At 37.8% G+C, this 1,153,433-nt stretch overlaps 6 protein-coding genes and 2 long non-coding RNA genes across 15 annotated transcripts in view; 6 read left to right on the top strand and 2 right to left on the bottom strand.

Moving 5' to 3' along the window:
• The window catches only part of TENM2 (teneurin transmembrane protein 2), a 970,061-nt gene extending 757,629 nt beyond the window's left edge, over positions 1–212,432 (top strand). The window contains exons 10-32 of the mRNA XM_058167878.1: positions 5,594–5,799; positions 14,527–14,722; positions 17,330–17,431; positions 26,768–26,962; positions 48,300–48,500; positions 49,376–49,561; positions 109,615–109,761; positions 133,080–133,290; positions 143,015–143,134; positions 147,117–147,378; positions 148,897–149,164; positions 154,739–154,882; positions 157,244–157,493; positions 162,604–162,624; positions 168,208–168,440; positions 170,649–170,803; positions 171,270–172,144; positions 177,898–178,073; positions 184,563–184,798; positions 202,398–202,694; positions 203,832–205,446; positions 209,685–209,815; positions 210,630–212,432. Coding sequence (XP_058023861.1) covers positions 5,594–5,799; positions 14,527–14,722; positions 17,330–17,431; positions 26,768–26,962; positions 48,300–48,500; positions 49,376–49,561; positions 109,615–109,761; positions 133,080–133,290; positions 143,015–143,134; positions 147,117–147,378; positions 148,897–149,164; positions 154,739–154,882; positions 157,244–157,493; positions 162,604–162,624; positions 168,208–168,440; positions 170,649–170,803; positions 171,270–172,144; positions 177,898–178,073; positions 184,563–184,798; positions 202,398–202,694; positions 203,832–205,446; positions 209,685–209,815; positions 210,630–211,391 — 6,989 coding nt within the window. The 3' untranslated portion in view covers positions 211,392–212,432. The remainder of the gene's footprint in view (positions 1–5,593; positions 5,800–14,526; positions 14,723–17,329; positions 17,432–26,767; positions 26,963–48,299; positions 48,501–49,375; positions 49,562–109,614; positions 109,762–133,079; positions 133,291–143,014; positions 143,135–147,116; positions 147,379–148,896; positions 149,165–154,738; positions 154,883–157,243; positions 157,494–162,603; positions 162,625–168,207; positions 168,441–170,648; positions 170,804–171,269; positions 172,145–177,897; positions 178,074–184,562; positions 184,799–202,397; positions 202,695–203,831; positions 205,447–209,684; positions 209,816–210,629) is intronic.
• A 19,631-nt stretch (positions 212,433–232,063) lies between these two features.
• Positions 232,064–235,960, top strand: LOC131190540 (uncharacterized protein K02A2.6-like). Its single transcript, XM_058167877.1, has 3 exons — positions 232,064–233,955; positions 234,544–235,500; positions 235,603–235,960. Exons 1-3 carry the CDS (start codon positions 232,064–232,066, stop codon positions 235,958–235,960), a joined length of 3,207 nt encoding a protein of 1,068 aa, XP_058023860.1.
• Positions 235,961–252,477: 16,517 nt separating this feature from the next.
• WWC1 (WW and C2 domain containing 1) lies at positions 252,478–370,622 on the top strand. Of its 3 annotated transcripts, none has more exons than XM_058170626.1 (23): positions 252,478–253,175; positions 317,064–317,173; positions 327,810–328,013; positions 328,957–329,033; positions 331,189–331,268; positions 333,909–334,038; positions 334,444–334,590; positions 334,803–334,876; positions 338,394–338,636; positions 343,654–343,743; positions 344,415–344,950; positions 348,887–348,995; positions 350,497–350,577; positions 351,522–351,608; positions 352,858–353,050; positions 355,100–355,252; positions 355,410–355,504; positions 357,673–357,823; positions 359,616–359,780; positions 364,688–364,780; positions 365,369–365,599; positions 367,245–367,366; positions 368,186–370,622. In XM_058170626.1, exons 1-23 carry the CDS (start codon positions 253,057–253,059, stop codon positions 368,250–368,252), a joined length of 3,357 nt encoding a protein of 1,118 aa, XP_058026609.1. In that variant the 5' UTR covers positions 252,478–253,056; the 3' UTR covers positions 368,253–370,622. The 3 variants fall into 3 exon arrangements, with proteins under 3 accessions (XP_058026609.1, XP_058026610.1, XP_058026611.1); XM_058170627.1 differs by having other exon boundaries at positions 253,155–253,286; XM_058170628.1 differs by lacking the exon at positions 252,478–253,175 and adding an exon at positions 253,199–253,308.
• A 2,623-nt stretch (positions 370,623–373,245) lies between these two features.
• On the top strand, positions 373,246–397,983 carry RARS1 (arginyl-tRNA synthetase 1). 3 transcript variants are annotated; one of them, XM_058170633.1, is made up of 15 exons: positions 373,246–373,370; positions 375,522–375,656; positions 378,478–378,672; positions 383,510–383,621; positions 383,985–384,085; positions 385,403–385,524; positions 385,783–385,903; positions 387,697–387,826; positions 388,766–388,870; positions 390,644–390,822; positions 391,243–391,352; positions 393,821–393,926; positions 394,755–394,927; positions 396,642–396,889; positions 397,780–397,983. In XM_058170633.1, the coding sequence occupies exons 1-15, from the start codon at positions 373,326–373,328 to the stop codon at positions 397,887–397,889; spliced, it is 1,992 nt and encodes a 663-aa protein (XP_058026616.1). In that variant the 5' UTR covers positions 373,246–373,325; the 3' UTR covers positions 397,890–397,983. The 3 variants fall into 3 exon arrangements, with proteins under 3 accessions (XP_058026616.1, XP_058026619.1, XP_058026617.1); XM_058170636.1 differs by lacking the exon at positions 373,246–373,370 and adding an exon at positions 373,474–373,688; XM_058170634.1 differs by lacking the exon at positions 373,246–373,370 and adding an exon at positions 373,746–375,102.
• A 1,742-nt stretch (positions 397,984–399,725) lies between these two features.
• Positions 399,726–513,210, bottom strand: LOC131191957 (rho GTPase-activating protein 7-like). 4 transcript variants are annotated; one of them, XM_058170629.1, is made up of 14 exons: positions 512,944–513,210; positions 431,397–431,468; positions 429,539–429,620; positions 420,104–420,167; positions 416,960–418,326; positions 416,181–416,351; positions 414,286–414,445; positions 412,854–413,052; positions 411,678–411,894; positions 408,037–408,151; positions 405,855–406,070; positions 405,021–405,238; positions 401,307–401,483; positions 399,726–400,887 (listed from the first exon to the last, which is right to left on the bottom strand). In XM_058170629.1, exons 1-14 carry the CDS (start codon positions 513,056–513,058, stop codon positions 400,785–400,787), a joined length of 3,276 nt encoding a protein of 1,091 aa, XP_058026612.1. In that variant the 5' UTR covers positions 513,059–513,210; the 3' UTR covers positions 399,726–400,784. The 4 variants fall into 4 exon arrangements, with proteins under 4 accessions (XP_058026612.1, XP_058026613.1, XP_058026615.1 ...); XM_058170630.1 differs by lacking the exon at positions 512,944–513,210 and adding an exon at positions 438,255–438,525; XM_058170632.1 differs by lacking the exon at positions 512,944–513,210 and adding an exon at positions 437,275–437,293.
• LOC131191960 (uncharacterized) lies at positions 438,569–468,116 on the top strand. Its single transcript, XR_009153613.1, has 3 exons — positions 438,569–438,705; positions 456,186–456,301; positions 467,607–468,116. It is a non-coding gene; the product is annotated as an uncharacterized LOC131191960 (long non-coding RNA).
• Positions 480,464–509,713, top strand: LOC131191961 (uncharacterized). Its single transcript, XR_009153614.1, has 3 exons — positions 480,464–484,873; positions 508,934–509,030; positions 509,484–509,713. It is a non-coding gene; the product is annotated as an uncharacterized LOC131191961 (long non-coding RNA).
• Positions 513,211–563,552: 50,342 nt separating the features above from the next.
• SLIT3 (slit guidance ligand 3) lies at positions 563,553–1,133,665 on the bottom strand. The gene is made up of 37 exons (XM_058174175.1): positions 1,132,834–1,133,665; positions 1,090,710–1,090,781; positions 1,086,304–1,086,375; positions 1,061,891–1,061,962; positions 849,527–849,598; positions 804,479–804,550; positions 778,965–779,036; positions 765,817–765,980; positions 762,844–762,985; positions 755,038–755,109; positions 751,410–751,481; positions 744,692–744,763; positions 731,510–731,653; positions 726,708–726,871; positions 713,538–713,688; positions 712,881–712,955; positions 698,677–698,820; positions 697,576–697,719; positions 693,811–693,974; positions 690,373–690,505; positions 686,718–686,757; positions 663,618–663,649; positions 662,627–662,698; positions 662,390–662,461; positions 658,993–659,064; positions 649,691–649,854; positions 648,231–648,355; positions 645,196–645,293; positions 628,026–628,165; positions 615,807–615,900; positions 610,536–610,673; positions 591,937–592,177; positions 585,117–585,247; positions 571,838–571,992; positions 570,821–571,106; positions 570,503–570,711; positions 563,553–566,927 (listed from the first exon to the last, which is right to left on the bottom strand). Exons 1-37 carry the CDS (start codon positions 1,133,019–1,133,021, stop codon positions 566,689–566,691), a joined length of 4,569 nt encoding a protein of 1,522 aa, XP_058030158.1. The 5' UTR covers positions 1,133,022–1,133,665; the 3' UTR covers positions 563,553–566,688.
• Positions 1,133,666–1,153,433: the final 19,768 nt, after the last annotated feature.

The raw sequence follows: 1,153,433 nt of genomic DNA, 5'->3' as shown, positions 1-1,153,433 counted from the left end.
TGGCAGATTAGTTTAAGGGAATCCCTAACATCTCTCTTCCTGGATAGTTGGTTGTGACAGAACCAAGAAGGAAAAAGACATCTACTATTGGTGGCTGAGAAACAGAAAATGAATGGTATGATCAAAGTCATTACCTGAATATTTGCAGAATGTTGGTGTTCCTTCCAGAAAACAATCTCATGTGTGTGTGTGTGTGTGTGTGTGCACCAGCAAGTACATGCTTGTCAACAGTGCCTAGAAAAAAAAAATGACTGGAGCATTAAGTGCCATTCCCTTCAGCTCATAAAGGAGCTGAACATTTATTAGCTCAAACAAGCCACTATAAAATCAGCTGACAGAGAAAGCAGTTCTCTGTAAGTGAGAGAATATAATGTGCAAACCTAATGGTAAGAATGACAATTAGAAAAACATAGTCAGCATTGCTGAAACCTGAGATGGTGATAGACCATACATATACTCAGTTTTCAGAGAAAAGGAACCAAGAAACAGGAGGATGAATTCTGGAGTCATTCTGCCATACATTCTCTCCCCCCCCCTGCCCCCACCAAGTGGAGTAGAAATCATACCAGCATAAATTGTATTGCTTTGACATTGTTCCCTTAATATTCATCCAGAGTGGGCCTCTGCGGTGCTGCTGTGTGTATAACTCCCACCACACAGTACTGTAAGGTAATAATTGAAAACTCAAATAAAAATGAATTTTTATTTCCACTCAATATCAACTATTGGGAAAGTTGCCACCACTCCCCTAATAGATCATATGTTGTGGCAGTCCTTGTTCTTTCTGGGTGCTCTGTCTAATCGATTTTTCACCATTATTTGATATCTTTTGATAATTTGTGCAGCCCAGATGCAGCCACAAGATAAGCATTGTTGGGGATCCAACAAGAAAATAGCTCTGTGTGTGTGCGTGCGTTTGTGTGTGTGTTTGCGAGAGAGAGAGAGAGAGAGAGAGAGAGAGAGAGAGAGAGGGAGGGAGAGAGAGAGAGGATTTTTTTTTCCAAGGCAAGACTACTCTATAGGTTAGGGGTCTCCAACCTTGGCAACTTTAAGACTTGTGGACTTCAACTCCCAGAGTTCCTCAGCCAGCCGAGAAACTCTGGGAGTTGAAGTTCCCGGAACTCTGGGAGTTGAAGTCCACAAGTCTTAAAGCTGTCAAGGTTGGAGACCCCTGCTATAGGTAGCTAGGTCAGTATTTTCTTTGAAATGTGAATAAATTAACTCCTTCACAGTTAATTCATAATTGCATAATAGCTCAGACACCAGCAATGAGATAACAGAGTTGTCCCAAAGGAGATCTGCCAATCCAATTTTAGATGTCCATACTTCTGTATAATGTTTGAACGAGTGGCATGCAGGTAAAATTAAACATCCAGATAATATCCTGAAGTGGATATGAAGAAGTGAAGTAAATTTTAATATCTGAACATTGTATTTGTGTGGGTTACCAAGATGGGTAGATCTTAATTAACTGGGAAGGAATGCCGAAGGACTTTTAATATGAAAGGGAGATTCCATAGTCAATAGAATGTAGTCCTTAGGAAACTGTGTCCCTAAAAAAAACAAAAAACCCTGCCCTTCTAGTCCATTTTTCAAGTCACAAATGGTGAGAGGCTAAGAAGTGAAACGTCCACAGTAAACTTTCAACTACAAAATCTTTTCCAGGTAATTTTGAGGGCGATAAACCTGAAGGATTTCCAAGGAGGTATAGCAAAGGAAAAACTGAAGTGAACCCCTGCTACATAACCAGAGTTACTTTGCATCTGTAATTCGTTAAATAGTTCAGTCAATTGATTAGTTAACTATAGAAGCGTTCCTAGCAAGTAAAAATATTATGGAAATTAGGTAAGTTGGCTTTACTGAGATACAGAGGCGTGATGCTCAGCGCTTAAAGAAACTGAGCTTATCAGCTGGAAAGCTGGCAGCCCAGGTTTGAGACCAAACACTGCATGATGGGGTGAGCTCCCATTCCTGCCAACCACCAGTTTGAAAGCATGCAAATGCGAGTAGATAAATAGGTACCACTTTGGAGGGAAAGTAATCCATGCCTCTTGGCGTATAGTCATGTTGGCCACATGACCACAGAAAGTATCTGTGGGCAATGCTGGCTCCCTCAGCTAAGAAACAAAGCACTGCCCTTTAGAGTTGGACACAACTGGACAGGGGAAACCTTTACCTTTACTGAGATACTAAGTTTGATATGAACTGAGTATCTGATATTGAATACATATATATAGTATATTATTCTATTTTATTCTGTCTTTACCATTTCTGCATTATAGAAGGTACCAGATTGTATTGTTTGGTTTCTTGTTGTCTACAAGATAGTGTGCTTGGGAGAAAAATAATAAATAAATAGAGAGGCCCATTATTCATTGTTTCATTTTGAATTTCCATTTTATACTTCTGGAGTAGTTACACAGGCATGTTGTTTGATATTGCATTTATTCCATTTGTAGCCACTGTACTCTACTGTTTTTCCCCCTTCCTTTTCTTTTGTGCTCTGATGTTACTAAAGACCCATTAACCTAGAAAATTAAAAAAGACACAGCTTATTAAAAACATATTCAAAGATTAAGAATGTTCAGCCAAAGCATTCTCTTGCCATATAAAGACTTTGGCAGTACGGTATGTTTAAATGGCTTTTCATTGCATGGAAGTATAAGTCTCAAGAGCAGAGGCAATTTGTAACTTAAACTGGAAACTTGTTGCAGTGATAATTGCACTTAAAGAAAATGGATGAAGAGGATATATTTTGGTACTTGGATTATTCACACTTCCTGCCACATAATTATAAAACTGTTGCATATCAAAGAAGATTTTTGCTAAACATTATGAAAGACTTGGGCAAATTGATTTACTTCCTAAGAAGTTAGCACTAATTTAATGTGTATTCTTATATGGATGAAAGTACATGTAAATCATACTCATGATCATGTCAGTATAAGACTTAGTCCAAATTAAACATTTGCATTCATATAGATTTTTAGAAACATTCCCATCAGTATGCATTGGAAGAGTAAACAGTTTGTACATTTTATAGTTTTTAAGGCAATTAAAACTTAAACTGAAGGAAACTGATGGTAAAATACATAATTGATTCTAGTTAACACTCAAAAAATGGCTAATGCTAGGAACATGAACTGGGAACAGTGTCAAAGACAATGCTTAGCACAGAATCTACGATCTGGTCTGTTAATCTTAAATATACTGGTCTGATGGATGATAGTTTGAGTAATTATGAATGCTAACTAGCATCCATTAGCAATTACCAACCTATTTGCCTCGGGAGACCTCATGTACCCATCTGCACCCTTACATCTTTCCCAAAGTTAAAACATGAATTGAAAGTTTTGGTAGATAGCTCACCATGAGCTCTAGATGGTCAGAATGCTAAGTGGCAATTAATAACTTCATTGTTATTGCCTTCCAACTATGATAAAAGCCAGAAATCTAATTTGGATGTTGTTTCTAATATTTGTAAGTTGTTTTTGCAACTAAAAAAAACATTGTAGATGCATGACATTAAGTAATTTGGATACTTCATGTATTGGTAAAGATGGTTCAGCTGTCTTAAAATCAGACAGAGGGGAGAGAGAGAGAGAGAGAGAGAGAGAGAGAGAGAGAGAGAGAGCTCTGTCTATGTCTCCTATCATGTCTTCTTGGCAACTTCCCTACATCTGGAATATAGAATATAAACAGTAACAGCACTTAGATTTATATACCACTCCAGAGTGCTTTACTCTCTGAATAGTTTATGTCAGCATATTGCCCCCAACAATCTAGGTTCTCATTTTATTGACCTCGGAAGGCTGGAAGACTGAAGGCTCAATCAGCCTTGAGCCCATCAGGATTGAACTCCTTGCAGTGGGCAGAATTAGGTTGCAATAATGCATTCTAACCACTGTGCCACCACAGCTCCTCCTGTATTATAAAATAATACAAGTAAATAAAGTGAAATATCTTTAATATACAACATATAAATAATTAAACCAATATTATAAGGCATACATTATTCATGAAGCCAATAGAAATAAGATCACATTGCATTTATCTTGGTCCCAGAGGAAAGACTACAAATATGCAAGATATTTGTATACCATAGTAACAGATTGGCCTGCTGCTATCTTAGGAATTGGGATGACTGTGGTGAGAATGCAAGCTAAGAAAATAAAGGAGAACAAATGGGAATGTGTCTGAATTGTATTTGTGTGAATAAGAAAGACAAAATGTATTTGGGCCCTGATTGTTGTCCCTATAATACTTCATATAATGTCTTGGTATAGTCCTCCACAATATGTGATCTTCCTCTTAAATTTTTGTGATATCTGGATATCTTCATCTGATCATTAGTTAAGAGATTATGGAATCTTAGAAAAGAAGATGCACATAGCACTCACATCTGGTAGGCACAGCTTCTCGTAATCCAAGATGTTATTTAGGTGTCTGTATACAATACAGTAATTTGTAGCGTGTTCAAAGAAAGTCAAGTAATTTCTTTGATCCCACAATCCATCTGATCTGTTTTCTTTCATTGCTAATTCTTTAACCCTATCAAGCCTTCTGTTTTCTCTCCACTTGTATCACATGCCCAAAGTAAGTTTCTTTATTTGATCCAAGACTGAATGGTTGTTCTTCAGTTCAGTAGCAACCCATAGATCTATAATTCATTTTTCTTCTTCTCAGATTTGTATTAATGTCAAGGTTTCATAATTGCTTATGACTCTTCTTGCAGTACGTTCAAGTCATGCAGTTAAACAGATTGGCAGAAAGTAAAAGTTACACACAAATGCATAAAAGAATGTGTAATTATTGGGGTCCTTTTTGGCTTTCAAAAAGTAAAAATCTAGGAATTCAATGAAATATAAGTATCAAATGTTCTGTTTTTGTTTTAATGTTTCTGTAGTATAGTTTAATGATAGTTTTACTATACATCAGCCAAAGACATTGTCTAGGGAACATTATTAGCCAAAAGATTTCAACTAAAAATATGATAAAATATAATAAACCCAATATAATAAACAATACATTTAGTTTTTTAATATTTAGTTTCTTAATATTTGGTAGAAGAAAATTTCCTTTCACCTGTATTCATTTCTTTTTATATTTTGATTGCTTACACACTTGCTTGATATTTGACACAGGATGAATACAAGTCATTGAAAATATTCCTTTACTTTCCCTTGTGGATTTATTTTCATATTCTGTTCACATTAGAATGGTGAAAAGAGGGCAAGGAACTTTTAATGTGCTTGGCTGGCTCTTCGCTCTTATTATGTTTGATCAGTAAAGAGCAGCCCTGGAAATAAAAATGGGAGAGAAGCTGTATGCAAGATTTTAAATGCCCCAGGGAACAAGTTTATAGCTTTTTAAGAAGAAGATTGTCATTCTTACATTGATAAAATTCTACTAGAAGCAGTTTGCTTTCATTGTTACTTTTTAAGCATCGGTTGGTAAATTTAGCCATAATAACTACTATGTGCTTTGCATTGACGTATAGGTTTGCCACCCAGTTTCATCTTAAGTAGGAGTGCTAAAAATAAATCTATTTGATTCTGACTGTCCTGTGGTTTTATTGGCTCTTGTCTTCCAGGACCATGGGCCACTAGAAACAATAGCATTGACAGTGGGGAGGCAGAGGTCGGACGGAGGGTCACTCAAGAAGTGCCACAAGGAGTATTCTGGCGAGCACAAATTCACATTGCACAGCCACAGTTCCTGAAATTCAATATCTCTTTAGGGAAGGATGCGCTTTTTGCTGTCTATATAAGAAGAGGACTTCCACCATCCCATGTACAGGTATTGTACTAAGATGCTTAAAAGACCAAAAGAAGAAGATAATGATGATGATGAAAAAAAATGGGAATTGTTTTGTAACTGAGAATTTATCTGAGAATTTGTGTTACTTGTCCTATGTTTAGCAAAGATTCTATGAATTTCCACGCCTCCATTACATTGAGGGCCATTTCTAGGACTGAAAACATCCTCATGTAGTAATATCACAATAACTTCTTTCTCTATTAGCTTTCTCCCATTTGGTGTCCTTCAGATCTTTTGGAACATTGGGTAGGACAATAAGGCCTAGAATTCCCATGCTTGTCTGGTAATTGCTATCCCACAACAACTGGTAGGTGCTGAGTTGGAGAAGAGACCTAACTGGAAAGTGAAAAGGAAGGGGGAAAATACCAGTGAAGAAAGAAGCCTCTCATAATATTTATTTCTGGTTTAAGGGGGCTTTTGTGAAATATGTGAGGCATTATCTACAACCTGCTTTGCCATATGTACATTTGTAATCATATTCTTACAGATACAAGTTTAAATTTGGGAGGATGTTCTAAATTTGGAGAGAAAATTACCAGATTATCACCCAATTCTATCCTATTAGCCCAGTTAAAATGCAAAGGTACATAACATAAATTCTACCTGGGATTTGATTTTATTCCTGTATTTGGTATTCGAATGCACAAATCGTTGCTTAAGTTTACCCCTAATTATAGTCTTGCGCTGCAGGAATCCACAACCCTGGCTTTTCCCAAACAAAACAATCTTTCTTTTATCCTGGCTTCGGTTAATAATATTCACCTATTTCAATAAGCCCAGAAAATATGCACTAGCTTTCTGAGCGGCTATAAACCTTAACAACAGGATAACGCTACGTGGCAGCATCTATTGATTACTTAATGTGCTGCTAGGAACAGCCTATTCTATTCCAGAATAAAAGCAGCATTAAATGCTTTTCTATATGACTTGCGAGATTTATATTCATAATCTGGAATTGACATTAGGTAGCGTCCTAAAGTTAAAAATGAAAATGCCATGTTCCCACAGTTTAAAATTTTGATTTGGCAAAGGAATGTAAAGCTTGACAGTTCCTCACTGATTAATGCAGATAAGCCAAAGCTAGTTAAAGTCCTTTGAGGGAACAAGTCAATAATCAGAAAATTAGGTACATGATTAACCTGAGAATATGAAGACACACTTCCTGTCTGAAAACCCTAATGATTTTGACGCTTCTCCGTAACTCTTTAGCAAATATTTCAAGTGCCTAGTCAGTCAAATTGATGGAGCTGGGGGCCTGTTTAGGAAGATTTCTGTAGATAGGGAATGATGTATCAAAGGGATAGCAACCCTTCAGAAATGCTACCTTGAGTGACATATTAAAAGCTAAAAAAAAAAAAGTTTGATAGCTCTGTGAGTTACGGTATTCTCTGGTGGTAAAATACCTAACATGCTTCAGTAAATTACTCTTAAGCTTGTTCCTCTTTTTATCTTTTGAACTGAAAATTAGTTGAATGTTTAGATGCCTGAGGACTCTATCTCTATTATACATTCATGTCCAAGCAAAGACGAGTATGTTCATCAACAAAATAGTCCAAATGAAAAGAGTAGAAAATCTGATAAAAATTAATACAAAAATATATTAGTAGTGCCTAGTCAATGTAATATCCTTAATCTGCCTTTACTATGTAATGTTACACGCAAGGTGATGGAACTACTGTAGAGTACATCTTTGCCAAAGTAAACTACTCTTTCTATTATCCTAATTATGAGTAAAGGTTAAGGGAGAAAAGGGTGAACCAAATGTGTTCATTTGTTTTATAAACTTATTGAGATTTTAGTATATCAGTTTAACTCTAAATTAAACTCAGTTTCATTGACATTTTCAGTGCAATCGCTTGTCATATGACAGAGTTTTAACTTCCATAATGCAAAACAAATATTAAACATAAACTTGTTTAGATTGTCATATTAAGTGTCAAATGACTGGTGGATGGGCACGTCAGTATATAACCTTCAGATCAGATATTTATGAATATCTGATTTATTTAAAATTACTTGGCAGAAATTTATATTGTTTACAGGAATGAGCTCCCTTAAAAGTGAAACATGTTCCCATTGTAAACTTAAATACAGGAAGTAAAAAGAACTTACATATTGTTATTTTGATTTAACTAGTCTGCCTTGTAACTCCAAAAAATACTGGACTATACATTGTAAAATTCCTACTTCTCACGGAAGTAGTACAACACATCTGGAATGGGTGAACTAAATACGTCCTCCATTTACAGCAGAGCAAATTTATAAAGTTAAAACAGTATGTTTATCATTAAAGAGAAGAAAGACAATTTTCCTATGAATCTTTGCATAATAGAAGAACGAAGAGTATTGTCAAAAGAGAAAATAGGATATGTTCAGAGGTGATGTATGCTTTTACTAAACAAAAACAAAAATTATAACTATTCTTTAGAGATGTGACATACCTTCAAAAAAAGCAACAACAACAACAAATTATATTTTATCTGTCCTCTCATCTTAAAAGTTTAAAAGTTTACCTAGGAGTCGCAATACCTCAAAATTAAATATATTTCACTGCATCTTCAAAAGTTTGAGATGCCTGTTAGTAACCTGAATTATCTTAAAATGCTACATCGCATTCTACATATTTATAAATTACTGTTTGACACCAATTCCACAAATGTCCGAGAAATTAAATAGCAGTACAGCCTATTAAGTGTAGCATGAAGAAGACATAAACATAGAAAATACAAAACCCAATAACTTATAGATGAATTATTCATCCCTTAATCAAAACATGGGGGATGCAGCTTCAGCTTGAGAGTCTGAGAACTCTAGGTTTGATTATACTTGCTTCTATGATAAGACCAACAGGTTCTAGACACATGGCAGTGATATAAATAGCCATAGAAGTAGTTACTGATTACTCTCTCCATCTTCTTTCCCCTTTTATCCTATTCTCCCCACCACCAATGAAGCAAGATACATTTTAGGAACAAGTCAAAGGTATAAAATAAAGGGAAATGGAGTTTTTAATATCTCAGGTGTATCGACATATTTTTATAATCAAATAAAAGCAATTGAGAAATTTAACTAGGTATATTTATCTCGTCTAGAAAACATGATAACTTACCTTATCTAACACACACACACACACACACACACACACACACACACACACACACAGGGGCTCCCTTCATGAGCATTACTACAAGCTAGATGAAAGGAAGTCTAACGACAAAAAAACTCTTAAGGCTTAACAACTCAGTAACTGCATTAGAGATGTTTACATAGTGTTGAATTATGTACTGAAAACTTTTATCAATTTATAAAGAACTTTGAATTTGGAGTAAACTTGGAATTTTGTTTGGTTGGAAAGAAAATACCACTTAAAATTTTGAGAGTACAGATAGATGATAGATAGATGATAGGTAGATAGACAGATAGACAGACAGACACACACACACATTTTAAAAAGTCCTTCCAAAATAATGGAAGAAACTTCATCAATTTAAATCAATTTCTAAATCTAATTTCATCATCTAGCAGCTTCATATATAATTTTATCTTTTTGTTTCCAGCACATGGATGACAGATATACTTTTACTGAAGAGTTGTAGGAAATTGAATAAAAAGGAAATAAAGTCAGCCTCCCCAAGTCAGATTTGAAAGAAACTTCCTTTTTGAATTTAAGATATAAGAACTGATTAGCAATATATTCAAATATCTATTCTCCATGTCAGTAGAGCATATAGCTTGTTTCTGATTTCAGAGATGAAGTTACAGTCTTTCACTGTGTGGTCCACATCTCTCACTTTTATCCATTTATGCCTGGCTTTAGGGGGAAAGTGACATTTTCTCCAAGAACGTTTTGTAAAAATAGTTCATTATAAAATGCATTTTATCAGAACTTCAATAGAATAGAACAGAGAAACATAAAGTAATGAGCCAGCCAGACAGGTGGTGAAGCAAACTCAGACCTTGAATTCTGTCTGTAACTGGTTTACTTTAACAATAAAGACAAAACACCTTTTTATTGAATTCATTAGCTAAAGTTTATACATCACCTCGAGGGATAAAAATTCAGCTCATCCCTACTTTTTGATGTTGTTATTCTCCTTTCCTATAATAAATAAAGCAACTGAAAGTTCTAAATATTTTCACTTTGCATTGGATACATTGCAAGACTTTTTTTATGTTCAATAAACTAGTGCATTCATTAGTATAATATTTGAAGAAGAAATACAAAAAAAGCACATAAGGTAGAAAGAGAGCTTGGAGTTTACTTAGAGGGTATCTAGTTTTCATGTAAGGTTCATATATGGAGCATGCATTATAACTGCCAATGGATTAACCATTCTGGGTTAGCCTATCCAATGATTTGTTTCCTATGTTTGAGCCTAGCAATAAAGCAGTTTTTATGCTGAACTGCTTACCAATATATAAAGGTAAAGGTTTCCCTGGAAGTCGTGTCCATAGTGCTCATCTCTTTTTTTGGCCAAGGGAACTAATGTTGTTCAAAGACAATTTCCATGGTTATATGGCCAGCATGGCAATATGCCAAAGACACACAGAATGCTGTTACCTTGTCACCAAAGTGATACCTATTAATCTACTTGTATTTGCATGCTTTCAAACTACCAGGTGGACAGGAGCTGGGGCAAGTAATGGGAGCTCACCCTGTTGCACAAAGTTCGGGTCTCGAACCTGGAATGTCAGCTCTCCAGCTGACAAGCTCAGCATCTTTAACCACTGGGCCATCACCACCCCTACCCAAATATATAACGCCATGGAAATCTTGTTTAAACCTTTTGTAACTTTTGTCTAAGGCAAATCTATGAAGAATTTCTCTACTAATCAAGTCAAGAAGAAGCACTCTCTTTCTAAATATACTGGGTATTTTCTATTTGTAATTATTTTTAGTGTTCTTTTTCATCCTTCTGTATTTTTTTCATACCAGAAAAAATTGGCTACAGAAAGATAAAGCTACTCTCGAACGGATGAGACCCTGTATTTTTCAGGGTGGATTCAAAAACTGGTAGTAGGCTGATATCCATTCAGAGGCAAAGCAAGTATTCAACTTCTTATAAACTCCAACCTTTATCAGGTATTAAGCATTATAAAAACAAAGTATGACAAATAAAATAAAAGTAGGGCCTGGTACATTTATTACCACAAATTAGTAGAGAAACAGTTAAGTCTGTAAATTCACATTTATTTTGGGGTATATATGTTTCCTAATGTATACCTGTTTCCCAGTTTTTTCTATGTGAATTTTTCACTAATACATTTACATTAATTTTCTTTTTTTTTTAACCTGAGAATTGCATTGCAAAATTTGGAAAAATGCACATTTTCGGGGATTCTGATTCACAGAACAGTGTCAGATCTAGATGACATAAAATTTCTCCCAGATGAAATTCCTCATCCATGTTCTTTTTTTTTATAAGTAATTTTTATTACAGTTATTTCCTTTACATAACTCTAATACATAATCAACAGACTGTGTCATTTTTATATGCTTTGGATTAACATTCCATACAATATATACATTATGTACATTCAATATCTAATCCTAAATAGCCTTATGTATATTTCCAATTTTTATTTCTACTATCTATCCAGGTATACCATTTCCTCAACCATTTTCAATTGAGGTACATAAAATAAAGGAAAAGACTTATTACTGACCAATACAAAAAAAATGTCAGTTGAACCCTGAACCCCTGATATCTAATGTAAAACCTCTGAATTTTGAGATTCACTTATAAAATGGGATGAGATCATATCTTCAGGACCACATACAGTTATGTGTCCAATCTAAAGCCATTTCTTACCGTATTTTCTATATTGGAGAAAAAGAAACATACTCCACATGTCTATTTCATTCAGCATCTGAAATTTAATGGTTAGACAGCCATTATAAAATATATTTTTCTTTACTCTTAAATGTTGACATTCATTGTGATACTTCACCACAGTTGTATAAAAATGTCTGAGAACTGGACCATATTAATAATGGGAATAATACTGTTTGAAAAGGAACATTAATTTTTCAAAAAGAACCCATATCCCTCTTTCATGTTGTCATCATATTTAATGCAAATATAAGATGCATGAATTTTTATTTCTAGTTCTTAATACTGAGCATGATCAATATCTTCCATTATCTCACTTCAGTTTGCAAAGTCATTCCCCACGTTCACTGGTTTGGAATCATTTGAGATTGGGAGCCAACCTCTTCACTATTCATGTTGGCTAACCATCCATTTGCTTAGTGCCTGTTGGGAATAATAGGAAGGAAATAAAAGCTGTGGATTAGACATCTCAGTGTGAAAAAGATAAAAAATGCACAGGGCATTTTGTCAGCAGTTCTCCTGTTCCTGGGGTTCTGCGCACATATGAATTAAGCAGTCTTTTTCGATAAGTCAGCTCTAATGAGTTGTCTTTTTAGCAGCGGTATAGTTGAAAGTGCAGTGCACCGAAAGCTTCCTGCATCTTTTTGGACACAATTGCTGCCGTGGGGTAAGACCAGGTCCCTGTAGCTTCAGCCAGTTCAAATCATTTTAGCACCTCTGTATGTTCCTCCTTCGATCTGGCCAACTGCTGAGCCTGCCTGCTATCTGAGGGACAGAATCAGTATCACATGCAGAAGACCAGAAGAGTCTATCAACACTATCCAAGCAGAGCAGCATGCTATCTGTGAAAAATGTCAAGTTTTATTCCTACATTGTTCCATGTTGACCCTCAATACACAAACCACCTAAAGAGCAATAAACTCTGAGAGACAGGGGAGCAGGAGCCTTCCAAATATGTTATCCCAATCAAGAAATATTGCAAAAGTATATGTCTATGCCTTTAACCCCTTCCTTTCCACCTGACAGATATGTTTAAATAACATCTGTGGTTCTATTAAAGCCGTGCTGCAATGAGAAAGTTCATGTGCTTTTTGCGAATAGCATATATTTATGAATGTATTGATTGTGTGTCCAGTAGTAAATGCTATTACTCTATTTGCAAAAATTAATGCACAGAGAAGTAATAAACAGATGTGATGTAGACATGTCCCATTTTCAATGCGGTAGAGGAAGGGCATGTGATGCTATATTGAACTATATCTACTTTCCATAAAAATGTCTTGCTACCTAGACTGGAATGCAATTTTCTGCTCATAGGATTTTTTTCACTGAATATACTGAATATAAGTCATCTGCATTTAAAATTGTTTTTTAGATTAATGGGATAGATAACTTGGAAAAATAATTACTGGCCAGATGGTAAAAAAACCTGTCATTTTAAAGTGTGAATGTACATATGCAAATCTTTCATTTGGACTGAATTGGCTGGAATGCTGGGGATTGTTTTTCTCCCATAAGAATCTTACTTGATTTTCATTCTTGACACAATTGGCTATTTAAGCACATTATACTAATTGTATAAATCAGTATGGAAACCTTAGGTTTAGGTCTAAAACTAAGCACTATATATTTAATAATCAGGTATAGTTAAGAAACTATATGAAACTAACGTAAAAATAAGAGATCTTTGCTCTTCAGAAAACAGGCTATGCTTGGTTAATGCAATAATTCCTGTTGCTCTTTTATTAAGTTCCTTTTTACATGTATTGAACAGCATTAATCAGTGACTGGATATATAATCTAAATTTCTATAACCAGTTGTTGCATCAGATTTGTTTTGGGCACATATGCCTACCTGCTTGCCTTCATTGATGGAAGGATATAGTTCCTTTGCTCTATTTTGATTGAGGGAACTGGATATACCTAGTCCTAACAAAGAGACGCGGTGGCTCAGTAGCTAAAACACTGAGCTTGTCGATCGAAAGGTAGGCAGTTCAGCTGTTTGAATCCCTAGTGCTGCATAACTGGGTGAGCTCCCATTACTTGTCCCATCTTCTGCCAACCTAGCAGTTCAAAAGCATGTAAAAACTGCAAGTAGAAAAATAGAGACCAACTTTGGTGGGAAGGTAAAAGCATTCGTGTCCCTTTGGCATTTAGTCATGATGGCCACATGACCACGGAGATGTCTTTGGACAGTGGTGGCTCTTCAGCTTTGAAACAGAGATGCCCCCTACAGGAATGTCTAGCACATATGTGCGAGGGGAACCTTTACCTTTATTAAAGAGAAGACCCAGGGGTGACATGATAGCAGCCTTCCAATATTTGAGGGGCTACCACAAAGAAGAAAGGATTGACCTACTTTCCAAAGCACCTGAGGGAGGGACAAGAAGTAATGGATGGAAGCTTATCAAAGAGAGATCCAACCTAGAATTAAAGAGAAATTTCCTGACAGTGAAACCAATTAATCAGTGAAACAGCTTGCCATGAGAAGTTGTGGGGTTCCATCATCGGAGGTTTTTAAGAAGAGATTGGACAGCTATTGGTCTGAAATGGTATAGAGTCTCCTGATTGGGCAGGGGATTGGACTAGGTGAACTTCAAGTTCTCTTCCAATTTTGTTGTTCTGTATTCTGTACAACTAGTGTAGGATTTCTGGGCAATATGAGTAGGAAAGGGAAAGAGACCAAGTTACTGGGTTTAAACCCTGTGAAGATTTAGTCCTTCAGCAATGCCGCCTGTTCTAACAAAACAAAACAAAATCTAAAGCATCATATTTTTTTCCACTGCAAATAAGCACTCTAATACATTTGTGTCATACTTTATGCAATGTAAGTATAGCAAGTATATTTTCTTTCCTTTCATCTCTCCCGTAGTATGATTTTATGGAACGTTTAGATGGGAAAGAGAAATGGAGTGTCGTGGAGTCTCCTCGTGAGCGTCGAAGTATCCAGACACTAGTTCAGAATGAAGCTGTATTTGTTCAGTATTTGGACGTGGGGCTGTGGCACCTTGCTTTTTACAATGATGGCAAAGATAAAGAAGTGGTTTCATTCAGTACTGTCATATTGGGTAAGTATGCCGTGGCTGTGCTCTCTTGGCTATAAAACATGATTAAATTCTGTGTGCTACCATTCAAACATATCTTACTCAACCTTGGTGGGACTTCATTTCAAATAGGCATAGTGATTTTGCTAACCTCTAGCTGGACTTCAGCTCTGATAAGCTCAGATTTGTGATATTAAATACGTTCTCCCTTAGCTTTTAAACTCTTTAATATTGGCAATATCTAGAAAAATATTGTATAGCATTAACCAATTTCATTTTAATCTTTTATACCATTGGACAGCTTGATCTAGTGGTTAAGGCACCAGGCTAGAAACTGGGAGATTATGACTTCAGTTCCACTTTAGGCATGTGGGCATGTGGGCTGGTCATTTTCTCTCAGCCCAATCCACATCACAGAGTTGTTGTGGGGAAAATAGGAGGGAAAAAGAACATTAGGTATTATTTAGAACTAGTATAACTTATAAAAAAAATGAAAGGTACAATAAAAATAAAAAATAAACAGAATAAAATACAATAATAAAATAAAATGCCTATGTTGCTAGCAATTCATAGAGTTTTCTTTTTTAAAATATTGCATTAATGTAAACCACCTTGAGTTAGAATAATCAAGAGATAGGATAGTATAAGAATTGTATACCCATGTAAATCGTACATCTTGAAATATATACAATCCAGCCCTTGTCGCAATACTTTCACATATTCAGAGAATCAGCAATCTGCTAGAAATGCAAAATTTTAAAATTGCAACATTTCCTTCCGTGGAGCTATATTGGAAAGTGTTGTCAGGAACAGAGTCACAGTTTATGAGCAAGTCCAAAGTAATAGGTATAATAGTTAGGTAGACTTCTTGATGGCACAATGATAGTAATTGCCTGAAAAGGAAGAAAAGTACAGTATTTATTCAGTTCAGAGATTCTTCAGAGACACATATCCATTACCTTCACCATCAAGCCATATAGAGATTTGAAATACTGAGCAATATTAAATAAAAGAACAAATGTCAAAAGATGTTATTCTTCAGCTAAATACATATAAAAATACAGAAATACTGTTCTGTATCTATGAGAACTAGAAAATGTTTATAATTTTATAAATTAATTAACTTAGTTTTTTCCTTCCATTATCATTTTTTATTATTAATATAAAAATCCTGATAATTATTGTGAGTCACTCTGAGCAAAAACTGTGGTATTCTTTTCCTTTTCCTTTTCCTTCTATATCCATGTTTGTGTGTTTCTAGACATTCATTCCTAAAACATATAATTTTCAGTATTCATATTTCATTTTTTTAAATTATTATTATTGCTCCCTCCTAAAAGAACATGGTCTCAAGTCTGTAACACCAAGTTGGCAGGAGAAAAAGGCATAAAAATTAGTTTCAGTACAATAATCACTGGAATTCTTACAGAACAGCTTCATTAGCTTTTCTGAACTAAATGTACTTATGAGAACTTTTGTGCCCTTAGAAGTCTAATAGTGTAGCTTGTTGCCCATTTGAAAGAAGCCTGACATTGCCTGGGCGTGAAGTGTGAGGCCACAGAATCTCTCTTTTTTTTAATAGGGGGCCTGATCTGTGCCAAACAAATAGATGGTGCAAAATATTCATGTATATATAAATATAGATATAGATTAGATATAGATATAAAAGAAAAAGAAGGTGTCTGAGAAACATTAAACCACAAAAGTTATTTTTGAATAGTGAAAGGTTTCAAAGATGCCAGTATTTCATCAGAGCTTGGTTTCCTCAGAAAGAAAACATTGGACCTTTCCATTAGGTCTGAGATACACAGTTTGATGCACCAGCTATGCATAAGAGGAAGCATTAGCACTCCAACAGATTTCTGTTCCTTTTCAGGTGTTAAAGGATGTCAAAGCTTATAGAGAGACATTTACCGTAGCTCTCTGACTTTTCTCAGCATATTGATTTTCTTTGCCACACATATATCGGTGAAGATGCACAGACAAAATAAAAGCAAAAGTATTAATAACACAGACCGATGCTGCAGTGATTGTGGTTGTTTCCAGTGCAGAGATTATAGAAAACATGGTTAAAAGCTGCCACTTTGGCATGTTTTGTTCATGGGGAATTATTGTCCGGCTATAAGTAATTACTACATGGAAAAGCTACATACAATATAAAAAGAAATCACACCATATATAGGAGACTCCCTTCTGAGTCATAATACACAATTGCAGTCACTTACCAAAATACAATGACTCATTCTAATCATTAGTACAAGAGACCCCTAACTGTGAATGTGCGATTTGGACTCATTATATAACAGAGGGGACCTCTCTGCCTCTGCATTTCCTCAAATGGAAAATAGGGCTGCTAAATGCCTTCAAGTGCAGTAACTTCTTTTTTTTTCCTTTTCCCCACAGAGAGGAAATAGCTACTCGACCAAAAAAGAAAAAAGCAAAACAGACAAAGTCTTTAGTAATATTTAGAAAATGTACTCTTAAGAAGTGTTAAGGTTTTCTTCTTTGTTCGGGCCATTTCTAATTATTGTGAAGTGACTTTCAAATGTTGACATTTCATTAAAGGCATGAAGATCAAAAGCAATGTTACCTGGAGAAATAACTGACAAATCAGTGATGTCTGTTTTTCAGATTCTGTACAGGACTGTCCACGCAATTGTCATGGGAATGGCGAATGCGTATCCGGAATCTGTCATTGTTTTCCTGGCTACCATGGACCAGACTGTGCAAAAGGTAGCGATTAGCTTGCTTTTCACATGTTACTTACTCTACAGTTTATTCTAAATCATAGGAAAAATATTTCATAGCAATTATGTGATTTTCAAAGAATTTACACAATCCCAGTTTCCCATGGGTAGGATTTTTTATAATTAATTTCATTTTTTTTATTCCAAATCTATCTGGATCCTCAGTCAATTTTTAACTTTCTGGAATAAGAACTTTAGACCAGCAGTCACCAACTGGTGGTCCGCGAGAAAGTTTTGGCGGTCTGTGGAGAAATCTTCGTATTTTTGCCAGTGTACCCTGGTGGAGGAGCTGTGGTGCAAGTGGGCCAAAGCAGCAATTGCAATGGCTGGAAGCTGCGAAAGCGAAGCACTACTTGCACTTGTGCAGCATCGGTATTCCGCCTCGGTATATCTGCACAGCCAGTGATGCAAAGCAGCCCTTGTCTCCTGCCGCATGGGATTCAGAGCGGTAAATGGCGACTGATCTGGGGAACAGCCTGATTTTGCTCTCTATTGCAGATGCCAGATTGGCCCCCTGCAAGCTCTTGTCTCTTGAGGAGCGCTCACTGAAGCGGCACAGGAAACTTTGGCTGGGCTCCTCAAGAGACGAGAGCTTGCAGAGGGCTGATGTGGCATCCGCAATGGAGAGCAAAATCCAGCTACTCCCCTGACCAGACACTGTTTACCGCTCTGAGTCTCAAGCGGCAGGAGATGAGGGCTGCTTTGCTCCACCAGCTGGCGCAAATATACCGAAGCAGAATGCTGATGCTGTGCAAAATGAAATAGAGAAAAAGAGACAGAATGAAAGTGAGAGAATAATAAAGAGAATGAGAGAGAGAGAATCAGAGTGAGAAAGAGAATCAGAATGAGAGAGAATTAGAGACAGAGAAAGAGACAGAGAATCTGAGAGAGTGAGAGAGAGAATGAGAGAGAATCAGAATGAGAGAGTGAGAGAGAGAATGAGAGAGAATCAGAATGAGAGAGAATCAGAGAGAGAGAGAATCGGAATGAGAGAGAGAGTGGGGGAGAGTGAGAAAGAGTGGGAGAGAGAGAGAGAAAGAGGGGGAGAGAGAAAGAGAGATGAGAGAGAATGAGAATGAGAGAGAATGAGTGGGAGAGAGAGAAAGAGAGAGGGAGGAGAGAAAGAGAGAGAATGAGTGGGAGAGAAAGAGAGAGGGGGAGAGAAAGAGAGAAAGAGAAAGAGAGAGGAGGGAGAGTGACTGAAGGACCCCATCCCATCACTGGGAGTCCAGGTGCTTCAGCAAGTGGCACGCTGGATTTGTATTAGTGGTCCACGGGATTTAAAATTATGAACTTGATGGTCCTTGAGGTCCAAAAGGTTGGGGACCCCTGCTCTAGAAACCCTTTGATGTTTATTCTTCCAAGTCCTTAAAATCGTCTTTAAAACTTCTTTCTTTAAGAAGTAAAGTCATTGGTGGATTCAATAAAAACTGGCAGCTCCAAAGGGTCTTGATATTTACAAAGCAGTAAAAAGTAACTACAATATTGATTAAGGAATGAGGCTTGGTTGAGCTTTTGGTGCATTTTGTGTTATGACTGTGAGCTTAGATTGTATCCCTTGTCTCCCAGTCGCTCAACTCATAAGCCACCTGCAAAGTCTGCTTCTTGCAGTCTGCTTATAAGGAGCAGCTGTCCAGAGCGCACATGGAGTTTGTCGAGTACATATTAGATAATATATATAAGTATAAGCATGAATTGAATACATAAAATGAATACAATTAAAGAGAACATTAGGACATTAGTTTCTGGAGAGATTTCTCCAGCCAGGATCCAGCCACTGATCTCCACTTTAAACACCATCCCTTTCATCAGGGACATTAATATGGCACTCACCAGAAATCTTTCTTCGTTGCATGGAGCACAGTAAAAATGTTGGCCTGGATTTCTCCTGTCCATCATCCTCATTTAATTGAATGCACTGTAATAACATTCAGAGAAAGTTTTATTGTACTGCTTTCCAGGTCTTGACTTACAACCGTTTGTTCAGTGACCAAAGTTATGTCAATTTTGAACAAGCAATTTGTGCCTGAAATTAGGGCCACTGCAACACTCCCATGTTCAAAATTGCACTTTCCCAAAAGTGCTTTTTTCAAAAAACAACTGGACTTTCCGGTTTTTCTTTGAAGACGTTTCGCTTCTCATCCAAGAAAGCTCTGAGAGAGCTGAAAAAGCTTCTTGGATGAGAAGGGAAAAGTCTTCAAAGAAAAACTGGAAAGTTCAGTTGCCTCTTGAAAAAAGCACCTTTGGGACAACCATGACCTGGATGACTGAGAATCTCTATAGACATTTGCACTTACGACTGCAGTGGTGTTGCAGTTCCCTCTCACATCTGTCTCCCCTACCTACAGTGTAGTATATCCTTTGAGCTCCCTGTACTTCTTAGTTCCTGACAATGTAACTGAATTTCACTGTCTTTTTCCTCCTCCTGCTGATCAAATATGTCTGCCATGATGTTTTATGAGCCAGCAGTTGGCCACGGGAGGCTTTCTTCCTGAGGCCACACACTGTGGTTTTCTTTCAATACTTAGAGAAGATGGTCCCACATGATTTCCTCATTAAGAGCCAGGGCAGGCATGTTACATTAGCAGAGGGAGAAAAAAAGACAGTGATGATCAGATTGCACAGCATTGGGGCAGCACAGAGCCTCCCGGTGCAGAGTGACAAGGGCAACTGAATGGGATCTGGGTGACTACAGATTTTCACTGAACTACTGGACCCGGCTGAACTTCATGTTGCGTAGGACTTCTGCAAAGCACTTTCGAAGGTACTTCAAGGTACGAAGTCTACTTCTTCACAGAAACCCTTCACACTGACAAAAAATAAAATAAAATTGTGCCACACTATTGGAGCTTCCTAGGCAGTGGTGGGTTTCTACTGGTTCGGGTGAACCAGTAATGGTGGCGGCGGGAGGCTCTGCCCACCTGCCCAGACGCCCTTATGGACACTCTGCACATGCGCAGAGGTGCCATGCACCAGCTCACAGTTCCGAACCAGTAGCGAAGGTAAGTGGAACCCACTACTGTTCCTAGGTAACCCTTCATAGTGCAAAGCCCATCCCTTTGCAGATGCCCTTCACAGAAGCCCTTTCCACCATGAAAAAGGCCCTTTTCACTGTGCTGTTGGGATACTTTAGGAAGCTTTTTGCATCACAAAACTGCCTCTTTGCATTGTGCTGCTGGGTCAGGGTGGGGCTGGGCTTTGTATGCAAAGGGCTTTCCAGGAAACCCCAGCATAGCCCAGCAGAACAATACAAAGGACCTTCTTGTTACATCATAGCCCAGAGCTGAGGCAAGCCAAGAAACTATTATGTGCCATGTTACTGAGTCAGGCTAAGGCAGCTGAGGCTACCAGGGCTATCTATGGGAAAAACAGACAAAGATAAAAGATTCAGACTGAAGAATCACATCATTCTGTTTAACCAGTGCACCTCACTTCTAAATTGTGGTATACTAAAAACAACTGTACGATACAGAAGCCTTATTTCTGGAAGTTTACATTTCCCATGTTTCATGATATCTTCCATACCAGATACTCAAGAAGTAAGAGAAAAAGATTGCATATATCTTAAGGTTATAACTCAATCATAATTGCCAAACAACAATCAAAAATTAATGCTGTCACTTTGCTAACTTCATCCATAAGAAAATGGTGGCTACTCTGTAACATTTTGATTTAAGCCAACCAAAGAGAAACTGATAAGCATTCAGGAATAGTAGACATTCATTTTATAAGTAATGATACTCCGCACAAGATCACAACTTCTCTTCTTGGTTGATACCATTGTAAGTAACTGAGTTGTCCAAATTTGCCTCCCATATCACTTGTGTCAGAAGATCCAAAGAAAAAGATGGCCTTCAGGGCTGGCAACTTGCTTTTGTCCTATCTGTACTGGAAGGTTTATGTTCAATGAACCGCCTTCTATCATTTAAAAAAAATATTCAGGGCAGCTTAAGCGCTTATTGATTGGGAATTTTTGTAATGCTCAAAATGGAGGCATCCTCATATCTCTACAGGTATTTAAAATGAATTGAATTAATCATAGGCTTAAAAGTCTCTGGTGATCTTTGTTAACTTCTTTGGGTTTAATTAAAACATCTGTGCACTTTTAATTTATCGATTCATCCAACTCATATGTCATGATTTTTAAGACACCCCAGCACGCTCTGCATCATTTTTAACCCAATTTCCACTTAGCTAAAGCAATTAAATTCACCCTGGATTAATTAAAGCATCCATACTTTAGTGCTTAAGTCAGCGTGTGCTGCTTTCCCCTCATGGTTTTTGAATATTAGGGATTTGACACACCTGATGAGTTTTTTGTCCTATGATTCTCTGCCTTGCCTGCTAACATGTAGTTTGATAGCACAGGAGAGTAAACTTTTCAGATACTACATTTCTAGCTTAACTCTCATTAGAATGATGAGATCTTTGAACCTTTGTTCCCAAAATCAGGGATGTAGGATAATATACAGTACATCCAGTGGTGGGATTCAGCCAGTTCGCACCACTTCAGGAGAACCAGTTGTTAACTTTCTGAGCAGTTTGCTGAACTGGCTGTTGGAAGAAATCGTTAGGGCAGAGAACCGGTTGTTAAAATATTTGAATCCCACCACTGAGCACATCATTCTGCAGAATATATTGATGGATAGCAAAAACAAAGAAGTATTATTACAAGAGATAAGGGAACTCACAGTTCAATGTTAAATATTTATTTAGGAATTTGTATAATGCCTCAATAAATAAGACAAAAAACTACTGAATAATTAGAGAAGTTCTACAATGCACCAATTACCTAAAGACATAATGGGTTCCCCTCCATTAGATGTATTCAGCTGGCAGCTAGTCATTCATTCCCTGGTTGCTTTATACTGAACTTTACACTGAGAAATAGTATTATATTCAGTGACCTAAATGGTTTCATCCAGTGTTTTGATTTTCTGGTTCTTGTGTTTTCTCTCTACTTAGTTCATCTTTGTCACATGAGGTCCAACTACAGCCATTTCAGGATCAGGTGGAGAAGCTTGGTTTGGGAAACTATACTAATGTCCTAATTAGATTGTCAGCATTGTATTTCTTTATGACTGTTCTTTAAGATGATTTGAAAGATTCAACCATGCCAAATGTGCTTGTCATTTATGTTGGTTAAACTATATTGTATTCATTTGAATGCCCTATTTGCCCCCATATAAACTTCAGCAATCTTAGTAGCCAATTATTTGAGATAGGTCTGTATTTTACTTTAAGAAGTTTGTGGAGGTTTAATTCCACACACCCTTATCTATAGCCAATTTGGGGTGATGGTTAAGACATCAGGCTAGAAACTGGGAGTGAGAGTTCTAGTCCTGCTTTAGGTAGCCTTGAGCCAATCACTCTCTGTCAGCCCTAGGAAGCAGGCAATGGCAAATCATTTCTGAAATCTTTGCAAGAAAAAAGCAGGAACTTGCTTCAGTTGCCTGAGTCAAGACTGATTTGAATCAGAATCAAAAACAAAAATAACCCTTCTTATAGAAAATAGTTTAAAAGATAAAGGACCTTTTTCTTTAAAAAAAAAAATCTCAATACTGGATTATTGTCTTTTTCCAAGTAAAGCTGGTAGCAGTTTTGCAATAATTCTGACATCAGGTAAACCTTCTCTATTTGCCTAAATACTTTAATTAAAGTAAGTCTATTAGCTGTGTTGCTCTCTAGTGGCAATTACGACACTGTTGTTTATTGCCTTATTATTTGTCATTCTATTTGGCTTTTTTGGCTGTTAATTATTCACGTATTGCACATATACTGGTATAAAGAGCAAGTTAGACAGACAGTCTCTTCAAAAGAACTTGACGTAAAAGATCATCATCTTTCAAGGAATTTGTCTTTGTAAGGCCTAAGCAAAGAAAGAATATACTGTACTTTAAGCTCTGTTATGCTGCATACTGTGATTAGATGTCAAAATCTTAAGAAAATGCAATATCAAAGTAGAAATAATAGAGATTAGGAAACACTATTTTATATTTCTCTCCTTAGAGAAAACATATCCAATATCATACCACCAGCAGTTTAATTCCTATTAAAGGAATGATCTAGTCTGACTTATTGGAGATTGGGAATTAATTACCCTCTTGAGGAGGGATTCTCAAGGTATGGTCTAACCTGAATTATTGCAGATGCAGAATTAATTATCCTCTTGAGGAGGGATTCTCAGGGGGTCAGCTTGAAGAGTACAGACAATAGATTTATTGCATGTCAGTCCATACTGTCCTTCCCAGTGGTCTGTAGAATAATGAACTTCTTCCTTCATAGTCCTTTTTTTTTTATTATTGAAAAAGTTTTTTAAAAAAACAAAGACATTTCCCCCCCTTTTTTCCCCCCTCCCTCCCAGAAAACCCCCTTCGCCCCTCCCTTCCCCCGGCTTCCCGGGTCAATCACAAGGTAAAGTTATACATAAACCAAACATAGAATAAAATTTTCCCTTCCAATCCAATTAACCTCATCCAAAGCTTTTCGTCTCCCAACCCCCTCCCCATTACAGAAAATAACTTTCTAATTATTCAAAGGCAATCTGATATTTCTTAATCTGATATCCGTTTTGTAGATAATCATTCCATTTTTTCCATTCAATTAAATATCTTTCCTGCGTATTGTCTTTTAAAAAAGCTGAGAGTTTAGCCATCTCAGCCAAATTAATGACTTTCAGTATCCATTCTTCTATTGTAGGTACCTCTTCCTTCTTCCAGTATTGTCCAATCAACAGTCTTGCTGCTGTTATTAAATTCAGAATCAGTTTAGTCTCAATCCCTGTACAATCCGTTATAATTCCCAAAAGGAAAAATTGTGGCAGGAACTTTATCTTCTTCTTCAGTACATTTTGAATAATCCACCAAATTCTTATCCAAAAGGCCTTAATTTTCTTGCAAGTCCACCAAATATGAAAATATGTAGCCATCACAATCACACCTCCAACATTTCGCTTGGATATTAGGATACATACATGATAATTTTTGGGATCTAAGTGCCATCTATAAAACATCTTATAAAAATTTTCCTTAAATTCTGTGCTTGTGTAAACTTAACATTTCTAACCCAGATTTTCTCCCATGTTTCCAACATTATTGGTTCCTGAATATTCTGTGCCCATTTTATCATACAGTCCTTTACCAAATCCTTTTCCGAATCTATTTCAAGCAACACATTATACAATCTCTTTATATGCTCCTGGGTCTGATTTCTAATTTGCTTTATTAAATTTTCCTCCCTTTGCATTATACCAATTTTTTGATCTTCTTTCCATCTAGCACTTATTTGCCCATATTGAAACCAAGTATAATTCCTCCCTTCTTCATTTAATACCTGTAATGATTTTAATTGCAATCTACCTCCTTCAGCATACAAAAGTTCTTTATAAGTAATCATTTCCTGTTTCTGTTCTATATTTATATTCTCTATTGCATGTCTAGGGCTCGCCCATATAGGAATCTTGTAATCTAATTTATAAGAATATTTTTTCCAGACCCGCAAAAGAGCACTTCTCAACACATGATTCTTAAAAGCCCTATCCACTTTTTTTTTCATAAAATAAATAAATAAATTGAATATAGAAGGTTATGACTTGTTATATGGATGGCATGCATAGTCCTTTAGTTCCAAGATAGGAGCATGACAATTTGCATCCCAGTAATAACTAGAGCCCATCTTCCCATCCCATACATATGTTTAGACTTTTTTGTGCAAAAGTAGCAATTTATAGACATTTATTTATCCTGCTTGACCTTTGCCTAGTTGGACAGGACTAGTTGGCTGTTCTTACAGTACAGCAACTGCTAACCAAATAGATTCCTAACAGGAAATGTAATAGTGGTGTTGTGTTCTGATGTCACCATTTTTTTAATCAGAGGAGGTTTTTTGTAAAAAAAACCTAATAATATAATTGGTTGTCTATTTTTTTAAAAAAGATTATTTATGTCTGAATGGTAAGTGCCAGGAAAAGTACTATATTGGAAGTTTGTGTTACAAGCATAAACCAGATAAATCTATTAATGCTTTCCATTCTATCCAGTCATTTTTTTTTCATTCCATACATGTATTTAGGCAATCATAGAAATATATCACACAGAATAACTTAGTATTATTCTTTATTCAAATTATAACCTTTCTTCTTAAATAATCTAGATCTGAGATTTTTTTAGTGGTCTCCCTCCCAAATACCTAGCTAATTTAGTTTTTGGAGATTAACCAAGGATATACTTCATGATAATTATATTGTAGAAAACATTTTGGTTTAATAGTTAAGGCACCAGAATCTGTGTCTCTCGCCTTAGGCACAAAAAAAGCTACATTACTTTGGGCTAGTTACATTCTCTTAGTCCTAGGAAATAGGCAAGAGCAAACCACTTCTGAAATCTTTCCTGAAAAATGCAGGGATTTGTCCAGACATTCACCAGGAATTAACACTGATTTGAAGACACAAAATAATTAATAACATATAAGCAGGCTCAACCATATTTGAATGGAAATGAAAAATGGGCTGTATGGTATAATAATTGTGAACTGTCTAACATTCCAGCTAGTTCCATTTAAAAAGAAAAAGCATCATTTCAAGAGCCATAATCCATAAAGACCCATATGCCTGGGCAAAGCTGGGTTTTTAAGGACTTGACTTGAGATGGTTTTTAAATCATGGAAGCTACATTAAAGTTTCTCTGAGCAATATTTAAGGTTATGACAAGAAAGTCTGTAAATGAAGCTTTGCTTGTTTTATTCTAATTTGTCAAGGTGTGACTCACTGTACTATGGCATCTTCTAACATTATTTTGCCTTAGAATTTGCTCGATCTTTAGGGACTATTTATGTTGATATTGTTGACATTTAAAATAATATTTATACTTAATGCTGTAACATCAAAATTACTTAGGAAAATTTGTCTGCAAGGATAATGCTGTGATTTTCAATAATCATATGTTTTATATAATTTTCAATAACCATATATTGTTTTAGATAGTGATTTGTTAATGTAATTGATTTCAAATGATCAATTATGGACACTGTGAAAATGGTTGCATTTATTGAAATAATTCTGGCACTATAAAAGTTTGATTCAAATCCAACAGTGGAGATTTTCTTTTTATCAAGATGAAGATGCTTCAGCAAAAATATTTTGCATCTCTAGGAACCTAAAGCCTAAATTATCTCAAATGGTAATTCAGAACAGCATGTATTGCTTTTTTTTTTTTAATTCAAACACCTTTTAAAGCCTGTTTCTTGCTAGTAAAGTCAGCATACCCTTACACAAGTTGGATATTGACCTGCTGTTTTGTTTCCTTTTTTCCATTCAATTATCCAGCTGCGTGTCCAGTTCTCTGCAGTGGCAATGGACAATACACCAAAGGAGCCTGTTTGTGCTACAGTGGCTGGAAAGGGCCAGAGTGTGACATACCCATCAGCCAGTGTATTGATCCGTCATGCGGAGGCCATGGTTCTTGCATTGAAGGGAACTGTGTTTGCTCTGTAGGATACAAAGGCGAAAACTGTGAGGAAGGTAAATGCTACTATACAAACTACATTTGTTCACCTTGTATTGAGTAAAGAGGGTGAGAGGACAAAAGGAAAAATTCCATAATGCTCTGATACACAACTACTATAATAGTCTTGGAGCAGAAGCTCAGGAATTCAGCATCGTCTGTGCTACCGGTTGGTGTGATTTGTATTTATATGCTTCTTTCTTTCTATGTACTTTAGGATCCTAATAATTTGAGCCATTGCAAAATAACACACCACAGGTAAACCTGAGTGATTCTTTTGTTGTGGGGTCTGGATCTATCTTTTCTTTTCTTTGGGGGTATGGATTTTATTGACTGAGCATTTTTAAAGTGCAAAATGCAGAACAAAACAAATAAAAAAGATGGTATACAAAATGGCATAATTGGAAACCTATAAAAGCAAACACTTCAGTCATAATTAATTCAGAAAAAGAGGAGCCAGATTTGAAAGACTACAGGTATCCATGTCACTTAGAGGCCCCATGTAGAGTAAATTATTCTTGTTACACGCAATCACATTGAATTAAAGGAAAGTAAATGGTACACAGAAAGGAAGACAATTTAATGAATTCTAAAAAGCACTTTGTATTGAACATTTAAGTAGCTAAAGTTTTCTGCAAAAGGAGTGGTGGGGGAGGGGGGTGTTTTTGCCAGGAACAGGAGAACAACAAGTTTTAACTAAATTGAAGTGACCAAATATGGCTAGGAATAGGATATTTTGTATGATTTCACTTAATTAATTTTTGTCCCTTGTAATGCTTAAAATGGAAAGCCCTCCAGAAGAAGACAGTTATTAGAAGCCAGCATCAGTTTGCCAAATACAGATCATGCCAGAAAAACTTTATTTAGTCACTTTGACAAAGGGATTAAATTAATGGATAAAGGAAATGCTGTGAACATAGCTTAATTAGACTTCAGTAAGGCATTTCACAAAGCAGACCATAGTCTACTTCTTGGTAAGACAATGTGGAATAGACAATATCACCACTAGACAGATTTGTAACTGGCTGACCAACAGCACTTAATGGCTAGCCCAAAATGGAACTTGGAGGAAACCATGCAGTGGGTTACTACAAGGTTCTGACTTAGGCCCAGTACGCTTCAACATCTTCAAAAATGACTTAGATGAGTGGATAGAAAGAGGACTCATCAAATTTTCAGACACAGAGTTGGCCAGTATACCTAACAATTTAGAAGATAGATTTATTTTTTTATTTTATTTTCTTTTATTCAATTTTTATACCGAACTTCTCCCGAAGGACTCAGGGCGGTGTACAGCCAAGTAAAAAATCACAGTATAAATATTAAAATATTAAATTAAAACAAACATATTATAAGGTGGCCAAATTTAAAACCATTTAAAACATTAAAATATAAATAACCCCAATAAAATTTTAGGCCAGTCCCGCTTGAATAAATAGGTGCGTTTTCAGCTCACGGCGATTTGAGATTCAGAAGGATCTTGACAGACTTCAGCACTGGGCTAAAACTGAAAATGATTGAAAACAACCTAAAACTGTTTTCAAAAATAAAGATTATTTATGAAGAGGTGCAGAACTGAAATTACATATCCTAAAATCATTGATATACCCCAAAAATGTATAATTCTTTTTACCAAAATGTGCATTTTTGCTATAGTCTAAATGTCTGGTTATGATTGCTATTTTAGACCTTGATTTAACAAGTAAATAATAGATTATTAAATCTCCCACAACTGCACCAGGAGACAAAAGCCTGTGTCTTTTTCCTTTCTCTATTTCTATGGAGAAAATTTTGCAAATATACATTAATATAATCCATTCTGGAATCCTTTTCAAAATAACAGTATTTTAGGAGAGTCTCAATATGTGCATTTAGTTCAGGAAAACCTAGTCAAATATTTATGCCTTAAAGAGTCCTTAATTCCAGTGCTTTATTCATTGTGTTTAAGAAATAATTATAAAATTAATACAAATTTTCCTTTGGAAAATTTCTAAAGTAGTTGTTGAAAAGAAATTCTAAAGAAAAAAATTGTTCCATAGCTTTTTGGACTTTATAGTATGCAAAAATTATACCCCAGGACAATATTCTTTGATCAGCAGTTTCATGATACTGGCATTTCCCTCTTCCCATAAATCTGTGCACGGATTCACTGTCATGTACATGTGTGTATTTGGGTGTGTGGTATAAATATATCAACACACATTGGACCTGATACCGTCCTGGTCAAATACATATGTCCTTCAAAAAAAAGAGAGCAGGGTCTGGACACAACTATTAATTAAAACTAATTTCCAGTAAAATAGGGAAATAAATTGATTCTTATCTGTATATACCACCCAATATCTGTTACACACACACACACACACTTCTTTTACAATAAAATCAGGGGTGAAGTGCTCCTGGTTCGGACCGGATCAGCTGATCTGGTAGCGATGGCGGCAGATGTTCAGAGTACCAGTAGCAAAAATCCCTGGGCCCCCACACCCACGTCCACCCAATGCCCGGTTTCTCGCTTCCCCGCTTGCTGCTTCTTTTAAAAAATGCTTTTAAAAGGTTCTGATGGTCACAGCTGAGCTGCCTGATCATCAGAGCCTTTTTTTTACTTTTAAAAGCATTTTTTTGGGTAACCTAATTGGCTGAATAGGTTGTAAAAATATGCTTTTAAAATGTTAAAAAAAGGCTCTGATGATCCACAGCTGAGCCGCGCGATTGTCAGAGCCTTTTTTTTCACTTTTAAAAGCATTTTTTTACAATCTATTTGGCTGAATAGGTTGTAAAAAAATGCTTTTAAAGTAAAAAAAAAGATCATGCGCCACAGCTGATCATACACAAACACATTTGTGCGCTGTTCTACTTACCTCATGCCTCCTTTTGGCATGCACTGCGTGCGCGCGCACCTTGCATTTGGTGCATGGTGTGCACTGCTAGCGAACCAGTAGTAAATTGGTTCAAATTTCACCACCTGTATAAAATATATAAAAATGCACTGCAAACCTTTCCTCCTATTTCCAGTAGAAAAGAAGAAAAAATGAAAATGAAAATGGATATAAGATATAAAGAAAGAGAAGCTGTCTATGGATAGGAAAGAAAAAGGGGAGACCAAAAATGAATAGAGTTGAGGCAGGGAAGGGATAATTTTAAAAGTGAAGCTCTATATAGGAATTTCAAAAAGGGTTAAGGATAAATTTCCTTTCCCAGAACTAGCTAATCTTCAAAGGCACTCCCATATGTTCTTTTTGTTATATACTGTATATATATTATTTTTTTCAATGAATGTAAGATAGATGCCTCCTCAATTCACCAAAATTATTTGGGGAAACAAACTTGTCCTCATAGGAAAAACGCAGTATATAAACATCACATTTATGATTATCTTTTAGCTTTTCTTTACAAACCTATTTCATCCTGTTTTTAACCTCAAACTAGTTTTCATCTCCAAGTTCTTTCCTCAAGAAAAGAAATACTGTAAACTGTAACAGGTTTATTATCTTTATAGGTAGTGCAATTCCTTTGTACAGAATAATAAGAATGCTATTCTTATTAAAGTCCCTCTGTGACTGCTCAAGTCTGACCTCTATATATTTGGCTGCTCAGAAAGAATGAACAAATGATTTAATCAGGAGCAAGAAAAGATAAGGAATTAGAAAGATCAATGGATTTTAGAAACCATGTATTTCTAACATGGTTTCATATTAGTGTTGTGACCCAGGCCCAAGTAGGTAGTAATAAACTTAGTCCGTGGAAAAACAAACTTTATTCAAACAGCTGGGAATTACTTCATTCCCAGCATCATTCAACTCAAAGTAAAACAAATGTCTCACAACACAAATTCCTCAGTTATCTCACAAACCTTAGTCCAATTAGGCAAACTGCCAAAGGCCCTTCCTGGTAAACGTCCAGAAGCCACAAAAACAAAGACGTAGACGAAGCAGAAGACGAAGCAGAAGACACAGCTACAACAATGTTTTCCGGCAAAGCTGAAACACCAGTGCTGGTCTGTTATAAGCCTTATGAGTGGAGCCAATCATCTCTTGGCCCTACTCCTGAGTTGTCCTCTCTGCTTGAGCTGCTCTTGCCTTCTGGCAGCTCTTCTCATGCGTGCATTAGCAACAGACTCCTCCTGTTCCTCTGCCTCACTACTATCAGTCTCTGGAGGCTCTGGAGTCCGCACCTCACTTCCCAATGGCCCTGGCCTCACCTCAGTCTTATCACTGTCCGACTCAGTTGCCAGCTCCGTAGGCTGCTGACAGACCACAATACTTAGAAAAAAATATAGAACATTCAGAAAAATGACAAGAAAGGTTAACGTAGCCTTTTCCATGCATCATTTAATAAACCAGAATTCCATAACATTGGCACTGTCTCTTCAAAATAATTTTCATTTTGTTGGGACTGTGCAAAATTCTTTAGGAGATACTAGGTTAGGTGTATATAAAATAAATTCTTAGGCATTTGTTTATTAGTTTAAAACGTTTATTTCATGTAACAATAACAACAACAGCAAAACAAATAAACATATCTGATTTTTTATTAAAGAGTTAAAAAAATCTTCTCTATCGATTTGCGCTTTTAAAAAGAATGGACTGAGGTTGATTCATATGCTACTTTCTAGCTATGAAATGGAATTGGATACTGTAGGTCAGCACTTTTTTTTCTGTTAGCTTTTTATTTCAGATATTCATCATAGTCATATTGTTCAAACAATTTACCTGAAATGGCCATGGCACTGAAATCGATATATGTGATACACAAATTTTTGCTGCATACACTGTTGCTCTATTAAAATTGCACACAACCCACCCACCCCCGAAATAGCTAACTTGTCAAGCTTCATTTAGTGCAATTTGGGGTAGAAATTGAGTAAAATTAACAAATTAGGTTAGTTTAATAGTATTTTTGTTGTTGAGTTTATAGCTGTGCAATTTTTCAAAGGTATTTAACTTTCTAAGTATAATTCTTAGCCCAAGGGAATTTTGCATAACATGGTATTGGAAAAATGCCTTGACCTTTTTTGTCCTTGTGTGATTGAATATATGTATTCTACCTTTAAGACCGTTTTTCTTAAGGTGGAAAAGTGAGAATGTCATAACTATGGAAACGCTGTTACTAGGTTTGAGCTAATAACTTAGGCCCCAAAGATCTCATGTATTCTGAATCTCACATTGTTGATTTTCTATATACTGTATGCTAAATCATTTTAAGATCATAGACTTCAAAAAGAAATACGTTCTTATGCAAGTTGTTTTTTTCATTCTGTGAAACATCATAGTGTGATTGGCCATTCACATATTTATTAATCCAAATCAAAGATCTTTGCATGGGGTTGGCTTTTCTCATAATATCAAAGTATTCCAAAAATTATTTATTTTTTAAAAGATACACTAGGCTTGATCTCATCTGGGTTATCTCTTTGTGGACAATACCTATGTTAGCTGCTGACCAGTAGGAAAGTGATGGCTAACCTATTCTGGACTGAGAACCCAAAGCATGCGCAAATGTGTGAATATGCCCGAACCCCCAAAATGCAATGCGCACATACGCCCCACCCCACGCATGTGCACGCAGCCCCTACATGCGTCCATGCATGTGTGCATGGCCCCGCACATGTGGCCCACCCCCGCGCATGCACAGCAGATTCCTGAAGACCAGCTGGCCAGCAGGAGTAGTGCGTGCATGCACAGCGGAGCTGAACTGGGGCAACAGCTTGTGTGCCATCAGAGAGGGTGCTGTGTGCCACCTATGACATGTGTGTCGTAGGTTTTTCCGTCACGGCAATATGGCTCAGTTTCATTATTAGAGTACACTTTCGCATAAGTATGCTTCATACTAGATGTTCTGTATTGCGCCTTTTAACAGCAGTTGAATCCACAGGCTAGCACTTGTTGATTATATACTGAATTCAATTTTATAGATATCATGCCCTGAGAGTTCCTAACTTGCAGCAAGGGTGGTCACAGAGAATTTTTCTAAATGCTGTCATCCTTTTCAATCAAGACAAAAATCAATCATGCAATGCCCCCTACTGGTCAGTACCTATTATAACTCCTAAAGCTATATGAGCCCCCCCCCTTCCCAATTTAAGAGCAGAAGCTCTTGAGAACTCTGAGGCCCAGACCAATGGAAATCAGAAAACACTTTATTATAAGAAAAATAATTATTAATTATTATAAAATATTAATAAATATTATTAATAATAATATTAAATTTTGTTTGCTTCATAATGTTATCCCGACTCAATGCTGCCTAATGTGCCCTTTGCCCAGATTTAACACACCATGGAAGAAATTGTAAAATAAACTCCTTTCTATTGAAGAACGGACACAGCAAAAATATTTCAAGTTTATGGATAGGTTAATCACATTTTTTTGTAACTGTCATTTCAATAGTACCAGAGCCTAATTCCCAATAATATGCTTCCCTTTTTAACAATCTACTTCTTGTTCGAACAACACATTTTTAACTACGGTATGTGCAAAACTTTTCCTGTTTGTGCATTATACCTTATCCCATAATATACATCAGGTTACAATTTAGCAAGCTAAAGAGCTTATGCCTTGTCCTATGCCTGAACTTTAATTAGACTTTAATTGGACTTTTTTGGGGGGGATTTGGGTCTTCTCTACCAATAAGACTAACTTATAAAGATTTAAATAGCAATTGAGGGCACACAAACAAAAATAAAGGAATTAAGTGTGTGGTAATGCCAAAAGAGACAATGCAATCCTGAGCTATATCAACAAAAGTCCAGATCATGGGAGGTGATCGTTTTACTCTGTGATGCATTGGTTACACCGCACCTGGAACACACATCCAATTTCATCGTCAGATCTTTATTATGGTAAAAAATTAGCAAATTTTGTCAAATTTTGCTGGATGCTGAGGAACTAGAAAGAGCACAAAGAACAACAAAAATGCTGAGGGGCTATATCTTATGAAGAATTGTTAAAATAACTGGGTAAGTTTAGACTAAAGAAAAGAAATCTAAAGGGAGATGTGATGTGTGTCTTTCATTACTTCTTGAACAATTGTCACAAAGAAGAGGGGTGGATTTATTCTCTGTTGTGCATCATAGTAAGAAAAGAAGCAGTTACCAGAAACATTCAGAGAGAGATCCAAACTCGAAATAAAAATATCCTTACTAGGATTGCTATTAAGCAGTGGAACAGTTCCTGTAATCGTGGGAGTTCTATCATAGGAGATTTTCAAGCAGAGGGTTAGGGTGTGTTTTTTTAATGACCTTGTAATTCCTTGCATTGGGGTGCAGTCAGGGTTACTGAATGGAGCTGAGTGTTTACTGGCCAGATGCCCTTCCTGATATCTACATGGAACTTACAACAGGTATTTTCTCTTTGCGCTCAGACAGAAAAATATATACTATTATCTAGAGGGAGGGAGGGAGGGAGGGAGAGAGGGAGAAAGGAAGGAAGGAAGGAAGGAAGGAAGGAAGGAAGGAAGGAAGGAAGGAAGGAAGGAAGGAAGGAAGGAAGGAATTAATTCTGGTACTCTTCCAGCTTCCCACAAAGAAACTCAATGGAACAGCCATCAGAAAGTTGCTCCTACTTTTATCAATAGTCATTCTGTTTCTGTTTAGGTTATTATTATTAGTGTATGGCATTGTTACATTAGCCAGGAGATCACAATGTTATTGCAGAGTAGTAGTTTGGCTCAGGGGTGAAATGCTCCCCATTTGGACTGGCTTGGCTGATCCAGTAGCGATGATGGCTGGTGGTTCAGAGAACCAGTAGCAATCATCTCTGGTGCCCCCCCCCACCCGGTGGCCCGCTCAACAGGTGTACTGGGGCCGCCTTGCTTGGCACCTCCATGCACTGCACTTGGAAGGGGCCGCCGCCGCCACCAGTCTCATTGCCACCGCTTTCAGCCCCCTCTCTCCCCGCCTGTCTACAGACGTCCACCTGCTCTCCTGGAGCATTGCCACACCATCGCCGTTCACTTTCTTCCTTCTCCTGCCATGAAACGAAAGGTGGCAATGGTGCTTTGGGAGGGCAGGTGAACATATTCATTATAGTTGTCAGCTGCAGACGTCTGCCTGCCCTCCTGAAGTACCACCATGGTGAACAAAATAACCCCATTGCACCGCGCCTCCTCCTGCAGCCAAATGGGCCCAGCCATGAATGCCCTTTCCTCAAATGGGTTGTGCATGGAGCGCTTGGGGAGTGAGCAAGCAAGAGTGCTCTCCAACCTCTGTTTTTCTATATGTGTGTGAGGGAGGGAGGAAGGGAGCAATCTAAAGCCGAGGCACCCAAACTTCTGGCAGCAGTAGGGGCAGCTTCTGAGCAGTCCTGAGTCAGCCATCTCCACCTGAGTCTTTTTCCAGTGGCCAGCCTGGTGAGGAAACACATGACCTCGGCTTTGCACTTGAGGAAGTGAGTGAGAGTGGTGTGGCAGCAGCTTCTCTGCTCAGCCCTGACAAGCTATGCATCCATGGTGCCCGCACCAGCATCCTGAGAGAAACAGAGAAGATCATTGCTTGCAAGCAGACAACCTGAGGTAGCAAGCATACGCCATGCCGTGGGAAAAATGAGAGGCCCTGTAGTCCCGCAGAGCCTGCTGCTGCTTGAGTGGGGTGGGGGGGGGAGGAGAACAGCGAGATTCAGGGAGTAGGTCAGGTGGAACTGGCTGACTCAGGGCTGCTCAGAAGCTGCCCCCACCACTGCCAGAAGTTTGGGTGCCTCGGCTTCAGATCATTCCCTCCCTCCCTCACACACACACACACACACACACACACACAAACAGAGGTTGGAGAGCTCTCTTATTCACTCTCTCTTCAAGCGCCCCATGCACAGCCCATTTGAAAAAAGGGCATGGACGTTTGGGCGCGTTTGGCTGCAGGAGGAGACTCAGGTGGAAAACGGCTTTTTCTGCAGCATCCGCTGCCGCTCTTGGGATCGCCCTGCAAGAGGGAGGCTCTGCCTTTGCAGAAATAGCGGATTGGTGGGAGGAGTATGTGTGGCCCTCTGGGATGGAGAGCAGAGAGAAGAGAAGGCTCCGTGGTTCACTTGGGCAGTCAAGCCAGAGGGAAACTCAAAGCGTTGGGGCTTCAGAAAGGCAGAATGTGCCTCAGAATGTGCAGCTCCTGGCTCTAGCAGTGAGTGATGTGAGTGATGTCAAGTTGGCCATGCCCACCTGGTCACATGACCACCAAGCCATGACCACCAAGCCACACCCACAGAACCAGTAGCAAAAAAAAAAAAAAAGATTTCATCTCTGGTTTGGCTGCCAATTTTTACCAGTTCTGCTGTAAGACATGCTTACGTGCTTCCCATGTTGGTTGATGACCTCTGGAGGGCCAGGGACAGGGGTTATTCCTCTGCCCTGGTCCTATTAGATCTCTCAGTGGCTTTTGATACCATCGACCATGGTATCCTGCTGCACCGGTTAGGGAGTTTGGGAGTGGGAGGCACCGTTTATCGATGGTTCTCCTCCTATCTCTCTGACCGGTCGCAGACGGTGTTGGCAGGGGGGCAGAGATCGACCGCGAGGCCCCTCACATGTGGGGTGCCGCAGGGGTCGATTCTCTCGCCTCTCCTGTTCAACATCTATATGAAGTCGCTGGGTGAGATCATCAGTGGCTTTGGGGTGAGGTACCAACTGTACGCTGACGACACGCAGCTGTACTTTTCCACCCCAGGCCATCCCAACGAAGCTATTGAAGTGCTGTCCCGGTGTCTGGAAGCTGTACGGGTCTGGATGGGGAGAAACAGGCTCAAACTCAATCCCTCCAAGACGGAGTGGCTGTGGATGCCGGTACCCCGGCTGCAGCCGCAGCTGAGTGTTGGGGGCGAATCACTGGCCCCAGTGGAAAGGGTGCGCAACTTGGGCATCCTCCTGGATGGGCGGTTGTCTTTCGAAGATCATTTGACGACCGTCGCCAGGAGAGCTTTTAACCAGGTTAAACCAGGTTCGCCAGTTGCACCCCTTCCTTGACCGGGATGCCTTATGCACGGTCACTCATGCTCTTGTTACCTCTCGCTTGGATTACTGCAATGCTCTCTACATGGGGCTCCCCTTGAAGAGCACCCGGAGGCTTCAGTTAGTTCAGAATGCAGCTGCGCGGGTGATAGTGGGAGCCGCAGGTGACTACCTTTAAAGCGCTCCATGGCTTAGGGCCAGGGTACTTACGGGACCGCCTGCTGTTACCGAATGCCTCCCACCGACCTGTACGCTCGGACAGAGAGGGACTCCTTAGGGTGCCGTCAGCCAAGCAATGTCGGCTGGCGGCCCCCAGGGGGAGGGCCTTCTCTGTGGGGGCTCCCACCCTTTGGAACGAACTTCCCCCTGGACTTTGTCAACTGTCGGACCTTCGGACTTTCCGCCACGAGCTGAAGACCTATTTGTTTATTCGTGCAGGACTGGCATAGGATTTTAAAAGTTTTAATGTTTTAATATTTCATAATTTTATGGGGTTTTATCATTTTAATGTTTTAATTCGGCCATCTGTGTAATAAGTTTTTTAAGTCATTGTTTTATGTGTATATTGTTGTCGTTTTTATCTTGGCTGTAAACTGCCCTGAGTCCCTCGGGAGAAGGGCGGTATAAAAATTTAATAAATAAATAAAATAAATAAATAAAAGTACATCTTTGGAGGGCAAGGTGGCTTCGCACCAGAAAAAAAGTATGCTCTTCCTGCAGTGTCATCCTAGCCCCCCTCCTTTCCCGGATCTATCTTGCAAAAAGGCACTGCAGCCGAAAAAGTTCAAAGTTGGCAGGAATCAGACTGCCTGCATGAAGCACCAACTTGCCTCCCCACCAAAGTGGCCCCTATTTATCTACTTGCATAGAACATGCTTTCAAACTGTTAGGTGGACAGAAGCAGAGGTGACTGAGGGAGTTCATCCCAACATGCAGTGCTAGAATTTGAAGTGGTAGAGCAGAAACCATCTCCAACGATACTAAGCCACTGAGCCAGTGGTGGGTTTCAAAAAAAATTACTACTGGTTCTGTGGGTGTGGCTTGGTGGGTGTGGCATGGCTTGGTGGGTGTGGCTTGGTCGGCATGGCAGGGGAAGGTTACTGCAAAATCCCCATTTCCTCCCAATCAGCTGGGACTCGGGAGGCAGAGAATAGATGGGAGTCAGAATTTTTACTACCGGTTCTCCAGAACTGGTCAGAACCTGCTGAATCCCACCTCTGCATTGAGCCTTCACACTCTTTTCTGTTTATCTAAGGAAATATATCTGAAACAGTAACCCAACAGGCCACAGATTGTCTATGTTTTTTAAGTATTTAGGAGAATCCATTCTCAGAATAGTTTATAACCAGTTTTACACTTTTGGACCATACTTAAGAAAGGCAGATTTATTTTTTTGTGACTAAGTGACTAACAAACAGGAAGCAGCAGGTGAAGCTAAGCAAGATCACATCAAATACCTGTACAATTAGCACAGGGGCCCCCCAAGGCTGTGTGCTCTCCCCACTTCTCTTCTCTCTGTATACCAATGACTGCATCTCCAACGATCCATCTGTTAAGCTACTGAAGTTCGCAGATGACACAACAGTGATTGGTCTCATTCGAGACAATGACAAATCCGCATATAGATGAGAGGTCAAACGACTAGCCTTGTGGTGCAACCAAAACAATCTGGAACTGAACACACTCGAAACCGTAGAAATGGTGGTAAACTTTAGGAGAAACCCTTCCATACTTCCACCTCTCACAATACTAGACAACACAGTATCAACAGTAGAAAACTTCAAATTTCTAGGTTCTATCATATCGCAAAATCTAAAATGGACAGCTAACATCAAAAACATCATTAAAACAGGACAAAAGAATGTTCTTTCTGCACCAATTCAGTAAGCTCAAACTGCCCAAGGAGCTGCTGATTCAGTTCTATAGAGGAATTATTGAGTCTGTCATTTGCACCTCTATAACTGTCTGGTTCGGTTCTGCAACCCAACAAGAAAAACACAGACTTCAGAGGATAATTAGAACTGCAGAAAAAACAATTGCTACCAACCTGCCTTCCATTGAGGACCTGTATACTGCACGAATCAAGAAGAGGGCCGTGAAAATATTTACAGACTCCTCGCATCCTGGACATAAACTGTTTCAACTCCTACCCTCAAAACGACGCTATAGAGCACTGCACACCAGAACAACTAGACACAAGAACAGTTTTTTCCCGAAGGCCATCACTCTGCTAAACAAATAATTCCATCAACACTGTCAAACTATTTACTGAATCTGCACTACTATTAATCTTCTCATAGTTCCCATCACCAATCTCTTTTCACTTATGACTGTATGACTATAACTTGTTGCTGGCAATCCTTATGATTTATATTGATATATTGACCATCAATTGTGTTGTAAATGTTGTACCTTGATGAACGTATCTTTTCTTTTATGTACACTGAGAGCATATGCACCAAGACAAATTCCTTGTGTGTCCAATCACACTTGGCCAATAAAAATTCTATTCTATTCTATTCTATTGTACTTGTGGTTGTTTGTCCATTTTATCTTATATGATTACAGGATAAATTTGAATGTGTCATCTTGAGCTTTGGAGAAAGAAGAGAGATTTATTTATTCATTTATTTATTTAGAACATTTATTTTGCCGACTATTCAGACATGGTGACTCGAGGCGGCTCACAGGACATAAAGATATAAAGCTAATTAAATAAATAAGTAAATATCATGCTTAAGGTCAGGGCTGGTTAATAACTGTACCATCTAGAATTGTGTCTGATATGATTGCCTGGGAACAATCAATTATTAAATTGATTAATGGAAGAAAAATACATTTCTGCATGCTTTGAAAAGTACTTGAAAGTGCTACAAACCCCCTAGAAGCACAGTACCTCTCTACTGTACATTAAATCAATCCAACTGCTGCCTGAGTTGGAAGTAGTTAAAAATTGTATTACTGTAGTGAGTGAACTCCTTAAAGCAACCACAACTCTTTTTCAGTTGTGCAGAGAAGTGTGAAGAAAGGTAATAGACAGGTGCTCTTCTCATACAAAGTCCTAAGGACATCTTCCAAATCATTTTCAATCCATGTAAAGCCCTAGCGAAAAGCAGTACAATATTTAATGAAGTTTTTGTTTGAAGTCCAGGTAGGTAATGTTCAACAAACCAATAAAGCAAGATTTTTTTTAATAGAAATAACAACCCAAAATATTTAGAACAACTGGAAAGTAAATAAGAACAAACAAAACATTTCATATCTTCAATAGCTTGTTTTTAGCTGAAAGGTTTGGGGCATGGAACTGACTGCTGAGAAAGAGATATTAAGAAATCCTTTGTTTAATAGTTAGTAAAACTAGAGGTATTTTTTTCTCAATTGTAAAATCTGGATAACCAGGTGTACGAAGGAAGGAAGGGTTTTTGCATACCAATTATAACAATCTGAAACAGATTGAAAAAATATGCTTGATTATGTTTGAAAATTTGATTCTTATTTTTCTTTCTTACTGATATAGAAAACAGAACACAGATTCATAGGACTGGAGGGGACCTTGGAGATCTTCTAGTTCAACCTGCTGCTCAAGGCAGGAAATTTTATGCAGTCTTGGTCAAATGGCTGCCCAGTCTATTTTTGAAAACCTTCAGTGACAAAGCACCCACAATTCCAGGAGCAAGCAATCCCACTGATTAGTTGTTCTTACTGTCAGGAAAATTTCTTCTTACTTCTAGGTTGGATGATTTAATGAGCTTTAATGAGCTTCCACCCCATACTTCTTGTGCTTTGGAGTGCTTTGGAGAATAAGTCAACCTCCTCTTCTCTATGACAGCCCCTCAAATACTGGAAGACAGTGATCATGTCCCCCAAAACCTTTGCTTCAAAAGCTTAGATATACATAGCTCTCGATTATTCATCAATATGATTGAGCCTCCAGACTCTTTATCATCTTTGTTGTTCTCTCTGCACACTTTCTAGAATCTCAGCATCTCTTCTGTATCATGGTGACCAGAACTACACCCTATCTTCCATCCAAAATGCACTCAAAACAATTAACAATATAATGGGATAAATCCAAAATCTTTAAGATATGACATTTTTTAAATAGCCATTGAATAAAATAAAATACATACATGGACAATAATATAATGGCACTTGCTAGATCAAAATCAAATTCAGCAAGAAATCAGCTCAAGCAGCAATTCTCTCACTATTTGAATAAATATTCCTTGCTAGCAAGCATAGAGGTAGGACAGGTGAGTTTAACCTGACCTCCCTGAAAACAGAAACTCAGAATCTTATCATAATCCCCACGTTCTTGCTATGTATGTCCTTTTCTGACAAAACCAAACTTTGTTTCCCTGATAATTGGTACAGTTGTTTCAGTATTTTGCACATCTATTGAGTCTTAACTGCTTTGGTATACGAGTTATGGTTTCGGGTAACTATTTAGAAGTGGCTCTTTCAGAAGGGACCTTTAGAAGCGACCATTAACAGGAAGATTTGAGTCTTTTTTCCCTTCAAGGAGAAGTTGTGCATCATATGCTTTTATTAGTATGCCAGTCATATTGGGTTGTTGTTTATTATATCAGATTGTACTTTTCATTTTAACCTTTTTACTGTATCTGGAGTTTTTTAAACCATTCAGAGTAACATTTGACTGGAATGACAGATAAGTCTTAGTAAATAAGTAAAAGTGTGTATGTATACACACACACATACCATTTATTCTAGTCTCTAAGCCACACAGCATTATTCTGTATGTGTTAACATAGAAGTGCTGGGATTTTAACTATTTCTCCTGCAGATTTCAAGAGTTCAAAGAGTATTTAATCTCTGCTTGCGGCTTTCCTATTTGATAACTGGTTTATTGCCAGTTGAACCTTACTTTTCTAGTGGAATTTCTTCCTGAATACATCTCTTTACACATTTTTCTGTCATTTTATAATCCTGTTTGGAAAAGGTTTCAATATACTCTTTCCAAAAATGTTAGACCTACTTATTTATTTAGTTAGTGTCATCATTCATCTCACAGCTTTGACTCTACTAGCCGACAAACATAAAAATAATTAAAATAGTTCAAACACAATTCAAAGAAAATATTAAGTACAAATAGCAGCCAAGAAACATTATGATCTGTCAGGGTCAACATAGCCAGAAAAAGGGACTCTTGTCATACTTTGCATACTTGCAGGCATATTAGCAGGTCTTCAGATTCTTTTGAAAGACCAATAGGCTAACACCTAATCTCAGAGAGGAGAATCAGCGGTGTGTTTCACATACTCTTACCACCGGTTCGCCGTGCACTTACAAGCTCATTGTGCTCATGCACGCGCCTTCTGTGCATACGCCTGGCCTTCTGCACATGCACTTTGCTTATACGCACGCCTTCCGCATATGCGCTCGGCCTCAAAAACATGGCTAGATAGGACGACATTACACCGGGGCAAGTGGGCAGGCCCACCCACAGTCGCCACTACCAGTTCGCCTTAACCGATCCAAACCGGCTGAATACTACCTCTGAGGAGAATGTTCCAGAAGTCAGGCACTACACCAGGAAATTTAAATCAATACATTTATAATTTTTATTATAAAAATATTTTACATTTGAAATAGAATCTGTGGCACAGTCACATTTTAGTGTATGTTTTCCTATATCTTACAGTGTGTCTGCTTTCTTTTTCTTGTTAATTATCCATTTGTGGACACTCATTCATAATCACCCACTGATAATAACTAGCTCTTTTTTTCATGTTGTATTTAGTATCACTTGCAATTTGTTACAGAGGTTTACAGTGTCTTCCTCCTGAATGTGTGCAGGAGATACATATGCTACTATAACATGACATTTGTAAAAGACAGAAAATTTTCACTTATTCAGGTATAGCAGAACAAATACTCTGTGTTTTTTGAGTTTCAGTGGCAATCAATTCCTGCAGATGACTCTTGCCCTGATCGTCTGAGTTCAGAATAAGAAGGGCCAAGTCTATCTATAAAATAAATAAAAACTTAGAAAGACAGGTCTCTGACAGGCATCCATATTCTTTGATAACACTAGGAGCCTCTTTTTTGCAATCTTAGTTCATAAGAGAACCAGAAGAATGAGAAGGTCAAGCTTTCTGTTTGTGGCACTGATCTCATTTGGAAAGCTTCAGTGGCACTAGGATTAAAATTTTATTCCTGCTTGCCTGAGAGTAATCTTCTAATATTTAAGAAATGTTGGTTCTGTGAAGGAAAGTATCAGTCTTTAGAAATATTATAGCAGAATGGCATGTTATTCAAGTTGTAATAAGGGATTAGCACAATTAGGGGGCTGGAATTGTATTAGTAGGTATAATCAAAATTAGAGGAAGATAAAAAATTATAGATCACAACTCTTTCTAAGAAAATGCCTCCCTCCTCCCTTTCTCTCTCCCTCTCCTTCCCAAACACAAATCCACACATGCAAAAAAATTTCTCCATTCCTCCACTTCTGGTCAGGAGAGGAATTAAATAGATAATATTTTAATAAATTTAAATCAGCATAATCTATTGAAGTATACTTCTGAGTTCTAAGGGGATTAACTGAAGAAATTGAAAGCCATTAGCAATTTTTTTATGGTTTTTGGAAGTCAGATGAAGAGAAGTAGAAAACAAAGAGAAGGTTCAAATTTACAACAGATGTTTTTATGATATTGGAGGAAAATAAGATAATTATTAGAAACCAACAAGCAGAGAAGATTAAGCTTGTTGTGCTAAATAAATTTATCATAAACTACTTGAACTCACTGCAACAAAATGCACTTAACCTAATATATTTCCTCCTTCAATCCAAGGGTGATGTCTAATGTCAATTAAAGAATCATGGCCTCCACTTTTCCTCTTTTAACTAAATAGTAATATATAATTAAGTGGCATAGATAGTAATCAGTATTTAGAGTCCTCTTCAGAAATGTTTAGTTTAGAATTTAATAGTTTATTATTTCAAATAATGTAAAATATAATATATAAATATTGATATTGACATTGAATGGTTGTATATGACATAATTTAAAGTAGTGATTAGAGTCATAGTCATTCTGAACACATTCTGAACAAACAAACAAACACACACACGCGCACACACACCCCTCCAGCTGTCAGTTCAGACAGGTTTTAATTCATTCTTTATAATGATAAAATTGGGATAAAATAAAATTTATTTATTTTTATTTATTTACCATCTGATTCCACGAAATATGGAGAATTCATAAGAAAGCAGAAAAATTATAAAGCAATAAAATAAACGCAGAAATGAAAGAAGATAATCCAGAAAACCAAAAGGGCAATCCCGATAGTCACAAAACACACACACACACACACACACTCCTTATATGGGGCTACATCCATTCTAGTCAAAGACCTGGCAGAAGAACATGTCTTCAAGGCCTTTTGAAATGACAAAAATGTGGGAACTACATGGTTCTCAAGGAGAACCACAGACCAAATAGCAGGCATTACAACAGATAATTGTAATGCCACTTCTAGGGTTCCAAAAGAATCAGAGGAACGTAGAATATGCCTTCCTTGTTGGATGAAAGCAGCTGGCCAAATGCTACAGAAGCTAAACTATATGACCCTATATGACCCTATACCACATTAGGCATAATTACCACATTGAGTCATACACAAAATAAAATGGACCACCAGTGCAGATTGGCATACCAAACTTCTGGGTGACCTTCAAGGGCTGGCCTCATGTAAGAGTGTTGACAGTAGTCAAACCAGAAGATTATCCATGCTAATCTGGATTGGATTATAACTAGTTATTTCCATTTTATTACCAAAGTTATACTCCATCCTGTAAACGGGGGTGTAAATTAATTTTGCCACCATAATTTGATGAGAGGTAATTGTAGATTTATTCATGTTAATGTCCAAGAAAAAAAAATAAACTTATTTAAAGGTGTGTAAAAATGGCAGGTTCATCTTCTGCTTTAATTTTACAGTAAAAAGATCTCTTGCAAGTACAATTGTGTGGTCACTTGTACTGTTCCACCTTTATAGTACATCCTGAAATGGTCGTTTGACTCTTCTTAGAGAGCAATAGACTACTTTATCTGTGAAGTATATCTGGGATACCAAATTATTTTTTTCCCTAGTTTCTAATGTAATTTCTGATTACATAATGAGGGTGGTATTCAAAGGGGGAATAACAAAGAATAGAATTGGGACAAAACTAATTTTAATAAGCATGCAGTAAAAGTAATTTGTTAGCAAGGAGAATGTGATCAAGAAAGTGATTCCTTCTTGGGAATAAGGGAGAGAGGGCAGTCAAATAATTTTCATAGCTTGAAAAGCAACAAAATGGGACATTATTAAGATAGAAATTCTATGATATTCTAAAAAACAAATAATTTGAGTTAAAATTACTTTGGTCTTCTGGCCAAAGCCTCAATGTCTTTTCTCCTTGCTTTTTCCTCGCATCTTATTTTGTCTAGATCAGAGATCTCCAAACTTGGCAACCTTAAGACTTGTGGACTTCAACTCCCAGAATGCCTCAGCCAGCTTATTGAATTTGAAATCCACAAGTCTTAGAATTGCCAAGTTTGGGGACCCATAGCGTAGAGCAGGGCTGTCAAACTCCCAGCACATGGACTGGATGTGTCACGCACTGGCCACACTGACGCCTGGTTTAGCAAAAGGGGGGAAAGTCCCAATACATCACATAATGTCACCATGATGATGTGAGTTTGATACCCCTGGCCTAGAGAAAAATGGTATTAAGGAAACAAGAGGACATTGTGTTAGATTCATTTCTTCACCTTTAAGAGCAGAATGGGAATGAGCCAACCAGTGATGATAAATTAATAACATCTGGAAGACTTATACTTTCATTTCTGGATTGGAATGAGATAGTTTATTCTTCACTAACAAAGTCATTAATTTATATCTGCAAAAACTATGAATAGTCAATAAAAGTTTGATTCACTTAACAACTGTAGCAAGAAAGGTCGTAAAATGGGGCAAACTCACTTAACAAATGTTTCACTTTGCAACATAAATGTAGGGCTCAATTGTAGTCGTAACTCGAGGACTACCTGTACTTGTTCCAGATGACATAATACAAATGTTAGTTTGCTTCTGTTTCTGTTTCTTATGATCAGTCAGAGAAGTGAACAGTTTTTCCAGTGAAACTTCATCTATTTTTTCATCCAGTTATTTGACACTAGAAATGAATGTTCCAAACCACCAAAAGCTAGGTTTTTTTTACTCAAAATATAGAGACTAGTCCAGTGTACTAAATATCCTACTTTTTAAGAATATTTAATCTGTTGAAAGCATTTATAAATTAAGCTCAGCAAAACACAGCAAATTATATTCTTTTGTCATTCAAGATGCTGGGAAGGCATTTTAAACCCCAAGTGTGTCTGCAGTTTTCTTTTCATCATCTGCTTCATGGAACCATTAAAGCATTGTTTTTTTCTGAGTGCTTTGTGATTTAATGTGCCTATACATCCAGTTCAAAGCATTCAGAACAGATCCTGTGAAGAGGGAATCATGGTTGCACTTCACCAGTATCACTGCAGGGGAGACCTTCAGACCATGTTGCATTTAATACGAACTTCTTAAGGGATTTTTGTGCTTTATTCAGCCAAATGCTATCAAAGCCTCTTTCAGATATTCAAAGATAGGCTTGGCTTTCAGAGCCTTGCTTGTTCATTTTAAATACAGGTAGTCCTCAACTTACAACAACGGTTCATTTAGTGACTGTTCAAAGTTACAGCATCACAGGAAAAAAAGTGACTTATGATCATTTTTCATGACCATTGCAGCATCCCCATGGTCACGTGATCCAAATTCCGACAGTTGGTAACTGACTCATATTTATGACTGTTGTAGTGTCCCAGAGTCATGTGATCCCTTTTTACGTCCTTCTGACAAGCAAAGTCAACGGGGAAACTGGATTCCCTTAACAATCGTGTTACTAACTTAACAACTGCAAAGATTCACTTAACGACTGTGGCAAGAAGGTTGTAAAATTCACGTAACAAGCCTCAGAAACTTTGGGCTCAAACTTGGTGGTTGTACGTCGAGGTCTACCTGTACCTGAAAATTTGTCTGCTTGTCTTTCAATTTACAAGGCATTTTGCAGATTTATTCATTAAGCTAGGCTCTCAAGATGCAGTGAACTAAATCCTATAATTTCCAATTGGACATTCAGGTTGAGAATTATGAAAACCGAAATCCAACATGATAGGAAGTCACTGCATTGATGGAACTAATGAAGCTAAAGCTGCTATGTGGGGAAAAATATGCTCATGCAACATTATTAAATGGACAATTAAATAAGTACCATTCAGTATCGGTGAGGGGTGGCGGTGGTAGAAAGGTTATAGGTAGAAAGGTCACTCACAAACCTCCTTCATCTTTAATTCTTATTTAAAAATGTAACTGTTTTCACAGCTGTTTTCTGATGCCACCATTGTTTTCTAGTTGCAGCAAGTGTCTCCAAGTATAGTACTGAAAAAAGCTAAATAAAAGGGATGAGGAATGGCTGCTTGGCACTGTTTTATGCCAGATATGTTGACGGAATGCTTGACAGATGGAAGCAAAGGATACTGTACAGTGGAAAGCATGAGAAGAAAAAGAAAGGGCATAAGCAACTCCATTATTTGTCAATTAGCTTCAGGGATAAAGAGCAGGCAGTGGTGATCCTGCCTGGAGAACTGCTCTTACTATATGCGTTTCTATTGTAATTGACATGTTGAATTGTGTTATTATACACATTTTGTGCTCCTCTTTGGCCTTTGTAACTAAAGTGAAAGGGAGTCATAAATCACTCCAAGATTTTTTTTAAAGTAGTACCCTGCTTGAATTTACATTAGAAGGAAGTTATTTACAAAGTTTATATAGGCAAGATTCATGTTTAGTGAAAGATTTCTCAGGTTTTGGCCTTCAGTTGACTAGGGAAAGACAATGAGAACACAAACTTCCTTGCCTCCTTTCATCAAACTTCGAAAGCCTAAATACCTAAAATACAAAGAATGTCATAGCAGCTAAGTAACATTTTTCTTTTTATGTTTGCGTCATTGTGAAGTTTGCAGGATTATTGACAAATTGTTTTAAGACTCCCAGTGTTTGGTATCTATTTGGAATATATATTCTTCTTCTTTGGTCTCAAAACCGTATTACTATTTTGTTTTGATAATTCCTTCCCCTATCCTCCCCACCCCCTTTTTTTTAACACTACCTGGTTCTTGAAATTTCTTCATAGCAAGTTGGATGACCTTTTTATGTTTTCAGATTCCCAGAAAATCCTAACAAACAACGGAGCAAGCTTGCTGCAGTCCATTTCAACAGCAGGGAACCTGCTGAGCACAGATCCATTAACTGATGTCAGTTCAGACTGTGTGTTCAGTGCCCTGACCTTTTTCACTGACTTTGTTTTGTTTTGCTTTGTTTCAGTTGATTGCTTGGATCCATCCTGTTCCAACCATGGTGTCTGTGTAAATGGAGAATGTCTCTGTAGCCCAGGCTGGGGAGGTTTAAATTGTGAACTTCCACGTGCCCAGTGTCCAGATCAGTGCAGTGGGCATGGCACATATCTCACTGACACAGGCCTCTGTAACTGTGATCCCAACTGGATGGGTCCTGACTGCTCCGTTGGTAAGAAGAAGAAAAAAACATTTAGTTTTAGAATATTTATTCTTGATACCCAATAGACTGTGTGGTCTCTGGGTACTTACTCGAGATAATTCACATCATCTAAATTCAACTGTTGTATTAAGAATTAGAATTCTAATGTAAATTCAGATATCCCAAATCCTGTATGCAACGTACAATGTAGGAACGATAAAGAGTTTGATCTTTTATTACAGTGATTTTGAGCATTTAATGTTCAAACTATCCTTTATCCTGTTTTCAAACTATCCTTTATCCTGTTTTCAAACTATCCTTTATCCTGTTTTCAAACTATCCTTTATCCTTGGCAGCACTGCCTGAATTCTGAAATGCTGTGTAACTGACAATTTACCCATGGTTAATCGAATCAATATAAAAAAAGATTTATCTTCCAATGTTTTGATTTGTCACTCCTTATATTTTTTATAATCCTGTTTTATGATAGTGTTCAAGATGTGTGTTTCTGAAACTTTCAGTTCACGATAACATCTACCATAATGATTATTCAAAATTGCGCTCACCTTTGGAAATACTAAAGGCAATGGAATACACGTATGTCAGAAATTTTAATTTGTGGTCTCTTTTTGGTTGACGTTCTCAACAAAATGCCAACTGCTTGGATGCAATATAATAACAGATTTAATATCTCATTTGCAGAAGTTTCTATCATGCGTTGCTTGCTTATAGCAATGAAAGTACACAACCACTCAGAGCTGTTGGGAGTCAGACAATAAGCAAATTAAATTAAGAAAAATAATAATCATTCCTGTGTTCAAAATGCTATTGGTTTTCATGACAATACTGGGTAACAAGCAATACTGTGCAATTTCCATCTCTCTCTTTGTCTTATTCTTTTCCAGAAGTATGTGCTGTAGACTGTGGCACACATGGTGTATGCATTGGCGGAGCATGTCGCTGCGAAGAGGGCTGGACAGGGATAGCCTGTGACCAACGTGTTTGCCATCCCCGCTGCACAGAACATGGGACTTGTAAAGATGGAAAATGTGAATGCAGAGAGGGCTGGAATGGGGAGCACTGCACCATTGGTAGGCAAACGACAGCCACCGAAACAGGCACATATTGCTTTCTTTTCATAACTTGTAGAAACATAGTTACAATTGTGTATGGCAACCGGCTGTCCCTTTATGGACTCATCTGCTTCCAGTCTTTAATTCTGAACATTAAAGCGGAGATTATATATATATTTTTATAGTTGATAACAAGTTAAAACTTTCAAACATATAAATTACCCTCCTTCATATTCCATCCGGTATAGAAGGGGTATCCTACTAATGAGATTGTTCCACTCAATTTAACTGAGAGTTTATTTTAACCATTGCCTCCTCTTTCCCTTAGCTAGCCCATTTTCTGAACTACCTCTTTATTAAATATTTCCTTCTGAGTGCATCACCACAATAGCCATCAAGAGCAGGGGTCAAGTTGAGAGGGAATTGCCCCCCTGTTGTTACAGGAATAGTTCCCTAGTATTTCCATGTGTTGTGCTGTGTCAGTGGTCATGGCGTTTGCCTATAGGCTGACACAGCATGGGAGGGCTGAAGCAGTGCTACAGCACGATGGCCTACCCTTCTCTAACAGCAGGCCACTCAGCACAGCTTTGGCATCATGCAGAGTGTCAGGCCTAAGAACAATTGCATTGCTTTTGTTATATGTCAACCTAGAAAGTAATAACAAATACATATTGTTTTAGATCTGTTGGACTATTTTGAATTTTAAACACAAATTACGAAAGTCTCACTTCAATGTGCAGATTGTTCCTGGAGAACCCAAATAATTGCTGATAATAATTTCAGTCTATTGTGTAGCATCCTAATTCAAGCCTTTTTCTTGACCTTCAGCTTTAGTCTTTAACTTGGAAGGAAAAGAACCCTCTGTATGGAATTTGAAGGAATTGGAATTCCCCCAACTTGAGGGCTGTTTCCCCATGTCATTTCCATTTTCTTATCTAGGTGTACCCAATCTAGATTGCGAAACTCTGGTCAGTAAATAGATGCTAGCAAAGAATTAAATTTCCCAGCATTTTTTTTTATATAATAGCTAGTGGCCATCTAAACTGTAGCAATCCAGATGGAGTAGTTTTATCAAAATTCCCTTTAAAAAAACAAACAAACCTGGTAGAGCATTAAAAAGCCAAAATAAGAATTGAAATTATAATGGCAACTGGAGACTCTAAAAGGACCACCCGGTTGCCAGTTAATTGTTTTTCTTTTGAAACAAAATGTGCTTGTCAGACTTGTGTCTTTTATTATTATTTAGGTGTCTCAGTCTCTTTGGGTAGCTAAACCTTTTGGGAAAGACACTTAAATTGGAATACATGTCTGTCTTCAACATATTTCAAGGTAATTCTGAGGTTTATAGCATATAGCTTACTTGCTACTGAAACCAGTTTTTATACTTGATACAGGCTGGTTTCTTGATCTGCAAGGTCTCTTTTTAATCCATGGGATCAGATTTGAGGACCACTTTAAGTTTATTTGAGCTTTGTATCTAATCAACCATTGTTCCTAAAAGGTTTATCTTGTTCTTCTAACTTGTGAAAATGTCTATGTTTTTAAAAGTGTTTTTCTGTATTTGTTTGTGATTTTATGGTATTAGGTAGCAATCCTATACATGCTTATTTGGGAATAAGCCCCACTGAATTCAGTGGCATTTATTTTTTTGTAACCATGTATATGACTGCACTGTTAATTGGACATTACTGTGCACCCAAAAATTGATATATTTTGATCTGATTACTCAAATGATTCTATGTGACTTTTAGCCCAAATATAAAAATATTTAATTTATTTTTGACAGGGGAGTAAAACATGAGGAGCTTTTGAAGTGTTAAGAATCTGCATTAGTGTCTCGGGGATCTGTGTTGAGACTGGTGTTTTTTTTAATTTGTTCATAAATTATCTGCACATGGATAACTAGTGTACCAGCCAGGACTATGGATGACACTAAACTGTTCAGGATGCTTGAAACAAAAATTGATTGTGAAGGTCTCCAGAAGGATCTCTTTAATTGAGTGGATGGCCTATGAAAGGGCATTGAGGGGATGGTCAAAATGAAATTTAGGTAAGTGTAAATTGATACAGGGAAACAAAAAGCCTTATTTTCATTTACACTGGGATGAGCCTTTTTACAGCTCATATCAAAAAAAGATACTAAGCCACAGTGAATAGCTCAATAAAATTATCTACCCAATGAATAAAAGCTGAAAATAAGACCTATCCCATGCTATCCTATCCTATCTAATGCTCAGACCATTAGAATCTATTGACTGTCACGTTGAGTGTCGAGATTAAATATTTAGCTGGTAGGAACAGGAAGAGACAGTCTACATTTCTTTTCTGCTCCTCAAATGTATGCCAAAAGCCTGATTTCCAGAAGAATAAGGATCTACAGGGGAGCGGAAATCATTTAATTTTGCCTTATGTTGATGGAATTTTACCAACTGTGCTTGGGTTCAACTGAGCATCCGTGAAAGCCAACAGTAATAAATACACAATGTGAAAAGAACATCTAGGAAGAAATCAATTCCCATATTCTATGTTTTGAAACAGTACCCAGTCAACGATATGGAATATTTGATTAATACCGTTATTTATTTATTTATTTATTTAGATTTTTATACCGCCCTTCTCCCTAGGGACTCAGGGCGGTCATACTTGTTTCCAGCAAAAAGAATGTTAAAATTATGCTTTCATATCTTTGGCCTTCTCCTCCACAGTTGACCATACTATGACTGTTCACCATTAAATTTCTCAACTACTATGCAAAGCATCATAACCTGTTATGGTAGATAGTGTTTTGAACAGATCAGAATAAAACACATTCTTTGTAGACATTTTAAAATTATACTGGGTTTCTCTTGTGGGGAGGGCCTTTATACTTCATCAAGACTATTGTTTGCAGTTTTTTTTCTATATGCTATATCTATGCCTGTGCCCAGTAGACCAGCAGGTTCACTCATAGCACCGCTGGATAGTTTTGTCCTATTAGATTGCTCTTTGTATCGAAGACTTTTTTCTCCCCCTAACTGCTTTTCTTAAAGTAATGGCAATAATAGCAATAAAAGCAGAAACAATTTCTGGAAGAGATGGAATAGGATTTGAAGATTAAAAAAAAAAGAGGAAAAGCGCTGCCTCTGACAAAGGCAGCAATTCAGCAAAAATGGCTGGTGGCAATGAGGGAGCATCAAAAACCTTCAGTTCCCTATTTCTAAACTTTTCAATCCAATCTAGAAGAAAGTGAGAAAATCAGCATGAGTCGATAAAAATAGAAATGTGACTTCTACTAAAACAATAGAAACCAAGTTGTTTATTTATTAGATTTATAGGGCTGCCTAATAATCATTTAAACCTGCTTGATAGAGGTAATGTTGTAGTTTCCTTTGTATTGGAAAACATATGAGGTGTAGAATGTGTTTCACCTATGCTGAAACACAATTATCTTGAGTGGAAGGCTGGCCATAATATTAATCAATAAGATGGCTATTGCAGACAACAGATGCTAGGAGGCAGAGATGGCAAGGCAATGTCAAGCATCATAGCTTGTGCCATGTGGTCTACTTTGTATTCTATAGATGTAGTAGACAATGCTGTCCTAATGCAAGCTCTGAAGTAATGGTCAACTGCTATAATTTTGCTAGTGGAAACTGAATACAGAGCCACAATTTTCCCTTTGTCTTAAGTGATAAAGTGTCTTTGCTGGCATCTGTTCACATAGGCTTAGGATAGAGAATAGCCGTTGCAAACGGATGCCACGGCCATCAAGGCTTTCATATAACTGAAAAATACATTTTGATTCCATGTATAGAGATTAGAAAAACTTGTTTCGTTTCCACTGTGATTGATTCGTGGAAGTGCCAAGGGTCTATTTCTCTGTGAAATAATTGTACTTCTGCTAGTAAAAACCAGCTGTCCATAAAGCTTCATGTGGCCTATTGAGTTCAGGATAAGTTTGAGCATATGTTGCTAGTATAATAATTAGGTTGCTTGGGCAACCCCAAACTGGGATTTTCTGAATTTTTAGGTGAGATGTATCAGTCACCCGCTGTATGAATGCTCAATAATACTATGGCATATTGAAACCTCTGAGTCTTTGAATTGATTCTACTAAGTCTTTGTCAAATCCACTGTCCAAATCTTCATTGTCTCAATGAAGTGATGAGTGATACTGACTAATGTAATGTGGTTAGGCAGCCATGTAGATAATAAGAGCATAGGTATCTTATTTTACATTTCATTAGCATTACAATAATCTAGCAATTTCAACAGGTAACTGTTCTTGGGCAGGTACAGCCCAACTGCCATTGTCATTGCTTTAGTAAATTCCCCATTGGAGCTTTACTACAGTTAAATTCCTATATTCTCTTGTGCATGGGCTGCACCAGGTTGTAATATTCTGTCATATTTGGTTTTGTGATATTAGTTTAAGATGAAGGGCAGTTAAAAATACTTCAAATAAATCAATATTTCCTCTGGTTTTGGTACTCAAAACACAGAGAGAGAGGGGGAGAGAGAAAGAAAAAAGAAAAGAGAAAAAGAGATGGATGGAAGAAGAAAAATAGAATAGTAAAAGGACAAATCAGCAGGAATTTAAAATAGAAGATAATTTAGACAGCTAAGACAGATAATTTAAATCACCAGTAGATGCAGACCATTTGCAAAATAATGGTAGTGGCATTCTGGCTCTACCAAACTAAGAGATATATGTAGAATAATAAAAAGACTTATCCTCATCTATGTTGAAACTTTTTAAAAAATGGTATGTAATCAAGCTATTGCAAGTGATATAGTGGGCCTTGCACCAATGTTCCTTAGGAAATAAGTCAAAGTTGGCAATCAACTCTATAGCAATCTTCCCATGTTGGTATTTATTTTGTAATTATATTAATATATATTAATATGTATTTCTCATTATTGTGATCTAAAATTTCAGAAGGATGAGAATAATTGTTGCACCAATTAGTATTTAAGCCATCTTAAAGACACACACACACACACACACACACACACACACACACACACACACACAAGTTCATTCAGTGTGAGTAGTTTAATAATTGAATATTTTCAAACCCTGATTCTTTAAAGAGTAACTTAAATCCTTAAACCTACCGAATGAAGCATCCTTCATTTTCTCCAACTTCTGTCTGCTCTGGAGGGAAAATCTTTTTATCAGCTTGTATGATAAACATAATTAATGATATGCAGGCTTTACAAAGAGTAAAAATGAATGCTGTTTCAGGAGATGGTATAACACATTCCAATATGAATATCAATTTTCTTTCACATTCCTTAGTGTGTGCTTCTAGTCACGATTAGAAATTGCTATAGCATACTGTAAGTCTCCCCCCTCCTTCCCTTCCACCATCAGGATGGAATATATATGACCTTATTTCTTTTCTAGTCCACTTTGAAAAGGCAATAAATTTATTTTTCAGTCATACAGCTTGAATTTCATCCAGGACTTCAAAGACGTGCATCCTGCAGATATCTGTAAATGACTTTCTGACCTAAATCAGAGTATTTCTTTCCTTTGGTGGAATTTCTACATGAACTATATTGATTCTGTTGCCAATTCCAGAATCTGTATAACCCTTGCCCCCCAAAAAAGGAGGGGGTAAGGTTTTGCTCAAGCTGCTTATCTAGCTATTGAAAGGACAGCTCTAGTTTGGTGTTCTGAAGTGTATTCACTGCAACAGCCAACCATTAATGTTTCAACAATGTCATTTTCTGTGTTATTTTATACCTGTGGTGTCAAGCACCTGTTTCAGTGAGTTGAGCGAATTGCATGATATTGTCGGAGACAAAATGACAGAGGTATTTTAACTGTGGAAATTAAATCTGCTGTTAGACTGTCCGATGCTATTAAATCACATCAGAAGTTCGGAGCTTTAAAGCTTGTTCCCAATAAACCTTTTAAATATTCCGGTATTTTGTGTAAAAATATTTTCTGTAAGAATTTAATATCATACAATTCTATAAATATTTTAATGTCAACCAAGTAATAATTATTCCTCAGTGAAAAATCTGGAATAGGCATACTACAGGAATATACATAAGCAGGAGTCAGACTGAATGCTTTTTCCTAAGAAATGAAAAATGAGAAAAGATACTAATCTGAACTATAAAAAGGACCCAAACCTTCTTTGTGTGTATATGTGTGCTGTCTGGCACATTTTCTTCTAATATTAGTGCAGGTTATCTGCTCTGCCTCATGTTTATTTCAGTGGTTCTGTTACTGGCAATGCAGTCTATTCATTTATCACTGAAGTCAAAGTCACAGAATGAGTGGCATAATTGTTCATCAAATAATGATTCCTATAACCAGCCTGGGCTGAAGCAGTAACAGAGACCCCCTCCCATCTCCAAAAGCCCTAGCTTCTAGAACTTCCCCAAATTGAGTATGTTATTGGCAATAGCACTTACCTCTTTACAGTGCTTTACAGCCCTCTCTAAACAGTTTACAGAGTCAGCATATTTCCCCCAACAATCTGGATCCTCATTTTACCAACCTCGGAAGGATGGAAGGCTGAGTCACCTTGAGCTGGTGAGATTCAAGCTGTCAAACTACTGGCAGTCGGCAATCATTAGAATTAACCTACAGTACTGCATTCTAACCACTGTGCCACCATAGCTCTTAACTTAATTTTATCACAATATTTAGTTTTGAGTTCTCCTGTTCTGACCTAGCTTCCCAAGAGAATGAAGCAGACTCATTGTCCCGACAAAAACCCCTTTTTATTAAGTTACTGTGAATTCATCTCATTCACATCCAGCAAAGTCTTTCAAGGGAGAATTTACAGTCACAGACCTTATGTGGCTTGGAGAGCTGCCAGGTCGATATCTTCAAAACTTGGCAAGAAATCTCTGAGAGTCACGAACCAATTAAGTGAACTAATTGTCTCCTGCAAACTACACTCCCTTTTTGCTCCTCTTTTATTCCCTCGGGGGGGGCACCCACCTGTGGCCTTACTCCCCAGTCGACCCTTGTTCTTTAGCTGTTCCCTTCGTCTGGCAACTCTGTGCATGTGCACACTGAGAACAGGCTCCAGCTCTATGTCTGCCTCACTGATGTCTGACTCTGAAGACAACTGATAACTGGCATACAGCCCTGGCCCCCTCTTTGCCTCCGACACAGAGCCCTCATCAGAGCCTTCCCCAGGCTCCAGAATTGACCCATGTTCCTCCCAACCTCCTCACTGACCAAATCTGCTGCGAGTTCTGCTGGCAGGCCATAACATCTCCCTGCAACAGTTAGTAAAACTTTGAGGGAAGTGACCTATGATGATCCTATTAGTCTATCCAAGTTCCCTGTATTGCAATTCCTTAGCTAAAATGGGTATGAATAAAGATTTTTGAATTGCACTGGAATTCTGCTGCCTACTCTCAATGCTTCTCCCATCAAATCTCGGTTCTTAAGCTAAGGTATAAGCTCTTAGATAGGAGCTAAGAATTCCACAGCTTTTTATATTGATTGCTTCATTTTTACTAGTCTTTTGGGTGGTCTTTCTGGGCATATGTTCGCTCTAATAATTGTTTCATTTAACAGAAAAATATGTGCACATCATAGACCCATGTTGTCACAGACTGTGGACTCAAAAGGACAAGGCTTTACTTCAGATTTCATTCCTATGATAAAGTTTCCAAAGTGGTCTGAGCATTGTACTGTGTGTAACTTTCATCATCACATAATTACATTAATATCATAAATTAATCTAAATAGCATAAAGTACAGGTGGTCTCCATTTAATGGTCTCATTCAGTGATCTTTTAAACTTACAGTACTGAATACACTGTAAGTGGAAGTTAGACCAGTTTTAAGTTCCTGAGTTCTGGCTACCACAATGCCAATGTTCCCTCCAAGATTCTAATAATAGAGTCATTGGAGAAGCCAGCAGGAAGTCAAAAGTCTTGGTCACATGAAGTCCTCACTTACAACCTGGACAATCCTCCCTTAACAATGGCAACTGGAACTGCCATCACTAAGCAGCACGTTCCTGTGACATCATGCTTTATGATGCATCATTTAGCAACATCAGTTCTGGTCCCAGTTGCAGGACTGAGAACTAGCTGTATTAATTGCACAAAGGAAATATATTAAGTCAGTTTGGATTTAACAGAGATTTGGATGTAACAATTCTACTCAATTGTCTGTGGAGATTCTCAGTCATCCAGATCATGGTTGTCCCAAAGGTGCTTTTTCAGAAAACAACTGGACTTTCTTGTTTTTCTTTTGTAGATGTTTTGCTTCTCATCCAAGAAGCTTCTTCAGCTCTGACAGGATAGATAATCCTTCCATTCCCCACTATCCTGTCAGAGCTGAAGAAGTTTCTTGGATGTGAAGCAAAATATCTTCAAAACTTGGCAAGAAATCTCTGAGAGTCACGAACCAATTAAGTGAACTAATTGTCTCCTGCAAACTACACTCCCTTTTTGCTCCTCTTTTATTCCCTCGGGGGGGGCACCCACCTGTGGCCTTACTCCCAGTCACCCTTGTTCTTTAGCTGTTTATTCCCTGGCAACTCTGTGCATGTGCACACTGAGAACAGGCTCCAGCTCTATGTTTGCCTCACTGATGTCTGACTCTGAAGACAACTGATAACTGGCATACGGCCCTGGCCCCCTCTTTGCCTCCGACACAGAGCCCTCATCAGAGCCTTCCCCAGACTCCAGAATTGACCCATGTTCCTCCCAACCTCCTCACTGACCAAATCTGCTGTGAGTTCTGCTGGCAGGCCATAACATCTCCCTGCAACAGTTAGTAAAACTTTGAGGGAAGTGACCTATGATGATCCTATTAGTCTATCCAAGTTCCCTGTATTGCAATTCCTTAGCTAAAATGGGTATGAATAAAGATTTTTGAATTGCAGGCCTAGCTGTTGCAAGCTGATTGGTTGGCTGTGTTGCTACATATTGATTGGTTAATGGAGTTTTTTGAACTGCTGGCCTAGCTGTTGCAAGCTGATTGGTTGGCTGTTTGGTTAATTGGTTAATGGGGTTGATGTTTGTGTGGGAAGTAGCATTTTGGGCCCTGGTCTGGTTCCGAATTCGAGGTCTTATTATGTGTTGATTTTTGTGTGGGAAGTAGCATTTTGGGCTCTGGTCTGGTTCCGAGTTCGAGATCCTGTCATGTGTTGGGGTCAATTTTTGTAGCTGGGATTCGTTTCTCGACTAGTGCTAGTTTCCAGATGTTTGGTAAGTGGGAGGTATCGTCAAGTTTATTCATGTTATGGGGGTGTTTTTGAATTGCAGGCCTAGCTGTTGCAAGCTGATTGGTTGGCTGTTTGGTTAATTGGTTAATGGGGTTGATGTTTGTGTGGGAAGTAGCATTTTGGGCCCTGGTCTGGTTCCGAATTCGAGGTCTTATTATGTGTTGATTTTTGTGTGGGAAGTAGCATTTTGGGCTCTGGTCTGGTTCCGAGTTCGAGATCCTGTCATGTGTTGGTGTCAATTTTTGTAGCTGGGATTCGTTTCTCGACTAGTGCTAGTTTCCAGATGTTTGGTAAGTGGGAGGTATCGGCAGGTTTATTTATGTTATGGGGGTGTTTTTCTATTTCTATGCCTTCCATAATTATTCTCTTGTGATAGTGTTCAGTTTTGGAGATTAATTTGGTTCCTTCAAAATCAATGTCATGTCCTATGCTTTAAGGTGTTGGAAAAGAGATGACGTTTTTTCTTCTTTTCTGACTGCAATCTTGTGTTCTGCTATGCATACATTTATTCTCCTATTAGTTTGTCCAATGTATGTTGCTGGGCAGATTTTGCAAGGTATTTCATAGACTCCTTGGTTCTCTAGCTGGATCTTGTCTTTGGGGTTTCTTAAGACAAGACAAGACCCGAACATACCAAAACCTGCATACATATACCCGTGAAAACCTACGAAATCAAATAAATCTCTCTCTCTCTCTCTCTCTCTCTCTCTCTCTCTCTCTCTATCTATCTATCTATATATATATATATATATATATGTTTGTTTTCTGAGGTTTTCACGGGTGTTTGTATATAGGTCTTTGGTTGTTCGGGTTTTCGTCTTGGCGACTTCGTCGAAACGTCGCCAAGACACTTCCAATTTTACACGGGAGAAAACCCGAACAACCAAAGACCTATATATATATATATATATATATATATATATATATATAAGCATGAAGCTGAAGCATGAAGATGACGAATGAGACTTTGTCGAAACTTCGCCAAGACACTTCTAATTTTACACGGGAGAAAACCCGAACAACCAAAGACATATATATATATATATATATATATATATATATATATATATATATACACACACACACATATATACACATATATACACATATATACACATATATACATACATACATACATACACACACATATATATGTTTTCTGAGGTTTTTGTGGGTGTTTGTATGTAGGTCTTTGGTTATTCGGGTTTTCTCCCGTGTAAAATTGGAGGTGTCTTAGCGACATTTCGATGAAGTCTCTGAAGATGACAAATGAGATTTTGTTGAAACATCACCAAGACACTTCAAATTTTACGCGGGAGAAAACCCGAATAACCAAAGACCTACATATACATACATACATATATATATATATAAATTGTTGGGAGGCAGAGGCCAAAGGGTGGGGGCCAGCGGGTTGGCAGGGTTACATCCGGTGTATAAGACGCACCCAAATTCCTCTTTTGTGGGGGGGGGAATTGTGTCTTATACTCTGAAAAATATGGTATATATTATGTCTTATACTCCGAAAAATACGGTGTGTATATATGAAAAACAATATGATTTATTTCTCAGAAAGACTGAGTTTTTAAAAAGCAAGGAAGAATAGAAAATAACCTTTCCACTTGTTTAGAACTTTCTCTTTTCTTTCTTTCTTTCTTTCTTTTTTTGGAAAGCTAGTGATTGCTTGATTTGTAATATCAAAATACAGACTTACATGAAGTGATTGCTTCAGCCTTTTCTACAGGGATGCCCCCAAGGATGGATTTTTAAAATGCTATTTTTAGCATTTGCAAATTCAAAATGTGCAAATGCAGAAAAAGTAAGTCCCATAAAACCAAAGGGACATCAGGGCAGATGACAAAACATTCCTTTGTTTTCACCACTGAGAATTCTGGAAAGGGGTATTTAGTTCTTTCAACACATTGCCATCAACTTTTCAGCACATTGTGAGTATCCGCCAAAGAGACATCTTTGCTTTTCCCTTTAATGAAAAAGGGCAGAATGTGTGTTTAGGATTTTCTAATCCTATTCCCTTCTGGGAGCCAATAAAGAAATTAGCATCATATAGTGCAAAGCCTTATGGCAGCAGGCAGAATGCTTGCTTATCATTCAGTTTTAAAGCAGGGATTTATTTATTTATTTATTTTAAACAGTGTGCATCATGGTTTGGGTTTGATTTGTTTTAATTTTATTTTATTTTTTTTACTTTCCTGCATGTGTTACATTAAATTTTATTCCTTGGAAAAAATGAATTAGAACACAAGACAACAGAAATGCAGCTTTATTCTGATAAGCCATATTCCCTGCTGATCTGGTTTCAAAGACATTTAGTAATGGTAGCAGAGTGCAGATAATATAATAAGAGCAAATCTTTTGTTTTCTGTTCCCTGTAAATTCTGAAATGCAGCATTGATTTCAGACTACATTTTTGTTTATATCTGCTTTTAAGAGTTACACCAGCATGGGGAAAACAAATGAAATGTGTTGCTGCTTTCTTTGTTCTGTTAGAAATTGATTTTTTTTAAAAAGTGGGGCAGAGGGAAAAACAAAGGTGTTCATTGAATTGCTTAATGGACATCATAGGAGGAAATGCAATTGCTTTTGCTTCTTACTAATTGATTCTTCATTTAGAATACCAATCTACATATTTTTGATCATCACTGAAGAAGAGAATATATGTAGCTCAGGACTGAATTGTGGAAACCTTGGTGTTCTCTGAGCTTGGTTGTTTGCTTGCACATATTTCATTAGCCTATTAGATAATGCCATCATTACTAGTGAGTGTGCAATGTGCTTGTCCTATCAATATGGCAGGAATATTTTCTCATTGATGGCTCTTTGATTAAGGTATTATTTTCTGCTTGATTGTTTGTCAGTTGTTAATCCCTGCTTCTCTGGGTGTTGGTTTCTGGAGCCACTATGTAGGAAAGACAAGCAGAAGACTAGCATGAACACCAACCAGCAGTTAAAAAATATTTTGAAAATTCATTAATCTCATAACACATGGACAGACTCGACCATAGTTTCAGCTCGGAAATTGTGTGAGCATCCTAGAATAAACTGGCATGGCTGGGTGACGTCGGCGTTGGCGGCCCTGACATCGGTCGTTGATGGAAGATGACCCTTGGACATTGGCAGCGGAGTTCCCCCCAGGTGGAGCCGAGATGGAGCCCATGGAGTCCATGAAATTGGAGGACTCGCCCTTTCCTCCCCCCCCGACCACCCTTGGATTGTCCATAGAACATCGTCGAGCCTCAGTTTGTTGCCATCGGCAGCCAAATTAATGGCTGCAATTTTCAAGGCTCGATGGGGACGGGGGTGCGGTGCTGAGTGATTGAACAAGGCGGTGACTATTTCATCTACCGCCTGAGACTGAGACTGAGACTGAGACTGAAATGGATGTCCATTGACTTTTCCCACTCGGAGATATCCTGACCGTCCAGGATGGGTCTGCTTGCCGTGTTTTTTCATCATGCGGACATTTTCAGCGGCTGACCTTCTTGCCCTACGAGATTCCCCTCTCTCGTGGGTTTGGCCCTCTACGTTATCGAGGGCCCATCTTGAGGACGGGTTTTGGAACCCCGAGAGATGGCATGCCAAGAATAGGAGACTTAGGGGATTTTTAATTAACTGTTTTAACCGATTTTTTAAGGGGAGTTTTAATGGGAATTTTACGGGGAGGGTGGAAATTGACGGGCTTGGGGGGGGAGGGAGGGTGGGTGTTGGGGGAAACCCGTCGGGGAGGGTATGTCCAGTCCCAGCGCGTGCTCACGACACTATTTCAGTTGGTCCGAAGACAGGGGGGAGGGGTTTGTACAGAGCAGAGAGTGTTATTCCATCTGTACGGTAAGTGGGAGGGGCAGATATGGCGGAGGCAGGGGGCCGTATCGTCCTTTGGGAGCACGTGTTCGATGTTTAAAAGCGATCACGTGCTCCGGCCCCCCAGTCCTCACTCGTTCCCCGGATGGTCAAGACCCTCAGAGCTTGGGTCTTCGGCTGATGCTCTGCAATGCCCGGTCCGTGGTCAACAAGGCTCCCCTGATTTGTGACCTTATTCAGAGGGAGTCCGGACTTTATGGGCATTATGGAGACCTGGTTGGGCACAGAAGGGGGTGTACCCCTGGTTGAGCTGTGCCCTCCGGGTTTCCGTGCATTCCATCAGCCGAGGGCCCAAGGTAGGGGTGGGGGGGTGGCGGTTGTGATCAAAGAAAGTCTGGAGCCGAGGGAGTCCAGTGTTCCTCAGATAGCTGGCTGTGAATCCCTCCTTGTGAAGTGGGGCCATCGGAATCAGATGGGGCTGTTGATCACGTACCTGGCTCCTTGCTGCGTGACTACAGCCCTACCTGAGCTACTAGAGGTGCTTGCTGGCGTGGCGGTTGAGATTCCCAGACTTCTAGTCTTGGGGGATTTCAACTTGCTATCGGCCGGCTTGTCATCAACGGTGGTTCAGGAGTTCCAGGCCTCCATGACGGCCTTGGACCTGATTCAAGTAACTGATGGCCCTACACACATTGGGGGAGGCACGCTAGACTTGATTTTTATCTCTGGTCAGTGGGTTAATGATCTGGATTTAGGAGATGTAGTGAAAGAACCAGTGTCATGGTCAGATCATTTCCTTCTTCGCCTAGACTTTCGGACCACCGCTCACCACCGCAGGGAGACGGAGCCAACACGTTGGTTCCGTCCCAGGCGCCTGATGGACCCAGAGAGGTTCCTGACGGAGCTTGGGCCGTTCCCTGAGGATCTTGCCCACGGCACGACTGAAGAACTGGTTGCGGCTTGGGAACAGGCCATGGCTGGGGCTTTGGACTGTGTCGTGCCTTTGCGGCCTCTGACCCAGCGTAGATCTCAATTGGCTCCCTGGTTCTCCGAGGAGCTAAGAGAGATGAAACGCCGGAGAAGACGCCTAGAGAGTACCTGGAGGTCCAGCCGTTCCGAGGCTGATCGGACACTAGTTAGGTCTTTTTCAAAGACCTACCTAGTGGCAATGAGGGAGGCGAAACGTTCCTACCTTTCCACCCTCATTGCATCGGCAGATAACCACCCGGCCGCCCTGTTTCGGGTGACCCGTTCCCTCCTTCATCAGGAGGGACGGGATGACCCCCTACAGGGATGGGCTGAGGAGTTTAACGGTTATCTATACGATAAAATCGTTCAGCTTCGGGATAGCTTGGACCAAGATTGCGATGATCCAACCGAGATGGCGGAGACACGTCTTGTTGAGGTTATTTGGGATGAGTTTGATTCTGTGGCTCTCGAGGACGTGGACAGGTTGCTGGGGAGGTTGCATGCAACTACATGTTTACTGGACCCGTGTCCTTCCTGGCTAGTGCTGGCTGCTCAGGAAGTGACACGAGGCTGGCTCCAGGGGATTATAAATGCTTCTTTGGTTGAAGGGGTTTTCCCCGCCGCCTTGAAAGAGGCGGTGGTGAGACCTCTCCTGAAGAAGCCTTCCCTGGACCCAGCTATTTTGGGAAACTACCGTCCAGTCTCCAACCTTCGCTTTGTGGCGAAGGTTGTAGAGAGTGTGGTTGCATGGCAGCTCCCCCGGCACCTGGAGGAAGCTGTCTATCTAGACCTGTTCCAGTCCAGCTTCCGACCCGGTTACAGCACGGAGACGGCTTTGATCGCGTTGGTGGATGACCTCTGGAGGGCCAGGGACAGGGGTTGTTCCTCTGCCTTGGTCCTATTAGATCTCTCAGCGGCTTTTGATACCATCGACCATGGTATCTTGCTGCGCTGGTTGGAGGGATTGGGAGTGGGAGACACCGTTTATCGGTGGTTCTCCTCCTATCTCTCTGACCGGTCGCAGACGGTGTTGAAAGGGGGGCAGAGGTCGTCCGCGAGGCGCCTCACTTGTGGGGTGCCTCAAGGATTTATTTATTTATTTATTAAATTTTTATACCTCCCTTCTCCCGAAGGACTCAGGGCGGTGTACAGCCAGAAATAAAATACAGATATATACAATTAAAAGAAATTAAAATATAGCAATTACTAAACGGCTGATAGTTAAAAATGAATTTAAAATTTAAAATATTAATAGTGCATAGTGCTGAGAAGAAAAAACTCAAACTATACAAAAGATCAATTACAATGTAAAAATGCATAAGATTACATAAAGAATAGCACATCTGTATTTTATATAAACTAAAATAGCAATACTATCCCCAAGAGATTTCTGAGCAAGATCCATGGCAGAAGAAGAATGTAGAATGTAGAATGTAGAATGTAGAATGTAGAATGTAGAATGTAGAATGTAGAATGTAGAATGTAGAATGTAGAATGTAGAATGTAGAAGGATGAAACAAAAAAAAAAAGAGAGAGAATAATAATATAACTCTTTTAAAAATATGTAGAAAGAAAAACATCTATTTGGCCTGAGAGGTTTTTAGCTGTTATCCCTTTCAGAGCCTGTAAGAAGAGGTCCTGTTAGGGCGTCTCTCTCTCACCATGTGTTCTTCCCTGCTGTAATTTACTCATTGTTTGACTTCTGCCTATAATACGTGTATGTATAGTATATATTCTTTTGTAGGTAAATCCACTATTTATTACAAACCTCTGCTTGCTCTTATTGCTCCTGGATTGTCTCATGTAGTAAAGCTGTGCACACTCTGAAAAGTCTTCTATTATTTCTTTACTGTGTTTCTCCAACTTATAAACTTTTACAGTTTATTTTGTATAGCTTTGTAAACAGTCTAGGACAGGGTTGTCAAACTTGCATCATCATGATGATGTCACATGACATATCAGGACTTTTTTCTCCTTTGCTAAACCGGGCAGGGATGGGGCCAGCACGTAATGCATCTGGCCCATGGGCTGCAAGTTTGATACCCCTGGTTTAGGATTTTCTAATCCTATTCTCTGGGAGCCAATAAAGAAATTAGCATCATATAGTGCAAAGCCTTATGGCAGCAGGCAGAATGCTTGCTTATCATTCAGTTTTAAAGCAGGGATTTATTTATTTATTTATTTATTTATTTTATTAAATTTTTATACCGCCCTTCTCCCGAAGGACTCAGGGCGGTGTACAGCCAGAAATAAAATACAGATATATACAATTAAAAGAAATTAAAATATAGCAATTACTAAACGGCTGATAGTTAAAAATGAATTTAAAATTTAAAATATTAATAGTGCATAGTGCTGAGAAGAAAAAACTCAAACTATACAAAAGATCAATTACAATGTAAAAATGCATAAGATTACATAAAGAATAGCACATCTGTATTTTATATAAACTAAAATAGCAATACTATCCCCAAGAGATTTCTGAGCAAGATCCATGGCAGAAGAAGAATGTAGAATGTAGAAGGATGAAAAAAAAAAAAAGAGAGAGAGAGAATAATATAACTCTTTTAAAAATATGTAGAAAGAAAAACATCTATTTGGCCTGAGAGGTTTTTAGCTGTTATCCCTTTCAGAGCCTGTAAGAAGAGGCCCTGTTAGGGCGTCTCTCTCTCACCATGTGTTCTTCCCTGCTGTAATTTACTCATTGTTTGACTTCTGCCTATAATACGTGTATGTATAGTATATATTCTTTTGTAGGTAAAACCACTATTTATTACAAACCTCTGCTTGCTCTTATTGCTCCTGGATTGTCTCATGTAGTAAAGCTGTGCACACTCTGACAGTCTTCTATTATTTCTTTACTGTGTTTCTCCAACTTATAAACTTTTACAGTTTATTTTGTATAGCTTTGTAAACAGTCTAGGACAGGGTTGTCAAACTTGCATCATCATGGTGATGTCACATGACATATCAGGACTTTTTTCTCCTTTGCTAAACCGGGCAGGGATGGGGCCAGCACGTAATGCATCTGGCCCATGGGCTGCAAGTTTGATACCCCTGGTTTAGGATTTTGGAGGCTTGAAATTTTCATATTATTGTATTTTGCCTCTGTCTGGGATTCTAAACATAGTTGGTGGATAACCAGCAGTAGTTCTTAAACAAGCTTGGTTTTAACCAATGTAATAATATTGTTTCATATATTGTCCTAAAACAGCAAACCCCAATCTTTCTGGCTCCAGAGATAGGCGGGTGGTAAAGGGAAAGGGATGATTTTGTGTACGCAATCTAATCCAGCACATGCGCAAATGAAGCTTTGTCTGCCTACCGATCACTTAAGTGGCCCAGTTCCCAATGAGCTGTGGACCGGTACCAGTACCGGTCTATGGATTTGGAGTTGGGGACCCCTGTCCTAAAGGAGAACATTGGGAATTATATACAAAACTCCCTGTGAACATCTGTGATAATTTTGCATCCAAAAGTTATTAGGTTGCAATATTGCAGTTAGCTGAAAAGCCAGTTTTCAGATAAGCCTGATTCAGAGACTATCTAGAAACTGTCAAGGGGAAAAATCATTTAAAATGTGGCAACTTTTTAGTAAGATAGAAAAATAAATAATCAGCTATTTATTTTCATTGGAATTTAATTTATCTTTGTTCTATCTCTAAACAGCTCATATCTTCTTTCTCTGTGTTTAAACTTTGATTCTCTTGGTCCCTCATGGAACTTTTCATACTTGAATGAATTGATAAATTGATAAAAAAAATCAATTGTTTGTTTAAAAGGGCAAAAATAAATTTTGCTTGGTTGTAAAAATGGTTTATTAAATAAACAGGAAGTAAAAATATTTACAAATATTAATCTTTTGAAGATTAATATTTACAAATATTAATCTTTTGTACACATGTTGACAATCCACAATATAGATATTGATAATCTTTATAATTGTTTAACTATATAACAAGCATTATAAAGAAGTTTGTTAGAAACTATTGGCTAAGTAAAATCCCTATGCATTCAGATCTTTTATAGTATAAACTACAAAAAATCCTTTCCATTGTTCAGCTGATTTTATTCTTTCTGTATTTGTATTAGACTCAAAATTCACAATCATAACCAATATTTTGGACATAAATGCACACAGAATAACAAAGTGTACATGTACCATGTCCATGAAGCACACAGTCTATATTTCTTTATGTAAAGCAGCAAAAGAAATAGTGGAAATAATTCTATGAAAGCACATTTAAAATTTTCATTTTATGTGTTGAATTCTGCCAGATTAATCTATTGGAAGAAATATCCATTTGGTTCAGTTCCAAGACAGGAGAAAGGCATTGGAGACAAAATGGAGTCTGGAGACTGATTGGAAAGATGGTTTAATGATGAACAGAACCACCAAGCACATGGGTTCTGGGCAGCTGAACACATGGATTTGAGAATGGGTGGCTTTTATACCTTCTCTTGGGCTTTGCACTTGAACTTCCTGTTCGTGTGCAAGAACATGTATTCTATTGGCTGTTGTAGCTGGCTCTAGGTTGTCTGAGCTAAGTTTGGTTGAAGTTTGGAGGATGATGCAATGTCCTTAGGAGATTGTGCAATGTGGTGAGCTCTGCTGCTAGATGGTAGTGAGTTAATATTATTATGTCCTGAAGGATCATGTCTTAATCCCATCACCCTGGAACTGAAGGTCTTTTGTTTTGTAGATAGTCTGGCCCAATCTTTCTCAATGGGCCCAAAATATCTGCTGCGGGAAGGGAGCTGGGGCTCTGAGTTTCTGTCTCCTTTAAGATTTTTCTTTTAGGGAAATATTTTATCCTGCCATTTTTAATATTTCTCAAAATATTTCATTCTACTAGGGGGTAGGGGGTAGGAGGGGGTAGGTGCTAACTTTCTATAAACTGATTATATATACATGATCTGAAAATAAAACCCATGTAAGAAAACTTTGCCTGAAATTTGTTTCCAAGTATTTTGTTGTGCCCCAGTATACCTGAATTTGTTTATGAGACTAAATCTTTCTAGGCACCTTTAATATAAAATGAGGGTGCTTTTCTCTCTCTCACACACACACATTTTCATCCCTCCCATGGCGATGAAAAAATTCTGACAAAGAAGTGCATCCAATTGCTCCTGACTCTGTTTTTGATCCTCCAAGCATTTCAAAGTCCTGGTTTTTTACAAGCATTCATTCTCACACTGGAAGATTGTGAGAAGGTAGAGTAGGAATGAAAACATCTTTGTTCACAATTAATAAAGAATTTATTGTTCACAATAAAAAATCAATTGTTTGTTTAAAAGGGCAAAAATAAATTTTGCTTGGTTGTAAAAATGGTTTATTAAATAAACAGGAAGTAAAAATATTTACAAATATTAATCTTTTGAAGATTAATATTTACAAATATTAATCTTTTGTACACATGTTGACAATCCACAATATAGATATTGATAATCTTTATAATTGTTTAACTATATAACAAGCATTATAAAGAAGTTTGTTAGAAACTATTGGCTAAGTAAAATCCCTATGCATTCAGATCTTTTATAGTATAAACTACAAAAAATCCTTTCCATTGTTCAGCTGATTTTATTCTTTCTGTATTTGTATTAGACTCAAAATTCACAATCATAACCAATATTTTGGACATAAATGCACACAGAATAACAAAGTGTACATGTACCATGTCCATGAAGCACACAGTCTATATTTCTTTATGTAAAGCAGCAAAAGAAATAGTGGAAATAATTCTATGAAAGCACATTTAAAAATTTTCATTTTATGTGTTGAATTCTGCCAGATTAATCTATTGGAAGAAATATCCATTTGGTTCAGTTCCAAGACAGGAGAAAGGCATTGGAGACAAAATGGAGTCTGGAGACTGATTGGAAAGATGGTTTAATGATGAACAGAACCACCAAGCACATGGGTTCTGGGCAGCTGAACACATGGATTTGAGAATGGGTGGCTTTTATACCTTCTCTTGGGCTTTGCACTTGAACTTCCTGTTCGTGTGCAAGAACATGTATTCTATTGGCTGTTGTAGCTGGCTCTAGGTTGTCTGAGCTAAGTTTGGTTGAAGTTTGGACGATGATGCAATGTCCTTAGGAGATTGTGCAATGTGGTGAGCTCTGCTGCTAGATGGTAGTGAGTTAATATTATTATGTCCTGAAGGATCATGTCTTAATCCCATCACCCTGGAACTGAAGGTCTTTTGTTTTGTAGATAGTCTGGCCCAATCTTTCTCAATGGGCCCAAAATATCTGCTGCGGGGAGGGAGCTGGGGCTCTGAGTTTCTGTCTCCTTTAAGATTTTTCTTTTAGGGAAATATTTTATCCTGCCATTTTTAATATTTCTCAAAATATTTCATTCTACTAGGGGGTAGGGGGTAGGAGTGGGTAGGTGCTAACTTTCTATAAACTGATTATATATACATGATCTGAAAATAAAACCCATGTAAGAAAACTTTGCCTGAAATTTGTTTCCAAGTATTTTGTTGTGCCCCAGTATACCTGAATTTGTTTATGAGACTAAATCTTTCTAGGCACCTTTAATATAAAATGAGGGTGCTTTTCTCTCTCTCACACACACACATTTTCATCCCTCCCATGGCGATGAAAAAATTCTGACAAAGAAGTGCATCCAATTGCTCCTGACTCTGTTTTTGATCCTCCAAGCATTTCAAAGTCCTGGTTTTTTACAAGCATTCATTCTCACACTGGAAGATTGTGAGAAGGTAGAGTAGGAATGAAAACATCTTTGTTCACAATTAATAAAGAATTTATTGTTCACAATAAAAAATCAAGGTTGAAGTTATCATGCTATATTCAATAGCTGTCCTCTTTCATAATGAATGAATAAGTCAGACTTGTCTGATTTACATATTACCCCAAACCACAAATCATGGTTTATAATCGTTTGGATTCCCATAACAGAGTAAAGCAAGAAAATATTATTATGGTTAAGCATGATATGTAAAGTCACATGCAACCAAAGTCTATGGGAAATCAGCAAAACTTTTAGTCCCCAAATATTTTGCAAACATTTTTGATACCCTTAGAGACCTATTCTCCACATCTCGTGAAATCTTGTGAGATACCGCAAAGTTTGTTTAAGTATCTTACAAGGTTTAGGTCCATTGCTTGGGAAATGTTGAATGTCTTGATATCTTCCATATTCATTTTTAAAAATGTTATTTCATTTGGCTGGGTGATGTGAATTTTTTTTTGCTGCAGAATTCTGTGATCAATTCCTGTCTTCATTATTACAATGTAACTCCCCTGTCTATCAAGAGAATAGGCTTCTCTTTAAATAAGTGTTTTATACTTTATAGAACAATTATCATTTACTATGAATGTGAGAAAACAACATCTCATCTAGATGAGGTGGTGGCAGGTACATCATTCATATATTCATATTCATTCATATATATATATATATATAGGTCTTTGGTTGTTCGGGTTTTCTCCCGTGTAAAATTGGAAATGTCTTGGCAACGTTTCGACGAAGTCTCATTCGTCATCTTCAGGTTTCAGCTTCGTGCTTCTGGGAGCAATGTGTGATCGCAGCTGTTTCTTCCTTTTAACAGCTGCGATTCGTCATCTTCAGGCTTCAGCTTCAGGCTTCTGGGAGCATTGCTCCCAGAAGCACGAAGCTGAAGCCTGAAGATGACGAATGAGACTTCGTCGAAACGTCGCCAAGACACTTCCAATTTTACGCGGGAGAAAACTCGAATAACCAAAGACCGACCTACCTACCTACCTACCTACCTACCTACCTACCTACCTACCTACATACATACATACATACATACATACATACATATATATATATATATATATATATATATATATATATATATATATATAAAATATTAATTTTAATTTGCAGATCCTACACTTAGCAGTGGGTTGGACTCCATGATATGCTAAGGTTGCTTCTAACTCTATGATTTATGGATTATTTTAAAGGAGCCTTTTAGGAATAACAGATATTGTAATGCAATACCCTATCCCCATGATACAAAGAAAAATAAGGAAGCAATTGATTTCACAGTTTGTTTTGTACATGAGTAATAGAACAGAACTGCCTAGGATTAGCTACTTCTCATAAAGGTCTGCTGGGTTTTAGACAATTTTTTTAGGTAGGGTAGATTTTTGTGTCCAGTCACAGTACAATTAATAAGGCCCAGGTGTACCCTGAGATTGAAAATAAAGGTAGAATTGAAGCCTAGGATAGATTTAAAAGATTATGAGAACTTTACAGAAACTTCTCACATCAAAGAATGTAATATTCATTTATTGTTACCTATGATTTTTATTTATTTATTGCATTTATAATAATGATAAAACATTGTTGAGGATTTTAATAACCCAGAATTCATTAGAAAAGCTGTGTTTTTATTTTGAATATAAATCAGCAACTCACCAGTTCACATTTGGCCCTTGCAGTCCAGATTCATATCCCCTAATCATTCCCATACAGAAGCACTTTTACCCACTCTGAGAGGTGGGTTCCTGGATATCCCAAGTCTTGGTTGAAGAGCTGAACCTCTCAATCTTGTCTGTTTGCTAGCTTTTCACTATGGAATCTTGAGTTGTCACGAGTTCTTTACGATGATGCCTGAAGCTAGGCAGCAACTATAACAAGAACATCCCGTGTACAGATCAATGGGTTCTTCATGGGATGTAAAGCTACCTCTTAGACAATCCAGGCAGCAAAGTAGGATAACAACAGTGAAATCCCTGGTTCTGTAAGTGTGACTTTATTCCCTCTAGGTTAATGTGTAAGACAATTAGCAAAAGAGTCATTCGATAAATGAAACAAAGTTTCATTTATACGTCTCCGAGCTTGGTCCAACTTGCGCATGCTGCTTCAAAAGGTTGTAACCTGGATGGTTGGCAGCCCAATGCTTGTACTAATTCTCATGCTTTGTAGAAGAGCAGATCTGATTAGCTCAGGTAGCTAAAACACCCAGACATTATGAACTTTAATGTATCCAGTATGAGTGATTTGTGTATTATAAACACATCCTTTTGATTTTAGATGCCATTAATGTTTTGCCCTAAAATCAAAATAAAATATATTAGTCAAGGCGCTAGCATGAGAGCAAGAAAATACAACAAGCCTGAGCTTCTTAATAACCTTGCACTCCATTATTATGAAAAAAGCAATGGCAGAGCACTGTGCTACAAATACTTATCCTTAATATGTTTGTTTCAAAGTTCTACAAATCCTTGGAATATGATTTAGTGTTACAACCGATTCCTTCATTGTGAGAAATCATGCCATTAATATAAAAAGGTAAAATACTTCAGATGTAAAACTAGTTCTCCGAATAGCTGAGTTTGTGCCTGCATTTCTCAGGTAGATTAAGGCAGCCTTTTTTCAAAAGACATGTGGCCATCTTTGAATCAGTGATTGCTCTTCGTTAGGAGTCCTTTGAGAACTGGAATGCAACACACTGCCAAACGAAAACAGGGGGAACAATACTGTTAAGGGTAATCTGGGTTCACAACCAAGGCTGTGGACTGTTGAGCAGAGTACCCTACGCATGAAAATGATTGAGACTGGTTGTATACAATAACAGTCACTTGCAGACAAACTGGGATTTGATATTCCTTTACTTTTACGGAAAAGGCAAAGTCATAGTCCAAAAACAATCCAGGTCATACACATATAAAATCAGTCAGTCAGGAATGTTACAAATATCAAGTTTTCTTACCAACATAGACTTGCACAACAAACAAGGTCTTCTTTCAGTTCGGCAAAACACAGTTCAATACACAACAGTCAGTATCTTGAGGAATCAGTAACTAGCCATGATCAAGCAACGATCACAAAGCTCAAATATACAGCTGCAGCATGTCATCAGGTTACAATGCTGTAGTGTTCCTGTAGATTCCCCACAAGCCATAATTTAGTAGTCCTTTTATACATTGGCTACAGAGCTCAACCAATCAGGATGCTTGCATGATGCAGCAGCACAGCCTTAAAGCAATATCGTACCTTTCTTACTGCAAACATACATAGTTAGTTTATATATTGCCTGGCCAACTAGTTAGGCAAATAACAATTCCCTGACAATACAATATCCTTGTTACAACAAAGCTGCATCCTAGTCTTTCTCTATGTTGGAAAAGCAGTAGCACACACCTGTCTCTATTCAGAAAGAGATAGGAGTGGTTGCTCCATGCCTCACATTTTGGAAGACAAAACCCATGACTATGCTTTCTCATCTCAGAGAAAGATACAGATGTTCTGCTTCTTTTTTTTTCTAAGCACAGAAAATGGGGTGCACCGAGATAAGGGGTTTGGAGGAAAAGACTCTATCTGAAGTGGGCTTGTGGACTACTGTTAGTCTATTGAATGTGAATGTTGTGCCTACTTAATAGCTTTTAGTAAATGTGTCTATTTATTAGCAGTTTGGTTGCAAAACATTTATGACACTGCATGTAGTACTTTCAACTACCAGTTCCTCATTGCCCAGGAATGCAGTTAGTTTCAGACAAATTTGTCTCACAGTTTATTTGCTGTGCAGTGTAAAAACCTTCATTTGTTCAAAACAGTTTATCATTTATCTGGTTTGGGGGCAATGAGCTTGCATTTTCTTTTTTTCTTTTTTGCTCATTGAACAGCACATTTGCCACAGTCATAACAACTCTAAGTACTCAACCAGCATCCAAGATGAAAGAGTTAGGGATGATGTTCACCATCAGACTGGAACTTTTTTCCTCAGCTTTGGGAATGGGAAGGTTGATTTGTATCATTTGATTAATGAACTGCCTCCATCTCTTCAAGTCTTCTCTTGAGCTGAGAAAGGGAAATGTCAATTGGTACCAATCGTGGGATGCAAGACCACTTCATATCCTTCTTTCCATCATCTCTCTAAATAGCCCTATAATCAGATATTTCAGTCTACTCCTCCTACAGCAGTATTCTGTTTAGACTGAATGTCCCCATTGTGGTGGGGCAGAGATGAACAAAGAACTGAGGGGGCGGGAAGTGTGTCCAGAATAAGCAAGGAAGAGGTATGTTTTCAACATGGAGCAGGAGAGATGTGAGAAAAAGGTGACAGAATTGATCTGGCCACCAAATACAGTAAAGGATTCTTTCCGGATATGATGTTCACTAGAGTCCCTATAAGAAGCCATTGCTCCAGATATTCTTGTGGAGAATAGAATAGAATAGAATAGAATAGAATAGAATAGAATAGAATAGAATGGAATGGAATGGAATGGAATGGAATGGAATAGAATAGATTTTTTTTATTGGCCAAGTGTGATTGGACACACAAGGAATTTGTCTTGGTGCATATGCTCTCAGTGTACATTCATCTTGTGGAGAGACTGAATGAGTAGGAAACAAAATTCTTTTTATTCTAAAGGCAGAAATTATTTATTTATAGCTACTTTCCATTTACTATAGTGAAATAATACATTCTAATACTTTTTAATGGAATGTTCTCTCTTAGTTGTACTGCAGTACTACTTTTCCTCTGTTTTTTCTCCTTGCATGTCCATTTTTCCCCAAGATACAAGACAGCCAAGAAAAAAAAAATTGACTGCCATTCTTCTGACTTTTAGCAGGGAAAGTTGCATGTGATGTAGGTCCAACATAAAACTGGTAACCTAGTTTACATTTTCTGTGTCTCACTGAAAACCATTATGTAAAATATATGATGGGCCCCTCCATTAAGGATCAGGGAAGATTATAACTTTCAATGGAATGAAAGTGAATGGTAATGCTAATGGTAATGCAGATGTAAATGGTGTGGTTGGGGAAATGTTGAGGTGTGGGTGTGGTTTTCTTATGGAGTAGTTGTGTGACTTCATTGATGTGCATATGAAGACTGTGCCTGATAATTGGAAAAATGCTGTTGTTGCTCCTTTATATAAAGAGAAAGATAGCAAGAATCAATGCAAAACTACACAGAGATTAGTTTGTTAAACATCCACAGGAAGACATATGCCAGAATTCTGATTAAAAAGGATGTAAAAGTTAGAAAATTGGAAAGGGCAGTGCTGCTTTATGCCGGAGAAGAGACGAGCAAAACCAGAGCTCCTTTTGTGCACATTGCTGAGAAAGGTCTGAATGTTAGAAAAGACATTTATTGTATGCTTTGTGATTTAGAGAAAGCTTGTAAAGTGAATAAATTTGAATGATGGAATGTTCTGCATTGATATGGAGTTGAAGGTTGATTGTTGAATGTGATAAAAGTGGTTTATGATGGAAGCAAGAATATGTGAAAATAAATTGAATGCTTAGCAAATTATTCAATACTAAGCCACTGAATACTAAACAAGACAAGAATGTAGGATGTCTCCTTGATTGCTTAAAGCTTATATGCTTAAGATAATATTAGAGTTGTATTGCTTGGGATTATGATTGTGCATGTACCATTGTATACTGAAGGTGGACTGTTGGTTGAGAACCCAAACAATTTTCAAGGAGTTCTAGAGAGTATGATGCATTGAGAAACATACCGAGTAGAAGTCGCACCCAAGTATAAAATGCACCTTAATTTTTGGGCAGGAAAATAAGAAAAAAGCTGATTGGCAGGTGGACCGGCCTCCCGGAATACCCCTAATCAGCTGTTCCAGAGATGAATTTTAGCAACAGTTTCCTTGGTTGTGAGCTCAGTGCCTTGGGGTTTGTTTGTTTTTTGTTGTTGTTGTTTTTCTGCCTCTGAAACTTCTGAAACTCTGTTTCAGAAAAAAACTTTTTTTTAATACTCCTGAAAGCCTCTGAAACAGCTTCAGAAAAAAAGTCTCTGAAGCTCTGTTTGGGGCTTTTTTTCTGAAGCTCTGTTGGGGCTTTTTTTCTGAAGCTCCGTTTGGGAGCTTCTTTTCTGAAGCTTAGTTTCTGATGCTTTTTTCAGCCTCTGAAACCTCTGTTTGAGAAGCAGGGCGGGGCTATATTCGGAGTATAAGATGCACCCAGATTTTCACCCTCTTTTTTGGGTCTTATACTCTGAAAAATATGGGTAGGTCTAAAAATATTTCAAACTATCAAGCTAGAGTAAATGGGCCAAAGAAATGCAAATTATACAAAATGATAAACAAAAACCCTTAAAACACGTAGTTGTGTATCTAGGTAGAATGCTTACTAAAGATGGGGAAATGGATGGAAAAAATTTAACTGTTTAAATTTTGGAAGTAAAGTAGTAAATATGTGGCATATTGTACAGAATGAATGTTTGTTGAAAGAAATAAAAAAAAATCAGTACGTGTAACAGCATGTTTCAGTCTGCTTCATTTCATGGGAGTGAGAATTGAGCATGTTAAGAGAAACCATAATGTAAGTTGAATGTCATGGAAATTGATGCTTGTGGGAAAATGATAAGAGTTAATGCTAAGAATGGATGAATGTTCAATGGATGTGGACTGAATATACAAGTGAGCATATTGACATATAAAATATATTGTCATATTTTGGTCATAGGGTGTGAATGAATTAAATTTAATTGCAAAACAAATATAAGAAAGAGGAATAGAAAGGTGAAGGCTAAGAAAATATTGGGTTGATGGAACAAAAGAGGGGAGATGTTTAAAGAACAAAAGGTAATTTACTGTATGGAGTAGTTTATAGATGTGATGGAAACAAGAATGATTTGGAATGGTAGAAAAGTATGGAGAGGTAGAATGAATAGTGTTGGCATAAACTAAATTTAGCTCAACACTGTTTTCTTTAATTCATACCTTTAATTTATTTGGTCTACTATTTATAGTTTTTTTCCTGCATTTTGTATTGCATTGCTTACCTAAAATACTTTATGTATGTGTGCATGTACTCTCAAGCTTTTCAAGTTTTCTTAAATGCTAGAGAGCAGAAGGAATACAACTAAAAGAAAGAGATGCTCTTATTTCATTAGAAATGAGCAGATACAATCCATGGAAATTATTGATTATTCAATCCTATTGCAAAAAACCAGCTGTGCATCTCTTTTTTTAAAAGTAACATTTTGTGTTTACTCAGATTTGTATATGCCTTGCAGAGCAGTAATGAGTCTATACAAGGGTTTTGAAAGGAGGGTTTATACATTGTGCTAGAAAGTGCCCCTTGAAGCATTAGTTCACCCATCACTGGAAAGGTTGGTATGCTGTTGTCTGTGCTTTCCCAGATTGTTCCTGCATACAATCATATCTGTAGCCACTTTGCTTTGCTCATATCCCAGCAAAAGAATTTTAGTTGCAGACATCCTACAAAAGCCCCAAAAGCAGAAATACCAATTCTTCCCTTTTTGTTTCATGTTGAATTATAATGCCGGATAAACCCTTTGAGCAGTGCCCCTACCAACACGAGAAGGGTTTGTGACCCAATATGTTCTTATCTGCAATTGCACTGAATTATTCTGGTACATATTATTCACTGCTTTTGCTACCACCTTATTGCATTGCTCAATTAGCCAAGGAACAATTGCAAGCCTGCCAGCAAGTTGCTGTCTCTAGATTCCAAATTGTTAATATTTGACATCCAATGAAAAGCACTCTTATGAATGAAGCAGGAAGATTCAAAGCTGGAAAAATGAAGCTGGAGCTTAGCCCAGTTTCAGTCAGAAAAGAGGGAACAGTGGTTGTTTGTGCCTATTTTTGAGACTTTTTTCCCCCGACTGACAACTTCTATCCCACTGGGAGGAAATAATGAGTCCAGCTCCAAGATATGTCTAACGGCTGGGAACTCTTTGGCTCTTGTGGATCTATAACCTTTCTTCATCTGTCTGTATCGTGCCTCCCAGTTGGCTCACATTTTGCCTTTATTGCTGTTGAAGCTCCAAAATTTCTGCAGGAGCTCCAAGTTTAATATAGTTCCCCAGGGACCAAGGGATTACATCCTTAAACATTTTAAGAAACATCTCAATGTTAAGACTTGAATACTGAGATGGTCAGCAGCTTCACAAAAAGCACAGATGGCTTTTGTGGCTTGGAAGTGTCTTTTTATTTCCTGAGGCTAAAGTATCAACTGTAACCCCATATGGTAGGAGTAGCTTTGCTTCAGTCATCCATGCTCCAGTTACATTTGGTTACAAGACCTTTGACAATGGTATGAAAAATCTAGGAAAAAAAGATATCTAGATTGCCTACTGGAAATAGTGGCAGATACAATAATCCATTCCTGCCCCTTTTTTCTCCCTGGCTGACAGTCCATTTCCTCATCCAATTGAAAGAGCATGAATTGATCTTTAAAACACTGAACTGTTTTATGTGAAGCAGCCCTTCCTCCTGCACTTTCACACCATTTTCTTAGGCTCTTCTCTGGATGTGCCTGTCTAATGTATGACAAGTGGCTATTAAATGAAGCTTAGTGAATGGGGAGAGATCCCATCCAAGATCTCTCCCCATTCACAAGCACAAAAGAATTACAGGAAAACATACAATTATACCTACACTAATCAATATTTACTAGAGGATGGTGCTGGCATGTTGAAGGGCGTGGGAAAGGTGGCCAGAAATGATGTATCCTACTTTGGCAAACTTTTGTCCCTATTGTTTTGTGTACTTCTTTCGGGGACACGACCCTTCCATCTCCCCCCCCCCATCCCCTTTTGGTTGTGAGAAAGGCTAGTATCCTGGCTTTTTTAGCCATTTCATTTTTTTTAAATGATTTCATTAACCAGCTGACCGATCCACTTATGCAACTGACTAGACTATTTTTGATTAAAGGCTTATAAATGGAAGAGCAGTTGAAAGGACTGGTGTTTATATTTCCATGGCTGGCCTGGCACAAATTTCCCTTCCTGGTGATTATAGTTCCCAGCAGCCTTAAATTTTCAGTTCTGTCCACACAATGTTCTTAGTTTAGTTTACAGTTCTAACACTGATCCCCAAAGCTAAATGCTTTCCACCAATTTACCACTGGTTGTCCAAATCCAGATGTCCATTTAGACGGCAGCAAGAGAAACAAAAATTCTAATCTTTGCTGCTAGCCCATAGAAAGGAAATTCAATTGGTTGATGGTATGATCGGAGCAGTGGAGGATGGGGTGGAAAAACAGAAAACATAGTGTCCAGAATGAGCAGACATTTTTACGTTATTTATTTATTAGACTTTTTAAAACCCACCTTTATTACATTGCCACCCAAGTCAGAGAAAATGCCTATTATTCCTTCCTCCTCCTATTTCCCCACAGCCACAACTGTAAAAGGTTTTTTAGACTGAGACAGAGAGAGTGATGGGCCCAAAGTCACCTGGCTGGCTTTATTTTTATTTATTTATTTATTTATTTTGTCACACAGAATGTATAAGCATAAGCACGAAATAACTATACAATACATAAGCATACATATAAGTATGAGTATGTAATAACTATATTAATTGGATATAATGAAAGGAAACAATAGGACAGGAACGGTAGGCACGTTTGTGCTCTTATGCACGCCCCTTAGACCTCTTAGGAATGGGGTGAGGTCAATGGTAGATAGTTTTTGGTTGAAGCTTTGGGGATTTTGGGAAGAGACTATAGAGTCAGGTAATGTATTCCAAGCATTAACAACTCTGTTACTGAAATCATATTTTCTGCAATCAAGATTGGAGTGGTTAACATTAAGCTTAAATCTATTGTGTGCTCGTGTATTGTTACAACTGAAGCTGAAGTAGTCTTTGACAGGAAGGACATTGTAATAGATGATTCTATGAGTTAAACTCAGGTCATGTTAAACTTTCATGGCTAAGGCAGGGTTAGAACTCACAGTCTGGATTTTCAGGGCACCACCTGAACCATTACCCCAGAAGGCTTTTCATGTGTTAATGAGGTTAGTGGGGCTGGAATTTCAGGCAAACATACAACTAATTGTGGCCTTTAAAGTGTTTCATGTTAAAATTGAATGGACAGCAGAGCAACAAACTCCCATTCCATGTGTGTGGAAAGAGCATGCTGTGGGAGGGGGGTATTGTAAAACATCTGTGCGAATGTGGGCTGAGTAAAGCTTGCATGATACATTACAATTTTCCTTTTTAATTTTTTTTCTCCTTGCCTTCAACTCTCAATTAGTTTGTTAACATTTATCTACATAATAAAAGCTTTACAACCTCTTCCAGAAACAGGCAACAGTACCTTCATTCTAACAGGAAATCTTGCCTGTCTCACATTCTAGTCACTCCACTAAGCTGCATAAAGACTAGAAAGCTAAGAGAGGAGGCTTTTCATTCTCTTCAGTAAAAGTGCAGTGGACAAAAAAAGCTTACCAAACAGGGTCTCCTAGGAGGGTGGGATAGAGAAATTATGGGATAGACTTTAAGAACCCCAAATGAGGGAGCCAAGGAGACTGATTCACTGCTTTGCTATGCTCCATTGCTCAATGTCTTCTTTCAGTAGTGGTGCTTTGATAGGATAGCAACATAATAGAAAGAGAGATAGAGATAGAGATAGAAATGGGGATAGACTAGACTAGACTAGACTAGACTAGACTAGACTAGACTAGACTAGACTAGAATAGAATAGAATAGAATAGAATAGAATAGAATAGAATAGAATAGAATAGAATAGAATAGAATAGAATTGGAGGGAGTTGGACTAGAAGTTTGAGGACTTCTAGTCCAACCCCCTGGTCGAGCAGGAGACCCTATATCATTTCAAACAAATGGCTGTCCAGTTTCTCTTTGAAAGCCAGTGATAGAGTATCCACAACTTCTGAAGGCAAGCTATTCCATGGGTTAATTGCTCTCACCATTAGGAAATTTCTCCTTAATTCCAGGTTGCGTCTCTCCTTGGTTAGCTTCCAACCGTTGTTTCTTGTCTAGCCTCTTTGTAATATTTTAGTTACAATAATGTTTAGAATCCAGGTGTTGCAACCAGTCAATCTAAGTTTTAGTAGATAGAAAGAATAGACTTGGATTGTGTCAGAACTTTGATGGAGAGATCCAAGAAGACTGTCATCATTAGTTTATGCAGTACCTACTTTCACAGTTCATTTTATAAGCAAATCGGCAGTTGAACAATTGTACGTATTATGCTGATAATACTATCTGTTCAATTATGTCCAATTGTTGGGCATTCTATGGACCAGCTCTCTCTACATTTTCTGATCTTGTATAGCTTCTTTCAGCTGTTTTATGTTCTGGCTGGTGTCAGCTTTGATGGTGTCCAGCCACTATGTTTTTGGCGGCCCTACTTCCTTTTACTGATGACCGTTCTAATTGCCTTTTCCAGTGAGTTTGATCACATGAAATCATTGGGAAAAAATAAGGCAGAACTTTATTATTTTGCAGTCCAATGATATGTCTTATTTTTTTAGGCTATATGACTTGCTTGTTTGTCACCTTTCTATCCAAGGAATATGCAGGAGCCTTCTCCAACATCATTGCTTAAATAAGTGAGTTTATGCTTGTATGCTAGTTATTTCACAGTTCATCTTTAGCAACCATATGTAGCTTTGGCAAACACAATAGTGTGGACTAATCTACATTTAGTGCCAGGCTAATGATCTTGCTTTCCATGCTCATCATTGCTGTGCAACCCAGTGTCGAATTTCCACGCTCATCATTGCTGTACAACCCAGTGTTTGATAAGATCTGTTCTTAACAGAACTTAATTATAAGAAACAACAGCATGGAGATATTAGAAAAAGATGACTAAACATGGAGAAACAAAGAGAAGCAATGTGACACTCTTTTAGTTGCTAGGATCCCTGAACAATAACAGAGAAAAATACCAGGTGGCCTTTTCCATAGCATGCATCTGTAGGATTCTGCTCAGAGTTCAAAGAAAACATCCAACTCTTTCATCCTTTCAACATATTCAAATGGTGTTAGGTCCCTAGATACAGAGTTTACAGCTTATCTTACATTTGAAATGTATTTCTTTACAGCAGCTTACAATCACTAGGAATGTAGTTTATTCACACGCAGAGATAGACTGCAAACATTTTAGCAAAATTAAGCTTTTCTAATGCCCCCAAATAAGCAAATACATAAAATCAATACTACCCAGAGTATCATTTATATTATCACCACCACCTTGGCCCTCCTCAATATGAAAATAATCTTCAATTGAATTCATATTCCACTGTAGCATGTTTTGCTATATTTGAAGAGATGGTCTTTGAGCATTAGGAATAGTTTATAACAGCATGGTGGTTTCAGTTTATTTTCTTCTAGAATTAATCTGTATAGTTCTTGCAATTCTATAGTGCAATAATGTTTGGTTGGGGAACCTAGGAGATTGTGATTGTTAGTTGTTAGTTACTAGGAGGCTGTGACTGTTAGTTGTGCATTAGGCATGAAAGCCAGGTGAATAACTTTGGGCCAGTTACTCTGTCTCAGCCCAACCCATCTCACAAGGTTGTTGTGTGGAAAATAGGAGAAGGAAGAAGTATTGTGTATATTACAGTGGTAAAATCCTACCGGTTCACACTGGTTTGGCTGAACCGGTAGTGATAAAACCGGTAGTAAAAAAAAAGCTACCAGTTGGTTCGAACCAATAATTCTGACAATCAGCTGTGCCACGCAATTTATATTCACTAGAAAGCAGGAAATCCTACTTTCTAGCGAATCTAAATAGCGTGGCACAACTATTCCTGCCCCTCACTGTTCTATTTACCTTGTTAAGCGTCCTTTTTCCTCGTGAAGCAACACACAGCATGTGTTTGGCATGCACTGTGCATGCACAGACAGCGAACCGATGGCAAATCACAGAGGATTTCAACACTGGTGTGTTTGCTACCATGAATTGTTTATAAATTCAGTAAAAAAATATTAAATATTTTGATCTCTAAATATTTTTTCCAAGGGAAGACTTTAACGGGGAGACCAAAAACCTCTCCAACATTTTATGGAGCGTCACAGGCACTCTATAAGGGAATAACCATCGAATCAGATAACTGTGTAGCTAAGAACAAAGATAAAAATAAAGTTTAAACCTTTTTCCCACAGCAAAGTTTGAAGGGATTTTTTAAAATGTATAGAATTCAAACATACATACAGCTATACAGAACAGCTATATCTTTGCTTGAAAATATAAAAAGAGAAAAAAGGGGGAAGGAAAGATCACTGATTGAAGAAGGAGCATAGCAGAAAGAGAATAACAGTTCACGGTAGCATGTATTCTTGCATTGCTGATTCAGAGTGTTGGAAGTAGGATTTTTCTTGAGAAAAAGAGAGAAATTGAATCTTTTAAAAAATATCACTTTAGCATTTGGGAAATCAATAAGCTGTCATAAAGATTGTTTTAATTGTGAGTAATGAAGGGGAGTAGGGAAGGAAATGCTTTAGCATTATGTTCTAGATAGAAAGAAAAAAACATCTTATCAATAATTCTACAAAAGGTTTCACTGAGATGTTTGATTTAGCAGCAGCAACAGGATGTGACAAAGTGAGTTGAAAATTCCAGTTATCAAGATTAAATTCATTCCTTTGTCACTCACAAGCAGAAAATAAAATAATAGTGTATATGTGTTTGATGCAGGGGTGAAATCTAAAAATTTTCCCTACTGGTTCTGTGGGTGTGGCTTAATTGGTGGGCGTGGCTTGGTGGTCAGATGGCTGGGTGGGCGTGGCCAATAACAATAAATAATAAAAATAATAAACAAAGTATAAAAAAAACAATAAGAGGTACCAAAAACCAACTTTCACACTTTACACACACACACACACACACACACACACAACACAACTGACTCACACACAATGTAAAAGCAGCTGCACTTCACACTTCACATAGCCACAAAAAGCTCAAAAACCAACTTTCACACTGTACACACACACAACACAACACAACTGACTCACACACAATGTAAAAGCAGCTGCACTTCACACTTCACATAGCCACAAAAAGCTCAAAAACCAACTTTCACACTGTACACACACACAACTAACACACACACACACACACAATATGCTACATACAGCTTTCTGAGATTTTGTGTGTTTGTGTAGTTAGCATGAAACACTACAGAAACACACCAAATCTCAGAAAGCTGCACAAATATTTTATTTTATTATTTTATTTTATTTTATTTTATTTTATTGTGGACTTCAAATCCCAGAGTTCCTCAGCCAGCCAGTTGATCACTGAGGAAATAGATTAGCTGAGCGATTGATTCTGTCTAGCTGAAACTGAAACTGCTTTCGGGCTGTGGCCATGTGTTCATCAGTAATCAGATAAATGCCTTAGAATCTCTACTGTTACTTGTAGGAAAACATGTTTTCTACAAGTAAGAGTACAAGTAAGGTTTTGCTGTTTTTTACTTTTAAAGGCCTGTTTTGGCTGAAGCAAAACCGGCTTTTAAAAGTAAAAAAAAAACCTCTGCAGATGGTGCGGCTCAGCAGAGGTGGGGGGGCGGGGCCAGGGATTTTTGCTACCGGTCCTCCGAACCAGCAGCCACCATCGCTGCCATATCGCGCGATCCCGTGTGTATGTAGATACATATGTACATGGTAATAGTGGATACATCCTTCCTTCCTTCCTTCCTTCCTTCCTTCCATCCATCCATCCATCCATCCATCCATCCACTTGTTGACTACTTCTTAAGCTATATCTGAAATTCAAATTTTTGCAAATATAAATTGTAAGGATAGAAAGTATTAAGATGGAGTGGAGAGTGTCATACCTGAATTTTAATAATCAGAAATCCCAAACTGGAACAGAGCCTCAACTTTCAACTATAAGCTATCATTACCCAAACTGTATCAGAGCTTGTTTACAATTCCCATGCTTTGGATGGAGGCATTTGCAATAATACAAAAAAGCAATATAGCCCAAGGAACTGATTATGTTTAGCTGTTCCTTTGTAAACATCTGTGATCAACATTCAAATTGTCAAAGACAGATCTGGCACAATACATGACATCAAAGGATAGGTTAGGAGGTGTGACATTCCATTCTGTATAGTGGTGAATTTCCAAATAGGATTTTTGTTACGGATGAAACTAAAAAGGTGGCAGGATGATTGAATTATTTGAGTGCCAGAAATTTGCATCAATTAATTCAGTATTTAAATTCAGTAACTTCAATAATTTCTGTTAAGTTCGGGCAATGAAGAGGCAGGAGACGATACAAGTGACAACAGCTCTTTAGTTTATTGTGATCACAGCAAAAACCAACAGGCAAAAACCCCTCTTTAAATAGTAATTTGGCTGAGGCATCAGCCAATCAGCAACGTGCATTTTTCCGCTCAAATTTCCCTCCTAAAATTCAAATACATTACACTCCTCCCCTCCCAGAACACATTTTACCATATTTACATAATATTTGCATGTTATTTCTCCACGTAGACAGGGCGTCTCCTAACTCTTTCTGACCTGCGTAATTCATTCCCTGGGAGTGAGTCGAGCTGGTCGGAGGGACTGTTTGTTCCTCCCAGCTCCTCCTCTGGGCCCTCTGGCCCTGGATTATTTGCAGAGTCGTCCCTGCTGTCCTTTGGAGGAACCGGTTGGCGTCGCTGGACTTCTTCAGACTCAACTAAGTCCTCCGATCGCCTCAGGGTTGAGCTAGCTATTGGTTCAAGTATTTGGTAGTCAGGGTCTGGCTGTTTGGTTTCTGGATCGTTTTGTATTCTTTTTCATAATTGATCTATGTGGTGTCTCCACACTCTGCCATCCCCCATGTCCACTAAGTATGACTTTGGGCCCGTCACTCCTACAATTGTTCCCCTTAGCCATGCTGGCCCCTCACTATAGTTATGTGCCCATACCGGGTCACCTGTTATCATTGTTCTGGTTTTTCCCTTTGTGCTTTGGTACCCATCAGGGAGTATGTTGGGTTTAACCGATCTAGGGGGCACCGGAGTCTTCTACCCATTAATAACTCCGATGGGCTGCGGCCGGTGGTCACACAGGGAGTTCTATGTTGGACTGCCAGGAAGTATCAATTTTGGATTGCCAATCTCCTGGGCTAATTCTAGATAGCGCTTCCTTGGCACTGCATACGAAATGTTCTGCAAGTCCGTTCGTCGCCGGGTGGAAAGGTGCCGAGAGGACATGTCGGATGCCCTCTCCTGCCAAGTACCCCTCAAACTGGGTGGCCGTGAATTGTGGGCCGTTATCGTACACTAGAGTGTCGGGCAACCCGTGTGTCACAAAAAGATGCCTCAAGACTGTGATTACGGCTTCCGCTGTTGTGGTTTTCATGAGTAAAATTTCTAACCACTTCGAGTAGGCATCTACCACAATTAAGAAGGTCTGCCCATGGAACGGCCCAGCAAAATCTATGTGGATCCTGGACCAAGGACCCTGGGGTTTCTCCCATTCCCTGATGGGGGCTGTTGGGGGTAGTGGCCTTGATTTCTGACAAGCTTGGCATTTCCCTACCCGGTCGCTAATGTCTTTATCCATTTGTGGCCACCACACATAACTTCTCGCTAGGCTTTTCATCCTCACAATCCCTGGGTGGCCACATGCAATAGCTCCAACACATGCCCTCGTAGTTTCTCCGGAATAACCACTCTATCCCCCATAACAGACAACCCCCTTGTACCGACAGTTCCGAACACTTCTTTGTAAACTCTTTGAAATGATCCCCCGGTGAAGCAGGCCATCTCCTCTGCACCCAACCGATCACAGTTCTCACAATAATATCTTTGTAAGATGCCCTAGTCACTTCCGTGGATGTGATTCGGCCAGAGTCCAAAGAGTCAATTAACAAGACAGGCGTCCCTGGGGTTGAGTCTTCAATAGTCTCTGGCAACGGGCATCTACTTAAAGCATCCGCATGTCCCAAATCCTTGCCCAGTCGGTGAGACAGTTGGTACGAATATGCTGCCAGGAAAATAGTCCAACGGGTCAGCCTGGGTGATAATGCAACTGGTGTTGGACGGTCCCCCACCAAGAGTCCCAATAAAGGTCTGTGGTCTGTGACTAGTTCAAATTGCCGCCCAAACAGGTACTCATGGAATTTTTTAACCCCAGAGACTATAGCCAGGGCTTCCCGGTCTAATTGGCTATAGTTTCTTTCCGCTGCAGACATCGTGCAGGAAAAATATGCAATAGGGGCTTCTGAACCGTTTGGTAACCTGTGGCTGAGGACAGCCCCTACCCCGTAGGGTGATGCATCACAAACTAGTACTAGTGGCAACGTCCCATTGTACTGAATTAAAAGGCTATCGCTGGACAAAAGATTCTTAACGCCTTCAAACGCCTTAGCCTCAACCCTGCCCCAAGTCCAAACAGATTTTTTCGCTAGCAGTTTATGTAGCGGTTCGGCTACCATTGCCTTATTTTTTAAAAATAACGCATAGAAGTTTACAAGCCCCAAAAATGCTTGTAATTCTGTTTTGTTTTTTGGGGTTGGAGCCTTTCTAATGGCTCGCACTTTGCTCTCAGTTGGGTGGATGCCTTCCTTATCTATCCGGTAACCCAAGAATTCTACAGATTCAACTCCTATCTGGCATTTGTTGAGTTTAACCTTAAGCCCCGCAGACCTGAAAATGCCCAAAACCTTCCACAATTTGACCCCTAATTCTTCCAAGTTTTCTGCTGATACCAGTACATTGTCAAAATATGGAACTACTCCCGGTAGACCTTGTAGGAGCCGTTCCATTAGGTTTTGGAATAACCCGGGGGCTACACTAACTCCGAACTGAAGTCAAGTGCATTTAAAGGCGCCCCGGTGTGTGACAATCGTCTGTGCTTTGGCCATTTCGTTGTCAACTGGTAGCTGTTGGTATGCTTGAGCCAGGTCTAGTTTGGCAAAAACCTGTCCCTGTCCTAACGAGTGCAACAAATGTTGGACTATGGGGACGGGATAAGCACTCTTCTGCAATGCCCTGTTAAGCGTTGCCTAATAGTCAGCACAAATCCGGACCGATCCGTCCAGTTTGACTGGCGTCACTATCGGTGTCTCCCATTTTGCATGGTCGACGGGGACTAGTATTCCCTGGTTTACTAGTTTGTCTAATTCCCTGTCTATCTTGGGTTTGAGAGCGAACGGAACTCTCCTAGCTTTTAATCTAATGGGAGCTACCTGGGGGTCTAAACTGAATGATATGGGGGTCCCCACGTACTTGCCCAGGCTGACTTGAAAAACGTCCTCCAATTCCTTCAACAATTCGTCCTTCAGGTTGACTCCATTGCTGTGGATCCCGGTTATGCCCATTTCTAGGGCTCGAAACCAGTCCAGTCCCAGTAAGCTGGGCAGGTTTCTGTCAACGATGGTGATCGGCAGGGTTTTCTTGAATTGTCCATATCTTACTCTGACCATTGTGGCTCCTTTAACAGGGATCCGGTTTCCCTGGTAGTCTTGCACTCTCAGCTTTTGGGGTTGCAGCTGTCGTTTCGTGACTTCTGGCAGGTCCCGTGCGATCGTGTCCCAGGACATAATCGTGATTGATGAGCCGGTATCCACCTCCATTTTACACTGCACTCCTTCGATGTATAGTGAATATTTTCTTTTCTAGTCGTGTCAATGCGTGGCCCACTTGCACAGTGGTGTGATTCGACTTCGCACCTTTTTTGAACTGGCCAATCCCTGGCCGCTTCGCTGAACCGGCGCCCTGTTGATTGGCCGGTTTGAATTTTTGACGGGAAGGTTGGGAGGCTCGACAGGCCTGAGCTATGTGTCCTTTCTTTTCACACCACCGACAAATTGCATCTTTGAACCTGCAATTCTGTCGTTGGTGTTGGCCTCCGCAACTCACGCACTCATCCCGGTCGCCTCTCTCCGGCCTCTCGGTGTGGAAAACCTCTTCCTCTTCTTCACCGTCCGATTCGGCCTGGATTTCTTCGCTGTGGACTGGTGTTGCTTTCACCGCAGCATTCGGCGTGTTCGGCTTTTGTAAGGTTTCCGCTGCTTTGGTGGACATCTCGTGTGCCCTGGCCTCATCCAGGGGTATCGCCAGGGTTAGGTTGCTTTTCGACAGCAGACTCCTCTGTAGTTGGATGTCCCTGACCCCACAAATGAGTTGTTCTAATAAAGTGTCCTCCAAGTCTCTATACTCACAGTGGGTTGCGGCTTTACTTAATGCGGCCATGTACACGCTTATCAATTCGCCCTCTCGCTGAACACCTTTGCCTCAACTCGAACCGTTGTACAAACTTTGATGGCACCGGCGCGTAGTGTGCTCATAGCGTCGTCTGTAGCGTTTGCCATGGCACCGACTGTACAGGCGTTGGTTCCGACAGCAATTCGGCAGTATCGAAGACTTCTGGCCCACAGTAGCTCAGGAAGTAAGCGCGCTTCCGATTATCCGATACTCCTTGCAGTTCGTTAGCTTCGAGGAAACACTCGAAACGAGCCATGTACGACCCCCATTTCTCCTTGGCTGGGTCGAATGGCGCTGGCAGCGTATAGCTAGACATCGCTATGTATCCGCTCTTGATACTGGCTGGGGTTGAAACTAAGTTGCTCCTTCAGCTTTTTTTCCTGTCTCACTGCCTTCAATATCCTACCTTCGTCGCCAATGTTAAGTTCGGGCAATGAAGAGGCAGGAGACGATACAAGTGACAATAGCTCTTTAGTTTATTGTGATCCCAGCAAAAACCAACAGGCAAAACCCCCTCTTTAAATAGTAATTTGGCTGAGGCATCAGCCAATCAGCAACGTGCATTTTCCCGCTCAAATTTCCCTCCTAAAATTCAAATACATTACAATTTCAATAGCGAAATATGTAGCAAGTATGAGACGGACCTTCCTAATATGTCATTGTTGTTAGGATTAATCATAACTATTGATTGATTTTACCAGGCTGCTATTTCAGTGCTGCTTTAGCACATATTTCATTACTGTATTTCCAACATAAAGATTTGCTGCGGTTATGCCTATCTCCGATATGAAGTTTCCTGGTTCTTATAAACTCTGGATATAGTCTGCATAATGATCAAAATGCCTACTTTTATTTCATGCTATTCTGTGCCTGTAGATAGCTATTCCAGCTGTGACTGGCCTTGCTGTAACAAAACTCGGTGTGTGAGAATGAGCACCTGTAGATTCAAGACTCTGCTTTGCATCACAATGTCAGTACTGTTTCAATCTGCAGATTTTATTTCAATTTTTCAAGAAGATTTCCGCCGTTACTAAATGTTCATAGGCACTATTATGTATATTTAGGAACCTTTTTAGAAATAGGGATTTGGATACAGACAGAAGTGTTGCATACAAAAATTGGGCGCATATTTAAATGATTTAACTTCTCAAAAAGGATTGCATGAGTATCTGGAATTTGTCTAAAAGTACTTTTTGGAGAAAGAAAAGCTTCAGTGTTAATTGACACCCTGGCCAGTGTCTTCACTTCTACCATCCTGCAGAAGATATTGAAACATAGCCAGCCAGACAAACAGGTTTAAAAACAGCTTCTACCCATGGGCTGTCATACTCTTAAACACAATCACAATCACTCCACGGACATACAGAAATGTATGACTAGTCTTTTTTTCCCAATTACTTGTATAGGGATTATTCTCTATACTATTTATGTTGTTTTGTATTTTATTTTATTTTTTTTATTTTTTTATAATTTAATTTCTATACCGCCCTTCTCCTGAAGGACTCAGGGCGGTTTACAGCCATATTAAAACACAATAATACAAAATATAAATAACAGATTTAAAATTTAAAATGAAATATTTAATAGGCCAATTCACTAAAACGGTCCTAGACCAATAAAACTCTTTAAAATTTAAAATTATAATAAATTAATTAATTAAAATGCACTTAGGCTAGTCCCGCACGATTGAATAATAAAGTCTTCAATTCCTGCTTGAAGGTTCGGAGGTCGGGGAGTTGGCGTAACCCCGGAGGTAACTCGTTCCAAAGGGCCGGTGCTGCCACAGAGAAGGCTCTCCCCCTGGGGGCCACCAACCAACATTGTTTGGCTGATGGCACCTGGAGCAGGCCCACTCTGTGGGAGCGCACAGGTCGTTGGGAGGCTATCAGTGGCAGAAGGTGGTCTCATAGATAACCCGGTCCTAAGCCATGGAGTGCTTTGAAGGTAGTCACTAGCACCTTGAATTGCACCCGGAAGGCTACCGGCAACCAGTGCAGGCCACGCAGGATAGGTATTATATGGGAGCAACGTGGTGCTCCCTCTATTACCCACGCAGCCGCATTCTGGACTAGCTGGAGCCTCCTGGTGCTCTTCAAGGGGAGCCCCATGTAGAGAGCATTGCAATAGTCCAGGCGAGAAGTGACGAGGGCATGAGTGACCGTGCGTAAGGAGTCCCGGTCAAGGAAGGGGCACAACTGGTGAATCAGGCAAACCTGATAAAATGCTCCCCTGGCGATGGCCGTCAAATGTTCTTCTAGGGACAGCCGATCGTCCAGGAGAACGCCCAAGTTGCACACTCTTCCCCTGGGGGCCAAAACTTCACCCCCAACAGTCAGCAAAGGTGTAAGCTGACTATACCGGGACACCGGAACCCACAGCAACTCTGTCTTGGTGGGGTTGAGTTGAAGCCTGTTCCTCCCCATCCAGACCCGCACGGCCTCAAGACACCGGTCCATCACCTCGATAGCTTCGTTGGGGTGGTTCGGGGTGGAAATGTACAGCTGTGTATCATCAGCGTACAGATGATAATCCATCCCGAAACCACGGATAATCTCACCCAGCGGCTTCATGTAGATGTTGAACAGAAGAGGCGAGAGAACCGACCCCTGTGGCACTCCACAAGTGAGGCACCTAGAAGTCAATCTCTGCCCCCCTGCCAACACCGTCTGCGAACAAGCAGAGAGATAGGAGGAGAACCACCGATAAACAGTGCCTCCCACCCCCAATCCCGCCAACCGCCGCAGCAGGATACCATGGTCGATGGTATCAAAGGCCGCCGAGAGATCTAAAAGGACCAGGACCGAGGAACATCCCCTGTCTCTGGCCCTCCAGAGGTCATCCACCAACGCGACCAAAGCCATCTCAGTGCTGTATCCAGGCCTGAAGCCGGACTGGACAGATTCCTCCAGGTATTGGGGTAGCTGATATGCCACCACACTCTCAACAACCTTCGCCAAAAAGTGAAGGCTGGAGACTGGACGATAGTTCGCCAATACAGCTGGGTCCAGGGAAGGCTTCTTGAGGAGGGGCCTCACCACTGCCTCTTTCAAGGCAGTGGGGAAAATGCCCCCCAACAAAGAAGCATTGGTAACTCCCAGGAGCCAGCCTCGTGTCACCTCCCATGTGGCCAGTACCAACCAGGAGGGACACTGGTCCAATAAACATGTGGTGGGATTCAGCCTAGCCAACAACCTGTCCATGTCATCAGGGGTCACAGGGTCAAACTCAGCCCAGGTAATACCCACAATTTTCTGTTATGGATTGCACCAGAGAGGCTAAACCAATTTCATTGGCTATATGATGTACGATGACAATAAAAGCTATACTATAGTATACTAATTGACAAAGCTTGTCCTGTTACCTATCCTGCTATATATGTATTTATACATATATAATATGTAGGAGGTTTGTTTTGTTTTGTTGCATTTAAAAAAGATCCAAAGTTCTACTCCCTAATTTGTATTTGGAGTCTCTTATCAAGCCTCTATTTATCCTTCATTAATACAGTTTTGAAAGGAGGATTAAAAAACCCTCACACTTGCAGAATAACTACTTTTGATGTAAATAATTAGAGCACATTGTTATCTAGGTGCTTGCGTTTATGCTTTATGATATTTTTAATGAAACCCTGTGTGTATGTGTATGTGTGTCTGTACATTCTTTGTATAGTCACAAATGGAATGAACTTCGCTTGTGGTGCGATGTTTCCTAGCAACTTCATGCCTGTTATACTTTTCCTTTCTCTATTATTCGCACTAAAAGCAAAGTCATGTCCATTAATTCCCAACTGTAGTGAAAACTTCTCACAGATTTTGTTCATGTTTTCATCTTGCTCAGATGTTCTTGGGGAAGGGGAGACTTAGACTACTGTGATTTGTTGATCACTCTACAATTTCCCTTGAAGAAGAAGACCCAGAGTTCACAATTAATATATTTTTGCATTTAAAAGAAATGGGAATGTTACAGTGTGATATGTCCCTCGATAGTATATTATTTTGGTTGTTCAAACATCAGACATGACACACCAAGAGGTAAAATAAAATGTCTTCGAGACATATTTTAGGCAATGCAACTGCTTGTTTCTTTTACTGTCTATGTAGTGCAAATGCATCTTTTTCTTATTTCAAGACTGTCCATTTTACGAGCATCAGAAGAACATTATAGAGCTTGTTAGTACATGGCATTTCTTGACAATTACAGCTAACCTTTGACATGCTAGTGGCAAACAAATTCTTATATCTGAACTTCTCAATGTTGGCAACTACATAGAGCCAAAGGCTGGTGGTGAAAGGAAACTGAATAGCTTGTATATTTCACAGAGAAGTGGCTGAGATTGAAAATCATAGTTCAGGAATGTGAGTTTCCCTAAAATTGAATCCAATTTTCTCCTGCCTAGAGCAATACATGCCATTGTTCTGCTTTACACCTAAAATATTGAATCTGGACACCACACTTTAGGGAAAACATTAACAACTGGATCATATTTAGAAAGAAATAAAACAAATGTAGAGTAGCTGGAAGCAGTGTTTAATCTAGAAAAGAGAAGACTGCAGGGAAATATAATCTGAAGGTATGCATAAGACATACCTAAAGGTATGCAGAAGTTCAGTGTTGCCCCAGAGGACAGGACAAGGAGATCTTGTTTGCTTAGGCATTCCCAGGATGCGTTAACAGAAGGATAGAGTCAAGAACATGTGAAGTGTTGGTATCGCTTTATAAGGTCTTATAAGAGCACATTTGGAATATTGCATCCAGTTTTGGTTGCCACAATATAAAAAAAGATGTTGAGACTCTGGAAACAATGCAGAGAAGAGCAACAATGATTATTAGAGGGCTGAAGGCTAAAAAATATGAAGAAAAGTTGCAGGAATTGGGTATGTCTAGTCTAGTGAAAAGAAGGACTAGGGGTGACATGGTAGTTGTGTTCCAATATTCGAGGGGCTGCGACAAAAAAGATGGGTCAACCTATTTTACAAAGCACCAGAAGGCAGGACAAAAAGCAATAGCTGTAAACTAATCAAGGAGAGAACCAACCTAGAACTAAGGAGAAATTTTCTGACAATGAGAACAATTAACCAGTAGAATGGGCTACCTTCAGAAGTTGTGGGTGCTCCATCATTGGAGGTTTTTAAGAAGAGACTGAACAGCCATTTGTCCAGAATGGTATAGGGTTTCCTACTTAAGCAGGGCGTTGAACTAGAAGACTTCCAAGGCACTGTCCAACTCCATTATTCTGTTATCTCAGTTGGAAATAAAAAGACATTTCCTAATGGTAGGAGCTAATTGAACAGAGCATTTCAGGAACTGGTGGACTCTTGGTTTGAAGCATTTAAACAACAGGCTGGATGGCTGTCAGCTAGAAATATTGTATTAGATTTCTGAATTGGGTTTATATGATATTCAAGGTTCCTTCCCACCATTGTATTTATATGATTCCATGTTCTCTTATGAAAAAAAATATGAAGATATATTATTAATGGTTTACTGATTTTCTAAGATCCTGGGACCCTTCCTCAGAAGCTGAATGTCATAATGACAGATAAATTTAGATTCCTGGTGATTCCTGGTGACTTTCAGAACTAGTCCCTGAGGTTTTCTTGGCAAGATTTCAGAAGGGGTTTGCCATTGCCTCTTTCTTGAAGCTGAAAGAGAGTTACTGGTCCCAGCTTATCCACCTTGGATAAACCTATCCTTAGGTTTTGTGCCTAAAATAGGATTAGAACTCAGTCTCCTGGGTTTTTTTGCCTGTACCTTAACCACTGGCTCTTACATGTCTTATATACAAACATAAATTTTGCTGACATATTTAAGAAGATTATAAAGACATAAGAAACTTGCTGGATGAGGCAAAGGCCTAATCTTAAACATGTTTTCACGGTGACCAATTTGATGGCTTTAGGTTGCTTGTAAGCAAGAGATAGGAACATTTATGTGTGTTCACCCTTTAATTTATATTTGAAAGAATGCTGCCCCCAATAAGGATAGCCCTAAGTATCATCACCAGTAGTTCTTTTAAAGACATCATCATATCCTATGGCAATTAATTTCCCAGGTTAAAATGTATCATATTAATCATTCATCAAGTTTAAAGAAATTCTTCTGGAGCTCTTTACAAGTCTTGTAGGTTTTACCAGCATGAACAGTTTGATATTCTCCGCAAACCTGGAAACCTTACAGTAGGTTTCAAATTTTTTTACTATCAGTTCTGTGGGTGTGTCTTGGTGGGTGTGGCAGGGGAAGGATACTGTAAAATCTTCATTCCCACCCCACTCCGGGGGAAGGATACTGCAAAATCCCCATTTCCTCCTGATCAGCTGGGACTTGGGAGGCAGAGAATAGATGGGGGCGGGACCAGTCAGAATTTTTACTACTGGTTCTCCGAACTGGTCAGAACCTGCTGAAACCCACCTCTGCTTACAGCCATACCCTATGTTAAGATATTTGACTGAAGTACATTTTTAAAAAATAAATCTCAACATTGTCTATGAGGGACTTTGCTTCTTACTTATTTCTATTAAGTAAATTGTCCATGTTTTCCTAGTTTTTGCCACAGTATCTTTTTTAACCAGTTAGCACTCCATAAAAGGATAGGCCTTTTTTTCTATGACCACTAAGTTAATTCAAAATCTTTGATGGGAAACTTTCTCTTTCTTCTGGAAATCCAAGCAAACTATCCTTACAAAGTCACCTCCATTCATGTGTCTATTGACATTCTGAAATAATATATATAGAAGATTGTTGAGGCAGGATTATTTTTACAGAATCCATGCTGATTTTCCTTCAGCAAAGGATTATTCTTCTATGGGCTTATATTTGCTTCAGCTATCATTTCTAGACATTTGCCCAGAACATTGTTAAGCTGAGACACCTATAATTATTCACATCTCCCCTGGATATATTCTGAAACTGGTGTCACACTGGCTAGCTTACAATCATTTGGTAACCAGTCTGATGTGAGGGAGAAATGACTGTTTTGGGGAGGGGCTCATATGTGAGCAATTTTATAATTAAGTTCTTTGTGGTACCTCAGATCAATGATCTCAGGATCAGTAATAAATGACCAGCTATTCTTCCCTGATATCCTAGAATATTTTGTCATGTTACCTCAACTTATTTTAATTGTTCCCATTCTCTTTCCGGGAAATGTGATGCAGATTCAGGTTCTTGTCCTACAACTTATGTTGGCTAGATAGCTGGGGGAAAAATAATTCTGTTTACTTACAGATTCTCAAATTTATTTCAGTGTCCCATTCATTCTTCCTTGAAAAGCCTTTTCATTCTTGTTCTTTTTAATTAAACATAACAATTATTGGGACATGGAGCTATCAGAATAGAATAGAATGACAGCCTTGGAAGGGACCTTGGAGGTCTTCTAATCCAACCCTTGCTCAGTGTTGGAGCATTCACAACTTCTGGAGACAAGTTGTTCCACTGATTGTTCTGTTGTTGAAGTTGTGAATGCTCCAACACTGGAAATTTTTAAGAACAACCATTTGTCTGAAATGGTATCAGGTTTTTTATTTTAATACTTTTATTGTTTAATAGCAAAAGACAAAAAAATAAGATTAAAAAAATGAAAAATGCTAAATATAGATTAAAAGCATTATAAAAAATCTTTCCAGTAACATTTCTTCCTTTCCTTCTATCTGTGTCCCCAACTACTGAGCACAATTTATATATTGGTTCTTTAGTATGGACATTAAAGATTGTTGCTGGTCTCTGTTTAAATCCTAGAAACCCAATTCCAGATGTCTAAAAATGGTTTGCTGAATATTGTGTTATATTTAAGGGAGCTGTTCCTGCTTGAATTTGGTTAAACTTCTATTAATGTCAATTTTGCCATTGCAAGCATTCTCCAATTTTAGTCCCCCAATCTGATACTGTCAGCAAGATTTCTCTTTTCCAGTGTCAGACTGAGTTTGTTCTTGCAGCTTTCAGCATATATATGAGCAAATTGTAATATTTTTCATTTCTGTTTTCTGGAATTATACCTGATAAAAATATCTACAAAACTGTTTGAATTTTATTTTTAAGATTTTTAAAGATTTGATGTACATCTGATGGACTTGTGAGATTTTCTTTTTTTAGCATAACACTACATATGATAAAATCCTTCTTTTTGTGGGGTTTCCAACATTTGTTGTCATATACTTCATTTATCATGACAAATTTTTACAGTTATGTGATGATGATGATATTCATTTAATCATATTCGACTCTTGGCAATTTTCTGGGCCAGCCCTCTCCACATCTTTCAATTTTGCTCTGTTTCTTTGAGTCTTTCTATTGTCCAGCTGGTGTCAGCTTCGATGGTATCCAGTAACCATGTTTTTTGGTGATCTGGTTTCCCTTTAAAGCAATTATGTTTGGAAGAATTAGCGGATCTTCCAAACATAATTGCTTTCTCCAGTAAACAGAGTTATGTACCATCTGTAAAAAAGTTCAAACCAATTTCCCTTTAAGTTGTAACTTGGTGGGAATGCTACAGATTTTTCTCCCATAATTCTTTAGTTGATCCTCTATTATTGCTTCTTTGAAGTTTTGCACTCATTTTATCACATAAATTTTCAATTGTTCTCTTTCCATATCATATCATGGTGATTATTTGTAAATATGTCCAAATTCGACCTTGATTTTGTGCAAGTGTTTCAAATTCTGATACCTTTATCAAAGTCTTTCCTTTTTTTAAAGATTGGTTTCTATTTTTCTGATTTTGGAAGCTACATTAATTTTTTTTTACATTGTTGTCTTTTTCAGAGAATAAATGCTTTGTTACTGTCTTAGGTTTTTTTCCCCATTAATTTTATATCCAGAAATTGTTCACTTGCATCAGCTACCACATAGAGATTTTTGGTTCTGTGATTGTTATTAGTGATCTGTCATCTGTCACAGTATGTCATATTGCATTGCACTCCTGAAATTTATCCCAATTAATTGTTTCTCTTTTTGGATCCTGTTTGCTAGAACTTCCAAAGTACAAATACTAAAGAAAGAGAAACTGCTATCCTTCTGCCTTACATATTAAAAAGGTTTCAGGGAGTGTTCAGTTTGCTGTAATCTTTGCTGTTTGAATTTGTAAATTTTTCTTAGCATTTATTTTATAGAATAGAATAGATTTTTTATTGGCCAAGTGTGATTGGACACACAAGGAATTTGTCTTGGTGCATATGCTCTCAGTGCGCATAAAAGAAAAGATACCTTCATCAAGGTTCAACACTTACTAGACTTAATGATAGTCATAGGGTACACATTTATCAATGATACAGCACTTAATGATAGTCATAGGCTACAAATAAGCAATCAGGAAACAATCAATATCAGTATAAACCGTAAGGATACCAGCAACAAAGTTACAGTCATAAGTGGAAGGAGATGGGTGATGGGAACAATGAGAAGATTAATAGTAGTGCAGATTTAATAAATACTTTGACAGTCTTGAATTATTTGTTTTGCAGAGTGATGCTGTTCAGGAAGAAAGTGTTCTTGTGTCTAGTTGTTCTGGTGTGCAGTGCTCTATAGCGTCTTTTTGAGGGTAGGAGTTGAAACAGTTTATGTCCAGGATGTGAGGGATCTGTAAATATTTTCACAGCCCTCTTTTTGATTTGTGCAGTATACAGGTCCTCAGTAGAAGGCAGGTTGGTAGCAATTATTTTTTCTGCAGTTCTAATTATCCTCTGAAGTCTGTGTCTGTCTTGTTCAGTTGCAGAACCAAACCAGGTGCAGATGACAGACTCAATAATTCCTCTGTAGAACTGTATCAGCAGCTCCTTGGGCAGTTTGATCTTTCTGAGTTGGCACAGAAAGAACATTCTTTGTTGTCCTTTTTCGATGACGTTTTTGATGTTAGCTGTCCATTTTAGACCTTGCAATATGCTAGAACCTAGAAATTTAAAGGTTTCTATTGTGTTGTCTAGTATTGTGAGAGGTGGAAGTATGGAACCTCCCGTCAGTATGCGGATTTATCTAGAACTTCCATGAGAAATAACCATTTCAAGAGCTTTTCAATATCTAACAATATGATTGCTACCTTTTTTCTTAATGTGGGTATACACGCACACACACACACACACACACACACACACAGATATATAAATATGCTGTTATGTATCTATCATCTGTCTTTCTATCTATCATCTATCTATCTATTTATCTATCTATCTATCATCTATCATCTATTAACCTATCTGATCTGTGTGTATATATTTCAGGAGCACAATATGTTAGTTTAGCTAATATGGGGTACATATCTTGCAATCATCACTCAATAAAATAATTGACGCATAACTAAGCATTCTTCAGTTCTTCCTGTTTTTTGTAAAAGTTAAATATGATTCTTTTCATGTCTTTGATATTGTTTTTGTTTGAATTAAAAATAATCATCTTGAATAATGATTTTGCTTGTTCCTTCTTTAACTTTTTGTAACATTGGGCCATCAAGCCATCTCTTCCTTGCCCCTTTCCACTCTTGATTTTCTTTATTGCTTATTTGAAATCTTGAGTACTATAGATTTATTTAGTATTTGTCTATGTTCTTTAGAGACTTCTATAAGTTCTGAGTATTTGACATATGTATGGCACACCTTCATAACTAATATCTGGGATGCAAAATCAATAAATCAGAAAAAAAGGTGAAAGAATACACCACCAAAATGGCTGATTAAATTGCAAAACAATATCTTCACGCTTAACTCAGATGCAAGTAATCTAGAACAAATTATAAAAATATGAAGAAAAAATGCTGAAAAACAAGACCACCAAACAATACCTGATCAAAAAACATTGCACAGAAACAAGGAAGATCAATGAAGCACTAAAAATAATATAGTAGCAAACAGCAAGCCAAGAAAATCAATATAGTAGCAAATAACCAAGCCAAGAAGATCAGCAAATACAAAGCTCAAATTTCAACTATAAGCAGAATCTCCAGTTTCAATCGAATCAGAAACATTTTACCAATCGATCAATGGAGAGACTGCAAGGAACCAGTCAAGTTCTTTGTCAGTTTTACTTGACAAAGAAGAAATAAATAATCAAGTGCCTAAAGATAGCAACTGTTAGTAGAAACATCAGAAGCTTTGAAGACACCGTTTTCAGATTGTTGTGATAGCTGGGAGAGGTTATCATCCAGAGAGAAAGTGTTCAGGAAGACTCAATATCGCCCCTACTATTTGTCATTGCACTGGTATCTCTGTCAGCAATCCTGAACAAAACATGCCATCACTCTCAAACATCAAAAACATCTTCCAGGTTATACAACCTTCTTTACATGAATGATTTGAAGCTGTATGGAAAAATACCACCTTAAAGTGAATCACTGCTCAATATTGTTTGTGTATAAAGCCAAGATATTACAATGGAATTTGGACTGGACAAATGTATCATGCTCACCATTAAACAGGAAAAAGTAGTAAAACCTGAAGTAATCAAGATGCTCTATGGAAATAATATCAAGAATCTGGATGAAGAAGATCACTGCAAATATTTGGACACCATACAAGCTGACAACGTTTAGCACACTGATCTCAAGAAGAAGTGTAGTAATGAATACCTCTTAAAGTCCAAATTCAATGGAGGAAAAATCATCAAGGCAATTAATACCTAGGCAATTCCAGTCAGTAAACACATACATGGAATAGTGGATTGGGCTCAAGCAGAAATAGAACCCTGGTTAGGAAGACCAGAAAAATAATGACAATCAATCATGCCTTCAACCATACAGCAACATTGATGGACTGCATAACTGCAAAACACACCAGATTCAACTCTGGTTGAAAAGAAAATGTAAATAATTGGTGTGGCAATAGCAGGAAGTAGTAGAATAGAAGACAAAAACTTGAAGAAGTTTGGTACAAAATGTAAGTAGAACTGTTAGGAAATAGTAACCATAATGCTGGTATAATATACTTGCAAATGGGAATACAGAACTGAGGAATGTATAGAAGGGTTAACCAAGTACAGAAAGTTGCTTGCTCATCTTTTAGGATAGCCCAGAATCCTGTAAAGGTTAAAAAGATTTCCTTCAGAAAACAGAAAACAAATAGAGAACAAAAGGGAACACAAATTGGGGTAGAAAAGCTGAAAAGTGAAGAGAGAGAATTTGAGGAATGTATCTCCCTCCTAGAGGAAACAATACAAAGCATTTTAAATATTTATGTTTGAAGCAGAAAGCAGCCAAAGTTGGGATGTTAGAATTTAAGGACTGGGGTGACCCTGCTCTGAAATTTGTGGTATTTTTCTTAATTCCTAGGCCTACAGGCCACAAATTAAAATCATGGCCAGGGGATGCTTGGTTTCTCCTAGACCATTTTCTTTTTGTCATTTAGTACATACACAAACCACCACACAAAAGAGAGAGAGAGAGAGAGAGAGAGAGAGATATGTAGTTTTGGAAAAGCAGCTTCCAATACTTGATGTTTCCAACTCTCAATCTCACTCACCCCTCAGCTTTTCTTTTATCTTCGGCAGAAGAGTTTAAGATATCTTTGGATTAAGAAATCCAAGCATTGGGTTATCGTTTATAGATGTTACAATGGCAGTTAGTTTCCTGTACTATACATTATATGACGATTATTGAACCACTTTGCCCAATGGTTCCCATGTGAAAAAGGAGGGGAGGGAGAATGTATCTGACTTCAACAGTATCAGCAGTATTTTTGATAAGACAAGTGTTTCTCTTAAAAAAGAAAAATGTTACTGAAGATCAAGTCCGGAATGGAAAGCACTTGCAAAACAGATTCTGCTCAGTTCATGCAGCTGGTAGATTTGAATTTCAATTACTAACCACCATTTGTTACCTAGGAATAAGTTGCATGTTTTAACTAGCTGCTTCTGTAAATTCCAGAATTCCAGTGATTCATAGAAAAGCTGATCAAGAGAATGTTTGTTGTAAGTAGTTGACTTTGAACATTTTGGATTTATGTAACAAGTCTGTAGTATCACATTTGAATTCTTTTTCTCACCCGCCAAATGAAAGTTATAAACCGATCCATTAGATGAGACCAAAAGGCATATTTTAAATTGACATATTCCAATGTGAGAACAATTACAATAAATAATCATGGGGAAAAAATGGAGGATGTGACAGCTGATCTAAAAACAGAGATGGAAGATATGAGAACAGACTTAAAAAAATAATTTATGAACATTGCAAAGAGTACTGACTGCAGTTGGATGTGATATTAATTATAAGTTTCTTTTAATTCTGTTAGCTTGCTGTTGTCATTCATTGCTTTGAAAAGATTAAACAAAGCAATTTGCTTCCTCAGTTTCTGACTGGTTTCTGTATTGCTACTCTGCTTTTCAGTATACTAAATCTCTTTGGAATATCATAATTTTATCATATCAACTGATTGCTTACTGGGGAGCAACAGCAGAAGCAGGCAAAAAATATTATTAATGCTACAATTAGCATGCCTATAAGGAATATCCACTTGATGGGGGAAGGGGTGGGTGAAAATAAAATAAAGATAATATTCCTGACCAAAGTGATACTCTTTTGTATATGCAATGTTGTCACATACAAAAGGGACAAGGTTTGTGTCACACAACTATCACCACCATCTTAATGTTTTGGGATCTCCCTGCAGTTTGGCTCTCCCTGGCCTTCCCTATACTATAAGTCATCCCCTTAAGTCTTAAAACTTTTCCCAACACAGAAAAAAGAAAAATAGTTTGACACAAGGGCATACTTGTAGAATTGATTTTCTATTATTTTTTTTAATGAAGTAGAAGGAAAGGCAGAGTCTGGGGACAGAGTCAAGAGAGGAATCGGCCTGGAGTCATTACATTCAGACAAGCAATCTATGTCCATCCCAAACCCCCACCCTTTCAAATGCCGTTAGCTCTTATCTAGCATCAATTTAGTGCTGACTGTTAGTTGACTAGATTCTTGCGTATAGGCTTAAGCAGTGAATCAGCTTATCTGGAACTTAATGTGTGGGCCTGATTCTTCATGCCTGATATTACCCTCTCTTTTTGTACTGCATCAATGGCAGGTTCATTTTCAAAGGAGTGATCAGAGGGACAGTACGGATACAATACCAACATTAGCTCTTCATTATTATTATTATTGCCTTGCTCCAAAAGTGTTTTATTGATATCTAGGGTTGAAATATGTCTCTCCACCAGTATCTGCTGCTATGATCATCACCGATCATACTTCTAGTACTTATCTGCTATAGGCCAGTACCTACATCTAATAAAGCCAATAAATACTGTATATCTGTAAATAATATTAAATTTCCCTATTTCATACAGAAAAAAGAAATGAAAGGAGATGTGAAAAATCAGAGCAGTACTAAAAGGCTAAATAAGCAAATACATGCAAAACTCAAAACTATAGTACTTAGGGTTATCTTCAAAAATAATTCATAGAAAGTGTTTTGAGTCACGGGCTACAGGGAAAATATGAGATTATGTTCCCAGTGAAAAGATGGGCAATAGCAGATCAGAGCATCTTCATGTTCCTGAACTCATCCAGAATTGTTGAATGGTTGATTTACCATTTAGAATGTACAGGCTCTCTGTAACTGTTAATTTTCCAGAAGGAAAATATCAGTGGTACCTGATACTTTTTGTTATTATTTATTTATTTAATTTATTTGCTGTGCATCTCACTGCAAGGCGATTCTGGGCAGCTTACAATAGATAGATAGATAGATAGATAGATAGATAGATAGATAGATAGATAGATAGATAGATAGATAGATAGATACATACATACATACATACATACATACATACATACATAGATAAATAGATGATAGACAGACAGATAGACAAAATCAAATTAAAATACAAGTTATAACTAAATAGGGAAGAAGGGAAAAGAATATACAGGGGAGGTGAGGAACTGCTATTAATTTTCCATGTTCAGTGTGATATTTCTTCCATTGGAGCCCCAGGCCAACTGGCAGTACCAGGACTTCAGGGTCTTAAAGAAGGTCAAGAAGGTGGGCGCCAATCTCATCTGAGGGGTCAAAATGTTCCAAAAAGCTGGGACCATTTCACAGGAACATGTAGCTCTAGGTTCATAAATATTGAGGGCAATGCTTTCAACAAAGCATTTTTAAACATAGTCTCCTTTGATCTCTAAGGTGTTCTATAAAGATTCACAGCCTCTTTTTCAATTCCTCTCTCAATTATTAACCCCACTTTACATTGAGAGGCAAATAAAGTTCCCTTACCGAAGTCTCATTTCAGACTGATATTACTGCTAATATAGTAAAATTTTCAGTCAGATTGCTAACCATCAGCAGATTTAATGTGATCCTACTGAATAAGTTTCCAATCAAGAAGTGTTTCTGCTGTCAAAGAGATCCATAAGAGTATGGGATTATGACTTTTGATGGACATTTATGTACACATTCATAAAGTGACCTTTGTTGAGTAGAATCAACATTCTCATCATGAGGTAATGGGTTTCTTTTTAATGTCAATGCCTCTAACTAGTAAATGGGTTTGAGGTTCATTGCCTCGTTATGATGTAGCAGAAAGCATTAGCAAATGGCACATATGGGAGACTAATATGCTGGCAACCAAGCAGGAATCCTGAGATGGTATTCCAGCTTTTTATTATGTCTCTCATGGAATGATCATAGATCATTCTCAAAGCTGCACAAAATGTATTGTTTGTGAAGAGTTTCATTAGAAACAAATACGCACAACCAGAACAAGTAGAAAATGTCCCCATCAACCAATTATACAAATATTATTATTTTTGACATATAAATGATAATAGAAATAGGACTTATAAGGCCTAAGAAATTACTTTTTTAAAAAATTTTCACAAAAAATGGAGAGATCAATCCCAGTCCTTGTCCTCAAGCTGATCTCCTGGATAAAAAGCCTGGCTTGGAGTCAGGAATAATGCCATAACAAAATCACTGTGAGACCACTTCACCTGTACAAGTTGGGGAAATTTAGTTGTTAGTCTACATGTCCACTTGTTGATGATGCAAACTTTGGAATAAGCGTGCTAATAAGCGGTGGACTTAGATCTTAAATGCATCATCTCTTATTAGCAACTGGCTATCTGTTTAGGATGATTCTATACATAATCATTGGTTATTTTTTTCAATGGGCATCAGATTTTAAATTTCATTCTTGAGAATATGGATAGCTTGGATATGAGGGCGGGAGAGACACTTTCTCAGTCATCAGCACTAAATGATAGCAGCTTTAATTTCCATGTTCATGCAGAGTTGGTGGAAGGTTCCCACCTCTTAAATATTACAGCAGTTGTTCCACATTCTGCATTTGTTGAGTGTCCTTGGAGCTGATGATTGGGCAGCAAAGCAAAGAAATAAACAAACAAGATTTTCTTGCGGAGTTTCCTCAGCCATAGGTTGTTTGAATGGGCGGTAGAGAAGTTTCTCTGTACAAAGCAGTAAAGAAAATAAAGTGCCATTAAAAACAATATCTTTGGGAAGATTTTTAAACTTCTACAGAGTTTGCCTCAAGTGTGATCAGAATAACAGAATAACAGTAGAATAATAGAAACAGCAGATTTGGAAAGAACCTTCCAACTCTTCTGGTCCAAACTCCTGCTCAAGCAGGTGACCCTTTACCACGTTAGACACATGGGTGTCCAATCTGTTTTGTTTAAACTCTCCAGTGTTGGAGCACCCACAACTTCTGGAGGCAAGCCATTCCACTGATTAATTGCTGTCAGGAAGTTTCTCCTTAGTTCTAGGTTGGATCTCTCCTTGATAAGTCTCCATCTTTAGAACAGTTAGAACAATTAACCAGTTGAACAACTTGCCTGCAGAAGTTGTGAATGTTCCAATGCTGGAAATTTTTAAGAAAATGTTGGATGGCCATTTGTCTGAAATGGTGTAGGGTTTCCTGCCTGGCCAGGGGGTTGGACTAGAAGACCTCCAAGGTCCCTTCCAACTCTGTTGTTGTTGTTGTTGTTGTTGTTATCTTGTCCTGCCTTCAGGTGCTTTGGGGAATAGGTTGACCCCCTTCTTCTTTGGGACAGTTCCTTAGATATTGAAAGACTGCTGTCATGCCACCTTTTAATCCTTCTCTTCCTTAAAATAGACATATCCAGTTCCTGCATGTGTTCTTCATGTGGGATGTTTTTAACCTTTTTAAAGAAGAATACAATAATACAAAGGATAATGGGAGATGATAGTTACAGAAGTTTACTACACTGTTTATGTCATGGGATGCAAACACATAATCCTGCAAGGAATAACCACTGGTTTCAGGAAAATAAAAGTTCAAGAAACATCTAATCATGAAATATTTTGCCCAGAAAAAAAAAAGTGTTCTTGTAGTCAGCAGTGTTTTCAAAAAAGAACTCCCAGAAATATTTCCATCTGAAGGAACAGATATCCTTTACTTTTACTCCTACTGCGATTGCAAGATAGTCATTTGTAACTTTTGTGTGTGCAAAGGTAAAATATTTGCCACCAATGTATTCGTTGTTTTGAAGGGGAAGCCTTTTAAAACTGCTATTAGACTTAATTAGATCCCTTTATTCTGCTTGAGTCTAGCAATAGCTCTGAAATGAAGCATTTCATTTCAGCAAGAAAGGCCTTCTCATGGAGAAATAGATTGGGAAATAATATACGTTGGAAAGCAGAATGCAATGGGAGGGGTGGTTTTTAGAGAAAAACTCTGTAGGAATCAGATAGACTTGAACACTTTAATTGTGTGACTGCTCCCCTTTCTTATTCTTCTCTTTCCCTATTTCTTTTAATGAATAAGATGATTAGTTCTTTTATCTCTTGAGACCATTTACCTTCAGGATGCTGACTGCCATTGCTGTTTTATCCATGGATATTTGAATTAAATGTATAGTCAGAACGGCATTAATCATTTTATTTTTATTTATTTTTTTAAAAATCAGTTACTATGTTAAGCCAATACTATGTGAGCCATGGTGATGCAGTAGTTAGAGTGCAGTACTGCAGGATACTTCTGCTGATCACTGGGTGCCAGAAGTTTGGTAGATCGAATCTCACCAGCCTCAAGGTTGAATCAGCCTTCCATCCAGTTAGAACAATTAATCAGTGGAACAACTTGCCTGTAGAAGTTGTAAATGCTCCAACACTGGAAATTTTTAAGAAAATGTTGGATGACCATTTGTCTGAAATGGTGTAGGGTTTCCTGCCTGGGCAGGGGGTTGGACTAGAAGACCTCCAAAGTCCCTTCCAACTCAGTTGTTGTTGTTGTTGTTGTTGTTGTTGTTGTTATTATCCTTCCGAGGTGGGTAAAATGAGGACCCAGATTATTGGGGGAAATATGATGACTCTGTAAACCACTTAGAGAGGGCTATAAAGCACTGTGAAGCGGTATATAAGTCTAAGTGCTATTGCATTTATTAAGTTAGTAACATGATTAAGTGAATCTGGCTTCCCTATTGAGTTTGCTTGTCAGAAAGTCACAAAAGGTGATCATGTGACCTCATGACACTGCAACAGTCACAAATATGAGTCAGTTGCCAAGCACCTGAATTTTGATCATGTGATGGTGGGGGATGCTGCAATGGTTGTGAGTATGAAAAATGGTTATAACCTCACTTCTTTCAGTGCTGTTGTAACTTCAAATGGTCATTAAATGAACTGTTGTAAGTCGAGGACTACATGTAGGCATTGTGGTGAAATGTTTACTGTATTTGGGGCTGTAGAAATCCAGATAACTACTACAACATGGACAACTCTTGATCATATAGATTTCTACCCAGAAAATAATGCAATGAGCATAAAGATTATGTGGGAAATTTTACTTCTAATCTGTGAATGACATTTGAGCAAATGGATTGTTTTATCCTTCATTGTTTTGATATGAACATGATTATTTCTGAATGATCAGAAAAAGCTATCTTTTGCTCTTGGTAGTGCTTTATAGCATATTCTCTGAAAATTAAGTATCTGTAAACTTAAATCCAGTTTAATGTAATTAGTGATGATAAATAACCATTACCTACATAATGAAATCTGCATTTGAGAAAGTAAGACAGGGCTTGTTTCATGTTTTCTACCATATCCTTTAGAAAATACAAATTTATGCTCAGATCTATTTATATTGCAAGGAGTTTATTTTTGTAAATGTATATAGTTATTTGAAATAACAAGAACGTTCATGCATTGTAGCACTTTTTATTTAAATTACTGCTATTCACTATTAATTTATGCAGTGACATACAGTAGTTGCTCAAAACCATAAATCCATGAGGAAGTTCCATCATATTTATAAAGAAATAGCAAGATGTTGTGTAACTAGTTATTTAAAGATAATGGAAACAAAGTATAGGTATTTGAATAAATCATACTCTCATATTGAACGCCTTTAAAAATCCATATACTATTAAAACTCCCAGGCCTCTTTATCTGTAACCTTTAATTCGGTGAAATGGTGCATCACAGGACAATAGTTTTTGAACCAACCTCAGGGTCCCCAATCCCTGGTCCATGGACTGGCACAGGTCCACAGCACAACAGTAACCAGGCCACGCAAACAAGTAAAGCCCCTGGGATACAGGCAGCATCCGAAGCTACACCCCCTCAGGTCTGCAGAAAAAGCTCTCTCCATGGAACCGGTCCCTGGTGCCCAAAAGTTGGGGGCCACTGAGCTAAATTACAGAATGTGTCCAAAACCTGGGACCCATGACTCCTGTGGGATTGAAGTTTTCACAAATTTGTGGTCACTTCAATGCTGCATCACCCGCTGAGGGTTCAGTATATCAGGGTCATCCAATCTTTCTGAAAGCTGGGTGGACCAGCCTGTCTGGTCTCTGAAGATCAGTTAGACCAGTCCCACTCTAGCTTTGAAGGTCAAGTCAAGTTTTGCCATCAGCCACCAGAGAACAGTGAGCAATGCTCTAAATGGCAAGAAGTCACGTCCATTCCCACTGTTATTTTGCTTATGGTTATTTTGTTTCTTTGTTTAAGTAAGTAAATATCTCTGAGCTGCTGACCCAATGGATCACAGGCTGTCTAGTAGATTTTTCTTGTTGACAAGAAAGACTACATATAATTTTCACACACTTTCTTTTGCCCTCTACTTAGTCAACTTCAAATAAGGGATGTCCTTTAGAGCAACAAACCCACTTGACATAGTCTTTAGCTTTTTTTGGGGTGTACAGTAATGTTGTCTAATGTGCCTACAGCATAGAATATTTGTGCAAATCAATATTACTTGAACTTATCTTCTTCGTTTCTTCAACCAGATGGCTGCCCTGATTTGTGCAATGGCAATGGGAGATGCACACTCGGTCAGAACAGCTGGCAGTGTGTCTGCCAGACCGGCTGGAGAGGGCCTGGATGCAATGTTGCTATGGAAACCTCCTGTGCTGATAACAAGGATAATGAGGGAGGTGAGCAAAAGTCTTCCAATTCCCAGCCTTGAAAGAACAGAGGGTTATGTGCAGTTTCATCATGAGTCATTTTACGAGTGAAAGACCCCCCTCTCCTACTATTGTCAAGTGTTGTTGTTACATTTCCATTGAAGCAAATGAGATGGATAAAGTAGTACTCTTGTGAGCAAAATAATATGACCTGAATGACTTATTTTAAATATAGGGCTTGATTCATTTCTGGCAAAGCTTAGATTTGGAGGCTAGAATTCTCACTAGGCATTTGTGTGGTTTAGAATTTCAAGTCTCAGTGCTCCTTCAGATATACCCTCTGTGTGACTTATACTTGCAAAAATACCAGCATACATTGTAGATTATTCAAGCAAAGGCACAGATGATTAAGCAGGAAACTTTCCAAGGTATTGTTAACTGCCAGCTATGGGCAAATACAAGAGAATTCTGGACAAAGGTAATACTTGTATTTTATCAACTTAAATTCACAAAGCAGAAAGTGCTAAATGGAACGGAATAGTGGAATTCATTTTATTGGCTGTGATACAAGAACTTATTCGTGGAGGGTTTTTTTTTATTAAAAAGCGTGTTAATTAATAAAACAGAGTTCTGTCTCAGTATTGATATATATTGTCCTAAAGACATTATATACTGGAAGAAATTTTAGCCAGTGATAAGTTGTAAATGATTTTAGTATAAAGTATACCTCTGACTTTAAATGCTATAGCTATTTGTTTTTACACATTTACCAGTCACACATTTTTATGTATTATATTTTTTCAATCTATATATGTGTGTGTGTGTTTTCCTTCCACATGCATTTTTATCCATCATACACTGTTTCCAAGGATTTAGCTCCAGATATATTGAATAATATTTGAACAACTCATTTTTTATTAATAATTTAACAGTCAACCAACAACCTTTCAACATTTAAAGCTTATTGTCACAAGTTGTTTATTTGAGTGTTTCAGGCATTCTTTGGCATGTTGACCCTAGGGACCCGTTCATGTGGGGGTTCAGCATTAGAGTGAAAATAGAACCAGATGATTGGATTGACATGATATCAACAGCACTGGAAAACTGAAGTGCCTTTTTTTCCTAATCAGCTGTAATATAGTTAAACTTTCTGCAAATAATTGTGGGGTGAGTTAGAAGTGAATTGTTGTGTTTTTGAGATTTGCTGAGAAGTAAACAAAAGTAAATAATATTTTGGTATGTTGTTTTAGAGAAAGCTAAATAACCTGAATTATAAAATTCACCTGACAAGGTGGCAATACATAGGCAACCCTAGTTGATCACACACATACCAAAACAAGTTAAGCAAGAACACCAAGAATGTAAGTAAGCCAAAACTATATATTCCTAGGCATGGAAATCATTGCAAATCCCCAGAAAAAGCAACTAGTAGCTATATCAGACAGAAACAAATTAGAAAAATGCTGGAGGCAGACAACCACTTTAATGATGATGGTAAAGTATCATTTCATACGGTGCAAGGAAAGAAATTATAAATGACTCCTATATTTTACCAAGGAAATAGCATGGATAGATAATATCAAGTAATGAAGCATTCTGAAGTCTATATGGTTGCTAAAAGTTGACACAGAGTTGATGGCACACAATCAATCAATCACTGTAAAAACAGAAAAAGAAAGATGCAAACAAGTGAAGCTGGCAAAAAAAATATTTTAAATACTGTACCATTGTGAGCTTTAACAATGTATTTTTACTACATTCTGGCTTTTTATGGATATCATCATTGATGATGGTAGAAATTGTCCAAAACATCTGAAGGACAAGATTGATTTTATTCACAAATACTGTGAGATAAAGTTCATTTGTATAGTAGGAATCCATTCAGTGCTTTTTTTTAATAATATTTTTGCATTGTGGATATATTCTAAAAATAGGTGCAATGCCTCTAAGCAAACGACAGAGATACGAAATGAAGAAAGCACTGAGAATGTTTTTTTTTTCCTGATTTCTCATAAACAGAATGAAATGGCATGCACACTTCCATTTAAATTCATATATATATATATATATATATATATATATATATATATATATATATATATATATATATATATATATATATATATATATATTTGTTTTCTGAGGTTTTCACGGTGTTTGTATATAGGTCTTTGGTTGTTCGGGTTTTCTCCGTGTAAAATTGGAAGTGTCTTGGCGACGTTTCGAAGTCTCATTCGTCATCTTCAGGCTTCAGCTTCGTGCTTCTGGGAGCAATGTGTGATCGCAGCTGTTTCTTCCTTTTAACTGCTAGTGGGGGTTTGAACTGATTGGGTGGGAGCTTGGCTGTGCTCTGATTGGATGGGGTTTTTTCTGTGCTCTGATTGGCTGGGGGTGTGTCCTGTGTTGGTGGGGGCTTGGTTGTGCTCAGTCTAATCTGTGCTGCAGGGGGATTTGAGCTGGTGAGCTGCACTGCTGCTGTTTGGCTTCGTGGTCGTGCTACATCTTCGTAGTGGGTGTCAGTCTGCTGCATGTATGGATTGGAGGGGTTTGAAGTGGCTAATGTTGCAGCTGCGGTCTGGCTTCTGGTCCTTGGTCGTGCTTCCTGATCAGTGTGGGTTTGGGTGTGCTTTCTGGGTGGATGTGTGGTGGTGACATCCTGTGTGGACCTCGTGAGTGTGGGTCTGGTGTCATTCCTCGTGTTAGGGACACGTTTGTCAATAAGGGCAGGTTTCCAAATGGCTGGTAGGCGGAGGTATCATCTCGTTTGTTCATGCTGTGTGGGCGTTTATCTCGATGGCTTCTCTGATTATTCTGTTGTTAAAGTGTTCAGTTTTGGCGATAGTTCTGGTCTTTTTAAAGTCAATATCGTGTCCTGTGACTTTAAAGTGTTGGACCAGGAAGAAGTTGGTTCCTCTTTTGAATGAGTTCTTGTGTTCTTCAATGCGTGCACTTATTCTTCTGTTGGTTTGTCCAATGTATGTGGTGGGGCAGGCGGTGCATGGGATTTCATATACTCCTTGATTTTCTAACTCAATTTTGTCTTTGGGGTTTCTTAGGATGGTGGATATTTTTGGTTTGTGCAGAATGCTGTCTTGATGTTATGTTTGTGGAGGATCTTGCTGATTCTGTCTGTGGTGCCTTTTATATATGGGAGGAGGGCTGTGCCATTTTCTTGCTCTCTGTCTTGGGTTTTAGTGGGGGTTCTTTTGGATTAGTTTGGTAATCTTATTTCTCTGGAATCCATTGGATGTTAGTACGTTTGTGAGAGTGTGTAGTTCGGTTTTAGGTGTTGTTCATCAGCTAAGCATTTTGTTCTAGAGATGAGTGTCTTGGCTACGGAGTTGATCTGTGCTGGGTGGTGGTGTGAGAGTGCATGCAGATAGCGGTTTGTGTGTGTTTTCTTCTGGTAGATGGTGTGTCCTAGGGAGCCATTGGGTTTCTTGTAGACTAAGACATCTAGGAAGGAAGTTGGTTGTTAACTTCTGTTTCCATGGTGAACTGTATTTTGGGGTGTAGGCTATTGAGGTGTGTGAGGAAGTTTTCAAGTTTTTCTTTCCGTGTGGCCAGATTATGAAGGTGTCGTCTACGTATCTGAGCCAGAGTTTGGGTTTGTGATCAGATTTTTCTAGTGCTTGGGTTTCAAAGTGTTCCATGTAGAGGTTGGCAATGACAGGTGAGAGGGTGATCCCATGGGTGCGCCTTCTATTTGTTTGTATTTTGTCCGTTATAGATGAAGTATGTGTTGATAGGCAGTGGTTGGTCAGATCTAGTATGTGCTTGGGGGTTATATTTGTTTTGGATAGCTGTCAAGGCTTCTTTGATTGGCACTTGGGTGAAGAGGATATGACATCAAAGCTCACGAGTAGGTCGCTGGGCTGTAAGTTTTGTTTCTTTATGATCTCTATGAACTGGAATGAGTTTTTACGTGAGGCGATGGATTCTGCATAGGGCTGTAGTTGTTTGGCAGAAATTTGGCTAGGTTTTGTAGAGGTGAGCCTATGGAGCTGACTATGGGTCTGAGTGGGGTTCCTTCTTTGTGTATCTTGGGAGGCCGAGAGCTTAGGGCATCTGGATGATTTCTCTGGGAATGATTCTTTGTTGGATTTCTTCGCTGATGGGGAGGCTTTTATTTTGGATCTAGTGGTTTTTCTAGGTAGGTGGTGGGGTCTGTTTTAGGGGCTTGTATGCAGGGTCTTGGAGTAGGTTGGTTAATTTGGTTTGGTAGTCAGATGTGTTCATAACCACCGTGGCGTTGCCCTTGTCTGCTGGTAGGATTATTATGCTGGTATCTTTTTTCAGGTTAAGTAGTGCTGTCTGTTCCTCTTTGGGTAAGTTGCTTTTGGGTGGCTTGCTGCTGCAGAGGATGTTGGTGATTTCGAGTCTGATTTTGTTAGCGTCATCGGGGTTGATTTTGGTCAGGCTGGTTTCAACTCCGCATATAATGGTCTCAGTGGGGATGTATTTGGGAGTGACTGCAAAGTTGAATCCTTTGGAAAGGACATCGGTTTCAGCTTTGGTGAGGATCCTATCTGAGATGTTATGCACTGTTTGTTTCATGTGTTGCTGTGAGGGTGGAGGGTTTGTTTCTGGCGTTCTTGTAGTCTTCGGAGTTTGTTGGTGTGTGTCTGTCTTGAGGGTGGTCTGTGTTTCGCCTCCAGACGGCAAGTTGTTTTGGATTTGTCCCAAAGTGCCGGGTGCATCTTGTTGCTGAGTTTGAGGTGAAGTGTGAGGAGATCTTTGTTGATTTGATCTAGGAGGAATCTTTTGTGTGAAGTTCATTTCTGATTAAGGCCAATTCTGTTCTTTTTAGGATGCGTTTGGTGGCTGCAGAGTTGGAGTGGAATTTCAATTGGAAGCATTTGGGGATTAAATTTTCATCGGCAGTTTCAGAGGAATGCGAGGTCACATAAAATGGAAGCTCTTTGGACTTCTAGTTTTTCATAGGTCCTGGTCAGATGGTGGATTTCCTCCCCGTAGAGGTGCAATATTTGTTTTCTGAGGTTTTCACGGGTGTTTGTATATAGGTCTTTGGTTGTTCGGGTTTTCTCCCGTGTAAAATTGGAAGTGTCTTGGCGACGTTTCGACGAAGATCCTAGATCAAATCAACAAAGATCTCCTCACACTTCACCTCAAACTCAGCAACAAGATGCACCCGGCACTTTGGGACAAATCCAAACAACTTGCCGTCTGGAGAGCCGAAACACAGACCACCCTCAAGACAGACACGCACACCAACAAACTCCGAAGACTACAAGAACGCCAGAAACAAACCCCTCCACCCTCACAGCAACACATGAAACGAACAGTGCATAACATCTCAGATAGGATCCTCACCAAAGCTGAAACCGATGTCCTTTCCAAAGGATTCAACTTTGCAGTCACTCCCAAATACATCCCCACTGAGACCATTATATGCGGAGTTGAAACCAGCCTGACCAAAATCAACCCCGATGACGCTAACAAAATCAGACTCGAAATCACCAACATCCTCTGCAGCAGCAAGCCACCCAAAAGCAACTTACCCAAAGAGGAACAGACAGCACTACTTAACCTGAAAAGATACCAGCATAATAATCCTACCAGCAGACAAGGGCAACGCCACGGTGGTTATGAACACATCTGACTACCAAACCAAATTAACCAACCTACTCCAAGACCCTGCATACAAGCCCCAAAACAGACCCCACCACCTACCTAGAAAACCACTAGATCCAAAATAAAAGCCTCCCCATCAGCGAAGAAATCCAACAAAGAATCATTCCCAGAGAGAAATCATCCAGATGCCCTAAGCTCTACGGCCTCCCAAGATACACAAAGAAGGAACCCCCACTCAGACCCATAGTCAGCTCCATAGGCTCACCTCTACAAAACCTAGCCAAATTTCTCGCCAAACAACTACAGCCCTATGCAGAATCCATCACTCACACGTAAAAACTCATTCCAGTTCATAGAGATCATAAAGAAACAAAACTTACAGCCCAGCGACCTACTCGTGAGCTTTGATGTCATATCCTCTTCACCCAAGTGCCAATCAAAGAAGCCTTGACAGCTATCCAAAACAAATATAACCCCCAAGCACATACTAGATCTGACCAACCACTGCCTATCCAACACATACTTCATCTATAACGGACAAAAATACAAACAAATAGAAGGCGCACCCATGGGATCACCCTCTCACCTGTCATTGCCAACCTCTACATGGAACACTTTGAAACCCAAGCACTAGAAAAATCTGATCACAAACCCAAACTCTGGCTCAGATACGTAGACGACACCTTCATAATCTGGCCACACGGGAAAGAAAACTTGAAAACTTCCTCACACACCTCAATAGCCTACACCCCAAAATACAGTTCACCATGGAAACAGAAGTTAACAACCAACTTCCTTCCTAGATGTCTTAGTCTACAAGAAACCCAATGGCTCCCTAGGACACACCATCTACCAGAAGAAAACACACACAAACCGCTATCTGCATGCACTCTCACACCACCACCCAGCACAGATCAACTCAGAGCCAAGACACTCATCTCTAGAACAAAATGCTTAGCTGACGAACAACACCTAAAACCGAACTACACACTCTCACAAACGTACTAACATCCAATGGATTCCAGAGAAATAAGATTACCAAACTAATCCAAAAGAACCCCCACTAAAACCCAAGACAGAGAGCAAGAAAATGGCACAGCCCTCCTCCCATATATAAAAGGCACCACAGACAGAATCAGCAAGATCCTCCACAAACATAACATCAAGACAGCATTCTGCACAAACCAAAAATATCCACCATCCTAAGAAACCCCAAAGACAAAATTGAGTTAGAAAATCAAGGAGTATATGAAATCCCATGCACCGCCTGCCCCACCACATACATTGGACAAACCAACAGAAGAATAAGTGCACGATTGAAGAACACAAGAACTCATTCAAAAAGAGGAACTAACTTCTTCCCTGGTCCAACACTTTAAAGTCACAGGACACGATATTGACTTTAAAAAGACCAGAACTATCGCCAAAACTGAACACTTTAACAACAGAATAATCAGAGAAGCCATCGTGATAGAAAAACGCCCACACAGCATGAACAAACGAGATGATACCTCCCGCCTACCAGCCATTTGGAAACCTGCCTTATTGACAAACGTGTCCCTAACACGAGGAATGACACCAGACCCACACTCACGAGGTCCACACAGGATGTCACCACCACACATCCACCCAGAAAGCACACCCAAACCCACACTGATCAGGAAGCACGACCAAGGACCAGAAGCCAGACCGCAGCTGCAACATTAGCCACTTCAAACCCCTCCAATCCATACATGCAGCAGACTGACACCCACTACGAAGATGTAGCACACCACCAACACGAAGCCAAACAGCAGCAGTGCAGCTCACCAGCTCAAATCCCCTGCAGCACAGATTAGACTGAGCACAACCAAGCCCCCACCAACACAGGACACACCCCAGCCAATCAGAGCACAGAAAACCCCATCCAATCAGAGCACAGCCAAGCTCCCACCCAATCAGTTCAAACCCCACTAGCAGTTAAAAGGAAGAAACAGCTGCATCACACATTGCTCCCAGAAGCACGGTTGAAGCCTGAAGATGACGAATGAGACTTCGTCGAAACGTCGCCAAGACACTTCCAATTTTACACGGGAGAAAACCCGAACAACCAAAGACCTATATATATATATATATATATATATATATATATATATAAAGTCTTTTATGAAAGATTACATGAGGAATTTCTGTCAGAATCACCAACCAAATACCAGTCATGAAAAAGAACAATTCTGCTACGCTAAAAATTAAGAAATTGCAAGAAAAGTCCATGTTGTGTTCTCAGTTGCTACTTTACAATTTTTGAACTTCTTTTCTTGGAAGCTCATTTTCAGTTATATCCACAAATTTGTTTGAGCTACTTTAGTGTAGCAGTTAGTGTGAAAGGAATCAATTATTGTACATTTAAAAAGTACAGGCCCTTTTTATAATACATTATAAAGTATTCTTAAAGGATAGGGTAGGGTAGGGTAGGAAAGGACAGGACAGGACATGATAGGCCTAAAGGATAACAGGTCACACAGGAAACGTTTAAATAAACAAAGAGGTTTTTTTAAAAAAAGTTTCAATTCTTTTTCCTGTGCAAAATATTATTTTTGACTCCTATTGAATCAGTTCATTCTAAATCTAATGATATTGCTTCAGAAATGGGGTCATAGGAATCTTCCAACTTCTTATAGCAGAATTCTTACTTCTCCATTACTGTTAACTTTCTTTGACACCCCGTCAGTGCTGAATTAGAGTTTTTGCAACTCAACACTCAATCTTTAAACTATTTATTTATTTATTTATTTATTTGTTTCTTTATTTATTTATTATTTTATTTTGTCACTCAATATATGTAAGCATAAGCATGAAATAACTATACAATATATAAGCATATATATAAGTACGAGTATGTAATAACTATATTAATTGGATATAACAAAAGGAAACAATAGGACAGGAACGGAAGGCACGCTTGTGCTCTTATGCATGCCCCTTACAGACCTCTTAGAAATGGGGTGAAGTCAATAGTAGACAGTTTTTGGTTGAACTTCTCCTTGTTCCTTGATCCAGGCAAATGCTGTGATAACATATTTACAAATCTTCCTCTGAGTTAAAAACTTTTTAAATAGCTGTACAATAGGATATCCTTGACCACAAATTCTCCATAATTCTATGGCTGTTTGCAATTATATGATGTGAAAACACTGATGTTATTACACTTTTAAGAGAAAACATTTTTGGAATTAAAGAACTGTTTACTATGTTTTCATTCTTCCCTTAAAGCATACTGATTTCTGTATTTGTGGTCCATTATGTTTTTATGGTCAACCACTATAATCTTACAGGAAGAAAAATTCTAAGGAAGTCTGAGGAAAAATGACCAACTAGATGAAACATTTTGGATATAATGCTAGGGCTAAATTAATGCGGGAATTGATTAATTTTTAAAACATTTATTCTATCATAGTATGTTTGGAATTATGATCCCCCTGTTTGTATCAGAGGCACTGTTGTAAGGCACTTCCAGGTTGAAAGATTTACCCAGTGACATTATTGTTGCCCAGGCTCTTTTCATGTCCCCAGGAGCTCAAGTGAATGGTGGGAGCTTATCCCACCATGCAGCACTACTGGGTTCTCAAATGCAGGATTGCTAATCTCCATCACAGCATCCTAACCATGTGAGCCACTGCTCTCCATGGAATTATGATAGGTTTGGATCATAATCATAGGAAAAAAACCAGACCAAATAGAATCCCTAATCCATTCTACAGAGTGTCTTTATTTTCTGCTTAAAAATAAAATACCAATCAATAAAATTCTTGTATGACTAGGAAAAAAGTTCTTCATTGTCAAATATGTAATGTTTATTTTTCTTATCTTAGAACAGGGGTGTCCAACCTTGGCAATTTTTAAAGACTTGTGGACTTCAACTCCCAGAATTCCTTAGCCAGCTTTGCTTTGCTGAGGAATTCTGGGAGTTGAAGTCCACAAGTCTTAAAGTTGCCAAGGTTGGAGACCCCTGTCTTAAGACATCAGTAAATTGTTTCATAACTTACTGATTTTTATACATAGATATGCATACACAATGTGCATGCATGTATTTAAAGGGAAAGCTTTTCTAAAATATTTTTTTACCAAAGAATTTTCCTAATTAAAAAAAAGGTTTTCCAGATGCTAGCTCTTTATTAAAGATTCATTCAAAGGTGTGGGTATAATTATTTTTAAAAATGTTTGAAATCCATTAATTTACTCTATGCAGAATCCTTTTAAAGTTTAATCCCCTTTTAATCAAGTTCTCAGTAAATAATTGTTACGTGTATTTGATGGAGATTAAGGCTAGTTTATTTATAATTATATGACAAATTTTACACGTGATTAAAATCTATAAATTTCATAAGATGGCGCATGCAATTAAAACATCATAGACTTTATTTAGTGAGTTAAAAGTATTTGGAAACAAGATTTACTGACACATCAGAGGTTTGAAGTTATTTTTAAGTATTCTTTTTCTCAATTTCTACTATTAGAAGTAATGACTGAACTACTTGCATGACTTGGGCTTATCTACAAATATATAAGCCTCAATCTATTACTTAGCCCTATTTTTATTTGATTCAATTATGATCCTTCCCAGCATTAATAAACATATATATGTTTTCGTAGGTTTTCATGGGTATAGATATGTATGTATATATGTGTATATATGTGTATATATATATGTATATATATGTATGTGTGTGTGTGTATGTATACACACACACACACACACACACACACATATATATATATATAGGTCTTGGCATATTCGGATCTTTTCCCGTGTAAGGTTGAGAGTATCTTGGCGACATTTCGATGAGGTCTCACTCATCATCTTCATATATATGGGGTAAACTTTATATTTGGAATAGTGATAGGAGAAAAATAACAAAGCATTCTGCCAAATTTGTCTCAAATCATACTCCAGAATACCATTTTATCATTCAATATTTCAGTTTATAAATCAAATTTATAAACTGGTTATCTACGGGCCAGGTTATCTACGGGACCGCCTACTGCTACCGAATGCCTCCCACCGACCCGTGCGCTCTCACAGAGAGGGACTCCTCAGGGTGCCATCGGCCAGGCAATGTCGGCTGGCGACCCCCAGGGGACGGGCCTTCTCTGTGGGGGCCCCTACCCTCTGGAATGACCTCCCCACAGGACTCCGCCAACTGCCTGACCTTCGCACCTTTCGCCGCGAGCTGAAGACCTATTTGTTCACTTGCGCAGGACTGGCATAGGATTTTAGATTTATATGGTTTTTAATTTTATATGGGTTTTATTATTCTAAATTTTTTAATCTTGGCCAATTGAATAAGTTTTTTAATTGTATTTTAATAGTATTTATATTGTAATATTATTGTTTATTTTATCTGGCTGTGAACCGCCCTGAGTCCTTCGGGAGAAGGGCGGTATAAAAATCTAAATAATAAATAAATAAAATAAATTGTCTGAAGTAATATATAAGTAATCCAAATAAGATTTTAGGAAAAGAACTAAAATTATGATCCAATGACTCTTGTTATTTTATCTGGCTGTGAACCGCCCTGAGTCCTTCGGGAGAAGGGCGGTATAAAAATCTAAATAATAAATAAATAAAATAAATTGTCTGAAGTAATATATAAGTAATCCAAATAAGATTTTAGGAAAAGAACTAAAATTATGATCCAATGACTCTTGTTATTCTCTAGGAACTAAAGATGTACCATATTTCTATTTCTGCTCCTTTCACTAGACTATTTAAAATATTTATATGCCTATAGTTTTACTGCATTATTGTCTTCCCAAAGAAATCCCAAACTAACTTTAAAACCATTAAGAGGATATTTAATTTATTAATTAAATCTTAAAGCCAAAACTCTGAAAACAAATAGATAGGGATAAATCTACAGAGATAGCTTCTCTGTAAAGGGTTTTTTGTTTGTTTGTTTGTTTAAAGAGATATTATTTTGCCTTGACATTCCAGCTAGTGAGAAGCTGGGAAAGATTTTTTGGTGAGGTAAAATATCACCACTAATCGGGCTCCTGAATTATTGTAGTGGAGATTTCTAGATATATAAATGTGCTACCTTAACCATGTTTCATTAGCATAACACCATATTTTTACAGAATATGTCAGTCTTTGGCACCTTTTATCATTACCGTTGTATAACAAGTGTCCTTAACGTCACATCAGAGCAGTAGAAGAAAATAAAAATCAAATCCTGTTGCTTCAATTTTGCCAAAAGTGGGGCATCTTACCTAATGCAATACTAAGTGGGGAATGATTAGAAACTGTTTTCCAGAGATTTTCCAGTTCTCCTAGGAAATTTGACAGATTGATTTTCTGTAGTTGATTTACCAGGGAAAGGAGGAATAGAATCTAACCTTCCCAACATCGTCTGACATGATTCAAGAGATGATATTCCACATTCTCTTCAGAACTCTTATTTATATCATTTCTTACCTTTTACTCAAGCCAGCAAGAGCAGCAATTAGCTACAGATAGATGCTTTAGTCTCCAAAGCACTTAGGTAGAAAGTGGACTTCCTTTTCCATTGGGTATATACTCCATTACTGTTTTCCCATGAACTATAAAAGAATACCAAGCAAAATTTCTGCATTTTTTTTTCCCTTAACAGTTGTCATTCAATTTGAGGAAAGGGCAATTTGCATTATAAAACGTTTCAGAGAGTGGAATATAGCAAGAATGGAGCGTGTGCAAAAATCTTGTATTTCACTGTACTCTCTCCAGCAGATTGCAACCTTTCTGGCTTTTATGCATTGTGCTTTCTTAGTAGCAATGCTATTGTTGCCACTAATGGAAACTTCTTTGCTTAAGATATTGTTGGAGAAATTCTGCTTCTGCTAAAAGAAATTGGACAGAAAATCTTGTCCACTCAATTTTTCCCCTATACATTTTAAAAGGTCTTTTGTGCCTAACACCTGTAGGAACACTGTAAATTAAATGAGTTGAAGTTAACATTAGTCCCAAAATGTTGGTCATAGGTATGTTAGTTTGGTGGCATCTATAATTATTTTTGCTTTTTTTTAAGATTTACAATTTTATTTATTTCCTTATTTATTATTTCTTTATTTATTAAATTTATGTGCCACCCATCTTCTCCAGAAATGACTCTGCGTGGCTTATTAAAATTGCTACACATTAAACTAATAAAAAAAGCCCAGTAATAAATACTGTTAAAAAATGGGGAGGAAGGGAATACAAAGTACACAGGGAGAAGTGAGATCTTTCCTAATCCAACAGCCGCCTCCAGAAATGACATCTCTATTGGGGTCCAGGCCAGCTGGCAGAGCCTGCTCTATATTAGGCCTATATTAATTTTGGTTATATGGGTAGCCCTCGACTTACAACCACAACTCAAAATTTCTGGATTAAGTGAGGCATTTGTTAAATGATTTTATGACCTTTCTTGCCACAATTGTTAAGTCAATCATGCAGTTGTTAAGTTAGTAACGCAGTTGTTAAGTGAATCTGGCTTCCCCATTGACTTTTCTTATCAAAAAATCGCAAAAGGGGATCACATGACTCCAGGACACTGCAACCATCATAAATGTGAGTCAGTTGTCAAGCATCTGAATCAGTGGTGGGTTGCTCCCGGTTCTGTCTAGTTCTTATGAACGGGTAATAAAAGCGGTGGAAGGCTCTGCCACCCGGCCAGACATCATAATTGATGATCTGCGCATGTGCAAAGGCACACACACTCCCATTGTGAACCGATAGTAAAGGTAAGTAGAACCCACCCCGATCTGAATATAAATAATGTGACCATGAGGATACTACAGTGGTCATAAATGAGAAAAATTTATTTATTTATTTATTTATTTATTATTCATATTTGTATACCGCCCTATCTCCCGAAGGACTTGTCATAAGTTACTTTTTTCAGTGCCGTTATAACTTCTTATGGTCACTAAGAGAACTGTTGTAAATCAAAAATTACCTGTATTTTATAATCTATATTAGGTTATGATCTGGAGAATATGGCAAACTGTACTTTTTTTGTCTTAATCCAAATGCTGGTTGCTTGTTATACTGTAGATGAATCTCTAATGACCATGCTGATTTCCTTGTTCTCTTCCAACTTATTTCATAAATTAAGAATACGAATTAATGTTCTTCCATTGTAAATATCTTCTTATACAAAATAAGAGGAAATCAGAGGAAATATAAGCAAATCTAATCAGTACAATACTGAACCTCATAAACTGGATACAGTGTCGACGCATCAGGCATTTGGTGGGCTTCTCATGAAGGCTGCTAACGAACGACAGACTCATGGACTTCTCGGGGTGAGAGCCTGGAGAAAGTCTGGGATGAGAAGCCCAGAGCAAATTCCAGAGCCCCCTTTTATTGTGTATAGGTAAAAATGGGTGGTTACAAAAGGTAAGCAGGGGAGGTTACATATTAGCATATATTCAACATGTGAACACGTGACTGCAAGCACATCCACAAGCCTATGATTTTGGGAGAAAGCTCGTGATTCTTGGGAGGAGTTTTGCCATGAGGTGGCTCTTTGTTCTCTGCTTTTTGCCTACGTGGTACAGCAAACAGAAATACATCTTGAAACATCCTGACTCTACATACTAATAAATCTCATATAATTCTGGAGCACAGGGGATATGATCCTGGAGCATATGATCCTGGAGCATATGATCCTGGAGCATATGATCCTGGAGCATATGATCCTGGAGCATATGATCCTGGAGCACAGGGGAGCTGCCAGAGGACTGGAAAAGAGCTGATGTAGTTCCCATCTTCAAAAAAGGAAAAAAAACAGATCCAGGAAACTACAGACCTATCAGTCTGACCTCAATACCGGGGAAGATTCTGGAAAAGATAATCAAGCAACGAATCACCGAACACCTAGAAGCAAACAAAGTAATAACCAAAAGCCAACATGGGTTTGTCAAAAACAGATCATGCCAGACTAATCTTATCGCATTCTTTGACAAAATGACAAAATTAGTAGACCAGAGGAATGCTGTTGATATAATTTACTTGGACTTCAGTAAAGCATTTGATAAAGTAGACCATAACCTACTACTAGATAAAGTAGAAAAATGTGGGTTAGACAGCACCACCACCAGATGGATTCGTAACTGGCTGACCAACCGCACTCAACGTGTAGTCCTCAACGGAACTACATCCACATGGAAGGAAGTATGCAGTGGAGTACCCCAAGGCTCTGTTTTAGGCCCAGTACTCTTCAACATCTTCATCAATGACTTGGACGAGGGGATAGATGGGGAACTCATCAAATTTGCAGATGACACCAAGCTGGCAGGAATAGCCAACACTCCAGAAGATAGGCTGAAGTTACAGAAAGATCTTGACAGACTTGAACATTGGGCGCTATCTAACAAAATGAAATTCAACAGTGAAAAAGTAAGGTTCTACATTTAGGCCAACAAAACAAAATGCACCAGTACCGTATATGTGGTACCTTGCTCAATAGTAGTACCTGTGAGAGGGATCTTGGAGTCCTAGTGGATAACCATCTAGATATGAGCCAGCAGTGTGCAGCAGCTGTTAAAAAAGCCAACACAGTTCTGGGCTGCATAAACAGAGGGATAGAATCAAGATCACGTGAAGTGCTAGTACCACTTTATAATGCCTTGGTAAGGCCACACTTGGAATATTGCATCCAGTTTTGGTCGCCACGATATAAAAGATGTTGAGACTCTAGAAAGAGTGCAGAGAAGAGAAACAAAGATGTTTATGGGACTGGAGGATAAAACATATGAAGAAGGGTTGCAGGAACTGGGTATGTCTAGTTTAACAAAAAGAAGGACTAGGGGAGACATGATAGCAGTGTTCCAATATCTCAGGGGCTGCCACAGAGAAGTGGGAGTCGGGCTGTTCTCCAGAGCACCTGAGGGTAGAACAAGAAGCAATGGGTGGAAACTGATCAAGGAAAGAAGCAACTTAGAACTAAGGAGAAATTTCCTGACAGTTAGAACAATTAATAAGTGGAACAACTTGCCTTCAGAAGTTGTGAATGCTCCAACACTGGAAATTTTTAAGAAAATGTTGGATAACCATCTGACTGAGATGGTGTAGGGTTTCCTGCCTGGGCAGGGGGTTGGACTAGAAGGCCTCCAAGGTCCCTTCCAACTCTGATGTTATGTTATGTTATGTTATGTTAATTGTGTGTAGGAGCAATTTCTTTGAAGCTCTGTGAAGTGAGCCTTATCAGAGAAGGAATGTTCTGTGGCTATCACAAAAGTGTTGATACATTTCATACCATCGTAGAGGCCTGCAACCTTGATGTTGCTGAACAAACAAGTTTCTGCTTATTTTTTTTGTACGTGATAAAATTAGCCAAAGTTACTTATGCTTGATCTTTGCACATAAGCAATCTCACAAAGGTTGCTCATGCTTATATTTGCACATAAGTAATTTCATATGCAATTTCATAAAGGAGTTCATATGGCTTATATTGCAACAATACAGTTAACTTTTTGTTCAGACTACTATAGCAAAATAAGACAAATAATATTTCTATGTCTTTAAATAAAGGTTTTTTTGCTTTGCAAAGATTTTGCAAAGTAACATGTTTTCTGAGCAGAATATTTGATCTGTTTGCTTAAGAATGTATTTTAGTTTTTTAAAACAAAATCATCTTTTAAAAAAAGAGAGAAAGAGAAATAGCAGATCTTGCCCTCCTGCAATAATTATTTGGACCGGCTTTGCTTTTATAGAATGGTGAATCCTGTGATTTGATATTTCATCAGGCTTGTGGCATTTAAGATAATGCAAGTATTTCGGAGCACAAAAGCAAATCATGTAATTTAGCTTGCCTCATCAAGCTCTGCCACAGCAGGAGTTCCTAATTCAGCTCAGACAAAAGATTTATAAGGTTCTAAGTACAAATACCCACAATACCTCAGGAGGAGGGAAAAAGGCTCCCTGAGCAAACAACAATGGACCTGATGCTTGAAGTCATTTTTAAAATTGCTACCATAATAAACAATTGAAATCTGTTATTGATAGTTTTAAATATATAAAAATATGAGTAGCATATGCAGCAAATCTGGTTCATATTGGAAGTCACTAAATCATGAACTTGTTTTTCTAACTTGGGGAAAATATTCTGCACAATTAGTAATAATGGCTTTGCATTTTCAATCTTCACAAGTTTGTTACCAACATTCATTTTATTGATTTTGGCAATGACTTTTTGAGTGAAAAACTGCAACCAGAATTTATCAAAATTGGCCTAGAAGATGCCCCTAGGCCCCTAGGCAAGCAGTGATATGTACATTTTTTTTTCACAATGGACCAATGTTCTGAATTAAATGTAGGTGTTTTAATTCATTTTTAAACAAACAAAACAGATGTTTCTTTCCTACGCTGACATATAGAGAATATAAGGCAGTTCTGGTGCCTCTCCAAACTTGGCGATATTAAACCACTCAAAAGGCTTATAAAGCTGTGTGCTTGAGATTAAATGAGGATTAAGTATGTGCATTTAGGATACTTTCTATGTAGATAATATGCATACATGAATGTTGTAATATACTTAATGATAAATTCATTCAGTGAAAATGTTCCTGTGTATTTGTTTTTGCTTTGTTTTTAATTTTCCTTTGCTAAACTCTGACTGTAAAGGAAATTGAATGAAACATATGAGTGAATGAAAAACATGAGTGATTGAATGTATGTAAAATACACATAAAGTCAACTGATCTTCCCTGCCTCATGCTTAAGTGTTAGCTTTCATTGCCTGTTCAACAGAGCATTTCTTTGACAGGCAGCTTCAAGTGACAGATGCTGCTCCCTTTGGACTGAAAGTTTATGTCAATCATCAATACTAGTGATGCTCATATTTTTGCTGTATATTCCCTGAAATGAGAAGGCCAGGAAGAACCATTGTTGATTTGCCTGTACTGTAACATGTCACCTCCATCACCAGCAATTTATCTCTTAGTTGTTTGTAACTGACTCTTTATTAATTTGCAGTTAATTTGGGCTTGGCATTGTTAGTTTGATCTATCAAAACTAAAGAAGGGATTCTATATATTTCTGGATCTCTTGCTACATAAGCAGTATTATTTCAGAAAGACTATTTTAGAACCACTGTAGAATAGCCATTTATAAGATGGACAATTTACATTCTATTAATAAACAATATTCATTTCAATATTTTGGTACTCTCAGACATGTATATGCTGGAATTGTGCAAGAAGAAAATAATCACAATGCTATGTATATATTATAAATCCAGCTAAGAGTAACTAGACCATAGAAGAAAACAATAACAATGCAGAGACAATTAAAACAATTTCATTATAAGCATTAAATTACAAAAGATGCAGCAAATCTTTGATTTCTGGGAAGAATATCATACTAGAGAAAGTCTGTCTGGTTGATACCAACTGAATTTCCAAGTGTGTCTTCAAAAGAAGATCAAAAATTCAAGATGGCAAGCGTAACTCTGTAATCAGACTTCTATTCCTTTCTTTGCCCATTGCTTATGAAGCAGGGACTGAACTTTGATCAGAGAGTTATAGCTAATGCTCTATATGTCTGTGTCTATGTCTATGTCTGTCTGTCTGTCTATATCTGAGTAAATGCTCCATGACATTCTGCCAATTAGTTCGTTTTGGCTCTTTCTTCAAACAGCTAAAAGAACCATAACCAGGACCTTTCCTACAAAGCTTAGCCTATGCCCTATCTTGTCATATTGTTGAAATTCCCAGATTGAACCTATCTTTTGTACTTGTACCTATCTTTTTAGAGGAATAACAAATCAGAGACCATGTTCTAATGTAATACTAAACTTATTACCAATTGCCTGTTTGCTTTCCCTATGCCCAGATGAATGGTAAAAGAACAATTGGACATTATTTACTGCCACTTTTCTTAGACAAAAATAAGTTATTAGAACTTGACTTACTATATTAGATTTTTTATTGAATACACTGAGAAGCTATTAGTGATATCCATAGTACCACCCTAAAAATGTTTTGTGTTGGTGAGATTTTCTATAGATCGCTTTGAAGAATATTGTAATCCATACCATCTATCTGAAACCCAGTTTCTATTATAGAATATAATATATTCTATTATATCCTATCCAATATTTTAAATATTATCTATCTATCTATCTATCTATCTATCTATCTATCTATCTATCTATCTATCTATCTATCTATCTATCTCCAAGCTGGGTTGCATAACAAGCACAATATATAAGTAACATTTCCTTTGCCTACAATGCAAAGCTTGTATCTGAGTAACATATAAATGTCAATATTGTATCCTTAGACACTGGATAGTTGTTACCAACTTTAACAATATGAGCTGGTTGAATTTTTTTAATTCATGCATATACATCCAGAATCCAATAACCATTTTCAGGGGGAGGGGGAAGTGAGGCAAAGGGATAATTAGAAACTATGCTACAACACAAACTTTGCCTTGTAAAGTACCTGTACTTATGGGAAGTACGTTACAAATATGAACTGATGGACATCCTTTAACATGGACACCATTGAGAAATACATTTAAATTTATGTGCTTGAAGAGTATGTTTTTAGAAGGACACAGATATAAATGTCTTGTTTGGATTAAAGCACTGAATATTTATTTTAATTATGGTACTACAGTTGATCCACTGGAAGGAAGTATGCATATAGTTAATTTAGACTGAAATTAAATAACACAATAAATAAAATTTTGGTGTGTCACTCTTTGCTTTCTGCCATCATAAAATGGTAACCATGGTTAACTTCTCCAGAGTTCTTAAGAAAGCAGCCAAAATAAGAATTATAAAGCACTTTATAACCTAAGGCAACCATATCATTCTCTTGGCAACACTAAGAAGTGATTTACCATTCCTTTTTTCCAAGATCCAGATTCTTTGCACTTCCATTCTCAAAAACTATTTTTATATATATTTAGCTTGTAAATGCTTGATACATAATGATTTTGTAACATTTGGCTTGATCCTAATATTTTTGTTTTTATCTTGTCTCATATCTGAGCTTGATGAAGTTCTCCTTAAACTGTATGTTATACTATATGTATTTATGTATACAGAAAACATAAATGAATTACTTTAAAAAGACACTTTGACTTATTATATGGATTGCTCTTATTTTAAATATTAATGTATGCTGATTTTACTTCACAGGTTCTAAGCTTCATTAATATTTATTAAAATGCACTATAATTGAATTTTATTCAAAAATGATGTAAGAGTTTGATAACTACCCTCAGATTTAGGAGTCAACTAACAATATTTTTATTCAACATAAGATCAGTAAATTAAATGTGTCGATTCTCCCTTAAGCTCATTATTATGTACTGAAGATCATTCTCTGAAATGTGTGCTATCGCTTCAGTAAAAAAAGATTACTTAAATTTCATTGTTCATGAGCAATTCAACCATAATATAGGTGTATCTAAAGTGTCAGCTACAAATGTTTGTGATGATGTGTGTGTAATTGATGGGTCTGTGAGTAACATAGGTAATTCTGTGCCACATTTCAACTGCTATTTGAAGAGCCACCCGATGCATCTATGTTTATGTGGGAAGTTCCACTGAGTTTAATACCCTGTTTCCCCAAAAATAAGCCTTCCAAAATAAGCTTTTGAGCGCATGTGCTAAAATAAGCCCTGCCCTGAAAATAAGCACTCCCCAAAAATATTTAACCACATGCCCAACCGGTCCCCGCCATTTCCTCTGGTTGGTTGCCACACAAACAACACGAGGTGAGGATGTGAGGCCAGAGGGGGAGAAGGGAGGGGGAACATGCCCCGTACACCCCACATGTCCTTACCTAACAGCCACTCCCACAACCCTAGCCACCACGCCCCTTCTGTCATGCTAATGGCCACCACAAAAGCCATTAGCGAAGAACAGGGAGGCGACGGCAGCAATGGGACATCCGATCGCAGTGGCATAGGCGGGCCAACGGCATGGTGCAGAGTCCCGGGAAGCATGGCTGGAAGCGCATGCACAGCCTCAGGGCTAAACAGCTGACAAGCGGCTGTGTCAGCATCAGCCATGAGGTGACCACACTCATCGTCTCCTGCACTTCAGAAATAATAAGACCTCCCCGAAAATAAGACCAAGCATTTATTTTGGGAGTTAAAACCAAAATATCAAAATAAGACCCTGTCTTATTTTCGGGGAAACACAGTAAAGTTTATTCCACAACACAGCTTACTAGATCCAGTGCTTTGGGATTTAGGGGGCGTTCCACTTCTACAATTCTCAACAAGCATGTCTGGGATTCTTGAGAATAATCTGGAGGACATTCTATTAGGAAAGGCATTATTAGTAATAAGTTTAGGATTTCAAATACGTTGATATCTTAGATTAAATATTACTGCCAGAATTAAAATATGTTGTAGAAATATTTTTTCAAAACAACAACCACCACTTGGGAAAATAATGCTTCTTTGTTTTCAGATTTTTTTTCCATCTGCACTTTAACACTGTGTCTTTTTTCCCTGATTGAAGAAGATATCTAATTTTGTGCTTAACTCAAAAATTTACATGCTGAAAAACAATGGTAGGCTTTGTAAATTAATTAATATTAGCAAGCACTGCAACAGGAAAGAAATGTAAAAGTATTGCAGTTTCATAAAGATTCTTGCTGCAGACTTAACTATAGAACCTAAAAGTTGTGTGTGTGTGTGTTTCCATTCAGTCTCCAGGTAGTGATATAGGTTTCTCACCAGTATTGAATGGAGAAATGTCTAGCCATCTGGAGTCCTGAACTGGCCCTTCAGAACAGTTTGATTGCCTTCTTGATTGTTTGCGAGATAACTCTAAGATTGGCAGTGACAGGGTAATTTACTGAAGATTGCAATGTCAGACTATATCCAAGGGGGCTTGCTGGCATGAAGATGTTATTCTCATGACTGACAGGCCACTGGGAGTTTGGTATGCCAATTTAAAGTTCATGGTGTTGTCCAAAGTGTATAGATGCTTCAGACCATAATCATGCAGTTTGATGAGGTCATTATAGGCATAACATACTCTCACCCCTATAACAGCCAAAGCAAAGAAGTATTCATAGCTAAAGTAAACACAAATTTGTAGAAAAGAGTAATTTGCTGCATCTTACGTTTGGATCCCTTAATATATTGACAGGCTTCTCTTTTTCTCCCACCTGCACGTACAAACAAGAAACAATTTTCAATGAATAATTACAAGCACCAGAAATAACAGGTTGTTGTGGAAGAAGTGTTCAAGTTTTAATAGGAAAACCATCTTCAGTTATTATAGGAGTCCAATTTCTTTCTCACATTGATTGTATAAAATGAGTGGAATCTGAGAAACTATTCTACCTCCAAGATGAAAAAGGACTTCCAGATTAGTGAGGTTCACAAGTCACTGACCTTGAAATTAGAAAAGAAATCTTAAGTTCAAATAGCAAAATAACTTAGTAGTATATGAAATGAAAACTGTGAGTGCTATCAATGCTGTTTTCTTTTTTTAAAGTCTCAAAATGATCATGTGCGAGTCTTTGCTTATGGGAACATAGCATAAATCTTCAAAATAGCTAATCAGATTCATAGCTGATAAGACCCAAACATTCATCATCTATTTTTTTTAGGAAAAGCTCACTCCATCACAAAGACATATGGTAGATAATAATTTGTTAAATTTTCTGGATTAAGTATATTAAAATCTTTCAGATATGTTCCAGGGGAAGCAGGTTTGAACAACCTTGTTCCCGTTGAAGTTTTTAGTCATAGAGATCTATCAGGAAAAGCCAGCTAATCTTTCCCTGGCTGCCACAGATAACAAATGTGGAGAAAAAAATAGATTATTAAAAGTTATATATAAACAGAGAGATGATACTTAAAACCAGATTTTATCTGTGGCAGTCATGCACCAAAGTAACTTGCATTGAAAAAAATATGTTATTAAAGAATCAAAGTAGAGTCATTTTTATTAAAAAATAGTTAATGGGCAATCTATATTAACAAATATTTATTCTAGAGGAATTTCTATGAAAAAGCTGTGCCTTGTAAGAGATTTTCTCTCTCACACACACACAACATTCCGTTCATAGGAAATTATGATGTGGTGGTGCAATGGTTAGAATGCAGTATTGCAGGATAACTCTGCCGACTGCCAGCAGTTTGATCCTGACTGACTCAAGGTTGACTCAATTTTCCATCCTTCCGAGGTTCGTAAAAAGTGGACTCAGTTTGTTGGGGACAATATGCTGACTATGTAAACTGCTTAGAGAGGGCTGTAAGATACCTTGAAGCAGTATATAAGACTAAGTGCTGTTGCTATTATAATATTATATTCTAGGAAACATTATAAATGCAAATTACAGTTGTTGTTATTCTATAAAATTGAAATATTCTTGGAATATTCTATAGATTGGAATATTCTACTGCCCTACTAATATGAGTAGTGAAATGAGCAGAATTTTAGTTTAATCCGCACATCCCAATCCTGGAGACTCACAAAAAGCTAATTTGGGCCTTTAGCAAAGCTGAAAAAGTCCATTCCAAAATTGAGAACCATTCTTCACATACCTTTATGACTTTTTTTGGCATTTGATGTACTGATCCTAAAAGCAGTAACAGAGATAATTTGGTATACTAAAGTTACCACGTTGATGAAAATACTTGGGTATATCTAAAGTTAAATTTCCTGAGATTAACAATGTTATTGTTCATTTTGTAAGGAAACAATGGTGAGCTATAAGCAGTGGTGCATTTAAAAGACTGGGGAAAATAGCTTATGTGTTCTTCCTTGCAGATGGCCTCATTGATTGTCTGGATCCAGATTGCTGCCTCCAGTCGACTTGTCAGAATAGCCTTCTCTGTCGTGGCTCACGTGATCCCCTAGACATTATACAACAGAGTCACTCTGGTTCAGAGGCTGTAAAGTCATTCTATGATCGAATTAAGCTCTTAGTGGGAAAAGACAGCACTCATATAATCCCAGGAGAAAACCCCTTCAATAGCAGGTAATAACCAAATATACGAGTTTGTAAAGGCATAGAACCTTTTGGCAGAGGTTTTAATCGTGGTTTAACATGAAATGCAGCTTTCGCTCGTGAGATTCTTTTCTATCTCATGCTAAAATCTCATTCTGGACTTTTTGTCATGAGTTTTTTTTTAATGCTGCCTTTATGTCAGCATGCTGGCTTTGCATACTGACTCCATATGGATAAGGACTAGCATTGGATTTACTGCATGCAGGAAGCTTGGAGAGAAAAAGAATCCCAGCTTTATAATGAGAAAAATATGATGATACTAATGAGAGTTCAATATGTTCTGGCTTTCAGAAAGAATAAGCCTATGTTTTATGTCTCGTGATTATTCTAAATACGAAAACACAGCATTGATATAATGTTTTAGAAGTTTTTTTTATTATTTTCGGATATTGACCCTGTTCATCCTTTAGTTACATTAAAACTGTTTTATAAGCTATAAATACTACCTGCATTTTTAAAATAATTAACATTTCTTGCACTTAATCAATCAAAATATCATGAAAGCTAAATATCAATTGATTGGAAATGGAAGTCCTAGATAGATTTATCTAGGACTAGATTGATCAGATAGATTGATCTAGGACTTTCACATATCCCAAATCTGGTAAGAGGTGACAGCTCTGGTTTTTACAAGAGTTTTGCTGAAAGGAAACACAACTGATAGTGTGAGCTTGGAGACAGGGCAGTGTTAAAAACTTACTGGGAAACTCCTCCCAAAGGTTTCCCAGCAAAGGATAATTACAATAAATTTCCATCATTCAGGCTAAAACTGAAATAACCCAGTCTGTTCTGGCCTGCTTGCCTTCCTTCCTTCCTTCCTTCCTTCCTTCCTTTTTCTTTCTTTTCTACTTTTCTCCCTTTAGGTTAGCTAGGAAAAAATAGAAATGAAGATACTTGGGATCTTCCAAAACCCAAGGAGTAGTAGTGCTAGAAAATTTTAATGAAAAATTCCATTATTCAACCAATGAATCCAAACCTGTAGACCATATACACAGAATTCCAAATACTCTACAATCGATACAATAAGCCTGGCTAATGTTATTTATTCCTTAACTCTTTGCTCAAACTCTTTGATTTGGTACATGTTCAGAGTTCATTATATAGAGAACATAGTTGGAGAGGTTGGTTGCCCCAAAGGTACTTTTTCAAGAAGCAACTGGACTTTCTGGTTTTTCTTTGAAGACATTTCACTTCTCAATCAAGCAGCTTCTTTAGCTCTGAGCTGAAGGGTGGTATAGCTTTCATGCCAGATACATACATATTCATTCTGATTAGAAAATATTTTTTTAAAAAATATATGTTTTCATTACAAAAGACATCCCACCACTTTCTAATTTACAGTCAATAGATTAGATTAGATTTAGATTTATTGAATTTTTATACCGCCCTTCTCCCGAAGGACTCAGGGCGGTTCACAGCCAAAATAAGACAACAATTATATACACAATAAAACAATAGTTAAAAAACTTATTAGATATAAGGCCAAAATTAAAACCATTTAAAACCGTAAAAAACCCATAAAATTTATATCAAGTATTAAAAGCTATTAAAATTTCTATGCCAGTCCTGCGCGAATAAACAAATAAGTCTTCAACTTGCGGTGAAAGGTCCAAAGGTCAGGCAGTTGACGAAGTCCTGGGGAAAGTTCATTCCAGAGGGTGGGAGCCCCCACAGAGAAGGCCCTTCTCCTGGGAGCCGCCAGCCGACATTGCTTGGCGGATGGCACCCTGAGGAGTCCCTCTCTGTGCGAGCGCATGGGTCGGTGGGAGGTATTCGGTAGCAGTAGGCAGTCCCGTAGGTACCCCGGCCCTAAGCCATGGAGCGCTTTAAAGGTAGTAACCAAAACCTTGAAGTGCACCCGAAAGACCACAGGTAGCCAGTGCAGCCTGCGCAGGAGTGGTGTTACATGGGAGCCACGAGCGGCTCCCTCTATCACCCGCGCAGCTGCATTCTGAACCAACTGGAGCCTCCGGGTGCTCTTCAAGGGGAGCCCCATGTAGAGAGCATTGCAGTAATCCAAGCGAGTGGTAACAAGAGCATGAGTGACCGTGCATAGGGCATCCCGATCAAGGAAGGGGCGCAACTGGCGAATCAGGCGAACCTGATAAAAAGCTCTCCTGGAGACAGTCGTCAAGTGATCTTCAAAAGACAACCGCCCATCCAGGAGGATGCCCAAGTTGCGCACCCTCTCCACCGGGGCCAATGATTCGCCCCCTGTACCGGGGTGCCAGCATCCACAGCCACTCTGTCTTGGAGGGATTGAGCTTGAGCCTGTTTCTCCCCATCCAGCCCCGTACGTCTTCCAGACAGTACTTCGACAGCTTCGTTGGGGTAGCCTGGGGTGGAAAAGTACAGCTGCATATCATCCGCGTACAGTTGGTACCTCACCCCAAAGCCATTGATGATCTCACCCAGCGGCTTCATATAGATGAACAGGAGAGACAAGAGAATCGACTTCTGCGGCACCCCCACACATGAGGCGCCTCGCGGTCGATCTCTGCCCCCCTGCCAACACCGTCTGCGACCGGACAGAGAGATAGGAGGAGAACCACCAATAAACAGTGCTTCCCACTCCCAAACTCCCCAACCGGTGCAGCAGGATACCATGGTCGATGGTATCAAAAGCCGCTGAGAGGTCTAATAGGACCAGGGCAGAGGAATAACCCTGTCCCTGTCCCTCCAGAGATCATCAACCAACGCGACCAAAGCCGTCTCTGTACTGTATCCGGGCCGAAAGCCGGACTGGAACGGGTCTAGATAGACAGTTTCATCCAGGTATTAGGGTAATTGATGTGCCACCACCCTATCTACAACCTTCGCCACAAAGCGAAGGTTGGAGACCGGACGATAATTTCCCAAAACAGCTGGGTCCAGGGAAGGCTTCTTGAGGAGGGGTCTCACCACCATCTCTTTCAAGGCGGCAAGGAAAACCCCTTCCAACAGAGAAGTATTAATAATCCCCCGGAGCCAGCCTCATGTCACCTCCTGCGTGGCCAGCACCAGCCAGGAGGGGCAGGGGTCCAGTAAACATGTGGTGGCATTCAACCTCCCCAACAACCTGTCCATGTCCTCGGGAGTCACAGGGTCAAATCCATCCCAAACAGTCTCAACAAAACGAATCTCCGACCTCTCACCTGGATCTACCCAATTTTGATCCAACCCATCCCAAAGCTGAACGATTTTATCGTATAGATAACCACTAAACTCCTCGGCACGGCCCTATAAGGCGTCCTCCCACACCTCCTGTTGAAGGAGGGAAAGGGTCACCTGAAACAGGGTGGCCGGGCAGTTATCTGCCAACGCAATGAGGGAGGAAACGTAAGAACGCTTCATTTCCCTCAATGCCACTAGGTAGGTCCTACTATAAGACCTAACTAGTGTCCGGTCAGCTTCGGAACGGCTGGCTCTCCAGGCACTCTCTAGGTGTCTTCTCCGGCATTTCATCTTCCTCAGCTCCTCGGAGAACCAAGGAGATGGTTGAGATCTATGCCGGGTTAGAGGCCGCAAAGGCACGACATGGTCTAGAGCCCCAGCCGCGGCCAGTTCCCAAGCTGCGACTAGTTCTTCAGCCATGCTGTGGGCCAGATCCTCAGGGAACGGCCCAAGCTCCGTCAGGAACCTCTCCGGGTTCCATCAGGGACGGAGCCTGGGATGGAACCAACGTATTGGTCCCGTCTCCCTGTGGTGTTGAGTGGTGGTCCGAAAGTCCAGACGAAGGAGAAAATGATCTGACCATGACAAAGGCTCGGTCACTAAATCTCCTAAATCCAGATCATTTAGCCACTGTCCAGAGATAAAAATCAGATCCAGTGTGCCTCCCCCAATGTGAGTAGGGCCATCAACTATTTGCGTCAGGTCCAAGGCTGTCATGGAGGCCTTGAACTCCCAGGCCGCCGTTGATGACAAGTTGAAGTCCCCCATGACCATAAGTCTGGGGGTCTCAACCACCACCCCGGCAAGCACCTCCAACAGCTTGGGCAGGGCTGTAGTCATGCAGCAAGGAGCCAGGTACGTGATCAACAAGCCCATCTGAACCCTATGACCCCACTTCACAAAGAGGGATTCACAGCTGGCTATCTGAGGTACAGTGGTCTCCCTCAGTTCTAGACTTTCCTTAATAACAACCGCCACCCTCCCCCCCTACCTTGGGCCCTCGGTTGATGGAATGCTCGGAAACCCGGTGGGCACATTTCAACAAGGGGCACCCCCCCTTCCGTGCCCAACCAGGTCTCCGTAATGCCCATAAGGTCCGCGGACCCCCCCTGTATAAGATCACAAATTAGGGGGGCTTTGTTAACCACGGACCGTGCATTGCATAGCATCAACCGAAGGCCCAAGCTCTGAGGGTCCTGGCCGCATGGGGAACGGGAGAAGTCTGTGTCTATATTTCAGTCTTCTAAGATTTATTCTATTTTATTTGCCCATATTTTATCTGCCTTACTATTCTTCCTAAGCTCTAACTCCTGTTCTATCTATTCTACCTTCAGGTTTAGTTTAATTCTATCAATTCTATTCTCAATCCTACACACCATCATCTACTCCTTTGCTGTCCTTATTGTTGGGATGGTGTCTGTTGTCAATTAGACCATCATGGTCCTGAAACCTCTCTGATTTTGCTTATTATCACCACTGGTGTCACATTCTGTGGTGCTGACTCTTGCTTCACCTGGATCTATGGTGACACTTTTGGACTGGCTGTTCTGCTGTTGTCACTCTGAGCCACTTGATACAACTGATCCCCTCTGATTTACTCTGCTTTGATCCTTTCTTTGCACCTGATGTTAGGTCAGACTGTATTGACTGATAATATAGTATAGTATAGTATACTATAATATATAATAACCAATCCCAGTTTTCTTAATTTGCCTCATACTGCTGGGACCCAAATTCTACAGGCCTTATAAGGCACATGTCTTGCATAGCATAGCATAGCATAGCATAGCATAGCATAGCATAGCATAGCATAGCATAGCATAGCATAGCATAGCATAGCATAGCATTCATTATTGGCCAAGTGTGATTGGACACACAAGGAATTTGTCTTTGGTGCATACACTCTCAGTGTACATAAAAGAAATAAATGATAAATCATGATTCTTGGTCCTGCTGCTTCTCTCTCCCTCACTTGTCTTTCTCCCACTGTTGAGCTCTTTTTCTCTTCAACTAGGTTTCTGTAACTAGCTGTTGGTTTTATGACTGTCTATAGACTTTGGCAGACTGCAGTTGCAGCTACCATCACCCCAATCTTTCAGACCCCTCTTGAGACTCTTCTGCTAAGCCTCATTAATTTTCCTTACCCTGGCTACTTGGCACTTCACATGTAAGGAGACTAACCATTTTCCTCTTCCTTCCTTTTTCTTTTGGCTTGATATCCCTTTGGATCTTCTCAACACCTGCCAAAATATTTTTCCCTCCTCTTCACTTCTACAGAGGACTTCTTCAGTAATCCTGCTCAGCATATGCTTACAAGCACAAATTTACATGCTGCCAGCTGCAAGTTTCTGCCTCCCATAGCAACTCTGAACTGATCTTCCTCCCTCCCTCCCTCCCTCCCTTCCTTTCCTTCTTCTCCACATTTCCAACTTTTTTCACTTCTTTTATGTCATTTCTTTAATTTTTCTTCTTTTGTTTCTGACACTTTGAAATCCATCCTCACTCTTCAAGTTCAGTTAATTAGCTCCATATCTTAAAGAAACTTCATTTCTTTTTTTTTCTTTCTTTCCTTTCTTTTCTTTTTTTTCCTTTTTTTTTTACAGAGAATGGTTCTCTTTTCTTTTGGATAGGACTTAAGATGAGCCTTAATATTTCAGGGGAATGGAAGTGAGAAGAAATGGTGCATTTTTTCTTTCATAGTTGTCTTCTCATTCTAGTCCGCTTTGCTCCTATTTTCTCTAAACCTCCCCCTCCCTTTTTTTTTTTTTTGTCTGGAGCAACCAGCTCAGAAGACTATTTGCCAAAGTCAGGTATTTCTAGGTCTAACAAAGAACCCAGAAATCATTCAGAAGCTATCCCTATGTTTCCTAAAGAGACTTATTGGAATGATAGATGTGCAGACTTGTTTTCACCAGCTGTTTTACCCCCAAAAAATTTTTTTACCATTTTGTGAAAGGGAACTTAAGGGGAAAAACAAAAAGTAAAATTTTATTGTAACTATTTAGCTTGAGGTCAACTTACCTACTCAAGATGCCCTAGGAGGCATCACTGTGCTCTACCAAAGACAAAAGAGTTCCCATAATGCAATTTGGCAAGATATGAAGAACATAATTTCTTGTTTGAACATTATTATTATATTATTACTCTGATGACAGTGATTATCTATTATAGATTTGATCAAAAGAGTGGCTTTTGCCATCCAGGTGCCGACAGGATGCATAAACATGCATGGCTCATACATAAATATTCTGTGTCACATGATATGTCTTTTAAAATTAAGAATTGAAACTATTTTATAATATGGCTAGAATAGTTTGCCACACATTCTGTCCATGTTCTTAGCTAATGAGAATCAATCTATATTCAGCAAAAAACCCTTAGTACTCAATAATATAATATTCATAGCTGCTTTCATAGCTGTCTTTTTACACACACACACACACACACACACATACACACACACACACACACACAATCAAAAAGTGTCTGATCACTCAATCCACTACAGCACAATTAACACAAGATGCTTGGATAACACTGTCACACTTCAGAAATCTTACAAATGAACAACAGACTATTACAACCACATGGTATCATCATTGCAAGCAAACCAACTAAAGGTAGTCCAAGAGGAAAAAGTAATTTACAACATACAGTGTAAGGACTGCAACAGCCACTATGTTGCAGAGCACATCCATGAATGCCAACTAGTAGTCAGAAGAAACAAGGAAAACTCCTTAATCTCACAACACATAGACAGACTCAACCATAATTTTAACTGGGAAATGATAAGCATCCTAGACCTAGACCATGATAAATTTTAAAAAATAGAGAATTCCTGAAAGGTTGGCAATCAGGCACATCAGACATCAAATAGATAATAGAGATATATCACATTTACATACCATTCAAAGGAGACAATTTAAAAATATAAGAAAGAAACAAAAAGATACAACACATTCTCTCTAGCTAACAACAGCAAGCAGGGATTAACACCAGGCAAACAATCAAGCAGAAAGCAATACCCTAATCAAGAAACTACCAGGGAGAAAACCACACCCCTATCAAAACTGTCAGTGCGATGTATTATACAAAATCTTAGGGCAAACCCCACACTCACGAGCACTGATGATGTTACCTAATCAGGTTTAAAACATCTGCAAGCAAATGACCAAGCTCAGAGAGCATGAAGGACTCCACAGTTCAGAGAGAATACTGAGATATTTATATTCTCTTTTGTTGACATATAATCATAGCTGGCAGATTATGAGGAAATAGTATTTGATTTATCAAAAATGCAAATACAAACTATTGACACAAGTTCCATCAGTTTCAGCTATGGATATTCCAAAGTAGATTGGTTTAGAGTTGCAGCCTATTTGTGCAATTCTTTGAATGCATATTAAACATAAGCACTGCTGTGTTCAATGGAGCTTGGTTCCTAATAAACATGCTCTAGAATGCCATGTACAGTTAATATATGCATATACGTGTGTGTATGCACACACACACACACACACACACACACACACAAGCAGTGGTAATCAACCTGGTCCCTACCGCCCACTAGTGGGCGTTCCAGCTTTCATGGTGGGTGGTAGGGGTTTTGTCAAATTGTCAAATTATAAATTTTATAAAGTTACTTCCCTACTTTATAAATCACCATTATTGTGGAACCAGTGGGCGGTTAGAAAATTTTACTACTAACAGAGATACAAAAGTGAGCGGTAGGTATAAAAAGGTTGACTACCCCTGCACTAAAGTATATATGAAAATGTTTATTTTTCAAATTTGAACTAAATACAAGAGCAGTATTGCCTGCATTGGAAGGTAATAAGAGGATAAAAATCTCAAGTTTTAATATATTTGCTAACATATGGTATATTATAGTGTTTGTACTCTTAACATTTTAAATGCCTACTATTTTGAACCATGTTGTTGTCCCTCAGTAAAAACTGATTATATGATATTTCAGTAGATGGTTTTAAATTATTTACCTACTTTTCTCTAAATAAATTATGGGTTTTTTTTGTTCAACATCAAGTATATGTAACTATTATATTATTCTAATATAAAGTAATATAGAGCCAGTAATTCTAATGGTTCCGTTTAGAGGGAACAGTTCATCAGAAACTCTGAGTAGGGTGATATCTTGATCATCCATCTACCCTAAGAAAATTAAATTTAAAGACTTAAATAATCTGTCCAGAGAAAATGTATATATTTCAGGGGTTCCTCACACAAATTTCCTTTTGAGTAAGAGTTTTGTATGTGTGTGAGTGTGTTATTTACTTCCCCTTGTATTTTTTTTGCATAGAGTCCATAAGTTTTTTGGAATGATCAGAAGAATCTGATCTACCAGCAGGGTCCAATTCAATAATAGATATGTTTTTTATAGCCCTATGGAACAAGTTGAAAACCTAAGGGCAAACAGTTGGTTCTTTTTTTAGAAAAAAACACTCATTAAATATGATGACAAAATTTTATGGACTGTGAACTGCCTTATTCTTTGAAAGGTAATTGATGTTTGTGGAGTGAATGATCCTAGCAGAGCATGTAGATAATATTAGCAAAGACATTAATCCAGATAACCAAATCATTAATTCAGTGTGCTCTAAACTAAATTTCTTTAGGTTTATTTTATTTTCCACAAGAGGAACCTGAACAATACATGTCACATTATACAGTTAGGATAATTTTTGAAGAGAAGGCTTTTAGCCTACAGTAGCTGTAATACATGAAACCTAGCTTCATAGAGTGAAGAAGGATAAGTAAAGGAGAGAGAAATCCACAGCTGGACTTCAGACAGCATCTCTCTTCATCTCAGTCAAGAATGTAGCCATTGATTTGAAATGATTGAATCCTTGAGTTATTTTTCATGGGAATCTGAATGTAGTATTAATAAATAAACTAGGAGAGACATGATAGCAGTTTTCCAATATTTGAGGGTCTCCTATAAAGATAAAAGGGGCTTTGGTACTTTTCCAAAGCATCAAAAGACAAGATAAGAAACAATGGATAGAAACTAACTAAGGAGAGAAACAACCTAGAACTAAGGAGAAGTTTACTAATAGCGAACAAGCTTGCCTTCAGAAGAAGCGTCCCATCACTGCAGGCTTTCAAAACAAGACTGGACAACCACGTCTGAAATGGGACAGGGTTTCCTGCTTAGACTAAAAGACCTCCAAGGTCCCTTCCAATTCTATTATTCTACCTTCTATATTCTAAATGATATTCTATAAAGACCCCTTTGTGTTTAGTGTTCGAAAAAAAGAGGCAATCCTCCTTAAAGCCCAGTATTTATATCTGAGAAATGAAGGGATTGGTATTCAAATAAAGGTATATACAGCTCTAAAGCCCATCTACATTTGGGAAGTAATCAACTCCTGTTTCATTTAGCAGCTATAGCTTTTAACAAGCAAACTTATTTTAAGTCAAGAATGAAGTTTTTTTTATGTCAGAAGAAACTCACCTAGCTGTGATAATTTTCCTCCCCAAAGTATTACTTGAGTACTGGCATTGAATTATATTTCTTTTCCAGCCTGGTATCTCTGATAAGGGGCCAAGTGGTGACTACAGATGGAACCCCACTTGTTGGAGTCAATGTGTCATTTGTCAAGTATCCAAAATATGGCTATACCATCACTCGCCAGGATGGCACGTAAGTTGACTCACTTCATTCACGAACTACTTTGTATAGTAATAGCTTTGCAGATTAACAGATGGTGCTATCTAGTGAAACCATGTGGTATCATGCATAGAATTCCTACTAGGGTAAAGGGCTATCAAGAAAGCAGAAAGTAATTTTTCACACGGTGTTTTGAAGACTAGCTGAAAGTAAATTTGAAAGGATTGACTTCTGAAAATAATGTGATAGCAGTTGGGCTTCTCACACAAGCTGTATTATATCTATAAAAACATTTGTGGGCTACAGTAGTATCCAGCTGAGACCCAGAAACATTTAATTTTGAGATTCAAGGCAGACTAACGCTCATCTGGGGGTGGGGGGAAGACTCATAAAACAGTTCAATTTCTTAGTTTCCCAATTGTCCCATTCCTTTCTAAAAATCAGCTCTATTTAGAGTTTCTTGAGGCAAAACATATTAAAAGGGTATAATTGAATAAACTTAGACAATTCCCTGCTGTGTCCTGCTTCTCTGTTCATCATTCAATTTGAAAGGCACATAGATTTAGCTCCAATAAAAATAGGATGTGTCATGCTTTATCTAATTTATTGAATGTAGCAATAAAATGATATAACTACATGAAATAATGCATTGCAGCTATTTGCTGCAGTACATGTGAACTATAGTGTATAAAAGTCATTGGACTACTGATCTGTAACAGGGCCATTGTTGGATGCTGGGGTCATTGTTTCAGTGCTGAGCTTTCGAACATCTTAGCAATAATGGAGATTCAGGGCTTTTGTGTGATTCATTATAAATTTACTAATATTGTTTGCTCAAAGCTGTCATTCAGTTTTGCCACATGGCATGGAGGCATTTGTGATGGTTTTAATGGCTGCTTATAGCACTTCTATGTTGGAAATCACACATCATACAGTGCTTTATGATATATCATGGCCACATTTGCATTAACAACAGATCTTGGTTCACAGCAGAGGTCTTAATCGCAAACTTCCCTGAATCAAGAAAATGAGTGTGTTAACTTTTTTATGGATGCTTGGAGGAAAAAGATATTGTATTACAGATGATACCAGCTCTAAATCTCCTGCGATCAGGAAGACTAGAATTAAAGAGAAGGCCCTGAGCCATATCATTTAACAAATTAATTTAATATAGTTCAAGAAAGTACCCAAGAGAAACAAAAACCTTGTTGCACTTTTGGAACCTAATGAGCTGTATTCATTTTTTCCTATTTCTGCCTTTAGAGCAAGAAATGACTTGTGCTACGGCTTTTTTGTTATTGTTGTTGCTTGTTTGATTTAGGAACTGGACAGAATAAGACATAATGTGGTTTCTTTCAATTTGGCTTTGCCTGCTTGTGAAGTCTTAGTATGTTTATAGTTTCAAAGCCCTTGTTTATATTATAGCATGTGGTGGAAAATCAGTTGGTAGGGTTTTATTCAAAAACAGTAATTAAGCAAATCATAGTTGGGCATAATACTTGATGTTATCTCTTAGTTTTGGTGCAGGTGAAAAGGGTTGTGGTCAAAAATGTAAAATGAGAGGATTATTCAAAAGGTGCAAGGCTTGCATTGTGCCCCACTATAGTCATTTTGCTCTTTTTGTTCCAGCCCCATCCAGTTGCTGTAAGGGCTCAGTTTTCTCACACATGTCTTCACTCCTATGAGTCTCAAAACTACAATACTGATGGCTTTGTTAGAACGAAAAACTGAATACTTTATATTAAACAGTAAATAGTAAACAGAAACAATTTTTCCAGTTCTGGTGCTAATTCAACAATGTGTCCATTTTGAAATTTTAAGATTTTTCTTCCCATCGCCATAAACTTTGCTATTAGTTTATGGCGATGGGATATAGGGTATAGGAATAGGATAGTTCTATTGCTGATGGTTTTAAATCACAACAGGTTTAGCTAATTTTAGATCTGATATTGGTTTGTTAGTCCTGTGCTTTGTAGCATTTGAAATCTATGTTTGCACTCATAATTTGAACCATTACAAAATCAGTTACTTTTGCACTGTGAAAGGAATGTAGGAATTCATTTTTAGGGTACTAATCTATCCTGCTACATATTAGGCTACAGACTTTAATTAGTAGTTAGTGAGTTAGTGAGTGAATGAGTAAGTGAGTGGTTAGTTAGTTAGTTAGTTAGTTAGTTAGATGTCCCTTTGACTCAGTGTTGATTCTTGGCAACTGCTTGGACCTATGGAATTTTTGTCCAGGTTTCAGGAGTAGTTTGCCATTGCCTCCTTGACAGGGGTGAAATGCTCCCAGTTTGGACCAGATTGCCCAATCCTGTAGCGATGGCAGCACGTGATTCGGAGAACCGGTAGCAAAAATCCCTGCCCCCCACATTCCCAGCTGAGCCATGCGATCATCAGAGGCTTTTTTTTTACTTTTAAAAGCATTTTTTCTTTGGCTGAAGAGGTTGTAAAAAAATGCTTTTAAAAGGTTCTGGCGATCAGGCAACTCAGTTGGGATCATCAGAACCCTTTAAAAGCATTTTTTCTACAACCTCTTTGGCTGAAGAGGTTGTAGAAAAAATGCTTTTAAAAGTAAAAAAAAAGTTGGCCACGCCCACCCAGTCACATTACACCACCACCACCAAGCTACACCCACAGAACCAGTAGTAACAAATTTTACATTTCACCCCTGGTCCTTGATAAAACTGAGAGAGAGTGTTTGGCCCAAGATTATGCCAGTGCTTCATGTCCAAGGTAGAATTAAAAGTCATGATTTCCTGGTTTGTAGGTTTGTCTTGCCCAGTACCTTAAGAACTAAATTGGTTTTCTTCATGGTTTGTATACACTATAATAGACAATATGCAATGGGACAAGCTTTTCTAATGATGCTCATCTGGTTTTTGACACAGCGGATGAGTAAATAGGATCACAATGATCTGTCATACCTCTATCTATATAATGATTGGGATCTGTTGCCTTTCATTTTCCCCAAAAAACTAAATATGGATATATTTAAATGGATATATTTAAATGCTGTTCACTTTCTGATGGATACAATGGTTTTTATCTTGACAGCTATCCTTTGAGAATTGTCATACCTTCTGCTCTCTCTCCTCCCCATTCTTTGGCATCTCATGCCAATAATGTTGGGAAATTGTTAAATTATTTTCCGAATGCCATGATGGACTGGATGTAGATTTATCGATTGAGACTATGAACTGCTTATCAGTAAGAAAACTACTGGGGTCATCACCTATTATAGAAGCTATTCTGTCTTTTTAGCTAAAGACAGATGTTCTAGACCTAGTAGAACCTTTTCCTGCTCTTAACTTATAAGATTCTTTCACTCCATTCTAGAAAAAGCAGAACAGATTTCTTTAATCAATATCTTAATCACTTCTGAGAACATTTGTACCGTTCTATCGTAGGGCTGCCTTAAAAGGTCTTTTGGAAACTAATCTAAATTGCAGCAGCACAATTGTTTTGTAGAATACACGCTACAGTCACTCTACAGAATACATACATAGGCTCTAGTGATTGCCAACTGATTTCTGAGCTCAGTAGAATTGCTGCACAGTACTTAGGGAGGGGGAATTTGTGGGCTTTCCATTATTGTTGAACTACATCGTCAAGTATGTCTAGCCAAAAGACACACTGGTGAGCAATACTGAAACTGGGATCAGAAACTTTTTATGAGTCATAAAGTCATATGAGTCCATCTTTGATATAAACTTTTAAATACTTTGGCAACAGAATATTTGAGTGGCTTCTTCATGTTTTGTTTTTATTCTATTGGACTCTGGAGGGATCTTTACATTTGAGGTCCAATGATTTTAATTTTTTTCTGCTTTGTTGCTATGATTTTTGGGGAATTGGGTATAGCTAATTCTGTCCTACTAAAGTAATACAGTAGAATGTAATGTAAGAAATTGTATAATAAATTGTATTGGGTGTGGTTCTCTCTCCAGTTTTATTGACTAGTTTGGGTCTTTGATCTAGAATTATTCATGATGTAGACTCCAACTTTTTCTAGGTTTGATTTGATTGCAAATGGAGGAGCATCCCTAACTCTTCATTTTGAAAGAGCCCCATTCATGAGTCAAGAGAAGACAGTGTGGCTACCATGGAATAGCTTCTATGCAATGGATACTCTCACTATGAAAACTGAAGAGAACTCTATTCCCAGCTGTGACTTAAGTGGTTTTATCAGACCTGATCCTGTTATAATTTCATCACCACTTTCCACCTTTTTCAGTGATGCCCCTGGTCGAAATTCAATTGTTCCAGAAACCCAGGTATCAAACATAGATACTGAAAAAGAAAAAAAGTTACAATAAGTTTATTATCATTATTTTCTAATAACAGCCCTATAACAACTATATTGATTTCATTCACATTTTATAATACCAGTTATCTTGAATATTTATATTGGCCTTTTCTTCATAAATATAAAACAGAAGCAGATATTTCCATAAAAGCAGAATGTATTGGTATATGGCTATGATGTGTTTGGCAATATTCATTAATATTTACTTTGGGTATATTCTTTGTCACAAACGCCTATATAAATTCAGTTGCATTTGTTCATTCTTTGAACTTGGAAAAGTACAGTTCTGCTTAGACATTTTTCATGAATGTTATATTTATGTGCTGAATTGGGAACCAAGCTTTTCAAAATCCAAGCCTTAAGCACATTAATAAAGGCCACAAAAGTATTTCTCACAAATTTCAGAGAGTCTTGAAGCATTTTAGTAGAATATATGTCTTTGACTTGTACGTATTGTTCATGACAAACCCTGAATCCCTAGCATCAGGTTCCTAATCCAGCACTTGCTTCTTCCAGATATAAATGTAGAAATTAATCATCAGAAATGTGCCTGTGTAAAAGAACAAACCTATTTGATGGTGATGGATGTATTGTGCTAAGCTTTTCTTGTTCATTCTGTGTACCAAATTCTTCTGAAAACTTTAAATCTTATCCAGTTTCCTCTCTAGATTATAAAAGCCCATTGAGCAGGTCAAGATAGGCATAAGGCCAGCAGGCAAATTGCCTCTTGCCGCAATCACATAGAAAAAGAGTTGATTCTAGAATTTAAAGAGCAGATACACAAAGTGCTGAACCTTCCTCCCCCAAATGGCTTTGCCTCCCCAGGCACCTTCTCCTCAGCCAAGATGCAATACTAGAAGTGAACTTCTAGGAGAGCTATGGAGAAGAGCTATGGGAAGAGGTAAGGAGTAAGCATGGGGAGAGTTCAGTTCCTCTCACCTACATGTCTCTTTTAATCTAAACAAAAACCTGGTACATATCCCCATCTCCATTCTTGCTCTGCATGAAATTGTCACGGATTCAAGTTTGAGCAAGCATCCTACTTGGCATGTTTGCAAAAAAACATCATACATGCAACTGAAGCATGTGGCATACCCAGGTGATAAGGGGGCGTTCAATTCATCTTCATTGCTACTGTTATTCTGCTTTTCCCATCCCCTCCCCTTAGGCATCCTTGCTACTTTAAGATGACTGTCAGCGGTAGTTGTAACTTCGTAGCATTACAGCTTCTTGCATACAACGAGCAATCAGATTTGTGATTCTTACTGATGCTTTTGCCAACAGTGGGGATTTTTAAAAGAAGCAGTAACAGTGGCCAAATTTTTACTAATCCAGAAGTCCTATCCTAAGTCTTACCATTGCAGGAAGGCAAGCTAAAATTTCTTAGCGTATTTTACTTTAACCTACAAGTACAACCCATGAGCTGAACCAAATAAATCTCTTCCATACCACACTCATTTAATATGAACTCTCTTTCCTTACTTAGGTTCTTCATGAAGAAATTGAGATTCCAGGTGCCAACATAAAGCTCTGCTATCTGAGTTCCCGTACTGCTGGATACAGATCCTTGCTTAAAATCACCATGACACAATCTCTTGTGCCTCTGAACTTAATTAAAGTTCATCTCATGGTAGCAGTGGAAGGGCATCTTTTCCAAAAGTCATTCCAAGCATCTCCCAATTTGGCATATACTTTCATTTGGGATAAAACAGATGCCTATGGCCAGAAAGTTTACGGGCTCTCGGATGCTGTAGGTATGATCACTAGATTCAAATCATGTAACTTTTAAGTGCTGGCTTTCAACAACTGCTCTTAAATTAAAGAAAAATCTGTGATCTGTACTGACAATAGAAAATACAGTACCTGTAGATAGCTTCATTATTCCACAGTAGCAGTAATTTTTCCAGCTGTCATTTATTTTGTTTATTGATTAGACAATATTTATAAACTTTCTAAATCCCAAAGTAAAATGGGCATTATGCAAATAACATTTTTTAAAAAACACAATGTTACAGTAAAAATACTCTAATCAAAATACATGTGATAGATTCCCTCAGTAAAAATAGTTAGTATTGAAGGCTCATTGAAATAACACAAGTATTATTGGTTAATAATATCTAACAGATATTGCATGTAACATTCAGTTATATCTGGGAGTACCCAATATAATACCTATGGGCACCAGTGTGCCTGCTATTATTTTGCTTTATGAACATTAATCTTCCTGTTATATCTGGCTCTGTGTGTATGTATGTGGGTGTATGTGCTTCCTTCAGTCATGTATGTTTTTCAGAGATTGTCTATAGGTCACCCAATTGGCTTTGTGCCTAAGGGAGGACAAGAACTCATGATCTCCTGGTTTTTAGGTTGATACACAGAAGAGAGACAGAAAGACAGACAGATAGAGACAGACAGAAAGAGAAAGAAAGAAGAAAGTGGTGAGAAATAGAAAACAAGAACACTACAAAATCAAGAGCATATTGTCAACTTCATTTTGCAGGAATTTCTCTGGGCCACAAATTAGTTCCACAAGCTTTCATAAAAATGATGATTGAACAAATTATCGGGATAAAAAAAAATCTATCCATTTATTTAAGCTATTGGTAAAAAAGGAAGAAGAATAGAAAGAGTGATATGATGCATCTGTTGTTGAAGTTAGAGAGAGTGGCAGGAAACATTCTCTTCTAGTCTTATTGGTTAAGTTACTCATCACAATCATTCTGTGAACTGAAACACTTTCCGTTAATTTTTTTTTTTAAAAAATTGCCTATGACATGTTTTCATAATTCAGAAAGAGACTCCAGTCTAGTAAGATTGTTGAGTCCTGTTACATCAGTGTTAAATCTGGAACACAGAAATCAAAACCTTCTTTATTGATATCCACATTTTTTTCTTCCCTTTTATATCCCAAGAAAAGTAGACAAGTTTGTGTGTGTGTGTGTGTGTTGACAGGAGGCAGTAAGATTCTAGGAAAATTGAAAAAGGGGCAGGGGTATGTTTCTGCAATGCTTTGCTCTTGCATTTTTAGTTTCTAATTGAATCTAGCAAGAGAAGGTATCATCGCAAAACATTTTATACAAAATAGGAATTTTATACAAAATAGGAATAGAGCCATGGGTGAAGTTCACCGTGAATCATGAAATGTGACTTCTGGAATAAACTCAAACATTCATTAGCACTCCCAGTGACTTTTTTCCAGTAATTTATTAACCTTAGTGACAAATATTACATATTAGGGGCCAAGACTAAACAATTGTTTAGGCAATAAAAGCCTGATTTACAGAGTTTTCCCAAGCTTTTCAGCAAGGAGAAGTAAAATCATTCAAATGACATTTTGATATAATTGATCATTTCTCACAGGGAGCTCATATCATCCTTTATGTTTTCTGTGGGGTAAAAGATAAGGGAGTTTTACCACTCTTCCATTTAACTGAATTATGAAGTGGTAATCTATCAATATCTTTAAGGACTGTTAGGGGAACTTGAGAATCCTTCAGGAAATGATCAAGGCGTATCTTCAGACCTGTTGCTTACTTTTAACTGCAGTCTCAGTGGAAGTATCATCGGTGCATGCATACTGTATGTATATATAAGATGACAAGAGCAGATCCTCAAAACAGATAAGCCTTTGATAAGATAGGATATGATGCCTTAAAACTTCAAGATCAGATGCGGAGGTGCTCTTCAGTCACTTCACCAGTACAGCCCTATCTACATCTATACTTTCAAGCCAAATTCTTGTGTTAAACAGATTTGGTTATCAATTGGGCATTTAGGACACAGTTTATTGGAGACTCACATATCTATGCCAGACAACTTGGCATATGGGATTATCCCGTTTCTGGGATACGATAGATGGTGCTTAGAGAAAGCTACTGAATTTTATTATAATACAAGTAACCTTCCTAGCTAAATGATGCATTGTAGTCAGAGCTCTTCAGTCTTCTTTTTTATCCACTCCTTATCCTAATTAACTGATGAAGTATATTTCTAGGCAGCCAGATTCATGAAATGTATGTATGGCTGTTTACTTATTTACTGTATATACTGCCTTAATCCAATTGGACTCTAGGTCCAATAAAATGTAGTATCATTGCTAGAAAAAGATTACAGTTACACAAGATATATAATAAACCTAATTTCTATATTAATAGGTCTTATCCAGAAACATTCTGGATGTCACTTTGGAAAACCAAATCTTTACAGCTTTCCAGAAGGCCACAGGAGTAGTTACTCCTATTGTATTTCCTGATAGGCCAGGACCTTAAGCAAAAGTTCTCCAGCTGTCTGGTTTTGGCAAAAATGATCAGAGAAAGATAATCTTTCAAAGTAACCTCAAGCCATTAAGGGTCTTCAAGGTGGTAAACAGGACCTGAATTGCATAATAGTCTGTAGTCTAACAAAGTAACATTAGAGCTGAATGTTAAACATGGTTGCTGCATTTTGGAACAGCTGAGTGATCATCAAGGGCAGCCTCATGTAGAGTGAATCACAGTCATAGAATTGAGAAAGCATAAGAACATGAGTTCTTATCTGAGCAAAAGTTTATCCCGTTCTGGGATAAAAGGTTGAGAGGATGCTCTCCTGGGAACAGCCTTCACTTTTTTCTCTGGCAGGACCCCCAGATTACAAGCCTAACCTCTCAGTGGAAGCACAATATCATTGCAAATTACATGGGATGTAGCATTGGAAGGAGTAGGTTTCTGAATTAGCAATTATCAATCTTGTTAGAGTTAGAAGTACAAGTAAATATCATCAGCATAGTGATGTTATCTTACTATGAAAAAGCAGATGTCATCTCTGGAGGAAGCTTGAATGTGACCCCATATCCATATCTAGTCATACTTACTTCTTGTTTTCCAACAACATTGTTTGATGTGTTCCTTCACCTACTTGATTTTCTAAAAATCTTCAGAAAATCAAGTTGCTGGTTGGGATCAGTGGGCAGGGAAAGGCCATTCAGAAGGAATCCTGTCGTAGTTTAACAGAATTACAGAGTTGGAAGGGATCTTGGAGGTCTTCTAGTCCAACTGCCTGCTCAAGCAAGAAACCCTTATCATTTCAGATAAATCTTTCCTTAAAAACCTCCAGTAGTGGAGCATCCACAATTTCTGGAGGCAAGTCATTCCACTGATTAACTGTTAGGATATTTTTCCTTAGTTCTAGGTTGGTGTCCTGGCTGAATTCTAGAGGGCAATGAGACATTTAACATAATTCCACTAGATTGCTATGTCATTTTTTAAGTATCAGCTGGAAAGCTTCTAGATCCATCAGATGTCAGAATAGGCATCTTACCTGGACTATCCTACCTTGGAGGTTAGGGAACCAGTTAACCCCATCATCACTAGAAAAGTATTGGTACATGGCAAAAATAAATCACTCATAGATGTCTTCCAGGAGCCAATCATGTTTCATCTGTTCTGAAATGAAGCAGATCTACTGTGTGGCCAACAAAGTGGTCTGGCTCAAAAATGACCCAGAAAAAATTTCAGATTGTTACGACAGCCATGGCAATTATTTTGTACTAACAATATGGGTAAATTCATAACTATCTTTGGACAATAGACTTTGGACAGTTGGATAATACAATAGCAACCCCCCAACCCCTCTGTTTCCCATGCTTGTTCTTTGGACATAATTTCACAAATATGGCCTCATATCTGGTCATCTGGTGCAACAGAGTTCTTTACAACAACCAGGCACTTCTGGTACATAACTGCCACAGTATTTCCCCTATCCTAGCATCAGGACTGATGTCAGCAACAAAACCCCATTTGATAAATTTCAGCAAGAGGGAACCCTTCCCCTCTCTTCCAGCCAGCTCTCTGAGACTACATTCATGGGAAACAAATCTTGAATTCAAAAGTATTGTGCCTGTATTTGGTTTGCTTATCAGACCAGTTTTCTGGTTCTTGATAGGGGCACAACTTTGCAATATTTCTTCCTATGGACTGTCTCACCTGCCATACTTTCTCCTTATCATTATTATCATCCTGCCTCCATGTCCACCCCCTTATCTACCTAGCCCACAACTCCCAATCATCCTAATTGCCACCAAGAGCTGTTCCCCTTAATTTATCCAGTCCCCTATAGATCTCCTTAGCAGGTCAGATGGCAGTAAGGTAGCCTCTCCTGTGGTCTCATTCCAGGGATGCACCTTCCTTTTCAGTTTTCTAACATTCACTCAAATAAACAGTAGTTCTACTTACTTTTTCTTTTCACTTTCATTGCTCTGTTTTTTCCCCCCACTATATGGTCCATTTTAAATAGAGTCAGTTTCATTAGACCTCCTACATAGGCAGCTGTCTGACAAAAAACAGGCTATCTGATATAGTTACTATCTCCTCCATCCTGATATACATTATAACTTCTGCTCCATTTTCTATCCCTCCTCCATTCATTCTGATTTTAACTGTTGTTCTTTATTTCTTTATTGACTTTTCCTTGATCTTTACCTCCTTCTCTGTCCACCTAGTGACTCAAATAGTATATATAAAAGCTGTTTCAGCCATTTTACCAGTATACCTTCATCTCCTCCTTGGAGGTCTGGCTGAGCAATTTTCTGACCATAAACCTTACCACCCTGTGGGCCCTCTTTGTCTTTGGACACAGCATTATTAGCCCTCTGAGCCCTAACTTGCCCAGCCTTCCAGTCTGCCCAAGTCATCCAGGGCTGGAGGTGAAGATGAATCTGGAACTTTCTGGTGCTAATTCAATACTTTATTCAGAGTAACACCCACGTGCTAATCCATGTGCCAAGACATTGCCTGTTGGTTTCTGCAGTATGTAATAATATATGCCAACTTTATGAGAATCAGTGCACTTTATGGTGAATAATAAATAGGCTGTCTTCAAATTGAAATGAGAAAGCCATAAATTTGGTAAGAACAATAATCTATAGTTTAATATTTTCCAAGATCTCCATTTGATAAAACTCTATGGAAAATGGGATAACAGGTAAATGCATTTTTAATGTATTTCCAGAGTTTTATTCTGTACTTTTTTCCATGAACACAAAAGTACAGTATTGAATTTAGATACATATTTTCAGTGCTGGAAGCTGCCAGGTAATTAAAAATAGAATCTGGGCTGTCCTTATCATGCCCCTCTTCCCTTTATTAAATCAATCATTTCCTGCAACTTTAAAGCTCTGTACAGCTCTTCTGAGTATACGTCAAGTTAAATATCAGGGTCAAATGAAGTCAAATATCTAAATTTAATAACGTAGAATAAAATAAAATAGCTTGGGAAGTGTACTTCATAGTATATGGCAAGTCATTCACATACAATGGTTATTAATATAAAATATATCTATATATATATTTCAGTGTCTGTGGGCTTTGAGTATGAGACCTGTCCCAGCCTGATTTTATGGGAGAAAAGGACTGCTCTACTGCAAGGCTTTGAACTTGACCCTTCAAATCTAGGTGGTTGGTCTTTGGATAAGCATCATGTGCTTAATATAAAAAGTGGTAAGTTTATTGATATTCATTTATGGGGTTTTTTGTAAGTTTTACATTGAGTGGGAATCTGTTCCCTAAAGATGTTGGTGAACAATTCTCAGGAGCTTAGTCAACATGATTAATGTTGCAGGATACAAAGAATAGAATCTGATGGATACCAAACAATAAGAAGGCCCTGTAGGGCCAAAAATATTTTAATATTTAAAATGTATGAAGAAACATTGTGGTTTTAGTGATATTCTGAAAAGCACTGTTTGTGTTGAGACATTAGCTGCATGCATACAGATTGCTTAATCTTACAGTACTAAATTAATTCATTTTGTGCACAAATCCACAATTCCTTTTGTGGATTTTTACAATGCATTGAACTGGAAATGAACCATGTGGATTGAGCCTGTATAAGAGACTAAGCCTCAAAAATGAAACTAAACTTAAAATTAGCAAATGTTAGCATGTTATGTGAATGTCATTGCTAGGTGTTTGCTGGTCTAATTAACTGTGTTAAGTGAATACAGATATTGTATTAAGCCAGGGATGGGCCCTTGTATCCATTTCTGATCATAACTGACCAACAATTGGTGTCAGTTTTCTTTAGGTTTGAGGTGGGAGACAAGCAAACAATGACTACAAATCCACATAAGCAAAGATTTATGGGAAGGACTCCCTTGACCTTTGTTTCATTCATTCATGCATAAATAAATATGATTTTGTGTATAGGAATTGCTAAGATATAAACATAATTTATGTATTAAGAATCTCAGGTAACAGAATAACAGTCAGAAATGACAATTTTTGTATGTATGTTAATTAACTCACATACACATGTACACATTATAACAGTGAAAGCAGTTGAGAAAAGGATATTTGAAAGTTGGATCTAAGGCATTATTGAAATTTCATCATCAGAGGATACATTTATATATAAGGCTTAGATTTTAAGGAATGTTTTGCTATATTCTTGTAAATCATTCATATCCTGCAAGGCACAGCAAATATTTTTAAAAATAAATGAATGAATACAATTATTATTTTTCTTTAAACTAAATTATTTGACTTATCTTCCACAGTTTATTTCACATATCCACATTTTTGTTCAACTTATAAAACACACTGAACTTTAAACTCACAAAAAATTCAGTTGACTGAAAGTTGACTATCACCTTTCTCTGAAAAATTCAAATTTAAATTGCCAGTGTCAAATATGAAACACATTTTTAAAGTAATCCATTATTTAATGTCTGTTTGGCATATTCTCTCACTTCCTCTTTTCGAGAAAGGTTGAAAATTTTTCTCTGAACTCATTCACTTGAAAGAACAAAGATGCTGATCAGTTCCCAGGGCTTCAATATATTCACCACACCTGTTCTGGAAAAAAAGAAGAGAAAAATTCCCAACAATTATACCCTTGCCAAACATTCAAAGTTGATTTTAGCATCTCAGGGTGTTAATGATCTTGGGTTTTCAGGGTTGAATTCATTAAAAACCTCATGCTATTCCAAGTGGTGCATATCTTAATAGAAATTAGAATGGGAAAGATCTAAGGAAAACTATTAAATTGTCTATTTTATTGTGAGCATTACTGATTTCAATAAAGAACATATCTCTTTTTCCCTGTGTTAGACAAAGAGTTACCATATTCAGAAAATGAATTAGATATTACATAATTAATATTAGTCTCAAGAGATAATGCCCCCACTTTAATGCTATACTTACTTCCAGCATTGTCTGTCAAATCTGGATGACACTAGGTTGGCGAAGGATAGAGTGACTTGTTAAAGTTAGAAAAATAAAAAACAGTGGCTAACAGAAACCAATGAGCCATGTCAGTGATGGCGAACCTATGGCACATGTGCCATAAGTGGCACACAGAGCCATCTCTCTGTGTGACGCCAGCCATCATCCATTGCTCTTCCGGGTTCCGGCATGCACATGCGCCATCTTCATGTGTGCAGGAGCACCGGAAACTGGAAGAGCAACGGAGAGATGGTTCTGCATGCCACTTCCGGTTGAGCTTTCAATTTCCGGCACATGCATGCATGCCAGCCAGTTGGTCTTCGCAGAAATCAGAAGACCAGGTGACCAGCGCACATGCGTATGCCAGAAACGGAAGCTCAGTATGCGCGTGCTAGGGAACTGCTGTTCCGGTTTCCAGCACTACCGTGCATGCGTGCTGGGGGAGCTACTCTTCCAGTTTCTGGCACTCTCCCCCTGCACGCTTCTGTTTTGGTACGCCAACACTGAGCTATGTCTTTACAATTTGAACCATGTACTAAAACTCTGAAGACAGATAAATTCCAATCAAAGGATTTGGTAATGAAATCATCCCATGAATAAAAATTAAATGCAATGTGCTTTTCTGCACGTTGTTAGGTATTCTACACAAAGGTAGTGGAGAGAATCAGTTTCTAACTCAACAACCAGCAGTAATTACCAGCATTATGGGAAATGGTCGTCGTCGAAGTATCTCCTGTCCAAGTTGCAATGGACTTGCAGAAGGAAACAAACTTCTTGCCCCTGTTGCACTTGCAGTAGGAATTGATGGGAGCCTGTTCGTTGGGGATTTCAACTACATTCGACGCATCTTTCCCTCAAGGAACGTCACAAGCATTTTGGAATTAAGGTAATGCCACTGCTAAAAGCACCACTATAAAAGCTTTCCTAAGTGATTTTCTTTATAGCTTTCTAGACTTGTAGCTCTCAGCACAATCCGCTGTTCACAACTGATAGGTGAACATGACTGATGGATCAAAACTGGCATAAAGTTGCATTTTTTCCCTCTTCCTTTGAAGATTATAATGGGAATTCAAGCAGTCCATGAATTGTGCAATTCACCATTAAAGAATCAGAATGGCCAGTGATGGTTAAGCATTATCATAAAAGAATCTTCCTCATCTTTGGAAAGCTGGGAATATGGGTGGAAGTTAACTTTTTTTTTTTTTAAAGGGACTGAAGAAATTGGACATAGCAGCAATAGGAGGGAGGAGTTAAATTAGGAGAGGAGAAAAATAAATTAGGAAGCAAAGACTGTTAAATCAGTTAAGATGATCAGAAAAGAGAAAAGAAAAAAGAAAAGAACTGGGTCAGAATTGGGAGGAAGGAAATTGGCAGTGGGAATGGTAAAGTAAGAAGAAGAATACAAAGGAATATTGCAGGACAAAAGGAAGGAAAAGGACAAAGGAGAAGGGTGGATGAAAGTATGTATGAATGGAATGGTAATAAAACAAATGAAGAGAATAAAAAATAACAAATGCTAAAATAGCCAATGTATATAGTCCAGCATTGTATATACACATTGGCCAATCAAATGGCTTTGGAAATCAATAAGCAGATTATGAAGATTGTAGCTCATACTTGTTTCTATTCCCAAGTAGATCCTAAACCTCTCATCATTCAGCTTAAATGGTTAATCCTGGGTTATAGGATGAGAATGGGAGAAAAAAACAATATTCACATATTCTGTGTGTAATTTCATATACCTTTATCATACAATCTTTTTTAAGTTAAAAGGCCACAACATTTAATTTTTTTCCCTTAAAGTGGAGTCTTCTAACCTTGAGACATACTGATTTCTCATTTTGTCCCTTTTTGATTCAACATTATGGATTTTGAGAGGCAATGAACAGAATTGCAAATGTTGGTCAGCTTCATATTTGCATTTATTTTTATGGCATGGATGGGCAATTCGTAGTCCCCCTATATCCATTTTCCAAGTCCCTAGAATACACAGGATAACATTTTTGAATTCATTTTTTCCCCTTTTTATGTTTTGGGCAGAGCTTTAAAGGACAATTTGGATACCTAAAAAATGTCTTAAACTGATCCATCCTAAAGAAAAGAGGATCTGAAAATTTCAGTCTTCTAAACTCTGGTGTTTCGTCATACTTTCACAGCCCTCATTTTCAAAGCAGTTTCACATTGGGATGACACTTTCATTAAGCTGTCCACCACCAATTTAAATCTTCTGATAATAGCAATAGCACTTGGACTTATATACCATTTCACAGTGCTTTACAGCCCTCTCTAAGAGGTTTACAGAGTCAGCAGATTGTCCCCAACAATCTGGGTCCTCATTTTACCCACCTCGGAAGGATGGAAGGCTGAGTCAACCTTGAGCAGGTGAGACTCGAACTGCTAAACTGCAAGCAGCCAGCAGTCAACAGAAGTAGACTGCAGTACTGCATTCTAATCACTGCGTCACCAAGGACAATTACACTTGTGATATTGTGATATTTCTACTTCAATGGCATATTATAATTGATTTTGTTGACCCATATTTACCTTTTTAAGTAAAAGCTGAGATCTCTCTTCTGATTTCTAGATTATTTATGAATATGAGATAGAATACAATTTTTATTTCATTGTTGTTAATTCTTATATGTTGCTTTACTATTTCTAGCTTGCAACTTCAAAACTGGAGTCACAGACTCCATGTATATAATGGTTAAAACTGCTCACACGATACCTATCTTAGAATCCATTGTCCTAAACCATACAAACTGCTGAAAACCAGAGCTATGTGTAATATTAATTATTTTGCTAATTCTAATAGATTAATAATTATTTAAAGGAAGAAATCTTTTTCTTGATTATACAAAACAAGAAGTGAACTTTTGTCCATTAGTTTCTCAAGATTTTTTTAAAGTGAATCCATTAGAATATGTTTTACAATATTGTCTAGCATTGATTAGATCCATGGCAAATGGACACTGATTGGTGGAATTCTGAACAAATTCAGTATAATGTAATGTTTGCTGCCTTCTCAAGCATCCTATGAGTCATAGTTTTTCAATTAATGGAAATGAAACAAAGAATGGATCCCATATAGACTAATATAGACTAGGGGTGTTCAGGAACATGAGATAGGTTAGAATAATTCAGAGGTGATTGGTGTTCTCTGAACTTGCAGACCTTACCCAGCAAGACATCATCAGTACAAGTTACCTGCCTGTTTATATGCAATAACTTGCCCTGCCAATTTTGTCGGGGATGTGAGTTCTTATTTAAATCCACTTTGTTTTGATTTTAGAGTTACACAAAGCATTTTTCTAATACTTAATCATACTGAATAGTATGGTACCAATTTTGCAGCTATGACAAAAAGTGGGGGAGGGGGAGAGATGTGATAATACAGTATTTAATGGGTGGAGTGGAAGAAAGAAAAGAGTACTGGGTTTAATAATGAGCACACTATATTTCAGCTGTAGATCATTTTTTTCTTCTCTTGAGATACTATTTGACTAAATTCTCTGTATTGCATTACCCTAGCTGACCTGATGTAGTGAATTATTTCTTTTATTAAAAAAAATACATAATTTTTCAGGGAAGAATGGCTATATGCAAAATAGATATCATTCATTTTAATCAACCTTCCTCTATGAACAAAAGTCCACATTCTGCCTAAACATTTATCACAGATGTTTCCCATTATAAGAACTAATATTGCTGCAAATTTCTATGCATTTTACATGAATACAAAAACAGGACACTTAAAATAACAAGATAAGGCATAACAAAGTGTTCCAAATCCATAAGTGATATGGATATGTGATATTGTGATATTAATCCAAATCAATATAAGTGAAATTATAATTTAATCTATTTTCTCTGTAAACAAAAGGTATTATTGCAGTGTGCATCATTTTCCCAAATTTTCATTTGGATCAAGCATTCAGAATGTCATAATCTGAAATTCACTGGGGCACCAAATTGAGTTACATTCCCGCTATAGGCTTGAATTGAATTATCAGTGCCAAATGGAGTTGGAGCGATTTCTTTTTAATTTTTCAGATTTGACAGTTTTGAGGAAATAAAAGGATAAGAGAGAGAGAAAGATTTTGACGTTGACGTTTACAGATACAAAATAGAATTATAGGAAAAATTAACAGATAGTAGTCATAAATGGCTCTCAGTCCTATCAGTTAAATGGGACATCCATGTTCAGAGAGGAAGTGTTGCAAGCTGAATGTAAGTTTCTGGGTGAAGACTGGAGGAATTTGGTAGTTGAACACTGTGAGAAACTAGAGGTTAAATGAGAATTACCTTCAATTATGATCCAATAAATGATTCATTCAAATTATGTTCCAGTGCAATAAAAAGGCATGATTTAGCTTCTGAAGTTTGTGAAATATCGCAAAAAGCAGAAGATACCCAGTATACCTACACACGCTAGCTTTAAAGCTGAAGGACCCAACACATTGTAAAAGGAAGTTGATTTATTCAGGAAAGTTGTATTAATGCTGGTCTTTCATATCCATAAATTTATATTAATAGATTATTCAACTGGGGTTGATTAAAAGAAAAGAAGGACCATGTTTATGGCCTAAAATCTATTAAGGAGATAATATGCAGAAATCATTATCCCAGTCCCCTTTGTGAATGCATAGATTGTATCCATAATTTTGTTAATTATAAACTAATTAGAGTTGTAGAATAATAATAATAAATTGATTTCTAGGAACCATAATAGCTTTTGTGGGATCCATCAAACCTTCTATCAGGCTATCTTATTTAGGCACTAGACTAGGAAAGATTGTGGAAAGAACATACGGTACTTTGATTTCAACATAGCATTTAGGAGATCTCCCAGAATACTTTGGTTGGTGGAATTGTAAAATGTGGATCAAGTGCTTGTACTTTTACATGAATCAACAGTTGATTAAGCAATGAATGTTCATTAACATGTCTGCGTTAGCATGGATAGATATTTCCCTCCCCCACCCCTCCCCCAGGAACTTGTAGTAGACCTTGTCCTGGATTAGGGCAACAAAACTGCAAATAAAGTGAAGCTAGAAATTGTAGGCTGCAACACGGAAGGTAGAATGAAGATTTAAAAGGATCTCTAAACTATGCCAAAATTAGGTTAGATTCATCATTTGAGATAAATATTGTCAAGATAGGAGAGACTGGTTTGGGAATTATAGATATAAAAATTATGTGTATCTTAACATATCTCACACTGAATAAGAAATGGCAATCAGTGCAGCTTTCAGAAAAGAAATGGAAAAATCTTAGATTGCAGTAACAGGAGCCCAGTGTTTAGTAATAATCCTGTATTCAGTATTAGTCTAATTGCATTTAGAGTACTGCAACCTATTTCATCTACCCTGTTTCCCTGAAAATAAGACCTCCGTGGATAATAGACCCAATCGGGCTTTTGAGCACATGCGCTAAAATAAGTCCCCCCCCCCTTGAAAATAAGCCCTCTCCAAAAATTAACACCCCCACTAAATATTAAAATGCATGTGCAGCTGGTCCCCACCATTTCCTCTGGTTAGGGTGAGGGAGACAGAGCTGGAAATCAGGTAAGACAGCAAGGAGCCCCATCTTGCTCCATGCGCTCCATGCGCCCCAAAATAATAAGAACTCCCCAAAAATAAGGCCATCTGGGGTTCAAAAAATATAAGACAGGGTCTTATTTTGGGGAAAACATGGTACTACATTGTAAATTAAGAAGAATATGAAAAAAATTTGAAGAAGGGACAAAAGGGACTATTGTATTCTTACAGTATAAATCTTAAGGGTCCGTCCCAGCAGATGCAGGGACAGCAACACTTGCTATATGGCTTCATGCCTGAATAAGCCAAAATTAATGTTGGGAACAGATTTCTTTTTTCCATCTTGTAGAATAAGACAATATGCAATGTTTGCTACATGGTCTCTTCTTCAGCTAACTGTTCTCTCTTTCTCCCCCCCCTTCCCCCTTGTTTCTTTTCTGTTTTCTTTCTGTAAAGAAATAAAGAATTTAAACATAGGTAAGCCAAGTTTGCAATCCTATTATCATTTGCTATAGCTTGCTTGCTCCATTTTGTTTGCTTTTTGTGTTGTGCTTTTTTGTGTAACATTCTGTTTTTAATGCATCAGGTATATAGCAACATTAATGTGCTAATTTTGTGTTAGAAACATGGTAAGCAGTAGTAGTTATAGAAATGCAATAAAAAAAGCAACCAGAGAATTATCTAATGGAATGAGAATATAATGAACTCCAAGTCAACTTCAATATGACCATTCTGTCTGTGTAGTGTCTAATTCACTTAAATGGTTGAGGAAAACTCGAGCAGTGGCTCTTGTAAATGCTGAAAAGGATTTAGAGAACCACTAATGGACTAGAAATGGGTCAAAAACTCATTTCCAATTCATTAAAGGATTTTTTCCCTCCAGATTTATTCTCCCATTCTATCTCACCCTTTAACTCAATATTATTAGGGTACTTTGAACAGATTATATCCAATCACCAACCTCATTAGTTATTTTGAAGTGAGTTTAAATTCCTTTGCAAAAGGTTTGATTCCTTTTGCTGTTCACGTTTGAATGCATGGTTTTGCTCATCCACCCTGCACCCTTGGACATTGTCCTAGAAGTATGTGAAAAATCATAAAAGACAATCAGGCACTTACTTGCTAGTAAAGTGCAATTAAAGATCTGCCTGATTTTTTATGTGCATTACATGCAAAAAATGCACAATACACATTGAAAATGGGCAGAGCTTTGATTGCATTATTGTGGGCATCATCTTGATTTACTTTCTCATACCCCAGGACCTCTCTTTTAATGACAAAATCAGCAAAAGATGTGGGGTTGTTGTTTTGTGTTGTTTTTTTTGCGTTTTTACAACTTCATTCACAAGGGTATCATCCAATCTGAATATCATCAAATCCCAGTTTGCAACGATGCCTAATGTAATTGGCCAGAAAATCTTTTATTGTGGAGCTGGCTTTATTTATCTCACTCTGCTTCCTGAAGAAATCTACTTAACAAGAAATAATTTAATTTTCTGTCTTTGTTCTGCTGTCTTTTAAAAACTCTCTTGGCTTTTAAAGGAGTTTGCCCTGTGTCACCTAGGGCTGGCATCTGCAGAGATCTTATTTAAAATACTCATTCCATCTGCCTGTTAGCCCAGGGATGTTTGTGCAGGAGTATCTCCATTTAGTCCAGTTGTCTATTTGAATAGCTGAAGCTGACATTTCTAAATTTGCAGGTGGTTCACTTGCTCCACACCTTGAACACCTGTCAAAATAGTTTTATTATAAAAAGCCTCTAATATCTCAAGACACTCAATGACCCTATGAAATAAGGCAGAAAAGATTTCAGCAAAACAATAGCTTAGCTTTGTGTCAGATCTGAAGGACTTGTTATTGCCATATAGAGAATTAACACTGCAGGCTTCCATAAATAGTATTTTAGGATTGATTTGTTATGAAGGCAAAAAAGAAAAGATTTGCCACAAAACTAAACTATTGTGTGCTTGGCAGAAATGTACGAGTTTACAGGATAGCTGCAGATTACAGAATGCTAATCTTACAAGAGAACAGGAACAAGGCAATCATGCTTTCATTAAACCTTAGAGACTAATTAGTCCATACTGTACAATGCCTTCTGGAAGATGAAAATATTATGAAAGCCTTCTCTGCAGTAATGCTGTGCCTATAAAGAAGAATACTTGTAGATCAGGGTTGAAATGTGAGGTCCTTGGTGCTCTCTGATCTTGGTTGTTTTCTTGCAGAGGTTTCATTACCCAAACTAGGTAACATCATCAGCTAGCACTGATGATAATGCAAGAAAACAATCAAGCTCAGAGAGCCCCAAGCAGCTCACAATGCTATACCTCCTTGAATAGAAGTGGGTTTGAGCACCAATGCTGGAGAACCGGTAGCGGACATTTTGAATAGTTTGGAGAAGCAGTAAATACCCTCTCTGACTGGCCCGCCCCCATCTATTCTCTGCCTCCCAAGTCCCAGTTGATCGGGAGGAAATGGGAATTTTGCAGTAACCTTCCCCTGGAGTGGGGAGGGAATGGAGATTTTACAGTATCCTTCCCCTGCCATGCCCACCAAGCCACACCATGCCACACCCACCAAGCCACACCCCCAGAACCAGTAGTAAAAAAAATTGAATCCCACCACTGTGACCTTGAACCTTGGGGATGGTGGATGACAGCTAAAACTTGATTGCTGTACCAATGCTGAAGTTGATCACAATATTATGAAACATAAGGAACACATGGAAAGAAAACAAAAGCATTTGATATCAAAGGGTCTATATTGAATAAGTTTTACTTACTGAATAGATCCCCTGTGCTTTATGAACCATTGTAAGATCACTATATCCTCCACTGAAAGTAGCTAGGGCTGTTCTGTGCATTCCTTATTGAACACAGAGACATTCATACTCTTTTAATGAGTCCCCTGCTCTTTATACAAATTAAATGACATTATAATTGAGATAAAATCTAAACAAGGTTCTCCAGATCATAACTTCTAATTACCTACCTTGAAATAAATATAAAGTGGAAAGTATTAATGAACACATACAAAGCTCATTTCTGTTGTGATGAAAAAACTACTTGTGATACTGGACTAAAGCTTCTATCTTGAAGGCTGTAGGCAAGACCCACCCAATGAACTGATTGAAGAGCAAGTAAAAGTGTAACCAGCTTAGACACATGCAACTGGCTGTAGCAACTACATATTTACCTACAGGCCTTACCTGCAATGCAGGCAACATTCAAAAAAATCGTACAAGAACACACATATCACGACAGGAATGAGCAGAGATAGTCCATGTGCTAACATATAGTACCTTCTCAAGTACAGGTAGTCCTCAACTTATAACAGCAATTGAACTAGAATTTCCATTGCTAAGCAATGCGATCGTAAGACATAACCCCATCCCTTAACAAGGGCAATCTCGAATTGCTGGTTGCCATTGTTGACTGAATCCCATAGTTGTTAGGTGAAGCAGCCTCCTGCTGGCTTCCCATAACCAAAGTCTATGACGAAGCCAGGAGGAAATTGAAAGTCTCAGGCCAACAGGCAAGTCAATGGCTACTCCTGGGATAAGGCAAGGGGATACATAATAATACAGGAGATGGTCAGGGAGAGTGTGAGTGGGTGCAAAGGCATGCACTAGAGCAGGGGTGTCCAAACTTGGCCCCTTGAAGAGTGGTGGACTTCAACTCCCAGAATTCCCCAGCCAGCATGAGCTATAAATATGAGCAAGTTGCTGGCTGGGGAATTCTGGGAGTTGAAGTCCACCACTCTTCAAAGGGCCAAGTTTGGACATCCCTGCACTAGAGGCATGGTGAGGGACAGGAAGGGTGCATGAGGGGATGGAAGGATGCAATGGGGTACATGAGAGGCATGACATGGGTTGAAAAAGGAGTACTAGGTAATGTGCAAGAAGCGTGGTACAGGTTGGTATTGTGAGGAGATGTGCAAGAGGCATGGCACAGTTTTGGAAGTGTGCAGAAGAGGTGCATGTGTGTGTGTGTGAGTAGTTGGCACAGCTTGAATACAAAGGGGCTAAGAAATAGTATGCAAGTGGGAAAAATTTGCCCCAGTGACTTGGTCTCTTCCCTGAAGGACAACAAAAGTGGCAATGGTGATCATGTGATCAAGGGGCTTTGCAACTGGTCATAAGTGCAAACCAGCTGCCAAACACCCAAATTGTGATCACATGACTGGGGGGGGCATGTCCTAGGATGGCTAGAACTCCAAGGAGCCATCATTTATTCAGTGTTATTGTAATTTTAAATGATCATAGGTCAAGGACTACCTGAACTATATCTCTGGAGACATCAAAGGCTGCTTTGGCTTAACCACCACTTCACACTGTCAGCCAAATATGGATATGTGGCTGATTTTAGCAATTTTCCTAACCCATAAGTTCCAGCTGCCTTATTTCAAACAAGCAGTAACTAAGATAAAACACAGCGGAAATTATTTCACTATGGATTTTTATATTGTGAGAAAATTGTTTTCTGGGCAATCAGTAATAATAGCAAAGCCATTCCCTCATATTTTAAATGCATGTTACTCCTTTTCTCAAAGGGAAATGTGAAGCACTTCAAAGCTTAGGCTTTGAAGAGAAAACCTTCGAAGAGGGAACCTGTTTAGAACATCTTGATTTTATTTTAATAACAAAGACTGTTTTGCCCTACTTCAGCTTTAACCTTGAAAGTGACTAATCTTATGACAGTTGTTACTATTTTGGAATACTAAATGTAGGTGTTATACTTCTAATCATCCCAGGCTACCCACCACACTATTAAAACTCTTTCTAAAAAAGCTCTTTTTATTAAGAGGAAAGGATGTGTGCAATTAAAAATTATGAGTCTACCTATTTTTTATAGAGAATCAGAGCTGCTAAGACTACACTCTGTTATTTGGCAATGTAGGAAAATGGGATAAAGATTTTACAAGCCAGCACAGATGCTGTAAAAAAATTTTTTTTAAAGAATAACAGCCTCCTGTCAAAAGCAATTTAAAATTCGGGTCTCATGTATTTTTGCGTTTGTGGTTACATTATTTCTTAAAGCATTGTTCCAAAATAAAACGTTTATGCTCTGTATAATAAATGGATTTTCATGGATGGAAAAAAGGAAATCCATAAACGGAAATTCATGAGAATCATATATGTTTCCAGTGCCCTTGTTACTGAGATGTAAATCAGTCTATTCCAGTTTTGGAGATGTGGGGGAAGTAGAATGATGTAATGCTCAAAGAAAGATTGATTAAAAGCCAAGGTGGATTTGTGTTGTAATTGACAGGAACCTCTTAGTGAGCTAAGCTGTTAAGAACTGAATCTAACATTTACACTCCAAAATTACCTCAGAAGTAAATTTCACTGAGTTCATATTACTCAGATATTGGTGTACTCAGTCTCATATTGGTGTAAACAGGACTACAGAAATAATTTGAGATAAAACATGCCACCAACATTCACTTAAGTAAAATAAAGCTAGAGGGTTATGTAAAAGCCCCTGCCAGCTTTATTTATTTACCACTTTTCCATCTGCCCATCATCCAAGGAATTCAAAGTGATGGCTAATGAGTGGCATTATTGTCCCTCAGATTTGCGCAATCACAGTCCTGCAATTGGAGAGGCTGTGAATGAAGACATTTCTTCAGGATGTCATGTCACTTTAGAGCAGAGGTTATCTCACACCCAAATCTAAACTCTACCCATTCTAGCCAAACTGAAAGGAAGTGTGAATTGGGGTTGCCAGACCTCATGGTATTCTATGAAACCAGCACAAGTAGAGACCTAGCAGATGCTTTGGCACAGCATGCCAAGCTTGCTTAACTGGGTTAGCTTTTGTAATGCTTAGTGTGTTGTGTGAAGTCAGTTAATTGGGTTAGTGTATTGCGTGAATCCAGAAAAAGGAACTAGGTTAAGCATGTTATATGAGGGCAGATTTTCTGTGTATATGGGGTTGCTTTTAGACAAATTCATGCTTCTGGACTGAAACTGATTAATATATGTCTGCTCAATGATCTCTCTGTACACCAGACCTTCTGAAGCTATCATTTTTTTTTCTTTCTCTCTTTCTCCTCAAGTAACAATCCTGCCCACAAGTACTACCTAGCCGTGGATCCTGTTTCGGGCTCTCTTTATGTTTCGGATACCAACAGTCGTCGTATTTACAAAGTCAAAAGCCTTCCTGGTGCAAAAGACCTGGCTGGTAATTCAGAAGTGGTCGCAGGGACAGGGGAGCAATGCCTGCCTTTTGATGAGGCCAGATGTGGTGATGGAGGGAAAGCAGTAGATGCAACATTAATGAGCCCTCGAGGTAAGGGGCATCACAGGCAGCACCTGCTGTTCTGTAGCAAATGGCTGGCTTGGGTAGGATAACCCAGAAATAAAACATTTACTCCAGACATTGTCTATTGGCCCTAGGATTGCAGTCCTTTGGAATTAATGAAAACACTAGAAGAACTGTAAAGAAATATTGAATAAAATAAATTGCTACCTAATGGCCATGTATAAAGTCTAACTTCCAAATTGAATGAGTAAATGATTCTGACTTATTATATTGAAAATGATGTTATGGTGAGCTTTCCTTAATTGTTCAAACTAAACGTTGTTCCTAGTTCCAAACATATACTTAAATGTTTTAGGCCAAGAATCTTTTTGGATCAAGTTGAGCGTATTGGTAATTTCAAAAACGTATCATGGATGCTCTCACCAAACAATCATTTACCAAACTTAGCAAAAGTTGTTTATCGTACTCTTTGTCACTTCCTCTTTATCTTTTCCCCAATCTCAGGCAGGTGAGCATATTTGCAAACAAAACACTGAGCTGCACACACAAACCATATTTATTTTTGTTCTGACCTAGCCTTCCTGAGACAGTAAAAAGCACACAATTAGTCCCCAAAACCCTCTTTTTAGTTCAACAGCTGTGAATTCTGTTCATTCACAGCCCGTGATGAGTCACAAATAGTTTGTAAAGTGTCCGACAGAAGTCTGCCACAGTCCTTCGGGATAAGATTGATAAGCACCCACCTCTATCTCCCTTGACACGCTGCCAAAGACCTAATTGGCAATTAGCTTTGAAAGACCATACGCAGCACAGAGTCAAAACGGAGCTTCAGAATTTAAACCAGCCAGCATGAACAAAGTTGCTTCCTGCAAAGGCTCACTTGCCTTTGCTCCTCCTTTAAGCCTTACTCCCAAGTCATCCCTTTTGTCTTAACTGCTCTTGCCTTCTGGCAGCTCTGCGCCAGAAGGGAACAGGCTCCCCCTGTTCTTCTGCCTCGCTGATGCCTCGCTGATGTCAGACTCTGGAGGCTCTGGAGTCAGCACATATCTCCCAGATGACCCAGATGACCCTGGCCCCATCTCCGCCTCCAACGTAGAGCCCTTGTCCGAGCTTTCCCCAGACTGCAGGACTGGACCCTGTTCCTCCCCAGCCTCCTCACTGTCCAACTCTGCTGCCACATCTGCAGGCTGCCGGCAGACCACAGCAATTTTTTAAGAATACCCACAGGGCTTCCACAAAGCCCAGAAGGCTTCTTGGAAAGAAAAGTAATGCTGGAAATGTGTGTTTTTCTTTGCAGCATGTCATCTTTATTTTTATTTATTTTTATTATTTTTCTTTATTTTTAATAAAGAAAAAAGAGATAAAAACAATAGATAAAGTTGGGTGGCACAGGGAGCTTGGTAAATACCAAGGAAGATAAAAAGTCTCAGATACTAGGCAACATTACTAAGTGTTTGCTTGGAATATCACTTTTTGTTGCAGAGTAGCAACAGTGTATGACATCAGTAGTTGAAACAGATAAAAGATAAAGAGGTGCAGAAGAAAGGGATGACATAACTTATTTGGACCTGAATGTCTGGACTCAATTAGTGACAGATAAGTTTTAGAAGTTTGAAGATTTTTTTCTTCTTCAAATGCATGGGTGCACGTATTTCCTTAACATAAATATAATTTATTTATCAATTTTCAAAATCATCCCTTTATAACATTTGTCAATGCTTTATGTGTAAAACTGACAATGCAAGCACACATTTCTGAGATAAAATCTGAAAAAGTGCCTTTTGTACAGGGAACAGTGGCAAGAAATCTGAAGAACTTTAAGGTGGCATGGTAACAAATGACATAGGAAGTGAGATTTTCTGCACTTTATACGAAAGCTTTATTCCTAGATATCCACATTATATTTTATTTAAATGCAGTCTGTACTGTAAAAAAAATAAAAGAATGTTAGGAAAGGTTAGGAATTAACCTTTTTTTAAATACAAGGAAAAAAGAAAACAAGTCAAATTGTATTAGGATTATAATGGGAATGAATTTATAAAAATTAAAAATTAGAAAAATTATAATGGACTTTAATGAGAAATACTCTTTTAATTGGCCAAAACTGAATTTGAAAGCACAAAACATCAAAAGGATAAATTAACAGGGGAATGGTCGATATATAATAATATATGATAGATAATGATATATACAGTATAATCTAATCTTGTTTTTGCTTTTGTTTCATGTTGGCAGGTATTGCAGTGGATAAATATGGCCTTATGTATTTTGTTGATGCAACAATGATCAGGAAAGTTGATCAGAATGGTATCATATCAACTCTGCTGGGCTCTAATGACCTAACTGCTGTTCGGCCACTGAGCTGTGATTCCAGCATGGATGTCACCCAGGTAGAATGTTATTTGCTTCTGATAATAAAACAGATGGATAAATGTCTTGTGGTTATCTCCAAGATACACTAGAAGTTTCAACCTGCTGGGAGAAAAAGTTATTGCTGATTATACAACATATAATATTTAACATAATTAGCAACACAAAAAAGCCAAGCCTTCTTTTTAGAAGCTTCTATATATCTACAACAGGAAAAAAAAAAGAACTGTGATACAGTAATGTGGTTTAATTAGCTTTGGTTATCCTTTATCTGGAAAGAGGGCAATTAATCCTTTATATAAGCATCCAGAGAGCTGACTGCATGTAGGTTTAATGAATACTGAAAAGAATATTGTCTAAGGCAATTCCATACAGCTTTGATCCTTGACTGACTCCATTAAAACTGGCCAATTATTTGCTGTTCCACGCAAACCTTTGTTCATCCGAAGTTTTTAAAGCAATTGTAATGTGTTGGTTATTCTATAGGTGCGACTGGAATGGCCAACTGATCTGGCTGTCAATCCAATGGATAACTCACTGTATGTTTTGGAAAATAATGTCATCTTGCGAATCACTGAGAACCATCAGGTTAGCATCATTGCTGGTCGTCCAATGCACTGTCAGGTTCCTGGGATAGACTACTCTCTTAGTAAACTGGCCATTCATTCTGCTTTGGAGTCAGCCAGTGCCATCGCCATCTCACACGCTGGTATTCTTTACATCAGTGAGACAGATGAAAAAAAAATTAACCGCCTTCGTCAGGTCACCACGAATGGTGAGATTTGCCTTCTGGCTGGGGCAGCCTCAGACTGTGACTGCAAAAACGACGTCAACTGTAATTGCTATGCTGGGGATGATGCTTATGCTACTGATGCCATCTTAAACACTCCATCCTCCTTAGCTGTGGCACCAGATGGTACGATTTACATAGCAGATCTTGGAAACATACGCATCAGAGCCGTCAGCAAAAATAAACCAGTCCTCAATGCTTTCAACCAATATGAAATTGCTTCACCAAGAGAGCAGGAGCTGTACATCTTCAACATTGATGGCATCCATCAATATACTCTCAGTCTTGTCACGGGAGAATATCTATATAATTTCACCTATAGTGTTGATAACGATGTGACTGAATTGGTTGATAACAATGGCAACTCTTTAAAAATTAGGCGGGATACAAATGGAGCTGCACGCCATTTTTTAATGCCTGACAATCAAATTGTGACTCTTGCTGTCAGCTCCAATGGTGGTCTTAAAGGAGTGTCAAGCCAGACCTTGGAACTTGGATTAATGACCTATCATGGAAGCAGTGGTCTCCTGGCAACAAAAAGTGATGAAACGGGATGGACAACCTTTTATGAGTAAGGCTGTTTTTAGAATAATCTATAGTGCATATTCATTGTCTATCTGAGTAATCATCTGTCTTCATAAGGAATAAGTTAATACATTTTTTTCCCATGCAGGATGTCTCAGATAAGGTAGGTCTAAGCAAGTTGAGTGGTCTCCAAAGGGAGCCTGAGCACTCACTTTTGCATGCATTTGTTTAGTCTTATTGTATCAGTATGGGTTTTCATATAGCTTGAATCGTTTTATGCAAAAATAAAATTTGACAGAGTCAAAGACGGAGCCAAAGAATAGAGAAAACATTGGTAAGAGAACATTGAATGAATTAACCAGTGCTCTGGTCAATCATGGGGAAAAATAATACCATTATAGTTCATTTACATCTTTTTTATCTATATTAAGAATGCAGTAATATATTCTTATAAGAAATAATGCATATAGAACAATTTGATGTAATAGTTAGGACACCAGGAGACTATGAATTCTAGTCCTGCCTTAGGCATGAAAGCTATCTGAGTGACCTTGGGCCAATCAGTCTTTCTCAACCTAAGTCAGCTCTCAGGGCTGTTACTGCAGCAAAATTAGGATGAGGAAGTCGTATTGGATATGTTTACTGCCTTGAGTTATTTATAAAAAATAATAAAGGTGGAATAATGTTTGTTTTTTTTTAAAAAAAGGCACCACATAGTCTTTATTATTGAACCCAGAGAAAAACAATTTTGAAGTAATTTTGAAGATAGAGCTTTGTAAAAGTGGGTGTAATTTTGAAATGCCTAAAGAATTTATTGGTGCCCAGTACTAGTAGGACAAAACTTTGTTAACCTTGTCTGTCAGGATAGAGGATATTTATTTGCCCTATTTATACTGCCTAATAGACTGTGGCTACACCCCAGTAATCTTCCTTCCCACAGGGATATCAATATTACAGTTACTTTTGGAATTCCGGTAACAAATCTTGCCCTTCAAATGTCAGGATAGTGGGATTATGTTCTATACAAGCAGATAAACCATTGATAAAATTTACCGATTGCTTGTTTCTGCAAATAGTGAGGAAATCGCATCCTAAAACATATATTTTAAAAAATCTATGTGATATACTGTTTCCAGAGAATCCAAAAATTGCACTTACTTCGGGAATTAGGTTAGAAAGAAAATGCTTTTCTATATAATTGCAAGAGATTAAAGTGTTGTGCATTTTTGAAAAAAAATAACCTACACAAGCAAAGCAGTTTTTTTTAATTGGCATTCTGCAAATATGGATGATGAAAACTACTAATTTTCAAAAAGATAATTTCATAGATATAAATGGATAAAATATTAACATATACATCTAAGCTAGTTGTCTATCTTTCACATAGAGTTTGCATTCAAAAATAAAATAACTACTTATAAGAAAGCATGCAAACTTTGTATGCTAAGAATAAGCTACATTACCTAACTCTATTGCTAAAAGTTTAGCCCCACACTGTCCAAAGTGGAATACTTTTTTAGGAACACATTTGCTATAGATGAATATTTGCATGTTAGGAAATTGTCCATTGTAATGGACAATCAAGATAGTGCCTCAGATCTATTCACAAGAAGCTTGCTATTTCACGTGAGCATTTGTACACTTGGTTCCTCACAATGTTCCAGTCTGAATCTAATGCTAAATTACTGAATTTAGAGGGGGGGGGGTGTCGGGAGATCATCAGTTTCTTCTCCCCTCTTCTCCTTGGGTACAGCCACCCTAAGATTAGCAGCTTCAGATTCTTAGTTTATCATTAGATCAGCTTTCAATTATATTTGAACCAAACCAAAAGCTTAAAAAAGCCAAGATTTTTTTAATAAATCAATGATTTATTTATTTTTTCTACTTTTGACCAGTTTCTTTCAAAAAATGATGATTTAAACTAACTACAGATTCAGGTATCACTAAAATGCAGTCAGTGCAACACAGGAGGCAGAAACAACAGCGAAGTAAAAGGAAAACTGTGTAGACTTAGTTTGACAATTCTGATCATAATTATAGTTGTTTTACATGAGACTAAAACAATCTGTGTACATAATAACAATTACACAAGAAACTTGCATCTAAGGGCCTTTCTCTGTTACTGACTTATCTAGCCATACCTGACCGGCAGCTATACTGGTCAATGACTGAAATAAAGATTTGATTTGACAACTGGCACAATGCTGCTACATCTAACTCTTCAGTTAGACAACAGCTGAATGGCAGCTGATGAGATTCAGAGGCGGGGAAGAGTGTGTACATCAGCCAATAAGCATAGATCCCTTCCATTACTGGACACCTGCTTTTTCAATCACATCATATGAAGTAAAATGGAAGAGATTATGTAAACCTTGTGGTGGCTGTTAAATGCACTGATATTAGGTTAAAGAAGGAAACACTGTTTAAATATTAGTACAGCTAAAGATGACAGATATTCCCCTCACTCATGGACCAGATATGAAATTCAAATAGCCTCATGAAGACATGGAAGAAAAAAGTTGCATTGCTTGGTACAAGTGGGTTCAAATAGGCAGACCTACAATATGAGAATTACACTTTTCAGAAGAAATGCCTGTTGCAAATACGTCCTGTGTACATTTATTATTTCCACACCCTCACCCCAAGTCATGCTTTTCGATGAACCGAAAGAAGCGTTTCTTCATTTTGACTATTAATGGCTTCTTGGTTTTTTAATGTATGATTCTCATACCAAACAAACGTAATTTGAGAGCATAAATAATCATATGTCTGGTTTTGCTGATTGAAAGATCTATTCATTTTTGGTTATTTTGATGAAATTTGTCACTGAAGAAGTTCAGCAGTGCCATCTGCAGGTCAGTTTGTAAAATTATAGTAAACAGGTGCAGACCTTTCTTAAATCTTACTGATAAAAGTTGCAATATGGCTTTCAAGAGTAGTAAATGGGTGACCACATCCCATTAGTCCTGGTTTGCAAGACTAACTTACAATGTATTTGTAACATTCTTCATCCAATATAGCATGAAGTACTGTTTTGAACAGTAAAGGAGAAGAAAAAAGAATGGGTTGATTAAAGTTTTCTTTATTTTAGTTTTTGGAGGGTATTTTTTTTAAGCTTCATTAGTTTATTTATTTGTTTGTTTGTTTGTTTACTTATTCATTTACTTACTTATTTACCCTGTTTCCCCCAAAATAAGACATCTCCTGATAATAAGCCCAATCAGGCTTTTGAATGCATGGCAATAAAGCCAAGCACTTATTTCAGGGTTCAAAAAATTATAAGACAGGGTCTTATTTACTGGGAAACATGGTATTTATTATAAAATTTATCTAACCATCCATTTCCCCAAGATGGAAGATAAAGTGTTTTTTAATGACTAGCCAAGGTTTATAATTAAAGTAATAGTTAAGTAGCAGATCATGCAGAATAATGGTAAATGGTGTGTGTGTGTGTGTGTGTGTGTGTGTGTGTGTGTGACTTTCAAAAGACACACAATTTGTTAACCTGCAGAATAAGGTGCCAATGAGAGGAATGGATGGAGTTCGAGATTATTTTGGAAATGTTGAAAAAAGTAAATTTTCTTGAGGGAAACTATGCAGGAAAGAATGGTGTAGAGCCTTCCTTATCTGTTTTCACCCTGGAACAGAAGCAAACCAATATGCCATTACTCCTGGTGCAGAAATTCTGCCAAGTCCTATGCGATTTTTCATTCTGAAATGACTATTGGCTGATCCCACTAGCGTAGACAACTCATGAATCTTTACTACTGTAAACATAGCAAGTCTCTGAATAAAACATAGACAAGCATAATACACATTAGAAACACTCAAAGCAATAATCATCACATATTTTAGAAATAAACATAATATACTGACTGTGACTATCCCATAAGATTCCCTCCTTTAGTAATATACCTTAATTTTGGCATTTTAATAGTTCTCTGATGTTTCGTGGCTGCTGATTCTCCCATGCACTCATCAGATCCCAGGAAATGTCCTGCTCCATCATACTAACTGTGTGCAATAAATGTTTTACAGCTGCCTCCTGCCTCAATCCATTGGATAATTAAGTCATATTGTCAAGCTTCTGTTGCAAACTAGTCAAGACATTCTTTTTCCAGCGGATGGCAAGAATTTTTTTTCAGGACATTTGATCCTCCCATATGATATTCAGTCTGTTGCTTCCTTTTCTTTCTCGACAATTCTCTATCTCCACATAACTCAATGGGCTTACACAATGGTATAATTTGCCACTATCTATTATTAGTATGCCATTAATATTTCACTGTTTCCCTTATTTTTTCTTCCTTCTTTTCAAAGCTTTATACATATATACAGACAGACAGACAGACAGACCCAAAATTGCTAAATTAAAAAGAAATATCAAAAAGATTTATTTCTCCTGCCAAGTGAGGAATTGCTAGTATTCTGTCAAAAATAGCAAATATAGTAGAACTTCTTGATCTGATATACAAAAATCTCAATGTTCCAAAGGTGCTTTTTCAAGAGGCAACTGGACTTTCTGGTTTTTCTTTGAAGACATTTCACTTCTCATCCAAGAAGCTTCGTCAGCTCTGACTGGGGAATGGAAGGATGTATACTTCTTGCAGACAGCTGGTCACTTACATTCTTTTACCAAGTTGTTCAGGACACCTGAGGATTTATCTGTGTTGACTCACTAAAAGAATGCAAATGACCAGCTGTCTGCAAGGAGTATAAATCCTTCCATTCCCCACCATCCAATCAGAGCTGAAGAAGCTTCTTGGATGAGAAGCGAAACATTTTCAAAGAAAAAACAGAAAGTCTAGTTGCTTCTTGAAAAAGCACCTTTGGGTGCTTTTGACCTGGATGACTGAGACTCTCTATAGACAAAAATCTCAATGGCCAGTACATGATAGCAGAGTTGTGTTTTTCTGTATTGCCGTTTACTACCTAGTGGTCATCTGGAATTTTTTGGTACCAGTTTTTGTCACCCTATTATTTACCCCTGCATGTCAAATAATTGTTCTTATCTGAGCTTATGTCTCAAGTCACTTTATTGGTTCCATACATTTCCCACATAACACTGAATCCTAGTGAGAAAAATGACCAGGTATAATATTACAGCATTTTATTTAATGTGACTATTATTTAGCTTTCTAATGGTATAGCCTTTAGAGGGCCTCTGGAGCTATTGGATGGATCAGTAGGTCCTTAGGCAGAGGAGTGTTCTCCTTCCATCATTTATAAGGTATTGACAGCAAAAACTGGGCACTCTAAAGGCAGCTTTGGATTATCTGTTTTGTCGGGATGGTTTTGGCTCTGTCTGCCTAGTTGAATTGCTTGTGAAATAATTGAACCTATTTGCAAGATGGATATACTGTCTGAAATACTGAAGGCCTATGTTTAAAAGAAGAAAGGAATGAATATCTGGTATGGGGAAGATTGCTGTATTTATTTTGAGATGTAAAAAGAAGAAATAATAGAAGAATGGGAGATATGATTACATTCTGTAAATATATCAGAAGGGTTCAATAATAATTTTCCAGGGATGATTACGTGGAAAAAAGAAATTCCCAAAGGTATACTGTTTCCAGTAAATCATCCTTTTGATCATACATCGTATTTTCTTTGGTATGTGAACTTAACAGTATATTCCCTAAAAATCTGTAATTATTTAATACTAAAAATTATTCCAATTATTTGTCTTTGGTTAATAGATTTGTTTCATAATCTGTTTAACATTTCTTTTAAGCCCAGGTAGTGCATGTCTGATTTAGCTCAGATTCAGCCACTTAAATGAGATTTTTCTTTTTTCAGTTATGACCATGAAGGACGCCTTACCAATGTAACTCGCCCTACTGGTGTAGTAACCAGCCTTCATCGTGAAATGGAAAAGTCTATTACTATAGATATTGAAAATTCCAACCGTGATGATGATGTCACAGTAATTACCAATCTTTCCTCTGTGGAGGCTTCCTACACAGTTGTTCAAGGTACAGAAATACACTTCCCAAAGACTTTACACAGTTGTGTGAGTAACAATAATGGCAAAAGATAATATAACCAACAACCAGTGGGGAAAATGTTTATGTAGCTTTTGGTCTGCTTAAAAATTTGATAACACCAGCTTTAATTTAATATTAATTCAAAGATCATCACTATTTCTTGATTCAGAAGACTCCCCTTCATTCCTGCCATCTTTTTCTGGATAGGTTGGCAATAGGTGTTCAGTGTCAGTACAAATGTATTTATTTTATTTTTTATTTATTTATTTATTTTGTCATAAGGGTATATATAAGCATAAGCATGAAATAACTATATGACATATAAGCATATATATAAATATAAGCATGAAATAATTATACGAGTTGGATACAATCAAGGGGAACATTAGGACAGGAAAAATAGGCACGTTGGTGTTCTTATGCACGCCCCTTACAAACCTCTTAGGAATGGGGTGAGGTCAATAGTAGATAGTCTTTGGTTAAAGCTTTGGGGATTTTGGGAAGAGACCACAGAGTCAGGTAGTGCATTCTTGGCATTAACAACTCTGTTACTGAAGTCATATTTTCTGCAATCAAGATTGGAGCGGTTCACATTAAACTTAAATCTATTGTGTGCTCGTGTATTGTTGTGATTGAAGCTGAAGTAGTCTTCAACAGGAAGGACATTGTAACAGATGATTCTATGAGTTAAGCTCAGGTCATGCCGAAGGCGGCGGAGTTCTAAATTTTCTAAACCCAGGATTTCAAGTCTGGTGGCATAAGGTATTTTGTTGTAATCAGAGGAGTGGAAAACTCTTCTTGTAAAATATTTCTGGACACGCTCAATTGTATTAATGTCCGAAATGAGGTGTGGGTTCCAGACAGGCGAGCTGTATTCAAGAATTGGTCTTGCAAATGTTTTGTATGCTCTGGTTAGTAGTGTAATATTTCTGGAGAAGAAGCTATGCAAGATTAAGTTTACAACTCTTAGAGCCTTTTTTGGGATGTAGTTGCAGTGGGCTTTGGCACTTAAATCATTGTCCTCCTTTGGCAGGAAAAGCCAAACACAAGTAAAGGAAGCAAACAAACATATGGTTCTATTTCACTTCATTTTTTTTCCTAGGAAGAACTGTCTCTCTCTAAATACAACCAATTTTGCTTTATATGTTTAATGTGCAGCACGTTTTGCAGCTGTAAAAGTAAGGCACATATTTTTTATAGTTACTTCATCCATTTGAAGGTAAGTATAAGGTTGTCCCCAGTCGTGGGATTCAAATAATTTAACAACTGATTCTCTGCCTTAATGATTTCTTCCAACAACCAGTTCACCAAACTGCTCAGAAAGTTAACTACTTTCTACTTTTTTAGTTAACTGCTCAGAAAGTTAACTAAAGTTCGAAGTGGTGCGAACTGGCTGAATCCCACCACTGATTGTCTCCTATACTCATTGTCAGAAATGGATAAATCAAATAAACAGGAATTGTTGTTCACTTGGGGCCCTTCTTCTGGAAGCAATCTTTAAAGGCCCTCTGATCTTGATAGCAGAGAAATAGCTTACAACAGTTTTTTTTAAACTGTCTAGCTTCTGTTAAACTGTTAAACTTTAACTTCTAGCTTCTATGACAAAACCATTTTAACTGTTTTATTTTAGGCAATCCCAAATACTAAACAATGGAAGTAATTAAAGAATTACAGAGCCAACAAAACCAACATTATTTTTCATATTGTCAGGTTCTAGTTTCACCAACTGAAAGTAATCTGAAGTTCTCCATCCAAGTGCACGAATATTAAAAATCAATGAGTTCTATTATAATCTCCATCTATATAATATTCCATAATCTTTGAAATACAGAATCCTGTTTTTTCTAGTGTCTCAGTGGTTTTATTTCTTTGAAGGAGAGATTGCAGTTTCATCCTCTATTCTATTAATAATTTACTTGCCTATTATTTGTTAAGTCTGCTGAAAAATTATTCCAGCTAAGACTGTTATTTGAGGAAATAGTCCACTTTTTCATTAAAATGTATCAATATCCTGATGATATCCTAAAAGAACTGGGTGACACAGTGCTGTTCAGTATAACTAAATGGGAAATATATTCTGTTCATTTCAATTGCTAAATTAGTTTGTGAAGTTCCACATTTCCATGTGGGCCCTGGCTGATGTCTCTTGTTTGACAAATCAACATATCACTACTATATGACAAATGACAGACTCCTTTTGTGTTGCACCTTTATGCTTGGCTTCGCTTGACTGCTTTCCTGTCTAAAACAAATCTTGTATAGATTATCTTCCTTTCAACAGCAAATGCCTTTTCAACATTTAACATAAAATTCTCCGAAGACTAAGGGAGACTAAATGTACATAGTGTGTCTGAAATTTAATACAGATTTCAGAGGATTCTTTTCATGAGAATAAACAATAACATCTCCAATTGGTCATCAGACAAAACATCTTTTGATAGAAATGCTCTTTTTCTTCTTCCAAAAATCCTACTCATATAGTTTTATGTATCCAGACAAAAAAATATTTAGGACAGAAGAATTAGAGAGTCTTAAAATGAAATCAAAATTACATTAACCTTAATTACTTTGGGCCAAATACAAGTTGCCAAAATTTGAGAAAGCATTGCATGGGAAAATTATGCTCTTGTACAATTGCCACACATTATACATTGTTTTCTTACTCATAATTAGAGATCCGTGACAACATTTGTCCTTTAACCCTCCAAATGCAGAAAACTCTAATATTTTGCAATCAAATAAGCTTCTTGCCTCATTTTAGGGTTTCCTCAGGTTACATTTCTGTCTGTGATTCTAGTAAAACATAAGATCAGTCTCCAGCCTGATTTTAACAGCTATCAAAAGATTCATGATTTCCGGGGTTACTTGCCTGCTGTGTACTATCTTGCTTTTCTCCATGTCCTATTCCTATTCAAGTTCTACTTGTAACATGATACAAAATAGAGATTTGTTACTTCCAGTATAGAATTTCTAGAATTATCTTTGAAACAGAAAGTCTGTTCAATGCCCTTTTTTTTACAATTGAACTATATCATTACCTAGAGTTATATATTTAAGATGGATATGTACAGAATACACATTTTCTAAACCAACCATCCAGTGGTGAGATTCAGCCAGTTCACACCACTTCGGGAGAACTGGTTGTTAACTTTCTGAGCAGTTTGGCAAACTGGTTGTTGGAAGAAATCATTAGGGGAGAGAACTGGTTGTTAAATTACTTGAATCCCACCACTGCAACCATCACAATTTTTTCATATAGAGAGTTATCTAAAGTTAGGTTAAAGATATCCACAGACGTTTTTCATTGGTTAATAAAAATATTTCACCTATTTCAAGCTTTGTGTGGCTGCATCAATGCAAACAAATCATATCAATTATCCACTCAGTATACTCAAGTTACAGGTGAAGTTCTTGATTGTGTATGCTGTGCATCTTGTCTAGTTCTGAATCAGTTAGACAATTGTACAGGTGATTGAGGTTCCTGAATCTCTTTTTAATCCATTTACTTAATGGATATTAATCCATATTAATCATTAAAAAGCTACCGTTATATTAACCAATGTGCTTGCCTGTAAAATAAACTACTTTATTGTGCTAGGAACTATTTTAATGACTTTATTCTCACTAGTGAAAACTTCAAGATAACTATTATGATTTTGTAGAAAGATATTTACTTAGTTATTTACACATTTATATCCCATCGCAAATGGAAGATTTGTTGCGGCTTTCACAATATGAAAAGTTCATTAGAACATACACAGTATCCTGAACCTAAAAAAAATCATCTATTAATAGATCATTTCAACAAGAGTCACAAGGACAAAATACCTCTAATACTCTCAGAACCTAAAGAACTGGTTCATAATTGGGTCTTTATGCAGCATTGCATTATTCCATTTTTTAGTTTCCAGAATCCTTTTTTTAATCAACATCTGTATGTATAAAAATATTAGATATCAAAGTACATTTTCTGGAATAGGAAAGAATGGGATTCACCTTCTTTAAGAAACAACTCACATTTTCAAAGAATAACTTTCTTACATACATATTTCTCTATCTGACTCATTCCGTGGTTTATTGTACGAATTCTTTCTAAATCAGGTCAATCTACAATGCGTACCAAAAACATCAGGTGTTTATTATACAAACAGGGCAAAGTTCTCCATCCCAGTGTGTGAATATTAAATATCACTCCTTGAAAGGTTTATCCTTCATATGGCTTTGTGAAAAACTTTAAGCAGTTCTTCTCAGTGAAAAGATTTTCAACAAGAAAATCCTATGTATCTCACTTCATAACCTCAGTGTACTGAATCCTGAACTACATTTGTTATGTACATATTTAAAGGTTCTATTATCCCTTTGCAAGGTTACTTGTCTGGTTTGCATCTTCAGTTACAATCTCTGTTATTCCCTTATTGATTTGTTTTGAACTGATTCCTTAAAATTGTTAGAAAGTTGTTATTTCCTATGATAGTTGCTCAACAGTCCTGAAGAGGTATGAATACAAAACCATTTACAACCAAAGCTGCATGTGATTTGCATTATTTATCATTTAAGATAGTCTTTTAATTATTATTAATTCAGTTAGGAGAACTGAAAACCATGTAATTTAAGCACATGCTGCCAAGATGAGCTAGAATAAAGGTTTGTGGGTTTTTTTTGTAAAAAGAAAATCTTCTTAGCCCTGTTGAGCTAAAATGATGAGAATTTAAATTCATTATATGAAGTTAACAAATTAAGAAGGATAAATTTGTATTCATGTAAATACATGAATACATGAATTCATGTATTCATTTTTTACTTGGCTGTGAACCGCCCTGAGTCCTTCGGGAGAAGGGCGGTATACAAATTTAAATAATAAATAAATAAATAAATAAATAGTTGAGGCTATTACAATATGCATCAAAGGACCCTATTTGCTTATTTGCTTTCTTCAGAGCAAGCTATAATTATAGGGAGCAGATTTCATCCAAAAATGCTATTTGCTATTGCTAGTAAAGTCTTTCGTCTGCAAACTCTGCATGCAAAATCTGATGCTGTCTTCAGTAAAACTATACTTCAAAAATGTTTGCCTAGCAATTGTTCATATATGTGCTTTTACAAGGATCAGGAAAAGGACAACTACCTAAAAGAACACTAGACTTAACTTTTTATCTGTTTATCTTTATGATCAGACAACTCCTTCTAAAGGTGTCTTGGAATCTCTATTCTTAAAAATTCCCAAGGTATGGTTGGTACAGACATAGAAACCAAATGACAGCTAGATAATGACCAAAAAAATCACTTGTATTCTGTTTCTTCTCTGTATTAACTCTTTGCCTAGGCCCATTTTTCTGGCAATGTTTGCTCAAGAGACACTTGCCAAGAGAAGCATCTTAGTTGTTCTGTTTGGAGGTAATTAAATTTCTCAACTTAAGAAGAAAAGTTTAAATGTAATCACTGGCAGAGTTCTGCAAAGAAGATAATGGAAACCTTAAAGAAATTATTCAATGCTGCCTATGCAGTATGATACTGTTAACTAAGCTAAAATGAAAAGAATTTTGTGGACGATTGTTTTAAAATTTAAAATAGTGTCATTAAAAATAAATATTGCCGTGGGACAATAACCTTCTCACAAACCAGGGACTATTTTCCAGGGTTATGATTTTTTATTTCTCTCTAGCAGATGATTAATTAGATAGATATTTTCTTTATTACAAAACGATAGTGGTTCTTCGGTGGCAGCTGCTCACTCTGCTGTCTACCGTCTTGCGGGAGAGATTCCTTTTTATTATTCCGAAAACTAGATCAGCCCGTCAAGAATATAACAATCATAAATATCAAGTTTTATTTTTGCAACTTCTGCCAGTCAATAAAAAGCCAGATGTCAAGCTGGCTAGTAATGTTTCTTTAAGGCAGAATGAAAAGTGACACTCATACAAAAGATTGACTCTGGCAGCTCATTCTGTGTGAGCATCATGCCTTAAGTACTGAAACCTAATCTATAACTGAGCTATATATCTGTTAAGGGAGCACTGAAGGCAGTATAGAAAGAATAGAGATGAATCTGTCTTTTCTCTAAAAAAAAAGCTGCAGCCACTTATTTTGATATTTTCAGATTGAATAGATTTCTTGCTGACCCTATACTTCAATTAAATCACTTGCCGCAAACTTTCTCTCAAATTATACATGTATTCACAAACACTAGTGAGGTTTGCAAAATAATAATTATAATAATCAATTGATATTTGATTTACCGTTAAGGAGCAAACAGAAAATATAATTCTAATAACCTGAAATACGTCTTCAGGCTTCAAATATTTTGTAGCATTTCTCTCTACATAAATCAATAATATTGTAAATATCTTACCTTACCTAAACATAAATAGTAATTGTAGGAATATGTCATTTGACCGCTGTAAAAAGATCACACACAAAATTGCTAGTTAGGTAAAACATTTATTTGTATGACTTATGGAATATTTCTTTTTTTCTCAGATCAAGTGAGAAACAGCTATCAGCTCTGCAGTAATGGCACCCTGCGAGTAATGTATGCAAATGGGATGAGTATTAGTTTCCATAGTGAACCACACGTCCTAGCTGGTACTGTGACCCCAGCAATAGGACGATGCAATATTTCACTGCCAATGGAAAATGGCTTAAATTCAATAGAATGGCGTCTCAGAAAGGAACAAATTAAAGGAAAAGTTACGGTGTTCGGAAGAAAGCTCAGGGTAAGCCCTATAACCAATTTGTTTCTCAAATTACTGTGTTCAAGTACAGGTTTCGGCTTTTTCAAAATCTGAAAGCATGTCAGATATTATTCATTCAGAAAACCAGACAACCTCTCTGAAACATCAGAATATGAATGAGCAGATCCAAGCCTTCCACGACAGAGAATCCATGATCATATTTTAGACCAAATATATACAAGGGGGAGAAGATAGAATATTCATGCTTCCTGCTCTTACCTCACACATCACCTTGTAAAATATCCCTTTCTTTCCTATTCGTCCTAATGGACTATAGTAGTACAATGGAACCTGGCTGGAAAAAGAAAACCTCTTACTGAGGGGAAAAGATGGGCCAGTGGCTCACCTGCCCTTTGAGTCATGGTTATTACAAGTAGTAAAAATAAATAACATAAATCATTCTTTAAATGCTGTTGTGGAACTCCTTCATTTCCCCCAGCATGGGAAATATATGCTTTAAAGAATTCTGAAAAAATAGACTTATACAGATGTATGTAAAATATTTCTGTGCTATTTTTCAGCTATACTGACTTCCAAAGCACTTTCACAATTGTGAAAGGATACAGTATCAATAAAAATAAAATTAGTGTAACAAAGGAAGACATCTATCAGTCAAATCTCTGAAAAAGTTGAATTTTGAAAAGTGTTCACTCTAAGACCCTATCCTAAAAGATATCCAGACTCCAAGTCAACTTTTGACATCTGGCAGTCTTGCTGCCTTCATAGCAGACAGCCAATAAAACTGTTGCATCTTTGGTTAGCTAGTGTAACAATTCCTATTTGCATGTTCACTGTTTGGATGCTCATTTTACCTTTTCTTACGACCGGTAGCTAATTACAGTTTTCAGTATGTGAGCTCTTGCTTAATGGTTGGGATGTGAAAGAAAAGTCAAAGAAACACCGTGTCACTTGGCTGGTGATCCATACTGGTTCAATGATCCAGATATCGGTTCAATGATCAATATAAATCCACAGGATCTATATTGGGACAATGTCTGAATTCCCAAAGAAAAGAAATTGGACAAAGAAAATGATTTGGCTGTGGTATATGATAGTGGAGTAACCAAGATCTAAAGCAAAGGCATGACTTTGAAAGCTGATTGTGCATTAGAGTTGGAGCAATGAAAATAAAAGCAGGAGTAAAATTGGATTGCCAAACTATTTCGGTAATGTTGTAAATAACAAATGAAGAGTGGCTCTCATTCAAGCAGGTATATATTTATATCTATATTCTCTGTGTATCTGTCCTCTCCAAAGAGATCCAATAGTCAGAGGTGGAGTAAGAATAAAATGTGGCAACAGATCTCTCCGTCACTTACCAGTGTAGAATTCAAAGCATCATATATGTTGCTTTTCAAATTTCACTGAGTGATGCCCAGCATTGACTTTAAAAAAAAAAAAAAAAGCAACCATTCCAGTTTTCCCAAGTTGTGTTTTCTGAGCAATATTTGTATGCTTCATTCTTAAGATACATTTCAAGGTATATTCCAAAAGGCTGTTTTATGTTTACTGGAGCACAAGAAGGCTTTTGGTAGTAAATAATCTCATTATTGTTTGTTTTTGTGTTGTCTGACTCCAAACCGACTCTAGGTGACATACAATATAAAGAAAATAGGATAAAATTTATAGGCCTCGACTTAATACCACAATTGAGCCCAAAATTTGTGTTGTTAAGTGAGATGTTTATTAAGAGAGTTTTGCCCCATTTTATGACCTTACTTGCCACATTTGTTAAGTGAATCACTGTAGTTGTTAACTTAGTAACATGATTGCTAAGTGAATCCTCGCTTCCCCATTGACTATGCTTGTCAGAAGGTGGCAAAAGGGGATCACATAACCCCAGGACACAGCAACCATGCTAAATATGAGTCAGTTGCCAAGCATGTGAATTTTGATAATGTGACCATGGTTTGATAGTGTGAAAATGGTCGTAAGTCACTTTTTTCAGTGCCGTTGTAACTTTGAACTTTGCCGCTGTCACTAAATGAACTGTTGTTGAGCACTACCTATACAATAAGATAGGTGGTCCCTCAGATATGAGGGATGCTATGTAGTATTCTCTAGGTGATGATCAGCACCTTGAATTGCACCCAGAAGCATCCTGGTTTGTTTACGAGGCAGTGGAATCAAATAGGCTACCAAAGCAAACAAATCAATCAAAATAGAGCTGGAAGGGACCTTCCAGGTTTTCTAGTCCAAGCCCCTGCTCAGACAGGAATCCCTATGCCATTTCAGACAAGTGACTGTCTAGTCTTTTCTTAAAAACCTCCAGTGATGATGCACCCAAAATTTCTGATAGCAAGCTGTTTCACTGATTAATTGTTCTCATTGTTAGGAAATTTTTCCTTGGTGTTAGGTTGTTTCTCTCCTTGATTAGCTTGTTTCTTATCCTGCCCTCTGTTTTTTTGGGAAAATAAGTTTATCCTCTCCTCTTTGTAGCAACCTTTCAAATACTGGACTACGACTATCATGTTCCCCCTAGTCCTTCTTTTCTCTAGACTAGCCAAACTCAAATCCTGCAACTGTTCTTGTTTTTGTCTCTAGGTCTTTAATCATCTTAGTTGTTGTTGTTGTTGTTGTTGTTTTTGCACTTTTTCCAAAGTCTCAACATCTTTTTTTTTTATGGTAATGTAATGGCCAAAACTGGATGCAGTGTTCTAGGTGTGGCCTTACTAAGACTTTATAAAGCGTCTCTAATACTTCATGTGATTTTGATTCTATGCCTCTGTTTATACAAGCAAGGATTGTATTAGCTTTTTTGGCTGCTGCCGCAACTTCTGGCTAATATTTAAGTGATCATCCACTAGGACTCCAAGGTCCCCCTCACAATCACAACTGGTTCAAACCTGTTTTTGAGCCAGGTTTTGCCTAATCTGTACTTGTACCTTTGGTTTTTCCTGCCTTAGTGTAAAACTTTGCTTTTCTGCACATTAAATTTCATTTTGTTGGATAGGACCCATTGTTCAAGTTTGGCCTTTTTGGATCCTGAGCTTGTTTTCTGGGGTGTTAGCTATTACCGCCACTTAGTGTCATCTGCAAATTTGATGAGTTCCCCTTCTATTCCCTCATCTAAGTCATTTATATTGAATAGTACTGGGTCTACCACCAGTAGACTTTGATCACTCAGAAACTTTAATTGGTTCAGAATGTAGCAGGGTGGGAAGTGGTAGACCCAGTACTCTTCTTTGACAGAAGCAGGTAACTTTAAGAAGAAAATGAAAAATGAGTACAGTTTATTGCAAGGGAACCACTTGTAAGATTGGTGCTCAAAAGATCATCTCTCTGAGAGTGAGAATGAAAATTTACCTCTGGGTTTACTGTAAAACTATGCCAACTTTGTCCAAGACTGTCATTTTTATATATGATGGCAACACTATAGTAAAAATACAATCTTTATCAAGCAATGTATTAGGGAAGTTGAAAAAAATAAACACTTCACCTTCTCTGATTTTCTATACTGCTGTCATCCCCACTTTCTGAAATTAGTAATTAACAGTACATATTGAGATAATTAGCAGCAAGGGACGTGAATAACTTTATAAAGTCCAGAATCTAATAGAATGAGTTGTCTGTGAATAACTATAATCTGCACTTCTGATATTTGAGCAAACTAGAAGACCAATGTATAATTTAATATGGATATAAATCAGGGATAAAATCCAGCAAGTTCTGACAGGTTCTGGAGAGCCAGTAGTGGAAATTTTGAGTAGTTCAGCAAACTGGCAAATACCACCTCTGGCCGGCCGTGAATGATCAAAGAAGAGTACTGGGTCTACCACTTCCCACTCTGCTACATTCTGGACCAATTAAAGTTTCTGAGTGATCTTCAAAGTCAACCTTATGTAATGCAATAGTTAAGGTACGACATAATGAGGGTAAATTTGGAGGACTGTCCAGTCCAGGAAGGGATACAATTCATGGGCACATGAAATGGAGCTGTGCAAAAACCTTATGTGCATGTTCAGTCATGGCTAAATTGAAGGTCATATAGAACCTTGTAGACGTAGAAGTGAAACTATGATGACATTTGGGATTCAATCATAAATGTCTTCATTTCAAGCATATAAGTGATTGGTGTAAAATGCTATACTTGAGAAGCTAATTATTAATAGAAGCCACTTATGCTGTTTTTTTTTTCATGCATGAAATCAGCTATTCTCAAATAACAAGTGAAAGCCTTAAATAAATGTCTGTGGTCCTGGCACAAAATAGTAAAATCTTAATAGAGTTACTTGCAGTAATTAGCAAAGTTAAATGTATTTGTCTTACAGCTGATTTCTTCCTAGTCTTAAGGTTTTCAATTTTTCTCTTTCTTTTCTTTCTCTTTTTTCTTTTTTTTCTCTTTTTTTCCCCCTTTGCACATGCAAAACCAACTAAACTTTATCTTTCAACACCTCAGCATTTAATTGTTTTGTGTTAGTTCCTATAACAGAAATCACACATCCATTTAGCTCTTTTAAGTGAAAATCACTGTAAGATTATAACAGGTTGAGTGGACTAAAAGTACAATTTGAAAACAAGAGGGAAAGCAATGAATGTGTTTGCATCTAATTTCTGTTAATTCAGATTTGTTTATGTAAAAAAGTGGATGAAATGAAGGGAAATGCAATGAGATCCCAGTACATGAGAAGATGGGAATTGTAATACCATTCTCACATGCACATCTGCACCAAACCCTAAATGGAAAATGCTGATGAGATCTTATAAATAAATATCTTATAAACGTCTTATAAATACCATAAAATTTTGAGGAGATTAATGCTAACTAATAAATTAAAGCAGAATTTGAAAAATTCCATGCTTAAAAAATAGCATTTGCTTATTTTAATTTTTGTCAGGTTTTTAATGGATAAATTAGATTGGATGTGAAATAATTAAATAAGCATACAGGTTCACAAAATTTCCAGAATTAAAAATATGAATTCTCAAGCTTCCTGTAGTTTTAGTCTTTTGAATTGGAAGTTTTTGCTCCTGAATCTTGATGTACAGAATTTTTAGAGAGTAAGAGAAAACAAGCATACTTTCAAAAGCATTTATATCACTGGTGAAATCCAAAATTTTTTACTACTGGTTCTGTGCATGTGGCTGGGTGGACATGGTGTGGTGTGACTTGGTGGGCCTGCTTCATGTGCAAGGATACTGCAAAATCTCCATTCCCACCCCAGTCTGGGGCCAGCCAGAGATGGTATTTGCCAGTTTGATGAACTACTCAAAGTTTCCGCTACCGGTTCTCCAGAACCTGTCAGAACCTGCTGGATTTTACCCCTGATTTATATCCATATTAAATTATACATTGGTCATCTAGTTTGCTCAAGTATCAGAAGTGCAGATTATAGTTATTCACAGACAACTCATTGGATTAGATTCTAGACTTTATAAAGTTATTCCCGTCCCTTGCTGCTAATTATCTCAAAATGTATTGTTAATTAACAATAAAATTTTGATATAAATTTCAGAAAGTGGAGATGACAGCAGTATAGAAAATCAGAGAAGGTGAAATGTTTATTTTTTTTCAACTTCCCTAATACATTGCTTGATAAAGACTGAATTTTTACTATAGTGTTGCCATCATATATAAAAATGACATTCTTGGACAAAGTTGGCATAGTTTTACAGTCAAACTAGAGGTAAATTTTCATTCTCACCTTCAGAGAGATGATCCTTTGAGCACCAACCTTACAAGTGGTTCCCTTGCAATAAACTGTATTCATTTTTCATTTTCTTCTTAAAGTTACCTGCTTCTGTCAAATACCTTTCCTTTGAATTTCTTAGCAGTAGGAAAACAGATAGCTAAGCTTCTAATTACTATTGATCAAATACAGGTAATCCTTGATTTACAACAGTTCGTTTAGTGACCATTCAAAGTTACAACAGCACTGAAAAAAGTGACTTATGACCATTTTTCACACTTATAACTGTGGCCGCATCCCCATTATCATGTGATCCCCTCTTGTGACCTTCTGACAAGCAAAGCCAACGGGGAAGCTAGATTCACTTAACAACCATGTCACTAACTTAACCACTGCAGTGATTCACCTAACAACTGGGGCAAGAAAGGTCGTAAAATGGGGCAACTTTCACTTAACAAATATTTCACTTAGCAACATAAGTTTGGGGCTCTATTGTGGTCGTAAGTCAAGGACTACCTTTATTAGTCAATCTCTTGCTTTTCTTGTCCGTGTTCTATACCAGTGATGGCTAACCTTTTCCAGACTGAATGCCCAAAAAGGGCACCTGAACCCCCAAAATGCAATGTGTGCGTGGCCCCCTGCATGCACTGCACCCCTGTGCATGCACATGTGGCCCTGGGTATGCACCCCGCGCATGTACACGTGCCCCCCACATGCATGCACACCCCCTGCATACACACCGCCCCCTGCACATATGAAGCAGAGACCCAAAGACCAGCTGGCTGGCAGGAGGTGTGCACACATGCGCAGCAGAGTTGAACTGGGGCGATGGTTCGTGTGCCATCAGAGAGGGTGCTGCATGCCACCTCTGGCACGCGTGCCATAGGTTCGCCATCACGATTCTATACCCAAAACAAAATGCAACCTTGGCAATAGAGTGATGAAGTAAGCAGTAAAGTGAATAGGAATTTATTCTAGATGCATACAGACGGGGCAATAGTGGAGCATTGAATATGTGGAATAAACAAAATCCAATATCTAACCTTCCATTGATATAATAGTATTTATATACTAAGTTACAAATAAGAGCAAATAGATTTACAGAATTATGCCTGAGAGTCTAGCATTGTCAAATATGGGCATTTTGTTATGCTTTATGTTGCCTAATCAGGTGTTAAAAGTGACAGCTGCAAAGACATATACCAGGGAAAAGCAGTTCATACACAGGGGTGGTGCTTGAGAAAAAGGACAATTAGTGACAGAGTTTGCCTTATGTGGGCTTCAGTGGGGAAGAACAAAGGTAATCCTTTCCTGTCAAACTGTCTGAAGGAAACACTAGCAGGGATGTGGCTAAAAGGAAATGGCAAACTGGGTTTTCTTTCCCTGCTATTATGAGTGAGAAAAAAAATTAAGCATCCAACTTCTCGGCTTCAGGGTTCACATCAGAATCTTTGGGTTGAATAAGACAGCGTAAGTAAGGTTAAATTTAGTGCAGGGGGGTCAAACTGATGGTCCGCAGGCCGGATGCATCACGCGCAGGCTACGCCCATCCCAGCTCCATGAAGGGGAAAAATGTCACGGTACGTCATGTGACGGCAATGTGACGCGTTGAGTTTGACACCCGTGATTTAGTGGATTGGGGTCCTGATGTCTTATTTCTGAGAAAATGAAATGAAGACAAGGATGATTTTTTTTTTTAAAAAAAGTACTTCTTTGCAGTACACAGTTGACATGTAGAACTGATTTCCAAATCTTTTAGAACTGAATTCCAAAACCCTTGTTTGAAAGGCCGTTACAAAGAATTATGGAATGACTCTATTAAATTCTGTGGGTTCCGTAATAATTGAGGCTCCACAGATGTTCACACATAACGTTTATTTTTAACTCACAGAGACCAGCAACAACACAAGAACAGCACCTGCTGTTGACAGCTCTTTTATACTCGGCTGTCAAAGCGGGAGCCAATCAGAACAGAACAAGAAACCATCTCCACCACTAGGGGCCGCCACTGCCGGTGCAGGACATAACACTTCTTTCCCCCTAGCTTGCACAATCGTAATCCTGGAGATACGCTGGGCGCCGCTTGATTCGGCTGGACCTTCGTGGCTCCGTTGTAGCCATGGTCACTGGCTGGCCCAACTCCTCAGCCTCTTCTGTGGGGGACTTCTCCGGCCCAGGGACCCCTAGCCCCTCCACCGGCAGAGCAGACAGGGCTTCCTCTCGGTTATCAGGTACAGGGGCTGGGCGTCTTATTCCCTTGGAGCTTAGCTCCTCTGCCCGGGATGATTGGGTTGGGCTACCTCCTGGCTCTTCCTGAGTGCCCCACTCTGGCAGCTGCCAGTCCCCGACCTGACGCCGGGCCCTGAGCTGGTCACAATGTCTGCGCCACTCTCTACCCTCATCCAACTCGACCCTGTATGAGCACGGGCCGGTGATTCCCACGATCTTTCCTGGGAACCATAGGGGGTGGCCGCTGTAATTCCGGGCATACACCGCCTCCCCCAAATCAAATCTCCTGTTTGCCCCCATGGAGTCCAATGGCTGACTAGGTGAGTATTGGGGGTGCAATCTATCAAGTGTGGTCCTCAAACGCCTGCCCATGAGTAACTCTGCTGGGCTCTTATTCGTAAGTGGAATGCTGCCCCAGGAGGTACTCATCCAACCTCTCCTGCCAGCCCCCTGGGCCCGACCTGGCCGATGCCTCTTTCACTGACCGGACTGCTTGTTCTGCCCGGCCATTACTGGCTGGATGAAACGGGGAAATGAGAGCATGGCGTATTCCTAGGCCCGCTAAGAACGACTCAAACTGGGCGGACGTTAGCTGTGGCCCGTTGTCCGAGACCACAAGGTCGGGCAACCCATGGGTTACAAACAACTGTCGCAAGTTCTAATGACGGCTTCTGAAGTGGTGGAATGCATTAGTGCGATTTCTACCCACTTCGAGAAAGCATCAACGACCACTAAGAATACTTGCCCCTGGTACGGCCCCGCAAAATCTATATGGACCAAGGACCCCTAGGCTCCTCCCGCTCTCTAGGGGGAGACTTAGGTGGCAGCAGTCTTGTCTCCTGACACCGGTGACAGGCCGACACACAGGCCTCTATGTCTTTATCTAGTCCTGGCCACCACAGGTAGCTCCTACCCAGGGCCTTCATCCTAACAATGCCCGGGTGACCCCGGTGAAGTGTCCCTAGAATGGACTGTCGGGGGGGGGCAGAACTACAACCCTATGCCCCCAGAGGAGGCAACCCTGTTGGGTAGAGAGCTCGTGCTGCCTTCGCTTATAAGGCTGCAATTCAGGGCTGACAGGACCCTGGAGCCATCCACGGAGAACCCAATCAAGAACTTTTGAGATGACTCTGTCCAAGCCAGACATTCTAGCAATGTCATAAGCAGTAACGGGAAAGGAGGAACTGTCAATCAGAAAAACATGGGATGCTGGAGCCGGGTCTTCCACCTTGGTCATCAATGGGCAACGGCTCAGCGCGTCAGCATGGCCCAAATGTTTCCCAGGCCTATAGACCAGGGAATAGGAATAAGCCACCAGGAACACTGACCATCTGGTCATTCTTGGTGATAGTACTTGCGGAGTCTGTCTGTCCCTGGCCAAAAGCCCCAACAGCGGCTTGTGATCGGTAACAAGTTCAAACGGGCGACCGTAGAGATAGTCATGGAACCGCTTGACCCCCGCGACCAACACCAATGCTTCTTTATCCAACTGCGAGTAGTTGCGTTCCGCGGCGGCCAAGGTTCGAGAAAAGAATGCAATCGGGGTTTCCGACCCGTTGGGCAGCCGATGACTCAACACAGTGCCGACCCCATACTGAGATGCATCGCAGGAGAGAACAAGTGGCAGGTTTTCGTTGAACTGTGTAAGAACTGCGTTAGACACCAAGAGTTGCTTGACAGCCTGGAAAGCAGCAGCAGCATTTGCACTCCAAACCCAAGGGGACCTGCTATCCAACAGGCAGTAGAGAGGCTCTGCAACCGAAGCCTTGTGTGGCAGAAAGATTGCATAAAAGTTTAAGAGCCCCAGGAATGCCTGTAACTCTGACTTGCTGCGGGGTGTCGGCGCATCAAGGATTGCCTTGCTCTTGGCCGTAGTGGGGTGTAAACCTGACCTATCCACTAGGAACCCTAGGAATTCTACCTGGGGCACAGCAACTACACACTTGCTTTTCTTAACTTTGAGCCCCACATCCCTGAACTTAACTAGCACCTGGCGTAGTCTGGACATCAGTTCTGGATTGCTTGCTGCCGAAACCAACACGTTGTCGAAATACGGCACTACCCCGGGTATTCCGTGGAGTAGGCGTTCCATGAGGCATTGGAACAACCCCGGGGCCACACTGACGCCAAATTGGAGGCAGCGGCACTTGAACGCCCCTCGGTGAGTGACAATCATCTGTGTTGCCACTGTGGACTCATCCACAGGCAATTGTTGGTATGCCAACAATTGTGCTAAGTCAGGCCTCGTGAAGATGGATCCTTGCCCCAAGGAGTGCAGCAGATGCTGCACCACTGGCACTGGATATGCATGGGCTTGTAATGCTCGATTAATGGTTGCCCTATAGTCTGCGCAGATCTGGATTGAACCATCCGCCTTAATGGGAGTCACAATGGGGGTCTCCCATTGGGCATAATCTACTGGTTCTAAAACGCCCTGGGCAATGAGTTTGTCCAATTCTGCATCCACCCTAGGCTTCAGGGCAAATGGCACCCGGCGCGGTTTTAATCTGCGCGGCATCACCCTAGGGTCTAAGTTAAATGAAACAGGCATTCCGGTATATTTTCCCAACTGGCCATCGAACACAGTGGGAAATTCTCTGACCAGTGTATCCAGCTGACTAGCTCCAATCGAGTTAACACCCTGAATAGTCAAACCCAGGGCTTCGAACCAATTAAGCCCCAGAAGACTAGGCAATGAGCCATCTACAACTACCAGTGATAGGCGGCCTACAAATTTCTTGAATTGTACCCTGAATTTCCCACTACCCACAATGGGAATTGGCCGTCCCTGATAGTCTTTTAATAACAGCGCACAAGGCTTCTGACGCTTCTTAGCGATAGTAGGCACCAGACGCTTTATCATGCTCCAGGAGACAATGGAAGTTGCAGATCCGGTATCAACTTCCATCAGGCATGGCCGCCCTTCGATCAGGACGGAAATTCGGATTTTCTGCTGGACTGGTTCCTCAGATCGCCACCTGATCCCTGTTCCTCCCATCTCATCACGGAAAATGGCATAGCAGTCATCCTGCGGCCTCCTGGATCTCAGGTGAGGTCGTCTTCCAAGAGAAGGGCCGGCTGACGGACCCTTTTGTGGAACCCTCTCAGGCTGGACCAATTGGCAAACCTGGGCAATATGGCCCCGTCGGCCGCAATAGCGGCAAATTGCGTCTTTGAAATTACAGGCGGCTCGCATATGATTTCCCCCACACCCAAAACAGCCAGTCAGAGGGAGGCTATCTCCCGCATGAGTATTTGGTTTCTTAACCTCTTTAAGGCGATGGACAGCGTCTTCCTCCTCCTCCTCCTCATATAGTGGATCAGCTTCGCTGAAATGAATTGTTGCTCCTTTCGCTATCTGCGGGCTCTGCCCTCAAGGCATATCAGCTAATGAGAGGATGGCCAGCTCTGAGGCACATGCCTCATCTAATGTCATCTGAAATGTGAGGTCCTGCTTAGCGATGAGACGCCGCTTGAGATGTTCATCCCGGACACCGCTGACGAGCTGGTCCAAAAGTTAATTATCCAGATCAACAAATTCACAATGGCGCGCCACTTTCCGTAAAGCGGCTACATACTGGTTTATCGATTCCCCCTCAGCCTGATCCCTATGGTAAAACAGCTGCCGCCGGGCGATTCTGGAGGGTGTCGGGGCGTAATATCTTTTTAATTTAGCCATGAAGTCATCCCAAGTCCCTGCATGAATTGACTGGGGGGCCATCAATGTCATGGTTGTCTCGAACATTTCTGCCCCACAGAAACCCAGGAAATAAGCACGCTTCCTTTCACTAGATAGATTTGTATACTCATTGGCAATAAGAAAGCATTCAAAACAGGCTACAAACGCCTCCCACGATTCGGTCACTGGGTTAAAAGGCACAAAGTTCTGAGGCGATGCCATGGTTTGCTCTGTAGGACAGCGATCTGAATAGCTCTGAGGAGAAATTCACACTTTGGCTCGCTCAGCAGCTCAGCAACTCACGTACTTTCCTCAGTCCTCGTCGCCAGTATTATATTCTGTGGGTTCCGTAATAATTGAGGCTCCACAGATGTTCACACATAGCGTTTATTTTTAACTCACAGAGACCAGCAACAACACAAGAACAGCGCGCCTGCTTTGACAGCCCTTTTATACTTGGCTGTCAAAGCGGGAGCCAATCAGAACAGAACAAGAAACCATCTCCACCACTAGGGGACGCCACTGCCGGTGCAGGACATAACAGACTCACAGTGTTTGTTTGCTATGATTGAAGGTCAATTTTCGAGGAAAGCCAGCTTCACTGTAAGAAGGTGGCTATACTTCATGGCACTTAGTTTGATGAACTAATTTTTATTTTTCTGCAGTGTTTGTGAGCTGTGAAAATCCACTAGCAAGAAGAAAGAAACAGTAAGGAATTGGTGATTTCGTGGTTTGGTTAAAATGCAGACCTATAAGATGGATTAACTGCATTTTTTTAAAGGGTCCACACTTCAATTTCAGCTTCTTGTTTTTCATATAATATATTACATGAACCTAACCAATTATTATTTATTCAGCAAACTCTGGTTAACCAATCCATAACTTAATGCTACCTGTGAAACAGTTCATAGTGTGTCTTTGCTGAGGATTCCCCTTCAGTGTTTATGTTATTTTGCCTGCTTTGCTAAACCATATAAACCATATAAAGTTCTGCTTCTCATTCATTATAAAAACCATAATTAAGCCTGCTGAATAGAGCTATGCTATAATGTTATTATGTAGACAAGAATTAATATCTATTAGCAAAAATAAATTATCCCAAAATAAATACTGTGTACGTTTGTTTTCTGCAAGCCTCCATGAAGTTGTCTCTCTTTTGTGTATATGAATAATGTTTAATAAAAGCCTCAGTAAAACACTCTTAGGACCTGCCTATTGTGCCTTGCACAAATAAGAAAGATTAGCGTATAGATAATAACCCTCCCCAAAAGAGAAACAAAGTGGCTTATTAGATCAATTTAAGTCATGGTATTTATAATAGTGTGATGTGTATTCCCAAAGAGAATGGATTTCATGTAATTAATAAGAAATGACCACATTACAGTTGTTTCAAGAAGCATGAAGACTAAAACACTCAGTATCAAAATAGGATTTTTTTTCCTTCGAGAACATAAAGCATTTTTATTCTCTTTATTTCTGTAGAATACCCTCTGAGAGAAAAATGCAACTGGAAATAATAGTAAAAACTTCCATTGCACACTTTTTAAAATATTCCTCCTTGCATAATTGCATAAATTAATCAGACAAGAGAATGAATCTGCCTTGTGGACAAATAAGCCGGAGCTTAATTTAATTAAGCTATTTCTTTCAACATTCACATGAAAAATGATAGAACAGGTACAAGATTACCTATAGATGTATCATTGAGAACAGTTAAAGATATCAATGGTGATACAAGTTAACTTTCGTTGAACGTTTAAAGAAAGCAATGAGTCCCAGTGTAGGGCCAATAGATTCCTTCACAACTATTACAAGCGATCTGACTAAGAAAATATAATATCATATACTCCATAAATGTAATATGATTTATCACAATCCCACACTAATATGAAGTGAGGTCTTTTATCAATAATGCCAATATAAATAGGCTAATATTCAATTCCTTTTGCAAAAGTACATCAGGGAACAGCTGCTCTGAAAATTATTTTTGTTCTTCAGTTATTAGATTACATACCAAATGCAAGAAGTTTCAAGACAATTCCTTGTGGGAACACTGACATCTGGGATAAGAACATTTCTTTTCAAAGATAATTTACTTTAGAGACATTTAGCTTAATTTCTCTAAGTAGTAAAAATGAGAATGAAGAAAATGAAAGATAATTAAAAATTAATTCTTTACAAATCCTGATACATGTAATTGATTCATTCTGTAACTGAATTTCTTCAAAGTGTCTCAGGGTGAGAACTGGGCTCATTTTTGCTGTGAAACTAATTCAGAATCACCTTCAAGTTCTAAAAATAAGGCTTATGATCTATTTTCGTGCATTTTGATATACTTTTTAAATTTTTATATGAGAAACAATTTTCAGGTCCTTTCAGCCAAACCTGCTATAATATATAAGCTGAAGAAAACGTTCCCAGAACGTGAAGAATACTTTAGTCACAGGTGTCAAAAGAAATCTAATTTAAAGATTTCTACTTTATTAATGTCTCATTCACAAATAGATGTCGTGGAAAGTTGGAAAATACAGGATTGACCTGGATTCCTTGGTCTGTCACAAATAAATGCAGCTATGTCTCTTCTACATTAGAACACTAGCTGCAAGGCATGCTAAATTCAAGATTAGTATGATTCTGTGTTCTGACTTTTTAACAATCCTAAAATCACCATTTATTTTAAATCAGGATTCTTTGGGATGAGCTCAATTCCTAATGGCCTTAGGAATATATTCCCATTTCATTTTTGTAAAGAATTCCATTGCATTCTCCTAATATTTTATTTACACTTTCTACTCTAACCTGCAACCCTTACATTCCCTTGAGATGTCACACTTAAGCTCTAATCAAGGAGAATTCTATAGCTTCCCAGACTAGATATGATTGTTCAGGTGCTGCTACCTGCTGGCCATCTTTTTACATGCATACTGTATTTTATTTTTTTAAAAAGTTATCTCTGAAGAATCACTGCTTCATTCATGTACAAGAAAAAAAAAAGACTCACATCTGTTTGGAATAGAAACAATTAATTAATCCAATTCAAATATGACAAATATGAGCATCAGTTGGTGCACACTCTGTGTGTGCCCACCTTTAAGTCAATCTTGACTCCTGCCTTTCTTGGTAAGATTTGGAAAGTGCCTCCTTCATAAGGCTGAGAGAGTGACTGATTATCTAAGCAGAAGCCTAAGGCTCAAAGGCCACTCAGTTTCTAGCCTTATATATTAACCACTATACAAAATTGGCTTTTGGCACACTGGGGGCGGGGGTGCTATTCATTTACTTTCGTTACCAGTCCACAAATGTGAACGTGCACCTGTCCATGCATGTGCACACGGCCTTCCGTGCATGTGCTTTGCTGGCACACACGCCTTCTGCTCAAAAACATGCCTAAATAGGATGGCATAGAGCCAGGGTGAGCAGGTCTACCCGCGACTTCCGCTACCGGTTCGGGTGAACCGGTCTGAACTGGCTGAATACCAACTCTGACTAGGGGCATACTTTTGGTTTTGTTTTAGATGTATTTGTGTGCTGCTTCTAACATGTGAAGATGATAATTTCCTAATAGTCACTAGCAGGGCATCCTGGTGAACATGTCATTTTTTAAAATGTTTTATAGGGTTTTTTTTTTATGTAGTGGAAAAGTTAGGTGGTAAATTGACAAGGATTAGTGTAGATTTAATTTGTTTTGTAAATAGTTGATCTGCCAAAAAAAGAATTAAGGATTGGGAAGAGTTGCGGTGATCTTAAGGTGTGATATCCTATGTTAATTTTTTGGTTGAGATTTTTTAAAAAACGGTCCATCCCAAGTAAGCAGGATGAACATATTTTCAGCAATTAAAGTGCTCACATTAAGATTCAAGGAAGATTTCTACCAATTAACAGGCAGTAGCGAATAAAACTAGCACTCTAGATAGAGGTTAGGTGCAAGACAATTAATAAAAGGCAGTTCAGGAAGGAGAACCTTATTTGTTTGCTTGCTTGTACGGTTTAGAAGCTGCCAGACTCCTAATGACTCTGGATGGCTTACAATTTAAAAAATAGAAAGAGTAAAATAAAAGAGAGAAATCCTGAGTACCCAAAGACAAGACACCAGGAGAAAAAAATTTAATAGGGTCTCATTCTTTACCCTGCCCAAGATCTGGGAGAATAGCCAAGTCTTCAATAGCTTCGTGAATATCATGAGGGTGGGAGCTACCTGGATCTTTTGGGAGGATAGTATTACTGAGGGCAAATCTTCTATTTATATTTATATAGATATGTTTTATGAATTGTTATATTCCAATTATATAAAAGTTTTTGATTAATATTTAATTCTCTTATCATACTATGAAATCACTTGTTTCAGATGCATTTGTGGATGGAAGTGTAAGGAGGAAAATTCAGATCAGATATGCATTATATACAGTCCCCAGAATCCAGAAACTATAGATTTGGAATTAATATGGTAAACAATAGCTACAATATAAATGTAAATTCAGTACCATGTTGCCTGACGTTCTCCAAATAATGTTTAGAATCAGGATGTTCACCATTTAAATAATTTCTTTTAAAATGCTGAAGACTTCATGTAACAGTGGTTTCAACAGCTGTACTTCATTAAACAAGTCAGGCAGCAAAAAATAATCTTTTAAAAATAGATCTCTTTGGTCATGGATAAAAGTATTCAAATTAATTCAAATATGAAAGCAATGTCATATTTGAATGGAGAGAACCTCATTACTTTCCATAGGAAATGGAACTACTCATTAAAATAGAAAATCGTGGACTTAATTTTTTTTAAAAAAAATATTTAATAACTTGGTAGCATCCATAGAGGAAGCCAAGCTTGTTACGATATGTACAGAATCATCACAGATAGAATTGGTGAGGAAATTATTCCCCAGACTATTAATTCACTAGAAAATATACATCTGTTCAATATGACACATGACACTTCAAGTTGGATATGTTTTTCTCTTGGGTTTCACTTGTGAAACATCTAATTTTAGCTCTCACCTTCCCTACAAAGAGATAAGTTCTACCAATCCTCTTTCTTCAGCACCTAAAGCTTGAAATATTTAGTTCTAAAAAATTCCAAATTAGAATTCACTTCCATTATCTCTGGTTTTAAATAACTGGCTATTTAAGAGCAAGCTAGAAAATGCATTCTGAAAAAGCCCTAACCATTCATTGAGGTGGTTATGAAGTTCTTTTCTTTTGTATATTGTCAGCTAATTGCCTTTACTCACTAGTTTCTTCTATAGTTGGATCCAGTTCTTCTGAAAAACTCATTGTTGAGAATTCAATTCTATTTAAATCTTTGAGGGGTTTTTCCCTGCCTGGGTCAGAAAAAATGGCTTATTGGTTTGGAAAGTTAAGATATCATTTATTAATATGTGTACCATAATGCATATTTTCAAAAAATCAGCAACCTTACTAGGATGAAATTTTTAAGTTGTCTTTTTCAAATGATTCACCCACCTTAGTTTAAAATCAGCAGTTAAGGCTTTTCACATAGATTATTAATTCAGCAAAAAAAGTTTTATTCATCCCGATTGCTGGCTGTTTATTCTGTATTTGTATTATGTTCTAATATTTCCGTGGCCTGACTTTACTCAATGTTTTTAAACTTTACTGTACTGAGTGAAAGATTTCTCTTTAAGTAGATATGTTAGTTTATATTAATAAATTTACTAGTTCTTACCCTTATGTTAAGAACTGTATTCTCATATTTGCAAATTCTTTTGCAAATTGAATACAAATTATTCTGCATTAATTGCTTGCTTTGTTGCATTGTACAGTATATTGTATAATTAAAGTTACTGGGAACTGAATACAGTGGGACTTACTTCTGAGATTTGTTTTAAAAAATGGCACTCTTGCAAGAAAGAATTCGTTTGGGGCAAAGACTAATAGTAGATGCACATTTCAGTATGTGACTGAATTTTTTTACAGGGAAAAAAAAATCTGCAGGTTTCTGCAGAACTTAAGCAAACCTACCAAATGCTTCTTCTGTGATTACAACGTAGTAGTATATTAATGTTAATCATTTTGCTTTAATTAGGTCCATGGAAGAAATCTGCTATCGATCGATTATGATCGGAATATTCGTACAGAGAAAATATACGATGATCACCGGAAGTTTACACTCCGTATTATTTATGATCAGCTTGGACGTCCTTTCCTCTGGCTGCCCAGCAGTGGACTTGCTGCTGTGAATGTCTCTTATTTTTCAAATGGACGGTTGGCTGGGCTTCAGCGTGGTGCCATGAGTGAAAGAACTGAGATCGACAAGCAAGGCAGGATTATTGCACGCATGTTTGCTGATGGAAAAGTGTGGAGTTATACATACTTAGAAAAAGTAGGTAATTGTTGGTATGGCCTCTAGTCCTGCATTAACTGAAGTCTGGGATTTACTGACGCTGGCATATGTATCTATACATCAAATAATTCAAAAATCATAACTGAGGTGCCTTTGTGTTTTAAGAACTTAAGCAATGTATTCATTCCCGAATGCTAGATATAAGCTAATGCTAGCACACACAACTACTGATTAATGCACTGTATCTTTAATCTTAGGACTAGATTTAAATAACAGACCTTGTGCCCATCCTGTTTTTTTAAACTTACTTGTTTCTCCTTCAGCCCCTGTTTTTTTGCCTGGTTCTGGAGAACTGGGCTGCACATTTATTTGGTCTGTGTTTGGTGGAAAAAACTAACAACAACAACCCAGAATTGTTTAATTATAGATTATTTTAGATAGATATGCAGGCAGACATCATTAAATAATTACATAAGCTGAAACACTGTAATTGAAAACCTTGAAATACAAATTCTTTGATTCTGTTTTAAAATGAAGTGAGGTCAGCTCTTGGAAGAACCAGCTTCCTTTTAAGAACTGCAAGAAATCCCATTTTAAGAATATTTTGCCACAATCAGATTTTTTGTGTGTGCCAACAGATAGTAACTGTTACATATGAGCTTTACTAATTAAATGTTAATGGGGTGACACATTGAGTGATCAAACTTTTCAGGTTCTATGTGTGCCTTTGCCATGAATTGCAAAAAATATCTTTATGGTTAAAAAAAATCCATAGTAAATTCAAAGCACTGTTAAAGGTGTGCTTAATATTGTGGCATTCTTTAGTGTAATATCAGCATAGCCTACAGCATAGCATAGTGCCTCCATATGATAATCCGAATTTGTGAAAATGAAGTCAATATGGGGTTTAACATTTCTTTACAAGCCTAATGGCATAAATAGAACAGAATGCACTGTTATTTATTTTACAATTGTGTATCAATTTGGGGGGGGAGGGTTGTCCTGCTAAATAAATTAATAGCTATATGCATTAAAATGTTTATAGCAGCAGTAGCTGTAACTGTCATGTATAAGAAGGAATTCTTAATGGTTTGTGTTGTATTGTGATACCCATCTGATATATTTTTGATATAAAAAAAACCCCAAACATAAAATATGACTTTGTTTTTTCAATAGTCTATGGTGCTCCTCCTTCAAAGTCAGCGGCAGTACATCTTTGAATATGACTCTTCGGATCGGCTGCATGCTGTCACTATGCCAAGTATAGCTCGACACAGCATGAGCACTCATACCTCAATCGGCTATATTCGAAATATTTATAACCCACCTGAAAGTAATGCTTCAGTGATTTTTGATTACAGCGATGATGGAAGGATTTTGAAAACATCTTTTTTAGGAACTGGTCGGCAAGTTTTCTACAAATACGGGAAGTTATCCAAGTTGTCGGAGATTGCGTATGACAGCACAGCAGTGACTTTTGGATATGATGAAACTACTGGAGTCCTGAAGATGGTTAACCTACAGAGCGGGGGCTTTTCTTGCACCATCCGCTATCGTAAAATTGGTCCTCTGGTTGACAAACAGATTTACAGATTCTCTGAAGAAGGTATGGTCAATGCTAGGTTTGATTATACCTATCATGATAATAGTTTTCGAATAGCTAGCATCAAGCCTATAATAAGTGAGATCCCTCTTCCGGTTGATCTCTATCGTTATGATGAGATCTCAGGCAAAGTAGAGCACTTTGGCAAATTTGGGGTAATCTATTATGATATAAATCAAATAATCACTACGGCTGTAATGACACTGAGCAAACATTTTGATACACACGGACGGATTAAAGAAGTTCAGTATGAAATGTTCCGATCACTCATGTACTGGATGACAGTGCAATATGACAGTATGGGAAGGGTAACTAAGAGAGAATTAAAGCTTGGGCCTTATGCCAATACAACTAAATATACATATGATTATGATGGAGATGGGCAGCTCCAGAGTGTGGCAGTCAATGACAGACCAAACTGGCGTTACAGTTATGATCTAAATGGCAACTTGCATCTCTTGAATCCTGGGAACAGTATCCGATTGATGCCACTGCGCTATGATCTAAGAGATAGAATTACGCGACTAGGTGATATGCAGTATAAGATTGATGATGATGGTTTTTTGTGTCAAAGAGGTTCTGACACATTTGAGTACAATTCCAAGGGCCTCTTAACAAGAGCTTATAATAAAGCAAATGGATGGAGTGTTCAATACCGTTACGATGGATTAGGAAGACGAGCCTCTTACAAAACTAACCTGGGACATCACCTTCAATATTTTTATGCTGATCTTCACAACCCAACTAGGATAACACATGTGTATAACCACTCAAATTCAGAAATTACCTCTCTGTACTATGATCTGCAAGGTCATCTTTTTGCAATGGAAAGCAGCAGTGGAGAAGAATATTATGTTGCCTCGGATAATACGGGTACACCATTGGCAGTTTTCAGTATCAACGGTCTAATGATCAAGCAACTGCAATACACAGCCTATGGGGAGATCTATCACGATTCTAATCCTGACTTCCAAATAGTCATTGGATTTCATGGAGGGCTATATGATCCCTTAACAAAACTGGTCCACTTTACTCAAAGAGATTATGATGTTTTGGCTGGACGTTGGACCTCTCCTGATTATACAATGTGGAAAAATGTTGGTAAGGAACCTGCCCCATTCAACTTGTATATGTTCAAGAGCAACAATCCTCTCAGCAATGAACTGGATTTAAAGAACTATGTGACAGGTGAGAAATAATTAATAGTCTGGAAATCTAAGGAACGTTGTAAAAAAAAGTGTAAGAATGCTATTTTGCTCTTAGGAAACTCTTTTAATATCAAGTACAGACTCAAAATTCTTCATTTTGAGCAGGATAGGAAGAAGATTGCACTGGTTAATGAACCAACTCCTATGGTTTTGAACAATGGTAATGTAATCATGCATACAGTCCTGTGGGTTTAAGATCAGCTAGAAACAGCTGGACTTAAGCACACATGATATGCAACAAGTTAATCCATGTAATAACTGTTTTTGGATTGAGCAGAAGAATCACACTTCGTGTAGGGGAATTAACTTTAGCAATGTAAAATGCTAAAAGTTAGATTTTATAAACCTACTTTGCACCAATTTACACATGCAATCCCATTGCTTCTTCTGTTACAGTATATATAGCCATTTAATTCAGGGGGGATTTAGCAATGCTTTGAGATAAATCATAGGCTAAGGATACAGTTCAATGTTTGTCAGTCAGTGGTTTGTATTAGTCATAGGTTGTAGTGTTCTAGGTAAGAGTTTATTTTCTTTCCCCGATTGAGAAAGAAGAGAGCAGGGAAAGTGGTCAGAGCTGACACAGTGTTTAACAGAAGGTGCAGAAGCAAAAGGAAATCTTGTTGTCTGGGAAGCTCAAAGATTTGAATTCAATAACAAAAGTAAAATAAAATGATGTGTTGCATTACTTAGCTCTCTATTATTTGAACATTTATTTATTTATTTTGAGTTCGGATTTAGACTGTTTGAAAATAATTGTGGGTAATTTCCAGTTTAGTTTTTAATCACAAACTAAAATCAAAATCAAATCTCTAAAGCCAAATCACAGCAAGCAAGCATACTATTCAGTTCAGCTAGCAAAAGTATAGTTTGATATTTATTTATTAAACATCAGTAAACATCGAAACATTGACTGGCAAAGCAGAACAAAAGGCAGGCATAGCAGGAACAGAAAGAGGAACAACAGGCAAGAGGGGAAAAAGGACAAAGGACTTAATATCAACCATCTGTATTATCTATATTTCTATTAAAAAGCACAAAACTTTCCAGGACCGCTGGAAACAATACTGCATAATTAGCATGGAGAGTCTCAAAGGAAAAGCCTTTGCTCATTTCAGCCGTAGCCCCTTTTATGTACATAGAAGCAGAATAAAGTAAGACAACGATTGAAGCCTCCTTTATTCTGCACTATGAAGAAAAATAATTTGGTTGGATGTAGATGATGTATCCAACGAGAGGAACATGTTCCCATTTCAGTGGTCTTCAAATTACCATAACTGATAAATAATAACATACAGAAGTCCTGTAAGCATATATGCCCTCTCAGTAAAAATTATATATATATGAGTTTTTATGTTACTATGTTGTTAGGATTCCAAATCCTTGTTAGAGTGGTTGTTGGGACTTTATTTGCAAACAAAATGATGAAAGAAAGAGAAACTAACTAGGCTTCTAACCAGTCACTAATAGAGTGACTGTAATGGGAATGAAGTTTATCCACATCCTAAAGCAGAACAGGCATCAAATCAAGCAGGTAAGAATCAGTATTGGTAGGGGAAAGAGTGCTTTTGATCTGCATTGAAACTCACTCAAGGCCAGTGTAGCTATTGTGTAGACCAGAAATCCTTTTAGGTATGGTCATTTCCCTACCCAAAAACTGGTTAACAGAGTTGGGAGGAACCTTAGAGGTCTTCTAGTCCAGCCCCCTGCTGAAGCAGGAAACCCTATACTATTTCAGACGAATGTTGTCCAATCTCTTCTTAAAAACCTCCAGTGTTGCAACATCCATAAATTCTGGAAGCAGGTCATTTCACTGATTAACTGTCAGAAAATTTCTCCTAAGATCTAGATTGGTTCTCTCCTTGATTCATTTTCATCCATTGCTTCTTGTTTTCAGGAGCTTTGGAGAATAGGTTGCCCCCTGGTTGCAGCCCCTTAGATATTGAAACACTGCTATTATATCACCCCTAGTCCTTCTTTTCATTAAACTAGACATTCCCAATTCTTGCAGCTGTTCTTTGTATGTTTTAACCTCCCGTCCCCTAATCATAGTTAAACAAGTTTAAAATGGGCTAATTTTGTTTTACAAGCTCACATCTGAGATCTCACATATTTTCATCCAAAATCTTGCAAGAGTGAATAATTTATTGAAATCGTTTCCATTTTAATTATTTATAAATAGATACTCTTTTACTTTAATATGAGTACATATGGACACTAATTTCCAAATGCCAGCTGTCATGTCAAAATGAGGAAGGCTTTCTTAAAATGTAAAATAATGTTTCTTTCCACATGTCGCGTAAATATTCTACTCTGTTGGTATTAATTTGCCACTTAGTGCTAAGTTATTTATGAGTGCCTCCAAAGAAAAGAAATTAACAGCTAGTCAATAAAACCTTTTTCAGAACAGAATGTGGTACATATCATATATTTTTTTAAGAAAAAGAAATATTCCCATTCATCCAGCTAACTGTAATTTACAAAAACTTTAAATGTTAGGCAAAATGAATTATATTTCAAGAAAGTTAAAACATAAATTATTGGAGTCGGGGAAATCTTTAATATCATCCACGATGATTACATTCTCATACTTATATATATGCTTATATCCTGTATAGTTATTTCATGCTTACGCTTACATATACTGTGTCACTAAATAAATAAATAAATAAAGAAATAAAGAAATAAATAAATAAATAAATAAATAAATAAATAAATAAATAAATAAATAAATAAATAAATGTCAAGGATATAATCTTCTAAGAGAGGATAGATGGATGATGAATTGACAGCAAGTCCTGGCATATTAACTCAGAGATAGACAGACAGACAGATAGATGATAGATAGATAGATATCACAAAAGCCTTTGAATCAAATTCTACCAGCATATAATGAGGCAGCTGCAATAGAAATATTGTGTAAAAATGGCTGGAATGAAAAGGATTAAAAAAAAATCTGTCCAACAAATGTTTTAAACTGATGCTTTCCCCTGAGGAACAAACCACACTTAACATCCATTTTGACCATCTTGGCAGAAAATTATGGCAACTGAAGGCCCAAACATCCAGAGAGAATCAGGCTGGGATAGTTAGTTGGTGAACATGTTTTCCTAACTAATAGTTTTCCATAAAATTACTGTTTCCTTGACCCCAAATTATTAATCTTGCCTTATTGCTTTTTCTTCTCCTTTTGCCATGGCCTTCCATACCCAGTCCCTGGTGACACCTGAGATCCTTTTACCGAGAAAGGAAATTCTTCCTTTCCTTATGCAAAGTAGAAGGTGAATCCTGGAACAGATTGTGCTATTCTCCTTCTTTCCTTTTATTTCCTATTACAATAATTCTAATAGGAAATAATTCTAATAGGAAATAAAAGGAGAGAAGGAGAATAGCACAGTCTGTTTCAAGATTCATGTTCTAATTTGCATAAGGAAAGGAAGAATTTCCTTTCCTCATGCAAAGCTAAACTTCATAGCTAAACTTTAAAAAAAATTGAAAGGTAGTACAGGTAGTCCTCAACTGACAACAGTTCATTTAGTGTCCGTTCAAAATTACAATGGCACAGAAAAAAAGTGACCCGTGACCATTTTTCACACTTACAATGGATTGCAGCATCACCAAAGTCACATGATCAAAATTCAGACACTTGGTAACTGACTCATATTTATGATGGGTGCAATATCATGAACTTCTGACAATCAAAGCCAATAGGAAGCCAGCTTCATTTAACAACAATCTTCCTAATTTAATAACTGCAGTGATTCACTTAACAACTGTGGCAATTGCAGCCATAAAATGGGGCAAAACTCAGTTAACAAACATTTCACTTAGCAACAGAAATTGTGGTCGTAAGTCGAGGACTACCTGTACTGTACCATAGATACTAGGGTGTGATAAATAATGTTTCAGATATTTATTGGTGGGGGTGATAGCTATAGCATATTTTTTCTTTCCTTCATGATGATTTTCTAGTTAAAAAGCATTCTAAGCATTTTACTTGCCAAAACTCAGAAAAGCTTCTCCTACGAATGCTCTTGCTTCTTTGTAGCAATGATGCAATATCTATCATTTGACTTTGTGGAACACTTTTATTATCCAAATTGTCATGAAAAATGCTTCATATCCTATCCTGGCTTTAAAAAGTAGGCCCGGATACAATGCTAGTACTGTGTACCAGCCATCTTCACCTTTCCTAAATATGCTTATTTTAATTCTTAGATGTGAAAAGCTGGCTAGTGATGTTTGGCTTTCAACTCAGCAACATTATACCTGGTTTCCCAAGAGCAAAAATGTACTTCGTACCACCTTCTTATGAATTGTCGGAAGCACAGGCATGCGAACATGGTCAGGTAAGCAGTGATTTTCTGTAGCTACACACTTTTAGCCTTACATTTTGGGGTTGCAATCTAGGAGTGCTTAGCAATTTTCATAGGGATTTTTTAAATTTTGTAGAATTTAAAGACATTTCAAGATATGTTAACAAATGTACTCTAACCACTGCATCGTGTGGCGCAGTGGTTAGAGTGCAGTACTGCAAGCTACTTCTGCTGACTGCTGGCTGCCTGCAATTTGGCAGTTTGAACCTCACCAGGCTCAAAGATGACTCAGCCTTCCATCCTTCCGAAGTCAATAAAATGAGGACCCAGATTGTTGGGGGCAATATGGGTGACTCTGTAAACCACTTAGAGAGGGCTGTAAAGGCACTGTGAAGCGGTATATAAGTGCTATTGCTATCTTGTAATCCATTCCTTAATATCAAGAGAATTAGAAGAATGCACTGATTGTGCCAATGCTTTTTGTGAAAGGGATATTTGAATGCTTTGCTTGGCCCTGTTGTTTTGTAAAGTTAACAATAACAAGCACAGCTGATAAGAGTAAAACTAGTGAAACACTGATGCCTTGGATTGAATCAGCTGGATAGATTTTTATTGTAACTTTTGTTTAGAATTCCAGCATTATATCTTTTCATATTTACATTTGAAATATTACCTTAGCTATGATTAAAGAGCTACTCTCCCAATTAATTGCTCCTATAGCATTTCACAACTTAATAGCAGACAATGTTTGTATCTTTATATCAGAACACTAAGAGGCAATAACAATGCTGCAGAATCATCATGTCTGTATTTATCAATAATGTCTTTTCCATCTTTTTTTTTTTAGTTAATTACCGGCGTACAGCAAACCACAGAGAGGCACAACCAAGCCTTCATGGCCCTTGAGGGACAAGTCATATCAAAAAAATTACATGCCACTCGTAGAGAGAAAGCAGGTCACTGGTTTGCAACCACTACTCCGATTATAGGTAAGGGGATCATGTTTGCTGTGAAGGAAGGCAAGGTAACCACTGGCATTTCAAGCACTGCAACGGAGGACAGCCGAAAAATTGCTTCAGTGCTTAATAATGCTTACTACTTGGACAAAATGCACTATAGCATTGAGGGAAAAGACACCCATTATTTCGTCAAGATTGGCTCCTCTGATGGTGATCTTGTCACCCTGGCCATGACAAGTGGACGCAAAGTATTGGATAGCGGAGTCAATGTTACAGTGTCCCAGCCAACTCTCTTAATCAATGGAAGGACTCGAAGGTTTACCAACGTTGAATTCCAATATTCTACCTTATTGATTAACATACGTTATGGTCTGACCCCAGACACTCTGGATGAAGAAAAGGCTAGAGTTCTGGACCAAGCTCGGCAGCGGGCTTTGGGGTCAGCCTGGGCCAAAGAGCAACAGAAGGCACGGGATGGCAAAGAGGGGAGCCGCCTGTGGACTGAAGGAGAGAAGCAGCAGCTTTTGAGCACAGGGAGAGTCCAAGGGTATGAAGGATACTATGTGCTCCCAGTAGAGCAGTATCCAGAGCTGGCAGACAGTAGCAGCAACATCCAGTTCTTAAGACAGAATGAAATGGGAAAGAGGTAACCAATTAATCTGCTGTCATCCTTGCCCGGATGAATCAGTAGTTACAACTGTTATCTCCTCTCCTAAGGAGATGAAGATCATCGGGGGCACTCGGCTGAGCTGCTTTGGGATAAGGAGTGGCAAGAGAGCTCACATTTTTTGAGTCAAATGCTGCTGTTCAAGGGATTAAGAACTACATCCTGAAGTGGACTAAAGCCAGACTGAACACTTTTAAGTCACTTAAGTTCAAAAGTACCCCATAAATATTACCCACTTGTTGTGGGTCTAAAGAAAAATAATAATAATAATTTCACAACAAAACAAAAAAAAGATTGAAAAAGAAGGCCTCATCTTATATTACCTCACTCCATTCACATGTGAGCAAATCTTCAAGAAATCCAAGAGGGCCACTCACCATCCACTAAGTCAGCTGATGAGAAACATTCTTCAGGCTGCTTGTTTGATAAAACATTCTCGAGGTTTTTCATTTAAAAGCAAAATACAGGTTCATTTAATACATGACTTCTGGGGTGATTGGTGTGTAGCAACTGGAAGAAAGGAGAACAGGAGCAACAGAGCACTGGAAATAGGAACAGAAATATATTAAGGAATATAAAACTGAACTTGCACTCTGACCCTGCTTTTGTCTGGCCTAAGGTTAACTTATTCAAAGAGGGCAGAGTGTAAAGTTCAATTTGAAATTGTGGCTATAAATCACTACTGATAAATTTCATACTCTGTTTGTCTTTGAAGATTCCATTGTGGACAGTAACACAGTTGCAGGGTGTAGTCTGTTTAGATTCAGTAGTTTGTTGGTCAGTTCTGGTAGAGCTGTGGGCATTGTGTTAACACTGTTGCAAATGGGCACCAATTCAGATCACCCTGTACATACATCAGCCAGAAGGCACAATCACTGTTTCAGATTTTAAAAAGAAAAAAATATTAGTGTGTTTGTTTGGTCAAGAAACTGAGACAATCACATTATGGTCACTAAGAAAAAGGAAAAAAAATAAAAATAAAAAAACGAGTCTAATAAGAACTTTGGTACAAAACTTTTTTGTATTATACATGTATGAATTGTTCATTGAGTTTTTATATTAATTTTAATTTGCTGCTAAGCAAAGAATAGAGACAGGCAAAGATAATTTATGGCAAAGTGTTTAAATTGTTTATACATAAATAAAGTCTCTAAAACCCCTGTAAATTTAATGTCTTCTGTTTTAGAAGCAAACGAGAAGCATAATAGAAAAAAAAAATCTGTAATATGATGAGAATTACATTAAAATGCTGAGCATTGCATAGATGCAATAGAGAACAATGCATGGCAGCTATAGGGAAAATTGGGACCATAAGTTATTTTAATTAAAAATAATCGTTTCATTTAATTAAAATGATTTTCCACACCTATGGCAAAATGATTTTAAAAGACCATTGGCAATTAAGAATAAGAACATTAGAACAACATTGTACAACAGAGAGTTATCATGTGCCATATGTGTCTGTGTACACACACACACACACAAAAAAAATGCACACACATTAAGGTCATTAATTTCAACCCTTTAGTCAGTGCAAGAATTCAAATTAAAGCAGATTACTATCTGATCTCTATCTGATGCATTCTATGAAAGAAAGCCCAACTCACTTCTAAATAATTGCTTTGACTATAGAACTACTAAGTTCTACAGAACGTTAATATACAATATGGAATCTGCCTTTTTATAACATTGAACAATTATTCCATTTCTGACATCTTGCAATTATAGACAACAAGTCTTGACTTTTTTCTGCATGGCATCTTTTCAGATTCTTGAAGAGTGCTATATCACCCCATAAACTTTCCCAGTTCCTTCCATATCTCTTGGTTGCTACTACATTGATCATCCCCATCACCTTCTCTAAACCTATTGCAATCCCCTCTGAATTGTACTTAAAAATGTGGTTCCTAGAACAGATAGAATAATTAAGATGGTGCCTGTCTAATGTAGAATTAAATTCAAATATTACTCATCATTTAAAAACTAATTCTTAAAATTGTGCTTTAATGAACACATTTCTTTTCTCCATACAGTAGAAACAAAAACAGTGAACTCTTTAACTCACAGATGAATGCTGATGAATTACTTCATATAAAGAAGCATGCAAGCAAATTGGAAATGATACTGCTTAGAGCCCTTTAAATTGACTTCAAATTTCAGTTCTGTTATGCTAAGATGTGGGATTTCAGAATGCACCTACCCAAATACTAAGCAACCATTCCATTGCCTTGGTTGCATTTCCTTTAAATGCAGTATCATTGCAAGCATAGAGTGTCAAGCCATCTGTCAAACACTGTTACTCATTGGTAACCCAAATGGGGGAGATAAGTAAAACTATGCCATTTCTGCTTACAGACAGTCCTTGCCTTACAACCATTCATTCAGTGACTGTTCAAAGTTACAATGATGCTGAATGAATGGTGGTTCTGACTCAGAGTTACAACAGATCGAGCACCCTCATGGTCATATGATCTTGATCTGAGCACCGGTCAACCTATTTGCAGTTACAGCTGCTAAGCACCCTGCGTATGATTGCTATTTGCAACCTTCCTTTCTGAGTTCACTGGCTGGCAGGGAAGGTCATTGGGGTCACTGGGGTTTTTTCCACCTACACACTCTTTCCCAGCTCCTCTGTGCTTACACCTTGCTAGCCATTCACATATCCTCATGCACAATCCCCAATTTATGCCATACCCCTGCACACCCTCTCCAATCCACATGGCACCTCTTGCACACTGCCTTGCATTCCCACACCCCGCCTTGACCAACATAGCTCCTCTTGTGCACCCCACACATCCCCACATGACTTCCTAACCCAGGCGGCATTTCTCATGCACCCTTGTATGCCGCATGAATCCTCCCCAATCTATGTGGCACCTCTTGCACACACCCTAACCCAACCTGTGTGATGCCTCAGGTGCACTGCCTTGCACCAGTGTGAACACGCCCAACCTACATGGTACCTCTTTCACATAGTGATGCACTGCTGCACTCTCCCAGACCTGCACAGCACCACTGCACACCCTTTCTGTCCCACAAAGCACTTCTCATTGCTATGTACCCCTGCACATCCACATCAAAAACCATAAAGTCCTCTGTGTAATAGATCCCTTTTCTGACTTATAGGGTGCCTCTCACACACTGCTGAACACCCCTATGTCTCATCCCCAATCCCTCCACACCCCGCATACCCTCTCCTTCCTCCACCTCACAGCAGCCATTTACCTGCCTGCCTGGAATTTGCAACTTCCTGCCATTTCCCCACTGATTTTGGTAATGGGAAGCTAAGCATAAATTTGCCTTGCCCAACTTCCATTGGATTCAGTTAATAACAACTGAGACTGCAAGGATTGCTGTTGCTAAGTGATAAAATTGTGCATTATGACTGTACAATTCAATTAGCAATGGAAATTTCAAACCCTTGTGGTTGTAAATTGAGGACTATCTGTACCTGAAGTTCATTTCTGAAAGCAGCAAAGAATGAGAGACTTCTGAGCTTGCTACTGGTATACCAATATGAACCAGTCAAATAAAGGTACTTCATGACTTACAATAGTTTGTTTAATGACCATTCGAAATTAAAACGGCAGTGAAAAAGTGAGTTATGAACGTTTTTCACACTTACTGTATGACTATTGCAGGATCCCCATCATTGTGATCAAAATTCAGACATTTGGACATCATAACTCATATTTATGGCGGTTGCAGTGTCCTGAAGTCATGTGATCATCTTTTGCGACCTTCTGACAACAAAGCGGAGCAACCAGATTTGCTTAACTGCTGGGTTACTAATTTAACAAATGCAATAATTCACTTAACAACCATAGCAAGAAATGTTGTAAAATGGGGCAAAACTCAAAAAAAAAGTGAGATAACAAATATCTCACTTAACAACAGAAATGTTGGGCTCAATTGGTGTCTTAAATCGAGGACAACCTGGTAACAGTGCTTGCTTCCTGCAAAATAGCAATGTTTCTTATCAGATTGGAGCAGAGTACTACAAGTCAGTGAAACACACACTGGAGCAGGATGGGTGTGTGCACTTCACCGCCTCAAAATTGCTTACGAATTGTTCTCAGCAGGATCACACTTCATGCTGATGTTTGGTTCAGGTGCCACCAATAACTTATATGCTGTATAAGTAAGAATAAGGGAGGCAGCTGGTTGCAAAGCTCTTCAGAAAAAAGAGTTGTGAAAATAGTATGAACATTTTATTTCACAAATAAGTAGCACACTAATAACAAAAAAGAGAACCAGTATTTCTCAGTTTTCTTGCTTTAAATAAACACTTATCCAGACAAAAATTCATGCAGGTTCAATTACTACCTTTACAGTCTGTCTGTTATACACTATTTCATGCTTTGGAATGGAGCAATTTAGTAAGTTTTGATGGGAGTTTTTTGTGTCATACAGAATAATGTTGACTTGAGAATGGAACTGATGTGGAGCCTATATTGTATAATAATTTTTCCCCATTGCAAGCAAAACATCATAAATCCTGGTCAACCTATCTACTTACAATAGTCAATATTATCAAACATCACATATGAACATGGAAGAAGGCAGAGAAAAGCAAAGCGTAGAACTATCCTAAATTCCATTAACATTAACACCAAAATTGAGTCCTTCAAATCAAGTTTATTCTCGTTTACTTGATAAAAAAATGTAAATGGTTTAACCATTGCCTATGTCAAACCATTAATCTCAAATGTGTAGGAAAATGGGCTTTAAAAGCAGGTGTCTAATAAAAGCAATAGGCAACATGTAGTGGGAAAGTGCACGTTGTTAAAATAATGAAACAAAAACCAAATCTCTAAATGTCCATAGAAAACCAATGTTTTGTGTGTGTCCATATCTCGGGAGTGGATGGGGAGTGGAGAGGTAGTCTAACATGCAAAAAATGTTGTATCTGATACAGAAGTATTGAAAAAAAAGTAGTTGTGCCACTTGGGAGATAATACCAATGCTTGCTGATAGGTTTGCTGTTGCTCTTTAAAATCATGAATCAGTCTGAATAGCATGATGTTCTTAGTGATTCTGGAATGCTAGAAAAATTACCCATGTTCTTAACACCAGGTTTTTGACATCAGAGTACAGTATGCCCCTCTATATTTACTACATGTTTGCTTTGTGCTAATATATAATTACACAAGCATTACACGAAGGTTTGGAAACAGAACAAAAGTTATCAAAACACAAGATCATTATTCCTCTTAAGCTTTGTCCAAATGAGGTCACTGCAATCAACGAATCCCATTTCAGATAAAAACAAGGTCATTTGATAAGTGACATTGGCCAGTCACTCTCCTTCAACCCAGGAAAGCAAAATCTATTTTGAAAAATATTACCATGAAAACTGCAGGGACTTATTCAGGCAGTCACCAGGAATCAAAACTAACAAAAGTACACAGAGAGAGAGAGAGAGAAATAAAAATGCTTTTCAATGTGCTGTAGAAATATTTTTTGAGTTTATAATTATTACTAGATAATTAATTTAGACATGCTAATACATATGCTAAATTAGGTTTGTTGCCAGTAGTTCTTTTGCATTTCTAATTAACTTGACGTTTGTACTCTACAGCTAGAGATTGAAAAGGAAATGTCAGTATTTAACCGTGAAACCACAGGGTGGCAGTCTTGTCAAAATCTTCAGAGAGAAAGCACCACCACATCTGAATCTAGAGTAGGGATCATTTTTCATTCATGGGATGTCAACGAAATATTCATATATTTATAAATTCTAGAGTTGAGTATAACAATGAGACAAAGCTATTTTAAAAAAGGCTTAATCCATATAAAATTTTGCACTTTTCTTCTTCTTCTGGTCTTTTAAAGAAAAAAAATGCAGAATCTATACATTACTCTACTCTCTCTTAGAGTTCAGCAAAGAAAATCAATAAGCACAATATCTAACCCATTTACAAATATAGCAGAATTAGATCAGGGTCCCCAAACTTGGCAGCTTTAAGACTTGTGGACTTCAACTCCCAGAATTCTCTAGCCAGCTATGCTAAATTAGATTTGTTGCCAGTAGTTCTTTTGCATTTCTAATTAACTTGATGTCCAGCTATGCTGGCTGGAGAATTCTGGGAGTTGAAGTCCAGAAGTCTTAAAGCTGCCAAGTTTGATGACCTCTGAATTAGATCAACTGATAATTTGTGAAATATGTTACTAGTTGATCCACTCCAAGAATATATAAGTAATTTTAAACAATTTCTCAAAATTTATATTCGCTTTGATCTCCAATTATAGATATTTGTTACATTTAATAGTCCATTCATTTCCACCAAAGTATATATAAGAAGCACTTTATAACATCTTACAGGACTGAAGTATTGATTTTAAAATTAACTATAATAGATTACAGCTGTAACATGCACTACAATGCATCAAAACTCTCAGTCACTTGATATTACGGAGTTCAGATGATGATGATTATGATGATGAATCTGCATATAGCTTCACATTCTAAGACTTGTGAAAACGTAATAATCCAAGGGCTAATCAAGGACCTAAAATAATTAATGTAATGCCTAAAAATATAGGCAGTTCCAAGCAAGCCTTCTGGGTGCATTTATGTGTGGGGGAGGGGAGGGGAGAGATTGGTAAAATTAGGGTAAATTCAAAGTATTTCATGTTTAACCAGATGTTTAGACTGGATTTGGCATTTTTTATCTCCCTATCAAATCCTTCCCAAGGATCTGGGGTAGGCAGTTCTCTAGGCAGATGTTGTTTGATGATTTTAAAGGCGTTGTTGCAGTATGTAGTTGTTCTAAGGAATTATTATTATTTCTTTAATTATTTAAATTTGTTGGTCATCCAAAATGCTTCAAAGATTCTTCCCTTCATGAAATTTGTGAATTTTGTAATGGCAGTTGTGAAATAGTTATCATTTCTAACTCAGGGGGTTTGTCATACTTACCTAAACAGTTGAAATTTTATTTACAGTGAAGTTTCATTAAAAAGATCTCCAGGCTGAACAAAACAAAGAGAATTCCAGGCGCTATCAGTATTGGGGTGCTTTTGCAAAAGAAGCACATTAATGTCTATCTTTATGCTGTGTGTTTTATGTTTCAAAGAAGTTTTCTAAAGATCACTTAATCAAAGTACCACAGCTATGATAGTCTGCTGAAAGGTTTCACCTCATATGCTTTCCAATCCTATACTCTGTATAATCCCTATTATGGTATGAGAGAAAGTGGGAGATCTCATAGCCTGTGATACTTTTCTGGTAATTAAAAGGTCAAAAATCAAACTAAGTTCAATAATTCTACCAATTGGTATAGAGGGGTGATAGCTAAATGATTCACTTTTTTTTCTTTTTGTAGGTAAATAAACCAATCTCATAAGACAGGTACAAAATCAAACATTACTAAATAAAGAAAAAAATTTTTTTTCAATAAAATTGGTTACAAGGTTTCCCAGATCCCAGTCAGTTATTAATAGCAATAGCAATAGAACTTAGAGTTATATACCGCTTTACAGTGCTTTACAGCCCTCTCTAAGTGGTTTACAGAGTCAGCATATTTCCCCCAACAATCTGGGTCCTCATTTTACCCACCTCGGAAGGATGGAAGGCTGAGTCAACCTTGAGCCTGGTGAGATTTGAACTGCCAAATTGTAGTCAGCTGGCAGTCAGAAGAAGTAGGCTGCAGTACTGCACTCTAATTAATAGGTGAATAAGAAGAAAATCCAAGATATAATGATCTGGACAGGCCACAAATGGCACCTGATCTGCAACAAATGCAGAGTTCTCTCATAATCTCTAGATGGATACTGGAGAGAGTTATAATTATTATTATGGCTTGTTGCACAGTCAGACTAGATTTGGCATTTTTATCCACCTATCAAGTTTTTCCCAAGGACCTGGGATAGCTGTTGATGTTTGAAGGTGTTAGAGGCATCTTTGCTTTCTTTTGTCACAGTCATTCTATTTCTATTTGTAGGCCTTTCTTAGTTATCTAAGGCAGTGATCACCAACTTTTGCAGCTTGGCAGTGCAGTGGTGGGGGAAGGGGAACTGAACTGCACTAGCAGTGGTCTGCCGCTCATGTAAGTTGAGCTGCATATGCATGTGCATGCTAGCCCAGCACTCATGTGTCCTGGTTCTGAATAGGCCACGGTCCCGTAGGGGGCTACGGCCTGAGGATGGGGACCCCTAATCGAAGATGCTTTGTTCTTTTCCAGTTCTTTCTCTTCTACTCTGTTGTCTGCAGGCACTGCCATGTCCACTACCCTGACTTTTTTGTCTTACTGACCTAAAGCAGGAGTGTCAAACTCAAGGCCGGCGGGCCAAATCTGGACTGCGGGGTGCTTAGATCTGACCCGTGGGGCCACCCTGGAAACAGTGAAGGACTGGTCCACAGTCCCTCTGTCACCAAAAACAGAGCTCAGGAGGGCCACGCGCAGTGGCCCTTTTCATTGGCAGAGGGCTGCAGGAGGCTGTCACAGCCAAAAACGGACACCCCTCAGCTCCATTTTCACTGGTAGATTGCTCGCAAAACAAACTACTAGCAAAAGTGGATCCCTCCAGCCCTCCTAAGCCACCACAGGTGCCCCTGATACAAGTGAAGTCGATCTGGCCACACCCACCATGGCCATGCCCCCTGAGGTCAAACGCAACACTGACGCAGCCCTCAATGAAATTGAGTTTGACATCCCTGACCTAAAGCATCTTTACTACATGGGGATGTGAACTGACTAGTATGCTAGGCTGGAGGCAGTTTATATTCGTAACAAAATAAGAAAATAAGAGCCGTAGTGGCACAGTCGTTAGAATGCATTACTACAAGTCAACAAACCGTAAATTATCTTTCTTTCATGCAAACCGTATTTCTTTTATTAATTTTTGACATACAAATATCTTACCTGTGTAATTTGCATTTTCTATAGTCAATAGATTGGAGAAGATAATGCATTGTATTACAAGTTAAAACTATTTTAAAATATGTGTCTGTCTGTAATCAGTACTTATAAGGAACGAAATATTGTTTTAGCCATTTAATTGCAATTTCTTTATTAGCCACTAGCATCAATAGAACACAACATAGGTAGTAGCTGAGAGTTGAATTACGGACTCCTTGGTGATCTCTGAGCTTGGCTGTTTGCTTGCAAACCATGCTGAAGATGTTATCTTGTCAGGCAATGAAATGCCTGCAAGCAAACAACCAAGCTCAGAGACCATCAAGGACTTCTTAGCTATAATACATTATTTATGGAAGGAAAATATTTTATTTAATCTTTTCTCTGTTGGTCAATCTGCAAAGCCAGATAAGAACAGCAAAGCAGCTTGGAAGAAAACAACAGCAAACCACTTCTGTAGTGCTGCCAAGAAGACTGAACTGAAGTCAAGCTTGACTTGAAGACATCTTTAGATTTGATCTAATTTAAAAATCTGTAGGAAGAGATGGTAATCCAGAAATGATAAAGAACTCGTCCTCTAAGGTTGCTTGTTTCTATGGTTCCTGAGCTTCCTCGTTCAGCTTCCAGACAGAAAGGTCCCCAAAGCATTTCCACATATTAATTAAATTGTCTGAAAATTACATAGAGTTGTGGGGGATATATGTACTGTATATGTGCAATAGAACACGTAAATTGGAGGAAATCCACACTTTTACAGAAGTGCTTTTTTATTCTAGACTTTTTTTGGATTCAAGATTGAGGTTTTTAGTCAAATTTAAACCATCCAGCTAGGCTTACGTATGTGGCTTACTCACTCACACATTCACAAATAGAGGATATGAGATACTGACAGATAAATTGTCATTGCTGTACATGGATATTTAATGCAATACCCATGTTCTCCTAATTAAAAATATTGACAAAGTGTCCTAAAGTGTAAAAAAGAAACCCAACTGACAAAAATTTCTGAGCAAATAGAATGAACCTGCAAACAGTACAAATAAAGGCAAATCAAAGATCATTTTAGGAAAATAAAATAACACATTCCTACAAAGGGATTTTTAAAGAAACTATTAAAGACTATCAATTCCAAGACAGAGAAAGATAGAACAGTATCTAAGATGGTAAAACCCAAAGTAAGATAGGTTTGTTGTTATAGTGAGAAAACAAAAGACAATCTGACTATGGCAATTTACAAGATTATAAAGGATTGCTTATGTAATTAAACAAAACATGATTCAATCTATTTTTTTTTCTCAGACGTTTTCATTTCATTTTTAGGAAGCATTTTGTCTCATGTTAATTGTCAGAATAATTTTATTTATTTATTATTCAAATGTATATGGCTACCCATATAATAGAAAGTGACTTTTATCATAATGATTATCATCTTAGAACTAACTTGGAAGGGGAGATTCAAATGTATATTTATTCAAATGTATATGGCTACCCATATAATAGAACGTGACTTTTATCATAATGATTATCATCTTAGAACTAACTTGGAAGGGGAGATTATTGAAAACAATCTACATTTATTCATCTGTCAATATACAAAGGCCTAACTGGAATATGAACCCTATACACAAACACAAATTTAAATTACCAAGGCAATTGACGTGCACAGACTGTGTCAACATTTCCCCACAACCAGTTCCAAAATATTTATTTCAGGTCTAATCAGATATTAAACAGCTTTAATATGGCATTTCGATAAAAATATTTTAAAAAGGAAAAAAAGAGAATAAAATTACATACTATAAGATGTCAATAAATATCAGGCTCATAAACTTTCCCGTCTGGTCCTTCATCCAATAATACAGTGATCAGATTAGAAAGTTTTGCTTCTACCCTGCAAGTAACTGCTTTGCTGTTATATCTGAACTTGGACAAAACCAGTTTGATCTATGGTTTAGAGAAATCCATTCAGACAACCACTTTATTATTTTAATTGACACTCTGATTCAGGGCACTTGCACAGCTTTGGCTTCAATTCATCAAATTATTGTAGTCATTCAATAGCATCATATGAGTATCCTCAGTCTTCAGCTCCATCCATTAGAAATCCCATCTAATCAGTAATCTTCCATTTTAAAAATATCAAGACTCTCCTTATTTCACTTTGTTTCTATCAGTGTTGCATAGCTGATCTTGACTGGTCTCTAAAAAGCTAAGCAAGAGCGGCATTTGGTTAGTATTGGAATAGGAGGCCAGAGATTAGGATAGACTGGGAAGCTGAAAACGTACTGGAAGAAAACAGCTGGCACATTCAGTGCCAAGAAAATAAAATGGAATATCCATTTAATCAGCAGGAGTTGACCTTGACCCAAGAGAAACTTGAATTTTTCATGTACTATCAATGCCTTTGCCAAAAACACAATTCACAGAGAAGCCTTCACAGACAATTTTGACTGATCTTTATGTCTCTGTAATTGTGAAATAGAACAGATTCACTCTATCATTAAAGTACATGTCCTCATGAAGCTATCTTAGTCTCATCCGCAGAGCATTGTGGATGAAGCTTACTTTAATTTTTAACCTGCTCTGGGTTAAAAGTAGTATCTTTCCCCTTTTCCCAAGGAAATACTTAGGAGTCTTGCAATAGAGGGGACTTCATCCATTATGCTGATGATGAAGCTGTTAAGGGATGGGATTGCTTTAGAATGTTACAGGTTTGCCCCTTCCGATCTGCAGAAATGACCAGTTGCCTGGCTTCTGTGGATACTGCTGCCCTCTCTGTGTTGAAGATGAGAGCTAAAAAGCCTGTTTAAACAAATGGAGGCCGAGTCAAGAAAATGCCAGGATTTGTGGTGGAGGATGAGAGGTTTATGAGCCATTGTGTTGGCCTCCCAGTCTCCTTTAGACTGCTAAAATTCCTGGATCCCAAAATTAACGGCTTTAATATGTCTTCAGGTTTTTCTTGGGAAAACTTTACTTGTGGAGATGAAGCAGTATCAAAAGAATTTCTATAGTGTTGTCAAAGAGACATCACACCCTTTCCATTGCTGCAGGAGACAATAATTTCCTGAAGAGAATGGGATTCCTATGCAAATTTACAGCTTCTCTTCTCATTTTATAGTTGATTTCATCAAATCATTCACTCTGTATAAAGCTACACAAATGAGATAGATGATAGATAGATGATAGATGAAGCGAGAAAGGGGGAGATAGAGGGGAGAGAAAGGGAGAGCGACGGGCAGGGAGAGGGAAACGGTACCTATAATAATGTAAATCTTTTTGGGGTTTAATTCTTTTTGTAAAGTGACCAAGAGTTGATTGCCATTGTCCCTCAGCAGAACTAAGGGACAGGATGAGGATCTATCCATGATGGCGAACCTATGGCACACGTACCAGAAGTGGCACGCAGCACCCTCTCTGATAGCACATGAACCGTTGCCCCAGTTCAGCTCTGCTGTGCATGTGCGCACACCTCCTGCCAGCCAGCTGGTCTTCAGGACTCTGCCGTGCATGCGTGGGGGGGCAGGGCATGTGGGGGGGGCATGTGCACATGTGTGGGGGACACGTTCAGGGGCCCACACACACATGCATGGGGGCATGGGGTGCATATGCAGGTTTCGCATACGCATTGCATTTGGGGGGTTCAGGCGCGCGCTTTGGGCACTCAGTCCAGAAAAGGTTAGCCATCAATGAGCTAGGGGAGAAAATGGCAGAAGAAGTGGAGAGTCCATCCACCAAGCTTTGTCTACAACTTCCACCATCAGAATTTAGAGTGAGACTGTGAAGGTGAGACAGGGCACAGGTATGGTGACTGAGCAAGAGAGCAGCTGAGCCTAAGAGAGCAAGCAAGATAATGAAACTGAGTAGAGAGCAAATAAGCATATGAGGGAGGAAAAAACCCAGTGGGAACAAGTGTGAGAGAAAGGACAAATGCAAATGAAAAGGTAAGTAATCAAGAGAAACCAAATTATCATCTCCTGGAAAAGAAGAGGAACTCCCTTCCTTGTTCTCTGAAAGGCTATCTCCATCATACAGATCTGAGAAATGATAAAACACATAAATCAAAACTTCCTTTTTTTCCTTTGCTCCAGCTCCACCCCACATAAGAGAATGTAATTGATCAATACAGAATAAACTCCTTAACTTCTCACTAAAGCTTCAGAAAGACAATCACTCAGAAATCTTGTTTCTGAAGCAGCCATCAGGGTAATAGAAATTATGCCAGAGTATTTTTATGGCTACTTCGGGAATGCAGATGACTAAGCTCCTTTAGTATCACACAAAAGAAGATACGGCTTCTCTATGTATGATAACTACATTTTATCATATGTACTTTTTCTATTTTCAACTCCAAATGAAATATAGTTAGCATGAAGACTGAAACTAAAATTGTGCTCTTTTGAAACTGGTTATTTTATATTACATACCATTTTGTTTTTCATTGCTTCCGCATCTTTAAATTGCAGCTTTATAGAACAATAATGGCGCTTTCCACATTATGAAGAACTTGACAGAGTGATTTCCACAAACCCCAATTTAATTGAAAAGGAATCTGGGAGTAGGCTAAGACAATTTTCCTCCACTTAAGAGTCATTTAATGTCTAGCTGAAACAAAGCACTTGGCACAAGTCGTTTTTGATGAATGTGTAACATTGCAAAATTTTGTACAACTACAGTCTCTCTCTTTGTTATCCAAGTATGGAAGACAGAACAAGAGGTCACAAAGTGAAAAATAGAAGATGCTTGTTATTGGGTTTGTTTCCTACTTTCTTCCAGGAACTCAAGGTAACATATCCAGAAAATACCTTCCTCCATTTTTCCCACAAGAATCCTGCGCAATGCAGATTGGACTGAGAGTCCAACTCAAAGTCCAAAGTCACCCAGCTTTTATAGCCGAGGGTGCACTTGAACCTAGATTTCTCCAGTCATAGTCCTATCTGTTAATCATTAAACCCCACACTGCTAATAAAAATGATAAAACAGATAAATTTATCTCCAGATATGAATGCTGGAATGAGATTATCTCATTGTCTTTTTCCATATTAAACCACTACTGCATATATTTGATCAATTGCAATTTAAGCAGCAGTAAGTATAGAAGACCATTCATTTACTATAGATAGCCCTTGAGTTATTATTATTATTATTATTATTTATTATATTTGTATACCGCCCATCTCCCGAAGGACTCAGGGCGGTTCACAGTCAAAAACAACAGAAAAACATATAATACATAAAAAGCTAAAAGAATAGACAGTTAAATTCAATTGATGCTCTAACTTTTAAATACAAATTTAAAACCTCATTTAAACCCTTTTTTTTAAAATCCCAAGTTTAAAACTACGTTCAAGCTAGTCCTGCTCTTCGAAACAGCAGCGTCTTCAGCTCACGGCGGAAGGACTTGAGATCGGGGAGTTGACGAAGCCCCAGAGGAAGCTCGTTCCAGAGGGTAGGGGCCCCCACAGAGAAGGCCCTCCCCCTAGAGGTCGCCAGCCGACATTGTTTAGCTGACGGTATCCGGAGGAGGCCCTCTGTGAGAGCGCACTGGTCGGTGAGAGGCTAATGGTGGCAGTAGGCGGTCCCGTAAATATCCCGGTCCTAGGCCATGGAGCGTTTTAAAGGTGATAACAAGTACCTTGAAGTGAACCCGGAAGACCACTGGGAGCCAGTGCAGATTACGCAGGAGGGGTGTCACATGGGAGCCAAAGGTGCTCCTCTATCACCCGCAGCCGCATTCTGGACCAGTTGGAGTCTCCGGGTACCCTTCAAGGGAGCCCCATGTAGAGAGCATTACAGTAGTCCAGGCGGGATGTAACCAGGGCATGAGCAACCGTGCATAAGGCAGCCCGATCCAGAAAGGCGTAACTGGCGTATCAGGCGAACCTGATGAAAAGCTCCCCTGGTGACGGCTATCATATGATCTTCAAAAGACAGCCGTGCATCCAGGAGGACGCCCAGATGACGAGCCCTTTCCGTGGGGGCCAATAGTTCGCCCCCAATAGTCAGTGATGGAATTAGTTGACTGTACCGGGCCGCCGCATCCACAGCCACTCGGTCTTGGTGGGATTAAGTCTGAGTCTGTTCCTCCCCATCCAAACCCGTACGGCCTCCAGGCACTGGGACATCATTTCAACAGCCTCGTTGGGGTGGTTAGGGGTGGAAATATAGAGCTGGGTATCATCAGCGTATAGATGACAACTCACCCCAAAACCACGGATGATCTCACCCAGCGGCTTCATATAGATGTTGAACAGAAGAGGCGAGAGAACCGAGCCCTGAGGCACCCCACATAAGAGGCGCCCTGGGGTGGATCTCTGTCCCCCCGTCAACACCGTCTGCGACCGGTCGGAGAGGTAGGAGGAGAACCACCGATGAACAGTGCCCCTCACTCCAAGTCCCCGAGTCGGCGCAGCAGGATACCATGATCGATGGTATCAAAAGCCGCTGAGAGATCTAATAGGACCAAGACAGAGGAATAACCTCTGTCCCGAGCCCTCAAGAGATCATCAACCAATGCGACCAAGGCTGTTTCCGTGCTGTGACCAGGCCGGAAACCGGACTGGAATGGATCAAGATAGACATTTTCATCCAGGTACTGGGGCAACTGTCGTGCAACCACACTCTCGACAACCTTGCCACAAAGCGAAGGTTGGAGACCGACGATAATTTGATAAACTAGCTGGGTCAAGGAAGGCTTCTTGAGGAGGGCCTCACCACCGCCTCTTTCAAGGCGGCAGGGAAAACACCCTCCATCAAAGAAGCGTTCACAATTTTCTGGAGCCAGCCTCGTGTCACCTCCCGGGTGGCCAAAACTAACCAGGAGGGACACGGGTCCAATAAACATGTGGTCGCATTCAATCTCCCCATTAACCTGTCCATGTCCTCAGGAGTCACAGGATCAAACTCATCCCAGATAATAACATCAAGACCTGCCTCCTCCACCCCGTCTGGATCCACCCAGTCTGTGTCCAACCCCTCCCGAATTTGAGCGATTTTATCAAACAGATATTGTCCAAATTCCTCAGCTCGACCCTTTAAGGGTTCCTCTACCGCTCGCTGATGGAGGAGCGAGCGGGACACCCTAAACAGGGCGGCTGGGCGGTTATCTGCTGATGCAATGAGGTTGGAAAAATACTCCCGTTTTGCCAGCCTCATCGCCACTAGATAGGTCTGAATTTGAGACCTAACTAGTGTCCAGTCAGATTCGAGCGGCTGACCCTCCAGATACTCTCTAGGCGTCTTTTCCGCGCTTCATTTCCCTCAGCCCTCGGAGTACCAAGGCTAAACGAGATCGGCACCAGGTCAGAGGCCGCAAAGGCACAACTCGGTCTAGAGCGCCAGCCGCCGCCCGATCCCAGCCGGCGACCAGAGCTTCAGCCGAGTCGTGGGCTAAATCCTCAGGGAATAGCCCAGGCTCCGCCTGGGACCCTTCAGGGTCCATCAGGCGCCTGGGTCGGAACCAGCGAGTCGGTTCTGTCTCCTAGCGGTGGGGGTCAGCGGTTCGAAAGTCTAGTTGAAGGAGCGAATGATCTGACCATGACAAGGGTTTGATAACTAACTCCCCTAATTCCAGATCAATCAACCACTGTCCAGAGACAAAAATCAAATCCAGAGTGTTCCCCCCGATGTGAGTGGGGTCGTTCACTAATTGGGTCAGGTTCAAGGCCGTCATGGAAGCCATGAACTCCCGAGCTGATGTGGATGCTATCCCCACCGACGGCAAATTGAAATCACCCATGACCATAAGCCTGGGGATCTCCACTGCCATCCCGGTGATCATCTCCAACAGCTCAGGCAGGGTTTCTGTCACGTAGCAAGGAGCTAGGTACGTGATCAGTAAACCCACCTGAACCCCACGGCCCCACTTCACAAGGAGGGACTCACATCCGGTTATCTGTGGTACAGTGATCTCCCTCGGCTCAAGACCCTCGTTGATAATAACCGCCACTCCCCCACCCCTACCCTGGGCCCTGGCCTGATGGAATGCACGGAAACCCGGTGGGCACATCTCTATCAGGGGAACCCCCCCTTCCGTGCCCAACCAGGTCTCCGAAATGCCAATCAAGTCCGCACCCCCCTCCTGTATAAGATCGGAGATGAGGGGGGCTTTATTTATAACGGACCTGGCATTGCATAACATCAGGCGAAGGTCCAGCTTCTGAGGATTTAAGCCACTCGGGGAACGGGAAACTGTCGGGGGACCGGAGTGCGCAATCGCTCGTAGATAGCGTGGACGCACTCCCTGAACTCGATATGGGCCCCCGCGTCCGCCATACCTGCCCCTCCCACCTACCGTGCAGATATAGTTATCCCCAAGACCATGAGCTCTAGCCTCTTCTTCCACCTCAGAATCAATGATGTTTATGCCGTGAGCCGGCACAGGATCTAGCAATGGCTCAGATAGGTATCCCCCTGAACCTAACCCGCGTCCCACCTTCCCTTGGATAACGTATATAAGAATTTATTATAACACTTAGTTAAAAAACCCCTAAGCCTCCTCTTAGAGGCATGCCACCTCTCGGGATTCCAAAATCCGTCATCAAGGTAGGCCTCGATAAAGTGGAAGGCCATGTCCGAGAGGGGACACTCGCAGCTCAAGCAGCTGCCATCCCGAGTACATTTCGGAGTTTATAGAGGGTGGCAGATGGTAAAAGTCTTAATCTGGCCAATCAGATGGTCACAATAAGTTCCGGACAAAAGATGGAATTTAAAGCTCCTCCGGTAAAGCAATGCTATCTGATGACAAACGAACGTAAGATGATAGGACCCCATCGCCGCCGTTGTCATAACCAGAACAACGTCGGTCTCCGATCGGGCCCCCATCATAACGTCACAATCGTCTTTAACCGGGTTCGGTCATTCAGACTCTTCCAGATGAGGGTCAACTCCGTTGATGTATTAAATTGAGCAGGCACAACTGGCGCCTGAGTGCCCTGCCTCCCCGTCAGCCAGTTCTTCTCGGCTGAGATGGTCTCTGAGGGAGAGGGAAGCTCAACCAAAAACGCTGCCGCTGCGTTATGACAGCAATTGGAACCAGAATTTCTGTCACTAAGCATGGGATCATAAAGCGTGCAACGTCAAATGATGGCATTGCTTAGCAACAGCAATTCCAGCAGTCCCAGTTTCCATCATTAAGCTAGAATTGTGGGTTGTTAAGTGAGGGGATTTCATATGACTATGTCTTGCAACTTCCTCTCAACGAAGTCACTTAGGAAGCAGGATGGAAGTTGCAAGCCCTGGGCAGCTTGCAAACAAACTGGAGTGCGATTGAGTATTATAGAGGGTGGAGGGGTTATGCTGCATTGAGTGCATGTGGGTTGGGGAAGGGGTGCTGTGCACTATGCAGGTGTGAGCAGGTTGAGAAGGCATACAGTAGCATATCACACAAGTGGGTGCAAGCTGGAGAGAAACAGCACTGCAGTGCAAGTGCACTACAGAATATAAGCGCCCTGGGATTTTAAAACTTTAACTGCTATGTCACAATATATCAGAGTGTTCTAGTTTCATAGTATGTTTTAGGCCAGGGGTATCCAAACCTGGCCACTTGAAGAGTGATGGACTCCCAGAATTCCCCAGCCAGCATGAGCTATAAATATGACCAAGTTGCTGGCTGGGGAATTCTGGGAGTTGAAGTCCACCACTCTTCAAGGGGCCAAGTTTGGACATCCCTGTTTTAGGCAGCTCCAAGAAGCACATTTTGGAAATGTGTCTTTGTTTCCACTCAACGTGAGGAATATAACTGCTTGGGTGCTGATGTTTGAATCCATATTTTTATTTATGGATTTTCAAGATTACATACTAAACATGATCTCAGATGCTACTTCCCATGTAATATTTCACCATAAAATGGATTGTTTGCTTAGGGCTTATTGTGATGTGTAAGCCTACTCATTTTGGCACAGCATTCCATTTAAAACAAGCCACCATGACCTCTTTAACAAACCAAAGTTAAAAGTCTCAGCTTAGCAAACAACAGACTTCTACCTAGTACATAAGAGTGTGATAGAGAGGAATTTCTTCCATCTTCTGTGACAGACCTAAGTGTAAAGTGACAGGAATCTACTGCAGGTGTACAAAGTTCTAAAGATTACAAATATGATGTAGAACAAACAGACTACTGAGTTACTTTTAATCACCAGCCCAGCCCTGTACCACTTAAATTCTACATGACTCATGCCCTTAGAGCAGGTGCCTGCTGACACACATTCCAGAGGGAGAGTACACTTACAAGGTTGTATTTGCACAGTAATTAGCAGGTATGCAATATTCATCAGTAAGCAACTTTAAATAAAAAAAGGGGGGGTGTTAAGAGTTATTTTGATTGGGTTCCTGTATGACAAATGCTATATTATACCCCCCGTATTTGTTTGCTGCTAAGCAGCACAAAATACAGAATGAAACAGCAGGGGTAGAAACTAGCGTTGCCAAAGTTAGAAGACAACATGCATTCCTTTCTGCTGACATAAATGGTAACCCACAAAGAACCAAAGATTGGTTAACCAAAGAAACCCAATGGCCTGGTTTATGCTACCTGTTTATCTACATATACGCTAGCCAAGCACATTTTAATTCACTATGTTGCGTGAATCTTGCTAATTTGTGGCCTTACTTTAAACTAGATTGAAGTCAAAAAGGGCAATCAAGCATGCAGAAGAACGGAAAAAATGAGGACAATAATTAGCACGATTTAGGGACATTATTACTCTGCCAACACCATCCTGTAGTATCTAATTTGCTAAGCCAGTTCAACAATATGCCTGATTTTCATGTTGGTCCCTTGTTCATAATGAAACAGATGCAGGTTGTTTCCTGAAGAGGCAGAAAAAGGTGATTTGTATTTAAGTCTGAGTTTGGTTTTAACCGTCCAGCCAAAAAGAGAATCAGTCAAATCTAGGATCTGCTACCCTGTGTCAGCTCCAGCATGCAGGCCGGCCAGCCCAGATCTGCCATTCGGAGAGGAGGCAGCCACTGCTCTCCCTGGCTGTCCTGGAACGTCCTGGATGACTGGCCAGGAAGGGTCCTCCTGTAAAGGCTGACTGGCAGCGAAGGAAGAGGAGGGCCAGTCTTCCTTAAAAACTTACTGACAGCAAAGTAGAAGGAAAAGAAAGGCTTAACTTAAGGCAGATGCTGGCTTCTTCCCAAGTATTGTCTCCTGCTCATTTTAGGGTCACGTGGGAGGGAGTTGTGCGTGTGAGTGGGTGGGGAGTGCTTATAGTTTAAAAAGTGGTGGGGAGCATGGGCGGTTAGTCCTAACAAGAAGTTCCTTTTGCAATTGTCAATGCATGCCAAAAAAGAAGTAAAGCAGGCAGCAACAAACCAGGTTTGTGTTTGGCTGTGTTTCTTTTTCTTTTGTTTGCAACCTGACACCCTATTTCCCCCAGAATAAGACATCCCCTAATAGTAAGCCCAAGCGCTTATTTCAGGGTTCAAAAAAAAAAAAAAAGACACGGTCTTATTTTCGGGTAAACATGGTAAATGTGTTGTGTCCTGCGTATCAGCCAATCCGAGCACCGCTCAGTCTGATTGGCTGAGACGCAAGCAACAGAAGAAGCGGGAAGCCGGGAGCGTTGTGATTGGCTCCCCATCTGACAGTTCGCAGTTGCTGAGGAAGAACACGTTCGTTCCTGTCAGAGTTAGTTCTGTTCGTTGTGTTGGAGCACGGTTCGTGCCTGTTGGAGAGTTTGCTAACATTAAAGAATAGTTGTTGATTCAACGCGCCTCCGTGTTTATTGAACTCAACACTGGCGACGAGGGTTTGTGGATTTCCGAGCCATCGTGTAGCTACTTCGTTCTCATCATGTCGACCCTGATGCCCACCTTTGCTCCGTTCGTCCCCTCCACTGACTCATGGGATGCCTACTTAGAGAGATTCAATTGTTTCCTGCAGGCAAACGACTTATCGGACATCTCCAGCGCTCGGAAGCATGGCTATTTCTTAAGCTCTTGTGGCAGCGAAGTTTTCAACGTCGCTCGATCACTTGCAGCGCCTCAACCGCTATGTGAATTGTCCTGGGAGGTTTTGCTTGATAAACTCCGAGGGCACTATGCTCCTGCGCCCTCCCGTATCGTCCGCCGCCACGCTTTTCGCTGTTGTTTCCAATCTGATTCTGCTACGATTAATGACTTCATATCCTCCCTGAGGACTGCTGCTTTACACTGCGAGTTCCTGGACCTCGAAAACATGTTGTTAGACCAATTCGTCTACGGGGTCAAGGACTTAAAGCTCCAACGCCGCCTCCTTGCTCGGAAGGACTTGACTTTCCAACTGGCCATGGATGAAGCGAGAGCAGCCGAAATGGCCGAAAAGTCCGCTGCAGAGCTTCACCGGTTCCGACCGGGAACGGTGAACGAGAGCGGTCCAGTTTCTATCCATTTTGGAGACGCCGCCCAAGGAAGCTCGTCGGGAGAAGAAGCTGAGGTGAGCCGCCTCAACCTTACATCTAAACGGGCAAGCCTCCCTGAGAGTAAGCGTTCCCAACCTCGATGCCTTGGCTGTGGCGGTGAGCACGCGAGGGAGGACTGCAAGTTCAAGTCCGCTGTTTGTCGCCGTTGCGGAAAGCGCGGCCACCTGGCCAGGGTTTGCCGGGCTACTCTGCCGGTCCAGGATGTCGGCCGCAGTCCGGTTCGATGGCGGGGACAAGTCAAGACGCTTGCTCCCCGCCAAAGAGAGTATGCCACTGTGGCCCATTTTGAAGATGATGTCCCTGTCAGCTACGCAGCTTCCGCGTCATCGTCCGACAAGATCTATGTCACCGTCAACTTGGAGGGGGCGCCGTGCACTATGGAGGTGGACACGGGGTCGTCCCGGTCACTTATCGCTTGGTCTACACTGCAGCGACTTCTACCTGGTGTCTCCAAGGCCAGCCTGAAACCCTGCGCTGTCACATTGAGGGACTACCAGGGGGGGGCTATTCCTACTGTGGGGGTTGGCAAATTCCGGGTGGCATATCATGGCTTCAATGACCACCTCCCACTAATTGTTGTTAAGGGCGACCGGCCTTGCCTTTTGGGGCTCGACTGGTTCACCGCCTTGGGCCTGCACATCGCCGGGGTCCACAACACACGCCTGGATGTCACCTCCATGCTGGCTGCTGAATTCGCAGATGTTTTTGATGAGAGCCTGGGTAAATATCGGGGGTCCCCCATTTCCCTGAACTTAGATCCCCAGGTGGCGCCCATACGGCTCAAACCAAGACGGGTTCCCCTGGCGTTGAGACCGAAGGTGGATGAGCAGCTTGACCGCTTAATAGCCCAAGGGGTTTTAATTCCGATAGATCACGCGAAATGGGAAACCCCTATTGTCATTCCCCTTAAGCCGGATGGATCCGTGAGGATCTGTGCCGACTACAAGGGGACTATTAATAAGGCCCTGCAGGCAAATCCTTACCCGGTGCCGGTAGTCCAGCACCTCCTCCACTCCCTGGGAAAGGGCCGCATCTTTGCTAAATTGGACATGGCCCAGGCTTATCAACAGCTCCCGGTGGATGACGAAACGGCATTGGCCCAAACGATCGTCACCCACCGGGGAGCTTTTAAATGCACGAGACTTCAATTCGGGGTCAGTGTAGCGCCAGGAATATTCCAGGGTATCATGGAACGCCTGCTCCATGAGATTCCGGGGGTGGTCCCTTACTTTGATGACGTAATTGTCTCGGCCAGGGATATGTCAGAGCTTGTCACCAAAGTAAGGGCGGTGCTAAACCGTTTCCGTCAGGCGGGGTTGAGACTGAAGAGAGAAAAGTGCAAAATTGGAGTCCCACGGGTGGAATTCCTGGGGTTTTTGGTGGATGCCCATGGCATCCACCCCACTCCCTCCAAGGTAGCTGCAATCCAAAACGCCCCAACCCCCACCTGCAAAGCAGAGCTCCAGGCGTTCCTGGGGCTTCTTAACTTCTATGCGGTGTTTCTGCCTAACAAAGCAACTGTGGCAGAACCGCTACACCGTTTATTAGACGCAGACGCACCCTGGGTATGGGACCGAGCCGCGGCGACAGCTTTTGCCGCTGTCAAACGCCTCCTCACCTCGTCCGCTGTCTTGGTACAGTATGACGAGACCTTGCCTCTCTCACTAACAGGCGACGCTTCGCCTTGTGGTATTGGCGCTGTCCTCAGCCATGTCCTCCCCAATGGGATTGAAGCCCCCATAGCTTTCTACTCGCGCACCCTATCCCCAGCTGAACGAAATTATAGTCAGCTGGATAGGGAGGCCCTCGCCTTGGTAGCGGGAGTTAAGCGATTCCACGACTACCTCTATGGTCGCTGTTTCTCCGTGGTCACTGACCATAAGCCCCTTCTAGGCTTACTGGCCGGTGACCGACCCACCCCCCAAATTCTCTCCCCGAGAATGTCTCGGTGGGCCGAATTTCTAGCAGCCTATTCGTACCGTTTGGTACATAGGCCGGGAAAAGAAATTGGCCATGCCGATGCCCTCAGTCGCTGTCCACTCCCCGCCCACGTTAGGGATCCGGCCCCCTCGATGCCCATTCTTCTGATTGAGGAATCAGATTGCCCGGTAGCGGCTTCCGACATATGCTGGGAGTCTGGAAAGGACCCCGTAATGTCCCAAGTCATTGACTGGGTTCGGAGGGGTTGGCCCCAGGGGACAGTGGCCCCTGAATTCCTACCATACGTCCGCAGACGCGGCGAACTGTCCACCCAGTCAGGATGCCTGCTCTGGGGACATAGGGTGGTAGTTCCCCCCACTCTACGGCCCCAAATATTGTCATGTCTCCATGTGGCCCACCCTGGTATCGGGCGCATGAAAGCCCTGGGGCGAAGCTATGTTTGGTGGCCAAATTTAGACCAAGAGATAGAATCCTGGGTGGGACGGTGTCACCCTTGTCAATCCTCCCGAGCAGCGCCCCCTGCCGCGCCAGTCCGGGACTGGGAGACACCGAGGGGCCCTTGGGCACGGATCCACGCGGATCTCGCTGGCCCTTTCCAGGGACGGACCTTCCTCGTAGTGGTCGACGCGTACTCCAAGTGGGTAGAATTAGTCCTGACGCCGTCGACCACTGCTGACTCTATCATCAAGGTCCTAGACAAGTTATTTTCCACCCATGGGTTGCCTGATGTTCTAGTTACTGACAACGACCCTCAATTTTTTGCAGCTGCCTTCCAGCTGTTTTTAGCCAGGCTTGGCATCCGCCACGCCCCCACGGCTCCGTTCCACCCAGCGGCTAACGGCCTTGCAGAACGGGCCGTGCGATCGGCAAAAGACGCTTTGGGCCATCTGGGGGGGGCTGATTGGCAACAGAAAATCAATCAATATTTGTTAGCCCAGCATAGCACTCCGTGCAGTGTAACTAAACTAACCCCGGCTGAGCTGTTAATGGGACGCCGTCTGCGTACCGTCCTGGACAGGTTGCACCCCACGTACGGTTCCGACAGGGTCCCTGCCCACGAGGGTCGGGTCCGTAGTTTCGGTATTGAGGACTTAGTATATGCACAAAATTTTGGGGATGTTCCGCAATGGCTACCCGGACACATAATACAATTGTCTGGGCCCTATTCTTATAGGGTCCTCCTTGAGGATGGGCGAATCTGGCGGCGCCACATTAACCAATTAAGGCGTCGCCTGCCCACCGGTGAAGACGACCTCCAGCGTTCAACTCTTCACCAAGACGCCCGTCTCAACCCGGAAGAACCGACACCCGGGCAGACCCCGGACGCCACCGGAGTAACCCAACAATGACAACATCGATACGAAGCGGCGCAAGACCCTCCTACTCCTGCCACCCCTTTAAACACTCCACCCGGGCCGCCGGCGAGCCGGAGCCAACCGATCACACTCAACAACGATCACTCGCAATTCTACGCATTTCCATCTCATACGCGGCCCGAAGCGCTCTCGTCAGTTCCCCTACCTGCTCTTCCGGAAGTTCCGGTCATCGAGCCCTCCGCCGTTGCTCATGCTGTTCCTCGAGTGGCCGCGCCCCTGCCATCCTCGGCCACTCCGAACCCCGAACTCCGCCGCTCAGGGCGGAGCCGACGCCGCCCCGCTTATTTGGCCGACTACGACTGCGCAATCCGGGGGGTGAGGGGTGTTGTGTCCTGCGTATCAGCCAATCCGAGCACCGCTCAGTCTGATTGGCTGAGACGCAAGCAACAGAAGAAGCGGGAAGCCGGGAGCGTTGTGATTGGCTCCCCATCTGACAGTTCGCAGTTGCTGAGGAAGAACACGTTCGTTCCTGTCAGAGTTAGTTCTGTTCGTTGTGTTGGAGCACGGTTCGTGCCTGTTGGAGAGTTTGCTAACATTAAAGAATAGTTGTTGATTCAACGCGCCTCCGTGTTTATTGAACTCAACAAAATGACTTACAAATAAACTAACCAGGACAAATGAGGGAAAGGATTGAAAGAACTGCCAATTAGCAAATGAGCTTATTCACGCATGTTAAGCCATAAACTGCCCATTATTATTACTATTACGCATATCATGAACATAAACAGTGATTTCTTAAGTTTTGCTCTTCGTGTAAGTTGGTGTAGGAAATAGGAAATATATATTCAACCAAAACTCTTCATTACCACTTTCATTAAAAGCTAAAAAGAAGAATAAGATAAGAAAGATATAAATTTTAATGATTTCATACTTCCAAAGAGTATTATATTTACCATAGAGTGTTGAAGCTTAAATGAACATTGGGCTAAAACCCGGGAGACTTTCAATTCTAGTGCTTCCTTGGGCATAAAGCCAGGTGGTTGACCTTGGGCTACTAACTGACTCTCAGCCCTAGAAAGAAGGGCAAACCACATATGAAAAACCTTGCCAAGAAAACTGCAAGGACTTATCTAGGCAGTCTCTGCGAATAAGGCAGGATTGAATGAAAGAGGAAAAAAAGAATTTATATAGCTGCCATTTCACATTTATGTCTCTGCGTGTCTTACAATTAAAACATAAATAGTACCATATGTATGTATGTGTATGTGTGTGTACGTGTATATGTGTGTGTGTGTGTGTGAGAGAGAGAGAGAGAGAGAGAGAGAGAGAGAGAGAGAGTATGTTCCAGTGTAACTATATAATGCCTCAATCAATTTCAACCAAATTTGGTACAGAGATGATTTACTCTCTGGAAAAAATTACTGTGGGGGTAAGACACCCCTAACACCCCTTGGTGTGTGTGTGTCGGTGTGTGCGTGTGTGCGCGTGTTCCAGCATAACTCTGAAATGAAAAAGAATGAATTTTATCTATAGTGTCAAATCACAGTACTTTTGAGAGTGATAGTGTGCATTTTGGATTCAAGCTCTGTTAAGGTTAGTAGTATGGAACCGAACCGGACCTCCGAACCTTTCATCGCGAGCTTAAGACACACTTATTCATCTGCGCAGGACTGGATTAGGATTAGTTTTTAAATTTGTGGGTTTTTTAATGGCTTTTTATCATTTATTCTAAATTTTTAATCTCGGCCAATTGAATAAGTTTTTTAATTGTATTTTAATAGTATTTATATTGTAATATTATTGTTTATTTTATCTGGCTGTGAACCGCCCTGAGTCCTTCGGGAGAAGGGCGGTATACAAATTTAAATAATAAATAAATAAATAAATAAATAAGATACAGCCTGTTGTGCCTTAAAATGGCTTCTACTGTACAACACAGTGGAGTTGCCATTGTAACAGGTTCACAGTACTCCACAAGGGGGCTCCCTTTGGTAAGGGGGATTGATCCTTAAAAAAAAAAAAAACCTAGGCCCATGATGGCAAACCTATGGCACGTGTTGTTGTGACCCAGGCCCAAATAGATAGTAATAAACTTAGTCCGTGGAAAAACAAACAAACTTTATTTGAACAGCTGGGAAATACTTCATTCCCAGCATCGTTCAACTCAAAGTAAAACAAATGCCTCCCAACACAAATTCCTCAGTTATCTCGCAAACCTTGGTCCAATTAGGCAAACTGCCAAAGGCCCTTCCTGGCAAATGCCCAGAAGCCACAAAAACAAAGACGTAGATGAACCAGAAGACAAAGCAGAAGACACAGCTACAACGTTGTTTTCCAGCAAAGCTCAAACGCCAGTGCTGGTCTGTTTTAAGCCTTATGGGAGGGGCCAATAATCTCTTGGCCTATTCCCAAGTTGTCTTCTCTGCTTGAGCTGCTCTTGCCTTTGGCAGCTCTTCTCATGTGTGCATTAGGAACAGGCTCCTCCTGTTCCTCTGCCTCACTACTATCAGCCTCTGGAGACTTGGGAAGTGAGGTCCGCCCCTCACTTCCTGATGGCCCTGGCCTCACCTCAGCCTCATTGCTATCCAACTCCGTTGCCAGCTCCATGGGCTGCTGACGGACCACAACACATGTAGCCATATCGGTAGGCACACAAGCTCAGCTTCAGCATGCATGTGCACTCCAGCCAGCTGATTTTCAGGCCTTTTGGCCCCACCAGAAGTAGAGAAACAGGCTGTTTCCTGCCTCCAGAGGGCCCCTCTGGAGGCCCTTTTTTGCTCTCCCCAGGTTTCAGAGCCTTTCTAGGAACCTGGGGAGGGTAAAAACAGCCTTCCCCACCTCCTCCCAGAGTCCCTCCAGTCTGGAAATGGCCCATTTGTCAACTTCCGGTGGGACCATTTCCGGTCTCCAGAGGGCCTTCAGGGGGAGGCCATTTTTGCCCACACCAGACTCCTAGAAAGGCTCTGGAGCCTGGGAAGAGAAAGAAATGGACCTACAAGGCCCACCGGGCCATCACATGCCAGGAGCGGGAGGAGCAGGAGGGGTCACAAGCGCATACGCAGGGTGCATAGAAATATGGGTATGGGCATGCATGCCCGCAACACCCCTCCATGCTCCCCCCACTCCTGGCATGCGATGGCAAAAAGGTTAGCCATCACTGCCCTAGGCCCTCAGCTTCAAGCAAAGAGGGAAAAATTTTGGGAGAGGTGCCTGCTAATGCAGATAATCACCTCAAAGGCAGGATTGGGATAAATAAATACCCGGGCAACGCCGGATTATCAGCTGGTTAAAAAAAAAACACAGCCATACAAACAGTGCAGATGTACTTTGCTGCCCTCTAGCAACTATTTGGATTTCTGCAGCTCAGTTATCTTCAAAAAGGTCTTTCTGATTCTTTTTAAGCCTGGGGAAAAAATCTTTCTCCTTTTGCAGAGGAACATTCACTCAAGGGAGAGCCCAGCTAAATATTTTAAGTAGTTCAGTTTAGGGTTAGGGATTAAAATCCTATTTACAAGAACAAAGCCATAGCAGAGTACAACACACATGGTAGATCCTTCTGTATTTCACAAACAGAAATAAGCACCTTGTCTCCTGGAATATCCTCTTTTCTCATAAATGATTGTCTTTTCTATCTCTTTTTTTCTACTCCATTCTCCCCTATGCATTGCTGAAATCTGCCGATATAGGCGGCTTTAATTTGCTCTGTGGTGCTCTGTTTGCTAACATCATTTAATATGCAAAAAGAACTTCACTGCTGTTAGAATGTAAAATAATGTAAAATAATCTGCCTTGTATTCTGTAATAAACCCTGGAGCATACCATTCAAAAGCAGAAAAAGCCAGAAGACTCAGAGAGGCAGCCAAAACAGAAATTGTAATGGAAATATGCTGAGAATCCTTTCATTCCCTTGAACAAATGAACAGCAAACAAAGTGTTACACATTCTTATCAGCAGGTCTTTTCAAAAATTATACAGTTTCTAAGGAGACAAACACATTATACTCGGTTCAGGCTCGCTAACTCCAGTAGAACTTGTGACAGACAAGCCTTAGTATGAGGAAACTTAAGCTAGCTGGGGATGCTACAGTCTCTTAAAATCAACAAGGACACTGAGTTAAATTACAGTTATATAGTCCTTTTAAGATTTCAAAGTTTAAAAAAAAATTAGAATATATTTGTAATTACTTTTGTAATAGTTGCCCAAATATGAACAAGGGCCTGTTATGTTTGCTGATTCAGTTCAGTACTGGGTAAACACACTCAATCATTGTTTCATTTGTTATGGTAGGCTAACTATAATGTGGTTAAACCATAAACTATGGGTTACTATGAGTTATTGTTGAATGATGTACAAAGTCAGATACTCAACCCAAATACACAAAGAATCCTTGAGGTTAATGCAATACAAACCCTAATTCCGTTGCTTTCATAATTACTTTTAGAATGCAGAATAGAAATATCTGAAAGGCATTTCATGGACAGAAGCAGATGAGCAGATGTGTGTATAATATGTCCCATACAGTGAAGGGCAAAACTGTAATTTTGGGAAGACTTGGAGATTTTTTTGGTCCCTTTGAGTCAGTGCTGACTCCAGGAAACTGCCTGTAGGTCTCTATAGATTTCTCAACAAAGTTTTTGGGAAATGTCATTTTGCCATCCTAGGCTGAGAGTGACTAGAACACACAATTTCCTGAGATAATGGCATGTGACAAAGACCTTGAGAAATGAGGAAGAGAGATGCTGTCCAGAGAATACTCAAATAATAGCGGGCATAGCCCACAACTCTATAATGGGCAGAGAAGGGTGCTCAGAATGGATCCTCCATTAACTTCTCCAGCATGGTCACATGGGAATACAGGAGCATTGGTGGAACCGCAATTTGTTGTGCTGCTGCAGGCTGAGGAAAATTCTGTCCCTGCTGTTGCATTAGTTTTTATCATGGCATTCTGTAAATTGGTCATCTGTACATCTGTTTGTTGCTGGTGTTGCACAACACTGCTGCCAGCTCAGTAGATAGCAGCCCCCCCCCTAAAATTCTTCTCTTTGAGAGGATGAGACTTGCAAGACTGGTCAGCCACACATTAACAGAATCTTTGTAGTCTGAAAGTGCAATTTCCCCCCATCTCTTTTACAGGTGAGAAGTTAGTGGGTTTCTAGCCGAGTGCCAACACAGGTATACAAAACAGATCCCCCTCCCATTTTGGGGGCATGTTACTAATAAATATTTGAAGTACTGCATCCCAATCATATCAGCCCTATCAGGTTTAGCAGAAAGGTCATGTTGCAGGTCCAATCCAAAAAGAAATGTCATCTGACAAGATCCAGGAGCAGAGTCAGTAGACCCTTTTCTGCTATGGCAGCATCAGTCTCCTTGAAGTTAGATTGGCTTTGATCTTGCTGGCCTTCAGGAAGAGTCTGAAACCATGGCTTTGCCATCTGGCCTGTGGATCCAGTAATATACATATGAAGTCTGTGTACTAGTGCACCAGCTGGTGTGTCAACTGGGAAAGCAAGAATGGAAAACACAGACGAAAAAGCTACGCCATTGTTTTGATTTGAAGATTATTAAGCCACCCCTACATCTTCTGATGTGAGGAGATCATGAAATTCACCGACAGAGGCAGAGAAGGGCCAGTCCAGATTTTTGTGGTCTTATCCAAGCTCTATTCTAGAAACTGCAGCTCCTGGGTCATAAGTATGTAATAACTTGCTTCCTGAAATCTGAATTGGTGCCATTTGAAATACAAGATTTACACTGGATAATGCATTCATTTTTATTGTCGTGATAAGTCCTAGACAGGAAAGTTTAAAGCTTTTCCAGGTCTTGTTTTATTTCTTTCCATAATTCATTGTAATTGTTTTGAAATATATCTTTATTGCACCTTCTCAGGTAAAGTCTTAAATATTTAACTGGATCTTTTGTTATTCCACAAATAAGCTTTTTTTTCATAAAATATTCTTCAGCAGTTAAATGCCTTGGTATTATCTTTGTTTTATTTTTGTTGATTTTTTGTATGGAGAAAAGCACACAAAATCTTTGATTACTTTCATTAACTGTTGCATAGACCTTTCTGGTTGCATAATTATTAGTACTACATTGTCAGCACAACATATCATCTTGCATTCCTGTCCTTGAATTTTGATCCCTATTATCTGTTTATCTTTTCAGATCTTGTTGGCCAAAACTTCCAGGGCAATTTCAAATAACAAAGTAGACAGTGGAAACCCCTGCCTTCTGCCTTTGTTGATATGTGTGTTTATGTATTTCTCTCTTTTTTCCCCTCCTTAACAAAAAATAATAACTTGTTTGCTCAACCACAAATCCACTGCAAGCAACCCCTCAGTTACAACAAATATAAGCTTAACGTACATACATAAAATAAAACCAAGTGAGCAGCAATATGTAAACATGCAACTACTATTCTTAGAAAAGTAGTTTAAAAAGACTGCATTGGCAGTTGTTAAAAAAAAAAGAATGGGGTAATCCTAAACCCAGCTGACTTGCTGCTCACAAGGTTTTGCTTCAAAAGGCAGAATGAAACCAGAATAGAAATGAGATAACTTCAATGTCTCTTGATTAGGGCAGACCCTGACAAAATCTTCCATGTTCCTGCAAAACAAAGATCTTCCTTTGCTAGATTCTCTATATGTCATTGCCTAAGTCTTAAAAGAGCCCCTCTGATAAATTAAAATATAAAATATATGCAACCAAATAAAAATTGAATGCACCAATTACCACACCAAGCAAAAAGAAGACCTTCTGCGCACAAATTCCAATCGTGCTTTTTATAATTTTGTGAACAATAAACTTAAAGAAACAAGATCAATCCCACCACTAAAAGAATCTAACGGCAAAGAAAATAATGATGAAACAGTTAAAGCAAACCACTTTAACACATTCTTTGGCTCAGTCTTTGTTAACAGTAATGGCTCATACCCGACATTCCTCAACCGCACCAACAACGACCGAACACATATAGATTTCACTGAAGAAAATGTTGAAAAAGCTCTTCGCAAACTGAAACCATCCCTATCTAGAGGACCTGATGGACTATGTGCATACTTCTTAAAAAAGCTTTCCACTAATATAGCAGAACCCCTAAGCATAATCTTTGGAAAAGCCTTCACGACCAGTTCCCTTCCCAAACTTTGGTCACTAGTCACGGTCATCCCTGTCTTCAAAAAAGGAGACCCCAGCTTAGTTGAAAATTTCAGATCAATCTCTCTATGCTGCGTCACCTGTAAAGTTATGGAATCTATCATCGACCAATCCATTATCCTCCACCTAGAAACAAACAATCTACTCTCTAATAAACAATTTGGTTTCAGAAAAAAATTATCATGTAACTTACAACTTCTTCACTGCAAAAACATATGGACTACAAATCTTGATCAAGGCAAAGCAATAGATGCAATTTACATAGACTTCTGTAAAGCTTTTGACTCAGTGGTACATGACAAACTTCTCCTAAAACTAAAATCCTACGGCATCTCCGGACCCCTCCACAATTGGATAACAGCGTTCCTATCAAACAGACAAGAAGTGTTAAGATACAGCCTGTTGTGCCTTAAAATGGCTTCTACTGTACAACACAGTGGAGTTGCCATTGTAACAGGTTCACAGTACTCCACAAGGGGGCTCCCTTTGGTAAGGGGGATTGATCCTTAAAAAAAAACAAAAACCTAGGCCCATGATGGCAAACCTATGGCACGTGTTGTTGTGACCCAGGCCCAAATAGATAGTAATAAACTTAGTCCGTGGAAAAATAAACAAACTTTATTTGAACAGCTGGGAAATACTTCATTCCCAGCATCGTTCAACTCAAAGTAAAACAAATGCCTCCCAACACAAATTCCTCAGTTATCTCGCAAACCTTGGTCCAATTAGGCAAACTGCCAAAGGCCCTTCCTGGCAAATGCCCAGAAGCCACAAAAATCCTACGGCATCTCCGGACCCCTCCACAATTGGATAACAGCGTTCCTGTCAAACAGACAAGAAGTGTTAATATACAGCCTGTTGTGCCTTAAAATGGCTTCTACTGTACAACACAGTGGAGTTGCCATTGTAACAGGTTCACAGTACTCCACAAGGGGGCTCCCTTTGGTAAGGGGGATTGATCCTTAAAAAAAACAAAAAACCTAGGCCCATGATGGCAAACCTATGGCACGTGTTGTTGTGACCCAATTGGATAACAGCATTCCTGTCAAACAGACAAGAAGTGGTCAAAATAGGCAGTGTCCTATCAAATCCTGTTCCTGTCAATAGCGGCGTTCCCCAAGGCAGTGTTCTTGGACCAACACTCTTCATATTATACATTAATGATCTCTGTGACCATATTAAATGTAATTGTGTTCTTTTCGCTGACAATGTCAAACTATTTAACACTACCAACAATATGGCTACCCTTCAAAAAGACCTTGACTTTGTGTCAGAATGGTCAAAAACTTGGCAACTCCAAATCTCAACCAGCAAATGCTCTGTCTTACACATTGGAAAAAAGAATCTAAACACTAAATACAAACTTGATGGACATTACCTTACAGATGACCCCCACCCTGTTAAAGACCTTGGAGTTTTCCTATCCAATGATCTAAGTGCCAAAACCCACTGCAACTACATCGCAAAAAAGGCACATGTTACAACACTTTAAGAGTTGTAAACCTAATCTTACGTAGCTTCTTCTCCAGAAACACTACACTACTAACCAGAGCTTATAAAATATTTGCTAGACCAATTCTTGAATATAGCTCGCCTGTCTGGAACCCATACCACATTTCAGACATCAATACAATTGAACGTGTCCAGAAATATTTTACAAGAAGAGTTCTCCACTCCTCTGAATACAACAAAATACCTTATGCCACCAGACTTGAAATCTTGGGTTTAGAAAACTTAGAACTCCGCCGCCTTCGACAGGACCTGTGTTTAACTCATAGAATCATCTATTGCTATGTCCTTCCTGTTGAAGACTACTTCAGCTTCAATCACAACAATACAAAAGCAAACAATAGATTTAAACTTAATATTAACCGCTTCAATCTTGATTGCAGAAAATATGACTTCTGTAACAGAGTTATTAATACTTGGAACACACTACCTGACTCTGTGGTCTCTTCTCAAAATCCCCAAAGCTTTAACCAAAAACTGCCTACTATTGACCTCACCCCATTCCTAAGAGGTCTGTAAGGGACCTGCATAAGAGCACAAACGTGCCTACCATTCCTGTCCTATTATTTCCTTTCATTATATCCAATTAATATAGTTATTACATACTTATGCTTATATATATGCTTATATATTATATAGTTATTTTCATGCTTATGTTTATATATACGGTTGTGATAAAATAAATAAATAAATAAATAAATAAATAAATAAATAAATAAATAAAAACTGAGGTTTGGGTTAAATATCTCCTTTTACTTATGGCTTGGATCAAGGTGTGTGGGTTTTTTACCTTTGAGGTAATTTTTGACCCATGGCAACTACCTGGTTTTGGCAAAGTTTAGATGAAGCAGTTTGCTATTGCATGCCTCCAAAGGCTGAAAGAGAGGAATTTTCCCAAAGTTACCCAATTGGCTTGGTGCCTAAAGCAGTACTGGAATTCATGGTCTCCTGGTTTCTAGCCTTAATCACTATGCTCAATTGGCTCTCTTATTAAGTATCCTCTATTATTTATAGATGAATATTCCTGCCATGATGGCTTGAGAAAATGAGACAGCACTATCTTGGAAGAAATAGTTGAGTTTTCATAAAACAATGAGTTTTATAAGTTGGGTTTTCATTAAACAATGACTAATAGTGAAATAGTGAATTAGTTTTGAGCATAGTTAAGACAGGATGCTGGTTATGTTACTAGAAGGTCTTTAAACATGAGGTTCTTGGAGGGGTGGAAAATATTATGTACTAACCTACATAAAATCTGCTATTGTATTTTTTTATTAATATTTGGAAACTATAGAAATGAAAAATGGCCGCTCCAATTCAATGACATAGGTCACTGTTTTCTGCCATCTGTGCCATGATTACAGGCAGAATTACAGTGTCAAGTTTCTAGGAATTCACTTCAAGTTCCCTGTTTGGAAAGTAAATAACACTCCCTTTCACACAAGAAAAAAATTATACCTGTGAATCATCTATCTTCTCTTTATTTATTATTCTCTTTATTCTTTATAACCAAGAATCACATGTCTATTACTTCATAACACAAATATATTTGAAAGCATCAAAATTAAAAATGGTGGCTGAATCTGGTACATTAAGTAATTAATTTAATACTTCAGTTCCCATTAATTAATTTTAGAATTATGCGGTGAAAGGCCCTCAGGCAGCCTGGCTGATGCATTTATTAATGGGATCTATTCCAGAAATCCTTTATGAATTAGTTTTTAGGAATCTAATATTAGTATTAAAATGATAGCAGGAAGTTGAAATATTTTCAGTTTTAACAGAGCATTCTTTAAGCTTATTTTTTAATATTAAAAGAAATCAACTATTAGGAGGAATATGTAGAGATAATTACAGAATAGAAATTTGGGTATCTCTTCTAAAAAAAACCTTTGTTCACTGAAATAACCATTCATAGCTTTAAATAAGGGGGATACAATCTAGGAGAGGGATTTTAACTCTTGATATTCTCTGGGAAGATGAACCCAAGCACTGAACTATACAACACAACTCTCCTTCCTGATTTTGCCTATTGAATGGACTTAGCTATGATTGGTACGGACTATTGCAATATGCAGCATGTTCCACTTAACATCAGTCTTGAGGCTACTTGGAACCTACAGATGGTCCAGAATGCAGCAGCAATGATGCTGAAAGATGCCTATGTAGGATCTCTGCTTCATAAGCTGGTGAAAGCTTCCAGGTGAAACTCAAGGTTCTGGTTACAGTTTATGAAGCCCTTCATGATATAGGACCAGGCTGTTTGAGGGACTATATCTTTAGTTTCTGCCCATCTGTTACAGAGGGCAATGTTTCAGTTCCTATTAATTAATGTCAGATAGAAGGCTTTCTCTATTGATATGAATCATTGCTTAGCAAGTTGTATAAGCCCAGTAATAATATAACAATCATTGCGACTATAGGGAAAATGCTATTTCTCATCCTAAACATATTTAATGGCTTTCTTGGCCTTCTACTTCCCCATATGTGGGAAGGATATTTTGATGCACCATTATGATTGGTGCTGGAATTGTGCAGTTGCCATGGTATCGAGTATGTGCTGCAGTATCTTATTTTTTTATTTATTTTTTTATTTTATTATTTATTTATTATTTAAATTTATATACCGCCCTATCTCCCAAAGGACTCAGGGCGGTTCACAGGCATATAAAACATCGATACACAAAATTAAAATAATCTTTAAAAAACTTATTCCAATGCCCTATCATTAAAAATAGAAATATAAATATTAAAATCAATTTAAAACCCCTATAAAATTTAAAATCTAAGCCAGTCCTGCACAGATGAATAAATGTGTCTTGAGCTCGCGACGGAAGGTTCAAGGTCCGAAGTTGACGGAGTCCTGGGGAGCTCGTTCCAGAGGCGGGAGCCCCACAGAGAAGGCCCTCCCCCTGGGCGCGGCCAGACGCCACTGCCTAGCTGACGGCACCCTGAGGAGTCCCTCCCTGTGAGAGCGCACGGGTCGGTGAGAGGTATCTGGTCGCAGTAGGCGGTCCCGTAGATAACCCGGCCCTATGCCATGGAGCGCTTTAAAGGTGGTCACCAAAACCTTGAAGCGCACCCGGAAGGCCACAGGTAGCCAGTGCAGCCTGCGCAGGATGGGTGTTATGCGGGAGCCACGAGGGGCTCCATCTATCACCCGCAGCCGCATTCTGGACTAACTGTAGCCTCGGATGCCCTTCAAGGGGAGCCCCATGTAGAGAGCGTTGCAGTAATCCAGGCGAGACGTCACGAGGCGTGAGTGACCGTGCATAGGGCCTCCCGGTCCAGAAAGGCGCAACTGGCGCACCAGGCGAACCTGGTAGAACGCTCTCCTGGAGCGGCCGTCAAATGATCTTCTAGAGACAGCCGTTCATCCAGGAGGGCGCTAAGTTGCGCACCCTCTCCATCGGGGCCAGTGACTCGCCACCGATGGTCAGCCGCGGTTAGCTGACTGTGCGGGATGCGGCATCCACAGCCACTCTGTCTTGGAGGATTGAGCTTGAGCCTGTTTCTCCCCATCCAGACCCGTCGGCCTCCAGACACCGGGACAGCACTTGATAACCGTTGGGGTGGTCCGGTGTGAAAAGTACAGCTGGGTGTCATCCGCATACAGCTGGTACTTCACACGAAACCACTGATGATCTCACCCAGCGGCTTCATGTAGATGTTAAACAGAAGGCGAGAGAATCGACCCTGCGGCACCCCCCAAGTGAGGCGCCTCGGGGCCGACCTCTGCCCCCCTGTCAACACCGACTGCGACCGGTCGGAGAGATAGGAGGAGAACCACCGATAAACGGTGCCTCCCACTCCCAATCCTTCCAATCGGCGCAGCAGGATACCATGGTCGATGGTATCGAAAGCCGCTGAGAGGTCTAATAGGACCAGGGCAGAGGAACAACCCCTATCCTGGCCCTCCAGAGATCATCCACCAACGCGACCAAAGCCGTCTCCGTGCTGTAACCGGGTCGGAAACCGGACTGGAGCAGGTCTAGATAGACAGTTTCATCCAGGTGCAAGGAAACTGATATGCCACCATACTCTCTACAACCTTCGCCGCGAGCGGGTTGGAGACCGGACGATAATTACCTAAAACAGCGGGTCAGGAAGGCTTCTTGAGGAGGGCCTCACCACCGCCTCTTTCAAGGCGGCCGGAAAGACTCCTCCACCAAAGAAGCGCTCGTAATCGCCTGGAGCCAGCCTCGTGTCACCTCCTGCGTGGCCAGCACCAACCAGGAGGGGCACGGGTCCAGTAAACATGTGGTGGCATTCAGCCTCCCAACAACCTGTCCATGTCCTCGGGGCGACAGGGTCAAACTCATCCCATACAATGTCACCAAGACCACCCTCAGCCGTCTCACCCGTATCACGCAATCTTGGTCCAAACCATCCCGAAGCTGAGCGATTTTATCGTATAGATAACCGTTAAACTCCTCAGCACGTCCCTGCAGCGGGTCATCCCGCTCCCCTGATGTAGGAGGGAGCGGGTCACCCAAACAGGGCGGCTGGGCGGTTATCTGCCGATGCAATGAGGGAGGAGGCGAGGTACGCCTCGCTTCCTCATTGCCACTAGGTAAGCCCTAGTATAGGACTTCACTAGTGTCCGATCAGCTTCTGAACGGCTAGACCTCCAGGAACTCTCTAGGCGTCTTCTCCGGCGCTTCATCCCTCTCAGCTCCTCGGAGAACCAAGGGGCTGGTTGGGACCTGCGCTGGGTCAGAGGCCGCAAAGGCACGACCCGGTCTAAGGCCCCCGCCGCGGCCCGTTCCCAGGCCGCAACAAGTTCCTCAGCCGAGCCGTGTGCCAGACCCTCAGGAAATGGCCCAAGCTCCGTCCGGAACCCCTCCGGGTCCATCAGGCGCCTGGGACGGAACCAACGTGTCGGCTCCGTCTCCCTGCGGTGGTGAATGGCGGTCAGAAAGTCCTTTTGAAGTTCTTTTTGTATTTACTCTGTATTATACTCTGCATTTATAGCTGATCTTAGGCAATTTGAAAGCTGTCCTAAAGCGTGCTCAGTTTTCCCCCCATTTTTGTTCCACTGAACCTCCACATCACTGTAAATGTTTAGTCTGAAGATCTGGAAAAAAACAAACAAATATAAAGTATAAAGTTATCTTTTATGTATGAATTCACAGAGACTTTCCCATCTCTGGCAACTCATATAACAGCTGCTCTTTTTCTGGGAAAGCTCTGTTATGTTCAGTTGGTGGTATAATTATTTTCCTTGGGAAAAGGGGTATTATCTTTTCTGTCAATGTCCATTCTTTCTCTGCAGTGATCAAGGGCTCTGCCATTACAATGCTTATCACTGGAACCTCATTTAGATTAAATAATGATTATAACTTGGTTTGTATAGACAAACATGGATCTGTTCATTTAAACTCAAAAGTCCAAGTTCACAGCAAGTTTTATTTTTAAAATATATAAAAAATGCTATCTAAATGTTATCATGTTAGAATTATGTGATGTCTACTCCCAATTTTTTGGTCATAGATTACAAACATAGATTGTTACCTAAGAATCTGATACATGTTTTCTCAGAAGTAAAACCCACTGATTTCTAAGAAAGCACATGTAAATCAAAATGTAGTATATATTTTAAAATAGTGTTATTCTGTCATCTTATAAATACTATATTGACATATACCAAACAATTGACTTGCCAAACTTAGTGTTCCTGCTCTTATATGATTATCAACCTTTTTTTGGGCAGTTTAAAACAAGTTGGGCACTTGGTGCCAATTTGGCTGTGCATTGAGTTTAAATATAGCTAGATGGCAGCACTTAACTTATTCGGCTGATCTCCAGAAGTTTCATAGGGTTGGATAAGGTTAAGCACTTTTTATTTTTATTTTTATTTATTTATTTATTTGTCACAACAGTATATAAAAGCATAAGCAGGAAATAACTATATGATATATAAGCATATATATATAAGCATAAGCATGAAATAACTATACAAATTGGATACAATCAAAGGGAACATTAGGACAGGAACAGTAGGCACGCTGGTGCTCTTATGCACGCCCCTTACAGACCTCTTAGGAATGGGGTGAGGTCAATAGTAGATAGTCTTTGGTTAAAGCTTTGGGGATTTTGGGAAGAGACCACAGAGTCAGGTAGTGCATTCCAGGCATTAACAACTCTGTTACAGAAGTCATATTTTCTACAATCAAGATTGGAGCGGTTCACATTAAGCTTAAATCTATTGTGCACTCGTGTATTGTTGCAATTGAAGCTGAAGTAGTCTTCAATAGGAAGGACATTGTAACAGATGATTCTATGAGTTAAACTCAGGTCGAAGGCAGCGGAGTTCTAAATTTTCTAAACCCAGGATTTCAAGTCTGGTGGCATATGGTATTTTGTTGTAATCAGAGGAGTGGAGAGCTCTCTTTGTAAAATATTTCTGGACACGCTCAATTATATTAAATGAGGTGTGGGCTCCAGACAGGTGAGCTGTATTCAAGAATTGGTCTAGCAAATGTTTTAAATGCTCTGGTTAGTAGTGTAATCTTTCTGGAGAAGAAGCTACGCAAGATTAAGTTTACAACTCTTAAAGCCTTGTTTGCGATGTAGTTGCAGTGGGCTTTGGCACTTAGATCATTGGATATGAAAACTCCAAGGTCTTTAACGGGGTGAGAGTCATCTACAAGGTAATATCCATCGAGCTTGTATTTAGTGTTCTGATTCTTTTTTCCAATGTGTAAGACAGAGCATTTGCTGGTTGAGATTTGGAGTTGCCAAATTTTTGACCATTCTGACACAAAGTCAAGGTCTTTTTGAAGGGTAGCCATATTGTTTATAGTGTTAAATAGTTTAACATCATCAGCAAAGAGAATACAATTACTTATAATATGGTCACAGAGGTTGTTAATGTATAATATGAAGAGTGTTGGTCTAGGAAATTGAAAAACATCTTGGAGGAAGATGATGGCAAGCCATCTTTAGATTATTTTTAAGAAGATGACATGGATCTCTCCATGAAGTCACCATCAGCTATTGGTTTTTCCCCATTTATACAAGCCATAGTGCTTGTATATTATCAAGTTATCCACAGACTGCCCTTGATAATGATGGAAATAAGGTTCCACCTGGCTTAGAGATACACTCTCCACGTTTACTAGGTAACTCGAATGTTTTTCGTTTCTACTTTTCTTCCAATTTTTTTTTTAAAAAGATCGATTTTCGTTTTCTTTCTTATCTACATATTCTTTCTCACGTAGAAAAGACAGAAGAGTTAAGGAACTGCTATTTTGGTTCAATGGGGGAGGGGAGAAACCCTCTTATTTGTGGGGGGGGGGGAAGCTTTCCTGTAAAATTTTCGTTCGGCCGATTTTGAATTCTCAACCTTGGCTCTCCCGAATCGGTTCGGCACCAGCCAACACCATCGCCTTCGCTTAACACAAATCGTTGGCAAGCTGTCCTCAGAAAGGGAGCCCCGCATTGCATCTTCTATTCAGATTTTGTCTCCAGCCCTTCCCTTTTCTCTCTCAGGGCTTGATGATCTCAAGCCCTGCCGTCTTGACAAAGCAATTACCTGCACCTGGATTCAGGGGGACGCGCGAGCTTCTCCTCCGAAAAACCTTGAACCAATTCCCCGAACCCTCCCATTTGCTAACCAGAGGTGATCGCACGTGGGAATCCACCCACCGGCCGCTCTCAGGTTCGCTTCTCTTAACTTTTCCCCCCTTCCCCGCCTCAAACAGGAGGAGGCGCTCGTCTCCGACTACGGTCGCGTTTACGGTAATAGCTGCCGCTAGATTTTTTTTTTTTTAAGAAAAAAAAGTTGAGGCGGCTCTACTATTACCTGTATTACAGTAGCACCGGCACAGGGGAGGAGTGAAGGAAGCAACCTAGGAGACGAGCGGTGAGAGGAGGAGGAGGAGCAACAGCCGCGGGCGGAGCGGCGCTGCAAGACTCTCTGGCGAGGAGCGCTCGGCGCCTTGGCTAGCTGGCGGCCCTACTTTCCCTGGAAGCAAAAGCCCGGGAAAAAGAAGTGGGCTCGACCTCTCTAGGGACCAGGCTAAGCGGCAGCAACAGCCACGCCTCTTTTCGGGAGCGGGTGGTGGTCTCCCGCTGAAGAGAGAAGGTGGGGGGAGAGGGGAAGGAGAAAAAAAAAAGCCGACGCCGGTTCGCTTATCAGAGGAGGAGGAGGAGGAGGGACGGACGGCGGCCAGCCCGGGCTGTCGCGTGTTGCCTGCAACGTTCGACAAAAACTCTCTTCTCCCCCGCACGCGCCGCTCCTTCCTCCTAGCTCCCTGCGCCGGCTGAGGATGCGAGGCTCCCGCCCGGTCGGCTCCTTCACTCCCGTTTCCCTGCTCGCCGCCGCGACCCCTTGTCCCAGCCCGCCGTGCCAGCTGCTGGGCTGGGCGGGGGGTTGCTGAACTCTCTCTTTGCATGGGGTGGCCTCCGCCTCCGGCCTCTGCCCGTCTCTCCGCTGCTTGCGCCTGCCGCCGGGAAAGATGCCCCGGCAGGAGCTGCCTTTGCCCGAAGGCTGGGAGGAAGCTCGCGACTACGACGGCAAAGTCTATTACATCGACCACGCTACCAAAACCACCAGCTGGGTCGACCCGCGGGACAGGTGAGGAAGGACGGGACTCGGAGGAGGCCGAGCCAGGCGGCCCGGGGTGGAGCCTGCCGCTCTAAGGGCGACAGGTGCCTGGAGCAGCCTGTGCCCTGGTGGGGATAAGAGGTGAAGAACTTGGCCGCGGAAAGTACGTGTGCATCTGGAAACGCGTGTGTGTATTTGTCCGCTTGTCCCGCCCCCCACCTTCCTTCTTCCTGGCAGGTCAGGACGGTTTGAGAGCGATCACGTATCTTTTCTTTTATGTACACTGAGGGCATATGCACCAAGACAAATTCCTTGTGTGTCCAATCACACTTGGCCAATAAAAAATAAAAATTCTATTAGTATCTGTGTTCTAATAGATAGTAGTATTGTGGTCATAAGTCTAGCTCTAGACTTACGACCACAATTGAGCCCAAAATTTTTGTTATTAAACATTTCTTAAATGAGTTAGGACCTTTCCCGCCAGTTGTTAAATGAATCATTGCCCTTGATGTTAGTAACCTGGTTGTTAAGTGAATCTGGCTCTCCCCCTTCCCCCCCAAAAAAAAGGTTGCAACAGGGTAATCGCATGACCTTGGGACCCAGCAGTGGTCATATGTATGAACCAGCTGCCAAAGCGACTGAATTTTGATCACAGGACCGTGGGAATGCTGTAACAATTGTAAGTGTGGAAAACTGTCACAAGTCACTTTTTTTCTGTGCCGTTGGAACTTTGAATGGTCACTAAATGAACTGTTGTAAGTCAAAGACAGAATATTACCTAGCAATATTGGTAAAAGAAAGCACTTTCTGAGTTTATGCATATGCTTCGTTCTTGGCTTCAGTAAACATACATCAACTGGACAAGGGAGGGTCTGGGGAACATGGACATTATTCATGTTAAGGCAAAAGCCAGACCATTTACTAACTGGGAAACTTCCAGAGACTCCATCCTATTCAAGTGTTTTTAGGACAAGGATCAGATCTTTCATTTGTGGTCTTATTGGTGTGTATTTTAATTGTTGGGTATCCTGCATATGATCCATCGCTGTCATTCTAAACCCAAGTTGGAGGGGGGCTTTAATTTTTTCACTAATTTTTATGTTTAAATGTCCTCTGCACTTCAGGCTTTCCTCATCCCATTCCTTACTTTTTTCAATTCCAAGAAGTAGGGTAGAGTCAGACTGTTCATTCCATTCCCTTTAGCAGAGTTTCATGTCTAAACAGAGATTTGAACTATGCATTGCCAAGATCTAACCTGCTTCCTGAAACCATCCAGAGATATCTTAAATATGCTGACCCACATGGTTGATACATTTAAATGGCATTGGTGGAATGCTTACACAGACAAAGGGCATCATGTCAAAGTTCAGGTGGAAAGCCTGTGTAATTTGAACATGGAAGCTGCCATCCGCTTGCCACACAGCCTCTTTTGTTACTTTTTTGAATGATTCATTACGTTTTTGATCTGGTGGGAAATACCTAAGGTGGGGAGGGGAGTGTTTTGGAGTGCAAATGCTCAATATAAATCCAGTATTCTAATCCCACTTTATAGTACAGTATTTGCTCAGGACTCAGGGAGATCTGCGAATGGATTCCACTGTCAACTTCCTTGGCTGCATTTCTTTTTTCTGTTATGATTACACCACATGCTTAGAATTCAGCAAAGGTATGAAATTGAAATGATCCATTATGTAATCTATCTTATTTCCTGGAGCCCTACTTCACTGATATATTGGTAGCTGTTCAGGCAGTATCCTTAAAATCATTGACTCCTTTCTTTATTTCATATGGTGAATCCTGAAATTTGAATTGGCTCCCAGATACTTATGCAAATCAAAGGCTAACTGGAATGGTGCTAGTCAGGACTAGCTTCCTCCTCCATTTTTCAGACTTGTCAGAACACAGAATTGCACCTGCTGAACTAAAGGTGTGTCTTAGGAAACTGGTGGTGGAATTAAACAGGTGCATAAAACTTGTTTGACTCCCCAGTTATACTTGAGGCAACTCAGTTTATTTTTTGAAAAAGCTGTTTTTTTAAGTAGCTACATTTGTACATCTTAAATAAATACATTTGGTATTTAACTAAAATAACTACAATAGATTATTCTTCTTTAGACACTGTTGTTAAAAGCAGAGCAGCATTATTTCTGTAGAAGTATTTAAACTACCTTGAATTTCACTGCTTGCTATACAGATTAAAAGATGTAAATTTTCATTATACCAGTGCTTCTTTTTCTGTGCTTCTTGGTAGGGTGAGTGGGGTATGTATTTGCCCCTCTTGTCTTATTAATGATGTGGGATATATTTTATTAAAATGTTTTATTCAAAATAATAAGATGCTTTTGTGTTAGATTATATCTTAACACAAAGCATCTTTAGCTAAAAAATTGGAATTTGATCCAGAGCAACTTTTGAATTAACAGAAACGTTGATCTTTAAATATAGAAAAATGTATGTGTATATTGTGTGTATATTGATACTCAAGTGTAGATTAAGTATTTGTGCAACATTTGTTGCTTCCTTCCCCACCAAATATATGATAAAATAGAATAATTTTTATTCTTTCTCTGATATGACTTACCACATCTAGATTTTGTATAAATGGGAAGAGGGTTTAATAATTTTTCACATCTTACATAAAGGCTATGTGAAAGATAATGGACAAACTTCTAGATTTCATGGCTTCTTTGCAACAATCTGGAAATCCAGCAAGCTGAACAAGGTGTGAAATGGTGGCTCAGGGATAATATTAATTGCTAATATTTTCTGTGCCATTCACTGATATGACCTGTGTATTCAGATAAAAAAGGGTTCTTTAGAACAGCCTTACTCATGTTGTTTGTATTAAACAACCAGATGACAGTTATTAGTAATGAAAAATGATCTACTAGTAAAACTACTTCCTGTTCAAACTTCTGTTAAGTTGTTGCCAGACTAAAATGAAGGCACCCAAGGTATAGCATAATGCTGATGTGACTACAATTAAAGAATAATGTTTTTAAAAGAAAGTATTGAATTCTAAATGTCCGATTTAATAATACTATCTGTAATGTATTGTGTTAGATTTCTAGTGTTTAGTTCTGCAAATTCCTGGTCTAGCCAGAAATCTCGAGGTTACTTAAAGTTTGTTGCATCTCTGATTTTGATATAGTACAATTATTACTTTACTATGTTCTGTGGTATCCTTCATGATGATAATTTTTGGGTTTCAACATCATAGCCCTTCACTTCCCTTTTCTGAGAATTTTTTCAATAATGAATAAAAATCTGAATCTTGGATTGCAGAACATTTATTTATTTATTTATTTATTTATTTAATCACATTTTTATACCACCCTATCTCCCAAGCGACTCAGGGTGGTTTACAGCCTATTAAAAACACAAATACACAAATATAAATACAGAATAAAACACTAATTAAAAAACTTATTAAATAAGGCCGAATTAAAATTTATAATTAAAATAATAAAACCCCATTAAAACTACATTAAATTAAAATCCTAGCCCAGTCCTGCGCAAATAAATAGATGTGTCTTAAGCTCGTGGCGAAAGGTTCAAAGGTCAGGAAGTTGACGGAGTCCCAGGGGAAGTTCATTCCAGAGGGTTGGGGCCCCCACAGAGAAGGCCCTTCCCCTGGGTGTCGCCAGTCGGCACTGCCTGGTGGACGGCACCCCAAGGAGTCCCTCCCTGTGAGAGCGCACGGGTTGGTGGGAGGCAGTCGGTGGCAGCAGACGGTCCCGTAAGTAGCCCGGCCCTAAGCCATGGAGCGCTTTGAAGATGGTTACCAAAACCTTGAAGCGCACCCAGAAAGCCACAGGTAGCCAGTGCAGTCTGCGCAGGAGAGGTGTCACATGGGAGCCATGAGGGGCTCCCTCTATCACCCGCGCAGCCGCATTCTGGACTAACTGGAGCCTCCGGGTGCTCCTCAAGGGAAGCCCCATGTAGAGAGCATTGTAGTAATCCAGGCGAGATGTCACGGGAGCATGAACATATTTCAACCAGACCCAGAGACTGACAATTGACACTCCTAGATGGTAAGATCACAATGTAGGTAATTTGGTTGCCCCATGTTTCTGACTTACAGTATTATAAACATGAAAGCAAAAAGTCAATAGAGAGAAAGGATGTTGCTTTGTGTGTGTTTTACAGATAAAGTATTAGAAATGTAGGTTACAGTAATTCCAGAAAATATCTGGGATAGAACTAAGATGTTATCAAATATTTTATGTGATTCTCCCTTTACTATATTGCAGTTTTAGAAGATGAACTAAAACACATTGATTCAGACATAGTCATGTTTACTTTAAAATTAATGCTATGCTGTTCACATTTTGTGAGGAATAAGAATTTAGTATTAGAAGGACATATTAAATTCTAAAAACCTGTTAAATCAACATTGTTAAGAAAATATCCATATCATAATATAATGGAAAAGGTGGTTTTGAGAAAACATGGTTGATCGAAGTCATTCAGTGAGTTCATTGAAGGGTTTAACTAGAGTCCTAAGCACTACATTTCTGCTTACATAGAGACAGTGCATTAAATTGCAGAAGCATAATATTGTTGTCTGATATATTGAGTGTGCTATATATTTAACACAGGGATTTGTGTTGTGAGCAGAGAGCCATGCTAACACTTGTTTCCTTTATACCTTTTGGGAGAAAAATGTGAAATATTAGAGTGCAGAAAGAAGTCCAGATTGCTAAAAATGCTTGCTTTGTGTGGTTTGGGGATTATGAAGTCATCACATATATTGCATCACATATTATGATGACTTCATAATCCCCAAATGCTAAATGTGTTTAAAAGATAAGTAAGTAGACTTTGGGTAAAAACCGTAACTTGCTGCTTGCTTTTATGATTCTGTTCTGTATGGACATAGTTCTTTAACATCAGATCAATGAACTATCTAGCATGGAACATCCAGTAGAGTGGTATTTCAGTATTTCATATTTCAGATAGAATTTTCCTGTTTTAGATTCATATGCTTATTCTAGAATGTGAAACACTTAAAACTTTTTTGAGAAAATTAAGCTGTAGAGTAGAAATACACAAACTATGGCACTGGGCCATAGCTACATTGCATTCCCATGGCTACTTCCATTGTCCAAGGGGCATATTGTTTCCAGGATCAGAATTTTGCTCCATAACTGACATGTTTGAGTAAGTATACATAAAAGTACATAAAAGATCTAGCTTTCTTTAAGCACTGAACCTGGAAAAAGTATATTCTCTGTAGGTGGAACGATGTACCATTTTCACGAAGTTAAGGGTATCAGGATTCCTTTTTTTGGCTATTAACTACTGAAACAATTTTTTCTAGCTGTGTTTGAAAACACTTGTCTAACTGTTTTAGCAGTATTTCCAAATCTATGTGATAATTCCTACTAGGCTTTTTGTGATCTTGACAACAGTATCCTTTCAATGGGGAAGCAGGGATTCGAATTGTAACAATCAAAATCCAGGTTTTCTTTAAAAAGTGAAAATTTTGTAGTGCATTCAGCCTCTCTTCCAACTTAATATTCTCTAGATGTTTTGGATTCCAGTTCCCATTATTTCTGACTATTCTGGCTTGTACTTCAAAATATCTGGAGAGCATTAGGATCGAAAGTAGAGGCTATAGATCTTTGGTAAATCTACCACTGTGCCGCGGTAGCACAGTGGTTAGAGTGCAGTACTGCAGGCTACTTCTGCTGATCACCGGCTGCCAACAGTTTGGCAGATCGAATCTCACCAGGCTCAAGGTTGACTCAACCTTCCATCCTTCCGAGGTGGATAAAATGAGGACCCAGATTGTTTGGGGCCATATACTGACTATAAACCTCTCTTAGAGAGGGCTGTAAAGCACTATAATATAGTCTAAGTGCTATTGTTATTTTAAGTCTAAGGATGAAAAGTTACAAGCATGGCGCTGTCTTGTGGCTCTCTTTGTTTTAAATTTACAATAACTACAGGTTATTTTCTGGTACAGTAACCAGAGACTGCCCTGAGAAGCAAACTGTGGGAACATTGTCTGCTTAGAGACTAGTTGGCAGTCAAATATAGTAAGCTTAAAGCAAGGCACAAATTGGTACACATAGGTGTGTTTAATAGTAAACCAAGCCTGTGGCTGTTGTATCATCCAACTAGGCTCAATATATACATCATATGTGACACATTGTTCTACCAGTGTTAGAACCATTTCTTTGCAAGCATTTTTTTAAAAAGATTCCTGACTTCTTATACCAAATTAGTTTAGCAGATATTTATAGAAGATTATTGTTATATATCAACATTTGACAATCCCAGTGTTCATATTATTTACCAGTCAGATTACTCTGAGATATCATGGATATATTTGTGGGAAGAATTTTAAATCAAACCCTTATCTTGAATTTAGTAGATGAAGAACTAAAACTTGTAAGGATTTCTAAAACATGTCTCAGTTTTCCTTACATTTTTTTTTTACTTTTTTACTTTTAAAAACTGGCCAAGGTTTTTTGAGGGTAAGGAAGAAAGGTGACAAGGATGGAAAATTCATCAAAATTTGCCCTTATTAGCAAGGTCCCTGAAACTCCAAACCCTCTATTGAACCTTTAGATCGGTTTGAGTAATTATCAGGGATAATAGAGTTGAGGTGGAATTACCAGCAGGGAAATATGACTTTTTTGGAGGTAAATATCCAGTAAAAGTGTTGCATTCAGTCTCTGTATGAAGTTGTATTCAATGTCACATTTTTAATATTACTTACTTAAAAGCCATACTTCAAAAAAAATGTGCAAACCATAGATGTAATATAAACTGAATCATGTTCTTCATATGTTCATATTAAAAATGGCTTTCTTCACATTTCAAGATTGTCAAAAGTTTTTGCATATGTATTTAGTCTGTCTTCTTTTTATGGACAAATGAGTTTGCAAACCATCTTATAGGCTTGAGTGCATGTGAGTCTGTTTAGTGACTGAGGTGAACATTGTTTTGTTGGTGGTTAGCTATAATTTAATCTGGCCTTCACAGAAGGCTGGAGAAGTTGCCATCCCTGCTTAGTGCGCCTCTGAGGGAAAAGATTCACATGAGTGCAGTTGGCTGCCTTTGCTTCGTTACCAATCAAGAAAGGGCAACAGATTGGGAAGGTCTGCAGCTGCATAAGCTCCAATTCTGCCAAAAAGAATAATGAGAGTAGTCAAGAAAAGGAACAAAAGCTGAGGAGAGATGCCCTACATCTCTGAGATTTTTTCTTTACACTCTGGGTTTTCATTTGCAAATCAGCACTATTCTGTTTGTTGTTTGTGCTTCTCACTGAACTCCCCCCCTCTCCCCATGAATCTCTTTCTTTGGAAATGTTCATTTTATTTAGCCAAATTTAATTGCATACCACTGAAGCATCATTTAACAGCTAGATTTTTATTTTTATTTTAGTTTTAGTTTTAAGTGATGTATATAACTGCAGTTTGGTAACTCTACATAAAACTCATACCCAATGTATGTATGTATGTATGTATGTATGTATGTATGTACACACACACACACACACACACACACACACACATTTCAAATTAGGTGGCTGGAACAGGAAAAAAAGTGCTTTAGTGAAAGTGTGCTTTTCTTTGAAACTAATTATGGGTGTTAATATATAAAAACATTATTATTCCTTAACGTTAAGGTAATAATATATATATATATTGTCCTTAGTTACAACATGTAATATTCATGGTTTCAGAATTCAGCTCCCCTTTGGTTTCAATTTGCTAATCATTATTTGATTTTACAAGAGCGAGGATTATTTCATTGCACAATACATAATGCAACAAGGTATGTACAATAACATTGTTTTGATAGTTTTACCTATGACAAGCTCCCAAAGAAAAATGCTGAAAGCAGCATCTTAAATCTTAGGTTGAGGTGGGTGGGTGAGTAAATTGGATTTTCCACCATATGTTGACCAATAGAATAATTTGTCTTTTTAGGCTTTTATTTAAAGTTTTTTTAAAACCTGAACTTGATTTACCTTGCCTTAACGTTTAAAAAATGTAGATGTCTTTCATTGTACTAAGAGGTAGATGCTGTATATAAACATGGAGTCAACCTCCCTCTCGCAGTGATGATGTTAGCTAGTTGGGTAATGAAACCTCTGTAAGCAAGCAAGTAAGCTTAGGGAGCACTTAGAGCTTCACAGTTCCAACCCTGAGTTACATATATTGTCTTCTATTGGATCTAAGTGTGCTACTCATTGTGCTACTATCATTCTGGGTGCCCCATTATCCATTAAATTATAAATTTTGATATGAAGTAGAAAGTAGGGACACAGTGGCTCAGTGGCTAAGATGCTGAGCTTGTCGATCAAAAGGTCGGCAGTTCAGTGGTTCGAATCCCTAGTGCCGTGTAATGGGGTGAGCTCTTGTTACTTGTCCCAGCTTCTGCCAACCTAGCAGTTCGAAAGCATGTAAAAAATGTAAGTAGAAAAATAGAAACCACCTTTGGTGGGATGGTAACAGCATTCCAGCCTCCTTTGGCGTTTAGTCATGCCGGCCACATGACCACGGAGACCTCTTCGGACAGCGCTGGCTCTTCAGCTTTGAAACGGAGATGAGTACCGCCCCCTAGAGTCAGGAACAACTAGCACATATGTGCGAGGGCAACCTTTACCTTTAGAAAGTATTGGCAAATATTATTTTTGCCATTTTAAAATACTTAGCTTTTCAATCACGTTAGTGTCAAACCCACTCTGCAAGTAGGCATCATGATCTGAAATTATGTTCAGAAAGGCAAGCAGAGAGCATGAGAAACAGGCTTAAAGAATGTGCGACATAATGGGATAAGGAGACATGAAGAGTTTTTGAAGAGGCAAATAGATGAACATACTGTGTTAGAAAATATCTAATAAAATAATAATTGTGGGAATAACACCTAGTGTTATAATGACTGCATCCTCTGCCCCAAACAGGCACTTTCAATAGTATTTAGTCAAAAACTTTGAATGATAAACTTTATATTTTTGTATTGACACTTGGCACGTGAAGTCATTCTATCATGACATACAGCCAGGTATTACTTGTACAAAATGATATCTTTCATAATACATAATCACTTATTCTTTTATAACTTGATTTATCCTATAAATTATAAGTTATAATTTATAATAATTTATAACTGCTTTATTCTATATTTTCCAATCATAGTATTTTCCTTATTTTTATTTCCTTCTATTTCCTATTTTTTTATTGTTGATCCCATTTATTTGTTGATCCCATTTATTTGTTGATCCCATTTATTTGTGCATACCACTACTCATAAAATCAATTGGAGCAACATAAAAAAAACAGGAAAAGATAACTGTAAAATAACAATACATTTTAAAAAGTCAGCTGATATAAAGATATTTTTTATATCTTATGATATAAAGATATTTATGATATAAAGATATTCAGAGTCTTCTAAAACTCTGAGATGGGTGGCATATACATTTAATTAAATAAATACATAAAATAGGAAGAAGATATATTAACAGTAGGCAGGATTAAAAGAAAACTTTTAAGCATTAATCTGTTTTCACAAATGTCCTTTCTCAGTCTTATAGCCACCAATATATGTTGTTTGGAACAGCAAAGAGTCAGGCATCATATTCATGTATGTTCTCTTGTCCCTAACTTTTGGTTAGGGCAATGATGGGAGCAAAGGATATTGAAATACAAGTGGAGTGGGTTATAGTTTGCATAGGTTTGTAAGATGGAAAATGTTCCACTCTCCTGTTACAAAAAGTTGGCAATTGCAAAGCTGTCTTTGAACTGGTTTCTAAGTAACATGCTTACTTTGTCCAAAACTCTGCAAATTGGAGAAGGGAATGCTTCCTATAAACTGCCCATTCACCAAATTGTATGAATTATAATGCATCCCAGGCTTCTTGAGTTAGTTCATTTCACAGCAGTGAAACATGTTATTCCTTAAAGTTTAGTACAACAAACATTCCTCCGTTCAGGGTACATAATGCACATGTATTTCCTTTACGAAAGAATGCAAACCTGTCTGTCCACATTTTATTATTGTATTATACTTCTCACCCACCCAACCAATACATTGCTGGAATTCAATATGGTTATTGTTTGAAAATCCAGAGTATTTCTTGGGACCTTTATCAGAGTGAGAATGATTTTAGTATTTATATTCCTTGAATTATTTCTGTTTCTCAGTTAACCCTATGTATATTTGTTCTTTTTCTATTACACAGATACTATGGCAAAATTTTTACTACCGGTTCTGTGGGTGTGGCTTGGTGGGCATGGCATGGCTTGGTGGGCATGGCTTGGTGGGCGTGGCAGGGGAAGGATACTGTAAAATCTCCATTACCACCCCACTCCAGGGAAAGGATACTGTAAAATCTCCATTCCCTTCCCAATCCAGGGGAAGGTTACGGCAAAATCCCCATTTCCTCCTGATCAGCTGGGACTTGGGAGGCAGAGAATAAATGGAGGCAGGGGCAGTCAGAATTTTTACTACTGGTTTTCCGAACTATTCAAAATTTCCGCTACCAGTTCTCTAGAAATAGTCAGAGCCTGCTGAAACCCACCTCTGCAATTGTTACAGCAAAAATGTAAACACCTTCCTTTGTGAGGAATTAGATGAATTGCAAGTATTTTATGAAAAAACATCGATTTTGAGATACAAGATATTTTTTTAAACTTTTCAGACTTTTGATAAAGACCAAGTGAGGTGACTGAAATCAATTCTATATTGTTGCTTTTTCATTGTAGTAGTATACATTAATGTAAGTCCATGGGTTTATGTCTGTTTCATGAAGAAGTTGTTATTTATAAAATATAATGACACAGGGGGAAAAAAGTTCATTAAAGCGTCTGATTTTGTTGCATTGTACTCTAAAGCTATGAAATACTTTGGATTATCACAGGTCTTAAAGTACATGTTTTTTTCAGACATCAGTGCCAGGCTGATGTTATTGTTATAAGATGTTGCTGTGTAAACATGACTTAAAAGACATACCACTTTAAAGACTTGATGCATGTCCAATAAAGAATTCTATTCTATTCTGTTCTATCCTATCCTATCCTATTCTATGCTTGCCTTTGTACGAGATCTTGCCTAAATATCTTAAAAATTCTTTAAACATATTCTAACTTATTTTTGGAGTTCTATAATTTTTAAACATTAAACATCATGCTAATAAGGTGGAAGTCACTTTAAAAAATGTAAACAAATTGTCTTTCATTGTTTTCTGAAATGATACGCAAGAAATCCCTACTTACCAGCTGCAATTGGCATTGGCAACTTGGTTGCTCAGTGACACAGTCATAAAGTGAAAAGTAATGTAACAGTGCCCATCTTAACAAGAGCAGTTCTGCAATTGTTAAGTGAATTGCCATGGGTCATTAAGTGTGATGTCACATGACTGACTTGTCACTTCCTGCCAGTTTTTCCTTTGACTTTGCTTGTCGGAAGCTGGCTGTGAAGTTTGCTAATGACAATCACATGACTGTGGGACTCTTGTGATCATTATAAATGTGCCAGTAAACTAGTTGCCAAGATCCTGAAATGTAATCATGTAACTGTGTAATCACATAATACACTACAACTTTGACAATTGTTCACACATTTCTCTTAAACAGTTAATGAATAAGCAGTCAGTAAGTGAAAATTATTTGTATATCAGGATATATTGTTTAGGTTTAAAAAAATCATGTAATTAGTAAATTATCTAACATTTATAGAATATATTTTGGTGGCTTAATGATCAAGATGTGCCCCCTCCCCCCAAAACCGTAAAAAGATTAAACTTTGAAGTTGCAACCATTATAAACTCAGTGTTCTATGGGCCTCCATGAAGCAGTTCCTCAGAAAGCGTTATATAGGCAGAAAACAAAACAACCTGTAGGGAGAAATCAATTTTTTATTGATTCCCACCCCCCACAAACACACATAGTTTATGAACAGAGTATTGGCCATATCATATCTTATACAACTTAACATATCCAAATACATTTTACTTAGTTACAATTTCTGCCAAAATATTCTTTTTTCATATTTTAATCATGTCTTAATATTTCTATGCTCATTTATATAAGCCACATCTTCTTTTGCCCTCAAGTTCTAATTTCTCCACTTTTAGAATAGAATTTATTGGCCAAATGTGATTGGACACACAAGGAATTTGTTTTGGTGCATATGCTCTCAGTGTACATAAAAGAAAAGAAAAAGAAAAAGAAAGAAAAAAAGAAAAAAATACCTTCATCAAAGGTACAACATTTACAACACAAATGATGGTCATAGGTTGCAATTTAGTGATAGCAACAAAAAGTTACAGTCATACAGTCATAAGTGGAAAGAGATTGATGATGAAAACGATGAGAAGATTAATAGTAGATTTAGTAAATAGTTTGACATTGTTGAGGGAATTATTTGTTTAGCAGAGTGATGGCCTTCGGGAAAAAACTGTTCTTGTGTCTAGTTGTTCTGGTTTGCAGTGCTCTATAGTGTCGTTTTGATGGTAGGAGTTGAAACAGTTTATGTCCAGGATGTGAGGGATCTGTAAATATTTTCACAGCCCTCTTCTTGATTCGTGCAGTATACAGGTCTTCAGTGGAAGGCAGGTTGGTAGCAATTATTTTTTCTGCAGTTCTAATTATCCTCTGAAGTCTGTGTCTTTCTTGTTGGGTTGCAGAACCAAACCAGACAGTTATATAACTTATATATATATATGTTATATATATTTACTAATATATATTCTCTTTTACTATTTTTTTTAGCTAATTCAGTTTTTATCCTGATATATTCAAACATGTTTGGGATTGTTTTTCTTCCATTTCATCTTTTTCGTTTTACAGCAAACTTCCTTCTCTTTCTCATTCCTCCCCCTCCCTTCTTTTATCCTTCCTACTTTCTTCTCTCCTCTCCTACTCCTTCTCTACTTCCCCTTCCTTTCTCCCCCTCCTCGATTCTTCCTCCCTATCTAACCTTCTCTCCTACTCTTATTTGCCCTCCCTTTCTTCCTCTCCACTTCTCTTTCTTCTTTCCCTCTCTCTCCTTCTCCCTTTCTTCTATCTGTCTCCTTCTTATCTCTCCCTATTGCTGTATTCATTTTCATTTCAATATTTTCCACTATGGTGTCCAGACAACCCCTATTTTCCCATCTATTGAGTATATTTCTCAAAGTTCCCCTCATATATTTTAATTATTAACATTGTCTTTCATCTTTTTCAATTTTTACCTTACAGCCTTTTAATTAATACAACCTTCCACCTCTTGTTTTCTTTATATTCTTATTCCCAGTTCAATAATTATTTTTCTCTTTCATTAGGATACAACATTTACTAACATTTCAATTTTGTTCCATTTTACATCTCACTTTCAATTGTTTTCACCTATAAACCATTCTTTCACATTTCATCTGCTGGACTATTTTTCTTAAACAGTATACTTCTTCCTTTTTTACTTCTTTTCAATTTTATATCTTGATTTCAATTAATTTATTTGTTGTTATCTATATTTAAAATATATTTCTTTACCATCCATTATAATTCTCTCCAATTCCATGCATCCTCAGACAGTAAAACATATATCCCATTATATCTTTCACATTTCATCTACTTCTACATTTATATTAAACAGTATATTTCTTCTTTTTGCTTCTTACATACACTTCATTGTGTATGTTTCTTACTTCCTTTACAATAATCTATATATTTCTTCTAATTTACTTCTTACATAAAATTTCTACAACTATTTTAATTTCTTTTCTGCTATTCATTTTCTTCCTTTTAACCATTTTATTTAGGTCTCTCCAAAATTCCATTTCTTAATATTTTCCTCCCTTTCTTCTATCTCTCTCCTTCTTCTTATCTCTCCCTATTGCTGTATTCATTTTCATTTCAATATTTTCCACTATGGTGTCCAGACAACCTTATTTTCCCATCTATTGAGTATATTTCTCAAAGTTCCCCTCATATATTTTAATTATTAACATTGTCTTTCATCTTTTTCAATTTTTACCTTACAGCCTTTTAATTAATACAACCTTCCACCTCTTGTTTTCTTTATATTCTTATTTCCAGTTCAATAATTATTTTTCTCTTTCATTAGGATACAACATTTACTAACATTTCAATTTTGTTCCATTTTACATCTCACTTTCAATTGTTTTCACCTATAAACCATTCTTTCACATTTCATCTGCTGGACTATTTTTCTTAAACAGTATACTTCTTCCTTTTTTACTTCTTTTCAATTTTATATCTTGATTTCAATTAATTTATTTGTTGTTATCTATATTTAAAATATATTTCTTTACCATCCATTATAATTCTCTCCAATTCCATGCATCCTCAGACAGTAAAACATATATTCCATTATATCTTTCACATTTCATCTACTTCTACATTTATATTAAACAATATATTACTTCTTTTTTGCTTCTTACATACACTTCATTGTGTATGTTTCTTACTTCCCTTTTACAATAACCTATATATTTCTTCTAATTTACTTCTTACATAAAATTTCTACAATTATTTTAATTTCTTTTCTGCTATTCATTTTTCTTCCCCTTTTAACCATTTTATTTAGGTCTCTCCAAAATTCCATTTCTTAATATTTTCCTCCCTTTTTCCTATTCTCTTATCTGCTTCTGTTCCTCTTTCTTGTATCTTTCTTTCCACCTCCTTTCTCTAATTTTTACTCTTTTAATTTTCCCCCTCAATCTTTTCCCATTTCCTTCTTTTCTCCGTTATGGTGGAGAGAGCAGTCAGAGTGGGTGGAGCTCCTCTGTTCAGATTGGATAACTGAGTCTGTTGAAGCTGAAAGTCCCGCCCCTTGCTGCTGGGAACCCCAGATTTTGACTCAGTTGTTCAGCCTGGACGGTTGCGTTGTGGATTTCTCCCTGCCTGACTTGCAGGATACATACTTGTGAGTAACATTTTTCTTATTTTTTCTCCGCTGGCTGCAGAAGTGATTATTACTTCTGCTTCAATCCTGTTGAGCTGCAGGCGTTCCAGGATATTTTTGGTGGGTTTTTAGCGCCCCCGAAGCCAGCAGGGATTGGATGAGTGGAGTTATTCACTCCCAGTATCGCTAGCAGCTTCTAGCACTGCCGAGGGCTTGCTGGGCGGTATAGAAATTGTTTGGATTAGTTTGTCGCCCGGCTTTAATTATGATCGCTGAGGAGTTTGGTTTCCGCTCCCACAGGGTAGCCTGCAATTTACCCAGCCCTCCGTCTCCTATTTCACGCGATCTGATTTTTCCCGCCCAAAACAGTTTAAATGGATCACTTATTGCAGCTGCGGAAGGAGACGCTTAGAGCTTAGTGCTCACTCCGCCCCTCCCCTATCCAAACTCCGGCGGCCATTTTGAGCACATTTGGAGTGAGTCTTCAGAAGATTAGTCCTGAAGTTTACATTAGGCGGAGTTAGGGGCTAATTTGGGCGTGGAGCTTTGTGCTCTCATTATTTCAGCTGCAGTTCTCCTCCAGTTCGGACTTTAATAGTCAGTTTCTCCCTCTCTCTATTGGCGGCTGCCATTTTGAATTAAAAAAAAAAAAAAGAGGAGAAGTGATTCTTTGGCCTTATTGAGGTCTAGAAACTTAATATTTCATCATGCCTAAGGCCTTGGCACAATCTAACAAACGCCAGGGGTCTCCATTGCCGGAGGAGCAAGGTCCATCAGGAGGGGTCTCTCCCAAGGCCCCTATTGCAAAGTGCAGCCGTGTTTCCAAGCAGAAAACCAAGGCCCCACCTACTTCAGGCCGCAGTAAGTCGTCTAAAGCATCTCTGAGGGATGAGCAGAGAAGAGATGAAGCAATACAGAGAATATGTAGTAGGGCAGTCTCTAATTTACCCTCTTCTTCAATGGCCAATCCAGAACCCAGTACTTCTGCTGGGTCTTTTATTCTAGAGGGTATTATTTCTACCTCCCCTGGTCAAGCTTCCTTACAATGTTGCCCAGTGGATATTCCTACAGACGCATTATGGGGGGGATCCCTTCCTCCAGTTTCTCATACAGTTGATGCACCAGTTATTGAGTCTCCTGAGGAGTTTTCTCAGATAGTTCCTTCTATTGCAACCCACGTTGTTGGTCAGGGGGCAGAGCCTCTTTTGCCTGTTTCGCCACATATTCAGGCAATCATTGAACAGACGATTCAAAGGACCCTTTTATCGGGCATGCAGATATCTGAGAGGGCTTCCTTGTCCCATTCAAGGCTATCAGTGAGGGAGGAGGATCCTGAAGAGGAGGAAATGCAGTCACAGCTGGGTACAGTCTCGCCTACCCACTCAGTAACTAGCCATCCTCTTTTTGGAGGGATTAGAAAGGAGATCCTGACCTGTCTGAAGATGAAGGGTTATTACCTGACCAGCCGGCATTTACTGGTCTTTTTCCTCCTAGTCTTTTTAAGTCCTTGCTTTTCAAGGCAAAGAATGTGGCTCAATTGAGTTCTTCCTCGGATCAACCTGTGGCATCATCCTCCAAGGGTGCATCTGACATTCTTTTTTCTGAACCTGACCGAGTTCGGATTCTATTCCAGCACCCCACTTTTCATGGACGTAATCAAACGCCAGTGGACAGCCCCTGGTTCTTCTACGGTTCCTTCCTCAGCAGACAAAGCGTTTCTTCAATGTGGACCCCAAATTAGCTTCAGCTCTACAGACACCCACTGTAGATGGTCCAGTTGCAGCTCTGGCATCTTCCTCATCCATTCCGGGCCAGCCTGAAGAGAACCTTCGTCCAGAGGATAGACGGGTGGAGCAAGTCCTGCAGAGAGCTCATCTAGGTGCAGCTTGGGCAATCCGGTCGGCTTCTTCAGCATCTTTCTTTAATAGGTCCACCTTGTTGTGGCTCAGACAATTACAGGATAAACTTCCAGCAGAGGATACTCGTATCCACCAGGACCTGAATAAGATAATTGCAGCTGTTCAATTTTCGGCGGATGCCACTTTACATGCCATACGTTTTGTTTCCAAATCCATGGCTTCAGCTTTGACGGCTTGACGCTTACTATGGCTTAGACATTGGCAGGCGGATGCCCGCCACAAATGGAGGCTGGCATCGGCTCCCTTCACAGGGGAGCTACTTTTTGGTGCTGCGTTGGACCCTCTATTGGTCGAGACTAAAGACAAAAGAATGATATTACCTTCAGTCTATCGCAGAGGGGAAGCCAGATTTACTCCCTTTTCTCGTCAATCTTCCTTTCGAGGTTCTGAATGGGGGGCTGGTTCTTCCAAGTTCCAGGGGTCCTGGGCTCCTAGACAAAGAGGAGGTCATGATAGAGTTTCACGGGGTAGGCCCTTTCCTTCCAAGCGGCCCTTTCGTGGAGGAGGAAGTCGTCCATTCCGGCGTCATCGATAGGTGCATTGCTAGTCCTCCCATAGGGGGCAGGTTAGCCCATTTTGTGGATCAATGGGAGTTCACTACTTCTGATAATTGGGTTAAGAATACAATTCGATACGGTTTGTCTCTGGAATTTGTTTCCTTTCCAAAAGATTTTTTCATTCGCTGTCCGGTATCTAGGAACAGGGATAAACGGGTCCATATGGCGGCAGCAGTTAAGCATTTAATGGAGATTAGGGCTATTCAACCAGTTCCCGTAAGGCAAAGGGGACATGGGTTTTATTCTCTTTTGTTCCTAGTTCCCAAATCTTCGGGGGGCTGGAGGCCCATTTTAGACCTCAAGAGACTAAATCGTTTTATTGTTTATCATAAGTTTAAAATGCACTCTCTTCGTTCGATTCTAGATGGCGTTCGGAAGGGCGACTTCCTCACTTCCATAGACCTCACTGAAGCTTATCTTCATATCCCTATTTTCCCGGATCATAGGAAGTTTCTCCGGTTTTGTTATAAGGGGGTTCACTATCAATATAGGGCACTGCCCTTTGGGTTGTCTTCTGCCCCGAAGGTTTTTCACCAAGATCTTGGCTGCTATGGCAGCTCATCTTAGGTCCATACCTATTCGACTTTATTGTTATTTGGATGATATTTTAATTTTATCATCGTCAGAGTCAATGGCCAGAAGGGATTTACAGATTGTAGTTCAGACTCTTTCTTTACATGGCTTCTCTATTAATATAGAGAAAAGTCATTTGACCCCCTCAACCTGTTTACTTCACTTAGGAGCAAATATTGATTCCATATTAGGTAGAGTCTCTTTATCTCAGGAGAGACAGAGTAGTTTAAGATCTTTAGCTGGTTCTTTAATAAAGGAAAGCAGAGTTTCCTTGCTGTCATTATCCCAACTCCTGGGAAAGATGATTTCAACCATTTCCATCGTTCCATGGGCGAGATTTCATACTAGAGACCTCCAGTGGTTCCTGTTGCCATTCCAAAGAGCGGGCACAGGCAATTCCACTTCCAAAGTCCTACTGCCCAAGGAGGTTCTTCTGGTGGTTGTCATCGGCGATTTCCAAGGGATCTCCTTTGCACGAGCCTCATCGTTTGGTGGTAACTACGGATGCCAGTCTTTTCGGTTGGGGTGCACACCTCAAATCGCTGCTGGCTCAAGGGAGCTGGTCCATCACTGAACGCCGTTTTCCTATCAACCGGCTAGAGCTACGGGCTATTTATCTAGCTCTTTGTTTTTTCCAGAACCATCTATCAGGCAAGCATGTACTGGTGCTCACGGACAATATCACAGCCAAGGCTCATGTCAACCGACAAGGGGGCACCAGATCCAAGTCCTTGATGAAGGAAGCAAGGACCCTATTCCTGTGGGCAGAACGGAATCTTCTGTCCTTGACTGCAGAACACATCTCAGGGGTGTCCAATATTCAGGCAGACTGGCTCAGTCGTCAAGTCATCGACCAGGCGGAGTGGCATCTGCATCCAGATCTGTTCAACAACCTCGCATCGATTTGGCACTCCAGTGGTGGACATGTTCGCAACACGGCAGAACACGCAGCTTCCTCGTTTCTTTGCCAGGTTTCCAGATCATCTAGCAGAGGGAGTCGATGCTCTTCGCAGTCCATGGCCAGAGGGGTTACTCTACGCGTTCCCGCCTCTCTCAATCATCCCGAGAGTGGTCCGTCGGATTCTGGAGGAACAGGCAGAGGTCATCTTAATCGCCCCTCACTGGCCTCGGAGGTCTTGGTTCGCAGATCTCAAGTCGCTGTCAGTGGCTCTCCCCTGGAGGATTCCTCCCAGCAGAGTGTCGTTATCTCAAGGGGCTCTGGTTCATCCAGATCCTCTATGGCTCCAGTTGACCGCCTGGCGCTTGAGCGGGGCGCCATGAGAAGAGACAATATGTCTGCCACGCTTATCCGGACTATGTTAGCGTCACGGAGGCCTTCCACTGAGCGCATTTACTCAGCCTCTTGGCGGGCTTTTTGTTCCTGGTGTCAAAGGCGGGGTTTCTCCACTCCGGGTTTCCATTTTGCATATATTGGAATTTTGCAGGAAGGGTTAGACAAGGGTTAGCTCCCAACACACTTCGTAGACAGGTAGCAGCTATTTCCACGGTTTTATCCTGTGATCCACTGACTTCCTTGTCTCAACATCCTTCTATCAGGAGGTTTTCAAAGGGCCAAAATTTATGTCCTCCGTGGTCCACAGATATCCCACTTGGGATCTTTCGCTGGTCTTAAATTCCCTAACAGGGCCTCCTTATGAGCCATTGAGGTCTACCTCTCTGAGGCTATTAACTTGTAAGGTTGCCTTTTTGGTGGCTATCACCTCTGCCAGAAGGATTTCAGAATTAGCTGCCCTCTCTGTCCGCAGTGATCTTTGTGTTTTCCATCCGGATCGAGTAGTGCTCCGTTTGGATCCTTCATTCATTCCTAAAGTAAATTCAGTTTTCCATCGCATGCAGGAACTTAATTTGCCTAATTTTTGCCCTCACCCAGTTCACGGGTTAGAGCGCTGGCATACTTTAGATGTTCAAGAGCTTTGAGAATTTACATTAAGAGAACAGCAGAGTTAAGGAGAACAGAGTCCTTGTTTGTGTCTTTCCTTCCTGTTTCTTTAGGGCGTAAGGTGATATCGTCCACTATAGGCAGATAGATTAGGCATACGATAGCTAAGGCTTACGAGATGAGATCCCTGCCTAGGCCCCCGTGTTTAACAGCGCATTCCACTTGCAGTGCAGCTACCTCAGCGGCCTGGTCTACTCAGGCATCCTTGCCAGAGATATGCAGGGCAGCCACCTGGTCGTCGCCCTCGCCGTTTATTAGACACTTCAGAGTGGAAAAGTATGCTTCGGCTGAAGCTGCCTTTGGCCGTAGGGTGCTGCAGCAGGTACTTGTATCTGAGGTTGAATCTGTCCAGACCAATCCCTCCCGTAGTTAGGGACACTAGGCTTTGGTATGTCCCACTCTGACTACTGTCTCCACCATAACGGAGAAGGGGCATTGGTACTTACCTGAGACACACCTTCTAGTTCAGTGGAGACAGCAGTCAGCCCCTCCCTATTTCGGTCTGGATCCTCTTTTGTTTGTTTGTTTTGGATAATAAAATTTGTTTCTCTATTTTCCACGACGCATTGAGTCTGGTTTTTCTCGCCTTCATCAAAATCTGGGGTTCCCAGCAGCAAGGGGCGGGACTTTCAGCTTCAACAGACTCAGTTATCCAATCTGAACAGAGGAGCTCCACCCACTCTGACTGCTGTCTCCACTGAACTAGAAGGTACGTCTCAGGTAAGTACCAACGCCCCTTCTCTTCTTTTTTGAGATATACTTCCCCCTATCCATTTTTATTCTATCACTGTCAATCCCAGTGTAATCATCCATGTTTTTATCCTCAATTATTTCCTTTTCAGCATTGTGTTCTTGTTCCTCTTGCTTCTCCCTCATAATTTCTTCATCCTTTTCTTTTACATTTTAACCATTCCTCCGCTTCTTTATTTCCCTTAAACGATTTTCGCACTGTTCGAAGCATCTCCCTTAATTCCTCATATACATCCTTCCAACTCTCCATGTTCTCAACTTAAGGAGAAATGATTTTTAAGTTTATTATTTTAACTTATATATAGTTCAAATTCAAGTCCATATAATGTCTCTTTTTTTTCTTTTTTCTTTTCAAATAATGTCCAGTTCAGATGTTCCTTTAAACCGTTCCAATTTGAATCTTTGTTCTTTCCACTCCTTTTTTGAGGTCGTACTGCAGCTGTTTAAATAAACACTCCTCCGGTCATTTCCCACGGTAGTCTAAGTAATGCGATGCTTTCTTTCCTCCAGCAGATGTCTCCCCCAGCAACAAAATGTCACTTGTTAATCCACAAAGATAATTACTTCCTCTTCCTCAGTTAAATCCTTTTGTTAGTAAAAGATGTTTTTCCTCAATTTTCTTTTCCTTTTATTATTTTTAATTTCTTCCAGGTCCAATTTTAAATCCAGATGTAAAGTTTTCCTTTTAGGGCTTTAATCTTAAAGTTCCTCTTTGCTTTTTGTTTTCCTTTACTTTAAATTTCCTCATGCCAATTAGCCACTAATTTCAAGTTGGAACTTCTTTTAAGCTTTAAAAGTTTTTCTTCTTACCTGTGAGTTGGCCAATCACTCACCCAGTAACAGTACTCTGTTCAATCACTGCTTCTGCTCAAGTCTTTTGTGTGGCCTTCCTGGCTTTTGACAGCTCCTAATGGCTGTCTTCCTGCACCGCTGGGTCGGAGGCTAATGCTGGTGCTCCAGGGAACTTGCAACTTCCCTGTTCACACCGGCCTGTGCCTCCCTTCTTCGCTGTCTATACAGGACAGCTATGATCCATTAAGGATCCCCAAATCGGCTGAGATATTGGTGTTTTCCCCGGAGCACCGGGATCCATGCCGTACCACTGCAACGCTGGCCACCAGTGGTGGGATTCAAGTAATTTAACAACTGGTTCTCTCCCCTAATGAACAGCTGGGTGGGCGTGGCCATGGTGGGCATGGCTAGGGGTGTGACAGGCAGCATTCAGCCTCCTGCACCCCCCAGGAGCAAAAATGGGACACGGGGGCATGCTGCATCCCCCAGGCACCCCATTTTGGGCCTAGGAGGCTTCCCTGAAGTCTCCCTGCACTTACCTGGGAGCCAAAATGGGATGTGTAAGAACTCCTGAAAGGGAAGGGAAGGGACAGAGCCAGTCATCAATTTAACTACCAGTATGCCTGAACCAGCCCAAACCGGCTGAATCCCACCACTGGAGAAAATGTACTTCATATGCTACATCAAAATAAAATATTGGAGCCTGTGCCATATTTTTGTAAGCCATAGATCTTGTGTGGCATAAATACCACTTTATGGTTGCAAAGAAAGGGAAAGGCAGATTGGTCTTGCATACATAGATGGCTAGGAAAATGCATAAAAAATATTTTCTTGGTGGTCGAAAGACTGGAGAGATCCTTCAAAGTAAAAATGGCTTTGATCAGTATCTCATTGTTAACAAAGTCCAAAACATATACTCAAGCATTTTCAAATTTTGCTTATATGGTTAAAGGAAAAGGACATCAGGAGGTTTCTGAAAGCTTTCTTTTTTTATCTTATCACAATCAGCTGCATATTAACTGGATCAAAATTTCATCCTCGTACTGTAAAAATGTTTATTTTACACATGCACATACTTATTTTTTATGCAGGTCTTTAATGGAACATAATTAGACTTACATACTTCTAAATAATAGTCATGGCTTCCTTCCTTCCTTCCTTCTTTCCTTCCTTCCTTCCTTCCTTCCTTCCTTCCTTCCTTCCTCATTGGTGATTTTGTTAGATACGCAACATTAGGAACAACCTTGGATTTGAGTAGAAGTACCAATTAATGGTAGGTATCGGCAGCCAAATAAAACATTTTTGCATTTAACACCCACATAAGGCCTTAAGGCTGAATAATGCTGGAAAAACTGGCTTCACGGTATTTTGTTCCCAGGTGCAAAGTTGATTCCCACCTGGTGGTATTTAAGTTTTAATATTTTTATTGTAAAGGAAGCCATCATTTTTAGAAGAAGTACTTGATTTAATGCAGTAATAGGAATAAATATAAAAAGTTTTTCAACAGTTTTCTTTATATTGTATTAAGTGATATATTCTTTTTTTATAATAATCTAATTAAAAATTACAATTACAGTAGAACTAATACAAAATAAAAAATAAAAAAATAGATGCCAAAAAGAAAAATAGAAAAAAGAAAAAACAAATAAGTCTATAAAGAAATATATTAAACATGACTTCCCTGTTCATCATAGCAGGTATAAATAATTTTAATAATTTATCACCTCCTAAAATACAAAAAAAATGATCTCTTTTTCCCAAAACCCAACTCTTTATCTATAAGCAAATCCTTAAATCCCTTGTCATTTCATTCCAATGTCAGCAAAAAACTATTAAGATAACATATCTATTTTAACCTTGATCAAATAAACCAACCTTATATTCCTTCCTTTTACTTACTTATTTATTTATTTATTTATTTATTTGTCATAACAATATAACAATATATATATACAAGCGTTGCATAAAGGGTTATATAATATATGAACGTATATATGAGGAGAAACGAGGTACTAAAAACATATATATACATAGGGGAAGAAACAGTAGGACAGGAACGGTAGGCACGTTTGTGCTCTTATGCACGCCCCTTAGAGTCCTCTTAGGAAAGTGGTGAGGTCAACCGTGGACAGTTTTTGAGTAAAGCCTTTGGGGTTATGAGAAGAAACCACAGAGTCAGGTAATGCATTCCAAGTATATACAATTCTGTTACAGAAATCGTGTTTTCTGCAATCTAAACTGGAGCGGTTGACATTGAGTTTAAATCTGTTGGTAGCTCTTGTGATATTGTTATTGAAACTAAAAAAGTCATTGACAGGAAGGACATTACAACGGATGATTTTATATGCTAAACCCAGATCTTGTCGAAGGCGACGAAGTTCCAAGTTTTCTAGACCCAAGATATCAAGTCTGGTGGAATAAGGTATTTTATTAGTTTCGGAGGAGTGGAGAATTCTTCTCGTAAAATACCTTTGGACACGCTCAAGTGTGTTGATGTCAGATATATGGTATGGGTTCCAGACAGGAGAGCAGTAATAAAGAATTGGCCTAACAAATGTTTTATATGCTCTGGTCAGTAGCGTGGTGTTTTTTGAAAAGAAGCTACGTAAAATTAAGTTAACAACTCTTAGAGCCTTCTTAGCTATATAGTTGCAGTGGGCTTTGGAACTTAAATCGTTAGATATAAAAACTCCAAGGTCTTTGACAGGGTGGGGGTCATCTGCGAGGCAATGTCCATCAAGCATGTACTTTGTGATTGGGTTCTTTCTTCCAATATGCAAGACTGAGCATTTACTGGTTGAGATTTGTAGTTGCCAAATTTTAGACTTTTAACAGTCTTGATCTGTGGTATCTCCAAACAGTGACATAGAACTTGATTTCACTTTCTTAATGTGTTATTTGTATATACCTTTCAATTATTAAGGCATCAACCTGTTTCTTTTGTATGTTCATTGTAGCTTTTCTATGTCATTTTTTTGCAGCCTCTCATTTTTAAATCTACTTTCAAATCAATCTCAGTCTTGTCACGTATATTCCTCTTCCATAACATCTTTTAAACACAATCTAGCTATAGAGGCAGACATGCTAACTTCTGGATCCATTGTTTGAAAACATCCACTAATGTGTTCAATGTTAATATATCTTGCTTCAATCTGTAATTGTAAGTCGAGTTACATATCTGATATTTGCCTATAATTGTAATTAGGGTCCAATTTTTAAAGTCTTATTATTTAAAAAAAAATCAAAACAAAGGCCTTTTTCCATGGGAAGGATTCTTATAATTCATTCCAAAATATTATTTCAAGTTTATCTGCAATCTTTATCCTTTTATAAGCTTTAATCACCTTTTGCTGTTCCATATACACAAATTGTATTTAAACTTTTACTAAGGATTGAAGGAAACTCACCCAGTGGGATAAAAGTTATCAATCTAAAGGTTCCTAATAGCTAAACAGCAGTTTACAAGAAATTTCCATAAGTGATTAGAAAATGAAGTATGTGAACCCAGTGTCCTTTCAAAGGGCCAAGTACAGTGTGAAGGAGATGGCTATTACCTCATTTCCAAGTACTCTAAATCCACCAGAGACAACTGCCTTGCAGTCTCCTCATGAGGAGCCTGAAGCATTTGGGTGATTTCAAGTCTTCTCCTTGACTGGAGAGAAATAATGAAGGGCTGGTCTACTTCATTCCACCACGATCATCAGCACATTTTTTTTCTTTGCACAGACATGTTCGGTCTTCCATTTCTTCCCTGGAAGTTCTAAATGAAACATTCAATATAGCTCTATAATTATTCATAACAGTACAAACCAGCAGTGATATGTGCACTAAGGTATTAAGAACATAAGACATACCTTGCCGAATTAGACCCTTGGTTCCTCTAGTCCAGGTGTGTCAGACATCACGTAATGTCTTTGGACTTTTCCCCATTCATTAAACTGGGCGTGGGTCTGGCCAGCGTGTGACACATCCAGCCCGTGGGCTGGGAGTTTGAAGCCCTGCTCTAGTCCAATAGTCTGTTCCCTCAGTAGCCAAACAATTGAACAAAGAAGCCAACTTGTCTCCCAGTAGGAGTTGTCCCACTGCCATCAATAGCTAATAGCCATTGATCTCCATGACTTCCATGAATTAGCCCAACTCATTTTTGAAGACAGCCAACAACCACATCTTGTGGTAGCAAATTAAAAAAAAGAGATAAAGTTGTTTGCAATGAATCAAAGGGATCTTATATAACTGATTTATAATGATAATAAAGGAATGTTATATAGAGTAATCTATAAATAACTTGTTTCATCAAAAGATAATATTTAAAATTAATTAAACCTAACCAGAAATTAAACCTAATCTAAAAGGGACGCGGTGGCTCAGGGGCTAGGATGTTGAGCTTGTCAATCGAAAGGTCGGCAGCTCAGCGGTTCGAATCCCTAGTGCTGCCATGTAACGGGGTGAGCTCCTGTTACTTGTCCCAGCTTCTGCCAACCTAGCAGTTTCGAAAGCACATAAAAAATGCAAGTAGAAAAAATAGGGACCACCTTGGTGGGAAGGTAACAGCGTTCCGTGCATCTTTGGTGTTGAGTCATGCCGGCCACATGACCACACTTTGGACAGCGCTGGCTCTTCGGCTTTGAAACGGAGATGAGCACCGCCCCCTAAAGTCGGCAACGACTAGCACATATGGGGAACCTTTACCTTTAACCTGAAAGCATAGATTCGTCATAAAATCTCTAAATATGCTTACATCTGTAGAACATTGTATAAATTAATTGTAGTGGGCTGCTAACATATTGCCTGCTCTCTCATATAAACAACCATTAGTTGATATATTACTGCTAATCAATCAAAAGGAATTCAATGATTTTCTAATAGAAACCCATATTATAAAAGATACCCATATATCTTCTCTGACATCACAATTAAAGTTTCCAAAAGACAATGTTGAATTTAGCCAAAGAGGGACTACAATAGTGGCCAAAATTGTGGAAATCTTTTGGGAAAAATGTATTTTCTAAAACTAGCTAATAATACCACTTTTCTTTGGAGTAGTACCATAAAATTATATATCAATGGAAAGATAATTTAATCAATAATGTAATGCAATAATGTTTATGAAGGATTTGCTATTAGAATAGAAATTACAGTATAAAGAAGAAAAGTGAAACACATAGAAAAAATGAGATATACAAAAATTATCACGTCAGATAGTACTTAGTTGGGCAAACTTTAGCATGAATTACAGCCTTACAAGTCTTCCCATGGAGTGTCTTTTAGTTCTGCAGCAGTTATAATGTGAAACCAAGATTGAATGATTGCTTCTGTTAACTGGGTTTTATTGCTGGGTCGCTTCTGACTAACAAGTTTCTTTAGTTGGCTCCATAGATTTTCAATTGGGTTGAGGTCTGGGCTATTCCTAGGCCATTCCATGAATATGATTATCTTAAAACTCCCCCCAAAAAAGTGGTGTTATTAGCCATCAAACATCAAAAATACACTTTTCCCAAAAGGTTTCCACAATTTTGGCTACTGTATGTTTTCTGGTGCAAATTATCAAAGTTTCTCCTCCTAGCTATATTGCCTCTTTGTTCATTTATATCCAACTTTAGAGTAAAGTCTTAATATTTTTTTGCAATTCTCTATAGGATAGTGAAGTTCATTCAGATATTAATAAAAATGATTCGTTTTACATTTAAAAATGTGTCAAGGTTGATAGAATGGAAGTAAAATAAAGAACTTCTTAGAGAGAAGCCCATCATCGGTGAGTGTTCCTGGACTCTGCTTAAAAGAATAGCCTAAACCATTGGATGTGAGGTCAAAGTGACATTCTTCATGGTTAAATATTAGTTATTTATGACTACAAGTAACTGTATGGAATGCAAAAAATGTTTGAGTTGCTATTTGGCAACAGGTATGCTATTGTTCTTTGACCCTTAAGTGCTAGAAACATAACATTGTGTTCACTGTTGGTGATCCTACTGTTTATTCATTAGAATGTTAAATTTGTCTTCTGCATCTGTACCAATAACTTCTTTAATTTGGAAAAGAACAGTGATAAACAAAGATGGAGGAATAAAATAGCCTATAGTACATTATTTTCAACATCCTTGTAATTTTCAATTGTCACGATAGGAACAGGAACTAGAGATGGAATGATTTTTTCCCACAAAATACGCTAGTAGGGTTATTCTTAATTTCATTTTCTCTAAATCCAGTGACAAACGGAGGGTATAATCTATGGCTACTCCAAGTTGATGTGCCTGATTGAAAGGAATCCAGCTCCCTTAGAACTATTTCTGAGGCACCTGTTTGGAGTGATGCTGTAATTGAATATTTCTTGCCTGCAGAGATGGACTTTACCTGATCTTCAGCAATGGATGTGCATCTTTATTGGCAGAACCCTTTGCTACTGGAAAAGAAACATTTTTACCACATTCTAACAACTTTCAGGCAGTTTCAGAGATTGTCACTGCTCTCCTCCTGCATAAATTGAGAATTAACTTTCAATTAAATGTTTAGTACAATAGCTCTCTAGGCAACTTTTTCTTGTCTATTTTAGATTTAAGGCAATTTCTATTTATTGAGTCAAATATCTGGAAACATCTCTCTTTGTATAAGTTGTCTTTTCAAAGATAATTCAATGTGGCATGCTTATTAAATGTTCAATATCGGTGGTTCTCCTCCTATCTCTCCGACCGGTCGCAGACGGTGTTGACAGGGGGGCAGAGGTCGTCCTCGAGGTGCCTCACTTGTGGGGTACCTCAGGGGTCGATTCTCTCGCCTACCTTATTCAACATCTATATGAAGCCACTGGGTGAGGTCATCAGTGGTTTTGGAGTGAGTTATCATCTGTACGCGGATGATACCCAGCTGTACTTTTCCACCCCGGACCACCCCAACGAAGCGGTCGAAGTGTTGTCCCGGTGCCTGGAAGCTGTACGGGTCTGGATGGGGAGAAACAGACTCAAGCTCAATCCCGCCAAGACGGAGTGGCTGTGGATGCCGGCACCCCGGTACAGTCAGCTGCATCCGCAGGTGACTGTTGGGGGCGAGTTAGTGGCCCCAAAGGAGGTGGTTCGCAACTTGGGCATCCTCCTGGATGGACGGCTGTCCTTTGATGAACATCTGGCGGCCGTCTCCAGGGGGGCCTTTTACCAAGTTCGCTTGGTCCGCCAGTTGCGTCCCTTCCTTGACCGGGATGCCTTATGCACAGTCACTCACGCTCTGGTTACGTCTCGGCTGGATTACTGCAATGCTCTCTACATGGCGCTGCCCTTGAGGTGCACCCGGAGGCTGCAGTTAGTCCAGAATGCAGCTGCCCGAGTAGTAATGGGAGCCGCTCGTGGCTCCCACGTAACACCACTGCTCCGCAGTCTGCACTGGCTTCCTGTGGTCTTTCGGGTGCGCTTCAAGATTCTGGTTACCACCTTTAAAGCGCTCCATGGCTTAGGACCTGGGTACTTACGAGACCGCCTGCTGCTACCCTATGCCTCCCACCGACCCCTACGCTCTCATAGGGTCTCCTCAGGGTGCCGTCCGCCAAACAATGTCGGCTGGCGGCCCCCAGGAGTAGGGCCTTCTCTGTGGGAGCATCGACGCTCTGGAATGAACTCCCCCCTGGTCTACGTCAAGTGCCTGATCTTCGGACCTTCCGTCGTGAGCTAAAAACATATTTATTCATTCAAGCGGGACTGGCATAAATGGATTGATTTTAAATTGGGTTTTAGTAGTATTTTAAATTTTAAATTTTAAATTCATTTTAATTCTGAGCCATTTAGTAATTTTATATTTTAAATCCGTTTTAATTGTATATATTTTGTATTTTACTCTGGCTGTACACCGCCCTGAGTCCTCCGGGAGAAGGGCGGTATAAAAATTTAATAAATAAATAAATAAATAAATATATTCCAGAAAAAGTTTAAAGTCCTCTTAGATAGGGTTTTTTTTGGTTACATAAATTTATTTTTTCAGTAAATAGATAATGTAAGCAACTGCAGAGCATTGAAAAATATAAAAATATACCATATTTTTCAGAGTATAAGACGCACCTTTTTTCCCCAAAAAAGAGAGTGAAAATCTGGATGCGTCTTATATTCTGAATGTAGCCCTGCCCAGCTTCTCAAACTGAGGTTTCAGAGACTGAAAAAAGCATCAGAAACGAAGCCCCCAAACAGAGCTTCAGAGGCTTTTTTTCTGAAGCTCTGTTTCGGAGGCTTTCAGAGGCAGAAAAAAGTTTTTCTGAAATGGAGTTTCAGAGGCAGAAAAAAAAGCAAGGCAGAGCTCACAACCAAGGAACCTACTGCTAAAATTCACCTCTGGGAACAGCTGATTGGGGTTATTCTGGGAGGCCAATCCACCTGCCAATCAGCTTTTTTCTTATTTTCCTCCCCAAAAACTAAATACACTAATCTAATAATAACAATGCTAAATCTAGATATGGTAACGAATAGTCTGCCACCTCAATTAAAGAAGTAATGTTAATGAAGAACTTAGGCTTGATCTGATTTGGCTCTAATTGACCATTCTGTATTTTTTATTTTTGCCATTGTTGGCATCTTGCATTTCAGGAAGGATGCTGTACTTGCAACATTTGGTATTTGTATCATGCACGTTTTGCTACAGCAAGCTTCACTTGCACTGACGGGTCTAGTCAAAACATTATGAGGGATACTTTTGTGATTGAGAAGAAAGACTTCATAGTAACATGGAGTGTTTTCACAGCTTCAAATGGGGTGTCATGTCCTCAAAAGGTTACATTCCCAGGCTGGTTTGGAGAATACTGATACAACCAGAATAGTGTGTACTTTTTAAAATATGTTGATTGGCCCATACATGCATTTTTTGTTAAGCACTAGTCCACCAGGATGTTTGCTTTTGAAGAATAAACATCAGAACTCTTATACTAGGTATAACTAAAGTATGTTGGCAGCTAAGCCCTTAAAAATGACATCACTTAATCTACTGGTTTTTGAGTTGCACTAAAGACTTTAAAAATCAATTATAAGGTGTTTTTTTTAATTCACATTGTCCTAATTCAAAGAACAAGCGGAATCCTACAGAGTTATTTCAGAGGTGATCATAGATTAGTATGTATAAATAATATTTCACTCTGCCGGAAATAGTCTGTTATAATTCATAGAATAGTACCTTTGGTTGATGGTGCATGCAATTACTAATGCTACTGCTATAAATAATACTTCAGCCATTCTAAAAAGAAGCATGCAAAATACCTTATATATATAAGGGATGTGTTTTTCAAAATTGCTATTTGATTCATGTACGGTGCTGCTTCTAGATGTGCTAAGTACTATACAGCAAATCAGGTGTTTTACTGACTTGGGTTTTTGAGTTGTACTATAAATCAGGGATGATGCTTCAAGATAGTAGATAGATAGATAGATAGATAGATAGATAGATAGATAGATAGATAGATAGGGATGGATGGATGGATGGATGGATGGATGGATGGATGGATTATATATAGATTTAGATAGTTTAAAACAATAAGCAATATGCTTTAAAAATAGTGACACTATTCTATAGATCATGGAAGCTACGATGTAAATAATAAAAGCAGTATTGAGAATAAAATTGTTCTTTAAATATATTTAAAACATTATATGCTTTTGTTTAATTGTTCAATCTAAAAACTTAAAAACTAGCAGTAATGCAGTCATTTTTCTGATAATTTTGCCATATGATTAATCACTGGTTAGATAAAATTATACCCAATTCCTAGTGAGATACTGCTGAATCTGTGCATACAAACCTCATGAAAAACAGGGTTGATTGCATAGAGGACCTCTGTGTTTCCATTCTGTAAGGATACAAAATCAGACAAGTAGTTTATGACTCCATTGAGAATTGGGGCAGAAAATCCACAATATACTATAGGATTTCTGAATGTTGATTGGCTAACAAGTTAGGTAGGCTGATAAATATATCATCAGTGAATGCCAGATAAAAGGCTCTTCGTGGCTGTTGCTGCTACCATAGTGACTACAGGCTTCCCTCTCTGTGAAAGCAAAATCTCTGGGGATTTTAGATCAGATTATGCCTGAATGGAAGTAAGACTAGATGCTTCTCTACTAGTGTATTTTTAGTTTCATTCAAGGTTGTCAGGGTTTAGTTACGATGTGCAAATGCATCTCTAATATTGCTGGTCACTGGGTTTCATTTTTTATATTGTTCAAACCTGCTAGGCTTGTTATGCTGAGGCATAAAAGAGAGCTGGGATGACTTTAAGTTTAGTGCCTTGACTTTGTTTCTTTCTAGAAGCCTGGCATCTACCATTCAGAGCCTGTGCAAAACAAAAGAAGTGAGGCGGGTGGGGGGGGGGGACAGGAAAGATGCTTTTGAATTGAGTTCAACTCCTGTTCCATGCAGTTTTCTTGGCAGGATGATAGAAATAGCTTGCCACTGTCTTTGGGGGATTTGCTTTTAATTCCCACTTTAGTTAACAGCCCTGAAATTCCTTACTAATCTTCTATCCAAGTACTACCAGGATGAACTCAAAGCATACTTTAAAAATTATAGAATAAGAAGCCTTTGAAAACATGCACAGATGTGTATTTGTGATTTATAAGTCCTTTCATTTAAAAATCAATTCTTCTAAATTCTTCTTCTTTTGCAACAGCCTAATTTACAAGAAAGAAGACATTTAATTATTGTCACAGAAAATAGGTGTCATTTGCAGATCTACTGCAAATTGCAAATGCATTATATAAACAGCACTATTTAATCTGTTCTATATCCCCCAAACCCCCACCACACCCAGCCAATCTGCTGTCAGTGTTGAATTAGATTCTGGTAACACTTTAGTTAGCTACTATTCAGGGAGTCAGGGAAGCATTACTGAAACTACTCTTCAGGCAGCAAAACCATAAAGATTGCAAAATGAAGTGGAATGGAATTGGAGTTTTCTAATTTCTGATTCAGAGGATTCTTACTGTAGATTTGTTCATCTTTGACACCTAAAAAGCAGATTTATATAAATTAATTTATTAATTTATTACAGAAAACAACATTTATGTTATAATATTTATTACCTTTACAGATTTAAATGAAAACACATTATGTTATAGAGTGGGGCAAAAGCCCTTATAAGATTTAATGTTTGCCCCACCTTTTTTGAAAAAAAATCTTGCACACTGAAGAATAGAAATCAGAGAAGCTTAGGCTAAAACCCCATTTCATATGTAAATGCCTGTTCCATTTACGATATAATGCATTTGTTGTTCTGTTTTGTTCAGTGATCAAGCTGAAATAATGTTATGAGCAATGCTCTTGAGACCACTGTACCTCATTAAAATATATTTGCAAATTGCCTGTGGCAAGAATTCCAGTCCATCTCAACAATAAACTATACAATCCTTGAGATTAACATATTTATTTATGGGGTACAATTTTGGTAAAACAAGCTGTGGTCCATAAAAACACGATACAATAAACCTCCTTTGTATGATGGAATTATTGCACCTCTCCTTTTCCTAGATATTAGCAATCAGTGCTAATCCCACAAGCATTTTGCTTATTTTGTAACATCAGTGCTTGGGATGGAGGCTTGATAATCAGGTGCCATATTCTAAAAGGACTCTTGTTTTATATAGTATTGGCTCAGTGGAATGTGACAGGCTGATCCAGTTTCCAAGATACATGGGGAGTGAAAATGTAAACAAGAGTCCATGGCTACATTCTTGGGATTTCACTTCAGCTAAGAGGAAGGAGGAAAATAAGTGTTCGAGAGTTTAGTTCAAGAAAAAAGGTGTTGCGGTTGAGTACACTCTTTCTTTAGAAAATACCGGTGAAATAGAATACATCTAGATAAATAATTTATTGTTTTAACACGTAGTATAGATACACAGGGTTTATATCAAGATGTTTCCATGGAGAAATCATTTCTCTCTTCCTATTTCTGAGGAAGCAGCTTTTCTTAGAATAAGTTGATGGTTTAACTGTTGTTCTTGGTAGTAAGAAGGAACAATACAGAAAGGTCATTACTATTTTAAAGGTCATAGGTCATAGCCTATTTTAAAATTGGTATTCTCAAAAGAAGTGATTTAATAAGTGACATTTTATTTAAAGTGCTAAGTTATAGTTACCTACCGGTAATAACATGGGCAGACAATAACACAAGTCAATCAGAAAAACTATAAAAGCAAGTATTTCTATCTCCGGAGAGTCAATCAGTTGGTATATGGTACACTACTATTCAGTGACATGTGAATTTTGAACGCTCTTGTCACAGTTGACATCTCGGTCCAAATTAGATTTCAAATATCTCAGATAGCATATTTCTATATCAAGTAAAATAGAATCTTTGAAAAAGATACAGGTTGGATCCAGATTAATCCTTTGAAAGAAAGCGGGTTGATCTTGAGCCAGTCATTTTCTCTCAGCCCTAGGAAGGACGCAATGGCAAATCACTTCTGAAAAAAAATGCCAAGAAAACTGCAGCAAACAGTCTCCCAGAATTGGACACAACTGAACAGAAGGAAAAAAGTGCTTCATCTTAATGTAGTTAGAACTGATAACAGGTAAAGGGCAACTCCCTCACCCCCAAAAAAACCCCTCATGTTATAGACAGTGTACGTATAAGGTAACCTTATAGCAGCACAATACTGAAACTATATACAAAAAAAATTGAGACAAGTTGAACATGATTTTAGTTATATTTTTCAGATTGTGACAGCGAAACTATCCATATCATCCCCTTATTCTGTCATTAGAAAAGGAGGTGGGCGGTGTTGGATCAGCACAGTTTGCAAATATATGTGATGAAATCCACTTAGATTAGGATGTTGGGCAGCAAATTACAAATTGGAGGCATGCTATGTTTCAATATAATTTCATGGCTTGTCCTTGTATACTTAAAAAAAATAAAGCTGAAATTGAAAGGTGTAAGCCAGATATCAATAGTTTTCAAAAATTTCTGTCATTCTATCAAGCAAGGCAAATATCTGGACAAGGAAATATAAACTTTAAGTTTTCTTCTTCATTTCAGCAGGTTTGTAACACTACCTATTTGAACATAAGCAATACAACAAATATATGTTTATTTTATTCTGATAAAAAGGACCTGGAAGCATTAACTATTTGAGTAAATACTTCAACAAGAATGAGTGAAACTTTGTTTTGTTACTATGCTTTTTGTATGCAGATATGATTGAGATTTAAAAATTCATCATACTATCAATTAAATTACATGGGGGTGAGAGATAATGGTGAGAGATAAGCGATGTTAGGTGTCCTCTTGGTTCTGTGTGCATATGTGTGTGTGTGTTTGTTTTTTAGGAATTATTACCTGGATGGAAGTAGTTCAGGCTGTTTAGGCTAGAGGCTCAAGAGACTTAAAGGAAGGTTGGACTATAATGAAGAGTAGCATACTCAAGGACAGTAGCGTTTGTGATTTTTCTCCATTCATCATCCTTTCCTTGTTTGGTGGCTTGCTTGCTTGTTTCCAGCATTTCCCAGATTTTTTGACCTTTTGTATCATCTTGCCTTGTTGGCTGCATTGTATCATTTTGTCATAGGCTGGGCAAAGATCTTTTTGTCTGAGGAGTCAGTTTTGGACTCAGCTTTTGGAAGACCAGCTGTTGGTGTTGCTAAGGACTGAACTGCTACTGGACGCTGAGGGCAGGCTGTCCTGGGAATGTCAGGGACACCTCTATCAGAAATAGGCATTTTTGCTGGGGACTCTGCTGATACATACCTTTGTTGCTACTTGCTCCATTACTACTTACTTCCTTTGTGGGATACTGGGGCTTTGGCATATGGGTGGTGCTGGGCTAGTGACTGTGTGTGATAGAGATAGTAGAATGACAGGCTACTGTGTACTCCCTCCCCCTGTGCAGGACACCTTGCCCACCCTCTGGGTAGTCCCAAGAAGGTAGGAAAGAAGAAAAAATGTGGCTCTATTTGCCTCCATCTGTTTTATTATTTATTCATTTAAAATATTTATATAGCTCCCCTCCCCCATCTTATAACCAACTGTGGGCAGCTCCAATCAAAAGTAAAAACAATATAAAAACCATCATAAAACTATATAAACACATTAAAAACTGGGCATCAAACAGCAGTGAAATCCCCCCGGTTCTATCCAGCTCGCCGAACCAGTAACACTGATGGCGGGAGGCTCCACCCACCTGCCAGGACGTCATTACGTCTCATTTTTTTACCATCTGCACATGCGCAGAAGGTTCTGCACATGTGCAGAAGAGGTGCACGCGTGTGTTCCTGTTTCCAAACCGGTAGCAAAGGTAAATGGATTTCACCGCTGGCACCAAGTCATATAGTCTCTTACTTCAGCACTTGGGGGAAGAGCCAGTCTTCAAAGCTTTACAGAAGGCTAGGAGGGTAGAGGCCTGCTGAATTTCAGGGAACAAAGTATCCCATGGAGTGGCGCTGCCATGAAAAAAGCACTTGCTCTCATCAGGTGGCAATATCTAGCGGAAGGGGAAAGGAGTGTGCCCATCCTTTCTGTTAGACCTTTTAGGACAGGTAAATGATCTTAGGGAAAGATAATGTGGATAACGTTCCGCAGATAACTTAGCCCTATGCCATGTAGGGATTTAAAAGTTTTCACTACCACCTGGAAAGAAATTGGAAGCTAGTGCAGTTTGTGCAACAGAGATGTCACATGGACAAACCTAGAGTGGGCCTAGCAAAGAGAGTTCCTCTTTTGCAAATGTGTTCATCTTGAGTATGGCATTAGCTAGGAGATGATTTTTTATTTATTTATTTATTTATAATTTAATTTTTATACCGCCCTTCTCCCGAAGGACTCAGGGCGGTGTACAGCCATCTTAAAATACAGCGAATAAATAACAAATTTAAAAAGAATTTAAAAACAAATATTTAACAAGGCAATCAACTAAAACGGTCTTAGACCGACTTAAAACCCCTTAAAATTACAATTAAAATACACTGGTTGTAATCTGGGAATTCCTTATGATCTTCAGGGGCACTCAGCTCTGGGTTTCGGAATGTGAGACCCTGGTCATTAAGTTGGGCTCTAGGCATCAGTTGGGGCTGTTACTGCTATACTAGCCTCCCTGCTGATAGCAACTTAAAGTGGACAGAGTCCTTACGACTGTGAGGTTAGCCACCTGATCTTTCAATCCATATCCTTCTTGGCTTGTGAAAGTGGCTCGGAGGATGTCTTGTAAGTGGTTTTGGCAGTGGTTAATTCTTCTACTGTATGCCACTCAGTCACGTCTCATGTGGTGAATGGTTAGATAAATTAAATAAATAAATTAAATAAATAAATAAATTGATCTTTAGAGCAACTAATTCACAAGTATACTCTCTTTTGGTAATTGAACAATTGTCAAATTTTTTGAGAGATCAGTATTTCTTCTCCGATAATGCTCCCCACTTTGTTCCATCATTCTTTTTAAAATGCATAATCTTTTAGAAATGCAAACTGGCTATTAACTTGTTCATTTACTGTATATGAACATCGAGTCTTTTATACACACACACAAACACAGAGACAGACACAGACACACAGACACACCTACACACCCACACCCACACACTTTTGAGCCTTCTATAACTGACACTTTCCAGTTATGTTGGGACTAAATTCACAGCCATAGCTGACACTCTGATTTGGAAACATTATTCTATTTTTTAATCACATATGTGAAATATATTAATTTGTGATAACATTTAGCACTTTCTTCCATCTTATATGCTATAACAACTGCTTTAAAATAATGTATCAGTTCTAATTTAATGTAAACATAGCTAATAATTTTTCTTTTTAGAGTTTACACATGGAGAAAAAGTAAAAACAATATAAAAACCATCATAAAACTATATAAACACATTAAAAACTGGGCATCAAACAGCAGTGAAATCCCCCCGGTTCTATCCAGCTCGCCGAACCAGTAACACTGATGGCGGGAGGCTCCACCCACCTGCCAGGACGTCATTACGTCTCATTTTTTTACCATCTGCACATGCGCAGAAGGTTCTGCACATGTGCAGAAGAGGTGCACGCGTGTGTTCCTGTTTCCAAACCGGTAGCAAAGGTAAGTGGATTTCACCGCTGGCACCAAGTCATATAGTCTCTTACTTCAGCACTTGGGGGAAGAGCCAGTCTTCAAAGCTTTACAGAAGGCTAGGAGGGTAGAGGCCTGCTGAATTTCAGGGAACAAAGTATCCCATGGAGTGGCGCTGCCATGAAAAAAGCACTTGCTCTAATCAGGTGGCAATATCTAGCGGAAGGGGAAAGGAGTGTGCCCATCCTTTCTGTTAGACCTTTTAGGACAGGTAAATGATCTTAGGGAAAGATAATGTGGATAACGTTCTGCAGATAACTTAGCCCCATGCCATGTAGGGATTTAAAAGTTTTCACTACCACCTGGAAAGAAATTGGAAGCTAGTGCAGTTTGTGCAACAGAGATGTCACATGGACAAACCTAGAGTGGGCCTAGCAAAGAGAGTTCCTCTTTTGCAAATGTGTTCATCTTGAGTATGGCATTAGCTAGGAGGTGATTTTTTATTTATTTATTTATTTATAATTTAATTTTTATACCGCCCTTCTCCCGAAGGACTCAGGGCGGTGTACAGCCATCTTAAAATACAGCGAATAAATAACAAATTTAAAAAGAATTTAAAAACAAATATTTAACAAGGCAATCAACTAAAACGGTCTTAGACCGACTTAAAACCCCTTAAAATTACAATTAAAATACACTGGTTGTAATCTGGGAATTCCTTATGATCTTCAGGGGCACTCAGCTCTGGGTTTCGGAATGTGAGACCCTGGTCATTAAGTTGGGCTCTAGGCATCAGTTGGGGCTGTTACTGCTATACTAGCCTCCCTGCTGATAGCAACTTAAAGTGGACAGAGTCCTTACGACTGTGAGGTTAGCCACCTGATCTTTCAATCCATATCCTTCTTGGCTTGTGAAAGTGGCTCGGAGGATGTCTTGTAAGTGGTTTTGGCAGTGGTTAATTCTTCTACTGTATGCCACTCAGTCACGTCTCATGTGGTGAATGGTTAGATAAATTAAATAAATAAATTAAATAAATAAATAAATTGATCTTTAGAGCAACTAATTCACAAGTATACTCTCTTTTGGGTAATTGAACAATTGTCAAATTTTTTGAGAGATCAGTATTTCTTCTCCGATAATGCTCCCCACTTTGTTCCATCATTCTTTTTAAAATGCATAATCTTTTAGAAATGCAAACTGGCTATTAACTTGTTCATTTACTGTATATGAACATCGAGTCTTTTATACACACACACAAACACAGAGACAGACACAGACACACAGACACACCCACACCCACACCCACACACTTTTGAGCCTTCTATAACTGACACTTTCCAGTTATGTTGGGACTAAATTCACAGCCATAGCTGACACTCTGATTTGGAAACATTATTCTATTTTTTTAATCACATATGTTAAATATATTAATTTGTGATAACATTTAGCACTTTCTTCCATCTTATATGCTATAACAGCTGCTTTAAAATAATGTATCAGTTCTAATTTAATGTAAACATAGCTAATAATTTTTCTTTTTAGAGTTTACACATGGAGAAAAAGTAAAACCATACTTCTTTGTTTAAATTTACTATATTGTCAACCTAATGAGTATCTGAAAAAAACCATACAGTAAACAATTAAATAATTAAATATTGATGAATAAAGTAGTAAGGCAGAAATGCTTAAAGCAAATGAATATTTGCAAATATTTTTAAGTTGATAGGACATTTTGACTTTTTAGAGCACATTATGACTGTGAGCTCCCGTTATTAGTCCCAGCTTTTGCCAACCTAGCAGTTTCGAAAGCACATAAAAATGGATGTAGAAAAAATAGGGACCACCTTTGGTGGGAAGGTAACAGCGTTCCGTGTGCCTTTGATGTTGAGTCATGCCGGCCACATGACCACGGAGACGTCTTCAGACAGCGCTGGCTCTTTGGCTTTGAAACGCAGATGAACACCGCCCCTAGAGTCAGCAACGACTAGCACATAAGTGCGAGGGGAACCTTTACCTTTACTTTTTTATGACTCCTAATGATAGTTCCTGGTTGTGACAGTTTCTTTTGAGGAACTTGATAAGGAGTGTAGGTTTTTTCCTTCTCTATTACAAAGCAACATTTACTATGTGAAAATAACAATTCATGATTCTGTGCCATCTAGATGATGTTTATTCATAGACATGGTTTCTTCATGACAATCAGTCAATAACCTGGTCCTTCAGATCTTCCAATGGTGCATCCATTGCCACTGCACCAAAGATGCTTGTTCAGGAGACAACTGGACTTCCTTGTTTTTTTCTTTGATGATGTTTCGCTTCTCATCCAAGAAGCTTCTTCAGCTCTGACTGGATGGTAGAGAATGGAAGGATTTATATTCCTTGCAGAAATCCTTCCATTCTCCATCATCCAGTCAGAGTTGAAGAAGCAAACTTTCTTCAAAGAGAAAACTAGAAAGTCCAGTTGCTTCCTGAAAAAGTACCTTTGGGACAACCATGACCTGGATGACTGAGAAACCTTATAGACTCATTGCCACTGCCATTAAGTACATACATTTTGCTATTGATCATCTTCTCTTTCTTTCCACATCTCCTGCCATTATAGCCATCTCCAAAAGTTATATCTTCACAAAATGTATTTAAAGTGTGGTTACTTAAGTCTAGTCATTTGTTTTTCAGGTTAGAACTCTGGATCAGTTTGCTTATTTTCTTGGCTGTATATAGCTTTCTCAGGAGTCTTCTCTAACACCAAATTGCAAAAAGTGTCAATACTTTTTCTTTCTGCTTTTTCAAGATCCAATTTTCACTTCCATAGAGAAACCTAGTGTCATGGGAAATGCTATTATTGGTGCTGTTTTCATCTTTGTATGTATAGACATCATAGCATCTGAATACCTTTTCTGGGGCCTTCATGAATGATCTACCACAGAGGCCCCCAATCTTTTGGGCACCAGAGACCAGTTTCATGAAGACAGTTTTTTCCGTGGGCCAGAGGGGGCACGGTTTCATGTGCTGCCTGCATCCTGCAGATGGGGCTTCAGTTGTTTGCACAGTCTGGTTTCTGACATGCCACAGATTGAGGGCTGGGGACCCCTGCTCTAACAAGTTTTAATCTACCGCATATTGCTTGTCCTTTACTATTTATTTTTCTTCTTCTATTCAGTCATTGATTCTTGCTGATTGATCAGACAAGTCATTACAGTTTTCTGGCAAGGTTTTTCAGAAGTAGTTTGCCGCTCTCTCCTTCCCACAGCAGAGACAAAGTGACTAGCCCAAGTCATCCCAATGGCTTTCTGCACCCAAAATTTTCACCTCCAGTCACCTGCATGCTGTAATGTAGTAAACTATTGTTGTCCAGATGTTTCCTTCTATATTATATACACTCTTCCTCTGGTCTCCTGCACAACTGCAACATATGCACCAAAGCCTCATATTTTAAAGACAGAGCACAGGAGTGATTCAGCTACCCTTACTGCCTTAAAGTCTGGGAAGGAAGAAATCACACTGACTGTTGTGAGCATCTCATTCCACAACCATGCAAAAAATTAGAAGATATATCCTTTTGTAATATATCAATTTACCAGAATGCTACTTGCCACCCCCACTAGTTTCAACTCCCACGGGAGGCATTTTACACTTTTGTGGATGATTGCCATATTCATACCTGTGTTTTCTTCTTATGCAAATGCTTGGATAGGTAGAAATACTTCTAACCACACAGCTACAGATATATGTTTAACGACGATTCAGTGCTTGCCCTTGAAGTGACAGCTAACTTCGAGGGTTATTTTAAAAATTACAGAGAGTCAGAAGTGCAAGGTGTGCTGAACACCACCATACATAAACACATTGGAATTCAAGGTGACACATTGGAGGCCTCTGGACTAAGAAATGATACCTCTGGGAGTTGACATGATAAAGCCTTTCTTTGCTGAGAGAGTGGAAAAACAAGAATGTAACTAACTTGGCTTAAGAATTTTGAAGAAGCCCCAGCTTAATTTTATACTGAAATAATAGAAATTTTAAAACTTTAGGAATGGAGTAGCAAATCCAGTGTCCTATTGTTGAGGCTTGTGGTTTTTTTGTTAATACAAAAGAGATACGGGCATGCTGAGGTAAATCTGAACTATCTTTTTGGTATAAATAAACACATTTTCCTTCATGATCAAAGATTACCTAAACATTCAAGATGAATTTGGCCTGCTTATTGTGTTATAATCTTGGCAGGTAGGAAATTTGGGTGACAATATGACATCTTAAAGCTGTTTGCCCTGATAGGTTACACTTATCAGGAAAAACAGCTTTTAAGCATCCTGCACTTGGAAATCAATTCTTCTGTTTAGGATTTACATATTAGGTACATGTCACATATATTATATGCAAACTGGATGCAGATAAATGGTCTGTATAATTGGATGAACTGTAAATCTTGTGATCACAATTCTATTGTTAGATAATAAATGAAGACCTTAGTCATAATTTATGCTCTTTTGGCTCACTGTGTATTATGGCCTTCTGGGCTTTTGGCTTTTGATAGCTACTGCTTTGTAGTGAGAAAGCTGAATGCATTGATAATGCCTTGAATGTGAGAAATGGTTTCCCTTCAGCCAGATTTTTTGTATGACTGGAAGTCATAATAAGTGCTGTTTTGTCTCAATATAGCAAAGATGTTTGGAAACACTTTGTAAGGAAAAAAATCATTACCGACTGATAGATATCTGCCCATTTTAATGAAATATGTAAATATTAAATATAAGTAATATATCATCATCATTTTAGCCATTGTCTACCCACTGCAGGATGAAGGCCTCTTTTGCATGGTTCCAACTAATACAGTCTTGAGCTTTCTTTAGCCAATTGGGCCCATAACACTTGCTGATGTGGTCAATCCATCTTGTTTTAGGTCTCTTTCATGAATGCTTTTCTAAAGTGGGATCCATTCTATGACTGCCTTGATCCACCTGCCATCAGTTCTTCTTGCTCTGCAACCAGCCCATTTCCATGTCAATTCTTTTACTTTCTTGATGATACCTTATACTTTTGTTTGTTCTCTAATCCATGTGCAGATGTTTCTACCTTGTCTTGTCTGTCTTGAAATCTTGTCTTGTAATGTATTTCTCAGATAATACACATTGCCTGAGAAACCTTAAAAGAAGACGCATCAATCTGGCTTGTGTGGTATGCTTAATACTATTTGCACATAATAACCTTGATGTAAAATATTTCTAACTTAAACCAATTTTAAGCAATCCAAGTTGGTTGAAAATATAAGTGGACACTCCTGTTTATGCTGCTTGTAGTTTGTCAAAAGAATAAAAAACGCAAGTTAATTTCTAAAGAGCTATACCACAGGTGTCAAACTCGCCGCATCACGTTGCCATCAGGTGACGTTTCGTGACGTTTTTCCACCTTCACGGACCTGGGGTGGGTGTGGCCTGTGTGTGATGCATCTGGCCTGTGGCCACCAGTTTGACACCCCTGATACACTATGGATTAGCTTTATATGAAAAAATAGAGTATGTTATAGAACACAAGGATCTTTGCTCTCAAAAACTCCTGATTTGTGTCTTCTAGGAAAATATAATAATTTTTTTGAAGGAGCATATATTTGTTCATATCATATAAGCAGGACTTAAATCTTATTCCTAAGAAGTGGCTTAGGGGTCTATGATGGGGACCATCAAAGGTTATATAAGCTATGTTGGTATAATAATTTCACAGATGGCATGGTTATTTTAAAATTATTGTTGAATTGTATCAAGCAAATATGACTAAATGTTTCGTTGTGATTCTTAAAAAGAGAATTTAAGAGGACATCTTTTATATTATGAATTCAGTAGTGATATTTAGCAGATGATTGTTTGAATAATAAGAAATCTTATTTGGGATCATAATATTACATTAATTTATTTTATATTTTAGACTTTGACTATGATATGTTAATCAGATTTAAGCAGTTTTATAATATATATAATCTGTTCCCTCTATCTATTGCAGGAAAATTTCATTTACTGTAAGGAATTTGAAGATGTTTCACAACCAGTTATATTAATGACATGTCTGTGCAAGAAAAGTTTATTTAGGATTTATCACTTATGCTGTTATAAAATAATGATATTCCGTGTGTTTCATTGTAGATTTTCTCTGGGATAAAGAACTGTGACTGCTTTAGGGGTTAAGCAGTGAAAGAGTCATTGAGAAATACTTTAAAGCAGTTTCAAATTTCTCTGGAGATCTTTTCAAGTTAGTCAGGAAGAAAATAGATTCACATATTATTCCCTAGATATGAATGGTAGAATAATATGAATGGAACTGAAATCTCACTTGCATTCTGCTTATCTGAAGAGATAAACTACAGCTAGTCAGCATATAGTTTACACACTTAGATAATATATGAACAATATCCACCTTTATAGCTACCTAAGACTTTATTGTCAAGTGCTTCCTCTTTCTGGGAACGGACAGTTTGCATCTCTATTTTCTGGCTTGTTTAGATTTACTAATGTCTATATCAGTGATGGCTAACCTTTTTGCCATCGCATCCCAGGATGGAGGTGGGGTGGGGGAAGGTTTATGCGTGTGTCCACACCCATAATTCTATGCACCCCGCCCTGCGCATGCGTGCGCAACTCCCCTCCCCCTGCTTCGGACACGCGATGGCCTGGTAGGCCCGTTTTTCTTTCTTACCTGGCTCCAGATCCTCTTTATGCATCTAGGGAAGGCCTTCCCCAGGCCCTCCGGAGGCCCGAAACGGCCTCTTTCCCAACTTCCCAACTTTGCATCTCTAGGAGTCTCTGGAGGCTGGGGACAGCAAAAAACATCACTTCCTGTCCAATTGGAAGTTTGGAAATGGGCTGTTTTGGGCCTCCAGAGGGCCTGGGGAAGGCTAGTTTCGCCTTTCCTAGATGCATAGAATGAATGTGGAGCCAAGTGAGAAAGAAAAACGGGCCTTCCCCACCCACCTCAGGCCCTCCGAAGGCAGGAAACAGCCTGTTTCCCTACTTCTGGTGGGGCAAGAAGGCCCGAAAATCAGCTGGCTGGCATGCACATGCATGCTGAAGCTGATCTGGCATGCCCACTGATATGGCTGTGTGTGCCACCTGTAGCACGCATGCCATAGGTTCGCCATCATGGGTCTAAATATTTCTTTGACATGTCAGTAATATAGTTATTCAGAATAAAAAAGATATTTCAAATTCTAGAAGTTATATAGCTTCTCTGCATTAGTTTTGTTGCTAATCATTAGGGTACTGCAGCTTCTTAACAACAGCAAGGAAAATTATGTGTCGTTTCCCCACCCCCAGCTTCCATAACACATCACTATGATTCTTGATTCCAGAGGGGTTTTTTTTCTATTCTGGGGAAAGGAAAATCTCTCTTTCTCTCAAAGTATAGCCAGAGAATTAATTTTCCAGAGTATTCCATGAGGAGGTTCTTATTACATGCAAAGGATTGCATATCTGAAAATGAAAAAGGACATAGGGATACATGTAGCTTCCTCTTTGTGTCTGGAACATTCCTATTTCTTCTGTCCAACATTTGAGAATTATTTTGGGGGGAAATCTCCCATAGTATGAGTCCCTCCCCCAGTGATGAAGTGAGCATTACATTCCATTCCTAGCTACATACTGTATACTGTCAGAAGTTTATTTTTACTTTTGTGCTACACTCTGGTAATGTCTTGATACTGTTGGGTGGAAAGTATACAAACTTGAGTGTATATCTCCCAGCATTTAAGACGTGTACTATTTCTTTCAATTATTGACAGTACTGCTGGAACAAATACACAAAATCTTACTGTATATTGAAATAGAGACATCAGCAAATCCAAATCACATATTTACAGCTAACTGCCCTAAAATTTATTTTGAATGGAAAATCATAGTTACCATACTTCTTCTATTGGTGCCTGTGTAGTGTCTTCAAGTCAGTCTTCACTCCTGTCAACTACCTGGACAAGTTTTCTCAGCAACATAGCCACCTATAGTCACAAAGTGAGATGGTATATGTTTGTGGTGTGTGTGTGTTATCTATATGATACACATCTAATACGCACACACATACACATATATATAATATACTAGCTGAATACCCATGCTCCACTATGAAACTATGTGATCGGGCTTGATAAATCAACACTTAGAGGTTGAAAATTAATTAGTTACGATCGGCCTCTCCTCTCCCTTTCTCTCCCTCAGCCTTGCCCCACAGAAACCTCCCCTATCCTATCCCCTTCTCTTCCTCAGCCTTGCCCCACAGAAGCCTATCCTATCCTATTCTATCCCATCCCATCCCCCTTCTCTCCCTCAAGCTTTCCCCACAGAAGCTCCCTATCCTATTCCCTGCTCGCTGCTGTGCAACTCCTCTCTGCTTGTGTTTGGCATTTAGAACAGATTTCTTTTCAGGCGTGGTGAGAGTAGAACTCCTTAGTATCAGAGAGCTGTATGGAAACTGAAATAGTATTTGCTGTGTGAGCAAGAAGGAGACAGGAAGGAGTCTGGCCGTGACTTAGCTCAACTGTTCTGTAATAAAGCTGCTTGCTGCTGTGAAAGTAAAACTGAAACTGAAACTCCTTTCCTCTGCTTTTGTTTTGCATTTGGAACAGATTTCTTTTCAGTTGGGGAGGGGGAGTAGAACTCCTTAGCATCAGACCATGTTAATTATAATATAAGAAATACTAATGCTCTGAATGGTTATTTCGAAAAATCCTTTCTTAGTGAGCACCTCAAAGCTAAGAGGAACATATGTGGCAAATTTTAAGTTTGTAGGCTTTACAATTCTGGAGATTTTGTGATGATGTGTGAGTGATATTTTGTGTAGGTAGGTAGGTAGGTAGGTAGGTAGGTAGGTAGGTAGATAGATAGATAGATAGATAGATAGATAGATAGATAGATAGATAGATAGATAGATAGATAGATAGATAGATAGATACGGAATGAATAAATAAATAGACAAACATTTTCAAAGTAGTCTCTGTTGCTTCATTTTTAAGATGGGAAGAAAGTCACTAGACCTTAGGTTTATCTGTTCCTAGTACAATGCCTTAACCACTCAACCAAATAGGTTCTCCATTGATACAGAAAAATAATTTGCATTGTGCAGACTGCATGATTGAACGATGGATCTTGTTTGGAACATAATGTGGATAAAAATATGAAAGGGTACTTCAACAAGGTGAAGACTATAGTTATTTGTAACTGAATTAAACAACTCTACACTTGAGAAAGTAATAGAAGTGGATATAAAATATTGTTGGTCATGTTTTAATAGAAGTCAAGGCTTCAAATCTTTGCACAATTACTAAGAAGCCAATACCACTAATTCCAAAGGACTAAATTCCATAAACAGGGCACAAACAATATTGTCTCAGATCTCTGGTCAATGTACATTTGCTTCTTTTAAGCTTGTAACTTTGCATTGCAGTACATAAGTAAATAAATGGACTGCATTGATTAATACACAGAATTCTGCTAAAATTGATTTTGAAAACAAAATTGATAGAAATGCTTATATGCTTTTACTATTTCAGATTTTCTCAGAATGTTCTAGAAGCCTCAATTTTCTTGTAAGGAGTAATTTGTCTATCACCTTTACAAATGTGTAATGACCCAGATTTTTTTCTCCAAAAGGGAAATGCTCTTTTCTAACTGGAAGCATTCAAATGTTTTTTCACCAATCTGTGTTTAGAAACTCCCCAGAGCTCAGAAATACTGTATGTAAACAAAAGAAGCATTTTGTTACATTAGCAAATAGCATTCTGATGGCCTTTTCTATATGATTTACTGTTTTAGAACTATGAGTAAGTCAAATAGAATGTAAAAAATTACCTATGGCTGATTCAGAGCTGGCTCACATATACATATTAATCCATGACTGAAGCTTAAAATAATGATTTGCATGTATGAGTTGTTAATCATAGATCAAATCTTTCTATACTGAAACCTTGATTTTTTTTTCAGAGCTCAGTTTTTCAAGGTTTGCACACAGTAGATAACATTTTGTCACAGTATACATTTTGTTACAGAATATAATCACACTAATATATAACTTTCAACTTTTACAGTTACATTAATCTTTCTCCATGTGTTGTGCATTTTAGTTTCCCAGTTCATTTTCATTACTGTTTCCTGAACCTGTTAAGTCAAAATACAGCATGCAGACATACTCAAGAAATGATCAGCCCAGTTAAAAATAATGCGGAACCATCAGTTTCTATGCTTTGAAATTATACTTCATCTAAAATGGGATTTACACTTTTTGCTCCATAATCAGCAAAGTAGTCCACTACTATTCTAATATTTTTTTTAAATAAGTACTATTACCAAGTCGGGTATCTCTAATTACATACCTATACATTTGATATTTGTTTCTTAACTGCAGAACACTGCAGTCTGTAAAAATTGTTTTTCGATTAAGATCTTTTGGATTTTTTCTTCTTCTAGGTACTATGTTTTCCCCAAAATAAGACCCTGTCTTCTATTTTTTTGAACCCTGAAATAAGCACTTGGCCTTATTGCCATGCGCTCAGAAGCCCGATTGGGTGTATTATCAGGGGATGTCTTATTTTGGGGGAAACAGAGTATTAGCTATACAGACCAATTTTCTTTTGCAAATATGCATTTTGCATTTCTTTTCAGCTTCTCCTAAATCATTAATAAAAATATGGAAGAGTAGAATGTCCAGGAATGATCCTTGTGCCAACTCACTCAAAACTTTTCTAATGTTTGTTAAGAAACCAGTAATGAATAGTCTGTACAAACAATTTTTAAACTAGTTATGCATTCACTTAATTGGTAGGCACCACAACCCACAAGCTTTCTTATCAGAAAACGATGAGTTATTTTATCCCATGCTTTGCTGAAATTAGAATACCTACAGTACAATAACCTTGCAGTCTATTATATAAGTTACTGCAACAAAAAATGGAATATGGCTTGGCAGGCAAGATTTGTTCTTGATAAATGAGCACTGATTTCTGGTAGTCACATTTTTTTTCAAAGGACTTACAGAGTAATCTTTTAATAATCTGAAGGTCACTGATCCCCCTTTTCTGTATCTTCATTCATTCTCCAGGACTTCTCACATAATTTGTAAAATTTTTCTCAAAGCATCAGCAGGTATTTTCAGTACTGTAGCATGCAATTCATTTGAACTTAAAAATTCAAGGTAAGTAAATTCCCTGACAGAGATTTTTTAGGATTGAATGAATATCAATTTAGCCTCATCTTGCGTTCTTCTGCAACATTCACCTGGCCCTTCACCTATTAAAGACATATATATATAGAGAGAAATACGGTGACGCGGTGGCTCAGTGGCTAAAACACTGAGCTTATTGATTGAAAGTTCAGCTGTTCAAATCCCTAGTGCTATGTAATGTGGTGAGCTCCCATTACTTGTCCCAGCTTCTGCCAACCTAGCAGTTCAAAAGCATGTAAAAATATGCAAGTAGAAAAATAGGGACCATATTTAGTGGGAAGGTAACAGAGCGCCTTTGGCGTTTAGTCGTGCTGGCCACATGACCACAGAGACTTCTTCGGACAGCGCTGGCTCTTCGGCTTTGAAATGGAGATGAACACCACCCCCTAGAGTCAGGAATGACTAGCACATATGTGTGAGGGGAACCTTTACCTTTTACCTTATAGAGAAATAGGGATAGAAATATAATGGTGGGGCAGGATACTGAATGTGTTCATCTCTCCCATAAATGTTAAATCAAATGAGTTAACAATGGACATTTATTTATTTCAAAAGTGAAGCTCAGTGTTCTGTCTCCTCCTGGCCTCAGCCACGCGAGCTGGCTAAACGAGCCAGTAATTGAGTTCACGGCTGCTATCAGTCCTGGCAGGGAATCTGCAGCTGCCTGCCAAAGTCTCCCTTTTATCTTGGGGTTGCCAGGCAACCAGGAAGTCAGCAGTCCAGGCCGAATATTCAGCTCAATTCTCCAAGAATCAAAGAGTTCAGCTCACTTCTCCACGAATCAAATAGTTCAGCTCAATTTTTGCTCGTCACGGAGCAGAAGAGCAGCCAGGGCTGCTTTTATACTCTGCGGGATGTGGTTCCGTGACTCAGCACTTCCTAGGCCTGCCCCACCCCTGCTTCTGTTGTTCCCGCCTCTTCTGCCTACAAAACCTAGGGTCCAGCCAGGCCTAATTGCCATCAGCCAGGTCTGGAGGCGTGGCCTGGGGGGGAAGAGTCAGGGGACGGAGGCCTTGTTATCTCCTCCATCTGGCCTGCCTCTGGCTCCACCTGGCCTACTGGTGGGACTTTCTTTTTTGTATTCAAGACTGAATTGGGAAGGAAAAGAATCAGTTGTTAAGCATGTGTGAAGGTTAACTACCGTGTAAGAAATCTCCTTTATTGCAGCCGGTAACCTTCCCCTGGTATTACAGTAGTCTGTGTTTTTAGTAGTCCTGTTCAATCATGGGGGCTAAAGCATTTCATTTCTAACTGCTCCAGTGCCTGGACTGGAAGATAAATACACAGTTCATGTTCCAGAAATGAGGTATGAAGCCTCATAGATGAAGTGTCTGATACAAATAATCTGTGATGGTTTTATTTCACCTTTAGTACTAACAATAAACCTAATCCTTGCCTTCAGCGGGCATTTAAGTACAGCTGGATTGATAGTTTCACAGAAAAATGTCTAAAAGAGAGTTTTTCCCTTTGGGCGAACAGCAAGCAACCATGAAAATCACATAAGGTGTAGTGAAAAAATGGGATATCAGATGGGGGATATTAGGGGGATTTACCTCCTATTTTTTTCACTGAATGAGGGTAGGCAAGGATATTAGCATTGATAATAGTAATAATAATAATAGCATTAAGGCTCCCCTCCAGCAACATAGAATGTATTTAAACTTATGGCCATATAAACATACTGACCTCTAACTGTAGTTTAGGGCTACAGTTAGTTACAGTTAACTATTTATTGGTATATGTTATTCTAGAACAAGCTATAAAACTTAATGTAAATGAAGGTTTGTTTATGCATGTAAGCTGTTAGCTTTTGCTTTTATAATGAAGACTACACAGACCAAGAATACTTGATCTTTGTGTGATATTCAGATTATGTTACTGTATAATTAAGTGCAAGGTAATAACACAATTAAACCAGAATTCATTGTGGAGTTATAAATCAGAGTGGCAAATTACCATAATCCTGTACTTGAACATCACATGAAGTTGTTTCTTCTTGCTTTGTTAACTGGATGTTATGAAAGAAGAAACAGAAAAATATCAAAAAGAAATTGATTTTCGGTAAGCTAAATTTTTTAGCCTTGGATGTCTGAATTCAGAAAGTGTTTGTTATGATATATGAATCCAGAGAATTATGGCCTGCAGTCACAAATACTGTCTCCAAGCATAATAAAAACTGTGCTATCTTTAATTTCTTTATGTCATGGGTGTAAAACTCAATCACATCACATGACATTTTGCATTGTTTTTTTTTCCTTTGTGGAGTGTGGGCCTGTGTGTGATGCATTTGGCCCACAAGTCACCAGTTTGACTGGCCTGCTTTATGTTCTCACTTTTCTAATGCCAAGATTAGATTTTTTTGTGTGCATGTGAAAAATACTGTTAATTTGAAAATGTAAATTATGTAACATTAAAGAGTTTTTGATCTATTCTCAATAAAATTTTATGGTATATCAATAGCAATAGCACTTAGACTTATACACCTCTTCATATTGCTTCACAGCCCTCTCGAAGTGATTTGCAGAGTTAGCATATTGCCCCCAACAATTTAGGTAGGTCCTCATTTTACCAATCTCGGAAAGATGAAAGACTGAATCAAGTTGGAGAGAATCAAACTGCTGGCAGTCGGCAGAATTAGTCTGCAATATTGCATTCTAACCACTGTGCCACCACGGCTGTGATAACACAGATGAGTATGACATTAGGACACTAATATCTATATCCTTCTCACTTACTTAGCATTAAAGAAATGTTTGCAATTCATCTAAAAGGAACAATTCATTTCAGCACATCTAGCACAAATTATATCGATAGAAATAAAGGATTATACTAGATTATACACCTTTGTATTTACAAAACTATTTACAAAGGAATACTATGTGTTCTAATTTGAACTGAAAATATTTTTAAAAACTTTTTTGTATTAATAGGATTCTAAGTTTTAATCAATATGATCAGTACTCTGTTAAAATTATAACTAAATAATTGGAGGAACTTTTTCATTAATGATTACAGAGATTTAGTTTAGAGAAGCAAGTTTTGTTCTAATTGATACAATAACAAGCTGTTGAATGGAATATGGCAAAGATAGTTGCTATTTGTGATATTCAAAGTTTTATTTTGAATAATACATAGATGTAATTACTTAAATAGGTGTTATGGAATTTGAAAATGTTAATTTATAACCATATTTAACTCTCAGTAACACTTATATTACTGGAGAAGGAAATGGCAACCCAATCCAGTATCTTTGCCATGCAAACCCCATGGACAGTACAAAAAGGAAAAAAGATATGACTTGAGCCCCTCAAGTAGGAAGGTGTCCAACATGCTACTGGGAAGAACAGAGGGCTAGTACTACTAGTGCCAGAAAGAATGAAGCGACTGGGCCAAAGCCGAAAGGACGCTCAGCTGTGGATGTATCTAGTGGTGAAAGGAAAGTTTGATGCTATAAAGATTTTTTCTCCATAGGAACCTGGAATGTAAGATCCATGAATCAAGGTAAGCTGGACATGGTCAAACAAGAGATGACCAGACTGAACATCAACATCTTAGGAATCAGCAAACTAAAATGGACAGGAATGGGTGAATTTAATTCAAATGACCATCAGGTATACTACTGCGGGCAAGAATCCCTCAGAAGAAATGGAGTAGCCTTCATAATCAATAAAAGAGTAGGAAAAGCAATACTGGGATACAATCCCCAAAATGACAGAATGATCTCCGTTCGAATCCAAGGCAAATCATTCACTATCACAGTAGTTCAAGTCTATGCCCCAACCACTGGTGCTAAAGAGGATGAAATTGATCGGTTCTGTGAAGCCCTACAGCACCTTATAGAATTAACACCAAAAAATGATGTCCTTATCATCATGGGGGATTGGAATGCTAAAGTAGGAAGCCAAAAGATAACTGGAGTAACAGGCAAGTTTGGCCTTGGAGTACAAAATGAAGCAGGGCACAGGCTGCTAGAATTCTGTCAAGACAATACGATGGTCATAGCAAACACTCTTTTCCAACAACCCAAGAGACGACTCTACACATGGACATCACCAGACGGTCAACACAGAAATCAGATTGACTATGTGCTCAGCAGCCAAAAATGGAGAAGCTCTATACAGTCAGTAAAACAAGACCAGGAGCTGACTGTGGCTCAGATCATGAGCTTCTCCTTGCAAAATTTAGGCTTAAATTGAAGAAAGTAGGGAAAAGCCCCAGGCCACTCGGGTATGAACTAAATCATATCCCTGATGAATATACAGTAAAGGTGACAAATAGATTTAAGAAATTAGATCTCATAGACAGAGTGCCTGAAGATCTATGGATGGAGGTTCGCAATATTGTACGAGGTAGCAACTAAAACCATCCCAAAGAAAAAGAAAGGCAAGAAAGCAAAATGGCTGTCTGAGGAAGCTTTGCAAATAGCTGAGGAAAGAAGGGAAGCAAAAGGCAAGGGAGAAAGAGAAAGATACACCCAGTTGAATGCAGAATTCCAGAGAATAGCTAGAAGAGATAAGAATACATTCTTAAATGAACAGTGCAAAGAAATAGAAGAAAACAATAGAATAGGGAGGACCAGAGATCTCTTCAAGAAAATTAGAGATATGAAGGGAACGTTTCATGCGAAGATGAGCATGATAAAGGACCAGAATGGCAGGGACCTAACAGAGGCAGAAGAGATTAAGAAGACGTAGCAAAATTACACAGAAGAATGATACAAGAACAAGCTTAACATCCCTGATAACCACGATGGGATAGTCACTGACCTTGAGCCAGACATCCTAGAATGTGAAGTCAAATGGGCCTTAGGAAATCTGAGCAATAACAAAGGTAGTGGAGGAGACAGTATTCCAGCTGAGCTATTCAAAATCTTAAAAGACAATGCAGTAAAAGTGCTACACTCAATTGTCAGCAAATTTGGAAAACTCAGCAGTGGCCACAGGATTGGAAAAAGTCAGTTTACATTCCAATTCCAAAGAAAGGCAATGCCAAAGATTGTTCAAACTATCGCACCATTGCACTCATTTCACATGCTAGTAAGGTTATGCTTAAAATCCTACGAGCTAGGCTCCAGCAGTATGTGGATCAACAACTACCAGAAGTACAGGCAGGATTTCCAAGAGGCAGAGGAACTAGAGATCAAATTGCCAACATACGCTGGATAATGGAGAAAGCTAAGGAGTTCCAGAAAAATATCTACTTCTGCTTCATTGACTATGCTAAAGCCTTTGATTGTGTGGATCACAACAAATTGTGGCAAGTTCTTAAAGAGATGGGTGTACCAGACCAACTTATTTGTCTCTTGAGAAACCTGTATGCGGTCAAGAAGCAACAGTGAGAACTGGACATGGAACCACTGATTGGTTCAAAATTGGGAAAGGAGTCCGGCAAGGCTGTATACTGTCGCCCAGCCTATTTAACGTCTATGCAGAGCACATCATGAGAAAGGTGGGGCTGGATGAATCAAAAATTGGAATCAAGATTGCTGGGAGAATATCAACAACCTCAGATATGCAGATGATACCACTCTAATGGCAGAAAGCGAAGAGGAACTAAAAAGCCTCTTGATGCGGGTGAAGGAGGAGAGTGCAAAAGTTGGCTTGAAAGTCAACATTAAGAAAAGTAAGATCATGGCATCTGGCCCTCTCAATTCCTGGCAGATAGATGGGGAAGAAATGGAGGTAGTGACAGATTTTATTTTCCTGGGCTCCAAGATCACCGCAGATGGGGATTGCAGCCAAGAAATTAAAAGACGCTTGCTCCTGGGGAGAAAAGCTATGGCAAATCTAGACAGCGTACTAAAATGCAGAGACATCACCCTGCCAACTAAAGTCTTATAGTCAGGGCTACAGTTTTCCCAGTTGCAATGTATGCTGTGAAAGTTGGACCATAAGAAAGGCTGAGCTCCAAAGAATTGAGGCGTTTGAACTCTGGTAATGGAGAAGACTCCTGCGAGTCCCTTGGACTGCAAGGCAAATAAACAAGTCAGTTCTAGAGGAGATCAACCCTGACTGCTCTTTAGAAGGCCAGATCCTGAAGATGAAACTGAAATACTTTGGCCACCTAATGAGAAAGAAGGACTCACTGGAGAAGAGCCTAATGCTGGGAAAGATTGAGGGCAAAAGAAGAATGGGACGACAGAGAATGAGGTGGCTGGATAGAATCACTGAAGCAGTAGGGATGCTTCTACCAGAGGATGGTAGAGGATAGGAAGGCCTGGAGGAACATCATCCATGGGGTCACGTTGGGTCGGACACGACTTCGCAACTAACAACAACAACACTTATGTTTAACAAATGAAAATGCAAATATATCTTTTGTTTATCCAATTTATTATTTGACACAAGTTTTATGCAAAGAGGATATTACTTACTAATGGTAATTTCCAGCAAGTTAATATATGCAATGTCTCTAACTGTTGAGCTCTTCTGTTGATACCTTGGTATAAAATCTGTTAACCCTTAGGTTGTAGTCTGTATTACAATGTTTATGGCTGAGGAGCCATGATTTTTTTTATTTATTTATCGAATTTATATAGTTGTCCATCTTGCCAAAAATGGCTTAACCATGCTGAACTTGAAGATAGTTATATTTATTAATAGATGTTTCTTTATAATATAGATTTATATGACATATACTGTGGGCGACTAACAATAAATATAGCAATATATTGATTCAAACTAATGAAATCAGACATGCTGCATGGTATAAAACCCAATAGATACCAATCACCACCAAAAAATAAGGTTGCCTATTATTTAGGCCCAATGCTTGGGGGTAATTCCAGGTTTTTACCACCTTACAAAAAGCCTACAAATAGGAAAAATCTGAACCTCACCAAGTATGATTTCCATGGGGGATGCACTTCAATGGAAAATGTATCTACTACTTGATTTTAAATTTTAAATGTTCTCAAATGAAATGTATCGTACTATTGTTACTGCAGCATTGAATTTACTGTTAAGAATAATTCTATAGTTTCTCAAATTAAAGGCCTTTGCCCTAGTACTTTTAATATATTCATATAATACCCCTATTAGTGGGGTATTGTGATCAGTGCTAATTGTTTTGCATGTTTTGGTTTCGTGTGTTGTGTACATCTAGCCACTGCCAACATTACAAAATCAAACATAGGGACAGGATTATTTCAATGTATGGTGTATTGAACATTAGCAACTAAGTACAAGAAAAAAATGTATCAAAACATTGTATTACAATTTGCCTAAGCAGAATTTCAAGCAAAACTGTGAAGAAATTACACTTTTTTATGTTGTGCAAAAGACTATGCATTCATAAAACCACCCAGGAAAGATAACCCTTAATACTGCTGTGAAGCAAGTGCTTGTGATTTCTTAATATGTCATGATGAGATATAAAGATGTATGTAGATAGTTATGACATCTAAAATTAGCATATTCTAAAATTACAAAAAACTACTTGTAAGTTTTGTACTTGTACTTGTAAGGAGTGGTCATAATGCACAAAGTAATATATACCTCATCATATAGAAACTTGCAGAAGTTTTTGAAAACTTTGGATACACTAGACTAGTCATTGGTAAATACTACTTTAGCTATTGTTAGCTCCATGCTCCCAAAATTCATCTTGCAAAATCAGAAAAGCAAAATAAAAAAAAAGTCAAAAGTAATCTGGTCCTGAAATAATTGTTATTTACCAATTTCTGGATGAATATCTCCCATTCTTTTCTGAACGAAAACCAGCCAAATGTCCCTTGGAAGCCTCTTAAAATTGAGCACTAAGCATTAAGAAAGCCCTACTCTGGGCCACCAAATAAGAGACAGCCCCCTCCCAAGCATCAACAGCAGGGCCTCTTCAGCTGATCTTAATGCACAAGTCTTATAATGATCTTTTAAGAACTTGAGTAATAAGCTGTTTATGGTTTAGAAACTACAGTAATATATTGTAATTGTATTTGCAGTAGCTCACAAGCAGTCAGAGCAGTGTTTTAGGGATAACATGGCATTAAATGGTCCTATTTAAGTATTCCACATTGCATTCTGCTTCTTGACATCTTCAAAGGTAGCCTCATGGAGAATGGACTGAAGTAACCCATCAGAGTGATTATTTGTTATAGATCATTGAGACTATGCTTTGATCCACATATGGTCATAATGGAGAGACCCATCATTTTAAAATTCATGTCCATATAACTTGAGGTAGCAAAACTTCTAAGCCAAAAGATTGCCCATCTCTATCCCCTTTATTATAGAGGAGTGGGCATAATAATTTGATTTAGCGATCAGATAATAATAACAGAAGAAAAGCAAGCTAGCTACTGATGCTTCATCTGATTTCCAGGATTTACTGAGATATAATTTCGTAGTGGTCCTGAGCCTTAAAAAACAGAACAATCCGAGCCAAAACATATTTGTTGACTTATCTACCCTTGTGGTTTATAAACAAACCATGCAAATGAATTTGTACCAAACACTAAGCTACAATTGCAATTAGTAAGCAACAATAAGAAAATGTTACTTTATTCGTTTACACATACAGGTGGTTCTTGGTTAATTATAGCAATTGGGACTGAAATTGCTGCTGCTGAGTGATGTGGTGTGATATCACATGCCCTATGTAGCAACAGCATTTCTGGCAATCCTTGTTGCTGTCATTAAGCGACGATTGTGGGGTTATTAACCAAGAACTTCATGTTTCTGACTTCTTGCCAGCTTCCCTATTGACTTTGCTTGTGGGAGTCCAGGGAATGTTGGAAATCATTATCACATGATCTTGAGGCTGCTGCAATGGTTTGAACTCTGAGGGCTGGTTAGAAGTGATTAAATTTGTCTTTAAAATAGGTTTTATAAATCATCTTCTCTCATGACAAGTTTCTCAGGTTAGACTTTGTTCCAAGCTATAGTTAGGCAAATCAGGTGAAGAAAAGAGTTGGAAGTTTCAACAAGTTCCCTGTTGCACATATCTGTAATGTAAGATCTGAATTTCACCAACGGGAAAGTATTGTATGTACATGTCTATAGCATAAACAAACCCACATAAATTAAGATTTGTATGCTGTGTAGAAACAGAATATAAGGTTCTTGCATGCCTAAATAGTTAATTAAAATAAATTGGTTGCAATGCGCACCTATTGAAGCTCTTGCTTGTCTGCATAATGAGCTATATTTTAAACTATCTTATATCATTTTGTAGAAATACTTGTTAAAAGTATAGGATGAACTAAATTCCCTTATTTAAGATTGTATATATTTATTTTTTTACTCTTAGATTGTTTTGTTTTATTTCAATCTTTGCTAATCAACACTTCAAAGACGTTGGCTTTGACTGTTTTTCACAATTCGCTTTTTTGTTGCTTCATAGCTTCTAACTATAACCGTGACAGCTAATGACAATATAGCACTCTTCTTCATATTTGGGGCGAGTATTCTAAAGAAGGTATTTAATAATGAAGAGATCCTTATCTGCCCCAAAATAGTCTTGTCTACATCTATGATAAAACCTTACGTACTTTGTAGCTCCCCTCCCCTGTAAACTGTAGTTGAAACCATCATATGATCAATCATTTTGGCTTTTTACTTTAAACTTGCATCAACATACTCTGCCAGTTAACTTTCCTTGAGCCAGTCATTCTCTCTTAGCCCCAGGAAATAAGCTCTAGGGCTTATTTTTTTAGAAACACAATTTCAGGGTGATCAGCCCAGCTGGGCATCCCGCTCCCCATCGCACGCACAATAAGTAGAAAGCATGTGGGGACTAACAGTATCTGCCTGCAGTTGCAGCCTGCCGGTCCCTCGGTCGGCACACTCTGGGGCTGTAGAACCCCCGCAGCACATGTGAGTTGGGCTTACATTAGGCACACACTTTAAAAATCATGCTAGGGCTTATTTTAGGGATAGGTCTTATTTTTTTGGGAAACGCTATTAAATTATGAGGTATGGATGCAAACATGGCTATAAATTTCAGAGAATTCACAGTTTAATTTAGCATCTGGGTATTGGAGACAGCAGTAAATCAATGGTATCAGTTCTTAGATGATCAAGAGCATTTGTGCTAACATACACTCCACTATTTGTATCTTATATTTCTCCTGGATCTTTCAACATATTTTTTTTTTTAGAATCAATAACTATGTGTCACTCTGGTAACTCCATCCTCTGTTCTTTGAGAAGTTAACTAAGATTGTCCCCAGATCAGGATCTCTGTGAACATAGTATTTTGTTGGTGTTATCTTTTTTAATCATACAATACTATTTTACAATATTGTTTTAGCTTAGGATAAAAGTTGGAGGCAAATGATGCATTGTCTGTTTGGCTATGAAAAAGCTAGATATATTAAATAGATCAAGCTTTATCTTCTAGAATTTTATTGTCCCTTTTTCTAGATGTGAATGTTGATGATTCCAAAGGCCATAATACTTACTCTCTGGAAAAGATCTAGAAGAAGGTTACTAGGAGTTAATGCTATACTTTCTTGCATCTCATGATTATACATGATACATGATAATGATAATACATGATTTTACATGATTTTGGCCTGGGAAAAAATATGGAAGATTTGGTTGTGTTTTATAAATAGAACTTGAAATAACAGGCAATTGGAAAGATGACCCTAACATCTTTTCTAATTTTCTGATTCTGTTATTTAGACCAAATAGCAATGTGGTGGTATAGGTGAGCACTACAGTATCCAGGATTTTTTTTTTAAAGTAACAGTGGTTGATCAATCCAAAGTTGAACAAACTACATCTGGGCTGAGAATCTCCTTATCATTGTAATTGCATATCCCTGGTAAGAGTTCCTATGTGGTACAAATGTTTAAAATCATATTTTTGTTCAAATCACAATTTACAAAATATGCACTTGTTTCATATTTATTTTGGCTTGACTGTATTTATATTTATATTCAGCTGTACAAAATCTCATTTGCTAGGATTATGAATACATTTTTAAATATATGCACATAAAATAGATTGTGTGTTTTTGTCATAGTAAAAACTGTTGTAGTTTTGCTTCTGAAAATCACATTTACCAAAAATATATGAGTCTTTTTTAACTGTTTGTTTAAAATCATGATTATATGGCTTATAAATAAGTTAGCATTTCATTTATTAAATTATTTATGGTATGCAGTGTAAAGTATATAAGTCACACAGGCATATATATAATTCATTATATAAATTTTACATGGAAGAAAACAATGCAAGTGAAGTGCACATGGGAGTGACAGTGCAATAGTTATCATGTCTGTGCTGCATATTGGGAAAAGTGCAATAAAAATACTCCAAGAACAGTTATACTGTTTGATTTATGATGTATTGTGGAAGAGAAGGGGAAAGAGAAGATAAAGGAAAAGAAATTGGTGCTGACTAAATTGGTCAGTGACTTAATGGGAAGGACTGAAATGGTTAAACGAAACATGATTCTGAGTATTTTTTAACTGAGAAAGCACAGTGAGTCATTGAAAGCTGCCGCAGAAATGCAGTCTGTCTTGGTGGTATTCTTAAGAGTTGTTTGATGCAAGTCAATTCATCATAGGTAAACAGAATCTAAAGAAAGCTTTGCAATTTCTATTATATGTAAATGAGAGATAAAGCTTAGTTTTAAAATCTTGATTAACAACAATTATCTTAATTAAAAATTTTTTTGAAAAAATCCTCAACTGAGGGATGAAAAAATGCAAAAATCCACAGATAACAATATAACAATCAAGATAAATCAAAGGCTCAATTATATTCTAAAGAAAGACACAACCATATAAATAAGTTACTATGATAGCAAAATCTCATAAAGTAACTTAAAATTATGTTATTGATATCCTTCCTGGAAAAGAAGAATATTTTAAAAAACTAAGCAGATACTTTTTGGCAAATTTTGGTATTTTATTAGGATCACAACCTGTTCCCATGAATTCTTTGCTGATTAGACTTGATGGATAACAAAACATTAACTCAGCAATAAACTCCATTTTTATGTCCCTGAAAACCCTTAATCTGGAGTAGAGTTGGGGAGATGGAGCTGTGCATTTACTGGCTGGATGCCTTTCCTGACATTATCCAGAGTTTGCAGCAGATATTTTTTCTTTGGGACCTAGGAAACATTTCCCACTATCTAGGATTGAACTCTCAACCTTTTGTGTAGGAGGCAAGAGTCTTCACCATTAGGCCACCATACCACTCAAACAGTAACTCAGTAATATAAATATAAAATATATATTTTAAGAAGTGGTTGTACTATTTTTGATTAAAAAAACCCCATAGAGACCACCTATAGTCTTGGGAAATATGAAAGTAAGACAGTGTCCCCATGGGCCACTCATTTAGGAGCTGTTGCATCAATATTTTTCTCACAAATCATCTGTTGATTTGAATTTATCTGTATGGTGATAAATCATAGACTGAATAATGAGAAAAGAACAGATGAGTTTTAATAAGGAGAACAGAGGATAAAATGATGTTGAAGAGGAAGGAAGATAAAGTGTAGTTGGCTTGGAGATCAAGTCTAATATCTGCATAGCTTAGGTGAGAGGAAAATTGGTATGCTCTGTAAACAGACCATGCCAAACCAATTTTATTTAATTCTTTGACAGAGTGACTAAATTAGTAGACCAGCAAAATGCTGTGGACATAGTATACTTAGACCTCAGCAAGGGCATTCAACAAAGTAGACCACAACCTATTTCTTAGTAAATGTGGGAGATCCATCCACCAGATGGATTTGTAACTGGCTAACAAATCATACTCAATGAGTTGCCCTTAATGATACTACATCTACATGGAGGGAAGTAAGCAGTGGGGTGCCATAGGGTTCTGCTTAGACCCAGTAATATTCAATATCTTCATAAATGTTAGGTGAGGGAATAAAAGGGGAACTCATCAAATTTGCAGATGACACTAAACTGGCAGGAATAGCCAACAACCCAGAAGACAGGATTCGAAAAGATCTTGACAGAGCTGAACATTGGGCCCTATCCAACAACATGAAATTTAATGTAGAGAAAAGCAAGGTTTTACACTTAAGCAGGAAAAACCAAGGGTACAAGTACAGATTTGGCAAAACCTGGCTCAAAAACAGTACCTGTACAGGGACCTTGGAGTCCTAGTGGACAATCATTTAAACATGAGCCAACAGTATGTGACAGCAGCCAAAAAAGCTAATACAATCCTTAATTTTATAAACAAAGGCATAGAATCAGGATTGCATGATGTGTTAGTATCATTTTATAAAGCCTTAATAAGACCACACCTGAAATATTGCATCACATTGCAAAAAAATGTTGAGACTTTGGAAAAATGCAAAGAAGAGCAACTAAGATGATTAAAGGCCTGGAGACAAAAATTATGAAGAATAGTTGCAGGAATTGGGTATGGCCAGCCTATGGAAGAGAAGGACTAGGGAGACATGATAGCAGTATTCTAGTATTTGAGGGGCTGCCACAAAGAAGAAGGGGGTCAACTTATTTTCCAAAGCATACGTAGGCAGGACAAGAAACGATGGAAACAAATCAAGGAACGAAGCAAATGGGCCATTTCTGGCCTCTGGAGGTCCTCCAGGGGTGTGTGGAAGGTCATTTTTGCCCTCCCCAAGCTCCTAGAAAGGCTCTGGAGGCTGGGGAGAGAGAAAAATGGGCCTTCCCACCACCCCCAGAGGCCCTCCGGAGGCAGGAAACAGCCTGTTTCTCTACTTCTGGTGGGCCCTGAATGCCAAAAATCAGTTGGCCGGCACGCGCATGCGCGCTGGAGCTGAGCTTGTGTGCTCACCAATATGGCTATGCGTGCCACAGGTTCGCCATCACAGGTATAGAGTCACCTGCTTGAGCAGGGGGTTGGACTAGAAGACCTCCAAGGTCCCTTCAAGCTCTAGACTTGCATCATATTATTTAAGAAACATATTGCTAGATAAACTGCATTTAAAAAAATCCATGAAAGTGGGCATATTTTTTTCAGGATTGACCTACCAAAGAACTTCACCAGACTTTGCATTCTATTTTCAGACACCAGGATAAAACTTCCAAGTTGTTTTATGAGTTGTGAATTTTGGCCATTCTGAACTCAGTGTCCACATGTTTTATTATTTCTCTATTACTTATATTTATCAATTATTACAGTTTATTCACATGGTTCATATACATACATATACCCTCACTTTTCCAAGTGATTAATATTATATAGAGCACAGATATGCATTCTGATATATCTATATTGCTTATACATTCTGGCTAGAGAGATGGGAATAATAGTATGTTGGCTTGAAAGATACACCATAGATTGGGGTAAAATTGGGCTGTAGTTATGCTTGTGCTCCCCTGGTCAAAGTTTGCCCAAACTATTCCTGGGGCAGGAATATCTGCTGGAGTGGTGAAAAAAGTCAGTATGATGACTGTAGCCATGAAATCAAAAGAGTGCCACTTTTTAAAGTGTGCATCATATATGGAGTTTCAATTATAGGTGCCATTATGACATTTTTTTTAAGCTCATCCCCTTTCATGGTCACCCAGATAATTATAGCCAATTGGTCTTGCTAGACTTGAGTCAAAGCCTTTTCTTCTCCACCCAGCATGCCATAGTCTTCAGGTATTCAGGCACTTGATGGCATCACATAGACAATAAACAGCAAAGTTACACACTGGAATATCATTACCATTTTGGTTATACCCTACCTAGTACAAATAATTGAACTCAGCTAGTGGCTTCAAAATAGGTAGTGGGGAGACAGTTGAGCCCTGAGGTCTATTGGAAATTGAAAATTGGATTTTTGCTTCCTAACAACATTGTCTGGAACTGGCTATGTAGGAAAGAGAAGAATTACTGTAAAATCATGTTCACCACTCCCAAATCCATGAGCCTTTCCGGAAGACTACAATGGTTGATAATGAAGACTGCTAAAGATCCAAGAAAACCATAATGGATACAATACCCCCATCCTGTTCCTTCCATTGACAAGAGTGATCGGTACCATCTCAATGTTATAGTCAAGTCTATATCTGTAATCTATTACTCCAGGGCTTTTTGAGGCTGCAGGCCTACTGTCATCTCTACAGCCTTCCCTAAAAACAGGACAAGTGGAAACCAAACACATGTTATCATCTAGAAATAATTAAGAATCCATTTTCAGTAAAAGGAGAAATTCATAGATTTAAAAAAAAAGAAAAATAAGGCTTTGATGTGTACAGTGGCAACTTGAAAGCAGGTCAGGAATGCTTCACGAGTTGACATACAGACTCACTACACATTTGTTTTTTAATGATGAATAGGGGAAGACTGCCATTAATTTTGTTTGTTATTTCTTGTAACCTGGGTTTCATGTGAAGCATAATACATTTTCTATTTCAGGTATACTAAACCACTTACCTTTGCTGATTGCATATGTGATGAATTGCCATTAGGATGGGAAGAGGCCTATGATCCTCAGGTTGGAAACTATTACATTGACCATAACACCAGTAAGTGTAACGTGATTTTACATTTAATGCATAAGTGGCTTTGATATATAGCACTCATTAGTGCTGAGCATTCATTGCACATTATAAAGAATAGATGTTTCAGAACATGAAGGGGATAAATATTTTTTCAAAGTAGTGCACTTTAAAAGCGATGTAATCTGATGGATATGAGTTTTTCTTTGTTGTTGTTATTTATCCTATAAAATGTGGTTTTTTTCCCTACGGTTGTCTTTACTGTTTTTAAAAAGTCTGATAAAATGTAGCTTCTTTATTGGATCATTTGGCAAAATTTAAAATAATTATGGAATGATGTTGAAGATTTACTTAGGTGGAATATTTTATTTAAATGTTAATTGGTTTAATTTTAAAATATTTTATGACATGCAGTGTGATCTGTTTTAGATTAGCTTTGGTTTTTAAATGCTGATTTTATACACACACACACACACACACACACACACACACACACACACACTCCAGCATGAAATTCTTTTCCAGTGGGAAAACAATATGTAGAGCACAGGAAAAAAAGAAGCAATAGGGAAAGAAATTAAATTCATGGAATAAGAAAAAGAAAAGAAAACATGCAATTTAGATTAACACCATTCACTGTCACCCATATCTTTCTGTGCTTGTAAACCATCATAGCTTCCATTATATCCATATACATCGCATCACTCATTGTTTCTGTTTTTTTAAACTTCTCACCTCTTAAGGGGTTTAGTAGAAGCATCCAGTCAAAACTTCCTCAGTCTTTTCCTTCCTCCCAACCTATTTATTCTTCCTTCATATATTTTTTGGGATTGGATCCTCATTCCTTCTGTCCATATGACTAAATCTTCTAAATGTACTTCTTTTGTACACTTACTAATTGTTTTAATTCAGTTCTCATTCATTCATTCATTCATCCTCCAGTCATTCTTATTTGTATCTCTTCTGATTTTATCATGCATAATTTGTAAATACCCATTTCCTGCCAGTTTCTCCAACCCACACATCTAAAGACTGTGTTAGTTCCAGGAAGTCTGGTTAATACTAGGTGGTTAAACAAAGGCACCTTATCATTGAGTTATATATTTTTTTAAAGGGATATATTTATTTCTTAGGGGTAAAATGCAGCCTACGAATCTGAGGTACTAAGGATATAATTGGAAAATTATCAGAAACTTCAAGGACATTTAATTTACGGGATCACAGATAAGGGTAGATGATCTTTTGTAATAATAAAAGACAGGAACTAATACAGAAACACATTTCTACAACATCTTTGACAGGTGGTCATTCAGACTCCAGCAAGGACTACAATGAAGTATGTTTGTTTTTGCACTGAAGAGTGGTTTTCATAGAAGGGACACTTGCCAGGAATTGTACAGTTTTCCTTCCAGAAAGAGTAACGCATAGAACTGAGCACAATAGTCCAAGCAAATGTTGATTAACTTAGCAAAGAATACAGTACAGCTTTGTTATAGGCTTGGCATTAGTTGCTGGGTATATTTTTCTGGGTATAGCTTGGTATAGCTCAAAGGTATTGGTTTTGATAGGTCTACCTTGTCCAACCTGAAATGGCCTGTTCAGTATCTTCATCCCGAGAGAAAATCTTGTGTTTTGTCAAACTAGGGAAGCTGAATATGCTGTTTATTGGTTATAGCCTCAGCCTCACTGAATAATAGAAATGAGGTTCACATCACCATTACAGTATTCTGGAAGCTGATTAACATGGGTTCTTCCTGAGAGCATTTAACTGCTATATTTTTGATTAATGCTTGCTCTGTCAGTGATTTTGTAATATCAAATTTTACTTTTTTTGCTTCTTTGTTATCAACTGGGATACTTCATTATTGATTATGGTTGTCAGCAGCTAGTGGTCCTTGGTGGATTCATTTTATGCAAATGAAATTAATAAATTCTTAGATCCCAAATCTGTAACCTGGGTTATAATTCAAATTCATTATATTTTGGAAAGGATTCCAGCATTTGTATAGACGTAATACCCAAGGAAAACTATTTATTGTGTAAATTTTTGCTACTTGCATTATGTATATGTTTGTTAAAGGTAAGGCAAGATATTTATTTTTGATTTATTTGTTAATATATATCCTGCCATTATTATTTTTCCAAATAACTCGAGAATACAAACACATATTAAGAAGCCACTAATAATTTTCAGTGAAAATAAAAATAAATGCTGCCCTTTTTTGTCCTAATGCAGGTTAGTGTTAAAATATACTGTTTTACCTGTGATACATAAATGTTAGATTAAAATATTACAAGGGAAGTTTTATCATTAGCAACTATCCTGAAATGAACTGATATAACTTATTACAAATGCGAAATGTAAGTCCCAGAATACTTTTTGGGTGTAAATCTCATTATTTCTAATAGTTTTAATTATTCTAGTGGTTTTTAACTTCTATTTTTAAAATAAAACTAAGAATCTAGAATAATTATATTCCAACTAAACTATTAATGAATATTCTTACTAAGTACTTTTAAAAAAACTTCATTATAAGGATATAGGAAGAAGCAAAAGTTATTTTTAAACAGTTTTTATTAGTTTATAATATAGCATACAAAGAAAATATAAAAGTAAATAATAGGAAAAATAGAGAAGGGGAAAGGGAAGAGAAGAGTGAGAAAGAAAAGGGGGAGAAGAAAGAAAAGGCATTGACTTCTGAATCCCTTTGGTGCAGTAGAATAAGGTATTAACATCAAACTTCTAAGAAGAAGCAAAAATTATCTCTTGGCGTTCTCCTTAATACCTGGAATTGGACTTGTTCGTAAGAATCAAAATTGTCTCAGCACTCTTGTAAATTTGTAAATTTAATTAAAACATTTTCCTACATCTTGTAACTATCCTGTTTCAGCTAGGTATGGGGTGTTTTTTTGGTGGGTTTTTTTTTTTTTTTTGCAGACTCTAGTGGAGCAAAAATGAATGCTTGTGCAGTGCAGGTAGTCCTCACTTACTGACGATAATTAGCACTGGGAACTCTGTCACTGCACAATGGGGTTATGAGGCGTAGAAGTATGTGACTGTACTGACTTACGAAGGCAATTCCAGAAGTCCTAGTTGCTGTCATTAGATGAATTTTGCGCAGTTGCAGTGTCCTGCGGTAATATGATTGGCATTTGAGACTTCCTACTAGCATCCCCACTGACTTTGTTTGTCATAAACAGGCAAGGAAAGTCACAAATAGCAGTCGCATGAGAATGGGAAACTATGATACTGTCATTACAAGCCCGTTGCCAAGCAGCCAAATTTTGATTATGTGACTGTATAGAAACTGTGACAGCCACAACTGTAAGGACCTATAAGCGAAACAAGTACTGTAATTTTAGATTTAATGATAATTTAGTAATAGCATACAATCCCGTGTTAACTAACACTAACATTAGTTGTGTATAAACATTTAACAAATTTCAATGTGGTAGAATATGTATTCTTTGAAAATTACCACAACTGATTGAGGAGCTGGAATTATCACTAGATGGAAGGAAATAGTTTTCTGTATCTCTGTATGTTTCATAACGTTTCAGTTTGTTAATCCCAGTTCTGGAAGGCTAAAACATGATCTACCTGAAAAGAGCTAATTTAGCCTTTAGCAAACTGGCACCATCTAGAGATGTTGGTGCTACACTTCCAGAATTCACAGAGAAGCTATCAGTAATTTTTGAGCAATAATCGAGCATTTTTTATTTTAATAAAACTGAAAGGCAGTGAATTAGAATTAACTGTAAGTAAAAGCTCAAGCTTCATGTAGAAATGATGGGAAACATTATAGAATGCTGAATCTTCGCATCATTTACAGAGCTTGACATAGGCTGTTCTTCCTAGTCACCATACCAGCAACCTCCCAGCATTTGAAAAAGTAAATTCTTTGGCCTGGGTCTATGGTAGACGCCTTTCTTCATCAGACCATTTAGTCCGAAAGAAGATCCTCTTGTTTGCTTGAATCCTTTAATGGTTTCTTTGTGTAAGAGTTTTCTGTTAAATATTAAGGAACTCCTAAATTATGTAGATTAGGTTTCTTTGTTATCCTAGAGCCCAATCCTATGAATGATTTATTCTGTGGTAGCTAGGCATCTCACATATAATTAGCCTAGAGCAGTGATGGCTAATCTTTTCGGCACCAAGTCCCAAAACTGAAGCGCTAGAGCATCGGAACCCAGAAGAGAACAGTTGGATGGTGCACATGCGCGCGATGGAGCCCGGAAGAGCAGCTGGCAATAACACGCATGCTCACAGAGAGGGCTCTGCATGCCACCTTTGGTACGTGTACCATAGGTTCGTCATCACGGGCCTAGAACATTTAAAGCTGACGAAAGAGGAGAGCAGTCCCATAGTACACAATTTAATTCACCCCACTTGCTTACTAAACAGAATTTCAATAATTTCTTATATGCATCACATACATACTTTTCTTAATAAAACTACTGGAATTTCTGTCTATTTCAAATGAGAAGTAATAGAGATTTAGGAGATAACCGAATTTCTTTTTGTAGTCGTCACAACTTCATTTTCCCTTATTCTTAACTATTCATGTTAAATGAAAGATTCAGTAAATTAATACTGTGTATACTCCCAGATAAATGTATCAATGTATAAACTGGATGAAATGAACCCAATTTGGGGTAATGCATTTTGGTATCTAACACTCTCAGTTTATCCACAAGTACACATAGTACCTGTATAACTTGTGGAATGCAACATATCTTATGGTGAATGACTGGGTATCTCAAATCTCTCTGCATAACAGTTATCTATCTATCTATTTATTTATTTATTTATTTATTTATTTATTTATTTATTTATTTATTTATTTATTTATCACATTTGTATACCGCCCTATCTCCTTAGGGACTCAGGGTGGTTCACAGGCAAGTAAAAAGTACATATAAATACAGATTAAAATAACAATTAAAAAACTTATTCTACAAGGCCGAATTATTAAAAGAACAATATAAATAATAAAACCCATTTAAAACCAATAAATTTAAAATCTAATCCAGTCCTGCGCAGATGAATAAGTGTGTTTTAAGCTCGCGACGGAAGGTTCGGAGGTCCGGAAGTTGATGAAGTCCTGGGGGTAGTTCGTTCCAGAGGGTGGGAGCCCCCACAGAGAAGGCCCTTCCCCTGGGCGTCGCCAGACGACACTGCCTCGCTGACGGCACCCTGAGGAGTCCCTCTCTGTGAGAGCGCACGGGTCGGTGAGAGGTATTCGGTAGCAGTAGGCGGTCCCGTAAATAACCCGGCCCTATGCCATGGAGCGCTTTAAAGGTGGTTACCAAGACCTTGAAGCGCACCCGGAAGGCCACAGGTAGCCAGTGCAGTCTGCGCAGGATAGGTGTCATACGGGAGCCACGAGGGGCTCCCTCTATCACCCGCGCAGCCGCATTCTGGACTAACTGCAGCCTCCGGATGCCCTTCAAGGGGAGCCCCATGTAGAGAGCATTGCAGTAATCCAGGCGAGACGTCACGAGGGCGTGAGTGACCGTGCATAGGGCATCCCGGTCTAGAAAGGGGCGCAACTGGCGCACCAGGCGAACCTGGTAGAAAGCTTTCCTGGAGACGGCCGTCAAATGATCTTCCAGAGACAGCCGTTCATCCAGGAGGACGCCCAAGTTGCGTACCCTCTCCATCGGGGCCAATGACTCGCCTCCAACAGTCAGCCGTGGACTCAGCTGACTGTACCGGGATGCCGGCATCCACAGCCACTCTGTCTTGGAGGGATTGAGCTTGAGCCTGTTTCTCCCCATCCAGACCCGTACGGCTTCCAAACACCGGGACAGCACTTCGATAGCTTCTTTGTGGAAAAGTACAGCTGGGTGTCATCAGCATACAGCTGGTACCTCACACCAAAGCCACTGATGATCTCACCCAGCGGCTTCATATAGATGTTGAACAGAAGGGGCGAGAGAATCGACCCCTGCGGCACCCCACAAGTGAGGCGGCTCGGGGCCGACCTCTGCCCCCCTGTCAACACCGTCTGCGACCGATCGGAGAGATAGGAGGAGAACCACCGATAAACGGTGCCTCCCACTCCCAATCCCTCCAAACGGCGCAGCAGGATACCATGGTCGATGGTATCAAAAGCCGCTGAGAGGTCTAATAGGACCAGGGCAGAGGAACAACCCCTATCCCTGGCCCTCCAGAGATCATCCACCAACGCGACCAAAGCCGTCTCAGTGCTGTAGCCGGGCCGGAAACCGGACTGGAACGGGTCTAGATAGACAGTTTCATCCAGGTGCAAGGGAAACTGATATGCCACCATACTCTCTACAACCTTCGCCGCGAAGCGAAGGTTGGAGACCGGACAATAATTACCTAAAACAGCCGGGTCCAGGGAAGGCTTCTTGAGGAGGGGCCTCACCACCGCCTCTTTCAAGGCGGCCGGAAAGACTCCCTCCAACAAAGAAGCGCTCGTAATCGCCTGGAGCCAGCCTCGTGTCACCTCCTGAGTGGCCGGCACCAACCAGGAGGGGCACGGGTCCAGTAAACATGTGGTGGCATTCAACCTACCCAACAACCTGTCCATGTCCTCGGGAGCCACAGGGTCAAACTCATCCCAAACAATGTCAACAAGACAACCCTCAGACGCCCCATCTGAATCACCGCAATTTTGGTCCAGACCATCCCGAAGCTGAACGATTTTATTGTATAGATAACCGTTAAACTCCTCAGCACGTCCCTGTAATGGGTCATCCCGCTCCCCCTGGTGAAGGAGGGAACGAGTCACCCGAAACAGGGCGGCTGGGCGGTTATCTGCCGACACAATGAGGGAGGAGGCGTAGCAACGTCTCGCTTCCCTCAGTGCCACTAGGTAGGTCCTACTATAGGACCTAACTAGTGTCCGATCAGCCTCTGAACGGCTAGACCTCCAGGAACTCTCTAGGCGTCTTCTCCGGCGTTTCATCCCCCTCAGCTCCTCGGAGAACCAAGGAGCCGGTTGGGATCTACGCCGGGTCAGAGGCCGCAAAGGCATGACACGGTCTAAAGCCCCAGCCGCAGCCCGTTCCCAGGCCGCGGCTAGTTCCTCAGCCGTGCCGTGAGCCAGACCCTCAGGAAATGGCCCAAGCTCCGTTCGGAACCTCTCTGGGTCCATCAGGCGCCTGGGACGGAACCAGCGTAGTGGTTCCGTCTCCCTGCGGTGTTGAGTGGCGGTCAGAAAGTCCAGGCGAAGGAGAGAGTGATCTGACCATGACAAAGGTTCTGTGACTACATCCCTCAAGTCCAGATCCTTCAACCACTGACCAGAGATAAAAATCAGGTCCAGTGTGCCTCCCCCGATGTGAGTGGGGCCATCCACTACTTGGGTCAGGTCCAAGGCCGTCATGGAGGCCATGAACTCCCGAGCTGCTGTCGATGACGAACCGGAAGATGGCAAGTTAAAGTCCCCCATGACTAAAAGTCTGGGGGTCTCTACTGCCACCCCAGTAAGCACCTCCAGAAGCTCGGACAGGGCAGCTGTCACGCAGCAAGGAGCCAGATACGCGACCAGCAAGCCCATCTGACACCTATGACCCCATCTCACAAAGAGGGATTCACACCCGGCAATCTGAGGTACAGTGGTCTCTCTCGGCTCTAGATTCTCCTTAATAACAACCGCCACCCCCCCACCCCTACCCTGAGCCCTCGGCTGATGGAATGCGCGGAAGCCCGGTGGGCACATTTCAACAAGGGGCACGCCCCCTTCAGTGCCCAACCAGGTCTCCATAACGCCTATAAGATCCGCAGCGCCCCTCTGAATAAGATCATGTATTAGGGGGGCCTTATTGGCCACGGACCGTGCGTTGCATAACATAAGCCGAAGGCCCAGGCTCTGAGAGTCTTGACCATCCGGGGAACGGGAGAAGTCAGAGGGATCGGGGCGCGCGATCGCCTGCAAGCATCGGGGGCGCGCCCCCCTAAACCGATACGATCCCCCCCCTTCCGCCATATCTGCCCCTCCCACTTACCGTGCAAATAGCACCACCCTCACAAAAAGGAACACATTCCCCCCCCATAACCTCCGAACCCATTAAATAACCGCCGTGAGCACGCGCAGGAATTGGTTTCCCTCCCGACGGGCTACCCCCAACACCCGCCCTAACCCTCCCACCCCTTAAAAATGCCCTATCTAAAAAAACCCAAAGGCTCTTTCTCTTCGCATGCCACCTCTGTGGGTCCCAAGACCCGTCATTGAGGCCGGCCCTTGGTAACGAGGCGGGCCATTCCTGCGAGGCGGGGGCACCTTGCAGGCGCAAGAGTTCACAAGACGAATAGCGCATGACGACTGAAGAAACTGCAAAGATAAAAATCGGTGATAAAAAGGCTCCATCTCCAAGTGGATAAGATGTTAACATATGGTAATAGTCCAGAATAAGGACGGATATAGAATGGAAACAGGAGGACAGTCTAGATGGTAAATTGTCCAATCTTCGTCCAAACATCATGGAACAAGGGGTGGGGGTATTTCGGTCGAAACTATGTCCTCCTCCGTCCCCAAACAAGTCTCCTACGTAATCCCAAATTAGTCCAAACAGGACCGACAACGGCCATAAAGATCCCAAAAGGCCGGAAAGGGACAAGATGGTACTGCAACAGTCGCAGGATGACTAGATGGGGACAAATCGGGAATGCCTCCGTTGCCTCCCCACTGTCCTCCAACGTCCGCCTCCAGAATTAGCCAGAAATACCGTCCAGGGGGTCACCTCCATCTCTATCACCCCCCTAGTACATCTAGCCACTTCGAGAGCCAGAACTCTCCAAACCTCTCCCTCCAAGTGGCCAGGCCCATCCAAAGGGCTGGAACCTCTCCGAGAGGCCAGAGGATGTGAAGAACGCCAAGTCCGAATATGGCGGCAGGAAGGAAACCATAGAAGCCACGACATCACAACAGATGGAACAAATGAAGACATCGTGGCAGATGGAACAGATAAAACATCCCCGCAATCCAAACCGACCAAGGCAGAGCAAGGACGACAGAGGAGTAGGCCGAAAACCAGGCTGGGAAAACCAGCCAAAAATCGGCCGAAACAACCGGCCCGGAAAAGCTGATCCGCCCCACCTCCGGGCCTGGAAAACATGGCCGCCGCAATCCACCGCTCACCTTCCCGGTCCCGTTCTCAGCAGCCGCGGGTGCTAAAAGGTCCAAAGACCTCTCCCACGGCTGCCCGAGAGATGGTCTTCCAGACCGGGAAGGGCAGGCAGCTAGGCAGGCGGCCCAGGCATCGCCATCCACGGGGCTGTTTTAAAACGCCAGAGCACCGTCTTCAGCGCCGCGCCATCTTGCGCATGCGCAGAGCTATCTAAGAGTCTTCTCAATTCCTATTTTAGATGTTCCAATTTTTCTTCTATGGCAGAAGTCCCCAGACATTTTGGCACCAGGGACCGATTTCATGGAAGAAATTTTTTTTCTACAAACTGGGGGCAGATGGTTGCTTGCTCACTGCCCACCTCCACTGTGCAGCCTGTTTCCTAACAAGCCACGGACTGATCCATGGTCTTGAAGTTGGGCACCCCTGTTCTATGGAATGCCTCATTTGGCAATTTTCTCAATTCTGATATATTAAAAGATTGGGCTTTCACAATCTGTGCTGCCTTTTTGGCATTTAAAAGATGGTGATGATGATGATGATGCAGCCTCCAGGCCATGTAGCCTAGAGTCCTGTGACTAACATTTCAGCTTCTTCCATTTCTTGGAAGATAGACCAATATCACCAGAGGTAAGTAAACGAGTCTTATTTTTTTATGAAAAAAAAGAAATATAGATTATAAGCACTCTTATTCAGTTTCAATATTAAGCTGCTGTATTTCACTATTTTAAGGAAATAAGTACAGAATTAACTTGATCAGAGATATAATGTGATTTGTTTGGTTTCAATTAGCATATTACATTAATACCGTCATTTGGGATTTTTAAACTGATTTATGGCATAGAGCTATATAAAAATCCATGTGTATAGTTTATCCAACAAACTTTGCTATAATAGGTGAACCAAGTGTCTGACCATAATCGCACAATGTGTTTGTTTTTTAAAAAAAACTTACTATAGTGTGGTGTACATGTCATCCAGATCAATGGCCATATAATGCTTTAACTTTTGAAGGTTTGAAAATTTTATGTGTTGTTGGCTTAGAGCCATGGCTTTCTTTGTCACTTGAAACCTGATTAATGGCTGATTTATGGGTACTGATTCATCAGCCTGGCTGTCATTTAAGAGATGCTGCTTCTGCACAAGTATTTCTGCTCTTTTGCTGTCATTGTTCACTCCCACAGGAATGTGAAGGAACTGGATTAGCCTTGCTGACTTGTCTGATATGACGTCCATGTATAACTTTATTATTCAGTTAACATAAAATACAGATCACCGGGTAATAGGAAACTGATTCATTCACCCAAAATTATTATCATTTTCTGCATGAATACTTGCATTAACCAATATAAATATATAACAAAGGATGTCATTTTAACTACTAGGTTGGACTGATCTGGAATAAACAAGAGACAAATCGGTTTGTCCTTTCAACAAATAGCAAAACTTCATCTTTAGTAGACCTTATGCTATATATATCAAATAAAAATCATAAAATCCTATTATAGGCCAAATAGTAGTTTATGTTAGATTTATCTCTAGCTTGTTGTATTCTTGTTTAAAGAAACTACCCAGATAGAGGATCCTCGGGTGCAGTGGCGGCAGGAACAGGAACACATGCTGAAGGACTACCTTATATTGGCCCAAGAAGCCTTAACTGCACAGAAGGAGGTTTACCAGGTCAAGCAACAGAGGCTTGAATTGGCCCAGCAGGAATACAAGCAACTTCATGATGTCTGGGAACACAAACTGGGGTCTCAGACCAGCTGTATGTGTCTTAAATTTATAATTTATGAACATAAGAATGTGTTATTTATTTTTCCTCTGGGAGCTTGTTTTGGCTTTAATAACTAGACTTGATGTTTTCAGAAATGGGGGAATAACAATTATTTTTTTGTTTCTCCCTTCTAATACCTCTCAGAAAAATCCTTCATGCAGCCTAAGAGTATTTCTTCCCCAATTTATATCTTTCCAGACTACATTCTATATGCAGGTTTCATTCCTTCCACTTCCATTTTTCATGTACAGGTAGTCCTGACTTAGGAACTGCCTCATACAGTGACTGTTCACAATTATAATGGTGATGAAAAAAGTAACTGTACAACCTACATTTATGACCTTTGTAGATATGAAAAGCAAAGGAGATCTGAAGTGAGATCATAAGGACAGTTGGCATTTTATTTAGTGACCACTTAACTATAATAACCATGTTTTCATTCCCAATTGTGGTCACTATACAAAGACTAACTGTAACACTGTATTTTGTATAGTCACACCATCCGCTGTATTGCCCCCCCCCCATTTTTTTTTCCCCCTGTATTATGCAGAGGTTTTTCTTTTTACTATTCAATTTTACTATTCTAATGAAAATAGCTTGGAAAATGGAAGGTTTAAGCTACTCTAGATTTTGTTTTAATTACCTGGTCTAATAAATGTAATACCTCTGTATGGTTTGTTTGTTTTTTTAAAAAAACATAGCTCTGAAACTTCAGAATTTGTTTAAAAGGGAACATAAATGAAAAAGCTTAATTTTGGTAAAACTCCTTTCCTTTTCTTCTATTTTGAAATGCTTAAGATATCCAACTAAAAATCTAGTTTCTGGCAGTTTAATTGCTTTTACATTTTTTTAAAAATACATGTTTTGTTTTGCATTTGTTCTCATTTCCTTAACTTTTTGCTATTTTTTTTTAAATTTTCCCCCCTTACTGTAGTAGCCTCCAGTTCATCATCGAGCTCAAAATATGATCCAGAAATTCTTAAAGCTGAAATTGCTACCACAAAATCTAGGGTAAGATAAAAATGATTTTTAATTTCTTTTTAAGTTAAAATGCTTCTAGGAAAAAAAAAACCCTGCATATTCAGTTGCTGTATATTATAATTCTTCCATTTGCATATTTGTACATAACTAATGAAGCAGACCTTTATAATGTTGGTGATTTATAAATCCCGCATATTTCACTATTACCCATGCTGGAATATATGGCTAAGCAATATCAGAGATATAGGTTCCCCATACCTAGAAAGAAAGGAAGAAAGAAAGTTGAGTGTGCCTTTTACAAATACAATATCCTGAAAGAAATGTTTTACATTGTAAAATATTTATTCAATTTATTGTTGGCTGTTTCCTTCTAAGTGAAGTGTCATAAGGATTCACTTTATTTTGAATCTATTATTTATGTGACATTCACATGTTGGTGTTAAGTGCTGTAGTTATTGAAGCTGTGTAGGAGTCATACATTGAAAAACATAGAAACCTCAACTTTCTCATTACATTCCATAGTGATGTATATGGAAACCCTGGCTTGAATTAAAATAAGTACTTTTTTTTTTATATCTGTCTGGAATTCTGACTTCGGATCTGTCACTTCGTACAACTAATCAGGATCAAAGATTGGTGATAAGGAACTTGACTAAATACAAAGGCCTGTGCAAAGCTTCCAAGGAGTGCTTCGCTGGAATTGCTTTGACAAAGCAGACCTTTGATGCAGTTCTCATCAGTTGAATTTCAAATGTCAGCTGTGTGTGTGAATATATTTATTAAAGTGAAATGGGTAGATACCACAGTCTATCACAGGGGTAGTCCACCTTTTTATACCTACCACCCACTTTTGTATCTCTGTTAGTAATAAAATTTTCTAACCACTCACCGGTTCCACAGTAATGGTGATTTATAAAGTGTATCATCGTCTGCGCATGCCTCTCGCGCATCATGGATTGGGTTGGGGGGGGTGCCGGCTACCAGCTCTGCTTGTCTGTTACAGCTGGGTGGTGTGGGGGGGAGATGCATGAGCTATTCTGGGACGAGGCTCTTTTGTTTGCAGTCGCACTATAGCGCCATTTAGTTTCACTTACGTAACGTGAACTAAACTTATGCGCGGGCGATACAAATAGTATTTGTATTTTCACGGGAAATTTTATGAAAACCAAATGAAAATGTTTTTAAATTATGCTATGAAATTTTTTTTAAAGTCAATTAAATTTAAAAAGAGGAAAGTGTTTCAGTATTGGACAAAACCCCTACCACCCACCATGAAAGCTGGAACGCCCACTAGTGGGTGATAGGGACCAGGTTGACTACCACTGGTCTATCACAACAGATCTTTTCAACTGGAGATGTCAAGATAGGGCACCTTGTTTTTCTGCATAAGCAATACTTCAAAGTGGTTCTGACCAACAGGTTGAATAAAGGCAGTGCCAAAAACTGTGTGGTGTCACTTTGCAATTCTTTAGCCTGTATATTATTACAAATATAACAAAGCTAATTATATTTCAATATAACTGTTTAAAAATAATGTATAGAAATATTTTACTTTATTTAAATCCCCTGCGTAGGTGAACTAATCATTACAGTTAGTCCTTGATTAATGACTGCCCTGTTTTGTGACCGTTCAAATTATGACCATATGGAAAAAGTAACTTTATAACTGGTCCTTGTACTTAGGACTGTTGCAGCATCCCTGTAATCGCATAATAAATATTTGAATGGTTTGCACAAGAGCCCTGTGCAAAATGTAGCTACATTTACAATCGGCTTCTAAAAGCCGAGTTGAGGGAGAAGCCAGTAAAATTGCGGTCATGTGATATCTCTCTTAATAACTGGGTTGCTTAGCAGTGGAGATGCCAATCCTAATTGTGTCATCAAATGAAATGATTACAAACAGCTAAGGGAAAAAATAAATTTTCTAGTAGCTAAAATTGCAGGGGAGAATCTTGTGCTCGGTATGGGGAAGTCTAGTGACCTAATTATGGTTTCAAATTGAAAGCCCTAATGCATGGTTTATCAATGAATTGAAAGAAATTAATATCTAATACTAAGAAGGTAGACATGTTTAGCAGAGCACTATATGGACACGCTATTTTTTTTTAATCTTGATGTGTGTTTTTTTTAAAGAAATATAGTATATGCTGGCTAAAATAAAGCATTTTGTTTCACTTATCTCTAGGTTAATAAACTAAAAAGAGAAGTTGCTCACATGAGACAGGAACTCCAGTATAAAGAACATGGTTTTCAAACCCTGAAGAAGTAAGTTCCAACATATATGTCTGGAATTCTGACTTCGGATCTGTCAGCAGTTCATACAACTAATCAGGATCAAAGATCGGTGATAAGGAACTTGACTAAATACAAAGTTTCATACAGGCTTGTGCAAAGCTTCTAAGGAGTGCTTCCCCCTCCCTCCCTCCGCCCTCCCTCCCTCCCTCCATCTATCTATCTATCTATCTATCTATCTATCTATCTATCTATCTATCTATCTATCTGTCTGTCTATCCATTCATCCATCACCTATCTAAATAAATAAATAACATTCATTCATATGAATATAAATAAATAAATATATATATATATATATATATATATATATATATATATACATACACACACACACACACATACATACATATAACATACACACGCACACACACACACACACATACATTACTAGTTGGAAAATGTGAATTTTTGTCATTATTGACTGGAGAATTGAAATTAAAGAAATTGTGAGTATTATTAGAAGAGAACAGCCTCTCAACGCAAAAAAAAAAGGTAAAAAGTTTGAGGAACATGATCTAGAGAAGTATGCAGGCTTTGCATGTTACATGATGGACTGCATTACAAAACGAGTAGAGATTATACAAATAGGGGAGAGTAAAGACAAACTGCCCCAGAATTCATTGAATTTTAAGTTTGTTTTTATATCACATGGATGACAATCTCTATCAACCTTGGCTGCACTTAAGATAAGTAAGGTTGGGTCTGATATTTACTTGGATCATCAAGAAATGTCCATCCGATTCAAAAATTGTGTGTGTGTGGGGGGGATCCTAGTAAAGAAAGTAAAATAGTTTCCTTTGGTTGCCAAGAAAACATTGCATAGCCATGACCATGCAATGACTAAGAGTTAAGTTAGATTTAAAGGAATCTCTTCCTTTCATAGGATTACATCCAATATACTTAATACATTGGTGTCATATTAAAGCTTGACGTTCATCTGCAGTTTTCACAATAGCTTTAACCCAAAGGCACTTTTCCAGGGTTTTTCTTGGTTTTATCCTTGCAAGTGTTTTGCTTCTCATCCAAGAAGAAGCTTCAGTTCTGCCTGAATGGGGGGAATGGAAGGATTTATATTCATCTGGTTGTTAGCATTCTGAGAGTGGTTGATGCCACTTGGGGGTTTATCTGTATTCTCAGTCACCTGAATTAGACTGCAAATGGGTATGAAACCACCTTGAGCCTGCAGAAAGGACGGTGTTGTATATAGGAGATCAGTGGTGTTTCTATCCCTCCCCATCTGGTGAGAGAGAACTATTCAATTTTAACAGATTTTCAAGGGAAAAAAAACCAAGAAAGTCCAGTTGCCTTTGGAAAGCACCTTCAGGACAAAATGAACTGGATAATTTGGAAGCTCCATATACATAAAGACTTTAGTTTCTGTTCATAAAGTATTGGGGAGACTAGAGTTGTTGCATTTGTGTCCTGGCATTTTACTATTTGATTATAATAATGGATCATGCTATTTTGGACATTATTTTTCTGACTTTGTGTTTTTGTTATATTGTTATATTGCTCTAGAGCCAATTAGGAGTAAATACAACAAGACAAACTTGATTCCCGCCTATTTAATGTAAATACTTTAGTTTTCTTTCTACACTAAGGTATAGGAGAAAAAAAAATCAGAGCAATATCCACTATTAAACATTTTCCCCAATTGTTTCAAATTATTCTTTCCATGTTTATTACGCTTATCCATCAGTTAATAAACCGTGTTGATTTGGAATCAGTATCAAATGAAACTATATAAAAGTTTATAAACTTGGTAGAAATTGTTAAATATGAAATTATTTTCAAATTGGAAGAATCTACACTTTTTTCTATAAATGAAGAGTTACATAACATATCCACGGTCATTACAATCTGCAATAAAACCTTTGAGACCTAAGTAATCTCACACATTTTCAAAATATTTATGCTATTGACAGATGTAGTAATGTAACAGTGCTTCCTAGAAACTTGTAAAACAAAAACTCCAGAACTACATGCCTAACACAAACTAATGACAAATTACTCATGGGAGCTGTATTTTTCAGTGTTTTGTACAATGCACAAATACCCCCTGACCTGTATTTTGGTATCATCTTCCCATTTTTGAGATCTGTTTCTTGAAGTCCAGAGCAAACTGGCCGTGTACCAAGAGTCAACCTAAAGGTTCAGTCAGCTTTAGACTTAGACCAGCTAGGAAATGACAATATTGCAAGAAAATAAGGACATAGATTCTCTTTCTGTCATAGTAATGAATGAAAATCCAAATTCTATATGCTCTCTAGCTTTCTCACATATATCTGCATGAACATGTACTGGACCATCTTGTAGATGATAGTGAAAATGTAAATTTTAATCCCATATTAATGTAATTTAATCTTTTCCCCCCCTGGAAACTGATCATTTCTATACTTGTTCAGTCATATCTTTCAGTACATCAGTTTGCAGCAGAGGAAATTAGCACATAGAAATTTAAGCAATATACAGTAGATATTGGTTTAAGCTCTCCAGTAGATGGAAAATCAAGGACTCAAAAATCCCAATTTCACTCCCACTTTAATAAATGTATTCCTTTTCTTAACTCTCTTACAGTGAGTAATGGTTTCTCTTTCCTTTTATCTAAAGAATTGATATGAAAATGTCTGATACCCAAGGTGGATATAAACTTGATGAAGCACAAGCCATTTTAAATGAAATGAAAGCTATCAAGAAGGCTATCACTTCAGGAGAACAAGAAAAGCAAGATCTTATTGAGGTATGAAATCAGTTTAATGAAATAATGTACCTAGCATACATTAAAAACTATCATAATAATTACGAGTTTCTGCAAGTACAGAAATGTTTTTTCCTAACCTACACATAAAATTAACTTTATATAGAAATGCTGGTTAAAAATCAGTTATTCTCACTGTTGATAATTTCCTTAAAGTAAGATAGGTGAAATAACTGCCCATCTGTAGCCCAACTTCTGCTTTGATAAAAGAAACCCATTTAATAAAAATAAATAAATTTGATTTTAAAAGTCCTTTCAGATTTATGCGAATCACTGTTTTTTAATTGTTTATTATGCCTTCGTTACTTTCCTTTTAAGTGTCTCCTTCAAAACAGCATGGAAATGAGAGGGTAATAAGACAGTAGGTGTTCTTCCTTCTCATTTCAGAGTCTTGCCAGACTAAAAGCTAACTTTGTAGCAAATACAAGATCCCATTCGGACTTATGGACCAATAGCACTTCCTTGGGAAGTTCCCATTGCTCTTTACCTAGGACGTACCTGGATGCTGGCTCCCAAACAGATGTTTCTGGAAATGTATGTATCTCATCTTTAAGCATGTTCTTTAATAGCCTGATGATTTTTCATAGATCCAATGTACAGATGTTTGGAATAGATTTATCTATATAAATTTGTTTTACATAATATTTCTATGTTTCTTGAAAACAAAGTTAATGAAAAAAATTTGTCTTTGAATTCTTGTGAATTTTGGCTCTGACCTCTTGATGATTAACATTTTCTCCTGTCAGTTTTTTGTGAGCTGCAATAATCACTTGGCTGAGAAAGTAAGAGTGCGTCTCCAATACGAAGATGCTAAGCGAAGGTAATTAGGTTTTTTTTTATTGCTCTTGGCAGTTTGGAAAGCAGCTGACTTTCCAATACCATAAAATAATCTATTTCTGGCAAAATCTCTTCAGCAAAGTAGTCATTTTCTAAAAATAGATCACTTACTTATTTACCTATATCTATGCTTGAAATGCTGTTATGCAATTATATGCTTTTCATATATTTTTGTCAGTTGCAGTTAATTAACTGTAAACAAAGTGCCTTTATATTGTAAGAATTGTGAAATAATGGTGACCTGGTAGCCTTTTCTTTAACGCTGAAGCGTAGTTCCACACTGATTTTGACAATAAGAAAATATTGCCACTCTCTTAATTTTTAAAAATAAAAATAAAAATAAATCAAGCAGCCTAAGTTGACATGGTGCATTTAGAATAGCAGAACATCTGTCTTGTAAGGATTAAATGGCATGGTAAGCAATTCTTATACCTTTGTCTTTTTGCACTTCTAACTCAAGTTTTTTTTCTCTCTCTTTCTAAGTAACTATATTTTATAAAACAATTTCTAAAGTCCCCATAGTACTCTCCAAAAAACACACATATAAAATCTGGTAACAGGATCTTTTTAGTTCCTTTTTATGAGAATAAGGTTCAGACTCTGAAAGTATTACGCCAATATTTCTGAGATGCCCTAACCAACATTTACCATTTTAAAAAGGTTTTGAATAAATATGCACAAAATTTTCCTGTAATTTCATCAACAATGCTTATCATTTCTAGAAAAAAGTCATAAAGTGAATAATTACAGAATTGGTGTTAGGAAATCTTTGAATTAGAAATAATTTCTATTTTTGCAGTAGCCAACTCACTTTGTGCTTCCTCCAACTGACAACATTTATTAATTTATTAATTTTATTTAGAAAAACCATCTTACCTCAGGATTACTCTGGGCATCTATTCTAATATTCTAACATAAAATGCAACATTTATTGGTTAGAAAAATATATATTTAGAACACTACCAAAGCTGCTGATAGATGATGATGATGATAGATAGATAGATAGATAGATAGATAGATAGATAGATAGATAGATAGATAGATAGATAGATAGATAACAATAATAATAACAACAACAACAACAATAGAGTTGGAAGGGACCTTGGAGGCCTTCTAATCCAACCCCCTGCCCAGGCAGGAAACCCTACACCATCTCAGACAAATGGTTATCCAACATTTTCTTAAAAATTTCCAGGAGCATTCACAACTTCTGCAGGCAAGTCGTTCCACTTATTAATTGTTCTAACTGTCAGGAAATTTCTCCTTAGTTCTAAGTTGCTTCTTTCCTTGATCAGTTTCCACCCAAGAACACTTATTTCAATCCTATATGGAAATGAATTACATCTTCATAATTTTGTTTCTATGAAAACATCCTTTTGCAGCAAGTATAGCATGACTCTTTTGTTATAAGGTTGTATAAGGCATCAGAAATCTAAAAAAATGTGTTTCAGATATTTACATTCCATGTTCAGGAATGTAATTTAGCATCTGTCTGCAAGTCTGAGTTTCCACAGGGAGAATATCATGGAAAGAAAGGGAAGGAAGGGAGGGAAGGAGGGGAAGGGAAGGGAGGATAGCCTTGATCCTTGTGTCCTTGATACAAATATCAATTCACATTTCTCAGTGAATTTTTCACTGATTATCATATTAATCAGTGTTACATTATCATAGATTTTATGGGAAAACACATCTCTCTGGTGTTATTGCTGCAAAATACAGTTCTTCCTAATTTTCCCAATTGTCTTTGGCAAAACTAAAAAGAAACTGAAAAAGACAGCAAACAGTAATGAGGTGAATGAGTGCAGTCCACTGGAGCACCATTGGAAAACTTGAAGGGTCAGGTTGGGGATAAATCCTCTTGGAGAAAATCCATGGTCAGCAGTTCCAAATAGTAACAAGATGATATCACGCTTTCAAATATCAAAAATACAAACTCCTAATATATACTTCTCTCTCTCTCTCTGTGTGTGTGTGTGTATGTATGCATGTATGTGTGTATATACACGTGTGAGTGTGTGTGTGTGTATACACACACTTCACTTCAACGACAAGGTGTTTCAGTACACCTGGAGTACAGTTTAGTACCTATCTGCAACTCCTTTAAAGCAGCTGTGTTTTTTCCTAGTATCATATTATTATTATTCATTTAATTTATATACCGCCCTTCTCCCGAAGGACTCAGGGCGGTTTACAGCCATGGTAAAAAGCACAAATCAGAAAGTTAAAAAAGCATTTAAAAACTAATTAAATTAAAGGCTAAAGAATTATAATAAAACTATATTAAAACCCCAATAAAAAACTTCATTAAGCCAGCCCTGCACGATGGAACAGAAAGGTCTTTAGCTCGCGGCGAAAGATCCGGAGATCAGGAAGTTGACGTATCCTCGGAGGCAGTTCATTCCAGAGGGCAGGAGCCCCCACAGAAAAGGCTCTCCCCCAGGGGTCGCCAGTCTACATTGTTTGACCGACGGCACCCTGAGGAGACTCCCTCTATGGGAGCGCACGAATCGATGGGAGGCTATTGGTAGCAGCAGGCGGTCTCATAGATAATCCTGTCCTATGATTCCTTTTCTCAGGTGCCATGCACTCCTATGAAGAGATGCAATTGATTAAATAAATTGCAGTCAGGTATTACATTTCCACTCTCGCTCATGCCAAAGCATAACTTTGTAGTCAAAACTACATGCTGTGTGCTCACATGCTGTGCGCAAGTCAAGGATAATGAATGAAATAGGTATAATGGAGAAAAGGACAGTTGCAAAGATAAAAGGTCTCAAGAGGTATAGTGAATAACGTTAGTGTAAAAAGATTTAGCTGTATTTCTCCCCCCCCCCACTTCATACTTTGATTTATTTATCTTATAATTTTATACTCCTGTTCTGTGCTTTTCATAATACTGCTTACCCTGAAAGGGTTGTGGATACTAAGCTGATATATTCTTGCATACAGACTGGTAAATGACATAAGTTATCAAATTACAGCTGAGAAATCCTCTTAGAACATACTTTTTACAAATGCACTGAGGAATTCGCAGATTATATATTAATGCCTTTAATAATTATTCACTAGAGCCCAGTGTGCAGCTTAGCGAGACAGTTAACTGTTAAAATAGCTTCAAAGAAGATTTCAGTGGATGGATTTCTATTAATTACAAAGTTTTAATTAATTAAATGTATCCTATAGAAACAAGGTCACTTATTTAGAGATGTATCTTTAAAATACTGCAAAGCAAAGCACCAGCTAACCAGTCAAAACTTTGACTTGCCACTGTATGTCAATAAAGATCCAGTCTGCAATTCTGGTAAGAATAATAAATTGCAGTCTGCAGAACAAAATGGCCCACTGTAGAGGCTTAAAGTAATCAGTGATTTTTTATATCCTAAGTTTTACTTTGTATTATTGTCAAAGAAAAAAGGGAGTTTACACTGAAGAGTATTCTTTACTCTTTGATATATTTTAATGATAAAACATGATATAGTAATAATTTTTCCCATTCACAGAATAGCAAACTTAAAAATACAGCTGGCTAAATTGGACAGTGAGGCCTGGCCTGGTGTGCTTGATTCAGAACAAGACAGATTAATGTTGATAAATGAAAAGGAGGAACTTCTCAAAGAAATGCGGTTCATTAGCCCAAGAAAATGGACTCAGACTGATATAGAAAAACTGGAGATGAAGAGAAAACGTCTAGAAGAAGATCTTCAGACTGCAAGAGATACACAGAGCAAAGCTTTAACAGAAAGGTATGGGAATCATTTGATGTCGGAATTCCTTGTTTATATTAGCAGATGATGCTTTATGAAATGAGTCTCATAAATTAGGGTTTTTAATCTGCGGATTTCAGTGATGGCAGTGAAACATTACCTTGGTCTGGGAAAGAAAAGAAAGAGGAAATAAAGCAAAGAAAAGAAAACGGAAATAAAGCAAAATGTAGACTATTACAAAAATCTACATGGGTGTTAAAACTCGCTGTGTCATGTTGCCGTCACGTGATGTTTCGCGATGTTTTTCCCCTTCCCAGAGCTGGGATGGGTGTGGTCTGTGTGCGATGCATCTGGCCCTCGGGCTGCCAGCTTGACAACCCTGTTGTAGACTGTCACAAAAGACATCAATTCAATAAATAGTTAATTAATTTTAAATTAATGGATTTATGGAGTGGAAAATAGGTAATGTTTATTGTTTCACATCTTATTCACAAGTCCATAAAATGTATTATATATGGTTCAATGAATAAGGTATCTTTTGTCAATACAAGTTTAATAAAAGTTAGAACTCGAAAACCACTTAGAAGTACTTTATAATGGGGTTAGGATTTCCTTATAGTCCTTTTAATGGAAATTTATTATTGCGGTATTGTGGCTTATTAATCCAGCTCTCAGTCAGGTCAAAAAGATCTGCAAAGCCGTCTTCAAGAAAATTCCTGTGACAAGATGAGTCTATGAACGAGATGGGAAGCACTTAACCCATAGCTTGAGGTGAACAAATTAAACAGTGGATCATTTGAAAATTGTAGAAATGAAAGAAAGGAAATTGTATTGCAGATTGAATCTGAAATACAATTTCAAAATTGATCTTACTTCTAAATAGCATACAAAATATTTTTGTCTCTCCAAATGTGACAAAAATAGATTGTTGAAGGTAAGCTTATGATGGCCGTTCACGTATGATAGCTGAGTTTTGAAGAATTTAAACTGAGCAAATATGGACCATAGGTATGTGAGATAATTGAAAATTGCAGTATTCAAAAATGACTGTTAAATTTTGGGTCACCAAGAATCTAGTAAAATTTATGTAGATGAAAATATTTATAAATTTTAAAAATTAAGAAACAATTGTAAAAATCTTCTAATAGGATGTGGGAAAAGATATAATATGTGAATAATGTTTAAAAAGATCAATAGTTGAACCTGTGCATTGGATGCCTGCCTTTGTAAACTAATATTATTTTAAGAAATCTTCTAATTAGACTACAAAAAAAGTAATTATATATAAGTGAGAAATGAGAAAAGTATTAAACATGAAACAGGAACAGAATTATCCAGACAAGCATTAATTACTTAGAGTTGAATTCATGATATTCTTCTTTCCATTAATTACGAGTTGGAAACCACTAATGCACTTGATTTTTCTTACTAAACAATCCAGTAAATTTGTTGTGTAGATATCTGTAAATCCAGGCAGATACAGTGCTTCAGAAGTGCAGAGATACTAAAAAGGTAGCTGTATTTAAATTGATATTACTCGTTAAATGTTATCCCCATAGAAACTGAAGTATTGCAATTTGACAGCTGGGTCATCAAGAACATAAAAATGCTATTTATCCTCTCTTCAGTAGTTCTGTGGGCTACTAAATAGAATTGTCATGATTGCCTGGATGTAGTAGTAATACCTTATTGTTACATCTATAATGAAAGTCCCATGGCAAAATGCAATAGTAATAAGTTGGACATTCTCAGTGTAATTGCTGTTTTTAGACTTTATGTGTAGGTGGATATTTCTAGAGTGTAGTGATAATTTTGACAGATTATATTCACTAAAAGCCATTTGCACATGTTCTTTTTATTCAGTTGTTATGCATGGTTTTATAGGCCAAGCATTTTCTTGTGAAAGATCATCAATCTTATACAAATGATCTAAAAACAGTTCTCTGTAGAAATTAAAGTGTTCAGGCATCTGAAAATATTTACAATCTAAATCTCAGAATGATATTCATTCTTCTTTTTGCTACATTCTACTGCTGGAATTCTTTATGTAGACTAGAAAAATGTAAATGTCTCTACCTTGCTTTCTAAAATTATGTTTTGCTACTTATCAACATGACAGTGAATGGTTGAAGAAAGCTATTTTCTCACCCATTTTACTTTATGTCTTTGTTGGGTTGGGCTATTTATGAAGCTCATTGGCATGAATGCTTAAAAGCACAGAAATAAAAATCATTCTCTGGTGCCAATATTCTGCAATACTTAACTGAGTCCTGAAGATTTCTCAGGTCTAAAGATTTACCTGGAATTTTTAGAATTCGGAATATGCTGATAAATTATTTTTCAAAGTAGCTCAGGTGGATTCACCCAGTAAATTTTTATTGAAAAGTTACCACTTAAATAACAAAGATTCATGATACTGACAGAAATGTTTTATCAGGGACTTATTATAAAGAGAGAGATTTAATATTCATTTGTTTCAATCACTGTCCTGCTGCTTCTGCTAAAGCAGAAGTTAAATTGACAGCAGTTGATAACTTGTATTAAAAAACAGACGGATAATCTAGGGTTTTAGGCAATAGTGATTACATTCAGGAGTACATATGATAAGCCTGTTTTAATTAAAATAATGTATTTGTACATACTTAATATAGCTGAATATTTTATAGCAGTATATGGGTTAATTTGAAATTGGATAAATCTCACATCTATTTTGAAAGATAAAGAAGGGACAGACAGGTGTTATATTTCAGATTGGTTTTGGGAATTGAAAACAAATGCCTCTATTTATCCACTTCAATGTTTATATTTGTGACTTGAAAATGTGTTATAATTATTATGTTTGGTGTTTAATTTTAATTGTTATCTAAAAGTCATAAAGTCTTAATACTGGAAGTCTCCTTTGTTTTTGAGCTGACAGTGCAATCAAAATAATACCCTTCAGTGAAGCAAATTGTACATTCATACAAAAGATTACCATATTTTGGCACACTGTTCTTGGATTGTTTTCGTATGGCTCCCTGTATGTAAAGCCTCTGAATCTTGCAACTTCCAAAAGATTCTAAGGGCTGCTTCGTTCTTTTGGGAGCATGTGAATCAGTGGTGGGTTGCTACCAGTTCGCCCCAGATCGAGTGAACCGGTAGCGGCGGTGGTAGGAGGCTCCACCCAGATGTCTTTGTGCATGCGCAGAAGTGTCATACATGTGCACTTGCGAACTGGTAGCGAACAAAATTGAAACCCACTACTGATGTGAATGTGGAAATGTAATAACTCTCTGCAGGAACAGTATCTGTAACAGATTCCAGTGCAACAACAAAGTACAATAGTTCATATAGTTTTGCTTCCCAATAAAATATTCTCACTTACAGCAGGCACTAGCCTCAAAGTAACTCTTGTTCTGCCTTATTCTCAAGAGGGATTAGCACACTACAAGATGAATAACATTCACAACAAGGTTTAACATTTTTACACAATTCTTTCTTTACTTGCTTTCTTTGAAATTTATCTTGAATCATTTCATTTCTCTGAAAAAGAGCCAAAACCCAGAAAGAATCTGGTAGTATCTTTTCCAACTAACAAATTGTATTAAAATACAAACAGAATATCAAAACTGCTTTAGGATTAAAATTGGGAAAGAGTGGAGGACAAGGGATGGAAAGAGAGATTAACTTGTTAGCCAATTACGGTGAAGTAGGTTACATGTGAGACAGATTACAAGTACCTTATCAATAAACAATTGTAATGAGTTTAAAAACCATTAAGTTAGCTAAGATCTTTGAAATAACCTTATCTCTTTTAAATATGTCATCTGGGTTCTCTGGGTTCCACAATCTTCTTCTCTCTCAATTCTGCTGTTCGAAGTCTTGTTCTGAGATCTGCAATAGAGGGTACTGAGAAATTGAAATGCTTTGATATTACCTTGTTTCAGTCCTGATGTTAAATATACCCATTATTTTTTTTGTACAAAATTTGTTGTCCTAACAGAATCCAAAGGGATATTATGGCTGACAGATGATAGCATATGTCATAGCACATAGCACATTAGAGGAAGAGAATGGCAAGGCATCTCTAAATCTGTGTGTACTTGCTAATACTACATCAATTTGCCCCTCTATGAATCTGATAAAGTGATCCGCATCTCACCAAAGCTTGTATCTTTTAATCAGATCTGTTAATTAGAAAAAGTGCTATCAGGCACCTCCATTTTTATTTTATTTTTTACTTTAACATTTAGCCAAAGGAAAGTTCTCCTGCAGCTTTCTCCTCTCTGAATGGAAAAGCTTTTTGTTTATGGAACAGCAGACAGTTCCCTGGTCGGAGAGAGACAAGCAATAAGCTCTGTGTTAAGGTATAAGTTGTGGGCAGCTAAGATAATCCCCCAGGCGCTGATTAAACTTGGAATTTGCAAGAAGAAGGATTTGGATGACAGATTGGCACAGAGATAACATGTGTTCCAAGGGTTGTTTGTTCTCTAACAGAATAAGAAAAAGTTAGCTAAGAACTGTGCTCGGTTTAATTTTTTTCTGTATGTTTAAATCTACTATATTATTTCTAGTGATTGTTGTCTTCAAATAGATAAGCTTTTGTGCGTTTTATGAAATTTCCTCTTTATACAGGAACTACTTCTAAATAGTGGATTTGCATAATCTTTGGATCCTTCTTATTACAGTATATTATTTTAATGAAGATTATTGTAAGATGTTTGTGATTTGAATAGCCATATACTATTATTTCTTCTGCCATCAATTGTTTTGCAAAGAACTACTTAAAATATTTTTTGCATTCTTTCTACTTCTTTGTTAAAGTTTGATTGTATTTGTTTCTTGTGCAATTGGTCTTTTCCCCACAAGGAAGAAGGCTAATTTTCCTAGTTCTAAGCCTCACTGTTAACATGAGCAAGAATTTGCACTAGAGAATTTACTTTGTTTTTATTCATTTTTTTCTCTTCCACTTGTCATTAAGCTGCAGACAGTGTGGATGCTACTATACTTCTCTGACACCACAATTGACATCACAGCAGCAGCATTATAATCTTGCCTTTGTATATATTTTCTTCAGGTTGAAGTTAAGCAGTAAAAGAAACCAGCTGGCTCAAGAACTAGAGGAAACAACACGATTAGTAGCAGTGTTGCACGTGCAGTTGAAAAAGTAAGTGTCCCAGGCTTTTGAATGTTTGAATTTAATGAGTAAAAGAGGCCTCTGAACATAAATGTAAAAAGGATTTCCCTTAGCATTACAAATGGCAACTTGGTCTTATTAAGAGATGACCCTTTGAAATAGAGTAGAAATGCAAAAGTGTCAAGGATGCTTAGACAGTAATAATAATACATCATCATCATCATCATCATCATCATCATCATCATCATCATAATAAGACAGTAATGTGTCCAATCACACTTGGCCAATAAAATTCTATTCTATTCTATTCTATTCTACAGCAACATACCTTCTGCAGTATCTAGCATGTATTTTATAAAATAAAGATAATAAGCTGAAATAGTAATTCACTTTCGGAAATCGTATTACAAGAAATGCAGTAAGGGGATAGAAGATCTTATTGAAAACAGACAAAATAATTGATTATGCCTAAAAATTTGTTTATTTAAATTCAAATTTCTCAGAGATACTTCTAATGAAGAGCAGTTCTGCTATTTCATCCTTCTAACACATTTGAGAGATAGTTTAGGTTAAGAATTAGGAAACAATTCATCTAGAGAGTTTTGTAAATGACAGATGATTAGAATCACTTGTTCTAAATAAGATACTTAAATCAATGTACCCATCTTGATTTTGATTTCTAATTATTATTTTTGTTTCAGTTTGTCCTCTAGCATGCTTTCCTTATCTTCTGGCAGTAGTCATGGCTCACTTGCATCCAGTAGAGGATCTCTGGTCACCTCAAGCCAGGATTCTTCAACTTCAGCCAGCTTTACTGATCTGTTACATGAACAGTTTGAACAGCTAGACTCTGAATATCAGAATAAAATGGACCTCTTGCTTTTGGAGAGAACAACTGGTTTTCGACCTTCAGGATGCATCACTACTATCCATGAGAATGAAGTAGTAAAAACGCAGAAAACAGATCCCACCAGCCGCTTGCAGATCTTGAGATCCTTGTCTGGAACACCCAAATCCTCAACATCTTTATCGCCAAGGTCATCTCTTTCATCTCCTTCTCCACCATGTTCACCACTAGTGACAGATCCATTCTTCATAGGAGATGCGTTTGTGAATCATGCAGACTTTGAAGATACTGAAATAAACAGTGGACTTGCTGAACTTGGTCTAAACTCTGTAGGTGGGAAAAAGTATAGAATAGAAGATTCTAGAACTGGGGTCAAGCATTTGGACCAAGGTGAAGTAATGGATACCTTCCTTATTTTCATTCCAAATTATTGGTACTGTTTGCTATTTAAAAAAAATACTTACTAGTTTTATTTACAAAATTTCAAGCTTATAGCTATAAAGTAGAACAACAATCCTATACAGCAAAGATTTTTAGCATTGAATTCATATAAAATGTTTTTGGATATTCTGATAATCATAGTTAAATACAATAGTGAAGATGAAATTTATAATAATAAATCCATATTCTCACAGGAAACTATTACTATTAGATGGCGATACTTTTTTTTTTTTTAGTCTATGAAAACTGTTCTGTTTTCATTGTTAAGAGATTTCATAAAATTAAAGTGTCTCTCCACATTAAGTAAGCAAGGAAATGAATGTGTAACAGATACTCCTTCCTTTGGTAGGTTATCCTATGAGAAGTGTCTTCTATACATTCATAATTTTCCATAGGAATTACATTATAACAGAATAATGTTGGAAGGGACCTTGGAGGTCTTTTAGTCTAACCCCCTTCTCAGGCAGGAAACTTTATACCATTTCACACAAATGATTGTCCAGTAACTTCTTAAAAACTTCCGTGTTGGAGCATTCACAATTTCTGGAGGCAAAGTCCCACTGATTAATAGTTCTAACTGTCAGGAAATTTCCCCTTAGTTCTAGGTTGCTTCTCTCCTTGATTAGTTTCCATCCATTGCTTCTTTTCCTGCTTTCAGGTGCTTTGGAAAATATGTTGATCCCTTCTTCTTTGTGCCAGTCAGCTTTGCTGGCTGAGTCAGCTTTGCTGGCTGAGGAACTCTGGGAGTTGAAGTCCACAAGTCTTAAAGTTGCCAAGCTTGGAGACCCCTGCCTTAGATATTGGAATAGTGCTATCATGTTACCCCTAGTCCTTCTTTTCATTAAACTAGACATATCCAATTCCTGCAACCATTCTTCATGTTTTAGCCTCCAGTCTCCAACCATCTTTGTTCCTCTTCTCCACAGTCTTTCTAGAATCTCAACTTCTTTTTTATATCGTGGTGACCAAAACTGGATGCAGTATTCCAAATATGGTCTTATCAAGGCATTATATAGTGATACTAACACTTCTCGTGATCTTGATTCTATCCCCCTCTTAATGCAGCCTAGGACTGCATTGGCTTTTTTGGCAGCTTCCGCATACTGATGGCTCATATTTAAGTGACTCAAGTTCCCTTTCACAGTTACTGCTGTTGATCCAGGTACCATCTATTGTATACCTATGCATTTGGTTTTTCTTGCCTAAATGTAGAACCTTACTTTTCTCAACATTGAATTTCATTTTGTTAGATAGGACCCAGTGTTCAAGTCTTATCAAGATCCTTCTGTATCTTCAGCCTATCTTCTGGCGTGTTGACTATTCCTGCCAGCTTGGTGTTGTCCACAAATTTAATGTGTTCCTCTTCTATCCCCTTGTATAAATCATTGATGAAAGTATTGAAGAGTTCTGGCCCTAAGAAAGAACCTTGGGGTACCCCACTGCATACTTCCCTCCATGTAGATGCTGTTCCATTAAAGACTATGTGTTGAGAGCAGTTGTTCAGCCAGTTACAAATCCATTTGGTAGTGATGCTGTTTAATTCATTATAAAAAACTACTTTAAAATTGGATATAGCAAATTGACACAACATAATGCAGAATGTAATGACTATATAGTCCAATACCAGATGGTAATAACATTTGGACTTTTTGTAACATTCTTAGATATTATTGTTAACTTGTTAGCTCTGTCTTCTGAATTTCTGGAATAGTGAGACAAAAAAATAAATGATTACATCCTTACCAAGAAGAATTGAAAAAGAAATGAACAAGGATACGAACAATGGATTCAGTTTTGCCCAGGGAACAGAGATACTGATTTCCAACTAAGGGGAATCATTGACTTTTCCTTTTAATAATGCTAAAGGCAAGTCAACATACTTAGCCTGTGATTTGAGGAAAAGTGGAAAAGGTGGCTATCTAAATAATTTGGGACTGGAACTTAGTTTTTTTACAAATTTTATTCTTTAGAAAATATTTTCCTTCTCTGAAAAGAATGGAGCACTGAAGATTTTTCAATATTTTAATAATGTTAATATTTTTAACATAATAGAGAGGGCTGGAAAGCACTGTGAAGAGGTATATAAGTAAGTGCTATTCCTAATTTTAGAAGTTTTATTGTATTATTGCAAACCTCCTGGACTCATTTGAGTAGGTAATACCCAAATATCTTTAATAAATAAAATATATTCATCTAGCTACTTAGTATATTGTTTTTAGCTAGAATTAGCTCCCAAAGTAATGTGAATGAAAATGAATGACAATGGCAGTAAGGACAGTTGTGGGTGCCACCTGTCTCTAGATTTTGGGTTTCCTTCCATTATATTTCGCATAGTCCCTCTTAGTTTCTTACTTTTAAAGCAGTATAGTATTTTAAGAACCATGTAGCCTTTGGCATATCTGTATACGCAATAAGTTAATTATACATATGTGTGTGTGTGTGTGTGTGTATGTATACAAACATATAAATATGAAGTACAAGATTTAAAAAATAATTCGTCTTTAGCATGAGGGATAAATTCTTACTTCTTCCCTGTGAGCAATACCACAATTTGTATTTGGAGTGTGAAAGGGTTATTATTCCCATTAGGTTTTGATGGCAATTAGCCTAAACTTTCTTGGTTCTTTGAAAATGGCTGAGGGAGTTAAAGAGAAAGCTACAAGGCACTAAGAAGATTAAGTGATTGAGGATTGTTATTCAGTCAGCAGACAAAATAATCACCATAGGTAGTTTATTTCAGGGCAATAATGAGTAAAAACATTCACTCTCTGGGATTTGCACACACAGCTCAGAGAAGTGGAAAAGCTGCCTGATTGAGTTACAGCATAGCCTTCTGGGATCATGTGTCTTCACATGTTCTTGTAAGATATAGCTAATTAATTAACCCTCCCCAAATTACCTCTCCTTCTCTTTCTTCATAGACATGTTTAAATATTGAAAAGTTTAAATATTATTCTCTTGTGTCATTTAAATAGTTGGGTAGTGGAAATATAGGATACAAATCAAAATACTGCAATAAAAGAAAAACAATTCAGCACATGAACTCATGCAGTCAAAACCCTTGATCTAAAAAATAAAAGCAATAAGATTTTTAAAAAGAAAATTATAACTAGGGACTTTTTATTAATTAACCTCCGCTCATATTCGCCATCTCCGTTCATATTTGCCATCTCAAGATTTTTTCCTCAAACTAGCTCACAGTCATCAAATCTGACTTGACTTCAAATGACTGCTTGCTTGCCATTTGAACCCATAGCCAGCAACCTGGAAGTCTTCCAAGGATAGTCCAATAAATTCTCTAATCCCATTCATCTACTTTATCAGTTCCTTTATCCTTTACATCTCTCAAATTTGCCAACCAGAGTCAATTTTCCTAATCTATTATTCACTCAGGTCACATGCCCAAAGTATGTGATTGCATATCATCATCCATAATTTTAAAGTTGCCATCTTTTTCTCTCAAGATGTGCAAAAAGCAGTGCTTCAGAATCAGTAGGGTCAGTCGCACTCTACCTGTCAGCATCTCCTTATAGATTTAGACAGTTTTCTGACCTTGCATACTGTACTAGCTATCTAAGCTCAGTATATTTGGCAGGCATTATATTATATTGACATCAAGGACCTTCATCCCTTTTCAACCCAAATGCATATTTCTTTGAGTATGTGCCGCCATTGTGCAAATTAAAAAAAAAGCATGTTATTTTTAAGAAGCAATCAACAGTGTCCACTTTAGATTCAGATATCACCACTGGATCCACTGGTTTTTGAATTAGAGTTGACTGTCATCTGCTCCAGATACAGGTATCTAATGAGTATGCCCATTGGTTTTTTTAATATTGTTCAACTTTGTCATGAATTTATTCCTTTGTCTTTGCATTTTTCTAGCTGTAAATATGATTGAAGGATCTGTACCGAAAGTGGCATGTGTATCAGCTGCAGTGTCAGATGAGTCAGTTGCTGGAGATAGTGGGGTGTATGAAGCATCTGTGCAAAGGTAATTCTCACCCAAGTTGATTACAAATTTGATTTGCATACATCAACTTCACCAGATCAGGAAAGTTGAATCTCACAGATTGTATATTTGTTATGAAAAATATTGTCAAGGATATTTTCAGGCCACAACAATTTCAATTCATAGTGTACATAGTATAGTACGCTGGTCTGCATTTCCTTTTCTGATATCACTGGAATGTTTCCTATAGACTCCATTTTTAATTTCCCATAATTGAGTACTATAATTCGGTTAATAACATTTTCTTGTTCAAAATAGCCAGCCAATTTCCCCTAGGAAGTGTGTTGGTTCTGTAGGATAAACTGTTAAGAAGGCTATCTGAAATATTAAAGACTGGGTTAATCAAAGATACTCCAAGACTGATGAGACATTATCAGTCAAGGACTCACTAAAATGCATCTTCTATCTTATTCTTTCTTACCTTAATTTTACTTATGCTCAGTAGTTTCTCTTGACCAATTTAGCATTCTCCTAGGGAGGATGTGGAATGAATTTTAAGCTTGTGCCCTTTCTGCTTCTCATGATTCTGTCACTGAGAATCCCACTTAGTTGTTTTTCCCATGTACTTGAAGTAAGTCCTTAATTAAGAAATCTTACAATTCTATTTGATATTAATATTTGATATCAATATTAAGTATCACATTTAAATGGTTTTCTACCCTCCAAATTTTGGAGAAGACTATGCTGTGACTATACAGTAGGTGGGAAAATAAATGCCCTCTATTTGTTGCAAAAGAGAGCAAAAATGAATTACTTTTTAATGATTTGACTTTTTTAGAAAAAGAAACCTAAAAGTTTATAAAGTAGACCATGGTATGAAGACTCCAATTAATGTATTTCTCTCAATCTCTTGGGTGGTACAAGTGTTCTCTATGACTAGCTGTAGTAGTCTTTATCAGTTTTGTTATAACAACTGCATCCCTATCTAGATTAAGATATTTGATCTAATCATCATGAAATTATTGCCAGGTATTAAAAGTGCACCTGTTTCGAAAAACTATCCAAAATACAATTGCTAGTATATTATTAGAGCCTGAACAACAAAGTCATGTGATCCCAGTAATTCCTTTGTTGCTCAAACTTTCATAAATGATGCTGGTCATTAAACTCTAAATAGCTTAGGTTTAGAATAGTCAAATAATTCCTATAGGTCACTATCTGATCCATAGGTGGTTGTTGAAGATTCTTCTCAAGATAGTGTAAATAATGTTATTGAACATGGCTATACAACAGAGGGGCCTCTCAGAAGTGATGTGCATCAACAGCATGCCCTCTTCAAGGGGGCTAACCTGATACCTACACATTTCTGATCCCAGGCAAAACCATTTCTTTCCCCTCATGATTTTTAGACTATAAAGAAAGAAATTCAGTAGCTATTCAGAAATGGATGTTTTATGTATTTACACTTTGTTTTATGTCCTTATGGTTGACTTCTATTGGCATTTTAACATTTATATTTAAATGTCTCTGTTATCTTTTTCAGGCCATGCATCTTAGAAATGGCAACATTTGAGAATGATGATGCAGATGCCCCTATTACAGCTAAAGTTCAAGTTTCAATGAAGTAAGATGAATGTCTTCTCCTGTGCTTTTAAGCTAGTATCCTTATTAGTACTGAATAATTTTTCTATAATGGAGTGGTCAATGGTGAAATCCAATTTTTTTTACTTCTGGTTCTGTGGCCGTGGCTTGGTGGGCGTGGTGGGCTTGGTTGGCATGGCAGGGGAAAGATATTGCAAAATCTCCATTCCCACCCCACTCTGGGGCCAGCCAGAGGTAGAATTTGGTGGTTCTCCGAACTACTCAAAATTTCCGCTACCGGTTCTCCAGAACCTGTCAGAACCTGTTGGATTTCACCACTCCGAGTGGTGTACTGCAAGTAAGATTACAAAAAATGCTAGAGGTATAGATTTGAATGTGATATTAACAGATAATATTGGAGGCTTAATGATGAGGCCTCAAGGCACAATTTTTCTGGACCCTCGTACTTCATTATCATTCATTTATCTATAGTGGAGATGCTTGGCAAAAATATGACTGTATGCTTGAGTTCCTTTCAGCGCTGTCTAATTTTAATTATGTTTGCTTAAATTAAAGACCACTGAGCCCAATCATTTTGTAACCACTTCTTTGGCACATATGCCAGGAAATCCTATTATATTCAAACGATTTTCCTCTTTTGAAAAAGCATAGAGGATTGATTAGTACTAGGTATGAAAATCTGAAAAATTTCATTCAGGGGTATCTGTAGGTGTGTATGTGTTTGTGTGATTAGGATTATTTTATTACAATCTACAATTGCCTCTTTCATTTATAACTTGTTACTGGCAATCCTTATGATTTATATTGATATATTGATCATCAATTGTGTTGTAAATGTTGTACCTTGATGAACGTATCTTTTCTTTTATGTACACTGAGAGCATATGCACCAAGACAAATTCCTTGTGTGTCCAATCACACTTGGCCAATAAAAATTCTATTCTATTCTATTTATTTTCACTTCAGGTATGACGACAAAAATAAACAATTTGCAGTATTTATTGCCCAGTTGAATAATGTGCCTGCTCTTTTACCACAGCAAGACCAGAAAGTGTAAGTAATTACAAGGACAAAAATATTTCTGCATGCCTCCATCAGTTATCCTAAATGACTTTTTAAAAATCTAGTAAGACTAAAAGACAAGAAAGTCTTAAATTTACCTATAACTTTTGAGCCTATATAGCCATTTACTTGAATAAATAGATATTCTTCAACATCATTTTCATTGAAAAAATATTCTTAAATATATATATAGCTAATGGCTTGTGGAAAATGCTTCAGCTTCACAGCTGACATTAAAAATTAGAATTATTTCTGATGTTTGAAATATTCCTCTGTAATTCTGCAGAACAAAGATTTTCCTCTCCATAATATATGACATGATTAATGCACTATCTGGCATGAAAAAGATGTCTCTGCAAATTCTAATGACTCTCCTCCATGCAATATTTTTAAGAAGACTTCCCTAAAAATGCAATAAGAGACATTTATACTATATAAATATTAATGCTATAAAATAAGAATTATCATTAGCTCCATAAATTCACACGTGTTGCAGTATTCCGAGAGCATCTTTTGAACTTCTGTATCGTAAAAAAGTAGAGAAGTTATTACAGGGCAAAGAGCTGTTGCTGGGATAAGTCCCTTTTCTTTGATCTTATTTCTTTTTAATGTCAAATATGATGGAATTCAGTAGTCTTCAATGAGCAGAAAACTGTAAGTGTAAATTAAGTCTTATCAAGATTCTGCATGAACACAGTTTACTAAGAGGTATAACAGATTATCTGGGAATTTTCGGATTCTTTCCCATCTATAAATGTTTTTCTCCGTTAAAAAGTAGTACTGGAATAATAAATAGTTCTTGGAAATTGAATAACTACTCTGTCTATTTTAACATAGAATGTAAGAGGGATCTTGTTTATAATTTGTCATAGTTTTTTGATTTTGATAAGTTATACTGGTACTTATTTTAGTCCTCTGTCCATTTCTCATTATGTCTGTGTAAAGAGAGGAAAGGGGAATCCAACCAAGCACTGAAGTGATTATATATTCTACTCTAAACTATGTCAAGTTCTGCCAGCCATAATTTCTAATTTTTTTACATAATTGATCTATAGAAATCTATCATGATTTTAATATTAATATATGTCTCAATCACAGACTTATAGGAACAAATAAAAGTTAAAAAATAAGTTTCTTCTCTAAAGAACTATGCAAAAATGGGTTACACTGATAGTTGCAGTGATATTGAAATATACAGTGAATTTGTAGAGTAATCCTTATTTAAGATCCTTTCCAACAGGAGCATTCGTGTGGCTGTTCTCCCTTCATCTGAAAGCACAAGCTGTTTGTTCCGTACAAGACTTGTGGATGCATCAGACAATCTCACATACAATGAACTATTTTGTGTTACAATCCCTCATTCAGTTTTGCGACAGAAAACACTAAGGATTGATGTCTGCACTTTAGATAAATTCCACCTTGAAGAATGCTTGGTGAGTGCTTATTTCTATGTGATAATGTCATCTTCTTCATTGTGGTGCCCTCAAAATACGGGAGAGCAGAGCGCCACCTCTCCTAAATGTGAGTGGCACTTGACACCAGAGTAAAGGCAGTTCTCGACTTATGATCACAATTGGGATCAGAATTGTTAACCAAGATGGTTGATAAATGAGTCTTGCCCAATTTTATGATCTTTTTTGTCACAGTTGTTAAGCAAATCACTGCAGCTGTTAAGTCATTAATCAAATCCAGCTTCCCCCATTGATTTTGCTTGTTAGAAGCCAGCTGAGAAGATTGCAAACAGTGATCACTTGACCCCGGGTCATCAACCATCCTAAATACATGCTGGTTTCCAGGCTCCCAAAGCTTGATCACATAACCACAGGGATGCTGCAATGTAACTGTGAGGATCATTCATAAGTCACTTTTTTCAGTGCCTTTGTAGCTTTGAATGGTCACTAAACAAATGATTGTAACTTGAGGACTACCTGTAATGCTTATATTGAAAACCCTCTTGTGTATGACAGCCTGTAACACCACTTGCACAGTTGTGGCAACTGAACATTGTTTTGCACTATTAAGATTATAAATGTAAAGGGAGAGTAAATTATGTACACTGCCCATGATCAGGCATTTATATCTAGCATCTGTGATCAAATTCTTTGAATGTCCTGAAGAGCCTCAAAATGAAAAAAATTAGTAGACCAGAGGAATGCTGTCGATATAATTTACTTGGACTTCAGTAAAGCATTTGATAAAGTAGACCATAACCTACTACTAGATAAAGTAGAAAAATGTGGGTTAGACAGCACCACCACCAGATGGATTCGTAACTGGCTGACCAACCGCACTCAACGTGTAGTCCTCAACGGAACTACATCCACATGGAGGGAAGTATGCAGTGGAGTACCCCAAGGCTCTGTTTTAGGCCCAGTACTCTTCAACATCTTCATCAATGACTTGGACGAGGGGATAGATGGGGAACTCATCAAATTTGCAGATGACACCAAGCTGGCAGGAATAGCCAACACTCCAGAAGATAGGCTCAAGTTACAGAAAGATCTTGACAGACTTGAACATTGGGCGCTATCTAACAAAATGAAATTCAACAGTGAAAAAAGTAAGGTTCTACATTTAGGCCAAAAAAACAAAATGCACCAGTACCGTATATGTGGTACCTTGCTCAATAGTAGTACCTGTGAGAGGGATCTTGGAGTCCTAGTGGATAACCATTTAGATATGAGCCAGCAGTGTGCAGCAGCTGCTAAAAAAGCCAACACAGTTCTGGGCTGCATAAACAGAGGGATAAAATCAAGATCACGTGAAGTGTTAGTGCCACTTTATAATGCCTTGGTAAGGCCACACTTGGAATATTGCATCCAGTTTTGGTCTCCACGATGTAAAAAAGATGTTGAGACTCTAGAAAGAGTGCAGAGAAGAGCAACAAAGATGATTAGAGGACTGGAGGCTAAAACATATGAAGAACGGTTGCAGGAACTGGGTATGTCTAGTTTAATAAAAAGAAGGACTAGGGGAGACATGATAGCTGTGTTCCAATATCTCAGGGGTTGCCACAAAGAAGAGGGAATCAGGCTGTTCTCCAAAGCACCTGAGGGTAGAACAAGAAGCAATGGGTGGAAACTGATCAAAGAAAGAAGCAACTTAGAACTAAGGAGAAATTTCCTGACAGTTAGAACAATTAATAAGTGGAACGACTTGCCTGCAGAAGTTGTGAATGCTCCAACACTGGAAATTTTTAAGAAAATGTTGGATAACCATCTGACTGAGATGGTGTAGGGTTCCTGCCTAGGCAGGGGGTTGGACTAGAAGGCCTCCAAGGTCCCTTCCAACTCTGTTGTTATGTTATGTTATGTTATGTTATGTTATGTTATGTTATGTTATGTTATGTTATGTTATGTTATGTTATGTTATGTTATGTTATGTTATGTTATGTTATGTTATGTTATGTTATGTTATGTTATGTTATGTTATGTTATGTTATGTTATGTTATGTTATGTATTTTGTTCTCTTTTTACTGTAGGGAGGTGCACAAATTAGCCTGGCGGATATCTGCAGATCAGGGGAAAGGTCAATGCGCTGGTACAACCTCCTCAGCTATAAATATCTACAAAAGCATAGTTGTGAAAACAAGCAAGAGGATACTTGTTCGGAGCTACTCTGCACTGAGAAAATGGTAAAAACTAATAATTAAAGGTGTTTTTGCACAAACTGCAGGAGACAAAGCCTCGTGGCCAATATATTTGCTTTCTCAGCTTGAATAATGATAGTCTTTGGTAAAGCTTCAGACGCTGAAGGTGATATTGTTAATGTTGTTAACCTATTTCCCACAGGACTCTGTATCTGCATTGCTGGAACAAACTGTTGTTGAACTTGAGGCAGTAGAGAAAAAACTAGGAGAAAGTACTTTACATACCGATGAAACCTGGTGAGTCGTATGATGCAATCATGGGATTCCATAATCCTTTTTAAAATGACAGAATTAAATAAAGGATATAATCAAATCCCCTTCTATAGCAATTTTTCATTATATAGGCATCAAACATTGAAGTAATTTTTTAGAGAAAATTACTGTATTAAACAGTTTAAGTATTAACCTTTCAGTATTAAAATTGGCATCCTTAAACACACACTAATCTACTATGGTGCTGGAGAAGATTCCTGTGAGTCCCTTGGACTGCAAGGCGATCAAACAGGTCAGTCCTAGACAAGATCAACCCTGATTGCTCTTTAGAAGGCCAGATTCTGAAGATGAAACTCAAATACTTTGGCCACCTATGAGAAGGAAGGACTCAGTGGAGAAGAGCCTAATGCTAGGAAAGATTGAGGGGGACAACAGAGAATCAGGTGGCTGGATGGAGTCACTGAAGCAGTAGGTAGTGAGCTTAAATGGACTTGTATTAAAGAGGATGGTAGAGGACAGGAAGGCCTGGAGGAACATTGTCCATGGAGTTGCAATGGGTCACAGGGATGAAATCTAAAAATTTTCCCTACCAGTTATGTGGTTATAGCTTAATTGGTGGGTGTGGCTTGGTGGTCAGATGACTGGGTGGGCGTGGCCAATAACAATAAATAATAAAAATAATAAACAAAATATACAAAACAATAAGAGGTACCTGTTCTGTCCCCCCCAACCACAACCAAGAAGACATGCGAGCTGACTATATTTGCCAGCAATTTATTCCTACGACAGATATCAGTTCTGGCAACAAACCTGCGATTGCCTGCCAAGTTCTCTTATCTCCTCAGAAGCCAGCATAACTGCAATTCGTTGCTGGAGCAACCAAGAGTTCAGAAATAAACAGAAATCCAGAAGCCAAATTCTTAGTCTCAAAATATTGCAGCCAAAGTTTCCAAGAGTCAGTTTTTGTCCGTCACAAGAAGCTATAGAGCAGCTCCTCCTGCTTTTATACCCTGTGGGATGTGGCTCCGTGACTCAGCACTCTCTAGGCCTGCCCCACCCCTTCTTTTGTTGTTCCCGCCTCTCCTTTCTGCAATGCCTGTGATTTAAACAGGACTGATTGTCAGCAGCTGGGTCTTGAGGCGTTGCCTGGGAGGGGCAAGGTGCGGGAGAAAGAGGTCTTGTCATCTCCTCCACCTGGCCTGCCTCTGGAACCTGGAGCAGAGTCAGAGAGGAAGATCCTGCAGAGGGAAGCCCTGTCGGCTCTTCCCCCTCGCTTTCTGAGTCAGTCTCTGCGAAGAGGCCAGGCTCGGGAGCCGAAGACACAACAGTACCAAAAACCAACTTTCACACTTTACACACACACAACACAACACAACACAACACAACTGACTCACACACAATGTAAAAGCAGCTGCATCTCACCCAATCTGGCTTCCAGCCCATTTCTGTTCAATTTTTTCAGAATCACTGTGAGTTTTTTGACCAATTTTTTTTTTCTAATCAGGAAACATACCAGTCTACCAGGCTTGCTTTAGCCTAGCAGAGCCATATCGGTCTACTTGCCTTTTTTTGAAGTGCACCGGTCTACCTTCTTTAAAAATAGAGGCACAGGTCTACTAGCTGCGTACAGCGCTGATCAGCTGTAGTGCAGCCCTTTGAAGTGCCACGGCAGTTTGCAGCTATATCATCACCGAGAGCTTCAGGGACAGAGAAGAGGAACAGCGAGGCTTGGGCGGTGGGGGTGGGGGCAGGGATTTTTGCTACCCGATTTTTGCTACTCCGAACTACCCGCTCCCATCACTACTGGATTGTGCGTTCTGGTCCGAACCGGGAGCATTTCACCTCTGGTCAGACAAAATTTTACAACTAACAGCAAAAAATACTCCTAGAACACCTATACACTATTTTGATATTAATCCAATTCAAATTTCATTTTGTATTTCCAAATTTGTGTATATGGTGACACACACCTCATGAGATCTCCAGTCATGATTAGAAGATTTTCTATAGCTCTCACTGTTTTAGATCTGTTAATTCAAGGATGTGTCAAGTTGCTACGGCATGTGTCCAGTTTATTTAATTTTATCACATGATGTTGTGATGTTTTCCTTCCCTCAGTAATTGTGAATGTAATAGTTTTGACAAAGTTCCTATAGGTTGTAATTTTGTGTGATCATTGCTCATTTTTACAGGCAATATAAAGGAGATGCTGAGCAGGATGCTAACGGTGAAACTGAAAATGGTGAGGCTGAAGTAGAGGAGGAATTTTATGGCAGAAGGACTGTGTGGGCCACTGAAGAGAACTTGCTACCTTTGTTGCAGGCTGAGTCAGCAACCATCAAGGTAAAGAATGTATAATGAAAGCAGAATCCGTTGAAAGCCACTGAGCAGAAAGACAAGCTGCCTTAAGCATTATGCCCTTGCTGCAGTCCCCTTGTTTCATTTCTGACAAGCTGTCTTTTGGATTTACATTCTTCACTAGGCTCATGAATCGATATTGCTGAGGTTTGTTTTGTTTTTTATTATAGCCTTCAAATATCATTGGCAAATTAGTTGCTTTTGAAACCCAGTCATGGCTCTCTCCCAGTGATTATATTAAGACGGCTCAAATCTCAGGCCCTTGGCTTGATGGAAGTCTCAATTATTATTATTTTTTTGCCCAAATAGAGCTATGTAACTTTCCGATAAATAGATATAAAAAATCACACTAACTTCTTCTGCTTATTATGAACAAGTACACTATTGCCAGAATTTACAATATGCCTGTTTGGCCTTGGAAACACAAACTAACATTTCCATAGGGAAATGGGATTGTACTATTTTTTCTTGCATGTCAACATAAGAATTTGATGAACGGTTCATGTTTTCTCATTAATAGGACAAAAAGAATTCCTGAAGTGCATTTTCTTTATTGTTCTTTCTCACTGCTATCTATTCCCCAAATTCAAATATCAGATTGATATCTCTTTTTGTATTAATTTCCTTGATAATCCTGATAATAATACTCTGCTATTGAAATCTATTAAAAATCAGTGTGGAAGTTTTAAAGGAGCTATAATGTTTCTGTTTTCTTGTTTGGATGCATTTCATTAGAACACCACTCTTTTAGCTCTGTTTTCAACTAGAGATTCCTTCTCTATCACTATCATTATCTATCATTATCTTAACATTTATCATTAGTTGCAAACAAAAGTTTTGCCCTTGCAAGCTACTTTGTGGTGCTTGCTTACACATAATAGAATCTATGTTCAAAAACTGACTGACCATAGAACTGTTTCCAAAGTAACTAAATTCTGTAGGACAAAATCAAACCAAGATAATGATCCATAAAATATTGAAATTAATTTGCATATTCATACATTAGTTTGCTGACATAGATGAAAGTGCCTTTCCTCTTCAAATAAAATTTACAAGAATTTATGCACGTATAGAGGGTGCCACTGACTTTTCATTAAGAGTCACTGAAATTATGGCAATCACACTAAGGGAAAAGGAAGAAAGTGAGTCTTTTCTCTGATTACCCATGGAGCCAATGGCTTTCCCCCATAGTTGGCTAAAAAATAGCATTCCTCCATGACATAAATGCACTTTTCCTGTCATTTCTCTAAATATTGGAAACTAGAGATCTCTTGCCAGTTTTTTCAGGGTTGGCAAGAGAAATGGAAGAGATGGTTGCTTGGGACAATGGGAGAGAACATAGCCCTAAAAACCATTGTCAGGATATGGGTGTGCCAAAAGCAGCCTCAGGTGGCTATTGGGAGCAGGGCAGATCCTTTCCTTAATCTTACCCCAAAACAAGGCACCACCAATGGACCACATTATACAGCTTGTTCTGCAAAACTTGGAAAATACCACTTTAGAAGCAGAATAGGTAAACACAGGTAAATGCTCCCTCAACTGTGGGATGGGGTGAGCTGAGGATGAAATTGTTCATGCCTTATAAATCAATTTGCTGATGCATTGCTAGTCCAGACTTAATGGGCTGTGTCGAAGAACTCATTGTGTTGCTGTGTACTTTTTATATGTAGTATAAGCATTGAAAAGAAATATCATGCAATTCTGTTCTTATAGCAAAGCAGTCAAGCTGAAAGTATATCAGAAAGGAAAACTACATTGATATATCTTTGACTTTCAGGTGGATAAAGAGACCAACACAGATAGTCTTATGCAATCTTCTCTAGTAGTTCGTCCAAAAGATAAAAGAACACCTAATCCTTTACAAACACCCTTTGTTAGAGGCAGCACAATCATCCGCTCCAAAACTTTTTCTCCAGGACCACAAAGCCAGTATGTGTGTCGGGTAAGGAAAACAGAATTCATGCATTTATATCTTCATTCTCCCTTCTCTACAAATAGACCACTAAGATAATAATTATCTACACTACAGTACACATTTTATGAAGAACGTTTTCCTTTCCTGGATTCTCTGATAACTTTTGATATGAGTTTGGGAAAAATAAACTGAATTTTCAGTTAGTTAAAAATGCTCTTTGAAAATCATCAAAATCTTTTGACAGACCAACTCCTGACAGGCTAAGCAAGTAGTTCAAACGAAAGTGAAAAACGTTAAAACTCTCCCACTTAGATATGTGTGAGAAGTTGCCAGGATATTCTTGCATAGAATTTCAATTTCCCGTAATACAATTTTTTAATCTCTTTCAAATTCAGTAGATATATAACAGATGTGTTGTTAAAATGTGAGTGAAAAATAATATACAGGTAGTCCTCGACTTACGATCACAATGGAGCCCAACATTTCTGTTATTAAATGAGAAATTTGTTAAGTAAGTTTTGCCCATTTTATGACTTTTCTTGCCACAGTTGTTAAATGAATCCCTGTAGTTGATAAGTTAGAAATCTGGTTGTTAAGTGAATCTGGCTTCCCCGTTGACTTTGCTTGTCAGAAGATCGCAAAATTACATGATCCTGGGACACAGCAAAGGTCATATAAATAAAGGTCATAACTATGAAAAATGATCATAAGTCACATTTTTCAGTGCCATTGTAAATTTGAACTGTGATTAAACAAACTGTTGTAAGTCGAGGTGTCAAGGTTCCAACTAATAACCCCAAAGCAATCAAAATTCTGAGGCCTAGAGTTTCCTCAAAGCATAATCTTATTTGGGATGTCATATTGCACAGCTGGTGAAAACCTGACTCTGAAGGACCCAGGATTTTCCCCACCCAAATCAAAACCCAAAGTTCTTACCCCCTAGGTCACATGTCCATCTCATGGTCCAATCAGGTCACAATCCCAACTCCAGCTGACTTTGGTTCATGCCTTTCCAACACTTGGTAGAACCTCCTTGGCTCCCATGAGAAAGAATGTTATTTTGGCTACATATCCCCCAGCTATCTCTACCTGCCCCCTTACGTTCTCACAGCTCCACCCAGCCTCGCTGTGGCAGCCCTGAAGATGCTCCCAAAAAATTGCTTCAGGGCTGACACAAAGACTACCTGTCTTATTTTGTTTTCTTTTCCAAACTCATCCCTCTCACATATACACATCCCTGCACATGTCCAACTTTTTGAAGTTGCAAGAATTTAAAGTTTGTATGAATAGAAATGCTTTTATTTTAGGGTATGTTTCAGTGCCAAATTTCATTTTCTGCTGTTTTAGGGTTGTGCTCATAATTTGAATAGTTCTATAGCTATACCGTAAATTCCAATGAAAAATGTGTTGCTTCTTAGGATTATATATAGTGTGTAGTATTACAATGTATATCCGGCTGATAAACCATAGCTCCTATGTGTCAAGAATTCTAAAGTTCCTAATTGCCCAACTGTACAGAATTTAGCGGTAGTTGCTTAGCATAAATATTACCATATTGTTTTCTTCCAAGTTATATATTCTGCCAGTTTTATTGCTGCTCTATTATGAATCAAGCGTGGTGACTTTTATAGAAAGAAAGGAGAAAGAATATAAGGGCAATCTGAAAGTAAACATGGCTGTGATTTCAAGTGCAGCCTATAATGCAACCAAGCGTGAATGAATACAGTGCATTGCAGCTACATCTGTGGGGGTTTGGCTTTTTTGATAAAATACTTATTTATAATTAATTAGCACCAGAAGACAGGATCAGGTAGGACTATAAATAAACACTCGTTAGCCTTGGTCTGAGAAGCAAAAGATGGAAAACACTGTCAAGAAGTTCGTTTCATGAAGGATGGGCTGGTTCTGTTGAAAAATGTTAGGTTCCTTCAGCATATCAATTCCTGAAGGCACCCAGGAGATCTCTTTTATGTGTGCCACTGAGAATCATTTTTTATTGCAGTGCCATATAAGTATGTTAAATAAATAAAATTATTGCTCACAAATTCTGACACCATCGGGATTTTTAGCTGTCCATTTTCTCTTTGATTAGTTGCAACTCTAAGCAATAGGCTATACAATTTTATCATCTTGTTGTTTTTGTTTTTTAAAATGATGACCTTCTGGCATCAATTCACAGAATAAATGACACATGACAAGGTGCCCAGGAATCATATGATAGATGAATCGTTCAGCATAGTAAACAAGAAATGAAGAAAATCCTTCAGAACATCTCAGTTTACTTACCTATCTTGCACAAAATAGCAAAAAATGCAGCTTTAAAACTTAAATGCTGCTTGTCTGATATGTTCAATAGTTTTGCAAGAAGAATGTGTTACTTAGCATTACTTAATGCCCTAGATAACCTGTTTTCCCCGAATAAGACATCCCCTGATAATAAGCACATTTGGGCTTTGAGCGCACGGCAATAAGGCCAAGCACTTATTTCAGGGTTCAAAAAAAAAATAAGACAGGGTCTTATTTTTGGGAAAACACGGTATATAAAGGGCATTGGGAAGAAATAACTTATAAGTAAGCAGCTCTGTCCAGTTTGACAGGAAGAAAAATCAGAGATTTTGTTCCATTGTGTAGTTACATCCAGAATAAAATTTTTAAACTTACAATATTCAAGTGATTTTGCTACGAATGACAACTGGAAATTTAAGATATTCTACTGAGAGGCAGATTTCTTTAAAATATATATATATTAGTGGGTTGATCACCAGCAGCCAGGTGATCACAGTGAAATTACAGTGTGACTGAATACAGATAGTCCTCGACTTACGATCACAATTGAGCCACAAAGTTTACGAGACCGCCTGCTGTTACCCTATGCCTCCCACCGACCCGTACGCTCTCATAGAGAGGGTCTCCTCAGGGTGCCGTCCGCCAAACAGTGTCAGCTGGCGGCCCCCAGGGGTAGGGCCTTCTCTGTGGCAGCATCGACGCTCTGGAATGAACTCCCCCCCTGGCCTACGTCAAGTGCCTGATCTTCGGACCTTCCGTCGTGAGCTAAAAACATACTTATTTATTCAAGCGGGACTGGCATAATAGTTTGATTTTAAATTGGGGTTTTATTAATATTCTTAAATATTTTAAATTTAATTTTAATTTATTAGCCGTTTTTGTAATTTTGATATGTTTTAATTTGTTTTAATTGTACATATTTTGTATTTTATCTCCAGCTGTACACCGCCCTGAGTCCTTCGGGAAAAGGGCGGTATAAAAATTCAATAAATAAATAAATGTTGTTCAGTAAGACATCTGTTAAATAACTTTTGCCCCCTTTTACCACCCTTTTTTGCCATATTTGTAAAGTGGCAACATCACTATGGGTTGATAAGTTAGTAACCTGGATGTTAAGTATGTCTGGCTTCCCCATTGATTTTACTTGTGAGAAGGTCGCAAAAAGGGATCACGTGACCTTGGAACACAGCAACAATCATAAATACAAACCAGTAGCCCAGCATCTAAATTTTGATCACATGATCATGGGAAGCTGTGAAGGTCATAACTGTGAAAAATGGTCATAAATCATATTTTTCAGCGCTGTTTTAACTTTGAATAGTCATTAAATGAACTGTTGTAAATCAAGGACTACCTGCATATGAAATTATATTTGTCTCTAGATATACATGGGTGGTACTCTGTCTACCACCAATACTCAAATTAATTTTCAGAACAAAAGAGTACAAAGAAAACAATTTTTGAATTAGAGGAAATTGCCAATTATAAGATTGTCATCTCCCTTGCCCCATAAAGAAAGCAGAGACATTCTATGGTACTTTTGTGCCATTTACAGTGAAATAAGCAACTTAGAACCATTTGCTGAAAGGAATAGAAAACAACAAATTGTCTTGAGCATGAAAAGCTTATTTTGGACTCCTGAGCTGTAGCTTTTTTATTAGCCTGCCCCTGAAGATGAACTGCATTCTTTCCTTCTCATCCGTTTTTTTTCCTGAGAGGCAGATTATTTTAAAATTTTGTTTTAGCTATTCATAGCTATAGTGCAGGGCTGTCAAACTCCTGGCCCGTGGCTGGATGTGTCACATGTTGGCCATGCCAACACCTGTTTTTTAGCAAGGGGAGGGGAAAGTCCTGCTATGTCACATGATGCTGCCGTGACAACATGAGTTTGACACCCCTGCTATAGTGGTTCTTCACGTTTTGTTGATCTGAACCTAAAGGCCTAAAGACCAGGGATGCTTTGTGAGTTGAAACATGGGTCCATTTAAATTCACAAAACCCAAAATGGCAAGGGTTGAGGAGAAGACAGAGGGAGGGAGGGAGGGAGGGAGAGAGAGAGAGAGAGAGAGAGAGAGAGAGGAGGTGAGGGGTTAAATGGAGAAGTGGAAAAAGATGAGTCAGAGACTGAGGTGTGCACTGAAAGAATGGATAAAAGAACATACATATACCCCGCCTTCATCAACGAAGATTCACTGTATTGAAAAGGCCAGAGGTACTGCTGGAAGCTACAAAATAGCATCACAGTCAGTCTGATGGACCAAATGAGTTAGAAGATCAAGTGTTGCATCCAAAGTCAAAGTTTGGAGAGGTAGATAGGCCTATGCCAAAAAACATTGGGGAGCAGAGAAGATGAAGGTACAGAAGCAAATTGGCTGGAGCAATTGCTATTCTAATTGGCCTATGAAAAAGAGTGAGGAAGAGGAGGAGAAAAGCAAGAAAAAGAGTTTACACAAGAAAACAGCTAAAATTAGATTGAGAGGAAGAGAATATATGGTATTCTATAATATATATTATAAATCAGCTAGAGGCCCATTGAATCAAGGCAGTGTATAAATTCTATACTATAAATAAATAAGTTTATTTTTCTTCTAATGGAATAAGCTCCTAAAGATGGATGAGACAATATCTATTAACAATTTTCTTTTCAGCTTAATCGTAGTGATAGTGATAGTTCAACACTATCTAAGAAACCACCTTTTGTTCGGAATGCTGTTGAGAGACGAAGTGTCAGAATGAAACGGGTAAATAATATTTTTATATATTATCCAGTTTTTGTTTTAACTTTTCCTTATATTTGTTTTTAATTAGCTGATCAGTTAGTTGCTTAGTTAATAAGTCTGATGAACATATTTTTTTTAATGTACTGAGAGCTTCAGGCAGCATAAAGTACAACAGTGCTTAAACTAAGTAAAATTTCAACATTATAAATTATAATAAGAATTGTTACTTATTTAAAGCAGTATAAATTAAAAGTAATGACAAATAATTGTGATGTAAAAATAAGGTGGCTTTTTAAATGTTCACAACATAGAAAGGTGATATAAAAAGTATAATGTTTCCTTTGAATTAAGTTTGACTTCTGGTGACTTTATGGACATACACTATACAACTAGAAATGTTTAGCAACAGTCTGGAAGGGATTTGCAATGACCTTCTTTTCCAGAGTTTTATCAGTCATATTGTTTCATACCTTGCTATTTCAACCATATTTTCTGGCGGAGCCCTATCTGGTCTGATCTGCTTAGCTTTTTGAGATCAGATAAGGTATAGACACCAATTTGTAGTTTTAGTATATTTAAAATATATTGTTGTTGTTGTTGTTGTTTCAGGCTTCTGTTAAAACTTTTGGACCTGAGCGTTTGATCCGTACTTCTCTTGACCTGGAATTAGATTTGCAGGCATCAAAGACTTGGCATAGTCAGTTGCTGCAAGAGATTTCTATCCTCAAACAGCTAAAGGAACAGTTAGAGCAAGCTCAAAGTCAAGGAGAAAAAGAGTTACCCAGATGCATAGATGAGAATGAGCAATTCAGGATGTTAATGAGACTGGTAGAGAAAAAGGCAAGTATTCTTAAGGCTAAACATTGGTTTTCACTTTCCATTTCTTCAAATGACAGTACCATCCAATAGTGATTTAAAAAAAATAAAAACACATCTTATTGGTGGTTAAGGGCTTACTTTATTTTAATGCGAATTAAAATAAGTTTAGTTAGCCTTGGAAGTTGTCTGCATTTTGACTTCTATGCAAGGCAGCGTGTCCCACACTAATGCCATATTTCCTTGGAAGCTGAATGATCTCAAATCATGGCATTTATAGGGCAAAGATTCCTGTCCAATGTGAAGTGACTTAAGTTGGGGGGAGGGGTTTAAAAAGCTCCTGCTCCACACACAAATTTGCAATTTGCATTCTATAGCCACCCGGGATTCCACTGAGTGCCAAATCACTGACATGATAATTTCAGGCAAGTGGCATAAGACATGGGGTGTATGACTTTTTTTCTTCCCCAAAGGAGAGGAAGACAGGAGGAGAAACACCACTTCAATAATACAGTCACATTTTAATGTGCTCTCTCTATTCTCTGGTAATAAGTCTCTCCCACCAAAAGTGCAGCTGTCAGGGACCTGCCCCTCTTTTGTGGGTACTTTGAGATGAATCTTGTTTTCTTAATAAAATTCAAATGTATAATAAATGCTGCCTTGAGATATTGCCCAAAACATGATTTAGATACAGGTAAAATTAAATGTTTTTTTTTAAATAATGTGAAGTATTATTGCTAGCTAATACAGTTATCTGTACATAGTCTGGAATCTTGATACAATCCACCTTGACCTTGTATGCCACAATCCAAATTTCTATGGGGATTGTCATCATGTCTTCTATAATGAAATTACATAAATTATGCAAATTATATTCTTACATTAGTTAAAGTCTATTCAAATGATACAAATTGATGCAAATGAAGTAATTTGTACCATTTGCATCATAGAAATTAGGTAAATTGCTATGATGATATATTTTAGTGGATATTTGTGAATAACAGTATGTCACTTGCTCCAATGAATCCATTAAAACAAGGTTTTATTATATGTAATACCCTGCTGCAATGTAAATGTATATTCCAATCTTTATAGAATTACTCTATAACATATATGGGATATAATACATATATTACACACAGTAATATGTACGCATATTCAGTTGTCAGCAGGACTGTGAAACAAATTTTCTTCATAAATATCCTATGATATGACTCTAAGTTAAAATACATTTGTTATCAATTCTTGTTCTTGGAAAAAGTGACTATCTTTGGAAGTATTAAATGACAGATTATGAATTCAGATTTTATTGACCTCTATTCCAGTTCTAATTTTTATATTCAAACTTTTTCCCCTTTACTTTTAGTTGGGCAGAATTAGTCCATTGAAATTTGATAATACATTTCACAGGAAATACTCTCATTTGTTGTTTTTTTCCCTCTTCCACCCAAAAATTCCTCCAATGGTAGAATTTGTAAAAGCAACAGCAGCAATTAAACAAGTTACACACATTCAGTCTTTGTATTATTTCTAAATAAATATGTTTGCCCCCCTCCCTCCCATTATAAACATAGAAACAAACTACTTTAAATCTTACATAGATGTGTCAGATTAGGAAATAATTTGTTATACTCCTATTTAAATAAATGGTTTCATTCTCATCTTTCAGACCACAAAGGCTGGATGTAAGTATGAACGGAAGGCTGATAAAATGATGAGGGCAGCTGCTAAAGATGTGCATAGATTACGAGGGCAGACCCAAAAAGAACCTCTAGAGGTGCAGTCATTCAGGTAGGAAACATATATCCTTTTTTTTTTTTTAATATATCCTTTCTTTTGTGCACCCTTTCGAAATATTTTCTGCTTCATCTAGATTCACTCATCAATTCATTATCATTAATATTTAAAACAAGGTAATTGTATTTGCATCAGTTTCATCTTCTGATGAATTATGTTTGGCATTTTATAACAAGCATATCTTTTTCTAGCAATGGCATGGCACTGTTTCAACAGTTAAATTGCTTTCATTGAAATAACTTACATACAAATGTTTCACTATGTAAATGAAAATGATCGGGCTTTGCTAAAATACTTATTTATTGTTCTGGTTAACAGTCAGAATTTTGGTACTGAAATTGTATTTCACTTTTTAAATTATTGCCTCCAAAGGACCGAAACAATAAATATCATAGCTTGCTCTGTAAAGAATTAGAATTTTGATGCCCCTTTAAGATTTAATAGCATTTAACTTTTGTGGCAATAGTCCATTTCAGTAGTTGCATCATATCATTTGAATAAGAGGAGTTGTAAACAATGAGGTCAGGTGAAAACGACATGCATAAAACATATTGATAACTATGATACCGTGTTTAATAATTATGATAATTATGATACCGTGTGTTTAATAATTATGATGACATAGTGGTCTGTAAACCTGCTGTAGCACATCTATTATTATCAAGATTACATGACAGTCTCCTTTTTTATTCAGAGTGGTTTTAAAGTCAAAGTGATACTGTGAAATTGTACATTGTTAAAGATAGATTTTTATTTTCAGAGTTTGACAGTTGAAACATTAATTACAATAACTGATGCTTTTGTTATTTGTAGAGAGAAGATGGCATTTTTCACACGACCGAGGATAAATATCCCAGTTCTCTCAGCAGATGATGTTTAATGTCTATTTAAGTATTTTGTTCCTAAAACCACTTCTGAAAAGTATATGTCATTCACTGAAGTTTATTTATATCATGTTAGTACATTGATGGCTTTATCAGTTCTAGGGCCAGATTTTTAACTTTCTTTATTTTTTTCATTGCAAATGCCAGCATTAAAATTACACTATCATATAGTTTGTATATTTAGCTATGTATTTTTGGAAGATTTTTAAAAATGAAACAGTATAGCTCACAATGCCATTTTAAAAATATTTACATGTTGACATTTTGTACAGCTTCGCTTTTTTTAAAGACAGGTTTTGCTGCAATAAATTTTGAATTTGAAAAGGATCTGACATAAAATTCTAAAAACAGGACCCCCAACTCTTATATAACTAAGTTTTGCTAATTCAAATATTTTTATATCAAATAAAGGATAAAAGAAGCCATTTTAAGAGTTAAAAATGAGTGTTCTGTGAGCTGTGAAACACTTCCATTTCCATCTAGGTCATAAAAAATGGGTGTGGAGTTTAAATGCCTACTGCACTTTAATCTGGAGATTGTTACTTCATTTCATTATGCTGTTATCCTGTAAGAGTTCCGAAATCCCTGTGAATCCTATGTTAAAAAGAGAGTTGCAGGAAATATATCCATGGCTACATATTTGGTTGGAAGAAATATCAAGAGTCAGCAGCTATTTTAAAAAAGCTATATCTGTCTTAAAATTATTTGTATTTCTTTTAGTAAATAATCCTCATATAATCATGCCAGTTTACAACCAGCAGCAACCAAAAGGAGCTTCTAAAAACAAATCCTTTCCGGTAATGTTATATTAATAGCTACAAATGCTTACTGTGTTGGTTTTTTTAAAAAACTAATTTAAATCTAGTAAGTTCTCCCCATTCTTCAGTGAAAGAGTATTTAATCCGAAAGGTTTTCTCGGATTACTATTGAGAGCATCTGTTTGGATACTGAAAACAACATCCTAGAAGAAAGAGCAGCAAATTGCTGTCTTGCTCCTGCTGAGAAAACTACATGGACAGTTTCCAGAAGAATTTTACCTTAACTGAACAGCCTGCAACAAAACCTTGGTTTAAAAACCTGTAATCATGTTTATAACCCAATTAATCACATTGCTTGTAGTTTGTTTTTTTCCCCCGTTTGTTTACTTTATTAATTGGGGGGGGGGGTTTGTGCACATCCAAGCACTCTGCTCTGCACTTTCATTTTTATATGCCCATCTTTAAATATACAGTATGCACATGTACACATGCATAGCTATAGAACTAGACATGGTTAGGAACTAGGTGTCAATTCACTTTGAGAGGCATATGAGTGCCAGTTTGGTCTAGTTGTAAGGCACCAGGCTAGAAACTAGGAGTTTGTGAGTTCTAGTGCTGCTTTAGGCTTGAAAGCCGGCTGGGTGACTTTGGGTCAGTCACTCTTGCTCAGCCCAAATCATAAGCTGTTGTTGTGGAGAAAATAGGAAGAGAAAGGAGTATTAAATACATTTGCTGTCTTGACTTATTTATAAAAATAATAATGGCCTGATAAAAAATAAACACCGTTTCTAATCACTTCAGGGGAAAATAATTAAACAATGTGTCTTATTTTTAATAATTAGTAATTGCCAATTATCAATTTTAATGACTTCAATCCAGGGGGGGGGGAAAGTATGTGAAGAAAGTAAGGAGGATAGAAGCTGACTTTTCTATCCTCTCATCCTCAAGCAGAATATGGTATTATTTTAATAATTGGGCTGAGGCACAATCCAAGAATGAGAATTCAGTTGCAGAAAATACTTCTGTCAGTGTTTTTGTAATATCCCTTTTAAATCATAGCCTACTTGCTTTAGGAGAGTATCTTAATCCCTGAAAGAGACGTTTTGCAAGAATTTATTGGAAGATGGGATAGGAAGGTCATCTTACACTAACCACCATCCAGTTCTCTAGATCCAAGGTCTATTTTGCTTTTCATATAGCATTTGATGTTAATACATTCCAATTTGACTGTTTTCTTTGAGACAAGAAACATGAATGTGTGAGAATCCAGGATCTATGTGGTGTTTGGCTCTCTTTGGAACATAACTGAAATATCTTCATATCTTCCTACAACAGCCCACATTTTACATTAACTCATGTCTCTAATTGTTAACAATTTAAGAACAGAGAGTAATGGACACTGGAATACAAAGGCCTTAAAGGTCCACAAATCAAGATGCACCTTCAGGAGTAAAGTTGACAAGTGGTTTAAAATCTCTTTTCCTGAGATGTATATATATTTTTTTCATGTATAAACACTGGAATAAGCAACCACTAAATGATTGAATTTATATATTTTAAATTTTGTTAGAATTAACATTAAAATTGTTATAGATAGAAATTAACCTACCTGATCTTTGTGTCTTTTGTATGCCTATGTAGATAATTCAGAATATATCAGTTCATACAAAGATACAGATAAATATGACTTTCAGATTCATGCAATGATGGAAGCCAACATCTGTGATTGAGAACAATGTTTTGTTTTAAAAAAATAGGCTTGCTTTTCTTGAGTTTATTCTGCACGTATTTAAGAACTTTAGTTGTTTTTCAGCAGTAGCTTCGACATGTTCTTCAAAACCCATTCTTATTGGATTTCAGTGGTTTATTGAGCTACATGGATTGAAACAAACAAAGAAAATACAGTTTCACAACTTTAAAAGATAATGGCCTGAGGTTTATGTTGCAAATGAATTTTTGCAGCCTTCCCTGACCTGAGAGGTATCTAGGTTTGCGAACTTTTAACTCTCAGTATTCTTGGCAATAGTCACATTTGGTGGAAGGGGGAGGTTATGGGAATTGAAAGTTAAGACAGGCTGAAGAAAGATGTATTATTGGGTTAATTAATGGATATGAATTTAGTATCTTAAAAAGAAATTAAGACTATTATTTCACTTTTTTATTTTAAAATCTGAATAGAAGAGTCCTGCTGGATCAAGCCAATATCTCATATAGTTCAACATTCTATGTTAACAGTGTCCAACCAGAATCAGTAAAAAAGGGACTGAAACATGAATACGAGAACAATAGCTTTATATCACAGTTCTGCCTTCATTTACAAATAAATTAGCACTGAATTGTTAGAGGAGATTATCATCAATAAAGAGCCAATTTGGTCTACTGGTTAAGACACCAGGCTGGAAAGCAGAAGACTGTGAGTTCAAGTCCTGCCTTAACCTTGAAAGCCAGCTGGATGACTGGGCCAGTCACTCTCAGCCCAAACCATGTCAAGGGTGGTGGTTGTTGAGAGAATAGGAGAAGAAAGGTGTTTGATACGTTTTCCACCTTGAGTTATTTGTAAAAATAATTTACCCTGGATATAAATAAATTATAAATACAATCAATGAACATCTCTATTGTTTGAATCAGATAAAAGGGTACTTGGATTAGTACTTTTAGTAGTCCTGAGGATTGTCCATCCTTCTGCATTGTAATGTTTCTTTTATAATTTCCTGATCTGGTGTACTTTTCCTAGAGAGAGAGTTTTAAGGCAGCTTCCTGGGTTTCTGTATAGCTTCCAGAGTAATGAGCTGAAGAAGGAATTTATCTTTTCATTCTAACAGCATAAACCCATCCCTTAGAACCCTTCCATCCTAACTTCTAAATCTGTTGTACTTAACAATGTCCTGATTGTTCTAATCTGTTCTTGGAACTATTACAACTGCCATTTACGTAAAAAGGCAAACTGTTGAGACAGTCAATGTATTTTTCATACATTGAAAATGTTAAGGAATTTCAATGCTCTGCCCTCTGCTGTATTAAATTTCAGGTATTACTCGAAAACTTCAAAATATTTATACCTAGTTCACTGTAACTTTAAAATGAAACTACTACTTGTAAGTGGTAGCATGTTCAGAAAGTGGGATTGTGGCACACACCAGTTTGGAAACTGAGCACCAGTTCCAATTCAGACATAACGAAAGAAGCTTGCCTGATATTTTATCAAAACAGAGCAAAAGTGAATGTAAAAGACATGAAACAGAATCTTAACAGCATAGCAATTATGTAAAAAAGACTTTAAGAAGACTGATGGAACTAATTCAAGATCATCCTTAAATGTATTGTCCTAATGCAAGTTCTAGACACTGCTCGATAGTGTGTTGTGAATTTTTAAGTGTTTCCATGTGGTGATGGGGAAAATATGCTTAGGGAAAGTGTCAGTAAGAAACTAAGTATCTTCAAGGTTTTTAACAAAATAACAAACTGGTAATGGAAAGTAAAAACATTCCCAGAAATAGGGAAGGTCAAACTCGAATTTTGCAACTACTTACATCTCAATGGTGTCTGAAGCTCTACAACAGTCTAACAATGAAACATTATGTAAGAAAGGACCCTTTTCCCACTGCTTGGCTTCCCAGCTCCTCACATCACCTTGTCCACTCTGTGACTCATTCAAATAATAGAACCCACACACCCACTTTACCGTCTGTTTCTGTTGCTCCCCTCTGGGAGCAGGTTTCGAAGTATTTCTAGTATCTCTCAGAGCTGTATGCAACGAAATTTAATTTTAATGTATGCCAATTAGGCTACATTCAAAGTGACAATAAAGTTGTTATTCTATGCTATATTCTCCTATATTCTCTAGTCTAGTCTAGTCTAGTCTAGTCCATTCCATTTAATTCTTCTACCAGGAGAATAAACCGACTACCTCAAGCGGTAGATGCTGGACAGATGCGAGTCTCTTGAATCGCCCTGGCCATTGTTTCCTGCAAGACTTAAGTTGTTTCGCATGGTTTGTCCGACGCTTCCTAGACAACCGTTTTGTCTCGTGCATTATAATTTCCCGTAATTAATTTTGCAGTCTTTTTTTTTTAAATCCGAAAACCTTGGCGCCGCGCGGCCACGAAGCCTCCATAAGGAAAGGAACAGCAAAAAAAGAAAACACGTGCCGGCGCGACTCAATAGGGGGCGCCCGAAGGCGCTGGAGGGAGCTTCGACGCGCTTTCTTCCTCGGTCCCTCTCTCTCACTCACTCACTCACTTTCTCTCGCCTTGGCGTCAACAGTGAGTTCCGGTTCCGGTTCCGGCTGCGGCTTGCTTGTGGTTCGTGAGAATGGCAATGCAGTCGGCGGAGTGGGTAGAGCGGCTGCAGCGCCAGGTCAGAGGCTTCCCGGGGTGGGTTGGGCGCGGTTTCGGGGGAAGACCAAGGGGGAAGCCGGGACGGTCCTTGCTCTTCTCCGAAGACGCGCCGGAGAGCTTTCTCTCTCTCTCTGCCGGCTGGGCTTCCGCTGCGGACGCGTGGCAATGTTTGGAGCTTGCGCGGGAAAGCCTTGGCCAAGCTTTTCCCCTTTTGTCTCCACTTCGGCCTTTTAAAAGGCATTTATTTTAATATTCTTGGCCGGGCTTTAAAGCTCCCCGCTCGAGTCCGTTGTGCCAGGCGAGAGAAGGAAAAGTGGCTTAGCGGGGCGTAGCAGTGGTGGGTTTCAATTTTTTTTACTACTGGTTCTGTGGGCGTGGCTTGGTGGGCGTGACGGGAAAGATACTGGAAAATCTCCATTCCCACCCCACTCCGGGGGGAAGGTTACTGCAAAAATCCCCATTTCCTCCCGATCAGCTGGGAATTGGCAGGCAGATAATAAATGGGGGCGGGGCCAGTCAGAATTTTTACTACAGGTTCTCCAAAGTATTCAAAGTTTTCTGCTACCGGTTCTCCAGAACTGGTCAGAACCTGCTGAAACCCACCTCTGGTTAAAAGCATTGTAAATTTTGCATGTTTTGTCAGTGGTGAATTAAGTTCCTTCTTGATAGGCAGAAAGGAATAATATATGTCAGGTCTAGGGAAAAAGAACTGCCTAATACAGGTAGATTACCCTACTTCCTCACTCCTTTCTCTTTTTTTCCTTCCTCTCATTTGTAGAGATCTTTCTGTATTTTCACTTTTATTTTCTTAAAATAAAAGGTTAATGTACCTAATGTAGTAATAGTGTGTTATAATTTCCATTTACGTGTGAATTCTGCTGGTTCACCTGGTGACGGTTCGACGTTACATCGGCACTGAATAAAGTGTCTCACGACCATTTTTCACCCTTATGACCATTACAGCAGCCCCATCCATGGTCATGTGATTTACATTGGCAACTGACTCACATTTATGACAGGTTCAGTGTCCCAGAGTCATGTGATCCCCTTTTGCTGACGAGCAAAGTCAATGGAGAAACCAGATTCCCTGATTCCCTTAACAACTGTGTTGTTAATTTAATAACTGCAGTGATTCACTTAGGAAATGTGGCAAGAAAAGTCGTAAAATCAGGCAAAACTCACTTAACAAATTTCTCACTTAGCAACATAAATTTTGGGCTCAATTATCATCTTAAGTTGAGGACTATCTGTATTTGCTGACCAAAACATCAAATAAGTTAGTTCTTTTATGGGACGAATTTAGTTGTTTGATGAAAATATGTATGCTAAAAACTAGATGTGTTGTTATACACCTATCGATTTATCTTTAGTTTTTCCCAATCTATGGCAAGATTGACATTTCCTGACAGCAAAGGAAAGGATGTCAGAAGTCGAAGTATTCTGCACTTGAATTGTTCTGCACTTGAGTTGAATAAACTGAATTGCATGATTTTCTCTGTGTAATGAAATGTTTCCCCCCCTTTCCTGTTTTTTCTTTTCTCCTTTTGTTTTCTTTTTATATCAAAGCAATAAAATATTGCAAATAAATGCCTACCTTTCCAGCAATCTCCAAGGAAGCCAAAATAATTCCTATCAAGACTGAAAAATAGTGTGATAGATAGCAGCATATATGTTTAATGAATAAAATAAAAACTATAAAAATTAAATGAGAAAACTTATGACATCTCTCGCAGTGAACTTTTCACATAAAGGTGACAATTGTTAGCAGCTTCTTTCTTTGCCACGTAGTCATTGTACTTATTCTTTGAAACATATCTTATAATTATTTCTTATAATAATTTTTGCTGTATGAATAAGGGAGAAGATTAGTTATTTCCATAACTCATGATATGAAAGCTTGATTAAAAATTGCACATGTTTTAATAGCAGAAACCTATTTCAAAAAGCTATTTATTCCTTCACCAAGGTTAGTATTAGATTGATATTTAAAACCTGAGGATGCAAATAGATACAGATTAATAGATGACTGAAATCATTTTCTGAATTTTCTAACTGAAATGTTTTCCTAAGGTATATAACGGTCCATACATGGTGAAGAAATAAGAGTGGTACCCTTATTCAATTGTAGGAAATAAACTGTAATGTTCAAAAAATGATTGTTGCTTTTTAGGAAAGAGAAATCAAGTTTTTGACTGCTGAAATAGATCATTTGAAAAACTATGGATGCTTGGGAGCTTCACCAACCTTGGAAGAATTGCGAGAAGAAAATGCAAAATTAAAATATCGGTTAAATATCTTACAAAAGGTATGATTTTGAACTTTTAGGAGAGCAAACATTGAGAATAAGGAAAATGGACTTTCTTTAGATCTGAAAGAATCATTTTTATGAAAATCATGAGCATGTCTGCTTCTAAGCTGCTGGATAGGTTTCCAGAACTAAAGGGACCATTGTGTCAAAGCTAAATAAATTGAAAATAGAAGACATTGCATCCAGAAATGGTTGTGCACAGTCATAACATAGAAAACAGATGGCAGAAAAAGACCTACTGGCTCATGAAGTCTGCTCTTTGAGTTTTTTCTTTAAAGTTAAGAAAGAGTTAATTAGATTGGACAAAATTGAGCACCATACCCAGAGGAAGAAAATGAAAGCAGAAAGGTGGGAGAATTACAGTGGAAAATAACTACAGTTCCAGAACTGCAAGGAATTTTCTCTCTTGATGTACAGTGGATATAAAAAGCCTACACACCCCTGTTAAAATGCCAGATTTTTGAGATGTAAAAAATCAGACCAAAAGAAATCACTTCAGAATTTTTTCTACCTTTCATATAACATATAAGCCAGTGATGGTTAACCTTTTTGATGCCAAGTGCCCAAAGCATGCACCTGTGTGCGCACCTGTGTTTGCTTGTGTCAGAAACCCCAAAATGCAATGCAAGCATCCCCTGCACATACGCCCCAACCCCTGCGCATGCCCCCGCCCCCGCACAAGTGTGCGCCTCCCCTGCTCATGCACCGTGCCCCCCCTCACCTATTTCTGGCTTCCAGGTTGGTGCAAACCCCAAAATGTAATGCAAGCACCCCGTGCATGTACCCTACCCCCCACATATGCCAGGTGCATCCTCGTATGCACCCTGCCCCACATGCGTGCATGGCAGAGATTTGAAGACCAGCTGGCCGGTGGGAGGCACGCACACGTGTAGTAGAGCTGGGCTGGGGTGACGGCTGGCATGCCTGCAGAGAGGGCCCTGCGTGCCACTTGTGGCATGCATGACATAGGTTTGCCATCACAGATATAAGCTGTACAATTTAATTGAAAAGGGAAAAAAATGTTTTCAGGGTGAAAATAACAATAAATCTGTCACTCCAAATCTGTCAGATTGCAAGGCATCTCCTGTGGACAGCCCTCTTTAGGTTATCCTACAGAATTACAATTGAATTCAGGACTGGGCTATGGCTGGGTGATTCCAAAACTTTGATCATCTGGTGAAGCCATTCTTTTATTGATTTGGAGGTATGTTTGGGGTCATTATAGGTGAAATTCCTCTTTATCTTCAGCCTTTTAGCAGAGGCCTGAAGATTTTGTGGCAAAATTGACCTATATCTGGAACTGTTCATACTTCCTTCCACCTTCACTAAAGCCCCGGTTCCAGCTGAAGAAAAGCAGCCCCAAAAGGTGATGCCGCCACCTCCATGTTTTGTTGTGGTAGAGTATACATTTAGTGATGTGCAATGTTATTTTTGTACCAAACATACTTCTTGGAATTATGGCAAAAAAATTCAACTTTGGTCTCATCAGACCATAATACATTAGAAATGGCGGGGCATCCAGTTCTTGGTGATGTCACTGTTATGCCATATTTTTTCCACTTGTTGATGATTGTGTTCATTCTGTTCCATGGTACAATGGTTAGAATTTTTTGTGACCCTTTTACTGACTGATATCTTCCAGAAGTGGAAGATTTCTTAGATAGTTTTTAAGCTCTTTGCAGACCAGGCCTTTGCAATAAGAGGCAACCAAGCAGAAAAATCCTAATAGAATAGCTGAACTTTATATATGTTTGATCAGAGTCACTTCAATTGTTGGTGTGTCTTGACTACCGTATATACTCGAGTATAAGCCGAGTTTTTCAGCACGTTTTTTGTGCTGAAAAACGTCCCCTCGGCTTATACTCGGGTCTATACGGCTTATACTCGAGGTTTTTTTTTAAGCCCTCGTTTATACCGAGTATATACGGCTTATACTCGAGGTTTTTTCTTTTTTTCACATTTTACCGGACGGCGCGGGGAAGCCCTGCCGGTGCAGTGAGAGGGCGGGGCGGGGGAGCCGCCAGCCTTCTCAGCTGAGGGAGGGAGGGTTTCCCCAACCGGTAGGTGCCTCATTTCCCACCCTCGGCTTATACTCGAGTCCCCAGTTTTTGGGGTAAAATTGGGGACCTCGGCTTATACTCGGATCGGCTTATATTCGAGTATATACGGTATTTTGAATGTAATTGGTTAATTCTGAACACAGCAACCCTAAGAGGGTGTACAGACTTATGCAACCACATTATTCTATGTTTTTTATTGTTATTTCCCCCAGATCTCAAGATTTTAGGTTTTTTTAATTGAACTATACAGCTTATATGCTATATTAAAGATGGAAAAAATCTGAAGTGATTTATCTTGGTCTCATTTTTTACATCTAACAACTGGCGTTTTAACAGGGATGGGTAGATAGACTATGTTGCTATTCTTGGAAATGTACTTACAGTGTAAGGGTTTTCCCAAATAAAAGGGGGACAGGTTGCATGTGTATACACATGCACTCACACACAAATGGATAGAACCAGATAGAGACAAAGCATCCAGTTCTATCAGATTGTTTCTACAAGGTGTGACACATCATGTAACAATGAAACTTTTTCATTTGTTAATAATTCGGAAACATAAATATGTATACACATAACCATCTAATTCAAACCCATTTGTGGAATTCTAATTTGAAAAGATGGGAAATGACTAAATAGGACTTTCTTATTTCGTTTATAATTTGAAATTACATTTTGAATTCTTAGCTCCATGGAATCATGCATTCTTATCTACTTGAATTCATTATTAAGTAATTTTATTTTGTATTCCTGTTTAGAGCCTTCAGGAGGAAAGACGTAGAGAAAAATCATTCAAAGGCATGATTAATATCAATCACAGAATTCAAGAAATTTTTAAGGCAGCTATCAAAGCTGCATATCCTGATTTAGAAAACCCACCATTGGCAGTAACACCAAGTCAACAGTCCAGGTTTGGTGATTACCAGTGTAACAGTGCTATGAGCATATCTCAGGTAATTGATAGTATGTGTACTTTTCATAGTTCTTTACTGTTGCATCTAAAACATAAGATTATCACAACATATTACCATGCTGTAATTTGAGTGTCCAATTAGACACTTGATCTGCTTTTATTAGACAGTTCTTTTTCCATAGACCTCCCATATATTATTAAGTCTTTTGAATTGTGGCAATGCTTTGTAAATAGCTTGAAAAAGTGTAGTCATGTGAATAGCAGGGTATAGTGATATTCAGGATTTCTCAAAATTTGGTCTGGTGATTATATAGCCAAAAAACAAATATTTTAGTGGAAACTGTCAAGCTCTTTGTATGTATTTATTTTAACTATTCCTACATCTTTTTTTGTGCAATTTAAAGATAACTTAATAATATACACTGAAAGGAAAGCAGAAGAGACAAAGAACAAGATTAGCAATCTAGCAATTAAAAAGTGAAAGTAGCAGTAATAAAAATTAGAGTCTTTTAGGTCAAAGGTTTTAAATGTTGTAGTGAAAGGTCAGCAAAGATGTGCAACACATCTTTCTAGGAATCGAGTTAAAGATCATATTTATTGTTCCAAGTAAATGTGGGTATGATATCGGTAAGAGGATTGATATGGATGATTTATTTATAAATATGTTTCTAAATGAACTATTGCTTTTTCTCCTTCCATTCTTGGTCTGAACATATCTAAGTGCAATGTGTTGTACAATGCAAAATAGTTAAATATATAGCCTGTTTCCCCAAAAATAAGACATTCTCTGATAAAAAGCCTTATCGGGCTTTTGAGCACATGCGCTAAAATAAGCCTCAACCCCCACCCCCACCCCCCCAAAATAAGCTTTCTCCAAAAATATTTAAACGCAGAGCTGGAAATCAGGTAAGATGGCAATAGGAGCCCCATCTTGCTCCATGAGCCCCAAAATAATAAAACCTCCCCGAAAATAAGGCCAAGCGCTTATATTGGGGTTCAAAAAAGTATAAGACAAAGTCTTATTTTCGGAGAAACACAGTATATTTGAATACTGTAATAAATAGCAATATAAATTTTCACTCATATATAACTCATGCTATTGCTTTTGGGAGTAAGTAATATTAGGCAAAGAGCAGAAAAAAATAAACAGCGGTAAACTAAAGAAATGAAGACACAAGTTAAGAAAGAAAGAAAAAGAAACATAACAATGTATTTTACACAAAGACCACTCGCTATAAGACGAAGACCCTTGCAAATCATGCTTGCCTTCAGACCTCCATATATCAATTTAATTTGTTTTTTTAACTTCTCAACTCTTTTAGAATGTCATAAATGCCATCCAGTCATTATTATTTCAAAATTTTTCTTTTTAGTATTTTCTTTTTCCCCCATCTCATTAACTTTTTGTTCATAATTTTGTTTGGGATTTGATCCTGATTGATCTCTATTGACCAAAATTATTCCCTCAGGATAATTATTTCACACTAGTCTCACATTTATATTCAACACATATTCATTTTTCTCATTTTACCACATCTGCTTCTTAAAGTCACTATTCCTTCTATGTACTTTTATGTTTCTGTTATACCCAACATTCTATAACAAACTGGATGGAAGCAGCTGACTTATCTACATCCTTCTACAAACATTCCTTGCAAACATTCAGTCCCTGAATTGCTTGCAGACATATTCTCCACTAACTGTATTCCATATCCTAACATTCATCCATTTGTACATAAATACATTTGATCTTAGTCTTTTCCCACTTTTGTACAGCTTACAACTATTCACTCAGTTTTCCCTTTTAAACACAACAGTAATCTTTGATAAATTAATTTTTGTATCCATGCTTGTCCTTGCATCATAAAAAAATCTGTTTAAATTTGTGAAAACAACTCAGGGTCTTAGCCAATATCATAGCTTTGTCAATATACATTGTAAATCTTTCCACAATTACACAACCAAGGAGACCTCACATCTCTCTCTTACTGGTCATTCTCATCTCTTTTACTCTTTGAAATAGTATGAGAGGTTGCATACTTCTTGAAATTCAAGAAAATAAATGGTGAAGAACATGCATGGTTGTATGAATGAAAAGAAATGTGTCTATGAAAATAGAGGAAAATGAAAATGAAAATAGATTTGGCTGAAAGTAGTCTAGTCTTGTATAGATGAATATATGCAAGAAAGCGTAGGAATAGGTTTAATTATGAATGCAAGGGCCTAAACATATTGCATATAAGAAAATACACATAAAATAGAATAGAATAGAATATTCTTTATAGGCCAAGTGTGATTGGACATAAAAGGAACTTGTCTCCGATCCATACATTCCCAGTGTACATACAAACAACAAAGTGACAAGTCATAGATCATAAATCATAGTTACAATCATAAATCATAAGATAGAAACAAATGATAAATCATAAGATACTGATAGAAGGTAATAGGAAAGATGAGAAGATGATAGCAATACAACCCTTCTACATCTTTAGGCATAAGACAATGCTGTGGGAGTTAGGTATTTAGCAGAGTGATGGCATGAGGGGAAAAAAACTACCTTTGTTCTAGTTGTTTTGACATGCAATGCCTTATAAAGACGTCGTGAGGGGAGAAGTTGAAACAGTTTATGTCAAGGATGTGAAGGGTCCGTAGATATTTTCTCAGCCATTTTCTCATATAACATACAACATTATCTAGGATTTTTATGTCATGTAAAAATAGATGTTTGGAGATAGTTTCATATCAACACTCAAGTGGTGTTAATAAATTTAGAGATGAGTTCAGGGAAACTTATTCTGAATTAATATAATTAGGAGGTAAGTTATTCTGAACAAAATGACAGAATATACTGTAGGAACAGTGGGTCATTTAGAGATCCAAAAATAAGGGGAATTGTTATTTTTCAATGTATATCTGCTCAGAAATCTGTTTTAAATATAAGAAACATAAGATAACTTTTATTATCATTTTTTCTGTGGGCACCCTGCCACACTGAAAATGAAATTCTATTGCCTACTCTCTAAAGTATACACATACATAACATACATATAGACATGCTATATACTTGCATATGTATACACTTACATCCTAACATATAAATATTAATCACTCTCCATCTTGAATAGATAGCAGAAAGAAGAAGCTTGAGACTTTGCAAGGTTGATACGGTATCACTTATATGTAGTATAAGCAGAAGCCTGTTCACGTGCTTGTGTGCAAAAGATACGATTTTATTATTAATGGTGAAAGAATAATATAATTAGTAAAGGATCCTTTTATTTCCTTCATTTAATTCATCTTTATTATTTATTTCCATATCCTTTAGCATTTACCATTTGGGCCCATACATACCAGTGTTGGTCAACCAGACTTTATGTGGAATGATTTTTAGTAAAAATAAGAAAGAGCACATTAGATTACTACTCCCCATTGTAGTTATGCCATATGCAGTTTCCCTACTAATCCTAAAGACACAATAATCAACCATTTTGGCCAATGTGCCACAAGTACAATCTGTTTTACAAGCCAACATGCTCTTGTTTGCATCCCACTAGCTGGGATGTTTATATATTCCTAATATATTCATCCACATGGGTACAATTTTTGTAATGTTCTATAATCAATTAAATCAGTGAATGTTCACAAGGTAACTCACACTTTTTTCTTAATTGCCTAGGAAAGTAGTTGGATAGCTTGGCAAAGTGGCCTGGCAGTAATCTCATTGATACGTGCCAGCCATCAGGTTCTCTGCATGAATGTATTGGATAAATGAAGCACATTTTTTTTAAAGAGCTCATTCTCATTAGTACTGAGATTGGAAGCCATCCAACTCAACACAAACTTGCAATCCTTTTTAGAGAATATAGTTGACTGTTGTTTTACTCCAGAGAAACAGTGGCTAGCTATCTTGTCCAATATGGGTTTCTGTTTTTGTTGCTTCTTAAAATAGGCATGGGCAGAAGTTGGTAATGGACTGTTTCTACCAATTTCATATGCTTTTGAACTCTTCCTAGGTCATATTCAAGATGTGAAGCTACTGGAGATTTTTTTTTCCTTAAATTTTTGCAAAAGTTATATTTGCTTCACTGATTACTTTCATATATTGGAATTATTCTGATAAACAGACAAACTTTCTGAGCACTTGATAAATTTTTAAAAATGGCTCATTTTAAGCTGAACTGATCTGGATTAGATACATCAAAATAGAATCACAGTTATTTGCTATCCTCGGCTTCAGATACTTGAAAGTATGTATAAATGAATCTCTGTGTCCTTGGATGTTTTTTTAGCTTGTGGATTCTAAACAGGTTTTTATAAAATAAGAATACCTATTACCATGTTTTTTGGACCATAAGACCATAGATTTAGAGAAAGAAAACAAGAAAATAGTTTTTGGCCTCCGCACGATCCGTTTTTGCTCTCCCAGGTCCCCAGAAGCACTTTGCAGGCCAAAAAAAAGGCCTATTTTTGGCTTCCCGAACCCTCCATGCATCCCGTTTTTGCCAAAAATGTGCCAATTTCGGCTGGGGAGGGCAAAAATGTGACATATAGAGGATTTGGGAGGCCAAAAACGGGCCCGTTTTTGGTTAAAACAGGCTGTGCGGAGCACTATGGAGTGCTTCTGGGCGCCAGGGAAGATGAAAAGACGATGTGTGGAAGGTTCTGGAACCCAAAAATGGACCCATATTTGGTCTATAAGACACACCGAAATTTTTACCCACTTTTTTGGGGAGTGCGTCTTATACTCCAAAAAATACAGTGTTTTTGTCAAAACGGGTTAAATGATGGATCTGTATGATACTGATCATGGCATTGTGTGCCTGGCTGTGTTTCTAGTCAATGAGCAATTACACTGACTCTTTCCTTATTTTCAGATACTGCTCAAGACTAAGGAGCAAAAAGTAAGCCCAAGAGATATTGCTGACAAGATTGCGAGAAATATTCCAGACAATGAATGCATTGAGAAAATTGAAATCGCTGGACCTGGTACAGTTACTCTATCTTTAATATAAGTAGAAAAAGAATTTGCTAGCAATGTATATTGTAATAAAATTAAGTTGACAATATCATGTTCTGGCACTTACTGAACATGGTTCTTCCTCCCCTAACTAATTATTATGTCTGTTAATAGAAGAGTGTATCTATTTGGTATAAGTATGTGTAACTTTTTTGGTATAAACTTTCATTTGTGGTGAACTGAAGATTTATATTGTGATTACCAATATTACACTAATCATCTGCATTGTGTACAAATATTGCGCTAATCTTCAAAATATTTTTTGTAAAGAAAATAGATGTGGATATGTATTTATATTCTTAATGACCATTTTAATTTTGATGACTCTAAAGGTTTCATCAATGTACACTTGAAGAAAGATTTTGTATCCAGACAGCTGAGCAGTGTGCTAATGAATGGAGTTCAACCACCTGCTGCTAATGGAAGAAAAAAGGTGAACAGTAAATGGCTATTGGTATCTTATCTTGCCTGATGAGTTCATTTTGGCTTTGCCAAAAATGAATGTTTTTTTAATATGTAGTTTTCTTTGAGCCTCTGTACAAACTCTTTTATAACAATGAAACATGTCTTTCATTGTATTCCAGGAAAGAGAGCTAGTGACAGAAAAACTAGCTCATGCTTATAAGCGTAGAAAAATACCTATGACTGTCTTTAGATATTGATCTAGATTAATAATACAAGCTTCCAAAAATTCTGTCTTTTTAAATATAGAAATTGGTTATTTTCCTTTCAAAGAAACATTTGTACAAAACACTAATAATTTAGGTAGAACCTGAACATACCGTATTTATTTCATTTGTTTGATTTTTTTTATAGATAAATCAAGGTGGCAAACATATATAATACTATCTCCTCTCATTTTCCTCACAAGGACAACCCTGTGGAGGAATTGATCTGAAAGAGGATGATTAGTCCAACATCACTTAGCCGGCTTTTATGCCCAAGGCAGGACTAGGACTCACAATGTCCTGGTTATATGTTGTCTGGTTAGTGCAACCATAAAATGGTTATATGCACTAACCATTAAGATAGTGTGTGTGTGTATTCTGTATGTAGTAAACATGCAGAGCAGTATACAATTATGTTCATTCTTCACTCACAATAGCTGGATTCCATAATTACCTAAATATATATTACATGCCATATTTTTCGGTCTATAAGATACACTCCTTCCCACCCCTCAAAAATGTGGGTGGAAATGTCTGTGCGTCTTATAGGGCGAATGTTGCTGAAGCCCTGCCCACCCTTCGGCCGTTTTCGGACTCCACGCACCCTGTTTTCAGCCCTTTCCAAGTGATGGGAATCACTGCCGATCGCTGCTGGTGTTCACCGCCAGTGATAAGCATCAGTAGCGGTGGTAGGCAGCGGTGATCCCTACTGCCTGAAATGGGCAGGAAACAGGATGTGCGGAGGCCGAACATGAGATGCGTGGAGGCGGCGATAGACTGCAACAGCTGATTGACGGTATTCCAGGAGGCCGATCGAACTGCCAATCAGCTGCTGGTGCTAAATCAGGCTGCGATAACGTGCTAAAGCTGACCAGGCTGTTTGTTGCAAGGGCGCTAGCCAGATGAATACCAATGGATGCTGGAAGGCAAAGGCAGCTTTTTTTTTCTTGTTTTCCTCCCCAAAAGCTAGGTGCATCTTATGGTCCGGAGCGTCTTATAGTGCAAAAAATACAGTATATATTTTTACACCAGTTGTATTCTAAATTTTTAGATTTTTTTTTATTTTTATTCCATATAAAAAGGTGGTGATTGATTTCTCTTCCCCAAATATTGCAAAAGAGATGCATGTTGGACATCTGAGGTCAACTATAATTGGGGACAGCATGTGCCGTCTTTTCGAATTCATGGGCCATGATGTTCTAAGGTACGTCATGTAGTATAATTATGGGCATGCTCATGAAGTATTTAGAGATACAGTGCTTCTCTTTCTGTGAATGAACTGTGTTAATTAAGCAATAAATGCACTGGAAATACCATTGTAGTTACTTATCTGGCACAGTATTTTTAGGCCAAACACCGCAGAACTCTAGATGAACCATTTCAATTAGATTAACTGAAATAGTATTTTTCTGTGTAAAGGTTACTTATATTTTACACTTGGTTTATTTTTCTTGATACCCAGATTGAATCATTTAGGAGATTGGGGCACCCAGTTTGGGATGCTTATTGCTCATCTGCAAGATAAATTTCCAGATTACCTCACTGTTTCTCCACCCATAGGAGATCTCCAAGCTTTTTATAAGGTATTGTATCCACAATATTTGTTACTGTGATTACAATTGCTTACAAAATGCTTGATGTTTTGCACGGTATTGAAATAGTATGTTTGTTTTTCATTTTTGTTGTTCCTTAATATAGGTTGCTTTTGTAAGATTTTTTTTAAATTAAAAGGGATCAGTAGAGACTAATTACATAAGAAAGAATCAATGTTACAGCAAGTAATATTGCAAATGTTTATTTAGAGCTTTTACTAAATGCTATTCTTAATTAGAGGAAAAATAATACGTTTAAAGATGAATAAATTAGTTTAATCCATTAGGAAAAACTGCAGATACAGTCATCATCTACATGTGTAATGTTATTAAAGAATGACAAAACAAAATCACTCAAATAATAGTTAATGCCATTGACAGCCTATTTCTGGGGATTACAGGAGGAAGTTAGATGGGATACTAGACTAAAATCTCCTTAGATCAATAGGATGTAGGAGGATGTTCATAACCATCCAGACTACATAAACATTTTTCTATCAAAGATGTATTGATGGAATGAATCCAGAGACATATGATTGCCTGATGGGTATTACTGCCAGGGTTAAAAGTGAGAGTGTTCTTTTAATTCCTGAAGAAACTGTCCCTGAACACAACAGGATTTTGCTGCACATTACCCAAACAAAAGTAATCATTGGGCAAAGAGTTTGAAAAGAAAATGTCTGTATAGCTGCAGATAAAAAAATAGATGCACTTAGATTGCTTAAAAACTATACAGTTTTTAAGAACTATCATATCAGCAATTGAAGATTATGCAGATAAATAGCGCAGAAAATTTCCTATGGATATTCAAATTCACATACAGTAAACTCATATGTGATTGAGGATTCCCAATTTCTCTTCAATATTAGAGCTGCAACTTCATAGGGTGCTTAATTTCTGCATATTTTAAAACATGCTGAAAAGATCAAACACTTAAAATTGTTGAAAGTTCAATTGATATAGTTATTAATTTGAAATTTTATTAATATTGCCCTTTTTATCTACCCTAAACATTAATGCTGCCATTAATACTTTGATTGGATTCCATTTAATGCACATTACTGCATCTTTAAAACAACACATCCCTGGTGGTTAGTAAAGCTCAACAGAGACTTCATTTCCTTAGAGTCCTGTGGAAAAATCAGGTGGAATAACGTCTGAAGGCTTCTTTTTATCGGTCCATGATAAAAAGTGTCCTCACATACTGTATGGTACAGCCGCAGACAGGAAGGCACTATAGAGAGTGATTAATTCGGCACAAGAAATCATTGGTTTCACCCTTAACACCACTGGATGACATTGCCAGGTCTCGCTGTTTCAGCAGAGTAAGGAAGATACTTAGGGATGATTCATACCCTGGCCAGTGTCTCTTTTCACTTTTACCATCGGGCAGAAGACACACAAGTATAGCCAGCCAGACAAACAGATTTAAAAACACCTTTTACCCGTGGCCTGTCAGACTCCTAAATACAATATAACATCTCAAACAGGTTAATATGACGAATTTCATTGGTGCCAGTGTAGTGTGTAATATGTATATACCATAAGATCATACACTAGAGTCATATACATGTGCACAGAATATGATGTACATTATGGAAAAGTATGACTACTTTTTTCCACCTAACTACTTGTATAAGGATTATTCTTTATATTATTTATGTTGTCTTGTATTCTTGTATGGACTGCACCAGTAGAGGCTAAACCAGTTTTGTTGTATAGATGATGTACAATGACAATAAAGGCTTAGAATTTTGAACTTGAACTTTATATTTTTAACCTAGGAATCAAAAAGGAGGTTTGACACTGAGGAAGAGTTTAAGAAGCATGCATATCACTGTGTGGTCCTATTGCAGAGCAAAAGTCCAGACATCATTAAAGCTTGGAACCTCATTTGTGATGTATCCCGAAAAGGTGATTTTTGAAATTTTGATGGGTTTTTCTTGCCTCCTTTTGAGCATTTTCTTAGAAAAAGACTTTTTTAAACAGTTGTGACTTGAAATTATTTTTGTAGATCACTGCTGAAGCATAAGAATTTTGAACGTACCATTTAGGGTGGAAAATTTTGAGAGGTGGATCTAAAGTTGCTCTTTGTGAGACCAAGATTCAGTCTGTAATATCAAACTTTACAGTGTTTTGGGTCTCCTAACTACCAACATATTACAGCATGAAGAAAGAAAGGGAGAGAATCACCTCCATAAAGAATGTCCTGAAATAGATTTCTGTCCACTATTTTTTAACAACAGTTTAGGGATTTGTATAGAGAAGATTATAGTTAATTTTAAAGCCTAGTTTCTTTTTTATTATACAATTCTATTTGTAGGAAGCTCCCAATCAAGTGTGTGACACTGAAAAATTTTCAGTTTTTGTGTTGCTTACTTTTTCTGAATGCTTAATATCATGCTATATGTCAATGAAGATTCTCAGTTATTCAGGTAGAGTTGTCCGGAAGTTGAGTTATGTTAACTGAACTTCTTTCCTTTTTGGTTTGAAACATTTTGCTGCTTATCCTTGGATGCTACTTACCCAATACTCAAGGTCCAGTTAAATTATTAACCTACATCGAATACTGATAAAACCCAACAATCAGCTTCAGTCTTATTTACCTGAAAGTTCATTAAGCCAGTTAGAATTACTAATTATGAGAGGAGAGGATACCACTTTAATTATTATTGTGTTTTAAACTGAGGACAAAAGCCTTGGTGAATTTCAAGGTGAATCCAACTTTTTAACATTGCTTCTCTTCCATATAATTTGTTGTTGTATTATTCTAATCACTAGATTTTCAAACGTAAGTATCTCAAATTCTTCACTGCTATGTGCTTAGATTTTTTTCCTTCTGTTTTTGATCAGAATTCCAAAAGATCTATGACTGCTTGGATGTTTCCATCATAGACAGAGGAGAATCATACTACCAAGATAGGATGCATGAAATTGTGAAGGAGCTTGAGGAACGAGGTAACACATCTCTATTGTAATTAGAAGTTAAATAGCTGAAATATGTTCAAAATGATAATCCATTTATTATATGTTTCAGACCTTCAGGAAAGTTAGCTTTGATTAAAAATGTTTTATTATACCTAATCAATAAACCTAAACCTAGGTACCATTAGCCTGAAATTCAAAATTACTTTATTTTTCTTTCAGTTGTCATGGGTTTGGAAAAGTAATATACAACTTGATTTAACTGATTTAACCTGACACAGGACAAGTTTATCAAATCTGCTTAGTAGCATCTTTTCAGAGAGAAATTGTGACAAGCCGAATATCAGGATTATACCAAATACCATGCAATATTTTTTGCAATATATTTATAGCCCTGTGCAAGTTCAGTGATACAAGAAGCAAAAGAAAATGTTCTTTAATTAAGTATGTGCACATTTTGGATAGCTACTATAGTACAAAAAGAAGTTCAGAGAGATAAAAAAAAGAGTTAATGCATGAATGATCATATGGCGATTGGTCAATTGGTCAATTGCCGAGATAGCTATTCTTTGATAAAATGTTTCTTCTATGTCGTGTTATTTCCAGTTTACTCTTCAGTTGGGCAGCCCTCAAATATGGAGGTTACTATTTTGTATCCTCTGGCCTGGAAAGAAAGCATTACATTGCAGATTGCTGACAGTAAAATCGGGCAGGATCTTTGACTTCTGATTGGTTCATTTTAGTATCCTGGTTGTTAATAAATTTCCATAATAAATGTAAATATCTCTCATGCATGATAAGCCAATGTTCTTTGGGACACACTGCTGATATGAGAATCTTCTATCTTCAGACAATATGTCCTTATCTATTTGAAGAGTTGCTAGTTTCTAACAATTTCCAAAGTGTTCACTAACTAAAAATTAAATCCTTCATTTAATTAAGATTAAGATAGCTATTTATAGCTCAATGTCATGATTAACTCTGCTTTTTAATCAAGGCCACCTAAATTCAACACGCAATTAGGTTAGCTTTTGAATTACATGCTTTAAAATACTGAAGGCTGATAGAAGGTATTTCCCATAATTCTTTCATTATGTTTCATCTCTTTCTGAACGAAATAAGTTATTTTTCTTTCTTCTTCTTACATTTAACTGGAGTCAAGTAACTAATAATATCATTGCTTCCTACGTTTTAGAGATATGGCTTCAACTAACAGAATTTGTATTAGGAAGGCTACATTTATAATCTGGAAATATTTAATAGTGGATGATTGTTTTGTTTATGATTAATGATAAGATCTATAGGATTCTGATTGCTGGAAAACAGGCATTTAAATCAATCTACTCAAAATAGAAAGTAAGAGATGTTACATATGGGAAGATAATCAGATAAATTTTTCTTGATTAAATTTGGAGCAAAACCTTATGTGAGAACAGGATGAGAGTAAAACCATTTTGCTACATTTTTTTCTGATTCTTTTTTAAAAAATTCAGGCAATTGGGCACTTTGTTTTTCCTCCTTCAATCAACCTCTGAAATCAGAAGTTAAGCCCATCTCGAGATATTACCAGTGTTGCATTGGAAGTGGCAGATGTAGAAATTTTAAACAATTGACTCCATTTTGTATGCCTGTTTGCTTGGCTTGGAGTATGGCTTTATGACAAGTTCTGTTTGTAAATCTTCATTGAACTGGCTTTTATTTATACTTATTTTATGTTTTTAAAAAAAGTATATTTGCTTCCCAAACTTCAATGTAATTTTCCATCTGTTTTGGCATGGTTACCAGTGATGTATTTTCTATCTTTAGGGTTTCTACAAATGGATGATGGCCGAAAGATATTATTTATTCCAGGATGTTCCGTTCCTTTGACAATTGTGAAGTCTGATGGGGGTTTCACATATGATACATCAGATTTGGCAGCAATAAAACAGAGGATTTTCGAAGAAAAAGCTGATTATATAATTTATGTGGTAGACAGTGGGCAGGTGAGCTTCTCTAACCTGAGTGTTTTCTATTTCGTAAAATGTTTCGCTTGTGGACATTGATGTGATCCAAGCAGATCTAGATTTACTGTTCAATTAATACGCCCTCCCATTTCATCAGTTTCTGTAACTTTTTTGTCTTTTATTTTTGCCCATTGACATCAACAGCCCATTAAACAGCAATGTATGGAGAAACACAAAATACAGTCAGTTATGCTTAACTGATTAATGTTCTTTCATTGAACAAAAAGATTAATTTTTCTGATCATTTTGAGTATTGAACCCTACTGGGAGTCTGGTTCCTTCCTTGGTTCTCAGGACAGTTGCTCCCATTGCCTTCTCTGAAACAAGGCACACTTTATTAGAAACATTTTTAGACATCATAATTAACAATTGCTACTTTAGTCCTGCTTTGTTTTGCAGTCTGTTCACTTACAAACAGTATTTGCAGCAGCTCAGATGATTGGCTGGTATGACCCCAAAGTGACCAAAGTAATTCATGCTCCTTTTGGAGTGGTGTTGGGAGAAGACAAGTAAGTGTACAAAGTATTTTCTTTTTTTCGGATGGGTGGGTTGGTGGGTTATATGAATATGTACATCTATTGAGTCTATCTTGACTCTTAGTGACTTTCCAGACAAGTCCTTGCAGTTTTCTTGCCAGCAATTTCAGAAGTGGTTTACCATTACTTTCTTAGAATAACTGAGATTATCCAGCTAGTATCAAACCTAAGTCAGGATTAGAACTTAATTGTTTTTAGCCTATTGCCTTATCCACTGTACTAAACTCTTTTTCGGAATGCCTTAGTAAATTCTATTTTTTTTTAAATTTGAATTTATATCCCGCCCTTCTCCGAAGACTCAGGGTGGCTTACACTATGTCAAGCAATAGTCTTCATCCATTTGTATATTATAGACAAAGTCAACTTATTGCCCCCAACAATCTGGGTCCTCATTTTACCTACCTTATAAAGGATGGAAGGCTGAGTCAACCTTGGGCCTGGTGGGACTTGAACCTGCAGTAATTGCAAGCAGCTGCTGTTAATAACAGACTGTCTATTGTTAATCTCAGTGGAGGAATTGATAACCTAATTTAAGATTAATTCAATAGAGAAAAAAATTCTATTGATTTGGACCATGCAATATTCATGTTGAAGGCAGTTTTAGGAAATAAACTGTTTAGATCAAATATTCAGGTTTTTGTAATTTGATGCTTTCGAAGCTGCTCCTTTTTCTGAGCTACTGCTTGGAAATGAGGCCAGTATCACTCTAGATGGATGAATAGTCTGACTCTGTATAAGTCATACTTTATCTGCATACTTTACTTTGAAAAATGTTTTTTTTTGTAATACACACATTTTTTTTTGTATTTCTGAACATTTCTAGCATCAATTCAATTGTGACATGTATTTTGCCTTGTTTTTTTGAAGCACATTCTTGCAGGATAGTTAGAATGATGTTTGGTTGTACATTCTGCAGCTTTACTTCGAGCTATAACACTCAATGTATATATTAGTGCATAATGCAAGAAAAGCTATGTACACATCTCTTTTTTTGATCTGCATGTTATAATTAAATTGTCTGTGTTGGAAATAAAAATCCTCTTCATCCATCTACACAATTTTATGATTAATCAAATCTTCATTAACTGAAGTAGCAGGTTAAGTAATACTCAGGAAGCAATATATTTTTTTAGTTTGGAAAGACTTTTTCTCTTCCCCCCCATCCAGATTATTACTAACTCTTGTCACTTCCTTATTTTATTCTTCTATTTTAGATTTGAATTATGCCCATTAATTAGGGATTCACCATCTGAGTCATGCAGAGCTACTTGAAGCCCAAAACCTTTGTGTGTGGAGCTCTTTCATTTGCTGTTAAATTATTTTTTTATTTCAATCGCATTTTTAAAATTAATTAATTAATTAATTTGTTAAATTTATTTGCTGCCTATCTTGCTTTTTGGGGCCTCATGTGGTGCCTTAAAATTTATACTGTAAATTATATGAGCACTAACTACAGTAATTAACTAAACATAATTTTATTACACTAGAGTCAATGAAATGAAATACCTACTGTTTCAGGAATGGAGCACTCCAGAAGGTTTTGGATCAGGATCAGTATGGTCCAGGGCATGAAAATTCCATTCCTCCTCTTAACCATATTGACCCTGGCCTAAAACAAACTTTTTTGTCTGAAGCATCAATAATTGCTTTCACAGGATTAACTTGGAGCCATGGTGGCAGTCATTAGAATGAAGTATTAGAATGCAGGACTTTGATCCTGACTGGCTCAAGGTTGACTCAGCCTTCCATCCTTCTGAGGTCGGTAAAATGAGGACCCAAATTGTTGGGGGCAATAGGCTGACTCTGTAAACCACTAAGAGAGGGCTGTAAAGCACTACATAGCTGTGTATAAAATGCTCATGTTTTTGCTGTTGCTAACTTCTGGAAAACTACCAAGCCATGCTTTAAACAGCTAGACCAGTTGCTAGAGAAAAGACATTTTCTTACACCTAAAATGGAATAATAATAATAATAATTATTATTATTATTATTATTATTATTATTATTATTATTATTATTATTATTATTGGCATATAATAACAAGGCTTATCTTTTTAGGAGTGCAGGGAGAGTTTGATTCCTAGCATACATCAATAAGACAAATTGTGACATTAATTGAACAAAGTGCTCCTTCCCAAAATTAATTATAATATTCTCATGTTCAAACTAAAATTCAGCTTTAATTAATCCGCTTAGTCTGGGTATTTACACTGGGTATTTACACTGGGTATTTACACTGGGTATTTACATTTACACTGAAATAAAATTTAGATTCTTTAAATTCCATTCATTTTTTAATATATTACCTGTCACCATGGATACAAAGAGTATTTGTCACTTTCATGCTGTGTAAGCAGCATATGTTTACATTTAGAATGTAACTTTTATTTAAAATGAGATACCATTTCAGAAAAGTAATAATTTTCACTCTTTGCTATAAGAAAAAAGTTCAAAACACGTTCTGGGGATACAGTACGATTGATTGATCTTCTTGAAGAAGGACTAAAGCGATCAATGGATAAACTGAAGGAAAAGGAAAGAGATAAGGTAATGGATTTCTTCTTTTTTTTTCTTGAATCCAGCATAGTAATTTTGTTTCTTCTGCTATCTTGCCTTTATGCACCATGTCCTACACTTTGTATTTCTTTTTGTTTTAATTTCCTGGAATTTTCTGTTTTGCTAATTATATTTGTTTGGTTAGCAATGAACATCATACTAAGATTTTCCCATCTTGGTACTGTTTCATAGTGCTTAAAGCTATCATTTATGTTTAAATGGGTAGGGAATAAGAGACAAGATCTATCGAGACATTTTCATACATTCAGAGATTATTTTTTACTCTGGTCTGTAGACTCTTGTATTATCTTAGCTTTCCAGCAGATGGCAGAACAACACAGAATGAAGAATAGATAGGACAACTTTTGTATTGATTGTATGGGGGGGCGGTGTAATTTCACTGCTAAGAAATGCTTTGTACCTTACCACAAGTAGAATGATCACTGTAACTTTCATTGGTGATCTCAGATTCTTTGCTTATATATAAATAGAGTTTATGCCAACATTATTCAGTTGTTTTAGAGCCACTTGTAGAATTGAGCTAAACTGTTGGAAGACTGAAATCTTTGAGCAACAGTGTCTCCAAATAGCAGCTAGAAATGATAGAATATTGTTTATTTATGATGTCTCATTTGATGCTACTTGACCATTTTTTAAAGCAATATGCTTTATCTAATCTTTTCAAGCCTTATAGTTGTATATGACACTGTTTTTGTTGTATTTGTTCGATTCTTTATGTCTTTATCTTGCTGGTCATTGATGGTAATTAAATAAACTCATTCATTTATTTGAAAAAAAATGTTTTATTTTTCTTAACAGGTTCTTACAGCTGAAGAATTAAAGGCAGCCCAGATCTCAGTTGCCTTTGGTTGCATTAAATATGCAGACCTGTCTCATCACAGAATAAATGATTATATTTTCTCTTTTGATAAGATGCTTGATGATAGAGGAAATACTGCTGCATATTTACTTTATGCCTTCACTCGAATCAGGTATATTATGCCAAGTTCTTTTATTTTTCAAGTTATAATATATGATAATATATAATATAATATGGGACCATTAATGCTTTGCTCTACATTTAAAAAAAACAACTTTAGCTAATAATCATTTTTAGAATGCTAAGGCTATGCTACTATGTGCTAAAACTAGCTAATTTGTTAACTATAAAATGGCATTTAATTGTCAGTATGTTTAACAATCTTGCTTTCACAATCTATAGCTATGAACATAGATCACTTAATTATTTTAATGCCCAAGGAAGCCAGAAAAAATTAAAATTAACTTTAAAATTTAAGCATTAAAAGCAACACATAGCCCATTCAGCAGTGTATTTTGCTTTAAGGGCAAGACTTGGTAATTTGATATGGTAATCTTGGACACACTTGCATGGCATATATAGTGATTGGAGCAAAAATACATATTATGGTTCTGCGATTGGGGTTCAATAACAAAGAGCTGCTGAGACATGTATTGAACCTGCTGGGACCTCCTTCAATCAAATATGTGTTTTCCTGCTCACTTGGCACAGGCCAAGGAAAATATGTGGCTTATTTTAAGAAATTTTTTGTATGTATTAATGAGCTCTTGCATAAGAACTCAAGACGATTCAGGTATGGTTGCTCGATACCTTACTCCCAGTTATTTTTATAGAGTAATTGATGCCTAAAGTGGCTGATGTAGCTTATATTGGATTTACATTGACTGAGGACTAGTTGGATATGCAAGATCAGTTCAACTTGTGAAAGTTAAATTAAATAGATTTATTGTCCAGTGTAAAGCAATATTCTCAACTAAGGTCGGCACCTGATTGGAGTTAGCTAAAGGTCAACAGCTGTCAAGGGATTGGACTTACTTCTCTTGTGGTTACGTAGGGATTCTGGGGTGATCTTTCTTTTCACTCCATCCCCAGGTTCTGACATCTCTTCTGCTACAGGACTTACAGCATTTTCAAAGTGCATCTTTCAAGATGCAATTCTGTATTTTAAGAAGCAGTATTTCTAACAATATTGTCTAATGCAGTGGTAGTCAACCTGGTTTCTACCACCCACTAGTGGGTGTTCCAGCTTTCATGGTGGGCGGTAGGGGTTTTGTCCAATACTGAAGCACTTTCCTTTTTTTAAATGTAATTGATTTTTTTAAAAATTTCATAGCATTATTTAAAAACATTTTCATTAAGTTTTCATAAAATTCCGTGACAATTTAAATTTCTGGAAATATACTATTTGTATCGCCTACACATAAGTTTAGTTCACATTACGCAAGTGAAACTGAATGGCGCTATAGTGCGACCACAAACAAAAGAGCCTCATCCCAGAATAGCTCGCGCATCTCCCCCCACACCACCCAGCTGTAACAGACAAGCAGAGCTGGTAGCTGGCGCTCCCCCCCCCCAAACCCAATACACGATGCATGAGAGGCATGCGCAGACGACGATACATGGCATATTACTGTGGAACCTGTGAGTGGTTAGAAAATTTTACTACTAACAAAGATACAAAAGTGGGTGGTAGGTATAAAAAGGTTGATTACCCCTGATCTAATGCATAATAACTATCCCATCCTTTTGGGACAAGTCAGCAGTTTTGGTACGTCTTTGTTCTTGCATCACATAAACATTTTTGGGGAGTCCGGATAAAGATGTTTTTCTAGAGAAGGAAAGGTTTGATCCCTTGGCATCTAATCTAAGATTTATTCCTGTGACAGATCTATAGCAAGAGTGGCTAATATCAATGAGGATAAACTACAAAAGGCAGCTGGAACAACAGAGATAATATTGGATCATGAAAAAGAATGGAAACTAGGAAAATGCATTTTGAGGTTTCCTGAGATCATCCAAAAGTGCTTAGATGACCTTTTACTGCACACTCTCTGCGACTACCTCTATGAGCTAGCCACCACATTTACTGAATTTTATGATAACTGTTATTGTGTGGAAAAAGATAGACAAACTGGTGAGTTACCTTAGTGTTTTGAAAGAAAAGTGGGAGAGTTGCGGGAAGATTATTAAAGCCCCAAAGTATTGACAACTCAGTAAGAAATACAAAGATTTGTGAAAATCTTTTCTTTCAAACCAGATTGGATGGAACCTCGTACTGAAAGAACCTATGAAACTTTTTGTACTAAATATATTTTCAATTTTCTATTGTAAAAAGGGCTAGAAAATACGGCAAATAAAATTACTAATCCTTTGAAATAAAACCCTGCCATGATTGCAAAATAAATACATGGTTGGATAGACTGAACTTAAATTATAGCTGCATTGGCTCTCTAATGAATTCAGAAGTTTGAACAGAATCATCACAAAAGTAAAGTACTACATAGTCCTTGATTTACGATCCACAATTGAGCCCAAAGTTTCTATTGCTAAATGAAATAGTTAAGAAAGTTTTGCCAACCTTTTATTTTACGACCTTTTCTTGCCAGAGTTGTTAAGAGAATCAGTGCAGTTGTTAAGCTAGTAACTCGGTGGTTAAGTGAATCTGGCTTCCTCATCAACTTAGCTTGTCAGGTCGCAAGAGGAAATCACATGACCTCGGGACACTGCAACCGTCATAAATAGATGCCAGTTGCCAAGCATCCGGATTTTGATCACCTGACCATGGGGATGCTGCATTGGTCATAAGTCACATTTTTCAGTGCTATAACTTTGAATGGTCACTAAAGGAATGGTTTTAAGTCAGCAACTTCTTGTAGAGTATCTGTTCATGAACTTAATTTATGATAGATTGAGAGAAACAGATTTTGACTGTGTAATGTTGTGTTATTGAGGCAAAATATGTATTGATTTCTGAAATTATTGCATCTAATATTTATTTTTGTGCTGTATCTGTTTTGTATCTAGGTGAAATAGTGAATGTGAACATGTGGCGAATGCTCCTGTGTGAAGCAACAGCTGCTGTGATGGCCAAAGGTTTTGATATCTTGGGAATCAAGCCTGTCCAAAAAATGTAATTAAAATGACTTTTAAAACTGTTAGAAGCAAAGGATAAACAGTTTCTTTTTTTCTTTGCCAGGGTTAGAACTTAATAAAAATAACAGATGCTCAGATTGGATTTTCTCTTTCTTATCAGGCCAGAAATGCTTGCAATTGTGTTTTACCAAGTTAGATGTCTTTTCAGCCACAAGTGTTATATGCAGACACAATATGTATGCATTTAAAAATTGGTATAAATTTAAAGTTCACATAAAACCTGAATTACAGTAGGGAAATGTAAACAAGAACAAGATTTTTTTTTTGAAATTTGTCATGTTTGAGCTCAGTAAAATGGAATATTTCTGTCAGAGGCTTATATGATTCTAAATGAAAAACGGATCCTCTGGCTTTCTCTGATAGTTTACCAAATCATATGTTGCAGGAATTAAAAACATACAGTGTTGTAAAATACGAATAAAGTTACCTGTTCCACACACATCAATATTGAATTGACGAAGCGCTTCACCTTTTTATTACAGGTGCATTGTCAATAAGTCAAGCATGTTAACAATTTTTACTAAAGTTATTTTGACAATACAAGTGGTTGGTAAAGAAGCAAAATACTGCAGCATGTTCAACATGTTTAAAGTACCAATAGTATTCAATATATTATTTCCTTCCTTCTCTCCCCTCCCCCCTTTTCTATTACTAAAATTGCTACTTAGCTGCTAAATATTAGCATTCACCAGCTCTCCATATCTAAAGATTTGTAAATTGATGCCATGTGGCAAGAGGTTTTGTTGTTGTTGGAAATATATAAACAGTGGTAGAAATACCAAAGACTTCTTTTACATGGCTAGCGTTATTATACAAAATGCCTTTTTTAAAAAAGGTACATTTTGTTATCACAAACCAAGAAATCAATTTGGCTACTCAGTTATTCCTAATGAAAGCAATAATGAAATGCCTAGAAAAAATAGTTGTAATAAACACATTTCTTTCACTGAGGGGCTTGTAGAATATCACATTAATATGAAATGTATGTGTTATTATAATAGTATATAAATATCTACATCAAGTACAAAATTAAGGGATGGCTAAATATTTACAACACCTTAACAAAATAGCCCAGGTAGATGGCAGTATGTATAAAATACAGCACAAAATAGAATACCCAAGTGGAATGCTGCAACTAGCTTTTATCTTATGTTTTTAAAAAACATGTTGTGCTATAATACTTAGCTCAGATGTATTGGTAGACTGGAGAAAATACAGAATTTAAAATCACTACTAGCTGCATGAACACACACAAAATATAGCAGTATTTTCCCCTGCTTTCTCCATTTATTTATTTTTTTCAGTTTCAATCTGACCGCCCTCCATCCATGTATTAACTAGATTTTTTAAGCTCAATCAAGGTGAGCTTGGCACTGGCATCTCTTGCAAGCAACTGCACAAAACGCCACTGTAAAAATGAACATTGAACATCCTGAATAGGATAGACTTCAGGTGTCACCAAAAATAGGGCAGATATTTATTTACTTGAATCAGCAGGGTTTTTTTTAAAAAAAATTCCCTTGTTATTATATACACGCAGTGGGTAGTTATGTATCTTAATGTGAGTACCTTGATTCTATCAAGCTAACTAATGTTAGGACTTGTTTTTTTAGCAACCATCCATTAATTAGGAATTGTGGGTTACAGGCTTATGCAACTGGAAAAACAATATAATATAGCAAGTAATAAAAATACTAATTATATAATACTTTGAGAATCTTTTTAAGCTTGTGGAGCTAGAGGCAAAAAATGCAGTCTGCGTGCTAAAATTATTGGCAAACTTGGGGTAACTTATTTCATAAATGAAGAAAAAAATCTTTAAAGAGCTACCAAAGTGTCCAAAAGATCAAATGTTCCATTGTACTGGAATAAGTGAGAAAATAAAAGACAGTTAGGCAGAAATGGAATGGTTAAAAAAATATAATCATTGTAGAGGGATAAGATTATGCCATTGATTGGGCACAATGCCACAATATAATTTGCTGTTTTGCATAGCAGATACAAACTGGTTTAGCATGTATATAAAACTAGTCGTCGTCTGATTCAATTTCTCATCCAAAATCTTTTCATCCAGTATTGTAAATGAAAGCTACCCATAGACATTGGTAGAGATTTCATTTTTTAAAAAAAAGTTTATCTTCAATCAGTCTAACCACATTTTTCAGTATAAAAACAAAAATAAATGAGAACTGGGCATATTAAGTAAATACAGAATGTGAATCTAGTGTGTTTTCAGCTCCACGTATCACTGTTTAATCTATTATTTCCCAAAGGTAAACATTTTCCATTTAAAGTGCCTATTCTGTTTTGAACATTGCCTTGAGCGTGTCTTAAAAAGCAAATTGAAAAACTCCTGCATTAAAAATGGATGTATAAATTCTCAAGTAGATTGTGGCTACTCGAGATACAAAAATCTATGATCTATATATATATAATGTAATTAGCTTAGTTTAGCTTCTTATACAAGCATCACTGTTTCCTAATACATTACAATAATAAAAATAAAATCAGCATAAAAGCTGGTCAGGGTGTAAGCTGCTGATATAATTTTACTATTGCTTTCACATTTTCAATCAATAAAACATCTAAAAATATATCTCATTTACACATTAGTTAAAATATACTATTAAAAGATGTTCCTTATAAATAAATTAAGAAGTAATCAAAATAATTTCATTTTCTTGGCAAAATACTGTAAAAGAATAATGTGTAAATTATTCAATTGAAAGGTACGTTTAAACTGAAACTTTCATTTGTAAAATTCTTCTTTGATGGCTTTATATACTGCTTTTTCAGTTAATCAAAATTTGAAAATGGTAACTGAAGACATCTTGCATTGTCTTCATTTCTAGAAGCATCAAATTGTTGTCTTTGGTTTAATTTCGGTAAGGGGATGCTTTGAAAGAATCTTTAATCCTTATCATGTCTGCAGCACAGATATGACCAAAAACTCTCTTATACCATTCTGTGGTCCGGCCCCTGACAAAAAAAATAAACACCATATTAGGAACTAAATAATAAGCATTCTTTCTTTTCTTTCTTTTTTTGGGGGGAGGCATCATTTCACATCTAATAGTATAAAAACCATTAATAATAAAAAATCATCTTAATTCTTATTTAACAAAAAATAACAAAACAATAGACAGGCTATATAAATAACAAAAAATAGACAGGCTATATAATAAATAATATAATATAATAAACAATGAATTGTCAAGAAAATCATACCACCACACTGGCAGGCTACGGTATATAAATGGGGAGCATATCTCTTTCTCACACTGATAATGTTATGAAATTGGGTAATAAAATACCCTCAAACAAACAACTAAGCTCAGAGAACATCAAGGCTTTCATAGATAAAGTTTTAGTTTCAAGGAAAATAATAGAAGAAATACCTGGTATCTATTTGACAAACATATGTTACTTTGGATTTCTGGGAACCAGCAACAACTTCGATAAGGTACTGGTAAAGTATCACATGAGCCAAAATCCCATTCACAGTAGCACCTTTGTTATCTGTTGAGGTAGCTGCTAGAATACATGTGCCACTTTGTGGATCAGTCCGCCAAGTTCTGGAAATAACAAAGTGAAAAAAAAAATCAGATTATGATTTCCTATTATATTTATGAACTAAAGTCATTAGCTACACAAATAACCTTTTTATGACACTTCATTTATATCAACTTCATTTTATATATATATGTGTATATCTATCTATCTATCTATCTATCTATATATATATATATATATATATATATATATATATATTATATATATATATATATATATATATATATGTTTTCTGAGGTTTTCACAGGTGTTTGTATGTAGGTCTTTGGTTGTTCGGGTTTTCTCCGTGTAAAATTAGAAGTGTCTTGGCGACGTTTGACGAAGTCTCATTCGTCATCTTCAGGCTTCAACCGTGCTTCTGGGAGCAATGTGTGATTGCAGCTGTTTCTTCCTTTTAACTGCTAGTGGGGGTTTGAACTGATTGGGTGGGAGCTTGGCTGTGCTCTGATTGGATGGAGGTATTTTTGTGCTCTGATTGGCTGGGGGGGGTGTCCTGTTTGGGTGGGGGTTTGGTTGTGCTCAGATTAGTCTGAATTGCAGGGGGATTTGAGCTGGTGTGCTGCATTGCTGTTGTTTGGCTTCGTGTTTGTGGTCGTGCTACATCTTCATAGTGGGTGTCTGTCTGCTGTATGTATGGATTGGAGGGGTTTGAAATGGCTAATGTTGCAGCTGCGGTCTGGCTTCTGGTCCTTAGGGGTCGTGCTTCCTGATCAGTGTGGGTTTGGGTCTACTTTCTGGGTGGATGTGTGGTGGTGACATCCTGTGTGGACCTCGTGAGTGTGGGTCTGGTGTCATTCCTCGTGTTAGGGATTCGTTTGTCAATAAGGGCAGGTTTCCAAATGGCTGGTAGGCGGGAGGTATCATCTCGTTTGTTCATGCTGTGTGGGCGTTTTTCTATCTCGATGGCTTCTCTGATTATTCTGTTGTTAAAGTGTTCAGTTTTGGCGATAGTTCTGGTCTTTTTAAAGTCAATATCGTGTCCTGTGGCTTTAAGGTGTTGGACCAGGGAAGAAGTTGGTTCCTCTTTTTTGACTGAGTTCTTGTGTTCTTCAATGCGTGCACTTATTCTTCTGTTGGTTTGTCCGATGTATGTGGTGGGGCAGGCGGTGCATGGGATTTCATATACTCCTTGATTTTCTAACTCAATTTTGTCTTTGGGGTTTCTTAGGATGGTGGATATTTTTCGGTTTGTGCAGAATGTTGTCTTGATGTTATGTTTGTGGAGGATCTTGCTGATTCTGTCTGTGGTGCCTTTTATATACTCAGACTAATCTGAGCACAACCAAACCCCCACCCAAACAGGACACACTCCCAGCCAATCAGAGCACAAAAATACCTCCATCCAATCAGAGCACAGCCAAGCTCCCACCCAATCAGTTCAAACCCCCACTAGCAGTTAAAAAGGAAGAAACAGCTGCAATCACACATTGCTCCCAGAAGCACGAAGTTGAAGCCTGAAGATGACGAATGAGACTTCGTCGAAACGTCACCAAGAAACTTCTAATTTTACACGGGAGAAAACCCGAACAACCAAAGACCTACATATATATATACATATATATTCTCGTAGGTTTTCACAGGTCAAGGTATGTAGCTATGCCAAAATCTACATATATGTGTGTCTGTCTGTGTGTGTGTGTGCACGCACACACACACACATATATATATATACACATACATACATATATATATATACATATATATAATACATACACACACCACACACACAGTCATGGCCGAAATTGTTGGCACCCCAGAAATGTTTCCAGAAAATCAAGTATTTCTCACAGAAAAGTATTGCAGTAACACATGATTTGCTGTACACGTTTATTCCCTTTGTGTGTATTGGGACAAAAACAAAAAAAGGAAAAAAAGCAAATTGGACATAATGTCACACAAAACTCCAATCAAAATAAATAAATAAGTGTGTCTGTGTATGTGTGTGTGTGTGTGTATAAAATGTGTCTGAAATAGTGTCAAGTATAGGCAAAATCCAATCCAGACTGCAGCTTCTATAAGCAGCAGAAATGCAGAATTTGGCAACATAGCACCCACAGGATTGCAAACTTAAATATTTTTAACTTAAATTTTTAAACAATATCCAAGATCTTACTAAACCGGGCCTGTCAAACTGGCGGCCCGCAAGCCATGTACTGCCTGTACAGGCCACACTACCCTAGCTCTGCAAAGGCAAAAAACATTGCAATACATCACGATCCAGCTCACAATGTGATCGAGTTTGATACCCCTGCATTAAACGTCAAATTGACAAATTACTAAAATATTAAATAATATTAAATTAAATTAAATTATTATTAATTTAATAATATTATATTAATATATTAAATATATAAAATATTAATTACAGAGAAAGGATTTAAAAATTGATAATTTACAACTATGCTTATGTTATTAACTGATCAACAGAAATCTGTGATGGGATGGGAAGACAGAATTAAGAGGCAAAGATTCTAAACTTTGTCAATGGAAAATTTTAAGAGTTTGTTATCCTGTATGTGTTCTACAAGTCCTTTGGCAAGCAAATTGTTCTATCCATGGAGTAAACATCCTTTTTTTATATTGAACAGAGTAGTTGAGCACTCACCCCAAAATCTCAATATTTCAAATAAAAATAATACAATCTCAATGGGTTGTCTGATTCATCTGAAATATTGCAAGTTTACAAAACCTACTCTACAAACTTAATTTGAATCAAAAATAAGTGCACTACAGGTTGGAAATTTAAATCCCTTGTGATTTTTACACCCGTCAAAAGTAATTGGTTTTTTTTCTTAGTGCAATATGCAAACAAACCAACTGTGCTTTGTTAATCATTGAACCTAAAGATGGGATGGGATGGGATAATTGGAAGGGACCTTGGAGATCTTCTAGTTCAATCCTCTGCTCAGGCAGGAAACCGTAAACCATGTCAAATGGTTGTACAATCTGTTCTTAACAACATCTAGTGTTGGAGCATTCACAACTTCTGTAGGCAAGTTGTTCCACTGATTAATTGTTCTAACTGTCAGGAAATTTCTCCTTAGTTCTAGCTTGCTTCTCTCCTTGATTAGTTTCCATCCATTGCTTCTTGTCCTGCCCTCAGGTGCTTTGGAGAATAACTTGACTACCTCTTTGTAGCAACCCCTGAGATATCAGAATACTGCTATCATGTCACGCCTAGTCCTTCTTTTCATTAAACTAGATATACACAATTCCAGCAACTATTCTTTATATCTTTTAGCCTCCAGTCCCCTAATCATCTTTGTTGTTCTTCTCTGCACTCTTTCTAGAGTCTCAACATCTTTTTTACATCATGGCGACCAAAACTGGATGCAGTATTCCAAGTGTAGCCTTACCAAGGCATTATAAAGTGGTATTAACACTTCACGTGATCTTGATTCTATCTCTATGTTAATGCAGCCTAGAATTTAAATCTTTTAGGATTTTTTCCCCAAGAATATGTATGACAAATAATAATGTAAAAAGCATAGATCGACAAAGCTGATGTCAAAAAATGGCAATTTATTAGAGCTTCTAACCTTAGGACCACATATTCTCTTGAAGGAAATGGAGACATATTTGTTGCTGTGTACTGATAAATATCTGTTTCATCATCTAAAATCTCCAGGATGTTTGTTTGTTGAAGATTTGGATCCCACAGATGTTGCTCCATCAATATCCGGTGTAGAATAACTTTAGGAACAGCATCAATTTCAACTGTCGTTTTCCATAAACGGATGTGGTAGTTATCATCCACCTTAGAATATAGTCAGTATATTTAGAAACAATGTGGCAGATATCTATCCTTCAATGCTTAAATAAGTTAGGAGCACCACTGAATCAATATAAAGACAACTAAAGCAATTTGGGGACCAAATGGATATTCCTGTAACAAATGTTCTTTTAGGACAAGCACAATCTTATGTGCATTACTAAAAAAATAAACATGATTGTAATACGTCTTAGTCTCGGGTAAGGATTTAGAAAAGATTGTAGACAAAAATTGTATACTGAAGAATATGCCAATGGCATTTTTATCATTAAATGTTACATTATGTATTCCAAGCAATAGGAAAGAGGCATTTTAGTTTTGGCACAATACACAATGATTAAAACAGATAGAAAACTATTTTCACTCAAATTATGGTTGCAGGTATTTCAGAGTTGAGACACTAAGAAATGGTACTAATGCCATTTTCAAACTTTGTCACTTGAAATATCAATAGGGATTTAGGCTTGTTCAGTGCAATTTCTGCTCATTTTTATAGTTCTATAGAATTGAAGTTTCTGCATTTGTTTTTTTTAAAAAGCTACTGTTAAATTCAAGAGGATTCCGTGCTTAAAAGTGCCTTAAGACATAATTGCTAAATTACCTTCTTATATGCCGAGTCTACTTCTTCTAAAATGGAGCAAGTGACCCAGTTCTTGAATTTTTCTTTGGCATCTCTGAGTAGGTCCTGCATGAAGTGTTCCAGGGATGTCACTATATTAGAATATTTTATTAAAATGGCTTGATGTGGAGCTACTTCACCTGAATCTGTTTGGTTGTGTTCATTTTCATACCCCTGATCAAAGCAATAGTTGGGTACCTGAAAAAGAGCACACATATTTACATTGGCCTGAAATAAAAAGTAACATTACTTTCAGTAAGTAGTACATTATAGTCTTATGTACATGAAGAAAATATACCACCAAATCAGAAAGGAAATCTGTATACATTCAGCACATGTAGGAATGGCTATGGCACTCTTAACTGGCTAAGAAATTCTGGGAGTTGAAGTCTACACATCTTCAAACTGCTAAGGTTGAGAAATACTGCTCTAGAGACATGTTTAAAGGACTGAAGAAAAGTATATTATAAAGTGCAAATTAGGGCTTAATAATGTACAAAGGCATTATTAAGCCCTAATTTGCACTTTATAATATACTTTTCTTCAGTCCTTTAAACATGTCTCTAGAGCAGTATTAATGTACAAAGGCAACTTTCATACCTTGGAGTTTTGTTCCTATCCCTTAAATTCATTGCCAGTTTTCCATACAAAAGGAAAAGGAGAAAAAAGATCATGTTAAAGAAGCATTATATCTGAACACTGAAGTTCACTTTTGGTTCTGCACGTTGCACGAATTATTGGCTGTGAGTCTCTTGAATTCTGCTCTTTGACACTTCCTATCCAGCACCCCTTTCTCATACACAATTGCATTCTATTATATGAGGAAATATGATGAATAAGTAAAGTTTATAAACTATAGAAAGCCAAATGAGTTACAAATAATAGAAGACTCTGAGCTGAATCTAAGTGATTCCTTATGAAAGCCCAGCTCATTCTCAGCTAATTTTTCCAATCCTAAAATGGATAATGGGCTTTTTTAATAGCAGACTATTGCTTATTTATATTTTCATTTATTAAATTTATTTGCCACCAATCCCGTATCAAAACAACTCTTATGTTTGTCTAAAGAAACATTTTGGAGCCAGGCAATATCACTACAAATTACTTAAACCAGGTTGGCTTCCTACTGCAGACTGCAGACAATTAAACTTTCATTGCAAAATAATATTGTAAATATAGCAAAAGAGATGCCAACAAATCTTTAAAAACAGGACTGAATGAGTATAATTACGTCCAAGTTGTTCTTAAGCAGAAACAGGGAAACTCACATTTTCTTCATATTATTAAGGAAGTTTTAGATCAGTTTGGGAAATATCAGCTTTTCTGTTATAAGCAACTAGAGATTGTTAGTTCTTAATAAATAGATGGCTCGTGCCCCCAAACTATTTCTGAGCCCATATTTAAAATAAACCAAGAAGGAATCAAGTAAAATACTCATATAGGGGAAAATAAAATGAAGACAATTAGACAGTTTAATTGTTTTAAAAAACTTTACATTTTGAAATGAATTCAAAACTGATACAATATCCATTTCACTAAAATACACTAAATATTTTTCCTTTAAAAAAACTTGTTATAGATCATATGGCATCGATATGATCAGACCTGATTTTACTACATTTTTTGAGGCTGTCATTTAGTGAATCACTGAGGTTGCTAAACAAATTCCAGGATCATAAATGGGAATACATTCTGCTAGAAATCTGCAAAAATGCTAGAAGCCAACAAAAAAGTCACAAAACATGGACACGTGACCAAGGGATGCTACAATCAGTCACAAAACAAGTCAGCTGCCAAACATTTCAAATACAGTCGCTGACATTTTATGATGGCCAAAAGTGGTTTATAGGCCACAAATCAACTGTTCTGTGTTCCTTATATTTCAAATGGTGATTAAGCAACCAGCCATAAGCAGAGGTCAACCTGTTTCAAGAAGTGCAAGCAAATATAGTGATGAAAAGACACATATATTGATCTGCTTCTAAGGAAAATTTAAAAAGGTAATTGCTATTTAACATGGATTAGATTACTCTTGCCAGTAATTTGGAAAAAGAATTTTAAAAAATAATCTATTTCCCCTTTCCAATAAGCAACATACTCAGATTCTACTTCCTAGATGTTAGAGCAGGCTTTTAAAAAATATGCTTGAAAAAATACCACCTACCCCAAATAGCCTGTGGCACTGCATGATCATATGGGCCAGGCCATGTGTTGCAGCCAAGTTCTCACTCAAATCCCTCTGATCAGGTTTTCCTGTACTGAGCTTCCTCTGGCTAGATCTTGAAAAGGAAAATGTAACAACTTCATTGTTTTGATCATTGGCCACTAGTTCTGGTTAGAAAATACATTTACTACTTTGGAGAGAAGGGCTAAGTGGAAAAGGAAGTGGTTATATGTTGTATGTGGAAAAAAAATAAGAAAATAAGACACTGGGCAGTTATAACCAGTAGATATAATTCCTCCATCTCTGAACTGATACTGAGGGTCTGTGTTTTACAGGGGTGGTTCTCTTGGCTGTTTCCCTTGGGTGGCAGGATCAGGAGCAACTGGGCATAGCTATGAATAGAGAGGTGTGAATAGGTGAGCAAGATGGGTCCCAATTCCTGGGAAGGCAGAGATAAGTTGACGGGGAGGGCTACAATATAGATGAGCATTGAATCCAATTTTAGAGTGGTATAATGCAGAGGGGAAAGACACTAAGACGTTGAAAAAAAGTAAAGAATGCAGTAGAAATAATTTCCTGTGATGATTACAGGCTTATTTTACCCATTCAGTTTGCATTTCTAGTTACATAAAATACCACTTTAAAAACTCCATATATATAAACCAGTATATTGGCCTGTTAATGTAATACCTCTTTTGTGGAGCATTTAATGAGTTTATCCAAACAGAGCAAGTGGTAGCTAATTTTGTTTCAGTTAAACACACAAAGTAGTCATTGATTTGGTATCATTAAAATGCTTTAAGAAAAGCTGGGCCAAAAATTCAGAGGAAAAGCCAATCCCATTATTCAAGAGTTCTCAATGCTTTGCCAGAGAGTATTTTTCATATTTAAAACTTACTTGTGGCATCTAGCCAAAACCTTGATTGCGAAAAACCTGGCATTCATCTCTACTAGCTCTATCTTGGAACATTTTTTTAACATTTAAAAATTAGGTAGATGGTGGATAGATAGATGATAGATAGATAGATAGATAGATAGATAGATAGATAGATAGATAGATAGATAGATAGATAGATAGATAGATAGATAGATAGATAGATAGATGGATGAAAGGGAGGGAGGGAGGGAGGGTGGGAGGGAGGGAGGATGGAAGGAAGGATAGATGGAAGGATGGATGGATGGAAGGAAGGAAGGAAGGAAGGAAGGAAGGAAGGAAGGAAGGAAGGAAGGAAGAAGATAGACATATGACAGACAGATACAGATAGACATAGATATTGTTAACCTCAATTCTGAAATCAGAGCTGTTAGCTAGGGCTTTTTGATGTCCCTGAACTGATATCAGTAATAAAATCCATTTTTTAAATTTAAATTTCAAGATATTAAAGCAGAAAAATTCCCATTTTTAAAAGAACAGCTTCTTAACCTAGTAAGATAAAACCTACTATAATTTTGTAGTTCCAAAAACCTGGAAGTATTGGTCTCCTCCACCACCATCTCTAAAACTCCATAGAACTGCAAATTTCTTCACCTAGAAATGAAAACTATGCAACATTTCCCCTCCATTTTCCTGACACATTTCTGGCCCTGACCACATTTTTTCACTCTCTATGACTGACAAGGCTGTCATCATCTTCGTTTTCTTTCTCTCCCTGGGGAACGCTGAACATCACAAGACTTGTTTTATTGCCTGATGAACATCTGGGATGTGTAAGCCTCTTAAAATGCATTCTTCAAATGCTTTACCTCTCTTCACCTCTGACAGAAATTGAACTACTATTTATTTTTCCAGATCCCCATCCTGCAGAAATAAAACTTGCATTCAGATCTTAACCTACAACAGACATTCAAAATCTACAAGCTGAAGAGTGTTTCATGTACAAGGGCTAACTATAACATACAATGGTGGACAGATATTCAACACATGTACAATCCATGCAGTTGTTAATTCTCCATATATTCTTTATACATAAATACTGCACAGACATACATAGTTACCCTGATTTCTCACCCCAAAAATAACTTAACTTTGATCAGTCTTAGGAATTGCAAACTGAGGCACTTTCAAATGTACAACATTTGTATTTTGGGAATTATCGTATCATGTATTTTATATTACATTTTTCCTCAATCTGATATACTACAGATATATTGGATTAAAATTCATAATCCCAGATGACAAAAGATGAAGTCTAAAATATTTGGAGGGTACCATGTTGGAGAAATCTGATATATTTGCTACAAAATATATCTTTTTCCATGACTCTTATGTTTTTATTTATTTTCAGGGCTTTAAAAGTTAGCTGCCACTTATTGTTTCTCAAGAAAAGTTGTATTGGTTAATTTTTTTCATTCCATTAGTGGGATTGCTTCCCACATTACTCTGGTTTCAAATGGTCTTGTGGGAACACTGAATTCTGTGGCTATTTCCTAACCCAATTATGTCTCTTCCAGGAGGTGGAGCAATATTGGCAAAAGAATTAAGTCTCACAGGACTTTTATGTTCTTGTGTTATTAGAGCAGTGTGGGAGGAAGCCACACTAAAGTGACTGATGACGCAAGAAACTAAAAAAAAAAATTATACACACTTAAAGTCTGCCTATTTATCTGTATGGCCTGACAGTTTATAATCTTGTGTAGTTTCTCTCTATACTCATCATAAACCACAAGCTTATAGGTTGGCAAACTAAACTGTCTTCAACTTCAAACAAACTTAGAATCTGGAATATCTTCAAGAAAGACAACCAACTCATCAAAACGTAAATGTTTTGCAGGTTAGCAAAACATTTAACTATGGTTTCAAAGGGTACTTTCCACAGAGACAAGCTTTCCATCAACCAGCATTGTTCCCTTGTTATTTAAACATTAGATAGGGTGATGTAGAATTAGAATTATTCTCAAGCAGTACTCATGGAAGAATCAAGGGGGGGAAGGTGACTTATTTATTTTCTCTTCTAGCAAGCTCTCTGCTTATTTTATTAAAAACCACCCAACATATGATGATCAGGAAGGGTAATTATAATCAGAATTGCCTATAGAACATACAAACATACCAGTCATCCTTTTATCTGTCAGGGAAAATAGAGTTACGTAAAATGAAGGACGGAAAAAAAGAAAAAAAAATGAGTAAAAAGTAGTAAACAAAAGAAAAGGAGGTGAGAAATAAAATAAAATATCTAAGCTTACATCAATACCATTTATTATATTGTTCTGGGTCTTTCTGTCCTTGCTTCCACCATGCCCAAACAACGCAGCATAAGTTCTTTTCGGGGACGTCATCCAACCCCAAAATCAAGTTTTCTTGCTCTTCTCTTTAATGTCAATCCAGTCACCCTTTAATAGATTTGGGTTTTTTTTTATTCAAGCTTTATTTATTCTCTTTACATGACCAAACTATCTCTGAAAAGACCTGCCAAGGAGCAAACTTTTGTTTAGCACCTTGCTGTCCAGCATACCATCCATTCATTGCAGTTCCTTATCATCATTCAGTTACAATTAGAATTCTGCCAAATAACTTACGAGGCATGCTTTTAAAAAAATCAGTTTATGAGCCAGTTTGAAATTCATCCTTTTTGGATGGGGAAACAATAACTGCAATGATCAAGCACAGATGCTAACTATAATTTAATTTTTAAAAAAAATACCTGGAAGATGAAGAACTGTCTCTCCTCAAGGTGTTGAGGTGGAATAAAGATGGTGCCAGACACACAGCTATATTGGTTGGAGTCATCTGATTTTTTTCCACAAACGTCACAACATCCCTAAGGAAGTACAACAGAATTTTCAGAGCTTCACGGTTTTCATCTGGGAGAAGAAGAATAGCAGCCTGGACAGCACAAAATTGCTGATCTTTTGGTAGGTCTAAAAAGAGGAAGGAAAAGAGGAATTAGATATGTTATCTCTAAAAGTATTTCTTAAACAACATGTATATATTTCTTAAAAAGAATTTGCCACCTGGGCCTACTTTCCAGTTATGTTTACCTGTGTTAAAATCTAAAGTAAGGAATACAGAATATACCAACGACTAATTATAATTAATTGAACTAAATGGTGAATCGTTAAGAATCTTTGCATTTCTAAAAGAAATCAATAGAAGCTGTTCTGTTCGACTATAACTTGTCCCTTAGTATCTGTAGCAGTACCAATATGATTACATTAAGAAAGCATAGGATGTCTTAGGGATAAAATAATAATTTAAATGTCCAGAAATGAATTAATCAATTTAATAAATGTGTGTGGTCTCTTATTTAACAAATAACTATAGGTGACAATGCAAAACAAGATATCCATACTAAGCTCCACTAATACATCTGAGGGGGAAACTAGGTTTTTATAGTCTCCCAGAATGCCAACAGGATTGGGGCCATCCGAATCTCAGGGAGGGGCTTGTTTCATAGGACAGACTCTGGAAAACAGACACCTCATCAGTTCCATCAGATAACACTGTTTCAAAGAATAATCTTATAATGTATAATCTTATAATTATACATGACCATCCGCCAGTTTATGAAGTTTCATTCATACTAGATGACTAAAATAGCTGTCCAATCTACACATCAATCAAGTGCTTGTGCAAGCATTTGAACCCATACTAGTGGGTTCCCTAACCCACTGGTTGCCTAGCCGATTACTCCTTCATCAAGTCACACACCATACCAACCCTGGCCCATCTTGCTCTTAATGTAGTTAACAGGGGGTGGGTGGGATTTTCCACTACCTCATCAAACCGAGTGAGCCAGAAACACCTCCTTCCCCATATCCTCCACCAGAAATGACCCCTCGTCCATCTTTTACCCCAAAACTATAAAGCATCTACATACATTGATAGATGTGCAGGAAGGTTTCACAAAGCTTGCTAGTGAATATAGGTTCTGGAAGATCTCGGAAATACTGCTTCAACATGTCTGCCACATCAAAGGCCGATTGACCCTCATAATTTATGTTATTTGGGTTAATTTCATTCATTTCTCTTAAGTAAAGGATCCTAGACTTAACACCAGATTTTCTGAAAAGACCAACCTAGAAAACAGAATGTTTTAAAATTTTATATATATATATATATATATATATGTAGGTCTTCAGTTGTTCGGGTTTTCTCCTGTGTAAAATTGGAAGTGTCTTGACGAAGTCTCATTCGTCATCTTCAGGCTGGGGTTTACTGCTTCGTGCTTCTAGGAGCAATATATACATACATACATACATACATACATACATACATACATATACATACATGCACACACATACATACATACACACACACACACAGACACACACACACAGACACACACACACACACACACACACACACACAGAGCCATAAAATGAGCTCTTCAGCAACTTCTGAAGGAACCACTCCATTAGTATTAAACTGCATACGAGAACATAGTGCCTGAATAGAGCTAATTACTAAACATTAATGGTAAATACTTAATGCATCAAAACATGAGTGGCAGGTGCGCAACATCTATTAACGATTACAATTAAGAAGGAGCAAATCTTAAGAGAGTAAGAGGCCAGTAAGAGGCCAGTTATGTATAATCATTGCCAACCCCATAAAGCAACCTAATGCTCCAAACCCCAAATGAATGAAATATTCAATTTAGATTTAGCAGAAAGGATATGGACTAGATAGGTAATGTAAAGATATGTTACTGGAAGAAAAGCATCCTAGAGATTTTTCTTGAAAAAGATTTATGAAAAACAGCTCTGAAAGTTAAAAGATGGGGAAGGGACAAAGAGACAGTTTGTCATTATATGTGTGTCAAAATGAATCATGGTTGAAGAGAATGTACCTATTTAAGTACCAATTTATTTAAGTAGCAATTACATGCCAATAAAGCCAGTTTGGTCTAATAGTTAAGGCACCAAGCTAGAAACCATGAGTTCAAGTTCCACCTTAGCCATGAAAGCTAGCTGGGTGACTTTGGGCCAGTCAGTCTCTCTCAGCCTAAACTCATCACATAGGATTGTTGTTGTGAGGAAAATAGGAGCAGGAAGGTATGTGGGATACATTTGCTGCCTTGAGTTCTAGTAAAAATAAAGGTGAGATACAAAATAAATAAACAGTAATAATAGCAAACAATAATTCTCAAGTCCTGAGAAATCAGTATATTGGACTTCTACTGTTATGTGTGTGTGTGTGTGTGTGAGAGAGAGTGAGTGAGTGAGTGAGACAGACAGACAGACAGACAGAGAGACAGACAAAGAAAAACTAAAGATGTGAATGAACTTAAACACATTTCATACTGGTACCTGGTCAAGAAAATGGTGTCTTAAGTAGTCCATAGCTTGGAATATGCTCCTTGGAAGGGGGTGACTCGTTCTTTGAACATTTAACAGTAATGGTACTCCAAAAACATTTTTATCTTTATAATCAGGGGCTTTTATTTTTCTAATGAATTTTGGAATAGTCCTGAAAATATGGAAATAATTCATTAGTGGACAAGGGTGTCTAGGTAGTACAAAGCTAAGTGCATATAACCAGATTTTTGAATTTGTTAATAGGATAAAACAGGTTAAAAAAAAACCCCTGAAGTGCCAAAGCAATATCGGGACATTACTTACATTGCTTAATAAATTCCAACTTTATCGAGAAACAAGCTACTTAGACATAGTTATGTATACAATGGAGAAAGAAGTTTTACTTGCAATTTTTACCAAGTTTGGTTGACTTTTCTTTTTAAAGCGAATAAATAACCGATATTTTTTTAACCAAAATTAAACTTTGTTTTTTTTATAACAAAGTTTTTATCATTGCATTTCATAATGACAGATGAAAAACAATGTTTCCAGGCTCTTCTGCATTAGGGTAGGAATGTAATGCAGAATCAATGCTCCCTTCTCAGGATGTACCTTCCCTCTAATTCCAATTTCCTTTCAGTTCCAAAGCTTCTGAGTATCTCTTGATTACAAGTTTACAACACCAGTTTTTGGTAGCAGAATTATTGGTTTCAACAATGTGATTTATACTAAAAAGACGCTATGTAGGTCTGTTAAGCCTGCACAATGTTTGCACTTAATATATCCCATAATTTCCCCCAATGTGCCAAAAATCGTGGCTTCTATCTTGCTCCATGACATCCCTGCATCAGGAGAAGGCCAACAGGTAAGAAAAATGGGAGAGCCCCTTGCTGAAAAAAAAAGACTTTATTTCTCCTGCATTAGGCTGAAGATTCAATATCAGTATTATTGAATCTTGTATCAATATCAATATTCAATATCTACATACTGTAAATTACCATAAACCAGCTGATCTCTAAATATCATTCCTTTGCCTTTACACTTCTACTGCTGTTTGTTCCTTTCTTCATCTATCTTAAATATATATCAAAATATTCCCTAAAGTCTGTAAACTGCTTGTTTTTAATTTAGATACAATATATTAAATGGTTTGTATAAAATTCGATACCACTAACAAAGAGTTAAATGCAACGATGGAATTAGATACTACTGTAGAAAGTAGTGCTATGCTGAGCCACACTGAAAATAGATAAAATAATTCAGAACACATGTGGCACCTCCTTAAACTAATATTTTTCTGGGATCATGTGGATCATGTGGTAGCCCTATTAGAAAAGAAGCAGCAGAGATGTGAGTAGACTTTGGGAATAACTTCAACTGAGCTACCTTTATTTAAATTATTAAGGTAGGCAATGTTTTGAAGGTTTCACTTTCCACCAGAATATGCCAATTAGAGTGTTCTAGGTTCAGAGCCAAACTGGAACATCGAGAACTACTTGTTGATCTAAAACAGGGCAATCAAACTCAAGGCCCGGGAGCTGGATCCGGCCCACGGGGTACTCAGATCTGGCCCATTGGGCTGCCCTGGAAACAGTGAAGGACCTGCCTGCATTGCCTCTGCAAAAACGAAGCTCAGGAGCAGACCCAGATTTTGGCCGCAATGGCCTCCTGCAGCCCATTGCCAGCAAAAAGCTCCGTTTTCACTGGCAAAAGCTGCAGGAGGTCATGCTAGCCAAAAATGGGGCCTGGGGGGCACATGGGGCCCACTCGAGTGCTGTTTTTGCTGGCAGAGCACTCAGGCCACCACAGGTACCCCGGGCACGAGTGATGTCAAGCTGGCCATGCCCACCCAGGCCCTTGAGGTCAAACACATACAATTCTAAAGCTCTTTATTTCTTTTAACTTACCAGTTCCATCCTTGTTTGCTAGATGGAGAGTATTTGTCCATTAAAGTAGTTAATTTTAACAAAGCAAGCTTTTGTATGCGGTTCAGACAAGTTGCTGATTGGCTGTCCGTTTGTAGAGAAAGACTTTCAAAATGTGTTCCTTCTCTACTAGACCAGGGTCTCCTCGCATGCCTGAAAAACAAAGTCATAAATGTTCTTTAGTATTAATGGCATTTTCAGTACTCATTCTATATCTAAAGGTATACTGGTCCATTGAAAATTCTAAATGTTTGAAAATATCTTATAAGAATATATTATTATACTTGGTTACACAATCAACCAGATCATTAGACTGGATTTGTTATTCCTGTCCGCCTATCAAGTCCTTTCCATCAACCTGGGTTAAGCAGATATTGTTGTTTAATAATATTAAAGACGTTGTCTCAGAACATAAGCTGTTCTAAGTAAAGCTGCCTTTTGCAATTGACTGATGGTGAGTTTGTCAATGCTGATCGTGTTAAGAGTGCTCCAGATGCTTTGAATTGCACCTAAGATGCCTATTATTGTTGGTATTAACTCTACTTTCTTTTCCCATTCATTACTTAATTATATAAAATTAATAATTTGCCAATCATAATTATACATAAAAACCTGAAACATTTCACATTTAGTTAAGTTGACATTGTCATTATTAAGCAATTTAATCCAACAGCATTTAAAATAGACCGCTTTCAGGGTTAATCACACTGATTAACTTATTTGTTACACATTTATTCTGATTCTTTGCAATTTCAACAAACCTGATGGAATGTGTTGGTATCATCCCTGTTCCTGTTCCCATTACATACGTCAGTTCCATTAGACCCTGTTCACCAAGGTGTCTGCAGCTGTCTTCACCATCAATATTTGGCAATTCTGCTGATTTCTCTTCTGAATGCTTTTTAATTTCAAGATGGATTTCTTTAGGAGATGACGGGCATGGAGAACTAGATTGGTTAGAGTAACTTGCAGAATCAGAGTCACCATCATCAGATAATTTCTCTGTCCATTGGTTGACCAACTTCCTGAGTCCATTCACATGTTCCATAACATTGTCTAGTTCCGTAAAAACATCGTCATCATCAGTCTCTGGTGAATTTATTTTGTGAAGATTTTCTGGCACATTGTCATATATACTCAACCTGTTATCCATCAGTGAAGGAGAGTCACATGACTCTTCAGGCTCCTGAGAATTACTCTTATCCCTGCTTCTCTGGCATCCATGAAAACTGCCCGTTCTCCAGTTTACTGAGGTATTGTCTATTGGAGCTAACAGGCTATATGTAAGCACTTTGGGGAAAGTCCCAGGCTTATGACCTTGTGGTACCTGAAATACTTTGTTTTTGTGCAAACATATCTCACTGTTGGAGTTTTGCTCAGAAAAATCACTCCTTAAGGAAAGCTTGCTGGGATCAAACTCTTCAGCATACATTCCTCCTCTTTTACTGTGTCTCCTTACTTTGCTGACTGGGCTTGGGGTGCTCACAGTGCTACTGTCTCCAGACTGGCTGCTGCTGCTGCTACAGCTCTGGGGATAGTAAGAAGGCTGTATCACCCGACTCACTGGTTCATCAGAAATGTCTATGCAATTTAAGCTTCTCAACTTTTCTTCACTCAATCCCTCTAGGAGAATAGGCTCACTGATGTTGAATTTGGCCTTCAAATGTGTTTGTTTCTTACAAGTGCCACTTCTTAAGCGCAACTTCTCCATTTTCTTTATGAAACTGTTTCCTTTTTTATGGCATAGTTTATCCAAGTTCTTGTCTTCACTTGTCATATTCAGAGTCTCAGTAAGAGAAGGAGAGCAACTGGAAACTGAGTCAGGGGATGCCAATTTATTCGAGGAACAGGTTGAAGAGCTTCTGCTGGTCTCAACATCGCAAATCTTGGGAAAATTGATTATATCACTATCCCCACTGCTAGAACTATGAACTGAAGTTTTGTCATGAATGTCTCCTTGATCCGAAAATATAATATCCCCACTACCGTTACTTTTAAGTCTCAGGTTTTCAGGCTTTAGTGCACAAGAAACCTCTATATTTTCCAAATGGGACCATCTTTTGGTACCTTTCTCATAAGTCCATTTGTTACTTATTGCACAAGGTTCTTCATCTTCAGATTCATCACTCTTAAAGCAAATAAAGAAATTTAAAACATAATATCACATAGCTAATCAAGATCTGAAAATAGCATTAACTTTTTTATTTTCCAAAATAATGTTTCAGTCAAGTTTCCGACTAATGAGCCCAAACAAGTCAGCACTCTGAGACTTCCAGCTTCAAAAAAACTGCTTTATTGAGTACATGATTTTGGCATGGATGATCTTAAAGCCAGCTCTAGTTATTTCCCACGGTTTCAGTGTAATTAAAAATTAGAGATTCCTCCCTCCCTTAGAGTCACAGGTCACATTGTCCAACTAGGTGTTCTGGTATCTACCTGGCAACTGGTTTTAGTCTCTGGCCGGCACCTATTGGGAGCAACTTGGTTCCCACTCCTCTCTCCCCTCCCCAAGCTGTGTGGCAACTTGAGAAATGGAAGATGGCTGCCATGGGCTCAATCTGTTTCACAGTTGACAGTTTCATTAAAAAAAGGCTAATGCTAGAAGAGAAAAAATGGCAGTCCTACTGCTGCTCCGTCTGTATAGCTCATTTATAGGCACATACAGATCTAGCAAATCAAGCAATTCTAATATTTGAGAACAGTATTGGAATATTTTATTTAAGTATACAACATCTTTTTGCAACACTCAAACAAATGTGTTCAACCTAAACATTGCCTTATAAGTGAAAGAGTTTTAAATCAAGAAATCCTTTAATAAACTTCTGGGAATTCAATCGTTAAATATTACCTAAATTTAGTAATTTATTTACTATCTACTGTATTTAAAGAACTAATATGGCCACCTAATTCATACAATGATCTTGGGCAGCTCACAACAATTAATATAAGCAGGAATCATAACAAAACCACCCTTTCTACCAATCACTACATTAATGAGTGTCTTGACTCAGTCTCCATCCTAGCCCAGTATATAGCGAACAGCCATATCTTTATGGTCTTCCATGAAGTTAGAGGATATGATTGAGCCATTTAACATTTTATATGCAATAAATGAACTGGTAGAATCATGTAATACTATAGATATAAATTTGTTAATACCCTTATCACACACAGAAAAAAACATGTCTTGTATATAAAAATGCTTGGGTGAAAAAAAAATAGTCCTATCTTCTTTTTAACTATGTCCATTTTAGTTTAAAAATATAATAAGTAAGACTATTATATTTCAAAACACTCTCACCTCATTTAACATCATGAATATTATGGAGGGAATAGAGTATACAGATGGTATTTAGGATAACATATCATTTCCAAGTGAGAATATATTATATACTTATAACTGAAAATTAATACCAGCAGGAAAACAGTCTTTATAGTAAATAATATGTTGAGAAACAGATTTCTCAAAATAATACTCTATCAAGTAATCAGTCAGTCATGAAGACAACCAATTGCCTCAAGGTGGCTTCTTCCATTCAGCCTCTGAATCGTTTCCTGCTAGGTTTAGGTGTTTTTTTTTAAAGATTTCTCATATCATCTGCTTATAACCACTAGTTTCTTTAATGCTGACGGTCATCTGCCAATGAGCAGATTCAGAAGGACAAATGTAATGTATTGGAGATGATGTTAGGCTCATTTGTCTGGTTAATAAGAATAAAAGTTGTGAGTTGGTGACATGATGGACCATAAACAACCCAGGGATGGTCTTTGCCAAACTAGCTAATACAACAGTTTCATTCATAAGTATCTATAAACAAAAGTTGACATGTAGTCCTGAGGCAAACACAACCATGCATACCAATGTCTTTCACTTTATGGTAAACATTTATGAATCATAAACATACCCGCTTTCTCGGCTTACTTATTTCCATCTTCATTTCTGCATACTTATTCAAGGTATTTAACCGTCTGGAGAAAACAAAGAGTGACAAAGTTCTATAATTATGGTTGTCTTTCATTTTTAAATATGGCACAATTTAATTATAAGCAAAATCTTCTCCGTATTGGTGAAGACAGCGGCCAGGATGGGTGATGCTCTCCGTTCAGATTGGTGGACTGAGTCTGACAAAGTTGTTAGGTCCCGCCTCTGTTGCCGGGGAATCCAGCTTTTGGCTCAGTCCGTCAGTCTGGACTGACACGTCGAGAGTTTCTCTTCATTCTAACTAATATTTTCACCAATATTCCGGTTTGACTTTGGACTGTATTCGATCTATTCTCTGGACTTGTGATTGTATCTTTGGACTTGTGAGTTTTATTTTTATTTTATTTTTATTTTTTGGTTTGTCAAAGTCCCCGCAGGTGACAATATTTGTTGCCCTGGGCTGGGGCCCCGCGGCTGACAGGAAGGTTCTTTTACTAAAGAACCTTTTCCCATTGTTTTCCCCCTGACAGAAACTGGTGGGGAAACTTAACGATCCAAGGATTAAAGCCGCGGGGGGGCGGTGGAGTTTTCACGCTCCCACGGCCGGAGGGAAGCTGCTTGCCTTTCTTTTAAGTTTTGACAGTTGTGTATTGGCAGCGGCAGAGCGGCTAGCACGGTTTCTGCTCGGAGGAGTTTAGCAGAGCTATTTTAGGCTTCCTCGTCTTTTTCTAGTGTTGCCTTTCACTGGCAACACTTTCCCTCCTTTTTTTCTGGCCGTGATCGCCCGGAATTGGCCAGCAAGCCGGCGCTATTTTCCTTGCAGCTTCGCGCTCTTTTTCCTTTTTCTGCGGGCGCCATTTTCAAACGGCTGCAATTTTCGCGCCTATTTTTTTCACATCGGCTGAGCCAATTTCACAGGAACGCTGAGTTCCGACCTTAGCAGGCATTTTTACTTCACAAGTTGGCTGCATTGTTTCTAGCCTGCAATTGCACTCCCCATTATTGTGGCAACAGCCTTTCAGTACTTAGCTGCAATTTACAAATACTTTCAGCTAATTAATTGCCTGGGGTGGGCTGCCTGCTAATAGGAGCGCTGAGCTCCAACCTTTCAAGCATAAGGAGAGGAAAACTTGCCTACTTGCCATTCAAGGCTGACCCTATATTAAGCTCTTCCTGTCTTAATTACATTGTCCCTTTATTTGGCCATCCTGCTTTATAGTTCAAGCATGCCCAAAGCCTTAAGTAAATCTAGGAGAGCTAAGGACTCTGACTCTCCCAGCAGGGAGATACCATCTGTGCAAGAGCATGACCCAGCGCTGCCAGCTGACCGCATACACAGCGCTTCCACTATTAAGGCAAGACCAAGAATTTCTGGTTCGAGGGCTATCAGTAGACATGAAAAACAGCACGATCTTGCCCTGCGCAAAATCTGTGATAAGGCAGCATCTAAATCCTCTGCTCAGGTTCGTTCCTCCAATCAGGGTCACGCTCCAACTGGTTCCCCCAGCACCGTATCTATTGATCAGGTGTCGTTGCAAGGTGATCTTTTACCAATATCTACTGCTAATCTCTGGGGTGGAGCCTCTAATTGGCCTGCTGAACAGCCAATTAGTGGCAACAAGTTACTGGAACCAGCAGCAGTAAGAAGGGAGCTTGATCCAGTGGCTCTTACCACTAACTAAACTGTGGGCATCTCTGCTCCCTTCTCTGGCGACATACAAGCCATGGTTGCCCAAGCTATTCAACAAGGCATTCAAGCAGGCCTTCGTCACTCCTCCAGAGCTACCTTGGAACGCTCTGCAGCTTCTAACCAACATCTTGATCAGGAGGAGGATGACTCTCACTCCTATGATGACACGGCTTCCCCCAATAACTCTATTCTTACTGAGCCTTCTGCCTTCTGCATTGGAGGAAAGTGAGATGGACCTCTCTGACGATGAGGGTATGGCCCCTGACCAGCCGGCATTTACAGGCCTTTTTCCGCCTAATTTATTTAAATCTCTGCTCTTCAAGGCCATAAAGGTGACTCAACTTCACGCACCGGCGGGGGAGGTATCATCCATTCCATCGCAGGGGCCCGCTGCTTCTCTATTTTCTGAACCTGATCGAGCCTTGGACACTATTCCGGCCCCTCGTCTTTTTGTGGACGTTGTTAAGAGACAGTGGTCAACCCCAACCTCAGCTCCACTCCCTTCATCAGCAGACCGACATCACTTCCACGTAGCCTCTGACTTGGCTTCTTCGATGCAACCACCTACGGTTGATGCCCCAATAGTGGCCTCTTTCGCAGTTTCTGCTATACCTGGACAACCTGAAGAGGCCTTGCGTCCTGATGACAGGCGCACGGATCAAGTGTTACAAAGAGCTCACCAAGGGGCCACTTGGGCCATTCGGTCTGCGGCCACTGCATCCTTTTTCAATAGGGCCACTTTGCTCTGGCTCAAGGAGCTACAAGAGAAATTGCCACTGGACGATACCAGAATCCAACAGGACCTCAACAAGGTTGTGGCAGCCATACAGTTCTCAGCAGATGCCACTTTACATTCCGCCAGGTTTGCCTCTCGAACCGTGTCATCTGCGGTTGCTGCTCGCCGCATGATCTGGCTACGTAATTGGCAAGCGGACACCCGCCATAAGTGGCGCCTGGCATCCACCCCCTTTGGGGGGGAAAAGTTGTTCGGGGATGGTTTGGAGCCACTGCTAATAGAAACCAAAGACAAAAGAAAGATTTTGCCGTCGGTCCAGCGTCGAGGGGAGTCTCGATTCACTCCACTTTCTAATCGCCCTTCCGTTCGGGGATCCGACTGGGGGGCTGGATATTCCCGTTTTCAGGGATCATATGTTTCTAGGCAACGGGGGTCACACGACAGGTCTTTTCGCGGTAGACCGTATATGAATAGACGGCCCTTTCGAGGGGGAGGAAGCCGTCCTATCCGACGCCGACGTTAACTGCCATAGTAGTTCGCCCATTGGCGGCAGATTAACTCTTTATGCCGACCATTGGGACGAGACTACATCTGACTGCTGGGTCAGGGATACGGTCAGATCTGGTTTATCATTGGAATTTCTTTCTTCTCCCCCACAATTCTTCATTCGCTGCCCGGTTTCTAGAGACGTAACAAAAAAGATCCTCATGGAGGCTGCTATTCAACACCTTCTACTCATAAACGCTATTCAGAAGGTACCACAGGACCAACATGGCCTAGGATTCTATTCTCTTCTGTTTCTTGTTCCCAAATCATCTGGTGGGTGGAGACCTATCCTCGACCTTAAACGTTTGAACCAATACATAGTCTATAGAAGGTTCAAAATGCAGTCTTTACAATCTATTCTAGACGGCGTCAGGAAGGGCGACTTCCTCACTTCAATAGATATTACTGAGGCGTACTTGCATGTCCCTATTCGCCCCGCTCATAGACAGTTTTTACGGTTTTGTTATGCAGGGGTGCATTACCAGTATACGGCCTTGCCTTTCGGGCTGTCTTCAGCTCCGAGGTGTTTCACTAAACTGCTGGCTGCGTTGGCGGCTTCCCTCCGATCCCAAGCAATTGCCTTCAGTGTTACCTGGATGACATTCTTATTTTGTCAACCTCGGTTCAGGGGCCCTTAGGGATTTGCGATAACACTGCACTGTTTGGCAGATCACGGGTTTACTGTCAATAGAGAAAGAGTCAATTGACTCCGGTAACCCGTATACTTCATTTGGGGCGGTGATTGACTCTATTGAGGGCAGGGTATATCTCTCAGGAGCGTCAGAATAGTTTGCGGAGCTTGCCTGCAAGGTACAGCGGGAGCGTAAGGTTTCTCGCTTTCTACTCTCCCAACTCCTAGGGAAGATGATATCTTCCATTTCTATCACCCCTTGGGCCAGGTTGCACGCTAGGGACCTTCAATGGTTTCTTTTGCCATTCCAGAAGGCAGACAGAGGATCATCTTCGACCAAGGTCTGGGTTCCACAGGACGTCCTCAGATCTCTCAACTGGTGGCGGTCGCCGGCTCTGGCCAAGGGGTTCTCTTCACGCCCACACCGCTTGGTGGTTACGCCAGATGCCAGTCTCTCCGGCTGGGGAGCCCACTTCGAGTCGGACTTGGCGCAGGGCACATGGATGGCCCACGATCTACGGCACAACATCAATTGGCTAGAACTTCGAGCCGTGTACCTAGCCCTCCGTCAGTTTCAACAATCAGTATCGAACGAGCACGTCCTGGTGCTCACAGACAACATTGCCACAAAGGCGCACATAAATCGCCAAGGGGGCACCAAGTCCCGGTCCTTAATGCGGGAAGCCATGAGATTGGGTCTTTGGGCAGAACGCCACCTTCAGTCACTAACGGCGGAACACATATCTGGAACTGCCAATGTGCAGGCGGATTGGTTGAGTCGCCAGACCATCGACCCCTCGGAATGGCGTCTACACCCAGCGCTTTTCTGGACCCTGACGGCACGCTTTGGCATTCCGACAGTGGATCTCTTTGCGACTCACTTAAACGCTCAACTCCCACGCTTTTACACACGGTTTCCATCTCCCCGAGCAGAAGGCGTCGATGCCATCCGCAGCCCGTGGCCGACGGGTCTGCTCTACGCCTTCCCACCCATCCCTCTCCTAGCGAAGGTGGTACGCAAGGTGGTGGACGAACGGGCGGAGATCATCCTTCTAGCACCTCATTGGCCACGGAGGTCATGGTTCGCCGATCTGGTGTCTCTGTCGATAGCTCCACCCTGGCGGATACCTCCAACCGTCGATTCTCTCAGCCAGGGGGCAGTGGTTCATCCGGATCCACACTGGATACAACTGACCGCTTGGCGATTGAGCGGCGCACTTTGAGACGGGACAACATCTCACTAGGCGCAATCCGAACTATTCAGGCTTCTCATAGACCTTCCACTCAACGGATTTATTCTGCCACTTGGCGGGCTTTCTGCTCTTGGAGTAGCTGTGTTGGAATCCTACCTCTTCGGGCCTCGGTGTCGCATGTTGTGAACTTCTTACAGGATGGTTTGGAACGGGGGCTTTCCCCTAATACTCTACGGAGACAGGTGGCGGCACTCGCTACTGTGTTGACTCCTAAGAATCTCTCTTCCTTGACACAGGAGCGAATCATTCAGCGCTTCTTGAGGGGAGCCACTAACCTGTGTCCTCCTGTATTGCATAGGTATCCCACCTGGGACCTGGCTGTTGTTTTGAATTCGCTCACAGGACCACCTTATGAGCCGCTATGGAGACCAGTTTACGCTTGTTGTCTTGTAAAGTTGCCTTCTTGGTTGCGATCACGTCCGCGCAGAATTTCGGAACTGGCGGCTCTTTCTGTCCGGAGCGACCTTTGCGTGTTTCACGTGGACCGTGTTGTCCTGCGTCTAGATCCGCCTTTGTACCTAAGCTAAACACATCTTTTCACAGAATGCAGGAGGTGGTGTTGCCTGATTTTGTCCACATCCTCGCACCCATCTGAGCGCCGCTGGCATTCGTTGGACGCTCGCCGGGCACTACGTATCTATCTGAAACGGACAGCTGACATTCGTAGGACGGAGTCTTTGTTTGTCTCTTTTAATCCTCTTTCCTTAGGTACTAAGGTGACGTCTTCGACCATTGGCAGGTGGATACGGCAGACAATCGCTAAGGCCTATGATTTACAATCCCACTCAAGACCCGACCATGTGAGGGCTCATTCAACCCGTAGTGCGGCGACTTCGGCGGCTTGGGCTACACAGGCGTCATTGCAGGAGATCTGCAGGGCGGCTACATGGACTAATCCTTCGTCCTTTGTCAAGCATTACAAGCTGGATAAGTTTGCTTCTTCGGAGGCGGCCTTTGGACGTAGGGTCCTGCAGCAAGTGGTTATCAGGGGAGAGCCATCAGATCAGCCAGAGACCCACCCGTAGTGGGGACATGGGGGCTTTGGTATGTCCCATCCTGGCCGCTGTCTTCACCAATACGGAGAAGGGGCATTGGTTCTTACCTGAGATGCACCTTCTCATTTGGTGAAGACAGCGGCCAGTCCCACCCTTTTCCTTGTCTGATCTGTCTCTTGCCTTTCTCCTACTTACCTTTTTTTCTCGACGTGTCGAGTCTGATTCATTGTCTTCGCCAAAAGCTGGATTCCCTGGCAACAGAGGCGGGACCTAACAACTTTGTCAGACTCAGTCCACCAATCTGAACGGAGAGCATCACCCATCCTGGCCGCTGTCTTCACCGAACGAGAAGGTGCATCTCAGGTAAGAACCAATGCCCCATCTCTTTATTTTTTGTGCCCTGTTCCACTGAGGATAGTGTCTCACTTTGTTTGCTTCTTAATGTTTTTTTAAAAAGCTTATACAAGAAAATAGGCATTGAGATACGTATTAATAACAAAAAATATGGCCTGACAAAGCTTTGAATTTTAAGAAAAAGATTGTGGCTTGAAGTCTTCCAATCAATACATAAAAGGTTATAGCTATTTTCAGTATCATTCTTATCTGCATTTTAAATGAAGAACGAAAGAAACACAATTCACATCTTCTTTGATGAAGTGCTATAGTCCTGTGAAAGATATTCAGAATTTATTTCACTAGCAAAAACTCCCCTCAGTCACATTCTATTCAGACACAAAGGGACACAATCCTCATAGCAAGATAGTCTCATCTCATTCAATAGGCCATCCTAATTCAATTCAATATGAGTTGGTATTGAGGATAGGGGGAGTTTTCTGATACAGATGTTCAGGCGTTTCATTTGGGTATAAGAAAATGGGAATCCTCAAGCATAGCTTCTTTTTTCTTTTAGTCCAGTGAATTTTTTCCACTGGATTAAAAACTTCCCCTTGACTTTTAAATTGTGAACCACTTATTGTCTATTCAAGTGAAATAAATATTCTCTATTTTACACATTAGCAGTTATTAATGAATTATCTTTTTATTCTGTACAGTAAATGGAAAAAAAAATAAAACAGTTGCAGACTCCGAAAAGTGTGATTTTTTTCCATAATTGTTAAATCTCAGGTCCGTGCTATAGACTGACAAACATTTACCACACTCTTACCTTTTCATTTTTGTAGAGGGAAAAATTTATAGTAATGTAACTATATATGGATCTCAATAATAAATGAGTTTATTTTTAAATTACGATTGCATCTTCTGTTATATACCATTCCCCTAAAAACTATGACTTGTGCTTCATTTTTTTAGGAAAGCCATTAAAACTTGGCTGTTCAAAAAGATCTCAGGGGTTAAAAGTTCTTACTGTCGTTCTCACTCATGTTGGACAGACTATTTTTTTAATGTAATTGATACCCTCAATGTATATGCTATCTTCCTTTAATGATCACTTGTTCAGTGGCCATTTAAAGTTACGACAGCACTGAAAGTATTTATGAGAGTCCTCATAGTTGCGACTATCCTGAGATCGCAATTCAGGTGCCTTGCGAGTAGATTGCAATTACTCCAGTCACAGCATCCTGCAATCATATGATCACTATTTGTGATCTTCACTGCTGACTTCTGACAAGCCAATGGGGAAAAACGGTAGGAAGTTGCAAATAGAGACATTGCACTTAATGACTAGGCAGGATTCACTTAATGACAGCAACTGGAACTGCTGCGATTGCCATCGTACAGTCACATGAGGTCACACTTTTACACATATTGGTTTAGTGATGGAGTTCCCAATCCCATCATTAAGTGAGAATGACCTCTTATGTGTGCTTTTGGTTGTTATTTTTTAAAACATTCATAATATTGTTATCTTATTTCAAATCTGATTTTCAAAGGTTGAATATATGCAAAATATTCAAAATCAGAATGGTCAATAATTCCAGTGGCATATAATTCCAGTGAATGGAATGGAAAGGTTGTCAGTTCATACCAGGATCTCTGAGAATTCACTTGCTCTTTTAATCTTCACATGCATTTTAAAGGAAATTTGCTACATATAGCCTTCTAGCAATATATTTAGGGATGAAGTAGATTAAAATATTATTGTGCAATTTGTTTGCAATTTAAGCAATTATTCCCGAACTCCCCTGAGGTATAATTGGTAGTTGTGTAATAGATGGGAGGATTTTTGCTTTCCAAAACAAAAAAAAGTAATGTAATTATAACATATGTATAAAACTCTTCAACTGCTCTGGCAATATTTCAGCACTACTTAACCACCTGCAGCATTTTATTCAAGCTCTTTCCAGAAAAATTCTAATGCCTGATTTTCAGATGATACTTTGGGACCAACCAAAAAAATTAAAATAGGAACCATACAGAAAACTGGGCCCACAGTTTTCTTACCCCTAGTACAATTAAACACTACAATTACAATTTGCAACCCAAAGAAAGCCACTGCAGATACTAAAGCACTGGTAAAATGGCAATTCCTCATTACCTGGCAATCTTCCATTTTCTAGTACTAATAGTTAAAAATAAGCGCACTCAGAACAGATTTTCTCTCAAGCTTGATGATAGGAGCAATAACAGTTTATCCAAAGGAAAAAGCATATTATCTTCATCAAAGACACACAATGTGGAATATCAGACTTATATGAGTTTCAAAGAGACACTTGAGAGACCCTTGAGAAAATTAAATTTTGAACTGGGTCTCCCTGGTCCTAAATCCAATACATTTCACCAGTGGCGATATTCAGCCAGTTCTATCCGGATCGTGTGATCCAATAGTGCTGGTGGCTGGAGGTCCTGCCCACCCACCCATCGCGTCCTGTTTTTGACCCTCTGCGCATGCGTGGAGGAGGTGTGGCAAGTGTACTGAACGCGTGCACACGCACGCTAACATTTGCAAACTGGTAGCGAAGGTAGGTGAATACCACCCCTAATGCACACTATACTACACAGATGGTAAATGAGAAGTTACTTTGTCCTAGGCCTACTTGCTATTTTTTGTTTCAGCTTCTGGCATGCTACTCAAAGGTGCAATGTATTCCTTGACATATATAAATTTGTGCATTGCTCTGACTTAAAGCCTCTTATCTAGGAGTACTGTAAAAAAAATCTGAGCATTGCATCTTAAATTCTGAAATTTCATGTGCAATGGAAAAATTATGAGCACCCATCAATTGATTTATTTCTGATGTGTAGCCTGAAATATTTGACAAAATGACTTAAGTCCAATTCATAAATTTGGTGATACTACTAAAATTCTTCCACATCATTGTCAAGCTCATATTTGGACAACTATAAACTTTGCATAGATCAGAAATTAGCTACAAGGGGGTTTTTTTCTTACAAAAGTCCACTGAAAGTCCACCTGAAGTTGGAACACATATATTGCGTACAACAACAATACATATTCCTCCAGATATCCAAACAGGAACAAAGTAAGATACAAGATATTAGTCATAGCCCACTGACTTCATTAAGTGCTTCACTTAATTAAAGCCTTAGGTTATCAGTCCTAGACATCTATTACTAAGCCAAAAAGAAATTCAGACCAAAGTTTACCTGTAGAGAGATTCTATTTCGTCTTGATCTAAAAATTCATGATCTTTCCTCACAGTTTTTATGTCGACTGGAAACTGCATATCTGAAAAACAAGTTCCAAATGCTACGCTTTAACTTTTATTTAACATTTCTAAAGTTAAGAAAAACAACAGAACTTAAAACGATAAAAGTCTCTGGAAATAAATACATTTATGAATCAGGACACAATACTTGCACGTGAGAATTTTAGAGTATATTAACCAGGGAAAAACTAGGAATTATGAATGCCTATGACAGAAATGCATTTTAAGAATTAGAAATTCAAGCGTCCATTACTATTGCATAAAAGACCCACTCAGCAATGCATTCTACAAGACTAGACCCAAAATAATGCCTAACTTGCTTTATAAATATTCTTCCCCTATCATCTTTGTTAAATCTAACATTCATTTTCTGTTATTTTGATACAACTACAAATTTGTTTATTATCTTATTTCTCATGAACTGCAATAACCTCTAGCTTGACTTTCCTGCTTCATTTCTCTGAAATGAATTTTTCAACTTGAATTATCTATCATCTGCTCTGAACCTATCTTAAAGACATACCCCAGAAGGCTTTAGGGAGAAAACCAGAGTACTATCTCTGAACCCTACTCTCCTACGGTTGTTCAAATTTTACTGGGTAACAGCTTGAACAAAGTTATTTGAGAACAAAGGCTGGGTCTTAGCTGTGTGATATGTAAAGTACCTATTGTCCAATAAACACATAAGCAGTATCCTGTATCCACTGCGATGTGAGGTGGATAATAGCAGGGACTCTGAACCGGCTTCTTTCTAAATCAGTAATTGTATTTATCTACCCCTGAAAGAAGACATCTGAAAACAAGAGATATAACTTTTTCTGATACTCCTCTCCCAGTCATTTTAAAACGTGGTCATTTGCCAGTTAATTTGTTTTTAAAAAATGTAGACATAAAATAAAAAGGGCCTTCATATTTTCAAATCTTTTTTTAAGGAGACCATCAAATTCTGACACTAAAAATGTGTGTTACACTTATTCTTGCACTGCTTATCAGACCGACCTTTGTATATTTTGGCTGCCTGCTTAAAGTTTGCATAATATAAAATAGCCCTTCTAGAGTCCGATTATGACCCTGATAGGGAGATAATGTTTCCTTTCTTAAGACTATATTGCTATACCATATCTATAGGAAGTAATACTTTAAATAGGAGGGGATGTTATAGTCAAAGTTCCCCAGTTCTGAGCCACAACATGTTAATATTAACCAAGTTTATGGATAACAATTCTTTGCCTACTTTGTTTACCTTCTATACCAGTGGTAACTTTATATTTGTTGGCATTTGTTTACTAAAGATCATTAAACGTGGGTAAAGATTTGCTAGAAAGAGCTTGGATTTATTTTTGCAAATAATTTTTACACACACACACACACACACACACACTATATATATATATATATGTATGTATGTATGTATGTATGTATGTATGTATGTATGTATTGGTTTTCTCCGCGTAAAATTGGAAGTGTCTTGGCGTTTGACGAAGTCTCATTCGTCATCTTCAGGCTTCAGCTTTGTGCTTCTGGGAGCTTTTGCTCCCAGAAGCAAGCTGAAGCCTGAAGATGACGAATGAGACTTCGTCAAACGCCGCCAAGACACTTCTAATTTTACGCGGGAGAAAACCCGAATAACCAAAGATCTACATACAAACACCCGCGAAAACCTCAGAATATATATATATATATATATATATATATATATATATATATATATATATATATATATACATACATACATATATATATACATACATATATATATATATGATTATATCTTATTGCAAGCACTGCAGCAATACCTGCAAACATCTGAGCATACTGGGGAAAACCAGCAGCCTTCAGCCAATCACAGGCTTCCTTGGCTTCAATTTCTGAAAGAAAGAATCAGAAAACAACTTTAAAGACTGATACTCCAATTGTAAGGAAGAAAAGCGACTGTCATTATGTCATGCTACTAACTCAGAATCAATCTGCTTGTTGTGGTATCTTCACCAAAATAATCCCTAACCTCAAACAGGCTTTTGCAATATATTACCCTTCATATACTCATTATAGAGCTATAAAGATGACCCCAATATAGAGTGTGGAAGCATTTGATTATGTAATTGCCTCTAAAACACAATGGCTTTAGTAATGCAAAATAGCAGAGCAGAAAGTATTCCATAACTGAAAAAGGATGTAGCATCAAACTCAACCAGCAAAAACATATTGGTAATTTTAAAAAACCCAAAATTGTCTTTGAGATATCTTGGCACACTAATGCTTTGAGAAATAGTCTATTTATCTTTAAATAATAGTTTAATCTTTAAATAGTTCATTTTGAAGAAATAATCACTTTCATTATCCTCCACCTATTTCTAAGGATTTTAATTACACAACTCTCCATCTATATTACTTGGTATTTAGTTAATTAGTTAGTTAGTTGGTTATTAATTACAACCAAATGACAGTCATTTGGTACTAATTAATATAAACCTTGCAGCTATAATAATGTAACATCCTCATAGGAAAAAGGTGGAAACAGAATTCTGACAATTACAGAACATTCAACAGTTCCCTTAAAATTGCAAGCATGTTTCTAGGACAGTATAGGCTCATCATCTCTAAAATGAGAAAATATTACAGGTTATTGGGTCCCTTATGAAGACAAGTTTTTTCTCTAACCTAGTTTATGTTATCGCTCTAGTACAAGTTGAATTGCCAAGGTATTCAGGTTGAAGGCTCCAGTGCAAACTCTACTTAGGGAGGAAGGTTGCCTATTCATACCAGCACCACAAAGAGAATGCACCATTATTGTGCAACTTTCTGCAACATGATCAGCACAGAGTTGTCAAATCAGAGAAAGCTATAGGTTGATTAACTATTTGCAGTTTTCACTTTGTATTGTACATGTTAGTTTCCCAACCACCTCTCCAATTAATCCAACTGTATTCATTTAATTATGTATGTAATTCCAAATCAAAGCACATAAGCAAAGTATAATGCGGATCAAGAATTTAATTATAAGGTAGGCAAGCTTACCTTAGGCATTCATGTTTATATTTATGTTTATATTTAGGAGTAGTACCTAAAATGCACCAACATCAGTAACGGGACTCCCTACCTCACTTTGAATGTAATTCTTTGGCTTTAGCATAATGTGATTTATAAATCAAATCAATGAATTTTCAAATCCAGATTTATGTCTTCACAAGTTACCCAAATGTAGGTAATTGTCACATGTTTAAATTCAAGCATGTTTAAATACACCACATCCAAAGGGAATATTAGGCAGTGGTTGAATACTAGGAGTTTCCAATTATAAATATTTAACATAGATGGATTATAGTTGATGATCTCATTTTTTTGCATTGTGGGGTATAAATAAAGAGTGTGATAGTTAGGTGCAAAGTCCACCTGCAAACTCAGTGTATTGCCTGCAAACTTTGTCCATTGTCAAATGGACAAATTTTGAGACCTGCAAACTTTGTCCATTACTGTTTGGAGCAAGAGTTGTGTATATTATGAGTTAACTAGGAGCCCATGGAAGTATTCAATCTGTTCAAAAGTAGAAGCAGAAGTATCAAAGGAGCTAAAATAAAAAAGATGAGGACATAACAAGGAACACTATTGTATTACTATCACAAATGGAAGACAGATCAGAATGAGTGCATAAAAAAAAATCAGGAACTGAAAGTATTAAATAACTTCGTTATCAACCTATGATTCAGGCAAGAAACCACACACTGGTCTGTTAAAAGTTACTAGAGGTAAGCTCCAGCTCCAGAAGTTAAACATCTGGAACACATTTATAGGAAATGGAGTAGACAGCTCTAACCTGCACTTATCTCAGTTTAAAATCCTCTGCAAACATTAATCCCAATCTTTCATTCTAAACCTCTGTTGAATCATGACACTTCAGCAGCCATATCAAAAGAGGAAGAAGAGAGGAGCCAGGAAGAAGAAAGAAATTGTTGTCTTTTTCATAACTTACATAGAGCATGGTGGTCGGTCAAGAATGGAAAGAAGGAGAAAGTCTAGATTCTATATATCAACAAACCTAGGCTTAACTCAGAGTGACCTTTGTAATAGATCCCTAGCCACAATAAAAGTGACTGCAGTTATTTCTCACTTCAATAATTTGGCCACTTGGGATGAGTGGCAAGATCTTGGAAATGCTTTACCATTCATTCCACCTCATTTTCCCTCATATTGAGCAGTTACAAAATGATACTTTATGAATTATATTGGTTATCTGATTAGTTTAAAGACTGTTTATTTAAAAAAAAAAGTGAATTAATCTTCTCGGTCCCAACCAACAAACAGCTGCACTACCTTCAGAAAGAAATAAAATTATTTTTTATTATTACCCCCTTCCTTTTGTATTAAACTTTCTCAACCTGTTTGAAATTTGACAAGATAATTTTTGTACATATTTCATCATCTCTCAGAGTCTCAAAGCCAAAAAAAATTACAAGTTCTTTAAAGAAATATTTTCAGAGTATAATCCAAAAAATTTTAATGGTGTTCTTGAAATATGTTCATACTGACTGAACTTTCCTACAGATTTTATCCTATTCTGGTTTTTTAAAGTTTTCTAGATGTCTCTTTTTCCAGTTATACATATGGGAAGGCAAAGTTTGCAATAGTTTTTTCTCAATCTACTTGCAGTCTGGAGTGTGAATATGGCTATTTCTAAACCCTTATTAGTGAGCCAAGCAGATTTTGTCCTCACTTTCAGATATAAATGGTTAACATTGTACATGTCAGCTTTGTAGAGTCAGACTTTATGACAGCAATTTTTTTAGAAGGATACCTTTTCAATTTTTAACCCATAGCTCAGAAGTCCCTGTTCAACATTTGTTCTCAATATAACCATCTATCAATTCTCTGTGATCTCTTTCATTCCTTAGAAATAAAAGAAACTTCATACCAACAGATGTGGGACCGATGTGTGAAAATAAACCAATGAACAACACACCCAACTTAAATATCACAGAAATTATTTGTATAAAAAACTTGCATATTGCATGAACACTGAGAGAAAAGACGGCCCAAACTGGTCAATGAAGATTAATCTTCATTGATTAATTTCAGCTTTTTTTCTCTTAGTGTTCATGAAATATGCAAGTGTTTTTATTGATGGCCTTGTATTCAATTAATCCTTACAATTGCAAGCACAGCTTTAACCAACAGAATAAAAAAAGAAAATTACATCTAGACCTTAATTACAATTCATTCCTGAAGCTTGGAGTATTTCACTCAAAATACTTGGAAGAAGTGTGGACTGGAAACATCAGTGAAAGAAAGAAAATTGTGTTGTGCTCCTTGCTCCTTATAAAATAGTTTGGACTAAGAGATCATTTTCCAAGATCACCTAATGAACATCTGTGGATAAGGAATCTTAATGCCTTTACCACATTACTTGGACTTAGTCTCCTGAAAAGCTGGTTTGTTCTTCAATAAATGATTCTAAAATGTTCATTTTCTTATAATATTAGACTTTTTATTTTCCAAGTTTGATTAAATAACAGTCACTCAAAAACCATTCCAAGCTTTTAAAGTATTTTATATATTATCATTATATGGTGCCAAATCCCAAAGAATTATGATTCTCCTTGTCTTTGCATATAATACACATTTCCTGACTTTCTAAACATTTGAGCAGTTGAAAGTTTCCATTTCCTGCTGATTTCATTATTCAAAGATTGAAGATTCAGTTTATTGGGGGGGGGGGGGAATCACTGTTAGATCCTTTTTTTAGAAATTATGTAAATACGCACTGTGAATTTCAACTTTGAAAAATAGTAGTAAAAGCTTTATAATATCATTATAAAGACACCTATGACTCAGACTAATCTGCACTTGAGAAAAGTTAAAATTGTGCCAAGTAGCAATATCAGATATATGTCTTCTTTTAGTAATAATTTGCACTGTAAATTAGACAATAAAAAGTTAATAATTTAGGCTATGGAATCATAACCTAGCACATATCTCCTGCACTGTGGTCAATAAAAAGAAAATTTATGAATTGTAACCATACTCAATATGAGTTAAAATGAGAAATACATATAAGAATATTTTTCAGATAAAAAATTAATTTAAAACTATTATTGACAACTGACCCCATATTTAAGTCTGATTCCTCTGAATTCTTTTTTCTTACTATTTTACTTTTTTTATTACTGTCTTTTACTGAACTGTAATACAACTTAAAATTTTGTTATAGTCAATACCTTGGTATCATTTTAACTGGCAATATAGATTTAATGTCAATTTCTAAGATAGTGGTGATGAATTTATAGCCAATTAGCTGTTATTATGATAACTTCCAATCTTAGATGCAAATGTTCATAATCCATATCAGAAAGTATTATGGAAAAATATGCAGGGATTTTACAATTATCATATCTAATGCATATTTGTCAGACAAAATTTCCTATAGTCAAATGAATGTGTGTTCAGCAAGTTATATTCAAATTCCTTATGAAAACAGAACCAATGATGCTTCACTTCTCTTAGTAGTGTTTTCATAGTCTTTACAAAATCAATTGAGTTTGTCAGTTAAGGATTTTGTAAAGACTATGAAAATACAATTAAGAGAAGTGAAGATCAATTGGATGCTATTTCCAATCAGATGTAAGATTGTTAATGCCAATTGTATGTTATTGTTTGTTGAATCTAGACATCAGTTTGATCAGCTCTGTAAAAATATATATTTTCCTCTACTATATTTGTCCTGACACATGTTAAATGTGGTTCTTCATTTTACCTGTAATAGCACTATTAGAGCAACAAAATTTAAAAAAAAAATAGCTGACAGTATTCAACAATGTTTGCAGGATTTACAGCTGCCATAAAAGCCAAACCATTAACATTTTGCCCATTGCTCCTTTTGTCCTTAAAATCTTAACCTCATTGGTTTTCCCACCACCATCCCCCAGGATGGCCTGCTCCAGAACAACAGTCAACAAGGGAATTCACAATCCGCCTAGTAGTAGTTATGTCCCAACAGCAACTGCATTGACCATCTTTTGGGACAACCTTCTGTTTTAAAATCATCTGCTGACAAGGGCAGAAGGTGGGAAATAAATAAGGGTCGTGTTGTGCCTCTGTGGGAGTGATGCTTGCCATCAGGCATCCAGGGGCTCCAAACAAGTACGCTCAATATACAAGTGGCCTGTAGTTCCAGAATAGCATTGTGTTCATACTGTAAGAAAAAAACCTGCAAAAGTAATTAAGGAGATAGCTATTGAAAATGTGTGTGTGTGTTTATGTGCATCTCTCTCATACATAACTAAACACACTAACTACATAACTAAACACACATGTACAGTTTTATCTCCTTTATTCTGATTTTATACACTTTTAAACATAGCAGAAGCTTCTAATAAAATAGCTTTTAGAGGCAGGTTGTAATCTTCTTTCCACCCCTAAGGAATTCTCGATATCTTTTAGTTATATGGACTGAGAAAGAGTGAAGCTTAAGTAACTGAACAGGACAGTATAAAAATATTTTTCCATGTATCTTTTCCCAACAGGCTCAGTTGCAGGAAAGAACTCAAGCTTAAGGCCAAGCCAATTTTACATACTAAAGAACTTCTCTCATTCCCACCCCCTCAGCTCAGCTATGGCTGTTTAAGGATATAATAATGTTGAGTTTTAATTTTAAAGAACGATGCCTACATTCTCACATACCACAAGTCTGAGGTCAGGAAAGGTTAGCCGAAGGAGTAACAGTCAAGGATTCACTTCAGGAATATTCAGAAACGGCCCACAAGCATGGAATGCAAAGTATGTATGGGACTGTGTCTCTTGCATTTCTTTTTTAATCTCTATTTCCCTTCCTACCAGACTATCCTGCAATCCAGAGACACATCACTGAATTGCAACACAGCTCCCATCGAACAAAGCTATTCAGCAATAAGATTCTGTACAAGTGTTCGGCATCAGGAAATGACACAAACCCTAGGAATCCAAAGTGAGGATGATCCTTTCAACAATAAAACCTACTCCTGCTTCTCTTCTACGGATCCATCAGTGGCCAAGCCCAAAGTTGCCCAAAGCATAAGAAGTCACAGTTCTCCTGTCACTGGAGATTCTTAATGATCCAGGTCATGGTTGCTTGTTACTAGTTGGTCCAATTCCAGATTGCCAGAGTGCCAAAGGTGCTTTTTTCCAAGAGGCAACTGGACTTTCGGGTTTTCTTTGAATAAGTTTCGCTTCTCATCCAAGAAGCTTCTTCAACTCTGACCAGCTGCCTGCAAAGAGTATAAATCCTTCCACTCCCCCACCATCCAGTCAGAGCTGAAGAAGCTTCTTGAATGAGAAGCGAAAGGTCTTCAAAAAAACAAAACACAAAAAAAAAAAGTCCAGGTTGCCTCTTGAAAAAAAGCACCTTTGGGACGTTCTCCTGTCACGTTTTTCATCCTGACATCCCCCGCCAGCCTCCCCGGCTTCGCTTCACTTCGCTTGGCTCAAGAGACGCCCAGCTAGACGAGGTGCACCGCAATCCGGCGTGTCCTGACCAGGCAGGCTCCATCATAACCCGCCTTCGCATTTAAAGCGGCTCTCCCATTCTCCAGTCACGTTCGCAACCCTTTATATAGCCCAGCGTCGACCTGACCGGCGGAATAAACGCCACCCAAGCGAACGTGGGACTTGGTGACGATACTTACGCGTTAATATCATCCTGACTCGGTCGTCCGAATAACTGGCGTGGCCGCTCCTGCTTCACTCTCTAGCCATCCTTAAACTACAGCTCCGCAAGCCAAAAGACGGCGAGGCAACGCCGTCCGCCGTCCGTGCCAACCGGTTCGGCGAAGAGAAGTCCAGCCCAAGAACTGGGGGTGCCTCCAACGAGCTCGCCGGCCGCTTAGATGCGTGCTTTTGCTCGTTGGCTCGCTCCTTGGCACCGCAAACGTCCCCAGCTCGCGCAACGCGAAAGCTACGCGAATTACGATGCGCCCGTCCCGCTTGCAGTGGGGGAAATGGGCGAGGCGGGTACTTGACTCCTCCCTCTTCGCCGCCTTTTCTGGGGAAGCGGAGATTTGCAGATACTCTCACCGATATCTTGACGAATTCTGCGGTTTTGGTGCGGACGGAAGAATGTGGAGAGTCGCAGAAAAGGTATCACGGACACGCATACTTTTAATGTATAGATCCGGGTCCAATCAAGGGGCCGATCGCTCTTGATTAATGGCCAGGTACCTTTCCCCTTCCTCCTTTCCCCACCCCCGTTTCTTAATATCAGATCATCAGACAAAGCCTTGTTTATACTATGAACAATGGTACTGATTTCTCAGAAGAGGACGGAATCGTGACTCAGATTTGTGTTTCTCAATCTGAGAAGGTTAAGATGCCTGGATTTCAATCCCTAGAAATCCCTAGCCAGTTAAAATCCACATCATTTACACATGAGCATCATCAAATTACTATAGAGCGGAGACTGATCAACCATACTCGGCAGGTAATCCTATATCTGCATGGAAGGAAACATGCAGTGGGGGATCTCAAGTTTCTGTCTTAGGCCCAATACTCTTCTAATAAATAAATGATTTAGATTAGAATGAGGGGATAGTAGGGGAACTCGTCAAATTTGCAAACAACACCATTCTGGAGAACTGGTAGCGGAAATTTTGAGTAGTTCGGAGAACCGAACCTTACAGATGGACATTACCTTATAGATGACCCCCATCCTGTTAAAGACCTTGGAGTTTTCATGTCAAATGATCTAAGTGCCAAAGCCCACTGCAACTACATAGCAAAAAAAGCTCTAAGAGTTGTAAACCTAATATTACGTAGCTTCTTTTCCAAAAACACTACACTACTAACCAGAGCATATAAAACATTTGCTAGACCAATTCTAGAATACAGCTCACCTGTTTGGAACCCTCACCACATCTCTGACATCAATACAATTGAACGTGTCCAGAAATATTTTACAAGAAGAGTTCTCCATTCCTCTGAAAACAACAAAATACCTTATCCCACCAGACTTGAAATCCTAGGCTTAGAAAACTTGGAACTCCGTCGCCTTCGACAAGACCTAAGTTTAACTCATAGAATCATCTACTGTAATGTCCTTCCTGTTAAAGACTACTTCAGCTTTAATTGTAACAATACAAGAGCAACCAACAGATTTAAACTTAATGTTAACCGCTTTAATCTAGATTGCAGAAAATATGACTTCTGTAACAGAATCATCAGTGCTTGGAATACTTTACCTGACTCTGTGGTCTCTTCCCATAATCCTAAAAGCTTCAACCAAAAACTTTCTACTATTGACCTCACCCCATTCCTAAGAGGACCATAAGGGGCATGCATAAGCGCACAAACGTGCCTACCGTTCCTGTCCTATTGTTGTTGTTGTTTTCTTTTTCTTTTTTTATTTTTCTTTTCTTTTCTTCTTCCTATATATATATTGATGCTTATACCTCCTAATATTTACTCATATATATGTTTATATACTATATAATCTTTTTGTATGATGTTGTGACAAATAAATAAAATAAATAAACCGGTAGTAAAAATTCTGACTGGCCCCACCCCCATCTATTCTCTGCCTCCCAAATCCCAGTTGATTGGAAGGAAATGGGGATTTTGCAGTAATCTTACCCTGCCATACCCACCAAGCCACACCCACAGAACTGGTAGTAAAAAAAATTGAAATCCACCACTAGAGAATTGCTAATACCATTTGTCCCTTATGGTATATAAGGACTCCTGCCTTGGACAGGGTTGGAGAAGACCTCCAGGTTCCCATCCAGCCCTATAAATCTATGATTCTGAAAAGTTATAAGATAAGATCACTACTTTTGTTGTGACCCAGGTTCCTGGACCCAGACTCCTGGACTCGGATGATTCAGAAAATGAGGGAGAAGACCTGGCAAGCCCTGTTTCTCTTGAGCCCTCTCCCTCCCTGGCACCCACTCAAAGGGAGGGGCCGGCACGGCCTGATTCTCCCGGGCCTTCTTCTGATTTGGCAACGCCCCAAGAACAGTTTTGGAGGGACGCAAGATTACGAAGGCTTGATCGACGTGCGCAGCAGCGGAAGAGTTGGGACAAAGCCAAGTCATAATTGTCATGCAGTGACATCTGCAGAGACTATAAATAGGAGGCGGGACTTCCTGGTTTTTTGTCTCGGACAAAGCAATGAATTTGGCGCGAGCTAACTATTTCATGGAGGGAAGAATATATTCGTGAGTAATTCTGGCCTTATCTATAATTTCCTCGTTATCTCCAGTAACTTGGCAGGCCCGTGGGTAGACGTGGCCAGGACATGTATCTATGTAAATAAAAGGAAAAAAGGAAGGCCTCTGACGGACTCTTTGCTGGGAGTATTGGGGAAGGAAACAGAACATTTTGTCCAAGACCTGACTAAAACATCTTCCACCAAAGATGGATCAGCAGCAGGTACAGCAGCAGTTAGAGCAGCTACAAGCGGCTAATCAACAGCTCCAGCAGCAAGTGGCTCACTTGGCAGGCCAACTTGCTGCCAGGAATGTGCCTGCAGCCCCCCATCCTCCCACTCCTCCTCCTCGCCGCAGTGCCCGATAACCGTGCCGGATAAGTTTTCTGGGCAGCCTGAGATGTTCCCGACCTTCTTGGGACAGTGCCAGCTCTACATGGCTATGAGGCCAGAGGATTTCCCAGACGACCGGGCTAAGGTGGCCTTCGTGATTAACCTTCTTCCGCTCGGCTGCTCGATGGGCCACGCCTCTTGCTCCAGGACAGCCCCTGCTGGCGGACCAACAGCGTTTTGGCAGCACCCACGCACCATGTATGAGGACCCGTCAATGCTGACGGCAACCAGGCGCCTTAAGGAACTCCGTCAAGGGAAACGCCCCTGCAGGAGTACATCGCCGAATTTCGCCTTTTGTGCCAGGACTCTGACTGGAATGATGCAGCGCTGGTGGACGTTGCCCAGGAGGGACTCTCAGAGGAATTGCAAGACGAGCTGGCCCGCGTGGAGGCGCCATGACCTCGACAACTTGGTGCCCTTTGTCTCCGCCTCGATGCCCGTCTGCAACGGCGACCGTCCCGTCGCACCCCGGGACCCTCCGTCGACATCTGCACCCCACTTCCTGCACCACCAGCACCCAGGGTCGCCCCACGTTTTGTAACCGCTGCGGAAGAGCCCATGGAGTTGGGAGCGCCAGACCTCGCCTAACAGCCCAGGAGCGGAACCGAGGCGCCAAGGGGATTGTGCCTGTACTGTGGGAGCCCGCCACTTCGCCGCTTCTTGCCCCAGAAAGCGGCGGGCACGACGCCGGTCCCCGAATCACAGCGTGACCAATCGAATGGAGCAGGCCCGACCTCGGGAAACCCTAGGTCGGGCACGCATTAAGCCCCCACTGGACGCTATGGAAGTAGACTCTGGGCCCCTCGGCATCTGATTCTGGACACACGGATATGGTTGGGGAACCAGTCGGACGGGCTCCAGGCGCATGCGCTGGTGGACTCAGGGCCACAACAAACTTTATGGACCAGGCCTTTGTGACCCAGTTTGCGGTCCCGTGGTTCCGTGGACCCTCCGATGCGGTAGAGACAATTGATGGACGAGAACTGGTGTCCGCCCCATTAAATTCGCCACCCAGCCTTTGCGCCTGGCTATTGGGGACCATGAGGAGGCGATCCAGTTTTATGTCACGGCGGACCTTCATTTTCCTTGGTCCTTGGGTTGGCCTGGCTTCGACCCACGATCCTCAGGTGGCCTGGTCGCGAACGCCATCTCTTTCCCGAGTCTGCAGTGCGTCGATCACATCCGCCACACCTGTGCCGCCAGAACGCCCCACCGCTGCCATCACCTTGCCTCCTGAGCTGACGGACTTCGCCGACGTGTTCAGCGAGAAGGAGGCGGACCGACTACCCCGCATCGGCCCTACGATTGCCCGTGGACCTTCTGCCCAACGCACCACTGCCTGTGGGACGCCTGTATTCCATGTCGGAGCCCGAGTTGGCCGCCTCAGGGACTTCCTGGACAAAAACCTGGCCCGAGGGTTCATCCGCCTTCAAAGTCCCTCTCTCGGCCCCGGTCCTCTTTGTGAAGAAGAAGACAGGGACTTGCGCCTATGCTGTGATTACCGCCGGCTAAACGCCATTACGGTGCGGAATCGCTACCCCTGCCGCTCATCCCGGAGCTACTGGAAAGGTTGCGGAGGCCACGATCTTCACCAAGCTCGATCTCCGGGGCCTACAACCTGGTGCGGATACGAGAAGGAGACGAATGGAAGACGGCATTCGCACCGATACGGACACTACGAATACACTGTCATGCCATTTGGGTTGACCAATGCTCCCGCCGTTTTCAGCACTTCATGAACGACGTGTTCGAGACATGTTGGATCGGTTCGTGGTTATCTACCTCGACGACATCCTGATTTACTCCCGGTCCAGGAAAGCCACCTTCGACACGTCAGTCTGGTTCTGCAACGCTATGGAGCAACAACTCAATGCGGCTGGAGAAATGCGTCTTCTTCCGGACTTCCATAGAATTCCTCGGCATATCATCTCGCCCGAGGGCATAGCCATGGACCCATGTAAAGTAGAAGCTTTGTGTAGCTGGGAAGCCCTCGTCGGGTGAAGGATGTTCAGCGCCTACTGGGCTTCGCCAACTACTACCGGACCTTCATCCCGGCTTCGCCACACTGACAGCTCCACTTACCCAGCTCCTCAGGAAGAAGGTTGCATTCGGTGGGGTCCCCGCAGCAAGAAGCATTCACAGCCCTCAAGAAAGCCTTCGCCACGGAACCCGCCCTGAGGCATCCCGACCCGCCCGCCTTTTGTGGTGGAAACGGACGCGTCAATGTGGCTCTGGGAGCGGTGCTGCTACAGGCTCCGGCGAATGGTGGCACACTTTTTCCCGCGCTTACTACTCCCGGAAACTCAACCTTCCGAGCGCAACTACACTATCTGGGAAAAAGAGTTGCTGGCTATCAAGGCTGCATTCGAGGCTTGGCGACACCATCTGGAGGGGCCCGACATCAGGTGGAGGTCCGAACGGACCATCGGAATCTCGAGCACCTCACCACAGCTCGGAAGTTGAACCAGCGGCAGATCCGTGGTCGTTGTTTTTGCCCGGTTCAACTTCCGCGTGACCTACATTCCCAGCGGTCACAACCGGAGGGCGGATGCCCTGTCCCAAGCCAGAGTACCTCTGCGCCAAGGACCCCTTCCTCCACGGACAGTGCTGCGGCAGAAGCCTTGGCCGCAGCACGGGAGCCAGTGGACTTGCGGGCCCAGGTGCGAGAGGCGCAGCGCCAGGACGCCTGGTCGCAGCAAAGGAGAGCGGAGGTGGGCCCCACGCCTCCTTGGACCTTGGAGGAGGACTTACTCAAGTTTCGGGGCGATTATATGTACCCACAGGACCACTCCGAGCCCTCGTCATGACCCAGTGCCACGACAACCCTGCAGCAGGACATTTTGGGTTCTTCAAGACCTCCACCTGGTGACACGGACCTTTGGTGGCCCGAGTGCGGCATGATATACATGCCTACGTGACATCCTGCGTACCGTGCCGGCAAGCCAAGACCGCCACGGGGCCCCTCCCGGCTCCTCCAACCCTTGCCGACACCCGACAGACCCTGGGGCGATCTCTATGGATTTCCTGACAGACCTGCCGCCGTCCTCTGGGTTCACCACGGTGCTGGTGGTGGTGGACATGCTCACCAAGATGGCACACTTCATCCCATGCCGCGGACTGCCCACAGCCGCAAAACGCCCGCCTCTTTCTGCAGCACATCTTCCGCCTCCATGGTCTACCGGACAGGGTGGTTTCGGACCGCTGGAGTTCAGTTCACAGCCCGCTTCTGGAAGAGCCTGATGGCGCGTTGGAGGTGCAGGTATGTCTGTCGTCATCGCACCATCCGGAGACCGACGGGGTACAGAGAAGGTCATCGGTATACTGGAACAGTATCTCCGTTGCTTCATCAACCAGCAACAGGACAACTGGGCCGACTACCTGTCTCTGGCGGAGTTTGCTTTTAACAACTCTCAGCACACCTCTACTCAGATGACCCGTTCTTTGCCAATGTGGGTACCATCCGCGGCTCTTCCTCTGGCACCACCGGACTCTCCTGTTCCCGAACGCAGACCTTCCTGACGGAATTGCATGCGGTCCAACAGTTGGTACGCCAGCAGCTGAATCGGGCAAAGGAGGACTACAAACGGTCCGCTGACCGCTCCCGACGGGCAACGCCCCGCTGGCAGTTGGAGACCGGTGTGGCTCTCACCAAACACCTCCCGTCCGACCGCCGGTAAAGAAGTTGGACCACCGATTCATCGGCCCGTTCCTGTCGAGGCAGTCATCAACCCGGTAGCCTACCGACTGACCCTGCCACGATCCATGCGGATCCACCCGTTTTCACCGGTCCCTTCTGGTTCCTGAGGCCACACCGAGTCCCCTTCGGTGCCCAACAGCACCCGCCACTGTCGCCGAGGACGGGTCGGAGGAATCTGAAGTCCACAGCGCACGAGACTCTCGCTGGCTAAAGGGTCGCTTCCAATATTTGATCGCGTGGAAGGGATACGGGACTGATTTCTCCTGGGTAGATGCCTCCGACGCTCATGCCCCTGACCTGGTGCAGGCCTTCCATGAGCAGAACCCAGCCCGACCGCATCCCGATCGTCAGCCCGGGGAAGGGCCCTGCGGTGAGGATAGTGTTGTGACCCAGGTTCCTGGACCCAGACTCCTGGACTCGGATGATTCAGAAAATGAGGAGAAGACCTGGCAAGCCCTGCTTCTCTTGAGCCCTCTCCTCCCTGGCACCCACTCAAAGGGAGGGGCCGCAAGGCCTGATTCTCCCGGCCTTCTTCTGATTTGGCAACGCCCAAGAACAGTTTTGGAGGGACGCAAGATTACGAAGGCTTGATCGACGCGCAGCAGCGGAAGAGTTGGGACAAAGCCAAGTCATAATTGTCATGCAGTGACATCTGCAGAGACTATAAATAGGAGGCGGGACTTCCTGGTTTTTTGTCTCGGACAAAGCAATGAATTTGGCGCGAGCTAACTATTTCATGGAGGGAAGAATATATTCGTGAGTAATTCTGGCCTTATCTATAATTTCCTCGTTATCTCCAGAAACTTGGCAGGCCCGTGGGTAGACGTGGCCAGGACATGTATCTATGTAAATAAAAGGGAAAAAAAAAAGGAAGGCCTCTGACGGACTCTTTGCTGGGAGTATTGGGGGAAGGGAAACAGAACAACTTTGTTTATGAATTGTGTTTGTGTGGAGGGGGGAAATCAGTAAAAATGAAGCTATCGAAGTGCTGTCCCGGTGTTTGGAAGCCGTACGGGTCTGGATGGGGAGAAACAGGCTCAAGCTCAATCCCTCCAAGACAGAGTGGCTGTGGATGCCGGCATCTCGGTACAGTCAGCTGAGTCCGCGGCTGACTGTCGGGAGCGAGTCATTGGCCCCGATGGAGAGGGTGCGCAATTTGGGCGTTCTCCTGGATGAACGGCTGTCTTTTGATGAACACCTGACGGCCGTCTCCAGGAGAGCTTTCCACCAGGTTCGCCTGGTGCGCCAATTGCGCCCCTTTCTAGACCGGGATGCCTTGTGCACAGTCACTCACGCCCTTGTGACGCCTCGCCTGGATTACTGCAATGCTCTCTACATGGGGCTCCCTTGAGGGGCATCCGGAGGCTACAGTTAGTCCAGAACGCAGCTGCTGGTGATAGAGGGAGCCCTCGTGGCTCCCGAGTGACACCTATCCTGCGCAGGCTGCACTGGCTGCCTGTGGCCTTCCGGTGCGCTTCAAGGTTTTGGTGAACGCCTTTAAAGCGCCCATGGCATAGGGCCGGGTTATTTACGGGACCGCCTGCTGCTACCGAATACCTCTCACCGACCGTGCGCTCTCACAGAGAGGGACTCCTCAGGTGCCATCGGCGCTGACAGTGTCGTCTGGCGACGCCCAGGAAGGGCCTTCTCTGTGGGGCTCCCGCCTCTGGAACGAACTCCCCAGGACTTCGCCAACTTCCGGACCTCCAACCTTTCATGAGCTTAAAACCTACCTATCCATCTGCGCGGGCCTGGGTTAGTTTTTAAATTTATGGGTTTTTAAATGGGTTTTAGCTCTAAATTTTAATTGTGGCCAATTTTAATAAGTTTTTTAACTGTATTTTAATTGTATTTATATATTGTCTATTTTACTTGGCTGTGAACCGCCCTGAGTCCTTTGGGAGAAGGGCGGTATACAAATTTAATAATAAATAAAATAAAATAAAAAAACTTGTATTAAAAAAAATTATGATTCTGTGCAAAATTATATTATGACTTAGCATTTTGTATGAATGCATCAAATCATGGCTTAACTAACAAGACATGATTAAACAAGTTGTGTTGTAGTATGCTGCGTGAACCCATTCCTAATGTCTTATACTGTAGAAATATAGACCCAATGAATCCAAACAGCCACAAACAAAACTGCTTTCCAGACAATGTTCTTGTTAGCAGTGCAAGTAATACTATAGATATCTGCCATTTTGTAGAATGCTATAAAGTTCTGTGATGATAAAATGTATTAATGGGGTACAGTTTTCTAGTTTCAAATAAGGGAACAAGTGATAAGAACCCCATGCTAAATCTAAGAAGTGCCTTCACATCTCAAAACTGCTTTTTTTATATATATATTAAAAAAGGTTTTTTATTTTCCATAATAATTCCCATAATTTGACCAGTGTACAGTACAATCACTTATCCAACAATCGATCCTATACTCAAATTATGCTCAATTGGGCCTGCTCGGTCGCCACTCCTTCCTTAATCCTTTCTACCCTTCTCATCCTTCTTCTACTTTCCCCACCATCCTCCTCCTCACTTTCCTACTTCCCCTCCTCCTTCCCACTTCTCACTTCCATCCTTTCTAACCTTTCTAATCTTCCACTCCTTCTCCTCCTCCTATCTTTTCTTCCCCCTCCCTTCTCTCCTACCTACCTGCCTACCTACTTTCTTCCTTCTTTACTCCTCTTTCCTTACCCTTTCCCTTCCGGAGTGGTTACCGAGCAGCCCCGACTTTACACCATTCCAACTTATTTAATTCTACCATTATTCCTGTACAATGACAATCAATCAATTTATAATCTTCCCCCTTCCCCCCCCCCCATTTCCCCTCCATCCTCCTCCCCCGCGAGACTTCCCAGAACAGAATACAGGGTATAGTAACTAACAAACATAATCTAAAATATAACATAAAACCAGTGGTGGGATTCAAGTCATTTAACAACCGGTTCTCTGCCCTAATGATTTATTCCAACAACCAGTTTGCCAAACTGTTCAGAAAGTTAACAACAGGTTCTCCCAAAGTGGTGCGAACTGGCTGAATCTCACTACTGCATAAAACATAATCCATTTCACACCATCACACTATCAATTCCCTTCTTTCTTAAACTCTAATACATAGCAAATCCTAACTTCACTCAAAAACTAATTGGTATTTTTTAATCTGATACTTATTTTGAATATAATTGATCCACTTTCTCCATTCCAAAATATATTTTTCTTGTGTATAGTCTTTCAAGTAGGCAGAAATTTTTGCCATTTCTGCTAAATTTGATACTGTACTAATCCATTCTCCAATTGTAGGTAAGTCTTCTTTCTTCCAATATTGTGCAATCAATAATTTTGCAGCAGTTATTAAATTCAAAATCAATTTTGTCTCTATAACAGTACAATCTGGAATTATTCCTAATAAAAAGAACTGTGGAACAAACTTGATCTTCTTTTTCAAAATGTTCTGCATAATCCACCATATCAAAACTGCTTTTGACAGTGACAAGCACATTGGTAACTAAGACCTTTTTATTTTAAAGAAAGATAACTAAATACAAAAGTTTGGAGGAAATATTTGTGTTATCATTTTGCTTACTGTTTCCAACTGACCTACAGAATATAGATACAAATTCCTGATCAATGGGCACATTTTAGAGATGGTTGTGCTTATCTTATATATCACTTGGAGCCAAAGGATAACAAAATTCAAACAAGTCTGACAATTTAAAATGAAAAAAATGCAAATGATAATTCACTTGCATCAGTAAATTTTTTCGGACTATGTATATTAACTAATTCCTGCAGTGGGGCAACATGCCATAATCTCTTCTCAAGTCCATATGAGCAGAACTGAAGAACTTTAAATGCATTTTAAAGTGCTTAAGTCGTTTTGTTGACAAATGTCCATTTTAGATGTGTTTAAAAATTTGAAGACTGAATTGTCTTTTTCTCAATTTGTGCATCATTATTCTTAGATGTTGCCTCAGTTTTAAAACTTTTCAATAACACAATAGTGCTGATCGTTTGATATACACATTTAATCACACTGTATGTGATTGAGTGGTCTTGTGGGAAAAGGAGATGTATCTATAAAAAAATATAAATACCTCTTATGATCCGGAGATACAGTTGCAGAAAATGAATGAATCAATAGCCTGTTCAAATTAATCATATATGAATCTAAAATTCTGTCTCCTGCAAAATACATGCTGAACAAAGTATTTGGAAAAAAACAGGAAGAAGAGATATAAGATTTTACATGTTGTAATCGGGTAACCTAAATTAACTTGTGAGACAGACAAATCCTTTGCTTTCGTCTAGACAATCACCGAAACTTGATCAGTAGTAAATTTTAAGTGCTTAGTATTGCTTAACTCAACTGTGTACAATTTCTTCAAATAAGTTTCCCAGGTATTTATTGTTACAACACAATAGCTTTATCCCTGAAGAAATATGCGAGTAGAATTCTTCCAATAACACCAACATCTTCACTTTATATAGTTTGTTAAGGAAATAGGTTTCTAATGATGGGAAGCTATATTGTCTCTCATTCATTTTTAAATGTATTTATTTATGTAAAGCACTGATATAGTTGCTGATCTCACATATTATAACCCCAGGAGGCTAACAGAGCAACAATAAAAATATGAAACTTTAAAAAAACACACAACAAAAACATCTGGTGCCTCAAAGGCAATATATTCCCACACATACATATCCAGCTGCACTCACTGTACCCCAATGTTATGGGAAAGACCAAGTTTTACAAGAAGACTATGAAATTGGAGGACTGCCAGGTCACAGGGAGAAGGATATCCCACAGGCCAAGGGCTATCTCAGAGAAGACAGTCTTCCAAGGTTCTGGGAGATAACAGCATTTAAGAGAAGAGACCTAGAGTAGACCCACCGATACTGAGCATTTTGGTACAAAGGTCAGATACCCTTTAGGTGAAGTGGTTCCATAATTTCCTGGCCCTATAATATTCAGGGTTTTAAAGTTGATAACCGTAACCTGAATTGCACACAGACGAGACTATGAGAAGTGCAGCATGTATGATATAGTAGCGATGTCATTTGTTCAAACCATAGAACACCGAGAATTGCATTCAGCAATTTGCAGTGCTGAATTTTGGACTAGCTGTAATTTCCAGATAGTCTTCAAGGACAACCCCAAGTAAAGCACAATGTAGTAATCTAACTTGAAAGAGCATGAATGGTTGTCAGCAAAGTGTCCCGAACCAGCAATGGGTGCACTTTGCACATAAAATAAATATGTGAAGGCCCTCCTGGCTTCCACCGCTTCCTTCTCCTGGAGCAGGAGCTGCAAATCTTGGCGAGCCCTAAGTTATTTACCAATTCTATCCAACTGATGTACTTAGTCACTTCCAGTTGGCATCTGACTGTGACCAACATTGAGCAATGTTATCTGACAGATGTCGAGAATATTTCTTTTAATCCTGTGCAGACTGAAGGGAAGAGAAAAGGCATACAGTATATGTGAGAGTCAAATGGGGAGAAACAGGCTCAAGCTTAATCCCTCCAAGACGGAGTGGCTGTGGATGCCGGCACCCCGATTCAGTCAGCTGCAGCCGCGGCTGGCTGTTGGTGGCGAGTTACTGGCCCCAAAGGATAGGGTGCGCAACTTGGGTGTCCTCCTGGATGATCGGCTGTCGTTTGAAGACCATTTGACGGCCGTCTCCAGGAGGGCCTTCCACCAGGTTCGCCTGGTTCGGCAGTTCGCCCCTTCCTTGATCGGGATGCCTTATGCACAGTCACTCATGCGCTCGTTACCTCTCGCTTGGATTACTGTAATGCTCTCTACATGGGGCTTCCCTTGAAGTGCGCTCGGAGACTTCAGTTAGTCCAGAATGCAGCTGCGCGGGTTATAGAGGGAGCTACGCGTAGCTCCCATGTAACACCGCTCCTGCGCAGACTGCACTGGCTGCCTGTGGCCTTCCGGGTGCACTTTAAGGTGTTGGTTATGACCTTTAAAGCGCTCCATGGCTTAGGACCTGGGTACTTACGGGACCGCCTGCTGTTACCACACGCCTCCCACTGACCCGTACGTTCCCACAGAGAGGGACTTCTCAGGGTGCCGTCCGCCAAACAATGTCGGCTGGTGGCCCCCAGGGGAAGGGCCTTCTCTGTGGGGGCTCCCACATTCTGGAACGAGCTTCCCCCGGGTTTACGCCAAATACCTGACCTTCGGACATTTCGTCGCGAACTCAAGACTCATCTTTTTATCCGCGCGGGGCTGGCTTAAATTGGGATTTTAATGTTAAATTTTAAACGGGGTTTTAGTATGGTAAATTTTAATCACTGGGCTAATTTAAATAAGTTTTTTAAATCGTATTTTAAACTTGTATATTGTATTGTCGGTTTTATTATGCCTGTACACCGCCCTGAGTCCTTCGGGAGAAGGGCGGTATAAAAATAAAATAAAATAAATAAAAATAAATAAATAAATGGTTTCACAAGACCGGAAGACCTCTCCTCCTCCATATGCATTCACTGGATGATCTTTTTAAAGCTTAGGTCACTGGGTTCTTCCCATGGGCCAAATCAATGCAAAAACTCCACCCCACCCCTCGAGGCATACCCGTGACCATCATGATGATCAGTGGTGAGGAATTATTGACAATTTAATACATCTGGGAACCATAGGTCCTGAATCCTGTTTTACGTAAAATTACCTGGGACCAGAGCAGTGGTGGTCCCAGGAGTTTTTTTACTACCGGTTCTGTGGGTGTGGCTTGGTGGGCATGGCAGAGGAAGGATATTGTAAAATCTGCATTCCTTCCCCACTCTAGGGGAAGGTTACTGCAAAATCCCCATTTCCTCCCGATCAACTGGGACTCGGGAGACAGACAATAGATCGGGGGTGGGACCAGTCAGAGGTGGTATTTACTAGTTCTCCGAACTACTCAAAATTTCCACTACCGGTTCTCCAGAACTGGACAGAACCTGCTGAATACCACCTCTGGACCAGAGACATGCAATGTAGTTTCTACTGATGAGCTATGATCCACTTGCAATGATGATTCCCATACATATTTTCTTTCTTTAAAGAGAATAATGCAGAAGCTAGGACCTGCTTATATCTCGTTAGGTATTTAAACTCTATATTGGTTCTAAATAGCAATAGCCACCTAGACCAGGGGTCTCCAACCTTGGTCCCTTTAAGACTTGTGGACTTCAACTCCCAGAGTCCTCAGCTAGCTTTGCTGGGAGTTGAAGTCCACAAGTCTTAAAGGGACCAAGGTTGGAGACCCCTAACCTAGACTAATATACCACTTCCTAGTGCTTTACAGCCCTCTCAAAGAGGTTTACAGAGTCAACATATTGGCCTCAACCCAGGGGTGAAATCTAAAAATTTTCCCTACTGGTTCTGTGGGCATGGCTTAATTGGTGGGCATGGCTTGATGGTCAGATGACTGGGTTGGCATGGCCAATCACAATAAATAATAAAAATATAAAGTATACAAAACAATAAGAGGTACCAAAAACCAACTTTCACACTTTACACACACACAACACAAAACAATACAACTGACTCACACACAATGTAAAAGCAGCTGCAGTTCACACACTTCACACAGCCACAAAAAGCTCAAAAACCAACTTTCACACTTTACACACACACAACACAACACAACTGACACACACACACACAAAATGCCACGTACAGCTTTGTGAGTTTTTGTGTGTTTGTGTAGTTAGAGTGAAACACTACAGAAACACACCAAATCTCAGAAAGCTGCACAAATATTTTATTTTATTATTTTATTTTATTTATATTTTTTAGATCAGGGGTCTCCAACCTTAGTAACTTTAAGGTTTGTGGACTTCAACTCCCAGAGTTCCTCAGCCAGCAAAGCAGTTGCTGACTGAGCAGATGGATTTCAGGCAGGCAGTTGCTACTGATGCAATTGATCTAAAGCATGGCTTTCACAGCTGGAAAGGAGCAAATAAGGTAAGTGCTTTATCGCAGCCTAGAATCTCTTAAAATGAGGTTTTCTACAAGCTCTTAGGCTGAAGAGCTTGTAGAAAACATGTTTTTTTTTACTTTTTTTTTTACTTTTAAAGGCATGTTTTTGGCTGAAGAAAAACTGCTTTTAAAAGTAAAAAAAAACAAAAACCTCATGGCTCAGCTCAGCAGAGGCAGGGGGTGGGGCCAGGGATTTTTGCTACCGGTCCTCCAAACCACCCACTGTTATCGCTACCGGATCGGGTGAGCTGGTCCAAACCGGGATCATTTCACCCCTGTCTCAACCATCCGGGTCCTCATTTTACCCACCTTGGAAGGATGGAAGGCTGATTCAACCTTGAGCCGGTGAGAAACTAACTGCTGGCAGTCAGCAGAATTAGGCGGCAATACTGCATTCTAACCACTGCGCCACCACGGCTCCTACAATATTTGTCTTGCTTTCTTTCCCCTATTATGAATTGTGTTAGGCGTGCACAGAGGTAATTCTATAAGTGTGCTATTAATAATAATCTAGCATTACAGCAAATTAGCAATTTTGCAGCTAAAACGAAATAGACCAAATGAAAAGTAGAAGCACATTTAGGGACTCCTATTTCCTTATTTGGATAAGAAAAACCATAATCAAAACTGATTATTTTAACCAAAACCTCAAACTATTTCAAGATTATGAAATCATATTTAAATCTAAGCAATTGGGCAAATAAGGACAACCCTATTGCTAAATCTGGTGTCCCAGCTCATACTCCACCTATTATTTGTTAAATAAAAACATACATTTCTTCCCTTAAATCAGATCTTGGCTTACCATCTCTCTCCCAAAAGAAAGCTATTCTGCCTAGTTTGCACAAGATCCAGTCCAAAGATTGGATAAAATGAACACAAATGAATTGTGGGGAACAGTAGGTTCTTTCTACAGCACATGAATTCATCATGTAGACTAAGGTTGGGCAACTTTCCCTCTGTTACAGGGCCCATTTCCACAAGAGTTATCGACTGAATTGCTTGCCAGGGCCAAAACAAGTAGTAGGCAATGCCAGAGGAAAAAGTGGGTGGGTCTATCTATTTTTTTTACCCCTTTATAACAGCCAAGATTTAGGCAGTCATTTTATTTATCTATTTATCTTGCAAATGCTAAATGCTGCTATGTTCACCACATTAATGAAAATATGGAACATGATACTGGCATTCTGAAATGGACATGTTGATTTGAAATATGTTTTTGATTAAAATCATGAAGGGCGCACAATTTATTTTTTAAGTGAATTCCTGAAAATTAAAAAACAACAACAACAACATTTTTAGTAAGATCACTAGGTGTCACGCCCAGCTGAGTAAAATGTGTAAATCACAACCCAAAATCTGCCAGAAGACAGTTTGTTGTTATTGTGTTTCTGTTGCTGATTTCTAACTCATTAGTCTATTTTGATATTAATTATATATTTTCTTTTAATCACTGAGTTTTTACTGCAGGATTATGGTAATACAGGGACAGTTTAGAACCCAGGTTCCTTCAAAAATGCTCCTCCAAGACTACTATTAGTAAGGGACTCTTGGCAGTATTTTAAGTATGACAATTCATTAAAGAACGGAATATTTTCATTTAGCTGGAAATGAGGGCTCCAACTGGTTCAGAATGCGGCCGCGTGGGTGATAGAGGGAGCGACTCATTGCTCCCATATAACACTTCTCCTGCACAGGCTGCACTGGCTTCCGGTGGTCTTTCGGGTGCAATTCAAGGTGTTGGTTACCACCTTTAAAGCGCTCCATGGCATAGGACTGGGTTATTTACGGGACCGCCTGCTGCTACCAGCGACCTCCCATCGACCAGTGCGCTCCCATAGGGAGGGTCTCCTCAGGGTGCCGTCAACCAGACAATGTTGGCTGGCGACACCCAGGGGGAGGGCCTTCTCTGTGGGGGCACCAACCCTCTGGAACAAGCTACCACCAGGTATCTGCCAACTCCCTGATCTCCGGACCTTTCGACGTGAGCTGAAAACATTTCTGTTTCACCGTGCAGGACTGGCCTAATGGTTTTTTAAATGGGGTTTTTATGGGTTTTATAGTGTTTAGCCAACCTTAAATTTTCTCTTTTTAAACTGGTTTTAATTTTTGTATCAATTGCTTTATCTTTGGCTGTAAACCGCCCTGAGTCCTTTGGGAGAAGGGCGGTATAGAAATTTAAACAATCAATCAATCAATCAATCAATAAATATAATCTAAATCAGGGTAGGTAAGGAAATTAGGGACACAGAATGAAGCAAAGTGATTTGAACAATGAGCTCTTTAAGCATTTGAAGGCTATCTTGCTGAGATGCCGGTGTGGGATAATATATTTCATTATCCATTTTGTGGAACCTTCTGTACAGCCTGCTCCAAGAAAGCTCATGCTATGTATTTAAGAAAAACAGAGCCGTGTATAACAAAGTGTCACAAGTTTCATTTGGTCCCTCAAAAGAAAACACAACCCAAATAAGTATTGTATTGCTAGAATTTTTCATTGCTCACGTACTACAAATATAGTCATTTAACTGTAATAATTAGTGTTGTTAGCTGCCTTGAGGACTCTGAGCAGGTATGTTTTTAGTCTGACATCAGTATCTGTGCTGCAAATAATATGATCATTTTAAGGCACTTTCATGTAGATCAGGGGTGTCAAACTCTATTTCATTGAGGGCTACATCAAGGTAATGTTTGACCTCGGGTGGGGGGAGTTGGGTGGGTGTGGTAAGGCTGGGCATGGCAAACTTGATGTCACTCAAGGCTCCATTTTCGGCTGCGACAGTCTTCTGCAAACCTCTGCCAGCAAAAATAGAATTCAGGGAAGCTATGCGCAGCCCGCCTGTGCTCCATTTTTGGCTGCAACAGGCTCCTCCATCCCTCTGCCAGCGAAAACGGAGCCCAGGGAGGCAGGCTGCAGTTTTATGATCTGCCAAAGCAAAGGCTTTCAAGAAGGTTTAAAAAAAGTGTAAATCTATCAAAAAATACAAAGGAGTGCTGTGTGGTCTATTTCCCCATAACCCTCTATTGCTGATGTGGTGGCTTCGCTGTCACCACGGGCCGTTCCTGCGCTGTTTCCAGGGCGGCCCCATGGGCCAGGCCTTGAGTTTGACACCCCTGATGTAGTGGTTAGAATGTCTTGTGTCTGCTGAAGGGTATCAACACTAGCAAGAGTAGAGCCATCCCATATGGGGATATCAACAGTATAAAAATGGCAGGCATGACTGGACAGTCAGTACTTCTTTTCTTCTTAATATGTGGCATATGCTTTGCACACATGTACAAAGAGGCAGGGTTTTGATCACCCAGTCACTTGGTCCTACTAGTTTGACATTGTTGACCCTTCTCTGCAGATACCACAAGATGGAATGTCGTCATGCAAGCCCCAACACTTTGATGTGCACACCAACATCGCATAAACAGTCAAAAGAGACAAGAAATGCTTCATTCATTCATCTTGTATAGCAAGGTATCTCAAATCAGTGAGTCTTTATCCTCCAAGTTGCCAATTTTGAACACCTTCCTGGTAGCTACTACTAATCAGCCTTCAGCATGCCTTGTCAAAAACAGGGCTGCAAGACTATCTTTGTCTCATTTTTTAAGTAGATAACTCCATTAATAAATTGAGGGAATGCTGAGGATAACCTGATCTCAAGAAAGCATTTAACAAAATACTTCGAAGCATTTTGATTCGAGCAGGCAAATTAAGAATAAGATGTATGGAAGTAATGAAGGCCAAAGCTACTTGAAATATTTTTCTTAGACAGTATTCATCAAAGATTTCTCATCAAATTGGAGAAAGAAGTTAAATAGATTTGATGTTGAATTGGGAACTCATCAAGGGAAAGTAGAAGGGAACGTTGGCTTACCTGAACGTCCCTTCTTGGAGAGGGGAAAACGGCCGTCAGGAATGGGTAATCTCTTCTCGTTGCTGATTGGACCGAGTCTTTTAAATTGTAGTTTGTGGTCCCCGCCTCCTCCTATTTCCCTCCAGCTTTTTCGGCGAGGATTCAATTGTAGGCCGGCCTGGCTTGCTGAAATGATAGAGAATTAGTGCCCTCCCGCCCCTGACCCTCGAATAGACAGACGCCTTGGGTGGGGCTGACGGCCGTTTTCCCCTCTCCAAGAAGGGACGTTCAGGTAAGCCAACGTTCCCTTCTCTCGGTCGGGGAAAACGGCCGTCAGGAATGGGATGTACCAAAGCCCCCATGTCTTACCGGGAGGGTTGATGGCGGCTTGTCATTGCTGGGAAAACACCGTCTGCAGAACCCGCCTGCCAAATGCAGCGTCAGCCGAGGCGTAGGAGTCCACCCGATAGTGTCGAATGAACGAAGACGGGTTGGACCACGTCGCCGCTCTGCAGATCTCCTCAATGGAGGCTTGGGCTCCCCAAGCGGCCGAAGATGCTGCACTTCTGGTAGAGTGTGCTGTAATCTTTCGCGGAACCGGCAGAGATTGGCTTTCATAAGCTGTGGCAATTGCGGCCCTAATCCATCTAGCCAGAACCGACTTTGACACTTTTTGACCCATAGAGAGTGGTTGGAACGACACAAACAGGGCCTCTGTCTTACGGAAGGATGATGTCCGCTCAATGTATATTTTCAATGCTCTCCGCACGTCCAGAGTGTGCCACACTCTCTCTAAGCGGTGCCTAGGAGTTGGACAGAAATTAGGCAGAACAACTTCCTGTGTCCTATGAAATTGGCTGTTGACCTTCGGGAGGAATGTAGGGTCTAGACATAGTACTACTCTATCGTTGAAAAACGTGCAGAGGTCCTGTCTAATTGATAAAGCCGATAATTCCGAAATTCTCCGGGCTGAGGTGATGGCTATCAGAAAGGCTACCTTCAGCGACAGGATACGTAGAGAGGAGTCCCTCAGCGGTTCAAACGGAGCCTTAGTAAGAGCATTGAGAACAGCATTTAATCGCCACGATGGAAAACGGTGAACAACGGGCGGGTTGACGTTATTAGCTCCCCGGAAGAATTGTTGAATTAGAGGCTCCTTGGAAAGGGATATCAGTGAACCACATCTCAAGACTGATGAAATTGCCGCTACTTGTCTCTTGAGAGTATTGGTCGCCAATCCTGAATCGAGACCCCGTTGCAGAAAGCCAAAATATCTAAGACAGAAGCTGAAGAAGCCACTATACCTTGAGGTGCGCACCACCTTCAAATGTGCGCCACGTGGCCTCGTAAATCCGCTTGGTAGAGTCTCTGCGGATGCTAGCATGGTGGGAATGACCTGACCTGGAACTTTTGCTCATCAAGACGCTCCGCTCAATCTCCACACGGCTAGGCGAGCCATTGCGGTTCGGGTGTCGGATCGGTCCCTGGAAGAGAGACACTTGGCTGTCCGGGATTCTCCACGGTTCCCGGACTGACAGAGTCAATAGGTCCGCGAACCAGGGCCTCCTGGGCCAGAATGGGGCGACCAGAATCAATTCTGACTTCTCCAAGAGAAGCTATGATTACTCTGGGAATTAGAGGTATTGGTGGAAAGGCGAGAGAAGGCCGGAGGCCAGCTGCTGCGGAGGGCGTCCACTGCCTCCGCTCCCCGAGATGGGAATCTCGGAAAAAATCGAGGGACCTGATTGTTGGTCTCTGAGGTGAATACGACCACCTGAGGGAGTCCGAAGCGGGAACACAGGTCGTGGAAATTGCTGGAGACAATGTCCATTCCGGCAGGTCGATAGTTTGGCGGCTGAGGGAGTGTCCTGTGCGGTTGTCCGTCCCCGCAATATGTTCTGCTTTCAAAGAGCTCAGGTGGGATTCGGCCCAATGACCGAGGGAAAGGGTTTCCGTCATCAGCGCCCGGGAGTGAGTGCCCCCACCTGTTTATGTGCGCCGTCACGTTGTCCGTGAGGATAAGGACATTCCTGTCCCGGATGAGATCCTCGAAGGCTAGAAGCGCCAGACGGATGGCACGCAGCTCTAGAAAGTTGATGCCGTGATGGACTTCTGAGGGGGACCACTTGCCTTGGGCCAGGTGTTGATTCAAATGTGCCCCCCAGCCCGAGAGACTGGCATCTGTGGTGATCACGTCCCTCACTGGTTCCCTGAAGACCGAACCTCTGGCCAGCACCTCCGGATCCCACCAAGCCAAAGAGTCGGTCACCTCCCGTGGAAGACTCACCCGTCGCTTGGACGAAACGCACCGTTTCCTCTGATATGGCAAGAGGAACCACTGAAGAGGCCGACTGTGGAGGCGAGACCATGGGATAATATCGTATGACGACACCATTTTCCCGAGGAGTTGGGAGAGTTGTTCCAAGGGAACCGACCGTGAAATTCTAGAGGCGCTAGCTAACTCGGCTAAACTAACCTGGCGTTCTAGTGACAGGAATACCATGGAACTTAATGAATCAATCTGAGCGCCCAAGTGTGTTATAGACGTGGAGGGGTTAAGATGGCTCTTTTCCCAGTTAATCGAGAACCCGTGTGATTGTAGCGCTTCAATAGTCAAAGAGATATCTCTATGGGCCGCATTTAAGGTAGATGACAAGATGAGAATGTCATCTAGGTAGGCCTGGAGCCTAACCGGGAACCTTCGGATGTGGGCCATGAGCACGGCCATGACTTTTGTAAAGACCCTAGGGGCCGAGGACAACCCGAAGGGTAGGGCCCGGTATTGATAGTGAGAACCCTTGAAGCAGAAACGCAAGTATTTACGGTGATCTCGTCTAATGGGGATATGTAAATAGGCTTCAGTTAAATCAATGGAGGCCATGTAATCTCCTTGTCTAACGCACTCCAATATGGAACGTAACGAGTGCATTTTAAAACGGTGGTACACGATGTATTTGTTAAGGGCCTTAAGGTCTAGAATAGCCCTCCAGCCCCCCGACGGTTTACTTACGACAAAGAGTCTGGAATAGAAGCCCTGTTTGAGTTGATCGATAGGAACCAATTGGATAGCTCGAATAGTCAAAAGGTGATGGACCGCAGACTGCACCAGAGAAGCGCTAGAGCTGCGGGAAGAAACAGGGCAAGAAACGAAAACCGTCGGGGGGGTGGAAAGGAACTCTAGAGCTAGGCCGTGTCTAATGGTGTTTCTAACCCAACGGTCTGAAGTGGAAGCCTCCCATTGGTCAGCAAATAGAGCCAACCGACCTCCAATGGGGAGGTCTGCTGCGGGACTACTTGAAGCGATTGTACTGTTTGCCCCGCCCCCCTCGAAACGGCTTACGGCCCGAAAACTTGGCCCCTGTTCTGACCTGGTCGACCCTCTGGGCGTTTCCTCTGTACGGCGGAAATCTTCGCCTAAACCCCGACCCTCCGGAATCTTGGTTACGAAAGGAAGCTGTAGATGAAGCCGGTGAGGTTGAGGATCGAAAATAAGGCTGATGCCGAAGTTCCCCCCGTCGAGAAAGAGAGGGCAAAATCTTCTTTTTGTCCTTGGTCTCCACTAGGATAGGGTCTAGTGATGCGCCGAATAAGTGTGTGCCCGCATAGGGAGAGGAGGCCAGGCGCCATTTATTTCTGGTGTCCGCTCGCCAGTGACGGAGCCATAAAAGTCTGCGGGATGTAACCGTAGACCCTATAGCTTTGGCCGAGAAACGGGCCGCGTTCAGAGTCGAATCCGCGGAGAACTCTAGGGCTGCGATGACCTTGTTAAGGTCCTGATGGGCCCGTACGTCCGAGGATGGTAAACGGCCCTGAAGCTGCTTGAGCCACATAATAGAGGCTCTATTGAAAAATGAGGATGCCATGGAGGACCTGACTGACCAGGCTGAAGCCTGATGGGATTTGACCAAAGACTGGTCAGCCCTTTTATCCTCCGGACGGAGAGCTTCGTTTTCTGGACCAGTAACATGAGAGGTTGCTGTTAGAGCCACTACTGGGGCATCCACGGTGGGGACTTGCAGGATATTTTCAAGATCTGCTGCGCAGTTGTAAAACCTTTTGTCTGTGGCATTGGGATTGGAGCCCGAACCCGGATTGGCCCACTGACGCTGGACCACGTCAACGAACATCTTAGGTGCGGGAATGGTCTCGGCAGCCACCGTGGGTTCCACAAACAGGTTGGATGAAGAGCTAGGTAGGGTTGGGGGATTAGCTGGAGAACCCACAACCCCACCTAAACCTGTAGTAGCTAGGGCTTTGAACAGGAGTGAGCGAAACAAGTGGGGTTTAAAAAGTCCCACAAAGGAAGGCTGGTCCGGCCCCAGACCCTCGTCTTCAGATAAGGCCTCCCCGGTGTCCTCTTCTTCTTCGGATACCGATGCCTGACTGACCTCTTCAGGTGATTCTTCTCTTTGAGAATTGAACAAGGTCGGGCCCAAATTAGGGGACTCTCTCTTCTTTTTTCCTACCCTATTGGCTTTGGAAGAAGAAGAGGGCATAGATTGCTGATGAAGGGCTTGAGCTACCTCCTGACGAATGGCCTGTTGTATCATCCGACTAAAGGGGTCAGGCAGCTGAAAAACTGGCATCTGGGACAATCCAGTATCAGAATGGACCAGGGGCACCCCCACTCCCTGTGTCACCCCCAATCCCTGTAATCCACTAGCTGGTTGAGCCGGCAGGGAATCTGGGGAGATCCTAAGTTCCATCTCTGAAAGGGTGCGGAACAATGGGGTAGCAGCAGTTTGAGCTGAAGGTAAGGGGGAAATTCTGTCTGGGGACCATGATCCAGGTATTTGGCTAGGCTGGGAGAGGAAATCTGGGCCTTGCGGGTCAGGAAGGGCCCCTGTGTTATGATTTCCCCTTTTCTTTGGAGAAGGAGACCGGTGAGCCCTCTTTGAGGCCTTGGAGAAGACCCTTTCCAGAGCCCTATGGCGTCTCTCTTCAGCTTGGGCCCCTTTCTTGGTCTTGGCCTTGGCCATTTTCCGCCCTCTGACAGGAGAAACCTGAGGGGTTGAAACCTGAGGGGTTGTAGAGGGTCCCTCCCCTGGGTCATCCAGAGTCGCTTCCTCCGCAATGGAAGCTGGCAAGTCAGTCTGGAAATTACAGGCGTCCGCCATCTTGCGAAGGAACCTTTCCCGCCAATTTAAGGCCGCTTGGGCCTACTCACGTTCCTTTTAGGCCTGTCGCTTCTGTAGATGGCCAGCGGCAGCTTCGACGCTCTCCTCTCGCTTCACTCTCTCTCTCTCTCTTCCTCTCTCTCTCTCTCCTCTTCTTGACCGCGGACTTCTGCGGTCGCCGCCCCCTTGCTAGCCCGACAGCCTAAAAGGCCGTCCACTGACCTCCCCCGTCTACCTGCAGCCTTTGATGAAGCGAAGGAAAAAAAAAAAAAAAGTTTTTTTTTTTTAAAGATGGCGGTTCCGAACTTGCCGCAAAAAAATACCTTGGGCGAGGCTGGGTTTCTTCTGGCTCCGCGGCTTCTGGTTTTTTTAAACCCTTTCCGCGGCCGAGAGTACGACGGGGGAGCTGAGAGAGAGAGAGCCTGAAGAGTGCCGGTCACACAGAGCGCTTCTGGGGCGACCCCCGTGAGCCGCTTCTGTGTCCTTCGATCCTCCGGCAACTCTTCGAGCCACGGGTGCGAAACCCGTGAGCGCTGGGGTGGCTAGCTGGCGAACGCCTGGGCGGCCCTGTGGGCTCGGGAGCAGATCCCTGCTCACCGCTCTCCACTGTTGACAAGTAAAGTCCAAAAAGGAAAAAATAAATAAAATAGATAAAATAAATTATATAGACTTCCTAAAAAAAACACTAAATAACCACAAACTCAATCCCTCAAACTAGAAACCAGTCTGAGGTGATTAATAACGCTCCGGTCCTAGCAAAACCGAGTCGAAAAAGCTGGAGGGAAATAGGAGGAGGCGGGGACCACAAACTACAATTTAAAAGACTCGGTCCAATCAGCAACGAGAAGAGATTACCCATTCCTGACGGCCGTTTTCCCCGACTGAGAGAAGATATGCTTATTAGATCTGAAAATATAAAACTGTGTAGATATATTCTAAAAGACAGAAGTAACATCCAAAATGAACTTTTTTATTTAGAGAAAAGTTTTCTTTAAAGTTTTATGTTAAAGAAGTAAGCTGAAAACAACATATTGAAATTTAATAGAGATAAATACTAGTTTCACAGCATCATTTCAACAGAAATTATAATTTCCAGACCATATTCTAGTTTGTTGTATTTTGGCCATGTATTGGTCTCACCCTTTTTGAGTTGTATAGTCCACATAGTATAGTATAGTTTGAAGGAATTGGAATGTTCCATCATGAGCAGACTTGAAGTGGAATGGTTATGCATTTCAAATACTCAAAAGTATATCACAAGAAGAGCAGCAAAATTTCTTTTGTATCACCCCAGCGTGCATTGTGTGGAATAATAGATTCAAGTAATAGGAAAGTTCTGACTGAATGATAGAACAATCAGAAACCAATTATTTTGTGAGATTGTAGATTTCATTTCAATGGATGTGTTCAAACAAGAGCTGCATACACATCTGTCAAGAATACTTTAATTTTTCCCATAGTCAATGAGAGGTTGGAGTGGATGACTTAAATGGCAACTTCCAACTGTATGATTCTATTTTAAAATAAGATCTTTAGCATTTGGGGAAAGTTATTTTCCTTTGAAACAAATTGCTAACATATCTTTGAATTTGAAAAGCACTGATTATGTTACCTAGTTTGGATAATGAAATGTCTGCAAGAAAACAAGCAAGAGAATACCAAGGACCCCTCATGCCAACCCTGAGCTACAAATATTGTCCTTTATCAGAAATTAACTTTCCTTATATGAGGGACGCGGTGGCTCAGGGGCTAGGACGTTGAGCTTGTTGATCGAAAGGTCGGCAGTCGGCAGTTTGGCAGTTCGAATCCCTAGTGCTGCCGTGTAACGGGGTGAGCTCCCGTTACTTGTCCCAGCTTCTGCCAACCTAGCAGTTTCGAAAGCACGTAAAAATGCAAGTAGAAAAAATAGGGGCCACCTTTGGTGGGAAGGTAACAGCGTTCCATGCACCTTTGCCGTTGAGTCATGTCAGCCACATGACCACGGAGACGTCTTCGGACAGCACTGGCTCTTCGGCTTTGAAACGAAGATGAACAACGCCCCCTAGAGTCGGCAACAACTAGCACGTATGTGCGAGGGGAACCTTTACCTTTACCTTTACCTTTCCTTATAGGGACTGACTTAATATAGACACTTGTGAACCACTATAAGAAATGTTAAATAAAAGACACTTAAGTAAATGTAAGAACCATCTATGAACGTCAATAGCTTATACTCAAATGGAGTAAAAATGCAGAGCATACATTCTCAACAACTAGGTATTTGAGACCAGCACTGTTGCAATAACATGGAATTGTGAGTAGCCAATTGCCCTCTCTTACATATTTGGACTCTTATGAATATTTGGAATATTTCCTATATAAAGTTGGTCTTTTTGTTCTTTTTAACAGAGGTATGTAAGGAAATTCTGTTCTTAAAGCAAATGTCTATGGAGATTCTCAGTCATTCAAGTCTTGGTTGTCCCAAAGCTGCTTTTTCAAGAGGCAACTGGACTTCCTTTGTTTTTCCTTGAAGCTATTTTGCTTCTCATCCAAGAAGCTTCAGTACAATTCAGTGAGACATGTGCACATCTGTACTTTCGAGAAACAAAACAACGACAAACGAATAATAATAATAATAATAATAATAATAATAATAATAATAATAATAATAATAATAATAATAATAATAATAATAATATTTTAATTTGTATACCGCCCTTCTCCCGAAGGACTCAGGGCGGTGCACAGCCAGAATAAAATACAAAAAGAACAACACATACAATACTAAGAACAACCCTTAAAAAAACTTATTCAATTGGCCAAAATTTAAAATACAATAACACCCTATAAAATTTACAAAAATTTAAAACCCATAAAAGCAAATTAAAATTTTAAAATCAAGCCAGTCCAGCTAGACGGAATAAATAGGTTTTAAGTTCGCGGCGAAAGGTCCGAAGGTCGGATAGTTGACGAAGTCCAGGGGGAAGTTCGTTCCACAGGGTAGGAGCCCCCACAGAGAAGGCCCTCCCCCTGGGGGCCGCCAGTCAACATTGCTTGGCTGACAGCACCCTAAGGAGTCCCTCTCTGTGAGAACTCACCGGTCGCTGGGAGATAGAAGATGGCAGTAGACGGTCCCGTAAATATCCTGGTCCTAAGCCATGGAGCGCTTTGAAGGTAGTCACCAATACCTTGAAGCGCACCCGGAAGACAACAGGCAGCCAGTGCAGTCTGCGCAGGATGGGTGTTACATGGGAGCTCCGAACCGCTCCCTCTATCACCCACGCAGCTGCATTCTGGACTAACTGGAGTCTCTGGGTGCTCTTCAAGGGGAGCCCCTTGTAGAGAGCATTGCAATAGTCCAAGCGAGAGGTCACGAGAGCATGAGTGACCGTGCATAGGGCATCCCGGTCCAGGAAGGGGCGCAACTGGCAATCAGGTGAACCTGATAAAAAGCTCTCCTGGAGACTGTCATCAAATGGTCTTCGAAAGACAACCGCCCATCCAGGAGAATGCTCAAGTTGCGCACCCTTTCCATCGGGGCCAATGACTCGCCCCCAACAGTCAGCCGCGGCTGCAGCTGACTGTACCAGGGTGCCGGCATCCACAGCCACTCCGTCTTGGAGGGATTAAGCTTGAGCCTGTTCCTCCCCATCCAGACCCGTACGGCTTCCAGACACCGGGACAGCACTTCGATAGCTTCATTGGGGTGGCCTGGGGTTGAAAAGTACAGCTGCCTATCATCAGCGTACAGTTGGTATCACCCCAAAACCACTGATGATCTCACCCAGCGGCTTCATATAGATGTTGAACAGGAGAGGCGAGAGAATCGATCCCTGTGGCACCCCACACATGAGGCGCCTCGGGGTCAATCTCTGCCCCCCTGTCAACACCGTCTGCGTCCGGTCAGAGAGGTAGGAGGAGAACCACCGATAAACGGTGCCTCCCACTCCCAAACCCTCCAACCGGCGCAGCAGGATACCATGGTCGATGGTATCGAAAGCCGCTGAGAGATCTAATAGGACCAGGGCAGAGGAATAACCCTTATCCCTGGCCCTCTAGAGATTATCCACCAACGCGACCAAAGCCATCTCCGTACTGTATCCGGGCCGGAAGCCGGACTGGAACGGGTCTAGATAGACGGTTTCATCCAGGTACTGGGGTAATTGACGTGCCACCGCACTCTCTATAACCTTCGCCGTAAAACGAAGGTTGGAGACTGGACGGTAATTTCCTAAAACAGCTGGGTCCAGGGAAGGCTTCTTGAGGAGAGGTCTCACCACTGCCTCTTTCAAGGCAGCGGGAAAGACCCCCTCCCGCAAAGAAGCATTTGTAATCCCCCGGAGCCAGCCTCGTGTCACCTCCTGCGTGGCCAGCACCAACCAGGAGGGGCACGGGTCCAGTAAACATGTGGTGGCATTCAACCTTCCCAGTAACCTGTCCATGTCCTCGGGAGTCACAGGGTCAAAACTATCCCAAACGGTCTCAACAAGACGAGTCTCGAAACTCTCGCCTGGATCTACCCAATTTTGATCCAATCCATCCCGAAGCTGAACGATTTTATCATATAGATAACCGTTAAACTCCTCAGCACGCCCTTGTAATGGGTCCTCCCGCCCCTCCTGTTGAAGGAGAGAGCGGGTAACCCGAAACAGGGCAGCCGGGCGGTTATCTGCCGACGCAATGAGGGAGGAAACGTAAGAACGCTTCACTTCCCTCAATGCCACTAGGTAGGTCCTACTATAGGACCTAACTAGTGTCCGGTCAGCCTCAGAACGGCTGGATCTCCAGGCACTCTGTAGGCGTCTTCTCCGGCATTTCATCTCCCTCAGCTCCTCGGAGAACCAAGGAGCTGGTTGAGACCTGCGCCGGGTCAGAGGCCGCAAAGGCACAACACAGTCCAAAGCTCCAGCCGCGGCCTGTTCCCTGGCCGCGACTAGTTCTTCAGTTGTGCCGCGGGCCAGGTTCTCAGGAAACGGCCCAAGCTCCGTCAGGAACCTCTCTGGGTCCATCAGGCACCTGGGATGGAACCAACGCATTGATTCCGTCTCCCTGTGGTGGTGAGTAGCGGTCCGAAAGTATGACATAATGTAGGAGAATAAACCCATGAGGACAAGATTCAGCAGTCCATCTGCATTTGAAAGACTCTTTCGAAGACAACCAAGTCCACAATCTGGACAGAGAGGAGCACGGGTTTGAAAGAGGAGTCAAAGGGCCCATCTACATTAAAATTGAACTGCCCTCTCTCAACAAGGGGGGTGGGAGTATTACACCACCTATCTCCTGTTTACAAAACAGTCTCTTCAGCAGTTGTAAAAAGGTTCCACACTCATTTGCAGTATTCAAGTGATCCTGAGGGCACAGATAAACCTCCAAGTGGCCTCAACCACTCACAGAAAGAGTATCAACGACCAGATAACTGCAAGAAATGTAAATCCTTCCATTCCCCACCATTCAGTCAGAACTGAAGAAGCTTCTTGAATGAGAAGCAAAACATCTTCAAGGGAAAACAAAGAAAATCCAGTTGCCTCCTGAAAAAAAGTAAAATGAGGTTTACTTTGTGACCCTTACTTTGGGTCACAAAGTAAATCTCATTTCAATGGCAGGGCCTACTGTTACCAGTTTTAATTCATTTTTAAATAGCCCTACTTTCCAACAAAATATTTTATTTTCTTCAAGCTGCTTGATTTAGAATTATGTGATGTCTTTCAACCATTAAGACCCACTTTATGAAATTGTTTAATATATGGCTTAGTATCTGCTTTGGCAACTGAGCCCAGTGAAGGATCTGGGCCATAGAGAAACTCAACAGAAAATCTTTCTCTCCTTTCAGGTGTATCCCAACAGAAGTCAAATTATGAATCTGCTTTCGACCTACATTACTGCCAGAAGCAGCATTGCCTACACCCTCTGAAACATGCCATCCCAGGGAGAGCCTGATCTAAACTGTGATAAGATTTCCAACACATAATATAACATCAACTTGCTGTGGAAGTCTCACCACACCTTTAAACAACTGATTTGGACATTTACCTGAGTTAACACATACATCAGATTCAGCAATATGTTTGGGGCAGTATCAAAAAGTTTTCAATAGATTAAAACACACACTCAATACACAGTGGACCTCTCTATCTTTAACCAAGTTCCATTTTTAGTCCAAATGCTCCCAATCTTCATATTAAAATGCCTATTACTATGCTCCTCCCTCAGTGCTGCCTCTGGGTCCAAAGACACACATTCCATATAGTTAGACAGAGTCATATTTATTATTGAAAGCCTAGCTCACACGCATAGACATCAGTTGTACAACTTTTTCAGAGTAAAATATCACAGCAACCTCTGTTCAGGCTCCTTTCTCTATATCTGGATTTTCCATAAACAGTCATGAAACTGTCCAGCAACTATCTTCTTCGTTAGCATTCCATCTGCAAAGCCTCGCAAACATCTTTGAAAATCCTACATAATTTATTTTGCAATTCTCATTTTGGACTGCTTTCCTACTGTGTGCCTAGAATTTGCACGTTACTACTACCATCCCAGGGGATGTGAGGGCTCGGTGGCTAAGATGCTGAACTTGAAAGTCAAGTCCAAAATGAGAATTGCAGAATTGTTCAGTGGTTCGAATCCCTAGTGCTGTGTAAAACAGGGTGAGCTCCCGTTACTTGTCCCGGCTTCTGCCAATCTAGCAGTTCGAAAGCACGTAAAAAATGCAGATAGAAAAATAAGGACCACTTTGGTGGGAAGGTAACAGCGCTCCATGTGCCTTTGGCACTGAGTCACGCTGGCCATATGACCACAAAGACATTTTCGGACAGCGCTGGCTCTTCGGCTTAGAAACGGAGATGAGCACCACCCCTAGAGCCACAGACGATTAGGACGCATGTGCGGGGAAACCTTTACTACCATCCCAATAGCCAGTTTAGAGTAGTGCTTAAGGCACCAGACTAGAAACAGATTGTGAGTTGTAGTCCGGCATTGGGCACAAAGCCAGCTGGGCCAGTCACTTTCTCTCAGTCCCAGAAAGGAGACAATGGCAAAGCACTTCTGAAAAACCTTGCCAAGAAAACAGCAGAGATTTGTCCAAGCATCTCTGAGAATCAGACAACTGAACAGAAGGGGGGAAAAACATCACAGGCCCTCAAAATTAAGCAGGATTGGACTGGTTAATATTTTAGCGGAGCATCATTAGGAAATCCTAGGGCTTTAGACAAAGCTGGGACTTTAAAAAAAACAACATAGCTGTTCGGCAAACTCTACATATTGTTGCCAAGAAAATGACATCAACCTGCCCACATAAAATTACCAAGAAACAAGCTCAAGTCGAGAGTCATTATCAGTACTTTGGATATAAACTGCTTATCTTCTAGATAACTTCTCCTAAACTGTCAAGTCAGAATAAATCTTCCAAACATTTAACAAAGGACTTTTGCCAATTTATTCCCTGGTCAGTTTGCAATAATGAAATCATATAACATTGCACAAAAACAAATGCATCACATAGAAACAAATTGAAACTGGCAGCTAAAAGGTGACTCTCCAGATTACAAAGCTTTTTAAAGTCAGAGTTAGAAAAAGAGAGAGGAAAAAAAAGAATATTTGTTTAATGTAAATAAGTAACATAATTGGGAACCCCATGAGAAGGAATTTCATAGACCAAATTTTTAAAACTCGCTAGTCACTCTGCCTTTCCACAGATGGCAAAAAATGCAGAATTGTTTCTTTAATGTTTTGACGAGCAGGTTAAGAATGGGAAAGGTGTTCCATTAGAAGCTCCTAATGCAGGTAACTGCTGTTGGCATTGGACACAAAAAGCTCTGGAATAACAAGGCTATAGGTACCATTGTTGCAGTTTCAGTAATTTCAGTTTTGCTTTAGCCCCTTTGGCTTAACATTTTCCTGAAACTAGTCGAAGGAGATAAAGATGCCGGAAGAAAATAAGGCAGCAGGCATTTCAGGGTGTCAACACACTATCAGGTATTCCTTGGATTTTTACACAGAGGCATTTTTGCATAAACTTCCTTGCTGTAAACAAATGAAAGGTTTCCAGCTGGTGTAGGAAGCCCTGTGGCTCTTGGAAGCTACTTAGCCATGTGGCTTTATTGCATTTTGGAGCTTCCTGCAGCAGCATTGCTTTAACTTTCTCCAAGGTGACTTTTTTTTTTGGGGGGGGGGGACCAAACAAACCCTCAGCTCTGCTATTTTTCCTAAACAGTGCTACCATTCTCCTGTTTTCCACGAGTAAATTGTAAATTGTGGGCCGTTTCCTGTATTTGGCTGCTTCTCTGAATTTTGCACTAGGAGACTCCAGTCCTGCCAGGGCTCAATACCAAATCAGATGAATTTTCTGATACATTCTTCTTTAACTTCTTCCCCCCCCACCAGCCCTCCCTCCCCCCCATTCTCCAACCTTGCACTTCCAAGTTTGAGTTTTATTTGCTTTGGATGAAATGCATTTTTGAAGCCTCACAAAGAAAACTCCTGCCTCACATTGAGAAATCTGAAGAGTCTTGACAGCATATGAAAAGCCCTTTGTTTTAGCAGTTAATATAAAAGCTGGCTCTAGGGGCCTCATCCTAAAACACAAATACATCATCTGTATGTCCCGTCTTCATTCCATAAAACAAAATGGTTGGGATGTGCCAGCAGGCAGGACTACCACTGGGTAAACACCACGGAGGGCAAGATATGTGCAAACAGTCCAGTCTCAACGGGACAATTTCTGTGATGTACTGAACAATACAAGGATTGTACAAGGATACAAGGACTTGTGAAAGCAGCAAAAGAAAATGGAAAGAAAGTACTAGATCAGTGATGATGAATCTTTTCGGCAGTAAGTGCCCAAACTGGAATGTATGTGTCCGTGTGCATGTGCGCGCATGTGCCAGACTGCTAGAAACCGAAGACTAGCTGGCCGATGCACATGCGTGCGCCAGCCAGCTGGTCTTCGCACGCGCCAGAGCTCCAGAAACCAAAGACCAGCTGGTGGGTGCTCATGCTCGTGCTGAAAACCAGAAAAGCAGTTGGTGATGGTGTGCGTGTCCAAAGAGAGGGCTCTGCGCGCCACCTCTGACACTCGTGCCGTAGGTTCGCCATCACAGCACTAGATTGTTTCAAACTTGTGGAAAATACCAGCCGCAAAAAAAGGGAAAACTTGTTTTATCTCAGGAGATGATAAAAGGATGTAAGGAACTTCCTTTTGGTAGAAAATGATGGAGGGGCAGACTTTATGAGGCATGAAACAAAAATAAAATTGGCACAAGCAGTCTTTAGGAATCTTAAGTGTTTAGAATGAATACAAAAAAACTGTGCTTTTATGTGAAGGTTTTGTGTCTGTTGAAAATTACAATGTAATATGTACAAAGGACATATTACAATGTCCTTCCTGTCGAAGACTCCTTCAGCTTCAATTGCAATAATACATGAGGACACAATAGATTTAAGCTTAATGTTAACCGATCCAATCTTGATTGCAGAAAATATGACTTCAGTAACAGAGTTGTTAATGCTTGGAATAAACTACCTGACTCTGTGGTCTCTTCCCAAAATTCCCAAAGTTTCAACCAAAAACTGTCTACTATTGACCTCACCCCATTTCTAAGAGGTCCATAAGGGGCGTCCATAAGAGCACAAGCGTGCCTACCATTCCTTTTCCTATTGTTTTCGTTCGTTATAGCCAATTAATATAGTTATTATATACTCATGCTTATATATATATTATATAGTTATTACATGCTTATACTTATATATACTGTGTGACAAAAATAAATAAATAAATAAATAGAAATCAGCTCACTACACCAGTTCTTCCATTCTTTCTGGTTTTATAGTGGGTTATTTGTAACCACTAAAGAACTTGATATGTTCTGCTTTCCTATTGGTGGGAAAATCCAACTCTCAGTGCCTGCACTCAAGACAACTATTACTCTTCTCACCCTGGTCTCAAAAAGGCATGAGTTCCTGATGCCTATCTATTCTATAGGCAATGCCCAGAACCTTTTTCACACAGTCCTGCTACCTCAGCAACAGGCAGCCATAGTACCAACTATTGGAAAAAAAACAGCCAGTTGCAAAAGTGCTTCTTGAGAATGGGAGACACGGTATTTTACTGGTTTTCCTCCTTTCTATTGGACCAGTGGTTCTTGGCAGAGGAGACCCCAAAGCTCCTGCTTTTGAGTGACCTCAGGGTTCTACTCTTGCCTTGCTCCTATTTAACATCCATGTGAAACTGCTAGGTGAGTTAATCTGATAATACAAGGTCAGTATTTTGATAATACTCAGGTATACCTCTCTTCTCTGGGCTGACCAGGTTATAGTGTCAAGATTCTTCCCCATGACCTAGAGCACGGGTGTCAAACTCAAAATGTCACATTGCCATCATGTGATGTTTCACAACGTTTTTTCCATTCATGGAGCTGGGGTGGGCACAGCCTGTGTGTGACGCATCCCACCCACGAGCCGCCAGTTTGACACCCCTGGTCTAAAGGAATGAGGGAGAATATGGTCCATCAGAAGCATGGAAAAATCAAGTGGCTATGGGTTTTAAGGCTCCCAAGATCCAGAGATTTTCTGTTTTTAACTCTGCATAGAGGTATGCTTAGAAACATCACCCTGCTGACAAAGCTATGGTTTTCCCAGTAATAATGTATAGCTGTGAGAGTTGGACCATAAGGAACCAAAGAATTGATACTTTTGAATTGTGGTGTTGGAGAAGACTCTTGACAGTCCCTTGGATTGCAAGGAGATCAAATCAGTCAATCCTAAAGGAAATCAACCCTGACTGTTATTTGGGTGGACAGATATTGAAACTGAAGCACAAATATTTTGGCCACAAAATAAAGAGACAAGAGACAAAAAGCAGAGAATGAGGTGGCTAGATAGTATCATTGACACAATAAACATGAATTTGGGCAAACTCTAGGAGACAGTGGAGGTCAGGGGCCCTGGAGTGCTATGGTCCTTGGGATTTCAAAGAGTTGGACACAACTTAGAGACTGAACAATAACAAGAAGAAGAGGTGCACTTCGTCTCTCAGAGTTGGTACATCACTTGCAAGTCCTCGTCAACTCATGATTCCTGCTTAAAGTGTAGCTGGCAATAAGGTTATGAGAATCTTTGAATAGGTTTTTATTGTACACAACTGCATCTGTTCCAGGAGCTCTTACAGTGACTCACGCCTTAGTTACTTCCCATATGGATTACTCTAATGTGCTTGGTTGTTTAGTGAGTTGTGCCCAATTTCACAACCTTTCTTTGACACAGTTATTAAGCAAATCACACATGGTTGTTAAGTGATTCATTGGTCATTAAGCAAATCCAGCTTCCCCCACTAACTTTGGCAGAAGGTTTTTGGATTTGAAATCTCTGCGAATGTCATAAATATAAGCCCATCACCAAATGCCCCAGTTTGGATTGCATGACCACAGGGACTTTGCAATGATTGTAAGCGTGAGGAACAGTCACAAGTTACTTTTTTTCAGTGCCATAGTAGCTTTGAATGGTCACTAAATAAATGGTCGTAAGTCAAGAACTATCTGTGTACCTGTATAGCATGATTGATCTAAGAGCCACACTGGCTTCCAATGGGTTTCTGGGTGTGATTCAGTGTGCTGGTTAGCACTACAAAGCCCTACATGACATGGGGCTAAGCTCCTTGTAGGATTAGTAAGTCTCCTTTCATTTCTGCTTTCCCCACTTATTTTTTTTTTAACCAATAAAAGGTTTAGATCAATACTGTTCATCAAACAGTATCATCTTGTTGGATTCAAGAGTTATGCTGTTTCTGGGGCAGTGCCTGCCCTGTGGAACAACTTCTCCCAGAGATCCAAATGTTCCCAAATTCGTTAGCATTTTACAAGCCACTGAAGAGATGGTTGTTCTTCCAGGATCGGGAGGTTAAGTGACGTCTGGTGGTTAATATTGTTTTCTTGTTGGTTGGAATGGATGGTTATCACTTTGAACATTATGATTTGGATTGCTTAGGCAATTGTTATTAACTTTGCATGCTACAAGCTACATTTACATGCTACATTTGTGAGATGGAGCCATAAACATTTGATGTATGTGTATGAACCAATCACTCCCAGTTTGCAGAAGAGATTGTCACTTTGCAGTCGGGAAGCAGTGACTCAGATTTGTTTTCTTTATGAACAACCACAAATCTGTGCCCCACAGGTTCCAAAAACATGAGTAAGAGTGGCACTAGCAGTTGATTTCACGTCTGTTTTCTGTTGTATGATGATGGGGGGAATTTATTTTCTTTTATTCCAGGAGGGATGGTAGTTGAGTGAGAGCACTAACTGAATGATACTGTAGGTTTCACACTCGCCTCTTGGTCATCTGGAGGAAGTGCTTATCAGTTCATGTTGTGGTCTATCTGTTTTCAGCATTTTGCATCAGCTTCAAAGAGCTTAGTGTGAAATTGGAAAACAAAAACAACAAAAAAATGGCAGTTCCCAAATAGTTTTTCCTATTGCACCATAACAGGATTTACTTCTTGTTGCTCCAACTTTTCTGCAGGTGAGCATGTCTTATTTGGAACTCATTAGACGGGTGAATAAAATAACCGTCCCTTGTACTTAGGAAATTATATTTCCACAGGTGTCGGTGTATTATGCTCACACATAATTTAATTTGATTCATAATTTTATTCATCGCTCGTACTGTGTCTTTTCACTGCTCTGGTGTTTTATATTTTTATACATATCTCATACGTTGTTTCTGTGAATTTCATGCACTGTGCTGCATTGTGCTACATCACACTAAATGAATAAATATATGTTCACACCCTATCTGCTGTATTTTGGGGGGGAAACATCACACAAATATTTCATTTATGGTTGTGGGATATTTGTTTCCCCCTATTTGTTCAGTGGAAGTAACACGTAATAGTAGCAGAGTTGTAGTTAGTGAGCTGGACTTGTTTATTTTCCTAGGAAATTTCAAAGAAACAAATAGGAAGAACAATTATTTTTAGAGCAATACCCTAATTAAAGGCATCTTAATTGTCTCGTACATCCAAGTGAATAGAAATAATAATGGAAGGGGGGAGGGGGAAGCCAATTGAACGTCAGATCTATCTGTGATTCTGTATTCATATTTGGTTTGTTTGTTTTTTTGTCTACTCCCTTAGCCCTGAATGTATTGAATTACTAAATAAATTCATTCAAAGAAACAGCATGTGGACATTTTTACAAATTGTTGCATATCTCCCAGAATTCTACTAATCTGATGAAGAATTTCTTTTGTGATATGACCGTTGTACTTATGATCCCTCAACACTGTCAGACTATTTACTGAATCTGCACTACTATTAATCGTTTCATAGTTCCCATCACCAATCTCTTTCCACTTATGACTGTATGACTATAACTTGTTGCTGGCAATCCTTATGATTTATATTGATATATTGACCATCAATTGTGTTGTAAATGTTGTACCTTGATGAACGTATCTTTTCTTTTATGTACACTGAGAGCATATGCACCAAGACAAATTCCTTGTGTGTCCAATCACACTTGGCCAATAAAAAAAATTCTATTCTATTCTATTCTATTTAGTCATTAAGGCTGTACTGATGCTGGAGTTAGGGCAATATGAATCATTTTTTAAACATGAGCAGAAAATCTTGATGATCTGGAGATGGTGATAGACTAAAATTTTCAAGAGACCATTTGACCTTGGCCCTAAATTATGCTGGGGTCTGTAGGTCAGTAGCAACTAAGACCTTCCTCTGCAGCTTCTAGTGTGGCTAACCTGCAATGTATATTGCAGAATCTTGAGCAGGCTTGCCAAAGGGTAGGGGAACCTCACTTCATCCTTCCCATGGTTATTTTGCATATTGCTGTTTTTCATTGGACAACATTTGAACAGTCATCCAATTGTCAGAATGTTTGACTACCGGTAAATAGTCCTATGTCTTGTTCCAGGAAGGCTGTTCTTACGTTCTTAGAAGTTCCTACATGAGATGCCAAATTATGCAAGCCAAATTCAATTACTAGATGCTATTTATCCTTTGCTTAGATCTATTAGTGATAAACCACTGAAAAATTAAGATATTATTCTAGTGTACATGGAAAGACTAAAACATCAACACACAATAGCTCTTTAATAGATTGTGCAATAAAATGGGATCTGGCAATGTACTTTCATATCTTACTGAAGGCCAAATCTACATTACAAGGTTGTGATAAAATGTGAATATAATAAAAGAAGGTAAAATAAATTAAAATAAAACCGTGGTTCCTTGGCAATAAGATCCATGCTGTTTGGCCCTCATTACAATTTAGATTTGTACAATTTGAGACTTGAGGGCCATATGAGAGCCTTAGGCAGGGCCTAGAAGACAACTTCTCCCAAAAGTGGTCACCATCTTATTATGGTAGCCACTTTAATATGATGGAAGAGGAACATGGTTAATGACTGGAGATGCAGAACTTGGTATACATTTCTAATGTTCAGGGTAGCCTTTGGCCCAGGAAAAAATATCCATGACAGCTGTGTAATATATCCTCAAATGCTTTTGCAGTTCAAAGTAGATTTTGCAATATTTTTAAGAATTCAGTCGTCAAATATTCTGGCAATCTTGATTTTAGACTTAATTCTTCCTTCTTTAAATTTAAAACTACACTTCATTTCACCACTAGATTATCTCAAGCAGAGGTGTTGATGGATGGAAAACAGAAATCCAGGTTAAACAAGCTGCTCATAGTACCCATATGGTCCTCCAGAAATTGCTCAACAATATAACCATCATACCTCATCTTCAAGTGGGCTTGCTGACAAGTGCAATTCATTATGTTCTAAAAGCTACGGTACACAAATCTCACCTCTGCTTTATGGTACTTAGAAACAATTCTAAAAACACTGACTGTTTTTGCTTTCAAATATTTTGGGGAGCAACTAAGAGAGCAGTCCTTTAATGCAAGTTAGCTGGAACGACTTCCAATTTTAAAAAGTCCAGCCAAAAACCCCTTTGGAAAGAGAATGGATGGCAGTAAGAATTTAATCATTTTTTCCTGTGATATTTGAAGCAATAATCTGTTATTTACTAGATGTTCCATTCAAGAATATCTAACAACTAAAGGTATCTGCTCCTGAAAGATAGTTATCTGCAAAATTATGCCAGATGTGAGTGGTTGCAATACTGTTGATTGTTATTTCCTTGAAAGGATAATATGTGGTTATGAACATACACAACTACAATGAGTTGTTTTGCACATTTCTCTGTGGTCTTTCTGGGTCTGTGTAAAGCCTATTGACTCAGTGCAAACGGGAGATAAGATGATTAAAATGGATATAATAATAATAATAATAATAATAATAATATTTTAATTTGTATACCGCCCTTCTCCCGAAGGACTCAGGGCGGTGAACAGGCAGATAAAATATAAATACACACGATAATTTAAAAACAACCCTTAAAAAACTAATTTAAATGCCCAAAATATATATATATCTTGCTTTTGTTACTAAACAACTTGCAGCATCCCTAGTTTCTAATTAATACTACTTTCTGAGACAAGTAATACTATCAGTACAGTAGCACTATCGTAGTAGGTCTTAAAATAATCTGTGATGTTCAATAAATTTTGAAATAGCAAGTCAATTAATGTGCATTTTGCTGACTGTTCAATGAGAAAGGATAGTTTCTAATTTTAGTTTGGTCTAGTAGCATCAGGCTGGAAACCAGGAGACTATGAATTCTAGTTGTATTTTAGGCATGGAATACGACTGGGTGACTTTAGGCCACTTTCTCTCAGCCCAACTCACCTCACAGGATTATTGTAAGGAAAATGGGAGGAGGAAATGTTTGCAACCTTGAATTATTTATAAAAATAATAATAATAAAATGAATAAAAATAAATGAATAAAATAAAAATAAAAATAATAAATGAATAAATAAATTCTTTAAAAAATCCAAGTTATTACTACAAAATGAGCCTATAATTAGGATTGAAACTGTGGTAGTCATATTAACATACTATATATTATTTAATTTTAAAAAAGCATTCCATTAATGTGCATTATATATCTTTAAATCTATAAAATCTATTCAAGCTAAATCTTCAATTGGCAAAAACCTTTCCAGTCTAGTGAATGACCACTTGCGATTTTATAATGACTACATATTATATATAAATATATATATAACTCAATTTGTTTATGGAGATCCTCAGACATCCAGGTCATGGTTGTCCGAAAACTGCTTTGTTTCAAGATTTTTCTTTGAAGCCGTTTCGCTTCTCATCCAAGAAACATCTTCGAAAGCATCTTTGGGATATAACTCAATTGTTTTGCTGTTATGTTACCTATGCTATGCTATCTATGGGATGGATATAGCAGAAGGGTCCCAAGATTGAACCTTCCCATCTATTACCATACTGTAGCTATAGTTTCATTGTTTGAAGCGGGAAAATATTTAGGATCTTTTTTGTCTGAAGTGGGGGGAAAATACTTAGCTTCTTTTGTCCTTGGGATAATGCCACACCAGGATCGTAAAGTAGACAAACAGGTAAGCAGAGCAAAGTCACTACATGACAAAATGAAATGTGTCTATCGGTCTTGAAAACCTACTGTATATATAGAATAATCCTAGTTAACCAGACACAATCCCAAGAGAGACTTTATTAAAAGAATTCTAAGTATTCTCCACAATCCCAAATGGGAGAGTTTTCTGTTGAAAGTGGCGTGCTGCAGCTCTTCTACTTTTCAATTGAAATGCAGCAGAAAGAAAAGCAGCTAAAATAGTTGCTATTTTCCATGTAGGCCATTAACGTAGCACATTAGAGTGTTCTGAATGAAAAAAAGAACCCCTTGTGAGAAGGGGAAGGAAAGGATAAAACTGGATTGTGACCTCAGCTACTTTGCTTGCCAAGGGTCTCTCCCGCCAGCCAAATCGCTCTGTTTGGGCAGCATTTTCATCAGGTGAATGGAATGTGTTGGCCAGCAAACCTGCAGTGGCTGATTACCACCTTAATTTAAAGTGGAAACTCTTTTGATAACTGTGGAAAGAAGAACAGTTTTCTGGTGCCTAAGATTAACATGACATATAGAGGTGGAAGTGAATCAACAATTAAGGTCTTAAGAAGTTGGTGGATAGACAATGTTCCTGTGGTGCTTTGCATTTGCACTTCATGATTCTTGATTGATCCTTGGTTTATTCTTCCTGTAGTTCTTCTCACAATATTGTGTAAAGCAAAAAGGATAAGGGCAGGGGTGGGATTCTACTGGTTTGGACCAGTTTGAGCAAACTGGTAGCTCCAATGATCAGCTGGGAGAGAACCGGTTCGCTCCGATGATCAGCTGGCCCCCCCGGCCCACCCCTGTGATTTACTTACCTTTATCTTCGCAGCCGATTAGCGCAGCAGAGCAGATTGCCACGCCTCAGCTGTTTTAATGTGGAAAGTGATTTTTCATTGAATTGCACACACACACCGCAATAGCAATGCGCATGATCACCAAACCGGTTGTCAAACACAGGATAAGGGGACAGTCATCTGGTGATTCCTCTGAAGCACTACATTGAGGCCTAAGCTTTGGAGGCCACAGCTAAGTCATGTCAAAAACAATGACAAGAAAAGACACAGGCTCACTTTGAGAAGTGTTCTTCAATAGTGCCGTTCTCCCAAATAGTCAGCTACTGATTTTTTCAGAATAGAGCACTCTTGTGCTCTTATCTGTAGAACCTACATGCAGCTTCTAGCATTCATCCCCATGGACTTCACCACAAGCATGGGGAAGAATGATGTGGAGCAGAGGTGGGTTTCAGCAGGTTCTAAACAGTTCTGGAGAACCGGTAATGGAAATTTTGAGTAGTTTGGAGAACCGGTAGTAAAAATTCTGACTGGCCCCGCCCCATTTATTCTCTGCCTCCCAGGTCCCAGCTAATCGGGAGGAAATGGAGATTTTGCAGTAACCTTCCCCTGGATTGGAGAGGAAATGGAAATTTTACAATATCCTTCCCCTCCCACGCCCACAAAGCCATGCTACGCCCACAAAGCCACACCAACAGAACCAGTAGTAAAAAATTTTGAAACCCACTGATGTGGAGGGAGCTGACTCAGCTCCCCATCTTTGACATGAGCAACTAAAAAAAGGACTTATTGTGTGTGTTTGTGCATGCATGCACCGAGACACACACTATTTCTCTTTGGATGTCTTCTGGTACAGCAGAAGAACCTGAATAAAGAAACTATAGGAAGGAAAAAAATAAACCGAGCAGCCAATAAACAACATTTTCTTAATAGGATGGTGTGTATGCTATTGACAAAACATTGTAGTAGTCTGGGGGTTATTATCAGTTAGCACAGATTCTCATCATATCCAACAACTCAGAGATCCAGTTCTACCTTTTTAGAGAAAGACAGACAGCATCAAACTCTTAGCCAAAGAAATGTCCTTTGAATAACTTAAACAAGAGTAGGAAATATCCTGGGAAGATAATCCTTTTTTACCATACCACCCAGTTATTCCCTGCTGTGCTAAAGGTTAAACACACACAAAAAGGGAAGTCCACCCAATTTTCGAATCATATGAATAAGTTCCGTGTAGCTTTCCATGCAATCGTTGCCAACAACCCAAGGATATTACTTAAGAGCACAAAGTGCCCTGTATTTATTTTTTCTTGTTTGTTTTTCTAGAGTTCGAATGAGCTCATATTGTTGGATAGAAACAAAGTGCTGGCTTTTAAACAGGAAGGCCACCAAAAAAAAATTTTTTTGAGGGGGGGAAGGGGGGGGACAGACGGTGGTGTTAATAGGTTCTTCTATGCTTTACTTTTCTGGGAAGGGAAACAAAATCTCTCACCCTGTCTCACAAATAGAAAACAATTAGAGAAGGAACTGGACACCTAATCTTTCTGGAACAGATAGCTAATGAAAAACCTGTAGTTTTTCATGCAGAACCAGTTGAATAATCATGTAACAAATAGAGGGGAGGGGAAGCACAGCAATGGAGAAAACATACACACCACACCCTGATTAAGCTCTTGGAGATATGACACAAACGCAGAGTTATCCATTTTCTTTTCTATCTGGATTCATTATAAGGTCCCATCAGGTTGAAGGACCAGGCAGGAAATTACCTCATTCTACATGTTATTTATTTATTTTTTATTTATTTATTTTGTCACACGATATATATAAGCATAAGCATGAAATAATTATACAATATATAAGCATATATATGAGTATGAGTATGTAATGACTATATTAATTGGATATAACAAAAGGAAACAATAGGACAGGAACGGTAGACACGTTTGTGCTGTTATGCACGCCCTTTACAGACCTTGTCCTGCTTGCAGGCTCGTATCTGCATCATGTTGTTATGAGATGCAAAGGGAAACAACTCGGTTGAACTATGCATCACATGCAAGATATGTCCCTGAGTAATGCTTTGCTTTCTTTGCCATGCCCGTATTTACATGGTTTCCTTGAAGTGGCCTTTGGCCCTTGATTTTGCAATAATCTCTCTGTCAATTATAGTGTGATCTAGGAAAGGAGCAGGCAGCCTTTTAAGATACAGAGGATTCAGCCCTTGGCTTTTGAGTGACATACCACAGATGATCCTTCAAACAGTGGGTGGGGCCATGCCAAAACGAAAATTAATTACATAGCGCTAATATGATGATTCCACAAGGGTTAACATTCCCCTTCTGTCATATTACAATTGCAGTTGTCATGAACACCGTCGAAGCATTTTTCTATTTCCACCTTGATTGAAAGATCCATTTGTATTATCTTTTTTATATCCTAATTTTTATTACAGGTAGTCCTCAACTTACAACAGTCCATTTAGTGACTGTTCAAATTTACAACGGAACTGAAAAAAGTGGCTGATGACCATTTTTCACAGTTATGACCTTTGCAGCATCCCCATGATCATGTGATCAAACTTCAGATGCTTGGCAACTTGCTCATATTTATGAGGTTGCAGTGTTCTGGAGTCATGTGATCACTTTTTGTGACCTTCTGACAAGCAAAGTGAATGGGGAAACCAGATTCATTTAACAACCGGATTACTAACTTATCAACTGCAGTGATTTGCTTAACAACTATGGTAAGAAGGGTCATAAAATGGGACAAAACTCAATTAACAAATGTATCACTTAACAACAGAAACTTTGGGCCCAATTATGGTCATAAGTCAACCATAATTTGCTTCTGTATTCTTTACAGAAGGAAAGATAAAAAAAAACACTAATGCAAACTAAGAAAATACAGACATTAAAAAAAGAAAAATAAGAAGTGCAAAGTTTTATCTGATATGTGTTTCTTAACAATTATAACAAATATCAGCATAAGGGTTCTGGGTCCATCTTGATGACACAACACAACACTGCACTTAAATATAGCTCTCCTTATCATTGACTAGCATTAACAGAGGGTAGAAAATATGGGGTCGCATTAATTAAATTATAGAGGAAAAGTGCTGAAAACAATCTATGTTTGCCACTATTAACAATTTCCAAAACATCCAAAAGGAATAGTAGAAATCTAAATATGGCTTGTGATCTTAATTGGTGTATTGCATGCACAAATCTTTTGACTTTTAATATTTTAATAACATTCCAGCACGTCAATCAATCTGTATTAACAGGCCCCAGCAAAGCTATTTTCACATTCAAAAGATGACAGGATACTAATTTCAGAAAGTTTGCCTTTTCATTATTTCAGAATATTTTGGCAAATAGAAGATCTGCAATCAGAAAGGTTTTTTTCCTTTACCCAGCCATTTCTGCCTATACAGTTTTGAATTGTTGTGCAGAGTATGCAAATCATTCCTCAACGGAAGATTTGAGGAAGATACTCAAATCTTCCCACATAATCAAATATGATTGTGTCTAAAATGTGTTTTCCAGTGCAGCGTAATTCCTCATACAACATGTAAGTGTAGGAGTGCTAAACTTCTAAGATAATATGCCTCTGGCCTTAGATTCTACCAAGGTTCAGGAATTTATCCAGGATATCCTCCTAAAATTATTAGAATCACTTCCAAAGAATGCATTAAAGTAATTCATCCTAATCTATCTTCAATTAAATTAGTTTTGTAATCTTACTTAACCTAGTTTATGAATGATCTCACTGAGTCCTTGAAGTCCTAAAGAAGCCCAAGAGGGATATGTGACCCTAGAAAACAATATACTGAAAGATATAGCCAGAAAACATCCTCATAAGAAGAAATAAAGCTTTTAGGAAGCTATTGGGTAAAAGATGGATTTACTAACAAATTTAGCAGTAGGGGGAAAAAATCTGTAGAAAACAGAGTCTAGTAACTCAGGAGGAGGAGAAACTTTCCCCTTGAGTCTATTTGGATGGAGTCATAAATGTTAAGCTATAGCCTAGAACTGTGATGTTGAACCTATGGCACATGTACCACAGGTAGCATACAGCAGCCTCTCTGTGGGCACGGGAGCCGTTACCCCAGTTCAGTTCTGCCGTGCATGTGCGCGTGCCACCCGCCGGCCAGCTAGTTGTTGGGTCTCTGCTGCGTGCACAGGGGTTGCATACAGGGGTGCATGTGCGCATGTGCAGGGGGCATGGCAAAATGTGCATACATTGCATTTTGGGGGTTCGGGCACGCACGTGTACATTCGCACACACATTCGTGCCCTTTGGGAACTCAGTCCGGAAAAGGTTTGCCATCACGGGCCTAGAATATGATAAAATTAACAAACAATGCAAATTATAAGAAAGATAGCGATGTGGCAGTATGTCTAAAATAAAAGAAGAAGAATGGAGGCTTTTGATTTGTTGCATGGGAAAGGTGTAAAAGCAATAATAAGAAGTAGGAAGAGGGTGGAACTGTTTGTTGCCAGTTAACACCTTTATATCTGCAATATTTTCTCAGGAAAAAAAAAATCTCCCAAATGCTTGGAAAAAGTGATAGAATGAAGCTCAGGCCTAAAACACTAAAGGAATTAGGTTTCCAGGGCTATTGAACTACATTCCAGGATGTTCAAGGTGTTGGACAAAATGATCTCAGAACCGCTGATTCTCATCTTTGAAAATTCCTGGAGAACTGATAAGGTGTCAGCAAACTGGAGAAAAGCAAACAAATTTCAATACTCAGCAAGTGGAAGAAGGAAGACCAGAAAACTAAACACCACTTAGTTAACATCTGGGCAAGGGACTAGGATAGGTTATCAAGCAGCATGTCCACAAGCAGTGCTGGCTGAAGGTTAGGTACACCCTTAGGCCACACTGACTGATAATGCCATTTTGCACTGATATAAAATTTGCACTTCTGGAATGATTCTGAAAGACAGGCAGTGTTATTGCTCCTTACATTGGCCCCCCAGCCAGTCCCTACTTGGCCTTAAGGAGCCTGCAAGCACTTAAAAAGAGAATACTTCCTTTAGAAGCAGCCATCAAAGTTTTATTCTCACCTATCAATTGGCAAGGTCAAGCACATTAAAGCCACCTCTAACTTTCCTATGTTTTGTTGTACCACTTCTGAATTTCTCCAGAAACATGGCTTTTTTATTGAGCTAGCTCTTTCAGTTTTCCTAGAATTCTTCTTCATTTCCTAAAAAGAAAGCTATTGAATATTCGGTTTAACTCCGAAGGGAGCACACCCAAAGTTGTTTTGTCCTTTTCTATATCCTGCAACTTCCCTTTCATTGAAATTTTTATTATTCATTGGATTGCATAACATATGCAAACATTCTATAGTGATTCTCAAAATGGTTCTGGATTCCCTTAAGACTTTTCCTGCTTTATATTTGCTACTCTTACCTGGAAGCCACACCCCAGAAGCAATTGCTTTCTCGCCTTGTGCTATATTGTTTCCCAATAGAAAACACTATCATTTATTCATATTACACACACACACACACACACACACGTAAACTGAGACAAATCAGTTTTGCATTTCTCTTGTAGATCCAGAAAGTCATAGCATGTTTCCGCATACTATTACTTACAGCAAGAAACACTAGATTTGGGATTTAAGATTAGCAGTCCACTACAGTGTCTACTTGGCTTCTCTCTGACAAAGGCTAAGTAAAGTTAGACCTGGTCAATATTTGGATGGGAGCAACCCAAATCTACAGACTGGCATGGCAAGTCAAAAAGAGAAGTTAATGGCAAACTACAGGTACTTTTCTATTGTTTTCAAATTTTTAATTGTAGTCTTTCAAAGCATTTGGAGGGCGAAGACTGAGTCTGGGACTTTATGTGTATGGAGCAGGTACTTTATTTCTACAATTATATGGCTTTGAGATAAATTCTAGATAGTTCCATTATTTGATCATCCCCAGAATTTCTGTTTACTATGACAAGCTAATGAATTGGAGTAGAGAATATATGTCACAAGTTCATTTCTTAAGACAGAGGAAACAATGAAGCTTCATTCAGGTGTCTGGGTTATCTTCTCTTGACAACTGCTTTATATAATTCAATGAATTTCAGAAATCACAATAAATAAACTTGACTAAGGTTTTATTTAGGTTAAAGGTTTAATCTGTTTGCATTATAAATATACATTGCAGAAGAAATTGGGCTTATTTAATTAAAGAACACTAGGTTCATTGGCTAAGATGCTGAGCTTGTTGATTGAAAAGTCCCTAGTGCCGCGTAACGGGGTGAGCTCCTGTTACTTGTCCCAGCTTCTGCCAACCTAGCAGTTCAAAAGCACGTAAAAAAATGCAAGTAGAAAAATAGAGACCAACTTTGGTGGGAAGGTAACAGCATTCCATGTGCCTTTGGCATTTAGTCATGTCGGCCACATGACCACAGAGATGTCTTTGGACAGCGCTGGCTTTTCAGCTTTAAAATGGAGATGAGCACTGCCCCCTAGAGTAGGGAACGACTAGCACATATGTGCGAGGGGAACCTTTACCTAATTAAAGAACACCCTGGAGTATCCCCAAATTTTCCATCATGTAAAATAAAAACATTTCTCACCACACCTACAGGAAAAAGAACAAAAAAAAAACCCTGTACCTCTTTCATCTTCTCGAAACCAATATAAATCCTGTGATACTCTGAATGGTCATTAAAATACATAATCTAAAAAATCTTTAATGGTGCTATAATTCTTAACCCATATTTTCCTAAACACATACAGTACATATCTTCATGCAAACTTTTCTACAACTCCGTATGTACCTTTTTTAAAATGACATGGTGAATGCTATGAAAGTACAAGTTCTCTATTGTACTTGTTTAGTACGGTACTAGGAGTACAGAGAGAATACATTCTTTTATTACTTGCTTAATAATAAAAATGCCTTAAGATAATCAGGTCCAGAAAGAAGGCTTTGTTTTGCTTGAATTGTCTAGCTAACATCAACAAACAAATAAATGCTTGTGAAACATTTAACTGCGTTATCATGCTAGGAAAAAGCAATCAGATACAGGATAAGTTCTATGACCTATAGTTAATTATTCTTTGGTAACTGTTACAAAATCTGTTAGTAACCACCAAAAATTCATTCAAAGAAGATGTAGATTACTCTCTTTTTTGGATGAGTTTTCCATATGATTGTCAACCTCAACAATGCTGTTGATTTCTAATACATTAGAGATGATTCAACTTTTTTCCCCCTTTATCCAAATTTGGTAAAGGAGCCTACCTGAGCTTCTACAAACGTTTAATTTATGTGTTTCCAACTTCCAGTTTATTTTCTCTCCACCAGCCATAGTATATTGAAAGTATCAGGGAAAGTTTGCAACCTTTTAGCCAAATTCATATGATTGTGGCTTTCCAAGTCATACATTTACAGAGAAAAGTCATTGTATTCTCTTTTATATAAAAGTCATTATATTCATTCCAACATACAACTTTTTGGAAGGATAGATCCAGCAATAGGAGGGAATGGCATCATTTGGGAGATCCATTTCAAATCTTCCAGTCATATATTATTTCCTTCTCTTATAGATACCATCTCAGAAATCATGCACACAGTAAATTTTATGAAGTTAAAATGTAGTCTGGACTGAGCTTTTATCTAGTTCAGATGTCTTGGTTGTGATAAAGCGTATCCCATCCCATGTTGAGCTCTGATCACTATTCTCCCCTAAAAATTCTGTTCATTTTAAAGCTTATCTGTAACTCAACATGTTAATCACAATTCTGTAAAGCAAAACATTCAGTCCATTTCCAGAAATCCTGAGATTCTTTAGAATCTGAATAAGAATAGTTTCTCCGTGGGCAAAGCATTGATGGTAGATAAGATTCCCTAAAAAGTAGCATGCCTGCCTGCCACTGTTGTCTTCCTGTGCATCATCTTGCGCCAGAGGAATATCAGTAGTGTTCAAATTGTTCACCTGTCCAAGTTCATGCAAAAGAACAATCAAATCTCACAGTCCTGGCCAGCACCCTGTACAAACTGAGAGAGCAATTTGGAACATGTCTAAAGAATTTTGGAAAAAAAAAAAGAACAAGAAGTTCAGCCTGGCAGATAAACCAATCTGGAAAAGAATGTGCTGAACTTAGAAAGCTAAGCCAAAGACAAAAAGGTTAACTGCAGAGGGAGGAAACATACTGGTCCCTTCAAAGCAGCATCCTGCCTTCTAGCTGAATTACCTCACTACGATAGACATAACTTTGCGAATGGATATTATGCAAGGACTTTCTTAAAATGAGTAGAAGTTGAATTCTCTCCATTTTGCATAGAAATTGCTGGAAATGAATTAGTAAGGAGGTGTCTACCCCATCATTTCCAGACTGACTAGAAGATTTGGGGATTGAAAACCAACATTCCTGATGAACAGTCAGTTGGGGGGGGCAGGTTGGTCTCTACAAACAGTGCCTGTCCAGACTTGTAGACAGAAATGAGTTTGTTGCACCCCTGCGTAGAGATGCCAGATGGACCTTCTGTTTTAGTGCATATGCTCTGTTTATCAAGCAAAGACTCTTCCCACAAAACAGCTGAAGAACAAGCTCTCCTGCATGTGGTTTTATGGCCATATTTGGTAAGAATCCGACAAATCTGGAAATGCAAAATTTTACTTTTGTCACCAGTCCCCTTGTGACAAGTTTCCTTTGTACTGCTCGGCAAAGTTCCTGCTTGTCTTAACCACTAGAAATGCTGTTTCCTCAAATACATTCTTAAGGAGCCAAAGAAAATGTATTTATTTTTTTGTTTAATGGAAATGTGTAAACATTCACATAGCTAAGGAGGCTACAGGGTTTTGCTAATATATTTCCTGAACCAGAGAAGAATCCAGCTATGTTTAGACTCTGTGACTTTAGCAGACTAACTGAGCCCATGAAAGCAAGTTACGGTTTTTAGGAACCGTCATGACAAATATTTTAATTTCATCTAACAGAGAGACTAAACATAGCAAAAATATATTTTTGGAACTGTAGGGATTATACTGTACCTGCATTCTATATTGACATAAGAGAAGACTATGTATTTACATACAAACAAAAAAGAACGCAGGGAATGACTATGCCATTCTCCATGAAGTATATTACCAGTGAGACTTTTTATCTATCTATCCCTGCTTATATTTAGAAGTCAGGCAATATCGAAAGGATTAGCCCACACTAGTAAATAAAAGAGGTTGCATTTGCCAATAGAATAGAATAGAATAGAATAGAATAGAATAGAATTCTTTATTGGCCAAGTGTGATTGGACACACAAGGAATTTGTCTTGGTGCATATGCTCTCAGTGTACATAAAAGAAAAGATACATTTGTCAAGAATTCTAAGGTACAACCCTTAATGATAGTCATAGGGAAACAGTCAATATATATCTTAAGGATACCAGTAACAAGGTTACAGTCACACAGTCATAAGTTGGAGGAGATGGGTGATGGGAACAATGAGAAGATTAATAGTAGTGCAGATTTAGTAAATAATTTGACAGTGCTGAGGGAATTATTTGTTTAGCAGAGTGATGGCGTTCAGGAAGAAACTTTCCTTGTGTCTAGTTGTTCTGGTGTGCAGTGCTCTATAGCATCGTTTTGAGGGTAGGAGTTGAAACAGTTTATGTCCAGGATGCGAGGAGTCTGTAAATATTTCACAGCCCTCTTTTTGACTTGTGCAGTATACAGATCCTCAATGGAAGGCAGGTTGGTAGCAATTGTTTTTTCTGCAGTTCTAATTATACTCTGAAGTCTGTGTCTGTCTATCTTTCGTGAAGTATATTGCTGGATAGAAAAAATACTATATGATGCTATTCCCAGACTAGATAGGAAAATATATGTGTAAGTAAGCTATGAAAATCTGTAAGAAACTTTTAATGTAATTGTGGAAAAAAAATCTCAAAGCATGCACAAATTCCAGATTAAAACCATAAAATTACAACATCACAGAACATTGCAACATCTTAAAAACTAGGACAGAAAAAACAAAGAGAGCAACATAGATTCATTTAAAAGTGTAACTACACAAACAAGGCTCCGTTTAGAGCTGAGAATCTATAAGGCTTGCATAAGTCATAAATGAACAAAGAAGGAACTTCAAAGACAGGATACAGGTGCCAATCTGTACATGTGGGGGGCAGGAGAAAATAATTGCATCAATCCTCCCTAATCTTTCTGCCCAAAACTTTTAGGTTGCTTAGAATTAGCTTCCCCTAAGGTGGGCAGAGAATATCTGATATGGCTAGAAGTAAGTGATTATGGTCTGACAAGACCTATTTGTTTCTAAATTGATTCACATATTTTTGGTCATTTTTTGTGCATGAGCCACCCTGAGTCAATTTGTAGTTGGGCAATACTAGAGTAGAGTAGATGGAGTGAAGTGGAGATAAATGGAGAGGAGAGGAAAATAATTGGTTTCATTGTTTAAACTGCATTTCCTATTGGATGTATGGTAAAAACTTTTTTTTTTTTAAATCTTTTTCTTCACAGCCCATGGCTGGATCCAGACTATTTTCCAAATGTGCTTTTCTATTTTCTTTCTTCTCCCTCTATACAGGTTTTGTCCAGTTCTAATTTTGGAGAGTTATATTGCTAATCATCAGGCAGAGATAATCCTAAACCATTTACACATATATTTCCAATAATCTGTTGGACTGGAAAGGATTTTTTTTTTGTTTCTAGATGAGTGGCATATAAGTTGGATAAATAAAATGTTATTTGAATGATTTTTAATCAAATTATTTTCTCTCTCTTTTTTTTTTCCTTTGCTGCAGTTACCATTTTAAACAGCAGTAACAATTTTGAGATCCATATGGGAATAGGAAGGAAATTTATTAATTTAGCAAACTTTCCAGAAAATTGCTGATTGTCTTGTTTTTAATTTCTCCTTACAATGAACTTTTTCCCCCTTATCAAAGTTAAGGAGAAGACACCGCTGTTAGTTTCAAAAAAAGACCACATACTTGTTAATCCAGAATCCAGACTTGACATATACTAACTTGTGCATCTCCCTTTTTTAGATGAATTTTAGAAAAGCTTCTTTTGTTACAGTCAAATCAAAGTCAGAATGTATCTCAGGAAAGATTTTAAAATTTAAAATGAACTATAATACTTTTCGGGGGCACAATGACTCAGCGGTTAAACATGCTGAGCTTGTCAGCAGGAAAACTGACAGACCGGATTTGAGATCCGAAGACTGGGGTGATCTCCCATTCCTTGCTCTAGCTCCTGCCCACCTAGCAATTTGAAAGCATGCAAAATGTGAGTAGATAAATAGGTACTACTTCGGTGGGAAAGTAACAGCATTCCATGGAACTTTGGCATATAGTCATGCTGGCCACATGACCACAGAAATGTCTTCAGACAATGCTGGTTCCCTCAGATAAGAAACAGAGATGAGGACCACCCCCCTAGACTAGGGCACAAATGGCCAGGGGAAATCTTTCCCTATAATAGTTTCTAAGTTTTTGAAATAGAGAATGTTTATTTTTTTTCCCTTCTTTTAGCTGCCTTCCTGTTGAATCTTGGCATGTTGGTATGATTAATAAGAGAACAATATCCAAGAAGATCACAGTTTCTCACATATTTTTTTTCTAATTCCAGTGAGTGAACGTTCATAAGCTTCCCAAATTGTGTTTGTAGAGAGGAATGGCAATGATGTTCCATTTTACATACAGAATTATCCCTGATTTCAAAGCATTCTATATATTAGTCTTCAAGATATTAAATTATCTTACTGTCCAGAAGAGCAGATTCTCATCTTCATTTACTGCCTGAAGCTTGACACCCAGTTGCTTCTCTGATTTTTTTTTTTAATAATACAAGCATCTTAAATGGTCTGACACAGTTCTTCATTTTTAAAATATTTTGAATTCTTTTTTCAGTAGGATAAAGTAAAAGCATATCGAAATAATTGCAGTATTTACGTAGATAGAGGTCTATGAAGGGTTTCATCATTCTTTTCCATTACCACCATTCATAGATCCTCAGTATTTCTTGTTCTTCTCTTGGATAAATTCCCAGGAAAAGATCATGAGTTATATTTTAGGAAGTGCAACTGAGGAAGTGAACTGTGAGAAGAGCAGAAAAAATTTCATGAGACCACATGTTTGGATAGTACTTTTTCTAGCCAGATGGTTGCCAAAACGGTTCAATTTAGCATGATTTTATGAAGCATTACTACCTCACTAAGGAATGGGGAGATGGAAAAATATATTGATATAATCACTTTCAAGTGTTCTCTCTTCTTCCACAGAGTCCAACTGATTCCTTGGCTTTCGCTAGAGTTGGAGACAGTGAAAAAAAAATCAAGAGAACTAGTTCACAGAGAGTATAATTTTTATATAACAAGTATAACTGGTTGCCACCAAGAGCATAATATTGTACCTGCTTAGTGGGAGGATAGCTGAGGGTTGTGACCTCCATTCCATTTTCAGGTAGCTTTCCAGCAGAGCAATTTCAAATAGTAAAAAGATGCTTACATTTGGACCCAGAAAGGTATGCTGGAAAACCTCAAGCACCTGCTATTATTAATCATATACAGTGGTGCCTTGGTACTCAGCTACTTTGAAATTCATTTAATTTGGTACTCAAAACATTTTGATGTGAAAATGTTGTCCCAGTAATCATTGTTTGTTTGGTACTCAATGCACAAGCTAGAACTTATCGGTGTTGGCTGTCTTGTTACATTATTCCTTATGAGAAAAAATTGTTTGGTACTCATCATTTTTGATATGTATCATGCCTCCCACAGCCAATTAACAGTTTATTTGTTTTATTTGTTTATTTTGTCACAACAGTATATATAAGCATAAGCATGAAAGTAACAATATAATATATAAGCATATATATATAAGCATAAGCATGCAGTAACTATATTAATTGGATATATGAAAGAAAACAATAGGACAGGAACGGTAGGCACGTTTGTGCTCTTATGCACACCCCTTACAGACCTCTTAGGAATGGGGTGAGGTCAACAGTAGACAGTTTTTGGTTAAAGCTTTGGGGATTTTGAGAAGAGACCACAGAGTCAGGTAGTGTGTTCCAAGCATTAACAACTCTGTTACTGAAGTCATATTTTCTGCAATCAAGATTGGAGCGGTTAACATTAAGCTTAAATCTATGTTTGCTCTTGTATTGTTGTGATTGAAGCTGAAGTAGTCTTTAACAGGAAGGACATTGCAATAGATAATTCTATGAGTTAAACACAGGTCCTGTCGAAGGTGGCGGAATTCTAAGTTTTCTAAACCCAAGATTTCAAGTCTGGTGGCATAAGGTATTTTGTTGTATTCAGAGGAGTGGAGAACTCTTCTTGTAAAATATTTCTGGACACGTTCAATTGTATTGATGTCTGAAATGTGGTATGGGTTCCAGACAGGCGAGCTGTATTCAAGAATTGGTTTAGCAAATGTTTTATAAGCTCTGGTAAGTAGTGTAGTGTTTCTGGAGAAGAAGCTACGTAAGATTAGGTTTACAACTCTTAAAGCCTTTTTTGAGTACCAATGTACCGATGTAATAGAATGGTTGATTCTGGGATCCTAAGGCAAAATCAATAAGCAAATAAAAGATTCCAGAAGTTTTTCTCCCTCTCCTCATCTGGAAAAATACAGTAAGAGCAAACAAGATATCTAATTATGCTCTTTGATGGCCCTCAAAATTTGCTACATGATGCAGCTACCTCACTCTATCCAATGTAGGACTGACTTGTGGGTGCAAATTGTTACAGCAGATAAATCCAGCCATTATCCACCAGGGATAGTTTCCAAACAATGCTATAATAAAATTCCATTCCATTCTAGTGCCAGATTTCTATGCCATTTTTCTTTTGAATACATATTTTACATTCCTCAGTTCTCAGCCAATAGATACTATATCATTCATGTTGTCATGTTTTGCCTGTTTTTATGCACTCTTCTCATATCTGAAGTATCAACTAACATCTGATAATTTAAGGGCACTGAAACAAACCAGTTAAGAATATGTTTAGGAGAAAATGCTTTACAAATGCAAGATTTATGCAAGCATGATATTGAAGAGGTGGTTATAAATAATAATCAAGTTATCTAGACAACACTAACTGAGAGAGTATATGAACTAAATCATCTGATTCTAAAAAAGGCAGCTGCTACCAGAAATCTGTGTGTTTCTACAATACTTTTTGAACATTTTAGGTGAAAATTTACAAATCGCATACTTATTCATGAGGCGCAGGTGGGAGCTGTCACACTTTAAAGTTTTCAGATGATAAATCATTCAACTCACTTGAAGTCACCTGGCCTAACAGAACACAAAGAAAGGAATATATTCAACAGAATCCAATCAGGACAGTTAACAGTTAGATTACAAATGAGCTGACCAAATGAAGGAAAAAACAACATTACATATAGAGGTTAAGAAAGTAGATTATTGGGATGTGTTCCTTCAATGGGATAACTTTAAAAAAATGAGGCAATATTTTCATAGTCAGATAGCAGAAAATTGTTGTTTTCAGCATTGTCAAGCACTGGGGAAATCAGGAAATTTAGGCAGTTCAAATGACTATAAAGATTTATTGCAAGCTTCAGCTCTCTACAAGAATCTGAACTACTAACGGTCAAGGAAAATTAGCGGGAATTACAAAAGGAATTCTGGGTGAGCTGGACTTAGATCTCTTGTGGGAGTGAAGGGACTCATGACTGATGTCACATTTGACCCCTCTCTCGGACTCAGTCTGGTCATCTTCTAAAAAGATGGCTTGAAAGGTTTCTAAGGGCCGCAAGAAAGGAATCACAGGGTCACAAAAGTTTATAATTTTTCTGATGATTTGGTAAGCAAGATGAATGACACTTATCAGAAGTCTACCTATGTTTACAATGTAATTTTTTGAGACTACTTTAAATATTCCGACCAGTAGCCAGGTATTTGCATTCAATTTGCATTGACTCCTCTTTTTCCAGAGTTAATATTCTAAAGTATTCTGAATTCCAACACAGACTGTGAATATTCTAGCCCAGAGAGACTTGACGTTTCCATGGCTGTTCCAAAACAAGAAAAAAACGACATGTTCTCCTGAACATTCTGTGTTCCTGTACCTGGCAGATGATTCTCAGTTAGGTGCCAGTTTCAGCGATAAATCCAGGGCTGTCAAAATGGTAAACGTGCTACACATTATTCCTCTGCAGAATATAGATTCCTAGTTGGGTTGTTTTTATAAACTTTCAGGGTTTTGTGCTATTTCTACATTGCATTCCCAGTTTTCATCTATAGCTCTGGTGGAAATGGTCACTGGCCTGTAAAACATCCAGCAATATAATTAGCTGCTAAAATATTTTTAAAGTCATATTTACTTGTATGTACAGTACTATAGTCAGTGGTGAAATAATTACAATGTAATCTCATTGCAGACACAGAAATTAAGATGAGGTATTCATTTTTTAAATATAATTTTAAAGGGATAGGATAGGATAGGATAGGATAGGATAGGATAGGATAGGATAGGATAGGATAGGATAGGATAGGATAGGATAGGATAGGATAGGATAGAATTCTTTATTGGCCAAGTGTGATTGGACACAGAAGGAATTTGTCTTGGTCCATGTGCTCTCAGTGTACATAAAAGAAAAGATACATTCATCAAGGTACAACACTTACAACACTTAATGATAGTCATAGGGTACAAATTTAACACTTAATGATACAACACTTAATGATAGTCATAGGCTACAAATAAGCAATCAGGAAAGATAGGATAGGATAGGATAGGATAGGATAGAATAGGATAGGATAGGATTCATTCATCAAGAATCATAAGGTGCAACACTTAATTATAGTCCTAGGGTACAAATAAGCAATCAGGAACCAATCATAAAGATAAAAATGAATAAGAACTAATATAAAGTGAAAAGAAAAAAGAACAAATAAAATTTCTTTCATTATTCTCATTATTCAATGTTTCTAAGGGGCTTCTGGTTGGCAGTAAATGTAGATACTGTCTTCTCTCTAATCAAGGAAGTCAATTTAGCCACCTCTGCAAATGCTATCATCTTCACCAAACATTCTTCCATTATGAACAATGCCAAATCTTTCCATTTTTGTGCATATAAGAATCTCACTGTAGTTATTCATATATAAAAACCAAGTTCCATGCTTTTTTCCCTAGATGTGTATCCATAAATCCCATAAGGAAAGCTTCTGCTTTCAATTGTATATTAATCTTGAAGGTTCTGTGAATTAGTCTAAAATTTCCAAAATTGTCTAACTTTTTTACACATCCACCAAAGATGGGTAACAAACGTGACATGCAGGCCTTTAGTCATAAAAGCTGTCCAATCTTCCAAGATCTGAGAGACAAATATCCAAATAATGTCATCATTTTAATTCTTAAAGTCATCCACTCACTTCTTCAAAAACAGTATTTTAAATTTCCATTAAAACCTGTCTGAAATGTTGCCATTCCTTTTAACCATTCCTTGCTCTCTTTGACTACATTTCTTGAAACTTTCTCCCTCAATCTACATTGCACACTAATTTTATTAATTTCATTTTTTGTAATAATCATTGTATATTTGCATTTCTTTCATCATCCATTTCCTCTTGACACCAAGCCTCTTTTTAATACTTCCATTAAGCATTACTCTGTACACTTCTCTGGCACTTTGCAATATCATTCCTTCCAGACTGTTCAAGAAACTTCCACATCATTTTCTTCTATGTCCACTTGAATTTAACCCACTTGAAGGTTAACATTAATTTAACCTTATAATACTGTTGTGTACAATACTTGTATTTTTTCTTCCTACAGTCATGTTACTCTAATTTTCCCCTTCCTTTTTTTTCTGTGTCCATTTTTCTCAAGATTCTTTCTTGGCACTGTCTTAAAAGTAGTCTCTGCCACATTAGAATCCTTGCATTATTCTCGCGCCCTTCACTAATACTTTCAATTTTTCATCATAATGGATCATGTCAATAATCCTTTTAGACTCATATCCCATGTGCACAAATAAATAATCGTATATTTAAACCACGCATTGGAAGCTAAGCATTTACTATTAATATTCATCATTCAATGAAATAATAGAATTCATTTTATTGAATAAAATGAAGGGATTCAGAAAAATAAGTTATTGGTTTATTCAAAGAATACCTTCATTTCCTTCCTAATAGCATTTTCCTCTAAAACTCAATCATTCAAAATATTGCACAAGTCCCCAAAGGTGACAGAAATTCGAGCTTTCTGATATCCAATTTAGGCATTTCATTTATACTTAAATTGATACCACTATTTCCCCATATTAATATATCAGTTCCTACACTGAGATTATAATCTCTACACTGAGGTTAGCTTTATTTAAATACATTACTTCCTTCCATTTACTCTTAGTTTTATAAACACATAACTATCTGGTTTCCTTTCATGCATCCTATGTCCGAGTAGCAGTTTTCTGTATTCAGTGGTTGTCCGTGAATGGGTTAAGAACTGGATCCAAGATCCTTCAATGAAAAAGAAATCCTTCTCTGTTGCTGCTCTTGTTTGCTGGAATATCACTTCCTCTGAAATCCAACTCCATGGTCCTCAGGAAATACTTAAAGGCCTGGTTCTTCCAGCTGACCCTGGACCAGGATGATTTGTGAACCCAGTTTTTAAACTTCTATATTCCATGGAGGAGGAGAAGGAGGAAGAGCAGGATGATGAGGATTGTTATGTGATGTTTCTAATTCTCCCTTTATGCCATCTCAAGAAATGTGATGATTAATTGTCCATACAAACCAAATCAATCACTGTAATTTTATAATGTGCCAAAAGCTAATTTTATATATAATTATTTTGATTTAATAATTAATGTTTGCATGTATGATTAATAGGCTTGCATATTTTTTTAAAAAGATGCTGATATAAGTTTTACTTTAAAATACAAGAAGAAATAATAAACCTTGCTAGGAACTGCCGTTTCCCTATCCTACCAGAGCTGCATAATGTATGGATTTGGGAACATCTGGAATTTGGGAGATGTAATAAGCTAGGAGGCAATGGCAACAGGAATCATGAACCCCATTTCCCCCCCATGAAAACCAAATGAAAGCAAGGAAAGAATCTATGGTATTCTTCAGAATATAAAAATATGTATTATTATTGGTTAAATTTTAAATACAGCTGTAATAATTTGCACATGATATTTTTGACGGCCGCAAGATTACTTTATGCACAAAAATGGGAGGACACTTTGATTCCCATAATGGATGAATGGCTGCAAAAGTTGATGGAATTAACAGAGATAGAAATAAAATAAAAATAAAAATAAATAAATAAAATAAAATAAGATAAAAGAGATACAGATAAAAGCAAACCTCTTTAACACATTCTTCGGCTCAGTCTTTGTCAACAGCAATGACTCATACCCGAAATTTCCCAACCGCACCAAAAACGACCTAACACATATAGATTTCACTGAAGAAAATGTTGAAAAAGCTCTTCGCAAACTGAAACCATCCCTATCTATAGGACCTGATGGACTGTGTGAATACTTCTTAAAAAAGCTTTCCACTAATATAGCAGAACGCCTAAGCATAATCTTTGAAAAAGCCTTTACGACCAGTTCCCTTCCCAAACTTTGGTCACTAGCCACAGTCATCCCTGTCTTCAAAAAAGGAGACCCCAGCTTAGTTGAAAATTACAGACCTATCTCTCTATGCTGTGTCACCTGTAAAGTTATGGAATCTATCATCAACCAATCCATTACCCTCCACCTAGAAACAAACAATCTACTCTCTAATAAACAATTTGGTTTCAGAAAAAAATTATCATGTAATTTACAACTTCTTCACTGCAAAAACATATGGACTACAAATCTTGATCAAGGCAAAACAATAGATGCAATTTACATAGACTTCTGTAAAGCTTTTGACTCAGTGGTACACGACAAACTTCTCCTAAAACTAAAATCCTATGGCATCTCCGGACCCCTCCACAATTGTATAACAGTTTTCCTGTCAAACAGACAACAAATGGTCAAAATAGGCAATGCCCTATCAAATCCTGTTCCTGTCAATAGCAGCGTTCCACAAGGCAGTGTTCTTGGACCAAAACTCTTCATATTATACATTAATGACCTCTGTGACCATATTAAAAGTAATTGTGTGTTCTTCACTGACAATGTCAAACTATTTAACACTACCAATAATACAGCTACTCTTCAAGACCTTGACTTTGTGTCAGAATGGTCAAAAACTTGGCAACTCCAAATCTCAACCAACAAATGCTCTGTCTTTCACATTGGAAAAAAGAATACAAACACTAAATACAAACTCGACGGACAGTACCTTACAGATGACCCCCACCCAGTCAAAGACCTTGGAGTCTTCATATCCAATGACCTAAGTGCCAAAGCCCACTGCAACTACATCGCAAAAAAGGCATTAAGAGTTGCTAACCTAATCTTACGTAGCTTCTTCTCCAGAAACACTACACTACTAACCAGAGCTTATAAAACATTTGCTAGACCAATACTTGAATACAGCTCGCCTGTCTGGAACCCATACCATATTTCAGACATCAATACAATTGAACGTGTCCAGAAATATTTTACAAGAAAGTTCTCCACTCCTCTGAATATAACAACATACCTTATACCACCAGACTTGAAAACTTAGAACTCCGCCGCCTTTGACAGGATCTATGTTTAACTCATAGAATCATCTGTTGCAATGTCCTTCCTGTTGAGGATTACTTCAGCTTCAATTACAACAATACAAGAGCAAAAAATAGATTTAAACTTAATGTTAACCGCTTTAATCTTGATTGCAGAAAATATGACTTCAGTAACAGTTATTAATGCTTGGAACACATTACCAGACTCTGTGGTATCTACTCAAAATCCCCAAAACTTTAACCAAAAATTGTCTACTGTTGACCTCACCCCATTCCTAAGAGGTCTTTAAGGGGCGTGCATAAGAGCACAAACGTGCCTACCGTTCCTGTCCTACTGTTTCCTTTCATTATATCCAATTTATATAGTTATTTCATACTTATATATATGCTTATATATTATATAGTTACTTCATGCTTATGCTTATATATACTGTTGTGACAAAATAAATAAATAAATAGCTAAATTGATTGTTTTCATCAAAGAAAAAAATACAATTACTTTTGTTTCTACTTGGAAACCGCTTCTGGACTTTGTGCTTGAAGGTGGGGGAAAAAATGAAACTTTGATTTTAGGTTTAACTGATTAGATAGGTTTGTTGGTATAGAAATGGTTAGTTTACATTATTATGTAAAAGTTGAAGTTTGTTGCTATTATCTTATTCTAGAGTCAGTCCAAAGGGAGTCAAAAGTCAATCCCTTTTCTTTCGTTTTTTTCCCTTTGTCCTACACTTTTCCCTTCTCTTCTCCCTCCCTTATTTTCCCAATATATTCTTTTGTATTTTATATTATAAACTAATAAAAACCCTGATAAAAAAAGAAAAAAATAATTTACTCATTTTTTTTTAAAAAAAAAGAACTGCTGAAACATTGGCAATGATCATTTTATTTGACATATTTATGAAAGGTAGATATCTTTTGCTCTCCAAGTTAAACAGGAAGCTATCTACTTAAGAATTATCCTTAGTGCATATCCTCCCAGAAACCATGACATTCTTTTGAAGAACATCAACATATCTTCAAGAAATCTTTTGATATAAACACAAGAGATACTCTATTTGCATATCTATGATATCATGTATTCTAGAGTACCTGAACACTTGTACTTTACCAGAGCAATTCTCTCTCTTGGGACTCTTCAAGTAGATTCAAAGGTTGAGAACATCCAAATGTCAATTAACACTTGGTGATTTGGAACTCCTATGATACTACATAACCTACATGTATTTTAATAGAATAAATCTATTTTTTTAATCTGACAAATACATTTGTATTTTGCAGAGAGAGTAGGGTGGAAGTGAGCATATCTCTAGTTCTTAAATATGACTACACTGAATAATTCCTGGTAAAGAATTCTCATTCAACCCTTCTGCCTTAACCTTAATGTGTATTTATATTGCATTTCTATTCCAGAGGTTTAGAAATATTTGGAGCACTTCCTATACTTTTTTTTATCTGCAGAGTGGATGAAGCCAGAACTTCATAAGTAGCCAGAATACTATAAATAAAGAAGTGTGTGTGTGTGTGTGTGTGTGTGTGTGTGTGCACGCGCATGCATGCACACACACACACACACACACACACACACACACACACACACACACACTGGTTCTCATCAATTAGTGGTGAATTCTGACTGAAATTCTATCTGGGATTTATTTCATTTGGAATTAAGTCACTGAAGCCGAGAAGCATTTATCTGTGCGCTAGCTAGCTTATAATTTAGATTTCCAAGGCTGCCCAATTCTACTGCAATTTTGAGTGGCCTTAGAAATCTAAATAATATATAATTATTCTTGAAAGTATTGTTTTGCAATAATGCTAAATGTCAACAAAGATTTGATGGCGCATAATCAACCAATCACTAACACTATGATGCTCAGGTTCACAGATTCACAGCTTAGCATATGTACCACAAATCGCTGATCATCATCTTTATTTTTTGAACTAGTTTTAGAAACTGCAACCTACATCAACACATTGCTAGAAGGAAAAGAATACCTCTTAATGCCTTTCTTTTCCAGCAATAACCAGAAAAAGGCACTTTGCCGCTCTGGTAAGGCAATTTAATAGATCTTGAATATAGTAGAGCTCTCCTCTCTCTAAATCATACAAACAAGAATAATAACCTAGAAAGGATTCCAAGAAGGACACATAATATATCTTGTAGTGAATAGATCTTACATCTTTCGAATAAACAGTAGAATAGCAGACAGGATTTTATAGTTGGGAAGCCCAGATTCAGCTCCAAACCAGTTCACATGTCAGCCATGAAACTCAGTAGGTGGCCTTAGTCAAATCACCATTCCTGAACCCATTCCGACTTAGCATGGAAAAATAACAAAAATAACCACTAACTTAGCAGCTAATTTACTTCCAAACAGACTTATTTTTATCAGAATTCATGTAAGGCTAAAATGTGGTCATGCAAGGAAGAGTTTATGATAGAAAAGCATTAAGTACTTACTATTCCCAAGAGATATTTTTCATTTTATAAATATAAATAGAAATGTTATTTTTGTTATATGTTCTGTGAACATGGAAACACAGCTGGATTTATTTCTCCATGAAAGCAAAAAGCCCTGAATGCTCTTTGAAGAATAATCCATTTGCAAGAATGAAAATTAACATAAATGCATCTATCCCACCAGTTTTCTTGGCTTTTCACTAATTTGATTTAACAACATTGCAAATTCATTCATTTGCTCTGCCCTGTCTGAAGGCATTTAATAAAACAACTACTTTTGGTGATTCAAAAAAGAACAGAAGAGATGGGCCTGATGGCAGAGTGGTGTTTTCTTCTTAGCTCTTTTCTGTTTAAGAACATCGGTAGAAAATTGAGAATAAATAACTGGTTATACAGATGGTGGCCATGGGAATCCTTGCTACTGGGATACATTTTTGAGATGTTGATCTCATGGCAAGAGTTGGATTTTGACTCAAAAGAATTAGGAAATGTTTGGAAGTTGCCTTGCCAACCTGATCCAGAGGACTTAGCTTGACTAGGTGGCTCAAGTGGCTAAGACACTGAGGTTGTCGATCAGAAAGCTCAGCAGTTCAGTGGTTCAAATCCCTAGTACAGGTATCCTGTGTGAGCAGGGGGTTGGACTAGATGACCTCCAAAGTCCCTTCCAACTCTACTGTTACCGTTACTTTAAGCTGAATCCTAAGGGGAAAGAGAACAGAACCTGGAAAATAGCGCAAAATATCCAGAATGCAGTGGCATCCAGAAATTATATATACAAAGTATATATACAAAGAGAATGAAAAGAATGATTTAGTGTAGCTATTAAGGCACCAGGCTAGAAATGGGAAAACTGCCCTAAGAAATGGTCAACTACTTCTGTAATCTTGTCAAGAAAACTTTAAGGACTTGCCGGGCAGTCAAGGGGAGTCAACGCTCACTCAGAGAGACAGAAACACACACATACACAAAGAAGGAATATGTCAAGTAACGCCACCAACAGATTCCGGTGTCTCTATAAAAATGCACAGACTTGGGGAAGAACCTGGTAGAATTGGAAAGTAAATGTGTTTTAGAAGTCTAAGTCACAAATATTTATTCATTTTGAATTACTACTGGAGGTCCAGGCTGCTTAAAATAGTATATTGAACCAATTCCAGATATTTTTTAAAAAAAGAATTTTTAAAAATCTAGAAATTCTACAGAAGGAAAATGTTTCTTCTTGAGTGACAACCATATTTCAGCAGCTAATAAACTTATTTCTGTCAACCAAGAATCAGAGCAGACGGCGCAGCAATATAGTTACTTCACTGGAAAAATAGGTAAGGATGTTTTACAATTTCTCTAGCTTTAGATGAGTTTAGGATTCCCTCTGACACAAATACTTTTCTAGATATCTTAACCATACAATAGGCTTAAAATATTGGCTCTCTGTTCATTTGTTTCCCACCAAAAATGGTATCAATGTTGTCTTGCAGTTTGCTACTGCAGAATATTCTAGGTTAACATATAAACAGGGATGGGATGCAGCCAACCTGTATTTAAAAAACATGCTTCAGTCTTGTACAGTCTTGAAACACAAAAATTCACATTTCTGTAAAATAACTGACTACTCACATCAATGCAAAAGAGGCAAAGGGTCTTTCGATCTCCTAGAAAGCCATCCTGAGGAACTGACTCTTTCCAAGTAGGTGATGTGAAATTCCTTCCTTCCTTCCTTCCTTCCTTCCTTCCTTCCTTCCTTCCTTCCTTCCTTCCTGCCTGCCTGCCTGCCTGCCTGCCTGCCTTCCTTCCTTCCTTCCTTCCTTCCTTCCTTCCTTCCTTCCTTCCTTCCTTCCTTCCTTCCTAACTTAAGGCAGCAAATATAATAATCCTTCCTCCTCCTCCTATTTTCCCTACAAAACAAAAATCCCATGAGGTGGTTTTGACTAAGTGTAAGTGCCCCAAAGCAGGGGTGAAATCCAGCAGGTTCTGACAGGTTCGGGAGGACTGGTAGCAGAAATTTTGAGTGGTTCAGAGAACTGGCAAATACCACCTCTGGCTGGCCCCAGAGTGGGGTGGGAATGGAGATTTTGCAGTATCATTCCCTTGGAGTAGGGAGGGAATGGGGATTTTGCATATCCTTTCTCTATCATGCCCACCAAGCCATGCCCACAGAATTGGTAGTAAAATAAATTGGATTTCACCACTGCCGCAAAGTCACCCAGTGAAAGTAGAACTCACAATTCACTGTTTCTATCCTGATATCTTAACCACTATACCAGCGATGGTGAGCCTTTTTGGCACTGAATGCTGAAAAGGGAGCACGCACGTGCATAGGCAGCACCAAATGCCAAAAAGGGAGCACTGTTCCGGTTTCCAGTGCTGCCGCATGCACAAAGGCCAGCTGATAGTTGTGTGCACCAGAAACATGGAAGAGGAACAGGCAAAGCCACGCGTGCCAGATGACATGGCTCTGCGTGCCACTTCAGGCACATGTACCATAGGTTTGCCATCACAGCACTATACAAAACTGGCTATTTCATAGACTTATTCCAAAATGCCAAGTTTCCATTGTTCCTTTTCTGAAGACTAGAGAAATTGGGCTAAACATGGCATCGCTTGAATTTCTGTTATTTGGCAGGGAGGGCTAAGGATAACATTTTATCGCTGCCCAGATGTTTGTCTTTTAATATCCTCAGTCACACACTATTAGATTTTTCCCTTCCCACCAGTATTACATATCTTTAAATCCCTTACAAGCAGGGCATGGCTGAATTCAAATAAAAAGAAAAGACCCCCAAACTACTTCATAGGCAATTGCTGTGTGCATTGATGGAAATGACGAACAATGTACTTGTTCTAATTTGCAACACACAACCAGGCACGAGAAGCTGTATGGATACTGATGAAAATTATGTATTTTTGTATGACAATTATGCTGTTTGTATGACAAGAAACCACTGCCTTTGGGTGGCTTTTCACAAGCTTTCCAATGTTGTATAATGTTTTCTCTTCCAAGAAAAGTTACTATCAGTTTCTCCACCAAAGATGCTGACAATCTCAGCTCCCTTTTCAGTAGTAGAAAAAAGTACCTGCAGCTCCTTTGCTGCCCCCCTCTGGCACACACGTCACATACTGGGAGAGTTCTTTAGTCAACACAGAAAAAAAAAAACCCCTTGGTGTGTGCATCTTTCAAAATCATCATTCAGTGAGAACCGACACCAGTACAGCTTCCTCAACTAAGCTGAATGGTGTACATTTAAGCAAAAGCGTGGGAAATTATCACATTCCGCACAGCTATTGGTTTAAATATGCTTGTTATACATATTTTATAATATTTCTGGTATCAAGTACTGTACGTTCCTTAGCTTGCAGGGAATACTTGTCAAACTGGCAGCCCACAGGCCAGATGTGTCATGCTCAGGCCACGGCCACCCAGCTCTGCAAAGGGAAAAAAATGTCTCAAAATGTCACATGATGGCAACGTGACGCCACAAGTTTGACACCCATGGCTTAGAGGATGCCTCTGGGCTGTCAACAGATCAGAGGTCATCTGCAGAAATCTTCCCTAAATTTAGGTTTACAAGCATTAAAAAGCCCTATTGCATGCACAAGGGCTGTTTGCGATTTGGTTAGCTTGCAACAGAAGGCAAGTATTAGCTGAGGCCTTGTTAGAGCTCTCTGCGCTAATAAGGCAAAACACTGCAAGAATGCATTTCTCAGGACATGAAGGGTCAGAGAAATAGATTTATTGCGGCAAAACTATGAAGCCATTGCGAAAGGGTTCCAGCAGCTGCTATGAATCAAATGTGAGCTCTCTGTATGTCTAGCAATCAATGGTCAAATTTCTAGCACTTCTTCCTCCCACACAGTCCATGTAAAGGGTTAGAAGCAAATCCTTTTTTGGGCCAGAGATACAGTTTCCATCTGTTCCTCATTTTGGTAATAGCCTGATCTTCCATCAGGTTGTTTACTTTTGACAGTGTGAGAACTAACTTTTAGAGGACTGTTCATGCTGGCTTCCTCCACTGGACAATAAATAGTTTCAATTGCTGGTTTGCTGCAGTATTTCCTACAACAGTATCAGTGTCTCTGAGCCTATGTACTCAGTCCCTACTCTTCCTATACTATCCTGGTACTCCTTGTCTCTTCAGAACGGAAGAGCAGCAGTCACATGAATTTCTGCTCTGTTCTGATGAAAATGTTTTTATTACATATGAGGTATTACTCTGCATGCAGCATGATACCTGGAAGGAAAATTAAATGATAGGCCCTGATTTTCATCTGAGATACTTTCTGCTGGAATCCCAAATTAAATCCTGGGAACTGGGTAGGATACTGTACGTAAGACCAGCATTTGACTATGTATAGCACCATTCAGTGAGAAAAGATTGGATTAAGCATGCTGGCAATAATTAAGCAATAATTCATTAACCTACTGAAATGGAAAATGCCTGAACAGTTCCCTGGAAACCTACTTAAAAGTGGGTTGGCTTCTGCGGCACATTGTAACTGCTTTTGCAAATGTGCTCTTTGTACTGAACAAGTATGTATGCAGTTTGTTTTATGATCCAAAATAGCAACAAATACCAGGAATGGATATACGTAGGAAATTCTAAAAAGTTAACTGTGCCTCAAAGTTTATACCAGCAAACAAAACACAGTTGTGTTTGCATATATAAAGCTGAATTTGATTGTGTTGTAGAAATGCTATTTGTCACTTTATTAATCTAACCTTGCATTTTTATCCTAATATTTCCTATTGCAGGAAACAATGCCTTTGCACTCTCCATGTCTGTAAAGACAGAAAACACACTATGTGTCATAGGTCACTGCCATTTTCAAGACTTCACTATGAAATTCAACATGCGAAGAAATTTGAAACAAATTTGCCCTATGTTTTTCTTTTGAACCTAGCTAAAGTCAGATGCACTTCCAGAGAATAATTATTTATTTTATTGTTAGATTTTTATCCCACCTTTATTACTTTATAAGTAACTCAAGGCAGCAATTTCCCCAAACCTTAACAACCCTATGAAGTGAGGTGGGCTGAGAGAAAGTGTTTGGCCCAAAGTCACCCAGCCAGCTTTCTCACCTAAGGCCGGACTAGAACTCACAGCTTCCTGGCTTCAAGGGCAGCACCTTAACCACTATAACAAACTGTCTCTATACCAAACTGTCTCTCTCAAATATGGTTATTATTATTATTTTGGAGATGTAGTGATACAGTGATGGCTCTTGAGTGTTAAAACTTGTTCAGTAAATATAACAGCATCAAAACCATCCTTGAACTACTTGCGATGAACATGAAATCAACTTTAGCAAACTTTTCATTATGGCATTAAAGATCCAGAATCCGAAGAGAATAGGTATTTGTGGCCCAATATCGTAAGGATGCTTGCTTAAATTTCCTGATGAGATACAGTATCTATCTAAATAGACAGTCCTGTAAGCTTATTATCTGGGTGTCATCTTGGACTCGCAATTCTTGCTTCAGGGGCAAATGGACAAGGGAGTCTTTGTATTGATTCATCCAGTTGTGCTCATTCCTGGAATGAGAGGTTCTTCATATCTCTACTTATCTTCTAGTCATCTCACAAATGAAATATTGCAATACTTGGAGCTGGTCTTGAAAATCATTTGGAAGATCCAGCTGCTCCAGAATGTAGTGACACGAGCAGTAATGGACTTACAATGGTATACATGATACTATGAGCTGCATTGGTTGCCAATTGCTTCCACATCTATTGCAAGGTACCTGTGGCTTCCTTATATAGCCATTAATCATGTAGGTCCTGATTATTTGGGGGATCGCCCAACTCTGATTGTTTCCCCTTTTCCAATAAGATATGGCAAACTGGGTATACTTCAATTCCTCTCAGATGGATTCTTGGAAGCCTTGTCTATCATGTTTCCTGCCCTCTGGAATTGTATTGCCAAGAAATCTGTGTCATTTCTACTGATGCTAGTAGACATCAGAAAAGGAAGAGAGGTTGCACCTCCTGCTGTTGATCAAGACAACAGAGCTAAATTCCCATTTGTAAGAGAGAACAAAAGAAAATGACACCTGAAAAAAAATTATTTTAAGACACAAGCTTTTTGTGAACCGCAATTCACTTAGGCCTTTTATTAAAACTTGTCTTAAGTGCTGATATTCTGATATTTTGTGATGGCAAAGACTAGTAGAGCTCATCTCCCACAACTTTAGAGTTCTGCTGATGTTCTCTTACCAAGCAGTGTCCTTAGTCTTCTCTCTTGCCATGAGACAGAGAATGAAAGAGGAGAAACAAATTCCTGTCCACCCTTAGAAAGAAGAAAACTGCCATGAAAAAGTGCCTGGAGGTTTTCTGGCAAGACCTCCCTCCACCTTGAGTTGAAGGAAAAGGAAGTGAGGTCACAGTTTATCCTTTGATCACTTCTCTAATCAATGAGGTCCCTTTCCTGTAAAATAGGACTGACTGCATTAAGCTTCATTTCTCAAGATACACGCTTAACACCACGTGGATTTAGTCAGGCTTTCATTTTCAAAGTGGGAAAAATACCAGCTGTAGGACACCTGTAAGAACATCTTGCTTCCCAGCTGAGATGAACATAAAATGATGGCTGCGTCAATTAGTAAATGAACCATAAAACCTCTTTAAAAGAAAAATATTTATAAAACCAGTTTGTGGAAGTTAGCCATTTCTTACTGTCATTATGCCTCAAGCTTTCATTTCTTTCATGAAAAAAATGCTTTAGTTTCAATCTGAAAATTCTGATTTCTCCCACTAGCGGAAGAAGACCGATTACTTCACATCCGATTAATTGCAGCTGTCATGGCAGAGGTTACCTGTACATCCTACCATCAAAGAAGAGGGGGGTTTTCCCCAGTCTTTCTTGAAGAAAAAGTATATTGCCATCTGAAACTTGAGGCAATGTGTCAGCATTAATTCAATCTCCAAATCAATTGCAGCTGAGAGAGACCCTCCTGTGTGCTATTCTGGGTATTGCTTCATGCTTAATTCATAATATAATCGGCGCACAAGAAAAAATGTTATGAAGTTACTGAGTAAAGGCCATTATTTCTGTTTTACTTTGATTGAAATTGAGATTTCATGGGGCAAAAAAACCTGTGATGGAGTCATTCATTTCTTTTAAGCACTTGTCCTTCTTTTGCATTCTCTTTTCAGCCTTTTGTTTTACAAATTTATTTGCTTCAAGATGATCTTAGAACATTAGAAACACAGAAAACAAGATGACCGTAGCCAAAAAGTCAGCCACAAACTACTTTTGTTCAGGCAGTTGGGAAGACAACACATACAAGAAATCCATCCGTGACCTTCCCATGTTGATGGATAATATTCATCTGGATGTTAGTCTTCTGCTGTTGAGAAGCCTGACTGTACAAGGTTCTGGAAAAGTATAATTCCATTAAGCCCTAGATGGCCATGTCAGGTCTTCAGAGGCATGCATTAAAACATTCTTCATTGCATCAGACCTTCCAGCAGATATGTTCTTGCATCTCTGAATACCTTCTTTTATGAAAATTTTGAGGGTGGAAAGATGAAGACAGTATCTCTCAAAATGTAGGAGGTTTCATCACTACCCCATACGAATAACCATTCACTTTTCTAACTTATACTGAGTAGTAGTTGAAGAAATTCATTGGTCCTAAATCACTACCAATAGAATTGTGTCTCTGTCTTGGTCATGTTCAAATGATCAAGGAAAACTTTTTTCTTATAAATGGATTTTATTCAACACATTTGTATTGGGAATGTTCCATAGTGGAAGACAAGGAGATTGCTGACCTACCAGACAACTTGGGGAGAGGAAAACATTATGTTCTGCAGCATCCACAAAAATCAAGCAGAAATAAATGATGGTAAGAAGCCAGTTTGACAATAATAACTATCTTTATTATATATTGATGTCTCATTTAATTCCTATGGGACAAGGAAATATCATGTACAACTGGTTTTGACAGATCCATTCATCTGTGTAATTACAGCCATGTGTTCTTGCTTTGGTGAGCTATTTTTTAAAAAAAAACTTTAAAATTTTGCTATTGTTTGAAATTATTGCTCAAATTCTACAGAAGAGTGGATGAGCACGCTCTCTCTCTCTCTCTCTTTGAGCTAATGGCAAATAGTAATCCGTCCAGAGGAGTCCTTTTCAAATACTTGAGATGCTTCAATTTCTCTACTGCTGAGTTTTAAATTGCTGCCAATCCCTATCTTCCTTCTACTGCCTCTGTTCCAGATCATCGAATAGAGAGATAGAGAGATAGAGATAGGAACATAGTATTAAAAAAATAAACTGCTCTTGTCTTTCACAGATCCAAAAGTCCATTAGTCAACAATGCTCTATCCAACCCTTTATGGAGACAACAGCAGAATGACAACGTATATTTTCTGGGCAATCAGAGGGCAAAGGGAAAAAGTTGTGTCCTGAAATGACCAAGCATGAAATGACCTATTATTGGTCATTCAATCGCCTCTCCAACAAAATGGGTTGCCAAGTGTAACCTATTTTACATCTCTTGTGGCTGATGATGGATACTTCTTGGCTTTAGAATAGAATAGAATAGAATAGAATAGAATTTTATTGGCCAAGTGTGATTGGACACACAAGGAATTTGTCTTGGTGCATATGCTCTCAGTGTACATAAAAGAAAAGATACGTTCATCAAGGTACAACATTTACAACACAATTGATGATCAATATATCAATATAAATCATAAGGATTGCCAGCAACAAGTTATAGTTATACAGTCATAAGTGGAAAGAGATTGGTGATGGGAACTATGAAACGATTAATAGTAGTGCAGATTCAGTAAATAGTCTGACAGCGTTGAGGGAATTATTTGTTTAGCAGAGTGATGGCCTTCGGGAAAATTTTAAAAAATTTAAAAAGAATTTAAATTTAAATTTAAATTTAAAAAGAAAATTTAAAGAGAAATGTAACAGTGGTATCATTACAGAAATGTAAACGTGTCTCACTAATTGCATAAGAATGAAACAGTGGCATCCTAGGGACTAGGCAGGGAAAAAAAGGACATTGCAAGGAATGCTTTTGCCATTGTTAGATGAAAGTGGAGAAAGGCCCTGAATTCTGGACTATAGGCCTTTTTTGAATTTTTGCTATATAAGATATTCACTTATTTAAAAACACGAGCTTTAAGGTGTTTTTATTTTAATTGGAGTTCTCATATCAAATGACCTAAATGCCAAAGCCCACTGCAACTACATAGCAAAAAAGGCTCTAAAAGTAGTAAACCTAATTTTACGCAGCCTTTTTTCCAAAAACTCTACACTACTAACTAGAGCATACAAAACATTTGCCAGACCTATTCTTGAATACAGCTCATCCGTCTGGAACCCATAACACATTTCTGACATAAATACAATAGAACGCGTCCAGAAATATTTTACTAGAAGTGTTCTTCACTCCTCCGAAAACAATAAAATACCTTATACCACCAGGCTTGAAATCCTGGGATTGGAAAATTTACAACTCCGTCGACTTCGACATGACCTGTGTTTAACACACAAATTCATCTATTGCAATATCCTTCCTGTAAATGACTACTTCAGCTTCAATCGCAATATTACAAGAGCAAAAAATAGATTCAAGCTTAATGTCAACCGCTTCAAACTTGATTGCAGAAAATATGACTTCTGCAACAGAGTTGTTAATGCTTGGAACTCATTACCTGACTCCATAGTCTCTACTCAAAATCCCAAAATCTTCAACCAAAAACTGTCTACTATTGACCTCACCCCATTCCTAAGAGGACTATAAGGGGCGTGCATAAGAGCACAAAAGTGCCTACCGTTCCTGTCCTATTGTTCCCTTCATTATATCAAATTAATATAGCTGATGCATATTCTTTACTTATATATATATATATATATATACACACACACACACACACACATGTTTTCTGAGGTTTTCGCGGGTGTTTGTATGTAGGTCTTTGGTTATTCGGGTTTTCTCCCGCATAAAATTGGAAGTCTCTTGGCGATGTTTCGACGAAGTCTCATTCGTCATCTTCAGGCTTCAGCTTCGTGCTTCTGGGAGCAATATATATATATATTCTTCATGATATTTTTTTTTACCTATGACAATGTTTGTGTATACTGTTGTGACAAAATTAAATAATAATAAATAAAAAAAAGTAGATATGTGCAGTATGAGATTCAAATTTCAGAGTCCTGGCAACAGGAATTGTTGTCTATATTTCTTTCACAGAATACTTGATAGCTTTCACTTTTACTTTCCTGCCCTCATCTTTAGCCCAGTTTTTACAGAGTACAACCAAATTTAGAAAGTTCAAGGCCACATAAAGGATTTCTCAGTGTTACTGTATCTTCTGTGACCCTTGCTTGTTCTTCCTGCCATTTGTGACTTCCGCCCTACCCCCAAAAAGAACAGTCCCTTAGGGCATTCCCTTGACAGATAAAAAGAAAACAGATCCGGAAAGTAGAATAAACTTGTAGTGTTACAGAGGTTGAATAAACATTCCGCTGCTTTAATCCAATCTAAATTTCTGACTTCTTTGTCTTAGAACTGCATTCTGAGCTGCTTATTATTACCACGAAAATCTTATCCTCTTCCTATATGCAAGCCTCTGCTTAAAAGATGCTAACCAGGACCAAAAATGAATAAATAAACTCCAGAGGAATGAATATACAATATCAAGAATGAGTGCCTAGTATTTTGGTCACTAACCTGTCCATATAAGCAGCTAACTCAAAAGTTTTTATGTTCACTTGAATGTGGCAAAGCGGTCGTATCAAGAGGGGAAGTAGCTAAGAGACCCTCTTAAGTGAAGAGATGGGCACACACATGGTCCTGCTTCGCTTACCTGGGAAGTAGAATCTTGTTCAGACTGAATGGAACTACCTGAAAGTAAACATCAAAACTGCCAAATTACATTCCTGCATCTCAGCAAAGCTGGAAAGGACCAAGAGCTGACATTTAAGCTAGGACAAGCTCAACACTTTTGCCGGTGTTAGCATAGAAACTCAATTCTTCTTTTGAAGATTGGAATGTCCTTCCAATAGAGCCATAGGTAAGAGTTACATAAGCTCAGGCTAAAAAGCCAATATGTCTCGGAAACAGTGTTCTCTAGGCACAGTACTTCGTTTAGAATACGTTTCTCAAATATTTACTTGGTAGTACCAGATTTCCCCACTGAGTGTCAGAGTATCAACACAACCATCTTCTCACGATCGCACCCTCAGTTAGGATTTGTCGGGGTTTTTCCCATATGTATTTAGATTGATGCTTGAAGCCTACAATATTATATATCAATGCAAATACACAATGTATATTTAAAAAAAAACAAAACCATTCCACGTATCTTGACTTTGTTCTTGGGCTTTACATAGTGGCTGGTTACGGTGGTCAGATTTGCAAAGTGGCATTGAGGGAAGAGAACTATTGGGGAATTTTGCAATTCCCTGTTCCACCCAGATCCCATATGCCATCATGCCCTGTCCTGCATATTTACTTGATTACATCTCAGTGCATGAAGCTTGCTTTGTGTCAATGTTACTAAGAAAAGAGACCATACCCAGCAGCTTTTGATACTCAGCAGGTACTCTGAGACCAAATAATCTGCAACATCTAGGTGTCATGTGGGAACCCAAGCTTTCCCCCCCCCCCCGCAACCAAACAATCAGGTTTTGACTGCACAACGCATGCAATGTTGCATGCAAGAGATCTGTTAAGCAAAGCAGGATTTGTCTTGCATTGGAGCTTTATCAGTATAAGGGCTCAGGCAACTAACCTGATAAACGCTTTTCTCGTGCACTCTTCCAAAAGATATCCCAGGCTTTGTTGGTGGAGACCCTGATGTGCTCACTGAAGGATCTCCTCAAGTGAGACTTCTCTGGATATGCCATCCTCCCTCTTCAGTCCATAGGGACACAGCCAGCCATTAAGATCCAACTAAGCAAAAGTTTGCCATCATTGCCGGTGCCGTCCTGTCAGCTTTCTCCTTTGGAGATCAGACAGAAGAAAAAGTTGCTCTGGAAGAAAGTCTGCATGTAATTTGTTAACACCCCTCTGAGGCTGGGGGAGTGGGGGTGGGAGAGAATCAGGAGGAGGAGGAAACTCCTTCCAAACAATCTGGGGTCAGGCTGAAAAGGAAATAGCAACCCAATAGAGTCTCTTCTCCCCCCCCCTTCTCCTCCTTCAACTCTGAGCACAGCTTTGCATCTCAGCTGCCACATTTTTTTTTTTTTTTTTTTTTTTTTTATTGAAAGAGTTTTTAAAAAAAACAAAAACATTTTCCCCCTTTTTTCCCCCTCCCTCCCAAAAAAAAAAAAAAACATCCCCCTCCCTCCCCCACCCCCGGCTTCCCGGGTCAATCACAAGGTAAAGTCCAATCCAAATAACCACATCCAAAGCTTTTCGTCTCCCAACCCCTCCCATTACATAAAATAACTTTCTAATTATTCAAAGGCAATCTGATATTTCTTAATCTGATATCTGTTTTGTAGATAATCAATCCATTTTTCCATTCAATTAAATATCTTTCCTGCGTATTGTCTTTTAAAAACGCTGAGATTTTAGCCATCTCAGCCAAATTAATAACTTTCAATATCCATTCTTCTATTGTAGGTATCTCTTCTTCTTCCAGTATTGTCCAATCAACAGTCTTGCTGCTGTTATTAAGTTCAAAATCAATTTAGTCTCAATCCCTGTACAATCCATTATAATTCCCAAAAGGAAAAATTGTGGCAGGAACTTTATCTTCTTCTTCAGTACATTTTGAATAATCCACCAAATTCTTATCCAAAAGACCTTAATTTTCTTGCAAGTCCACCAAATATGAAAATATGTAGCATCATCACAATCACACCTCCAACATTTCGCTTGGATATTAGGATACATACATGATAATTTTTTGGGATCTAAATGCCATCTATAAAACATCTTATAAAAATTTTCCCTTAAATTCTGTGCTTGTGTAAACTTAACATTTCTAACCCAAATTTTCTCCCATGTTTCCAACATTATTGGTTCCTGAATATTCTGTGCCCATTTTATCATACAATCCTTTACCAAATCCTTTTCCGAATCTATTTCAAGCAACACATTATACAATCTCTTTATATGATTTTTGTTTCTGTTCCAGATGATACCTATAATTAAAAAGGATAAAAATTTGGAAGATTGGCAGAGTGGGATTAATAAATTTATATGGCAGGGTAAAAAGGCGAGGGTTAAAATGAAAATAATACAGGATTCACGGGAAAGAGGTGGTTTAAGAATGCCTAATTTTAAACTATATTATGAAGCAGTAACCCTCTCAGTAATAAGTGACTGGTTTAACTTAACAGAGGAAAGAATTTTGAATATAGAAGGTTATGACTTGTTATATGGATGGCATGCGTACTTATTTTATGGAAAAAGTGGATAGGGCTTTTAAGAATCATGTGTTGAGAAGTGCTCTTTATGGTCTGGAATAAATATTCCTATAAATTAGATTATAAGATTCCTATATGGGCGAGCCCTAGACATGCAATAGAGAATATAAATATAGAACAGAAACAGGAAATGATTACATATAAAGAACTTTTGTATGCTGAAGGAGGTAGATTGCAATTAAAATCATTACAGGTATTAAATGAAGAAGGGAGGAATTATACTTGGTTTCAATATGGGCAAATAAGTGCTAGATGGAAAGAAGATCAAAAAATTGGTATAATGCAAAGGGAGGAAAATTTAATAAAGCAAATTAGAAATCAGACTCAGCTGCCACATTTTATAAACATGCTCATTGCTCTGCTGTGCAAATAAAAAGCATTAGGCAACCACACAATAACATGTCAGGCAGCACTCTGTACCACTTCCAGAGTTTGCTGATTTAACACCATGTGAAAAACTAGCTTCCTCGTTTTCCAGTTCTCTTGACTGTTCTGCAGCTCTTTTATGTGTGAGAATAGCAGCCCTGGGGAGAGACCAAAGAGCCTATCTGAGCCAGCATCCTGTTTCTCACCATGGCTATCCAGATGTGTCCATATGGACAGCAGAGCGTGGCAGTCGCAATTCCTTCTTTCTGGTCTAGCACATATAGACATCCTGGAATTTATCAAGACTGCGCTTGGCCTTAACTTTGAAGGATTCATTCATTAGAGAAAATAATTCCTTTTCAAAGCCCACGTGCCAAGGGCTGTTACATCACACAGGTAGTCCTCAACTTATAACCACACAATTGGGACCAGAATTTCTGTCACTAAAGAAGGTGGTTGTTAAATGAGCTGTGCCCAATTTTATGACCATTTTTGCTAGGACTGGAGTCATGAAGTGAATCAGGGGCTTGTTAAACACATCCGGCTTCATCCTTGACTTTCCCCCATGCTGAGCCATCACGCCCCTGCCATCCTTCTACCTGGCTGCAAGATGCTATCCAGAATTCAGTGGTGATGATAAACTAATTGCCAGTAAATTGATCTCTTCAGCTAATCAATGTTTATTATACCTACAAAAATATTTATACCTTTCCCCCCAAAAAATTTGGCATTATTTTGTGGCTTACACTAACACTTTCATGGCTGACAAGGAAAAGACTGTTCTTCTTTCCTTTAAGCTCCTTACCTTCAAGTAAATATTCTTTTCACCATTTCTTTCTTTTTTTCCTTTCTGATCTTAAGGGAAATGCAGAACATTCCCAGCCTCAAGATCTGTCCAATATACCAACAAAGTGTAGGATGCTAAACTGAAGAAATCCAGGTTCAAATTCACCGATTAATCCATCCACCCAAAGTCTGTGTGACTTTGGTCTACTCAAAAGATCTGTGGTGGCGCAGTGATTAGAATGCAGTACTGCAGGATAACTCAGTGCTCACTCCATGAGTTTGATTCTAAGCAATTCAAGATTGCTTCAGCCTTCCATCCTTCCCAGGTCCGTAAAATGAGGACCCAGACTGTTGGGGGCAATATGCTGACTCTGTAAACCACTTAAAAAGGGCTGTAAAGCACTGAGAAGAGGCCTATAAGTCTAAGTGCTATTGCTAGTGCTATTACTTCTGTATTCAACCTACTTCATACCAAATAGTTATGGGTACAAAATACGAATAACTACATATTGTATTTCACTTTGGTTTCTGGCTAGTTTAATTACCTATCAAGTTGCCCTAATAACAGTTCAAAGATGTGGAGATGTTTTGCACCTGTGACTTGTCAGGCTATTTCTCAATGCACATCTACCATTTTCTAAAAAAGCACTAAACCTGAGTCCAGAATTAGCCTGCATGACAGATCATTACTGCACAAAGAGTAGCATATGGTGAAGTGGTAGAGAGGGACTGATGACAAGCTAGCTTTGTCCTTGACTAGTGCTGAAAGGAAATGGTACCAGTGCCATGGCCAGCAGCACTCAGAAATAGCCCGCAAATTAGGCAAAACAGCACTCCCTCCAGATCTATATGCAATTTAATTATAAAATCATGCATAACTTTGGGATAACATTACTGCTGTTGTGTCATGTCCCACCCCCACTCCGATGAATGAGTCAAGGAAGTCCATAAAAAACTTGGCAACGAAGCCTCTGCAGCTTGCCAAGCTCCTTCGAGGTTTATCAGGGCAGGCAGGAGTCTAAGTTGTGACTTCAGCGATAGGGTCTGATATCAGCAAACTAGATAAGACTTTGCTTGACTCAAGGTTGGAATGCCAAAAGCAGGTCCTTTATATAGGCTGTGGGGTGTGGCTCCATGACTCAGCATTTATCCAGGCCTGCCCTGCCCTTCCTTCTGCTGGCGTCGCCTCTCAGATCTTCGGAAGCGAGGGTCCACCCTCTCTGAATTGTCTTCAGTTGGATCTGCTGTCAGCGTCTGGGAAAGGGAGGGGTCAGAAGGAGCAGGCCCGGGTAATTCTACCACCTGGTTGGCTTCTTGCTCTGAGGGCTGAGCCAAAGGAACATACGCTGTATGAGTGAGGTTTATGGGGCTTCCCCTTTCACTCCTTGAATCCTCTCCGGGCATGGGGCCAGGGCCGAGGGCTGGAGTCATGACAGGCTGTTCATTTTCATTATCAGACTCGGAGTCTGATAAAAGGTCTGGTTGGAGACGGAAAGGGCCTGGCTGAGGACAAGTCACAACATGTTAGAATTATCAGCTGAAGCACTGATGTATTTTCCTCTGTTTTCTGATGCACAGTTAATGTCAGGGCCCTTTCAGTAGTGACACCAAGACTGCAGGATATTTTCCACCAAGTTACTTTTTGGTCACCCTCTTTTAGCTTTCCCAGAGAAGCAACCAATTGTGGGTTTCAATTTTTTTTACTACTGGTTCTGTGGGTGTGGCTTGGTGGGTGTGGCATGGCTTAGCGGGCATGGCTTGGTGGGCGTGGCTGGGGAAGGATACTGTAAAATCTTCATTCCCACCCCACTCCAGGGGAAGGAAACTGTAAAATCAGTATTTCAGCTGGGACTCGGGAGGCAGAAAATAGATGGAGGCAGGGCCAGTCAGAATTTGTACTACCAGTTCTCCGAACTACTCAAAATTTCTGCTACCAGTTCTCCAGAACGGGTCAGAACTTGCTGAAACCCACCTCTGGAAGCAACCCCTGAATTTTTTGGGGGGGAATTTTGATGTTCTAACAAGGGGATTTCAAGAAAAGCAGTACATGCTATATATTAGGAAAAATAGTGCAAAACTATTTGATGGCAAAACAGACTGTCTTGGGCAGTATATCTTTGTTATAATTTTACGATAATCTATGGATGCAATGGGACTCAATTTTTTACATTGGCAATTCATTACACCAGACAATTTTAGTGATACTTTCAAGTTTATGAATCTCATATTCCAATTTTTATCAGTCTCAGATTGTATCACCAATGATCTGGGGTGACAGGAGCTATAATAAAACAACATGTGATTTTTCATCCCTTTAAGGATATGATTTTTTTATTCAATTGACATTTGGATTGAATTTTGTTTCTGCTGCTGTCACTAATAGATTGAATGCTCTTGGTTTTTGCTTTCAGCTCTTTTGTAAATGATTTTGGTTTTATTATCTACATATGTCATTTTTAAAGCTAACTTGTAAATTCCTTGGGGAGGGGGGGTTTATAGCAAATTAGTGGAATATACTATAAAATCAATCAATCCATATTACAACTTCTGCATAGATTGTAATGCTGACAGGAAACCAAACTCTATTCTAGAACTATATTAGGTAATGGTAATTAGGTAATAAAACTCAACCAAAAGATCTTCCTTCAAATCAAATAAGAATAAATGAAAAAGACAAAAAAGACTGGTTAGTGGGCAGTGCACTACCTGGACACAGTAGAATAGAAGAGAACGAACTGGATAAAATCACAAAATACAAATACAGTAGAACCTCTGGTCACGACCATAATTTGTTCCATAACTTTGGTCACAAACTGATTTGATCATGACCCGAACCTAATTTTGGAAATTTGGTGCTAACAAAAAAAAAAAAAAAAAGACACGGAAGGGGAAATCAGCCACAGGAAAAAAAATGTAAATGTTTTGGTCAGAAACCAATTTGGTCATGGTCAGAAGCGTTCGTGACCATAGATTCTAATGTACTTGCAAATATAAGTGGCAGAGAAAACAAAGGTTGTACTAACAATAATTTGCATGCAATTCCAAAACTTTGGGAGCTTTACTTGAACATCATCAGGACTGACAAAATCACCCTCAGTCAATTCCAAATGGCAGCTTTACTTCAAACAGCTTACATCTTGCATTGATACCTTTATCACTATGAAACAATCATAACTGCGAGCACTGAGAATGCTATCTAATTTGGATAATCAAACACTTCAGGAAAACAATCAAGCTCAAACAGCACCAGAGAGGACCCTCACAATGACACCTGCCAATCTCAGGTCCTTGGGACGGTCTTAATTGGTGGATAAAAATGTCAAATCCAGGCTAAATGCCTAGCTGCCTGTGTACCCAACCTAAATAATAATAAATAATAATCAACAATTCGTAATTTAAAACCTCCTTGACAGGGCCACAGCCAACAATACAATATTTAGCAATGACAAGTTTTAAGTCCCTACATAGCAAGGACAAGAAAATAAAACTCATAGGCACAGGGTTGAAGAGATCTTGCCTGGCAGCAGCAGCAATTTACATAAGAAGTCAGTTGCCCATAAACAAGCACTGTGAAGCAGCAGCTAAAAATCCAATATAATCTTGATCTGGCATTAATAGAAAATCTGCATCTAGATTATGGGAGATTCATTATTCTGTGTCCCAGTTGGGCTTCCCATTACTGTTTCCAGTTTGGCGTCCAGTATTTATTAATTTTATTTATTTATTTAATTTGTCAAACATGTACGAGATAACAGGAGTAAGTATAAACATTGATATGAACACAGGAAATGGGTAGGAATAAATGGGGACAGGAGGACAGGGTTGGAAGGCATGTTGGTGTGCTTATGCACGGCCCTTACAGAATGGTGAATGGGGTGAGGTCAGCAGTAGACAGTTTAAGGTTAAAGTTATGAGGGTTAAGGATGTAACAACAGAGTCAGGTAGTGCATTCCAGGCATTGACTACGCTGTTGTTGGAAGTCATATTTTCTGCAATTGAGTTTGGAGCGGTTTACTTGAGTTTACTTGAGTACTTGAAATTGAAATCCTGAGGTGGGTTCAAAGGAGAGCTAAGGGGCTTGAGAAGTTGGGCATTTTTAGCTTGCCAAAGAGAAGATTGAGGGGAGGTAGAAGAGGATGTGTTTGTTCTATGTTGAAACCAATGGCAAGATAAGGGTGATTGAACTGAAATTGAAGTAGATTTGGGTTTCCATTGCCATAGCATAGGAATTTGGGGTGGTGGATTTCTTACTGTCTCCATATGACTCTCTTTGCCCCAAGAAAATACAGTTTGCAGCATTCTCTGAACTCTGGCCTATTATCCTAAGAATCACAAATTGTAGTCTGGGAAACCATAGAAATAAAAACAAATAGCGGAAGAACTGAATCGATTTTTTTAAACACTAAGCCTCTTCAAATTCATTTGATAGTGGCTGGAGTCTTTATTTTGTTGGTTTGCTTTATTTTTCTTACAGGCAGTCAGGCAAGCAAAAGACAACTTTTGCCAGTGTTTTTGGGCAAGCTCATGCTGTGTTTGGTAAACAAACAGTTCTAAATTGCAGTAAACAGTTTTGCTTTTAAACAGACCATACTGTGCTTAAATGCTCACCAGAGAATTCATGTATGTACATAGTTTCTTGGTAACTACATTGGGAAAGCATTGGGAATCACATTTCTTCATTCCTTACATCATTATAACTGTCTCTTTTCCATTACAAACACCAAGGATGGGAGAAATAAATGGCTCAGCAGAATGATGGCACTGATTAAATGAAATAAGAGTCAATTAGAATTTCAATACATCAGGATCAGTAGCAAGTTATTATAGCAAAAAGTATTGTAAAATTAGTTTTAAGTGGAAAAAAATATGGATACAACAATTCTTTAGTGCAATTTATTTGCTTTAGGTAAAGCAGATTTTAGGACACCCAGTTTGGTGTAGTGATTAATGAATCGGCCTAGAAATCAGGATGTTATGAGTTCTAGTCCTGCCTTAGGCCAATCACTTTCTTTCAGACCAACCCACCTCATAGGGTTGTTTTGTGGGAAAAGTAGGAGGAGAAAAGAGTAGTAGGAATGTTTACCACCTTGAGTTACTTAAAAAGTAATAAATAAAATATAATAAATAAATAAATAAACAGGTGACCTTGAACCAGTCACTTTCTGTTCTAGGAAAGAAGCAATGGTAAACCACTTCTGAAAAACCTGGCCAAGAAAACTACATTTGGTCCATCAGTTGCTTAAATGGGTCTAGCTTCCCTGTGGAGGAGGAGGACATAAGAACATCTCAGGGAAATCACGATGTGACCATAACAGGGTGAATAATGACAGATTCCCCAACAGATCATCTTGCCATTGCTCCAACAAGTAAAATCATATCTGGCAGGTGACCACCGCTTAGTTGGGCTGAGATGATTTGGGATAGGCCCAGGGGTGAAATGCTCTCATGATCCTGTAGCGATTGTGGCTGGTGGTTCGGCGATCCGGTAGCAATCGCCAAACCACCAGTGACATCCACCATCCGGGTGTCATTACTTCCTGATTTTAACTAGAAAGCAATGTGTTTTTTAGCTTCTGCGCATGCGCAGAAGGTCTGTACTCGTATGTGACACGCACAGCATGTGGACCTCTGAGCCGGTAAGGAAAGTAAGTAGATTTCACCCCTGGATAGGCCCATGGTAGCCACTTGGGTTGCTTCTGAGGCCAAACTCATGATGGCAGATTGAAATCCCCCCAGCCTGGAGAACTCTACTGCCAGCCCTGAAATGGCCTTCAGTAGCTCAGGCAGGGAAGTTGCCCCATCGCAAGGAGGCTTGTATGGTAGCAACAATCCCAACTTTCCCAGTGAGCCCAACTTCAGAAATGGGGTCTCACAACCGGAAAGTTGGGGAGCAAGGCCCCTTAAAAGCCAAACAGATTCTCAGATCACCAATGCCAGCCTACTTCCCATTGACAATTCTTGAAATAAATCATCCATCCATCATTTAAGATTTGTTTGATCTTCTTAATCATTTAAGAGTAATGGATGATATTTCTCTCACCTGTACTGAATTAGAAGAAAACTGTAAGCTTCATTTTCAGTGCTGATGCATACTAGCATGCTTCAGGTTTAGTGTGTCAGATCTGGACACCAAATGTCACAGATTGCCAGATAAATTTCCAAAAATGTCCAATTATTGTCAAAGTATTGTTTTATAAGATGGGTTATGTTAGATTCGGGCAATAAAGAGGCAGGAGACCAGTGAGTGACAACAGCTCTTTAGTTTATAGTGAACCCAGCAACTGCCGTCTGGGAAAACCCCTCTTTATATACAGTTTTGGCTGAGGCTTCAACCAATCACCAACGTGCTTGTTCCCGCCCAAGTTTCCCTCCAAAACTCTTAAAGATACATTACACTCCTTCCCTCCCAGAACGCATTGTACCCACATTTACATAAAATTAGCATCTTATTTCTCTACGTAGTCACATAAGTAGACTGGGCGTCTCCTGATTCTCTCGGACCTGCGCAAACCATTTTCTGGGAGTGAGTCGAGCTGGCCGGAGGGACTGTTTGTTCCTCCTAGCTCCTCCTCTAGGCCATCCGGCCCTGGATTACTGGCAGAGTCGTCCCTGCTGTCTTCAGGAGGAACCGGTTGGTGTCGCTGGATCTCATCGGACTCAGATAAGTCCCCCGTTTGCTCCGGGTTTGAGTCAGCTGTGAAGTCAAACAGTTGGTAGTCAGGGCCTGGCTGATTTGTTTCTGTTTGACTTGTAACCCGTTTGCGTATTTGGTCTATGTGGCGTCTCCAGACCCGGCCATCCTCCATATCTACCAGATATGATTTTGGCCTGGTTATTTCGAGGATTTTTCCCTTTAGCCATGTTGGGCCCTCGCTATAGTTATGTGCCCATACCGGGTCGCCTATTTCCATTTCCCTTGTTTTACCCTGTGCCCCCTTGTACCCATCCGGGGTGTACGCTGGGTTTAGACGGTCTAATGGGCACCTGAGCTTTCTGCCCATCAATAGTTCCGCCGGGCTGCGGCCAGTTGTTACACAGGGGGTTCTGTGTTGGACTGCTAGGAAGGTATCGATTTTTGTTTGCCAATCGCCTGGCCTTATCCTAGATAGTGCCTCTTTTGCGCTCCGAACGAAACGTTCTGCAAGTCCGTTCGTCGCCGGGTGGAAAGGCGCCGAGAGGGCATGTCTGATGCCCTCCTCCGCCAAGTACCCCTCAAACTGGGTTGCCGTGAATTGCGGGCCGTTATCGGAGACTAGGGTGTCTGGCAACCCATGGGTTACAAAGAGGTGTCTCAGGACTGAGATCACTGACTCGGCCGTCGTGGATCTCATGAGGATGATTTCTAGCCATTTGGAGTAGGCATCTACTACCACTAGAAAGGTTTGCCCGTGGAACGGGCCGGCAAAATCGATGTGAATCCTAGACCATGGTCCCTGGGGTTTCTCCCACTCTCTGATTGGGGCCGTAGGGGGTAGTGGCCGTGACTCTTGGCAGGCTTGGCATTTCCCTACCCTGTCGCTAATTTCCTTGTCCATCAAGGGCCACCACACATAGCTCCTTGCTAACCCCTTCATTCTCACGATTCCCGGGTGGCCCACATGCAGGAGTTCCAATACCTTTTCCCGTAATTTCTCTGGGATCACCACCCTATCCCCCCATAACAGACACCCCCCTTGAACCGATAGCTCTTCCCGCTTTTTTACAAATTCTTTGAAACGCTCGCCCGGCGCAGCGGGCCATCCCCTTTGAACCCAACCCATTACAGTCCTTATCGTAATGTCCTTGTAAGATGCCCTAGCCACTTCCTTGGACGTGACTGGGCCAGAGTCCAAAGAGTCAATTAGCAGGACGGGTGCCCCCGGGGTAGGGTCTTCGATGGTCTCCGGTAACGGGCATCTGCTCAGGGCGTCCGCATGCCCTAAGTCCTTTCCTGGCCGGTGAAGCAATTTGTAAGAGTATGCCGCCAGGAAAATGGTCCATCGGGTCATTCTGGGCGAGAGTGCCACGGGCGTTGGACGGTCGCCCGCCAATAGGCCTAGTAGGGGTCTATGGTCCGTGACTATCTCGAAGTCACGTCCGAAAACATATTCGTGGAATTTCTTTACCCCGGAGACTATAGCCAAAGCTTCCCTATCTAGCTGACTATAGTTCCTTTCGGCCGAAGACATTGTTCGGGAGTAATACGCTATAGGGGCTTCTGTTCCATTTGGCAATCTGTGGCTGAGCACAGCCCCCACCCCATAGGGAGATGCATCACAAACTAGCACTAATGGCAATGTGCCATTGTATTGAATTAGGAGGCTATCGCTGGACAAAAGGTTTTTTACCCCTTCGAATGCCCTAGCTTCCGCCTTCCCCCAAGACCACACAGTCTTCTTTGCTAGTAATTTGTGTAGCGGTTCGGCTATTGTTGCCTTGTTCCTTAAGAATACCGCATAGAAGTTCACCAGGCCCAAGAATGCCTGTAACTCCGTTTTGTTTTGTGGGGTTGGGGCCTTCCTGATGGCCCGTACCTTGCTCTCAGTGGGGTGGATCCCTTCCCTGTCTATCCGGTAGCCCAGGAATTCTACGGACCCTACCCCAATCTGGCATTTGTTCAGCTTAACCTTAAGCCCGGCAGACCGGAAAATGCCCAGAACCTTTCTCAGCCTTACCCCCAATTCCTCTAGATTCTCAGCAGATATCAAGACATCGTCGAAGTAGGGCACCACCCCGGGTAGTCCCTGCAATAGTCGCTCCATCAGGTTCTGGAATAACCCAGGAGCCACACTAACCCCAAACTGTAACCGGGTGCATTTAAAAGCACCCCGGTGCGTGACAATTGTTTGCGCCTCGGCTGTTTTGCTATCAACGGGTAGCTGCTGATAGGCTTGAGCCAAATCTAGCTTGGCGAAAACCTGCCCTTGTCCTAACGAGTGCAGCAAGTGTTGCACTACTGGGACGGGGTATGCGCTCTTCTGCAATGCTTTGTTAAGCGTTGCCTTGTAGTCAGCGCAAATCCGGACCGATCCGTCCGGTTTGACTGGGGTGACTATAGGTGTCTCCCATTTTGCATGGTCGACGGGCACTAGTATCCCTTGGCTTACTAGTTTGTCCAGCTCCCGGTCAATCTTAGGCTTTAGGGCGAATGGAACCCTCCTAGCCTTTAACCTGATAGGGGCAACTTGGGGGTCTAGATTAAAAGAAATAGGGGTCCCCTCGTACTTGCCCAGGCAGTCTTTAAAGACGTCCTCGAACTCCTTCATTAGTTCATCCTTGAGGTCGACTTCGTTCCGGAATACCCCAGTCACTCCCATGCCCAAAGCTCGGAACCAGTCCAGTCCTAGCAAACTCGGTAAGGTTCCATTCACTATGGTGAGTGGCAGGGTTTTCTTGAACTGTCCATACTTGACTTGGACGGACGTTACCCCTCGAACAGGGATTCGATTCCCTTGGTAGTCCTGCACTCTCAGCTTCTGGGGTTGTAGCTTGCGCTTCGCGACGGCTGGCAAGTCTCTCACGAGGGTGTCCCAGGACATAATCGTGATTGATGAGCCGGTGTCCACTTCCAGTTGGCACGGCACCCCTTCAATGTGTGTCTTGGTAAAAATCTTTTTTTCTAGTTGCGTCGATGCGTGGCCCACTCTTACAGCGGTCTGGTTCAACTTCGCGCCCTTTTTGAATGGACCAATCCCGGGCCGCCTTGCTGCTCCCGCGCTCTGATTGGTCGGTTTGAATTTTTGGCGGGAAGGTTGGGGGGCTCGACAGGCCTGCGCTATGTGGCCTCTCTTTTCGCACCGCCGGCAAACCGCGTCCTTGAACTTGCAGTGTTGTCGTTGGTGTTGGCCCCCGCAGCTCACGATTCGCCCGGTCCCTCTCTCCGCCTCCCGTGTGGAAAACCTCTTCCTCTTCCTCACCTTCCGATTCGGCCTGGACTTCTCATTGTGGACCGGGTTGTTTTCGCCCAGCCCCTGGCGCTCGGCATTTGCAGGGTCTCTGCCGCTTTGGTGGACATCTCGTGAGCCCTGGCCTCGCCCAGGCTATTGCTAGCGTCAGGTTGCTTTTAGACAGCAGCCGCCTTCGCAATCGGATGTCCCTGACCCCACAAATGAGCTGGTCCAGTAAGGCGTCTTCCAGATCTCTGTACTCACAATGGTTCGCGGCTTTTCTCAGCGCCGCCATGTACACACTAATCGATTCGCCCTCGCGTTGTACCCGCTGTCTCAACTCGAACCGTTGGACGAACTTGGAGGGCGTCGGTGCGTAGTGTGCTCGAAGGGCCGTTTGCAGGGTTTGCCACGGTACCGACTGTACCGGCGTCGGCTCTGAAAGTGACTCCGCGGTGTCGAAGACCTCTGGACCGCAGTGGCTTAGGAAGTACGCTCGCTTCCGATTGTCCGAGACTCCTTGGAGTTCGTTCGCTTCGAGGAAACACTCGAAACGAGCCATGTACGACCCCCATTTCTCCTTTGCTGGGTCGAATGGCGCTGGCGGTGTGTAGCTGGACATCGCTGCTTTCCGCCCTTACTGTCTGGGTTCGTGAAATCCTGGTTCCTTCAGCTCTTTCTTGTGATCTCGCTGCCTCAATATCCCATCCTCGTCGCCAATGTTAGATTCGGGCAATAAAGAGGCAGGAGACCAGTGAGTGACAACAGCTCTTTAGTTTATAGTGAACCCAGCAACTGCCGTCTGGGAAAACCCCTCTTTATATACAGTTTTGGCTGAGGCTTCAACCAATCACCAACGTGCTTGTTCCCACCCAAGTTTCCCTCCAAAACTCTTAAAGATACATTACAGGTTATATCCTCATAGCTACTAAAAAGAATTTTTTTAAAAAACAAAGAGAGTAGATCAATTCTTTCAGCAAAAAGACAACAATCAGATGCCAAAATTGAATGTCAGGCTAAGATTGCAATGCGTTACTACTTTGTTCACCCCTCAGTTTTCATGAATATTTGAAAATGTGGTTGTCTTAAGATAGCAATATTAGTTGGGCACCTCGTTTTAAAAAGGCGAGTGGAATTTAATTTGTGGTATGGCAGAAGAGGCTGAGAGAAAAAAAGGGGGAACTTTCTTTTTGTCCATTGCAAACTTCCTGCATAAGTTAAATCAGTCCTTTGGACCCCAGCCAATGTTTAGGGAGACTGTACTATCTTTGACCATGTTCATGATCTCCAAGACTAGACATATGTCACTATTTTAAACAGGAAGTTTCATTATAGGAAGTGAGAGCAAAATAGAGAGCAAAATGGGAAGAACTATGTCAAACTTGTGATCGATTAAAAAGTTCTGGATACAACAAAGCTACCCAGACTTGATACTATTAAGAGACATGAATTTTACAAATAAAGGTAAACTTTATCTCTCTATTGCTGCCGTCTTGGAAAAATGTTTCTTGTACATGAAACATATTAAGGATATTATGATTTGTTTGCTTTTGGCTTAGCATCATGTGAAAGATCCTGTCAAGGAAAGAAATCACTGTAAAATAGTTTACAAATAATGTGAAATATTGGATGGGTTTGCTCATCACACTAAGCTCAAAATAAACAAATCATGTTGTAATTTAAGTGCAATTTATGAACTCAGTTTTCTCTTCTCTCATCCATTGGCACCGTAGCACCCTAAAAATGAAATCATGCTCTCAATGTATTCCCAAATGAACTATAAAAACAGCCAGTCCTACCTTTCTCTACTTCCTTGGTTGTCCAGCTTTATCCCCAACCTAGCTAACCTTCCATCAAGTTCACATTGAATAAGGTTTTGCTAATAATATAGTGTAAAGCAGAATCTACCTGTTTACTTAGTGGTAGCAATTTATCTTCCTTTTGTTTAATTTCAGTGTTATAGCATTCTGAAGTCTGCAGAATCTCATGATTTGGCAAGAGAAGCAAGAGTTAGTGCCAAATGAGGCTCCATTCCTGCCAGAACAAAGGTTCCTGAACCAATTCTTAATCAGAATTGTACTTGTCAGGATAAGGATAAGGAGAAAGCCAGTCTAAAACAAGTGTTATTAAACTAAATGGTGATAGTTAATGCCACTTTTCTTTGTGGATCCATCACATGCTCCCAGAATGTGCTTTTGAGAATTTAGAGGCTGTGAGCAAGATTTCAAATGTGTGGGAAGGAGGAAACATGCAGATGAAAAGAGAAGAAGAGGATGAGAATAAGTCAGTTAAAGTTATACCAAGCTTGTTTCAATGTTTTTGCTAATTTTTTAATAGTTGAAATGATAGCCCAGAGAATTTGAAGGATTCAAGGCTGCCTTTCCCTACTGAATATGAATAATAATAATAATAATTAAAAAAAACAATGGGTCACAAGACAGATGAGTAACATCTTCAGCTCAAAATAATAAGAGGTAGTTCTTTCTTACACAAGCAGAAACTGTCTCTGTAAAAGAGGAAATCATACTATCACGCAAAGCAAAACAATTCCTAAAACTATGATGGAGACAAGAGGTTGAAACTTCTGGGGTTTTTTTTTCACATTCCAAGCACTGTTTTGCATGAATGCATCTTCAAGGGTCTTTCTCTGCTTAGAAAAAAAATGTATATGCTGCCTTGAGTAGCGAAGTTTTTTCCCCCTAAGAACATACATCATTGCATCTTGCCCAATGGGCTTCATTTTGTTTATTATTTAAAATATTTATAGTTTAAATCTTATGCACTATAACCCTTATAGGATTACAAACAATAATAAAAGTAGTTTTTAAAAAAGTTGGCTTGGAGATTTTATTTATTTATTTGAGTTATCACCTGCCTGTCATATAGGCGGTATGTCTAGAACTCTCTTCTTCTCACAACAAACCTGTGAGGAAGAATGAACTAAGAGCACATGACTGGCCCAAAGTCACCCAGTGAATTATGGTAGACAGATAAGAGCCAGAGTGTTCTGGCTCCTAATCCAACATCATAACTGCTTCTCTACCAACTGCATAGTTGTGTTCCTGAGCTAGGAAGCCTTTTTCATAGTAACTCATGTTGTAGTAACCTGTTTTGATCACTGCAATGCACCTGCCTGGACTGCCCTTTAAAAGCATTTGGAAGCTGTAGCTGACTCAAAACAGTGGTGTATGTTATCTTGTTGAACCAGGAGTCGTGCCTTCTCTGTGGAATACAACCTCTTCAGAAATCCAGATGGCCTTGTTCTTATTTACTTTTTTCAAAGCTTTGAAGACTTGCCTATTTCGCCCAGTTTTGGGGCCAAATGATCAGGTGAACTCTTTTTGTCCATATGGCTTTTCTGTTTGGTTTTTGGTGTTGTTGTTGTTAATTTGTTTTAATCATGGGCATTATGGATTATGTGCAGATGCTCTAATTATTGTTTTAATCTTGTACTGCCCAGAGTCATTGTTGTGACATATTCTTTAAATGAATAGGAAGAGAAGAGTACTACAAAGAATATTTACAGTGAAGAAATATTCCATCTACTTGAGATTGACTTAACAGTGCTTCAAATTGACTTAACAGACCACTTGTATTCTTTGGAACACATTCCAAATAAACAACATAAGTTTGTTCTAATTCTATCACTTAGGTCACATTCATTAACGTAAGACTGTTGACATCTTCTGATCAAAATTTCAGCCACACCACTACCTAAAAAGCTTCAGAATTTACATGGTAGGATTTTTTTTTAACCAGGCCACATTTTGCCAATGAGATCAGTTTATAGGGGCAGATACAAACAGCTTATATAGTCAAATATAAAACTAAAGACCAAATATTGAAATAATGATTGCATTGAGAATGGTCATTTAGAAGGAAGAAGAAAGGCATACATAATTCTGTTCAGGGCTGTAGGAAAATTAGATCTGATTCAAACTGCAGCATTTCTATTTTAACTCACTTGTCTTTTTTATCTTGCTGAGAGAAACTGAGGCAAGAAGAAAACAGGAGAGGGAAAAACTCTTCTAAGAGTATTCACTATTTCCCTTCATTTCACCTTCGACAGAGTTCATCACAGTTTATATAAAATCTTTGGTCATTACTCTTCAGAAACAAACCTCTTCAGATTTTGAAAATTAGCACTTGGCATACAGATTTATTAAATTTGGACAAAGAAGGTTCTTATCCTTCTCCATCCCTGCAACTTATTTAATTATCAAAATCTTTATATGCATTTGCAAGTTTTCTGGCATTTGCTTGCAAGTATATTTTTAAAAGGGATTATATCACCACTTCCCTTACTTGTGCCAAGATTCATCTTTCCCTGATGGGCCTCTTTAAGATGCTGGAAAGGCCTGCTTATTTTCGTCTTCTTCATACTTGCACATGTGAGAAGGCAAAAGGTTTGTCTTCAAACTCAATAGAAGAACAAGAGTTCTTCTACTAGGATTGCAAGATAAATACTCTAAGAGAGAATTCCGGCTAAACCCTGTCTTCTCCTAGCGGTCAATTCCAAATTATTTTCCTTATGGAAGGCCTCTGTATGAGAACATAAAAGACTGGGTTTCACAGGGCCTAGTCAGTCCTGCCTTATGAATAAAAGACACACACACCCCCAAAAAAGGATATTTCATGTATATGTTTGATAGGTTAAATGTGATGTTCTACCTCTCATTATTGTGAGGAATGACAATTAGAGCAAGCAGTATATAGACCAGGGGTCTCCAACCTTGATCCCTTTAAGACTTGTGGACTTCGACTCCCAGAGTCCCTCAGCCAGCAAAGCTGGCTGAGGGACTCTGGGAGTTGAAGTCCACAAGTCTTAAAGGGACCAAGGTTGGAGACCCCTGATATAGACAATGGGCATGCAGGATGTGGATAATGTTGATTCTTGCCCTGTTCTCATTTATAGTGGTATGTAGGCTGGTCAATGTTAGAATGGAAAACAGCTTTCTTGACAAGTGATACTGCTCCAGGGATGGGAGACACTAAAGACAAATATCTGAATGGTTTATGATACTCAGGACAAACACAATGCAGGGCAATGTATAACCACATTTACCCCCTAACACAAATACATACCATTTCCAACAGTAGAAGTTAGTGATTACCAAGACCAGGGGATCCCTGTGGCTGGCTGGTGCCAGTAAAATACAGGAAGAAAATAAAGTTTCCCTGGTCATCAATGCCATATAAAATCCCATAACGTTTTCCTTAAATTGTCAGCATCCAGCAGAGTAGCCTTGAAAGTCTTCTTGCGCCAAACAAGAAGCAATTTATCTGTGACGATTTACTAACCATAGACATGTATTAAATGTGGAATGTGTTTCAGCTTCTGTGAATCACAATCCATATTCAGAAATCTCTGAAGAAGAGAATAATAATTCACCAAAGCTTATGTGATTCCATTGTTAGTTTGCAAAGGGTTGCTGTCATAACTGTGCAACTGCAGCACAGTGATGGAAAGACTGAATAAAGGATTAACTCAGTAGATAACAATGTAGAATTTTTAACTCCACTGTAGGACAGGATGGAGGGTTCTCTTACACATTCCATTTATCCCTTATTTCCTTCCAACTGGCTAAGAGAGTCAGTAAATGGTATGAGGCCAGATTTTCAGTCAAAAAAAAATTAAAAAAAAATCCCCAACAAGCTAGAGTTATTCTTTGTCACAGATTTATCAAATCCTCCTACCTTTATCAGATGAAACCCAATGAGATGTTACAGACCAACAGGAATGATGTCTTCATTCTAATGGTGCCAGATCTGTGAAAATATTTATACATTTTGGGTTTCTTCCAGATTAAAAAGTCAGTTTGCTCAGTGTTTGTAGAACTACTAATTCTGAGCTGCAGGAATCCGAAGAATTACTAGGTGACCAGAGGTGGGTTTCATCAGGTTCTGACCAGTTCTGGAGAACTGGTAGCAGAAATTTTGAGTAGTTCAGAGAACCGGTAGTAAAAATTCTGACTGGCCCCACCCCCATCTATTCTCTGCCTCCAAAGTCCCAGCTGATCGGGAGGAAATGGGGATTTTGCAGTAATCTTCCCCTGGATTGGGGAGGGAATGGAGATTTTACAGTATCCTTCCCCTGCCATGCCCACCAAGGCACACCCACAGAACTGGTAGTAAAAAAATTTGAAACCCACCACTGTAGGTGATAGCAAATAGTTAGCATTCTGTACCTTTTTGCTGCCATCTGTTGGTTATTCAGAAATGCTCTGATAGCCCAAGTTGTATCCAATACCAAACAAGCCACTCTTAAGTTTATTGTCACTGACTGCTGTCATTTCTTGGGGAAAAATACTCCTAAAAGAAGCCATTTTCCATACTTATTGCTACTACAAATACAAATACAGGTCTCAACTTCCTTCCCTTAAAGACTGTTCTAAAAGTATATTTTAAGATATAATTGAAACTGGGTTGCATGTTGCAGTTGACCATTTTATTTTGTCACAACAGTATATACAATCATCAACATAAACATCATGAGAGAAAAAGTATATATAAGTAAAAGTATAAGTATTTTTATTTATTTATTTATTTATTTATTAATCACATTTATATACCGCCCTATCTCCCGAAGGACTCAGGGCGGTTCACAGGCAAATAAAAACATATAAATACAGATTAAAATAACAATTAAAAAACTTATTCTACAAGGCCGAATTATTAAAAACAATATAAATAATAAAACCCATTTAAAACCAATAAATTTAAAATCTAATCCAGTCCTGCGCAGATGAATAAGTGTGTTTTAAGCTCGCGACGGAAGGTTCGGAGGTCCGGAAGTTGACGAAGTCCTGGGGGTAGTTCGTTCCAGAGGGTGGGAGCCCCCACAGAGAAGGCCCTTCCCCTGGGCTTCGCCAGACGACACTGCCTCGCTGACGGCACCCTGAGGAGTCCCTCTCTGTGAGAGCGCACGGGTCGGTGAGAGGTATTTGGTAGCAGTAGGCGGTCCCGTAAATAACCCGGCCCTATGCCATGGAGCGCTTTAAAGGTGGTTACCAAGACCTTGAAGCGCACCCGGAAGGCCACAGGTAGCCAGTGCAGTCTGCGCAGGATAGGTGTTATACGGGAGCCACGAGGGGCTCCCTCTATCACCCGCGCAGCCGCATTCTGGACTAACTGCAGCCTCCGGATGCCCTTCAAGGAGAGCCCCATGTAGAGAGCATTGCAGTAATCCAGGCAAGACGTCACGAGGGCGTGAGTGACCGTGCATAGGGCATCTCGGTCTAGAAAGGGGCGCAACTGGCGCACCAGGCGAACCTGGTAGAAAGCTTTCCTGGAGACGGCCGTCAAATGATCTTCCAGAGACAGCCGTTCATCCAGGAGGACGCCCAAGTTGCGTACCCTCTCCATCGGGGCCAATGACTCGCCTCCAACAGTCAGCCGTGGACTCAGCTGACTGTACCGGGATGCCGGCATCCACAGCCACTCTGTCTTGGAGGGATTGAGCTTGAGCCTGTTTCTCCCCATCCAGACCCGTACGGCTTCCAGACACCGGGACAGCACTTCGATAGCTTCGTTGGGGTGGCCCGGTGTGGAAAAGTACAGCTGGGTATCATCCGCCTACAGCTGGTACCTCACACCGAAGCCACTGATGATCTCACCCAGCGGCTTCATATAGATGTTGAACAGAAGGGGCGAGAGAATTGACCCCTGAGGCACCCCACAGGTGAGGCGCCTCGGAGCCGACCTCTGCCCCCCTGTCAACACCATCTGCGACCGATCAGAGAGATAGGAGGAGAACCACCGATAAACGGTGCCTCCCACTCCCAATCCCTCCAACCGGCGCAGCAGGATACCATGGTCGATGGTATCGAAAGCCGCTGAGAGGTCTAATAGGACCAGGGCAGAGGAACAACCCCTATCCCTGGCCCTCCAGAGATCATCCACCAACGCGACCAAAGCCGTCTCCGTGCTGTAACCGGGCCGGAAACCGGACTGGAACGGGTCTAGATAGACAGTTTCATCCAGGTGTAAGGGAAACTGATATGCCACCATACTCTCTACAACCTTCGCCGCGAAGCGAAGGTTGGAGACCGGACGATAATTACCTAAAACAGCCGGTTCCAGGGAAGGCTTCTTGAGGAGGGGCCTCACCACCGCCTCTTTCAAGGTGGCCGGAAAGACACCCTCCACCAAAGAAGCACTCGTAATCGCCTGGAGCCAGCCTCGTGTCACCTCCTGAGTGGCCAGCACCAGCCAGGAGGGGCACGGGTCCAGTAAACACGTGGTGGCATTCAACCTACCCAACAACCTGTCCATGTCCTCGGGAGCCACAGGGTCAAACTCATCCCAAACAATGTCACCAAGACCACCCTCAGACGTCTCACCTGAGTCACCGCAATTTTGGTCCAAACCGTCCCGAAGCTGAACGATTTTATCGTATAGATAACCGTTAAACTCCTCAGCACGTCCCTGCAACGGGTCATCCCGCTCCCCCTGGTGAAGGAGGGAACGAGTCACCCGAAACAGGGCGGCTGGGCGGTTATCTGCCGACGCAATGAGGGAGGAGGCGTAGCAACGCCTCGCTTCCCTCAATGCCACTAGGTAAGCCCTATTATAGGACTTCACTAGTGTCCGATCAGCCTCTGAATGGCTAGACCTCCAGGAACTCTCTAGGCGTCTTCTCCGGCGCTTCATCCCCCTCAGCTCCTCGGAGAACCAAGGAGCCGGTTGGGACCTGCGCCGGGTCAGAGGCCGCAAAGGCACGACACGGTCTAAGGCCCCCGCCGCGGCCCGTTCCCAGGCCGCAACAAGTTCCTCAGCCGTGCCGTGAGCCAGACCCTCAGGAAGTGGCCCAAGCTCCGTCTGGAACCTCTCCGGGTCCATCAGGCACCTGGGACGGAACCAACGCATTGGCTCCGTCTCCCTGCGGTGTTGAATGGCGGTCAGAAAGTCCAGGCGAAGGAGAGAGTGATCTGACCATGACAAAGGTTCAATGACTATTTCCTTCAAGTCCAGATCTCTCAGCCACTGACCAGAGATAAAAATCAAGTCCAGTGTGCCACCCCCAGTGTGAGTAGGGCCATCGACTACTTGAGTCAGGTCCAAGGCCGTCATGGAAGCCGTGAACTCCCGAGCTGCTGTCGATGACGAGCCGGAAGATGGTAAGTTAAAGTCCCCCATGACTAAGAGTCTGGGGGTCTCAACTGCCACCCCAGCAAGCACCTCCAGGAGCTCGGGCAGGGCAGCTGTCACGCAACAAGAAGCCAGGTACACGATCAGCAAGCCCATCTGACACCTATGACCCCCATCTCACAAAGAGGGATTCACAACCGGCAATCTGGGGTACAGTGGTCTCCCTCGGCTCCAGACTCTCTCTAATCACAACCGCCACCCCCCCACCCCTACCCTGAGCCCTCAGCTGATGGAATGCACGGAAACCCGGTGGGCACATTTCAACAAGGGGCACGCCCCCTTCTGTGCCCAACCAGGTTTCCGTAATGCCTATAAGATCCGCGGCGCCCCCCTGAATAAGATCGTGTATTAGGGGGGCCTTATTGACCACGGACCGTGCTTGCATAACATAAGCCGAAGGCCCAGGCTCTGAGGGTCTTGACCATCCAGGGAACGGGACAAGTCAGAGGGATCAGGGCGCGCAATCGCCTGTAAACATCGAGCGTGCGCCCCCACAGAACGATACGATCCCCCCCTTCTGCCGTATCTGCCCCTCCCACTTACCGTACAAATAGGACCACCCTCACCAGAAGGAACACATTCCCCCCCATAACCTCCGAACCTAATAAATAACCACCGCGAGCACATGCAGGAACTGGCCCCCCACCCGACGGGCTACCCCCAACACCCGCCCTAACCCTCCCACCCCTTAAAATGCCCTATCTAAAAAAACCCAAAGGCTCTTTTTCTTCGCATGCCATCTCTGTGGATCCCAAGACCCGTCATTGAGGCCGGCCCTTGATAAAGGAGCGGGCCATTCCTGCGAGGCAGGGGCACCTCGCAGGCGCAAGAGTTCCTGTCCCGAATATCGCATAGATATTGTATAAATATCGCGTAACTAGTAGAAAGAATTCGACGAGGGATTAAACTATCCCAGGACGGCAGGATATTAAACAATAGTTTCTCCAATGGATACCCATTTTCTGATGACTCGTCAAATGGTGCCTGGTACATGATGACAAATGATATAAAAATGGAGAAAGATAGAAGTGACTCAGTCCTAAAATCCATTGAAAATGAGGTAGGTAGTTCTTCTAACATCGCCATCGGTATCTCTTTTTCAGTCATTTCTGGATAAGTCCCCCGGCAGATCGCAAGCCGGTCTCCAAGCCTCTTCCACCACAGTTCCAAGGGAACAATCATAGCCAAAGAATCCCAAAAGGCGATGTAAAGTGCTGATGACAATGCACATTAAAATAGTGGAATGAAGCAGGCCCATATAGGCCAGGACGCCTCCAATGCCCACCACACCACTCCCCTCCACCAGGATGGTCCAAGACTAGAGATCTCTCCAGGCCAGCCCCTCGCTCCAAGAACTCCAGATCTTGTCCAAAGACCTGACCGCTCCACAGGTCCAGGCCTTTTCCAAGAACCAGGCCAGGTACCTCCAAAGAGGGCCGACATGTTGTAAAATGCCGCAGGTCCCAAGCGCGGCAAGGAGCGGAATAAAGGACGGCCTAGAGGCAAGTCTCATACAGGGAGGGCAGTGGGGGGGCCGGAAATAACCCTCCATCCCCCTCACACCTAAAAACAAGTCCAGGGGGCGGGCGAGACACCGTACTTAATCCAATGCAGGAAAAGTTATTCCGGTGCGAAAAAGCAGAAGAACAGCCGCGGCCTCGTCTATCAGCAACGAACGACGAGCCGCAGCCTCACCTCACGCCCGGAGTAATGGCCGCCGTCCGCCGCTCGCCCTCGCCCTCCCGGCCTCATTCTCGGCAGCCGTGAGTCCGAGAAGGCCCGCAGACCTCTCCCACAGCTGCCGAGAGGATGGTAAAGCGGGCCGGGGGGCGCAAGCAGCTCAGCTAGCCACCTGGACGCTGCCATCCAACAAAGAACATCCCGTCGGCGGCTCCGATCTTCTAGCAAGCCGCCATCTTGCACATGCGCAGAGCTAAGTATGCATTTAATACTATAATGAAGGGAACAATAGGACCGGAACGGTAGGCACTTTTGTGCTCTTATGCACCCTTATAGTCCTCTTAGGAATGGGGTGAGGTCAATAGTAGACAGTTTTTGGCTGAAGATTTTGGGGTTTTGAGTAGAGACTATAGAGTCAGGTAGTGAGTTCCAAGCGTTAACAACTCTTGTCATATTACATGTTACAAAAGTCATATTTTCTGCAATCAAGTTTGAAGCGGTTGACATTAAGTTTGAATTTTTTGTTTACTCTTGTATTGTTGCAATTGAAGCTGAAGTAGTCTTTGCTGAATTAAGATTGTCATAAACCACAGTTTACTGGGTTCACAAAACACAATAGTTGATAGTGGCTGGAATCATTTAGTGCACCTATCAGAACTAAAGCTATTTAGGGATTGATAAGATAGGTAAAGCAGACCTATATATCTGACCTAATTGGTTGTTTCCACAGATTCAGTGCTATTTTCTGGCAAGTAATTAATTGCAGGAACAAGATTCAAGCATTTGAATGATTTTTTAAAATTTATTTTTAATTTATTTATTTTGTCACAACAGCATAAGCATGAAAATAACTATATAATATATAAGCATATATATAAGCGTAAGTATGTAATAACTATATTCATTGGATATAATGAAAGCAAACAATAGGACAGGAACGGTAGGCACGTTTGTGCTCTTATGCACGCCCCTTATAGACCTCTTAGGAATGGGGTGAGGTCAATAGTAGACAGTTTTTGGTTGAAGCTTTGGGGATTTTGAGAAGAGACTATGGAGTCAGGTAGTGTGTTCCAAGTATTAATAACTCTGTTACAGAAGTCATATTTTCTGCAATCAAGATTGAATCGGTTAACATTAAGTTTAAATCTATTGTTTGCTCTTCTATTGTTGTGATTGAAGCTGAAGTAGTCTTCAACAGGAATGACATTGTAATAGATGATTCTATGAGTTAAACACAGGTCCTGTCGAAGGCGGCGGAGTTCTAAGTTTTCTAAATTCAAGATTTCAAGTCTGGTGGCATAAGGTATTTTGTTGTATTCAGAGGAGTTTTTGTTGTATTCAGAGAATACACCAAATTCACCAAAAACTCTGGCAAAAAGAAATAGGTATTGCAAGTGCTTACATTCTGCATTCTGTTATTGGACTGATTCACTGCAAATAAGTCTTTGGTACTTTGTTCTCCATAGGTTATTTTGCTGAAGTGAATCTCCTTATCTACATATGGGGTGCTGCCTTTCACTCTCTCAGAAAGCAGGAAAGAAAGTTGAAAAGGAAAAAAACAAAACAAAACAAAACAATGAAGCAAGAAGTGGGGCAAAGGAGTTCGTATTTGGTTGAGAGAGTTCATAAGGACCCCAGCAATGGCAGTTTGAGTCACACACATTTTTGTCAAGAAAAATCTCCTCACGGGACAATGCTATACTATGCTGCAGCGTAAGCTGCTGGTTTCCCTGCTGCTCCCTAGTAGTTCTTAAGTCAACTTCAGAAGTCCTAATCCAGATCACAGTGGGTGGGCAATGGAGGTGGCCTGGTTCTCGGTCCAGATTATGGCCACCACACAATCTGATGGTCATTCCCCTGCTACTTGCTTTCCATTCAGAGAAGGCTGTTTCCTGTGCTGTCTCCTGTGCAGATTGCAACATCAATATCTGTCTTTTAGTTTTTTGAAGTTGTTTCCTTCTCATTAGTCCCATGCCTTTCCTATGCTTTCCCAGATGTTTGCAAATGTGGATATCTCCACTTCTTGCTCCCCCTTTGGTCTCATTATCTCCTTTGACGCTAGCACAGATCTTTTCTTTCTTTTTTATGGTTTTTGGTTTTTCTTAATTCGCATTTATATCCCGCCCTTCTCCGAAGACTCAGGGCGGCTTACACTATGTCAAGCAATAGTCTTCATCCATTTGTATATTTATATACAAAGTCAACTTATTGCCCCCAACAATCTGGGTCCTCATTTTACCTACCTTATAAAGGATGGAAGGCTGAGTCAACCTTGGGCCTGGTGGGACTAGAACCTGCAGTAATTGCAAGCAGCTGTGTTATAATAACCAAAGCAAGAGGGAACAGGTTTTTTTCTTCTTCTTTCCTTGGCAGCCATGGGAATTTTGTAGCAAGGAAGAACTAATAGTTCAAACTTTAAAGAAAGAATGTAGTAACAATCCTATATTGGAACTTAAAGGGGTTAAATAAAGCGAAGGGAAGCTTTAAAATATTGTGGGTAGTGGATGGAAAGCAAAGGAACGATGCTTTCTTCAACTTGAAAGAGGGCCCATGGGAGATGTAGGGATTGAATGGACCATGAACTGCTAGAATTAAGGTTAGTTCACTGACTTAATAAGCCAATTGTTAGGAAAACGGTAACTGCTCATCAGAATACAGCCCAAAACACAGATTCTGTGTTTAACACACAGAATCATCTATTGCAATGTCCTTCCTGTTAAAGACTACTTCAGCTTCAATCGCAATAATACAAGAGCAAACAATAGATTCAAACTTAATGTTAACTGCTTCAATCTTGATTGCAGAAAATATGATTTTTGTAACAGAGTTGTTAATGCTTGGAACACACTACCTGACTCTGTGGTCTCTTCTCAAACTCCCAAAAGCTTTAACTAAAAACTGTCTACCATAGACCTCACCCCATTCCTAAGAGGACTATAAGGGGCGTGCATAAGTGCACAAAAGTGCCTACCGTTCCTGTCCTATTGTTTCCTTTCAATATATGTGCTTGTATATAATGTTGTGACAAAATAAATAAATAAATAAAAAAGAACAGCTGACGGCAGCAAGGAGATGTGTCAGAAAGTTCAGCCCATTCAATCTGCACCTAATATTACCCTGTTTCCCCCAAAATAAGACATTCCCTAATAATAAGCCCAATTAGGCTTTTGAGCGCATGGCAATAAGACCAAGCGCTTATTTCAGGGTAAAAAAAAAATAAGACAGGGTCTTATTTTCGGGGTATAAAGGTGCTGGAGATCATCTGGCTTGAAGGCCTTAAGGTAGATTGGATTGCAAACAACAGCTTTGAATCCAAGTTAGAACATATAGGAAGAGGGAGCATATCCAATGGGCTGAAAGTGGGAAGAAGACAAGGTCATTCTTGTCTGAACACAGTGAATGGCCTGTATGGGCAAAGGACCAAGTAAGGTCTCAGGCAAAGTAGAAGATAATTGTTTGAAAGTTAAAGAGAAAAGGATTATCTTCAAAAACTCTTCCCATATAATTTTGGGCAACAGAGATTTGGAGCTTTTTTTTGCATTGTTTGCACAATCTAGTTGTTCCTTTTGACTTTACTTCTACTTCCCTCTAGGTGTCCCCATGCAAGTAATAAAGAAATTTATCACACCACTAATAAGGTCAAGACCATAAGGAGTCCAATGGCTGCCATGTTGCTTTTCTGTCTCCCTTTCCTTCTCCCTCTCTCCTCTCTCTCCGCCAAACAAAATTATTCTTACCATAACTCTAGAAGGATTGTAAATATTTTACAAAATGAAAAGGATACAAAAGAAAGCTTGAATTACGAGTTCCCAAGTGATAAATGACACCTACAGCCACCAGATTCCCCTCCTTCCTTTATATATTTCCAACTTTCACTGCAGGACACACATGCTCTGAAGTACGTCATGCTCTGCTGAAATCCCTTTTGCGTCAATAAGGATTTCATGCCCTTTCAAATTGTTAACATCTCTGCAAATACCTTGAAGGGTGCCACAATTCAAAATTGTTTCCATGCCTGGAACGTAGAACAACATAACCATTACAGAGATTTTATCCAGAGCAATTCCAGATAATTTTTTAACTGCCTGGTTATGTGACATCGTAACAACTTCCAATAAAAACATAATTCATCCATAGCCATCTTATGTCCTTTTTCTACTATTTGAGTCTCTCCCTTTTTTTGGTCAATACATTCACTCAAGAGGGAAATATGCATTTGCAAAATGTCTTTTCATTGTAATTCTAATAGAGCTTCTCTTTTTGGAAGCACATGCACACACACACACACACACACACACACACACACACACACACACAGACACACAGACATATCATGATCTTCTATTTACTAGGCATTCATGCAACAACGGGCTGTTTCATACACTCACAATCTATACATGGCCACAATGTCATAATTTATAATTCAGAATAAGAAGGTCTGCTGGCATTTGTAAATCCTTGAATATCTGAGTGTTTCTTTGGATATGGGATCCAAATTTTAATATGGCTGCTGCTGTATGAATTTGGCTACGTTTTCCTTAACTGCTATTATGTTATTATTAACTTTATTTTGTTGGAAGAGGAGTTATTTTATTTTGTTTCTATTGGTTTTTACTGTTAAATTTGGAACCTGAGGTTGCAGCTGGCAAGATAAGAAACTCTATAAATTGATACAATAAATAAAATGAATACATAAATAATAAACTGAACATCCTACTGAATCTATCATGTAGATTCTTCTGCCACAGACCTACAGAGCTTTGTGTCAGTCACATTCAACTATATTTTCAAGCGACTTCAGGGAAACATGGCAAATTCTAGGTCATGCACTCCAAAATTTCTTGCTAAATTTTAATGTTGGACTATTCCCCATAGGTTTCAGGAATTGTTACATGGAATGCAAATTTTGCCTGACTGCTACTAGAATACCTTGTCCCCATCCCTTCAGGTTACCTAATCTTCCTAAGGTACCTACTACCTAATTATGAAAAAGTAATATTATTGAAGACATGACATCAGAACAAAAATCTTTAAATTAACAACTCTTTTAACATTATTGTCAGAAAACCCAGTCTCCCATCAGTCTGTACTCGGGCAGTGCAACATTCTAGGCCTGTCTTGAATTAATGTCAGCTAAAACAAGAGAGGTATTATTTTTTGAAGCTGAAGATTTTGAAATCTATGGAAACCAGTATCATAGCTTAGTAGTAGCAGCGTGCGTTGCAGATTCAATTATCAGCATCTCCAGTTTAAAGATCAAATGGAAAATAGTTGGAAGGAGTTTTGCTTAAATATCTCAATTTTTCCAATCAGTTGCAGCAGAAATTAACATTGCAATAGATTAAATCTGATGATGCCCTGTGTGTGCCAGTCTGTGCGGCTGTGGCTGGCTGTGTGCGCACATCTTCAACACAACAATTTGGTCTAGTGTGAACGAGTTTCATCAAGTGATGAGGGCACTAATTTAAAAACCAGGAGAGTGTTAATTCTACTCCCAAAGTAGACATGAAAGCCAGCCAGGTGACTTTGAAACAATCATTCTTTTCAGCTTAACCCACCTCATAAGGTTGCTGTTGGGAAAATCAGAAGAGAATAGAATATTAGGCATGTTCATCACATTGAGTTATTTGGAAACCAATAAAGGTGTGATATAAATAAATGAAATAAATAAACAAAACAGGTGTGTGTTGGGGTGGTTAGAGGAACAAAATAAAGCATTTTCTTTTTAAAAAAACAAAATAGTTGAATTTGTTGTATCAGACAAGTTTTGCAAGTTTTGCTTCCTTTTTCCTTTTGCTCCAGGCATTGACTAAATCTCCCCACCATTTTTGTGTCCTATAAAAGTAAGAGTGTTAAGTTAGTCATGGGAGTGCTTGGATAGTGCTCCAACTGGAGCTATCCACAGTCACCATGCGCCAATGTGGCAGCAATCTGCGTAGGCAAGCACAAGGTAGGGGAGAGACTTCCATAGAAGGAATGGAATGTTTACCAGACAGAAGTGAAGAAAAACAGATCCACAAATAAATAAATAATAATAATACAGAAAGAGGAATAGCTAAAAGGCTTTTTTGTTCAAAGTCTGTCAAGTCGGCATCCGTTTTGGGGAAGCATATACTATTGCACCAAAATCTCTCTCTATACACTTCTGTTCATATTTCTCAAGTATCGACTGAATCATCCATATAAAGCCATGTGCTGGATAATCTTTAAAATATCAGATTTGGGCTGAATTTACGTATTGCAATAAGCCATGATTTCATTGAGTAAGCTGCAATTGGACAAGTTATGATTATGCCAATTCCTAACACAATGGTGGGAACCGCATAACAAACTCGGCAAAACTAAACAGATTACTTTATGTCTTAGCACAGTGGTGAATCCAACTGCAGGACACAAAACAGACGTAAATGCTAATAATCAGCAAATAAATGGAAGAGACCAAAGTTCTGTCATATAGTTTATGCTTTGCATGTAAAAAGGTCACATTCAGTCTTTAACATCCCTCAACTGCTGCAGACAGAATTACATTGAAGTCATGAGAAAAAATAAGGTGTTATGAAAGAAAGGCAGACTGTGATTCTCTATTGATTTCCCTCCAATGAAAATTCAGCAAGGACAATTAAATGACTTCCTTCTATTAAAATCACCTATGTTGCACAGAGCCAGCAAAAGTGGAGTGCAAAAATTCAAACCAATTGAATTTTCATCTGAAGAGTGATGTTAAGAATCTTCTATATTTCTAGCTACCATCTAGTGGCCATTGAGAGTTTTGTAGGCAGAATTAACAGCCCCTGTGATACATAAATTGTTGAAAGGTCTTCTCTAGTGAGCTTGACCATGCCAAAATATTCATATAGTATTAAGAAGACACGGTAGATATCATACTGTTCATTTTGTGGACATTCTTCTATTCCCTGTAAAATAGAATTACACATTTTAGTGTGATCAAATTTGGTACATGTGAATTATAAGTAACATCCTGGTTTGTACGTTCACTGTGCTGAACATTGGGCAAGAAGTAGCAGTTTAAAAATCCAGTATTAATGTCATTGAGAAGGCTATTTTAATTATCAGCAGAAGCATACTTGTGCTCTTTTTTTCCCTTCAGTTAGCGAAAATTGCTTTAAGATTTTAAGGGAGTTAACAGCTATTCAACTAAATAATAATGCTCAGCATACAGACTTTCTAAGATGGTCAAATAGTGACAGAAATCTGCCAATAAATGACATTTGGAGAGACTAACACACACAGATCTTCTGGAAAGTGTACACGGATGTGCATTTAGAAACAGAAAGAAATATTAGATTGAAAGAAAGACAAGGATCTGTATTTTTTGCTGAAGCCTTTTCTTCCTTCCACATTCTCTTTTGCCTAGTGTCAATTCCTAGTCATAACTTAAAACATAAGCACGCCTTCCTTTTTTTTTTTGTGATTTACAATTATAATTTAAAACGTACCTACGCCCTCTTTCTGCTGCTGATGGAGTTGTCATCCGTTTCCTTTCTTGTAGCTTGATATTGTTCTATATTATTTTTTGGTGTTTGATAGTATCTTTTAAAATGAATTAACTTACAGTTCTTGTAGTAGTGGCCCTTCTGCATTTTGATTTGTTTTAATCCATCCGTGTAAGTCATACTGCTCTCCAATCTTCCACTAACTACTGTGTGAGCAAAAAAAATTGATTCTTCCAAAACCCAATGAAGTTTGCCTCTCACTACTGTTGTAAAGTTGTAGTGTTGTACTGTTTTATATACTTCCCACTCCATTCTCCACTCCACACTCCTCCCAATTTTCTCTAAAGCATTGCCAGTGAAAGAAGCAATGTACAGACACCAGAAAAAGGAGGACAATAGGAACAGAATCAGAACAGTAAACTACAAATGTATGCCAAGTTTATAAAACCTCATCATGAAAGACTCAGCTGCCATTTTACAAAAGGTCCGGTGTACCCCAAAATGTCTTTGTTTTAAAAGAATTATTATCATTTAATATTAATACATGTTGAAAATCCAAATTCCTCTTTGTAAGAATGTCAGTGTCATTGTACCAACTATTGTACAATAGTACTATTGTACTATTGACAATAGTAATGTATAGGCAGATATTTAGCAGATCAGAGCTTTAGAATAATGTTTAAATCTGTAGGCATCACCCATGAATCCATCAGGTTATCTAGAAGAAATATCTTTACAATCTGTTGAAGACAACATACAACTCAATTCAACCTATCTCACAAGCTTATGGTGAAAGTAAGTGGAAGAACCTCTTATAAATCAAACTAAGCTCCTGAGGAAAGATAGGACATGAACCTAACACTTTTAATTATTAAAGTCTATTAAAGTCTAAAGATTCTCAGTCATCCAGTCATGGTTGTCCCAAAGGTGCTTTTTCAGGAGGCATCTGTTTTTTTTTCTTTGAAGATGTTTTGCTTCTCATCCAAGAAGCTTCTCCAGCTCTGACTGGATGGTGGAAAATGAAAGGATTTATATACCCTGCAGACAGCAGGACATTTGCATTCTTTTAGAGAGTTGTTAATGCCACTTGGAGGTTTATCTGTGTGCTCAAGGTCACCTGAGTAGTGCAAATGGGAGTGGAGCCTTCTCGGCTGCAGGATGTTTTCTGAAAGAAAAAAAACCACTGAAAAAATCCAGTCAGCTCCGACTGGATTCCCCACCATCCACTCAGAGCTGAAGAAGCTTCTTGGATGAAGAGCAAAACATCTTCAAAATAAAAACAAGAAGGTCCAGTTACCACCTGAAAAAGAACCTTTGGGACAACCATGACCTGGATGACTGAGAATCTCCATAGACTTTTAGCTATGCACTTTGGGATGAACACTTTTTGAATGGTGTAGGAGTATGAATGGATTTCCAGAAAAATTGTAGACCACAGGAACCATTTGCACTTCAGTTTGAGATGCAAACAACACAGATTCCCTAACAGTCTGTGCCTGACTTCAACAGTGAAGGAACACAGGGCAGAAAACATCCTACAGCCAAGAAGGTTCCACCGCCATTTGCACTACTCATGTGACCCTGAGGACACAGACAAACCGCCAACTGGCCTCAACAACTCTCTAAAAGAATGCAAATGACCAGCTGTCTGCAAGGTATATAAATCCTTCCATTCGCCACCATTCAGTCAGAGCTGAAGAAGCTTCATGGTTGAAAAGTGAAACTTCTTCAAAGAAAAAAACAAGAAAGTCCAGTTGCCTCCTGAAAAAGCACCTTTGGACTTTTAATTATTGCAAATATTAAATTTAATTTCATTAGAAGCATGTCTACGGACTGCATAACTGAAGAAGTGGAACCTTTGAAATATCTCCTTGAACACATCCCTCCCAGCCCAAGATTGACCTGAAGGTTTTTTGCATATGAACTGAACAAAGTTCTTTCAATTTATGTGGCTTGAACTTGAACTTGAACTGACAGCACAATTTTATTTGAAAGCTCAAATGAAAAACAGAACTGACTACATTTTCAGAATAGCAAAACAGATCAATAACTGAAGCTAGTAAATGAATCTTTATGTACCACAATGTTCATAAACATAAGAGAGGCAAAACCAGACAACATACGGTTCTCATTGAATTTCCTCCTTCCTGCCTCCCACATTTTAACATCACAACACTCACCCACTGGGAATAACATCAGCCCCTGTTGTTTTATCATCAGGAAATGCTGAGAGTCAAAGTTATTGAGGGCAGAGGAAAAATCCCCACCACCCATGGTTATTGGGTTTTTTAAAAAATACTTCATAATATTTACCTCTATTTATACAGAAGAATTGTGTAAATGATTGACACAGCATATTTTCTAGCCCTGAATACTTCTATTTCAGACTGATTTTATCTAGTCCAGGGGTGTCAAACTCGATTTCACTGAGGGCCGCATCAGGGTTGTGTTTAACTTGGGGGGAGGGGACAGGGAGGGCATGGACAGAGGTGGCATGGCCAGCTCAACGTTAGTCGTGTCAGGGGCGCCTGTGGTGGCCCAAGTCCTCTGCCAGCAAAAACTGGCTCCCAAGCTCCGTTTTCGGATGTGACAGCCTCCTGCAGCCCTCTGCCAGTGAAAAGGAGTTTGGGAGGGCCATGCATGGCCGTTGCGAGCTCCGTTTTCACTGTCAGAGGCACTGTGGGCTGGTCCTTCTCTGTTTTCAGGGCAGCCCTGTGGGCCAGGTCTAAGCACCCCACAGGCCGGATTTGGCCCCTAGGCCTTGAGTTTGACACCACTGTTGAAAGCCCATCATTGTTTTACTATTTTTGATTGTTGCATTTTTGGAGTATTGTATAATACTGATTTAGCAGAATAGCAATTATACACACTCAAAAGTTCTTAAAGAGAAATCCCAAGTAGTTGAAGAAAATCTTAAATCCAACAGCAAATTCATTTTCTGGTGTGACCTAGGTCCTAATCAAATCTTATATTCAGTAGCAAAAATGAGTGTCAAGTGGACATCTGCTAAATTTTAGTTCAATAAATGGCTGCATTAATAGAAAAAAGGGAATTTAGGTGTACAGTATATATTTCACAGAAAGACGTGCTTAGAATCATGCAGCATGATAAAAATAAATTAGAAACCTGTTCAACTCCACGCTGCCAATTTCCATACTGAAGAATTATTATGGTCAAATGAACCTTCCTCACCATTAGGACCAAAGATCATGGATGATGGGATGTGTAGTATTTATAGCTTTATATTGGTCAAAACTAAAAAAATACATACCTGGGGAATATATAATTCATTGGTAAAGGAATATTTTTTAAACTTCTTTTCACAAAAATAATCTACATAAAAGCATTATTGTTTTCTATGTCATGTATTACATATTACAGTAAGCAACATATCCCTTGGCACACGTCCATAAGTCAATATGGAATTTTAAATAAGAATCATAGCAGTGGTAATTATTGGTGTTTAGGAGCTAGGAAGTAGAGGATACTATCCAATTGAGATAGTAATTGTTTTCATGTGTTTAATAGATGTTCCACGTTTATAAGAAGCAAACAAACCGTATGTCAGATTAACCTTACTGTAACATTGTCTTGAAATGTTGCCACCTAGAAATATATTCATGTTGACCTTCAACAATCTCAAGGTCAAGAAAGGGATTGGTTGAAATTCTTCTTACCTTTTCTATGTGCCTCTTCTGTGTATATGCCCAATCTTTAATGAGGCCTATCTACTTGTTCTGTGCCAGTCGCTTCAGGATCAAATCAGAAGGTATCATTCATGTATGAATAACCCAGTATAAACAACAGAGTTTTGCATAAAAAAAACAATTAAGAGTTTAGTTTCTTACCCTCAGTGACTAGATCTGTGATGCCACAGGTAGCATGGGGAGCCATATCTGTGGGCACGCGAGCGTTGCCCTAGCTCAGCTCCTGCGTGCATGCGCATGCCAGCCAGCTGATTTTTGGGCCTTCTGGTCCCACTGGCCTCCAGAGGGCCTCGGGGTGGGTGGGGAGGTTAGAGAAGGCTGGTTTTGCCCTCTCCAGGCTCCTAGAAAGCCTCTGGAGTCTGGGGAGAGCGCAAACAGTCCTTCTGGTCGGTGTGGGGGGGGGGAAATGCTCCCAGTTCGGACTGGATTGGCCGATCTGGTAGCAATGGCAGCAGGTGGTTTGGAGAACTGGTAGCAAAAATCCCTGGGCGCCCCCGCCCATGCCCTCCTAAAATGTGAGATCGTCAGAGGCTTTTTTAAAACATTTTTAACTTTTTTTTTACTTTTAAAAGCATTTTTTTACAACCTCTTCTGCTGAATAGGTTGTAAAAAATACTTTTAAAAGGTAAAAAGAGGCTTTGGCTGAAGAAGTTGTAAAAAAAATGTTTTGTTTTTTTTTTATTCAAAAAGTTTTACAAAAAAAATTTTTTCCCCCTTTCCCCCCAACCCCTCTCCCTTCACAAACCCCCTCCCCCCTCCCCCCCTGGCTTCCCGGAACAAACACAAGGTATAGTTAAAAATAAAACAAACATATGCTAAAAAATTTTTCCCCCAAAACTATTATACCAATTCTCCCTCTCTAGCTCTGACTTCCTCCTTACATAACCAAATCCTTCAAAAAATTAACAATAAACAGTAATAAAATATATAAATCAGTAGAACAAATTAATCCTAAAATATTTTAAAACCAGCTAAAGCATAAAAATCCAATCCAGTTCAGAGAATATCTCCTTATAGCTTCTATAACCATATAACCATATAATTTCCCCAAGTCTTTCTTACATAAGATCTTTCAAGAATATTCTATTTAAAATTCAATACAACAGATTATAAAATTTATAAAATTTCAATAGAGAAAATTACAATATTATTTAATTAATTACAATATCTATTCAACTTTAGTCCTTCCTCATCAAAATCCAGTATATCCAAATATCTAGTCTCTTATAATCACAAATTGCCTTTCGGGGACACTAATATTTTTGTCTATTAATATTTTAAAAAAACCTTGTTTCAAAAATAATACTTTTGTCTCTTGCCATTTTTTTTGGTGCATTAATCTCTGTCTTTCCTTCGTTGCTCCTTTTAAAAAGTCAATCACAATATTTCCGTATATTCAATCAGTCCAAAAAGAGAACTCTTGGGAAACATTAAGCTTGTGAGTCTTTTCCATTTGAGGGACAATCTCCTGTAGCACAAATTCAGGCAGCTCATCCAAACTATTTAAAGAAAACTTCTTTAGATCACCTTGTTTCTTCACGATCAAATCTTCATATTTATCCACTTTTATTTGTATGTCCTCCATTCCATTTTCCGAATAATTGCACTGGTTAATTTGCTCCAAACTCTCATCCAAAACGTCCCCATTTTTTATCAATTCGTATTTTTGAATAATTAAATACATACTTTCTGTGTAGTCCTGTATAAAGTCACGAATCCATTCTTCTGAAAGAACCTCCATAACAAAATTCCTGCTGAGAATCCCCTTGTAAAGCACTTAAACAGCATAATATAATCCAACAGCCCACAGTCAAACACAATAAGATAAAATCTCCATTCAGTTTCGATTCAACAGCAAAGCTCCCTTTGATGTATCGCTCTGCTTTCAGTTTCTCTAAAACGAAACTGAAGGGGGGGCGGAAGTCAGAAAATCAAAAATACTTGCAAACCAATAATTGTTCCTCACACTCGTTCCACCTGCTTTTCGTATCCACAAAAAGAAATCAATTGCTAGCAGGAGTGGACACCTTCCTCTTTTCCTGCTTTTTCAGGAGCGCAGAGAATACTGGAGGTGGGGGAGGGGTAAATAAGGGGATTCGACCGTTCAGGACTTTGTATTACAAAAACAAAGCCCCTAGGGGAATCTACCCAATTCCTCCCCCTTGCTCTGTCTCTCTCTTTCAACCAGAGAGAGAAATGAAGCCGGGATCAGTTGTTAAATCCGGCTTTTACCATATTCAATGCGGAGTGCCATAAATTAGCACCCAGCGAGAAAGGTGGCACCACCCAGAAGCCCGTAAAAAAAAATGTTTTTAAAAGTAAAAAAAAAAAAAGATTGTGCGCCACAGCTGATAACCCCCCACCCCCCGTGCGCTGTTCTACTTACCCCATACCTCCTTTTGGTCTGCACTGTGCGCGCGTGCACCTCACATTTGCTGTGTGGTGCGAACTGTGCATGCCAGCGAACCGGTAGTAAACCGGTTCAGATTTCACCACAGTTCCGGTCACACCGGAAGTTGGGAAATGGGCCATTTTTGGCCTCCAGAGGGCCTCTGGAGCGGGTGGGGAAGGCCGTTTTTGCCCTCCCCAGGCTGCAAGAAAGCCTCTGGAGTCTGAGGAGGGTGAAAAACGGGCCTACTGAGCCAACCGTGTCATCACGTGCCAAAAGCAGGAGTTGCGCAGGGTGGTCACATTGAATTATGGGTGTGGGCATCCCCCCCCGCTTTTGGCACATGATAGGAAAAAGGTTAGCCATCACTGGACTAGTTCATTGTCATCACCACTTGCATTGTTACAATATATTTATTTGTTTTATCAGCAGGCAAAATATAACTTGTACTTAGGGTAGAGACTGATGCTGAATAGGGATGCCAGTTCTGAGTTATCAAAATAAATAAATCCAGTGATCACAAAATAGATACAGAAACAATTGCATCTTTGCTGCCATCTAATAATTATACAAATATTTGCAGGTCAACTATGATACCTCTGTTGTTTTGTGTGCCCACGTAACCTCAAGCTGACACTGATGTAACCTCACTCTCTCAAAAAATTGCATTATGCTCTGTGCACTTTTAAATAAATCTAGTGCTCACCAGACCTGATAGCCTTAATGTGGAATTATTTAAATTGACAGAAAAATATTACACAATAATATTTGTAAAAGGAATTGCACCGCAAATAAAATATCCAATAAGAATCATATGAGTTATATGTGATAAGTCATGGCTTATTTGAATTATTACTTCTCGTACAAGCCACAATGACTAGTTTCACAAAACCCAGTAAACTTAAATTAAAACAAATCTAGATTGTGATTCGTCATGATATGTGAATCAAGTCATTTGTATTTTGTATTTGTGATATTAAACTCCCAAATTTGTGTAAATTTCAAATGTTAAGTGTATGCTGTTAGATTTCTATTAATAATTTTTCTTTTAGTAATGATTAGAAAAACAAGAATCCTTTTTTTAATCAAGCAAGAGAAAATAATTGATCTCTAGTTTGAGAACTGATGGCAAAAAGTTGATTTATGAAACTATAGTCAGATTAAGGACTCTAATACAATTGAAATCGCTTAGTCTTTCAAAAAAGACAGTGCTGACTTTTCACATTGTGATTCTTACAGTGAGGGCAAAAACAGATGACATTGCCATGTATTAATTCCACACTCTGGAACATAGAATAATAGAGTTGAAAGGGACCTAGGAGGTCTTCTAGTTCAACCCCCCTATGCCATTTCAGACAAATAGTTGTCCAGTCTCTTTTTAAAAGCTTCTAGTGATGAAACATCCATCACTTCTGAAGGCAAGCTAGGTTGATTGCTCTCATTATTATGAAATTTATCCTTAGTTCTAAGTGGCTTCTCTCCTTCAGATGAATGAATAAATAAATAAATGAACGAATGAACAAACAAACAAACAAACAAAACAAATGAATAAATTAACCAACCAACCAATCAACCAACAAACAATAAAGCCTTGTATCTTGAGTGACGGGAAAAACATTGAATGGAGAAAATCAGAAGACTCAGTGAAATTAAAACATGTTTTCATTGGCTTTGAAGAGCCATGGTGGTGCAGTGGTTAGAGTGCAGTATTGTAAGCTACTTCGGCTTATCACCAGCTGACAGATCGAATCTCACCAGGCTCAAGGTTGACTCAGCCTTCCATCCTTCCAAGGTGGGTAAAATGAGGACCCAGATTGTTGGGGGCAATATGCTGACTTTGTAAACTGCTTAGAGAGGACTTTAAAGCACTTTGAAGTGATATATAAGTCTAAGTGCTATTGCTATTTGAAAACAGCAACTTTCTTATTTATAAGGAAAGAATTATAACCATTGTGCTCAATGGTTATAATTTACCATTGAGGAATGTACAGCATTCCTGGTAAATGAGATGCTCAAGATATAGAAAGGGAGCAAAGAGGTAATTTCTTTGTTTTTAAAAAGTTGATTGTTATGCCTGCATGCAAGTGCATCATGGTACTTTAACTTTTTAGAAAGGCAGTTTAATGTTGTATATATCTTAAATACAAACAACATGCATAAAAGTATATTGATCCAGAAAGACCTGCCCACAAGAAAGAAAGCAATTGGTCATTGCTTTTCTTTCCTGAAACAAAAAGGTCAGAGTGGATAGCGGCAGAGGTTTTCTAACTTTTCTGACTATTGCCAAAATATCTCAATTGGGACAGGATTTTTCTTATCCCATTTTAGAGTCAAGCCAACATGACCACATGACCACATCAGCTTAAATGGCAAATGTAGATATTTTCCCCAAAGGCAGAACTAAACAAGTTAGAGAGTGAACAGATTTGTAACCAAGTGTGTATATTTAATTGCAAACTCAGAAAGGAGAGCTGGTTGTGGGATCAGAAAATGAGATTCCCTATAGGAACTATGTGTCTTTCCCCCTGAATTACTTCAGATAAGCGACTTCTTCTTCTGAAGCTGAGTTAGCAATTGTGCTGCCAAGAGTTCCAGCTGAAGGGCCAAAGGTTATGAAACTGGAGCTCACAAAAATGCACATTTTTCTCCATTCATTTGGGAACAGTGCCAAGGGTAAAAAGCAATCAAACCAATTAAATGCCTTCTATGAACCATCAATACTTGCACAGCCTTTTGACACTTTTTCTGTATCCACAACTAAAGGTAGGTTTTAATTTCATTTAAAGTGTTATCTTGGACTACGTTTTCGGCTTACGCAAGGGAAATTTATCAAGACATTGGTGTGATCATTTTATCTGACAGATTTCCTCCATTAAATAGACTATGAAAGAAATTTATTTTTCTTCATGGCCGGAAGAAATTCAAAAGATACTCTCCAGAAAATATTTAGTCCCTCTTTGAGGGAGATGGTTGGTTCATAAATGCAAAAGATATAAACAAACAAACAAACAAGCAAGCAAATAATTTCTGAAGATACCTGTCACAGCTTTTTTACAGATGAATACTTAATGATAGTTAAATATACCGTATGTATTCTACAGATAGGATAAAATAGTACACACACACACACACACACACACACACATAAAAGGTTTTTTGTTTTGTTTTTACTTCTATTCATCCTTATATGCTCAGGCAGATTTAGCATACTCCAGTTGCCTTCCAATAAGCATCATGATCTGATGAGGCCTAGAAAGTATCACTTCACAGTTTTAGCACTTCTGTCATAATCTCATGTAAGATTCTTGTGGTTTGCACTTGGCTCTTCTCCGAGGCCTTGGGGTGAGGGTGGTTCCTATGCCTTTTAGTGTGCATTTTCTTCCAGATGTATGGTTTTAAATTGTAATTTAGGATTGGCATTATTGTTTATTAAATTTATTATAAATTTACATTGGGTGATGGCAGTGTGTGGCAGCAGCTAAAAATGCTAATACAATCCTTGGTTGTATAAACAGAGGCATAGAATCAAAATCACATGAAGTACTAGTACCTTAGTAAGTCTGTATCCAGTTTTGGTCACCAATTACAGAAAAGATAAGACTTTGGAAAAACTAAGATGATCAAATGCCTGGAGAATAAAACATATGAAGAAGGGTTGCAGGAATTGGTATGGCTAGTCTGAAGAAAAGGGGTGACATGAGCAGTATTCCAGTATTTGAGGGGCTGCCACTAAGAAGAGGAGGTCAACTTATTTTCCAAAACCCTCAGAGGGCAGGACAAGAAACAATAGATGAAAACTAATCAAGGAGAGAAGCAACCTGGAATTAAGGAAAAACTTCCAAACAGTGAGAACAATTAACCAGTGGAAGAGCTTGCCTTCAGAAGTTGTGGGTGCTTCATCACTGGAGATTGGACAGCCACTTGTCAGAAATGGTAAAGGGCCATGATGGTGAACCTATGGCATGCGTGCCACTATGCGTGCCACATAGACCTCTCTGTGGGCATGCCAGCAGTCACCCCATCCCAGCTTCACTGTGCAAATGCTTCCTGCCAGCCAGCTGGTCTTTGGGTCTCTGACACACATGGGGCAGGGTGCATTTGGGGGACATGCATGTGCATGCATGGAGGGGGTTGCATATGGAGGGGGTGCAGGTTGGTGCAAGAGGCTTTCCAGGTCCAAAATGGGACACTGGGAGGCCTCGCGTGGCCCCTGCACCCCATTTTGGGCCTAGAAAGCCTCCTGCACCAACCTGGAAGCCAAAACATGGGGCAGGGCACATGCGCAGGGCCAGGAGTCAACCATGGGGGGCACTCACATTGTATTTTGGGGATTCGGGCAAACGTGCATGCATTGGTGCACTTTGGGCATTTGGCACCAAAAAGGTTAACCATCACTGGTATAGGGTCTCCTGCTTGAGCAGTGGTTGGATTAGAAGACCTCAAAGGTCCCTTCCAACTCTATTCTGATTGATTAATTGATACAGTAAAATGATCTGTGGCTTTTTTCCCAAGCTTATATTTTTCTCAGAATTTGGTATCTGCTTATAAGTACAACTAGGCTGCTTTATGAAGGTAGGTCTTTTTTTAGGCAGAACTTTAAGTGGACAGAGTCCATAATTTCTCTGGATGGATACTTATCGAGATAAGTACTAAATAACTGCAAAGATACCGTACATAGCAAACACTAAGTTCCTGCTGCTATCAAGTTCCCATTTAAATTTGGGCCACCCAAAAACGACACTCTTAGTTTTCTACCTAGGTAAAATAAAGTTGATGTGGACAGGGATGGGCTTTAAATTTTTTAGCAAGGGGTTCTCTGCCTGGTTGCTGGGTGGGTGTGGCCTAGTCGGCCTGCTGCACTAAGGCAGTGGGGTGGTGGTGGTGGCGTTTTTACCCTCCCCAGGCTCCGGAAACTTTCCTCGAGCCTACAGGAGGGTGAAAACAGCCTTCCCAGGCTCTTGAGGCCCTCTGGAGGATGGAAACAGGCCTTCCCAAACTTCTGGTAGGCTCATTTTTTGGCCTCCCTGAGCCTCCGCACGCGCCGTGCACTTACCTGCATCTGAAACGGGCTGTGTGGGGACCTCCTAGGAGGGGCGGGGGCAGCCACAAGTAGGATTTGGGGGTTCTCCGAACTGCACAGAATCTTATCTAGAGGTTCTCATGAATTCCTGTGAACCCCCAGCAGCCCACCCCTGGATGTGGATGTAATGTAAGAGGCCCCTCAAATGTGGCCTTAATGTCCCATAGGTTGTATGATCTGAAAAAGAAGAGTATAACTGCAATATTTCTGGATTGTCTTTACATTTGCAAACACTGAAAAAACCCAGTTAGCTGTGCTATCACAGATAATTGATGATAGGCTCAAGAAAATCATTCAGAACTTCGTATCAAGGCTTAATTTTCTTGCAAACTACGCTATTCATAGCAATCAGGCAGCCTGACTTCTCAAGGAAAGAAAAAGCATTCATACCCCTCTTAATAAGGATTAGATCTGCATAGGAAAGCATTACCAAGTTAGAAATGTGTTTTGTTTCTATGGTGCAGCCGTCATGAATCTGGTATTTCATGAATCCGACTGCAGATATGGGTTTATGAATTCTAGCCAACATTCTATTTTGATAAGTGATTTTTTAAAAAAATAAAATTTACCCCTACAATTTAAGTACATGCGCTGGAGTGACAGGCAGTGTACTATCAACAAGGTCTGCCTGACTTGTGTTTTTGGTTGTCATAAAAAGTAGAATGTAGCTGAGATAAGCTGTATAAGAAAAGGAATGGTTTAGACTGGTAATTAATTTGTAGCAAAACTAGAGAGATCCGACGATCTCTGTACTCCCCCTGCTGGTTTCTTTAGTTCACATATTCACATATTTCTGTATTATTTCTTGTCCTTCCCATATTTCTTCTTTGATGAAACTCATGTTAGCTCTGACAGAGTCCCCAAGGAAATTTTCATCTAGTCAGCAAATGGAACTTATGCTGTTTAACTTAGCGATGGGCTTTATCATTTATTGTCAGAGACTAACAGTTGCTTACTTGCCTCCAGAAGTTGTGGGTGCTCCAACACTGAAGGATTTAAGAAGAGATTGGACAACCATTTGTCTGAAATGGTATAGGGTTTCCTGCTTGTGCAGGGAATTGGACTCTAAGGTCCCTTCAAACTCTATTATTCTGTTAGATATGGTACATGCCCAGAGATATCCAGCAAACACCTCGTTTGTGGATTTCCAACTCTTTATCCCAGTAACATAATTTTAAAGACATTCCTTCCATTAATAGAATTGTATCAGCTTCTGATATATAGCATCTTTATTTAGAACCATCATTTTATCATTGGTTGGGGGGGTGGGAAATTATGAAATTAACATTGTACCATTGTGATGTAAGCTGTGTCCATTTTGTATTGCATGTCATGAGATCACACAAAGGTACAGTACGCTAGGGTCAAAGCTTGCATCATGATATTGTGACACTCACTCATTTGGGCAGAATTGTTGGATTCTGCAGATGTCTCTTTTTCGGTGCCCCACATTGTTCCCATAGGCAGACTTAGAAAATAAATATAATATGTAGCTGCATTCCTTATTTAGAAGAAAACCTACCTGACCTGGATTAAAAACAAAAGTAAGGAGAAATGGTTGAAAACACTAGAAAGTCAAGGTGGTGGATCAGATTCACCAGTCACCAGTATCTATAAATTAGTGCCTTACAACTGGCTATGGTTATTATGTCATGCATATCTCGATTAATGTTGTGAGTCTCTGAGTCTAAATACCTGGTTGCCAAGCATTGCTAATGGCTAAAATATCACATATTCAAAACTGCAGTACAAAACCCCTATATCAATTTTACTTTTTTCCACAAATTTGCAGGGAAATTTTATCAATACTTAAGGTAAAGGTTCCCCTAGCACATATATGTTAGTTATTCCCGACTCTAGGGGGCGGTGCTCATCTCCAAAGAGCTAGCGCTGTCCAAAGATGTCTCCGTTGTCACGTGGCTGGCATGACTAAATGCCAAAGGCGCATGGAACGCTGTTACCTTCCCACCAAAGGTGGTCCCTATTTTTCTTTTTGCATTTTTACATGCTTTCGAACTGCTAGGTTGGCAGAAGCTGGGACAAGTAATGGGAGCTCACCCCATTATGCAGCACTAGGGATTCGAACTGCTGACCTTTCGATCAACAAGCTCAGCATCTTAACCACTGAGCCACTGCATCCCTAATACATAACCATGTGAAAAATATTTCAAATCCAAATCCATCAGTATTGTTTCCAAATGACCCAATCTGATACGATTGGACGTGCCCATAAAATATATATAACAAGGTTAATACAGGTGTGTTTCATTTAATTTAAATATCTAAATGATGGCATGGATTGTTTTTAAGTTTCAGTCTCAGCATTCAAATAACACATTGTAAATACCATTCATGGGAAATTTTATGTCCATACCTTTTTTTTGTTCTATAATAGTTCAAACATACTTCAGCATCTTGAGTCCCTGCCTACAAAAGAATGCACTCAAGGTTATTTGCTTTTTTCCCTCTCCTACATTTAATTTCTCTTATCAGTGAACTAAATGTTTTCTTTTGAGACTCTCCTGTTTGTCTCTATTGTCTTTATCATGGTGTCCTCTTTTTCGAGCCAGCATTGATTCTTGGCAATTGCCTGAACAAGCCCCTACAGTTTTCTTGGCAAGCTTTTTCTGAAGTGGTTTGCCATTGCTTCCTTCCTAGGGCTGAAAGAGAGTGACTGGTGCAAGGTGACCCAGCTCACGTTATGCTAATTCGTGCCTATATTTGCCACTCCAATGCAGGGAGTGCTTGACTTAAAACAGTTCGCTCAGTGACTGTTTGAAGTTACAATGGCACTGAAAAAACTGACTTTTGACCATTTTTTACACTTATGACCATTGCAGCATCCCCATGGTCACGTGATTGACATTCGGCTGCTTGACAACTGACTCACATTTATCAAGGTCGCAGTGTCCCAGGGTCATGTAATTATCTTTTGCAAACTTCTGTTAAGCAAAGTCAATGGGAAACCAAATGCACTTAACATAGGTGTTACTAATTTTGTTATACAACTGTGTAACAATTTCAGTGATTCACTTAACAAATGTGGCAAGAAAAGTTGTAAAATGGGATAAAACTCTCATAGAACCGCGGTGACGCAGTGGTTAGAATGCAGTACTGCAGGCTACTTCTGCTGATCACCGGCTGCCAGCAGTTTGGCAGATCGAATCTCACCAGGCTCAAGGTTGACTCAGCCTTCCATGCTTCCGAGGTGGGTAAAATGAGGACCCAGTTTGTTGGGGGAAATATGCTGACTCTGTAAACCACTTAGAGAGGGCTGTAAAGCACTGTGAAGCGTTATATAAATCTAAGTGCTATTGTTATTGCTAAAACTCACTTAACAAATTTCTTAGCTCAATTACTTGGGCTCAATTGTGGTCATAATTTGAGGATTACCTGTACATATCTTGAAAACATTTCTTGTAATTAAGCCCTTGTTTCCCCCAGTTTGCTTTATCTCTTTTTAGATTCAGACCTCAGTCTACTATCAGAAACCCTGGGGGTTTATTTTTGCTGACTAGTAAAGCCATAATGTATACAGAAAGCATCCATACTCTAACTAGGTCTGATTCGAGCTAGATCAGGTTATTGAAATGCAGGGATTTTACAATAGGTGTCAACTGTAAACTGTTGTAAGATGATTTCTGAGATTCACCAATCTTTCTGTTGGGTATATTTTCTGCTATAATTATTTGTTAGCTTGAGAGAAAGTGGATTGTTTTTGGTTGGTTGAGGATAAGGGGTGTGTGTGTAAGAAAGTAACTTCGTCCCAATTATATTCTTAACTCTTTCAAATTAGCAAAATCTGAATGAGCTATTTTTGTCCATTGTTTTTTCTTTTTCTTTCTTTTTTGCTATGTCCCATCTTTGATACACCAAGTATCCTTGGTGCCTCCTGTACCTTTCTTCCCTCCTGCTCCATTATGGAGAGCAAAATTAAGGCTATCAAGAGGCATTTAAAGCCACAAATCCCTCTTTACTTTTAAATATGTTCACATCTGTAAACAAGATTACATAATTCCAGGTCCCATGAAATCTATGCCATAAATAAGTTTTTGTGCTATATTAAATAGTTACTGTTAGATTCCCTCAGAATCTCTCTAGTAATACAAAGTGTGTGTGGGGGAAACTCTCCTCTCCACTTCTTTTGGCTCTTCAGGCATGAGGAAAAATATAAAATATGTATCTGTATTTTTTTTATTTGCATTTATATCCCGCCCTTCTCTGAAGACTCAGGGCGGCTTACACTATGTTAGCAATAGTCTTCATCCATTTGTATATTATATACAAAGTCAACTTATTGCCCCCAACAATCTGGGTCCTCACGATGGACATTCAGATATTTCTTCTGTTCCCACCTCTCCCTATGCAAAGCATATGTTTCTTCTTTCAGCACTCCTGCTCATAGTAACTTTGCAAATATCTTTATCCTGGCAATTTTTCTGCTTCCCTGCAGTGTTATTTTGCCCACTAGGGATGGGCAGGAAGTGGAAAATATTTGATTGTGTGGATCACATTTGCACATTTCTAATTGTGGCAATAACAAAAAGCATCTCTCCTGCTGGATTTGTTTGAGCAGGACGTGTCAAAGGCTGGCAACCTGTCCTCATCAAATAGGTCCGCATGCCAAATAAATGACTTCAACCCACTTATATCGGGGCTCAGGATGTGGCATTTACACAGCTGCTGTCCTCCATTCTCCTCAGTCCTAGGGTTCAAAATAGCATATCCCCCAGCTGCAGCTCTATAGGCAAACATGACCTCATCCAGTTGTTGAATCAGCACAGAGAAATTGTCAATGCCTTCAACTTCAAGAGCATTCTGTTAATATTTGAGCTAATCCAATTTCTGTGAAACCTTGGATAATTCTTGTATGTTGGTAATAGGATGGAGGGAGATCAAGAGAGAGATTAAGCCCCTCCCAAAGAATTCTTTCCAAAACTGAACCATCCCTTTAAGGACAAATCAGGGACAGTTTTTTTCACACTAGATGGATTTTATGAAGAGGTGTCACAACGCCATTTACTCCCATTTTTTGTCTTTTTCTTCTTGTTTTATTTTCCCAAAGCCTCCTAGGAGGAAATAGGCTTTATCTTACAATTTGGGGAAGGAAATGTTCAGCTGTGCTTTGCTGTAGGTTATTAAACTAGTAAAAAAAAATCTGGTACTTTTCTATATCATCATAGGCTGAAATGTATTTGAACCAATCTATTTGTCTTCTATCCCATTTTGGATTGGTTTCTTTCAGACATGTTTATTCACACAAATATATTGCATAAAACTGCTCATTTTTTCAATCCCATGACATTATGACACATTGTTCATTGTTTAATATGGCTATTCATGCTTAGCATATTCCAATATAAGGATAATAAAATAAAATAATTCTTTTCTAATGGATTTACTTGGAGATGATAAAGTTATGATGTAATGCCAAAGTTATTTGAAAGATTGACATCTAGAATGTGCTCCCTAAAAAGATTTCCACTTTTCTCTTTTTCTTATTATTTAAAATTAAGTTAGTTTAAACAGTTACTTCTTTTATATCTGGACTTCTTTAGCACAATTCTTTTTCACGACTAGTAAGCCTTTTTGAAGGAATGCTGACGGCATAGAAGTTATGTACATATTTTAAGTTGAAAGATTTTTCTTTGAAAGTTCCATAAACTGGTGAACGAAGATTAGATAAGCACTTAACGTAACAGACATTGCATGTGATATTTGGAATCAACTTGTAGTTTTTTCATTTAAGCTGAAAGGGTCAGCAAATTTTGAATCTTATATCTGGAAGGGGCCAGCTAGTCATTAAGTTCAAATCTTTGCATAGCATAAGAAACCAAACTGAACCATCTCTTTCCATCCTCTACTACTTGAACATGTCTAGTAAATGGAAGCACACTACCCTATGAATAATCAGTCACGACTGTGCAGACCTTCAAATGAGGAGTGCCATTTTTGAAGCTTTGAGTGAAGCACTCTCTCAAATCTGCTTCATGAAGCAATGTGATTGCCTTAATTCTAAGAGCAAAGCAATCAAGTTGCTTCAACTTGCTCTGTTCCACAGCTTCTCTGGCACCCAAGATTTAGTGAGCACTGTCAGAAGAATCAATATTCAGTCGCCTACAAAAGTTTAGGTGGTCAATGAAGATAACATTGCTTGTCAAAACTTTTGATAAGTGTAGCTTATCAGTGAGCTACCAGCATTGGAGCAGAAGAGAGGAACACTTCTGCACTCTCTAAAGATTTTCTGTTTTCTGAAAAATCTCACTTTAATAAAGTTATGATGAGTACAGGACCCATGTCGATTTTCTCATATCCCATTCAATACTACAATTTCTTGAAGAACCATTAATGAACACCATTTTAGTACAGATTTTAAGTTAGCTGTTTACCAATTTAATTGTCAGGGCACCCAGCCCACACTTCAGTAGGTTGCTAAAATGCCATTGGGTATTTTCTTAAATAGAATATGGAATAACAGGGTTAGAAAAGACCTTGGAGGTCTTCTAGTTCAACCTGCTGCTCAAGCAGGAGGTCCTATACAATTGCAGACCAGTGCTTGTCCAACCTCTTCTTGAAAACATCCAGTGAAGGATCACCCACAAACTCTGGAGGCAATTTATCTGTTCCACTGTCAAGAAATTTCTTCTTAATTCTAGATTGGATATCTCTTTAAAAAAATAAATGTTTTTTTTTAAAAATCAAAGTTAAGATGTAATATGTCCACTATACTTAGAAAGTCACCCGAACAAAAAATGAGGTATGTTTTGTCTGGCAAGATTTCTTAACAAATCCATGCTACCCTGTGACAATTACATCCTTCTCAAAGTGCTTAGATGTATTCTCAACTAGAATCATCCTAGGAACTGATATCAGAATGACTGGCCTGTAAATCCTTGGATTCTTTCCACTTCACCACCACTTTTTTTGAAGATAAGGATAATATTTGTGTTTCTTCTATCAGCTGGTACTTTACCTGGTCTCCAGGATTTCTCTAGAGATAATGTGTATTGACTTGTCCAGGTTCCTTCAGTGTGCTAGGAAGTAATTCATCTAATTCCTTAATTGTATTTCTGTTACTGGCTTCAATATTATCATGTTATCTTTCCCCCACCTAAGTGCCTAATAGAACAGATAACTGCTCTTCCAAGAGAATGAGTCAAGATAAGAATTGCATGTAATTATTTTTCTGTTAATTTTGCTACCTATTAGCATTCTGCTATCTGTGCTTTGCAGCCAGTTGTCTGGTGGCTGATAAATACGTATCACAGCACTGCTTTCATTTCTCCCATTATTTTTATGTATATGTTCTTTTCAAGATTGCCAAGTTTCTTCATGGGTTCTTGATAAAATTCAGAGTAACTTCACTTTAAATACACAAATATACTGAGTGAAAAGTGATCTTGTCTTCATAAATCATGATATCACTATAATGCCATCACATCAGTATGGAATGAGTCTCAAGTACAAAGTGAGAAGTACTTACTGTTACCAGACTTGTTTCTAGATTTGTAGCAACATGCTGTCTTTCTGGAATGCCTACTGTTTCATTTCCTATTACATTCAATTAAAAGGACTGTAAAATTAAATTGCTTTCTATTGATTAGTTTTGATAATTCACTTCTGCTTAACCCATTGATCACAATTTGTATCATGACAGTTTTCAGAAGAATGTTTGCAATTCTGCTACTGGTTTTATTTTATTTCTTGACAAGATTTGTTCTTTCCAGACAAGGTATTGAACCAGGATCTATGGACTTAACTGCGTAAGGGGTAAAATAAATATGATAGATCGGGAAAATAAAAATGGTTAACAAGCAGTCATTCCTGGCAGTAAAATGAAAATAATGATGAGGACAAATTACAATGGTAAACATTTTGGGTTTTTTTTTTTCACTTAAAAATAAAAACAGATTCATTCTCTCAAATGATGAGAATCTGAGTTGCAATCTCCTATTTTATGTCATTTGTTGGTTTATCACAAATAACTTTATTTTGGTCTTGCTGACTTCTACTATTTTGGCAACCTGAGACATAAGGATTTATGGCAATTGATTACACAAAGAAGAGGCAGAGAATAAAAGGGTAATTTTCGAATATATTATGCCGTGATGGAATTAAATATGCATCTTTTGAATTAGTTCTTTTTGACTCACCCCCTCACCCCACCCATGTAGTTTCTTAAATTTATTGAAAGTAGTAATTTAAAATCCATCTCCATGCCTTGGGCCTGCCCAGTGCTGTTATAGCTCAGATTGTTTCCACTTGCGGTTCACCTGTATGAGAACAGAAATTAAATAATATGAAAGTTCATGTCAGTTAATAAAGTGATCAATTTCAGAAGCCATTGCACCTCCTAAATTATACACATTCCCTTGTGTGCCACTAGCCCAAGAGATAGCTAACAGGTTCAAAAATGCCTGGAAAGGACCTGGAAATGTGCCCAACTGACAGGGAAAAAAAAAAAAGCAACACAAGACAAACTACAATTATCCGTAACCCAACAATTTACTTAAATTTATTACATCACAAGAGGACAATCCAGTAAAATACACAAAATTCATACTAATCCACATTGCCAATGTACAATTTTTATAGGGTTCTTTCTTTATATTACTTTTAAAAAGTAGGGTACTGCATTCCCCATACAATAGCTGAGACGTACTACTGTCATTTTGACAGCTTAGAGAGATCTAATTAACACTTTTTAAACTAACTTCATAGATCTTTTGGCACTTAAAAAACACAGACAAAGAAATCAGATTCCATATAATCAATTGAAACACAACACAGCATAAACTATCTAATGGCAGCAAGCAAATAAAGTGTCTATTATTTCTTCTAATTCTTCTAATCCAAATAATATATTGAGGGAAGGCAGCCAATATTACTCCACTGTGGTTAATTCTTGTTCATTTTGGAAATTCTGTATACATTTTTGGAATTATTTCACAAAATGTTGATGTCTTTTTATTGTTATTATTTTTGGTCTTGTCAAATATATTACTTTGCTAACAGAAGACAATGAATTGTACAGATTGTACCTTTTTTGTTACTATTTTAATATTGTATTTTTCATTTCCTATTTAGGAGTATACATTCTTTAGTAGCCTTTGAACTAAGATCTGCCTATTCTGGCTGAATTATGCTCTGCAACAGAGGCAGAGGCTTTTTGGGTAAGAGATGCCATGCATAAGAATAAATCATTAAGGAAAGGATGCCTTGTGCCAAAGTCTTATTCAAAGAAAAGAATGTTGTTGCATTTCTTTTTGCAAACTTTTGGTCTCCACAAACTATGGTGCATTTCTGTGTTATAAATTCCAGCTGCTTCTAGATCACATATTGTGCTCAAAATAACAAACCCCAATCTCCATTGCAGTCTTTTACTCCCCTGCCAGCCGCTGAACTCTATTATTTCAATCACTTTTTGGCAAAGTAACTAGTGATTGTTTTATTTTACACTGATTGCAGGCTCCATGTATTACCGTTTACTCTGAAAGGCAACCATTGTATCCGTTATTTCCCTCCTGCCTAAAGTTATCCTGAGAATCCATTAGGAAATCTGAACAAACTATTGTGGCTTTCAAAAGACTGCAATAGAATAAGGATTCTTAGATTCTTAAGACTTCTGAAATGTGAATGCTTGAAGCATGATAAGAAAACAAACATTTGTCCTTAGTAGAAGAGACACCAATATTTTGCTACTTCAAAGGCAAATGTACTAAACCATTGCTCCAGGTGAGCATGGCTACAGTCTACATATCTCAAATTTAAGATTTCTGCTGATTTTTCAAGTTCTTATTGGAATGTGAAGAGATGTCCCTCCTATTCTTCCTTTTTCCAGGCCTTCTGAAAATTATCTCACCCTTCTCCATGGCAAGGTAGGCTCTCCTATTACTATTACAATACCAAGAAAAAGAAGAGAGATCCAGGAAAAGAAGCTAAATGCAGTTGTGCAAAGGGCGAAAGGCATTTATGGTGCTGAAGTACAACTTTCTGAGATGTCTCCTCCAGTCAACATTCTCCTTTCCAAAAGCTATTTTGTAAGGACTTGATGATAAATGTTGAGAACTAAATGAAACCACTTTTGTATCATGGTTCTCTTATGTGGTAAGTATAACACGCACTATATTGGTATCAATAACTCTCCATGTCATAACTAGCAATCCAGCAACAGGTGGAGACAGGGCTGATGGAAAGACTTCTACATGCTGGTAGTCAGAAGTTGTTTTAGGCAATTGCCATATGTGGCTCAGTTTACATCTGGAGGGGGAAAATTCCTTTACAATTTGCAAAATTGCAGCCACCTCAATATATGCAGAGTTAGTTGCAAAGAGCTGATATTCAGGTAATAATACCTGAATAACACACTCTTGGATTAAGTAAAATATATCTGTGTAAATACTTTTTAAATGGATTGTCATGATCGGTTAAGGCAGTGTTTCAGTGCATTCTTTGCCATTCTGCTTTGCAACTAGAAGCCAAAAAACCTAAATCCTCTGAAATGGCAAATGAAAAGCTCATCACCACAGGAAATTACCTTCTCATCCTTTATTTGCTTGAGGATGCATACAAGATGCTCTGGGTGTTGAGATATAGAGGGTCTAGTTCAGGGGTGGGTTCTACTTACCTTTACTACCGGTTCGCAATGGCCACACACACAGAAGCTTCTGCGCATGCACATTTTGTCAATTATGATATCCAGGCGGATGAGTAGAGCCTCCCGCTGCTTTTACTACCGGTTTGCAAGAACCGGACAGAACCGGGAGCAACCCACCACTGGTCTAGTTCACAGGCTGAAGGACAAGGAAGTATGTGCCAAGGAATTGGATAATTCCCTCTGTTATTCATTATGAGTTTCATAAAATGTCCTTTGAGTTTGTTAGTCTAAACAAATGTATAAAGAATATGTTTCCCAACTTTACCATGTATGAGTGATTGTGCTAGATCCCCAACATAGGATAAATGTAATTGAGTGCCAATCAATCATATACAGAAGACAAAATACATTACTATTACCATTGCATTAATGTGTGCATAAAACCATCTGTGTATAAGGCCCAAGCTACAACAGTGTTATCACAGTGTGTGTGTTTGTGTGTGTGTGTGTGTGTGTGTGCTTGGCAATGGTATCAAGCAAATCACAACAGTGACAAATATAGCTTTCATTGTCATGAGAGAAGGCTATTAACTGAGCAATCCTGGGCACAAATGATCATAGAATGTATCGCTCCTATTATGTATATATATCCAGACCATTTCAACACCTGTTTCATTAATTCTGTGGCAAACAGTTTGAATTCCTTTCACATCTGGCCACTGTGCAAAGCTTATCAATTATACTCTTTTTTTAATCCCTGTGTTTAGGTTTGGAATATTTTCCCATTTTTTTTACCAACTGTAAAAAAAAAAATCCATAGTAAAAATAACTCATATATGATACATATACCCAGAATGGTCAGATTTTATATAATAAAAGATGAAAATAGTCACTTTTCATAATAAAAATAACTTTTTTTTGCTTATTTTACAATATACTTAATATTCTCTTCTTCACTTAAAAGTAAATAGGTCCTGTGTTGGAAAGCAGATTTGATACAAAGGGCAAAGAGGCTGATCAAAAGCTTATAAACACTTTGCACAGCCACACTCCACATGTCTCTCTAGCTCTTCTGTAAAGGAAGAGCCATCCACACACTGGAAGCCGTATTTCCGCCTTTTGCTGCGGAGAACAACACAACACTGATTGTTCCCACAAGTGCCATGGCATTCCACACGAGGTACCTTCACCATAGAGACACAAGCGATCGAATCTTGTTGCTTCCGAATGAATTCACGAATAATCTCTCCTTGACAGACATTTTCTGTGAAAACAAAAGCATGGCTCAAGTTCATCTTTTGTCATCTTTTAAGATAATCTTTTATAATCTTTTTGATTAAAAACAAAAATCTGAAGATCAAGAACATGGCTTCATGCCACATGACTTAAAAATATTTGCAGAACGAAACTGCTATAAATGACCCTTTTCCTGGATATTTTGGTGAATAATATAGTATAAGTTTGTAGAATTGCAGCATGACACCTATTTTTTTGAAATGATCAGGAAGCATTCCTCTGTTTGTCTGTCTGTCCATTATCTATCTATCTATCATTTATCTATATCTATCTATCTATCTATTTATCTATCTATCTATCTATCTATCTATCTATCTATCTATCTATCTATCTATCTATCATCTATCTATCTATCTATCTATCTATCTATCTATCTATCTATCTATCTACCTATCTATCTATCTATCTATCTACCTATCTATCTATCTATCTATCTTCCATGTATTAATGTCTCTTTGACTGACTGCCCGCCTGCTTATTATCCATCTGTCTGTCCATCCATCCAATTTCAAGGCCATCTGACTCCTTAGTGACCTTGGGCAGCTTAGAAATGGAAGTACAAAAGCAGTTGTTATAAAAAGATCACAGCCAACCAAAAGAATGATACAGTCAACTATAAAACTGAACTTGACTAATGAGGACTTCAAAACTACACTGCCACAAGGCTGCCACTACATTTGTAGTGATCTCTGGAATGTTATTAGAGTAAGAGCTATGAAGCAATAGGGGACAGATGCTGAAAGAGATAAGATAACACTGTTTAGTTCATAAAGATTCTAATAAAGCTGTGGCAGTAAATCTGGAGACTTGGTGACATATTGGAGGTCGATGCACATACCAATACCAAAGAAAGAAGACCTAACAGACTTAACTTAACAGAGTATGCAAACTATTGTATAGTATTCTTAATTTCGCACCCTAGCAGAAGAATCCAACACAGACTAGAGCTCTACATGGAATGCCTTTGTCTGAAATAGTATAGAGTTTCCTGCCTGAGCAGGGGGTTAGACTAGAAGACTTCCAAGCTCTCTTCCAACTCTGTTATTTGGAGACAGAAATATCAGATGTTCAAACTGGATTTGGGTGGAGGAACACAAAGCATTATTGCCAATACATAAGGGATAATCAAACAACAGCAAAAAGAGATGTGCTTCATTGATTACAGAAATGTCTTTGATGATGTTGATGATGTTGATCATAGGAGTACTCACTTCAAAAGATCTAAGTCCCAGAGCTCACTGTAACGTCATTGCAAAAAAGGCATTAAGAGTTGTCAATCTTATTTTACGAAGTTTTCTCTCTGGTGACGCTATACTTCAAACTAGGGCATATAAAACCTTTGCCAAACCTATACTTGAATACTGGCTGGAACCCTCACTGTATTTCAGACATCAATACATTAGAGAAGGTCTAGAGATATTTTACTAGAAGAATACTCAAATCTTCTGCTCGAAATAAAATTCCTTGAATTCCACCAGGCTTGAAATTTTAGGTCTGGATAGCCTCGAACTACGCTGTCTACATTCTGACTTATGCTTAGTTCATAAGATTATTTACCAAAACATCCTACCTGTAAATGAGTACTTTAATTTCAACCATAATAACACAAGGGCTATCAATAGATTCAAACTCAATGTAATTCGCTCTAATCTTAATTGTAGATAATATGACTTCTGCAATAGAGTAGTAAATGTCTGGAACACTCTACCTGATCCTGTTGTTAGTCTCACTAATCCCCATACCTTTTACCTTTAACTGTCTACCGTGGACCTTTCATGTTTCTTAAGAGGTCCCTAAGGGGACGTGCATAAGCGCACGAGAGTGCCTACCATCCCTGTCCTACTGTCCCCATTTATATGTAATCATTCTATGTGTTTATGGCTATGTTTTGACTATTTGTATCCTTTTATTTGTGCCAATTTTTTCATGTGTCAATGTCTATGTCTATACTGTTACTTGTTTCCTTGTACTTGTTGATAAATAAATAAATACATCAATAAATGCATGTATGTATATACGTTAAGATCTGCAGTGTATTTAGAAAAATGGGAATCTCAGAACATTTTATCCTCCTCACGAAAAACCTATCCGTAGATCAGGAAACCATAGTACAAATGGAACATGGAGAAACAGATTGGCCTTAGGTTAGCAAAAGAATATTTAATGGTATGTGGAAATGAGCTTGAAAGACAGGTGGAAGAGCTGCAGGAGACAAGGACCAGACAAGTTGGAACTAAACCCACAGAGGAACCTGGGTGTGGTAAACATCTCAGAAAAAGATACTCCCTAATTTCTGGGACTGTAAAGATGAAGTGGGGAGAGACGTACTTTCACACCTGCAATATTCTGAAATGTAATCTTACAATAAATTTAGAACTAATATTTCTGGGTGTGCTTCTTGTCTGAATTATCTCACAAGTTTGACAGTGTGAGACAATACTTTTTGGAATGTGACATATGTGTTCAGCTTTATTTTTCAGTCAAAGCAATATCCTTTAGTATAATCTGTATCAAGCTATAACACTGAAAAATTTCTGACTTAATTTTGCTAATAAACTCTGAGAAAGTAATTAACTATAGGTCTGTAATCTTGTTAAAAGTACATCCCATTAATATTAACATGCATCTCCTTTATGTTAATAAAAGTTAACTGAAACACTAATTGAAATATTAACACAATTTAATATGAAAATTATTTTAAAAGGGAATTGCGTAACATTCTCTTTCAAAAATTCATCCTGGCAGAGATTATAGTTTAATGACATTTCATTAGGACATATATTTTATGTACAAAAACATTCTCATTCAGTTTGTAGAATTTGCAAGTACGACTGGGAAAAGTTATTTCTAAAGCCCTGAAGGAATGCTGCTTATCAGAGAAGACAATACCTAGCTATGTAGTCTAATCGGTATAAGGATGTTTCTGTGTCCCTTTGATTTCTGGATTTTTATCTTAGTTAAGATTTACTATGCAAACTGCTAACGTAATAAGGATGTAAGACAGAACTAGCTATATGTCTCAACTACTGCAGAACTCAGGAATTAAAGAGAGACAAGTCTTCATGCTGTTGTCATCTGATGTAACTTCTGATATGGGTAATAAATAGCAATAGCACTTGGACTTACATACCACTTTACAGTGCTTTACAGCCCTCTCTAAGTGGTTTACAGAGTCAGCATATTTCCCCCAACAATCTGGGTCCTCATTTTAACCACCTCGGAAGGATGGAAGTCTGAGTCAACCTTGAGCCTAGTGAGATTAGAACTGCCAAATTGCAGGCAGCCGGCAGTCAGCAGAAGTAGGCTGCAATACTGCACTCTAACCACTGTGCCACCATGGCTCAAGATTTATTGTTTAGCCATATGCACCCCATTCTGTCAGGTAAAAGGAAGACAGGTCACATAAGACAATACGTAAATGTATGGTAGACAAATAGAAATTTTCTTTGAGATGGAAAGACATCAGCAGAGCTTCTGCATTGCTTTGTAAATGGGTAAAAGGGACAGAGCAGATCACATATCACTTATTACAAATAAACCAACCTCTATCACAATGCTCTCCACTGTAGCTTGGATCACATTCGCAGTAGGGCTCCCCTTGTGCAGAGATCTTACACTGTCCATGGTTACATTTTAGAAATCTGCAGGAGTTGAAGGAATCATTTTTTCGATCACAGTGCATACCTGTGTAACCTACTATACACTTGCATGTATAAGCAGAGTTGGTGGCAACACACTTTCCATGAAGGCATCTTATAGAAAAAAAGGAAAAAAAAATCTGTTGGATTTCACATTGTTTCATCTTACATTTGTCACTCATTTCTTTTATCCATAAGGAACGTTACACTGAACAAAACTTACTTGTTGCCAAGGCAGGGATCGTTAAGTTCTTGATCACACAGTGAACCTGTCCAGCCTGGATGGCACTCACAGACTACACTTGTCTTTTCAAGAGAGCGGCAAATTCCATGCTTACAGATGTTACAGGATTTGCATCCAGGAAGGACTCCTACTGACTGATGTGGTAGTTCTTTGAAATCCTGCAGCTCATTATTAATTCGGACATCGTGAATGCAGCCATGAAAGCCACTTGGTGTCCTCTCTGTCCCCTGCCTCAATGAAGATAGCCCTGTAGATGTGGGAATTCCTGCAAAGGAAGTTGCAAAATGCTTTGTGCAGATGGTTGACATTTGTCTTTTATGCCATTGTTTACTATACTTTAGTTTTGCACCTAGCATTTCAAAAATGTATTCTAAAGAAAAGAAATCATTTGCACAGATTTTGAAGTCCACACAAATATATAAACTTAAAATAATAATAATAACATCAACCCATTACAGGTAATCCTCGACTTAAGACCAAAATGGAGCCCAACATTTCTGTTATTCAGACAGACATTCGTTAAATGAGTTTTGTCCAACTTTTCGACCTTTCTTGCCACAATTGTTAAGTGAACCACTGCAGCTTATAAATTAGTAACCTGGTTGTTAAGTGAATCTAGTTTCCCCATTGACTTTGCTTGTCAGAAGGTGATCACGTAACCTTGGGACACAGCAATAGTCATAAGTATGAATCAGTTGCCAAGCATCTGAAATTTGATCACATGATCAGGGGGATGCTTCAAAGGTCATAACTGTGAAAAATGGACGTAAGTCACTTTTTCCAGTGCCGTTGTAACTTTGTATGGTCACTAAATGAACTGTTGTAAATTGAGGACTACCTGTATTTTGCTGTGGGATAGCACTGCATTTCAGATTGCAATCTTCTGCAATTATTTCACATGTCAACTAATTGTCTTCCATTGTGCACTTGTGGAGGTTTTATTTACTATTATTTAGCCTGCTCCTAAGCTGAAACTCTGCAGAAATTGGAACTCACCTCCAATGTAGAGTGGAGTGTCTTGACCAACCACGGGTTGCTTCTGCAGTTTGCCAAGGGTTTTGGGAGTGCCTTTATCTACTACCAAATTCAAGGTCTGGTTCAACATCACCAGCTCCACACTATGGAACTGTCCATCATTGACTGTCTCCACACTTTCAGAAAAAAGAGAACAAGAGAAGTTACGATAAACAGCTTTTGCAATTATCTGATCTCCATATAATTGCCATAAGAAAAATAGAAATGTAAAAGAGTTCATCAATGCAGTTGGAATAAAAGAATTAGAAAAAGGTAGCGAATAAGAGTAACTGCAATCATCAAAAATATGAGTCAGTTAGCAAACGCCTGAATTTTTAATCACATGACCATGGGGATGCTGTAATGGTTGTAAGCGTGAAAAATGGTCATAAGTTGCTTTTTTCAGTGCTATTGTAACTTCGAACAGTCACTAAGCAAACTGTTGCAAGTTGAGGACTTGCATGAGTATTTTTAAGATCTTCGAGAAAGTCTAGGCCTTTGTTAACATTAAAATGGATGATTATTAGATTTCGTTTTTAGAAAACAATAGTTCCGATAAAACTTATTTTCCTAACCTTTTAGCAATGTAAAATCTCTTTTCCTTCCTTCCCACTTAACTCAATACTTTTCAGCTTTAATTGGCATGTAAGTTGGAAGACAGAACCAGGCTCCCTCTTCCAAAAAGTTTTGACTACTCAGTTTATGGAGTTTATTAAATTCAGAAGATGAAACTGGTTGCCTTCTGAATCTTCTGAAAGGCCCTAGCTCAACTTCCTGCCTCAGGGATAAAGAGAATATGCACCAAGTGAGGAAAGGTGCTTACTTCAAGGAATGCTTTCTGTCTAGAGAGAAACTATCCTGACAGGGGGAATTGTTTTGAAAGGCACTTACTTAATAAAGAATCCTAAGAGCATGCTTCAGCTGAAGCTCAGTCTCTCAGGAAGTTAAACATTGATTTTTATTTGAATCAGAAAGTTAAACACATGTTTATATCTCTGTGATTTAAACACACAGAACTGGAGCATTGGCTGGCTTGTGCATCAGTGTTTTCTAGGTGTATTGCTTCAAGAGAAGCCTGGAAATCTGCATTTTGTTCAATCAGCAACTGCTGTCCCCCTCAAAAAGACAACCCTGGATTCAGGGATAGGATTTCTTTTCAAAAAGATAAATGCTCATTCATTTCATCCTAGATTCTAGAAGGTCTGGTTTAATGCTGTTGTGTCTGTGTGCGTATGGGGAGAACCTACAACAATCCAAGACAGTCAGAGACAGTGGCTTGGTGAGATATTAATGGAAGAAAACCACAGACACTGAATAGCGCACCACAGTTAAGCCAGCAACCCACCAAGGCTGTGATTTTGGTAGAGAAAGAGGCTATATCCTATAACGAGGAGATTGTGTTAAAACTGGAGCTGACTCAAGTGTCCTCACACTGATCCTTCAAAAACAATGCCACAGATGAAAACGTTGCTCTGTCAAGGATGTGACAATCAACCAGATAAGCCAGTTACAAAATGTGACAATCAACCAGATAAGCCCATTATTTGAAACACAGGATAATTCCTTAGCATTCCTACCCCAGCGGCAATATTATAGATAAAAGTTTCAGTGGCAGTTATAGCTTTATATATAAGAGATAAATATATGAGCGTGGGAAATACAGCTAGAGAAAGGTGCAGTCTGATGCTTCATTTCTAGATGGCAGTAGAGCATCACAAAAATATAACTTTTAGATGGGGAAAAAAAGCAAAACAAAACTCTGCTGCTTGCATATTACCCAACGTACTATACACGCACTTCAAATCAGAATGTAAACAATAACAGAGGACTAGAAGTTAGATCAGGATAATCTACCACCCAAATTAAAGCTTTTGAAGAAGAGAGAAAAATGAGGCTGATCCCTACAATTGGCAAAGTAACATCTGAATTAATTGTATGTGATCTAGGACTGCAAACATACCTAACACTCTTTCAAAAGTTATTTTGGTAAGAAATAGCAATAAGGGGATGTGCGTGTGAGAGAAAAAGAAAAATTAAAATGGGAATTGGATTGGTTCCAATTTTTGTGTTTGGATTCAAAAAGCCAAAGCTTGTCTTAACAATTGTTTGCCAACCAATTAGAAACAGTTCTCTAGTTTTCACTTTGGGCTGAATTCCAATAAACCTATTAAAATGCTGTATACTAAGTAGAATCTGCCTTGTTTAGAATCATTCCTCTGGAATTCACAATATATACTTTTTCAGACTTATTGAAATATAAACACTTTTCAAGATAGCCAGCTGTATTTCATTTGACACTTCCAAGAAAATAAAATAAAAAAGGGAGGAAAAAATGCTCATAAAAACCAAATGACAATTTATGGAAAATGGCTGTCAGCAACACTTATCAAAGACAGGACGAGAGAATACAATGCAGATCCTATACTAAGCCACTTTGATAACCTTCACCCACTTCTCGGAAAGAAATCAAATTAAATGGTAAATCATAATTACAATTCATGAAACCGGTATTGAGAGAACAGAACTGACTATTCAGAAGGATAATAGAACAATAATAGTATTACTTATCATTGTATTATCATTATGGCTTTATTCACTTATTTTCTTATTCATAAATTATTCTTCCTTTTGTGAGTTTATTCTCCTAATAACCTCATAATAATATATTCTCATAATAGTAACATTATTAAAATGCATTCTAAAAGAGACATTGTAAAAAAGATAGTGCTCTGATCCAAGAGCAAAAATTGAAAATATTTTGTCATATAACCTTTGTTATTCATATTATTTCCTTTCAATAACAACAAACCTTTGTTATGATCTTTAGGTCTGAAAACACTACAGAGAAGTACATAGAACGAAAATTATTAGTAGGATTAAAAATTGGTTATAAAAATGCAATAAAATTACAAAACAATAAAATCAACGTAAGAGAAATAATACTGATGCAAATAATACAAGTGACAATCACTAAGATTTGTGCTTCAATCATCGTTGGAGAACGAAAAGAATAAATAGATGTGAAAAATGGGCAACATGAAAAGATACACCAGAGTCCTGTTTGGTTAGAAGAAGTGATAGATAAGCATTGTGCTGTGTACCAGGTATTTTTTAAAATGGGATGAATAATTAAGATAGACATAGACATTATCTTGTCTGTGCCCACCTAGGGCTAAATGTGATAACATTAAGCCGTAGGTGACATATACAAGATAATGAATAATATATAACAAAGACATAAGTAATGAATAGTAAGGAAATCACAACCAATGGATCTAATCCAACAAGTGACAACAGAGGAGATGTACAACTAAATATTCCAAAAAGAGCCAAAAAGTGTTCTCTTTCTGATTTCAGAAGTTCAAGAACCCTGGAGAGTTTGGAATTTAGAAGACAGTTTACACTGATGTTCCATTGCATCCAGTCTTAAAAAAAATAAGCATCACTAGAATAATGTTACTTATGTGCTACTTCATAAAACAGCGATTCAAGCTTGTTTTGTGCTTCATGAAATGGTTTTGTTTTGTCTACTAAAACTAGTTTTGTTTCATTTTATTTAAAGCTGTGCTTCTGTTATCCAAGAGGCCTACAGAAAGGTAATTTCAAAAACAGAACCTAAGGGAGGCAGTTTGGACGGCTGTTCTGAACAAACAAAATCAAGTTTATCTTTCTCCCAATATCTCTCTTACATTAACTCTTGACTATGATTTAGACTGCAGGTTCACTCAGCCGCTTTCCATTAAATACCACAAAATCAAAAGAAAAAAAGGAAGTACGGAAGTACGGACCAAGGTTCTTTTGTTTACAAACAACTTAATATAAAATATCTTTTACTGATTAAAAATAATAGTTGGAAAACACATATTTAAAAGTCCATGCTTAACTCAGAAAGGTATTTATCACCTTTATTCTTCTAGAAAGATTTTCAGTTTGCATGCAGTTGCTCTATTGACAGTGCCTAGAACGGAAGGTAATTAAAAAATGTTCCAGGCTTGTGTAAAAGACAGAAAACAAAGCTGTTTAGCTGAAACTGAAAGCTGAACACTCTGAAAAAAATATCCTGCTGTCTCTTTAGAAACCAGATAGCTAGCCAGGAAATTAAATTGCTTCCACTTTATTAGATGGGTTGCAACATGTACTCATAAATTTAAAATTTCTGTTCCAACTGTAAGAAATCAGGGAAAGTAAAAAGATTGTCCACATTTCTGGATATTTAGTGAGTAAAGTATGTAGCAGAATAATAGAAATAATGATAACTATCAGTCCAATTTTATTGCTAAGCAGTTACACTCAACAGTCAAGTTTAGAAATAATGAAGTCTGCTGAAGTATTCCTTAAGGAATTGGAGAAAGAAAATAGGATGACGTAACCCTAATCAAATATTTCCAAATCCAAAATATGGTATGCATTTCCATAGGAAAATGGTACAATGCTGAATAAATTAAATGGTATTTGCTGCATACATAGCCTGTAGATCTCTGGAAAACTAGTTCCTTCTAGCTCTGAGTTATAGGAAGTTCTAGGAAGTTTTTGAATGACAGTCATGCCAAAGATTAGGATTAGGACTAGAATTAGGATCTAGGATCAATAATCTAACCAGACTTCAAAATAAAAAATAACGGTCTTTTAAAGAATTATAGATTTAAGTAATGAGAAACCTATTCTTTCATTAATAGCAGTTATGGTCATGTGCACATCAAATGGCCAATCCAGCTTTCTCCATCTCCAGTTAATTGAATCACCTCAATGTACTAACATTATCATACAATCAAGTTTGAATCTGATGGGCTCCAGGTTGATCCATTCTTCCATCCTTCTGAGGTCAGTAAAATGAGGACCCAGATTGTTGGGAGTAATTTGCTGAAAACTACTCAGACAGTGCTATAAAACACAATGGGGTGGTATATAAGTCTAAGTGGTGTCGCTATTGTTATCTGGGATAATAAGGTCAAGTCATTTCATATCCATTTTTAGTCCTCCTAGTCACTTCAAAAGTAGTTGATGAATGTCATTGCCTTTTTTGGTTAAAGCAATATTTTAAAAACAAATATGTGGTAGCTTGAAAAAAGCTTGGTTCTTCTAAGAACAAAATTAGGAGAAGGCTTTTTTAAAAAACTTTTTACCCCATGTAAATGGCCACGGTGGGGTAGCGGAGAAAATAAAAAAACCTAGCAGACAAAGCACCCATGAAGTTTTCTTTTTTGCAGAATCCTTTAAGAACTTCCTTTGTCGAAAAGCAGTAATCAATTTTGTTTGCCATTTGGATGACATACCTAGTGGGGTAAGTTAATTAAGCCCCAACCAATTCTGGAATATGTGGAGATAAAGCTAATTCCTTCTGGGCTAATTGTTTGGGTTAGCCTTTTTTTCAACATGTGAATCTGTCTATGTCTCAGTTAAGAGTATAACAACAACAACAAAAAAAAAGAGAGAGGCTTTTGACAGTTCCCTAGAGAAATTGCAACATCCCAGCATTGGATAGGTTCAAAAGAGGCTGTCAGGATCACATAATTTGAATTCCTGACTTAGTTGTGTGGGAATGATAACTAATTTATTTGTTTTTTTGTCTTGCTTTAAATATCTATCATTCAGGACTTCCTGTTTGGCACCGTAGGTGATGGCGGTGATCTTTACGATCACCAACCTCTGGATTATGTGGAATCACTAGGACAGCTTAAATCTGCCATCCAGCGGTTCGAAAAAACCCCTCTCTGGGAGAAGAAGAGAAGGTGAGCTGCAGGGTAGAGATAGAACTTCCCTAAAGCCCCTGAGAAAAAAGGGGTTTGAAGGGTTAAGTTCCCTCCAGCAACCCAAAGTGCTCCAGATCTGAGGATTTTTCTGCTTTGGCGGAACCAATCACCACGACCAAACGCCGAGATTTATTTTGGACAATAAAGGATTATACCGAACAGAACGAAAGTGGGAGAACTTTATGCAAGTAGCCAAGCCAATTCCCTGTTACTTTGTAACAAGCTTGAAAATAGCAAGAAAATGGAGGCGAATTGTTAACAAGCTAACGAGTGGAAAGCGAAAGTGATACTTTTATTGCTTGCCGTCTGCCGCTGGTAAATTGCATGTTATTTGCTACTTTAACTCTGTTAACTCTGTTGCTGCCTGTTGATAGAATCTAGGGCAGATTTTTAAATATTGCTTTAAAAGACTGTGTTTCTCAGAGGTTAAGAAGATTTAAGGTGAATATTAAGTTGGAAATAAATAAATAAATAAATAATTTTATAGAAGATGGCAGCCAAACAATTAAAGTCTACTGTAACAAAGGGCTCTGGAATTTCATCAGCTGGTGCCTCTCCAGCTCATACAGCAGAGACTAGAACATTGAATTTAGAGGCGTTACAAGAGAACTTAAAGGACTTTATACAAGAAAAATTTAAAGTAATAACTGATGAGATGTCTGAAATGAAAGAGCAGATATTAGAAATTTAAGTGGGAAATAAAGAAGTTAAAGAAGGATTTGAAATTGCAGTACAAAGTTTGGCAACAAATGTGATTTTATTAGAAGAGGAAGTTGAAGAAATCAAGAAACTTAACTCAAAATTAGAAAATAAAATGGATGAATTTCAAAGTAAAATGGAAAAAACAGATGATGAAATAGTTTTGATACAATATAGAAATATGGAATTTGCTCTAAGAATCCATGGCTTGAAAGAGAATAAAGAAGAGAATTTAAGGGAAATTTTTTCTGAAGTATTTGCTGAGATATTAGCAGTCCATCCAGCAGATGTGGCTTATCAAGTTGATAAAATATATCGTGTGAATTCTTGGATAGCAAGGCAAAAAAAGTTGCCAGGGCTGTTGTTATTTATTTTACAAATAGAACAGTGAGAAATCAGATTCTGCAAGCCTCATATAAGGGGGAGAAGATTCAGGTTGCTGGTCAAGATATTTTAATATTAAAGGAAATTCCACCAAAAATGTTAAGGGCTAGGAAGGAATTTGCCTTCCTGGTGAATGAATTTAAAAAACGTCAGATTGAATATAGATGGGATATTCCAACTGGTATAATAGTATATTATGCAGAGAAAGTACATCGTCTCAGTGAAGGAAAGAGAAGTGAAGCAGGTACAAGAACAGATTGTGATGGAAGAAGATTTATTACAAGTGTTGGAAATACCTACGACGGGTTCAGATTCAAAGGAACAAAGGCTGACAAGAGCTGCTGCTAAACGCAAGGAACAAGAGATGAAAGCACAACAACAACTGGCAACTACTACAACGGAAACAGTGGGAGGAGCAAGACCTAAAGCAAAATGTGATCTGCGGCTGGTGTTCCAAAAGTTTCCTTTGGACGATAATGGCAATTAAACTATTATCTTGGAATGTTAATGGTTTGAATTCACCACAGAAGAGAAGGAAAGTATTTCATTATTTGAAACAATTTAAAAATGACATTACCTGTTTACAAGAAACACATATTAGATCTTTAGACCAGAAATATTTGATAAACTCAAAACTGGGAGTACATTTTGTTGCCTCCTCTTTGGGAAAAAAAACACGGTTTAGTTATATATATAAAGAAGGATATATCAGCAAAATTAATTGAGGTGGATAAGCAAGGAAGATACATTGCTATTGAACTTTTGTTGGAGGGAAAGAAGACATTATTAATAGGAGTTTATGCTCCGAATCAACAACAAGAAATTTTTTTCAAGTTTTTACATAAAAGAATAGTATTTTGGGATTATAAATCATATATATTAATGGGTGATTGGAATGGTGTGTTGGATACTCAAAAAGACAAAAAAAGTTTAAGGAAGATTTCAAGCCGGGCGAAATTACCAAAGGCTTTTTTTGAAATGATGGAGGACTTGGAATTAAGAGATATTTGGAGAGAACATAATACAGAAGAGAGGGATTTTACCTTCTTTTCTGACAGGCATCAATCATTTTCGAGGATTGATTTTATTTTGATTTCTAATGATTTGTATTCTAGAGTGAAGAAGACTAAGATTTGTTCAAGAACTCTCTCTTATCATAGTCCGGTTTGGATTGAATATGATCGGGAAAAGGAGGCTAGGAGATCATGGAGGTTGAATGAGAATTTGTTTAAATATGAACAAAATGTAAATGAATGTAAAAAGCAAATGAAAGAATTTTTTATTATGAATATGAAAAAAGAGACATCTATAGAGATGATTTGGGATGCTAGCAAGGCTTATATGAGAGGAAATCTTATACAAATGAATATTAAATATAAAAATAAATTGCAGAAAAAGAAAAAGGAATTGGAAGAGGAAATTAAAAAGAAAGAACAGTTATTGATAAATAGCCCAGGAAATAGTAAAATAAAAAAATCAATAAATATATTAAGAGGTCAGTTTAACATGTTGATGGCAGATCAAGTAGCAATTAATTTACAATATGTAAAACATAACACGTTTAATAATGCCAATAAGCCAGGAAGATGGCTTGCCTATTTAATAAGGAAAAAACAGAAATCACGAACGATTGATAAAATAGAATATAGGGGTAAGGAAGTTTATCAAAAGAACTTGATTAAAAAAGCATTTTTAGAGTATTATAGTAAGTTATATACTAGGGATATGATTGATGATATAGAGATAGAAAGATTTACAACAACAAAATATTTGTGAGCTTACAGAAAATCAAACAGAAGAACTGAATCAATTAATTACTTCAGAGGAAATTTTGCTAGCAATTAAGCAACTTAAAATCGGTAAAGCACCAGGTACAGAGGTTTAACAGCTGTTTATTATAAAAATTTACAAAATGAGATGGTTGAACCACTTAAAGAGTTATTTAATAAAATTCAAATGGGAGGGGATGTTCCCCCTTCATGGAGGACAGCCTTTATTTCGTTAATACCGAAGGAAGATCGAGATGGTATTAAAGCAGAGAATTATAGGCCTATATCACTTTTAAATACTGATTACAAGATATTTGCCAAGATACTTGCTAATAGATTAATGCCAGTGATGAATCAAATAATTCATAATGATCAGTCAGGATTTATTAAGGGTAGGCAGATGAGATATAATGTAAGGCAAATTGTAAATTTACTTGAATATTTGGAACGAAACAACCAAGTCTCAGTGGCATTCTTTTTTTTTGGATGCTGAAAAAGCCTTTGACAGATTGGATTGGCAGTTTTTGTTTACAGTAATAGAAAAAAAGCAATTTGGGGATTATTTTATCCATGCAATTAAAGCAATATATCAGAAGCAAACAGCACAAATAATAGTAAATAGTGGGTTAACAGAAACTTTTAAAATTGGGAAAGGGACGAGACAGGGATGTCCCCTGTCCCCATTACTTTTTATTTTAACTTTAGAAATTCTTCTGAATAAAATACGTGGTTCCGATCGAATAAAGGGAATTAGAGTTAAACATCAAGATTATAGATTAAGAGCTTTTGCAGATGACTTGGTTGTTACTGTATCCCAACCAATATACTCAGTTACTGGTTTAAAAGATATAATTGGTCAGTATGGTAAAGTATCTGGATTTAAGGTGAATCAGCAAAAGACAAAGATGATAACTAAAAATATGAATATACAACAAAAAGAAGAGTTAGAAAGAAATACAGGTTTTGAAATCGTTAAAAAGGTTAAATATTTAGGAATATATATTACAGCTTCAAATGTCAAATTATACAAAAATAATTATGAGGTATTGTGGCAGAAGGTATGGAAAGAAATGGAGAATTGGGAGGGGAATTGAGAGTGTGATTATGTGTGGAGTGACTAGAGATTATAATTTAGGAATTATTTTGGATTATGATTTTTAGTTTTGATACCATGCATTTTGTTCTGGAAAGTCGGGGTGGGGGGTTGGGGGTAAGGGGGAGGGGAATTGGGGGGTTGAGGGTAGAGGATGGAGTGATGGTTAATGTACAGGGATTATTGAAGATGTATAAATATAATTAATGTAGGATCGGGTCTGCCCAGTTACCATTTTAGAACGGTGGGGAGGGAGAAAAGAGGAGAGAGTAGGAGGTAGGAAAGAGGAGAAGAGGAAGGAAGAGGGGTAGAAGAGGGAGAAGGAAGGTGTAGGGTGGAGGGAGGAGAGGATGTAGATAAGAGAAGGAGAGGAAGGTCTGGAAAGTAGAAGAAGGTAGAAGAGGGAAGAGTGTTAAAAAGGGGGGTGGTGACTGGGCAAGCCCGACTAATTGTATATAACTGTACATTGGATGAGCTGTTTGATACGATTGTAAAAATAAAACTTTTTAATGAAAAAAATATATCTATCATTCAGTTAGGCTTGAAGTATTGCATCTTATACAGTTCTCAAAATTTCAAATCTTACACTCAAGCTTTCTAATATTGACCATAGACAAGATCGTCTGGGAAATGCCAAAAGGTATCAGTAATTGCCTAAATTACATTATCTTAAATTGACAATGGATACTGTATTCTTTTTAAAAAAACAAAAACCTGGAGATTGTAACATTACATTTAAAATGTTTAATGTTCTAATAACAGTGAAGAACAAAACTATCCAGTGGGAAAAAGAAGCCCTTTCCTGCAAATGTCAGATATAATGAAAATTGTAATCCTTACTTTTCTTACAAAGCAGAAAACTAGACATGAAAAGCTAACAGAGACTAAAAACGAAGTAAGAAAAGTTATGACAGACCTGAAAGTTTTACAAATAAACTAGGAAGATATTGACACAGATACATATATACAGTTGTGGTAAAGTTTCCAATTTTAAAATTAAAAATTTCTGATGAGACAGTCCTGATTTGATTAAAGGATTTTCTAGAGCTATTTTTCCACTTTTTTGAAGTCAGTGATAGAAGACAATACCTTTTATAATCTCTGACAAAAATATGAACTGACTTCCACCTGACATACCTAAATATTCAGGAAAACATTAATGCAGACTTTGATCTTTCTATTCTAGGATACTAGGCTGAAAAAAATCTGATTAAACTTGGAAAAAACCTTTCCCTCATATTCATTTATAAATTCAGCACAATTTTAACAAAAACAAAAGAATATGAGCCTGGGAGGGATTCTTTTTCATTGTCAATATCATATAATTGTAATATATTTTCTATACATATATATATTGGAGGGCAATAGCAGAGAAGAAATCCAGAAGTGGGCAATTTGGTTCTTTTGATCTCCTAAGCAAGAGACCAGAATAAACTGTCTGACTAGGTAAGAATTACAAGAGAGACAAAATGGGGATTTTTAAGATTCTGGGAAAAGAGGGTTGTGTGAGATTATAGCAACAGACATTAAATGGAAAGTTGGAAATTCACAAGGGAGAGAGGGAGGGAGGAATTAGTGTGCTTATAATTATAATTATAATACTCTAGTATTATAGTAAAATAGATAAATATATTTTCTAGAATTTCTGGAACTTGCTAATAATTTGTCAAAATTTTTATTTCATATGTAGAGGGTTTTTTTGTTTGCTTTTTGCTATGTGTAGTTTTAATCTGTATTGGTTTAATAAGATGATGTATAAGTAAATGCTTAGTGTGCAGGAATCAAGATAATGGTACACCTTTGATTTGGACAAGGGGTAAGACATCGAGGGTCTGCTGCATATTTTGGACTGCAACTCCTATTAGCCCTAATTAACATAGTTAATTTTTTTGGTTTAAATGCTGCCATTTCAGCATTTATCTAGAAGCCATTCAATTGATGGCTTCTAGATAAAAGCAAAAAAAAAAAGTGTAATCAAAAGAATAAAACACATAACAGTAAGCATCATGGTTAATCTCAACAGCAAAAAAACGTATGAACCCAACAAGGGGCTTCAATTATTCTAACCCATAGCTTGGTCTCCAGAACCTTATTCCAGAGGGCACACTCTGGAACAGAGAAGGCGTGTTTCTGGGATCCTATGTATGACACTGATTCATCAGAACAATCCAGAATGTGCCAACTGTGTCAGTTTAAATCAGGCTGACTCTATTGGAAATAGACAATTCCTCAAATAATCAGACCCTTTGCCGTGTAGGGCTTTATATGTCACAACCAGCACCTTGAATTGCATCTTGAACCAACTGGCAGCCCTTGCAACTCATGAAACAATCACATTACTGCTTGTGCAGCTGCATTCTGGACATTTGAAAGCTTTAAATGATTTTCAAGGGTAGCTCCTCAGGAAAGTCTTTGCAGGAATTGACCCTTGAGTTGACTTAGGGCATAAGTGCTTATCTAGATCTAGGAAGTACAACTGGCACACCAGATGAAATTTCACAAAGACCTTCCTGGCCATATCTGCCATCTGCTCATCAAACACAAGCTGTGAATCTTGGAAGACTCAGAGATAGCACTTCCCCATTCAATAGGGAACCTTGGATGCAATCCCATCCAAAGTTAATGAACACATTCCTATGGGCCCACTTGACTGTTGGGCCCATTTAAATGGTCCAACATTTACCACCAACTGGTCTTGGTAAGACTTGGTAAATCAGAGAGTTTCCTTCTATTCAGACCCAAATAGCCTACAGATATTTAGATAGCATCTCAGCAATCTCAGTTGGCTGCCCTGGGACTGAAAAATGTGATTGAATATTATCAGCATACTGATGATACCAGACCCCAAATGGTGAGTGATTTCATTTGGCAATTCCATGTAGATACTGAATGGTGAGAATGTCAAGGCCTGCCATATTCCACAAAAGAGGGACCTAGGGAGTGAGGCATTATGAAAGATAGGCATCAAGAGTTACCAGCTTATTTAGTGCTACCTTAGATGTATTTATATTTATATGTCTACTAACATCTCAGTCTGCTTCCAATACTGGGAGCAGCTTACTTGAAGTGGGATTTTTAACTTACTTCGGGAAGGTGCATTAAAAGTCTCTGACAGCTGCCAATCCAAAATTCTTTGTGTCCCAGCAGTACAGTTATAACCCATACCATTTGATACCACTTTAGAGATACTGCTAAGAAAAAGAAAAATTGATTCACCAAATAGAAAGAAAATGAATTGGACCTGTTCCCATTCTGAATCCCACTCGCTAAATAGATCTAATCCACTTAAAGAGCTGCTTGTCTTTGGTCTGCCGACATTATTTGGCTGCAGTTTTTCTTCCCTGAGCACAATTTTTCCCCCTTTTGAGGTTGATGCTAATCCTCATTCTGCTATAGTCCTTAAACTAATAAAAGATTAGAATGACATTTCCAAAAGGGCATCACATTAGCAGCAGCTTCCACCATCTCCACAGATCACATGGTGCAACACACCATTAGTGAACAGGCCATTAATCTTATTAATATAATACTGGATTGTTGACTAATTCTAAGTCAATCAGACTTACCTGTATATAGTTGTAGGTGGAGCATTCACTGTGTCATAGATAAGTCTCACATGCCCTTGATATAATTCTAAAGCCAGGGGATCATTGTCCCCTTTGTATAATAAGATGCCATTGTCCTTATCAGTTGCTACCTTTAAACAGAAGAAAAAGAAAATTAATTACTATATAAAAGCAAGCAAATATGTACATTCCTATATTGTTAACTAAATATTTTTTAATGGTTAACTTATCATTAAATCCAAATTTGCCATATTATTATTCAGTGATGAGAATTGGTCTGTGGCTTCCCAAAGAAATATCCTTGGTATACCACAAATATTAGGATGTAAATTACAGTTACCGTGATGCAAATTGTAACTTTCTCAGTTTTCTTAGGATAAGTGCTCACATTTAATAAATGGAACACTGACATTCCTTAGCCATGTCAGAAAGATTATTGGAATACTGGATTATGGAGTGATGCATGTCTCAGATAAATACCCCTCAATTCAGTTTTGAAGAGAGTTATGAGCATACAGAGCTTGACATGTTGAGTGACTGCAGTGCAGGAGAGGCTAAGCTGGAAACTCTTTTTTGCGTGTTTTATGCTTCATCTTTTCCACCCAAAAAACTTGTGCACTAGCTAGCTGAGCGGTTGTAAAAGATGTAACTCTAATATAGTTTTCCAACATGTATCTGGTAATTTTAAATAATCCCTAGTGTTACTTGTGAAAGAACTTTCTTCCCCAACTGTAAGAGATTTAAGGCAACAAAATACCTTTCTAAAAACTTTATTGAGACATACACTCCTTATAAAAACAGCCATCTTACTGAAAGAATTTAGAAATGTTATAGTTTATACAGTCTGCCCAAAAGGAAAGACTAGGTGTGTGTATGTGTGGTGAATTATAAAACATTAAATCTTATAAAAATAAGAATATTAAAATAACCTTCTCCCAATATAGATTCTCTTTTTGTGTGCTTTAAAGCAAGGGTCTCCAACCTTGGCAACTTTAAGACTTATGGACTTCAACTCAGCAAAGCTGGTTGAGGAACTCTGGGAGTCGAATTACACAAATCTTAAAGTTGCCAAGGTTGGAGACCTCTGCTTTAAAGTCAGTCTTCATTCCTGCTGACTGCCTGAGCAAGTCCCTGTAGTAGTTTTGACAAAAATTCAGAAGTGGTTTGTCCTTGCTTGCTTCCTAGCACTGAGAAAGACTAGTCCAATGTCATCCAGCTTGGGAGCCTAAGGTGAGTCTAGAACTCACACTTTTCTGGTTTCCAGCCTGATGCCATAATCATTACACCAAACTAGCTCCAAGAAAGATATTAGTAATATTTAAATAGGATTGAGAGTTCAGTGAAAAAGAAGAGATTTTTAGAGGTCTTTGACACTAAATGTCACAAGGTTTAAGTCACAAAATGAGAGCATCATCTCATCCATGACCCTATAACATCAGATACCTTCCAGAGATGTTCTCCTAGGATGGTTACATTCAATTTTGGGAAGGTTGTGTATATAGGGCTGAAAGAGACTGAAGGATATGAATGTGAATAAGTGTTATACATGTTTTGAAAATGATTCATAAGAAATGGTTTGGGTTTGTAAGAACACAAAACTTCTTTGCTATTTTTTTAAAAAAATCAGGCTTTCTTCCAATCATATCTGTCCCCTATATATTATGGCAGTTTCAAAACAGCAAAATAAGTAATACTTATTTTATAGAATAAAGTAATATTTTACTTTACAAAATATTTTACAAAATAAGTAATAAGTATGCTATATAAATGTTATAAAAAATCATATTTGAAAGTTTTTCCAAGCTTGTAAGCTGAAATTTATTTATCAGCTTTCTTTTCATTAGGAAAAACTTCTGAATCCTGTTTCAAGAGATGCTTACTTAAAATTAATTTTTTCATAAGAGTGGCAATTAACTACCAGATGGAGAAGCAATGTTTTAACTGGAAAATAAGCTTTGAGAACACCATCTGTGTGAAATTCATGTAGTAAACAAGTCTGGCTTTCAAATTATCATCCAAAATACATTTTTAATCAGAATTATTTTTTGAAATAAATCTAAAATGTGAACTATGTAAACTGCGTCCTGAGCTCGTAACTCATGTGACATATTTTACACTTTTATACATGCAGAACTAAAAAAAAGTGTAAAAAAAGATATTTTAAAAAAGCAAAATAAGATCATCTGTCTTCTTTCTGTATTTTGGACAAAAGTATGTGATGAGGTGAAAAATAGATCTCTTACACTAAGAGTTGTATAGGCTGCAGTGTAAAATGGAACAGATTGATTTAATAAGCTGCTAAAAATATCAGTTATTACAGGTGATTTCTCTTTTTTTTTTTACCAGCAAAGTGAAGTATGTAACTGTCCATTGATCAAGGACTATGTGTGTAGCTTTGAGTGGCATATCAGAGGCTGTACTTCTATTTTTTGTTTTAAAAAGTTTTATTTTGACATTCTTATCCAATAACATATCCAATAACATATTTAATGTACCCTCATATACAATTAATCGGATCTGCCTGGTCACCACCCCCTTCCTTTTCCTTTTACTCTCCTTCTTTACCTTCTTCTACTTTCCACAACCATCCTCCCCCTCTCTTATCTACATCCTCTCCTCTTTCCTCCCTATTCCTTTCTTCTCCCTCTTCCCCTCTTCCTTCCTTCCTTTCCTCCTCCTCCTCTTCTCTTTCCTCCTTCTCTCTTCTACTCCTTCTTTCCTTCATTCTAAAGTAGTAACCAGGCAGGTCCGATCTTACATTAATTATACATCTTCAATCATCTTTGTACATTAACTATCAATCCATTTTCTACCCTCCCCTCCCTTCCCTTCCTCCCCACCCCCAGGACTTCCGAGAACCGAGTACAGGGTATAAAACTAACAACAAAAATTAAAATCTAGCACAAATCATAATCCATAGTCGCTCCTTAAAACCTCCACTCCCTTCCAAAGACAAAGAAGATACTTTTCTTCCACTCCATTATATATCAGACCATTCCACTCCTAGAATTCTCAAAGTTTCCAATTGAGTTAGTGTTTATTCTTGAATAAAGTACGTAGTTTTAATATCCAACCTTCATCAATCAATATCAAAACAACGTTCCATCTTCCAATATTCACCAAGGTTTCTTCTAAAATGTCTTTCTTCCTTAGCAATCTCTCAAAAATAGTTCATATTTCCAACTTAGTTTCTTTAATTTTTCTGTCCAACCTTCAGGGTAAGCAATAGTCCATCTTTTCACATCTTTAACATTTATATATACAACAAATAATATTACAAATATCCAAAGTGTCAATTGTAATAATTAAAATCTTCACTTTACCTTACTTATGTCAAATAACATTGTTAAAATTACACCTATATCATCCACAATATATCTATTATAACAATTACATTCTAATTAACATTACATCCATCTCTTAAATATAATATTTAATCCAAGTTCCTAAATTTTACTATCTATCCTCCAAAATTAAACAATATTCCATCTTCCTATTCCTTTATACCTTTAATATATCATATAGTACCCCTAAAATTACACATTTATATCCACAATAAGTCATTTACAAAAATTAACCATAATCATATTTAATAGAGTTAAACATTCTCCCTCCCCTTCTTCTATCTTACACATTTTCAACCATCTATTCACCATTCAACTTAACATCTGTTAACAAAGAATTCCCAATCTTTAATACATTAGTATAAAAATCTCGTGCTTTACAAATTGTATTGAGAAAATACTTTTTCCTTTATAATTCAGTGTTAAACCTGCTGGAACCTCCCATCTAAAATATATCTGATGTTTCTTAAGCTCATCCACCAGAAAGGCAAATTCTTTTCTCTTTCTTAACATTTTAGGAGGAATTTCCTTCATCATTATTATATCTTGTCCTAATATTTGAAATTTATTTTTATAAAATGCTTGCAAAATTCCATACCTAATCCTCTTATTTGTAAAATAAATAACCACATCTCTCGGTAAACACTTCTGCCTTGCCCACCAGGAATTAACACGATAAATTTTTTCAATATTAACTTCAAAATCTTCTGGTTCCATTCCTCTATCTGGGCAAAGGCCTGAATAAAAATCTCTTTCAAATTTTCCTCTTTAAATTCTCTTAAACCCTTACCCTTATAGCATATTCCATTAATTTATATTGTAATATAACCCTTTCTTCCTCTGCCTTATCAGCCTTAACCTGAATATCATCTATTTTATTTTCTAAATTCAAATTAATTTGAACTTCATCTATTTTCCTTTGCAAATCTAAATTAATTTGGTTAAATTCATTCAGTCTTTCTTCTGTCTGTGTACTAGATAACAATAATGGAGTAATTGATTCCTTTAATTTTTCATCTCCTTACTCTGCTCTTCCACCAAATCTTTAAAATCCAGTATTTCTCTCCATTTCATTAAATTTTGATCTATTTCTGAAAGATGAGCCCATAAGCTCCTGTAAAAAATTCCTTAGACTGTCTTTAATATCTTCTTTCAATTTCCGTACCTGAAGTGAAGATATTTCCAATAATTTAGAAGTGGTTAAATCTCTTTGCTTAAAAGCCATTTTTAAACTAAGTAATATCAAGAAGAAGAAAAAAAGAAAAAAGGGGAGGGAATAAAAGAAAAACCCAATAAATTTTTCTTCTTAAACACTGTAAAAAAAGATAATAAAAAGAAATAGATTTTTTAAAAAGAATTCCATTTAGAAAAAAATCTTGTTATTTTCTTCTTAGAGGTTCCACACCAGCAATTGTAATCAGCATTTCCTTAGCTTTCACTTTCAAAAAACAAAACGCCATCTTTCTTCATCTCCACTCTTCAAATAACTTCTCTGTCAGGGAGTTAAAATCATCTTACAAGCAAATGCCAGCCTTCCTGCTTTCGATTCTTCCGTGTTGAAAATTTATCATAAATCCTCTTCAGTCACGGAGATGGACGCTGCGTTTTGCTCTGCTTTTTGCAGAGGCGTTCTGGACTCTGGAGCTTTTTTGAACTATCGAAGGAACTTCCGGTTTGGCTCCGCTGTGTTAATGGCGGCAATTTCAGTCCGCCCGTTCTTTGTGATTCTGTGAGAGCTGTTTAGACAGTGCTAATCTTCTGTCAACAGCTCGTAAATCTCTGCCTCGGGCAAAGAGGGGGAGATGAGCATTTGAACTGAAGTTTGAGCCCCCAAGAAAAGCCCCAGAATGATTTCTGGTGGTTTGATGAGAGGCTGTACTTCTAAAAGTCGAACAATAAATAACTTAATCTGCGGCTTTGGGCTACCTAATTGGGAATTGTATTATTACACAGCAAACTTGATGTGGATTAAAGAATGAATAACCTTAAGAAATAATAGAATATTGACTTTGGAAGGACATGATTTGTTATTGGGATGGCATGCTTTTCTATGATATGGACATGCTAAAACACAGGGATATTTTAGAAGACATTTGGTTAGAGAAGCGTTGATGTCAAACTGGAAGAAGACTAAGAAAAATCACTTCTTAAAAATTCCAATTTGGGTATCATCTATTGAGGCATTCTCATATTCAGTAACATTTAGAAAAGAACATATTGTCAGGTACAACGAATTGTTGAATGAAAAGGGTGAGTTAAAATCCAAATTAGAATTAGAGGCAGATATCATAACAATGAATTGTTTTTCTTATTTGCAAATACAATCCAGATATGATAAAGATGCTAAAACAGAAGGCTTTTTAATAATATAACTAGTTTTGATAAGATTTTAACAGGTTCGGATGACAATTTGATTAGGAAATTGTATGGATATTTATTAGAGGTAAAAATGGGGGAAGAAAAAGTAAAAGAGACAATGATTGCTTGGGGGAAGAATTTTGGTCATGGGATAAATCTAGAGGCCTGGCAGAAATTGTGGATGTATAATTATAAAATGACAATGTCTACACCATACAAAGAGAATTTGTATAAGATGTTTTACAGGTGGCATCTACTCCCGACAAGAATTGCCAGAATGTTCGAGGATAAATTGAAAAATGTTGGAAGTGTCATCAGATACCTGGATCATATTACCATATGTGGTGGACATGTGTTGAAGTGAAAAGATATTGGACTAAAATACACACCTGGTTGGAGAAAATGATTAAAAAACACATAGATTTCAAGCCAGAAGTCTTTCTATTGGGAATTATACCTGAGATATATACTAGAGATGTAAAATATCTGATTGTGAATATTATTACAGCAGCCAGGATTGTGTTTGCTAAGAATTGGAAAAATGAGAAGTTACCTTTGCAAGACGAAATAATTAGGAAGATGATGGAATGTGCAGAGATGAGTAAATTGACATTTGAAATTAGAGAACAAGAAGATAAGCAATATTATAAAATATGGGATTTTTTTTATCAGTGGCTAGAAGGAAAGATATGTTAGAAAAGACAATATAAGATATACGTATGAAAGAAATGTTTATTTTGAGATTGCACAAGAAGATATGTAAACACCCCTTCAGCACATTGTAATTGGTTTGATGAGGTTTTTTCTTTGTTGTGAAAAAAATAAAAACTTTTTATATAAAAAAAATAAATAACTTCATCTTATGCAATTGATATGATAATTTCCAACATATTTAATAATGTTATTTTTTGGTTACATTACAAAATACAATTCTGGAGCATTTAGGATTTGGGGGATTGAATGAAACCCTAAGGCTTTAGGTTGTGTACATCTTTCTTATTAATTTATTTATTTGGGTTGTACACTGGGGATGAATGTAATGCTTTCATTGATCTTTGCATAAGCTCTTTGCAATAACTGGGGTGAGAAAGATTTATAATATTATCTGCATAACTTACTTGAAGTGAGATGTTTGCTTGAGGACGAATTTTGGCTGGTGGAAGCTCAACGTAGGAATCCTTCCCAACAAAATTGACAGTAATGAGTTTCTCACACTTCTGACCAGCAAAACCTGCCAGGCAACGACAGACTGGTTCCTGCTGTACAACAATACATTGCGCTCCATTTTGGCATTCATAATAATCACAAGGGCTGGTTTGGAGGAGAACCATGGGTGGTGGATTTTCACAGAAGAGTCCACTTGAAAAACAGAAAATGGTCAATATTAATTTGAGGCACAAAAGCATTAAACAGAAGTTTAGTGATATGTGGTTTACATAAATATCTTTTGCTGCTATAGGATACTTCAAGTTGACAAATATTGGTCCAAACATTAACATTTCCAATGAACATTTCAATATTTTAGGGATTCTAAGAACATCTGCATATGGAATTGGTCTTCTAAAATAATGGTTACATTATCTTGATTATTTGACCATGAAACGTTAAGTTAAGGTAGAGTAGTCTCCCTTTCCCTTCCAGATATATTGTAACTCTTTAAAAACCAGCCAAACTGCCATTATTCCCACTCTATCTGGAGGACATCAGATAAAGAAAGTTTGAGTGAATGTGAGCCTTATAAGAAAAAAATAAATAAAATTGAACTAATATTTGAAAGCTAAACTATGTATTTCAAAAAAAATCTTTAAAAATAAGACAGTTCTGAAATAAAGTAAAATAAAACCCTACGTGGAATATTTTAAATTTTCAATGAAAACATACAGTTCTTTCTTATCAGTGTTTCTTAAACTGTGCTATGCAATTTCATACTTGTCTACTTTAGAAATACAACTCATTTTTAATTTGTTCTTTTCTGACTTTCCTATATCCATATTTTTCTTTTATTCTGATCAAAAACTGATCGGACAATGTGAAACATGAATCTGACTCTTTTTCCCCCAGTCACATTTGGATGCTTTTTTAGTCAGTATTAATCATACATCTTGTGCTGACAATGTTGATATTCAAGAAAAAAAATAAATAAAATTGAACTAATATTTGAAAGCTAAACTATGTATTTCAAAAAAAATCTTTAAAAATAAGACAGTTCTGAAATAAAGTAAAATAAAACCCTATGTGGAATATTTTAAATTTTCAATGAAAACATACAGTTCTTTCTTATCAGTGTTTCTTAAACTGTGCTATGCAATTTCATACTTGTCTACTTTAGAAATACAACTCATTTTTAATTTGTTCTTTTCTGACTTTCCTATATCCATATTTTTCTTTTATTCTGATCAAAAACTGATCGGACAATGTGAAACATGAATCTGACTCTTTTTCCCCCAGTCACATTTGGATGCTTTTTTAGTCAGTATTAATCATACATCTTGTGCTGACAAAGTTGATATTCAAGAAAAAAAAATAGCTACAGCAAGAAGTCTGAGTTAGACTGGAAATGTTGCATGAGATGAGAAGGCCTTAAACAGTCAGTGTTGCCATCATTCCAAAGGGATTCCCTACATCAGGGGTGTCAAACTCGCGGTGTCATGTTATCATCAAGTGATGTATCGCAAATTTTCCCCCTTCACTAAACCAGGGGTGGGCATGGCCAGCGTGTAACGCATCCGGCCCATGGGCCATGAGTTTGACATTGCTACCCTACACAATATTTTCAAGAGAAAGTAAGTTTTTATTTTAACTTTCAAGAAAGATACAGTATATGTATACCTACACTATGTTTGCATGTGTACCAGGCTGTAGACTGGGGGCTTGGGACCCCGGTTTTAAAGGAGACTTTATAATAATATTTACACTGTTTCATTCTTTTCTGCCTTTTTTTAAAAAATTGCATTTATATCCCGCCCTTCTCTGAAGACTCAGGGTGGCTTACACTATGTTAAGCAATAGTCTTCATCCATTTGTATATTATATACAAAGTCAACTTATTGCCGCCAACAATTTGGGTCCTCATTTTACCTACCTTATAAAGGATGGAAGGCTGAGTCAACCTTGAGCCTGGTGGGACTTGAACCTGCAGTAATTGCAGGCAGCTGTGTTAATAACAGACTGTCTTAGCAGTCTGAGCCACCAGAGGCCTTAATGCTATCACTTGTCTGAATTCCTTTTCCAAGTAGTTTTCTAGTCACTGGTAGGCCAGTGGTGGACACTACAGTGAAAATACATTATTGCTGGATGAAATGTGTGCAAAGAACAACTGTATTCATTTATGAACAGGTGACCTTACTGTAAATTAACATTCTGCGCTGCCATACTCATCCAATTTTCGAATCCTCCAAAAGGAACATGTTAATCAGGCAATGGTAAAGTTGAAAAGAGAAAGCCTATGTTTTTTTACATAGATTTATCTATGTAAACAAAAGATTTCCAAAATTAGCCAATCAATGTGCACAGCATAATGAGCAAATCATTACAGGTAGTTCTCAATTTACAATCAGTCACTTAGCAATTGTTCAAAGTTATGAAAGACTTCTCAGTAATTATGACTTATGAACCTAAAAATTTTCCCTACGGTTCTGTGGGCATGGCTTAATTGGTGGGCATGGCTTGGTGGTCAGATGACTGGATGGGCGTGGCCAATAACAATAAATAATAAAAATAATAAACAAAGTATACAAAATAAGAGGTACCAAAAACCAACTTTCACACTTTACACAAATACAACACAACACAATACAACTGACTCATACACAATGTAAAAGCACCTGCTCTTTACCCAAAATGGCCCCTGCAACAAGCAGGAACCTCACACAGCCACAAAAAGCTCAAAAACCAACTTTCACACTTTACTCACACACACACACACACACACACACACACACACACACACACACACACACAAAATGCCACATACAGCTTTGTGAGATTTTGTGTATTTGTGTGGTTAGAATGAAACACTACAGAAACACACCAAATCTCAGAAAGCTGCACAAATATTTTATTTTATTATTTTATTTTATTTATATTTTTTAGATCAAGGGTCTCCAACCTTAGTAACTTTAAGGTTTGTGGACTTCAATTCCCAGAGTTCCCCAGCCAGCAAAGGAGGCAGATTTGAGCTGCTAACTGAGATGGATTTCAGGCAGGCAGCTTCAGTTGCTAGCTGATGAAACTGATGTAAAGCATGGCTTTCCCAGCCCAAAAGGAGCAGTTAATTAGGTAAGTGCCTTATCGCAGCCCAGAACCTCTTAAAAGGAGGTTTTCTACAAGCTCTTCACCTGAAGAGCTTGTAGAAAACATGTTTTTTAAGGTTCTGGTGATGAGGAACTCAGCTGGGATCGCCAGAGGAGCCTTTTAAAATCTTTTTTTTTTTAACAACCTCTTCTGCTGAAAAACAAACAAACAACCATTTAAAGAGGTTCTGATGATCTCAGCTGAGCTGCGGGATCCTCAAAGGCTTTTTTTTACTTTTAAAGGCATGTTTTTGGCTGAAGAAAAACTGCTTTTAAAAGTAAAAAAAAAAACCTCTGATGATGGTGCGGCTCAGCAGAGGCAGTGGGCGAGGCCAGGGATTTTTGCTACCAGTTCTCCGAACCACCCGCCGCCATCGCTACCAGATTGGGCAAGCCGGTCCGAACCGGGAGCATTTCACCCCTGCTTATGAGTCAATGTTCTGATGGCCATTTGAGGCACATGGCAACCGGCCTGCATTTACAATTGTTTGCAATGTTCCACAATCATGTGATTAACGCAATCAAAGTCACGCCATTTCATTTGAAAGATACAAAGCATATATGTTTCCCGGGGGGCATTTTATTGTGAAAAAAATAGGAGTGTAAACAAACTACCAGTAGCGCTCACATTTTTGGTTCTGCACAAGGAGAACCGGTTGTTAAATTATGTGAAGCCCACCTCTGGGTACTGCAACCTTCTCTAACTTGATGTCTTCTGTATATCTTGGACTTTAACTTCTCCAGTCATGGGAAATCATCAAGTTGGGAAAAGGTAAGACAGTAAAATGCTAGAAAAAAATTCTTCTTCCCAGTTTGTATAGCTTGTTACATCTGCTGGTATTTGTGGTGGTCAACATAGACCAATTGCCTAGTTTCTTGTTAGCTAACAGAGTTCTTTGCATAAGGAGTATGCAGGAAGCAAGTAGGAAGCAAAGGTCAGACAGTAGGAAGTAAACAGTCAGCTATCTACGCTGTTTATTTTGTTTTTAATATGCCATTGAAAATCCCTGATTTAAAATCTTATTATGTATAAGATTATGTATAAAATGTCTTATTATATTTTGTAACTTTATCTTAAATATAACAATAAACTTGCTATCTGGTTTGTCCAACCAGGAAACTTCATTACATACCAATCAATAGGCCTGCGATTGATTTAATGTTATAATACATGCTCCTTTGAGACCATTTTTTTTCAAGCCAAAAGGGTGAGTAAATTAAAAGTGAGTAAATACTTGTTTCCCAGATGATTATAATAACCCAATCCTGAACACGTAAATGAATTTTATGATTTTAATGTTAACTATTCCCTTAGATGCTATATATAGAATTGTGATTTGGAATTTACAGAGCAACTCAAAGAAATTTCTATGGATAAAAACAGCCCTAGCTATGTTTTAGTAACCTCACATTTCCCTTCACCAAGTCGGTCTTATCATGATGGGGAAGGAGGTATTCCTGGGTGGGATGCATGAAGAACATTGAGAGTGTATGCCTGGAGTATATATTCCCACTAGGATTAACCAAGGCACAAAGGTCATTCCAGATGCCCAGTTAAAGGAAACAGGCATCTATATTAGTTAGAGATATAGATCTGTATATAAGAAGACGCCAGAGGTGGACGATCATCTTAGTGACAATGGCAAAGACATAAATTCATATTAAGTGGCAGAAGCAATGGTAAACCACCCCTGTAAGACAACCACATGGACAAAAATGATTAATGACATAATCCTGAATGAGTGGGTCCCTCAAGTCAGAGGGAACTCAACATGCTACCAAGGAAGAGCTGAGGAACTTTCAAAGTACTAATGGAGTTGTTGATATTGTTGTTGTTGATGTTATCATACATTGTGGAGCCACAAAACAGAATTGCAATGGGAACATTGCCCCATAAGAAACCTGAACATAGAAAAGAGTAAAAGAGTGAAAGATGAAATGAAATGACTACAAATTTACATCTTAGGCATCAGTGAATTAAGATGGACTGGAATTGCACACTTTCAGAAGATCACACTGTTTATTATTCAGGAGATGGGGAAAAAAGGAACAGCATTATTAGGAATTGTAACTTAGGACAGATATACCAAGAATAGTACTTGGCCACAGTGCAATCAGTGATGAAATAATATCAATTAAGCTTTGCAGACAACTCTTTAATATGATTATCATCTAGGTTGTGCTCCAGCCATAGATGCAGAAGAAAAGAGTTTGGAAGGAAACTAAGTGGGAGAACAACCTATCAATTTCTACCAGTCCAATGATTTCTTCATAGCTGTCTTTAAGCAACCAAATGGATGCCTGCATGCATAAACATTATTAGATGGAGTACATAGAAAACAAATTTGCTACATTATTGCTTAAAGGAGGTAAAGGCTCTCAGTTATGCACCAAGACATAGCCAGGTGCTGTCAGTGGAAAAGATCACAAACTGCTCATTTACAAATTTCAAATTTAACAAAAGCAGAAGAAGAAAGTCAACTAGTTTCTATGATATAATACTGAGCACATATCTACTGGTTTTATGGAGATCATCAGGAATCACTTTGAAGTCCTAAAACTCATTAATAGAGAACTACAACTACCATGGAATATACTTAAAGAAGTTGTGAAGGGTGCATGTGAAATGTGATTGTTAAAAATCACCAAAAGAAGAAAGCAAAATGGCTGTGAGAATTAATTACAGAAATTGCCAAAGAAGAGAAGCCAAGCCCACTAAATACAGAAATTTCAGGAAGGAACTTAATAAAGAATTTCAGAGAGATGTTACAAGAGACAAGAAGCAGTACAACAACTGTAAAGATGATGTAAAGATGATGGAAAAACAAGGAAAAGTTTTAAAAAGATCTCTGGAAAAAGATCCAAATCCTGGGGAAAGACTGGAAAGAGAAAACGATAAACTGCAGCAAGATGGATGGACTCATTTACAGTAATGGTAGTGATGAGTGCATTTTGGAAGAGTTGAAAGGCCATTTTAAGGACAGTTCTTCATGGAGCAAATATATCTATGTGACGGCTAATAGTCAACATGTCATCAATCAGTCAGTCACAATGATGATGATGATAATGATGGTGATATTAATCTTACCCAATGTGAAGGATCTAGGTTTCATTTACACATGTTATAAAAAATTGTTAGAGACACTTTCCGTACTTTCAACAAAAAGAATTTCAATTTGACATCTATTGCCAGTTTGACTGGAAAGCTTATAGCTACAAATTTGTGTTATGTACTGTGGAATGTTCTATCTTTACTTAAATGATTGCTGCTCATTGATTGAGCTTATTGCTCAATATCACAATGGGAAAAGTTTTGAAATAGCTACACACACACACACACACACACAAATATTATGAGAGCTGAGCATATATGATATATGATGTTGTTGTTGGTTTTTTTGCCAGTGACATCTATCATTAAAAACAGTGGATTGCTAAAGAAAAAGGCATGGTTTCTAGGATTTCTTGAAAGAGTTGATTAAGCATATGCATAGGCAGAGACAGATAGAATAAATGTTTGGAAAGCAGAGAACAAAGATAATTATTTGAAAAAGTGTCTAGATTAATAAAATATCCCTAGATTGTCTGCACAGTAGCTATCTATAACAAATGACTGTACTACTGATCTGAGAAGCATAAACTGAGATCTACTAAAGTGTGATTTAAGTGAAAATATAGTAATATTTTTGCATGACAGTTCTATAATCTTAGCTCCCAATTGCTTGATCTTCATTTTTTTTTTAAGAATGGGAAATTTCCACACTGAGGATTCTCCAAGTTAGAAGGAACATTAGATATAAGAGAACAAATGCATTAGTTTGCTTTGAGCTTAGACAAAGAAAAACTCAGACTACTTCCCTTATGAAGTACAAGAGTGAGGGAAAGGAAAATGTGGTCAGACTTGTGAGAATCTGTTACCATAGCCCTACTTACTAAAATACAGTACTAGTCTTCTTGTGGAATCTGCTTCCTGAACTGTAGGGCTGACAGATGTATATTGGGCAATATATATACATCTCTACTTATAAGACTTGAGTGGAAAATGGGGGGAAGCCAGGTTAATCATGAGAATAGGAGACTCAGGGGATTTTTAATTAATTATTTTAATAGGGTTTTTAAGGGGAATTTTAATGGGAATTTTAAGGGGAGGGTGGGAACTGACGGGCCTAGGTTGGGGGAGGTAGTGTCGGGTGGGGTGGAGGGTTAGGGCGGGTGATGGGGGTAGCCCGTCGGGAGGGAAACCAGTTCCAGCGCATGCTCGTGGCGACTATCAAATGGGTTCGGAGGTTATGGGGGGGGAGTGTGTTCCTTTGTGTGAGGGTGAGTCTATTTGCACGGTAAGTGGGAGGGGCAGATATGGCGGAAGGGGGGGATCGTATCGACATAGGGGGTCACGCGTTCGATGTCTGCAGGCGATCGCGTGCCCCGATCCCCCTGACTTCTCCCGTTCCCCGGATGGTCAAGACCCTCAGAGCCTGGGCCTTCGTCTGATGTTATGCAACGCACGGTCCGTGGCCAATAAGGCCCCCCTAATACATGATCTGATTCAGGGGGGTGCCGCGGATATTATAGGCGTTACGGAGACCTGGTTGGGCACTGAAGGGGGTGTGCCCCTGGTCGAGATGTGCCCACCGGGTTTCCGTGCATTCCATCAGCCGAGGGCCCAGGGTAGGGGTGGAGGGGTGGCGGTTGCTATTAAAGAGAGTCTAGAGCCGAGGGAGACCACTGTACCTCAGATTGCCGGGTGTGAATCCCTCTTTGTGAGGTGGGGTCATAGATGTCAGATGGGCTTGCTGGTCGTGTACCTGGCTCCTTGCTGCGTGACAGCTGCCCTGCCCGAGCTCCTGGAGGTGCTTGCCGGGGTGGCAGTGGAGACCCCCAGACTTTTAGTCATGGGGGACTTTAACTTGCCATCTGCCGGCTCGTCATCGACGGTAGCTCGGGAGTTCTTGGCCTCCATGACGGCCTTGGACCTGACTCAAGTAGTGGATGGCCCCACTCACATCGGGGGAGGCACACTGGACCTGATTTTTGTCTCTGGTCAGTGGTTGAGAGATCTGGACTTAAAGGAAATAGTCATTGAACCTTTGTCATGGTCAGATCACTCTCTCCTTCGCCTGGACTTTCTGACCGCTACCCAACACCGCAGGGAGACGGAACCATTACGGTGGTACCGTCCCAGGCGCCTGATGGACCCAGAGAGGTTTCGGACGGAGCTTGGGCCACTTCCTGAGGGTCTGGCTCACGGCACGGCAGAGGAACTAGCTGCAGCCTGGGAACGGGCTGGGGCTGGGGCTTTAGACCGGGCCGTGCCTTTGCGGCCTCTGACCCGGCGCAGATCCCAACCGGCTCCTTGGTTCTCCGAGGAGCTGAGGGGGATGAAACGCCGGAGAAGACGCCTAGAGAGTTCCTGGAGGTCCAGCCGTTCAGAGGCTGATCGGACACTAGTTAGATCCTATACTAGGACCTACCTAGTGGCACTGAGGGAAGCGAGGCGTTCTTACGCCTCCTCCCTCATTGCGTCGGCAGATAACCGCCCAGCTGCCCTGTTTCGGGTGACCCGCTCCCTCCTTCACCAGGGGGAGCGGGATGACCCGTTGCGGGGACGTGCTGAGGAGTTTAACGGTTATCTATACGATAAAATCGTTCAGCTTAGGGACGGTCTGGACCAAAATTGTGGCGATTCAGACGGGGTATCTGAGGGCGGTCTTGGTGATGTTGTTTGGGATGAGTTTGACCCTGTGACTCCCGAGGACATGGACAGGTTGCTGGGTAGATTGAATGCCACCACGTGTTTACTGGACCCGTGCCCCTCCTGGCTGGTGCTGGCCACTCAGGAGGTGACACGAGGCTGGCTCCAGGGGATTACGAGTGCTTCCTTGTTGGAGGGAGTCTTTCCGGCCGCCTTGAAAGAGGCGGTGGTGAGGCCCCTCCTCAAGAAGCCTTCCCTGGACCCGGCTGTTTTAGGTAATTATCGTCCGGTCTCCAACCTTCGCTAGAGGTTGGAGAGAGTATGGTAGAGAGTATGGTGGCATATCAGTTTCCCCTGCACCTGGAGGAAACTGTCTATCTGGACCCGTTCCAGTCCGGCTTCCGGCCCGGTTAAAGCACTGAGACGGCTTTGGTCGCGTTGGTGGATGATCTCTGGAGGGCCAGGGATAGGGGTTATTCCTCTGCCCTGGTCCTATTAGACCTCTCAGCGGCTTTTGATACCATCGACCATGGTATCCTGCTGCGCCGGTTGGAGGGATTGGGAGTGGGAGGCACCGTTTATCGGTGGTTCTCCTCCTATCTCTCCGACCGTCGCAGACGGTGTTGACGGGGGGGCAGAGGTCGGCCCGGCGCCTCACTTGTGGGTGCCGCAGGGCCGATTCTCTCGCCTTCTGTTCAACATCTATATGAAGCCGCTGGGTGAGATCATCAGTGGCTTCGTGTGAGGTACCAGCTGTACGCTGATGACACCCAGCTGTACTTTTCACACCGGCCACCCCAATGAAGCTATCGAAGTGCTGTCCCGGTGTTTGGAAGCCGTACGGGTCTGGATGGGGAGAAACAGGCTCAAGCTCAATCCCTCCAAGACGGAGTGGCTGTGGATGCCGGCATCCCGGTACAGTCAGCTGAGTCCGCGGCTGACTGTCGGGAGCGAGTCATTGGCCCCGATGGAGAGGGTGCGCAATTTGGGCATTCTCCTGGATGCACGGCTGTCTTTTGAAGACCATTTGACGGCCGTCTCCAGGAGAGCTTTCCACCAGGTTCGCCTGGTGCGCCAGTTGCGCCCCTTTCTAGACCGGGATGCCTTGTGCACAGTCACTCACGCCCTTGTGACGCCTCGCCTGACTACTGCAATGCTCTCTACATGGGGCTCCCCTTGAAGGGCATCCGGAGGCTGCAGTTGGTCCAGAATGCAGCTGCGGGTGATAGAGGAGCCCTCGTGGCTCCCGAGTGACACCTATCCTGCGCAGGCTGCACTGGCTACCTGTGGCCTTCCGGGTGCGCTTCAAGGTGTTGGTGAACGTCTTTAAAGTGCTCCATGGCATAGGGCCGGGTTACTTACGGGACCGCCTGCTGCTACCGAATACCTCTCACCGACCCGTGCGCTCTCACAGAGAGGGACTCCTCAGGGTGCCGTCGGCGTGACAGTGTCGTCTGGCGACACCCAGGGGAAGGGCCTTCTCTGTGGGGGCTCCCGCCCTCTGGAACGAACTCCCCCCAGGACTTCGTCAACTTCCGGACCTCCGAACCTTTCGCCGCGAGCTCAAAACTTACTTATTTATCTGCGCTGGACTGGGTTAGTTTCTTAAGTTATGGGTTTTTAATGGGTTTTATCTCCAAATTTTAATTGTGGCCAATTTAAATGAGTTTTTTACTAGTATTTTAATTGTATTTATAATGTATTGTGCATTTTTTACTTGGCTGTGAACCGCCCTGAGTCCTTCGGGAGAAGGGCGGTATACAAATTTAAATAATAAATAAAATAATAAATAATAAATAATAAAATCTAATGTCAAGCTTTTGTTTGGGCCACTGTTGTAGCCGGACCTATGATAGATCTTTAAGCATAAGTCTATGCTATAGGGCCGGAATAGCTGAGGCTGTAAGGAGCCTGTTATTAGAACACAGTAGCCTGCAATTACTGCAGGTTCAAGCCCGGCCCAAGGTTGACTCAGCCTTCCATCCTTTATAAGGTAGGTAAAATGAGGACCCAGATTGTTGGGGGGGGCAATAAGTTGACTTTGTAAATATACAAATAGAATGAGACTATTGCCTTATACACTGTAAGCCGCCCTGAGTCTTCGGAGAAGGGCGGGATATAAATGTAAAAAAAAAAAAAGTCTAACTCCTATGACAAAATATGTGTCATAATGGTACTGCATAAGGTCCAGGCTTTTAGAGATAGTAGCAATGAACCATGCAAGTATGTAATGGCAGGAGTTTGCATCACATCACAATATACTAGCTCTGTGTCCTATGGATGCCTATATCTATAAGTATTATACCTATAGAAATATACCTCTATAACGATCTCTATCTCTATAAATATATAGCAATAGCACTTAGACTTATATACCACTTCATAGTGCTTTACATAGTGCCTCTCTATGCGGTCTGGATCCCCATTTTACCCACCTCGGAAGGATGGAAGGCCGAGTCATACACACACACACTCATATATCTCTAAATATATAAGGTTAGAAGAAGCAATAGAGGTTTAAAGTGGAACAGATAACTCGTATTCTGATGTGAACCTGAAGCTTCTTGCAGAAGATTCCATAAATTTAGAAGTAATTATTACTCATGGCCAATAGATAAGAGGCTGTCTTATTATTTATTATTCCCATAACTATATTTCTTAAAAGAAGAAGGAATAGCATTAATGCAGTCTACAGTTGTGGAGATGACACTAGTTTTCAATCTTGAACAGACTGACCTCTGTAGTAATTAAAAAAAAATATGGAAACAGCATTGGGGAAATACAAATAAATGATAATTTAAAATAGATGAACATTGTAACATGTGAGCAAACAAGGTCTGGTTATTTCTTACTAGAAAATGTAACACAGAAATGGCTCAGCATTGATTACTCTGTAGTTTTTTAGCTAAACTTACTACCACTGATTTCAGATAATAAATAATCTCACTTCCCATCCCCATGCCAACCAATCCCTTTCTTTCACTGACATTTAAGCTATTGCTACACTCATTTACAAATGAGTTATAATTAATTTTATATGTACAGATGCCATAGAACTCAACTCTGTGCTACAAGAGGGAACAATCTGCCAGTAAAATTCAGAAGGCCAGCTTTAGGAAAATATAATTATTAGTAATATTTTATTAGTAGCATTTTAATTTTTGGTTTAACCATCTATGCCTAAAGAGTAATTAATTGCTTATTAATTACTATCTATCACTTTCCCAAGACATTTCATAACTGCATAACTAAGCTTATACTATGATATCCTCAATGTAGCTTTCCCCTGAGCTAACTGAAGCTGAAAAACTGCAATTTGTCTAAATTTGTCAACCTATTCTCCAAAGAACCTGAAGGTAGTACAAGAAGCAATGGATGGAAACTAATCAAGGAGAGAACCAACCTAGGAATAAGGAGAAATTTCCTGACATTGAGAACAATTAATCAGTGAAGCAACTTGAATTAAAAAGTTGTAGGGGCTCCATCACTGAAGATTTTAAAGAAGAGATTGGACAACCATTTGTCTGAAATGGTATAGAATCTCCTCCTTGAGCAGGAGATTGGATTAGAAGACCTCCAAGGTCATTTCCAGTTCTCTTTATTCTGTTAAAACATCTAGTGAGAAGATGCCTGACCTGGTTAACTTACATTTCTATTTAAGTATTTATTTATTTATTTATTGCAATTGCAGAAGATTTCTATGTGAATTTGGAGTCAAAGAACAAAATAGAAATAGGAAGGAAGCAATTTCAAAGCTTACTGAATACAAAACAATAAGTACTGTACATAGGCTGAGGAGATATACATATTCAAACTATTAAGCCTTGGCTTTTTTTATAATGCCATATTTGTGCTATATTTTAGTTCTGTAGATTAAATCTAAACTAGTCTGTTCTGTTGCTTTTGTTCCTGATGTATTTTGGGAGGATCATATTTCATTTCTGCATTTCTAACTGAAGGATGACTGCAGACTATCCTTAAAACAAATGTTTACCATGCCAGAGTCCCTGTTTTTGATACATATTATGTTCCTGCTACAAGGAAACTTTGTTCTTTAAACATCTGTTACTGGCAGATTATTTTTTAAGAATGGCACATTTTCCAGGAACAAAACAATATGCCACCAGCAAGCAGGAATTTTTAGGAACATTGGCAAGTTTCACAAATATATCTATTTTTTTTCTTTGCAATCAGAATAAAGTTAAGAGAATACAGAAGGAAAAAACAGAGTAGACATAACCAATAAAGAAGTATATTTGTAGGTCAGGATTGAAATGAGGGGTCCTTGGTTGTTTTGTTGCAGATGTTTTATTATCCAAACTAGGTAACATATCAGTGCTAGTGACTCGCACTGATGATGTTACCTAGCTTGGTAATGAAATGTCTGTAAGAAAACAACCAAGCTCAGACCCCTCAGAATAGATATGACAGATGAAAACTCTGGTTCTTTTCTTGTATTTTATAATTACCAAAATTTTAAAATCAAGCCTTATAACACTACAAGAAACAACATTTGTTCTTCAAAATCATCTCTGCTAAACATACTAAAGTAATAGAAGTATGTCATAAAGAACAAATGAATAGAAAAGAAGGAAAAAATTATAGGAAAACATGGATTCAGTGATCAAGACAAAGGTCCAAAATGCTTCTATATCTTTTCAGATATTATAATTTTTGTTTGTTTGTTTGCTTCCAGATGCTATTGCTCTCTTGCTGTGTGAATCTGTTCCAAGTACAGAAAATACTTTCCTGAAGAAAAGCAATAACTAGGCAATGCACTTCCTGAGGCAATGATTAATGAATCCATTTGGCGGAATAGCTTATCTTTGACATTCAGAGAGATTTTCCACATAGTGGGCCGATTGGCAGCTGTCAGAGTTAAACTTCAGAGTGTTAAGTAATACCACAGAGCTTCTATATATCAAAAGCAAAATATCATTATGACAACCAGACTCTCATCCAGGCTAATGAGGCAAAATCTCTCATATAGCTTATAAATTCAGCTTAAAGGTTGGGAATCTTTTCAATCTCTTAAAAATAATCAGCATAGAAGACACAATGACTGTTTGGAAATAAGCATATTTGAATAGTGAGTTTCCTGGGCCATCCACATCAATCAATCAATCAATCAATAGAATATCTGAAATATATACTTCTGTCCCGTAGCACAAGAGACTGAGTATATACAGGACCGATTAGAAATCCTATAATAATTATATACTTCCTGACCCCCTTTAACTTAAAAAAAGTGAATAAAGTAATGCACAAGAATGTTTCACCATAGGCGCTTCCAGGGAATGTATAATGAAAAGAAGATGGCTCTGTGTAAGTGGAGTTGATAACCTCAGCAAAGACCAAGGAATCAAAGTTTGGGTTTTTAAAAATCTCTCCAGATAAGGAATGGGTGAGATATCACTTATATGTACTCTGCATGGTGCTCCTCATAAGATTCCCCAGGACAGTGATCTCCCATGGGTTTAGACCAGTGGTGAAATCCAGTTTTTTTTTACTACCAGTTTTGGGGGCACGGCTTGATGGGCGTGGCAGGGGAAGGATATTGCAAAATCTCCATTCCCACCCCACTCAAGGGGAAGGATACTGCAAAATCCCCATTCCCTCCCCACACCTTGGAGAAGGATATTGCAAAATCTCGATTCCCACCTCACTCTGGGGCCAGCCAGAGGTGGCATTTGCTGGTTCTCCAAATTACTCAAAATTTCCACTGCCGGTTCTCCAGAACCTGTCAGAACCTGCTGGATTTCACCCCTGGTTTAAACACCGAAAGACAAATTGGCCAATTGCTTGAAAACATGGCAGACATAGGACAACTAAGTTCCCAAACTTCACTTTCTAATTACTTTCAGAAATTGTCTAAAGCTATTAAAGACCTTTGGAATGACAGGCTTGAAAAGTCTTCACTGGATGAGTTTATCATCAACTCTGAAAAAAAGAAAAATTGCAAGCTGAAGATTTTAAAGAATTAGATATAAAAAGCAAAAAGTTAAATAAGATATTGGTCTCAAAAGTTATAAATGAATTAAGGATCGAAATAAATTTGGAAAATTGACTATTATTAGAGTTAATTATTTGCTTCTCATGGGAAACAAACTTATTTTGGTTATCCTGGCAACTGCAAATCATTAAAAAAAAAGATAATTGATGATTTTAAAAACTGGACACTAGAGGAGACTAAAGATTCTAAGCAGAAGAAAGAAATTAAACAGTATATAAACCTGATGTCAATTAATACTGGGATTAATGAGCCATGGTGGAGCAGTGGTTAGAGTACTGCTGCTGGCTGCCTGCAATTTGGCAGTTCAAATTCACCAGGCTCAAGGTTCACTCAGCCTTCCATCCTTCTGAGGTGGGTAAAATGAGGACCCAAATTGTTGGGGGCAATATGCTGACTCTGTAAACTGCTTAGAGAGGGCTGTAAAGCACTGTAAAGTGGTATATAAGTCTAAGTGCTATTGCTATTGTTATTACAGAATGACACAAACATTGAAACATTAGGAATATTAAAGGAGAATCTTTGAAGAATGGAGCAAGAAGTTACCAACGAGAATATCAACATTCTCAGTAATGGTGTCTGCTTCTATGGATAGACTATGTCTAAAACAGATCAATGAAGGAATGACAAATATGGAACAATTTTTATTGATAAGATAAAGTATAAAATACAGAAATAAAAATGAAAGGCAAGAGAATGATTTAGAAAAGAATGCTTTACTGGATAGACAAACTAAACCTGCTAAAGTTTTAAAAATTAAAAGGGAAATACAAATGATAAATCAAGCAGATGAACGTGATCTGTTATTGGATCTACAAAATATGTTTGTTAAAGCCATGAAAAAAAAATCTGTGTAATGGAATAAAGAAGAATTAAAGATTCTTCAAATCTTAATTCAAACAATAAGAGGGCTGTGAAAATATTTACAGACCCCTCACATCCTGGACATAAACTGTTTCAATTCCTACCCTCAAAATGATGCTATAGAGTACTGTACACCAGAACTAGACACAAGAACAGTTTTTTTTTTCTGAACACCATCACTCTGCTAAACAATTCCCTCAACACTGTCAAACTAGTTACTTCGTTACTTAGTAACTAGTTTGACAGTTTGACATTACTATTAATTTTCTCATTGTTCCTATTACCAATCTCCTACATATGACTGTATGACTGTAACCTTGTTGCTGGTATCCTTAAGATTTATATTGACTGTTTCCCTATGACTATCATTAAGTGTTGTACCTTATGATTCTTGATGAATGTATCTTTTCTTTTATGTACTCTGAAAACATATGCACCAAGACAAATTCCATGTGTGTCCAATCACACTTGGCAATAAAAAATCCTATTCTATTCTATTTTAATTTTGAATTAAAGATTAAAATTGTTAGAAATAAAAGGAAAGAAAGATATATAGTAAAACAAGTTAAAATAAGACATTTTTTGCAATGCTCAAAAACGCCGACTTTTTATAAATCTTTTGCTGACATTCAGATTGAAAAGTGAATATTTTATGGATTTATTTATAGATAAGGGATGGGATATGGGATGAGGAGTTATCTATTTAATCTTATATGGGTGAAGTGTTATAAATGTCAGCTTTGGAAGCCATACTAGGCTGGAGGCTTCCGCGTTACCACTTTCCCATGTGTGGGAAAGTAGGATGGGGGATTTGGTAGAAGGGGCCATTACACATAATAACATTCTTCCTGCTGGTCAAGGTCAGGCTGAGCCTAAATCTGGAGAAGGAGTGGCCGGAGTGATGTCTTGAGATAGGACGGTTGGCGATTGGAGAATGTGATCTGCAGAGGGGTCAAGGGGGTGGGGATTTTGGAGTTTGTCTTACTGAGGAAAAACCCGGATCCCCAGATTCGGAGTTTATCCAGTTGTGCCAGTTTACCTATACTAATAAAAGAACTTTGAAAGATGTTTGCTTCGGAGTCTTTTCTGCAGGAGGGGGTTTTCTGGAATGCTGACAATTAAATTTGTTTTTATTTGTTGTAATGAAAGTTGGAAGTCCCTTTTTTATATATTGACTTTTCTTATTATTTCTTTTCTTTATTATATTTTTTCCTCCACCATTTCTTCGTTTCTACACTCTTCTCTTTCTCTAAGTTTAGTGTGTATTAGTTTTTACAATTACAATTAAACTCTTAATAAAATTATATTTAAAAAAAACATTTAACTACAATATATTGTACATAGTGCCAGGGCAAGTATGAGGCTGGTAAATTTGAAGCATGAGGAAGAAATGAAACAATCATGGTTTAATAAATTCCTCTGCATATTACATATGAATGGGACCAATGATGGGATCAGTATACGTACATCTGGCATTTGAAAAACAAAACTAGAGGGAAACTGAGTAGAAAGTAACCATCTGTTTGCAGTTGTTTCCTGAGGGGTAATCATAAGAATCTGCTGCAGCAACAATATGAACAAAAAGCCTTATGGCATTTAAAAGCTAAGCCACACAAGACTTGTTTGCTTGCACCTATTTATAGCGATGTTTGTACACATTTTAAACATATTTTCAGCATAATAAATCAATACTCAATGATTAGCATTACACCTAAAACATGTGATGCCTGACCTCATTTGAAAATTAAATATTTTCTGAATATTATTTACATAGCAAAATGGCTAATCTTCAAAAGCATGATTTAACCTGACATTTGTTTTTTTGCAGGATCATAGGTTATAGAGAAATTCCTGAGAAATGAACTGCACCAATTTGCAACCTCACATCCTCAAATACCCCAGAATGTGCAATCATGCATGTGCGCACACAGACACACACACGCAGAGAGATACACAGAGAGACACACATACATACAAACTTTCAACCCTGTCCCATGTGTACACGCACACACACACACACACACACACACACACACACACAAAAACTTTCAACCCTGTCCCTTCTCTGTCAGTAATGGCTTCCTACAGCCTTTTAGCAGGAATATCAGGATGGCATCCAATCTTTTAGAAGTTGCCTATTTCTGATAGAGTATTATGGATGTAGAGAGCATCTTCATAAAATGAAAATACAAGTCTATATCCCAGGACAAAGGAGACAGTAGAAGAAAAGAAGTTGAGGTAGAGATATAAAATGGAAGAAAATACCACTTCAATAATATCTAACTATTTTTCACCATCTCAATTTATTTCCGTTGTATTGTGTTATAGGAACTCAGTCATTATTTTGGCTTAGCATATTTATCTTAAACTGTAACTCTTATCAGACAACTGAATAATTCCATAATGAATTTAAAAAAAACCAACATTGGGGGGGAAAGTATAAAAGAGAAAGAAGACCACCAAGAAACGCTGTTTAGAAATAGGAAATATTTATATGTTATATGTTGTGTGTTTGTCAGATTGTGTATCACATTAAAACAATAAAAAAGCAAAACAAAAAAGCATTAAAAATCATATGCCACAGTATGCCTTTCAAATGCATAGTATTGCCTTGTGTTTTAAAATTTCCAGTTAAATCTGCTAAGAATTAGGATACCTTAATTGGTTTAATTGCTTATTTTGTACCTGACTTTTTCAAGGATCTAAAAGAATAAAATAAGGAATATTTCTGACAAAAATAGCTATCTCAGTAAATGGTGATCTCTTAGACACTGTAAAAAGGACTGCTGAAGGATGAAGTCACCCTGAAGTAACATATTATGGTTTCATAAATACCTCAGATCAAGACATTATTCTTACCTAAATCCTTGAGGACAAATGCAGGTGTATCCATTTACAGCATCTACACACATGGCACCATGGCGACATTTGTGTCCCCTGCAGTCATCATCATCTGTTTCACAGTGCTTTCCACTGTAGCCTGGTAAGCATTCACACCTGCAATAAGACCATTAAGGACTCCATTAATACAAAGTTGAATACTAGATTGTATCTCCAAAACCTGTTCACAGTATGCATGTACATGAAACAGATAGTCAACCCAAAATAAAATGGCATTTTAAGTCTTACACATCAGAGATGTGCAATAACTGGTATTTTTTTCATTTCCGCCAATGAGACGAAAATACTTTCTAGTTTATTTCCAATTAGAAAGGTTTGAAAGGTGGTTGATAAAGTACAGAGCAGTGTCTCTCAGCCTTGTCAACTTAATATCTGGACTTCAACTCCCAGAATTCCCCTGCCAGCGGATGCTCCTGGCTGCAACTTGGTTTTTAAAGTTACAGGCAGATCTCTCCAGAAAACTGGGCAGTCTCTCAAAATCTTCAACATGTTTTGGAATAGCATAAGCCACATCCCAAGCCTCCCTAGAAAATAATGAACATATTTAGACCAGTGCAAAAGAAGTAGAGTTCCTATATTTAATATTTAACATATTTGGAAAAGGCGCTTCCATAAACTTTTCGGCTATAGATATAACCTTCTATCTTAAGAGTAAAAGATTGGAATAGAAAATGAGACAGAATTGCATCAAAGTTAAGAAGTTCATATAAGTAGTAATAAGATCATCTTATTGTGCAGCAAAGATGCAAATGGTTACATTTCATTAACCTGAGTGCATTACGTACATAGAAAACAACTTTTAGGGCCAGTTCAAGCGTTACTAAAATCTAAATGGCTAAAAGTGTGTGTGCATGTGTCTAAATGCAGCTGTATTAATAGACATTTTATTTAATGTATACTTCTAATAAATATACTAGAGATACATCAAAACTTAGAACTGAAATTAGAATAAAACTGCAATAATCAATGCAAGACATTTTTATTTTATATAATGATATAAATATATCCTAATGCTAGCAAAAGTTTAGTACAAATTTCTAGTGAATAATTGAAAGGTTTTTTTTAATAGTTTTATGAAAGTCTTACCAAAAAAAATTTGATATTTTTAAATCTCAAGAGATCAGACACCAGACATTAATTTAAAGGGCAGTCAATTTCAGAGATCAGGAATTATATGGGAAAAAATCCTCTAAAATGTGAAGAGGCTATTTTAATGGAAGGAAAAACTAATTGACCTTGATTGTACAATTTAGCCGATCTCAATGGAACATTAGTTATAATCTAGTGATTCAAATAATAAAGAATTTAAATGGATAATGTTCCTGAAGACTCAGCTGGTATAGGGATCTAAAAGTAGATATTATGATGTCAGGAAAAATCTAGGCTGCCTAAATTGCACTGTAGGTATTCCTTGACTTATGACCACAATTGAGTCCAAAATTTCAGTTGTTAAGTGAGATGGAGTTTTGCCCCATTTTATGACCTTTCTTGCCACAGTTAAGGGAATTACTGCATTATAAATTAGTAATCTGGTTGTTAAGTGAATCTGGCTCCCCCATTGCTTTGCTTGTCAGAAAGGCGCAAAAGATGATCACAGGACCCTGGGATAGAGCAACGGTCAGAAGTATAAACCAGTTGTCAAGCATCTGAATTTTGATCAAGTGATCATGGGGATGCTTCAAAGATTATAATTGTGAAAAATGGTCACTTTTTCAGTGCTGTTGTAACTTTGAATTGTCACTAAATGAACTGTTATAACTTGAGGACTACCTGTTCTGTAAATCCAAACAAGAGGATGGAGAGCAGAATTGGAAAGTTCTACCAACAAACTATAAATCCAGGCAGGACATCACTAAATTCAAAGGTAATTTCTTAAACTTTCTGAAGTTTGATATGAACAAATTTCTCTTCTACTGGGGATTTCTTTAAATAAATCACTAAAGGTATATTTCAAATTCTTAGTCCAAATAAAATTGATTTTTCTACCATAATACTAAACCTATTTTTATTTCCTTATTCATTACTTTGTGACTTAAGCCCAGTTAGTTTTGAAAGAATTCAGCTGAATAGGCATTCAGTTTTGCCAGCTAAATTTTATTGAGGAAATCAAGTGTTGGCTTGCCTCTCAATCTAACAGTGTCATGATCTTGTGATAAGATCATTCATGATTGGTCTCCTCACTGCTGGAATTCATCCACATTGGATTCCTTGCCAATCTACAAATACTCAGATAATCTCAGTTTGCATGAAATCTGTTCAAACTGAATTCCTGAATAATTGCTTCAGCTGCTATTATAGTAGTTGCCGTTATTCTATACAACATCTCGTATCGGTTGTAGTTATTCCTCTATAACTTTGAATTGGAAAAAAAGGGAAGTTTGTCTCTTATTAAATCCACATAGGTGACTAGGTGGCTCAGTGGCTAAGACGCTGAGCTTGTCGATCAGAAAGATTGGCAGTTTGGTGGTTTGAATCCCTAGTACAGGTCTCCTGCATGAGCAGGGGGTTGGACTAGATGACCTCCAAGGTCCCTTCCAACTCTTTTACTGTTACTGTAAATCCAAAGATTACTGTTTGTTTTGTTTTTTTTTAATTTAAAGAGCATAGCAACCAATTCTAGAATTTCTGGCAAGGAAATGGTGTTCATAATAATTTGCTGTGGAAGGAAATAGCGACATTTAATCCTCTTGCTTTATTGATCCCTCTTGCCCCAAATAAAGTGATGTAATAACAAATGGTGCAAGCATCCTTATTGAAAGCTGCCATGGATCACATTTTTGACATATATTGGCTATTGTCATAATGATAGAACCACTACTTTTCTTGGAAGACAGCATTAAATCAATGCTTTAACTTTTGTCAGTAATTCCATGCTACAGAATAATAAAGTTTATTTATAACTGTGCTCTAACACATCAGGCAGTTGGAACAACAGCTTCCTTCTCTGGAGAAATATATTAAATTAATGTAAATATATCTCACTGGAAGATTCCATGAATTGTATGGAAAAAAGTTAGTTACATAACCGAGATCCTTAAATGTTAGAGCAATAGGGAATTGTGTTAAATACTACCTCTGGTTACCTTCATTTCAGACCCCTTGTATTGGTTTTGGCCTCAGGTTTATTGAAGGATGACAAACCTGAAGCCAAAACCAATATAAGTAGCCTGAAATGAAGGTAACCAGAAAATAGTGTTACTGCAGTCAATTCTTTAAATTATTTCAGTTACTATTTTCTTCTCTTTTTTTATTTTTCATTCCTGAATTTATGTGTTCCTTCCTCCCTCAATCATTGCTGATCATGATTTTTCTGAATAAATCAGAAAGTGATAAATCAGAAAGTAGCGTCTCTTCCAAAGGAATAAGGTATAATGAGAGGCAGCTCACTTCATCAGATACATAGACTGATATAGGATTTAAACTGGAAGGTCCACTTAGCTTTATTAAAACTTTATTGCTTAATTAAGATAGAAGTTTTTATTAATGCTAATTCTAATCTACTCTAACAGCTGCTTTATGGAATCCCCAAATTTATTACCATGGGGCACCTTTTGGCTCAAACCCAAATATCAAACCAAAGAAATTAAAGGCATAAGATAAAAAAGAAAAGAAAATGTAGCTAAATCTAATTCATATTAGCACCTTTTATTATATCTCTTTATTCTTGCAAACAGGGATGAAATTCAGCAGGTTCTGACAGGTTCTGGAGAACCAGTAGCGGAAATTTTGAATGGTTTGGAGAACCGGCAAATACCATTTCTGGCTGGCCCCAGCCAGGGGTGGGAATGGAGATTTTCCAATGAGTGGAAATCAGGAGTGGGGAGGGAATGGGGATTTTGCAGTATCTTTCCCCTTGAGTGGGGTGGGAATGGAAATTTTTCAGCGTCCTTCCCCTGGAAGGGGGTGGGAATGGAGATTTTGCAGTATCCTTCCACTGCCATGCCCACCAAGCCAAGCTCACCAAGCCACACCACGACCACCAAGCCATGCCTACAGAATTGGCAGTAAAAAAAATTGAATTCTACCACTGCTTGCAAACTATCCTTGCTTCCATTATTTTCATATACAGATTCATACAATGTCTTTTGTTCATAATTTGTTTCATCTCTTTATTCTTGAAGAATTTCTTAACTCTGTCCAACCATAACTTTGCCCTTCCCATTTCTTTATTCAAATATTTATTTTGTGGTTTTGATTCTCATTCTCGCTACATGATCAGATGTCATCAATAAGCTTCTTTCATAATTGGTCAGTGATTTCTGAGACTAAGCAAAAATCAGTGTTTGTTTCTGTTCTTCCTTAGAAAAGTTCATTTCCAATAATACTTCAGATAATGCAACTATTTTATTTCACTTTAGGAATAAAGTGGGGCTTCATCCTATTTCTTTTGATTGGAAGCAAATCAAAAGTCATAATATATGCATTTTGGTTTCAGTAGCAAATCGTAACTATAAATTGGCATAAATGAAAACATTTCGGCAACTTAATAGGGACACAAAAGGAGACCCCAACTGGGCATCCTTTGGGTGACGGTAATGTCACCAGTTGATCCTTTCACTGCGGGAGTGTTTCAGTGCTTCGGACATGGAAGTATAGTCAGGGGTGAAATCCAGCAGATTCTGACAGATCTGTTCTGACAGATTCTGGAGAATCGGTAGCGGAGAATTTTGAACAGTTCGCAGAACCAGCAAATACCACCTCTGGATGGCCCCAGAGTGGGGTGCGAATGGAGATTTTGCAATATCCTTCCCCCAGGAGTCGAGTGGGAATGGAGATTTTGCAGTATCCTTCCCCTACCACACCCATCAAGTCACACCATGCTCACCAAGCCATGCCCATAGAACCAGTAGTAAAAAAATTTGGATTTCACCACTGAATATACTATAAGAAAAACATCTCCTTCCTTTTTCGTAACCAGCATTAAACTGAAATATAAGGAATTACACCTATTCTTTGAGCAAAAAATTCAATAGCTATATTTGAAGAAGTACAATTAATGAATGGATATGCAGTTTACGTTTCCCCAGGCTTGCTGAATTACAGTGTGCAATGGGAAGAAATAATATGTTTATTAGTTTGGTCTGGAATAAGGGGTCCTTGGTGTGCTCTCTGAATTTGGTTGTTTTCTTGAATAGAAAACACTAGAATGTGGCGATTAGTTAATAAAGTAACAGATTAGGATTGTGGCTTAATATACAATATTTTAACATAGAAATAATACATACTTACTTATATTCTCTATCAAGAGAAATACATTTGGATTCATGTTTACAAGGGGTTAGTTCAGGCACGCAGTGGTTGATGACTTCATCACAGAGTTCTCCTGAAAGAGAAATAAAATTAAGAGAGTTTTAATATAAATTTAGTAGAAGTTTAGTTGCCTGAATTATAATTAGAACTGAGGAATGAAAAATGCTTATGAAGAAGCTACTGAGGACAATGATACTACAACCTTAAAAAAATATTAATGGCATACCCATGATTAAAACTTTTATTGTGGTTTAAGACTAGTCAATGCAGCAAAAATAAATAGATACAGAGACACTGTACAAATAATGCATTGTATATGAAACATGTTGTAATACTAGAAGATTTATTGAGGTCTTTACGAATGTTATAAATATTAATGTTGTCCTAAAACAAAATAAATAAATAACTGTTTATCATCAGGAACACATTTAGAAATGCCTATATAATCCAAAATGAATACACTTATCTTTGATTGTTCCGAAAAGGGCAAAACCGGAAGTTTTTGCTAGAGGATGTTATAAATTGAGTGCCAAACTGTATCCAGAATGCTGTCTTTGCCCTGTTAGTTTGATTGTAACTCATTGTTACAGGGCTTGTCTTTAAAAAAAAACACCTTATAAGGTGAGTTTATATGTAATGTTTGACTTTCAGTGAACAAAAACCATCTCCAATTATTGCAGAAACCAGCCCAGTTGGACTGTGCAAAAATTTCAATCAATATCTGAGAATAACAGATATTCTAGCCTCAATCCTTGTGATTCCCAGTTTCAGTCTTGCACTATATCTCTTGCACTGGAGATATAGTAAGAACTGACAGAATTTATCTGAAGAATTGAGACTGATCTTGTCCATTAGCAGTACTGATACAGTGGTTCATTTATTGTGAACCACACTTTCATGGGTAAAATGAGTCTGATGATATGGATAATGGTCATGGAACATGAGCTATCTTTTAATGTACCATATTTTTCCCCAATATAATTTGCATCATCTCAGTAGAGCAACCCCAGTTTCACAGTAGAATATCACATGGTCACACATGCACACTTCTAGCTTGTACTCAGTCTTGTAAATGGTGCAAAGAAAACAAGCAATTCATTTATCATTATGCTGAATGGTATCATTATTTTGAACAATCCTTATGATTTATATTGATATATTGATCATCATTTGTGTTGTAAATGTTGTACCTTGATGAACGTATCTTTTCTTTTATGTACACTGAGAGCATATGCACCAAGACAAATTCCTTGTGTGTCCAATCACACTTGGCCAATAAAAAATTATATTCTATTCTATATGTTGATTTTTTTTAAAAAATACCCACAATAATATAATAATTTGATTCAAAACCTCGATGCTAAACAGATTTAAGGAATGGTTAGAATGGTTAATTTTGGCCATTGAGAGTTACATTATTAGTATGGATGTGCGCATATGTGCACAAATATGTGCAAGATTGTAACAAATGAAATATTGGACTGAAATGCATTTTGGAACCTTTAGGCAGGAATCAGTGGTTAGAATGCAGTACTACAGGCTAATTCTGCCCACTGCCAGGAATTCAATCCTGACCAGCTCAAGGTTGATTCAGCTTTCCATCCATCTGAAGGATTCTTAAAACGAGGATCCAGATTGCTGGGGGCAATACATGATATTATAAACCCATCTAGAGAGTGTTGTAAAGCACTATGAAGTGATATCTAAGTGCTACTGCTATATAACATTGAATGAAGCACCTGCTTAAGGAGCAAATAATTGAGCAAATAACCCAAAAGAGTCCATCAGAACTGCATTCTTAAATAAAATGTTCTCAAGTCCAGGGAACAGATTTTTGTTAATACCTATTCAAAATCTTGTTTTGTATTTCTAGTTTCTAATAATGAACAAATTATTCACAATGATCAAAGCAATAATGTTCTGAATAATAGTGTTATGATAAAATTCCCTTCTTGACTTTTTTTTTACTAATCTCTTACATTTCCTGAACAATTTCAGCTGCATTGTAAGGTTTCATATCAAATTATTCTTGCCTAAAGGTTCTGAAATGCATTTCAGTCTAATATTTTATTTCACTTACAATCTTGCACATATTTGCGCACATATGCGCACACCCATACTAATAATGTAACTCTCAATGGCCAAAATTAAACTGTAAAATATGTTATCAGAATTTTTATTGTGCTAATTATTATTTTAGTAGTAAAAAAACCATCGCTCATTTACAGATTTCCAGCACCAAAATCAATGAACAGCACCTTCATTATTGCCAATTATCATTACTATTGGAGTCCCAAAATTGGCTTAATTATTAATTGTAAAAAATTCCTCCCAAAACTTCACCGGAAACACATGGAGCTCCTCCATAAATTATTTATGGCTGTCATTTCCCTAGTATAGAAACAGTGTTAACAAGTGGCCCAATGAATATACAAGAAGCCCAGAACTGTATGTTACTACAATATGGCCTCCAGCTACTTTCAGTTTAGTTCATAGTTTGTTGCCCATTTGCTGAAGTGTTAGGTCTATCATGTATCAAGGCTGCAATTTTCTTATAAAGCAAAGAAAAAAAATCAGTTTGAGCATTGTAAGTCAAGAGCAATTTATCATTGTAAATTAGGAGCAATTGAAAAAAGAGGCTGCATACTACTTTATTATCCATTATACCATGAAGTTCACACAAAGTTATTGTGCCCTTATTACAGGTATTTGTCAACTTACAACTAAAGTTATGACGGAATTCCCTGAGGGTACTTATGACCTGAATTTGAAGCTGTGACAGTCGGTCCCCGACTATAATCACATTACCAGACTTTTGGCACTTGGCAACTTAGGGCCTGGGTACTTACGGGACCGCCTGCTGTTACCTCATGCCTCCCACCGACCCGTACGCTCTCACAGAGAGGGAGTTCTCAGGGTGCCGTCCGCCAAGCAATGTCGGCTGGCAGCCCCCAGGGGAAGATCCTTCTCTGTGGGGGCTCCCACCCTCTGGAACGAACTTCCCCCGGGTTTACGCCAAATACCTGACCTTCGGACCTTCCGCCGCGAATTGAAAACACATCTATTTATTCGCTGGCTGGCTAAATTTTATTGGTTTTAAATTTTCTATTATTAATTTTAAGGGTTTTTTTAGTTTTATATATTTTAAAGTTTTTAGGCCAACTATATAATAAGTTTTTTAATCTGTATTTTAATTGTATATTGTACCGTTTGTTTTACCTTGGCTGTCCACCACCCTGAGTCCTCCGGGAGAAGGGCGGTATAAAAATTGAATAAATAAATAAATAAATAAATAATAATAATAATAATAATAATAATAATAATAATAATAATAATAATAATAATAATAACAACTTGACTGTATTTATGGGCATTTGCATCCCACAATCACACAGTGACTTTTATGATGTTATGCTGACAACCAGAAGTAAATGCCATTTTCTTCTGGTTTTCAGTGAAACTGTGCCCATAAAGACCACTGGTTTACTTAGTGACCATTGCAAAAAAGATTGTAAAAGTGGATTGTGATGGGCAAGCTCTATTATGGCTGTAACTCAAGGACTATTTATATCTCAATATCCATGCTATATTGACTCCTTCGATCTCAGTTGCCTTTTAGCTGGTCAGAGTGCTATACTGTCTAACAATATTGACAAATTTTGATATATAGCTGGCAAAATGTGTAGGATTTTACTAAGTAACTATACTGTTATATTTAGTTTGAAGGGACACGGTGGCTCAGAGGCTAGGACGTTGAGCTTGTAGATCGAAAGGTCAGCAGGTCAGCGGTTCGAATCCCTAGTGCTGCCATGTAACGGGGTGAGCTCCCATTACTTGTCCCAGCTTCTGCCAACCTGGCAGTTTCGGAAGCATGTAAAAATGCAAGTAGAAAAAATAGGAACCACCTTTGATGGGAAGGTAACAGCGTTCCGTGTACCTTTGGTGTTGTGTCATGCCAGCATCTTCAGACAGCGCTGGCTCTTCGGCTTTGAAACGGAGATAAGCACCCCCAATAGAGTCGGCAATGACTAGCACGTATGTGCAAGGGAAACCTTTACCTTTACCTTTATATTTAGTTCATTTCCCTTTTAAATACTGTTTTATCAATTTTCTTTAATTTTATTTTTTTATATTATGAAAGACTGCTCACTGACTAAACTAAAATCCTTTGTGTTTGAAATTACTGATGGAATGGATGTGGGATTAAAAAAATAATGATTTGCCAATTAGTGAAGATATCTCCATCTCTTCCTATGTCATAGAACATTCTGCTTACCGTTTTTCTTTTTTTAAAAAAATGGAGCACATTTTAGAACAGGATATCATGTTGTGATAGTTAAATTTACAAGTTACAAAAACATTTCTGAAGAGACAAATAATACTAGAAGCTGACTCTTTGGTAGAACACAGCTTCCACTTTTTTAAAAAAAAATAAGAAAGGTTAGAAGAATCATTAAAAAATCAAATGAAAATCAATGCCAGGTGGAGCATAAGTTAGCTGGGGTGGGCATGGCCTGTGTGGGTCACCAGTTTGACACCCCTGATTTATTGGATATTTAGTTGTTTGTACTCACTATAGGACCTACTTCTAAATAGCTAAATCCTTTCTGCCCCTAACTCAATGAGGAAGAAGCAATATTGTGCATTTAATTACCAAACACTAGAAGTCATAAATAGTATGTATTCTGTTATGATTATTCCATTGTGGAAAGCATAATAATTAAATAAAGTCAAATGCATGCAAATATTTTCTAGTCTGCTGGGCTAGCTTTTGTTTTGTAGTCATTAGAGGCCATAGTGAATCAGCATTAACATATGTTCCTAGCAGTTAATCCTATATGGGTTAAAGGCCTAGAGACCCTTCCATGTTTCATTTGCCAAAGAACAATGCCTTTCCCACTACGGAAAATTTGCTTTCTAAAAGTCTCATCTGCCAAAAACACTTCCAGGCATATAAGTTATTTCAGGAATCAAACATAGTCACAAAGAAAAGAACAGGTACACATTCATCACAGATTAAAATTAATGCCGGTATAAGCACTCATTTGATAAAAACAAAAAATAGCCTATTGAATTTAGTGGCCATCATTTTTGAGGAGCCATGCACTATAAATAGTAAAAGTCCTACTTGTGTCAAAAACCTCCCTTGATATTTTAAGTTTTTATTTAATAGCTAGGATAAACTTTTGACAATATTCAAAAGAAAAGTATTTCCTTCCAGTGAATATATATCATTTTTATTAACAAAATTTTAAAAGAATAAATACAACATAGAAATATAAAAAATGAAGAAAAAAAACTAAGTGAAAAATGTAGATAAAGGAAAAAGTTATAAAGAAGCACTTGCTGGTTTTATTGTACTTACTCTAAGGTTACTCCTCCATTGAATTTTTAGATACAGTTTAGGTTCTGTCTATCAAACACATACACTCCAGCAGAAATTAATAAACATCTATGATATTCTTAAAATTTAATCATGAGAGAGTAGTTGTATTTGATTCTTGCAACAATCACACAATTCTCTTGGAGCAGAAATAAAATTCCTTCTTTCTAACTGGCAATATTATAGTTACTTCAAATAGGGGTGGTTAGAGTTTTCTACTTTAATATTTTAAACTAGATAAAAGCAGAATGTGGCAATTGTTTTTAGAGCAAGACAATTATCTAAAAGGGAGAAAAATTCTCCCTAGAACCTGTGCAGATTAATCTGCATTCAACTTTAAAACAATGTAGATTCGTATTTCATTAAACTATACTTTCTTTGTCACATCTCCTTTGATAGCTTCACAATTTAATTCAAAGATGGGGCTTTCAAAATATCTCTACAAGCAGACACGCTACTCTTCCTGGGGGGAAACAACAGTTTCAGATGAATCCAAAACTCTTTTCAAATATAACTGACAGAATGGTTCAAAGCTGCAGCTTACTAACAAAGCAATAATAAAATCAGATTTACCAGTATTATCAATAAAGACTTTCTTGAACTACAAAGCAATGATCTATGTAACATAAATGAAAATCTGAGTCCTGCAACTGAAAGATTGAAGGAACAAGTTCTAGCATCTAAACCAACCTCAAGAGGCTTGCAAATTATGAAACTAGGAGCAAATCACAAGCAGTCTTCTTTCTAGGCTGTTTTTTGTTGTTGTACTAAATTTAAGCGATTCTAATTAAAGATAATAATATTCCCTGGAAGCCATTATCACATTGAAATAATTGTCTAAACATTAGAAAACTGCTACTGGTTAGTTTAAGGTATTTCTTGGTAAAGTTTAAACTTAAATTGGTACCGGTATTAGTTGGGGCAGTATTTCCCTTATGCTATCAGCTTTATTCCATTGGATATTTCTTCTACTTCTTCTTCCTCTTCTTTTTTTTTTACAAAGAAAGAAGATTTAATAGAGTGCACGATATAATTTTACAAATTAGCTAGCAAAATAATTTATAGGGTCATCCAATTCAGATTAGAGCCTTGTATGGAAAAGGGGATGCCAGATGTTTATGCTAGTTTTAGAAAAGGCCAAAGAGCAAAAGACATTACTGCTGATGCATGTTGGATAACTGAGAAAGACATATAACCCCAAAAAGAAAATAGATACTTCATTGATTATATGGTAGAAAGGTTTTAAATTGAATTAGGAATGTGTTTAGGAGACTGGAAACAGCAAGGGTCACCCCTTGTTTGTTCCAGGGGCGGGTTTCAAAACCTGTCGCTACCAGTTCACTCGTGAGTGCGTGTGCACTTGCACGTGTGCAACACTTTTGCACATGCGCAGAAGCATCCAGGCAGTTGGGCAGAACCTTCCGTTGCTGCCGCTACTAGTTTGCCTGATCTGGGACAAACTGGTAGCAACCCACCACTGGTTTGTTCCACAGAGAATCTCTCCGCAAAGAGATTCTGAAACAGTGATCTTCAGTGGATCTGAGAATTTTAGGAGGGGGAATCATTTTGCCTAAACCGTGTTTTGGTATCTCCAAATTGGACACTGCGTTTACCCACTTTCTCTTTTAACTATTTATAAGGAAGCTGCTTAGCGTTAAACCAACCTGTAGGACAATATTTCATGGGATTAAATGTCAAGAAAAGTAAACAAAAGTAATTTAAAGCAGGGGTCTCCAACCTTGGTCCCTTTAAGACTTGTGGACTTCAATTCCCACAGTCCTTAAGCCAGCAAAGCTCGAAACGTCGCCAAGACACTTCCAATTTTACGCGGGAGAAAACCCAAATAACCAAAGACCTACATATATATATATGTTGTTTTTTTAAAACCAGGACTAAATGACAAGGCTTTAAAGATCTATTTATAAGTGGGGATAGATTTGTTGCTTCATTTTTTAGAGAAAGTGATAAACTGGAATACAAAATGGATTAGATTCAGATTAAAATATATTACCTTAGCTCTTAATAGACTTTGGTTAATTAGAACTAAATGATGAGTTTTTATCAATTGATTATTGATAAGGGATGAGATATAAGAAGAAGACTTCTTTTTACTGAAATATTAGAGAACGTGGTTTATACTTGTCTGTGAGGAAAGGGGATTCCTTATATCTGGAAACACTAGAAATTGAACCTTCAAAGTGGAAAGAACATGGCCTACCAAAAAGCTATTGTTTTTCAAATAAACACAAGACTAGAAGGGAAATGTTAGCAAACTCCAAAACTGTTAATCTACTTCTCTCTAGACCAGCGGTTCTCAACCTGTGGGTCGCGACCCCGTTGGGGTCGAATGATGATTTGCCAGGGGTCGCCTAAGACCATCCGAAATATGGGAAGTATACTTGTGAGTCGAAGAATCATGCTCAAAAGGTTGACTCCACAAGCCAGCTGCAGGCTCTTCAAATCGCTATCCGAATTCGGCTTCAGGCGCAATGAATTAAAAAAGAGAGAAATGTTTGCTCTGATGTCTCCCCCTTAAGCCAGCTGCAATCACTCCCAATCGCTAGCCTAATCTGGCTTCAGGCGCGATAAACTTAATAGGGGAGGAGTCTCCACTCTAATGCCTCCGTCCTCAAAGCAATCGCAAGCAGTTCAGATCGCTAGCCAATATGGCTTCAGGCGCGATAAATTCAAAAAATCAGTTTGCCACTTTTTTCCCCCTTTTGCAGCTGCTGAGGCATGCTGAGATCCTCAGGGGTCGCCACATTGTGTGGAATTGTATTAAAGGGGTGGCAGCACTATAAAGGTTGAGAACCACTGCTTTAGACAGGCATGCATTAATTCTCTAAATTACTAGCATAGCTGCACATCCAGCCTCTTGCCAGGTTGTTGCTGTGTTTGGACACAGTCTGACTCTTTCTAGAGTAAAATTATGTCCAATTTGAGCAAGAGCACACATTCTCAAATCACATTTCACTAAATACAACCTATTCTTTTCCATGCCTACCTCCTTTTCCACCACTGTGGGACTAAAAATAATTTAGTTACTCTGTTTAGGGCAGTTTGTTTTTATTGACAATACATTCTGTACCTTATGTCTAAAATTCTAAACAAAGATGCATCATGTGGTTTACAATGCAGTCAAAACCTATAAAACAAGATTAAACAAAATTATGAACCAAAAAGTAAAAGAAGCCACAGAGGTCAGAAATAGAGAATATTAATATGAATGATTTTCCCAGCCATGTTTCAGTCATAAAATCAGATCAACACAGCATTGAAAATAACCTGGATTTCAATTAGATCAGTTAAACTCAAGTAGTTCCTGTAGATTTTATGACTCATATTGGAGAGAAATTTCATTTTTACTATGTTTAGGAGAATATTTTATGGTTAAAATATACAAAGGGGATTAAAGAAAGAATGTTCACGGTTGCCATGCTGCAAAATATGAACACAAGACCTAATTTCAAAGATCTTTACTACTTGGTAAGGCCACACTTGGAATACTGCATTCAGTTCTGTTCGCCACAATTTAAAAAAGATGTGGAGGTGCTAGAAAGAGTGCAGAGCAGAGCAACAAGGATGATTAGGGGACTGGAGGCTAAAACATATGAAGAACAGTTGCAGGAACTGGGTATGTCTAGTTTAATAAAAAGAAGGACTAGGGGAGACATGATAGCAGCGTTCCAATATCTCAGGGGCTGCCACAAAGAAGAGGGAGTCAAACTATTCTCCAAGCACCCGAGGGTAGGACAAGAAGCAATGGGTGGAAACTAATCAAGGAGAGAAGCAACTTAAAACTAAGGAGAAATTTCCTGAAGGTTAGAACAATTAATAAATGGAACAACTTGCCTCCAGAAGTTTTGAATGCTCCACCACTAGAAGTTTTTAAGAAGATGTTATATGTCTGAAGTGGTGTAGGGTTTCCTGCCTAGGCAGGGGGTTGGACTAGAAGACCTCCAAGGTCCTTTCCAACTCTGTTATTCTATTCTATTCTATTCTATTCTATTCTATTCTATTCTATTCTATTCGCTATTTTTAAAAGCAAAATTGGTATGCTGCTTATCATTATTTTGTGGTGTCTAAGATTGTTTTTAGAAATCTGCTTGTGTAATTTGCCATATTTTCATGTTTTTATTGATTAATATATTACTCATTGAAAATTCAGCATTAAACAGTATGTTATATCTTATGCTTATTTCTTTTAGGATAATCATTTCCTAAAATTTAGAATTTTGGGGAGCAATAAGACAATATATCTAATAAAATATGTTTTCTTACAGACAAATAATCGATACAGTAAAACAAAGAAGAAAAGGTAGAAAACAATATTTATTTAGTAAAATAAGCCTGCACCTTATTTTTACCTATTAAGAAAGAGCAATAACAAAAATTTAAAAGCAAATATACCTTTTTCATTCATTACAAATTTAATTAATTTGTTAATTAATGCACACTATTCATATATAGGGAATTGGCTCAGAGTCTCAATTTCTAAACTTTGGGGTCAAGTTCAACCATTACAAAAATTTCTGGCAGAAAGATGGCTAATTGCAGCAGTTCGTTTTCAATCAGGATGAAAGTTTGCAAAGCCAACTATTTACATAAGCATCCCAAAAGAGCCCAACAAAACATTTTAAGTTTGAGAAATTTTAGATTTTCTTACCAGCTCACTCAAACATGACACTGATTGAATCCCATGTTACGTAATATTCTCTAGCTATAAGGGGCCTTTCTCTAAGTGTCCAGAGCTCAGAGAGTAACATGGCCAGTTCACATTTTTATATTTAAAAGAACATAGCATTTTTTCCCCATCACGGTACTGCGAATGTGACAGCTTATGATTTGGTGGCTTATATTCTTAAATTGTTGGTCAAATGCAATTACAATTTCTAAAATCAGGGAGCAGTGTTGAGAAACTGAATGGAAGAGAAAAAATGAGGAGACATCTTCAAACTTTGGAGATTTTGCATTGTGTGAATTAGGGCATGACTGCTAAAAACATGTGTCAGAGTAAAGATGAAAACCAAGCAACTGTCATTTAAGCACAGGCATATATTTTATTATTTTCTGTGTTGCTCTTTGTTTTCTTCTTAGAAAAATTTGAACAAAATGCTTTGATGTTCCCTGTAGTTTTCAACTGGATATGGATGTTAATGTCCAGGCAATAAAACAAATAAATGTAGAGTTGTTTACTGAAATAACTGACATGTACAGATAGATAGATTACTTACTGAAAATCTCTATTTTTGAACAGGAACCACTTTGCTAGTATTATGTGTATTATATGTGAAATATTATATTATATTATATGTGAAATAGGAACCTCTATTCCCCAAACCTTAGAATAAGTGGCATCACATCAAGGTGCGAATTTAGAACATATAAGACAAAAGAGCACCGCTGAAGGAAACTAAAAGCCCATTAAATCCTGCATAATAGAATAGAATAGAATAGAATAGAATTTTATTGGCCAAGTGTGATTGGACACACAAGGAATTTGTCTTGGTGCATATGCTCTCAGTGTACATAAAAGAAAAGATACGTTCATCAAGGTACAACATTTACAACACAATTGATGGTCAATATATCAATATAAATCATAAGGATTGCCAGCAACAAGTTATAGTCATAGAGTCATAAGTGGAAAGAGATTGGTGATGGGAACTATGAGACGATTAATAGTAGTGCAGATTCAATAAATAGTCTGACAATATTCTTTATTATGATCAATGATCCATTCAAATCTTAAAGTGGCCTAAAACAGAAGAAAAGGAGCAATTATATCCCCATCTTTTGATCTTTGATCTTTTGCAATATCTGTCTCTATTTGTGGTGTTGGATTAATACAGCATAGTTACAGTGGAATTATTTGCAATACAGAAATGAAGACAGTTATTATAATTTACAAAAATAGGTCTATGAGTATGTATGTACTGTATGTATGTATGTATGTATGTATGTATGTATGTATATATGTATGCATATACATCCATATGCATGGATATGGAGCAAGCTCCATGCTTTCTATTGCTCTTATATGCTACCAACAATCTTAGTGGTCCCAGAACTACAGTCAGGGAAGAAAATGGATGAGACTTTCAGAAGATTGCAATAATGGCAAAGCTCTAAGGCAAAGTACTCACGCTGTAATACTTTGTAGTGAAGAGCATATCTCTTAAGTAATAACTAATATACCAGCATTTTAGATACAGAAATACATACATATATAAACCCAACGTTCCTGGATACTTTATTTTGATATCAGTACTATGGGTGAGATGTGTATAGCACTAAGAAAAGAAAATTCTCTGCCAATAAATACCATAACTACTTTCCTAAATATCCAAAACCAACCATTTTTAAAAAGCCTAACCTTCAACTTTTTTTTTTTTTCCTAGGGTAAGAATCATTTCTTTTCTATGCTTCATTGATATCTAGTCCAATTTTTCCTCAATTACCTTGCTGGAAAATATTCCTAACTCCCTTCCTTTTCTGATGCACTTTTGACATTATTTGCTGCACCTATTTAAGTGGGGAACCACATTCCAAAAGCTGAAATTGCTGTAACTGAAGAATAATTAAAGCTATATGAATTAATCTAATGATTCTCCATGTGTTTTACTCCCTCTCCTGAGGGAAGACGCAAGCACTTCAGATTGTGGCATTCTTATAAAGTCTACCCCCCACTCCCAAGTAGCAGTCAAGCAAGTTGTCCTAGCATGAAAAAAGATCAGTTAAGATACATGAGATTCTATGTGACATCTGGAGATGTTTTTTTTCTAAAATCTTTCAAAATGATATGTATAGCTGACCTGTATAGTTGGGTAGGCAAAGGCAAGCATAATTGTTTATCCCATCCACACATGTTGAGTTGTTCTCACAATCATTATCTTCACAGTCATCTGGATTCAGTTCACATTTCTTCCCTTCAAATCCAGTAGGGCAGGAACAACTTTTAACATAGAAATAAAGGAGATATGGACATTAACTGGCATGTTGGGCTAAAATGACTTAGAAACAGGAACTGCGTATACAAACACACATACAAACAAGAAAGGAAGTCTCTGAAGATCAAGGGATTACTAAATTAGAACATTTATGCAGATTCTAACTTCAGCACATAAGCAAAAGTTTCTCAGGCTGAGGTAATTTTTCATAATTTAACATTTACATTTTATCACAGAAATTAAATCTGAGGAGCAGGACTGTTAAAAAAAAAAGGGGGAGGGGAAGGATAAGAAGATACCATTAAAGAAGAATAGTGGATCATTTAATTAAGACACATAGCTACATTTGAGATTGCCCAGATCTTTTCAATTCTGCCATATGATGCAGTTTAGCAATTCAATGGACAAATGACAAGTCCGGATGCATACAGATGGCAGATCAGCTTCAGTGAATTTTGTAGTTTGTTCCAGATTCATGCTTCACAATTCTGGCAGCACACATAATTGTAGATATATTCAATTGTTTTTTCTGGATACCCAATAAGAAGGCCAATTCATGCCTTAGCAGTAAATCTTTCCTGGGTTATGTAACTTTAGGCATCAAGGTTATATGTATGTGTTCTATTACATTTTATTCTTCTATTACACACAGCCACACACATCTCTCCCTCTCTCTCACACACACATACATACATACACACACACACACACACACACTATCTGTGTTTAGAAGTAAACATGTATGCAGTAGAAATAGCAGGAATAGATTTTTTGGGGGTCAAAACTAAATTGGAGAATACAGCTAAGGTGTGATAAGCATGACTTGATCAAAACCATATTCATAGATCTTAACAATCTGGCATTATTTATATAATAATGTCAGTAGTGCTGAACTTTACTGATGAACTTAAAGGTACTAAATATTCTGATGATAATTATTTCTGAAAACACCAATTTCCCTTTTATAATTTTATTTTGAAAACATATATACTGCAAAATGAAGAAGAAATATAATACCACAAATGTAACCATGAAATATTGTAAGGCCTGGTGGAAAACTATGTATTAGTCTTTTTGTACCATAACAAGAAAGGAATTTGCTTTGACTTAAGTCACCATTTCTTTCATAATATGGGATCCAACCCAGAAAAATGAAATTAGCTATTGGCAGGATCTGCAAAAGGTACCATACTTGCACAAAAGGACTATGTGGAAGAGGAAGTCCTATAAATACTTTAGGCCTAAGCTATATAAGTCTTTATACATAATTGTATGTATACTGCATTGAGCTCAGAAGACAATAAACAGTTAGTGAAACTGCTTTAACAGGGACAAATATAGGATTTTTAAGAGACGCTGCCTATTTTTGTGCTGCTCTTTCCAATTTGCACAATAGCTTCAAATGCTGTTCCAAGAAAAGCATATTACAATAATACAATTCTCAGGTTTTAGCACAAAAAACAGCTCCTTTGTCCCCAGATGGGGATGCCCCATGTTTATGAGCTGAAACTCAGAAAAGACCATTCTAGCCTCTATTATGTGGCTGTTCAATATTAGTGATGGGTTAGGAAGACCTCCCCCCTGCCGAAAATGTGTGACTTTATTTCTTTGTCTTTGTGTTTGGTTTTGGTCTTGTCAGATTTCCCATCTTCATTCTTCATTTTGTTGTATTTTTTCTGTGATATTGTTTTTAATGCATTTTTATATTTAACTGCCTTGGAAGTCAGAAATCATAGCTATTTAAATAATAACACTTAAAGAGAACATTGGAATCTTGACTGTCAACTCCTAAAGTCAAGCCCCCAGCAACAATAAAAGTCGTGCCTTCTCCATGTTTAGTTTGGATTGTGATTTCACATTTGCTCCTTCACTGGTTTGGAGACCCGCAGAGGCCTGGGAGATGTGCAGTCCCAGTTTCACAGAAAAGGAAAGAGAAAACATGATCTAAGAATGAAAACTGATAGGGTGAGAATCCGTGATTCCCAGCCTAGAGAAGTTACTATGCTATTATGAATCAATTACTATGCAGGCTGCCTTGTATCCATTGATGCAAGTAGAAAATTTGAAGAATTATACATTTTAAACTTTTTTTTTTTTACATTTATATCCCGCCCTTCTCCGAAGACTCAGGGTGGCTTACAGTGTGTAAGGCAATAGTCTCATTCTATTTGTATTTTTATATACAAAGTCAACTTATTGCCCCCCCCCAACAATCTGGGTCCTCATTTTACCTACCTTATAAAGGATGGAAGGCTGAGTCAACCTTGGGCCTGGTGGGACTTGAACTTGCAATAATTGCAAGCAGCTGTGTTTTTAATAACAGGCTTCTTACAGCCTCAGCCTGAGCCACACCGCGGCCCTTTGGAACTTTGGATCCCAAATACAGTTACTTTTGTTTTAGAGTGAAATGGCCAATGATTCATTGTTGAGGGTTCATTATTATCAGTAAATAAAGGTAGTATTCTACCTGGAAGTGCATCTCCTGCCAATGAAGGTTTGAGTTAGAGACCTTTGATTTTTGAACCCTTGTATGAGGCCTGATAGCTTGATAGACTTTGCTATAGTCTTTACTATAAGTGATCAGATGCCTAGGGATCATGAATATAGACCCTCTAGGGATTCTACTATCAGCGAAGATGCTAGTCTCTTGCTCTAGTTCCAAAACCAATCAGTGACACATATGGACCGAAACAATCTAGAGGTTGAGCTCAAGAGCAGGATTTTCTGATTCTCATTCTAGTAAAAAAATATTTTGTAAGCAAGAAGCAGATGACAGAAATCTTCAAGGTTGGGAAATAAGTATCCATGTAGCCATGGATTCAAATAGGCAGAAGGAAGAGGATTCATATTTTGGAACTAAAGGGAAGGATTCCTAGATGTTGTGAAGTGAGAACTTTTAGGCATGGCTTCCTAATACTCTGCAGTAAATCAACTTACCTAACTTTCTTGAGTCTACTTGGGAACATGGAACAGGAAATGTCTAATCATTGTACCTGGAAGGCCTCGTATAGACAGCCCAACATATGAGGAGATTCAATCAAAATCAATAATCCCCCCTCATTACCATTACCCTCATTTGGCAAAGATTCTGTAGTCATTGTGGAAGCAACTGCAATAGTTGCAGTCCCCCCATACAAAGTATTTCCTTTCCTCATCAGTATGGGAATCTGACCAAATGTACTGCTTTCCTCACTCAATATGAATTATACATCTTCCTAAGATCAAATTACTTCCTTATCAAGTGAACCACCATGGGATTTATAATTAGCCTAATGACTGAAGGATGTGTAAAATGAACAAGCCAATACAGTTCAGATCTAGCTGGTGCAACTGGAACATTTCATGGTACACCTGAGAACTAATTTTAAAGACCTTGTCAAGCAAATGACTTGAGACTGTGAAAACCATTGCCTATGACAGGTGAAGCATTTAGAGAGGAAATATATTGATGAGATGGCTATTAGCTCAGAATATGAGCTAGAATGAAAGAGGCTGAACTGACTACCAGATGAAATAGAGGACACAGTCATTTATCAAGGCGCCTGATTAACTTTGACAGCATTAATCCAGGTCTGCTTGAACATCAACAGAAAAGTAAAGGAATTGCAGCAGAATATGAGAATATGTTAATGGGAAGGGTAGACATCATTATTCTCCTTCATTCCCTCTATCTCCACACAGACTTTCTCTAACCCTGAATATCAGAAAAAAGGAAACACATCATATATACAACATCTTCCAACAAAATGGATATATCATTGCAACTTGGTCAAAAAGTGCCTGACCACTCAATCCAATATAGCACAGTCAGTAAAAGCTCTGAAGAGGATTCTTCACTGCCATACATCAAAAACATGTCAGGAATCACCAACAGATTACAACTACATGGCATCACCATAGCAGACAAACCAATTAAATTCCTCCAAAACATCCTAAGTAAACCAAAACACCCAGCAGCCTCAGAAGAAGAAGAAAGCACATAAGGTAGGAATTGCAAAGGCCACTATGTACTATAGGGCAAACAGCCAGATGACTAGCAGAACCCATCCATGAACACCAATAGGAGGCATGATGAAAGCTTCTTAATTTCACAATACATGGGCAGAATTAATAATAGTTTCAACTGGGATACTGTGGGTATCCTAAACCAAGTCAAGTCCAAAAGCACTAGAGAATTCCTGGAAGCCTGGCACTCAGAAAACTGGCCATCAATAGGCACTTAGAGATAAATATACCATTCAAAAGAGACAACCAAAAAGCCAAAAAGAAAACAAAAAGACCAAATACCTTCTCACCAGCAATCAACACCCAGAAAAGCAGGGATTAACCTCAAGATTAACATTAAACCAACAACCAAGAAGCAAACAATACTCGAGAAAAGAAAGTACCAGCTCAGATTTACATGCTAAAAGCAAACAATTTCCCAATCAAGAAACCACCAAGAAAATTCTCACTAACATTGACAGGGCAAGCTACTAGTATAAAAAAATGAGAGCAAAGCCCACTCCCTACCACCACTGATGATGTTACCCAGTTTGGTAATGAATCATCTACCAGGAAACAATCAAGTTCAAAGACCACCAAAGACCTGAAAGACTTTTCATTTTTGTTCAGTGATTATTCAATTTTATTCTTGGGATCAAGAATAAAAAAACACTACTTACTGATAGGTAATACAGAGTTAGCAGCTTAAAGCACTTTATCACAAAATTTACAAGTTACTTTCCCTTCCTCCTTTCCAGCCTATATTCTTAACATTCTTGTCAAGATGGTGGTATCCTATCTCCATTCTATGATTACCACCACAGAACCATGCAATCCTTAGATGTCACTACACTCATCCCTTCATTTCTTACCTCTTAGAATGGTTGTGGAAGGCATGCATTTTAACCAAATTGGATCGCAGTGGGCTCTATAATCTTCATGAACGAGGAACATTAATAATTAACTGCTTTTGACTCTCACTATAGGAATTCTGAAGATATAGTAATGTTCAAGTTGGTGGGCAATCTCTTGGTCTTTCAAAGATTTATGAATGATATTTTACATGACTTTTGGACAAGATTTTGACTGTCTATTTAGTTGAGTTGCTGATTTATTCAAAGGATCCTACACAGCTCAGTTTTGCCAATTCTCCCAAAATTTATAGTTGGGTCACTGTTGTGATTTAGCTTAAGATAGAGGAATGATTTTCTAATTTGCCTTGACTATCAGCTAAGATAGGATTCATTATCTCTTGGAGTCATGCCCCCACCCTATAGTATTTTGCCTATGTTTACCATAAATTAATTCTTAATCTTACTGCACTTTTTTCACCTAAACCTCAACATTTCCATTCATGAACATGCATTCGCTTCTCAACTCAATCCTCCTCCTCCTTATCCCACCTTCCTCTCTCTTATACTAACCTCTGATTTTTCCCAGAGAACAGTGTTTCTACAATCTATATCAGATTTTGAGCACAGCACATTTTCCAGAAAACTCCTGGAACTGAAGGGATCAAACAAGCGTCTGAATAATGACCAAACTACCAAGGTCCCTGAACTCAAGTAAGGCTCCTAAAACTTGCTTAGGCTTTTGCAGATGTCAGTTCATGAGTTATCTTAAGCAGCACTTATATTTTTAGATGGGAACTAGAAAATAATTAATCCCAAAGTTGATTTATGCTTTAATGTGTATTCTCATTGTAAGGAGAAAATCTAACCCATTTACTGAAATAAAATAAATAGCATTTGACTTCATTACCGACCATCCTTAATAATAAGACTATATAAGACTGCTATTCATAGTTGGCAGGACCTTATATTCTGTCTCCAGTGCTGTTCAAATAAACTTGGCCAAAGTAGATTGTGTAGTCTTCACTTGTCTGTTGGGTAACGGAAAATTTTCCTCTTCATAAAAAATGGAGGAAGTAAATTCTCTGAACAATCAATATAACTGAATTAAAAGAGCAACAATAATTGCAAAATAAAAACAAGCAACTGTATGGATGATACATCAGGCACATTTGATTATTTGGCTGGTAAGGCACTCTACTTCTCACCTTAGCAAAAAGAACAAGTTATTCCTCCCTCCACTTTTTTTTTTTTTTTTTTGGAGAATAAGTTCAATGAGGTGGATAGCTGTGCAGCAGAACAAAGCAGTGCTTTACTAGAGCGTAATTTTTTTAAAGTGCCATAAAATGATGTGAAAGGATTATACAGAAGAGCTGCTTGCACTATTCATCTTACAGTGATTGCTCATAAGCCATAATATTGGAAGGAATGGGGATATAACTTCAGAAAGGATGAAGGAAAACAAACTGCTTGAATCAATTCTGTTTAAAGGGCACTCAATCTGTATGAAATATTTTCTTTGCCTGTCGGCTATCTCATTAGAACCAATAAAATATGTCTTCTGTCTGACCTGGTGGTGATTCAAGAGTTCACAAGAGGCAGATAGAGAAGTAAAGAAGAGCTGGCACAGCATCTTTTTTGCCAAGAAAAAAAGTAAGAGGATAAAAGAACTCTAATTAAATAAAGTGATCCATTAGTCATGTCTTCCGTTTCCATTACAAAATCGTCTTTTTCAGGGGCTTATAACTCAGCCACAAAATTGTGCTTTACACGACAACATGGCATACAAGGTCTCAGTTTAGGAGGGCAGATTATTTCTTTCAGTTTAGAAGACAAATGGGGTGGCCCAGTTGGTTATTTTTATTTTCTGCTTCTGTTTGCCACCTGCCTGAACACCTATAGGCAGACAATTAAAAGTATACCATTAAAAAACTGGCATTGAAGGACTGCAGTCCTTCACGCAGTATGTGTAAGCACTTCAAATTTTCATTTCATTGATTTTAATTGCAGATAATGGGCAATGACAGTATGTGATCAGAATTTCCACCGTTAAGCAATGTTTCATATAGAGTGCAATGCCATATGATTAGTTATGGCAATCCCAGGATGCCTTGTTGACATCATCAAGTGAGGAATCCAGATTGTTGGAGGATGAAGGAAGCTGCCAGAATGGTTACACAGGTGCAGCAGGTTTTGGGGGTTGATGTTGCATGAGGGTGTGCAAAGGGTTGACCTGACAATGTGAGTGTAGTAGGGCTTGGGGTGGCTATTTAGGATGCTGGCAAGCCACAATAAAAGCTTGGGGGTGGCTGCTGATGTATGCAAGGGCGTGTGGAGAGTGCATGTGTGGCAAGCCTGAAGGTGATCACTGAAGGATATGGAAGTTGCAGAACAACTTCCAACCTTCCTTGCTGGCTTCCAATGATTTTGTTTTTGGAAAGCCAGCAGGGAAGGTCATAAATGGCAATCATATGACCATGGGACACTGCAACCATTATAAATGCAAGCTGGTTGCCAAGCACCCTGATCATGATTACATGCCTGTGTGGGATGCTGGGATAGCTGTGAGCTGTCATTCACAGGGCCATTATAACTTTTAATGGTCCTTGAAGGAATGATCATTAACTGAGTAACTACCTTTACTGCAGATACAGTAACTACATGTACTCCACCAATTCACCAAAATTTTTCCTTGGTGTTCTCTTTATTTCTCAGAGAATTCAACACATAGTTTAGATACTATATATACATTCTTTGTTGATGTGATATGGGTTCAGGGGTCCAATGAGCTTGACACTACTTGAAAAAATCTGTAAAATGTAGGTGAATTCTCTCATGCATTTCCACCATGGGATTGGCATTTCATGAAATGCAAAACATATTTGCTTGTCAAAGCAACGCTTCAATAAGCAAATGTGATCAATTGAAAAGTAGATTCCCAGGCATAATGGTGTGACCCAAAATATGGGAAAACAGGGTCAAGATGTTTGGAGTTTCTGAAGATGAAAATATCTTTGGTCATGGAGAGTCAGTAGGATAAATGAGTTATACATTTGAAGCCACCTGTACTGAATTCACCAATTCACAAAATTATGCCCCTCCTGCATCGCCAAGTGTGATAAAAATACAGAAAGATTAAATATATAATGGATAAATAGATAGATAGAGGAAGAAAACAAAGGAAGGAAGGAAGGAAGGAAGAGAGGGAGGGAGGGAGGGAGGGAGGGAGGGAGGAAGGAAGGAAGGAAGGAAGGAAGGAAGGAAGGAAGGAAGGAAGGAAGGAAGGAAGGAAGGGGACAGACAGACAGACAAATAGATAAATATTCTGGCCATGCCTATTAGTATTATTGAACTTGGCCAAATCTATTAGGAGATTCATGTAGCTTCGCAACTAAACTATGCTCCTTTGTTTTTGATTGGTATCAACACTTTGGTCCTGCCTCTACAGTACAGTAACAAATTTATATTTCTTTTTCACTCAGAAATTACACTTCAACATAAGGGCGGTACATAAATAAACTGTACAAAATGTAATGTTATTTTAGGGTCAGCTCTTTTGGTAAATTTTGATATGACTACAACATATTGGAAGTACTAAATTATATTAGCTTGCTCTGATCAAGTAATTTAGTCTTTGGATGATGTATATGTTGGCCAGATGTATTTGGTTTACAAATCAGCTGTTGTATTCGAACAGATTTTCTCTCTCTCCAGCAAATGTTTTGAAACCTTTTGGCTAAATAACTGTATGCACCTGCATATCCATTGGACACATTCAATAGTCCATAAACATTGAACTTATCCATCAACTGTGGAACATTAACACAGTAAAAAAAAAATCAGCCTAGTTCCCCTCCCCCAGAAGTTTTTAAGTGAATGTTGTGCTACTGGAAGTAAATGGCAGAATTTAACAACCTCAAACTGATATGCTCCAGCTTCAAATACAAAATTTCCAATAAACATAGGAGCTGTAAGGGTTTCTTTACAATTGGCATGACTCAGTCAGAATGAAATATTCCTGAACTCTATTTTCTTCAGTAAAAAATACTATTAAAATATCAGCAGTAATTAAATGGTATGAAAGTATGATTCTTTTGCTCATCATTTTCAGGTGAGATAGCTAAAGGGGATAAGCAAATCTTTTTGCTATTATTTGTCTTAGTCGTAAAATAAACAAAAATTATGTCAAAAGCTATTTTTATATCCAATTTTATTATATTCTATATCCAGGGGTGGGTTCTAAATTTTTTTACTACCGGTTCTGTGGGCGTGGCTTATTTTGTGGGATGGCTTGATGGTCACATGACTGGGTAGGTGTGGCTAGCTCAATGTCTCTCATGTCAAGGGGTACCTCGCCTGGCCCCTCCCCTCCCAGCCATTCCTTGTCACACCCAGCCTCAACGTATCTATAGTTCTGCAAAAATGTTGTTCCCCTTTTTTCAACTTTATTATCTACATACTATAGATCAGGGGTCTCCAAACTTGGCCACTTTAAGACTTGTGGACCAACTCCCAGAATTCCTCAGCCAGCTTTGCTGTCTTAAAGTGGCCAAAGTTAGAGACCTCTGTTATAGATGCACTTTTATGGACCACTGAAAGGAGAAAATGGCTCACATGCTTTGCCCAAGAGTGTGATAGGCAACAGGCTTTTAAGGGGCTGCTAGAAAGAAGGGGGGGGAGTATTTTCCAAAGCACCAGAAGGCAAAACAAGAAGCAATGGGTGGAAACTCAACAAAGAGAGAAGCAACCTAAAACTAAGGACAAACTTCCTGACAGTGTGAACCTATATAGGTTTCAGTCATAATTTCACATATAAAATAGCCATTCATGTAATACAACCTGCATATTATTCAAAACAGTCATTAGTATTATGGCTGATGTTTGACAGCAAGCCTAAAATCCCCATTTCCTCCGCACTCCAGGGGAAGGTTACTTCAAAATCCCCATTTCTTCCCCACTCCACTAATCCGTTCTGGGAAGGAATCAAACTCCCCCCTCTTCATTTCCCAAATAAAATATCCCAGATAATTAAGGAATAATCAAGCTGCTAGCAAGGAACCTGCCTGGAATTCCACATTGCTGCCAGCTGCATAAAGGAAACTTTGTAAGCAGAAAACAGCTAGAGATCATAGAAAGTGGAAGCCGGAAGTTCGGCTCCATTTACAAGCAGGCAGAAAACTCATTCAAGACAGGATACTTCACATGGAAATCTTCCAAACCTTTTTAGAAACACAAAGCCCATGTTGCACAAACCCCAAAACTTCAAAAACATTGAACCATATAAGAATTCCTCCTCTTATCCAATTTGTTGTTCAGCTGACCCAGGAAGGCGTTTCTAGCCACTCTGCCAATTTAAAATGACAGCGTTTCCCCACCCCTTCTTCTTTGCCAAGCGATCTCCTGGCTGAGAAGCGATCTGATCAGTTGGGAGGCTTCTTGGCTTCTCAATTTAAAGGGACCGTGTCTTGTGTTTTTTTCCCCCCTTCTTCGACAAGTGAGTCTTGATTTTTTCCTTCTAGCCAATCAGCTGGGAGTCGGGAGGCAGCAATAGATTGTGGGTGGGGCCAGGCAGAATTTTTACTACCGGTTCTCCAAATTACTCAAAATGTTTACTACTGGTTCTTGCGAACTGGGGAGAACTGGTAGCAATCCACTACTGTCTATATCTCAAGATGAAATGCTAAGACCAACTCTACTATTTTGAACAAAAAAATTATATGTAGGAGATAACCAGGTTGAGCCCAAGAAAGAGGTCAAAGGCATCATAAGTCATGAGTCCCTGAATGCCCACAAGAGATCTAAGTCCACCCTATCTTGAATGCCTTAACTCTTGCTCATTTCCCTTGACCATTAGTAGTTCAGATTTTTATAGAGAACTTAAGCTTGCAATAAATTTTTATATGCATTTGAACTGCCTGAATCTCCTATATTCCCCAGTGCTTGACATTATATGCATTAATAATTTCAAGATATTAGAAATAGCATCCTTTATGTGCTTATTTCTGGAGGATGGAAATAAAAGAGGTGAAATGGGCACAAGTAATGTTTACTATGAATATTATTTTATGCAAAATAAAAAGAAGAACAAATGGTCACAAAGAGAAAGAAACATTTCGGACCAAATCATTTATCATTAAATGAATGATACAGTTGGAAGGGTACATTAGGCCAATAAATCCAACTTCCAGCTCAGCACAGGAATTCAGATTAAAGCATCTGTGACAATAGGCTCTTCTTAAACACATCATTGATAGTTCATATTTTGAGATCATTTTACTAACATTCAGTTAGATTCTGCCTCCCTGTTGCTTAAGGCCTTTATTCTTTGTCCTGTACTTTGAAGTGCTAGAAAACAAACATACAACATTTTTATATGAATTCCTAGAAGTTATTTACAATAGCCTTCCTTTCTCTAAGGTGAACGTTCCTAGTTCTTTGAATTTCTTCATAAAAACTTCCAGTCACCTAATCATCATTGCTGCTCTTCTCCGACCATGTTCCAGTTTCTCTGAGGTTTTACTTTTCCTGAATTCAGGTGCCCTGTATGGTGTCCAGAATTAAACACAGTGTACAAATCATAGCAGAATATAGCAGAATGATGATTTCTTGTGATTAGAAATCATACTTCTAGTGGTACACTTATAACTGTGATGACTCTTTTTTTGCAGCTGACTGTGCTTCTTTTCTGTTAGCAGTTAATTGCTTTCCAAGATATTTTGTATCCTATATATCTAGCAGACTTGTTTCAACTAAGTATTATTTCATTACTTCCAGCAATTTTTTCTATCCGGCAAATATGAAGATTATTTTCAGTTTTATTTCTACCTCCCAGGACAATAGTTTTTCCATGCAATTTTGTACCATATTCAAAGCATTCTGTCACTATCTTCATACAAGACAATAAGCTATTGAAGAGTAAATACCTCAGGACTGAACCTTAGGGTATATACCTCTCAGGATCACTTTATCTTAAGTTTTTCCTACTTCCACTTCACCATCTAAGTTTTTCTATTGGTTACTATCAAGTTAGGAACAGTTTATCCTTTTGTGTCTTCCTCTGTCCTTTAAATTAAAATGGCATCATCAAATCAAGTCAAGATCTATGCCTGGCAAAGTTTGTCTCCCAAACTTCCTGATCATTTGTCCTTTATGTCTTGTAGTTTGCTTTTGGACAGCATCACCTACAAGATAGCAGCCAACAATAACAGTATTGTTTTAATTCATTCTTCCAGAGCATTGTCAAATTGATTCATTTGGATTTTTGAGTAGGAGTGGATACTTTTAACACAGAGAGCAACTCCCCCTTCCTGTCTCTTACTTCTCTTTCTTGAACAAATCATATCCTTCAACGGCTCTGTTCTAATCTTGGGATTCAACCCACCCGTCTATTATTCATATGAAATCAAATTTTCCTTCCTATCATAAGTTTTAGCACTTCTTGTTTGATACTCATATTCTGAATATTATTATGTAGACCCGTGATGGCAAACCTATGGCATGCGTGCCCAAAGTGGCACACGGAGCCATGTTGCCTGGCACGTGTGGTGTCGGCCATTCCTCTTCTGGGTTTCTGGTGTGCATGCGCACGCAACGATCAGCTGGCCTTTGTGCATGTGGCAGTGTCGGAAATGGGAGAGATGTTCTGTGATCATGCGTGCTGGCCAGCTGGTTGGCACGTGTGAATGGGTGGCAGTAACCAGAAGATTTGCCGGTTGGCATTCATGTGTGCGCCAGAAAGTGGAAGTAAATTTTTTGATGTGCGCATGCTCCCTGAGCAATTCCTTTTCCTGGGCGTGGCCCAAACAAGCGCACGCTCCCTTTTTGGCACTTGGTGCCGTGCGTGCGTGTGCTCCCTTTTTGGCACTTGGTGCTGAAAACTTTCGTCATCACTGATATAGATAATGCAAGCTAACAATTTTATGAACTAATGGGTTTTTTTTAAAAAAAATAGGTAGGTTAATAGGCACCATAAATAATTGTTCCATTTCTTTCTGGAGTAATCATTCTTATTTAAGGTCAAAGAAAGGCATACTGTTTAAGATTTCCACCTGATCCCACGCCTTTTACTGACACTGTTGCAGCAGCATGTTACAACAACAAATATGAAAAGCAGTATTACCTGCTGTTTGGGCCCTTTATGCAAGCTAAGCACAGCATGAACAGGAAGGGTATCAGAATGGATTTCCAGTCAAAACAGAGTGAATTTCCTGGCTTATGTCACCACTCTGCTATTATTTAGAAGATAATTTTTCTTGTCGGTGACTACAGAATCCTTCAAGTTAAATCACTTGGCATTTCATATGGGAGAATAGCTTTGGCTAAAATTTATAAAAGCAAAGTTTTGACAAGTTTGGCAGTTGAGCATGTGTATTAATATGTTTCACTGGGAGAGAGAAAGATATATAGAAAATATAATTTCTTTCACAGGCCATAACAACAGAACATTCCGAAGACGGCTTTCATATAACATTTCATGTGCATCAATGTTACTTATGGATTATCCTCCAAGATTTGATTCATTCTGAAGCACAATGGAAAAAGAAATGAACTACATGAGAAATAGAATACCAGCATTCTTTGTAATTGGATGCTGAGAATAAGACCACCCTTGGCCCAGACTGATATTAAGAGAGACAGAAAGTATTCCTTCCAATCTTTGTTTGCCTACCTGTTAAGCTGTTTATTTATGTATGAAAAACTTCTTTTTTACAGGATCAACCACAAGATTATGTATTCCTGACATAGACCATCAACCCAGGATTTCTTATCTTCCTGGCTTGAAGCGTAAAATGAATTTAAAATGAATACCAAACTATGAGTTTGATATCACTACCAAAAATGTCGAATTTGAAGCTGCTGTGGAGACTTTGGATTGAAGGCAGCTTACTTTTATTTTTGTCTATTTATATGGCTTCCAGAAAAAGGCAAATTTATTTATTTATTGGGCAGTTGTCTTACCAGAAGGTAACTCTGGGAGAATGGAGAAATATAAAGTTTATTACTACTTGCCCTGGTCTTGTCTAAATAGACAAGGGATATAGAAAATAGCCTGGATAATGGTGAAGTAAGATGAAAATATAGTAGGAAATATGGTAGAAGGGAGAAACCTCAATATTTCAGGAAAAGGTAAGCAGATCAATAACTAGCCTCAGTTCTTTTCTGGTTGCAGCATGAACAAGGAAGTCAAACTGACAGCAATGGTGGACCTGCAACGCCAGATCCATTAGTGATAAACCACTGATTATTCTGGATGAACACATTGATTTTTCACGTATCATAAAGACTTGGCAGTGAACAGCGGGAGAAGTTCATCTCTCTCAGCAAAATCTATGATCCCCTGAATTTTGAAATGTGTATACGTATGTATGGTGGTCACCATCTGAGTGATTAACTACAAATTTAAAGTAGAGATACTAAAACCATAAAATTGCAATGACAGCAAATAGGTAAAATAACTAGAATAAATATTAACAGTTAAAGCCCTACACAAAGCAATGTTTTTTTAAAAAAAAAAGCTAATAAAATAGGCCTAATTAATGGAAGTGTCTTTATTAGACCACAAGTATGCATTACCTGTGGTCACTCTAGGAGATTACCAAAATCATAGTTTTAAGATCATTATATTCCAGAAAGGGTAAAGTTGGCAAATCAACTAAAGCTGACAAAAGGTTTTCCTAATTATTTCTTCAACTAGGAAACCAAAGAGATATTTGTAGCCAAAAGTCTTCTTCAAGAGGATGGAATCCCATTCAGAATGGCTGATCTATCATCTCCCCTGAATTATAGACCCTTATAATAAGCTTCTTTGCCTTCTCTGGATTCAATTTCAATTTTTCTCTCATTTACCCTATTACTGTTTGCAGACAGGCATTAAGAGGAGCCACACCGGTTCCTGAAAAATAAATCTTGATGTCATCAGCTTACTGATAGAACACAATTCCAAAACTTCTGATCCCCTTCAGTGGTTTCTTGTAGATAATTAAAGTGTTGGAGACTGAATAATGGAACCATTACAAAACTATGCCTTTCTTCCGAGGCTATGATATCAAAGGAAGCGGAGAGGTCAAAAAGAACCAACAGGCTGTGCTCTCTCTGTCAATCTCAACACAGAAATAATACATCGACCTAATCAAGGCAATCTCAATTATGTAGCCTAATTGAAGTCATTTTAAAATTGTCAAAATAATTTGCTTCCTGCAGGTCTGTCTGCAGCTAAAAAGCACCTATCAGCTACCTGTCTAACCATGGGAGTTACAGGCTGGCTTATAATCGCCCATCTTTGAGGGATCCAGGCAGGTTTCTTAAGAAGAGCACTAACAACAGATACCCTTAAACAAGGACACCTTCTGCTATTTCTTAGGGTGAGATTGTAACGAGTTTAAGAACCAAGACAATGTTAGGCAAAAGAAATTTTAAGTTGAGAAACAATCTGAGAAAGTGTTTCAGGCAGGCTTGACCCTGTCTAGTTTTCTGAAAGATAATAGATTCTGTTACTATAACTTCATAAAAAATGTAGTATTGGCATTGTTAACCTTGGTTTCCTGGTCTGGTCTACTTTGAAGGACTGACAAAGATGTATGATGTGAACTATAGCATCTTTAATATTCTACTGGCTAGAACTTATGAGCCACCTTTGAGAAAGATCCAGGGGGAAGTATATTGTTCTAACAATCTGTCCACATCCCCAGATATCACATATTGAAATGTATCCTATTTAATTGTACAAGGAGTCAGTGGATATACTCATAGTTGGCTTTTCATCACAGGTGATATCAGGATTGGTCACCGGAGGTATTTTCCTCAAAAACCTCACATAAAGTGTTATAACAATCCTCTGAGGATTTTGTAAAATAATTCTGGGAGGAGGAGACAGGAGTATAAATTAGACTGCTCACAACCCAGATTACATGACAAACTATGTTTCCCCAAATTACATCTACTTGGCCACCAGAGTGGAAAGGCTGGGTATGTTATAGGTCCCATCTATTAAGGAAGTGCACCTCATGGAATCTAGAAGAAGGTCTCCTTTGTAGTGGTTCTCTCCTTTTGGAACATCATTCCTCTGGAAATAAGGTTGATCCCTTCCTGGCTACATTTCCGGAACGCCATGAAGATATGGTTTTGTCATTAAGCTTGGGGATCCCACGCTGATTTACAGCTGCTCAATTTGTTTGTAAAATTGCATTTGTCACTGCCATAGTGTGTGTGTGGGGGGTGTACGCATTCTGGGGCTTTTATATTGTTAATTTTTAATGTGTATGCTGCCTGGAGTCACCATGTATAAGTTAGGTGGCCCTATAAATTTATTTAATAAACAAATAAATATAGCTAAAATCATTCTGTATGCCTTGAGTTTGTTGGTGCAATAAAAGCAGAGAAAAAAGCTGCAGCTTTGATGCACATATAATATAGCATAAGCCTACACACATACTTAATGCTGTGCCTTATCAGATTCAAGTCAGGACCTGCAGTTCTTTCATGTATTGTAGGATCATCTTTGAAGTATGTCGAAAATCCAATTTAGAAAAACCTTGTCAGCCCTCCTACTCCAGATATCAAACAGAAATTGACAAAATCATTTCTAGAACCAGCCCAAATACTTCTGAGACCTCTTAGAATCCAACTGGATTCTTTGGGGCAAGCTACCCTAAAAATTCCACTTTAAACAATTTGCAATGAACCAGTAAATGGTTTGAACTTGGAAGTTGTAGGGATTTAATAAGAGAAGTGGCAATAGATAAAGCATATATTAACAGTTTAATATAGTACCTGTCTGCAAATCTTTGAAATCACTGCTTTGTGCTCTGAAAAGATTTGACTTACAAGCTCTTGTAAAGAACTGCTACATCACACTCCCATATGCTCCAGAGCACATCATTAGACTCAAAATGGGATGACTGCACACACACAATCCACCCAACCCTGACCCAAATATAATTCTTTGTTTCAGATGAAGGTCTTGGTAAAGACAAAGTTAAATACTTTTAAGTCCTCCAGTTTTAAACAGGAAAGATGTAAGTGCCTGTATAGCTTTCTCATTCAAAGCGATTGGGCCAATGATTTACTTTGCCAATCTAGATCATGCTTTAGTTTAATTTATTTGGGATGGTTTTGTACGGTAGCCTTTTATGCATCAAAGTAATGAAAACAAGTTGCTTTATCCATTGCTTTGGTTTTAACCATGCTTTGTTGTTGGTTACCTGAATCCGTCTTGATTTGTGTCCGTAGGATGACAACTTCCCCCATTCTGGCATGGATTCTGAATGCAAGCATTAATAGGTGTGCCGCAATCTCGACCCTATCAGTAAAAGTTAAACAGAAAACATTAGTCATTTTCTATCACTGACAGGAAAGTTCACTCTGTTTTCCTAACCTGGCCTTCACAGGCACAAAGAATGTATCCTTCAGAATCAGATCACCTGCTCTTATTCAGTGAAACTATTTTTTTTTCCTATTAAAGCAGTGCAAGACAGCAAGAAGATAATAAATACATGAGTACTTGGAACTGCATGGTGAAAGACATTTTATCATGGAGTTTTTGAATAAGTGGTCCATATTATGTCCTTGTAAAGTATTCAATAAAAACAATAAACATTTATATGAAAAGAGGCATACAGCCACTTACTGGGTCTTAGGCTGTTGGGTTAATCAACCCCTCAGCAAAGCAACATCCAAAGTATGTTTGTAAAAAACCGCACAGCACTGATTTTTTTTACTTTTATTGTAAAGTTAAATCATCAGCATTCTTTTCCAAGGACAGCATTATTTCTTTCTAACAGAGATTTCAGGATGAGCTTCTCTGCTGGTGGAACATATTGACTGATTCTTTGCACGTAATACAGGAAGAGATTCTGCTAGTCAATGCCCCTACACAGAAGTCATATTAAATATGGTATGGAACTACTATAAAGATGTAAAATAAAATGAACCCATTGTCTTTTATAATATTCAAATCCATTCTGACAAAGAGCTTTGGTTTTTCATGTTTTTATAATTCAGACAAAAACTTTATTTTTTCCTTCAACAATTTAATGCATATAAAAATACAACTTTATCGAAGTTAGGGTCCCCTTTAGCTAAATTGACTTTACTCCAAGATGACTGTGCATACCATGATATATATATATATATACAATATAAAATTGTATCTAAAGGTGCAAGCATATTTGCATCTCTTACAATATTTTCTCCACTTCCTTACCATAGAGCCCTGTTAAATTATATACTTTATTTTACAATCAATAAAAGTACATAAAAACAAGGATTATTCTTTATGAATTCTCCAATAAGCATTGCTATTGCAAAGAACTCTGGAAGTCAATGTCCATATATCTAAAGAACAACCTGGCTAGAGAAGACTGTTACTTATTTATTTATCTATCTGATTCATGCCTGCTTTATGTATGTTGCCTCAAGAACTCAAGGCAACATACATAACATATCTCTTCCCATTTTCCCCACCACAATAACTTGCTTATTAAGGTTTGATCAAGAAAGAGTGACTGGTCCAAAGATTCCTAGTCAGCAACCATTGCTGAGAGCAGACTAGGATCAGGTTTCTCTAATACCAGCTCAGGCATAACAATTCCTTTCATATACAGTTAAAAAAAAATCATCTCTGGAAAATCAGTTAATTATGGGAGAGATGACATTGGAGAAAAACCAAAGAGAAAAGTGGTTTTCTCTATAATTTAGAAGACTTTACCTATATCTCTTTGGATATATACTCTTTTATAATTTTCTTGGATTGTACACTTTTGAAAGTTATTTTCATGTCTATGACACTTCTAATAAATAAGATTCTTACATATATGCAAGGACACAACTTATTCTAATAGAGGAACAGCACGTTTTTGATTACACAAAGTCTCTAGACTCAAATTCCTAATGTTTCCAGTCAAAGAGAAAAAATGTCTAATCCACATTTTTCTTTGCGGCCCTTAATATCAACTTTCAGTAAGATTATCAAGAGTATATTCATGTAGATTTAATGTAGATGGATGGATAAAACATTTTTTTTATCATTGCTACTGTGGCGCAAGATGCCCATATACATTTTTGATGTACAGCTGGCATCACTTGCTTTCTACAACTGGAATCTCTGTTTAAGGTTTCATGACTTTATCCAGCATATCTTATTGAATTATGTCATCTCTCTGGTTTTAATCATGTCATTTCCTTTGTAGTAATGCATGTGACTGAAGACCTGCTGTGGTTATCTAATTATATGTTTCAGAAAAAGATAGAATTGCCTTGCCATTGAGTATTCAATAAAACTCAGTCTTGTCCAATCATATTTAAATTAAGGTTCCCACAGCCTATTGATATAGCTGTGAACTTTTCCATAGAAAGTTTACTCCACATCTACATCAAACAAGGAATAACAATGCTGAGTGGGCAGGTTTGGGATAATTTATCAAGGTAATAGCTTCCAGATGAACAACCATGTTTGAAGCTGACTGTCGAGAAGGAAGAAAGGCATTGTTACCAAATTAGCATGATATTTTAGTGGGGAACAGCTTAGTAAAAAAAGAATGCTCTTTTCATAGTGTTCACATCTGAACCTGTCAAAAGTCACTTTTGTTCAATAACTTATAGCACAGTTGTAGAGATATTTTTCAGATATTGAGACAAGCTTACTTGGCTTCATACAATGTTCCTTGTATTTGTGCTCCTGGGTTTTGATGCTGTTTTTTTTTCTTCTACTTTTCCAGCCCTTGTGATTTGTAAGCACTTTGCTTCTCAATCTTATACTGTCTTTAGGCACACGTTATACAAATGTAACATACACAGGCATAGGTACTTGTTCTGCTTTGTAAAGATCTCTACACGCACTTCAGTAAAACAAATGTTTGAGATGCAGGATCACATATAGTATCATTGTTCATTGTGCAGCTCGAACAATGCTCATTTCTCTTTAGTGCAATCTTCTTCTTTGTATTATGTGATTATTGGGGGCAATAAAAAGGTCTGTAAAGGGCGGTGCATAAGCGCACCAACGTGCCTACCGTCCCTGTCCTACTGTCCCCATTTATTTGTATCCATTTCATGTATTCATAATCATGTTTATATTTATATCTGTAATCTTATATATGCTTGACAAAATAAATAAATAAATATAAATTTGCTGACTGTAAACCGCTTAGAGAGGGCTGTAAAGCACTATAAAGTGGTATATAAGTGCTGTTGCTATTGCTATTCAATGCTGAAATCCATTTGTTATCAGTTACCCTACCTTGTAGCCAAATGGGCAAATACATCGGTAAAAATCCACGGGATCATTGTTGCAAGTCCCATTATTTTTACAGGGAGTAGATAGGCAAGGATTACATTTGGACACAATGCTGATGTCAACAGCTCCTGCAATAAAACAAGAATACATCTGAAAAAGTTTGACAATAATTTAAAACATTTTCAAGAGATTGCCTTATATACAAGAATATTACTCAGAGTCTTTGGTGCATGTTCCATATCAACACATGTATATAAATACATTTTTTAAAAAGAAATATTCTCTTGGAAGTTTAAGTGCTGCTACTATATTATGTATCAGTGACCTTAGTTAGGGCACTTCAAGTACAGACACTGTGCTGGAACAAAGCTAACTTGCAAAAAATATTATCTTAAGAAGGATTCATTTCATCAGGCTATAAAAGCAAAATGAATGAAAGAAAGAAATGTCAGCCCTTTGAGGTAGCCTGGGTCACGAAACCCTAGAAACCCCATGCTTTCCCGTTTTAAGAAAATGCTAAGGGTTAAGGTCATGTGTTAAAAAGAATTGCCACATTTCTTTCAAAGCCATCCCTATACTATCTTTTGGAGCATTCTGTCAAGATGAAGTTCTGACATGAGATAAAGTTATTTTATCTCACAATGGGGAAATGGGAACGATGTATATCACCTTTTGCTCCTGTAATGAATGAATGACTGAATGTGTAATAGATAAATAAACTAAAAATGAGTCAAGCAGAGAAAATAAATCCCACACATTTCAAACATGACCGCTATTGAACTCGAATGGTAAACTTTATTCACTTTGAATACATTTTTTAATCCACAATTTTCAGAAAAAAAAACCAATCTTGATGTAAGTTTGATGTAAATTTCAGTAAAATTCTGAGTTGAAGATATATGCTTGTCATTCCCCCACACACCCAGATCGTTTCTTATGGATCACCTGGATCCTTAATATAATTGTCTTTGACAGGCATGTGAGTGGCTCTGTAATGATCAGTGGGGCAGAAAATGGAACATCACAAATGCTAGAAAGGAAAAAGAATCCTTTAATATACAGGGAAACTGTAGATTTAAGAGCAACGGAAATGAAAAATTAAAAGAAAGCACCATGTGTATATCGCAGTAATGTTTTTGGAAATAGGGAATTTTTAGGCAGAGGAGAAGTGTGTAGCTTCTGTTTAGTTTTGAGATTATAAAGGCAAATTAGGATTGAATCATGGCACGCTTTCATCACCAAGTTTTAATTCTTTACCTTCCTCAAATTTCAATTCTTTACACTGAAAAGTAAAGCCTTTCTTAGGCCGTGTCCAATGTGTCCATATTTTTTCCATTAGAAGTAGTAGAAAAGTGGGTTGCAATTGCTGCCTTACACAAAAATCTATTTTTCTAGTTCAGGTCTCTACTGAAATTTCCCGGTGGTCTCCTATCTAAGGGCAGAGGGCCAAGATTTATACCTACCTTTGCATTGGAAATGCTGAGTTGGTGTTGTTAGCAAAAGCCTGTCGGTCATGTCATCTGGACTACTGCATCGTGCAATGCCAGGCTCTTTGTAGCCTGCCTTTACCCACTCTGAAAGCCAGCGCAGGCTGCAGTCGCAATGTAAAGGATTTGTACCGAGTGCCCTAAATAGGGTTTTAAAAAAAAAGAAAGAGAAAAAGACATTTGTCCAATTACATGACTCCTTTCTTTATGCTGATACAATTATAAGAACATTCCTTGATTTATAAATCCAGTTCTTAATACCAGTTGCTGGTTTCTGATATCTGCCAACATCTGCCAGTATTTACAGTCCCATTCTTTTTGTACATTCTTTATGCAAGAATTTCAATGCATATCCTCGCCTTAATGCGTGGGAACTAAATAGAGAATCAGGATTATCTAAAAAGGTAATTGAAGTTGGCAGTAGATAGCCATAGAATAAGGAGACCAGGCACAAATAGAGAAGATTTTAGCAATCCTCAAACTAGTTTCACCACTCAGGGCAGCTTGGAACAAGATCTAATGTGTAGCTCCAGATAAAAGATGGTTAAATTTAATTTGAATGTAAGCAATGTAGAATTCCTATCTATCTAACTCTACTTCAATGTAGAATTCCTATCTATCTAACTTTAAGAACTTATCAAATTTCTCCTCTCAAAAGCTCCAGACAACTCTGGATCAGTATCTCATTTAATTTTTGGTTGGTAGCCATTATACCTTACATAAAAATTCTTCTCCCTTTGGTGAAAAGACAAATTTGTGTGTGGTGGTCTTATTACTGATTACAAAATGCAAGTTAGGATAATAAAAAAAAATGACTACACATCAGAATACACATTAATATTTCCTCAATTTCTGTTTATTTATTCTCCACTCCACAGTCACCCATCTCTTTGTCTTAGAGAGCATGTTGCATCCAATTCTATAGAGGAGATGCTACTCTAATTATTACATTATGATTCAATAACTTTCCAAGAAACTTTTGGCCTTCTATATGTAGTCTTCCACTTACAATATTTCATTTAGTGAGCGTTCAAAGTTGCAACAGCACTGAAAAAGTTACATAAGACCATTCTTCACAGTTATGACCTTTGAAGCATCCCCATGATCATGTAATCAAAATTCAGCCACTTGACAACTGGTTCATACTTATGACCAGTGGTGGGATTCAGCCAGTTCGCACCACTTTGGGAGAACCGGTGTTAACTTTCTGAGCAGTTTGGTGAACTGGTTGTTGGAAGAAATCATTAGGACAGAGAACTGGTTGTTAAATTATTTGAATCCCACCACTGCTTATGACCATTGCTGTGTTCCAACATCATGTGATCACCTTTTGCAATCTTCTGACAAAGTCAATGGGGAAGCCAGATTCACTTAACAAACAGGTTACTAACTTATCAACTGCAGTGATTCACTTAATAACTGTGGCAAGAAAGGTCATAAACTTTGTAAAATGGGACATTCACTTAACAAATATCTCTTTAACAAAATAAATTTTGGACTTAATTGTGGTCGTGGGACTATCTGTATTGCCATTTTATTCCTGCATTTTGTTTAAGAACAAAATATATTATATATTAAGTATATAAAATAGAGGATATATTAAGTATTTAATGCATTGCTATATTTGCAAGCTAAGAGTTTAACTATCTTATGTTGTAGATAATCATAATTTCCCTGCTATGATTATAGAATAGGAAAATCATTCAAATAATTCTGGTAATATTAATATCAGAATTATTAAAATATTAACATTTTTAAAGAACAGGTGTTTAATATAATGATTAGAAATAATTTTATTTACAGTGCAATATTATATACTTCTACTAAGAAATAAACATTATTGAACAATGGATGTTACTCCCAAAAGAATATGGAAATTTACAACAGGAAATTTTCAGAAGTTTCATTAAATTCAGTAGGGTTTATTCACAAATAAATCAGTATTGAACCAAAACATTAATACAGTAAGACTTTTTTTTATCAAGTGAATCAATATTATCTGTATGAACTTCTTAAGATTAGTGAGTTCCAGCAGAATATCCAGAACCATTGCAGAATATTTTTTTACTGTACTGAACTAGACCTAGTAAAACTCAAGATTTATATCAAATCTCAATCACAAAATTAATTGGATGACTTTGGCTGGGAGAAATTGAATAACCCGACCTAACTAACAGATTTGTGGTTGTGAGTATAAAATGCGGGATGATCCTTTCTTAAGAATTTTAAAGGAAAGATGGAATATAATGAAATAAATACTAGGCATTATATTGAATTGATTGGCATATTCAATATAATGATGTTTATGTTCCTCTTTGATTTTTAGAAAAGTTTCTAACAACAGGCAATGGTTGCAAATTTTTAGAGAAGTTGAAATATTTAAGAAATGTCCATTTCAATGGCTTTTGAACATATTTTCTAAGTCCATCTTTCTGTACAGTTTCTTTTTTAATATAAGGTTTAAGAGTTCAGAAACCATTGAAGTTCAAGAATAATTTTCTTAGGGTTATGGACTAAAGGTTAAGTGAGGCTGCTTTTGACTTTAAGTTTTTACTTAAAGCTTAGAAATTGTTCCTGTGGAGAAGAAAATAATAGTTGGATATGGCCCCTAGAGAGAAAGTTAGAAAATTATTTACAAAAAGAATGATCAAAAGATAATTCTGGATGTTGACTTTTTCTTTACTGATAACATAAATATGTTTTAGAAAAGGAATCGATATTAAAAATGATTTAGTGAGGAAAAAAAGCAGATGGAATACTGATGGATAAAATTATAAACTTAAATTGTTGATATAAAACCACAGACATGACTGATTAAAGAAGCTTGCCCTAGACAAACTCATGCTGAGAGTTCATGAGCTGAATTACTGGCAAGAGTTCATACATTAAAATTAAATAAGAAGAACAAAGTGTCCTTAAAAGGACCCAGTTTATATCTTGTCTGTATTTTCACACAGACAAAGATTATTTGGATTGACTATATATGAACTCATGCTCATGTACATACAACATACAATTATACATTTAAGTTATCTCTAGTTTACTATACAAATGTGTTTGAACAGCTGTTTTGGACCAATAAAGATCCAATTGGTCAACAATAATATAATTTAGTTTTAAACATCCCCTAAAATAGGGCAAAGCACCAAATAAAAAGAAGAATATCAGTTCCATCATTTTAATTTCATGTCCTTCCTCCCATTGCTAGCAGCTTTTCTCAATTGACTGTGTGATTGCATTATCTACTTTGCTTTCACTTGCTTTAAATGTGTAGATTTAAATGTCATTGTTAACCAACAAGAGAATGACATTTATTGGGAGGTGGAACACACAAAACTGATAATAAAGTATGTTTATTTTCTCAGGTTCTCCCAAAGATGTCATTAGAAAGAAAACCTGGCAGAATGGCAGAACGTTAGAAGATGTTGAACAAGTTGAATTCATGTTCATCTAAGTTTGTAAAATTCCATGGAAGAGTTGGCGATTTCTCCTGACCAAGAAAATTAAATTGACAGCTATAACATATCTGAAGTTTGGTTAGAATATATTAATTATATGGGCAGGGCTCAATGTTATTACTATATATGGAAATAAAATGTAAAGGATATTTTAAAATCAACTAAATTTAAAGCACACAGATTAGAAAAAGTAAAGTAGGATGAAGTTGAGTTTATGGATCACAATCAGTCATGATCTACCCCAAACTTTTAAGGATTGTAGTGTTTTCCAAACATAAATACATATGAACTGAAGGCACGTTGCCTATTTGATTGTTTCATCTTGTAGGGTTCCAATTGATATAGTGTAAACATGGCCCCCTATTCTATCGAGGGCTTACCTTAATGACGGATTCTGGAATCCCGAGAGGTGGCATGCAGAAAAAAGGGGTTTGAGGAGCTTTTTAACTAAATCTTTTAAAGGGCTTTTAAGGGGTGGAAGGGCTAGGGTGGGTGGGTGGGGGTGTATGTGGGAGGGGGCCAGACCTCGCTAGAGCTCGCGTTATGAAGACAGGTCCAGAGACTGTAGGGGGGGTGACTGATGCCCATGGACAAGAGCACTATTCTATCAGCACAGTTTATGGGAGGGGCAGATATGGCAGAAGGCGGGGACCATATCATGTTCGGAGAGCACGCCCACGCTGTTTACAAGCGATCGCGTACTCCGGTCCCGCTGCCTTTTCCCGTTCCCCGAGTGGTCAGAATCCTCAGGGCTGCGACCTTCGGCTGATGTTATGCAATGCCAGGTCCGTCGTTAATAAGGCCCCCCTCATTGCAGATCTGATACAAGAGGGGGAGCGGACCTGATGGCATTACGGAGACCTGGTTGGGCACAGAAGGGGGTGCCCCTTGCTGAAATGAGTCCACCGGGTTTCCATGCATTTCATCAGCTGAGGGTTCAAGGCAGGGGTGGGGGGTTGCGGTTATCATTAATGAGAGTTTGGAGCTGAGGGAGGTCACTGTCCCGCAGACAGCTGGCTGTGAGTCGCTCTTTGTGCGGTGGGGCCGAGGGGTACAGGTGGGCTTACTGATCACGTACCTGGCTCCCTGCCACGTAACAGCAGCCCTGCCCAAGCTGCTCGATGTGATAGCCGAGTCGGCAGTTGATACCCCCAGTCTTATGGTCTTGGGGGATTTCAATCTGCCGTCGGTAGGCGAGACATCGTCGACAGCTCGGGAGTTCATGGCCTCCATGGCAGCCTTAGACCTGACCCAGTTAGTGAATGGGCCCACACACACTGGGGGACACACGCTGGACTTGATTTTTGTCTCGAGACAGTGGCTGAATGATCTGGATGTGGGGACTTAGTCATCACTCCCCTGTCGTGGACAGATCATTCTCTTCTTCGCCTGGACTTTCAGACCGCAAACCCTCACCGCAGGGAGACGGAGCCAGTCCGGTGGTTCTGTCCCAGGCGCCTGATGGACCTGAGTAGGTTCCTGACGGAGCTTGGGCCGATTCCTGAGGATCTGGCCCACGGCTCGGCTGAAGAACTCGTTGCCACCTGGGAAAGGGCGGCAGCAGGGGCTTGGGACCGCGTCGTGCCTATGCGGCCTCTGACCCGGCGCTGCCCTTGACCGGCTCCTTGGTTTACTGAGAAGCTGAGAGAGATGAAGCGCTGGAAAAGACACCTAGAGAGCGCTTGGAGAGCCAGCCGTTCCGAATCTGACCGAACACTAGTGCGGTCACATATTCAGGTCTATCTAGTGTCAATAGGGACGGCAAAGCATGAATACTTTTCCGCCCTTATAGCATCGGCAGATAACCGCCCAGCTGCCTTGTTTAGGGTGATGTGCTCCCTTCTGTTTCAGAGGGCTCGGGAGGACCCCTTACAGGGGTGAGCTGAGGAATTTGGAAGTTATCTGCACGATAAAATCGCTCAGATTCGGGACGGGCTGGACACTGATTGGGTGGATCTAGGCGGGATGACGCAGGCATGTCTTGAGAACATTGTTTGGGCTGAGTTTGACTCTGTGACTCCCGATGACATGGACAGGATACTGGGGAGGCTGAATGCCACCACATGTTTATTGGACCCATGTCCCTCCTGGCTGGTACTGGCCACTCAGGAGGTTACACGACGCTGGCTCAAGGGAATTACCAGCACTTCTTTGATGGAGGGAGTCTTCCCAGCCATCTTGAAAGAGGCGGTGGTGAGGCCCCTCCTCAAGAAGCCTTCCCTGGACCCAGCTATTTTGGCTAATTATCGTCCAGTCTCCAACCTCCGCTTTTTGGCGAAGGTTGTTGAGAGTGTGGTGGCTTGGCAGCTACCCGGTACCTGGAGGAAACTGTTTATCTAGACCCGTGCCAGTCTGGCTTCAGGCCTGGGTACAGCACAGAGACGGCTTTGGTCACGTTGGTTGATGATCTCTGGAGGGCATGGGACAGAGGTTGATCCTCTGTTCTTGTCCTGTTAGATTTGTCAGCGGCGTTCGATACCATCAATCATGGTATCTTGCTGCAACGGTTGGGGGGCTTGGGAGTGGGAGGCACCGTTTTACGGTGGTTCTCCTCCTACCTCTCCGACCGTTTGCAGACAGTGTTGACAGGAGGGCAGAGATCGACCGCTAGGCAATTCACGTGTGGGGTGCCGCAGAGGTCGAATCTCTCACCCCTCCTGTTCACATTTATATGAAGCCGCTGGGAGAGATCATTCGTGGTTTTGGGGTGAGTTGTCAGCTGTATGCCGATGACACTCAGCTGTACATCTCCACCCCGAACCACCCCAATGAAGCCGTTGATGTGATGACTCGGTGTCTTGAAGCCGTTCGGGTCTGGATGGGGACGAATAGGCTCCGACTCAACCCATCCAAGACGGAGTGGCTGCGGATGCTGGCGTCCCGGCACAGTCAGCTTACCCCATTGCTGACTGTGGGGGGAGAATCGTTCGCCTCCAGGGAATTGGTGCGCAATTTAGGCATTCTCCTGGAGGCACGGCTATCTTTAGAAGATCATTTGACGGCCGTCGTCAGGGGAGCTTTTTATCAGGTCCGCCTGATTCACCAATTGCGCCCTTTCCTGGACCGGGACTCGTTATGCACAGTCACTGATGCCCTCGTCACTTCCCGCCTGGATTACTGCAATGCTCTCTACATGGGGCTCCCCTTGAAGAGCATCTGGAGGCTCCAACTGGTACAGAATGCGGCTGCGCGGGGGATTGAGGGAGCGCCTCGTAGCTCCCATGTAACACCTCTCCTGCGCGGGCTGCATTGGTTGCCGGTGGTCTTCCGGGTGCGCTTCAAGGTGTTGGTTATCATCTTTAAAGCGCTCCATGGCATCGGCCCGGGATATTTACGGGACCGCCTGCTGCCGCCAGTTCCCTCCCATTGTCTGGTGCGTCCAGTGCGCTCTCACAGGGAGGGCCTCCTTAGGGTGCCGTCAGCCAACCAATGTCGGCTGGTGACTCCCAGGGGAAAAGCGTTCTCTGTGGGGGCCCCAGCTCTGTGGAACGAGCTGCCGGTGGGACTCCATCTTCTCCCTGATCTTCGGACCTTTAAACACGAGCTCAAGACTTTCTTTTTTCACCAAGCGGGGCTGGCCTGATTGATTTATTTTAATATTTGGGGATTTTAGTGGGTTTTTAACAGGGGTTTTTATCTTTTGTATTTTTTACCTAAATAGTTTTAAGTATACAGCAGTTTAATTAGATTTTTAATTTTGTTATGGTATTTTAAATGGTTTTTGTATTATTGTCGTTTTACTTGCTGTACACCGCCCTGAGTCTTCGGAGAAGGGCGGTATAAAAATGTGAATAAATAAATAAATAAATAAATAAATAATAAATAAATAATAAATATACTAAATATTACGTACTGTTTTCAAAGATAAGTAGTAGTAATAAGGTAATATTCATTTATAAAGAGATATAATATGTACTTAGTATATCAATGAAACAATTCTAAATCTATACATAATTTCAATCTATTTCAATAGATTCGTCAATCTATTTTGTAAACAATATATGTGATTGCTGTTGGCAGCCAAGATAATTAATGGGCCCAGAATTTATTATTTCAGAAGAAAATACCATACTTTTACATTTACTGTATGCATTGATGCAGAACGAATGAAGAAGGATGAATGACTGTCAAGTGGCATATTAGTGGCTGAGGTTACAGAAACCTTGTAAAAATTGGGGGGGGGGGAATCTCATAAGACTACTTCTCTTTGTCCCTGGTTTCTTATTGGACAATTCTTTCTTTGCAGAATAGTTTCTTGAAGATCATTTATAGCTGGTAACTGCTATTGTATTAATTATAATGAAAATTATTATATAATCCCCCAAATGGAGCAGTGTATTTATCCAATAGGATTTCCCTCAAAATCCTATTTACAGTAGGTTTGTATGTTACTTTTGCTGATAAGAATAAACTAATCTGTTAAAAACCAAAGAAGAAGACAGAGGGGCAAACTGCAGCTACAAAGTCTAGGTACCTTTGGAAAGTAGGCTGAACTGCTACTAGGGAATAGCTACTGGCCTGGTCTCTTTCCATTCCTTTCCTGCCCTGCTACCTGTGCTTATCTTATTTCATTCAGTGCTGTTTTGCTTTGTTCTTCTTTCCTAATGTTTCCTCTTATTGTATCTCCATCCTGTATTTTTATTTTTGTAGTTTCTCTAAAAGAAGAGTTAACAGTAGATGTGTGTGGTATTTTTATGTTCCATACACAGTAGTTCTTGTGCTGAGAAAGAATGGTGGATGTGCTAATTAGATCAATTAATTTTATAAATAGGTTTTTTTACAGGTTATTATTTTAATCAGCAGTTATCAATTCACTTAGTAGAGAGGTATACCTACGTAAACACAAACAATCACGTTTATTTAAGTGAATGTGAAAAATTATGTTTATTTTTAGTAGAATTTAAACTAACTGGAAATCATTTTGACTTTAATAATACTATCAAACATGATCTTTGATAAAGCATTATCATGTTGTTCATTAGTAAGTATCGTACTGCAGAAATAACTTATATTTTCATTTTAAAAAATATTTTAATGAGCAATGAACACAAGTTTAAAAAAGGATGAAATATTCATAAATTTAAACATGTATTTTAATTCCTTTCCATGATCAGTATAGGGTTAAAAGTGAATAGATATAATACAGGCTAACACTAATTCCTTGTTGGGCTTATGTTATTTGGAAAACTGTTTCAGAATGCCATTCTACCCAAAATACCCTGATACAGCAAATGGGAAATATAGGAATCTAAATGGGGTGTGAAGAAAGTATAATAGAACATGGTTCATAAAGCATAATCATGATGGTATCTTTCCAGCAACTATATGTCCCTACGTGGCTTTTAACTTGTCCTTTTTTCCCCCCTATTTTCTTTTTTTTTTCTAGCAATGTCAATTCTATTCTCCTTGGAGTGAAGAAGTGGAGATCAATCCTATTTAAATAAGGAAAAAATATTCTGGAAAGTTAAGAACCAATAGTGCTACTACTGGGCAAATTAAGAACCAATAGTATGAGCCTGCTTGATCATTTATCCATATATTTTTCACCATTTAGGTTAAAATAAGTTTTTCATATTTTGCTGAAAATTTGCTTCGGAGTTTAACTTTGAGATAAGTAGACTTAACAAATGATCTATTTTCTCTTTGATGGTTAAGGTTTCAAAAGGTAAGGGTTTTTTTTCCACATTTGCTTGGAAAATAGAATTTATCTAAATAAAATACATATAACGATAATTGTGGCATGAGGTAGCTATACAAATCTCCCATAGCAATCTCCCATTTGTGCAGAGTTAATAATCTCTTGAGGATAACAATACTTACAGGTGGGAAAGTGACACAAGATCATTAAAAGACCCTTCAGGGACACTGGATATATCATTGCCATGAAGCGTTCTAGGAAAAGAAAAAGTAATATTATGTTTGAATACAGTAACGATAGAAAAAGAGTTTAAGATAGCTTTTATTACCTATTGACTAAATAACTTAAGAAGCAATATAGTTCACGTTCTCCACTATTTTTTCTAAGAAAGATTTTACAAAGAAGCACTGTATCGCATGCAACACGCGTGCAATGTGATGCAATCAGATGCGATGCAATCAAGGTGCTTCTGGGTTGAAAGGATTAGCTGGTAATATCACCGTTGCCTGGGAACCGCCAACTGGGGGCTCCTTTCATGACCCTGGAAGGACCTGGAGTGAAAGACAAGAGCTCACCCCACCCCATGGCAGCACTTGGGTTTTGAACAGAGGCGTGTTAACATCTAACCAGCATCATAACCATGAAAGCCACCATGCTCCTAGCATTGAAATAAAAATGGAAATAAAGGAAATGGTAGTATTACAGACTCTTTGAAATTTTTCTTTAATAAAAAGGGTAGTGTGCTTATTTATTTATAGCTTTTTAATTTGACTGCCTTTGAGACAGTTTTAATGGAAATGGTTTGCCATTGCCTTATCCTAGGGAGAGTGAGGTCACTGAACGAGTTTCATGGCTAAAGTGGGACTGGAACATACAGATACACCAATTCTAGCCTAGTACCTTAATCAATAGACCAAAATGGCTCCCTTAATAAAGAGTACCAGTGACTTTTTCAAAGAAAAAAAAAGAACATAATTGAATCTGAATAAGCAATGTAGAATTATTAGACAACATGACAACAATTGTTTTGGGAATCATGATTGTGACACATTCTGGAAAGTATTCAATCCTTGATCTGGACAAATAGGAAATATTCATTTTTTTCCTTTTTCCCCCTGAAACTAATGTAATAGAGAAAATTGTTTGTGACAGTATTTCGCCAATATCTACTATTCTTTCTAATAAATACAGTGCTACATAGATTAAATGTTACCAAATATATTAAAATTATGATTTCCAGAATTTCTATTCAGCAATTATCACCATGCTGAACAGAATCTGCCCTAATCAACAGGTGCACTTTTCAGGTGCAAAGCCCAGCTTTAGCACCTGAAAATTATACTAAGAAAAATTATAGTAAAAATTACAAAGGTTGTTGCTTTTTGACCATATCCTTTCCTATGTGCTTATGTAATTTTGACTCTCTGGAGGAGATTCATTTTTTAAATTTGTATGTTTTGTGTCTGTATAACTGCTGGATTCAACAAAAATGGTTCCTGAGGGTTTAGAATATAAACAATAGAATACACTAGCACCTTTCTTACTAATATTGTATTAGCTTCCTAACAGCTGAACAGCACGTATGCTTTGTAATTTTTATGAAATTCTAAAATAAATAGTAAAATCCTTGAAAGACTGAACTTGGGAACTGAACTTGAACTACTGGAAAGGGAACCAAAATTAATCTGCAAAATACTGTCACACACTGAATCACAGAATTTGTGTTCAATAGGGACATAGAAGCAATTTCATCATTGTTATAAGTATGTATATTTTACATGTATTTTCTGGTAGTTCTTTATCTTTCAGTGCATGGTTGAAAGAAAAAAAACACCACAACCTAATCTATGCATGGAAAAAATCACCTTAAAACATGCCATGTAAAGATACGCTAAGAGGAATTAAGACTTTGAGTTAGTGAAACAAGGCATATGTTATGACACTGATTATTATGTTTGGTAGCCAGAGACATATTCTGACTAATAGGATAATTTTCCTATTTAATAGCAATAGGGAAAATTTCCCAGGAAGAAAAGCAATTAGAGAAGGGGCTCATGCATAAAAGAGATCTGTTAACTGCACATCAAACCTAGACAGATTTCAAGCTATGTGTCCTTTCCCAAAAAAAGGTGCAAAAACTTGGATAGGCTTTTGCTGATTATTTCTAACTGAAGTTCTCTTGGGAATTCTGATAATAAATAAATGACAGTAACAGATTGCATGCTGTCGCTTGGAAACACTTCCTCCCCCAGGAGAATTGATTTTTAATAACAACGTAGATGACATGTGGCAAGGGTTGTCGCTGACACTAGAATTTTGTAGACCATAATAAATCAAATGAAACTGGAGGCTTCCAAATACACACAGCCCAGAAAGAGAGACTCTCATTCATGCTTCATTTAACTTTTGCACAGAAATATAAGAGTGGCACGTTATTTTCTCTGAGCAAACACCTATTTCAATATATTATTAAGTAAATCTTCTAAATTAATAGAGGTAGAAAGTGGTTTTTTTAAAAAATGGATCTTCACCATTATGTTTTTGCCTACAATGGTGAAGCAAACATGGACTTCATCCTAAGTAATGCTTATGATTTTGCATAAAAAGTAATTATAAATGAATCACTCGAAAGAATTATTAAATATCATTACATTCAATATTCCCCAAAAGAAACATTTAACAAAATGTCTCCTATAGTCACATTTGATTATAGAAAAAAACAAAACCAAAAGTTCGAAAAATGGGAAAAGTGTAAAAAGAAATGGAAGAGATCAAACTTCTCCCAAAGTCTTGCATATGATTAAATTCGCACAGAATCTCAATTAGAATTTTAGCTCAGAAAATGGAATCAATATACTAAATCCAAGAATATGTCGAAGTGATTAATGAGCAAGTTACAATGGAGAAGTCTTCTTTCAAAAATATGTCTTAGTCAAATAGATTAGCCTATATTTTAATAGCAGCCTTTAAAAAAAAGAAGGAATTTCCAAAATGAAAAATCATTTTAAGGCATCGAATCACTTACAAAATGTTAACATCTAAATTCACATTTATAGGCTACTTTACATCTTAATAGTGGGAATGCGGTGGCTCAGGGGCTAGGACGTTGAGCTTGTCAATCGAAAGGTCGGAAGCTCAGTGGTTCGAATCCCTAGTGCTCCCATGTAACGGGGTGAGCTCCTGTTACTTGTCCCAGCTTCTGCCAACCTAGCAGTTTCGAAAGCACGTAAAAATGCAAGTAGAAAAAATAGTGACCACCTTTGGTGGGAAGGTAACAGCATTCCGTGTGCCTTTGGCATTGAGTCATGCCGGCCACATGACCATGGAGACATCTTCAGACAGCGCTGGCTCTTCGGCTTTGAAACGGAGATGAGCACCGCCCCCTAGAGTCGGCAATGACTAGCACGTATGTGCGAAAAGAACCTTTACCTTTACCTTTACATCTTGATACAAATAGAAAAGTGCAAATGACTAGAAATGGCTGCAATACATAGCATCAGGGGAAAGCACCTACTCCTTAGAAATTTTGTTGTCACTTTTTAAAATTTAACTCCAGAACAGTGAATGAGCAATACTTACAACACTCGGAGAGATTTAAGGCCATTAAATGCATGAACGGGAATACACCGTAACCTGTTGTAGCTTAGGATCCTAGGGGAATAAAAGACCACAGCTTATATTACTTTGCAACAAGTAATTGGAGCAGGAGCAGAGTAGAATACATTAACATAGAAAAATTAAATACTTGCTCCTTAATGGAGCTTACTTTACAATAAATAATAATTAGAAGCCATGTCAGAATCACTGGGTACTTACAGTGTTGATAGCTGTGTCATATTATTGAAGGTGTAATTGGCCAACATGCTGATACTATTATTGCTTAAGTCACTGAAAAAAATACAATAATATTCATTGATGCAATGAAAACAAAACTTTTCTGAAATTCAGAGCAATACCAAAAAGCATAAACAAGTTACTTCAAAGCAAACTATCAATTAAGATTATTCTTGGGGATTATAATTACATATTTTTTTAAAAAAAATTACTTAAGATTCACCGATTACACTAAGGCAAGGAACTTTCAGGATAATTCATAAAAACACAAATAAATCAGAAAGATCCATTTAAAATTATTACAAAGGGAGTTTAAAATATAATAAATATCAAAATATCATTTTACAATCTAGAACCAACAGGGCATAAAACCAGAAACAATTGTGGACAAGAAGTAAAAATTGTGAGAAGTAGATACTTCACAAACTTCCAGGTAAGGCACTAAACAATAGAGATGCTACTTATGCTTGTAAGTAGATGATCACTGTGGCTCATTGTACAAACTCCTTGTATTTAAAGTAGACTTCTATTAAGTTTGCAATAAATTCCTTGCTGTGTTTTGATTACCGTATATACTCGAGTATAAGCCGATCCGAATATAAGCCGAGGCACCTATTTTTACCACAAAAACTGGGAAAAACTATTGACTCGAGTATAAGCCGAGGGTGGGAAATGAGGCAGCTACTGGTCAATGTAAAAAATAAAGATAGAGCCAAGTAAAATAACATGAATATTTATTTGAACGAAAAACAATAAAAGTGCAAAAGGGGGAAGGAGGATTCCCAGCTTTAGAAAATTTAGAACTACGCCGCCTTTGGTATGACCTGAGCATAGCTCATAAAATTATCTGCTACAATGTACTTCCTATCAATGACTACTTCAGCTTCAACCACAACAATACACGAGAACACAATAGATTCAAACTTAAAAGTGAACCTCCAATCTAGATTGCAGAAAATGTGACTTCAGTAACAGAGTTGTTAATGCCTGGAATGTGCTACCTGACTCTGTGGTCTCTTCCCAAAATCCCCAAAGCCTTAACCAAAGACTATCTAGTATTGACCTCACCCCATTCCTAAAAGGTCTGTAAGGCGTGCATAAGAGCACCAGCGTGCCTACCGTCCCTGTCCTAATGTTCCCTTTAGTTGTATTCCTTTTATGTATTCAATTCATGCTTATATTTATATAATTATTTAATATGTATTTGACAAAATAAATGAATGAATGAATGAATGAATAGAATAGAATAGAATAGAATTTTTATTGGCTAAGTGTGATTGGACACACAAGGAATGAATGAATGAATGAATGAGTGAGTGAGTTACTTCAACAACATTGTCTCACAGAAATTGACAATACAACTGCAAGCATGAAAATGAGTCCTCCTTTAGCTTCCAAGGGACCAGGGTGCCTCTGAAGGTCAGTGCTCTAAGCACTAAGAACCCAGCACAAATCTAAGCCTGTATGCACACCAATAGTGAAAATACCCTGCACAGTGTCTCTTGGCAGAGAAGGTTAATTTTCATAGACGTTGGGGTGGGTGTTGTTTTTTTGGCAGGGCAATAAGGGTCTCTAATATCATTAAACCCAAGTGTGAGGAAAAAGACAGCAGCTAAAATGTTAAGGCCAGTTGTGTGACCTTCTCCAATACAGTTGGCCTGGCTGTTTGCCAAAACTTAAAACACCCTCCCATCCCCCCTCCCTGCTAAAGCTTCTTTCTTAAAACAATTGTGGTCTTTGCCTTTCATTGTGCCAATCGACTTTAGAAGTCTGTGTGTGTGTGTGTGTGTGTGTGTGAGAGAGAGAGAGAGAGAGAGAGAGAGGGAGGGAGGGAGGGAGTGCAAAAGGGGGAAGGAGGATTCCCAGCTCTAAACAAAGGGAAATCCCGGAATGCCAGCGCGAAAGGCGGTGCTCACGTTCCTCCTCCCTTGCTCAAAAGCCCCAACATGATATTGGAATTGGATGCCATTATATACCTGCTGAGGGGATAATTTGAATAACTTGAAAGATATAAAAGCTCTAAACATATTTGTTTAAAAATCTAAAATCTATACTTAAAATAAAATGAATATAAAGTAATAAAGTTCTTTAAAGTTGTAATTCACTTTGCTGCTGAAAAAGAAAAGAAGCTTAACACCTTAAATGGTATTTATTAACTGAAATATCATCAAATCAAATATATAATGAGGTATATTATAATGACCTTTGTTTTCAGAAAGAAGCATGATGGAAGTTTTTCAATAAAGGGGGAAATATAGAAAAAACAAAACCAAAAGTTCGAAAAATGGGAAAAGTGTAAAAAGAAATGGAAGAGATCAAACTTCTCCCAAAGTCTTGCATATGATTAAATTCGCACAGAATCTCAATTAGAATTTTAGCTCAGAAAATGGAATCAATATACTAAATCCAAGAATATGTCGAAGTGATTAATGAGCAAGTTACAATGGAGAAGTCTTCTTTCAAAAATATGTCTTAGTCAAATAGATTAGCCTATATTTTAATAGCAGCCTTTAAAAAAAAGAAGGAATTTCCAAAATGAAAAATCATTTTAAGGCATCGAATCACTTACAAAATGTTAACATCTAAATTCACATTTATAGGCTACTTTAGGCTCTTAATAGTGGGAATGCGGTGGCTCAGGGGCTAGGACGTTGAGCTTGTCAATCGAAAGGTCGGAAGCTCAGTGGTTCGAATCCCTAGTGCTCCCATGTAACGGGGTGAGCTCCCGTTACTTGTCCCAGCTTCTGCCAACCTAGCAGTTTCGAAAGCACGTAAAAATGCAAGTAGAAAAAATAGTGACCACCTTTGGTGGGAAGGTAACAGCATTCCGTGTGCCTTTGGCATTGAGTCATGCCGGCCACATGACCATGGAGACATCTTCAGACAGCGCTGGCTCTTCGGCTTTGAAACGGAGATGAGCACCGCCCCCTAGAGTCGGCAATGACTAGCACGTATGTGCGAAAAGAACCTTTACCTTTACCTTTACATCTTGATACAAATAGAAAAGTGCAAATGACTAGAAATGGCTGCAATACATAGCATCAGGGGAAAGCACCTACTCCTTAGAAATTTTGTTGTCACTTTTTAAAATTTAACTCCAGAACAGTGAATGAGCAATACTTACAACACTCGGAGAGATTTAAGGCCATTAAATGCATGAACGGGAATACACCGTAACCTGTTGTAGCTTAGGATCCTAGGGGAATAAAAGACCACAGCTTATATTACTTTGCAACAAGTAATTGGAGCAGGAGCAGAGTAGAATACATTAACATAGAAAAATTAAATACTTGCTCCTTAATGGAGCTTACTTTACAATAAATAATAATTAGAAGCCATGTCAGAATCACTGGGTACTTACAGTGTTGATAGCTGTGTCATATTATTGAAGGTGTAATTGGCCAACATGCTGATACTATTATTGCTTAAGTCACTGAAAAAAATACAATAATATTCATTGATGCAATGAAAACAAAACTTTTCTGAAATTCAGAGCAATACCAAAAAGCATAAACAAGTTACTTCAAAGCAAACTATCAATTAAGATTATTCTTGGGGATTATAATTACATTTTTTTTTTTAAAAAATTACTTAAGATTCACCGATTACACTAAGGCAAGGAACTTTCAGGATAATTCATAAAAACACAAATAAATCAGAAAGATCCATTTAAAATTATTACAAAGGGAGTTTAAAATATAATAAATATCAAAATATCATTTTACAATCTAGAACCAACAGGGCATAAAACCAGAAACAATTGTGGACAAGAAGTAAAAATTGTGAGAAGTAGATACTTCACAAACTTCCAGGTAAGGCACTAAACAATAGAGATGCTACTTATGCTTGTAAGTAGATGATCACTGTGGCTCATTGTACAAACTCCTTGTATTTAAAGTAGACTTCTATTAAGTTTGCAATAAATTCCTTGCTGTGTTTTGATTATATAAAGACACACCAAAAATTATATGAAGGAAATCATATCTCTCTTTAGCTGACTTGGGCTTGGTAGGGTAACCTCCCAGGTATAAGATAATAAAATGCTACTATATAAAACATTTTAAAATAATGAGATAAATCAGTATTAAGCTCCTGTTTAATGACATTCATGAAATAATTTAAAGAATTTTCTTATTTTTGTAAAATTTAAACCTAAACTGGAATTTAAGATAAAGTAATATATATTTGAATGAGATACAACATTGAACACTAGAAATAAGCAAGATCTATCAATGATTGTTTCTACCAAAATCGAGGTGTTATGCTTGCTTTCTACTTATATCTGATAAATAGAAGATTGGTACAAAAAAACTGAACTGTATTCAAAAATCTCAAAATAGCAATTTACTGATAACCTCTTTTAAAAGTGTGTGTCTTTGTGTCTGCGTGTATATTACAGTTCCTTAAAAAAATAAATCTCACAATACAAGCAATGTTTTTGTGTTTCCTCAAACATTGTATGAAGGTATCTGAAAATCAAGCTATAACTGCGCTGTAACACCCAATACCGCAACATTTGTGTATTCCTTTTATGTATTCAATTCATGCTTATATTTATATAATTATTTAATATGTATTTGACAAAATAAAATGAATGAATGAATGAATGAATAGAATAGAATAGAATAGAATTTTTATTGGCTAAGTGTGATTGGACACACAAGGAATGAATGAATGAATGAATGAGTGAGTGAGTTACTTCAACAACATTGTCTCACAGAAATTGACAATACAACTGCAAGCATGAAAATGAGTCCTCCTTTAGCTTCCAAGGGACCAGGGTGCCTCTGAAGGTCAGTGCTCTAAGCACTAAGAACCCAGCACAAATCTAAGCCTGTATGCACACCAATAGTGAAAATACCCTGCACAGTGTCTCTTGGCAGAGAAGGTTAATTTTCATAGACGATGGGTGGCTTTTTTTTTTTTTTTGGCAGGGCAATAAGGGTCTCTAATATCATTAAACCCAAGTGTGAGGAAAAAGACAGCAGCTAAAATGTTAAGGCCAGTTGTGTGACCTTCTCCAATACAGTTGGCCTGGCTGTTTGCCAAAACTTAAAACACCCTCCCATCCCCCCTCCCTGCTAAAGCTTCTTTCTTAAAACAATTGTGGTCTTTGCCTTTCATTGTGCCAATCGACTTTAGAAGTCTGTGTGTGTGTGTGTGTGTGTGTGAGAGAGAGAGAGAGAGAGAGAGAGAGAGGGAGGGAGGGAGGGAGTGCAAAAGGGGGAAGGAGGATTCCCAGCTCTAAACAAAGGGAAATCCCGGAATGCCAGTCCGAAAGGCGGTGCTCACGTTCCTCCTCCCTTGCTCAAAAGCCCCAACATGATATTGGAATTGGATGCCATTATATACCTGCTGAGGGGATAATTTGAATAACTTGAAAGATATAAAAGCTCTAAACATATTTGTTTAAAAATCTAAAATCTATACTTAAAATAAATGAATATAAAGTAATAAAGTTCTTTAAAGTTGTAATTCACTTTGCTGCTGAAAAAGAAAAGAAGCTTAACACCTTAAATGGTATTTATTAACTGAAATATCATCAAATCAAATATATAATGAGGTATATTATAATGACCTTTGTTTTCAGAAAGAAGCATGATGGAAGTTTTTCAATAAAGGGAAATATAGAAAAACTTAGTGTCATGCTCATATATCATCTTTACAGATGTTGTTAACACTATACTATGGCAGCATATGATGGTACACTGTTTCAATCAATTTCAGGATGAAAAACTCATCAATGAGGAGGAGGTATAATTTATTAACCTTGTATGATATCAGTTTCTCAAGGACTCTAGAAGGACCCGAGGAAGAAATCTCTGCCCCTCCCACTTTCCCTTTCCAACCCAGCCTTCCAAGGGGACCTTTGAGGAGAAATCTCTGCCCCTCCCACTTTCCTTTCCAAGGCAGCCTTCCAAGAGGACCTCTCGAAAAGAGCGAAAGCTTTCTCCTGGCCGTTTACCACCACCACACCTCCACGCCCGGCCATGGCACGAGCTCAGATTGCCGGCTGGGGATGATGGGCGCTGCAGTGCGATCTCGGGAGAGACTAGGAGGAAGAAAGAATGACTGTTTCCCACACCCTAGGATTGGGAAAACATTGACCCCCTTAGTTGCGGGAGAAGGGTTGCGCTTCAAAGCGGTCGCCTCCATCCATCAATCCATCCTTCCTTCCTTACTTCCATCCATCCATCCATCCTTTTTTTTCCCAGCGGCGGTGCGTGTGTGTGACATGCAAGCAAGGCGTCTCACAGGCGTGTGTGTGTGTGTTTGTGGTGGGGTCTCGTCCCAGCCACCCACCCACTCGCTCCCTTTCCCTCTTCGGCGTGGGCTGTTCCCGTTCGCCTGGCCTCCGTCCTCCGATCTCCTGCGCTGGGAGGCGGCGGCGAGCCAGCGAGCAACCGGGCACCGCGGACTTTGGCAGGAGGAAGGTGGGAGGAAGCGGAGCTGCCGGCTGTGGGGGTTGAGGCGTGCAAGAGGAGTGGCGTGGAAAGGCCTTTTGTGTGTGTGTGCGTGTGTGCGCGCCTGTGCCCTAGGGAGGAAGCGGAGCTGCCGGCTGTGGGGGTTGAGGCGTGCAAGAGGAGCGAGCGTGGAAAGGCCTTTTGTGTGTGTGCGTGTGTGCGCCTGTGTGCCCTAGGGAGGAAGCGAGCTGCCGGCTGTGGGGGTTGAGGCGGCAAGAGGAGTGGCGTGGAAAGGCCTTTTGTGTGTGTGTGTGCCCTCAACCCCACCATCCCCACCCTCTCCAGCGTGAAGGTCACCTCCTCCCTCTTCCAGGCGGCGGCGGCGCGGCTCCGGCGGCGGCTCGGCTCAGCGGGCGCCACAGCCGGCAGCTCCGCTTCCTCCCACGGTCCCAGTCAGCGAGCGGTGGCGACATGCCGGCGCCGCTCTGCTTTCACCGTTCGGCTGGATTGGGACCGCTTAACAGGTCGCGGCGGGCGGGGAGCCGCCAGCCTTCTCGGCTGAGGAGGAGGTTTCCCGAGCGGTGGCTGGATCTTCAGACTCGCAGAGTTCCAAGCCCCATCATCCACAGGCGGCCCTTGCCAGGGGCTCCACATCTGGCACACGGGGAAGGGATGTGGGGAGCTTCAACGCGTCGGAAAAGCCGCCTGGCGGCTCCAGCTCTGCTCGGGCGCCTGAAGCCTTCCTACAAGCCCCTTCTACCCACCCTTTTCTCCCGCCCGCCCAGCCGTGTAGAGCCAGGGGTTTGGTTGGGTCGACCGGTAGCCTTCCCACGCAGCCCGGCTACGCTTGAAGCCCTCAGGCCAACCGATGCAGGAAGGTGAAGCGAAACTCCAGCCAAGGTTGCAATTCAAAGCCGCTCCGCTCTTGGGCTCATCATCCCGCGTTAAGCTTCCAGCCGGCAAAGCGCCAGGCGTTAGCCCGGCCGTCCCCGTCACGAGACCGGGCGAGCACGGACGGAGGAGCCCAGCGGGTTGCTTTGAACTGGGTATCCTTGCGGCTCTTAGGAACTCGCTCGCAAGAGAGACAGGGCCAGGCCAGCTGGGGCCCGGCAGCTCCTCAACCCGCAGCCCTTTCAGAAACCCTCCCTCCCTCAGCCGAGAAGGCTGGCGGCTCCCCGCCCGCCGCGCGGACCAAGCCAAGCGGTCCCAATCCAGCGAGCGGTGGCGGGCGGCGCTCGGCATGTCGCTTTCACCGTTCGGCTGGACTGGGACCGGTGGGAGGGAAGCGGAGCTGCCGGCTGTGGCGCTCCGCTCGGAGCCGCCGCCGCCGCCGCCGCCGCCGCCTGGAAGAGGGAGGAGGTGACCTTCACGCGCGGAGAGGGTGGGGGATGGTGGGGGTGAGGCGTGCAGAGGAGGCGGCGTGGAGGAAGAGGAGGCGCGCTCCTCTTGCCGCCTCAACCCCCACACAGCCGGCAGCTCCGCTTCCTCCCTAGGGCACACAGGCGCGCACACACACGCACACGGCAGGATAATCTGTTGGAGGTGCTTTGATTTGGAACATGGAGCTGAATTTGATCTGCTTCCTTCCAATTATATGGATCTTCCTATGGCCTTTTGTTGGAGCTGATCACTAAATAAATTTGTTACCTCACGCCTCCCACCGACCCGTACGCTCACACAGAGAGGGACTTCTCAGGGTGCCGTCCGCCAAGCAATGTTGACTGGCGGCCCCCAGGGAAAGATCCTTCTCTGTGGGGGCTCTTACCCTCTGGAACGAACTTCCCCCTGGCTAGCGCCAATTGCCTGACCTTCGGACCTTTCGCCGCGAGCTGAAAACGTATTTATTTATTCGCGCGGGGCTGGCTTAAATTTTAAATTTTTTAGATGAATTTTAAGGGTTTTTAGATTTTAAATGTTTTTAAATCTTGGCCAATTATATAATAAGTTTTTTAATTTTGTTTTAATTGTACATTGCTATTGTTTTTATTCTGGCTGTAAACCGCACTGAGTCCTTCGGGAGAAGGGCGGTATAAAAATCTAATAAATAAATAAATAAATAAATAAATAAATAAAAATGATTCTTCCCCATCATCTTATTCAGTGAGATGGTAAAGGTTCCCCTCGCACATATATGTTAGTCACTCCAGACTCTAGGGGACGGTGCTCATCTCTGTTTCAAAGCCAAAGAGCCAGTGCTGTCCGAAGATGTCTCCGTGGTCATGTAGCCAGCATGACTAAATGGCAAAGGTGCACAGAATGCTGTTACCTTCCCACCAAAGGTGGTCCCTATTTTTCTATCTGCATTTTTTTTACGTGCTTTCAAACTGCTAGGTTGACAGAAGCTGGGACAAGTAACGAGAGCTCATTCCATTATGCAGCACTAGGGATGCAAACCGCTGAACTGCTGACCTTTCAATAGACAAGCTCAGCATCTTAGCTGAGAATATTGAGAATACTGAGAATATTAAAAAGCAAAATGGAGCATTGCAACACAAAAGAAATACATAAATACATAAATGTTCATGTATGCACACAAACTCTCTCTCTCTCTCTCTCTCTCACACACACACACACACACACACACACACACACAAAGATGAACACATTAGATACTTCTTTTCCAAAGCAGGGACTTTAGATCAAATATCTTCTGGAATTTAAGAAAAAGGACTAAATAAAGAGCATCAATTTGAATTTTGCATGTGTTAGATTGATGGCATGGCCTCCTGACCCTCCTTCTGCCTCTTTTATAAATGTAAAGGCTCATAGGAAAGCGCTGATGTCCTTTTGTTATCTTCTTTGTTTTAGAGAGCAGACTATGAAGCTCAGATACATCTTTTACAATACAATTGGGGTGGTGGAGAAAGTGGAGAAAGGCTCACTCCAGTAGTTCTCCCAGATATCATATTAACAAAGAGACTGGGGAGGGGAACTCACACATGTCCTTGCTGTAAGGTTGTGCTTAATTAAAGCTACTAAAAAGAACTCCAAATGCTAATTGACCTCATTAGAATTATTCTTGCCCTCTGACTGCAAATTGCTCAGGCAAGCAATATTTCAATAACACATCAGAAGCTGACTCGGTCTAGCTGCACTAATCCATACAACCATTTACTTTAACTGCTTAGTGAAATCATAAAATGAATATGCAGCATCTGATATAACAGAGGCAGCGTTATTTAAGATGTAAATGCTAAGTCAGAGCTTACCCAGGCTATGTATTCATTCCACAAAATAAATTATCATAAAAGGTTCCCTCAAGGCTTAAGGAGGAAAAGACAATTTACATTTTCATGTGACTATACACCAGATCAACAATGTTGAATCCTCACCTTCTAACATATTTGAGAAATGCCAAAACATGCACCTAACTATTCCAGAGTTAAGCTTGTTCATGTTGATCTACTACCTCTTCAGTCACATTTTAAAATTTGAATATGGCTTCTTTTCCTTTCATTACCACAATTAGTAATTATGGAAGCGAGAAATGATGCTTATGAGCCTCCCGGATTTGGCTCTGTGATAGCATTTCTGAGCCAATGCCCTGATTTGAAAGTTATGATCTAACTGTTAGTTATGCCAGAATGCATACTGGAAAGTACATTAATGCATATCCCATTAAGAGCACTATAATTCAGAATTGCATCCAGATATACTTTCCAACATCTACTAATTTACTGCATGGAACTGAGACTGTTTCATTAAAAGAAAGCAACATAGAAAGCAGAATATAATATCTTGGGAAGTTACGATAGACTAGAATAACAGAGTTAGAAGGGACCTTGGAGGTCTTCTAGTCCAACCCCCTGCTCAGGCAGGAAACCCTATTCATTTCAGACAAATGGTTGTCCAATCTCTTCTTAAAAAATACCAGTGTTGGAGCATTCACAATTTCTGGAGGCAAAGTCCCACTGATTAATTGTTCTAACTGTCAGGAAATTTCTCCTTAGTTCTAGGTTGCTTCTCTTCTTATTTAGTTTCCATCCATTGCTTCTTGCCCTGCCTGCCCTGGTGATTTGGAGAATAACTTGATTCCCTCGTCTTTGTGGCAACCCTTAAGATATTGGAACACTGCTATCATGTTACCCCTAGTCCTTCTTTTCATTAAATTAGACATACCCAATTCCAGCAACCATTTTTTATGTTTTAGCCACCAGTCTCTTAATCATCTTTGTTGTTTTTCTTTGCACTCTTTCTAGAGTCTCAACATCTTTTTTACATCGTGGCGACCAAAACTGGATGCAGTATTTGAAGTGTATCTTACCAAGGCATTATAAAGTGGTATTAACATACCATGTGATTTTGATTCTATCCCTCTGTTAATGCAGCCTAGAACTGTGTTTGCTTTTTTGGTAGTTGCAGCACAAATAAGTAAGTAAATAAATATGCTTTTTCAAATGCAGCTATTTTACCAGGTATATGCTGGCTTATATTTTGGAAGTTTGGCTTGATTATTATTGTTCTGTTTCTTTTATTTTTCTTTAAATTGACTGATATTTCATGTTTAGAGGACACTTAGAGAAGGTTTTGACTTTTAGAGGTATCTATAGAGCTTTAAAAGAATGAATGTTAAAGTAACAATGTATCTTTTTACCTGGTAAAACAGTTGCATTTGAAAAAGCATATTTACTTACTTATTTGTAAGACTTTTATATTACTTTGGTTTATATTACTTTGGTCTTAAGCATTGTCTAGTATTGTTTATCTTGAAAGCGATTATCTGTGCTTTTCATTTAACCACCACTTGCTAAGAAATGGTTCAAATTTTGACCAGTGCTGAACCAGTGGTACTTAGAACAATCTTCAAACTTCTACCTGCTGCAGCATCCTGCTGTCACATGATCTCCATTTATAATTTTCTTTGCAGGCTTCACGCATGCAAGCAAAGTCAATGCTGGGAAGTCAGCAGGACATCGTAAATGGCAACCATGTGACATAGCCCTCAGCGACAGTGCAGTTTTTGCTTAATGGTAACAACTGAAAGTGTTAGAACTACTGTCACTGACTGGTACAATCATGTGACATTGCACTTTGTTACTGTTTCACTTAGTGACAGGAATTCCAGTTCCAATTGCTCCTCTTAATCAAGGACTATTTGTAGTGTGAAGGTATTGAACGTATACACATGATTTCCATCATTTAATAAGTCAAATAATAATAAAATTAGTTTTAGATTGGGAGTCTAATTGTATATTATTAATTTATATTAATCTAGACTAATATAGAAGTAATTGGGGTAAAATGAAGAATACTAATGGAATTAAAATGTCCAAACAATCAAGAATCATCAGTACGAAGCCTACAACTATCTGGGCGTTTTATAGTTCGATAATATCAAGCATGGAAAACTTAAAATCTGATTAGTAAAGAATACATTCAAAGAATGAGAAAATTGCTAAAGACAAAACTGAATGATTGATTGATGGAAATACCATCAAAACTGAATGAATGATTGATGGAAATACCATCAAAACCATCAATACTTGGGATATACATCTGGTACAATCCAGTGCTGGAATTATTAATTCGACACGAGTTGAACTGAATGGTTTGGATCAAAACACAAGAAAACTCTTGACTATTCACTCATGACTATTCATTACATCCCCATAGTGATATTGAAAAAGTATACTTGCCCTTCAGTAATAGAGGCAAAAGTTTTAAAAGTACGCATTGGCTGATTATGTAAAAGACAACCAAGAATAAGCATTGATGCAAATTAAAAATTGGAACTTACCAATATATAGGAAACAAAGCATGAATATTGAAATAATGTAATAAAAACACGAACAGAATGCTGGCAAGGAAAAGTATTACATGGTCAATTTCTACAAAATATTGAGGGGAAATGGAGAAAAAAAAATCATGTCAATGGCTTACAACTGAACATTAAAAAAGAAACTGATTTTGATGCTCAAGAAAAACCTATTTGAACTAATGCAATCAAGGTCAGAATAGAAAAATCATCAAATGATTCAAAGTGCAGGTTGTGCAAAGAAGAGGAAAAAGAAATTACAGATCATATACTCTACAAGCACATCACACAAATTGGTTATAAACAACAACATATCTCATCCACCAAAATGATTTACTGGAATATCTGCAAAAATTATCATATGCCAGTAATGAAAAATCAATGGGAACATAGAACTCAAAAAATAGTTGAGAATGAGCAAGTTAAAATACAATACAAATACAAATGGATAAAATGTTGGTTTATAACCCACCAGACTTAACTAAGGTTGAAAAGAAAAAATTATGGATAAACTGGCTATAGTTATTGGCACGCTGGACACCATATCAAAAAAATCTTGGATGGCACTTACAAAATCTGCATAGAGGCAAAATTCTCAGTCAACAGCAAAGCTCTCTAGTTAAAAAAGAAGAGGAACTGAAACAAAGAATAACAGCATCTAGAACAGTACAAAAAGAACAGAATAATATTGCCTGTACTGAAACGTCTGTAATACTGAAAGTATTAAAAGATGCCAGCATTGTAATATTAAAACACCAGTTCAGTGCAAGAAACAAGCCAACTTATGTAGAGCTGCAGTTATAACTGAAGATCTTGAATTTAAAATTAAGAAGCAAGAAAAAAAAGTGAAAATGAAATGGAAATTAGGCTGGAAAATAACATCAGCTTGTCAAGATCAGATGCAAGCAAGGTAGAACAAATGGAACAAATGAAGCTGAAAAGCAAGAAGAACAAAGAACACCTGATCAAGAAATATCACCTAGAGACAAGGAAGATCAAGAAAGCAGTGGAAATAATAAAACAGAATATAACAACCATAGTCAAGAAAATCAGGTGACATACACACTATAGGAAGGATCTCTAGTTTCCAGTCTACAACTGATAAAGAAAAAACAGTGTATTTCTGGGCACAACTACAGAACAATTGCCCCTCCCCCCACCTGCCAAATATAAGAATTCCGTTTGGATAAAGGAGGTGGAGACGGAAGCTAAAAAAAAAAAGCTAAAATGAAATAACAGAAAGTAATAACAGAAATGGTGCAGAAAAGAGCAAGAAAGATCAAGAATTGATCACACCAGGTGAAGATGAAGTACCCTATAATTTTTGCTTTAAACATCTGACTGGTTTTCACCCACAATCCCCTGAGCAACTCTTTACCTGGGATTCTCTCTCACTTAATGTCACACGTGTCTTGGGGTTATGGCAACAACCAGGACAATCTGAATTGTTGTAATTTAGTGATGTCACATGAAAGTATGATTTATGACTTAGCAAGAGCATTCCCTTTCCCAATGACCTTTGTAATTCAAGGATTACTTGTAAAAATTTAATACAACAATTGGATGCAACAATTCAATATTTGGGCTACTGCAAAGTAAGCCACAAAGCATATTCATATCATTATCTATTTTCTAAATGAGATGTTACTGCATTATGTGCCTAAAATAATGGAGCATTGAATCCTGAATCCATCACAATTCTGCTGAAGAACTAGTCTTGGTGCTAGTAGTCACTTGGCTTAGGAAGCTTAGGAAGCTATGGAGCCACATGGAAATAAATTATAGTAGGAAGTAATCACGTTGTTAAAAATAAACAATATTTAAAACATGGAAATAAAATCTGGAGAGAACAAACTACTCTGCTGTGTGGATGATAAGCAGTACTAAAGTATTCTCAGGGGTCTGTTTTGTGGAAATGATATTTTTTATACATATTGAATTGATATTTGGGTGGAATGATGAATGTCAGTTATTCCAGGATCAAGTTTCATAATTAGCTCATTTTTATTCTGTTCTCAGTATCATTCTCTACCTCAGCTGATTATATACTGAGCTCTAAAGCCTAGAGTAACAAACTGTGAGAAGATAATATAGTAAGGAGTTAGATAATAGAAGCTAATGAAAATAAGAAAAATCCTTCATTGCCAGAGGAAAAGATAGGAAAACTGACCTTTTCTGAAAATTTCTGAACTTTTAATGTGAAGAATGTTTTAAAGAGATTACATTTAGAACAATGGAAAAATATCAATTTATAAATAGCATTAACCAAGGAAAGAGACCTAAATTATCTCTGAATTTTCATTTGCAGCAGTATCCCATCTAAAACACTATATTTTGGGCAATTTTATGATTCTTGTAATAGTGAATGTTTATTAGACTGTTTATTAGACTTTGTATAGCCAGGTTGTAGGACTGGCAAGTGAAATAGAATTATGGAGGTAAACAGTGTGAGGAACAGGTGGATGGATAATTTTTTTAAAAATGCAAAACATATGTTCATCCTTATATAAAACTGACATACAAATGAGTTGTGAGCTTTTCATAAAATTGATAAATAGGTTTATTTGTAATAGTTTTCTCCCCAGAAAACTAGAATAGACATTTTATATCAAATATGGTTTTCTGGACCTTTACTTTCTTTACTCCTTTCCTTTTCCTCTCACAGCATACCTTTTTGGTAACTATCTGGCCATCTAGGTAGACTGATTTTGAAAAGAATTAAGACAAGGAAACTGGAATGGCAGACTGGAATTAATAAATTTATATGGGAAGGTAAAAAAGCGAGGGTTAAAATGAAAATAATTCAAGATTCCCGGGAAAGGGGAGGTCTAAAAATGCCCAATTTTAAATTATACTATGAAGCAGCTGCTCTCTCTGCAATAAGTGATTGGTTTAATCTAACGGAGGAAAGAATCCTGAATATAAAAAATTATGACTTGCTATATGGATGGCATGCATATTTAATTTATGACAAAAAAGTGGATAAGGCTTTTAAAAATCATGTGTTAAGAACTGCTATCTTGCGTGTTTGGAAAAAATACTCTTATAAACTAAATTATAAGGTTCCTATGTGGGTGAGTCCCAGGCATACAATAGAGAATATAACTATAGAACAGAATCAGGAAATGATTACATATAAAGATCGTTTGTATATTGAAAGAGGTAATTTGCAATTAAAATCTCTGCATGTATTAAAAGAACAAGGGAAAAATTATACTTGGTTTCAATATGGGCAACTACGTGCTAGATGGAAGGAAGATCAGAAAATTGGTATAGTGCAGAATGAGGAAAATTTGGTACAGCAAATTAGAAATCAGTCTTAGGAGCATATAAACAGATTGTATAATGTGTTACTTGAAATTGATTCTGAAAGGGATTTGGTAAAGGACTGTATGATAAAGTGGGCACAAAATTTTCAGGAGCCAATATTATTGGAAACTTGGGGAAAAAATTGGGTTAGAAATGTTAAATTTACGCAGGCACAGAATTTAAGAGAAAATTTTTATAAAATGTTTTATAGATGGCATTTAGATCCTAAGAAATTATCGTGTATGTATCCAGATATGCAAGCAAAATGTTGGAGATGTAATTGTGACTTGCAAGAATATTAAGGCTTTTTGGATAAAAATTTGGTGGATTTTACAAAATGTTTTGAAAAAGAAGATAAAGTTCCTGCCGCAATTTTTTTTACTGGGAATTATCATGGACTGTACAGTAATTGAGACTAAATTGATTTTAAATCTAATAACAGTGCAAGATTACTGATAGGACAGTATTGGAAGAAAAAAAAATTACCTACAATAGAAGAATGGATATTGAAAGTTGCCAATTTGGCTGAGATGGCAAAAATCTCAGCCTTTTTGAAAGACAATACGCAAGAAAGATACTTAAATGAATGGAAAAAATGGATTGACTATATTCAAAACAAATATCAGATGAAGAGATATCAGACTGCCTTTGAATGATTAGGATGTATTATTTCTGATTGCATTGGGGGAGGTTAGGATTTGATGAAAAATGCAGGAGTAAGACTTAGGAGGGAAAATTTTTAGCTTATGTTTGTTTTATTTTTAACTATACCTTGTGTTTGTTCCGGGAAGTCGGGGAGGGGGATTTTTGAAGGAGAGGGCAGGGGGTAAGGGGAGGGGAAAGGATGGGGGAAGCTTTTTTTTGTAAAAACTTTTTCAATAAAAAAAAAAGACAAGGAAACTAAATACGTAATTACAGAGTACATCCTGGTATTTGTACCAAGATTTGAGAGCTACTTGCAAAATTCATAACTAAATTGAAATCAGGAAATTCACCATGATTTCAGAGAGAGAGAGAGAGAGAGAGGGAGAGGGGAGAGAGGGAGGGAGGGAGGGAGGGAGAGAAAGAAAGAAAGACTTTATAATTACCAAGAAAATGATTCTAATTCTATTAGTGTCAAAATTCATTGAAGTAGCTTTTTAAATGTTATTTTATTAATGGTCACTGAAAATTTGAACATGTTTTCAGGCAGAATGGAGGAACAAATGCCAGCGATTTCTAAGAAGACATGGGTAAACAAAGCTGCGAATTCCACAGGAGATACATAATAAGCATTACATTAATTAAGTTACAATGCTGTTTGACTCTTAACCTCTAAGTGCTCTATACTCTATATAACTCTAAGAAACAAGAAATAAGTAAAAATGAAATCAAACTAGGAGGTGATGAACCCAGCAGACAACAAGAGTATCCCACCTAATATATAATATTGAGTGGAGGAGTCTCCAACTACTATAGTCCAGAAGGAGTAAGTCTTTAGAGCTTACAGAAGAGCAAGTGAGCCAAATGGATCTCAGTACCCATGGATGTAATAGAAGATTCTACTCTGCACCCAAAATTATCTATTATGTCATATTCTGTATGTGGAATACTAAAGGAAAAAATATTTTTGTTTCAGATGTTAAATATCTTGAATTCATTCAGTTTCATATCTTACAATAGACAGTTTCCATGACCAGTGGAAAATAATCAAATGTATAGTAGATACTTGTCATTGTTTCACCTAATTATCTCCTTTCAGGACAAAATCAAAATATCTTTTTGGAGTGAAAGTGAATCATCATTTTAAATAGAGAATTTGAAGAAGATGTTGCAAACATATCAATATATAATACATTTATTTTTAAATTAAACTATTTTAAATTCCCAATTGCATTTTACTCTAATCTACTAAATATTAACAATGTGAAATAGAAAAGTCTCATGATGTCAAGATTAAACTATTAAGATAAAGTTAATTCAACATTTGAATTATAATGTTTAAATTACAATGTTTGAATGACAATGTTTAATAACATTGTAACCCCAAGGTACAATGGGTTTGACTGTGCATTTATTCTAGATGTATGTTTAAATCTTGAATATTATGAAAAAAAATTGGATTACAGTGTGATTAATATTAAAACATTTACTTCCAAATCAAGCATAAACAGATCCCTGCATATATCAATCATAAGTGTTCCTTGTCTTTTGTACCTGAAACATGTTTAAAGATGTATTATATAAGTTATTATTTAACATTGCTGATTATATTCTAGATGTGAAAATTGTGAGTTTCTTCCCTCAGTGGGGAAAAAACCCTTTTACAAATGATACATCTTTTGAGAAAACACTGAACTGAAAGATTTTCATCTATAGTGTGTTAAACAAAACTGTTTTTGTTTAAATGAATCCCGGTTTATGTGGGATTAAGTTTTCTTATTAAATTGCTTGGCTCTTTTCAGTGTTAAAGGGGAAATTCTCTCAATTTCAAATTACCAGATAAAGAGTAAATATTACCAGGCAACAGAGGTATTTAAAATCCACAAGCTGACTCTATTAAGCATTCCACTTCATAATTAACACTTTAATCAGCAGCAATTATAGAATGTAACAACAATGTCAGTTAGTATTCAATTTCAAAGTGATTTGTAACCATTTCAATTTTCTCTTTTAAATGTGCCAAAACTAACTATAGGGATACAATAAAGATCTGGAGAACATGTTGCTGAATAAAAATTAGGGCAAAAATAATTGCTATTTTTCTTTATGTGCACTGTGGCAAAATAAAAACACTGTCTGCTTTTTCTATTTGAATATATATATGGTTGCAAAAAGCGTTCTGAATGCAAATCAAAAATACTTCTTCAAGAAGCGATGAGAAAGTTTTTTAATTATACGGATTCTCTAAAAATTGTTACTAGTACTTGTCAATGTACGATTTCTCTTTGGTGAAGCATCATATTGTATAGTACAGAAGATCAGTCATATAATAATACCTCAAAGCCATGGAAAAATTATTTATAAATATATTTTATATTTATAAATATATTTTAGTTAGATAATATCAAATTGGGCTACATTTTTGATGAGTACATAAACACTTTGTTTTGTAGATCTGTCCTTAAATAAAAACTTGTAGCACTTCAAAAGATATTCTCATACATTCTTTCATCTACTTTATCTGTTTACATCTTCCTCTTTTTGTATTGTCTGGTTCATCCTTTATTTGTATGAAATACCCAAAGAATGTGAATAGCTTTTAGATCTTAGCATTATCTAGTTTTAATGGAAGCTAACTCATTCCAGCTACATTTTATTATTTTGTAAGCATCACAGTGCCACTCTTTTTTATGTATCTGATTTTTATTAAGGATTTTGATAAAAATAAAAACTAATACTAAGTGAATTTAAAGAAAAGAAAATAGAAAGAATAAAAAGAAACAAGAAACAAGGAAAAGAAAGAATATAATAAAGAAATAGAAAAGAAATCTATAAAGTGTCTTCTAACATATACAGGCAAATTTAGTATACAGGCAAATTTAGTAACTCTTAATCACTTATAAGATTACAAATAGTTTCTTCATCTCATATGAAGGGCCGTGCATAAGAGCACAAATGTGCCTACCGTTCCTTTCCTATTGTTTTCTTTCATTATATCCAATTAATGTAGTTATTGCATACTTATGCTTATATATATATGCTTATATATTATATAGTTACTTTGATGCTTATGCTTATATATACTGTTGTGACAAACTAAATAAATAAAATAAAAATAAAATAAATATCTATCCATTATCTATAAACAAATCCATAAAACATCCACTTTTCAGTGTTGGTGTCATCAAAAATTTGTAAAAGGTTTTCAGAACTTTGCAAAACCAAAAAAAGGATCAAATAAACCATCTTTATATTCCTTCCTTTTGTATGACAGCCTTAGTCATTCAAATATTGTAGGATTTGAACGCTCTTCTTTAACTTGTTACAGATTTCTTCAAGGGTTTAACAAGTCTCTCTTGTAGATCCAATAAAACATTTTTTCAAGTCATTGTTTTAGTTTGCATTTGTATTTCGCCTTTAATTTTTAAATTGTCAGGGTTGTAGTGTTTGTTTGTTTTTGCATGTTTAACAAAGCATCATTTTCCAAGTCATTCTCTTGGCCTGTCACTTGTAATTCCACTTTCAGTATTTTCTGTTTTGTCAGACAAAATTAGTTCCAGAGCTCTCATTTGCTCATTAACATAGAGTCAGACAGACATCATTACTGACACTGTTGATATTTCTGGCTCTATTCTTCAAATATCTCCTTTAATATTTCCAGTGTTATGATATTTTATGACATTTATAAGACCCAGTACTAAATGACACAAACATAGGCTTGTATTTTTTCCTTCTGCTTAGAATCTGTGGTTCCCTCAACTATCCAGTTTCTAAAATCACGAAGTTGCTTATCTTGGTTATAACTTACAATAGTCAATATAGCCAAAATAAATCTGATTCCCATAAGAACCTATTTAATTTTAAGGTTGTTTTTGAAGTGTTATAGTGAAAATCAATATTGCAAATTTATGTGGACTCTTTAACCACTTATAACTTTCTTAGATCAAAATCTTTAGCTTTTTGCTGTTCCTTTCACATTGTTTAAATTCTTAAGCTTAAAATTGATTTTTCTTTTGTTCAGAGTTGAAGCTAAACTCATCCAGTGATTTTCAAACTTACCATTCTGAAGCTTTAATAGCTTTAAGATGGTTAATAGCCAATTTCTGAAAGTGATTAGAAACTGGAAGAATTAGAATTCCAATTAAAAATTGGAAACTTTAAAAATGTCCTTTAAAACTTTCAGCCACAGTGGTATACAAGATGGCTCATACATTCATCTCTTGATGCCCAAACTCAGAAGGAACCACTGTTTCATGAGCTTCTCATGAGGAGCAGCCTTGTGAAACACAAATGGCTAATTTATTATCCTCTTCTTAACTGGGGAGGTTCCAGAAAGAGGTCTACTAACCAGTTCTTTAGTATTTGTTTTGGTCATTGGCTCTCCTGTTATGGAGACATCTTCAATTTGCCATGCCTTCCCTGGAAAGCCACTACCTCTTGATAAAATATTGTATTATTTCTTTTCTTTAACTTATTTTATCTTATGGTCTTTATTTTAAAAAGGCTTTTCAGAGCCTTATGAAGAACAGTAGTGCAATTTGTTCCAGTTGGGAGCAACATTCCAAACTGTATTATTAATCCATTGGCACTAGATAGAATTAAAGTTTGTAATCAATGTTTCCTTTATAATAACTGAATTAAGAGGATTTGCATTATGGTGAATATGCCAAGTACGACAATTCCAGTTATATTCAAATGCTTTAAATACTAAACTAAATTTATTTTTTAAAATAAACTACAAAAAAGGTAACTTTAATTAATCTGAAGTATTCTTTCATTCCTATTTTTATCAGTTACCATTAAATCCTCATGGCCCTCCATGAATATATGTTTGGTTAAGTACTATGGTCTATTTTTAAGCTTTCCAGAAATTTCTGATTAGCCACTGCTAGAAAAAGAGCGCTGCTACAAAGTTGAAAACATGAGTTGAAAGCATCTGGCAGCAGACAGATGATAAACAAAAGATATATCTATGGAGTTAGCAGCTGGGAGAAATAAATGGGAGTAAATTAGAGATTAGCAATGTGGTGGCAGGTTATGAGAGGGCGAGGGTTGAGAAATGATTGTACAATGTGAATGCAAATGGACAAAACTCCATCAAAATGAAAGGAAATATTAATAGAAATGGCTTTTCAGGAAGTAAATATATGTGATAGGAGAGAAGTAGAAAAAAAGGTACTATTATACAATGGCATTTTTTTAAATTAATGGATTGGTGACAAAACTAGTTTACTACTGAATTAATCAAAATATAAAAAAGAACCTCACAGTCCTTTCTATAGAGTATCTCTGCCATGGAGAAATCATTGATCTCATCAGTTGCTGGCTCCAGTGCAATATTTAAAAATATTGTGGCAGTTCACATATTTATCTGCGTTTCATCAAGAAATCTGTAGGTGTATGTGAACCAGGAATTGATTATCTCTTTCCAGGGTTGAGAGATAAGCATTTTTAATTCATAATTAAAGAAGAAACGTATGACTATGGATAAGAATCTTTTTGGAAGAGGTGCACTATATGCATATCATAAATAAAACACTTTGACATAAAGGTAGAATATCTTTGTCTTAAGATGTAAACTGAATCACTAACAGGATCAATATTTTGGGACAGATATGAAGTGCTCAAAGAAAAATAACCTTCCTTAGCACATTATTGTACTATACTGTACTTAGTATTGTACTGTTTAATACAGTAATTCCAGCATATGGGTTAACTATGGTGTAGTTCATGCTAGTCTAGAAACCGATAAGATGTCAAGGAACTGACATAGCCTCGCCCTAAATGCCACCTAGTGTTGTGGCTTTGATACATTGGGCAATAATTACTGGTACTATATAGCATCAACTGATGGTACAACATGCCAAATCAGCAACTGTGACATTATCAAAAGTTTCTAGGGTGTATCATAAACTGACATGCTGGATCTTATCTAACGCTCTATAACCACAAGTGTTCTCTAACCACAAGTAATCAAAGAGTATTTTATGTCAAAAATTTGATAAAGCCTGAATCCAGAGGATGTTGTTTAGTTTTAGGTTTTCCAGGGACAAGTACCTGAAGCCCGGCATGCAGAAAATATTCAGCATGCAAAATGTATTGATTTGTTATCTAGTTAACATCTGAAGGGCTAGATTTCCTTTTTGTCTAATTAAAAAAACCTTGCTTGTCAATTGCAAGATGTGACCTTGCATTATAACTCTGAGAATTGTGGGTACAATAGATCTAGGTGTACCAGAGGTTCTCAAACATTCCTGTTCCACAGAGTCCTTAATGTCTCATTAACTTTTTCATGGCCTCCCTAGAAGTTTCCAAACTCTGTGATGTGTTGCAAACTCACCAACAATTCTGTTTATTAGTAGAATATCCTCTGGTGCCCCTGTCAGTTCTGTGCAACATACCAGGTAACACACAGTTGTAGTCTTTCACAAGAGATTACATTTCAAATCTGGAATCCCTGATACTTATATTCACTCATAAACTCGACCAATGACCCCAAAGAAGAAGTACATTAACAGTTTTAGAATATAATTCAAGATACAAGATATAAAGATACGATTATAGTGAATGGGTCTTCTATATTGACTAATGGCACAGAAATTTATTTTCAATTTCTTATTACTGAAAAATGAGCAATGTATTCAGCCTTTTTCTATGCTGAAATTCTCTTCCCTTTGGGGAATGAAATTTTCCATCTGTCTGTATATCCATTTCAGTATAATGTTATTTAGGATCTCTTACAGTAAAATATTTCCTTTTATATGGAATGCTCAATAGTTCTAATTTACTAAATTTCTGTTATATATATATATGGCAGGTTTTATTCTCAATGAAAATGAAATCTATAAATGTGGACAATTATGGTTCAATAAAAAGCATTTTAGCTGAACATTTTTATCACATGATGCGTGTAATTTTCCCATTGAAAATTGGAGTTTATAAATATAAGGTTTCATAATATTAATTAAAATGCTACTAAAGAAATCCTTTTATTACTAGAATTTTACCAGATAACAGAACAAATCAGTTAGGGAGAAAGGCACATAAGATGCACAAGGAAATCTTTCAAATATCATTTTCTGAGCATCTCAAGGGTTACTATGACAAATAAGAGTAGAAGAGATCAGAATTGTATATGACAATAAATATAGAAGTGGTAATTGTGGAATGAAGCACAAATAACACACATAGCCCTTCATTTTGCCCTTGTTGGCAAGATTTGGTTTCAGTAGTACTTGGGAATCTGTTTAGAACATGTACACAAATGACACATGACACAAATAACACATGGATGCATTATTCTGGACAGAGATGCCTTTAAAGCAAGCTCCCAGAAACATCACTGAAGGTTGGAGCATCTCAGTCACATCAGTACTTGCATTATCTTTAGACATACCCTGTATTCATTTAAAATATCAGTATAACAACAAAATGAAACACATAGTTATGAATCATCTCAGTTTAATACTGCTTTCCTCCCAGCCACTTTTTGATAACTGTAAGCAAACACAAAAATAGTTACATTTGATTATACAGAATCAAAAAATGTCAATTTCAGCAGTATTAATTGCTACACCATTTTGAATCTGGAATTTTTGAAAAATTCCATCACTTTTCATGACTCCTAAATGTAGGCTGTTCCCAGAAATTAACAAAAGGACAATTAGATTACAAGGACATTATTATGAGATCATGGTGATCTGCAGTGCCAAGCAAAGGTGCTGCAGTTAACAGCAACAACACCACTTGTGTTCGCAGTATTGTAACACAAGTGTTCCAATGGAGAAATAAATACTGAGTGTTATGTGTAATATATGCATGAATCAATGAAACAAATTTATTTATTTATTTATTTATTTATTTATTTATTTATTTATTTATCAAACACAACAGTATATATAAGTATAAGCATGAAATAACCATACGAATTGGATACAATCAAAGGGAACATTAGGACAGAAACGGTAGGCACGCTGGTGCTCTTATGCATGCCCCTTACAGACCTCTTAGGAATGGGGTGAGGTCAATAGTAGATAGTTTTTGGTTAAAGCTTTGGGGATTTTGGGAGGAGACCACAGAGTCAGGTAGTGCATTCCAGGCATTAACAACTCTGTTACTGAAGTCATATTTTTTTGCGTGTTAAAGAAAAAAGTTTGAATGTATTGGTTCTATGCACAACTTTTGCTCTGAAGAAAAAGAAAATGGACCTGAAATTTACAGTAAGGTTCTGATTTTGGGCTTCTATCTCTAGGAACCATCCAACACTACTCATGCAACAGGCCTTCTTGCTCAACAACCTATAAGCTCAGTGCTCTCAAATCTTCTGTAGCAAGTCCTGCAACCAATCAATCACTAATTGCAATGTCAGGGCCATAGTGGGGGTGGGGGAGAGTGGAGCAAAAAAAAAAATCATTTCAGACTGGTTCATTTGTAAATAGACACCATCAGATACACACTTATATCTGACTGATCAAATAAGTAAAACAAGACAACATCAATGCTCAGAGTAATAGCAACAAAAAGCCAGGCACTCAAATTTCTTTACAAATTAAAGGTTCTATGGATGACAGAGAACAAAACAACACCAGATGTCAAAATTGCCAGCTCTTGACTCTTTTAGGAATACCAGAATAGATCTGGGAAAAGTTAATGGGAAGGATAGGATCTAAGCTCATATTCTGAAGACTGTGTGATGCTCCATGAATATTTAACTGCATTTGTCTCACTGAATTAACTCTTGAAGGATATTATAATAATGCTTCATTTTCTTAACAACATTCATTGACTTCTGTAACAGAGTTGTTAACGCTTGGAACTCATTACCTGACTCTATAGTCTCTACTCAAAATCCCAAAATCTTCAACCAAAAACTGTCTACTTTTGACCTCACCCCATTCCTAAGAGGACTATAAGGGGTTTGCATAAGAGCACAAATGTGCCTACCTTCCTGTCCTATTGTTCCTTTTCATTATATCAAATTAACATAGTTGTTGCATTCTTTTGCTTATATATATATTTTTCTTATATGATGTTGTTTTATATCGATGTTTGTATATTTTTGTGACAAAATGAAATTTAAAAAAAACATTTAGTTCCAAAAAGAACAACAGCAGGAACAACAAACTATGGTGAAACCCACTACTGGTTTTGGATTTTTGCTTTTATACACTCCAAAAATGATGATCAAACCAAAGCATTGTTTTCCTCACTAACAGATTCCCTTATTATTGAAATCTGCTAGGATCAATCAGCCACAGAGTATAGTCTATTACCTTTGCAGGTTTAGACATTCACATTTATTTAACCAGAAATACTGCTTTTCACATGGCTTTTGACTTATCTTTTAGATAACCACACCCATTCATCATGCTTGGAAGCAATCTAAAAGGAAGCTATTGCAGAGATAAATGTTATTGTGTTATTGAAGAATAAGGTTACTCTAATTCATATATTTGTAAATTTAAGATGGAGGTGGAGGGAGGTACCAGAGAGCTTTAGTAGGCTTTAAAAGATCCTGAGCACTGTTTGATACATAGATTTTTAAACAGGAAAAATATTTACCAAAATTTGTGAACACCAGAGTTGCCAAGGGGAGGCAAGGAAAAAAAAATGAAGAAGCAAACTGACAATTATAAATGAGTTACAGTTACTTTAACTGTAATTGGGCATTCTTTGCATTTAGCATTTTGGTAATTTACCAAAGGAGCTTTATTAAGTGGTCTTAAAATACAATAATGAATTGGCATAAGGACCTTCCATATCACTGCTTTTGTATATTATTTTTTCTTGAGGAAACATTTCATATTATTATAAGGCATTTTGTTCCTGTCTACCAATTAATCTAATATGGGAAATCCAATTTCTTCAATGGAGAAAGGAATAGTGGCGCTGTTTCATTTTTCCTTTTATTTTACTAATAAGAAGAAAAACTAATTTGAGATGGCTGCTGTAGCTCTGATAGTCCTTGGAATGAAATTAAAGAAGCATCTCCCCCAAAACACACACACACATGAAAGTATATAAAAAGTATATAGACTATAGATGAAATACCATTCAATATATACACATTTCACTGTGAAAATCAATTACAGTTTCATATGATGAATATCAGAGCCACATTTTCAAAAATTTCTAATGTTCTATACTACAATTACATGATAAAGCTAGATATGACAAATTCCAACTCTTATTGCCTGCTTTACACAGAGCTTAGAAAAAATCCAAACATATAACCACATATTAGCATTAGTTAATATAAAGTTGGTGCTGGGGCAAACAGCATTCTCCAGCAAAGAATCTGTCCTGTTTACATGTCTTTGTTTCCATTAATGTTTGTAGAGTTAATGAAAGCCAGATTTGATAGCCCAATCAAATGCATTTTGTATTTTTTTTGTATAAAAAATAACATTAGAAGCAAATGAAAAGCCATCCCTTCCTGTTGCACATATAATTCACATGATTAATATCTATAATATTAGCCCCTTTAAACTTTACCATGAAAGTAAAATGTGTCATTGCTTTGCATACATATTTTGCATTCATATAGGTCTTCCTAGATTGCAACCAAATAATCCATCCTTCAGTGAATGAAAGGAACTGAGAATTGTAAAGGCTGGTTGATCAGATCAAAGCACAATCTACTCCCGTTTTCTATTCCAACTAGATGCCAGTGGAAAACCCACAAACAGGAGTTTATTCTCACTCATGATTCTAGTTGATAGTTATAAATGTACTACCATTATTCCTTAGACACAGACACATAACCCACGCACAAATACAATAGTAATCATCAAAGCCTTAACAACCTTAAATCTGCATAATCCCTTTTCAAATCTATTCCGTTTGTCACCATTCTCACATATGGTTGTAAATCTGGAAGGTATCTCTTCACAATGTGAATAGCATTTCTGATCAACCATTAGTTTTTTTAGGTGACCATGAGGTTTAATCTTTTGAAAGAAAAAAAATATTCATGTCTTCTATCATATTCTCTTCCCCACAAATTTAATCTTTTTTTAATAAGCTAAAAAGCCAACCCACTAATGAGGGTTAATTTTACCTGTTGATCTTTTTATTTTTCCTTTTCTGCATTTTCACCGTTTTACTATACTGTGATCAGAATTACATATGGTATTTTAACCATGATCCTACTGTAGATATTTATAAACTGTTTGTGATTGTATAATTAATGACGTATATAATAAAAGCGATGTTTTGGAGAAACTCATTCTGTTTGGTTATCATTGGGTTTGGGTGTTGGGATATTTTTGTCCTATAAATCTCCCATTTTTATGACTTAGTTTTTGAACTATATAAATTGGAATTTTGCATAACTTGCTACTATCTCCCTACTAGGGTGCAGAGATACAGAGGCAATATCTCTGTAGAAAAGTATTGAGGCAACAGAATCTCAGGATGTTAACCTATGGCATTGCTTCAGGCATTGACTTAGTCCTGCTATTAGTTTGCATTTGGTTTAGAATGGTGCATCTCAGTATTCTGATTTGAAAGAAAAACAATTTTTTTGTAATCTGACAAAATTGAAACTAACTTTTTACGTCTCACTTCTTACAATTCTTCTTACATACAATTTTACAAGTTGTGACAACATGACTTACAGTTCAGTCACATCTTTGGGGACCCCTTTTGGGAGGAACTGCAACCCTTTATTACTGCAACGAACTACAGAGTCCACACAGGTGCATTGGTCTGGACAACGGGGAGAGAAATGACAGCTGTTTTCAGTGTTGCCTACAAAAAAGTAGAGAAAGTAGATGGAAATAATGTTAATAAATACAGATAGGATAAAACTGAGAAAGTTCATTTCTAACACATTAGCTCCCCTCATGTAAATCTACTACAACCACTACCATGTTTCCCAGAAAATAAGACCCTATCTTATATTTTTTTGAACCCTGAAATAAGTGCTTGGCCTTATTGCCATGCGCTCAAAAGCCCAATTGGGCTTATTATCAGGAGATGTCTTATTTTGGGGGAAACAGGGTATTTACAAATCATCATTTTCAGGCTACATTATCGTCCTTTGCTTTAGACTGTTTTAATCCCAGTGTCAATACTGATAATATGTATCTAGTTATAAACATTTTCATTTGGAGTAAATTTAGATGGGTTTGTCTGTGTGCTTATATATTGTTTGCAGGTCAAAAAGATGGGTAGGGAGACAGAAGGCCCTTAGGAAATAAAAATTGTTTCCATAAGAAAAAAAATATGACTATTTTTTCCTGTCCAATTGTGTCTGATTCTTAGAGACTAAAGGCAGGACTAGAACTCACAGTCTCCTGGTTTCTAGTCTGTTCCCTGAATTACTACACTAAACTGGGTCTCTATATGAAAATACGATTAATTAAATGCTCCAACCATATGAGCTCTGTTTCATAAACCAGCATAAACTTTTTGTATTGCTGTTTTATTTATATTATTGCTAAGGATAATTGATTTACTCCTCAAAAGATAAATCAGCAGATAGGTGACCATGAGCCTCCCAAAACTGCACCCACTGAATCGCCCTAAATTTGCATTAAAAAACAATATTTTAAAATTAAATCTTTAAAATCTTTAAAAATAAAATCTTTTGTGTTCCTGCATGAGATCAATTTGGGGTTTGGGTGATTTTAATTTTCAATATTTACTTACTCCACCCATGAAATCATAGGCACAATTGCTGTCATCCTGCAACTGACAGCAACATACTATATTTGAAAAAAAATGCTGTATTTAAGTTGACCAAAAAGAAAATGCATTTATAATGGATCACTTACTTGGTGCTGTAGTTTACTGACTAAAGTACAGATCTGAATTATTTCAAAACATTTGCCATGTTTATCCTTTCAAAAAAAAAAACCTCTCTGAAAAACATCCATTTGTTTCCTGACATGGTGAACAATTTATTCAATATGCCAGACTTTCAATATTAATACGATGCGTTCCTTAATTTTTTAAATCATGAGTCTTGTTGTTTTTAACAAGCATAATGCGCATCAAGCAACAAGATCAGCTATGCTTTCACCGAGAACTAGAGATCCACGTGCATGTGCATAAAAATACCTAATAGCTGAAACATGGGTGTTCATTTGTACAAAGCAGATTTTATAAAACAAATTAAACCTCACAGTTGGAGAGGAAGAGAGTTCCTGCTATGAAAGTAAGCCTTTCAGTTAAGACTATTAAGTCATGGATTTCTTCCAAAATTAGCATGTGGGTTCACAAAGCACTAGATACAGGCAAATGGTGGTATCTAAACATGCTTAGAAAAACTTTGTAGAATAATCTTTAAAGGCAGCCAATTAAAAAAAAAATAACTTAATGTTTCACAATCCACAAAATTATCTACCTGCCGTTTGGTGGTTATTCTCAAAATCATTTTCATTGTTTCAACTGAACAGGACTCACAATGTTATAAGGTCATTGGCTTCAGTTTTGAACAATGACTTCAATGCTTGAATGGGTCTAATAAAATGAACAGACTATAGTCTTTTATTATGCTGGCAAAAGTTCCAATTTCCATTAGAAAAGTAATTAAAATAAACAACAGCCAAATAATACTGCAGAAACAAAGTCTGTGTTTTGCACTCTTATGTGCAGGAGTTTGGAATGTTGGTTTCAATTTTTTCATTTCAAAAATGTTAAGGCTTTTCACTAGAAAATGAAGCTAGATTAACTCTCACTTCATGACCAAGCTGGAAAGCTACAGGCATGATGAAATCTCTAAAAAAGTACAGTAAGCAAGAAAAGAAGAATTAGTACAGATTCTAACTAAACTATGCCAGAAAATCTAAAGAACAATACAGCAGCCAACAGATTGGCAGAGATCATCCTAATGCCAAAAGAAAGGTTTAAAAGAATGTGAAAACTACTGTACAACAGCCTTAATATCAAAATAATGCTTAGGGTAATCCAATGTAGTTTAGCATCCCTACATGGAAAGAGGGGCGTGCATAAGAGCACAAACGTGCCTACCGTTCCTGTCCTATTGTTTCTTCCCCTATGTATATATATGTTTATAGTACCTCGTTTCTCCTCATATATACGTTCATATATTATATAACCCCTTATGCAATGCTTGTATATATTGTTACGACAAATAAATAAATAAAATAAATAAATAAAATGCTGCTAAAATTAGCCGAGGTAGATACTGCTAAAATATGAGCCGAGATGGCACAATGGTTAGAGTGTAGTACTGCAGGCTACGTCAGCTGACTGCTAGCTGCAGTTCAGCAGTTCAAATCTCACTGGCTCAAGGTTGACTCAGCCTTCCATCCTTTTGAGGTGGGTAAAATGGGGACTCAGATAGTTGGGGCAATATGCTGACTCTGTAAACTGCTTAGAGAGGGCTGTAAAAGCACTGTAAAACGGTATATAAGTCTAAGTGCTATTGCTAAAAGAAGCTGAAGAAAAAGAGATTGTCAATGCATACTGGGTATCTGAGAAAAGAACACCAAAAATAAGTCAAGGTAAATTGATATAATCAGTGATTATACAAAGACCTCCAACTGTGTCAATCATGTCAAGATTAACTAATTTTGGACACATGTATTTAAAACAGTAGCTCTTTAGCAAAGTCTAAATTGCTGAGAAATATAAGAAAAAGAGATGGACAGTGAAGTGGGTGGATTCAATTATAGCAATAAGGGGTGTAATACCAGAAGACCTAAAAGGCCTATTTGGGGAAAGGTCATACTGAAGAAGGTTTCTTGATATGGTTGCTCAGAGTATCTTGATGGACAAATTAATTAATCACTCTGGCTAATCCCCAAGAATGAGATTTTGAATGTAGGCCAATGGTTAATATATTTCGCCAAATTCTTAGACTTCCTGATAATGTCAAATAGAGAACTCACTTAAATCCCTACTTCCTAGTATACTTTGGCTATTTTTCCTTTCTGAGACCTATAGGAGAAAAAAAATCTTTTAATCTATATGTGGAGAAAAGCTTCATCTCTGAGTATGTGCATTCATATTTGTCTGAAATATCATACTTATACTATTGAAATATTTAATATGATCTCATTATCACGTTCTAGAAATGTGCTTACCATCACATGTGAAATCCTGTGTAGCAACATCTTGAACTGGAATCTCCTTTAAGAAGAAAGGTTTCTGGCAACGTGGATTTCCACTGACAATCCTTCTCTTCCTTAACCATTTCCCCAACCATGCTAAATGGCAGTTGCAGTTAAATGGATTAGATAGCAAATTGCTAGATGAAAAATGAGGGAAAAAATGCAGTCAGCTATTGAAGAAATCAAGACATAGATTTTTCGAAAGCTAATTGACATTCAAACTTCTGGTAATAAATTAATTTTACAAAGGTAGCTGCATGCCTAACATGTTTTTTTGTTTTTGTTTCCCCCCCCCCCTCAAAAACAAGACATCAAAATGAAAAATCTGCCCGGCTAACAAATTCTGTTGTCATTAGGTTTTTTATCATGTACTAGCTCAATCTGTGGTATATTTTAAAATGGAAATAGTTAGCTTTTGCTAAATAATCTTGTAAACAGAAGCTCTTGATTTGTGTGCTGCCTCTGCATCACATGAAGACAGCCTGATCAGTCTCAGAAGCTCCAAAGAATACAAGTTAATCTGATATGTGAATGCCATATCTTTTTAAAGAGATTTTTTTTCCAATAACCACAAGCGTCTCTTTATGGCAAACAACAATAGTCTAGAGTGGATTAGAAATTGATGCCCTTCAGGTGTTGCTAAATTACAATTTTGAACAGTCACAAGAACAGGATCAGTGGAGAGGAATTCTGGGTGCTGTAATTCAGCAACATCAGGAAAGTCATAGGTTCCTTACCTCTGGTTCAGTCTTATAAGTTACCCAACCAGCATTTTGAAAGGAAGGAAGGAAGGAAGGAAGGAACGAAGGACTGCTAGTAACATGTTTAAATTAATGTGCAGTTCAGTTTGGTTATTTTGAAATGCTATAGTAATTGCTGAAATATGAACTAAAAGGAGATGAGGCATATGACATGATATATTTTAGTCAATTTGCTCCATAGCCTCAAACAGAAAACTTCAGTTAAAATAATAGCTAAAGATGAGTTGGGAATTTGGACTGCATATAAATAAATAGTTACTGAAATTTATTGATATTAAGGCAAAGCTGAACCTGTTTTCAGAGCAAAATTATTGATCTTTGTGCTACTGGAAAACCTAACAGCCAATATGATTTAAAGGAATAGACAATGCATTTTATTGTGCAAAACTCAAAGATGTCGCATTATTAAAAAAATATCTTGCTATATCTAAGCACGTAGATCAAGTGTTTCTCTCATAACAGTCACGGAAATATCACGAGAAGTAAACAAATGAAGTTTTCTGAAACATAGTTAATTAATTGTAATTATGTTTGGGGTGAAAGGCAACCTCTTCCTCCCAAAACAGAGGTTAACTATTGCGATCCAGTTGGAATGACAATTGTTTGGTATTAATGGCATGCTTGCATTTATATCTGTGATTAAATTTGAAAAAAAACCCTAACATTATTCATGTTCATATTACAGTTTTCAGTGACTCTTCATACTGTTACCGCATGCCTCCCACTGACCCGTACGCTCTCACAGAGAGGGACTTCTCAGGGTGCCGTCCGCCAAGCAATGTCGGCTGGCGGCCCCCAGGGGAAGGTCCTTCTCTGTGGGGGCTCCCACACTCTGGAACGAGCTTCCCCCGGGTTTACGCCAAATACCCGACCTTCGGACCTTTCGCCGCGAACTGAAGACACATCTTTTCACTCGCGCGGGGCTGGCTTAAGTTTTATCGATTTTAAATTTCTTATTACTAATTTTAAATGGGGTTTTAGTTTTTTATATATTTTAAAGTTTTTAGGCTAATTATAATAAGTTTTTTAACTTGCATTTTAAATTGTATATTGTATTGTCTGTTTTTTACTTTTGCCTGTACACCGCCCTGAGTCCTTCGGGAGAAGGGCGGTATAAAAATCAAATAAATAAATAAATAAATAAATATGTATGGTATAAAGCGCGCGCGCACACACACACACACACACACTCTTGCATATGGTTTGACATGAACAAAATGCTATGGAGATCTCAAAACCAAACCATCACTATCCAATTTTCTTTAGTCTAACCAAACTAGGAAAAAATATTAAAGGTATCTATTCTTCCTTCTGCAATTGTTATTGTTGGGATTGTAATTACGTAGCTGTTCTTAATTATTGTGGCACAGAATACAAGGTCTGTCTAAAACCCAAATGAAGGGAGTAACTTTAAAAGTCTAGAAGGGCAGGGAAAATAAATACAGGTTTTGCCAAGTTAAAAATTGGAAAGAAATGTGAGAATACTTAAGTGGTAATTAAAGTAAAGAATGATAAGGCATACAAATAAAACACTTCAAAGACTCTTAATACACACAGAAAAAGTAAACCAGAACAAAAGCCATTGGATCTGTGGTAGAGAGATTAGTAAAAGGCCTGAAGGATCTGAGTCATGAAATTAAAATTCAAATGATGCTTGTAATGGAACATTTATACTATTGCTGTGAGCCAGGAAAACTGATTTGTCCCATAAAATAATTTTGCTCAATCTATCAAGGATCAGGCCTCAGTGAATATCTCTTTTTTCAGCCACACCAAGGACCAAAGACAAAGCTCTTACAATACACTAGCCACTAGCATAAGCACCTGCTGGATTGTAACAGTAATTTCCATTATATTTGCTAGGGGAAAGCGGGAATGCTGAATATGGTGATGATCATAGTTACTTGAAGGACCATTTCACCCTACTGGGTGGTCCATACCACTTTGCTAGCAGAGGAGGCATGCTTCAGGTTCCGTCAGCCGATTATTCCAGCTGGTGGGGTCCAGGAGTAGGGCCTTCTTTGCTGTTGCTCCTGCTTTCTGGAACATCTTGTCACCGAATGTGAGGTTGGCCCCAATCCTATCTTTTTCTAAGGGCCTAAAGATGTGGCTGTGCCAATTGGCTTGGAGCCTCAGTGGGGGAACAGCGCAATGGAGGTGTTTGATTAATAACAAATCCCACCTCCTCCCCTTCTCTGTGTGTCCTTGGTTTTAATGTATTTTTATGTTTTAACTATATATGTAACTGTGAGCCTCCCAGAACTACCCTATAGTAAGATAGAAAGTCAAATAAAATAAAATAATAAACCAAACCAAATCAAACAAACCAGAATAAAATAAAATAAATACTCCTTTGGATATCTTTGAAAAAAGAATCTTCACAAATAGAAATGAGGGCATTTGTTCAGCCTTTTATAAACCAGGATCCTTAAACTTAATTCCAGGAGACTATCCACTCCAAAATGTAACAGCTCTAATAATTAATAATACCTGAACTATGAAGCCTTCACCATCTCATCCAATTTAGACATTGTCTCTTCTAAGATACCCTTTAAAACAGAGTTTTTCATATGTCCCAAAGGTACTTTTTCATCTTTGACCTGAATGACTGAGAATTTCCATTGACAGAATTTTTCAAATTTGACTACTTTAAGACGTGTGTAGTTCAATTCCCAGAATTCATGTTGGCTAGGGATTTCTGAGAATTGAAGTCCACACATCTCAAAGTTGCCAAGTGTGAGAAATACCACTTCTCACAGTCTTCTTCTCCCATTAGGCCTTGTAGCTGCAACATGAGAACAAGAATACTAATTACCAGTTAAAATCTCCCTTTACTTTGAAAATTATTAAGGTGACATGCATGAAGCTCTGGAATATTCCCCAGGATTATTCCAATATTTGGGGAGGTTCACATAATTAAAGGAAAGCAGTGACAATAAAGTAAATGCAATATCTTAAGTGATAACAGCTGACTTACATTGTAGATAAAGAAACAAGAGTATTGAAGGCTCCTGGAGTTATTGTAGTAATCCGATTGTCATACAGCGACAGTAACCTTACTGAGCTCAGTCCTGTAAATGTGTCATTGTTTACACAACTGATCATGTTGCTCCTGAGCATCCTGAAAAGATTCAAACATAAAATTAGACTTACTGAATTTATGTTGGAGAGGGAGCAGGGAAAAACACAAAAAGGGAATTATTCTGTGAAACAAGATGATCAAAAGAAGCATGGGGTGCTTCAGAATTGGCCAGTGTATCCAGATCTCCTGGAAAAAGTAAAATAGGTTGACATGGGGGGGCTTCTATTTCCACTCAAATATAAGGTAGGATTCAGGATAATTTGGGAATTATTAAATTGAGAGTAATCAACACATGAAGCCTTCCTTTAAGTTTTTCTCAACCTATCCTACATAGTTTAATGAGGCTGCAGAAGAAAAGCTTTCTTGTGCACTATTACATAGCAATATGGAAGCGATCATCCACTGCTGTCTTGTGGAATGTATTTTGACTTCCCAATCATACAGCCCTGTGATTTCTGGTGATTTCTTTTCCAAGTAAATAGAACTAAGTCTCCTTTGCTTTCCAACATCAGCAAGTTTAGCTAGACATTCCCAATTCATATATGGACTGTATACAATCTTAGTAAACAATCTTCATGTTAACGATATGTTTTATGTTTGGTTTTGTTGGTTTTATTTTCTTTTTTCTCCCCTTTTTTTTATCAGCCACTGAAAATCACAGCGTCTATTGAATGCATTGGGCAATTGATCCAAGTTTGTTTGTTTTTTTAAAAAAATACTTCTGAAGAAAAGGGCAGTCTGGAAACAAACAGAGGTAGTTTCATTTGTGCCAATTGGTGATATTCAAGGCTGTCAGAAATTCAACCCAGGAAATTATTACAACAGCTTCAATAATCCATTCAACTGATTTGGGGAAATTGATGATCTGTAATACTTTCCTCTTCATTCCCAATCATTTTCCTGACATCACGTCTATTACTGTACATTCACAACAGGCAGTATTCCTTCACTTCTTTCTCCTCCACATCTAAAAGAGCAAACAGACTTTATACTTACAGCGTCTTGAGTCCTGTGAGACCTTTAAACATTCGTCCGTGCACAGATTCCAGCTGATTCCCTGTCAACATCAGTTCCTGCACTCCCGCTGCCCCATCAAAAGTGCCTTCACGGATCTCTTTGATCTTGTTATTACTTAAATTTCTGTAAGAGGAAACAGATTCACAGGCAGCATTATTTAACATATGTTTTATATAAGATAAATGCAAGCATGTTTGCGCTGGCAACAAAGAGGTGAACAATAGCTGAAACAAAGCTAAAAGAATGGAACCAATTTAATTTTCAGGGCTATGCTTAAATCTGAATTGCAATATTTCAGTTTCTTTCCAAGAGGAAAGAGGCTTCTGTGATCTAGTTCTTCTTTCTTGGGGAAGTTTTTTTTCTTTGAGGATTTCTTTCCAATTTCTCTTGGTGGTTTTTTTTTTTTTTTTGAGCCTCTTTTACTGATGGAACTGCTACTGAATTGCTGCTAGTGTTAGTTACACAACTTTCCATCACTCTGCAGCCTCCATGTCTGCTGACACTTCTTAATCTGAAATGCCCCACAGGGTGAAGTTTCTTTATAAGGTCTACACTTGGTTGAAGAAAAGATAGTACAAGGAACAAGATGAAGCATTTGAATTGCTTAGAAATAATATTACTTCCACACATTCTGTTTGCCTAACACAGGGGTTGGCAACCTTAAACACTCAAAGGGCCACAAAGGTCCTAACTGGAAGCCCCCATTCAATTCTGGAGCCGACCGGAAGTCCGGTTCCCCCATCATAGTCTTCTCCTAGTGTGGTGTCCTTTTTCCTCTGCTGACTGGAAGTCCGGTTCCACCACCATAGAGTCTCCTCCTCCTCTTTTTCCCCTACTTGTCCTAACCGAAAGCCCTATCAATTGTGGTGCTGACCAGCAATAGGGAGCCACAGCAGAGGGATGAAAGAGCCGTATGTGGCTCTAGAGCCACAGGTTGCTGACCCCTGGCCTAACATAAAGAAATGTCATATTCTACTTTAGAGAATTTTTCTAAAATTTTCTTCTCTGAAAGAAATTCAAAAATACAGGCTCACTCATTAAGTTGGAAAAGAGTTGGTAGACCGGAAAAAAAGAAAAAACCCACTGCTGCTAAAACCGAAAAGTTTTTTTTGTTTTTTGTTTTGGCATGGCAATGGTATTTTCTTTTTCAGAATTGTTATTCATGTTGAATTCATGCCACACTTTTGAATATTTCATTTTTTTAAAAAAAATAATCACATTACTGCCCATTATTCCAATGATTTCTACCATATCAGTTTCAGAACAAATACAACATGTGGCATCACTGTGCCAGCAGAGCATCCAACCTGTTCTCATTTAAATTTCTTTAGGACATCTGCTTTTATTTTAAAATGCTACATACTTGCACCAGGAAACCAGAAATTTGATTGCAGATAGGAAACCCATAAAATCCATTAACATTTAAAACCCCAGTTTTATCTGCTATCTTGTAAATTATACTTAGAATCCTTTTATTATATTTGTTTCATTTTTTGTATTCCCAGAACATTCTATTCCATTTAATAGGTTTCAAAGAAATCAGCCTGCATTACTTCATTTATCAATTACTTCATTTATGATAGATACCTTGATGAACGTATCTTTTCTTTTATGTACACTGAGAGCATATGCACCAAGACAAATTCCTTGTGTGTCCAATCACACTTGGCCAATAAAAAATTCTATTCTATTCTAATTCTACTGAAGAGGACATTATGTTATCATGATTAAAGGAGAGATTTACCCTGTTTAAAGATGAACAGGCTACATCTCTTACTAGGGATAATAGCTATTGACAACTAATTTATATTATTATTTATATTTAAATCCAATAGTGTTTTTAATTTTTTTGTTATATTTTAGACATTATTACTACCAATGCAGAAGACTCAACGGGCTAGAAATTTGATGAATTAAATAAATACATTTCGATAGTAATATTTAAAGCATTATTTTTATTATTTTACAGTTAAAACAATGCACTAGAACAGGATTGTCAAACTCCTGTGGGCTGGATCTGACCCAAAGGTGCTTAGATCTGGCCCAGGGGGCCACCCTGGAAACAGCAAAGGACCGGCCTGCAGTCCCTCCGCCAGCAAAATCAGAGCTCAGGAGGGCACATGGCAGAGGGTTGCAGGAGGCCGTCACAGCCAGAAATGACACTTAGGAGCCCGTTTTCCCTGGCAGAGCGCTTGGACCACCCGAGGCGCCCCCCCACCCCCACCAAGGTCAAATACAACCCTGATGCGGACCTCAATTAAATTGAGTTGGACACCCTGCACTAGAAAATATGCAACAGTAAAAATGCATTCATAAAAGTTATGTAAAACCATGTTTCAGAGTGGTTTTAGTCTACAGAAACAACTGATGCCTGCTTTTCTGTTATTTTTACAAAGTCTGGTTTCAGAAAGAAAACTTTACTAAGGAAGATTATTGAAAATATATTAGACAAGACACTGTGGTGTTTAAAGTATGAGTTTATAAGGTGAAGAAAGAACCACTTTCCAAGCAGGATAATTCTGGTTCATATGCTTTATAACATCTATTCATTGTAATAAGGGTAGTCCTCCACTTACAACCACAATTGAGCCCAACATTTCTGTTGCTAAGTGAGACATTTGTTAAGTGTGTTTCGCCCCGTTTTACGACTTTTCTTGCCACAGTTGTTAAGTGAATCACTACAGTTGTTAAGTTAGTAACTCAACTGTTAAGTGAATCTGGCTTCCCCATTGACTTTGCTTGTCAGAAGGTCGCAAAAGATGATCACATGACCCCAGGGCAGTGCAACAGTCATAAATGTGAATCAATTTTCAAGCATTCAAATGTAAAACACATGACCATGGGGGTGCTACAATGGTCATAAGTGTGAAAAATGGTCATAGGTCACTTTCTTCACTGCCGTTGTAACTTTGAGCAGTCACTAAGCAAACTGTTGCAAATCGAGGACTACCTGTAGTCATCACTGGGCAAAACTAATTTGGAAGACTGGGATTAGGCTTGTAGGAGGAACTGGTAGTCTGTTTTCTGTTTTCTGAACAGCCAAGGCAGCCTGACTGTACAGCTTGTGACCCATCAGCTTTCTTGCTGTCTGAGTGGAATACAATAAAGCAGCAGTAACAATAAAGCACAAAACCAACCATAATCATGGAAACTCTTATAAAATGACTTCATGCATTTCACTGATAACTATATCAGATTTGCCTTTATGTTTAATGTCAGCAACAGCTCAGGAAGAATTTTATCTTCTTCTTTTTAAAAAAAAAAAATCATTTGGTGCTGAACTATTATCCAATGAACAATGAATTTAAGCATCCTTTTCTGAATCCTAAGAATATAAGAATTGCTTTTACAATTATCCTGCCTTTTTGTCTAATAATAAATGTCCCCAAAGATTATGTTTGTCTCAGCCTTTTGAAAACCTGAACAGGTTCTTTGAATCACTTTTAGGGAAAGAGATGTATGCAACGATACAGTGTGAATTGTCACATTTACCTTAAAGGAAGATGATGCTGAATTTAAAACAACCAGTCACTACATGCAAAGCAAAAAGTTAAACGGCAAACACACACACACCTCCTAATCAGATTCTATTACTGAGAGAAAAAGCCTTCCTTTCAGATTAAATGTAACCTGGAAAATCCATTGACGACTTCAAAATGGCATCAAAATTCATGCATCTTTGCCCCTGTAGACTACAAGATCATTTTCTAAATAAGCTGCAAAATTTATTTGCCTGTAAAAACAAACAAGAAAACAAACAAACAAAAGTTCCCAACCCCTCCTGACTTTATAACCAGCTGGACTGAAAGCAATCTCTCATTAGTAGAATAATGTTTTTTTGTGAAGTTTTCCTTGGAAACCTTCAATCTCTTGTCTGCCAATTCACTCCCCTTCAAATGCCATTCTGTGTACTCATCTGAGAGACACTTGCAGTGTATTATCCATGAATCTAGGCAAGAATACTTATCTATTAGGGTCAATTTTCCTGCCAGTTCTCCTGATCCTGCAAAAAACCTGCCTCCAACACATAGAAGTATTCCGTTAGAAGGAACTCTCTGAATCCAAGCCAACCTCAAGGTTTTCTTTTGACATTCTAAGTGTAAAACTCATGCAAAAACTTATAAATCAATCATATAAGTGTAATTGATGCCATGCTGCCCTGAAACTAGATTTGGGTAAACTAGAATGTCAAAAACATTTACCCATTCTTGTTTCGGGTGACTCGCTCCCTCCTTCACCAGGGGGAGCGGGATGACCCGTTGCAGGGACGTGCTGAGGAGTTTAACGGTTATCTATACGATAAAATCGTTCAGCTTCGGGACGGTCTGGACCAAAATTGCAGTGACTCAGGGGAGGCGTCCGAGGGTGGTCTTGGTGATATTTTATGGGATGAGTTTGACCCTGTGGCTCCCGAGGACATGGACAGGTTGTTGGGTAGGTTGAATGCCACCACATGTTTACTGGACCCGTGCCCCTCCTGGTTGGTGCTGGCCACCCAGGAGGTGACACAAGGCTGGCTCCAGGCAATTACGAGTGCTTCCTTGGTGGAGGGAGTCTTCCCGGCCGCCTTGAAAGAGGCGGTGGTGAGACCCCTCCTCAAGAAGCCTGCCTTGACCCGCTGTTTTAGGTAATTATCGTCCGGTCTCCAACCTTCGCTTTACGGTGAAGGTTGTAGAGAGTATGGTGGCATATCAGTTTCCCTTGCACCTGGATGAAACTGTCTATCTAGACCCGTTCCAGTCCGGTTTCCGGCCCGGTTACAGCACTGAGACGGCTTTGGTCGCATTGGTGGATGATCTCTGGAGGGCCAGGGATAGGGGTTGTTCCTCTGCCCTGGTCCTATTAGACCTCTCAGCGGCTTTTGATACCATCGACCATGGTATCCTGCTGCGCCGGTTGGAGGGATTGGGAGTGGGAGGCACCGTTTATCGGTGGTTCTCCTCCTATCTCTCCGATCGGTCGCAGACGGTATTGACGGGGGGGCAGAGGTCGGCTCCGAGGCACCTCACTTGTGGGGTGCCGCAGGGGTCAATTCTCTCACCCCTCTTGTTCAACATCTATATGAAGCCGCTGGGTGAGATCATCAGTGGCTTCGGTGTGAGGTACCAGCTGTACGCTGATGACACCCAGCTGTACTTTTCCACACCGGGCCACCCCAATGAAGCTATCGAAGTGCTGCCCCGGTGTCTGGAAGCCGTACGGGTCGGGATGGGGAGAAACAGGCCCAAGCCCAATCCCTCCAAGACAGAGTGGCTGTGGATGCCGGCATCCCGGTACAGTCAGCTGCAGCCGCGGCTGACTGTTGGGGGCGAGTCATTGGCCCCAATGGAGAGGGTCCGCAACTTGGGCGTCCTCCTGGATGAACGGCTGTCCTTTGAAGATCATTTGGCGGCCGTCTCCAGGAGAGCTTTTATTAGGGTCAATTTTCCTGCCAGTTCTCCTGATCCTGCAAAAAACCTGCCTCCAACACATAGAAGTATTCCGTTAGAAGGAACTCTCTGAATCCAAGCCAACCTCAAGGTTTTCTTTTGACATTCTAAGTGTAAAACTCATGCAAAAACTTATAAATCAATCATATAAGTGTAATTGATGCCATGCTGCCCTGAAACTAGATTTGGGTAAACTAGAATGTCAAAAACGAATATAGAATGAACCTAGCAGTACCGAACCCAAAACAGACTAGTGTATTTGATGGCTGCAGTAGTCTGTTATTCTTATATTGAGAGCCTTCAGTTGAGTGGCTTCAGTGTAGCTAGCTTAAGGAGAACATTTTCTTCCACACAGCCATGAATAGTTTTATATCAATATATCAGTTTCAGTGTGATAATGTGCAAACTTTTAATTGGTAAATTTGTCAATATTTTGTCATCTGGAAGATTTTGTCCCTAAGTTCATGAAATATTTCTCATATGCTAGCAGTACATTGGGAGTTCAGTAGTCCTAACTATGTGTAATTCACATTCATTACAGGCAAGTATTTAATGGCTTTTCAGTATTCATGATGAGTTATCATGTAAATTTGTCCTAAGGGACTTCTTCAAAGGAGACACAATTGACCCTGAAATCAATTGTGTCAATGAATCCTTTGGTGCTGCTTAAACATGGCTTATTGACCGAACAGACAAAGGTTCCAAATGAATGCTGCCTGCCAATATATACTTAATAGTAGCATATCAAATATACTTTAAGGTGTCTTATTAGAGTGACGCGTCTCCTTTGTGTTTAATTTTCACAAACACTGGTAAGTTCATATGTTGCCATAGTAAAAAATGAAAGGCTAATTTTATCTTAGGAACAACATTAGCATACAAAACTCCATAGAACAGAGAAATTCGTGATGGCACATCTAACATGGTACTTCCCTCTGGAAATCTGAAAATTTATGCTTTATTTCTGCTAACTGTAACAAGAGAGAGGTGGGTGAATTGGGAATGCAAGCCAACACAGCTCTACCTCTATTATAGGGTTAAAAAATGAGGTAAGACCTAGGGCAATCAATCTGGTAGGCGTTCTTCAACAACTACCTGCCTTGATTTTGCCTTCTAATGCCACTCAGAGTAGGACAAACTTAGAAGTGCTGGCTTCATCCTGCCTTCATCCATATAGTATAAGAAGAGCTGCCAATACTTGGATGAAAGCGTTCTTTCAGGCACATTCCTTCTCCACAGAGAAATGCACACAAGGGGTGAACCATCCAGGAACTGTCTATGGAGTAAGGTGAAATGTACTGTAGATTGATAACTCCCTGCCTTATTTGGCATGTGTGCTTCTATAAATGATGTTAGCCCTTCCCTTTCTTAAGCATTGATTCCTACTGTTATCTAGTCCACCAAGGCAAGTAGGAAATGCAGTTGGTCTCTGGACCATGTCCAGTTCCCCATTCTTTGCCCACAAATACTTATTTTTTTTTACTGAAGTTTTATACTGTTTTATTTCCAAAGGATTTGTGAAAGTCTTTAAAATCAGAACATTAAAATAACTCAGTAAACTGATATGATCAATCGTATACAAAAATATATCAGTAATAAGATTAAAATAAATTTAAATACATATCCAATGAGAAATTGTTAACCCACAAATGCCATTCTCAAAAATTTTATTATCAGTATATTTCTGGAGGTTGGAGTCATAGCATCATCCAGATCTCCAGCGAGAGGCTGGTCAAAAAGATGGATTCTACATTTTAGCTCAATTACAGCTTAAAAGTAATCTTCAGAGGCTGCACCATGTAGAGTAGGGCCCCCCAATCCCTGGACCACAGCCTGTTTGGAACTGATCCATGCAAGTGGTGGGCAAACATGCATATTTGCGGTAGATGCTTGTGCTCACAGCTCCATTTGCATGAGCGGCATCCATGCATCTACTGTTCACACAAATCGAGTTGTGCACACTCATGCACACACCTGCCACTCACACAGAACCCTCCCGTTGTCCCCCACCACCAATCCATCAAACCAAAAAAGTTGGGGACCCCGATGTAGAGTGTATTGCCACAACCTTGCTGGAAGGTACAAAAAGTAAAGGTAAAGATTTCCTCTTTCCAGTTGTGTCTGACTCTAGGGGGCAGTGCTCATTTTTGTTTCTGAGCTGAGAGAGCCAGCATTGTCTGAAGACATTTCCATGGTCATATGGCCAGTATGACTATACCCCAAAGTGCAGAAAACACTGTTTCCTTCCTACTGAAGTGGCCCCTATTTACTCACATTTGCATGCTTTTGAACTGTGAGGTTGACAGGAACTTGGGAGGGTTACAGGAGCCCACCCCTTCATGGGTGCTCAGGTCTTACACTTGAATTGTCAGCTTTCCATTTGACAAGCCTCGAGTCTTTAAATGCTGAGCCATTGCATCCCCAGGAAAAGGTAGATAGCAGGTATAAAAGCAAGAATAATTATGGCCAGAAGTTTTTTCTCCAGGAAGGGCCTTAATTGATTTACCAACCAAAGTCGTGTGAAATATTTTCTAGCCATGGCCTTCATATAGTGCTACAAGTCTAGGAAAATCTCTAAGTCACAGATCTGTTGTTTGGGGAAGTGCTATTCCATCTGGGTTATCACTGGAACAGAGTGCCAGATAATTTCTGGAGAAATTAAATGAACTCAATCTCGTTGGGATACAACTTCAACCTGATATATTGCATCCAGTTCAGTAGATACTGAGTCAGAACATCCATCAGAAGACTTTCCTGGCCTGGCATAGCAATGTTGATATTAGTATCATTAGTGTTGAGTATCATTAGTGTAATAAGGGCACATTTCTCAAACTAGTGGATGAACTCACCCAATGGCTTCATGTAAATTTTAAACAGCAGACAGGAAAGAAAAGGAACCGCTCCAACTGGAGTGGTCAATGGGTCATCCCTACTACATACCCTATTGATTGAAAGTGCATACTTAGGTAGGAGTAGAAACCTTTGCCAGCATCCCAAGAATATATTACAATTAGTAGTGTGGATGCGGCTAAAATAGAGGTCTCCAACCTTGGCAACTTTAAGACTTGTGGACTTCAACTCCCAGAATTCCTCAGCCAGCAATTCTGGGAGTTGAAGTCCACAAGTCTTAAAGTTGCCAAGGTTAGAGATCCCTGGGCTAAGAGATGTGACAAGAAGTGGCACATTCCTTTCCTTCAAGTCCAGTTGCTGATCATCCAACAGTGTGACTAATGCGATTTCTGTCTGACTAATGCGATTAAAGTCTCCACAGCTGCTTCCTTTAGGGCACAATGCAAATGAAAGTGTACCATACTCTCTTTAACCTTCTTCCAAAAGTAAGACTGGTGATTAGGTGGTATTTATCTAAAATGGCTAAATCCAAGTTCTTGAGGAGAGAATAGGGCACTGTCACTTTTAATATACCTAAAATAGACAAACTGTGAAGATTGCCTTCTGCTACCCCACCAGTCTTCCGAAGATGCTCTCTATACCCAAAGTTATCTTTGGGGGTGGGTTATTTTCTACCTAGCAACAGCTTATCATTTTAGATGCCCATAGTGATATTTCTGCCTACAAGATAACTTTGGTGGCTTAAACTTTAGCTACCGAACTTGAGACACAAATCTATTCTGTTCTTTTTTAAAACTCCAGTTAACTCTGTTTTGGTATCATGAGCATTATCTTATTGATATATGGAAAATAATACTATTTCTGACAGTGTTATAGTATTACACTGTTAGCACTATTTTAGAATGAAAACTGCATGATGGCTTTATGTTGTACGAAGCTTTTTTCATTTATTTCTATATTATTTATTTTTAGAAAAATGTAAACTGCTTCCCAAGGATTCCATGGTAGTATACATTCAATTATAGAAATATATACAATATAATCAGTGGAAAAAAACCCTAACTCTGAGAGTCAAAACAATTTTATTATACTCATACATATATACATACTTACATATATACATCATTTCCCTTTTGGGATAAGCAACATTATGAAAAGAACATAGAAGAAATAATAAATTATAAACCAAAACCAATAGGGATAAAATAAGAAAAGGAAAGGAAACATCTGGCTTATGCTAGTATGCTAGCTAGCATGCTAGGAAACGATGGAAAATATAGGGAACGGTGGAAATTATCAACTATATGTTGCTTCATAAACTATCTTTGTTCTTTAAACTTCTCACCTATAATTTTCTAAAAATAATACCGACTCTTTTCAACCACAACTTTAATTGTCCCCTTTCTTCCTCTTGACCTTTCCCTTCATATATTTGTTTTGTGATTCACTTCCCATTTCTCAAACTGCTCAAGAAGCTGCTGATACAGTTCTACAGAGGAATTATTGAGTCTGTCATCTGCATCTCTATAATTGTCTGGTTTGGTTCTGCAACCCAACAAGACAGACACAGACTTCAGAGGATAATTAGGACTGCAGAAAAAACAATTGCTACCAACGTGCCTTCCATTGAGGACCTGTATACTGCACAAGTCAAAAAGAGGGCTGTGAAAATATTTACAGACCCTTCACATCCTGGACATAAACTGTTTCAACTCCTACCCTCAAAACGATGCTACAGAGCAACTAGACACAAGAACAGTTTTCCCCCGAACGCCATCACTCTGTTAAACAAATAATTCCCTCAACACTGTCAAACTATTTACTAAGTCTGCACTACTATTAATTTTCTCATCGTTCTTATCACCCATCTCATCCCACTTATGACTGTATGACTGTAACCTTGTTGCTTGTATCCTTACGATTTATATTGACTGTTTCCTAATATGATTTGATTGCTTATTTGTACCCTATGACTATCATTAAGTGTTATACCTTATGATTCTTGATGAACGTATCTTTTCTTTTATGTACACTGAAAGCATATGCACCATTGGATTGTGTGTCCAATCATACTGGCCAATAAAAAATTATATTCTATTCTTTCTGTGAACAAATCACTTGAACATACCCCTTTCCTACTTACCATCACTTTTGTATCCACATTCATTTAGCACCCATTTATTTTTTTTACCCACACGCTTCTTGTTCAACTAGTCACACAACTTAATTCCCATGGTATCCAACTAACTGATGTTTCTGCTGCAATATTCAATTCCATTGTATGAGCAGAATTTTAATATGCAACCATTTTTGTTTCTTTTGACATTTGCTTCTTATAATTGATCACATAATATACCTTAACTTTACCCCAATTTTTGCATGCCTAAATAATTTCTCTGTCCAGTTCCCCATATTTAGTAAACATTCTACTACTAAGGTACAGATATAGAAATTGTAACTGCTTGCTCCATTTTCTCTGAAAAACAATCATCTTGCGTGCTCTCTTTCTCTCCCCCTCCCTCACCCCTTGTACTTTTCAATTTGAGTTCTTAGCCTTTAATATGGCAATATGGCATTCTTTGCATACAAAATAACATGTACATGGGTGTACTTATATAAGCAACCCATTAATATTGTTACCACAAACATTCTACACTGACCCATAAATACATTAAAGAACCAAATGGCCATCTGACATTCTTTCCCTTTTCCTTAGCTTCACAGCTAAGCTGTGTGTGACAGCTTCATGTTGATCATTCATTTCAATAGTTATTTCATAGTCTTTTGCCATTTACTCCTCTTATGTTCCAAGTAGCTACCTTACATTGTTGATATTGTTATCACCAAGTGAGACCACAGATATGACTTTTGTCATCTATCAGGTATTTTGTCAATTAAGACTTTTACACAACACAAAGTAATATTCTTTTTGTCCTTTTGGTACATGAATAAAATTGAATTGAACACACAGTAATATAGAGATGGTGTCGATTGGACACCAGCTTAGTCATATTGGTACCATATGTTGCATTCCTTAAAGAATGATAAATAAAGGACCTTTCAGTTTTGGCACGTTTTGATTGATATACCACAAATGCAATCATTTTCCTCTCAAGCAGACTCATGCTAATCTAACCAGGAATTTGAAAACATGCAGAGTAATGAAACCTCATGACCTTTTGTAAAAATAAATCAGCCTGAATTCTTGAAGTTGTGCCCTATACAATCAAAAACCTCCAAATATTTCTCAATTTTCCCCTATATCTAAGGAGACTTGATCCATAGCTAGGAAAGGCTTACCTACAGAGGTCCAATACTTGAAATCCATTATAAAATTTAGATTTTTTATAAATAAATAATAGATTCATTTGGTGTTATAATTATTTCTTCCTCAAGTCAAGTGAACAACTTTTTGTTTGTGCATGCCTTTTTATTCTGTGTTCATTGTGTGCTGAAAGCAACTAGACTTTAATGCTTGACATGCATTTTTGATTAATTTTATGCTATTTCTTTTATTTATAAGCTTTGTCTGAGCACCATGACTGAAGAGAAGCTAACAAATATTCCTAAATAAATAGTTCTATCAATTACTAGTTGTTCTATTTGTATGGATTAGAAACCTAATCACTTTTTCATAAATACACGAAAGCAAAATAAATTCAGTATATAGAACAATTTATTCAAAATATATGTTATATCTCCTTTGGGCCTTCAATTCCATTTCATATAAAATGGGAAGAAAATGTTGCAAATATAAAACTGATTTGTTATTGTTCAGAAAATATAAACAAGAAACAAATCTGGCTTTAATACAATAGTACTGAGTATAGGATAGACTTTTTAAAATAGGACTAAATAGTATGCAAATTAAGGAGGATACAAATAATTTCAATTATTTCAAAACATATTGGAATATGTTGGGTGGAACATATTGGGTGGAACATATTGGGTGGAACATATTGGGTGGAACATATTGGGTGGAAACTGGTCAAAGAAAGAAGCAACTTAGAACTAAGGAGAAATTTCCTGACAGTTAGAACAATTAATAAGTGGAACGACTTGCCTTCAGAAGTTGTGAATGCTCCAACACTGGAAATTTTTAAGAAAATGTTGGATAACCATCTGACTGAGATGGTATAGGGTTTCCTGCCTGGGCAGGGGGTTGGACTAGAAGGCCTCCAAGGTCCCTTCCAACTCTGATGTTATGTTATGTTATGTTATATTCTGCTTGGATTTGTCGATGATAAATCCCATTAAGACAATATTTATGATCAACACACAACACCTTTAGTTCTTGCTGTTTCAGTTATTTATTATGTACCTGAATTTGACTCTTACATTATCATCTTTTAAGAAGAATAGAACAGAATATTTGCAGGTTCATAAAAGTAAAATAAAAAAAAGCAAAAGAGAACATGAGTGTTGCATATTGTAGCTATTGAAAAATAACATTACTTTGTTCAACTATCCTTGCTCTTTGAAAATTATCATGCTGAAATGCTACCATGAAGTACTGAGTTGTTGAAATCTTTCTGGAAATAAATTAATGAAATGAAACTTAATTATCAAATATATTTCCATTATTTAAAGTTTAAAAGTGTAGATAACCCGATATGCATTCTACTTGATTCAGTTTAGTGAAATATGCAAACTAATGGAATATTGCTTTGTAAATCTGCAATTCCATGTACCGTATTCTTAAATTAACAATTTACATGAGCCATGAGAATATTTTATTACTTCACAGACTTCACTAAATGGAATCAAATAGAACAGCGAGACTAGAATTTAGATAAAGGATCCAAACTAGCCTTGAAATTCAGACCTTGTGTAGCCTGAAATTAATACTGAATACCAGACGTTTAGCTGTTTGTGGACACAGACCAAAAGATGCACCAATTCATAAATGTATCAGCAATATGGTTTCCTCTAAATTTAACGTTGGGCAGCAGGAATAGGTAACTCAATATTAATACACTATAAATTCATTTCAGATGTAAATGCAAACTAATAAACATAAGACACTAACCAATTTCTTGAGATCTAAGTTATATCCTTAAAATGTCCACCAGATTTTATGGAATAATATTTATTATAGTGGTACATATCTGCTAAGCTACCATGAAGTGAGCTGTTAAAAGATGTCAACACCAACCATTAAGTGTTTTCCTACTCTGAAACACTGTGAATATGTTATATGTCATATTGCTTATATTTGTACTGACAAAACTGAAAGAGTACCATATTTTTCGGAATATAAGACACACCTTTTTTCCCCCTAAAAGAGGGTGAAAATTTGGATGTGTCTTATACACTGAATGTAGCCCTGCCCAGCCTCTCAAACGGAGGTTTCAGAGGTTGAAAAAAAAGCTTCTGAAATGGAGGTTTCAGAGGCTGAAAAAAAGCAGAAACGAAGGTCAGAGGCTGAAAAAACAGCCTCTGAAATGGAGGTTTCAGAAGCTGGAAAAAAAAAAAAGCAAGGCACAGGGCTCACAACCAATGAAAAGTTCATTGCTAAAGTTCACCTCTGGGAACAGCTGATTGGAGGTATTCCAGAAGGCTGATCCACCCGCCAATCAGCTTTTTTCTTATTTTCCTTTCCAAAAACGAAGGTGTGTTTTATACTCTGGTGCATCTTATAGTCCGAAAAATACAGTAAATAAAAGAACAATAGCTAGTTAATAAGAAATCTTATACACTACTACCTTTTTCACCCTGTTCTAAAACTACCACAGTTAGCTGTACCCATAAAATAACCAATGCTTTCTAAAACATAGTGGCTGGATTTAAAAAAAATGTTTTCAAATGGGACTTATTTTCAGTTAAATATACATAAGCATGCAGTCTGAATATTTCATATTTGAGCCAGCAGGATTCTATTAACAAATAAAAGAAATGACTTACATTTTTCGTAGACTAGGGAGCTTCTTGAATATTCCAGTAGCTTCCAGAATCGAAATATCATTATCGTGTAGACGACTTTTGAAAAATAAAAATAAAAATATTGAAAGATCTTTGATCTAAAAAGCCTCAGCACCTACATATATATTTATTGCAGAATATTGCGAAAAGGAAAGCTATATAGTTGTGATTGTTGATAATTGAAGTAGATTAGAGAAACACATGTTCCAATTCCCTCAGTCATGGAGTTCCCTGGTTGCTGTGGGTTAATCCTTTTTTCTGTTTAGCTTACTTTAAAAAGCTTTTATAAGAATGAGATAAAAGTCAGATGCCTAGATTCTCAAAGCAGGAGACTTCATGGACATATCCATGTAGATTTCTTGGCAAAAATATTGAAATTCTTTGCTGTTACCTCCTAACTAATGTTTTACCAATCTCCTAATCCAGATTGCAGGTTGGAAATTCTATAATACTTTCATCATAGTTATACGTCCATGTATTAATCAATTTAACATCAATTTAGATTTTCAAGATTGCCTAGGTTCATCAGTAAACATTGTCCATTGATGTATTTGATAACATCTGGCTGGAACCACAAAAAATAAAAATTTTTATAGTGAAGCATTTTATATTTTTTTCTTACAAAAATATTACACTTACAGATCTGTAGTATATTCTGGAAGGTGGCTTGGAAGCCTAGTAAGCTTTTGGTTGGAACAGTCCACAAATGTTCCCTCACAGCGGCATTTTTCAGGACAGATGAGGTCCATAAAACACTCCCCACTGAATCTACTCCTGTAGTCCTCTGAACCTGAAAAATTGAAACATTTATAGGTAAAGATACACATTGCAAAATACTAATTATAGTAATATCCCAAAATACAATTGAAAAGAACACTTCCATTTATTCTGGAACCTTACAAGAATGAATTCATGTGATATTCTCTGCATTATGCTCTGAAACAATCCGAAAAAGACACTTTTATGTGAATCTACAGGGAGGAGATCTGTCTTATTTCTAAAGGGACAGTTTCGGGGAAAAAAGTGATATTAATAACTATCTACTGGCAAATGATACAGTGGAATGAAGGTAGGCTACTGTCAGTCACATTAGCATAGGATAGAAGATCAGTGACTCTGCTTTAGGAGTATAAATATTTTAACAACATAAAAACACATAACTGAAACTAACAGTGTTCAAGAAATTCTACTTTCTTTAAACTTGGTCAATGTAAAGTTAGTAAGAACTATAGTGTAGTCTGTTCTTGCACTACTACTGTGAGGTAAATTGTGTTTGCTTAATGAAATGCTTTTTCAGTTCTTTTTCCAAACTTTTCAATGAATAAGAACTATAAATGGAGACTAGTGCTTATGGTTGCCAAATTATTAATGGATATGCAATCAAAGGTTTGTCACAACAGATAAAATCAGGGAAATACTTGCATAGTGACTTCAATGTTTATTAGATGAACCATCATCTTTTTGCTGAACATATCTGTTACATCCAACAATTTTACTAAATCTTAGTTTTTCTAACTTTTTCAATAACTTCATAAATTAATTGCAGTTCCAATAAGTTAACTATGAATGCCAAATGCATTTATTTCAAAACACTTTGTAAAAAAGGAGTTTGAAAAAAAATGAGAAAAGATAATCTAATCAACAAAAGGATTCTGAAAATATTTTCAGTAGAATTTTGCTCAAACTAATCTTAGTAATAATCATTTTTGTACATACTAAACAAATTTTTGTTTATAAATTAAATGCATTTTAAATTTTAAATGAATTAAAATGCATTTTCCTATAAACAAAATGCATTAAAATGAATTTTAAAAAAGGCTAAAAACCAAAAGAGGATATATAACTGGGAGAACACAGTTATGGAAAAGACATATTTCATAGATGGACTGTAACTGAAGTATAAACTTGATATCAAGATAAAGCTAAAATTTTCTTATTGAAAAGTTATCAATAGATCTTGTTTCAGAGAGAATATATTTAGAACAAAAACATTAAATGTAATATACATTATTTTTCTAAGTATTTCAGATATAGGATAAAAAAAATCTTCACTATAGAAAATACACTTTCCTGTTCTCCTGCCTCAGTGTTGGTCTTATTGTTTAATATTGTTTATTTCAAGTGGAAAACCCAGTGCTGAAATCCTGGAAGTACCCCCTCTTTTTAGAAACACAATTAATAAAGAAATTTATTTATTTATTTAATTGATTTTTTAAAATTAATTTTCATCTATCTCACTATGGAGCTACTCTAGGTAGCTTACAACAATAAAAAGGAAGAAATAAAAAGAGTATGAGCAGAATAAAAGGTAATATAGCAATAAGATAAATAATGTAAAAGAACACACCGAGACATACAACTATATAATGAGAGAGAGAGAGAGAGAGAGAGATGGATGATCGGTAGGGAGCAAAGAAGAGGAAGTGAGGATTACTGTGTATGATATTGTGATTCCAGGCCTGTTTTCTTTTACTCTAAAGAAACAAAAGAGTTAAAGAAAATAAGCTGATTAGGATACAACATTTTCTTCCTCATGCTCCTCAGATGAAATAGCAACAACAGAAATCAGAAATGTTTTCTGTACATACATACACACATATTAAAATTTTAAATGTGAATCATCAAGAGGACTGTAAGATGTGATCAACACACATACCATTATTAAGAACTCCAAGTTACCCATCAACCTACAAAGCATCAGCAATCAGTTGCCAACAGGAAGAAATTTATTATTTAACCTGAGCCTTGAGATCACTTGGACAGGTGGCAGTTCTATCATGTTATTCCCATTAGAGAAACTAATGTGAAAGCCAGCCATCTGGCTGTAGTTATTTGTGTCCATCCATCTCCACATACATTACTTTATCAGACATGCTCCCCCTGACTTTAAATAGATAAGTTGCAGATCAAGAGATGTAACACTAAGGATAATGTACAATTATTTCTCCATTACAAAAATAAAGATGGGAGAATATGGGCCTACAGTAGAAATCTGTGGAATAGCATGAAAGCTATTATTCTACAAGTGTTACTTGTAGAACTTTAAAAATGAAAACACCTTGGAAATGACCTTTAAAAAAAACCATTTGAATGAAAAAAATCAGTGTTAAAGTTCATACTGGTACATATTTTACATTATGTAAGATCCATGGCAGCACATTGGTTAGAATGCATCACTGCTCATTGCCAGGAATTCAATCCTGACTGGCTCAAGGTTGACTCAGCCTTCCATCCTTCTGAGTTGGTAAAATGAGGACCCAGATTGTTGGGTCTAATATGCTGATTCTCTAAACCTCTTCAAGAGGGCTGTTAAGCACTATGAAGTGGTATATAAGTCTAAGTGCTATTGCGATTATCTATTATTTACTTCTGTATTAGCTTTCATTATTATTTTAGTCAAAATGCCTACTATGAAAACAATTCAGTTCAATTGAGAAAAGGCTATGTTCTGAAATTCAATAAGTTGAGACTTAATTGTTTTATTGTAATATTGTAATATTCAAAGATTATGACTTATTACAATTATTTTGGGGGGGAATATTTTGTTTTTCAAAAGCTGAGAACAAGCTCAAGAAAACCAGCTTCCCAATTACTTTTCAGAGAGAAATTTTAAACATAAGAGATAAGCTAGGAACTGAATTATTGACAAAAAGTCACAGCAAAGTTAAACCCACTTTATTTTTTATAGCCAGTGGTAAGTATAGGACTACCAAATAAGAAATTACTATGGTATAATTGGATTATTTCAGCCCCTGGGACACTGATGATTGGCCACATATAGTACTATCATATTGTTAGAAGAATTTTGGATATATTCCATTGTATGTCAGAAATCTACAGATCAATAGAAAACAGGTCCCAATTATGCACACCAGAAGACTTGATCTATATTTCAACGAATCCAGGGATTCCTTGAATATGTTACAAAAGTTCAGGACAACAGTTTAGAAGTGGGAGTTTCCTGTGTAAAATTATTGGTTGGTAGTTAGATGTTTCCTGAATGATGTCAATCAATTGATGCCCTTGATGTGGACCAATCAAAATAGAGATTACATCAATCCTAGCAACAAATTAATCAATGTCTTCCAGAAAATCTCTAATCATCATCCAATCCCCAACCCCAAGTCAAACTTTAATGCAGACTACAAATACTGCAAGGGAATTCTCACTTTTGAACCATGGAAGTGAGGTAGCCTTGTTGGGATGTAAGCTGAAATACCTGCAAAAAACCCTTGATAATTGATCTCCTGAATATTGGAGAATCCATTTACTAATTATGTAAAGTCAGATCACCTGTTCATCGTCTAACCTTCTCCTATGTTATCTATCTACAGACAAGTGTGCATATTTAACCTATGATTTTATTTTGTTGATAGCAATGGCATGGTCATTATAAGCTGTTAAATGGGAAGTATACCCTATGTTATAAAATTTTAATAAGATTTTGTATTGGCTCATTTATAGATGCACAGTTTATTTGGAAGATAAGAGGAGAGAGACAGTACCTTTAGAAGATAGGCATTATAGAGACAAATAAGATATTTAGATGGTTACATTACATGCATATTACAGTGAATTTTGTAACAACAATTTATAAGAGCCATGATGGCGCAGTGGTTAGAATGCAGTTCTGCAGGCTACGTCTGCTCACTGCCAACTGCCAGCAGTTTGTAAGTTCAATTCTCACCGGCTCAAGGTTGACTCAGCCTTCCATTCTTCCTAGGTTGGTAAAATGAGGACCCAGATTGTTGGGGCAATATGCCAACTCTGTAAACCGCTTAGAGAAGGCTGTAAAGCACTCTGAAGCAGTATACAAGTCTAAGTGCTAGTGTTTCTATTGCTATACTATCCAAACACAGAGTATGGAAAAATATCAAAAGTGCATTTTCATTCTTGGCCAAGAATACAGTAGTTTCCACAGTTCTAATTACTAACTATAGTTCTCTGTATTTTAGAAAGAATTATACTGTAACTGAATGTCATTCTGTGCAACACAATGACTTTTCGTAAAGCACATGGTTGCTTAAACACATATAATACTGCCCTGGAATTATTTCATAATGGGAAGCATCCTCCACAATATCAAATTATTATGCCCAGCTTACAAGATAAAGTAATAAATCTGACATCATGAAACCATCACTGAAGCTGGAACATAATCTAATATCTTTAGATACTCAATTTGTACACTTAGAAGGAATAATGTCACAGTTATTTCACATGCAAGCTATTTTCAAAAGCGCTCTTTGAATGCTTGACTGATCTGTGGACTTATTGTGAGATCTGCTTCAAGCTAGGTAATTGTATGAAATATTATGGAACTGTATTGTTACAGTTCTCTTTACCATATGTCTCTTGTTATTATTTTTCCTTTTTCCTTTCACAATGTGGTCATCTCTCACCTTTTGATGCTTCTGAAAACAGAAGAAGTGTTCCAGCATGCCATGCTGCAGGAAAGCATGGAGCCTTCCATGGTGCTTGACAGAACCATGTTCAATTTGTATTGTTCTACCACATGGTTAGATCAAGCACAAAGGAAAATCCCATTAATAGGCAGAGTCAGTGTTAAGCAGCCGCCAAAGAGAGGAGAGCGTTGAGAGGAAGTAGCATGGAGAAGCACAAGCTGGAGATTTCATTGTGAGCTGCTGTCCATTTCTCCCATGCATAAAGGAGCTGAAGTTCAAGAAGTCAAATTTATTGTTACAAAGGCAAAAATAAATGTGTATTGTACAGTAAGTGTAGAAGAACAACTACTGGACACTTCTGGAGGTGAAACTGTTACAAATTATATTGAAAAGCTTACAGCTGACAGAAAGGTTGAAGAATAAGTGCAGATTGTAAACATGATCCATAACATCATTAACCAGATTAAAGTGCATGTCGAGTTTTTATGGAATGGTATTATTCAAAAACAAAAAGTGAACTTTTTGTTTTTGAGTTGCAATGCTTAGAAAACAGCTTCCCTCTAATACAACCAAGGCTTTTAAAATAAAGGTATAATCAGCATGTGATAATGCTTATTCCTCCCCAACCCCATTCAAACATTTCAGCTTCTTTATATGAACTAATACATTAGGAATAGTTTGAAAATAGTTAAAATAGGCAGGTATGTACACTGTTAGTATTTGACTGTATGTATTTGACTGTTAGTACTTCATCATTTTGTCTACAAGATAAAAAAAAAGAATATGAGATTAATCACAATCTCTGTGCCCTTTGGGGGGGAGTCTCCAAACTTGGAAATTTTAAGACTTGTGGACTTCAACTGCCAGAATTCTCCATTGTCTGGATTTTACAACATTGTCAATAAGCACAATAAGCTCCTGTTGATTCATATTTCATTGCTGTTAAAAAAAATTTTTTTGGTGCCACCTCCAAGCGTTTGCTTTGGTTTATACAGTAGCATTAACATGGAGACTTCCATAATTATACTGTACTGGAATCTAAATGACCACATCCAAACACCATGGTGAAAAAATACCATATTTTTGGAGTATAAGACACACCTTTTTCCTCCAAAAAAGAGGGTGAAAATCTGGGTGCGTCTTATACTCTGAATGTAGCTCACGCAGCTTCTCAAATGGAGGTTTCAAAGGCTGACAGAAGCTTCAGAAAAGAAGCCCCCAAACAGAGCTTCAGAGGCTTTTTTCCCCCTGAAGTTCTGTTTTGGAAGCTTTCAGAGGCAGAAAAAAGTTTTTTCTGAAACCGAGTTTCAGAGGCAGAGAAAAAAAAGCAAAAAAAAAAAAAAGCAAGGCACAGAGCTCACAACCAAGGAACCTGTTGCTAAAATTCACCTCTGGGAACAGCTGATTGGGGGTATTCCAAGAGGCCAATCCACCTGCCAATCAGTTTTTTTCTTATTTTCCTCCCCAAAAACTAAGGTGCATCTTATACTCTGAAAAATATGGTAACATTTATTGCAGCATAATTACATCTCTGTCTGCTCCCTCTGAAGCTGGAGCCTCCAAATTAAATAAGGCGTGTGTTTGATTTAGAGAAATCTTTTATTTGAAGCAGTATCAGGAAACTGTAAGAACTGTTATCTAAAGAAAGTCCCAATTAATATATGTGAATCTGAACAGTGGTGCTGTTTGTTTTCACCTAGAGCGTTGTAGATGGCAAAAACTTTCTACATAAGCACATAAAGCAAACTAAGAATCCATGCATTTGGCACAAGGAACAGAGCCTAACAGAGAAATATTGTATAGCCGGTTGACTGCTTGTGAACTGTAACTCTGACCTATTTTTCTCATGTTGAAAAGGATCCCAAGGTGGGTGTATATTACAGGTTTTAAATTATCTTATTAGTTATTAAACTGGAAGGGTTGATGACTGTAGCTCTACCAGTCCTTAAAAGCAATGGCAATTTAATTAGCATAAAGCCAATATAATTTTTCAGAATACATGTTTCCCATATTTAAGAAATCCTGATTTTACAGTGCCTCCTCCCCCTCCCAAAAAAATATTACAACATAAAGTAAATGTATGTTTGGAACAAATTGCTAATAGTGTATTTTTTAAAAGTATTATGTTTATTTATTAATTAACAGTATTCCAAGGAGAAGGATTTATTTTTACTGAATTTTGCATGGTAATTTTGGAAGTTTGAAAAGCTTTTAGGGAAAGAGAAAAGTGTGTGTGTGTATGGCTGCTCATGTCTTATACATGAGTCTCCGCTGCCAACAGTTAAAAAAACAGAATAAAAACATAGCAAAAACAAGTGTAAAAACAACAAGAATAATATAAAATAACATAACAACAAAGAATCTCAGCATAGTTCATACCAAAAAAATGGGCTCACTCATACTATCAAGGTCTTGATGGCAAAGTCAAGGTTTCAATGCTTTATGAAAGGTAAATTATGAGTAGAATTTATTATACCAGAAGCTTGTTTCTTACTGTCTCCTTCACTTATACAAGAAGGTTTTATTCTGTGAAGAAGTCTGTAACAAACTGTGCATTTTACACATTGGACCTGTAACCTATGATATTTGAAAATAGTAATCACAACTCATCGAACAAATGCTCTGAATTCAACTGGAGATGCAATATGCTGTAAAGACCTGCTCTCTTTTATAAAAATATTGATGATAGTAAATTACATAAAAGTGTAATTAGAAGTATAAGCATTCTAGGATTTATATCACTATTATCTACACTGTGAATTATTATAAAGTAGCATCTGACAAATAGATTATTGGCACATATCTGATTGTCCCAAGCACACCACTAATGTTTGCTACATTAGTGTTGTGCTTGATAATGAAAATGGAACAAGTAGACAAATGCTGAAATACTCAGGACATAGATTTAGAACTTCAAATGAGAAATGAATTCTTATTGTTAAAGGAAGAGAAAGGAAAGCTTCAATGACTCTGAACTTCCTTTCATCGGGAAAATCTCAGAAATCTCAGAAATGGACAGGTCAATTATTAGCCAAATGAAACAGAAAGAAAGGAAGTGAAAGGAAGAAACAGTTTTTTGAGAATGGCTGAAAAATCTTCTTAACATTTGTAGCATCCCTGTAGAACTGTGAACCAATCAAGGAACAGTTAAAATTCTATTGCAATGTGAGGTTATTGTTGGATAAGTAAACCTTGCTAGATTCCTTTTGCTGATTGCTTAGGAAACAAAACTATATGGTAGATACCTTAATCAAATGGTATCAAGCATACAGGCCTGCTGAGATAATTCGGTTGTGTAACAGCACTGCAATCTTGCATTAAATGCTTGGCTGCCATTGGGCAAGTACAGTTGATGGAGAAGACATCCATATCTTTTTATGACTCCTATTGACAATTGTAGAATTTCTTCTTTAACTTGAAAATACAGACATTCAACTAAAATCCAACAGGAACATTGTAGCTCTTATAATTGCTCAAGCATAGAGACTGAAATCCATCCTACTAAACTTAATAATTTGAAGATAAAGGCAACTAAGGTCAGTTTCCAATACAGCATCAGGCAATATGATCATTTCACTTCATACTGGTTGCGTTTTGAAATGAGTAAATCATTAAAATGTATAATTTTAAGAAAGTCTTGTCTGGCTAACTTTTCTTCCCAAAATCTGCATAAAACAAACCTTTGATGACATTAATACAATATGAAATTTAATGTATTGCGTGCTTGTGTACATTTAACACTTGTGGAACTATGGTGGGAGTCAAAAATTTTTACTCCCGGTTCTGAGGGTGTAGCTTGGTGTGCAGGGCAGGGGAAGGATACTGTAAAATTTGCATTCCCACCCCACTTCAGGGGAAGGATACTGTAAAATCTCCATTCCCTCCCCACAGGGGAAGGTTACTACAAAATCCCCATTTCCTCCAGGTCAGCTGGGACTTGGGAGGCAGAGAATAGATGGGGGCGGGGTCAGTCAGAGGTGGTATTTACCGACTCTCCAAACTACTCAAAAATTCCACTACCAGTTCTCCAGAACTGGTCAGAACCTGCTGAATACCACTTCTGTTGTGAAAGTTATACATGAATTCTGAAAGAGCAATATAGACAATTTAACTTCAAAAGTAAATTTTGACATGCCAATTAATGATGGTTAGGACAGTGTGTTCTCAGTATCAACATTTTTTTTTCAATCAGTTATGTCTATTAAGGAGAAAACAGCACTTTTCATCATAAGTTGATGTTATGCAAAGCTAAAAAGTCTTCCTCTAACAAAAGAGCAACATATCAGAAAATGGAATTCTCATTTTCCCTTACCCAATTCACCCTTTTACTCATTCTGAATCATGAAAAGCAAGGATATAAATCCACATTATTTTAAAAATTAAATTCAAAAGAGCTTTTGTTTAAAATAATGTATAGCTTCCAAACATGACTGCAATTTTGTTCTCAGATGTTATGGTTATCTTAAAAAAATGGAATGAAATTAGTATCACTAAAAGGCATCTCTCAGCTCCAATTGAGCTTGATATTGAAATTTTAATTTGTTTTCAATCCCCGGAACTGAGAGTAGCACAAACAATTGAATTTACAATAAATCAGCTTATTAAGATTTTTCTCAGAATACTGATTTTAGATTTAAATTTATAGAAAAACATGAATATATTCCTGTTACTCTCTGTAAAGTAAAATGTATTTCAAAGCAAAGTTTAGTAACCAACTTAGTTCCTTGGTAAATAGGTAGGAAAGCAGGATACAATTAAAATAGTAGCAATAATGATATTGTATATGGTACAATATAATGTTGATAATAGAAACTACAGATTTCACTTAAATACAATATTTCATCAGTGAACTTCAGTTTGTGCTGCAGCACTTTTACCTCCTTTCCTTCCTTCCAGTTTTCTATTCCATCCCCAGCTACTCCCAATATTTGAAAATATCAGAACAGTTTTTGATGATATGAGTTTATAGACAAAAGAGGGAATTATCTCCCTATTAATATGCTACTTGAAATCTTTCTAATACTACTTAAACCGGAAGTGAATATTTTAAGGGATCTTGTAGGGGTATATACAGAAACATTGAGTTTTGTGTGTTCTCAGGTTGTATACCATCAGAAACTTAAAGTGTGATATTGGAAGAATGTTCCTAATTTTATTGGAGAGTTCCTAGCAACTCTCACTGGAGACCAAAAAACTTCTTTGTGCAAAAATATTTATTGCCAACTTTAAATGGTATATCAATTATGCCCTTTTTGAATATCATCAATCTAGCTTAAGAATATATGTATCCCAGGATAATAATGCAGGATCCAGTCTGGGTCAATCATCAGGACCAGAGGTTTTGTCTTCCGAGCTTTCAGACTTGTGTTGGAGCCCATCTTCAGGGAAATTCTGTCTAATAGTACTTTTCTGTGTAGTATTTATATGGTGCTTTTTGTATGTGGCTTTTTAGATGCCGATTGGGGAGTGTTGATGGCTGGCTTTTAAATCATTGGCTGTCATCTGAAACTTCTGGTCCTGGTGACCGACCCAGACTGGATCCTGCACAATCTATATTACTAATGGGAACTTTATCCTTAGATGAGTGTTATTCAATCAATTACAGTTCTACTTCATTCAGAAGCTACAGCTGGGTTCAAAATGTAAAAGCTATGTAGCTGAGTAGATTATCTGTCATAGAGATGTTATCACTCTCTTGAAGGAACTCTTTGGCTGCCAACTGATCTCGTTCTAGATTTTTCTTGCAAAGTATTAGGTTTTAAAACAATTCAGACCAGGGTATCTAATGTATGGTGATATGATATACGGTATGTCAGTAATTTCTTGGGAGATGTTTTCCTTGGACTGACACATTCCCTTCTGCAAATCAAGAGGCCCCAACTATTAGCAATATTGCTGATATGAATGTTGTATTAATTGAACTTTTGTTTTGATTTTTTCTCCCTTTCCATACTTTTGGTAATATAATTTCATAACTCTTGAATGTATTATTTTATTTTTCCATTTTACAATTTGAAAATCACTTCATATTTTGCAAATTTAAATCTTTTTTGAGAATAATCTTAATGTATGACAGGCCGTATCAGAGAAGATATATTATTAATTAACATAACTGATAATGAAAATTAATTTGAAAAAAAATCCAGATATATTCTTGCAAGTGTATCAATTTGTCAAGCTCACAACTCCCCCTCCCTCCCTCCCCTCCGTCTCTCTCTGTGTGTATGTATATATATATAAACAATGAGACACTTTTTAAGTGTAGTCTAGAGTACTACAGAAGTACAGAAATCTGAACTGATATAATGAATACATAAACAAAGAGCACAGAAAAAATAATTATTGTTGATTATTTATTCCTGCATATTATAAAGTTCATTCCTGCATATTACCCTGTTTTCCCCAAAATAAGACATCCCCTGATAATAAGCCCAGTCGGGCTTTGGAGCGCGTGGCAATAAGACCAAGCGCTTATTTCAGGGTTCAAAAAAATATAAGACAGGGTCTTATTTTTGGGGAAACATGGTATAAAGTTCATTCCTGCATATTATAAAGTTCATTCTCATAATGCTGAGAAAAATCCTATGAAATGGCAGAAGTCAGTACATAATTCCCTGTATGTTTCTTTTCAGTGCATGAGAAGCATGTACAATGATCGTCAGTTGGATCAAAGATCTTTTCACCAACAGATTACCACTATAAATAATCCCGCATGAACACTGCAACCACAGCTCTAATTTCCTTATTTATAACATATTGATAAAGGGCAATTTATGAATTATTGAGGAGAAATAGGACACAAGTAATGTTTTTTGTGTAGTGACAATTTTGTCAGGAGATTTAATTGTCAGGAATGCAACACATCATAGTCCCCTTTTTTTAGGATGAAAAAGGCAACTACATTATTTAGTATTCAGTTATGTCAAGATTATACATCAATGATACTAATTTTTTTCTACTTAATCCCACTAATGAATTTTCAACATCTAAAATTCAATCTATATTTTAAATTTGCTTGATTGTATCACCACTAAAATTATAAATCACATATTTGACAGGACCTTAGAATATGAACAAGCCAAAATTTATAAGGAAGCAAAGTATAAGGATAAAGAAATATTTCAGCTATAGGAACCTGGATACGATTAATATTTGAGTCCATATAAAATCATCACACAATACAAATATTACAGTGATACACTTCTTGTTACACAACAGCCTTTGATTTTCTCCCCTTGTATATCTTTCACATCCTCCCAGATATACATTAAAATATCCCACTACCCACCAAGCAGATTGGTGGTGGGAGGGAATGATAGTAGGGATTTTAACAATCTTATCCATTGTCAACTTCTAGTGGAAGAACTCCAATGGATCAAACACAATATTTTAATATCTCTCTCTCCCCCTCCCTCCTTCCTCCCTCTCTCTCCCCATGTGTGTGTGTGTGTGTGTGTGTGTGTGTGTGTGTGTGTAAACATTGCATCATCTCATTCAGTTACTTTGGCAATAATAAAATTAATAGATTAAAAGTTAAGATCAATCATACTATTTTACTGTAGTTTATCATACTATGGAATGGAATTATCAGACAACTGATAGAAGTATTTTTTTAACTGTCATTCTTCCTACACATTTAACAGTTTGTGAACCCAGGTTTGCAAGGTTTGTAGTCCACGTAGATTTTATCCATTTAATTTTTAAACAACAAAAGAACAAAACCAGATGTGTTATTGAATCACTCTATCTTTAGTCTTCTGTTTTTGTTCTTTTTTTTTCCAGGCTTAAATAACATTTTAATGTATTTTCCCCAAATTTTAATTTATTGTTGTGTTTTACTTTTATTGTACTCTGAATGTTGTGGGTTCCCATCTCATCTTATATTTTTAAAATGCACACTGTTACAATAATCTCCTCAGTTCCCCAAAGAGCTATATTGATCGTTGTTCAAACATGTGATTCATAGAAAAGCATCCCTGACTATGCTTTTATTTGGACAACAATATTTTTAAAAAATGAACTAAAAAACTTGTATGAATTCGGGTAAAACATATCTGAATTATTTTAATATTTAATATTTTGGTGGAAATTAGATACCCAGGATCTTGTACATCACCTTACTTTGAAGGCAGTGTCCAAGGTTGCATTCTTTTAAAAGAGAAACCTAGTTTTTAACCAAATAGCCAAATAAACCAAAATGAAAGCTAGAGGTTTTTCTCTCATTTAATGCACAAAGTAACTAGATTTTCTGAAGGACTAATCCAATTTCTCAAATTTAATTTTGGAAAGATGCTACATAATATCCATTATACCAAACACTGTCCCACAGATTGGATTAGTAGGCTCCCTTGGACCTGCTTATTTCTGAACTCAAAGTGCAGCACAGCCTAGATAAATGAATTACCTGAGCAACGGAACTTCTTGCTCTTGATCTGGCTGATTCGTTTGTTGGCAAGACGACGCGGACTGCTGCACCGAGCTCCGCTGGTTTCTATTGGATTATCCTGCAGGTAATCAGCCAGCCACTTCAAATGGCAGTCACACACAAATGGATTTTGAGCTAAATGCCTGCAAGAGGGATGGGAGGTTTAACCAGAAATGACCTGTGACACTGTACTCCATCATTGTTTTTACAAATACACAACTGAAGAGCAGAGTAATTGAATCAGCTTCCAATACACCCGGTCTGGCAGAAGCTGGATGGAGTTAAGACTTGTGTGGGGGATATTCTGTGAGCCATCTAATTTTTTTTTTAGCTTGTTAGGTCAGCAGTGAGCCTTCTCTAGAAGGAAACACAAATTAATATAACAAAGTCACTTTTTAAAGGGCATAGACCTATTGTCTACAAAAACTGGTCATGATATATTGTAGTCAATTAATCTTTTTAGAAGGAAAAAATGTAAACTATTTTTTGGGTCACAAAATTAACACTTTCTAGAGATTGTATTTGTAAACTAGTATACCTCAGGGCACTAGGGAAAGATGTAGAAGAATCAAAGGTTTCTATCAACGGAGAAATTAAATTCTAATGTATTTCATCTTTGGATGATCTAAATCTTCAACAAATCAGTATATTCTGTTACTTTTATTAGTATTATTTCATTGTTTGGTCCAGACGAATTTCTGAATTATTTATCAATACAGAAATGTCTGTATTGTGGCAATTTTAAGGTAGTTATTTGCAGGAAATTTGGAAGTGTTAGAAGAACTATTCATAATAACAGAGTTGGAAGGGACCTTGGAGGTCTTCTAATCCAACCCTTGCCCAGGCAGGAAACCCTACACCATTTCAGATAAATGGCTATCCAACATTTTCTTAAAAATTTCCAGTGTTGGAGCATTTAGAACTTCTGCAGGCAAATTATTCCACTTATTAATTGTTCTAACTGTCAGGAAATTTCTCCTTAGTTCTAAGTTGCTTCTCTCCTTGATTAGTTTCTATCCATTGCTTCTTGTTCTACCCTTAGGTGCTTTGGAGAATAGTTTGACTCCCTCTCCTTTGTGGCAACCACTGAGATATTGGAACACTGCTATCATGTCTCCCCTAGTCCTTCTTTTCATTAAACTAGACATACCGAGTTCCTGCAACCGTTCTTCATATGTTTTAGCCTCCAGTTCCCTAATCATTTTTGTTGCTCTTCTCTGCATTCTAGAAAGAGCTAATACGGATACTTTATAATTAAGGTTTTTTTTTTAAAAAAATACAATTTATGACATTAAAATGAGAAAATTTAATGGAAATTTCTTAACTACACTGAAAATGTAAATTAATGTTTACATATAGGGATTTTCTGCTCCTTAAGGTACGTTTGGAAAGGAAAGAAGTAGTTGAAATCTACTTTATTTATTACAATAGAATTTTGAAGTTCTGCCAGCATTTCCCCTTCTCTTTGTTTTATAATAAAGAGACTTAAGCTGGGACAATCCTCAATTCTTTCTCTTGCTTTCTAGTTTTTCCAGGCTAAATTTAAGTTTCACTAATGGTCACCACATAACTGCTGTGCCAGAGATATGAATTTGCCCATTATTACTCTGATTTAGTTTACTTTAATATCCCCAAATGTGGAAAGTGTCATATAGTTTAAAGATGTGAAAATGATTTTGAATTATAGACCAAATATGAGGAATATATCACCATACAGTGAACTATAGATTTGCTATGTGTGAGCTATAACAAAACAAATCATTCATTTTGAGTGGTAAGATATTGCTGCCCCAGATTTACAATCTTGGATGGATGACATCTTGACTCTCTGCTTATGAATTTGTTATTTATTAATGTAATTGAAAGATTGATACATGCTACTTTGTCAAATTAAGGTTTAATGCTGTATATTGGTTCTCGTTTATTGTTTGTTTTCCTTTTTTCACACTAAAGCAATATAGTAAAAATGGGTATAAACATATAAACACAATTGTTTCAGGAAAAACACCTTCTGTTTGATGACGGCTATTGATTAAACAAGTAACTATAAACATTTAACAATTATTCATGTTCTTCAACTTGAACTGTATAATCTCCATGCTGGGGTATTTAATTATGGAGTGGAAAGATGTAATGCTCTAAACCATGAGTTATTATAGTAAGCTAGTACACATAAAATGGCTCATTACTTAGGGCAGGTATCATTTTGAGGAAGTTTCAAATGACAGCCACTGACACAACTGTTTTGTGGAAAGATGTGGTAAGCCTAGATGGCTTTGGATACCAATTAACAGAAGGCATAATCACATAAAATTTCAACAATTTAAATCGATAAGAAGATGAGTGGAAAGACGTAAATAATCCTAAAGACCTAATCTGGCTAGATTCTTCTAGTAATATTTTACCAAAACATTCTGATGGAGCCAAGCAGCCTAGGAGTTTTTTTACCCATTGTTTAAAAAATTTCAAACTCTTTCCGTGAATCCAAGAAACTGTCAAGAGCTGGTGCATATATCATGTAAAAATTAAACAATGTTGATCTTCCCTTAATCCTTGCATCTTGATACTATCCTTTAGGTATAGGACATAATGAAAATAAATATGTATCAAAATGAAAAAATAATATTTTAAGAGCTATATAATAAAAAAAAAGTATGATAATATGGTAGTATAACTTGGGGAGAATAATTGAAATGAAATTAGATTATCTCTGAGAAACACCATTTTTATTAGCAAACGATTCTGAGTATTTTACTTGCACAAAGACATTGAGGAAAAAATACTAAAGAGATATAATCTAAGAGCAAGTCACAAGGAAGTTGGAAATTCAACTTCGAGATAAAGTGACTAGCAGGAACAAATAATCGAGGAGAAAATGTTTGACAAGATGTAACTGATCTGGATGTGCCTATTGCTCATTTTAATTCACTGCATACTTACTACAATTCTCTATGAAACTGGAATGTACCACACCTACAGCAGTATAATGCAATTAAATCTAATTAATTCAATCTGCTGCAGAATCTATTTCTGTCAGTGTAATGTGGGTGATGAGTGTCCTTATTACTGAATTCACTTTTGCCATGTGAAATCAACATTATTGATAGAAGAGAATATTTGTAGCTCAGGGCTGAAGTATGGGGTCCTTGGTGCTCCCTGAGCTTGGTTGCTTTATTGAAGGTATTTCATTATTAAACCAGTTAATATTGGTAAAATGAAGTGAAGTTTTCTCTGTCTTCTGTATATGCTAATGGCTCCCTTGATAGTATTGAGGTAAGTGTTCTTGGGGTTTCCTTGATTAGAGCGTGGTTGATTGTTAGCTTGTTTGTCTGAATTGGTAATTCCTTGATTGGGTTATTTAGTTCTTGATAGTTGGTCTAGGATTAAGCATGGAGTTAATCTCTGCTCATCTGGGTGTTAATTGCTCGTGAGGAAGTGTTTTAGTCTGTTTCCTTTTGATTACCTTTAAAAAATGATCTATCTCTAACCATCAAGCTCAGAGAGCACCAAGGACCTCAAAGAACAACATTAGAACAAAGTAGTCAATTAAAAAGATTTGGGAAAGCATGCAGGAAAAGCAGAAGAGAAAATATCTCTTCATGTAAGTGGGCTCGACAATGTTGGATTATGCCTAAAATGGGAAGATGTTATTAGGTACCTTATGCAGCTGCCTGAAATGGAACCGGGCTCCAGAACAGCAGCCAACACTTCCACCATTGATACAACACAGAAAACGTGCTTTAGAATACTAGTTTATCAGTATCTAAAGCAAAATAATACAGCTTAGAAAAACCAGCACAGCAACAACCCAATAACATGAAGCAGATTTGTGATCAATAGCAAATGAGAAGAGCAAATCATTAGCAAATTAAAAGAGAAGCAAACATTTATTGTCATATGATGATGTCCTTAAAAAAAAAAAAGCTAGGGAATGCAGGTTTCTTGAATTCTTCCCATTCCTTTACAACCATAGCAGCCATAGTAGGCATTTGTAGGTACCTTGATGAACGTATCTTTTCTTTTATGTACACTGAGAGCATATGCACCAAGACAAATTCCTTCTGTGTCCAATCACACTTGGCCAATAAAAAATTCTATTCTATTCTATTTGTATTTTTTTTTCCTGTAACAACTAAAGTGAGAAATCTGTGTGGTTTGTAGTATGACGTGTGCACTAAAAAGTTCAGAGCAGGCAGTGTAAGAGCTACTCCAGGTTATGTGACCAAGCTGGGGAAGGAGAAGTGTTCAAGTACGCAGCAGCCAGAAGCTTTTTCGGTTGCTACCCAACAGCCTCCCCTACATTTTCAATATTCCACTGGGTTGGAAAAAATACCAGTGGAACTTTTTTTATTGGATTGGGCTTTTTGGCAACTGCTGAAACATAAATATATGAAACCATTCTTAAGTTCTCTGATTGCCTTAAATCAAGAATCAAAGTAGCATAGAACATGATCTTTGTTTTTGAATTAAATAAAGAATGTAGAACAAAATCCAGAAATTCTTCCATTAGTCTCTTTATTTCATTATTTTAACCACTTTCTGTTATGTCATTTGTCTAATTTTCTATTGTTTGACTTCTATAACTTGATTGTGTGTGTGTGTGTGTAATGGAATTATTTAAAAGTTTGATTTCTTCTTCTACTATATCAATCTACCATGTCTCAAAGTTAGTAGTTTGGGCAAGAACAAAGATTAAGATAAGACCTTCATTTGTGGAACCATATATAGGATGCACTGCCTGAGGAAGATGGAAGAATACAGGTATAATATTGGATACTCACAATGTTTGAATTGATTGAAGAGGAGCAAAAAGTCCTTTACTGATAGTCTGCAGTTTATTATCATAGAGAGATAACAAATTAAGATTATGCAGATCTTGAAATGTGTTTACTCTCAGACAGTTGATCTTATTTGCATTGAGGAGCCTGTAAACAAACAAAATATTTTTTTTCAATATGTACAATCATGAAAACAAGATTTAAGAGATTAGTCTCAGACAAACTATTATGTATAATATGGAATCAAAACCTTCAGTACTGCTATTTATTGATCAGATTATTAATTTATTGGTTTGCCTTACATTTTTTTTCCAAAATGACTTACAAATTAAACATATGTAACAATATTATGAACATAATAACAAATACCCATAAGAATGATGTTATTTATAATATTTAGTCACATTTATTTATTTATTTATTTATTTATTTATTAAATTTTTATACCGCCCTTCTCCCGAAGGACTCAGGGTGGTTTACAGCCATGATAAAAAACAACAGCAATATACACATAAAACCATAATTAAAAAACTTATTATAAAAATGGCCGAATTAAAACATTTAGAATAAAACTCCAAATTTTAAAATGTTAAAACACTAAACTAATTAAAATCCCATTAAAATCCTATGCCAGTCCTGCGCGAACAAACAAATAGGTCTTCAGCTCTCGGCGGAAAGTCCGAAGGTCCGGCAGTTGCCGAAGTCCGGGGGGAAGTTCGTTCCAAAGGGTGGGAGCCCCCACAGAGAAGGCCCTACCCCTGGGGGCCGCCAGCCAACATTGCTTGGCGGACGGCACCCTAAGGAGTCCCTCTCTGTGCGAGCGTACAGGTCGGTGGGAGGCATTCGGTAACAGCAGGCGGTCCCATAAGTACCCTGGCCCTAAGCCATGGAGCGCTTTAAAGGTAGTCACCGACACCTTGAAGTGCACCTGAAAGACCACAGGTAGCCAGTGTGGCTCCCATTATCATCCGGGCAGCTGCATTCTGAACCAACTGGAGCTTCCGGGTACTCTTCAAGGGGAGCCCCATATAGAGAGCATTACAGTAGTCCAAGCGCGAGGTAACCAGAGCATGAGTGACCGTGCATAAGGCATCCTGGTCGAGGAAAGGGTGCAACTGGCGAACCAGGCGAACCTGGTAAAAAGCCCTCCTGGCGACGGTCATCAAATGATCTTCAAAAGACAACCGTCCGTCCAGGAGGACACCCAAGTTGCGCACCCTTTCCACTGGGGCCAATGATTCGCCCCCAACAGTCAGCCGCAGCTGCAGCTGACTGTACCGGGGTGCCGGCATCCACAGCCACTCCGTCTTGGAGGGATTGAGTCTGAGCCTGTTCCTCCCCATCCAGACCTGTACAGCTTCCAAACACCGGGACAGTACGTCGATGGCTTCGTTGGGATGGCCTGGGGTGGAAAAGTACAGCTGCGTGTCATCAGCGTACAGATGGTACCTCACCCCAAAACCATTGATGATCTCACCCAGCGGCTTCATATAGATGTTGAACAGGAGAGGTGAGAGAATCGACCCCTGCGGCACCCCACATGTGAGGGGCCTCGCGGTCGATCTCTGCCCTCCTGCCAATACCGTCTGCGACCGGTCAGAGAGATAGGAGGAGAACCACCGATAAACGGTGCCTCCCACTCCCAAACTCCCTAACCGGTGCAGCAGGATACCATGGTCGATGGTATCAAAAGCCGCTGAGAGGTCTAATAGGACCAGGGCAGAGGAACAACCCCTGTCCCTGTCCCTCCAGAGATCATCCACCAACGCGACCAAAGCCGTCTCCGTACTGTACCCGGGTTGGAAGCCAGACTGGAACGGGTCTAGATAGACAGATTCCTCCAGGTATTGGGGTAGTTGACGTGCCACCACACTCTGAACAACCTTCGCCACAAAGCGAAGGTTGGAGACAGGACAATAATTTCCTAAAACAGCCGGGTCCGGGGAGGGCTTCTTGAGGAGGGGCCTCACCACCACCTCTTTCAAGGCGGCGGGGAAATCACAGGTAAAATAGAGCCACTTTGATGTACTTAGAAAGAAAGTACCACAATCTAGCGTCTGCCATTGAAAACTGTTATCTTAAGTTTCCATCCATTTCCCTATTCATGGTTGCAAAACATGTATTTGAAAACAAAATTTAAACTATACCCAGAATTGTATAAATACATTAATCTTGTTATATATATCACATTCCCAAATCCTTAAGGGCATAACAGAGAAGTGTCGTAATGAATAATGCCTAGAAATAATTTGGTGATATGTGCAACTAGTATAAGGCTATACTAATATGGTAAGCAAAGTATGCACCAAAAAGTGATTGAACAGTTCATATCAGAAGTCTTAATGAGAAGTAATTAAAGTACGAATCTCTAAGTTCAGATCAAAGTTCTTTAGAGATGGGCATTACTGGCCAGAGCATCCATTATGTTTCTTGTCGAGAATACCTGGTCCATAAATCACCCAATTTTGGAGAGAGTACCATCCCCAATTATTATTATCAGATCAGGTTTTTCTGTCAAGGACATCCATATTACCAATTAAAAAAACACCAGACTGAGCTAGGTAACTTCACCTTACTTCTTATATAGCTAAGGATCAAAGTATCAAAGGACGGTCATGTCCCCAAACTGAACATGAACCTAAATGGCAAAGACATAAACAATCAGATTCACTGTTTATTCACCAAATAAGCAAGGTTCTCACAGAAGCTTCTCTAAAAAGTGAACAGAGAGTATTTTTTATTTGATGTATATCTTGCCTTTGCTTTGAACTTTCAAGGTGGTATATATAATGCTCCCTCTTCCTATGTTCCTTACAACATCAGTTATTTGAGGTGATTTGGATTGAGAATGAGTAAATGATGCAATATCAGTCAGCCAACTTCTGTGCCTAAGAGAGTACTGAAACTCATTCAACATTCCTGGCCAATGATTTCCACCATTACACTGGAATCTCTCTCAAATTTATATTTGGTTCTGAAATCTCAGAAGCTGTCACTTTTAGAACCAATTTATAGAAATAACAATAGCACTTAGACTTACATACCACTTCATAATGCCTTACTGCATTCTCTAAGTCAGGGGTCTATAACCTTAAACACTCAAAGAGCGATTTGGACCTGTTTCCCACAGAAAAAACAAACAAACACCAAAAGCCACAAAACCCTTCCCATGCCTGACTATTTCTTAAGCAGCCACAAAACTAGCATATGTACTTGAAATTAAACGTTCTGTTTTCTTTTGAAACTTTTTTCTTTTCTTGGATTTATCCATGGTTGGCGTACCAGGGGTTGAAAATCTCAATAAATCATGTGCTGGCAGATATCGCACATTGGTGGTTGTGACCATACTACCGGGAAATACTACCGGTTTGGGCTGGTTCACCCAAACCAGTAGTAAAAAATGCTTTTAAAAAGTAAAAAAAAAGCTTCCAACGACTGCGCAACACAGCTGATTGTCACAGCTGATGATCGGAACCTTTTTTTTTACTTTTTAAAGCATTTTTTACTATCTATTCACCCAATAGTTAAAAAATGCTTAAAAAGTAAAAAAAAAAAGTGGCCACACCCACCCAGTTACATGACCCACCAAGCCACACCTACCAAGCCACACCCAAAGAACCAGTAAGGAATTTTTTTGAATTTCACTACTGGTTCACCACAATAGTTTGATTGACAGGGAGTCGCAGCAGAGGGGTGAAAGAGCCACATGAGGCTCCAGAGCTGCAGGTTGCTGACTCCTGCTCTAAGAGTCAGCATATTGCCCCCAACAATCTGGGTCCTTATTTTACTGATCTTGGAAGGATGGAAGTCAGTCTTGAGCCAGTGAGGTTTGAACAGTCAAGTCAACAGAATTAATCTGCAATACTGCATTCTAACCACTGTGCCACCATGGCTCAAAACATTTGAGATTAAAAAAAAAAATCCCGCTACAACTTTCTCAAGAAATATATTCTTCAGTTAAACCTTTTTCAAGACATGCCAAAGAAATAGATGAGATAATCAACAGCCTTTCTGCACATAATTATATTCCTGACTGATTGATTAATGTGACTATTACTTCATCTTTGCATTTCAGAAAAATGGGATAATTGAAAATATCATTAATTGATAATTAGCTCCCTAAAGTGAATGATAAAAATGTGATCTGAAGGATAAAGAAACTATATTGCTATAGTTACAGTTTAGTTCATTACAGTCAAAGAGCAGTACAAGTAATGAAGAAGACTGTAACTAGCATGTAACAGATGAGATCCAGGATACATCTATGTTGAACATCTATGGAGATTCTCAGTCATCCAGATCATGGTTGTCCCAAAGGTGCTTTTTCAGATGGCAACTGGACTTTTCTTTGAAGACATTTTGCTTTACATCAAAGAATCTTCTTGAGAGAGCTGAAAGAAGCTTCATGGATGAGAAGTGAAACATCTTCAAAGGAAAACCAGAAAGTCCAGTTGCCTCTTGAAAAAGCATCTTTGGGACATCCATGTTGAACCATACTGTAAACATTAAAACTGTATTAAATATAATAAGATCTACAATTACGATGACCATATAAAGTTTAAGGCAAAGTTATAAGGCATTTACAGGGTGAGAATGTATTGAATATAGAATATAACATTTAATGAGTAAAGTCTACTGCAACCCCCCCGAATGTATAAAGCAAAGGCAGGATATGCATCAAATAAATAATACTCTCTATTCACTTTTTGGAGAAGTTTCTGTGAGGACCTTGTTTATTGTATTTCTATAGCATTTGCCCTCACTAACACTTCTAATCTAACATTACAAACAATTTAAAAATAGCAGGACTAGTATCCAGTACTAAGCACTGCTTGGCCATACATTCAGCCTAGCCTACCTCACTGGATATTATGAGAATTACTAAGTAAGCATATATGTTGTGTTTTTGAAGGAAATGTAAAAAGAATGTATAATAAAATAAACAAGCAAACTAGCGAGATTAGGCATGAATTTAAAATTTGGTAACTTATGTAAATGAATATTTAATAGAAATACATTTATAGTCTTATTTTGTTTTAATTGCAATAGTTCTTAAGCTTACTATTTTCAACATTTACCAATGTATTTACAGAGAAAGCCCACCGTTAGACTGAAAAATCAATCATGTTACAGGGTAAATGATTTCCAGTTTCTCCATTAGTCCTCATAAGAATTAGGTCAAGCTAAATTTCACAGTTAGATGTATCTAAGTACATCATTTTGGATAAACATCTGTGGTAGAAACAAAATTATATCACTGTACAGCTTGCTGGTTGCGTTCAATGGAAGACACTGCAGAGTATTTCCTAAAACATAAAGCAGCAAAGATATGTGCGGACAATCTTCAGCTAAGTCAAAATGCTTATATGCAATTAAAAGTTATACTGGATTTGGAAAAATATATTCAATTTATCTTTACATAAGTTTGCATTACAGTCAACACTGATTCACTTGGCAGCTTGTGAAAGCTACAATAAAGTGTAAAAATTACAGTCAATATATAGTTGAAAGCACCAAAGGTATTTTTATCACACTGATGGAGAATAGTAATTATCCTTTTTGTCACAATTACTTTGAGATTTTTTAATGGAAAACAGTATATAAAGGTTTTAAATAAATAAATTCCAGTTTAGAGATAAATATCTGAATGAGGTTTGACAGTGGCTGTCACGGAATACATACCACATGACTAATCCAATTTACTATCATTAAGCACTATAATAGCAGTAATTATTGTACAGAGCTCAGAGTTTTAATATTAGTGGCAGAAAAAGTCTATAAGAGATCTCTGAGAAATAACTATTCAAACTATGTGAATTTATTTTCAAAAATAGTTTGAAAAGTTTTCCCATGATACACCACTACAGGTAGGATATATGTGTATAAATTAACATTCTTGGTAATATTCTATCATCTCTGCTATTTTTGTTTTTTAGTTATAGTAGTCCAATTCTTCAGTTTATTACTTAAGAAATATAATCTTTGCTAGCCAACACCCCATTAGATTCAAATAATTTCAAATGATTTTTGAAATGTTGAAAAAAAATGTAAGTTACTTCTTTGTATTTTCTTTCTTTCCTTTTTTCTCCTACACTTCTAGCCTTTTCTTGATTTTTTTGACTTATTTGCTTACTCTTTACTTACTTCTATTAGTTTTTATCTTTTTTTGTTTGGAGTTTAATTTTTTTTAAAAAACCCTACTCTCTTGGAACCATGGTTAGAAGCACTGTATTTTCCTTATATTCCTATGCCAAGTATATGGGTTTCTCTGACTCTTTCAAAGAGAGGATATCAGAATACCCAAACTTTGATTTATATAATTGTTTCTCACAATGAGTCTGCAAAATAATGGTCAATGAAGGGTGGGAGAGTGGGGGCAAAGGAAATTGCCACCCTTGATCCAGCTGCAAACAGAACTTTTTCCAAGGGCACTAAATTTGTACTCCCTTTGCTAACCACTTTTGAAACTTGCCTCTTAACTGGTTTAAAGAAGTTAGAGAGCCTTTGAAATGACAAGGCTGGAAACACTAGGTGAGTGTCTTTTACCCGTAATATAAGAAAATCAAACTGCATCTTTAAAAGCTTTAAAAATAAAAAAAAATCATTAAAAAAGCAATACAAGGATGTGTCTACAGAAAATTTTAAACAGATTAATGATTCAGAAAATATTAGAATATTGGATTTTGAATAGTAAGATTTTGAAATTAATTCTAAATAATAAATATACTTTTATGGGAAACAAAAATGTTTTTTTATTTTTTTATTTTAGGAACACAAGAAGACAAGTAACTTATAATGGCATTCAGAAATATTTCCAAGCACTGCACCAAGATTTTGAATCAATAATGGCAGCTATGTTGTGTGTTCATGGGAACACTCTGTTAACAGAAGAGGATATTATGGAAAAAGATTTACAACAAAACCTACCTGAGATCAATATGAATGAGAGTTTCAACAAGAATTTGTCATCCAATATTTTAAAAAAAATTGGATGAGGTTTTAAAATTAAGAAGTAAATAAAAAATGACAATGCCAGCAAGGAATTGGATTTTTTCTGTGTATATTTGTTAGGTTTATAAAAGAGGTAGTTTAAAAGACTAAAGACATTTCAAATAAAGATCAATAATCATCTAGATACAGAAGGATCTTGACAGACTTGAACATTGGGTGCTATCTAACAAAATGAAATTCAACAGTGAAAAAAGTAAGGTTCTACGTTTAGGCAAAAAAACCCCAAATGCACAGGTACCATTGCTCAATGGTAGCAACTTTGAGAGTGATCTTGGAGTCCTAGTGGACAACCATTTAGATATGAGCCAGCAGTGTGCAACAGCTGCCAAAAAAGGCAACACAGTTCTGGGCTGCATAAACAGAGGGATAGAATCAAGATCACGTGAAGTGTTAGTACCACTTTATAATGCCTTGGTAAGGGCATACTTGGAATACCGCATTCAGTTTTGGTCGCCACGATGTAAAAAAGATGTTGAGATTCTAGAAAGAGTGCAGAGAAGAGCAACAAAGATGATTGGGGAACTGGAGGCTAAAACATATGAAGAACAGTTGCAGGAACTGGGTATGTCTAGTTTAATGAAAAGAAGGACTAGGGGAGACATGATAGCAGTGTTCCAATATCTCAGGGGTTGCCACAAAGAAGTGGAAGTTAAACTATTCTCCAAAGCACCTGAGGGTAGAACAAGACGCAATGGATGGAAACTAATCAAGGAGAGAAGCAACTTAGAACTAAGGAGAAATTTCCTGACAGTTAGAACAATTAATAAGTGGAACAACTTGCCTGCCGAAGTTGTGAATGGTCCAACATTGGAAATTTTTAAGAAGATGTTCAATAAACATTTGTCTGAAGTGGTGTAGATTTCCTGCCTGGGCAGGGGTTGGACTAGAAGACCTCCAAGGTCCCTTTCAACTCTGTTGTTGTTGTTGTTGTTATCTCAATGAATTAAACCAAATAATACTTTATATAAAAAGAAGGAACACAAAGTTGGTTTATTTGACCAGGATTACAGTGGGATATATTGCTATTTTGGGTGGTTCTTTTTGGATTGTCTGATATTTGGACTGGAAAAAATGTTGTGTATTAGATTTGCTTATGGTTAACATGATGTTTAAGCCTTTTTCTGCACACTTACTTTATGTGTCCTAATCTGACAGTATTCATACTGCCTTTTTCCTCAAAGCAAAGATTTTTTATGAGCTTGTTCTTTTCGTCATTTAAATTCCAGACTTTTGTTTTATATTAGGATATTAAAATTACTTTATGCCTATTAAATGTGAATTTGCTTGCAGTTAAGAATTGAGATATAGCATGTTTATTTGAATGGGACGTGTTATTTGGGGTGGTTCTCTTTGAATTTACTGACATATAGAATGGAAACATGTTGTATCTTGGGTTTGCTTACAGTTAATATGGTGTTTAAGCTTTTTGTCCTATAATTACTTTAAATATTTTAACCTGACAGCATTTAAAATAGCTTTGTATCTAATTGTCTTTCTACTGAAAGTAAAGGATGTTTGTGAATTTGCTCTCTTTTAAAAAACCAATTGTCCCTATTTATTTATTTATTTATTTAATTTATATACCGCCTTTCTCCCGAAGAACTCAGGGTGGTTTACAGCCAGGGTAAAAGCACAACTCAGAAAAGTTAAAAAAACATTTAAAAACTACTTAAATTAAAGGCTGAAGAAATATAAGACTGTAATAAAACCCCAATAAAAACTTCATTATATTTTATCATGTTATTTTATTATTTTATTATATCATGTCATTTTACCATGTTAAAGTATTTCTGTTCACACCAGGATATCGGAATCATTTTATGCTTTCTAAATCGACTTGCTCACAGCTAAGAGTTCAGAATGTTAATAGAATAGAACAGAACAGAATAGAATTCTTTATTGGCCAAGTGTGATTGGACACACAAGGAATTTGTCTTGGTGCATGAGTTTTATATATGTTAAATAATGTTAGTATCTTAGGTATCTGGACATTTGGTGACACCTGGATTAGAGAATATTCAATTTGCCTATAGATAAGAGTTGAGTTATGGGATGGAGAGTTTTATATCTGTTAATCAAGAGGAGGGGAAGAGAGTGTGAAACTGTTATTAGTAAATATACTGACATACTAATAAGTCTTTCTTTCAGATAGATATTTTCTGAGTTATACCTAAGTTTTGTTTATAGCCTGTTGATTTTATTGCATTATTTATTTATATTCATTCTTTTTCAAATTTGTTCTTCAAAACATGTTTTTTTTTTTAGAGAAGTTCTTACCACATTATTAAGGAATCCTTCAGAGTTCTTTGCAAACAAATGGAATTAATTAACTTCTGCAGATCCACTGCATCAGTTTTAAAAGATGGTCTGATCACTACAAGGGATTGGTATAATTTTGAACTATCATATGAATATCCCCTTTCCAAGTACAGGAAAGAAAATCCAAATATTGACCAGATGCGATAGCGTTGTGACAAATTGGGAAAATCATGATTGTCAGAGTGGCCATGAACTCTATGGTCCACTATGTTAGACTTAATATGAAAGTTGATTTTTACAGAACCATCGTTCTGGAAGTCTTTAAATCAAACAGGAATCTAGACTACATAACCTGATTAATGGGTTACTATTTTTCCATGGCAAAAAGACTGTCAGATGATGTAAAACACCTAAAACAGATGATTTAAAACATTTTGCTGCAGGTGTGAGGAATAAATAGCACCTTAGGGCAAATATTTCATTTTGAGATCACAGGTGAAAAAATTCCCATTTCCTCCCTTTAATGATATACTAAAATCCTAAAATTATCAATTTTATAAACTTTTATAAAATGTCACACCATTTTACCCCAAACTATTTTCACTGTATGGATAGGGCTAGTCTTATATTCCAATGTTCTCATTTTTGATAAATAAAACAAAATATTTTCAAAGTGCTCATCTTTGGCATATTTCCAAGGCTTCCTAATTCAAAATACATTTACCATTAAATATGAATTTTCAGGCATACATAGATCATCAATCAATATAAAATCTGGTGACACACAGTTTTAATATAAATTATATTCCTGTTCATATTATGTTTGTGTGTCAGTCATTCATGTGAGCTGCGCCCACTTTTTCCCCTTCTGCTTTTATTCATTTTATTTTATTTTATTTTATTTTTCTTTTATTCATTTTATTTTATTTTATCCATATTTTATTCATATGGATTCATTCTGCCAATGAATCCAGCAGGGAATAAGAACGTAATGTACTTCAATATGCCTGTTACATTAACTGGGTATCTCATAATGTTCATTTTGGAACAGCACAAATAGATTCAAAGATCACATGACAAGAAAAATGTTATCTTGGACAACTATGGCAAATTAGTAGGTTACTTTTTTATGTAAAAGATTCAGCATGCTTTCTCTACCGGGGAAACAAACTTCTTCATGCTCTTTGGTGAAAAATGAATTCACAGCAGATATATATGGGTTAGAACAGCAGCATAAAATTATTTTGTTATTCATAGAGAAAATATATTGGGGGTTTAACTTGCATTTATTATAGTTAGCTGGAGTCTTTTTTCTTTCTTTTCCTTTCCTTTTCACTATAATATCTTTTGTTAGATGGAAAATTGGGACCTAGGTGGGATCTTTTCTGCTGTGGCACCACACTTTGCAATCTTCTTCCTTCTGAGGTGAGGTTGGCCTCATCACTTCTAATTTCAAAAGTCCCTCAAGAACTGGTTATTCCCTATCAACTAGTGAGGTGACTCTATTACTATTAATGTTCCCTTGTCTATTATTTCTTTATTTTAGCTTTGTTCTTAAACTTTATTTTTTTAAAAATAATTGCTAATATTTTTAGGTATTTATTGTTTTAGTTTTCTGTACACCATGCTTTCATGAGCATCAGTATGAAGTATTCTAAGTAGAAAAGTTAAAAAAAGGACAGATATCATTTGCCTGTGATTCCATATTAAGGATACCATAATAATTCATGTATTGCTGTGTGAATCCTACATGTCATAGAATTGTCTAATCCATTCAGGAATACTATTTAATATTTCATAGCTACATAACACTTTGGGATTTATCAGAAAAATTCCTGAAATATTACTAGTTATGTTAACCAAATGTATGGAATTAGTAACACATAAAGTGTATAATATCAGAAGCATATGATATCTCTTTCTGAATACACTGCTCATCTGAAAAAGCCTACAACCTTAAATAAAAATAATCCAATTAAACTCTATTAAATATTAAATTAAGCAGAAAAATCTTTTAAACTTTTCATAGTTGGGTTCTTTTATTCAAAGATCTAGCAAAAAACTACAAACTTGCAAAATCTTAAGTACAAATTAAAAGTTCATACCGTTGAGCTGTTAAAAATGTATCTTAACAATGTGAACAAGTCCAATTACACTGCTTTAAAATAATTATTAAAAAAGGAGTAGTACTAATGTAAACTAACAGTAAGAATAGAAATTCTTAGCATAAGCTAAATTAGGTGAGACAGAAAGAAGGTTCTTCAGTAATAATATACAACCACCTTTTAATTCTACTCCAGAGCAAGCATAGATTGACTCCAAGGTTAACATCAGACTAGCAATTTATTTATTTATTTATTTATTTTATTAGATTTTTATACCGCCCTTCTCCCGAAGGACTCAGGGCGGTGTACAGCCAGATAATAAAAACCTACAATATACACAGTAAAACAAAACTAAAACTGAGCATATTACAAAGATGGCCGAAATTTAAAACAATTTAAAACCCTAAAATTCATAAATAACCCCAATTAAAAATTTAATAAAAACTTTTAAGCCAGTTCCGCTTGAATAAATAAGTGCGTTTTCAGCTCAAAGCAATCAAGTAAGCAATACCCCAATCAAAGAAGTCAATAGCAAACAGCCCAAACAAAGAGTCCCTAAAATACCCCCCTCCAGCACTCTTTACTAGCACTGATGATGTTACCTAGTTTGGGTCATGAAATGTCTGCAACAAAACAAGCAAACTCAGAGAGCCCAAGCACCCCTCAAAATTGGAAATGTCAACTATTGTTGCAAAGTATTTGTCGATGTCCTAATTTAAAAAAAAATCTCTGTAACTTGAATTCTACATATCTGTATGCTTACAATAGCATGCAGAGCATTTTGCAATGGTTTTATTTATTTATTTATTTATTTATTTATTTATTAAATTTTTATTTATTTTAAAGAATATTAGATACAGTTTTATGATACTTATTCAATGGAAAAGAAGAACATAATTACATCAGCTACCGGCAAAAACAGTCCAGGTAGCCTTTGACTTACAACATCTCATCTAGTGACCGTTCAAAGTTATAACGGCACTGGAAAAGTGACTTATGTCTGTTTTTCACACTTGACCATTGCAGCATCATGTGAGCAAAATTGAGATGCTTGGCAACTGCACACATTTATGACAATTGCTGTGTTCCAGGTCCTATGATCCTTTTTGCGACCTTCGGACAAGTAAAGCCAATGGGGAAGCCAGATTCACTTAACAACCATGTTACTAACTTAATAACTGCAGTGATTCACTTAACAAACATGGCAACAAATGTCGTAAAATTGGATAAAACTCACTTAACAAATGTCTCAATTAGCAACAGACATTTTGGGCTCAATTGTGATCGTAAGATGAGCACTACCTGTATACAATTTCAGAGAGTTCTTCCTCATATCTTGAATAAAACAGAAACTGCAAATATGACTTAGAAAATCTCAGTTATCTGAAATGATAATTATATATAATTCCATTGCAAAAATTAAAGTTGAGTATTACAAAGGATCAACCATATATGCTTCATAGTATATACCTTTCAAAGCACTTTGAATGCATTGTTTATCAAAAAATATTGGTTCAAGACCAGTATCTTTTAGTAACCTTCTGAAGATCTGATGATTTAATAAGGTTCTCTAAAATTATATCAAACTAGACATAATCCAGCAAGAAACTGATCTACATTACCAAATATCCATTTTTCTTAAGTCTATGTTACCAAATCAATCACGACATTTCATATTTTGATGGATTCGCACACCATCTTCTCAACCAGCAATAAACAGGTTAGCACAGTTTCAGTGTGCACAGTGTGCAGCATTATTTAGCATTTGTATATTCTGTGTTGAAATAAAATAAACTAGGATGATACTCACAATAACTGCAAAGATACAAGCCCATCAAAAAGGCCCTTGGGAATCTCTGTGATCTTATTTCCATAAAGCACTCTGAAAAAAAAGAAGAAATGACAAAATAAACAGTATTCTCAAATCTAATGCTTACGAAGAATTGTCTCTTTTGACACAAGCTCTCCCCTCCACCTAAAAGTAGTATACTTCAGCTATGTAAGCAAATATTAAAATAAGACTTTCAAATAAATAAGACATTTAAAACAGCCTTCTGAGTTGAAAATATTTTTCAGAATTTACTGAGGTTTTTATTATTCTTTTAAAGTATTTAAAGTATAATATCAATAGCACTTAAGACTTATATACTGCTTTACAGTGCTTTACAGCCTTTTCTAGGTGGTTTACAGAGTCATGATATACTATATTTAAAAGTTTGAATGTGATACAATTCAAAAGGGTCAGAATTAGTTACAGAATTTCATGAAATTTTCAGTGAATTGAAAATAATGCATTCATTGTTATAGGCTAATGGAATTGTGTTTGCTCCGGATCACCATTTGGTTTATCAACTGGATTACATGGGACTGTTGCAAATCTCATTGATGTATCCCATTTTACTTGTCTTCAACAGTCCATCAGAGGAAATTAGGTACAGATACAGATTAACAGAATTGGAAGAGACCTTGTAGGTCATGTACTCCACTCCCTGACCAAGCAGACTCTACACCATTTCTGACAGATGACAGTCAGTCTCTTCTTGAAAGTTTCCAGTGAAAAAGCTCCCACAATGTCTGAAGGCAAGCTGTTCCATTGGTTGATTGCTGTCAAGGTGAAGTTGTGTTAGTTCATACTCTATTATAAAATATACTATGGAATGCTTGCAAAGGAATGCTTGCAAAGCTAAAGTATCACTTACTGTTTGGGGTTATTCAAAAAAGGCACACCCTTAAAATCTGAAACCCAAAGGAATGCACACATACCACCTTCCCTAATTTGAATCAGCATTGGAAGGAACATCTTTTCATAATTGTATCATTTCAAAATAAGCAGCAGCATTATGTTTCTGTTTCATGAAGTGCCAATCCTTGGTCTGTTTATTCAGACATAATCCCAATAGCTTCAGTTGGGTTTAAAATTGTGCTAGTTTAGAGTAGTTCCACTTTTGCCAAAACAAATATTAGGATTAAAAATTCAAGTAAAGCATGAACACTTTGGAGAGACTTTCTTTTGACATTAAGATCCCAGGATGTGTCTTGTTGAAATAACAATTCCTAGACAAGAAAGGATTCTTGTCTTCTTTTGCATTGCACATATTTACTAGTGCACAACTAATTGGCTGGCAAAGCTATGTACTCTCCAGAACATTTTAGTGCATCCAAATCAGAGAATCATGATTAGTATTTGCCTGCTGCTCCATATATGCTGACATATTTATGCATCGTACCAGTTAATAGAACCTAAAATTCATCATTTATTTTCTTATTTGAAAGCATTTACAAATACCTTATTTAAAAGTCAGATTAGCATATCCTCAAACCATCTATTCAGGCTTTTAAAGACCCATAAATGTTATCCAAGAAAATGCAGAGGACAGTGGTAAAAGCTTGACAGGCCTGCACATTCTGAAGCTAAGCAAAAGCCTTTAGGGAAATGTTGGATATTTGTAAAGTCTAATAAAAAATATTATAAGAACGGTTGCAGGAACTGAGTATGTCTAGTTTGCATCTATCTGTGCCTTCCTATAAGAGACTATAGAAAGTGCCAATTTTCTTGCATGCTTAAACTAGCAATCTAGCCATGTAAGGTAACTGTCCTCCAGTCTATTCTATTTTGGCAGCGCTACCGCTAAGCATTGTTGTTATATATTATTATAATAAAATTGACTGAGAGTTGAAAAGCAAATATGTCTTGTGGATTTCTTCATAAATTTGGATATGTAATTGTGACCATTCAAGGTAAATATCAAGTATGTTGGAGATAAAATAAAATTTTAAATGGCTAATCCCTAAAACTACCACTTTGAAGAAAAAACTCCAAAGATTTTAATAAGACATGCACACACAAGCACATGTAAAGAAAAAATAATAATGAGTAAAAACACAAATTTAATTTTGAAATCCGAGCTCACTAATATTTTTTTTACTCTTTCTATTGTCAGTTGAGTCCCTGAGAAGTTTAACAAAAAGCTTTGAGTTTTACCACGACTGAAACATAATTTAAAAGATTGCTTTCTTACTTAATCGGCGGTCTCTCTAGCTTTCAATTCCAAATGAAATCTCAGAATATAATATCATTAGGCAACTCTCCCATAGCACTTTTTCATATTAGAAACTGTGGGCTGCCATGTGTAAAGAAAAAAAAAAGAATCCAGCACCTGTTACTATTCTGCAATAACATAGGAATAAACACTATTAAAAATATTAAACAGAATATTTATTCATCTACTCCCATTCCTTAAAATTAAGAAAGAAAAAGAAAAGCTTGTTTCATGGAGAAGAAAAGCTTTTGAAAACTTTAACAATACTAGACCCCAGCCTAGTATTAATTCAGATATGCACATACAATCTGAGGGTTGAGTTTAGGAATAAGTTGATCACATAATTTATTGTTTGACACATTAACTAAAAATGGTTACACTGCTTCAGGAGAGCTTAATATAGAGCAACATAACATGACTTATTGGATGTAATTCAGATATGCTACCAGGTGCTTTTATTTACTTCGGCGTACAAGTAAGCCTCACTGCTAAATTGTAAAATTGTACCTTAAACATTAAAAATGTAAAAATGAAAATGCTCTATTCATTAGAGAGGAACTATGAAAATGCAAATGAAAGGGAAAACATTCAGATGCAAATGTGGCAATCTCTAGCATACATAATAGGATTTTACAACATCAAGGTCCTTATGTTGGCTTTTCATAGACAGATGCATTGGCATAAATATTTAGGATTGGAGTGCCAACGTACCGAGTTCTAGGACTGTTGCCATATTATAATATTGTGTTTATTTACAAGAAAAGTTTTGTGGCACTTAAATTAAATGTTTTTTTTTTCAAAATAATCATAGACTAAAGCATATAATCTACTTTTTGCTTTCACTAGAAAATAAAGCAATAGTTCAAAACTTCTTCTAAACTTCCTCTTGTTACTTGGCCAACTACTGATAATAGGACAATTACACTCTGTTGTAAAAAAGAAAATTGTATTACTTACAGTCATCATATTACACACTATCTTTTAATAGTGTATACTAATATATACAAAACATAAGGATTTATAACATAAAACAATAATTTTAAAGAAATCCTTAAAAAACAAGCAAAATAAAATAGCAAAGGTTCCATGGCAGAGAAAGGAAATTTTCCATTTATTTCCAAAAGAGACATGAAAAGAATAGAATAGAATAGAATAGAATTTTTATGGGCCAAGTGTGATTGGACACACAAGGAATTTGTCTTGGTGCATATGCTCTCAGTGTACATAAAAGAAAAAGAAAATTGTATTACTTACAGTCATCATATTACACACTATCTTTTAATAGTGTATACTAATTTTGTTTTGAAATATGCTTAGTTTTAATTCAAGCTTAATAGATATATTTGCTAGATTCAGCTTGTTCTTGATCTATGGCCATTCTGGAAAGGATGACTTGGTTACAATAATTCATGCATTGAATCAGAATCAGAATTGAGCTGGAAGGAACTTGGAGGTCTTCTAGTCCAGCCCTCTGCTCATGAAGGAGACCTATACCATTTCAGACAAGTGACTGTCTGTACATCAAGTTTGATTTCTGCAATGCACTGCATGTGCATTTTCCCCAGCAGTGGATCAAGGTGTTGTGGCTAGTGTAAAATGCTGCAGCTTTTTCTGAAGCAGGCTACCTTTGCAAACAACTTGCATTCTATTCTATTCTATTCTATTCTATTCTATTCTATTCTATTCTATTCTATTCTATTCAGTAAATAGTCTGAATAAAGAATATAAATAATAAATAATAAATAAATAATAAATTAATAAATAATAAATAAATATAAATAATAGTCTGAATAAAGAATATAAATAAACTAAAAAAACAAAGACGAAAACATTTTGACACCTGTTATTTACTCCTTGCAAAAAGTAGAGTTCCATAGAAGATAGAAATTGAATAAGATCTTTTTGGATATTGTTAATGTAATGATGGCCTTAAAGCTTCTTAATTAATTCAAAACTGATTTTGAAAATATAGTGTATACTAATTTTGTTTTTGAAATATGCTTAGTTTTAATTCAAGCTTAATAGATATATTTGCTAGATTCAGCTTGTTCTTGATCTATGGCCATTCTGGAAAGGATGACTTGGTTACAATAATTCATGCATTGAATCAGAATCAGAATTGAGCTGGAAGGGAACTTGGAGGTCTTCTAGTCCAGCCCTCTGCTCATGAAGGAGACCTATACCATTTCAGACAAGTGACTGTCTGTACATCAAGTTTGGATTTCTGCAATGCACTGCATGTGCATTTTCCCCAGCAGTGGATCAAGGTGTTGTGGCTAGTGTAAAATGCTGCAGCTTTTTCTGAAGCAGGCTACCTTTTGCAAACAACTTGCAGTCTATTCTGAAGGAGCTGCTAATTTGTGATAAGAGTCAAATTCAATGTATAAGGCTTAAACCCAGTGGTGGGATTCAAGTAATTTAACAACCGGTTCTCTGCCCTAATGATTTCTTCCAACAACCAGTTTGCCAAACTGCTCAGAAAGTTAACAACCGGTTCTCCCGAAGTGGTGCGAACCGGCTGAATCCCACCACTGCTTAAACCTCAATATCTAAAAGGGTGCTTTCCTTTTAAATAAGACTGGCACCAGCTTAAGAATTTCCTGTTTACCTATTCAAACTGGTTCTGTAGTAAATCTGAATTAATTTGATACTATCAAATCAAACAAGTCTTAGTTTTTAAACTTTTCATGATTTACGTATTTTATTATTTTAGGCCTGTTTTAATTTGAATTATTTATTTTTTAATCAATATACTAAAGCTCTCATTGTCATTAGCGTTAACTGGGCAAAACACTGCATCAAAGGAGAAGAATTTTTTAAACCAAACTATTTCAAATGGTAAAAATAGTCAAAAATGTGGCCAAAATCTGGGACTCTCGTGGAATTGAAATTGAGCAAATTTTATCAAACAATTTTTATCATAAAATTATCTTCAATAGTTTATGGAAGAATGTTACATGTCATAAAATATTTGTATGCTTATTTTTGATCATTCAAGATGGCTATTTTCAAGATAATATAACCTAACTTTTCCAGCGAAGGCAGTACATTAGAAGTTCTGTTATGGCTGAAGATATTGGGGCATCTGGTACGGAAATATCTCTGAAGGGATGACCAATGGGGTGAAAGTTGTCTAGCTGCTTATCTTATCTTAACTGTTTATGTATTCCCTGCTTTTGCTTTATTTTTTAAAATTGAAAAGTGGATTAAATACAACAGACAAACAAATAAGGAGCTGCTGATATAGTTTGACAGAGGAATTATTCAGACTGTCATCTGCACCTCTATAACTGTCTGGTTTGGTTCTGCAACCCAACGAGACAGACACAGACTTCAGAGGATAATTAGAACTGCAGAAAAAACAATTGCTACCAACCTGCCTTCCATTGAGGACCTGTATAATGTACGAGTCAAAAAGAGGGCTGTGAAAATACTTACAGAGCCCTCACATCCTGGACATAAACTATTTCAACTCCTACCCTCAAAATGAGGCTACAGAGCACTGCACACCAGAACAACTAGACACAAGAACAGTTTCTTCCTGAACACCATCACTCTGCTAAACAATTCCCTCAACATAGTCAAATTATTTACTAAATCTTGACTACTATTAATCATCTCATCATTCCCATCACCCATCGCCTTCCACTTATGGCTGTATGACTGTAATTTTGTTGCTTGTGTCCTTACGATTTATATTGATATAGTTTCCTGATTGCTTATTTGTACCCTATGACTATCATTAAGTGTTGTACCTTAGAATTGTTGATGAATGTATCTTTTCTTTTATATACACTGAGAGCATATGCACCAAGACAAATTCCTTGTGTGTCCAATCACACTTGGCCAATAAAATTTTTTATTCTAATCTATTCTAATAACCAATAAATAACTTGAATCTTCTCTGATATTTGCTTATGACCTTTTAAAACTATCCTAATTATAATGCTATTTATTAAGTATAGATGAGCTAAAATACTGATTTAAGATCCAATATTACCTGATTATGGTTCCATCAGAAATTATTTATTGTTAGGGTATACCACAGCCCAACCATCTTTTTGAGAAAGCAATAATACATAGAGTGGTTTTGATGAACTAAGCATATCGTTATCAAATTAACTCTCAGTTTATTTCCCCAAAAATAAATGAGGACTTAAGTTCCATTCAGTAATGAGCAGAAGACTGCTGTATGTTTGGTTGTCCCTAATAAATATGATCTTCAACATTCAGGAAAATAAAAATACAGATTGATGTTACTGTGGCCTAATAATTAACCTTCATACTGTGTTCATCTATAAAAGGAATCTAGATTTGCACAAACAATGGCACCTTCAGCTCAGATCAATTTCAATTAAACAAAGGTTAGATCTTTCTACAAGGAGAAAATTACACAAGGAAAATGAAAGCATAACAGACCAATATTTAATCCACTTATTTTTAAGAGTTTTTTAAAAAAACTCCCCTTCAAGGTTATTCTGTACTTACAAAGAGGTGAGTAATTTCAATCCATGAAAAGCATCTGGTGCAATATCTGATATCTGATTCTTGCTGATATCACTGCAAGAAGATATAAGAGAAGGCAAGACACAGATTTAAAAAAAACCACGCCTACGTGTCTGAAAACTATGCTTAAAAAACTCTGGCACCCACTTTAGCTCTACTTAAATTGTTGTGTCTGATTCTTGATTATGTTGTTGACTGAAAAGATAATGAATTGTATAAGATAGTCTGGGCTCACTTCAATGAGGCAAAAATTCTTACTGAGTTGAAACATATTTCCCTCAAAAATGCTTTCTTTGCTTAAACTTTTAGTGTAGCAAAAAATCCTTTGAAACTTGGAACTGCCCTAGTGAATAGAAGTAATATAGTCACTTTCTGAAGATAGCACCACCTTACAAAAAACCCATACAATTCAACAAGCCAACATTTTTGTGTGGTTCTGTATTATCATTTTATGAATAAGCAATATATTTTACTGTATCAAAACATCTGAAGTCAAGCTGTATGGCTATTTACTAGCACTTATAATACCTATGGCTATTCCAATCTGAATTTTAGTCTCACATTTTCCGTCCCTTTCTAACCTAACTTTATTGTTGTGGTCTCCATTTGTATTATACTGTTGACAGAAGCCCCAGCATCTCTGATCAGTCTGAGCTTCTCCTTTGGGATTTAAATTATTGAACTTTCTTTCTACTTTATATAGAAAAGTCTTATAAGAAAGTGATACTGTGCTGAAGGCAAAAAAAGGGGGAAAAAAAGAAACAGCACTGGCTGCCTCGCACAGTTTAATTACTCAATCTGAACTTAATAAAAACACTGAGCATCTCAAACTGATTCTCAGGGATAGCGGAATTTCTTTCATTCTTGATGTGCACAACAATATATATTGAACTTATAATAATCAAACTTATCTGTAAACAACTGGGATTCTCCAAGTTAAAATATCACACATTGAAACTTTGAAAGTTTGGAGAAAAGGACAGCACAAACTCAATGTTGCTTTCATTCACAGTCTTAGCAAACCTGTGGTAACAGAGTTGCAAGATTTTTTAAAAATAAATTTGCTTATACCAACAGAACATTTAATAAGGTGTCCAGTGCCCAGACTGGTCCACATTTTTGTTTGTTTGTTGTTTTAAATATCTTCTATTCCTGAGGGCTGAGTATGAGAGCAAAACCCTTGAGCCTATCTAGCCCACCATATTCTCTCTTGAAATCTTGGATCTTTTGAGAGACATAGCTGTGGAAATGGTGAATAAATTTTTGCACAATGTAATGGAGACAGTGTATGTTCATTCTTGGACAATCCCACACTGGATTCAGAAGATGATGCTAATTACTGCTCAGCTTTAAATGTGCCTTTTTGTGACAAGATGCATAATACAACAGATTTATACAATATACCTATTTTCGGAACGCACTAATTATTTCTACTTTTTTCAATCTGGCTTCAGTTATGGAAATCAGCTTTCATTACCATAATAGGTGACCTGAAGCAGAGAGGCAGAGACACTTGAATCAAGATTCTCTTCAAATTGTGAGTAGCTTTTATCTTCACCCACATGTTCCCTTTGAGTGTCACAGTGACCTGAGAATTAGGAAATTCTGATGCAATGGTTCTCTCCTAATTTTTGGGACAAGTACTGTTTTATTCCCAATACTATTCAAATGAAACCACTGGGAAAGGTATAAATACTTAGGCAGCAATGACGACACTCAGCTTGACATAATATGCATGTTCTAAATCAGTGTCTAGATACAGTAATGATGTATATGGGAGCAAATAAACCTAAACAAAATGGAGAGTTGGGAGTTCAGGATAAGAATTGAGTTTGTTCTTAGTTGGGCTGCATTCCTTTAGGAAAAACAGTGACAGAGAGGAATGCTTCATAAATAATGGCAGTTGTACTCTTTTATGAGTACAATTTTTTATATAACTTTTTTATAACTTTTTTTGTGAGGGGGATGTGGTGGCTCAGGGGTTAGGACGTTGAGCTTGTTGACTGAAAGGCCGGCAGCTCAGCGGTTCGAATCCCTAGTGCTGCTGTGTAACGGGGTGAGCTCCCATTCCTTGTCCCAGCTTCTGTCAACTTAGCAGTTTCGAAAGCATGTAAAAATGCAAGTAGAAAAAATAGGGACCACCTTGGTGGGAAGGTAACAGCGTTCCGTGTTCCTTTGGTGTTGAGTCATGCCGGTCACATGACTACGAAGACGTCTTCAGACAGCGCTGGCTCTTTGGCTATAAAACGGAGATGAGCACCGCCCCCTAGAGTCAGCAACGACTAGCATGTATGTGCGAGGGGAACCTTTGCCTTTACCTTTTACTCTTTTGTGAGACAGTTTTTCAATGTTGTTCATGTATTTAAGTGCTCTCTACTTGGGCTACCCTTGTGTTTGCTCTGGAAACCAATTGGTGTAGAATGCAGAAGCCAGGTAACTGAGTGAAACACCTAACTGTACCCACATTACAACAGTTTTGATGCAATTACACACATGGACTTTTTCTTTGCCCTATTGAGTGTCTTCATTCTTATATCCATGTGGTATCCACTGAAGATATTTTGCTTCATTCTGGATGTCCTGTATAAAATGTATGGATTAACATATAGTCCTCTGCATTATGCAGAGGAACCATATTCATTGAGATTCATTTTCAAAGAAGTGACTATAGTATTGACTATATTTTCTTCATTTAAAAAATAAAGGATATCTCTACAATTTTTTGAATATTTTTTCACCTATATATTTTAGTTCCAAAATCAAATTTCAGTAGACCTGTAGTCGCACTTTTATGCTCTGCTCTTTTTACAAAACTCCTTTTTTACTATCAATGTAAATTAAGAGTAATTATACTGAACTGGGTTTTCAACACCACATTGGCATCAATATTAAAAAGGTTACTACATTGTTTTTTTGAAAATTGAAGTTATTTCATATCAAACTAAATAACAATACTACTATTGCAAGCAAACTACACTTAGATGATTTTTCTTTCCAAGAACAAGAAATTTAGTTAAGTAAATTTAAATTAATACTTAAAACAGTTTATGGATACTACAGAAAGGATAGAGTAGCTGATTTTAATGGTTTAATTGTCATGTTGTATTAGATACCCTGCCTCCATAGCACTAAGAAGACACCCCCATCTTAATCCCTGATGGGCTAAATTTATGATCTTAAATATAAATACATTAAGTGGGTTTAATTTTTGCATGAGCAGTTTTCCTTTACTTTTTGTCATGTCTGTTCTACTGTTTCATACTAGCTTGTCTCAAAGAGAAATACAAGTGACACGGCCAACAAACTCTACTTCCCAAGCTTGCTTCATGAGATAGAAGAAACTTGGGACAAATTTGAATAAATACAGGCATTAATGGGAGAACAGGAAGAGAAATCAGCTCATTTTTAATTACCTAGGAAATCAGCTTTCCTTCAGAAAGTAAAAAGAGGAATACATCCAAGGTGTCAAAGAATTATACACACAATTTTATATAAATATGGAATTCTGGGCACCCTGGTGGCAAAACAGAATTTTTCCTACATGGCTGCCTCAAAGAGTGGTAAAATATACTGAAAATATTAAGCATACCAAGACATTTAACTTACTTACATTCTTTTAAGTTTCTTGTATTGAGAGAAGGCTCCAGGAGGAATGGCCTTTATGGAATTCTGCTCTAAACGGCTGAAAATAAAATAAAAAGCATAATTGCCAAAATTGCAAAGATACACGAACAATCCTTGGTATTTCATTTAATTATTTATATAAATTTTGCCAAGATAAAGCTTCTTTTGAAATTCATCTTTAAGCAAAATGGGCAAAAGTAAAAGAATCACAAAATATGGATTTAATATTATTAATAGCAGAATGAGAAACATTATAATAAGAAGCAGGAGTAGCATGTGTGGTAAATTGTACCATATGCTTTCTATAAATGGTAATAGTGGCATAATAGATTTTCTCAGCAAAATCTAAGGAAATGTTGTGTCTTTCTAGAACAGATCAAAGATGAGTAATGGGTATATCAGAGGGACAAAGGAAGCAAAGGTACTGTTGAACAAAGATATTTTCACCTGTTCAGCATTACAATTTAGATAGAAGGTTAACTAGAATATTAGATATTTAGCATATTGGACTATACAATCCCAAGGTGCTTTCAGGCCTTACATTCTATGATTCTAACATCATTATAAAATTGAAAAGAATAGTCTTCAATATATCCCATAATACTTTGTAAACAACTTTAAATTGTTTTTAGAACAGTGAATGTACTGTTGTACATTGAACTCTATTGTAGAGTTCTGAAAGATATCCTTGAAAACATCTCACAGACCTACAGTACTGTGATCTTTTTTGATATACCAAGAATCAGGGTTTTTTTTTAACCTTTGGGAGTTTTATTTTTGAGACTTCAACAACTGTTCAGGTCAAATGACAAGAACAATTTCCTTCACTTGCTCTAATAAAATTGAAAATACTGCCGAGAACACACAGCAGCTTGATAGATTCAGAGATATTCTGAACATGATATAAGAGCAAGTCCCTTTATATTCTGGCTTTATTATTGCCTTTTAAATAACTTTTGCTATCCAGACCAGACTTTCAACAAAGCAATAAAAACAGCAAGCAAGAAAAAAAAAAGCTGTACTAAAAGCGAACAAATGATCTTCTAGCAATAAAAATCACAATATATTCTGTACAAGTCTATTTCAAGGTTCACCATTTTTTGTTATTTCTCTATGAGTACTACAACTCTACATCAAAACAATAAGACAGCACTGTGTGTTTGTTTATGTGTGTATATGTGTAGAGGTACAGAAACGAATTCTGTCTTAAAGCCAGGCTATTAATTGGTAGTAACAGAACTTCATGTAATATACTGTATTGATAAATATATGTTATTAATTATATGCATGTCATTTATATAGGAAAAATAATATAGATGGTTGACATAGAAGGTTACATTAGTCATATAGAAGAAAAAAATAGTATGGATATATAAATAAATACATGTCTGGTAATGCCTGTTATAATGTATTTAAATATGAAATAATGTTCCTTATGGTGAACTATTTTCCAGCAAATAGCAGGTGGTTTCAGAGTTTAAATAACTTATTTAATTTCACAGAGAAGCCGCTCATAAAACCACATGAACTGATAACTGCCGTATCAGTGGATGTGTAGCATGAGTGAATACAAAAATGAGTGAATATAAAGAATAAAAATTCACCTATGGAACAATATTTGATATATGAGTTTGTTGACCAGAGATATGAAGTATACTTTTAAAAACGATTCAGGAAATCATGTATGATATCCAAGATATGGATAAATCACCAATGTCAGTCAATAACTTTTTATATTTTAATAAGTTCATATTTGTATAGAATATAATTGCATTAGAGAAGTGGTTTACAACAAATGCTAGAATCAAGTTTTTTCTTCTAGCTCAATGTTTAAATATTCATTAAATAACAAATAACTTGGCTTCTTACCATACTGTTATTAACTGTAAATATATTTGTTAATTGATTAATAAGACCCTGTCTTATTTTTTTTTTAACTCTGAAATAAATGCTTGGCCTTATTTTCGGGGAGGTCTTATTATTTTGGGGCATGTGGAGCAAGATGAGGTTCCTCTTGCCGTCTTACCTGATTTCCAGCTCTGCGTTTAAACATTGTTGGGGAGGGCTTATTTTCGGCAGGAGGCTTATTTTAGCACATGCACTCAAAAGCCCAATTGGGCTTATTATCAGGGGATGTCTTATTTTCGGGCAAACAGGGTAGAAAGTGGTTGATCAGTCGTTGTTTACTAAGTTTAAAACAAAATCAGTCTGTTGGTAGGTTGAAGATGTAGAGGAACAGTAAAGCTGAACAACTAAATGTGCTCATGTATCCATGATTGTTGAGTGTGATAGAAAAGAATATATCTAGACTGAGGTATAGAGAATGATTTTTCCGAGGACCTTTTAGCTTCTATTGCTTGGAGGATGACATGCCTGACTAGACATGCCTGACTAGAACTTTCAGCAGCATTTTCTTTTATGTTTTGCTTAGACTTGAAAATAAGCATTGGATAAGTTCATACTTTATCATGCTTCACTGTCTAAACTGAACAGTTATGCTTCATAATGACACTTTATGGCTTGGTATGGTGTGTGAGCCCACTTTTTTTTCACTGCAGGTTTCCCAAAAGAATAAATTTTAGGACTCCTAAGCATAGACTGTCTAGCAGTCTCACCCAAAAAGGGCATTAAGAAAGTAGTTAGTAACAGTAATATTCTAGAGCCCTTGTATGGATTTGTTGAACAATGATTTTTAGATTTGTAATTGGATAAAGGGGGAAAGACAGAAGTGAATAATGTGTCTAATCATATAGTAGGGATGAATAAAATAATTTGCTTGTACTTGTTACAAGAAAGATCAGGAGTTTTTTAAAAAATACTTTTTCAATTTTTTTCTTTCTTTGCTCTTTTCTTTTTTTCCCTACTTTGTAATTACCTTTTTAATATTGTTTTATTCTTATTTCTGAGCTTAGTTGGCCTTATTGTTTAGTGTTGCAAAAAAATTTGCAAAATTTTTCATTTAGAGTTTTTTTTTAAAAAAATTGACTGAGTTTGTTATATTTAGATAGATAGATAGATAGATAGATAGATAGATAGATAGATAGATAGATAGATAGATAGATATAGATATAGATATAGATATAGATATAGATATAGATATAGATATAGATATAGATATAGATATAGTGTAAGCCGCCCTGAGTCTTCGGAGAAGGGCGGGATATAAATGCAAATAAATAAATAAATAAATAAAATATACCAGAAAGATGTGCTACAGTTATCATGAATGCCTTCCCTTGAAACCAGAGTTTCACTATATTTGCCCAAAAGTGGTAGAATTATGCCAGGTGAGAGGCCACAAAAAGAATGGAAAAAAATGTATTTTTAAGGAATCTCTCACTACTTGATGTGAGATGATGGATCTTGAGAGCAAAAGACATGACGGTCTCACTGGGAGCTTTCCATGGTGCTGCTTTGTTTTGTGAGGTTAATGCAGAAGAATCAAGTTGCAACTTCTTTTGGGATGCTCAAAAGTTAAATTACCTGTCTACGTGTATGTATTTTTTTTGTTTATAAATAATTTTTATTTCCATTTTTCAACATCATATTTATGTACAAACTATTATCCATCATTAATCATTAATTTTTATTTATTACTGATTCAGGCCTGCCCGATTGCCACTTCCTTTCTTCACAACCTCCCTCTACCCTCTACTACTTTCACATCCTTCATCTCCTTCACTTTACTACTTCCTCTCCTCCTTCTCCACTCCTCCCTTCTTCCACCCTATCTAACCTTCTTATTTCCCTCCTCCTTCTCTACTCTTTCCTACCTACTTTCTTCCCTCCTTCTACTCTCTATGTGTATGTATTTATATGTGCACACCTTCATGAAATAGGCATATATTAGACATTTCTTAATATTTTCATAAACTAGGAAAAATCACTAAGCACTAATAAGCACCTAACTCTTTCATAGCATTTGAAAAGACATAGTTAACACCACAAAAACAATAATAAAACAAATCAGAGAACAGATTTTCCACAGTGGAAAAGAACAATCAAAACACATTTTTCTATGCAATCACCTTTAGTAGATAACTGCTAGTTAGGATAATATCACTTAACGGGTGCATTTTTTCTGGCAATATGGCTAAAACACCGAGGCAGAAAATATGAAAGTATCAAACAAAAATACACATTATACTACATTCTTGCCAATTAAATCAGAGATGTTAAATGTTGGATGTTGAACAACTGATTCTGACAATCCTTTCTTATCAAACACTGCTTTTTCAAAGAAGATATGTGACTAGTAGATTTTAAATTAACTAGAAAGCAAATAATAACAAACATCTTTTCATGAAGTTTAGTTCCTTCCATAAGTTTCTATAAATTATAAGGAGGTTATCCTTTAGATACTGAAAAAATCAAAATACCAATAATCAATTATATCAAATGCAAACAGTATAACATATAAAAGCAGCAATAGCTATGTCTTTTTAAAAGTGTCCATTGAAGTAACTGGCTATAACACTAGGGATTTCTGTTTTGGGATGTTATTCCAGATGGTAAGCATTCCAACCACCAAAGCTTTATATCTAGTGCTCCAGCAGACAATCCACTTTATATAAATCAATATTGTGATAGTAACAAAAATCAGGGGAACCATTCTGTATCCAATTTAATGTGATTGTTTGATTGATTTCTTACTATAATGATCAATCATGTTATTTTTTTAAAGGACAAAATAGTTTGGAGTTGAAATGTCAACACCGCATTGTTTATTTTACAAAAAATGTTTTTGATAAAGCCATCAAAATTTTTGTGTGAACATAGCAGTCCTAAGAACATCTGTACTTCTGTGGTTGTTAACTGGTGGGAAAAAATAAACAAGCAAAAAGAAAGAATAAATGAACAAATTTCTAAACACAGAGGAAATTAAATAAAATGAAGGTTTGTCAGGGATCTCTGCTGCCGATAGTCTTTCTGAACTTATTATCTTTGAGGAAAGTAGTGCACAAGTTTCTGAATGATATTTAGGTGGAAAAGCTTTAAGAGCTCTAGAACAACCTCTTTAAACTGAGTAAAAGGTTAATCAAATGGCAAATTCAGTTCAATTTAAGTAAGTGATAGAATAGATTTCTTTAAAGCTGCAAAAGAGAATGGACATTCGAAGAAAAAAATAGAAACAGGATATAAACGGGTCCCCATAAATGGTTTACTTAATTGAAGTTCTACTGTATCTATTTTTCTCTTCTTTCATTTAATTAATCAGTTCATTTCATTTACCATTTAGTTCACTTATATTTCAGGTTGCAATCTTCTATATCTTTACTTGCCATCATAGCTTTGGTCAATTGAGTCTTCTGTAATGGCAAGTCAAGGAATTGAATTTAGGTCAAGTGCCTGGAAACCTGTGATTTACTAACAAGTTAAGCCCATTTCTATCATTGTTTTCTCTAATAAATCATTCTGAATTTAATCCTTAAAAATAAGCACTATAATTGTTTTGGGGTCAACTCTAAACATTCATTAAATCACTGATTTTATTTATCAGTGAGTGATTCACACATACTTATTTAACATTTTAAACATTTTGCAAAGTTTGAAAACTCATTATATAGCTGGTCACAAGAGAGATACGTGAACCAATACCTGCTTTCAATTCTACATGGAACTAAATCAAAGAAACTGAATTTGACATTTATTATTCCATGTTATTATAAAAGCATGCTGTGCAGTAGATGAATATAATCCAAAAAGATAACTGTCTTAGGTTCCAGTGAAAACCCAACGTATCTATATTACTTTTAAGATAAAAAAGTAATGAGAGGCACTGAAGTCCATATGTTTTAAGAAATGAAACACACACACACACACACACACACACATTTCATTTAATATTAGTTATTTTGACAGAACCGTCTTTCTATTTTGCCTTTCTCTCAGAAGCCAGGTTAATCTTGTTAATCTTGCAACTGTGTTATACTTACCACTATAAAGAAAATTAAGAACATGAAAACCAATATGGTATGAAAATATGAAAATATATGAAAATAGTATAAATGTATGAATTTACATGCATTTTTAGTATTTTCACCCAAGTTCATTTTCATGGATTAGGGAATTTAAGAATATAACATTGAATTTAGGTTAGATCTTCAGCTTGCTTTTCATGTTATCGATTTTCTCTATAGTAGTAACTATTTTCTATGTAAATTTATGCGTGTTGCATCTATATGCATGTAAATTCATTCTTAGTGTTAAAACTATTATATTTTCCTTTTTGTTTAATAACCATGCAGTTAATAAACAAATAGCATAACTAGTTTCTGGATACCACACATTCACACAAATTTTTAACAGCTCTTTGAAACTGGCAAGTTAAAAACAGTATTAAAAATCATTCTGAATGTTTAAAATATAAATACTAATCATTTAACTCAGCAACTGATGTATTATTTGTATCTCAAAGCAACATTTTTGAATGGGAAAGGAGCAGATTGTTCTACCAACTTTTGCTGCTTTTATATGATAAAGTTTGATGGCAAGAATGTAGAAAATAATGCATATTAGAAATTAAATTAAAACAAAAATATTCCCTTATTCTACTCTAAAATTTCAACAATTTTTTTTAAAAATAATTTTTATTAATCAGTTTTTTTAAAAAAAGTAATTTTTACAATTTTCTTCTTTTCAAAATTTCAACAATTTTGCATCAGTAAACATTTCTTACATATCCATTTTTCTCCATTATTTCAATTTGCCATTTATGCATATAGTTCATATATTGATTTATATACATAAAGATAACAGTGTACTCAATAGCGATCATACATTCTGTGTCTGTTCCATTTCCATTTGTATGTTACTGCATTTCAACTCCTATATCTTCCTCATTTACTCTTTCCTTGCCTTTTATCCCTCTCCTCTAACCATTCATACCATTTCTCCCATACCATATAGCGTTCTGTTTCTTCCTTTTCTTGTATTTCTTTTGTAAATTTGTCCATCTCTGCACACTTCAAAACTTTTCTTAAAAAATTTTCTTCCATTGGTATATTATTATTTTTCCAATTTTGTGTGTATATTATTCTTGCCGCTGTTATAATATGTATAATTAAATATTGTATTTTTTTTCATAGGTCCCTGGAAGTATTCCTAATAAAAATATTTCTGGCTTCATCTCTATTTGCTTTAAAAAAAATTCTAAGTGATTGACTACAATACTTTGTAAACATTAAAGACAGATGATAGAAAAAATGGCTTATTAAACTGATTGATTTATGAGGATCTCTTCTTAAATTTATGTTGACTTTATGTAGCATTAAAAGCAATATTTAAAATTAAGTATAACATCTGGGAATGGACCGCCTCTACCATATAGCCTTCAAGAACATGGTGTGCATGGCATTTGTCTCTTGAACTGAATTACACTATCAGAGAAAAGGAAACAAAGGAAGGAGTTCCTAACTATTTTTGTAATGGTTAAGAACAATTTATAGGACTTTTTGCAAAATGTTGCTGATTCACAAATAGCTAGCATAAAAATATAAACACCAATCTAATAGAACATTATATGTTATCTCCCTCTAGCTACCACCTCCTAAAAAAATCTATGTAAATCTTGCTTAACTTTGTCCTGTATGAATGTATGGTCATGGTCTCCAGATATCTATAATTTTTATTTCATAAAAAACCCGATGGCTTACTTGGAAAGTATTCTTGGGGATTATAGATGTTGCTGAAGACTGGTGCTTTTTTTTTCTTTCTTGCCCGATTCACATTATTATTTTGATTGTTTTAATGGAAACAGATCAAATTGGGGCACTAGAGTTGAGATACTTACATTTCCACAATATTTTCTGGTAGGTTGCCTGGAAGTTCAGTTAAGCTCTTTCCCCGACAGTCCACAATATTGTTACTGCAAGTGCAAGCAGATGGGCAATTGACAGAATTGGCATTGCAGGATGGCAGTTCAGCATGCGAACCTGAAAAGGAAAAGATTTGAAATGTAGCGGGATTTTTTAACGTTAAAATTTATTAGCCCAAGTGGTGTTATTCGTAGTCTAACTGATTATCATCTTTAAATGTTATGAAAAGTCATCAAAGGGAGGAGCCTTCCTTTAAAATTTATTGTCATTTAAATATTGTATGATATTTTACCCTGTTTTCCAAAAAATAAGACCCAACCGGAAAATAAGTCCTAGCATCATTTTTAGGATGCTCGTAATATAAGCCCTACCCCCCCAAAATAAGCCCCAGTTAAGATTGTCAGCCAGATGGATACATTTAGTACCATATTTTCACCAAAATAAGACCTAACCAGAAAATAAGCCCTAATTCATCTTTTGGAACAAAAATATTTTTGGGGAAACACGGTATATAAATGAATTATATTACAGTTTTAACTCCAAGCTTTATTTTGTTTTCTGTCCTGCTGCCTCCTTCAATGTATTTGTTCCAGACATGCTGCTGGAGCCAATCTGGAGAAACCCCAGTGAGAGAAAGGAGGAAAGTATTCCACAAGTAATATTGTTCCATTATCAGAGATACCATATATCAGTTGATTCAATAGTTAACAATGCAACCAAACAAAATCTTACATGCATGTCTGTGTTCTCCTTGAGAACACAGGAGCCACTCTACATATTTTTAAGATTAATTTTAATAATCTTCCTAGACTCCAGATTCTATTCTTCAAAATACCTTCCTGTCTGTTGAGGATTGCATTGTGAATTTTAAGAAAGGAACAAAGCACTTTTTTTTTTGATTCTGTCATAAAATTCTATTGCTGTTTGTTAATTAAAAAAAAACCCTAAACAAATGAATCTAATATGAAAAACCAGCAGTTCAACTTTCATAAAAAATGAATTCTGAAGGCCTTTTGAAAAGTCAGTAAGGAGGCCAATTCCTTCAATTCAATAGGAAGTTTCCAGTCAACCAAGGCTGACATTGAAAAAATCTTGATTCCAAGCTGTTCCTAGTTTGTCTTCAGATGTCTTCAAATGGTATGGAAGATCATAATACATACAATCTTTGATTAAATAATTTGGATCCAAGAAAAAAATGTGAAATTTATACTTCATCTAGAAACGAACTAGAATCCAATGTGGTCTATACCAATTTAAATTTGCAGACTAGATGTAAAGGCAGCCTCACATACACAAACCTGGAGGAATTAGAAGAAGCATCAATGTTTTAAAGTCATTTTAAGCCACGGCTTATGACTGTACTTCCTGAATTAACGCTTCTCTTTTTTTCATAGAAATGCTATTCAGAAATATGAGGGTCATTAGAATATTGATAACATTCAGTTCCAAATTATTTTTTAATACAATCTCTTTTATTCCCATTGTTTCAATTAGAATGTTTAGATATCTCATCTATTAATGTACGTTTAACTTTTTAAAACACTACCTAAAACAATCACATTTTTAAGTAATATATAAAACACAACTATACATAACATACACAAACCAACATACTAAACTTAAAGAAAGGATACTATTTCTTGTAAGGTTTGCTTATCTAGTTGTTTGTTAAAGCATTTATTTATTTATGGGTAATGCGTTTTTTATTGAATACAGTTTTGTGCACAGTATTTGAAGGTTTTCTTTTTAATTACTAAGGCAATACTGATTTACAAAACAAGCATTCATTAAACATCTCCAGTCATTTTCCAAAAACATTCTGAATATATCATTGGAAGATAATTTCCCACATTTATGTTGAAAACATTAAAAATGCATTGAAAAACAGAAGTTTGATATATCATTAACAGATCACACTGAAAAAAGCAATAATAGATTGGATTAGAAACTATATTTCTATGTACATATGTGGTTATGAAAGCCATCAACTGAAATATAGCCTCAAATTCCCTAAAGATGAAAAACCTGAAACTCTACAACCTTGCCTGATATATCAAGAGTGTATTTGTCTCTTGATAAAAGAAAGAGAATTATTGGGATCTTTTTACTGTATGTTTCTGAAATGTCAGAGTTTCCATTGAGAATTCATGGTCTTGACACTTGAGATATTGTTAGCAAAAGTGTGATTGAAAAAAGTTGTCATCTCTCTTTTGATCTTTCAACATGACTTAGAATGTATTGGAAAAGAAATGAACGCAGGCACAGAAGAATAAGCAATTCCATCAGTTATTAAAAAAAGTTTATTTAACAAAGAATGCTAAAAGAAGAGCACCACTACAAAGAAGTTCTATGATCATGTATGGATTTTTGCATTTCCTACAAATAGCAGAATCCAGTTTGTGTACTTTATATACATTCCTTAAACAACATGGAATTATTCACATTTGCATAGTAAGCTGCTCCTGAACTTTGGCATGATTTCTAAATCAGTTCAAAATGTAAAGATCACAATTGTGTTGTGCAGGGATTATATTCTCCTTTCTTTTGTCACAATATGTATCCACTGTGCATTAAATTGAATGCCAGAACTTTACATACATTTGCTAATTTATTCCATTTGTATGCAAGTCAGACATAAAGCTCAGAAGGCATTCTCCTGAGAAATATGATTATATTATTTGGTAATTAGCCTTTTACATTAATATGATCTGAACATTTGAAAAAAAAACAAACTAAAGATAGAATCATTAACACAGTCCAACAGTTCAGAAAGCCTAGGAACAAATCACAGCAATTTAAAATATTATTACTCTATTTAACTGAGGCATGACTGAATTGGAATTGGCACAGAGTGACATTTAAAAGGACCAACATTACAATAGTTTATTTCAAGTTAATGGGAAGACTAGTACAAAATGAGAGAAGAAAGTGAAATAATGAGGCATTACCTGTACAGACATACTCTTTTTTCTGAACATCAGCTACATTGAACCCTCTCAGGTGAACAGGTGCCATGCAGAAGGTGAATTGTCCAACCGATCGCCTCTGGCGCAGCCAATCCGAAAGCCATGCCAGGTGACAATCGCAGTATAAATAATTGGAATGAAGCCGCCTACAAAAGGATATAGCAGAAGGAATGTCAAGCTTGCATTCCTCCTTACGGAAAAGGAGACAATGCCATTAAGAGCCTTTAAAAAAATTAATAATTCTATCTTTTGCATTGCTTTTGTGAATCAAAGAAATTGACTATAGAACAGCTGGAACTTGGAAATAGATTGTATGGCACATAAGCAAGTTTATTCATTCATCATGACTGAACTCTGATAACAGGAGATTTATTTTTGCTTCCTTGTTCAAAAAAAAATGAGCAAGGGAAGGTAGCAAAAAGACAACATTCTTAAAAAGTGACAAGATATTTTCTTTGTAGTGAAAACAGAAGTGAAGGCAAAGATTTGAATTCTTCCTTCATCTTGCACTCTCTACCCAATCCTTCAATCTTTTCTCAGAGACCTGGGGAACTTTTTTTTTTTAATTGAAAAAGTTTTCAAAATTTTTTCCCCCTTTCCCCCCTCCCCCCCTTTCTCCCCTCCCCCTCCCTTCCCAAACTCCCCTATCCCCCGGACTTCCCGGAACAAACACATGGTATAGTAAAAATAAAGCATACATATACTAAAAAATTTTCCTTCCTAACTAAATTATAATCCTTCAATTCTCATCAATTCCTAACTTCCCCCCAAACAATCAAAAATAATACATCCTAATCATTCAAAGGCAGTCTGATAACTCTCAGTCTGATATCTGTTTTGAATATAGTCAATCCATTTTTTCCATTCACTTAAATATCTTTCTTGCGTATTGTCTTTCAAAAAGGCTGAGATTTTTGTCATCTCAGCCAAATTGGCAACTTTCAATATCCATTCTCCTATTGTAGGTAATTCTTTTTTCTTCCAATACTGTCCTATTAGTAATCTTGCTGCTGTTGTTAAATTTAAAATCAACTTAGTCTCAATTACTGTACAGTCCGTGATAATTCCCAGCAAAAAAACTTGCGGCAGGTCCTGGGGAACTTTTGAATCATTATGGGAAGGGTGCAAAAAGCTGCACAAAAATTATCAAAAATATCTTTGTCTGTTTGTTGTTATTCACAAGACACCAACTATATGCCATCCAGATTAAATCTTTCCCTTTTTCATACACAATATAAAACAGGAACAAGGATGGCTCTTACGTATTAACAACTCCTTACTTACAGAATATAAATGACATTTTGATATTGTAGCCCTTTTGTCTTGTAAAGTTGCACTCAGTTTGTCACATTGCCTAGAAAAAAGTTCTGTTAAAAAAAAACAAAGTAGCCTGAAAGTGCAAATAAACTATCAAATATTTCATTTCTACTCTATGAGTCATGACAGGCAGGCATTAAAAGCACAGTTCCCATGACAATGCTGCCATTTCTGTTGGACAGGGTTAAACAAAGCCATCATTCTGACAGACTAACATTACATAGAACGCTGACAAACATAAAGTGCTGTAAAACATAGCCCGATCCATCCACAAAATAAATTAATCATTTCAAAGATCTTTATGCCAGGCCACTGCTGTTGAGTTCAGCAGCGGTGCCTAAACTGACAGTCTCTAGATTTGTATGTTTGCTGATGGCCTGCAGGCACATTTTTTTTTCCTCGGAAGCTTCCAAAATTTATGTCCTTGCTAGGCTCAATAAAGTCTGAGGTCCTGACTGACAAGGCAAAGTATGTCGGCTAGCTAGCTGTAAAAAAATGAAGTTGGACTTTTCTATATCTTTTCACTGTCATCTAACAGTTATCCATAATATTAAGCTTGACTAGTACTCCCACTATAGTACTCCCACTATAAAAAGCATATATATATATATATATATCTGTTCTAGAGAGAATGGAAAAAGACTAGTCCCTGAAATTCACATTCAAACTTAACAGGTTTTTTTTTTAAAAAAATATTTAGCCGCTACTGAGCCATTTAACAGTACAAGCTATGCTAAAGATAAAAGTAAAGGTTCCCCTCACACATATGTGCTAGTTGTCCCAAGTCTAGGGGGCAGTGCTCATCTCCGTTTCAAAGCCAAAGAACCAGATCTGTCCGTAGACACCTGGTCATGTGGCCGGCATGACTAAATGCTAAAGGCACACAGAGCGCTATTAGCTTCCCACCAAAGGTGTCCCTATTTCTCTACTTGCATTTTTTACATGCTTTCGAACTGCTAGGTTGGCAGAAGCTGGGACAAGTAACAGGAACTTACCCCATATTTACTGTAATTGATCTGCTTTAAATAATGGAATTTACTACTCAGGCCAGAGTTATTGTATTTGTCAGTAATGAACACTGAACACATTTATCTGGCAGTTGAATTGAAAACTAGTTTCAATTTTATATATATCTATATGAAGCCGCTGGGTGAGATTATCCATGGTTTTGGGGTGGAATACCATCTGTACGCTGATGATACTCAGCTGTACATTTCTACCCCTAACCACCCCAATGAAGCCATTGAAGTGATGTCCCGGTGTCTGGAGGCCGTGTGGGTCTGGATGGGGAAGAACAGACTTCAACTCAACCCGTCCAAGACAGAGTGGCTGTGGTTACCGGCATCCCGGTACAGCCAGCTTAGTCCATTGCTGACTGTTGGGGGTGAATCATTGGACCCCAGGGGGAGGGTTCGCAACTTAGGCGTTCTCCTGGACGATCGGCTGTCTTTAGAAGAACATATGACGGCCGTCGCCAGGGGAGCTTTTTATCAGGTGCGCCTGATACGCCAGTTGCGTCCCTTCCTTGACTGGGATTCCCTACGCATGGTCACTCATGCCCTTGTCACTTCCCGCCTGGACTACTGCAATGCTCTCTACATGGGGCTCCCCTTGAAGAGCACCAGGAGGCTCCAGCTGGTCCAGAATGCGGCTGCGCGGGTAATAGAGGGAGCACCATGATGCTCCCATGTAACACCTCTCCTGCGCAGCCTGCACTGGCTGCCGGTGGTCTTGGTTATAAAAGTGTTGGTTATCACCTTTAAAGTGCTCCATGGCACAGGACCGGGTTACTTACGGGACCGCCTACTGCCACCAATAGCCTCCCATCGGCCTGTGCGCTCCCATAGGGAGGGCGTCCTCAGGGCACCATCAGTCAAACAATGCCGACTAGCGGCCCCCAGGAGAGGGCCTTCTCTGTGGGGGCTCCTGCCCTTTGGAATGAGTTGCCTCCGGGGTTGCGTCAACTCCCCGACCTCTGGTCTTTTAAACGCGAGCTCAAGATCTTTTTATTCCACCATGCGGGGCTAGCCTAACGAAATTTTAATGGGGGTTTTTATGATGGTTTTATGTTAGTTTTAATCTTATTTGGCCAAATTTTAGAATCAGTGTTTTTAATTTTTGTTTATGTCTATGTTGTTTTTATTTTGGCTGTAAACCACCATGAGTCCTTCGGGAGAAGGGCGGTATAAAAATTGAATATATATATATATATATATATATATATATATATATATATATATATATATATATATATAGGTCTTTGGTTGTTCGGGTTTTCTCCCGTGTAAAATTGGAAGTGTCTTGGCGACGTTTCGACGAAGTCTCATTCGTCATCTTCAGGCTTCAACCGTGCTTCTGGGAGCAATGTGTGATCGCAGCTGTTTCTTCCTTTTAACTGCTAGTGGGGTTTGAACTGATTGGGTGGGAGCTTGGCTGTGCTCTGATTGGATGGGGTTTTCTGTGCTCTGATTGGCTGGGGTGTGTCCTGTGTTGGTGGGGGCTTGGTTGTGCTCAGTCTAATCTGTGCTGCAGGGGGATTTGAGCTGGTGAGCTGCACTGCTGCTGTTTGGCTTCGTGTTCGTGGTCGTGCTACATCTTCGTAGTGGGTGTCAGTCTGCTGCATGTATGGATTGGAGGGGTTTGAAATGGCTAATGTTGCAGCTGCGGTCTGGCTTCTGGTCCTTGGTCGTGCTTCCTGATCAGTGTGGGTTTGGGTGTGCTTTCTGGGTGGATGTGTGGTGGTGACATCCTGTGTGGACCTCGTGAGTGTGGGTCTGGTGTCATTCCTCGTGTTAGGGACACGTTTGTCAATAAGGGCAGGTTTCCAAATGGCTGGTAGGCGGGAGGTATCATCTCGTTTGTTCATGCTGTGTGGGCGTTTTTCTATCTCGATGGCTTCTCTGATTATTCTGTTGTTAAAGTGTTCAGTTTTGGCGATAGTTCTGGTCTTTTTAAAGTCAATATCGTGTCCTGTGACTTTAGTGCTAGTGGGCAGGACAATATCGTGTCCTGCCCACTAGCAGTTAAAAGGAAGAAACAGCTGCGATCACACATTGCTCCCAGAAGCACGAAGCTGAAGCCTGAAGATGACGAATGAGACTTCGTCGAAACGTCGCCAAGACACTTCCAATTTTACACGGGAGAAAACCCGAACAACCAAAGACCTATATACAAACACCCGTGAAAACCTCAGAAAACAAATATATATATATATATATATATATATATATATATATATATATATATATATATATATATATATATATATATATATATATATATACACACACACACACACACACACACACACACACACACACACACACACACACACACACACACATACATACATATTAGTACTTTTCTTTCTCTATGCTCAGTACCCAGGATGCTTTCTGGGTTTTTAAAGCCATATAATTTCTGTTGGAATTCTGCAACATATTGAGTGCATTTAGAAATTTTCCCTTGAGACCAACCAGTGGAAAACAATCTGTCAAGCTTTAACCATCTTATAGAAATATAAAACTATGATAAGGAGCAACTTATCCAAAAGAAGTCTCCAATATATGTGTACTAGAATTGTTTGGGTTGTTTTTAATCATCAGAAGAGGACAGCCTAATATCTCTGCAGTCATTCATTGCGGCAAATACAACAGGGAAGTCAATATTAATAAAATGAGACAAAATGAATTTAGGTTAATAAATTCTATAAATATAGCTTTCTCATAGAAATGAAAGCAGATCAATGCACAGCAATTCTTATTAGTTCTAAATGAGAATGTTTAAACGAACCCATAAAGCAAAACAACAACACAAAAGAAATTAGGAAAGCCATAGAATAATAGATTAATCATAGCGAGACAGATGTATTAAGTGCTACAATGTTATTGTACAGTTTTTCTTAATTTCAAATGAGCTTGAAATTAAACAAAGTATTCAATCTTCCAGCCATAATGATTTATTTCTAAAAAACATGAAAGATTGAAATTGACAGCAAAAGGTGACATTAAATGGAAATATTATTAGCCACATCTTTTTGTTTGTTTTGGTTTGGTTTTGGTCTGATGAACACTGGAGACTGCAACAAAATAGATGAAACTTAAAATGAAAAATATAACCTTTTTATTATCAGTCAGGTCTTACAATTTTCATTAAGAGCAAGACTGCTAAGAAGCTTCATAAATTATTTGGCAGCATACATGCATTGAAAGAGCCCTTTTAAAATGAATGTGACCGTATTTATAGCATACAAAAGATGAATGAATATACTTTGTAATTTCTAAAGGTGTATATTTAGTTACAGCCTAAATTAAATTTCTAGAATATCCCTTTTGTGTCAGCATTCAAGTTTCATAAAATGTAATTGTTAAAATTCAATATAAAAACTCTCTTTGAAATCCCATTTATGTTTTTCCTCCCTGTTTTCTCCTTTAATTACAGTAAAAGGGAATTAGTCAATATAAGTCTCCAGGGAACTACATACAAGGCCATCTTTTAAATTAAACTAAAAGGAAAGTGGCAGAAAACCTTATTAGCTTATCACATTTACCGATCGATTTGAAATAGACAAGATAAAGCTTAGAATATTTTCATGAAAATTCACAAAAAAATGTAAACACCTTTTAATTAATAAAAACTCATATGCCAAAATCTATACTCCAATTTCTTGAAACTTTTGGAAAAAGATAGTTTTGTTTTTCCTATCTCAATCTATATCTGTGCTGACATTTCTTTTTAATTTGGAGTGACAAGGTGTTTTAGAACTTAATTTATTTCTGTAAGAAGAGTAGGGTAAACAGTGCTATTATCTCTGCTTTTCCATCTGACAAAACTCAGTAAGAACAGTTCTTTCTAGACAGCTTTCCTGTAAGATTGAATTCAAATAGGGGTATCCATGGACCCTCAAGATCATTTGCTCATTGGATAATGCAATATATGAGATCTCTTTCTCCCCCTCTCTCTTTCCTTCCTTCCCTCCCTCCCTCCCTCCCTCCCTCCCTCCCTCCTCTCTCTCTCCTCTCTCTCCCCTCCCCCCTCTCTCCATCTCTCTCTGTATCTGTCTCTCTCTCCCCTAGCAAATTAAAAAATCTCATATCCATCTATGTGAATTTCACCAAACTAGACTTTTACCCTCTCTTAGAAGAAAAATGAAACACTGAATGATGGAGGAACAAAAACCAGAAGAATGTTTCTGCATAGCAGTAATTGATTCATATACTGTAAGTCTAAAACCAAATTAAAGTCAGAGGGTATTATGGATAATAAGAGCCAACGATACAGTATGTCATATATAATACTAATGCTACAGATATTTACAAGAAGATTCCACCTGCACAATTTGAAATACTCTAAACTGGAAAGCCCATTAGAAATAAAATGGAAGGATATTCTTGCATTTTTTGCGCTTAAGAGACAGGCTGCAAAACACAGCCCCTTATTGATCTTAGCAGATGACATGCGTACTGACAGATACTATTTAACTTCAGAAATCTCTAATAGAAGAATTCATTGTTAAATGTGCGGAGGAGAAATAGTCTAAAATTATGGTTGCTGGTAATGTGTAACTGAACCACAGAGGAGAGCTCAACATTGTTAAAATTAAATGGCACCAATATTTAATTCCAAATATAATTTACAAGCAATAAAAATGAAAGGCATTCAAATATGAATCATGAATGTATTCAAGGGAATACAAAAATAGTGTTCCTCTTGAGGCACTCTTGGCCTCTTTTACTGTACATATGTTCAAACAATGTTGGCAACTTTCAAAGCAGCTATGCCGTATCTTCTCCCCTTCTCCCCTCTGCGCATGTCCAAGATGGCGCCGCCCTGCTGATCGGGGACGCGGCGACGGGCCTTTCCAGGCTCTTTTTGGGTCTGGGGGGGGCCTTAATACCATCATAGGCCCCCGCCCTGATGGAGGAAGATCCAGCCACCCGTAAATAGGGTGGCTGGGCGTATCGACTCCAGCGGGCGTTGGGAGAAGCCCCGGAGCCACGGCGGAGTCACGGCGCCTCAGAGGGAATCCTGGCGGCCTAGCGGCCTGCCGAGCCGCCGCCAGCCTTTTTCGGCGGTTTGGCGGCGGCGGCGGGGGGGGTAGGGGGGCGTTGGCAGCGCCCCCTGGACCCCTGCCTGGAAGACTTGGCCAGTGGAAGTTGAGGTTTGGAGTTTGGGCGTCTCCGGTGGCGATGGGAATGAAGATCTGGAGGGCCGCCCGGGCTCCATCGGCCCTTCGAACCTGCGGTGGCGAGGGCGGCGGCCTGGCCCTTCCCTCTCCGTCGGGCGTTGTCACTGGTGAGCCCTGGGTCTGCTGGCGGATTTGGCGACGGGTGTCCCCCTCTCATCTAGGGGAGCTCCAGTGGCCTGCTCGCGGTGGCGATGGGGGCGTTTCCAGTGGCGATGGCCTGGCGGAGGCGGAGGCGGTGGCCTGCCCGGTGCTGAAGTGGCGGATGGCCCGATAGGCCCAGGGTGGCTGTGACCTTGCCCTAGTGGCGCGGATATGTGACAGCGCCGGAGGAAGACCCGCGGGTCCAGCGGACACCCCTCCACTATTTACCATCTTTATAACATCCCTACCATCGTGCCTCTCCCCTTTCTTCCTTAGCCCACCCCAGGTCGTTTGTATGGGGTGGTGAACTGACTGAGTCAGCGGTTTTGTCATCTACCGCACATGGATTATCTCGAACTATTTCCCATCAGGACAGACTGGTCATGGTCATTTTATCATCTGTTATGACTTTTGCTGCCAACTTGACCAGCCCAGGATGGGCCTTGCCGGACCGTCTCAGTGATGCGAACATTTACTGCGGCTGACCTTCTTGCCCTGCGAGATGCCCCTCTCTCGCGGGTTTGGCCCCCCAGATTATCGAGGCCCCACCTTGAGGACGGGCTTTGGAGCCCCGAGAGGTGGCATGCGAAAAATAGGAGGCTTAGGGGTTTTTTAATTGGCTGTTTTAATAGATTTTTTAAGGGGAGTTTTAAAGGGGATTTTAAGGGGGGGGGAGGGAAACCGACGGGCTTGGGTTGGGGGGTGGGAGGGAAGGGGTGGGTGTTGGGGGTAACCCGTCGGGGGGGAGTCCAGTTCCTGCGCATGCTCGTGGCGGGGGGTTGGTGGGTCCGAGGGTCATGGGGGGAGTCGGTGTTCCATTGGTGGAGGTGGTGCTATTTCCACGGTAAGGGGAGGGGCAGATATGGCGGAAGTGGGGCTCATATCGTGTTAGGGGTGCGCTCGATGCTTACAGGCGATCGCGCGCCCCGAGCCCTCAAACTTCTCCCGTTCCCCGGATGGTCAGGATCCTCAGGGCCCTGGCCTTCGGCTGATGTTATGCAATGCACGGTCCGTGGCCAATAAGGCCCCCCTAATTCACGATCTTATTCAGGGGGGTGCCGCGGACCTTATGGGCGTTACGGAGACCTGGTTGGGCCCAGAAGGCGTGCCCTTGTTCAGATGTGCCCACGGGTTTCGAGCATTTCATCAGCCGAGGGCCAGGGTAGGGGTGGTGGGGTGGCGGTTGTGATTAGAGAGTCTAGAGCCGAGGGAGACCACTGTACCTCAGATTGCGGGTGCGAATCCTCTTTGTGAGATGGGGTCATAGATGTCAGATGGGCTTGCTGGTGGCGTACCTGGCTCCTTGCTACGTGACAGCTGCCCTGCCCGAGCTCCTGGAGGTGCTTGCTGGGGTGGCAGTTGAGACCCCAGACTTTTAGTCGTGGGGACTTTAACTTGCCATCGTCCGGCTCGTCATCGACGGTAGCTCGGGAGTTCATGGCTTCCATGACGGCCTTGGACCTGACCCAAGTAGTTGATGGCCCTACTCACGTTGGGGTGGCACTCTGGACTTGATTTTGTCTCTGGTCAGTGGTTGAGAGATCTGGACTTAAAGGAAATAGTCATTGAACCTTTGTCATGGTCAGATCACTCTCTTCTTCGTCTGGACTTTCTGACCGCCATTCACCACCGCAGGGAGACGGAGCCGACACGTTGGTTCCGTCCCAGGCGCCTGATGGACCGGAGGGTTCGGACGGAGCTTGGGCCATTTCCTGAGGGTCTGGCACGGCTCGGCTGAGGAACTTGTTGCGGCCTGGGAGCGGGCGGCGGCGCGGGGCCTTAGACCGGTCGTGCCTGCGACCTCTGACCCAGCGCAGGTCCCAACCAGCCCCTTGGTTCTCCGAGGAGCTGAGAGGGATGAAGCGCCGGAGAAGACGCCTAGAGAGTTCCTGGAGGTCTAGCCATTCAGAAGCTGATCGGACACTAGTGAAGTCCTATACTAGGACTTACCTAGTGGCAATGAGGGAAGCGAGGCGTACCTACGCCTCCTCCCTCATTGCATCGGCAGATAACCGCCCAGCCGCCCTGTTTCGGGTGACCCGCTCCCTCCTACATCAGGGGGAGCGGGATGACCCGTTGCAGGGACGTGCTGAGGAGTTTAACGGTTATCTATACGATAAAATCGTTCAGCTTCGGGATGGTTTGGACCAAGATTGCGGTGATACGGGTGAGACGGCTGAGGGCGGTCTTGGTGACATTGTATGGGATGAGTTTGACCCTGTCGCTCCCGAGGACATGGACAGGTTGTTGGTGGATGATCTCTGGAGGGCCAGGGATAGGGGTTGTTCCTCTGCCCTGGTCCTATTAGACCTCTCAGCGGCTTTCGATACCATCGACCATGGTATCCTGCTGCGCCGATTGGAGGGATTGGGAGTGGGAGGCACCGTTTATCGGTGGTTCCCCCCCTATCTCTCCGACCGGCCGCAGTCGGTGTTGACAGGGGGGCAGAGGTCGGCCCCGAGGCGCCTCACTTGTGGGGTGCCGCAGGGGTCGATTCTCTCGCCCCTTCTGTTTAACATCTACATGAAACCGCTGGGTGAGATCATCAGTGGTTTCGGTGTGAAGTACCAGCTGTATGCGGATGACACCCAGCTGTACTTTTCTACACCGGACCACCCCAACGGTTATCAAGTGCTGTCCCGGTGTCTGGAGGCCGACGGGTCTGGATGGGGAGAAACAGGCTCAAGCTCAATCCTCCAAGACGGAGTGGCTGTGGATGCCGGCATCCCGGTACAGTCAGCTAAATCCGCGGCTGACCATCGGTGGCGAGTCACTGGCCCCGATGGAGAGGGTGCGCAACTTAGCGCCCTCCTGGATGAACGGCTGTCTCTAGAAGATCATTTGACGGCCGCTCCAGGAGAGCGTTCTACCAGGTTCGCCTGGTGCGCCAGTTGCGCCTTTCTGGACCGGGAGGCCCTATGCACGGTCACCACGCCTCGTGACGCCTCGCCTGGATTACTGCAACGCCTCTACATGGGGCTCCCTTGAAGGGCATCCGGAGGCTACAGTTAGTCAGAATGCGGCTGCGGGTGATAGATGGAGCCCTCGTGGCTCCCGTGATAACACCCATCCTGCGCAGGCTGCACTGGCTACCTGTGGCCTTCCGGTGCGCTTCAAGGTTTTGGTGACCACCTTTAAAGCGCTCCATGGCATAGGGCCGGGTTATCTGGGACCGCCTACTGCGACCAGATACCTCTCACCGACCCGTGCGCTCTCACAGGAGGGACTCCTCAGGGTGCCGTCAGCTAGGCAGTGTCGTCTGGCGGCGCCCAGGAAGGGCCTTCTCTGTGGGGCTCCCGCCCTCTGGAACGAGCTCCCCAGGACTCCGTCAACTTCCGGACCTTCAACCTTCCGTCATGAGCTCAAGACACATTTATTCATCTGTGCAGGACTGGCTTAGATTTTAAATTTTATAGGGGTTTTAAATTGATTTTAATATTTATATTTCTATTTTTAATGATAGGGCATTGGAATAAGTTTTTTAAAGATTATTTTAATTTTGTGTATCGATGTTTTATATGCCTGTGAACCGCCCTGAGTCCTTTGGGAGATAGGGCGGTATATAAATTTAAATAATAAATAAATAAATAAATCTTTGAAGGAGAAGATACTTGGAAAAAAAGGTTCAGAGGTGCTTGTTGTTTCACAAAGCACTGCTCCAAATAATTTGTGCAAGCCGAGTTATTCTCAGCTGTGTGTTCACATTTGTGTTGATTAAATTGTAAAATTCACTCTATATGGCTAAAAAGAATATCTGGAAGTTGTACATCTGGGAAATGCAAAGTTAAGAAAGATTTAGTGTTTTTGAGTGACAATAGATCAGCATTTCTTAGGATGAGTTCTACTTCATTTTCCCAGACAATCATATTAACCCATAATAATATGATTTCTTTGATTTTTGCTTAATGCTATTGTTAAAACAGCCCCCAATTCAGTACACTTTAAATAAACTGGGTCTTATTGTGAACTGTGGAGCTAGCTAAATGCAGCAACATAAACAACAACAAAATTAAAAAAAATACAGATTTAAGTGTTGATTTAGCTTTGTATCCTTACCATAGTCCTCATACTCCATCATCAACATTGCAATAATATTTATATTTCAGCTATTTATAATTTATTTTTTATTGTTTTTCTAGCATTTTCAAGTCAGTGTTGACTCCTTACAATTGCCTTGACTACTCTGTTTTTCAGATTTTAGAACTTGTTTGCCACTGCCTCCTTCCTAGGTGGAGAGGGAGGGATTGGCCCAAGGTGATCCAGTTGATTGTATATTTAAAGCAGGACTAGAGCTCCTGGCCTTCCAGTTTCTAAAGGTAAAGGTAAAGGTTCCCCTTGCACATATGTGCTAGTGTTCCCGACTCTAGGGGGTGGTGATCATCTCTGTTTCAAAGCCGAGAAACCAGCGCTGTCCAAAGACACCCCGTGGTCATGTGGCCAGCATGACTAAATGCTAAAGGCTCATGGAAAGCTGTTACCTTCCCACCAAAGGTGGTCCCTATTTTTCTACTTGCATTTTTAAGTGCTTTCGAAGTGCTAGGTTGGCAGAAGCTGGGAGCTCACCCCACGGCACTAGGGATTCGAATCGCTGAACTGCCAACTTTTTGATCGACAAGCTCAGCATTTTAGCCACTGAGCCACTGCATCCCCTTTCCAGTTTCTAGCCAGGTGCTTTAACCACTACATCAAAGTGGGTGTTTATATTATAGCTAGCTACATATAAAGATTGTAAAGGCAGCTAAAAATAATGCAATGCCTCTGAACATTGAAAACCCTGTGGTTGGGAATCCTTTTCTGAAAGATTAATCTTTTGAGTAGAGTTCCACTCAGGGAATACTTCTTCAAGTAAGACGAGAGGGAAGGCAGAAAATTCCATCAATCCTTATTTTGCAGCTCTCTGATGGTTTGAGAGTCTCCATATCATACATGGGCTGAAAAGATCCATGTGACCATTAGATACCAGCAAAAAGTTAGTCTTGGTGGTGATTTGGTGATTGTACGGACTTTTGAAGCCAAGATATAGTCCTATTTTCTAGAACAGTGGTGGTGGAAGACCTGAAGGAGGAAAAGGATGCAGAATAATTCCGTTCCATCTTCTGCTCCTTTTTACAAACCTAGCACCTAATATTTTTCCATATGACTTCTTCCAAACAGTTCACCAACTGTTGGAAATACTGGCCTTGTACAAAGCCAGTCCTCCACATTTTGACATGAAGGTCTTGGCTTCTCTGGGAAAACAAAAATGTTGAGTAACATCTACCTACAATGGTAGATCCAGTTCTTTTCCAGTAATCACTCTCATCTCTAGTTAGGTTTCTCCATGCAATCTATTCTTAAAAAACAAAAGGGGGTAACCAAAGAACAGCACTTTTCTCTGAAGCAGCTATTACATTGCCTTTGTTTTCATCAATGAATCAAGACACAAAGACTGCTGTGACCATATATGTCAGTTGAAGCCAGGAGCGATTCATGATAGAGTACTTACAAGGTTCTGATCTTTGGCATATGGTTGAAGCTGGTGAGAGGGATGCGTGAGATGTTGTTGTTATTGAGGGTACTATAAAGAAAGGAAAACAAACACAGATGGCATCAGTTGCAATATTAAGACAGTGCTATTTATGGAACCAACCTTAATCTGTTAAAAGAAAGTAACATATGAACAACTGAAGCAAATTTAGAAAGGCATTTCTCTTGTAAATAACAATAACTACATACAGATACATGCAAACAAAAGAGCTCAGAATATCTCAAGCACAACACACAATTACTAACTTTTGATTAAAATAAAATACTCTTCATTGGAGTGACTGTAATGCATGTAATGTAAATATAATATACTACCAATAACAAAAGTGAATTGTAAAGAAGGAAAACAGAACCAGCATACGTTCTGTTTCTATATTCTATATACTAAGCCTATGACCAAAGGAGATATAATTTTGGGATCTTCTCCATCCCCACCTCTGTACTAAATTTCAGTCCTAAGCTAATGATTTGGCTTCCTTTATTGGGAATGTAGCTTTTGAATATCAATTGCTGAGGAACACAAGTAGGAGGGGTGAGGATATGCTAGTGGACTTCTTAAAGTCATTAGGCTAACCACTGTGGATAGTATTCTGGATAAAGATCTTTAACTGAATAAACAACACTCTTTTTATGTTCTTACTTATACTTAGAACTACTGTAATAACAAATCAGAGAGAGGTCAAGTGGAGTAGGCTAATATTTGAATAGAAACATTATAATTAAGATACAAATCAGATAGTTACCCTTGTGTAAAGGCTAAAAGACAGTCTTTTGTGCTTCCAATTAGAAGTCTATCCTCATATGAATTGCATTGCCAACAAATGTTTAATTTGTAGTCCTGGAACATCATTTTTTTTCCAACAGTGACCAAAAGAAACAAACGTATGAGTATCCAAGATATAATATTTAGAGGCAGACTGCACGTGACTAGGCGAGTCTGTTTGAAAGTACACTTCAACCGTATTCTGGCAGAATATAATGTAAGAGGAACAATTATGTATAGATTTCATATTTAGGAAAACAATAAAGAAAAATGTTTAAGACAAACCATCAACTGAACAATTCTTCTGTGTTCAACATCAGATTATTTAATTAAGATATCCTTATTAACAAAACAAGAGATTTCCACTCCAATCACATTTATTTAATGAATTTCTTGGTAGTTGTAATATATTTTTGGAATATCATTTTTTTCTTTATTGGTTTTTGTGCAACCACATTTAAATGAGTGTGAAAATAATCCGAAAGTGAGAATCAAAATAGAAAAGTTCCTGTTTTAATTCAATAACATATAGATGACTAGTGAAAGCAAAGCCATCCAACTGGTCTAGATTATTTAATGTTATAAGCCATCATCAATGATTTTTCATTAATAATCCTTATTTATAACTCATATATAAGAAATCAGGGAGGTTACAAGTTCAACCTTTAGCATTGCCTGTTATAAGACTTTCAAGTAAGAGGGGGGGGGAAAGATATGGAAGAACTAGAATATTTCATAGTGTTCATAATTCAATGTAAGGAAGCTTAGTATATGAATGATTCTTTGGGTGTATTTTCTTGTCAATACAGATATCTTTATTTTACCAGATAATACCAGGGGCTCCTCAGGGTGCTGTCAGCCAAACAATGTCGGCTGGTGGCCCCCAGGGGAAGGGCCTTCTCTGTGGGGGGCTCCTACCCTATGGAATGAACTTCCCCCAGGACTTCGACAACTTCCTGACCTTCGGATCTTCCGCCGCGAGCTGAAGACATACCTATTTTTTCGCGCAGACCTGGCATAGAATTTTTTAGAATTTTATTATTGGGTTTTAAATTTTAAATGGTTTTATGGTTTTAAATGTATTTTAAATTGGGGCCAATTTGAATAAGTTTTTTAATTATTGTTTTACTTATATTGTATTCATTAATTGTTGTTTTTATCTGGCTGTGAACCACCCTGAGTCCTTCGGGAGAAGGGCGGTATAAAAATTAAATAATAATAATAATAATAATAATAATAATAATAATAATAATAATAATAATAATAATAATAATAATAATAATAATTACTACTACTACTACTACTACTAGCAATTGCAGCTGATCTCAAAATAGCTAAGGAAATGCACTGAAGATATTACCTAGTTGGGGAATGAAATATCTGCAAGAAAACCAAACTCAATCAGCACTAAGAACTTCACAGCTAAGAAAGATTAGGTCCATTATAAAATAAATACTATAAAAGTTTTTAAAATTGAAAGTGTTCAACAGAAACAAGAATAAGAAAATTCCAAGGGGAAAAAAATAGAAGTTTTGAGCACTTATGAAAGATAACCTAACAAAATTACATAAAGATTTATGAGTGCTAAATAGAACCATAATAACTGTAAGAGAATATTCATAAACTTGTATAAAACAAAGGTAGCCAGAACAAGGTGAAACTCATGTTAATAAATTACTGAACCTCCATTATTAAAGATGCCCAGAGTAAGCTTTAGAATAATTTTGAGTCAATAAGACAATAACTTTGTATTTATATTGTTATTGCATAATAGTCTGTTATTATAAAGTGCTATAAATACAACCAAGGAAGAAATTAAGTTTTTTATTTTAAGTAGATCTTTGTAAGATTACACATGAACAAACAATTGGGTTATCTTAAAAAAAGACAATACTAAATCAATAACAGTTGTCAAACTTCCTGGTCCAGATGATTATCCTACCGTGTGGAACAAGACAGAAGTCAGTATGTGAAGTTTTGCTCCAGTATTATTGGAGATCTATTATAGTGCCCTTTAATGGTGCTCTTTCCATAAGACTTATACAGTATAACTGTTGTTGATTGCCACCCAGAGTTGTTTTTAATGAGATGGCAGATATATAAAAATGCTAAATAAATAAATAACTGTGAGTTTGAAGACTGGTAACAGTACTACTGATTTTTTGTTTGTTTGTTTGATCTCAAAACTTTGATAGGCCCATGTAGTCCTCTCCCAACTAGATTATTGCAAGGTACTCTACATGAAACTGTGTTTCTTTTGGAATCCCAACCTTTTGGAATCCCAAACTTGTTCAGAATGGAGGCACGTGCAAATTCTGGGTATCTCACCCTTTTGCCTGAATTATAGTACTATTATGTAAACTGCAACATACCATCAAGGATATCTGCCTGTCTGATTTCCTGGTTGGCTCCGTTGGCAATGGAGGTGATCTCTGTTTGATCACCAACCTCTGGATCGTGTTGGACTGCTAAGACAGCGACAATCAGCTGTCCAGCGGTTCGAAATTCCCCCTCTTCGGGCAAAGAAGAGGAGGTGAGCGAAGAAGCAGAGGTAGAGCTTCCCTAGAACTCCTGGAAGACACTAGGGGGCTGGAAGGGTTAAGCCCCCTCAGAACTTCAAAGCGCTCCAGATCTGAGGCTTTCTTCCTGCTTTAACAGACCTAATTGCCGCGACCAACTGCCGGGACCAATTTTAACTTAAAGAAGAAAATACCGGACTGAACAGAAACAGGACAGCTCTAACTATAAAAGCAAGTAATTAATCAATTCCCTGTTATTTTTTTTTTAAGTTTTGGAGTTGACTTTAAAGCGAAAATGGCGGTTGTTCTTTAATGAGCTACGCAGCTGAAAACGAAAGTGTTACAATTCTCACTGTTTGCTGTTTATTGCTGAAGGCCAGCTGGAGATTTTTTAAAACATTGTAATGAGAAGGGAGAAGAGATATTGAGACTGTTTTTTTTAAAAAAAAGACTTAGAAGATTTATACGTAACATTAAGTTAAAGAGAAATTTTAAGAGATGGCAGCAAAACAATTAAAGACAACTGTTACAAAAACCCCAGGAACATCAACACCGGGAGTCTCTCCAGCACATACAGCAGATACAAAATCACTAAATTTGGAAGCACTTCAGGATAATCTGAAAGATTTTATGAAAGAATCTCTTAATGATGCTATGAATTGGCAAACTTCTCAGATAGAAGATAAATTTAAATTAATTACAGAAGAAATGTCAGAGATGAAAAAACAGATGCTAGAAATTCAAATTGGAAATAAAGAAGTCAAAGAAGGATTGGTGTCAGCAGTACAGGGTCTGGCATCAAATGTGATTTTACTGGAGCAGGAAGTAGAAGAAATAAAGAAAGCTAATTTAAAATTGGAAAATAAGATTGAGGTAGTTCAAAGTAAAATGGATAAAGTTGATGATGAAATTGTTTTGGTACAATATAGAGCTATGGAACTTGCTTTATGAATATGTGGCCTGAAAGAATATAGACAAGAGAATTTGAAGCAAATTTTTTCTGAGGCCTTTGCAGAGATTTTGGCAGTTCGGCCAGCAGATGTGGCTTTTCATATTGATAAAATTTATCGTGTGAATTCCTGGATAGCAAGGCAAAGAAATCTTCTGAGAGACATTGTTATTTATTTTACTACTAGAACAGTGAGAAATGAGATTTTACAAGCTTCTTTTAAAGGAGACAAGATTCAAGCGGCTGGTCAAGATATTTTAATACTAAAGGAAATTCCCCCCAAAATGTTGAGAGGTAGGAAGGAGTTCGCTTTTTTGGTGAACGAACTTAAAAAATGTCAGATTGAGTATAGATGGGACATCCCAACTGGTATAATAGTTTACTATGAAGGGAAAACACATCGTCTTAATACAGTCAGTAAAGCACGAGAGGTTTATGCTTATGTGCTCAAAGCTGGAAGTCCACCATCTCCGGATGGCAGGAGAAAGGAAGGCGAAATTAAAGAAAAAGAAGTGATAGTAATGGAAGAAGACTTTTTACAAGCGTTGGATGTGTCTAAGATGGGATCAGAGATTCCAAAAGAGCCAAGGATGACAAGAGCGGCTGTTAAACGCAAGGAACAAGAAGAAAAGGCTCAACAGGCTCAATCTGCTATTACCAAGACGGAAACAGTGGGAAGAGCAAGGCCCAAAGAAAGATATGATTTGCGGCTGGTGCTTCAAAAGTTTCCAATTGCTGATAATGGCAATTAGACTTTTATCTTGGAATGTTAATGGATTAAACTCACCACAAAAGAGAAGAAAGATATTTCATTATTTGAAGCAATTTAAAAATTTATTTTTTATTTTTTTATTTTATTTTATTAAATTTCTATACCGCCCTTCTCCCGAAGGACTCAGGGCGGTGTACAGCCAAAATAAAACACAGAATATATACAATTAAAATAATTTAAAATGAACTATTACTATGCGGCCGATAATTAAAACATTTAAAAATTTAAAATATTATTAAAACCCCAATTTAAAAACAACTATTTATGCCAGTCCTGCTTGAATGAATAAATATGTTTTAAGCTCACGACGAAAGGTCCGAAGATCAGACACTTGACGTAAGCCAGGGGGGAGTTCGTTCCAGAGTGTTGGTGCTCCCACAGAGAAGGCCCTACTCCTGGGGGCCGCCAGCCGACATTGTTTGGCGGATGGCACCCTGAGAAGGCCCTCTCTGTGAGGCGTCTGGTCGGTGGGAGGCATAAGGTAGCAGCAGGCGGTCTCGTAAGTACCCGGGTCCTAAGCCATGGAGCACTTTAAAGGTGGTAACCAGAATCTTGAAGCACACCCGAAAGACTACAGGAAGCCAGTGCAGACTACGGAGCAGTGGTGTTACATGGGAGCCACGAACGGCTCCCGTTACCACTCGCGCAGCTGCATTCTGGACTAACTGCAGCCTCTGGATGCACCTCAAGGCAGCCCATGTAGAGAGCATTGCAATAATCCAGCCGAGGCGTAACCAGGCGTGAGTGACCGTGCATAAGGCATCCCGGTCAAGGAAGGGACGCAACTGGCGAACCAAGCGAACTTGGTAAAGGCCCTCCTGGTGGCCGCCAGATGTTCATCAAAGGACAGCCGACCATCCAGGAGGACGCCCAAGTTGCGAACCACCTCCTTTGGGGCCACTAACTCGCCCCCAACAGTCAGCTGCGGGTGCAGCTGACTGTACCGGGGTGCCGGCATCCACAGCCACTCCGTCTTTGAGGGATTGAGCTTGAGTCTGTTTCTCCCCATCCAGACCCGTACGGCTTCCAGGCACCGGGACAGCACTTCGACCGCTTCGTTGGGGTGGTCCGGGGTGGAAAAGTACAGCTGAGTATCATCAGCGTACAGATGATAACTCACCCCGAAACCACTGATGACCTCACCCAGCGGCTTCATGTAGATGTTGAACAGGGTAGGCGAGAGAATCGACCCCTGCGGTACCCCACAAGTGAGGCACCTTGAGGACGACCTCTGCCCCCCTGTCAACACCGTCTGCGACCGGTCGGAGAAATAGGAGGAGAACCACCGATGGCGGTGCCTCCCACTCCCAACCCCTCCAACTGGCGCAGCAAGATACCATGGTCGATGGTATCAAAAGCCGCTGAGAGGTCTAATAGGACCAAGTCAGAGGAACAGCCCCTGTCCCTGGCCCTCCAGAGGTCATCCACCATGACCAAAGCCATCTCCGTGCTGTAACCGGGTCGGAAGCCGGACTGGAGCAGGTCTAGATAGACAGCTTCCTCCAGGTGCCGGGAAGCTGCCATGCAACCACACTCTCTACAACCTTCGCTAAAAAGCGAAGGTTGGAGACTGGACGATAATTACCCAAAATAGCTGGGTCCAGGGAAGGCTTCTTCAGGAGAGGTCTCACCACCGCCTCCTTCAAGGCGGTTGGGAAAGCCCCTTCAACCAAAGAAGCATTTATAATCCCCTGGAGCCAGCCTCGTGTCACTTCCTGAACAGCCAGTACTAACCAGGAAGGGCACGGGTCCAGTAAACACGTAGTTGCATTCAACCTCCCCAGCAACCTGTCCACGTCCTCGAGAGCCACAGACTCAAACTCATCCCAAATAACCTCAACAAGACGAGTCTCTGCCGCCTCGGCTGAATCATCGCAATCATGATCCAAGCCATCACGAAGCTGAACGATTTTATTGTATAGATAACCGTTAAACTCCTCGGCTCGTCCCTGCAGGGGGTCATCCCGTCCCTCTTGTTGAAGAAGGGAAAAAAAATTTTCTTGTTGAAAAATGACATTGTATGTTTACAAGAAACACATATTAGAACATTAGACCAGAAATATTTGATAAATTCAAAATTGGGAATACATTTTGTTGCATCTGCTACAGAAAAGAAGAATGGACTAGTTGTTTATATAAAGAGTAATTTATCTGCAACATTAATTGAGGCGGATAATCAATATTATTGAGTAATATATGTGGTTTAGATCGAATAAAAGGAATTAGAATTAAAAATCAAGATTATAAATTAAGAGCGTTTGCAGATGATCTGGTTGTTTCTTTATCTCAACCAATACATTCAGCTGTATATCTGAAGGAGACAATTGATCAGTATAGTAAGGTATCTGGGTTTAAAGTGAATCAACAGAAGACAAAAATGATAATTAAAAATATGAATACACATCAGAGGGAAGAACTAGAAAGAATAACTGGATATGAAGTAGTTAAAAAGGTTAAATACTTAGGAGTATATATTACAGCATCGAATGTAAAATTATATAAAAATAATTATGAGGTATTGTGGGGAAAAGTAATTAAAGAAATGGAGAAATGGAAGAAGTTACAATTATCATTGTTGGGAAGAGTGGCAGCTATAAAAATGAATGTTTTGCCTAGATTTTTATTTTTGTTTCAAATGATTCCAATATTGAAGAAAGATGCAAATTTACAAGAATGGCAAAAAGGGATTAATAATTTTGTATGGAAGGGTAAAAAACCGAGAATAAAGTTAAAAATAATGCAAGACGTTAGGGAAAGAGGGGGTTTAAAAATGCCTAACTTGAAATTGTACTATGATGCAGTTGTTTTAGCTTTAATTTCTGATTGGATTAATTTAACAGAGGAAAGGATTTTGAATATAGAAGGTTATGGTTTGTTATATGGATGGCATGCATATGTAATATATGACAAGAAAATTGATAAGACATTTAAGAATAATATGGTTAGAAGTGTTTTGTTGAGGTTTGGAAAAAATATCAATATAAGTTAGATGGAAAGATACCAATATGGACCATCCCCAGACATATGATAGAGAATATAAATATATTACAAAAAATGGAGGTTATCACTTACAAAGACCTTTTGACTATGGAAAAAGGGGAATTACAGTTAAAATCTAGGGAGAAATTGAGGCATGAAGGGAGAAATTATACATGGTTCCAGTATGGACAATTGCAATCTAGATGGAAAATAGATCAGAAAATTGGTATAAGGCAAAGTGATGATAATTTGGTAAAACAAATAAAAGATCAAGGTCAACAGCATATAAAGAGATTATATAATGTATTGGTTGAAATTGATTCAGAAATGGAGTTGGTTAAAGATTGTATGGTAAAATGGGCACAAAATTTTCAACAACCTATAATGTTAGAAACATGGGGAAAAATTTGGGTGAGGAATGTTAAATTTATGCAAGCACAAAATTTAAGAGAAAATTTTTATAAAATGTTTTATAGATGGCATTTAGATCCTAAAAAACTTTACTTCATGTAAAAAACATACATGAATGTATCCAAATGTGAAAGCAAAATGTTGGAGATGTGATTGTGAGGATGCTACCTACTATCATATATGGTGGACTTGCAAAAAAGTTAAAGCCTTTTGGATTAAAATATAGTGGATTATGCAGAACATTTTGAAAAAGAAGATCAAGTTTGTTCCACAGTTCTTTTTATTAGGAATAATTCCAGATTGCACTGTTATAGAGACAAAACTGATTTTGAATTTAATAACTGCTGCAAGACTATTGATTGCACAATATTGGAAGAAAGAAGACTTACCTACAATTGGAGAATGGATTAGTAAAGTATCAAATTTAGCAGAAATGGCAAAAATTTCTGCCTACTTGAAAGACTGTACACAAGAAAAATATATTTTGGAATGGAGAAAGTGGATTGATTATATTCAAAATAAGTATCAGATTAAAAAATATCAATTAGTTTTTGAGTGAAGTTAGGAATTGCTATGTATTAGAGTTTAAGAAAGAAGGGAATTGATAGTGTGATGGTGTGATGGTGTGAAATGGAATATGTTTTATGTTATATTTTAGATTATGTTTGTTAGTTACAATACCCTGTATTCTGTTCTGGGAAGTCTCGGGGTGGGGAGGAGGGAAATGGCGGGGGGGGGGGGAAGGGGAAGATTATAAATTGATTGATTGCCATTGTACAGGTATAATGGTAGAATTAAACAAGTTGGAATGGTGTAAAGTCGGGACTGCTCGGTAACCACTCCCGAAGGGAAAGGGTAAGGAAAGAGGAGTAAAAGAAGGAAGAAAGTAGGTAGGGAGGTAGGGAGGTAGGAAAGAAGGGAGGGAGAAGAAAAGATAGGAGGAGAAGAAGAAGGAGAAGATAGAGGGTTAGAAAGGATGGTAGTGAGAAGTGGGAAAGAGGTGGGGAAGTAGGAAAGCGAGGAGAAGGATGGTGGGGAAAGTCAAAGAAGGATGAGAAGGGTAGAAAGGATTAAGGGAGGGAGTGGCGGTCGAGCAGCCCTGATGGAGTATAATTTGAGTATAGGATTGATTGTTGGATAAGTGATTGTATTGTACACTGGTCAAATTGTGGGAATTATTATGGAAAATAAAAAATTTTGAAGAAAAAAAGAAAGGATATCTGCCTGTCTCACTTGAATAGACAGGAGCTATACCAAATCCATGTTCTTCAATGCTGTCATCCATGATGGGACTTTGGAGGCATGCCTTCTCTCTAGTTGCACCAGACTTTTATAAAACCTTCCACTTGACAGTCAAAGTATAGTGGTGAAGCTCTGATTCTTACTTCAAGCATTGGGCTAGGATAGGAGCTGAATCAGAAGGTTAAGAAGTTGATTGGTCTGGCACTTCGTGGGAGAGGTTATTTGTTATTATTATTGTTGTCTTTATTGATTTCTATGAATCACTCAGGATTGCGATGTAAAAGCTACGTAAGTTTTTCAAATATTTTTTTTTAAAAAAAACATCCTTGGTCATCAACTCATAATTCTTCTAAGGCCATTTCTGTTATCTTCATAATCACTCCCATTTCCCTTATCTATTATTATTCCATTCTTCTTCTACTTCTTCCTAGCCATGCCAAGCATGATTTCCTCTACTTCTCTCAACTTTCCCAAAAGTAATAAAAATATTACATCTTGGTGAGCAAATGACTAATAGTGAAAGACTGAAAGACAAGTATATTTACATATAGTTGCCAGTGAAAACATCAGGACTGATTCCCAGGGAGTGAATAAACTGTCAAATTTGCTCCACTAAATATAATTAAAAGGAACATGACAATTCCATTGCTCTTAGATGGATAAAGCAACACAAACAAGTCTAAGCCATCCAGGCGTAATATAGTTGAGTGTTACAGCTTTCTAATTATAAACATGTTATGACATATTATAGTCTTTGAAAATTATTCCATGTCACGGTCAAGAATTAAATTTTTCAGCAGTGATATCAAGGAATATTTTCTTTGCCTGTATTAAACTATGTGAGAGTTGACAATACTAATACAAGACTGATATTGTGTTGAAACAAGTTTACAATGACTTTGTGGTATCATACGAAGATCTGTTAGTAATGATTTCACATGCTTCCGAAGCCATAATTTATGATGCAAATAGGTCTATTTCCTCTTGAAAGAGTGATACGTTCAAAGATTTTACTCAAAGGAAATGTCTATGCATCAATAAAATATGTACAATTTACTTCCCGTATACCAGTTTTGAACAGAAAGATATTTTATAACTCCTTCCTCTCAAAGGAGTTGGGTAAGAGTTAAAGAAAGACTTGTTTCATGAATATAACAGCATTGAATTTTCTGTTGCATTTTATTTCTGAAGCCGATTACCCCAAACAACTAATCAAATTGACAAATGATATGGTAGATTAAATTTTTGATTAGTGCTTGTTCAGCACTAATGAGCATCTAGCATAATTACCAAAGAGCTGTTATCCATTCAAGCCCCTGGATAATAGCACTAGGACTGTATATGGCATTTGGCTCTATTACAACCATCAGCAACATTTTAATCTGTAAAGGAATACTGAAACACAAGCACTAGGCAGAACAGAAACAATACACAGCCTATGCATCTTTATTTGCTTTCTAATAAGTCATTTGTAAATGTGAGAGGATGTATGCACTTACTTATTACCTGTCATATTTAGAAATAAGTCTAATGCAAGCTACTGCTCTTCTTTGAGGAAAAAGAAGTGATATATTGTATTTGTTTTAGTTAGGTGAAAGGGAACATTTCTGTACCATTTGTTAAAAGCTAAATAATTGGTTCAACAATGCTTGTGTTGATACAAGCTTTGTGTTTTGCTTAGAACAACAAAATACCACACTTATCATATATTCAACTTAAGCAGTTTAAGGTAATTTACTTTAATAAGACATGTTATTTGTGTGTCCATAGATTTGACATTTTTTAAGTTTCTCTGCAGGTTTCTTACTACTGACTGTGACCAAAGGAGGAACCAAATTTTTATCTGCTCTATATATTAAAGATACCTGAACACTTTAATTTGACAATTCACCCAGCTTTTATAATGTAAAGGAGAGAATGATTTTAAAACCAGTTCCATTACCTACCAATCACTATCTTATAAGCTACATAAATCCACAATCAATATAACTTGATTATATTAGAATTTAATTCCTTAATATGATAGGAAACTGATGGTTTTATTCCTTTATGTAGTTGTAAGACTTTATTTCCTAAATATATCACACATAGAACTTGGAGTCACATATAATTGGGTATGTATATAATTGGGTATCTGTTTAATTCTTTTAGATTTTGAGAACATCCTTGCTAAATTACCGTATATACTCGAGTATAAGCCGAGTTTTTCAGCACATTTTTTGTGCTGAAAAACATCCCCTCGGCTTATACTCGGGTCTATACGGCTTATACTCGGATCGGCTTATACTCGAGTTTTGTTTTTTTTAAAGCCCTCGGCTTATACTCGGATCGGCTTATACTCGAGTTTTTTTCTTTTTCACATTTTACCGGACGGAAGCCCTGCGGTGCAGTGAGAGGGCGGGCGGGGAGCCGCCAGCCTTCTCAGCTGAGGAGGAGGTTTCCCCAACCGGTAGGTGCCTCATTTCCCACCCTCGGCTTATACTCGAGTCCCCAGTTTACCCCAGTTTTTGGGGTAAAATTGGGGACCTCGGCTTATACTCGGATCGGCTTATATTCGAGTATATACGGTATTTCAAAGTTGTAAAATATATTTTATCATTTATTCCTATTAATGATGAATTTTTAAAACAAATTGTCCTTAGTGCAATGAAACAGACCTGGTTTGGATTTGATAACTATAAATATTAGAATAAATCTGCCTTTTTATATACATTTGGAATACAGACTGCTTCTGTATAGTTATTATCAAAACTTCAAAGCCATGCTTAAGAAGTCACACCAAACTCACATATTACTTTTATCTCAATATTGTCATTTCCTGAAAAATTGACCCTGAATTTAGCTCCCTCCCAAGAGTAAACAACAGCAACAGACTAATGCAGTCTGTTATTAACAGCAGCTGCTTGCAATTACTGCAGGTTCTAGTCCCACCAGGCCCAAGGTTGACTCAGCCTTCCATCCTTTATAAGGTAGGTAAAATGAGGACCCAGATTGTTGGGGGCAATAAAAGATGACTTTGTATATAATATACAAATGGATGAAGACTATTGCTTAACACAGTGTAAGCCGCCCTTAGTCTTCGGAGAAGGGCAGGATATAAATTCAAAAAAAATAAATAAATGACAACATCCACTGTAATGCCCAGCTTTTATGTCAACCTGTGCTGAAAGTTCTAGCTGATGTCCTTGCCCATCCAGTAGATTGTTGTATGCATACATGTACATGCATATATATGCCTTCTAGAAATAGTCTATGGAGATTCTCAATCATCCATATCAAGATTGTCACAAAGTGCTTTGTTTAAAAGGTAAATTAGACTTTCTTCACTTGCCTCCAGAAGTTGTAAATGCTCCAACACTGAACATTTTTAAGAAGAGATTGGATAACCATTTGTCTGAAATGGTATAGGGTTTCCCGCCTCAGCAGGGGGTTGGACTAGAAGTCTCTTCCAACTCTGTTATTCTATTCTTGGTTTTTTTTCTTTAAAAATGTTTCACTTCTCATCCAAGAAGCTTCTTTGGGTTTTTTCAGAGACAAAACAAAAAAACAAAAACAAAGAAAGTCCAGATACCTTTTGGAAAAAGCACCTTTGGGAATTCTAGAAATACATTCCAAGGACAAGATTGATAGAAAGAGAAAAAGTATGAGAGAGTTATTAGTAGAAGCCTGAATTAAGGAACAAACGACTCCTCATTGAATGGTCATAATCTATCTCTTTGATCCAGCATGAATTGGTAGAAAGCTGTTTTTCAATGTTCCACTCTAGAGCTAAAAGAGAATGATCCAGGTGGCTTCTGTATCTATGGGAGGTCTAGAACTAGGATCTCATATAAATTTAATAAATAAAATATATATTTCCCTCACTCCTATTTTAGTACCTTAACTATTTGCAATATTGATTAACATTGCCTTTTTTCACACAAACACAAAAACCATGGAATACATGCTCCTATTCTCATTTCTCCTTCCAAGAAAAGCAAGAGAAAAAAAAAACCATGAAGAAAAATATATGATGGTGATTGGGATAAAGGGAAAGAGAGGTGAAGGGAGGAAACAAAAGAGGAAAGAAAGTGAGTAAAAATTAGATAAGGGCAAGGAGAGAGGAATAGCAACAGATATGGAAGGAAAGAAATGGAGAACAAAGTTCTCTTCAGAAGTTACAGAAAAGGTGTATTTAACCAGGCTAATGCTCAAAGAAAGCCAGCCTTTGCAACACTGATGTCTGTAGTTATAGACATATTTTTTCTTTTTCATTTCTTTCTTTGCAATATCTTCTTAAACTGTATCAGTGAATAGAAAGCAACCTGTTCCCATGATGTTTTTCTCTCGGTTCAAATTGGGATTTTAAACCTTTGTATTAATATTATTTTTCTCAATTTATTTCTTTATGTTACGCACACATAATGAATAAAACTATGTATAAGCTGCTTCTTTTTTTTTTTTTTTAAAAAGTTTTATTCCATGATTTCACCTATTAGCAAAACAAGCTTGTCATTTTAGTCAGTGGAATTTGATATTAGAAACAGCAGCAAATTTTTGTATACTCCAACCAAGATAGTAATGTTGAAAAAAACAAAAGAAGTCAGGAGAGCAAGATGTAAGAAGAGACCTAAACATCAGCAAAGACAAAGCTGGGAATCTCAGATGGGAATATCCAAAACATGACATAAAATTTAGGAACTAACAGACTACAGAAATGGGAACGAAGTGAAAAAAAAGGAATTATCCTATTTTTGCTAGTTATTAGTTCATAATTCCCAAAGGAACAGGCACAAAATTATATCCCAAACTGCTTATGATGACTTACAGCTGAATTTTAATTAATTTGACATTTTTATTTAGTAGTAAAGTAGTAAATTTAATTTAATAGTAAAGTAGCAATAGCAGGATTTTTATCTCAATTTGTTATGTATATCATGTTGACAGACTATTAGTGCTCGTCTTAAATAATATTAGCATTAAAATGAATCTAAGTGTAACTTAGACCCAAAATAAAAATATTATCTTACTTTTATTGCAGTTTAACAATGTTCTATCTTTCCCCAAGTTGCAATATTTGTAACAAATCATAATAACAATGATTAAAAAAACCCTTATCACCCTTTTAGAATTATAAGAGAAAGAGGAAAAAAAGGTTGTGAAAAAAGATTTGTTAGTATGGTAAGCTTATTTTATAGAAAAAATAATAATTTCAATATTTTTGATAGTTTTCATTAAGATCCAAATGACTAAATGTTTTTCAATACCGAACTAGTACACATTACAACAACAAAGTCCAAGTTTCTTCAGTTGGGTCTTAAATGCATAGCTTTAATGATACACATTCTTTTGAGATCATGGCACTATCATTTTTTCTAAATATATTGCATTCAGATAGTAGTCATGGTAATAAAACTTTGCTATTAGTTGCATCCTTACAAACAACATGCATTTCTCACATATAATTTATTCAATGAAAATGGTTCAAGCAATATTTTCCCCCACAAATATTTCAGTTTCAATGTCTCACATGTTTTCTTTTTATATATAAGAGCATTCGTTGCCCTTCTTCGTTGACATAGAGGCTTTCCTCTGATATATCTAATAACTTGGGTGAATTACAGTTTTCTCATAATCTTGGCACTGAAAGATAGACAACACAGTAGCTGAAGTGTTATTTCTTTTTTAAACAATACAAGAATAAACCTATATTTGATTGAGCACGTTTTGGATCTTAATTTAATACCTTCATAACAAAATTGAATACAATTTTGTTTCTCTACCAGATTTTTGAGAAAAGTATAAAAATACACAAAATGTACCTGCTTCTTTTAGATGAACATTTTCAAAGCTTCAACCAAAATAGCAATTGCTTGTTGATGATGTAAGTTCTTTGATCCTTCGAGTACAATGAAAATTCCATTAAGAACAAACTGTTTCCCATGCAATCAGAGTGTTTTAATTTGTGTGTGTGTAAAAATACAATAAACGGTAGAGCGAGGCAAGTAGAAATTTTATTATTTTTTCTTTAATAAATGTAAGTAGATTGAGAGTCATAAAAGCATCTTGAAAATAGAAGTCTTTGAAGTTATAATTTTTTCAATCATAAAACTATGTGAAATTCTGTCTACCAATATTTAACCGCATCCCTTGAGAGGAACAATACAATTTTACTAATTATGAAATCCTGTATAAATAAGGTTATAGTCCATTTTATGAGTCCACCTAAGTAGCACGGAATTAAAACCTAGAATGTATCTACAGTATTATCATTACTTGAAGAACGTGTATCCAATTAATTTTTAATGGAATCAAATTAACTGAAATTAAGAACATATTCTTTATTTCTTCAATACAACTTTTTTGCACCTTAAGCCCACACCACTATAGGAAGAACAAACTTAGATCCACTAGATATTGTTTCAAATACAATCTGACAGACAAGGATTGGAATTGAGTTTCAGGAAAGCCTAATTGAGACTACAGAATTTAAATTGTTTTAAATTCAGAAAAAGTAATTCGTAGAAGAAGAAACAATCAATCTCCTGCTGTAGAAAGCTGTCAAAGTATACTTACCTTTGACTTTTCTTAAAGTAATAAGAATCGAGGGCAATGCACTGAAACTACCGCCCAGAGTTGCTGGGATTCAGCAGGGTAAAAATTTAATAAAATAAAATGTTATTGGATAGGAAATTGAGATGGATAAGCTATATAAAATATATTAGTTTCTATACTGTTAAAAGACACATTTTATATGTGTAGAAAGAGCAAAACACTAATAAAATTATATTTTAAGCATACTAGCTCTACCACATCAGTAGTCTAATTTTGTACCCCTGCTGATAGAAAGTTGCGGAAACAACTTGGTTCATTTTTGGCAAAACAAACAAACAAACAAAAAACAACCAAAAATGGTTTGAAGACCTATTTAGAGCTCTTCTGACCACAGCAGTGAAGATATTTATCCTCTTCCAAAGCTAGCATTGTTCTAGCTCCTATCTTAATCAAGTGTCGCATTGCGGCATATAACATACTCCTAATGTTATCTTTATAATCTGAACATGACCACTAGGGGTCTTGAATGGCAGAGAACAAAGATCTAAAGCATATGTAGTAGCTATCTAATATAATGTGAAGTCAGGGAAATTACTTTTAAATCGTGTCTTTTGCATATTCCAACTATGAGAAGAGGTCGATTCCAGAGAAGTGCTGCAAGATGTCAGGAAACATCTAGCTCTCATTTACTTTTGCAAACGAAGAAAGGAAATTATCTTGTTGCCTCCATAACCAAATATTTTAGAAATGAAGTTTACTTCTCCAAATCCTTGCCATTTGTTAACATGGAAGGAAGAGTGAATATAACTCATACACCAGCATTTGATGTTTTTAGATTCAGAGTAAAGAGATAAAAATGTAAATGTAGCTAGTTAGTCTTTATTAAAAAGCCAATGATTTTAAGATAACAACGTTTGCATTAAAAGTATTTTTAGAAATCAAATTGTCATGAGTGTCTGGAATGCATGCAGACTTCACAAATTGCTAACTAATGGTGGGTAAAACATTCCAAATATTAAAGGAGTTAACTCAAACCTATCTATATTCTCAACATTTGAGATCATTCTGCAGATCCCTACTATTTTTACAGTCTCAAAAAAGTGATTCATTTGAGAAGGAAAATTGTTTTAATCCTCATCACCATATATGCACTATATCTAAAAGATTGTTCTATACCTCCAGAAGGAAAATTATTTTAATCCTCATCACCATATATGCACTATATCTAAAAGATTGTTCTATACCTCCAGAACAAAACTTCATAAAGCTTCTTGCAAAAACTGAACCAATCAAATTAGTTGAATTCAACATGGCATCTGAACATGGATCCCACATAGTCAACCTTACTCACAGTAGGTTACTTTGGCTTTGACCTTCTAAAGAACAATATTTTCATAATAAATTATCAAATCTACTAATATATAAAAACAATGTTAAAATCAAAATGTAGTTCAGTTCTTTTCCAAAAATATAGTTTTTGAATTAACTTTGCCTTAAGTTTTCAACCATGGTAGAGGAAAGACTTTTCCAGATCTTTATCTGGCAATAGTTAGTTTACATTCATAACTACTAAACAATATATCACAAAACTAAAAAAAAATTGAAATATAAATGTTGAATACTTACTGTGTTCCATTTGTGTTATGTTCCCCAAAAAAGATTTAGAGAAAAGCATAAATAAATTAGAGTTAATCTAACAATACTGCTCCCTCTCTAGTAATACTCCAAAAATATGAAAATAAGCTAAATATGATTTGCCATGGATTTGATAAACATAGCTGGTTTGGCTTTAGAATACACATTTTTAATGGATATAACATCACTAAAGAAAGTCTGTCCCATAAGCTCAAATCAAATCTGATAAGTGCCTCACCTGAGTGCTAGCAATGCCAATGCAGGAGAGGTGGCAAGAGATGGATCTTAAGATAACACAAACCCACCTGAATTACACCAAGACGCAAATAGGCAGCTTCCACAGTTGGTGAAGAGATAAAATAAGCTCCCCTCCTCTAACCCCGCCCAGCAGGCTGGCAAACTCATTTTGGTTTGGCAGAAGCTGAGTGGTCTTCAAAGATGGTGTCATAGGGACCGCATTGCGGCAGTTCATGCACTACCGCATGGCCAAATGCAAATATGAAACTGATTAATGCAAGTACTTTACCAAAAATGATGAAAAGCAGACCTGGTGAATAATGCCATGCACATCCTAACAGACAAGAAGGCAGGAATACTTCCAGTTGGGAACTCTAAAACATGGCGGGATAATCTTCTCTATGAAAGGTCTTCCACTGTAGTCTTGTTTCTACTTGCTTAAACTGAAGCTATATATTTTATTTATTTATTAATATCCTAATTAGTTTTTGAAGGCAAACAAATGATCTTAATTTTTAAGCTTGAGTAAAGTAATAGTGTTAAATTCTTATTATAAGTAAAACTGCAGGGCAAATTCTAAAATACGAAGTAGGCAACCAATACAGAAGATAGTATTCTATGATCTAAATTAATTAATAAATATGAATATGATCAGAGAAATCAGTGGCCACTTTTTGAAATATGTCCACACTCCCGAGATGTTTTTATTATTATCATTATTAATAATGGTGGCCTTTCCCATTTTTATTGAAATTTGGGTCATTTCATTACTAATAAAGAAGGAAAACTTCATGGGGAAGGTCTGGATTTTTGATAGAATAAGAAAAGAAGATTTTAATCAAAGAATTTAGACACCCCATCATAGATGGCTGGTCCTGCAGTGTACTTTTCCCTAGAAGCCTAAAGGTCAGCCCATAATATTTCATGCAAACTACACTGTGCTGCAAATTTTACAAAATATAAGAATGAAAATAATTGCCATTATACTGAGGGCACTTTACCTGACAATGTATTTAGTTCCCAGTAGCATAAAACGTAACTATATCCACTATATTTCTTTACACATTGAAAAATGAATTTTTAAAAGACCATATGGCATTTTGAAAATAGAAGCCCATGTGACTGCTGATTAAGGGTCCAACCATTAGCTCAGGAGAAGTAGACTGCCTCACTAAGGGTCAATAAATTCAATTACTTAATGTACCATTGTAGTTTAACACTTCAAATATTTAGATTTTATTTGTGCATCAGAATGCACTGGCCTTCGCTCATGTTGATGCTTAAATATAATCTATATTTATTTTTTTAAATGAATGATTAATGTTTATTGGTCATATCTCAAATCACTATACATTGAAATGGTGCTCATTTTCAATAAAACTGTTCTACTTTGCATTGAGGACATCTGATTGCCACAATTTACAATTTTACAATGGCAGTTGAAAGAAGTAAAGGAAAACATTCTGCGGGTAGAAACTGTGAAAGCTAGAGATAATTCCTAACAATTTGAGGCACTTTAAAGTACATCTAAACAATTTTAAAGCAACAAAAAGGCAGAATACTGTTTATTTGTTCCATGGAAAATGAAATTTGATATATTTACCCAACATCTTCAATCTTTTTTTGTTTTAGATTAGATTTTTTTTTTAAAAAAATGAGAAATATGACTATATCTGATCTCCAAAAGTGATGCTTTCGTAAAATACGACAAAATGTTTCAGATACCTGAAATTATGCCATATAAAAGAAGTAAAGACCTCGTCTCTGTCTTTCTACAATATGGGATTTTGAATAATAAATAGAAATTACAGGAAGGCTGATTCCAAGTAAATGCTAGAGAAACTATCTTACAATAAATGGAGTTTGGGTGTGAAACAATTACCCTGAAAATGGGTTCATTTCTTCAATTACTTGTGCTTCAGAAGCCTAAGCAAGGGTTGGATTGCAATGCCTAAATAACCCATTCCACTTTTATGGTTCTATGAAAAGTGTATTTCATCTATTTATCTGTCTGTTTTTCTGTCTGGCTGAGGAATCTAAATTCTCCTTATTCGCTGAACGTATACATGACATGTACAATCGTGCCAGAGTTTTATCAAAAGGCTCATCAGTATAATTTTGAAATTATAATAAATAATTTTGAATGACAGTGCATACTAAATCATTCATAATATCCACTAATCAAGAAAGTTAGGAATGCTCTTTTGTTGGTAGGGGTAAAGAGCAACTACCATTAGGGCCTTTGGGGATTTTTCAGATACATTAATTAAGTCTAAATTAAGCCAGTCCATCATATTTTTTTTTACTGCTGGTAGACAATATAAAATCTATCACCTTGATAGTATCTTGCAGCTGTTTTTTGGTTTTTTTTTGCTGCTATATTTCCAGCATGTGCAATAGTCAAGAAATAATTTCTGTAGGGAAATTCTGGTAGACAAAATAGGATCTTACTAAATAAAACATAATTCTTGATATTTAAAAGTGTATGGGCCCTTTTACATCAGGTTTCTATATGTATTTAGAGAAGCTCTTTCTTCTAAACTGATCTTCCGACATTACTGTGGTTTCTAATATGTCTAATCTGATTCCAAAAAAGGAAATTGAAGCTGCTAGCTGGATGTTTTTCCAGCACATTGCTCCTTTGACTACAATGATCTACAATAGGACAGGGACTGATAAGGAAAATTAGTGGGTATGTTGATGCTGCTTTCTCCTGGAACATCTCCAGATAGTTAGTGAGGGCTTTTTTTTTTTAAAGGAACTAGCCATCTTCACACAAATCTCTTGGAACATGTCTTCAAAACAATCTGCCAAAAGCAGGTGTGACTTCTGATCTGCTTCCAAGAGGAAAAAAAAATAGACTGGGAATTAGGAAATCTGATTTTTCTTCATGTGTCCTGGTTTTAAATGAAACAAATCACTACTGCCACTGTAATTTTTTTCCACTCCAACCATGTGAAAATTCAATATACCAAACCTAATAAAAGGAATTAATTCTACATAAAATAATGCCAATTATGCATTTGTATTTCAAACATATTCCTTATTATATATGTGCCAAATATGAATTATAGCTAAACAGAGAATTTTTAAAAACAACCCGCTGTATCCCACATCAATTCAAGATAGGCTCTAAAGCCTTATATAAACAGAGAATAAGTTCTTCATTAAATATTCTGCTTTCATAGTGACAGTTATGAATGCAACTCACACAATCCACATTTAATTCTAATTGCCTAAACTGATGATACTTGTTGGCAAAATAGAATAACAAATCACATCCTTTTGCCATTCACTGATATTCATTAAGCAATGACACCTCATTTATTTAGAATTATGTCATGATTTGAAACACCACATCTAATTAGATACAAATAAATACATAACTCACAAAACAACAGGTTAAGTAAAATAATTTAAAGTTCTATTCTCGGTAATGAAGAATACAATTTTAATTAACAAATAGAAGCAACGTATATCACAATTCAACTTACAGGTGTAAAAGTAATCTGAAAGATTGCTGTACTAGTACTATTTCTACAAAGAAATGTCAAAGGTCACAAAATGAGAAGTGGTACTTCTTAAAGAGGAACAAGCGGAGGAAATATATTACCATCTGTAGTGCCAAGTCATTTCCCCTTTCTTAATTTTAATTTTAGAGTAGGGGATACTTCATGACTATCAACTAAACTTCATATGTAGGACCTAATGTATAAAATAAGCTATTCATGGGAATAGAACAATGGATTTTCATATTGGTAACAAAATGTACAAAAGATGATGTGTGTATAAACTGCTAGCTAAAATATAGCCCAATTCAAACAAAGGATACAATCACATTTCCCCCCCTAAATATGGCTTTTAACATATGATAATCACCCACATTTAAATTTAATTTTCTAGGAAAGGATCAAGGGAAATCTTATTAAGGCATTATCTGGGACTGAAAAGCTAAAATGCCACAAACATGCCAATTCTCCATATTTATTTCAAATGTATTTATTTCAATGAAGACAGTCCATGGAATGCCACCCATTAGGTAAGTATACCTAACTGATAAATGCTGAAGTAATTGTATATGTATTCCAGATTCCAACTGGACTCCCAACAGTGAGAATTCAAAGAGATTTAATAACTAAAAGTAATACTTTGAGATGTGTGTACTTTAGTGTACAAAGACGTCCACAAACACAAATAGCAAGATTCTGACTTTATTACAGGAGAAATTCCTTACCCATGACCACTTCCCTGCATTACGTATTCTGGATAAAGCACTATCTTCTACAGTATCAGATTTTCACCATAGCAATATAATAAAGCAGAAGGGGCTGTTACTGAAAAAAATATTATCCTTCTATACACACACTGGTGCGCTGAATAAATTAAAATTATTTTGTTTAACTTCACATTTTTAAATTAAAAAAAATAAATTAAAAATATGCAAGATTTGAATCTCTTTCCCTACCTTGGGGACTACTGATTACTGACATCTCTATGTTCTACCTCTTCACCTGCCCCCCAAAATAGTTTGCATAAAATAATTCCAATAACATTGGTTACAGCTTGATTTTAGTTCAGTTCTATTCCTTGGTTTTTGAGTTTTATTTCCTATATAATTTTTGCTTCCAGAAGGAAGACACAACAGTGAATTATAAAACCAGAATTATATAATGTATGAAGCAAAGACAAAAAATCTGTATCCAAATAATTTATGAAAAGGTTAATGAATAATATAAGTTAGAAACATTGCTCAGAGAACAACTTAATTTTAGTCCAGTGCTTAATAATGGCAAATAACAAACAAGCTCCCTGAAAAAAATTGGAAATCCATATATAGATTCTATATTAATAATAAAATGGATGTTTGTCAAATATAAATGAATGATGCAGACTATGAAATTACTTTTTCGCCATAAATCCTAAATATTGGGGGAAAAGTGTTCCATTGGTATTATGAGTGTATATTTAATAAAAGAGAAGTCTTATAACTCAAATTATAGGAAGGTGATCTATCTTACACAAAGTTGTTATGTGAATTATTCATAGAGCTTAACAATCGGCTTCCATAATTTTCTGATCACTGTTATCAATGGACATTATGACATGAATGAAGAAAACATTTAGTAAGTAAAACTTCATATGTTTTCCCAGCCAGTTTAAGGGCAAGTAATTGAGCATTATTCAAGCAGAAATTAGGCGGCAAAATGTCTATACATATATGCGGTGAAAGTTTTTTTGTGACCATCTTCGGGTTTTCAGTCATTTTCTCTTTTTATCTTTTTAAGACTAATGAGTGACATTTTGTGAGCATTTTAAAACTTCTCTTTATCCAAATTCTGTAATCTAAATCAATGCAAAATGTAAACGTAATTTTATTAAAACCAACGTTTATTTAATGATATTCATTTTATTTATGCTCTTTTTGAGATTATTTTAATTGCTTATTGAAAGTTTCGGAAGTTCGATATAAGATGGGTTGCTATAAAAAACTTTTTACATACACACAGTGTATTTATACATATACATATTTCCAAAGAATTGTCTGTGCTTCAGAAATCAAAATCAAATTGTACAGGTTTAGCAAGTTTTCAAACACTGAAGTGATTTAAAGGAAAGATATCAAGAGAATTCAAATTTTTGTCGGTAATAAAATACATTTTTATACTAAATTTCTTGCAATTAAAAAGAAAAGTATTCCCAATTAAATAGCCAAAATAAATAAATAAAAATAAAGCAGGAGTACTGGATGGATGTTTCAACAGGAAGTTAATTTCTTTATGTACAATTACTAATGTTTCATAGAAACTGGCTACTCTACCAATATTAAATGCCAAAGGATTAGCACAATGGATTGTTGCTGTCCCCTCCACCAAATAAATAACTAAGACAACACATCCCTAATTCAAACTGAGGTTGTCAACAGGTGGCAGCACTTATCCGGCCTTCTCGAGACTCAGCAGCTTAGTAAGGTCAGACCTAGTTTTCCACTCAAAGGGAGGCGCCAAGGAATACCACAGCGTGACCCATACTGGATATGAAACCTTGCCAGAAGAAAGCAATGGCAAAGCACTTCCATATTACTGCCATGGAACTGCATGGTTGTGTCTATGTTGCCACCAACAACTGAGCTCAACTTGGCAAAGTCTTGAGTTTTTCTTACAGTAAATAGCAACACGTTATACGCCCACCCTTATTTCCAAAACTCACTTTTTTCTATCAGATTCAATGACAGAAGAAAGGAAATGGACATGACTTTCAGATAAGGGAAAGTAGAATAAATCCATCATCAACACTTCCACCATTTTAAATGTGACCAATAAAAAGCCAGTTTGCAAGCTAATATTACACACAACTAACATCGGCACCTTTAGGTAGCTACAATGTCAATCATGTCTCTTACCTTGGTAAGGCCTAATTTCATTTACTCCTTGCTCTAGTTAAAACAGCATGTTTTAAAAGGCAAAAAAGTTTTGAGAACATTTGTTGGCAAGCATAATAAAGTTTCGTATTGTCAGAATATAACTGTTCGAGATCCTAATTCAACATATCAGAAAAGGAAGTTGTCCCTGACATCTTAAAACCTCTAATTTATGCCAATTACATGCAGTACCTTTTATCATCAAACACTTTTGATTCATTAAAAATAATTAAGAACATGTTAGCATCAAGCCCAATGTTTGCTTCAATAGCCCATCTATAGAAAGCACCACTATCTTGTGTGTGTTTTTTTTTTGCAATGCATTATTCCCTTTGTAAAAAGATTTTCTGAATTAAAATGCTGAACAAGCCTTTCACAAAATAGTCTTAAATTATAACTTAGGGTTGTGACAATTCGACCTACTGCAAATAAATTATTTGAAAATACCAAACCTCTAATTTAAACTACAGATGTTTAAACAGAGGTATGAAGTTGGTGATATGCTCATAGTCTTCACAATAGGTTGTTCTCCTAGCTATTGTGCTGCACTTCCGTGCCTTTCTCTATGTTGGGCAATTATGCTCTCTCCTAAGTCAACTGTAAACTGCCTCCAATATTGTGCCAGTCAAACCTGTTAGCCATTCTTTGCTAAGATTTTAGGTTTTAGTTTACAAAATACCAGGTTCTATAGAATCATTACATCCCATCTGTTCAACATAAAAAGCAGCATAGCTTTTCATCTGTGCTCTTTAGGACCATAAGAACCCAAATCTTCTTTTATGGTTTAATTAACAATAACCTCAAACCAGTGGGTGACAAATTTATGTTTGCTGGCTGTGCACTTTCGCCAGAAGGCGGAAGGGGGGGGGGAGGAATAATGAGGGTGACCCAGAGAAAAAAAACACAAAAACAAAAGCATTGCAACGCATGCACACACGAACATGCATGGCTGTGCGTGTGCATGCACGCGCACACACGTCCACACACCCAAAGACAAGGAGAAAGTCAACTCACAGAATCTCCAAGTCACGGAGGGCTCGGAAAGCTCCATCTTCAATGCAGCTGATCTGATTGTTGTCCAGTTGCCTGCAGGAAGGAAGGAAGGAAGGGAAAGGATGAAGGCTTGCCTGGTAGCCACGCTGCCTTGGAGCACCATGTCCTCAGCTTCCCTGTCACCAAGGTGTCCCTCCACCCCTCTGCAGTCTTTGCTTGTCACCGGGCGAAAGCTTGCTGGTAGCCTGCCACGCTGCTCTGTCTCTTCTCACTGACTCTCTAAAAGAGCTGCATACTACAGCACACTGAAGCCTGTCAGGTCTCAGTAAATATTAATTGTGCTTTTCCCCCCCTCTAAGGCAGAAGGGAATAATTTCATTACATTAGGACATCCAATCCATTATGAGCTTTTACCGTCATGTCACTGAAACAATTTCATTAAGCTAAAGGCCTGTAAATCATTGGAGGTCACTGTGCTGCCCCTGTGACCTCCCAGAATGCTGCTTTTCTCCTTTTACTGGAAGTTGTAGTTCTCCATCCTAAGAGTACTAAATCTCAAGCCTTTATCTGCCCGGGAGGTCCCAGGGTGCACAGGGAATATACCCATTCCAAATTAGCCTCGGCTAATCTAATTGTATAGTCTTTTTATTATTACAAGCATCAAATGTCTGTGGTGGTTCGATGCTCGCTTGCATTGTTGCTGGCCCCATCTGGAAGGCCTCACTATTGACACATTTCTAACCAGCATGAGCAGGAGAGATCTAATCATTAAATCAAATGTCAGGGTAGACACACTCGGAGCTAATCAGTTACTTTGGGCATAACAGAGTAGACCTGTTCAAATATAAGCAAGACCAAATAAGGAAAGAAAGGAGAGCACTCAAATCACTCCTTTCAGAATCAAACCAGGTATTATTTTTTTTGTACACAAAAGAACGCAACGATTGGTCCTAGATTTACACCAAGCCCAGCCATTTCTGATTACAGATGAGCATTGTCCATTGAAGAATAATTCTTTATTATACTGACTTTTCATGAATTGCTTTGGGACATATTTGACTGGGGAAAAAAATCTTACTGAGAAATAGTATATTTTTAAAACACTGCATTTTATTTCTATAGCCATTTTTATTGCTTTAATTTGCTTATGCCTATTTGTATGATTTGTGCCATCAAAACTCAATACCAACCCTTCCCTTTGGAAATAAATGCATAAATGTATTCCCAGTTACACACTTCAGGTACTGCTGAAGTTAAAAGTGCTAAATATGCTGTTTTTATAATCAGACATGCAATAAAATGTTGCAGTATGGAGTGTGGTTGCTCAAGATTGTGCCAGTGATGCAATTTCTCTGTGCATAGTTTTGATGGTTGCTTCATGGATGCTGTCATTTTGGCTATATAAGACGCGATGCATGGAGAATGACTTCCACCCTTAATATACTGTATATGACTACAGTGCCGCTGGAATACTTTGAACTCATTGGTGTCAAAAAGCTTGAATATGTGTATGAAATAAACATAATTAGATCTTATTACCCAAATTAACTATTTTGTATAAAATAAGGTTCTAATAATGTAAACCAGATCATAGATGATGCAGGCTGAAAAACCAAGAGTTAATTATTAAATAGCTGTAAGCTTTATATCAAAATACACCGAGTTTTTAAAATAATAGAATATGCTTAAAGTTCATTCAAATCAGATCGGGGTGGGTTCTAATTTTTTTTACTATCGGTTCTGTGGGCATGGCTTATTTTTCTGGGTATGGCTTGATGATCATATGACAGTGGGCGTGGCTTGATGATCATGTGACTGGGTAGGCATGGCCAACACTATGTCACTCACATCAAGGGGTGCCTCGCCTGGCCCCTCCTCTCCCAGCCATTCCTTGTCACACCCAGCCTCAACGTATCTATAGTTCTGCAAAAATGTTGTTCACCATTTTTCAACTTTATTATCTACATTCTATAGATGCACTTTCATGGACCACTGAAAGAAGGAAATGGCTCACATGCTTTGCCCAAGAGTGTGATAGGCAACAGGCTTTTAAGGGGCTGCCAGAAAGAAGGGGGGGGCAATGGATTTTCCAAAGCACCAGAAGACAAAACAAGAAGCAATGGATGGAAACTGAACAAAGAGAGAAGCAACCTAAAACTAAGAAGAAACTTCCTGACAGTGTGAACCAATATAGGTTTCAGTCATAGTTTCACATATAAAATAGCCATTCATATAATACAACCTGCATATTGTTCAAAACAGTCATTAGTATTATGGCTGATGTTTGACAGCAAGCCTAAAATCCCCATTCCCTCCCCACTCCAGGGGAAGGTTATGTCAAAATACTCATTCCCTCCACATTCCTGCCAGCTGCATAAAGGAAACTCTGTAAGCAAAAAACAGCTACCAGTGCTTAAATATAAAGTGGAAGCTAGAAGTTCCGCTCCATTTACAAGCAGCAGAAAACACATTCAAGACAGGATACTTTATTATTATTATTATTATTATTATTATTATTATTATTATTATTATTATTATTAATCACATTTATATACCGCCCTATCTCCCGAGGGACTCAGGGCGGTTCACAGGCAAGTAAAAGACATATAAATACACACTAAAACCACATTTAAAAAACTTATTCTACAAAGCCGAATTAAAAAGCAATATAAATAATAAAAACCCATTTAAAACCAATATAAATTTAAAAACTAATCCAGTCTTGCGCAAATGAATAAGTGTGTTTTAAGCTCGCGACGAAAGGTTCGGAGGTCCGGAAGTTGACGGAGTCCTGGGGGAAGTTCGTTCCAGAGGGTGGGAGCCCTCCTTCACAATGGAAATCGCCCAAATCTTTTTAGAAACACAAAGCCCATGTTGCACAAATCCCAAAACTTCAAAAACATAGAACCATATAAGAATTCCTCCTCTTATCCAGTTTGTTGTTCAGCTGACCCAGAAACGAACTGTTTCTGCAAGTAAAAATCTCCTTCCAGCAGCTGCATCAATTTAAAGCGACCGCATCTTTTTTCCCCCCTTCTTCTTTGCCAAGCGATCTCCTGGCTGAGAAGCGAGACCTGATTTTTTCATTCTAGCCGATCAGTTGGGAGGCTTCTTGGCTTCTCAATTTAAAGCCATGGTGTCTTGGTTTTTTCCCCCTTCTCTTCTTTGTCAAGTGAGTCCTGATTTTTCCCCTCTAGCTGATCAGCTGGGAGTCGGGAGGCAGCAATAGATTGGGGGCTGGGCCAAGCAGAGGTGGCATTTACCGGTTCTCCAAACTACTCAAAATGTTTACTACTGGTTCGCAAGAACCGAGGAGAACCAGTAGCAACTCATCACTGAATCAGATCATACGATTTTTGGAATGCAACTGAAGGCTCTTAATTGGTTGTGAGTTAAACACAGGTAAAAATACCCAATAACACCCAAAAGTGACCTTTTATATGTCCTATAATTTATACAAAATCAAACTACTATTGAAGGACAATATTGGGGGATCAGGTAGTTATAGATGATAAATTTAGACAGCTTTTAAAATGCCCAAACTTCACTGCTGGCAATGGAATTGTTAACACATATTACAAATCCTGGTCAAATCATTATTTCCATTTGGAATATACTATTTTATATTTTGGGAATATACTATTGCAAATTAAATGAGGATAATATGGCTCAGTGATGTCTGTTAATTAAATAACCTTCTGTACCCAGAAATCTTGATTTTTTTAAAAACTTTATATTTGTAACACAGTTTTAATGTTGCCATTGCTTGGAGCCCACTATTCACCATGTATTGAAGTTTGCTGATAGCTCTTCTCAGCCTTGTGAAGCTGAACACTTAATAACTAATACTGATTTCACAATCCTGCTCATACAATAAAGGCAATTTAGCAATATACCTGGGAGTGTGCGAGAGCTCCTGAAATACAAAAGCAAAACCTTGGACTTTAGTGCTGCTTGCACGAGAGCTGCTTTTGTTTTCCAGGCTGTTTTTGTTGTTTTCTTGATAAGCAATTGATGCTCAGTGCTTTTACGTTTAATAATACAGAAACGCTTTATACTTACAAGATTATATCAGTATGTAATGCAGCGGGAGTAGAATGTATATTTTAGCATGAGGGAATGCCATAAGTTACAAGCATAGTGATTCGACTGGGTAAAGCAGGAATTTACACACGCCATTTTGCTACTTTATGTGAGGGCACTGGACCGTATTGTGAGAGTATTTTTAAAATAACCAGATTATTCACACTTTCATAGCTTAAAAATCAGCAAAAGAAAACAAGGTGCCAAGTGTAAACAAACAAATGGTTCTTCCAAACTGTGCCTATCATCAAATGAAAAGAAATGGATTTATGACCCTAAAATATCATGAGGATCTTCGGGTCACTCCCCCTCCCTGAATCTATGAAGACAGATATTGCAGAACTGGTCCCATGGCATTACTTTCCCTCCATTGAAAATCAAAGCACATTAATGGGTCCTTGGTTTCCAAATGAGATATAAAAGTTGCTCTCATCAGAAAAGAGGACTTTGGGCCACTGAGCAACAGACCAGTTCTTTTTTTCTTTAGCCCAGGTAAGACACTTCTGACGTTGTTTGTTGTTCAGGAGCGGCTTGAAAAAAGGAATACGACATTTGAAGCCCATGTCCAGGATCCATCTGTGTGTGGCGGCTCTTGATGCACTGATTCCAACCTCAGTCCACTCCTTGTGAAATCCCAAACATTTTTGAATGGCCTTTTCCTGACAATCCTTTCCAGGCTGCGGTTATCCCTGCTGCTTGTGCACCTTTTTCTTCCAACTTTTCCCTTCCACATAACTTCCATTAATGTGCTTTGATACAGCACTTTGGGAACATCCAACTTCTTTTGCAACTACCTTTTGACGCTTTTCCTCCTTATGGAGGGTGTCAATGATGGTTTTCTGCACAACATCAGGTCAGCAGTATTTTCTATGATTGTGATTCCTACTGAACCAGACTGGGAGGCCATTTAAAGGCTCAGGAACCCTTTGCAGGTGTTATGGCTTAATTAGCTGATTAGAGTGGGACACTTTGAGCCTAGAATATTGAACCTTTTCACATTTTTCTAATTTTCTGAGATTATGAATTTGGGGTTTTCATGAGCTGTCAGCCATAATCATCAAAATTATGACAAATCAAGGCTTGAACTATCTCGCTTTGCATGTAATAAGTCTATCTCATATATTAGTTTCACCTTTTAAGTTGCATTACTGAAATAAATGAACTTTTACATGATATTCTAATTTTTCGAGTTTCACTGTAGATTGATTGATTGATTCGATTTGTATACCGCCCTTCTCCCGAAGGACTCAGGGCGGTTCACAACCAATAAAATACATATAAAATACATATAATACAAGTTAAGAACCATATAAAAAACTGATTCAATTTATGGCCTAAAAAAACTAAAATAAGAATAAAACCCCATTTAAAAACTGCATTTAAGCTAGCCCTGCGCGATGGAACAAAAGCGTCTTCAGCTCGCGGCGAAAGGTCCGGAGGTCGGGGAGTTGACAACGCCCCGGAGGCAGCTCATTCCAAAGGGCAGAAGCCCCCACAGAGAAGGCCCTCCCCCTGGGGGTCGCCAGCCGACATTGTTTGACCGACGGCACCCAGAGGAAGCCCTCCCTGTAGAAACGCACAGGTCGATGGAGGCTACTGGTGGCAGTGGCGGTCCCATAAGTAACCCGGTCCTATGCCATGGAGCACTTTAAAGGTGGTAACCAGCACCTTGAATTGCACCCGAAAGACCACCGGGAGCCAGTGCAGACCGCGCAGGAGAGGTGTCACTTGGGAGCCACGAGGTGCTCCCTCTATCACCCGCGCAGCCGCATTCTGGACCAGTTGGAGCTTCCGGGTGCCCTTCAAGAGGAGCCCCATGTAGAGAGCATTGCAGTAGTCCAGGCGGGATGTGACGAGGGCATGAATGACTGTGCAGAGGGAAACCCGGTCTTGAAAGGGACGCAACTGGCGTATCAGGCGAACCTGATAAAAAGCTCCCCTGGCGACGGCTGTCATATGTTCTTCTAAAGACAGCCATGCATCCAGGAGGACGCCTAGATTGCGGACCCTCTCCGTGGGGGCCAACGACATAACCCCAACAGCTTGTGTTGAAGGATCAATACACAGTATTCTCCCAGGAGAATGCTTAATGAAATTTAAGGCATGCAAGTTTAGAAAGTGTATTTGAAGCAAAAACCTATCCATACACCAGCTCCTCTAAGATTATTTTTAAAAATACATGTATGATGCCATAAGTTTCTACTTTTGAATTAAGCACAGTTCTTTAAGGATCTTTGTGTCACTTTGGAATCAGTTCTGGCTATCCTATGTTGAAGATGACAGAAGAGAAATGACTTGCACCATTTTCTTTTTAGTGTGTCTATGAGAGACCAGAAAAAATTATTATTTTTTTTTTTTTGAAGCACAGTAGTTTTTGGCATTTTGTTTCCCTACTGGTAGAAGATTTGCCTCAACTACCTGTAATAACCCATTGCTTGCTCCATCCAACATCCTAATACATCTGTATTGCTCTCTAGATATTGAGATTAGTAGCCATAAAAGCAATCCTCTTTCTGAAAGACTAGGGAGTGGAAATTGAACTCCATTGCCATGCAGGGAAAATGTGAAAGGGCAGTTTGCTCAAGGACAGGAAACTCTGTGTTCAGCTCTTTTTCAACACAAAGGGCACGAACAACAGAGGGAAAGCATTTTATGTATGCCCTGCTTCTAAACAGATCATCTAGGCTGATTACATTTTTCATCCAGTTCTTTTTAGCCATTCTTCATAAGAGCAGCTTCATACTATGAAAAAGAAAATGCTGGACTAAGTGGACCCTTGCTCTGATACAGCAGATATATTTCAACATTCATAGTTAGCTTGAAGCTGAATCACAAACAGCTGGAGATGCTCTGAGTGTTTTCTCCTTTGCTTTTCTTTATTCTACGGGTGTCAAACTCGTGCATCATGTTGCCATCACATGACATATTGCAAGGTTTTTCCCCTTCATAAAGCTGGGGTGGGCCTGGCCTGCACGTGACACATCCAGCCCCTGGGCCGCCAGTTTGACATGTTGCAGTTTATTCTGCTCTCATTGACTCATCCAGGATTCATCATCCTGGAGTAGTTAAATAGTTATATAACCAAAGAATAGGTTCCAAAATGGAGTAATAGAAGGTCAGAATAATGGGCACTAGATTGGGATAGAAGAGGGGAGAGGGAAATTCTTTCAAATCTATTTCATTCTGTTCCTTATTTTCCTTTCCAGCTTTCCTAGTGGAGAAGAAACAGATGGTAACAGAAAGAATGACAGAGACAATTAGAATTGGATAGAAAGAGGAAGAATGCTTTAATGATGAAAAAAAATCTGCTTTCTAGGAAGATGATGTCAGATTCCCTAGTCTTTTGAGATAAAATGAGAAATTAGACAGCTTACCCCAGACAATGGATGGACTCATGTCCTACAAGCCTTATGCTTTAGCAGGGTAACCACGGCATCCCTTTTTAATCTTTGAAATTGGAAAGAAACATATCCACGTTACCATGACTTGAGGGAAAAAGGTAATCCTCAATTACCATTGATCCATTAGTTCAACAACTGCTTGAAATTACTATCTTTATTATCACATTATTGCAAATCAGGTGCTTGGCAATCAGCACCGATTTACAACTGTACCAACCCACAGTGATGGGATCATCATCAGCCAACAAGCAAAATCAATGGGAAAGCCAGCGAAAGCCAGCAAAAGTTACAAGTTGTGGTCACGTGATGTTGCCCTTAACCTACAATGGTTCGTTTACTAATTGCAGCTGGAACTGATAAACTGCTGTTGTAAGATGTGGTCACATGACTTTTCCCCCTTTGCAACTATGCCACTTAGCAATGGAGTCACTAGTCCAATTGTGGGTAGTAAATCAAGACTACCTGTATTACCTCATTTTCCAATGTGGCATGTCATAACCTGTCAGCAATGATCCACTATGGTCATCAGACTGTATGCAAATCTGACACTTCAAATAGTAATTTCTAATAAAGAGTGGGTGGGGGCATTTTAATTCCTCCATATTATCTGTCACTGATCTCAAGGTGGTCTTTGTTAAAAAAAAAGATATTGATTTTTAAGGTAAAATTCACTAAAATATTTAATAATATTTATCAGAAATTAATCAAAGACCAAATCTTATCATATTATTAAAAAATATCAATGCAAGAATCTTTAGATCACATGCAACTATAGTTATTCTTTGTAGTTATTCATACTCTCACTTTTTCAAACACATTCTCCCTTCTTTTCTCTTCCTCCAAGCACAAATATGTATGTATGTATATATTACTTTCTCAAGCACTTTAAACAGTGTATCTGATGCTTTCACAATAATAAATTTTATAAGTATTTAAACTGTAAGAAGACTACTATTATTACAACTGATTAAATCTGGCTACTCTTGTTAAAAATATTATAGATGATATATCTTATGTCATTAAAACTTTGAAGAAAGAAAATCTGCCAGGAAGTATACAACAAAATTGAGGAGCAAAATCTCTTACGTTTGGAAATATAAACTTTAAAAAGAAGCCAAAGCAAATAACACATCCAGTATTCTCTCAGTATTATTAATACTATTATCTTGCATATATATATGTACACACACACACACACACACACACACACACACACACACACACACAATACTATACCTTACAGATGACCCCCACCCTGTTAAAGACCTTGGAGTTTTCATATCAAATGATCTAAGTGCCAAAGTCCACTGCAACTACATAGCAAAAAAGGCTCTAAGAGTTGTAAACCTAATCCTGCGTAGCTTCTTTTCCAAAAACACTACACTACTAACCAGAGCATATAAAACATTTGCTAGACCAATTCTAGAATACAGCTCGCCTGTCTGGAACCCTCACCACATTTCTGACATCAATACAATTGAACGTGTCCAGAAATATTTTACAAGAAGAGTTCTCCATTCCTCTGAAAACAATAGAATACCCTATCCCACCAGGCTTGAAATCCTAGGCTTAGAAAACTTGGAACTGCGTCGCCTTCGACAAGACCTAAGTTTAACTCATAGAATCATCTATTGTAATGTCCTTCCTGTTAAAGACTACTTCAGCTTTAATTGCAATAATACAAGAGCAACCAATAGATTTAAACTTAATGTTAACTGCTTTAATCTAGATTGCAAGAAATATGACTTCTGTAACAGAATCACCAGTGTTTGGAACACTTTACCTGACTCTGTGGTCTCTTCCCATAATCCTAAAAGCTTTAATCAAAAACTTTCTACTATTGACCTCACCCCATTCCTAAGAGGACCATAAGGGGCGTGTGTATATATATATATATATATATATATATATATATATATATATATATATATATATATATATATATGTAGATCTTTGGTTATTCGGGTTTTCTCCCGCGTAAAATTGGAAGTGTCTTGGCGACGTTTCGACGAAGTCTCATTCGTCATCTTCAGGCTTCAGCTTCGTGCTTCTGGGAGCAATGTGTGACTGCAGCTGTTTCTTCCTTTTTAACTGCTAGTGGGGGTTTGAACTGATTGGGTGGGAGCTTGGCTGTGCTCTGATTGGATGGGGTTTTTTTTTTTGGTGCTCTGATTGGATGGGGGTGTGTCCTCTTTGGGTGGGGGCTTGGTTGTGCTCAGATTAGTCTGAGCTGCAGGGGGATTTGAGCTGGTGAGCTGCACAGCTGTTGTCCGGCTTCGTGTTCGCGGTCGTGCCACATCTTCACAGTGGGTGTCAGTCTGCTGCATGTATGGATTGGAGGGGTTTGAAATGGCCAATGTTAAAGCTGCGGTCTGGCTTCTGGTCCTTAATCGTGCTTCATGATCAGTGTGGGTTTGGGTCTGCTTTCTGTGTGGATGTGTGGTGGTGACATCCTGTGTGGACCTCGTGAGTGTGGGTCTGGTGTCATTCCTCGTGTTAGGGACACGTTTGTCAATAAGGGCAGGTTTCCAAATGGCTGGTAGGCGGGAGGTATCATCTCGTTTGTTCATGCTGTGTGGGCGTTTTTCTATCTCGATGGCTTCTCTGATTATTCTGTTGTTAAAGTGTTCAGTTTTGGCGATAATTCTGGTCTTTTTAAAGTCAATATCGTGTCCTGTGGCTTTAAGGTGTTGGACCAGGGAAGAAGTTGGTTCCTCTTTTTTGACTGAGTTCTTGTGTTCTTCAATGCGTGCACTTATTCTTCTGTTGGTTTGTCCAATGTATGTGGTGGGGCAGGCGGTGCATGGGATTTCATATACTCCTTGATTTTCTAACTTAGAAGTTGAAGCTGAAGCCTGAAGATGACGAATGAGACTTCGTCGAAACGTCGCCAAGACACTTCCAATTTTACGCGGGAGAAAACCCGAATAACCAAAGATCTACATACAAACACCCGCGAAAACCTCAGAAAGCATATATATATGCTTATACCTCCTAATATTTACTCATATATATGTTTATATACTATACAATCTTTTTATATAATGTTGTGACAAAATAAATAAATAAAATAAATAAATAAAAATAAATCTTTTTTTTAAAAAAAACAATAACCTATATGTCTTAGTATTTATTTATCATTTTTATTATTTTCAAGTGTGTGTGTGTGCGTGTGTGTGTGTGTGTGTGTGTGTAGTAGAGAAATCTTTTCAATGCTCAGATAATATAATAATAATAAAATAGGGAAAAAAGACTTAAAGTATTGATATTACTAATGCCAAGCATTGCATCAACAGTTGGCATAAATAGCCATAATTGAAGGTGTGAAGTAGTGAGTTACCACTAATGATAATATTGATATGCCACCAGTTAATTTCTAAGTAAAACAGCTAAGCAGGGTTAAATCATTCTGGTTCTGATAAATATATAGAAGAAAAACAAAAACATTTTCTTACAAAATATGAAAATTATTTTATGGGAAGCTAATGTACCCTGAATATGTGTCAATACACTGCATGTGCTTGCCAATTGGTGGGATGTGGGATTGCAAGATAATGACTAAATTAGAGATCCTATTTGTACAGAATAGCATGTTTATGCTTGGAATAAAGTGAATTTTGCATAAGGATAAACTGAATTTTGGTTACATTTGCCAGAGTGATCAAAATGTGCCAAACAATGTTCATAACTTTAGCAGTACATGTATTTAATACTTAAGAGTATTAAATTAATTAAGGAAACGAAAACATGGTCTGTGAAACTAAGAGGAAGGATCTAGTAGAACTGAATAAAGATAAACTGATCCAGTCACAAAGGACACAAATATTGGTCTGTCCTTTGAAAAATAATATTCATCAAATTCTTCTCTTACACTTTTACCTTGCTTCTTATAAATAATATTAATCAGATTGGTTGAAATATTTGTCTTTCTTCAGTTTAATGGCAAGAAGAGAAGTCTGACACTACCAAATTTTACTGCTGAAATCTGGATAACCACTAGACAACAATGTGGGGAAAATTTGCTGTTATCACTTTGTTCTCATCCACATTTTTGTAATGCATATATAGTAACTGGGGTGGGATTCAGTCGGTTCTGACTGGTTTGGACATACTGGTAGCTCCAACGATCAACTGACAGCGAACTGGTTCGCTCCGATGATCAGATGGGCCCACCCAGCCACCCCTGCGCTATAACCTACCTATATTTCTTTTGTTTTAAGCCCAGCTGATAGGCACAGCAGAGCAAATTGCCATGCCTCAGCTGTTTTACTCACTCTGGTTTCAGTAGAAGGTAACTTTCGATCGTAATGAGCATGCACAGAAGCGCAAGTTTGTGTGAAGCGTGCACGCAGCGAACCAATTGTTACAACCAGTAAATCCTACCACTGATAGTAATCCTAAGTAATATTGGCTATGTTTGTTCAGATTGTTCACTGCACAAGAGTTTCAAGTCTGACTGGAGCACCAACAAAGCTTAGGGAATCACTGATGCCTTCATTTCTGGGAAAAACAACAACAAAAAGCAACAATAAATGTTTGGGTGGTTCAATAAGTAGACATTGCCTCCTAGCCTGTGAGGACATTTCTTACTTAGTGAGCCGAATAGCAGACACAGTGTGGCCCACACACAGTTCCTATCTCCACCATTCCAGAGAAACCTTTTTCTAATTTGCACAAAGGTGCCATATTAGTTACTAGTAGCCCCAGTATTCTTAATGTGCTGTTTACCCATTCATCCATCAAACTAACAATGAACTTTTTGTAAAAAAAGTTTGCCTTTCTAACAACATGTTCCATTAAAAAAGGCATGAATTAAAAGCAATAATAATAATAATAATAATAATAATAATAATAATAATAATAATAAATAAAATAAAATAAAAATAAAAATAAAAATAAAAAATAATAATAACAACAGAGTTGGAAGGGACCCTAGAGGCCTTCTAGTCCAACCCCCTGCCCAGGCAGGAAACCCTACACTATCTCAGACAGATGGTTATCCAACATCGTCTTAAAAATTTCCAGCGTTGGGGCTTTTACAACTTCTGCTGGCAAGTTGCTCTGCACTATAGAGTGTATAGTGCACTATAGAGAGCACTATCTTGCAGAATCCATATGAAGAATTAAAATTTAAATCTGAAGCCCTGAGGGAGAAAAAGAGTATTTGCTTGGTGCAAAAAAAAAAACAACCCTAAGTATTTTCCAAAGTTGGATGGGATACTATTGAGAAGACATGCTTCTGAGAAGGCACTTGAATGCTTCAAGTACTTCAAATTCCTTTTTTGTGGATTTTTTTCTTCAAGCATTTATCTATTTCAAGTCTAATGAAAGTGAATAAAATTTAAATCTCAGTATTTACATATTAACAACTGAATAAACTAGATTCTACCTAATTTTAAAATTGAAGTTAGTTAGATTTTCACAAAGCGTTATATTTCCACAATATATAGAATTCCAACAAGTTGCCTAGTTCTGGCTGAACCACTTTTTTTCCCTTCTTGTCATCAAGGTTAGACTTACAAATGAGGCAGACTGTAATATAATACTTAAATTATCTCTGTACATGTCATATTCTCTACAGGACAAAGTTTTCTAAGGCAGCAAATTAGGTAGGGCGGGATATAAATGCAAATTTTAAAAAATAAAATAAAAAAAATAAAATAAAAAAAGGTAGTTGCTAAATAAAACTATCAAGTTCAAAAATGAAGAGTAGAATGTTTGTGTGTGAGTATAGAGAGGCAGAAAAATCCTCAGATGCTCAAATCAGAATTTCTTAGATAAAAACATTACAGAAAAACAATAATGACAAAGGACAATATCCTAGACGAGCTTCAAATCCAAATTCCACTAAGCATGCAGGGCTTACTGCTAAATAAAAAAGCTACATATAGAACTATAACCAGCATATACTCATATATTTAAAAAATCCTCATTTTCTCTTCTTTTTCATTCTATCATTTCTTCCAAAGATGTCCCAAATCTTTCAAGATGTTTGGGACTGAATCTTGAAAGAGTCAGAAGCTGGAGAATCCATCCCAATAGTGAATGTTCTATATCTCGGCAATTATATTTCTCTCTTAAAATAGGGGTAGGGAGAAAAATTATATTGTGGTATTATCACCAAGGAGAGGTTGCTATAAATTAACACATCCCCTTGGTTTGAATTTTGTCTCTATAAAGTATTCACGAGATAGATTTAATAAAATCATTCCCTGTCAGGCACCTTCTCTCATCTGCAGTATGGTAATGTTCCCTACGGGATTTTTGTGTGCACAACATAATATATCAGAAGTACTTAAACATTCTAAAATGCAATATAAACCTTAAATGTTAATTTTATTAAACAGAGGGGTTCATAATTAGTTTACCACAAAAATTCCTCAGAGTCCTTCCCTGTTCTTACAGTCTTTGTAGATTTTAAATGCACCACTTAATTTTAATTATTATTTTGGATTTAAAGTACATTATTAATAAATATCATGTGGTACTATTCTATAGATAAAACTATTTGACCTATACCCATTGCTGTTCCTGTTTCTTAAAAACCAGTGGCTCTTATTTCAAGAGTTATCTCTTGTCAGAATGGAAGGAAAAAATGGAGTTGTTAAGAAATATATAAATACAGTAAAAGTAGCGATTACAGCATTAGGACCACTGGTTTCAAAGAACAAATAATTTTCCAGGTCTAAGAAATATATTTCATGGAGAAAATAATCAATGAATTACATGTTTGATTAATTGTTTAAAGTGTATATTAATTTTTGTTTAATATCATATTTTGATTCCCAAATGCTAACTATTTAAATAACAGTGGTGTACACTGTAATAGCATTTCAAATACTGAAGATTGCCTATTTATACGCAACTCTCAGTGAATCAAAGGAAAATGCAGTTCTTTAACCAGTCCAATGTTTAAAGATACTTGATAATGAACAAATAAAAATTTTTATATAAGCAAATATACATACAGTTGAAATTTAGGCTTTCTAGCACTGATACCTTATTCATTAACTCACTTTCAGAGAGCAAAGCTAGCCTTTTTCCTCATAGGCCATTTTCTTGATAGCCTTGTAAGGCAATTTATTTGGATTAATAACAATTCTCTCTAGCTTAAGGACTGCTAATTCTTGCTTTAGCATCTTTATGCCTTATCTCCACTAACTTCAGAATTTTAAGAAGTGATAGTACCATGCTAATTTATTGTGCTTTGATGTATAAACTAATAATTTTATTTTCATTTCTAAAAGATTAAATACTTCTAAGAAATTAAATAAAGACATATTGCTAGCTCTTTTAACCAGTAAGAGACATTTTCCACAAAGCTGTGGAGTAAGGATTTATGAAGCTTTATGATAAATCTCTATAAAAATCATACTAGGATTCAAATGCAATATTTTAAAACAAGGCTTCCATATTCAGTTGATCTGTCTTTGCTTCTTGTTCCACATATTTAAAAACATTGTGACACACAGAAATTACACAGGTATCACTTTTTCCCCTCACTGAGATAAAATGGTAGGTAACTAGTTGTGCTCCCTTGTGAAAATGTACAGTTGAAAGCAAATGTAAAAGAAAGAAGTAACCACTGTTTTCTCAGCATGGAAGAAAAACCTATTTGTATCTATGGATTGCTACATTTTTTCAGAACTCACACTATTTTTATTCCTTCTCCCTTCAGGAATATAGGTATACTAACTCCAGTCAACTACTTATATTATGACTCAATTTGAATAAAACTAAGAAGAGAAACTAAACTGAATGACAAAGAGATAAACAGCTAACTTATAGCAGAAATATGAATGATATATTACTACACTCTTATTGAAAAAGAATTCATTAAAAAAAAACCTTCAGAGAATTAAGATTAATAAAGCCAATGAATCTTCATATCTTCCTGGTTAGCCAAGATACCCTGGTATCTTGTTCTTTTAACAACCTGATTTGTATCCCCACATTAGCAGCAGAAAGAATAGGTATTGGCTTTCCCTGCTAAAATTGCTGCTTTAAATCCAACATCTTTACCCAGTTTCCTCTTCATTATAGTAAGAACAAGTTGTTTTAAATTGCATTGTTGTACCACACATTTCACCCCCAGTCAGAACTGTAGTTTTCCGTAGCAGACCTTAAGAGAAATAAAATGCCTGCATTAAAACTGCTAGATGCACAGAAGGATTGGCACTTTCAGCTTTTTCCTCTTTCCTCTTTCATGCGGAAGAAGGGATTTCATCAAGTATAGCTGGTTACTTTCTATGTGTCCTACTGGACTCCGCAAAAGTGGAAGCACGGGCATATTGTTTTCATGGAACTCTGCCCCAGATTGCAAGCTCAGCAGTTATGAGATGAAATATTTGCAAGAATAATAAGATGTGTGTATATTTAAATGTGAGGATCCTAACACGGACATATATGAGGAGTCCTTGATGCTCTCCGAGCTTGGTTGTTTTCTTGCAGACATTTCATTACTCAAACTAGGTAACATCAATGCTGGTTACACCTAGTTTTGAGTAATGAAATTGTCTGCAGGAAAACAACCAAGCTCGGAGAGCATCAAGGACTGCTCATTTCAACCCTGAGCTACACTATTCCCCTTTATTGTTACATACCTATATCTTTTTAGTGCAAGAGTGATTTGGAATGTGGAAAAAAAGCTTCTTTGGAAGAAGAGTTTCATATTAGTATTGAGAAAATGAATTTAAATGTTATAGTGATCTCATATCTGAAACCTTCGTTCCCTCTTCTTTCCTTACCCATCCCCCAAACTTTCGATTTCTGGATTTTTTACCCTGTCCTCATTTTATTGTGTTTAATATCTAATATAATGAACATTGCATAATAAATGAAATAAATGGCTATCCTAGCACAGAGCAATTGGTGAAAAATGAATATTTCTCTAGTTACCCTTGCTTTATTTGTTGTTTTCCACTTCTAGAGAGGGGACGGGGAAAAAGAAGGAAAAAAAAACCCCAAGATAATTTATTTGAGGAATATTTAGCAGGGCTTTTCTGAAAGTGGTTTGAAAGTTTGCCCACATTTTCACCTTTGGAATACAATTGAACAAGTTATAAATCCATTGCTGTCAATCTCCTCCCTTCTCCTGTTCTCCCTGTCTATAAATATTTAGATCCCCTGACCACTGGGATTAAGAACACAATCCTTACTTACAAAATGGCCTTTTGCACAGCTCTCTCTATCACAAACTCACACAAAGATACTCACAAATAACAAGAGTGTTTTAAGAAATCAAGCTCTGAGAACATTGTGGTATGCAGTCATTGCTTATACTGTAATAATACCCACTAACACTTTGAAATATATTTTTAAATGTGCTGCTCCAAAATGTATATTATTACATGAGCTAAGTTTTTTTTTAAAAAAGTATTTCCAGTAGAGGAGAATATATGCCTCATGGATTGAATTGTGAGTTCTTTGGTGGTCTCTGAGTTTGGTTGTTTGCTTGCAAAGATTACCTGACTAGATAAGATCTTCGTGTTAGTGAGTCTGGGGTTTGCTCCCTGTTAATATACAGTAGCTTGCCTTCTATATAATATACTAACCAACCTTGGTCCTTCTTCCCTCATTTCTGTCAGTCTATCCAGTCATAATTTTCTTGCTACACAGCTACCAAGCTTTGCAGCATCCTTTTTATCAATTTCTTGGAACATAAACTCTCAGTTCCATTGGACTAATTATCCCAGGTTGTGGGTTGGAATGGAACGGCCTGTGAATAACAACAGTTCCCAATAATGGCTTGTTTATCTGTGCAAATCCTAAATTGAGAATTAAATATCTGGATGAGTATATTGAGAACACTGAGCTTTCTCCCAGAAATGAGTGCTGATAAAGGAAATAAAGAGAAAAGAGGTGTCCAACTAGCTATACACCTTTGACAACTTTGATAGATTTTGGGGGTGGCTAGAGAGTAGGTAGCCAATTTAGAGTAATAGATGAAGGTATCAGTCTAGAATCTGGAGACCAGGAGTTGCACTTCTGCCTTAGGCACAAAGCCATCTGGATGACCTTGAGCCTGTTAGTCTCAGTTGCAGGAAGAAGGCAATGGCAAGCCAAAAATATTTCCAAGAAAACAGCAAGACCAACTTCAAGACAAGTACTTTGGCACACACACACACACACACACACACACACACACACACACAGTGCGTTAAAACTTTAGATGACGGAACAGAAATCTAGGTTAAGTCAAGCAATAAAACATCTAAGCTTGGTACAGACCAGAAGGATGATTTTCTCTCCCTAGGATACTTGAAAGCTCCACAGTAGTCAATCAATAGGATTAGCCCAAGGGACAAGACGTGGGCTGCCATACAAAGTCATGCAGGATGAAGCCAACAATCTTCATGCCATAATCCTCCATCCATTGTGCGTAGCTTTTTGTCTTAATAGGTATACAGAGTCTACTGAACCCTCTAAATTGTTGTTGTTGTTAGTTGCGAAGTCATGTCTGACCCATCACGACCCCATGGACAACGTTCCTCCAGGCCTTCCTATCCTCTACCATCCTCTAGAGTCCATTTAAGCTCACAGCGACTGCTTCAGTGATTCCATCCAGCCACCTCATTCTCTGTCGTCCCTTCTTCTTTTGCCCTCAATTGTACTCAGCATTAGGTTCTTCTCCAGTGAGTCCTTCCTTCTCATTAAGTGGCCAAAGTATTTGAGTTTCATCTTCAGGATCTGTCCTTCTAAAGAGCAGTCAAGGTTGATCTCCTCCTAAGAATGATGGGTTTGATCACCCTGCAACCCAAGGGACTCTAAATTAACGGTCCCCAACCTTTTGTGCACCAGGGATCGATTCCATGGAGAGAGGTGTTTCTGTGGAGTGGAGTGGCTATGATTTCATGTGCTGCCTGCATCCCATGGATGGGGCTTTGCTTGTTAGAGTGGCCTGGTTGCTGGCATGCCATGGACCTGTGCCAGTCCATGGACTGGGGGTTGGGGACCCCTGCTCTAAATGATACCATCATCCAGTCTCACGACTACAAGTACCTTAATTAACATTGTTAACATGAAGCTGTTTTTTTCTTTTCTTTTGTAGTTTTTCAGTTGCACTGTCTCCAATATAATTTTTTTCACCATTTATTTATTTATTAAATGTATATGCCATCCATGTCACTATCAAGCAACTCTGGGCTATCAAAGTATGACTCCATAAGGCAGATTTAACTTACTCTAAATTTGAAATGATTTCATGCCAATAAAATTTGAGAAAGCAGCTCAGGTGATCCATATGACAAGAAAAACTGTAAATTTAAAAATTAATGCCCTTGATGACAAGTTATCTTGCTTCTGTAAGCAAAATATTTCATTACTAAGTACTGGTACTTTCTTTTTAAATGAATCTAAGGCAATGTGCCAACTAGTTAAGAACTTTCAGTTACTACAAATGGAATACTATTAAGCTAATATTGGTAAATACTTGCATTATCCACCTGAAAATCTGAACAATTCTATATAATTTTCAGTACACCAGTACATTTCATTATTAATTCAAAGAAAGAAGAAATCCTTAGCCGTATGTAACCCTCATGTCACTAATTCAGCAACTCTGCAGAGCTTACAATATAATAAAAGTCAAAAAGTATAAAAACAATTACAACAGAATAAAAAGTTAAAAATTAAAATTAAAAACACGGATGATAGGCAGCCTGAGAGTTAGAATCTTCTCTATCCTGTCAATCACCCTTAAGGTACTAGACTCCAGGCCAAGCAGCGGAGCCAAGCAGCGGAGCCAAGTTTTTAGGCTCTTCTGGAAGGCCAGAAGTGTGGGGGCAGATTTCACCTTTGACAGATAGTTATACCTCCCCAATTCAAAGCAGCAAAGGCGAACTTCTGCAAGTGATTTTTTTTTAATCAGCTGGCTTCCCGAATACAGCGATACCTTAACTGCTTTGAAACTCATTGAATTAGGTACTCAATGCAATGAGTGATGTGAAAATTTTATCCCAGTACTCATCATTTGTTTGGTACTCAATGCAAAAGCTAGAACTTGTCAGTGTCAGCTGCCTTGTGACTCACTACATTTTTCCTTATGGGAAAAATCTGTTTGGTACTCATTGCGCCTCCTGGAACCAATTAACAATGAGTACTGAGGAACCTGCATGGATAGAAATGACTCCTCATTGCAGAAGCTAAGTTTCAAGCATGGCAACCATACTCATCTTCACAATTCATCCATACCCAGTAGATATAGTCATTATTTCTGAAGCCAATACCTAATTACGGCTACAAATGCAACTCAAACTCTTTTTTAAAAATTTAACAGATCATATCCAACTTTTTTTTATTTCTTTACAATTCATCATTTCTAAATATGCTTTATGCGTGTAGCTGCCTTTAGTCACAAGTGCACTCCTACATGACTGAGTAGCCTATTTTTTTAAAAAAAATATTATGTATCTGGAGAATGTTGCATTAAAAACATAAGAAAATGGAGAGGGAAATAATTGTGGCTGTGTATTTGTGTGCGGGGAGGGGAGGGTTAATTAGTTACAATTTTTAGCTTCTGTCAAATAAAGGCCAATTTCTAATGAAAGGAAGTTCTGTAATTGGCTCTCCTGATACTACTAACATTTTCCCCAGCTTCCTAAACTCTCTTTAGCTTTAGCTTGCACTTATTCAGTGATGCAAATTGTGCCTCCCCAATAGGTAATGATGCAAAGGAAAAAGTTTTGTTTTAGTGATAAGATCTTGGTTTCATAAAAATGGACCAGCAGGAAAAAGTATCAAAAGTCTACCAGCTTAGGCATTTTTTCCATGAGGCAATCCTCTCTTTAAACCCAAACTTAAAACATTGATTTTTGAGATACAAAAATATTCCTGGCAGACTTTATGGTGGATAACATTCCATCATATATATAGTTTATTTTTTTGACTGTCGGAGGTCAAGGCTAACTTCTTTTCTTATGGAATTTGGCAACAGAAGTGTTTTTCTGCATTGAATCAAAGATCATCTAGGCCAGGGATGTCAAACTCGATTTCATTGAGGACTGCATCAGGGTTGTGTTTGATCTTGGGGGGCTGAGGTGGAGGGTCCATGGTGGGCATGGCTAGCTCGACATGAAAACAGGCTCCCAAGCTCCATTTCTGGCTTCCTCGGCTTCCTGCAACCCTTTGCCAGTGAAAACAGAGCTTGGGGGCCATGCGCGGCCCCCGTGAGCTCTGTTTTTGGCTAGGACAGCCTCCTGCAACCCTCTGCCAGAGAAAACGGAGCATGGGAAGGCCACGTGCAGCCCTCGCGAGCTCTGCTTTCACTGGCAGAGGCACCATGGGCCGGTGCTTTGCTGTTTCAATGGCAGACGCACAGGCCAGATCTAAGTACCCCGCGGGCCAGATCTGGCCCCTGGCCCTCGAGTTTGACACCCTTGAGCTAGGCAATACTCATTATCTCAGTGAAGAATCATATGTCTACGACTCTATGACTCTACAAAAAGACCTTTAGCAGGAACTGAGCACCCGAGAATCCTTCTACAACTATTCCATAGGAATGCACACAAACACACATACTTATCATATCTAATCTTAATATCCCCCACATCTCTGAGATTAGTAGAAATAATACATGATTCCTGCTGTCCAGAGTTTTGATAGTTTTATCAACTCCAGTTCTAAAGCCTTGAAAGGTGGAATTCTCTTCAATCCAATTAAAGTAATGAATTTCATATTTTATCTGAGTGCTTACATGAAGAAATACCTTTTTATCTGATATCAAATTGTTTATATTTTACAATTATATTCATCTTTCTCTAACAACTGAAGGTGGTATATATGATTCTCTCCAGTGGTGAAATCCAAATTTTTTTACTACTTTTTCTATGGGCTTGGCTTGATGGGTGTGGTGTGGCTTGGTGGGCGTGGCTTGGTGGGCTTGGCAGAGGAAGGGTAGTGCAAAATCCCATTTCCACCCCACTCCTGGGGGAAGGATAGTGCAAAATCTCCATTCCCACCCCTCTCTGGGGCCAGCCAGGGGTTGTATTTGCTGGTTCTCCAAACTACTCAAAATTTCTGCTACTGGTTTTCCGAACTGCTTGAAATTTCCACTACCGGTTCTCCAGAACCTGCTGGATTTCACCCCTGATTCTCTCCCATTTTCATCTTACAGCACTTTGTGAAGTAGGCTAGGCTGAACAATAGTGATTATTCCAGAAACATCCAGTGAACTTTATAAACTGAGTAAAAGTTAGAGCTGAGTTCTCCCAGTTTTAATTCAATATTTTAACACTCCACTATACTTGCTCCCATCATTACATGGGATTCAAGCATGAAGATATTAAGAGAAACCTTTTACCATTTTTTTAGTCTATGCATCTTCATCTACCATTGTCTCTATTTATATATTTAAAGAAATGATTTTGTGTGATTTTGTGTAATACCAATGAGATACTACAAATGGACCCCAATAACTCATAAGATTTTAAGATTTTATATGATTTAGCTGGGGAGGGGGATGACATTTTTTGGAATTAGAAGGGGCCTTGCTTCTGTGAGTACTGCTGTCTCTTGTGCTAGTCTGTACTTACTGATCCCCCACTTTTAATATCTGTGTCTGCTAAATCAAACCACATACTGTAATCTTTGATAGTAAATTAGAAAGTAGTACTTTCCCAGTTCAAAATAACTCTCTGCCAAGTTGAAATGGGGAGCATAGATCTGCTGGGTGCTTATTGTATCCCTGTTTACCATGTTGGTTTTGACATGGTTCAAATACATATGCACAGGAATACTGCGGTGCATTCCTACAGTTATCCTGTGTCAGTTTTGACACATAAGGACCAGATGTTTTTATTTATATATTTATTGCTAGAATGGAAAAAAAGCAATAAACTATTATTCTTGCCATACATTTACCAAAAATATATCACAAAATGAAAATATTGCTAAAATAAGTAATTTCTATAGAAAACGGGATGCTGAACTGGGACCAATATTGCTGAGAGGCCTGCCTTTGCCATTTGAACAGTTCAAACTGGCATATATCTGCAACATCCTGCTAAATGATATTTATGGCCTTTCATGATTGGTTCAGTCTCTGATAAAATTATATGTGTTGTGCTGTTTTGGCCAAGACACTACATCCTGATCCTTCCTTTGCAGTCCCCAGAGAACAGAGTAACTCAGTACAAAAGGTTTGCATTAAATGTAATGAAACAGATGACAAAATCAATAAACTAGGATCTATGGGGCTATCATAAAAATGATGTAAACCTAGAGTTCACAATGGTTATAGAGCTATTTAAAATTGTAATTAAAGCCAGCACAATTTTTTTTCCAGGATAAAAGCTTCTCTGACAGCCCCAAATATATGCTACAGGAAATCTTCAACAAATATATTCAAAGTTAGCATGAAGTCAGCATAAATTAGTCGAGGGTAACCTCTACATGTACACTTTTCTATTTAAAGGAAGTCAAAAGTGAAAATGTTGACTTTACATTGGATTCTTGAATTATATTGCCCTCAGTTTAACAATGTCACGCAGGAAAGGATACTAAGCATCCGGTCCAGCCCAAATTAATGTCATCATTCATTTGAATCAACTGCTATCGAGGAGCTTTTGTTTAATATCAGTGGCAATTAATTCTGCTAATGATTAATTGTTAGCTATTCAAATGTTTCAAAACTAGGAGGTACTAAGGTAAGATTCATTAGTGTGGGAAAGTTGGGGACAACTAAAACAAAACAGCAAGAGAAGGATCTCCTAGACCTTATGGAAATAGACTTTACAGCATATCCTATCCATGTCAGAATTTATGACTGTGTTTTCTGCTGCTGCTACTTTTTTTGTTTCGTTTGTTGCTGTTAACTAGTTTTGGTGCCAAAACTTGCAGGGTATTGCTAATATAACTTTACAATAAAGTAGAATTAGCTCATCTGGTTGTGTTTTCTGTCTGGTCTATCTCATAAGACTGACAAAATCTTGCAATCTCAAAGTACTTCTTCTCTCCCCACCTCTTTATAGCCCCAAAACTAGCAAGAGTCTTCTTTGAAATTCTTGTCCTGTCCAAATTTCTGCTGCTGGTCAAATTGCCTTTCATCTGACTGATCCCTTAGTTGTATATTCTTTCTCAGTCTCCAAGCTCATTCCCCACATATCATTGCAGTATACATACAGCTGATAAAAAAGAATATTAATATTTTCTAGCTATCCATTACAATAGATCTTCTTAGGATGAAACACTGTTTTTAATAGTTACCTTAATAAACATATTGTTGTACCTTATGATTCTTGATGAAGGTATCTTTTCTTTTATGTACACTCAGAGCATATGCACCAAGATAAATTCCTTGTGTCCAATCACACTTGGCCAATAAAAAAATCTATTCTATTCTATCCTATATTCTAAGACAAATATGTTAAAATTACCTTTTTTTCAAATCACCTTTCTATTCAAAGTTATTTCCTATCAATCTCAGAACTATAACTTTATCTCCTAGCTGTTTACTTATAATATGGGTGAGAATAATCAGTGTGATTACTCCCCCAAAATAGATGTGAGAAATAAGATGTCTTGGATATGCATCACTGGTCCAGACAGCAAATTCCTTATCTAGGAAGGCTGGGCAGCAAATCACAGCAACCACTACATACATTAAGAAGGACATGGATGTAAATATGAAGGATGACCCTCAAGTTTACTAAGCCAATAAACAATAAGGCAACTCATACATACAGCTTGGAAATAAGGAAATGAAGGGAACCCAACATGCTTCTTTGACAGCAAGCACTATGGCTGATCAGAACAGAGGGAGAGAGAGATAGAGAGGATAAGGAGATAGAAAAAGGAGGGAGGGGAGCAGAGAAAGGGGAAACAGTAATTACCAGGCAAACTACACAAAGCATGGTAGAGCATCAGAAATATGCTTGCTTCAATTTGAGATATGCACAGAAAAGTAATACATAAATAACAAATGGAAAGATATTGACAGTGTAGGAAAGGACTTTGCTGTATGTTCAGTGTGATAATCAAAAATTCCATAAAGCAAAAGTAGAGAGATGTAGGCAGAATAAAACTGCATCAAACATGAATAATATATACATGTAAGCTTGGGTACCATCTTGGTGTGAGACAAGAGATGCAAACTAAGGCATAGTGGCCACTCTTGCAGCACTGTGCTGAGCAAAGTAACTTCCAATGGTTAGAACTAAAATAATGTGTTGAAGGCAGACATTTCAGAACAAGAGGTGTGAGATGGTGTGTGAGTGGCTATTTTCTATAAAAAGTCACTTAATCTAAAAAACATACAAGTTGCCCACAAACTTTCTCTTCCTGAAACTATTGTATGTGATCTATCATCTAATACCGCACTTCGATTCATTCTATGCTACAGAGCCCCCGACTACGATATTACTCATGCTAATATTTTAACCTCATTACTAACTTGGGCTGCCTCTTGCCCATATCCACTCATCTTCCTGGGTGACCTAAATTTACCTCTCATCAACTGGATAACTAACGAAAGTACAACTGATCCAATCCACACAACAATATACAACGCTGTTACTAACCTAGGTCTTGAACAACTTGTAACCAATAATACAAGACTAAACAACTGCCTTGACCTCATCTTCTGCAACAATAACAATACCATTTATGGACTACAAATAAGAGAACCCTTTTCCAACAGTGATCATTGCATGATTGACTTCCATCTTAATATACGCTAGACTTAACCATCATATCAATAGCATTCCCATTTACAACTTCAAAAAAGCCAATTATGACTCTATAAACAATGATCTTTCATTTCTAGACTGGCAAAATCTGTTCTCAACCTGTATAACTGCTGAAGACCACTATAGAGTTTTTCTACTCGAAATCAACAGAGTCATCGAACTATATGTACCACTAACTACCATCAAGATTAGGAAAAGCAAACTACCCATATCAATAAAAAAGCTTCAATCTAAAAAGATCCTCTGAAAAGAAACAAAGGGCTATGTAGCTAATTTTAAAAACGCTACAGAACTATATGCAACCAAATAAAACTGAATGCACAAATTACCACACCAAGCAAGAAGAGGATCTTCTGCACAAATTCCAGTCGTGCCTTCTATAATTTTGTCAACAACAAGCTTAAAAACTCTAGACGCATGCCACCTCTAAAAGATCCTGATGGCAATGAATACAATGATGAAGAATCTAGAGCAAACCTCTTTAATAAATTCTTTGCATCAGTTTTTATCAACAGTGATGGCACTCATCCAACATTCCAAATTTGTACAATCAATGAGCATGACAACTTAACAATTGTTGATTTTACAGAAGAAAATGTTGGTATAGCTCTAAGTAAATTGAAGCCATCTCTATCCATTGGACCTGATGGTCTTTGTGCTTACTTTTTTTAAAAACTCTCTAGTAATCTAGCAGAACCCCTAAGTATAATCTTTAATATAGCCTTTAGAACCAGTTCCCTTCCCAGTCTCTGGTCGCTAGCCACAGTCATTCCAGTTTTCAAAAAAGGCGACCCCAGCTTAGTTGATAATTATAGACCTATCTCCTATGTTGCGCCGCCTGCAAGGGTATGGAATCCATCATCAACCAATCCATTACCTTACACTTAGAAATGCACAACCTTCTCTCAAATAAACAATTTGGCTTCAGGAAAAAATTATCATGCAATCTACAACTTCTCTACTGTAAAAACCTATGGACTACTAATCTTGATCTAGGTAAATCAATAGATGCAATATACATAGACTTCTGCAAAGCTTTTGACTCAGTAGTACATGATAAACTTCTCCTAAAATTAAAATCCTATGGCATTTCAGGACCCTTACACCACTGGATATCTGCTTTTTTGTCAAACAGACAACAAATAGTTAAAATTGGTAATGCTCTTTCAAATCCTGTTCCTGTCAAGAGTGGTGTTCCTCAAGGCAGCGTTCTTGGACCTACTCTCTTTATAATATATATAAATGATCTTTGTATTGATATTTCAAGTAACTGTGTTCTCTTTGCTGATGATGTCAAACTTTTCAACACCACTGACAATGCATCCACAATTCAAAAGGACCTTGATCATCTATCTGCCTGGTCTAAAATTTGGCAACTACAAATTTCAACCAGTAAATGCTCAGTCTTGCACATTGGAAGAAAGAACCCAATCACAAAGTACATGCTTGATGGACATTGCCTCGCAGATGACCCCACCCTGTCAAAGACCTTGGAGTTTTTACATCTAACGATTTAAGTTCCAAAGCCCACTGCAACTACATAGCTAAGAAGGCTCTAAGAGTTGTCAACTTAATTTTACGTAGCTTCTTTTCAAAAAACACCATGCTACTGACCAGAGCATATAAAACATTTGTTAGGCCAATTCTTGATTACTGCTCTCCTGTCTGGAACCCTTACCATATATCTGACATCAACACAGTTGAGCGTGTCCAAAGGTATTTTACGAGAAGAATTCTCCATTCCTCTGAAACTAATAAAATACCTTATTCCACCAGACTTGATATCTTGGGTCTAGAAAACTTGGAACTTCGTCGCCTTGACTGGATCTGGGTTTAGCATATAAAATCATCCGTTGTAATGTCCTTCCTGTCAATGACTTTTTAGTTTCAATAACAATATCACAAGAGCTACAAACAGATTCAAACTCAATGTCAACCGTTCCAGTTTAGATTGCAGAAAACACGATTTCTGTAACAGAATTGTATATACTTGGAATGCATTACCTGACTCTGTGGTTTCTTCTCATAACCCCAAAGGTTTCACTCAAAAACTGTCCACGGTTGACCTCACCACTTTCCTAAGAGGACTCTAAAGGGGCGTGCATAAGAGCACAAACGTGCCTACCGTTCCTGTCCTACTGTTTCTTTCCCTATGTATATACACGTTTTTTAGTACCTCATTTCTCCTCATATATACGTTCATATATTTATAACCTTTTATGTAACGCTTGTATATATTGTTATGACAAATAAATAAATAAATAAATAAATAAAATAAATAGATAGAGATCCTATGTAGGATGATGCACATTAGTGTCCTGGGGTTGAATGGTAGGACCACAGCACCACCTTCTGGACAGGGTTTGGCAGGAAGGAACTGAATTTCAGCAAACATTGCCCCTAAGGCCCAATCCTGCCACATAGTCTGATATCACTGTCAAAATAATAAATAGTTATAAATAAGTATTATTAAAAGTAACTACAGGACTTCCCTGGATAACTAGAAGGACACACTTTCCCAGTCATTTTCTAACAAAGATCATGCAAGCAAAGCTACCCAAGAAGTCTTAATTTAATATCCCAGTTATAAATCTTTTTTAATAGCTATCATTTATTTGCAGTCTTTTAAGATCTATATGCTAAAATAATTCCAAGGCCAAACAAAGATTCACTCTACCTGCCCCAACCATAGAGTCTAAATAATAATCACATTGCAAACTCAAGCTGTTTCTGTCCTGTACTCATAATGATTTTATTTTAAGATGGCTTAAGAAAAAAATCTATCCTTGACAGCAGCTTAAAAGGTATGGGTAGTCTTCAGCTTACAACCACAATTGAGCCTAGAATTTCTGTTGCTAAAGGAGACATTTTTAAGTGAATTTTGCCCCATTTTATGATCTTTCCAGGCACAGTTGTTAAGTGAATCACTGCAGTTAGGTTAGTAACATGGTGAGAAGTGACTCTGGCTTCCCCATTGACTTTTCATGTCTGAAAATGGCAAAGATGATCACTTGGGACACCGCAACCATATGAGTCAGTTGCCAAGCATCTGAATTTTGATCACGTGACCATGGAGATGTTGGAATGGTTGTAAGTGTGAAAAGCAAGTCATAAGCCACATTTTTCAATGCTGTTGTAACTTTGAACAGTCACTAAATGAACTCTGGTAAGCTAAGAACTACCTGTATTCAGTCTAGACAGCAGGGACTATATCTAACATTGGACAAAATACCAGCTGCTGTGCCCTCCAATCCAGGGGTGAAATGTAACATTTGTTACTACAGGTTCCGTGGGCATGGCTTGGTGGTGGGAATATGATTGGGTGGGTATGGCCAACTTTTTTTTTTTAACTTTTAAAAGCATTTTTTCTACAACCTCTTCAGCCAAAGAGATTGTAAAAAATGCTTTTGAAAGCCTTGATAATCAGGCAACTCAGCTGGGAAAAGCTTTTAAAGGGTTCTGACGATCCCAGCTGAGTTGCCTGATCGTCAGAACCTTTTAAAAGCATTTTTTTAACAACCTCTTCGCCCAAAGATCTTGTAGAAAACATGCTTTTAAAAGAGTTCTGACGATCCCAGCTGAGTTGTCTGATCACCAGAACCTTTTAAAAGGATTTTTTAACAACCTCTTCAGCTGAAGAGCTTGTAGAAAAAAAAGTCTTTAAAGGTTCTGACGATCCCAGCTGAGCTGCACAATCATCAGAGGGTTTTTTTCTACTTTTAAAAGCTTTTTTTTTTGGCCAAAGAAAACATGATTTTAAAAGTAAAAAAGTAAAAAAAAAACACCTCTGAATCACGCGGTTCAGCGGGGGGGTGGGGGTGGGGGGGTGGGGGTTTTTTTTGCTACCAGTTCTCTGAACCACCCGCCGGCATCGCTACCGGATCGGGCAATCCAGTCCAAACTGGGAGCATTTCACCCCTGCTCCAATCTTTCCATCCAGGAATATAATTATCAATCAGGCTCCTTCTTGTGGACATATGTGCTCACAAAGTTAAATTAAATGTATAGATCTAAAATTAAATGATCAAAATGTACACACATGCATATATAACAATCAGATTCACAATAATATTTTTCACCTGTTTAATGTGCCACCCTAATCATCAAGAGAGGAAAAATTAGTGAAACTGAAGGAATCAAGGTAGCAAAATGCCTCATAGAAATAATATCAAGAGCCTGGATGAAGAACATCACTGCACATACCTGGGCATCCTTCAGGTTGACAACATCAAGCACACTGAAGTCAAGAAGAAGGTTGGAAGTGAGCACACCAAGAGAATGAAGAAAATCTTAAAGTCCAAACTCAGTGGAAACAATACCTTCAAGGTAATTAACAGTCATTAGATTCACAGCTGGAACTGTGGATTGGATTCAAGCAGAGCTAAAAGCCAGGATAGGAAGACCAAAAAAATGACATTGACAAACTATCTACCAAGGAGAATAGGTGGGCATGGAATACTGGAAGTACACCAGACTTGTATTTTATACTGCTATTCTATGTTTATATTTTCCAGGTTACTGATTTTACTTTTTTATTGTTGTATTTGTGTAGCCTGAGGAAGCCTTCTAGCACATGATCTCTTAGACAAAATTGTTTGCATATGTACTTTTATTAATTATTTTGGAATTGTCAATTGTTTTAAATATTTGAATACCAATTCTGTTATGCTATATTAGTGCTACTTACCTATATAATAAGTAGTACATCATGAAAGATTACTGAATACCAGAGAGCCGAACTGGCAACAAAAAAAAAAAGACATGGCCAGGCAAAATATTACATAAAAATGACCAGTACAAAAATTAGCAGACAAAGCAGATAATAACAAGACCAGGCAGTGACTAAGAGCAGTAAAGTTGAAAAAAGAGACAAAGGGGGTAATGTTGGCTGCATAAGACCAAGTCTTAAGAAAAAATGCATACATACAAAGCCAAAATTGAGAAGACAGCATTGGACAGTAAATGTCATCTCTGTCAAGAAGTTGAAGAAACAGTGGACCACCTAGTTAGCAGCTGCAAGATGATCGTACAGACTGACTACATACAATGGTATAGCCAAGTAACAACATTGGACTATCTGCAAGAAATACATTTGCCTGCAAACAAGAACCACAAAGTGGATAAAGTGTTAGAAAATGAAGAAGCTAAAGTACTCTGGGACTTTAGAATTTAAACAAACAAGCATCGGCCACAAAACACCCCAGACTTAACAATTATTGATAAAAAGACCAAAGCAGGCTCTGGAGATAGCAGAGAAAGAACTGGGGGGGGGGGGGGAATCACCAAAATACAAAGATCTGCAAACAGAAGTTGAATGATTGTGGTAAAGTAAAACAAACATAATGGCAATAGTGATAGATGCCTTGAGTGCAACTCAAAAACATCTGGCGCACCATTTGAACACTATTGGCATTGACAAAATCACCATCAGTCAATTCCAACTGACAGCTTTACTTGGAACAACTTACATTACATAACAATATCTTTAATGCCATCAAAAACAACATCTGCCAATCCCAGGTTCTTGAGAAGGACTCAATTGGTAGACAAAAATGCCAAATACAGTTTAAACATACGGCTGAATGTGTGACCAACCATACAAATAATACAAAAATTCTTTCTTCCTGGTCAGCTGGAGTCTAATCTCTTCTAGAGCTACTTTTGCTTCTAATCCTATAAGATTGAAATGCCATAACCGTTGCCCTGTGAACAGATGGTTGCTGGTTTAAAAACTGGTAAAACAATTTCTCTCTCTACATGTGTTTTAACTTTTATTTGCATTTTGCCTCAGCTTAAAAAAATCCAGCAGTGCGCCATTTCCTTATTTTTCTACTCATTGAAGTAAAATGTTTTCATGCTCAGCAGGGTGGAATCCAGATTGGATAAAACTTTTTTATTCAGGTGACTAGTGATTGGACAAATGATGAAGTAATACACCATTGGAAGTATTTAAAAAATAAAAACCCTAAGGACAAATAGGTAGCTCGAAGAAAGAAACACAATGACAATAATTTAGAAAATCATTATTCCGTTGAGTTTGGAAGTAGCAAGTTCAATTTTACCAACCAATGTTGTAACCATTATACTATTTTAGTACTGCTGGTAAACATCTCTGTATAAGACATTATAAACCACAGTAATCATTGAATCAATTGAAGGAGTGTTCCTGCAAAATAGCCAATGAACTGCTGAGATTAGTTTGTAACAAAAGAAATTTCAACAGCCAGTATAGACAGCAGCATTCAAAAACGCCAGCAGGAAAAACACACCTGGAGATCTCATTTACAGGGGAGGGGATGAACTCTATCATCCATTCCTGCTCTCTAAAAAGGATGTTACTCATTCTGATGACAAGGCAACTGGGCAGTGGGGAAGAGCTTAAGGTAAATAAGATCTTTCCACAAATAATATGTAAATTGCTTAGAAGGAGCACCATTATTTCATCTCCCCTCCACTTTCCAGTACTTTAGTGATTGTTGCAGAGTGGAGATGCAATAGTAGTTTGTCCATTCATTGCAAATGAAACCGAGACAAAGAAGTAAGCTATTCATCACTGGCTCCATTGCCATCTCTGGCTCCACTGCCCCAATGAGAGTTAATCCATGCATGATCTGTTTTTGTTCCATTTTTCTCATTTGCATTTCAAATGTCGTTCTGGTGTTACCTGGTTCTCAATAAAACAAAATGGAGATATTAATTCTGAAACAGAAAGCAGATCTCCAGAGCAAAACTGTTAATCAGCCAGCTGTGCCTTTAATTCCACAGATTAAATCCATTTGGTATCTGGTGGAAACCATTTATCTGTTCTTTTACTATTCTCTGAAGCTGGCCATACAAAGTACAACTTTGTCACACAGAGCATCCATGTAATCAGATCACCACTCCATAAAGTGTGAAATAGTGGCTGTGCAAATACACTACTACATATTGGGGGGGGGGGGCAACCCAGACAGGTAATGGCTGTCATGGCAGAAATGGAATTCTTGAAACACTTCTGACTGTATCAGTCAGCATAGATGTAGACATTTTCCAGGTGAAGAGACCTAGAATAATCCAACTCCTTGCCTGGAAATGAGATTGCTAGGCAGCGGGATCTCTATAATGTTCTAATTACTTAAGTGGGACAACATGAACTCAAAAGATCAGGTGGTCAGCAGAATCTCTTTTGTAAGATAATATTTATGTCGGTTATCAAGAGATAAAATAAGGAAGAATACAGAGAACTTCATTAAACTTGGGATCATCCATCTTTGAGCAAAAAGTTAATTTAGAACTTTTTATAAAGTATTCAATATAATGGATAGTGATCAGCTTAATTGGAAAGTGATGTCAAAATGATCAGTTCATTTGCAAACATGACTAGTGAAAGTAGTCATGCCATAATGAACAGGAAGATACTCCATTTTAGATCTGCACAATTGTGTGAGAGATGGGTACAGAACTGCCAGGAATACATGAGAAAGGAGACCAAGCAATCAATAGCCAAATTGCCTATTCTTATAGATTGTGCTATAAAAGACCACTATCTGAAAATAATGTTCCAGAGAACAGAATAAAACATCATGTTCCAATGTTTCCCTTCCAAAATATGAGAAAAATGTAACAATGCCCAGATTTTAACTAAATGAAAATTGGTGCTTAGAGTTGAATAATTTGTTTTATGCAATAACATAAAAAGAGAGGGAAAGGCTACTTAATTAATTTTTTTATTCAGCTTTCTCTTGAACAACATATCCTAGCTCTTAACATTTTCCAGTTGGGTTTTATTTTAATAAATTCACCAAGGAGTAAATGGATGGTTGGCATGTAGAAACCAGTCATGACACAGCTAGGCCCTCAGCACATAGGCCTTTCCCCCCATCCCACTCTCCTGGAATGCTAGGCCTTTCCACTGCCCCATCATTCTCCCAGAAGGTTTGGCCCTTCTCCCCAATAAATGCTTACTTAGTTTTTCTTTCTATGAAGCTGCTGACAAGTGCACCCAGCCAACACAAGATGCAGATATTGTAAACAGCTAGCTAACACAATATTTCCCAAAGATGGAAAGAGGCTCAGAATATCATAGGAGCTGTAAGAGCTCATCTCACAATGTTTCTTTCTTTTCTTTTTTTTTCCACAATGTTTCTGAGGCTCATTCTATCCTTTGGAAACATCATGGGGGCTGGCACTCATCTTGTGATGTTCTGAGACTCTTTCTACTTTCGAAACATTGTGAGGGCTAGCAACTTGTCTTATGGTGTTTCTGAAGGAAGAAAGAGCCTCAGAACATCAAAAGACCAGTGCCATTAATTATGAAAGCTGCCAGGGGTCATTGAATTTGAGGAACATATGATGATGGCTGACTGCTACAGCATGACGATGGCCCTGAACACCAGCTGGGCAGCAGTGAAATAGAAAAAAAATTCTAAATTTATTTTTCTTGGGAATAATAGGTCTTGGCATTCTGGCGTAAGGTCACCCAGTTGGCTTTGTGCCTAAGATGAGACTAGAATTCATAATCTGCCAGATTCTAGCTTTATCAACTAAAAACAACTGGAACTGGACTCAATTGGTACTGTCTACTATATTTCAATTTTCAGATATACACCCAAACCCTGAAATCTTATCTGATGAAATATATATATTTTAAATAAATGAGAATTCTGTAAAGCATTAACCATCAATCTTTGAATGGAAGTTTCCCACCCAGTATCAAAAGGGCAAACTGTCAAGCTGCTCTAATGGAGGGTTTCTCTGTTTCACATAAAAATGTCTTTTCGTCTATTAGCCTGGATTGGAATTTTTGAACCTTATTTTCAACCTTTTCAAACCTAACCTATCTGCACAAAAATGTCTTTGAAAACTTATAATGTATGTTTCATAGAAAACTCATAATGTAAAATCATATGGTTGTGAAATAACACTGCTGATCCAACCCATCATAGCTAAAGTTCAAACATAGCAGCAAATTCTAAACCAAGGTGTCCACTATTATCTGGGTGATAAGAAGCTCTGCAGCAGAGTAGTTAATTAAATTAAGATGTATTCACAACTCCCTAGCTTTTGCAGGTATCTCTCTGATATGTGTCAGGTTCTGTCCTCTGAGAGAGCTGCTATGCTTAGGAAATATAATTTCACCAAAACAGAAAGGAAAAAAAGAAAAGAATAGAATAGGAGGGAGAGAGAGAGAGAGAGAGAGAGAATAAAAAGGGAATAAAAATGCTTTGATGAAAAAAAACCACCCCAAATCATCCAGCACAAATAACACATTTCTTTTGTTATGTATGTATATGTATGTATGTGTGTGTGTACACACACACACACACACACACACACACACACTTGAAGAGTTATTCATTTATTTATGGATAATAAAGAAATCATCTAAACATTAGAAAACATGAGACAATCCTGTGACCTGTTCAAAGGGTCAGCCTTTGAAAGAAAGATAGTGCTGCTTGATGTGACCAGCATAAACATAAAATTTAAGGTGACTATATTTTTTTACCCTTATCTGGGACAATCCCATGATCTTCTAAGAAGAGTATATTTCCTTAGCAGAAATATAATAAATCAAGATGTAGGAGATGACCAGGCTGAGCCCCGGGAGGGGTCAAAAGTCATGAATCCCTGCACACCCTCAGGAGATCTAAGTCCAGGCCACCTTGAATATCTACGTAATTCATGCTCATTTCCCTTGACCGTTAGTATCTCAGATTTTTGTAGAGAGCTTACACTTGCAATAAATCTTTATAATCATTTGAACTGCGGGCATATCCTGATTTTGCTGGCACTTGAAATTATTTATTTACCTAAATAGATAAACAGAATGATCATGGGGGGAGGGACAAAAGGAAGCAGGAATGACTTCCAACTTCTTAACAACATAACATAACAACAACAGAGTTGGAAGGGACCTTGGAGGCCGTCTAGTCCAACCCCCTGCCCAGGCAGGAAATCCTACACCATCTCAGACAGATGGTTATCCAACATTTTCTTAAAAATTTCCAGTGTTGGAGCATTCACAACTTCTGCAGGCAAGTCGTTCCACTTATTAATTGTTCTAACTGTCAGGAAATTTCTCCTTAGTTCTAAGTTGCTTCTTTCCTTGATCAGTTTTCACCCATTGCTTCTTGTTCTACCCTCAGGTGTCGAGAACAGCCCGATTCCCTCTTCTTTGTGGCAACCCCTGAGATATTGGAACACTGCTATCATGTCTCCCCTAGTCCTTCTTTTTATTAAACTAGACATACAGAGTTCCCGCAACCGTTCTTCATATGTTCTATCCTCCAGTTCCCTAATCATCTTTGTTGCTCTTCTCTGCACTCTTTCTACAGTCTCAGCATCTTTTTTACATCGCGGCAACCAAAACTGAATGCAGTATTCCAAGTGTGGCCTTACCAAGTGTTCTTGGTGGTTTCCCCACTGACTTTGTGGGAAGGTAGCTTGTGACTATGGGGATGTTGCAACGGCCACAATTTTGTAAATAAAACTGGTCTAAATCTCAGGGAAATTTCAAAATTCATGACAATAGCATATGCCAAAAAAAACCCCCAACCCTTTCTAATTCTGAGATGGATTCTGAAAATATACATAGTGAGAGTGATTATAAAATTGGCATACTTTAGAGTTTGAATTTCTTTAAGAACAAATCCATCTTTCAAAGGGGAGCTAAAATATGAAATGTAACTCTAACATATACCCACATTGAAAAAGATGAATCACTTGGATGTGTAATTCAGTTTTTATTAGCTCAACAATACAGCCAAATAAGGAAACAAAATATCCCTTAAAACTGTGAGTTGGTCTTCATTTAAAAGAAATTATTTTGAAGCGACTGCATACTCTCCCACTATTTTGCATAAAATGAAAACAGAGGGAATGCTGCAAACATTGAATGTTGCTAAAGCTAGAAAACAAAATTATGAGGTTATGTTTTATTCCCTAACAATATTATATTGTATTTTTTTCAAATCACAGGAAAATTATTGTGCATAATGTGCATTTTGCAATGCCAAGTTTCTTCCTTACATAAAATCTGGGGACAGAATTCCATTTTAAATGTGTTTATAAAAACATGCAGAAAATTTTATCAAGACTTTTCAATCATGGTTCAGAAGAATTTAAGGAGTAGGGGAAAATTAGTTAATTTTATGTAGCCACTAAGATTTTGTTGCAGAATTTCTTTTGTTACATTTTTAAAAAAAATTGTTCAGCCTTTGAAATCTTTTGGTCTGCTTCATTAATATATCTGAATAACTATTAAATCTAGTCATGCAACATTTAGTCATATGGATTATATTTACTTGCAGAAACTATTCTCCTGAGCTAGAGTGACACTTTTTTGGCTTGATTCCATTACAAATATTGGACTCTAGCATGAAACAAGTATGAAACATAAGATAGACCAGTTCAAAGCTTTCCTTGAAAAAAATGAATATCGTTAATAATGATATGCTAGCAACAGTGTATGACCTAATGAAGCTTCTTCTTTGCAATCTACAAACATTAGTTTAATATATAGATTAATCAAAGAACAAGTTAGAGAGAGCTGACATACGCAGCAGCAGAAGTTAGAGGAAAAGTGGATATTATAAACATGGCTTCATATTATAATCCAATTTATAACAAATATTTAAATCTGAATATCTGTGTATTCCTCTTGGTTGTTTCGCTGCATAGAATGCTATTAAAAAATATTTTACTGCTCTGTACAGAGAACTCGGATGGTAAGAATTGCACCTTAACTCTGTTAGTGACTCAGCCAACTTTACCTCAGTCTTATCCCACCCGCATCGCCAGTGCCCTGTACGGAGAACTCGGTTGGTAAGAACTGAGGCAAGAAAGGTTGCAAGTAACAAATAACAATTTTTAATGCTAACAGAGTAAACAGCTAACAGGCTAAACTTCAGTGAAGGCAACAGCAACAAGTGTTGTCTGGCAGCCGCTTAAATACGGAACTGTCAGACGCCTGAACCAATGACAAGGCTTCGGGTTTCCCACTTTTCAGTAGCTCATGTCTTAGCCAATCAGGATTGCTGGGAAGCTGGCAAGTCTCTAGGTGGCAGTGTAGCTCCGAGGACTTAACATTTACAATAAGAATAAAATAACAAACATGATTATATTTTCCGTTTTGAATGTTTGGAACAGAAGAACCAGTTTGGTATAGAGATTAAAGTGCTGGCCTATAAATAGGGAGGCTGTGAGTTCTAGACCCAATTTAGGCATGAAAACTGGCCAGGTGACTTTGGGCCACTTGTTCTCTCTCTTAGTTCAATCCACCTCATGGGACTATTGTTGTGGGGAAAATAGGAGGAGACAAGGTTTGCTGCTTTGAGTTATTTATGAAACAGTAAGTGTGGAATAATAATCTATTCAATAAATAGATAATACTGGACAATATCTAAGTAAGAATTATAAAGTTTAAATATAACAGAGAAAGGGTTTAAGAATTTAAATCAAGTAATGAAATAAGGAACACATTAATTATGAACTAAGAAATATCTATACCAGTAACTAAAATTTTGTTTAATTTCTACTAGATGCTACTAGAATGAAATAATGCAGAAAGCCCTGATGTCAGACCTCCAGTAGGATAAGTTAATTATTCAAGGATGGCAATTGGGGCTTTTAAGTGATCCCGTCTGACTGGCCAATCCTACAGCCAGAAAGGGAATGAAAAGATTTCCTCTGTTGAACATTTCAATGCAATCTTTTAAGTAGTGTTTTATAGATTACACTCATTATTAAATTGCATAACTTTAATTGCAATACAGAGGCCAAAATGCAAAGGCCAGATTTCTGGCCACTACCAGTACCAGGTATTAAAATATAAATCTAAATGAAAAACTCTACCTCCTCCCAATAATTTAATCCATAAATTAAAATACATACTCCAGTTCATTTCTCTCTGGGGTGGCCCAAGCTGTACTGGGCCATACAGTTACCCTAATTAGGCCAATGGAAGTGCAATGTTGTTTTTTTAATTAGAAAATCACTTAGGAAATTGCCTCCAACATAAAGCGTACAAATATGCAGGGCTCAATCCATCAGTGTCAATTATTTCTCTCCTGTATCTTTTGCTATCCAAGCTCAGCTGCAGACAGGCCAAAGGCCACAAGTGCTGAAGCCAATCTAAGCTAGAAAATAGGTGAAGGAGACAGATAATACATTGAATTTAAGTCAGTCTGTATCTTCATCATGAAGCTGTAATACCTTTCTAGTAAGTAATGCAACATGGACTGGATCTGAACCAATTAATACATTGGAAAACAGAATTTCCTTATTTAGTTGTTTAACAGCTGCAAACCATTCTTGGACTGAAGATATTGCATTACTGTACAATTTTCTCCTTCCGTCCCAAACACAGATTGACAATCTCCTTGTGATGGACCTACTATGACATGGGCAGAGTGAAGTTTGGCAACAATAGAAATGGGGACATGATAGTAGCACAGAATGTTGTGTGCAGCAGACAACAGCAGCTGAGCCTCTCCCAACAGCCTGGCAACATAATGTTAATGGTATATTAAAAAAAATTAGCTACCAAATTTTCAAAGAAATCAATGAGAGCCAAATGACTATCTACTGCTCATAATATACTAGTATTAACTCCAATTTACATCAGAAACATAAATGTAAAAATCCCCACAAAATCTCAGAACTGAACATATCTCAAGTAATTGTGTTCTCTTTGCTGACAATGTCAAACTATTTAACACCACCGACAATACATCTACCATTCAAAAAGACCATGATCATCTAACCACTTGGTCTAAAACTTGGCAACTCCAAATCTCAACCAGCAAATGCTCAGTCTTACATATTGGAAAAAAGAATCTAAACACTAAATACAAACACGACGGACATTATCTTACAGATGACCCCCACCCAGTCAAAGACCTTGGAGTTTTCATATCATACCAGATTGTTGGGGGCAATAAGTTGACTTTGTATATAATATACAAATGGATGAAGACTATTGCTTAACATAGTGTAAGCCACCCTGAGTCTTTGGAGAAGGGCGGGATATAAATGCAAATTAAAAAAAAAAGATCTAAGTGCCAAAGCCCACTGCAACTACATAGCAAAAAAGGCTCTAAGAGTTGTAAACCTAATCTTGCGTAGCTTCTTTTCCAATAACACTACACTACTAACCAGAGCATATAAATCATTTGCTAGACCAATTCTTGAATACAGCTCGCCTGTCTGGAACCCATACCACATTTCTGACATCAATACAATACAGAAATATTTTACAAGAGCTCCTGTGTAACCAACAAAAATCTTATCCCACCAGACTTGAAATCCTAGGTTTAGAAAACTTGGAACTCCGTCGCTTTCGACATGACCTGTGTTTAACACACAGAATCATCTATTGTAATGTCCTTCCTGTTAAAGACTACTTCAGCTTCAACTGCAATAATACAAGAGCAACCAATAGATTTAAATTTAATGTCAACCGCTCCAATTTGGATTGCAGAAAATATGACTTCTGTAACAAAGTTATCTGTGCTTGGAACGCATTACCTGACTCTGTGGTCTCTTCTCATAATCCCAAAAGCTTTAACCAAAAAGTATCTACTGTTGACCTCACCCCATTCCTAAGAGGACTTTAAGGGGCCTGCATAAGAGCACAAACGTGCCTACCGTTCCTGTCCTATTGTTTCTTTTTTCTTATATGTATATTCTTATGCTTCCTTATATTTCCTCATATATATGTTTATATACTTTATAATCTTTTTGTGTGATGCTTATGTATATTGTTATGACAAAATGAAATAAATAAAATAAAATAAAATAAAATGAATCCATAGTTTTCTATCACGGCCCCATTTGCATGCACAGATATATATTCTGACCATTAGTCTCATCTTAGTTACTGCTGGGGTATTGCCTTCCTTTATCTGGTATAGTTCATGAACCAGTATTATGTTTTGCATGGATCAGTGTATGCTTTGTCTATCAGCAAACAGTGAACTATAATTCATTCCTACTTTTTGCTACTGTAATAATTTACTTTGGGTTTATTTCTATTTTTATCAACTAGTGTTAGTTTCTTAAGAAGCCATCACAATGTGCTTTGATGTACAAAAGCCATTTCCATGAAATGGTGAAGGTGTTGGCCCAGAAACCAGGAGACTGTGACTTCTAGGCCTCTCTTAGGCTTGAAAGCTGCTTGGGTAATTTTTGAGCCAGTTATCCTCTCTCAGCCTGACCCACCTCACAGGGTATGTATGTATGTATGTATGTATGTATGTATGTATGTATGTATGTATGTATGTATGTATGTATTTATTTATTTATTTATTTATTTATTTATATATTTTTTTTATTTTTATTTTTTTAAATTTAATTTAATTTAATTATTTTATTTTATTTTATTTTATTTTATTTTATTTGTCATAACAGCATACATAAGCATAAGCATGAAGAAACATATAAGTATATATATGGGTATAAGCATGTAATAACTATATAAATTGTATATAATGAAAGGAAACAGTAGGACAGAAATGGTAGGCATATTTGTGCTCTTATGCACGCCCCTTATAGACCTCTTAAGAAAGGGGTAAGGTTAATAGTAGACAGTTTTTGATTAAAGCTTTGGGGACTTTTCCAAGCATTAACAACTCTGTTACTGAAGTCATATTTTCGGCAATCAAGATTGGAGCGGTTAATATTAAGTTTAAATCTATTGTTTGCTCTTGTATTGTTGTAATTGAAGCTGAAGTAGTCTTCAACAGGAAGGACATTGCAATAGATGATTCTATGAGTTAAACACAGGTCCTGTCGGAGGCAGCGGAGTTCTAAGTTTTCTAAACCCAGGATTTCAAGTCTGGTGGCATAAGGTATTTTGTTGTATTCAGAGGAGTGGAGAACTCTTCTTGTAAAATATTTCTGGACACGTTCAATTGTATTGATGTCTGAAATGTGGTATGGGTTCCAGACAGGCGAGCTATATTCAAGAATTGGTCTAGCAAATGTTTTGTAAGCTCTGGTTAGTAGTGTAGTGTTTCTGGAGAAGAAGCTATGTAAGATTAGGTTTACAATTCTTAATGCCTTTTTTGCGATGTAGTTGCAGTGGGCTTTGGCACTTAGGTCATTGGATATGAAGACTCCAAGGTCTTTGACTGGGTGGGGGTCATCTGTAAAATAATGTCCGTCGAGTTTGTATTTAGTGTTTAGATTCTTTTTTCCAATGTGTAAGACAGAGCATTTGCTGGTTGAGATTTGGAATTGCCAGGTTTTAGACCATTCTGACACTAAGTCAAGGTCTTTTTGAAGGGAAACTGTATTGTTGGTAGTTTTAAACAGTTTGACATCGTCAGCAAAGAGAACACAATTATTTTTAATATGGTCGCAGAGATCATTAATGTATAATATGAAGAGTGTTGGTCCAAGAACACTGCCTTGGGGAATGCCGCTATTGACAGGAACAGGATTTGATAGGGCACTGCCTCTTTTGACCACTTGTTGTCTGTTTGACTGGAATGCTGTTATCCAATTGTGGATGGGTCCGGAGATGCCGTAGGATTTTAGTTTGAGGAGAAGTTTGTCGTGTACCACTGAGTCAAAAGCTTTACAGAAGTCTATGTAAATTGCATCTATTGTTTTGCCTTGATCAAGATTAATAGTCCATATATTTTTGCAGTGAAGAAGTTGTAAGTTACATGATAATTTTTTTCTGAAACCAAATTGTTTATTAGAGAGTAGGTTGTTTGTTTCTAGATAGAGGGTAATGTATTGGTTGATGATGGATTCCATAACTTTACAGGTAACGCAGCATAGAGAGATTGGTCTGTAATTTTCAACTAAACTGGGGTCTCCTTTTTTGAAGACAGGGATGACTGTGGCTAGTGACCAAAGTTTGGGAAGGGAACCTGTCGTGAAGGCTTTTTCAAAGATTATGCTTAGGGGTTCTGCTATATAAGTGGAAAGCTTTTTTAAGAAGTATTCACATAGTCCATCAGGTCCTATAGATAGGGAAGGTTTTAAATTGAAAATAGCTTTTTCAACATTTTCTTCAGTGAAATCTATATGTGTTAGGTCGTTGTTGGTGCGGCTGGGAAATTTTGGGTTTGAGCCATTGCTGTTGACAAAGACTGAGTCGAAGAATGTGTTAAAGAGGTTTGCTTTAACTGTTTCGTCATTATTTTCTTTGCTATTAGATTCTTTGTGGTGGGATGGATCTCGAGACATTAGGTTTGTTATTCACAAAATTATAAAAAGCACGATTGGAATTTGTGTGCAGAAGGTCTTCTTCTTGCTTGGTGTTTTTGTTGTGGGGAAAATAGGAGGAAGAAGTATTAGGTCTTTTTGCCACCCTGAGTTGCATATAAAAAGGGTGGAATAAAATAATAATAGAATATAACACGGAATATAAAATACTGATCATGATACTAAATGCTTTTGTCACTATAATAAGCTTTGAACGTTAGCATGAAACTAGATAAGTCTACATAGAAACATAAATTTGATTAAATTGAAATTTTTAGTAATTAAAGAGAAAAAAATAATATGAAACTAGTCTATTCATCTGAAGTTTTTTCAATGTCTTCAGTACAATTTCTGGAAGTAACTTTCATCTACCAATAAATTTGATGATGTTTTTGATTAAAGCTCTACTATTTTTTCCCCTTAGAATTCATTTAAACCTTTTGCCTGCTTATGAATACTGGCTGCTTTTCTTTTCTTTTTTTCTTAAAATGAGTTTTCCCTAATCAAACATAAGAAAAATAATTTTAAATAGCTATTTAAAGTTTAACTAAAGGATTTTGGGGAGCACTACTTAGAACTAGATTAAAAGGCCTTGATGGAAATCCATCCAGCTGTCTCTGTAAAATGGTACTTCAGTGAGCACATAACATTTTTTTTTCTTATGGAAAGAACAGCCTTTTTCAATATCCAACCTTCCAAAAATACCTCAGAACAGGTATTTCTAAGTGAAACAAATTGTTTGCTGATTGATTCTCTTTTTCCCAGGTGAATTTTTCCTCCCTCACTTCTGAAGTACAACTGAATCTAAGCAGTAGGGTTGTGCAGTGATCCAAGTTTGAAAGGTCAAATGTGATTTTGAGTGTGAATGAGCACATATATAGCACCTGCCAGGAACACTAAAGACCAAATGCTTTTCCTGGGGCTCCACTTCAGCAGAGAGTGGCCACACCCACCCAAGAAAATATGAAGCTGAAAAGATTGATATGAGCATTAACATCAGGTTTGTAAGAAACGTAAGGAAGAATATTTATTCCCATTCTTCTATTATCCCCTGTATAGTAAACACATGCACCAATTATTTTAGAATTAACGCATAAAGATGCTTTGTCCAAATACTATTTTTAAAAAGTATTTCCTACAGTTTGTTTCCTCTCGGGAAGATGGACTCAATTATCTTTGTTCTCTTCTTAACCTAACTGTATATGTTAATTATATCTTACTACTAAATTTAAAGCTGGACATCTTGTGAAACCAAAATTAATTAATCCAAATCAATAGAAATTAGCACATTCACATATGTAATTTTAAAACATAAAAAAGAAATACAACTTTGGAAAATAAATAGAAAAAAATAATTAAATGCATGGCTCCTTTAATGTGTGACAGTTTTGCAATGAAAAGCTGAATTTTCCAGTTTAAACTTCTGTCCAATGACTCATGGATATTGCCAGGGAAGCTTTATTTTTCCAGTTTCATTTCTATGTTTAAAGTAAAGTATATTGGTTCATTGGATAAGATTTTTGAAAAACTACTGATATAAACTGATATAATTTGAACAGCTTTAGAGTCCTGGTGGACTCTAAACTACATGCAAATTGCTCTAATATTAATAGAGCAAAACATTAGTTGAACAATATAAAATTCAATTGTGATGAATGTGTTCATCCATGAAGCTTCCGGTCTCCATTGTAGGGAATCTATATTTTCTTATATATCACAGTAAGTAATACCCACTACATCTTTCTTAAACCACAGAAAGAGACAGACGTTGCTTGAATTGAGAATCCTTGAAGATGTGTCCACTGTGTTATATATTCGCTAGAGTTATTAATAATTTGTTCTTGTTTAATGATCACTTCTTCTGTGACCATTCAAAGTTATGACAGAACATAATGAAAGATACTTATAACCAGTTCTTGAAATTCTAGGCATCCCAGTATCCCCACAGTCACGTGATTGTGATCTGGGCACTTGGCAAATGGCTTAGATTATGATGTTTGCAGTGTCCTATGGTCATGAGATTGTCATTTGCAACCTTCCTTGCCTGTTTCCCACAAGCAAAATCAATGGGGAAGTGGTAAGAAAGCGTGCAAGTTGCTCTGCTAAATCGCTCATAGCCTACCCTATCCAGCAGCAGACAGACAGACAGACAGACAGGCAGGCAGGCAGACACACACACACACACCTCTCTCTTACTGCACATTGTGGTACACCCAGGCATTTTCCCCCACCTGGCACTAACCACTTGCCTGCCAGCCTGCTGGCCTATTTATAAGCCACCTGGAATTTGCTTAATTACCTGCAATCATTCCATAACAATGGGAAGTGCTACAATTGCCATTGCTAATTAATAAAGTCTTGTGATTTACAACTGCACTGCTAGCAAATGAAAATTTTGATCCCAACTAGTGTTGTTAATCAAGAACTACTTGTATAGTACAAAGATAAGTTACCAATTTCTTCTAAGTTCTCTTCAACAGACATTGAAGACTGCAATAGGGAAAAATAATATATAGAAAACCTATACATATACTTAATCAAGATGTGAATGGATATCAGAGGTGACCACCTATTTCTAAGCAAGAAAACTACTTCTGTATAACACGAAGATGCATATTTTGTCCTGCATTACAGAAAATACATAAAATAGCATATGAAAGAATTTAGCTTCAGCTCAAATTCTATTTATAGACAATACTTACAAATTCTTCACGTCAGTAATTCCTCGAAAAGCCTTCCTAGGGATACCTTGAATCTGGTTTTCACTTAAGTCCCTAAAAATAACAAATAAACAAAACAAATATTATGAACTCATTGAAAATGACTGAATTTAAGAAAAAATATTGGCATAAAAGTGTGTTTATAACTGCAAATTTCTGTGACATGAAGAGGAGGAATAATGAAAATATTAACATATCTTTAAGATATGTTAATATATCTTTAAGATATATCATATCGTTAAGATAAGATATATTTAAGATAAGTTAAGCACTGAAATGGTAGCTGTGCAGAATTTTATATTTTCATAAAAAAAAAAAAAGTTGGAATATTAACACAGTAGTTACTACTGTGTACCAACTACTATTACTTTTATGCATTTTAAAATAAATTGCCCTGAAATGATTTAAATGTACTTTTTAAGTCTGTATTTTTAACAGTTCATTTATTTATTATCTGAAATGTGGCGATAAACACCTGAAGCTGAAAATAAGAGAGAAAATAAGTAACTAAAATATAGTAGAAAGGATAAAATAAGAAGAAATACTATTAGTATATAGATTGCATTGCAACCTCTATCTATTAGTTCAGAATCACTCAAGGTAGTTGCAGATAATGCCATACCTGCATACAGAAGATTTATTAAAGCAAGCAATTTCATAAAAATCCTCATACTCTATTCCATCTTTCTTGTAAATTAAAGAAATAACTAAGGATCAAATTTCTCCTCTTCTTTTGCTGGATTTATTTTGTGTTATATCTACAGGAGGAAATCTCCATGAAGCTACATATTTTTGTGGCTACTTTTTCAGAAGTCCTTCATTTGGTGAACTCCATTACAGAATACAAATATAATGGAAATTTATATTCTGGTTTGGCAGTTGTGAACTTGACAAAATATTCCCCACCCCCACCTCCATGCAATTAATATTGTTTAAAGCACAATCAATACATTCACAAATATTTTGTGCCCAATCCAATACCCATGAATAGAATAATAATAATGTCACTAAGTCCTAAAATGATTAAGGATTATTATTATTATAATTATTATTTATTTATTTATTTATTTATTTATTTATTTATTTATTTATTTATTTATTTATTTATTTATTTATTTATTTATTTATTATTCATATTTGTATACCGCCCTATCTCCCGAAGGACTCAGGGCGGTTCACAGGCAAATAAAAACAGTAATATACAAATTAAAATAACCATTAAAAAACTTATTCTAAAGCCAGATTCTTAAAAAATAATATAAATATTAAAACTAATTTAAACCCCTATAAATTTAAAATCTAGTCCAGTCCTGCACAGATGAATAAATGTGTCTTAAGCTCGCGACGGAAGGTTCGGAGGTCCGGAAGTTGATGGAGTCCTGGGGGGAGTTCGTTCCAGAGGGTGGGAGCCCCCACAGAGAAGGCCTGTCCCCTGGGCGTCGCCAGACGACATTGCCTAGCTGACGGCACCCTGAGGAGTCCCTCTCTGTGAGAGCGCACGGGTCGGTGAGAGGTATTCGGTAGCAGTAGGCGGTCCCGTAAGTAACCTGGCCCTATGCCATGGAGCGCTTTAAAGGTGGTTACCAAAACCTTGAAGCGCACCCGGAAGGCCACAGGTAGCCAGTGCAGTCTGCGCAGAATAGGTGTCATACGGGAGCCACGAGGGGCTACCTCTATAACCCGCGCAGCCGCATTCTGAACTAACTGCAGTCTCCGGATGCCCTTCAAGGGGAGCCCCATGTAGAGAGCATTGCAGTAATCAAGCCGAGACGTCACGAGGGTGTGAGTGACCGTGCATAGGGCATCCCGGTCTAGAAAGGGGCGCAGCTGGCGCCCCAGGCGAACCTGGTAGAAAGCTCTCCTGGAGACGGCCGTCAAATGATCTTCAAAACACAGCCGTTCATCCAGGAGGACGCCCAAGTTGCGCACCCTCTCCATCGGGGCCAATGACTCGCCCCCAACAGTCAGCCGTGGACTCAGCTGACTGTACCGGGATGCCGGCATCCACAGCCACTCTGTCTTGGAGGGATTGAGCCTGAGCCTGTTTCTCCCCATCCAGACCCGTACGGCCTCCAAACACCGGGACAGCACTTCAATAGCTTTGTTGGGGTGGCCCGGTGTGGAAAAGTACAGCTGGGTGTCATCAGCGTACAGCTGGTACCTCACACCGAAGCCACTGATGAGCTCACCCAGTGGCTTCATATAGATGTTGAACAGAAGGGGCGAGAGGATCGACCCCTGTGGCACCCCACAAGTGAGGCGCCTCGGAGTCGACCTCTGCCCCCCTGTCAACACCGTCTGCGACCGATCGGAGAGATAGGAGGAGAACCACCGATAAACGGTGCCTCCCACTCCCAATCCCTCCAACCGGCGCAGCAGGATACCATGGTCGATGGTATCGAAAGCCGCTGAGAGGTCTAATAGGACCAGGGCAGAGGAACAACCCCTATCCCTGGCCCTCCAGAGATCATCCACCAACGTGACCAAAGCCGTCTCAGTGCTGTAACCGGGCCGGAAACCGGACTGGAACGGGTCTAGATAGACAGTTTCATCCAGGTGTAAGGGAAACTGATATGCCACCATACTCTCTACAACCTTCGCCGCGGAGCGAAGGTTGGAGACCGGACGATAATTATCTAAAACAGCCGGGTCCAGGGAAGGCTTCTTGAGGAGGGGTCTCACCACCCCCTTTTTCAAGGCGGCCGGAAAGACTCCCTCCACCAAGGAAGCGCTTGTAATCGCCTGGAGCCAGCCTCGTGTCACCTCCTGAGTGGCCAGCACCAACCAGGAGGGGCACGGGTCCAGTAAACACGTGGTGGCATTCAACCTACCCAACAACCTGTCCATGTCCTCGGGAGCCACAGGGTCAAACTCATCCCATAAAATGTCACCAAGACCACCCTCAGCCGTCTCATCTGAGTCACCGCAATTTTGGTCCAGACCATCCCGAAGCTGAACGATTTTTTCGTATAGATAACCGTTAAACTCCTCAGCACGTCCCTGCAACGGGTCATCCCGCTCCCCCTGGTGAAGGAGGGAACGAGTCACCCGAAACAGGGCGGCTGGGCGGTTATCTGCCGATGCAATGAGGGAGGAGGCGTAGCTACGCCTCGCTTCCCTCAATGCCACTAGGTAAGCCCTATTATAGGACTTCACTAGTGTCCGATCAGCTTCCAAATGGCTAGACCTCCAGGAACTCTCTAGGCGTCTTCTCCGGCGCTTCATCCCTCTCAGCTCCTCGGAGAACCAAGGAGCCGGTTGGGACCTGTGCCGGGTCAGAGGCCGCAAAGGCACGACACGGTCTAAGGCCCCCGCCGTGGCCCGTTCCCAGGCCGCAACAAGTTCATTATATGTTCTTTCATTTAAAAAGATAATATGCTTCATATTATTTTCTCTATCCTTTATGGAATACCATAATCATAAGCAATAGCTTAGAAAAGCACAAAATAAGTATTCAAATATATGACAAAATGAAGAAAATTGCTTCACTATTATTAACAAACATTGGAAATGCTCAATTTTATAAAATTGCAGGATACTGCATGGAAATGAAGGACAATAGATACTATCCAAACTTAATATGCTTTTTTAGAGGTGTATACAATGTTCAGACATTCCAGATAAGTAGCATTCATTAGAATGCACTCTGTGGAATTTCTCCCCCTTTGAAAGTAAATTCTCTATTGTGCCATGAACCTCAATCAAATTGATTTTATTGAATAATAAGCATTTTGGCTCTGAATGAGAGCATCACACAGAAAACCCACACTGACATGTTAGGTCATCTGGGTCACCAAGAGCTTTCTTCTGTTTTCTATCAGCCTGATGGTCCATTCAGCTCCCACCTCAAATGTCCTTGTCAAACTAATTCAATTTATACTAGTCATGTAGTCTACACCAATTCCTTTTGGTAGCTGTAATTGTTTTCTCAGACAGAGACAGGCATACAAATGGTACACATAACAATGCTTTATTGTTTTCAAAATGACGTTTCCAAACATATGTAAGTACTTCAGGGCTTCCCCTAGTTGTGAAATATTCACAGAGAAGATGTTTTAACTTTCTACTCACGTTCATCACTAGTGACACTAGAATATTAAATGCTAAATGATAGGCCTTTGATCTTAGTGATTCTGATCAGTATCATGATCTACTGAAAGCAATGCAAAGAAGCAAAAAGTTAAGTATTACAAAAACAATGTCTGGAACATTAAAGGATAATAACAATCAAAGTAAGCAGCAAAAGGGAACAGCTGGATCTGAAACAGGAAAATACCCATTCCCCCCAAAAATTAAATTATAACTATTATTTAAATAAGTTCCTTATTAATTCAAGTAGAGTAAAAGGGCAAAGTTTGACGGATTCTAGCATATTAAAACACTTAATAATTCTTATTATTGTCTCTCTTATGGATGCATTCCACCTTCCTATTTGCAAGAAAATAATCTTTTTCAATAATAAATTAATGCATCTCATAGAAATTTGCATTTGCTTTACCTTCTGTTGAAATATTCTTGTCAGGTTAAGAGTGAAACCACTCCAAATCTTTAATATTTCATAACTATTTCTCATATTCTGATAAAATGACAGCTTTAATGATGGTATTTCAAAAGTATGTATCTGGCAGGTAATTCAGGACAAACAGATGAGTAAAAAGGATGCTGATTTTTGCATGATGTTTGAAATAATTGCAAAACACATTATGGAGCGGTTTTATATAACAAGGCAAAGTGTGCTTTGTCCATACGAATGCTTTTTGTTGTGCCTACACCAGTGCTATCACATCTCAAAAACATTTTTTTAGGTCCATTAAGAATCTGTATTTCCTAATAAATAATGATAATAATTGAATTATAAATAAATAATATTTATTTATTTATGATTAAGAAGTTGTGATGATTGCCAGTTCACACTTAAATATTCATGAATATGCAGGATACTGTATAGAAACCATTTATTAAAACAAAATGAAAATAGATACTTTAAAAGATGCGCTAAGAATAATTTAACCTGTTTCATGATAGGAAACATTTATGCACAAAGTAGAAACTACAACAATTACCATATTAGCTCTGCATTGGGTACAATTCTAAAACCAACAAAGAATTTCTTTAAATACATTAACACTATGACCTGTTTAGCAAGCAGACTATTCCCCCCCCCTTTTTTTTAAAAAAAAGCCATCACTCAATTATCCCCACTTTGATCTTTTTAGTACAACATCAGAGAATGCTGTAAAATTTGCATAAAAGCTAACCATGGATTGGGGCCATTTACAGTGTCCTGTCCTGTCAAGGATCTTGAACCTAGGGAAGATAATTGTCCTTTTTGTGTGACTGTGAGTGGGCGGTGGTGAAAGGAAATTAAGATAAAAATATTAGTGCCAAAACATCTCATTATTTATTTACTGAAATCTGGGAGGGAATCTTCAGTGAATGGAAAGATTTTGGATGCTCTTTTAGGTTTGAACAACAGTTCTATTAAAGATACAGATTCCAGCCATTCTAACACTGATCAACTTAATCATTATGACTAAATTTTCAGACCTAGGACTTCTGAACAATGGAATTCTCAATCTTGCTCAAGTCACTTGTGGATATGCTAAACATATAAACATCTTCTAAATATGATTACACTACAGACTTTTAAAAAGACTGATTTCTGACACCTTAAATGTAAATTTCCTAGTCTTCTATCAACATACAGATTTCACTTAATGAATATCAGCTGGGCTAGCTCACTGTGATTAGTTTAATATGGGAATTGTGGAGTTTATTTTATTTTATTTTTTTCATCTGGAACGTAGTATAAGTTGAACAGAACACTGTTAATTTTTTGAAAATTTAGGAAATGTTGCTGACTTTACAAAAAAGAAGAAAGTGATCTACTGCATTCCTAACTAAATAAATCTAAAATAAAACCTTCACTTTTCAATATTAGTAGTCCAATACTGTACTTAATAATGTTAAAATATCAATGTTCTTGAATATTTATAAGCTATTCCCATTGCAGATGACTCCATACACACATACAAACATTTTTTGTCGACTGTGGACATTTTTGGCTTCTCTGTAACTTTATCATGACAAATAATTACATCACAAAATGCACAGATCGCATTACCCTCTTAGTCTTCCCATTACAACTGCTCTGTATAATATGAGCCAATCTACTAAAATATACATTCCATTGATATGCGTCCATTTCTGAGTCTATTTCATAAGTACATTTGAGAACTTAAAATTAAACTGTTCATACATCAGAAATATTACAATTTCTCCAAAGCACAGCACTAAGATTATGAAAGCATGAAATAGAATCTCTCCTTTCCTTCTTTCTTTCTTTCCTTCCTTCCTTCCTTCCTTCCATATATATATATCATATTCTTATCAGAAAAGTAAAATTATTTCTCTTCATTTAAAGGAAAAGTATCAAAATCTGCAATATTTTCTTCCATTACTTGATCGTCATAAACAGTAATAGTTTTTACCTTTATAACTATGCAATACAGCAGCTGGAATAGGTCATGGGGATTATTTATGGCAACTATTCTCTTCATGCCCTGCATTCACTCTAAGGCAAGCTCATTAAAATCTAATCAGATCCTCCCAATTAGAATCTTGATATAATCTCATTCATTATCAGAAAAATGGATTCTATTTAACATATTTCTTTTTTGTAAAACAGGGGATTAACACCTGGAAATGCAAAAGAACTAGCCTATTTAAACAGTGTGAAGAAACAATAATCTACTAAAAGAAAAAAAATGAAATACCTTACTTGATAAGAAAAAGCAAGTCTTGATGGATATTTGGCCCTACTGCATACCACAAAGATTGTATAGTGTGATTAGGTTCAGAATTTTCACTTACTGGCTGACCAAAAAAAAGTGTGGGTGTGTTCTTGCCATTTAAAAGCATTAAAGTATCTTTTGACATTTCAAGGTTTATTCTTGCAGAAGACAAGGGCAAAACTCTGATTAATCAACAAATGTCTTGGCTCAGCGCTCTGCAAGAATATTTATTTACATAACAGCACTTCCAAAAATTAACTAGACTCTCTTTCTGAGTAGCCATCAAACATATTATTGGATTGCAGATTGACAATGTCAGTTCACCCAATCAAATTAAGTATACATAAAAAAAGAAGCTGAGAGTTGGTAAGGAGAAATGGAGAATTCATAGGATGGTTGGGTTTATTTAAAAGTATTCATAAAAGTTTACATGTTTCAATTAGTTTTTACCTACTACTAAGTAAGTATGCAATAATTTTACTCCTGTATACAGGAGAAAAAAAAGAAGTAACTGTTCTCACCTCTTGAAAGATTAAATTGTACCTCTAGGATTAATCTGTTTAAAACCTTTTCTGAATGTCAAAGAGTTACTTACAAAGAATTAGCCTTCATAGGTGTATATCTTTGGTGAATACTCATGTATAACATTCTTGGTTAAAGAGTTTAAAGAACACTTTTTGAAACTTTAGAATATTAATCACAGAAGAAAGAAGGTTTCCAGTAGGTCTTTAAGGGATATGCTGTACTTAATAAATCTCAATAGGAGGCAGTGACTGGCCATCATGCCTGGGCATGGAAAGCAAGCAAGGTCAAGATATGATCAACCATGTCATCTTAACTCATGTAAAAAAAGGGCAGGCTTTCAACAGCATGAATGTCGAAGACTACTTCAGCTTCAATTGCAATAATACACGAGCACACAATAGATTTAAGCTTAATGTTAACCGCTCCAATCTTGATTGCAGAAAATATGACTTCAGTAACACAGTTGTTAATGCTTGGAATAAACTACCTGACTTTGTGGTCTCTTCCCAAAATCCCCAAAGCTTCAATCAAAATCTGTCTACTATTGACCTCACCCCATTTCTAAGAGGTCTGTAAGGGACGTGCATAAGAGCACAAGTGTGCCTACCGTTCCTGTCCTATTGTTTTCTTTTGTTATATCCAATTAATATAGTTATTACATACTCATACTTATATATATGCTTATATACTGTATAATTATTTCATGCTTATGCTTATATATACTGCGTGACAAAATAAAATAAATAAATAAATAAATAAAATGTGCTTCTTATCTTGACATTTTTTATCTTTCTGCAGAACCCCTTGCCTGCTGCATGTTGAGTCAATAATATTCTATCAAAAACATAGCTAAGAAAATTATGATTTATCCTCACACCACACCATGAGCAGGCAGCAGAAAACTAAAGTTTATATGTCTGTAGATTGGAATGGAAGTTTGAATAATACAAGACACATTAGATAATACAGATCAACAATTTCAGGTTATGGTTAATCATAGTTTTGACCAAGTTTAATCAACTAAAGTTTATATGTCTGTAGATTGGAATGGAAGTTTGAATAATACAAGACACATTAGATAATACAGATCAACAATTTCAGGTTATGGTTAATCATAGTTTTGACCAAGTTTAATCAACTTTGCAGTTAACAGGAGGCCATAATGAGAAATAAAGGTTTGAAATGGTTTGTAAACTATGTTTGAACTGTCGTTTGCTTAAGGTCTAAATTAACAAATCATAAATATGGTTTGTAAAACACATTTCCATAAAATTTGTTTAACCAAGGTACAGACAAATTTCTGAACATACACAACACACTGAACCACGAAGTAACTAAATCACATAATATGTAATTGGCAAATTTGTGATTGAGTTATGTAAACCCAGTCAACAATTCTTTTTTAGGATCACTATCATGATTTACAGTTTTACATTGGCACTTCAGCTCATGAACTGCATTAAAACATCATGTGGTTTGCTTGTTTTTGGCCTAGCATTTTGTATAAATGCAACCATCGTGGTACATATATCTGTGATTCATTTCATCTTTATTCAATAAACTACAGCTGAATAAACCACAGCTTAATGCAACATATGATGTAGGCCAAAAATTCTTTTCTAGGTTTTTTAATTGTTGTTTCTGGGTCAACCAGAATTTACTTTTCAACCAATTAAGTCAATTATTCCATTCCCTGAATTCTGGGATGTAAAAGAACTATTATCTGATGACAATTTCTACTTTTAGGAATAAAGTTGCTGAGATAGGAACCATCAGAACTTAGGCTCAAGAGAGACTTTTTATATTCCAGTGGGCTCTTTTGCTCTTGAATGGCAAATTATCTTTGACTTGGAAGAGTGGGAAAGAACATAGATCTTATAAAGGCTCAATCACTATAAAGGTTTTAACTGCTGTATATTGCACTAGACACTACAGATTTTGTTTTAGTGACTGCTTTGTACAGTGACCATTCACAGTTACGACAATGATTGAAAAATAACTTTGTAACTAATCTTTGCAGGTATGTAAAGGAAAGGAAAAGTGGAGTAAAATCATAAGTCCTATAAGGCGCAAGGCTTGACAGCAAGACCTGCCTACCTGTATTCCCACCATTATGGAAAAAGAAAAGAATCAGAATCACTTATGGCTGCAGTGCTTCTTGCATTCATCTCCTGTGAATCTTCACTCAGGTTGCCATTGCTTTGTTCCATTATTTGAACCAAGTTGAAGTTACAGTAGATGGACTATGAAATTGATTAATGGAGCAGCTAGTGGGTGGGAGAGAATCCCAGAACTCAACAGTCACGGTAGCAGTCCTGACCCAAAACCTGGCAGCCATTTCTGAAAAAGCACCGCAGCTTCTGCTCTTCTCTGCTGCTGAGTATCCATCTCATTGCCTGATTAAAATGATGGGAAACTAAATACATTTCCTGGCTTTCTCATTCAATGTGAACCACAGTATATTTGAGACTTGAAAAGTTTCCCAATCACTGAATCTGAGTAGAATTTATAATTGGAGTAATGAAAGAGGGAACAAATGGGCAACACTGTTTTCAATGAAAAAAAAATTGAACGAGTAATTTTATAACAAGTCAGTAGGCTAACTTTAATGTCCAAATCAAGAAAGTGACTGCTAACCATGGAACCCATCATTTCCCATTAGTGTGGAAGTATGTTGCTGACATGGGCTGGGATGAAAGAAGCTAAAATGACCACTTTGAAGTGTATTAATTCTGAGTACATTGTTAAGAGACCTCATATAATTTATTCTCATGAAACCAAGTCTGCTTGGTTATCAAAGGAAGAATGGAAGATCAAGGGACATCTTTGGGGATGGAAGGTGATTCAAAGAAAAAAAAAAGCAAGATGGCAGTCATAAACGTACTAATGAAACGCTGTGCTTTGCTCATGCATGTAACTTCAATGTATGTACAAAGAAGTGGGGCTTTCATCACATAATTCCAAACACTATTTTGACTTTTTGACCCCGATGCTCTACACAGCCTGATGAGAACAGACAGTAAGAGAAGACGTCACTATTGTCTTTCATTTAATTTTCTCTCTCTCTCTCTCTCTCTCTCTCTCCCCACCACCACACACAGGCAAAGACACACAGAGACACACTTCTGGGTATTTAGGAATTGTCCTCCAGATACACATGAACAAAAAGAGGAAAGGATTAAGTGGCTTATAGTTTCAGACTCGGAGGGGAAGAGAAAAGAGAAAATTGGGAAATTGTACTTGGAATAAAGTTGGCACAATAGAATCCATAAATTCCCAGTTTGTTTAGAGAGAATGATTAAGTTAATACATTTCAATGGTTTTTCATGGTTTGAAAAGAATACAAAATATGCACTAACTTGAAAGAATTAAAGTGGGGGGGAGACATAGAATTTAAACTCTAGAACATAGATCTCTTTGTACATTTTAGGTTTCAAGAAGCAATTATCTATAGTACACATTCATTCTTGTTTAATTTTACTGAATCATGTCAGTGGGTCTTTTGACAACAAGCTAAATCCTGAATAAGATATTAAAATTCTTGATAATCAAGATTATAAACATGTCCTATTGATACCAATTTCATATCATTCTGATCAAGCCATCACAATAATCAGTATGGTGGCATTGGTGTAGAAAACTACAATCAATATCTACAAGGGAAACTTTCATAAATAAACAATAAAAAGTAGCAATACATTAACCCCCCCAAAACTAAAGAGATAGAAAGAGGAATATTGATGGGTTTCATTTAGTTTTAACTGTTGTGTGAACCTAGCCATTAGGATTTATAAACTATAGTTACAATTTCAGATATTTTGCAAACCTAGTAAGTTTAACACAGTATGAAAACACAAACATTAATTTAATAAATTTCAATAAAACTTAAATATGAATCTTTATGACTGGCTTTGAAATAAAATTTAAAATCTGCATAAAAATTGGTATTGTATCACCGATAAATCTAGTATTTACACTTGTAGAAATAGATCCAAATCCAGATTCCAGCTCAACATTAAAAGGATTGCTAAAATTGCTTACTTTTTAAAATACTCATTAAACATTTTATTTAAACAGTAGACAAAAACTACGGCAGTCTTTCATGCACAGTATTGTGTGATGATTAAGGTATTGAACTAGACAGAGCCATGTTCAAACCTATACACTCAAGCTCATTAAGTGATTTTGGGTCACTCTCTTAGCACAGCATACCTCATCTGATTAATTGATTGATTGATTCAATTTGTATAACCACCCATCTCACATTTGTGGCTCATAGAGTTGCTGTTAAAAAAATTGGAGGAGGAAGCATACATAATGTCTTGAAGTCAAGCAGGATGTAAATAAAATAAATATGCTTTTATTTTTAATACAAAAATGCTAAATCTAAATAAGAGGCACATACCAAAGTGAAGAATACATTACTAAAAATTAATCATGCACACACATTTTTTTAAAAAAAATCTGGAATTTGTGAACAAGACATAGCATACCTATTAAACTAGATCATGGGTCAAAGTTTAGCGTTAATTTTATATCATTTTTCAGCTATCTTCCTCCCATAGAACATTAATAAGAAACACACTCTTGGGAAAATGTCTTTAAGGTTCTTACAAGGATAAAGATGATCAGCATATCATTTTTCTCAGGGCAAGACTTATTTTAAGCTTTACAGATAATTGCTGTCAACATTTAGGAATAAATAATGAAAAAAGACGTTAAAGGCATAGAACAGAAAACAGGTATCACTGAGCAAGGAAACCCATGCATAAAAGCCTTCTGCGGCAGTAAACTCCTACAGGATTCCACTGCACACATCTTTGAAATGCACAAATAAAATTTCCAAGCACATACTTAATGTTCAAATGGCAAGATATATTGATCTGCTTCTCATCTCCAAGTATCTTAAGTTTACCCAGAAGACTATTTTATTTAATTAAGTGGATATATATATATATATATATATATATATATATCCCCTTTCTATTGATCATAAGAGAAGCTGACATATATTTGAGTCAGGCATACATCAGCTTCATTTAATGGACCTCCACTTAGGAGAGTGGTTGGCTCTAAATCAAGGTAAATGAGAGCAAGTACTCCTCTGGGATGGCAGGACTCAGCCAAATCTATAACATTTTACAGTTTTTTTTTAAAAAAAACTTTTAAACTAGAAAGCATATGGAAATTAGATAGGAAAATGTTCTCTCCTTGCACGTTTCAATTAAGAATGTCAATACCTTAATTAAATTGCTCAATCTAATGAGATTTATACCAATGAATGTGTTTTATACTTATAATAGCTTTTTTGGCTGCTGTTCAGAATGTCAAATAAATTATGAGAACTGGGATTAAAAAGTAGAAATTGACATTCTGAACCAAAGCCAGCAATCCTTCAAGATTCATTTTTCCATTTCATTCATATAATTTTGAAGAATTAATGAACCTTGTAATAACTTTGTGTTTTTAAAAGTCAGTTTATTTTCCAGTTCATCTGTGTTATCTATTTCTCCACTAAAGTACCACTATTACTAAAAGGTATATTTATGTAATAATAAACATGTTCCTTTTTATCTCCTGTATTTTTTTTCTTTTTGCAGATTATATCCTAATGAACAATAAACTTCACTATTCGAAACTTTCCTTTTAGACTATCACCACTCAAGTCTTAAAAAGAAAATAAGAATTTATTAAAGGGTGGAAAAAAACTACTTCAAAGCTTTTTAAACAATTTATTTTATTTTCTTTATATTCTTACAGAGTTTTCAGATCCCTACAGTATATATATACTTTCCCTTACAAAGAAAGTAACACCATATTTTTTAAAGATTCATTCTCAGTAAAAAGAGAAAACACCTACAGTATTATTATCTTCCGCATTACAATGTTTACTCTTGCTATGTTGTCTGGAATATTTTAATCAAAAGCCTGCATTAGAATACAATTTCATATTTTATATTCTTTTTTAGCCTTATCTTGTTATTGTCAACAACGTAAAAATAAAATTAAGAATGGTTGTAATCTATTTGCTCCAGATTGTTATCATTTATTTTATTCTTTATTGTTTCTGTATTGTTCCAATATATTCATATGATGAAAGAGGCGTTGTGCCATTAAAAAAAAAAGGGGGGGGAGGGAATGGGGGAAAGGAAATAGCAAAGCAGGAGAAAGGCTTAGTCTTTCAAAAAAAGGGACAGATTTGATGAAAACTTATTTTTCTGCCTCTCACTTCTCAAAATATCTTTGATAAAAACTTGGATTATTTATTTGTAATTCAGTCATTATTGATTGTTCTGACTTTATTAAAGGGAAGATTCTCCATCACAGACTTAGGTTCCAATGTTACTCTAGTGGAAATGAAACCACGCAGGGCCATGGCAATGTAAAGCAATGAAAGATGCCATAGCTAGGTATTGAGTTACCTGCAGGGCAATCTATTTAATTCCTGCATTCCATTAAACAAACTGGAATATTTGTTTCCTGCTGTTCCACAAACGAGAAAGTAATGGGGATATGTTCTCTTTATGATCTTAATTATGGTCATTCACAATACATATTTCATAGAAATTTCATATTTCATTTCATATTTCATACAGCTGAAGAAAGCCTCCAGTATAATTCATGTTCAGGACTATTCAATTTTTTCCCATAATCCATAGCTGTGCTCAGAGGTGGTATTCAGCAGGTTCTGACCAGTTCTGGAGAACCGGTAGTGGAAATTTTGAGTAGTTGGGAGAACCAGCAAATACCACCTCTGACTGGCGCCACCCCCATCTATTCTCTGCCTCCCAAGTCCCAGCTGATCAGGAGGAAATGGAGATTTTGCAGGAACCTTCCCCTGGAGTGGGGTGGGAATGAAGATTTTACAGTATCCTTCCCCTGCCATGCCCACCAAGCCATCCCATACCCACCAAGCCATGCCCACAGAACCGGTAGTAAAATTTTTTGAATGTCACCATTGGTCATGCTGTTGGCTATGGTACTGTGAAGCTTCCAAAATGATAGAGATAGAAAGTGCAATTGTACTCTACTTTATTAATAATAAGAAAGAAGCCTTTCTGAAGGAGAACGGGGTACTTAATCCCTGCTCTGACTGTCAGGTTGAAAGAGATGTGAAGCAGACTGAAGAGGAATCAGAAGTGCATCCCTAATATCAGAATGAACTATCCTACTATGGGATGACTAGAGAAGACTCTGAGGCTAGTAGCAGTGGGGAAAAAATCTGACTCAGCAGATGTAGTCATAATTTACTGAGGGGAAGATGGTGGATCTGTGGGAAAAAGGAAGGAATTATTCAAATTCTCTTTTTCCAAAAATAATTCCTGTAGTTGAAGAAGAGCTGATGAGAATTGGACAGCATAAATTGAAGCATTCTGTAATGGGATCAATAACAGAAAGGCTGGAGGTAGCCACTGTGGAGATGAACTCTGAGCTGAAGAAGCCACAACTGGACATCTCTTGACATGGTGAGATTTTGAAGGAATTTTAAGAAGACTTTGAGTTAAGAATACTTTCATGTTGTCTTCTTATAATTTGGCAGTCCTTTTGCAGCATGAATAAGGTTGTTTGTACTTTACACCTTTTTCTGATCATGTTCAACAAAAAAGGCAGCACCAGGAAAATACAGGCCAATTGCCTGCTTACCAAAAACTTTCACATTGCTAACTGGTGTGATAGCTGATGCAGTCCGGCAGCATCTAATTGAAAAACAAACTCTTTCCATGTGAGCAGAAAGGAAACTGCTCAAACAGCAGCAGAACAAAAGATCAACCCCTAAATGACAAGATGATTTTGGAAAATTACAAGAAAAAAGACCAATTTGAAAGTAGTTTGAATTTATTACAAGGATTTGATTCCCTGCCATATAATTAATTGGATAAACAAGTGCTTAGAAATAACATGAATCAACAAAAACATCAGTAGCTTTATGGAAAATCAATGATGCAATGGAAGACAGAGTTGCTGGTCAGTGATGATAGAATGGGAGAGATTACTATCAAGAGACGATTCTTTCAAAGAGATTCACCAGCATCACTACTGTATCTCATCATAGAGATTGACTACAAAAATGGTAAATCAAAAAAATCTACATTGGAAGTGTTGTGTCTTGTCCGCTCTCACCGCAGCCGGGGTCTGCTTATCTGCTCCCGAACAGGGAGGAATGTATGCCTCCCGGCCCCAGTTCTGGCTCCATGCCCAGACAAGCTGCAGAGGAGGGGGCACCTCCCGGTCCCAGCCCTGGCTCCATGCCCAAGCAGGCTGCAGAGGAGGGAGCATCCCCCGGCCCCAGCCCTGGCTCCATGCCCAGGCAAACGGAGCAGCTAGACCCCTCCCCCTCCTCCACAGCATGTGAGCCTGAGGAAAGTTTACTTCCAACAACAGCTGATTGGAGTGACCCTCGCATCAGAAGACTGGATAGGTGGAGGCAACAGAAGGAAGGGAGGGGCAGGCCTTAATGAGTGCTGAGTCATGGAGCCACACCCCATGGCCTATATAAAGGATCTGCTTTCTGGCAGTCTCTGAGTCAGGCAAAGTCGAACTTATCTTGCTGAAGTCACTTACTGGTCTCCTGCCTGCTCTGAGGACTTTGCTAGGACTTTGGGCAGAGCTGCAGAGGCAAGCCTGATTCGGATTTCCCTGACCCGGCTGTCAGCGGAGGAGTGGGACACGACAGGAATATTTGCAAGAAACACAGGTAGTTGTTGTGGTCCGCCAGCAGACCGAGGAGCTGGCAGCGGAGTCAGACAGTGATGAGGCTGGGGAGGACAATGGGCCAGTTCTGGAGTAGGGGAAGGCAGGAATAACGGCTCTGGGTCAGAGGCAGAGATGGGGCCAGGGCCATCTGGGAGCAATGCACAGACTCCGGAGCCTCCAGAGGTGGACAGCAGAGAGGCAGAGGAACAGAAGTAGACTTTTCCTAGTGCACACATGCACAGAGCTGCCAGAAGACAAGAGCAGCTAAAGCAAAAAGGACGACTCAGGAGTAAGGCCAGGAGATGATTGGTCCCTCCCATAAGGCTTAAAAGAGCAGCAACGGCTCTTGAGTTCTTTGTAAGAAAGCAATTTTGCTGCTATTGTTTCTTATCTCCTATTTCTGAACTTTGTGGGGTTCTTGGCAAAAAAAGCCTTTCGCAGGGTGCCAAAGAAAACAAAGGTTTGTGATAAGGCTGAAGGACTTTTTCTGAAGGACTTGTTTTTGGATTTGATTTGGATGAATGAAGTAATTCTCAGCTGTTGTAATAAAATATTTTCAGATTGAACGATCAGACAGAATTACAGAAACATCTGGTAAAAAGAAAGGAGGAGGCTTATGCCTATATATTAACAGCAACTGGTGTCAAGATTTAAAAGTAATTTCCAAATTCTGTGACAACAATTTAGAGACTTTAATTATTTATTTATTTGATTTTTTTATTTTTTTAATTATAAACTGCAAACCACACTATTTGCCTTGTGATTTTTCCTCATTTATTCTAATTGCTGTTTATGTCCCACCACAAGTCTGTGTAAACAAGGCATTACGAACTCTAGCTGACCAAATCATGGAGGCTGAAGCCAAATACCCCAATTCACTGGCCATTATTTTGGGAGATGTAAACAAGGCAAACTTAAGGAAAGAGCTACCAAAATACTTTCAGCATGTCAATTGTCCCACCAGAGGCAAGAATACTCTAGACCATTGCTACGCAACACTAAAAGATGCTTATCGGTCTTTACCACGAGCAGCTGTAGGACACTCTGATCATTGCATGATTCACCTTGTACCTGCTTACAGGCAAAGACTTAAAACCACAAAACCAACAATTAAATCAATGAACACCTGGACGGAGGAGGCAAAATTAAAGCTACAGGCATGCTTTGACTGCACTGATTGGAATATTTTTGAAGATACCTCTGCAGACCTGGATGAACTCATAGATACTGTAACATCATATGTCAGCATCTGGGAAGACCTATGTGTACCTACAAGGAACTTGCAAATATACAGTAACAACAAACCTTGGTTCACACTTAAACTTAAGCAGCTACGTCATTCCAAAGAGGAAGCCTACAGAAAAGGTGATAAAATGCTGTACAATCAGGCCAGAAATGTACTAACAAGGGAGATCAGAGCAGCAAAAAGAAGCTACTCTGAAAAGCTAAAGAATCAGTTTTCAGCAAATGAATCAGCAAACATGTGGAAAACTCTTAAAAATATCACTGGCTATGGCAAACCTCCTTCCCAGGCTGAAGGTAATCAACAACTGGCAGATGACCTGAATGAGTTTTATTGCAGGTTTGAAAGGAAACTACAGCCACCTATCTCCACAACACCCATCTCAGACACACGAACAACAGCTAAGCCTCCTACAACTGATCCCATCCCATTGGGTTCACAACCCCTAGTGATCACAGAAAAGGAAGTGCAGGACCTATTTCACAGACAAAAGCCGGGAAAAGCTCCAGGCTCAGACAAGATAACTCCTTCTTGCTTAAAAGTCTGTGCTGACCAATTGGCCCCCATCTTCAACCATATTTTCAGTAAATCACTAGAGATGTGTTATGTTCCTTCTTGCTTCAAACGCTCTACCATCATCCCAGTGCCAAAGAAGCCCATCATCAAGGAACTGAATGACTACAGACCAGTTGCTTTAACATCTGTAGTCATGAAAACCTTTGAAAGGCTAGTGCTTTCTTACTTGAAAATCATCACAGATCCGCTGTTAGACCCCTTGCAATTTGCATACCAAGCAAATAGATCAACAGATGATGCTTTTAATATGGCTCTGCATTACATCCTACAACATCTTGAGTCTCCAAAGACCTATGCAAGGGTCTTCTTTGTAGACTTTAGTTCAACATTCAATACCATCATTCCAGACACTCTTCTAACTAAGCTAAACCAGCTACAGGTACCAGAACAGACTTGTAAGTGGATCACAAGCTTCCTAATAAACAGGAAGCAGCAGGTGAAGCTAAGCAAGATCACATCAGATACCTGTACAATTAGCACAGGGCCCCCCCAAGGCTGTGTGCTCTCCCCACTTCTCTTCTCTCCGTATACCAATGACTGCATCTCCAACGATCCATCTGTTAAACTACTGAAGTTCTCAGATGACACAACAGTGATTGGTCTCATTCGAGACAATGACGAATCCGCATATAGACGAAAGGTTGAATGACTAGCCTTGTGGTGCAACCGAAACAATCTGGAACTGAACACACTCAAAACCGTAGAAATGGTGGTAGACTTTAGGAGAAACCCTTCCATATTTCCACCTCTCACAATACTTGACAACACAGTATCAACAGTAGAAAACTTTAAATTTCTAGGTTCTATCATATCACAAGATCTAAAATGGACAGCTAGCATCAAAAACATCATCAAAAAAGAATGCTCTTTCTGCGCCAACTCAGAAAGCTCAAACTGCCCAAGGAGCTTCTGATCCAGTTCTACAGAGGAATTATTGAGTCTGTCATTTGCACCTCTATAACTGTCTGGTTTGGTTCTGCAACCCAACAAGAAAACCACGGATTTCAGAGGATAATTAGAACTGCAGAAAAAATAATTGCTACCAGCCTGCCTTCCACTGAGGACCTGTATACTGCCGAACCAAGAAGAGGGCCATGAAAATATTTACAGATCTCTCACATCCAGGACATAAACTGTTTCAACTCCTACCCTCAAAACGACGCTATAGAGCACTGCACACCAGAACAACTAGACACAAGAACAGTTTTTTCCCGAAGGCCATCACTCTGCTAAACAAATAATTCCCTCAACACTGTCAAACTATTTACTAAATCTGCACTACTATTAATCTTCTCGTTCCCATCACCAAACTCTTTCCACTTATGACTGTATGACTTTAACTTTGTTGCTGGTAATCCTTATGATTTATGTTGATATTGATTGTTCCTGATTGCTTATTTGTACCCTATGCTTATCATTAAGTGTTGTATCATTAAGTGTTAAATTGTACCCTATGACCATCATTTGTGTTGTAAATGTTGTACCTTGATGAAGGTATCTTTTCTTTTTTGTATACTGAGAGCATATGCACCAAGACAAATTCCTTGTGTGTCCAATCACACTTGGCCAATAAAAATTCTGTTCTGTTCTATTCTATTCTATTCTATTCTATTCTATTCTATTCTATTCTATTCTATTCTATTCTATTCTATATGTTTGCTTAGGACTGATTGTGTCTGGTAATAACTACTTGGGCCTAGGTCACAACAGTAGTCCTCAACTTATGACCACAATTGAGCCCAGAATTTATGTTGCTAAGTGAGAAGTTTGTTAAGTGAATTTTGTCCCATGTTTCTGCCTTTTCTTGCCATGTTTGTTAAGCAAATCAGTGCTGTTGTTAAATTAGTCACATAGTTGTTCAGTGAATCTGGCTTCCCCATTGACTTTCCTTCTCAGACGATTGCAAAAGATAATCACATGACCCAAATCAAATGTTAAATATCCAAATTTAAATCACGTGACCATGGGGATGCTACGATGGACATAAGTGTGAAAAATGGTCAAAAGTCACTTTTTCCAGTGCCGTTGTAACTTTGAACAGTCACTGAAAGAACTGTTGTAAGTTGAGGACTACCTGTACTATTTACTTCCAAGCAAGCATTGCTGGGAGTATAAAATAGAAAATGAAGAACCTAAAGTGTGCTGGATCATTAGAAATCAAAATGGGAATGCTCCTGCCACATAATACCCTTGTTGTGGTCCGTCAGCAGCCTACAGTGCTGGCAACGGAGTCAGACAGTGATGAGGCTGAGGTAAGGCCAGGGCCATCGGGAAGTGGGGTATAGACTTGAACCTCCAGAGATTGATAATAGTGAGGAAGAGGACTGGAAGAGCCTGTTCCTAATGGACGCATGAGGAGAGCTGCCAAAAGGCAAGAGCAGTTCAAGCAGAGAGGACAACTCGGGAGTAGGACCAAGAGATGGTTGGCCACTCCCATAAGGCTTAATAACAGACCAGCACTGGTGTTTCAGCTTGCCGGAAAACAATGTTGTAGCTGCGTCTTCTGCTCTACGTTTTGGTAACTTCTGGACATTTATCAGGAAGGACCTTTGGCAGTTTGCCTAATTGGAGTCAGGTTTGTGATAACTGAAGAATTTGTGTTTGAGAGGCCTTTATTTTACTTTGAGTTGAACTACGCTGGGAATGAGGTAATTCCCAGCTGTTTGAATAAAGTTTATTTTATCATGGACTGAGTTTGTTGCTACCTACTTGGATCTGGGTCACAACAACCCTATACTTAATAACTGTCAATAAGGAACACAGAAGGAGGAGGAGGGGGAGGAGGAAGAGGAGGAGGAGGAGGTCTAGATAGTGGACAAAACAGTACCTGGAGACAGCAAAGCAGAAGAAATAGAACTGGAGAAAATAACAAAATAAAAGTCCTGCAAACAGAGAGTAGTAGGTGCCTACCTCCTGAGAAAAGAAAGGAATCACCATAATCTGTTACCACCACCACCACCATCCCCAAACCAGGAAGCCACATCACAAGGATCCCATAATAGTCAATCAGCTTTTTTTAAAAAAATGATTATTTGTGCACAATTATTTACATCACAATGATCTATAACCCTCCATATTATTCAGATTCATTGCAAAAAAATAGTTAATGTGAAAAAGTTCTCAGCCATGCAATAGCTTTTTGCAGGAAAATAATTCTTAGCTTATAATTATTGTATTGTTGAAAAATGAAAGAAAATGCTATTGCACGAATGCTCTATCAAAATAAAATTCCCCATTTTTTCTGCATATCTCCGAATTGTGTTTCCATAAAGGGTATTTAATGATCCGGCTCTGATTATATTTTAGTTTTATAAAAATAAGCCTGCATGCACATTGATATCCCTTCTCAGTCATGCATATGGAGAAGCAATTATAAGCATCTACTTTTGAGCTATGCACTGTCCATCTTTAGTCCAAATAGAGAGGACTACACTTTATTCTAGAAGCAATTAATAAATCAGAGTGTATATATTTTATCTCAGATTTGTTTGAACTATAAATGTATGGGTTGAAGCTGGTGAGGCAAGAGCCAGCAGTTCTCAGTTTAGAGATAGCCATTATATAAACATACAGCTATCTTTGGTTTTAAGGCCACCAACCACTGTAAAGGATTGTTTAATATAAAAGGCCAGAAGAACATTCAAATATAAGTGGCTTGAGAATAAACAAACTCTCTGACATCTTTACACTGCAAGGGGCAATCTACTGTTATATGTGGCTTCAGTCTTAACTGCAGTAAAAATTTCAATCTTCCCAAGCTGTTTTTGAGATAAGATTTTGCCAAGTCAAGGTGAAATATTATGCTAAGCTGTGAAATGTCAAATGACTCTTGACTCATTCCTGAGCTCATTGCAGGAATCATGAGAACAGATTCCTATCAATAAAGACAGGAAACCCAGCACCTAATGAGCAAGGATTAAAATAATGGGTACTGAATTGCTAGCAACTCCAATAGTAGTTCTCTGAGTTACCAATATCTTACTTCAGTATTTGAACTGAGTAACAACATACTGTAAGCGTACAGTGATGGCGACCCTTTTTTCTGCCGAGTGACCAAAGCGTGCACGTACCCCCAAAATGCAGTGTGAGCACCCCACGCATAGGGACTCCCTGCCCATTTTTTGTTTCCAGGTTGGTGCAGGAGGCCTTTGAGGCCAAAAACAGAGTGTGGGAGGCATGCACATGTCCGCAATGCCAGGCTGCCCCCTGCCCCCCCACCCATGAGCGGCAAAGACCCAAAGACCAGCTGCCCAGTGGGAGGCATGTGTGTATGTGCAGTGGAGCTGTGCTGGGGCGAAGGCTGGCATGCCCGCAGAGAAGGCTCTCTGTGCCACCTGTGGCATGCATGCCATAGGTTCACCATCACGGGTCTAGAACATGAATTACCTAGCTAAGGAGATATGACCTCATGAACCATAATAGAACTCCAACTGGGATGGTCCCTGAAAACCATGATGTTCAATTACATCTGCTGTAGGCATCTTATTTTGAATATATTCTTTTCTACCAGACGGTGATGACTGTGTAGCTTATCTTCTTTGTTTAATGTGACTGTATATCTTAATGTCAGATTACATCCCGCCTTACCAAACTTGCATAGAATTTATGGTTAACTTAATATCTCTGAGAAGTATGTCAGATATATCTTCCCTAGTCACCAAATAGTTTCTTTCACTACGCAGAATAGAGGAAGGTTTCTATATCATTCCATATCTTATCATATTGCCCATACCTTTCTGCTGCTGAATGTAAATAAAAAAGTTCCAGTCTGAACAATCAAAAAGTTAGATTTGTGTATGGTTAAGACATCAGGCTATAAATCAAAATAATTCTAGTGCTGCCTTAGGCATAAAGCCAGTTGGGTGACTTGGCCAATCACTTTTTCTCAGCCCTACAAAGGAGGCAATGGCAAACCACTTCTGAAAAATTTGTCAAAAAAACCTGCAGGGACTTATCCAGGCATTCTCTAAAAATTAGACATAATTGAATGGAAGAAGGAGAAGAAGGAAAAAAGAATAATCAAAGCCAGCTCCTTTGGGACTGTCACAATGTTATTTTCAGTGACTCTGGAAAGTTCTAGGATGGATGGATGGATGATAGATAGATAGATAGATAGATAGATAGATAGATGGATGGATGGATGGATGGATGGATGGATGGATGGATGGATGGATGGATGGATGGACGGACGGACGGACAGACAGACAGACAGACAGACAGACAGACAGACAGACAGATAGATAGATAAATTGTTACCAATTCCTCTGTTCTTTTATCTCTTAATTTATATCTATGATTCCCTTTTATACCATTGAGCCAATAATTTTTTTTGACATCTACTGATGTTTAACAAACAAATATCAAACTATATTTTTGCTAGTTGAACTGAGCGTAGTATACAGTATGCATTTTCTGATTAGGAATTGATTGGGAGTGTGCTAAATGCAAATTAAACTGGAAATTGCTCACTCTAACTTTCCAGCACAGTAAAATGGGCAATAGCCCTTCTGATTTTGAATAAACTGAATTTGAACATTTTGAATTCCATAGGTATAAATAATATTACCTTAGGATTTTTACTATATATATATCCCTTATACAGGAAATTAATGTTTGGTTGCATCTTAAGTTTCTATAAGAAAACTCTGTCCGTAAAAAAAGGCGCTCCCAAAGCAGCTGGAAGGGGACAAAATGTTTTTATTGCATTTTTTTTTTTGGCAAGTATCCCCGCACAATTTAGAAACCAATTCAGGGGCTGAAAATGAGGGGCTCCTGAACATAGCATGGAAAAGTGGACTGAAAATTGGTGAGTCCTCCATCTCTTCTTCCATCAATCAAATTTCCACTGATCAACAAGATATTCTGGGGTCCTCCAATCCATCACTTGTTCATGTATGAAATGAATGTGCATGGAAAATATATAGTTTCAAAATAAAAAGTTAACTAGAAAGTAAAGTTAAGAAAGCTTTTGAAAAGTATTTTTAAAAAATGCACAATTCATGTTCCCAGGAAATCAGACTGCGACATTTACTTAACAATTTTTGAAACTGAAGATAAAGAGATTTTAGACAAAATGCATATTACAAAGCACTCAATTCAAAACGTCACAAATAATAAAAACATGCTATGCGTGAACCAAAGATGCTATTTCAAAAGGCAACTGGACTTTCGTAGTTTTTTTTCCCCAAAATATTGCACTTCTCATCCAAGAAGCTTCTTCAGTTCTGAAAAAAACTCAAGAAAGTCCAGTTGCCTTTTGAAAAAGTATCTTTGGGACAACCATGACCTGGATGAGGGAGAATCTCCATAAACATACTAGGTGTGATTACACTGACATACCATTCACCATTCTTATCTAACTAAGGAATGAATGAAGATAACCAATCCTAGTACTGTAATAATAAAAAAATTAGATAAGTTTGAACATACCTTGTTTTCTGAGATATTCATTAATTAGAGAAATAAAAATTAAAATGCTGACATTATCATTATCAAATATTATTACATTTATAAGCTAAATTTTATTTTTTAAAAGATTCAGCATGATATCATAACCTATGGAGCTTCAGGTGCAGATCCAGGACAAAAGTTTTTTGGGAATTGTTTAAAAAAAACATTTTGATCCCCATAATGTCTTTCTTCACCACTTTATGCCAATCATATTTTTCAACTGTTGAATGATATAAAATATACTGGGGTGGTTCGACAAGATAGTTCCTTTTAGGAAGGAGGTTCAGAATGTAATCATTTATATATGTCATTTTGAGGTCATGTTTTGTACGCATCTGCAGGAAAATGTTAAGGGTTCTTACTTAAACCCTACAATTTGATTCCCCCACTCCTAAAATGAAGTCTGGTTTTCATTTCCTTCCATGATTGAATTCTCTCATAATACTCTGGCAAAAGGAAATTGTGTATGCCATTCTTCTATAGACCCAAAGCAGAGTGATTGAATTATACACACACACGGTATGGATTGCTCAGACTTGAAATACACTGTATTTTAAATCTATCTTCACAGAACACCATATTGCGTGCATTTGACTTACATGACAGGAAATGAAATGCTGACATTCAGCAAATCTGACCCTGTTCCATGAAGAAAGACGAAAGAGGACACTTAAAACTTCTGTGTTAAACGTGATGGTTTGATAAAGTTTATGCTACTTTTCATCATTCAGGTAGGTCAACATTATATTCTCCGAAGAAAACTAAATCAAAAATAGGATCTTGGCCTTTGCAGAGGACATTAAACCCTGCAGCAGAGATTGTTTTAAGGCATCTATTTCTAGATTAAAACACAGGTAGTCCTCGATTTATGACAATTGAGCCCAAAATTTCTGTGGTTAAGTGAGACATTTGTTAAGTGAGTTTTCCCCCATTTTACAACTTTTCTTGCCACAGTTGTTGAATTACTGCAGTTGATAAGTTAGTAACTTGGTTGTTAAGTGAATCTGGTTTCCCTATTGACTTTGTTTGTCAGAAGGTTGCAAAAGATGATCACATGGCATTGGGACACACTTTTCCCAATTTGGAGTTCTGCAGATATGATGGGACTGAAATTCCCCCAAAGTATGGCCTTTAATTGAAAATTGGAGTTTAGTGAAGGATTCCATCTCTTCTATAAATAGGCTACTTTGTTACTTTTTTCTTTATTTTCTTTGATGGGAAACTGTCGGAGAGTGAGAGACCTGGGTCCCACTTTTAAAATGCAATTAAACTGATTTATTGTTCATGTCTATGCACAGGAATCTACTCAATCAATGGTCAACTAAAGGTCCATGGAATTTAAGAAGAGTTGGACTTAGATTGCTCGTGGGAACCTAGCAACTCCAGGCTGATTCCCTTTTTGACTCCATCTCCAATGCTCTGCCATGCCTTCTTTTACAAAAACCATTGAAGTTGAACATATATAGGAAATGTATACTTCATTTGCTCTAAAACTGCTTCTTGCCTCCATTCCTGGTACTCCTTTCCATCCTTTTCATATGACTCAAGGGGACAGTGATGTGTTTTTGATTAAATACATAGTAAATTAACTAATATTAAAAGTGGGAAACAAAGCTTACAGAAGCTTCGGTAGTTACTGAAAACTAGTTAGGAGCTGTTATGATTAACATTGAGGTTTTGTTTTCTTTTGTTTTTATACTCATCAATCTTTTTGTACTAAAAATGCTGTTTCATCTCATTTTGTTGAAACAACTGATGCAAATATTGTTATGGACCATCCTTGCACAGCATGGAACAGGAAATGTTCTATGATCTGGAGGTATGCATCATTTGCTGCACGCTGGGTAAGAAACCTCAACTGCTGCCCTTCATTATCTCTAATGGAATTTCAAGGTCAATGGCCAGTCATAAATGTCCACTTTAAATAAAATATTAGATGTTCCCTGTTCACTGCCTTTTTATCCTGGTTTCTAGGGAGACTAGGAAAAGGTTTTTTTTCCTCTCACTTTTTTTTTTAAAAAAATTATCATACATTTCAGAACTGAACCAAAAATAAATAAACAAAACCTATCCACTAACATTGATTTTCATTTTACATCAAGCAGTAGAATAAATTCTCGGCACACAATTTCAAGGGCATAATACATTCACATCCCACCTAATATAATAAAAATGTACATGCGCACATGCATGCACACACACGTTACACACACACATCCCTAATTTGATTTTTCAAGCCTGACTTTGTCACTTCCATTTCAGCAAACCAATTTCTAGACAAATAAAATTATTAGGGATTATGGGCACAGACCACTTAAAAAGAGACTACTTTTTATCCAGAAAATATATTTGTCCTGTTAATCTCTTCAGGCCCTGCACAAACAATGTCCATACATACATGTTTTCTGGTACACCCATGATGTGCAGGACTATCATGGGAAAAAGAAGCTGTAAAGTCTATCCATTATTCAACCAGACATCTACAATAAGGCTCATTATTACACCCAGTAATAATAGCAGTGAGTAACATTGATCTTGATTAAGATCTTTGAAATGCTAACCTCCCACTGCCAATTCCAAAGTATCTAAAAGAACAAGGAGGAGTGAGAAGATTTTGCCTTCTCTTGACAGAGAAACTGTGCTCTCTCTCTCTCTCTCCCCCTCCCTCCCTCCATTGTTATACTAAAAGGGAAAAAGCTCTCCTTATTGCAATGAGCAATTAGCATCAGAGAAACTGCAATATTGATCAGGATTTTTTTTTCAGAAGAAAAGATGCTTTAACCAGATAGTTCCCTAACAAGCTGTTGAAAGCACTGACTCTTTCTCCCAAGCTCTGTTTCCAAACCCAGCTGTAGAAACAATTTATATTGGGATGCGGGGAGAATTAGCAATAGCCTAGATTGAACCCCCAAAGGTGGGGTTTTTCCCCCAAAACGGTAACTGGACTTTTTTTGTTTTTTTCCTTGAAGACATTTCACTTCTCATCCAAAAAATTTCTTCAGTTCAGGGGAAAAAAGCCCTTTTGGGTCAACCATGACCTGGATGAATGAGAATCTCCATAGAGAGCCCAAAGTGAAGGCATCAGACGGTTGTATGAAGCCTCCCCTTTCCAGGCTCTTCCATGTGCTGCTTGACTTTAATATGTTCTGTCCTTCCAGCAATATAAATTCATGGCATACAATTAAGAAATCTCCTTTGGCAGCATGTTCAGAGTCCTGTTTACAGCCCAGCATGAAAAATAGCCCTGTATTAATTGATGACTACTGACTGAGATCCATGCCGCTCAGCTATGCAGCCACTGATCATTTCTGAATCTGCTGTTGAAAGCCACCCCAAGGAGCTGTCACCACTTCCTCATGCTACTTTAGCTACTTTAAGTGCAGCTGCCAATCTAATAACTGGCAGCTTCCCTTGGTGGCACAACCCTCCTCTAAATGAAAAAGCCCTTCATTTACAAGCATCTTGTTCTTTGAGTTATGTCCATCATATTCCACAGTGTCATTTACAACCATACAGAAAATTATTTAATAACTATTTAATAATAACCCACCCTGTCATACAGTCGCAGAATTATCTTTTCTTTCAGAGCTAAGAGACCCACTGCTTTAGATATTAGATAATTGGGTACCCTTCAAGCTTTGCCTGATTAAGAGCTAAACAAGTTTACAAATTAAACAAGAGGCCTTAAGTATTTATTAGCAATGACACCTATATTTGGTGAAGGCCAGGAGCTTTATTTGTGGAGCTTATTTGTGGAGTTATTTAAATTGGTCTATCTATTTTTTCCTTTCTTTTTTGTATGTATATTTGTTTTCTTCCTAATGTTGCACTCTTGTGTATATTTAATTTGCTAAAAATAATTAGAAGCACAGCCTCAGTGTACTGTAATCATAGATAAATTGATATCTTCATAACTTTAGGAATTCACTCCCATTATCCTCAGTTGGCATGGTCAAAGACAAACAGTTACAGGATACATAGTCCAAATCATCTTAACTGTGCCAGTCATTTATAGGCTCATAGTATAGCATATTTTTGTGCTTTACTTTGGAGTATGTACCCAGTAAAGAGTCACTGTGAATAATAAAAAGTCATTGTTTCTCTTTACGTAGAAAATAGGAAATAGCTTTTGATGTTTGGAGACATGATTTTAGCACAGGAATGTCAAACAGTGGCATCATGTGATCTATCGGGACTTTTCTCCCTTTTGCTAAACTGGGCGTGGGCATGGCCAGTACGTGATGCATCCGGCCCGCAGGCTGGGAGTTTGACAATCCTGTTCTAGCATATCTCAATTATTTCACTACTGCTAATGGAATGAAAATAAAGATCCTTTGGTCAACAACCAATAACAAACACATATGAGCTATTATCTACCTTTATCTTGGTGCTCTATCACAAATAAAACATGCTGTATTTGCATGCTAGTGATAGATAGATTAGATAGATAGATTAGACAGACAGACAGATAGATAGATAATAGATAACAGATAATAGATAAAGATAGATAATAGACAGATGATAGATAGATAAATACATAGATAGATATATGATTGATTGATAGATGATAGATAGATGATAAGTGATTGATAGATGATAGATAGAAAGATGGTAAATAGATGATAGATGATAGATGATAAATAGATAGATGCTAGATGCTAGATAATTAGATAGATAGATAGATAGATAGATAGATAGATAGATAGATAGATAGATAGATAGATAGAGAATTAAAATGGAAAGAAAAATGAAGCCAAATAATTATGAAGGCAAATAAAAATAAAGGAAAATAATTTAACAGTATATATTAGAGAGAAAAAAACCCAAAAATTGATATGAATAGTATCAGATATGAAGGGAAGTATGTGACTATTTTACTCCCAAGATGAGAAACCATGGTATTAAAACTTTTCCACTGCATTACATTGTCATTAAATACGTACTTGATCCTTCCCTCTTTGCTAAAGAGTGGCTGCTCCAGGGTCCAGTTTGAATTCAGCATAGCCTAAGGAACTTATTGTACTTTCCCTCCAGTATGGTCCCAATCCAGGCTATGGGTATAATTTACTTCAAGATCAAATAATAGCCTCTGGAGAGGAAGAATTTGAACTCCGGCTACAAAAAGCTACATTTTTAAATTAACCTTTAGATCCCATGTGGCTGTCATTTAGTAACCAAAAAGAAAAAAAAATCTAAACCATAGTACACATGGGAAATCACAAAAGTAACCTTGCATCTCATGGGGAAAGCCAATTCTGAGAAAAATATAGGTCGATTCCCATTCATGAAATGTTAATGGAGGGCCTCAATTTCCTCACCTTAGCACACCCAGTGAAGCTGAAACACAGTTTGCTCATGAATAAAATGAATGAGATCATGCAAGTAAGACAAAATTAGAAAATAAAGCCCTTTTATGATGAGGATATTCCTGTGATGGGAGTATTCAGAGCCAGTAGAAATCTTCCACATATCCCCTTATCTGTTCCCACAAACAAACAATTTCATACAAGAGAGTAGGTTACATGTGGCAAATGCAGTAAATTAACCCTGAGTAATTTCCCATAATAGTAAATAAGATGTATACCCTTTGAAGCATTCATTTAACATTTGCTGGCTTTCACTCTGTTACAATATTTGGATAGCAACCTAACTGCTTTAAAATGACAGGTTGTTCTGTACAATTATAGTAATTAGTAAGACAAAATTAACGTACTTAGAGACATCTAAAATTCCCCCAAGTTAAGTAAGTACAAAGTATAATTACTGAAATGGCTATGTCAGTCTAGAACATAGCATTTTATATTTGTGTTAATCATATTTTTAGTAGTTTGGATAATTAAAGACTAGGGAAGAAAAACAAAGTGGTAGGGTATTAGCAAATGTTTGACAATGATTCTTGCTTCAAAAGGCAACAAAAGGTTTTGTATATCAGTAGTTAGAAGACAACAACCCCATTTCAATTTAAACTTAAAACTTTGTTTTTATCTACAAGGAGTTTTAAATCAAAGTGATGCAGCATTTACGCATGTCATTTCTGGAATGGAAGGAGGCAGCTAAGCAATGAAGTGATAGGTAAAATAAAAAAACACCCAATCTCTGCTGCAGCTCCTCAACTAAATCTATCTACCATTTTTGAGACAGTGTTTTAATTGGGCTCTGCTGCTACTTCAACTATGTGGTCCAGTGAGAAAACACATCCGTTGCCAAAAGCAGAGAGCAGACCAAAAAACATATTCAGTTGCTGAATTAACTAATTTTTGGAACTGAACAGAACAAAGGCCAATTGGAGATTCCTGAAGCTTTCCACCTTGAAATATTTTCTTTATTTTGAGGGGCATTGTCTTAGCTTCAAATGGTTGTTTAACCAGGCATTCTGGGGACACTATGATGGGAGACTACATCTGATACCAGCATGAGATAATATTATTTGTCATATCAGGGAGGAGGAGGAGGAGGAGGAGGAGGAGGAGGAGGAGGAGGAGGAGAAGGAGAAGAAGAAGAAGAAGAAGAAGAAGAAGAAGAAGAAGAAGAAGAAGAAGAAGAAGAAGAAGAAGAAGAAGAAGAAGAATTACTTTATAAAAAATATTGAAATGTATCCATGTTCTCCAAATTAAGTCATTCCTGGAGAAATATTTTTGATGCTTCTCTTTTAATTGAGGGAAATTAAAATGGAGTTCAATAAAATAAATTGCATTTAATTAATAAATTTAATAAATTGAAATAAAATCTTTATATAAAGTTAGATTACTTGAAACTGAAAGAATACAAAGAGCATCTTAAATAGTTATTGCTATGTTTTAAGTATATTAACATGGAATTAAATAAGTAAAGATTTGCAGAATTAAATATCAGATTCTAAAGCAAATCAGCTTCCAGGTATACTGCCCTAATTTCATTCTGAAAGCAGTTTAGGTTCCAAGTGATATTTTTTAAATTCCAAATTTCTTTATAGTGACAATTCCAACAGATTTACAGTTTATTGGCCATCACTTAAATAGGCAAAATAAATCATATTTATTTATTACACTTATATTTTGTCTTTTTTCAAATCAAAGAACAACCTGGAAAACATTTATAAAATGTCAGAAATGGATGTGGACAAATTCAATCCATCCATAAATATAAACTTGCAACTTATATTAATTTTTGCAACCTGACTACAATGTAAACACAATTCTACATTAAAATTATGCAAACAACCATTCATTTAATGGTGAGTTAGAATGACAGCAAAGCCTTTTTATATTAATTGGATCAATATGCATTTCTCCGCTACTTTTCTAAGGTTATTACAAATGGCATGATCTCTTCATCTATCATTATCTTCTGGAACTTATAAATGGCATCCTTTGTCTTCTCTTATTATTAATTTGCTTTTAGAATCATTCACCTTATAAAAAAAGCATATCTGGGATATAACAGTGACTAAAATTGAAGACAAGCTATTGCTAAATGCTGTATATGTATTAGGGGATTTTTAATGCTCTTTTAAATATCTTGTTTGTTTTGTGTTTTTCCTTATTTGTCTGTTTTTTTTAAAAAAGTTTTTTGAGTTTTGTATTTTATTTTTTTTAATAAAATAAAAACAGAACCCAAAATAGCAATGGGTAGTTGAGTTGATTTATGGACTTTTTTCACTTAGTAATGGCAAATGGTGTAAAGCAGGGGTCCCCAACCTTTTGGACCTCAGGGACCACCAAGGTCATAATTTTAAATCCCACGGATCACCTAATTCATAATTTTAAATCCCACAAACCCTAATTCATAATTTTAACTCCCGCAGACCACTAATATGAATTATTTTTAAAAAGATAATTTGTAAAATAATGATCAGAGAACTTCCATTTTATTAATATGAAATGCACCTATTTAATCTAACAAAATTATAAGTGCTTATTTAATTGTAACAAAATCCTAAAGGTGTTTAATTGCAACAAAATTATTAAAGTTAGTGTAATTATTACAAAATAATTGAAGCTTATTTAAGTATTACACATTTTTACTGTGAAATTTGTTCCTGCTTGTTTGAAATAAGTTTATGGATTTTTGGCTCCAATGATGATACTGCAACATGGAGACACATTTTTATTTCAAGCCGAGATTTGTACCGACTTTTAATTGCTGTGACAGCTGAAAATGTTTTTTTGCACAAATATGTTGTTGAAAATTAAATCAAAATTTTCATTGCTTTTTCAGTCAGCAATGGCTATTCACTTTTTATGGAGAGTCAGAAATGAGGTCTTGATGTGGATGACTAGAATTTAGCTTTGAGACCGTCATCGGATGATAGATCAATGAGGCTTTCTTTTTCATGCATACTTAAATTGCTATCTTCAATGTTTGCTGCAAATGGATCTATTATCCACATATTGCCATATCTGGGATCTTCTTTCTTTGGGTAGTAATGACCAAAAAATTCTGTGAGTGACTGTAAGTGCTGTTGAACAATGGTTACCACCTGCCGGTTGACATCCTTCTCTCTCATATATTCATCAAAATTTGAAAACATCTGCAGATCTTCTTTAGCCAATTGCATTTTCCTCAATAATATTTTCTTTTGAAAAGCATCCACTTTACCTTGTAATGTGAACACGTCCTTAAGTTGTCCTTGCAAAGATATGTTTAGTTCATTTAACAGCGAAAAAATATCTGCCAGTTATGCAAGCTTGGCTACCCCACTCATCGTCGGACAAGAGTTTTTGAAATTTTGGATTATTTTGCTGGTAGAAAAATAATTTGATTTCTTTATACAGGGTGAACAGTTGGGTTAGTATTGGGATATGTACAGAAGGTGCTGCAAACATGACTGGACATCTTTCAGGAGTTGTTGCAAAGGTGAAAAATGTTGGCCACCCAGACATTTTGTCTACACACTGCATTATACATTGTGAGCAACTTGCAATGAAAAAAATGTCCCCAGAACTACACAATCAGATGTAATTAAAATTGTAAATGAAATTCTACACAAAGTGCTCAATTCTCGAATGTTTGAGGCACTTTGTGAAGAAATGGGTTCCAAGTATACTCACCTTCTTCTGCACCCTGAGGTGAGATGGCTGTCAAGGGACAAAGTACTGTGTTTAAAGAAAGTATACACCTTTAAGAGTGGGGGCTGGCGTGTGGGTGGGGTGATGTGAAAGATTTCTCTGGGGACCACAAAAAATTTCTTGTGGACCACCAGTAGTCCGCGGACCACCGGTTGGTGACCTAGGGTCTAAAAACATAAACAAACAATAGCAAAAAATCACCTGGAAGCAGTGAAGTAGTACTGTTTTTTTTTTTCCAGACAAGAATGTATTGAAGCATTTTAACTAGATCATAAAATATCTATTGCTTAGTCAAGGTCTGAATATGTTTCTTAATGGTTTTCTTAATTTGTATATATATGTTTTTTATCTGCCTGTGAACCGCCCTGAGTACTTCGGGAGATAGGGCGGTATATAAATTTGAATAATAAATAAATAAATAATAAATAAGGTCAGGAAGAAGAGTGAAAGGAAAACAATTATTGGCTATATAGAATAGCCTTGGTTTTCAATAAAGTTGCATTCGACCTAGGCCCACAGACTCACAACATACTTAAAAAATGGACAGACTACAGATTTTCATATACATATGAAGATATGCATGATAAGGAAAAAATTAAATAAAAGAAAAGCTAAAAGTACAAAAAAAAATACAAAGTCAATGAAAAAATAGAATAGAAAAAAAGTGGTTTCCTTTATAGGTACTATTATAAATCCTTTATTCGCTAAGCTATTATTCCCTAAAATTACTTCAAGATTCTATTCTATATTGGCTATATATAATCTATATATAAACTAAAATTATAAACTAGCTGTCCCAGAAGAAGAGGCCTGCTATTCAGAAAGAAAAAGAAATTCCAGAAAGGCAGGTTTACAGAGAAGAGCCTTTTCTGTTGTGGCGTTATTCCTGTGGAACACTCTTATCACCAGAGGTGAGAACTGCTCCCAAACATTTGGTCTTCTGAATGGTATCCCACTTTAAATACTATTCAAGTATTATTATTATTTTTGCAAAATCACACTATAAAAAACTAAAATTGTATATAAAAATAACTTAAATTTTAAACATGGCAGAACCACAACAAAAGCATAGCAATAAAAGAATAGAAGAAAGAGAAATTGTATTTCCTTTACTGATAAAGGAATTGAGATGGTAAAATCCAGAAACATGCAGAATTGCAGCCAGCCAAGTTCATTCAAGACAGATAAATTCTACAGTTAGAACACCATCTCAAAAAACCAGAAGGAACCCAGAAAGCCTTTCTATATTAACTTAAATTGTTTGACCTTCCAGTTCATTGTCTTCACTGAATTGGCAGCAGCTTTCCAAGATTTCAGGGGGGTTGGCTAAAGTCTCACATTCTTCTATTAGTACTTGCAAGTAAAGAGTTTTGAAGGTCAGGCATGAGCATGTATGGATATAGCATTTCCCAGGATATACTGTATATTAAGCTTACATTAAATTTACAACCCCATAAGTCAGTAACAAAAGTTATTTCAAGACTTTTTTTTCCCCATGGCTCTGTACACCTTTACCTGAAAAGAATCAGTGTACTTATTTGGAAATAGGCAACCATTCTTCCAGCAGAAGTCTTTTCTAGCATCTACACAGTTCAGGATTTTGTAAAACAATATCTATTTTCTTTAAAAAATAATAAACTCGAACCTACCAACTACGCAGGTAGGCCACAATATATTTTCTCTTCAAATCCACACTTCTTTTTACAGAAATAATAATTAGTTTGCTGTAGCCATCTAACACCTAAGCATCTTTAAACAACTACCGTATATACTCGAGTATAAGCCGAGTTTTTCAGCACGTTTTTTGTGCTGAAAAACGTCCCCTCGGCTTATACTCGGGTCTATACGGCTTATACTCGAGTTTTTGGTTTTTTTTAAGCCCCTCGGCTTATACTCGAGTATATACGGCTTATACTCGAGTTTTTTTTTTCTTTTTTTCACATTTTACCGGACGGCGCGGGGAAGCCCTGCCGGTGCAGTGAGAGGGCGGGGCGGGGGAGCCGCCAGCCTTCTCAGCTGAGGGAGGGAGGGTTTCCCCAACCGGTAGGTGCCTCATTTCCCACCCTCGGCTTATACTCGAGTCCCCAGTTTACCCCAGTTTTTGGGGTAAAATTGGGGACCTCGGCTTATACTCGGATCGGCTTATATTCGAGTATATACGGTAACTTAAATATTTTGCGCAATGGCCTGGATTTTAAAATATTTACAAAACTCTTAGCTAGCGGTATGCAGGGAGATCAAAAAAGTGAAGATGGTGCTCATGGCAACACAATCAAAGCCCCACCTTTTGGGGACACGTCAGCTTCACATACACACAGTCCAGAGCTTTCGATTTTTTGACTCTGACTTTTTATTTATTTATTTGTCAAATACAACAGTATATATAAGTATAAGCATGAAATAACCATACGAATTAGATACAATCAAAGGAAACAATAGGACAGGAACGGTAGGCACGCTGGTGCTCTTATGCACGCCCCTTACAGACCTCTTAGGAATGGGGTGAGGTCAACAGTAGATACTCTTTGGATACTGAGCTTCTCAGCAAATGTTAACAGATGAGTTAATTTTGATGAGAACAAAAATCCTACATTTTATTTCCAACTTTTCTGTCATTACATTCTTTTTAATAAGGTCTTTTGCTAGTTTATCCACTCTCCTTCCCTTCTGTATCTTTGTTTGAGAACATGTCGGGATAAGAGAGAAATAAATTTGATGGGGAAAGTGAGTGTGTAACTCTGAAGTAAATGCTAGCTAAAATACATATTAAAAATATTCATTTTAATCTGCTTGAAAGCAATTAACTAGTACATAAAGGAATGCTAATATGCTAAAAAGCTGTTGACTAAGGAATAATTTTAATCAAGGTAATATATCCTCAAGGCAAATTTTACCTATCAATTTGTATAATGAATAACTCATCTGAATATTTCCCTTTCCCCTAAAAGCTACCTGAGCTATAGTAAATCTCACATGTAACTTCAAGTCCATTTGGAAGAAATGTCTACTGCGAGAAAATTATAGCGGCAAACTTAATTTATAATATTAAACAAATTTGTTATGATTTTATTGCCGTTCTTTTAAATAGCCTTTACTATAATCTTTGGTAAATCATTCAACCCTTCCTATACTTTAGCAGACTCATTCAGTAAAGTGCTTTAAAATTGATGATTTTAGTTGTGCTAAATGTAAGTGCCACTATATATCATTAATTATAATGCTAAAGTTATAAAACTCCGTATGACAAAAGTGCTATTACAATAAGCAATATGGACTCATGCCTTTCCCATGAGTATATGAATTATTATGTTTCCAATGATTAAGATGCCTTTTAGGATTATAAAGCTTTTGTTATATATTTATTTATTTATTTTAGGAGAGAAGCAGTTACCAATGTTTTGGCTTTTATCCGATGTAAGAAGCAAATTACAGATTTGATTTAAAAGCTAAGTATTTAACCAAACATGAATCTCTTAATTAATATTGGCTCCAATGTAAACAGATTTATTCATATGTACAAAGCATAATTTATTATATGATGATAAAATAAACTACCTAACATATGGTACAAAATTTAAAAAAATACATCACATACTGATTTGATTCAGTATCCAGTAAGGAGTGTCCTCCCTACTATAACAGAGAACAGAAATCTTATAAAACCAAATCTCCGTAGTCCTGGAAATCCCGTGTAATTAAAAACAATGAATTTCACAAAGATGATTAGGGGACTGTAGGTTTAAACGCATGAAGAATGGTTGCGGGAATTGGGTATGTCTAGTTTAATGAAAAGAAGGATTAGGGGTGACATGATAGCAATGTTCCAATATCTCAGGGGTTGCCACAAAGAAGAGAGAGTCAAGCTAGTCTCCAAAGCACCTGAGGGCAGGACAAGAAACAATGGATGGAAACTAATCAAGGACAGAAGCAACCTAGAACTAAGGAGAAATTTCCCGAGAGAACCATTAATCGGAAGTTAACTTGCCTCCCAGAAGTTGTAGGTATTCTAACACTGTTTAAGAGATTTTTAAGAAGAGATTGGACTGGTATAGGGTTTCCTGCTTGAATAGGAGGTTGGACTAGAAGACTTCCAAAGTCCCTTGGATATTCTATTATTCTTTAATAATTTATTATTCTATTATTATTATTATTATTAGGGAAAATGATACATCAGCAGAAAAACAATAAAAATGATATTAAACTCCTTTTAAATCTGCCCAACTTCAGATTTTAGGTACAAAAAAGCAACAATTTGAGATTAGAATTTTGTAGTCTTCAAAAATATGCAGAGGAAAAAATTTGAAGATGACCGAAGCTTGTTGCTATACAATTCTATACAAGGGAATGGCTACAGTAAGGAATAGCTAAACCAGCAGGGCTAACCCCCCCCCAAAAAAAAGAAAAGAAAAGAAAAAGAATTGCTACTTTAACAAAAAACAGAAATGCTATACTCTGTGTGAGGTGTCACGTAGTCCTTCCACATAATTTCCAGATCATAGACTGCACTAATGAAGATTGATGGATGATCCAACAATGGATCTATGCATAATGAAATTTGTTTTAAAAATACACAATTAAGAAAATTCGAAAAGAGAATAGCTACAAGTGAGCAGGTAAGTGAGCTGTTTTGAGCAAATAAGAGAAAGATTACAGCTAATAAACTGGACCCTTTTGTAAAAGTGTGCCAATAGTTTTGCATATTTGTATGTGAGGGAGATTATGTGGGTTTATATTTAAAAAGTATGTTACAGAAGTATATAACTAGGGAAATATAAAATTGTGAGCCTTTTTTTTTATTTATGGCCTGTTAATCCGCACAGAAATCTATTCAGGTTATATTTTAATACAGAGAAATTATGATATAATATTTGCCATTTTCAAACTATTAGTAACACCTTTTATTTATGGATATTAAATGTTACGTAGGAATGCTTAATTAGGTGAGCAGGAATTTTGTGGATAATTTTACCCATTTTTCTCTTATATTTTCTATTGGTATTTCTAGAAGGGATTATAAACTAATTTATGAATCACCATCTAAAAGGTGTGATGTATTAGCAAGAAAGCCCATATATTTAATGTAGACATCAAAATATGCTGTAGTTGTTGTAATGTATTTGTGCACATTCATTAAAAATAGATGAAATACTATTTGATCAATTATCATAGATGCATTCCTGAATTTACTACAGTATGTTAATCATGCATCACCACTGCAAACAATGAATATGTTATTGTAAATATCAATATGTTCATACCCCTATATTATAATTAGGAATTTATCACTATGTATCTATGGCTAAAATATCACTTTGTAGTGGGTATGAGTATGCATACTATGTTTGTCTCACCTTCTTAGAGAAGTTTTGTCTTTTGTTATGTTTATAGGGTAGCCATGCAATTCAATAAAATCTATAGTTGAATTAAGGGGAATGTGACATGCCATGGAACCATTATTGATGATTCCTTAACTCAAACCCATACCTTTCTAGGACTGAGCAGCTATTGCATAAACCCAGAGGAACAATAGAGATTTTTAAAGGATATGTCTACATATGTGATATCTTGACTTCTATGTTCCACAAAGCACCGTTTTGGCTAAAGCACAGCACCCTCTAATTTTCATTAATTCAATTGGAGACTGTGAGTTATTTTTAACATATACAGTATTTGTGTGAATGAAGATGAAAAAATAGTACACATGAGAGCCACTTAAGGCAGGCCAGGGAGACAGAAAGAGCTAGTCAGGAAAATTTTAAGCTACACAACTCCTCTAACGTGAATAATTAATTAGACAATGAGCGGGGAGAGTAATTTTAAATATATATTTTAATATTCCATTGTGTTAGAATCAACAAAAATTTTAAACTAATGGAAGCATCAAGAAGAGATATGTTTATGGATATTCTCAGTCATCCAGGTCATGGTTGTCGCAAAGGTGCTTTTTTCAAAAGGCAACTAGACTTCGTTTTTCCTTGAAGACGTTTCACTTCTCATCCAAGAGGCTTCTTCAGTTCTGACTGAATGGTGGAGGATGGAAGAATTTCATACTGAACATCCTCTCCAAAACAACAGAGCAACAGAGTGGGAGAGATATGATACTTATCTCTCATTTACAACACAGTCCTTTCAACAGTTCCAAGAAAGCTTCACACCCATTTGCCCCATTCAGGTGACCCTGAGTGCACAGATAAGCAAAACATCTTAAAGGAAAAAACAAAGTTCAGTTGCTTTTGAAAAAGTACCTTTGGGACAAGATAAAAACTTTAACATATCTACTACACAAAGCATCTTTACCAAAAAAATTTTTTTTCCAGTATTTTAAAATTGTGAAAACACAGCTAACATATGGACTTACATATTTTTGTACTCATATGATTAAAAAGAAAAAAAATATAATTTTTAGAGTGCAAGCTTCTGGGAATGCAAGAGAAACATTTGTGTCTTTATCTGTAATTTACAAAAGTTTTTCCACATATTAATAAAACGATGAACTTTTATAACTATAGTGGCAAGTCGTGGTCCCCCATTACAGGATAATCCTCACCTGAATTGAAATTTCATGTGGTATACAATTGTGTTTTTTTTAACATACACTTTGCTACATTGAGAGTGATTTTACTGACTATATATAGCCATCTAAAGGACATACCAATAGGCCGACAGTTTGAACTACCTCCTCACATTTTTTCTGTGTGCAAATATTGGTAGATCAGTTATAAAATGGAAGCAACCCATTTTGCTAGATGGGAGTATTTGTGGTAGAAACAAGTCCTATCATCTCATTCAGAGCATAAATAGCTTCAGAGATGATGCTCTGTTTGAAATGATTCATTTGTAAAATACTGGTGCCAGTATTTAAGTCTTTGACAAGTCATACACTCTGACTTGAATTTTTACCCTCAATTCAAAGTCCTATGGGGGCTAATTGTGGTTACTCAAGGATCAGGGAAAGGCCCTCCATAAATGCTCTTTATATAATTGCTTTACATCTTGCAAGGCAGAGCTTTGATGAACAGTTGTTCAAACACAGCCTCAAGCATCCAAACTGATGAGCAAAATATGAAAATCCCATGCTTCAAAATGAATATCTATAATAAAAGTCTATGACACTTAAGGGGGAAAAAACCCTCACTGCATAATTATACTCAACCAACAGATTCCATTAACTGAGCAAATGAATCAGTCATAGGGTTGCAATTGTCCTTTTGGCAAAACTCTATATTTGGTCAGAGGTATAAATAAACTGAGGCTTTTTTCCCACAATGAAATTCCAACTACTGAGCAATCAGAACCTTTTACTACAGCACTAACACAATAACAAAACACTGACATTTCTCAAAGGAACGAACAAAGAAAAATGTGTTGTGATTTCAAGAACTAAATGAAGTCTGCCTTACTTCCAGAGTGACACACACAATGGTAAAAAGTCTGAAAGCTTTAAAAGATTGCAACGTAAAATCTTCCCCTGATGTGCCCAGCTCTTATTCTACACTTAATCTCTTTATAATGAACTTAATCCCATTAGTTGCAAAGAACAGCTAAATGTCAACGTAATTAAATAAGAGCCTTACTTTTTGTCATTATTTAATTATATCAGTAGACTCTCGGTACAGCAACATGCCAATTGGCTGGTATCATGCTTAAAACTGTAACTCAACTTCTGTATGATGCTACCAATCCAGTACACCTCAGCACAACACCAGAACAACACAAATGAATTGTTCTTTTCTGAAGATCATCAAATGGTGTCGATTCTTGAATTACAGGTACATCCTTCACAGTGGTGGCTTGCTCCCAGTTCTGTCCGGTTCTTTAGAACCAATAGTAAAAGCTGTGGGAGGCTCCGCCCACCTGCCCGGATGTCATAATTGATGATCCGTGCATGTGCACGCTCCCATTGTGAACTGGTAGTAAAGGTAAGTAGAAACCACCCCTGATCCCTCAACTACAATATCAGATATTGCACTATGCTTCCAATACAGTTGTTTAGCACTCACACTCCGCTGAAAGTTCACTTTTGATTTGGGTTACACAGTATTGTCTTGGCAGGTAGAGTTGATGTGCATTATTAGCGAAAGGGCTTGACTGGAAATAAAGAGGTTCACCCTGAGCTTTCTGGGTGACTTTGGACCGATCATTATTTCCCAGTTCAACCATCTTCACAGAGTTGTTTTAGAGAGAAAAATGGCAGGATGTTGGGCTCTCTATGCCAGGGGTCTCCAACCTTGTCAACTTTAAGCCTGGGGAATTCTGGGAGTTGAAGGTTGACAAGGTTGGAGACCCCTGCTCTATGTGACCTTGCACTCTTGAAGGTAATGTGAGATCTAAACTTAACCAATACATTTAAAAGTTAAAACATTAATACTCCAGACATACCATATTGAGAGTATGGATGACAACTACAGTGGCTTGAAGTGATACAGAAAGTCCCAGGTTTCTGCTGCTGTCTAGAAATTATCTGGAATTTTGCAACTCAACCTAATGTAAGCTCAAAGCTCAAAGTACATCTCTGTGTTATTTTTCTGCTAATGACAGCGTATAGAATCTAGGAAGACTTTGAATTGAATGCTAAATAAAATGCATCCTCTATAAAGTGGGGCTCTTCTTTCCCATTGGCAATGCAACACCCCTCTCCTTCCCGAGGCCTGTTACATCACTTGTGTGTGCTCAAAAGGCAACCTTGCAGTCTTAAATCTCTTAAGGAATGGCTGTGAGGAATTTTAAACCTTAAGCATGCATGAGAGAAACACCTGGGAAAGAAAGGGAAAGAGTTCACATGCAAAATGCATGATCCAGCTAGGTGAATGCTATTTTCCTTCCTCCTCCTCCTCTTCTTCTTCTTCTTTTTTTTTTGTGGAGCAACAGTGACATCCAGGGGAAAAAGAGTATGCTCACAGGTACTGACATTCCACTGACATCTGTGTTATTCAGATGGACTGAAAAGAAACTTTGCTGCCAATGCTGACTCCTTTTTGGTTTTTCATCTATCTCTCATACGGTAATAGAAAAGGCTTCTCTTAGTACTGTGTTGTCTCTGTTTGAACAAGCCCCATCCATATAATGAGGCTGGTTTCCCTCAGCAGCAGTACGCCATGTATAACTAAGCAAATCCCCTGTTCCACAGTGCTAATTAAAATCTAGGGATTCAAAGAAGCACGAACTGTTACACTAAAAAAGCAGGGCTATCTTATTTCTGTTCTTTAAATGGTGTGATCCATTAATTATATTTTTCCACCTTTCTTATTAAAAAAAAGTGTCTGGATTTTGGATTTAGGAATATAAACTTTAAAGACCGAACAGAGTAGATTCCAAATACTATGATTTCTGATGGGGAAAAAAAGCATTTTGATTTTTAAAATGTTATAGTATATCATACTATACTCATTATTTTTGTGCTGTTAATGTATATGAGAGAAATGTTAAAAAGCATTTCTTTGATATAGTGGTGAACCACACAGACCAAAATTCTGGGCCTCAAAACTCCAGATCATCACTAATTGGCAGCAATTAGTTAGTAGTACCTGTATTTCTTCGTTAGAGTTTAGCACTTGCCTGGATTTAGTCTTAGACACTGTAGGTTCAGAACTAGGATTCAACACAGTATTTAAAATTTGGAAGGTTCCAAAGTGTCATTTGAAAAGAAAAAAAAGTTTGCTAATTCATCTAATTCTGTATTTGTAAAGACTGTTTATTCCAGTATCCCAAATTGCTACCAACCTGTCTTCCAGTAAGGACTTGCATACTGCACAAGTCAAAAAGAGGGCTGTGAAAATATCTACAGACCCCTCACATCCTAGACATAAATTGTTTCAACTTCTACCCTTAAAGTGATGTTATAGGTCTAGTTGTTCTGCACACCAGAAAAACTAGACACCAGAACAGTTTTTTCCTGAATGCCATCACTCTGCTAAACAACTAATTCCCACAACACTGTTAAATTAACTACTCAGACTGTATTACTATTCTTCTTCTCATCCTTACTAGTACCTATCTCTTCCCACTTATGACTATATCCATGTTGCTTGTATCTTTACAACTTATATTGTTTTTATTGTTTCCTAGTATGATTTGATTGCTTATTAGTATCCTATGACTATCACTAAGTGTTGTATCTTATGATTCTTGATGAATATATTTTTTCTTTATGTTCACTGAGAGCATATGCACCAAAGACAAATTCCTTGTGTGTCCAATCACACTTGGCCAGTAAAGAATTCTATTCTATTCTATTCTATTCTATTCTATTCTATTCTATTCTATTCTATTCTATTCTATTCTATTCTATTCTATTCTAGACTCATGATTCTAATACAGAAAAAGTCGGTCCCTCTTTAGCTTCAGCGGAAATAAATTGGGATGGCAAAGTGGATTGCAAAACATGAATGACAAATTTGCATATCTTTTTCCCCCATAACAATATTACCCTTAGTAGATAACAGAAGATAATCTCTTGTTCAATTACATTCCCATCCAGGATATTATGCAGTGGCTCAGAAGATGCTGAATAGTATATATCGTTAATTAGTCTCCCAAAGTTTTGACACATTGGACCATTCATGGACATTATTCTGGGATGCATGACAAGAGCAAAGCACAGTAATCTTTTAGCACTGGAAAAATGAAGAAGTAGCCTGTGCTTAATAAGATCTCTTTATTCTATGGTGGGCATTCTGTCATAATTTTAAAAAAATATCACCACTGCACTGTTGGGGATAGACCTCCAGTTTTACTCCTCTCATAAAGCACTCCTCTGCTGTATATCAAGCTTGATAGAAAAGTACCTTAATAAATGTATTGCTTTTGTGGGAACACGAAATGTAAAAAAAAAAGGGGGGGGGGAAGAGAGGAAAAAAGGTTTGCTCTCTAAAGTTGATTGAACAATATGTCTTTGTTAAATCAAGATTCACTTAATGCATTAAATTATTCTATTTTTGAAAAATATAAGTATGGGTTTCATTTTATTCCTTTTGCTCACCATAGGCAATTTTGTATCTGAACATTAATATTTTGAATTGACTGTGCTTCTTTTAGTCCTTCAGAATAAATTATATTGTTACATAATTTAGTAGTAGTAGTAGTAACTAATTAGTAGTATAGCTAGTATTATTGCTAAATTACATTTATAAGCTCTTGCAGATACTGAAAGCAGACTTTTAATGGAATTCTTCTATGTTTTGATTTTGTTAATACTCTTTGTTGCTAATATAGGTAGTCCTTGACTTAAAGACCATAATTGAGGCCAAAATTTCTGTTGTTAAATTAAACAGTTGTTAAATGAATTTTGCCCCATTTTACAACCTTTATTGCCACAGTTGTTAAGTGAATCACTTCAGTTGTTAAGTTAATAACACAGTTGTTAAGTGAACCTGGATTTCCCATTGGCTTTATTTGTCAGAAGGTTACAAAAGGGGATCGATCACATGAGCCCAGGACATTGCAACTAATAGTAATAATAACAATAATAATAATAATAATAATAATAATAATAATAATAATAATAACAACAACTACTACTACTACTACTACTACTACTACTACTACAGAAGGATCCAGCAAACTACTACTACTACTACTACTACTACTACTACTACTACTACTACAGAAGGATCCAGCAAAAGGGGCAACACCTGCAAATTACAGGCCAATAACATGTCTGCCAACCATGTTCAAGCTGTTGACCGGCATCATAGCTGATAGGATCCAGGACTATCTAGAAGCAAATAACATCTTGCCAGTAGAGCAGAAAGGAAACAAATGAGGAAGCAGAGGAACAAAAGATCAGCTCCTGATTGACAAAATGATTCTAGAAAACTGCAAAAGCCGAAAAACAAATCTGCATAAAACTTGGATTGACTACAAGAAAGCATTTGATTCACTACCACACAGTTGGATCATCAAGTGCCTGGACGTTATCTGAATATACTCAGTGGTACTCAGCACACTGGGAGCTGTGCCTAAAGACCTAGGCAAGCACTTAAAAGCAGTTGGCGCTGACAAGCTCACCATTGGTCAGCTGCAGAAGGCCACCTTACTGGGATCTGCTCACATAATTCGCCAATACATCACACAGTCCTAAACGCTTGGGAAGTGTTCAACTAGTGATCTGTGATATGAAATCCAACATAGTTATCTCGTTTGCTGTGTATACTGTCATTTTTTGTAAATAAAATAATAACAGCAACAACAGCAACAACAGCAACAAGAAGAAGAACAACAAGAACAACAGAGTTGGAGGTCTTCTAGTCCAATCCCCTGCCCAGGCAGGAAACCTTACACCACTTTAGACAAATGGTTATCCAACATCTTCTTAAAAACTTCCAGTGTTGGAGCATTCACAACTTCTGGAGGCAAGTTGTTCCACTCTTTAATTGTTCTGTCAGGAAATTTCTCCTTGGTTCTAAATTGCTTCTTTACTTGATCAGGTATATAAGTCAGTTGCCAAGCTTTTGAATTTTGATCACATGACCACGGAGATGCTTCAATGGTTGGATGAAAAATGGTCATAAATCACTTTTTTCAGGCCATTTCAATTTTGAATGGTCATTAAACAAATTGTGGGAAGTTGAGGACTACCTATATTATTGTGGGTTTTTTTATGGTTTTAAATAAATGAGTAATTGTTATTTTAATTTAAATGGTCGGGGAACCATTTCCTTTAAGTAGGAAAAAGTAAGATAAAATTTGAAAAGGGAGAGAGGGAGGGAGGATTTAATAAATGTTCTAAAAGTAGCATTTAAGCAGAAAGACTAGAATAGCATCTGCAACCTGGTGCCACTGGATGAGTTGGGCCTACATCCTTAGAATTCTCAGTCAGTATGAATAATGTTTAGAAGGGAATTCTGGGAATTGTATCCCTATTCTATTTCCTTTGCAAGGATATTAATCAGGGAATGCTGTATACAGTATTCTGAAGGATGTTCCTACAGGAAGCTTCCCAGAATAAAAATTGAGAGGAAGAGTGGACTTGCTGTCAATCATCTGACAATTCATCTGACAATGAAATGAGCAATAGGAAAGCTGGCTTTAAGGTTCTAATTATCCTATTGATCTATGCCCAACCTTTGAGTTTTCCTTGAAGTAATTCCCTCCTCTACTTTCTTTTTTTAAAAAAACCACATTTTCTTCAACATTGAGAATGTGTTCAGTTTATTTTTGAAGTAAAAAATCTTTATGCATATCCAAGTGTATAAAATTCTAAGAAGATTCACTTTTTCTCATAATCTAAAGGGAAAAAAAATAGCTTTTTGTAAATCAGAAAGGATCGGGTAGAACCTCATCTGACAAAGTAATTTTACTAAGATTAACATTTTAAATTGTATCCGATGAATTGAGCTGCAGTTCATGAAAACTTATACCTCTTACTCAAATCCATTCATCAGAAAAGGCACTACTAGATTCCTGAATTTTGCTATCATGAATAAACACAGCTTTCCTCCTTACAATATCTAGCTTTTGTTTGCTAATGAAGGTGTACCTCCAGAGGTGGTATTCAGGTGGTTCTGACCAGTTCGGGCAAACTGGTAGCGGAAATCACAGGGAGGGGGGGCTTCCACCCTGGCTCTATGCCATCCTATTTAGCCACATTTTTGAGGCCAAGCGCATGTGTAGAAGGCACACATGGGAGCAAAGCACATGCGTGGAAGACACATGCACTCACATTTGTGAACTGGTAGGGAAAGTAAGTGAATACCCACCTCTATGTACTCTTCTTTTTTTACAACAAGCAGACGAAAATTATTCTGGCAACACTGATGCAACAGAATTCTAAGTTTTAATTGTCATTGAACAGACTCTGAAACATAACACTTTTGAGAAATAAAAGCATTCATCACAAGCAAAAAGCTGTGACAATGTTCACTTTATTTGTCTTTTTTTAATTTATGTTAGCTTTTTAGACAGAGACATTGTTTAAGTTATATAGAATATTGAATGTAAAGATGGAAAGGACCCAAATTTTCATGTGAATCAGATTCTGATTTATTTCTAGCTAAATAATAAAAAGACCCTCAATTTTTTTCTGTATGATTTTAAGTATTACAGCTGTAATAACTCTTATTACAGACTCTTTAGATGTTTACATTTTTAGCTGATTATTAGCACTGCAAGCACATCTGGTACCATTTCTCTTAACTTGCCTTATTATTTCTTTCAGCACGCTCCCCTAGTGAGCAATTTAAGGGTTTCTAAAGCTTCATTTATCCTTAATCTCACCATCAATTTACATGTGTCACACTTAGATAACCTTTTGAGAAACACCTAAAAACCCAGAGTGTTGTCCCTTTTCTCTTCCTTTCAAAGTCTAGGTTGAAAGATGCTGATTTTACATTTTTGCAGAATTATCTTATGTTCCAACAGCAAACCTTAGTTTTGGTATGTCGCTCAAATTGGCCTCATTAACCATTTCACACATGCAGATAATCCACAGTCATTCTTATTAAGTTAACTTTTTCTTAGCTTTCCTTAGCTGCAAACCTATTGTTTCAAATCTACTGAAATCAGAAGAACATTTTGCTTACTGTAATGGAACTAGAGATATAATTAAAACACTAATTGGTTATTAATTCACTGAGATATTTACCAGTTGATTGAACTTTTCCTTCAGTTGATTGAACTTTTCCTTCCCGTATGCCATTTAAAATTATATATATAATGTTAACTGGATTTTGATGAGACCCTGTCTATTTGTATTCTGCTTGAACTATGGATGAATTTGTGAAACCCAAATTCCAAATATTGTACAGGCAAATAACTTTTTTTCATGCATATTCATATGACTTTAAAATTTGGAAAGAAGAAGAACAAAATCCTAATCATAATAATGAGGATATAAAAGTTAGAATTTGACTTTGCAGTGTTTGCTCTCAATGGTTTGCCTGAATTCAAAGGGCTGAGGTAAAGAACTGAAATCTGAAGCATTGGAGAGAGAGAAAAAAAAACCAGGCCTAGGACAAAGCAAACCTTCACTGTAACATTCAAAATGACATAAAAGATTTACTAAAGGGGGATGTTCGAGAATATAGCTACATCTATTGTTTGCCATTCACTCTTAAAACAGGATGAAGAAAGTCTTTGCAGACCTAATTTAAAAAAGAGAATCAGTTGATTCACAGTGGCAGATCAGGAAAAGTTCCTGGTTAAAAGTGACTTTTATGTATACAACGAATATAGACCTAAAGATGCTATAGATTTGAGGGGTACCCAGAAATCTATCCTTATAGTTCATGGTTTTCCTATGTAAAATAAGGTATTTGAAATAAATTCTATAAATCCAGTACGTGCATTCTAATAGCCTTTCACAGCAAATGTTAGTCTTAGCAGTCTAATATAATATCTGGAATCCATTTTGAACATGTTCAAATAGGATGATATCATGAGCATCTTAAAATGTTCAACATATGGTAACAGTTTTCTACATTCCTCACCCAGGGTGCATGAAACTTTATGGAATCTTGATAATTTCAGTAAAGGAACTAAAGAAAGATTTAAAACACAGATTAAGAAACCTTCCAAAATGAGCATCCATTAACTTTGGATTTATTTCCCCTCAAAGATCATTAACGAAATGCACTAAAGATGCAGTAAAAATTTATACTTAAAAATGTTTTGAAGATAACATGCCGTTGGGTAGAAATATAGACCATGGCCCATAATTAATCATTATGATGACAATCCTCTTTAAGCAGATACTTAACATGGAAAAATTGGCATAAAGACTGTGTGAATGGATGCAGCTAGTAAAGCTGCTCCAAGTCCTTTGAGTACTTTTTCATGTTGAGTAAAATCATTTATTTGGAATAATTGGAGTGCTGCCTTCCCTCCCTACCAGTTCTCCTGAGCATGTTGAGAAATAACTCATCTTCCCTTCCTTAGTACTTGGGTTTTGAGATCAGTTTATCTCATTTCTTTTATAATTCTGACACCATTTATTATAGTCCAGATGCTCTTAGGAAATAAAGTAATAGAGAGAAAAGTAATACATAAAGTTCATGGGTTTTCTTCTATCGAGTGCTTGCCATCTCTTGACAACTTTCTGATAATGTCATTTAGGATTATCTGATATATTCCACATCCAATTTCAAACATCATATTCTTTTTCTTTTTTGGGCTCTCAGAAATAATCTCATCATTGGATATGTCTCCCTACTTAGATATAAAAAATGTAGTTTAATCTTCATCTTTGGAAAGTGGGTTCTTCTAATAACCACCTCAGGCTCTTCTTAGGTCAGGCAGTTGGGTGTATATGGAATTTAGTGGGAGCGCCCAAAATTCATTTAAACAACTCTTGACTTAACAGTGGATACCAGGAAGAAAAAACTTAACATGACAAAAAAGACCATGGAAGGCATGATATAATGTATACTTTGAACTGAGATGTAAGTAAAACTACCTGCAACATTTCACCTCATAGTTTTAGAGAAATACTTTGCATTCCTTATCAGCTGATAAAACATGGGAAATAATCTGCTAACTTAATCCTTGAGCAGTAACTTTCCCTACAGTCCCACATTATAAAAATAAGAGCCACAAGTTTCACATCCTCAATAGATTCTTTCAAAGTATGATCTTATTCCAAAAATACCATGTATCCATATAGAGATACACGTCTGAATTGGTTTAGATTTCCTAACAGCAACTACTTGCACATTTTTGTTTACCAGCTGGAATAGTTAAGAGGTTAGTCAGTTCAACAGGTTACACATTCAAGGAGATCTGGAACTGGGAGTTCTGATTGGGATATGATGGGGGAAAATATGCAGTGGAACCTCATCATTTTCATCTGGAAGAGATGGGTGTTATAGAATAGAATTTATTGGCCAAGTGTGATTGGACACAAAAGGAATTTGGTTTGGTGCATATGCTCTCAGTGTACATAAAAGAAAAAGAAAAAAATATCTTCATCAAGGTACAACATTTACAACACAAATGATGGTCATAGGGTACAAGTTAACCAGTGGTGGGATTCAAGTAATTTAACAACCGGTTCTCTGCCCTAATGATTTCTTAAAATAACCAGTTTGTCAAACTGCTCAGAAAGTTAACAACCGGTTCTCCCGAAGTGGTGCGAACTGGCTGAATCCCACTACTGAAGTTAACCCTTAATGATAGCAACAAAAAGTTACAGTCACACAGTCATAAGTGGAAAGGGATTGGTGATGGAAACGATGAGAAGATTAATAGTACTGTAGATTTAGTAAATAGTTTGACAGTGTTGAGGGACTTATTTGTTTAGCAGAGTGATGGCCTTCGGGAAAAAACTGTTCTTGTGTCTAGTTGTTCTGGTGTGCAGTGCTCTATAGTGTTGTTTTGATAGTAGGAGTTAAAAGAGATTATGAGATTATGTCCAGAATGTGAAGGATCTGTAAATATTTTCATAAAATATTATAAAAAATTATAATTTTATATTTATTTTATTTTATATTTTATATATTTTATATATTATAAAAAAGATATATATTATCTCCTCAACCTTATATGAATTTAAAATGCTCCAGATTGTTTCACCGGGACAAAAATAATGCATATGGCAATCTGAGGAGAAATAGAAACAGAAGTTCTATAGCAATCCTCAAGCCATTTCAGAGCTTCCACAGATAATAATTTCCAGGGATACTGGCAGCAGTAAAATGATCTCTTCACCCCTTATGGAGAAGACATAAATTCCACCATTCCTCTTGCTATTACTCTAATATAAATATATTGATAATAATCCAGTGTACTTTTCCTGCACAGCAATCTATTTCAGCAGCTCTTACAATCATTTGGCTAAGGGTTTCTATTTTCTGTATGTAATATGCAGCTTTGTGGCCAACATGTGTATATTAGAGCCTTTATAGACATATGTTAGTAAGACACTGCATTATTTGTTCCTACAGCCAGGCTATTTTAAGAAAAAGCACTATTCCTCATTCAGCTGCACAAGTTCCAGAAATGAATGACATTGTGTTTTTTCTATCTCCTACTTCAGTCATTTCTTCCAAATTATCAGAGGTAACCTGATAAGTTTATAGTGACTCATGCTAAAGAATGAAAGTATAATCAAACAATTGTTCTTATAAAACTGCTATATCTTCCTTAAGACAATGGGTGTCTTAAGGTGACACTGCCAAATGGACTTATCTGAAAGGGATCAGGAATGCAAAAAATGTAAATAAGGATCAATCATTAGACACAATGGGGCTAGAAGTAAGAGGAAATCTAATTCACCTGCTTAACTAGAGCAGTGCTGAAAAAGACCATGAAATATTTGATCAAGTATAGCCACCATTACCGCATCTTCCCCCCCCCCCCCAAAAAAGGGGGTGAAAATCTGGGTGTGTCTTATACTCCGAATGTAGCCCCACCCAGCTTCTCAAACGGAGGTTTCAGAGGCTGAAAGAAGCTTCAGAAAAGAAGCCCTCAAACAGAGCTTCAGAGGCTTTTTTTATGAAGCTGTTTCAGAAATTTCAGAGGCACAAAAAAAAAAAAAAAAAAAAGGCAAGGCACAGAGCTCACAACCAAAGAACCTGTTGCTAAAATTCCCCTCCGGGAACAGCTGATTGGGGGTATTCAGGGAGGCCGATCTACCTGCCAATCAGCTTTTTTCTTATTTTCATCCCCAAAAACTAAAGTGCCTCTTATACTCTGGTGCGTCTTATGCTCCGAAAAATACAGTAGTTATCATTTCTGCTTGTTCAATAAGTGGTCAATTGTTACAGTTATAATTTGCTACGACACTAGGACCCTATTACCAGAAAAGCATTACCCAATCTTCCTGGGTTGGGGGCCTGGAGGGAGGGCAAGTGGCTTCATCCATACATATGCACTCACAAATGGGGCCACGGGGTGTGCATGAAATTCGCAGCAACAGTAGCACCCATGTGAATGGAGTCGTGAGTGCATGCACAATGCTCATAGTGACCTAATGCCCACATGATGCTCGCAATGACATTAAAGCGAATGGAGGAGTATGTGCATGTGCACATACGCACACATTGGCCAGCCACTCCTGCGGTCCAGTGGCCAATAGGCCACAGTCCACTACTGGTCCACAGATTGGGGCCCCCTGCTAAAGGGCATTCAAACAATTGTAACCACACTGATATCAAAGATAAATTCTTAGTATAATCATAAAAACAGATATGTGTATTTCCTCAGTTTTAGAAACATATCATTATGAGTGTCTTTTTGAAAAGCAAGAAACTGTGTAACCATTCAGTAACCTTGGGCAAAAACATTGTATTGCTGTTTTCAGTGAAATTAATTTTCTATAGTATGGTATCAAGATAATATGCATATAACACAATGTCCTAGGCACTTTGAAGAAGTAGCAATGCATTCTGAGAGAAAGTTTTCTGGATCAAACAATTGTAATAGCTATCAAAAGATGGTATTTTTCCATGCAATATTTTGAACAAGTTGTGATGGTCCAATTTTAGATTTTCCAGGACTAGATTAAAATTACAGGGTGGCAGATTACACCAATGATAATCTCGTAATATTTTTGGATGCATATGGATAAACAAGTAAAGGATCCTGAGAATTTTGCTCCATTTAAAGTATTATTTAATTTTTCATTAATTCGAGTTATTCCATATGTCAATTAAATTATAGTAGATTATCTCCTGTCATTACAAGTTTTAACAAGAAAGAAGGTTTATCAAGTTGGAAAAGAGAAACAAATAATCAATTGTCCAGTTGAATCTTCTATTTTTTTTATTTATTTATTTATTTTGTCACAACAGTATATATATGCATAAGCATGAAAATAACTATATAATATATAAGCATATATATATAAGCATATATATATAAGCATAAGTATGTAATAACTATATTGATTGGATATAATGAAAGAAAACAATAGGACAGGAACGGTAGGCACATTTGTGCTCTTATGCACGCCCCTTACGGACCTCTTAGGAATGGGGTGAGGTCAATAGCAGACAGTTTTTGGTTTTTGGTTAAAGCTTTGGGGATATTAAGTATGCTAAAACATAAAAGATTACAACAAGGTTAGACCCAGGATTTTTTTTCTAAAGAAAGCAAACAATTTAAAAAATATATGTCAAGGTTTATCCAGTGAGAGGGAAAGAAGAAAAGCCAATCATATCATAGACATCCTCTACTTAGAACAAACAATCCAAGAAGTATACCAAAATATTCAAATTTTTATACTGGTACTTCTATGGAATGGAATATTAACCATTGGATTGATATAACAGTGGACAAATTGATAAACTGAGGGCTGGTCCAGTAAAGCTTTGGGAATCAGTCTTAATTTCCAAATAGTTACCAGACTTGTCATAGAAATAAAAATGGAAAATGATAATTTTATTAGCCTGCAAAGAAAATAAAACTGTAAATATTGGCTCTCCAGGCACTCAACATCTTCTTCAGGACTTGGATTACTTAACAAAAGGCTCAAACATAGGGCTGAGCAATGCTATAAGAATGAATTATGTACAGCACAGGTGAACATAATGCTCCAGGGTTTGAATTCTAGACTTTTTCATCTGAACTTTCAAAATGATTTAATATTGGCTATTCTCTTGATAACACCAATTTTATATTTATATCATGATCTTTTCTAACCTGAAACTGCTGGTTCCTACCTTGCCAGCTTCGTTCCATAGAATTAAACATCCAGAAAGTAAAACTATTAACTATATATAATACTAATTTAAATAAAAACAGAGTAAAATAAAACTTATCATTAGCCCTGACCCCATAGTTTAGCGAATTAATTAAATTGTTTTAATTAATGCACATCATAAGAGCCGTGGTGGCTCAATGGTTAGAATGCAGTACTAGAGGGTACTTCTGCTGACTGCTTGCACTTTGGCAGTTCGAATCTCACCAGACTCAAGGTTGACTCAGCCTTCCATTCTTCCGAGGTCGGTAAAATGGGGACCCAGATTGTTGAGAGCAATATACTGACTCTGTAAACTGTTTAGAGAGGGCTGGAAAGCTCTGTGAAGCGGTATATAAGTCTAAATGCTATTGCTATCATTGACTTAGGACTTAGCTAACTACATTTCAGACTAATATATAGTCTGAATTACCTAATTCTGTACAAAATCACATGAATGCACTGGGGTTGGTATATCGTATTCTTGCCTCCCTGCAGCAGTCCTATATGCAGATAGGTAGAAAATTGGAGCACTCAATGAAAAGCAGGTACTTTCATAAAGACAGGACTGATAAAAGGAGTATACACTTAAGTTATGAAGATCCCATTTAAACTTCCATCCTGCAATTTTACCTTTTTAGCAGGGTCCACTTCTAGAACAAGTTGCCAATAGAGTGTAAGGATTAACTTGTTATCCTTTCTGCTAAAGACATCCACATTTAAATAGAAATCTATACTATTGTGGGAAACCATACTAAGTTGACTGATTCTCTGATTTCCCTCCACAGTTGTATTCTGTCTAGAAATGCACAATTAACATTTCAATGCATACCTAAGAGGTTCTTCCCACTTCTAGACTCTGTTTCCACCCCACCAACCACATCACCAAAAAAGTATACCTCACAGTTTGGGTAACTCTGATCTACAAAGAGATTCCCTCAGTGAGCCTGTTTGGAACTGTTGGAAGAAATATCATTCTGAGTTCAAGTTCCAAGTGGGAAAAAGACACTGGATTCATGGAAGTTGCTTGGAAAGAAGGTTTATTGATGAACAGTATCATATGCCTTGGAGATCTTGGGCAAAAAAAAAAAAAAAGGTAAGAGATGTTGAGAGTCCCTGGATTTTATACCCCCTCTGGCTTTGAACTTCCTGGGCACAGGAAAAGTATCCTGATTCATTGCTGTCAGAGATTATTGCTAGATTTGTAGGTTGTCTGCATGCTAAATTTGATTCACTCACATCACTCTTGTTGGGTGATGCAATGAAGGGCAATTAAATGGCTCTGCCTGAAGGAGGTAGATCTTTGTTATGTAGAATGGACTGGCTCAGACCTTAATGGCCCGATAACAAGGGTGGGGGGGCTGAGTTTCTGAATCCCTTTTAGGGAAAATATTCTGCCCTTTTAATATTTCCTAAAATATTTCATTTTTCTAGGAGAGGGGTGGTTTTAACTTCCTGCAGACTACCACTTTTTAAAAGTAATACTGTGAAGGTCTTTACACAACTCTAATTAATAAATAATATCCTCACCATCTGGATATAACAATGCAACCATACCAAAGGGCTATAAAAACACAGGACAAGATCTTTTTTTAATCCAGTTTCAGCCTAGGCTTATTTATCACATTTTTATGGTGCTTCTGAGCTTGACTGTTTTTTTGAAGACATTTCATTACCCAAACTAGGTAACATCAACAGTTTGGGTAATGAAACATCTGTAAAAAACAAAACAAAACAAAAAACAACCAACCAAGCTCAGACAGTACCCAGGACCCCTCATTTCAACCATGAGCTATAAATATTCTCTTTTATTGGTATCACATTTTTACTTCACTGTAATATTTTCCTGTTGCAATAGTTATATATATGAATGCATCAGAAAACTTATCAAAAGCATATCCAGACTGTGAAATTATTGTCAGGGCAGCTTTTTTTTCTCCAAATCAATGTCTTTCCATTTAATCAATCTTTGTTTCCGTTTTTTCCATTATTTATTCTCCCAAAGGCTACCATCTATCACCGTAATCCACAAATACTGAAAAATTAAACAAACAAGTAGTGAAGTGATGGTGAAATATCACATTAGTGGTAAATTATTCAAGGCTATCGTTAGAAGCAGAGTACGCTTGAAGTTAATTTCAACAGATCAGCAAGCAGAGTTTTAAATCAGTGTTTTTCCAAACTTGGCAACTTTTAAGATGAGTAGACGTCAACTTCTAGAATTCCCACCAGCATATTTTAAATGAATCAAGGAAATGGATGTTCATCAATAATGTTGCCCTCTGCTGGTATACACTGGAATTTTTTTAAATCACATTTTTTCATTGACTGGTCCACATACTGTATATGAGAGACTCCAATGGAAATGGGAATGTAGATTATGATATGACACTAACTCTCCATCCACCAAAGGAAAAGATCAAAGGTAACTGCAGGTTTTACACTAAAAATAAACACATTGCTGTACAATATACCAACAGTCTTGCTGATAAATACAGATAGTCCTTGCTTACAACAGTTCATTTAGTGACCGTTCAAAGTTACAACAATACTGGAAAAAGTGACTTATGACCATTTTCCACAGTTACAACCATTGTGGCATCCCCCTGATCATGTGATCAAAATTCAGACATTTGTCAACTGACTCATATTTATGACAGCTGCAATGTCCTGGCATCATGCAATCACTTTTTGCAACCTTCTGAGAAGCAAAGTCAATGGGGAAGTCAGATTCACTTAACAATTGTGTCACTAATTTAACTCCAGTGATTCACTTAACAAGTGTGGCAAGAAGAGTCATAAAACAGGACAAGACTCGCTTAAATGTTTTGCTTAGCAACAGAAAATTTGAGTGCAATTCTGGTCATAAGTTGAGAACTACCTGTAAAAGCTTTTACCTTACGTAGGATTTTTCAGACCCTTCTCCATGAACCTAATACAAAATTCAGGGTTTGATTAAAATCTGCTCTGTGTATTTTACTACGAAGTGTCCTCTATGATTATTTTTTTCCAGAGTTAAATTCACAAATTTATTTATTTATTTAATTTATTTGTCAAGAATGTATAAGGTAGTAAGTATAAGTATGGATTGGACACATACAATAGATACAAATGGAGGAAACATTAGGACAGGGACAGTAGGCACACTGGTGCTCTTACGCATGTCCTTACAGACCTCTTAGGAATGGGGTAAGATCAACAGTAGACAGTCTTAGGTTAAAATTTTGGGGTTTTTGGGATGAAACCACAGAGTCAGGCAGTGCATTCCAGGCATTGACCACTCTGTTGCTGAAGTCATATTTTCTGCAATCGAGTTTGGTGCGGTTTATCTTAAGTTTGAATCAATTGTGTGCTCGTGTATTGTTGTGGTTGAAGCTGAAGTAGTCATAGACAGGAAGGACATTGTAGCAGATAATTTTATGAGCTACACTTAGGCCATACCGAAGGCGGTGTAGTTCTAAGTTTTCTAAGCCCAGAATTTCAAGTCTGGTGGCATAAGGTATTTTTTTGGGGAACAGAAAAGTGGAGGACTCTTCTTGTGAAATATTTCTGGACACATTCAATTGTATTAATGTCAGATATGCAGTGTGGGTTCCAGACAGATGAGCTGTATTCGAGAATTGATCTAGCAAATGTTTTGTATGATCTGGTTAGTAGTGTGATATTACCGGTAGTAATATCTACCAGTATTATTAGTAGTGTGAAATATCCACTTCTATTAAACATTTCCATGAAACTATGGTCATCTCTTGGTGCAGGGTTAAGTATCATCAATATGTTGATAATACTCAGCTGCACATCTCTGTCCTGGCTGCCCAAATAATGCTATTAAAGTGCTTTCCCAATGCCTGGAAGTTGCATGGACCCAGATTTAATTCAACCTTGATAAGACTAAGTGGTTGGGGTTTTAAGGATCCTCTATATCTTGTGATTTTCCATCATTGATTCTGAATGGGGTAATAATTTGAGACATCTCCTCTGCTCAGTGCTCCTATTTAAATAGCAGGGTGGAAGTCATGACTTAGACGATCTTTGCATAATTGCATCTTGTGCATTCATTGCACCAGTTCTTATATCGGAAAGCAGTGCTCACAGTAACTCATGCCTTAGTCACTTTTGGCTGGACTACTGCAATGTGTTTTACATCAGTGGTCTGCAGCCTTTGAGCGGACTAGCTGGGGGTGGTGGGGAGAGAGGAACCGGGCAGCACAAGTGGCAGGCTGGCACACACACAAATGGCAGGCTAGCACACTGGCAGGCTGGCACACACGCATGCGTGCACACAGCTTAACTTGCATGAGCAGCCGGCAGGTGTGCATATGCACCCAGCTCACCTTGCACAGTTAGAACAACTAATCAATGGAACAACTTGCCTTCAGAACTTGTGAATGCTCCAACACTAGAAGTTTTTAAGAAGATATTGGATAACCATTTGTCTGAAGTGGTGTAGAGTTTCCTGCCTAAGCAAGGGGTTGGATTAGAAGACCTCCAAGATCCCTTCCAACTCTGTTATTCTATCTTTAAAGACCTCATAGCATGGGACCAGATCAGGGGTGAAATCCAGCAGGTTCTGACAGGTTCTGGAGAACTGGTAACGGAAATTTTGAGCAATTCGGAGAACCGGCAAATGCCACCTCTGGCTGGCCCTAGAGTGGGGTGGGAATGGAGATTTTGCAATATCCTTCCCCCAGGAGTGGGGAGGGAATGGGCATTTTGCCGTATCCTCCCCCTGCCAGGCCCACCAACCACACCACGCCCACAAAACCACGCCCACAGAACCAGTAGTAAAAAAATTTGGATTTCATCACTGGGCCAGATTAGTTATGAGTCTGTTCTCCCCAATGGTTTCTCTTCATTTCACCATATCAGAATGAAAGTGCTCCAAGTCTCATAGATGAAACAAAGGCACTTTGTAGATCCTCAGAAGCATGCCTTCTCTGTCATGGTTCCCCTTTTGTGGAACAGCCTACCCAAGAGATGTTTGGCCCCAGATTTACTCTAACTGCTGTAAGCATATATAGTAACTCATTAAACTGTGATATTTCCTGTTTATTTTTTTTTCTGAGATTATGCCTAGTAAGAAAAGTTGTGGTTTCATTTCACATTTAAATTCCAAAATAATCTGCAGTGCACTATGTATGTCTTTCCAGAATTGGGTGTGTGTGTGTGGATTACATGTCCGCCACATATCTGTTTCATGACATTTCAAACATCTATTACTGTACGATTTATCTTAGATGTTATTCATGGGGGCTGTATATATTTTCTGCCAATTATTCCAGATATGGCACTTTCTGTGCCAAAAGCTTTAGTCATGTCTAGGTTTCAAATGTTTATTGACTCCCATACGATGCCTTCTTTTCCATGGCAGATTGCTGGATGACTAAACTCAGAATGCCTGCACAAAATGCAGTACTTTTCTTAACATCTTATAATGTTTAGTAGTATAACAAATGAAAAAAATAATTGCTTCATTTTGATCATTTAAATACTAGTAATTACTAATTGCAATATTTACAGAAATATAGGCTGGATTTCCCTCCACAAATACACACTCAAAATAACAAGCTTCCACAGTGTATATTTGTAATGAGACTTAGATGTGTGTTATCATGTCTCATGACATATTTGTTATCCTATCATGTTATCATAGTGAGATGGACATGTTAATCTGCTTAAATGCTATGTGATCCTTTCTGTCTCAAAGAAATTTTGGCTTTATTCTTAACTAGAAATGAAGTAGGCTAGAAATACCTGCATATAATATTGGCTCATAAAATATTCTCTTTTTAAAAAATCTCTTCAATTTAGTGAAAGGGGCAGGTAAAACAAGAAAACTGACAGATGCTGCCACCAAGATAGGTAATTCTATTGCTGTGTTAATAGTTACATTTTTGTAATTATGACTGAAATCTAAAGATCAGATATCAGGTCTTCATTATATCTCAATTTTCTGAAATTCTCACATGGGACTTTCATTGTACTACAATAGCAATCTCTGATTAACTGATTAGGGATTAGTGTACAGAGATTTAAATTAGATGCAATAAAATATACTGTATAATTTTTTTTAAAAGTATTCTTTTTCTGTCCATTATATATATATATTTTCTTTAATTACATCATTATGCCCCAAGTTTTTAAAACACAAACAAGCAAGAAAAAAATTTCACAATACCAACCATTTCATCTCTTTAATTGAAGCAAAAGATTAGAAGAGCACATCTGAGTCTCTGTAGCCTAGCATTTCTCCCAAAGTATATGCTTTCTATACCTAAGAACATTTATATCATTTTGTACTTAAGTGGCAAAATCCTTGCTATATTTCTCAAGGCAGCCCAGGCAAGTAATCTAATTATAGGTACTAAACAAGATAAGAAATAATTATCATAATTAAATTATATAGAAAAGGGTCAAAGATTTAAATCCCCTGTGTCTCATTATTAGACTGCAGATGACAGATTCATTCCAGAACACATAAGGAAAAATATCATCCCAAAACAGGATATGAAATTTGGTCCCAGTGGATTATTTTCTGCTAAGTAAATTTACCATCTAATCTTTTAAATGTCTCCCTCACAGTCCTTCCAAGAGTTTTCTGTGATCTTTAAATTCTTCCTGCACATAGCATTGTCTTTTGGGCCAAACATTATCAGAGCACTGATGGAGGATGAACCCAACTGAAAATAAAGAAGGGCTGATGGGGGGAATTGAAAAGTCACAGCTGTAATCAAGCTGTTAATTAAGACAATATGTGCAGACTGTCCTAAGGGAAACAGATTCAAAAAACAAATAGAATAGGGCAAGTTTCTGTGATGACAGAAGCATTATTAGCAACTGTTTTAGAACAGCTGGGTTGGATTAGATCAACAAACTCTATTAAGCGAGCACCATTAGAAGAGGCCATTTTGCTGGTAAAATATGCAATATGTGCCATTTTTCATAAGTACCATAATTTTGGATGACAAATCATCACAGAGTTGTATCCAATATTACCACTGGCTCATTAGTACAGCAATTCTTTCCTGAACTGGAGGTAGGAACATAATCACACTTTTGGCTTCATAGAAGACTTTTCTTCCATAGTTTGGTTTGCATTGCATGCTAAAAAAAAATCCTTGTAAAGATGTCTTGAAGATTGTAATTTAATAACAAATTCAATATTAGTTAACTGATCCTATAATTTTATTTAGACTGGCAGCCACAGAAATAAATCAGCCAAATTGAGACTGCTCTCATGGACTATAGTCATCCATGCTTAGAGAAGACAATTATAAGAAAACCTTGAATTGGAATTTATTTCTGGTTACAGGCCAGTCTCCAATATTCTATCCTTGGGAAAAATGATGGACAAAGTAGTAGTCTTGCAGTTTTAAGTACATTTGGATAAAAATAATTTTCTAGACTTGTTTCAAATGGGGCTTCCTCTGGGATATGGTGCTGAGTCTTCTTTGTTGCATTAGTAGATGAGTTACACCAGAAGCTATAAACATGTGGCAGGGTGGGCTTTTTTTTTGGGGGGGGGAAGCTTTAATGAAAAATTTTAATTTTGGTTTTGATTTTAATTGTATTAATTTTGTTACATGTTTTACCTTCCAAATCTGTATTGGTGCTTCCTTAATTGTTGGAATTAACCAAGTATAAATTAAATGAACACTTTAAAAAATTGTTTTTTTTAATATGCCTACATAACACAAGTTTGGATGGGCTCAAAAGCCAGCATGGATAAAAATCAATCATTTAAAAAAAATAATTAAAAATTTAAATTGGATTTTTAAAATTTAAATCGGATTTTTAAAATTTAAATCAGATTTTTTATTTTTATTTTTTTGGTTTACATTTATACCCCGCCCTTCTCCGAAGACTCAGGGCGGCTTACAGTGTATAAGGCAATAGTCTCATTCTATTTGTATATTTTTACAAAGTCAACTTATTGCCCCCTCAACAATCTGGGTCCTCATTTTACCTACCTTATAAAGGATGGAAGGCTGAGTCAACCTTGGGCCGGGCTCGAACCTGCAGTAATTGCAGGCTACTGTGTTCTTAATAACAGGCTTTTACCAGCGTGAGCTAAACCGGCCCTTCATTTAAATCAGATATTTTTGATGTTTATCGAATTTATTTTAATAAAATGCTTTTGGAGTAAAAATCTATCTAAAGATAGTTTTCTATTTAAGATACATTAATAATTTAGTTTATTCATCATGAAATGGAGCTTATTTATGTAGCATGAGGCTATATATGCTGCAATATTGGGACTGTCGGTGAGTCAACAGCCGGTCAGAGGAGGAGCTGCTGTGAGACAGAGATGGCAGTTGGTCTTTAAAAATTATGATTTAAATCGAGTTGATTTAAATCAAGCCTTTTTACTAGTGATTTACATCATGATTTAAATCGACTTGATTTAAATCAAATCCACCTGTCAAGAGCACAGGATGCTTACAGATAGTTTTTATAAATTTGCAGCAGTGAGAATGTATCAGTAGCAAATTCTCATTAACTAATCTCAGTTTGAAGCATATGTGAACTACTAACAATTTTATCAAACACAAATGTATTTGACTTGCAGGATAAAGGTTTTCAAATGGTTATCATATATTTCCATAACAATAAAAATAGCTCTCAGCAGATTAGATAGCTGAACGTGAAGTAGGACACTTGTCTCTTAATTTCTATACTATTAGCCCATCACTTACTTAAAATGAATGTCAAATATTTGAGATATTAATTTATTTATGTATTTGTCACATAAAAATCCTGCTACGATCAAACAAGCTTTCAGTGGTAACTGCCTGAACAAGTCCCTGCACTTTGCTTGACAAGATTTTTAGAAATGGGTTTTCATTGCCTTTTTCCTAGGGTCTAAAGAGGGTGACCCATCTCCAAGTTATCCAGAGGATTAGTTAGTTGGCACTACAACACACAGTCTCCCAGTTTCTAGCGTGTCCCTTTAACTACAGCCAGTACACAAACTGATTCTAAATAATAGCAATAGCACTTAGACTTATATGTCGCTTCACTGTGCTTTACAGCCCACTCTAAGTGGTGAGTGAGTCAGCATATTGCCCGCAACAATCTGGGTCCTCATTTTACCAACCTCAGACGGATAGAAGGCTGAGTCGATCTTGAGCTGGTGAGACCTGAACTGCCAAACTGCTGGCAGCTGGTGATCAGCAGAAGTAGCCTGTAGTATTGATTCTAACCACTGTGCCACCCTGGTGCATTAAATCACTGATAAAACTAAAAACAGTAACAAAGCATAAACTTAAGAAAAGACTTCTGATACAACTTAGTTTTTAATGTCTTCCAGAAATCCAGCAAGAAGGGAAATGCTTTCCAACTTCAGCATTCACCCCAAACTTCTAGAAAAGATAGGATTGTAAATAATTTGTTCCCTGGTAGAAGTTGGAGCAGATGGCTCTGTAGGTATCCAGGTGCCAAGCCATAAAAGATTTTATAGGTCAATGCTATCTCCTTAAATTTGAACAGAAATCAATAACTAGTGCAAAGTCTGCAGAACCAATGTTATGGGTTGCTGAGAGTTAGGAATAATGGTAATCACCGATGTCATCACAGGCGCTCTGTGCATGCTCAGAAGGTTCTGTGCATGCACAGAAGTGCTCCGTGGAAGCGAAGTGAGTCTGCGCACACATACGCTGACAGTTCCGAACCGGTAGCGAAGGTAAGTGGAATCCGCTACTGTTTAGGAAGCATGTGGGCTCCCATATTCTGGGCCAGTTGCAGCTTCCAAGTATTCTTTAGGACAGATCCACGCAAAGCATTGCAATAGTTTAGTTAAGTAACAATTAATTCCTAATTAATTCCTTCTGCTGTAGATACAGCAGCAGGAGGAATTGGTTGGGATTATGACTACCAAACCACCAAAGTGTGGTAGAAAAAAAAATCTGTTCAACAGAGTTATTGATGATAATGATACTAGAATAATGGAGGAAGGATTGGACATGGCTTAACAGATTTCTATAGTGGTTCCTATTTGCTCCCTTCCTTTCTGTAAGATGACCAATATAAACAACGCATTGTGTCCTAAAGTGTGTATTACAAACAGAGCCCTCTCCTCCTCACTAAGACACACAATCATGGAGAAATTCTTTCTGTAGAATGCCCTAATCCTGTGATGGCAAACCTATGGAACGCGTGCCAGAGGTAGCATGCAGTGCCCTCTCTGTGGGCACGCGAGCTGTTGCCCCAGTTCAGCTCTGCTGCACATATGTGCATGCCTCCCGCCATCCAGCTGGTCTTTGGGTCTCTGCCACACATGCACAGGGGGTGGGGCATGTGCCAGGGGCTGTGCGCGCATGCACAGGGGGTGGAGCACATGTGGGGGACCATGCACATGCATGGGGGTGTATGCAGGGGACTGTACACACATTGCATTGGGGGTTTGGGCGCACATGCATGCATTTGCGCATGCATGTGTGCACTTTGGGCACTCGTTCTAGAAAAGGTTAGCCATCACTTTCCTAATCCATTCTTTAAAATTATATGATATTACAATACTGTGAACAGAACTTTTGCCTGGCATTTTTTTTTTATGCAGAAAAAAAACTGGCACACAAAACCAACAAAAATTACAACTCCCAACCTTTTTTTTAAAGAACTAAAGTGACAGTTCATAAAACAGCTGACAGATTCTGTGGGTTTACCTTTAAACATGGCTTCCTCCTTTCTTGTGTATAACCTCTGGTTAGCCTTCCTAGGATTTCCCTTTTTGCTTTGTACTTTTTGAACGTGACACTCTCAAAATTATAATTGGTGTACTTTTTAGCCAGGGAGTGCACTGCGAATATTAAATTTAGGGGAATAATTCTCAAGGGTATGTGTCATGTTGCTTCAGCTGGAATTCTTTTAATTCAAGTGTTTGTAACTGAAAGTTTTCCTAAACCTGAACCTCTGTGGGATCTTTTATAGGATATAACTCAGAGGTTCAGAAGAGCTGGGCAGGACAGCTTCTTTTTATGGGAAATCTGTGTGGTCTTGCACAAGCTTATATTCCCTCTCCTTCATCCTTCACAATAGCTTAACCTATAGGGATTTGAACAAACACTATTAACATATTTCTAAATTTGTCCCACCTGGATTTTCCAATTTACTTGTAGAAGAACACATATATTTTCTGTTAGATATTTACCCAGATTAAGAGATCATGACAGAGACCTCTCATTTAGTTTAGCTGACTGTGTCCTAGGTCACCATATTAAAAAATGGGGGGGGGGGGAACCTAATTCCTTCTGACTTTTTCATTTGACTTGACCTGACTCCATCTTACTTTAATATTGGCATTCCAAACAGTTACATCTCTAGAACATCAAGTTAAAACTGATGACCAGGTGGAGCCCAAAGATCGGTTCAAATGCACCATTCTTATGCAGCCCCAAGGGACCTAAGTACCGCCACCCCATGAATTCCGTTAACTTTTATCTAGCACCAATTTGCCTTGACTGTTAGTAGATCAGATTCTTGTGTATAAGTAGCATGTAATAAACTTTAAGTGCTTTGAACCAAACTCCTGGTTGCTTGTGCCTGACAGAACGGGCAATATATATAATAATAAACTAGTAATGGTTCTTCTTCAAAATGTCAAGCAATGGTCTTCTGTAGTTAAATCTAAATCTTTAGTTGGAGCAAAAAGTCAGCTCGCATTTCAAACAAATGATCGGACCAATTAGTTATAGTTTTAGTTGTCTCATTTTTGGGTTTAAATTTGTTGTATATGTTTAAAAAAACAACTATTTCTGGATTGCTTTCCTTACAAAAAGGTACATATAAGTTTTTTTAAAGCAAATATTTCCTCTCTTCCTATCACCTCCCAGGTGTAATTTAAAATCAGAAACTGGCAACAATTTGTCCTTATTTAGTTAAATATAAGTTACCTTTGGGTTCTGTCCAATGAAGATCAAAGATAGTGAATCTATCAAGCTCAATTTTGTTCAATTACACGTTTTTTCTATCCTAAAGTTCATTCCACTCTATTGCTAGAACAATTCATAATTAAAAAAATATTGCTTGAATTCCACCATTCTTCCTCTAATGCACTTTATCACTTATACACAGACACAGACACACAGACACACACAAAACACACATTGTGTTTTCATACATGTCTTTTCTAAGAATCATTCTTGAATGAATGTCATTTTTCTTTCAATATGTTTCTCCAGATATACATTTATGAATACTTTGGGGGGTATTCACAAGGAGCATCAGAACACTTAGAGAAGTACAGATAAAGGGCACAACTATATTTTATTTTGAAATACCCCAATTGTACAACCATGCTAGAATACGAACCCAATGAATTTATTTCTCTACCCCCATAGCTAATAAATAATAGCCTAACAAAGATTGGTATGGCAGGAAAACACATTGTCATGGCTTAGATTCAACTGAAAGCATAAAGTTTGTGAACAAAGCTATTATTTATAACAAACCAATTATCTATGGATGATACACAGATCCATCAATTTCACATTCCTATTATGGAACGGAGAACCAGACAACTACATACAATCCACAAGGAATTAATATGTGCATATCTGCAAGGTTTATCTAAAGAATTGTTAGGAAAGGAAATCAAATCAGCTATATACAAACCTCAAGGAACCAAATAAATCTGATTTGTAAAATAACTGTATGAGGAGTATGTTTGTTGCCTTATCAGTTGTGGGAAATGGATACCAGCTGTTAGAGGATAAACTGGGTTTTAGGAAGATTACACTTAGAACAAAATACATTGCACAGGACTGAGACACTAACCATTGCAACTTCACTTGGGAACATGTTCTTCTTATGCAACACAAGATTATATTATATTGTATTATTTATGTTCTGTGATTATTTATATAAAGCTGCTATGTTCAGTGAGCCTTATATTGGCCTCAGCAAAATTTAACATCAATGATCGAAGAGAAATCTTAATTAATGACACCATACTAAAAAGGCATACCCTGTAAATGAAATCTACAGAGTGCTATATGGTATATCTTAGGAAATCTTAACTTTTTTGAAATATAGGTATACACATCCCATCATTCTTTATCATATCTTCTCCAAGTGGCTACAAAATATTTTTTTAAACTAATACAGCAATAACTGCAGGCAAGCAAGAGAGAGAGACCTCTGAATAAAACCAGTGTTTAGCACCTTTAACATAGGTTTTAAAACTACGGTAACAGTGGTACCTAGCCAAGGAATTCAAAGGCCAGTCTGCCACTACTGAATAGCTTCTCTTTCCAGCTTCTGATCTCTGACTAGTTTGAAGTTCTTCAAATGATGAAATGGTTCATGTGGGCAACAACAGCCCTTCAGAACAAATCACATTCTTTCTGATAGGGATGTGGAACTTTTTTCAAACTAAGGGCCACAATTGGCCTCAGAGTAGCACACCAAGTGGGATATTTATCCAAACAGGCAAAAGCACAATTTGATTTAATATAATTATAATTACTTAAATAAAGTTAATAGACCAAATTTTTGTGTGTTTTAAAATTTTCCCTATTAATTACCTCAAGAATTACAATATAGTGACAGATTTTGGAAAAGATCAGAGGGCTCCATCCAAGGCTTTTATGACTGGATGGAATGTAATTCCTGAATCTAGAATGGTTTGTTTAATTCCTGAATCTCAAAATATGCATCAGTATTATATATCCAAAATTAACCTATTTGCTCATTACAATATATTGAGTGTTCATATGTCAGTGTTCCAGTGCAATCTCTTTCCCAGAGATGTTTATCTTTTTTAAAAAATAATAATTGTTATTTATTTATTAACACATTTATATGGCTGTCCATCTCACAAAAAGAGATTTGGGATGTTTTCTGTTCAGTTTTACTCACGTAGATCAGGCCACATACTGTTCAGAATATTGACTCCCATGAAGGTCAGAAAACTATCATATACACAAAGTCTCCATCCTAGCTCATATTTTTGTTCCATATGTGAATGAATTCAGAAGAAAGACAACATTTCAATGTCTTTAACAGGAAGCAGGAATTTCTTCTGAGTGCTCCAGATTTTGTTTCAAATAAAAGAGTTTGAAATAGAAACATCTACATTATATTTTAAGCTCTTGCTTGCTTGATCTTGCCCAGCTTTGTGAGTTTTAAAAATGAAAATATCAATTGTGTCCTCTCAAGTAATGAAGGAAGGCACCATGTTCAATGGTATTAAAAACTGTTAAGAAATTTGGAAAACCCAGCAGACCTGTGCTAGTTTCTCATGCAGTTTCTAATACAAAACATTCACTAAAGTGGCCAAATGTTATATTAGGATATGGAAAATTGTCATACAGTTATGCCTTTTCTGATTTTTAAAAAATTTAATATTTATTTTTTTAAATCCCTAATTACTGTAGATAAATCTGTCATTTCAAAAAATCAAGGAACCGTTTATTATAATTTCATGTTTCTACCATATCTATCGTAAGATCTAAAATGGATAACTAACATAAAAAAGTCATCAAAAAAAGCACAACAAAGAATGTTCTTTCTGTGCCAACTCAGAAAGCTCAAACTGGCCAAGGAGCTACTGATCCAGTTCTACAGAGGAATTATTGAGTCTGTCACCTGCACCTCTATAACTGTCTGGTTTGGTTCTGCAAACCAAACAAGACAGACACAGACTTTAGAGAATAATTACAATTGCAGAAAAAACAATGGCTACCAACCTGCCTTCCATTGAGGACCTGTATACTGCACATGTCAAAAAGAGGGCTGTGAAAATATTTATAGACTCCCTCACAACCTGGACATAAACGGTCAAAATGATGCTACAGAGCACTGCACATCAGAACAACTAGACACAATAACAGTTTGTTCCCGAACTCCATCACTCTGCTAAACAAATAATTCCCTCAACATTATACTAAATCTGCACTACTATTAATCTTTTCATCGTTCCCATAACCTATCTCCTTCCACTTATGACTCTATGACTGTAACTTTGTTGCTTGTATCCTTATGATTTATAGTGATATTGTTTCCTGATTGCTTATTTGTACCCTGTGACTATCATTAAGTGTTGTACCTTAGAATTGTTGATGAATGTATCTTTTCTTTTATATACATTGAGAGCATATCCACCAAAACAAATTCCTTGTGTGTCCAATCACACTTGGCCAATAAAAAAATCTATTCTATTCTATTCTATTCTATTCTATTCTATTCTATTCTATTCTATTCTATTCTATTCTATTCTATTCTATTCTATTCTATGTGCTCAATTACACTAAGTGGAACTTGGCTTTCGGACATTCAAAACCATCTTGTATTTCTCTATAGATCCCAAGAATGAAAAAATGAAGAGAGATAAAAAAGAAAAATAAATCATTATCACGGTTTCCTAAAGAAACTGTCTTAGGTTCCTAAACCTAAATCTAGGTTGCTACAGTAATACGAGACCTTTTGGACATTACCAACAGAGGTGATGGGCTTCAGTTTTAAACAGATGATTTAATGTGAATTCTTGAACTGAACAGCAACCCACCTAGTGCCCTAAATGACCTCTCCTCTTCCTCCCTTCCCAAATATACTATAAATATATATAATATAGTATATTTATATACTATAAATATAAAATGATGCTTTTCAATCCCCTGTGCTGATATAAACATTACGCAGTCTTGCCTTTAATGTACTGCACAAAATATTCCAAATTTTGGCAGGGCCAATTATTATTGCAGCCATGCATGCAGCAGCATGATGCAAAGCAAACTGCCATCAGGGAGTGACAGCACTGACCAGAAGATGTTGATATTATTGGCAGCTTATCCAGAGAGTGAATGCCAGTCTCTTAATATGACAGAATTATTTAGCAGTTTTTGTACAGAGGCTAGAGTGTGGATCTATTTAACCTTGATCGTTACAGTGTCTGCTTTCTTATGACATTTTAAGATATTCGGGGGGCGGGATGTGAAAACAAGATAACATTTGCTACCTTAAAATATTATATTAGAATAGGAATTAAAACAAATGAAATATGATGAAAAGAGTAGAATAATTATTGCAATAGGACAGCCTGTTCCTATACAGCTGTCCTTCATTCTCCCCCAAATGTTTTCTATTAGCTTGTAATGGGAAGCCTCTGATCTATAGTATCAGAGCACTGTATTCCCACACGCAGAGGACAAGCAATGTAATACTCCTAAAGAGAGTAAGGGGAGTACTGTGATTCTCTCTACAGTAGGAAGGAGGGCTCGGGGCTAGATTTACTTGTGGTCTTGTACACTTTGGGGGACATCAGCCTTTGAACTTCTTCAGGGTCCATTAAGACAAAATAAAATCAATCTGAGAAATGGGAAACAATGGGGGGGCTGAAAATAACCCCATCTTGATTCTCTTTGGTATAAGGGGGACAGAAGGGAACTCTGGCAGGCTTTCAAGATTCTATTATGATATCCAATACAGTAGCATTTTTTAAATCCTTGCAATATGTTTTTTCTCATCTGGCTCACCTTGAAGGGCTGAGAGTTTCATAGGATATAGAATTCTTTATGGGCCAAGTGTGATTGGACGCAAAAGGAATTTGTCTTTGGTGTATATTCTTTCAGTGTACATTCTTCAAGAATAAAAAGATACAACACTTAATGATAGTCAAGGGTACTAATAAGCTATCAAATTGTACTAGGAAACAAATAAAAACAATATAAATTGAAAGATACATGGTTATAGTAATAAGTTGGGAAAGATGGATACTAATAAGGAAGAGAAGAATAATAGTAATACAGTCTTAGTAAATTATTTGACACTGTTGTGGGAATTAGTTGTTAAGCAGAGTGATGGCATGCTGCTTCCTGTCTGTTAGGAAACTTACGATCCATTTACAAGTGTGGTCAGGTACAGCTATCACACTATCACAGCGTTATACTGTGTATTTCTGGAAGTTGTCCAGCTTATAAATTCATTTGTAATTAATTTAAAACATTTCAAAATGAATTCAATTTGTGAAGTAATAATTGACTAGCTTATTCAGTCAGAGTTGAAGTATAGCATCATGACTGCATGAGTATGTCAAATTATGTGTATTGTATCATAGGTTCTTAATATAACAAAATTAATTGAGGTACTTCATAACAGATCTCAGAAATATGAATATTGTGTATATTTCAACTTTTACTAAATTTTCATGTCCCCTTCCCCAAAATTTGATTTTCAACATTTCCAAATATGTTGTAATCCTCAATATGATTTTGAAATCCTTCAAAAGTTCTTGAAAAGTGTTATAAGATACATGTTACACATCTTCAGAAGTTTTTGAAGGAATGGTCCAAGCTTCCTAAATGAATGTGTTACAATGAACTTGAACTTTTGGAGGAGACATTCTTGGACATTCAAGGAAGCCGAAGCACTACCCAGTCTTGAGAAGCACAGATACAAGAGGATGCAGCATTGGGCACTTGTGCTTGGGACTTTAGAATAATCATTAGAATAGAATAGAATAGAATAGAATAGAACAGAACAGAACAGAATAGACTTTTATTGGCCAAGTGTGATTGGACACACAAGGAATTTGTCTTGGTACATATGCTCTCAGTGTACATAAAAGAAAAGATATGTTCATCAAGGTACAACATTTACAACACAATTGATGGTCAATATATCAATATAAATCATAAGGATTGCCAGCAACAAAGTTACAGTTATACAGTCATAAGTGGAAAGAGATTGGTGATGGGAACGATGAGAAGATTAATAGTAGTGCAGAGTTAATAAATGGTTTGACAGTGTTGAGGGAATTATTTGTTTAGTAGAGCGATGGCCTTCGGGAAAAAACTGTTCTTGTGTCTAGTTGTTCTGTTGTGCAGTGCTCTATAGCGTCGTTTTGAGGGTAGGAGTTGAAACAGTTTATGTCCTGGATGTGAGGGATCTGTAAATATTTTCACGGCCCTCTTATTTATTTATTTATTTATTTTGTCACAACATCATACAAAAAGATTATATAGTATATACACATATAAACATATATAGGAAGAAGAAAAGAAAAACAATAGGACAGGAACGGTAGGCACGTTTGTGCGCTTATGCACGCCCCTTATGGTCCTCTTAGGAATGGGGTGAGGTCAATAGTAGAAAGTTTTTGGTTAAAGCTATTAGGATTATGGGAAGAGACCACAGAGTCAGGTAAAGTATTCCAAGCACTGATGATTCTGTTGCAGAAGTCATATTTTCTGCAATCTAGATTAAAGCGGTTTACATTTAAGTTTAAATCTATTGGTTGCCCTTGTATTATTGCAATTAAAGCTGAAGTAGCTTTAATTGCAATAATTTGCAAAAATAGTTTCTTGATTCGTGCAGTATACAGGTCCTCAACGGAAGGCAGGTTGGTAGCAATTATTTTTTCTGAAGTTCTAATTATCCTCTGAAGTCTGTGTCTTTCTTGTTGGGTTGCAGAACCGAACCAGACAGTTATAGAGGTGCAAATGACAGACTCAATAATTCCTCTGTAGAACTGAATCAGCAGCTCCTTGGGCAGTTTGAGCTTACTGAGTTGGCGCAGAAAGAACATTCTTTGTTGTCCTTTTTTGATGATGTTTTTGATGTTAGCTGTCCATTTTAGATCTTGCGATATGATAGAACCTAGAAATTTAAAGGTTTCTACTGTTGATACTGTGTTGTCTAGTATTGTGAGAGGTGGACTAGTCACTTGCTTTTCTATTGTCTGTTCTGATTCTACTTGCAATTCTCAAATAGCCAACAGAGATTAAAACTCTGGTCAAAGCAAGGTGCAACTCTTCCAAAAATGTATGAAAGGACCTATTAGGTTTGTCCAACCCTAGGATAAATCATTATATACAGTATAATGCAGTGAACCATGTACAAATCTGTACATTGGGGAAACAAAACAACCACTTCATAAACGCATGGCACAACATATGAGAACAAACCCATCAGGACTAGATTTGGCAGTCTATCTGCATTTAAAAGACAAATACCACTTTTTTGAAGACAGTAAAATCCACATTTTGGCAGAGAGGATTGATGGTTCAAAAGAGGAGTCAAAGAGGCCATCTAGGTCAAAACTGAACAGTCCTTTCTCAACAGGGGATGGGATACGACATCATCTATTTCCAGTCTACAACACAGTCCTTTCAACAGTCCCAAACAATAGATTTAAGCTTAATGTTAACCGCTCCAATCTTGATTGCAGAAAATATGACTTCAGTGACAGAGTTGTTAATACTTGGAATACATTACCTGACTCTGTGGTCTCTTCCCAAAATTCCCAAAGCTTCAATCAAAAACTGTCTACTATTGACTCATCCCATTCCTAAGAGGTCTGTGAGGGGCGTGCATAAGAGCACAAGCGTGCCTACCGTTCCTGTCCTATTGTTTCCTTTCGTTATATCCAATTAACGTTACCAGTTATTATATACTCATGCTTATATATATGCTTATATATTGTTTAGTTATTTCATGCTTATGCTTATATATACTGTGTGACAAAATAAATAAATAAAATAAAAATAAAATAAAATAAATCCATTTCCACCACTCAGGTGACCCTGATGACACAGATAAACCTCCATGTGACCTTATCAACTCACTAAAAGAATGGAAATGACCAGCTGTCTGCAAGGAGTATAAATCCCTCCATTCCGCACCATCCAGTCAGAGTTGAAGAAGCTTCTTGGATGAGAAGCAAAATGTCTTCAAAGAGAAACCAGAAAGTCCAGTTGCCTCTTGAAAAAGCACCTTTGGGATAAGCATGACCTGGATGACTGAGAATCTCCACAGACCTATAAGGCTGAAAGGAGGAATTCAAAAACCAACAGAGTACTATTATTGCAAAAACCAGAAACCACTTAGAATCCTAAGCCTCCTTATTTCATAACTTATGGAATCCAACTTTATTTGACATATCCTTATGTATAATGTTTTTGGAGACCCCTTAGGGAAGGGAAAGTCAGGTTAGGAGGCTGAACAAGTACAGAATTGTTCTACTCTGTTGATGCAGTAATATAATCTATGACATTAGCAACCAATTTTAAAATCCTTTTATCAACCTCTCAAAAAACAAAATTGAAGGGAGAGAAGAGAGAAGCAAGGATTTAAAGTAACCATTGTACCCCTTGTACAGGTTGTGACACTGCAGACCACGCCTATGGCTACTTCATCACGCATTTCAAAATTCTTTCGCATATAATGTCTTCAAGGATTCATATATAATGTTACAAATTTGTAATTCATTAGCAAAGGTAAGCCATTTTATCACATGGCAAAGAATTATTTCGGAGGCTGAATATTTGACAAACCTCCATTTTTTTCATTAGTGCAAATTAAGCTAGGATGACAATAGTTATTTTAACTTAAACTAAGATCAAAATCCTTATCTTTGGAGTATTCACCTGTCTAACAAGTATGAATTAATCTACACTTGATAAATGTCTGCATCATATGTATCATATATGGAGTGCAAAAATCAGATGGTCATTTGTTGTTGTTAGTTGTGAAGTCGTGTCCGACCCATCGCAACCCCATGGACAACATTCCTCCAGGCCTTCCTGTCCTCTACCATCCTCTGGAGTCCATTTAAACTCAGGCCTACTGCTTCAGTGACTCCATCCAGCCACCTCGTTCTCTGTCGTCCCCTTCTTCTTTTGCCCTCAATCTTTCCCAGCATTAGGCTCTTCTCCAGTGAGTCCTTCTTTCTCATTAGGTGGCCAAAGTATTTCAGTTTCATCTTCAGGATCTGGCCTTCTAAAGAGCAGTCAGGGTTGATCTCCTCTAGAACTGAATTGTTTGTTCGCCTTGCAGTCCAAGGGTCTTCTCCAGCACCAGAGTTCAAAGGCCTCAATTCTTTGGCGCTCAGCCTTTCTTATGGTCCAACCTTCACAGCCATACATTGCAACTGGGAAAACCATAGCTAGATGGTCATTAGCTAGCACCAAAACAATAGAGAAAACACTGACTCTTACCTGCCATCTATTGGTTGTCCCTATTTTTGCATGCCATATATGATAGGAAGTTTAGTAAAATTAAGCGGCATAAAAATGCTGTTAAATAGCTAAAAATCAATAAATGCATTTTCAAGCTAATTCACACATTGTACTAAAACTGACATGATTGACTCCCCCCTCCCAAATTATTTATAGTATATATTCATCTATTTATCATATTCTATTTGCTTTGGATTGATGGGAAATTTTCCCAACAGAGATTTTCTACTGAAAGTAGGCAATGGTCTGAAATTTTTGTTTGGAAGACACCAGTCAGTAGTTATTTAAAGGATCTAGCCAAAATTTATTTGCTTAGTTTTTAATTTATACAAAAAAGAAAGGTTTAGGGAATGTAAAAAAAACCCAACACCACAACTTTGCTAATTCCAACTGTCCACAGCAACTATTCAAGGATTTTGGGAGGAATGTTGGTGGCAGTAGTGGCTGTAATGTTTGTTTCTTGTGGAGGTTGTTTTTTTTGGAAGATGTCTCAGTCAATGAAAGAATGGTAGCTACAGTAGCTGTGTTCTTTAAAACAATAAAAGCAGAGAAGTTTATAATAAGAAACATGAAAAGCCATTGAATGTGGTAATAAATACAAATTTTAGGCCTACAATCCTAAAGACCTTTGTCTGACCACAATTGTGCTTATGTCTGAGTAAAAAGGAATAAGTTTGCATTTGATTTCGAGATTGTATTTTGTAATAGATCTAGGTATACACTTACAATGTATTTATCTTTTGGGGGGGAAAAGGACATTGCAAGCAATCTTAACTTCCCACCCATGCCTAATTTAATTATTCTTATTTCAAATGAAACTTTCAACAGCTTGCATGCAGGTCTTGTTTATATTACAATAAATGTGGGATTACATATAGATAAAACAGAACAAGATTGAATTGTCGATAGTTTGTTATGGAAGGAATAAGAAACCAGTGGCTCCCTAGATAATTTTAAACCAAAGGCCCCATCATCCCTTACCATTAGCTATGTTAGCTGGTATTGGAGGGATTTGTAGTTCAGAGATGCTTGGAAAGCCACTGATCTCCAAGACTTGAGTTAATGTTTATTTCTCAGTTTGTGGGGTAGGTGGGCTGGGAGAGAGTGACTGGTCAAAATCACCCACTAAGCCTCCATGGGGTTGTATTTGAATAGGGAATCTTCTAAATCTTACTCCAAGGCAGGAATGTCAAACTGGCGATTTGCAGGCAGGATGCATCATCTGCAGGTCTTTGCCCACCCCAGCTCCGCGAAAGGGGGAAAAAAATCACAAAATGTCATGTGACGGCAACGTGACGATGCAAGTTTGACACCTGTGCTCTAAGGCTATAAATGTTCCATTCTATTGGCAGTCCATCTTAAGAATACTGCATCTCACAATTTTCCAGGTTTTCTAGTTTTGGCATATAATAAACAGAACATGAAAATACTTTATTTCTTATATAACAAATTCTCAAAGATTCACAAAGGCTTTATTGGATTTTCAAAGTCACTATGAACAGTATTCAGTTTATAGGATCGGCTAACAGAATCCATTTTCCTCTCGTAAATAAGCAGATTACCAATAATATTTTGATCTAAAATTAAAAACACTACAGCTTAATTCAAGTTTTAAGCAGTTTCCATAAGTGTTCTTATTGCATGAAATTATAAGAAAAACAAATCAATCTTATATAAACATTGTTTTCTATGTTTGTTTCTTCAGAAAATGACCCATTTAAAAACTTGTGGCAGAATTCAGCAATTTCTTTACTGAACAGTTTTACTGACTTATAAAAATCATTTGTAAAGTTATACATAATCTAAGATTGTTTAAAGATTTCAGAGAATTTAGAAAAGATTAATAAAGCACGCACTCCCATTGCAAACCAGTAGTAAAGGTAAGTAGACCCCCCACCCCTGGTCCTAACTATCCATTGAAGTCTATATGTGTCCTGTTTGGTTGCTGTGCCAAACTAGACAGTTACTGATGTACAAATGACAGACTCAATAATTCCTCTGTAGAACTGTATCAGCAGCTCCTTGGGCAGTCTGAGCTTTCTGAGTTGACGCAGGAAGAACATTCTTTGTTGTATCTTTTTTTATGATGGCTCTAATGTTAGGTGTCCATTTCAAGTTCTGGACTCCATTGAATAAAAGAAAATAATAAGATAACACCATCAAATAACAACACCTGCTTATCCCAGGTCCTTGGGAAGGACTTGATCCATAGACAAAAATGCCAAATCCAGTCTAAACATCTGATTAACTGTATGACCAGCCATAATAACTAACAGAAGAACGATGATGGTTTTCAGAGCTAGTTATCTCTTTATGCTTAGCCATATCTCAAAATTCACTCCAAGCCTTACTGCCCACTTTGAAATCTTGCTCTGGACTTCTCCAGGAACAACTTTTGATAGTACTTCTGTTTTGTCTGCAGAAGCCTAATCAATTTTAAAAACAATGATGCTCCTTCCCTTCTAAACTGTTTGCAACACATATACAAGGATAATGCGACAATCTTTACTTGATATGGTCAAGATACAAGACTTCATTAATACTTAATAAAACAATTGTTATAATACTTTTAACCTGCATGTTTCAAATAGACATACCTTTTTTTATTAATACAGGCATGTTGCAATCTTTATGGAAAATGTCTTATTCATAATGACTTTCTTTGACAAACATAATACATAGCACCAACTACCTATAGCCAGTAGGTGGCTCTATATTACACAACCTAGATTAACCATCCATATTAGGAACAATTCTTTTGGAGAAAATCTGCAAATATCTTTATTTATTTATTTATTTTTAAAGTGATAAACCAAGTCTGTTAAAGAGCTTGAAGTAGTTTTTTCACTAGGCATATGGTAACATCCTTTACTCTTCTGGTAAATCTCTTGTATGTATGTACGTGTATGTATATATGTATATGTATATATGTATTTATACGTTTGTATACATACACACACACACACTGTTAAAAGAAACACGGACACAGTACAAAGTACACATTAATATGGATAATAAAGTATAACCAAAGTTAAATGATTGTTTTTTTAAAAATATTTTTTCTCATATAAAAACGGATAAGAAACAGAGTGTGGGCATTACTGAAGTAATGAAATCTAAAACTATAGGAAAAACTAAAGAGTCATAGACCCTTAAATGCTATCTTTATATTTCAATTATGAAAGTATAAATGACATTAATAACCTGTATAGTATAGTGACTAAAGTGCAAGGCTTTTTGAAGACTCAAATAATTATTTGAAATACTCCCATACTGCTTCCTACATCAATGTGCTGTTTTCTAGGAAACTGAAATACAGAAATCACCTTTTTATTATTAAACTAAAACTAAATAGTTTGTTTCTTGAACAAAAAAATATTAACTTTCTTGTCATTTTAGAACTCAAATCATATAAAGAACCAGGCCAATATTTCTACAGCCTTTTTCATTTCCAAAAGATGGCATTTTGGTAGTAAACTAGGATTTGGGGTTGCTTAGAATTGGGGAGTCTGGGTTAAAACTAAATCTAGCTATGGAATAGTAGTGGGTTTCAAAACCCGGTGCTACTGGTTCACTATCAGTAGCAAGCGTGCGGCGCTTCTGCACATGTGCAGATAATTTTTGTTGACGTCTGAGTGGATGGGCAGAGCCTCCTGCCAACGCCACTACTGGTTTGCCCGAACTGGGGTGAACTGGGAGCAACCCACCACTGATATGGAAGTTCATCTAGCTATTATTGGTCTAATAATTTCTTACCTAAATTTCTCTAATATACATCCAGGATCAACCTTCTATGGGATAAAAATCCTGTAATCCATCCATCCATCCATCCATCCATCCATCCATCCATTGTGTTTGGTGACACAATGGCTATGAACAAAATTGTGAGAGTCCCAACTGATTGTCCTGCAGCCCCCACAAAGCTTTAAAAAAAACTCCCAAATAATTGGGGATTCCACATAATAAAACAGAAAGTAGAATAGAGAAATTCACTAAAACATTCATCCTTCCTTTAGTGAAAAGGTCTTCTGGATTGCAGTCCTCTATGGAAATGAGAAATGAGAGAAACCACTAATTCATGGAAGTGTTCATTGGGAATGAACAGGTAAGCCTTGACTTACAACAATTCATTTAGTGACCACTGGAAGTTGCAACGGCCGTGGAAAATGTGAGTTGTGACCATTTTTTTACACTTATAACCATTCTACCATATCCATGGTCATGTGATCAAAACTCAGCTGCTTGACAACTGATTCATATTTATGATGGTTAGCGTCCCAGGGTCACATGATCACTGTTTGTGACCTTCTGACAAGCAAAGTCTATGGGGAAGAGTGATTCATTTAATAACCATGTTACTGCACCAAGACAAATTCCTTGTGTGTCCAATCACACTTGGCCAATAAAAAATTCTATTCTATTCTACCTTAACTGCAGTGATTAATTTAACAACTGTGGCAAGACAGATTGTAAAATGGGGTAAAACCCACTTAACAAATGTCTTGCTTAGCAACAGAAATGTTGGGCTCCATTGTGGTTTTAAGTCGAGAACTACCTGTACTTGTAACATGTTATTACTATTACGACTGTGTTTCCTCGAAAATAAGACCCTGTCTTATATTTTTTTGAATCCTGAAATAAGTGCTTGGCTTTATTGCCATGTATTCAAAAGCCCAATTGGGCTTATTATCAGGGGATGTCTTATTTTGGGGAAAACAGGGCAATATAAATCTTAATACGTTAAATTTTTTATACCTGCTCATTCCATCAAAGTCTTGGTTGTAATTGCATTAAAAAGAGAACATTTTTATACAATTACAATATAGAAGTTATTTTATTTATCTCTTTGTTAGAAGTGGTAGGATCACTTTATGAAATACAGTAACATGTTACTCACTTTTGAATTTGTGTGATATACAAATTTATATAAAATATATTCAAAATGCTTGGAACACCTGCTGAGGTCAAAATAGTTGTTTCAAACGTAACTATGATTTAATAATATATCAGGCCATAAAAATACTATTGATAGTGACTCCTATATCCTGAAGTGAGTATGTATAGAGCATTCTACTTAATATGTCTGGAAATAGATTTTCAGGTAATAAATAAAGGCAAAAAATGTAGCTTTAGCTGCATAACTATGAAGAGCAGTTTTTCACAATTGCCTCTTTACTTAAGGCACAAGAAATACCAATTTAAGATATAAGTAGCTTATTTTAAATATAACCAGAATTACCGCAAGTCAGAAATTTTCTTTTAAATATTCAGTCATCTGCCATCCTGTTGGGAGAACATTCCAAAGGCCAACCAGTGTCACAATAGTATTGTCATTCTAACATTGGCATCTTAGAATATTTATATTCTGTTTGTATACTATTGATAAAATACTGCCATATTTCACTTCCCTGGGATTTGGAGGTCATTTTTAATCATATCAATAGATTAAATCTCAACAATGCATTCCCATGTTTTTTACTCAGAAATAAAGTTCCTGAATGATTCAGCCATATTAGTAATTTCACATTTGCTTGTGTAATCTTTATTTTAGGAATAGGATATGAATCTTGATTCATATGTCCCAAACTTATTTGAAAGTTGGTTTGGATACTTTCTCTTGTTGCTCCACCAAATAGTTTCTAAAATATTTGTAATCAAAGAAACAACTTAAAAGTGAAACTGTTACAAAGAGAAAATAAATTAAAGAAAACAATAAAGCAAATTGTGTTCCACCACCAGCATAAAAAGCATGTGCTTATAGAGTTCTAGGAAGGAAAACCAGTGCATTTAAGTATTTGTCGTTGTTGCTTTTTAAAGAGAGTCCTGCTATTAATCAATTACTCTGCCCAAGTAGATGTTAATTATCAAAACTGCTTCTGTAACAAGGGCCTTCAATGGGTGCTCTCTTGGCAATAGTTAAGAGAAGATGACTTTAATGGACTCTCAGAGATGTATGTGCACATTCAGTTTTTTAACACTTTGGCACCAATCCACTTACCACAAACACTTCAAAATTGGCAGCCAGGGATAATTGAAAATAATGCAGATGGACAGTTAAGGGCACGGCTGTCTTAAACACCTTAATGATGCTCAAGAGGATCAAGCTATATGATAGGGTTAAGATTTTGGTTTGTAGCACAGACACTGGAAAAAAGCAGCTTCCCAAAGGAAAGGATGTCTCCAGCACTTTTTCTATATTTAACATTTATTTAATGTTACAAATTGGTTCTTAACAGTCTCATACTACTCTGAGTTATTCAGAAGAAATTGAGACCACTATGGTCTCCTTTGTTAAAACCTATTAGAATTTAAGGTACAGCTATTTAGGTAGATTCACTTTCCAGACTCCATTGGATTTGGTGGCCAATAAATTCAAATATATAAATGAATTAAATTTAAAGTTACACATCTTCCTTTTTTAAAAAAAAACAGAAGTTTCTGGAAAATATCTGATCTTGTTCCTCACATTCTCTTCCTCCCCCCCAGTATATTATGAGCCGGTTTCCATAGTGCTTAAGCTCTGCATAGTCTTATTACAAAGGTCCTCAATTAACCAGATTTCAGCTCAGCATCTTCCACGTTATCTCATTATGTACTTGGAAAATGAACCACCGATCTGTGAAAAAGTATTTTGTCGGTCTTTGAGTTTCTGAATTTTCATTAATCTAGGACACTGAATATTGTCAATCTTCATAAACATCCTACTGTTATATAGAGAGTGATTTTTCCTGAATAGATACTTGAACTGGGAAGTCCTAGCTATTGTGTCTTTTGCACTTATCATCTGCCTGATTTCCTAGAATTGCTCTACAATGGGCTAACTTTGACAGCCTGGAAAATCCAACTGGTACATGAGGAAGCTTGTATATTAACAAATCACAGTCTCTACAATCATGTAACACCTATTTCATGTAACACAATCATGTAACACCAACATACAACAATGTATGTTGTATACATTGATTGCCAGGAGATTTTAATCTAAAGAGCACTGTAGGGTTTGGTGATAAGATTCTAAAGGTTAAATGAAAAATAATTCATTCAGCATTGTAAGATAAAAACGAGTATTTTAATAAATGAAACTGAATCTTTGATATGCATTATTTTCTTATTTGTATTTAGGTCTACACATCATAATTATCTGGAATGTTACATGGAAATGAGCCCAAGAAACTAAGGAGGATCCCTTCTGAGACATTTGACACACCAATATTTGCTTTATGAGCCATGCTTATAAGCCAATGGTCTTCTCCGACCATTCCCCTTGTTGGAGTTCTTCTCCCTGTCTCCCAGAGACATTTTCAAATACCATTATCATATCCCAAAAAACTAAATCCATGAATTTTCATGGCAAAATCCAAGTTTTCAATTACTTTTCACAAATCTGTGATGATATTCCATGGATTGATGCTTCATTTCTTGGTCAAGATGAGCCATGATTTCTTGACTATGACAATATTGTGAAGAAATTCCTCATTCCTTCATTCTGGTAGGATGGCAACAATAGCTGACAAATTTTAAATCTTAAATCTTGCATCTCTGCCAACAGCAGCTAAGAAATCCAATCATGCACAAACATTCAAATATTGGAGAACATCAATAATAACCTAATGTTCAAGTGATGTAACAAGCTTGATATCAGATTCTTTTCAGATTCTCCTAAATCTACTAATCAAATTTTCTCATGTGAAATTTGGCAGTTGTGTCACGGTTCAACCAATTCATTTTTACCATTCAAATGAACAAATTTCTTCAGATTTTTTTGGCTCGGTGACACACAGTACTTCATGTCAGTATCGTCATTACCATAAACAACCCATATTCAGCAGTGAATTTCAGTTTAAAGAACACTGTCAGCAGCTAAAAATTCAATCAAAGCATATTGCTAAAAACACACTGACAAATTCTTAAGTGCAAGATTCCATTTCATAAATGATAGCAATGCAACCTTTTCTTACAGTAACTTCCCATCAACTGAAGCGAAAGAACAGATGCTTCTAGCACATCAGTACTGCCATCCATTGATGATTTATAAGACTGGAAGCATTTCTTTTCATTAAAACTTCATATTTACAGGTATATCTTCTCCATGTAAAAGATTTCGCCCTATTCATCTACCATGTATATGTTGCTATCCTTCAGGTGAATAGGTCAAGCAATAGCAGGGACTGTAATTCAGTTCTAGCCCTCATATTGTGGAATTACTTCTCTCTGGAAATTAGATTGCTGGACATATTGTTAAATTTCCAGAAATTATAAAAGACTGAGCTGTTCCAAAAGCCTATATTTTATTTATTTATTTTATTATTTAAATTTTTATACCGCCCTTCTCCCGAAGGACTCAGGGCGGTTCACAGCCAGATAAAAAATACACAATAATACAATATAAATACAATTAAAATACAATTAAAAAACTTATTAAATTGGCCAAGATTAAAAATTTAAGATAAAAACCCATTAAAAACCCATAAATTTAAAAACTAACCCAGAGAGTGAATGTCTACCACTGCCCTTATAGCACTTTTGCTTTAAATATTGATATTTCTATCACATACATCTCTGGGAGTTGTTTTGAAGTCTGACAGTAAATAAAGAAATAATACCAAAATTATGTCTTGTCTTTAGTCTATTGGATCTTTTCATTGCCACCAGCAATTTTTTGAGCAGTATATTAATAAACACAAAGACTTATGTACAATCTGATTTTCCATTAAATTTTGATATAAGTTTTGTTATACTAGTTCAGTTATAATGGAAGTTTATGGATCAGTGTACGGTATATAGAAGCAAGTGGTAATTAACCTATAGACTGTAACCAGAATAACAAGGGTCAGGTGGCAAAACTGGAAGAAACAATGGCAATTTCTTTTCCTCAAGCTGTCACCTTGACAAGATCAGTTATCAGTATTAGCCTCCAGTCTTATACTTCTTCCCAAAAATTAATTTAAAAAGAAACCTATTGATGTGGAAAAATAGACATCAATAGGTAAATTTGGATTATTTTGCCAGATAAACAAAAAGACATTCTGAGCTTTCTTCTCATTTCCAGTATCACAAAAACCCAAGTTGATATCTTAAACCCACATATTGATGGGTATATTTATTTCATTCAGCTTGAAATAAATGTACCCATCAATAGGATGAGGTAAATCAAAATCACTCACCAGGCCTCAAATTCTTGATATAGTATTTAAATTCATCTTTCTCTTTCTCCCTCTCTCTTGCTAATGTTGGCTATAGATATCTGATTATATTAAAATAATCTCTGTTGGAAGGAGTTACCAACGTGTAAACATGCTTGGAATTCTAACTATATACACTGTTTGGATTTGCAGATGAATCACTGTGGATATTTGTTTCCAAAATCTTCACATAAATTTCCCAGTAAGTGTCCTAAGATATTTGCCTACTGGCGGGATGGTCCTTGTTGCCTTCTTGCATTTAAGATAGACTCTGATAATGTGCTTGCAGTAAAAAATAAATATGAGATGTCTTCCTTAAAAGTAGAATAGGTCCATAACAAATACCGATAACTGTTATTGCAGGATGATAACAATTCCTTTTCTACTATATTTTCCAAATTCTGAAAACAGAGTGAAAAACTGATCTAAAGATTTCAAAGAATTTAATATTGCCTTAAGCATAATCTGTACACAATGCAGGCTCATTTTAATATCCTGATGGGCTGCCTAGGAATAATTTCCTCTTCTATGTATATGCACAAATGTGAAACATAAAGAGGTGACAGAATGACAAGTAAAAAGAAAATAGCTGTTCAATCATGCAAGAATAAAAACTGAGTATTGTTATTTCAGACTCAAACCATCACCCAACTATGACCCAATGACTTTTTTCAACAGTCAACAGTCTGTCTAGAATAAACTAAAATCCACCATGTATAAATTTAATATCTCTGGAATTATTAAGTAAATTGTTGGAATTATTTCTGAAGTAACATGCAATATCCGCTAGGTTCTAAAGACATAAACAGCTTAACTTTTAATCATTAAAAACATTCTCAAAAAGATGGGACTAATGGATGGACAATTAGAAAGGATGAAGGAACATTGTTTTTCCATGTGTTAATTGTGGCAAACTATTATGTGCACAAAAATGGTAAGATTCTGTAATACCCATAATGGAGAAATAGTGGGTGAAGAAATAACAGAGACCGCAAAATTGTCTTGCCTGAGTAGGGAATTAATAGCCTCACCTATTAGTGACTGAAAACCACTCATGGACTTTTTTCTAAATAAAGAAAAAAAATTATGATTTATGAATTTGATGATTAGAAAGGTAGATTATGGAAATAAGGAAATTATGTTTTAATTTTAGAGAGGGTAAAATATAAATGCATTTAAAACCATTTTAAAGATCAAATGCCACTTTTTTATAACCTTTTCTTTCTTTCTTTCTTTCTTTCTTTCTTTCTTTCTTTCCTTCCTTCCTTCCTTCCTTCCTTCCTTCCTTCCTTCTTCCTTCCTTCCCTCCTTTCTTTCCCTTTTCTTTCTTATTTTTTCATCTATTCACTTTTTTCTTTATTTTCCTAAATTGTGGCCATAGAAAAACTGTGTAGAAAATGACTCCAGAAATATACCTCCAATGCTTTCTTCTAGTAAATTAAAAATATTCTACTGCATTTCACTAATTCCTGGTGATGCCACAAATCAATTGAACCAAATCATTTGGGTTGTAGAAATTCCTTTGGAACTTATTTTCTCTCAAGGGATTTAATCTCTTCTGGAAAGGTGCTTAGGCTAAATAAACTCATCTATAGCTAATAAATTCCCAGATGGGAATTCCTCTCCATCCACTAACTCTTGGCTGAGAGTAAACCCAGAAAGCCTCCAGCAATTTGCTGCCTTCTCCAGATACCTTTAAAAGTCTGCACCGAGATCTGAAAGGCACAAAGTAAATCATCTAGAAACCTGGCTGCGCCAATTGTGGAGATCCAGATTGTTCTGTTTTGAAGTTAAGCTAGTCAGTAATAAATTTCACAAGTCAACATCTGGCACATTTCAAGAGGGAGAAATGATGGTTGTTGGTATTATGATTAAATAATTACTATTCAGCTATGAGTGAATAGAGAAACATACATAAATTATCATCTTTAAAACATTGCTAATGTTGATTTTTCATATTGTTAAATAATCAACTAAATCAGTCAAATTTTCTTTCTTAACTTGGAATCAGTTGTGAACAATATAAGCATTACTGAAAGCATTTGCCCTGCTAGTTGTTTTATTTCCCATTCTAAAATATGGAAAGGACAGCAGACTTTGGATTTTTTTTTTCCAGCCAAGGAGAAGCAGTGACAGACAATCCTATGGCCCTCTGAATCTAAATTAATCAGAAAAATATGATTCCACAAAATTATTTGCCTAGACAAAACACAACTGTTTCAAAGTATGTTTCCTTTAGTTGCGATATGTGTGTATATAATGTGGTATTTATATCATATAATTATTTCTAATTGCTACGATCTTAGCTTATCAAAGTCCACTCTCAGCTTATAAAAATGAATGGGCTAAGAACCAGATCAATAAATATAAAACAAACCTCTTTATTTTCTTGGCGGTGGTACATGAAATATATAACATATAAATTCTGCCAAAATTTGTGGTAGACATTATCTAGCACCAGTATGTCATGCAAAGCTAAAATGAACAGAGAAAGAGAATGGAAGAAGATCAAACTGGGATGGGAGCCCAGCCGCTACACTGTTTCTGTGTTACATCAGTAGAAAGGCTGGGAATTAATTGAGTAATATAAAATAGGTAGAATTGTGATAGCAAATAAGCAGAGATAGGAGTAAAAATGAAGAAAACCCTACCCCTTAAAATTCTTCCTCCGGGTCCTGATCCTTAGAAAGTCCAGGAACAATGGGCCTCTCTGTTGCAACTTGTCTTCTTTAGAACAATAGAAACCCCAGAGGTTATAGCACTCCCTATCCTGTTAAGAGTTTTAAAAGGCCATTAAAATACAGATCTTCCAGAGGGACTTTGGGGGAGGAGCCTGAATTAGTCTCTTCTGGGAAATGTAGTGCCTCCTGAATTTTAGAACAATTAGTTTTGTACTATGTGGGGTTTTTAGACCTGTTACTGTATATTGAACAACTTTAATGACATAAAACACTCAATAAACAAGGAAAAAAATGAAATCACATTCATTATGGTCCTAGCCTTCTGCCCAAAAAAGCATTACTTGACAATGGAACTAAAATTTGGAATGTATTGCAAAATTTTGAAGGTGCAACTCTGAATTCATAATCATCAGCATTCTCTCTACTATCTAGCATCAATCACTCTCAGGTAAACTTTAATGTAACAGAAAATTGTACTGTCTTCCATGAATTTCTCAGAAAAAGTTAAATATAAATGTAAAATCATCTGAATTGATACTCTTTTTAAATCTTGTGGTGGTAATATTTGCCATGCAGGATTGAAACATGATTGATCTTAAATTTAACTAAAGCAGATCTTTTGTCATTGCATTCACTGAGACTGCAATCCTAAATTTTATCATCAGAAAGTGCATCCCCTTAAATAGTTCATTACATGCATAAAGTTGTACTGGAAATGTCTTATTGTCTGGATATTCTAACCCTTGCTTACTTAGGAAGGATTCACATTACAAGTGTACCGATTTCATCTTATGTCACTTTTACCTATAGCTAGGGCTTTATTTTAATGACTTGCTCCATCTAATTATATAATTAACTTCTTTCAAGGCAGGCAATGTTACAAAATTCCTAGTATCAGATCAAAAAGTTCACTGAAATTTGACCAGTACCCTTAGCTACTTGCAATACTTTTCAAGCATCACATAACAGAGTTCTTTTCAGAGTGGACTGCAAAGAAATGAACACATGGAGCCTTATTCCAGCAGGGAGCAGAGCTTTCCCTTCTTCTTCTTCTTCTTTTTTTTTTAAAAAAGATACTATGCACAAAACTTTTCATGTGGTCCGAACAGGGAGACACTCACTACCAAAAGCACTGCAAAAGCTTCATGTCTCATTACACTTAAAGTTGCTCACCTGAGATCAGAAGGCTCAACTGACTTGGGACACTCCAGGAACCCATTTCTGCAATCTTCAGCCAAAATGAGAATGTAAACATGAGGGTAAACCTATAAGCATTCACTTGTGGGAGGCAACGTAGCAATGTACAGGAGCTCAGCGTCATGGTACAAAAGCACATATAGATTAACTGGAGTTTTGACACATTTCCCAATAGAGTCATGCTGCTCAACTCTTCCACTCGAAAAAGACTTCAGCTTGAAACTATTCCCGTAACTGTGGTTTAGGGAGCAATATTCAGTTAGCTGTGGTAGACATGACCACAATGTTGATCATTGTGGCATCTGTTCAGGAAGGGAAGCCTTAACTGGACAACCATATTAGTACTCCAGAGGCTAGCTCTCTTCCATGCAACATGCCCTGATACTTTGCCTGATTCTTTGAGCTTATTCATTTTCCACAGAGAAATAAACTGCCAAATGTGTTCCACATTTCATTGCAGTTACAACTACTGTAAATGCACTTAAAAATGTATTCCGTTTGACTGCTAATCATTTTTCTCTTGCTGGAATTTTCGTTAATTTCTCCTCTCTGCAGCCCTCTGTCACCACTCACATTATTCTGAAGGATCCTCTAATCCCCCGGAGAAGGAAAAATGGAGAAAATTGCCTCTGATGGAAACAGAATGGAAGTAGTTCAGTAGATCAGTGCTTCCAGCAGCAAAGAGATATCACTGGATATTAATCAAATAATGAAAACATTAGACTGACATGAACAAACAAGAAAAGTAATGGTGAATATCAACATTATTTTTTTATAAAGTATTTATGAAAGAAACAGATTTCAAACCAACTTTCTATGAATCTACCATGAAAAAAACGGCATGTTGATAAAATAATTAAACTTGTGATCTAAATATTATCTTAATTCAGAGGAAAAAATCATTTAATTTTGATTTACTAAAACAGAAGAGGCAAAATACCCTAGCATGAGACATATTGAAGGATATTTGCCAACAATGAAGTTAATCTTAAAAGTGTCAGCCATTGTAGATAGACTGCGTTTAGTTGTTAATAAAAAGGAATGTGTTTTATTGGAAAGGCTAAGAAAGATCTGAAAGTGGATTTAAGAACTGCAAGAACAAAATGGAAAAAAGATGTTACAATGGATATACATAAGAAATATACATATGAAGCTTTAATAAATAGAAAAAATATACAAACGGCAAATCAAACAAACAAACAAAAAAAACAACTTGGATAACTTTCTTATATTGGATTTACAAAAGAAACCTATTAAAACTTTTTCTCAAAGGCTTTTGTGAGAAATCAGAAAGAAAAAACATGGAAAAAAAAAACAAGCTCCAAGACAATATTTGAAGGAGTTAAAGATTACGACTGTTAAAAGGAAAAGAAAGGAATATAAAGGGAGTTTATTTGATCGAGATTATAAAATATATGTTGTTTTTCGTGTTTACCCTTTTACTAGACTTTGCTGACTCAGACTAAAAAACTAGGTTTTAAAGATTTTAAAGGTTTTATTGATGAGAATGAGGTATAGGATTAGGAGATTGTTGTACTTTAAGAGAAAGCAATACTTGTACTTGTGATGAAGGTGGAAGTCATTTTTTTATTTTACATTTTTTATATTTATACTTTATATTTCTTTTCTTCTTGCTATCCTGTTTCCGTGAAAATAAGACATCCCCTAATAATAAGCCCAATCGGACTTTTGAACGCTTGCGCTAAAATAAGCCCCCTCCTCCTGAAAATAAGTCCTCCCCAAAAATATTTAAACGTATATGCAGCTGGTCCCTCCATTTCTTCTGGTTTCCTCCACACGCTCCAAAATAATAAGACTCCCCAAAAATAAGGCCAAGCACTTATTTTGGGGTTCAAAAAAATATAAGACAGGGTGTTATTTTTGGGAAAACACGATATATTCTTCTTTTTCTTTCTTTTCTATTTTTCTCTTTATATACTTCTCTTTTTCTTTTTATGCACATTCTATTTTTGATCCTTTCATTTTTTGTATTTTGTGTTATCTTTTTATCTTTTGTTTTATTTTTTAAATAAAATTATTTTTAAAAAAATGAAGCGGAAGAAAGAAGAATGATAACAATTTATTAAACTTGGACATACCCAACTATCAACCAACTGGGGCTGTAAATAATAGGAGGGTACTTACAGAATAAAACATGAATTAGACAAGAAACAGAGAAGTTCTGAAAATCAAAAAATTCTTATTAGGATTAATTTATCACTGTTAGGGGGAGAAAGAAATCATGGCAAATAGATCAAGATTAACAAATAGGATGGCGAAGAATACTGACATTAATCAGGAAGTGGGTTAAAGCAAAAATCCAAATCAACATTAAATATGTGATATAAAATTAAACTTGTAAGTGGAGTCATAGAGAATTTAGCTTGGGGCAAAACGTTAGCATATTTTGGACCTTGACAAAATTAGGCTTAGCACAATGAATGCTTAGACTGAGTAAAAGCAAATATGTTATCGCTCACTAAGAATTCATTTGAATTAAACCTCAGAGGTGATACATCAAAAATCATGAAAAAGGTTTTCTGTATATATGGAATATATATTTCCTTCTTACTACAGATGTACATATTCATAGATTGGTATTTTGAAAATATAACCATCTACCTTGTCCAATTCATATGCTTCACATGTTTGACTACAATTAATATCATTTCCATCCAAATGGCCATTGTGACTGGAAATCGTGAGAAGTGAAATCTAATACACTTGGAGGATTAAGGAGTACCAGGGTACAGGAATCTATTCCATTTTTCAGATGGTAAAGGCACACTACACATTTTTTTTTATTCACATTTATATCCCGCCCTTCTCCAAAGACTCAGGGCGGCTTACATTGTGTAAGGCAATAGTCTCATTCTATTTGTATATTTATATACAAAGTCAACTTATTGCCCCCCCAACAATCTGGGTCCTCATTTTACCTACCTTATAAAGGATGGAAGGCTGAGTCAACCTTGGGCCTGGTGGGACTAGAACTTGCAGTAATTGCAAGCAGCTGTGTTTAATAACAGACTTCTTACAGCCTGAGCCACACCACGGCCCAAAGGCACCGCGGCTTTGCTGTAAAGTGAATCCAACTGATCAATACAGGTAGTTCTCTAATTTACAACCAGTTGATTAATAACTGTTCAAGTTGTGACACACTTGAAAAATATTACTTACTATCCTGTCCTTGGAGTTACAACTCCTGCAGTCATTTGATCACATTTGATCACATTTCAGGACTGCCTTTCCAAACGGTTGCAGCATTCTGTGGTCATTCATTCCCATCACCCATCTCTTTCCACTTATGACTGTATGACTGTAACTTTGTTGCTGGCAATCCTTATGATTTGTATTGATATATTGACCATCAATTGTGTTGTAAATGTCGTACCTTGATGAACGTATCTTTTCTTTTATGCACACTGAGAGCATATGCACCAAGACAAATTCCTTGTGTGTCCAATCACACTTGGTCAATAAAAAATTCTATTCTATTCTATTCTATTCTATTCTATTCTATTCTATTCTATTCTATTCTATTCTATTCATGTGATCATGTTTTGTGACTGTTTTTTCCATTTTATGGAAAAACATCCCTTACGACTATGTGAGTTTCTTACCTATTTTAGAGATTTGCTTAATAACTGCCATTAAAAATGGATGTGAAATCAAGTCAGGTCATGTAAATCATAATGTAAAGGTAAAAGTTCCCCTCGCATATATGTGCTAGTCGTTCCCGACTCTAGGGGGCAGTGCTCATCTCCATTTCAAAGCCGAAGAGCCAGCGCTGTCCAAAGACGTCTTGGTGGTCATGTGGCCGGCATGACTAAATGCACGGAACGCGGTTACCTTCCCACCAAAGGTGTTCCCTAGTTTTCTACTAGCATTTTTTATGTCTTTCGAACTGCTAGGTTGGCAGAAGCTGGGACAAGTAACGGGAGCTCACTCCATTACACGGCACTAGGGATTCAAACCACTGAATTGCCGACCTTTTGATCGACAAGCTCAGCATCTTAGCCAATCTTATGCTAAATTCCAGGCTCAATTGTGAGAGTAAACCAAAGACTACCTGTAGATGCAAGAAGAAAAATATCAAGGAGATATTTTGGCAGATCAGTTAAAGAGTAGCAGCTTGGAAGGTAAAGGTAAACTTGCTTTTTAAATTTTAAACAATCTTCTGTATTATTGTTCGTAATTTGTACTGACATTATCTAGAATAATAAGAACCAAAGTACACTTAAAAACAAACAAGCAGACAGATGGACAATTAAAATAATGCACTGCTTAAGGTTGAAGACAAGCATAGGTATCCCTAAAGCACAGGTGTACCAGAGTCCTGATTTCTTTATTACCATAGACCAGGAGTGTCAAACTCGCAACATCACGACGTCATCATGTGATGTAATTGTGACTTTCCCCCCTTTGCTAAACTGGGCATGGCATGGCCAGTGCATGACGCATCCAGCCCATGGACCATGAATTTGACACCCCTGCCATAGACTCACATTGCTTTCTCCCTACAATGTTCAGAATCTTACAAAAACTTGATATGGCAACCAAATAATTACAAGCTTCTTATATTCAACTACATTAACAAGGGACTGTTCAACACAATTAGACTTACTTTCAGATAATACTGCCCCCAAAGGAGAAAATACTTAAACTGTTTAAGCTTCCTGCTTGTTACTGGTTGATTTTAACGCAAAGCTGATGCTAGATACAGTAAAAATTATGCTAATTCTCTGAACTTCCCTTGTTCATATTGTAATAAAACATTTTTCTCTGCACAACACATGTTCAGAACACCAGAGAAATGGTTTGCCAGGCAGGAGGAAGGTAAGTAGAGTTTTATTTTATGTGAGCTTTCACTATAACAATAATTTAAGATAAACCCTCCATTTCCAGAAATAGGCCTAATCTAAGACGATAAACAAAGAGAAAACACTAGGATTCCAAATCATGTGCTTATAGAATCTAGCTATGAAAGACAACAAAACAATATTAATATAGGAGAGCTGTCCACAGTTAATCTGATTTTTTGAAAAAGAAAACATTTAGAACAGAACAGGGCTCTTTCCATATTTTCAGTATTAATGGTTCTTTTTCTCTCTACAAAGTATACTTAAACCTTAAAAAGCCGTCAACTATCTTCTATCCAAATATGAAGTTAATTACATTAGGTAATTTGTTGAAAGAAACTGGTAAAATAATTTAATTCCTCTAAGTAAATTGGAAAGCTTTTGAAGTTTGCCTTATTTCTTAGCCAACATTTGAAATGACTCTTGCTGATTTATGTTAGTTTAAAGATATGCTCTTAAAAGCTATTCTTATCTTAACAAAATAGATAAAGCTTTAAACCAAGTGCTGTTTTTGCCAAAAACAATTTCAAATCCATCCTCCAGAAATGACCAATATTTAAGCACTTAGCATTTATTTTTTTATTTTTCCCCCCTGATATATTCTTCGAAGTGTACCATTTCTGGAAACACTGCAATTCCAACCTAATGCACAAAGAAGAAGGGCCCAGCCTCCTACACAGAGATCCTGCTCCCATCAAGTAATTTATCAAACCAAGAAGTACTTGGTTGTTAAATAGCTAATAGCAATAGCACTTAGACTTATATACCACTTCACAGTGCTTTTAAGCCCTCTCTAAGAGGTTTACAGAATCAGCATATTTCCCCCAGCAATCTGGGTCCTCATTTTACCCATCTTGGAAGGCTGGAGGGTTGAGTCAACACTGAGCCAGTGAGAATCAAACTGCCAAACTGCAGGCAGCCAGCGGTCAGCAGAAGTAGCCTGCACTACTTCATTCTAACCAATGCGTCATTACAGCTTATATAAGAATATATAACATAAGAAGTACTGTAAATATAGATGTTTTTTTTCAATAACCTCAATTCAAAACGGGAGGGAGGAGAAAAAGAAAGGTACTAGAAAGGACACAAAATGGTTGGTAACGTACACGATTGTTCTCAGCCATAGGCTGGCCTATTGCAATTTAATCAACAATGGATTTGCCCTTGAGGACCATTTATGAATAATGACTGGCCCAGAATGTAAATATTTCTAACATCTTATACATCCATTGCGGACATTACATCGACTACAAATTGATTTCTGGGTGCAACTCAAAAAGGGGAGGACTGGTTGTCCAATGAGATATAGTAAAGGGAGCTTGCTGAGGGTCCCAACCGGGGATGAAATGTAAAATTTGTTACTACCAGTCCTGTGGTCGTGGCTTGGTGGTCGTGGTGGTGGTAATGTGACTGGGTGGGCGTGGCCAACTTTTTTTTTTACTTTTAAAAGCATTTTTTTTTTTACAATCTCTTCGGCTGAAGAGGTTGTAGAAAATATGCTTTTAAAAGCCTCTAATGATCAGGCAATTCAGCTGGGATTGACAGAGGAGCCTTTTAAAAGCATTTTTTCTACCACCTCTTCAGCCGAAAAGGTTGTAGAAGAAATGCTTTTAAAGGGTTCTGACAATCCCAGCTGAACCGAGCAATCATCAGAGGCCTTTTTTTTTTACTTTTAAAAGCATTTTATCGGCCAAAGAAAAAATGTAAAAAAAACCCCTCTAATGATCACACAGCTCAGCTGGGCATGGGGGAGGGCAGGGATTTTTGCTACCGGTTCTCCGAACCACCCACTGCCATTGCCACCGGACGGATCAGGTGATCCAGTCTGAACCGGGAGCATTTCACCCCTGGTCCCAACCCCTAGAAATCACATGATCACAGCAAGTTTGCCCAGAGGAGCTCCCCCTCCTTTGCAACAGTGAAACTCCCCTCAAGAGATTATGCTAGCCCCACCCTTGCTGCCATTCCAAAAGGAAAATAAGACATGCACTGTTCTGGAAGGCATTTGGAGATGAATTAATTTTGATTCAAATTTTTTATAAATAATTATATATATGTGTGTGTGTGTAACATAATTATATAATAATTTTAATTAAATGCTAATTATAGCATAATAGACATCAATAACTGCATTAGCTATATTTATTCATATAAATGTTTAGCTACTTTAACATAAGGCATATACAAAAACATAAACAAAAATATACATAAATTGCCTAAATATAGCCCACAACAAGAATATAAACCATACACATCAGGGAAACAACATGCTTTCCAAGAGCCTTTCTTATACATCAGATCTCTATTGCTTTCCTGAAGCACAAAAATGATTGGGGCCATATCTATATTTAAGATCAAGGTTTCATTGATCATTAGCTCCTATTAATCGCATATGGTATTTGTAAACTTTACCACAGCTGTAGTCTTAAAGCCTTGGACATACATGGCATATCATTTTTTCAGGTGCTATACATGATTCAGCCTTTTACCAATCTTGATTGATCTTGGAAATTAAGCAGAGCCATTCCCATTGACATTTAAATGATGCACTATCTGAGAATTCCAGGGTTATGAGGTAATTTTGAGAATTTCTAGATGGGAGGGATAAAGGAAACCATATCAATAGCAACAAGCATGGACATAGTCATTGGGATCTTAACTTGAGACCATCTTAACTCTTACATATTCAGGCATACTGTATGGATATACTGGATGGATACTCCAGATTAATCGATATACTGGATGGATCTGAGCTAGAAAAATCCAGAAAACCAAAAAAGCTCTAAGAGTTGTAAACCTAATTTTGCGTAGCTTCTTTTCCAAAAACACCACACTACTAACCAGAGCATATAAAACATTTGCTAGACCAATTCTAGAATACAGCTCACCTGTTTGGAACCCTCACATCTCTGACATCAATACAATTGAACGTGTCCAGAAATATTTTACAAGAAGAGTTCTCCATTCCTCTGAAAACAACAAAATACCTTATCCCACCAGACTTGAAATCCTAGGCTTAGAAAACTTGGAACTCCGTCGCCTTCAACGACCTAAGTTTAACTCACAGAATCATCTATTGTAATGTCCTTCCTGTCAAAGACTACTTCAGCTTTAATTGCAATAATACAAGGGCAACCAATAGATTTAAACTTAATGTTAACCGCTTTAATCTAGATTGCAGAAAATATGACTTCTGTAACAGAATCATCAGTGCTTGGAATACTTTACCTGACTCTGTGGTCTCTTCCCATAATCCTAAAAGCTTTAACCAAAAACTTTCTACTATTGACCTCACCCCATTCCTAAGAGGACCATAAGGGGCGTGCATAAGCGCACAAACGTGCCTACCATTCCTGTCCTATTGTTTTTCTTTTCTTCTTCCTATATATATATATATGCTTATACCTCCTAACATTTACTCATATATATGTTTATATACTATATAATCTTTTTGTATGATGTTGTGACAAAATAAATAAATAAATAAAGTAACTTCATAAAGGATACAAAAAACACTTAACCATCTTGTTAAGGTAATGTTGGCATATGGTGGTTAGCTGAATCACTTTTGCAGCTTGAATATGAAAGATAACACTATTTACAGCAGATGCATCCTTTAGAAAGTTGACAAATTTGCTTCAAATACTGTGCTAATGATGCACGCATATATACACGTCTACACAGATGTTAAACTAGGGCTCCCAGCAGAATGATTTTTTACATATGCACAAACACTTGCAGACAATTCAAGAATTCTCTGAAGCAGCTCTGGGAGCCTTGTAGAGGATATAATCTCTGTATAGTTTATGCTTAAATTATTAGAAGGATGGTTTTCTCATATACATCCCTGCCAGGACAAGACAGATTTTTTTTCTCTCCATTTTGCAGAATTGAGAAAGATTTACAATCACTCAAGAAAGTTCTCTGTGTTATATCAGAGGGAAAGATACTGTAAAGCAACAGAATTTTAGACTAGATTATAAATTATATTATGCAAAGTTATGTTAATTATAAAATTATATTACTATAAAGTATAAAATGAGAGAGGGAGGGAGGGAGGGAGAGAGAGGGAGGGAGGGAGGGAGGGAGAGAGAGAGAGAGAGAGAGGACATCAAAACACATGAGAAACAAATGTTAGTCCCAATAGGCCAATCACTGTATGTTTTATTAATCCCATAGTCACAATGGAACTACGAGTTGGAGGCAAAGAAGACAGAAACATCCAAGTACCACCAAATCAGGGTTGCTATTCAGCAGGTTCGGGAGAACCGGTAGGAGAAATTTTGAGTACTTCGGAGAACCGGCAAATACCACCTCTGGCTGGCCCCAGTGGGGTGGGAATGGAGATTTTGCAATATCCTTCCCCCAGGAGTGGGGAGGGAATGAGGATTTTGCAGTATCCTTCCCTTGGAGTGGGGTGGAAATGAGGATTTTACAATATCCTTCCCTTGCCATGCTCACCAAGCCATGCCCACCAAACCATGCCCACAGAACCAGTAGTAACAAAATTTGAATTTCACCACTGCACCAAAGGATTAAACATCTTCTGAAGAGCCAGCTCAGTGAGAAGAATAAGATCCATGCCATCAACATGAATACCCTACCAGTCATCAGATATCCTGTCAGTATAGTAAGCTGGACGAAGAAGGACTGTGAGGCTGCCGATGAGAGGACCCAGAAACTCCTCACAACATACAGAAGTTTCCACCCCAAGTCCAACACCTACAGACTGTCCACCTTCCAGAAAGTAGACAGGTGGGGGGCTGTCTAGTGAGTATCAAACTGTTGGATGAAACCCAAAGCATCCACGATGTAAATAGGATGCTGAGACTCTAGAAAGAGTGCAGAGAAAAGCAACGAAGATGATTAGGGGACTGGAGGCTAAAACATATGAAGAATGGTTGCAGGAACTTGGTATACCTAGTTTAATGAAAAGAAGGACTAGGGGAGACATGATAGCAGTGTTCCAATATCTCAGGGGTTGCCACAAAGAAGAGGGAGTCAAACTATTCTCCAAAGTACCTGAGGGTAGAACAAGAAGCAATGGGTGGAAACTAATCAAGGAGAGAAGCAACCTAGAACTAAGGAGAAATTTCCTGACAGTTAGAACAATTAATCAGTGGAACAACTTGCCTGCAGAAGTTGTAAATGCTCCAACACTGGAAATTTTTAAGAAAATGTTGGATAGCCATTTGTCTTAAATGGTGTAGGGTTTCCTGCCTGGGCAGGGGGTTGGACTAGAAGACCTCCAAGGTCCCTTCCAACTCTGATGTTATTATTATTGTTATCCAAGAGCAGATCAGTAGAATACAAGCCAAAGCATAAAGCAGAAGTAGTGCAAAATAAGATCCTGCATGCAATGATAGATAGCTGTGGTGGCTGATACTGAAAAAAATTACCACGACTGGATTGAAAGACAGCACTGAAGCACTAATCATAGCAGCACAAGAACAGTACTGAGCATTAAGCATAATGCTTGTCTACTGAGCACTAAGCGTAGTCCATAGAAGCTGGTCTACTACACCAGTAGCACCTGAGATGCAAACTATGCAGAAAGAGCTTAGAGATATTCCAATACATGGAAAGAGCTTAGAGACAGACCAACACATGGTGGCAGGGTAAAAGATGCAAGCAGGAAGAGCATACACTGAACAGGACAACCAAGTTGCTGGCATTGTGAGCAGAAACACCTGCACAGTGCTTGATTCCCCAATTCCAGCTGAGAAATTCCATAGCAAGTAAGGGACAATAGCAGAGTTAAGATCTTGTGGAACTTTCAGATCCAGACAGACAGGCAAATACTGGCCAATATCATGGCAGCAGATATGGAGCAGAAGTCAGTGATGGTGACATATGTACCAATGCCATAGGTCAGCAGCATCAGGAAGAAAGGGTATGCAGAGGCCTAGGAATTTGAATATATAAAATCCAATCTTGGGGGGACTCCAGTTACTTTTAGTCTCAGCTTTATGGAGGACTTAAAATGCTGCTTCCCCTTTTCTGGAATTTCCTAGGAGCTACTTCACATCATGGTCCTGTGAATTAATTTCTAGGCTAGGAAGAAAAGGAAATTATTCTTCACATGTATTTTTATCAATGTCCAGGTTAAGAAGATAAACTTCAAAGGCAGGCAAGATCTCCACTGATGCTTTAGTTTTAACACAAACACTTAAAAGCAGAAATGAACTGCAGATCCTTTACTGTGGAATTAAGTCAGCCTGGCCTTTCCAAGTCAAAAGAAGTTTTATATTTTTTTGTGAACTGCCAAGTATTGCCTCCCCGAAAACCACACACACTTCAACATAATAAGCAGCCCCTGCACAACATCTTTTCTTTGAGACTGAATTACACACCTCACCCACTGGCAGGGTGGTCCATTTGCAAAAATGCTGAAGTCTTTTTGGCAGTGCAGTCAGTGTGGTTGAATGCCTGGTGTGTAGATAAATATTAGGAATTCAACAGCAATTCAAACCTCGAATAGCCAGAAGCTGAAAAATTTGGCTGAAAAATGAGCAAAGATAAACAAACAACCTTCCTTGCTTTCTGCTAAACATTTGTGCAGTTCCCCACCCATTACCACTGTCCGTATCTCAGTGCAGACTCATCCCAAGAAATGTCTTATCTTATACAAAGAATAGATTTAGTCGAATAACAAGAAAATCTGTATGAGACTCCCAGAGACACAGAGCAAGGATCTGTTTATTTATTTTATTTTATTTGTCAAGCATATATAAGATAACAAAGTATAAACATGATTATGAATGCATGAAATAGATATGAATAAAAAGGGGCATTAGGACAGAGATGGTAGGCACATTGCTGTGCTTATGTACGTCCCTTACAGACCTCTTAGGAATGACGTGAGGTCAACAGTAGACAGTCTAAGGTTAAAGTTGTGGGGGTTTGGGGAAGAAACCACAGAGTCAGGTAGTGTATTACAGGCATTGACCACTCTGTTGCTGAAGTCATATTTTCTGCAATTGAGTTTGGAATGGTTTACCTTAAGTTTGTATCTATTGTGTGCTCATGTATTGTTGTGGTTGAAGCTAAAGTAGTCATTGACAGGTAGGACATTGTAGCAGATAATTTTATGCCCTACACTTAGGTCAGACCAAAGGTGATGTAGTTCTAAGTTGTCTAAGCCCAAAATTTCAAGCCTGGTGTATTGTAAGGTATTCTATTGAGAACAGAGGAGTGGAGGACTCTTCTTGTGAAATACCTTTGGACTCTCTCAATTGTATTAATGTCCAATATGCAGTGCGGGTTCCAGGCAGATGAGTTGTATTTGAGAATACACAGTTGCTTATCAGTGCTGAACCTGTTCATTAATAATGCTATCTTCTTCCTGACCATTATTGGTATGTTCGGGCAATGTATAGGCAGGAGACCAACGAGTGGCAACAGCTCTTTAGTTTATTGTGACCCAGCAAAAGACAACCGGCAAAAAACCCTCTTTAAATACTCTTTTGGCTGAGGCTTCAACCAATCAGCAACGTGCAATTTTCCCGCCCAAAATTCCCTCTCGAAGTTCAAAATACATTACACTCCTTCCCTCCCAGAACGCTTTGTACCTCTATTTACATAATATCTACATGCTATCTCTCTACGTAGTCACGCAGGTAGACAGGGCGTCTCCTAACTCTTTCTGACCTGCGCAGTTCATTTTCTGGGAGAGAGTCGAGCTGGTCGGAGGGACTGTTTGTTCCTCCCCGCTCCTCCTCTAGGCCGTCCGCCCTGGATTATTGGCTGAATCGTTCCTGTTGCCTTCAGGAGGAACCGGTTGGTGTCGCTGGACTTCATCGGAATCAGATAAGTCCTCCGCCGCGGGTTTGAGTCAGCTGCAGATTCAAACAATTGGTAGTCAGGGCCTGGTTGTTTGGTTTCTAATTTGTTTGGTATACGTTTTCTTAGCTGGTCTATGTGGCGTTTCCATACCCGGCCGTCCTCCATGTCTACTACGTATGATTTGGGTCCGGTTATGCCCAAAATTTCCCCTTTTAACCATGTTGGGCCCTCGCTATAGTTGTGTGCCCATACTAGGTCACCCACTGTCATTTCCCTGGTTTTTCCTAGAATACCCTTGTACCCGTCTGGGGTATAAGTTGGGTTTAGTCGGTCTAGCGGGCACCTAAGTTTCCTGCCCATTAAAAGTTCTGCTGGGCTGCGGCCAGTTGTTACACAAGGGGTCCTATGTTGGACGGCCAGGAAAGTGTCTATTTTCGTTTGCCAGTCGCCTGGACTTATCCTAGATAGCGCTTCCTTGGTGCTCGAGCAAGCGTTCTGCAAGTCCGTTCGTCGCCGGGTGGAAAGGCACCGAGAGGACATGTCTGATACCCTCTCCAGCTAGATACCCCTCAAACTGCTTTGCCGTGAATTGCGGGCCGTTGTCAGAGACTAGGGTGTCGGGCAGGCCGTGTGTTACGAATAGATGCCTTAGGACTGTGATTACTGCTTCGGCCGTTGTGCTTTTCATGAGGATTATTTCCAACCATTTTGAGTAGGCATCTACCACAATTAAAAAGGTCTCCCATGGAACGGCCCCGCAAAATCTATGTGAATTCTGGACCAAGGCCCCTGGGGTTTCTCCCACTCTCTAACTGGGGCTGTAGGGGGTAGCGGCCTCGATTCTTCGCAGGATTGGCATTTCCCTACCCTGTCGCTGATGTCCTTATCCATTAAGAACCACCAAACATAACTCCTCGCTAAACTCTTCATCTGCACAATCCCTGGGTGGCCCTCATGCAACAGTTCCAACACATTTTCGTGTAATTTTTCTGGGATAACTACCCTATCCCCCCATAACAGACACCCCCCTTGAACAGACAGTTCTGATTGTTTTTTCGCAAAGTCTTTGAAACGCTCGCCCAGTGCAGCGGGTCAACCCCTTTGCACCCAACCGATCACAGTCCGAATTGTAATGTCTCTATACGATGCCCTAGCCACCTGCTTGGATGTGACTGGGCCAGAGTCCAAAGAGTCAATTAGTAAGTCGGGTGTCCCCGGGGTGGGGTCCTCAATTGACTCCGGGAGAGGGCATCTGCTCAGAGCATCCGCATGCCCTAAGTCTTTTCCTGGGCGGTAGAGCAACTTGTAGGAGTATGCTGCTAGGAAAATAGTCCATCGGGTCAGCCTGGGAGAAAGTGCCACGGGCGTAGGGCGGTCACCCGCTAAAAGCCCTAGAAGGGGTCTGTGGTCCGTGACTATCTCGAAATTTCGTCCGAATAAGTATTCGTGAAATTTCTTAACCCCGGAGACTATGGCCAATGCTTCCCTATCTAACTGGCTGTAGTTCCTTTCTGCAGAGGACATAGTCCGGGAATAATACGCTATAGGGGCTTCTGTTCCATTCGGTAACCTGTGGCTAAGTACTGCCCCCATCCCATATGGTGAAGCGTCGCAAACTAGTACTAGTGGCAACGTGCCATTGTACTGGATGAGGAGGCTATCGCTGGACAAAAGGTTTTTTACCCCTTCAAATGCCCTAGCCTCTTCTTTTCCCCATGACCACACAGCTTTCTTTGCTAGCAACTTATGTAGCGGCTCGGCTATTGTTGCTTTATTCTTCAAGAATACCGCATAGAAATTAACAAGCCCCAAGAATGCCTGTAATTCTGTTTTATTTTTGGGGGCTGGGGCCTTTCTAATGGCCCGTACCTTGCTCTCCGTGGGGTGGATCCCTTCCCTGTCTATCCTGTATCCTAGGAATTCTACAGATTTCACCCCAATATGGCATTTGTTTAGCTTAACCTTAAGCCCCGCTGACCTAAAAATGCCCAACACCTTCCTTAGTTTTACCCCGAGTTCCTCTAAGTTTTCAGCTGATACCAATACATCGTCGAAGTATGGTACCACTCCTGGTAGGCCCTGTAATAATCGCTCCATTAGGTTCTGGAAGAGCCCTGGGGCCACGCTAACTCCGAACTGGAGTCACGTACATTTGAAAGCCTCACGGTGCGTGACGATTGTCTGTGCCTCAGCTGTGCTGCTATCTACAGGTAGCTGCTGGTAGGCTTGGGCCAAATCTAGTTTGGCGAAGACCTGCCCTTGCCCTAAAGAGTGTAACAGATGTTGCACCACTGGAACGGGGTATGCACTTTTCTGCAACGCTTTGTTAAGCGTTGCTTTGTAGTCAGCGCAAATTCGGACCGAACCATCCGGTTTGACTGGGGTTACTCTGGGTGTCTCCCATTTTGCATGGTCGACGGGGACTAATATTCCCTGGCTTACTAACTTGTCCAATTCTCGGTCAATTTTAGGTTTTAGGGCGAAAGGGACCCTCCTAGCCTTTAACCGGATAGGGGCAACTTGGGGGTCAAGGTTGAAAGAAATAGGGGTCCCCACGTACTTGCCCAGGCGCTCCTTGAATACATCCTCGAACTCATTCAGTAGTTCGTCTCTGAGGATGATGTCGCTCCTGTGGACCCCGGTCACTCCCATACCCAAAGCTCGGAACCAGTCCAACCCTAGCAAACTCGGTAGAGTTCCATTTACTATGGTGATCGGCAGGGTCTTTGTGAATTGTCCATATTTGACTTGGACGGCTGTAGCTCCTCGAACAGGGATCCGATTCCCCTGGTAGTCCTGCACCCTCAGCTTCTGGGTTTGTAGCTGACGTTTAGCGATCGCTGGCAAGTCTCTCACGATGGTGTCCCAGGACATAATTGTGATTGACGACCCAGTGTCTACTTCCATGGGACACGGCACCCCTTCAACGTAGACTTGGGTAAATATCTTATTCTCTAGTCGTGTCGATGCGTGGCCCACTCTCACAGTGGTCTGGTTTAACTTCGCGCCCTTTTTAAATGGACCAATCCCTGGCCGCTTTGCTGCTCCCGCGCTCTGATTGGTCGGTTTGAATTTTTGGCGGGAAGGTCGGGGGGCTCGGCATGCCCGAGCTATGTGTCCTTTTTTTTCACACCGCCGACAAACCGCATCCTTGAATCTGCAGTTTTGCTGTTGGTGTTGCCCCCCACAGCTCACACATTCGTCCCGGTCACCTCTCTCCAGCCTCCCGGTGTGGAACACCTCTTCCTCTTCCTCACCTTCCAATTCGGCATGGACTTCCTCGCTATGGACCAGTGTAGTCTTTGTCCCGGCACCTTGCGCGTTTGGCTTTTGCAAGGTCTCCGCCGCCTTGGTGGACATTTCATGAGCTCTGGCTTCGTCCAGGGCTATCGCTAGAGTCAGGTTGCTTTTAGACAGCCGCCGCCTTTGTAGTCTGATGTCTCTGACCCCACAAATGAGCTGTTCGAGTAAGGAGTCCTCCAAATCTCTGTACTCGCAGTGGTTTGCGGCTTTCCTCAATGCGGCCATGTACACACTTATTGATTCGCCTTCTCGCTGTACCCGTTGCCTCAATTCGAACCATTGGACAAACTTTGAGGGTACCGGTGCGTAGTGCGCTCGAAGTGTTGTTTGTAGTGTCTGCCACGGTACCGATTGTACCGGCGTTGGTTCTGAGAGTGACTCCGCCGTATCGAAGACCTCTGGACCGCAGTGGCTCAGGAAATATGCTCGCTTCCGATTGTCCGAGACTCCCTGTAGTTCGTTCGCTTCGAGGAAACACTCGAAACGAGCCATGTACGACCCCCATTTTTCCTTGGCTGGGTCGAATGGCGCTGGCGGCGTGTAGCTGGACATCGCTATTTTCCGCCTTCGCAAACTGGCTGGGTTAAGGAATTCCTGGTTCCTTCAGCTCTTTCTTTTGATCTCACTGCCCCAACATCCCATCCTCGTCGCCAATGGTATGTTCGGGCAATGAATAGGCAGGAGACCAACGAGTGGCAACAGCTCTTTAGTTTATTGTGACCCAGCAAAAGACAACCGGCAAAAACCCCTCTTTAAATACTCTTTTGGCTGAGGCTTCAACCAATCAGCAACGTGCAATTTTCCCGCCCAAAATTCCCTCTCGAAGTTCAAAATACATTACAATTATGAATTTGAAATCATAAGAAGTCAAGCTAATAGAATCAGGAGAGATTTGACGTCTGATAGTAAAGTTTTCACAATAATATTTTCCTTTTAAAAAAATTAAGTAGAAAATAATGTTACCTGTCAGAACAACAGTCTATTAACATCATGGCATTCTTTTTTCCCTGAAATAACCCTTCTCCACCATTGATATTTTATCCAATTAAGGAGATCCCATTAAAATGGCAGAACTAATACCATGTAACAAATTATCTGTGAAATTGGCAACTCTTTTAATATTTAGTAATATTAAACACATAGCCATTTTCTAGAAAATGAGGCACAAGTAGTTTTCTTTGGCCAAACATTTCATAGATAGAGTTTTACAGATATTGTCATATATTAATTGCACAATGACCATTGAAAAGGTAACTCTTCTGAATAGATTCACTATGGATGTTTATTCAAAGTCATCTGACACAGAGACTGACTTGAAATAGAAGAATACCATGCAAACCCATGAAAAACCCATTTCAGTGCTTAAAACAGTAAAAATGTTTTTTTTATTTCTTTTTGTCACAACAGTATACACAAACAGTTGTCATAGATAAAACAACATATCTTGAAGAAAATACATATATATATAAGTAAAAAAATATGCATCAACTATATTAATTTGATATAATGAAGGGAACAATAGGACAGGAATGGTAGGCACTTTTGTGCTCTTATGCACGCCCCTTATAGTCCTCTTAGGAATGGGGTGTGGTGAATAGTAGACAGTTTTTGGTTGAAGATTTTGGGATTTTGAGTAGAGACTATGGAGTCAGATAATGAGTTCCAAGCATTAACAACTCTGTTACAGAAGTCATATTTTCTGCAATCAAGTTTGAAGCGGTTGACATTTAGCTTGAATCTATTTTTTGCTCTTGTAATATTGTGATTGAAGCTGAAGTAGTCTTTTATAGGAAGGATATTGCAATAGATGATTTTGTGTGTTAAACACAGGTCATGTCGAAATCGACGGAGTTGTAAGTTTTCTAATCCCAGGATTTCAAGTCTGTTGGTATAAGGTATTTTCTTGTTTTCGGAGGAGTGAAGAACTCTTCTAGTAAAATATTTCTGGACTCGTTCTATTGTATTTATGTCAGAGATGTGGTATGGGTTCCAGACGAATGAGCTGTATTCAAGAATAGGTCTGGCAAATGTTTTGTATGCTCTAGTTGTATGTTCTTGAGCTGAGTGTGACTCCTGCTAACTGCTGTAGTAATATTCTTGGGAATTAAACAGAAAAGATTGAATATTTTTTTGTATTTCAAAATTTAGTTAACATTTTTAAAAAACTGCAAGCAATCCCCAATTTAAAAATTAACTGGTTTTGTTCAATTTTGAAGTGTAGCCTAGATCAGATGTGCATCATATAAATTCAGTGAGACTGAATTCAAGCATATATAAAATGGAAATCTAGTAAGTCTAATACAGGGATTAGTTTTATTCCCCCAAAATGTATTAACAAGCTGTCTGGAGACAAAATGGATTGGGGAGGAAGGGAACTGATACTCAAGTTCATAACTTTTTTTTCTGTGTTCCACAACTTGCTGAATTAAGGTTACTTACAGTAGAATAGAGCACACCAAACCAAAATGGAACCAAGCTGTTAAACAGTCTCTTTAGAAAATAGAAGGTAGATCGCAAAAAAGGTTTTAAGAGTTGTAAACCTAATCTTACGTAGCTTCTTCTCCAGAAACACTACACTGCTAACCAGAGCTTATAAAACATTTGCTAGGCCAATTCTTGAATACAGCTTGCCTGTCTGTACCACATTTCAGACATCAATACAATTGAACGTGTCCAAAAATATTTTACAAGAAGAGTTCTCCACTCCTCTGAATACAACAAAATACCTTATGCCACCAGACTTGAAATCTTGAATTTAAAAAACTTAGAACTCCGACGCCTTCGACAGGACCTATGTTTAACTCATAGAATCATCTATTGCAATGTCCTTCCTGTTGAAGACTACTTCAGCTTCAATCATAACAATACAAGAGCAAACAATAGATTTAAACTCAATGTTAACCGTTTCAATCTTGATTGCAGAAAATATGACTTCTGTAACAGAGTTATTAGTGCTTGGAACACACTACCTGACTCTGTGGTCTCTTCTCAAAATCCCCAAAGCTTTAACCAAAAACTCTCTACTATTGACCTCACCCCATTCCTAAGAGGTCTATAAGGGGCGTGCATAAGAGCACAAGCGTGCCTACCATTCCTGTCCTATTGTTTCCTTTCATTATATCCAATTAATATAGTTATCACATACTTATGCTCATATATATGCTTATATATTATATAGTTATTTTCATGCTTATGCTTATATATACTGTTGTGACAAATAAAAATGAATAGATCCAATCTTTGAACTTACTAAACACAGGACACTTATTAATTTGAAGACACATAGTTATAAAGATAAACATAAATGCTGTCTTTGATTTTTACGCCAAGGAAAGCATAAGGAAATCCCGTTAAAGACCTTGGAGTTTTCATGTCAAATGATCTAAGTGCCAAAGCCCACTGCAACTACATAGCAAAAAAAGCTCTAAGAGTTGTAAACCTAATTTTGCGCAGCTTCTTTTCCAAAAACACCACACTACTAACCAGAGCATATAAAACATTTGCTAGACCAATTCTAGAATACAGCTCACCTGTTTGGAACCCTCACCACATCTCTGACATCAATACAATTGAACGTGTCCAGAAATATTTTACAAGAAGAGTTCTCCATTCCTCTGAAAACAACAAAATACCTTATCCCACCAGACTTGAAATCCTAGGCTTAGAAAACTTGGAACTCCGTCGCCTTCGACAAGACCTAAGTTTAGCTCACAGAATCATCTATTGTAATGTCCTTCCTGTCAAAGACTACTTCAGCTTTAATTGCAATAATACAAGGGCAACCAATAGATTTAAACTTAATGTAAACCGCTTTAATCTAGATTGCAGAAAATACGACTTCTGCAACAGAATCATCAGTGCTTGGAATACTTTACCTGACTCTGTGGTCTCTTCCCATAATCCTAACAGCTTTAACCAAAAACTTTCTACTATTGACCTCACCCCATTCCTAAGAGGACCATAAGGGGCGTGCATAAGCGCACAAACGTGCCTACCGTTCCTGTCCTATTGTTTTTCTTTTCTTCTTCCTATATATGTTTATATGTGTATATACTATATAATCTTTTTGTATGATGTTGTGACAAATAAATAAATATTAAACAGCCGTCTTTGCATTTTCCTAACTAGCACAGTTTGGTATTAGCTAAGATATCAATTATGTCACACAAGGATTTGAGTTTAGCATACTTCTTTTCAGTATTTTAAGTTACTTGAATGGCATCAATCCAGGAGAAAAGTTCTTAGCTGTCTCATCTTAGTGGTAAGAAATTGCAGGATCCAAACCCTCCCCCGCCCCGCCCCCCAAAAAAACCACACACCAAATAAACCATGTACAGAATGTCCTGCTTGTATTGTTGCTTCATTCAAACATTATTTATTAGAATCATATTACAGTAAAAAAAAAGACTCCATGCAATGCTTATGTGTGAATAAACAGGATCTCTGATCTGGAAAATATGCTAGACAACACATTTACATTGCTTTAGTCATGAGAATGGTTTTTGCATTACATAATTGAATACATGCCCACAACCATCTTTGAATGTTGCATAGATAGCTGGGGTTTTCTAATGAACCATTGCAAAATGCAATAATTACCATTACAAAATTGAATATTAACAACTGTCTATTTAGTAAAGAAAAGCCAAATTACAATAATCAAAATAAATTATAAGTTGCTGAGATTTAGATTTAGTATTTTTAGAGTGATACATTATCCTTAAAATTAACAATGATAGTGCTGTTATAAAATTGCTAGGGCTATTTGAATATTTTTACAACTTGAACAAATATATTTTCTAATAGGTCAGTGCCAAAAAATGGACTCATTCTGAACAGATCATCACTGAGTTGTACTTGATCTGTTATATTATTTGCATAATTTGCATATTCAGATGACTTCTATGTCTTTGTGTGTTCCTAAATAACTTGATATTTATCAAGCTACATTTGCAAGCTATCTTTTTTTCAGTGATCCAAGGCTTGAGTTTAATGAAAATCTACAATTTTCAATTGGTACGGAAGAAGACTGCTACATAGCTAATTTGACCATTGTAGTGACCTTCTATTTTTCTTGGTTTTCAGTCTATTTTTGCCTCAAATTCAAGGTGCTTGGTAAATTCTCTCCAATAGTCAAAATAGGCATGCAATAGTTTCTAGTGAATGATTCCATAAACTATCATGTATAAATAATAGAAGCAAATATGGAAAATTGGATCATCTTCTGACTTGTAAAAACAGCCATAATTTCTTTTTATTTGGAGTGATAACTTAATAATGTTAATGGCTCCCAATATGCTCTTCATACAAAACTGGAGTGACAGAAATAATCCAATTTTTTTAATGGAACATAAAAAATGTCCTTTTTGTATCAAGTATTAATCTTTGAATTGAAATAAATAAAACATACACAATTAGACTACAAGGTACTGCTTTCCAGTTATCATGCAAGCCTCATATGTAGTGGTTGATTATAAAATTCCCCTCTTATTAAGAAGAATTCATTCAACCTTCTTTGTTAGCCATTCTTGCAATTAATTAGTATTGTTAAGGTCAGTGTGGTTCTTGTTTTAAGTACATGCAAAACATCTGTTACTATTCAGCATGCATGGTGGTAATTTTTACAAAGGCCATGATTTAAAACATTTCTATCATGTCTTGTTTAAAACCAATTAGGTTCCTATAGAAATGATTTAAAAAAAAAGAAAAGCTGGCAAGAGATTGAGGGGGGGTTAAGTTTTAAATTGGGGGGAAAGTCTCCATTAAATTTTATTGTTGAAAAGGGAGCGTGAAAACAGAAGTAATTTAAGCAAAAGTAAACATCACAAAATCACTTAATTGTCTTGTGTCACAAAAGAATACATAAAGACTTTCCATTTCTCAATAAGTCAAGGGCTGATAGAATTAAATGTGAAGCACAAAAGGTTAAAGCTGTTTGCTTGCAATTCAGTGCAGAGTAAGCAAACTGCATAACTAAACTTATCGCTATTCCTCTGTATTAAGGTTCTTGTAGTTAGAAGTCTTCAAGCCTTCTAGTTAGAAGTCTTAATTAGAAGTCTTAAAGTTGGAAATTCATCTATCTGTTGTGTTCTTACTGTTTCAGTGGTGAAATCTGTTCCTTTTAATAAAAGTAATTATGAAAAATCCTCCTTGAATGTAGAGGCCTGCGATAACTACCACCAAATCATAATTATTCCTCGGTGATAGGGTTCTTGACAAGGGATAGCTTAATGCACCAATACACATTGGGGGAAAATTGGATCCACATTAGCTAATGCCTTATTGCACAGCCAGAACTTAAACAACTATTTTTTTTAAAAGAGAAGACAGCATTATGTGGATGAATTGTATGCAAAGACATCTGGAATGAAGGAGGCTGGGGAAGCCTGGAACACATAGGCTATACTTGTTCATATATGCAAAGGATCACCATAGTATTTTGTTTGGAAAAATGGAACTACTGCATTGGCTTATATAGCCAAACTTCTTTTCCCATACTTTTGCAGAAATACTCTTGAGTTCAAGAAAAGGAGAAGGAGTTGATCAACATGATTATCAGGAATGTTTTGTTTTGTCTCAAATTCCATTGGTTTATCACACTGTATCAATTACCAATGTTCTTCAAAATGTTCCAAAGCATTAATATGATCAATAGGGAACGAAATGTTTGGAAAGTGCCATGAAAACACAGGCAGACACATTGAAAGAAACAGGACATTTCTTAGCTCTTTGATCCCATCAAACACCTAAGATGCCCATAGGTGTGCATTTCCTTTGCTCTGTAAACTCCCACTTCGTTTGATAACTTTATTTTTTGCTCTCTTCAACAATCCAGGCAGATAAGTATGTAATATGCAATATGATTGTGATTAAACTTTCAAAGGCATTCTTCATCTGGATCCCAGCTGGTACAGCATTTCACTTTCAGCTGCAACATTCTATCAGAGTCCATCATTGATATATTCAGGGTTAGACAAAGGTGCCAGATTAAAAATCTTCAGATCAGATCAAGATATTTTTTTTTGTAACAAAAACGATCCTCTTCCCAAAAAAGGGAAAACTTTATTTGGGCAGTTAATGGTGTTCACAAAACAACATCGGACTTTGACATTTTATTTACATATTAGGGATTTTTGCAAGAGAAAGCCAAGATATGGTATAATGGCCAATGTCAAGCCACATCATCTACTAAAAACATGGAGGCACTGTTTATTTTTTAGGAAAACCTGAGTCTTATAAATAATCTTATGAAATTGATAAATTGCTAGAAACTTTAATAAATGCTAATATGGTTGCCCACTTTCATCTAATAATATAATCCAATATTGCAGGTCCAATATATGCTATCCTCAGGGACTGCCAACAGCAAGTAGACCCCTTTACCATTGGCACACCCATGTAGCACACCTGTAGCTTATTTTTAACCATCTCCGCTTGCCTCATTTCCTTACTGGGGGCAGTGGCATCACCTGTCCATATCAAAGTACTGTCACTGGAAAGCTAACAAATAAGTGCATAAGTGCATAAACATGAAGGTCATGCAAACTAAGTCATACTGGCTTGCAGTCTTTCCTATTAGCAATTGCTCCTTAGTGAACATGAATTTGGGAGGTTAAGTAACAGATGATGCTAAATGTATCAGTATTAATAGTTCTTTTTTTTTAAAAAACCACTCCAATGTAATTGTAAAAAACAGTCAAAAAAACCAAAAGGTGAGATTTTATGATATCACTCAGGGTGCCTTATATCCAGTAGTGGGTTGCTACCGGTTCTCCCCAGTTCACAAGAACCGGTAGTAAAAATTCTGCCTGGCCCCGCCCCCAATCTATTGCTGCCTCCCAACTCCCAACTGATCGGCTAGAAGGAAAAAATCAAGACTCACTTGTCCAAGAAGAGAAAAAACAAACAAACAAGACACCGTCCCTTTAAATTGAGAAGCCAAGAAGCCTCCCAACTGATCGGCTCACTTCTCAGCCAGGAGATCCCTTGGCAAAGAAGAAGGGAGGAAAAAAACCGCTGTCGTTTTAAATTGACAGAGTGGCTAGAAGCTCCTTACTGGGTCAGCTGAACCAAATTGGATAAGAGGAGGAATTCTTATATGGTTCAATGTTTTTGAAGTTTTGGGGTTTGTGCAACATGGGCTTTGTGTTTCTAAAAAGGTTTGGGCAATTTCCATTGTGAAGTATCCTGTCTTGAATGAGTTTTCTGCCTGCTTGTAAATGGAGCCGAACTTCTGGCTTCCACTTTCTATGATCTCTGCTTACAAAGTTTCCTTTATGCAGCTGGCAGGAATGTGGAATTCTAGGCAGAATTACAAAGTTTCCTTGCTAGCAGCTTGATTATTCCTTAAATATCTGGGATATTTTATTTGGGAAATGAAGAGGGGGGAGTTTGATTCCTTCCCAGAACAGATTAGTGGAGTGGGGAGGGAATGGGGATTTTAGGCTTGCTGTCAAACATCAGTTATAATACTAATGATTGTTTTGAACAATATGCAGGTTGTATTACATGAATGGCTATTTTATATGTGCAATTATGACTGAAACCTATATAGGTTCATACTGTCAGGAAGTTTGTCCTTAGTTTTAGGTTGCTTCTCTCTTTGTTGAGTTTCCACCCATTGCTTCTTGTTTTGCCTTCTGGTACTTTGGAAAATACTCCCCCCCCTTCTTTCTAGCAGCCCCTTAAAATACTGTTGCCTATCACACTCTTAGGCAAAGTATGTGAGCCATTTCCTCCTTTCAGTGGTCCATGAAAGTGCATCTATAGCAGAGGTCTCTAACTTTGGCCACTTTAAGACTTTAAGACAGCAAAGCTGACTGAGGAATTCTGGGAGTTGAAGTCCATTAGTCTTAAAGTAGCCAAGTTTGGAGACCCCTGATCTATAGTATGTAGATAATAAAGTTGAAAAAAGGGGAACAACATTTTTGCAGAACTATAGATACGTTGAGGCTGGGTGTGACAAGGAATGGCTGGGAGGGGAGGGGGCCAGCCGAGGTACCCTTTGACATGAGAGACATTGAGTTGGCCACGTCTACCCAGTCATATGACCATCAAGCCACACCCACTGTCACATGACTATCAAACCATGCCCACAAAATAAGCCACGCCCACAGAATTAGTAGTATAAAAATTTAGAACCCACCCCTGCTTATATCATTTAAAATCTATGCCAGGAAAAGGTAAGGTCCCTCTCAGGTCATTCTCAACTCTTGGTGGCTTCAGGATACATTCATTTAATTTTCTTGGCAGTAGTACAGGAGTGGTTTACCACTATGTTATTTTGGGATGTTTTTCTGACTGTATTCCCTAGAATTCTCTCATAGAAGTACAAACAACAAGCTTGGCCTTACTTATTTTCCACATTCAGAAAAGATGTTCCTATAGGCTGAAACTACATTTGATACTTTCAAAAGGAAACAACCTAATAACAATTCCATAAGTGCAATATATACATACCTGTAAATACACACATATATGCACATGCCCACATAAACATACGTTAACACTAACAATCAGGTGGGTTCTCCAATGTATGCCTCCAATAAAGGAGTTTCTAAAAAGTACTTGATTCATTCGAGGAATAAAATTTATCCTCATTATATATATATTTAAAATCCCAAATTTATTTGAAATCCCCAAATCAATATTCCCAATGCTTTTACGGACATTCACAGATTGATGTAGAGCAAAGAATCGCTTGAGGTGCACATTCCCAGGTGAGATTCAGTATTCTCTAAGTTAGTCTTTGCAGCAACTTTATAAAGCATAACTACTATCAATAATGAGAATCAGCTGTATCTCCAGAAAGGATGGCAGTCTGTCCCACTGAGACAAATTGCTACATAGTTTAGGTGTATGCTATAAACTGAGAAGGCCTTTTCTTTTACCCCTTGCTGGTAAGACTAAACAGTAACTCTCATCTTCCATCAAGAGACAAGATGCCAAAATGTAATTTCCATCCAATCAAAGCCCCCAGTCAAGGACCAAAGAGTTGCAGTTTAGCATAAGACCGCTGAGCGTAAAAAAGGCACAACATGCATCTATATTCCAGCCAGAAGAAAAATCAGGTCTCCTTTATCCAAGGAAGCCTCCATTTACTTGTTATCATTTCTCTTTTTTCTTCAAGGCAAGGCTTCTTCTCATTGTGAAAGGGATTGTTGAAGGCAGAAGACCCGAATAATGCCAGTCAAGATGACAGCCTACTTTCATGGCTTGCCTTGATGGGCTGAGATCACTTGATTCCAATCTGTTTAATTGTAGAAGGCAAGCTTATATTTATGGGCATTTATGCAGCAGACATTTGGCCCTGTTCATATGAGATATTTATGACTTGTTCTATTCACTGATTATTCATCTCTTTCCAACTTTGACAAGAATGTAATAGGTTTACTGGAAACATTATTTCTAATCTACCAAGTCATTCACAACCTTTTACTCAAGGATTGGAGTGTAATTTAAGATTGATGGGATAAATAAAGTTCTATTCCTTCCATTAAGTTTAACAGTAAAATATTTTAATTACCAGGCTTATCATCAGCACTTGTGTTATCAGCATTATGTAAATATTTTCATGACCTTCCTATAAAAGCAGAGTAAGGGGCAAGTGGTGAAATCATTATGATGCCAGCTGTGTAGATCTATTAATTTGAGCTCCCTTGTGATATTCTTTTTTCCCAATATTTCTTCCCTTAATTCCAAACATAATAAAAGAGTTGCATTCAATCTTAACAATAATTGCCATTAACATTATACTAATGAGCCTGGGAAATATTTCACTTCACACTCACACACACACACACACACACACACACACACACACACACACACTGCTGTAAGCATGGTCCCAAGGAAGATTCTAGAAGATTTGACTTCAGAATTCTCAATACAATGCAAATATTTTTTAATGAAACAATTTATGTCCAAATTTAAAATGTGACTAACCTTTCGTTAATTATATTTACACTCTGCCTTTCCTTCGTTAACTCAAAGCTCCTTTTTCACATGTTCCCCTATAACAGCAATTCTATAAAGTAGGTTGGATCAAGAGAGACTGTTTGAAAGTCATTCATAGGTGAAAGGATTTGAGCCTGGTTCTCCATTCCTAAACCTCTATCTTAACCATTATACTATTAAACTGACTTTTATGTTTTATTGGAATAATAGTTTCATGGTATGAAGTTGCTTTGTTTCCATAAACAATAGTTAACAATAGTTTGTGTAGGTTAGACAGGCCACTTAACTGTAATTTGAAGCAAGAACCAAGCAAGTAAGGTCAAAGAAGCAAATGCTTAACAAGCCCCTGTGGTAAGTGACAAGGTGCTGAACAAAGTCAGAAAGAAAAAAATTCAGATATTCCGAAGTATATAAAGAATTTCTTCTTCCTTATGTCATTACTTCATCATTACTCTAGTAGTGTTTTCTGTTCAAAGCTGTTTTTAGTCATGTTTGTTTTTTGGTATGGGGAAGAAATTGTTTTCTTTGCCTTGTAAAGTGTATGTTCTACAAATCACTTTAGACTGGAAAATGCGTAATTGATGGGAAACCAAAATTAGATTCTCGGTCTCCTTCTAAAAAGCTCTGGTAGAGCTCTGAATGCCTTCCAGCTCTAAACAGTTTATTTCTAAATCTAGTCCACATTTTAAAGTAATCACCTTATCTAGATTTCCAGAGCGTTCCATATTTGTTATTCAGTCAGTTATACTTTATTGTGGATCACTGAACCAGACCTCCCACTGAGATTCTGCAATGGCAACAATATCATACCGGCCCTCATGTACTAAGACTTCAAATTCTCCTTATTTGTTCCCCAAACTCTGAGCATTAGTATATATTAGTTATGGTTGACTCCTTTTGCTTACTATGTCCTCTGATTTATAGCTGAGTTCCCTTCCTTCTCACCACTCCCTTTCTCTTTGTCTGATTTATGGTCTTGGGGTTATGCTTGGGGTTTGGTCTTAAAGTTTATCTTCCATTTCCATTTTTAGTTTAAAGCCCTTCTGATGAACCAGAGCTAATTGTTTTCCAAACACATCCTTGTGAAGTGCAGCCCATCTCTTGTCTGGGGATGGTTTAAAGTTGTTGAGACTTTAGAAAGAGTGCAAAGAAGAGCAACAAAGATGATTAGGGGACTGAAAATATATAAAGGACAGTTGCTGGAACTGGGTATGTCTAGTCTGATAAATAGAAGGACTAGGGGTGACATGATAGCAGTGTTTCAATATCTCAGGGGTTGCCACAAAGAAGAGGGAGTTAAGCTATTCTCCAAAGCACCTGAACGCAGGACAAGACGCAATGGGTGGAAACTAATCAAGGAGAGAAGCAACTTAGAACTAAGGAGAAATTTCCTGACAGTTAGAACAACTAATCCTGAAATAGTGAAAGCTCCAGCACTGGCAGTTTTTAAGAAGATGTTGGATAACCATTTGTCTGAAGTGGTGTAGGGTTTCCTGCCTATGCAGGGGATTGGACTAGAAGACCTCCAAGGTCCCTTCCAACTCTGTTATTCTATTCTATTCTATTCTATTCTATTCTATTCTATTCTATTCTATTCTATCTTGGGTGGGGCATTGGATTAGAAGGGAAGGAAGGAAGGGTATATAAAGTACAGTGTAACATGCATCATAAAATAATCTGCAATCATAAGAGTGTCCTTTGTTTTCAATACTGAATAAATTCTAAAGGCTACAAATATAAATATTGGAACAGTAAAAGTTTTCTTGGGATATTTATTTGTCAAAAGAAGCTGCACATAGACTGTTTCTGTCCAAGTTGAAGATGGGTGAGGAGGTGCTGGTGGCTCATTGTAGTATAGTACAGAATGATGTGATCCCATCATTCAGTGGTATTTACTTCCAACCCTGTTAAATGGTAAGGTATTAAATCATAATAGTGTAAAGGTTTCTGAAATAATATTTGTAAATTAGACCAGGTATAAAACTGATTTAAAATCAAATAAGCTGTGCCTAATTAGTCTCAGTCACATTGTGGTCATTTAGTGGTAATTTTATATCAGTTAGTGGTAATTCTATGACAATTCTTTAAGAGTTATCTTAACCCAATATTATCCCAGGTGCATCAGCATCTTACTGGAGAATGTCAATTTATGACATCTGTTATTTATAGAAGTTTCCAAGACGAATAATATTTATTTACAGGATAAGGTGTGCCAGACTCATTTTCAGCCAATACCTAAGTCCACCAGATCACCCTTATTTTGATTGTTATAAATCCTGTCTCCAAACTGGAATAGCATTATACACACATGTTGCTACCTGAAATTTGAATTCTCTCCAGGTTCTCATAATTGACACCTCAGTTTAACTGTATTCCATAGAGGACCAGTGCCAGCATCTCAGTTTCAAAAAGCTTCAAAGTAGCTGGCACAGAGTGAGCTATAGAGAAAAAGGAAAAAAGGATTGCTGCAGATCTCCTCTGAGCATTCAAAGGAACCTGAGAGACATGAATAATGGAGAACAGATCTCAAGGGACTTGTTGAATTAAGTATTCCTCGAAGGTCCAGTAGAATATATATTTGACTTCTGGTCGCTCTACACAATTTAATCTATAACCAAATATAATCCAATAATAATATTGCTTAAAATGTTATGCTTATAGATATATCTATATATAAAAAGGTAAAGGTAAAGGTTCCCCTCGCACATATGTGCTAGTCATTGCCGATTCTAGGGGGTGGTGCTTATCTCCGTTTCAAAGCTGAAGAGCCGGTGCTGTCCGAAGACGTTTCCGTGGTCATGTGGCCAGCATGACTCAACACCAAAGGCGCACGGAACGCTGTTATCTTCCCACCAAGGTGGTCCCTATTTTTTCTACTTGCATTTTTATGTGCTTTCGAAACTGCTAGATTGGCAGAAGCTGGGACAAGTAACAGGAGCTCACCCCATTACACGGCATATATACATTTACCTCTATTTTATTAATCATCCTTAATTATAAATTTACTAACTTCTGCTTTTGTTTTCTAACCATTTAACATCCAGTAGAATTTTTTGAAGCTCCATGCAAAATGCATGTCCTTTGTTTCCTCACAGTTCAGCTGTAATCAGTGTCCCTACAGAAATGGCCTAGTGGTCCACTGAATCTTCTAAGAGAAGTACCTGCACGATGCAACAGTAGGACAGCTTAACAAATATAGATATAGGTCTATTAGATAGTTTTAGAGGGTGAAACTCTTCTTTGCTTAATGTATTGTTCTGTCCTCAGCCCAACAGGGTTGAATCGAGTTACTTTGGAAATAATGACTATACCACACAGGTTTTTATTTCTTAGCAGTATAAGAAGAGGTAGCAGTAAAAGAATATAAGTAGTCCTTAACTTATAACCATTAATTTAGCAATCATTCAAAGTTATAACAGCACTGAAAAAAAGTGATTTATGACTATCACAGGAACCCCACATTCACACAATCAGAATATGAGGACTTGGCAATTGGCATATATTTATGACAGGTGCAGTGTACCAAGACCATATGATCACCATTTGTGATCTTTCCAACTGTTTCCGACAAGCAAAGTCAAGAAGGGAAGTCAGATTGGCATAGCAATCGTATGATTCAATTAACAACTGTGGCAAAAAAAAAAAAGGTTGTAACATTGGGTGTGATTCATTTAACAGCAGCTTTGCTTAGCAACAGAAATTCTGATTCTAATTGTAAGTCGATGATAACCTGCATTCAAGATAACTGGCCAGTAATTAGCTGAATACTTATTACCTTGGAATTGTTATAGCCAATTGAGGATAATAAATAAAAATATATTAATGTACCTTTGGCAATAATGTGCTTGATGGATTGGTCAGCATTTGAGTTGGCTTTGCTTTGACCAAGGAAAGGAAGAGGACTTTGACTAATCGACTTGAATTACCTTGAATTGTTATGTTTACAATAAAAGCTTCTCAACTTTTAATTTTTAAAAAAAAAATATGCATCACATATATATTTTCTATATGGATACATGTATTTGAGTTTTTTTAAAGTACAGAAAAATCCCTTTTTAATGATTTCTTCTACTATTTATTGATTGATATTTCATATTTCTAAACCATCCATCTCCTACAAAGAAGAGCTTTGCAAAGTATACCATATAATATAACTGATAAATAAAGCAACATAAAAAATTAACATTAAAATTAAATTAGAATTAAAACTTTTAAAATTAGTGAATAATTGACAAAGGGGAAGGAAAAGAGAAAATCCTAAAAAACAAAATAGATTAAAAATGCTATATAAATCATATTTCTAGAGCGGCATTGTGCTCCACACTACATCAACTGGATCATATCACATCACTATCTGTTTAATCCTGTGACAATCTGATTAAAGGGATTCTAATACATTTATATTATATGACTATCTTTAATCATTGAAGAATATTAGCTCTTCATTATGTAATAATACAAACTTCAGAATAACATGACCAGTATCAAGTTTTCAGCTATTATTTGATGTTACTGCTAACAGAAGTTTGTCCATACAAGGTTTTTTAAAAAAAATGACAGGAACAGGCATAAGAATCTAAAGGAATGGAAACTGGAGACAGATGGAGATCTGTTTTCCAATGAAAAACAAGAAATTCACAAGCAATAAAACACATTTCTTTGTTTCTTAACAATACTTCTTCAAGAGGAAAAGAAAAATCTTCATTTTGCATCAAGATTCCCTCCTCTTCAAGAGTTAGAATACCATGAATACTTCAAATTACTTCTTTTGTCAACAATACTTCCTCTTTATAACTGCACCCTAGGTACTTTGCCTTTTGAACACAAGCCCAATTATAAAAACTGTCAGATAGAAAGTAGCACTAAAAGCATTAAAATATTTATATCAGAATGGAAGTATAAGTGTATTATGAATCAACAGTATGGTGTCCCATAGGGTCTAGACTATAACTCCCATAGTCTCTTGCCATTAATTATATTGGGAAGATGGGAGATGAAGTCCAAAAACATCTGTGCACTAGATGCCTGCTACTATTATCAGTTATTATTATGAAGCCACATTACATAAACATTATTTTTTCTTTCTCATCTAGCCATACCTAAAAATACTTCAATCAGTATGCCAGTTTGCTCTTTATGCATTTCTCAAGTTTGAGAAGTATCAGTACAGTTATATGTACATATTATAAAAATTTTAAGCAATAATCTGCAAAAATGCACATGGGTGGAGAATAGTTGCTCAAATCAAACTATTTTGAACATTGAATTTATTCTGGAGCTCAAACAGCTGCTTTCCTATCACCTTCAAAATGACTTCTCAGTTCTTAGTAATGCAAACCATAGTTTGATATGTTCAACTGGATTAATGTATCTTCTACCATAATATAAATATTAATGCAATATTCATCATCAGAATAATTTTACATTTATTCAAATATCTGTAATTAATAAAATGCAAAATGTATATTCAGCTGACTATTTCTCTTCTCTCTTTCTGATACCACTGTTCTCTCTATATCTTCTTTGGCCAATGGGCTCTTAAAGGATGAAAAAATGATTACAACAGATGTCTGAACTGGTTATCCTAAGTTTATATTGTCCTAAGGCAGTGATGGCTAATCTTGTCCGGACTGAGTGCCCAAAGTGTGTGCACGAGTGCAAGAATGCATGTGCGCGTGCCCAAACCCCCAATATGCAATGTGCACATGGCCCCGCACATGCCTCTTGCCTCCTGCACATGCGGCCCCCCATGTGGCTCCAACACATATGTGTGCACCCCTCACATGCACCCCACACCCTGCGCATGCATGGCACAGACCTAAAAACCAGCTGGCCATTGGGAAGCATGCATGCATGTGTGGCAGAACTGAACTGGGACAACGGCTCACATGCCCACAGAGACGGCGCTGTATGCCACCTCTGGCATGCATGCCATAGGTTTGCTTTCACGGTCCTAGGGCTTTAGACTCCCTGTTTCTGAGCTAAAATACGTCATCATTACAATTTAGATTACGGATGGCCAGAAAAAACCTGTAAATTATATTGCTTTATTATTTATATTATTTATGTAGTGAATGGCATCTACAGAAGTCATGCAATCATTGAATACAACACTAATAAAACACATTATAGATACAAACACAAATATAAATCTAAATAAAGCATCAGGATATACATGTATATAAAATGTGTGGACAATACAGTAAACCAGATGAAATATTAAATTAGGATAAAACCATAATAAAATTGCCACAATATGGGACCATCAAATCACAATAGGATAGATGTTATTGTTTAATATCTAAGCATTTAATTGCTGCTCATGTGGCTGAGATGAGATTATCCCAGGTGCCTTGACATTTCCTGAGGGGACATGTGTGTGATTGTTTGCACCACAATCACATCGCAGACTGTCAGCCATTCACCGCTTTGCCTTCATTCTGGCATGGGTTATCCTGATCCTATTCAGGGGGCTCCATATTTTTTTTTTTGGGGGGGGGGAACTGCATTCCTGGAAATTGTTTTGTTGGATTCACATGATCTGTTGATTGAAGGTCACCCATTTTGATCACTATTTTCCCTTTAAATTGTAAGACTGTGGTATGTTATCCAAAACTGGTTTCCATAAAATATATATTTACATTGCTTTCCAAAAAAAAGGAAGCAATTCTGAGTTTAAAAATGCAGTAAGAGTAAACAGAAACCAAATAAATCCTAAACGTAACACATGAATCAGCTAATGTAGATATTAAAAATCATGAAATTCATAATACCTATTTTCAGTTAAATTGGTTCACTTAAGAAGAGGCAAGCAATGTAGATAAATATAGATGTAGGCGGGAATGAAACAATGGCACAGTATCTGTATTACTGCTTAAGATAATATATAGCTAAATCATACCAGGTTATGACATTAAGTTGAGTGCTCATAGACAAATGATTATTCACTGTCTCATCTCCTGTGTCTGGAAAATTCAGCAAAAATACCAGCCCTGTGGGAAACTAAGACATCTGTACTTTGGCTTCTCCAAGAAACTCTTCTTACTGCACTTAAGTGAGTTAATCAAGGCCAAGTGTTTTAAAACCAATTGGTTGAAAGATCATAAAGTTGAAACCAAACTTAATTCTACACCTGCCTTTTGCATGAATAGTTGGCCCAAATCAGACTCTGTCTTTTGTACACTCCATTCTGAAACTGAGAAACACTAAAGATAACATAAGTAACCTTATGTATTACCCTTGATAGTAAGTGTTCTATCCTTTTTACCTTGCTTTTTAATGGTTCTTTAATAAATAAAATCGTAATCCCGATTCTACAAACAAAGGCATCAAGCTCTAAGCATTGGAGCTATTTACTGGAATACTTTGAGAGCAACTGGAAGCCCATAAAGCCAGGTCAGGGAGAAGGTTAGTTAAATCCCACTGATAAATTGGTGTTTTGTAACTTGCCATGTCTACTATGATAGCTATTTCATAAATATATAGGCCTTCTTGGCAGGCATTTTGTGAGTAAGTCCATTACCTATCCTAAAATTTCAAATGCCTCTCTTGCTTTAGAAGTTCCCTAGATGAGTCTGGCGTTAACTGAAGTTGTGAAGACTTATTTTAATTACTGTATGTTTTACTACTGTTTTATTTGCATGTACTTGTAAACTTGCATCAGTTTTATACTTTTGGTATGGTCAAATGACTAAACAAAATTTCTATTCAGAAGTTATCTCCTACAAAGTATAGGCCATTATTTTGTGAAGCATACAACTCTGATCAATTTAGTCTAGTAATAAGCAGCCTGCATTGTCTAATGTGAAGGAAAGTGACTTCCGCTTTATAAAAAAATGGAACTGTGTCAAATATTTACTTTACTATAGCTATTCAATGATTTACACATGCTTCTGATCAGAAAGTCTATCTCACATACTGAATGTACTCTTGGCTCTTTTCCCATATACAAACAGATTTGTTTAGGAGAGGTTAATCAACCTTTATTTCTCCCTGTAGTTATTTGATATCAATCTTTCCTTCAATTGCTATTACTCCTCTTCCATCCCAAATAACGGAGGACTTGTTCATAGACTGGAAATCTAGATCTTTCACCTACATTTCTTGTCTGGATATATACTAGTATGGCATATAGATAATTAACTCAAGAAGCTGAGAATCTGGAAGTTCTTCATTCAGCTAATATCTGTAGTAATTATTTTCTTCATAATGAAATTGTCTTTAATTTTCGTTCTATAGTTTAAACATAATTCAGACATAGTGGGTTATTGTATGTTTCACTCTATGAATACTCTAAGTTATACAATGTGGAAATACATTTCATTGAAATTGGTAGGGATTCTTTTTTACTCAAGAATCATTTGATATTGTAGTTGCACCTAAACAATATATTCCATTGTATGTTTAGGTATGTTTATAAATGCAAATTATGGTTGATCTATATTAAGGAAACAAAAGAATAATTTATATCTTTATCTGTTTAATTTGTCTTTTGATTGAAATAAGGGAAACTAAAAAGGCGATTAAATGGTAGAGTCCTTTTGGTTTGATTAAAACTATGAATAAGAATCTTATTTGATGATTGAGCAAATCCCAAGACAATTAGGCATCAATCTTGATCATTAAAATGTTTTCTATAATTTCTTAATAATACTGTAGAATTTTATTAATTACTGAGACATAGAGAAAAAAAGTCTAGAGAAGTGTGTTCTAGAGAGGATTGTAAAATAGTAAGCGTAATTAAAGAAAATCCATTTTTAATCCATATTATCTTAATCCATATTATCTTAATCCATATTCACTTTGGGAACTGTTTCTTATCAGGAAAACAAGCATTTGTAATGATTCCTTTTGCATTTCTTTGAAAGAATGCCAGATTTCAAATTCTTGAGTTAAAATTTCTTGTTCCTGTGTAATCTTCCTTCTGGGTTCATTTTTTTTCCCTTCATACATTTTTGTCTTTGGTTTATACTTGAGCTTATATCACTTCTTCACTGGATACCTTATTTTCTGTGTATGCTTTTGTGTTTGTTTATTTCTTTTCCTCCAACTTATTGTAGGAGCTTACATTTTTGTCACAATAAACCTCATTTTTAATCTGTTTTCTTTTAATGTCTTGTCTTTTCCCTTCCGATTTCTCTTCCCAAGGTTTCATAAAACTCAGGTCAGTAATTCTTATCAAAGCAGGACAAGTCACAGCTATTTTTGCCTCTAATTTTAAAATTAGAGGCAATTTAAAAAAAAAAGTTCCTGAAATTCTATGGATATAATTGTTAGGAACATTTACATCTCATCTTATTCAACTTTATGTTGTCAATTAGAGGGCATATTCAAAGTCCAAGTAAAGAGGTTGTACAATCAAAATGGGAATTACTATTTAATATATATGCTTTAGGGTTTTTTTCTTGGAAATTTACAACATTTGTTTTATTTCCAAGGGTTATCTCCTTGCAATCAAATTTTGCACGTATTTCAGTGTCAACGTATTTGGATTTTCAAAAAAGAAAAAGAAAAAGAAAGAAAGAAAAAGAAATTAAGTACTTACTTTCCAACATCCTGTATCATTTTTCAAAGATGAGATACTAAATTTCTGTTTGATAATGGAAATCAATAAAATTAAGACATGAGTGTCTAAAGTACTAATAAAATAGAAACTTCAATTGTGTCTTTATATCAACATTAAAAGATTAAATATGTGTAGTTTATAATTTTCCACATCTAATAGAACATTTTGCTGGGCACAAATAGGCTTTCAAATAGTCAGATTGTACTCAATTTTATGAAAAAAGTAACAGCATTCTCAAACATCAAACAATTCCAACTTAAGACAGTAATTTCTCACTTAAAAGGGGGGGGGGAGGACCATATGGCAATATGAAACAGCGGTAAATGAAATCCTGGCCAAAAGACTTTTGATTCCTCCTTTCCTCCCTGTGGAAAAGCAATGAATGCCAGATGTTCCAGTGAAATGTCTTCATATCTTCCACTGTAGTCGATCTGTCTCAGACAGCCACAATGCATTTTATTTATTATTGCACAGGGGTCAAAAGGTGTCCAGCAGATTTATATGAAAGCTGAAGACTTTTCAGGCTTTTCCCATTTAATTCAGAAAGGCCAATTAAACAAGCATGAAGAACTGGGCCTTGTTTCTTCTTACAATCTTACACTCTCTACTCATCAGAGGGAGCAAAATATTTTATTTTCTGGTTGAGTATCAGTACCTCCAAACTGAAAAGAGAAGACAATAAATGTCTAATATCAAGTTCTGAGATGAAGAAAGCTGACCAAGGATTGTGTATATGAGAAGTACACCAGTGATTCCTAAGGGATTGTGGGGACAGAATCTGGGTCAATAGTCAAAGGATACTATGAAATTTGTTATTTGCATCATAAACATTGTTTCCTCCATGCCCTAATTACCAGTGTTAATAATTATCATGCCACAAAAGGACAGATGTTAAATAAGATAGTATTGACTCAAGAGGTTTCTCACTGGGATTATTTGACTTGCTTTCTGCATTTTGTCACTAAGTGTTATCATCTAAATAGCATGTTATGTTATTTAAGGACAGCTAGTAGTTTTATTTTTATTTTATTTATTTATTTTGTCACAACAATATATGTAAGTATCATACAGAAATGTTATATAGTATATAAACATATATATAGGTAAATATTAGGAGGTATAAGCATATATATACATATATATGGTCCTCTTAGGAATGGGGTGAGGTCAATAGTAGAAAGTTTTAGGATAAAGTTTTTAGGATTATGGGAAGAGACCACAGAGTCAGGTAAAGTATTCCAAACACTGATGATTCTGTTACAGAAGTCATATTTTCTGCAATCTAGATTAAAGCGGTTGACATTAAGTTTAAATCTATTGGTTTTTCTTGTATTATTGCAATTAAAGCTGAAGTAGTCTTTGACAGGAAGGACATTACAATAGATGATTCTATGAGTTAAATTTAGGTCTTGTCGAAGGCGATGGAGTTCCAAGTTTTCTAAGCCTAGGATTTCAAGTCTGGTGGGATAAGGTATTTTGTTGTTTTCAGAGGAATGAAGAACTCTTCTTGTAAAATATTTCTGGACACGTTCAATTGTATTGATGTCAGAGATATGGTGAGGGTTCCAAACAGGTGAGCTGTATTCTAGAATTGGTCTAGCAAATGTTTTATATGCTCTGGTTAGTAGTGTAGTGTTTTTGGAAAAGAAGCTACGCAAGATTAGGTTTACAACCCTTAAAGTGTTGTAACATGTGCCTTTTTTGCGATGTAGTTGCAGTTCTTTTTTGCTATGTATTTGCAGTTATTATATAGTTCTCCTTATTTAATAAATAACCAGAGCAAACTCCAAACAAACATTCTGCATCAGAAGTTTCAGAAGGTGAGCAATTTAAACTTACCTGTGCTTTAAAAGTATAGCAATTATTCCTTTTATTCTATTGAAACATGTCTTTGTTCTGATTGTAGACATCTTAGTGGCTGCAAGACTATGCTCTTTGCATGACAAACATTGCTTCATCAATTTCTGATAATCTTATCATGGACATTTTTTTAAAAAAGATTTTTTAAAAAATAGCAAAAGTGTGAAACCTCATTGACCTTACGTACAATGTGCCCTAAAAAATAGAAAAAAATAAAAGAGAATGGAACTGATTTATACTTAATCTTAATTAAAATCTAGAACCTTTATTAAGTGATGCATTCTTTCACAAGAATATTCAAGTAAGAGACTTATTTAAATAGGTTATATGATAAACTGAATACCTTTAATAACTTACTTACTACACAGTGTTGAGTTTCCAAGTATGTACCACACACAGTGGATTTCTGGATATTTCCCAGGAACTCCTGTTAAATATTGGCATGATTTTAAATATAAATGATGCTTGCATTGACTTCAGTACTTAATTGATTCCAGGAACAAATCAAAACTTGGAGAACATTGGTGTCTTGGCTCTGAAAGTTGTTTATTTCATGAGCTTAGTTTCATGAAGGATTGGATGGGGAATTGACAAGTAGTTGATGGATTGATTGCTTGGCAAATTGGAAAATCCACATTCTACATAGTCAGTTTCCACAATAATGTGAGGAGAAGAATCAGTTTCTTCGGTCCTGTATTTTGGGTAACTTCATTACTTTATATTGGCTTGGAGCAAACAAGTATTAGCTATCTAAGAGCCATGGTGGCACCACAGGTTAGAATGCAGTAATGCAGGCAAACTCTGCCCACTTCCAGCAGTTCAATTCTGACCGGCTCAAATTTGAGTCAGCCTTCCAACCTTCTAAAGTTGATAAAATGAGGACCCAGATTGTTGAGGGCAATATGCTGACTCTGTAAACTGCTTAGACAGGGCTTAGACAGCATTATGAAGTGGCATATAAGTCTAAGTCCTATTGCTATCTAGTTTCTATCACCCATGTTTTCTTCAGGAGTTCATTGTGACAAATAATATGTCCCTCCTTTCATTATCCCATAACAACAAAACAGATAGGTTAGGTTGATAATAACTGGCCCCAACTCACCTACTGATTTTCTGTGGCTGAAGAACAATGAGCATTTAGATCTCCTACTCCTAAACTATCCCATTAACCACTATACCTTAAAAACTCTTCAATTTACATCTTGATTCTTTAAGTCACAACCATGATAACATCTGCCATTCAAAGTAATCTTGGTTTCATTCAAAGGAATGACACACAAAACAAACTTGGCTCCATCATTATCACACCTGCAGCATTGAATTCAGAGCTTCCAATGCAGTTGCATTACATCATGAGAGGAAGTCAAATGATTTATGGGTCTGATACTCAAAACCTAGTAATCGACTTATTACCACAATTGATCCAATATTTCTTATGCTAAGTGAGATGCTAAGAGAATTTTGCCCCATTTTATGACCTTTCTTATCATAGTTGTTACTATGCACTGCAGTTGTTAAGTTAGTAACATTTAACAACTTAACAGTTGTTAAGTGAATCTGGCTTTCCGATTAATTTTTCTTGTCAAAAGGTTGCAAAAGATTCTGGGACACTGCAACCATCACAAATACAGTAGGAACCAATTGCCAAACATTTGAATTTTGATTAAATGACCATTGGGATGCTGCAACCGTCATAAGGGTGAAAAAACAGTCATAAGTCTCTTTTTTCAGTGCTGTTTAACTTCAGATGATCACTAAATGAACTGTTGTAAGTTGAGAACTATCTGTATTAAGTTACATAGTGAATGGAAAGTTAAAAGGTGAGACTGTGACATCTACAGATTCTTGTTTAGTGATACATTTATCACTAATCTTCCAAGTTTTATTTCTTCAATCTTCCTTCCTAGCCATCTGCCCTATTTGTTATTTTTCTTCATGACTAAATGTTACTTTGTTTCTCTTTGTTCTAAAATTTATTTCTGAATTTTCTTTTGCTGCCTGACCTCAAACATCTCCATTGGTGACCTTTGCCTTTTTGGGAGCAAAAACTGCAGTGTGAAGAATAATTTCAGAACACAATAATGATCCCATTTTTAATTCATAAACCAGAAGTCCTAAGAATAGCCTTATAGGTTACAGTAACTATGACCAACTAGAAAGTAAAAATTCAATAAATGCATGTTATTACTAGGAATTTATTGCTAGCTTAGTGCTGGCTATTTGTTCACTCATCTATGTTTTCTTCTTGCTCAATCTTTTGTGGTAAAATAACTCTTAAGTGTTTTCATCAGCATTCTTGTTAGTGACCTAATTTTCCCTTTGTCTAAGCTCTGTGCACAATTTTATAGGAAAAGCACACATCTGCAAAAGATCCCAATATTTTTTTTAACGTCCTCAGGGTACACTTTTGTTATTTGCATACACATGTGAATAAGAGGGATCTTTCCAATCAGCTTTTCTTATATTCTCATATAACAATAATAGGATGACCTGAACATACTCTAGATTCAAGAACTACAGTGACTCACTCTTTCACTTTAAAAGTTACAAGACAGTGCATTGTGGTAAACACTTTCAATTGCTAACATTTTATCTAATTCCTTTAAATTCCAACTAGGAAATACAAAGTGTGAGGGTATTGTTACCCATATCCTCCTAGTTTTATTTAACTAAAGAAGCACATTTCCTTCCAGGATCAAGGGCCATCTGAAAGTGCCTAACTCAAGAACCCCAAAGGACTAATGTTGAAATAAACTTGACTCCAGAAATAGTATGAAGAGCTGGGGGAGCCAAAGCACGAGACTGCTATGGTGCTCCTTAGCCAAAACCACAGAAATTTCAGGTTTTGCATGAATAAAGATTTAAAAAGGGTGGAAAATGAAATTATTCTCAAGTTACCAAAACATTCAACCAGGTTTTTCATTTTATCATGTTTTGGTATAGAAACTGTTTTAAGAGTGAAAAATCACAGCCTTTAGGCTTGTTTAAAATTATTGTTTAAATGTTTAAAACTATCACTCCTCTAAACAGGTTCTCCCAAGATGCCTGCCTTCAAAGAGGGATGACTTTGCAATCTGTTTTAAATTTTAAGGCCCCTCTGAAAATTGATGTGAGGATCAAGTTAAGAATTTATACCCAGAAAGGTGTCTGGAATGTGCAAATCAAATTTTCTTTCTTATGTCTTCATCCTCAAGAAGATGTGACACTGTGTTGTACTTAGTGATGTTATTGAATTTGTAATTTCCTGACTTGGAATACAATCCTCACAACTTATGACTGTAGCTTGAGGTGAAGACTATAGACAACACTCTCTCTCTTCCTCAACACCTTTTCACCAACTCTCTAATTCCATTTGGCTGTCTTCTTTCTAGTCAAACGAAGCTAGTGTGCCCTTTTTTTCTTCTTCTTTCATGAAATTGATATTATGACAATGACATAGCCACCAGCAACTTCTGAAAATACAGGAATTTAAGGCTGCACAGCTACAAGACAGGAAAAAAATAAGGAGTTTCCTTTGGGTTTACCTCCATGGGAAGATATGAGTTCAAGGGAGGTTGATGAATTCAAGTTTGACTGCATGCCAATAGTTTTATCCAAGATAATATAAGAAAGTGAACCAGAGGTAGAAAGATTTTTCATTACTCGATGTATTTTACTAAATGGAATCTCAATTTAACTATCCTTTATTTAGTGGGCTTCGTTTCCTCCAGACATCACCCAGAAAAGTTGGACATGTCTTTGCATATAAAAGTAGTTCAGTTGAAGTTCTTAAAACTACCCCCAAATCCATTAAATGTACCTCATTGCAACAATTTACACCATTTGCAGTATTAATATCAGAATGGAAATGAAATCATTTGCATCAATTTATGTCTATTGTACAAGTCATGTAAATTGATGTGAATACCCTGAGTTGTACAAAACACAAAGCAAAAAATATATAAATTCCCACAATGAGGCAATTTTGCATTTAATGGACTGGTAAGAGAAACCGGCAGTTCTCCATAAACCAAATCCACTTACAGCTATAATCCTATGTTCTAAAGCACTAGGAATTTCTTTGGGAACTGGATTGCATTGAAATCATATTAGTATGGTAACAAAGACAGAATATGTTACATAGTGCGATAATGTTTTTAAGCAAAATTACCATTAATCAATCAGGCAATATATAACAGCTCCAGAAATATAATAATAAAACCAGCAATCTTTCTTTTAGCTTCACCTTCAAATACTTTTTCTTCTGGACACAATTATTACAAGAAAAGTATAATTACATCTGCGGATATGGTATATCCAGACTCCAGAAATAAAGATCTGGCAAGAATTATCTCGCAAAAGCTAAAATTTATCATTTACATAATACTGGAAAAATAAAAAGTGACCTCAAGAAAGAAGAAGGGTTTTTAAGACAGAATGTGAATCACCAAAACTACATTTTAGGACATAGATATTAATTGCTATTAAAATATAACATAGAGGCGGACCACAGAGGAGATTTCATGGTAAAGTCAATTCAAGCATTTAAAAACCATGATTATAATAATGAAGAAATTATGAAAGAAAATCAATAAAAGTTACACATGCTATAATTTAAATGAAAATTGGTACAAAATGTTTTACACATGGTACATAACTCTGTCCACAATTGTAAAAATAGATAAATCATACATAATATTCTATCATATGTGACAGTCATATAAAACAATGCAAAAGTACTAGAAAGGAATTCACAGCAATATTAATAAAAAAATTAAAAAACCAAAGCTTGAATGGAAACCTCAGTTTTTTTCCTATTAGGGATCTTTCCAGAACCTCTATTTTTTTTAAAAAAAAAATCACAATATATTAAAATATATACTGCCTGCCATACGGACAAAGCTCAGCAAGAGAAAAGAGACTTTGCAGACAATATCAGACTAAGATATCAAACTTGAGGAATATGCAGCAATGATAAAAATAACAATATATGTCCAGAATTGAGGTTCAATTAAATTTAAGGAAGAATGATTTTCCTATATATTACATGTCACACAATAAGGCAAACTCAGATACCTGGAACAAGATGTTTAAGGAGAAAATATTTGATGTAAAACAGTAACCAGAAGTTGTTTTAATGTTTATAAATGATTTGATAACACCAGTCAGGTACAAGGAGAAGAATTCTAGAACTTAACTGTGGTTTTACCTATTGTTATTAATATGCTTTAATATTATTAAATAATTATTAATGTTAATATTATTAATGCTATTAATATTAATAAGATCATGTGCATTTATTTCTGACAATAGTGTTTTAAATTCTTTCTCAAAATGATGTAATTATTTGATCAATGAATTTTAAATGTTACAACAACGCAAATTCTGTTTATTTACTGATATTTTATTTTCTGCCTATTATATTCTTTTTCATTTCCTTCTTTTTTCCTTTATGTAGTCATTTACTTTATTCTTTCAATATTTTAAAATAAAGGAATACAAAATCTAACTTTATTCCTTATCCTAAAAGTACTGGGATTTATTTCACGATGCGAGGAAAAGGAAGACTCCACTGTTTAAATAGTTCTCTCATCAATCTTCCATAGAAAGTTGCTTGACACATTCCACAGTTTTAACCAGCCCTGAGTGACTAATTGTAGGGCAATCATAAGTGTTTGGACCTTTGCAAGACCTTTCAACAAATGTTCGTTTTCCAAAGATTAACCATGATTCTTGGAAATTAAAACAAATAGGTTACTCTGAAAGCTATTAAAACTGTTTTGCTCCATGTAAAAAATATCAAGACAGTGTTTCGAGATATTTTCCAAATTCACTTTGGTATAAAGATTCACATTAGAAAAAGCATGCAAATGAGATTGTCCAAGGGGCTCAAAAACACTGGTGAAAACCCATGTCCTTGAAGTTTGTTCTTGAATGCTGCTGAACATAGGGAATGAATTATGCGATCATGAATAGCAATCTATTCATAGCAATCTTAAAAGCATGTTGTTTTATCCTTTTACGTGACTGTACATTTTGTTCCTTTAACACCACTAGCGATGCTTGTAAAGGTCATGGTTAGTGACATATCTCACCTTATACCTTTTGTGTACTGGTAAAACTTGTGTACTGATGGTTTCAGTTTATAAGTATAAAAAAATGGGTTTGCAGTGATGAGATGAGATGGAAAGCATAGGAACTGTCACATTGTACTGAAAAGCTTCTGGAATATTCAAAGTAGGGCCTTAAGATACACTAATTTGCCAATTTGCCAAAAGGGTACAGATAGTCCTCCACTTACAACAACTCATTTAGTGATTGTTCAAAGTTACAACGGTACAGAATAAAGTGACATATGACCATTTTTCAACCTTGTAGCATCCCCACGATCACGTGATCAAAATTCAAAGGCTTGGCAACTAGTTCATACATACTGCTGCTGTGTCCCAAAGTCTTCCTGTTCCTCGCATCATGAAACCTTTTGCAACCTTTTGACAAGAAAAATCAATGGGGAAGCCAGATTCACTTAACAACTGTGTTACTAACTTATCAACTGCAATGATTCATTTAACAACTGTGGCAAGAAAGATTGTAAAATGGGGCAAAACTCACTTAAAAATGTCTCACTTAACAACAGAAACGTTGGGCTTAATTGTGGTCATAAGTCAAAGACTATCCATACTTTTTTCTCTTTGGGTTTTCCTTTACCTTGCAGCTTTCTTGCCTTAGACAAGGGTGAATAGTGGAATAGTAGCAGCATAGCAGAAGGTACCACTATTTTCTGTAGCCCAAAAATATTCCCCCTGTCAACTTTTCTGTCTGAAGCCATGAGACTAGAAAATACGGAATTTCCCACAGCAGCACCCTTCCAGACTGTCTCAATGGAGACAAACCATCAAGCTGGAAAGGTCTGAGGTCTTATTCTCGGCTTCCTTCCAGCCAAGCTTTTTCCATGTCAATTGCATGTTCTTTACAGCTTTAGGAATGCCTTAATTTAATAATTTATTTATATCACTGATGTTAAGTGTTAGAGCAAAGTTCTCTACTTAAGAAAATAAAAATGAATACATACACACATGTGCACACACAAAATATTAGGTTTAATTTGATCTATTTGACAGGTTATCATGTAATCCCAAGAATTGTCAATTTCATTTAAAAAGAAAAAAACAGTTTCCAGCTTTCACAGTTGCAGAAGTACATCTGAAAAACATTTGCCTACTAAAGGATTTGGTATTCTTATTTTGCAATACCCAGTCATTTTTACCAATTTCAGTGGGTGGTATTCGGCAGTACTGGAATCACTGCAAAGGTCCTAGTTTGTAAGTATCACAATAATCACAACAGCAGTTTTTGTTTAAGGTGTACCTTAAGAATTTTGTTTGGAAATCTAAATGGGTAGACAGGCATTTTGCCTATGCAATGTACAGGCAAATACACTGTCCTGACTAGATAATTCTACTTCAGGATGGAGAATAGGGATGAATTGTAGAGTTCTAGATTCTCCCCCCCCCCCCAAAAAAAAAGAATCCTTGCTCTTCTATCAAGACCTGGTCTATGTCATTGGATCCTACAAAGAAAGCTGAAATTCATTAAGCATAACAGCATGACAACGGGTAACAGCCAAGTATATGGAAAGCCATCTGAAATGTATCACATAATCCATTATCTCGGCTTTATGTTAGATTATTTAGAAATATTACTCCTCAATATTTTATGCTTTCATAGACGGAGTTTAAATTATCTAAATAATAAATAACCAGAAAAATGCAGGGGTTGTCAAAATAAATTGGCTGTTTATTTCTGACTCCAAAACTAGTTAAATGACCAATTGTAGAAGAATAATAGTTGTGTGTCTGTGAAATTTAACTAAATGGTTTCCACATGCTTTAGGAGTGGACTAGACCTCAGAATGCTTAATTGACACATTAGCTATATTTCCTGAAATATTTCTTTTCACAATGCTACTAATGAAAATAGTGCAAGGAAATGAATGCTTCTATTTCTTAATGAAGAGAGCTTCTTCGACTAAAAGTATTGCAATAGAAAAGCAGAAATACGTTTACAAAATACTTTCATGTAAAACCTATTACAGAGAGAATCTGAGAAATACCTAATACTCAACAAAACAATTGTGGATTATGAAGAAGAATACCTCTTTTTTTCTATCCTTACACTTTTGAAATCACTCTACCCATCTTTATAATTCTGCTTCGATTATTACTATACATTTGTTACACCAAATGTTCAAGTCTCCATTCTGTACAAATTTCAACATTTCTCCATCATTTAATTGATACAAATAGCCTTCGGCTTACGACACTAATTGAGACTGGAATTGCCATCACTGAGCAATGTGGTCATAAAGCATGATATCACATGACTACATTACTTAGGATGTGGAAGTTATGGTTGTCCTTATTAGATGAGGATTGTGTGGGTGTTTAAGCAAGAACCACAAGTGATCATGACCTCCAATGTCCTGCCGGCTTCCCATTGACTTTGTTTGTGGTAAGCCAGTGTGAAACATAAGAAAACATATCATTTGACCACAACTTGCTTATAACATTATAATTGCAAGTGGAGTACTGACATCACATGGCCATATGGAGGCTGCAAAGGCCAGAGCTTCAAGGACCAGTTTTTAAGTCCCCCTCATTCAGCGTTGCTATAAATTTGAATGATTGCAGAAAGAATGGATATATACTACCTGCAGAATATTCATTAATGGTAAATATTGACTTTCACTTATTCAGTAAATAAAAATGTATAAATTAAGAACTTTCTAAGAGCTTATATTTAACGAACAATTTTACAACAATTGAACAGCTCTGAAGTCCTAGTTATGAATTCAGAATTTACATTCTGTACATCTGTGAACTTGACAATCAAACGTACCAATTTCCTGTATGTTTTATTCCATAAATATTAGCAATGGAGTAGTTTTTATCTGCGTGCACATTCAGAACTGAAATTGATATTTATATTAAATATAATTGATAGCTATAGCTTCTGTAGCTGCCGTGAAAATCCTAGCCCTAATCTAGAGTGTTTGCAATATGGTATTGTGTTTTCATGAGTAATTCAAGTGATGTGTTTCTATCCAATAATGTTTGTTTTGAGACTGAGTTGGTTATATTTGTTAAACTTCTTGTAGAGGCAATTCTAAAGTTTCCTCTTTTATTATGTCCCTAAATTACTTTCCTGTGCTCTGAGATGATATATAAGTCCTTGGTATCTGCCTCCAATGGACTGAGAAGTATTTAATAATCTCTCAGTATTTAATGTAAAGTCTATTTTTAGTAAGATCAATGGACACTTATTTGAACATTTGAGTACTTTATGTTAACATTTGGATTGCTGATGTTAATTTTTGACTTATTTTCTTTTCTAACTTGTCTCTTACAGATTAGCTTCAAATTTAAGCTACTATCAATATTCTCTCTCCTTCAAACCTCAGCCTTTCCTTTCCTTTTAACTACCATTTCTTCTCTTATTAATTGACCTTTGCATTGTTTAACCAGAAATGGAAAAGAGCCATTTTAGACAATTAAGAGTTTCCTGGCATGAGCAGGTTAGTTAAATATATAAGTGTTCACCTGCAGAATCCTGAAATTCCACAAGATTGAATACTCTGTAAATGAAAAGCACCCAGGTTGGACCTAGAAGAAGACTGTTTAATTACTTCTCAGATATGTAAATCTCAGATGATCTTGATATGGAATGACGCCCACCTTTTCCGGTGGAGGAGAAAATACCACAAAGGATTAGAGAAACAGGAAGTATTTATTTAATTATTTGCGCAAATAGGCACAGACCTCCACTTGCGTGGAAAAGAAAGTCTGAACCCCTGGCACCATACTTTTATAGCTTCAGATACAGAAAGTAGAAAGCAGGAAAATACGAAATGGTACATAATTGGTTTACAGTTAACATGTCTATATATGGCAGTTATCTTACACCTTAAGTCACCTTTCACGACACGAGACATCCTCTGACACGTGTCATTAGTCACCTCCATTACCCTATTCTTGTTAAGAACATTTCAGGTTAAAAAGTTAAGAAGTAAACAGTTACGATATGTAGAAATATTCCCCTAAATTTGCAACACAAGCCTCTGCCAAACAAGATAACTTCTGCTTTCACATAGAAGTAATTTTTCCATTAGCATTACAACATCCTTACAGAATCATATGAGCAGTATAGGTACACACAGACCTTATTGGTATTTTAGGGTTGCATATATATTGGGGGTCCTTTATCAATCTGTGCTGATCCATAATTACATAATTATATATAATTAGCAGTCAGTCTAAGTATAAAGTCTGTCCAAGCTAAACTACAGGAAGGCTATAAGGAATAGCCGTTCAAATGTCCCAATGTATTCTTTCATGTTTTGCAGAAACATGATTGGTTGGTTTTTCAGGGATTTCTGCTACATATATTCTGAAATTCTTTAACACTGTAACATGGTCAATCTAGAGTGGGAATCGGGGAATATTTTCTGTTAAGCTAAGTATCTGCACTATGAAAGGAGGAGCAAGCTCCCCCCCCCAACCAACTGAAAACTAATCACATATGGTAAAAGTAATATTTAAGTAGTCTACAAAAATAGACTGCAAACAATTTATAATCCAGTTGTGAGCTACTGTGAAAGAATGATACCACAGTTTAGCCAGCAAAATGTCTATCCCTGAATGTGTATTTTATCTCTTCCCAAGAAGAATGTTATGCCCAGAGGACTAGCTTCATTGTGAATCTGGAAGGCCAATTTGGAAAAAGGAGAAAGGAAGCAGGAGGCCCTCATCTCTTGTGATCAGGGTGGGTGGGCCTCTTTAAAGCCAGGGATGTCACTGAACAGAAAGCTAGCCAGCATGATGATCACTGAATGCCAGGCTGTACAAAGAGAAAGGCACATCCATACACCCACGTACTCCTGGTACTTCTGCCGGAGGCAGTCTTTCTCTGACAGCCACTTAGCCTCTCAAGAAACAAGACAAAGACAGAGGAAGACCTGCCAGCAAGAAAGCTGTGGGCCTGCAACTCACTGTAAGTATAATGTAAGCATGAAGCTAGAGTAACCATATTGGGCTGCCAAAGTTTTGCATATTTGTAAAAAGGTAATAGCTCACTCAGGTTGGTCTACCAGATTCGGACAGCCCAACATGAGCTAGAAATTACCTTCTTATTTACATAATATAAAGCTCTTTATTTCTATAGATATAAGCGTAAAGTCAGAATCTCTATAAAGTACATCTATATATATAAAAGTGAAAACCACTCATGCCGTAATCACAAAATCTTCAGAACTGTAAAGCCTACAAACTTGAAATTTGCCATATATGTTCCTTTTGGCTTCTAGGTGCTCACTAAGAAAGGATTTTTTGAAATGACCATCAGAACATTAATATTTCCTATATTATAATTAACACACTCTGATGCTAAGGATACCTGAAAAGAAATCTGTTCCAAATGCAAAACACAACCAGGGGAAAGGAGTTTCAGTTACAGTTTTACTTTCACAACAGCAACCAGGGGATAGAATAGGGGAGGCTTCTGTGGGGCAAGGCTGATGGAGAGAAGGGGATAGGATGGGGAGGCTTCTGTGGGACAAGGCTGGGAATCATAGTTTTGGATCTTTCAGAGTTCTACACTTGTTTAAAAATATGGCTCTCCAATGAGTTCATGTCCTTTCACACTATGATCTTTAAAATAGGTTTATTTATTGGATGTTTTAATGAAGTTATCAGTGCTATTTCGAGCGCTATTGAGAGGTGAAGTGAGTTCGGTAACACATAAGTTAGAGCACAAGGTGTTTTTAGAATATTACATGTTTTAGACTGGTGATACTCAGTTCTGCATTGTCATAGAATGCAGATCTAGGCTTTCCTTCAAACATAAAATGATATAGTTGTCCCATTTGTGCGTGGATCACTCTTGGCCATTTCAAATACATTCAAGAGTGTTATGTACACCTTCTAGATCAGAGGTGTCAAACTGGTGGCCCACAGGCTGGACGCATCCTGTACAGGCCACAGCCATTCCAGCTCTGAGAAGGGAAAAAACATCACGAAACGTCACATGACGGCAATGTGACATGGCAAGTTTGACACCCATGCTCTAGGTAATAGGTAACACTATTTAAATTCCTACCTACAAATCAAGCAGTCAAAAACAAACTGAAAATAAGATGCCTATCCCTGAAATCCACAACATAGTGCAGAACAAGGGAACTGACCTAACACAAACAATTAGCTGTCATATGCTAATCAATTTCCAGAATGTGGGCTGGAATTTGCTCTATCTAGAATAAATAAACCAGAAAGTTCTGCAGCCTACTGCTATGATTTTTACCTACCTTGAAAAGGATCTTATCTGTTAGTGTACATGCAAGTACACTAACTATATACTATGTAGTTAGTGTACATAGTATACATACTATATCCAGAGAGATGAAATTTTATCACATCAGTATGACCATAGCATTTGACTACTTACTCCCTACTCACCAGAAGCTTAATTTTAACTTAAGAAATAAAAATTGTATTTATTTGCTTATTTGATATTGAACATAATTTGTCCATGGGGTCATGACGGGTCAGACACGACTGCAACTAACAACAAAATAATGCATATTGAAATTACATTCTCAATTCAAGTCCTATGTGGGGTAAGGAAAGACGTGAGCATGGTGTTATATAAAAGAAAAAGAACAGATAAATTACTTAATTTAACACTTCATTTCCAACCTAATTTCCAACCTCTAAATTAGACAATAATAATAATAATAATAATAATAATAATAATAATAATAATAATAATAATAATAATAATAATAATAATAATAATGTATAATTTAAAAATAAACACTCTAAAGTATTAAAACTCAGGATTTTATTGACCAAAACACGCACTCTCAGATAAACTAATTTTGTTTCCCTCTATCCTTCAAAATTTCTATAGAAGTACACCTGAAAAATCCCAATCATAGGAATAAAGATTATTACATTTCTTTCACCAGCTTCAAAGTGGAATAGATTTTTGGTTTTGGAAAGTTGTCTGTATGTATGTGCCTTTGAGTCAGTCTTGGCTCCTGCAGAAACTCATCAAAGAGAGAAGCAATCTAGAATTAAGGAGAAACTTCCTAACAGGGATGACAATTAACCAGTGGAACAGCTTGCCTTCAGAAATCGTGGGCACTATATCACTGGAGATTTTTAAGAAGAGATTAGTCAGTCACTTATCTGAAATGGTATAGGTTCTACTGCTTGAGCAGGGGGCTGGACTAGAAGACTTCCAAGGTCCCTTCCAGCTCTATTCTATTCCAGAAATACGGACAACTCTGTTCGATTTCATTGTTTCTTTCTAGGGTAAGAGAGTGTCTGCTCGCCCAACTGGCTTTGTGCTTAAAGTAAGCTAGAACTCCTAATCTCCCAGTTTTAGTCTGAAACTACACCAAACTAGCTCTCCTGTAAAGTTTAGGTACTTTATTTTGAAATATTAAAGAAATAAACATTAGTAATATAGCAAATGGTCTGTAAACGGCTACTGGTGTAAAGACTGAATATAACTTCCCTCCATTATAGGAAAAGAGACTGAATCAGAATGCAGAAAACAAACTGAAAATTCATCGATTATCCTGATGGATATGGTTATTTTTTCTGAATAGTTAAAATATTCAAAATTAAAAGTCCATAAGTATAAGTATTGTAGCCCTAAGATAGCAGTATGGTTTGTAGCAATCATCCATTCTTCATGTACAAATAGTGACATTTCTGGGCATGGTGTAAATACACCACACTGCTATGCTTATATGCATATACTTTTATGCATAGTAAATTCCATCCTAGTCTCACCATCACGCTGAAGATTTGTAGACATTTTGCATTCAGTGCATTCAGACTTTTTGCATTCAGTGTGAGAGACATAGATTTCTTCTTGTAGGACAGAAATGAATGACTTTTTCTCAAGTTTATCACAAGAATGAATATACAGTATACATTGATTTAGAAAACAGGCCACTATAAAAGAAAAATAATGGCATCTGAGAACTGTTTTGTTAAAATTACTTACAAATATTTCACTGTAATTATTTCCATAACTAGGCAAAAAACAATTCACATGATCTATTTTTAAGTACCATTTAGCATATCTTTGAAAAGGTCTGATAATTGTTCCATTAATACTTTTAATGCAGCAATCTCAGACATATAAATACACCTATTCTAGCTGACAATATTTTACATCCATATCTTCCACTGGATGTAACCAGAATTTTCTGTTGAGCATCTGGACTTTGCACAAAGTAATCACTTTACATTTCAACCACTTTTATCCCACATTTTCTTTCTGTTCTTTCCATTTTTTGAATCATTTCTTGTTTTCCTTTTATACAAAAGGTAAGCCAGTTGTTCTTCTAAAGCAGTCATATTTCAGAGTTAGGGAAGCTACCAAACTGCTTCAGTAAATGTGTGCTTCTTGGGTCCTGCTAAATAACAAGGAAACAACTCTGCAAAATAGGGTGCTTCCAGAAAATTACTGACTTGTTTTGTTGACAACTTTCTTCCTTAGTTTCAGCTATGAAGTAAACATTACAAAATGGGGACAAAAACAGTCTTACAATAAGGACAAAATAAAAAGGAAAAGAATTAGTATGCCATCTATTCAATGCAGCATGAAAAATGCAAATAATTGATGAGAAAAGTATTTTAGGAGTCTTTTTGGAGAAGAGGGTATATTTTCCACCAAGAAGATTATTTCACAAAGTATCCAATGACATTCTTATTAGCAAGCTCATTAACTTTGGCCCATATAATGTGGCAATTTAGTAGATTCAGAGCTGATTCAAAAACTACACTCAGTGCTCATTAGGGGATCCTGATCAAATAAGGTATTAAAGTGACTCAAAATTCAGTCACATACTTTTTGACATTTTTATTAATAACTCAAGTATTCTCTTCCACTACCTCATTATCACATAATTGAATGGGATAACTAATATGCTTTGAATCCACTGCAGCTTCTCCATGTCCTTTCTAAAGAGCAGTGCCACAAGGGAGAGCTTTCTGGGTTTTTGCTCCAGCAGATGAAGTTATCAGCAAAACTTCTTACTGTTGAATTAATTTTCTTGCTAGCTGCCTCTAAGCATTCCTACTCCCACTGGATTCTGTTCTCCTTGGAGATCTTATTCAGATGACTTTAAGTTTGGTCACAGAATAGATTTTGGAACAACCGATTACAAGGTGAATGCAGCCACTTCTTATTTAGAAGCTACTGTATTTACATAGTTTGCAAATATGACATTATTATTTTTTTCTTATCATTTTCCGACCAAATCTTTCACAGTGAAACTTATTATGATCTGGTCAGTTTCAGGCAGCAACTCTAGCGGGAGAGTTCTAATCAAAGTCACAGAGCTGAGCTTCTTAATTACGGTTAGCCCTTTTTTAGGGATGTGCTGAAGCGAAAAGAAGCTCAAGAAGAATGAGCTTACTTAAACAATCTCTCCATCCTGTGAGGGGACAAAAATAGGGAGGCAAAGGTTGAAGCATAAAACACTGTACAACATAACTTTATCTAAATGAGATGCTAGCAACCAGTGCTTTTTGAAGCATCTCTTTCTCTCTCTCTCTCTCTCTCTCTCTCTCTCTCTGTCTCTCTCTCTCTCCCTCCCTCCCTCCCTCCGTCCTTCCCTTCCTCCCTCCCTCCCTCCAGTGATGGGATCCTTCTGGTTTAACAACTGGTTCAGTGATCGTGCACTTCACCTGCGCTTGCACCACATGGGCGCATGTGTAGTTCAACAAAAAATCACCTTCTGCATTAGTGCTAGGGAATTAAAACAGCTGAGGCACGGCAATCCACTCTGCCATGCTAATCAGCTGTGAAGATAAAGGTAAGTAAAGCGCAGGGGCAGGTGGGTAGGCCCAGCTGATCATCAGAACTACTGGTTCGTGCGAACTGGTCCGAACTGATAGAATCCCACCCTTGCCTCTCTCTCTCTCTCTCTCTCTCTCTCTCTCTCTCTCTCTGTTTAGCAACAATTTTGCTTCCTATTTAAGTTGTGAAATGAGAAACAATATTAGCAATGAATTTAAAGACATTAAAATCTAGAGCAACTGATCTAAGCTGGCTCAACAATTATTTACCAGGCTCTATAAAAGTGCTTGCTAAAGTCAATTTTCATTGTTCTCAGTAAATGCTCCTTCAGTTTCCCCCCAGACTACATGAAACTTGCTTCCCTTTCCTCTCTCATTCCCATAGCTTGTGTGCATTTTTTTTCTCTTGATTCTGCCATTTCTAAGCAAAACCTTCTACACATTGTATCATGTTCCTAAACAAAGAGCTGTTAGTGGCAAGGGAGCGGAAAAGAGGGACATTCCAACAAATGTATTAATCCCTCTTTCAGAGGAATCATGGGCTGGTCCAAGCCTCAGTTCATTGGGCAGCATTAGTACAATACTAAAAACACACAAAGCAAGACAATAAAAAGTAAAATAAGTACAGGTAATTTTCATCTTATGACCACAATTGAGCCCCAGATTTCCATTGCTAAGCAAGACAGTTGTTGTGCCCCATTGTATAACCTTTTGCCATGGCTGTTAAGTGAATCACTACAGTTGTTAAGTGAATCATGCAGTCATCAAGCAAATCTGGCTTTTCCCATCGATTTTGCTTGTCAGAAACTCCCTAGGAAGGTTGCAAATGACAATGCCAGGTTTCCAAGATGCTGCAACTATTGTAAATACAGGCCTGGTACCTGAAGTTTGATCATATGACTGTGAGGATGCTGTAACAATCATAAGTATGAAAACTGGTTATAAGCACATTTTAGTGCTGTTGTAACGTGAGCTCCCATTACTTGTCCCAGCTTCTGCCAACCTAGCAGTTCAAAAGTACGTAAAAAATGCAAGTAGAAAAATAGGGATTACCTTTGGCAGGAAGGTAACAGTGTTCCGTGCACCTTTGCCACTTAGTCATGCCGGCCACATGACCACAGAGACAGCACTGTATCTTCAGCTTTGAAATGGAGATGAGCACCGCCCCTAGAGTCAGGAATGACTAGCACATATGTGCAAAGGGAACCTTTACCTTTTAATTTAAACTATCATTAAATGAATGGTTGCAGGTTGAGGACTACCTATAAATTCTATTGAGCTGAAACTGTACAAGGCCGGTAGAAAATACATCCATTGGGGGGGGGGAAACAAATATGGCGTACTAGTGAGGGTGTGACCAATGTCTGAAAGGAAATGCAGGCAGATGGAGGCCTGTCCATACCATGGACCTCTTATAATCTCCTATACCAGGGGTGTCAAACTCAAGGCCCGCAGGCTGGATTTGGCCCATAGGGTGCTTAAATCTGGCCTGCGGTGCTGGGCTGAAAATAGCAAATGACCAGCTCGTGATGCCTCTGGCAGCCAAAATGGGGCATGGGGTCCCCCACGTGCAGGCCCCTCATGCCCCGTTTTGTCCAGCAGGGTGCTGCAGGACACGTCTGTCCTGTTTCCTGCCCCAGCCAGCCCGCAGAGGAGAACCACAATGCTGATCTGGCCCTTGAAGAAATCCAGTTTGACACCCCTGTTCTACACAGAGGGGAAGAAGAAGATGAGGGGGAAAAAACACTCAGGTCGTGTGTGGGTCCTAATCTAGAATGAGCTGCAGTCTGATCCTACTGGCAACTGACAACAATCTAGACTGGATTAAAGTCAGCTTCAAAAACTCAGGAGCAGCACAGAAGACAAGCAGCTTAGGCTGTCATGTAGAGACACCCTGAGAATGATTCAGATATGTATCTGGAACTAACCATCAAAAGGCTAAGAATAATTTAGTCTAGAAACTAAATTCTGTGAAGAAATATTGAAGGAATTTGGACTGTTTAGCCCTGAGAAGAGAAAACTGAGAGGAGATATCAAAGCAATTTTTCACATTCCTGACAAGATGTCACACCCCAGTGGGGGAAAAAATCAATGCCTGTTCTTTGTCAACCAAAGGGAAGGACTCAGGATAGTGGATTTAAATGCATGAAGGCCAACTCACAAAGGCACTAGGAAGCATTAAATAAGAAGAATATGCTAAATAGTGCATCTAAGTACAGAGGTAATAGCCTTCCTTTCACTGCTGCTCTTCATCAGAGGCTGGGCAGCCTTCTGCTGTAGATGCAGTAGATGCTGTTATTTAGTTTTCTGATTCTATCTTTGTTCTTCTATGATTTTCTGTTTTTCTCACATGGAAGAATATAGGCATCTACCATAGCTAATATATACAGTATACACACACACACACACATAGTTACATGTAGTTATAAACTTCGTGGCTGAAGAAATCGATGATATAATCAAGAACGAATTATGCTGTTTTTAAACAGTAAAGGTCGGGAATTCAAAGAACAATAATTTTGGAATTTTACATCATGTAATAAGGACTCTGTGCACAAGGACAGGGAGAAATTAGATCTGAAGTACAAGCAATATCACAACTGCTACTTTAAAATGCCATTTGTGCTCTCATTTGGGGGAGGGGTGTTCCTTTATGAACTCCTCTCAGCCCCAACTTGGCATACAACCTTGGCTGCCTCACAGCTCTAAAGTGCTGAAGCAAAATGAGCAGAGGGTGAGAAAGGAGGTGGAAATATGTAGCACTGGAAATTTTCAAAGAACAGCTTTGAAAAAGGATCATAATAATTTGGAGCTGTGTGGGCTTCAGGAATTTCAGCAATGGTGCAGAATTTATAGTATATAACTTGTGCAAGATTGGCTTTTAAATCTGGTAAATCTTCCATATGCCTAGCGTCCATAACTGAATTTTTGGATCACTCATATGTAAGATCAGCAAGACTACACAAGTTTATTGTTTGCACTTTTCATTATCAATGCACATTTCACTCTTATTTTCAATATACTTTTTAAGGCAAATAAAATACCATATATAGAAGTGAATCTTCACCAATCTTATTGTTGAGTTAAATGTTACTTAATGCCATCTTTTTCAGCAGGATATTTGAAATATTAGTAATTTCTCAATACACAGAAGATCTGTTCATGGAGTGAATTAGAAATGACTCATTTCTAATAGCGAAAAAGTAGCTGTTAGAAAAGGCATATTCTTATTCTCAGTGCTGTGAGGTTGTTATGTAAAACAAACTGACTCCAACTTTCTGTGGAGTATTCACTGAAATACATTTGTATCTCACATGTTAACTGTAGTGAGATGTTCCATATCAACTACCACCTCATGTATGCTATCACAAACTGAGATTAATATATAGAAGTTTAGGTATTTTATTTTATTATTATGACTGTTAGCATATTACTTTAAGATAGTATAGAAATGTTTAAAACAAACATCACCAAAGTGTCAAAGCCATAATAGAAATAATGTAGTGTAAGTAAAATGTAAACAAAAAGTCTTTTAGGGCTAGCTTTATTAGTTTTTTTTTATTCTTTGAATTGCAGTCATTCCTACTGCAATGGACTAATATGACTACTCGTCTAAAAGCTATTTAAACAAAGATTCTGTGCATTCAGTAATCACAACATTCAGTTTTCACACCATTTCTAAACCATTCAGTTTCCACACATTACATTCTTGCCCCAGACTCTGGCACCCTCTATCTGGCTGTTGTCTTGGTATCGGCTCTTCCTCCTGTTCCTCAAGGCCTGTCTCTCTACCCTCTACACCTCTCTCTCGCTCTCTCTCTCTCTTTTTTCTTTTTGTTAAGCCAGTCAGAATCGTCTTATTGGTGAGATGGGAAGTATATAAATTTGATAAATAAAATAAATAAAAATACATAAATGTGAACAGTAGCCCTGGATGTGCTAAAGGGCCCAATTGCTTTAAAACATGAGACAGATCTATTGTAAAACTTAGAATCAAATGCAAGTTTGACAGATCTACCCATATTGGAGAGAAAGGCTAAAACCCTCTTAACCCAGGAAATATTATTTGCAAGTAAAAATTCAGAGGGACAATCCACATCTAAAGAAGGATTCCTCTATATTCCTAAAAAAGAACATTTTGTGTGTGTCATGGGTCAATGGCTGTCAGCTGGAACATAAATGAAATTCCAATAACACTAGTTTTAGAAGTGTTTAATTCTGGCCCATCAGTGGAGAGAACAAACAACTTGCCATTGGCATATGACTTTATTGTTCTCAATGATTTATTCCTGTTGCATAGATCCAGAATCCTGATTTACATACTAGGATTAATTGCTAGTATGCTTTAAGTTATAGCTTTTTCATATCCATGACTTGATTAACAGCCATGTTCAAGACAGAACTTCCAGGCTAATTATAGGTGATCAATGCCCTTTACTGCCTATTAGCAGTATAAGTTAAAGTTGTCATTCATAATCATTCTGAGAGAAAAATACAAAAAAATATATATAATAATTAATATAAGTTTGCCTCTAAAAACTTCATTTTCCACACATTCATTTGTAAACAGAACTTTAACATTAGTGGGATGACGTTAGAGAATTAGCTAAAATTGATAAAAATCAAAAGCATTGAAAGAAAATTGAACTCTAATATAGTGTTTTCATGCAAAAAAATACAGATATTTCATTAAAATGCAGACTCATTAAGCTTTCAAAAAAAAATATTTATTTTCTCATGTGCTGCTAATTGTTTATAATTAGTGGCAAAGAAATATTCTCTCAAAGCATTTCCATAATTGAAACTAGCTTGGTAGTAAGAACACAGATACTTAAATCTAAGTTTGACTGAAAACATTTCTGCTGATTATGAAGAAATATAGAGACAGCTAGGTGTGACTAGGTACATTATTATTTTATTTAAAAAAGAAAGGTGTTCACATTTTCTAAATATTGATGATACAGCACTAAAGACAAAAATGCAACTTCTAAAAACCACTAATTAAAATCAAATAATGTTGACAGATTAAATGATCTATAATTGGCAGTTAATATTTCATTTTAGATTCTAAAAGAATTTTGCAGCAGTGAATGAAAGCAAATATATGTGTCCCAGAATAATGTTGCAGAATCCAATCTGAGTCAGTCAATGGGACCACAGGTTTATTCTTCCAAGCTTTTGAATTTGTACTGGAGCCCATCCTCAGAGAACTTCTCTCTCCAAAAACACACATTTTGGAAAGAGAGAAGTCTCCTGAGGATGGGCTCCAGTACATATTCAAAAGCTTGGAAGAATAAACCTGTGGTCCCGTTGATTGACTCAGATTGGATCCTGCAATTCTGATAGTACCTATCCCTTTCTAATTTCAGGTTTGCAGACTGATGTACCTAGTACATCTTATCCAGGGGAATATATATCTGGAAGAAAATATGTACCAAAATACATATAATATTCACATTGATACAAATACTAACTTGATCTGTAACATTCACAATGACTGTCAGATTTCATCATATTTTAGAGAAGTTGACTCCAGCTACCACACAATGACTCCATGTTTCTCTCTCACTGGTTTCCAATAGTAAAACTGGATAGTTATAAGAAAAAAAAAATACCTATCACTTATTCCCGTGTTCTCATGCTTTACAGCGTAACCTCACAGCTGGTCTTTGAGGTCTTTAATTGTCTCTAAGTAACTGCATCTACAGGCAACAATAAAATTGTAGGGAATGTCCAAGCAATATTCAGATAACTGAAAGTTAACTTAGTGTAAGTCAGAAGAAAGCAATTTTCTATTGTTCACATTTTCTGTTGCTCTTTCCTACAAATATCTGTAAAAAAAACATAGCTTATCACTGAAAGGAATATTTTGTTAATTTGTACATTAATCCAATAATCTGATTTCGGGATTATTGTCTTAATTTGCTTATTTCCACAGAAAGTATACATTAGTGCTTCAAACCAATATTTATGTATCTATTTTATTTAAATATTCTTATTTCTTCCCTATTTAAATAGTATCCTATGTAAATTCTATTCACTGGCATCATTATTACTTACATCCATCAAGAGTACTAATCTGAATGATGTGAGATCGTTCCAGTAAATGAATCTCATAAACTTGGAGATGTTAATTGATTTTTTATTAATTGGAAAAGAAGCTGTCATATTGCCACACTGAACCCCAAGATTATCCTGCCAAGATGAACAATTCGGCAGTTTATTCTCAGCCCTCATAAAATTAAAATGGAATGGAAACAAGTTCCTGGGATACCTTGGTGTAAGTCAACATAATCTTCAGTGTAGAGCACTGAGCTGGTCTTTTGTGCAACATCACTTTCTATGTCTGTAACTCTTAAAAATTTCAAAAGCAGTTTGCATGCAGCACTTGGAAAGCTATGAGAAGAATAAAATCATAAATTTCCTTACACACCCAGAAATAGCTGTTTGATACTTCAGCTCCTAATCCAATTATCTGACTGGCAATAACATTAAACCACTGTTTACTTAATCATGTTTTCTTGAATAAACCCAAATTAACTGGTTTACATAATGTGCTAAGCTATAAGAATGATTTGCAAGCCGGATTTCTGGTCTTGAAAAGCTCTTGAAAACCAAGCTGTTTTACAGAGCATCCTCCAATTGAATTTGGTATTGACATTTTTTTTTATTCTATATTATTGTAGTGCTGTAGTTTTTTTTTTTGTTTTTCTATTGGATATGTTTTATATCGTATGTTTTTTAATAGGGGACCCACCAAGAGTCATTTTAATTGTGGTGACCCAAAAATACATTTTTAAAAATGGCTGTATTCACTCAACAAGTTGGCTTAGGGCTTAGTTCAGTGTGAAAATCAGTTCTAAGGTAGTACATCTGAGTAACTATTCAGATTTACTCAGTATGTCATGTGGTCTACATCCATGTCCTTTAATTCTTATTTACATATGCTAAAAATATATTGAATTAGGACTTTCCTACAATAGCTGCAAGAAATCCAGATAATTACTAGATATCTTTAAATAATGCCAATGGGACCTTCAAAATCCCATTTTAGGTTGCAGGGTAGGTTGCAGTCCTTTGTTCCATCTATACTCTAGCCCTGAAACCAATTAAATATAGTTGTAGCTCAAATTATTTTTTTAATAATTTAAAATAAAATTATTTTTTTAACCTCTTTCACCGGTGTATTTTAACAACATATTTAATTTAGATATAATAACTCTTAATTCTACTGAATTATTCTCCATGCATAAGTTTCGACTATGGAAGACTGCAGGGAACAGCATGTGACAAAAATTATGCTGCAACATTGCTACACAAACTGATAGATAAAACATGAAAGGCAGATCTTGCATTATGATGAAACAAAGCACATTTCATCATTTTGTTATCACTACATTTAGGAATGGATCCCCGCACTTCCACATATTCATATTTATTAAGGAAAATGCATTATAAAAGTGCAATATGGTGTAAGGTTCACTTATTAATATGTCTAAGCTCATAACTGCCAATCAAGAGATTTAAACAGAGGCTTGAGTAAAATAGCATTTAATCCTGATCAGGTTCAAATGGATAGTCGTTCCAAACACATAATGATACATGCAAGGAAGGAGCTACAAAATCATGAGAGAAAGCAATGTCCTCTTATACCCAAAAGGTCATAAATCCTCAACTCTGGCATCTGCGTATTCTGGAATCTGGTTTGTATATTCCCATAGTAAAAGTCAGTGAATGTAATCTACCTCCACATATTCATATTTATTAAGAGAAAATGCATTATAAAAGTGCAATATGGTAAGGTAGAGAAGAAACTTCACAATTTTGGAAGAAACATTTGATTGCCAATTGCAACAAACTAACATTTTTGTTATTTTTTTTCCCCACCAATTAAGTTGGTATGTTCACAAACAAGAGGCAGTTAGGTTAGGACCCTGCTTTTCAAGCAAACTATCCCTCTGGAAGTCAGGTTTGTCTCAGAATGCTTGACTGAGAGAAAACAAAAGGAAATTTGAAGTCTCTTTTAATTTCTTTTAGCCCTTCTCTGTTCCTCAGGTCAACTTGCCTTTGATTTTTGGTTTCTTATATTCCATACCAGAGAAAAAGGAAGGAAAACCCCTTTTTGTTTTGACCTTTGGAAGTTTATCAAGATAAGAAACAAAACAATAGCATATGGGATTATGAAAAAAGACAGCTGGGGGTGGCAGGGGGAAGAGATGAGAAAAATCTGTCATAGATTTTGGGGGGGGGAGAGAAAGACTGTCTTTTAATCCTGGTTTTGAAATGCCTACTATCCATTTTGAGATTTGTTGGGGAAGTATGGACAAGATTTTAAAGGGACTAGAATATAAGTACAACAGCACCATCTACACTTTTAGTGCTGCTCTTTAATTCTTAGAAATAGGGCAACATTGCCATGTTTTTCAATGGAAGAGAGATGTTACTTGCCTGATAGAAAGATTAACTGGGGAAATACTACTAATTGCAGATACAACAAGTGAAATCTTACATGACGGAAAAGGGAGAAAGAGAATAGTCATGTTAATGGTTTCTGGCTACCACTGAGTTTCCTGCTTATCCCCTGCTAAGTTCTTATTTTGTCCTATTTTAGCTTTTATTACTATGAAGGCAGATGGGGGTAGAAAGGGTGGGTGGGTGAGAGAAGAATTTGCTGTTATAAAAATAAACTTCAAGATTTTTGTTCTTGTTATTATAAGATATATTAAGTGCAAAAATGTATTTAAAAAGCAGGTGGCTATTCTATCTTGTAACATAAATAATTATTTTAAATGTGACATATCTGGCAGTATGCAAGGAATTGGATTGAGATGCTTCACATTTCAGATATGTATACTTAATCTATCTGTGGAATCAAAGTAAATGTTATTATTGCCTTACATACACAGTGGATAAATAGACTTAGGGAAAATGAAATAATTTCCCATCCTCTCTAATCTGTTCTTCGCCCATCAAAAAACTGCTGCAAAATGTGGGGAAAATATTAAAAATGAATAGCATCCACAGCTGAAAAGCTAACATACTGAGCTTTAACTGACGCTAACCACAGAACAGGATATGGTTCTTGTGATCTTCTTGTCTTCAAAGTGATGGCTTCTCATATCTATTTACTGATTCAAAGTTTAATTAGTCCTCTATATGGACTCAGTCTGTGCACAGCAGGGAAGACCAAATGCTGTCACGACTGGTCTAATAGATCACACTCTAGTGGAGAACACAAAGCCTGTCTTTACTGCTTTCAGTCTTTATTGGCAAGCTGGCATTCCTGAAGCATACCACAGATAATTAGTCTCTCTGATCCAGATAGACAATCTCTCCGGACCACACCTCCATCTGTTTCCTATGGCTGCTGAAAGTAGAATGTTGTCCAAAAAAAAAAAAATTAAAAGCCTCTCTTTGCAAAACAGAGAACAAGGAGGATCAAGCATAATTTCTTACTAGGGCAGGTGTTCATTAATTTACCCATATAAAGCAGTTAAGAATAGAGTCTGTATAGAGAACTTGGCATGTAACTTCTTTCTTGCTTTCAAGAGACCTATACATTCATCTGCCCTGTTTTTCCCTGGCATGAATATTCCAATAACCCAAGTCTTTCTTTTTAGCTTTGAAGTTCTGCTTTTTCTGAACAGGAAGAGTAAACCTGTCAATCTGTTTACCTTCAGAATAATGCAACGTGTCTTACTATGGCATGATTTGCACAGTGGTATAAATGAGTCTTCTGATTTATCTGTAATAGTCCTGTATACCAAATGAGTCACAGAATTTTGCCCAGAAGCAATTTTTTATTTGGATGTAAAAAAAAAAAAAGATATTATTAACTAATAGCCAATAGACAGCAAACCAGCACTGAAATTAATTTCAGTGAAGAGAAGATACATTCATCAAGAATCATAAGGTACAACACTTAATGATAGACATAAGGTACAAATAACCAATCAAAACATACTAGGAAACAATATAAATCATAAGGATACAGCAACAAGTTACAGTCATACAGACGTAAGTGGGAAGAAATGGATGATAGGAACAATGAGAAGTTTAATAGTAATAGTAATGCAGACTTAGTGAATAGTTTGACAGTGTTGAGGGAATTGTTTAGCAGAGTGATGGCATTCGGGGGAAAACTGTTCTTGTGTCTAGTTGTTCTGGTATGCAGTGATCACTTTCATCCAGAAATGCATAGAGTCAAACTACCAGTACTATCATCTAATGGGCAGTATGATCAACAAAGCTATATTAGTTCTAAAAGTTCCTGGATCCAAAAGAGTATAAATAAATACTTGCTTTAAGGTGACTGGTACAAAGCACTTCTGAGACACATAAAAACAATTTATTTTAGCTTGTTTGGTGCTTGACTGTATTCTTCTAAACAAACTTTCACTATCCCTAGGCTACAACAACTGTGCATGACTCCATAAATCAAAGGTGCTTTGAACTTTTTCAATAATGTCTGATGATCCAGTTCTGTATGGCCTTAACATGGACAGAACTAGAATTCAAGCTTCAGTTTATGAGCCTACTCAATACTATATAAAGCAGCTTCTGATCCTCAATTTTGTTGTGAAGATATTTGCAAGGACATACTGGCTCTGCCATTAGATTGTATATTTAAAGCATAAAACCAAATGTATAAGTTGTTAATAATTTAAGTCGATAACTACTTACACCAAAAGTTAAATAGGAAAGCATTGAAGGAAAAAGACTCAAACAATATATAAGGAAGTTTGAGATATGCATAAAAATATTAACTACCTAACTTCGTGAAGAGTGAGTTATTTTGTGTAAATTATGCCTTCTTAAATTGTATTCTTTAAGAGAGGATTAAGTTAATTTTTCCTAATAGAGTGATCTTTATTTTATGTAAACAGTAAGCATTGCAATTTGCTGCCATCTAATACACTGAATATATTAATTGTGTGTATTTGGATAATAACTTCAATTTGCTTTGTTTGGATTAGAGGGTCAAATCAGCTCCCTTGGTGACTAAATGCTAAAGCCACTAAAGTTGTTCTTGCTTAACAAAACAGTATTTAAGTAACAATATTTGTATTTATGATTAAGTCTTTGAATACAGCAGCTCTGGTGGTTACTATACAAGACTCACTATACAAGACTACTAGGAACCAGGCATAGATTAAAACTGTGAAAAAATATATTCACTGAATCAAAATTCTTTATATTTAAACCAACCAAGAACAAGATTTAATTTTTATATTTAAACAAACCATTGAAAAAACACAAAGTACTGTGCTGTTTGTTCAAATTTAAAAAGATACAATTCAAGCTTTCTTACAGAGCTCCCAATAATATCCTGGCGTCTGCCCCTCAAAGGTGTATTTTTTGCTTTTGATGACTCCATCAAGCAAAGAAGGTGGAATCTCCACCCCCTAATTTATATAGATCCACACAGCATGACGGACCAATTGCTGAAAAATATTTAACTCGTCTCATAATTCACTTCTGCAAGAGGGAGGAATCTTTAAGCTGGAATTTTCATCCCTGGCTCTGTTTTGCTTTCTGGCTCTGCTTTTCATTACTATAGCTGTATTTTGTATTTTTGGGGACAGCAATCCTATGGTTGAGGGAGGAAATAGAACATCTAAAGTGTGCTGCCTTCTTATATTTTGGGATTATAGTTCTGACAGCCATGAGGTGCTAAAGATCTGCAGACAGTTCTGCTGCATTAAGCCCTTTGCTGCTTTTGGTCTTTTAGATGATGGAAAAATATACCAAAGACTTTTATCAGGTAATCATAGAATCAAAGAATCAGAATGGCGGACATTCCAAACATCTAATCTAAATTAAATTTACTTGAACATTTCTAAGTAATGCTGCTACCCTACAAAAAGACCTGACTTTGTGTCAGAATGGTCAAACAATTGGCAACTCCAAATCTCAACCAACAAATGCTCTGTCTTACACATTGGCAAAAAAAAAACCAGAACACAAAATACAGCTGGGGGAATATGATCTAGTAGACGACCCTCACTCTGTCAAGGACCTTGGAGTACTCATCTCAAATGATCTAAGTGCAAGAGCTCACTGTAACAGCATTGCCAAAAAAGCATTAAGAGTTGTTAACCTAATATTGTGTTGCTTCTTCTCCAGTAATATTGAACTGCAAACTAAAGCATACAAAACTTTTGCCAGACCAATTCTTGAATACATCTCATTTGTCTGGAACCTACACTGCATATCGGACATTAATACAATTGAGGGAGTTAAGAGATATTTCACGAGAAGAGTCCTCCACTCTTCTGCTCACAAGAAAATACCTTATGTCACCAGACTCAAAATTTTGGGCTTAGGCAACTTAGAATTTAGCCGTCTTTGGTCTGACCTAAGCGTAGTACATAAAATTATCTGCTACAATGTCCTTCCTGTCAATGCACACTTCAGCTTCAACCAAAACAATACATGAGCACACAATTATGGTAACTTATGGTAAACTTATGGTAAACTGCTCCAAACTTGATTGCAGAAAATATGACTTCAATAACAGAGTTATCAATGCCCGGAATGCATTACCTGACTCTGGTTTCTTCCCCAAACCCCCAAAACTTTAACCGTACACAGTCTACTGTCGACCTCACCCCATTACTAAGAGGTCTTTAAGGGGCATGCATAAGCGCACCAGTGTGCCTACTGTCCCTGTCCTAATGTTCCCTTTTATTCGTATCCATTTCATGTATTCATAATCATGTTTATACTTATATCTGTTATCTAATACATGCTTGACAAAATAAATAAATAAATAAATAAATAAATAAGTAAGTAAGTAAGTAAGTAAGTACTAGAGTAGAGTGCACAAGGTCCATATAAGTGTCATGGTTGTGGTGATGAAAATTGCTGAATGGGTTAAAAAAATTCCACAGGATCACATTCCTTGTAGGCTATTATTCTCTTCTCTGTTTGTACTTTACACAGAGGAGAAACACAAAGCAGTTTTCCAGAAAGCAAGCCTAAAATTGTGAAGAGACTGATCTGGAAAATAAACCTCATTCTTGAAAGTCTAGAGTTGGTTGGCAATGTTATTTTCTTAAATATCTTATCCAAGAAAGCCAGTCACAAGTGTCTGATTTTTGCTTCTATTTTTCAGATCAATTTCATTTGCTTTTCAGGTGAAGTCACATGCCAAAAACTTTCTACATGCAACCTATCACTTTACTAATTGCTGCTCTCTCTCTGCCTCAGAGGGAAGGCAGAAAGGCAGGACATTCAATAAGTGGTCTGTCAAATTTGATCTTCAGTTTCTAATTGTCTTGAAGCTATCTTGGTTCATTGATGTTCCATGTAAGATTTATCTAGATTTAAACTGAAATATAGAGCATGGATGTCTGCAGGATGTTGTTGCTAGATAATTAGGGGACTGGAGCATAAAACATAAGAACGGTTGCAGGAATTGTCTTGTTTAATCAAAGGAAGGACTAGGGGTGACATGATAGCAGTGTTCCAATATCTAAGGAGCTACGACAAAGAAGAGGGGGTCAATCTATTCTCCAAAAACCCTAGGACAAGAAGCAATGGATAGAAACAAATCAATGAGAGAAGCAATCTAGAACCATGGAGAAATTTCCTGACAGTTAGAACAATTAATCAGTAGAATGACTTGCCTCCAGAAGTTATGGCTACTCCAATATTGGAAGTTTTTAAGAAAAGATTGCCTGACGTGGTACAGGGTTTCCTGTCTGGGCAGGAGTTTAGATTAGAACAGGAGTCCCCAACCTATCGGCCTAGGCCCACTACCAGGCCATGGCCTATTTGCAACCAGGCCACATGAGTGGCGGACCGACATGTGCATGTGTGTGTGTGCAGCTCACCTCCTGCGAGTGCATCTCTTGTAAATGCTCGTAACCCCACTCGTATGAGCGGCCTGCGCCCACCGCTCACAGAAATGAAGCTGTGCGCATGCATTCATGCTGTCCCTCGCACAAACCATCCTATCTTCCACCATCCACGCTAGGCCACCAACCCAGAAAGGGGTAGACTTTGGGCTACTTTCATCAATCGCCCCTTCCCTGTGCTCCCTTGTGGATGTTGCTACTGCTCTAGAGTATGATAAATTTAGCTCAATTGAATAAGGAAAAGGAGAGATGCCATAATTGCAAGCCACCATATTTCTCACCATGTTTATCCTTCTGTCTTGTTGACTATCATTTATTTTGGTAATACAATTCTTTATCTACTTATTTTGTAGACTTACTGAACATAATACAGATGCTAGATAGGGCAGCAAAATTCAGTTTATATTAGCATTGGGTTTCTTATGGGTCAGTGATAATATGACTCATGTGTTAAATACACCTGGCCTGCATCATCTTCACATCTTCACAGAAAACATCTGGGCTTTGAAGGGGAACAAATTTCTTTTCTTACCCAGATGCAGAAGTGGGGAAGGAAAGCAACAACCTAGTGAATCTGACTTCCTTACAAATCTTTTAGGGTGGAACCCCTTGTGTTCTTATCTCTTTTACTCCACAATAAAAGTTCATTCCCATTTGGGGAAAAAAAGTTCCACATATCCTGCTGAATGAAACTATTCACTAATGTTCGAAGTATTAACTATGTACACATGCTTAAATTAAAATTTATAATATAACTAATACCACAAATATACCATATTCGGTAAATAACTAGTATGTGGCAAAGGATTAAGATGTAACCCTTAAATACCAACATTAAATTGTTTCCAAATGCTAGAACCCTGGTTCCCCAAATAAAAAATATCACTCCAAACCAGGTTATTACTAGTAAATAGTAATGAAGACCAGCCATTCATACCCAGAAACAGAGTTCTATTATTTAGATTATATTTAGCAATTAGTGGTTTAGCAATGATCACTCTAATTGTAAACGTTTAACATTTTTCTTCATTAATTGCTGTTCCACCAACAAGCACAATAGGAAACACTGTAAATTCAAAGTTATCCTGACAGTAATTAGAATAGAATAGAATAGAATAGAATTTTATTGGCCAAGTGTGATTGGACACACAAGGAATTTGTCTTGGTGCATATGCTCTCAGTGTACATAAAAGAAAAGATACGTTCATCAAGGTACAACATTTACAACACAATTGATGATCAATATATCAATATAAATCATAAGGATTGCCAGCAACAAGTTATAGTCATACAGTCATAAGTGGAAAGAGATTGGTGATGGGAACTATGAAACGATTAATAGTAGTGCAGATTCAGTAAATAGTCTGACAGTGTTGAGGGAATTATTTGTTTAGCAGAGTGATGGCCTTTGGGAAAAAACTGTTCTTGTGTCTAGTTGTTCTGGTGTGCAGTGCTCTATAGCGTCGTTTTGAGGGTAGGAGTTGAAACAGTTTATGTCCAGGATGCGAGGGATCTGCAAATATTTTCACGGCCCTCTTCTTGATTCGTGCAGTATACAGGTCCTCAATGGAAGGCAAGTTGGTAGCAATTATTTTTTCTGCAGTTCTAATTATCCTCTGAAGTCTGTGTTTTTCTTGTTGGGTTGCAGAACCGAACCAGACAGTTATAGAGGTGCAAATGACAGACTCAATAATTCCTCTGTAGAATTGGATCAGCAGCTCCTTGGGCAGTTTGAGCTTACTGAGTTGGCGCAGAAAGAACATTCTCTGTTGTCCTTTTTAATGATGTTTTGATGTTAGCTGTCCATTTGAGATCTTGCGATATGATAGAACCCAGAAATTTGAAGGTTTCTACTGTTGATACTGTGTTGTCAAGTATTGTGAGAGGTGGAAGTATGGAAGGGTTTTTCCTAAAGTCTACCACCATTTCTACGGTTTTGAGTGTGTTCAGTTCCAGATTGTTTTGGTTGCACCACAAGGCTAGTCGTTCGACCTCTCGTCTATATGCGGATTCGTCATTGTCTCGAATGAGACCAATCACTGTTGTGTCATCTGCGAACTTCAGTAGCTTAACAAATGGATCATTGGAGATGCAGTCATTGGTATACAGAGAGAAGAGAAGTGGGGAGAGCACACAGCCTTGGGGGGGCCCTGTGCTAATTGTACAGGTATTTGATGTGATCTTGCTTAGCTTCACCTGCTGCTTCCTGTTTGTTAGGAAGCTTGTGATCCACTTACAAGTCTGTTCCGGTACCTGTAGCTGGTTTAGCTTAGTTAGAAGAATGTCTGGAATGATGGTATTGAATGCTGAACTAAAGTCTACAAAAGGACCCTTGCATAGGTCTTTGGAGACTCAAGATGTTGTAGGATGTAGTGCAGAGCCATATTAACAGCATCATCTGTTGATCTATTTGCTCGGTATGCAAATTGCAAGGGTCTAAGAGCGGATTCGTGATGGTTTTCAGGTAGGAAAGCACTAGCCTTTCAAAGGTTTTCATGACTACAGATGTTAGAGCAACTGGTCTGTAGTCATTCAGTTCCTTGATGGTGGGCTTCTTCGGCACTGGGATGATGGTAGAGCGTTTGAAGCAAGAAGGAACATAGCACATCTCTAGTGATTTATTGAAAATATGGGTGAAGATGGGGCCAATTGGTCAGCACAGACTTTTAAGCAAGAAGGAGTTATCTTGTCTGGGCCTGGAGCTTTTCCTGGCTTTTGTCTGTGAAATAGGTCCTGCACTTCCTTTTCTGTGATCACTAGGGGTTGTGAACCCAATGAAATGGGGTCAGTTGTAGGAGGCTTGGCTGTTGTTGGTGTGTCTGAGATGGGGGTTGTGGAGATAGGTGGCTGTAGTTTCCTTTCAAACCTGCAGTAAAACTCATTCAGGTCATCTGCCAGTTGTTGATTACCTTCAGCCTGGGAAGGAGGTTTGCCATAGCCGGTGATATTTTTAAGAGTTTTCCACATGTTTGCTGGTTCATTTGCTGAAAATTGATTCTTTAGCTTTTCAGAGTAGCTTCTTTTTGCTGCTCTTATCTCCCTTGTTAGTGCATTTCTGGCCTGATTGTACAGCATTTTATCACCTTTTCTGTAGGCTTCCTCTTTGGAATGTCGTAGCTGCTTAAGTTTAGGTGTAAACCAAGGTTTGTTATTACTGTGTTAATATTTGTTATTAATAGTGTATGCGGAAAATTCATATAAAAACCTCATCTGTATTACAGTTAATTACTCTCATTTCATCTCATTTTTCGTGCCTTCAAATCATCTTGACGCCTGGACCATTTCTGGTCCTCCTTGCCTTCTTCCTAAAACAGAAATAAAGCCATTGGGTTCCATGCCTAAAGCAGATCTAGAATTCCATCTCCCTGCTCTAATGTCCTAATCCCTAGACCAAACTGATTCTATATCGTATTTTAGAATGTGCCAATTAAAAATATCCCTCATCTATGCCTAAATAGAAAGAAATTCTGTTGAGCGTTCTTCACACTTTCCCATCACCTGAAAAGAACATATAAAATAGCCATGCATTTGATGTTACATACATCAACTAGCCCCACCTCCTGGCATCCTTGTGAATAGCATAAATGTAAACTGAGCCCATTCTTGTAAATATTTATACAGTACTGCACAAGTAAACCACAGGCAAGCAGGGATAATCTACTTAATCAGAAGATTTTGTACAGGACACAACCTTATGCTGTGTTCAGATGAGGAGTAGATGGTACATTTTGAATATACTGCAATTCTTTCTAAAATGATTACTTCAGTCCATCACTTCAGTAAGAGAATATTAATTTGTTAAATAAATTGAAATTATAGGGAATTGAATAAAGAATCCTGATAAAACCATTCACTATTACAAAAATTGAAAGCAAGCTCTTCCCATCCTAGAGGTAACATTAAAACTTTAATATTAATATCTCTTAACATACCTCTGCTCCATAAATTTATTGATTCAGATTTATTCCAAATTTAGTGCTGGATATAGAAAATCCAATGAATTTATCTACTAAATAAAGCAAAGAATGAGTTTTGGTGTCTTCATGTTTGCAGTTTTCTGAAATAATGGTAGCAATTTTACAGCCAAGATAGTGGTTTATTCAATACTGCTCAAATAATGTTGATAATGGTTGTCCTGACCTTTCAAAATACTAGGAAAATTGTATATGCTTCTCCTGTTAAGAATTCCTTTATTAGCAAATCAGCAAGGACTTCATCTAAATTTCTTCCTGAAGCTGTTTTTTTATGCTTTACTAACTTCATAAATTGTATTCAAAGTGGTGCATTTCATGTTTCATGGTTTTGGTTGGAAAGCAGAACCAAATGATTAGATTTCTATCGCTATTCAATTTTGTGCTTTTAACATCAAATATTTATATCATCCCACATGATGAACAAAATCTTGCAATTTTATATAGATAACAGAAAAAGACCAGGATCTAGCAGGACATTTCATAGACTAGACAGTAAATTATATTCCAATTTTCCAAATTTTGGTTAACAGAAGTAGGAAACGTATTTCAGCATTGTGTTTTTTTCTCTTTTCTCTTCCTCCATCTTCTTCTCTTAGACCTTGATTGTCTCAACCTGATATCCAACTTATATACTGTATATATGTATATGTATATGTATATGTATATGTATATGTGTATATATATATGTATGTGTGCGTATGTATATGTATACGTGTGTGTGTGTCTATGTGTTGATGAATGAGACTGAGGTATTTTCCTCAACAGAAAAGCAATCCTATCTTCAGGGATTTCTTAACCAAAGGACATAACCTTGACATCACATCCATTTCAGTGAATGAATTCTGTAGAACCCTCACACCTTTAATTTCACAAAAGTCCAAGATTACAAAATCTGATGAAGCTCTTGAATAGTCTAGAAATGTCTTTCAGAGTGGTGAACATACTGTAGATTGTTGGCAGTAAGAACTACAGGGAAGAAAGGGAAGACTATAAATAAGTCTGAATACATCTATTATGATTGTAACAGTGTGTAGATGATATATACTACAGTACTTCAAGAAATATAAAATGAGAAAGTTGCTGGCAAATATGAACATAATGTTGCTTGTGAATTATTATAGACTTTCCCTAGGCATTTGGTTGGACATCATGGAATTCAGAACTCAAAGAGGCTTTGCCAAATCCAGTAGAATGCTTCTTAAAGTCATACAATGTTATTTCACAAACTATAACAGAGTTTCCCTGTTCCATTTTATACAATCAAAATGTTACTAGGTCACAAGCCAAAAGCAGATTATTAGTTTTTCATTAACAATCAAAACCAGAAGATACTGAACGATTTGGCAGAAAATTGACAAATTTAACAGAGTAAATTACACAAATTATATACAAATGTGGTAACATATTATTCATGACATACCCAGTTTTTGTGGTCCAGTGCATTGAACAGGTTGCCTACATTAACTAGGAAAACTACACCTGATCACAATTAGATGGCATATGGATTGGTAAACTCAATGTAAAGTAAACTCAATTATAAATAAAAAAGTCAAATAAAGGTTTCAAAGACACTATGAAATAGATAAGTGTTACTTTGTGTCAACTCCACTTATCTAATCCAGCTGTCATAAATTCTTTTGTCACCTCTAATGTTTTTACAGTGAAATAAAATGCAGTTTTAGTTTTAAGTAAATGAATTAATAGTTTTCACCTCTTCCTCTACCCCGCCCTCACCCCCAACCCAATTTATTCTTCATTCCACAGAAGTTTGAAGAAAAGCTAGACAACCAGACCAAGTTTTGGATGTATTCCTGATTTGGATTAGTACTTAAATTTCATGTATGATAAATAGCCACACTTTGCTTCCATGTATATTTTAAGCAGCTGGGTGATATATATATTTCAGTCACCATGAAATTATACGTTTGTTGAGAAGACAAAAGTATGAAGACCCACAACAATAATTTTCAATGTTGTTGACCAAGCTGCATTAAAGAGTTTGAGAGCTAACAGTGCAAGAAAAACAGAGGAAGGCTGCATGAAGAAAATGGACAGAAGAAATTAATGCAGTCTCTCCCTTAAAAGAATAAGAACTAGTTAGTGATTTTGTTCATTAAATCAGTTGCTTGTAGATCTTTTTCTCTTTAAGTGTACTTGGAACACAGCATAAGAACCTTTTCTGTTGCTAATGCCTAGAACAAATCTTGGTTCATAAAAGAACTTGATTCATATGTAGAGGAATGATATAGCATCTTCCTGGAGAAAATACTTGGTAAAGTAGACAAAGGAAATCGCTCAAGAAGAATTTAGACTAGAAAGAATTTGGGAAAACAGGAAGAAATTACCATATCATTCTGCCAAGCAAGCCTTCCCTCCATTTATCATCTTGGCAATCAACGAATTGGAATTAGGTATTTGCCAAAATACCGTACTGTTCTGATTCCATCCTTAGAGTTGTTACGTTTTTTTATTTTAACATAATGCCTGAAAATTACATCTATTTGACTGTCTAGACTTAGAATCTAAAACAGTTAGCCTTTGAAAAATTTAGATTTACTTTCTGTAACCCTCTGCAGTATTTCAGTATATATATAAGCAATGTTTTCAGCATCTTATTTGCTTAAATAATAATCTCTGTTGTGCAATAGGCTTTTTTATGATGGTCAATCAAATCACAGATATTCATTATTACTTTTATAATGGCTAGTTGGTTTTCTCAGATGATCATTTTTCTAAGAACTGACTGCTTTAGTAGTGTACACTTGGAAACTCTAAGCTATGTTATCTTAGAAGCTCTAAACTATGCTACATTACACAAAAGGCAAAGAATGAATAATAATAAATTTGGACATTTCTACCACACCCTTAAATATGGCTTAATAAGAAATTTGGACATTTATACCACACCCTTAAATATGACTTAGCTACAGTGGAATATAATTGCTCACCCCTATTCTAGACTGTTTGGTTGTATTATGTGTATAAGGTTGTGTATTTACAACAGTTGCAGCCTTCCCAACCAGCTTTTGAGAAGCAAAGTCAATGGGGAAAGTTGTATTTACTTAACAATTGCATAATTCATTAAACTACTGCATTGATTTGATTAATAAACATGGGAAAACATTCATAAAATCAGGTGTGACTCACTTAATAACTGCCTTTCTTAACAACAGAAATTCTGGTTATAAGTCAAGACTAACTGTACATTAATTTCAGAGTGCAGAATCTATGTTGCACATTATTTTTCAGGGAGACAGATACATACATGCACACACACACACACACACACACACACACAGTATTTCTAGCATTGAAATCATTCTGGCTTATACTAGACATGAATGTGAAGCAACATGAATGTGAAGCAACATTCATCTGTAGTGTTTAATTAAATCTTTGAAGAAGAAAAATTCCTTCCATAGCATAAAGTACAACATACAATTTACAGTATGATTTTGGAAAACATCAAGCGCCAGTATTTTATTCCCTTTTACAAAATAGCATAATGTTATAAAGCCAAAAATTGTTGACATGTAAATCACTTTTGGCTTATCAATAATAACTGTTGATAAAGAGATTAGAGAATTCCCTCTTCGTCAGAATCTGATGAGCTCCATATGTTTTGGATTTCAGTTCCTATCATTTCCAGAGAGCAAAGTCAATGCCAATTTGGTGAAGAGTAGGTCAGAATGTTGTACTAAATGATGCAAAAGACTGAAAAAAATTAAGTTAGAAAAAATGAAAGATCAGGAGCTTTAGCAACATTGGTGTATCTGTACTGCCCAGGAAAATTCAAAAGAAGAACGACCAACTCTAATGTCAGATTTAAGAATGTGGCAGGTTGTGATGTTGAGAATATGATTCTGCCTCTGTCTTGCTTGCATTACTGTACCATTTGCAAAATAATATACTTTGTTCTTACAATGACAATGATAAATGATATAAGATTCAGAGTAGTAAACATCCTTTTAAATTCCTCCTCCTCCTCCTCCTCCTCCTCCTCCTCCTCCTCCTCCTCCTCCTCCTCCTCCTCCTCCTCCTCCTCCTCCTCCTCCAGGATCCATATTAAGCTGGGGGGAAGGAAGGGAAAGATAAACATACATTCTAGCTACATTTAATCTGTGCTATCTCTTCAGGATGATTGAATTAATTCACTGTTCATTTCTTTTCTTTTATAAATTAGTTTTTCTCTAGCAAATTCATTAAAGGTCAGATAACTAAAGCTGCCTTTTAAAAAAAACGTAAATAATTACAGCTTAACAGGTTGTCCCTGAGCTCACGCACCCCCATACTTATAAACCCAAGGAAACCAGTTTTAACTTTGCATGTGGTAGCATGTGACTATCTCAAATAGTAAAAATGATATAAATCATTTTATCATAATAAAAGTAAACTTAATAATAAATTATATCTACAGCCCACAGAAACTATATAGTTGCCTTGGGTACTATTATTATATCATTCCTATTGTGAACACAATGTATAAGCTCGTAAAAGAAATGGGTGTTCTTTTCTTTCAGTCTCGCAGGGAGGGATGTGCCAGATGTTTTGATCTAAAAATATTCTGATCCCATAATAAGCTTTTCCAGTGTTCCAGCTATGGAACAAAACCCATATATGCCAAGAGGGGAAAAAAAACCTAGTCTGTTTCAAGCAGAGTCATTTTGGGTGTTCTGACTGATTTGAGTACCATTCTTTATTATTTTATTATATTATTCATTATATTCTACTTTTGTCCCAAGTGTTTAAGGTGGCATTCACAGCACCAACTACATTTTTCTCCTAACAATAATGATCTAATATTGTTGAGCTAAGAATGAATGATTGGCCAAAGTTATCTACTTGAGTTTCTACAGCTTGAGGCCAGACTTGAACCTGAGTCTCCCCATCCTGACTCAGCACCTTAACAACTATATCAGATAGTTTCTGGATGTTTTAAGTTTTGTTCTACTGAGCTGAACTCAAATCAGATTTACTGTTTTGCAGACACGGGTTTATATCTTCAGTCTCCAATACATCAAACTAGATATTTTTGTGTTTTATTTTTCAGGCTTATGTTCAGCCAAAAGAATATTTTTATTTGGCAGGCACATGTGCGCGCACACATTTTAACTAGTGATTAGATGTAAACACTATAAGCCATTTAATGTCAACTTACTCTCAAGTCTCTTATTTAATTTTTTTCAAGATTTTGTCCTCTGGATGAGTTCACATTGTCTGGTAGCATACTTTATTTGCAGCAGTGGTGGGTTTCAAATTTTGTTACTACTGGTTCTGTGGGTGTGGCTTGGTGGGTGTGGCTTGGTGGGCATGGCAGGGGAAAGATATTGTAAAATCTCCATTCCCACCCCAATCCAGGGGAAGGTTACTGCAAAATCCCCATTTCCTCCCGATCAGCTGGGATTTGGGAGGCAGAGAATAGATGGGGGCATGGCCAGTCAGAATTTTTACTACCGGTTCTCCGAACTACTCAAAATTTCCACTACCAGTTCTCCAGAACTGGTCAGAACCTGCTGAAACCCACCTCCTAGTTGCAGGCCTCACAAAATACAACAATCTGACAATAAAGTTAGAATTCAAATAATAGTTTGAAGAATCATAAACAAGACAGAAACTTAATCACTCCCTTTTACTTGATATGCATGTCTTGAACAAATGTTTCTTCGTTTCATCAAATTATTACTTTTTTAAAAAAATATCTGAACTGGCAAATTATAATTGCCCTTCAAACCACAGTTGCAAACTTGCTCAAATTTCACTATTCCAAATTGGTTTGATCAAGGGAGGAAATAGCTGATTAAGCTGCACAGATGAGTAACAAAAAAGTGGGGCAGTGTAGGAAAAAGAACTCAACCCCTTGCCTTTGTCCTTGGCTTTGGACACAACCTTATCTGCGAGAGTGTCTTAATTGCACCACATGCGATTTAATCATAGGAAACTGTCTTCCCCGTCTTTCCCATCTGACAGTATGACAGCATCTGTTGCCTTCCCACATGCTGCCTACAGTTTCAGCAAAAAGAGTGACTATGGCAAAATTATCATGGACCTGATAATGTCATCAAAAACAAAAAACCAGAAGGGCTGTCTTACATAAAGCCATTCCTGTCCGAACTGTCAAGGAAGTTCTAGCAATAGCAAATCATTGCTGGTATCATTCCATCCACTTCATTTTAGAAAGGAAAATGAAAAACCAGGTAAAGGAAAGAAAAACCAGGTAAACAAGAAGGTGATGTAGTACATAGTGTACAGGAGTCTTGAGGACTTCACAGATACTTTCATGTCATTTTCTTGGCAACACTGGGGAAGTGGTTTACAACAGTCTTCTTGCAGAATGTTTTTTCCCCACCTTTGCAGTCTAGCCTAACATCCATTCATGTCATCCATGATCTAATTTGACCTGAGCCTGCTTAGCTTTCTGAATTCAGCCAAGACTACATGCTGCAGATTGTAAAATACATGCTGCAGACAGATAAAATACATCCTCTACAAAAGAGGGTTGAATCAGGGCTTGAAAAAAGCTTTTGTGCCAAAGGTTTGCTAGCATACACTTGTACAGGTAAAATTTTTATTTAAGAGGTAAACAAAGTCTGAAAGCATTAGACTCTAAAATAGTATGTCCCAAACCAATTAATTATAGGAAAGAAACAAGTGTTTCTAGAAAAATAGGAAATAGTTTCATTCCTTCTCTCCCTGTGAGAGATCTTCAATTATTTTGTTCACATAAATACTTCACAGCTTGCTTTCCTTCACTCCATGCATTCTTATTGAAATTCTAGCAAGCAGCAAGCCTGTTTCTACTTCTTATAAGATAAAATGCCTGATGCTTTGAACAAGAATTATAATGGACATAGCATGAGAGCATGAAAATGTGACAATGAGCTTCATGCTAGGAAGATATCTGAACAAATCCTACTTGTTCAATCAGAAGAGGTTGATTTTTATTTTAACTCCTTTTGTTTAATCTTTTTAGGAATGGCATCAGATCCAAAAAAATTCCCACTGTTTTTTGTAAGAGTTTGTAAGGATCAGTGTTTAGGTTTTAATTCCATAGATTTGAGATACAATACAATATCATTATAATGGCTGAATATACTATATGCCAAAACTCAAAATCTCATGCTATATTTAATGGGAATGTTTAGCTCCATATTAAAATAGGGGGGAAAATTTAGAGTAACAGATGAACTTTAGCAATTATAATCAAAGCAACCCAGAAATAGGTTCTCTCCCTGCACCACTTTCCCAGGCTTGTTGACTACACACAGTATGGGGAACAAATTACTCAAGTTTATAAGTCAAAGAATGTTCTCATGGTTTCTAAGCATAAGAGGATTTTGGTTAGCCTAGCCAATTTATAAGAAGAGGCAAAAAAAAAAAATCGGTCAGAGGCCAACTTCCAGAAGGTTTAAGTCAAAGGCAGAGCAAGTGTATGCTCTAATTTGGCTCAGGAAGTAAAATATGCAGATGGAACCACCACCTCATCCTCTGCATGTTGACAGAAGAGTGAAAAAAATTGCTGGGAATTTAATGAACCTTTGCCATAAAATAAAAGCCAACACCAACACTAATTTTTCTGATGGTATCTTACTGATACAAAAACGGTTTGGGCCTATTTAACACATGTCTGATTTCTCTAATTTCCACTACTATACACTTCATGAATAGCAATTTACAGTGAACAGATACTACTGAGAATACTATATTTTAAGCATGTATATATTTAATTATATTCTGTAGGATTCCAAAGACAACACATTCATTCATTCATTCATTCCATCCAACTTATATTGTTGCTCATTTCACAAACATGTGAATCTGGGCATACAACAAAGGTCAAACAATTAATGAATTCTTGAAATAATTATATTAAAAGCATTCAGAGCTGTAAAAACAAGTTAAAAACAGTAACAGGTTAATAATAATGGAACCATCTCACTAGTCTTGCAGTCCCTAATGTGCCCTGATCTGATGGCATTAGTAACTCTTGAGGGAGCCCTGGCAACTCAGATGGGATATACCCAATCTCATCTTGGGGGGGAAGAATATACCTCAGCAAAGACCAGTTACTCTTTCCTAGATAACAGAACCTGTAGGATATTCTCTCTATTGGATTGCTGGGATGGACAGATCAAATCAGGGAGAGTTAGTCCACCAAATAAACCAATTCCATGCCATATAGGGTTTTAAAGGTCAAAAGCATCACTTTGAACCGGACCTGAAAACAAACTAGTAGCCAGTGCAGCTTGCAAAGCAGAGGTGTAACATGTATTCTACTGGAAACATGTATAATTGCTTGCACCACTACATTTTACACAAGCTGAAGTTTCCTGATAGTCTTCAACAGCAACCCCATGTATTACAGAAAGTCCAGCCAGGAAAGTTAATTGTCCAATATGTTTGAGAATTATTAGGAAAGCTCATTTCTATATATTTATGATTTTCAAACTCAACTTGTACTATTTCATAGAGCTCAATACATTACTAAAAAGATCTGAATGAAACCTCACATAAACACAGCATCTCTTTGCTACTTATTAAAGCAATCATGACTTTTAAAATTATCCAGAAAAATCTAATTCAGAAAAAAAGATGCAGTTGCTAAACAGTCATAAAGACTCAATGGCTTTAGTAAGTCAGCTTATTAAAATAGTCACATAAAAGCCTAAAAAAAGTTGCTTTTTTATAACTATTTACCTTAAATTCCAAATTTCTTCTTCTAAATTTTATTTTGCTCTTATTTTGTTTTAATTGTTAACTGTCCAGTATTATTTATATAAGATAAGGAGCCCTGGAGGTGCAGTGGTTAATTGCAGTATTGCAGGAAAACTCTGCCCACAGTCTGGACTGTGATCCTGATGGGCTTGAGGTTGACTCAGCCTTCCATCCTTCTGAGGTCAGTAAAATGACCTCAAAAAGATTGTTGGGAGCAATATTCAAATAATGCTTGCATTGGAAACCACTCAGAGTGTACTATATATAAAGCATATGGGGCAATATATAAACCTAACTGCTATCGCTATCGCTATGCCCAGCCATAATATATTTATTACATACGTACATATGCTATGCCAAGTCAAACTTAAAAAGCTCTGTTCCCAATTATATATTTTACATCTCTATCATAAAGCAAATGGTCACTTTAGCTTCACCAAGAAGAGGGGAAAAAATAAACATGTTTGCAGTTCTTTAGAAAAAACTTCAATATTTCCAGACTAGAGATTTTGAAAAATGCATCCTACTGCTGTAAGGACATGTGACATGACTTACTCAGAAACATAGCCAAATAAGTTCAGTGAGGATTACAGAAGCTAATTGAATTAAAGAACCGGAGGGACATGGGTTTTAATGTCAGCAAAAAAATGAACGTGTAGGTAATCTTAAGCAAATCACATTCTTTCAGCTTCCATATTCATAATGAGACTAACAACATCTTAGGGGTGATTCCAAGGGCAAACAAGATAAGGATTGTAAAGTACTTTGCACTTAAAAAGAGCTGTATAAATGAGTAAGTACTATCCATCAAGATGCAATTTCATACGGAGGACAGTAAACTTAAATAAATCTTTCTAGGAACAGTTTACTACATACAGCTGCATCCAACAAATGTGCCGAGAACTGGATGTCAAAGGATAATATAAATTAATGGTCACGGCATACTTTTTAGATTTTTTAAAGTATCAATAATGTGTAATGATAGTAACATAATGATGTCGTAAAGACAAATTAGTAGTATTTGCCTGCAAAGCTGATGTTTATGTAGAACCAGTATGGGCCAGTAAACTTAAACAAAACAGAATCAGTTAGCATCCTTCTCTATAAAGTTTAACTGATAAAATAATTCTCATAAGGCTGTCAGCATGTCTCTATAATTGGGAAATAAATTATAAGTCTCTAGAAACTAGTGCAGGGGTAGCAGATCTTTTCCTCTGTCACTCTGATCATATCAGCTCTTTGGGCTTTGCCACTGGGAAACTGAAAATAGACAGAAACTTTAAAACCAAAAAAGAAGTCAGACACAATCCTCACTTGAAGAACATACATGACAATGTATCACCCATTTTGCCTCATTGCCCCAAACTCCTTGAAACCTTTGCTGCAGGTATCTTTTTTACGCCAAATACCTGACTTCGGACTTTACGTCGCGAACTGAAGACACATCTTTTCATTCGCGCGGGGCTGGCTTGAATTGAATTTTAAATTTTAAATTTTTATTAATTAATTTTAAATGGGGTTTTTTAGTCTAGTATATTTTAACCTATCAGGCTAATTTTAAAATAAGTTTTTTAATCTGCTTTTTAAATTGTATATTGTATTATCTGTTTTATTTTTGCCTGTACACCGCCCTGAGTCCTTCGGGAGAAGGGCGGTATAAAAATCAAATAAATAATAAATAATAAATAATAACTGTTGCTGCAGAAAAGGGGATGACCCTCTGTCCAATTTAACAACTGCACATCAAGTCAAACAACCAATGAATTTCACAATCTGGGAACAGAGTAAAGAACAGTAGCATCAAGGACCTGTGTGAAAAACAATTCCGCTATTTTTGGTGTATGGTGAAAATATTACACCCAGATAGGATTAGTTTTATTCTTTTTATTTTGTTCTACTTGTGGATCTGATTACATTTCAATGATAGTTTATAGACATGTAAACTATTGGATAACTAATACTTGGCAATATATGATAGAATGTGCATCTTCATAGTTATTTGAGATTACTCAAAACTTCTTTTAATATTGATTGGTTGGTTGGTTGATTGGTTGGTTGGTTGGTTGGTTGACTGATTAGCCTATAGGCCATATCAATGTACAGGTTCAAATACATATTACCAAAAAAATTCTAAACAAACCATTTAAAATGAGAGTAGGGTAAAATACAATACAACATAAATATGTAAAATGACATGCAATCTACCCCAATCAGGCCCACATATGCCAATCTCAGTCAGACCGTTTTAGTCAGAAATTGTGCTGTATTAAATGTTGTTTTCAGATTCTGGCCACACATGAAGTATGTTGTTTTAATATGGACCTCCCACTGGGCCATACATTTAATATGTGGAAGCAGATCGGATAGTTATCTCTCACCCCCTTTATACAAACATCAGTCGAATAATATTTGAGTAAGATCTTCTACCTCTTCAGTTCCATAGATACATGTACATTCATTGTATGGGATAGAATGGAACCTCCCAAATCTAACCATTGTATCAAGCTGTTCGAATCTTGCTTGGGTAAATGTCTCCCAGAGATGTTTTGGCAGTTGTAATTTTAAATAGTTGTCCATTTGGAAGGTGTGTTTATATTTGCTCAATTTTAATAGTGTAAAAAACATATTTTGGCGGCATAAGATTTGCAGTTTTCCTTGCAGGCAGGTGGGCAGACAGAAAAACTGCACAGACACTATAAAGTATGTGGAAGCTGTATCCAGAGTAGTAACGTTTCTAATGTTTCACACATATTTTTGAAAAAAGAGGAGTGCACAAAACTCCCCAAACATAAGTACCCAATGAATACGTTACCACTGTTCTATCTGATACTATCTTTTAGAATACAGATTATTTATAGATATTTATTTAAAAAAAAAACAAAGCAAGGACTTCACGGTAAGTATAAGCTAAAATATTACAGTAGATGAAGAACTTTTCTAGAAATAACTTCTTTTTCCATGTTGGCATTCAGTTCCACATAGCAGGCAGTATGACTGGTTTCCCTATATGTCATTAGGATACAGACATTATTGTTTTCCAGGAAAGGTGGAGATGGAAGTGGATTTCAGCACATGATGCTGATTAAAAACAACTACAGATGTGAGCAGTCCTAAGATCCGTTTAGCGAGAGTGGGGGATTTGAAAATCATAAACGTTAACAGGGCAGATGAATGCATTTACTGTGCACACAGACTAATCCAATATGAAAGTCTTAAAAGAAGCAAGATTATAGTATAGATGGCGTGAATTTCTGCTTCTTGTTAATTAATTCCTGAATGTGACAGTTCTGCTGGATGCCATCATCGCTTTTTCAAAACAGATCGTTCTCAAAGGATTATTCCTTTCTTTCCATTCAGATCTAGAAAAGGTTAACTTATCTTTAGTTCTATTAAGAATTGAGTCAGTACTTCCAAGGGCTTTCTGAAAGTGTTCCCTAGGAATGGAGAATAGGAAGTTAATACTAAACAAGCTGTACATATGGGCTTAAAAAGCAATTCACTTTATGGATGGTGCATATGGACAATTTCATTTAACATTCTGAATAGAAAATAGAATAGAATAGAATAGAATAGAATAGAATAGAATAGAATAGAATAGAATAGAATAGAATAGAATAGAATAGAATTTATTGGCCAAGTGTGATTGGACACACAAGGAATTTGTCTTGGTGCATATGCTCTCAGTGTACATAAAAGAAACGATACCTCCATCAAGGTGCAACATTTACAACACAAATAATGTTCATAGGGTACAAACATTCTGAGTGGAGAATACCAGTGTTCATGCCATAATATACCAAATATTACAAGACAGACCAATTTCTGTACCAAACCAGATAATTACTGAATTCAGTGCTGGTCCTTGGATCTTATACTGTGAACATAAATGCTTAAGGCAACTTGTGATATGTAAGCCAAACCAAAGCAAAACAAAAAACATGCAGTATAGATTGAAAGTTTTAAAACTAGAACATAAAATGGATGTCTAATTTTGTGCTCAGATTGTATTACCCGCTTAGAATTACAAAAACAGAAGGCTCAAGCCATCACCCTGCATTCTGAACTTAGACTGCCTATTTGGTTGCTCCTTCAACTATCATTATTTCAACCACTGAAATTAAAACAAGGCACTACAAGCCCAAAGGATTCTTTCGAGGTTTTTGACTTTCCATTTATAAAGTGTTGAGTACACATACTCCTTTTTTTAAAAAGTGCCATTCATTTCTGAATGGAGGAATCCGTGCTACTACATACACTGCATAAAGTAAACATTATTTTCTTGCTAGGACTATAAAAATATTTCCTCCATCCACATTCAGATGAAAAGAAACAAAATTATTATACCAAGGTTTGTCTTCTCTCTCTCTCTCTCTCTCTCTCTCTCTCTCTCTCTCACACACACACACACACACACACACACACACACACACACACACACACACACCCCAGAACTGTGGAATTGGATCTTTCAGATTCTATTTTCATTTTAAACAACAATGGAACACAGTGTATTGATTGGACTTACTGAATCTGTAAAGAATGGTGAGGATTTTTTTTAAAAAAAGAAACCATGGAAACAAACATCTATTCATGCAAGACAGGGGAGCATCAAGGTACTTTTGCTTCTCAGTTGAGAAGTGAAGCAAGCTGATGGTTATCAATTTAAATCTTAGCATGTGCTTTTGAAATACACCATTAGATATACATCTGGCTTTAATGATGAAGTACCACTTCTAGGAGTAAAGAAACAGGACTGCTATTCAAAATCAACACTCTGATGATGATTATGCTGTCTGTTACCTGCCATCCCCTTGCAAAAGGCAACTTGACTTCCGCTGGATTTCCAAGCTGGAAATTTCTACCAGGTGCATTCCTTCCATACCAATCAATCAAGTGAAAAAAATTAAACCGGTAGACCAGGTTTTAAAATATACGGAACATAACCAGTTTGCATTTCCAATGGGGACCGCGGCTGAGCCAGCATTCAAACAGATTTGAATGTTTTTGATAAACTGACTTTTTTTCTGGATTGTTGAAAGTAATTAATAAATCTGTTACTTTCACTCTAATCTCTCACCAGGGATAGGTTTGTCCTAGCCTTTGTTTGAGTTTTAAGTTGAAACTCCATTAACACATGCGCTGGAGTGGCTTAAGTTGCTGCAGAAATTGCACACAGGAAAATTAGTTTAGAGAGATTTGCTTTCTAACTTCGATACATTCCACAAACCTATTGAAGCCTAGAAAATAGGGTAATTTTGACTGATGCTTGTCCAGCTTCATGAGCCAGATCAGGAATTCAAGTTTAATATGACTTAAATATAATGATTAATCTTGCTTGCCTGACTATCTATTTTTTAGCAGAATATGAAAGGAAATGTATAACTCTCAAAATTAGTTTGTGCCAGCAGATTTTGGTATTTTATTGTTGTTCTTAATCTACTAAAATAATAATTCTAGTCTTCAATGTTGTACTGTACATTCAGCAACATTATACAGTCCAGTTCTTAAAATTATCTACAAACAACTATACAAAATGGATATTTTTTGTCTTGTTTGCTCTTCTACAGATATATAAGAAATTTCATGTCTTTCCTGAAAAGGCTTGTCAAATACATATTTTCTTTGCAAAAATTAAGACCCAACACTGAATTTATTGTTTCATTTTATGTAGGGTGGTGGCAGAGTAGTTAAGATGTTGTGCATCTCAAATATATGACACTAGTGGCTGATTGCAATATAAAAGCATATTACTAACATGCAACACAAGCCACAACTGAATTAAAAAATAAACCTGTAACAACAACCAACTTAGGCAATGTACATGCACCCTGATCCCCACCTGATGACAACGTCATGTCTTTAAGGCAGTGGTGAAATTCAATTTTTTTACTACCTGTTCTGTGGGCGTGGCTTGGTGGACATGGTCTGGCTTGGTGGGTGTGGCTTGGTGGGCATGGCAGGGGAAGGATACTGCAAAATCTCCATTCCCACCCCACTCCAGGGAAGAATACTGCAAAATCCCCATTTCCTCCACACTCCTGGGGGAAGGATGCTGCAAAATCTCCATTCCCATCCCACTCTGGGGCCAGCCAGAGGTGGTATTTGCTGGTTCTCCAAACTACTCAAAATTTCTGCTACCGGTTCTCCAGAACCTGTCAGAACCTGCTGAATTTCACTCCTGCTTTAAGGCCTTAAGGCTAATAAGGTCATGGCCAATTTTACTTTTTTATTTTTTTATTTTTTTATTTTTATTTATTTATTTATTTATTAAATTTTTTATACCGCTCTTTTCCCGAGGACTCAGGGCGGTTCACAGCCAAATAAAAACAGTAAAAAGTGCACAATAAAAACAGTAATTAAAAAACTTATTAAATATAAGGCCAAATTAAAATCCATTTAAAACCATAAAACCCAATAAAATTTAAATCCAAATATTAAAAACTACTAAAAATTCTACGCCAGTCCTGCGCGAATAAATAGATATGTCTTCAACTTGCGGCGAAAGGTCTGAAGGTCAGGCAGTTGACGGAGTCCTGGGGGAAGTTCATTCCAGAGGGTGGGAGCCCCCACAGAGAAGGCCCTTCCCCTGGGGGCCGCCAGCCAACATTGCTTGGCAGACAGCACCCTGAGGAGTCCCTCTCTGTGAGAGCGCACGGGTCGGTGGGAGGCAATCGGTAGCAGTAGGCGGTCCCGTAAGTAACCCGGCCCTAAGCCATGGAGCACTTTAAAGGTAGTAACCTTGAAGTGCACCCGAAAGACCACAGGTAGCCAGTGCAGCCTGCGCAGGAGTGGTGTTACATGGGAGCCACGAGCGGCTCCCTCTATCACCCGCGCAGCTGCATTCTGAACCAACTGGAGCCTCCATGGGTGCTCTTCAAGGGGAGCCCCATATAGAGAGCATTGCAGTAATCCAGGCGAGAGGTAACAAGGGCATGAATGACTGTGCATAGGGCATCCCGGTCAAGGAAGGGCGAATCAGGCGAACCTGATAAAAAGCTCTCCTGGAGACGGTCGTCAAGTGATCTTCAAAAGACAACCGCCCATCCAGGAGAACGCCTAAGTTGCGCACCCTCTCCAATTTGATCTTGGTCAGGATGATGTTCCAAAGGGCAGGTGCCATCCCAGAAGAGTCTCTCTTCCTGGACCCCACCAGAAGATATTTTGTTACAGATGAGACCTAGAGACCTTTCCTTCTGAATCTAATGTGATCAGTGGATGTAACCAGGCAGAAGCAATCTCCCAAATAATCTGGTTCCATTACAATAGAGCCTTTTTAGATCATCATCAGCATCCTGAACTGAACTTGGAAACATGTTGATATTCTTTGCTGCTTGTAAAGCAGAGGGGTAATACTGTATGTATTTATTGAGGAGTGCACAAAACTATCTACAAGGTCTCATTCTGCATTAGCTATAACTTCCATATGCCTTCAAGGTAGTCCCATGTAGAACATATAGCAGTAGTCCAATCTGAAGAATGCCAAGACATGAGTGGCCATTAATAGAGTCTCCTGGTTCAGAAATGAGTGCAACTGGTGAACCAAAAAAAATTGCACAGTGTCAGGCCCAAACCCAGAGACAATGCTGAATTCAATTATCTTTTATCTGCTTACTCTTAATAGACAGACTCTTGGCAACCTAAAGCTATAATCTTCCAACTTGTTAGACATATCTTGAAGGATTCTACAATGTGGCTACCCTGCATCTCTTTCAGCCTTCTCCATCCTACTCGGGACTGTAATCTGGTGCTCTCTCTCTCTCTCTCTCTCTTTCCCTCCCTCCCTCCCTTCCCCCCTCTCCTTCTCCCTCCCTCCCTCTCTCCTCTATGTAGCTGTCACCTGTTCTTGAAACTGCAGCTGTGAGTCCAGAAGGACTCAAAATTAGACATAGGTTCTATCTAGGTTAACTCCATCTAGAACAAGAGATGGGAAGTTCTCATAATCAGAGGGCTTAAAATTCAAACTCATCAATCTTGCTAGGGTTGACCTAAAACTTGCTGTTCCCTGACTCCTGGTCTAGATGAAGCATAACCAGCACAAAATAGAGCCGTCAACTCCCAATCACCAGAGCCAAACCAGAAAAATACTATACTTAATGGAATCAAAAGCCACTAAGAAATCAAGAAAAGCAAAGATGGATGCACTAGCCCATCCAACTCCCACCATAGGTCATCCAAAAGTACAACCATACCATTTTGATCTCATTCCATGCTTGAATCCACACTGAAAGGTTTCCAGATAATATTCTTCCAGAATTCTCAGTCACTTTATCTTCCTTATTTAAACTGCCTGCCACCTACGTTATTGCAGGAATATTGCATCTGAGCATTGCTATTTTTGTAGCGGAAGACATTAGATTGTAGGTAACAGGTCATTTAGCATATTTAGACCATATAGTAAAAAGTTGGAGATTCCCCAAACCCTAATTATCATCCTTCTGGATTTACATGCCTCATTTCCTGATCAAGCACACTGTGCAATGTTGATGTATGTTTTTTCTATCAATGACTTACACACTGGCTTTTATTTAATTTAGGTTCATTAATAAATGCAAACTATAAAATAATCATAAAAAAACCATAAAAAACCCAAAATAAAAAACTGTTATTAACATTTAATTAATTCCTTTTAATATGCTTATATATGTGCATCATTATTGTGAGCTCATATGGAATTTGTGGTTAGCTTTAAGCAATTGGTTTTGCACATGTGTCTAGCTCTTATTTTCTGTCTGAACTCATTATTTAATCAGGGTTAGAGAACATTGATGCCAAACCATTTCTACAGAATAATTATTGCTTATAAAACCTGATCTAATTTTCAGAGTAGCACAATTACAGATTCTTTCACTTTTGTTGCTCTCTCTTTAGGACTAAAAATGTGCTTTCTGAAATTTGAAACTTCCTTTCTAGCTTTCCCTTACCTCATTTTCTAAAGCCTGATAAGAAAGTTGAAAGAACTCAGAACATTAATTTTGAAACTTTTTTCCACGTTCATGACTCATCGTTTCCCTCACTGCTACCCATTATAGTTAGGAAAGCAACATTCTGAAAACCATTGGATTATCTTAATAAATAATGTTAAGTTTCTTTGATACTCTCGCATTAACTTTAACCTCAGAGGCCTGAATGTTGTAGAACAGGGATCACAAACCTTTCGGATCTCAGGGACCACTAAATTCATAATTTTAAATCCCGCAGACCACTAATATGATTTGCCTAATGACTGGATGGGCATGGCTAGTGGTCATGTGACTGGGTGGGCAATGTCACTCACATCGAGGGCCGCCTCACTGGTTTCTACACACCCCTTCCCTGCCAGCCACTCCACGCCTCCCCACCCGGGCTCCTTAGGGCCCCAACAGGAAGCAGTTGTTGGAGCTAAGCAGCCACCACGAGAAAGAGTTGGCAAAACAGCTGGCTCAGTTCAAATTGGATCTGACCAAGGAGGAAGCTCAGCAGAAGCATCTCACTGAGGACTATGAGCATAGGCTTTCCAAGCAGAGGGAAGATCTCTGGGAATGCAAGGCAAGGTACCAGCGCCTGGAGGCTCAGTGGGCTGAGATGGTCAGCCAGCTCCAGGCCATGAGGCAGTTCCACTGGAACAAGGCCCTCCGGCTCTTTGCCACTAGCAGCACTTTCCTCCAGTCTTCGCCCAAAGCCTCGCACCAGGAGGCTGAAGCAGACCCCAAGTCAGAGTTTCTGCCCCCCTCCAACCTGCACAAAAAGACACCGAAGGGGGAGACTCTCTGCAGCAACACAAACGTTCATTGCACGTATCCGGCCAGGGGCCGTAGTTTGAGGATTCTTGATTTAGTGCAATATAAAAAATGGAAATAATTTTTCTGTGGACCACCAAAATTTTCTCACGGACCACCAGTGGTTCACGGACCACCAGTTGGTGACCGTTGTTGTAGAAGAACACATATTTGTGCCATCATTTTAGTTGGGGGGGGGGGAATGATCAGCTATCTGATGAGCAAATTTCGAGCAAACATGCTGTTCTTGAAGGTTTCTACAACAGATCCCTCCAACATTACATTCTATGCTGCAAAGAGTAATTGCAGAAATGTTGCATAATCCGTTATTAAGCATAAATACTGCATGGGATTAATTATCAAATTAAAGAGTTTGATAACAAATTGTCTATAATTTTTATTATTTTAATTCATGACATACATGCTGATGTTAAGAGATCTGCATTTGTAACACTTTCTGGGAAATGAGAATCAAGTTTCTGCGTGACCTAGTTGCTTCAGTCGTCTTTTCCCCACAGTGAAATATCTGAGAGAAGCCACTTCTGAAAGCATAATTGTAATCCATCTCAAACAGCAGCATCAAAGAACTATGGACATGTGATCCGACACTAAACCTTTTGTTACAGAATGGAAGGCTTTTATTCAGAGCCATCAGGTGGAGGCAAAACATTTTAAGTTCACTCATAGTTGGTCTCTATTTTTTAAAAATAAAGATATCAGGTAATATAATTTGCTGAAATATAACTAATCCACTAATTATAGCTTTTGACGTAGTCTATTCAACTAATATTGAAACTGTATACTTCTGGGCAGTGTACAATGATCTCGTAAAACAAGGTTTATACAAAACAATCAATATAAAAATCCACTTTAAAAAATAAATATTATAAAAATAATATCAAGAGAACTACATTAATATGTACACCCTCCAAAGAGGTTCTCCACTTATATCTAATTACAGCCTCCTCAAGATTTCCCTGATAATCTGTTATGTAATTAATAGATTAAGTTAGATTATTATGTATACACTCTATATATTTTTTTAAAAAAAATGTCTTCCAGGCAATTTACAAGACGTTTACAATTTTAAAGCAATAAACAGCGTGTTAATAAAGTCTTCTGTGGAAAAAAGGGATTCTCATTCTCTTTGCTGATTATTTAAGAGCAATTATTCATTTCTGCTTGTGCAAAACCATTTTATTAGCAAAATTAAAACAAGTAATTTCAACTTTTGGAGTTTGAAGAAGCATGCTAGGAAGAATATTGACTCCTTTGAACTTTGCTTGGAGAAGACTTCCGAAAATACTGAAAATATAGCCCAGAAAACCAATAATCACTGGATCACTGGACAAATCAAAAGAGTTCTGACTAGAAGCACAAATGACCAAGCTCAGTTATTCTATTTTGGACCCGTTATGGGAAGATCTAGCTCTCTTCTCTAGAGAGTGTAATGTTGGGAAAGGTGGAAGGAAAGAGAAGAGAATGACCAGCAGCAGGATTAACTCAGTTACAGTGGAGATACACTGTACAGTATACACCTTTGAAGGAACATATTATGGATAGATTGTCATGGAGAAAGGACACCAGAAGTAAAAAATGACTTGATGGTGCACAATCAAGCAATCAAGCAATCAACTTCAGCTTTAAAAGGATGAATTCAATGTCAACAAAGTCAGAAATCAGAAGACCTAAATTATCCTCTCAGTTTAGAAACAAAAGGCACTTTCTGGCGTCTAATTTAAGTATAGACTCCGTCCTTGGTGCAAAAGATTCCTGCTTTTCTAAGGTCTATAGATGTCCCATTACCCATTCCCTTTTAAAGTAAGCAGAAAAATTGGGAGGAGTGAGCAAAATAAATTAAAAGCATTAAAAGCAAATTAAACTCATTTTCAGGTCCATAGTCCTGGTTACATCTTACAGTCTAATTTCTAACCCAATAATGCAATTTTTCAGCCAATTATATGGCATGATCTACAATACATACAACAAATTTCTTAATCAACACCAAATCCTAATGTTATCAGAAGCATTTCATGCATTTATCCATTTATTCTTATGTGTGTTTCTTTTTCTTTCTTTCTATCTTTCTATCTTTCTATCTATCTATCTATCTATCTATCTATCTATCTATCTATCTATCTATCTATCTATCTATCTATCTATCTATCTATCTACACACAGAGAGACACACATATAGTGTCTATGTATATATACACACATACAGTATATATCATTTTACTTTTAATTCCATTCTTTCTGGTAGACACACCTTGTTCAGCTTTTTTTGTTTTAACCATTCTTTGCTCTCTTACTTCATTCTTTGCTACTTTCTCTCTTTATAAAGACATTGTGTAATTTAGTATTTCTCTCTACATATTATATATGTATGTGTTTGTGTGTGTGTGTGTGTGTGTGTGTGTGTATCATAAACAGATATTGTTTGCTGAAATAACTGTTATATGCATTTTGTCTTATCCACAGCCTATTTCATTTCATCATTCCATCAAATATCCTTTCTCAAATATCACACATATGTAATTCCACACATTTCTGTGCCAGCTAATAATATAATCCTTTTATCTATATTTCAAACTTTTCAATATCATCATTCCTTCTACCCTTACACCCAATTTCCATTAAATTAATTAATTTTTAATTATTTATACATGAATTGCTCTGCGGTTGTACTTCGTATTTTTCTTTCTTTTCTTCCATTCTTCCTTATACTCCTGACATTATCTTCCCAAATGGTCTGTCTTACCTTAATACCTGTTCATCATGTTTTATTCATTACTAATTTGCTCAGTCTTTCATTATAAAGAATAAAATAAATTATGCTTTCATATATTTAGTATTAATAGTTTAAGCTGAAATCACAAATTCAAAAAACAGACTTTTCCCCCAATATATATTTATCAAACATTTACTGTTCATATTCATTCTTCTGTCTCCAAATGGCCCAAACACTTTTCTGCTCTCACTCATGTCACCTGGGAGAACATTTTTATTCTCCAGATCATATTAACTAACAATGTGGAATATATTTTTCCAAAATTTATATTTGGTTCTTTCATTATCACTGCTTATTATAATGGGTATTTGTCATCAAGCAATATGCAACCACAACAACTAATATTTCCAGAGATATACTTAGCATTTTCAGTCATAATTAAATTTATATCTTCACTTATATGAAAATATTCATCTACTTTGTCTCACAAGATCAGATCATCTTCATTCAGAGTTATAACATCCTTCATATTTGTCTTAGTTTCATAGACACACATAATAACACATTTATCAGAAGATTTTATTTATTTATTTTTTTATTTTATTTGATTTTTATACCGCCCTTCTCCCGAAGGACTCAGGGCGGTGTACAGGCAAGATAAAACCAGCAATACAAATATACAAGTTAAAATATCATTTAAAAAACTTATTTAAAATTAGCCTGAAATTAAATTACCATAAACTAAAAACCCCGTTTAAAAATTAATAAAATTTCCATTAAAATCCAATTTAGCCAGCCCGCGAATAAAGAGATGTGTCTTTAGTTCGACGGAATGTCCAAGGTCAGGTATTTGGCGTAGACCTGGGGAAGCTCGTTCCAGAGTGTGGGAGCCCCACAGAAGGCCCTTCCTGGGGGCCGCCTGCCGACATTGTTTGGCGGACGGCACCCTGAGAAGTCCCTCTCTATGGGGCGTGCGGGTCGGTGGGAGGCATGTGGTAACAGCAGGCGGTCCCGTAAGTACCCAGGTCCTAAGCCATGGGCGCTTTAAAGGTCGTAACCAACACCTTAAAGTGCACTCGGAAGGCCACAGGCAGCCAGTGCAGTCTGCGCAGGAGCGGTGTTACATGGGAGCTACGGTAGCTCCTCTATCACCAGCGCAGCTGCATTCTGGACTAACTGGAGCCTCCGAGTGCACTTCAAGGGAGCCCCATGTAGAGAGCATTACAGTAATCCAAGCGAGAGGTAGCAGGCGCATGAGTGACTGTGCATAAGGCATCTCGATCAAGGAAGGCGCAACTGCGAACCAGGCGAACCTGGTGGAAGGCCCTCCTGGAGGCGGCCGTCAGATGATCTTCAAGCGACAGCCGATCATCCAGGAGGACACCTAAGTTCGCACCCTATCCTTTGGGGCCAATAATTCGCCTCAACAGCCAGCTGCGGCTGCAGCTGACTGAATCGAGATGCCGGCATCCACAGCCACTCCGTCTTGGAGGGATTGAGCTTGAGCCTGTTTCTCCCCATCCAGACCCGTACGGCTTCCAAGCACCGGGACAGCACTCCGACAACTTCATTGGGGTGGCCCGGGGTGGAAAAGTACAGCTGGGTATCATCAGCGTACTGCTGGTATCTCACCCCAAAACCACTGATGATCTCACCCAGCGGCTTCATGTAGATGTTGAACAGAAGGGGCGAGAGAATCGACCCTGAGGGACCCCACAAGTGAGGCCCTCGCGGTCGACCTCTGCCCCTGTCAACACCGTCTGCGACCGGTCGGAGAGATAGGAGGAGAACCACCGATATCGGTGCCTCCACTCCCAATCCCCCAACCGGTGCAGCAGGATACCATGGTCGATGGTATCGAGCGCCGCTGAGAGGTCTAATAGGACCAGGGCAGAGGAATAACCCTGTCCCTAGCCCTCCAGAGATCATCTACCAATGCGACCAAAGCTGTCTCCGTGCTGTATCCGGGTCGGAAGCGGACTGGAGCAGGTCTAGATAGACGTCTTCATCCAGGTATTGGGGTAGCTGTCGCGCCACGGCACTCTCTACAACCTTCGCAACAAAGCGAAGGTTGGAGACTGGGCGATAATTACCTAAAATAGCTGGGTCCAGGGAGGGCTTCTTAAGGAGGGGTCTCACCACCGCCTCTTTCAAGGCGGCAGGAAAACCCTTCCAACAAAGCGTTGATAATCCTCTGGAGCCAGCCTCGTGTCACCGCCTGAGTGGCCAGTACCAGCCAGGAAGGACACGGGTCCAGTAAACATGTCGTGCCGTGCAGCCTCCCCAACAACCTGTCGACGTCCTCGGGAGCCACAGGGTCAAACTCATCCCAAATGGGCTCAACAAGACGTGCCTCCTCTCCTCGCTTGATCATCCCAAATTCGGTCCAGACCGTCCCTCAGCTGAGCGATTTTATCGTATAGATAACCACTAAACTCCTCGGCTCGTCCCTGCAGAGGTCATCCCGCACCTCCTGATGTAGAAGGCGGGTCACCAAACAGGGCGGCCGGGCGGTTATCTGCCGGCGCAATGAGGGTGGAGGCATAGGAACGCCTCGCTTCCCTCATTGCCACTAGGTAGGTCCTAGAGTAGGATCTAACTAGTGTCCGATCAGCTCGAGCGACTGGACCTCCAGGTGCTCTCCAGGCGTCTTCTCCGGCGTTTCATCTCCCTCAGCCCCTCGGAGAACCAAGGGGCCGGACGAGACCCACGCCGGGTCAGAGGCGCAAAGGCGCGACACGGTCCAAGGCCCCGCCGCGCCTGTTCCCAGGCCACGACCAGTTCCTCAGCCGTGCGTGGGCCAGTTCCTCAGGAATGGCCCAAGCTCCGCCAGGAACCTCTCGGGTCCATCAGGCGCCTGGGACGGAACCACCGTGTAGGTTCCGTCTCCCTGCGGTGGTGAATGGCGGTTCGAAGGTCTAGGCGAAGGAGAAATGATCCGACCATGACATTGGTTCCGTTACTAAATCATCTAACACCAGATCATTTAACCACTGTCCAGAGATATAAATCAGATCCAGTGTGCCTCCCCCCGTGTGCGTAGGGCCATCATTTACTCGAATCAGGTCCAAGGCCGTCATGGAAGCCAAGAACTCCCGAGCTGCCGTCGATGACAAGCCAACTGATGGCAGGTTAAAGTCCCCCATGACTATAAGTCTGGGGGTCTCAACCGCCACAGCAGCGAGTACCTCCAACAGCTCGGGCAGGGCTGTGGTCACGCAGCAAGGAGCCAGGTACGCGATCACCAAGCCCAACTGATTCCTATAGCCCCACCGCACATAGAGGGATTCACAGCCGGCAATCTGAGGAACAGTGGTCTCCCTCGGCTCTAGATCCTCCCTGATAACAACCGCCACCCCCCCACCCCTACCTTGGGCCCTCGGCTGATGAAATGCTCGGAAACCTGGAGGGCACATCTCAACAAGGGGGACCCCCCCCTCTGGGCCCAACCAGGTTTCCGTAATGCCCATAAGGTCCGTGGACTCCCCCTGAATAAGATCGCAGATCAGGGGAGATCAGGGCAGATCAGGGCAGATCAGGGGAGCCTTATTAACCACGGACTGGGCATTACATAACATGAAGATGTGGAATGTTACTGGTACTAGGATTTCAAAGCAACTGTAGAGGGCAACCATGATATCCAAAAGACACAGCAACTTTCAAGATGGATGACAGTTCCTCTATGTGCTTCAAAATCCTTTTTGAAATCAAATTTTAAGTGCTGCACAATCCTAATTTATATAGTCCATTCCCATTTTTAAATTAAATAAACTGACTTAAATGTTAATAATTAAATCATATATCTTAATATACATGTATATTATATTTCTATTTCTATTGGCACCCTTCAGTCTCAAAAGACTATGGTATCGTGATCTGGAAACAGCATCTAGTGTGGCTAAAAAGGCCAATTCGAGAGTCACAATCCCTTCCCCACTGAGGGCAGATACATTCTGTCCCCTGCCCAGCCCCCAGATTTTGCTGGTTCCGAACTGCCTCTTTGCTTCAGCCTGCCAAATAAGTATCTCTTCAAATTAGAGAAGGCTATGCTGCATCTTTAGCCTCCAAGCTGAACGATCAGAGGTCAAGGTTTCCCAGTTGTTAATGTCCATTCCCAGGGCCTTTAGGTCCCTCTTGCAAATATCCTTATATCGCAGCTGTGGTTTCCCTCTGAGCAGCTTTCCCTGCACTAATTCTCTATACAGGAGATCTTTCGGAATCCAACCATCAGACATTCTCACAACATGCCCAAGCCAGCGTAGACGTCGCTGTTTCAGTAGTGTATACATGCTAGAAATTCCAGCATGTTCCAAGACTGTGCTATTTGGAACTGTGTCCTGCCAGGTGATGCCAAAAATACGTTGGAGACAGCACATATGAAAGGTGTTCAACTTTCTCTCCTGCCGTGCGTAAAGGGTCCAAGACTCACTGCAGTACAAGAGTGCTCAGGACTCAGGCTCTATAGACCTGGATCTTTGTATGTTCCGTCAGCTTCTTATTATGCCATACTCTCTTTGTAAGTCTGGAAAATGTGGTGGCCGCTTTACCAATACGTTTATTCAGCTCAGTATCTAAAGAGAGAGTGTCAGAGATAGTTGAGCCGAGGTACACAAAGTCATAGACAACCTCCAGTTCTTGTGCAGAGATTGTAATACGGGGAAGTGAATCCACATCCTGACCCATGACTTGTATTTTTGTCAGGCTGATTGTTAGTCCAAAGTCTTGGCAGGCCTTGCTAAAACTGTCCATAAGTTGTTGAAGGTCTTCAGCAGAGTGAGCAGTGACGGCAGCATTGTCAGCGAAGAGGAAATCCTGTAAGCATTTCAGCTGGACTTTAGATTTTGCTCTCAATCTAGAGAGATTAAAGAGTTTTCTGTTTGATCCGGTCTGGAGGTAAATACTCTCTGTTGCAGTTCCAAAAGCATGTTTCAGCATGACGGCAAAAAAGATCCCGAATGAAGTTGGCTCGAGGACACAACCCTGCTTCACTCCACTTTGAATATCAAAGGAATCTGATGTTAAGCCATCAAAGACTACAGTGCCCTTCATTTCCTCATGAAAGGATCTGATGATGTTGAGGAGCTGAGGTGGACATCCAATCTTGGGGAGAATTTTATAAAGGCTCTCCCTGCTAACCAAGTCGAAAGCCTTTGTAAGATCTATGAAGGCTACGAAAAGTGGCTGTCTTTGTTCCCTGCATTTCTCCTGCAATTGTCTAAGGGAAAATACCATGTCAATAGTGGACCTGTTGGCTCGAAATCCACACTGTGATTCTGGATAGACTATCTCAGCAAGCACCTAGAGCCTCTTCAGTATGAAACGGGCAAGCAGCTTCCCTACAACACTAAGAAGAGAGATGCCTCAGTCATCTTTGTTCTTGTACAGTGTGATGATATTTGCATCCTTTGTGTCTTGTGGTATTCCACCTTCCCTCCAACAAAGACAGAAGATTTCATGCAGTTCAGTGGGAATGTTCTCTTTGCACCACTTCAGAACTTTGGCAGGGATTTTATCTTTCCTGGGTGCCTTGCCAGAGGCAAGGGAGTCCAGTGCCGCATTTAGTTTGGTTCACTGTCAAGCTCCTCCAAGGCATTCAATGTTATTTAATGCATCTTCAGTTACCACAGTTTCTCTGAAATTTCTCAGAGTAAGTGCTGCACCCAGCGTGCCATCTGTTGTGCTCAGTCCTGGATAACCTCACCTGTAGCAGACTTCAGAGGTCTGTGTTGGACCTAAGGCCTGCTTGTTGCCATCATATATCCCCTTGATGTTGCCTGTGTCAGCTGCTATCTGGATCCGAGAGCAAAGCTACAGCCAATAATTGTTACCAAATTTCCTGGTGGTCTTTTGGACTTTGCTACGAGCAGCTCACAGAACCTGTAGGTTGCGCTCACTGGAACAGGCTTTATATGCAATTAGAGCTCTCCTTTTTTCCTCGATGGCTGGCATCAACTCCTCCGAATGGGCTTCAAACCAATCTGCTGCCTTTCTGGTCTCCTTACCAAATACTGACAAGGCGGTGTTATAAACAGCATTCTTGAAATATTCCCATCGTTCAGATTACTTCAGCCAGGCCTGGGAGAGTTTCCTTGAGTGCTTGTACAAATTCATCCACTTTGCCCTGATTGCGGGTCTTGTTGATGTCAATTCATGGTCTTCCTTCCTTCTTTGAGCGATGCAATCTCTTTGTTTGCAGTTTAATTCTGCTGCACACCAAGGAGTGGTCTGTATCACAATCAGCACCCTGATAGCTGTGTGTGATTGTAATATTGGGGAGATTGGAGCACCTGGTAAGAATCAAGTCGAGCTGGTGCCAATGCTTTGATCTTGGATGTCTCAAGAGACTCTGTGTTAAGGCTTTCTTTTAAAGTATGTATTGCTAATGTAAAGATTATAGTAGCAGCAAAATTCCAGAAGGCATTGGCCATTTTCATTCATCTTCCCGATGCCGAACTGACCTAAACGAGTGGGCCAAGAACTATTATCAGCTCTGACTCTGGCATTAAAATCGCTAAGGATAAACAGTGGTTCTTTCTCAGGGATTTTTTTGATAGTAGAAGCCAGATAGTCATAGAATTTGTCTTTGGATGCTACTGAAGATGACAATGTTGGTGCATATGCGCTAATAAGAGTAACCAGCCCTGCTGATGAATGGAGCTTCAAGGACAGAATTCTTTCACTTCCTGCAGCAGGTGGAGTAATGGATCCTAGTAGGATGTTTCTGACTGTGAAGCCAACCCCATATTCCCTAGACTCGTTTGATGGTTTTCCCTGCCAGAAGTACGAGAAGTTTCTCTCCTTAACAGATCCTGAATCTAACAGTCTTGTCTCTTGAAGGGCAATGATATCCATCTGCAGTCTGCTCAACTCCATGTCAATGGCAGTTGTTTTATGTACATCATCTATCTCTTGTAAATAATCAGAGAGCCCGGGGGGTCATTGTCCGAACATTCTAGGTGCCCAACTTTAGGGCTAAAGTTTTCTTACGTTTGTTGCATGGTGCAAACCCCATGCACCCTGTGAGGTTAACAGACCGTGGCGGGGCAACACCTTGCTGGCTGGGGGCTGCCCAGCTTAAGGCAGGCAGTAGCTGCCCAATGAGGTACAAGGACCTCTCCCACCGACGAAAGTGAACCTTGACGTTACGTTCTATGCCAATCAAGCAAAGACTTATAACCGGTAACTGCCACTTCCCGTGTTGTTTCAATGCTGTATGCAAAGCTGGAGTGTCCTCTCCAGAACACAAGGCCTGGGTAGATTAATATGGAGGATAGACTGTTACCCAAGCAGATCCCCCTCTCCACGTTGCTGAAATTGTCCAATGGAATGGCAAAGCCGATACGATTAGTTCCAGCTATGTTGCAGGAGTTATCAGAATGTGATTGTACACAGTCACGAACTGCTTCCAGAACTCTGGCTCCGGATTTTGCCTCGAGGTTGACTCCTGAAGCCTTTTCCAGTAGTAGATATAGCCACAATGCAGTGGAGGTTTGTAATCAGAATTTCCCTTCTCCTAGAAGATAATTCTATTTTTTTATCTGCCGTTGGGGCATAAAGCCGTCTTCTGCCTTCAGAACAGTTGACTATCTTCTCCTGTAACCCTAGAAAGGTGCTACCAGCCAGGCCAGCTGGACCAAGGATTTTTAGAGAGGTATTATTCTTTATATATATATATACATATATATAGGTCTTTGGTTGTTCGGGTTTTCTCCCGTGTAAAATTGGAAGTGTCTTGGCGACGTTTCGACGAAGTCTCATTCGTCATCTTCAGGCTTCAGCTTCGTGCTTCTGGGAGCAATGTGTGATCGCAGCTGTTTCTTCCTTTTAACTGCTAGTGGGGGTTTGAACTGATTGGGTGGGAGCTTGGCTGTGCTCTGATTGGATGGGGGTTTTTTTGTGCTCTGATTGGCTGGGGGTGTGTCCTGTGTTGGTGGGGGCTTGGTTGTGCTCAGTTTGGTCTGTGTTGCAGGGGGATTTGAGCTGGTGAGCTGCATAGCTGTTGTTTGGCTTTGTGGTCATGCTACATCTTCATAGTGGGTGTCAGTCTGCTGCATGTATGGATTGGAGGGGTTTGAAATGGCTAATGTTGCAGCTGCGGTCTGGCTTCTGGTCCTTGGTCGTGCTTCCTGATCAATGTGGGTTTGGGTCTGCTTTCTGGGTGGATGTGCGGTGGTGACATCCTGTGTGGACCTCATGAGTGTGGGTCTGGTGTCATTCCTCGTGTTAGGGACTCGTTTGTCAATAACACAGGATGTCACCACCGCACATCCACCCAGAAAGCAGACCCAAACCCACATTGATCAGGAAGCACGACCAAGGACCAGAAGCCAGACCGCAGCTGCAACATTAGCCATTTCAAACCCCTCCAATCCATACATGCAGCAGACTGACACCCACTATGAAGATGTAGCACGACCACAAAGCCAAACAACAGCTATGCAGCTCACCAGCTCAAATCCCCCTGCAACACAGACCAAACTGAGCACAACCAAGCCCCCACCAACACAGGACACACCCCCAGCCAATCAGAGCATAAAAAAACCCCATCCAATCAGAGCACAGCCAAGCTCCCACCCAATCAGTTCAAACCCCCACTAGCAGTTAAAAGGAAGAAACAGCTTTGAAGCCTGAAGATGACGAATGAGACTTCATCGAACGTCGCCAAGACACTTCCAATTTTACACGGAGAAAACCGAACAACCAAAGACCTATATACAAACACCCGTGAAAACCTCAGAAAACAAATACATATATATATATATATATATATATATACATACATATATATATATATATATATATACATACATATATATATATACATATACATATACATATACATATACATATACATATACATATACATATACATATATATATATATATATATATATATATATATATATATATATATATATATATATAAACACACATATTTATTTTCGTAGGTTTTCACGGGTATAGGTATGTAGGTCTTGGCATATTCGGGTCTTTTCCTGTGTAAGGTTGAAAGTATCTTGGCGATGTTTTGACGAGGTCTCACTCATCATTTTCAGGCTGGTGCTTTCAGCTTCGTGTTTGTGCGAGCAAAGTGTGGTCGGAGCTGCCGTCTCTCTATAAATACTGGTGGGGAGGTGAAGAGTGTTTCTGTAAGCGGGTTGGTTGGCTGTGTGGTTGCATCTTGATTGGTAGATGGAGTGGGTGTTTGCAGATTAGTCGGTTGTTTCATAGCATCCTGTGTGGGTATGGTCCTAGTTGAGTGCCTGTTAGTCTTTTGTGTTGTAACAACCTGGTTAATGGGCTGTGTGGAAACATCCTGAGTTCTGGGAATGTGACCTCTTGTAGTGGTAATGGGCTTCCTGGAAATGTCCTGAGTTCTGGGAATGTGACCTCCTGAGTCTTGTGCTGTAAAATCCTGGGTGGTAGGTTGTGTTGTAATGTCATGAGCTTTGGTGTTGCGGCCTCTGGAATTCTGTGATGTGATGTCCTGAGCAGATGGCTGTGATGCAGCATCCAGGGTTTTGGTTTGACTCAGAGTCCAAGGTCTTGTCATGTGTTCCTGGTGTGTGTCAGCTTGCTTTGTGTGGGGATTGGAGGGGGGTGCAGCAGCCGGTGGTACCAGCATGGTCTAGCTTCTGGATGGTGGGAAGCATAATGGGGTGAACTCCCATTACTTGTCCCAGCTTCTGCCAACCTAGCAATTTGAAAGCAATGCAAGTAGAAAAATGGGGACCACCTTTGGTGGGAAGGTAACAGCGTTCCTTGCACTTTTGGCATTTAGTCATGCCAGCCATATGATAATGGAGACATCTTTGGACAGTGCTGGCTCTTTGGCTTTGAAACAGAGATGAGCACCGTCCCCTAGAGTTGGGAATTACTAGCACATATGTTCAAAACTAGTTTTGTTTAGATTACCAGAAAGGTTTTCTGGACTAATTTTACTTTCATCTGTATAATCAAAAATATTTAGTTTAAAAATATTGAAACATTGAAGGTAAACTCTAATTTCAATTATCTTAATTCAATAGGAAAAAGAAGAGATCTTCTTTCAAGTATATATTAATGAATCATAAAATGTATTTTATTTATTTTATTATAAATAAACATCTATATTTTATACATCTATATTTTAAAATACTACATAAGAGCCTCTCAGTTTTAACTCATGATCAAATTGTCACAGGTAAACATTAAAAACTACTGAACACAGGTCTTAAGACTGTAGCTAATATAAATCCCCACAGAACTGTACATATTTGAGATTTATTTTATTTAGCATATGGCATATCATACATGGACTAGCAAAATATATTAACTTTCACCTAGATTAATAAAATATAATACAATATAAATGTTAAAAAAACATTTAACATCTATTTTCAAATTCCAATGTCTAAGCCATCTAACCATTGAGGCGCAGCATCATTTATACTTAAAAGTTCAGATTGTAGACCAGTATATGTCCTTAGCTTAAAGCCAGTCATTGTGATCTACAGTTTGACATGGGACCCCATAATCACACTGAGGGGAAGATACTATGCTCCATACATATAATGAGTCCTGGCGTGTGAGGTATGAACCCTATTCAGGATTGTCCATAACTGATGTGGTAATTCAAAGCCTGACACCTCTTTTGTGGGTCAATTATATGTCTTCCTATGCCTGGGTGACATATTTGGGCAAATGACAATCAATCGTGCACATGGATATTGAATTTTTCCAGCCTGTAAAATAAGCTTATGGACCAAGTAAGATGGATCATTTCAGGTATTATAAGAACAGATTTAACTGGAGGGCAAATTAGCTGATCAAAATAAGCTACCCATAAAGGGAAGATGTAACAGATACGTTAAGATAAAATGGGTGAAGGTTAGCTTGATTAACTTCAGAACTTTTTTTGAAGGACGAATGTCAGATGCAAACTAAGTTATAATATGATAACTTGATGACTGAGATTTTAGAGTAAAAGTTGGTGAAAATTCCTCTTGACATAATTCTATTTATCATATTCTTCAAACACAAGGTTACTATCTTTGTTTTAGAGAGTGGTTCAGAAAAGAAAACTAGAATATACATTAATTGCTATGCGATTAACAAATGCAGTTTTTGCATTATAATGTGTGTTAATAGTAGATGCGGTAGATGTGTTGCTATGGTGAAAATGACAAAGCATTGCGGATGAAAACTGACAAAATCCATATCAAAAGCTCTTTCATAGAAATAATGAAAAGTCAGAAGAAAAGAGGAGATATCTATTGTTTCGGGTGTTGTTTTCTGAACCCCGAAAGGCATTTTCAGAAAAACAGCCACAGAAGTATGTATTAATTACAGACAAGTTGTCAAAAAAGAACACAGATGAATAATCAGAAAAAAAGCTACTTTCCCTGCTGTCATTAGAGAGGGAAAAGTATGCAATTTAACTGCAACATTTAAATGTCAAAATAATTTGTACAGTACAATTACCATTTAGTTGAAGGATTACATCAACACTAAATAATAGCTAAAATGAACTCACAAGCTGTTTCAGACTTCAGTATGGAACAGCCTTGTTCTGAGTGGTTAATGATGCTGGCCTTTCTGGTACTTTGAATGGGTATAGAAGGCTGCTGGCTTAGGAAGAGAAACTGCATTGTATATTCTTACAGGTACTCAGTGAAGAAACAATGAGACAAAGCAGCTTTCCTGTGGATTCAGTTTAATAAGTTACTGTAATATTTAAATGGAGGCTCACAACTTGTATATCTCATTTCTACCTGTACAGTCAGCATGGTCCTCAGAAAAAATGACTTCCTGGAAGAATCCCATTCTTGGTATTGCCAACAAGTGCTTTTTAATATCGGGCTACTATCTTGTATTAATCTGAATACGCTAGAAGTTTGCCTTGCACAAGAGGTCTGAATCAGTAAATCGGTTTAGCAATTCCAACATATGGAATTAATTGACTATCTTTCCAGGCTTCTTTGAAATTAACTTCAGGCACGCCAGCAAGGTTTGGAAATGACAGTCCATTAATATCATTACCTTCGGGGAAATTAGCCTTTAATTCACATTACTTTTAGCTGTAGAGGAAATGGGGATAAATCATGTTTTAATATTTTGCTCTTAAATCCCCACTGCAGGAATAAGCACCCTTTCCTTGAAGAATTCCTACTATTTGATTTTGATATTTGATATTTGATTTTATTTACATTTATATCCCGCCCTTCTCCGAAGACTCAGGGCGGCTTACAATGTGTAAGGCAATAGTCTCATTCTATTTGTATATTTACAAAGTCAACTTATTGCCCCCCCAACAATCTGGGTCCTCATTTTACCTACCTTATAAAGGATGGAAGGCTGAGTCAACCTTGGGCCTGGTGGGACTCGAGCCTGCAGTAATTGCAGGCAGCTGTGTTTTAATAACAGGCTATCTTACAGCCTGAGCTACCACGGCCCTATATTTTTGTCTTAAAAGTATCTGTTACTAGTGTAGATTTTGCTATAAACTACATTGCATACATGTAGATATGATAGGCAGGCACCACTAATTCACGAGCAGGGACTACTGTATCTGAGTAATGCCGCTCATACTACCCGGGCACAATGACAGAGATATACTTTATTTCGTGTTCATTTTGATTGTTTTTAGATTGCTATGGAGTATTCAATTATTAAGTTGTACACAAAGTCACATTTTTGTGATATAAACAAATAAAATAGTTAGGTTTCTGTCACAGAACTAAGTGGAACTTTATAGCATTCCCATGGTCATGAGATCACCATTTGCAATTTTCACTGCAAGTCTCAAATAAAGTCAATGGGGAAGCCAAAAGAAGATCGCAAAGGACAATCTTGTGACTGTCGACACTTCGATTGTGATGGATTCACCTAATGACACAACTGGGACTGCTGGAATTGTCATCATACTTCAGTGCAGTCACGTAATATCACACTTTATGATCGCATGTTTGGTGACAAGAGTTCGAGTTCTACTTACCATTGGTAAGCGAGGACTACCTATATGATATACTTTATTACTAATTAACAACCTGAAATGGTTTTCTGGAAATGGAAAAGTTCTGTTGGAGAAACCCGTTAGCTCTTTTCGGTCATTTCAGACTATTTTTATGATGCAATTAGTCATCCTCAATTTCACCCTGAAGAATTAAGACTGTCAGGAGTGCAAATCTGGGTGGAAAAACTGCAAAACATGCAAACACAAAACATGTGACACCACACAGCCTGTGGTGTCACATGTATGCACATAAATGCATATTTCTGCCTTTCTAAGCAAGCCATCTAAGGCTATAAATCAGTAGAAAACATAAATGCAAAATCTACATATCCTATTGCCCTTAATTCTCCAGACTGAATTATACTTAGAACAATGTTACATGAAGATAACACTTCAAGGTACAGCAGCAGAAAGACCAGAGTCAAATATAAAAGCAGCCATGAAGCATCTAATTTCTCTTATTCTTTTCATGGATTTTAAATTCTCTGTTGAAAAGAGTTCACTCATTTGCCCTTCTGCCACAGCTTGTCTTTTATGCAAGAACTTTCTTCAGTACTAAATATGAATGGCAGGTGTCAAATTTCACTGGTTAGCTGTTCTGCTGTGAAATAATTTAAAGTAAATCAAATCATTACAATGTATATAAGCATGTCTTTAATATTTAAAAACTATTGTGAAACAACAAAGCTGGAAATATAGAATGACGTCAACCTAATATTGATAAAGTAAACAATCATATGCAACAATAAGTAACTCTGTAGAGAAGTCATGCTATTCTAAATTAAAATAACCACAGTTGTGGAAAAGATAGCTAAAATGAAAGAAAGACTTAGTATTTAAATGAAAAACAGATTTTTGTCTCATGACAACAACAGCATGATAATTCTGGCACAGTATGTGTACAGTCTGGTGTTCAAGCTAAGGACCCATGATTTGATAAATTACAACTTTTCCTCAAAAAAAATAAAAGCATTTTCATGAAGGAAAAGTATTTTTACTACAGTATCCAGATACATATGATGTGACTGTACATGAGATTCATGTTTTTTTTTTCCTACATGGAAGTACATTTTCTACATCAAAGATGGGCTATAGAAAATTACAACAGCGTTTTGTATTCTGCATAACAACTGCTTAAATGTAGAATGCAATATACCATTGAACTGTTCAGTCATTTGTGAGCAGGTCATCCCTGGTCATGAAGTTATTTGATAAAGCAAAACTGCATTCATAGTCCAAAGTAAGATAATTAAATGGGGTCATATTTTACTGGTTGGGTCCTTAGTCTACCTACTGACAACACATTTACAGATAATTCTGACTAATGGCAGCCATCATATTAGCTCAGCAAATATAAATCTTATAAATGCACTGACAGACTTCAAATGACAAAAAAGTGTAGTGATGACAGCCAGACAGCCAGACAGCCAGACAGCCTGCCAGATAGATGATAGATAGATAGATAGATAGATAGATAGATAGATAGATAGATAGATAGATAGATAGATAGATAAACTGAATATTCCATTCATCAACTCTCTGTGATCATCAGTTTGATAAAGAAAACGTTGCCTTGTTTGCCTTTAATAATACTTCCAAATATTCAGATTTGTCAGAGAATTATGACATCATATAGGAATGCTGGAAAGAGTAATTAGGACAAAAATGGTCCAGCCATCAGATAGGATCAGATGGGAGAGAACTGGCAGACAGCATAAGTGAAAAAGAATTAAAGGATTCTCAAGAATTTTATTGCCTCTCCCATCTTTCCCAATCTCACCAAAATCTTGACATGTAATAAAAAAAATGCATGCAGTTCTATACTTTTGATCTGCCTACTATTTTAAAACCCCAATGGGAATACATTGTAATTCCAACTGCAGAACAGCTGAAAGTGGTTTCCTCTCTTGTCTCAGTCTGTCCAGTCTCCATCTGCCAGACCATTCTTGGGCCTAATAATAACAGTGACCCTGTCCATTACTCCCACCCATCCAACTTTCCCCCTGGACACACATATACCATACAAGAACATGCTAACCTCTTTACCCATGGACTGAGGACAAACTAAGTTGTTCCAGCTCCCTGCCTAGTCTGCCCCAATCTGTACTTGATATTGCTTCTTTTATGAGCATCTGAGCAAACAGATCTAAAATCTATCATACCTCCTCTCTTCCTAAATGAGATTTTCCTCTCCCTCAAAACGGAGAATGGAGAAATACATATATTTTATAAAAATACAATACAACAAATATATTCTGATTCAAATATATTACATAGAATTATATAATAAATTAATAGGAGACATTGTTTGATGATTACCCTTCTCAGTTCTATTTCCAGATATTTCTATAGATTCTTGTCAACTATAGGCAAAGAGTAAGTTCACTTTTTGAATAAAATTTTACACATAAATACTTACCGTAAATAGACTAACCATAGTTTATTAGCATAATTTATAATCTTACTTAGTTTTAGTTGTATTGGTTAATGTTACATTACCCTATATTGTTTTACAACTTTATTGTCTAATGCTTTGTATTCTCCTGCAAAGTGTGGTGACATGATATAGATTACTCTAATGGTCTGTTTATTTTACATGTTGGCTTGCAACCTTTAAAACCATTATGTTACACTTTTCAACTTTTATGTTGATTTCCAATTGCATAATACCATTAATCAATAATACTTGTTCTGTATCTTCTGATCTCAAGTTTTAATCCAGAACTAAAAGACTTTCTGGCATTCTATTTATCTCATCATCTTCTCTCTGCTATAAAATTGTAAGTAATACCCAATAAACCTATCATTAAAAGAAGTAAAAGCAAGGTTACTGTTTCTTACTACCAAACAGAAATGTTGTCATTTTCTCAGAGCTCTCAAGTAATTTCTGCAAATGTTTTTTTAAAGCGCCTTAAATGATTGCATGCCCCTAACATCAATAAACCCTAATCAAATAGTCAACCTGCCTCTTTTTTTCCTTGTGAATGAAATATGGCAGCAATTTGACATACCAGCAGTTCTTTGCTCTCCTGAACCCTAGCAATGACCCAAGAGATTTGCACTCCACTGCTAATCAGAGAGCTTGCTAAGGCCATTTCCCACGACATAGCTGAAATTCTCCTGCTGCTTACCTTGTCTGCTTCAGTTTCCAAGCCACACCAAAGCTATTTGCTCTCTGTTCCCAGACTGTCAATCACAGCACTTTTTCACTAGACACTCCCCTCTCCTGCAGTCCTGCAGTCCTCTAACACTGAAGAAAAAAATATCAAGGGGAGGATATGGGTTTTCCCCCCCCCCCTAAGGGTTGTCTGCTTGAGGGAATCCATTTCAATCCAAATATACTACCTTTAACTGACGATGAAACCTTTTACTTAAGGATGTCCACATAGGTACAGTATTCATAGTAATATTGTGCTGCATCACCCTGCCCATCCTATATTGCAAAATCAAGGCATCAAAGTTTAGCTAACAGATACAATAAAAAATAGAAGGTCTGAATCAGATCTGATTGTGATCAAAGGAAGAAATAAAAACAGCTACAAAAGAACCAGTCACTATTCCCTGATTCCTATAAGTACTTCAATATTGGGCTGGCCTGTTGTTAAGGAAAAATTTCTGGACTCCACTTCTGGACCTGGCTTATAAACATATACTCCATCCACATCTCAATATGGCCTGTACCTTGTTTAAACAGAACCAGGTATCAAGTCAAATCAAATCAAATCAAATTTATTACAGTCCAAGACCAGCGACCAGAACAAATAAAAACACTTGAGGAATATCCAGTTAAGAATTCTAGAATAAAATAATAAATAACAGATAAAATCTATATTAAAATCACAATTTAGCATCTAATCTGTCAGTTACACATGGCCTAACTATAATATCAATCCTTAAATTATGTGGTCCGCAGTCATTAAATACTAAAATGCAAAAAGAGTAGTAATGCAAAATTGTAATGCTACATTAGTTGTGTAAAATAGCTATGGTGGATGAATCATGTGTTTCCAATGAATCCCCAGTGCTGTTGTGCAGAATCTAGCCACCTGCACTGTAATCACAGTATGTTCGTCCTTAAGCAGCCACTGGAGACAAGCAGTGTTAGAATGGCCAGGATACCTATCGATTATTGGGAAGCTAAGTTTTTTTTCTCAAATATCTCTTATAGAACAGCGGTTCTCAACCTGTGGGTTGCGAGCCCATTGGGGGTCGAATGACGATTCGCCAGGGGTCACTTAAGACCATCGGAAATATGGGAAGTATACTTGCGAGTTGAAGAATTGCGCTCCAATGGTTGACTCCACAAGAAATCACTCCCAATCGATAGCCTAATCTGGCTTCAGGCGCGATAAACTTAATAGGGGAGGAGTCTCCGCTTTAATGCCTCCATCCTCAAGGCAATCGCAAACAGTTCAGATCGCTAGCCAATACAGCTTCAGGCGCGATAAATTCCAAAAAACAGTTTGCCACTTTTTTCCCTCTTCTGCGGCTGCTGAGGTGCGCTGAGATCGCTGCGAAAATAATTTTACGATGGGGTCGCCACATCATGGGGAATTGTATTAAAGGGGTTGCAGCACTATAAAGGTTGAGAACCACTGCTACAGAAAGAGCATGGAAGAAGAATGTGCCCAACGGTCTTCATCTCTCCTGAGCCACAGGGGCAGAGTATTTCAATCAATGGAATCTTTTTATATTTGCCATACAGAACAGCCAATGTAAGTTCATGGCACCATGGGATCGAAAATGCTTTCCAATGGTTTGCTGCAGGGGTGGGTTCTACTTACTTTTACTACCGGTTCACATCATGCTCACTCGTGCGCACTCTTCTGCGCATGCGCAGAAGGTTCTGCACATGTGCAGATCACCTATGATGATGTCCGAGTCAATGGGTGAGCCTCCAGCCGGTTTTACTACTGGTTCTTGCGAACTGGTCCGAACCGGGGGCAACCCGCCATCGGTTTGCTGTCTCCAAATAGCTAAGATAATTAGCAAGAGTAACAACATATTTAATAGAGTCTGGAGCCAGAAACAATGGAGCTTTCCCTAAGTCCACTTGCCTCTCAATGTCCTCTACCCTTTGTCACAAGGTTTTGTTTTGCTTGGTTATAGTCCAACTTGAGTATTGAGGCTGCAGTTAAGCCTAGTTTGGCAAGGTTGGACTCGACGGCCTTGATCCATGAAGAGGAACATTTGTCTTGGTGGATTAATGGAGCAAGGCCTTCGGGAAAGAAATTAAGCTTTAGAGAACTAGATATGGGAACCATTAGATCCTATTCTGGTTCTTTGCCACTTCAGAAGCAGCATCTGCATGTATATTTCATACAAAAAAGAAAAGAGAGAGTTTAATAAAACAGTGCACAAGAATTTCAATAAATGAATCAGAAGCAACATGACACGAATGTACAATAATGTAGCACAGCATATCATATAAACCTTCTGCATAATAAGAAGAGAGTTCAAAGAAGCTGGTATGAAAAATTCACAATGAAAGAAACCCATGGGGTAAAACATAGTAAGTACTCCATCCTCCATGTGAAAAGTTACCACAAAAGCCAGTATTCAAATGTCATTATATTTGAGTAGAAACTTTAGACATATTTAAGTATTTTCTGATAGCAATGATTCCAAAAGAAAATTTGTAATATTGTATTCATTAATCCATTGTCAAATAATTAACAGAATATGTATAATTATGCCCAAACCTATTGTTTGCCATTCTCTTAACTAAAGTCAAAGAACATTGTTGGTCATCCTATTAAAACTTTTTGTTGTTATTTACCCTTTAGATTTGCATTCCATTTCTCACTTCAAATCCCATAATCTCAACATTCAAAAAACAGAATTTCCCATTAAAAATCTCACATTTAAAATCAGCAAATAGTAAAACTTTATAAAACCTTCCTTATGATGACATCATCTTCTATAGTGTAACAAAAACTAGGTAAAATTCAATGTATACCTTAGCAAAGTACTCCATTCCTAAGAGTTTAAAACACAGAAACAAAACTTTTATTTTTGGATTAGTCAAATTAGGATTATCAGATCAATGTGTTTCATGAAAAGAATGCTGTCTGTTCCATTTAAGTGCCACTCAGATCACATGCCAGAAATGCCACTACAGTTTCTGAAAAAAATGTATTCTCTTACTGTAGCTTTATATAAAATTCACACATTGGAGAAATGAGAGACTTCAAAAATTAAACCATATAACTACATTTATGCAGGAGGAAAACATAGTGTCTGCCATAAATACAACCACTGCTGGGTACAAGCACATCAAGAGACAACAATATTTAGCTAATTAGGTTATTGTATATTAAAACAGGAGGTATTTACATATCTAATTTTATCAACAGCTAACCAAGAGGAAGTATATATGGAATTTGCAAACTCCCGCACTAAAAATACTTAATATGAAAAATTCTATAATTCTATAATTTACTAGTAAATCAGCTATAAACCTATCAGCCAGCTTTTTTGCATCGTTTCACACAACCATTTCTAATTAGTTACCCAAAGACCAACCATGGTGTACTAATTTTATAATTAGAAATTTTCAGGGAAGTGCCAAGGAATTAGAGATGGAATAGTTGAAAATAATTATGTAAATCCAGCCATATCGTATTTCCCCCAAAAAAAGACCCTGTCTTATATTCTTTTGAACCCTGGAATAAGCGCTTGGCCTTATCGCCATTCGCTCAAAAGCCCGATTGGGCTTATTATCAGGGGATGTCTTATTTTGGGGGAAACAGGGTAGAAAAGTGCATTTATTAGGAAAGGAAGCAATAATTAGTATTCCCAGTATAGTCTGCTGCTTACTTGTTGGAACTATATTTGCTACTTTTCCTATCTAATTATTAAAAACCACGATGCAACTGCTTAAATATACTGTATCTCCAGCAATAAGCAGATATTCCTTCTCAACTTCATACCATTACTGGTTAGTTTGTATTAGTGGCAAATTAACTGTGTAGGATTCTATTTCTTCTTAGTCAACTACATTATGACCTGGGTTTAATTCAGAAATAGAATTCTACTGGGAATCCAGTGAAAACATAATGTTAAATATTATGGGCCTCTGTGGCTCAGACTGCTAATGCAGTCTGTTATTAACAGCAGCTGCCTGCAATTACTGCAGGTTCTAGTCCCACCAGGCCCAAGGTTGACTCAGCCTTCCATCCTTTATAAGGTAGGTAAAATGAGGACCCAGATTGTTGGGGGCAATAAGTTGATTTTGTATATAAATATACAAATAGAATGAAGACTATTGCTAACATAGTGTAAGCCGCCCTGAGTCTTCGGAGAAGGGCGGGATATAAATGCAAATGCCGGGATAGCTCAGGCAGTAGAGAAACCTGTTATTAGAACACAGAGCCTGCAATTACTGCAGGTTCGAGCCTGGCCCAAGGTTGACTCAGCCTTCCACCCTTTATAAGGTAGGTAAAATGAGGACCCAGATTGTTGGGGGGCCAATAAGTTGACTTTGTAAAAAAATATACAAATAGAATGAGACTATTGCCTTATACATTGTAAGCCGCCCTGAGTCTTCGGAGAAGGGCGGGATATAAATGTAAACAACAACAAAAAAAATATTGCAATTTAATATAAGATTTCTGATTCAATGAAGAAGAAATGCCCTACACAGATATGATTTTGAATTATGGTTACTTTACTTAAGTATAGTTAAGAACAGTATTCTAAAACAATTAAGATATAATTCCATAATTTCAGTTTGAAACCTATAATCAAGAACTAAGGAAACAGGAACACCATCAAACATTGTATTTGTTCTGGTTTAATTAACAATATTGTAAAATCTGAACATTGTATGTATGTATGTATGTATGTTAAGAAAGTTTAGTAAGCATGTCAGTTTAAAATTATCTCACCTTCTAATACTGTAGTAGTATTGATCATAATAATTTCTTTTTTAAACCAAAGAACTTTCTGTAAAACATTTGTTTTATTAAATTAGGATTTCCCAGGTTCTTGTCCATGCTATAATGGAGTGAAAATTAATCACTCATCTCTCCCTAATGAATCTTTTCTGTATCTTCAAAAATTATATCTAAATGCTTCTGCTCTCAAGGCTTTGTTTGCTATGAAGAAATCCATCATCAAACAAGAGTGTGAGACTGTGTTTTCAGCTGGTTCAAGTCATAGTGATGGATGTGTCTATCTTGGCATATGTTAGATTGCACCACAAAGTTCATTCGCATGCCAGAGGCAATATATTGCCAATACCCTGTAAATACAGCTATATTACATTAACTATATGATATATTTGCATCAGAGGTTGGCTTCACATACTGTAGCAACTGGTTCGGCCAGCACCGGAAATGTGAGCACACACGCACATGCACTCACTTCGCTCGTGCACTGTACGCACATGCATGCAGCATTACAAAACACGGCAATGCACACACACCGTATGCACATGCATGTAACGTCAAACAACACGACAATGCACGTGCACACTGTTCACACAGGCATGCGACGTCAAACAACATGACAATTCGCTCGGGTGTGCCGTCTGCGCATGCGTGCAGCATCAAAAACACAGCGATGTAGGACGGGATTGAGCCCGAGCAGGTGGGTGTGCCCTGCAGGTCACCACTACCAGTTCACCTGAACCAGTCTGAACCAGCTGAATACCACCTCTGATTTGCATAACCACTTATTTATATATGCTGTATTGTTCTGTCCTCCTTCGCCTCTGTCCGAGCGATGGCTTAATTAACTGGCACTATCAGCTCTGGCAGCAAAATAGCGAGCGTATGCAAAGTGCCTCTGTTATCTCCCTCGATGCCTATGAGTCAAACAGTACTTCAGCTCTTACTTAAGCAGTTAATTTGCCTGCTACGAAGAGGCACAGCAGCTCTTGCTGTGGGGTGTGGCTCCATGACTCAGCACTTCCTAGGCCTGCCCCACCCCTGCTTCTGTTGTTCCCTCCTCTCCTGCCTACGAAACCTAGGGTCTAGCCAGGCCTGATTGCCATCAGCTGGGTCTGGAGGTGTGGCCTGGGGGGGGGAAAGAGTCAGGGGACGGAGGCCTCATTATCTCTTCCACCTGGCCTGCTTCTGGCTCCTGGAGCTGAGCCAGGGAAGCCAGTGCTCCCGAGGTAAGTCCTGACGGCCCTTCCCCCTCACTTTCCAAGTCACTTTCTGGCAGTAGGCCGGCTCGGGTGGCGCAGACACAACATGTATACAGTTTAGAGAGGGATGTAAAGCACTATGAAGCGGTATATAAGTCTAAGACCTATATACATACATACACACACACAACACACATATACGCATATAGAAGCAGGACATTCAAAATAAAAACCCTCTTATGAAATGTCTGCAAGAAAACAACCACGTTCAGAAAGCACCAAGGACCCTACAGTTCAACTTGAGGTACAAATATTCTCTTTTATCAAAACCCTAATTGTTTATCACAAACAATTGTAATAAGATGGCTTCATGGATATTATATCAGCTTTCAATAGAGGAAAATATGGTACACTGATGATGATGTACCTAATTGGGTAATCAAATATCTGCAAGCAATCAGCCAAATTTAGGGAGCACAAAAGACTTCCCAGTTATATCATTTTCTTCAGTGCACCTACAGTATACTTTCAAGTTCTGCTTCTCTCTCATGTATTTTGGACCTGTTTGTAGACTATATCAGAACTAGCAATGTAGCCAATTTATTTGTTTTCCCCTCTACTATCATACACAATACACACTAAATATTCAAAAATTTGGAAGAACCCAAGCAATAGGATTTAAGGATTTCAGAAGAAGAAAGACATTTAAAATTGCCAATTGACACCTTTCATGTGCCAAAAAATCTTGCTCCTATCCCACACCTTCTTTTATTCTCAAGTTTGAGGTAGAAGCATCTGATGCCAGCGAAAATGATTGGTTTGAATAAGAATAGTTCCCTGGTACAGTTTATTATTTCACACAAATTGCACAGATGTTACCAGTGAAAAATGCAAATGCAAATGTAGCCACAGGATCCTAGACACCATACAGCAATTTTTCATTTTTTTCTACAACAGTTTTGAAGTTGCTCTTGGGAATGACACAGAGGGAGGGAGGAAGGGAGGGAGGAAGGGAGGGAGACTGACTGACTGACTGACTTGAGGCTTTAAAAGTTTCCAAGTTTTACTCAGAGCTACACTGTTCTTTGAGCATGCTTATACAATTGATCAGAATGTATGTATTCCACTGATTTTGTGATAGTTGTAGAAACTTTATAAATGCATAATTGAAGTGGAGATAAGTTTCTATCATCTAAATCCATTCACGGTGTTTAACACACACACACACACACACACACACACACACCAAATCAACATACTTTCAGAGAGTAGAACTGGCTCTCCAAGGAAATGTGAAAGACCATCTGGTCCCAATCCTGTTCAAGTCCAGAATAGGGAGGGGAAGGAACTCATGAAAGAGGGAATTTAAGCTTCTTGAACTTTTCATATTAAAACTATTCTGTGGAAAGCTGAGTCACTAAAAAACATTTGCTTCCTGAAAAGGAGCAAGAAGTAGCTAGCACTTCTTGTAGCTGACCCTTTCTAACTTTGTAACTCTATCTGCAATTCCTGTTCCTGTCTCAAGACCAATGCAAAACTGTCTACAATCTTTAACATTATTTTTATGGAGGTGGTTGAGATTAATTTTATCTTGCAGAGCATTGCTCTGGATGCTTCAAAGTATGTATTGTTTTTATTATTAATTATTATTATTTCTTTTATTCATTAAATATGAAATTCAGTCATCTGAACATTTAAAAATGTATCACAAATATCATTGACTGGTGCTAATGGTTAATACGGGTTGCTACCAACATCCTAGGTATCAACCAAGTATCTTCTTAAAATATACTTGTACATGATAATGGGTATCACTGTTACATGTTTCCTCCATAGCCATATAGTTTCAATGGCCAAGTCACAATATTTCATGATTTTTTCCAGTTCTTTTTCTTCGACTCTGGTGTCTCCTGGTACAGCGATATCAATAAACTATATGCTTTGGCCCTCAACAACCATGATATCTGTCATCCAAATGACAATTCATCTGTATTCAAAAGTTCCACAAGATCTTCACTGTCTCATGTTCAATAACTTTTTCCACTTTGTGCTCCCTTGACTTTTCAGATGCAGGTATGTCATATTTTTTAAATTATGACCAGTTTTTTTCATAATGACCAGTTTTTTTACATCATTTTTTTACATAATGACCTATTATTATTATTTATTTCATTAATATGAAGTATTTACTTCATTAATATGAAGTATTTACTTCATTAATATGAAGTATTAAACATGAAACTCAATCAACTGAACATTCAAAAATGCATCACAAATACAACTGACTGGTGCTAATGGTTGATACGGGTTGCTGTCAGCGTCCTAGGTATCAACCAAGTACCTTCTTAAGATGTACGATGTTCCGAGTAGCACAGTTTTTTGCAGTTCCGCTGGTGTTATTTATTTATTTTATTTTATTTATTTATTTATTTCGATTTTTATACCGCCCTTCTCCCGAAGGACTCAGGGCGGTGTACAGCCAAGTAAAAATACTATATAAACATTAAAAGAAATTAAAAAACATATTATAATGTGGCTGAAATATTAAAACAATTTAAAATCTTAAAATATAACTAACCCCAATAAAATTTCAATCCAGTCCCGCTTGAATAAATAGGTGCGTTTTCAGCTCACGGCGAAAAGTCCGAAGATCAGGCACTTGACGTAAACCAGGGGGAAGTTCATTCCAAAGCGTAGGAGCTCCAACAGAGAAGGGCCTTCCCCTGGGGGCTGCCAGCCGACATTGCTTGGCGGATGGCACCCTGAGAAGGCCCTCTCTGTGTGAGCGTATGGGTCGGTGGGAGGCAAAAAGGTAACAGCAGGCGGTCCCGTAAGTAGCCGGGTCCTAAGCCATGGAGCGCTTTAAAGGTGGTAACCAGAATCTTGAAGCGCACCCGAAAGACCACAGGAAGCCAGTGCAAACTGCGCAGGATTGGTGTTACATGGGAGCAATGAGTTGCTCCCACTATTACCCGCGCAGCTGCATTCTGGACTAACTGCAGCCTCCGGGTGCACTTCAAGGGCAGCCCCATGTAGAGAGCATTGCAATAGTCCAAGCGGGAAGTGACAAGGGCATGAGTGACCGTGCATAAGGCATCCCGGTCAAGAAAGGGGTATTGCAGGAAGCTGCAATTTGTTGATGTATCTTATAAAATTCTTGGACATGGTACCAAGTGCCCCGATGACAATGGGTATCACTATTACATGTTTCATCCATAGCCATGTAGTTTTGATGGCCAGGTTGCGATATTTCATGATTTTTTCCAGTTCTTTTTCTTTGACTCTGGCATCTGCTGGTACTGTGATGTCAATAAATTGTATGTTTCGGTTTTCCACAACTTTGATATCTGGCATGTTGTATTCCAAGTGACGATCACAAGTATTATTATTATTATTATTATTATTATTATTATTATTATTATTATTATTATTATTATTATTATTACTTTATTCATTAAACATAAAACTCAGTCAATTGAACATTCAAAAATGCATCACAAATACCATTATTATTATTATTATTATTATTATTAATAATAATAATAATAATAATAATAATAATAATAATAATAATAATAATAATAATAATAATAATAATATTTTATTATTACACAAATTTTTCTGTGCATTTGACAACTTGTAATTTAAAATACTTAAGGTCTTTACATTTCAGAGGCTAGGAAGTTAACAAATAAACAAGTAAAATTAGAAAATTAAATCAGAAAGTTCTAACTAAACCAGCGGTCACCAACTGGTGGTCTGTGGACCACTGGTGATCCATGAGAAAATTTTGGTGGTCCACAAAAAATTATTTGCATTTTTTATATTGCACTAAATCTCAAACTATGGCCCCTGGGCTGGATACGTGCAATGAATGGTTTTGTTCTTGCAGAGAGTCTCCCCCTTTGGGGTCTTCTTGTGTGGGTCAAAGGGGGGCAGAAATTCCAACTTGGGGTCTGCGTCAGCCTCCTGGTGTGGAGCTTTGGGCAAAGGCTGGAGGGAAGTGCTGCTGGTGGCAAAGAGCCGGAGTGTCTTGTTCCAGTGGGACAGCATCATGGCCTGAAACTGGCTGACCATCTCAGCCCACTGAGTCTCCAGGCACCGGTACCTGGCCTTGCACTTCTGCAGGTCTTCTCTCTACTTGGAAAGTATGCTCATAGTCCTCAGTGAGGTGTTTTGGTTGAGCCTCCTTCTCGGTCAGATCCAATTTGAACTAAGCTCTTTTGCTAACTCTTTCTCATGGTGGCTGCTTAGCCACCATGCTTCCTGTTGGGGCCCTAAGGAGCCCGGGCGGGGAGGCAAGGAGTGACTGAGAAGGAGGGGTGAGTAGAGTAGAGCAGTGTCAACGTGAGTGACACTGAGTTGGCTATGAACACCAGTCACATGACCACCTAGCCAAGCCCACCCAGCCGGACATTAGGCAGATCATATTAGTGGTCCTGGGATTTAAAATTATGAATTTAGTGGTCCCTGGTTAGGGACCCCTGAATTAAACAACACTGAATTCAGGAAGGTGTTTAGTCTCTGGAAAACTAAGGCTTACTTTTGTATTTTTTTTGTAATGGATGCTAATACAGGCATAAATCAAGTGTTAGAACCTTCCAATCTACCTTAAAAGCTTCCCGAGGAGTGAGCAAAGTGAACAAAAATAGTAGAAAAAAGAAAGCTTTTTAAAAATCTGTTAAGAAAATTACAATCTTGTATATTATAGAGGTAAGCAGCAAAATCTTTGCAGGAATCAGCATAAAATGATACCACATCTACTGTTATAATCATGCCTTTATACTTACTGCCACTTTTCTTTCTCTTTGGCTTTATTAAGAAAAAAAAGTGGGGAAAACATCTGTACATATTAGTTTTGAGTTGCTAACTTCACACTGGGGAGACTGGAAATCCAGGATGAAACCTCAGTTATTCACTTTCTGACATCCCCTCATTTGTTTTCTGCTCAGCTCAGATAATTTGTTAACGTTCCTTTCATAGTTGAAGAAAATAAGCAGAGCCCTTGGCCTTACACTGGAAACAGAAAGATGCCACAAGGGTTTGCAACAAGAGTCACTTTTCCAGACATGATTTTGCTCAAATTATACCATTTAGAGGCAGAGCACAGTGAAAGCAATAAAAATAGCTTCAGCTTGATAAATGGTACAAGAACCTCTCAGCAGTCTCTAGTTGTCACCTCTGACCTAGAGAACATCTTTTCAAACCTGAAGTGCCCTCCGGAGACCTGACGTTCCTTGTAATTATTTACCATCTTCTGAACAGACCTGCTGGGATCTGTACACAGTAAAGCCTCAATTCCTGAATGAGCTAAAACCATAGCAACCCTCTATTTCCTTTGGACATGTTTCGTTTGCCCTCGCAGGGCTTAATAACTTGAGCTCATGTAAAAGGTGAGTTACTAGCACCTGCTCTCATGTGAGATGAGTCTTTTAATTTAAGGGCACATTTTGACAAGGCACTTGCCTCTCTCAAGATTAGCTATCATCCTCTGACTAACTGTAAAAGACATCCCAAGTAATTGGAAGACACTTTCCAAGTTGTTTAAGGCAGAGAGGCCCGGGGTTAGAATCAGTCCTATCCCACACATCCACTAAAGACATCCAAATTACAGCCTGTAGGCTCTGAGTAGTAAAGGTTTTTGTATAACCATAAGCTATAAACATTATTAAAGAGAAGAATGGGACCAACTTTGGTTTCTCTGGGATCAATAAGAAAACCTTTAAATGTTGCACCATCATTCATTGTTCTCTGGATTAAGGAAGAAAATGATTTTAACTATATTAGAGGTATCCCAAATCTGGGCAGGAACAGGACTTGGAAGTAACAGCATATTTTTTTTAAAAAAAGTATGACCATTTGTATAACATTTCGTCTTTTTTAAATAAGAAAATACAGGTAGTTCTCAACTTACAGCAATTTGTCTAATGGCTGTTTGAAGTTATGACAGCACTGAAAAAAGTAATCTATGTCCTTTCCTCAACTCTATGATTGTAACAGTGTTCTTATGTTCACATTATCACATTTTGGGCACCTTGGCAACAAACTTATATTTATGATGGTCCAACATCCTAGGGTCACATGATCACCATGCAATCCAATGATTAGTATGTTCCCAAGGAATTTCCAACAAGCAAAGTCAATGGTGGGTGGGGGGAACCAGATTTACTTAAAACCACAAAAATCCCTTAATGACCACAGCAAAATGTTTCATAAAATCGGCTTCTACTCACTTAACAATTCCATCACTTGGCAACAGATGTTCCAATCCCAACTGCAGTTGGAAATTGAGGACTATCTGTACTGTTCAATGATGGATCTTTCAAATCTTAGAAGGTATTTATGGAAGTAGTCTGCCCAACTTTAGAACCTGAAGGTAGGAGAGCCCACCCATCAATATGAAGAAAACAAAAAGTCATGAAACTATTGTAATTGATGAAAGAGGAAATATGTCTAGGGAGAAAAATACCATACTGTTTTTGCAGGGTCCATATGCTCATGGTGCATATTTTTTTTTGCATACTTTGCCAAGTATTTTTTTTCTTTTTTTAAAAAATCCATGAATCATGTTTTCTCTGAGACCTTGATTTGTCAAGCTTGAAAATGAAGGGTCTTAGAGCAAACAAGCTGTGAAAACGGAGCATTGGTATATAACCAAGCCAGGAGATAAGAGGCAAGGAGTTCCCTACAATGTAAGTATAAGATAAAAATTCTGGAATTGATATATAAAGGTTGGTTGATATATTCAGCAGTAGCCCATCTTGGTTATTTAAACCTTGCATTTGCAACTGAAGCATGAACCTATCCAAGTCATGTGCCTAACTTTTCCTCAGTAAGCTCCAGAATGCTGGTTGAATTTCCACAGAAAGATTGATGGCTATAGTCTGAGTGAAGTTCTGAAATTCTTCACTTGTGAAACATGAAATGCCAATTTTGGTTTGATCAGATGGCTAAACATTGAATGCTAACTAATCATTTCTTATTACTTTGTCCTTTGTTACTTTAACACATTTATTACACAAATGTGAATCCAACAATGGGAATGTCTATTTTAAGACATCTAAATTCTCCAGAGACTGACTTCCAGAAAATTTGGCCTTGTTTCTTGAAACTCTATGATTTAAGTCAAATACTTGGGATGGGAACTGAATACAAACATTATTCAAATATGTCAGAAACTTTTTTCTCTTTTAACATCACAGACAGGGAAGATACTGTTCTATAAATAACATACAGCAAAGCTTCAACAAAATGACCTTGGAAGAAAATGCAAACATACAATGCATAATTTCTGGTGTTCTCCTCCTAGCAATATATGAATCAAACTAATTTAACAGGATTCTTTGCATTCCTTTCTAAGTTAGATTTTCCTCTATATTCCCACCCATAATGTCAAACAGATGTCACCAAAGGACATGTAAATAATTATAGAAGCTACAGACTTTTTCTATAATTGAAAGATACTGCAACCGTATTGCCCCATTTCTTTTAACTGGTCTTTTGTTTCAATTGACCAGTTGAAGGATAAAACTGTTCTTCATAGCTTTACAAGTATTTAAATAGCTTGTCAAGGGCTTGTTTTCATTCCTGTATTCCCCACAAAATACAGGAACTATTATTGACAATATAAATTATGATTGGAAATCCAGAAAGACTATCCCAATAAAATGGCACTTTATACTTTTCAAATCTTCATTCTTATATCATAAATTCGGATGGAAATTTTAACCATATACTGTTGGTGGAAAAAAAGTTATTGAAGGTACATCACTAACTTTTTAAAGATAAAATATTCTAATAATCACATTTATTGCAGGTATTTTGGCTAGAAAAAAAAATAAAGAACTGGAAACAGGGAAGATATGTGCTAGTTTCATACTATTAATATATTAAGAGTCATTCATTTACTGAGACAATCAGGTTGTCAGTACTGTGTGCACAAACACACGCATACACACACAGTATCCAGGATAGAGCCAGGTTGTATATCAGCACAAATTATGTAGATGAACCTTTTTTATTAATCACTAAAATACTGAAATGCAATAAGTGGCTTTTAAAACAAAAGTCTCGTGGTTGCTGAGCTCATATCATTTTAATTCACAAATATATTTCTTTTATATAATTTGGTATTGTAATGCAAATTATAATTAGACCTTTTAACTTGATCTAGATGGGAGTACAAAGACATGACCTTGTTTGTTTCAAGGACATACTGAACAAATACAGCAGGGGTCATGAGAGGTGATAATAATCACAGCTGTCCTATTGCTATGCAAAATCATTATTGGAATAAAAATCAACGTCTTTATGGACACCTAGTTCCTAAACTCCTACATCCAAAGCTAATTTGTTTCTTCTAGACTTCATCATAAATTGTAGCTTTTCACAACATAAGTGAGCTTACCCTCTCCAGGTACTCAATTTCTTCTTTTTTTTTTTTTTTTAAAAAAAAATCTCCTTCCCCAGCATGTGAAAAATCAGACAAAATGTGGTAGCACCTTTTCAAAGTAATTAATTTCATTAAAAGACATAAGATTTCACGGACTGTAGCTCATTTCATCAGATTTTTTGCAACTATAGACTAATATGGCTCTCCTCCTACAATGTGCCAGCATGTGAGGAAATTAAGAAACTTCATATCCAATTTTATTAATCACAGTTTGACATACAGTAATTAATTTTAAGAATGCTTTGTTTGAGGAAAGCCAACATTTGTGAGACTTAGGAACCTATTTTGTTCCACCAAACTTTTTGAGATTAACCCCCAGTTTCACAAGTGTCTTAATATAGATTGGAAGTAGAAATTTGTGATCTCCTTGTAGCCATATTAGAGAAGAAAGGAGAAACAGAAACATATCAACAGTTTTGACTTCACAACTAATCTACAGTTTTGACTTCACAACTAATCTACAGAGTAGTAAAAAGACAAGTAAATGTTTCCCAGCAAAAGATTTTATATAATAAACTAACACACTTTTCAAAATCCACTTCAAGAAGGCATCATACCAAAACCTCATAGCCAAAATTGCTGACTTAAGAACCAAAGCACATATAGGATGCCAAAAATAAAAACTATACTTACAGTCTGGTTAGCTTTAGCGTGTTCTGAAAAAGCAATTCTGGAAGAACTTGCAGTTTATTTCTGTTCAGGCGTCTAAAGAAAGAAACTCAGTGTTAATAGAAGATCTGTGAACATTACCAGAAAGCAATGTGCATTAACACTATTGTTACAATGGATATTGCAGACAATTTGCAAGAAGTTTTCTTTCTTTTAAAGCAGATTGCTTTTTTTCAAAAAAAAATGTTAAAGAAATAGTTGATTTTTTTAAAAAAATCAAATATTTAATACTCATTGCAGTTAATTTGATACTATTCTGTTCTTCTCTCCCTGCCTCCCTCACACATACATACACGTAGTTCTTACATGCTTTATTTTCAATGAGCTGAGCTATGTATGTATATATTTCTGAGATCATGTTAAGAGTCCCATTTGGCAGGCCTTAGGCAGCAGGGCTTTTCTGTGGTGGCACCCTCATTATGGAATCATCTTCCCCAGAGGTGAAATTGACCTCATAACCTCTGAGCTTCCAATGATTCCTTAAGACCTTGTTGTGTTGGCAAGCCGAAGACTCCAAAGGGATAAACGAACTTGTGAGGTAACTCCATTATTATTAACATCCCATGTTCCTTATTTGTTTAGCTTGTTATAGTTTTAATGCTTTTTATAATTAATAACAATATTATTAATTATATTAATGCTTTTTAATTTTATAATTAAAACAATAATGGTTTTATGCATTTATTTATTTTTTGCTTTGTTGTATGCTGCCCAGAATTGGTTTTGGTATAATGGACAGCCATATAAATTAGACAAATAAATAAAAATAAATAATGATGGTTTATTATGTCATAGGAATCCATCAGGGAAATTATTCTAGAAAACTGAATTACATTGTAACACTCCCAGTAGAAATTTCAAATTCTACTTTTGTGGACAACCAACAATGCACTTTAAATTATCAGCAGAGGTCCAATCTCCCAAGTGAAAACATCAATGGAATAAATGGCTGGTTCTGATTTCCCTTCTTATAAATGTTTTTAGAAGCATTCATCTACTTTTGATTAGGAGAAATGTTGAGATCAGCCCTATATTAGCTGTAGTGGTAAGCTGCTTTGAATAGTGTTGCACAATATTATACACTGGCTTCTTCATTAAGTTTCAATGAAGTTTCAATATAAAACTTAACTTACTCTATTACCATCTACAAGGAAACCAGGGAATTATAAGTGTGGTTTTTGCCTTGCCCTCCTCTCCAATGTGACAATATCACAGGAGCAGAATCTTGCAAACTTAATGCTGCCCTAAAATATGGCAAGATAAATTCCAAAGCCAGTTCTTGATATTTTTTTGGGTGACGGAGTCAGCATATGGCAACAAAAAAACAATGATTCTTATTCAAGCCTATAGAATTCTCAGACACAAGGAAAAGAATTCAAGGTTATAAGAACAGAACTTTAATTGTTTGTCTATGGTGAATGCATGGGTGACACCATGTTCATTTTTCTGAAAATAACTAGAACATTGTTCTAAGGATGTTCTAAGGATGAAATAAATCTGAAGTACTTTTGCTCATTGTTATTCTTGGATATTCAAATCTCATTGCAGTCTTATATGCATTGTCATGTAAATGGGGCTACATCTGAAAACCCCAGAAACATACTACTACAGTAGTATGTCAGATTGCTGACAAATTTTTCAACTAAGGGAAAAGTCTCAGATCAGCAGTCTGTCAGCTGTGATAGCTGATAACTGTTTTCAAAGTGCAAAGAGGTGTGAGGTTGAATGTAGCATCTGTCTGCAATTATTTAAACCAGCCTTTTCTACGGATCATGCAACTTCTCTTAGCAACAGCTGTACAATCCCAAGAAAAATGTGGATAAGGAATCACTACGTTCATAGCCCACATGTGATGAAACACCTTTTTGCTCTATTTATTATCCTCTTTAAAGTCCAAAGTAGAATGGATCCTGATTGCAGTTCTCATCTGAACTTCATCATCTTTTAAAAAGCTCCTGTGCTCCCCTTATGTATGTGCACCATTGGTTTCACAACATGACCTGTAGCAACATACAAAAATGATTTTTGCTCTTGCATGCATAGTGTACTCAGCCGCAAAACATTTAACTTTCTTTCTGCTGTCAGCTTAAAAGATTCATTTCCCAAAAAAGTCTTTAACTCTACTATTGGATACTCTGATTTATTGACCGCTGATTTGGGTTGGTAACTTGCTGCTACTGCTTTTGCATTATTCTTTTTAGAAAAACATGAAAGCAAATATCCTTTTATTGTGCATTGCTTTAAAAGCAACATTCTTCTTTGAAACTAAATAATGGGGATAAAACAAATCTAAAACGAATAAAAAATTCTTTTTAAGAAAAAATAGAAAACCCTTTCAGTTTAGATTCTGTTCCAAATGAATCACTTCACCACTTCGGCTAGCCCGCATGCCAGCCCATCAAGCCCTTGCCACCTCAGAAACAAAAAGTTGCAACTTTGCTAAAGGAATAGAATTACCCAGTGGCTAAAAAGAGTTATTAGATCCAGGAGTGGCTTTTGGTGGTCTGTTCTTAGCTGGAAATGAGCCTCCCGAGCATCCCCAAGAGTGTCATGTCCTGCCAGAGCTCATGAACTTTGTGGTTTGCATGTTTCCTCTACAAAAAGAAGAAACAGAAAAAAGTACCAGTCTCAACTTTTTAACCATAATTATCTGTTAGTAGCGTGGGACAGTTGTTTCTGCTTTCTAATCCTATTTTATCAGTTTGCATGAGATGCTGGAGCAGAAAACATTTGACAGATTTAAAATATATGCTTCTTCAAGATATTCGTCAAAATGTATTTTGATACATTCGGAATAGCATGCACCTCTTTTTATTTTTATTTTTATAGAAGGTACAAGCTCACATTTTGTATGCAGGTGGAGTTATTTTTTTCTACCATGGAAATCAGTTCAGAAGGCAGAGAAAATTACCAAACCACCCTCTATTAGAGACAGCAAAAAGAATCAGTAGTTTTCAAACATGGGTCCCAATTATCACCTCTAGCATCCCTTATTGCTGCCTCTGCTGATGGTGCTACAAAATATATTTATTTGCTTGATTATACCATGCCTTTTTTCCCAAGAGTTTGATAAAGCTCATATAGGGATTTTCTTTCACCTTATCAAGCAAGAACAATTCTGTGAGGTAAACTGAATTGAGAAAGAATGACTAGGCCCAAAGCAGCCCATGAGTTTCCATGGCTAGAGTGGATTTGAATCTGGATCACCTCATTGTAAGTCCAACCTTTGCCAGCTAAACCTCGCTGGCTACAGCCCCAGAAACTACAGGAAGGCTGTAGGTCTCTGCACCCCTACCTTCATATACAAAGAGCCTTCTTTGTCTTTGCCCATTAAAACTTTAAAAGTTTAAGGTAAACGTGTTCCATTCAGAATAGGAAAGAATGAACTGGCAACAGAGAAGGATTCTCTTGAGCTCCTAAACGATTGATTATGCATTCATCAGGAGCAGAGGGGGAGACGGGACAACAAATTGGTTTTTGAAGCAAGTGCCAGATGAGGTCACTCATCTCTAACTAGGTTTTTTTCCCAGTCCTGTAAGACAACACTTAAAACACTGACACACACACAAATATGTTTGATTAACCCATACCAAGTACTGTAGATAAATGTTTCCAATTTTGAAATACCTTGCCCTATTTATAGATATTTATATCTATCCACAAAATATGCATAGATTTGATTTTACGGTCATATGATAATGATCTGTTTGTCCAAAGACTTTCCATCACACTCCTTGGAGCTGTAGCAGAATTATAGTATTGTAGTCTGGAATGATCAGTGTTCTGGCTTCTTTGGTATGTTACTAAATCACCAGATTCTCCTTTTGATGTCTTTTTCTAATTGTTATTTAAATTTCTTTAAAAATAGCAATCTACTAATTTATTGGTATAATTTAAGATTTATTAATTATTAATAGTTTAAGATTAAGTTGTTATAAATATAAAACTATTCAGTACAAATTCCTAAAAAATTCTTATTACTGATCTGAGTTTTATGTAAAACAGGATTGTATTAGATGAAATAGCAAAATTACACCTTTCTTACATCATCCTAAGTTTTTCCCTGCCTCAATGATTTCAAAATATACTTTTTGTATTGGACAATTCATGTAGGATAGCATATTGGAACTGCAGCCTTTCTGTCATATGTTCCAAGAAAGCAAGTTAAATTAACATCTCAGGACAAACTTTGGCACCGGAGTGTGACTAACGGAGGGTGGGCTAATGTTTACATTAATGTGTTTAAAAGTAACAAAACAAAAACAGAATACCTTGTTCTTTAGCTTCCAATCCATCTGCTTTTCAACAGAGGCATGGAATGTAGTATTTGAGCTATGAAAGCTATGAAAGACAGCAGTGCTTTCTTTAGAAATGAAATAAATGTAACCATTAGGAACATCTGGGTGTAACTTTATTATTGTTTAGAGGGTTTGAAAAGTGACAAGAAATAGCCCATAGCTGCATGTTGTTTATACATAACCTAATGGTTAATTATAAAATTCATTTAATTAATTATGAAATCCATTATCTCAATATCTACAGGGTTCTTTGAAAAGCAAACTAATAACTGTCAAGATATATTAATATGTGAAAACGAACATCAAACTCCAAGTGGTTTATACTTTAACAAGCTATTTTATATAATCTCTACTCGTTTCCCAGAGAAACTGTTGGAGTCCAATTAATGTTTATACAGAAAACCAATATGCCAGCCCTGACAAAGTTAATTTGTTAAAATTGAAATTGTTTAAAATAGTACTAAGACTTTTAAAAGAATATTTACTGAGACAATTTGGAGCAATGAAAAATGAACATGGAGAGAGAACAGATGCTGTACATAAACATATGTGGAACTGTGAAGCAGGATCACAGTCTACAGGGGAAGGTATATCCCAAGATTAAAATAAAAATATTGGGAGTAACTATTTGTCCTCTTCCTCAATGACTGGAATGAAATAGAGTTAGGGATTGAGATGAAGCTGCACATTGATTTATTTTTCCTTTTCTTCTTGGTAGCTATGGAAGTTTGTCTTGATCTCTACATTTCTAGCAAGAAGTAGATGTGGCACTGGATTCTTTTTAATATGTAAATTTCAGAGGCAAACTGAGAACTAACTCACACATTTATGGAAAAGGATAAAATTCACCATTTTAAAAACTATTTTCTATCTTGACGCAAATTTATTTCTACTTTTATTTCTGTTATTATCCGGGCTGCAGATAGTTGTCCAACCACCCTATTTAAATGGCTCATTCTTTGATGGGAGCATGACCTGCAGGATCCTCTGCATAGGCACTATGAGGAATATTTTAGTTGTTTGATGCATAAACTCACTTGAGGATGGACTTCAACTGGGCAAGTGCTGTCAACATGCCTAGACACAATGTTGCCAGTTTAACTGGGATGGGTTTGAAACTGTAACTCAGAGGTTCCCAAACTTTTTCAGCCTACCGTTCCCTTGGTGCTACAAACTCATCCTCAGTGCCCACCACCCTCACCCGCTCTAAATAGCATTGTTCGGAATAGCGGTTTGCACGACTCACTAAGGAAGATAGTAACAGTAAAATTTAAAACTGTAACAATTAATTGCACATTTATTCAAAATCCAATTTAAAAATCTTTTGTTAATTCAACAAAATTGTTGAACATGATCCAGTGATACCAAGTTTTCAAAGTCTGATAGTCATTTATCAAAGACCTTAATAACTACTAACTTAGTAAACTCAGTAAAATTTAATAACTACTTCACTGTTCAGTAAATTCTTAATGTGATGGATGGGCTTGATGAAGTGATACCAGTTTTCCAACGTCTGGTTTTAAGTCACTTAGCAGGAGTCTTAAATCACCACATTCAGTAATCTGGAGTCGATTTCTTTGCTTAGAGAGAAGTTGGATGACCACACTGAAACCATGTTCCACCAAATATGATGTTGGAGATGCAACAAGGAGCTTCTTAACCACTGTCCATCATGCAGGATAGTGATCAGAAATTTCCTTCTGTAACCAAAACTCTTGGTACGATTTCTTAAACTTTGGCTCAATGTCATTTTGCAGGTCTATTAGTTGTTCCTCCACTAACCCATCTTCCTCAGTATCTGAAAATAGATTTATCACCCAATCTGGAATTTCCTCACCCGCTCTAAATAGCAAAAAAAGATCCTGATATCGTTCAGACATATCTTTATGCAGCATGTCCAAATGGTCACAAAAAACTTGCAGATCACCACCTTGAATCTCACCTTTCTCTTCTAGCTCAGACAAGCTTGAAAATTGGTATAGCTCACGACAGCCTACACGACAGCTCACAACAGACTTGCGCTTGAATAGAGTTAATTTTGAAATAAATGTAGAGATGACAGATTTGGCCTTAATAAGATTGACCTCATTTCCTTGCAACTGCAAATTCACTTCATTGAACTTTGCAAACAGTTCTGATAAATAAGCAATGTCATGCTTGATCTCTTTGAGTTCATCACTGAGCAAAGCATTCTTGTCTTCAAAAAAAACTCCACAACAGTGTCAAAAAGATTGTAAAAGCATCTCACACACTTGCCTTTGGATAGCCATTGATCTTTGTATGAAGCAACAAATGATCAAAATCTTCATCATTCTCAACACAGAGCTCTCAGAATAGTCGCTCATTGAGAGCATTTACTTTAATTTTGTTCACTGCAGTAATGACTGTGTGTAAGTAATCACTGAGGTTTTTTGCAATCAGATGTTGGCAATGAATGACATGGTGAATGGTAAAGACATTTGGCACTGCTTTTTTCAAGTAAGCAACACACCCATGGTAGCAACCAGTCATTGATGGTGCTCCATCAGTTGCACAAACAAGTATGTTGGTAAGTAGAATTTCCTTGTCTTTGAAAAACTGCTCAACAACATGAAATATTGACTCCCCTGTATCTGTTTTTAGTTGCCTCGCAAATAAAAACTGCTGAGTCAAACTTTCATCTTTAATAAAGCGCACATAAGCAAGAAGCAAAGATTCATTGCCTGGCAAAGTTGATTAATCCAGCTGTAATGCAAAGTCTGTTGTCCATAGTATGCTGCACAATACATCTTCCGCCATTTCATCTATGCATCTTTGCACTGAATTGCTGAGAGAAATTGTCTTAATTATATCATGTGGTGACTTACACAAAACAGTACTTAGAACCTCACTAATGGCTGGTAGGATGAGTTCTTCACCAATAGTATGTGGCTTTCCAGACTTAGCAATCAACAATGAAATGTTGTATGATGCACGCAAACCATCAGCGTTTTGTTGGGAAGCATTGTAAAACATGTGTGACAGTGTTGGGCACTTTTGAAATTTGTCACGAAGTGATTGAAAAAAAGTTAGATTCTTGTCTGCCTTGTCAGGATGGGCCTTCTTCAAATGTTCATTCAGTCTGCAAAGTTTCATTGCCTCATTAGAAAATACTTTTTCACATAGTAGGCACTGTGGCAGCTGCTGGTTTGATGGTGCTGGAATAAATCCATAATTCAGATATTCCACACTATATTGTCTACATTTCTTCTTTGATTTTTCTGCTTCTGCCATTTCTGCTCTGAAAATCAGAATACTTACAATATGTGTGTGTTCACATCTGATTTGAAAAGTGTTATAGTTTTGAGGAGGGGGGGAGGAGAGTAGTAGAAACTTGCTTTTTTAATTTAAAAAAAGGCAAAAGTTTGCCGAGCCAGGCAAAAGAGAGCAGCACACACGAGGCTTATCATGGCTGCCAGCATACGGTACACGCAGGCGCAGGAGGTGATGGAGCGCGTCGGGCCGGAACTGGAACTGCTCAGCTGGCTGGCGGCCAACAAATCACCAAGGAAAATTGCACCCTGCGAGGGGCCCACCCCTAGCACTCCACTGCCACCCCCCCATGCCTCTTAGCGCCCCCCTAAGTCATTCCACTGCCCCCCAGGGGGCGGTACCGCCCTCTTTGGAAACCACTGCTGTAAACTTCAGGGAAATGGACAGAGTATTCCAGACTACAAATCCAACCAATTGCTTAATCGATCCATGGTCTTCCTGCTTGTAAAAGTCACCAGGTGATACGCAGCTGTAAAAGTCGCCTAGGTGATATGCATATCCATGTGTTGATATAAGTTTCCTTGAGGAACAAGACACATTCTGCTGATCTTAAAGGAGAAAGTGGTATAACTTCTCCTTTATAAACAAGTGCTGGATCCAACAGTGCTGGACCCAATTTTCATCCAGTATCCAACCTTTCATTTTTAGGAAAGTTTGTTGAGAAAGTTATCAAGTTGCAGCTCAGAAAACCCCTGGAGAAAAAGGACTCGTTTCAATCAGGCTTCAGACTAGGGCATAGAACTGAGACAGCAGTGATCGTACTTGTTCATGACTTCTGGTGGAGGCAGGATAAAGATGATGACTCTACACTAATTCTCCTTGATCTCTTAGTAGCTTTCAAGTCTTCTGTCTCTGCAGGTGGATCAGTTGGTGGATTTTGTTTGGATGGGAAGGATTTGAAACTGAGATCCCCTGTTGACCGTATTTTTAAAAAGTCAGCAAACTTTGCTTTTTCCACAGGCATTGAATTAGGATTGGGAGTGAGCCTCATACAGAGTTCTATGTATTAGTCTGAATGTTTTTTCATCTGGACATACATTGTTCTTTTCCTTGTTTTTCTGATTATAGTTTTTTACATCAGTCAGGCTGTTTATGGAATTAGGCAGCTTGTTAAATTTGAAAAATAAATGGCAAATAAATAAACTGTCTGTTATTCATATTAATCTTATGCCTATATATTCATGGTTTCTATATCAAAGCTAGATTTATCTTATAGGAATTAGTATTTCTAGGACATCAAACTTTTTAAATGCTGCTTATCAAACATAACACCAAAGTTCACCAAACTAACAAACCAGGGCCAATTAAATCAGAAACTAATTGACCACTAACTACAATTTTCATTTTCCAGGTGCCATATATTTAAGCCCACACTAGAATTACTAAATAGCTAACTAAATAACAAATAATAAACTAAATAAAATTATTTGTAGCTAGCAGTTATATAGTAAGTCTAAATATTTTGGGGTCATAAAGGGATGGAGGGGGCTGTCTGGCCTTTTTCTTTGTATCTCCCCCCAAAAAATTCAGCTAGAACAAAGGGCTATGTCCCTGTAATAGGAATAAGAACTTTAAAAAAGAAGTGTGGGGTGAGTCACGACAAGAAGAGAAAAAAATATATACCCCACCTCCTACTAGTCAGGCTTCCTGGCTATGGATTGTTTTTCTTGTGGTGGATTTACATAATATCCTATACCAAAAATAAACACCTTATGGATTAGCAATAATATGTAGACCAGGTTAAAAAAATACTAGCTATTTTGAAGATTAATGTAGCTACACCAGGAGAAAAGTTCTAATATAATATTTTTTATTTGCCTGCAGAAGTTGTGAATGCTCCAACACTGGAAGTTTTTAAGAAGATGTGGGATAACCGTTTGTCTGAAGTGGTGTAGGATTTCCTGCCTAAGCAGGGGTTGGACTAGAAGACCTCCAAGATCCCTTCCAGTCCTGTTATTCTATTCTATATCTTCATCTTGGAAATAACTTCCAAATTTACCCTACTGCTTTCATCATAATCTTATACTATATCTGAGGTACAGATATTTTGTTTTACGGTTTTAGTTTATTTGATTGCTGGCTGCATTTTATGTATGTGCTAAAGGGAGAATGGCTTGTTTTACGCAGCTCAATGCCAGAAATGTCACAAGTGGTCTAAATCTATGAAACAGCTAAAATTTGAGGATTATCTTTCCTTTGAATATTATTAAGTAGCCAAACAGCAAAAACATTTAATGAAACCTTGTATCATCCTGATTTCAGTTTATCAAATTACTCGTTTTACATCTTTCTTCCATTCTATACGTCAGAAATTATATGAGTATGTAAAGCCACAAAATGTAGAACTTATTCAGTGGAAACATGATTCACCTCATGTGCAAAACTAGCTTATTACCAGTTGTAAGTGCAAAATGAGAGTTTTATACAAAACATGACTGCTTTCATCTTTTTGCTACTTTTTGCTACTAATCCCCCTTTGCAAGTCACAGTCCTTGCTTATTTCTAAAACATTATCCATTTTTAGTATAAAATCTGAAGCTTGTTCATTTTAGTTCATTTCCTTTCATTTTAAAATAATGTTTAAACAGATTCAGATAAATAGACTGAGACGACTGGGTTTTCACTTTCAACTACATAACAAATAGAACAATAATAAATTGACCTATCTATCAATTATACAGAATTATTTTTGCAAGCTGCTTTGTTAACAATTCTATAAAAATTCTTCTGTATTTCATTCAACCACTCCTTTGCACTTCTTTGCACTCCTAAAAAAACAATGACAAAATTCCAAATAGTGTCTATATGAACTATAACTTGGAAGCTGACTTAATAAGGTAGAAATGTGTGGGTTACACAGCATTACTATCAGATGGAATCTTAACTGGCTAATCAACTGCACTTCATATGTAGTTTTTAACGGAACTGCGTCTACCTGGAGGGAAGTATCCTAAGGCTCTTTTTAGGCCCAGTGCGCTCCTCAATATCTTCATCAATGATAGATTTATTGATATAGAAGATAGATTCAAGATATAGAAAGCTCTCAACAGACTAGAACTCTGGGCCCTATCTAACAAAATGCAATTCAATGGTGAAAAAAGTAAGGTTGTACATTTTGGCAAGAAAAACCAAATGCACAGGTACCGAATACATGCTACTTGAATCAGTAATAGTAATTTTGAGATGGGCTAGCACTGTGCTGCAGAAGTAAAAAAAAAAAAGCCAACACAATCCTAGGCTGCATTAACAGAGGGATAGAATCAACATCACATGAAGTGTTAGTAACACTTTATAAGCCCTTGGTAAGACCACACTTGGGATACTGCATCCAGTTTTGGTCATCATGATATAAAAAAGATGTTGAGATTCTAGAAAAAATACAGAGAAGAGCAATAAAGATGATTAGGAGACTAGAGGCTAAAACATGTGTAAGGTGTTGCAGGAATTGGTTATGTCTAGTTTAATGAAAAGAAGGACTAGAGATGACATGATAGCAGTGTTCCAATATCTAAGGAGCTGCTACAAATAAGAGGGCAGCAAAGCACCTGAAGGCAGGACAAGAAGCAATGGATGGAAACTAATCAAGGAGAAAACCAATCCAGAACTGAGAAGAAATTTCCTAACAGTGAGAACAATTAATCAGTGGAATGACTTGTCTACAGAGGTTGTGGGTGTTCCAACACTGGAGGTTTTTAAGAAGAAATTGGACAACCATTTGCCTAAAATGTTATAGGGTTTCCTTCTTGAACAGGGTGTTGAACTAAAAGACCTCCTGGTCCCTTCCAAATCTGTTATTCTGTTAGGTCAGACAAATTGATTTGAGCCAAAAAGTAAAGTAAAACAAGAACAATGTTCTCTTCTGATATCCAGGCAAAGATCAGCTTGTCCAAAGCAAAAATTTCATGCCAGACTGGTATAGAAACCACAAACTTTTGTTCTTCATCGTTTTCTCTTCTTTTTCTTCTCATTTATGATAACTCTCTCTCTCTCTCTCTCTCTCTCTCTCTCTCACACACACACACACACCACACACACCCTTCAAAGTAGTCCAGCCAAGAAACAAATAATGCAAGGATTACTGGAAGCCCCTTTATGGTTTACGGGTATAAAAACATAAAAACATAAAGCCTGCCCGTTTCTTTCCACCCTCTCTTTATTATGCTACAGAGTTGTTTTGAGTCTCTTTATTATTATTATTCTTGTCCAGGTCTGAAATGTGGTGCAACCTTACTTTTAATTGCTATTAGTTCTTGTATGTATTTGCCAACTTTATCCCTTTTCTTCTCTACATGCTTCAATATTATCTGAACAATTTAAATTATGGCCTCCGTTTGTACACAAAACAGATTTTGAAACCACATGTTGATCATCTCCATTTTGAAAAGGTTGCTTTTTATAAACCAGATAACAAGAAAATGATGGCATTTGAGACAAGAAAGGCCAGTGAAGGTGGTACACAAACACACTTCTTCTTTATGCAAAGCCTAACTTGATGCAAGGGTGTAATATCCAGAGAAACATGGTCTAGAAACACTGCAGACAGTGTTTTCTGACAATGCAGCTCATAACTGGGGTGAACAGGTATATCTGCATTCCATCCTACCCTTACCTGCTTAGCTACATTAATAGCTATAGAGTCTAAACAGTATTGGAAGAATAGATGACTGTCAAAGGACCTAATGTTCAGAATTAACAAAAATCAGCAAGTAGTTAAACCAGAATAGGCTCATTATGATGAAATTTGTCTACTTTGTACATATATATTTTAGATATTAAGTGTTGGGAGGATGACGGAATGCACATTTTCACCTAGTAAGCAGATTAAGAAGTTCTCTTTTGTAATGTGAAGGATTTGTTATTGTAGAGTCTAGATTAAGTTGTGGACATGTAGAAAGTCCATAAATGTCTCAGACATGACCAATTCAGTCACTATAAAAGAAAGAAGAGAAGGAGCAGAATCAATCTTGAAAAATTGTTATTATAGCCAATCTATATAAATGTAGACCATAGAGTTGTTTCTGGATATGGTGTCTCTCAGAGAGCCGAACTGAATCCAGTATTCTTTAAAGTTAACATGAAAATCTGTTAGAAAGTCAGGGGTTATGTTCTGAAAACTGGCTTCTTTTTTTTTACAAGAACAAGAAAGAGCAACTATGATTTATGCACGGTCACTTATGCCCTCGTTACCTCCCGCCTGGACTACTGCAATGCTCTCTAAATGGGACTCCCCTTGAAGAGCACCAGGAGGCTTCAACTGGTCCAGAATGCGGCTGCGTGGGGGATAGAGGGAGCGTCCCGTAGCTCCCATATAACACCTCTCCTGCGCAAGCTGCACTGGTTACCGGTGGTCTTCCGGGTGCAATTCAAGATGTTGGTTATCACCTTTAAAGCGCTCCATGGCTTGGGACCGGGATATTTATGGGACCGCCTACTGCCACAAACAGCCTCTCATCGACCTGTGCACTCTCACAGGTGCTGTCAGCCAAACAATGTCGGCTGGCGGCCCCCAGGGGGAGGGCTTTCTTTGTGGGGGCTCCTGCCCTGTGGAATGAGCTACCTTTGGGGCTACGCCAATTCCCTGACCTCCGGACCTTTAAGCACGAGCTCAAGACTTTCTTATTTCATCGGGTAGGGCTGGCCTAATTGCCATTTTAACATGGGTGGTTTTATAAGGGTTTATTTAATAATCTCATTTTGGAGTTTTAAAATTTATTGGCCTATTTGAATTAGATTTTTAAAATTGTTTTTAATGTATGTGATGTGTTTATTTTACCTTGGCTGTAAACCGCCCTGAGTCTTCGGAGAAGGGCGGTATAGAAATATGAAAAATAAATAAATAAATAAATAAATAAATTTAATCTAAGGGCACAGATACTATCTGAGGTTATAGTACACTTGAGGAAAAGGGAATATCTATGCCAACGTTAGTTACAACTGTAGTCGCACATTTATTTTTGTTAATACAATGCTGTCTTAAAAACTGAAGACCATCTCTACCTTATATCCTTTCCATTCCATGGAAGGAAAATAACTATCAACTCTGGAAAACTATATGTAAATATGAGATTTGTACAATTATTATTACTTAAATTAATATGCTGCTCAACTCCCAGTGACTCAGAACTAAGAAGGTTTTTCCTCCTATGGTTGGATTATTGAGAGGCTCAGGGAGATGAGCACCAAAAATAAGATCTTTTGTCATTCTGGTTGTATCTGGTTGTATCTTTGAGACTGTGACTTCTGAGGAAGTGGATAGTGTTTTCTGTTGGGTCAGCTGTAACACTACCATCTGGTAATGTCTCATGTTGCTTGGGGTCTCTGTGATATAAAGTTGGATTCCTACAGTAATCAATGCTTCTTTGAATGAGGTATCTGTGCCTCTTTTGCTCAAGGTCTTTCTATCTCATTGTTGTGGATAATTGTTGTGGATAATTTTAGACCTGTCTATAACTTACCCTTTTTAGGAAATGGTTGTGGGAAAAGAGGTAGACTTGAAGCTCCAAAGGGAAGTATACAAACTTAGGTCTGGCCCTGAGAAGTGGGTGGGAGAAAAAGATCAGTTACTCAGTTCTAGGAGAGTAGAAAGCCTGATAGATTCAAAATAGCCTCGATTCAACTTTCTGGGTCATCAAAAAATCATTGAAAGATTTGAACAGGATCTGCCTTCCTTCCTTCCTTCCTTCCTTCCTTCCTTCCTTCCTTCCTTCCTTCCTTCCTTCCTTCCTTCCTTCCTTCTTTCTTTCTTTCCTTCTGGTGTGACTCTAGCTCCCGAACCTGGCCCCATGCCCGAAAGTGACTCCGAGATTGAGGGGGAAGGGCCGGTAAGGCTTACCTTGGGAGCACTGATTCCTTTGGCCCGGCTCCAGGAGCCAGAACCAGACCAGTCAGAGGATGTAATGAGGCCGTCATCCCCTGATTCTTCCCTTCCCCAAGCTACGCCTTCAGACCCAGCTGATAATAATAATAATCAAGCTTGGATTGACCAGCGCTTCAGAAGATTAGAGAGGCAGCAGCATCAAAGGGAAGAGTATATATAATACCACAGAATATATAAGGAGCTATGGGACTGCTCTCATTCCACGGGAAGCAAAAATTAGCTGAACTGTTTCAAAGAGAGCTGAAAGTCTTATTCTGTGAGTCATTTGTTTGAATTTTGGCAGGCAGCTGTGATTTCTCTGCCAGGACTGATAAGAGCCATGAATCCACTGGCTGAAGGCCAGCTTGTTGCTCCGAAGTGGGGAAGGAGACAGAACACCTTCTTTCTTTCTTTCTTTCTTTCTTTCTTTCTTTCTTTCTTTCTTTCTTTCTTTTTCTTTCTTTCTTTCTTTAGCTACCTTTCTTACAATTGCAAATGTCTTAAGACTCTGCTGATATAAGCAGTAAAATAGCACTCCTGAAGTCCCCAGTCTCTGATCCTTGATCTGGCCTATCTCAGCTTGAGGAAACAAATTATTTGGACCCTTGTCAGTCAGGTTGCAGGCCAGGATATAGCATGGAAACTGTGTTGGTCATGTTTGTGGATGACCCACAGGGAGTCCAGAATGGGGGGGAAGTGCACTGGTCCTCTTTGACCTTTTGCTTTTGACCATCAGCTTTTGATTCCTTTCTGAGGGACTGGAGTACATGGCATTGTTTTGCAGGGGTTTTCATTTTTCCAATCAGTGATGTGAAGAAGGAATTATCTCTGTGTAGAGACGAGTGCTTTTGTTATGTGGAATACCTCAAGGCACTCTTTTCTTGTCTTCCTACCTGTTTTTAATACTCTATTTACATGACTACTAGGACATGTCATTTGTCGGTCCTGGGTTGATTGTTATTAATATGCTAAAGATACTCAGTTATGCATCTTGGCCCTGTGATCAACAGTGAGTGATAGGGTGCAAAACTAATGCCTGGGCACTATTAGGTTCAGATGAGAAAGAAGAGATTTAGACTGAATCCTTTCAAAATACATCAAGTCTGAATTTGCAGACCTAACAATTCCAGAAAATTTCCATCTTTGATTCTGGTCAGCGCTGTATTTCTTCATTCCAGAGGTAGTTCCAGATATCTTCCTAAATTCACAGCCCCTTTTATGGCTGCTGTGGCTAGAAAAAAGTGTCTGGATAGTTATATCTTGTGCACTAATTGTGTAACCCAAACCTCTATTTCTCCCTTACACAGGATATTCAGGCAGCTCCACTTCTACTTGGCTTTAGGAAAGGAACTATGACCCACTAGCAAAGGAGGGGATGCTTTGATTAGTAATAGATTTGCAAGTGCACAAATGCTAGTTTCATTTTATGATTCTGATTAGTACTTTTATGTATTTTTCATCTTTCTCTTTTTTATTGATTTTTTTTATTTTCTGGTTAGATTATTGCTGTTCAGAAGCTTTACTGTAAAATGGAATGGAATAAGCAGAATTAAAATAAATAAAATAAATAAAAGTGATATATTTTGGGTAGAATAAAATTTATTTAAAACTAATTTTGTTATATACATGATGTACAATGACAATAAAGGCATTATTGTTATTATTATTGTTATTCAGATATTAATTTACTTGCTTTTTTAATTAGTTTTTTAAATATATACATCCCCTTTATTTTTTTCATAATAGGAAAAAAGGTTTATTTTACTATGGAGAAACATTATTAAATTGTTTGCATGGTCACTCATGTAACGTCTCCATACACAGAGACATTAATTTGCATCTAAATAGAAATGGCTTCATTTGTCATGACATTCCACATTTTCATTCCAAATGAATCAGGTCTCTTGGGTATGACAACTAGCCCATGTGCACAGCTTGTACCCTTTCTCATTGCACAAGAACTGTTAGGCACAAGAGAGACTGGCTTATCAGTCGTGATAGCTGCTGTCTGTCTGACAGAAACAGTCCTATCTTTACTCTATCATCTGCTGTCAGATCAGCCTGTGTGTAGTTCCCAAGACCACACTCGCAATCCTTCACAAACTGCTGATGAGCAGGCTTAAAACAAAATGCTTTCACGAAATCTGTATCTGTCAACTTTGTTCCTCTTTGTTACTCCCCTCCTTCTGCGGCTGCACGTTTCCTGTTTATGGGCTCTGGAAGCCTCCAGTAAAACAGATTAGGTGTAATCTTCTTTCTAGCAGTGACTTTGCTTTGTCTCAAGGCCAATTATAGCTGACCTAGCAAGAAACTTTACTTGGCATCTCCAATCTCTCCATTTCCAAATACCCATTTGTTGGGATTCTTTTTTCCACTTTCCATAAACACATCAGTGCCCTAGCAACCCCAGTTTGACGTGAAACCAGCCTCTTTAGCATTTCTTTCTCCAACTGTTGACAATCCAGCCAGTCTTGTGTAATCATTGCCTGACTTTTCAGACCCTCCTCTGCTCTATTTCAATATGTGATTGGCTGACTATTTACTAGCTATGGTTTATACTGTCCCATGTAATCACGTGCCTTATTCTTCTGTCTTACAACCTAATTTTATCCTATATGAACAAAATTAGCCCTTCACTAAAATTTGTTTCTCAATTGTCTTCATAGCAATCATTTCAGTCGTTTGATTCTTTGGCATTTCTGTCTTTCGCCAGATAAACTGTTTTATTTACAAAGAACATGTAGGCATAGTCACAGGATACATTTCTCCTTGATCAGAATACAGAATAGTTTTCAAGCTTTTGTAGCAGAAATGCTCTCTCCCCAAATCTTTTTCTTCCCCATAGTTTCTTTCCCTCAACTCCACCAATGTTGTCCTCCCGTTACATCTAGCAGCCAGAAAGCAGCCACATAATTTTTCCCCACTCTAAATTCCTCAAGCTACTGTTGTCATTGAAATCTGGCTTTACCCCTCTGAGAGAGCCATTATTATCAGTCTCTGCCTCAGGGGACTTTTGCTGTCTCCATGAATTCTGAAAGCTCTGGCAATAGTATTGGCCTCCTTTTCAAATTCTGAAAAGTTTCAGCATCTATTACATTCCATTTATTCTTCTCTTCCTTCACTGCTTGATATGCTTTCTGCCTTCCTTCCTGATTATTGTTAATGATCTTTTCTCCACATATACTTTACTTTGGGTACTGTCTGATCTTGTCTTCAGTGAGAAGACAGTGAGATACACTCTCTCCCAGTAAAGCTGTAGAAATTTCAGAACTCTAGGGAATACTCTCAAAGGACTTAACAATTGTCCGAAATCTCAATAATCTAGCATGCCACATGTATATTACAATCTATTAGACACATATGATCCTTAAAAAAGAAGAGGATGCAAACAGATAGTATTTTGTATGCACTGATACTTCATTATTATGATGGTGCCACCAAACATTTCACAAATGCATATAGTAATCCATATTCTAAATGCATATGTCATAGTTCTAAGCATATTTCAGGAAAGAATAAATAGGAATATACTAAAACTATTACATCAGTAGTATTATTTATCTGCTGCTTATGAACATCTTCCTTCACTACTTTAATTCTTGCTTCTTTTGGAAGCAGAGTAATTGTGGTTTTAAACTCTCTGGACTGTTTAAACATGGCCCATATTTGTTTTTCGTTGAGTTCTTATGGGTCAATGACCTACTACACAAATGTTTTTTGATGAAATCAGGATGGCTTATTATTCTATTAGTTAAAATAAGCTTCTGGGCTTTTCTGGCCCGTACAGATGTATCCATGCGGACCAAAATAATTTCTTAGACTATGCCTGTGGTCTTCCTAGCTGCCCTTTTCCTGAGTTTAGCTTCCTCCTGTGAAGACCTGTTGACAGAGCTGCTAATGGCTTCCTCTGCTGAAGAGGCATCAATTTTTAAAATGTTTAGTAAGGAGCAAGGTCCACTCTCATCAACGGAGAGAGATCAAAAAGGTTGTAGGGTTGTAGTTATTGCTAGTTGAAGACAGACATGCAATATTATGAATGGAACTCTGTATTATTGTCCTGCCAATCATATTAGCACACTAGTAATGACAAATAGAAAATACTGGCTAAAAAGTCTGTTTCATTTCCAAACCATAAAATCCAAACAATGGTAACCATAAAGAGAGAACTGATATATATTCTATATATCCAAATTATAAAGTTTCTCAGTTTAACATGCTGCCATCTGGCATTAATAAACTATTTCTACAAGTTAGTAGCTCAAACCAGCTAGGGTAAAAACCTTTAAATTTGAACAAGGAAGGGGTTTCCAGATGTTGTTAAATTACAGTACCTAAATTGGAATATCTAACAGCATCTTTGGTGTAGTGATTAAAGCATCAAACTAGAAACTGGGACACAATGAGTTCTAGTTCTGCCTTGGGCACAAAGTCAGTTGGGTGAGCTTGTCACTCCTCTTAGCCCCAGGAAGGAGGCAATGGCAATTCTGAAATCAGACCAAGAAAACTTCAGAGACTTTTCCAGGCAGTCAAGGCTGACTCAAAAAGTCCAAAAAGAAAAAAGGAAGAAAGAATGTTGAAAGTTGTAGTTCAACAATATTTGTAGAGTAAAGTGGTAACTCACTTCTGGATTAAAAAAATGACGAGCATCTTGGCTTCCCTTCTGTTCCTCATCAGATTTTTTAAAAAAATTATTACTATTGCTAACATAAAATTACAATTCTATTAAGGTGCAACTAGATTTAATTTTATATTTGGCTTTAAACTGCCTGTTTATATCTTGAATGTACTCAGTCTCCTTGCAACTGAATTCTCATTTTCTATGGTATAATAAAATAAGTATATAAGGTCTGGATTTCAGCAGTTAGCATTCCATTTTTATTCACCAGCGCTTTTAACACTACTCTTTCATAGCAAATGCATCCCAGTTCAGGATTTCTAAATAATGTTTCATGCATAGTGTACGTAAGTGGACATTCAAAGCTAACAGAACTTGATTAGAAGGTGGGGTCATTATTATCAGTATCTGATCATGACCGAACCACTCTGTTCATTCAACCCAATCTCCATAGAGGCTTTTGTTGTCTGCTGGAACAGAGAAGCAATGATGATATTCAACAGGAGCTGAGTAACCACCTCCTGCTCACCTATCCAGGGGAGCCTCTTTTTTACTGAGAAGCAAGAAATAAAGCAAATGAAGAGATGCCTAGAGCAAATCACCAATAACACAGGTAAAAACACATATTCAAGCCACTACTGTGTCGATAATAGTGGCTGGTGAAGTTTTTGAGGTGCATCCCAGTGTCTGGAAGCTGTTAGGATTTGGATGGGTGGGGCAGACATAGGCACAATCCCAGAAAGACAGACTGATTTTGGATTCAGAAGGGGCCTCTGTGGCTCAGACTGCTAAGACAGCTGCTTGCAATTACTGCAGGTTTTAGTCCCACCAGGCCCAAGGTTGACTCAGCCTTCCATCTTTTATAAGGTAGGTAAAATGAGGACCCAGATTGTTGGGGCAATAAGTTGACTTTGTATATAAATATACAAATAGGATGAAGACTATTGCTAAAATAGTGTAAGCCGCCCTGAGAAGGGCAGGATATAAATGCAAATTTAAAAAAAAGAAGTCATCCAGTTCCAGAGAGACGTTAATTTATTAGCTCAGGACAGGGTTGTACTTCTTGATATTGATCTCATTCGCTCACTCACTCATTCATTCATTCATTCATTCAACAAAGAGTGAAAGATATAACAGTGCAGGAAAAGGTGACAACCAGTCCTGGCACATACAATCACTGCAGCATCGCCACAGTTGCGTGATCAATAATTGGGTGCTTGGCAATTGGCATGTGTTTGCAATAGTTGCAGCATTTTGATCATATGACTGCCATTTACAATCTTGCCCGGGGGCTTCCAGCAAAGTCAATATGGGAAGCTGGATGCACTTAATGACCATGGTGATTCACTTAATGACTGTTGCAAAAAAATTGCAAATCAGGCATGACACACACTTAACCACCACCTCACTTTTCAATGGACGTTCAGGTCCCAATTGTGGTAGTAAATTGAAGGCTACATTTTTTTTTTTATTTGCATTTATATCCCGCCCTTCTCCGAAGACTCAGGGCGGCTTACAATGTGTTAAGCAATAGTCTTCATCCATTTGTATATTATATACAAAGTCAACTTAATTGCCCCCAGCAATCTGGGTCCTCATTTTACCTACCTTATAAAGGATGGAAGGCTGAGTCAACCTTGGGCCTGGTGGGACTTGAACTTGCAGTAATAGAAAGCAGCTGTGTTAATAACAGACAGACTTAGTCCGTTGAGCCACCAGATCTGGTGTCTCCTGCTTAATTCACCGCTTCAGTCTTAATTCATGGCAGGTTGTAGCTATGACTAGGAGGGCTTTCTCATGATTTCATTATGTGTGTCAGTTACAATCCCTACTAGAGTGGGAGATTCTCATAGTTATTCAAGCTTGGACTATAGTAACATATTCTACATGGGGCTGCCTTTGAACCCTCTCTAGCTCCTGTCAGGGAGCCCCCAAATGGGCATCTCCTAGGCAATGGTGTTGTCACCAACTAATCCTTTCAACCCGGAAGCCTCTTGATGCTTCTGATATGAATGCAAAATCATTCTTGAAGCTCCTCATGGCTTAGAATTTGGGTGACTTCAGTACTGTCTATTCCCAAACGTAACTGTCCATTCAATAAGGATAGGAAGAATGGATTGTGTTCATTTTTCTCAAGAAGTGTCATGAGCAGGAATCACACTGGCCATCTCCCATTCCTTCAGAGGAATGGCCATCTCCCATTCCTTCAGAGCTTCTAATGGCCCGAATCCTACTGAAATTTAGTAAAGACACAAAAACCTGTCTCCATCAGTCTATGGAAATTGAGCTGTTATAATGCTGTTCTTCTTGAAGTGTTTGTTTGTTTATCATGAGTTATCTTCCTTGGTATGTAAGTATAGTATTGGTGTTATTGTATTCTATATCATTAGGTTTCTTTAAAAAATATAATCACTCTTATTGTTTTAACTTGATTTATAGATATATGTTGTTCAGAGTTGACAACAATTAAACAAATAAAAGCATCAGTAAAATATGTTTATAATTAATATATTTATATCAACATTTCTCAAGCTAGTACTCTCCAGAAGCTTTTATAGTTTTTTGTTGTTTTATTTTATTTTAAGCTCATTGAAGCAAAAATGGGAAAAACAAACATTGTGAAAAAAAATAGAAATCTAGTAAAATTAAAACAGATAGAACTATGTATATCTCATAAAGACTGGCCATCATAAACAATGTTATCTTATTAGAAAAATATTAAAGTGATAAAAGAGTGATCATTTTTAAATACAACTTGATTATGACCTAAGTGAAAATTAACATAAAACAGATCCTAGTTCATCAACTCTCTTGTTAGTGACTAAATAGGAAATTATTTGCAAAGAATTTCATAACATTCCTTTCAAGGAATGAAAATACAGTTTGATGCAGCCCAAAGTGCTATTTCTCTCTAAGGATATGACTGCTCATATTGTCAATCTTTCTCTGCTAATTACTGTTTCCTCATTGTTGATAAAATTCTGAAAAGCTGAAACAATCAATGTGTGTTCAGTACAGTCAAGAAAGTTGGACTGAAATATATGGAACCCGTTACCTGCATTTACATCCTTTTAAGAATATTGAATGAGCATGTCTTGGTATAATACTTTTTAAAAATTAAGAAAAGAATTTTTAAAAAATCCTAATGATCAATATGCACTACCAATCTATGGACCAAGGTTAAATAACAGCTTATACAAAACTAAGGAAACCACACAATGTCTCAGGCTGCTGCCTGAATGCAGTCAATTATGATTTATTTAACAAGTCATTGATAAATAAATTATAATTTAGTATAATGCATAAGCCTTGTCATACGGACATTTGTCTTAACCTAGCTATTCTAATAAGGACATATTTAATAAAAGTACTGAAGTGTTCATACCTCTACTAATGTGGCGATACATCATTTAACTCACACTCACTCTAGCAGAACCAATAGCACCCTTAGCTGAACATCAGTTTTCTATGATGGAACCATTTTCAAGACTGTATTTTATTCACACATAATAATTCAAGCACTTTTCTGTCTATTAAACTAAATCACTGCAGTATGTTTCGAAACTTATGTGCATCCAGTTGCTTAATCTAAGTTACAGTTTTTAGGATATGTAAGTCTACAAGCAGGCTTTTGGCCCAAACACAATCTATAGGCTTTTTCATACATTAAAATTTTACATGCAGGAACCATGACAAGTCACACATTTTTAAAAAAATATGTCTATAACTTTTAGTTTATAGTATTAGCTTCACTTTGAAGTGCTGGCAAGTAAAATTCCACTAAAACTACACTCGTTCAGTATTTTAAGGTTTTATGCTTTTTAAATAACCACAAATGAAGCCAGTATTATTTCCCGTTATGTTTTATTGCAATATTAATAACTATTTGGCTGGAGAAAGTTTAGTAGTCATAACAGAAACTTTATTAAACTGAGCTCACAATATATTTTTTTCATCTAATGTACCAAATCAAAATACAATTATATATGTTCAACAGGAGTAAAGAAGGAAATTGTGCAAATAAAATCTATTTTAAAACTATATCCTAACTTTCACTTTTTCAATAATAAAATGTATTAACCTAAGGAACTGCCATTCATTTTATGACATATTATATCAAATTTTCCACAAGACATAAAGTTTGCAATGATTGTATATTTCTTCTTAATGCTGATCTAAGCAACTCTTTGAGACTAAATTTTGCCAAATGGAATCAAGCTCATGTTTGCCACAGGCTAGGCTTAGTCTTTTGTCATTTGGCTACAACTGTACATTCATACTTAAGGGCAATCGAACAGTAGGTAGAAACAGTCCCACACAGGTAATTTGGTTGCTTTTGGAACCATGGGCAAATCCAGCATTTACTGAAAAAGAACTACAGAAGTCAAGATACAATTGGTTGTGAAAATAAGCTTTAGTGATGCAGGGATCTTATGAATCACTGCAAGCATTTCAATATCATCAGGTAAGTAAAAGCTCCCTTGTTCCTCATATTTAAGTGTTGCTCAAGTTGAGTTGCTTTTATTTTTACCATAATGTAGGGTCTCTATTCTCTATCCTATGAGCAAAATTCTGTCCCATCCCTTTCCAGCTCCGCTTAAATTATTTCAGTTATCTCCTTTTCAATTGTCTCATCATGTCCATCCAGCATTTTTTTTTTTTTTTGGCCAACCAGGTCTACTCTATTATGAGCTTGCTCCTAATACTTCTTAATACAGAGGGAATATTTCTTGACTTTTTATAACTTCCTTCGTTTCCCCCCCCCTCCCATCTCTAAAGTTCTGGCTGGTATAACTTTACTTATCCTCTTCAATTCAAATGCTTCCTTACACTCTCACTGTTACCTCCAGTTCAGAAGACAGTATAAAAGTGCAGCCCATAATTCAAGGCTACTTCTCTTAATGTGATGAAATCTTTCCTTGTGACTCTTTTTTTATTGCATAGCTATTAGACTGCCATAGTTCTTGTGTCTTATTTAGCTAGTAACTATACTAAAGATTGCTACCCTGTTTACCGCTGTCATTTCTTTCATCCTGTGTTCCTGTGTCTTCATCAAATTTTAGATAAGGGCTAAGGCCCATCCTCTGGTGCTTTGTAAAGTACTATATATTCTCATAAGAAAATAAACAAACATTGAATAGCTATGCTTTTAACAGAACACAGTGCATACTTTTTCATATAATTTGAACGAGCGGAATTTGAATCTTGCCCAAGTTTCATTTTCTGAAGAATGAAATATTCTTCATCACCCACCACATTTCAAACACACCTGCCACCTCTTAATTAAAGAATTGTTTTAATTAAAGATAACACTTACAGTCGTTCTAGTTGCTTTAGATCTTGAAAGGCTCCACGTTCTATCATGCTAATTAGATTCTCTTCCAAATGCCTATAAGACAAAATTTCAGTAAAAGAATAACAAAATTTGGAATTGGAAATATAAAACATTTTCCCTTCCTAAAAGTCAATCTATCACCTCCTCTACAGAATGGAAACAAAACCAATGTCTTTTCAGGATTTAGTTTTTCTTCTATATGTAGTCACTCATTATTCTTTCTCTCATAACACTGTATGACATAATTAAGCTGAAGGTTATTGAATAGGAGGCTGCCATATATAACACCTTACTTGGAAGTAACTCTGCCATTCAAACTGAAATTTATGAGTAGTATATATATATATATATATAGCTTTGTACTACAGAAAAGTACTGCCAGTTAAAATTCTTCAACTGATGGGATTTGCAAAATACCTTCCCTGCCTGACTGAGTGGGATGGGTGAATGTGTGAATTATTTTTTTTTAGTGGATGAAATGAAAATTTGGTGGGTGAAGATGAAAATTAATATATATTATATTATTATATATGCAATGTATACTTTTAAAAGGAAATTTATATTTTATATCAAAATATAATTTTTTATATAAAATATAAAATTCCTTTTAAATGTATTCAGGCAATTCATCAAGAAACAACTATAAAAATAATTCACAGATAATCCCCTTTCAGAGGCCATTATATGAATTTATGTCTTTCTAGACTGTTGGACACATTGTAATAAAATTGTTACAAATTACCATCTCTGGTGGCAATGTACATTTAATTACTCATTTTGATTGAAAAGTGTTTCAGGAAACTGGAAAGGCTACACAGCATTCTGAAAATTAATTGTGGTGTAGCCTAGTCAATTTTTCCAGAACATATAAAATCATGCACGTAAGACATTCATTTCATTTCTCTTGGTAGCTGCCTGATATACTATAACAACATAGTGGAAAACTAAAGTGTAGCTTTCTTTGGATCAGTAGTTTTTTAAAATGTGGAAAATAACAATGCCTGGAAAATTAACCAAGCAGGAAAGCCTCTTGAAGAATTATTTAATTAAAGGCTGTATTATTCAAATTTTATTTCTATTTTTATCTGTATAAACAAAATTATTTTAATAAATTATTACGTAAATAAATTTTAATAAATTATTTCCATTTTTACAAATAGTTTTTTAGAGAGAAGTACTGAATAGGGAGATTTAATATTATGTACCCCTCCTTAGATGAACCAACATATATGTATACGCTACCAAACGATGGGTATGTGAGAATAGCTTTTTCACACATACAAATTATTCCTTATTGCCTGTCTGACTTTACACCTGAATTTCCAGACATTTAACTCTTAATTCTATTCTTAAATAGACTTGGCAGAGGATTTCCAGACATGCCTCAGCTAGATTAGAATCTTTAATGCCGACAGAATGAAGACATAACACAACAGTTGATTGCTTACTATAACACAAATATTCTAAGCTTTTATAAATCAGTGTTCCAGCATTCACATTCTGAAGTTGCTTTGTTCTGCTTTTCTGAGTTAACCAATACTTGGTAGTTCACTTGATGGTCTAGGGCAAGGGTCTCCAACCTTGGCAACTTTAAGACTTGTGGACTTCAACTCCCAAAGTCAAGGTTGGAGACTCAGTCTAGGGCATCTGAAATATATTTGCAGAATGGTCCTAGAATTTCTATTTCCTGACTTACCAAGTTCCAGTCTCTATACTGCCATGTTTGCTTAATGTGACATTCTAAGCATATTTCTTTAATGCCCAAGCCAATCAACTGATCCAATAAAACTTATATTAAATAAACTTACTCTGGGTAAAAGTATTTCTACATTTCCTTAGTGAACCTAGTGAACCTAGAGTTGCTGTATCGGTGAGATGGGAGACATTAAAGTTTAATGACTAAATAAACCTTTATCAGTGTGCCAAAACACTAATACACATTCACTCCTGCCTTGATGTTACTTTTATATATTCGCAGAAGATGCTTTTCCTTTCCATGAAGCCTTGTTATAAATTGTAACTTATTGTAATGTTAAAAGTGATGGCCAGACATTTGTAATTTTAAACTTGAAAGATTCATGTCAGCCCTCACAGAAAATACAACTAGATGAACTAATAATTCTTTATTTTAAGGCTACATTAACAGAATCTTGCAAGGTTGAAAGTATAAACTTCCCATTGCCACTTTTAATCCTTTGATCCATTAAGGTGTGCATTTCCTAAGTTTTTTCTCTGACCAGTAAACCACTGGGAGCTCCTCCCTCTCTTGCCTGATTGTCTCTTAAGCAGCATCTCCTCCCCTCCTTCCCTAAGGTCCTTCACACTTTCCATTATACCTATGGCTTTTTTTCATAGACAATGGTATTGAGATTAAACAAATCTCTTTCTCTCAACCTATTCAGGCAACATTATGGAAATATATCTGACCTGATAAAAAAATTAACAGGTTTGATGCCACCCACCAGTGCAGGAAAACTCTGAACTGGATTTGCACCTTGCAAGACATCTTATACAGTAACAGAGTTGGAAGGGACCTTGGAAGTCATCTAGTCCACTCCCCTGCTCATGCAGGAGACCTATACTAGGGATTCAACTGCCAAACTGACGACCTTTCTGATAACAAGCTCAGTGTCTTAGCCACTGAGCTACCTGTTTCAATGGGGCAAAGCTGGCTGAGGAACTCTGGGAGTTGAAGTTCACAAGTCTTAAAGTTGCCAAGGTTGGAGACCCCTGGTCTAGGGCATCTGAAATACATTTGCTGATAACAAGCTCAGTGTCTTAGCCACTGGGACGCCTTTTTCAATGGGGCAGAGTATCTTCCCCGAATGTGTCTGTGGTGCTGCTCATCAGACCCTGGATCATAAAGCAATAGCAGTAGCACTGAAGACTTATATACTGCTTTACAGTGCTTTACAACTCTGTCTAAGCGGTTTACAGAGTCAGCATATTGCCCCAACAATCTGGCTCCTCATTTTACCCATGTGGGAAGGCTGAGTCAACCTTGAGCCTGATGAGATTTTGAACTGCCAAATTGCAGGCAGCTGGCATATGATGACCAGCTGCCTTTGAAAAGTTACACAGGAGGAAAAGCAGATTTTCTCCAACTAACAAATACTGCGCTTATTTGGATAAATGGCCTAGATATTAATATATAGAATATTCCATTCTCATAAACCAACATTTTTTGAAATGCAACCTATAACTTTTAACTTCTTAAATTCCTCATATCTTACAAATCTGACTACGTATTTCCACCATACACATACCATAGTATTGTATGCTCCTTTTATATATTTTACTACTGTTCTCCATGCACTCTATTCCATACACTAAATATACGGAGTCCTTGACTTACAACCACAACTTAGCCCAAAATTGATGTTGCTAACTGAGACAGTTGTTAAGTGAATTTTGTCCCATTTTACAACCTTTCTTGCCATAGTTGTTAAGTGAGTCACTGCAACTGTTAAGTTACCAACATGGTTGCTAAGTGAATCTGGCTTCCCCATTCACTTTGCTTGACAGAAGGTCGCAAAAGGTAATCACATGACCCCAGGACACTGCGACTGTCATAAATAGGAGTCAGTTGTCAAGCGTCCGAATTTTGATCACATGACCATGGGGATGCCACAATGGTTACAAGTGGGAAAAACGGTCCTAAGTCCCTTTTTTCAGTGCTGTTGTAATTTTGAATGGACAACACTAAATGAACTGTTGTAAGTCAAGGACTACCTATAAATATGGAAAACTCAAGAGGTATTTATCAAAATCAGGTGAAATTATGGCTAGTGTCTGAATGCACATATAGGAGATAAGTATAAGCAGAGGTGGGATTCACTTACCTTCCCTACGGGTTTGCAAATGTGAGCCCACACGCTCCTCTGTGCACGCTCCTCCGAGCATGCGCACGGCCTTCCATGCATGCTCTTTGCTTGCGCATTATGTCCGGGCGGGTGGCAAAACCTCCCACAGTCGCCACTACCAGTTCGTGACTGCAGTTCACTACCACTAGCCTCCCGCAGTCGCCGCTACCAGTTCGTGACTGCAGTTCACTACCACTAGCCTCCCGCAGTCGCCGCTACCAGTTCGTGACTGCAGTTCACTACCACTAGCCTCCCGCAGTCGCCGCTACCAGTTCGTGACTGCAGTTCACTACCACTAGCCTCCCGCAGTCGCCGCTACCAGTTCGTGACTGCAGTTCACTACCACTAGCCTCCCGCAGTCGCCGCTACTAGTTCGAACAGGACAGAACCGGCTGAATCCCACCTCTGGGTATAATTCAACACATGCTGTGTAGTTGGCTATGTGCTCAAGGCAAACAGATCAAAGTTTTGTAAAATGACAACACAGAGAAATTGCTTTAGGGGAATATTTCTCTTCATACTTACAGAACACGAAGATTCTTAAGTCCAGCAAAATCCACCTTTGTAATCCTTGTAATATTGTTTCTGTCTAAGTCACTGAAAAAGAAAAAGAAAAAAAACCAAAATTGATACACGTATCTACCAGACAGTTCAATCATTTTTAAAAATATCATAGAAGTACCGCATAGCAGATACCCATTCTGCACAGGTAATGTGAGACAGGACTGAAGATACTCGAGTAACATTACAACTTACAGTAAGAGATCTTCTGGATAATAACTGAACGTTTCTTTTTTGCAACTTCTTTTTGTGGAAGATGCAGAGCCGAAATAAGACAAGGATTAAAATCTAATCACGAACTCCCTATTGTCCATTCTACCATGAAGATGTTTAAAGTAGAAGATGAGGGATATTGTGCTTTCCATGGAGATGGTTAGACTTTTCTTATTAGTGGGAGAATCTGGAAAACATGCACCTGCATATATAGGGGCCCTCCAAAAATAGCCTTCGGCTAGCTTTTCAGAACCAGGATTTAAACTTCCACATTTCAAATAGGTAAAGAAGAAACTTAAAAAATCACCAGGATAAAGAGCTCAAAGTACTGAAGTCTGACAGTTTCTATTATATATATTTTGCAACTGATTGCTAATCACATGCCACATACATTTCTTGCTTTTACCTTTACATTTGTGGAGACATTAATTTAGAAATAAAAGTTATGTAAGCCAAAATATACAAGCATTATTTTATTTGCACACAGCAACATTATTTGCATTTTAAAGAATCCGGGAAGAATTCCCCCCCCCCACCGCCATACTTTTCAAATTTGAAGCAAGTAAAGTATCTGTGTAATGTGGTATAAGTAGCTTTTGTTAACAAATACTGTATCCATATAAACCTTTAACGCTAATACTGAAAAGTCATATAAATCCTCTTATGAAATAATACTGCTAATGTTCCCACAATGAGAAAGAAGAAAAAATGTCAACCCTTGAGTATTTTTTCCAGATATATATGTCCAATTAAATTCATTGATGTTTATTCTAGGATTCTGGCCTTAATATACAACAGGGGTCTCCAACCTTGACCACTTTAAGACTTGTGGACTTCAACTCCCAGAATTCCTCAGCCAGCAAAGCTGGCTCAGGAACTCTGGCAGTTGAAGTCCACAAGTCTTAAATTGGCCAAGGTTGGAGACCTCCGATATACAAGATAATATCTGCAAACCTTCTATCCTAATTAGCAGAATATATCATGCATGACTATAGAATATAGAAATATAGCACTTGACAATTTTGTATTTTAGGCCCTTTTACTTAATTTTAACTAGTTGCTTTTTAAAATCATGATGGGATGGATTTTTCCTAGAAATCACAGGCTTTTTTTTAGTACTGTCTAGAGAGAAGAAGTTAGAACAGTGACAGAAATCAGTAGCAGTTCCACAGTGTTTTCATAACAGCCATACCATAACTTAAACCAACTTTTCCTCAGCATGTTATTCCCATTCATATTTTTTAAAAAAAATTGTGGGAGGATGTGAGAGACGGATACCCATCAAGTATAACAAAAATAATGTGAAAGCAGATGGGAACACAGACCACTAACTAAACTCGAGACTCCGAAATAGAAATTTAAGATACTAAAAAAAATTGAAATAAACAAACCAATCTATATGATTACTCTTTATTCCCTATTTCAACAGGAATTGGCCTTGAGGAGCCTGGTTCTTCATCTTAAACTTCGTCTAAGTTTGACATTAGACAAGCTAATATGTGAAAAGCCAATCACTAAGCCTTCCAGTAGGAAGTTTAATGATGGAAAGTATATTTTTTCACATTTTATCTTGTTTATCATGTTTCATATGGCTGAATCAAAAACAGTTTTTGAGAGACTTCAATTAGCCTTGTCCAGTCTTTTTTTACATTTCGAGAGAAAAAGAAAACCTTTCATGTGTTGGTAGATCTTCATCGATCCAGTTGCAGTTGAAGAACATTACTTAATCATGTATGAGCAAAGAACTGAATTGACTTTGGTGGTGGCTGAATTAATACACTACCACCAGGACAGGGGTGAAATCTACTTACCTTCCTTACTGGTTCGGAAGCCCATGTGTCGTGCATGCGCTTGTTTTGCTTGCACCTGCCCGCACATCACATGCACACGCAGACCTTCTGCTCATGTGCAAAAACTTTTGCACATGCGCAGAAGGTAAAAAACACATTACTTCCAGGTTAAAACCAGGAAGTAATGACACCCGGGTAGGTGGATGGAGCTTCGCTCCCCCATCGCTCCCAGATCGTTGAACCACTGGCCATGATTGCTACCGGATCGTATGATCCGGTCCGATTCGAGAGCATTTCACCCCCGCCATCAGGACTTCATAAGAAAAACACAAAAAGCAACAGAACAGAATTTTCACAGCCTCTGATTAGAAATCACTGCCTTCTTCCATAAGCATTCTTCTTCAATTCCATCGAACTGAACCTCAGACCCTGTCCCTCTGCTACGTCATTACTTCCTTGGATGGATGGAAATTATGGACGGATGGATTTAAAATCCATTTGCCACCACCACCACCCTCCGAGGCTGTTTTTCCTTCTACCACAGAGCTTATCTTTTAGACTAAACTATTTCCCTTAGAATTTTTTACAAACCTAGGAATCTGGCTGAGGGACACCTTCCCCTATTCTTGACTGCCAAATCTTGAGTCCCAGGATGAAAAAATAATTTTAAAAGCTTCAAAATAATCTGAAATAAAAGCGATGGAGAGGATAGCAATTGGAATGGATTAGGACCCGTTCCCTTTAGTTTGCTCATTTGGATAATGCTGAAAAAAGGAGACAACTCATTCATTGGATAAAATGAAGCCACATGAAGAAGAAATCCAGCACAGCTTGATATGGTCCTGAGTCTCAAAAATGTCCTTATTTTCTGTTACATGCTTGATGTTTCTAGCCTCTGCATTTAAAGGCTTGTTATCTCGGCTAGCTTTAACCTGAATACAAAATGTATTTTGTCTCTCTTATGTACGCTGGCACCCTCTCTTCAATAAGGGCCCCCTAGATCCTTAAAGCTTCAGATATTTGATCAGCTTTCCCAGAAAAAAAATCGTCTTTTCACCTCTCCAAACTAATAACACTTCTCTGGGACCATCTGCATTTGGTTTCCTGACATTCCAAGCCTGGATGAAGGACCTTTGAAAGACACATATGAAAATAATCACAAGAATACCAGTGAACACACAATTCTTTTATTATGTATTTGTTATTGGTTTTAATATTTGTATAGCGTTGTAGCCCTTCGTTTCCAAAAGGACTATGAGCAATTATGTATGGCACCCTGGTTGTCCCCTCTCCTGACCCAATTACTTTTCATAGTGGATTTGAATAATATGATTTGAATGTTTCCATTGATTTATAACAATCTAGAGGCTCTGTTTGATCAGATTAATGCTTCACTTGACCAAAAAAAACAACAAAAAAACTTCATAGATCAACTGCCATTATATGTCACCTGATAATCATTTGTTCCAGCCTGATCGAAGGATCTGTCCAACAGGCCATCATGGGACTAGAGAATGCTGAACAGTGCCCTCTGCTGGTTGGTTTGTTCAAAAACACATTTTAAGTGTTAAAAATTACTTGAATTCATGAACCTGAAATAATCAACCTGAGAGTACATGATTTGAGTCAGTTGCAATATAGTACATTTTGATTCTGCTTTTGATAAATGACTGGATTTACAAAATTAACTAGATTTTTGATGAAAACAGTTGGTGTTGTAGGAAGATGATGTTTGCATAACTGGATATTACCAAACAGGACAGGACAGGACAGGACAGGACAGAATAGAGCTGGAAGGGACCTTGGAGGTCTTCTAGTCCAGCCCCCTGCTCAAGCAGGAGAACCATTACCATTTCAGATAAATGGCTGTCTAGTCTCTTCTTAAAAACCTCCAGTGATGGAGCGCCCACGATTTCTGAAGGCAAGCTGTTCCACTGGTTAATTGTCCTCACTGCTGGGAAGTTTTTCCTTAATTCCAGGGTGCTTCTATCTTTGGTTAGTTTCCAACCATTGTTTCTTGTCCTTCCCTCGATTGTTTAATGACAACAAAATTAAACTGAACTGACAGTTTCATTGACAGTTGCAGTGCATTATGTCACAATGTTGACAGCTCTTTCAAAAAGTGATACCAGAACAGAATATAGAACTTGGTTTAAATTATAAGAAATGGAAGAATCAGTTGTATCCCAAGACAATGATTTATGTATTTATTCATTCAGTTTATCATTTGGCCCTGATCCTATAGTGTCTGGATATCATAGACGGTATTATCAGCATTTCCAAATGTAAAAAGTGTGCAAATCACGATTCTTTGTCAGTAGTTATGCAAGATCAAGCAACAAGAGATCATTGACTTCTTATAGCTATGTTTGTGAGGAATCTGATCAACCTAATGGGAAAATTTAACTAAATCAGTATTGTTGATGAAAGAATTATATAACATGAGTTACAGACATGAGGACTAATGGGAGGAGGATTAATGGGAGGAGGAAGAAGATAATAAGGGAACAGGCAGATGGTTTCTGGGTGCTCCAACACTGGAACTTTTAAAGAAGAGATTGGACAATCATTTGTCTGACATGATATAGGGTCGCCTGCTTGAGCAGGGGGTTGAACTAGAAGACCTCCAAGGTCCCTTCCAACTCTTTTAGTGGAAACAGAGGCGGGGGCAATGCGTGCAAGAGGCAGCAAGCAGCCACGGAAGTGGGCCATCAGCGGGCTCCTGCTGGGCGGGGCTGTCAGTGCCACCACTGTGAGGTTAGTCAATAATTAGACTCTCCAAAAAGAAGGCCTAGCCGTTTTTTAGGGGGTCAGACCGGGCTTCCTTTTGGAGAAACACAGTAACAGAAATACTTGGTGTTTGTAAACTTGCCAATGTATTTAAGAGAAAGTATTTGGTTTCATAATATATGGGGGAAACTGATTAAGAAATATTAGTGTCAGATGTGGCTGAACCGAAGATTGGTCATGTTAATTAAGTCTTTTAGAACTGAAATTCAATTTCTAGAGGGCCCACAGTTGCTCCATATTTGAATATAAAGGCTTTTTAACAAGTCAACACTGTTTTATGTATTTGTAGTGTTTCCTAATTCTGATATCACAAGCAAAAGATTGGTGATATCACTTTTGTTTAGCCATCTGTTCAGCATCTATGAAATTCACAAGTGAGAATCTGTAGCCTTTATAGGGTTCTTCTAATATATGAGGCACAATTAGATTGTTGATTAACATCAGTGTTCTAGAAATAAAAGATTGGATAATTTAAATTTTAAAATCCACTTTCCCAAGCAAATTTATTTTCTCTTTTTCTACTTTTACTAAACAATATACACCAAACTGTGATTAAGTTATTTGAATAGTATAGCTATGCTACTAAAATGAACAGGTGTAAAAGAAAACAAGCAGACATTTTAAAGTAGTGATTATATTACTATTTATTTATATTGCTGGTTTGTGCATATTAAGCCGCCCTTGAAGATTTTCGAAAGACAAGCTAATTGTTGTTTATTGAACAAATCATGCTTAAGCCAAAGGTAGGCTGGGATATGGAGCCCCTAATATCTTCCAATGTCCATTTTCTATGCTTTCAGTAACCCAAATCACACAGTTGAAATTTCATGATAGCTTTATTTCTTTAAAATAACAAACATGAATTTTATTTAATGCCTTGTTTCACACCTTTTAGGGTGAGACTAGATTGGATTAAGTTTCCTTTACAATTTCCTTGTCTTGCATATTTGTGTGAAAACGTGGTCATAATTTAAAGAGGCAATGATCAATCGATCATTTGTTTTCTCCAAAGTTTTTTGCATGGTATATTATCAAAGACTGCCTTTAGGTCCATAAAAACAACATTGTATATTAGTCCATAGTTAAATGGCCAAGTCTAAACTTCTGTCTATGAACAGCAACTGGGAACCAAGTTGCTCCCCGACAGCATCCAATTTAAGAGTTTATAGTATAAGTATCTGGATCTAAATATATTATATATAGTTTATATATTGGAAAGTAGCAAATGTTCCAGTTAATGTAATAATTTACCAGAATGTCTAAAATCTAAGCCTTCCTTAGATGGATATCAAATTATTATCATTAGCCAGGTTAAATCTTACTGATTGAGAAATGATACACCAGAATATTTATTTAATTTAAATAATTACTTAAAGAATTAATTATTCAATTTTTGTTTCTTCTTCTAACTCCATTATTGTCCACTATTATTTAACAATATTGCTGATTTTTCACTAAACTTGAATGTTATTCATAATCTCTCATCTATTGTTCTGTTCCTATTTTCCTCTATGGTGAAAACACAACTATTCTCTCTCTAACCCAAGTAATCCAATAGAGATGCCTTAAAGCATTTTCTTCTTACTGGTTTAGGGAACATCCTGAGAATAATTATTCTAAAACAAAGGTCTTAATATTTTCCAATCTCTGATAGCTGGAAAATCAATGGAAGATTTACTGAGCAGGCCACAACTTATGAATAGTAAGGAATTCACTTTCAATCTTTTACTTGTACAAGGAAAATCCACATAAGAGCTCAAAAAGCATATTTTGTAGTTATTACAGATTCAAGTCAGCAAGGCTACAGTATATGAGAGCAGCTATTAAATTAGTCAAACTAAAGCATTAGGCTCAGTGTTATATAACATGCAGATATATCTATAGGCTAGATAGATAGATAGGTATCTATTTCTGACTTAGAAATTCATCATCATCATTTTAGCCATTGTCTATCCACTACAGGATGAAGGCCTAGGCTTTCTTTAACCAATTGGGCCTGGAATATTTGCTGATACCGTTGATCCATTTTCAGGATGCTTTTTATCAATTGGGACCAATGGTGGGTTTCAAAAATTTGTACTACTGGTTCTGTGGGTGTGGCTTGGTGGGTGTGGCATGGCTTTGGTAGGCATGGCAGGAGAAGAATACTGTAAAATCTCCATTCCCACCCTACTCCAGGGGAAGGTTACTGCAAAAATCCCCATTTCCTCCTGATCAGCTGGGAATTGGGAGGCAGAAAATAGATGGGGGCGGGGCCAGTCAGAATTTTTACTACTGGTTCTCCGAACTACTCAAAATTTCCGCTACCGGTTCTCCAGAACTGGTCAGAACCTGCTGAAACCCACCTCTGATTGGGACCCATTCTATGACTGCCTTGGTCCACCTGCCATCAGTTCTTCTTGCTATGTGACCAGCCCATTTCCATTTCAATTCTTTTATGATATTGTATTCTTTTGTTTGTTCTCTAATCCACGTGCAGGTCTTCGTGTCTTGTTTTGAAATGCCAAGCATGTATCTTTCCATGGCTCTTTATGCCACTCATAGCTTTTGTATCAATTGTGAGGTTAGTGTCCATGTTTCACTGGCATGTGTTAGAGCAGGTACTGATTGAATACTTTTTTTCCAGGCTTAGAGGGAGGAATTATTAGAAATGATTTGATCTAAATTGTTAAGTGCAATAACCCAGATTCCTCATTGCATCTTTAAACTGAATCTCATTTAGGACACATCTGAGGTTATGCATTCTCTGAGAAACATTTTTCACCTTACGTTATCAGATAGGCTTGTGTCTCCTTTAAGAAGACAAATCAGTCTTGATCTGATTCATTATAAAAGTGATGGCTAACCTTTTTGCTATCGCGTGCCAAAAGCAGGGGGAGTGTGAGCAGGTCACAAATGTGCATGCCCACACCCATAATTCAATGCCCACCCACCCTTCCCCACACACATGGGTGTGCAACCCCCCTGCTTTTGGAACGTGGTAGCTAAAAGGTTACCGGTGGGCCTGGTAGGCCTGTTTCTCGCTCTCCCCAGGCCCCAGAGACTTTCTTGGAGCCTGGGGAGGGCAAAAAGGGCCTTCCCCATCCCACTCCAGAGGCCCTCTGGAGGCAAGAAACGGCCCATTTCCTGACTTCCGGTGGGCCCAGAAGGCCCAAAAATCAGATAGCCAGCACGTGCATGCACGCTGAGCTAGGGCAACACTTGCGTGCCCACAGATATGGCTCCACATGTCACCTGTGGCACACATGCCATAGATTCACCATTGGGACATTATAGCCTTTCCTTTTCAGCACTAGTTCGTTTTCACAAACCCATGGCTAATCTTAAATAGAAGATTTGGGACCTAGATCTTCAAACAGATAGTATCAGATTTTCTACTTGCATTATATCTCAATTTTCATCACTCCTTGATCAATTCCCAATTGTTAGAAACTGTAATTGTCAATCTAAACAAGAGATCATTGCTTTCTTCCTACAAAATCAAACCACAGATGTTTCCAAAAAGGTTGCCAATTTTCTAACAATAGCTATTGCTTCTAGAAGCCACCTGGTGCTTCCTTCACAGTGCTAATTATTTCAGGTTTCAGTGTAACAAGTTTATTATTTTATATTTGATAGCTGATATATTGCCATACTTTTCATTTAAAATTGATCTTGGACCATAAATATATAAATATTTCATGCCTTGACTTGTTCCATTCATCAAAACTACAAGAACTTGACAGTCTGCACAAACAGATGGTAACAGAATGTATATGTCCTCCAATAAAGTTTATAGTTTGCCATTTTTCCTTGATTTCAATATGCATTTAACAAATACAAAGGCATTTGTATTGCAGTAGGTAAGAAATCATTGAAAGTACAAATAATGAATGAAGGGACTAGGCAATAGTCCAGAAAATCAAAGTATCTTGATAGATTTGTGAGCCAATAGTGTAATGCAAAATAATTACATGAATTCCTAGGCTTTAGCAAAAGGATTATGCATTTGCTGTCAAGAGAAGGCATTGTTCCTTTCAACTCTGCATTAATCAGACAACATATAACTATTAGATTCAATTCTGGGCACCACATTTAAGGCAGGATATTGACAAAATGGAGTGTGCCCAGAAGAGGGCATCCAACTTGGAAGTAAACAAAATAAGAAAAGTTGGAAGCATTGGGCATATTTAATTTAGAGAAAGAAAGACTGCAGGGAAGCAGGATGAGAGGACAGAGTTGTTCAGAGTTTTTTCAGAAGACAGAATAAGAAACAATGGCTTTAAATTACTAAGAAGTATATTTCATCTGGACATCAGGAAAACTGCCCTAATGGGTAAGAATTGCTCTTTTACAAATCATACTCTGGAAACTGTTACACTGATAGTTCAGTTGATTGGAGAAAGAAAACACCGGGAGCAGATAGTGCAACAAACAGGAGCAGATACATCTAATGGGGGGGGCATTTCAAACATTATTGATTGATTGACTATGTGCCATTGATTCTGTGTTGATTCTTAGCCATCACAGATTTCCTTCACAACAATCTGCCACTAACCTGATCTTTCTAGTTTCCATTAGTGCATTATTTGCCATTGTAAGCAAGTCTATCTATCTTGCTGCTGTTCATCCTCCTTGATTTCCTTCCACTTTCCTTAACATTGGCGTCTTTTCTAGAAAACTAGGTATTGACATAATGGGTCTGTGCAGAGGTAATATTTAGCAGGTTCTGACCAGTTCTGGAGAACTAGTTGCGGACATTTTGAGTAGTTCGGAGAAGTGGTAAATACCACTTCTGACTGGTCCCGCCCCCATCTATTCTCTGCCTCCCAAGTCCCAGCTGATCGGGAGAAAATGCGGATTTTGTAGTAACCTTCCCCTGGAGTGGGGAGGGAATGGATATTTTACAGTATCCTTCCCCTGCCATGCCCACCAAGCCATGCCCACCAAGCCAAGCCATGCCCACCAAGCCACGCCCACAGCACCAGTAGTAAAAAAATGTTGAATCCCACCACTGGGTCTGTGGCAGGATAATTTTGAGTCTGATCAATAAATACTACAAAACACATCCCAAATAAATATATACAGTAGGCAAGGTACTTGGCCAGCTTACAATAAAGCCAGGAAATGGGACCATAGTACATTCAGTAACTCAAGTTAAGGAGTACAACCAAGTTTTTAGAGATTTACAAAAGGCTAACAGGGTTGGGGCCATTCTAATCTCGAAGGAAGGATATTCTATAAAACAGGTGCTACTTCAGAAAAGGCCTATCTCTGCTAAGGCAAATTGGAAAGGGACAGACACTTGGAAAAAGGCAGTCCTTTGGGCAACCCAGTCCCAAGCCATTGTAGGATTTTAAAGGTGACAACCAGCACCTTAAATTGGACCCAGAAACATATCACTAACCAATGCACCAATGTAGTGTGATACATGTGTTGTACATCTGGCATCATTTACTATCTGCTCAGTCACAATCTGCACCAGTTGAAGTTTCAAAATGCTCTTCAGAAGCAGCCCCCTAATAGAATGTGTTGTAGTAGTCTACAAGATTCCAAGGGCATGAGTCACTGCGAACACTTGCCCTGTTACTAGTTCCTTTCTAGTTTAGTTCCCTTCCAAAACTCTGTTCTTTAGCTACAGTCATCCCTATCTTCAAAAAAGGAGACCAAAGCCTAGTTGAAAATTACAGACCTATCTCTCTATGTTGCGTCTCATGTAAAATAATGGAATCTATCATAAACCAATCCATTACACTCCACCTTGAAACTAATATCCTACTCTCTAATAAACAATTTGGTTTCAGAAAAAAATTGTCTTGTAACTTACAACTTCTCCACTGCAAAAACATATGGACTACCAACCTTGATCAAGGAAAAGCAATAGATGCAATCTACATAGACTTCTGCAAAGCTTTTGACTCAGTAGTACGTGACAAACTTCTCTTAAAACTAAAATCCTATGGCATTTCAGGACCTCTCCACAATTGGATAAATGCCTTCCTATCAAACAGACAACAAGTGGTCAAAATTGACAATGCTCTATCAAATCCTGTTCCTGTCAAAAGTGGCGTTCCGCAAGGTAGTGTTCTTGGACCAACGCTCTTCATACTATACATAAATGATCGCTGTGACCTTATCTCAAGTTATTGTGTTCTCTTCGCTGACGACGTCAAGCTATTCAATACCACTAACAATACTTCTACCCTTCAAAATGACCTTGACTTTGTTTCCGATTGGTCTAAAACTTGGCAACTTCAAATATCAACCAGCAAATGCTCAGTCTTACATATTGGTAAAAAGAACCCTAATATCAAGTACAAGCTTGATGAACATTACCTTACTGACGATCCCCTCCCTTTCAAAGACCTTGGAGTTTTCATATCAGATGACCTAAATGCCAAAGCCCACTGCATCTACATAGCAAAAAAAGCTCTAAGAGTTGTAAACCTAATTTTACGTAGCTTCTTTTCCAAAAACTCTACACTACTAACCAGAGCATACAAAACATTTGCCAGACCTATTCTTGAATACAGCTTATCCGTCTGGAACCCATACCACATCTCTGATATTAATACTATCGAACGCATCCAGAAATATTTACTAGAAGAGTTCTTCGCTCCTCTGAAAACAACAAAATACCTTATACAATCAGGCTTGAAATCCTGGGTTTAGAAAACTTAGAACTCTGCCGACTCCGACATGATCTGTGTTTAACACACAGAATCATCTATTGTAATATTCCTCCTGTAAAAGACTACTTCAGCTTCAATCGCAACAATACAAGAGCAAACAATAGATTCAAACTTAATGTCAACCACTTCAAACTTGATTGCAGAAAATATGACTTTTGTAACAGAGTTGTTAATGCTTGGAACTCACTACCTGACTTTATAATCTCTACTCAAAACCCCAAAATCTTCAACCAAAAATTGTCTACTATTGACCTCACCCCATTCCTAAGAGGACTATAAGGGGCGTGCATAAGAGCACAAAAGTGCCTACCGTTCCTGTCCTATTGTTCTCTTCATTATAGTATTATATGCATACTTTTACTTATACTTTTACTTATATATACTTTTTTGTCTCATGATGGGTTATTGTGTTGATGATTGTATGTACTGTTGTGACAAAAAAAGAAGAAGAATGCGTTGTAGTAGTCTACAAGACTCCAAGGGCATGAGCACTTGCCCTGTTACTTCTTAGCAGTGGAGGTTTTGGTGCTCTCTGAGCTTGGTGGTTTGGCTTGGTCAACTGGATACTATTAACATCTTAGACTAAGCCATAAAAATGCTAGGGAATTCCTGGAAGCTTAGCATTCAGACAAATCAGCCATCAATTGACAGATAGAGATAAATCACATATGCATACATTCAAAAGAGACAATACAAACATAGAAAAGAAATAAGAAGGATTAGGACACATTCCTTCCAGATGTCAATGCTCAGATAAGCAGGGTTCATCAGCAGACAATAAATAAGACAGATAATAATACACTACTCAAGGAGGAAACCACACCTTCACAAAACTGCCAGGACAAGCTACTGTGTATAAACAGGCAAGGTAAAGGTAAAGGTTCCCCTCGCACATACGTGTTAGTCATTGCCGACTCTAGAAGGCTGTGCTCATTTCTGTTTCAAAGCCCAAGAGCCAGCACTGTCCGAAGACGTCTCCGTGGTCATGTGGCGGCATGACTCAACGCCAAAGCCGCACGGAATGCTGTTACTTTCCACCAAGGTGGTCCCTATTTTTCTACTTGCATTTTACGTGCTTTCGAAATTGCTAGGTTGGCAGAAGCTGGGACAAGTAACGGGAGCTCACCCTGTTACACGGCAACACTAGGGATTCGAACCGCTGAGCTGCCAACCTTTTGATCGACAAGCTCAACGTCCTAGCCCCTGAGCCACCACGTCCCCTATAAACAGGCAAACCCCACATCAATAACATTGATGATGTTACCTAGTTGGGTAGTGAAATGTCTGCTAGTGAACAACCAAGCTCAGAGAACACTAAGAACCCAGCTGTTCAGTCATAAGCCCTGCATATATTTTCTTCTATTTTTTTTAAAGAATATTTTTTCTGTTGGGGCTACATATGCAGCAGTCACCAATGTATTAGATACACAAGTGATAACTTGAAAGAATCAATTGGTGTATTTGCCTTACTTTATACAGAGGCACAAACATGCTAACTATATTTAAACCTAATCGTGGTATATGCCCAGCCTATGTGGTTAATTCAATGCATGAATAACCACCACAAACTGAGATTACATCAAAATGGCAAAGGCATGATGATATAATGATGCAAATCCCATTCTTTTGTGTTTATATCCCAATATCTGACACAAGTTCATTAATTGTGGGAGTCGCATCCTTGAATCATGATGCATGTTTCATCACTTTCCCACCCTTAAGAAATCTGTGATTCAGTGGATTAATTCAGTTGGATTAACTGAGAAAAATACAATTCAATTAATCATTAGTATAAATATGTCAGACAAACAGCCATTCTTTTCAAATTTGAGTCAGATTCATAGCTCTGGTTTTCCCACAGCCATACAAGTAGAATGATGAATAAAATGTCAGAACATTTGCTCTTTTGTCCTTTCTTAAGCCAGGTTGCCACTAGTGATGTACAGTCTCTGATACTATCACCCAACAATTTTTGTGTTGATTAGAGTTAATTTCTCACACTGATAAGAAATCTAAACAATCTACAGGTGCAGATTGCATTCCCTTCCCATTAGACACAAACCTCTTCCACTTTGCACTGAAAAAACATAAGAAAAGAAGAATGCGTTGTAGTAGTCTACAAGACTCCAAGGGCATGAGCACTTGCCCTGTTACTTCTTAGCAGTGGAGGTTTTGGTGCTCTCTGAGCTTGGTGGTTTGGCTTGGTCAACTGGATACTATTAACATCTTAGACTAAGCCATAAAAATGCTAGGGAATTCCTGGAAGCTTAGCATTCAGACAAATCAGCCATCAATTGACAGATAGAGATAAATCACATATGCATACATTCAAAAGAGACAATACAAACATAGAAAAGAAATAAGAAGGATTAGGACACATTCCTTCCAGATGTCAATGCTCAGATAAGCAGGGTTCATCAGCAGACAATAAATAAGACAGATAATAATACACTACTCAAGGAGGAAACCACACCTTCACAAAACTGCCAGGACAAGCTACTGTGTATAAACAGGCAAGGTAAAGGTAAAGGTTCCCCTCGCACATACGTGTTAGTCATTGCCGACTCTAGAAGGCTGTGCTCATTTCTGTTTCAAAGCCCAAGAGCCAGCACTGTCCGAAGACGTCTCCGTGGTCATGTGGCCGGCATGACTCAACGCCAAAGCCGCACGGAATGCTGTTACTTTCCCACCAAGGTGGTCCCTATTTTTTCTACTTGCATTTTTACGTGCTTTCGAAATTGCTAGGTTGGCAGAAGCTGGGACAAGTAACGGGAGCTCACCCTGTTACACGGCAACACTAGGGATTCGAACCGCTGAGCTGCCAACCTTTTGATCGACAAGCTCAACGTCCTAGCCCCTGAGCCACCACGTCCCCTATAAACAGGCAAACCCCACATCAATAACATTGATGATGTTACCTAGTTGGGTAGTGAAATGTCTGCTAGTGAACAACCAAGCTCAGAGAACACTAAGAACCCAGCTGTTCAGTCATAAGCCCTGCATATATTTTCTTCTATTTTTTTTAAAGAATATTTTTTCTGTTGGGGCTACATATGCAGCAGTCACCAATGTATTAGATACACAAGTGATAACTTGAAAGAATCAATTGGTGTATTTGCCTTACTTTATACAGAGGCACAAACATGCTAACTATATTTAAACCTAATCGTGGTATATGCCCAGCCTATGTGGTTAATTCAATGCATGAATAACCACCACAAACTGAGATTACATCAAAATGGCAAAGGCATGATGATATAATGATGCAAATCCCATTCTTTTGTGTTTATATCCCAATATCTGACACAAGTTCATTAATTGTGGGAGTCGCATCCTTGAATCATGATGCATGTTTCATCACTTTCCCACCCTTAAGAAATCTGTGATTCAGTGGATTAATTCAGTTGGATTAACTGAGAAAAATACAATTCAATTAATCATTAGTATAAATATGTCAGACAAACAGCCATTCTTTTTCAAATTTGAGTCAGATTCATAGCTCTGGTTTTCCCACAGCCATACAAGTAGAATGATGAATAAAATGTCAGAACATTTGCTCTTTTGTCCTTTCTTAAGCCAGGTTGCCACTAGTGATGTACAGTCTCTGATACTATCACCCAACAATTTTTGTGTTGATTAGAGTTAATTTCTCACACTGATAAGAAATCTAAACAATCTACAGGTGCAGATTGCATTCCCTTCCCATTAGACACAAACCTCTTCCACTTTGCACTGAAAAAAACATAAGAAAAGAAAGAAGAATTTATTATCACAAATAGGGCCCATATGACCCTCTAGTTCACTGATGAGGAAGTAGCCTTAACTTTGAATCAAATGCAGTGCAGTGATATCTGGCAAATCTTAAAAGCTAGCATTTTTTAGAGCTTTGGCCTGTCAGACCATAATAATAATTTAAATGTGCTGTCTCCTTTTCTATGAAGAAAATCTATTTCCAGCAAACTTTCCCTACTGACTGATCTCGCAGAACCCATGTTTGTCATCTGGCTGGAAAAAATATATGACTTTTGTCCAATATTCCTAAATAGAAAGTTCCTTAAGGCTATTTAGCACTTCTTAACCTTTGCATCTTGGAAGGCATACACAACAGGTGGGAGAGAGAGGATGGCACATGCTCTCAAAACAGAGAATCCATGGTAATACACAATTTTTTTGTCATTGTCTTTTTTTGAGGATGATAACTTCCAAGTTCAGCTGAGAGTTTTAGAGTTTCTTGATGGTCTTCTACCTCAGCATTATTTTGGTCTGACCCTGCTTAGTAGATCAACTAAGGTCAACTAGGCACTACTACACACCAGGAAAAAAAAAGTCAATGGAATGCAATTATTTTAGCCAGAAACATAAACACAGAGTGACACGAGAATGTCCACTTAAGATAAATGCCTTCAGAAATGACTTCAGAACTGGCCTGTGATTTTGGAGGAAGTGTTGCCTCTAACTGTGCTGCAAAACTCATTCATTATGAAGGATATTTAATAAAAATGTAGCCTATTCTTTTTGTTAAAAAATGTAACATATTTTTTTCCAAACAGGAATGTTATAGGCATGTGAGCCAATTCTGATGGAAAAACAGGCCTCAATCTGTTTAAGCACTCCATTCTGCTGTAAGTAATTACATCAACCAATGCCACTCACCGGAACGCAGTTGATCTTTCTCTGTTCCAACACTAGTCTTAACAAAGGCTTAACAATAGCATGGATTATTTGGGGCAAGGGTTAACATGGCAAAATAAATTGCTTTTCAACCTTACTGATTATGAACTATTCAAAAACTTCAAAATCAATTTTATCTCCCTCATTTCCTCCTATTGTTTAATGATTTCTCATATCAAGACGGCTAGGTTTCATCATACTTTATTTTTTTTTCTTTTCTCTTCTGCCGGTTTAAAATTACTTCTTGCATTCATTTTTCAAATAAACATTTTCGAAGAAACTCCCTGCTGCCTTCGTTCTCCAAAAGAAAGGAAAACTTTCCCACTGGCAAAGAGGAATTAACAGTTGCCAGCAATTCAGATTCCTAATTCCAGGGATCTCGTCACCTTATTTGCAGATTATTAAATTAACATAATTATCCTCCCGTATAATGAATTAATTGTAGGGTGTTTCACCATACCTACTGTTAAAGTGTCTTAAGACAAGATCTATATGTTGCTCTATTTCCTCTGAAAATGAAGCACACCCAAAATACTTCGGGCTTTTAATCTTCTCCACTTTAGATGTCTTGATATTTAAGCAGCATTTGGCTATAACTTTAAAGAAAAACATTGTTGTTTTGAATTCTTCTCTGCCTTGATCTGCCCATCTTTCTTCTAAGTGGACTTGTGCAGCCCAGAGTTCTCAAGCAGAGCTTCTTAAATTTTATGGCTTGGTCTCTATGGAAGCCATGGAATTCCTTCAAGCACAGCTCCAGGACTTCATGTTGTTTTATAATATTTAAAACCTTGAGTACAAATTTCCAGGATATCGTAGCAATAAAAATCACTCAAATGCTGCCATGGCCGCAGGTCAAAATGCATTATCTTATTCAATTTTCTTGGATCAATTTCAGGAAAATGCTTGTGATTCATCCTACTGCTTATTCTATTTTGTCTTACTAGAGCTTGCTATGGTTAAGGAAGCTTTGATAAGGTAGGTCCAGGAAATGGTGGGTTTATCACTGCGGGAGGAAGCAGTATTAATGAACAAAAGTAAACCCATTCTAGAATCAAAGGAATTATAATAACTATTATCCAACAAGCGTAATGATCCTTTTTTGATCAAGATGATTGAGAGCATGGTAACAATCAGCAATTAGAATGCCTACAGCAAATGTAACATTCGTTCAGTTTAATTTGTGATTACTCATTTGTAGTAATTTCACAGAATTTGGAAAATCTTCAAAATAGCATGGCATACTATTTTAATACTTCCTTGTTGGAAAATTGTAAGTTTGTGGAACAGCAAAATAAAATATACAGATTTTTTTTTCTAAATAGTGGTATTATTAATTAGCAAATCATTTGGGATATATTTAAATATATATGTCATGGTGAAATAATAACCTATGCCATTTGGTGAAAATACTTGAATTAGTAGTAAAGGAAACATTGAAGAAATAATCTGCCACGAAACAGATTAAAAAAGCATATCGCACTTTCAGATTTACCGATCTGGAGTTGGATTTTATATGCCTTAAACACACAGTATATTTAAAAAACAAATGAAACAGAAGGATTTCTGAGTAATTCAATTATGCTCTCAAAAAAACTTTCTTTCAGAATTTGTTGACATACTTTCAGGTGAGCTGTGTCCTTTCCTTTAGATTTATGATACTATCAATTTGACAGAAACTGGAAAGGTTCCTGAACCAGATGGAATGACTATCAAATGGTATAAAAAACCCCAAATAGCTACATTGAAAACATTACAGGCATCTTGTAAAAATAGCATCCTGAGAGTATTATACTATGAAGCTTATATCACTTTAATGGTATAAATGAGTGGTAATCAGTAATTTGAATGACTGGACGGATCCTACCCAGAGCACACAATATTGATCAAGTTATCTGTTAAATGTAGGTTAGTACATACTAAGAGCTTCATTGGGAAGATTACAGAAGATATTACCCACAATAATTTGTCCTGCACAATCTGATTTTATTAAAGGACATCATAATATAAGAATCCTGGTCAATATAAAAATCTTGTAAACTAGTATCAGCGGAATAAGCATTATAGAACGCAGAAAGGTTATAATTCAAATCAATTTTTTTATTTCATGTATTACAGAAATTTAGATTTCCTATGTAATTTATATCTTTGCTTATAATTTATTACTTTAATTCCCTCTACCAGTGGGATTATTTTACTAGTTACTAGAACACAATGAGGAAGTAACAGTAGCAGAGTTGGAAGGGACCTTGGAGGTCATCTAGTCCAACCCCCTGCTCATGCAGGAGACCTATACTAGGGATTCGAACCGCCAACCTTTCTGGACAAGCTGAGCATCTTAGCATGTCCCTTATTGCTTTTAATTTTAAATTAATGCCTAGTAAGACAAATTCATGAAATCTAAATGAGATACCGGGTTTTTTAATATATATTTTTTTCTAAATTAGCAGAAATTGCACAGTTATATGATAAATGTTCTGGGTATCAAGTATGTTGGAATAAATTAAATATTATCTTAACTGGTAAGAAAGGACATAGAAAAAATAGGTTTGATATACTTTCCAGAAGTTATTAATAACATTTGAAATAGATTTCTCAGATTAAATAGGACTGCTAAATGGTGGTTGACAATCCATTTATGTTTTGTGGGTCTCAGCCCCCTTGGTAGAGTAGTGAGTTCATATCAACTCCACAGAAAATCAAAACCTACTTTTATTGAGTTTTATAATAACAACAGAATCTGAATTACTGAGATGCCTGTCTGACACACTTCCAAATGTTATGTGAACATTCTAGACCATTAAAAGCCTTTACATCTTGTTATCTTGGTAATAGAGCTTATCTCTCTCCAGATCATTTTCCATAGTCTCTGTAGTGGGGATGAATTAATATTGTGATTTTTGCATCAAAATTGAAAGAGACAGAGGGGAGCCAATTGTTATGTTGGTTTTACTTCTAACTTTAAATAGCTGAATAAGTAAATGATCAAACTTTACAGAAGGAGAAAATATTCAGGAAATATATTAAATCTTTTTGATGACCATGATAGTTTGAATTTTTTTTCAATTTAAAACAGTGATTTAATGGTTTAAACAATGTCATTGGCCTCATTTGTTAACCTCAAACAGTGGTTATTGGTATGGAAACATTGCACATGGACCATTGGGAGTTCAGTCAGAGGGTTAATATCTAATACAGGTAGTCCTTGCATAACAGCCATTTGTTCAGTGACCATTCAAAAGTATGATTGTGCTGAATGGAGAAACCGTGCCCAAAGTTACAGCTGTTGCAGCCCCCCTGCAGTCACATGATTGAAGTGCAGGTGTTTGACAGCCCACCCACACTTACGACTGGTCATAACATATCATTCCACCTGCCTGTTTCTCCATCCCATTTATGCTCTTAAATACTCAGGAAGTTCCAACACCACAGCATGGAGCAGCCACCACCCCACCATGAAAAGCTAAACATTTTGGAAGCTTCCACAGCAGGGCACAAAGCAGTGGCCCCGTGGGAAGTTCCAAACACCAAGGAGCCTCCAAGGGCATGCCGTTGCACAAAGCAGCCATTCCACACACACACAAAGACCCAAATGCCTGGGAAGCTCCAGTCCAGCTGCACTCAGTGCCCCTGTGCTCCATCTTGCCAGATGACCTTCCTCCTGTAAGGCCATCCACTGCCCCTTTATGAAGAAGAAGAAGAAAAATGCTAATGGCAGCTGATGACTTCCAAAATCTTAAAATGCACCTTTCCCCAAGTTCCTGGGAAGCAAGCCTGGAGCACTGGAACTGGCTTTTGTTGGCTGCCCTCACTTTCCCAAAGCTACGTGGAACACCCTCAGTTCCAAAGGGAAGAATTTGGGCTGTCATTAGCATTTTTTTCTTCTTCTTTTTTGCAAAAGACCAGGCTGGACACATCTCTTAAGCTCAGTGGTTTTTAGATATTTCAGCTTGACTTTTCTGGGTTAAAACCATCAATCACGCATTCCTAGAAAAGATCCTAGACGAATTTCACAAGGTAGTCACTAAAGGAAGACTATCTTTACCTCTTTCCATCAAAAGTCAAGTATCACCTTTTGGCATTTTTCCTTTCAGGCATCAATCAAGAAGTAAATCATATACCTGGAATTGGACCAACTGGACAAGATTCATCTGATTAGACTGATCCAGAAAATGATCTCTTTTTTCTGCAGAAGACTATAACACCCATTGCTGATCTCTTTTTTTTTTTCCTGATTGGTAATCAGGAAAAAATTAGACCTACATCATTTTAAAATTGTGAATATTCCGAACAACATGCTGAACATTTAAGACAATTTTTTCCGAGCTCAGACAAGCTCCTGATTATTTAGTAAGGAACCACTAGAGGAAGAAGATGAAAAATTATGAAACGCTTCTTAATTAAGGTCAGCAGTTTGTTGACTTCCCAATTGCTCTAATAAGAACCAGAACTACCATTGTGGATGCCAGGAGAATATGAGGACACTTAAATTCCCACCCATCCATCCAGATGCATTCTCATGTTAATATTTTCCCATTAGCTTTTCAAATCCCACTTGCACTGTTTTTATTATATTGCTGTTTCAACATATTTGTGCCATTAAGCAATATTAAGCGTACTGCTCTCAACCATTCTTCTTGAGGGCTTGGCACCCGGTTACAGTGCATCTTTTGTTTCAAATAATAGCTATTTCCTGAAACTTGCATGGTGGGCCTATGCAAGCTTCAGTCAGCAATAAAATATTCTTCAAGCATATTTAGACTTCTTTCAGAATAGGTTAGAAAACAAAGGTTTAAATGTGAATCACTACATCTACATTAAACTCCAGTAAACAGCTCGATAAAAATAATTTATCAAGGTTAGATGCAGATTTTCTGCTTTTCAGATTTTCTAGGATGTTGATGGAGCTTTGGCTAGTGAGGACCCTGAGCTAAAAAAAAAAGTACTTTGACTGTCTCAAATGAAAGGCCGTTACAAGAGGGTTATGCTAGATGCACCCACTGGAGCCATTAGTATCAACATGATTTGCCAACCATGTAAAGACATCTCCAACAAAATAAATTAGAAAAAAAAATCATGATTTTAACCACTGTCTGATAACAGTTTAGCAGGGTTTTGTTTTGTTTTTTATTTCCCACTCCCTTGGTAGAATCTCATTAGATAGCAAGGGGCAAAAGCATAAGTTTATTTTTTATTTTTATTTATTTGTCAAGAACATATTAGGTAATAAGTATAAGCATGGATTGGATACATAAAATAGATACAAATAGAGGAAACATTAGGACAAGGACAGTAGGCATGCTGGTCCTTTTATGCACACCCCTTACAGACCTCTTAGGAATGGGGTGAGGTCAACAGTAGCCAGTCTTAGGTTAAAATTTTGGGGGTTTGGGGATGAAACCATAGAGACAGGTAGTGCATTCCAGGCATTGACCATTCTGTTGCTAAAATCACATTTTCTGCAATCGAGTTTGGTGCAGCTTACCTCATTTCACAACTCTGTAACAAATTAAAACTCCAAAGGTAGCCTCTGGGCTGTCAACCTCAACACCCCATAGAGTGGTTGTAAGAACAAGCCCTTTTGTTTTAGAGTTCAAAGCAGTTCTGCCTAAGATATCCAAACAGTGCATGAGTGAATAGAGATTTAACTTAGACTCCAATCCAATGTACCAATCCTTATGGTCAATTGCTTATATGGAATACCAATTGGTGGTTCATCGCACAGTCAGCCAGATTTTCAGAATGGATTTGACATTTTTATTCATCTCTTGAGCCCTTCCCAAGGACCTGGAATAAACAGATATTGAGGTATTATAGCATTAGAGGAATTGTCGCAGGATGTAAGTTGTTCCAAGTAAAGTATTCCTTTTGCAATTGAGTGGTGGTGTATTTGTCAGTGCCGACATTTATTTATAGGTATCATTTACATTTTTAGGAGTGGCCACTTATCAATGGTTCCATACCAATTAAAAAACAATCATGCTTTAACATCTCTAGTAAAAACTGTCATGTCCAGGGAAGAGACAGTCTGAAATGTAAATACAAAAAGTACCTTTGACAGAGATGTACATCTGCCCTAACCTAGGGTATGGGGGAAAGCCAAGATTTTAAGGCTCTATTGAAGAACATCAGGGCCACTGCCAGTGGGGCCTCTAGAGGAATACTGATTCAGAGGTGCTGCAATAATGAAGGAACTCTGCTTGGGTCAATTAGATGGCAGTGGTTAATAGAGGGGACCTTAGACATAACAAGGCTGTTATGTCTCCTTTCTCCTTATCCCAGTAGATGAGGTCATATCAAGAGGAATCTGTGTTTTATGATTATGACCGTTAAGATCCGCTTAGGTTTTACTGTGATCAACAAGTGCCAAAGTAGTCATGGAGCTAACATTTATATTAGTAAATGTTCCAATTTCATTTAGCCTATTTTCCTATACTGTTAGTTGCAATTTAACAATAGTCTGGCATAACATTTAATAGTAGCATTACTCTCTCATTTTGGCCAAGATACTGTAATAGTGGTTTGATCACAAGATTAAGCAGGACCTCAGGAGGAACGGTATGATTCAATTAAATTTGCTCAAAGTCATTGTTGTTCGTTTGATCATTGTCAATTGATGATGATGATGATGATGATGATGATGATGATGATTCCTGTGCCAGCCATATTTATTTTATCTAATTTTATTTCTAATATAGTTCTGTGTTATTTTAAACTACTAAGCGACCAAAATAAAATCACTTCATTTTATTCTCGTGTTCTATAAAATCCTGAGAAGAATTCCTAATGGCCAATAAAAGCAGGTTGAAGCATTCCCCAAGATAGCAGAAACATATTGAGGACTGGTGTAATTCCAGCAGAAGTTACTATGGAAAAAAAATTGCATATTTTTTTATTTTGCGTTAGCCAAAGTCCACAGAAAATAGAGAAATGTAATCCAAAAATCTCTTCACTGAACCTGTCTGCCAGCTTGGCTATTGAAACTAACAGAAGTGAAAATACTAGAGACTGCTGTGGTGGATCATTACAGGCAGAAGAAGATTTTTTCAAAGTTTTAGTTGCTAAAATGAAAAAGAAAACCCACAATTATCTTCCCATCCTTCTGGTTTCTTCCTACTTGGAAGCATCTCATGCCCACAGAGGAAGTAACCCTTGGCATCCATTGTGTCAATATTTCTAGCTCTGACCAGATTTTCCTCTAAACCAATTATTTATCCTCTAAGTTAAGCAACAGCCAGATAATTGATACCATTCTCTGTAAAGACTTAATAGCATACTGGTTGAGGTTATCCATGTTTAGCTTGAGTTGTGCTTCTGCAGTAATTTATCTTCAGCAAGTTTGAACGCTGTTATCATATATTTTCAAAATAGCCTCAATAAGTTATGTTTAGGTCCAATGGTAAGGAAAAGAATAGGATTTATACATAAGGAGGACATTTCAGCCACTTCAGATTTAGGGAGGTACAAAATAGATTCTGGAAGGAAAATGTAAAGATGAGAACTCTCCAGACATCTCATTAGAAAAAAGTATGCCGAGTGAGGAAACAAAACAAAACTATGGAAGAGCACTACAAACTGCCTCACTTTCTAATGTGATACTAACCCTGATGTAACACGTAACACACATAAGTTCTGCAGAGCTGCAGGTAAAATTAGACTTAAAATAACAAAAAGTAGCCGAACCTGTCTGATTATGGTCTGCTAATTATGGTTTACCCCAGTACTAACTTCAGAACTAACTTTTCTTCATCACCCTCATCATCATCCATTTCAAAAGAATAACAAAATGATACTACAGTACAAATGCAAGTTTAAAGGAATATAAAATAAAGGGATGGATGGATGGATGGATGGATGGATGGATGGATGGATGGATGGATGGATGGATGGACGGACATCCATCCACACTGAGTAAAATACAGGTAGGTAGCCAGAAAATCTAAAATATGACTAATATATAACTATATAAAATTAAAAGCTTATAATGAACCATTCCATATCCATTTTTCTAAATAAAACATATCTTGTAAACTCTAAAGGAATTTAACAAAACTGAAGCCATTGAAAAACAAAAATTATGGATAATAATATATTAAGGCATAAGGCAATACTGTAAATTATATCTTAATTATAAGATAAAGTTATTTATTTCTTTATTAATCTAATTTATATAACAGAAGGAAACTCTGGACAGTGAACAATAATAAGATAAAAATAAAATAATAGACTTCTGCCATCTATTATGGCTTTCGTCAGTTGAAACTTTTGGGCAATGTTTAGAGAAATACATAACAATTTTTCACTGAAAAATCACCACCAGTCAATTGCAAAAACGGTTTTACTTAGAACAGCTTATATGCTTTGCAGCAATAGTTTAATACCATCAAACAACATCATCGGCCTATTGCTGATCCTGGGGAAGGACTCAGTAGGTGGGTAAAGATGCCAAATACCGGAGTTAATATAGTCAGTCTAAAGATTTGGCTGTGCAGCCAACCATAATAATAATAAAGTGTCAAGTTGTCCTTTCTGTGAAGGGTTATGCATTTAAATAAACCAATTGACACTTTTTGTTTTGCTCCCAAGGATATAGAATCATAACTTCCTTCGTAACAATTTAAGAAGAAATATGCAGCATCAAAATCTTACTGATTCAATAGTCTGAATTCAATAGTCTTACTGATTCAATAGTCTGTTTCAGACAATAAAGTGGACATCCCAAACTGTCCAAACAACCAAATAACCAAATCTAATGAAACAAAACTTTATTAGATTTAAAGATAAATAAATGTGTTCCAGAGCACTCTGATATTTAGGAACAATTGAGAGTCAGGAGTGTACTTCCTGCAATACTGGGCATTAATTGAATCAGAGCCACTGGCATTTCTTTCTCTGTGTTTTGATTTTCAGCAACTTATTTTATACTGTATTCTGCAGTAGCATTTTTTTTTCCGTTTGTTATTCCCCTTCCAATAATCAGCTTCACATGATATCAGATTGTAATATTAGGTAGTAGGAATAAAGCAACTGAGTTAGATGGAATGGACATTTAAGTATCAATTTCATCTCTTTTAGGAGCACAAGGAGGATGGACTGAGATTCCTGATAGGATTTAATCTCTGGAAAACAATAACTGATCACTGCTTTCCTAATTTCAAGTGGCCTATTACCACCATCCTATAACATTGGATTGGGCCTTGGTAGGATGGTTGGAATAGGAACGTTGGATTAAAAGTAACCTGATTTAAGATACCAAATCCTTGAAATGGCAGAGCTAGTAAGGTATCCATAATGTACAGTGGGATGGAAGCCTGTTAGTCTGTTGCCCATATATATATATGTCAGGGGTGTCAAACTGGCAGCCTGCCTGACCAGATGCGTCACCTGCAGGCCACGCCCACCCCAACTCCGCAAAGGCAAAAAAGTCACGATATGTCACAATATGTGATCTAATTTGGCACCCGTGATATATGTATTTGAGTTTAAATTTAGTGTCTCTTCTCACCTTTTGCTTGCAGAGAAAGAATGAAAAACATGACTCTCTATACCACAGGTGTCAAACTTGCTGCGTCATGTTACTGTCACGTGATGTTTTTCCTGTTCATAGAGCTGAGGTGGGTGAGGCCTGCATGTAACGCATCTAGACCGTGGGCCGCAAGTTTGACACCCCTGCTCTATACTATTAACAAATGCTAGTGCAAGATTTCTCATTGTATAGATGATTGCAATTCAAACTTTGATTGAACATGATTACAATCTCTCTTCATTCTTGTCTCATCAATTCCGGAGAGATCAGAAAAAGTAAAGTCAGGATACATATCCATAAAATATCCCAATCAGGTCTGTATAATGGTCATAGAACAGCATGTCCCATTTCTTTACACTTTGTACTTCATAATGTTTAAGAAGGACTTCAATCATGGAGCTTATTTGTTGTCCCCAAGCCAGTATAGGCCAAGTTTGGACGTATGTATCTCAACTTATTAAGCTAAGATATGCCTGAATCTTGGGCCTGCCCAGTGGTGGGATTCAGCCAGTTCTCTCTTAATCGCATGAACCAGTAGTGGCGACTGTGGGAGGCTCCGCCCACCAGCCCATATGTAATGCGCGACTACTGCACATGTACAGAGGTGGTGCATGCGAGCATGGGCACACACTCACATTTGCAAGCCAGTAAGTGAATCCCACCACTGGGCCTGCCCACTGCATCATCTTTTAAGATCCCAATTTACAAAATCAGTATATTGATCTGGTATCTTCTGGAGCCTAATAGGATTTACCAATCCTTTACCAGGAATTGGTAAAACTTCTCATTGCCTTTTGGATCAGAAAAAAAAGGCCACTGCCTTTTTTATAAAGGAAGATATTAATTAAGGCATTTTTGTTATCAGTTGACCTAGTCAAAGGATTTCTTATGTAGAAAATGGGAAAACCTTTGTGAAAATGTGTGCTAATCCAGAAGAGTACAAGTAAAAGTTTTCTTAGGCAAAGTTGCCTGTGGAATTCTGTGTCACAGTTCTTATATAATAGAATTTTTTTTCCGGTTTGAATGCAAAAGGACAATTTAATTAATTAACCCTTCATTTGTGGTACACCACGATTGCAAGAAGGAAGGACAACAGAAGGATGGCCACGTTGGAACAAGGCTTTAGTGAATCTTGGTTTAATAAAATGAAGATACATCTGAAGTGAATCTGTCTTGCATATTAACTTACACAATGGTTGGTAAATAACACCGAGGGAGGTTGTGAACCATGTGTGCTGCCTTCAGCTCCTTGGAGGAATGGTGGATTATAATGGTAAATAATAATCACAAATGTACCATGTACAGCCTGTTGAATTCATTGAATTTTAATGATGGAGAACAATAAAAGCCCATATAAACCCTTAAGCATCTACAGATCTGTTCCACTACTGTAGAAAACACTATATTAGAATGCCATATCTATAGTACTGATTACATCCATATGCATTTTCTATGTTTTAAAATTGTTACCAAGCCAAAGATGACTGTATTCTTGCTTAACTGTCAAAATGAAAACCAGGAGTTTCCTTACATTTTTAAATAACAGCACTAAGCATTTTTAGAAGGATAACAATTTATGCAAAAAAAAAAAAAATATCAAATCTCAACTAAAAAGCTGTTAGGAAACAAGAGTGTCAGCTAACAGTCAGAAATGAGCCACAAATGATTAACATCCACCTTTATCTGTAGCAACACTTAATTTTTAATTTGCCTAATAATAAAACATGATACCGTGACACTTTCAAATAAGCACATTTTTTAAAAAAAACTCTGGCAATTTACCACAGTAGAAACACTTCTATTACTAATTTACCATAAAGAAACTCATGGATTTTAGCAATCAAGCAGTTTTAACAGAACATAAAGGAGAACCACAGACTGTTCAAGCACATCATCTTTTTATCAATTGTGGTGACCTGCTTTTTTTATCATGCAAAAAATTGTCCACCTTCAGGTTATTTTAGCTGACAATGCTAGGAATAACTAGCAAAATGAGGGGGAAAAAGTGATACCTACGAAGTGTAGGTATCCTATAACTATTTCTGGTTCCATTCACTATTGTATGTATATAGCAGTAGCAATAGCACTTAGACTTATCCATCACTTCACAGTGCTTTACAGCCCTCTCTAAGCAGTTTACAGAATCAGCATATTGCCCCCAACAATCTGAGTCCTCATTTTACCAACCTTGGAAGGATGGAAGCAGACGTGGGTTTCAGTAGGTTCTGACCAGTTCTGGAGAACCGGTAGTGGAAATTTTGAGTAGTATGGAGAACCGGTAGTAAAAATGCTGATTGGCCCCGCCCCCATCTATTCTCTGACTCCCAAGTCCCAAATGATTGGGAGGAAATGAGGATTTTTGCAGTAACCTTCCCCTGGAATGGGGTGGGAATGGAAATTTTACAGTATCCTTCCCCTGCCATGCCCACCAAGCCACACCTACTATGCCATGCCATGCCATGCCATGCCATGCCCACCAAGCCACACCCACAGAACCGGTAGTAAAAAAATTTGAAACCCACCACTGGATGGAAGGATGAGTCAACCTTGAGCCGGTGAAATTTGAACTGCCAAATTGCAAGCAGCCGGCAGGCAGCAGAAGTAACCTGCAGCATTCCATTCTAACCACTATGCCACCATGGATTTCTAAGGATCCCCCAGAAGCTTCTTTTGACTTAGGAAGCATCTCCCGACTATGGTAATTCCCCAAAGTTCCTACCACTTCATTTTCAAAACCTCAGAGAAGACTTGCAACACAAGCAGGGCTCTTCCTCATAAATAGTCTATGTACAGGTAGTCCTCAACTTACAACAGTTCATTTAGTGACCATTCAAAGATACAATAGCACTGAAAAAAGTGACCTCTGATCATTTTTCACACTTATGGCCATTGAATCATTCCCATGGTCTCATGATCAAAATTTAGATGCTTAGCAACTGGTTCATATTTATGATGGTTGCAGTATCCTGGGGTCATGTGATTACCTTTTGTGACCTTCTGACAAGCAAAGTCAATACAGAAGTCAGATTCACTTAACAACTATGTTACTAACTTAACAAATGCAACGATTCACTTAACAACTGTGGCAAGAAAAGTAATAAAATGGGGCCAAACTCACTTAACAAATGGTCCACTTAGCAACATAAATTTTGGCTCAATTGTGGTTGTAAGTCAAGGACTACCTATACAAGCTATGCATATGGGCCAACTGAGACCAGAAAGCTATACATAGCAATAGCAATTAGACTTATATACCGCCCCAGGGTGCTTTACAACATTTTCTGGGAGATTTACAGTATCAGCATAATGCCCTCAACAATCTGGGTCCTCATTTACCAACCTTGGAAGGATGGAAGGGTGAATCAATCTTGAGCTCCATCAGGATTGAACTCCAAGCTGTAGGCAAAGTTTGCCTACAATACTGCATTCTAACCGCTGTGCCACCAGGGCTATGCCACCATATATGCAGTTATGCCAAATTATTTATTTTGCGCTTATAATTCTCCTTGAATTTAATGAAAAAAGATTTGTTACATAACTTATTTATTTTTTAAAGGAGAAGGTATTTCTTGTAAAATTCTCATAGTTTGGATGTAGAATTGGTACCTTTACAATAAATGTAAGATGAGCATCTTTTCTCCAGCAATCTTCAGACTTCTTGGCTTTCCACACTTCATTTAAATCCCAAGGAGAGACATTACGACTTCAGTCATTCATTCATTCATTCATGAGAAAACTCTTTCCGTGTGATTTCTTCAGTCTAGCAGCAAAGGCAGCCAAGCAGGCTTCACAGTGATAAAAAGGATATTTAATGTAGGGTGTGTGTATGTGCAGGCACACACACATTTTCAACCAACTCCTCCAAGTCCCAACAATAAGATAAACTCTAAATTTCACCTGGAGAAATTCAAAATAAATTTAAAAAGCACTCCAGGAATTGGGTAGGGGGGAAAAAGGAGCCTCTGTCACAGGTAAAGAAAACTTTCAAGAAACTGGAAATATCCAATTACCTGAATATAATGACGCTGGTACAAAGAGCTATTCTATTTTTGACTAAAGCACTCTTCTGTGTCTGGCAGAACTATATCATAGCAGGAAAGTTCTCTTCACAGGACCATTCCTCAGAGGCTACATACAGGTGTCAGTGGCATGTGTTTGTGATTCAGCCCCCTGATATTTTTCTCCCTGTACTTAGCCCCAGATCTTACAGCACATGATTTGTTTGTTCTTTTACAATTCAATAAATAATTTCTCATCTTCTTCTTTCTCAATACGCCTTTAAAAGGTATATAAATAAACCTATGTGTAACTTCATGCATCAGCTAACGCTTCTCAGCAAATATACATTCAGCCCAGAATCTGGATAGTGGTTGAACCTTCATTACAATGATGAACCTTGTCCATCATTGTAATGAAATGAAACAAATCAGTCTGAAACATGACATTTTCCCAGAGTCAATAGAACTTCGTTCAGTTGATCCAAGAATGCATTTCAGTATTTATGTAACCTCACACTCCAAACCACATAAAAACTTTACAGTCAGCATGCCTAAATCCAACTGTTCGAAACTTAACAAGTTCAGAGTCTAAGTTGAAAGAGAGGTTCTGTAAAAATGTGGCACATGGAATAATCAGTTGTATAAATCAATGTTTATTTCTATTCTCAAACCCATACCATTTTAACAAAAAATGTCACGTATGCTTATATTATTGACGTTAGGGAATTCATACAAAAAAGCTAATGAAAGCTAAAATGCTGTAACATCCAGAAATTTCAGACAGAAATGTCTCTTTATTGAATTATAAAGAACACTTAAGCATTTTGAAACATTCACTAAACTTATGCACTCCACTGTGACTACAATCAAATTATAGTGCTGTCTGAGATCATCAACAGTTCTGAAAGTTGGCAAAAATGATGCCTTTATTTATTGGTCAATAGAAGCGAGCAAAATGAAACAATATTTTTATGTCTGCTTTCGGACTTCTTTTAGGACAATAACAGGCCTTCACCACTTCAGGTAAGCCTGGTTAAAAGTCAAGGATTGCAGACAACTATTTTTATTTGGGAAGAATGGCATCTTCCTTGATGACATGGTGTGGAAAGAAATACTGCTGCTGCCAATATGTTTCTCTGAGTTTTCAGAATATTCCTCTCCTGTATCCACCACAATTTCAAAGACTGCGCAGGTCAGGCTGCACTACAATTCCATCTGAAGACCTAAAATCACTACAGATCAATGTTTAACTAGCTGAGACTACAGATTCATAACAGACCAAAAGGCACCATGTTAACAAGAATCTATAATAACTTAGAAAAACACATAACGGAAATTCTATAAAAACTCCTTTGTGAAGAGTCCATATCAAAATAGTCATATATAATTCGCTACATCTGCTCGCTTGGGGAAACAAACATGGTTCACATTCAATCAGAAATGTCCAGAATTCTGGCTGGTTGTGGAAAAGCTCCACAAAGTCTTCTTGATTTTACTTCATTCTTCAAACAAATTAGGAGAGCTTTGTTTAGCATGTCATCCAAAATAGAAGTCACAATTTATCAATCTTCCCATAAGTCAAAACCATAACCACAGACCAGGCATCATCACAGTCTGTACCAATCCTAACTTATTTTTTATTCAGGTTTGTCTTTATTTAGAATCAAGAACAAACACATTAGCCTCCTACTGTCATCTTTTCTTTTCTGGAAGAATGTGAGAAATAAGTTCACAAAAAGCAACAACAATAGTACTGCAGGCTGAAGTGGCAGAAATAGCAGGGGAGAACTACTTAAAACTGATGTTAAATATGAATTCTTCCACACTTCAACTGCACAGCTTGTTTCCTTGGGGAAATGGAGGGAGAATGAACCAACAAAACCCGGTTGAACAACAGTCATGATTCACAGTCAAAAAGAAAGAGGCAATTTTATTCCCATATATTTGTAACAGCTTAATTTGCATGTGGTGAAACTCTAAATGAGCTCATTTCACAGTTATCCTATAGCTACAGTCCTGACCCTAAGTACTGTATGTTTTTAGCAGATCATACTTCATGTCTGAGGATAGAAAATAAGCCTTTCCTTAAAAGGAAGCTATGTGACTGTTTTCTCAAGACTTTTAGAAACTTCTATAGCCCTGGAATGGAAGAAAAGGGATGAACTGAAGGGCAATGCTTTGGTTTGCCAGGTTTAGTTCTTGATCAAAAAGGTGTTAAGCTTTTTGAGGCTTCTGGCATGTCCAGAAATTCTCCTTTAATCTGGCATGGATTATTTTTTTTTCCTATTGGTTTTAAGAGAAGAAAAGGTGGTGACCCAAAATAAAGATGGACAAAAACAGCGCACAGTAACTGCACTTTTGACTTGCCATTCTGCTGTCACTGAGGCTTTGGCTTTATGAGAAACTCCAAGATTGGAGCAGTGTGCAGTTCTAGGAAGAATTATTCTTCCAGTGTTGAAAATACATTAGAGATAAAAGAAATATAAATCAGATTTTTCTATGTGTAACAAAGTCAGATGTGATGCTGCTTTTTCCCCCCCTGTCCAATTGAAACTGGTGTTTCAAAGAACAGACCCTGGCCCTTTCTGTTTCAAGATTACAGTATTGAGAGAGAGAGAAAAGAATAGTCAGTAAACATTGTTTTATGACGTTGGATGTTTCAGTTTTACCAGTACCTCAGCTAATTTCCGTCTACAATTTTATGAGAGAAGCAAAAGTCAAGTTTACAGGTAGTCCTCACCTTGCAACCACAATTGAGCCCAAAATTTATGTTGCTAAGTGAGACATTTGTTAAGTGAGGTTTGCCCCATTTTATGACATTTCTTGCCATAGTTGTTAAGTGAATCGCTTCTGAAAAACATGCCAAGAAAACTGCATATTATAATGTATATATTATTATCAGAGCAACTCATAATATCAGAGTAAATGAGTCCTCTGACTGGAAGAAACTTCAGCAGCTCCTGGCTAACATTATTTGGATTTGGGAACTAAACTCACTTGGGACTGGTTAATACTTTGATGGAATACTATCATGGAATGCAAGGTCTATATACTACACTAAGAAGTTGAAACTTCTTGAAGAAGTCATCGGGAAAACACTTCCCTAAATTCACCAGAACTTGAGATCAAATAAAAGGAAAGTTTGTTTTCTATTCTTCTTTATTCTTCTATTTTCTTTTTATTAACAGCACTACCTGTTTAAATTTATTTTAATAGGATGTAGTAGCAAGCAGTTCCCCATTATTACAGATGCTTTGAAAGTTGCCACACTCTGTGAGCAGAAGTATCTAAAGATTGTAGCTTTTAGCAACATACCGTATATACTCGAATATAAGCCGATCCGAGTATAAGCCGAGGTCCCCAATTTTACCCCAAAAACTGGGGTAAACTGGGGACTCGAGTATAAGCCGAGGGTGGGAAATGAGGCACCTACCGGTTGGGGAAACCCTCCCTCCCTCAGCTGAGAAGGCTGGCGGCTCCCCCGCCCCGCCCTCTCACTGCACCGGCAGGGCTTCCGTCCGGTAAAATGTGAAAAAAAGAAAAACTCGAGTATAAGCCGATATATCGAGTATGTCGAGGGCTTTAAAAAAAAAAAACCTCGAGTATAAGCCGTATAGACCCGAGTATAAGCCGAGGGGAAGTTTTTCAGCACAAAAAACGTGCTGAAAAACTCGGCTTATACTCGAGTATATACGGTATCTTAAATCAACTAAGAAAATGAAGACCATATAGGCTGCAGTAGCCACCGCAGAACCTGGTCATGTGCAAGATATTTCTGAATATCCTAGGGGGTTGGGGTAGAGGATAGAGACCTAAATTCTTTATCCATTGAAGATATTCTTTCTGTCTGACTGTTTCTTTTTTAGAGCCAAGAAAGAAAATATTTTTGTGGGTTTGTAAAACGCAAAGAATAGATTCTCTGTGTGTGTTCACAAAATGAATCACCATAAGGGTTTTTTCTTTCTTTCTTGTTGTTTTAAACATCATTTATGTCCTCTGTATTTAGTCTCCCCTAATGCTAGAGAGAAGTATCATTGAGGAATTTCTGCATTGTTTATTTAGGCTTACGTGTGACAGTGCAACCATCCCCATCCTTCTGGACCAATTATGGCCGACATTTAATGGCAAGCTTAAAGTAGGCCATGTAACGTTAGGGGCAGAACTCTTCCCTTTCTGCCAGTGATTTTGTTTTATAATAATTACTAGCAGATTTCATTCCAGGGGAACCCACACAACTTACTACATGCACGGCAAGCATTTTACATCAGCAGATTACAGTGGAGTTGATTGTCCTACATTTAGGGTAGAATATGAAGGGTATAACTAAGTGAGTAATGAAACAAGATAAATGTTCTATATTTCTTTCTCAGTCATGTTTGTATTGAACAATGAGTAGAAATTGCCAGACTAAAATCTTTGCTACTCAGTAGGTCTGCCATCTTCAACTTGCCAGGACTAGCTTTGCTCACATAAGCAAACTACTGCAAAAAGTGAGAATGTTTAAATAATGCAGAAGAATTGGATTTAAAGGTGGAGGAGAATTAGACTGAATTTCAGGCACAAAAAATTTCTCAGGCCAACATTTCAATTTAGAGCCCGGGAGGTGAAACTCCATTGCTGTGGGAAATATCACTATACCAAATACCTATCCCTGTTTTTCCCTTCCTCCATTCCCCTCCCCATGCCTAGTTCACCCACTGCATATTCAAAATATGCCAGAAAGCAGGTGAATGGGCCACAAAGAACAAGAGTAAGGAGGCAATAAATAAGCAAAAACTCTAACATCTTATTTTCACTTAACACTGAGTTATTTAAAGGTAAGCATCTGGTGTCCAGATTGCAAGGTAGTAACCTAGCCACAATTTATAAAGATTTCACTTTTTATCTTGTGCATAATTTCCTTGAGGCTATAATCTTTGAGCAGAATACAGCTTTGCATCTTTAGATACACTGTAATATATGCATTCATTCGTATTCCCATTTTGCAGCTTGAAAAACAGAGGTGGTCTATTTGTAACCACAAAATGGTCTGCAGCTTTCTAGGAAAAAAAAAAAAACCTTTTGGAATCTGTGGAGATTTTCAATAGAAGTTCGATAGTAAAATAACAAGGCGCACGCGCGCACACACATGCACACACACACACACACACACAAGAGAGAGAGAGAGAGAGGGAGGGAGGGAGGGGGGAGAGAGGGAGGGAGAAGGAGTTAAATTTATATGCCACTCAAAAATAAGGTGTGGACTTGTAGCTATTACGTTATAGAATTTCAGTTAGCGCTATCTAATAAAAGAAAAAATCTTTGCTTGATTTCTTGAATATTTCACTCCTAGTCCAAGTACAGTTTTTTTTTAATATAGAATAGAATAGAATAGAATAGAATAGAATAGAATAGAATAGAATAGAATAGAATAGAATAGAATTTATTGGCCAAGTGTGATTGGATACACAAGGAATTTGTCTTGGTGCATATGCTCTCAGTGTACACAAAAGAAAAGATACCTTTATCAAGGTACAACATTTACCATACAAATGATGGCCATACAAATGATGGTCATAGGGTACAATTTAACCCTTAATGATAGCAACAAAAAGTTACAGTCATACAGTTATAAGTGGAAAGGGATTGGTGATGGAAACGATGAGAAGATTAATAGTAGTGTAGATTTAGTAAATAGTTTGACAGTGTTGAGGGAATTATTTGTTTAGCAGGGTGATGGCCTTCGGGAAAAAACTGTTCGGGAACAACTATGCAGTTATGTCAGTCCAAAAACTTTTCATGCTGTAAGATAAAGTAGGAAGCTGACCTAGTATTTTTTCCCCTATACTGTTTTCTACAACACTCCTAAGCTTGTTTACGGAGAAGCAAATTTCACTAAACTCGGGCATAATACGTATTACTGAATGCAGTTTTTATCTTTTATGATTGTAAATCTCCCAGAGTTACCTTGAGATTACCATGGACAGCCTAGAAACATTATAAATAAATAAATAAATAAATAAATAAATAAATAAATAAATAAATAAATAAATAAATAAATAAATAAATAAATTTTCAACATGAATCAGAAACAGCCAATTTGTAACAAATTAGTATGAGGGCTGATTAGGAATGAACGTTGTGCCCAGTCCAATTTTAACAGCAAACATTAGCAATCAATAACTGCATTTCAAAAGAGAAACCTTGGGATCCAGACTTTAAGTCTCATAGAAGGTCTGATAGAAGCTTTCAAGGTCTCCTAGCATCTGTTCCTTCACAGGAAAAAGGCAAAGGAGGATCCAAATGAAAAAAGTAGTGTTGGGATGAAGCCCATTTCTTTTTTAAGATTATGCCCATATCTAAATGGGCATAGCTTGTGGAATGATATTGCTTTCATCATTGTGGCAAAAACACAAGAATTTGTAGGTGCCAATATTTTTGCCACAATACGTATTTCATAAGCAGAAAAACCCAAAAGACAAATCTTACATATTTGAAGCACCAGTAGTCCTCAACTTAGTTCATTTAGTTACTGTTTGAAGTTACAATGGCAGTGAAAAATGTACCTTACAAATGTTTTTCACACTTACGACCACTGGAGCAATCCCCGTATTTACATGCTAAAAATTTGGTTACTTGGCAACGGGTTCATGTTTATGGTGGTTTCAGTGTCCCAGGTCATGTGATCACCTTTTGCGAACTTTGCATATCTGTGTTACTAACTTAACAATTCCCCTGATTCACTTAACAGTGGCAAGAAATATGGTAAAATGGGGAAAAACTCACATAAGAAGTGTCTCACTTAACAACAGAAATTTTGAGCTCAAACGTGGTCGTAAATCAAAGACTACCTGTACAATTTTTTTTTACTGCAAATAGGTACAGATGACTATACTATACTGCAAATAGGTACAGATGACTGTACCAATTTGACATACAGCCACAGTTGGGATTGGATTTCAGTGATTAAAGTATGTGATTGTTAAGCAAGGCATCATGGACAACATTTTATGACCATTTTTACTGGAGTTCTTAAGTGAATCATGTAATTGTTAGGTAAAGCTAGGGTTAGGGTTAGGGTTAGGTTAGGTTAGGTTAGGGTTAACCCCCATTGATTTTGCTTGTTGGAAGCAGGTTGGGAAAGTCACAAATTGTAATCCCCTGGTTGCAGGGCATTGCAACCATCATAATGTGAACTGGTTGCCAAGCACCCAAATCATAATCACATGATCACAGGGGTGGTGCAACAGTCATCACTTCAAGGACAGGTATTAAGTCACTTTTGTAACTTCATTGCTGTTGTAACATCAAACAGTTGTTAAACATCTGGTCATAAGTCAAGGACTATCTGTATTGATTTCATTTTTTAAAATGATAAAGCAACCAAAAGCGAAATAGCTGCATTACCCAAGAGCGTATAGAAGTCTAACTAAGATTTGTACTGACCAAATTCATCAAGCAGAGCTAATGCATATCTTAGTTTGTAAGTAGCCTGCTTTAAAAAGTAAAGGTTCCCCTCGCACATATGTGCCTTTCCTGATTCTAAGGGGCAGTGCTCATCTCCGTTTCAAAGCCGAAGAGGCAGCGCTGTCCGAAGACATCTCTGTGGTCATGTGGCCGGCATGACTAAATGCCAAAAGTGCATGGAATGCTGTTACCTTCCCACCAAAGGTGGTCCCTATTTTTCTACTTGCATTTTTTATGTGCTTTCGAACTGCTAGGTTGGCAGAAGCTGGGACAAGTAACAGGAGCTCACTCCGTTACGCGGAGATTCGAACCACTGAACTGCTGACCTTTCGATCAACAAGCTCAGCGTCTTAGCCTCTGAGCCACCGCGTCCTAAGTAACCTGCTTAAAAAGTCACAAATACATTGTAAAGTCATTGTTCAGAAAGGTTACAAAATGATAATTTTAAAAAATCAGTTAGAACGGATACACAGTTTGCCTAACTACTAAATGACATTTGAAGATATAGTTGAGTACTACGATGGTTATGATTTCCAGATTCCTTTTGAGCATGCTGAAAATCTCTAGGCAAAGTACATCAGCCTCACATCTACAGGTAGTCCTTAAGATATGACTGTAATTACAGTTGCATATCACAATGATTGTTGGGTAAAGTATCTCACCTAATGACACCCCCCATCCCTGCTCTCCCCAATGAATCATTAAAGTAACACCCAGGTTGCTAAGTGGACCATGGGGTGCTTCAGAAGTGGGGGAAGCCCTTGGAGACCTAGCACTGACCCAGTCCTGTCAGTCCTGGCATTTCACTACCCCTTCCTGTGCTCTGCTTCCTGATCCTTGGATTCCCAACATGCCTTTTCCCACAGGTCCCCCCCACCGCATGCCAGAGCCTTATTCCATCCCACAGGCCAAATACTGTCCTTTTCACTTACCTTTTGAACAGTTCAGAGGCCTTCCAGAGCATTGGAATGGATTGCTTCTTTATGCAGCCATATGGCATGGTTTCAGAAGCAATGATCATTTTGTCCTACCCACAAAATGACAGTCACATTTGGGTCATCACCGCACAGTCCTGCGGCTAACGTAATTTTGAAACAAGGTCCAATATAATTTTGGGGTTTCAATTGTAACTTTGAACATTCTTTAAGTAACCTGTCATACCTCAAGGACATGAGGTATGCACTGCAATAAGAAACATGCATGTAGAAACAGTCTACATGCAATAAGAAACTGGCCTTTTGCACTGTTTACTTCAAAGATAAGTTCCACTCAGTTTAGTATAACTGATTCAAAAGTAAGCCTGAAAAAAAGATTGTAGCCTAATATAGGTTTGTTTCTAAGCAAGAATGGATATTTTTTTCAACCATAAGCAATATGCTAAATTGTAGGTCTCAACACAATCATACATAGCACTTAACTTAGTTCAGACAAGCCTAAATCTGAAATATATTTATATTTCTTGCTTCAGTTAAGGAAAAACAGAATTATAACAATACTTAGAGTTTTAAATGCAATTTCCAAAACACAAACTTATATACATTAACGCAGCAGTAAAAACCTGGCTCATATTAAGTTCTTCCAATAAAAATCCTTCCCATTTTGTTAGTGAAAGCTATGGGCCATGTAAAATTTTTCACATGATGTGCTGACATGAAACATTATCGGATTTGTTTTCACATGTCTGAGACTGGTAAAATCTTGATTGCTCTTAAGTGATTGTACACAAAGGAACCCATGGGTGACTGAAAATCTGTGGACATGATTTTTCCATTGGCAATACTTTCAGCTAGTTACAATCCAAATCTATGCATTTTCTTAGAAGCAATGCACAACAGAATTTACTTCCATGTATGAGTTTGTTAGATTTCCTGAGTTATGTATAATACTGTAACAGAACAATTAAACTCTCATTTCAATTAGTATTTCAACAGTTTTGTATACAAAAGTGCATATTAAGCCATTAGACGACTCCATTATTATTATTATTTTTTTAAAAAACTCTCCTTAGATCATCTAAAGTCACTCTCAATAGAAAGCTTATCATATATAGGGTATGAAAGGTACAAATATTAATGGTAATTCCATGACTTCCAATAAATTATTACCCTTTAAAAGCATTAAGTTTTCTCTAGGCTCTATAATTTGATAATGGACATTCTTTCATTTAAGTAATCATCCAAAGCCATGACTTCGAAAACAAGGCTTGTCAATACCATTGAGTTTTATTCAATCCCTAATAAATTAATAGACTGGTAGTCTTCTCATATGAGAGACAGTCTGATGTACCAGTACCATGCTAGAAACTGGAAGATTGTGGGTTCTAGTCCTCCTTTAGACACAAAGCCAGCTGGATGACCTTGGACCAGTCACTCTTTCTCAACCATAGGAAAGAGGCAGTGGCAAACCACTTCCGGAAATTTTGCCAAGAAAACGGCCAGGACTACTCAAGACAGTTGCTAGGATTCAGCAAAGGCACAAAAACTCAAAAAAGTATTTCCATAGCCCCACAAGAATAAAAAAAAGATGAGTTAAGAAAACAGATCAGTTACCTGTTTTCTATTTAACTTTGGATAGAAGTTTAGAATTAAAAGGTAAAGCTCAAGTGCTAAGTATTCAGAACATTTCTTATTGATCTTTTTATAAGGAAAGGAACAAGATGAACAAATGCTTTCAGAAGATGTTTCTTCCTTCAATCTCAGACTATTGACCTTGATGAAAGCCACATTAACAAAAGTCCAACTTCTAATAGGAGAATAGGGCAGAGTGCTAAGCTGAAGTGTGTCCAGTACCTTTGTTTTTGGGTGAACATAGCAAAGCATGGTTCAGATAGCTATCAACACACCCATTCCCTTTATTATTTAACTTTGAAAGGTATATGCAAAAATCTAATATTTTACAATCTAATTCAGATTTTTAAGTATGGGCACTGAGTGGACATTCATAAGTATACAATCCACATGGAACTATAACTTTCTATTTTAGCCATCTTTTCAAAAGCATTTTGAATCTATAGAATGATGCCCTCAACTGAAGTTTAACATTTTGTACCAAAAATATCTCAAACTGAAGAACTATTTTGACTTGCATTTTAAATGTTTGAAAGCAGGGAAGAGAATGAAGGGGCCCGGTGCAATTATTATGAAATTAAACTATCTACTAGCCTTTCTTTTCCTTGGACAATACTTGGCTGTTCAATATAAGCTTTTAAAATCTCTGGCATTCCATGTAAATAAGACTTATTTGACTGATATGTCTGGATGCAACTGACCCTGTTAAACACTAGGAAAGTGGTTTCAAGTGTATTTCTAGCCGAAATGTGCACTGAGTTCAGTATTTTAGATTATGTGATTGGAGCATGTAATTATGACCTGTATATGTGTTGTGGTAATTGAAAGCTAAGTCATAAGGACATGCATTGGAAGTAAATCCCAATGGAACTTATTTAGATGGATTAGACAAGTGAGTTACAGAATACCTTTCCTTAGAACCAACCAATAATCATCATGGAAGCAAGACCTCGGGCTTATCTTAATAAAGGCAGATGGGTATTTTACTGACACTACGGATTTAGTCATAATTGATTAACTTGTCAGTTAAGGTAGGAACACAATACGGTAGAGCAATGTGTACAATATATACAAACTTCATGTTAGTCTATTAAAGACGACAAAGGCATTCATTACACACCATAATATATCCTACTTCATTGTATGGCTGAAGTATGAAGATTTACTTTTAGTCAGCAGACCATATATAATCACACATATATAAAAACAAAGGAAGACATATTTTGTAAATTGTGTATAGCTAACATTCTAAGAACTGACCAATCAGTAAACCACAGAACTCAGACATACTTTAGTTACAGTGCAAATACTTGCATATTCATGGGATGAGTCCTTTTGTAAATATAAGCATATCTCCCTCTTTTCAAAAACTTTTGCCACTTTTTTAAAAAAATGTATATCGCTATATACACTTTTAGAGAGCAGATAAAACTTCTGACAGTCTATGCCACAAGCATATGGCAAGCATCTCTTCTGTTAACAATAACATACAGTATATTCCTAGATGAAACCAGTCATTCTGATTTCTGATATTAATTCATTAAATTCTCAAGGAAAACTGATGCCAGATTAGTTTTTTTTTTCTTTTCTTCCTGGGGTACTACAGCTACAGGAAGGCTGAAGGGCACACTTTTAACACAACCCATCAACTACTAGCAGTAACTCTCCACAGGATGTATTGTTAGCTAGGTGTGGATGGATAAACACATACACATATAGAGCAATATGGAGCTCATAAAAAAAGCCACCTGTGGAGACTAGAAAGGCTGAGCGAATCCCAGGGTTTTCTCGTGAATCATTCCAGCTAGCAGAGAGCAGCCTTGCTTTGAAGTATGCCCTTTGCAATTGCTGTGGCAAACTCCTCTAGCTGGGCCTGAGAATGGGTTGTCTTCCCAGCTGCAGTTTCCTGGATGCCCTTTTAAGAGGTTGTGGAGTGTTGAGGTGGAAATGCAAGTATACTAGCCCAGGATTCTAAGGAGACATTCCAGGGAGCATCATGTGGGAAAATGCCAAGCATAACTTGTTGCATGTGCTCCACTGCCCAGGCTCTTCTCTTTCCCTTAACATTTACCCACAAAGGCTAAGGGATTAAACCTCAAACCCACATATATAAACAGAACAAAGGCTCTTTATCGGGCATTCTCTTCCTTGCCAGGAAGCTGATGGGCAGCCTTATGGATCACCATCCCCAGGATATATACTTCAGGGCCATTATGCCTGCTCGATTTGGGCAAAGACGGGATCAAGCGTAGAATCACCTCCACCCCCACCCATCCCAAATCTCGGGTTTCCTTCAGTTCTTACCAGCGGGGTTGTCAAACGCCTCACAGGGAAAAAGAAAGTCTTTCCAAGCAACCTGCCGGCGTTTTACCCGCCGCTTCCTGCTCTTTCCCCCTCCCCACCTCCGACCGGTACTCACACTCTCTCCGCATTCCTGGGAATGCCTCGGGGCACCGTTTTAAGTCCCAATCCGTGACAATCCACGCCGGATCCCGAGCAGGTACATTTACTGGGACACGCTTCCGTACCAGGCAGCCAAAGCGCCACGCTCCACAGAACCCAAAACAAACAGAGGCGCCCCGAACTCTCGTTGCCCGAGCCCAGCATGATCGGCGCCTCTTTGGATAGAAACGGGCAGAAGCGAATTCAAAAAAGAAAAAGAAAAAACTTGACTCCGATCCCGAAACCGGCGCAGGAGCCAGAACAAGCAAGCTCAGCACCGCCGGGGGAAACGGGATGATGCTAGGGAAGACATCTCTTTCAAATTCCCGGACGGGTCTCCGCTTTGCGCCTACACCCTCAAGGGAAAGCTTCGAGGGACGTCCCGGTTCCCCCCTCTTGGCAACCGAAGGCACAACCTGCCCAGCTCAGCTCTGCTCTTCTCTTCCTTTGCGACTCCAGGTAATCGACCGGTGGAGGGAAAGACGGGGGAAGCTCAGCAGCCCCAGACCCTCACTCGACCGGCCAAGCCCGCCGCGCACAGCATGGCCCCTTGGAAACCAACGGCGGCCGCAGCAGGATCCAAATCCCAAGAACGGAGCCTGCAGAGCTGGAGGAGACCCGGGGGCGCTCGCAACCGGCCGCCTCTCCATGGACTGGGCACGGCAAAACAGGCGGACCCGGGAGACGCGGGAGACGCCCCCCTCCCCTCCCCAAAATAGAACCTTCGCCGCGGATTGGCGGCCGCCCTGACTGACGTCACGCAACTTCGGAACTTCGGCAGGGTAGGTAGGGCAAAAGTTTGAAGAGCGGCGGCGGCGGCTGCCGCCGAGAGGAGTGGTGATGCACGAAGAAACGGAGGTGGCTGGCTTCTTCGCGAGGTGGCTGAGCTGCACCGAGGCATTGGCAGGGCTGCCCGATCGGGCTTAAAACGAGAGAAGCTCGTGGAACCTGAAAAACTAACCAGTGGGTTGCTAACGTAACTCTAGCGGTTTTAAGAAAAAATGCGCCGAGTATGCACAAAAGTACTGCTGCGAGATGTAACTGTGATCATCATTCGCATAGCTCTTGATAGCTGATTTGGACCCTTTGATGTCTCATTTTACAAATGATCGGTGGTACCACCGGCTGCCAAAACACTAGTGGGCTGCCAAAACACTAGTGTGCAGGAAGAAGACACAGGAAGCTTTGACTGTCACTTTGGCTGTGGTTTTAGTGAAGCAGGTCTGGTAGCCCTATTCTTCTATGAGGGCTAAAATTCCTTCATAAGGCGTTCTTGCTATAATTATTGCTTACATTGAAACAGGATACAGACACCAGGTATTTTTGGCTAAAGAACAAGTTCCCAAATGGTGACTCAAGCCTTGTCTTCTATAGGTAGCATTTACTGGATCTTTATCAAAGGTTGCCATTCACGTTCAAGTACTAAAGCTTGTTCTGTTAGAAATTAGTCATTTGCCAATAAATATCCCTTTTAATTTGCAGGATTAATATCATTCATTCATTAATTAATTAATTCATTCATTCATTCATTCATTCATTCTGGCAATCTCATTTCAAAGGGATTTGAACAGCTTACATCAAGAATCCTGGTTCAAAATTCAACCCAACCCTAATCTTAATGTACATTTTGATTCCAAGTATTTTATTTCAGAACTGATTCCCTGTACTGAAACTTCATGGCCTGAAAGTTTGACCCTGGGTATGTCCGAGAGTGTACTCTAACTTTCTGCCAGGTCATGTGATATGCACACCTGCGCAGGGACAAACACAAAAAGATCTTTTTACACTCTGTTTCTGCTCATCATTATCAGCAGTTCAAATCTGTTGCAGTTTTCTTTTGGGAAACCCTGCTAAGTAGTGACTGTTTTCACATGACATGCTTACCCCAAGTTAAAAACATGGTTTGCTCAACTAAAACAGTTTTCTGGATTTGTAAAATCAATGAATCATACAGCTGGAGTTTTCACAGCACATTAGGCTGAAATGTAATTGGCTAGTTTGTGGTTCACAGTGTCATGTAGATACACCCAATGAATTGAAGAGAAAACACACTTCCAGATAGGGATCTATAGGATCTATGCTAATGAGGCCTAATAAGAGTTTTAACATCTAAACTAGTTGGGGATTTTTTTGCTGAGCCTAGGCTTCCCTAAAAATTTTGTTGATAGACAAGCTGCAGTGCCTCCAGCTTTGTTCTTTATCTGTAATATAAATAATAATATAGTATTTATATATTGCAGCAATTAATAAGATCTATTCAACCTTGACTTACAGTATTTGGAAAAGCTATGTAGGGTTGGCCCTGGTTAGCTCTTGGATAGAAGATAGCCATCCAATATTCCTAGGCTGTCAACTGGACCAGAAAGCTGAACAAATTCAATATTGCAGTAGAAAAAAGGAGAAAAACAGCTTTGTATTAATGCCCAGAAACTTTGAACTAAAACTGGATGTGGTCATCTGAAGTTGAGTTCATCTCACAGAGAACCTTATCTTTAGCAGTATTGACCTGGTGAACAAACTTAGCCTAAGGATAAACTGGGATAATATTTTTGATGTGATTTGTGGCCATAGGAAAAAGAATTGTAGTAGTGAGCATCATGTAGCCCTTCCCTCCAGCTTGCATGGCCAGTGATGGAAGTTATAGGAACAAAATGTGAGATATAATTCGTTGTCCTTCCATGAATTAGATATTTTTTTCCTCTCTCCTCATTCTTTGTTCTTTTCATTATATGTAGCACCTTCCTGAGTCCAACAGTTTGCAATATCTTTCATCTGTCCAATCTTTCATAATGTTCTTGGAGCAAAGTAGACAAAAATCTCAAAACCTTTCTGGAAAAAAATGAGTTCCAAGTCTAGCACACAGAATTTCAATGGAGTGCAAGAAATTTAGCCCAACTTTATCCTGTCAGGGTGCATATTTTCTCAGACACTACAAGGCTTTTCAGACACACGTTTATAGTTAACAGCACTGAGGGAAACCACCCAACATTTTAGCTTGTTCTATAAAATTCTCAGGTTTCAGAACTTTCATGAAAATCACATTTTGCTTATTTTTCCCCATTCTTGTACCACCCTCTGGTGGTAGAAATGCTTTACATTTTTAACCAGACATAACTTTCCCAGTTGGAGTCATTTCTCCAAGACAAGCACAATGACTCCCAATTCATTTAGACAACTTTCTTTTTTCCCCCATTTCTTTTTTTTTCATTGCTTGGAATTACATCAAGACAAGCTACATTTCAGATCATGCAATTCAGGGCATTAGGTTTGTATTGATGGATACATTTATATAGTTTCCCTGGGGATAACTATTAATTTGGAGCAGCAAAAACACTGCTGACTTTTCACCGAACATGATGCCCACCTATGGTATTAAATACACAACAAGGCTGTGAAATCCTTGTGGGTACGGCATATTTCCAGATAGGATGTTTGAGATAATACACTAAGTCTCAAAGGAGTATAGTTCTCTGAAGAATAAAGGGGAAATTATACAGCAAACTACTTCCAGTACAACCTGAAAACTCATTTATTGAATTAAAAATGCAATGATGATAAGGGGAGACATCTTTAAATTCCATTACTTACAGGACTGCCTAAAAATAAGAATCTTTTTTTTATCTTAGAATTTACGGAGGAAGATGCCACTGCTTCCTGAAACCTTCCTTCAGAAATGTGCTTTCTTTCTACAAAACTGCTTGCTTCAATTAGAGTCTTTATGGGGACTTCAGCACTAAGGAGGCTTCCCCTCCCCTCCCCTCCCCTCCCCTTCTCTTTATTTCCCACCCCACTTCATTAGGTCAAATTTAAGACTCTCTATTCAGCTCCACTCTAGCAATTTACAGCATCTTCTACACTTATCCAATCACTGTGACAAAATATTAATAAAGGTGGATAAGCTTTACATTGCTTCAACAAAGGATGGCAATGCTATCAAATGTTTTAAGTCACTAATAGTCCCCATTGCACCTTTTCTTGCAGCATCTTAAAGCAATGTACTTTTTTCTCCCTTACTTTTTGTCCCTAATCCAATAATCATTCAGGTGTATGGAGGAAAACCTGAAATAACTCTTGGCACTATATTATAATTCATAAGCTTACTGTCTTGAATGAGAAATGTGAGTTCATTGGAGCCTTTCAAATGCTGCATTATGTAAGTCGGATGTTACCTCTCTATATGTGGAGACTGGGCAATTGTCCGTAGAACCTTTCTTTTAAAACACCATGCATGCAAATGTACACATAGGATGCTTGCGATGTGCTTTAGTGTCACTGCCATTTCTGCTCTTTTGATTTCTTTGGAAGGAAAGAGATAACTTCTTCCAAGTTCTGTATTTCCAGGCAAGACCGATATCAGTAAGACTGTTAAAATCAAAGCCAAAGTATGGTTACTACATATTAATATGGCAATCCTGGATATGGATTTCATTTAGGTAAAAGGGTGTAAATAATTGATATTAATCCTGCATATAATCTTCTGCAGCATGGTGTAAACTGTAATTGGGGTGGGAGGGAAGTCAGAGTTTAAATTTAAAGAGGTCTTCTCAAACTGGTGTTCCTCATAAGTGTGGAAAAACAACAGCTCTCACAGCCAACATGGGATTATGGAAGTTGGTGTTGGAGGGAAAAGCTAATTAGAAAAAAACACATTGGAAAAACAGGAGTAGATAAGATTGGAGTATTACAGAGATAAGGGTAGAAAAGGATGACAATGAGTTTTGTGATGTTTTTCATACAGTTAATCCTCCACTTACAACAATTCATTGAGTGACTTTTCAAAGTTACAACAGCACTGAAAAAAGTGATTTATAACCGTTTTTCACACTTACAACTATTGCACAATCCCCATGGTCACATGATCAAAATTCAGATGCTTGGCAATTGGCTCATATTTATGAGGGTTACAATGTCCTGAAGTCATGTGATCACCTTTTGAAAGCTTCTGACAAGCAAAGTCAATGGCGAAGTAGATTCACTTAACAACCGTGTTATTGACTTAACAACTGCAGTAATTCACTTAACAACAGTGGCAAGAAAGATCATAAAATGGGGCAAAGTTCACTTAACAAATGTGTCTTTCATTAAAGTAATGTAAAATAACCCTATATTTGTTAGTTAATAGTACGTAGCATCTGTAAATAGATAACATAAATTATTTTTTAAATAATGAAATGGTTTAAGTGGGAATATGAAACTTGACATAAATCGGACCACAAGTACTGTATATAATTCAATATCTTCTATATATCATTGGCTGATTTTGGAAGCTAAATAAGGTTGGACCTGGTTAGTGCTTGTATGGGACATTAGGAAGTCCCAGGACTATAGCTAGAGTGGGAAATTGATTAATCTTGGCATGAGACTAGGTTATCGGAAGCACTGTCTTGCTCCAATGGGATTAGCCTGTCCCATCATGCCAGCAGAAGAGACCTTCTCCAGATCCCATTGTCAATTTCAGCACATAGGTCAGTGGGAAGAGCCTTCTCTTCCATGCGCCCCAACCCTCTGGAATATCCTACCTCCTAAGGTGAGAGCTGCCTCCACCTTTCTAGGCTCCTCAAAGAGTATTAAAAGTTGGCTCTACCATTTGCCTTGAGGTGTTGCCTTGAGATGTGGTGCATTATTCTGGAGATGGTTGAAGGAGTGAGAGACTATCATTCACTTCTATACCATCCATGCTCTTGGTTTTAACCTCTTATTTATTTAATTGTTGTTAAACTTAATTTTAATGTTTTTGATGCTTTTACGTCTATGCATTTTTTTTGTTGTGAATAGAATAGATTTTTTTTTATTGGCCAAGGGTGATTGGACACACAAGGAATTTGTCTTGGTGCATAAACCATCCAGAGTCAATGAAATAATGAAACGGGCAGCATATCAATTTAATAAATAAATAAAATCACTACAACAACTAAGAAGGCAATGACAAAACATTTTTATATTGTTATTAATAAAAATAATACATAGACGTATTTATGTAGTCATTAAGAGTTGCGTTCAGCCTGAAAGAAACTTTACCTTTAACTCTCTATATGGAACATTCAGTGCTGCTGCTTAATCCCCCCACCCTTATCTCTTATATCCATATTATCCAAATACTACAACTTGAATTTTGAGGTCTTTTATATAAATGTGATATTTTGTCACCTGGATACTGACATTTTGTACCCAGAACAGTGCTGTATATAACTCATAGCAAATATCAAAATCACATCTAAGTAGAATGAACTAGGTAAGTATTACTTTTAACGTTTTTGAAATACAAGTGAGGAAAAAAAATTCTGCCACATCTGAACATTTTAATTGTGACTGCATGCTGTGTTCTACATTTGTGGCTTCAGGTTTAAACTCTTTTACTTCATTTCATGTGGTCATTCAATGACATAAGGGAAAGAGGGCGAATATAGGTCAAAGTACATCAGAAAGCAACGGATCAGTGACTTATGAAACTATTAAGTAAACATGCAGCTGATTGTAACCCAGTTTTGTCCAGTTATATGGGCGGAGTTCAGACTGGTTAATCCCATGGAAATGGTTAGGATCTTTGGAATGTTGAAGTTTGCTAAGTATTAGATCCATAGCTGGTCCAGAATGTAGCAACATGGAGCGTATTGGACATAACACTATTGCTGTGTGAGATACTGGGGAACCTTGTAGGCTCAAAAATTCTGGAGGCTGATTGTCTCCTTTAATAGTGCAGGACCAGGTTACTTTTGGTTACTTTGGTATTGCCTAGCCCTGGTGGTTTTTGCTGCCCCACCAGATCTGGAACAGATGCTCTGTATCTCTTGGAGAAATAATATCATGTACATGGTCTTAGGAAAAATATTTTCTCTATCATGGTACTGCCTTGCAAAGTAGCCTTCTCCAGGAAATATGGACATCCCTGATCCTGTTGCTGTTTCAGAGAACTTTTAAGATATGACTGTTTCCCCCAAGCATTAAGGCCAAATTGATAATTTAATAGACCCCTGTGTGTATGTCATTCTGGAAAGAGTCTTGATATTGTTCTTCTTCCAATAGATTGGATATCTATCATCCAGAATTCCACTGGATTGGATGGGCAGCCATATAAATCTGATTAATAAATAAAATGAATAAGCTTTCATCAAATCACAGAAGAAAAAGAACAATCACGTTTTTTATTCCCCTTCTGTTCCCCACTTCAATACTTTTACCATCAATAGTCTTTAAATATAATTATTTTATTTCTACTGTTTTTATAATCATGAGATTGTTTGTAAGCTACTTTTGGATAATATTTATTAAACTGTGATGTAAAGTTTCTAATGCATACTTTAAAACTTCATTGTTCAATAAGCAAAATCAATGTTCTTCTCATATTGTGATATTCACAACAAAAGTGTTCTGTTTCTGCCCTGTTAGCATACATGCATAGTGATTGGTCCTTGCTTTTACGTTACTAATACAGTATAGCTTTTTTGTTAACTATTTAGAGATCTGGATTTTTCTAAAAATAATAATTCATGTTCTGATTACTAAATTACTCCCTACAATTTTTATTTTTTATTTAAGAACTAGCTGATAACCTGGTAGTTATTTATCCCAATCCTGTATTAGACAGGAAAATGAATGAATTATATCTATAGTGTGAAATCAAAGTAACTTTATTTACAGGGTTTTAATTAAGACGTAATTTCCCTGGCCAACAGCCTGGGAAAAATTCTACAGGGAACAGCCTTTGAGATGGTTATCTGCATTAGCAGGCACCTCTCCTGACAATTGCCATCTTTATTTGAAGCTGAGGGCCTAGGTTTTGTTTTTTTTTAAGAACCAATCCCCCTTACCAGAGGGAGCTCCCTTGTTTTTTGTTTGTTTGTTTGTTTGTTTGTTTTTAAGAAGCAATCCCCCTTACCAGAAGGAGCCCCCTTGTGGAGTGCTGTGAAGCCGTTACCATGGCAATTCCACTGTGCTGTACAGTAGAAGCCATTTTAAGGCACAACAGGCTGTATCTTAACAGAACTTGAATCCAAAATGCACATTATCATTGTCAAAAGTACTGTGATTTGACACTATAGATATAATTCAATCCTTTTCATTTCAGTGGTCCAAGCATTTCAGAGTTATGCTGGAACATACATATACACAGAGAGCGCCATTTTTATATGTATAGATGTAACATGAGCAAAGATTTAGCTATCTGCTTAAATCTTGATTATTGATTGATTGATTCATTTATTTAAAAGATTTGTATGATTTGTATGATTGCCAAAGTCTCCCCAAAATCTTTAGATAATTCTCATAAAATTTCAATGATAGGAATTTCATGTTGAGATCTGAGGTGAGAACACCAGAATTTCATGAGATCTCATTTCCAGAAAGCTTGTGAGACTTGACAATATTGCCAAAAGTTGGCCATTTTAAATTTAATTTGGGAAGCATAGGTGCTGTTTTAGTGGAATAGCAAGTTCACTCTCTATGCTGAGATGTGGTTTATAAATGAATATACCATATTGGCATGAAGAAAATATAGTAACATTTCCTCTTGTAGATGTATCCCTCAGGCAAGTAACATTTGAAAATCATTTATGTCTGTGTCATGTTTGCATTGGCCAGCATTGGGCATTGTGAAGAAAAAACATGCTTTAAATTTCATCTTCGGAAGCTGCTTTTTCATAGATTGTAATACCAGGACAGAGTCTTTTGAAACACAGCCTGTTTTTCATGAAATCAAATTTGCTGTTCCAACATGGTTTTAACTACAAAGGCTAGGCTCAGGAATTGCTCCACGTTCTTATAACATCTCCTCTGACCTTGCAAACTGATGAATAGATCCAATATAACTGAAAATAATAATAATAAAAAAAGAACAGAGCCCCTATTAGGCAGTTTGTATCAGTTAACAAATAGTGCTTAATCTCTGAAACATTCCTTTGCACCTTTGGTATTCTCTTCCCCTTTCAGGAAAATCTAGCTTTAGACCTGGAGAGAGAATAGGTTTGGATGTTATTCCAAGTGGGTCATGGCCTCAGCCATAAGAAGAAGCATTAAAGGATAAGTTAGCTGCTTAAAAAAAAATCATTTGGAGTCATTGTCCATTAATGGTCTTTCAAAAGGAAGCATTTTCTTTTATTTGTCCCTCACAGACCGTGAGTTTCTTAATGTAAGATTACCATGAGGCACATTGAATGCTGTGTTCTGCAGATAGCCAAAAGCCTATGCCAGGAAATAGGTTTTTGCTTGCTTTAAAATTTAGTTGTCTTTAAGCTCACCTGAGGTGCATTCACATTTCATTTATCCAAGTGCAACCTGAGACATTTTCCGGAAGCGATTAAATTACATTTAAGAGGTTCCATTGAATCACTCAGGGCCTTATTTGTCTTTGAGTCCAAATCTTGACCAATTTATTAGTACATGTAAAAGTTTTCCTGTATTTTCCTGTTCAGTTAATTGCATTTCAGGAGCTTTAAAACTGAGGTGATGAACTGGGAAACCAAAGTTAAGCAAACACGTAAAATATTAAAGACTAATCACATCTTCCTGTTTAAATCTAACTTAAATCAGCTTCCATTTGTGTATTTAAGGATAAAGGTAATACACCTGGGTTCATCTGGTCTGCAAGTTAGATTTACATTACTTAACACTCTGGGTATTTACATAGTTGGAAGCAGTGAAGTACCTGTAAGTTAATAATGTGAGGTTTCAGCTTCAGGATGTGATAAGCACAAGTGGTGCTTCATTTCTGAAATAATCAGGAACATTGAACTGAACACTAAACTATTTCTGCCCATCTTCCTCTGGTCAAGATCCATACACAGGAAACATTATTTTTCAGAGATGTGCCAGAAAAATAACATGGGTTTCTGGAAGCTATATACAAAAAGAAACATAACAGTTTTTTTTAAAAAGCAGTTATGCTATAGAAATGTTTTCTAAATGTTTCTATTAAAAACTTCTCCATATAATAAAACATGAACAAAAATTTGCCTTGCAAAGAAGTTCTTTAGGAATTTTTCCTACAAATATTTGCATTACTTTATACACAAAAGCTTCACATAGAAAATATCAAATGAAAATTGGGCAGCTTTTAAAACTAAACTGAAGAAGAAACATAAGAAAAGCCAGACAGGCCTTATAATCTGAAAATGAATTGGAGTTACAATGATGCATGCTTTCCTAATTGTGCTCATATAAAAGAGAAAGCAAAGCATTCTTCATCCATCAAATCTTATGCATTTATGATTATTGTATATAAGAAATCATATTAAAGCCCAAGTGATCCCTCATGCATAAATTTTGTGAGCCTAAGAGTGTGTGTGTGTGTGTGTATTTGTTTGTGGTTGTGGGAGACAGACAGAAAGGAGGGAGGGAGGGAGGGAGGGAAGGAAGGAAGGAAGGAAGGAAGGAGATGGTTGTGAGGATATGACTGTAAAGCAGGTAACTAAACTAAATATAAAAGTATTTTTTTAGATTGTTAAGATAGTGACACGATCATACAAGAGAAATAATTCAAAAATGGCTTTGTTGCTATAATATCTCAGTCTGGCCATGACGGCTTTAGATGTATGGGTATGATGCAGTAATTCTACCACTATATTCAAACTGACTAATTACTTGCCCTTATGTATAGCACTGCACAGCAAGACCAGGCCTTAAGGCATGAGGAAATTTTGCACTTGGGTTCTGTTGTGAAGTAATGTTTTCCTTCCTTTCAGTGGCTCAGTAAGAAGATTGACTGGATATATTTTGAACACACGTTTCTCATACTTTTCCTTGACCTATTCTTTTTCAAAAGACTCTTGCTTTTTCAAGATTGATTGTCAAGATACCAATTGAACCTTTCATACAATTATGTATGGCAATTCTACTCTTAATAAGTACCTTTCCTTTTTTGCCTGATAACCTCTATTGGACCCCATGTTACTTGCACAGCTTGTCATGTCTGATTGTGTATGTTTCAACCCTCGGGTATAGCTCTCTCTCTCTCTCTCTCTCTCTCTCTCTCTCTGTGTGTGTGTGTGTGTGTGTTTGTGTTTGTACAGAATAAGGGAGTAACTTTTTTGGATTGATATGGAAGAGAACATTTCCCCCCTCTTATATTAAAAAAACTGAAATTATCTTTTGTTCTCAGTGCATAACTTCCAATGCTTAAAGCTTCAAAAGTTTTATTATGTAGAATATTCATTTTATCATATTGGAATGGTTTTGCACATTAACCACGAGTTCAAATACCGAAAGTATGCATGAATCATATCCCGCAGACAATGTAGTTAGGTCAATGTTTAAAGAAGAAGCAGGACAAAATAGGCCACAGAATTTGTTTGTTAATGTTTACCTACCAAGGCACCATTGTAATTATCATCTGAGGGAAAGCTTTTCTGAAGGAAAAATTGTAGTTTTTAAAAACGTATCTGTCGTATATTTGATCATTAGCAGTTAACTTCACAAAACAAACTTACTTGGATATTCCGTCCAGCATTTCAAGGACTTGAACATTTCATTCAAATGAAACACAGACCTGACTTGAGGCAAGAGACCCTTACCTTGGGTTTTAGTAGAACCACATTTGTCTCTCATTCACACTGGATATTTTTGCTTTTATGGTTGAAAAACAGAAAGAGATCCAATTTAAATCATTCCTGGGCTCATGGTGATGTTTGAATCTTTATTTGTATGGGGTCCCATAGATTGAGAAAATATTTTCTTTGGCTTGCAGAGCTGACCTGAGTTATACTTCAGGACCTGCACTTTGGCTTGCTAACCTGCACCAAGTTTATATTCTATATTCCCATTAAGAGAGCTGGTGCAGTGTGCTCAACTGGATAAGGACTACATCCACTATCCTTTTCTGTGGGCTAATTTCTATTTAATTTCTATTTCTATTTAGAACAAAAAGATGGTCCCATTGTTAATTTTATTAACTTTTTATTGATAATAATAGTGCAATTTACTTATTTATAAAATGCATATCCTACTTTTCCTCTGAACTGCTTTTCGTACTCTGGGTTATTTCCTCAAGGTGTTTATGAAGTTCACAGAAGGTGATGATATTTTGCATGGCACTCTAAATCAAACTAGCCGACAACATTTTAAAGTTGTGTCTTATTTGTGTGATTTAAGATTATTGTGTAGTGAAAACCTTAAAAAACAGGCGATTTGTTTATTTATTAAAATGTGTAGAAGAGAAACAAAAAGGGAGAAATGAAGAAAAACATAAATGTGTTATGTTATATAAGATGGACAAATATGGAATTCCATCTTAAATAAGATGGAATCGAACTGTTATACAATTGAACTGATATTTAGATTAGATAACAATCAGGGAAAGATAGCTATGGTGTTATCTGTTACTATTATATACTGTATGCGAGTGAAGGTTCGTATATGTATTCTTTAGATGTTGACATGGTCCTCTAAGTTGGGTAAAGAAGTTGATATTTACCAATTGTTGAACCAGCCCATATTATGTAAAGTAAAGGTATGTTTCTTTGTTAAGTTTTATTCCAGAGCAGAATCTTTCTCAGAACCTGAACAGCAGGAGTCAGTTTTCTGTTCTTCTGTTAAGCTAAGAAGTGACAGGTAAACAGGTGGCCAACTCTGAATGCTATGTTGAAGTACTGTCACAACCTGAGCCAGAGCCTTTTAGCTTACCACTGGTAGGTAAGAGCTCTAAAGTAATAGTAACAGAGTTGGAAGGGACCTTGGAGGTCATCTAGTCCAATCCCCTGTTCATGCAGGAGACCTGTACTAGGGATTCGAACCACCGAACTTCCAATCTTTCTGATCGACAAGCTCAGTGTCTTAGCCACTGAGCCATTGTAAAGAGGCAGTGTGATGTATGGGAGAGCAAGCATTCCTATTTACCTGTTGCCAACCCAGCTTCATATTCCTCCCTCCATGGAGGTCAACAGAATGGATGAAATGAAGTTGGCATCGTTCCTATTGTACCTATTTATCAAAAGCAGCATCAGGAAAGAATGCCTGAAGAAGTGAAGAACACCCGAGAGTGCCATCTCTCATCAAACCATAGCAAAGTTGGCAGGGTGTGGAGAGCACCTCCAGATGCAATCCAAACAGCAGAAATAAAAAGGGTTCCTGGGTCTGTTTTTTTCAGCTTTACTCTGCTTGCATTTTTGCCTGTGGGACAGAACATACCATATTTTTCGGAGTATAAGACGTACCTTAGTTTTTGGGGAGGAAAATAAGAAAAAAGCGGATTGGCAGGTGGATCAGCCTTCCGGAATACCCCCAATCAGCTGTTCCTAGAAGTGAATTTTAGCAACAGGTTCCTTGGTTGTGAGCTTTGTACCTTACTTTTTTTTTGCTTTTTTTCCTACCTCTGAAAGCCTCCGAAACAGCTTCAGAAAAAAAGCTTCTGGAGCTCTGTTTGGGGGCTTCTTTTCTGAAGCTCTGTTTGGGGCTTTTTTTCTGAAGCTCTGTTTGGGGGCTTCTTTCTGAAGCTTTGTTTCTGATGCTTTGTTCAGCCTCTGAAATCCCTGTTTGAACAAGCTGGGAAGAGCTACATTCAGAGTATAAGACATACCCAGATTTTCACCCTCTTTTTTGGGGGGAAAACGTGCATCTTATACTCCCAAAAATACGGTAAGTAATTAATGTTTGGTCCGTTTCCATTAAGGGAAATCTGAAGTAGAGCTAAATTTGCAAGAATCCAAGTCTCTTATGTGTGTCAGTGTTGACTCCTGGTGACTGTTTTGATTACAGTAATTCCTGCAATTTTCTTTTTCAGAAGTGGTTCACCATTGCCTCCTTCCTAGGACTGGAAAGAGGGACTGGGCCAAGGTTATCCAAATGCCTTTGTGCCTAAGGCAGGACAAGAACTCACAATCTCCTGGTTTCTAACCTGGTGCCTTAACCACTACACAATACTGGCTCTCTAGTTTCTTATGAGAGGGTTATATCAGTGGTGAAATCCAATTTTTTTTCCAATTGTTCTGTGGGCATGGTGTGGTGTGGCTTGGTGGGCATGGCTTGGTGGGCATGGCAGGGGAAGGATATTGCAAAATCTCCATTCCCACCCCACTCTGGGGCCAGCCAGAGGTGGAATTTGCCGGTTCCCCAAACTGCTCAAAATTTCTGCTACCGGTTCTCCAGAACCTGTCAAAACCTGCTGGATTTCACCCCTGGGTTATATATACCAAATTGAAGAGAAAACTTGAAACCCCTTCTTCCCTTTAAAGAGAAATGGCCATATCATTTTTATTTCTTGGCAGGACTGCAACTAATTTTGAGTCACTGTTGACACTTCTGAGAGGGATAGAACTTGCCAATTTTCAGATTATTAGGTGCAAAAGGAATTTAGGTTGTTATTCTTCTTATTTTTCTCATCTCTCAGACCTGGCTGCAAAGAATAAAGAACAAAGACTCTCTCACCAACAGAGATAAAGTTGTGGGGAACTCTGTTCTATAACTTTCTGCTAAAGTAAGCATTTCTTCTGAATCAACTGTTTTCCTTGTGAATGAATACCAGTTGGTATCACAGCCATTTTGCAAAAAAGTATTATTATTTAATAAAAGTATGCTAATGGTCTTCATTTTATTCATTTTTATCTGTCTAGAGAATTAGATAATAAAGTACTTCAATGGTATCATTTTAGGGTTAATGAACTAGTCCTCAAGCAGCTTTTATAACAATCTGAGTTTGGCACCCCTGGTATAATTGAATGAGAACGAATGTCCTTCCAGCATTGTAGTAGCAAACACTTTGCAATTATAAGACCATGAAAAATCTGCTTTGCTTTGGTCTCTTATTAATTTCCAGATCACTGATATGTAATTCAAAAGAATATGGGCATCTGTAAAAACCAATTATTCAGAATATTGAATAACATTTGTTTAAATGGGACAAACTATGACACATGATCATATTAAAAAATCCTTAAAAAGCACCATATTTCTATAAATTACTTTATAGAAACCAACCACTTTCTTTTTAAAAATAACATACCTTTAATACAAACAAAAACCTTTCTTCCTTATTGTAATCCTAAATCTATAGAAATATTCCACATCATTCTCTTTACATCATATTAATGTAAGGCAAGAAACAAAACAAGTCAAAATCTGTGATATGGGTATGATAAAAGAGAAGATGTTAGGCAAAGGCACCAACTGGCTTGCTTCTAGCAGATATGTCCTGCTGAGGAATTCTGGGAATTAGCCCATACATCTAAGTGTCACTGAGGTTGAGCAGCATTGCACTCTTATTATCAAACCCACATTTCTTGATGTAGCCTTGATTTAGTCTTACTAAAGCTTTCTGGTGATGAATACTTACTCACTCTTATCTGTGAATGAAATTATCTTTGGAGTATCCCAAACTTTGGAATTTTTGGAGGATGTGGGAGGAAAACCTTATAACCTTAGTAACATATATTTCTTCATGCCAGTCCACTTGCTGACCATTAGTAGCATGGTATTAGTTGCCTATCTCCTATGTTGTGAGTTTAAGGCATTATATGCAGTCTGTGACAACTTACATTAACTATGTACTGTAAGGGACATATTTTTTGATACATGAATGGAAGAATAAGAAAAGTTGAAATTAATCTCATGCTATGAAAAATATAGGCTACCAGATGAACATCCTGAAACACCAGAGTATGGAAAGATGCAGCCTATCCTGTCTCTCATTACTATCTGCAGGATAGTAATAGATACTTCAGAAGAGGAGGGGTAACCTTTGGGATTGGTAAACCTATAGTCCATAGAGCACTACATGATGTAGATAACTGAAATAGCTGAGGATTGTCTTTATATAAAGTCCTTATGAACTTGATTGAATCAATAACCTCTGCTGTTGTAATTCTTCCTTCAGGCCAAAAATTCTGTTCCCAATTATTGCGAGTCCCATTTATCTTTATCACAAGAAAATTTGTCTAATACCCATGGCAGAGATCTGGAATATATTCTCTGTCCATGACCTCTCATTCAGGACAAACTCTTTTTAGAAAAACTAAACAGATTATTTCTACTTGCCTTCTTTTAAAACTCAGTGAGGAAATAGAGAAAGTTCTGATTCTTCATTTTATTCTACATTTTATTCTCCTCTCACTACCTTTATCATTTCATTCTGCTACCAATTCAAATGTTAGCATTCAAACAAAGTGGATTCAATATTCCAGTTTTCCAAATATGACTTCTTTGGCTTTTTCTAATATGCCAATCATCATTCTCTAATTATAATTTATAGTAACATGGATTTTGTCTCATTATTTTTCTAGTGCAAAATTATTTTTTATACTATAAAAGCAATTTTTCACAACTACAAATAAATCACATAGTTATAGATCACTAGTCAATTTTTTGTTCCAAAGGTTTCTTTTTCATAAAACTCATCTATTCATGTTTTTTCTTTAATACATTGATAGTGTGAATAATCTGGGAAAGAATAACAAAATGCATTAGTTTCTTAGTTTTTATTCCAGTTGCACATAGTTGTTCATAGGTGTGAATATTTCCATAATGAAGGAATAGACCATTTCACAGTTTAAATAAGCAAGTCATAAATTCTTAATTATCTTTAGAGCTATCTAAAACAACCCTAACATAGCATTTTTGAAATTGTCTTTGTTTTATAGCCAGTTATTCTTTTCAGATTTACATGCCAAAAGTTCTTTATAATTTTTTTATAACTGGTCATTTCCAAGACATGTTAAAAGAAGACTATTATATCTCCCATGAGGTACTTGATATCAAAAAATGCAATTCTGGTTGCTTTAGAAAGCTAGCAACTAAAAAAATGGATTTATATCTTTTTGAAATGTGTACAGTAAGTGTTTTTAAAGACGTTTTTCCTTCACTAAAATATTCCCTCTCTTTTTAATATTAATGACATATATACAAAGTTAAATAATTAAAACATTTAAAAGCTTCACTGTTTTAAGAGGCAGCTGGTATAAAAACTCAGTGGCTGGATATTTGCTTAGATCCAGGCATGGACAGTCATAAGTTCTGCTGTTTTTGTCAAATTGGTGCAAGAGTCTCATCCCATTATGCTACAAACTCCATCCCTTTGGGACATGCATATGGTGTCACAATACATGTACAAATAGAGCAGGGTTTGCAATGTGATGGGAGGATGTTTCTTTTATCAGAGTGAACAGTTTAACCCCCCTGCAGGCACCTTGAGGCTCAGATTAATGTAATATAGTTACGTACTCTGATTTCTACAGATCCAAATAATTAAATGATATAAAAAAACTTGGAAATTTTTTTAATCATTTTTAAAATATTTTTTCACACACACACACACACACACACACACACACACATATATACATACATACATACATACATACATACATACATATAAATGTGTGTGTATGTATATATATTATATATATATATATTTAAAATTTTTATATATTAAATATATATATTATTTAAAATATATTTAAAATATATATATATATATTCAAATGACTTGGAATGATCCTTTTAAAAACAATTTAATCATCCCCAATGTAACAGGAGTACCTTCATTTTTATTTTATTTTATTGATACATTTTCTGCTGATCAGTTCACCAGTGACTAGAGCAGATATATTCAACTATATTGTGGGAATACAGCCCTAGGTATCTATCTCAGCTCTACAGAATTTTTATTTCCCACTGCCCACAAACACAGATACTATTAGTTTTGCTCTCTTGAAGATAATGGTAGTATTCCATGAGTTACTGCCTACCCACAGATGTCTACAGCACCATCAATGTAGCCATTTTGTTTGGCACCAAAGTGGTTCATCCTCCAGAACCTAATTGTAAGTGCCTTGTGAGTTCTGAAGTAATTCTGGTGTAATGGATACAAAGCAGAAAGCTGAAAGTCAACCAGAAAGATTCCCATGAAACAGAGGAATCTGATGTAGTCTCCCTGATATAGTTTATTAGATATTTTCTATTATTGTGCCTTCTTACAAGTAGCCCTTGTACTTTCCTGGAAGTAGAATGAGGCATCTGTCTAGCATTATAATATGCCTTAAACCTTCTAAGCTTACCAAAGATATTTTGCCATCCAGATTTCCTTCATTAATGCCAGTTATCCATTTGGTGAGTGGGTGAGTACATGGCTGTTTAGAAGGAAAATTCTCCCTCCATCAACATGTCAGTCTATGAGCATCAAAAGAGATAGTGTTTTTGAGCCAATGTTAAAGCAACTTCTACTACTTCGATTAGTAAATAACCCTACTTTTATTTTTTTTAATTCATGATTTTTAGTAAAAGCCTAAACAATTGTTAACATTTTGTTTCCCAATATGTCCATTTTTAAAGTCGTCCCATTCATCCTCTACTATTTTTGTTAAAGCAAGAAAAGCATTGTAATCTGAAATCTGTCTGCTAAATTTAATTGATTTTTGAAGAAGGCATGTAATCAGAAAGGAGCAATGCTTCTAAATCAGCCTTCCCCCATCTGGTATCTTCTGTCCAAGGCTGGCTGAAAAGTCCAGGAATTGCAACTTGAATATATCTGAAGGGACAAATGGAAAGGCTGTTCCAAACTGATGGAATTACTTCACCTTCAAGATATTCTCTTTGTACACAAGGTTACAAATCTATTTGCTGAGCCCTTCTGGACACTTATGGTGGAAGCAATTCTTAAACTCTGGCTTTTTGCCCAAATGCCATATACTATAAGTTACTTGCCGTGAGTTTTATGTTAACCCAATCTCAAGTGACAGATTGCTTTTAGAACCCAATTGTTCTTTGATGAGAACAAAGGAATCACACTGTAATTACAGCACATATACTCTCACACCACAGTATTACTTCTCACATTCAGTAAAGGACAAATAGGAATAGGAATCCCATGAATTTGTTTGTTTGGCCTCATCCCCGCATCCCCCTGACAAAGGCACCACCATTTTTATATGGCAGGAACCCATGAAGTTGTTTTCCTGTTATCCTCAGCCCACATCTGTGGCAGCTTAAAGTCATCTTTAACCAGTGGTGCAGGGGTGAAATCCAACAGGTTCTGACGGGTTCTGGGGAACTGGTAGCAGAAATTTTGAAGAGTTTGGAGAACCGGTGGTGGAAATTTGGAGTAGTTTGGAGAACCGGCAAATAGCACCTCTGGCTGGCGCCAGAGTGGGATGGGAATGAAGATTTTGCAATATCCTTCCCCCAGGAGTGGGGAGGGAATGGAGATTTTGCAGTATCCTTCCCCTGCCATGCCCACCAAGCCACATCATGCCCACCAAGCTACATCCACAGAACCAGTAGTAAAAAAAAATTGGATTTCACTACTGCAGTGGTGGTATTCAGCTGGTTCTATCCGGTTCAGGTGAACCAGTAGCAGAGGTAGCGGGAGGCTCCACTACTCTGCCCGGGCATCATCATGTCCCGTTTTTTGACCCTCTGTGGACACTCACATTTGTGAATTGGTAGCAAAGGTAAGTGAATACTACCCCTGTCTTTAACAATTTCAATTTTAAAGCCATACATTGCCTCTTCTGCCAATACAAGCTTTGCTTTATACACAATCTATGATGCTTTATCACTGAGAAAGATGATGATACGAACAAGGCATAGTGTCTATGCAGACCCTATTGGCCACTTTAGGTGCTGTTCAGATACGGCCCATCCTCCAGTCTCTGGGCGCTGATCTCCATGGTCATTTTATTTGGGGCTCAAAACAATCTGGATGGCGATCTGGACAGAACTGCCTATTTATTGCTCAGCAATCACTTTTTGAAGTATTTGTGAAATATTAACTTAGGTTTTATCTTACATTTTAATGGGCTTAGTGGTTTTTTGAAAAACAGAGTGTGTGCTAATCCTTGGGTACATGGAAGGTCTATTTAAACAGAAACAGAGAGCTAAGTTCTGCTAGGGATTTGTTGTTGCTTCTGCTGACAAGGCATTGCATGGCTATACATTTTACTGTACTTAATACTCTGATTGACTATTGTCTTTTCCTACACCATTTTGGATATTTCACATGCTCCCATGTGCTGGCAATACTGCCCACTCCCTTGCAGCACTATTCAAGGTTGGAACCCCTCATTATTGATTATTGCCTTTCACTTCACCTTACACCCCCTCCTCTGTCTCTATTTACTTGACAGGTCATAGAGTTCACCTGAGGAGAGTGTCAACTCCAAAGAACTAAGAACATGATGTGGAGTTCTTCAGAGTAGTTCCGTATAGCAACTACCTGAATAACTATTAGATATTTTCTGTGAATTGGTAAGAAGGGTCTGCCTTTACTCTCTTTCTGCCTACTGGACATTCCACTGTCTTTTCGCCCCCTGTAAAAAAATTCTTCCTTCCTGCAACTCCTGACTGCATTCTACCACAGCAAAGGTAAAATCCATTTTTTTTTACTACCAGTTCTGTGGGTGTGGCTTGGTGGGCATGGCTTGGTGAGCATGGCAGGAAAAGGATACTGCAAAATCTCCTTTCCTACCCCACTCCAGAGGAAAGATTACTGCAAAATCTCCATTCCCACCCCACTCTGGGGCCAGCTAGAGATAGTATTTGCTGGTTCTCCGAACTACTCCAAATTTCCACTACCAGTTCTCTGAACTGCTCAAAATTTCTGCTACCGGTTCTCCAGAACCTGTCAGAACCTGCTGGATTTCACCCTTGCACCACAGGGAG

Source organism: Ahaetulla prasina, chromosome 2 (assembly GCF_028640845.1).
Source record: "Ahaetulla prasina isolate Xishuangbanna chromosome 2, ASM2864084v1, whole genome shotgun sequence".
Classification (NCBI taxonomy): Eukaryota; Metazoa; Chordata; class Lepidosauria; order Squamata; family Colubridae; genus Ahaetulla; species Ahaetulla prasina.
Note: the sequence above shows the minus strand (reverse complement) of the source record. Positions and strands in the feature narration are given on the sequence as shown.

Bases quoted from the DNA above. Each gene is read 5' to 3' on its own strand.
- LOC131191957 (XM_058170629.1), bottom strand. From the start codon at position 513,058: ATGGCATATCCAGAGAAGTCTCACTTGAGGAGATCCTTCAGTGAGCAC. The intron at 420,168-429,538 runs GTAAACTTTGGT...TGTTTTCTCCAG, and splicing joins GAAATAGAATCTCTCTACAG to ACGGTTAAATACCTTGAATA. The intron at 411,895-412,853 runs GTATGTAGATGC...TCCTCTTTTTAG, and splicing joins CTTCCTGCACATCTATCAAT to ACCTACCAAAAGATCAGCAA.
- SLIT3 (XM_058174175.1), bottom strand. From the start codon at position 1,133,021: ATGCTGGGCTCGGGCAACGAGAGTTCGGGGCGCCTCTGTTTGTTTTGG. The intron at 731,654-744,691 runs GTGAGTATCATC...GTTTGTTTACAG, and splicing joins CTTGTATCTTTGCAGTTATT to GCTCCTCAATGCAAATAAGA. The intron at 571,993-585,116 runs GTAAGTCTGATT...TTTTTCTGAAAG, and splicing joins CCACCTACAACTATATACAG to TGTGGAGACAGTCAATGATG.
- LOC131190540 (XM_058167877.1), top strand. From the start codon at position 232,064: ATGTCGACCCTGATGCCCACCTTTGCTCCGTTCGTCCCCTCCACTGAC. The intron at 233,956-234,543 runs GGCGGTGCTAAA...CTCCGTGGTCAC, and splicing joins GAGCTTGTCACCAAAGTAAG to TGACCATAAGCCCCTTCTAG. The intron at 235,501-235,602 runs GGGGGGGGCTGA...GCTGTTAATGGG, and splicing joins AAAGACGCTTTGGGCCATCT to ACGCCGTCTGCGTACCGTCC.
- WWC1 (XM_058170626.1), top strand. From the start codon at position 253,057: ATGCCCCGGCAGGAGCTGCCTTTGCCCGAAGGCTGGGAGGAAGCTCGC. The intron at 334,039-334,443 runs GTATGAAATCAG...TTCTCATTTCAG, and splicing joins AAAAGCAAGATCTTATTGAG to AGTCTTGCCAGACTAAAAGC. The intron at 353,051-355,099 runs GTGAGTGCTTAT...TTTTTACTGTAG, and splicing joins TCCACCTTGAAGAATGCTTG to GGAGGTGCACAAATTAGCCT.
- RARS1 (XM_058170633.1), top strand. From the start codon at position 373,326: ATGGCAATGCAGTCGGCGGAGTGGGTAGAGCGGCTGCAGCGCCAG. The intron at 373,371-375,521 runs GTCAGAGGCTTC...GTTGCTTTTTAG, and splicing joins TAGAGCGGCTGCAGCGCCAG to GAAAGAGAAATCAAGTTTTT. The intron at 393,927-394,754 runs GTAATGGATTTC...TTTTCTTAACAG, and splicing joins AGGAAAAGGAAAGAGATAAG to GTTCTTACAGCTGAAGAATT.